At 40.9% G+C, this 907,500-nt stretch overlaps 16 protein-coding genes and 2 long non-coding RNA genes across 27 annotated transcripts in view; 7 read left to right on the top strand and 11 right to left on the bottom strand.

Annotated features, from left to right (window-relative positions):
- plek (pleckstrin) overlaps window positions 1-2,738 on the bottom strand; it is a 5,475-nt gene extending 2,737 nt beyond the window's left edge. The window contains exons 1-4 of the mRNA XM_077496284.1: window positions 1,764-2,738; window positions 488-643; window positions 225-406; window positions 46-137 (exon numbers count right to left, since the gene is read on the bottom strand). Of these exons, the coding sequence (XP_077352410.1) occupies window positions 46-137; window positions 225-406; window positions 488-643; window positions 1,764-1,805 (472 nt within the window). The 5' untranslated portion in view covers window positions 1,806-2,738. The remainder of the gene's footprint in view (window positions 1-45; window positions 138-224; window positions 407-487; window positions 644-1,763) is intronic.
- An 843-nt stretch (window positions 2,739-3,581) lies between these two features.
- Window positions 3,582-5,554, top strand: avpi1 (arginine vasopressin induced 1). Its single transcript, XM_077496302.1, has 3 exons — window positions 3,582-3,928; window positions 4,627-4,993; window positions 5,055-5,554. Exons 2-3 carry the CDS (start codon window positions 4,671-4,673, stop codon window positions 5,308-5,310), a joined length of 579 nt encoding a protein of 192 aa, XP_077352428.1. The 5' UTR covers window positions 3,582-3,928; window positions 4,627-4,670; the 3' UTR covers window positions 5,311-5,554.
- A 58,884-nt stretch (window positions 5,555-64,438) lies between these two features.
- LOC144001476 (zinc finger matrin-type protein 4) lies at window positions 64,439-142,048 on the bottom strand. Of its 2 annotated transcripts, XM_077495817.1 has the most exons (7): window positions 141,623-142,048; window positions 122,746-122,862; window positions 117,079-117,171; window positions 104,478-104,658; window positions 93,506-93,748; window positions 79,608-79,704; window positions 64,439-66,069 (listed from the first exon to the last, which is right to left on the bottom strand). In XM_077495817.1, exons 1-7 carry the CDS (start codon window positions 141,659-141,661, stop codon window positions 66,045-66,047), a joined length of 795 nt encoding a protein of 264 aa, XP_077351943.1. In that variant the 5' UTR covers window positions 141,662-142,048; the 3' UTR covers window positions 64,439-66,044. The 2 variants fall into 2 exon arrangements, with proteins under 2 accessions (XP_077351943.1, XP_077351944.1); XM_077495818.1 differs by lacking the exons at window positions 64,439-66,069; window positions 79,608-79,704 and adding an exon at window positions 87,550-87,976.
- Window positions 142,049-175,622: 33,574 nt separating this feature from the next.
- On the bottom strand, window positions 175,623-194,429 carry sfrp5 (secreted frizzled-related protein 5). Its single transcript, XM_077496222.1, has 3 exons — window positions 193,676-194,429; window positions 182,977-183,054; window positions 175,623-177,163 (listed from the first exon to the last, which is right to left on the bottom strand). Exons 1-3 carry the CDS (start codon window positions 194,220-194,222, stop codon window positions 176,835-176,837), a joined length of 954 nt encoding a protein of 317 aa, XP_077352348.1. The 5' UTR covers window positions 194,223-194,429; the 3' UTR covers window positions 175,623-176,834.
- A 23,994-nt stretch (window positions 194,430-218,423) lies between these two features.
- Window positions 218,424-234,259, top strand: LOC144001722 (golgin subfamily A member 7B-like). The gene is made up of 5 exons (XM_077496270.1): window positions 218,424-218,562; window positions 221,837-221,962; window positions 222,354-222,506; window positions 229,065-229,166; window positions 229,592-234,259. The coding sequence occupies exons 1-5, from the start codon at window positions 218,551-218,553 to the stop codon at window positions 229,676-229,678; spliced, it is 480 nt and encodes a 159-aa protein (XP_077352396.1). The 5' UTR covers window positions 218,424-218,550; the 3' UTR covers window positions 229,679-234,259.
- Window positions 234,260-237,063: 2,804 nt separating this feature from the next.
- LOC144001539 (cartilage acidic protein 1-like) lies at window positions 237,064-267,106 on the bottom strand. 2 transcript variants are annotated; one of them, XM_077495949.1, is made up of 15 exons: window positions 266,995-267,106; window positions 261,206-261,393; window positions 260,037-260,233; window positions 259,336-259,472; window positions 254,846-255,002; window positions 252,919-253,053; window positions 251,581-251,723; window positions 248,439-248,575; window positions 246,298-246,380; window positions 245,996-246,096; window positions 245,497-245,665; window positions 243,577-243,722; window positions 243,425-243,467; window positions 243,182-243,325; window positions 237,064-242,097 (listed from the first exon to the last, which is right to left on the bottom strand). In XM_077495949.1, the coding sequence occupies exons 2-15, from the start codon at window positions 261,385-261,387 to the stop codon at window positions 241,970-241,972; spliced, it is 1,902 nt and encodes a 633-aa protein (XP_077352075.1). In that variant the 5' UTR covers window positions 261,388-261,393; window positions 266,995-267,106; the 3' UTR covers window positions 237,064-241,969. The 2 variants fall into 2 exon arrangements, with proteins under 2 accessions (XP_077352075.1, XP_077352076.1); XM_077495950.1 differs by lacking the exon at window positions 243,182-243,325.
- Window positions 267,107-285,444: 18,338 nt separating this feature from the next.
- loxl4 (lysyl oxidase-like 4) lies at window positions 285,445-309,637 on the bottom strand. The gene is made up of 14 exons (XM_077496127.1): window positions 309,503-309,637; window positions 307,448-307,752; window positions 307,169-307,383; window positions 300,958-300,996; window positions 300,158-300,371; window positions 299,897-300,074; window positions 294,778-294,932; window positions 294,525-294,692; window positions 294,106-294,268; window positions 293,254-293,497; window positions 291,683-291,798; window positions 291,251-291,387; window positions 286,843-286,954; window positions 285,445-286,769 (listed from the first exon to the last, which is right to left on the bottom strand). The coding sequence occupies exons 2-14, from the start codon at window positions 307,739-307,741 to the stop codon at window positions 286,699-286,701; spliced, it is 2,106 nt and encodes a 701-aa protein (XP_077352253.1). The 5' UTR covers window positions 307,742-307,752; window positions 309,503-309,637; the 3' UTR covers window positions 285,445-286,698.
- Window positions 309,638-316,112: 6,475 nt separating this feature from the next.
- LOC144001481 (uncharacterized) lies at window positions 316,113-328,878 on the bottom strand. The gene is made up of 16 exons (XM_077495823.1): window positions 328,624-328,878; window positions 325,475-325,557; window positions 325,305-325,373; window positions 324,033-324,089; window positions 323,788-323,961; window positions 322,796-322,909; window positions 321,429-321,474; window positions 321,265-321,355; window positions 321,021-321,162; window positions 320,823-320,927; window positions 320,651-320,744; window positions 320,537-320,570; window positions 320,298-320,372; window positions 319,944-320,046; window positions 319,762-319,868; window positions 316,113-318,134 (listed from the first exon to the last, which is right to left on the bottom strand). The coding sequence occupies exons 1-16, from the start codon at window positions 328,679-328,681 to the stop codon at window positions 317,999-318,001; spliced, it is 1,488 nt and encodes a 495-aa protein (XP_077351949.1). The 5' UTR covers window positions 328,682-328,878; the 3' UTR covers window positions 316,113-317,998.
- Window positions 328,879-329,356: 478 nt separating this feature from the next.
- LOC144001099 (pyridine nucleotide-disulfide oxidoreductase domain-containing protein 2-like) lies at window positions 329,357-337,941 on the bottom strand. 4 transcript variants are annotated; one of them, XM_077495102.1, is made up of 16 exons: window positions 337,773-337,941; window positions 337,430-337,449; window positions 337,231-337,363; window positions 336,799-336,872; window positions 336,575-336,730; window positions 336,339-336,492; window positions 335,250-335,311; window positions 335,068-335,165; window positions 334,293-334,434; window positions 334,060-334,194; window positions 332,946-333,018; window positions 331,202-331,355; window positions 330,925-331,076; window positions 330,506-330,612; window positions 330,197-330,317; window positions 329,357-330,117 (listed from the first exon to the last, which is right to left on the bottom strand). In XM_077495102.1, exons 1-16 carry the CDS (start codon window positions 337,906-337,908, stop codon window positions 330,047-330,049), a joined length of 1,788 nt encoding a protein of 595 aa, XP_077351228.1. In that variant the 5' UTR covers window positions 337,909-337,941; the 3' UTR covers window positions 329,357-330,046. The 4 variants fall into 4 exon arrangements, with proteins under 4 accessions (XP_077351228.1, XP_077351229.1, XP_077351230.1 ...); XM_077495103.1 differs by having other exon boundaries at window positions 337,231-337,324; XM_077495104.1 differs by lacking the exon at window positions 337,430-337,449 and having other exon boundaries at window positions 337,231-337,324.
- Window positions 337,942-339,807: 1,866 nt separating this feature from the next.
- On the bottom strand, window positions 339,808-814,045 carry LOC144001636 (pyridine nucleotide-disulfide oxidoreductase domain-containing protein 2-like). The gene is made up of 12 exons (XM_077496124.1): window positions 813,943-814,045; window positions 813,676-813,805; window positions 811,837-811,873; window positions 811,638-811,731; window positions 811,211-811,284; window positions 810,987-811,142; window positions 810,811-810,904; window positions 809,721-809,874; window positions 809,454-809,605; window positions 809,035-809,141; window positions 340,179-340,299; window positions 339,808-340,093 (listed from the first exon to the last, which is right to left on the bottom strand). Exons 1-12 carry the CDS (start codon window positions 814,043-814,045, stop codon window positions 340,023-340,025), a joined length of 1,293 nt encoding a protein of 430 aa, XP_077352250.1. The 3' UTR covers window positions 339,808-340,022.
- Window positions 814,046-814,394: 349 nt separating this feature from the next.
- On the top strand, window positions 814,395-817,524 carry LOC144001468 (uncharacterized). Of its 2 annotated transcripts, XR_013278494.1 has the most exons (4): window positions 814,395-816,306; window positions 816,384-816,712; window positions 816,875-817,272; window positions 817,376-817,524. It is a non-coding gene; the product is annotated as an uncharacterized LOC144001468 (long non-coding RNA). The 2 variants fall into 2 exon arrangements; XR_013278493.1 differs by having other exon boundaries at window positions 816,875-817,382.
- Window positions 817,525-817,866: 342 nt separating this feature from the next.
- On the bottom strand, window positions 817,867-830,566 carry LOC144001153 (pyridine nucleotide-disulfide oxidoreductase domain-containing protein 2-like). Of its 2 annotated transcripts, none has more exons than XM_077495219.1 (17): window positions 829,561-830,566; window positions 824,469-824,640; window positions 824,097-824,116; window positions 823,900-823,993; window positions 823,473-823,546; window positions 823,249-823,404; window positions 823,013-823,166; window positions 822,347-822,408; window positions 822,165-822,262; window positions 821,808-821,949; window positions 821,575-821,709; window positions 821,414-821,486; window positions 820,200-820,353; window positions 819,933-820,084; window positions 819,507-819,613; window positions 819,185-819,305; window positions 817,867-819,099 (listed from the first exon to the last, which is right to left on the bottom strand). In XM_077495219.1, the coding sequence occupies exons 1-17, from the start codon at window positions 829,603-829,605 to the stop codon at window positions 819,029-819,031; spliced, it is 1,830 nt and encodes a 609-aa protein (XP_077351345.1). In that variant the 5' UTR covers window positions 829,606-830,566; the 3' UTR covers window positions 817,867-819,028. The 2 variants fall into 2 exon arrangements, with proteins under 2 accessions (XP_077351345.1, XP_077351346.1); XM_077495220.1 differs by having other exon boundaries at window positions 817,868-819,099; window positions 829,545-830,564.
- Window positions 829,657-835,757, top strand: slc25a28 (solute carrier family 25 member 28). Of its 2 annotated transcripts, XM_077495223.1 has the most exons (5): window positions 829,674-829,758; window positions 829,833-830,191; window positions 832,500-832,728; window positions 833,269-833,325; window positions 834,396-835,757. In XM_077495223.1, exons 2-5 carry the CDS (start codon window positions 829,847-829,849, stop codon window positions 834,944-834,946), a joined length of 1,182 nt encoding a protein of 393 aa, XP_077351349.1. In that variant the 5' UTR covers window positions 829,674-829,758; window positions 829,833-829,846; the 3' UTR covers window positions 834,947-835,757. The 2 variants fall into 2 exon arrangements, with proteins under 2 accessions (XP_077351347.1, XP_077351349.1); XM_077495221.1 differs by having other exon boundaries at window positions 829,657-830,191.
- Window positions 835,758-842,797: 7,040 nt separating this feature from the next.
- nkx2.3 (NK2 homeobox 3) lies at window positions 842,798-845,798 on the bottom strand. 2 transcript variants are annotated; one of them, XR_013278434.1, is made up of 3 exons: window positions 845,429-845,798; window positions 843,332-844,084; window positions 842,798-843,165 (listed from the first exon to the last, which is right to left on the bottom strand). XR_013278434.1 is itself a non-coding variant. In XM_077495525.1 (2 exons), the coding sequence occupies exons 1-2, from the start codon at window positions 845,796-845,798 to the stop codon at window positions 843,450-843,452; spliced, it is 1,005 nt and encodes a 334-aa protein (XP_077351651.1). In that variant the 3' UTR covers window positions 842,798-843,449. The 2 variants fall into 2 exon arrangements, 1 of the variants encoding a protein (XP_077351651.1); XM_077495525.1 differs by having other exon boundaries at window positions 842,798-844,084.
- A 15,927-nt stretch (window positions 845,799-861,725) lies between these two features.
- Window positions 861,726-867,615, top strand: got1 (glutamic-oxaloacetic transaminase 1, soluble). Its single transcript, XM_077495211.1, has 9 exons — window positions 861,726-861,946; window positions 863,762-863,943; window positions 864,031-864,154; window positions 864,603-864,715; window positions 865,324-865,428; window positions 865,514-865,664; window positions 865,826-865,991; window positions 866,061-866,203; window positions 866,298-867,615. Exons 1-9 carry the CDS (start codon window positions 861,838-861,840, stop codon window positions 866,435-866,437), a joined length of 1,233 nt encoding a protein of 410 aa, XP_077351337.1. The 5' UTR covers window positions 861,726-861,837; the 3' UTR covers window positions 866,438-867,615.
- Window positions 867,616-870,599: 2,984 nt separating this feature from the next.
- Window positions 870,600-887,032, bottom strand: cnnm1 (cyclin and CBS domain divalent metal cation transport mediator 1). The gene is made up of 10 exons (XM_077495271.1): window positions 885,517-887,032; window positions 879,895-880,038; window positions 877,898-878,038; window positions 877,524-877,693; window positions 876,160-876,259; window positions 874,808-874,950; window positions 874,490-874,733; window positions 873,225-873,329; window positions 871,696-871,797; window positions 870,600-871,423 (listed from the first exon to the last, which is right to left on the bottom strand). The coding sequence occupies exons 1-10, from the start codon at window positions 886,910-886,912 to the stop codon at window positions 871,344-871,346; spliced, it is 2,625 nt and encodes an 874-aa protein (XP_077351397.1). The 5' UTR covers window positions 886,913-887,032; the 3' UTR covers window positions 870,600-871,343.
- Window positions 870,657-878,557, top strand: LOC144001179 (uncharacterized). The gene is made up of 5 exons (XR_013278403.1): window positions 870,657-870,964; window positions 871,194-871,338; window positions 873,266-873,398; window positions 877,530-877,726; window positions 877,833-878,557. It is a non-coding gene; the product is annotated as an uncharacterized LOC144001179 (long non-coding RNA).
- A 4,006-nt stretch (window positions 887,033-891,038) lies between the features above and the next one.
- The window catches only part of hpse2 (heparanase 2), a 61,357-nt gene continuing 44,895 nt past the window's right edge, over window positions 891,039-907,500 (top strand). Inside the window, exons 1-3 of the mRNA XM_077495272.1 lie at window positions 891,039-891,409; window positions 892,584-892,738; window positions 896,307-896,468. Coding sequence (XP_077351398.1) covers window positions 891,132-891,409; window positions 892,584-892,738; window positions 896,307-896,468 — 595 coding nt within the window. The 5' untranslated portion in view covers window positions 891,039-891,131. The remainder of the gene's footprint in view (window positions 891,410-892,583; window positions 892,739-896,306; window positions 896,469-907,500) is intronic.

Below are 907,500 nucleotides of genomic sequence, written 5' to 3'. Positions count from 1 at the left end.
GAAACAAAAAATAGAAAGCTTGGCATAGGCACAAAAAGCGACTACCAGTGAAGCAGTGGTTGAAGATTTTCTTCTCTTGCTCCAGTTTCAACTCCTTTACCCCTTCATCTTGGTCTCTCAGTTGAGTGTACAGCTCACTAATGGAACATAATGGAAATTCATTACAATATGGTGCAAGAACATTTACTTTTTGGTTTGGTCTGAGTAGACTGTCGAAACCCTACGTCAGGTTGATAGTGTCGGGCAGACGAATGGAACGTCTGGTGGACTTCCTGGCGAACCTTTTGCCCCCTTGTAAGCATTGTACAGCCCTCTTGATGTCCTTTACCCACAATTCCCTCTCCTCCATGTGCGATGCTTGGAAGAAATGATCCTGTTTCTTTTTGGTGGTGATCTTGAACACCAACTGAAGAGTAAAATTTACTTTGACATGCATTTCTGTTGCAAGCAGTGTGTGTGTGTGTGTGTGTATACGACATGGACATACCATTCTGTTGCCACAGTCCTGACAAGGACTGATGAGCGTGGCCCCCTTCAGTGGGATCATCCCTTTGGGAGACTGGTCTGTTTTCTTCTTGTAGAATTCCAGCCCGTCTTCAGACAGTACCGCCCACACAGCGGTCCAGTAGTTCAACAGTGAGCTCTTTGAGTCACCAAAACATGACATTTATTCAATTAATATTTATTTGCACGTTATAATCTTCTGGGCGTAACTGTCAATATGATGATGGATTGAATGGGGCTGATTATCAGTCAAGACATTTTAACTATCTGTCTCACTATCTCACTCTGTATCTCTCTCTTGTGTGTTAAATAAGTATTCGAAATCCTTTCTGAGAGCCGCAAGATGACAGTTGTAAATTTGGTCCGTCTTTAAAAGAGAGATTTTGGAAGTTTTAACTTTTTACTCGACAAAAGTTTTACTTTTTTCATTAGATATATTAGTTCAGGTTTATGTCAAAGCTAGGTGGCTAGCTAACTAGTTACATCCATCTAGTTAGATGTATAGCCTGTAGCCCAACATAAACAAGGCAGGCTTTATTTCTAAGTGTCATATCGTAAACCACTGTACATATTCACAGTTTAAACATTAACATTGGTTATATATAAAATAAAAACTTCCATAAGTGTTTGAAATTAAGCTGTTTCTAAAATATTAAATGTGACTGTGATCAGTTAAATACCACTGAACTGTACTTAACACGTTTACATGAACTAGATTTTTTATTTTTTTTTAAATACTTCACTTGGGCAATATGAACATGTAATTGTTTCTTTTGCAACTAGGGGGAGCCCACATAATACTTGCAGCACTATTCTAGTCAAAATTTTACTCAAAGGCTTAGAAATTAATATTTTGTATCAAGGCAAGACTCTTAGTTGATCAAAGTTACAATTCTGTGTTCAACATTACTTTAATTTGCAATTCCATCAAACGCAAGAGTTTGCCTTTGTCATTTTATCCCTGCAAGAAGAGATTGTACAAGTGCATTCTACACGTTCTTATAACTAAATGACGTCACACTTAAAACTAAACACGAGCTGCCTCATGATCCTCCTTCATATCTAATTGCTGAGTTACGTGGGGCAGAAAGTACACAAATAACCTTGGGGAATGAGCCACATTCTGCTTCACAAAGACTCCTCACGTGGCAGCCTACTCTGGTGTCACTCCAGTACACTTGTCTTCAGTGTAGTACAGTACATTGAATAAAATGGTGACTTTCTCTGTCTGTTCTGTATGAGGAAGTGATTGTTCTTACCTTTTTCACCAAGTAGCCCTCTCTGATCTGTTGAGGCTCCATCACGAGTTTATTGTTTTACTGTAACCTCTTCGCAGAGCCAGTTCACTGACTTTTCTTTCACTTTAAATTCGTCTGACCGCTTGTCATGAAAACCACAGTCAAATGAGCAGGAAGTGGCCAACGGGTGTGTGTATGTGTGACAGATGAGCTGGCCATCTACTTCCTCTTTTTGACAGCTGACATTTCTATAAATCACTCGGCTTTTGACACTTTTTGGAACATGACTCATTTTACAAATACTGTTTATCCACGTTGTGGTGTTTTTCCCCTTCATTGAGCAACATTTACTGAATGCAGTACTACTGTAAAGTAAAAGTTTGAACTGTGACGCTTTGATGTCAATAACCTTTTCCTATATGATGAAAGACTTTTTTTTTTTTCGCCTTTGTTTTTAGTTTTGGTGGTCATGATTAATATGTTTGTGGGGGAAATAGAGACAAGACACTATTCCTTCATGACTGACACAGGCTGAATTTAGGGATGCATACACTTCAGTCTGTCTTCATCACAGGTTCCTGTTTGATTGCGTAAACTTGTACAAAAGTAAAATGACTAATAAAAATGTGTACTTGAAAGTCAAATGTCATTGACTCATTACTGATGCATAAGTACGACTAAAATGGAAGTATATACAAAAGTTAACTATAAAAAAAAAAAAAAAACAACCTTTGACATGCACAAGAACCTCAATCATTTGTATTAAAACAATCTTATGACCGCCGTGAGGGTAATCATTATATAAAATGGATGTTTGACTAAAAAAAAAAAAGCATTCCTCCTATAATTTACTTTTACTTCAAATGTTGTGATTCAAAGAAATGGAAATCATTAAACAAAGTTTAACTAAACTAAAAACAACAAAAAACAAAGCCAACTAAAAGTAAGAAAGAAATTATCACACTGAATTTGTTTTTGAGTTTGTTTTAATATATATATATATATATATATATATATATATATATATATATATATATATATATATATATATATATATATATATATATATATATATATATATATATATTGAAAACGAGTTACATCTATTTCCATACATATTACTGGTCCTTTTTAATCGAAAAAAACGTGTAATACAAAAATAAAATGCTAGTAGTCATAAGCATGTGGCCCAAACATTTGCATTGGAATGCTAATTCTCAAACATACAATTTAATTTGTCTTCCAATATGGTTCTTTTATAAGTAAAAAGTACAAAATGGAAGTTGTAGTGAACAAATGCTGACGAAAACCATGAATATAATTTATCATTGATCATTTGTACTAAAATAAAACTAATAAATGTATTTTCCTTTTTTCTTAAAACGAGAGATGTTCTTTAACCAATTAAATTAATTGTTGGTTACATTATAATTTGTTGCATTAAAAATTTATAACAATATGTCCATCCTCTGTTTTCACGTTGATTCATATTATTACTGGTGTTTTGAATAATTGCACACGCAGTGATGGTCCCCGAAAACCAAATCACTGTTGTTGTAACGTTGCTTGTGCTCCTCTAGAGGTTGCCATTAAACACCGTACGCACATTTTAAACGAGGCGCAACTAACAAGTGTGGTGGGAGGTGAAGGAAAAAAACCAAACAAACCGCAGTTGGTGACGTGGCGGCCTACGTCACCTTTGCAATGCATTTGCCATTTTGTTATGTCGGGAAAACATTCAACCCTTTACCAGCGCGTGCAAAATAACGAATAGAAGGCCCCTGTAATTACGACCATGGGGTTAAACGTCACTTCATGCGCGCAGGATGCTCACGCCATGCAGACTAAACAAACCACTCGTGCCAGTCTTCCCCATTGACGTCAATGGACTGGACTAGACTGACGTGTTTACAGGGGCGTTGCCATGCCTACATCACGCCTCTTCAACCTCCTGATTGGGCGTTGTAGAGATTTTTCCCGCCTACTTTGGTGAACGCTCTTCTCTCATTGGCTTTTGGTGCGACAAGCGATTTTAACCGGCTCAAGGGCACAAATAGATCACCGGGGAACGAACAAAAATGCTGCACGTCACGCACCGTGGCAGCTTTTATTGAAAAACAACTCGGCACAAAGCTGCTGCATCGATGGAAATGCGCCACAAGTGACTACTTTTGATGCACATTTGGGTAAGTACATATCATTTTGTGTCACACTGTAGGATTCAGACTTACTTAAACGTTTAGAATCAGCTAATTATATAGTGGTCAAATGTTTTTGTGAATAAATATTTTATTTCGTCAGAATTATTTGAATAGAGCTGTTTTGCAGTGGCAGTTGTTTTGTCATCAGACTGCTGATAAAAGACACGTGAGAGAAGAATGATGTCCTTTCATAACTGCTGCACATAGAATAAGCAAAACAATAAAATAAATAATTATATTGCATACTGGTAAATACCACACTAGCCTATCAAAATTTAATTTTAATGTGTAATTACTGTCAATACTCAACCTAACTTGATCTGTGACCCATATTGAGCACCATTTTTTTGTTACCGTGTTGAGTGATCTGCTTGTGTCCCACTTACAAGTACAAGCTGCAATGGAACATGCTTTTCTAGTGGAGCAAATAAGTAGGGCTTAAGTTCCTCAGCAACAGACCAGAACAGTAATGCCACGGATCCTTTTTTTAGCATGATAGCAATATGTTTTGGTTCTGTGATTATCAACAAATGTCTCCTGTTTGTGCCACTAGTATCTTTCTTTGATGGCAGAAAACACAAAAGGGGAAATGTCAATGTTGGAGTTACTTTCAAAGCCGCTAATATCTCATCCGTCACTCAATATATTCACATTGTGACTTTAAAACTTGCATCCTCTTACAGCAGAGCCCTTGTATGCCACCTTGCCCTGCATTTTTTTCCCCCGGATGGATAGCGGGCCCGCATCCCCTCCTTCCTCGGTGGTGGCCGGCCCCTCCACCCTGTGGCGCCTGGCCGAGAGACGAGCACGCAAGGCCGGCTCTGGGAATATCTTCAGCAACGTGAACCTGTGGCAGCTCCAGAGACTTTTCAGGGCAGCCGGCGACCAGGATGCGGAGCAGAGGGCCCAGCTGGTTTGGGCCCACAGGGATGAGACTGAGCTAGCCCAAGCTTTGGTGGGACTGAGGACCCGGAGTCACCGCAGAGGCCTGAGGACTAGCGGCAGGGACGTACTGGGAACACACTGGCTGCGGGCTTTCAACCATCTCAGGTAACAGTCAGCGATACGGTGGCATAGTGAACCCGTGCAATAATATGTTCCTTTCATTTAGAATTGGAGAAGGCTTCCCAAGCAGCCAGGAAAACTCTGGTGACGAGGCCGATGCGGAGGCTGCAGCTCACAGCGGCGAAGGTCCACATGAGCACACTACAACAGAGCTAACAGGAAGAACTACAGGGACTTCAGCGGTACTAAACGAGAGTCGAGGCTTCAGAAGGTCATCGGAGAGACCACCTCGAGCTGGTTCAGGCGCTTGCAGAGGTGGTGAAGGCGACCCTGAGAGATATCTCCACAGAATACAACACTAGCGGTGTGAAGTTGTTAAAGGAGTGATACCTCCACAGAGTACAACACTAATAGGGTTAATTTATGCAATATTTATAGCCTACAAGTGATTTTATACGCTATTTACTGTAATTATACCTTGACTACTGCCTTAGTGATAGACTATGGTGTGTTTCAATTTGTAGAGCTCTAATGTAAATCAAAGACCCCTTGTACCAGCATAGAAACATTAATGAATGTATTGTAATAAAGTGTTTATTTACGGTACTGCTGTGTCTTCGGCTTTGTTTTTTATTTATTCTTTTAACCAGGCATACTTATGAATTAAAGATCCAGCATTAAACTTTGTGTCAGGTTCACGGCCATATGTTCATGTCAACTACATTTGTTGAAGCAAAATTAGAACAACCAATTAACCGTTTGTTTTGTGTAGTTCTTTCAAACACCAACCTAGTTTATTGTGCCACTTTTAGATTTGTTTGCATGTGATACGTTCACATAGGTCAAGCGTAAACACGTGGGAGTACTGTAAACACTCACTGGTCTATTCATTAGTATTATTACCTAACGTAGCTAGTTTTAGTGTTACTAATACATTTTGATGCATCAGGTCACATATAAATATGCAGTAATTTGAAAATGTAAATAAAAACTTATCCGCTGATAAGAGGACACGTCACAACTGTCAGTTTGACAGCTATGACGCCGAAACTAGTCAAGGTAAACAGAACCTTTTGTCTTTAAAAATAAATAAATAAATAAATGTATAGATTTGAAGACAAGAGAAATCTTTTTGACCAACCTTTTAACCAAAACTTGCCTCGTTGGACGTTGATGATGGCGGCCAGTGTCTGACGTACATCTGTAATGTTCCTAAAAGTCGCTAGATGGCGCTACTGTTCTTAATTTAAAAGGACAGACAAGCAGAGTGGAACGAAGTTCATACTTGTTGGGCGCAGACGTTTAGATCGAGCACTGCAGAAGAAGTAAGACATATATTTTTGTGCAGCCGAATGCATGTAAATAGATCATTATTTGCAAAGTTATGATCTCAGATTCGGGCAGCTTGAATAATACATTTCTCCAGCAGGCCTAAATGTGATAATGTAGCTACTGATCCTTTCACCCAGACCTCTCCTTCAAGGTTAAGCAAGAGAAGGCGGAGGAGCAACAGGAAAAGCATATGGTGTGCTTGAGAAAACCAAGGGAATAAATAAAACAAACATTACTAAAGGGCACATAGCTACTGCAGAAAACAAACTTTTCAACTGCTTGTATACACCGACTGTATCTGGTCCTCTGGTGTGTCAGCCCAGCCTACCCCAGCAAGTATCAAACTACACAACAGAGTACATTTTCTCATGAGCTGGATCCGACTGACCTGCATGGTGGTACAGTGCTGAAAATAGTGGTGCCTCCACTTTCTAGTCTAATTCATTCCGTGACCACATTCATAACGAAAAAAACCCCCATCAAAATAAATGGAAATATCATTGATCTGTTCCATCACTCCAAAAACCATGAACACAATTTTATGATGATGATGATGATGATACTGTACACATTGTTGTAAAACAGTTCTACAGAATGAAATCATTAAAGGTGCTTGAGCATAACAATAATAATAAATACCAAATTCCACAAACAAATAAAAATAAGAAAAATAACAGAAGTACAATGCAATGCAACTTTTTATTGCAATTTTTGCAAAATGACAGTATTTAAAACCTCAAAATGTTTTCACTATGTACATTAATAATTGTGTAAGATACAAAAAATAGTAAATGTATCAATATACAAACTTTGATATATCGTAAAACTTTGGCAATAAGGTGATTCACAGATAATGTGAATAGTGTGCAAAAAAAACTTCACTAAATAACTTAGGAACATAACGGCAACTACTTAAAATAGTGCACGCCGGGACCTCCTTGCAGCAAAGGCATCAATTGGTGCGTCAAAGGATAGCTGCCTGGATACTTCTTGATTGATGCTGATAAGTGCCAGTCTAGTTAGCCGTTCTTGTGACATGGTAGACCTTAAATAGTTTTTTATTAGTTTAAGCTTGGAAAAGCATCTCTCAGCTGATGCTACAATCACTGGTATGGTAGCGGCCACTCTGAGTGCTACCCACATGTTGGGATAGATTTCTCTAAGTTTTTTCTCCTCTAGAAAAACTAAAAGTTCCATGCTTGACATATTGGATTTTGGCCAGGTAAGAAATGACTGCATCTCTGCTAAGAGTTTTTTTTTTGTTTTTTGTTTTTATTAGAGTACATATTGCACAAATAAGTAGACCCCGAGAAAAAGTCTTGTTAATTCCAGGCCTAGCAGACATGTTGCTACCCATAACAGTCACGGAGCTCATAGAAAATACTAGATGTAGTCGTTTTTGTTGTGGGTTGCTTTTTTTTTTTTTTTTTTTTTTGCATTAGTTAATTTGATTAAATTGAAGATTTTATCATCTATGCATCCTAATACAACCTTACTTTCATGTTGTGAGTCAAGTGCGTATTCTACAATAAACATTTTGTCAATATTTTGGAAATTGTTCTTATGTTTATTGAGATATTGAACATCCATCCATCCATCCATTTTCTTGACCGCTTTTTCCTCACAAGGGTCGCGGGGAGATATTGAACAAAATCTTTACATTTTTCAAAGGTGGTATACTCATATATGCCGAGCACTGTACATGATGCAGCAATAGCTGATATAACTGAAATAGTCACCTGGATCTAGAAGATCGAGCTTTGTGTCACTCAAAGTACTGCTGATTGGTGCTTGACTGGCTGTTGCTTCAGCTGTACATTAAACTAAATACATCACTTCAAATTATTTTGGTGTTAAAGCAGGGAAAACAAATCCATTTGCATTATGATAGAATACAATGTCAGAAATTATGGCTGTTTGTATTAAATGCACCATCCATGCACTTACATTCAGTAGCCTTTGGTGAAGATGACACTGAAGGATTGTTTACCACAGCTTCTGCAGGTGCTTGTTGTGGCTGCAAATATTTTCTCAGCACATCTAGTTAAAAAAAAAATGCATTTACTATATCTATGTTTACATTAAACCAGCACATAATTCTTATTTTCAATAAATTAATAAATCAATGTGGTTATGTGAAACAATGACTTGTGCAAATCCATTTGCAGGTATCTGGACTTACTAGCTGTTTTAGTTTAAACTCAGCAAGCGTTGCCCCACTCTTGTGTGCAAAGTAGCTACTAGCATGGATGTAATGGTGCAGTAAACAAGTTACAAGCAAGCTAAGAAGCTAACGCTATTTTCGTGTTTATTTTATAAACAATGATGATTGACTGACATACATACCTCTACCCTGGGCCCGTTTTTCCTCCTCCTCGTTTCGCCGCTTTCTTAATGCAGCACGTGAAGGCTTGGACCTTTTCATTGTTGTCGATGTCAATGTATAAACAACACAAGTGTGCCAACCATCTATCTATCTTTCTAAAGTGCTGCCACTACACTCTGAGATGATATACGACCCCTCCCCCTACCTTTCATTGTAAGCGGCAGCAGCGGGTCAGGTTCAGGGCGCCAGGACAGCAGGTCGTGAACTCACAGTCATTTATTTGAAATAGAAGTAATGAAAAAAAAAGGAACTCAATAAAATATATTTGCTATATAACATTTTATGCTAGAAAACACGAGAGGGGGGAGGGCTTTTTGTGTTTGTGTTTTTAAATGTTATTTTTTTTTCCTTTCTGCAATTTGGCGCCCCCTCCACAAGATGGCGCCCTAGGCGACCGCCTCGCTCGCCTGTAGCCTGGGCCCTGACTTGGAGGTGCAACACAGTTTGAAAGAAATCAGAGTTATCGCATCTATACTGTGATGACCTTGTGGAGCTCAGTTTATTAGTTTCGCACTTTACGACAAGTCATCAAACTTTGCTGCCGTCTTCCGCCAGACCGCCAACATGCAATAACAAAAACGCACATATTTTGAAATTTATCTGCACCCCACACTACAATGTCGTACCATCAGACAAAATCTCTGGGACAAGTTTGCCATTGAAGGACACATGGAAGGCCAAAATGACCTTAAAATGGCCGCCTCAAATGAAAATGGAAGCAATCGCTTTGGCATGATGTGGCCCTTCGAAAATATGACGAATGACCACGACAAGCTTGCTATGTATGCAATCCAGTTGTAATGCTACATGATGTAGCATTAGCGGTACGTTACATTGAGCTATGTTGGGGGCCCTAAGATAGCATATCTTCCCCATTTAAATAGGTTAAGCATGTATATTTATCTGGCTCTGTAACAATGAGTTGAAAGTATTTGACCCATGACTTACTTAACCAATGCGTTTCCAAACACGTACACTTTTATCATGTTTTATTACATATGTTGAGTAAAAGCAAAAAATCATCCAAATATCAGACCGCCGTAATAAAAACAGAAAGAATTCACCAGATGCCCTCATCAGTTTCTTTTTGTTCCCAGCGGGTGCGTTTGTGTTCAGGGACACGCAGACATCTGCCGAATACTGAAGACCTAACACTGAAAAGCTCAGCTATGAGGTAATCTTTTTCAAATTCCCTAATTTTGGATGCAGTCTGTTAGTCAGTAGCACAGTTCCTGGCTGAATGCTTTAAATATTACACATGACATTTTGACTGATGATGGCACTGTGATGAAGCTTCATCTAAATCTATAGAAGGCACGGCTCATTCTTCACTGTTAGCACAGTGGAAGAGTGAGAGACACACATGGCGTGATTCATCGATTGCGAGACGGTGTGAAATTGGAGAAAATAATGTATTTTTATTTAAATCCATGTTCATTGCTGCTTTCATTAATTAGTTAAACTTGAATTTAGTTCATTTTGGAAAGCTTTAAAGTTAGTTTGATACCGCTTCCCTAAAAATGTGAAACTTCACAGAGTAACTTTGATCCGTATCCTTTAGTGATACTTCTCCTTTCTTGATGTCCAAGGGTGGCTCCAGGCCAGATTGGAATGACAGGTGCACGGAAGCAAAGGAAACCGAGTCAAAGAGAGGAAGTGACACCCTTTATGCAAGTCTCAGCTGTGTGAGCGTGTGACTGACGAGGCAAGTTTCGAGATCATACTTGACTGAGGATTATAGAGTTCCAGTGTCCCCGATGCATTGTAATTAGAGCACCGAACGGTAATTAGTGAAATGATATATACAGTATTAATGCTCTGATAATGATCCAAGACCGATGCCGTGCATACATAAACACACACACACACACACACACACACACACACACACACACACACACACACACACACACACACACACCCACACACACACACACACACACACACACACACCCACACACACGCACACCCAGTTTCTATTCATGGAATCACGCAACAGCACGGCACATCACTCATTGTTATTCCTTCCTCTGTCATTGTGCATCTTTGTTCTTATTTCCAGCTCAGTTGCTTGCTCGTTTCAAAAAGGTCCCAGACGACAAAAAAACAAAAAAAACAAAAACCTCACACTTGCATACTCACCTCTCAGGTGAGCATCAGATGTGAGCTAGCAGGAGGTCCTGCTGAGCTGAGCACCTTCTCTCACTTGATGCCGTTTTAAGGGGCTCACACGCAAAAGGACTCTTAAGTTGATCCTCTCGAACCCACACACACTTTTGCTGAGGACTTGAAGATAAAGTTCAAGCTAAGATAATAGCACAGGAAGTGGTTTTTAGGGCATAAAAATGTAAGTTGGTTAAGTTTCATACCAGGAGATGAAATTTGATCGTCCATGAGATTTAAATTCAGAATGTGACAATCGCGAGTTGGGAAACAGAGAAGAGTCTTTACATCCAAAAACTAGGGGAATGCACAATTCTATATGACAGAGCAAAGGCCTATATGACAAAATAAGAGTCACACATTCAGAACCTAAATAAATGACCTACGAGTGCAGGACCATAACAACACAATGGCTCAATAACCCAACCCAAAATTCAGTCAATAAACAATAAACAATAAAATATTTACAGTGAATTGATCAACATTAGACACATTTGGGTTATTTTTAGATGCTTTTTTTTTAGTCAAACACTTTTGTTTTTGCTCCCATTTTTTCCGAGATTAACTCAAGGATTTCAAACCTCTTCCACATATGCAGTATCGCAATTTCTCTCAAATATTGTTCACAAACCAGTGTAAATCTGTGATAGTGAGCACCTCTCCTTTGCCGAGATAATCCTCACTATTAGTGCACAGGTGTGCCTTAGACTGCCCACAATAAAAGGCCACTCTGAAGGGTGCAGTTTTGGTTTATTGGTGGTGGTGGTTGGGGGGGGGGGGGGGGGGGGGGGGGGCTGAGGAATCAGTTATAAACAAGTGCATAAACAAGTGTTGCGTTAATATTTTTGAGTATAAGTGAAATGACATATTTAATTAGCCACTAGTTGCTAGCTAGAGTTCATCAAAGGGGAAGTCACAATAGACAGTAAAATAATTAGGATTATAGATTATAGAAGAACTTTCATTGCACCGTAATAAAAAAAAAAATTAAAAAATGGAATTGGTTAAAAATCACAAGTAAAAGATCTACTTTTGTACTGCAACTTAAATTATATTGACCTTTTGTGAGGAGTTGACAAGTTCTCCGTGCTTGTGTGAATTTTCTCCAGAGTTCTCCCACATTCCAACTTAATTGAAGCCTGAAGCAATAAATGTCCACTGGTGTTAATATTGGTGAGAATAATTGTTTGTGTATACTGTCTGTCTCCTGAGATTGACTTATGACCAGTCCAAGGTCTAGCGTAACTCATCCAAGACCTTGAATCGAAATGGTAGAAAATAGATGGTGGATGAAAAGTGTCTTCTGTTCTGTCTGGTGGATCACATCACCGTTCTACCCCTTATTGCAGCCTTGCCAATGATGAGAGTCGTCATATAAATAAAACTAGGCAGACTGGTACAATCGTCCGCGCACAGAAGGTCAAACTCCTTTCCACATGTGAGACCTTGCCTGTCCGCCTTCACGCTCCGCTGCCTTCAGGCCTGTTCTGGGCTGAGAAGGGACGTGTTCGGCCAACTTCACATCGCATCATATAACACTGTTCACGAGGCGTTCAGGTGAGTCGAGGACAAGCGAGAGGCGAGTTTTACAGTGGATAAATAGAGAAGGTCACATGACCTGTGATTGTCTCGCTCTGTTGTTATTTTGTCCTTTTAGCGGTCAGTTCATTATTGCATTCGATTCATCAGTGCTTTAAATCTTTCGTCAGTGAAATGACAAAACTAGACTTAGCCCACTCTAGTTCTATAGTGGCTCAATTTTAGAAAACATCAATGAATAAACAAATTTGTCTAATAGGGAATAAATTTCGTTCTTACAACAATGATTTATTTTCCTCATGTTGAGATGATCTGATTCATCTTGGGAAAGGTCATGGTGAGTGCTGGCAAAAATAAAGCCAGTCTGTCTATGTTTAGATGTTATTAATCCTCATAAATAATGAATTGGTCCTTGTTAAATATCAGTGTCGACGGCAGCACAGGCAATTTATTGTTTCTATCGAAATGTCAACTCCATCAGTGCTCGTTTTGTCGCCAACTCATCACCGTAAATATTTAAATAACTTCACTGGAAGTGGCCAGTGCGGCACTGCGGGAAGAATCGTTAGGGGAAAAAACCTTACTATTATATTTACTATTCCACCGACTCCAACAATTTTCCATAATTTATTCATAAATCTGGTTGTATTTAGCGCCGCTTTATTGTGACGCGCGCTAACAGCGTGCGTCACATAAAGATCAGCAGGCTAAAGTGGGACAAATTCACATTAACATGTTCCCACTGAGTCGGAACTAAAGAGGAAAAGCACATCTTAATAATTCAGTTCAAAACAGACCTCTGAGCCAGTGACACAATATGCAGAGCATAACCTTGAGCTAATGAGCACATTTGCACGCAAACCCGTCCACAATGCATACACACACATCTGTGCACGCAGACATTGGCCTATGGCATTATAGCATGTGAGAGCAAAGTGCAGGAATGGTGTCAGCCATTGATATTTTCAACCCGTTTTTAAATATTGCACAGAGGGTGTGCTCATATGTGCTGCTTTTATGGATTATTATAAGTAGGGATGTTCGATACCACTTTTTTTCAGACCGATACCGATACCGATACTCAGACCCTCAGTACTCACCGATACTGATACCAGTAGTACATTTTGACAAATAAAAAGAATCACTAAAACATACTTTTAAACAAATATATTTCCTTTAATTTTGACAAAAAAACCAGCACAGTCACTCTTCAATAGTCTTAACGCTCAAAATAAAACACAAAAATACTCTTTTAGTTTAAGATTCACAATTTTGAAGTATTTCCAAACCGGTGAAGTTTTGGTGAAAAACTGCTGCAAGCTAGCGCCAGTTACAGGCAAGGAGGACTCACTTAAAGGTCTTCCCCCCTCTGCCATCGGTCGCTTGTACTCGTCTGCGTCACGAGTACTCGAGTACTTGAAAAAAGGCTGGTATCGGCCCGATACCGATACCTGGTATCGGTACTCGCCCATCCCTAATTATAAGTGTGAGTAGCCACGACAGGTATCAGACAATTTGAGTACAATTTCCTGTTCTATTTTTTGCCCTCACTGGTACACTGCTGTGGTGAAAAACACAAACAGCAAAGCCAAACACTTATTCCAAATTTTATTTATAGTACATAATCTGCTGTCCATACATTTCCGGCTGCACAGGAAAGGCTGCAAGGCCAAGCATAGAACCCTGTTTCGAGCATTTCCAGCAACATCTTTGAAGTCAGCCTGTACTTCTAGGGAGGATATGACAGGGTGCTAAAACGAATGAGATCCTTAATGGGAAAAAAGCCCCCTGAAGCCGTTCATACCTACTTGTGCACCCCCCCACACTCCACCACATACGATGCAAGGTCACCAAGAATATCTGTCATGGATCAGGGAGGAAAAAAAATAAAATGAACCTTCACAACAGACATCTCTCCTCCTCATCACTTTGCACTCCAAAGTCTTTCTTCAAAGGGGATAATTCGAAGGCTACAAATGCAAATGTGTCTGAACACACTTCCCTGCAGGCATTGTCACTTTAAGAAGCCCCAACTTATTTGAGATGCACGGTGGAAGACAAGTGAGGCAAAGAAATTGTTGAAACACTTTAACCCTTTGATACGGTTCAAGTCAAATATGACCTGTTTTGATAGTTGACAGTGATAAAAATAGCCTAAATGTCATTCTTTCAACCTAATATTTGACATTTCCTACAGTACACCAAAAGATAATTTAAATAATTTGATACAGAGAATTCTTCTGAAGATATTCTTTGCCGCTTTTGACCGCCTCCGAAAATGTTTTGTGAACTTCTGAAGGACACCGTGCTGGGCAAAAAGTGACAATCATAACCAGTGTTGCCACAGTTACCTTGAAAAAGTAACTTAGTTACTTTACTGATTACTTGGTTTTAAAAGTAACTAAATTACGTTACTGATTACTTGATTTTAAAAGTAACTAAGTTAGATTAAAAGTTACTTTTTTAGTTACTTTCAGCAGCTGCCGATAACACCATCTCAACATAAAAATAATGCAGTAGAAACGGAGTTCCAAATACTTTATTGAAAGTGCATTTTTAACATGAAAATAAAGTTTTTTTTTATGAAAAACAAAATAGGCAGTCTCTCTTGACTTCTTGTAACGTAAATACTTTTTATAAAACAAAAAATAAAAATCTATCCAGGTTGAAAATGAAAATCCCCTAAATTCCTCTATTGTTTGTTTGTTCCGCTATTCCAGTGTGTACACATGTATCAGTTTAAATATTTATTAGTAGTTATTGACAGTTATAATTAGAGGTGGGAATCTTGGGGCACCTCACGATTCGATTGCGATTACGATTCAGAGGCGACGATTCGATTATAAAACGATTATTGATTTCCCCCCAGGCAGCAGAAAAAAAACAATGTATTTTGGCGCTTTTAATGTTTCGTACATTAGTTACAAAAATAGTACAAAAGTCCTCTCAGGCCTAAATAAACTACTATTTCAGTATCAAGTTAACAGTTCAAAACAGTAAATAAAATACTCAAGTCCTCATTCTGTAACAACAGCTTTTAAGTATATTCAGTCTTCAACAGAATAAAACATAGCATTGAGCAAAAATATATTATTTTTATCCACTCAAAAGTGCACTGAGGTATAAATGAAAGACAATGTGAACTACTACTTCAATACAAATGCCTTAAAAAAAAAAAGTGCTTTCCTGCTTTTTAAGTTGTGTAAAGATGAACATGTAAACATTAAAGTTTCTCAGAGGTACAAAAAAAAAAAAAACCTCAAGTGCTTTTCTGCTTTTTAACTTGTGTAAACATGAACGTGTAAACATTAATGGGATCGTTCGGCTTTTTTAACATGAATCTCAATTTGATCCTCACCTCCCGTGTGTGCGATCAGCGCTGACTTCGGCGTTGGACGAGAGGAAAATAGTCCAGCAAGCTGGCTGGGGTCTCGGAAATAAAGCGTTTTTCTTCTAAAAACTATTTGTTTTCAAAAGCGTGATACATTTCCACCACAATACTCTTTTCTGAATAAAGTCAGACGCCATTACCGCCAGCCACTACTTTTCTGTTCGTTCGTTCGTATCACTGCGCGGCGCCCTGTAGAACGCTAACCGACGCACTGCAGCCAGCTAGCTGATACTTCCGCCTGAAGTTGTTTGCCTTTTCGGAGCAGGTCTGATCTCACGAAGAGGTGGGTTGGTCAGCTCAGCCATGCTTGTTGTTGTTTTGAATCTCGAGGCGTGAGTTGTGGATGTGTACTCTCGGTCCGTCCCAAAAAGCGTCCCGAAGACCGCGCGCGCTACTGCGTTTCAGTTCCGCGTACTTTTCGCTCGTTTCGCTTCCCTTGGCATATTTATATAATCGGAATTTGGACATTTGTGAATCGTTCTCGATTGTTGTACGGCCGAATCGTGAATAATCTAAGAATCGGAAATTTTGCACACCTCTAGTTATAATTGTTTTTTGGTTTGTTTGTTTTTTCTCTTCAAAATAAGGATCAGGAAAACAAAAGGTTGATAATTTAATGTTAAATATAAATATTTAACCTTTAGACAGACACCAACACAATTAAACAGAATATTTGCACATTGTGAAGTATTTCAGAAACATAAATTTAAGACATGAAATAAACCTACCGTCCAGCCAAAAGAAATATGAAGCCACCTTATGGAACAATAAATCTATCAAACACATTTTAACCACTTAATATATGCAAAAATATTTCCAAAAGTTCATTTCCCTTTTTAATCAACAATTTTTGTATTTAACAATTGTTTTTTCTTTTGTCATCACTTTCATTTTTGGTTAATGTATGACATCTTTTTTTGTTTTTTTAATCTGAGACACGATGATGACCACAGAATCACTACTGTTTATATTTTGTTTTTTGGGCTGTCGTAATCGCGGGCACGTCTCAGTTCTCCTATCTGCTGCTCATGCTAGTTGTAGACATTGACAGGGAGCCACAAACTGAGAAATGAGATACTTGCAGTGTGCTTTTAGCTTAGCTGGTGTGTTGGCTGTGGGACATACCTGTGTCGTTTGAATCCATGCATTGGATCGTCACGGGAGTTGTTCTTTTTGGCTCGCGCGCAGTACCAACGCCAAGTGCACCGAGAGGACTCGATAGCCATGGGAAATACCGAGATGTACGGCACCGGCTTCTGCTAACTGTCTCCATTTGTATGTTGTCACTCGTTGCGCGCGCGCGCGCCGTGTCGCGAGCACGGAAACACGGAAGTAGCTTGAATGGTGATGCTACTGAAATGTAAACAAAACAAGTAGAGCACGGCGCAGAACTCTTGCTATTGTTATGAAAACCATAAAGCCTCACTCGCAACCGATACGGTCGTTTAGCTCCCCTTGACGAACGATGGTTCGGTTGAATCGTTTTTTTGTTCCACCCCTACTGAAAACGTAACTTGTCTGACGTCACTCCCACTGGCGAGAGGGCGGAGACGACCTCATCCCATAATGCTTCAGGGACCAGTTGAGGATGTAAATAAATTATTTTTTTTACCACTTTTATGGTCCATAATGCACACTTTTTTTGTTGTGTTGTGTGCCTGTTGGTTAATAAAACTAGTAGTAAAAGTATCATCACTTTTGTTTTGAACGTGCAAACCATTCATGACCAGACCATGGCTGAATTCAGTGTGGTGATCAATGACTTCTGCCTCATCTTCGTAGTTAGCAGTAGTTGTTTGTGACTGTTACAACAGTGAGATAGTTTGCCTTCTGCATGAAAATGTGGAGTAACGCATTGATTCTCTGGACAGTAACTTTAATCAGACTACTTTGTAGAATAAAGTAACGCGTTAGACTATTAGTTACTTTAGAAAGCAACGTTTTTGAGTAACGCGTTACTAAGTAACGCGTTACCGGCAACACTGATCATAACGCATGCATACGAATATAATAAGTTGTTACATTGAGAAGGAAAGTAAATGTAATGAGAGGAAGTGACATCACAGATCACATTTGTTTGGACTAGATTGATTGAGACGGTCACATCTTCATGTTGTGTTTTGGACGCTTCAGGATGACCTTAATGGCAAATGCATCTATTATGACTAACTTTATCAGCATGTAGCGCTTCGAGATATCAATATTCTGCTTGCGATATTTAGTTCTTACTTTTGAGTTTTACATCCAGTCCGCTCAAGGTTCTTAGTCAAGGTTGCTCCGTCAAGTGCTTTCTTCAAGACCGTCTGGATCCAGCAGTGCTCTCTGTTGTTACTTTGTATTTTTGTATGTAAAGCTTCTGTTTCCCATCTCCTGTCTTCTCTGCATTTGGGTCATAATTCAGCACCTCACGTGACGGGTACAGCTATTCCCTATGTTTGTGTGTGTGTGTGTGTGTGTGTGTGTGTATGTGTGTGTGTGTGTGTGTGTGTGTGTGTGTGTGTGTGTGTGTGTGTGTTTTAAAATTCTAATAACATTCAAATTTTCCTCCAACTTTTGGGGGGGTAATGGCTTACTTTATCCATCCATCCATCCATCCATTTTCTTGACCGCTTATTCCTCACAAGGGTCGCGGGGGCTGCTGGCGCCTATCTCAGCTGGCTCTGGGCAGTAGGCGGGGGACACCCTGGACTGGTTGCCAACCAATCGCAGGGCACACAGAGACGAACAACCATCCACACTCACACGCACACCTAGGGACAATTCGGAGCACCCAATTAACCTGCCATGCATGTCTTTGGAATGTGGGAGGAGACCGGAGTACCCGGAGAAGATGGCTTACTTTAATCCTTGTAAAATTACAAATGTATATATATATATATTTATATATCGGTAATATGAGTTGTATTTATTTATTTATTTATTTTTAATTCCAGTTAAAAAGTATTAATATTGGGACTTTTTGTTCTTTTCTTTTCTTTTTTTCTTTTTAAACACCTACCTTGTAAGAGTCCAACTTTATTCTCATACGATTAGACTTTTATCTCCTATCTTTTTTATTTTATTTTTTATTTTTTTTTATTTTTTTTATTCCAGTATTTGTTGGAGCCATTATCTCTAAGGGGACTTGGTGGTTGTTGGAATTAATAAGTCGATGAATTTGTAGAGAGGTTAAGATTATTTAAGTTTAAATAAGCACGTATCCAAGTTGTAACTTTGTGTTAGTTCTGCTTTGTTTTGAAGGTTTGATCATAGTGGTAATTTTATGTTTAGTATGCCCCCACTGGCCAGGTATGGCTACTGCATTTAGATGTGTGCACTTCCTGCTGGGTGAAAACTTCAAAGCAAGATGGCTGCCTTAGCTCAGGTGTGTGTGTATATGTATATGTATATGTGTATGTGTGTGTGGGAGAGGAGACAAGCTGGGCAGGCCTCTCGGCTTGATAAGGTTTTTCAAGCATTATTCGCATTATCAGCATTATTAGCAATATTATTTGACTATTATTTGATATCCTGCAATATTTCAAGCCTAAGGATTAGTACTGCTGACATATTAATTCATCAAACTATCCAGCATCCATAACCTGGTTGCTGAGATCATCGCCTGACCAAACAATTGGTGAGTCAATGCATTGAAGCCCTGCTGAGACCTGCACTTGTCTTTGAATTAAGAACAGTTGAAATCTGAGAAAAATGGCACAAACAGTATTAGTATTAGGACTTTCTGGTCTTTTCTTTTTTTTTCTTTTTTTGTTTTTTTTCATTTTAAACGCATACCTTGTTAAAGTCCGACATAATTCTCATAAGATTACTTTTATCTCCGATGTTTTTTTTTTGTTTTGTTTTTTTGCTTTTGAATTAAATTTACATTTTTTTTCTAGTTAACTTATTTCCTCTTAAGAAGCCCAATTTTTTATAGAATGTTTTTAAGATTGGCTAAATGTTTGGATATAATGGCACATTTCCATTCAAATTTCCATTGACAATGTTACATGAAAACCTTCTAGAAATTAAATTTACCATCCATTTTCAACCCTTTCACCAGCTACTATATTGTTTCTATTCAATTTAGCGAGGAGAAAAGGTCCTTTATTGTGTTCAGAGCATTTCAATCAATAACTGATTTTACTCCGCCCAGCATCATCCAAACTGCAGGAAAATATACTGCTGCAAAATACTGATGTTTAATTCCCCCCGTCACAAGTGACAAAAGACCCTGTCGCGATTGTCTGCGCTTTGTGACAGACTGTCGCTTTCATGCAGTAACAAGAGGGCGGCTGATGAACACAATACAATTACTGAAATGACACGCTGCATTGATCAAGTAATAGCGAGCGTATTTCACTTTTTGCAATGCAAATGCAAATTAGGAAGAAAGACAATGTCGTGTACGGAAGGGATGTGCTTTGAAATAGAATAAACACAAAGTTCCTCCATGAGCAGTCACCATTACATGGTGGAGGTGTTTGTGTCGCAATGATCCTCGTATCTAACTTGTCCGAGGTTTAATGCCACTGGTAGGAGCACTTAAAATTGTCCCCAAATGTGATGTGGCGGGGAAAAATTATCTGTGTGCCCTGCGATTGGCTGGTGACTACTTTCAGATGCCATAGACAGGTTGATCTCACCCACAATAGTGGCCGCCAACTCCATCTTGAACACAAAGCAAAACGAAATGTTGCGGTTTAAAAAAAAATAAAAAATGTAGATGACTCAAACCTCCGAAAGCTCAATGCCAGTCATTGTTCACTATAATTGCTTTTGAGTGTCCTTCATTGAGAGCCGCAGTGGACAAAACACAAAAACATTTTTAACATAAGTGGTCGTGTATCAAATGCTAAAGAAATTAAAAAAAATAAAAATAATAAAATAAATAAAGAAGGTGCCCCGTTGTGTTGCACAGGCTGCGATGGGTTTGTTGCTATCAAATTCACCATTTTTGTACTTGCTGCCACCTATGATTGCTTACTGGTTGAACAGAATATATATTGGCCTTTCATGTTTCACAACTGCTGTACCTGCATGTGCTCCCAATGCATCATGCAGTATTCAGTTGAAAGATGACAAATGACATATGCACATGAGATTGTTCTCTGATTTTCCTATCCAAAACAAATGATGGCGCAATTTCCAAGTCCAAACCAATCAAAAACATCTTAATAGTTAATATTAACATTTTCATCTTATTTGATTCTATCCTTTTAACTTGTGAGCTTTGATATTAGAATCGCCTATGCAGAGCTGCTGTTTGGATTTTATATTATAGTTTGACCATTTGTAATTGAAATTGTTTGGGCATTTTTTATGTTCCTCTGAGTTTTTCTTTCTCTTAAGAATTACATGGCAGCCTGGATCAAATGCTCTCATGGTCTGTTTCAAATCTTGACAGGAAATGCACCATAAAGCTTGGAGCCACGTCTGCTCTAATTGCAGTGACATACAGTATACTAATGTACACAATAGCGGATATGTGTGTGTGAGTGTGTGCTCAAACCGTCTAACTGCAGCTCATTAAATCGGAATCTTCAGAAGAATGTTCATGTGTTGTGTGTGTGTGAATGTGGACGAGACACGGGGGGTCAATCTTTTGATCAAAGTAGCAATGTTTATTAATATGGGAGGGTTGGAAGACTGCTTCCAAACAAATCCCCACATGGACCACAAGATTTTCATCAGTACTCAAGTACTTTTTTGAGTGCTTGCACAATATGCTGACATGAACTGCATGACTGCATGGTGCATGGTAGTTATTACAAAAACGACTATCAGGTGGCAGCAGAGTATAAGAGATCAGCCAGGGCCATGTTGCAAGCAGCTCTTTTCCCCAGTGTTTTAAACAGATTTGTGAATAATGAAACTATATTCTAATGCTAATTGCTACAAAACAGAAACACAAATATACTTTTTTTTCCCTGATGAAAGAAGAGACTCACATCTTTCTTTTGGCAGGTTCCATGTTTTTATAGCAACAGAACACAATATTCTGTGGACCTTGCAAAATCAGTCAAAATCCAGCAAAACAGTGAAGAGGGTTGCTTCAGTGAAAATGACTGTGAGTGAAAAAGTCAGTATGGATGAAGAACAAACCGTCATGTCCGCCATCATGAAATGAGAGTTTCACAATGATAAACAGAAAGCTTTTCAAATTAGTTTCCGTAATGCTGGAACTAAAAAAATAAATAAAAAAAAATGGTGCACTTGGAGGTCGAGGCTTCTTTCAGCGCCCCTCCTGCTGCTCCGCTGTGTACACCAATGAAGCGAATGTGATGAAATAGAAAATATGGATGAGTCTGTTGCTTCCTCTTGCAGCTTCTGGAGAATAACGTCATAGAGCATTTTGGCTTCTTACCACCCCCCCCTGGCCCCCCTACTGTTCTCTGGCAAGCTGAGCTTTTCATGAATCGTCTGTTCACTGTTCAATTATTCAGCCTGGTAGGAAGCAGATGCAGAATTAGAAGTTCCTGGTTGAGTATTAATCACACCACATGGATGTTTATCTCTCAGATTGTGATAACATCACATCCTGTTCACTCATTGGTGTTAACGTGGCTCAAGGTAGCCGTGATGGTGCTGATGATCCATCAGCGTGCAGTATTTTAGCGTCTGGGTGCGCGCTACAGGCCAAAACCAGCAGGAGGGGGATTAAGATTAATTAAATCTCAAGGGTTTTTTGCAAGTTTGACAGCAAAAACATGCTTTCCCTTCATCTGTGCTCCGGCTCTGATGTTGTCAAATGGAAGCAAGCACAGGCCTTAGTACCACCAACTTCGTTTTCTTTAATTAGTGGCCACCCTCTTTCCGTACCGGTTTTTATTCGCATAGAAAATGTCGTCACGCCTCACCTGTTTTCATCATGTGACGTTCAGCACTGTGATGTCATTTTCAGTTGACGGCAATAAGCGAAGTGCGCATTAAGTTTGCACATGTGCGAGGAAAAACCGAGGCTACCAACTTCCCTATCAATTTGATTGGCGGAGATTAGAGCGGTGACAATATTTGCGTAACTGTACACTTTAAAGCTTGCAAGTCAACTTCCCCGATGTCAGTAAACCACATGCTATGCATGTTAATAAAAAATAGCAACTTTCCAGCGGTTGAAACGTTTCTATCAGAGCCGATTCCATTGGATCCAATTCATTTTCAATGACTGTTTGGTAGTTTCACCCACAATGCACCACGTCACTACCCATAATGCACCTTGAATTCGAGATGCGCATTTCACTTATTGGCAGTACAAGCCAAAATGGCGGACCCCTTAAATGGATAAAAACTGGTGGATTTTTCTGCGTAATTAATATTGCACAAACAGAATATTGAGAATACTGTGTTTAGACTTGTGTGGGTGCATATAACATATTGTAAATAACATTTTTAACTTTTTATTTTTGACTTGCATACATTAATTTGACCAAGTGTATGTAATTTATCACCATTAAAACAGCTGAGCTCAATTAGCAGGCTGTTGCAATTTTTGACCCAATTTAAGTTCGATTTACAGTTCACTCTAAAAACAGTCGTAGTGTGAAAATAACACAACAAAACCCAAAGGAAAAGCAAAACAAATTAAATGTTATTCTTTTAGATGCTGATTAGGCTGAATCTTTGCTACATCTCCAAATTGTTCATCTTTTCGTTTGCCACGCTTCCGTCCATATATTTTTCCAATTTTCACCCTTCATATTTCCTCCGCATTGCAGCACAAGCCGTCTCATTTCAGACCCTCACATTCTATAACTTTTACTGTCCATATCTGAATAGTCAGCACAACAACAGAATGACGGTTGGTCGGCCTGCCTTGCCCGCCTTCTCTTTTCCTCCAATATTGCTTGCTTTACATCAGTGTTCATTCACCTCGGTCTCCACAACAGCCTCCTCTCCGAAATGTTCCAGCTGCCACTGACGGCTCCTGATTTCACATAATTGCGTCATTTCCCAATCTCGCGATTTTTTTTTTTTTTTGACTGCTTAACTGCTGTTCGTACGTGTATAAATTACAACAATAGTCACAAACCTTGAAGCTACTTTTCTAATCTGTCATGCAGTCCTTCATATAACATAAGAATGAATAGAGTTCAAAGATATTTTGGTAGTTTAAAAAAAAACATTTGAGCAAGATGGCCTGTCTTTTTAATTATATACTCATCAAATGAAACAACGAAAAGAAAATCAATGTACTGAAATTTCAAAAAAATTTAAATATTAATTTAAACTTTATCCTAAATTTTCCATTAAATTGCATTGTATTAGTTTTTTTTTTTACCCTTCTCCGGAAAAAAAAAAAATAAAAAAATACAGGAGCTTTAAATTACAAGGAAACACATCTAATCCATTCATTGTTCGATTATAGATATACACTTGTAATGTACATTGTAAATGTGCATATTATCTACATATATTGAAGTTACTTTTCCAGCAAATGTGCAGGTGCTAACAACGTAATACTCTACAGTGAAAGTGTAGGCATGCAACAGCAGAGGTGGCTCTTCAGGCCCGACTGACAGAAGGGGGGCGTCTGCATTTGTCACGGGGTTGTTGTTCTTGACGGCCATGTTGTCCCCCCCCCCCCATGTAACTGTGGCACCACCGACATGATGTGACACGCGCGGCGATGCTAAGCAGATCTGAGCTGGCTCTTCGCCTCATGCCAATCTGTGTGGCCTCCTCCCAAGGCAAATGTCTCTCCTGCAGCGCTGACACACAAATACACACGCGTACACACACGGAGCTAAATGGCTAATCATTCATAGTTTCCGTGTCCTCCCCTTTGGCACTCAGATTTATTCCAGTTTTAATTGAGGAAGTCTAATTCAGAGACATAGCGACTGTTTGAGCAGGGGCCAGTATTTGAGTACAGTAATCGAAACTAAGCCCTGCTGTGAATGAGAACAAAATGACATTTTTGACATACTGTACATACAGTATTCCCATTATCTGGTGGGATTAATAATGTTAATGCAAACTATTTTGTAAATGAGTTGTCATTTTTTTAAATCAGATTAATCGCATCTTAGAATTTTGATTAATTATGATTAATCGCTTAATTAAAAAGGTTTTTCATAAAAAAATACTTTGCCCGCCATATTCAACAAGCACCTCTTGTGTTAATTTTTTCGACATTTTATGTTATTAGGAGGTCTTCAAAAAAAATTTCACAGCACACTCTCATCCTCTTTTTCTTGAAAATTACTTGCATAATTTACAATGAAAAAAAATTGACACCAACAGTTTGACATGAACAAATATTCTGAATGTCATACGCAAACATTTATTAAATGATTTACTTTATTGAATGTAGTTCAAACACAACCTGTGCTACCTTTAACATAACCATCCGCTGTCAGCTAAAGAATCTGCAGTCAAAATGAATAGCGTGAAAAATCTACGTTAATACATGATTAATGCGATAATAAACGCTTTAACTTTGACAGCACTAAAATATATTAAACTATCTTGAGCCATAACTACAGCAGGAACTCAGTTTATGGAGGAAAAAAAAAGGAACCCGGTTTATGACAGTATGTCATTCCTATTTTAACTCAAAATATGTTAAATACTGTATAACGGTTATTAGCCCTCCTACAATGGTTGCCGTGTAACGGAGGGAATAAATGAACTGCATAAAAAGGGTCAAAAAGTGAAACGAAATCCGCAATATTGAAGTATGACTAGTAAGCTGTTTATACAAAGAGAGGTGCTGTGATGGTATTATCTTGACAGTCGACCCTCGTCTGAACCAAACGTACTCATCCACCAAAGGCTTAAATATTTACGGTTGTTATTATTAGCTTCAACTTTGTTTTGTACTCAGTTTATTTTGGTTTTAAAAACAATTAATTTCAAATGTACGATTTTAAACCCCAATCATTAGCAACCCTGTTAAAGCTCCTTGGAAGTAATTCCCCTCCACAAGTGGGTCACTAAGCAGCAGCAGCAGCAGCACAAGGTCAAACCATTGAGATGCATTTAATCATTGGTAGCTCAAAGGTAGGATGTTGTGAGCTTAATGGGAGTCTGTGTGTGCGTGTGCGTGATCACGTGTGTGTGTTACTTAATGTGTTGTGGGTCTTTAATAAGTTCGGGCCACTGGAGCCCTGGGTTTAATTAAGTGTTCAAGACAGATTTAGGCCTCAGCAGCACACCGCACTCGCCCTACAGGTCGCGCGCACATGCACACCTACACCATCATGTAATGCAAAGCATTATTCTGTATTGCTCAAGCTAACAACTGGACTAAAAAAAATGACACTAAGTAGAGTGTAAACCTTTGTTGTGGTTGAAAATGTGAAGTTTGTTACCTGGCAGGCTACTTCCTTAATTGGTTGCGAGGATGATGTAAAACAATAGGACGGCACAATTTATTTTATTTTATTTTATTTTTTTCTGGGGTAGGCAGGTTCTTCCACTGTGACTTGTGAACTGGTAAATTGAGAAACCATACCAACTTACTCAAAACAAACAAACAAAAAAACAAAAACATACTTTTGAGTAGCTAGTAAGCTACTTCCTGGCTTACAAAGGGACAAAAGTATCAAAAATTGTGGAAGCGCCGGATTTCTGTATTTCCCTCTGCTTAGCAGGCAAACAACAAATGTATGACATTCTAGTAAAATATTAAAATAATGAAAGGGTTGACATGACTCTACCATTTGTATTGTAGCATTGTCAGGATGGATCCATCATGGTAGAAAAAGAAAAAATACCTCCAGCCACATTTTTATCCAGATTTATTTACCTTTTCACAGTGTAGTGTTTGCCAATCCTTCAAACTGACATTTAACGTCAAATCATTTTACGCATTATTCATATGGGATATTATAGCAAATGAGTGTTAGCCAGACATATTTTTTAGCACTTTTTCAAGGTGGCAAAACACACTAAATGTGAGAATGAGTAAATAGCAAGTAAGTGACACTTGTAGCTCTGCCTGTGCAATAAATGTGTGCGCACCTACAATCATCTCCAATCATGTGATATGGAACCTGCGTGTTTTGCTGTCTTACTTACATTGAAAGTCGGAAATGTCTTACTGAGTGAAATTGTGCTGATTAGGCTCCCCCAGCCTTCATCCCAACATCTTCATTCCACAAGACCCCCCTCCCTCCAGCCCCTTAGAGAAGACAGGGCGTCGTTAGTATGCAGAGCAGCGCAAGTACAAACTGCATACTTCTCTTCAGAAATCTGAAAATGAAATATTCATAACTTGAGAGAGCAATCGTTTTGAGAGGGAGCGTGTGAGGGAGAAGGATGGGAAGGAACAGGTGCCACTTTTTCTCCACATTCCCCATCCTGTCCGAGGATTTGTCGGGGGAAAGCCCCTCACTTAGCTCCACTCCCACCTGCTGGCTTTTTGAACCTGATCAATATGATGTACAGTGTTACATCACAGATTATTTTGTGGAAAGCTGCCGTTTATAACCATCGTTTTTCTTTTTATGCCCTTGTGTGGAGGTTCACTGTCTTAGTTTGTTACTTTTATCAACTCTGTTCCTCTGGCAGCTGTCAGAAAAACGCTGCAAGTACTTTCGTAATGGTGACGTGTTGAAATAAAAATAATAAAAAATGTTAAAAGGATTTGGAAACATCCCAGCTGACAAAGTGAAGGTGAATTAAATGCATGGTGCCTACGTATAATCTGAAGCTACAAGGTGGCCTATGAACTGCATTTAAGCACTTTATCCAGAGCATTAATGTCAAGGTTGACAACTGCCGTGTGCTACAAATGGTTTCACCTTCAGTCTCACGTTGACTCCGTCACTTTCATGTTAGTCATCACTGAGTCACTGCAACTTGGTGGCAAAAGAAAGTGAACTGAACATTTCTTGTCCGCACAGATTGCCGATGACTTGGCTTGAGTTAAGTAACAATTTAAAGAAATGTTTAGGCATGAAATTTAAAACAATGGGGAACATTATGGGAAACAAATTCTTCTTCCGAATGAGACTGAATTTAAACCCTTTAGTTTTTTTTCTCATTTATTGTGATTTCGATTACTCAGTTGCCTTTTTGGAACACATCCAATTATTGCTAACGTGTACTCTGGTGGCAATCCGTGGTACGAACTGCCAAAATCTACTGAGTAACACCCCCGGAGTGTTAGAAAATGTTATCACTCGTCCCGATTGGAGGCTCAAGCTCTGCTCTTTTAAAAGGGGAGCACAGCATGAACCTGGAAAAAAAACATACAGCAACATCATAAAATACATTACAACAGATGTATGTGACTTTCCCATGTGTTTCTTTCCCACTTTTGTGCTATTGTCAGGTTCCTTCCTTAAGTTAGTTTAAAAAACATGAAAAACACAATGAAACTGTCACCATCTTTAAAGTAAGGGGAACTATTAATGATAATTAAATATCAATGAAGAACAATCACTAATCACTAATTGAGCTATCCGTCCATCTATGTATTTTCCTAAGATGCCTAAATCAGCTATTGACATGCAATCCATGACTAACTTAAGAACACACACTCACAAAAACACAGGCAGGCACACACAAACCCACCAAATCAAGATTTTTCTGCATTCACCCGTCTCATTTTGTTATCGTGATGGTGCCATCTTCAACTTTTCTGTCTCATTTGTCTTACTCCTGCTTGCGTGCTCTTTGTTTTCCACATTTCTGAGTGATTTATCTTCCTGTCGATTTTTCTGGAGAGTGCCTGCACCTTCCCTGTGCAAGTACTGCACTTTGGATTAGTGCCACACTGAATATTCTGTTTGACTTGTGCAGGTTTTTGTTGTCGACTTCCTGTCTACTGTCATGAACTTTTTGCTCGCCTTCCGTGTTATGCGAGTCTGCTTCCCTTGCCAATGACTTCATGAGCATGTTGGTCTTAATTTAGCGAGCATTGGAATTTGCTTTACCCATGCAAATTCATTAAAATCTTAGTATTATTTTTTTTCCAACATGATACATTTCTGAATATTTAACTTTCCATCATATACATTTCATTAAATTTTAACTTGATTATAAAGCAGAATCTTCTGTCATTAGCATGCGTGCATGAGCTTGTATTTAAGACTGACGGTATCACGGAAACTCGCGTAGCCCCTCATTATTCTGCACAGAGGGCAGATGACTTATTGATTACAAGGACTCATTTATTCAGTTGAGACATCTGGAGATGCCTGGGGTGCTTGTTTTAGTCATGAAATCAGCCCTTGTTTTCTTCTCCAACCCCCACACCCTAAAATTTTGAAATATTAATTAGCCGTTACTTGAAAACAATATATATATTTTTTATGCTTATACTCTTCACAGATTATCTTCTTTATGTAAAATGAATATCACACAGGGCTTTTCCAAATTATACTGTAAATTTGTTGTCACTGCATGGCTGCTAAAATGAATATATCATTCATTGGCAAAATCTGTAGTCATTTACATTATCATTACTCATTAGCATTCAATAGTCAAGTTCAAATTTTATCCAGACTTCAGTCTGAATTTAATAGTAAGGTAAACAGTGCTATTGTGATATCATACATCCAGCCAAAAGGGATGGAAAATATTTTATATAAATCAGTTCAATCCATTTTTATGTCCTGAGCAATTATCCACAAATAAAATACTTTGACTTGATTACAATTGTATTTCATTTAGGTGAGCAAAGTCGATTTTGACCACACAAGTGAGAAAATATGGTTTCTTGATATGCCTGCTAAAGACTGGCAATCGAACAAAAAAGTCAATGAAGAGGAGGCATGACTTGCTAAAGGGGAGTAAAAGTCAATGTTATTGGCTAAAAGAGTCAGCGGCGCAAAGGGCGAAGAATTAGGAACGTGGATTTGAACTGCTGCTCCCATTTGGCAACTTTATCTCATTCTCTGTACTACAAAACCCTTAATCTCGGGCCAGTATTTTACGGGGCGGAGTCAGCACGGGGCCTCGGTTCAATAAGTATTCCATGGCCTTCATGTGCCTCCTGTGTACATATGAGCACGCGTGTGCGATTGAAGCGGAGCTTTTTGCAAGTTCATGTGAAAGCTCTTGTTTTGACAGGCGCTTGACGCCAGGATTAGATGAGCAATGAGAGTTGTATTAATCCTCGGCTGCTAAATACCGCCCCGCCCTTCCTGAGCCCCCCAAAGGCTCCTAAAATTGGGCAAGGATGGAGAGACCGGGATGGTGTAAATGTGTTGTCAAAGCACACTCATTACACGAGGGTTATGGATGGTAGTGCATTATAGTCCTGAGTAAGTCCTTTGATTTGTGTACTGTATGACCCCTTCATGAACCTGCTTCTAATGAGATCCACATGGCCCCATCATGTAGCTACGTGCCTAATTTGGATTTATTGCCAATTCTGATTCTTGACTGATACATATGCTGAATATAAAAAATAACTGCTCTCCTTGCAGTACTGGCATCATTAATGAATCAATTCGTTGATTAGTTGTGTAACTGATTTGAAATCCTGTTTCCATTCTCGTGTTATCTTGTATTGGAGCAGAATTATGCTGCCTGGAGGAGTTGCTTTATGCATGCTCAAGTTCCCATAGCTGTCATCATGTTAGTTTTCTTTAACTCTTTGACTGCCAAAAACGGTTAATAACGATCAGTGAAATTACGACGTATTCCGCCATAAACGTTAAATGACGTCAACTAAGTTTTTAAATTTTTTATTTTTTTTTTCTCAGTGCAACGTCTAAGTGCAGCGCTGCCAGGTCATTGGGTTGTGGAATCAAAAACACTCTATGGCCAGCAGATGGAAGCATTGTATCTCTTTTTGTGACCGATCAAAACCGTTGTCATATCATAAGGTTTTTTTTTTGTTTGATAACGTGTGGCAGTAAAAGAGTTAAACAGCAAACTGGTTGTGCTCCAAGTCCATTTGACTTTAATTGCTTGAAGACCTGACTTGTCAACAAATCAATTCCACACAATTGACACAAATTATTGCAGGTTATTTGAGCACTGCGACATTAATTACTTTTGCGTTCTAATCAAGGAATGTGTTCTGATTAAAAGTTAAGACCTTTTTGTTTAAATCTCTACATACATTTACCTTACTTAACTCATTCACTCCCAGCCATTTTCACTGAAGAAACCCACTTCGCCCCCCAGCTTTTACTGATTTTGCAAGGCCAACAGAATATTGTGTTAAAAACATGGACCTACCAAAAGGAAGATTAGTCTCTTCATTCACTAGGATGAAAAAAGTATATTTGTATCTGTTTCAGTTTTGCAGAATTAGCATTAGAATATAGCTAACTTTCACCAATATTCACATTCCTCGTGAAAACACTGACAAAAAGAGCTTGTTTCTACATGGCCCTAGCTGATTTCTTATACTCTGATGCCACCTGCCACCTGAATAACTACCATTGCTTTGAGCCACTTCTTCATGTCAGAAGCTGCATCTAAGTTTTCTGTATGCTCTTGCATTAACAAGACAAAACAAACATATAAACACATTGTTTTTTTTTTGGGGGGGGGGACAAAGTATTAAGAACAGGGTTTTAAATGTTTTTGGGATTGAGGGAGTTAATAAGCCCTTAAATTATTAAAGGTAACTTCCCTACTTTTTTTTTCTTTTTTTTTTCGGTCCCTCGAAAGAAAATCTGAATTTCTAAATGTTTTTATCATACTGCAGGGACAGTAACCTTGAATATAAAGTGAACATGGACAGCTTGGATATGACGTTATAACTGGCAGATGTGACAGGAGGAGGCTGAGTTATCCATCATAGCAGTTTTTTTTTTTTTTTTTTTTTTTTTATCATTCCATTTCTAATGCGTGCGTGTGTGCGTGTTCTCTCCTTGGGCATGTGATTGATGGAAATAGGACGAGAGGCTCGCATGATCCGTTTAGATAAAGGAAACTTCACTCAAGTCCGCTTATCGCGCTCCCATCACGTGAGCAACACACTCTCGCAAAAGATTTTCACAGAACCCGATCTGAATGTTTTCCTTATCGGCACATTTTATTTTAATTTATAAACTGCCAATTGATCATAGTTGGTTCGTTACCTTCAGTGTTTAAAAAATGTTAGTCCATGTTCAATTGCATTGTGGTATCTTATATTTAACAAAATTAGTGTCCAAAGTAGGCGTTTTCAGGGCTGCCCAGTGTTGGCAGAGGTTTGCACTCTATCTACCTACTGCCTATAAACTTTTATTTGAACATGTTGGCAGAGTGTGCAATGTGTAGGTGTTCATATCTGCATGCAGGAGGACTGCCATAGAGACAGACAAAAAAAAAAAAAAAATCATCTTACAGTGTGGTTTTGCAAAATCTAATTTGAACCTCTCCTGATGAATACAAGCCTTTCAAGGTTCCCCTGGGAAATAACAGAAATAGATTCAGTATAATATTCTCCTGGGCTTTAAGACACATTTTAACACTCTTGTGATTTAACTGCGATAAGAAATCAGCCAATTTTAGTTCTAAGATGTGAAAAACTTTAAATTTGTGTAACTTTGGCATAATGTGGGAGAGATCACAGATGAGAGGTCTGAGGTTCAAGTCCCTGCTCAGGTCCTCGTTTTTGCTGTCACACAAGTTAAAAACGAAGTTAAGAAGCATGTAAGTGTGAAGTTAGAAAGCTCTATGACCCTCCTGACCAGAGATACATGGGGATGCAATCTCAGGTAGCCCCCCCCCCCCCCCCCCCCCCCCCCATTTTCCTGAGATTGCATCCCCCCTAATATCCATTTCTTTTTGTCCAATGCTCATGTTTTTCAGTGGACACCGAGGGGACTAGTAAGAGTATTCAAGGGGAGTTTTGTGGCTCTATGGCGCTCCTGACCAGAAATACATGGGGGTGCAATCTCAGGCAGCTATTTTTTTTTTTTTTTTCATCTCGCCTGAGATTGCATCCCCCACCCAAATCAATTTCTTTTTGTCGAAATCCTCACAGGCTTTTCATCATATCCGGATGGTACTAGTAAGAGTATTCAGAATGAGTTTTGTTGCTCTATACCCTTTTGACCAGAGATACATGGGGGTGCAATCTCAGTTAGCTGGGGTTTTTTTTTTTTTCCCCCAGCCTGTCTGAAATTACATCCCTCCCCATAAAGTTCATTTGTTTGTCCAATCCTCACATGTTTGGACACAGTGGACTAGTAAGAGTATTCAAGGTGAGTTTTGTGGCTCTATGGCCCTCCTGACCAGAGAGAGAGTACGTGGCGATGCAATCTCAGGCAGCTGTTTTTTGTTTGTTTGTTTTTTTCCAGCTTGCCTGAGATTGCATCCCCCACCTAAATCAATTTTTTTTTGTCCAATCCTCACATGCTTTCCATCGTATATGGATGGTACTAGTAAGGGTATTTAGGGTGAGTTTTGTGGCTCGATGTCCCTTCTGACCTGAGATACAGTACGTGGGGATGCAATCTCAGGCAGACATTTTTTTTTGTCAATCTACCTGAGATTGATGCCCCCCCCAATGCATGTAAGTGTGAATGTAAAATGTAACGTCACTTTTTTTTTTTCATTCTTAATCAACAGATACCATGCCAGAAGTTTGAATTCAGAAATGTTGCGTGACTTTAATGACTTGTTGTCCCCAAAAATTCGAACTTCAAGTATTTTTAGGATTGAGTGTAAATCCAAAAGTGTAATTTCCATCACCTTAGAAGAAATTATCCTTATTTCTATTTGGAGGACACAACCTTCTTTAACCTCTGTACTCATGTTAATGAGGGGGGGGGGAAAAAGAGCTGGTAATCAGACAGGATTAGCCCCAGTAAGAGATGGAACAGAGGCTGTTTTGGAATCTTAATTGAAAGAGTCGCTGCTTTCTGTGTGTGTTTCATATGTAGGTCATAAGCGTGTTTGCAAAGCGTGTGTCTGGCGTACACGGGGGGTGATGCTGTTGTGCTGCAAAAGTCAAATAACTAAACAAAAATCAGTGCACAAAAGACCCTTGAGCTGCCTCCACTGTCAGTCAGTGTGATGAGACGCCTCTGGAGCAGTTGATCACTGAAGTCATGGTCAAAGCGAGCGAGGGCCACTGATGAATGGCTGCTTTGAGGATAGTCAAGAAAACCTTGTGTAGACATTCTGTTAGATTTCTAGCTACGCCCCTGCTCAAAGCATAAAAAAATAAATAAATAAATAAATAAAAAATAAATAAATTAATAAAAAAAAAAATCTGAGTTAGCATTAACAATGTAAAACTTGGCAGCAATTCTTTTTTTAGTAGAGGGTATTTGTTGACAAAAGGACAACTATGCTGACCTCCTTCCACAGATCCGCCACAGTCTAATCAGTAATATAATCAGTAGTGTTGATAGTCTGAGGTACGTCCCCAGGCAAAGAAGAAGAGTAAATTAAATTAACTGATTTCATTATGTTCGCTAACTTTATTGGAGCTGACCTTGCTAGATGAACTTCAAAAGTGATGTTCGCTACATTCTGTGTTGGTCTTCGGAAATATGTTCTAAAAAAATACGTGGAAAAATTGCAAGTTAACGGTGAAAGTACTTTTCACTGGATGTAAATCTACTACAACAGACTCTGACATGATCATCAGACAATGTATTTGTCTTAAGACTTGCCACTCCTCGCCAGTGTGAGGCTCTTTTCTAGATCACAGGTGCAGTCAGTTTTACACCCTTGTTGTCTTTGTATGCTATGTTATGGTTATGTGTGACAAATTATAGGTACGTGTTCATATTGAAGTTACGTGTGCTATAATAAAGCTATTGAGCCATGACATTTCAAATCAAAACAATCCCTCTCAAAGCTATGTGTTGGGATAATAATAATAAGCCCCCTCGGTATGTGGCCTTGTGCGTTTCGAGGCTCGAACGCGGGACAGTTTTGTGTCTGTGTGACCTTATAAACCTGGAGGTAGGAACAATATGAATGTTAAAAGATCATAAAAGTAAAATTAATTTAGTAATGTAGTAAATAATAAAATCACATTACTGATAAAGTTCCCCTCCAGTCCTTTAGGTGGCAGTATTGGGCATTGTAAAATGGTTGACAGCCCAACAACTAAGCTGCCTTTTTCAAAGTTTAGTGTAAAAAAAAAAAAAGATACATTCTGGCAGCTGTTCTCTAGATCAGGAGAGAAATCAAAGGGTTCCTTTCTTGGCCTCATTCCACAACACTCCAAAAAAGTTTTGGATTTCCCAGTAGTTTTAAAATATTACATTCTGATTACATTCAAGAATCAAATTCGAAAAATGCTTCCGGGAAAACCAAACGTATGTTTGCAGTTTCCTATTTCAACTGTGTAGTCCTTTAATCTCTTGCAGCGTCTGTCAGCTAAACCACTTTGCATGGCGCTGAGTCACTCATTCCAGGGATGTTTTTTTTTTTGTTTTTTTTTTAAATAAATCAAATAGTCCAATCTAGCGCCGCTGCCAACAAGAGTTAGCACTTACTCAGATGCAGGAATTGTTATGATAGCATTTGACCTGCTCGGACATCCTGGTCTTCCTCGATAATTTCAGACTAGTGGAAATTCTGCTCCAAGGGAAAAAGTATACCCGTGCCACTCCAGATTCCACAGATAGGACTTAAACAAGTAGTAATATGATAGTAATGTATCAACTCTATCTAATCTCCTGCGTGAGTCTAATGCTATGTGCATGTAGACATCTCTGGACATTCTGATGTGTAGGGTCTGCTACAGTTAAAAAATCTGTTAAAAGATGTTAAATCTGTAATGTGTGGACCAGTCTTAAGTGCTGGCTAATATTTCCATTTCTGAACAGCACTGCCAAACAGGAACAAAGCGGCCTGTCAAAAGATATAACATTTCCGCATGATCCAACCGCTAATCGCACGTTAGCCTTCTTGAAGAGTCATCAGCATGTGTCGGCCTTCAAAGTGTCGCGCTTGGCGTATTAAAATCCGTCTTTGTCGCCGCTTCTGATCCCGCCGCGGAGCCTTCAGCATGAGCCGTTGCATGTGCTCATCATTTTTGCGGCGGTGTGTGCAATTTTTATTTTTCCCCAACTCTCCCTCGGATATCCCCCCCCGCCAGTCGTGAGCGAGCGTGGCACCGCGTTAAGACCGAGAATGTGCATGTGTCGGAGCTGTCCCTGTAATCCTTACAGCAAATAAAGGGAGGCTTACCCAGTCTGGTGCACATAAACACCAGTGCATGTTCCCTTATTTCTTCTTACCTCCATGCTTCATCTTGCAGTCGTTCCACTTTCACTTTCTTCATGCTCGTCTTCCCAAGAAGTCTAAATGACCCCCTCTGTCCCCCTTCTCCCTCTCTCATGGACTTGCACACAATCCCAGGAGCTGAAAGCGTCGCCGCTCCTTTTGCCAAGCCATTTCAGGGGTTTGGGAAATTGGCTCGAAAAGCAAAAAAGGATTACCCTCGCACCCACGACAATTACACTCATCTTTACCGAGCCGGCAGCCATAGCTGTTGAATAAAAGGAGAGGTGCTGAGGAGAGATTTGCACTTTGCTCTGGCTCTCCGAGACGGCACATTCGCAGCTGTCGCATGTGCAGATTTTTGTCTTTAATATTGTTAAATGTGAGACTTTGTTTGTCTCAGTTGATCCACCAAATCAAACACAATGCATTGTTTGTTTTTTTTGTCCGCTTTGGATAAGGATCACTATTTGGATGACTCGCGCATCAGCTGTGTATTCTAATGTGAGACCAAAAAAACCAACTGTCCAAACATGAGTGATGACTCTTGTAATTCATCAAGAAAGAGTCAATTATAAGCACATTAATGTCCAAATTCACAAAATGTTTGCCGTCACCTCATCATCATTCATCTGCACGGTGCAGGCTGATTTACAAATGGATATTACATGAAACTGTCATGGTTTGGGATGGATTTTGGTTGTTTTTTATTTTTACTTACCTCATGGTTTAAGGTTAGTTTGGGTTTTGTTTGATTTGATCCTTGTTTTCGTAGTTTCAGTTATGATCTGTGTTTTGAGCTGTTGTCCTTGAGTGCCCCCCCACCTGTGTTTGCCTGCCCTTCCTCATGTGTCAACCAATCAGCACCCTCTCCCACGTGTCTTGCCCAGCTGTCTAATTGTGTCAATTAATGTATGTGTATTTAGTCTCTTGTCTCCCCTCTGTCCGCGTTGATTCGTTGTGGTTTCATCCCGTAATGCTGCCCATTGTTGCCTTGAAGTTCCCCCATGTTTTGCCTTGTTTTTGTTTGGTAGCCAGATCCTTGTTTACCTCCTTGTTATTGTTTAATTAAATGCCTTTATTTGACTACAAGTAGATACAGAGACTGAAAGTTATAGAAGTGTGGATGTCCATTGAAATGTTGAAGTTCTGTAATTTGTAATTTTTGTGATATATCAAAGCACATTAATACAAAAACTATCAAATAAAAAACAGTCTTATGCTGTGTAATACATGCCAACTAGTCGTTCATAAAGTCCGTATCCCACTGAGTGGCGAATATTTGCTACACTAGCAAACGTTGTTTTACCGTCAGTTCATCAGGTCTCACTCAAGGTCAGAACATTTCATAAATGGTCTATAAACATTCTCAACGGTTCTTTAAACAGTCTTAATTGTCTTTCTCGTTTTGAAATGTTCAAAATTTCCTTGCAACAATACAAACAAACCATTAAGACATTTAGGAAACTTTGTGACCTTGAGTGAAAACTGACAAACTCTGACATGAAATCAACTTGTGCTAGTGTCACAAACGTTCACCCCTCAATCGGAAACATTGCTTTATTAAACACTAGATGACGTCTGTTGATACTGCAAACAGAGGACGCTGTCGATGTATGCTGATAAGAATGACTTCCCTTTTGGACAATTCTATTTATATACTCTCCGGTCTTCCTGGGTGGAGTTTGCATGTTCTCCCCGTGCCCGTGTGGGTCTTCTCCGGGTACTCCGGTCTCCTCCCACATTCCAAAGACATGCATGGCAGGTTAATTGTGCGCTCCGAATTGTCCCTAGGTGTGCTTGTGAGTGTGGAGGGGTGCTCGCAGACACGGCGCTCCGCATACGCTGATCACGCACTGCGCGTAGGGCACCAACTGCCTAAGGGGGCACCAAAAAACAAATCAAGCCCGTAAAAATAATCATATTAGTAATTATAATATCAGTGTCTAATATTTAAAATAAAAGCTTGTAAAACATGTTAATAAATACAAAAAATAGCGTAGCATTATTTACTGGACGAGTGGTATCGCTGGTCTACGTTGAAAACTTCAATATTGACACTTACAAGTAGGGCTGGGTATCTACTCAGATTTCCAGAATCGATTTAATTCGATTCACAAGGGCCCGATTCAATTCATGATTCACAACGATTTTTGATTCAGTTGAGGAATTCATGCAGCACATATTTTAGACAGTCAAAAGTACCAATGCTGCAAAGAGTAGAAACTTCTTGCTCTAATTTAATGCATTAGTAAGAATATGAATATTTACATTAGGAATTGAGTCCATTGCAGTTACATTAATCTGTTTCATTTAACATGGCCTGATAAAAACAATAAATAATAATTTAAATAAATTACAACCACAGCACAGGCTGTGTAAATAAATTGACAAAAATGGGGGGGTCGATATATTGATACATGGTTTTATGTATCGATATTGGGATATGATAAGGTGTATCGATATGATAGAGATTTATCGATATTTCAAACCCAGCCCTACTTACACGTTTTTTGTTTAATAAAGCAAAACTGACAAATACTCAGATCAGTTCATTTCTAACGGGGGAGGGGTGATGGGGTGTGCGGACGGAGTGTTGGGGGGGGGGGGGGGGGGCACCACAAAACATTTATGCTTAGGGCACCAAAATAGCTAGCGCCGGCCCTGGGTGTTCGTCTCTGTGTGCCCTGTGATTGGCTGGCAACCAGTCCAGGGTGTACCCCGCCAACTGCCCAGAGCCAGCTGAGAGAGGCTCCGGCACCCCCCGCGACCCTTGTGAGGAAGCAGTCAAGAAAATGGATGGATGTACATTTATACACTTCCATCTCTGTGGGACTGTGTCCACATATCTACATTTCTTACCAGTTCCTGTCACAGCCAGGTGTCCCCATACTTTCATCTTTACAGGGTACATTTCGGATATAATTGAATTCTCTAACTATCCAACTCTTTATTTCTTTGAGCTGACGTTGCACTAAAAATGATGACTCTATAAAAAAAAAAAAAAAAAAAATGCACAAAAAATGTCTAAAAGCAAGTGAGAGAGTGTGCAGTGATACACAAGAGAGAATATCCAGAACATTCCTTGCACGAGGGCTTCTTAAAAAAAAAAAAAAAATCCCCAATCATCATTTTTTTCCCTCAAGTATTTTCATTTTTTTGGGATCTTTTTTTTCCCCCGCCTGAAAACATTTGAGAGCATGGAAAATCAGTGCAATCTTCCCTCCCCAAAAATCCCAATTCCCTGCCTGTTGAGATGAAAAGATGGCGTGCTTGAAAGAAAAAGAAAAAGACAAGTGTGCACACTATGTAAGCGGCTGACACACTGTCACGTTCCTGACGTGTCCCTCCCATTCGAGCCCGTCACTTTTCCGTATGCATGATTAAGCCGTCACAAGGTTGCTGCTTTTGTGTTGCCTACGGGAGAAAATGTCCTACTGTGAGCCAGTGAGAAAAAGCGTTTATAAATAAACAACGACATCCTGCTTTTTGCTCAAATTAGGCAGATTCCTTGGGAATGAGTGTGTACAAATATGCGTTTTTGCTGCCATCAGGTCTTTAGCGTGTTTGGTGGATGGTGTCAGTGTAATGTGACGTGAATGAAGTCGTCATCCTCCTCGTATGTCAATGCCCACGTCGTTTAGTCCTTCTTCGTCTGGGAGGCTTGGTGGCACTCGAGTGATTACAAACACAAGCAAAGATTCCTGATGCTTACTGTTGAATTACAAGGCTGCAACTAATCCCACGGGCATCCTATCAAAAGCAACGGGAGAAAAAGTCAAACTGGATAATAATAATAATAAAAAAAGTAATTATCCATGCACGTAAAGTTGTAAGTAGGTAGCAAAAGTACATTATCCTCCTGCGCCAGCTGAGCTTCACATTAAAATGACATTATGGTAATTTTTCTTTTCTATTAAAAACTCTATTGGCACCTGAAGAAGAAACTGAACCAGCCAAAAACACTTACAGTGCAATCTATAAAGTCAAAGGCCCATGAATTTGGAATTCAACCCATTTTTTATCTAAGTCAGTTCTTCTCATTTATTTATTTTTGTTGTGACGCCAGCCCAGGAATAAGAAAATATTTGCCCCCACCACCACCAACTCAACTATAAATAGTATCATATGTCTATATAATTGTTGTAAGTACACCGCTGCAGATCAGCTAAAAATCTTTGCGCATTATCAGACAATGAGGGCGCCACTGCCACCTAATGTAGTGGATGTATAATTACACTTCACTCTGATACATTATGGGGAGTGGGGCTTCTGTGCGCCGTTATCGAGTCCCGCCAAAGTCACCTATGATTGACCCCAGCTCACCTTTTATGAGGATAAGTACTGTAGAAAATGGACAGATGGAAAAAATACCATCTATAATGGCTTTATGAAGGATAAACAGCATTACATTGGACAAAGAGTGGGTTTTATTTAGCTGATTTTTGGATCATGTCCAACTCTTGTCACAATGAATCCAAGTGAAAGCAAACGTTTTTCTGCTCTGTCTTACCCAATTTCACTCCCGTTTGCTTCGTCCTTGTGCTCAGCCGCGCTGCTGCCCCATCCCATTATGTGCGCACGAAACATGCGAGGCCCTTCAAAGTAAATACATATTCATTGAAATGCCGACGCGGGGCGAAAATGTTGTGTGTTTTAATGTTGCCTTTTTCCAAGTACAGGAAAAAAGATGTTTTGTTGATGTCAACGCTGCGAGCTTGATTTGCTCTCATGTTATTTGTGCCTTTGCCCAGTTTTTGTTTTTAGTTAGTGCGCTAATGATGAATTGTTTACTGGCTTGTTTTGAAGCACTGTTAGTGTTTGATTGTGAGGTTTTGTTTTTGTTGAACCAAGGCTTGTTTTTTTTCCTTTTCTTTTTTTTCTGAAAATTGTTTTCAAAGTACTTCCTCGAAGCAGAAAACCATAGTTGGAAAGAGGTATTTTAATGAATAACCAGTGGCTATATTATTCACAATTCTTGGCAGCACTGCAGCTGTTATTTTTTATTTGAGAGATGTTTTATGTACATGCGCTCAAGTCACCATTTACGTCTAAGCCTTGTACAGTATAGTTGCGTAGGAGAGGATGACAGAATATTGTCTTAATTGATAAGGTGTTAACAAACCTGTAAAATAGTCGAGTACTGTATGTCAGAATCAGATTTATTAGCCACGTATGTAAAAACAAACAAAAAGAATGTTGTGTCATCACAGTCACAACCTGTCTGAGAAACACATAAAAAATAACAGAGGGAAGCCTGGTGGTTCGCAACTCAGTTCCTCAAGTTTCTTAGAAAAAAGGAGACATGGGGGAAGAAAAAAATCAGGGCCCAATCTTTATATCCATCCATTTTCTTAACCTCAAAATCCTGAGAAAAAAATAAAAAATTGATCCATTCCCTCCACTTTCAAATGCTGTGGGTGTGTCTACTTAGTGCGCTAAAACCACGCCCCTCTCAACAGTTCACTATCAATCGGATATCAATACTGTGGATAACGGTGCATACACACACTTCGAAAATGACGGTATACCTTATGCTTAAACCAAATACTTGTTGGGAAGCTTACCTTCAAGATTGAAATGGTAGAAATTAACTGCATTAATTATAGCAGAAAGTGTTGCAGTTATTAGTGTGGTCACACTTTGTAGTGAACTGCACAACAGTACACCACACTGAGAGGTTTTCCTGATATGCGCGTCACCCTATTTATCGCATTTCTTCACATAGTAGCCGGCAGCGTTTATTTTTTCCAAGGCATCTATTTTAGGATGAGAGAGAGGTCCTTATTCTTTGATGTGGTTGATGCACTGGCCAATTAATTTAGTCTTTTTTGAGTGGATGCTACTATTTGAGAAAACGGAGTACCTACTTTCCATTTTATAACCACAGTAATAAACTTATAATTGAATTAGTACCCCTGTGAAAACTGAACATTATCCAGTGTAGGTATTGCATCTCATGAGATTGTGTTAGTGTAACCACTGTTGTGTGATTGTGTAACCCAAATGTAGATCATTGTTGCTCTTAACGTTCTCCTCGCTGCTTTCTTTGACTCCTTTTCTCTGCAGCGCTGTCAGATGAATCTTTGTCTGTTTAAGCAGTGTACCATCATTAATGATAAAGGGTGTGTATGTGTGGTGCGATATTCTGGCATGAATGTGGCTCCTTGCCTGGGCAATTATTCCCTCTGTTGGAGGGAAACCGCGTGAGCACCTCACAGCTCAGCCTGTTTGGCCTGAAGTTGCCTGGGGAAAGTGAGTGCAAAGTCACCGTGTGCTATAAATGTCACTTTGGGATTGGGCAAAATAGTTCCCCCCCCCCCCCCACAACCACCTTTTTTTTTTTTTTTTTTTTTCTTGGTGTAACAGTGATTGATGAGGAGTCATTTCTTGTATATTAGTGGAGTTTAGCACCTATTTGTTCTTATTATTGATCCAATGGTAGTCCTCTATTTTACTAACATGGCATATAATCCTGAGAGCTTTGATCCTACTGCTGACCTTCCTATAGCCTGTAAGCCTCTATTGCTGTAAGTGTGTGTGTGTGTGTGTGCTGACATGGGGCTGAGGGAGCAGTGCGCTAATAGAAAGTCTATTGACTGGGCGAGTCACTCATGGCTGCTGTAATAGCTGCCGGGCCACTCTGGGCGCCAGTCGATAAAGTGCTGCTTGTCTCGGTGGGCCGGTGTGAGACCTCTGTCAGCAGCCAGAGCAAAATTAAATGTTTGATCGACCACCTTCAAGATGCAGTTTGTTTGCCCGAGAGTGCATACGTATTCATTTACTGTACTTGTCGCGGAAGTTGGGTTTTCATCGAATTTGATTGTTTGCAGTTGTGGGCACAGAACGAGGAAGCAAAGTGTGCGGGATGTGACATACAGGTAGACAATAAAATAGAATACCTTATGCTGAAGTTTTGGATTATGCTGAGGTCATGGTTATCGGGGTCTAAAGATTTGTTTTGTGTTTGAAAAAATGTGGTCACAGTTTGTGTATCATGAGGATTTCATGTGTTTTGATTTGATGTGATGATGTGGCAGCACTGTGGACCTGACGGTTGGCACATTTGCTTCGCATTTCTTAAGTTCTGGGTTCACATCTTGACGGGACTCCGGCCTTCTTGTGTGGAGTTTGCAATTTCTCCCCATGCCTGCGTTTGTCTGACTTCCTCCCACATTGTAATAAATATATGTTAAGTTTATTGAAGACTTGAAGACAAATTTTCCAGTCTCGAGTGTGAGTCAGGGATATTATAGTATATTCATAGCACATTTTTATTTCATTTTGAAATTTATATTTTTTAAATGGTTAGTTTTCATTTACTTTTTAGAGCAAGTTTGTTAGTTTTTCCAATTTGTTTTTGTAATGCCTCATTTTGGTTTTGATTTTAGTATTAGATTTACTGTTTTTAATATATGAATTATTTGCTAAAGTACATGGAGTGTTTGTTGAATACAAGATAAAATAAAAATGTACATTTAAAAAAAAAAAAAAGGTCACTAAGTATTGTCTAATAGACTGTTTCACCTATGGAAGTACAGTAATACAAATAATAGATTTAAAATGCACCCATGCATGATATTTCTTTTTTTTCTTATTGTATTATGGATGTCCAGCACTTTGAGTTGCATTTTGAATGTATGAAAGGTGCTATATAAATAAAATTGATTGATTGATTGATTGATTGATTGATTGTTTGATTGAAACAGAATGGAAGGAATTAACAGTGTTTTCCATATTCTTTTGCTTCAATTCAGTGGACATTGTGCTACTCCTTCTGGTATGTGTGCCTTAACCACCTGCTAGAAATAGCCTATTGTAAGATCTAGTGAATGAAGATAAAGAATTGTGTATTGTCTGTCTATCTTACTCTACAATTTGTGTCAAATGCAACTAAACAGACTTTACTAAGGCAAACTGTAGTAATTTAGTAACTGCAGTGAAGTAGCAAAAGCATTTCTGTTTCATTTTTTGAAAATAAAATTCTCAGTACAGTATGTGAATATTAATGACAAAATGTAGTCATATGCTGTAGGTAAGTTTCAATGTGGAAATGCAGGTTTTAGCAGCACCCATAAATCCATGGTCCTGGTGAGTGTGTGTGTCTGTCATAATCCCTCAAACTGCACTCTGCTGTATGCCTGGACAGGAAACAGCTGGCTCCATGGTCACATTGTTGATCCACCAACACAAGCAACTTCCAAGTCTCCCTGGATACGTTTTTTTGGCAGCAATAATGGAGTCTTACCTGTGAGACCAAATTAAAATTGCGTGGTTAAAACTGACAGATGCGACAAATGATGTTGTTTATATAGCGTGCACAATGCTGTGAGTTGCACCTTTTCGGTCCGTAGAGAAATAAGAAAGAGTGTGTGAAAACTTTAGGAAAGTTAGTGCTGTCTTGCTGGACAGCTCAGGTCATAACCCCAAAAGCATAGGTCTCGTTTGTGTGTTTGTTTTTTGTTTTTTTGTTTTTTGTTTTTTGTTTTTTTAGTGCAATTTTACAGTAGTTCTGCCAGAATTTCTTGGGAACTTTTTTTTTTTTTTTATATATATTTTTCTTTGTGTATTTTACAATTGTGCCATTTAGGATTCTTGATTTGTCATTGTTTGTCAATTTGTCAATTTCTGAAAAATGCTAAAAAAATAACTTAAGAAAAACATACAATAAATACATAACTAAATACAAATAGGTAAAATTAGAACACTTAACATCCTTAAAGCTAACATAATCATATTGTGCATTTTTTTTCTGAAGCTCTGACAGAATTGGTCATACCAGGTGACTTGATGCATAATGTCGGGGTGGGCGGGGTGGTGAGGTTGACTGACAGCACTGACATTTAGACTGAGGGGGTGCAGACAGGTGGCGACACAGTAAGTTCCCTCTCAAGGGAGGCTGAATTTGGATGGACTTATTCGACATGCACGCACTTGCGATGACACAATGCATGATGGGAAAGAGCTTCCTTGATCACATGATCCTTAGGGGGAGTGAGTCGGGTGCTGTGTTATCGAGGCATGGCAGCCTGACGGAGCTAATCCCTCTGTCTCGCCTCTAACCTCTGACACCTGCTTCCTGTCATGACCGGGCGGCCATGGTTACAAGCCGAAACGAGGTCGTCACATTTGAGTTGCAAAACACCTCGAGAGGCAGCCTCGCATTCCACCGTCGACCTTTCATCATCCATCTTCCTTTGTCGGCGCTCGCGCGACCTTGACAGACGACTCCCGACTCGAGATAAGTGACACATGTATGCCCAGCGGCAGACACGGCTAACACGATTACGGCTAATTTCTGCGGAACTGCTGGTAATGCGGCTCTGTGAGAGAATCGCTTCCAAGTGCAAACAAACATCTGTATGAAAATCAAAAAGAGAGTCAGATTGAATTAAGGTAAAATTAACTTTGGAAAGTTATGCTGCTTCCCACTGAGCCAAGATCCGCTTCAATTTCGTCGTACTTGGCGTCAGCAGGTAGAAAGACAACCTGCTGAGACAGACAACATACCACATAATTGGGACCTTGGGCATTTATTTACACAACTGAACATTGAGGCAGATGTCAAACTCCACACAGCAAGGCGAGAGATGAGATTTATATCTCAGAACTGTGATGCACACATGCTAACTAATTGTCCACTGTATAATACTTTTTGGAAAAATATGAACATATATCACCAGACAAAGTAACTAAGTACAAATACTTAATTACTTTACTTGAGTAGTTTTTTTTTCAGTACTTTCCTGAGTGTTTATTTTTTAGACTATTTTTTACTTTTATCTGTTACATTTTAACATGAGTAAATTACTTTTTACTTGATACATTTTCAAAACAAGATCGTTACTTTTGTTTTTAAATGAAAATAACATCTGGTACAAATATTTTTTATTTTTTCTCCTCGTCAAGTATGTTTCAAAACCTGTAATTTTTTACTTTTGCTTGAGTAATTAGAGTGAGTACCTTTACTTTGACCATTTTTTTTACATAAGTAATTGTACTTTTACTTAAGTAAAGAAGGTCAGTAATTTTCCCATCTCTGTTAACATCTTATCACCACAATACGTCAAGCATAATTAGGGAGAGGGGGAGGGGGAGACTTCCTCGGTGCTGTTTTTTTTCTTAGCAATGAGGTTTAAATGGTCTCAGTGGTTTTGATTTGTATTAATAGACTGAGGCAACTACAGACTATTGTGTTTTCATCACTCTGTTGGAGACATTTATTTGAGGGAAGCAGTTTTCTTAAAGTAACACCGTCCACAGTAAAGTCATTCCAGCATGACTTTAGGGACCTTTCTTGGACCAAGCTGGAAGGAAAAATACAGTAACATTTTCCATAAAGAAAAAAAAGCACTGATTTATGAACTTAAATGACCAATTGATAAATTGATTTTGAGAAAATTCTGAATCTGGTGTCCTGTACTAAAAGTTCCTAGTTCCCAATGTATACCATACTAGCCATTCACCTGTTACACATACACGTGATGCAACTTTGCACAATTAAGTGGGTCAACTGAGGGTATGAAAAGAGGCGACTAGCGACAGGTGTTTAACACAGATTGCCAGACAGAGCTGCGTTTGCGCACTCAGGAGTAATGAGCCCCTCGTTTCAGATGAATGCATCTGTTTACAGCTTGTTGGCAAACAGTTATCATTAAATGAAAGGCCCTGATTGGCAAAAGATGCTGGCAATTAGCCGCTTGTGTTGCGCAAACAGAAAGTAACCGCGTAGACTTGGCTGCAACGTGTTTGAAATTGGTGTAAATAACTAATCTATCCGTCATTAAAAATCACACTTGATTCAGTTACTGAGCGGGCTTCCTGAGACAGCAGCGAAGTTGGCTGTAAACCGATGCGTACGATGCCACCTGTCATGGATGGTGTGAGGGTGACTAATGCACGCGTGCAGTTTTGTTTACCGTTCTGCTGGCTTCGCTCGGTTGTGTTGACACACTCGAAGTGACGCTCATGAGAAAACTGTCAACTGTGCAGACGTCAAACCACCCGCAGGTTTTCGGAACCTGAGCCATATGGCGTCCTTCACCCTTCACTGATTGACAGCTAGCTTTGTGCCCTAAAATAATTGTACACTAGAAACTTTAAGGTCCAACGCAATCTGTTTCAAGAAACTGGTTGAAATCACGAAAATGGAAGTAATACACTTGAACGTAAAACTGTATTAATTAAATATTGTGTCAGAAAAGTTCCAGGGCTGGTGTCACAAAAGTGCGTTTGACTCTAACAATATTTTCTACACCAGTCCTGGAACTTTTCTGACACGCCTCGTAGCTGCATCACCAAGCTTAAATACCTCCCACACCAATTCACCGAGCAATCAGGTAATTGCTAAAAGCTAATGCAGTTAGCTAACTCAATGTAGCACTACTTACTTTTTGCGAAGCCACTCCTGGGTAATTTAACCTTAACTCGTCGGCTGCATATTGACTTCCAGCGTTTGCCTCCTCGAGTGAAGGCCTAACGTGTTTTTCAGTGTTCAGTGCGTCCATCTCATCTGGTCCACTAATACAACAGTGGCTCATTAATGGGCTGCTCCATTCACCATGCTGACTGCTTTGGAGTGAGGAGAGGATGTGTATCATTAAGGGGAGAGAATGGCTAATTTATTTCAGTCTTTAATGATTCATTTTATGCAACCTTTCGCCCATTAAAACGGTGAACTGCTTCACACTGGAAAGATTTAATTCCTGGAATTTGACATGAGCATACTGAGCTGGTTTTATTGTTGTCGCTATCAAAGTAAGACGTAACACTGCAGTGCCGCGCGGCTCGTAAACTACAGACCAGGGCTCAATAGAATCGTCTTTGTCATAAAGGTTTTCGGGTTTTGAGACGGTTTTCTTGTGAAAAGACTTTACAGCATTATTGACTGTGGCTTTAAAAATGCCTTGCAGGGTTTGGTTTTTGGTCAAATGTTTACACAATAATCCAATCCAACATGGCTAAATCTTTCACTGCTTGACCACCTTCCCCCTTTTCCTCTTGCTCCTACATAATGCTGATCCATTAAAGCAAACTGCTGCCTTTTTTATGTCCCTGCAAAGGTAATTTTCTGCTTAGCTGAAACTTTTAATTGAATTTGTGGCTTTTTTGTTGTTGTTTCTGCTTCGGGAATCAGTTTTATCCAACACTTTTTTTTTGGTATACAATTTAATGGCATGTAGGCACTAATGCAAATTTTAAGTACCGTTGAGATTTAATGCATATGCAGTCTGTGTGTAACATTAATCATTGTGGATCTGGCTCAGTGTGTACATTAATCCTCCCTTGGATGTCCAGAGTAAACCATGTCAGTCATCCAAAGTTGGCTGAGATAGGGTTCCGCTCACCCATGTCCGTAATGAGGACACTAAGGCAAATTAATGTATCGTGGAACTAAAACTAGGATGCTCTTTAACTCATGTCAGCCATTGCACATTTTTGCATCATCACCCTTAATCTAATTTTGATTGTGGTTTCCCTTAATTGCATAAGCATCGATTTGACAATGGTGGGTGGAACTTTAACACATAGAAACTGCGGGTTGGTGACAGGGAGACATCTGCATGCTAGCTTTGACAAACTAATTTAAGCTGTAGACGGTTTGTCTGTGTGATTGCGTGTGTGTGTGTGTGTGTTACAGATTTAGCTCGCCGGCTGTGGTTGTTGAGATGACAGCAGTCACTTGGGGGGTGGGACATCAGATGTAGTCATCAACTGACAGACACACTTATTACACTGGCTGTCTCCCTCCTGAGTGGAGGCCCAGATACATACAGGATTAGGCCAAATGCTGCCTCGCTTGCCTCACCCACTTTATGCACAGTTCTGTTTCAACTACATGCGATCAGTAGTTGTATTGTTCAAGACCACCTTCAAGTTACTGGCAAAGATGGTGGAACAACTCACCTTCAAAAAAGTGGGGAGGACAAAAAAAACAAAAAAACAATATTTATATTTAAAGACCCTCAAGCTCAGAAATAAATGTCTTATAAATTTGACACACCATAAAATGCCAAATTGAAATGATAAAAAAAAAATATGCATATAAAACATCAAACTCCCTGAATGTACTGAAAACGCGCCACATCTGAGAAGGGGGTAGCTGAAGCTGGTGGAATGGCGGCAACGCTAGAGGAGAAAGTGGAGCAGGATCAAACACTGTATGACAGATGGTAAAGAGTCAAAGTTGGAGTAGAATAGGCAGAGTTGTCCACTTAATTGAGCTATCAGGATGGAGGTTGACGACAGCTAGCTAAGGAAGCTAGCTAGCTTGTCAGAAAGGTGGTCCCAAATTAGCGAGAGCTCACTGCAGCAATACTGGTGAAAGCTTGACTGGGTTCCACCTTTGGCCATGGACAGTGATGACTATTAATTGATATTCAAAAAACTAAATAAAATACACAATGCAAACTTGTTTGCTATTGTTTCTCCATAATTCAGTACTCATACTGAGTCTAGACTCTGGACTTTCCCAATAATTATTTTCAACCGTAGTATACTGTATTTTTGTCATGTGTAATGTAAATATAATGTAATGGGGAATCAGCATGTGGCACGTGATTGAAGGTTATTTTTGAATGGTTATTTATGTTCCAAGTAGCCATAACCAATTGTATGTTTGTTATCATGAGGCGTGTCAGTAGGGGTTGCTCAAAAAATTGATACGGCAATACATCGTTGCGGGCCTCATTACAATACACGTATCGATACGCAGGCGTCAGAATCAATATTGCTCATTCATTTTAAATGGACAGTTAAAGCAAGGTTGCTCGCTTGGTGGTAAAGCAGAAGAGCTGCTATACAATACAATAATATATGATACATATGGCTGTTATAAAAAAAAAAAAATGCAAGTAAATTAATGTAAAATATTGGGATACGTATCACCTTGAAGATCATGTATTGGGATACATATTTATCGCGATACGTATCGTATCGTGAGGTTGTTGACAATACCCAGCCCTACGTGTCAGTGTTTACTAGTATCTGCAATGTTAGTCAGAAGACCTTTTACACTGCTCTGTACAGTCACTCGTCGTTCATGCAAAAACTAAACTAAAAAGGCAGCTCTTGGTTTTCCCTAGTGTTGATTACAGTACGAGTCGACCGCGTAACACAGTTCAGTAGTTATTTCTGTCATAAAAGGTAATGTTCAGATGTGCATATTTTAGCCAATTCAAATTTAATTGAGTGAAGAATGATTTGTCTGCAGATGGTGAAAAGGGTTTAGATGGTGCGTCCATTTCGTATTCATTATTTTATGATTGAAACACACGCCCACACACGCTCACTCAAAAGTTGCAATATATCAAAACTTAGACACTTACACAGACATCAACATGCAAGATAACCCACCTGTGCCTTACACACGTAGACAGACATGCACGCACGCACATACACACACCCTGCCTGCCACAGTGAAGGTGTCAGTTCAGCGTTTTAATTAAAGCTCCTCTCCCGAGTCGTGCAGCAGCAGCAACAGCAAAAAGCTTTTTACCGGAGGAAAGCTTTTGCACTTGGCAAAGCGTCCTCATTTGAAATACAGCGAGAGACACATTTGGATTATTGCAGAAGCAAAACAAGGTCTGCGTGAGTGGAGAAACAGTCTTGTTGGCTTTATCCGAAATTAAGGTTAAAAATAGTGGATATCCTGTCAGAGTTGTTTATTCATGATTTAATTTCATTATCATGCGGTTACATAATGACTCCGGCCTTGGTCACAGAGGCAGACACGGTGGCTTCTACTTAACCACAGTACTTAAACTCTATCGTAGAAGTTTTGTTTGACCTTGTATAACAACAAAATATTTATATTGGATTTTACTGAGAATAGATGAAAACGCTGACCTTGTTAGACAAGTAAGGGATACACAGTAGAGTTAGAATCTTGATACAGCATCCATCCTTTGCTGTTCTCATTCGAATTGATAAAGAGTGAGGTGATTTTGGGTGGGAGGTGGGTTCCACCCTGGACTGGTCGGGTTTAACTCAGCCCCTCAAGATATCATTGTAGTTCATATGGCATAATTGTTGGACTAAGGTTTCCACTAGTACCCTCCACACTGTCGAAAAAGCTAAAAATCCCCAATGTATTTTTCTGTGAGAGTGTTTGGTTTGAAAGTTTAGCTGCAATATCAAATAATAATAATATCAAAGAATGATTTAATCCTTTGTCCCCAAGACTGCTAAGGCCTCCTTGCACCAACAGTCTCATCAAAATTGTTGCCATCGGACATCTTATCTCTGTCTGCAAGTATTAGCACAATATCTCTTTGTTTCTCTTGTTGGCCGTTTCAGGCCACTAAGCTCCATCCATCGTCTCAAATGCCAGCCAAGGCTGTGGGCTTGAACCGAGGAGGGCTGGGGCGTGTGGACAATGCTTTTTGACAGGGACGCTCCGACAGGCACTGACAATGAACAGCCTGCTGTGTGTGTAGAGGGGTAGCGAAGTGGAAATCTGTTTGTTGCTGTCCCACTTGGGCTTGCATCAGCATTGTCGGCAGGAACAGCCAGTCGCAGTTGCAATTTGTCTTTGACTTTTAGGATAGCTGGAAAACGGGGCTTTCGAAGTTGTGCGTTTTTGAAGCATAGTGTGACTTTGGATTAAAAGCCGATTATAATGGCACATTTACGTTTCCACTCACATCTCAATTTAAATGTAATACGTGAACTTCACCCCTCCCTTTTTTTTTTTTTTTTTAAATATTTCTAAAGGTTAGAAATGAGCATTTCTTCATAAAGTGATCTTTATCCTCTAAATGAACAATTAATCCATCCATCCATCCATTTTCTTGACCGCTTATTCCTCACAAGGGTCGCGGGGGCTGCTGGCGCCTATCTCAGCTGGCTCTGGGCAGTAGGCGGGGGACACCCTGGACTGGTTGCCAACCAATCGCAGGGCACACAGAGACGAACAACCATCCACACTCACACGCACACACACACCTAGGGACAATTCGGAGCGCCCAATTAACCTGCCATGCATGTCTTTGGAATGTGGGAGGAGACCGGAGTACCCGGAGAAGACCCACGCGGGCACGGGGAGAACATGCAAACTCCACCCAGGAAGGTCCGAGCCTGGGCTCGAACCGGAGACCTCAGAACTGGGAAGCGGACGTGCTAACCACTCGACTACCGTGCCGCCATGAACAATTAATATTATTTTATAATACTTGTAGGAGGTAATTTCTTTCAACTATGCAAAATGGGCTGTCAAAGGGGTAATTCTCAATTGTGACAGACACGCAGAGGCTAAACTGTTGATTTTTGTACGATTGAGGCGCTGTCATGTTCTCTGCTGCTAAACTGCAACTGACGCAGTGTTGAATTTGTGCATATTATAATGAAAAAGCCCTCTTGAGCAAAATGTCAGAAAGCTCTGTCTCAGTTGCAAGTCATGATTCTTCAACAGGATGGGAGTTTCTCAGTGCATGTTACAATCCTCAAGAGATAACTATCATTTCCTTTTCTCAGGAAGACTGCTTGGCTTGCATCACCCTCGAGCCGCATCCTTCCTGGGAAATGTCAACTGAAAACATACTGACATTTAAAACTAAATATGTTCTTTTAATTATTCAGTTGCACCGGGTCACAGTCAGGAGACTGTAATGACTCTACCAACATGATTTCCTGAACGAGTGACCCTTAGGCCAATTGACACTGTGCCTTGATTAGGTGTGCAATCGACTTCAAATAAATGGCTCGATTCCTTAAAAAACGATGGTAGCTGCAATTTTATTCACTTGATAGATTCATAGATCTTGGTGTTTTGCTAATCCTCCAAGATGAAATAAACACCCAAGGTGCTTTGCTACAAGCAGAGACTGCAGGAGCAACTACGGATGTGGACATTGAGGTTCTAACTGGTGGAGTGTCATGGTGTTCCTAGGGACCCCTTCTGCATCCTCAGCAGGTATCTCAGGGTCACAGGTGTTTCGCCCCTTAACCTGTACACCTCTCCTGAGTGGGGCAGCAAAGGCTGAGTTAGCCTTCACCTGCAGAAGGGATCCAACTACGATTTCTTGACAGCCACAGCCACCTGGAACTACTTTCGGCTACTGTGGCTATCTCCCTGATAGCCTTCTGTACTTGTTTGGAGTCAAGTCCGATCCTCTGCAGGAAACTGCGCATTGATGTGGCGGGGAAACCCCGAGCCCCGACCTCGATTGGGAAGAGGGTGGTATGCCACCCAGCGAGGGTTGCCTCATTCACAATATCCTGGTACTTGGCCTTCTTTGCCTGATGTGATATGGCTAGCCTGTCTTCCCAGGGAACGGTGAGTTCGGCCAAAATGATGGATTTTGAGGTCCTAGAAAGAAGGATCATATCCGGTCGGAGGGTAGTTGCCACCACTTCCTGAGGAAAGACCAACTTCTTCTTGAGATCCACCCTGAGCTCCCAATCTGATGCGCGGTGTAGCATTGATGGTCGGTGGTCAGATCTTCTTCCCTTTGGGACTTTGCTGCCCTCTGGCTGGAAGCTCGTGAGCCTTGGTGGTACTGGTGGCTGCTTGCTGGTGTGGCTTCTCTGTAGTCCGACCCACTTGGCGACCTCGGTGAGGACCTTGTCTTTCTGCTTTCCTAGTGTGTAGACGCAATCTGCTCTGCTCCTGCTTTGCTTTGCATTCTTTCAGCTGATAACTGCTTTTTTTCTTTCTTTTTCTGGGATTTTTCCTGGACATTTGCCTCGATGTGGCTTTACTACCTTTTTGTTTGGTAGATACAACCAGCTGGGCGCATTTTTCAACATTTTTTTTGGAAACTCCTCACGATAACGTGAGCACGGCCTGCTAATCAGCACGCGACTGCTACTAGCAGCATAGCTGGACGAATGATGCCTTCCATCTCGACCGATGAATACCACAAACTTCTTCAGAGGATGGCAGTGCTGGAGACAAGAATGCACCGCCTTGAAATGTTTGTGGAGGTGAATGGAAAATCGTGGAATGACACCACACTGCCAATGTCTCCAAACGGTGGTCATGAGCATGCTAACAAACAGCTAGCTCCATCCACCGACCCTCTGTGGAATGTGCTGGGAGCAAAGCCAAAACTGAGGAGTCGTCGCCCAACAGCTGGACCTGACCGCCAACTAATGCCTGAGGAAACACGTCGGCCTATGCAAAAGGCTACCTCAACCCCAAGAAATCAGTCTTGGATGTTGGTACCAGCAAGAAAAAGGAAACCGTCTCTTGGCCGACGAAGACAAAATACTGATATCGAACTGAGAAACAGGTTTGCCGTGCTGTCGCCGAGCCAGCAAGCCTCGGGGGATCACAGCACCAGTCAAAGGTATGAAACCGGACCTTCTCAGCAAATCCGTTCAGCAACTGAAACACAAACACTGATAATAGGCGACAAAGCCTTGTTTGGTGTTAAAAGTCTGTGCAGCAGAAAAAACACAAAAGTTCTGTGTTTTGCTAATGACATGGTGCTGGACATTTCTGAAAAAGTCGACAAGATTGCTACTGACTACTCGACTGTGAGATCGATTGTGATTCACACAGGAGCATTCGATGTGTTGAAAAAAACAGTCGGAGATACTGAAGCAAGACTTTATTACCCTTCTACACAAGATAATATGCCTAAACGCAGAGGTTTTTCTGAGTGGTCCTATGCCTACTGTCCGACCATGTGATGAGCGTTTCAGTCGGATTATGTCACTGTCGAGATGGCTGAAGAGCATCTGTGCTTCTTACTCAGTGAACTTTATTGACAATTTTTCTATGTTTTGTGAACGTCGCCATCTTTTCCAACGCAATGGGATTTATCTCAATAAGCAGGGAGTCAGATTACTGACAGCCAACATCTTCCATAGCGTGCGTCACTGGACGCTATGTTCCAAAACAAAGGACATGAAACACAACAACCGATAAGAAGAGGATCTGGTGAGGCTGGCTCACTATCTTGCACTCCCTGCCCTTCAGAACAGATTGATTTGTCCTCATCTGCCCACACTCCAAACTAGGGATAGACCGTTGTTGTAATTCAACAACGGTCTATCCCTAGTTTGGAGTGTGGGCAGATGAGGACAAATTGTTTGTAATTCAAAAAACACACAGGAATGATCTGAAATAGCTGTACCGACTATGATTATCTGGTCTTAACTGGAGTCTTTAACATTCATGTTGAAAACAACTTGGATAAAAATACCAAAGAATTTTGTAATATACTTGATACTTTTGGTCTCTCACAACATGTAAAAGGTCCAACACACAATCAAGGTCACATTCTTGATCTCGTCATCGCTAAAGGTGTTGACATTTTATCTGTTGAGGTGAAAGATCTGGCTATTTAAGATCATTCCTGTGTGTTTTTTGAATTACAAACAATCCCAGAAGTTCAAACAACTACTGTCTCGATTAAAAAAAGGTACATAAATGAGAATACAAGCAACATGTTTATGGAATTAATGGCTGCATTACCAACTGTAAATGCAGAGACTGTTGATGAACTTCTGGATGAATTCACCTCAAAAATCTCAAATGTTTTGGATGCTGTTGCTCCTATTAAAACTAAGACCATTTCATCCCGAACTAAAACACCTTGGAGGTGTACTACCAACATAATGACTTTGAAATCTAAATGCAGAAAAGCAGAGCGAAAGTGGAGAAAAAATAAACTCCAAGTTCATTTTGACCTGTACAGACAATGTCTTTGTCATTTTAACCAAGAGTTAGTAATAGCTAGACAACAACACTTTTCTGAAATTATTAGTAGGAACCTCAACAATACACGCACTCTATTTGCCGTGGTTGACAAACTTACAAATCCCCCAAATCAAACAGCGCCAGAACTCCTCTGAACAGATAAATGCAATGAATTTGCCTGCTACTTTAGTGAAAAAGTACAAGCCATCAGGTCAAACATTGTTACAAACCATCAAAATAACAAAACGATGCTGCACTTAAAATCACCTAGGAATAATTTAATTACCATGACAGAATTTGACTCAGTGGATCAAAATACTGTAGTAGACTTGGTTCAGCAATTGAAACCTTCCACGAGCTGTCTTGACTCAATACCATCTGGCTTTTTCAAAACCATTGTGAAATCTGTTCAGATCGATTTACAACAAATAATTAATTGCTCACTTCAATCAGGTGAGCTTCCTAAATGTCTGAAAGTAGCCGCCGTCAAGCCCATTCTAAAAAAGAGAACACTGAATGCCTCCCTGCTAGCAAATTATAGGCCAATCGCAAACCTTCCCTTCGTAACTAAAATAGTTGAAAAAGTGGTTTTTAATCAACTCAGCAATTTTTTTAGCTTAAACGGACTTTTGGATAAATTCCAGTCAGGTTTCCGCCCTCATCACAGTACAGAAACAGCTCTGATTAAAGTACTGAATGATATAAGATTGAGCACTGATGCAGGGAAGGTATCAGTGCTCGTCTTGTTGGACCTCAGTGCAGCATTTGACACGATTGATCATAATATACTGTTAGACAGGCTGGAAACTTGGGTGGGATTAAATGGAACAATCCTTAAATGGTTCACGTCCTATTTGGAGGAAAGGAGTTACTTTGTGACCATTGGAAATTTTGAATCTGATCGAAAGGCCATGACATGTGGGGTTCCTCCAGGGTCAGTCCTTGGACCCCTGTTGTTCAGTCTGTATATGTTACCTTTGGGTCAAATGCTTCAGAACACCGATGTTGACTATCATAGTTATGCAGATGACACACAACTGTATTTATCTATGTCCCCAAATGACAGCAGTTCTATTAACGTATTGTGTCATTCTCAGGAGCAAGTTAACAACTGGATGAACCAAAATTTCCTTCAGCTGAACGAAAACAAAACGGAGCTCATTGTTTTCGGCAATAAAGAAAAGAGGATTGCTGTTAAAAAACAGCTTGAGTCACTGTCTTTAGAAACTAAAGACCAAGTTCGAAATCTTGGGGTACTAATAGACTCAGACCTGACCTTCAGCAATCATATTAAATTCATCACTAAAACAGCCTTTTACCAGCTGAAAAACATATCCAGACTGAAGGACTGCATGCTTCAAGCAGACCAAGAGAAGCTTATCCATGCTTTTATCTCCAGCAGACTAGATTACTGTAACGGTCTTCTGACTGGACTCTCTCAAAAGAACATGAGACAATTGCAGCTCATTCAGAACACTGCAGCTCGAGTTCTGACCAAAACAAAAAGTTCAGAACATATTACTCCAGTACTTAAGGATTTACACTGGCTCCCAGTCAGCTGTAGAATCGATTTTAAAGTTCTGCTACTCGTCTATAAATCACTAAATGGTTTGGGTCCTGAATATATCCAAGAAATGCTGATTGAGTACAAACCCAGCAGGGCTCTGAGATCCACAGACTTGGGCCAACTAGTGGAACCCAGAGTTCGAAGCAAACATGGTGAAGCTGCATTTAGCTATTATGCTGCACACAGATGGAATAGGCTACCAACAGAAGTGAAGTCAGCCCCGAGTGTAAATGCTTTCAAATCCAGGTTAAAAACTTTGCTTTTTTCTTATACCTTTGATTAGGGACTTTTAAACAGCTTTAATTAAGTGTTTTTTTTTTTTATTATTTTAAACTTCCTTATGTTAAATGTTTTAAAGTTTGTTGAATAATGTTTTAAGATTGTTATTGTATGTTTTTTTTAGTAAATTTTGTAACCTATTTTCATTTATTTTTCTTCCTCTGAATTTTAACTACTGTTTCTTGATGCTTATGTGTTGTCTTTCCTTGTGTAAAGCACATTGAGTTGCCTTGTGTATGAAATGTGCTATACAAATAAACTTGCCTTGCCTTGCCTTGCCTTGTCGTGTCTCCACCGGTAGCGCCCGTCTGCCAGAGCTTTTGGGCAGCTGGTCAGAATGTGGTTCAGTGTGCAGAGGCTGGCGCCGCACTGATTACAGGATGCCTCTTCCTCCTTGCCCCAGATCTTCAAATTACTTGGTGTGGGTAGGAGATCAGCCACCGCGCGCAGCAGGAAGCTCAGCTTGCTTTGGTCAGTGCCCCAGAGCTCCTTCCAAGACAATGGTCTCTTGAGCGCCCCCTCCCACTGCATCCAGCGTGCTTGGGTGCCCAACCCTGCCGCTTTGACTCGACGGTCTTCTTCAGCTGCCTCCCGCACCCTTCGTACCACCAAGTCCCTTCTGTCTCGCGTGTTGGTTTTCGACCAGTTCTTGACGCCGTAGTTGCCAAGCCCTAGCCGTCCGCGACACACAGTGCCTACAATTTCCTGATGTCTCCAGTAGGCTTCCGCTTCTTTCACTGCCTCAAGGGGTTTCCACTTCCTGCCGCAGTTGATGGCGGAGCTGGCATGCCTGACTTTTGTGTCCCTGGAGACTAAAAGCGTGCACGCTGCCCTAGCTTTGGTGGCCTTGAATTCTTCTATGACAGAGGAGCATGGTAACCGTGCTGATGACCTACTGTAGAGGTTGACTGAGCTGAAAGCTGGAGGAACGCCCAGGCATTTGCGGATAAACCTGCTACAGACTCTCTCCATTGCTTCGACTCTGGTCATAGGGAAGTCGTAGAGCAGGAATGGCCACTGCAGTCTTGGTATGATGCCATGCTCGAAGCACCACACCTTGAACCTGCCCAGCAGCAGATATCTACCCGCCTCAGCCACTCCTTTAATTGGGCTGCGGTGTCCTCGAGGTTCGCCCTGTCCTTCAGAGTGCTGTCATAGCTCTTCCCCAGGCATCGAATTCGCTGCTCCTGAATGGTTGGAATCTCTGACCCCTGGATGCTGAAGGTGTTATTTGACAGATTTCCCTTAAGGATGCACAAGCCTCTGGATTTACCAGGCTTGAACTGCATGCGGGCCCAGGTGGCCATTTTCTCAAGTGCACTCAAGACCCATCGCGTCCCAAGAATGGATGGTGTCATCACGGTGATGTCGTCCATGAAGGCTCTGCAGGCTGGATGCCTGGTACCATCCAGTGCCGTTGGTCCTTTACACTGGGACTCTCCTGCTTTGAGCAGCAGGTTCATAGCTGCCACAAAGAGGGAGACTGATATGGTGCAGCCAGCCATTATCCCTTTTTCCAGCCTCTGCCACTTGGTGGTAAAATTCTGTACGCTGAACCTCATTTGTAGAGAGCCCATATGAGACATCACCAGCTGGATGACCTCTGATGGTACTTGGCAATGCTCCAAGGCCTTGCAAATGAGCTGGTGTGGCACATTTGGGTAAACCTTGGCGAGATCTAGCCAGACCACTGAGAGAGTCTTCTTTTGGCTTTTCGCCTCCTTGATTATCTGGCTGATTACTGCCGTGTGCTCCAGGCATCCTGAGTAACCCGGTACTCCTCCTTTCTGGACGCTTGCATCGATGTAACCATTGGCGAGTAAGTATGAAGTCAACCTTCTGGCGATGATTGCCCAGAAGACCTTCCCCTCGATGTCCAGTAGGGAAATCTCTCTAAACTGGTCGAGGCTTGATGAATTCAGCTCCTTGGGAATGAGGCAGCCCTCTGCAAGTGTCCACAACAAGGGTTCCTACTTCTTCTTCCACAGTGTGCGCAGGAGTGCGATCCTCTGCAGGAAAACTGCACATTGATGTGGCGGGGAAACCCCGAGCCCCGACCTCGATTGGGAAGAGGGTGGTATGCCACCCAGTGAGGATTGCCTCATCCACAATATCCTGGTACTTAGCCTTCTTTGCCTGATGTGATATGGCTAGCCTGTCTTCCCAGGGAACGGTATTGTACATATGATTTCCCAAAATAAAGGCCTTTATTATTATTATTATTATTATTTAAAAAAAACAAACACACGTTTCTCTATTTTCTTTGAAAAACTAAAAATTTGAAAGAAAATTGTAGTGTGCAGATTTAAAAATAAATATATATATATTGTATAGGACATTGTTTAAAAAAAAGTCATAGTGGACTCATTTAGGTAATGAGTGGTATTAAATTTGCTTTAAAAGATGTAAAGAGAAAAGTTTCACATCGCACTACATCACTTTATTTAAAAATTGACTGTGTCCCTTTGAATCCTGTTGCTAACCAGAACAGGAGCACCTACTGAGACACTAAAGAGTCTCATTGTTGTGTGTGCATATTTATGTTCTGGGGAGCCACTGTATGTGAATGTTCCACCTCAGTCTTCCCATTTTTCTGCATTTCTCTATAATAGTTCTTTTTACTTTGTTTTAAATTTCAGTGTAACTTAAATGACATAAAAGGGAAAAGAAAAAAAGGTAACTGTAATTTTCTCAATTCATAGACTTTCAACATGAAGTCTGATTAAAATGTCTTCAAATGTATTAAATGAGGTCCCCCCCCCCAAAAAAAAAGAAAGCCCTAATCATCCTTTTAAAGGACACATAATCGTTAAATCAGCCATTCCAAGGATTTAAACATGCCAGAAACAATAAGTAACATATTCTCTTAACTTTGAAGAATTGTATAGCATTTTTAATCAGTCTGCCAAAACATCAGGTCAGTCTTAAATTTGATGAAAGTGACCTTGTCTGACATGTTCGCTCTGCATCTTTGTTCTGGCGATGAGTATGATTTATTTATTCCGCCCTTTATGCCTCATTTTGTTCATTTCTCCATTTTGGTTTTGAACAAATAACAAAAATTGAAAGATAGATACCGTATAGGTCAACTTAACTGCCATCCCAACACTCCCATCTGCAGTTGAGCAAATAAACTGACAACTTTTTAAGAAAATTTGGCATTTGTTGCCATGCCAACCCATGCCAAAAGGTAATTGTTCATAAATGCAGCGTTTGGGCTTCACAGAGACTACCTGCATGTAGGCAACTGCACAGGGATTTACCCACCTGTCATCAATATTCATGAACTTGATACCTTGTTCCACTGTGGGCTAACTGGAGGGGTGACCTTGTATTCGAACCCCCCCTTACTTATGATACACATTGGTTGGTTGGCACAGTGCAAAAGACATGATACCGGTTTGAATGTTTTATTCAGCGCATCTCCTGTTGGCCATTAAGAATGCGCAGCATCTCCTCCTTCCTTGAGTTCCCCTCGCTCCTTTCATCGCTCTTGTTTTACTCCAAAGAAATATAAGAGCTTTAGTAAACACGTCATTTAGTTATCCCGCAGCTCCGTCCTACTGGCAGGTGATTGTGTTCTTTATGTCAACATTTATTGAAAAGCGCGCACAGCGTCTGCGACGCGCCACAGCCGCTCGGTCTTCTGCATCGGCGCCGTTACCATGGAAACGTCGCTGCGAGCACCAAGCTTTGAAGCAGTTCCCTCATTTGGAAACAAGCGGAATATACTTTTTCTAATCTTCCAGCATGCTTGCCGCATTTTTATATTCAAAATAAATCACATCCCAGGTTTTCTCCATTCGCATGCAGCACCACATCTGCTTCCACTTTCATCCGAGATGACTTTACTTGCCCCTTATTTTTTATGGGACAAGAAAGTCACTGATAACGAAGCAAGTTGTAACATTAGAAATTGTATAAATAACATGCAAACCTTTATCAGTGTAGTCAGTCTAAATGCCCACAATAAAATGTCTAGTGAGTATTACATGTATAAAACATTGTTTAAATGTTTGACACAAACTAAATGCTTATTTAAACCTCAGAAGCCAATTTCCTGGATTGTAGAGTCACCAATAAGTGTTCATTGTGATGGGAATGAGAGCTGCTTATGTTGGCTCTTGTATAATAAAGCCATGATAACACTAAGAAATGCATAAAATGAGGCTTCAAAATGTAAAAAAAAATAATAATAATTGAGTAGTTGCTTGAGAAACCCAAATTGGCATATGGGATTATAGGAAAACAATGCACATGTGAATTATATACATTTTAGTCCATATTTTTTTTTCTTTCATTTTTTAAATGTTAGTTTTGATGGGGGGTGGGGAGGGGGCGTACACATAAATGAGAATAAAATTAGCATGAAGCCTAATCAGACATTATATATTATATGTATGTGTGTGTGTGTATATATATATATATATATATATATATATATATATATATATATATATATATATATATATATATATATATATATATATATACACAGTATATATGTATACAGTATATATGTATACATATATACAGTATATGTGTATACAGTATATATATTATTTCCTTTAAGACCCTGAGTTAGCGGCGTCTCAGTTTGTTGTTTATGTAATTCATTTTCAACTGCAGGGTTTCGTATTGGAGTAGATTATTTTTGAGTGAGTTTGTTAATGATGTCTCCACCCAAAAAAATAAACAAATAAATAAATCATCAATCAGAAGGACTAATTATTCTGTATTCTGAAAATGATGAGCTGGGCTGGAGTACAAAAAGCCTGATACTCTGTTCTCACCATCTGTTACTTAGAGGCATAGTTTAGTCTTATTTACTGTGTGAGCATTTCAACTGGACAGGAAAACATTTGAAATGTGAATTTCTCCAGAAGCGTGGAATTGCCAATGTGGAGTAAACGTTTTTTTGGAATGGCAAATACATTTCAACATACTTGTGAATATGTTTACACATACTTGCAAAGAAAGCAAATATGTGTATTTGTATGTTTGAACGTACTAATACATAATCCTATAATACACAACAAATTACATTAGTGCATTTGAACGTACATGTAGGCTAATTGCTAAAAACTTTGCCATAATGCCACAGGGTATTAACATGCATAAAAATCCACAGCCCAGTCATGATGTCTGGTTCAGCATGTTTCAGAATGTGTGTAATTTTCTGTAGTTTTGATGTTCCATATTAATCCACCAGTTTCATTCCCCAAATCCCCTGCATGGTATTAAGTGCAGTGATTCTCCATTACACACTCAAGTCAGTTTATTCTCATATCAATGTCAGCATATTTATTTTTCAATAAGAAGAACACATTTCCCTCATCACCCGGTGGCTTAGTGCAGATAAACAATATAAATACAAAACTCTCGTAAATCTCAATACACAGATTTGAAGCTACTGCTTATTTACACAAACTTTTTTTTTTTTTTTTTTTTTTTGCTTATTTCCCACTTCTAAGCAGTCTTTTCAAACGTCCAGGAAAAGCTGTCTAATTACAGTAGGTCATTTGCAGTTCACTCTTCTCTCACAGAATGCACAAATTAAAACAAGTGAAAAAAACCCAAAGAATACTAGCTTAATAGTGCTGTGCCGTGTCTTCCTCCCATTCAACCATTGGCCAATGCCAGTGTAGCAACAGCACAGGAAAGCGGAGACTTTTCCCCTCTTAAAGTGCTACAAACAGTTTAAAATTCACTTTACAGACACTTTGATAAGAGGACTTACACAATGTTGACAGTTCAGGTATCAAAAGGTGCCACTTTTTAAAGAAACAGAGGTGAATCCGTACTAAAATTTGTCATCTCTGTTGCTGAGGTGTGAGCCATAATGCGTTGTTAAGCTATAACACGAGAGAGCAGCACTATTGCCAAAATGTGCAAGCAATCTACACAAAGAACAAAAAAAAGAAGCAAGTGAATGCAACGTTTTCCATGCATGGAGATACAGTATCATTACACACTGACTGCTACATCATTTGCAAGTGATGTTTTTCCTCTGGCTCTAGCAACATAAAAAGTTAGAATACACATTGCCCTTTTCAACAGACCAGAGGAGTTTTTGTTGCCTCCGGACTGCTTGACATCAATATTCAGCTCTGTAGGAATGTTTTCACTATCTTCTTGGACAAGAGCTTCCAGTTGAGAAGTTGAAAAGTCATTTTTGTGCTGCTTTTTGTCTGCTGTCATCATTCCAAGGCAGCATTTGATTCCTCAGAATCACCTCATTGATGGTTATCGATCAATGGATTGGTTGGAGTTCCTTCCGTCCTGTGTAGTCGCTGTCACAATAAAAACGTTTCATGCTAGCTGAGGTCATTTGGGCTTTTCTTGTCCTTGGATTTTGAAAGAATGGGCCTGAGTGGTTGTCGCGTGGTGTTAGGAGGAGCCGAAAAATGAGAACTGGATCACCGTCCAAACACTTGGCACACTTGACCGCTTCATAACTTCAATATTAAATGGCCATCATTTTAAAATACGGTTCAGACCAGATTATTCATACCCTGGCCAAATGATGAGTTCAAATGAATGTGTTGATTGAGTCTAGGGCGAAAGTGGGGAAAGTTGGCGTGTTAAAGGGATAGGGCTGGGAATCTTTGACTGTCTCACGATTCGATTACGATTTTTGGGTCTACGATTCGATTCAGAATCGATTCTCGATTCAAAATTATTTGCTTGACAAATGATTTCTGCTTCAATTTACAGATATGCACAACATTGTCATGATCTACTCCAGTCTGCTTTGCAAGACAAAATGACAAATAGAAACATTAAAGTGTCTTTTTTTTGTTTTGTTAAAACATTTATTAATTTTGTATTGTAAGTGCCTTTTTCCACAAAAACAGCATGTGGGCTACAACTGCCTTTTCCCCTTCTTCTTCATTTCTAATTTAAATAAAATTGATTTTTGGATATTAATATCGATTTGATTAACAAATGAGAATCTCGATTCTTTTATGAATCGATTTTTTGGCACACCGCTATTAAGGGATACTGATGACAAATATATATATATATATATATATATATATATATATATATATATATATATATATATATATATATATATATATATATATATATATATATATATATATATATGTATATATATATATTTATATATATTTTTTTTTTGCATTCGGATATTCCTTTATATTCCCGTTCAGCCATTCATTTTCTATGCCACTTGTCCTTACAAGGATCACGTGTGTTCAGGTGTCTATCCTTGCCAATATTTTACATTACTTACTCTATTGCTATTCGTGCTAGTTTACTCGTTCAAGTCGTGATATCAGGTAAAAAAAATAAAAATAAATATTTGTTTCACATTGCACAATGTAAAGTGTCTGTGTTTCTATGGTAGAGTGGAAAAGAAAAGAGGGGCAAAACAATTCAAAATGTGTGTTTATTTAAACTGCAACTTTTATAGCCTGGATTTCTTGATATATGTACCAAAAAAAGGAGATATCTTAGGTAGTGTTACGAGGTGAGTTGATTGACAGAATAGGAGCTAAAACAAAGGTGCAATATAATTCCGTCACTTCGAGCAGACTCGCAGAAAGAGAATTGCATTACGTAAAAACTGTTAAAGCAAACATTGGCCTGATTGCTAGATAGCATTTCTGTTCATTTCAGTATTAGTCCAGTTGGTTTATATTCCGCAACACCCTGTTATGGGATTTTTATGTTGTGATTTGGGACTGAACGTGAAACTACCTCTTAAGTGCTCTAGTTTTAATTCAACAATGTTGCAATGTGTCAAACTGATTCACTGACTGACCATTCAGGAAGACATTTATTTGCTTACTGCACCAAGTGGATTTTCTGGCATTTCATTTTTTAGAGTTTATTTTATTTCATACACAATTAAGAAAAAAAAAATCCCCGTATCGAAAGCATACACATATAACCTTGAGTAAAAAGCCACATGCTGCTTCACCAAGTCTAAAGACATGAGCAGGCTTTTCCAGTACATTTAAATGACAATAGTCATTTTTACAGTGTGTAAATTCCGATGTCACTTGAAATGAATAAAATATTTATATAAAAAAAAAAAAATAGACATCGGAAACTGAACTCCTCCCCGCATCTGCTTTTGCGTAAATTAACGTCCCTGACCACTATTTTCATAAATATTAAAAACATTCCAATCAACTATACATTTTGGTCATTGGATATATGTGTACAAAAGGTGTGAATAACTTATAGACATTGACATTTATGACTAAATGTGAATAAAATGTTAAACTCAATGTTCAGAATAAAATTTAGCATTTTTTTTTTTTTCTTAGCAAAAACACCCGTTTATGAACTGAACATTTGGCCAGCGTATAAATATTTTATGCTTACTGGAAGTAACATTCTGGGCATTGACATCGGTAGAATCCAGGACTGTTTCACATGAGTTATTTTCATTATTATTATTATTATTATTATTATTATTATTATTATTATTGTATATGGCAGTCCACAGCCACATAGCCTCTGGTGGCTGTCTGTATACAACTCATGTCAAACACTTCGGTTTCGAATAAATCTCGAGAGATATCATTTTAGGTGACAAAAATGAAATAAACCACACGTGCATGATGCAGATGTGTGGACGGATGTCTCGGACAGTCACACACACAAAAGCACACTCACACACTGTTCAGTTTCTGACATATGGCAGGATTTCGGACGTGGGCTTATGACTCCATCTCGTTCTTGAGCGGCTCACTGCTGCTGCTGCTGCTTCAGGCTGCAAACGAACAAACAGAAAATAATTTGTTTGGTGTCTGATGTGGGTTCAAGTGACAAGAAATTGCTGTTTTTGCCAGGGGCAACATGGATGAAGCCCACGGGGAGAAAGCAATTCTGTTTGTGGCACGCTCAGGACCGCAGCAACTAATCTCATTTACCTTTAAATCCATGTGGCCTGCCATTAGTAATCTAGTGCATGACTACAGAACAAAACAAAAGGTCTGGAAGATGAAGTGTTGAAATTAATCAGGAGAAATCAAATGTATATTTTTATACTCTGTGAGGCATTTCAAAATAATTCACCTGGCTATTCAGTACTTAAAATTAAAACAGAGCGTGCAGACAAAATGCCCAAATGTTTTATTTTCCAATTACCGTAAAGGTGTCCCTTTTATCTAAAGCCGCAGATTGTTTGTCATAATGGAAGCCACCGTGGCTGCATTCTGCCGTGAAACAAAGCACCTAGCACTTAATTTAAAACAAAGAGATGAATTACGCCGAAGAAAACCCACTTAATCAAGCATTTTTAATCACATTTGGACTCCCTGCAGAATAGCCAGATTTAAAGGATCCATTATTGTGACTAATCCCGATCTTTGGAGTGCAGCTAAATTTAATAAACAGCAGGGCGCTCAACTGGTGGGACATAAACCAAAATCGTTTTGGGCGGGTATGCTGACAGCTAGTTTTATTTATTTATTTATTGAATGAACGGCCATCTAACTTGTTCAGTCAGGCATTTTTCATACTTTGTATTTATGAATAGAGAAACATTGTTTTGTTACTGTTCTATTGCTTTGGAACAAAAATATTTATTTTTAAAAATCAATCTGTGCCCACTTTCTGTCCTGGATTACATCTAATTAATAATTCAAATAAAATATCTTATTCAGATTTAGAATATGATGATGCATTCACTTTATTTATTACAAAGCATCAGATAGTATCCGTATCAGTATTTGCACCTGTGATATTGTGATTTCTTCATTTGGCATAAAATCAATAGCAACTCTTCCGGTATCAAGCACCAGCATCACTACAGTAAAGTATGTTTTCATATATATTATATTCTCCTTTAGGCAAGGCAGATTTATTTATATAGCACATTTCATACACAAGGCAACTCAATGTGCTTTCACACAATCAAGGACGCAACACCTAAAAGCATTGAACAACAACACAATCATGACATTCAGAAACATAAAATAAATGAATTGATATTGAACACACTAACAGAAGACTTAGACTTAGACTTGACTTTATTGATCCCTTTGGAATGGCTCCCTCTGGGAAATTTCCTTGTCCAGCAGCAATAAGAACAGATCATAAAATAAAAAATAATTCAATCAATCAATAAGGTTATTACACCAGAGATTGAATAATAATAATAATAATAATAATAACAATAATACAAATAAAAATTCAATCAATAAATAAGGTTATACACCGGAGATTGAATTAAATAAATTAAAGTACAGTAAAGTGCCATATTTAAAAACATATAAAAGAAAAGACATACATTTCTGAAATTGCTAAAAGACTAATGTAAAATTGATTGACAAACAAAAAATTGACAAACAGAAAAAAAAAAACTAAACAAAGGTGTGGAAGAAAAGCATTTACAGTTGGGGTGACTTCATTTCTGTTGGCAGCTTATTCCGTTTGCTTGCAGCATAACAGCTAAATGCTGCTTCACCATGTTTGCTTTGAACTCAGGGCTGCTGAGTTTAATGCTCAATCCGCATTTCTTTAATGTAGTCAGCATTTATCACATGCATTCGTCTTGTTCCCCGGTTTCTTTGGATTGCTCTTGCAAAATGCAATTTACACATGTAAATGCTTCAAATGTTAGAATGATGATATGGGATTTCAAAGGTTACTTTCAAATAGCACATTTGTTTGGTTGTGCTTATTGAATGGGCTGATACGTAAGGTCAGCTAACTGTTTATTATTTCTAAGTAAGTATTTAAAAGTGGCTAGATTCTTTTGACAGTGTATGACCATAGCGTAATATACATTTCTTTCTAAAGTAGATAAAACAGTGGTGATAGAAAGTTGAATAAATATTCAGAAAATGAGAAATGAGGCTCTACACAGGCGTGGAAGGAATATTTAATCATACGCTTTACCATGAAAGTAGCAGAAAAAAAAAACATAGGGGTGGTTCAACTTTGTATCAATTCAGCATTAGAAAGAGATGGAAGAGACTTTCAAAGTGGGTTCATTGTCGGGGCATATTTGGTGGCGGCCTGAGTTCAACTGTGAAACTTGTAACTTCAGTGCTTAGAATGGGTTTGGCATTGTTTAAGCTTGTGCTGGATGTAAATTGCACATCTTTTTATGTCTATCACTGCACTGAAACAAAACAAAGAGCAACAAGCAGCCATGATGCCTGATTGTCCCTCAGAGCAATACAAACAACAAGAATCTCGCCCTCAGACTTGAGTCTGAAGCGCTAAATGAATCTTGACATAACATACAAGGTGTAGAGGCCACTGGTCTAACCACCACGAGCAGTATAGGTGCTGCAAGCTTCTATAAAGCATGTGTCCAAAAACGTTCCAATTAGGACGCGATGGAATGGTGCTGTTTTCGCAAGGCCAGCGATACAGGTGGATGGATGTGGGACATTTTATTCCAGACGTACGGAGGCAAACGCTCCGCTCACGTCTCACTTTGTTTACCTCTGTGAGCATAGGTAAAAGCAGACAATATGGTGTAAATTTTAATTAAATTTCCATTTGTATGAATACTTTGCATACATAGTATTTATTTGCCATGGGTGTAATGTCACATATTCAGAGTCATCTTTTTTAGTATGGATTACTCTGTATGGTACAGAGGTGTACCAAGATCCTACATGAAACCTTATTAGGTAATCAACAGAAAGAATAACTGCCTTGCACTCTGGTCACATGTCTACTGTGTAAACAAACACTGTGCAGCTCAGCTTCTGGCTAGAGGTCATCTTGGCTAGTGTTTTGACAGTATGTTAAGTCATCTAAAAAAGAAAAAAAAATCAACTTCACTTGCATCTAAACACCTTTTCTATGGCTCTACAGATGGGCCAAAGCAATACATAATAATAATAACAACAACAATAATAACAATAACAATAATAATAATAATAATAATAATAATAATAATAATAATAATAATAATATGCCCTGCGATTGGCTGGCTACCAGTCCGGGGTGTCCCCCGCCTACTGCCCAGAGCCAGCTGAGATAGGCGCCAGCACGCCCCGTGACCCTTGTGAGGAATAAGCGGTCAAGAAAATGGATGGATGTAATAATAATAATAATGATAATAATAATAATAATTGGTGTTTTGTAGTATTATCATTCATCCTTCACATTGCTACTGTTTATTTCCTTAAACAAACTATTAATGTAGCTTTCCAAGAATGAAAAGATTGAAGCTGTCATTATATTACCGTATATATTTTCAACTTTTTTGGTTTGAGAATTTTTCATTCTTTGAAGAAGTTATGGTTTGAAATGTTGTAAATTTCATCCATCCATTTGCTTAACCGCTTACTCCTCACAAGGGTCGTGGGGTGCTGGAGCCTATTCCAGCCAGCTTCGGGCAGTAGTCGGGGTACACCCTGAACTGGTGGCCAGCCAATCGCAGGGCATGCAAATTTTATTTTAAACTTTATTAAAGGGGCTGTCTGCCGGTTTCACGCAGGAAAATGCACTTTTTAAATACAGGACTTAAACAAACAAACAACTTCTCAATTTATAGATGTGGGTTTTTCATAACGTTTGGTGGTGATTTTGTCCTAAACCCCCACACCCCCAGCCTGTATTTTGCCATTTTGTGTTTGTTTTGTAAACAGCGGGACGTTTCTGTGGAAAGACAGTGTTTACACCCCTCCAGCCAATCGCAGAGCGGGGGGGTGGCGTGTCGCAAACTGGCACGGGCGAACGTGTCTGCTGCGTGACGTCACTCCCTTCGAAATTTAAAAGAAATGGTAGTTATTACACAAACGGCCAGCAGGTGGCAGCAGAGCAAAGGAGATCAACCAGGGCCATGTAGAAAAAAAAGCTAAATTACTCACAATTTTAAATAGATTTGTGAAAAACCGATGAAACTTAGCGATATTCTAATGCTAATTTCTGCAAAAGGGAAATGGATAGAAACATACTTTTTTTTTTTTTTCCCCTGATGAAAGAAGATACTTTAATCTTTCTTTTGATAGGTTCCATGCTTTTATAGCAATAGAACACACTATTCTGTGGGCCTTGCAAAATTAGTCAAAATCCAGCAAAACAGCCGGGAGCGAATTGGATTGCTTCTGTGAAAATGGCTGGGAGTGAAAGAGTTAAGTAAGATGACAAAACAAGAACGTGTGTGCATGGCAGAGGCGAAAGAAGAGACGCTAACCGACAACAACAGATCATGACACACAATTCCAGATGCATGTACACAGGCCTGCCCATTAGCTGGTCAATCGTTTCCTACTTAGCACTGTAATCTCTCGCGCTCTCTGTTGCCCCCTCCCTGCATTTTACCACCACCTCCTGATAAATGTACATTAGCTGGTTTTGCAGTTTGTGTACACTGACTGTGACACTGATGCCAAATAATTAGCAGGGTGAGCAGGCTAAAAGGATTGTCCTCGACCTCACCAGCACACCCTCAGGGCCTTTCGTTAACGTCAGCATCATCAACATTGCACATTGGTGCAAATAAACAAGCATACACGTACAGATAATGTCAGGCCAGAGGTCAGAATCATATTAGCACCCAGCATATGGAGGTTATTTATTCCTTGTGAGGGATATAAAAGTGATTCGTTAGTATTATTTTGGCTGTTATAACTCATAACTAACTAATCTTCAATACTTGAAGTTTTTGATTGGCCTTCATACCTAAGTATGTAATGCCTAAGGAGGAATGAGTTTAATGAATTGCAAAATAGTGCACCTAATAGCCAATAGTCAGGCTTGCTTTAAAGGTGCTAACACAGATCGGCATACCGGCAGTTGGTGTTTATGCCAGAGGCTTTCGCAAGGGAGCAAAGAGAGCAAAGATTATTTGTGATATTTTACTAAGGCTATAGGAGAAAAACAAGATTTGGTAAGATTGCAACTTCGTAGAAGAGGTAGCAGGAACTTTGGACCGCACATTTTGAATTCATCAAGAAAGGAAGAAAGGTTGTAAGACCTGTTGCTGTAAAGTACAATATCATGTTAATTTGCAGCCAATAATCCCTTTTAAAACCAGAATATTGGTAATATTCAACTTTTGAAAGGCCATGGAAGCATGTGCAAAAACCTGAATCTGCTCTTACCTGTTTTTTTAAAATGTGTTATTGTATATATAGTAAGTCCGTGCCTCTGGCGTGAAACCCACCAGAAATACTCAAAACCGACTACGTACTTTATTTAGTGTGATGAGTGACATAAATATAATGTTGTTTATTGAACGAAGAAAACTAAAAGTGGAAATGGCATCCGTTTGGGTAATTACAATGAATTGACCATGTGTCATGCTTTTGAACGGCGTATTCCATATGACCAAGTATACAGTACGGGTTATCCCTAATGTTTCAAGAACTGGTATTTTGACCTTAACCTAATATTGACTGCACAAACCGAGTCAGTATCACAAAGAGCATTGCAGTCATTCTAATAACCACCACTGGCCAGTATCATTATTTGTTCATATGAAAGTAAACTATTTTTCTTTATTAATAAATACCTGTACGTGTAGAAAACACAACACTAATATCAAGGGTTTTGTACAGTACTAATGTGAACAGCACTCAATATTCTTTGCGATGCATCATATTGTATTTTGTTTTCCAATATTTTGTCAAATGTAATTTATTGTAATTAGACTGAATCATATCTTGAATCTTGTTATATCACAGTGAATTGTATTGTAATTGTATTGTGCAGGAGTGTAAGTCAATTATTGTAATCTGAATTATTCAGACCCTGATAGTGTCACCAATTTGGTCCCCATGGACACCAAGTAGTCCACAAGAACCTCATAAGTATCCCGCGGGCCTGTTCCAAAACTAGCCAACCAGTGAAATGTGTCCAGTTTTTTAATTTACCCTCAAATAATTTCAGGAAATTCAGAGGTGAATATCTCACCGTTGCATTAATCAGTGCCCAATAGCTTTCAATTTTGGAGTGCATCATCTCGTAATTGTATTGTATCATTGGCACATTGGCTCATTTCATATTCTCTAATGTACCTACAAAAAAAATATTCCAGGTAGATTTATTATTTTTTATTTTCTAGTGGAAGTTGACCATGCATGCAGCTGCTTCTGTAGTACATTCAGGTAAGTACCCTGGCATCATTGCAACACATTGTGTAGTGAGAAAATGGCCTGCCAAATAGATCTCGTTATATCTCTGCTGTTATCTTCCAAAACAGCTCCAATTACAGCGAGCAGTCTGCTGCGACAGCGTGGAGGGAGAATGGTGTGCATCAAATGACCTGCAGCTGACGGTGAGCAAAACAGATGTGTGGGACAGATAAAAGAATGCTGCCACATAAACACATGCAGCTGCTTCGTAGCGGAGCAAAATCTGTTGTGGCTTTACCGATGACACATCCCAAATGTCCAACACGCGCAGAGCCACGAATAGAGGTTGAAGAAAAGTTTTCATGCCTGTTTCTTCAACGAGCGTTAAGGTCTTGCTGCTGTCAGCTGTGCTTTCATCTTTCCTGGACGAGTCTATACTCCGAAAAGAATACGCACGAGAAACTTGCATATCGTCACCCTCTTAACTCATTTGCTCCCAAAAACGTCTAAATAGGTTCTATTGTAAATATTACCAGTGTCCAAAGACGTATTTATACGTTTGTATATTTTATTTTATTTTTTTTAATGCTAGAGCATACAGAAGGCTTTGATGCAGCCTCTAAACTGAAGAGAACTGTTGAAGCAATGGCAGTTATTACAAAAACAGGCCATCAAGTGGCAGCAGAGTATAAGATATCAACCAGGGCAATGTTGCAACAAGCTCTTTTTGCCAGTGTTTTCACCAGGAATGTGACTATTCATGGCACTGAGCTATATTGGAATGCTAATTGCTGCAAAACGGAAACAGATAGAAATATATATTTTTTTATTCCTGATGAAAGAAGCGACTAATCTTTCTTTTGGTTGGTTTCATGTTTTATAGCAATGGAACACAAAATTCTGTGGACCTTGCAAAATCAGTCAAAATGCAGTAAAACATCTGGGAGCAAAGGAGGTTGCTATAGTGAAAATGGCTGGCAGCCAATGAGTTAAAATTAAACATCTCCTCAGGATGCCGGTCTCTACTAAAAGCGGGTACATCCTTAGCTAAAGTGATCATTCAATTCTACCCCTAAAACAAAATTATTAACACATAAAATGAGTACTTGGTTCAGTTTTTTTGTGTGTTTTCTGGGAAAAACTGGGAAAAAAAAATGACTTAGGCCATTAATTTAGGAGGGTGACAATATTCCAATGCATTCTGACATTTTGTTCACATTTTCATTTTAGGTATATATATATATATATTGTAATAATAATTCCCCCCCCCCCCTCATTTCCTTTGCATGAGATCACAGTCAGCATGTTTACATGATACTAGAGACAAACTGTTGCATTAGCCTACCTTAAGCTAGGGGTCCACATTTTGAAACTTTGCAAGGGTCATTCATGGACATGGGGAAAAACAAACAAAACACTACAACCAATTAATGAAGCAATATGTTTTATAGTTATTTTGCCATTTATTTCAGCTCTGCAATTTTCAAGATTTTGCGGTGGTTCATAGCCCTGTATCCCACTAAATAATGCCCCAATGACCTGAGCAGATCTCCACATTAAAGCAGTTTTCACTTGAGAATCTTAATTAATCATTAATGTGAAATGTTTACAAATCAGACCTTGATACAGACAGCAGAAAGTGGACGAAAACAGTTTTGCTTCTGAAATGGAATTATCTGTATTCATGAGGCTTTGTAAAGGGAAATGGTGTTAGTACTTTATCTGCAAATAGCTTCTTTAGAGATCTAAAAAAGCTCTGTAAAGCAATTTATGATTAGTAGAAATCATAGTCATTGTCAAATGTGTCACCTAGGGGGGAAGTGGGTGTCTTAACCCCCCCTAAAAAGTTATTTTTTTGTAAATGTTGCGGCCTTTAGGAATCGGTTGGTGGGCTGCCCTGCCCCCGTGCTGTAGTTTGGACACCTTGCCCAAATCGTGAATACAACTGTAAATAAACTGTAAATTACACCCAGACAATTAAATTGGAAGTCAGATTTATTTAGCAAGGTAAGGATCAAGCCCGTCATTATCTGATTTAAAAATCACATTTTTGTTTTGGTCTTTACTTTGCATAATCAACATGGCACTGCAGTTTTGGTAAGCAACAGAGTTTAAATTGTCTTAATTCATTTCATGTCCGTATGTGAAAACGGTGTACAGATGTGGATGACGTACCCAGTGTTTAATTGGGGGCATGGTGTCTATTAGGACAGCCACAATTAGAGGAAATTGAGTATGATACTGAAAAACTTGCTCTCCTTCACCATCAGTTCAAAAGTATAGTTTTGGGAAATTGCTTTCTTCAGACGTCCAATTGACTAACATGTCCATGCATTTAGGGGTTCTAATAGGACTGGGCATACAAATCCATCAATTGTGTGAAATGGTTTGTTGATTGATTGCGTCTTGAAGCAATTGAGGCTAAATAGAGTGCAATACTTGGCTGCAGACGCACTGTTGATTGAATCTTTTCTAGTTTGGTGTGTAGAGAAGTCAGCTTTGGGACGCTGAGCAACACAGCTTTTCTGGGCAGCATTATTCAACTCAATACGTCAAAACCTGAGAGATTCATTAAATGAACAAATCATTGATTGAAGTGATGGTTAATTTTCCACATCAAGATCAAGAAAATGTAATAAAATGCCTCCTGTTGCTTTGGAATGAAAGCCTGCAAATACATTTCTCTAATGTGGGCATAATCTAAAACGTGACTATGTGGCCCAAAATAATAAATATTGACTGAACGACATTGATTTGTTTTGATGTTTGTGTTCATGTCATGTGGGCCAAAACTAAGTGGACACACAAATCATCGCCTGTGGAACCTCATGTCACCTTATTTTTCTGCTCATGTTCCATTCCAGCCTGTCTAGCGTGCACATGAATGTATTTCCATTCACATGTCAGCAGAAAAAGTGACACTCGGCTAAAAGTGCTGCAGAATACAAGCTGACAGGGGCTTTACATGCTATCATATCATGCCCCAATTTTGACTGCGCCGCAAAGATGACAAACTGCACATTTACTCGCTAATGGCTGGAGAGTGTGCACAGTAGTGTGATTTAGACAAAAGTGGTTTAACACGGAGTCAAGCGCACAAATTGAGTAACACCTGAGTGACTGGAAGAGGGCAGAGCAAGTGAAGTTGATGAGGTAGAACCCCTTGGGTTTGTTCTGATCCCCAGAGGATAAATGTTGGTTTGGACCCATTTCCTGTACAACTCGCGCAAGTCAGCCAAGCCAGCGTGCCTTTGTGATACGTCTGCGCTTCGAAATGGATTGTGCTTCCAGGGGCTCTCTCCCATGGACTTTTTTCACACTTCATGCACACTGTAAGTCTGCAGCAGAATCGCTTTCAAGGACTTACCCAGAATGCACTGCAGTAAACTGGGGGGCAGGGAATTTCCAAACATAATTTAATCAAATTACCGGTAGATCGAACATTGCAGTTTACGGTGTCTGTTTTGGCCACATTGCTGTCTGGTGAAAACCTTTTGTTTTTCAATTATGTTTTACAGCACAAAGTTCTAAAATATTTTTAAAAATATTTTGAAGCCACATCTGACATTTCCACAAAGACATGTCATGTCAGGTCATCAAAGCACAATTTTACACTCAAATCAGCTTTATTTCTGGAGTTGGCTCACTGGAAAAATCCTAAATGTGTCTCGGCCTCTTTTGGTGGTGCTGAAGCGCCGATCAAATGAATCCAAGCACACCCAAAATTTACCCTGTCATTTTTTAAATAATGTTTAAAGTGGAGGTCAGCCTTAAACATTTCTTGACAATAATGTTATATGTGACCTCACTAGTCTAAACATGACATTATGATTAATATTACATTTGTGGAATATGAGTTGTGAAGCAAAATCCAGCTATTTTTATCCATTTCAGGGGGCAGTCATTTTGCCACTTGCTGTCTAATACAATATTAATCAGAATACAGTATTTAGACTAGTGGGGCTGCATAGAACATATTATTGTGTTTAAAAAAAAATAAAAAAATAAATAAAAAAAGGGTCGACTTCCTCTTCAAGGTCGCAAAATCCACTAAATGTTTGCCAACAGTAGAGAAAACTTTCGAGAATAGTTGAAGAGTTAGACCTTGAAATAACTCTGATGAACCTTGATGTGAAATCAATATTTGCTACCTTCTCAAATATTCGCTCCTCAGTGGGATATGGGCATACTTTAAATGTGGAAAATGTCTTAACTTCTCCCATTCAATATCAACACATTATCATTACCAGGCCTAAATTGTTATACATTTAACTGTAGGTTACTGTTTATGTTGTTAGATTGTTCTAGCTAGGAAATGTAATCAGACAATACCACTGTCCACTATGAAATTCAATGAGAGAAGCACACCTCGGGCATGCTAATTGCTAATGCATATAGCCAACATGCTACTAACTATAAACTGACTGGATGCCCATTAGCATTGAAACTCCTATTTTGTGCGTGTGACCGTCTTAATGCCTTTATATGTTCAATCAACAAACAAACGATATCGGATGTGCTCTGGTGGCAATACTGTCAGAACACTCACACTTCTGACCTGAGCACATCCCCAGAAAATACTGGTAAAATACTAGAAAATACAAAGTCCAAATCAAGATGGAACACTCTGTCATAGTTTTCTTTGTATCTCACACACACAACTTGGATCCCAGTCAAATGCCACAATTCCAAGATAAACCCACTTCCTTAGAATTAGTCTGGAGACCACCACTTCCTCTAAACCGGTTATATACCATATTGCTGTAAATCCGCCTTAGGACAATCTCTCCCTGATGTCTTTGCAACATTTGAGCCCTGCAGCTCTCAGAAAGCATGAGACTTTTTGTATTAGTTACCTCGGCTCCACTCTTTGAACCTTTAAAAAATGTATTAGCACACCTCCTCATGTTCTTCTGTCTCTTTTGCAATCCCTCTGCTTGTTTACCTCCGACACCATCTTTGTGCTGCGCCGCATCTCCCTGGCCATCTGTCTGACTTTGTCCGCGCCGTGCATGTACTGTCTCCACTGTGTTTATGAAGCTCTCCCATAAACAACTCTTTCAGTGTGTCGGCATCCTTCTCCACTTTACCAGAGGAAAAGTAACAAAAGTAAGATTTATGAGCTGTCGACTTGAATTATAACCTATGTGCAGAAATTTCAAACATTACAATGTGAAAGATCAGCACTCAACCTTGCCAGCTTACCCTTGGGTATACACAGCATTCTTTTGACCACTGTTTATTTACTGTACTTGCAGTCCAAGAACAATGGTACCTCCAAAAGTTGTACGATACAGACGTTTGACAAGTACAGGGTGTCACAATACTCACTATATGCTTCCCTTTTCTATCATCCGCACAGATGTGAGGCCAGCATCATTTGACAGCTAAGGCTTTGCAGTTTTTGTAAGCATGTAGCTCGCCAATTGACATTGGAGCAGCGTTGCAAAATTGCCACCTGGCAAGCCATTTTTTAGAAGCTTATTATGCTATCCATGGCAAGTTTCTTGAATTAAGATCTGTTCTTGACGAAGCACATAGTGGCAGGTCTATCCGGAAGACTAATGAGCACAGGTGTGATACAAAATGGACAATAGACCGCTATGTTTGCTTCTCATGCTAGGAGCTAGCCACTGTTTAGCTGCCATGTGCTTGCCACTTGTCACAAAAGGTTGAGTTCTTTGTATGGTTGTCAAAATGTTTAATGTTTGGTTTATTTTCAGACTTGTGTGAAGGTGTGATACAAAATGGATAATAGACCGCTATGTTAGCTTCTCATGCGAGGAGCTAGCCACTGTTTAGCTGCCATGTGCTTGCCACTTGTCACAAAAGGTTGAGTTCTTTGTATGGTTGTCAAAATGTTTGTTTGGTTTATTTTCAGACTTGTGTGAAGGTGTGATACAAAATGGATAATAGACCGCTATGTTAGCTTCTCATGCTAGGAGCTAGCCACTGTTTAGCTGCCATGTGCTTGCCACTTGTCACAAAAGGTTGAGTTCTTTGTATGGTTGTCAAAATGTTTGTTTGGTTTATTTTCAGACTTGTGTGAAGATGTGATACAAAATGGATAATAGACCGCTATGTTAGCTTCTCATGCTAGGAGTTAGCCACTAACTGTTTAGCTGCCATGTGCTTACCACTTAATTGTCACAAAAGGTTGAGTGCTTTGTGTGGTTGTCAAAATGTTTAATCTTTGTGGTTGATTTTAAGACTTGTGTGAAGGTGTTAAAACCATAAATAATACAATTAACTTAACTTGTCGATACGATTCAGTTGCCGTCTCAAAATCTCAGCAGACTACACTGAAGCACATATTTATCGTGTACAACATATTGACTTTTTTTCCCCCCTATTGTAGCATGTTGGAATATTAATGGTGTTTTGATCTTGGCCAGTATTTGACTACAAAGCCACAGATGGGTCTTAATAGTTTTTTTTTTCTTTCTCTTTGCCTTGCTTTGTTCAATGAAGCCATTTAAAATATTCACAGCAGAGTGAATACAAGCATAGTCGCGCAGTCTATTATGAAATCCTATGATTGGCCCAATGAATTAGAAGATTAAAATATAATTGTGGGCTTCACTACATGCAAGCATAGCGGGCGTAGCAGGTCATGCACTAATGAGCTTGTCATTGTGATAAATTATTAATGCACAAGTACAATCTAAATCATATGAAATCAAGAAAGATTTAAACAATTTAGCGGGTAAAAAAAAAAAAGATGCACCATTAAATACTGTGCAGAGAAGCCTACATGCAGAAATCCACACTGGCATAGACTGCCTGGAACCATGCTGGTAGCTATCTCATTGTAAATGCATGGTGTCTAACTGTTCCATCCCAGTATTTCTGCTGGTGGATACATTTTGGGAAAGACACAACCACAAACCCATTTTATTATTCGTTACGTGATGTTGACAGGATAATATAGGGAAAATATATTAATATGACAATATTAAGGCTTTATGAACACTTTATTGGCACACCAGAGTTTGTGATAAATAATTCTTCACCATATACAATAATGAAACATTGAACGTGATGTCAGCAAACTATTAATTGCGTAACCGTTTTCAGTTTTTGCATGTTTATCACACTGCTGTCAAAACATTACTTGGTTCTCTGTAGGCCAGAAATGAGATTTGACTTCGCCTCACTTCACCAGCCAAGAAGCCATCACGCACACGCACACCTCCTCTTATTCAGATCAAATGCCTCGTAGGTCGTTCGTCCTCACACGCTACGATGAGCCGTTGGTACTCACTTGTTCTGATGTTTGGAGCCCTGGAGGTGTGCATGGTACTGTTCGATGGAGTTGAGGACCACGCTGCAGACGCTGCAGGAGTAACTACTGCGCAGCCCTGGAGAGACATTAAACACACAAGTCGCACTTACTTTCCAGGGCACTTACAAAGACGTATGTGCTCATTTAAAAACCCTTAAGAAACTGTTATCTTTATCATCATAATTATAAGCAGAAGGCCGACAATGACAATACAGTGGTACATTGAACGTTCAATGGGTATTAAAAATAAATAAATAAAAAAATTATTATTATTTTTTTTTTTTTACTTTTGCTATTATAAAACCTTTAGCATTTTAAGGATAATTTTAACTTTAATTTTCGTATGAGTATAAACCCAAATTAACACTCCATTAAAACCAGGAGAGTCCAAACTTTGTTTCTCTAATGGTTACGTACAGAAAAATTGAAGGATGCAAATGCCACTCTCTCTCTTTTTTTTTTTTTTTTTTTTTTTTTTAATTTATCAAGCACACCAAAATCAGTCAATCAAGTAATTCCATATTGTTTATAAATTAGTGTTGTTGTTTTTTTGTACCAGAATATCTTACTATAAGGCACATGTTGTATTTTTGTGGTGTTTCAAGACCCCCTAATCCACCAGAAAATATCCGCCCCTGCACTGAACAGCAGCCAAATTCCATGTCTATATTCAGAATCAAAACAGGAGCAATCTGTCCTAAGTTGACCATTTTCAAAGCAATTACTTAGTAATCATTAATGTTCACAATGTGGACCTTGACACATAGCAAATAGCGGAGGAAAAATTATCTTAATTGCTAATAGTTCATTATAATTAATTAATTTTACCTATATCACAGTGTTATGAAGAAAATTGTTGTTACTAGTTTACTTGTAAATAGTTATTTTGTATCATTACAAAAGCTCTACAGTTTATAAAACAAGTTTACGAGCAGCAAGTATTAGTTTTTCAGTATATGCCGCAGGCTCCTTAAATATGGACAGCGGGCCACAAATGGCCCCCGTGCCATAGTTTGGACACCACTGATTAAAACAAAACACTCACACTTTATCTTTTTGGCTGAAATGCTAGTGAGGTGCGCTGGCAGTCAAAATTCAAATTGTGTTTAAACTCCAAATTGTACTTGTGGGGCATTCAAACTTCAAGGTATGAAATAGAAATGACACCAAATAAGCTCCTATTTTCCACTCCGCAGAGCAGGCACATATTCCTAATTAGGTTGCATCTGGAGAACATTTTAAATCTATTAATCATTAGCATAAAGCCGGTTACATTTTTAGATCACAGCTTGTTTAATGTGAGTGTGCTGCTGAACCTCAACAGGGTGAGGGAGGAGGGGAAGGACAGTGCAGTCAGCTGCGTGTCAGATGGTGTATCACTCCGCTGTGTTTGTGCATGCATGTTGTGTTGGTGATGTGTGCTCGAGACACAGATGTGAGCAAACTAGAGGGCTTGCAGGTGGTTGAGATGAACGCGCACCCTCAAAAATAGATGGATGAGGATGAAGATGGCAACGGAGAGCAGACGGGGCAAATTTCCGACAGGAAGTGAAATGAAAGAGGGGAGAGGAGATGGAATTGTGGGTAAGGAGATGGAGCCGTTAAGGAGACAGACAGTATTATATTTAGCATGACTGCATATGGATTTGTGATTGAATTTTCAATACGCAAGTTGTATCAAAAATGTGTCTTTAAAGTGGAAGTCGACCTTAAACATTTCTATAATAATGTTATATGTGAACTCACTAGTCTAAACATGACATTCTGATTAATATTACGTTTGTGGAATAAGAGTTATGAAGCAAAATACAGCCATTTTTATCCGTTCAGGCGGGCGGCCATTTTGCCACTTACTGTCGACAGTATATGACATCATAGTTGCTCAGGGTTCAGACTGCTTAGCTCATATTCCACTAATGCAATATTAACCAGAATACCATATTTAGACTAGTGGGGTTGCATAAAACATATTGTCAAAAAAAAAAGGGGGGTGGGGGGGGGGGTAACTTCCCTTTCAATAAAACGTTAATGGTGTAGAACTGAGAACTGCACTGCAAGAAGTTTTGACAATTTGCTTGACATTTGAAGGCATATTTACTCCTAAAAGTTTTCGTTTCGCTTGCAGAAATTTTATTAGCTTTAAGGCATTTGAGGCACTGTACTTCCTCTCACAGACAAAATGTCATTACTCCTAATGATAAGACTATTAACTGGAGGGGAGAAAGGCACTCAATGACCGGCCTATCTCATTTTTACTACATTTCACTTCCCTCTTATTCTACACCACAGCAAGGATTACACAAAGAGGTCTGCTCTTTTATACGCTTGTCAATGATTAAGTGTGGTTGCTGCCTTTGAGGGGAAGCTCTTAGTCTGATTGACAGATTGGCCCTGATCTCCAAGTTAGGAAAAATAGCCACCTACCAGGTTCTTGTTGATATACACTGTCTTTTGGTTACCCAAGCGGTTTTGGTTTATGAGACCACGCAGTGGACTAATCCATGTAAATGAGGTGCAAGACACAGTGGCTGCGTGCGGGGAAGGGTTGTGAATTTATGCGGGCACGAGCAGTATTTTGTGAGGACGTTTTAAGCCTTGTTAATTACATAAAACAATATGCTAGTGACAGAAAAGAGGAGGGGGGGTTGGCATGAAGGCTGTTGTCTAATGTACAGCCTCGCGGCAGTTCTGGCGACGCTGGTATGGAGACTTCCCGAAAAGTAATGATCTAGTGCACAGAAATTGCAGTGTGCTGTATTGTGCTCTCTTTCAAAAAAGCATTGTTGCGTTTTGGGTGTCTGATGCGCCTTAACTCGGCTAAAGAAACCTTAATGGGCCCATTCGGTGCATGTTGCAAATTGGCCATTCCGTCAAGATGCTCTGCCAAGCTCTAAACAGTGCCTTGTTTCTTCTATAAATGATTTTTTTCGCAAGTGTTCAGTGCTAACAATCATGGAATCTACCGCTGCTGTCAAGACACTTGCTTTAATTGAAGAATGGTCTCCAGAGGAGAATGAGGAAATGAGCCCTCAACATGTCGTTTAACCACCACCTGTGAATATCAATGTGGATCATTTTCAAGGTACTTTCCACCTTCCAGTGGGACAACTCAATGACAAGTACTCATCTATTAATTTTGCTCACCGTGGAAGCAGGATAATAGGATATAGAGGTCCTTGCAGCACAGACAATTTACTGTATCCGCTGTCTTGCTTAATTAAACCACCACCAAAAGTCAAAAGAGGCCTGTTGAGCGCAGGGGTGGGCATTAGAATTGCAATGGTGCCTTGACTTCTGAGTTTTTTTTCATTCCACAACATTCATAATTCAAAACATTTTACAAAGCATATCTCAATTAATCTTTTCCCATTGAAATGAATAAAAATCCAATTAAACTTAACTAACCCCATCAAAAACACCACCCAAAATCTATGTAACATTTGTTTTTTTATATTAAAATAAAAAGTAGTAAATACTCAAACTGCTTTCATACTCATTGTTCTGCAGCTTATGTCACCAGGGGCAGTATAAAATATGATATGAGCATACCATACCATCTGATGTTGAAACACTGAAGAAGACTTTCAAAACTAAGCTGCAGTAGTCATGTTGCATTCGAGGATGGTCAGGAGTCAGACTTATTAAAGTTTTTTTTTTTTCCCAGTTCCGACCTGAAAGCGTTCAAGGCTACAGTAAACAACCAAAATGGCGGATAGCGATACATTGTTTTCTATTTTGTTCCTCAAAACTCAAACTTTCCTTCTCACAATTTTGCTTCATTTATTGTTTTTATCTTATTTCATAAGCATTTCATACAATTCAGTAGTTCACCGGAAAATTTCATGCAGGGAGATAGCGGCATACTGTCACCTATGTTGTTACGTGGAGTTATGCTGAATATTTATGAATGAAGAAAGCTATCTAGTATCTAGTTTGATACACGAGTAAATTGTGTTTTACCGTTCACGGTCTGTGTTTCCAAAGGGGTCGCCATTGTAGAGTGGTGTCACATTGTAGTTGGTCAGTGAAGTCGGGAAAAATGTTTTTATTTTCCGACTTTGCAAGTGGGATTTCCGTGTTGAAGGGGGCGTTCCCGTACACACTTCCTTGTTTGAACTGAGAAAAGTCTGACTTCCGGCCATTCTCAAATGCAGCATTAGCCAATTTTCGGAGAGGATAATGCCTGTGATTACTTTAAGCTGTCTGCATTTGTTGCGATCATTTGTCCTCCAATATAAGTTATTTGCACTGGTGTTAGTGAATTACACGCTGCATATCAATGAGTCTCATTTGCATTGGGGTGGGCATATTTTGCGTCAAATGTATGCAAATAGCCTAATTTACATACGCGCAAATAACACCGGCACACCGTGGCACAATCTGGTTGCAGCGCACTTAGTGACGGATTTCTTTCTTTTTTTTATTTTCTTTTTTTTTTTTTTTTTTGGTAGCCAAACCACATACCTTTGTTTAAGAAATCTTGCCATCTTAATGCTAAACACAAAACGTCAATGATGTGCTTTCGAAATTAGCATATCTATTGCAGAAGGTATAACCACATGGAGTTTGCGTGACGCAAATAACGTTTATGAAAAGCATGCATGGCAGGGAGGGAGAGGGGGAGGGAGAGGGGGAGGGAGAGGGGGAGGCAGAGGCTGAGGGAGAGAGGGAGGGGGAGAGAGAGAGAGAGAGAGAGAGAGAGAGAGAGAGAGAGAGAGAGAGAGAGAGAGAGAGAGAGAGAGAGAGAGAGAGAGAGGGAGAGATTTCAAGTTAGTTTCGGACACATAACGTAACCCGGGCGGTACGCCCACGCCAAACTCTGAAAAATATATTTTTAAAAAACGATCGCACCAATAATTTGTACTTTATAAATGAATGACGTCGTTGTCGTCCTTTCTGCTCTGTACAGCTTAATGGCGCTCTAAACGCTTACTCTCGGTCCAACCTCGCTTTCTGATAATGTCATCTTTTCTGTTACTATAACAACCATGTTCTTGGCGCAAATCCATTGCCATGTGTGGTAAATCAGGTGCAAATTTGTTCCAAGCTGTCAGTTTTGTGGGCGTGTTTGCGCCAGTATATGATTAGAGCAAAATCCTTTGTGAATAGGTTGGTAACTGGGCGCAGACTGCGGGTGCAGTTGTGGTGCAATATTTCGCGGTATTACCTGACGCAGCGCATTCTTAGTGAATATGCCCCTCACTGTTCTGGGAAGTGCGAAGTTTGCATTCAAAAGACCTCCATGCTAGCTCGACTGAAGACTCTTAATTGTTCTTAATGAATGGTTGTTTGTCTATTTGTGACCTGGCAACCAGTCTGGGGTGTACCCGGCATCTGTGCCAAAGTCTTCTGGGATAGGCTCCAGCTTAGCCTAATGAGGACAAGTGCATTAGAAAAGGGATGGATGTGTCTCGTGATTACCCCCCCCCCATTGTAAGGATAGAGTCCAATTTAAAAGTGCGTCTACGGTAAGTAGTAAATAAAAATTTTGAGCACCCCTTCCTGTTTGTTATATTCACTAACTATGGGAATTGTTGGTTGAAATGAAAAGTGGTACACCACCACTGACTTTCAAAATAAATCTTCAGAATAATTTTTGTGTTTTCATTTTACATGTGAGCAGTCTCAACAAATTGTCTGACTACAAGACTCATACTGATGTGCTGCATGGAGTCACCAAAGTGAGATTAACAGCGGATGATGATGACATTCTTTGTTAATCATCTTCATCTGTATTTCTCTGAACCAGATGACTTTCATAACCCCTTCAAATTTGGTAATATTTTTCTCCGTGTGTGTACACCTGCTCATAGTGCCACAATGTCACGTAGGCATCGTTTCAAGGCAGAGGAGGTCAGCGGTGTCTCCTGACTCAGACGTTGTCATCAATTACACACCATTTTCTCTGCTTTGCTCCTTGCTCCTCTCTGAGGTCCTCGCGCGCAGACGCTCATGCTTCAAGCTCGAGACGCTTATCTCACTGCTCCTAATTCACCGCCCTGTCTCCGGAGAGAAGAGACAATCGTCCGACTCTGTCCTGAGGGGGTTTCTACCCCAGTCGTGATTTATGTAAAGACACATCCGAATCCGCCGGGCTCCTTGCCCAGCCGCCAGCTCCCCCCGCTGCCAACTCATACCCTGTGATCAATCTCCCCGGGTTTTAGTCTAGTACCTAAATAGCCCTCATTCTCTGCTGCAACTTGTCAAGAAAGGGAGAAAAAAAAGAGAAACTGTGCAAACATGAGACGTTACAATATGCAAGTACAAGTAAAGGTCAGTATCATCAATAGAACAACAACGATGGTCTGTGAATAAGTCACCTGCACCTCACTGGGAGTTAGAGTATGACAAATGAGACATGACATGGTCGAGGCCCCTTGCGGTCCAAACACACAAATACACACATGTTGTGCATCCTTCAACAGAAGAATGAAAGAAGCAATAGCAGAAAATGTTCCATAACTAGAATGACAGTTTGTGGAGCACAAGCATCCACTCAAGCCAAACAATCTTAGAATGGATCAACACCAAATCCTCCTGGATATGTCTACCTAAAGTTCACATGAATATTTCACACAATGTCGATAAAATCAGATTAAAAACATCTTTGTCTGGTATTTGCGGCAGTTAGAACCGTGTGCTCACTAATGAATGACTAATGACAGATTGACAATTACAATTTGGTTTGGTTCAAAATATTGATGGATTGACGATGACGGAAGGACTGTTTTGACGATTGCTCAAAATTCATTGATAATGGCCAATTTGCGAGATAGAAAACAGAAATACTCAAAATAATTCTTGAAGTCAGGGAAGAAGTCAGTTTACTTTTGTTTCATATTTTCTTGTTTCACTTTATCATAACTTGTATTCATCCCCATCTGTTTTCATCAGCACTGTTCCTTGTGTCAACCAATCAGCTCCCTCCAGCCATCCGTGTCTTGTGCAGGTGTGCCTTGTTTTCTCATTAATTAATTTCATCTGTTTGTATTTACTTCCCTGGTCTCTTTCAGTCATTCTGTTCCTTGTTGGTGTCATTTATCATGTCTTCATCGTCGTGTTTTATTCTTTTTCTTTCTTGTTGTCCGGTGTTTATTTTAGTGATTTTTTTTCCTTTTTTTTGATTTTGAATTCCAGCTTTTTTTATTTTTTTATTTTTTATTTTTATTTTGAATTCCATCTTTTTTTGTTTTGCCGTACTTTTTGTTTTGCCTTTATTACAATATATCCTTTGATAGGCCGTGGGGTGAACCCCCAAAAAGTGCCTAGAAAATGAGTTTCGCTCCACTGTCTGGGCACTACTTGTTCAATGCATTTTTTGATAGATAATACCCTTCTGAACTTTGGGTTAAAAGTTCACCCAATGTTTTCCTGCCCCAATTTTGTCACAAGCCAGAAATGCATATATAGGTAAATAACAAAAAACGAAAATCTTGTGCTGAAGTTTTTGGTTGTAAAACGTCTTACATTAAATTTGGCAACAGAAAATCATTCCCAGATGTTATAAATACATGTACCTAACATCAGAAACAAGTATTGGTGGTTTGGTGCAATCATGTAAATTTAGATCATTAAATATATTAAATTTGTGCCAAAAAAACAAACAAAAAACACTTCAACTGGAAGTGAAACCAGCACACGAATGTTACATTTAGCTATGTTTATGTTTCATATATGAAAACAATTCACAACCTACTACGTAACGAAAGGTACACAAGAAGCAGCATACATCGGCCAAAAATACTACCATGCACCACAAACCTGGAACAAGGCAAAATGGACTAGATGGAAATAGATGCATTCAGAGCCCAGATTATTATAACATATAGAATATTTATTAAAGTATCAGATTATGTCATCACAGCATGTCATTTACCCCCACCCGACACACAAAAAATATTAATAAAAAAAAAATAATCAAATAAAAATCAAATGTGCATTCACAATAAAACCATGGAACTTCATTGGAACAGCTTTTTTTGTGGAAAAATGGAATACAGACATTTTTATTTTTGCTTGAAAAGTGTTAAAATGGAGAGTTAACATCTTGATAAGAAACAAACTGGCAGATTTTACATAGATTTTACAGCCCTGCACTGTAAAGTGTCCTCGTCTGCCCTCTGATTTTCCAACCTGATGTTGTACCAGCTATGTGTTAGTGTCACTTTCTTGGCTTACGTCAGTAGACTCAGTAGTTGATGTATCTGATGAGTGAGGTACCCTGTCTAAAAGTTTGTCAGTTGTTGATAATGTCTCTACAAAAACCATTTCAGAGGTGTTGCTCGAGAGGGGTGTGAAAAACCAGCTGGGGGAAATCACGCCTCAATCTTCGTTTCAGTATATCCTGCCTGAAATAGAAAATTAAAGGGAAAGATGAGCACAAGATACACATATTCACATCACACTAGGGCTGCTCTATTATGGAAAAAAATAATCATCACAATTATTTTGGTAATAATTGAAATCAAGATTATTCAAAACAATTATATTTTGTTCAAATCAAGAAAATATTTAAACATTTGAAAATAAGACAATTACAATCATATGAAACTATAATTATGTAAGTTGCTTTTGGATCCAACAAAATTCATATATTATTATTATTATTATGTTAGCAAAAATTTGAAGTTGGGGTGCAGTGTGTGCAGTAAGCTAGTTTTGACACGGGTGTGTGGTAAAATAACTCGTGTGGGCGTGCCACAACTCAAAATTAGTATTATTAGTGCTGCAGCTATCGAATATTTTGGTATTCGGATATCCTACTGAAAATTCTAGTGGATAATTGTATATTTGGATAGAAATAAAAATATACCTATAGGCCTATATACTTTCTTGGTCAAAGAACAATTATAAATACAGAAGACAACAAAAACACATTTGCATGTAATTAACAACCAACTGTTTTGCATTTTTAGAGAATCAGTTTTATTTATTTTGTTTTTCATCATCTCATCTGCCTGCAGCAACCCGCCTTTACACAAAAAATAATTACATTATAAGTGTTATTGTCACATCACCTCTTTACAGTATATGCACATCACAGATTTAAGTAAAGTAAAGTGTTTGTTGAGGTTGGTGAGAGAGAGTTTGGGTGAAAGGGAGGGTGTAGCTGTGACTCTCTATTATGACTCTGATGGGCACAGGTAACCCGAGTTTGGTAACCACTGTTGGATTCACTCGATAAATCATTCAGCAGCTCGCGTTTTTACTAAACTATAGCCTTAAAACTTAACCTAGCAACAAATTATTTTCAACCCTATACTAAATATCCGTCACATTAATAACAGAAATGGGCACGCGTGTGTGTAGCACATACCTGCCGACAATGTTTGTGCTTTGGCGAGATGATCCCTCTTCCGTGTTCCTTCCGATCCCAGACGAGTATACTTTGAAATTTATTTTCACAAATGATGCAGATGGCTGGAAGGACGGGGCCAGCTGAAGCGATGGGCAAACCTGAACGGGAACAAAGTTTTTTCCCCACTTTCTTTTTAACTTTTTTCTCCTTTCGCTCTTCTTCGCTCTCCGACGTTGCGGTCGCCATTTTTGATATGTGGTTGCTATGGTGAGGAGAAAGCAGCAGCTACCTGATTGGCTCATGTGACCTAAATCACACCGCTACCGACCTAATGGCACTACGCCCACACCAGAGATCACTGCTGACACGGAGCGCGGAGGTAGGACTCAGACGCAGAGTGACAGTTGGCCAACAAGGCTGCAGCTTTAATAAATCGAACCAAAAAACACCTCTCAAAGAGGGAAAAAAGGCAGAACAAAAAGAGCTCCAAACTGGAGATAAAACAAGGGCACTCAAAAACAGGGACAACTAAAGGCGCTCCGCTAGGGAGGAAAACAAGGGGCAAACTAAGGGCGCAAGACAAGGCAAGGCAAGGCAAGGCAAGGCAAGGCAAGGCAAGGCAAGGCAAGGCAAGGCAAGGCAAGGCAAGGCAAGACATCGAACAAGGACTGTGGATCAAGGACTGTGAGGACGCTTCCATGCACTGAGATGTGACACTTCGGCAACGAGGAGAGAATTCAGGTGGCTTTTATGTCCGGGTTGATTAGGAACAGGTGGTGGTAATCATGGGCGTGGACCGGTAATCAGTGAGCTGCAGGAAGGGTAAGTGACCTGGGGTGAGATGAGTTAGTATTTTCAAAATAAACAGGAACCTGACTGTGAAAAATAAGAGCATGACCCGCCACTCTGGTGGCGGCGTGACAACTGCGCATCATCGCAAAATAGTGCCGGGGTTTCACCACCGAAAACACAAAATTGGCAGGTTTTCAGAGGGTGAACTCAACGGATTCTTACTTACTACTAATAAATCTATTTTATGAAGTAAAGATTATTTAGTGCCCCTGGTAGTGGAGCGAAACTGAACGAAAACGTGTGTGACCTGACGGCCTATGAGTCCATTTCCTGCCTCCCTGCCCTTGGGTTTTCCAAGTTTTGCCACCAACAACCATCCAAACCTGCCTTTCTGACATGATTTTGACTAGGTTGTTGTCCCACAAACGTACCCTGACTAGAGGTGCGAGGTGATTACAATTTTTAATCGTAATTAATCACGACTTCAATAGTTAACTTAGGATTAATCACAAATTTTATATCTGGTCTAAATGTACAATAAAATGTAAAATCAAATATATTTTTCTCAGTTTTCATACTCTAGTTAACATAAGTGGGAAAAAATGTTAAACTATTAGAAATATGGCTGCATCTTATAGTCATTGATACAGTAATTTCATAATCGTTCATAAAATTGAGTTAAAATTAAAAAGATGTAACCTACTGTAGTATAAAAAATCAGTGATATAGATTTTTTTCTGCCACTAGATGGCATAATTGCATTTGTTAGACGTTGGTGACAGCTCAGTGCATTTTTCTTTTCATATTATGAGCTATTTAATCTTTAAAATGAAGTAACTTATGAAATTTTGCACATTTAAAATTGTAAAATACAACTTGACCCCAATCTCCACAAATATGTTAAATGTATTACTCCTAAATTTTTAATAATCGTGCGTTAAAAAAATTGGTGGCGTTAAAGGAACTTTAAATTCACTCTAAATTAACACACTAATTTTGACACCCCTATCCATGACACATACCAACCATGAGGCATACCTTCTTGGCGGACTAATTAACATTTGCAAACATTTCCACCACGTTGCACCTGAGAGGCGTCAAAAGCCATTTGGATGACACAATCCTGCGCCAATGGAAACGTGCCACACGGGAGGACAAACAATTTCTGACAATAGAGGCGTGATTAAAAGACGCCTGGGCCCAGACATGATTGATGGCACGTGTAATAAATTACATCACTTCTCTGACCGGCTTGCCTGCCCTTGAACGGAAGAGCGCCAAATAGATTCCGCAGCATCTTTAAGTTAATGAAAACCTGCGGGTGTAAATTACACAAAAGCAGGATGTCCTGACCATTTGCAAGCGCTGTGAATTGCATTGAAACGTTGCCTAAAAAGACAGTGGACGTTGTGGGATTTGGGTCACAGCGAGTGGCTGGAGAATGATATCCAACATGACACAACTTAAAGCCTCTGAGCCAGTGTAGGCGGCAACGTGACTCATGCTTTTAATATGATTGGTTCCTTGAGATGATTGCTTTTGTCATGGCACCTGGAGCACACAGCTCGCGCCACAGCTTCGACGGACAGAGCATTGGTGTGTGTATGTGTGCTGCGTTGATGTGTCATGGAGTGCTCACGTGCATGTTGGGCTGCCTACTTCAGCAGTATGACGTTAGATATTTCACCAGTGGGGAACCAGAAAAGAAGGAATCTATGTGTAGCCTAGTAATAGTGCTCATATGTTCTATATATGTGCAACATTACATTGAAAATGTTCATATTTTCAACTTCCTTGAAAAAAACTTTCAACCCTATCCTCTCAAATAATTGTTTCAGATTTAGATTTCAAATTCAGTTTCAGATTGAGTTTTTTTCCTGCAGAATAGTTAGAGGTAAGTGTTGTGCATACTTGTTAAAATTACTAGTCCACAATGCCGGTTATAGCTCGTTATCACCTAGTCATTTACCACAAGTTTGCCCTGCTTGAGGGGGAGGCATTTAGCAACAGATGTGTGCGCTGAGTGAAATGCATCCGTCACTTTAATTGGAATAAACTGTCTTCTATTTCTGAATGTGCAGATTTGGTAAATGAGGGAGAACCAGTCGAGGAGGGGGAGAAAAAAAATGCAGGCTCCAGCAGTATTTTCAACAATTTTTCGGGCTGTGCTATCAAAGTGGAAGGAGAGTGGGGAATTATTCCACTGCACACCAAGAGGTCCATAATTATTTTACAAACACTGAAGATTTCTACGACGTAGAAACGACTGCTGTTGATGGGCCCAAAATAAGGAGATTTCCCCGTATGCGCATGATCTGTATGAGAGGTTTTTGAGCTGTCCATTGTCTGTGAATATAGATTAATATATTGCAAAGCATTCCCTCACCCTATGAATAATATTGTTAATACATATAGATCAGTGGTTCTTAACCATGTTTTGATTGTGTCACTCTGAGGTTCGGTGGAGTCAAGACAAACACCTGATTCAAATGATTTGTGCTGATACTTGTCTGATGCTTGACCATCATTGGCTGCAGGTGATCATGCTACATTGCTTGGCCTATCTGTGCTGCAGGGAATCTGCTGTGATCAGTTGTCAACTGGTGGCTGTTGTGATGGAACGTCTTGCGATTTCTTTATTATTGCAATCCCTTCATACTACGTCGAGTAAAGGAAAGTGGTCGGACGAATATGTCCAATATGAATTGACATATATAACAGAACGTATGGTGTTCCACAGGGTTCAATTCTGGGGCCTCTGATGTTTTCTCTGGGTTCTATCCTCAGAAAACAGGGTGGTTGATTTAAAGTGCTCTCTACTGTTGAGTTGAGTTGAGTGATGGGAGTCAGTGTCCTGACTGCATGATTTAACTGCATGATTTGCAATGCCAAATTGAGCAATTCTCATCAAGTACAATTATCAACTATCAACTAAAGGAACACCTCATTAAGATGCAAGGAGAGGGAATCTAAAGTGAAGAGAGCCAGATTAGATGAAAAAGGCTACTCTCTCTGTTCATTTTTTCCATTTTTCATCCATTTTCATGTTCAGTCTTGAATTTGGGGGGTAAAAAAATCTTATTTTTTAGTAGAGAAAGGTTTGCTGAATGCACATAGGAAACTGATGGTTCAAGACCTCTAACAAGGTTAAGAACCACAGATACAAATATAAAATTGGATTGACTACATTTATGAATCAGACTTGCCCATGTTTTAGTTAAACTGAAATAGAGTTCATTAGGGAGAAAGAAACATGCTTCATGTGATGGATGACCAGTCTTACAACAGTAATCTAGGAGGTTTGAATTCAATTTAGCCGGAGCCAGAGTGGATGCGCAGAGGAAACCGAAGCTGCTGACCCTGAGTCAGTCCAAAGCTGCTCTAACTGCATTTCCTCGACCTCAAATGTATATCATCCAACCTTAAAGCCTCCTCACTAAAATTGTAATGCAGGCTTTATCCTTCTAAAGCATTTTGTGTTAAAAGAATTGGAAAGCATTTCAAAACTCTGTTGATATTTAAAGGTGCTTATCACAAGGTAATCCCTCTATCTTTAGTAGTATGCCTGGAGCGTGACTGTGAAGTTAGACGTTTATGGCACTAATTATATCCAACTCAATTGACACCGGTATAAAAACTGCCACAGAACAAAATGTGTTTGAAACATCCTACCGCGGTTGTTAAAAACAATCTCCCCTTATCGTGTTTCCCTTTCACCCCAGCTGCCTTTCACTTGTCACTTGCATCGGGGGTGAGGTGTCTTTTCGGAGGGATTACGAGGACTGACCTGTGCTCTCCGTGGCATCCAGGCTTCCCGCGAGCTGCTCCACCAGGCGTGCTCGGGCGGCGTTCCTGCGATGCTTTTTGCCCTCGTAGTGCTGCTGGGCCATCAGCGGGTTGTTAAACCAGGCGCCACACAGGCAGCAGTATTTGCCGGCTTCCCTGCCGCCGTTCCCGCTGACCACTGATGCGGATGGAGGAGGGGGACACGTCGTGACGTCTGAGGGAAGTGGGGTTGAAGGGGAGGAATCTAGGGGGGTAATGAAATGGGAATGTTAAAGAATTCTAATAACATCCTTCAATACAAACACAAAAATTAGGTCTCTAGACGATTTTTTTTTATGCTGCCAAAAAGGGATTCATTTGGATTCAAACCCCAAACTTCACAACACTAGAGGAAACGTCTAAAATAGTTGAGACAATGACAATTCCATTCCCTGCCGTGTCACTGCTATTTATAAGGAAGCCTTCTACAGGCAGGGTGAATGGGGTTCCTGATCCAAAGAGGGGTGAATAGGAACAATTGCAATTTCTTGGCAATTATTAGCCAGAGTTAAGTGGAAAAAAAGACGTGTTCTTAAAGGGATGCTTGACTCATTGAGCCATTAAAGCGTTAACATTTGTCCAGATTTAATGTGAGAATGTTCATTATTGTTTTTCATGTTCAATTAATACCTATAAAAACACATTATTCCACTTGCTGTCTACCGAAGATGACATAACCTTATGCTGAGGAAATAGGTAATGACCAGTACGGGCCGGCTCACCTGTTTTCTGGGTTTGGTCAGCAAACTGAGCCATGATTGGTCGTTACATGTTTCCTCAGTACAGGTGATGGCATATTCAGTCAACAGCAAGTGGCAAAATTAGTGTTTAAATGTATTAATTGTTCATGAAAAACAATGAAGTTATCACAAAATATGTTACTGTTGAAAATGGCTCAATGACTGAAGTATTTCTTTAACTCTGAGTGCTGGTGACGTGAAGTATTGTCAATGCTAAAGAGCAGTGCCAGCGACGGAAATTGTCGTCAATTACGTTTTCTTTTTTTTCATGGGAATAGGCAGACAAAGGTCTTGGGCAGCTAATAATAAAACAAACAAACAAACAAAAAAACTATGGCTTGATGAATGTCATCACTGTACATCAAAACAACATGGAAGCTTGTGAACATGTCGGATCTTTGGAAATTGGATCGTTACAAGCAGCTTGGCTTTTTACTGCCAAACCGATTTGGTTTCAAGGAACCACTGCACAAATATAGAAACACAACACATCACCTCAGCCAAGCTCGTACGCAATCTTCCTGAGACATGTTCACCCACACGGGCTAATTTGAAAGATGTGGGTTTTAGACGGAGGGCAAAGAGCAATCGATCGTAGTGAGCCACATGTGTGAAACACCGATGAGGGTCACGAGAAGGTCATTGGCCCTCCAGAGACCATCCTTTAAAGAAACTGGCTCTATCCTCTTGAACTTGTACTTCAGAACCTTTTCGTTTCATCTTTTATTCTCATACCTTCCTTTCTTGTATCCTCCTGCTCTTTTCATCCTTCTCCTCACAGTGATGAATGAAGCTAGACCCTCAGGTGACCCGCTGCTCATGACATGACACTGGTTACCATGGTGATTGTCCATTAATAGCCACCAGCAATGACATGCGTATTGTGGCTCATGGCTTTGGCTCTGTGTGTGTTTGTTTGTGTGTACGTGTCGTGTGTAAATCCAAGCTTCCATGTGTGTCAACCAAGCTCCAGAATAGTCTTGGCTGCATGTACGGTTCAGTACACGTATATTTGAACACACGAATGATGGGGGTGTTAGGTCCACAGCCAAACTGCCTGATGAACGCTTGGAACGCCAGATGGTGTGTCCAAATGTGGCGATCCGCCATCCACAATGTGACCGTGTACCTTGAGTTGTGTTGCCGATGATTTCAGTGCAACAATACCACGCGTTCACACAAGCAAAAACAACACTCATACGTGAGTCATAACTCTTTCACAGGAACTGTTTACAAATGAAGAGCTTGCGTTAAATGTTGACTTAATACTAACTTCATTTAACTTTGTTGGAGCTGCTTGTCACAAAGACAATTTCCTATTATTTCATCGTGGTGAGGAGCTCTGTATTTTTATTTTTTTGTTCTATTTTACATTTTTGTGTCGATCACCGACATAACCAGAATTTGTACACAAAAATCCTTTAGCTGCACTGTTCTTTACGCTACAGTGTGTCTGTGTTTTACAACTGAGATCTATTCCACCGAGGAAACAAACTGTACTGTACTTGTAATAGAAACACTGCATTAGCATAGGTTAATGATAGACTGCCACATCCCGACATATGGACTGCTTTTGGACTATTTTTTTTTTTTTATGTCGTGCTTTATCTACACCATATGGTTCCCAAAGCGCTTTACATGCTACCATGCAGGGCGCTGCCAGTCCACTGGGAGCAAATCGGGGTTCAGTGTCTTGCTCAAGAACACTTCGGCATGATCACCAAAAAAAAAAAAAAAAAAAGACATAGGTAAAAAGCCATTAGATTGCCATCGCAGGAACGGGATTGTGTCATGGACGTGACACAGTGTTCTTTCGATGGGAGTTCCTTGGACTTTCCTGTTGATCCAAGTATTTCTCAATCCCATGGGTGCCCGTTAAAGTCGAAAGACATTCTAGAAACTTAAGCAACTCTTATAAAAGACCTTGTTACAGTCAGGAGGAGCTTTGCGATGGAGTTTCGTTCCTCCAGTGGCAAAGCAACCCAAATTTGGACTGACTGCACCTTACTCGCAGATGATGTGGTGCTGTTGGCTTCATCAGGCCGGGGCCTTCAGCTCTCACTGGAGCGGTTCGCAGCCGAGTGTGAAGCGGCTGGGATGAGGATCAGCACCTCCAAATCCGAGACCATGGTCCTCAGTCGGAAAAGGGTGGAGTGTCGTCTTCAGGTCGGGGATGAGATCCTGCCCCAAGTGGAGGAGTTCAAGTATCTTGGGGTCTTGTTCACGGGTGAGGGTGGGATGGAGCGGGAGATGGACAGGCGGATCGGTGCAGCGTCTGCAGTGATGCGGACTCTGTATCGGTCCGTCGTGGTGAAGAAAGAGCTGAGCCAAAAGGCAAAGCTCTCCATTTACCGGTCGATCTACGTTCCAACCCTCACCTATGGTCACGAGCTGTGGGTCGTGACCGAAAGAACGAGATCCCGGATACAAGCGGCCGAAATGAGCTTCCTCCGCAGGGTGTCCGGGCTCTCCCTTAGAGATAGGGTGAGAAGCTCGGTCATCCGGGAGGGACTCAGAGTCGAGCCGCTGCTCCTCCGCGTTGAGAGGAGCCAGCTGAGGTGGCTCGGGCATCTGGTTCGGATGCCTCCTGGACGCCTCCCTGGGGAGGTGTTCCGGGCATGTCCCACTGGCGGGAGGCCCCGGGGACGACCCAGGACACGCTGGAGAGACTATGTCTCTCGGCTGGCCTGGGAACGCCTCGGGATCCCGCCGGAGGAGCTGGTTGAAGTGGCTGGGGAGAGGGAAGTCTGGGTTTCCCTCCTGAAGCTGCTGCCCCCGCGACCCGACCCCGGATAAGCGGAAGAAGATGGATGGATGGATGGATGGATGCACCTTACTCTGTCACTATAACCTGCCAGTATGACCTTATTTTCATTTGTAAAGGAGGACACTCAGCCCGACCTCGAGATAATTAAATGAGACACAAGATTTACTCAAAGATGCTATACATTCTAACTATTTTAACGTTTGTCTAAAACAAATAAAAAAAATAAAAATAAATCTTACATAATTAGCCCCCCCTTTTTTTTTTTTTTTTTTTATGGGACAAGCCAAAATCAAACCCACGTCCTCCAGTTTGGCAATGCAAAGCGTTGCCAGTAAGTTAAAGTTCTGGGCCACTGATGCAGCTTAGGACCTTATGTGAACGGTTCGGAACTGAGGTACCTACAATGCTGACCTACATATTTCTTAAAATAAATAAATAAATATACTTCTTAAAAACAGCAAAATAATGACACGTACACACAAAATCTTTTTTTTTTTCTCTACGCCCTTCGCAACAGACTTCGTAGCAGTTTGTGGGCTAACCAGTGGGTCTCTATAACACCATGCATCCCATTTGCCGTGCAAAAAATGAAAAAAGGTCATTTTCATCCATCCATCCATCCAGGTCGTGGGGGTGCTGGAGCCTATTCCAGCCAGCTACGGGCAGTAGGCGAGGAACACCCTGGACTGGTTGCCAGCCAATCGCAGGGCACATGGTCATTTTCATGAATTTATTAAAAAAAAAAAAAAAAAAGTGCCCTGCGATTGGCTGGCAACCAGTCCAGGGTGTACCCCGCCTACTGCCCAAAGTCAGCTGAGATAGGCTCCAGCACCCTCCGCGACCCTTGTTAGGAATAAGCGGTCAAGAAAATGGATGGATGGATGGATGGATGGATGGATATTAAAAAAAAAAAGAAGAAAAAAACGGACGTCAGGACAGGTTGTAAAAAAGTGGAATTGTCTGGGCAAAACAGGATGCTTGGTCACCATAACCTAAACTAATGCAGTATTAAGACAAAGCACAAGGGTAAATTAAGTATTATGTGTAAGCACTTTTAGTCTGAAAAATTGAATGAAAATTAGTAGTGATGGCAAAATGAAGCCCCGTAAAGCAGTGAAGCCCTGCAGTGAAATGCTTCACACACACGTAGGGGCTTCAAGATGATTCATTTCCTCGACTACGCCATCATGTGGACAGAAAATGTATAACATGCTTGGTGCATGCAATAAAATGGTGGGGCGTAAATCATGCTCTAAATACAAAAGAATATATATTTGAAGAGTGTTTTAACATGAATTATTCTGTGTTACTTTGTCTATGTTTGTGCTTATGCAACAAGTGAAAATGTGAAATAAGGAGGTAAAATAAAGTGCTTATTCATTTTTATTTAAAAACGATTTTTCCCGAAGTTTTTGGACTCAGGCGGTTTCTTTTTTTTGCAGAGAATTTCACCTGCTTTGGAAAAAAACTCTTTCACATGGTACTGATGAAGCAGGGGTGCATCGATATGAGATAGCTAGTTTGTATAGAATTGGACGCGTATATTTCTGTGATTCCCAGTACTGAAGGGGACTTTCAACTGTGAACAGAAACATGTGAATTTTATGTGTTGTCACATTTTATTTTATTTTATTATTGGAATCTGTTAAAATAGTACCGTAATTGCAGTGCATTACCTTCTGAGGTGAGATCTGCTCAAAGTGCTCCTAAACAAGGGAAAATCTCTTTCTTGCTGGTTCTATCGCAAAAAGAGGCTCGTCAAATCGAATGCCAAAAGCAAAAAAAGTAGCGCAATACGGGACCCGAAAACACAAAAAGTGAAGGGGAATCCATAGCGTTTCTTTGCCGCTTTTATTTCGAACTACACTCAAACCTAGCGAATCATTTCCTGAATCAGTCACGTGGTACACCTGCTTCGTGGGGCTTCAAACGTCACCACGTACGTCATCAACACACGCATTGACACGCCGTTCATGAACCACTCATCTGCATTACTCGGCACACGCTTCAGGGATTCGACCCGAGAAGCACATCACTAAAAATTAGCAAGCATACCTCCGTCTGCCGCATGATGTCATTTTTACGCCACTGTGCAAACTAATTCATTGTGCACCGTTTATAAACTTAAAACCGAGACGTCATAAAGTGAGCAGCCTTGTGGCTATTTGATTCCCAAAAGTTGGTAGTTTTGGTGTTGCTTAAGTGTTTCCTGATTTCATAACCCTGCTTGAGACTTGGCAGAGTGCTGTCATATCTGCTCTCCTAATGAATCCACTTTTATATTTGTGTCAATGTGAATGCAGTGATTTATTTTCCACTGTTATGTGCCAGGAATGTTTTGTGTTGATATGCGGACCGCAGTCATTCCACCTTGGCGGAGGTCTGAGCTCCATTGAGTGCCTTTCGAGTTTCGTCTATTTTAGTGCGAGTGTGCTAATAGAAACCCTGCAAGCTGATCGTTATTATATCTTCGGCTGCTCGTTCCGCTAACCACAACGACTCATATTCCCTTCTCTTCTTTTCGGCACACCATAAATCTCAATTAAAAACTAAATCCCTATGCCCTTTTACTGGTATTTAATTTTACGGGTAGAAAAAAAAGAAAAAGAAAGAAATCTCTGCACCTGTGTGTGTGTGACTGTAGTGGCCAGCATGTGCTCTCTGATGCAAAAGGTAAAGATTCTTGGATGTATCTCTTACCCCCACACCCTCTTCTCATGTTTTCCCACCCTGTCTTTTCTCGTGACTGTGATCTCTGCACACTGGAGCAGAAGTAAGTGATTTTCACGGAGTGGGGCACATGAGGGAGAGTGAGAGCTTTAGATGGTGAGATGTGCGAACTGCGAAGAAGAATACAAAGTAGAAAACAGGTCCTATTCAAAAGCTTATCTTCTGTATGACTCTGAAAACTGTATTTACACTGCGGGTATTAATTCCCCATTCCCAGACTTAAAAATCGATAAATAGATACTGTTACTGTATTTTCTCGTGACTCATTTGATATCTGTGTTTCCTGTGAACAAGAAACAAGCTGCATGTGCTAATGCAGGAAAACAACTATTAAGGCATCAACATGGACGTAAACAACAATAATATAAATATTTGATATGGACATAATTGTTTAGTTGGCTTGAATGGACTTAATGGTTTAAATGCAGTTCAGCTCAATATTACTGCAATGGTTGTCTTTTCCTTGTTTATGAACATGTAAACCTATCTAGACCGTTTTTAATGCTAATTGCTACCACTCTAGTTCCACCGTATTCCAAAATTATCTGATCTGAACTATATTGTTATCCACCTTTGGGAGAGACGTGACTCTGATCTGATAATATACAGTACAATTCCCCTAATGTGGCCAATTAAAAAAAAATAAAAAAATCCATATTTGTTTCTGAACATATAAACATATCTAGACCGTTTTCAATGCTAATTGCGTCCGCTGTAGTTCCGCTGTATCCCAAAATTATCCGATTTGAACTATATTGTTATCTACCTTTGGGAGAGACGTGACTCTGATCTGAGGATATACGGTACAATTCCACAAATGTGGCCAATTTATAAAATTTTGCTGGTACCTGGGCAGCCTTCCGTCTTAAGTCTTTTTTTTTTTTTTTTTTTTTTTTTTTTAAAGCCAAACCTAATTGCCAGTTTGTCATTTTAGTTTAACCACACTTCCATCAGCAAAACGGGCACCCGCCCGTCAATGAGGGACTGAGAGGTCTGTCGGTACTGACCCGGTTAGTGACGGTTACACTGATGGACAAAAACCCACTACCATCAGTGCTTGGTCCGTCATATATATATATTTTTTAAAGTTATCAGACACTCCGTGGGCGGCACGGTAGTCGAGTTGTTAGCACGTCCGCTTCCCAGTTCTGAGGTCTCCGGTTCGAGTCCAGGCTCCGGCCTTCCTGTGTGTGAGTTTGCATGTTCTCCCCGTGCCCCGTGCCTGCATGGGTCTTCTCCGGGTACTCCGGTCTCCTCCCACATTCCAAAGACATGCATGGCAGGTTAATTGGGCGCTCCGAATTGTCCCTAGGTGTGCGTGTGAGTGTGGATGGTTGTTCGTCTCTGTGTGCCCTGCGATTGGTTGGCAACCAGTCCAGGGTGTCCCCCGCCTACTGCCCAGAGCCAGCTGAGATAGGCGCCAGCAGCCCCGGCGACCCTTGTGAGGAATAAGCGGTCAAGAAAATGGATGGATGGATGGACAGACACTCCGTCATTACTGACTGAATGCCCACCTCTGCGATTCTATGTTTTTTTGTTTTTTTTGTTTGTTTGTTTTTTTTCACTTTCCATTGCCTATGCACCTGCAAGCTTTAGCTGTAGGTAATATTTCCCAAGGGTATTTGGGTTGACACGTCATTGACACTGTCAGATTTCGACAATGGCCAGTATGCACAGATCTGCAGCTCTGATCTGTTCACATTAACCAATTCAATTCAATTCACCAATTCATATTTGAATTGTATAATTCCCACCTGATGAAATCTGACAGTTTGTCAGAACTGGACCCTATGGGAAAAGCTAATCGGAATTGTGTCACTTGAATCATCTTGTGTAAATGCAGCCTTAGTGTCCTCACCTCCTGAAATGGAAGCATGAATGTACGCGTCCGCGTGTTTCTAGTTTAAGCAGTGAATTTTGTGTCAGTTGTGTAGTTAACAAAACTGGTGTTCTATTTATCAAGCTTGGTATAATGACCTACCGTACCAGTTTTTCACAGATGCCAACCAAAGGGTAATGGTACCTTTAGGGTGGATCTTCATACACTGTATTTAATTGACTGAGCTATAAAATGTCTGTATGACAATGGAATGGAATTGGAAGAATGAAAAACATGCTATTTCGAAAAACTGGATTTAATGTTAAATCATTAATCAATATTTACAGGTCACCATTTCTGTTCATTTTTGATGAATCACAGTTTGTGTTACTTGGTTTCAAAATTGTATTTCCGTAGACATGTCAAATGTTTTTTTTTTTTTTTTTGCATGTTCACACAAGCGGGGAAGTTCTCCCTGCTGCCTCTTTTTGCCTGCGCTAGTCACACATCAATGCCCAGCAGTAGTTCTTTTTGATCGCTAAAAACCTTTTCATGAACAGCAAAACTACAGCCAGCATACCGAACCGTCCAAAAGTTACTCTTCAATCTAAGCGCCTCATAAATCAGACACAAGCTTAAGCATGGCTAAAGTGAATAAGTAAATGTGTCTCATCAGATGTCAGATTGAGAATGAAGGCTACTTTGGACTTCAATCCCAGATGAAACGCTTCTCTTCTCTCCCAGGATGCCGTCTTCTGTTGCTCTCCTCCAACTGTTTGTTTTCCTTAGACAGGTAAGGTTCTTACACGAGAGAAAACTGCACACCAGTGGTACACCTCGTAAGTAGGGCAAAGTTGACGAAAAAGTCACTTTGGGGCTCCATTTTAATGCTCCTTTTTGCGAGCATGCAAATTCCTAGCTCCATGAATTGTGACAATAAATCCAATTAGAGTCACATTATGTAAAGCCTCCCTGGGGACGACTCACCAGCGTCAAGACAACCTCATTTGGAAAAAAAAAAAAAAAAAAAAAGTCAAGAGTTTGAACAAACATTAATTCATCTTCATTAAGCTTCACCTTCTGAGATTTCCCTCTTGGGCCTCTGGCATGTTTGCAGACATTTTCTTTCCTCTGAAGCAGATGAGAGGTTTTGACTTGAAGGTTGACTAAATATTTCTGTAAAAAGACCTGCTTTCAACTAAGCTAATTTACATTGAAGCTATATATGAAGATACACATTATATGCAGTATGTGCTTGTTTGTACAATTTACGGCACAAAAGACCATTTTGGTCTTTAGAGCAGGAATATCAGGATGCACTAGTGGAATTCAATAAAATGTACTCACAAACTTTTTAAATATGATACAGTTACTGGTACGATAATTGTTTTCCAACGTAAAAGCAAATGTTTGTATATGTCTTATTTTGAGAGGCTGAAATCAGATTACAATTGGACAATTTTGAGTTAAATATGGCTCTAAACGATTACTCGATTAAAATAGTTTAATTTTATAAACAATTAGTTGTAATCGATTAATTTTGACATCTCATCAAACTGTACCTTAACAAAGATAATCTATCATCTTCTAGTCTATCATTATCTGTCATATAGCAGATATGCATACAAAGTTATGTAGTTTGTGAATAATAGTTTATTTTGTTTGTTTCATCAAAAACTCATAATTTGTCACTATTGATATTATCCTCATCGGTTAAACTGCAATAGATTTTATACATTTTCACAAATAACCAAGAAAACCTTTTTTGTTTTTAATCATCATTAAATTTCCTGTTTTATTTTAATTCACAGTCTCGTTTCCTCTAGTGATCATGGAACGTTTTTACACATTAAGAACTGTAGCAAGTGCAACTGGTCGTATCCTTCCTCTGAAGTCAAAATATGAACGTATGCTTTCCCTATTGATCAGAAATATGGTACACAAATTTCAATTTAAGAACACTGTTCTTGGATTGACACGAATACTAATTGCATAGTGTGATTTTTTTTTTTTTAGGTAACAGTGTATATTTTATCTAACTCCCATTTGGTTTCAATTTAGTAAAGCTTATTCTGTCAATCGGTAGCTCATGGTCTTCTGTGATGCACATAGGAGTGAATGAAATGAACACAAATAAATCCCTTGGATTTAAAAAATAGAAGTGAATTCTTGACTTAGTTACAAGTGCACAGAACTCCTCACAAAGCCTTGTTGTGCAGGAGAGTTTGATCCAACTACTTTATGGTGAAACATTTGAACATTAGCTAACTGTGACAAATGGTGGAAATTTGACTTTGTATACAAATAGTTGGTCTCTGGAAAGCCTGCCCACCTAATATTCGATGAGTAAATTAGCCAGTGGTGTCCACCCTCAAGCGGTATTCATTTGCAGTCTGGATACGGAGAGCCGAAATGTCCTTCTCTGGAGGTAGTCTGAAAGACACGTCTCCAATAAAAGTGGCTAGATTTGTTGCTTATCACTTAAAAAAAGTAATTGCTAAATATAGAAATGAAGTCACCATGCTGGCAACACAGAGTAAGTAGGTGCTCACTTTGCTTAGATGCCTACCCTTGCTGTACACCGGTCGTCATGGTCACGAAAGCTGTGCTTGGCATTCGTATGATATTGAACCATCCCTCAAATGGCATTATTTGAACCAGGGTCAAGTGGGAGTTAATGCTGCTGTAATTCTTTATCATTTGTATATTTTGAGAACGTGAGACCTTTTACTGTGCTTTATCGGCAGGATGACTGTTTTAAATTGTGAAAACGCAAATCTCTTCCTTCAGCTATCAAACACGAGCACACTGAGGGTAGCTCCTCTGCTGTTCTAAACCGTCATCAGTTTGTCAAGATGGGCTGGACTTTGTTGAATACCTGCGTTGGTAGGCTGCGTGGTCAAGGCTGCGGGGCTGCTAGGAGTCTCACCTAGCACCAGGCGGACTCTCTTGGCGTGCGTTTTTCCCTGGTAGTGGGACTGAGCCACGATGGCCGAGGTGAAGAACATGTTGCACAAGGTGCAGCACTTGTTTTTGTCCACCTCTGTCTCGTCGCAGTCCTGGAAGTGGTCAGAGAGGAGCACAGTGGTGAGGAGTTGATAGGGGGGTAAGACGCACGGCACAGATGGATGATCAACTGATCATTACACTTTGGAACGACACTGTGGAATCATTTCATCATGTTGGAACATTACAAAGGATGGTGAAGCGGATGAGGCACACAAAGAAAAAGAGCAACTGCCGAGCTGACAAAAAAAACAAAAAAACTCCACTACCATATACACACGCACAACAAAGCCAAGCTTTATTTCTCTCGAGCTGTTCTCTCTTCTTTGTTCTTGCCCATCTGGTGTATAGGCTGGAACAGGATGTGAAAAATCTAAGAATACTCAGTAAACCCAGAGAGGCATACACAACAGGATTCAACTTAGGTACAGAGAAGCGATGTAAACAGTCTAATTTACTTGTCTTTTATATATATGCACACAGTTGCACACTAAACAAATCATTAGGTACACCTGCACAATGTTATATGCAGATTTCTGACCAGTGGCACCTTAATGTAGAATATATCATCAGGCATTTTACAATTAATTACCCAATTAATTCCGCTTAGTTTGTCAGAAATTTACTTATTATTTTAAAATACTTTACTCATTTATCTAGGTCAGTGACACGGCACTCTCCAAGTCTCTTTATGGAACCTCTCCTATTCTCTGCATAGAATAAAACAACTCTTGGTGCTTCTGCAGTGCTTTTCACATTAATACAGAAAAATTTCCCAAAGGTTAAAACAATTCCATTTAAAAGGGTTGACACTGCTTTCCATGGGACACTTCTGACCATGATGGATAGTCTGGATTGTAGCGAGATGTAAAAGAAAGTAGTATTCCACTTTTGTCTGTGACATAAATCTGCTGTTCATGTTCAGAGTCCTGTCTGGTTTCCTTGTCCACGTCTCTGCTCACTTTGAGGAGTCAATTCATCCACGCTTGCGCGCTCAACCGTTGTCTTGCGTCACTTTGGCTCTCTGTGACTTCTTTTCACACCAGCGCTCCCGCTAGTCCAGGTGTCAAGCTGGAGGAGACCTACCTCGCTCGGGTCGAGAGGGTGGAGGGGAAAAGAGAAGTGTGTGTGTGACACCCTCATCTGTGTGTGGGGGTGTGCGCGTGAGGGCTGTCAGCTCTTCTTAGCATCACGGTCATAAATGTTGAGGACACCTTCACCTTCCAGGCTTTGCTATGTCTCAGCTGTCCCCGATTTCTCTTTTCCCTCTTTCCACTCACTCTCTTGCCTTTCTATATTTGCCTCCCTCCTCCCCCCTGTGGGCACCAGGCTCACTGACTGTGTGTGTTGTAGGATGAAATATTTATCGTTATTGGCAGGTTTTCCACCGGCCCCCTCTCCGGTCCTCCCCCGTGTCTCTCTCCCCCACGCTGTGATCCTCTTCCCGCTCCCCCCCAATTCCACGAGTGCAGTCGCCGTCTGTGTTGGCACACGTCTGCTTTATTGTGCTGGCTTGGTATTGACGGAGCATTGTTTATGGTTGCCACATGCACATGATGGGAGTGTACGTAGATAGACCGGTAATTATCTCTGCCAAGGGAGTTGGCTTTTTTTATTGGCTTTGTTTTGTGTGTGCTGCAATTTCTTCTGCATGTATTTTTAATGATACACTATCTAGGTACCCTTTCACAGATGTTCATTGGGAGGAGAATCCACACATTAATAACTTTTAACAAAATATGAGTCTGACAGATTGCTGACTTTAAAAGAGTCTAAAGGCATTTCTTCTGAGATGAGCTTTTTTGTTTATTTTTTTTTCTTTTTCAAGATTTTGCTTTAAATGTTTAGACTGCTTCTACTTGGAATAACATTTTTCACTTGTTAAAACAACTGCTGTTAATACTCGACTATGGTATTCAGCTTGATTGATGAATGATTTTCAGCCATGTAGTGTTTTCCATTTTATTTTGGCTCAATTGCTTGGGCACCATCAACTCATTCACTGCCGTGGACATTTATATTCATAAAGTGGAATCCAACCGTTTACTGCCACTGACGAATATATTCGTCAATGTTTTTGAACAGGTAGGTATGAAGAGGGGTTGTAAAGTACTTATTAATGGATCCATGTAGATGGCTGTGTTGTTGCACTTTGGATTTGAGATTTTGAATTGAAGCTAACGATTAAGCGTTGAATCTTGGCTTGTCACGTCGATTATACGGGAAACCATAACAATTCTGTTGGAAGTCTCACACTCAAACAGCATATATGTATGTTATGAGTGGAGTATATGTTGTGGTAGGTAGTAGAAAGCATGTCACGATTGTGAGAAATTATGCAGTTAATTGACTGATTAATATGGAGCTAGGTGTGCTTACATTTCAATATCTTTAAAGAAATTATTTTTCACATTTAAATATCTTTAAAGAAATTATTTTGCCACCAAAAGCAGTTTCTCAGGTTTGACTGTCGTTTTACAATTAGAAGTGTCACAAAAGCAAAAAAAAAAAAAAAATGGTATCAAAGTCACTTGTCTTTTCATAAAAGCGCGTTTTCTCTGCTTTTTGATCAGAAACCGGCATTTTTGTTGAAACCAATCCAAGGTTTGGTGGTTCTGTTGTTGCAAAACACAATATTCAGTGAGTCCTGAAAGATGAGTCAAACTTATAAAACACTTGTCAATATGGAGAGGGTAACTATGCTTTGAATTTTTTTTTGGCAGTGAATTAGTAAATCAAAATAAGATAAAATAAAATAAAAAAATCTGAATTCTAATCACTCAACCAATGATTTTATTATGAGTAGATAAATGGGTTAAACAATAAAACCATGTGTGAAATTCATGCATGGCGTCACACTGTGCACTTTGTGCAACAGTGGCAATGCAATTTATAGCCAAAATGTTGGTTCAGTTTCAAATTTGATGACTTTAGAAGTCATATAATCGGCGATATGAATAAGAAGGTGTAATTTTAGTGTAAGGTCATTCGTTTAAGTAACAAATGCCCCTGTACACCCCCCCGAAAAAAACAAAAAAACAATATGATACATACAGTCCACACACAAAGACTCAGAAATTGTATTATGTCAAATCCATCGGAATTTGGACCTGACACCAAAATGACTGATGTTCAAACACTTAGACCTTGTAAATTCTCATCAGATAAAGTTGCAATTTGAGGCACATTAGCAAGATTCGGTGACATATTGGTAAATTTGATCAAAATGGAATGACATTTGATATTTGGTAAAAATGACCATTTGCCATAAAAGCCGCATGTTTGTGTATGCAGGCTCAGAAACTCAATTTCCCATCCAGATTGCACATTTGACACCAATTTGACATGGAAATTCCAATTTATCGCTTCCATTTTTGTAAAATCCCTTCAGCTCAAATTGTAATTTGATGCACATAATTGTATTACATCTTGTCCGCTTGGATACAGAAGTTATTCCGAACATGGATGAAAAACCGTAGCTCCTGTTTAGCATGACATCGTTTCTGCGCCTCATTGATTTTTGCAGGTGAAAAATGCCTTGTTAAATCGGTGCAGTCTATAGTCGCCCTATTTCCATATTTATTATGATCGTGTCATGGGAGCCATGAGTACAACCAAGTCACATCCATCCCTTGCTTTCGTGCGTATGCATTCATCCCTTGTGCTCGTTAGCATATCTTCTTATTCTGCTGTAATACGTACTCGCTGCTTCTGCGCTCATTTTTCTCACTTATTATTATCCCGTTATTCTTTCCCCGCCACTTCGCCTACTTTATCTCTTCTCCCCTGGGTAGAAGGATGCTTGTTCCGCCCAAATCGTCTAGACTATCAACTGCTTTGGTACCTGTCAAAACACTAAAAAGCAAGCAAAAAATAGTGACAGAGTGTAAAATTCGAGTGTGTGTTTTGCATGAGTGTGTGCTGGTACTCCACTGAAACAAATTACTGATAAACAACATTAATGACTCCACTTTAGCACTCTGTCTTTCTGCAAAGTGTCATCAACCGTTTGCAGTTGATTTCGAAGTGCAGTCTTAGCACTAAAGGGGAAGTCAATCCAACTATTTTCTTTATAATATGTTGTATGTGCTCCCTCTCCACAGCATTCTGATTAATATTGTGTTTGTGGATAATGAGTTAGGTGATATGTTTATCTATCTCAGGGGCGGCCATTTTGCCACTTGCTGTCGACTGAAAATGACATCACAGTTGCTCAGCGCTCGGGTAACAGCCAATCAATGCTCACCTGTTGTCTGAGTTTGGTCATGTGACATTCAAAGCTGAACAGTCATTGGTCATTACCTGATCTCTGAGCAACTGTGATGTCATTTTCAGTCGACATAAAGTGGTAAAATGGCCACCCCCTGAGATGGATAAAAATAGGTGGATGGATGGATTTTGCTGCTTTATTCATATTCTACAAATACAAACGCTAAAGTATGTGAAAACTGTACCATACATTATGATGTCTAATTAAAGAAGACAAACCTTGGATGTACTACACACAATATAGAAAGTTTTAACCACAATGTACTTTACAGATAGTTAGCTTTGCATCTTCAATTTCTTCTTCACAGTAATACTTTTTCTTCTTCTTGGTATTTACCAGCAGTCAGGATGCCCGGTGGCACTGCATGCTCCCTTTCACAGGTCATGCTTAAAACTACAGCAGACATCTGGTGAGGGGCTCTTTCTTATTTTAAAAATGGCATATTACAAATCGCCGATTGTCGTTAGCACACGACTGAATAAAATTGGTCATTTACATGTGAGTGCATAGAGGATAACGTGAAAATTCAGTTGAAATAATCACTAGGAAACAAACTTAGATTTCATCAAACAATATTCTATACTGGTTTATCTAATAGTGCATTGTGAGATAAAATATTTAAAAATAAATTCCCATATCTATCTTGACTGTGATATGTTGATTGTTGTCTGTGTGTATGCCATTTTAACCCCCGCCTGACGTCTGAATCTCTGAATATTTTATCTTTCTGCCTGTCGTATACCTCACAATAAGCTCCTAATTAGCTGTGTTTATCTTTCTCTCCTTCTGTTTTGCTCTCCTTGTGCTCCGACTCTCACTGTGCTGCGTTCAGGCGTCGTGGGACACATCGTTGCTAAATATACACTTGAAGGAAGCTCCCATTTGGAGGTCGAGGATGAAGCACTTGAGAGTACATTAAAAAAAGAGGGGGTGATGCAAATGTTGTGTTTGACTATTTTACTATCTTCTCCCCCTTTTGTCAGGTAGGTCGTGTGTGCAAAGCCGTGAGGAAAATTAGATGAAAACATGTATCACCCCCACCTCTCCACACACACACGCACAAATGTCCCCACCTCGCTTTCATCTGCGAGCACCTTTACGACCTAGTTTCTCCGCGTTTTACCTCCACTCCCAAACAAAAAGAACCACAAAAAGCTCTAGGCATGGCATTTCACACCGAGTAAACATTGGCATTTCCTTCACTCTACCCAAATACCTTTGCACTTTTACATTGCATGCACGAGGTCAACCCAGGTGAGAACAGGGGAACAGTTTTTAAATAATACAATTTTCATTTTATTTTCTTTTGTTTGCAAACAAAGATTACTGAAAACTTACATTTCTGGAAAATTCTATCACTTGCTTGTTTGAGTTTCTGATTCAAGGTTATAGTCCGTAGTGTGTTTCTGGAACTTCTTTGCCCGCCGGCTTTTTAGCTACTCAACTAAGGTTTGAGGGGTGTATCAACTGGGGGTGGGTCAGTGCTTGTCTAATGGGAGGAGGACACTTAAATACTTTCCATCAAAGACATAAAAATGGCTTTTCGGAATCTAGTGTTGACCCATAAATTTGCCCTATTTGAGACATAGTATCACAGGAAGCAACCTTGTTGTTATCACTTACATATTGCAATTATGCCGTTTTGCTCAGCATGGCGATGTTCACAATCACAACGACCAGGCAATGGCATTATAATGCAGGGTTAGATTTAGGGTTAAATAAAGTAAGTAAAATACCACAGTTTGAAGGAGGTGGGACTGCACTGCACACTGCAGCTTTCTACCTCATCAAATGAGTGGTGTGCCGTGTTGCTTTTTTTGTTTGTTTTTTGTTTAAAGACTTTAGATTAATGAATTGTTTGTGATTGTGAACACCATGGCTCTGGAAACGCCTATTGCAATGCATTGCGTAATCGCAGCAACATGTTAATGACAAGGCGTCCATATGTCATGTGACCAGCAGTTGACCAATCGCAGCGTAGTAGTTCTTAAACGAGTTGGCCAAACTTTCATTCTATACGGTGCTGATTCAACAGCGCCCCCTGCTATACTGGCTTTGCGTGTGTGGATCTTGGGTTTTCGTCATGTAAAACTGTTCGGCAGAATATCATTGCAAAAAGTCACGTGACTTTTATCCGTTGTTGTAGAATTGCTTTTTACATTCGCAAAACATTTTTTTACACTTGAAAGATTTTTTTAGTAATTGAAGATATGCTTCTATGTGTACGTAGATCACGTTTTTTATACGTAGATCACATTTTGTGTTTACGGGGTTTTGGCATGATTCTAACTCCATAACAGCAGGACTGTCACCTTTTGAAAATAATTCTCGCCGTGTAAGAGTTGAGCCAACTAATTGATGCATTGACTTCACCAACAGCTTCAAGTCATTAATCACCAGTAAGGTGTTTTGAGTTAACATGGATGCCTACATCCTTCCTACAAATTTTGACCTAGTGTAGTTGCCGTAGTTGGCAAACAAATATGGCCGACCTTCTGCATATGCGTTTTTCAGACTTTGAGGGTGAGAGTGTAATCGCATTTTCGCTTCTTCAACCATGCATGGTGGCATTTTTGCCGTAGAGACAAAATAACATGAAAATACCCCAGAAAATGAATGCATGTAAGTTAAGCGGCCTTAGCGAGGGGCAACGTAAGATGGCGACCAGTGGTGATGACGATTAAGCGGCATTGTTAGTTCATTCATCTATAAATCCGTGATCTTGACAAACGTCTTCTTTTGAAATAAATGCTTCCAGTGTCGCCAGCTGCTGGAGTCTTCATGACTGTTTCTGATCATTTAAAACAAACTCTAAAACATCGTCTCTCCCACACACCATTTAAATGTTACAAGGATGGACTTTCACCGCCGAAGAGTGACATTGCTCACGAAGAATATGTCACAGCGAATAAACCAATTTCATTACACAATTTGTTTTGAACCAGGCCGAACAGCGGTTAATGGTGGCCTGTCCAGACCCGCTTTCTTGAAAAAGTGGGTGTGGCTTTCCAGGCTAGGTTAGCACTTGTGCCTCACCCTTCTGGAGTTCTGGATTTGAATCTTGTCTCATAGTTTTAGGTTTATTTATACTCTGAATTGTCCAGTGGTATGGATGTGAATGTGAATGGGTGTTTGTCTACTGTATGTGTGCCCTGCAATTGGCTGGTGACCAGTCCAAGTTGTATCGCCAAAGCCGTCTGCAATAGGCGCCAGCTCAGCAATGACCTTTAAGGAAAAGCGCTATTTAAAATAAAATATAAATAAATAAAATAAATGAATGGAAAGTATGGGAAAGCATAACCACCAGTGTGAAAATAAAAAAAGTAAAATTACAGCTGAATAATTTGCTAAGATTTTAAGGCTTGTTCAAAAGAAGTAGATGTGTAGAATGATCCTAAGCTATTAAACAAATTGAATAGACCTGGATACCGTAATTCATTCTTGGGTGTTGTCAGAGATGTCTGTACTATTAACAATGTCACTCATCAGATAAAGTAAAGTGTTGAGAGAGTGCCAAAAACAAAGTCTGGAAGTGAATGCAAATAAAGTCATCTCTTGACAAGTGTTTGTAAGCTGTGCGCCATCCTACGAAAACAAACGTGAGAAAAGGTTATGAACGAAGTGCTGACCGCCGTAATACTCGCACAGTGTGATTGTGAGCGAGTGTTTGTGTATTTAGAGCCCACATGAGGTGAAAGCCAGAAGGGGCTGAGTCATGTCTTGCTCACTCTGAAAGGCAGATGGAGACGCAGGTGTGATGTTTTTTTGTTTCTTTCAAAATGTGTATGTCTATGAGTTGGAACATGCGTATGGCCTTAACATGCCAATTTCATGAGTCGGTCATGTGGCGCACATGCATGACATTTTTCCACACAGCTTGTGAAATATTTGTCACTCAGAGGAGAGGATGGAAGCTCGCATATGCCCTGATTTCCACTTGATTTGCTTTTTGTACAACTCCTTCATACTATACTACATTTTGCTTTATTTCCCATGTGACTGGTAATGGACTCTGTGATACCATTCAGGGCTAATGACATTTTTGTATGCATTGCAGAAAAGATCGCTACTGCTGCAATGTTTTTTTTTTGTTTTTTTGTTTGTTTTTTAACCTGACCTGACAGGGTGGAAATTAATATGGATGGAAATTGCTGAGATACAAAGAAAGTTTGCAATGTGATTGGACAAACATGCTTTCTACCATGTCCATCAAGCACATCTCTGGCTGACAAGCGGCCAGATGTTTCTTATTTTGTTTTGGAATGTTGTAATGACCAAAAAGTCTGGTTAATGTTTGGCAAATAGATTTTAACACTTAAGAAGACATTTTGGACCATTGACTTTTTAATTGCCTCTGTATAAGCATAGTAGTTTGATCTCTAGAGTGGCGTCAAACTTGAAATTAAGTAACCAAGTGAATGTTTTGTGAGCTGCCCACTTTAAAAAATTTATCTCTCAGCGACCCGTTCTGAACTGATATAATAAGTTACTCTGCCCATGACTTGCCAGCTTAGCTGGGTGAAGATCTACCATTTTCAAGTTACCGCCAGATGACGCTTTCAGAAAAAGGCTTTGCACGATCAGGATCTCTCTTTTTTTTTTTTTTTTCCTGCCAATTGACAATTAGCGAGTTGAAAAAACGATAATCAGTGACTGATTTGATCAAAAAAATGGAGCAATATATGTTTAACTCATTCAAACCCACGTTTTTAACACTTTGTCCTTCACTCCAAAAACGTGTTTACACGTTTTTTTTATTTTTTATTTTATTCTACGCAAGAGCATACAGAATGCTTTGATGCAGCTTCTGACATGAAGAGGTGGCCGAAAGCAATGGTAGTCATTTAATAAAATTAAAATAAATAAATAAATAAATAAATAAATAAATAAAACTAAAAATAAAAATAAAAAAACTGATGGCAGTAGAGTAAAAGAGCTCAGCCAGGGCCATGTTGCAACAAGCTCTTTTTGTCACTGTTTTCACCAGGAATGTGAATATTGACGAAGTTAGCTATATTCTATTGCTAATTGCCGCAAAACTGAAACAGATACAAAAAAAAAAAAAAAAAAAATATATATATATATATATATATATATATATATATATATATATATATATATATATATATATATATATTTGTTTTTTGTTTTGTTTTGTTTTTTCCCTGATGAAAGAAGAGCCTCTAATCTTTCTTTTGGTATAGGTTCCATGTTTTTATAGCAATAGAACACAATATTTTGTGGGCCTTGCGAAATCAGTCAAAATCCAGTAAACAACTGTGAGCGAAGGGGGTTGCTTCAGTGAAAATGGCTGGGAGTGAATTAGTTATACTACTTTATTTACTCTATGCCACATGTGTCAAGATCCGGTCCTCGAGGGCCAGAGTCCTGCATGTTTTCGAGGTATCTCTACTCCAACGCACCTGATTCAGTGATCAGGATAATTATCAGGCTCCTGCAGAGCTTGCTGATGAGCTTAAATATGAGTCAGCTATGTTGAAAGTGGGAAACCGAAAACCTGCAGGACTGCGGCCCTCGAGGGATGCAGTTTGACACCAATGCTCTATGTCTTTCAACCACCACCATTCATGTCATGTCAAGTCATGGAGGATAGGGACTGACCCTGCCCACGAATGGAAAACCCATATTTAATTTGCACTAACCATTTAAGACGATTTTTTTTCTTTTTTTCAGTATTTTTAGTTTAGGTTTTTTTTTGTTTTTGTTTTTTTTTTAAATTAAATACAAAGCAGCTTGTCGAGTAATTCTACAAGAACCTGAAGAAGTGACTGTGCAGTCCTGACAGTACTGGGGTTTTGATCTCTGCTTGTTATTGGTCTACAAATACGTCTTGACAGCTTCCTTTTCTTTGCTTTGGAACTATAAAAAAACACACCCAGGCTTTTAAGTATGCCACTGCCTTTCTGCATTTAAATCACTTCAAATTAAAAACTAAGTCTAATCTTTTTCTTTGAAGATGATTGCCCCGGGCTCTCAACCTATTTTATCATTTAAAAATGTGCGCATTTCTTAAATCATGGACACAGTTATGCAAATATTTGTGTGTGTTTTGGCACAAGGACTCAGGTTTGTTTGCTGACTGAGCTAACAACCGGGCAAGGTCTCCTCCCTTGCTTTGTGTGGCGGCACTACAATTTACCACCTTGTTTGATTTGTTTTTCCACCAGCTATGTCCACATCGTGTGTACTGTGTGTGAGTTGTGCGGAACTTCCAGTCTTGGTAGATAAATGGGGCACACGTTGTTATATGCTGCATTATTCTATTCACATCAATCACTATCACACCTCTTTTCCAATTGGTGTCATTTACACACTGAGCTCTGTCTGCCATGCAAGCACACACTGAGAGCCACGAAAAGCTCAACTTAATACCCAGACACAATCCTCACACACACATTTGGAATGCCCTCTCCAGCCATTGCCTGCAGTCGTCCGATACAGAGCTACTTGGCAGCCACTGAAGCTCACCAGAAACGGCACCATCGCCTCTCTGGGGCTGAATTACAGCCCACAAAAACCACACGAGTGATTCAACAACATATAAATCCCCACGGGCGCTCTGCTGCCACGGCCAAGCTTGAGAATGGATGGTCCAGGCGGGTTACACTGGGGGAAATCAGGTTCTCTCTATGCTATATAGTCAAGTGCTGCCAAGGACATCGTGACCCATTTTCACCTGCAAGTTGCTATTTTGTCACGAGAAATGAGAATCATTGAGTTAAATTCCACAAAGTGGGAAAAAATTAAACATACCATCTTTCCTCGAATAGTGGCCTCTACTCTAATTGTCATGTGCTGGAGGTTGGATCCCAAAGCGCAGACACAAATAAGATTTTAACTATTAATTCACATCAAGAGGCGTGGAGCAAACTTGACTAGACGAGAAACAGAGTTGTACAGAGGACAGTGGTAACAGCAGTAATAATCCGACAAAGACACACACTTCTCAGGAGGCTTATATAGACAAGGAATCGTGTGGTTAACAGGACTTACATGGAATTATCTGATTGGCTGTTGACCAGGTATAAAGGGATTAAAGATTCTTGACATCACATAGACCTTGACATCACATAACATCACATAGCCTAAAACCAATTGAAACCAGATGCTAGTTACATCATTTCAAAACAGACACTTGACCTCACGGTCATGAACCCAACTTAACAAGTCTGAAATCAAACTTAACCCTGGCGTGACACTAATAAATGCCACGGCTCAATTAGAAGGCCTGTGGGTGTACACCTAATAAATAACTGGCACACCTCAAATAAGTGCCTGAGGGTCAAAAATAATAACTGGAATTACATTTAAGATCATTTTCACATATTCAACTTGATTAATAACAATAATAATAATAATAATAATAATAATAATAATAATGATAAAAACATCCATTTCCAAACCGCTTATCCTCACAAGCCATATAAACTTGCTGCTGTAGAACATCACATTCCTCAGCGTGCACATATAGCAAAAAAAATTTTGTTAACCTAATAACATAATTGCCTGGGTTATTTAACATTAACATCAAATGCAATAAACAAGAAAATTACAGTCCAGCATCAATTCAACTTTTGCAGATGACCTGGATGACACACTGAATCTACACACACAAAGAAAAAGCACAAACTTTAGCAAGCACGTTGGTATTTTGTAGTTAACTAGTGCCAATAAGTTAAAAATTACTTATACTACTACACTTTTAGGCTAATATTGCAGTATTTTTTGTTATTAAATACCATATTATTTTATGATGTGTTGTTTTAAAAGAACATATTAAATATTTAATGACAATATCACAATTAGATCATCACACCTTCTCATAAACACCTTTTACTTCCTTCTGTATTTATGCAAAGTGTAGATAAAGTGTCAATCAATGCCCTGTCATCCAAATCCTAAACTTAATTGATGAGATTTTGCAGGTAAACATATGAACATGTTAAAATGACAATCTGGATGAGCACTGGTGTGATGCATGCTTCTGTCCCTGCGTATGCATAACAGGTTTCACTCAAATTGGATTCCATTGACGGTGTCATCTTTTTTTAGATTGACAAAAAAAAATTGCCAGTAAACAAACATACACAACCACAACAGCCTTCTTGGTGAAAATCATTCCTGTTTCCAGTGGTTTACGCACACATCCAGTATGTAATGAGTACAGTGAGTGACAACATACCGGATTGTCCGGCCTGAGTCTCTTCGAAGGTGGCCCTCCATCTTCTGGGTGAAGCATATAAAACAGACGCACCTTGTTGGCGTGTTTCTTGCTCTAGGAGTGACATACACAAAAAGAGACAGGAAGTAAGTGTCAAGTAATTTATATCCTGGAAGACCACTGTATGTTTTAGTGCAGACAGGGTCTCCACATGTTGTTGTTGTTGTGAGCCCCTATGTAACAATAGTAATCAATTCATCTTGCCTTTTTGATCAAATAATTGATCATAAATATTTTCAGTCATATTTTAGCCCGGCTGTGACATTTTTGGATTGTTGCTGGTGGTAAGAAATGTCTTACCTTGTATCTTTCATTCGCCTTTATAATGAGTCTGAACTATTCCAAGCAGAAACGCATCACCTGAGGCGATATTCAAAATGACAGTGAGCTGTCCTTGAAGCTGCTCACTGTCACTTTAATGCGGCACAATGGAAATCAACGGAAAAGTGCTGCGGGCGAAGAAAATCAAATGATAGCATGTTTTTGTCTGCTAGGTTTACACAGCTATCTCCCGCTATTTGTAGGATTCTATTATAGTATGACCTCTGATAACCTCGGCCATATGCTGTAATATGATGTAGCTGTGTTAAGATGCGTTCTTGCCATGCGAATCAGAAGTGAAAGGATAAGTTAGATATTACGTGACAAAATCAAATATTACCGTATTTTTCGGATTATAAGTCGCAGTTTTTTTTCATAGTTTGGCCGGGGGTGCGACTTATACTCTGGTGCGACTTATGTGTGAAATTAACACATTATTATATCAGTTCACATTATTTTCGCACTAAACCGCAAGAGGGCGCTCTAGGCCTGTGTTGATGAGTTCAACATTGCCGGTAGAAGAGCATCGTCTACCTCCCGAGTTGGGGGAGTTGTTTAAAAGTGACACCGAGGATGAAGATTTCATTGGATTTAGTGATTTGGAGTGAAACTGATAGTTTGGTAAACTTGTTAGCATGTTCTTTATGCTAGAGTTATATGAATTACTTGTAGTGATGGGAACATAATTCACCCACGGAACGTTGGGACGAAGGGAGAGTTCCGGGTGGGAAGGTTTTGTTATGTGGAAAAGGGGAGTTAGCCTGTTAGCTTCTAGCTGAGTGGGGAGTTGCTGTTAAGACCTCAGAAGCTGATGTCAATAAAATGCCAGCCTTTGGCTACGTGCTTCAACACTCCGCCTGCGACTCCCGTCACTGCTCGCTACAAACTATTAATATGTTACGTCGTTACTGACATTACCAGGCATGTCAGTCATGTAACGTTAGTATACCGTACACTTATTCAGCCTGTTGTTCTCTCTTTTATTTTTATTTTAAATTGCCTTTCAAGATGACATGTATGTTTTTGGTGTTGGATTTTACCAAATAAATTTCCCCCAAAAATGCGACATATACTCCAGTGCGACTTATATGTTTTTTTCCTTCTTAATTATGCATTTTTTGGCTGGTTCGATTTATAATCCAGAGCGACGTATAATCTGAAAAATACGGTAATATTGTGATACTCTATATTGTATCTTTTTGTTATCGGGTTGCATGTTTTTTCTTTCTACCTTTCTTATAGTAATGGCACAATTACTGTCTTATGATATTACCTGTATTGTAAAAAAAATATGCAATAATATATCATGATTTAAGAAAGATGTTTAGTTGAAATTTTGTTCAATCATTATTAATAATATAGTATCTTAATGTTTGTAATTCTCGCTCGGGGTGGCACAGTTTACACTGAAACAGTTGGGTCAAAAATAACCTATGGGTCAAAAATGGACCGATCCTCTACTTGGGTCAATTTGACCCAACTTTGAGTCAAGAAATGGTCATTCAGTGTAAAACATCTACATATTGGTCAGATCCTTTACTTGGGTCAAAAAATTGGGTCATTTTGTATAAAACTACCCAAAAAGTTGGGTCAAACTGACCCATGAAGTGGATCGCTCCAGTTTTGATCCATAATTGTTACATTTGACCCAACTGTCTAAAAAACACTCTTTAAACTTTTTAGAGTGTAGTGCATTATACACCAACATCAGATAAACAGTCATGAGGGGAAAAACTGATTAGATTCCTTGTTTTCTTCTATTTCTTGTTCCTTTTAATGCCTAGATGTATCATACGCCTAACAGAAAACATTGAAAGAGAGACTCATTTAAATCAATACACTCCTATTTTAATGTGTAAAGTAATGGCAAAAACAGAGCCATAATTCCATTTGGGGTAATGATTTAGGATTTTTAGATAAGCGTTAAAACAAGGAAGCACAGCATATAAAGCGAGTGAATGGCCGACTTTGACAAGGCATTGTACTTGCTGCCCCACTGCATCGATTGGATCCTCAACAACCATCCTTGGGATAGTAAACCCCCACCTTCCCCAATATCTCTCATGGCCATCCACGGCTTGTCAGACTACTTTAATACATTTTGTGACTTGAGTGTGCGGTTGTGCGTTTCCAAGCAGCCTTGTGTTGGTATATAAACGGTCGTGCAGTTGATGGCTTCGGGATGGTTGCTAAAAGCGAGACATGGTTACGGCGCGCTGACCCTCAAAACCGTCACTGTTAATGGATCAGGCTTGTCTCGCTTTCTTTCACTGCTGGCCAAAATCAAGTTAGGTCAACAGTGCGAAGGACACAGGGACGGATGGGTAAAAATATCTTCGCTCGGTGCTACTGGACAGCAACTGAGGGAAGTGCAAGCTTGATTTGATTTACTGTAGAAAATAAATAGAAGCAGCATTGTCAATTTCAGTAAAAGCAAGGACCTAACGTAAAGATTGGAATGGTTTGGGCTCACTATAAAGAAATAACGTAATTTATGTTTTTGCCTTACTAGAGGATATTTGGAAGTACCTGCTCAGGATAAAAAAAAAATATTTTTAGGGAAATACTGGCTGGCTTGTAACTCTCGTTGGATAGGTTGGTTCTTGGGCTTTTGTACTTTTGACATTTTTGGGCTCAAGAACTTGTTTATCTTCTTGGCCCACCAAATGTTCCATTCATAATCATCAGAAATTGCAATTTAGCTCCAGTTTTTTACAGCATGCAATTTTTAACAGCAAAACTGTTCCGAAGCATTTGGAAGTTGACCAATCAGTGGTATCTAAAGGATAAATGAAGTCATGGACTGCTCGACAGAGAACCATTCATCCCATTTGGAAGGCAAAGTTCAGCACACAAGCCTTCACCAAGAAGAATACCAATGTTGTGTGTTGTGATGTATAAAATACTCGGCAACATTTTCTGATTGTCAAATGAGAAACTTTTCACCCTGCTTTCTTGCCATGCCAGCATTTTCCATTCACACAGAAATTGTTACAGTGCTGAAATGACCCCTGAAGCGAGAATATTGCCGGCTTTATTTTGTCCCTCCCATTCAGTCTCACAGTCATTCTCACAGGATAGCAAAATGGGAGAAGCCGGCTTTGACGAGCAGTGTGAAAGAGGCGTTTGTCTTCACATTCATTGGGAAGATTACATCAGTCACCTTATTTACATTTACTGACCAAACTCCCTCCTCTACACACCATGCCTTGGAAATGCAAGGTTTACCATTCAAAATGTTGAGACAAGAATTGACTGACACTTTTAACCCTTCCTTTGGAGCAAGATGTGAAGTAGATTTTTGAAAACCAGTCGACTATCCAGATTCATGAGGACAACTCAAGACGCGACGCACAAGTAAGAGAAAAGACCAAGCTGCACTTTTTCTGTCAAGTTCACACCCTCGTGTAATTCAGAGAATCTTGGGTGCTCCACTCCAGGAAGGTACAGGATTTAATTTGGACGGTCAAACGTGAAGGTCACATCTGTCCGATTTCCATGACCGTAGTAACTCACCGACGCCTGCAGGGAATTTAATTACGTCCGGCACAAATGTTGACCTCGCTCAAGGAAAAACTGTTTTGAACTTGCAGAGGCCGGGTCACTGTAACCATGTTTGTAGCATTTGCTAGCAAACTGTTGGAGGCAATCCACTAAGTCGATTTTGTATGTGATCTGATGAGGATGAGTGGTACATAGGATGGAGGGATATCATTTGAATTTTGTGTTAAATAAGAACATATAAAGTAGGGATGGGTGCCCACCAATACCAGGCCTTATTTCATTGTTTCGGCACACACGACAGCAGCCGATACCTATATCGGCCATCCACTTGTGGCCATTTTACGATCAGGAACTACAAATTATAAGAATAGAAAATTACAGTTAACTCAATGCAATTTTTACTCATTCAGTGCCGTTGACGGTTATTGACGTCAAAGATCCATTTTAACTGCTATTAATCTTATAAAGGGATATACAGTTATTTTATTTAAAATTATGTCACTTATTTCAGGAATTTTTATGCATCAAATGTGCTGTATCTGTATTAGGGGGTGCAGCTGCCTTCATGGTACTTGGGCTTCAAATGCCTACATGTGTAGCAGTAAACTGCACAAATCTGCAGTTGAAAGGCTGTAGATGAACATTTCACCTGTAAGTATGATTGAAATTGAGAGAAACTGAGAGATGAAAAAAAAAATATTTTTTTTGAGATGAAAAAAAAAGAGTGTACATACCGTCCACTTGTTATATACGTATAGTGCCCATGCCCTTTTTTAAGTCCATACGAGCCGTCTACGTCTAATCTGCTGTATTTGTTTTAAAAGGCAGCAACTTTTAAAAAAATAATTTTTAATTATGGTTGTAAAAAGTATACATTTTCAAAGAATGCTGATGTGATTTTATTTTAATCTCTATAAGAATAACCGTAACCCCACGTTTTTTTATCTGACTGTAATCGTACACCAAAATCTGAAACCGTTGCACCCCTAATTTGTAGTCAGTGACTACTCCAGAGTTGAATACTCAACATGGTATCGATCTAGAAAAAAAAAGTTGTCGACCATCTCTATTTGAAAGTTAAGAAACCTGCATTTGTTTTACAGTGACAGTAACTCAAAATAGTCAAACACAATCCAGAGTACCTTCAAATGACCGCTATGAACGCAAACTTGACATCTTCAAGTAACTTCTGGATTTGGGTTGATCAATTGCAATGAATTTTATGTACACATGTCAAGGTTGTGAGTGTGTGTTTGTTCATCTAATTAGCGTAGTTGGTACACACTGGAGCATGTGAACACACGTAGCAGTCCTCGCTCGCTCTCTCCAGATAAGTGCTTGTCCTGATTAGTTTCCTTATTAATCCCAATTGTGCCTTGTAATCAAGAAAGACCCCGTTGCATGAATGTTGTGTGTGCATGTGTGCATGTACACTTTGTAAATATAGGACAGGGCTGATTATTTAATGGCTATTCATTAAATTACTCTTAGGGAGTATGCAGAGAGCTAGAGCACATTAAAACAAATAGTGTCTGTGAGTATGTGCTTGTTTGTGTGCGATCCCCAACCATTACCATGCTGCATTAAGTCTATGGATAATGGATGAGGAATGTTTGTCTGTACAAATAAGCCAAGTACGAAGACCACAGCGCAGGAATCTGCTTGCCAAAGCAACATTTTTTTATATTTATTTTTTTTATGCGTGCAATTCCTTTGTGTTCACTCAGCTTGCAAATGAGTCGTGCAGGGGAAAAAAAGCCAGCAAAAAAAAATAAAAAAAAAGATATACGGAGACAGACTTACCTCATAATGTGCCGTGCGCTGGGACTCAGAGATGAGTTGGGCATTGCAGATGTTGCAATAACTCTCTGTGAACAAGCCTCCGTCCACCATGCCTGCAGACTTCATCTTCATCGGAGACTACATGCAAAAGCAGCAATAACAAATATTTACAATTGTGAGGAATGTCAGCGTGTGTTTGAAGTACAAAATAATGAACGTTGATTCAGGAATATTTAGACTCAGAATGGCAGATCTACCATGACACTGTGGATTATTTCAGCTTCAGTCTGAGGAACAATGGCATCAAGCTCGGACTTGTGGTGGCACACTATTTAGAGAGGAAATTTTCAATCATCATTTTGTGAATCATAAATTTATAGTCTACATCATAAATGAAAGTGGCATTAAGATATACTGAGTCACGTTTGTATTTACGAGTACAGTAATGGCTTGCTGAGTGTTATCTAAGTAAATCGTATTTCCTCATACAGCGGACGGGCGAGTTTATTTACACAACTGCAGATTGAGGGACATGTCACATCAAAGGAGTCCTTATCTATATTAAACAATATTATACATAGATTTCCATATTTGTCAATATGATACTGCACTTTATATCAAATGAATCTCGGAAGTTATAACAAAAGGTCTCCACACATGGTTACTTGAGGGAGCTTGTCTAATTCTTGTCCTCAAGCGATCGAGTCCTGCAGGTTGGAGATGTTTCCATCCTCAAACACACCTGATACTAAAGACTAGGAGTGCTATCAGGCTTCTGCAGAACTTCCTGATGAGCTGATTATATAACTTTTACTGGACTCCAGCCCTCGAAGACCAGTATTGGGGAAGCCTTGTTTACATTTCGGTTTGTGCCTCTGTCGTCTGTATTCAATTTTCCTATTTATAGCCTGTACTATAATTTTCCAAGGCAATGCCCACAATATCAAAAGGGACAGTGTGTATAATATTTTTGATTTATTGTACATTGGTAATCGAAAATCATATTATATAAGTTGCACCGTGCCCTATAGGAGGCTGACATGTTTCGCTGCCATCTTTCTGCTACGGACACCCGAATGACAAGAACCTCACAAACAGTAATTGGTGGTAGGCTTGTCACACCGTAGTGTGCGTACTACAAAATGCACGTACTTCGAACTTAGGTGGTTGCATTCTATTAGTTCACCACTAGATGGCAATACATTCTACATACTGTCTCTAACTAAAAACAGTCTATGCTACTTGAAATAAATGACTTGTTTACAATAACGTACTAAGCTAACTTGATTTAGTCTCACAGTTTTACAAAATATACGCACCATTTGCAATTTGCTTAGAAACAAGCCAGTTAATCCACCAAGACCCGAGAAGCCCAATGGAATCTGTCATTGTGGATTCTTAACAACCCAAAATTGTCTCATTGCTTTCATACCGTGGTCGAAAAATGTTTTACAAAATATACGCACCATTTGCAATTTGCTTAGAAACAAGCCAGTTAATCCACCAAGACCCGAGAAGCCCAATGAAATCTGTCATTGTGGATTCTTAACAACCCAAAATTGTCTCATTGCTTTCGTACCGTGGTCGAAAAAATGTTTTAATGATGTACTCGGAGCTCCCGTCTTAAATTTTCTATTCTCTTCATTATGTTTGCCCTGCAGTGCAGTGCTCGGACAAGGTTACGGAGAGTAACGGGTCTTGAGGGAATGATCCGGGAACAGCAACTGCTAAAGTGGATTAGATCTTTGCCCCAAGGAAGATCTAGATGCAAGGTGTTTGCAGGGGCAAAAATGGTACACGGCAAGAAATACAGGGATGCTTCAGAGGTCACCTTCACCTAGGGTGAAATAACACCGCCATTACCCTGAAAAGATTGACAATCGCAGTGTCAGTTATGGTGTTCCATTAAATTGGCTCGCTAGTGACAGGAAGTAGAATTCTTTATCTCACGTCGAGTATGTAATTGCTTCCTGCCACACACCCAAACACGTATATGGAGGCTTTTAATTACGCCTCTATATGCTCCCCATGTGTTTAGTGCACCTTGTACCTTTCAATTAACTGCACACATGCTGTATAGACATTCAATTATCTTGCTCAACCCACAAGACCTTCAAACCTCAACATTAAATAGACATGTAGGTGCTTTTCATCCTCAGCTGAGTGCAGAATACAAAATCAATTATTTTGAAAAATTCTCATTTGAAATGATTGTGAGTCTTGTCTACACTGTCAGACTTTTAAACTAATACGATATATGAATTGTTTGGGTTTTTTTTTGTTTTTTTGTTGTTGCTGGTAACATTTCCTGTTACCACTAAGTGGCGCTGTGGCTCATGAAATAAATAGACATATGAACCTCTTCAGTGGGGAACCTTCATCCTGCACAATATCTTCATTTGTTGTTTGGGTTTTGTGAATCATCAAAACCAACAAAAAGTCAAAATCTTCAAAATTAGGTTGTCTAGTAGATGAGGTTCAGGTTTGGTAGCTATCCATACAACAAAGCTTATACGGTTTCTAGGAATTATGCAATTTAAATGCTGGCTTCTTGAGACTTTTTGGTCAATCTCCTCATGATCGCAATGCCTACTGAATTTTTAATGTTGCTAAGTGAAATTGGCTCGACGGTTGAGTTGTTTCATGGATCCCTACCAAGCCAATTTGTGCAGTAGTCTATACATAATGGACAATCATAAGGTACAGTTTCCAAAAGCACAAAACTAAGTCTTCATAGACGATCAGCCCCTTTTTACAGGTAAAATTAACATATATTCACAACATTATACATAAGCACAAATGCATGCGATGTAGCTTCTCAACAACTAGTTTGAGATCAGCCACTAAACCGTTGCCAATTAAAAGATGGAGTGACAGCAAGAATAGCCTTATCTGCTTAATATCTCCATTACTTGTGAATATCACAAGCGGGACGTGAGCGGCAGCCTAATTAATAGAGGCGATCTGTTGGTGGGATTTGCGGAAATGCATGCCCAACAAAGCGTAAAGATAGAAAGACAGATAGCGAAGGAATTAATGAAAGTGGGAAAGAGATTGTGGTGAGGGAAATGATAGGAGAGGAGATGTAGGCTGCTTGTGATATCTTCATGTTAGGAATTTAAAGGCACTCAATTCCCAGAGGAACATATTATGTCGTGGAAAATCTCATTTTATTGTGACATTATGATCAATTTTGTAAGCGGCATGAACCAAAAACTGAGCATGTTGTCGCCTTAGCATAAGCGGGCTGTTCAGTCAGATCAAGCAGAGAGTAAATCTTCAATCTCATCTTTTAGATCCTTTCGCGGCATCATTTGCATTTCGTTTTCGCTCAAATGCATTTAACGAGGGCAGCACAAGCTGTGGACTTAGTGAACCCATTTTCTCAGTCAGGCTCTGGTGCAGGGTCCAATTTGAGCTCAAAATGACTTTTAATACTTTTGCTTTCTTTCTTTGAAGTAGCTGAGGTTCAGTTGAACATGGGTGTCAGCTGGGGAAAATAGTTACACTGGAATTAATGTAGAAAAGTTCAGCGAGTTAAAAACCTCAACAAATCTCATGTGATTTCCGCAAATCTCAAGAGACTTCTGTCCATGTTTATCTTCCTGGATGCTCCCAGAAATATTAGTTACGTCCAGTCTGCCTAAATTCTTGCCGCTTCTCCATAATCTTTTTTTTGTTTTGTTTTGTTTTGTTTCTTTTAAGATGAAGTTTCACTATACAGTTATACTATTATACATTATACAGAAGTTTCTAATATACAAGTAACATTATTTGATATACAAAAATGCCCCTTTAGTTGTGTAAATAAACCTGGCCCCAAGCGTCGTACTGTATTTACGTTAGAACTTGAAACTGAGAATACATGAGTTTAATTAAGGACACGAGATGGACATGATAAACCATCATTAGAAAAAAATAGCCCTAAACTCTAATTAGACACAGCGCAGAGGGAAAAAATAAAAAAAACGAGGATTAGCATGCTAGCCAGATCGAGGCGCCTGAAGACAGTCAACCTTAAGCGGATTCTCTTTTTAAGACCATATCAAGTATTTAACATGAATGTGAACTCTGAGCCTCCTCACTGAAATCTCACTGCCTCTGGCCCATTATTCATTAAAAAGCTGTCACCGCATTTCGAGGTGGCTTTTATATCTCTCTAATAACCGCTCAGGTATTTTTCCACCACCTGAGCTTGGAAGATCCATTTTGATATTTAACATTCCTTGTACTCAGATAGCGCCGTTCAAAATGAACACCTCTTGTTCAGCGAGATATCTAAATTTTTAACGCAGAAGGAGGCAGGATTAGCATAAATACTGTATAGTCAGCGTTCTTATAATGTCGGTCAAATCTTTTTGAAAACAATGAACATGAAGGACACTGTTTCCTATCAAATGCCATTTAAGTTTTAATAGACTTTAGAGGGTCATACTAATCCTAACACTAAACCTACTAATCCTAGCCTCAAGCATAAACCTAAACTCTAACCCCATACCTCATAACGCTAACCATAACTTTGACATAAAACCCTCACAATAACAATCTATCCCTATCCATTACCAGCACCTAAACCAGAGGTGTCACTCATTTTAATTCAAGGGCCACTTTTACCAAAATTTGACCTCAAGTGGGTCGAAATAGTAAATCCTAACTCTTATCTTAATCCGTGGTCTTTCTGTAGCGGTTGCCCTGGGCTTGTATTTGTTTTTAGAATTTCATGGTGGGACAGCTCTGCAGAAGGAACACAGCAGGTGATTGCAGTACTTTCTGCCAAGTCCATCAAGGTTAAAGCTGCTGTGAACTTCACTGCAACACCCTGTTGTCTGTCTTTCACATTTTCACTCATAGCTCTTTTGTTTGAAATAGAGCTGCTTTTTTTGAACGTCAAAAAATAAATCCAGAATATGAAATATTGACCTCAGCCTGTGACCTGTTTAATGGCTCAGTCACGAGACTAACAAGCTTGATAATATGAAACCTCATACATTGCAAAGCACTTGGCAGTGCCACTTTGAAGGTTGACATCACAAGCAGCTCACTTTCTTGCTACCCCTCCAAATACGTTTGCACCAAGATCAACAAGCCCTCCTCCCTTTTGCACAGAAGCAATCAAAGGTTCCAGGCTGAGTCTGGTAATAAAAAAAGGAAAGTCTTCAAAGGAATCCAAAAGCTAATTCATCGCATTTGCACTGCAGCGAGTCGCTTTGTGCTAAATACAGCAAACTAATGCAAATACAGCCCAGTATAAACAGAACTCTGCATTATAGGAATACAATGTAGAAGCTGAAATAGCTGACACAGACGCAATATTAGGATTCTGGTGCTTGTTCCAACCCTCATTTCATGACGAAAACACTTTTACTCATAGGTGTTTTGAACTTGTGCTGATTTTATTTTTTGTTTTTTTTGTGGCAGTCAGGGTAATCTCAACTCAAAATCAGAGCGAAAATTGAGAGCTAGCATCAAGACACAATCAAGATGACAAGATTTAACATTTCCTGAACTTTATCAGTATGTAGGCTATTTGTCCACTGTGTTGACTTACATTTCTGTTTAAGTCCACGTAATGTCCAAGCTAAACAAAATCAAATCAAATACTTTATAAAGCAAATGTATGTCTATGTTTCCTGTAATATATCTGTTATGCTGTAATGCAAAACACAAATTTTTCGGTATTTAAAAATTATGTATTTTATGTCATAAAGAACTGCTGGGAAATTGGAATTTTGGAGATCATGAGGCCTGACTTCAAAACTGGCACTCTAATTAACATTTCCTTGCAAGTGGCTGATAACGACGGAAGCGTGGAACTACCCATGTGGCGTAAACATTTTGGTGAATACGTTTCAACGTATTTAAATTTGCAAGTACATTCAAACATACTCGCGAGCATGTTCAAACATACTTGTAGGCTAAATGCTACAAACAGCTTATTTTTCCAAATGTTTTTTTTTTCTTAAGCATTTGGCCGACATTATAACAATACGTAAAAAAATTAAGTAAAAAAAAAAAACATTGTTTATTTGTAACTTATAATTTATGATGTCTGCAGTGCAGCATCTTTTCCCATAATGCTACAAGGTATTGATTTGCGCAGGCACAAGTAATTTCCAGTGGCATTGCGGGAAAATATGCTATGTTTGTAGCATTTAGCCTACCAGTCCATTGGAATGTACTCATAAGTATTGTTCGAATGTTTGTATGTTCAAATGTATGTTTGAACGTACTTGCGAACATGTTCGAACATATTTACGAGAAAGTATTTAAATACGTTGAAATGTACTCACCAGTCAAACTGTTTACTACACATTATGTTGGATAGGATTTGTGTGGAAACTTTTACTGCTCCTGTTTCCCTGTTTTTCCCAAATTTCATGTCGTGGTTGTATGTTCACTCTGCCTGTGTGCTCCTCCTCCCTTTGCCCGCCCTTCCCGTGGTGCTAGCATGGCCTCGAGTGCAGTGATTATTCATGAGGGACAGTGCAGGCTAGACTTATCTACTCTCCAGAAAGAAGAGCTACTGTATCTTACTACTATGGCAATGGATTACAGTGCATCATGATTTGAAGCACTCTTCCCACTGGCTGATAACTTTTGAAATTATTCATGATATTTGTAATGCAGATGCGTGTCTGCTTATTTGCATTTAAAGAGTTTGTTCATCCTCACAATCTGGAAAGCGATAAACATTCCAGTCTTGGCGAGCTGCGGAGGTAAGAATTTTAAAGAGTGCCTCGTTTCCTTGAATGTGAATCCATCATTGAGCAACAAAGATTCCAGAGAATCATCTCCTTGCAATCAGTGCAAAAAGGATTTTACAACAACCAGTTGGTCCAGTGATGTAAAACTCGGGGATTCTTTATGTGAGGTAAAATGGAGCTCTTGTGACCCATCAGCGATGTAGTAAAATAAATGTCTTCGTTCTGGTGTTCATCTTTGAGATTATCCGCAGCTTTACTACTGCACGCCTGCTTGAGTTAAGACAGTACAACAAAACAATACAATGGCATCTGAGAAATAAAGAAACAATAAACAATAGCATCTGAACAAAGCTTGGTATTGATAGTTATGAAAGTATCTTCATATACATATACTGACATAATATAATTAAACAGTCAATAATAGAACTGATACAAGAGCAACATGCCACTGAAGAGTTAATTTCAAACACTTCAATTGATCTATTGATGCTGTTTATCGGTCAGATTCTTTATGAATTCTCTTATCGATTCTTATTAAGCGTGAGGATAAAATCATACAAATGCTTTAACTCTTTAATAGCTTCATCAGCACATCTGGTATGCACTCATAATCTGTAATGTACCCTAAGGAAGTAAAAAAAAAAAAAAAAAGAACAACAGGCAGCTTGTCAAAGTATGTCAAGAGACCAAAATGCTCAATTTTAGTTTTGGAGTACCTTATAATATATCAGAGTGCCTTAGCAAATGAATAGAGCAGCCAAAAGAGAGCTTCTGACTTTCACTTGACATATGTATGGGATTGTTCAGCCAGCTAATGAATATTATGTTAAACTGTTTAGCAGTCACTCAATAAAGCCCATCTAGACAGTGTAACAACACCTGTGACTTTACTTTGCTGATGGCCTCTGATGCCGTCCTAGCACAAAGGGAGTTTACAAATTTGGACGCTGGACTGGAGAGACGAACCCTCACAGGTTAGCTTAGCGCAGGGGTCACCAACCTTTTTTGAAGCTGAGAGCTACTTCTTGGCTACTGATTAGTGTTCAGGGCTACCATTTTGATACACACCTCTGAAATAACACATTTGATCACAATCATATGTTACGATTATATGTTATTAGGCTGGAGAAAAAAAAAATGTTCACCAAAAATGTCTGCTTCGAAATTAAGTGTGGAGGGAGGCTTATTGTCAGGGTAATCAGTGAAAAAATCAATCGGATAATTGAGTCTAAAAAAAGATTTGTTAGTGACAGCTCTAGTTACTATTAAGAATTAATTACATGTATGTATGTGAAGACATTGATCATGTTCATATTTTCTCACAATAATTAGGAAACAAATAAATACCCCAAAGTACATACTTTGTGGCTGTGTTGGCGCATTAACTATATATGCACACTCTAATTTGTTTTCAAGGAGGTGCATCCACAGTCCTATGAGCAGTTTCTTCAAAGCATCCTCTAGGCTTTGTATAAACCGTGTGAATTGAGTCATTAGTCCCAAAGAGTCCAGAAGAACATCTTCTTCCCATTTATGAAAGCAGAATCCCAGCTGGTTGAAATCACTCAAGAAACAAAGTGTCTTTTCATCACCTCCATTTATACATTCTCAACCTAGCAATCCTTGACAAAACCTTCCTGCTGGTGAGGTGTTGAGGTTCCTCTTTCAGGGGGTCCTGAGTGGTATTAATGGCAGATTGTCTGCCTCGGGCCACAATATGGACTCATTAGAGAGTGAATCAGGACTATTATCATGGATGGGGGGGAAGTTTTCCAGTTAAACCGAGCCCATCCCTGCCTCCCTGTGTGTTTACCAGCATGCTGACTTAATGGGGGGTAGACAACATGGAGCTGTTATGTTGCTGTAACATATGGGAGAGGATATAGTGGGTGGCAACAAAACTGCTGGGGTCTCCATATTCTATTAGGGACTGAATGCTCTCTTTTATAGTGTTTGGTGTAACTTTGCAGGCAAACTCTTTAGGAGCTGTGGGGCACTTATAAAGTACTTGTGGTTTTTGCACCCACATTCAATATCACATCTGTATTGGATGCGAAACTCCAAGGGTGTCAAACACAACAAAAGTGATAAAAAAGCAATAAAAGCATTTTTTTTCAAAAGGCTGTAGAAAAGAAATACAAGTTTCAAAGTTGTTGTTTTTTGGAATTCCTGTCAGTCTCTGTGTAACCACATATTTATTTTGATCAGCAGCAAGTAAAGTCGTCATTCAGTATTTTGAGGAATGTAATCCTCAAAACATACACTTGTGAGCAATCTTTTCAAAGTTATTGAAAAAGGTTTCCCCTGAGGCTTCAGGTACACAATAGCTTAAACACTGGCTTGGTTAAAAATGAATAAATATTGGAAACCATTGAAGTCAGACAACTGACATTTTGTAATACTTCTCTCTCGCTATCCCTCAAGCCTCAATTATTGCATCAACCAATTAGGAAACAGAAACAGGCTCTTTGTGAGGTGACACAAAGGGCTGGAGTGTTGAAAAGCGAACGCAGTATAATTTATTTGACGGCCTACCACTTCCTTCAAGTGTGGCGTTTCAGCTTTAAAGCAGCACTATGCACAGTAAGCGTATATAAATAGAATTTGTAACAGTACGACTGCCAGATAATGAAGCAGTGTGGTCCGGAGACACACCCACGTGTCCTTGTGGGATCAACTGTCAATCACAAGGTTCCAAATACATAAGTATGTATGGGTGTAAATCGCTGGCATCAGGCCAAAACCTTGTGCCTCCAAAATCGTCATTTTTCAAGAGACCTCAATAATAGCTTGTTTGTTCAACCGTTAACTAACATTACATCATCAAAGAGAGAGAGCCATTTTCAACACTTTAAATTGGTCGTTAATTCGTAAGAATGACACCCACACGCGTGGACTTAGCTAAAGTATAGATTTTTGAGGAAATATTAATTTGACAAATTGGGAATTGAAAGATTTTGGCCCGACGCCAGCCAAATATAAACACAAGCCTGAATAGATGTATCACAGCACGAATATGTAAATGGAAGCAAACAAGTAATTAGTGTCACAATACTTGTCTTCAACTGCACTGAATTTTTGACAGAAACAAGCCCTTGTATACTATTTTGTACTAATACAACAAAAATAAATTTCAAATAAATTCCTGGTAGAGTACTCCCTTGTATACTTCATGACCAAGCTTGTAGCTCAAATTTACTCATGTATCAAATCAATGTTCCCCATTGAAATGAATTGAAATGCCATTAATTTGTTCCATCCTTCAAGAAATTACCCCCATTGTTTAGATTTTAGAAAGTGGAATTACTGCACACTTTGTTGGATGTGTGCCTTTAAGGGGTGTGGCCTAGTAAGGGATGCCAGCAACTGGAGTCAAGTTGGTTAGAGTTATTTCAATGTGATCATCTGTGCATCAATTGTGACCTACAGTAGCTCTTTGCAAGTGTTCCCACTTTGGCTATTCACCATTCAATAAACTCATGCAAGGATATAACAATATATATATATATATATATATAATATTTCACTTTACTCGACTGTCAGAGCATCTGAAGCTGACCCTCAGACTTTGCCTCGTAACATAATACAAAGAAAAAACAAATTGAAAAATGCTTCTAACACACACATACAGTTTTGCATTGAATTAGTTAAGGCAAATTATCCCGTGTCTCTAAGAGTAGACATCACACACACACACTTGGCTATTTATACATTCTAGGTGCTACAAGGTCATGCCCTATTTAAACTACTCCACAGTTTGAGTGTGACGCTCTGGTTCACAGCGTGCCCTTAAAGCTCATACATATCAATGTGCTGTGTTGCCGCCTGAATGTGTCAGGTCAGAATTTGCATGAACACACCGGAGTAAGACATTTATATCAAATGTGTTTGCAAAAAGAACGTGTGTATGAATATGGAATGCAAGCGCTCTGCAAATTCAATGTCCAAAATGCCCATTATTGTGATAGTTCCTATATATCATTACTTTGAAAATGAACATTAATTAAATACAAAATATATTTAAATATTTAAAAATAAAATTAATTTGATGTTTCGGGTTTCCAGCGAACAAAAACCTCCAATTTGCAATGTCAAGATATTGCAATAGTACATAAACAATCAAATTGATTTTAAACATATAAATTAATTGGTCTTCTGAAAAGAAGCATTTAGTAAATCCATACAATATTACACTTTAGTTTTACCGTTTGAATTGAACTATTGAAATGGATGACTGATGATATTCGTATGTATTGTGCTACATGTAGTTTTCATTTTCATTTACAATCTTGTTTTGCTTCAGAGTCATTGACATCCACTGAAAAGTTGTTAAATCTACAGTACGTACTCAAGTCATCCGCTCGAAAACACACTTGGTGGGGAGAACAAGCTAAAATTCAACACATGTACGAGTCCTATTTTCATGCTCTCACTTGTTGTCTAGCAAATCAAGTCGCAAGTTGAGGTGACAGTGGACACGATAGTCCTCCATTGCTGGAGCGCTTCATTGCAAGCCGGCAAGACTTCCTCCTTCGCCGAGCTGCTCCTTCGACCAATGACAGGCAGTTTGCAACGGTGGAGTCCAACACGCTTCATTTGAATAACATTTCGACTTGGCAGTACGGCCCAAAACTGGCAAAATTCAAATTAAATAAATGACTAAATAAATGGCCAAATAAATAGATAAATAAATGACTAAAAGTGAAAATAAAAACGGATTTATTTCTATTTATATATTTTATATTTAATTTTTTGGGGGTTATAATTTTCGAATTATATATTTTTTTCATTCATTTTTATTTTCACTTTTAGTAATTTATTTATTTTAGTAATTTTTTATTTTGAATTTTGGCAGTTTTCATCCTCCATAAAAAGCAGGTCTAAATTGTGGTGCAACTGGTGTAACACAATTTTGACGGTGCTTTGCGCTAGACCAGCATCTTCATTTCGTCGATTTCTTCAGTGTGCTTTTTTTTACTCAACTACAGGGAGTAGAATTGCTTGATACCACTTTTTTTTTGTCAGACCGATACAAGTATGAGTACTCAACTCTTGACAGTTAGTATCAATACCACAGAAACTTTTGATTCCAAAAAAATTCCGCCAAAAAAAACTGACATAGTTTTAAAGAAGACCTATTATATCCCAATTTAGCATTTTTCGTTAAAATTGCTTGAAATGAATGGCAATTTATTATTATTCTAATTTGCTGTTCCTGATCACAAAACAGCCCAGTGGGCGACCGATAGGGAGTACTGATACCTTGAAATGAGGCCAAGTATCAGCCCAATATGTTGCCCATCCTTATTTATTGTTGAGATTTATATTGTAAAATACGTTTAAAATTATATTCAAGTCGTGTCCAGGTACAAGCCGATGCTGCTCATCCTTCGACAAATGACATCTTGCACCTGACTGCCGCTTCATTTTTGGGAGTATTTCTCGCTGTCTTCTCCCAACTGACACTGTGAGCTGTGACCAAAATGTCAAAGTGTCATCCCTCCTGTGTCAGGGTCGCCTGTGACATTTTCAAAGTAGCATGTCACTCACCCAGCCGCAGCAAATTTGATAATCTATTTTGATATTTCGATGCCTCGTTCCCTAATGCGCCCACAATATCCCCCTCACTCTTCCTGCCCACCTGGCGGACGGCCAGCTTCCCAACACGGTGATGCGGGGAAAGAAAATTGATTCCTAAAGAGCTCTGTCTACTCAACCCCGGATATGAAATATGCAAGCGGTTATTAGTCCAGCACTGATATTAACATAACATGACAAGCGCATCGAGATATATATTAAAGATGCGAGTGGTTCCCGCTGAGCGATACATGAATCACGATATGCTAACATTTGAGTAAACTAATCATTAGCGGCGCAACATGATTATGATGAGATCTGCTTTGTCTGAGAGAGCGACGCATGGCAAGATGGACTCGGCGCTCGCGATATCTCCAGCGTGTACACAAGCACAGCGGGCAGCTCCGTATTGCTTATTATGCCGCTATTAATGAACGTAGACTGAGAAAGGTCAAACGGGCCACACGCTGAAGCGCACGCACGCAATACGCACACACACTTAGCGCTGATCCAGATACACTCGTGCAAAGGCTGGCATGCACACAGTTAGCAGAAAGGTCACAGCATACGGTGTGTGTGCGTGTGTGTGAGAGAGAGAAGGATATTTGAAGACGATATGCTGCCTGTTGCTATGGAGCGGTATGACTCCATTCAAACATGCACACCTACACACATCATCACATTCTAAAGTAAATCAACTTTTGTTTATTTTTATGAACCACATTTTTCGCTCTCATTTGATTGTTGGAGGCAAAATGTTAATTAACCATCAATTCCACACAAGTATCAGAATTCATAATGATCAATTCATTGACAAATGCGTTATCATTCCTATTCTGAACCCTCAGACGTGCATTTGAATGTTTTACTGGAGTTCAGAGAAGGAAAGCTAGCACTTTTCAAGAGCACGGCTTCATCGCTAATCCCTCCAGGGTTGAGTAAATTATGCCAGTTGGTTAATCAGATTCTCCCCCACTTGCACTTCAGCACCTCGTCAGAGGCAGACAGTGGCACAAAGAAATAGGCTACTTCTGAGTGGCTTGGAGCTCTGCTGCATTATGCACATGCTAATAAACCGGTTTGATTTTAGTTTACATCATTTTGGATCCTGTATCTGACAATAAAGTGTCTGTCTGTCTATCTGGCTATCTTGCTAGTTTTGGGGATGCTGAAGCATTCTCTGAAATGATTAAATCCCACCTTAGATAGATTGAAGTTAAACTTTTTTTTCTTTCCATTTATCATTGATTGATAATTGGTCAATTTTACACAATTTATATTTCATTATCCTTTATTTAACATCATTATATTTAATGAATTTTATTTAATTTTCAATGGCACATTCACTGGCATTTAGCAAGACATCCTTCACTACCCTGTGATTGGCTGGCGATCGGTTCAGGGTGAACCCCCCTTACTGCCCGAAACCAGCTGGGATAGGCTCCAGCACCCCCCGCGACCCTTGTGAGGAGTCAGCGGTCAAGAAAATGGATGGATGGATGGATGGATGGATCCTTCACAACCATTTCACAACACTTCAATGATGACATCAAGTCCACTGCCTCAGTGGCTAGTGTGGTGGAGCTTTGACTTGTAAACAGGTTCAAATCCCACCACAGATTGCAGTTCAAGTTTTCTTTTTGTTCATTTATCATTTACCTACAATTAAAAATGTGTAGGTGTCACATAAATTACCTTTCTTTTTACTTCACAAGCATATGCATTCAAATATTAGCATGCAGCTATTAGCATTCAGCGTTCAGCATTCCCACGCAATTTCTCCATAAATTGCACTTTGTCTAGTTCTATTTAGTTATTTATCTGGCTATCTATCGATCCGTCTAGCTAGCTAGCTACAAGTGATTGTTTTTCATTATGCCCATATGACTTGTAAAGTTGCTTTCCCTGCCTTGTGTAGGGATACTGTCCTCTAAAGTCATAATAATGACAAGTTTATATAACATATTACTAGTGATTTAACAATAATTTATCTGAAGTGTTTTTTCCCTTGATGCAATTATGTATCTGTACTATTTTTACAGTACAATATTTTTGATTTTGAAACAAAATAAATGTGAATAATATGGAGAAATAGCAAGCTCTCAGGCAGACCAGATGGTGCAAACCTGGGTCCACGTAACATCGTGGGAGTAATCACGTCAGCTTCTTCTGCAAGAATTGGCCTTTTACAACATACGCTAAGACTCAACCCAGAGAGATTGTTTACATGCTGCTGTTTGGTGAGTTCAAAAGAGTTCAGCAGCTGACAGTGAACAAAGCATCTATTAACTGAGAGTACATGTGTTCGTTTTATCTATTTAATGCATTTGTTTACAGTATTTTAAATCCATTCTATTCAGCTGCTTGATATTGCAGAATGTTCAGTATTGCAGAATTATCATGCTGGAGCAGATTTGCTGTGCAACCAGAGAGTTTACTCTTCTGCCTCTGTTTCAGTTTGTATTGGCATGGACATTCATTGGAATGCAGTCGGACAGAGCGAGCTTTGAGAAGGGGCATGCAGAGGAAAGGGAGAATGGAGCAAAAAAGAACCAAACATGTTAACGTAATGATCATAAAGGACAGCTATACTTGTGCATGAGTTTGTGGACTGGAAAGGAAGTGCTAATCTCCCTTATTATAATCCATCCATCCATCCATCCATCTTGTACCAAATGTTCTTATTTGAGGTTGCTGGTGAGCTGGAACTATCCCAGGTGATTTTGCACAACAGCCAGCGTACACATAGGCACTGATTGCCAGCACATTTAGACAAACAAACAAACAATTCACACCTACGGACATTTTTATTTCTTCGCTTACATTAACATGCATGTTTACAGATTGTGGGAGGAGCGATAAGAACATACAGAATAGGCATAGTAAGGACAGTGTGGGAAAGTGAGGTGATGAGAAGGCTGTACATATAAATTAGAGGGTGGACTTTTTTTTTTTTGGGACTGATTGGAAGTAGGACATCTATTTGAGGGAGGTGTTTATTTGACGTTAGCTGGGTCATGCCCCTGGCAACTACTTGGAGCATGGTGACTTTTACAGCAGCATTCCCCAACATTTTTTGCACCACACAGATTACATACACTTTTTCTCATCGAAGCATTTACATTTTCTCACATTTCTCTCTTGTTTAAACGTTCTCAATGTTCAAACCATCATAAATTTTTATAAAATAGGTACATTACTGTGAAATAAAAAAAATAAAGAAATGCATGCAAAATTGCACCCAAAATAATCCGCCCAACAGCCAGGCCGCGAAAAGTGAACTGCATTATAATGAGGGAACACTATATAGAAACTAACGATTATTTTGATCTTTGATTATGTAGATTATTTTGTTGGTTAATTAATGAATCAGAGAGAAAAAATGCCTTAATTTCCATCACTTTATTCAACTACTAGACATTATTTCAAATTGGTGTGGTCGTAACATGCCAGGAAATAGGCAAAAAAATTTATCAGTGTTTTATTTTGATTCAACACAGATGATCAGCCCGCCTTCATGGAGGACTACAGAAATTTAAAAACATTTACTGTTTAGATTAAATGAAAAATAATAATAATAATAAAATAAAAAAAATAAAATGAACATTTCGATAAATTTAATAAATACATCATAATAAATAAATATAAACACACAAACTAAAAATTAAAAATATAAAACCACTGCGATTGGCTGGCAACCAGTTCGGGGTGTACCCGCCTGCTGCCCATAGCCAGCTGGGATAGGCTCCAGCACCCCCCTGTGACCCTTGTGAGGAGCAAGCGGTTCAGAGAATGGATAGATGGAATATAAAACCAATGAACTAATAATATAAAATTTAAACCTCTAAAAATTAAAATGAAAAAATAGTCAGTCTGATCTTGGTGATACTTATGTCCAGTCAACTCCATGTTGTTTTGGTTGTCACCATTGCACAAAATCTCACTTTAAAAACAGAGAATGTTGGAAATGGAAGTAAGTTAATCTTTTACTGGTCCACAACCCAATGGTCAGGGACCACTGTATAAGAGGCCGCTGCTGGCTATTTGCACTTTTCTATTATATCTACCATTGTGATGATACAGACTGAGTACAGCTCAGGTGTAATTGCTCACCAACACCCCTAACTGACAAGGCAAGATCAATAAGTAGATGTACAAACAAGAGCGTGACTCCTCGACTACATTTTGAAAAATAGAGCTGGTTTAACTCATCCTATAAGAGCAGAAGATTGAGTGCACAAAGGGAAATAAATGTCCTTTTCTAAGGATTGAACCAACGGCTGCTTGGGAAGATAGAAAACACCACAATTGTTTGACCCCCCGTGGCACTTCATTAAAATGTGTCTGAATGAATGATATTTTGGGATTGTGTGTGTGTTTGTGTGTCTACAAATGTGTGTGCAGGACAAGAGCAGTGAAAAGGCCATAAACTGGTATCATACTTCCACAGACGCGCAGTAGACTGGACGCTTGTCCCAAAGTGACGAGTTCTTGCGATTGCAGCAGTTTTAGTGAGACGGAGCAGAAATAGCGAAACAAGTGCACCTCATCCACTGTGAGGGTTCAAGCTGCAGCTCCCCTCAGTGCTCAGCTTGCAGGCTGAGACAAATGCAATGGCTTGGCATATTATCCACTTCATTACCATTAACCAATTAAATGACTCTTTGATACGTTCATTACGCTTTTACCACAGCATGAACTTGAAAAGATGATTTCAATCAACAAATCTGACAGCCTCACTGCAGACGAGTGCATTAGGGGCTGACGAAGCGGTACCATAATCATAACCATGAATTACCTCCATTGCTTTACAATAGTCTCATACAGCATGGTCAACAAATGAAGTTGATCCCTTTTCAAACACTTGTTTACATGCAGTCGTTTCATGTTGAAGACACATCGCTTAAAAAAAATGGGTTGTCTAAGGTCATTCATACAAAAATCCACAAATCACAAACATTAAACTTACTATGCATTCAGACAAAATACGCATGCAAGTCTCGACTCCCCGAAGGCAATCAGACATTCAAAGTCCAATTTTCCATCTTAATGCTAGTCCTTGTTCATGTTTCATCCGTGCAAATAATGCCTAAAATGTGCGTCTCTCGTGGCTTTAAACTTTATGTTGCGCACACAGACCCCTGCAAGAACTCCAATAAAAAAGATCTTATTTAAGGCATCGATGCTTTCGCCTGTGCTTTAAAATGTTCGAATGAACCAAAAAGTCAAGAACGCTTTGCCTCATTCATCTGTCATTGGTGCAAATATATTCACACAATGTCAGGAAAGTGCCATAAACTTCATGTTGCATGCATTTAAACACAATGTACCTGCAACACTACATAGGGGAAAAAATGAATTCAGCAGTAAGATATTGTGAGTGCTAGCCAGGAGTAGAAGCGAATCACAATCTCTTTAGGTGGTATGAATAAAGGGAGGATGGACATTGTCACAGGTTTATATTAATTTGATTTGTTTAAAAAAAATACAGTAGATACAAACACATTCTTAGCCGACCTGCCTCAACTGATGCCGTCAATTTACACACCCAGTCGCTAACACTTTAGCCAGTTAACCGCCTGTCAGCTGTGCATCCTCATTTGCTCACTTCCACATCACTCAACAGGCCAGGACTGCCTTTTCAGGGCACACACACGTTCAACATCACAGATATTACATTGTAGAATGTGAGGTTGGCGACCACAAGTGGACAAAGATCATACCTGCACCTCACATGCATGTATGTTGGTATTATGTGCATGTGTGGATGAACTCCACACATTTTTCCTGGGTGCCTTTCCTCACAGGGTTCTTCTGTGCCCCGCCATGTTGTGGTTTGTGTGAGTGTCTGTGGGTACGATCATGGGGATATGGGAGGGAGGGGTGTTTTTTTTCTTTTCTTTTTATTGTATTATGGATGTTTTAATTGTTCAGCACTTTGAGTTGCATTTGAATGTATGAAAGGTGCTATATAAATAGTTTGATTTGATTAGATTTGAAACATTATGATACTTGAATTAAAAGAGGGATTAATGCATAACTATTAATTATTATATAGCTAAAGGTAATTTGAGTGAAATTAGTTTTAATGAATTGCAATAATCAGTGAATAAGAGAGGTCTCAGTTTCAAAAAGGTTTTGGTGTAAAATGAAATACACACACACACACACACACACAAAAAGAAACTTAATGCTGGTCTCCATTCATTCAAAGTCACAGTATCTGAAATATGCGCAACTCATGTCTGAAACTTTATATTGCACACAATCCTCCTGCTGCACCCTGTTGGGAGAACTGTGACTTCTTTAAAGCACAGATGCGTTCATCTGTAGTTTAAAATGACAGAATCGACCAAAAAAGCATTTCCTCATTCATCTTTCATCCATATAAATATTTACAGTTTGAGAAATGTGCATTAAAAACAATACACACTGGGGGAATTACTCTAATTCAGTAACACGGTCGTCCAATGTAAAAAAGTTAAGCCTTATTTAACATTCACGCAGTGTCATAAATATGCATTATGATGTGCCTTAAACTTCATGTTGTGCACATCTAAACCCACTCCATATTAATCAGCCATTTATACAACTATTGACTTAAGTTGAGGTCTCACCTTGCAGGGGGGACTCCTCTCTTCAATTTCGACAACCATCCGACAGCCGAGTGTCTTCACCGCTGCACCTGCACCGTTACAAATCCGTCAACCCGGATTAAAAGCACTTTTGTTGTTCCTCGGCAGTCCTCTTCCTGCGTGGAAGTCGCGCGCGCGCGCTCGCGCACGCACCCAAGTCCTCTCTTGTTGCGCGGTAGAGTGAAGCGTGTCCTCTAGCGGCTCCTCTCTGCCGTGTGCCGCGGAGGCAAGAAGCGCAGCGCGGTGGACATGATCCTCCGCTCAGACACGCGCACCGAGGACTGTGGTGGGGGGGAGAGGCTGGAAGATATCCCAGCACTGGAGAAAGGGGGGAGGAGAGAGATGATGCTGATGAGGGTGATGATGTGCGCAGCCTTCACCGGTCCGGGATGAATGAAAAGACTGAGAGCCCTCGACTCGCGTGCACGAGGCGCGTGTGCGCGCGTTCACTTTGGATGCAGGAGATGTTAAAGTGAGTGGGAGAACCGGGAGAACGAGTGGGTTAGTGCACCCACACTGATATTAGATGGATTATATAAAATGATCACAAAGCGTGCACTGTGTGACTCATAGTAATCGTGCACATACACGCACCGACCACCCCCCCACCCTACTATGTCAACTTTAAAATTTGTGACCACAGGTGAAAAATGTGTCCTGGTGATACAATTATGGTCAAAATTATTAATCCCGCTATTGAATATTTGCCTATAATACTACAATTGTGTTTTTGCTAGTGATGGGCATTGCAGTTCTTTTAGGTGAACTGAATCACAAGAATCAGTTCATTTCAAAGAACCGTTCAATAGATTCGTTCAAAAAAAAAGGAATGCTTTTTTTTTTTTTTTTCTTAAGTTACTTTTTATATTCAACTATAATAATTTTTATAATAATAATAATAATGATGATGATAATAATAATGATAATAATAATAATAATTACAGTAGACGACACCCACAGTATACAAAGAGGATAATAAACCCATAAAAGATATCCCCACCAACATCATCTCCCCGCTGCTACAGCGCGGGGCACATCGTCATGTGCTGGTGAGAGAGAGACTGTCACTCACTCTATTTTGCTTTTATGCGTTTGCCCCCAACCCAGTATGTGGACGGACACCACATTAGCCGTTAGCTTGGAGAAACACATGATAATGAAAGCTTGTCCTACACGGAAGTAATGGCGTTTCTGGGAGTAGTTCCTTCCTTGGCAAATCGTGAATCACTCGTGGCAAGACTACAATCACTCACTCACCGAACTGGTATGGCAGTAGTTTCACTCAATGAATCGTACGCGAACGGGAAATGGAGGTAGCACGTTCACTCACTGACTCGTTCGTGAACCGGAAATGGCAACAGCCGCAACACTCATTCACTGAATCGTTCGTTCCTGAACCGGAAATGGCAACACGTTCACCCACTGACTTGTTCACTTACTGAACCGGAAATGGCAACACACTCATTCACTGAATCGTTCCTGAACCGGAAATGGCAACACGTTCACCCATTGACTCGTTCACTCACTGATCCGTTCACGTCTTCGCAAACGGGAAGCTTCCTCAGTGACTTGTTCATGAACACCAAATAGTGAGGCTGCATGTGTAGTAAAATCACGCCCACGTCTGACGCTATCTTCTGATTGGTCGTTCGCGAAGACTGACGGCATGAGCGTGGCTGCTCTCAATGAACTGAGAAGAGAACAAATCACTTCAAGAAGTGACCCGTTCACTCACGTTCACTGAAAAGATTCGTTCTCAAGAACCAATCGGTCGTGACCGACACAACACTAGTTTTTGCTGCTTAGCTCATGTTCCACAAACGCAGTATTCATCACAATGCCGTGTTTAGGCTAGTGAGGGAGCACAGGGTGAAATTTGAAAGAACAATTTTGGGTTGACTTCCACTTTAACTGTAGATCAGAAACATTACTAGAACTTTACTTATGGTCCAAGATGAGTGATGTTGAGAGCATAGTTCATTCATGTATTACATCTCGTCTTGACTACTGTAACATGTTGCATTCTGGTCTTAGAATTAATAGTCTGTAGAATTAATAGCCTGCACTTAGTAAAACATTTCCACTACTATGGCCAACTCATACTGGCTAAGTCCACTTGAGATGAGATTTTTAAGGTTTTGTTACTCGGAAAATATTAGTTGGCTTAGCACCTTTCTATGCTGTATGTGCAATGTTCAACATGAATTCACATGTATAATGGAACTTGGTGTTCCACAGGGTTCAATTCTGGGGCCTCTGCTGTTATCATTGTATCTGGTGCCTCTGGGTTCATAATGACAAAGATCAAACAAACTTGTCATGACTTAAGACAGAAAATAGTGGATGTTCAAGAGGGGAAGGTATACTAACATCTCCAAGGTTTTCTTGGTTTCTAGAACAGCTGTATGTTGCATCATTGCAAGTCCTTGGAGATGGAAAAAAAGAATGACACCTGCATGTAAGCATAGATGATTGGGGCTGACCTGGATACCTCTGGACTTGGTGTATTGCAATAGTGGTATAGATAGTGGTCATAATCAAAGGAAAAAACAAGACATCACTTTCACAACAGCCCATCAAATGCTTGACTGAAGTCTGCCCGAGAAAATCAGCAAAATTGGAATGGGTTTGGAAACTTGAGATGTTTGCGCATATGGATGCTGCTTTTAGTTGCCAAAGGAATAGAAAAGCCTTCAACAGTATCATACTGTTCCCAAGCTGAAATATACAATTTGGAGCATAATACTGTGGGACTGTTTTGCTGCCTCAGGCACAGGAAACTTTGTTCGGGAGGATGGGACCATGGCACAATCGGATTATTTGCAGTGTAGGTTGATCTTGCTGGTACTTCCAAGACAAACTTTTTGAAAGACACCAAAATCAAGAGTGGCCTGTCTCAGATCTCTATCTCAGATCAAGAATGTGTGGAGGGATATCAAATTAGAATCGATACCCAGCTCTACAATTTGCCACTCCTTTGGCTTTTTCTCCTTCCGTAAACAAGTAAATATACACCATTCTCCAAGCCTTCTCTCTTCTGTCACTATCCCCAACCGATATCTGGCTGTGTTGTAGAGCAAGGTGACTACAGACCGCAATGCTATTGTTTTCCTCAAGTTGTAAATTCTTCGTTATTGCTACATTTATGCATGCATTAGTTTATTGCTCCATTTATTTTTGCAACAGGCATGTTGTTAGACAACTAAGGGGTCCTTCGATGTGGCACTTTGTCAGGCATGTTATTGAACAGCTAAGGGGTCCTAAAAAGGGGTCGTGGCGACATTGGTGAGGAAAATGGTGACCTTAAAAAAAAAAAAAAAATGTAATTTAGCATAATGGTAGTGTGGTTGATGGATTGATAATTCATTGATACACCCACCTCTGCTGCTTGGTATAAAATAAAATTAGTTTAATGAATTGTATTGCTTGTACTGTACTGAGCATCTGCACCAGTCTCGCAGTAAGTTCCAGTTCTTGTTCAATGATTATCTGCCCATTTCCTTTTTGCCATCATGGTACCCTTTTGTAGTGTCATCGTTTAAAAAAAAAAAAAAAAAAAAACTCACAAAATTTGCTGACATCAAACATGTCTTGACTTTTGAAGCATTTTGGCTTGAAAGCAAATTGAACCCCTTTGGAGATTCTTCATCTGCATGTTCTTTTGCCATGGTGTGAAGATTCTTAAATTCTTCATCTCAAAGTAAACTCGATGAGCAGAAGTCCCCAGCATAAGACTTTATGACCCGAACCTTTATGAATCTTCATCAAAATGTTTAACTGACCATGAGGAGTCAGTGGTGGCTTTATTTGACCAAGTGAGCAAATCCCAACTGCTGCAAATGAACCCGTTATTGGAACAGCAAAGCATTTTGGAGGAAGCTAACAGCAAAAAAGACCGCCATAAGAAACCTCAACATGACTTGTGATTAGAGCAGAGCTAACAATTACCACCCGTACTGACGGTAGGGAGGAAAATCACATTGTAGGGACGGTAGGGAGGAAAATCACATTGTTATTCCCCCTGACTGTTTTACACAGTATCGTACATACAGTATATTGCTTGTTCGATTAGTCCAAAATCAACTTCAAATGCCAATTTTCTCCCAAGGCTATGCATGTGTGCGCATTTGTGGGGAAAATGAGGACCCATTACACGCTTCCAGAGGCTTTTGACTGCGGCCCTCGGTGGCAATTCACGGCTCAGACAATGGCACATGCTAGCATGCACCATCATACTGTAGACACACAAGGCAGCTAATACCCACAAGTCCACTGACACAATGCACACCGACTCGATGAAAGGGCCAATTTATCAAACCACCAGCTCAGGCATGCCTGAGGATGTATAGTGCCAGCACCGGTCTAAAGAAAGGGGCAGGAAGTTTGTGTGTCTGTGTGTGCTTGTGTGCACTTCGTATGGCTCTTCATTTTTCTCCATGCTGAAGTCAGTCCTCCAAACATAACATGCACTGTTGCCGTTGGCCAACTCTGCCCCAAGTAAGAGCAATTCAGCTGACATAGCTGCGTGACAAAGACTTTTGTATTTTTTTTTTTTTAAAGTGATTGTCAGGTGTTTTGGCCTATTGTGTGCATGTGCGTTTCAGCCTGGAGAGAGAGACATAGAAAAGAGAAGCCACTGAGGTTTGCCTCTTGCTATTTCTCATTAAAGTGCAAGAGCCGTGTTGGTTCTGCAGGGCTTTGCAGCATTTACAAGCCCAAACGAGGGTACTTGTAGTGAGATGCATGAGAGGACTAAAGGAAGCTTGTTCGACTGAAGCGAAAGACCAGTAAGGCATGGCATCGCTATATTGTTTGTTTTAAACCACAAAGGAGTGTTGTACAAGCATGTGAACACTGCACGGCATGTATATTTGATGGAGACACTTAAGCAACCACGAGAAGATAGATTTCACTTTGTTTTAGTGTGTCTGTGATCGTGATTGGGGTAAAGATGTATTTTACAATTTTAAAAATGTGCAGAATTTGTTAATGATTAGATAGCTCTTAATATGAAAAGAAAATGTACTGGGCTGTCAGCAACGTCTTGCAAATGCAAGTATGACATCTACTGGCAGAAAAATGACCAACACAAATCAACATTACAGTCGTTTTTTACAGTACAGTACATAATTTACATACAGTACATCATTTTAACTCAATTTGATTAATTATTATGAAACAACTGTATGAATGACTATAAAAGATGCTGCCATATTTCTATTTAACATTTTTCTATTTTTATGTTAACAAGAGTATGAAACTTAGGAAAAAATATTCTATGGTACATTTTATTGTACATTTCGTACAGATATAATAATTACGATTAATCGCGAGGTATTTATTGAAGAAAACTAAATAATTATTGCAAAAATGTATTGCCTGACACCACTTATATATATATATATATATATATATATATATATATATATATATATATATATATATATATATATATATATATATATATATATATATATATATATATATATATATATATATATATATATATATATATATATATATATATATATATATATATATATATATATGTTAGTGCTGTCAAAGTTAAGGTATTAACTAATTAATTAATCACAAAAAAATATCGCATTAATCATTGTATTACCACAGGTTAATCACACTATTAATTTTGACCGCAGATGATCCTTTTTAGCCGATGGCAGATGGTTACGTCAAAGGTAGCTGTTGGAGTTTGAGCAATAAACATAACTACATGCATTAAAGCATGTTTACATGTGTCATAGGTCATTTTTTCCCCGTTTTAAATTATGCAAATAATTAATTGATTATAAAAAGCAGGATGAGCGTGTGCAGTGAATATAAATTTTTGAAGACGTCCTCATAACATTAAATGTCGAAAAAATTAACACATAACAGGTGCGCTTCAAATTTAGCGAGCAAAATATGTTGGGGGAAAAAAGCATTTTTAAGTCAGTGATTAATCATGATTAATCAAAATTCTAAGATGTGATTAATCTGATTAAAAATTTAATCGTTTGACAGCTCTTATATATATATATATATATATATATATATATATATATATATATATATATATATATATATATATATATATATATATATATGTATTGAGTGAATATGCTATTGTATTACAGTCAATTTATAAGGAAAAGGTGTTGTGAGGATACAGCAGATACACTGAATAATGAATACATCAGAATGCCCAATGATACATACCAAAGCCACCCTTAAAAATGCATTGTAAAAAAAACATATTTCTACTCTCATTGCCCACGAAAAAAACAACACCATTGGGACCTTGGCTCCATTACACATGAAACGGGGTGTAAAAGTAAAGGCGCACGGAAATGTACTCTTCAAGGGTAAAGGCAAATCAGCAGAGATTACAGTGATACACCAGATTTTTACTCGCAGCCATTTGACATAGCCGAGGGACTGTTTATATTTAGATACCAGTAGGAACGTGTTTATGTGCGAAAGGATCTTTCAAAAGGTACCCATGTTAGTGACGTCGGCTTTCAGTTCTGTGCATCTGTCATGCTTTGCCATCTCCAGGGTTGTATAGGCCTGTCCTTGCTTCAGAAGCATTCGAGGTCTGTGGGGTCTATATAATGGGCGGCGCCTGAGGTCTGTGGGGTCGACCTCAGGCACCGCCCATTATATAGTATTTGATGGGACAAAAACGGAAAGCCTTGGCTCTGAGAATAATGCCTCCAAATGTATTTACCACAAGTCAGATGGATAATTAACTCCTCACAGGTGCGCAAACACATACAGAGATGCTAGTAAGTGACTGCAAGACAATCACGCCACAAATATAGACTCAAGCTCTCTTTAATAAGGTGTTGATGGGCAACAAGTGATTCAGAGATGCAGGTTTGATTTCATGGACATCAGCATCCCTCGCACTTGGCTCACTAAGTGTGTGTGTGTGTGTGGGGGGGGGGGTGATAGAGAGAGAGAGAGAAGAGAGAGAGAGAGAGAGAGAGAGAGAGAGAGAGAGAGAGAGAGAGAGAGAGAGAGAGAGAGAGAGAGAGAGAGAGAGAGCACATATTGGATAGTGCAATCAGAGTGCTAAATCAAGATTAATGCGATGAAGATGATGATGCTCAGTTTTGATTGACAATGCAAGAGCAATGTTGTTGAATTTCGTCAGTGTTCTGCTCCATTTTCTTACTCAAGGAGTACCAGGTGTCTTTTGAGGTAGCATAGCAAAAATTTAAAACATTTGCTACTGCTACCAAGGAAATGTACAGTACAGTGTGTTCTACATTTTTATGCATAAAGTACTTCCCTAATAACATACATTTTGTTGGATGTTTCTTAATTCCTTACTTCCTATCGAACAGATCCTAAATGCCCAAAGTCAGGAACATGGTCAGGGTTGCCTCTTTAGTGTACAATAGATGATATTGTCATGCTTGACTGTTTGTTTTGTCACATGGTGACGTTAAACTGACATGCGCTGACCTCAACGCACACCACCGTGCCAACATGACTCACGGCGATGAGGCAGACAAGTCTCAATCACACTCTTTCAACACCATACCTGTCACTTCATGTGTACAGCTGCATTTATATTACGAAAACAGCAACACCTGCACAATGTGAATATGCATGACAGTCTGTCTGGTGGCACTTTGGAGGGTGCTGGATTAAACGTGTATCTTTATCTCACACAAAGTTGGGTGATTATGTCAGTGCCGCATTTCAAAATAGCACATTATTTTCCTTATCTGGGCCTATTCATTCATTCATTCATTCATTCATTCATTCATTCATTCATTCATTTTGGAGTCACTGTGATGCTTTTGTTTCATACTACGACTTGTGTTGAGGGTTTGTATTTCTCTATTTGCTGCGATATACTGCCACCTAGATGAGAAATTGGCACATTGCAATTCCAGTGACTGTTGCCCGAACGAATAATCCCGTGCAATGGAGCTGTATTTATAAAAAAAAATTAAAAAAAATCTGCCTTCTTGAGAGGTAGTTTTAGCAACATGGCAGAATCTGACTGACGCCATACATCATATAACTTTTTGTTGTTGTGTGAGTCTAAGTCTCAAGCTTTATCTGTCTGATTTTGAGTCAAAATAAGCTTTACTAAAATAAACATACACTCGTTCCTCCAGACCTACTTAATTTAATGCAAGTCATCTACCCAAAGATAGTATAAATCACATAAAATGAAGTTGAATTAATTAAATAAAATAAAACATACATGTAGACTTGATGTTCATTTTTAATGCTACAAGTGAAACTGGCACTTTAAATTACCAAAAGAAAAAGTCCTTGTAAATTAGACTTTCATGACATACTGTATTTTTATTCTATAGTGTGTGATTTTATTTATTTAGTTTTGTTTTTTTTTAGTTTATTTTAGTTATGCTTACTGCTTTACCCTCAATATTTTTGAACGGTTGATATTCAATTAAGTCATGTCATATAGTCTATTTAAAACCATAAATACAAGACACTTGTTGTTGTAACACTTTATTTCATTGAAAGTATACAGGAATATTTATACCAAACTTAAAATTAAAATTAGTTAAAATAGACTCAAGTCTTTCCAGGCCAAAATGCTGTAAACCAGAGGTGTCCAAACTACGGCCCGGGGGCCATTTGCGGCCCGCCGTCCATTTTTCAGTGGCCCGCGACATGTGCTAAAAATGGCATTTGAACAAAACTGATGGTCAAAGAAAGAAGGGAGGGTATCGAAAAACAGGTACCATTAAAGGTTATTTGTGTTAACTAAAACTAATGAAAAACCCATCCATCCATCCATCCATTTTCTTGACCGCTTATTCCTCACAAGGGTCGCGGGGGCTGCTGGCGCCTATCTCAGCTGGCTCTGGGCAGTAGGCGGGGGACACCCTGGACTGGTTGCCAACCAATCGCAGGGCACACAGAGACGAACAACCATCCACACTCACACGCACACCTAGGGACAATTCGGAGCGCCCAATTAACCTGCCATGCATGTCTTTGGAATGTGGGAGGAGACCGGAGTACCCGGAGAAGACCCACGCGGGCACGGGGAGAACATGCAAACTCCACCCAGGAAGGTCCGAGCCTGGACTCGAACCGGAGACTAATGAAAAACCTAACACTAAAATTCCAAAAACAATATTGTTACCGAAATAAAATAAAAACGAAAATGCTTTTTAAAAAACGGAAACGAACTGAAACTACATTTTATGTTTACAAAACTAACTAAAACTAACTATAATTATAGCAAACATGTCCTTTGTTTTAATTTGTGGTCATTAATTTAATACATGAGCCTTTGGGGATGATTTTAAATGTGATTTTTAGTAGATTTATTTTGATATAAACCGGAATAATGGCGATTGAAAGTATGTCACACAGAAGTGACATCATCTAGCAGCAGCCAATAGAAAAGCAACTTCAGATGACGTCGTGCCCATGGTGTTTTTTAAATATTGCGCACAAGTAATACACTTTTTTTTTTTTTACTAATACTAATACTGAAACAAACTAAACTAAAACTAAGCAATTTTTAAAGAACTAAAGTAATAAAAACTAACGGAACCACACTGAAAACTAATAAAAATTAACTAAAATGAAAAATTCCAAAACTATAATAACCCTACTGCCATGTTACAAATAAATTGGTTTATATACTGTAGCATTTTTCTAAATATGCGAAAGCACAAATTTTGTTTTTGTTTCATTATTTGTACAATTTTTAGGACTAAACACAATTCCTCTTCATAACATTATTTTTCTTCATTGGCCCTTGCGTCCTTCCGATTTTCTGGATGTGGCCCTCAAATGAAAATGTTTGGACACCCCTGCTGTAAACTGTAAATCTATTTCAAATATGTGTCTCTTCCTCGTCTGCTGTTGGATGCGTTTGGAGTCACTGGGTGGCAGTCGACTCTGCCTAATCTGTCCAACATCTGACTCAGCAAAGCAGCAGCCTGAGGGAGCCTCATAAAAAAAAAAAAATGTGACGGTGGCTAAGTTTGAAACATCAGCAAGTCTTTACGATGCACAGTCAGTTGAGTGCTTCCATTTAGGCTAACATTAATTAAAGATATGGCGACCAGAGATGGCACACAGGAGTTTCCCTCTCGGATATCACTTGGAGTTTTGATTTACGCCATCTTTTCCCCCTAGTCGCCCATAATTGCGTCAATTACTTGAAAATGACTGTGCTCATTACAGATGTCTGCTGAAATTTAGATAGTTTGTGTTGACTCGTTGAGTGTCTGTCTATGCTTGTGTAATGCATTCTGATCCCATGTTTGTTAGGACAGTAGAACAATTAGGGGAAGGCCTCTGAAAGCCATAATAAATGGATGGAAAAAAAATATGATCCAACGATCAAACACATGTTTATTGTTATATATTGTGACTGTTTGTGGGTCAAACGTTTTCCTCTGAGGTTTTTGGCCCAACACTGCTTTAATGTCAAATGCATCACATTCCAGGACCTTCAATTTCTTTGTATTTAAAAAAAATTACAAGAAATGAAATACTGTAGTGAAATGATTTGTTGCATTGATGTCAATATTTGTTTGATTGGTTAGCACATCCGCCTCACAGTGCAAATTGGGTTCTTCCTGTTCCTTCTTCCGCAATTTTTAATTTTTTTTTCCATTTTTTATTTTTTTAAGAAGGGTTAGAGTTTTAAGTATGGTTTGAGTTAAGCTTTAAATTTGAGTTAAGCAGGGTCACAATCTAGAAAAGCTGTAACAAAATGTAAAATTCAACTGTCAGAGTATGTGACCTCAGGTTTGAAAGTAGGCCTACTTACGGTTTCAAAGTAGAGCTTCAAGTCGGGTTTCAAAAAAGAGTTACCCCGGGTTTTCACTGGATGCGGTTGCGGTGCGGTTGCGGTGCGGTGCGTCTTGACTGCGTGCTCCGGACGGGTCAATTTTTTTGTCAATCCACACCGGCTCCGCACAGCTGCGGTCCGGCAGCTCCGTCGCCGCCCACTTCCCAACGTGTCTCGCGGGACCGCGCGCGCGCGATCATGTGGCATTTCACAACGACAAACATACAGAAAGTCTGCTCAACAGAGAAGCAGAAAGATATGAGATTCCATGCAGCATCCTTTTTTTTGGTTGTCCTTGTAAAGTATATTAATAACGAGAGTCGGGTCAGTGCGGGTCCACTCTTTATTTCTGTCTTCCGGGTCCAGCTGCCGCTCAGTACGGCAAGCGAGACGGGCACAACAAGCAATCGCGAACATCAAACTCACAATACATTACAGTCCTTATAAAAAGGATGTGCCGTGTCATATATTAATTTGTGGTTTTCCACCTCCAATATAAACCTCTCCTCATCCATGTTCGCTGGTGTCTAAACCGTGAATGAGCACATGGCCCGGCGACGCCCACGTCACGTTTTGCTGAAAAACTTGCGAAATAGGAGCTGGCGAGTATTTTATTCTGAAAGGTAACCGGAAATTTATTTTGAAACTGCCTCGGTCTTCCTGTCCCGCTCGATGTGTTTTGTGCTAGCTTGCCATTTGCCGGAGGCCTAACGCTGCGGCGTCCGGCAAAAATAGAAAATAGGCTATCCTTGCGGAAGGCTTGCGGCACGCCGCAGGCCTTCCGCAGTCGACACGCAACGCACCCGCAAGCGGTGTAAACTGCACCATTCGAATGAATGGAATCTAATTGCTTGCGTCGCCGGACCGCACTGCAACCGCACCGCAACCGCATCCAGTGAAAACCCGGGGTTAGGGTTTCAAAGTAGTTTAACTAAAACATTTTGGTTGTAAATTGAGTTTAAAAAAAATCCACTTTGAATGTGTGACCTCTGTTTTCAAAGTAGTTTGGGTTTTAATGTAGAGTTCATTTATTCCCAATGACAAATTCACGAGCAGAGTTTGTGAGAATGATCCAAATGCTGCTTCACCAAGTTTTACACTGCTAATATGTGAGCCTGTTCTGGTAAATGTCTATTACAACTGACAATGTTCTAAGTGACGTTTTAACATTAGTGTACCGCAAAAAAAAAAAAAAAAAAAAAAACTTTGAGGGCAGCACAGTAGAACACTCACAAACTCTTGAACAAAGTCGCTCCATAAGAGTGCAAGCTCTTGTAACCACAAACTCCATATTTTCGCTTCCTGTCCCAATTCTTTTGTCCATTTTGGTCTCCATAAAATGTCACTAAATACAAAGATAGTATGCGCATGCATACAAGGTCAACTTGATTCCTTGTTATGAAGGCAACTTTACGTAGACGGTGAGTGAGTCAACACAAACCGAAACAGGAAGTGATGTATTACCTCGCACATGTTTCCTTAAAATCTCCATAAAACAACTCGAAAAAAAAAAAATGAAATCATCTACTCAAGGAAGAAGTTGGCAAAGAGGAACCACTGAGCTCAGCCAGCACCGACCACAAGAGCAACAACTAAATCAAATGAAAGCCGAGACAGACTCATGTTTTGTTGGCATGGCTTCCCCTTTGCTTTATTTCCATCCTGGTATCCTTGTTATGGATCTCTAAGGGGATTGAGAATAAAGCCACTGGCGCATCATGTCATCTTGTGAGGCCGAATGAAGATGCAGGAAACGGACGTCCACGGAGCTTAGGTGGACCTCCATATTGACGTGTTTGTGAGTGAGTATGAGAAGGTGAAAAGTACATGCAAACATGAGAATCACGTGATCGGATGCGTATATCATCATCATACGAATATAGTGGATGTTTTATAGTACAATTGCCACAACTGTAAAATAACTTATACACAAGAGGTTATGTGATTAAATTTCATTTGCTCCCAAAACGTATAAATATGTTCCATTTTAAATATTACCATGTTCCCAAAGACATATTTATACGTTTTTCTTTAAATGTTTTTTTTCTTTTTTCTTTTTTCTTTTTTAAATGCTAGAGCATACAGAAGGCTTTGATGCAGCCTCTGAACTGAAGAGAATGCTTGAAGTAATGGTAGTTATTACAAAAGCGGCCAGCAGATGGTAGCAGAGTACAAGAGATCAACCAGGGCCATGCTGCAAAAAACTCTTTCCATGTACTGTTTTAAACTTAGCTATACTCTAATGCTAATTGCTGCAAAATGGAAACAGATAGAAACATACTTTTTTCCTGGATGAAAGAAGAGACTCTAACCTTTCTTTTGGTGGGTTCTATATTTTTATAGCAATAGAACACAATATTCTGTGGGCCTTGCAAAATCAGTCAAAATCCAGTATAAAAAAAAAAAAAAAAAAAAAAAAAAAAAAGAAGGCAACTTTCTTCTGTGAAAATGGCTGGGAGTGAATGAGTTAAATACTGTTAAAAACACTCTATTAAGAATATTTGTTATCAAAGGTCAACTCTGAAGAACTGTGAGGCAGAAATCCTCACCAATTGTTCAGTGTGATTCCCTCCCAAAAAATCCTTGCTAGTTCTGTTTATTTTGCTTTCTAAGTGGGTCATTTTATTTCAGACAAGTAGACTAATGCATTCCCTTGCAAACATCAAGCGCCTTACTTTAGAACTCAGGGAAAAAAGTTGAGATTATGCTCAAAGGGAACATAAAGAGCCATTTAGCTTCAGTTGAAACACATTCAATATTTCATCTTGGATCAGTCCTGCGAAACGTTTCAATAACTCTTCTGAGCCTGCCCACTTCACACAGCGGTCCTTCAGGTCAGCCAAGTGGCCAAACACAGCGTTTAATATTCCGCCGCATGCATTCAAATAAGGGATGGAAGTGGCCATCAAACACAATTACTGCTGAGGCCTACGCACACATGCCGACACACCTACCTCGGTGTTGTATGTGCGCTTTGTGCGACTGTGACTTGAAGACTGTTATTCCACTAATTCAATATCCATAATTTCCTACACTTTTCTACTCTGCCTTTGCCAAGAAATGATTGACAGCAGTGCCAAGTTGGTTCTCTCCGAAGTGTGCTTTTGTGTGAGTATGTTTGGCACCGGCTCAGAGGGCCTGCTGTCAATGATTTATGTCTCTCAGGTGGACGGACACACAGCGGGGAAAATGTGAGATGATATTGAGATCAGCATGTCATTTGTATTTTTGCGTCTACTAATTCCTCTCAGGTGAGAGTAGGTCAAAAGCGGAATCGCTGCTGCTGTTGTGCGTGATGTGGCTGCGAGTTCATCTGTAAAAGTGCACTTGTGTGCGTGCCCTGGAAACTGTTCATATTTCATACTGACATGTCTTTTGGAGCAAGGAGCACTCTGGAAGATGTTCAGCTATCTGAAAGGAGCATCCGTCTGCACCATAGTTGAAAGGACGTTTCTGGGTTTGCTGAGATTGATGCGATCGTTGATCACGTTGTGTCGACTTGGAAATGCAGGATATAGTGGACACTCTGAGGTCAAACGCAATTTATTCGAGGCTGCTGGTCCACATTCCATTTGTTCCCATTTCCCATAGGAAATAAGGGAAATAATTGGTTTCACAGTCAAATTATCAACATAAACCCTTTTAAGTGAAGTCAGATTTTAACTTTTTTAAATACTATATATATATATATATATATATATATATATATATATATATCCATCCATCCATTTTCTTGACCGCTTATTCCTCACAAGGGTCGCGGGGGCTGCTGGCGCCTATCTCAGCTGGCTCTGGGCAGTAGGCGGGGGACACCCTGGACTGGTTGCCAGCCAATCGCAGGGCACACAGAGACGAACAACCATCCACACTCACACGCACACCTACGGACAATTCGGAGCGCCCAATTAACCTGCCATGCATGTCTTTGGAATGTGGGAGGAGACCGGAGTACCCGGAGAAGACCCACGCAGGCACGGGGAGAACATGCAAACTCCACCCAGGAAGGTCCGAGCCTGGACTCGAACCGGAGACCTCAGAAGCGGACGTGCTAACCACTCGACTACCGTGCCGCCATATATATATATATATATATATATATATATATATATATATATATATATATATATATATATATATATATATATATATATATAACTACTTCTAAACTGTTTTTAATGTCAATGTCAAAATTGCTTCTTTACTAAATCAATCAATCAATAAATCACTGTTCATCCATCCACACATTTACATATCCATCCACTCAACCATCAAGTCACCCATTCAGCATCCATTCATTAATTCAACCCACATCTATCCATCCATCCATCCATTTTCTTGACCACTTATTCCTCACAAGGGTCGCGGGGGGTGCTGGCGCCTACCTCAGCTGGTTTTGGGCGGTAGGCGGGGTACACCCTGGACTGGTTGCCAGCCAATCGCAGGGCACACAGAGATAAACAACCATCCACACTCACAAGCACACCGAGGGACAATGGCGCGCCCAATTAACCTGCCATACATGTTTTTGGAGTGTGGGAGGAGACCGGAGTACCCGGAGAAGACCCACGCGGGCACGGGGAGAACATGCAAACTCCACCCAGGAAGGCCGGAGCGTGAACTCGAACCGGTGTCCTCAGAACTGGGAGGCGGACGTGCTAACCATTCGACCACCGTGTCGCCTCCACATCTATCCATCAACCACAAATCAAACATCATTCATTTATTCATCTATCCATTCACGTTTTCATCCATTCATTCATATATCAATGTATCCACAAAACATCCATCCATAGCCAGTCACCCTTCCATCCTACCATCCATTAAATAATCCCATCCGTCAGTAACTGATCATTCATTCATCCATTTGTTTTCTATATCCATTCATCCATTGACACATCCGTGTAGCTACCGAATTCATCAACCAACCCATACATCCATCCATCCATCCATCCATCCATCCATCCATCCATCCATCCATCCATCCAATCACATCCGTGTAGCTACCGAATTCATCAACCAACCCATCCATCCATCCATCCATCCATCCATCCATCCATCCATCCATCCATCCATCCATTGTCAACCATCCATCCATCCATCCGTCAATCCATCCATCCATCAGTCCATCCATCCATCTATCAATCATCAACCATTAGTCCATCCATCCATCCATCCATCCATCCATCCATCCATCCATCCATCATCCATCCATCCATCATCAACCATTAGTCCGTCCGTCAGTAACCTTTCAGTCATTCATCCATTCAGCCATTTACCCATCCATTAATTTACATATCCACATCCATGTAGCTGCTAAATCCATCCATCATCCATCCGTCTGTCCATCCATCCATCCGTCCGTCCATCCATCCATCCATCCGTCCGTCCGTCCGTCCGTCCATCCATCTGTCCATCGATCAATTGTCAACCATCCATCAATAGTCACCCATCCATCCATCCATCCATCCATCCATCCATCCATCCATCCATCTGTCCATCCATCACCAACCATCCATCCATCAATCGTCACCCATTAGTCAATCCATCCATCCATCCATCCATCCATCCATCCATCCATTGTTAACCATCCATCGTTAACCATCCATCAATCGTTGCCCATTAGTCCATCCATCCATCTGTCAGTAACTCTTCATTCATTCATCCATTTATCCTGTTGATCCATTGACCCATCCATTCATTTGCATATCCAAATCTGTGCAGTTACCAAATCCATCCATCCATCCATCCATCCATCCATCCATCCATCCATCCATCCATCCATCCATCCATCCATCCATCCATAACTGATCATCCATTCATCCATGTATCCTGTACATCCGTTCAGTCATTGACTACCAAATTCATCAACCCATCCATCCATCCATCCATACACACACACACATCTCATAAAGAAAGTGACCTAAGCTACAAACGTAATGTTGACTGATCGCCAAACTAGCATCACTAACATCACTGTATGCTCATTAATCCGCTTGCAGCCTTTTGGCTTGTCTTCCAAAGTCCAGGTGCTGCAGCACGTGCTGACCTCGACGGGCCGCACTGTGACTTGCCTCAGGCCTTTGTTAAAGCTCCAGATGTGCTCATGCTCATTGGGGCCCAGATGATTAACTATGTGAAAGAGGGCCAACTGGACCCCGCCCAGAAGAACCAAATGCACGGGCAGGGCTATGCCTCATATAAATTGTATGATTTGAATGGATCAGGGTGTTGCTGCATTTTCATGGATAATGATGCATTGCGTTCTGCCATGCAACTGAACTAATCCAATGGCGTATTTAGCTGTGATTTATGGGTAAAGTGTACCACAGAGTTCTGGATAGTTTAAAAGCTAAATCGTAGTGAAGTCCTGGCCAAGTTTAAACTTTTTTTTTTCCTTTTTTTTCTGGAAATGATACAAAAGCTCCATATACGTAGACAGCGTGGCTGCTGTGTATCCTGACTTCTGTGCCTACACAAGCATCGAAACGCATGTTTGGGATTTTTGGTTCATCACTCTGGTGCTCATTCCGGCATAGTGATGTTGTTTCCTTTGACATGCACCCAGCAACCTGACAATTTGGTGTCTGAAAGTACACCAGAGTTTGTTTGCTGGAACCACTTCTAAATGTTAGCACAGGTAGGGTAATGCAATTTTGGTGAGTTTGATTAAGGTGTAGGCGAATAGAATCGGAGCTCCATGGACGCGTGTGCTGGATGTCATCACACACTTTTGTGTATGCCATTTCCAAACAGCAGACAAACTACTAAAAAAAATCAATTTAACACAAAATTGGACAGGATATGAATCGTTCTATACTTTACAGTTTGTTTCTATAAAACAGGTACAATGTAGCTTCGAAACAATCCATAAAGCACTTGATATTGCACTTGACACACAAATCAAAGCTAGAAATGTTATTTGATCATTTCACTTGCACGGCAGGCACAATAATTCTGGGAAAATTGGAGAATAATGTGAGTTAGATGGAGAATACAGATGGGGAAGTGAAATGGAAAAGCTTTCAATCTTTTTTTTCTTTTCAACATTATAAGCTTTGTATTTGGCAAGTATATATAACAATACAATATATATAATCACAAAATTCTGTCAATACATTTCATCAGACTATAAACCTAGTTTTCAGTCCTTATTTTATTTCTTTATTTTTTTACTTCAACATTTACTCATTTTAAATAACACGGGGCACATAATAAGTGGGCTCACGATCTGTGCAAGACAAAAACACATTGTTCCGTGTTACAAAGGCACACGCACCGATATTCACGGTCATGCACACACAGCGATGCCAACTATAACACAAATACATCAAGAAGGCTAAGATTTACAGCTGCACTGTGTGATATGAAGCCAGGCACTTCTTCGGAGGTCTGCAGGTTATGTTCTCCATGACCCGGCCAATGGAAAGAATCGGTGTGTATGCATAGTTTCCTGTCACATTTTGGAAATGGGAATTCTCTGACCTTGAAGTGGGTAAACTCTTTGAATGAGTAGACCTATTGAGCTTTGCTTTTACAGGTTAGTTACATACCGTATATACAGTCGAAACAATGAACCACAGTATAGCGGGGTAACTCTGTCCGTGTTTTTTGCTAAATTCCTATTTTTCACTTTTCCGATAAACTAACCTGGAATTACAAGGTTTTTTTTCCCTTTTTCTTTTTTTTTTTTTTCTCTTGAGAGTAGCCGATTATCCATTTTGCAGCCTAATCGAGTCAACATGTCATAATCATCGCTCTTTTTTCCCCCCTTTGGAATTACAAGCTAATCCCCATATATATCAAATAGTTGCCACATTCTTCTAAATTTATAATTTTGGAAATTCACTGCAATTTGCAGCACTAAGAAATGTCCATGTGCAATATGTGTGTTAGTGTGTGGCAAGCTAGATAACTGAAATAAAGATATCAGTGTGTGCACTACCCATGATGGTCTGCCAAGCTGGCTCCCTTTGGGAGCAGTATAAAGTGGCAAAAAGGCGCATGCACACTCAAACACACATTTGACTTTTCTTTCCAACAAATTACATATACATAGTCTTCCACCTATGACATTATTCTCCATCTCTTATTTACTCAGCAGCACTGTCATGGCAACAGCTGGTGTTTTGGAGATTGTTTGTCCAGGGAATGAAATGAACAAAGTGTGTCAAGGGACACATGAGCCAATTCAAGTGACCCTCATTTCTTCCACTGGCACTGGAGCAAGTGGAAGGAGAAGGGGCGGGGTGGGCTGAAGGTAAAATTAAAGGTCAGAAAGTTTGCAAATAGGGAAGAAATCTTGTTGATGTAGTTATTTAAAGAGTAACTAGTTGGCGAGGTCAGTATTTCACATGTTCATGACGCTTGGATTTTTGATGGGGATGCCATTGCTGCATCTTACCGAAGCAACATCTAACATTTAAAAAATTTTAAATCCTGGAGGACATTTTAGCCAATCAGAAACCTGAAAAAAGACCAGAAGATGGCAGTCATGTGTAATATAATACTGTGTCCCATAAGAAGTATTTTACTTAATAATTCTGATTATAAAGTAGATCAATATTAGTGTGATGTGCATATTTGCATTATGTGCAATGGGAAAACTCCTACTCATCAAAGAATGTGTGGAAGGTGCACATGCTGAAGACTGAGCCACCCCAGAGGTGACAGCTTTGGACTTTATCAGCCACTTACTCGACACATCGAGGCTCTCTTGATCTGAAAGAGCGCCGTCCAGATGCGTTAGCTCATCTTTTGTTGAGTCGGTCCCACTGAGGCGTGATGCTGATGGATGTCAGGTTACTTCACAGTTCTCATCAGATTAGTGGCCGTGTAAATCTTTCAGATAGCCGTGCGGTGAGCACGCAAACAGAGCTGGCATGGGTCAGCTTCAAAGAGCCATCTGATGTGATAAAACTGTACTTCAGTGTGAGAATGTTAATTATCAGGGCTGGGAGGAGGATTATATATATGTATATATAGGGAGAAAGAGCCAGGTGAGAGTGTGTGAAAAAGTTCCGCTGGGTGTCCTGCAGTCATCTTCAAACAAAGTAGTCCAGTGGCCTAGTTTGACTAGTGTGGTGATTTGAAGCTTTGTCAGCCATGTAAATGTGGTGTGATATCATGGTTTGAGGTTCCGTACGGGACATAACAATTTAGCCCAAAATACGGGCGTCCCAGCTAATACGAGACAGTTGGCAACCCTACTCGCTAGTCAGAAAACGCATGCTAAGCTTTGTCACGGTATATTTACGTTACCATCTGTGACCGGCGCAAGGAAAACAGCACAGCCAGCTTCCACTAGTTGTAGAGGCAGAGCAAAAAAGCTTGGAAAATGGTGAGAGCATTGATGTGTTTAGCGCCGTTGAACTGTCAATGAAGTTAGCTTTTTGCATTAGCGATTACCACCCTCCGTCGCCTGCCTTTCGTTCACAACGTTGAACCGCATCCATTGACGAAGATTGACTTGCGAATTCGGTAAAATTTATTGTATATTCAACTATCCCATTTTTTCATTTTAAAAATCTGGTCACCGTAAGCGTAGTATGAGATTTACTAGCATCATATAAAGAAATGGTGCAACATTCATCGGTTTGCTTCCATGTAAACGTAAAGGATTATTGCGACAAGTGTTGCACGTGTTTTTATTTTGTGAGTGTGGGGGGTGGGGGGTGTCACCACGGAAGGGAACCAGTGATGTCAAAAATACAGTGACAACCTCAGAATTGGAACTGGAACTTACTGTGATGAACGAAATCAGTAAACACGTCTGCTCAGTCCAAAGTGTCAGTAATAATAAAAGGATTAACTGAATGTACTTGAAGTTCACTTGTGTTTTACGTTAATGCGAAGAGGACAGGCCTCCCAAGCAAAAGCACAAATGTCTCAGATTTTCAGTCTGTCTTTTGTCATTATTATTAAACAGTTTATCGTTTTTAGATCTCTCACTTTGTTTTTGCAGAGTTCATTTATCATTTTTTTCCTAGGGGGGGATTATTACCTGTGGATCAATTTTACAAGCTTAATAAGACATCAGTGTGGCTTTAGTGTACAATTGTGGCGACTGTGTAAAAGTGAGACCCTTTTCGTTGTGTGTGCGGTTTTCATTCTCAGTACCACTTGGAAGAGGAATTATGAATGGGGTGATTTTCAACACTGTGGCAATGGTGTGTGCTGAGAGACCAAGAGAGACAGAGAAATGTAGAAAACGAGAGGGTGGGGGGGGACGTGGAAAGAAACACAGAGGATTTATGACGTCTGAGCCCTCATGTGAGAGCGCCTCACCTCTGACAGGCAAGGAAATACTTCTCCGATCTGTGTCCCTGTTGACACCAGCATGAAACAAAGCCACACACACAGGCCCCCCCCCCCTCACTTTCTCCGACGTCAAATATGTGGTAATGATGCAGCTCAATGAAAGTGCTGATCCTAAGAGCAGGGAGGTAGAACACAACGGGACAGGGGAACGTCCAGCGCCGGTGGGAGTCCCGTGCTGTGGAAAATGTGTGCTCCTCTTCGTCTCCTTCATCCTCCTCTTGAGAGAAGCGCGGTGTTCCAGGAAGTGCAGGGGTTAAGAACACATCGTTTGGGCGCCAACCTTTCACCCGTGATTAGCGTAGCGTAACCGTTAAGTGGTTGTCTGTGACTCCTTCGCTCCTATTTCTCGGGCCATTTCACACAGTAGCAGCAGTCCTGATGTATTTCGTTTGTCACGTAGGCATTTTTTTTTTTTTTTTTTTAATGGAGAATAATTAATAGGATTATGGGTGCACTTATGCGCTGATAAAATAAAAGCTGAAATACTGTGTAGGTCGTGATTATGTATGTACTTATACCTTTTTACCTCTTCCCACATTTATGACCCTTTAAGTTCTCGTCATGCCCGATATTAGAAAAATGTAATCATTGCTTGAGACTTACAAAGAGGATTAACATTCCTGCGTCTCCAACACTCCGATGGTGCCCTACTCCCTCCTGCTGCTCCTGCTTTGCGCTTTCTCCCTCTCTTCCCTCCACTTCTTGCCCCTTTTTCTCATTGCAAGCAGTTTTTGCAATCAAGTCTTTATTTCCCCATAGTACAAAGTAAACTTCAGGTTCTGAATAGCACACAAGTTGGCCGCCTAATGTCCTTTTCAGTCCTCTTTTTGCTCCCTTTGTTTTTTAGAATCAGTGCAGGAAATGGTCAAATTGTGTTTGTGTGGGACTCTTAAGCTGCAATTATAGCATTTGACCATGGAAGTTTCTTTGGCTTTGACCCTGTAGACTGAACACCATGTGTGTGGTGGCTCCCTGGTGCCATGTCCTCCTTGATGCATGCAGGATGTGTCTGTGTACTAATTAACCCTTATGTTTGTTGTCACTTACTGTAGGTCTGTAATATAGTATTATTATTATTTCATATCCTGGTTTCACAATTGTCAAATATGACTAAACCCGACACTTTTGCTATTTTTTGAATGGGGACCACTTACTGTCAGCGTACTGGACTCTTGGCATGGCCTTATGCCTAAAATTGTGCCAGTTTGGATTGTTAGCCTATGGCACAAATTCATATTGGGGTTTTTTTTCTGCCATGGTATTATTATTATTATTTTTAACATTTTGACTTTGTCAGTCATAGGGCAGACTGTTTACATTCACAGGGCAATATTCAACCCCAGTATTCATATTTTGATACCAAAGCCAAAAAAACAGACATATACAAATGTATTTATATATATTCCAAATGGATGTCTTCTCTTGTTTCACATTCAAACTGAGTGCAGCAGTGGCGTGTCCAGTTTCTGTGTGCAGTATGATGATATCTGCTCAATGGATAACATCACCTCAGCTGTCTCCACACTGATGAGCAGAGGTTGGATAAGAGACACTGAGACAGAAGATAACGGCTATGAGTTGAACTTGTTTCCTCATTGTTAAGCATTAGTATACTTACTAGCTTATTTTGGCCCATGTCCATACGAACAAGTGTTTGCAACAGGGATAAGCATGTTGACTGATTCATTGATGAGAAGAATCTGGCTGAATGATTAGTGGTAGCGTTCTAGAGTGGTTTAGATCCTACTTGGGAGGCAGGACTTTGTGTTCACCTTGGTTGCTCTGAGGCCCTCTCTGCACCAGTCGTGTGGTGTTCCACAGGGTTCGATTTTGGAGCCCCCCTCACCCACCCCTTTTTTTTTTTTTTTTTGTATATGTATGTCCCGCTAAGCTACAAGGAAACTTTCTCCTCAGTCATTTTTGTCCTATCTGGAGAATATGGCTATGGAAAATTAGGAAAATTCACTTTTTTTTTTCTTTTTCTTTTTTTTTTTTTTTTTTTTTTACGTCAAACTAATTTGACTTTAAGCCAGCAAGCGTTAAAACAGACGCGTCATTAGCCTTAGATCTCTTTCAAAACAATCTACCATGGTGTTGAAGCGGCCGTCATCAGCCACTGAGTTGCTCCTCTCAACCTATCATCGGCTACCATTAATGTGCTGATAGACCTCTGCTCATACTCAAACACGCACATACTGCTAGCACTTCTTCAAGGTTAGGCCTTAATGTTTAAAAATGTCCACAAAGTTCTTTAACAGGTATATTGTAATTACTTGTCACATTTTTGTGTTTGTGTTACAGAGTGACGGCCAACCTTTACCCGAAACCTAAAACACACACCCAGATTGATTGCTATTTGACCATCACCAGCCATTAGACGCATATACAAATGTACCTCTCTGATATGGTATCTTCTGAAAAGGCGTTTGCTGTTGACTGGAGGCTAATAAAGCCATCAGAGTATGGCGCGACAGCATGATTTATTGATAGAATTCTACCTCATTCACACTGAACACACACATCCATCTGGCCATTGGTTTGACATTGACAGCGACCTGACCTGCTTTTTTTTTTTTCAAAATCACCTTTTTTTTAAATCACCAGATTATCATCAAGTGATATCCAAATTGAGTTTATTAGCATTTTGGATCAAAATGTCAGTTTTCTAAAACAATTGTATACATTACTGTAGTATAGACCTACAGTATATCATATATATAAATTATATGAGCTTAGCTTTGTCAGCTTGACACAGCTATAATTCGCTTTTGACACCAATGACAAAAGCAGGCATTCGAATGAACTATTTTTCCAGTTAACTATTTTGGCCTTTCAATCTCCTCTTGAATATTTGTCGCCACACGTCCTAAGTAAGTAAACAAGGGAGACACTCTTACCACTGATGCACGAATTATGGTTCAGCTGAACTATTATAAAGCATACAAAAGTGAGACATGCGTACATTAACTCAAGCAGTCAGCTTTTTGGCAACTCAAGGTGATGTGAAAGACTCTCACAACCTCTGATGTTGTTGTGTAAACGTGTTGCCGTTTGCCTTGGGTGAAACCCGTAAAAGTATTTCTTCAATGAAATCAAGCAGCTGGCTGTGAACTGACCAACTGTGTGGTGTTAGTGCCTAGTAAACACACGTCCACACATCAGTGATGAACTTGTACGTTCCAAGTGCAGCCCGGAGGTTAATTACAGGCGTGTACGGGTGCATATGTGCAAAGTATACATTGTACATGCATGTTGACCCCTGAGCTTATCTGCCAATCTTTCGATGAGTCAATGCAGCACAGTTTGAGCGTTGTGCGATGCGTTTGCTATCGGAAACTGTTAATTTGTTGACTTGTCCCTCAACATCAACAGAGGTGCGAGCAGCAGGTCGACGGGTCGATAAAGAGGATGAAAGGAAGGTGAGGAATGTCAAAGCAAGACCGCCTTGCATGGATGTCCATGCTAAAATGTGATTCTGTCCTGCCAAGTTTACATTCCACGTGTGATCTGGAACTTATTAGGCCAGCAAGCCTTTTCTTGGTAGACCCAGTAACTCCTCCAAACAAGTTTATCAAGATTTAAACAAGAATGGGACTCCATACAGCTTCCACTAAGGTTGGACCTTCCGTTGGAAGCAAATAATTCCATTCCTTTTTTTTTTGTGGTTTGCAACCCAACTGAAATGTGCATTGCGATCAACAACTAGGCTGGAGTGAGTTAAGGGGAGAAAAATTCAGGAAATCCACTGGCCAGCAGGTTGGCCACTTGGTTCAGGGAGGATAATGTAAGATGACAGGGGCGTACCATTTTTGATTCAGGGGCAGTGGGAACAGTTCCACAATGACTCAAATTCTGAAAACAAATGAAAAACAAAATCATAGAGTGTCGTCATTTTTTGCTATCTAGCAAGCTACTTTGAAGATGTTAGAATTGACTGCTGAGAAACTGCTGTTTCCATTCAGGAAAAAGGCGATGGATCTTTTGAGACTTTATTGTGACTTGATTGTGTATCCAGATCATTGATACTTTCGAACCACATTATCCTTAATATTGGGTGATAACTAGTGTCTTTGCATGCTGTTGGTGGGCTACTTGTGCCTAATCTACTAAAATTGTGACCTTGTACAAACGTCCCAAATAGCGGGCACTAAATTCATTCTAACAGATCGTACACACTCGAGACAACGGGTGCTGTATGTGAAAAAAAATATTTTTGCACTTTATGTTGCTCCAAGCACGGATAATACCACACAAAAAAAAATATGTTCAAAGTGATGGAGCTGGAAGTGTTAGCGGAAGACAAGCAATTGCTGAGAGGAAATCTATTGTCTTAATAATTTGAAGGGATCCAGCAACCACAAAACAAAACTGCACTACGAGTGGCTGGAGCATTTTGTGCAATTGGCCCAGTGAGTCAAGCTATTTATCTGGCGAGTGCTTAAGTCTCTGGGAGCATTTTTTCCAGGCTTGGTCCCCTGGGTAGTGCCAATGAGACATGCAGGAAGGACAGCTCATCCGAGCCTTTTGTGTGTCGACATTTGCAGAGATTTGCCGGTCAGTGGACAGGCTTGAGAGCATTGACAGTAAGGCAGTTGATTGTGTCAACTTCCAGGAAGAAGGACTAATGGACAATACAGAGGAAGAACTAATGATGCCATGTAGATTCTCCTTGTTCAGATTCATTGAGCAAGTATCTTCTTTTTGTCTAAACTTTGCCAACCACGTTGTGTTGGCCTATAGGATTCCTTAATAAAAACATCACCGAAAACTGATTAAGAAAAAAAAGAAAAAGAAAAACATCACTGTTTTTTCAGATACAGTACATTTATTTTTTCCATGATTGAGCAGATTTGGTCTTAGGCTGCCAAAATCATTCCAACAAAAGGCACCAAATGATGGCTTCTTTCTTATAAGATGGCGTTGACAGGTAGCTAGCTTGAGGCTCCGTGGAGACTGGCGAGTAACCAACTCATTCAGGTACTGAAGGTCAGTATCATCGCACATTTCAACATTACCCCCTCACATTGAAGACAATGTGATGACTGCTTCTCTTCTCAAGAGTGACTATGAGCTAGATTAAGAATGGGCTTTAGCTGAAGGACTATATGTGTTGCAAGTCAGCGATTAGCATGCCAGATACATTTGTACCTTGTTTGCACCTATTTGCATATCAAACATCTTGCGCCTCAGTCGCATTAATGGAATGCTACATCACTGTTTAATCTAGATTTAGACATTTACATGACTTTTTGTGTCAAATCTGTTTACCGCGTTACATGCTTTTTTTTCTTTTCTTTTTTTTAGTGATGTAAAAATACAGAGAGTGAGGAAAGCTTCATGGTTGTAAATTATGCAATATGCTGGATTAGTGCTTTCTTTGACTTCAATAACACAGCCTAATTATTCCTAAAGTGCAAGTTTGTCACATGTCCCATTGGTTATCTTTTCTTCAGTTTGACTGGAACACCAAATGAATTAAGTCAATTCAAAAGCGCAATGACGTCAGTGATTTGGTGGATTTACTGAAAGTGTTTGTTTTTTTTGTTTTGTTTTTTTTTGTTTTTTTTTATAGCAGCACTTTCATTTAATTTGCTGCATCTCAACCTCATGAGGCGCTACATATTGTTTGAGATAGAAATTCGGAGTTAACTAAATTGGTGACATTAAGGCGTTTCCCAAATTGCTAATAAAACACATGGGAATTTGTGTGCTGTTACTGGTATTTGTTTGTTAAAACTCTCACATGGATCAAATGAAGTACGATGACGTCTTCCAGGAAGTTCTGCCTTCTGTCGATCATCCTTTAATCTATGATCCCTGCAAAAAGAGACACAAATGCAGTCATGCATAGATAAACAAATGATAGCAGCGATCAAGAAAAGAATAAATAAAGCCTTGGGGAAAGGGCAAAGAAAAGGTTGAGCATATGTGGATAGAAAACGGATCTGACCGGAATGACTGTGCTTGTCTTGGCCAGAAACCCAGATGGGAGAAAGACTAAATCCATTCCTTTCATCCAGAATGGATCAAAAATGCTTCCAAAATCATGTAAGGTCAGGATTTAATGTTTTACATCTGGCTCCATTTTTAAAGGTGAGGTTATTCTGCTATAATGACTGACATGTCAAACAGTCTAATGATTGCACGAGATTGACACAGGCTGCAGTTACACTTTAGGCCAGAAGTGGTGGTCACGAGTAAAAACCTGACAAGTTCCACAATGCATCTTTAAGTTTCTGATCACATCCCATATTTTCGTGTAAATTTCCATTGTGTTTTTCACTGACTTTCCATTTATAAGAATATGCAGCTTGATATCATGAACTCCCTGATGAATTTCAAATCCCGCCACACTATTTTTAGATCCCTAAAAAGTGGACATGTCCAGGCAAATCTGGACATCTGTTCAACCAGTTGTAATATAAAGCAGAAGCATCACTCCAACACATTGCAAAAGTTGGATCCACAATTGTTTGGCACTAGCAGTAATACATGTTGCAGATTTGTGTTCCGTCAGCAGAATTGCTCGTTTTTGGTATTGTTGCTGTTTATGTGTTCCAAAAACAAAAACAAAACAAAAAACAAGCATCTACTGTACAGTATATCTTGTGTTGCAAGATACTTTAATTCTACTTAAACACCTGTTATTGCTCTCTGTCTCTGCGGGTCAGTTTGTTGATTTCAATTCCGACATCCCAGGGGTGGCTCAACCTGACCCAGACCACACAGTCCTAACATCCCATGTTACAAAAGCAAGACAAGTTTTATGATGAAAGCTACCTCCAGTGAAAAAGACTTGGCCAAGAGCACAGCTATGCCAAACATGTGCTGCTCTTTTCAAACGTTGGATCGTTTATGGCCATAAACAGTCCAAGCGGGATAAAGCGATCCAAAAGATTGCTGCTTGGACCTGGTCCTGGTATGGGGTTATTGTTTCGGGCAACGGGAGAAAGTACAGACTGTTTTTTTGGTTGGTGAGTGATAGGATGATTAATAGGATTGAGGTTTTGCTGTCCATATTGGCATCAAGTACAAAGTCACCAGGGAGCAATAAGGGTCGAGATGCAAATGTGTGATAATTTATTGCTGAATGTGTTGCTTTCTTTCCAATATGTCATCAAATTTCATGCATCACTTTTACATCAATCATGTTTTCTGGCCAAATAACTCAACTCTAATCACCCCCGTTGTTGTAGCAGCCACCTGGAAGGAGACATTGGAGTCCCGCAGTTGTAAAAGAGACGTGTTGCGTTATTTCAGTGGCTTTGTGCAATGGATGTCATGGGATTTTGCACATGCAAAGATTGGCAGATGTTTGAGTGTCAAGCAAAAGAGGGGTTAGTAATGATAAAACTGAAAAAATAACTTTTATTGTCAAATAAAGGGTAAGAAAATAAATCATGTATTGCAGCTGGTCATCAAGACTGTAGACACAGGATTAAGACTGAAAAATGTGTTAGCCAAGAGCCACTGGGGATTACACAGGTTTAAGGAGATGACTTGCTAAAAAAAAAAAAAGACCTGTAAAGATAATTACAATGAAAGTAATGGTATGACTCGATGCTGCGTGTACAGTGCTGCAACAAGTACTGCACTGCTTGAGTCAACTTGAGTAATCTTGCGGGTTTGTTAGATATTTTCAATGTCATTCTATTCAACAAGCAACTGAGTCCAACAGTAGACTTATTAATATGATTACACCAGGGATCAATTGGAAAAAAAATATATATATTTTTTTTAATATGCGGATTAAAAATAAAATTGGTATGCTGATTCCAAAATGGCAAACTTTTTTTCTAGCACAATTTTTTTTTCCCTCCACAGCTTACCCTCCAGATAAGCAAAATTTCACATATTAACTGTAGTGAGACTGTAGTAAATAGAGCTGATTATAATTGCACTCATCTACAGCTCTGTGGTGACTTGATGATTCAGTCACAACTGAGAGCTGAGAGGTCTGTGTAGCTCCCACTCAGTACTATCAATATCTGTCAACAAACAGCTAGCATAGTATGAATTAGTGTTGGTTTTTCTCTTAACCATGTAACCATTGACAAACTATTGTACAAAGTTATGTTCTATTTCATTTTATGTTGTATTTTTGTTGATGTTTTGAAAGCTTGTAACTTACATTTTAGTGTTTTATTTACTTATCTAGACATTTATCTCATTTTTTTTTAAGTAAACGGGGATCTATAGCTCAAAATCTTGTCATTACAGTGCAAAATTGAGACGAGTTTTGAATTCTGCTTCCAAAATTTGTTCAAAACAGCTGTCAGACCTAACTAACGAAAAAAAAAAAAAAAAAAAAACTGTGCTCCCCAGTTTTATGCATACATGGTCTTGCACACGTTGCAAAAGAAAAATGGCCTTCACTTTTTCATTTGTGAGAACATTCTCAAACATATTTTAGTGCATACTTAATTCTTTTATTTTTTCCTTATCAATTTTGAAATTAGATCACAAAAATGGGGGTTTTCAGGAAAATATAGCCAAATACTTCTGGTTACCCTAACAACATCTTATCATAACAACAATATAAGTGAACAGGCAGAGAAAAATAACCTTTCACAAATCTTGAATTACTCATAAATGTTGTCAAGAATGAAATAAAACTTCCCCAAGCCAGAGGTTAGTAAATGAGCATGTTTCAGCAGCCTCGTTGCCTTTGCAACGATGTATGTGTGACAAGGAAACAGATTTATTCATTGATCGATGCTCGTGTTTCCATCTTCGTACATCTGTCACAAACAAGAAACGCTTCTTTCCTCTTCTTTGCTCGTTAAGACCAGTTGTTTGTCATTGCATCCTGGCATGCGTATGACTGTTGTGGTGTTTCATTTCATGATGATGTGCAGCAGTCTGTGCGTTTTCCATGCAGCTATAAATCTCCACACTGACATGTTGGTTCAGTGGGGAAACTGCAGGTTTGGGACACACTGATGGCCTCCACAGATGCTTGCAGGACCCTTCCCACGGGATTCCCTCTGTGCCATCTATTATTTTATTCATTTTCCACTGCAGACACACAGAGGCCAGTGTGATGGCTCCCGAAACTTCTGGACCCAGGAGGGCAGCTTGGGTTTTTTTCTTGTCTTCTGTTGTCCCATTTCAGTCTCTCTTTTTCAGTGGAGAGGTTAGGTATATGGCATACTTCTGTTTGCCAAACCTAATCCTCTGATTGATGAGAAAAGACTATCACTCTGTCGTCATGTTTTAGTGGACTGATCCAAATTTGGAGAAGTTGTCTAATAAGTGGTAATAGTGTACACAGTTTATACGGATACAAATACACATCTCATTTTGAATTGAATGAATTTCAATGCTAAATGCAATAGTAATAAACACTGTTAACTCATTCACTCCCAGCCATTTACACAGAAGCAATCCCGTTTGCTCCCGGCTGTTTTACTGGATTTTGACTGATTTTGCAAGGCCCACAGAATATGGGTGTTCTATTGCTATAAAAGCATGGAACCTATCAAAAGAAAGATTAAAGTCTCTTCTTTCATCAGGAAAAAAAAGTATGTTTCTATCTGTTTCTGTTTTGCAGCAATTAGCATTAGAAGAGAGCTAAGTTTCATCAGTTTTCACAAATCTATTTAAAATTGTAATTGAGCTTTTTTTCTAGATGGCCTTGGTTGATCTCCTTTGCTCTGCTGCCACCTGCTGGCCGTTTGTGTAATAACTACCATTTCTGCAACCGTTCTTTGCAGTTGAGAGGCTGCATCAAAGCCTTCTGTATGCTCTAGCATTAAAAAAACAAAACAAAAACGTATAAATACGTCTTTGGGACACTTAGAACATAAAAAAACTTATTTATACGTTATTGGGAGCAAATTAGTTAAATGGATACCACGCTTATAGTACATTACTTTTGCATTACTTCACATAGATACGATGCATATTGTATTTATCCAAGTATTGTTAAAAATTGGATTTGTGTGACTTTCTTATCAAATATGAATAGAAAATGTAAGTGGTTCACAGAGTGAGCCCAGAGGGACACCATCGTTACAAGAGATAGACCAATACAGTGACCCCACTTTCATCATACCTTAGAGAAATGATAGGATTATTATGATTGGAAAAAGGTGCTGGGGAATAAAAATAAATAAATATGCATCTCATCAAAATCTTCCGAGTAGGAATTTCAAAAATAAAGACAAATGATGTTGGACCTATTTGAAAGAAATCTTCAATGAAGTGTAAATTCCATTGTTGAAGAGTTACATAATCAGTCGGTATTTGTTTCAGTGCATACTCTCTTGAGTTCAAATATCTGATATCTTGTGAACAATCTAGTACAACACCTATCATGGAACTGTGCTCAATATTGATCGGAGACCGTGCCACGTTAAAACTGCTTGCAAGATTTGAATGCAATACTAACATGACATGGTTAAACTTGGTTTCATTAGTTGTATAGCGGCACTTTTTTTGTTAACAGAACATACCAGACAACATATCTATGAAAAGTCAAAATCATTGCACAGTTACTATATAAAAAGTACCATCGAGTACCTCAGCAAAATTGTCATGAAATCTTGTTTTAATCCCATTGATTAATATTAAATGCCAGCTGAGACAACTTTAAAGCTAGAACTCCAAACAGCAAAACTGCTTTACTGTGTGCATACCACATGTGGAAGTTAGTGTTGACTTCAGCATTTGAGAATGATTTCTCGACTACTCGTGAATATTGGCACTTACCTAATATACAGACACGACAATATGTGACAACATTTTGTCCATACAAGGCCCTGTGCCTGCACGCTTCTTTTCCGCACCAGACCTTCTTGCAGACGAGGTGGTCCAGTCAGCCCAAACCATGTTGGCATACTGTCTAAATCACTTTTAGTGCTTCTCTGCTAAGTTTGAGGAACATTGAAAGTAATAGTTAATTCTTATGTCTTGGGAATGCCTCTCCATAAATCTTGGGTTTCATCCCCCCCAAAAAAGGAAAAGTTGCAACAATGAGTCATGAGCACATGGATGGATAGAAGAGTGTAATGTACGATTTTAATATATATTACTGTATGTGTGGCAATTAAGATTAATGGGAGCCAGTTTGCACAAATGACAGCCAGACAGAAGACCGACAATTCGACTGTACTTATCTGCACACTGCAATAAAAACAGACAATGTGCTCTTTCTTCCGTGTGCAACGTGGGTTCATATATACAATATATATAGGTTTGTGGGTGCTTTATTTTATCTGAGCACATACAGTATGCATTACAGTGGGCATGTGTGTTTGTCACTCAGAAGTAGATTCACGTACCACAAAGCGGCTTCACGAGAGTTGGGTTACATAGGAAAATCCAAACTGTGTGTGCGTGTGCAGGGGTGTGTTTGTGTGAGGTTGCTTTTCGACAGTATTTTTCTAACATTACGCTTTGTTTATTTGATCAATTTAACATCTGTTTGAGTGAAAGTCTCACAGGAGGGAAGAAGATGTGTGCATTTTTACGTGCACGGGTGTGCGTGTTCGTGTTCTACCCTCTCATCAGGCCCTTATTAACCACTCTAAAGTGAGCTTTTAGATGGTGCGTGTGTGTACTTTGCGTCGCCTCATTTCGCTCGCCTTTTTTCTACCACTTGAGCTTCATTTCATCTTTGTTTGCTGCCCAGCTGCTGTTTCACCGATAGAGAACACATTTATACAAAGCAATTTCAATTACTACTCATTGCTTATCATTGATCATTCTTTGTGTTATCAATCAATTTTGCAGACTATGAAAAATCATGTGAAGGTCGTGTTAGTTATTGCTGTAACTTGTATTGTATGTTTGTATTGTACGAGAAACATTCTGTCAGGCCTGCAGGCCCAGCCCGCTGAGTGTGCGTGTGTCTTCCAGGTGTGGTGCATTGGAGTCAAGCAGCAGGTGTGTCCAATTAATCAGCAGCCTACTTAAGCCAGCCTCTGACTCCACCACACCGCCAGATCGTCACAACTCCTGAACGAGTTTGTATATCCAGCTTTACCTTGCAACCTGAACCCACCTCTTTATTGTCTCTCCTGACCAGCATTTCCATCCTCCTTTTCAGCCCGCTGTCCTGCCCGCCGACCCAGACCTTGATACACGCCTCGCCACCCAGAACCAGCCCCCAGCACCCAACGGACTGCAACCTCCTTCTGGCCATCCACTGTTGTAATAAAACTTTGCCAACTCATTCATTCTCTTTTCTGCATTTGGGTCACCCCCCGCACCGGAACCGTGACACATTCTACCAGATGAAATAATGGAAATACAATATTCTAGTAGTGTCAAACTGTTGCCATCATAAAGCTCTTAGCATTAGTGTAGGTAATATTTTAATATTTTAACAGTCAACGAGAGGTGCTAGCCACCAGCTAGCATGTGAGCTAACAGGCGTCTGGGCTCCCCTTCGCCAGCGGATATGTGGATTGAACACCACCAAGTTGTTACATAAATTGTGGTGTTGAGAAAAGATATTTTCAAGGTCTAAGCAATAAGAATACAGTAGCTAGCTAGCTAACTGCAAGCTGTATTGGTAGCTCGCAAGTATGCTGGATAACCACTGATGGGGGAAAAAAGGTGCTCAAGTTTTTATAAAGTGGAGGAGTGAGGACTAGTCGCACCTGGAAAAAAAAACAAAACTGAAAAATCAGCTATGCAATTCACTACTAAAAAACGTATGTTTTTAGAAAAAAAAATCTTTGAATTCATTTTACGGATTCTCTAATCCAAGTGTTTAAAATGTTTTTTTGTTTTTTTTTTAATCTCCACAAGTGGAAAAAGTTAATCTGAAGTTTCATTTTATGAGATCATCTCGATTCTAGAAGCACGAAACCCGAATTACGAGTGAAATGAAAGCACCACATTAACATGTTCTTTAAAAAATTTCAAATATACTTTTATTCATTTACATTTTGCAAAACAAAGGTGTATTTCAGTAACAGAACTACTTACAGGTTAACTGATCCAAAAAATATTGGCATGGTTAAATTGAATGTTTTATTGCGCCAAGAACAGTAAATTTAGACACTATGTTTGTATTATGTGTATAAATGTGAATTTTGCTATCATACCACAGAAAACTTAAACACTTGAAGTACAAAAAACATTTAAGGAAAAAAAATCCCCCCATAAAAATCTGACAAAATAAGAACAATGAGTACCGGTGACATAGTTGGCTCTGTCCAGAGTCTCTTTACTTGGCTTTGTCTAAGGAACTTTCTTTTCTTTCTTCCATTTCATAAAGTTTCCATCTTTCAGGCCACATAGTCGATGGCAGCATCCTCCAGTCAGTTTATCTCTCAGCGCTTCATCTTACTCCTTCCCTCGTCTTCATTCCCAGTGGGGAATAATGCTTTCCTCATCATCTATGCATGGGAATTATCTAATTTGCACATAATTCAAATCATTTATGTGGGCTGTCTATACTTCTTCCTGCTCGCTTTGTGCGGCACAGTCCGCATTTAGCAAATCACTCCTCTGCAATTAAAAAAAAAAAAAAAAAAAACTCCCTCATTCTCTCGATGGGCATTACATAATCAAATATGATTTCAACTGGAATTCGGACTATCCCAGCTCCTATTTCCATCTGTACTGTCTAATTGCATAAACTGCTGTCAGATATTGTACAAGTGATTGACTCAAATTGGCGTGTTCTCATGATGACTTAGTAGGAAGGAGCACAAAAATGCACTTAAATCAATGTAAAACCCCGCAGCAATGCACCACACAAAACGGTTCTGTGGAGAAAAAAAAAAAAAAAAAAAAAAAACTTCCACTATGCTTGGTGAAACAATTTTTAGCAATAATATTATTAATAACAATAATAATATTAATAATAACAATTTTGCGCAAAATCCTAATTGTCATGAGAACAGCCTCCTGTATTACTTTCCACAAAAAAACAAACAAAAGTAACCCCATTCCCGTTTTATGTTAACGTTGGGGAAATAAAAGCTTTACCCCACTATAAACATTCTTTGGACCACATTTTCTGGGATTGTGGAATCAAGGGTGGATTATGGAGAAGTAAATCAAGAGCATGTGGAGTTGTGTTGGATGCTGCGGGCGGGACGGCGAGTTGCGTCACTGGAAGACGGTGTGGTAGGTTGGACACTGATGGGACTTCATGTACTTGATGGCGAACTTGAGCTCCTTGCTCTTCTTGTCCCATTTGTGGATGGACATGAGCAGCAGTTGCTGGTCCACTTTGCGGCCCATGATGAGGAAGTTGGAGCCCAGGCTGTCGAGCTGCGAGCACGGGCAGTTGGCCCCGTTCTTGATGTACAAGACCAGCTTCTTCAGGTCCTTTTTCCGCAGCACGCCCTGCTTCAGCACTTTCTTCTTCTTCTGGGCTGCGATCAGCTTCTTGTCGCCTTTCTCCTTTTTCACCTCCTTAATTTTCATCTTGAGGACTGGGGGGAAAAACGGGAAGATAACAGTTTGGTGATTGCAGTTGGACAGTTGTGCACAATATCAAACTCATTGCGAGCTTAACTAAGACCAGTGTTACCTTCGTAACGAAGAGTAGCTGTGCTTCCACTTGCTGTCAAGCTAATAGTGTAGCATTTGAGCACACATTCAGTATTTAGGCATATTATCAAACATGAGTGTGCAAATAAAATATTAAAGTGGAAGTCAACTATAACATTTCTTCAAAATAATGTTATATATGACCTCACTCGTCTGAACATGACATTACATTTGTGGAATGTGAATTTTGAAGCAAAATCCAGACGTTTTTATTTTTATCCATCTCAGGGGGCGGCCATTTTGCCACTTGCTGTCGACTGAAGATGACATCACAGTTGCTCAGGGCTGAGGCAACGACCAATCACAGCTCACCTGTTTTCTGAAGCTGCACTGTGATTGGTTGTTACATGATTCCTGAGCAACATTGATGTCATCTTCAGTCGGTAGCAAGTGACAAAATGGCCGCCCCCTGAGGTAGATAAATACGGCTGTATTTTGCTGCTTAATTCATATTCCACTAATGCAATATTAACAAGGATACCATATTTAGACTAGTGGGGCTGCATAGAACATTATATTGTCAAAATAAATACAACTTATCCTCTAATAAGACAAATAAATGTAAATGTAAATAAATTCGGAGTTGGGGGTAGGGCTGGGCAATAAATCGAATTAATTTGATAAATCGTCATTTTAAAAAATCAAATCGTTGAAAATTTGCTAAATCGTGAAATCGAATTTTGTCTTCTGGATGATTAAAAGCTGTTGTTCTTATGTTCTGTTACATCCAAATGCTTTTATGTGATGTCATTTTGTGTTAAAACTGATCTATAATCAGTACACGTTACTGGTGTCTGAACATTTTGCACAGGAATTATTTTTGAATAAATGAAACCTTTAAGTAAACGTTTGCTGGATTTATTAGGTTAAAATCGATTAAAATCGTAATCGCCCTGAATGACTGCAAAAATCGAGATTTTATTTTTTGTACATATCGCCCAGCCCTAGTTGGGGGCATCCATTATATAAAAATTCTACTATCTGAAAATTTTAATACGCTACCCCCGGTGTTTATCAGAACCCAACTATGTTTTTGTATGCTGAAGGCCAAAGCATGATGAATTTGGGTTATGTTTTGGTGACATTTGTATACATGTTACCTGTAACTTAATAGAGTTCAAAAGAAAGTTTGAGAAGTAGAGTGGAATCCTCTGGTCTCACTGTTTAAATACTAGAATGGAATGTCAAGTGCAGTTATGACAGATCCTCTGAGGGCAACCATAACTCTACGTTGGCCCACAATGAAAACCAGTTCCATACCCCTCATTAGAGGATAAAAAAAATTCAGTGGGTTAATGGGCTACCAACTGGAAGAAGCCAGTCGGTAGGAGGGTTTTTAGAGTATCTGTACAGGAAGGGAGGATTTGGGGCAATTTTGCATTGCAAGTGTTCCACTCTGACTGAAACGGAAATATTGTATGTCGCATGTTTGCAGGAGATGTATTCTATTTGACTGGAAGCCAGTAAAGGTCACAAAAGACGGGTCTAATATGGTCTCTTCACATAGCTTTCCCATCTACAATTCCCTTTTAGGGCCTAATCTTTCCAAATCTGACCAAGATTTATTGTAAGTTTATCTTTTTATGCTTAGTCATGCCTTTTGATGGCAAAAATGCTTGCGTTAAGAATGCAGATGTCGGACCGAGAAGACTTGGCTCTATCGATCTAATGAAGTAGCGACTGATACCACCCATCGAGGCTGATGTTTAGAAGTGCATAGCTCGACTTAAGAAAGACCAAAATGAAGCTGCCAACCACTCGAGACAGGAATCCCCTAGGCTAGCAGTCTGACAGCTGAAATTAATCACGGGCCGGGCAGAGGCAGAGGCACGGGGGTCGTTGAGAGGCATCGCCGAGGATTGCTTGGAAGACGGCCATTTTCACTCCTCGTCTGCCTGTCTACTGTTCCATAAACATTTCCTGATATGTGCGCACTGCATGTGAGAGATAGCGTGTTACGGGGTGGAATGTGTGTGCTGTGCGGCCTCGTATGTGGAGTCTGACTCCCATCGTTTGCGTGCCTACAAGTCTGAGTGTCTCGGTATGCATGAAAGAATACATTCAGGTGGACTGTATCGCACAAAAGTGAGTACATCCCTCACATTTCTGCAGATATTTAATTACATCTGTTCAGTTGACAACATTGATATGATAATTTGACATAATGAAAAGTAATGTACAGCATATATACATAATATAATCCAGCCGTTAATTGCTTAACACCTGGCAACATAAGTGAGCACACCCCTAAGTGAAAATGTCCAAATTAAGTGGAATTATGATGTATTGGAATGCAACTCCGTGGTCCAGCTAGCCATCATCCTAATGATAAGATGCGGCCCTGTTGTTAGTCTTTGTAAGGGGCAATTCTGTGATATGTCACAAATACTGTACTGTGCTGTTTGATTCTCAGCAGCAGGAACTAGTCAAGGGTTACTATAGTTTTGAAATTGTCATTTTAGTTAATTTCGATTTCGTCATGAGTTTTGGTTTTTAAATGTAGTTAGTTTTAATTAGTTTTCAGGGTGGTTCTGTTAGTTTTTATTAGTTATAGAGTTAATGCTTAGTTTTAGTTTAGGTTTTGTTAGTTTCAGTATTAGTTTTAGTTTTAAATAAAACAGCTCTATTACTTGTGCTCAATATTTAAAAAAAAAAACACCATGGTAAAATTACCTAATGCATTTCGACCGACTGAGTTAAATGGAAAAAGCAGGCAAGCTGAGCCATTGGAGCTAAAATTCAAGCATGAAAAATTTTCGCCGAGGAGCGGCGTCATCTGAAGGTGCTTTTCTATTGGCTGCTGCTAGATGATGTCACTTCTGCGTGACACACTTTCAAATGTCCTTTTTTCGGTTAATATTAAAATAATCACATTTGAAATTATCCCCAACAGCTGATGCATTAAATTAATTCCCGAAGAATAAAACGAAGGACATTTTATTACATTTAATTATAGTAAGTTTTAGTTAGTTTTGTAAACATAACGTAGATTCAGTTTGTTTGCGTTTTTTAAAAAGAAATTCCATTTATTTCGTTAACGAAATTGTTTTTCAATTTTTCTTTGTTTTTTCATTAACTAAAATAACTTTTGTCACTACTAAATACGGCACATATGACAAAGTGGTTGAAATAGGTGGGGGTTAACTCTTTTTGTGCCCATATTATATTTTTTTTTTAGCAAAGAATGTGGAGAAAGATATCAGATGAAAAAAAACGGTAACATGAACCAGACTTGAAATGACTTCAAGGCAAACAAGAGCACTATTGATAATGTGTAAGATCAAACCACAATCAGCTATTACAATAGCATCACAGAGTCATCCTTGCCTTCATCTCGCTGCGTATACTCGTGGAATTCTCGCCTCATTTGTCTCCCCGAGGCATACATGAATAGCCAGAGGAATGTCTTGCTCATGTTTCATTTAAATGGCCAAGAAGAATCCCTGCAATGCTTTCTGATCTTCAGTTGGACAGTGATTTGTAGTCCTGCGATCAATCAGCCAAACCATTTTTATTCGAGTGGATAGAGTCATGACGAAGATGCACTTTGTGGTGCTTGTTTGAATGTGTACAGTTATGATTTACAGTGGATAGCTCTTATTGCCATTTTATAGGTGCGTGTGCCATTGCCAGATGACATACTGGGGAACTTATTTAAAGAGCCTTGAGAAAATGTGGTTTTCATCACTGATCCGGTCACATTTTAATTACAGATTGTCATTCAAAAAGTTTGATCATTTATGAGCCTCCATTTTAAGTTCAGTGCTAAGATGCTTGGACTAGGAGCTGCGAAAGCAGAGATCAAGTATCAAATCTGCTGCTGTGCATCATCAACTATAAACCTCAGTGAGGCGGAATAATGGATTTATTATTCTTTGGCTGCGTGTGTCGGTCATTACAGTGAATATGTAATTGTGGTGGTAAAGGTTTGGAAAATGGTGCTGAGTGGGCATTGGCGACTCTTTGATTGATACATCAGTTAGTAAGAAAGTTAGTCGAAGCACAGTCTCCAAATAGAAGTATAAACTCAACTTCTGGTGTGATAAAAGTTCTTTTAACAGTAGTCTGTTTTGGATATCTATGATTAAAAACACCTTCATTGATGATTGATTTATTAAATTCCTTAAATATAGTTGTAATTATGTTTTGGGTTGGTTCCTTTGATGTTGCCAGTTGTTATGGTCCTGCATTAGTCACTTCTTATTTTGTGTTATAGGCCATGGTCCTTTGTTTGTCAACCTTAGCTTGTTATATAGGCCTTTATTCTGTCATATAGAACTGTGCATTTCCCTATCTGGAGTTGCTCAGTGACACGGTTGTCAGTATGTCAAGGTTTCTGTCAGTAATCCGAAAATTCTCTGCATCCAGCCTGCTTAAAATTTTTAGTCAACATTTCTCCATCAAATGTTTTCGTCACGGCCATCTGAAACTAGCCCTGCTCTGTTGTTACTTTCTATGTTTGCCTATAAAAAGACTGTTTTTCAACTTCTACGTCTTGTCTGCTCATGGGTACAAATTCCCCACCTCATGTGATAAAATATGTTTAACAGTATTTGGATTAACAAATAATGGAATAAAATGGAAAACACATTTTAAAAAACAATACATATTATTTATCCTTGAAGTTTTGTTTGTAAATGTAGCTGTCATCAATCCCTAGATGACATTAACCAACAATTCTCAATTTTAAACTTCTAACAAATCACATATAATCTTGAATTTAGGGCAAAATACACTGTTTTGTTTACTATGACCACTATTGCTGTTGCAACGATGTGAATTTCCACACTGTGGAACTAATAAAGTTTATCGTCTTATCTTATCTCTTATCTTATCACGTCTGGCGAGATAATACTGTGCTTTTTCCGTTCATATACTGACATTTAAAAAAAAAAAACGTTTTATGATTATGACTGTCGCTTACTCCATAAGTTTGACTTGTGCTGTGTTTTACTGACATATTAGCACCACAGAGACAATAAATACGCTGCTTCTCTTTCTTTTTTGGCAGAGTGCATGCGTCTGCACTCTTGTGAATCAAAATTGAATTGATTGAGGAAATTAGAATTGATAGCCAGGCCTACGAAAAAAACAAAAAACAAATAATAAATAAATAAATAAATAAATAAATAAATAAATAAATAAATAAAAATGCAGTAGAACTGCAGGCATGATTGGAAGGAAACTGTGCCAATTATTTGTGATAAGTAGCTGATTCGGAACGCAAGATAAAGGTTTTATAGTGCATAAATTGTACAAACAGCAATGCATATTTCATCACTTTATTTCCTTCAACGAAAGAAGCATTTAGGGGAAGCTGAGCTTCCCTTGCAGTCTTCGAGCAATCACCGCTGATGTAGACACTGTCACCCATTAAAGAGTTAATTGCATTTGAACTTGTTGCTAACCAAAACAGGAGCCATCTCTCAGATGGAATTAATTGTGGAGTGATACCACATGTTGTAAATGACTTCCCTGTATAATGCATTATGTCGGGATGGAACTTCAATAATGATTAGTATTCCAGTAAATGTCTGAGATGTGGTCTCACCTCAGTCTTGTGCAATAGTTACTATGCTGCATTTCTTTTTTGGCAGAGTGCATGCTTCTGAATACAGAAGACAAAAAATAGGCATTTATTTCTTCCACTTTGGTAATGGTGGCACAATGGCTGTGGTCTGCTGCTATTACTTACCAAAGTCGCTGGCACAGTAGTGCTCCATGATGTTGTCTGCTTTCAGCTCATTGTCACACGGGGGACACACCTTTGACACTGAGGGAAAAGAATGAAAAGCGACGCGTTAACGATGACCAGAGAGCACAATTACACATTTCATTAGGCGCTCTGAAGGTCAATATAGCTCAAATCTAAACACTGCGTCTGTAAGAAATAGGCCCTGAGCCTTTTCGGAGCAACGCCCCCTCCCTCCCTGTCAGAAGCGATTTGCTGTGCAAAACTTACACACTCCAGCAGACTGAAGGATGTTTGCGCTGAAATGACGCTGCAGAAAAAGGGTTTAATTTGGGACTGTGCATATTTTGGTGGAGAAGGTGTGGTCTTGAAGGTAAACAGTAGCTCAACATGCATACTGTGAAACAAGTGGCCTAAAACAACAAATTATGTTACTTAGTTACTACCATTCAAACATTTTTACATTTATTCTCACAGCTTTTTTTGGAACTTGACATTTACATTTCCAGTTATGTTACGACGACTACTAACAATAAATCTTTGAGTTCTTTCTTTTGAAATCCCGACTGTAATATCCCACATATTTCCCCTTTCTCCACGGCCAAGTCTTCCTGTCACACGTTTACAGACGCACATGTAAACACACACCAAGCTAGCATAGTGGGGTTAAAAGTCACAGTTCAAAGGTTATCACCTCAGCCCAAACCTCAGTGTCTGGCCAGATAATGAGAGAGGTCAAAGTGTAGCATGCCTCGCTGCTCGGGTCGTGGCGAGGTGAACCCCCTAACCATTACATTGGAGGGAGGCTTGAATCGACTGCCACTTTCTCCCCCACACAGAACCTCCCTGTGTGAAAAGATCCACTAGATCTTATGGGGGCTTAATGCAGGTCTCTAATTGTCCACATTAGAAAATAATTGTTGGGGTGCAAACCACTTAGCAAGACATCCATCCATCCATCCATTTTCTTGACCGCTTATTCCTCACAAGGGTCGCGGGGGCTGCTGGCGCCTATCTCAGCTGGCTCTGGGCAGTAGGCGGGGGACACCCTGGACTGGTTGCCAACCAATCGCAGGGCACACAGTGACGAACAACCATCCACACTCACACGCACACCTAGGGACAATTCGGAGCGCCCAATTAACCTGCCATGCATGTTTTTGGAATGTGGGAGGAGACCGGAGTACCCGGAGAAGACCCACGCGGGCACGGGGAGAACATGCAAACTCCACCCAGGAAAGTCCGAGCCTGGACTCGAACCGGAGACCTTAGCAAGACAAAACAGCCCAAAATTGAACCCCCACTAAGGTGGAATTTACATGATACTCCAGATACCTTAAAAATATGGAGCATCAAAACTGCCCAAATTAAAAATAAATAAATGACTAAATAAATTATTGATTAACAATAAAAATAGATATAAAAAATGTGATTCAAAAATTAAATCCAAAAAATAAATATAAATGGAAATTAAAATGTAATGTGTGTACATAGTATTAGTCTGTCATTTTTTAATTATATTTTGTAAATCCATTTTTATTTTCACTTTGTCATTTATTTATTTAGATAGTCATTTATTTATTTTTAATTTTGGCAGTTTTGGTCCTCCATATAAAAACACCATGCGTCGTTATGTGTCCTCAATGAGTCATTTCACTGTATTTTAAGGGTGTTACAGTTTGCATCACACTCCTCTTGGACAATTTAGAGTCTGCACTGCATCTAGCATGTTTTTGTGAAAGTGGATGAATGGAAGAAAACCAACTCAAGCTTGTGGAGGATGTACAAAGTGCACAGAGGAAGGCTTCCGTCGAGATTTGAAACCCGAACCTCAGAAGTGTGAGCCAGTCCGTTGTGTTAAAATATCTCTCGAAAAGAAAAGAAATCCAGTCACCACTGATTGCAACTAATGATGGCGATGGGCAAAACCAAAAAAATAAAAAAAATAAAAAAAAGCATGGAAACTTACACATACACACACAAATCAAGAAAGCCGACTTGTGTCTGTTTGGAATGAAGCAGTTACATCTTATTCTGGCTCTGCAGTAATTCAGAGTTCCCTTGAGGTTTTCGCGTTGGCGGGAGGCCCGCTTGTGTCAGTTAAAGAGTTTGGATAGAATAGCAACGTTTGGATGCCTGCAATGTGGCGTCTGTCTGAGGCATCATGTCAGTTGCGCTGTGCATTGATGTGCGTGCCAGTGATTTGTGTGCCCGTTCCATGCAGTTTGTCATCAGTTTTGGACAACCTTGACTTGTCATGTGCATCACTATTCCCATGCTTAGCAATGGATTGTGTTTATTTTTGTTGAAAGCTGGGAATCAGACAACAGACATGGTTAGATACTCACCATGACCAAAGAGCAGTCTCTCACAAACGCCGTTATCACAGTTAGTTGTCTGGCATTCACTTAACAAACAGACAGACAAATAAACACCTCACTCAAATAAAGTACATGCCTCCATTTTTGCCCCTCAAAGAAAATAACAGGTATTAGCTGTAATACATGTAGAAATAAGAGGCAGCTCATTTTTTTTCTTTTTCTTTACACCTCAGACAGATCATCCAATCATCACACAGTAGCCAAATGTCTGGGCCAGCCCACTGTTTCATAAACCCTCAGAGACGCTGAGTGTCCAATGGGTGGCAAAAAGCCCAGCATTTATCCAGTGACCGTCCAGTTTTGCACCATGGAGCAACCTACTTTACGAAGCAAGTAGGGCTATGTTTAAAAAAATAGAGTACTGTATTCAATATCGAATCGATTTTCATTTTCGTGCCTGATATTGATTAATAACACCATGAATTGTTTTCTTTTTTTGGGGTATCTCTTTCTTTCCAATCATAAGAAAATAAAATCTTAATTGTTTTTTTTTTGCATCTTAGGGTTTTGTTGAAATTTACTGTTCACATGAATTTAAAAGTATTTTCTTACATTTATGAAAGACCTCACTTATTGCACTTTAAAACAATTCAGGATCATTTTCATTTATATTTACAATTATTGATTTTGAATTATGAAACTATTTTCATCTCATCCTTGCTGATTTTGTGTAACAATTAAGTGATTATAACATGTTACTTTCATTAATAAATTAAATAATTTAACCAAGAATTTTATTTGCAATTTAATGTTTGTGGAGTTTTTATCATGTCCTTGATATTTAAGAATAATTGATGTTCCATAATTAATCAACATCGATTGAATTGAAATGATTTACTCGAATCGGGAAAAATTTAAATTGAATCGAACTGAACTCTTGTGAATCAAAATTGAATTGATTGAGGAAACTAGAATTGATACCCAGGCCTACGAATAAAAACAAATAAATAATAAAGAATAAATAAACAAATTAAATGCAGTAGAACAGCAGGCGTGATTGGAAGGAAACTGTGCCAGTTATTTGTGATAAGTAGCTGATTCTGAACACAAGATAAAGGTTTTATAGTGCATAAATTGTACAAATAGCAATGCATATTTCATCACTTTATTTCTTACACCGAAAGAAGCATTAAGGAAGCGCTGAGCTTCCCTTGCAGTCTTTGAGCAATCACCACTGATGTAGACACTGTCACCCATTAAAGAGTTAATTGCATTTGAAGATTTTGCTAACCAAAACAGGAGCCATCTCTCAGATGAAATTAATTGTGGAGTCATACCACATGTTGTAAATGACTTCCCTGTATAATGCATTATGTCGGGATGGAACTTGAATAATGATTAGTATTCCAGTAAATGTCTGAGATGTGGTCTCACCTCAGTCTTGTGTAATTGTTACTATTCTCCATAATAATCCTTTTATTTCATTAAACTATAGATTTACTTGGAATAAGTTATACTACAGAGAACTAAAGTGGGCAAACTCATTTTTTTTTGTCATTTTGTAGCTTGATTGCAAGTTTTATGGCTTCTGAAAATAGCTGCCACGATAAGTTCAAGTCCAAACTACTATCGTTTATTTCATGAAAGCTGATAAATTGCATTTATTTATATGAACATGCAGATGCACAACCAAGAGAAATAAATAAATAAATAAATAAATAAATACATAAATGTTCTATTTTCCGAGTTTGGGCATATTACAATCACAAGCTGAGCCATGAATTTGTAGTAAATATGCCTCATATTCTACTGTTTCATCCAAGCCTCTTATTTATTTTTATAAAAACATAACAGAAATAGTATATAACATGCACTTCCACTGACCTTCCTCACTGAAGCGCAAACAAAAGATGAGCAGATCTCAAAATGTTGTCATAGGTTCCCTTGACAGGTCTTTTACCTCATTCCCCTTGAGCATGCACCTCACATGATCTTTTCTGTTTCATTGAAAAAAATGTGTGGTGCACTACCTCATTGGGACTCTTCAAAAAAAAAAAATTAAAAAAAAGTTATGAGCAGCAACGACATAAAAACGGAGCGTAACGCAGCGTGTGATTTAAGTTGGAAGGCCTAACATCTGTTTAAACGTAGCATGCAAACAGACAGAACGGGGGTGGGAGAACTCCAATGTAGGCCTTCAGGCGGGCCCCCCTGGGCGGCCCCTAAAACGCAGCACGCTTCTTGCATCTGCAGGAATTCTATACAGAAAGCGAAAATACATTTTCAAAAGGTGGTTTTGCATGGATGGCCCGTTGGATCACGTTTTCCCTTTCAAAGCGCAGCGGCCATGAGTAGCGTCCATTGTGCTGCCAGGGAGCTGACAGTCTTACTCCAGCACGGTTGTAATTTATACTCGCCACATCACTGACAGGGCAGACAATATCTTTGACACCTTGCAGGTTTGATCGGACAATGCGTGCACTGTCATTACACTGCAGTTATGTATTCAAGCAGAACTTATACAGTACCTTTTGAATAGCTGATGTTGAACCAAACAATGAATACTTTCATGCGACACATTATTCTTCAGTACATAGCAGAGTAAAAATATAATTGCATTTTTTTTAACATTATAAATAAAATATTGAGCCAATATCTCCCTTTCCCTATAGGTCTTCAATTTAACTCTTTGACTGCCAATGTCGATTAATAATGATTAGGAAAATTCTGATGAATGGAATGTGATCTTTCATTTAGTAGCCACATCGTATATGTAGTAAAGGCAAACAATATTATTTTTGCCTTGAAAGATGAGTTAAAATGGTCGAAATCGGCTGGCACTGTGGATTTTTTTGTTTTGTTTTTATAACGTGTGGCAGTCAAAGAGAGTGGAAGTCAACCTTAAACTCTTCTTGACAATAATATGTTATATGTGACCTCACTAGCCTAAACATGACATTCTGATTAATATTTCATTTGTGGAATATGCAGCAAAATCCAGCCATTTTTATCCATCTCAGAGGGTGGCCATTTTGCTACTAGCTGTTGACTGAAGATGACATAACAGTTGTTCTGGCAACAACCAATTACAGCACAGCTTCAGAAAATAGGTGAGCTATGATTGGTCGTTGTCGTAAAGAGCAACATTGATGTAATCTTCTGCTGGATTTTGCTTCATTATTCATATTCCACAAATGATGATGTTGATTTCCACTTCTAACCAATCCTAAAATGGAATTTAATACTCTTAAATTTGGCTTCCTCAAACTTGCAGTTGACGTGCTGTATACATAATTATGAATATTTATTATGATTGTGTATTTCTCCAAAATATAGATCTGCAACAGTGATCATTATGACCTGTCATTATGATGCACTGCAGCTGTTCACCACTGTAAGCAACTGCAGCCACAATAATAAGCACATCGTTAAATGAATACCTCTCCGACAGCATCTGTTTTGTTTTCACCTAAATGCAGTCATGATGCAATACTGCTGAATTTGACTTAATGTTGTGTCATATGCTGGCGGACCTCTAGGGGCAGTATAACTGTTTAAACCACAGACGCGTGTTTAAGAACGAACTAGAAGAACTCCAGGAAGTGGCTATGAAGAAGTATGTAGTTATGATTGTTGTTAAAAAAAAATTAATTAAATTAAAACGTATGGTTGTTGTTTTGTACTCCATTGTATACAAAGTAAATTAATAAATTAACTCTTTGACCTCAAAAAACGTTTAATAACGATCAGTAAAATCACCACGTATATTGCCATAAACGTTAAATAACGTCAACAAATTTTTTTCATTTTTATTTATTTTTTCTCAGTGCAACGTCTAAGTGCAGCCCTGCCTGGTCAATGGGTTGTGGGATCTAAAACACTCTAAACTATGGCCAGCAGATGGAAGCATTGTATCTCTTTTCGTCAATGATCAAAGTCTCTGTCATATCAAAGTTTTTCTTTGATAACGTATGGCAGTAAAAGAGTTAAACAAAGTATCATCATTTAAGTGATAACTCCTTAACTGTTAGTCACAACTTAGTGAACATTATCTAGTAAAGGCAGAATGTTTGCTACAACTATTGTATTGGATGTCATTATAGTGTGCAAGTGTACCTAATGAAGTGTCTGGTGAGTGGTGAAACTATGATTTGATGTGAGGATGGAACCACTCTTGACGTCCCACTTTATTTTTCTTTCTGCGAACAATTTGGTGAGAAAAATTCTTGGATGAGATCCTTTTACCCTCTTGACGTGTGTATGTGTGTGTGTGTGTGTCCTGGGGATGGTCTCACATGCTCATCTAAGAATTTGTTTCTTCTCAAAATGTCCGCCCCTGAGCCTTCGGGCAGAAAGTGATACGGGTCCAGTCTGTTCCAAACACACGCACACACACATCTAATAATTGTGGTGCTAATATACAGTATGTAATATAGTTTTTTAACCATACAAGCCAATATTTTGGTTGATATGATCTTCCCACGTATTTGCACCGCCTCCTCCCAGTAATGGAGCCCTGCACCTCTGATTCTTATTCAAGTAAAAGTCCTTGCTTGTTTTGTTTTTGGTAGAAAAAAGGTTCCTCTGTGTTATAAGAATGGCTTACAAGAGCCGCAAAGACATCATGTCACATAGTTGATCCCCATCCTATAAAAACAGCGTGACCATTTTTCCCTAATGGAATAAGTCAGCGCTGCATAAATTCGCCGCAAAATCTTTTCCCACTGTTATTATGTGGGATTGCTGTCACTTGGCTGTGAACACTTTTGATTAAAAGCCAAGATAAGTCACACAGAGTTGATTGACAGGACTAAAAATGACGTTTTGGCATTGCTGGCTCTCATTTGCCGAATCCCTGAGCGTAGCGTAAAAGCTAATTTTACAGCTGTGTGAAAATCTCATGAACTTTAAACAGAGGCTTTTGTTCGTTTAAATAGAATCAACATAATGGAGGTGAACTAATTTAGCATAAAGCAGGTAGGAGATGCTAATAGGCACTTGAAGTCAATAAATGGAATGAGAACAATGAAACATTTGCCATGAGTGAATTCTTATTTAAAACACTTTTTCCTCCTCTTCCGCTTCCTTCTCGACCTCCCTTTCACTCTGTCTCTTCGACGGGACAATCACTTTCATTCCCATTCTGTCCCGGCCTCCCTTATCCCGACTAATTACTGGGAGTGCAGTCATTGCCCCACCACCACTGCTAATTGGCCTGCTGGCTGCCGGTCCAACAAGGCACAGTGGCTTGAAACAAATAAGGGGGGACGAGACTCCCCAACTCCTCCACTGTCGACAGACTGCCATCAGCTCCTTCACTCCCCCTCTCAGCACTCATCACCATTGTCAACAGGCTGCCCAAGTAGCCCACTACACACACTTCATTGTATGTTTAGTTTCCTCTCTCTCAAAGGTTTTTCTCTGTTCGATTTATTACCTCTTTCAAGGAGACTTTATCAATGTTTTTCTTGGAAGAAAATCCTCCACCAACTTCCAAGGAAACTATGTGGAGTGTTGATACATAGGATAATTAAAAACTCATTAAATGTTGGTGTGAACAGGGGAATTTTATACTGGTGATCAGCATAATAATACATTTATGACTCTTTATGTCAAATTGATTGTTGATTAATTGCCCCTTGAATCATCTGAGGCAAAAGGTGCGCACTTTGTGGCTGGTGCTGGAAACTTCCACTATATGGAGAGTATAAACATCAGTAAACGGGAGTTTAGAATATTCAGAGAGAAATTAAATAGTTGGATCCCCATTATTTGCAGGGATACCTCACGAATAGCAAAAATCCACATATAATTGACGCGCATTGAAATGCATTGGCTCGGCACGATATTTGAGTGGTTAGCACGTCTGCCTCCCAGTACTGAGGACTTGAGTTCGAGTCCAGGCTCCGGCCTTCCTGGGTGGAGTTTGCATGTTCTTCCCGTGCCTGTGTGGGTCTTCTCCGGGTACTCCGGTCTCCTCCCACATTCCAAAGACATGCATGGCAGGTTAACTGGGCGCTCCGAATTGTCCCTAGGTGTGTTTGTGTGTGTGAGTGCATGTCCATCTTTGTGTGCACTGCGATTAGCTGGCAACCAGTTCAGGGTTTACCCCGCCTACTGCCCGAAGCCAGCTGGGACAGGCTCCAGCACCCCCGCAACCCTGCTAAGGAGCAAGCGGTTAAGATAATGGATGGATGGATGAAATGCATTGAGAGAAAACATATATTTATACAGGTATATGTATAAAATGGAATGCCCCCCCCCCCCCACAATATCTGTTTGACTGGGTTGGATTAGAACCCTTCAACCTCACTTTTTTTCAACTACTGTTTAAAAATACACTCAAAATGCAAAATCGTATGACATCATTTTACTGAATTCAAGTGTCAGACCTCTGTACAATGCTGCACTGCGATTGGCCAATTTCCAGGATGTGGCTTTAGGAATGGTTGCTGAAAACAGGTGAAATGAGGATTTCATCTAACGAAACACAATACACACGGCTCAAGCTGATTAGGGGTGGGGAAAAAAAATCGATATCAAAATGTATTGTTGCGCTCTCGGTTGCAATAAATTATCGATACACTGACAGTAGATATCGATGTCATGTGTCCAGTTGTGCAGTGTTATGTTATAAATGTTTATGCACTTTGATTTGTCTCACTTTACAATGTTTATAGTTAAAAGACTAAGAGGCAGTGAGGCACAATGCAGAACTTTGTACATTGTACAAGTTTTGGCATTAAATAAATGCATAATTAGACATTTTCATTTTTATGGGCATTTGTTTGGCTTTTTCAGTCACATATTGTGATATATTGCAAATTTTTTTGACAATATATATCAAAAATCGTAGATATCGTGTATCGTGATATTATCGATATCGTGAGTCAAATATCGTCACATTATCGAATCGTGGTTTACCCGTATCGTCCCACCTCTAAAGCTGATGGTATCTGGGGTCTGAAGGTTTTGAAGCACCCAATACCAAATGGGTGAACTCACCGCCACATTTTTGTATCAAAATCATCTACCAAAAAAAAATCTGGTAACAGCAGAAAGGTACCCTACTCCATCCTTGAAGACGGCAATTCAACTTTGATAAGATCTAAATGGCAAATGGGAAAAATAGCCAAACCACAGGGAGTTTATCACCAGTTCATCTCCTGATTGCAACCAGAGAATGCAAAGTACAAGTGTGAACAGAGCCCTTAGTGTCTTTCAACATGGATTGACACGAGGGCATCCTGTGATCGACGCGACATTCTCTCCATCCCTTCACCTGTTGGCGTGATGGATTGTCTCTTGATGACTGATAAAGCTGTCTCACCTTTTTAGTGAAGCTGTTGAACACAACAGTTCATTCGTCTTAACTCACTGATCAATCCGGCAGCTGGAGTCTTTCAGTCTCCAGCCCCGCGTCACCGTCTGTCTCAGTCCCGGCCTGAGGCATGTCGCGATGGCGGGGAGTCCGTCTAACACTTTTATTTAAGAACGCTGTCCTTGTAACCTTTTCCTGCTCCTGTCTTCCTCACTGACCTCCTCTGGATTTTCTCTCACTTAAAATGTCATCTGTCATCAATGTAGAGGAGGAAGTCAAAGCATTGCAGTTTCAGAAATGTCCTGCTTTAGAAACTGACGGCTGATTTTATACTCTTACTGTGAACTAGATAATAGGATGGATGATATCCATTTAGCGAAGTACTTTGCATACAAACTTTTTGTGCAAAAGTCAACAATGAAAGCTACAAGTAGAGCATTGACCTTCTCCGAGGCTCAGCACCAAATTGAAGATCTATCTCATTTATCTATTTTGTGTTATGATTTATAATCCGTATTTCCAACAAAATTGAACTGTTTCCTCCATCTCACTACAAAGTTTTGGGAAGAGCATTTCGGAGGTTTTTGTTTTGAGTAGGCGTTCACCATTTTCTACTCGACTCGAGGTGGTATTACCATAATTTTGACACCATGTGAAGGCAGCATAATATGGACTGTTATTAGAAAATTAGTACGAAAGTTCCTCATCTGAGCCAAATTCTGACTTTCTGTAATTTTGAGTAAATAAATGGGGGGAAAAAGTTTCATTACAAGTATTGTGAATCAAAAACATGACAATGAAGCAGCGGTAGACATCATTGAGTCACCACTTAAAGTTGTAACCAAGAATGTACTTAATTTTGTTACTTTTCTCTTATTTTTTAGCATGACAGGAATGCTATTAAAGTTTAGCTATTCTTTTATGTTATCAATATTTATTTTATTGCTGCTGCTGAATGACCACTATCTTTAAAAACCTTCAACCTGCTTGAGTTAAACTTTTCACTCGTTTCTAACTGTTGTGAGTCAAAGCATCAATTGGACTTTTGACGCATGCGTACCTGGCGGCTGGGTGGCGTGGTTGGCTGTGAACTGCATGGGGATGCAGAGGTCGTTGTCAATGGGGAACTTGTCGCAGGTCAGCATCTCCGGCCAGGGGAAGCCGTAGGTCTCCATGACCGGAGCGCAGCTGTCCCTCACGGCCTCGCACAGCGACCGGCACGGGTAGATGGGCCGGTCCAGGCAGACGGGCGCGAAGAGCGAGCACAGGAACACCTGTGTGTCAGCGTGGCAGCGCTTGGCCAGGAGGGGCACCCAGCTGCCCGCCTGCTGCTTGACCTCGGGCATGGTCTCGTGGTCCAGCAGGTTGGGCAGCCTCATCTTCTTGTAGCCCACGTTGTGGCACAGCCGCAGGTCAGCCGGGATGTCCACGCACTGCGGCTGCTTGGTGTAGAAGCGGCCGTTGTGGAAGTTGTCCGACTGCCAGCTGTAGTAGTCATACTCGTCTGCGGCCGACACGCTGACGAGGGAGAGCAGCCACAGGCCCAGTGCCATGTGGAAGGGGCGCTGGGATAATGCCCACCTGGTGCTCATTTGTCCCTGTGCCATACCTTTTCTTTCTGAGCAACAACTCAGGAAGTTTGTATCCAAGGTGTCCAGAAATTAATCAAGTAATCCAAAAAGTTTTAATTCCTTCTCCTCTGCTAGAGAGTCAGCTTGGCGAGCACACAGATGCACCTCACACAGGTAACAAGTCAAGGGAGGCTTCCCTGATAAGTTATCCTGGTGCAACCTTCACCCTGCTCTCTGCGCTCTCAGTATCACTCTGTGCTTCTAATGAGGAGTCCCAAGGCTTTAAAGTCCTCAGGCGGCCTGAGCCCCCCTCCCCCCACCCCAAGCAGCTTTTTCAGTCCACTCACCTTCTCACTGGCCTCCCCAGGACTCACTCACACCCAGCCGAGCCAATCACAGCACGGTAGGAGGTTCCCACAGACTTTGAGAACGGCCCTCCTGACCCTGGTCCACCAGCAAACCCCTCCTCTGAAACAAGAGTGAGAACAAACCCTTTGCAAGATGCCCCAGTTGTGTTTCTGTTTTGAAACTCATTACACACACTTTCAACCTCTTAGTTCGAGTTGGTCTGTCATGCATCTGCACCATTCCTGCTGTCATGCTACGTTTTTGTCAGAGGCTTGCGCAATGTAGCACATAACAAATCTGCTCACTTCATTAGCGCTCAAGAGTCTGGCATTGAAGGCCTCTCATATGCACACACATACACACACCAATGAAACTAAATGCACTAGAAAGTATATTTAGCACTTTTTGTATGCATATACCTTTTTTTTTTTTTTTGGCAAGCAGCAAGACTTTCCATAAAGTTGTCAGCATTTGTTTGATTTTTTATTTTTTTTTGGCACGTGTCTTTTGTATAATTTCACATTGTATTCACTTTTCTGCTTGGCTAGCATGTATTGAGCCCTTTTCATACTGCACTTAGCAGGGTAGACCACACAGTCATCAGATCCATTCATTGTGCACGTGGAGAGGGGCAGGGCCCATGGATTTTTTGGCATACTTATTAACAACTGCACAATTAAACTCTCCAAGTTCCCACCGATCCATTCGCCAAGAAGCAGTTTAACCAGCGACAAAATATCCGTCTTTACTTGCTATTAAGCGATTACGTCAGCACTTCCACATATGGGCACACTGGCAACCCTCCTTTTGCGTTCTCATACGACTCTTTCACATTTGGCGAGTGCAGTGTGAAAAGGTCTTTATGAATTCATCGGTTTGGTTCTCATTTGACTTTTGCCAGGCTTATGAGTATCAATTCCAGAACGTACTAACAGTGATCAGCATATATAAGTACACCCTCGTTGAATAATTTAATAATTTTATTCAAAATATCAGTGAATATAAGGACAATTTCCAAAATTTTGACAAAACATTTTCTGTAGAATATGCGCTTAACTCACAACATGAAAGTAAGGTAGATAATAGAATGCATAGATATGTTACAAAATCCTTATTTTAATCAAAGTAAGTAATGTGGAAAATTGATACATCCCACAACATAAAGAACTACAACAAATATTTTGAATGACCTCCATGACTTTTATTGGTAGCAACATGTCTGCGAGGCCTGGAATTAACAAGTTGTCTTTTTTGTGTGTACTAATTAACAAATCTTGTATGCAATTAATTGCCGACATTTTGTGGGAGTATTATGTAGTGTAGATTTATTTTAAAAAAACAAAACAAAAAAAATCTTGATTCTGAAAGGAAACTAAAAGTGTTCTTTCAAACCTTTTGAGTGTACTCATGTATGCTGAGCACTGTTTAACAGCATTTGTATGTCTTTTTTGTTTGTCCTTTTTTTTGTGTTCCATTTTTCCCAATACCACTTATTAAACTTTGTTTCTCTAAATAATGTTTTTATTTCATTGTTTGACTCATGCATTTATTTGTTCATTCAGGAGTAATGCCATTTCACTGTCTGTTCCCAAGTGTAATTCCTTTTCTCTTTAACCGTCCTGCTGTCCTCAAAAAATCTAACACATTTAACCCTACGGGTGAATGGGGTCAAACTGACACCAAGGATATTATAGGAGGATTAATTCAACAGTGTTGTTGTCATTGAACCTCATGGAAATGACTTTTGTGTGGCTTCTGATTTGCTGAAGTGGCATCACTAGAATTTAATATTAAGCATTTATTTTAGGTTTGTGATGTCAATGTGTGTTCCACTATCTCCCTATAAGAACCAGTTTTTGTAATTGAAAATATAGATTTTATAAATGATAATATATTCACTTGCAGTCCAAAAGTATGGATGTCGTAAATGATGAAACTTGGTGACATTTCCCCAAGAAAAGCACATTGTGAATTTGCCATCTGGGTCAAACTTCTGGTGGAAATGAAACTAAATGGTTCTGCTGTCATGAGCCAGAATCAACACAAAGGCCAAGGGGAGCATGTGTGAGCAAACAGTTGGAGTTTGGATGAGATGAACTGATCTGAGCACATGATCAGGTGTTCATGTTGTTCTTTGCCCGTCTTGTAGGAGATAAAATGACTCCAAAGGAAAACAAGCCAGTCCGTAGAGTTTAATTCAATAAACTGTAGTGCAACACACCGAAATGTGAGAGAGTTCCTCATTCCAGTCGTATCTTTTATCATATCATCAACAGACTTTCCTCAAATAATAGCCATCCTTCTAATACAAGCCAAGCCTCAATTAGTCCCGATCATTCGTTTCAGTCAAATAAACACCTCCCTTTTCCCCGCTATTGCCCATTTGAACACTGTTGCTGACCAAAACAGCAGCACTGAGAGGTATTAATATGTGGAGGCTCATTTTGTTAGTCTGTTGCATAACATTCCAAACCTGCGTTGTGTGAAGGGCTCCCCTGTCTGCAGTTGAGTAAATAAACCCCAATGCACTATTTGCGGAAGTACGGTATTCCCAAATTGATCATTGTTGAACAAGCTCATCCCGCCACGTCAGATCCCTTTCCTGATAGCACGCACCCTCCTGTTGGAAATCAAACCTCCTATTCGGAGCGCTTCTCAACAGACGATACGGTGAAGTCACCCCCGGGTGTCGTCACTCTTAATGAAAGCATCGCTCTTTGCGTATGAAAGTTTGCTTTAGATAAGCAAAGCCTAATTACACGAGCCCCCACACCGTCCGACCCAACCTTTTGCCTCCATCTTCATGTTCCCGCAAGTTGGTTTTCAGACTGCTCTGTTAACCTTTGAACCACAACTAATCAATACTACTCACGGTGAATAATCTTTGGACCTTAGTCTCCCGTGAGGTAGTGGGATTGTCTCAGAGTCCTCACACGCCTCACTATTTCAGCCAAATATCTTTTTTTTTTTTTTTTTTTTTTTTAGAATGGGAGGTGACCTATTTTGAGACTGCTCAAGCGTTTCCTCTTTATACAGGCACAGTGCAGCACTAACAAAAGTTTCTTTCATGGTAATCAATCAACAATGGCTGTCTCGGCCAATCAATTCCACTCTTCACTTTCCTGCCCTCTGATTGGATGAGGGCTTTAAGACGAGGTCTATTCTGTATTGTTGAGCCTAGAGGTTTAGCATGCTTTCAAAAGAGGGACTCTGCAATTGTTTGCGTGTGCGGGTGTGTGTGTGTCATTCAAAAATGCCCTCCTAAGAAAAAACAATGTAAACCACACAAGAAGATGGAGGATTAATGCCTTTTTATTTAAATGAGTTTAACCAACAACTGTGCTTAATGTTTTCTTTCACAATTTCATTGTTTTCTGTGACAATGACAATAAATCTTCAAATCGGAAATTGTGCAGGCAAATAACATTTACAGTAATTGCAATACCTGTCATGTTTTGGTTTGGTGGGGGTGGGTTTTTGTTGTCTTTTGGTCGTTTGTCATGTGTTCCTTGTTTCTTCCCTTGTCCCGTTATGTCAAACCACGTCCACCTGAGTGTTTCTTCCCTTCCCAGTGTATCCACCAATCAGCTTCCCCTGCCACTTGTGTCTTACCCAGCTGTGTCTAGTCATTGTCATTAGCCTGTGTGTATTTAGTCCCCTGTTTTCCGTTCGGTTCTTGTGGAGTCATAGTATCTGTTGTGCCTGTTGTTGTCCCTGTGTTCCATGCCATGTCATGCCTTGTGTTTGTTTTTTGATCTTGTTAATTTTTTCATAGTACCTTGTTTATAGTTTTTGTTAATTAAATCCCTTTTTTTTACCTGCATCCCTGCCTTGCCCTGTTTTTTGGTTGCCTCCTGCATTTGGGTCCTGCCACCAACACCCCACTCCCGTGACAATACCAGTACAAAGAGAAGTTTATATTGGTTTATAGATGTATAATAAAATGACAGTACTCATCTTTTATGTTCATTTCCAAGCTTGCTGTTAGCCCTTTTGCTTTTAGCTACAATGTTTATTTTTACCTTGGCTTGATAAAATTATTTTTTGTGTTTAATTGATTAATCAAATTAATGGATTTAACTCTCACTTTCCTCATACTGTATTGCGCATCCAGACCGTACATCACTGTAAGTGCCATTTCCATAACCGTCAATCCGTCATTCGTTCCTCCTCAGTAAAGTGGACGTCACTCAATGTTTCCATCTTTCGTCACCAATGACTCCACCTGACCGCAATGTGATCTTAAATCTTGCTCACACAAACAACAGACACACGTGTGCAGGGAACTTTCCGATTCTTCACCCTGCGCTTGTTTCATGAGCGTCACACACACATGCTTGTTGAAATACGACAACATGATTTCAGAAGACTTTAGCACCACACAGTCAGAAAGCGCTGAGGCCATTGATGCCCGTCACAGTGCGCCACGGTGAGGAGATGTGCTGACAACTGTTTGCTTTCACTCCAGAAGGATTTGTCACCCGTTTGCCCCTTTTTGCTCTCGCAGAAATCAGGGGTCACTCTCATTTACAATTCCAACACGCCGTTTCTCCTCTGCCATACGCGCACACACCTCCCATTACAACAAGCTTTCCAAATGGCTTCTGCTCGCCTTTTCTAAAGGGTCTTTGAACACATCACCGTCATGGAAGCCAATGCATGGAGACAGAGAGGAGAAAGGCAAAAGCAAATTGGGAGTCGGAGTTGCGCGTGCGCGTGCGTGTGTGTGTGTGTGTGTGTGTGGTTTTCAGTAAAATCTTGTGAGCAATGGGAGACTTCCTCAGACACAATGTATCCAAACACGCTACAGCAGCACACCTCCAACGGAATGTTATTATCATAGTGCCATAGATGATGGCTGTCGTCAGCATTTTGGGCTAAAATGTGCTACCAATGTGCTAGAATTCACACAGTTGGTGCTTGTGTGTTCAGATACAGATGCACTTGGCTGTCACTTTATATACAGGAAAATGGGTTTCCTCCAGATTCTCTGGCAGGTAGATCATTTTGTAAGTTCCATTAAGAATGTATTGTTATTTTTTGTAAATGTACTACAAATCTACTAACACTGGATCTTTATTTTCTATAAAAACATATTCTCACTAGGTTTCGGATGAACCAGAAACTATCCCATACTTCCCTTTTTTGTGTAAAATAATAGGGTAGACCGGAGCTAGTTGTATCACTTTTTATACTTGTATATATTGCTAGGAATCAATACATCATATATAAACAAAACATCTACCATAGGATAGACCTCTTGGATACGTTTTTTTTTTTTTTTTATTCATGTCATTTTCGTACTTTGTGTCAGTGCAGAGTTATAAGCCATCAAATAGAGGGAGTGAACATGTGACATGTTGGCCCACCAATAAGTAATTTGTCCCTTATATGGGGTAAGATGTCACATTGGATTTTGCAACTAATAAAACGAAGACAATCCTTGTTCTCCTGTTTTTGTTTTTTTTTGTTTTTGTTTTTGTTAGTTTTTTTGTTTTTTTTTGCTTTTCACAGTCATTGAGCAAAACTTAACATAAAATATTATGAAATACATTAAAGTCCTTAGGAATTGCTGGCATATAGGTCATAGCTCTCAGCCTCAAATGTCTGATTTGCTTCACTTATACTGGAAATTTGAGATAAAATTGAATTTCAAAAAATAAAGCAATTGATGGTTCATTATGAAACAGTCCTGACATATGAGCATACTGTAGTTATAACAACTGGAAAATCCATTTTTAAACAATGAAACAAAACCTGGAAAACTAATTTCCTCATTCTTCAGGCTCCTCATCGGAAGAACAATTCTGGCTTAAGTAAAAAGAGTTGCCCGAGGTGCATTTTTCATTGGCCCATTCTTTGCAAATGTGACATCAAACCCCAAAATGACTGAGACAAGTTGCCCCAAACTACCATGTTGGCTAATACCTTCTCTAGTTTAAAGTTAGCTTCAAACTTAGCAGTGACTGATGCCTGAATCTCTCCTCTAGCGAGTCCACATAATTTGCTGCTAGAATTTGGCTATGTACGACACATGTTTAAAAAAAATCTGAAGTTGAAAATCTTTACTTTGGGTTGTGCAAAACACATAACTGGCACTCATGTCAGCTCACAATGTGCTATTCGCTTCTCAGACAGTACACAACCCCTGACAATTTATATGAAGAAAACTAGTATTCCACTTTTTCGTTGAGCCCTCTGCCGGAGAAGAAAATTGCAATGTGACAACTTACCCGTGATACAACTAGCCCCGGTCTCCCCTTACTTTGCACAGCCCTAGTAATGATGACATCTGATTTCTTGTCATAGCCCATGTGCTCAACAACAACAAAAAAATATTCTGCCTCCCGTTTTTCTTGAAATTTCCTCTTCTTGTCACCAACCTTTCTTTTCTTGGCAGGTTTTAAAAAAGACATGACATGCCTTGATATATTTTCTTTCCATTTGGTGTCACTTCAGAATTATGCTTCTCCGAAATCTTTCGTGAGTCTGAGTTATGGTAGCCCAAATAAATAAATAAATACACAAATAAATAAATAAATAAATAAATAAATAAATAAATAAATAAATAAATAAATAAATAAGGCCTATGGCAATGACATGGCAGAAAACATGGGGGCTCATTTCTTACCAGTTGTGTTTTTTTAACATATTGTTTTCAATAAGAACGAGACTTTAGTGTGCACCCTGTATAATACACACAATAAACAAACATTTGTATTTTTGTTTGGTTCATGTTAAGTTGAGTGTGATCCTTAATTGACCCCAAACATTTTTCTATTGACTGTGGTTGACTCTCAGTGAACTTCCAAGTCAGTCATGTGAAGCCAAGGGTGAATGAGTTGTGCAGTATGATGTTTCGGTGATTTATGATCTATGCACGTCATTGTTAAGTCAACTTATCAGTGTGACGGACGAGCGCGTTGAGCAAGCCGCCTCCTCGTCTCTTTGGGGATCATTCCAAATGTGTCAATCAGGATAGGATAGCTATCTTTGAATCTTTATCCTGTGTGGATATGTATTTGTGTGTGTCCTTATGCCCTCACTGCTCGTTTCTGTAATGACCAAGGTCATCAGTTAAGTCACCTCTATTGAGAAAAGAAAGAGAGCGATAGGAGTGTTTTTCCCCGTATCTCTGTGAAAGATTGTGAGATAACATTTTTGTTTAATGGGAGAAAAAGGTCCTGGCATTGAGGTCTTCACAAGTCATTATTTCAAATCTTTTACGTTCTTTTACGTTTGCTCATTCTCAGGCCCACTAGTGCCAAACACTACATAGCTGCGTGTCATAAAAATATATTTGGAGATTATCGGAATACCTTTTGATTCTACAAGAATGCTCAAAAGGGTTGAAAACATCATGTGACTGCTTTTGATAAGACAAATCTCATTTATGAAAGTCAACAGGTTTTCCTAAAGTGAGCTAGACTAACTTATTAAATGCAGTCTAAATAGTTATGTGGGGTATGATGTCAATGTTATTTGATTAGAAATCTTCGACAAGTCAATAATGCCAAAATAATCTTAAAATATCTTTTTTCTTTTTTTTTTGTTACTCTTATGTAATCACCACTGATTTAAAAATAATCCAAAATAAATTTTCCATGGATTGCACCAGATGATTATATGTTGTCTAAATTGTTGTAATGTCTGTTTTGTGTTCAATTTTCTTTGTTGTCACCGTGTATTTCACTGTTTACACTATTGACAAAAAGGAATATGCAAACAAAATATTTGATCGGGAAGTTCTCTTTGCTTTGTGAAAATTAAAATGCTTCAATACTATACTTTTTACTCAGTTAAACAAGCAAACTGCTTTTTTATGTAATGGCTGGTACATACTATATATTGACCCACCATTTTCTTTATAGAGTTTAAATGCTCAGATACTGAACAAGACAGGACCTAAAGACACAAACTCAATGCATGTTGCTAAAAAAGAAACTTCAGCTGCTATTGAACAATTTCTAAAATATACAATCTTTTCAGTGCCGTCCTTTAAGTTACTTTAAAAAAAATAGTTAAAAAAAAAAATTATTTCATGGTGACATTGCATAAAAATAATATGTAGTTTTCCCATGCTTTGTGACAGCGCTCCTGTTTACTTCTCGTGCAGGATGTCAATTACATGAAGTTGAAAAAAAAACAAAAAACATTTGCGTATGAAGGATTCCAGTGCACAAATTAAGTTTGTTTGAGGTACTTTTTGACTAAGATATGTGTAGACATATAAGTCCAAGGCACACCATTTAAATTACTCTGGCATGGCTATAATAAACCTTAAAAATGCTGAGGGAAAACGCTTTTTTGGCATTCAGCCTTCATCACAGCTTGAAACAAGATTTACTTGGAAAGGAAAAAATGAGGCGAGTTTCCAGCAAATTTCAACCACGTCATTTTTATCTTTTGGTCAAAGTTTAATGTTTAAATGTTTCATTTCTGTCTGTAAAAACTTTTCACCCCTGGCATGCATTGCCTGCTTAAAATCAACTTTTTACATAATCAATTGTTTTGTCTCATGTATGATTTATGAACACTTGTCTTTTTATGTTATTTTTTAACCTTTGTCCCCCTGTACAACCAAAAGAGATTTAATACCAATGTTTTTTTTTTTTTTTTAGAAAGAGCTCTGGAATTCTCTGAAATTGTCTGTTTCAAAACAAAACTAATTTCTAGCAAGAATACTGATAAACATGATGATTCCTGAGGGCCTTCATACAGTTTTAATATTACAATATCACAATATTGCCGTTATCGTTACATCCCTACTGTATATGGTCCACAATCTAGCAAAAAAAGAAGCAATGACTTTCAGCTATTAATCAAATATTCAATAAGAGCCTTCAAGAGTTCAGATGCTATACTTGACAGAAACAACTCTCATAAATGTTCCACCTACTGAACAAACCACTACATAAAATACAAATCAGACCAAGTCAATGGTTAAGTACAATGGTGCTTTTCACCATTCCAGTGGCCAGACGTGCTACTGTACAAGGTTGGCAAAAGAAGAAGAGAGCTCTGACATCCGCGGCGACGTTGCTTCGTTCCAGACCACCTTTGCTACTTATTGGACAACGCCGACCTGGGATTGAGCAAGGCATAATAATTCTCTCGTCCTTCTCACTTTCTCCATGTCTGCCACACAGATGAAAACTGTCAAGCGCAAGACCGCCTGGCTGGTGCATGCCTCGTCTGAGGAAAATCTTCCCAGTCTTCATCAATGAGGTGCAGTGTGCTGACAGTATGCGCGCACCCACTCACATATCGCAGTCATTAGTCAGGTATGTGTTTGGCAGGCTCTGAACTTTCATTTAGGGTAATCCACACCAACACGGCCAAACTTACAGGTGTAAATCGTGTAACAAGGAGAAGCTGAAACATTATTGTGTTATTCAGATGATCCTTGGTTGGGTTTAAAAGTGTGGAAAGGTATTTTGTGTTGAGTAGGCATTACGAACCTCATCAAAGACTCCCTTCACCCATGCATGCATCCACTCTTGCCCTGACTGCACCTGGCCGAATCGTCTGGTATCTTCTTACCTCGAAGCAATTTCCACATTATCATCATGGAGTGCTACTCTAATGGGCCTCCTCGCTAACAGTAGCACCCTGGCAGGCTTCTTGACGGACCTGCAAATCAGGTCTGTGGCTCCGTCTAGCCTTTTTGTAGACCTCCCGCGCAGTCCCACCTACATGGTTGACCTCCACATGGTTCTGTCCATCTGTTCCGCCTCCTGTCACCCTGCTCAACAGATGAGCCGTCTACGGGACAAGCTCACTGCTTGTCCTCCTGTTTCACTCACTCCGGACACCCGAGGCTTCAAGTATAGGACCCACAGGTCCAGTCCCGACAAGGCCATTATCCCTCCTGAAGAATTTTGGTCTTTTTCCCCTGTTGTTTCTTAATTTCACCCGGAACACAAGCGAAATAGATTAAAAGGCCAAGATGATGGAAACATCCAAATCCTTGTGTGCTGTGTGTGTGGTCCAGATTTACTTGTTCAACAAACCATCAACTATTTGCTTTGACATGGAGGTTGGATTGTTAGCATTTTCCAGACAACAGTTTCGGCATTCATGTCACTGACAGTGTAGACGTTCACTCGCATGACTTCCATTCAGGCAGCGTGGGTTCAGTTCCCATTCAGTGACTGTGTGAGTGACTGTGATTGGTTGACTGATCTCTCTACGTGCCCTGTGATTGACTGGTAACCAGTCCAGTTTGTAGTCTGCCTTTAAACCAAAATCAGCGGGGATAGGCTCCAACTCCCCATGGCCCTGAACAAGATACTTGGCATCGAAAATTGACAGATGGATGGAGGTTTCAAAATTCCGATCATGCAGTGGGGGCTGCAAAAAGGGCAAAGGGCAGTTTATGCAGTATATCTGACTTCCTTTCTGAAAGCCCTGTATTCAGGGGACAACACTGTTATCACCTAACCATTTCAATAGTTTAATGCGTCCTTTCCCTTAGTTTAGGGGTGTACAAACGTATTTTTTTTCCTGTGAGGGCCGCATACAGAATAATCGAAGGATTATTATTATCAAAAAAAAATAAATAATAATAATCGAAGGATGCCAGGGCCACTTTGACATTGTCTGACTTTATTAGACACGCTAACACAAAAATATCTCTCCCATTCCTTCATTCCTGTACTAGTTGCTGATATTCCACACAAATGGAAAGAACTGGTTGTTCCCCAACATGTAGCTTTGAATACATACAGGGATGATCTCGAGGGTCTTTAAAATTTTAGCAAGTTTGGAACAAATTTACCAATCCGCAAATTCCAACACAGCCTGCACCTGGAAATTTGGGTCAATGTTTGTGTTTGACACATGCTCAGGTTTTGACGAGTGTCTGGAACACTTCATCAATGCAGATGAATCATTACTGCTGGAAGCGGATCCGTAGAAGCGCAGTAATTGGAAGAGAATCTTGGCAGAGCGTGGCGCATCGCTGCAGGATCTCTTTCAATAATCTTTTCATGCTCCACCTCAAATGTCTTCCAAGACGTACACCTCTCTCATTCTTGGATCCAGCAGTTGACCTGGCCCCCATTTTCAAATCATTGACTTGCTTCTTCACAAATGTAAAGCAGCTTTTCACACATTGACACTCATAACTGACCCTGCTCCCGCTTAATCTCACATGTTTTCTCTTGCGTGCTAGTTTGTCTCCATTACAATTTGAGAGGTGATGGAATATTTGGTAGACATGGTGAGAGCTCATGTTGCTTTGAGTCGGAGAACAGGCAAAGGTGCAATTTCCTGAGTTGAAGACCCAGGTGGGCTCTAAAAATAAGCGGGTCTCACACACTGAGTTTGGAAAATAGCCGATTGAAGGTTAGCCAGGCCAAGAAGTTCTCTGATCTGGTCTGCATTCACCCTGCGTCGCTCGGTGGGCAGACGAATTTGCTGGCGTGGGATCGGTGGATGGATCATAATAAGAGAAAAACCACGGAAACAGATCCCAATGTTGTTATGCAAGTAATACACTTGAACAATCTAACGGAATCCAAATACAAGCGTTGGATTAAAAAAAAAAAATTTGATAAAGAATAAAAATGCTAATGTTAAAGTGCATGTTTATCTCTCCTGCTCCCACTCATAAAAATGCAAGAGACGCTGGAGTAAAGAAGTGTGCTGATTAAAAATAAAGATTTGTGTGTGTTTCCAAGCAGTTACAACAATACACACTGTTTGGTGATGTACAGTTGTGTAAGATTTGCCCGGAAATTCACCTTCGGAGGGAGATACCATCAGCTGAATGTTCATTATGTTTTTATCATCAAAGATGATCAACATAATATGCTATAATCTGGATTCATATTTACTTCCTGTGTTTGTCTTCTCAGGAGGAGGTGACCCAAACGTTATCCCAAGCATTAAGATGCCAATTACACACTTGTACATAAGTACTTTGATATACTTAAATGCATGTTATGACTGTTAAGCATCTATGTTGTGGTGAAAACATCAGATTTATTGTGTGATTCCAACAGATGGTTGTAATTCATTAATCAAAAGCAAAACAAGCCAAGTAGATATCTCAAATTCCTTCTGCCATTTGCCAAGATCAACAAAAACAGAGAAAGAATACAGATCCCATAATAACTCTGGGATTCAATTTCTTTCCAAATAAAACAATTTAAAGCAAATACTCAACCCACTAAGGTCTAAATATTAGTGATGGTGTGATTAGATAAAGCCCTTCTATTTGTGGCTGTCCACTAGAGAGCGCTGTAGACATCTTTGTGCTGTGTCTATACATCTTTGTGAAAATGACCTTGATAGCACCTAATTTGACTCATGAGTATGAAAATGATACCATTCAGGAAGAAGCACCTTAACGATCACTGGCAAGGGATGCGGAAAGGGAGCACTGTATACCAAACGGAGGGTCTGATTACAGCATACTGCAGCGTGGACCCACAGGACTTCACCATCTGCTGTGACATCTGAAGGCAGGCAGGAAGCTGGCCTACTCCGTTGTACCTTCTCTGTTGGCTCAACCAGTTCTGTGCATGTTGTCACAGATAGAAAACTGTTTCTGTACGGTCTCGTCACCATGGTCGTATTTAGACCCTTTAGAGAGATACTCAACCTCAACCACCCCCCAAATTACCACCAGCAACGGTAGTAAACATATTTCTTTAACCTGGCCAGCTTGGATATAAAAAACACACGGCTAATACTGCACGTTTAACAATGCTTTGGAGATAGAAGGTTTATTAATTACCACGAATTATTATCCCAAAACATTTGGAAAGGTGTTCCATTTTGAGTGTCTCATTAATTGGATAGGCTGATATTTGCCATCACAGTGGATAGTCTGAGACTCGAGATATAACGTAATTATAAATTCCATTCAGATGTGCACGTCGGTGACACACAATTATACTATAATCACCAGACCATCCTGCTATTGGCCGCTTGCCGCGAGTAACCGATACCTTGAAATAAGGCTGGTTATCGGCCCGATACTGATATGTGGTATTAGTACCCGCCCGTTCCGCATTATTTGTTGCACTTAAATGCATCATTGGAGTGTTTTATGTGATGTCCGTTATTGCTAAATAAGCTACCTCCGCTGTTGGAAGTTGTGCGCTTTTGTCTTTCAGAATAAGAGCATGTTTACTGTGTAATTGTTGCTGATTTAACAGCATTTTTATCATTTTGTAAGTTCATTCATTTGGTTATGGTTACTCTTTATCCTGTTTCAGTCACTTAGAAATCTGTCTTTATTATTTTTCTCTTTTAGAAAAAAACAACAGCACGCATGCATAGGCACACACTCATACTGTGGAGCGCCAATATGTGTTTTCTTCTTCATTGGGGTTCTTTGTGTTTCAATAATAATAATAATAATAATAATAATAATAATAATAATAATAATAATAATAATAATAATAATAATAACAACAATAACACATATTACTCCCTCATATAATTGTTTTTCATTCATGGTAACGGTTTATTGAACTATTTCTTTATAATTTAGGTCATTCATTTATTTTTGTTATTTTGAATGAAGAAATTTTCAATTAATCTGCAAAATAATTTGTGGCTCTTTAAGCTTTGTATTTGAATGCTATTTGAACTGAGATACTTCGGACAATTCTTTGCGTCCCGATTTGTGGGAACAGTTTGGGGGAAACTAGTGCACAAAGCAAGGTCAGTGAAGGTCGTGCTTGGATGGGTTAGGTGTTAAAGAAGCCCATCAAATATCTCTGGGATGAACAAGAACAAATATGATGAGCCAGACCATTTTTAGGCTGCACAGTCTACAGCCAAAATGCACTTCCAACATTTGAAGAGGGGATTTTCTTCCACTCCATCTTCGAGTCTTGACAGGCTCATTTTTCCTCTCTTCCCGTTGGGAGAACACTGCTGGTGGTATCCTAATATCCACACAGGGATCAGCATAGCAGCTTGTGATGTTGTCAGGATAGGACTTTGCAAAAGCTATGAAGCTCATAAAAGTCCACTATTCATACTGAATGCCCCACACGACTCTGAAATCATAAAGTGCTTATGGGCCAGAAAAAAAATACTGTTGTTTTACTGTTGGTGTCTCCTGTTTGCAAAGATGGAAAGGACACAAGAGCCTCATCAGTCCAATCCATTTTTTTTTTTTTAAACTTCGCTGGGAATTGAGTATAATGTGCGTTTGTGTGCCAGGTATTCATTCGTACATGTATTCATCATCCAAAACATGAATCTGTCACATGTGGGGTCACCACCCTCGATGCAATGGAAAAGAAGTCCCCATCTGGTGTTTAAACTTAAATTTGCTTTAAATTCACCGCAGTAAAAAAAACAAACTGCAAGGTTTATGTTAATATTGTTAAATGTTATACTATGTTAAAAGGTGTGCACAACACTGCTCAAAGAACACAATTGAACTCCAAAAAACTTGAACTTCAGGGCTGCTTTTCTTTTCTTTTTTTTTCGTTCTTTCTTTTTTTTTTTTTTATTCCCAAAAGCACCAAAATTGGGAGTTATTCAGACTTAAAGATACAACTGTATTTTCCCCTTCTGTGGTGCCATTTGGATTGAAAATGCAGAAGAAACAACAAAACGGATCAGCTCACTGAAGTACAATGATTCAGTGAAAAGGGTCAGCTCCAATAACCCAAAAATCTGGACTCCGAGCTGCTCTCATATTGTCCTGTGAGTCGCAGGTGTTGCCACACTTTCTCCGATGGCCATATTCACCTAACTGGCTATGGTTGAAAAGATAGCCACCAAATTGTTGAGTTGAGGCCAATCTTGATCTGGCTGTCCCTTGAAGAGAGAGAGAGAAAAATAAGTTCTGCTCTAGCAAACAGTACCGGCTGGTGCACTTTTACCACTAATGGGTTCTCTTGAGCAGGGTGTGAAAATTTACATTCAAACCAATCTAATCTACGGCAAAATACACAGTACATGAGGCAGTCAAATGCATTCATGTTCATGTCAAATAGTAACAAACAAATAGTAAACATTAAACTTTTTCAACGTGTGCTTAATGTACAGTAGGACATTTTTACCCCTAAAACGTGTTTGTCTGCACTTGTTACAAGTTTTGAAGAGGAAAAAAAACAAAAAAAAACATAGCAACAAACATTGGCAACAAAGGAAGCATACACACAGCACAGACAAGTGGGGTCTTTTCGCAAACCTACAGGGGCTGAGCATGTCAACTATTTGGAGCTATTTTCTGGATAAAGCTCTACGGTGAAATAAATAACTCCTAATCTTGCATTGAGACCAAAGTGGGCATGAAATTGGGGCCTAAAAAAAAAAAAGACTGGGGCCTGTGGAATTTTGGGTTTTACTGTACTGTGTGTCTGCTTTACAATCATCACCATCATCATCATTTTGCAAAGCTTAAAGAATACAACTAGATCCACATTAATACTGACTGTGCTGTATATTTTTCTATTTGTGAGCCCCTTTAAATCTTCCTCATCTCTTCCTTCTTGCGATGGATACACTGGATATGTACTGTAAACATCACAATGTTACCTTGAAGTTCAAAAGTCCCCATTACTGTCATTGTTTATTTTGCAAGCCTGTTGAGCCATATTAGTGAACATGGAATTACCCGAACCCTGTTTCTTAAATAGAAATAGTTTTCTTGGAAGCTTCTTCTGTCTAACTATTTGGCTGTTTTTCTCTTCAAAGAAGCTCTCCAAAGATGTTTATTTCATTTGCATCCATCCACAGCCCAGTAATTAAGGACTCCTGATGTAAATGCCTCAACAAAAGTCAAGCAAGTCTTCTGCTGAGTCATTTAAGGTAAGGTGATGTTTAGCACCCTTACCTGTTTGACTTGCTAGTACTCTCAGGTGGAGATGATGTGAAGCAGCCTTTAGGGAACAAAATACTTTGATTTGAATATTCTATGACTGGTGGTGTGCATTTTTATGCCGTTTGACACAAAGGCGCACTATAACATCAGCTTCTGGCGCTATAGCCAAAGAAGACAGCGCAAACATGAATTTTAACAGGGGTTCAACTGGAATTTTTTAAGATGCAAGAAGAAGCATTGTTTGAGTCGGGTGCAGTCATGATATTGTGGCTCATTTGTCATTTCTGTGACAGTCTCGGGTAGAAAACAAGCTGCAGTGCAGTGACGCAACCATACAGCGTAAAATAGGATATTTGTTTTTTTTCTTGACAAATAAATGGAGATGCCATTTTCACTCCTTTTCCATTTATTTCCACATTATTAGCATAATGTGCACTGTCTCCTGAAGCCTACGAACGGGTTGGGGGATATCACGTGTTGTGTTTTTATATCGTCCTTGACACAAAATTAGCAATATTGTTGCCCGCTTGGGATTGCATGCAGGGAAATCACATCCTTGCTGCCCTTCTCTATTTTGCCTGTTCAACCATTTTCTTCTCCCAACCCACTGAAGCTAAATCCAGCTAATATCGCTTCCTTGATCTGAAGCGTGCTGAAAGAAAATCTGTTTTGCCTCCAGCGTGTCACTCCAGCTGTCTTATTCAATTGTATTGTTCTATTTTTAGCTACAATGCCTTGTTAGTGATGGTTTCATGTATATTTCAGTGGGTTTGTTTTTGTGGGCCTATGGGTCATGTGTCTTTACTGCACTGCTTGAGATTTTAGTTTGAAATTTGGATTTTGGTCAACATTTTTATGGAAAATGTATGGATGGATTTAACAATTAAATAATTACACTCCCTCAACAGTATCTGTTCCACTTTCTTGCAATGATTTGATCATCAGGTTCCACTTGTGTGCAGCTTTTTAGTATATTCATACTCAAGTGCTATACCTGCTTCTATTCAGACTGCCCCCCTCTTACCACCGCTTTTTCTTTCTTGCAGCTTACCTCTCCGCTTTCATTGCTCATCATCAAACACATTGTGGTCCTGTAACCTGCAGGACACTGTAAGAAAAGGCTTGAAAGAATAGATATGTGCTCAAAAGTATTGGGACGGTTGGCCAACACATCTAAAGGAAGCAAGGAAAGAAAAGTGTTGTTAGTCACATATTTGCTACAGTTGTGCAATTAAAAAAACAAACAAAAAAAACGGATATTTTAATGGAGTCATTAAAAAAAAAAGATGACGACGACCAGGATGAAAAAAAAAGTGTTGGTCACGTCACAGTTCTGAAATACTGTTTCTGCTTGTATCTGCTTCTCTCAGTGCCGAATGAGGACTATACAAAATGGATGGACATTCTTTGTTTTGAAAACCAGCCAAACAATCAGCATCATGGAGCAGATCATGGTCGAGGTACACTGTGCTGCACCAGAATGGTGACTCCACATTTTTTGCACATGGCCCTTTTATTGTAGCTAGTATGGCGTGTCTGTTGTGTGCAGATAAAGTGTGTCCTTACTCTGCTAATTAAGCAGCCTGACAGGCTGACAGTGATAAATGCGAATAGTGAGGCTGCTTTGACTGTCATCAAACGGAGCCAAAAATCCAATTTTCCCAGCCATCGCTGATATCAGAACATGAGAACATCTGCTGGTTCTGAAATCCCAAAAATGTTCAAGTCACATAAGATTTGCCAGCAGGAAGGACAAATCAACATTTCCCACAGAAGTCACGACAAGGGAGTCATCTGTGTGTTGAAATGTAGAAGCAGACTGACAATCATGCAGCTTGTACTTGTGTAGAATGGAGCGTGTTTAAGTGTTCAAAGTGGAGCTTCACCGGAGTCCCGTTTATTTTGACTTGACTTGTCCAAGCATTTTAGTAGATGTTTATTAGCTTTGAATGCTTCCAAGTTAATATGTTTTTTTGGTCTGTGAGTTCTCATTTCCTGTCACGCCGGGACGTCTTTTGGATGTGCTCCACTGTCAGAATGTGTGTATTTGTGCACGGGACGACAAATCCACAACTTGTGGTTAAGTCAATAGGAGAAGGACTGTTTGCAGTGGCACGAGGCCCAGAAGACTTGCAAACATGCAGTAAGTGAGGCTCCAACAGACTGCGCCGTCTTGTGCATGTCTGTTCTTACTGTACTGTATGCTCAGGTTGGACTGAATACGCACGCACATGTAGACTGATAATCACTACACAAACAAACTGCTAAACACAGGAGGACAATGAACTCAACATGGCTCAGACAGGCATAAAACAAAAAAAAACAAAAAAAAAAGAGGAGTAAAGACAACAAAAAAGGCCAACAATATTCGGTAAATATATATTTTAGTAATTGTGCTTAAGTCCATCAAGTTTGAACTATTAACAATTATTTCCTTAATTGTTTATTTATTTATTTATTTACTTATTTAATCATTTATCAATCCATTTTCATAACCACTTATTCCTTACAAGTGGTCGTGGGTTATTTATGAATGTATGTATGTATTTGTTTTAGGGCTGTAAAATTTACATTAAATCAGATTAATCACATCTTACAATTTTGATTAATCACGATTAATCGCTTAATTTAAAAAGTATTTTATCAAAAAAAAATGCACGCCAAATTTGAAGAGCGTTTTATTTTTTGCACACACTGATCCTCTTTTTCTAATCAGTTAACTATTTGCATAATTTAAAATGAAAAAAAAGACTCAAATATTTTTTAAATGAACCAATATTCTGAGTGTCATATAAAAACATATACTAAATGCTTTACTTATTGAATGTAGTTATTTTTATTGCTCAAACACAACCTGTGTCTACCTTTAACGTAACCATCCGCTGTCAGCTAAAAGATCATCTGGGGTCAAAATTAATAGTGTGATTAATTTGCGTTAATATGATTAATGCGATATTTTTTTGTGATTAATTAATTAGGTAACACTTTAACTTTGACAGCACTACACACACATTTATTTAATTATTTATTTATTTATTTATTTATTTATTTATTATTACTATTATTTTGGTATTTATTAATTACCTTTATTGTGAAAACGCAAAAAAAAAAGTTCCTTCTTTTGGCATTAAAACACATTAGTCAATATAAACAAGCTGCGCAAATTGGAGTGATCGGCAGTTTCTGTAATCAAAATCATATATCACAAAAATGAGCGATAAAAGGAAATGCACGACCTTGAGTGTGAACATGCAATGGATTTTCTTTTCTTACTCGATTTAGTGCAACATCAAATTGTAATTTCAGTATAAACAAAAAGCCTGACAGTTTATAACTAAGATTCATGAGGACGATATAAGATCACAGGACCATGCGTTTTATTTTCTGGCGCACACAGAACTCTTAAAAAAGTGCAGAGTGACTTATTTATATTTGTATTAAATCACAAGGTCAGTTTTTGTAATCGTTAGCGTACACTGACATGAACAAGGCAGTAGGACGCAAGATCTGGCACTGGTGTTAGACGTTTTGTCAAGAGGGTTCGAATAGTCCATTTCAGTCACAACATACTGTAGCACTTCATTTCCTCTTCATTTCAATCTAACTCATCTGTAGGCTAGGTGCGAGTAATTTGACAGTTTAACAGTATTTACCACAAAACCTTTAAGGACGTGTTGCAAGTTTGAAGACGTGCAAACCGAGCTTCTTTTTTTCCCCCCACCGCGTCATTTCACAGCACACGCATCTAATAGAAGGTGTCAGTTTGGAGTGAGGAGGAAACCAAGATTGTTTTACTGGAATATAAATCATGTGGAGTATGAAAAGTGAACAACTATTGGCCTCTTGTGCGCTGTTATAATAGTTAAAGGCTGCAGTAAAGCTCTTATTTTCTGCTGAGGTGCAGTTTCAGACGCGCTGGCGGAGCTGCAATATGAAGGTACCGTCTTTCCTTACAAAAAATAAAACATTGACCTGCCAACACGTAACCAACTATAAATACATCAAAACTGTGAACATGCTTATATTTCTCCCAAAAACAACATTGTAATATCAAGTTTATGCCAGGAAAAAAAAATATGTTGAAGCAATTCTATGACACAATGGGAGTTTAAAATAATAAGGTTATCCATGGAACTTATTTTTTTTTTTTGGTGTCTTGCCTTGGTGACTATTTAACTAATTTACAGTACTTTGTCCTCTAATATATTAAAAATTATAATTAAAGTAAATGTTCTTTCTTTCCTTTTGCCATTTTCATAAATAAACATTTTTAAACCTAATACAATCTAGCAAAGACACTTCTAAAAAGAATTAAAACCAACTGAATTTAAAAGACAAATGTCAAAACAAACTTAAAACTAAAGCTAATTAAAAAAAAATCCAGGACTGTTATAACCTACCCATAATGCAGTGTATATAAAGTCTTGCCTCCATAAGTTTTTCTCTATGGGTGGGCTATCTTTTTTTTTTTTTTTTTTCATGCTCTTGTGATCTGTAGGGATGTCACGATAATGGCAATATCGTGATATCGTGATATTAAAACTGCCACAATATCGTCGTCATCATGTTCACAATATTTAAAAGGAACACATCTGTTAAAAAAAAGTCAGGTTAATTTCCACGTGTGCAGTTCTAGCACCCTCTAATGGGTAGTTTATTAGTGCAATTTAATTGTCATTAGGGATGTTTTGGCCTTCTATGTTTAAAAGCTATGCTAATTTTCAGATGAAGGGGAAACTAATTTGCTTGTGAAGCGATCAATGTGTGCTTGCATTAGCAAGTAAGTGCCTCAATATTGTTATTAGAGATTGTAGGTGGTTTATATGCATTGCTGTTATGTACAAAAGCACAATATTGTGCTTTTTTTTTAGTATGAGCTCTTTTTTTTTTTTTTTTTTTTTTTTTTTTACAATAGTGTGATCTTTTGTAAATATCGCCAACGCCCCCACAATATCGTGATAATTATCGTATCGTGACCTTCATATCGTGATATCGTATCGTGATGTTTGGATATCGTTACATTCTTAGTGATCTGCTCTCACAAATAGGTGGTAGGCTCAGGCTCCGCCCCCCGGTCATCATGGTAACAAAATCCAGACTTGCGGCTCAGTGTTAATACTGTCGCTCACTTGCATGCAACAAAAACTAGGTTGCGTAGCAGGACCATAATTCTTGATTTTTCGAGTATTGAAGAACGGAACTTTTGTTTATATTGTGTAAAAAAAAAAACAAATAATAATAATTTAAAAAATCCCTATGATTCCTTTAAGCATTCCCTGCAGCATCCTCAGAGGAATATGCGCATGTATGTAATTGGCATCATTCCTAGCAAAGTGGAGCAAGGAGAATGATTCTGGCTCTTCCATCTTTTTGTCTTCTGTTTTCATTCATTCATGACTTGTGCTGTATTTGTGGATATGTGTGTGTGTTTGTGTGCAACTCAAACAGTGTCTTTGCCAAGAATGTGATTTAGCATATCCTCGGGAGGGTGGGAGGAAATGCAGTTAGATAGCGAGAGCATCTAATTTCACTCCCTGTCATGAGTCATGATGTTAAACAAGTGCAGGAAAATGGAGTTTCACCTAAAAATAGCCATAACAATGTGAAATCACTCTCTATCTTCAAAACCCTTCTTATCTTACCAACAATACTTTCCAGTCAAATAGAAGAGATTTATTTGTTTTCCCTCATAAATAAATAACAATCAGGGGTGGACCTTGCGGTTCATTAACTTAAAAGAAGTTGCTTCCTGTGAAAGTAGACCAAATGGTGCCCAGATGAATGTTTAATGGGATGATTTCCTAACACCACAGTAAATAGTGGATGCGGGCTAGTACAGCACTGCCGCATGAGCGCCGCATGAAAACACGATGCCATTCAGTCAATAAGACGCCTGCCGTCCAAGCTATAAAATGTACTTTTAAATTCAGCAAATACTGAATACAATCAATACTGCTGTACTGTGCTTGTAGTCAACATTGCACATTTTAAAATGCACAGTGGACCCTTGATATATATTCTATGAGTTTATTTTTTTCTGTGACCACCTTCAAAACTCATAACAATCATATCTCAAATCAACTTTTCCCATTGAAATGAATTGAAATGCCATTAATCTGTTCCAGCCTACCCAAAAAGCCCCCAAACATATTTGTCATGTTTTTTTTGTTTTTTGTTTTTTTTAACGAAGGAAAATAGCTCTATATATTTACATCATATAGGAACAACATAGGGGCCTATTCACTAAAGGTTTGCGTTGCCTTTGCACCGCGCTAACCGGAAAAAATGGAGCAAACTGGGAGCGCCTAATTCACTAAAGACTCGCTGATGGGGAAATCTGTCACTAAGTGCGCGGCCAAACAGATTGTCATGGTGCGCCAGTGTTATTTGCGCGTACGTAAATTAGGTAATTTGCATACATTTGACGCAAAATATGCCCACCCTAATGCAAATGAGACACATTGATATTCAGCGTCTAATTCACTAACGTCAGCGCAAATAGCCACACCGACTTTGCGTGACGCAAATAACGTTTTTGGAAAGCATGTATTAACCTGTTTCAACCTTGATCCCGGGGTCATGACAGCAGTACGTGCCATTTGCAGCACAACATCCACGGCAGATCACACAGAGAGGAGAGAGAGAGAGGGGGAAATATTTCCGCGTTAGTTTAGTACACATAACGTAACCCGGGCTGATCGGCAATGGCGGGAGGCATTTTACGATCATTCATATGTGCCAAATTCATACTGTACGCCCACGCCAACCTCTAAAACTATATTTTTTAAAAACGATCGCACCAATAATTTGTACTTTATGAATGAATGACGTTGTTGTAGTTCTCTCTGCTCTGTACAGCTTAATGGCGCTCTAAACGCTTACTCTCGGTCCAACCTCGCTTTCTGATAATGTCATCTTTCTCGCAACAGTTACTTATAACAAGCATGTTCTTGGCGCAAATCCATTGCCATGTGTGGTAAATCAGGTGCACATTTGCTCCAAGCTGTCAGTTTTGTGGGCGTGTTTGCGCCGGTATATGATTAGAGCAATATCCTTAGTGAATAGGTGGGTAACTGGGCGCAGACTGCGGGTGCAGTTGTGGTGCAATATTTCGCGCTATTACCGGACGCAGAGCATTCTTAGTGCAAATGCCCCATAGTGCTCAGAATGTTAGCAGTTTGTGTATCAAGATTAATTTGCTTTGCTATTCTTTCTGGTGTGTACAACTTGGACTGTGTAATACAGTCTTGAAGAAACAAACTTTCACAAAAATTGGAATTAAGTTAGTAGGGTGTAGTAATATTACTTGTTTTTCACAGACAAATAAAACTAGCCTGTGAATATTATTATATTGTCTGTGTACATGCGTTTGCGATGATGCTAATCCTTAGCCGGTGTGTGGTGTTTTGCATTCTAGGTTAGCACTAAGCTAGCGCAAGCCAAGAATGTGGTTGTTTTTAAGTATGCAAAGTGTAATTTGACAGTAGACTTGAAGTGTGAGTGGCACTTAACAGCTCAAAGATTTTTTTTTTTTAAAGAATTGTTCACTATCTTCCAAACTGCTCATTGTTTTGACATGGATTGAGTGTATAAAGCATATTTATATCATATCAGAAATGTTTATAGCCTATTTTGTATCAGTCAGTTAACATTAATTTTTGTTTTTACTGGAGGAGTAGAATCTCTTTTTGAATGTTCTGCACTCCTTTTTTCCATGTCAGTGTAATGAGCAGAAAAATGCTTCAGTGACAATTTGTGCCATCCAAGGGATGTAGTTTAACATCCATAGGACCTCTGTCGACAGCAAACTAGTTTCGGTAGTGCACTCCATGTTGCCTCAGTCACTCCAAGACGGGATTAGGCTATTGATTGATCGTAACAATAAGTTCATTGGTTAATCGATTGCCTTATGTTAATGTGAGTGTGAAACAAATAGAAATAACTAATAGCGGAAGCATAGAATGCATAAGTGGTTCATATAAATCACAATCAATGCAGATTTTGCTGATTTTATGACTGAAACTGTGGAATACAAACACACACACATCCCCCCGACTCGCGCATCCCCACTCACGCACACACTCTGATGCCTGCTGTATTCTCGCCAGCCTGCATGAGCGCGTCGTCTTAGCGCGCGGCAACACAGTCGCGTGCCGTCCACTTCCACGCGGAACACATCCGTCCACATCCACGTTTACTGCACATTGCTACAACATGGCGACAGAGGTGAGACATGCTGCTTCTTCTCCCCCTCCCCCTGCACGTGGTGCCTTGAGCCCAGGTTGATAAGTCAGTCTTCGTCTTACTGCTGCGTGTTGAAATAATCATGCCTGTATTTCCCTTATTTGAATGTATTTTAAGCTGATAACTGTTTATTTTGCTTAAGTTAAACTGTTCTAATTAAGAGCACTGATGAGGCATGGACTCATCAGCACCATGGACAGGGGCGGACTTGTTCTCCCCTATTAAACATTAATGGACCATATTGAAACACTTTGCTGTCATGTGTTCTTCATTTACATAGCATGAATGAACTCGCATGCTATGCGGATGCAAATTGCACATGACAGAGTGGCTGTACTACTGTTTATGCGCACTTGGCACAACACAATGCAAGAAAAGAAACATCCTTTACATAAGATAACTATTATTATTATTATTATTATTATTATTATTATTATTATTATTATTATTATTATTATTATTATTATTATTATTATTATATTGGTATTCCTAATATTGTGGCTCTCTCATGTGACTAAATAGGATTAAAGTAAAGCATTACCCAAATGCAGTAATAACCCGCATCACACTTTTATTTTATTTTATTTATTTATTATTATTTTGAAGGGGAGGATGAACAGTATGACTGTAGAAAAAGTTGTTGGGTTGCTATGCAATAACACAAAGAAACACAACTAATTACCAACTAAAATAGTAACAAATTTTCTCTTCATTATATGAATAATCTAAAATGTTGTCCACCACTTTCTACTTTGTCAAGTTCCAATTAATGATCCGAAAAATTGTCAATTTACTACAGCTTTCTCTTGTTTTGGCTCTCATTTTGGAGCTCAACCTAATCCAGGGGCTGATCTTTCCTCTTTGGTCACAGGGCTGCTGACCACCCCAAAATGTGCTTGTCACCTCTTAACAGAAAGCTGTGGTGTAGTTGTTTTCTTTTAATAGCTACACATTGTAAATAACATGAAATTGCTTGATTTGTTTTACCATTTTCAGTTAAGGTAAAGAATTCCAAAGGGGCTCTTACATCCTTTTATTTTTCTGTATGCAGCCCTTGGAAGAAAACGTTTGGACACTCCTGGTATAGAGCATCACCAGTGCTTTAAGCCAATGAGCACCCGGCCCATATGTGCCCTTGATGATGTCACTTTGAAGCTAAAGGCATAGCCGCTTCAGTTATCATAATAATGACTTTATCGGGGGAGACGTGGTTTGCTGGGGCGTAATTTCACCTTGAAGCTCCCTTCTACTGTAAGTAGGGTGTAATGTAGATAGCGGCAAGTTGTACAGTGAGCTTCCTAAAATGAGCAATGCAGTACATGTGATTCAAAGGTACGATTGTGCTTGCCAAATATGGTGACTTCCGTGGCTCAATCCAACACTTGCATAGAAATGCACATCAATTTGGAAGCAGGTCGGAATGGAAATGCTAACCTATGAATTATCCATGGCAGACTGCAGCTGTTCATGTCCATCAGTGATCGTGGATCCTGTCAACCACTTTACTCCCTGTCCATCATCGTCTTCACCACTTTTTCCTCTCCTATTTTACCTACATCATGAATATTACATTTGCACTTTTGCCTCGGGCTGTACTACAGTTCACCATTCAGATAATGATCCAAATGCCCCAAAATGTTTGCTTTCGATGTATGAATCAAGTTTTCCCTCTTCCAATAAAATATCATTTTAATATATTTTTAAAAGTGCATACTGTTAACAATCATACACAGACTTAATAATTCTAAAATGATCAAGAGGAAATGAGTTAACTTGAACCGTCTTTCACTCATTTGATATATTTGTCAAAATGTCATACAAAAAAAACTGCTGAATGAGCTAGACTACTTTTTTCCTGTGATAAATTATGCCGTTGTTTGGCACTGTTGTTAATTGTGTCTATTAATAGACCAACTTGTTCATTATGACGAGCAGCAGGCTGAGACAGAGGGGGGCGGGAATATAAAGGATATTTAAAGCACTGCAGACCGAGCAATCTCATGACTGTGTTTTTGGGCTGTGAAGAAGACTAAAATAGCGGCGTGAATGTTTTTCCTGGTTGTCAGTGAAACAACACATTTTCCAGTCTTCTTGGCCTTCTTATATACTCTGAGAATAACTCCACAGCGCGCACATACTGTACCGTACAAAAGTAGCTTCATATATGTAAAAAGTCTGGATGTAAATGAGGCACTGAGAACTGGTGTGGTCAAACTCCATTTTGTTTTTGTCATTTTGCATGGGGTGATTTATGAAGTTTTAGACTAACTAAAGTTTAGTGCAAAAGTGGTCCAAAATCTGTTAGTATTTTCTTTTAGTCATAAAACATATGTAAATGTGGACTGACACAAACACCTTATTAGGGGTGTGAATTGCCTATTATCTGACGATTCGATCCGTATCACGATTCATATCACAATTCGATTTGATACGATTAATCCCAATATGAATTTACAAGTCGATTGTTGCAATTTTTTTTACTCAAATTTAGAAAATACCATTCAGTAAACTTGTACATGTACACTGTAACATTTGTATAAAAATGTATTATTTATTGATCTGAAACTTCAGTGTTATAACTGTGAGCCACTGTATTTAACAAACAGGATGTAACCTTTTTCATGTTAGAACAGCATTGAAATAAGATATTAAGGCTTAATGTTCCATTAATATAACATTCTTCCATGCTTAAGGTGTGAAAGTTAGACGTTTTGTTGAATATTCTTCCATCAAAAATGGATGTTAAAAAATCGATTCGAGAATTGCGTGCTGTACTATCGCGTTATATTGCCGAATCGATTTTTTTAAACACCCCTACACATCATCATTCCAGGCTTTTTTTTTTTTTTTTTAAGTCTTGTTGCTTTTTTCCTTTATCATGCATTTCAAACTAAATTACATTATGTTATCGTCCCAGTTTGTTTTTACTTCCTGCAGGTGTAACAGCCACGTGTCCGAATACTTTTGTTCATTTATGAATCACCCCTTTTTTTCCCCCACATCCCTCTGCACTTACTATCCTCTGGAGTGGAGTAATTGAGATCAACAGAGAGCGAGAGTTTACAGTGTCCCACTTACCCGCTGTTGCCGATCCTCTCTGAGAAAGCGTCTGTTTGGTTGTAAACCATTCAACATGCTTTTAAAGCAAAGTAGTAGCAATTGGGCCAAAGTGATGCGCTGAGAGGGCTAACGATGTATCTCTGACTCAAAACTGACAGGCAACAAGATGTGAGCATGTTTATCTTGTCGCGTGCAGTTTCACAGCCTGCAGGAGATGAGGCGCAGTGCTTCCCTGGTGATGAAGGTGTTCGTACAGAGGGACTACAGCGAGGGGACCATCTGCCGCTTCCAGACCAAGTTTCCCCCCGAATTGGACAACAGGGTGAGTAATTGACTTCTGTGAGGACACAGTATCCCCAAAATTAGGGTTAACTCTTCTTTTGCTCGTATTAGCTACAACGGCAGCTTTTTTTTTTTTTTTTTTTAATTATACAGCTTTTTTACTTACCATCTGTTACGATTATACACACTATTACAGCCCAGCCAAGTACAGTAATTATCATTGGGAGAACATCCCACCTTCACACTACAGTAAATGTCTGCATCACTTCACATAAACGTAATCTGGCAGATGCTCACAGGCTTTACGTTCTCATTCTGCCAAGTTTTATTCATATTGCGTACAGAGGAGGGCTTCTAATTGGCTGCTGAGTTGCGTGTGAGTCCAAGCAACACTTTTTGACTGATGACATGTGCGTATGCTTCGCAAGTAGATTGAACGGAACTTGCTGGAGGAAACGGTGAAGACCCTGAACTCGTACTACATGGAAGCTGAAAAAATCGGAGGCCAGTCGTACCTGGAGGGATGTCTGGCTTGCGCCACAGCCTACATCATCTTTTTCTGCATGGAGACACGCTACGAAAAGGTAAATGAGAGAGTGCCACAAACTAATCTGGTGAGATTTATCCTGACTGAAAGAATGTGTGTGGAAGTCTATTATCATGTCAGTGTAATTGATGTAAAAATGTAGAAGAGATGATGCAGTACATTCCAAAGTTCTGCAGGACTCAAGTTCTTCCACAGCAAACTCATGTGGATGGGGTTGCCAGATCCCTTTTCAGGTTGATTTAAACAAAAAAACAAAAACAAAACAAAAATCGCTACAGTACTACAGTGTACGGTATGAGGAAGTACAATTTTTTTTACGAAATAAAATAAAAACAAAAATGATTTTTAAAAAACGAAAACTGAAACTACATTTTATAAAACTAACTATATAATTATAGTGAAAATGTCCCTTGTTTTAGTCTTCAGTAATTAATTTATGACATGTGCCTTTGGGGATGATTTTAAATGTAATGTTAAAGCAGCTATATGGAAGATTTAAAATTTCAAATCGCTACTGCCACCTGTGGCCGAAAACAAACTGCACGCTCGTACACGCTGCGCGCACTCGTACGTGCACGACCTCAATACTGAAGACTGGGCTCTTCATATCCAATTAAACTATGTTTTCAGAGGTAAGAAGTTTTATAATGTTATACAAAGCTGGCCACTTCACGGAATGACACTCTCGATCCCCACTAAACAATTGATGTCCACGGGACATGCAGATCATATTGCTTTAGTTGGTCGAAGTCCAGTCCTGTGCTGTACTCCAAAACGATGTGCAAATTACGTCAATTAATTGGACCTCATTCCGATGTTAATATGCAGTTACATATTGTAGTCACCCCGCTCGACGGACGCCAACCTGATTCTAGTCATTATTAGTGTATGTCGTCCCCAGGCTAGCGTCATTGTGCATTAGCCGAAAGGTGGGCTGTCAGTTATGGAAATTGACGATTGTGAAAAACATATAGACCCATTCACTACTTAGTGTGATATGGCCGTGAATGTTATCGCCATTCAGTAGTACCGTTCACATTCCGTTAGCATAATGTAGCTACAATAGGCTGTTTTCACGGAGGAAAATAAGGCAACATTTAGTCTGATTGAAACGCCGCGGAATGGAACGTCTGTCTTCATAAAGTCATTCTGTTCTATTACATTCAACTTTGCCGCCACTTTCACGCTAAATGTTGCCGTCCACCTCACTTTCACACCAATAGTTACGACCGAGAAGTGATCGATCTTGAGGTTACTGCTATTTGAAAACAACACATTTTCTTCTAAATGTCAAGACACTCGCTTCTTACCTTTTGGAGTAGAAAGAAAGCCAGCTGTGAATCACTTTTCTAATCCAAGTCCGATCTCAACTCTCTCCACCGCTGAAATGTCAAACCAATGTTCACTCTCATTCTTGCCCGGCGTCGGTCACTATCAAGTTTAGATTTTTTTTTTTTCGTGGCACTTGACATTGTTTTCATTTTTTTTTTTTTAAGCAGCCTTCCGCGGAATAACAGCGGGTGTCTGGGGCAGCGAAAATCTGTACTAGTTCCGTCTTCGCGCGACAGGAAACACCTGACGATGACGCGCATGACGTCACATCCTGCAGACAGAGGGCGGGAAATTCGAAGGATTCGGACCGGACGCTTCCTAAATAATATTGGTCAGAGGCTTGTAGGAGTACCCATTGTGAACAGCTAAGATGTTGATCTACTAATTAGAATATGTTTCAGTCATAAATGGTCAAATAAAAAGGCTATTGTTAAGATATTTTTTTGGGAAATCCTCCATATAGTAGCTTTAAGTATATTTATTTAACCGGAATAAGGAAATTTGAAAGTGTGTCACACAGAAGTGACGTCATCTAGCAGCAGCCAATAGAAAAGCACCTTCAGATGACGTCGCTCCTAATTTTTTTAGTGGGCCACGTTTCAGTTTCTCTTAGAGAGCTGGTATACCTGTGAAGCCGTATAAATATATAACTGCCTCATCATACTTTTACATGGATGGATAACTACTTTTAAAATTCAAATTCAAGTAACTCAATTGGTTCCATCAATGCTCAATGTATATAACAAAAATATTTGGTAACAAAAAAATCCTTGCAATCTCACAACGTTATTAAAAAGAAACATGAAATACTGTAGATGAACATTATTTACCTTTGCGAGTCACATAAAATAAGTGGGCCGGATGCTGACCCCTGGGCCTCCAATTTGACCCCAATTGAATTTGATTGATAGATCAATTTCCTATTGCAATTGTCTTCATTGGTGGTCATAGGTGAGCTGCAGCTTAGTGGAGTACAACCTGAAGTGGTTGCAAGCCAATCACGTGGCATATATTGACAATCAGCCATTCACAGCTATGGACTTGACAGTCTTCAAGGAACCTAATGTGGACCGAATTTTTCTACAAATGTTCACCTTCTTACCACCAACAGAATTTGATTGCAACACTTCCTCTTTTCACTGAATTGCGTGCTTGAATGCACTCCCGCACATTGAGGTCCCAGTTGTTTGCGCCCGCATGAGCCAAAGACACAGCAGATACAATCTGATCACGCGATAGCTTAATAGACCTCGCACACACCTACGTGCAGGTGGGCAAAGCACGGCATGGCACGCCACTCGTGCAGTTTGTATCACAAAGGTCCGTCCTGACAAAGGCCCGGTGATGATAGCAAAGTTGCACGCGCAGTCTTTGATTACCTGCTGCTCTTATTGGGTCAAACTGGAGCCGCGCAAAGTCCCAGCATGCCTCGGTGGGCTGATCTCTTCCACCCGCATCAATCACCTCCCTGGTTTTTGTCACTTTTTCTAAACATTTCCTTATCAACAGAAGGCACTGGGCGATGCACGAAGTTGTTTAGAGCTGAGCTGAAGCCATGCAGAAAAGGTCTGCTCCAAGCTCCTTTCATGTCTTTTGTGTGGTGGTGGAGGAGATGCTATCGGCCTGACTGGAGAGTGACTTTATTGACTCGTTTGACAAAATGATGCCGGTTGAACGATGATGACAAGTGTAGCCACCCAAGTGGATCTTTCGATAAGAGGCCACACGCACCAGAGGAAGCGTGTGCAGAGTCAGCAGAGCACCCAAAACCCCGGATGCTTGTGGCGCACCCTCTCAATGGGCGCTGATTGCTCCGAGCGTGTTGACATGTGCGCTCATCCATTCATATACAAATAATGTCTATTCAATGTATTATTTCGCTTATTTGGTATTTTATCTTGGGCCACATGGTTGGTTTGACATTATGTATCTATGTTTTGAGTCACATTTTAACATTGTTTAGTGTTATAAAGAGTAGTTGACCCAAGGTTGAGGAAAAGTTCTACTCAAAGGGCCACTTTTTATTTATTTATTTATTTATTTATTTATTTATTTATTTATTTAAACAAATAGATGAGCAGATGTTACAAATAAATAAATAATGAAGTTTTGAAAATATATTACATAAATAACATTCCACTCTTATTTAACTGGTAACCTTTATAATGGATTTAGTCAGCCAATGATTTAATACTACAAATAAAAATCTAACCAAAATTACAAATAAAGTTATTTGTTTTGTGAGCATTTTTTATTGCATTGTTTACAGTAAATCTAAGAACCCAAAGGTTCTCAAACTTTTTATACCTAGTACCAATTGAAAACAAAATACTTGGATTCCAAAGTACCATACCAATGCACATACACATTATATATAAATTATACCTATATACAGTAAGCGTTTAAAAAAAAAAAAAAAAAAAAAAAAGATTCTAAAAGACTAACTGTAAATGAATTGCACTTCAACATTAAATACAGCTGACAACTATGCAAAAATGTGCTGTACTGATTAAAAAAAAAACCCCAAAAAAAAGTAAGCTACTATAATATTATATAACATACACAGTTTGAACATTTAATTCAGTGATTCTTTCGCGTACCATTTTTATTGCACCCGCCGTGAGGAAGGACATATTGTGTGCCCCCTAAACTCTCCACCACAACTATAAATAGTATCATTTTTCTATTAAAATGCTGCTAAATGAGCTAATACTCCTTGCAAACTCTTTGACTGCCACAAACTGCACTGGATGTGCAATTAGATTTTATTATAGTATGGCAAAAAATAAAAATAAGAAAAAATCCCTGAGGCCACATGCAGAAACATTGCACTGTGCCACCAGGCAAAATGTTTAAAAAATTAATATTAAAAGAAAATGGGAAAAAAAAGTATTAATGCAACCATTTCTATGATACTCTTCATTATAATAATTGCAAATGTAACCCCTCCCTGCTTTGGTCCCTGCTGAAGTCTCATATGAAATTGTGCCATAGCACATGATGACAGTTTTGAGCCCCAATTTTTGTTTGATTTCTGGGCCATATTTCTGCACCAAATTTTAGTTTCTGACATTATTATACCTTTTATTCAACTAAAATGGTATATGCTTCCTCTGATGTTGTAGAACATTTTTCTATCTTCCCCCTGGGTTTCCACACAGTGTTGCAAGTTAACACACAGGAGAGAAGAAGAAAAAAAAAAAACTTAAATTTTATGGCTTTTTGTCCATTTCAGGATCATTTTCCTGTCTTTTCCCTCTGCCAAATCCAGAAAGAAGCGTTTACGACTGCGGTTTCGTCTTCGCGTAGGGTTTGCGGGGTCTCTACGTCGACAGCTGTGCCTGCAGCTGTGGAAGGCCTTTGCCATCTCCGAGGAGCTTTTGTCAGTATTGCAGCAAAGCCTCGGTGGCTCTAATCTCTCTTGGCGCAACACTGGAACGACCTTTAGTTAACTCAGAGGCGATGTTTGCGTGTGCGCTTCGATAAATCAACTATACAATAGAGAGCAAACACATGTCCGCTTTAAATCAGACATATTGTAGTAAATTGACTTTTTGATGGCTTGGATGTGAAAAGTTGGGCATAGGGGACGTTATGGAAAAACCTGATGTACATATTTATTTTCCTTTATTGTTCCTCAGTACACAGATGTGCAAATGATGGCGCTTTCCTTTTCAGCAGCGCTGACAGCTTTCTTTGTAGCGGCAAGGCCCAGTGGAGTGCACTTCAGCTGTCAGACACGCTTAGGCTGCTTCCAGGGGATGCGCGGCGTATCAGCATTGATGTTGTCCACAGAGGCACATAGCCCGTGCTCAATAAGCTGCCCTAATTATGCCACTTAAATCTAATAGCTGTCCTTTCAGCATGACTGGCCATCACTCAGTATAAATCCTGTGGACATGTCGCAAAGATTTGTGCTACTCTGCTGTCCGCAGCAAACACGTTATTAATGTAAGAAGGATTTAGATAGATGAACTTCACAGCGTTTTTTCTGTCAGTCAAGTATATGGGACATTTTGAAATTTTACTGGTTTCAATTGTCCTGACTATTTATTTTAACCACTTATTTATTTAGCTTGTATACTTTACTTGCTTTCTTGAGATTCATGAGAGGCAGGATATTAGATCAGAACACTTGCACACAAAAATATAGTAATTGTTAAAACATCACAGACTCATAATTAGGGATGGGCGAGTACCGATATCAGTTGTCGGTCTTGGGCCGATACCAGAATTGGCTGCCCTCTTGTGTCAAGAGCTGGAAATTAGAAGAATAGAAATTTGTCATTAACTCATTTGCTCCCAAAAACGTATAAATGTGTTCTATTTTAAATGTTTTAAATGTCCCAAAGACATAGTTACATATTTGTTTTTTTATGCTAGAGCATACAGAAGGCTTTGATGCAGCCTCTGAACTACAGAGAATGGGTGGAAATGGTAGTAATTACAAAAATGACCAGCAGGTGGCAGCAGAGTACAAGAGCTCAACCAGAGCCATGTTGCAAATATGCTAATTTCCCCACAGTTCTAAACAGATTTGTGAATAATGATGAAACTTAGCTATATTCGAGTGCTAATTGCTACAAAACGGAAACAGAAATATACTTCTAATCTAATCTTTCTTTTGGCAGGTTACATGTTTTTATAGCAATAGAACACAATATTCTGTGGGCCTTGCAAAATCATTCAAAATCCAGTAAAACAGACGAAGGGGGTTTGCTTCAGTGAAAATGAAATGAAAATAATTATCTGAAGAGTTGAGTACTCGTACTGGTATTAGTCTGAAAAAAAGTAGTATTGAATATCCCTACTTCTAACAATAGTAGTCTTTATTGTATTTGTATTTATTTGATGCACCATATAAGGAAAAATGTATAATTATTGTACATATTTTACATTGTTTAGCACCTTGAGTGATACTTTAATTTAATGTAAGAATTTGGTGCTATAAAATATTTTGATTGATTGCTTGATTGATTGATTCTATTGTGTTCATGAAAGCTAAATAATTTTTTTTTTTTTTTTTTTTTAATTCATATTGCACCATATTTACTTAGTCAATTATGATGCTTGTAATTTCAAAGGACCTAATCACTGATATTATAACGGGGAGGTATCAATTGAAGAATTATTCAAAGCACATAATTTAACTTTAAAATAGATCAAATAGATTTAACTGCTTTGGTTGAAGTTTGAACTGAAATGACTGAAATATTGAGCATACCATTCAAACATATTCTCTAATACTAACGTTGAATTTCAGGTTTTGAGGAAGATAACGAGCTACATCCAGGATCAGAATGAGAAAATCTATGCTCCGCGTGGGCTGCTGATCACCGACCCCATCGAAAGAGGAATGCGAGTTGTATCCTTAAGAGAGGCACCTGCTGCCTGCTTTTTCTCCTGCCACTCAAACAGCACGAGTGCACAAAAGTGCACGGTAAAGGTATGACTCTATTAGAGCAGTGATAACAGATAAGAGGCGGCAGCGGTTTAGAGGTCACGGACGCCATTGTGGCTCGAGTCCTTGAAAATTCCACACAAGCAAAGAAACATCTTCTCCTCATGAATGGCCAGAAGGCTGCCCTTGAAATGGCACTTACAGTCAACTCCATCAGGGAGGATGTTCAACGTCATTACTTGGAGGGAATCTGAAATAGGGCTGTGAGGAAAAAAGACCCGAGTCAGCGGTTCAGTGTGCGTTTGAGGCAACTTGCATTGCATTAACAAGTGTCAACTGAGGTGTGTTAACGCTTTAGTAAAATTCCCTCCTTAACGTCCCTCTCGTAGCTGGAGATCAGCGTGTTCGAGGACCGAGGCTCGGGTAGCTCCAGCGCTAGCAGCAGCGCGTCGTCAGCGGGGCGCAGCGCTCGGTGACTGGAGGGCCAGCGCCAGGCTTACGGGTACCACCACGGGGGAAGCGGGACGCTCGCCAACATCCGCATGCTGAAACATGAGAGCACCCGCTTTTGAGGGGCGATCCGCGCCGGCACCTGCAACGCACCAACTCGGTAACAGGAGGAACGCACACTCAGTAAGACAAATTGGAGGGAATGTTTACAGTCAGTTGTCAACAGAAGTCCAACCCCAAATGGTGATGCTTTTCTTTTTGCAACTCACCATTTGTCTCAGTCTATTTTATTTCCATGAGTCCATTTTTGAGTCATTGCTGACCAACCTGAGTTGGTGTGTGAAAACCCAACTATTTATGTGTCAAATTGGAGGCACACCCCACCACCCCGAATGGTATTCTTTTGGGATGAAAAATGACCATTGTTCCGTCAACTAGTCGTTGCGTGGAAACTCCCGCATTTGTTTTCCATTCAGTTGTCTAAAAGGTAGCGCGACCTTTGCAGTCATGGGGACTACCAGAGCAGAGTTGCGATCAATTTAATATCCTGCGAAATTAAATGACAGTCATTACTTTGTGTTAATAAAACCAATGCTCATGAATTTGGCAATTTGACTGTTTAAATAAGTTCATTGTCAATAATAGCAAAAATATTGATCCATGCAAGTCAAAATGATATGAGTAAATTTGCCATTCTATCAATTTGGCTGAATTCAATGTCAAATGTAAATGACAGTTGTTACTTTGTTTTAACAAACTGGTGGAAACAACAACCTTGGAAAAGGCTGATGATTAAATATAAATGATAAATGACATCTGCTAATTTGCTGTAAATAACCCAATGTGGACAGCCTAGGCAGGTGCTTGACAATAAAGATAGATTGATTGATCCGTAGAGTCAAAATGTGCTGAGAAAGTTCACATTAAATTAGGGATGCACAATTATATCGGTGGCCGATAATTATCGGCAATTATCTACCAATTTGACGTCAAACAGATAAACCAGATAATAGAGAAATCTGCCGATAATTATCTGCAATTTGATTTAATACAGATAAACCAATAATAAAGAAAACCAGCAATAATTCTAGACATGCCACGTTGGTCCATCTGTTGTGGTTGTGGCTCATATCAATAAAATTCAGCTTAATGGTACTTTGCATACATTGAAACATTGTGCAAAGTTTATACAATGTTTCAATGTATTTGTTGGACTTATAGTAGGACTCAAAGCATATTTGTATTCAAGTTAATTTTGCAAACAATTATCGGCTTACTTATCGCTTATAGACATCGGCACCTCTAAATTATTGATTTATCTGTATCGGTGGAAAATAGCATTATCGTGCATCCCTACATTAAATTATTAATTCTGTTAAATTCTACGTAAAATGTCAAGAACAATTTGTTTGTTACAACATGATTTGTATCTTTACTGTGCTTTTGTTACAGTACATGCTAAAATGTGCAAAAATGTCCACTCAAAACATTTAAAAACATTAAACATTCACCATACAGTGATGAAATGCATTTCTTGACAATAATATGTTATATGTGACCTCACCAGTGTAAACATGACATTCTGATTAATATTACTTTTGTGGAACATGAGTATAATCCAGCCATTTTTATCCATCTCAGGGGGCGGCCATTATGCCACTTGCTGTCGATTGAAGATGACATCACAGTTTTCTCAGGGCTCAGACAATAACCAATCACAGCTCAACTGTTTACAGAAGCTTAGCTGTGATTGGTTGTTACCTAAGACCTGAACAACTGTGATCTCATTTTCACTTGATAAGTGGCAAGATGGCCGCCTCCTGATATAGATAAAAACTGCTGGATTTTGCTGCTTAACTCATATTCCAGTAACACAATATTAACCAGAATACAGTATTTATACTAGTGGGGCTGCATAGAACATTATTGTCACCAATTTTTGGGGGGGATTGCCTTCCCTTTAATCTATTCTATGTAATTCTCAGCTGCCTGAATCATTGGTGTATTTTCACATATTGAATTTTATTTGTTGGCTAATGCCATAATTTCGTAACTTAAGATACTTTGCAATTCCCACCTCCCAGTCAGCATGTTCACGCCAGTAACGCAGGTGTACCTCCCACGCAACCCAAAAAATTCTAGATATTCTCCGAGATACCCACTGGAATAAAGACGTGCAGCTGTGGAGACTGGCCATGCGTTCTTACACGCGCTCGCACACGTACACACATTTAGCAGATATTTGTAGTGGGCCTGGTCCTCGGACAGTGTTCTCTGAGGTTCAATTTAGGCTTATAAGTCTGCTTATTTGTTTAGTTGTGCCGACCTCCGTCCTAATCATTCAAACTAATACACTGGTTTAAAGTGTCAGACAGATGTTGACATAGCTAATCTAAAATGTCAAAATGAAACCATATACTGTACTGTAAGTGGTCAATGACTTACTTGTTGGTTGATTTGGGGGGGGGAGTGACGGGTTGAGGGCGTTTGTTTCATGTTGTCTTGCAATGCACAGTTCTAGCTCCCTCTAGGGTAAAACTGGTGCCAGTGTTAACTCCTTCATTTCCTCTTTTCTGTTCTCTTCACCCCTTTTCCATGTTGTGTTCTTTGAGCTCATCTTCTTGCACAGCCTTTTGCTATGGCTGCACGTCTTTAAACGGCGATTTATTCAACTGGAAATAGAACACGAGTTGTACAAGTGTGCATCCTCCTGAGCTTTTGATGCCTTCGTGTTTCTTTATCCCAGTGGATGGTACCCCAACCTGGTGCTGGTGGACTGAGACATTTTAAATGACTCTTCACTGCCAGTGAGCCACAAACAGGCTTGATGGACAATGTATATTTAATAAAAAAATAAATAAAAATGTTTGAGAGAACTATGCTGCTTGTTAATAATAATTTACGAGGTAGTAAAAAAAAGATATGCTTGGAAATGATGTAATTTGTAATAATGTAATGTACTTTCTTCAACATAAAATGTTCATACACTTTGTCTACAACTGCATAATGACAATCTTGTCACCATATTCATACCAAATAATGTGTGTGAGGTTATGAATCTTAACTGTTTCTTTCACATAGTACCTCTAAATTTTCTATGATACATATTTATTTTTTAAAAATACTGTATTTATTGACACTCTTTCTATAATTTCAATGCAGTTTGTTGTGCTATAGATTGTGTGAAATATATTTGATTCAAATATATTTAAAAAATGTATAGTAATACGAGCATTGCTACTATTCGTAATACAGTATCATGTATAATATGAATAAGGTGCTTAATGAAAATAATGTATAGTCACTGCAATACTTGAGTGTTATTCTAAAGTCTTGTAAATTCTCATTATTGAATTGTTTAACAAAATAAGGTGTGTAAAATAACACAAACACATCATCAGCTCTTCATGTATCACTCTTATTTTTGCACATCTCCTTGAAGAGCAAGTATAGTTAAGAAAAAAAATGTCACTTTTCTTTGAACACTGGAGGAGATATACTACGTGCTGATATGTGGCGAGTAGTTTTCAGCGCAGGGGCTTCTGATTAATGAAGACAAGCAAAGGGAGCGGAGATTCATTGGGACGTGAATGTGTTCTAATGCAGCAGAGAACCTCGCTCCGTCACACTCTCCATTAACCTCTGTGCCAAAACAAGGAGAACGCCTGCGTGCCAAGTAATGATGTATAGTCCACTTATATGTACATTCCCACATATGTTTATCTTTGTACTGTATTGGAGAGTCACCATTTGGCCAACATGTACACTACTGTATATGAATAATGCATATTGTATCGTTTCTATTGAGATCATTTTGTAAAATGTCTTCCTCAAGTTATAAAAGATGAGGCGTTGAAAGTCTCTTGGCGGAATGGGAAGATGCTGACTCAGGCAGGCAAAAGGTGAATTGATGAGTCACGCTGCATGGTTTAACTAAAGACCAGACTTGAGAGCAAACCATTTATACAGCGTTTGCTCTTCCTCAATCTACTGGTGTGTTATTACAGATGATTTGCATATCAAAACTAACTTGTGGATTTTCTTCTTATTAATAGTCGATGAGCAAAAAAAAAAAAAAAAAGGGTTCAAAATGCATGCACTCTGATGTCATTTGAGGTCCAGGTTGGACAAGCGCGCACACACCCACACTCACAGACGCACATCAGTGGCTACAAGCTTGGGTTATTTGCGGTTTGGGTGGCTCCAATCATTTACTGTCAGTGAGTGGGAAGAAATTCCGCCTGCCGACCAATTTCTGTCATCTGGCTCCCAATCCTGATTCAAACATTTGGCTCTTCAATTGTTAATTACTCCAGTATGTTCCAAGTTAGTACATGTAAGAAATATTTTCTGTCTGAAATATTATTTTACTATATTAAAAATGTTTGTATATGGCAGTATCTGGATTTAATTGAATTCAAATATTATATAAATATTCATTCTAAATGTAGCTCTCAGGGCGGCACGGTGACTGGTTAGCACGTCCGCCTCCCATTTCTGAGGACTCTGGTTCGAGTCCAGGCTCCGGCCTTCCTGGGTGGAGTTTGCATGTTCTCCTCGTGCCCGCGTGGGTCTTCTCCGGGTACTCCGGTCTCCTCCCACATTCCAAAGACATGCATGGCAGGTTAACTGGGCGCTCCAAATTGTCCCTAGGTGTGCTCGTGAGTGCGGATGGTTGTTTGTGTCTGTGTGCCCTGCAATTGGCTGGCAACGAGTCCAGGGTGTACCCCGCCTACTCCCCAGAGCCAGCTGAGATAGGCTCCAGCACCCCCTGCGACCCTTGTGAGGAATAAGCGGTCAAGAGAATGTATGTATGTATGTAGCTCTCATGAATGCTTCACGAGTTACACAATCTTATCCTCCTGACTACCAGCAATTCAAATTTGTCCTCTGTAGTGGACCTTTTTTAACCTGAATATCTCGCACCCAGTGCATATGATTGAATTAACTTCTTTTGTGCCCTATAGAGGACATTCAGAGCTTTCCAATGATATCAAATGTGTAGGGGGGGGGGGGGCTTTGCTACCTTTGATTGCATCATAAAAGAAAATGGCTTCCCTCAGTGCAAGCACTTTTTAGGGAAGACGAAAAGTAAGTGTATAACACTTTTATTGAACAAATTTAGGCTTTAAATGTTGTTAGCATGTTTTATATAAGACTCTTAAGAACACATGAAAGTATTGTTTGAATTATTTTAACTGTATTTGAGCCTAGCATTTAAGTTTTAAAATAATTGTCCTCTGTAGTGGACACATCATAGCTTAAAAATATATATTTTGTTTTTCTTTTTCAAAAATGTCTTTTACAGTATTCCAGTTAAGATTGGGGAATATCAAAATAAACACGAGTGGACAATATATATATTTTTTTCCTGGTAGTCAGGAGGATATGAGAACCAATCAATATTTTTTATGTAATGATCGTTAAACAATAACCCATAATAAACATTGTTGACATAAGACGTTAAAAAAAAGTTCGATTTTTTTATGTACTTGCCTGAATTCACAGTCCAGTGATGGCATGAGTGTGAGTGTTAGCGCTTGTTTGTCTCCATATGTGTCCTATGATTGAGTGGCGACCAATCCAGGGTGTTGTTCCATTTCTATTAGCATAAATTGAATAAACAGTATCGAAAACATGGATGGATGAAAAGGAAAACTAAAATGGCAGGCAATTGATTGCATATCAAATAAAATATACGTCAATATTATTTTGTATTTATTTAATTTGTAGGTTATTACTCTATATTCTGTTTTTTTAAATCATTTAAATGTATTCCTTTGGGTAAATGCTGTCACTTTTTTTTTTTGGGGGGGAAAATGTTTATTAAATCTGGCAGCACAGTCAAATAGTGGTTAGCATGGCTGAGGTTGAGCCAAGAAGTCAGTTAGAAAATGGATGAATAACTTATGGCACTTTATAAATAATGTACAAAAAAGATGTGGTCAACACAGTGGAATAGTGATCGGCATTCTATAAAGCCATACACATAAGCTAAAATAAATTGTCCAGTAAAGACTCTAAATTTCCCCTCAGTGTGAATTTGGTTTGTTTATGTTGGGTGGCAAACAATACAGGGTGTACCCTACCACTCACCTACAAGTCTACTGGGGTAGTTCAAGCACGATAGAAAAGATAATGGTGTGTGTTTGTGGAGCCAATCCATCATGGCCCGCTCATAAAGCCAATGATGAAGCTGTTCTGCCAAACTGTGAGACATTTCCACACCTGTGTGAGCGTCCAAAGCTCACTTTGACACCATCGAGCAGCTCTCAGTATTCTCATTCCCCCCCTTGCCACATTGTTTATTTTTTGTTTTTTGCTCCATTTTTTATTTTTTTTTGGTCCAACTATACAAATTCTTTGGTTGCACATCGCTCCTTCCTTTCAGTCGACTTCCTCGACGCCCTTCCTGCTCTAAACAAGAAATATTGGTCGTCTTTTACACCATCTGTCTGGATAGAGAAAATAAACTGGTATTGATTGGTTGAAATGTTTCTCCCGTTGAATGAGTAGAAAGCCTGTAAACTGCAACGCTGCGGTGTTGTAAGATGATTGAGACTGGCAGCCGTGCTTGGCACAGGCAACACAGTGCCCATAATAAAGTGAGCCATTGTGCACTCTTATTTAAAGCAACAAATGCCAAGTCGCTAAAGGGCCGCGCCTGGCATCGGACAAAAGCCAGGACTGCACTTTCCAAACTCATCTGTATCACACATGAATACTCATTTATGACTCAAAGGCGGAAGCTCCATGTGGCCCACAGGCCCATCCATGGCATACAGTACATCAAAATTGTAATGCATGTATTCAACATTATTTACAAATTCCACCTTAGAAGCCACACCCCAGTCAAAGCCGCAGGTTCAGTCTAGCCACCTTTATTTATTGTAGGTCTACTTCATTCCATTTTTGGCAGAATCTTGTGTGCCCAGCCTGTTAATATTGGCATCTTCCGCATTTTTTTTTTTTCATGAAATAAAAAGGTTGAATGAAATGTGTGGTTCCTTTAAAGGCAACACCACCAACCTCCTCGCTTCAAAGTGACTCAGAATGTGTTTAGAGCTGTTTCAAAAATAAATGACGTATCTCATTTCGATGATACTGCAAATAAATTTAGCTTGGTTTATTACTAATACTGTCCTAATGTGATGAAAATGCTCTGTAATTACAGCTGTTAACTCAGCAGTCAGTGGCAGTTCTGCTGGTACTTCATCACTTATCTGAATTGTTTTAATCGTGCTCATTAGATCAGCCACAGTCAAATGTAATCAAATGACGTGAGATGATTTTAAAAAAATTTTTTTAAATCAGGGTCCAAAGGGGTTTGGAGCCTGAATCACACAAATGACACCATTTAATGCACATTCACACTTCTGGACAAGCTAGTCTTCGTTTATCATATTTTGGACCTGTGCAACCATATAAATGTCCAAATAGAGAGTCAGACCTGTCCACATTTTTTTTACAACAGACCTGATTGAACATCATGAAATAAAATTAAATCAGTTCCTATCAGAGTGGATTTATTTAAATCACTGTTCTCTTATGAAATATGGTGGAAAGGATTCTGCACAAAATTAAACAAATATACAAAAATAATATTGTAGATAGCAAATTACACACAAACAACAATCAGGTAAACCCATGCAGATAAAAAAAAAAAAAAACATTCGACTCTCAGTTCTGAGAAGTGAGCACATTATCGCACTCAGTATATGCCGAAGCTCATTTTCAGATAAAATAAACTCTGTGACAGCAGCTGCAAATAAAATGTAAACATCCAAAAGGTTGTGGTTTATTTTTCCATTTATTCTTTAACAAATCCACTTGTGCTCATTCCCTTTCAGGGAAAATATTCAACATATCTCCCCGCCTGTGTAGCTGCTCTCGATCTCCTCGTGGTTTTACTTCAACACTAACGCTGAATGTCAACATTGTGTGCTTGTAGGAAATTGGATGATTTGTGATTAAAAGCATGCAGGTTGTTTCGCACACACGTACGTGCACATTGTGTTGCTTCACTTTGTACAAGGAATATAAGCAGCTCGTTTCATGGCTGGGGCACACATAAAAGATACACGCACACACTTAGCATCCCGTTTGCAGAGAAAAGGATTGGACATCATTCAATGACACCATTTTACAGGCTGAGTTACCTCTTGAGCCAAAATTTATCACAGGATTCTGTTATTGCGTTCACTGATGTCTTTCTGTCATCGTGTATACGTCCACGCTTCCCAAAAACGATGTAATCCTTCTTCCAGATAAGTCTAAAGTGGCCGAGCAGATATATGCGTCACTGTCATTTTTTCCCTTTTTATTTTCTTGAGGATTAGCTCATACTTTGAACAATCCTCTGATGGCTTTTCACAGTTAGCGGCCTTTGCCATGTTTCCCAGTGGGATGGTTGAGTAATATTTTTGATGTGTCTTATCCTGTTCACAAAATGGCTGCTCACTTTGGCACATCAATATAGAAATAGAAAAACATTTGTCACAGAATCGTACCCAAAGTGGGGCACACAAATTCCCGTTATTTTAAAATGTGCGACCCCACTAATGACTCGAGGAAAAAATGGTGCCTGTTCTTGCTGCTCTCATAATGCATTGGTGAGAGGACCAACACAGCACAATGCACAGATAATGATATATAAAGGTGCTGTAGTACCAAGACTGACCTGTGAGAGGCAGCATGGTGTCCCAGGGGGACTCAGACTGTCACCTAATACAAACAAGAAGAAATACAAGATGCTAAGTTAACTGTTAGCTTTTCTAGTAAGTACATTGTGATTGTAAACTGACTCTTCTCCATTTTATTGTGGTAAATGATTGTGTAACACATACAACACAACCACTGTTGCTTCTCAGGTCAATTCCTATTTGGCTATCGTTTTGTTTCCAACACTTTTGACCACAGACATAACAATTTGCCATTGTAGTGGTTAACATTTTGAACATTAACAATGTCAACCCAGATCATTTTCAGGGCTAACAGATGAGGAAAACTCATGTTTACCATTCTATATCACATTATATTCACTCACGTTAAACTTTGATAATCAGGCCTGAAAGATCAGAGTGTAAAATGCTCAAATTAGGCCGCAATTTAGACTGGGAGGAGAGCAGAAAGAACTATATGGATTGAAAACAAGAAAAATTGGGATCTTTATTGTACAGGCAAAAGAAGCTGAACACAAATGTCCCAAGAAAATCACTTAGGTTAGACCTCTTAGTTGCAAACGAGCAAAAGATATAAAATAATGGAATTGATTGAACCTAATCTGCAGGACCCAGCTGCTAATGCTCTCACTAACAGTTTCTTGGCTTGCACAGATAGCATGACTCCATTGCAGTGCCGTCCAGCATCCTCTGTGCTGTGTGAGACTTTAATTGTTTCAATGCCATTTAGTTGTCATTAAAAACATCTGAAACCTCTCTTTTTTATACATTTATTTACAGGTGTTGTCTGTGGTCTGGATCCAGCTTGTTAACAGATAAATGGATTATTGTCATGACCAGTGCTGTTAGCTCAGATGAAATGTGCAACACTTTCGACAAAAGTGCACACAATATTTAAGACGACGATGAATCACAAAATCTCACACACATAGCCTGAAGGTCTTTAGTGAAATCTCAGCCAAAAGCACATGATGAAGTTCTGTGATGACGGTAAAGGCAGTCAAAACTGGAGTACAGTGCTGTTGAGAGTTGTGAGTATTCCAAGGAGAATTCATCCCTGGAGAATCATTTGGAAGTTTTAGAGAACACACTGTCAGCCGCTTAATGTTTTTTGGTCATCGTTGGAGCCAAAACTGTTCTTGAAACTGTTTTAAGAATCATGCAGCTATGAAGCATAGTTTGCCTCCCTGTGTGATGAATTCCACACTTGTACTGTTACAAACGGGGGTAGGCAAACTTTTGTACACAAGGAACAGATTTGATTGATGAGCTAAACAATATGTATAGTTCAAATGTGTATGTAAACTATGTAAAATACTTTTTTAATCTGTATTTTTTTTATTGGATTTTGAATTAATATAGTTACAATTGTTTGATAAGATACAAATGTATGCATACGTTTTATTTTACAAATATTTATAAATCTAATATATACACAATAAAAGCATTAAGCAAATATTTAATTGGATACATTAACAAAACACATAATAAATGGCCAAAACAAATTAATATTTGGCATGTGATTTTTCCGTTGCATGTGATTTTTCCGTTGCCACTTCCGTTGATACCGTAAATGGGGTATATGCCACGGAAAAGGCGGGACGGGATTTTGCACATCAGTTTGGTTCCGGTCCAGCTTACGAACGCGCGACCGAGGGGCACAAAGTCGGAAGCACAAGTATTTTAACACAGTCCACACGTCGCAAACTGAACAGGAACCAAGATCTGCAAAAACAGTCCCGCCTCTTCCGTGGCATATACCACCTGTCCAACATGGCGCCCGTAAACACCTTTCTAACATGGCGCTCGTTGCGCATGTGCAGTAAATCTTGGACGCCGTTCACCAGTGAACATGTATTTGACAGTTCGGTCAATTATGTAAAATACATAAATTTAAACGTTTATAGCGTTGTCCTCTGGATGTGGTAAGTTTTTATGACGAGTTTCAGTGCCGTTGAACGAGTTCTTATTGAAGTAGCTTGTGCGGCAGCAAGCTTGAGAGATATAACCGTTTCTTTTTCTTTTTTTGCTAGCTGAGCCATGAGCACGATTGTGCCCCACATTTGTTGAAATGATGTTCACTAATTATGTACTGTAATACAGCACTAGACCATGATGCACATATAAAGATAATAAAAAAAAAAAAAAAAGAAGAAATAAATCATTTAAACGTTTGGGGGCGAATTTTGCCCAATTGAGTGTCAATAACTACAACATTTATTGTTACTTTTTAATTTTATCTACCAATTAAAAAGGATATTTTTATGGCTGAGACGTTGACTCGTGTATTTTTATTGTTATTTTTTTATTTTGGTGGTAGCAGCAAAAATATAGAAGAGAAATGTTTTTTATATTACACAAAAAATAATTTAAGAGGTGTTAATTCAATGAATGATTATGATTTAGAACTACTGTAGAGGGGAAGGGCTTGAACCAGTTTCAAAAGTGCAGATTTCACTGCTATCTTTTATGCTGTCGTCATGACCTTTGTGAAATGGGCAGGAAAATCCCACCGGGCAATGTTAAATGGTCACTTTGCTTTGATTTGATTTCCAAGAAGGTAATTTTATTTCGGGAATATCATGTGGCTCAATAAAAAAAAAGAAGTGTTTTCTCCTTGAACTTAATGTCTTTAAAATTGGCATGGTGAACTAAGTAAAATTTATTCAAAATTCATTCATGAGGATTCTTCAAAGCAAATTAAATTATCGTTGGACTGTGCTAAATATACACAAATGGACTGTCATTTGTTATTTATTATAATGAATATGTTCAACATACTCATTATTGGGCTTTAGTGAATTATTTTAATGAAAGAAATATGCCCTAACAATTTTAAATGCTAACCACTGTCAAATTATAGCAAAAATAATTCTAAAGTATTAAAAGGAAAATGTAATGTTTTGAATTAAATGGCACGTCTGCCATGTTTTAATTTGATTTAATATTTATTCTGGGCACATGCAGGAGCACCCACAGGCACAGTGAAGCTCATGTTGATGGAATCAAATATAATATAGTTTTTGTTTTTTGTTTTTTTGTTTTTTTAGTGAGACCATGTGGATTCCCATAAATAAAATTAAACGTCATGCCATCACACAAAAAGAAAGTGTTCATCTTTGCTGTGCCGTAGAATTATTAATAGTTAACGAAATGTAACCCACCACCGCTGACAGATGGTCTGGCATATGTTCCCGAGCTGACACACGCACGCACACGCATACTGTACGCACACACAACTTGTAGCTTGGAGACCTGGTGTTCCTCAGCATCCCGTTAAGCCCCAACGCAGAATGAGAGCGGCATTGTGCACATACAGATGGCAGCCTCAGCGTGTCCCTCGTGACTGTGGCCGGTGGAGTCAGTGGGTTCGATGCAGCAGTTTTTGGCCACTTATTGACTTGGACTTAGCTCAAATCCCGCTGAGATAAATGCCAGGTGATGACAAGAGGGCTCTAACGCAGTTAGTTCTAGCATGCTCCCTGCACGTTCCTGTCCAGCCCCGAAAGTGACGCATGGTGTAAAACACGACTGATATCACAGATCCATAGAGCTTGTTTTTGGATGAAGAGGAAGGATAGAATGTTTTCTTCAAGAGTTTCTGTACATCCTTGTTAAAGAAGAGAAATGAGGCGCCTACAGTAGTCCACTCTGGAGATGGTTGATGATGAGAGGAAGCACACTGATGGGTGACAGCCACAGAGAAATGGCTGACCATGTGCGTTCCGCAGAGGAGCGCGTCTTCCCAAAGTAAGCCACCTGGGCTGCAGAGAAAGAAGAAATTGGCCAACATCTGTGTCTTTATGGCTGACAGTGGAATCACATGGGAAAGGAGGATTAGTCATGCAAGACCGTGGGGGTGCAGGGATCAGACCAGGTCAGAGATGTTCGCACCGTGAAACACTTGACGCCAAGCCAGTGGAGTGGAAGCTATGAGGTTGAACACAATTCATCGCGGGACTCGAGCTGGACTCGGATTTGTTTTTTTACATCGCAGCTGTAGCTTACTTTTTAGCAAAAACTAGGGCTGTCAAAATCAGTGCGTTCATTTTTAGTTAATTTCAAGTTCCTTTAACACCACTAGTTTTTTTTTTTTTTGTTTTTTTTTTAATGTGCAATTAATCACCGCCCCATAATTGGAAAGCCTGGACTGGAGGAATTCAATTCACAATGCATCAGACATATCCACAAAAAAGTTTAGCAGTAATACATTTAATTTCTGATGACTGGGCTCAAGTTGTATTTTACAGTTTTAAAAATGTGCAGAATTTCACAAGTTATTTCATGTTAAAGCTTATATAGCTCTTAGCCTCTTAATGAAAAGAAAAATGCACTGAGCTGTCACCAATGTCTTACAAAGGAAATGATGCCATCTAGTGGCAGAAAAATGGCCAACACAAATCAATATCACACTATTTTTTTTACAATAGTTAATATAATTTGAACTCAATTTTATGAATTATGAAATTACTGTATCAATAACTAAAAGATGGTGCCATATTTCTATAAGTTTAATATTTTTTCTACTTTTATTTTTCCACTTTTATATTATTTTGTGCATTTAGAACATATGATTTGTGATTAATTATGAGTTAACTATTGAAGTCATGTGATTAATTACAATTAAAAATGTTAATCGCCTGACACTCCTAGTAAAAAAAACAAAACAAAAAAAGTTAACCTGCACGCTTAATGAAATGTAATTGTTGCGAAAGCTCTCATAACAAACGCGTCATGGCATTTTTGATTTACTGTGACGTTTCAGTGGAGTGCGATTCAAATTCTCAATCCCAACAAAACTATATCCTTGGAAACGTGGCTTAAGTCAAATACACCTTGGTTACTCACCCACACATGCAGACCCATCGTCGTTGGGCTCAAAGCCCTGGTTGCATCTTCTCTTGGCACGGCATTTAAAGCTGCCGTAGGTGTTGGTGCACACAGGGCGGTCAGAGGGGCACACAGAAGGGAATTGGGTACATTCATCTTTATCTGAGGAAGAGGGGGAGGTGGCAAAGGAGGAAGGGAAGACCCTGACTTTGATGATTTGGACACGTGACCAACACAAACAGCTGAAAGTTTTCAACTTACCGATGCAACGTCCATTTTCATTCAGAGCAAAGCCGGGACCACACTGTTAAGAGAAACTCTCAGTTACGCCAGAGTGTAGAAAAACAGCAATGGAACGTGTTTTTATGCGCCGATTGTGCGGGGGTTGATGTGACCATGTGGGACCACTGTACCTCTATTTCCACAGTGGGGGTGACCTCATCGTCGTCTCTTGGATAGTGGATCTCCAGCACAGAGTTGATTTCTGATGCTTCCAAGGGTCGAGCAACTGAGACTCCATCTGGCCAGTACACTTCCACATTTGTGGCCACGTCTTTACCTTATACGGACAAGCACAGACCATATGATAATCTTATTATACTTAAATGTAACTAGATGCTATATAGATCACATTTGATAATGGGTACACAGTAAATTAAATAAATTATGTGCATATTCTTAGTCTTACGTTTGGATTACAACTGTCCACATTTGTACTGCCTGCAAATTAAGATGTTACATACAATCCTCTCATGGCTAGCCGTCTATCAGCTTGTTGCAGTTGTACATTACATTTACTTATAGCATACCCAATGATATCACATAATTGTGGGGTCATATGGAAATGTATACAGATACCGGGTATGTATCAAATAGTCTGTTATTGGTGAGGCGCACACCCCTACAGTGTAGGTTTTCTTCCATAATACAATACGACTCTGAAATTATAAGAGAAACTTAGTTTAGTTGAATTACTGTATGCCCTGCTGCCTTCACCAATTTAAAATGACATTATGAATTTTGTAGAATAATGTGTTGAGATTGTTTGCTATTTTTTTTAGAACAGACCGGTAGGCTACTAATTTGACCTTGGGGCTAACTAGTACCTGCTGGCACCATTATTTAATTATTTATTTATTAAGACAATGTGCATCAACGGAGTATATAGGCATCTATGTTGTGCCCAGCTTGGACGTTCCCTCAAAAAGAAAAGGAAGAGCTCATTACCGGTGACAGCCAATATTAGCGGTTAGTGAAACCTTGACTTTTTAAAACCCTGGTGAACCGTCAAACAAGTAATCAGCCCATGTCTAGTTGACAGTATTGTGCAGTTGACTTGGTTTTATCATTAGCTATAGTTGTATTGATTTTTGTAAAATGTACCGCACGGTCGAGTGAACTCAAATGGCTTAAAAAAAATAAAAATACTTAAAAAATTATCGTAGTAAGTATAATGGAAAAAACTAAAACAATTGAACAAAAAAAAAAAATCCCTACTGGAATTGAATGAAATCCTCATCAGCACTGATAGCCCTGTATCTTCTCTCCAGTGTTTGTGTACTTTATCAAAATGGCTGATTTTTGCAGTCCTGTACAGTATTGTGTTTCCATAAGCAGGCCAATTTCAGCGAGACCCTTATGTGAAGTGGCATTTGTACTGTAAACACAAGTTATTTTGTCAGACAGCAATCTAGCCAGCAGGTGTGCCTAAAAATATTTCATCTGTACTTGCTCCCATACGTCACTTTGTGGTTGAGAGGTGGTGAGTGACTGATGCCTTTAGCAAGTGTGCAGTTCTCTTGTGAGGTTAGGATGGTGCCAAAAGTTTGCTGTTGTGGTTTGTGTGTATTTTAGGCCTTACAGGAGAGGCCTTGGAGAGACTATCTGGTCTTGGGTGGGCCGAACCGGCTGCCAGTTTGTCACAAGGCAGGCTAGCTTCCAGCGCTAGCACCTGTCCCCCCACCAATCCCTTGCAGAGATACCTCACTCTCCCTCGGGTGTCCAATCACGCCGGAGGTAACAGCCTGATGCTTTACACATTATTTGTTGTACTTTCCAACTCTGCTTATTCTGTTTCTCATCATCAGCATGTCATCCGTTTTAATAATCAACTGATTGTTTCCTGTAAAATTCCATATTTATGTAGTTAACTATAAAAGTAGGTGGAGCCATGGCCATTACAGCTATATGAAATGGATAACAACATTGGGCTTCAATTTTGTAGCTTCTGTCAAACATTTGACAGATGATTGTCGTTTTTTGAGTGGCATATTTGAATGAATATTACATAGCCTCGTCACCACTTACAAGTACAGCTCGGTCTTCATTCTTACCGAGGCCGAAGTGTGCCACAGGCTCCATCTCGCAGAGGTACCCCGACCCTCCATCGATGATACGTGTATGCGGTCCACTCCTCTTTGTGTACACCACCACTTTAGCACCTCTGGCAAAAGCACCAAACTTCGTCCGGGGAATCACACGCAGCCATGAATTTGTGGTTCCCTTTATGACACACACCATTAAGGAAGATTAGGCGGGGCTTTGGTCAACTACTGGACATGTACCTATATGAGACGCTTGGGACATTTTGTGGCAATCTGTATTTTATTATCAAGCTATATTGAACGAATGAATGGAGATAGTTTGAGTTTTATTGAGGATTTTCTTTTAAAATATGTTTGCTATTGTCATTTCTGTTTCTTAAATTAGCATAAAATGGCAAATGTACCCATAAATCTAGAAACAAATGTAATCAAAATGTTTGATCCCACATTTAACGCAATCCTTTGTTAAACATTTTATTGTTCAGTTGGTAAGGATTATAACACTCACCAGGTTGACTTTATAGATAGAAAGCGGTTGCGCTGCACTTTCACCATGAGAAACCAGCAGCTCAAGACGACCGTCTCCATCAAAGTCTGTAGCTACAGCTCCTGGAGAAGCATCAGCATAACGACAGAACATAAAAGGATAATTCACACAGAGCTGTCTACTATGAGAAAATTGCTAGTGGAGTTTTAGTGCCATCTAGTGGCATGCGATAGAACAGCATCTTATTTAGAGCTTCATTCAAGCTCCATTTTGACGACATGATCTCTGTCGTGTTGCAGGACAACATTCGTTTCCCCACTCACCAGTTCCTCGTCCCTCTGGCTCGGAAGCTTCGCCGACATTCAGCTCCTCTATCTGGGGGTCTCCGTGCTCTCTCCTGCTCACTCTGACAATGAGATAAGTGAGCAAGCTGTGACTGAAATACACCGATATTTACATTTTGTTGTTGTTGTAATTTTGATTACAATGTATTTTATTTGAATGGTATAGTGTTCAAAAACATACTTAGCAGATAGAATAAATTTCACCCAATGTATATTTTAAGTAAAGTCATACAATTTTATTTTAAGTACAGTCATACAATATCAGTCCATCCCTAGTTGCAGTGGTGTAATACCTCACTGCATCATACTAAAACGCACCAACCATTCCTATTTGCACCACACTGCATTTCCATATGGAATGCATACTGTAGAGGATAATTCAATATGCTATAAGGCTGAGCCAAATATTGATGGTCATATCATAGATTAATTAGCCCGGGCACAATAGTGAGCTTGTTCTTTCATGGCCTGAGAGCTGCGTTAAATGAGTTGCTTCATCTTCATAACAAACGACAGAGCCAAGTGCTCTGGAGCGGTGACCCCTGTCGAACCATCATTGCATCCAAAAAGACAAATTCTCCTTCAGTGACCTGGAAAGCCGTTGTGTTTTTGATCCAGAAACCCGTTGGGGCTTAAACTGATTATTGATATTCCACATGTTTGGATTCATCTGCTAATGGCAACATTCATCAGATGTTTCATTCAAGCTGCTTGGGCTCATGCTAGAAAAGTAAGCGCTTAACAACTTGATATGCATCTTAAGATTGTGTTTAGAGGGCTGAGTTCATTAATATTATCTAAGCGAGGAAGCCCAACCTAAAAGTGTCTTTAATGAAGGAGTCGCCCATGTGTGCAGGAGGTAGGATGCCAGATAAGGATCCTTGGCTGCAAATTCTTACCGGCTTCAAGTTGAACATATTAAGCATAGTCAATGGCCACAATATTAGGTATATATGTAGAATTGACAACAAATAAATCTGGTTTAAAAAGATAATAATGTTCAGTTTTGACTGACTGCATGCTTACTTGTTTGTATATTGATTGCAGTCTTAAATTGTACTGAATTATAATAACAAAGTAATGTGTTTACCTGTATCTTTAGACTTACCGGTACTGAAACAGCTTTTATTTGTTTTTTGTTTTTTTTGTTTTTTTACAATAATGTGGCAGCTCTTGTTTAATATATGCTTGTGTTGTTTTTATTTTGTTTTGCTTTGTTTACAGTAATGTGGCACCTCTTGTTTAACATAAGTCTGCCGTGTTCGTCAGAAAACTTTTTTTTTTTTTTTTTAAACTGCGTTCTGTGTATCTACTCTCTTTGTACTGTATCTGCAATCTCTCCTCTTCATTTTAAGGAATAATCTAGACAGACAGCCTATTTAAAATCTGTTTTTAACAGTCCTTGAGATGTCAAGAAAGGGTCAAAATAATCTCTTGATTTAATTTTGATGAAGCTAAGAGTTTTCTTTTGCAATTGTCTTGAGGTATTTTGGTTACCTCGTGAGTCCATCACCAACAACAACTGCAATAATCAATGGTGGGAAGGAGCGTTGGGCTCAGTGCGGAACCGGCCGGTGGGGCATTAGGTCAACACATACAGTACAAATAAAGTGTATTATTTTAGTTGCTATCATTAGCTAATTTAGATTTTTGTTGTTGTTGTTGATTAGTTTACAATGTCAGCAAAGCCAATGCTAGCTAGCTCTTAAAACAACGTGACATAAATGTGAATTATTTTTATTCTTTTATTCTCAAGAAGGAAACTTATGTGTGCATAAGTTTGCTTCCGTTATGAATTTAATATAATGTACAAACAGACATAAACATGCATACAAATGTAAAAAAGTTTTTTTTTTTTTGTTTGTTTACTTCTGTACTGTACATTTCAGATTCTGTACTTTTTTAGGAGTCAAATCAGGTTTTCTACTTTTACCTAAGTCTTTTTAAGCATCACTACCTCCGCTTAAGTACGAAGTGGGTACTTATGCCACTTCTGGCAATAATAAATCAAATGTTAATATACTAATGAAGTGTCAATTGCGTAATTTGATGTATATGTGCTAGATAAGCATACACATTGTGATGTTTACCGGATGGCTGTGTTACAACCGAGAGTTTACCTAAACAGTCTGTTGGCTGAAGGCCCCCTGTAAGCGATGTTGTTGAAGAAGACCTCCAGCTCATTGTCGTTGTCAAAGTCTGCAGCAATAACCGTACGGACCGGGGATGGCATAGAAAACTTCTGCGAGGCTATGTCCTGGGAAAGAAATGCGTACAACAGTACGTTAGGACAGGAAATTAAAAGAACAATCATACCAGTCAACTGATTTTTTTTTCTTTGTAGCAAATGTGTACCTTTTAAAGCGTTTGTTGCAATATCAGCCTTATGGCTTTGATTTTTACAGTGTCAATTATTTGAAATGGAAGTGTGCACTCAGCTCATTCCATAACCTTGAGCCTGCAAGGTCATTTTGCTCAGCAGACAACATTAATAATCTACGACTAGGCCTTGACTCAAACACTAATCTGTCAAATGATCACTCCCTCACTGTAAAGATGATTTTCAAGTGGACAGGTCGTACTCAGAAGTAAAGTGTATCTCTCAAAAAAATAAATAAACCACAAAAAAAACTCATCAGTGTTTTTGGACGTGAAAGTAACAGATGTCTTCCTGCTTCACTGATGCAGTGATAAGTCGGGAAAGAATTATAGAGCAGCCCTTCACTACCTCCAGTATTTACACCGTGTTTTAATTATAAGGCTCATAAAGCTGCCGGGGGGTTTGACCTTCTTGCTTTTTAAGGTGAAGGAGAGGCAATGGCCGACGGAGGCCATGAAGTGGGGGGCGAGGGTGGGGGCTTTGGGCATACAGGTAGATAGATGATGGATGACAAAGACCCACTTTACTACCTCATATGGGAAGGGAAGACTTGCAGGGAAGTCGTATGTATGATATGGTAAAGATATGTATCCACAAATTTTAACTTGTTTCTTACTAACTCAAAACACAAAGAAAAATAGTTTTTGCTACTTTTGCTTAAATTCCCATTTAAAGCAGTAATTGTGAAATAAATATCACTAAAAGTGCCTTTAGGGTCCTTGATAGAATAACTCAGTCATCATGAAAATGTAGAATAGTGAAACTCTGGGATCTTGCTCACTATAAGGGGACAAAAATGACTCTTTGGCTGTAATATATTTTCATAATCATATTTACATTTTGCATGTGTCCCTCTAATGCAGGGGTCTTCAAGTTCGGTCCTCGAGAGCCCCTATCCAGCCTGTTTTCCATGTCTCCATCCTTCAGCACAGCTGAATCTAATGATCAGCTAATCAGCAAGCTTTGCAGAAGCCTGCAAACTATCCCAATCATGAATCAGGTGTGTTAGTGGAGAGAAACATGGAAACCAGGCTGGATAGGGGCTCTCGAGGACCGAACTTGGAGACCCCTGCTCTAATGTTTCAAGTCACATTATGACCAGCATTTGGGGTTTCATCAACGGAATATGTAGCAGTGGATGATTGCAGAATAAATATTTAGTTGTATTGTAATTTTCACACTATTATGTGTAATTGGCTAATAACTTAATATGTCCACTCTGTCATAGTGAAATATCAATTGACATCACAAACTATTCAGAAATTCAAAATATAGCTGTGAGCAGTACACAATCTGCTTGCGAAATGATTCATGTTGCGATGTAAGGGTCCATCATGGGCTCATTGGATGTGGACTTTTTGACCACACTAGTGACTATTTTGGAAGGAAGGAAGGAAGGAAGGAAGAAAGAAAGAAAGAAAGAAAGAAAGAAAGAAAGAAAGAAAGAAAGAAAGAAAGAAAGAAAGAAAGAAAGAAAGAAAGAACAGTAATTGCCGAAACAGGCAACATGAAAAATATAATGTTCATATTTCCAGAAAGGAGCCCGCAACAAGGCAATCATGGAGTGAACCGTGCAGATTGCTTAAAACATGGTATTAATTTATGTTATAAAAGCAGTAGTTTTTCTATATATTGTAAACTTTTGAGTTCTGTACTTCCAAAATAATAATAATAATAATAATAATAATAATAATAATAATAATAATAATAATAATAATAATTCAAATCAAAAATCAGATTTTTGTTGTTGTGAAAATTTTCTAAAAATGTGATCAGCCACCGTTTATAGTTTTGCCCCCCTTAAGAGAAAAGTACACCATAAAAACTGCATTTTATGTTATCTTTGGGTTATCTTTGTCTGATATTTGCATGTGTTTGATGATCTTAAACATTATTGTGGGGAAACTATGTAATGTCCGTGTGTGTGTGTATGTGCGTTTGTGTCTTCAAACAATTGCAAAGAAAAGCGCAGTAATAGATTTTAATTAAAGCCCAAACAGGCCTAATCTGCACTTTCCACTGCGGTGGCAAGCTGCTGTTTCAGCCCAATTTAATTAGCGGTTTACTGGAGTGATACAGCAGCTTCATTATGCAAGCCAAAGGTCAGCACAGCATGCAGGAATGTCAGCCCGGGTGGGAGGGAGCCATCTTAAATTTGTTGTGGTCTCCTGGTTTAACAAGCTTTGTCTGAGGGAGAATTAAAAAAAAAATGGAAAAACATAGGAAAGCTTATCCAATTTGTCTTGTGTGTGTATTTATGAGACCATGTATAAATGTTTGTGTCATGTTGATGGAACTATCTTCAGGCTGTGGGTCACACATTAACCTCGTCTTTGACCCTCATAAAAGACATCTCGATTGACATTTATCTCATCCATGAAGGATGTTGGCTGCCTCCGCCCATTCAAACACAGTGAAGCTCATCTCAGCTAGCGTCATCTCATCATCATCATCTCTTGAACAGATGTCAATAGAATTATTGATCAACTATTCACACCCTCTGTCTGCGTCGTAAAGTTGTTCACTTAACAATTTAAAATTGATTCTAGCAGAACAAAAGCACACATCAGCATCTTGGATCAATTATTTGCTACAACGACTGCACTTGATCACTCCAAAATAATTACTCAGCATCTTTAAGTAATTACGTAAATATCAACATGTTCTTAAAAAAAATAAATAAATCTATTTTTTGAGCTTTAAAATAGTGGAATGCTCATGGTCTTACACAATTCATTCCAGGAGCCATTTAAAATAACGGCGATAGAAGTATGATTAATGGAGGCGTTTAACTTTTGAGCTTCCACTTGTTTTTACTTTCTTCGCCTTGACACATTGATTTGCATAGAATATGCATGCATACGCAGAAAGTGCGGCCTCACCTTGAACCTCTGCTTACGGTTGTTAAGTTGCATGTAAAGACGATGAGGTCCGTTCCAATTGCCATAAACGATGTCCGTCTTTCCGTCACGGTTGAAGTCTGCGAGGGCTACGCCTCTGCCATGCTGCATGGGGTCCTCCACCCCTAACAAGAACAAGACACAGTGATACAGTAATATGCCAATGTTTTAAAGGGAAGTCTACCACCCCAAAAAAAGTCTTGACAATAATGTGTTCTATGCACCCCACTAGTCTAAATATGGCATTCTGGTTAATATTGCCTTAGTGGAATATGAGCTAAGCAGCAAAATCCAGCAGTTTTTATCAATATCAGAAGGCGGCCATTTTGCCACTTGCTGTCGAGTGAAAATTACATCACAGTTGCTCATGTCTCAGTTAACAACCAATCACAGCTCAGCTTCAGAAAACAGGTAAGCCGTGATTGGTCGGTGCCAGAGCCTTGAGCATCTGTGATGTCATCTTCAGTCGACAGCATCCATGAGATGGATAAAAATGACTGGATTTTGCTTCATAACTAATATTCCACAAATGTAATATTAATCAGAATGTTATGTTTAGACTAGTGAGGTCACAAATACAATTATTATTGTCAAGAAATGTTTAAGGTTGACTTCCACTACAATTACAACAATTGAGACAGACTGGTACAAATACAAATACTTGTGTTTTTTTGCTTGACTTTTTTTTTTGTAAAACAGGTATTGGTAACAAAAAAAAAATGCTTTCAATAGCAATAATAACATTATTAAACGTGAAAACAATTTGCGATCTTGTATTTAGTAAGAAACATGACCGCGCACATGATTTAGCTTAACATATATTGATATGGTGGACCGGATATGGCCCCCGGGCCTTGAGTTTGACACCTGTGACATAAAGTCATCTTTATTACTGGGTAACATGCGGTAAGATTTTACTCTGCAATTAATCTGAGAGGCTGTTTATGTTCCTTTGGTGCTGCTGTTTTGGTTAACAATAAATTAATGACCTCGGTAAAGTGAGCTAATTAAATTTTTCTGTGGTGAAATGTATTACTGAAGCAACAAGAATTACACACAAGTATCTCAAATCTGAAGTCAACGGCGCACACACCCCCACACACACGCAAACTTGTCAACGTTAGCGGCAACATCTTATAGCCATCAGTTCACTTAACATTATTTGCATATTAATAGCATTTGGGATTTTCCAACGAATGAGATGTATAGGAGGGATTTTGACACCTTCATTTATTTATTTGGTGAAAAAAAAAAAAATCCTAACAGACAAGTCATTATTCCAAGTCTGTCAGGATCTTTAAACCGTTACTTTCTTCTTACCAGCCTGCTGCGCCACGTCAGTAAAAGTTCCATCTCCGTTGTTTCGGAACAGGAAGTTGGGTCCGTACTCGTTGTCACAAAACACATCAGAGTAGCTCTGGCTCACGATGGGCCCCACGACCACACCTCGGCCTCCTGCGCGGAAAATTACCAGAGATGAATGCAAAATAAACAGCAGCTCTTAAACGCTGATGAGTCCAAACATGCTGACTGTCGTTTGCCGCTTCAAGACGCATTCAAGAGCAGAGCTGTATTTCCCAGTGACATTAGTGAGGTGACTGTCCTGCCACTTTGATACACAACTTCGCTGACTGTCCCCTCCTTAAAAACAGCGTGATGAAAAAGCCATCGAGTGTATTGTATATCATTCGCAACTGTTTTGGCACAGCCTCTGCAGCCCGCTTTTGATGACATCTTGCTTGTAAAAATGAATGTGATGAAGATTGATTTGTCAACACACTGTCGCTGAAAACTTGCTCGGATGAATTTTAAGTACTTTTCAATGACGGCCTACAACCAAGCGCGGTTTAACTCCCGAGGGTGTCGCTTATCAAAGACAGAAATCACGGGCAAAATGGTCCACGTTGTCATTTATCGTGCTGTCTTTGCAACAAAGCAAGTATCCATCACACATTTTTTTTTGTTTTTTTGTTTTTTGTCCTGACAGATGTGAGCTGTTGGTTCAAGTGAGAGGTGGAGTGAGTTTGAGGTTGTGATATAAACAAATTGTTTCAAGGGTAAGCACTTCCTTTTAACAGGCATTTATGTAGCAGCAGCATGCAGTTTTTGCTAGACATTTAAACATGAACATTTTCTCATCAATATTAGGGCTATACTGGGGGGAGGGGGGATTGTGAAATATTACCAGAATTAAATAATATTTTTTCAAGAAATGAAATTGTGAAGGATTACTTTAATTAACGTCAACTTAACAGCAACGTTCCTCATGCTGATGTACATCTCTAATCTCTAATAATTGTTGTCACCAAGTCACATACACACTCCAAGAGATACATACAAGTACACTGTATTAGAACTGTCGAAATGAAGCAGTTAATCAACAAGTAATTGATGATCAAATTAATTGACAAGTATTTTAATCATTGAGTAATCGTTGTAGCCATTTTTTTTTTTTATTGAAAATGGTCCAAATCCTCTCAATTCAGGATATCAACAGTAATTGGTCTTGTTGATTGATAGTCCTCCATGAGAGAAGATTGATTATCCTCAGTGTTTAATCAAATTAGGACATTTTCAAACATCACTTTTTACTTTGGAAAACAATGACCAAACCGGTAACACCCCTTTTTTAAAAATTATTATTTATTTATTTTTTATTTTATTCATTTTTTTTGCTATACGGATATGAATACCTCCTGCTAACAGACATCTCCCCATCTGCAGTTGAGCAAACAACCTTTGCCGTCTTTTGCAGAAATATTCTTGATATATATAATGCTGCCTGTTGTCCCATCTGACATGTTTTATATGACTGACTGTTTGTAATTGGACTGGCTAAAGGAGTCAGACATAAAATACACAGTAGAGTGAACTGCTAAGATGCCAGCGGTTGTGATAGATGTCGTCTCAGTTCGTACGTGCCGCCCTTCCCCTTCGCCTCTCGTGACTTTGACTGGAGTAAACAGCTAACAAAGAGCCCACTGACACTCCTCCTCCTCTTCCTTCTCCACTACAATTAATCACAACATCACAGCTTTTTTTTTTTTCTTCCCACCTGGCACCACTTCAACTCTGTCATCCTTTCTTGCTCCAATATTTTCGGCTCTATGGGTACAACAAGCACATTCTCCTCTGCACACGTCTGTGTAAATCACACCATGGCTGCTATGGTGCTGGATGATCCAAAAAGTCTTTATTACACACGCGCGTGCGCACGCAGGCACACATACACACAAACTACACCCACCAGTGAACTTGTTGACTCCCGCCTGCTCGGCCACATTCGAGAGGGCGATGATGCCTTGCGAAAGGTCACTCGCTGCCTCGTCCATTTCTATAAGCGCATGTGGGCCCACGGTGCCACTGGCATAGTTTGCTATGTAGATGGCATAATGGCCCGTACCCTGCAGGGGAAAAACACATTTACACTTAAATGAAATTGTTGTTTTATTTGATAAAAATGTGTTAGCAAATGATACTGTGCTACAACTAGTGATGTGTGCCTGCTTGACGATTAATATAATAGCTTACAGCATACAACCCAATAAAAAAAATAAAATAAAAAATAAAATAAAAGACCCAGGACCCGTTTTTGGGTCCAGACCATATATCTGGCAAGGGTTGTGCTTGAGGATTTATTGTCTGTCTGTAGATGTTTCTTGCCAGCACCCTACCAGTGACAAAGACAAAGCAATTTTGCGATATCATAGTGTTGAAAAAACTTCCATTTGTTGAACATCTCAGACCAAAAACAATTTCCTGTTTGCGCTCAACCTTAACAATTTTCATTCGTTTTCTTCAAGGAAACAGTCCAAACAAAAAAAGTTCATTGAAAGGCGAATGTGTGCAATTTTTGAACCGCTGGGATCTATTGAGCATACAACGGGTTGAGCTTAATAAAACCTAGAAAATCCAATGCCGCTGAAGTCAATTTGTTACAGCAAATCAAGACTCTTCCACGCTAAATGAAACGGAGTGAAACATTCCACCTCTATGCCTTGGCTAAATGGACCATCAATAGTCTATAGTCTGACTTTTCGTTTGACCTTGTTTCTGTTGTTACCATATCCAGTGGTACAGTTACGCTCACCAGAGTATAGTTTTGAACAGTAAAAAAATAACGATTAATCAGTGGACTGGGGTGTTTCTTAAAAGCTGTTTCCAAAAATTAAGGCCCACAGATACAAACAACATTGAAATACTTTTGTAAAGGATTTGTATTTAATTTATTGTTTTAGCGTATCAAAGATCGTAATGAGTTGAACTATTAATAACATTCAGAAAACTGACTGAAAATTGACTGAAATCAGTATGTTCAGTCAATTAGCCTCCAGTTTTAACTTGTACTCCTCCCATTTTCTCTTGGTAACTTTGGCACCAGAAAAATACTACTACGCATGGTGTGTTAGAACATGCGGAACCAGTCATCAAAAATCAACTTACACATTTTGATTCCATCCTTCTCTAACCCTAAATCAGTAGAATAAAGAGGGGTAAAAAAAACAAACATTTTTAATCAAACCCCTAAACCAGTTTCCTTGCTTATACCCCCTTCCCCCGCCACCCTTTGGAGATTAATTTCACACTCCATTATCAGTCAGAGCCCCTGCAGACACAAATGGAACCACACTAATAGACCACACACTTGATTCCAATGAGTTTTCCCACCAGGCCGAAACATATTTCAGTCAATGAGAACGCATGCGTATGAGAAAATACGCTCACAGTTTTACCATTTGTGTCGAACCTACATGGTATTTGTGCAGGACACGAAACACAAATGATGCAGCAATTTATTTATTGTTATTTTATTTTATTTGTTTTTAATGTCATCAAGTGTCACATTGCTGCCTGTTGATGTTGGACGCTTCCGCTTATTGTGCACACAGACACACGCACGCACGCGCACACACCCCCACACACATGCATGCCCTTACAGCACGAAAAATGAGACTGAGCTACAATGAAAGACCTGAAGGTCTCTGCCAGTTACTTAACAAACCTAAAAGTCAATGATTTTTCAATAAGTCTTTGCCCAAGGCTAATTTCTGTCAGTGCAATTGCCATTGTGATGAGTGTGACATGCAGCTTTGCAAAGTGCATGTTGGGTGCCGCCTTACGTACCTGCATGGCTCCTATATCAGACTTACTTGAATAGGTGATGGCACCATATTGATCTGTTCTTAATTTTATATGTGAAGTATTTTATGATTATTATGAACATTTATAATTTATGAGAATTGCCTTTAAATGACGCGTATCCCCAACATGTATCAATTTTCTTACACCTTGAGAGAACCTGATCACCTAATCTTGAATTTCGCTTGTGGAAATCTCCATCGAGCCATCTATCTATCTAATCTAATTTAATCGAATCGAATCGAATCGAATCGAATCGAATCTAACCGTTAGGATGTAGTTGGAGGGATAAAGGGTTAGTAATCACTAGGTTGACATAAAATCTTTGTGGCATATTCACTAAAGGTTTGTGTCGCCTTTGCACCGCGCTAACTTGTAAAAATGGAGCAATCCGGGAGCGCCGAATTCACTAAACACGCGCAGATGAGGAAATCCATCACTAAGTGTGCGGCCGACCAGATTGCGCCACGGTGCAGCGGTGTTATTTGCGCGTATGTAAATTAAGTAATTTGCATACATTTGATGCAAAATATGCCCACCCTAATGCAAATGAGACTCATTGATATACAGCGTCTAATTCGCTAACGCCAACGCAAATAGCCACATCGCATTTGCGTGACGCAAATAACGTTTTTGGAAAGCATGTATTAACCTGTCGCAACCTCGATCCCGGGATCATGACAGCAGTGCATGCCATTTGCAGCACAACATGCACGGCTGATCACACAGAGAGGAGAGAGAGAGAGAGAGAGAAGAAGGGGGAAATTTTTCTATATTTGTTTTAGGACACATAACGTAACCCGGGCTGATCGGCAATAGCGGGGAGGCATTTTACGATCATTTTTACGTGCCAGATGCATACTGTACACCCACGCCAACCTCTGAAAATATATTTTTTTTAAACGACCGCACCAGTAATTTGTACTTTATGAATGAATGACGTTGTTGTCGTCCTCTCTTCTCTGTACAGCTTAATGGCGCTATAAACGCTTACTCTCGGTCCAACCTCACTTTCTGATAATGTCATCTTTCTCGCAACTGTTACTATAACAACCATGTTCTTGGCGCAAATCCATTGCCATGTGTGGTAAATCAGGTGCAAATTTGCTCCAAGCTGTCAGTTTTGTGGGCGTGTTTGCGCCCGGTATATGATTAGAGCAAAATCCTTAGTGAATAGGTGGGTAACTGGGCGCAGACTGCGGGTGCAGTTGTGGTGCAATATGCCGCGTTATTACCGGACGCAACGCCTTCTTAGTGAAGATACCCCTTTGTTTATTAGCTCTAAATTGCTTTTAGCACAAATTATTATCACTATTAGGTGGGTTCGTTATTGTCCACTTTATCATTTATAAGGAGCAAAAGTAAGCTTTATTCAGATTATAAAATATCTATGTTGAAGGCCTAGCCTGTATTTAATTGTAACTAGGTTTACTACTAGTTGCTAGCTAACCTGTAACCCGACATTTGTGATAGCTTTTTGTCGGGAGTCGTACTTGCCTTGTTGAACTCTTAACTTTGTCCCAACAAACATGGAAACTAACAATCCCCTGGGCTGCTGGGCGGATCCATGGGGACATATTGTGGCTCAGTGGCTAAAGTGTTCAAGCCTTCTGAGGTAGGTCAAATGCTAGCTAGCATGTAACAAAATCACACAATCTGTGTACAAAGTGTGCTACAGGAGATGACCAAGGATCATACTTGAAGTCTGCTGCTAAATCATTCTATTAAGACTAGAAAAAATGCTAATGCTATGAGTTGCTGAAATACTGCACGATAGCAACCTGACTACAAATAGTGCTAAGGCAGATAAATGTGTGGAATATCTGATGACTTGAAGAATTTACAAAGTAATAACTAATGTCAAAGCTATGTATATATTCTAAAATGTAAAGTGGTGCCTATTAGTTTCTTTTTGAACAAACAAGACCACATGCATGTATTAGTCACCCACTGCTCAACTTTGCCACATCTTTTGTTGTGCGTTTGAATATAATTTAATGAATGCATGTTCCCCATCAGCCGCCTGGAACCGCCACGGAAGAACACACACTACGCCTCTTTGGCCGTCTCTTAAGGTATTACGCCATTACACGTAGATATCTTTCCAATCGGGGTGGCAGACGCACAACCCATCAGTGCTCAGCGAGATGGGACTGCGGGTTGGAAGGAAAAAAATAACTATAGTGAAGCCAACTGTCCTTTCCCGACTATTAGCTTCTTTATCCCTAGATTGGAAGTCAGCGTGCGATAAGAGACAAAGAAAGAGTCCGTCAGAGAAAGTAAAAGAGGCGGAAAAGAAATGAAAAAGGGTCGAAATGGAAAAATAGAGAAAATGATACTGGGCAAAGAGCAGTCATCACTCATCCCCTCGTACGATGTTCTATAAAACAAACGAGCACCGGCCTCTGTAATTACACTGCTTGCCGATGGACAGAGGAGAGAAAATGGCCCAACATTCCCACCAAATGAAGTGTCATAGCACAAGCTGAGGAGGGCGGCGCAGGCAGGGCATGAATTATCACTGGTAAACAAACAGCGGCAACCATGCATGCACACTGACAATGTGTGAATGTAATTTGTGTATGTGTGTGTGTTTACCTTTCTGTCCACACAAGCTACTGAGCGTCCAGCCATACGATTGGCCACGTCCCTGTGTTCGTTAATGTCATCATTCAGCAGATCCTCAAATCGTCCGTTTCGGAACTTGAACAGTTTGTCAGTATATGTCGCACGTCCTTAAAGCAAATGCAAAGATTGTCAAAATAGAAAGTACAGTGTAGGTATCCATCCAGCGTTATACAGTATGTAGCGTTTATCCGGCTTGCCTATTAGGCAATAGAGGCAAATGCTAAATGCAACACAAAATCGGGAAACAAAATTCACCTTCAATGTCATTATTGTACTGTATATTAAAAGTAGTATATTAACTTATAAAATAGAAAATCTGACATAGGTTTGATTGTAAAGCGATTTCCAATGCGTAAACAACTTCAACTTTTTTCATTGACTTGATCTTTCGAAACGCAATTGGTAGGCCTATGCCTGAGTAAACTGCAGAAGTTCAGAAGAAGCACAATGTAATTTGTTTTCCAATGCAGGTCTTTAAAACGTAGAAAATGCTTATTGTTTTGTTTTTGTGTGTGTACAATGGAAAGATGTAACAATAAATATATTTTCAAAGCAAGCACGCTGTAGGTCTTCAAATGACAACCACTCAAAGCAGCAAAGACTTTCCTGACACATGACTGGAAATACTTCTGAAAGGATCTTTTTTTTTTCTCATTCGGGTGTACTTTTACCAGAAAAGGCGTTATTGGTGTTGAGTACGTAAATCTCCTCCCGACCGTCTCCGTCAATGTCACACGCTGTTACCCCGATAGCGTTTCCTTGGCGGTCTCTCAAGGCGTAAAATGGGGAGCTGCGGTTGTCCACGGCGATGTTGACGAGTCTCCTTCTCTGCTTGTCGAATTTCAGCACCAGATTAGGACCGTTGTAACTGCCAATATAGAACCAGTGAAGAAGAATAAGACGAATCATCATCGTCTTAATTTTTTTTATTTTTTTGGCCATGTGCATGTTACATCAAACTGTCAGCAGGTTCTTTGAATGAAAAATCAAAAGTTGGTTTTTCACCCATCCATTTTCTACCGCTTATCCGGATTAAGTTAGTTTTTGTTCTTAGTATATTTTCTTCGTATATTAGCCCTATTTTCGTGCCCAGAACGAGCCTAAACGCAGTGCAGTCTAACAGTGGAGTTTTCTTTCTTTTAGTAAATATATTTTCATAGACAGCAGCATATTAAATTAAATTGTGTTACGCTACCTGTGCCATCACAAAAATAATACATTGTCTCCTGCAAGATAAAATTTTCTCTAAGAAGTGTTGATCAAAGTTTTTCAAGTGACTAATTATGGTTCCTTGCATTTTAAAATATCTATTAAAGCATAAAGTAACGAACATTTGAGTGAAAATCTCAACTTTGCCACTGAAGGTCATTATGTCAATACTGTCATATAAATGACGGCTGTGATGATGTTCTTCTAATGCGATGCCCTCTCGCTCAGAATGGCTGCTGAATGGGACGCCTTTGCAGAAAAGACATTTATGAGGCGCGGCCATTTGCATCCATCTATCTACAGCCTGTGAGGGATTCATCGCCGCTTCATTGGTTAGAAGCAAGCTTGCCAAAGCATCTCCATCAATGGCGCTCTGTCCAATCTCATCCATTATCATCACATGAGTGAGCGCTAAGTCTTTTTAAGTCTTTTGCCTTTGTCTTCAACCTTTAGCTCAGAAAATGAAGTGCACCTCCAATCCACACTTCGATAGCTATCACTCACAAGTTCAATCATCTGTTCAAATTTGTGTAATGGACGAAATTAAACAATGTTGGCGCCACTGTGAGAGAAGCATTAAGGCTGGAATCATTTCACAAAGTACCCCACTAATTTTCACCGACTCACTTACCCTGCAACAAACACCTCCAGGTCTCCGTCCCCGTCCACATCGGTGACGGCCACACCGTAATTCAGCTGGGTGGGGTTGTTGTCGTAGTCGGGAGGAAGCAGTGTCTTGGTTATGGCTGAAAACATGGGCTCTGAACGCTGCGTCAAGCAAAGTTCAGGAAGGAACAGAACAAACCAAAACATCGTGACCTGAAGAGAGGAACAGACTCGGGTTACCATTGATGTCGTTGGTGACAGTAGCAGTTAGACAGATACAATTACCAGGATTATGCTAAAGTGGTGAGGCATGGGTCAAGAGCCCGTTATTTTTCGAAGAAGCCCTGATTAACGGTGTGGATAAGAATTTACAGTGATTGGTATGCCCTGATTCAGGGATTATGTCTAAAGACCGATAATAAATACACATTGCTGAAGGCGAGTTTTGTGTGTGCGTGTGTGCATGTGGTATTATTGTCCATCCATCCATTTTCTTGACCGCTTATTCCTCACAAGGGTCGCGGGGGTGCTGGCGCCCATCTCAGCTGGCTCTGGGTAGTAGGCGGGGTACACCCTGGACTGGTTGCCAGCCAATTGCAGGGCACACAGAGACGAACAACCATCCACACGCACAAGCACACCTAGGGACAATTCGGAGCGCTCAATTAACTGCCATGCATGTCTTTGGAATGTGGGAGGAGACCGGAGTATCCGGAGAAGACCCACGCGGGCACGGGTAGAACATGCAAACTCCACCCAGGAAGGCCGGAGCCTGGATTCGAACCGGAGTCCCGGAGTCCTCAGAACTGGGAGACGGACGTGCTAACCACTCGACCACCGTGCCGCCCTGGTATTATTGTAATATATTTAAAAATATATATTTTCTTTTTCTTAAAGAAAAAAAAACAAAAAACAAAAAAAGTATGTCAGCGTTTTACGAACCTCACTTCCTGAGTGTTTAAATGTGGTCTTGAGTGGTGGCCCAGAATTTTAAATCACTGGCAGTGCTCTGGGCTCACAAACCAGTGGGTCTGGGTTCTATCCCCACCCACCCCATGGGGAAAGAAAAAAAAAAAAAAGGTCCATCGCTGGAGCAAAACATGTTGTGCTTAGAACATTGTCTCATTATTTATTCATTTGTTATTGAATACTTTAAAAGACAGTTATTTTTTTATTTTGTTTTATGTTCTACCCATACAGAGGAGGCATATCGCCGCTGCTATGTGAAAAACACTGATGTCCATTTTTGTATTTTTTTTGTTTTTTTGTTTTTTTTGTTTTGGGGATGAAACTGAACAAAAACATAAAAATGTGTTTTTCACATAGCAGTGACGACATGTTAAAATAGTTACAATGTCTTACATCTTTCAGTAAACTTTGAGTATCATTTAAGTATCTCGTGAATGCCAATTGTCCTATTTTTTAGAAATAAAATATGGTCCCGAACTTATAAGGTGCCCCTGAAGATGCTGCTGGTCTAGGCTTAGTGAAGTCCTATGAACTGTCACACAGCTAGTTTCACTGTCACAATTACGTCAATGGGTTCGACAATCCCAGTGCTTCTCAAATAGTGGGGCGGGGCCCCCCAGGGGGGCGTGAGGCTCCATCAAGGGGGGCACGTTTGACCTCGGGGAACATGCTTTTTATTTTTATTTTTTTTATTTTATTTTTTACTCTCCTAGAATAAAGAGCAATTGCACCTGCACTACATTAGTGGGCAGTGGCGCTCTCATTATTGGCAGAGTGTGCGCAGGGAGCATTCACTTGGTGGTGTAGGGTTTTTGTCTGCACTGAGCATGCGCGCTTTGCACACAGCAAAAAAAAATAAATCAGCACAAATTATTTTATATATATTTGTTTTGCAGGTTAAATGTTTTTTTTTTAATATTGTTCTCCTAGGTTAATGTTGGTGATCAGTTTGAATGCATTATTATTTATTAATTTTATGTAATTTTATTTTTCCGTATCATATGGTTTGACATGGTCAGTCAAAAAATGCTTATAGTTTAATTAAAGATTTAATTTTATTTGTGAATTTCAGATGCATTTTAAGTCTTAGTTAATAAAGCTATTCTTTGTTGTAAGTTAGTTCATATTTCTTTTTTTTTTATTTTAATTCTCTTATATGTTAATACGGATAGTGTTATGCAGAGGTGTGTTTATAACAATTTTATAGACAAATGATACTATTTATAGTCGGACTGGTGGGGTGGGGGTGGGGGGCTGAAAATAATTGAGAAGTACTGGACAATGCCAACAATCCAAATGGCGCTGCCTGCTAGCAAGCTGCTAACTACAAATGGCGTTGCCAGCTAGCATGCTGCTAAGTGCTAACTAAGAACAGCTGGACAAATAAGCACAAAAAGTTTTGCTCATCTTAGTGGTGACATTTAAGTTGTAGCATTGTGACAACAGTAAGTCTAATGTTAGCCTAAGACTTTTGCACAATGCTGTGCAAGATGTGACATGACTCAGTGCCAATTTGCTAACTGCTTATGTCAATGTTGTGCGCAACATCTCTCCGCTATTGAGTTATAACGTTCACTTCTCTCACTCTGTGCTCGTTTGCGTCAACTTGTATTAGTGCTACAAAGTTCCTTCCTCTCAAATGACTTATGCCAATGCTATCTCTATGTGCTCATTATGAACGACAACATATTTCTCCGAGCGGTTCGAGCAAATGAGAATCGCACAATAACAGTAAATCGTGTGTTTGCAAACGACAACACGCGGCCCGTGTTGCTAATTCTCCAAATCTATTGTGAGTCCAGAGGCGGCACATTTTTGGCCGAGGTTTTTTGCTGCGCTCAGACATAAAGATGAAGATATAGCACTGCACTCAGCCGCATTCTGCAGACTTAGAAAGTGAACAACCCATCACGTGAAGACAGGCTGAGGAATAGCAGGACAGAAAATCCATACGGGGAGCAGCGTCTGAGCAAGTGGGAACACGGGGGAAACTGATATGACCCGACACAACAGACCCAAGGTGTTGTTTCCCAAGGGATGCTGGCCACTTCTAAATTGGGAAGTCGTTGTGGGATAATAGGACACAGTGAGGTTTAAGAATCCTATTAGTGGTCACCAAATAAAATGTGAGCAAGGAGGTCTTGATCCAATTGGCTTGTAAAGTTCAGGCAGGTAAAAAAAAACACACAAAAAAAAGTTGGGAGGCAAACATTCCTGAGGGGAAGAATGGAAAGCAGAAAGGTCACCTCCTAAAAGTTGAACTAAAACACTCATCAACAGTGCACCTAAACACACACGCACACGCACACCCCCACTAAGTGGCGTTTACAAGCTGACAACTTGATTTGCCCAGCCTGCAGATTTATGCAGGCAGCCTTCGTCATCGCTCCATGGCTGCTTTACTGCTGCAGCTTCCGCCCCCCGATGCTCACGTGCAGCCACCCTGGTGATTGATGCCTCTTTAACATCTCGCTCAACAATTCAATTTAAGATAAAAACCACATTGCTCTTTGAGTAATACTCTCAAAAGCCCATCGCCCATGAGAGGAAGCACCTCCGCTGACAACCCCAGAAATATCGCCGGGGCCGACAATGCCCAGCCGTCCTTATCCCTCGCTAGTGGCTGTGTAGCCTGTAGCTGTTAGCAAGTTAATTAACAACAATGGAGGTTCCAGATAAGGCAAGTTTCCCTCCATTAGACCAGAAGGTGATGACAAATGAGGGGGACAGGTTAAAACTATCGAGGAACAGTTTACTGTCAGGCTATCAAATAGAAGGTGTCAATTAAATAAGCATTAGAAAAGGGCTACATGCAGTACAAGCTCATGCACTGTATTATTTGGACACACTTTCTGGTGGACCCATTGAGTCTACTTCAAAGTACCAGATTAGTTGTTCTGTCCTTGGTTTTCCGCTTCAAAATAGTACAGCAGGAAACTATGAAAACCACACCACACTGAACACGCCAGTCAGAACCAACCATGCTAACAAACAACAACAATGGAGGACAATGGCGCCCGTCGGGAGAGGACTGATCAATGTTAGCTAAGCTAACAAGTTAGGTAAGCTAATGTTAGCATGTGTGTTTAAATTTTGTGACAATAAAAGTTTGTCACCCATTTGTTACCAGCTGTGCATGCTTTGAAGCCTGGCTAACCAGGTTCTAGTACCAGGTGCTATTTGTAATATAAAAACTCATTAATTGCACCAAGCCAAGTGGAAAACAGACACTTTCACTTTCTTGGAGTGGGCCACAATGTTAAGTGAAGGTGCACATTACTGTGCAATATAAATGGATGATACTTTGAGGTTTGGGGCTTTAATTTTAAAGTTGGACAGAGGTTGTATTTCGCAGTCAGTCCATCCTTAAAAAGTGCCCCCCATAATTTAGTCAATGTCCTGAAGAAGGGAAAGTAAGTTCAAAGACAGATGAGCATGTGAAACCACAGGGGACCGCATTGATAAAATGGTAGGGTGATGCCTTTTCCAGTCAAGGACGCCCAGCCTGCATTCACAACACTAAATCTCAATTTTTAAACTAAACTTACAGCAGGACTTTAAACTAAGTGCAAGAAGTCCTGGACAGTTATGTGCACTCAGTTGTTTTTCAAGATATAATGCGTGCTTAACTGTTATCTTCCTCCCATTGTGTGCGAACAAGAAGCATCTTTTTTTCTTTCTTTCTTCCTTTAAGTAAAACAGTCAAATAGCATGAAATAGCCTCGGGAAAATGTGTCGTCTCAGGCCCGAGAAATGTTTTCACTTTGGGTTATTTATACTGGCATTAAGAGGCCATTACGGCAGCGTGCAGCATCAGCATGTGCCTTGTGGAGCGTTCATGCTCAGCTCTCATCCTGATAACACTGCGACAAAGAGCCAGTGAAGATGTTCACTTTCAAAACACGCTCACAGGAATCTCTTCGCTGTGAAGGACACCCCCGCTGCAGTGCACGCGCACACACGCACGCGCACACAGAGCTGGACTCATCCCAGCGAATTGCACTTAACTTTCACTCACAGTAATCAGCCATCACCATTAAAGTTTTAAGATGTAATTTATCCATCAAGGACCAAATTAAGTGGTCCCCCAGCACTTCCAAACCAGCGGTGACACAAAACTGACTAGTACACGATTCATTCTTTTGTCTCAAGCATAAGGAGAAAAACTTCATAATATGATTAATATAATTTTATTTGCGGGAAGTTGCAGGATTGTTTGTTATGCTGCAGTATCCGTTTGACTTGACCACGTATGTATTTTAATATTGTTACCTTATTTTCTATAATTATTTCAAAATGTATTGGTAAAAAATTAAGTAAACTTTATATGTAAACAACGTTGAAGTAATTTGTAACCTTCAAGATTGTGAGCTGCTAATGAAAATATTTTAATATACATGTCAGAAGTAAGTATTTGTAGAAGTAACTGCGTGTGCCTTTCTAAATTAATGCAATTCATCATTAATAATAAATAAATAAGTGTTTGTCTTTTAGCAAACTTTTTGAATGCAATTAAAATAAAACGTACAGCATTCTACAGCACCAATATATATAAATCTGAACTATTATAGCTATATTGATATTGAAACTAAACAATCTATATTTTCCGGCAATGATACGCCACTCCATAATTTGTTTGCATATATGTTTTATACATTTCTACAAGAATCATCTCCTTACTGAAGCCATTCACCTCTTAAATAAGAATGAATAGGTTTAGCAGATTCTCTGTTTGATGCATGAGGATTTAAATGCGTAAACTAGATTAATCAAGTTCAACTTTGCATATTTCGGAACGTATCCTGCATTAGGTGAAAAGCAGCGGCAAGTGAATGAGGTACTCACGGGTGAAGAAGGGAGGGGGTGAAAACTCCGATTAAAACCTTCAGCAAGAGTCACTATCCTCAGTTTATTTTCCGCTGGATTTCGCTGTTGTCACACGGGAGTCTTTTTTTTTCTCACCACTTAATGCCTTTACTGAACTTGTAAAGGTTTTGCTTTATGAAATTTCTGGAGCGGCGTTCGGAGCCAATCAGCGCCAAGCACGGTGAATATTTAAGTAGACAGCCAGTGAGGAGACGGACGTGATGTCGTGGGCGTGTCCTCAGGTGTTCACTGTGATGATGTGAGCGGAGATCAGCTGGGAGGAGGATGAGGAGCTTCAACTGGTCCTGTGTGAGGAACAACATTGATGTTTGACTTCTGCTCTTCATTTCCACTTGATTTAGTTCATTATATGTCGCCATAAAGGTGACTTGTATCAGTCACATGAACTCGACGTCAAACTTCTGCGTTTTAGAACCAGACCAGATAATTTAGCTGTAGCTATTTTTATTTGTTTGTAGATGGTTATTAGAAATATTAATATGCAAACTAGAGGCATTAATAACTTAATGGATGGGTCAAAAATTGAAGGAACACTTGAAATTGCGGATTTAACATTTAACATTCTTGTTTGAAAGCTATAAATGTAACAACGTGTTTGTTGTGGTTTCAATGATGCAGAGCTACATTGTGAATATCATAAGGTGTTTTCTAATATTGTTACATTTTTTTAACCATATTAAGCAATGTGTTAGGGACAAATTGTAAGAAACAGCACTCAGAAGCAGTTATTGGCCTGGGACGAGCATTGCCAATTAGTTGCGACCCATTTTAGCCACAGAATCTCACCTATATCCTGACACGGATTTATTCATTCAGTGTTTATCATGCATACATAGAATAATCTTATTTTGTAAATAAAAGGCAAATCTGACCTAGGATGCACTTGAAATATGTTACTGGACAGGAGATCCTCCGTTTTATGATTGAATTCTGCTGTAACGTAACCCGAATTTATATGCAAATCGGCTCACAGCATAATCTATTGCTCACTAATCTATACACTAATACAGTAGTAATGTCATAGAGTGACTGTTGGGTCTCTAGTGTAGTTCTAAAGTACAGCTTCTAAAATCGTGTTCTTAAATTAATATATTTGCATTATCATTTTCTAAAAGCAAATTTGAGGATCATCTCTCATTGGGTGGTGGTGTACCTAATAAAGTGTCCTGTGTGTTGACTGGATTGTGCCTAAGGAGTGATGAATTATCCAGTGTTGTTTTGTGTGAAGCAGCGATATGAATCAACAACAATCAAAAATGACAGATTCTATAGTGAAGGCATGTGCACGTTTACAGTTGCCAGTTGCATTATTCTTATGTCACGCTCCACCGAGTACAACCTGCAGTGTGTGTCACGCTGAGCACCCTGGAAATGAGATGTTCACATCCCAAGGACGTTTCCCACCATAATTTAAAAGTGGCTGGTGCTGGAAGGCTTCAAACTGAAAGTGCTGAGGTCATAAAGCAGCACTCCTCTGTCTCCGCTGTTATTGTGTGAGATCTATTGGTCTAAATCCACAGGCAGGTGGCTGTGACTTATACAATGCAAACACCAAAATGTCAGTTTGATGTCACCGTGCTGGGATTGCAGCACTCCTGGCTGCAAGCTATAAAATGAAGTTAAACACCTAAAGTTGACAGAGCTTGTACTTGTCTTTTTTTTCTTGTTATTTGTAGGCGTCAGGTCTCTTTGGTGTGGTCGTACAATATTTTAAAGGTTCAGAAAGAACATTAAAACTCTCACACAAAATGATACCATCAGTTACACAGTACTGGACCTTCCAAGATTTCTGGTCTTTTTTTTTTTTTTTTTTTTTTTTTTTTAAATCCATATAGGACATTCATAATTTTCTTATTGACAATGTTGATCGGGTCTGGGCATGCCCTGCTATTGACTGGCGATTAATCCAGGTTTTTGTATGCCTTTCAGTCTACCTGGAATACACGGCAGGCAGCTTTCCTGTCACACTAAACAGGATGAGCAGTAGGAAAAAAAAATGAATGGCTCTTTCATCTCTTTATTAGACGATAATGGACATCCCTCAGCAGTGGACACAAGCCAGTGACAGCACCAAGTGTGACTATTAGGCATGGAGTCGGTTGTATTCTTCTCCTTCTCTGATCCTAAAATACAGCTTCTTGGACTGAAGGTGAGGGATGAATGAAGCTCAAGGAAAGAAAGGTAATTGGGAGGGGTGGGCCTCCTACACATACCTCCTCCTTTAGGGGCCATTGAAAACTGTATAGTACCGGCAGCATGATGAATACCCTCTGTGGCGCATTGGGAGAACTCCTTATATTGTTAAGTTTCAGTAATGGTCCCCATGCCACACGTTCCCTTGGCAGGATTGCCTGGTGGCGTTCACTCTCCTTACTAATAGGCATGCTGGTTTGCATCAGTGCAGATTGACTGTGACGTTACTACAGCAGTAGGTCTACCTCCTCGTTAGAGGAGGCGTCTGTTAGCCGGAGCAGGGGGTTCCATTGCGTTACACAATACATGTTCCAACAACATAACTGATTTAAAGGGGAGGTCAACCCAAACAGTTTCTTTACGATAATATGTTGTAGGTCCCCTGACTAGTCTAAATACGGCATTCTGGTAAATATTGTGTTTGTGGAATATGATTTAAGCATCGAAATCCACCTGTTTTTATCCATTTCAGGAGTCAGCCATTTTGTCACTTGCTGTCGACTGGAAATGACCTCACCGTTGCTCAAGACTCTGGTAACAGCCAATCATGGCTTAGCTTTAGAAAACAGGTGAGCCGTGATTGGCCGCTACATATTATCGAACATCAACTGTAAAGAGAGGTATTTTGCTCTTCTCAAGTAGCTAACAAAAATGTTTGATGCAGCACTACCTCAGTATGAAAGTCTGACAAATTACTGTCACATTTCTTATTTTTATTTATATGATTTCCAACTACAGGGGACAGTCAGTTTTGATGGCCCAACCTTCAACGTTCTGTTTGTGTTGAACACTTTCAAGTGTGTAAACCAATCACAGAAGTAAAGGTAAGTAGTTGTCCTCCTTTTTATTCACGTTTTTTATTTGATTATTTTATATTCAAATCCTTGAAATGTTTTTGTTACAAAGCCTGAACACCTTTGAAACCAAATCCCTGAAGATTGAGGCACTGATGGCGCTGATCTTGCACATGCTCGCCAACCTGACATGAAGCATCAATTGACACAAATATCAGTGCTGAATTTAAAACGCCTCAATTGATGTAAGATGCAGCCCGTATAATTTACCATCTCCACTTGAGTGTCTCCAAATATAACTTGTGAAAATTTTCCGTGCAAGTCTTATGCAGATGAGCACTTGTTTACCACATTTTTTTTCATAATTCTCAGTTGTATCTCCTGTTCTTTATATACATATAAAAAAAGAACATTTGATTTTCCGAGTGGATGAGCTCCAGTTCGCATCTTTGAACCTGCGCAGCGAGGGCCGCCTGTATTTGCGCCTCCAGGGGTGCGAGCGCATGTGTTGCAGCGTGCGTTTGTGTGACTGCCGCACTAGAATCCACGACGCACATACACAGATGCTTAAATATAGATTCAGCCAACAGGGTCCCCAATAGATCAGACTTCCCCTGACAGTTCTCTTAAATGTCCTTGGCAGCGCCCCCTTCCCCCATTCCTGCACACCTTTTCCACTCTGGCCCATGTGATGCTGCAATAATTCTCTTTTGGAAGGCTCCCATCACCACTGTGCCCTGTAATGCATGACACAATCTTGGTATATCCCATAAGGTGTCACTTAGCCAAAGAGCCCACTCCTGCACACTCTGCACTGTATAGCGTGCAGAGGCTTGAAGAACGATGAACACGTCAATTGTTAGCCTTCTAGCATGCTGGAAAACTTCATTATTTGCATCACACCATTGCTAGAGTGTCAATTTTCTCCATCCCAAAGCAACAACTCATCTGCCGGAGTTGGACATCTTCACACGACTTTGAAGAATTGCACCAATAAAACATTGTTTTCGCAGTCTCTGACAAATATAACACGCGCCCCACATTACTATCAATCACATTTTTTAATTTAATGTATGAATATGTGATTTATCTGGCTCGTGCCGATGCTGTAAATCTATTTTGCGTGGAGAGGCGAGCTCAGAGCGCTGATGTTTCCTTATTGATTGGCTGGCTTAATGGTGTTTGTTCTTTATAGCTGATCTCAGGAAATAAAGCAAATAAATAGCTGCGAATGAGTGCAGTCGCTGTGATACTGTGAAGGGGAGATGACAGTAGAAAAAAGAATGCATTGGGGGGGAAAAGCAGGAAATACAGAAATGCTTGTGATTGATAGTGGAACACAATACATCACCACAATCAATTCCTTTTAATTTTTTTTGCAGATCTGATTGTGAAATCAGGACGTTGCGTCACCTTATGTTTGCATCACCGCCTCGCGAGTCACAACCGAAGCACAAGCTGCCTCCAGGTATTACTGGTGTCTTACATGTTAACCTTTATTGACAACTTGTCACAAGTGCAAGTGCACTTCCACGTTTTGTCTGCTAATGCTGAGTGATGGGCCTTCCTTGGCTTTGGGACCATTCTGATAATTCACAGAGGATTTGTCAGATTGATTTGAAAACCTGACCTTTGTAGAATGGATGGATGGATGGATGAAATGTGTCAAGTTAGAGGAAATAAAGTACTTTAGGTCAAATGCTTTGTCGTAAAACAAATACACTGAGACCTCTGAATTGAATGCCTCTGAGGTACAATTCAACCGAAATTTATGAGGGAAAATAGAAGTTCTTTAAATCCTGAGTACATCTCATTCAACTTCACCTCAGAAACCAAGTGTTTTGCTTTTAGTTTGTTTTTTCGCCAGCCAAGAATACAATTGAAAAAAAATGTGATAACCACAATATGATCATCTCTAAGTTGTCCTTAGTACGTTTGTCCTGTGATTAAATGGCAACCAGTCCATGGTGTATCCTCTCATCCGAAGTCTGCAACAGTTTTTTTTTTATTATTATTAATATATGGTACAGAATGTTAAATATACTTTCAAATGTCTGCCAAGTTAATGAAGGATTTATGATGACAACATTTGTATTATTTCTTAAAGAAAAAAATGTTCCTTATTTATCTTAAGTTGTAGTAAGAACTTCACATCAGGTCAGCCTTTTTTTTTTTTATCATTATTTGTGGGTCCTCTCTTAGAGGAGGAGAGCAGGGTATTAATCCAGCGCATTAAGACTCGGGTCTCTTTAGTGACAGTCGCCGCCTCCTGGCTGATGTAAAGCAAACTTGTGCTTTTGGGAGATGAACAAGCCTGTCAAGCCACCTCAGGCCGGTCACCCTCCCTCTGTGATTCTCCACCTCTAATAGCAAAATCGATTAAAAAATGAGGGACGAGGGAAACAAGGGAGGAAATAAAGCGTTTGTCCATCTCCGGTGAAAGGATAGTGAAAGGGCAGACTTGTTTGTAAAACAACCACTTTCTTTCTTTTTTTTTTCTTTCTTTTTTTTTTTATCCTTAGCTTGCTCTCTGGACACTTCGTTAGGTACACCTGCATAACCGAAGGTGCGTCTCAGATGTAGCTAAATAAAGTACCAAGCTATTGCAACGCAATTCAGATCTATACCAAACTCCAACCCCACATATTGAGCTCAGACTACATCATCTGCAAAACTGGTCAGAGCCAATGGGTGTTACATTACATGGCCACTAATACCTATGAAGTTGCCATATATTACATAATAAGTCCAAATTTTCTCCATGAACTTCAAAGGGCTTTTGTGGAATTAAAAGTGAACAGCGGCTTGTTTGAAATGTCATCTCACAGCCGGCTAGTCAAGCCCAAAGTAATGCAGCCTCCATCCTTCCCGGCTGCATTCTTGTTGTTCGCTCCTCAGGTAATCAGCCCTTTTTTGCTCAGACGCGCATGTGGCCGACACTGCGGAAATTCATTTTTTGCTTTAATTTCAGGCCCATTGATCGAGGAGCGCTGTACGGGCGCATGACATCCATAATCACAACAATGGCGTGACAGCGGGGATAAATAATGTGGAAGGATGTAAGAATAATAATTTTTTTAAAAAAGTGTTTGTGTGGGGGGTGCGGGGGAAAGAAAAGCTAGGCTTCATCTCTTACTGCACTCTGTATTAATTATTCCCAACCCCTCCCCTCTGAGGCCATATATTAATTTTCTTCTCAGACTTTTTTTTTTTTTCTCAGACTTATCTGAAATCTGTTTGTTTAAGCAGCCATTAAAGTCTGGGCATCACCTCTGTAATTTCCCTACTGTATATCTCTAATGTTGATGATTAGTGGAGTGCAGCAAAGTTATAAAGTAACATGAACTTTTGCCTGCAAAACTACTGTAAGGCTACTCCGTATCCGGCAGCAGAGGATGATTAATGAAAAACATGAAAGTGATTCATGCTGTGTTTTTCTCATGTTTTAGTAGTCACACAAGTGTCAAAAGAAGTTAAGCCCTAAGAAATAAAAAAAACAATGAGCACCCTCCTTTCATTTAGAAAAAAATCAACTATAAACCCATCCATCCCATTTTCTGAACCGCTCGCTCCTCACAAGGGTCATGGGGGTGCTGGAGCCTAGTCCAGCCGGCTTCGGGCAGTAGGCGGGATACACCCTGAACTGGTTGTCAGCCAATCGCAGCAACCAGTTAATTGTTGATGATTGATTTGAAGTAAAACAAAATGTATAGACTTCAAATTAAGCAATCATATTCAAACTCATGTTAAATAGAAGTCAGCACACACCTGCCACCAAATAAACCCTATTTAACGCTAAATAACGTTCAGCAGTTCTAGTTGGCTTTTCCTGACATTTTGGTTTCTAGCTAAAACAAAAAAAACAAAAAAAAACTGACTGCTATATTGAACTGTTCATACCTCCCTCCACCTTGTCTCAGGATCCTGATCCAGAGGAATAATTTAGAACCCCAAAGCATGATTCTGCCACCACCGTGATCCACTGGAGGTATGATATTCTTTTGGTGATGAGCAGTGATGTGTTTGTGAAAAACATGCCTTTTGAAATTATGGCCAAAAAGTTGGTTCATAGGACCATAAAAAAACAACAACTCCCAAACACAACATTTTAGTTGTTTAGTTTTACTTCCCCTTTCACAAAGATAAAAACAATAAATAAATAAATAGAATAATTTGAGGTCACAGGATATAGGTTATATTAATTAATGGCAGAAAAAAAGTTTTGAAATGATTCACCAGGAACTCTTTTTTTTAAATTATTATTATTATTTATCCCAAAAACCTAGTGATTAGACTTTTCACTTTTTAAAATATCCATTGGATTTCATAAACCTAAGATTGGTTAAGAATATGCCTGCGACTGATTAAATGCAGAGGTCAAATTCTGTGCACTTGCATGTAAGGATGCTCATGTCATTAAAAGCACCTTTACAGTGTGCTTCACAGACACGCAACTGTGTGATTGATGTGCACCTTTTAGGAAGAATAACAAACATCGCTGGTATTTCTTTTCAGTAAACATGACTAAACATTAGCACACGCTTTACTTCATCTGAAGTCCTGCGTTTTAACAACACGCAGAGAAGAACTGGAACCTCACTACAAAGTAGATATGACAAAGTGCAGTGCAACATATGACCTTTTTTGCCGCGTGTTGAATAATAAGGGAAGTGCACTAGTGCATAAAGCACGGGAGCTTGTTTGGAGTGTGTGAGGGGGGTGACAGTTCACGCTTATGCGGTCTCTCTTAAATTGTACAATGGCAAGAAAGGATACTTTCTGCATGGGGATGTACAGGAACATGATTATCCTATTTACACATTACAAACCATTCGAGTAAGAATTTAAACAATAAATAACTAGACAGTTGTAATTTCTGGAGAAATATGCATGTGAAGGCTGAAAGGCTGAATACAAAAAACATTGAAGCATGTGGAATAATTTGGATTGATATGGAATGATATTGGATGATGTGGAATGAATTGAATATGTTTAAGTTGGAATGGTTTTAATCAATCAATATAATTGGAAACTGGAGGTGAACATGTAAATATTTAGAATTTGGGGCTTTTATGAATTTTGTGATGACTTGAATGTTTTGCACCTGTTGAAGGTGGAATACAGTCGGTCAAGTAATCTTGAGGGATGAGTGAATAATGTAGAATGTCCTAATGTGGGAATTTTTTGGTATATTTGCAATACAATATATTTTGGCATGTTGAAAGTAGTTCATAATGCGAACTGAAAAAGAGGAATGATTTAAATTTCAAATGGGCATTATCTGAATCTGTTATTTTGTATAATGAATGGAAAATAAGTTTGGGGTAAATTGGTCTCAATTGGAATGAATGGAGAATTTCTAGGTGAAAAAATGTTGAATTATGGGAAAACTCAAATTTTTGGAATGGAAAAAATGCAAGCCCCCATTGTGTGAATTTTCAGAATATCTTGAAATTGGTATGGTGTGAATCAGATGAATTATGTGGAAGGAGAAGCGTGTCAAAACAAGGGGAAGAATAAAAAATAGGAATTCCTTTAGCCTTCACACAATTAAATCATTTTTACTATCGAGGATGATGCCGTTTGTGTTAATTTGGAATAACTCCATCCATCCATCCATTTTCTTGACCGCTTATTCCTCACAAGGGCCGCGGGGGGTGCTGGCGCCTATCTCAGCTGGCTCTGGGCAGTAGGCGGGGGACACCCTGGACTGGTTGCCAGCCAATCGCAGTGGAATAACTCTGTTTTGAATTTGCTTCAAAGGGTAATGTTTTTTATTCACTTTATTTACATACTTGAAAAAAATCCATTTGTTGTCGTGGATATCCTTATTATGTGCATGTTTATGATAGCACTGTATGATAAAATGGCAGCCTACTGGTGAGTTTTAATTTGCTTTCTTTTCATCCATGTAGAAGCAAAGGATGTTCCAAATGCATCTTGACCATATTAAGATAATGATTGGAGCATTCTGCAACATACAGTTAGTGATCGGCGTTTGGTTTGTTATTTGTATGTGAGTCAACAGCCACTCTGCAGTGTCGTTAGGGAAAGCTAGTGACCCTATTGTGGACATGTTGAGCCAAGCAGCCTTTTCTTATCTGCGTGCCCTTGGAGTACAAGTCCATTGATATGCTATCTTCTTGCCAAGACGCTTCCAATTATGCAAGCCACTGGAGTGAGGTGGAGCGTGGGTTTTTTTCTGTACAATAGAGAGTGCTCTATTGGTTAATGTGGTCCTTTTTTTTTTTTTTTTTTTTTTTTTAACCCCCCTCGGCAGGAATGGCCAGTAGATCCAGAGTGTACTTCCTACGTTTTCCACAGTGTCATGACAGATCAATTTAGTACAAGGCTCATCACTGGGGCCTGAGCTTAAAGCCAGCACCTCAATACATCACATGAGGAGAAGTCTGCTGTAACATGACTTCCTGTGTTATAAATCCTTCCATGGAAGTGGGCAGTCTCTTCTTGGGGAGATGAACACTCAGAGAGGGTTCTGACTGACAGCAAAGGGGAAGTGGCAAGATGAAGGTAGATGGTCCTGTAAATGCCGCGCCATGTATCTAGTTCTCGTCTTTTCCAGCAGAGGGCAGCACATCTTAATGCAAACCAAACCAAATGGTTCCGTCATCTGAAGCTTTCCAGCCTGATTTGTTGAAAAACATACAGACACAGAGGTCATTATAACAGGGACTTTTTCAAAAAAGTCACCCATGCATGCTCTCAGCCAACTAATTGAATCATGCCCCTCTTCACTTTTTCTAAAAGGAAATTATTTGGGCTTAAATGACACCCTGACAACACACTATGATTTATGAAAGATGATACAATTTACTGCACAATTCTCTCATTTCCTTTGTCATCATCATCGTCTATCCCTTCTTGCTCTTCTTCTCGGCTCCATTTCTCTCTGCTGACTTTTTTTTTTTTTTTTTTTTGTCGCCCTCGTTCTCTCCACCACTTTGCTTCTGCTCCACCCTGTAATCACGCCGGTTCGTGGCTCCCATTTGGGCTGGTATATATAGCAGTAATTGTCAGGGTGCCGTAAGAAGACTGGGCAGTGCATGTGTACACTCTCACAAGGCTGTTTGCAGCGGACCTTGTTGATGGGGTTTGGGGACGGCACCACAGACGCAAAGGTTCTTTCTCAAAGAGGCAAACAATGCACACAACCTATAAGGCAGGGATGGGAACCCCCTTTTCCTATCATGGACCATTTACCGTGTGTCTGTACAAATGGCCGCAAATTTGATTGTTCACCTATTAAAATATGGCAGGCCAGGGCCGGCCTAGGCTACAGGTGAGCTAAGCGGTCGCCGAGGGCGCCATCTTGTGGAGGGGGCGCCAAATTGCAGAAAGGAAAAAAAATAAAATTTAAAAACCCCAAACACAATATCCCCCCACACACCCCCCCCCCCCACCCCCTCGTGTTTTCTAACATAAAATATGTTATATAGCAAATATATTTTATTAAGTTCCTTTTTTTTTTTTATTACTTCTATTTCAAATAAATGACTGTGAGTTCACGACCTGCTGTCCTGGCGCCCTGAACCTGACCCGCTGCTGCCGCTTACAATGAAAGGTAGGGGGAGGGGTCGTATATCATCTCAGAGTGTAGTGGCAGCACTTTAGAAAGATAGATAGATGGTTGGCACACTTGTGTTGTTTATACATTGACATCGACAACAATGAAAAGGTCCAAGCCTTCACGTGCTGCATTAAGAAAGCGGCGAAAGGAGGAGGAGGAAAAACGGGCCCAGGGTAGAGGTATGTATGTCAGTCAATCATCATTGTTTATAAAATAAACACGAAAATAGCGTTAGCTTCTTAGCTTGCTTGTAACTTGTTTACTGCACCATTACATCCATGCTAGTAGCTACTTTGCACACAAGAGTGGGGCAACGCTTGCTGAGTTTAAACTAAAACAGCCAGTAAGTCCATATACCTGCGAATGGATTTGCACAAGTCATTGTTTCACATAACCACATTAATTTATTAATTTATTGAAAATAAGAATTATGTGCTGGTTTAATGTAAAAATCTATATAGTAAATGCAATTTTTTTTTAACTAGATGCGCTGAGAAAATATTTGCAGCCACAACAAGCACCTGCAGAAGCTGTGGTAAACAATCCTTCAGTGTCATCTTCACCAAAGGCTACTGAATGTAAGTGCATGGATGGTGCATTTAATACAAACAGCCATAATTTCTGACATTGTATTCTATCATAATGCAAATGGATTTGTTTTCCCTGCTTTAACACCAAAATAATTTGAAGTGATGTATTTTGTTTAATGTACAGCTGAAGCAACAGCCAGTCAAGCACCAATCAGCAGTACTTTGAGTGACACAAAGCTCGATCTTCTAGATCCAGGTGACTATTTCAGTTATATCAGCTATTGCTGCATCATGTACAGTGCTCGGCATATATGAGTATACCCCCTTTGAAAAATTTAAAGATTTTGTTCAATATCTCCCCGCGACCCTTGTGAGGAATAAGCGGTCAAGAAAATGGATGGATGGATGGATGGATGTTCAATATCTCAATAAACATAAGAACAATTTCCAAAATATTGACAAAATATTTTCTGTAGAATACGCACTTGACTCACAACATGAAAGTAAGGTTGTAATAGGATGCATAGATTACAAAATCTTCAATTTTAACCCCTGGGCGTTATCTTATTTTGAAATGACTTGGTCAGAACCATCAAAAAGCCCAAAACGGGTCACAATAATGCCTAACGGTTAATCAACCTTTTCCTTTTTTTTCCTTTTATTATTTTTTTTTTAACATATAAACAGATGAACAGCAGATATAAAACAAAAAACAACAACAATCAAAAGAGAAGAAAATCCCAATAACAATCATTCAATTAATCATAACTTACATGTTCAAAAGGGAGTAGGAAGAAGTTAAAAACTTATCTAGTCCTACCCCTTTTACTAAATATATTTAAACTTATTTCATTATTAATACAATTTTAATTTACTGATTATTAAAAATAATCAAATTAACTAATGCAAAAAAAAAACAAAAAAAAAAGTAACCCACAACAAAAAAGACTACATCTAGTATTTTCTATGAGCTCAATGACTGTTATGGGTAGCAACATGTCTGCTAGGCCTGGAATTAACAAGCCTTTTTCTCTGAGTCTACTTATTTGTGCAATATGTACTCTAATAAATTAAAAAAAAAAAAAAAACATTCTTAGCAGAGATGCCGTCATTTCCTACCTGGCCAAAATCCAATATGTCAAGCATGGAACTTTTATAGTTTTTCTAGAGGAGAAAAAAACTTAGAGAAATTTATCCCAACATGTGGGTAGCACTCAGAGTGGCTGCTACCATATCAGTGATTGTAGCATCAGCTGAGAGATGCTTTTCCAAGCTTAAACTAATAAAAAACTATTTAAGGTCTACCATGTCACAAGAACGGCTAACTAGAGTGGCACTTATCAGCATCAATCAAGAAGTATCCAGGCAGCTATCCTTTGACGCACCAATTGATGCCTTTGCTGCAAGGAGGTCCCGGCGTGCACTATTTTAAGTATTTGCCGTTATGTTCCTAAGTTATTTAGTGAAGTTTTTTTGCACACTATGCACATGATCTGTGAATCACCTTATTGCCAAAGTTTTACGATATATAGACGTTTGTATATTGATACATTTACTATTTTTTGTATCTTACACAATTATTAATGTACATAGTGAAAACATTTTGAGGTTTTAAATACTGTCATTTTGCAAAAATTGCAATAAAAAGTTGCATTGCATTGTACTTCTGTTATTTTTCTTATTTTTATTTGTTTGTGGAATTTGGTATTTATTGCGTGGTGTGCTATTAAATATAATATATCTATAATTTTTGTGTGTGTGTGTGTTTTTTTTATGGGATTGGGGGGGGGGGCTACCATGTACATTTTCGCCTAGGGTACCAAATCATGTAGGGCAGGCAGGCAGTGGCAGGCAGTTGATCGACAAACGGGGCGCAATCAGGATTACACCTGCTATATGCACTAAATTACAGTGGCTTATTTTGCATAAGTAATTTTCCACACAAATACCACGAAAAATTATCAATTTAGCTTCGAAATTATCTCAAGATTATAAACAATCTGAAGGCTGACTTTGAGCCACTCACACGAAGGTGTCATGCCATAGCAGTTTTCCGGGTGTGTGATCCCAATTTAATATGTTACACGGAATGGACCTGGACCTCCAATTCCTACTGCACGCTTTAGGTTAGATTTGACATCAAACTAACTAAATTAAAAGCAACAAGACCTTAACACAGACCAGAAAGTGGATCAATCACGATTCACACTATTTGCTTCTGTAGCTACTATTTTAGTTGTGAACAGTTTATTTAAAATTTTCCAAATCTAGTAGCATACTTCAAAAATCCAATGTATACAAGTTATTAGTAGTAGCAAACGACATGGGCCGTTACAAGACATATGACAGGCCGTAGATGCCCCACCCCCCCCCCCCCCCCCCCCCAGTCCATAGTTTGATCCCTGGTACAAGGCTTAGTGCTAATTATTTAACCACACGCCACCCTGTTTGTTCTTCACTCAGCCTTACGTGACATGCAGCATAAATGTGCTTCCTAATGGGTTTTTAGGATAAGAGCTTTATGCAAAAACATGAGTCACTACATTTTAATGGTTGCAGGGGATTGAGCCTGATTCTTCTTCAGCCGACCGGCTTCTGATCCGTGAAGTGGACCCGCGTAGCGTGCAAATAGAAAACAAGCAAAACAGGCGAACGGCCGCGAATTCCCATCAGCGCTTCATCAGCCCGAACGGGATTGAAGTGAACGTGAGCAGCCGAAATGATGGAAGTTGCCAGTTGGCTTTCAAGCAAAGGCAGCAATCTGTTTAATCACAAACTCTGCACCCCCCAACCCGACATGCCTGTGTGGCGTAGCAAGCATGGAACGCTGCCTCCGAAAGAGATGACGGCAAAAACGTGCTCCGCAGGCCAGTTGTTTGTATGACAGGGCGGAGGTTCCTCTGAGCTTGTATGGACAGGTCTGTCATTCACAGCGTGCACACAGTCCCACCATTGTGGAGCTGTTTGTGGTTCCCATCGGGCAGGTCAGGGTGGGATTGGCCGAGGGGGGCCTCCTGAATAAAAACATTGGCTGCAAACAGGATGTGAGATAGAAAAGCTTCGTCCAAGTGAAGTGTTTATGTGTGCTGATTGCCCATTATTCCACTGTCGTGGGTCACTTTTCATCAAGTGGTACGGTTTTAGATCTGCATTGTATGATGTGTGGGCGGGGTTGTGATTATGGTCTCGGCTAGTGTGTTGAACTTGAATTCAACGAAGAAGAAGAACGAGGTGTTATGTGATGTCACCATTCCAAAACAAGAAATCTTTTAATCGTTTTTCAATAATGCAGGATTGGGTTTTCTCATTTAGTCACTCATAGCATAGTGCTAAATTTTATGCTGCTGGCATAGTTTCATATCTCCTCACAGTGGCATCAATCCGTCAGTTTTCTCCTGGTCATCCCAGCTGACTATGGGTGATCACCAGACTATAATGAACACCATACATTTGTTTATTTGAGAATTGTTTCTTGGAAAGCCGTTCTCGGTTATTCTTTTCATCCTCTCCGTTTTAACCATTGAACCAATGAACAATTTAAAATCTTTAACTAGATTTCTAAATGAAATGTTTTGGGAATGTGGGAGGAAGTAACACAGAAGCAGTGTAACACATTTACAATTCATAATATTGTAATCTAGTTACTTTCAAAAGAGAGGAAGTAGTAATATGTAGTGATGAGAAAATGAAGCTTCATGAAGCACTTGTGATATTTCTTTACTCCTCTAGATGGTGCTCTTGGTTTAAAGATAAACGCTACTGCAATGGAAATTGATTACAATTGTGTCTTTAAAAGAAGAGTGTCATCTAGAGAAGTCTAAAAATATCAAAAATGCTTCATGACGCTTCATTCTTTCATCACTAGTATTTTGTAATTGTGGAAGCACTATTGTTTACAAGTTTCATCACTTACAGTCGTGTACAGGTATGTTTTTAATTATGGCATATGCTGTCGATCAATTGTAAGTTCATATAAATCAAAACAGCTAAATGGAAATTGGGCATTCAAAGTGTAAATCCGGCCTTGGTTGGTTTGTACTTTGGATGTGACTCGTCCACAACTAACAAAAATTTATTCCCAAGTACCTTGTGTTCGAAGATAAGTTTAGCTTGTTCCAAGGTGGGCAAAAGTAGCGAACCAGGTGCTCCTCTTTCATACTGTTTACCAAACAGCTGTTTCATCCCGGTCGGCGGGAGACCACTTCACAGTCCCTCTGTTTTATTTCTGGGCGAACTTGTCAACTAAGAGCAAGTCAAACATTTTGTTATGACATTTCCTTCCCAGACGTACACTTTCTACCAGGTTTGATATGCTGCAGTTTGGTCATCACTTCCAGGACACTGTGTGTTTGAGTTACTCAAATAGTTTGGGCCAGTTGTCGGCTTGTCTGGGAAGGGAAGGGGAAGGCGCTGTTTGCGAAGGATCAAAAGCAAGTCGAACACTTTGAAAGGCTTTGGCTTTTTTGGCTGAGCGCATGTAACTTGCTTCCAGTCGTCTTTCTGTGGATCCAAAACAGCACATTCTGGTCAGTTGGGCTGCAGATGAAATTTAAATGTTACACAACACAGCATCGTTTGTCTTGTCCAATGAGGAGGAAGTTAAATAGACAAACAGTCTGCACCAATTAACAGGAAGCAGACAACAAACAAGTTGCATTGATTCGGTCATGATGAATGCTGATTTTGAAGTGACTCCATCAGTGTTGCATCACATCCCGATACATTTCCTGTGTCTTTAATCTTGATGTTACATATTATTCGTGCCATAAAATGTTGATTAGGGCTATTTTATGTTAATTAAAAAGTTTCGATTATAATCGGAAATGTTAGTTTTGCTCAAAATGACTTAATTGTTGTGTAGTAACATTTAATGTAACACGTCTTGAGCTTGAAGGTTTTTCTTATAAAATGTCTAATTATTTTTGCACAATAACTTTTTACTCCCAAGTATGACTTCATTAGTGATGTGCAGTGAGGTTCATGACTGGTGAGTCCTCTGAAGTTGGATATAAAAATATGAACCCAAAATAGAAGATTAGTAGACTGTATTTCAATTTTGACCTTAATTGAAACTTTTGTTTTCGAATAGATTAATTATTCTTCAATCAATTCCACAATGTTGAACAATGTGATAGTCAAGTTCATTGTTGTTCTGCTTTTTCATTTTAGTTTAATATTGTGAAATATAAAATTACGGAGGTGTCTGATATCATAACTGCATGCCTGACGTTTCCAACAAACCAATTCTTGTCAAAATCGGTAAAGAATTTAACAAGTTATGATTCATTTATTGGCGCTAAACACAGCTACTGTACCTCAGTACAAGTGAATGGAAGAGAACACTCTTCCCTTTTCACCCATTTATTTGAACAGAAAATACTCAAATTCATCTATTTTATTAATTCTATTACATCATTGACATTAGATTGATAAAGAAAATCAATGTAACTCACCGACCACAGAACTAAAATACAAACTAATTTAATGTAACAATTATTATTATTATTATTATTATTAATATGTGCATGCAGGGGAGTGAACGGGGAGGCTCTACCTCCCCTGACCACTCATCCCTGGACTTCATTGATATATATATATATATATGTTTATTTTATTTTATTTTATTCTTGTACAACTTGGTTCTTGTCAAATTTAGACTTTTCTTGAAAAGCATAGCGATTATGATATTATTCTCGTTATTGGAAGTCTTTTCTAATTAACAAATATTCTGCATATATCTTCAGGAAGGAGGCAAGGAGCAGACTGCATCTTAGTGTGTGACAATGAAGTTTTATTAATTCACAGTCATGATGAATGGATGGATGGTGATTTGAAGTGACTCAGCCAGTGTTTATCCATATTTATCCCGTTTCTTCAAGCACAAATACAATGATCACCTTCACACATTTGCACCAGAGAAAGAAAAGGTGGAGTACAGATGGTGAGAATTGTGTGTGTGTGCATCACAGCAAAAAAAAAAAAAAAAAAAAAAACAATTACATGGACACATGTTAAATGAGGTCTAAGTCCCTGAGAGCTCAGCTTTCTATGAATGAGATTTTAAAGAAGCACCATTTGGCTCACACTCTCACTGGCCATAAGGTTGCTACATTTATAGCGGATTACATACAGTCATATGATGAACATTAAACTACTTGATCTACGGAACTGCATACAATTTTAAATAACACATAGGATAGACTATAAACATAGCAATTGTACATAAACACAAAGTGACAGCAAACACTCTTTTGAAGTCTGCTTGTTTTTATATTTGGTGTCATGTTGTTGACTTTGACAAATGACAGCAAATTAAAAGTGATTTCAGAAAACTACAAAAGGGATGAATCCTAATAAAGTAACTTATGAGACATGAAACCACTGGAATGAGCAGAAACGTGACAAATTTTGAGAATAGTTATTTTTGTCTGTTTTATACATAGTCTGATAAATGCGCTTTATATTTTATACTATACTACTATAATTTCCTTGTAAATGGTTGTGATAATGTTACCTATAACAAGTTCCAGGGCTAATATGCAATAAAATAAACAGCATTAGCATTTTGCAAAATGCAGTTGAAAGATTGTTAATAAGCTTGAAAATAAGAACAAGTAGCAGGGCAACGCTGAAAGGAACAAATATTATTCATTTAAAAATCAATTTAAAAACTATGAGGGGAAAAAGCTGTATATTTTAGAGAGAAAAAAAGTCAGTAGTTAGCAGTCACAATTCTATTTTATTTTGTAGCTTAATATTTTCCTTTTTTCCAAAGAAAATTCACTCTTCTCATATGACTTTGTTCACATAAAATTGAATCAAAATCTTGTTACAAATTTACAATTTCATTTTCATGAAACTTAATCATTTTGACTCTATTTCTTGTAACATTTTAATTTTAATTTTTCTTCTTGCAAAAGTATAGCTTTATTCTTGCAAAATTCGTTATTACGATTTTATTCTCATCGATGTATATCATTTGTTCGTAAAACTTCATTCTCATCTTTAATCTCAAGAAATAATGACTATTTTTCTTCTAATCTTTACATTTTTTTTCTGATAATATAGGCCTACTGTATGTTGTCTTTTCTCATAATAGTACTTTACTCTTGTCAAATGAAGGTTTTTTTTTTGTCATACTGTTAGAACAGTGTGGCCCTAACACTCATTCATAAAATGATAAATAAAATATATCATACATATAATATGAGTATTATATGATTTAGCGAAGCTGAATAAAAAATAATAACCCTTTTGTCTTGGAGACAAACAACGTTATTCTGTTATTCAGCGTCATTGTGTGGCCTGCTTTCAAAACGCTGCTCTTGAAATAAAATATATATGTATGTGAATGTACGTTTCTAAAAACTTAAATCATCTTTTTTGCTTCTCTAAAACAGATCTGTCAGCCTCTGTTGTCTTGCATGTGACATTTATGGGAACAAAATAAAATACAATTCCCGTAATTCTGTAGGCAGCTGTTCTACAGTGTGCAGAAAAGCAAACGCGATAGTCTTAACCCTAAGGTTAACTTAAAACTAACCCAAACAGACATAATTAAAAGGCTTTTATATATATATATATTTATATTTATACATATGCTCTCAAAGCTTGCTGGCCACAAACATGTGGTTGTCTGTGTTCCACTGTTGTTCCCTCCCATCCAAATAGTTGGGAGAGAAAATCCTTACAGTTGCATTTTAATAACAGCATTTCAAATAGAAAAAAAAAAAGCATCTGTTGTATCTTGTCAAATGTCTCGTAGCTATCAAATCTCTTACTGAATGCGTTGTGTGAATCCTATGAATAAATTAAATATCAGTATAAATAATACATGTGCATATGAAAACACCAACTCTATATTTCACTGTATTTAAAAAAAAAAAAAAAAACAGAACTAAAAGCATTTATATTTTGGATAGGTTGCTATGGTAGCTAATTGAATAGAAGATTATAAGAATACTGATGTAAAAAAGATAAAGTGCTTTGTTACATAAAAGTATTACTAAATCTTGTTAACTTGTTGAGATAACAATTGTTTTGTTATAGCCAAGGAATAAATAATAATAAAAAAAAAAAAAAGTTTAACCGTCCAGTATTGTCTGATATACTGACGTAAAACTCTAAAGCACAGTTTTATGTCCATAGCTGATCCAATACGATTTCTCAAATGCCTCCAAATTGATTTGCAGCAGAAATAACTATATTTTATCTAAAGATCTCATATTGGGCTTAACCAAATACTCCACCGCTATCTTGGCGACATATTCAATAGAATTTCACGTGTACGTTTTGAAAATCGAACTAGTCCACATTCACCATTTTTTTTAAATCAATATGTGATATTAACATACCAAACTACAGCAATAACAGCCAAAAGCTGTGTGAGCCGCTCTTGTCATTCGCCAGTCTAGTTGATGTGACGCTTGATCCGCTGCCAAGCCAGGCAGCTTTTCCGTTTTCTTTGCTGTTGTGGGCGTTACTGGAAGCTTCGCAAGGGCCTTAGAGTCACCACCCGCTGCCCACCTTTTGAGCAGCGTCCGCGGGGCTTTTGTGTCTACACAAAGTTGTTGGTTATTTGCCTCTGGTGCTCAAAAAGGTCTTCGGTCTCTGCGCTGTATGCGTCTCCTTGAAGGAGGAAAAGGTGGTCAGAAGTGGCCAAGTGGTGCGGCCGTTGAAGTGGGAAAACTTTGGAGCTTACCTGCATGACATCCATACATAAATGCTCTGTGGCCGTCGTACTTGCAGCGACAGCGCATGACGTTATTCATAAAGTCCGACTCGGCCATGTCCATGGAGGGGTTGACTTCCACCTGACAGACAGACACAACCATCAGTCAGTCGAGGCGGGTTGTTTATCTTTGTACAGTGGGACCTTGAAGTTTGAATTTAAGACTTACTGTTAGGGCGACTATGTGTCATGATACTTGGAATGAATTGCCATTAATTAAACGCTGCATTTCGGAAGGTTTCTACTTCCTGATTCTGTTTCATCATCAAGCTGTGTGATATAGCAATATAATATATATCGTAGTTGATATTAAAAATATACACCGTATGAAATTGTCTCTCTACCTGTCCAAGGGTGATTAAATATTTTCATTTCCAAAAAAAAAAAAAAAAAAAAAAAAAAAAAAAGAGAGTACACTCGGCCCGGCCTCAAGACACATAAATGATCCTCTCAGTTTCCTCAAAGATGCCATACATTAGAACTATTTCAACATATACCACCTCTGGGTAGTAAATAAAACGAAAAACATAACGCTTTTTTGAATAATACTTGACAAATTAATAAATAGTGACACAATGTTGTAAATCCAACCGTGTTTGCTCCCATGATCGACCTATAATTTTGTATCAAGTTTTTGTTTTTGTTTATTAAATGTGGTGAGTGGGGGATGAACCCATGCCCACTGGTTTGGCAATTCAAAAGCATTACCAGTGATGTAAAGTTCATAAAACCCTGCTTTTATCACACACAAAAAAAAAAAAAAAAAAAAAAAAAAAAAAAAGTTCGATATTTAATTCAAACGCACGGACACAAAACTGCCTATCTTTTTCCCTAAATTCCTCGCTATGGACTTGGAAGCAGTCCACAGGCTAGCCGTCGCAGTAGCATGATGAACTCCGCTTCCCATTTGCTGCACATTGAAACCCGGATATTTTCATAAACTTATTTTTTTTAAAAAACAAAAAAAAGGTCTCCCGGACAGGATGTAAAAAAGTGGACATGTCCGAGCAAAAGAGGATGTTTGGTCACCCTATGCTCATCATGAAAAGTTAAATTGAGACATCTGGACTCTTCTTTGTTGAATTTGTTTTTTTTTTGTTTTTTTTTAGGCAATTGTGCTGTAAGGCTAATGGTTTATTTTTTTTCTTCTTTTTTTTTTTTTTTTTTTTTTGCAATATTTCCGTCATCCTTACGTTTTCTAATGTACAATGGAGCATGTCGTGATTCTTGAACAATCCCATTCATTTTAAACATGCAACAAAAACATTCTACATAATGTAACTACACAATTGCCGACTGATGAGAAAAGCTCATGTAAATTTACAGTAAAGGTTCACAGCATGTAGTTTTGCTGCCACTTGCTGACAAGCATTTACTGTCGCATACAACAAGCTTTTACATGCTGTAAGTAAACCTGATTTAGGTTGCAATCAAAACGCTGGAAGTTATTCCAACTACATCTTAATTTTTGCATCTTATTGCACCGTACACTTTAGTAACACTGTGTTATTTGCAGCACAACTCTCGAACTGCTGATACGAGCTTTCTCTTAAGTGATAACAGTAACAAGTCATTTACTCTAATAGCTGTTCTGTAAAAATGCTCCACCCACTTTAAACACTGGTTACACACAGTTAAAGGCAGAAAGGCGGCAAACTACAAGAAAGAAACCGAGGCCACCGGTCTTGTAATAAAACTGGAAAGAATTTCATTTTGGTTTTCATTTCTCGTACAGTTGACAGCGTGGTCAAAATTACCCCAGTTCATTTGGAGTACCAAAAACGCTGTAATTGGCATGCCAGGCAAATAGTTTTGCAGTGAAGCATGTACAGTATGTAAATAATATGCCTCACTGGAAGTAAATGTACACTTTACTGAAGGAACATTATAATGGGTGCTTGTGTTGTTTTGATTTTAAGGCTTTTCCCACCCAACACTTAGCGCGCATGCGTAAAATCATTGAAGTCATTCAACACTGTTCAAATGATTTCAGTGTGTACCTTTTTAAAAGTATGATATAGAATGACAAGTTAAGCTCAACCACAGTTGTCTCTGCACTTGGTCCTGAGCACAAATGTGTTTGAGTCACAGACAACACCAATAAGATGTTGAGACGACACAATTTTAAGACCTGACTGGGCACAGTTTTAGTGTGTAAAGGACACACTTTAAAATGACTCCTTACTCAACAACGGCATCTTAAATTTCTTTGTCAATTACTGTTTGTTACGTGAGAGGCTTTATCGTTTTTCTGTGTTGGTTCAGTGTATTGTTTGGTGAGAATGTGGCTATAAAAGTAAACTGGGAGTTCCTTGGTGGCAAATTGTCCTTGTCTAATGGGAAGGGAGGCACAGTGGGAGCTTCACGACAAGTGAGGTAATCCTTAATTTGGGTAATTGGTGTGATTCATTAGCACAGGGTGGCTCGGAGGTCTGATGAATCCGTTCTCAAAAGTCAGAACTGCTAATTTAGCAATGTTAAATATAAAATGCTTCGGCAACTCAGCCTAATTTGCTTAGTCACTTCTTGACTCCTCCTTAAAACCGGATTATCGCTTACCTTAATTTCTATCCTCTACATAGAGCATGTACAACTATATAATTGTAACCAACATGCTCCAAAGACACTCAGCCAGCGCTCAAAATCATACGTGATTTGTGGATTACACTTAAATTAAGTACATGTTGCTCCAACCAACAAGTGTAATTACAATGAGTGAGCGTCGCAGACAAACATCAGTAATTATCAGCCGACAGTTCCCACACATGCGAGGCCGTCAACGAGCTGCAGACGGCTGCAGAAATGCGCGGGATGGGTAGTGAGATGGATAATGATGAGTGCAGTCCTTGATGTGTTTTACGCTAGTGACCGCAGACCTGATGATCTGGCTGAGGCTCAAGTAATGACAGAGACGGAGAGGATGGTCGAGCTAGATTGGAAGGTCGGGATGTTAACAGCGAAAATAGACGTACGGTGTGTAACCAGTAACCAATCAAGAGAATGTCGTGACTCGGGAGCCTGTGAGAATCGTCGGGCTGAAAATGTCTCAAAAAGCATTTGGTGAGGGAGACAAACTACATTCAAACTGGTGCTCATGTTTTTACGATCCATCGATCCATTTTCTATACCACTTTTCCAGTCAAGTACAGGCCGTATATAGAGACAGACAACCATTCGGAATCACATTCACACCGTCCACTCACTGCAGTGGTTCATAAGATCAATAATTCTAAAGTTCTCTAAATGTATGACGATTACCACGGCGACCCCATTGTTGTAATGTTGTGATGGCGATAATACATCAGTTGTCAAAGCAGCCAACCAAGAAGAAGAATTCAGAATAGAGTAGAAGAAGAAAATATTGTCATTTCCAGGTAGTCATCCAGAAATTATCTGACAGCTTTCTGATCTATTATGCTGCTTTCGAGGGGGAAATCAGAAACACCCTACTGGGAGCTTACAATTTCTGACGTCAAAAAAAAAAAAAAAAAAAAAAAAAAACATAGCTGAGTGTGAATGGGTCAATTGACTTTATAAAATAAACTGATACCTTGAAGTTCAAGCTAAAAATGTAGGCAGGAAATATACCCCAAAGTTAAAGCTTTCTAACAAATAAATTCATTAAAATTTGGGGATGAACAGCCTTCATATTTGATGCCACTCGAGGCGTCTGTTAATGTTACCTAATTGGCTAGCCATAGCTTTATGAGCTCTGATGCTTCATTCAAAACTGCTGAGAAATCTGAAATACCCCAGTTAGAAATGTAAACAAAAAAATGTTTTTAGCGACTATAGGCACACTGACTGTCAGTACTCCTGATAATAAACTTCACCTGTTTTGTTGTTGTTGTTTTTTTATTAAATTATCTTTTTAACACCCTCTTGTTTTGTTGTGGGCCAGTTTGACCCATTGAAAAGTGACCAAAAAAAGCTTTTGATATTAATAATGAGTTTAAGAAGGAGATACTTCTTATACTTACTTCAAATATATTGATGGGAGGGGGTTAGACCAGACACGTTTCGAGAATTTCATGTACCTTGGGTCAAAGCGACCCAGGAACGTTATTGCAATTCTTGAAAAATGAGGACACAAAAGGTGGGTTAAAAAGTTTAGTGAAGCAATGTATCTGAACATTTCCAATAAAAAGGGCTTTAGTAATTGTTTATATAGTCTTTCAGATCATCTCTGAACACAAACATTGTTATGTGACTTCAGTGTATGTCCCAAGTTTGCTTTGAGGATTTGTCCTTGCAGCTGTCCCAAATTTCAGAGTTCCCAGTTTTCTGGAATGCAGCGCGGTTGAACTCACTTTTGAAATCATGCCAACCTTGAACTATGTTCAGGGCTTGAAGAGCAAGTAGAAAGAGGACTACTAACCTGAAAGATGTAATCTCCAGGCCGCACGTCTGTCACGTCAATCCACTGACAGTCGATATCATGGCGGTAGGTATCCCAGCAGCCTACAGAGATACCCTGGTCCCCCATATTATAACAGGAAAAGCGCTTTTGGGAACCTAAAACACAGCAAAAAACATCAGTTGAATTGCCATCATCTTCATCATCAAAGTTAGCTTAATGCCTGCCACTTTGTGAATAACATTTTGTTATGAATGCTGCTTTTTCACACAGGCTATTTCATCCATGATGTAACAAGCAAATGGGGAGTGAATAAACAAGCACAGCGGCGATCTAATACATTAACCACAGAGTAAAAACTCCACACTACTGCAGCTAAAATATTGATATTAATTTCCTGTCGCTAATGGGAAGTGCAGATTTTGGGTGTGTGTGAATGGTGGTGAATATTACCATCAGGGCAAAACGTGTCCTCCAGACAGAAACTGGCCTTATGCCCTTCTGCAACCCGGGTGCCATTGATAGTCAGCAAGTCATAATGTGTGAAGACCTCAATGCTGTGGTAATGTCTGAGAAGAAAGAGAACGATGGAGAGACCATGTAAGAAAGAGAGTATGTCCAGAGATAGCAAAAGTATAAAACTATGTGTTCCCATTTTTTTGCTAATGCTAACTGACTTGGGGGGAAAAAACAAAAACAAACCTAAATTAGTTATAACTGAAAAAATAATACATCTAATGAGTGTTTGAGAACTGATTAGTCAGTGAGTCAACTGTACAACCCCGCTTTAACATTTTAAGCTTGAAGTTGGCTCATCGCTAATCACTGTTTTTAGCATCTGGACTTCCAATCGGCCAATTACAGAAGACTTTTGATTCGCCCGTCTACTGCCGTTGCTGGACTTTAGTGCTCTGTTGAGCAAATGTCAAGCGAACAAGGCGACACAGTCTAAATCTATCTGCGCAAGTCTGTGTGTACAAAAATAAGATGGCTTATTTACATTGTGTCGTTACGTTTCGATAAAGTAAGGAGAAGAAACTACAGATGTGTTTTCAAATCCAGGCAACAAAAGTAAAAAGCCTTCATAAAAATAAATACTCAAGTTCAGAGACCTGAAAAATCTACTAAAGTGAGTACTTCATTACTTACCACCACTTAGCATGCATTTCTGTTTGCACATTGACACTAAATAAACACTGCTCCCCTATGGCGTGTAGCCTCATGACCTCACTGCTTGAACATGAGCATGGGTGTCACCATAAGACCTCTAACAGAGGTTTGTTTTAGCGTCGTGCTGCCTGTTTGCCCGTGCTCGATGAATGGAGGCCTTTGAACGCCCGCGTCCATAGCACTAATGCGTTGTCGAAACAACCCACGGCCACCTTCGCTGTCCTTTGTACCCCTTCACAACTTCGCTAAATGGCTCGCTTCACACGTGCATGGGCACGAAAGGGGCTTCATGTTGGAGACATGACCGCTGTCTGGGTTCCTACGCGTACTCAAAGGTCAAGCATTTTTCTACATGTCCGAAAACGCAGTTCTGGGTCAATTATAAATTGTTGCTTCTTGCTTTGTTACTAATCTTGATCTTATTTAATTGGCTCCGTCTTCGTGACAGGCCTTCAGGTGCGCACGTCATCTAATGAAACGCAGCTTGCTGAGCGCTTGAGAGGAATGACGTCCACCAAAACTGGCGACCACCCTTCATCTGTTCACAGCTGCTAAATAAGGCGACAAAGATTCTTGTGTTAAACTGGTGATCTTGCATGTTACCAGCTGATTCCTTGTCATAATCTACATGTTTTCTTTCCGGCTGGTGATTAAATTAAATATAACTCCAAATGACTCCACACGGAGGCCATTAATACATGTTTTGCAAGAGCCCGCAATTCATCTGTGTCCAGGAGCCTCTAAAATAAATGACCACATGCTTAACCACAGCATCCCGCATTTAGTAAAGCCTTCTTTCCACTGCAATAAATCTCTGCAACACGTGTAAATTATCCCGCGCCGGGATGTGGTACCTGTGACACTGGTGCCACGTCCAGCTCTCCCTCGTCGCTTTGGGTCGGAAATCGGAGCGTCCCAGGTTCATGATACGCGAAGAGAAGCGCAGCAGCCGTCTGTGGCCGTAGGGCCAGTTCATGCGGGCGGCGGAGGAGGACAGACAGTTCTCCTCATTGGCACACCTCAGCAGGTGGAGCGGTCGGTCTTCCAGGTAGGCCGTCTCCTGGACCAATTGGGCATCCAGAACGAGGTCGGGAGCCGCTGAAGCAGGGCAAACGAGATAATATTTGAATACATTTTTTTTACAATTTTTTTTTATATAAATTTTGAAGTGTACATTATAGTTTAGGGTGTTTTAATTTTACTTTAAATTATTTTTGATGTATTTAATATTTTATTTGAGGCTATTTCAATTTATTTTAGATTTTTTAATTTATTTTTTTAATTTATTTTATTACCGTATTTTATGTCTTAAAAATAGATTGTAAGGTGTAAAAAAAAAAATAATAATACAATTCCTTCCTATTTTTTCATGCATGGTGATGGTGTCATGTAACATACTAACTCCATGTGTTTTGCCTTTCTTTGGCATTTTTTGCAGCACTTACAAAAGAAGGAGCAGTCCCCCAAATTAAGAAATGGGAATACATTTTTATTTTTTTTAAATTTGCACTACCTGTTTTCTTTCTTTTTTCATTATGTCCTATGAGAAAATAAATGATTAATAATCTAAATGAGTTGGCCAGTGTCTTGAAATGGATGTTGTTCAATGTTAGAGGTTCCTTCAGATTGTAAATTATTTAACCTTTGTAGTATGTAGTTTTCTAAGTCAAACTTTAAATATCCCAATAGCTAAAATTTGGTCTTACTCTCTGAGCAGGTGACCCCAGCCGCTTTAGGTCCTCCACCTCTTGGACAGTGCATGTGGTTGTTACGGCGACACTGCTGAACTGAGAACTCTGTGCCGACGCAGTGAGTTCCACTGAGGATCAACTCGGCTGCATTTGGGTCGCTGGACCAGTACCAGGTATCCTGTCGGAGGCCAGGGGATGCTTGTAATTCATTGTCCATCAGAGTGAATTAAAGGCTATAGATTGACCTCCATCTCTTCATTTGTTTTTCTGTTTTTCATTAACACCTCTGACAAATTAAAGGACTGCTGCAATTCATCAAAGAGATGGAACTGGTCATTCAGAGCCTCTTGTACTAAACATCCAAGTAATGGAGGCATGCTGTTTCATTTGGGGGGGGGGCCTGATGGACTGATGTGGTGTCACTTTGAGGTTACCTGATGTGCACTCGCAGCAAATCCCAGACCCAACTGTCTGCACACCACCATGGCCTCATTGATACCCCAATTCTCACTGCAGACCGAACCCCAACGCTTACGGCCGCCCACTTCCATCAGCACCTCCACTCGGCCCTCTGAGGGAACCCTGCCGCCAGCCAGACGCACCTGCAAACATGTTTAAGACTCGTCACCTTTGAACAGTGAACAATGTATGCGTTAACGTTGTGCACAGTATTTGCATTGCTCGTACCGTGTGTTCTGTGCCGGTTTTAGGGACGTTACAGCGCACTGAAGCATCCTGGCTGTGTTTGAACGTCCACGGTTGAACCTCCTGGAAGAAGCAGTCGAGGATGGAGCGCTCTGTCCCCGTGCACTGCACACTGTTCATGTGGATGGGTCCGGTTCCTGCACAGGACAGATTTTTTATTTTTTCCATAGTTTGCTTCATCTGGGCCAAAAAGCATATTATTGCTCGACACCATGGAGCAAAATTGGTATTTATTGATCACCTTAATTTAGACCATGCTACGGTACACTATCAAAAAGCTAAATAATTCTCCTTCATGTAAAAAACAGTGGTCCCACTGAATATTGTTTTCATATGAATGGTGTCAAGATGCAGAACATAACAGAGTTAATTCACAATGGATGAATGCGTCCTTTGCTGAGATGTAAGATTTCACGTGACATTCGTTTGTTCAGGGCCACCCAGTGAACGTACTTGCGTCATGCAAAGCCTGAACACTTATCGGCTAAGATCTGCTTTTTTTTCCTCTTCTGAGTGCCTTCTCCACTTCAGAAACAATGAAAAGTTCACATCCATGGTGATAAAGTGCTATTGCGAGGCAAGCAGCAGAACCTGTAGCATCGACTTGCGGATCTGACACACCTCAATGCCAACCCTCCTTTGCTTTAGGCAAAACAACCACAAAGCACATGCTAATTGCATCAAACAAGGGCAAACGTGTGTCAAGACTTGTACTTGAATCAACATTTTATGAATGCAGTCAGTTCCATACGAAACCGCTCTCCCAGTTATGGCTTTAGTGTTTTCTTCATGCGTAAGACATAAACTATAAACCTGGAAATGGACGAGCATTCTACCGAATGCCACCATAGCCACAAAAACCAAGGGAAGGGGAGAAAACGGTCAGATAGACATAGGAAATGAAAAATGGCAGAGACGACGGGATGCGAGAGGGAATGCAGGCTGGCTGGCTCTGTCGCTGTAAGATTGCAGCCCTGCTTCCACGTTGGTTACGCATGTGGCTAGAAATGTCGGAAAAACACATATCTGTCCCGTTTCCGCTGCTATCGCAACGGCGACTCCCAAAAGCTGGATTTATCGCGACAAGGGTGTGTAAAGGCCCACATGAGGGATTCCAAAAAAATAAAAAATAAAAACACAGCAGTCACAGGCTGTACTTAAAACTTCCTTTGGAAAACCTGTGAAATCCCTGAAATAAATTCTCACATGAATCGCAGCACACTTCTGATGAACATTTATGATGTTTTGCTCCCTCGTGTGTGTGGAGTAAACTTAATGCAAACACACACCACGGGTGGAAATTGTTAAATAAACACAAGTGAAATAAAACTGTTGGTCAAGGAATAGAAATATCTTGTAATATTTTAGGTCTATAATTTTGAGGTGGGTTCAATCACATTGACTGTCCAATGGTCAAAACACAAATCTCCCCTGATTAACCCTGTGATTGGCTGGCGACAGTACAGTTAGTACCCCGCCTCTCTCCCAAAGTCTCAAGCTTACGTATCACCCTAATGAGGACAAGTACTATCGAAAATTGCGTAGTCCTATTCCTAACATTAAACACATCAGAACAAGGTCTGATGTGTTTAATGTTATTCTTAGCAGGCAAATAAAACAACCTGGGGGACGCAAATGGCTCCATGGACACCGCTCATTTAGAGCTTGTTATTTTTAGGTCAAATTACTGCCTTATAGAGTTAATGTATCTTTGGTTCAGTGAGTTTTCTTTCAGAGTGATTAGAAGTGGCAGATGGTGTCACAGGTTTTATCTTATTAGAAAGATGGATTCCATTTAATGGTTGGAAATTGGGTAATTCTGGTCTTATTCTTGTTGGGGATAGCACAAATAGTAGCTTTCAAGGAAAACTCTCTTCTTTTCCACACTGAAATTACACTCCATTTCAGGCACTGAAATTAATGTGCTGTCTGTCATCTTCTCCCCATTTCCATGAAAAATGTCCGAGTCCGTCTTTCTTAGCCAAGATTGTGTTAGTTGGGTAGTAATCTGTGTGTCTGCGGCTGGTTAGATCCTATGAAACAACGCCAGAATCATGTTGCTCCACCAGGAGGATTCCAAACATGATTTAGAAGTTTAAAACCGATTGGCCATTTTATACACAACTATGTTTGTGCATGTGTGTCTGGCAATGTCTGAATGAGACACACTGGACACGTTTACAAACTATGACCACTGGACTGGTCGGCGGAACACATTCTTTATCACATATGCTCATCAAATAAATCAGCATGGGGGGTCTTGTAGCAGAAAGTTTGGGTGGAAATGACGCTAGCACTTGAAAGAATAGTTGTGTAAAAAGAAGTTAAAGCACTTTGTAACAATTTGCCCAAAAAATATCATGACAATAGCCTTTTTATTTAACAACTTATGACTGAAACATATTTTAATTAGTATATTAAGAGCTTAGCTGGTCATAATGGGAACTCCTGCAAGCCACTGGCCAATAGTATTCAAACTGAATCCGGGTTTGAATTTCCTGCCCTCTGTCTGCGGATGTGACGTCATGTTTGTGTTGTGTAAGTGAAGAAGGGAAAATGCAGTTTTATTTTCCAGCCACAGGTGGCGGTAGCGATTCGAAATTCAATTGTCTGCAATTAGTAACTTTAACTCTCGTAATACAATAAACTGAAGTGATCTGACCTGATAACACATGATGACGTGTTGCTTTGAATGTCAATCCGCTTCCTTCATTCCTCATGTTCTAGTGGCAGGCTGCTTCTTCTTTTGGGATAAATGTTGCAGAAATAGCCAAATAAAAAGTGAAAGATGCAGAATTAATGTTTAACCGAGATCTTGTAATGTACCCTGAGATGTATTTTTCCTGAATTAATTTTAGCATGCTAGACGTATGTATGAAAAAACACACACACGCACGCACCCCCACGTAAGCACACAACACACACATAGCCAAAGAAAATCCAAACAATGATTTTAAGATTTTTGTTTTCTTTTTTTCCTGGTTTATACTGTGCCCCCCTTTAAAGGGATAATGTTTTTTTTTTTTTTCATCCAAACTCAGGGCACTGAAATGCGACCTGTCATGTTTTTTATTCTGTCTACCTCTCTTGGTCATTTTTGTTTTCATGTTTCTTCGACGAGTTGTGACTGGAGCTGGGGGGGTGACGGGGGGTTGCCTTTTTAGGGATAAATAAAGTAATCTGAATCTGAATTCAAAGGTGTTTCTCTCCAAATTTTTTGAGCAGCCAGGACCGACGTGTGGATGTGACATTTCCGGTTGTAGGTTTCTCATCATATATACATCCATCCATTTTCTTGACCGCTTATTCTTCACAAGGGTCACGGGGGGTGATGGAGCCTATCTCCGCTGGCTCTGGGCAGTAGGCGGGGTACACCCTGGACTGGTCGCCAGCCAATTGCAGGGTTCTCATCATATATCACTTCCTAACTGCAGAAACCATGTGCCGATTTTGGAGGTGTATTTTTGGGCAAATTCCGAATTGTACCGCTCCACCGACGTTAGAGGTTGTATATTCTTTCACATAGAAATTAAACATCTACTAATTAAGTCTTTATATAACTTTACCCGAAAATTCTTCTTTCTGTATATAGTGGGAGTTTGTTCTCTCTAAAAAGTCTAATTTAGGCGTGTTTAAGCAACGTAAAGGCCTATGGTTATGTGGCCTGCCTTCACGGCACATGCAAAATTACAGCTTGCAGCCAAACGTCATGTAGTGAACGTTACAGAGGAGAGATCCGTGCTCTTCTCTTTGAAGTGCCACCGATTTGAAGTTCACCGGTACACTGAAACCTGAGAGGGAGACTGTGTGTGTGCAAAGGAAGCATGTTTGTGTAGAGGGTCAATCCTGGCATTTGTCAGGCTTAAACTACAGCCGCAGCTTAGACATGTGCACTTACACAGTTAACCACCTCTGTGAATGAATGTGCTAACTGAAAGCAGATAATCAAAATGACATCACCAGGGGTTAAAAGGTAAAAGGGGACTGATGTAACGCACTGCGTTTGAGCCAAACAAGCAAACGGTCATGCCGCGTTTCGCCTTGATCAGCATGAGGGGAGAGCACACCCTGGCTTTAAGGCTTTTGGGTGGCCGTTCCCACATCTACTCAGGGTGGGGACGCCAAGTACATTCAAGATGGGTTGGTTGAACGCTGCGAAACCTCTCAAAAAGCATGTACAGTTCGGAATTGGAACACAAATTCATGGGAAAAGATGCATGATGATACAGGAATGTATGTGCAGACAGATAAACTACACATCGTTACTTTACCACTGACCTAGCCATTGAACACCACACTTCAACCGAATGGGAAAACTCTGATATAGAGTTTCAGGACTTCACATACATTATACTGTACCTTTTTTTTTGTCAAGGAAGAAGTGGATTACCTTATGAAAAAAAAAAAGTATAAATTGGCGATATTTTGCTATTATGTTTCACTGACTGCACCCGTGCATTTTTGTGACAGAGACATGTCACGTTTTGCTTTCTAGCCACAGGTAGTATACATATGGGATTATTATCAGGTCATTAATAGTTAAATTATTATTATTATTTGCATTTTTACGTTTTTAAGATTAAATATATATCTTACCATGCAACTACCACAAAATGTAGATTTGGCAACAGTTTCACCCTCTGACAGATTATAATTTTAGTAATATTATTCCGTATAAGACCAAATTCAATCTGAGCAAATCTCAGCTGGCCCAGTATCCTGGCACAGATTTGGCCAAACTAAGAGGTTCCACTGTATATGAGTCAGCGCTTTCAATGGGCAAATGAAGGGTACTTTTTGCTATTTGAGCGCCCAAAGCTTAAACAAACCAATGCGGCTTATAGTATTAGACATCATGTGAAAGTTTTGCGGTTGTGTGTACACCTGACACACACAGGTGGAGATCCAGCAGTGAAAACAAAAGCAGCTTCAAAGTGTCACAGACAGACGTGATCTCATCTGATCAGTCAGGGCAGACTGCTGCTGACTTGAGATAAAACACGTTCTGCAAAGGTTTGCCGTATCTCGTCTGGAATTCCGTCACGCTTGATAGACACTTTGAAACGTGCACAGTCACAACAAGCTCATTGTTCCTTCTCACCTTGACCCATATAGGCGCCTTGCAGTGCGTCCTTGGCGGTACCGAAGCCCAGCTCTCTGCACACCACGCTGGCCGCCGTCCGCTCCCACAGGTGGTCCACGATCGTCCCCCACTTTCCGTCTCGGAGCACCTCCACGCGGCCCTCGCCAAGCCTGGGCCCGGCCTTCAAACGCACCGGCTTACGCAGAGGAACAGGAAGGGAAAGTCAAAGTCAACACCACATGAATTCACTCGTGGTTTTACATAATAGCGCCGTCTTACCACAACTGGGTACGGGGCTTGAGGTCTTCCCGAGGAAATCCTGGAAAACTGAGGGCCCGGAACACATTTGACCACAGCGTGTCGGCCGTTCTTACAGGGGGCGGGGCTACGGGGGATTGACAGCTGGCCGTGGCACTCAGACAAAGTGTTCTCACTGCCCAGACAGTTGACCTTCTCTACCCAGAAGCCCTTCTTCTTGGACATAAGGCTCAGCCTAAAAGGAATGAGGTGAGCTTCAAAAATTAAAATGTGAAATGGCGGGGGGGGGGGTTATATGTTATATGTGACTCATGAATTTCCTGTCTCAAGACGCCGTGTCAGAGGCAAACCAACAGGTTAAATGCATTGAAATTGCTGCTCCATTTCATACTGTCCATTTTTTCGCAGGCTATTCTGTAGAAACAGCAGACATGGAATGAGGGATGAAAGTTGACCTGTGCATTTTGGCTGTAAAGCCCCTTTCACGCTGCCTATTAAAGGTGAGTATGTTTTGCTTTTTTTCTTGGGTGACTTACTAGCACTGACACAGGGTGGTCGAAGTGGACCTGTGATTTAACCGGATTCTGAGGTAGTAACAGAGGCTAGATGGCAGTTATGTAAGTCCCTTTCACACTGTCTTCATTAATCCTGATTTATCTTGCCTATTTTTCCTGGGTCATCATTATGTCCAACACCAAGTCGACCCACAAAGTTCCCAAATTCAGCGGAAGTATGTGAGGCGTAACGGGGGCGGGACGCGATGTCTCTGATGCAGATATTTAGTGTGATCTCTATGAGAAGTAGGCCAAAGTATAACTTACCTTGTTGAAGGATCTGCAACCTTGGTGTCCCATATTTTCCTGGAAAGAAACAAAGAGAGGAAATGGTCCTATCAGAAGTGTGTTTCAACTGTGGTTATGCGTACACACATCACCCTGTGTGGTGACCTCAGTGACCCACAGTTGCTTCATTGTAATAGACTGCAAGATATACTCTGGCTTCTGTTGTTTGTTTTCTATGTAACCTGGCCATACACACATGCACATTGTGTGTTCTTACTTGGCAACCAAAAATATTCACCACTCTGGCCATGACTTTCTACTGCTCCAAATATAACTTTTGTATATAAAACACTGGTTTTCGAGCAAGGTTTAGTGATACAAATGGTACGGGCTGGGATAAGTTCACTCTTCCTTCATCTATCTTTTCTCTATTGATTTTAACATTAAGTATCTGCATTCTCTGAAATACCGGGATAAGACCTTACAAGTAAGTATTGCATTTTATTTATTTATTTTTATTTTTTTTTTACTTTTTTTCTGAAGCTTTAAGTCATGATGTCATTACTGATTAAAATTTCTTGCAATTAACAGTGGTTAGCCTATTTTTGGACTATCCATCCACCCATTTTCTTGACCGCTTATTCCTCACAAGGGTCACGGGGGGTGCTGGCTTTGGGCAGTAGGCGGGGTACACCCTGGGCTGGTTTCCAGCCAATATTTTTAGACTGGTATCCAAAAATAAGAATGTTTATGAAACACAGAGGTGTAAGACGCATACCTTTGTCAAGAAAGTTGACAAATGCAAATGCAAAAGAATTGTTTCAACATAGAAGAAAGAATTGCGTTCATTGTTTTTTCACTCTTTTAGTCAGCGCAGCGTCCATGTAAATAAACCCAAAAAAATACTCAACAGCAGCATTACTGGGAAAAACCCAGATGTTTTCTGCCAGTTGGAGAATTATGCAGAGTGCAGTACGGGTGCTGAGGGAAGCCTTCCGCTCACTGGATAGGCACGCCAACATGCCACAAACAGAGTGTGCCGGGAAGGCTTCCAAACCTTGTACTGGGCAAACACTATTACAGATGTTCACATTGATTATGCTATGTAATAAACGTGCTAAATGTGCTAGCCTGATGGGTGGAAAACTAATAACCCCATTAGAGAGTAAACTGTGTGGCTCATTTTAATATAGAAGGACATTTGTATTTACTGATGACATCAATAGGTATAATACACCTGCATTTAGCTGTTTTTCACAAAATTTGGTTAATTAAAATTTATTCATTTTTGTATTGATTCATCTCATTAAATACTGGTTAATTTATTCATTTTAAATAATATAAAATATTAATAAAATATTTTTCTGAAAATGAAAGCATCTTAATGCATTATAATTTTCTTATTAAAAAATGATGCTGCCATTGGATGTTTCTTTGCATCTCCAGAACCTTTTTTTTTTTTTTCAAGAAATGTAAGGCTTTTTATTTTTTTATCTATATTTTGGCAATACTCAATAGTATTGTATCATTAAGGGAGCAAGGTATTGAACACTACAGACTAGTTTATATAATGTAATCTAAAAATTAAAAAAATATATTAAAATAAATAAATGAAAACAGACCCGCATGGGAAGTAATAGTATTGATTTTAGGGCAGGAGAAATTCGTCCATTTTCAAAATCAAATGTGGCCCTTGACCACTGTCATTTTCCCCCTCATAAATAGGCCAATCAAAACGAGCCCATTAAGCAGATTTGCATGTTGATAGAGACAGGTAAATATTTTCACATGCATATTTCAGGCATGAATAATTTATATTTCAGACGTTTTAATGAGAATGCAAAGCACCTTACTTAATTAAGTTAGTGGGCTAAAATCAAGAGAGGCATTGTTACAGCAATGACGTTATGTCGCTGGCAGCTGACACTCCACTTTCCTCAATCACTCCTCGCGCTGTACATACGTAAGCAAGACATTCACACAAATATGTTTTTCAAGGATAAATCTTGTTTTGGGGAGAAAATACGTATTACATTCATCACTGCTAATGAGTTTGCAGCGAGAGGTGTTTTGCAATCTGCTACTTCTAAATAAAAACACAAAGCAAACGTGTGTAGACGCCGAGGTACATGATGTGATGCCGGATGCCTTAAATGCAAGTAAACAGTTGACGTCATTCTGAACACGCAAGTGAAACGATGCTATTCCTATCACGCACTTTTTTCAGCGGGTGCGGAACAATCCCATAAACATAAACCGGCCACTGACATGTTATTTAACACAGCACGTCCTCAGTTGCACTTGTAAAACGTGTTAAATGCATCCAGCATGTGGCTCTGTATGCCTGAAACCCGCACAAACAAACAATTGTCTGACCTCTCCACACGCTACATAAACTTCAGACCAACAAAAGACATTCAAATCAAAAAAAAATATTTCCGTGGCATTTTCTGCTTGAAATCTTTTTACATAAATATTACATGAGCATTGATTTAGTGTGTGTGGACTGCAGACAACTGCGTTATTAGTTTCCTCCACAGCATCCATCAAAAGGGCTTTAGGCAAAAAGTGCATTGCTTCAGTGATTGTTGAGCTAATGATGCTAATGATGGGAGTCTCATCTGCCCGTTAGTAGAGACGATAATTACTTCATTGTGCAAGGTTCATGCACTTTTCTACACCTTCCATTTCTCGTTGAATTCAAAGACAAAAACACACTAGAAATCCATTCGTGATGGCCATGATGACTGTTTAATCAACATGTAGACTACTTGGCTGCAACCAGCAAAGGCGCTGTTGATTGTCAACTAGCAACTAGATGACCGAGACACCAGTGAGTGCACAATACAATTATTAAATATGTCATGATTACATTACAGACAGCTGTGGGAAAAAAAATCTCTCCACTGTTTGTTCGTCAGCAGGCTACTGACAAGATATTCCAACCAAGTACAGTAGTAGGTGCATTTTTCCAATGTTGTTTCAATGACTCAAACCCTCAAATTGATCAAATTGAAACCTCAACGTAAAGTATTGCATTCGTTTATGTTGGGATGGATGTGGGCTTTAATAAGGAGGATGTTTTTTGTTATGAGTTATTCTTTTTCTGTGTAGCATTTGCCATTTTGTATTCTAATCTAAGGGGCATACATGACAGTTCTAAAGTGAATTTCCTCTGGAAATGTGACATATATTTATTCAACGCAGCCCACATGACTTGAAAGTAAAACAAATGGCATTAAATGTCCTTATGATAGGGTTAAGTCCCTAAATCAAAAGTCAGACGAAAAAAGGCGGTCAACTGCTGATTCAACGGCTCGTACAGTAACCATAATTAAAGATATTTCACACAAGCAAGTGAAAATTAGATCCGACTGGTGCGGCTCCCCCCCCCCCCCCCCCCCTCCCTCCATCTCTCTCACACACAGCTATAATGGAGGGTGTTTTTTCACTCGCAGCCCAAACCCCAGCGAGCCTCGCTCCCGACCAACCTGCAATTACAGCATCTTAAGAATCGCATCCAAGACACACAGGCGGCCCCATAGACACAGCCTGGTTAAGGATTGCTAAGAATGGCTTTCGAGCAAGATAGAGGAACATAGGGGAGGGTCAAAACCGTGCAACACGATCCCGTAAGTGTTTCTTGGCTTCCGGTCACGGGTGCAGATGTTACAAAAGATGTCAACGTCATATTGTCTGAAAGTTGAATTGTTTTGGTTGCTCACATGGAGTAATTGCAGTATCTATTTCAGACTGTGCTTACAAAGAGCAAAACAAACCACGCACAGAAAGAGCACGGTTGGTATGTGCTTGCAGATCAACATCCCTGAAGCTACCATTGAGATTCAGCGACGGATGGATCAGATAGAAACTAACTTTAGGGTATTTTCTGTGCCCTAAAAAACAACAACTATTTACTATGAGTAACTGTCGCCATAGTCAGTCAAGGAAATTTTATGAAATAGGCTATAGCCATCCCTGTTATTGAGTTTTAGCCACAGCCGCGATGCCATTATGGAAACCAACCGTTGCACAATTCGTAGAGTAGATGCTGAGCATTTGAAATGCTGAAGCCAAAAACAATTCGTGAAAGCGCAAACAGTCTCCTTTTTGAAGACAGAATGGAAAAAAAAACACTTTTAGACACATCATTATGGTTTGAAGGCTATTATGACACCAAATTCCAATGCAAAGTTACTAGTGTGCATTTTAGGACACCTTAGGACATCCTATTTAAAGGAGGCTGTAAAGGCACAATCTTACTGGAACTATTCAATTTGATTTCCTGCCACTTGACCCACCAGTTACTAAGTCGCTACCACTGTTACCCGCTCTGAAGATTATTATTGGATTCTAGGATTATGATTTTGATAATATTAGTAAAAAGAGAAGGGCAGCATTCAAGGTTTACAACTAAAATGACATCAAACTTCCATCACTATTAAAAAAAAAATAAAATAAATAAAATAAAACGTACAAAGACAGGTAAACACATGAACTTAGCACTTTAGCTAAATGGTAGCTGGTCTAACACCATATGGCGTAGTTAGAGCGCAATATAAAAAGCAGTCCAGTCCCTAACCAGAGACGTGGCTGCGACATGGGTTCAAAAAGAGATCTTGAAAAGTTGGGCAAAAAAAGGTTGGTCACCCTTGATTTTGAACATTGTCATTATTTATTTGTCAAGTAAGGCTTCAAAAGAGCCAAGCACATGCAATGATATATCAAAAAATACATACATACAATAAAAAACAGCCCTAATGGTAACCATTGTTGAGAGATGATGTAAAAAGTGAAGTGGAACATCGCTGACTCGAGCCTACAGATGCTCTACTGCCAATAAAACAGGCAATTGGCAGACAAAAAAAAAGAAAAAAAACTTCATCTGGCCTCACACCACCGTATCGACGGAACAGTTAAAGCACAATCAGGAGGTGATATTACAACTCGGGACAGGAATCCAAAATTAAAAGCATTGTTGTTTGTCTTGGGAGCGGAGATAGCATCAGAGAGCCGCAGAGGCAATGAGGTGCGCAGAGGGTGATTTGCCTTGAAACAAAAAGCTTTTTGCTCGCGGGACGGAGATGCTCCTTATCATTACCTCCGAGGATGAGGAGAGGAGGGGACCTCTCATGGACATGTGGCTGAGGGGGGAAGATAAGCCAGACGGAGGCTTTTACTTATTCTGCCTCTTAACTGGACGCCGCTGCTATTTGCTTTTTATTCTTGGCTGACTTTTTAATCATTTAACAACCATGCAGATACTTGGAGACGGTGTTGAAGGAGGGAGGAACATATAAGGCTTTTTGCTCTAATGTGGTGATCTAGCCACAGTGCAAGTGAATTTTCAGTGACGACACCTGTTACATTCTCATTATGAGGACACACATTACTCGTGTTTGATTGGCTGGCTTTTCTATCCATGTTGATATGTCATTGGGCGACAGAGATGGCAATCATTATAGTAGCACCACTGATTGGTGGTTGTATTTCCACTGTTGTCGGCTTTTCCACGTTTATAAACTCACTAATTTTGTCAGGGGTGTTAACACTGATGAAAATATACACCCATGAGCTTAAAGGTGCCGTCAACCCCCCCAAAAAATTCTTGACAAGAATATATTCTACGCAGTGGTTAATATTACGTTAGTCTAGTGGAATATGAGTTCAGCAGCAAAATCCAGCCATTTTCATCAATATCAGAAGGCGGCCATTTTGCCACTTGCTGTCGACTGAAGATGACATCACAGTTGCTCAGGTTTCAGGTAACAACCAATCACAGCTCAGCTTGAGAAAACAGGTGTGCGTTGATTGGTCGTTGCCTGAGCCCTGAGCAACTTTGATGCCATCTTCAGTCGACAGCAAGTAACAAAATGGCCGCCCCATAAGACTGATAAAAATGGCTGGATTTTGCTTCATAACTCATATTCCACAAATGTAATATTAATCATAATGTCATATAGACGAGTGAGATCAACACATTATTGTCTATAAATGTTTAAGGTTGACTTCCCCTTTAACGCATCAAAAAACTTACCTCCTTAGAACCAAACAAAAATGTTTTGAATCAGGTTTGACTTAGCAACATGAAATTTGTTAGGTAATCAATCATGAGTAGATCCATAAAAGTTTCAAGAACATCATGCCTGAAAAGACCCAAAGCCCATTTTGGTTGGTCGGCAGCCATTTTACAGTCATATTGGTCATTGCTCAGGATTTTGTCACAAGTGAGAGAAAGATGCTTACTCACTTGTACATTTTGAGGTTGGGCTCAGCGGCGTCTGGAAAGCCGAGCATCCCGCACAGCACTCTGCTGCTGTTCAAACTCCAGCCCATGTCGCACACTTGCCTCCATCTCCCCGCGTGCTTCACTTCCACTACACCTTCAGTCACCAAGGTCTTCTTCTTGGTCGACATGAGGATAGGCCTCAGGCGCACCTCCTCGATTCGGACCTTACTGTGACCCTGGTGGACGGAAGCCAACACTTGTTATAGCGATAGAAACTTCAACAGCTGTGAGGTGGCATACCTGGTAAAGTTGCTGCCTATGGATTCTTGGGACCTCATGTGGATGTCCGTTCCCGTAATAGCCGTATCCAGAGTGCCTGCGGGTATCCACCAGGCCTTGCCACTGGGGCGAGCGATTCACAGTGGAGCTGATAGCGTTTCCGTTCTCTCCCGTACTGGTCGTCTGCTCCCGCCTGCGCTCGGTGGCGCACACCACCCCCATGTCTTCATTGTGTTTGCAGTCGTTCACCCCCCAGCCGTTGTGCTTGCAGTCCTTTAAGGACTTCTCGGAACCGTTGCATCGAACATTGTCCATCCAGATGGGACCTTGATGGAGGAAAGTAAGCTGTTATTAAATTCACTCCCAGCCATTTTCACAGAAGCAATCCCGTTCGCTCCTGGCTGTTTTACTGGATTTTGACTGATTTTGCAAGGCCCACAGAATATTGTGTTCTATTGCTATAAAAACATGAAACCTAACAAAAGAAAGAGTCTCTAATTTCATCAGGAACAAAAGTCTATTTCTATCTGTTTCCGTTTTGCAGCAATTAGCATTATAATATAGCTAAGTTTCATCATTATTCACAAATCTGTTTAAAAGAGTGGGGAAAAGAACTTCTTGTAACATGGCCCAGGCTGATCTCTTATACTCTTCTGCCACCTGCTGGCCGTTTTTGTTATAACTACCATTGTTCCAAGCGTTCTCTTCATAAAGGCTGCATAAAAGCCTTCTGTATGCTCTAGCATAGATTTTTTTTTTTTTTTAAATGCAAAAAAACGTATAAATACGTCTTTGGGACCGAATTTATACATTTTTGGGAGCAAATGAGTTAAGCATGTTCTCCAGTCAACCTTGTTCTGGAAACAGACCACACAAGCTCTGAAAAGTGATCCACGTATATGACTTTAAAACCGGCAGCTTGATTAGGGGTTGCACCTTTGCGGCGTGTTCAGAAGTTGAGTGTTTTACGAGCATGCCTCTCAAATTCATTCCACGTGGCCTTTAATTTGGATTTAAATGCAGCAGTAAAGAATGTCCACAGACCGCAGCAAGTGTTGCAAAACGGTGGTAAAATGTATGCTGTCATTACTCCAAAACAAATGCCCCCACTTTTTTTTTCTTCATGCATGGGCTCCTCCAGCCTGCCGGGCGACCTTAACGAGATGTCATCTTCGTGGCTTTATGATGTCAGTTATTTCGGGTGTCTTAATTACTGCTGTTGGCATAGGCATAAGCCCCGTGGTATGTTTCGAAGTATTTAGGTTGGGATCAACCAGTACAAAATAATTTTGGACCAACATGAAACGATGATGATTAGTGAGTTTTGCCACTGCTCGTCAAGCTGTATGACAATCAATGATCATTTAAACCACAATTCCACCAGGGAGTCTGGTTTGCATTTCCAGCATGGTTGATAGTAACTAGTGTGACATCATGCTGTGTAAAGTACCACAACAAACTCAACAGTGAAAACGAAACACGACTTTCAGGACAATGATGGACGACTTCCAACGTTTGGTGTTTTTCATGTGATGTAACTAAAGACATGCTTTCTTTGGGCAAAATAATGTTTAGTGTTCTTTCATTCATCTTGTTCTGAATCATAGGGCAGCTCAGACTGTTATTGCCACGGGAATCGATCCCAGGAAAGTCAGCCATGTGAATCAGTGCATGTTCTGTCAGTCGTGTTCTTCACAATGTCACAGAGAAATGACGATCCATGTAATCTTTTAAATGGGCTGCTCTCCATCTAAAGACGTTGGTCATCCATCTTGGACTGAAATTGAATGGAACTGGGGACTGAACCCATGTTGAAAGTCAACCTTTCTTGATAATCAAAGTCTGAAACTTTGGGTATCATACCACAGTATTAGTTTAGTTTGTTGTCAAAAAATGTGAGCCCAGTTTTAACATTTGAATTGTGAGCTTTAGCTTTGACTTTCTAGTGATTTGTTACCGTGATCAGATATAGGAGAGAGGTTTACATAAACTGTCAAAAAACACACACACACACACACACACACTCAATTTTGCATCAGTAACTGTCACTGTGGGAGTCTAAAAAAAAAGTCTTACCTTGTCCTTCCCCATATTTAGCACTGTGTGCCCACGTGACGCCTCCCTGGAAGCCCAGCTCTCGACACACCACGTTGGCCAGGTTGATGTCCACCTCGTCGTCGCACACCGTGCCCCACGTGTTGTTGTGCAGCACTTCCACGCGACCCTCGTGAGGCCCCCGCGCCGAGTTCCCCGCCAGACGCACCTTGGCGGCAGGTGCGCGCGCCGCCCTGCGCGGACCGGAAGCGGCGCGCCTCGGCTCGGCAGCAGAGAGCCACACAAGGAAGACGAACAGGAGGCAGATGGAGCACATGGCGTGGGACATTGTGACGGGAGAGGAGGGGTCTGAGGAGGAAGAAGGTAAAACACCTGTAAAAAAAAAAAAAAAGTTTTGGATTGTTGTCTTACGCCTCCGTTTTCTGATGGAGGCAGGCTATGTTCAATGCTATTTTCAGAATATGCAGCAGACAAATAAAAAAAACCTACACGTTAAAAATTGTTGGGTTGTTTTCCTAACCCAAATTGTAGTCGCCATAGTATATGTCACCTGGTGTGTGTGTGTGTGTGTGTGTGGTTGCTATGGTGATGTGTGGGTGTGTTGGTCACATGACGGGTGGTGATTGCCGGGAGCTTCAAATAGATGCGTTTCCCGTCAGTACGAGTTAGTGAGTCGAGCTGGGTAGCCGTATTTTTTGTTGACCGCAAGATGCAACGCAAGACGCAACTAAACCACGTTAATCTGTATGGCGATTCTGCACCATTCACCATAAAAAGCTGATTAAATCCACCAAAGAGCATTCAAGACTCGTGCCTCTTTTTTTTTTCTGACAAGCCGACATCGCAACACAGCGCGTCAGCAAATACAGGACCCACCGTCTCACTCTCGGAAGGGACAAGGCTGCTTGGAGTCGCTACACAAATGCTAAAAGTGTGTTTTGAGCAGATTGGCTTGCTGTCACCCAAAGTTGGGTTTATTATATTTAGTTATTTCATTGGGTTACTTTCAAGCCAGCACTTTTAAGAGTGCACAAAATGGCACCTGGTCTGCACTCCATCAGTTATTTTAAGGTCACATTACTGCCTCAAATAATTTATGGACTGTGATTGGCTGGAGACCAGTTCAGGGTGTACCCCGCCTACTGCCCAAAGCCAGCTGAGATAGGCTCCAGCACCCCGCGACCATTGTAAGGAGTATTGTAAGGAGTAAGCGGTTCAGAAAATGGATGGACGGATAGTTTATAGACTCACTATGAATTTTCTTACAGCATGATTAAAAGTGGCAGATCGTTTTCTAGGTTAGAACTTATTACACATCAAAAACTGTTGGGTCAAAAATTACACAATAATGGGTCAAATTGGACCAACCGTGAAATGAATAACCCACAAAAAAAAAAGGTCAAATTGACCTAAGAAGTGGAGTGTCCCCTTTTAACCCATAATTGGGCTACTTTTGACCGTCATTTTTCGAATGTAAAAACATGACATTCGTGTCTATAAACAATTTAATCTTCAATGTACCCAAGATTCACAACAGGTATGTTTGCATTGCATGACCACATAATCCCACACAAGCACGAGGAGAGCATGCAAACCCCACCCGAGTCGAACCCTAAACCTGATCACTGTGAGTCAGACACACCAACCACTAACCCACCGTACTGCCCCCCACTGCTAAATATCATTGTATATAATTATAGGCAGCGGTTGACTTCTTTTTACCTTTGCATGACAGTTAAAAAGTGTGACACATAAGGTCGACTCATCTTCACTAAGCCTCACTGTCTACTTCCCTATGCGCTACAGAGCTTCCAAATGCATTTAATTATACTTCTTTTTTATAGTTATACAATATGAAAAGTCATAATTTTGTCATAGAAGACAGGTGGGTTTAGATTCAGAATTGGGTGAATGCGTCTTTTTTTTTTTTTTTTTTTTTTTTTTTTTGTGAATAGCGCTGTAGAATGCTGAACGATTAGAGATGAGAAGAGGCCTCATTTTTAAAAGAGCAACAATGACATCTTCTGGACAATCAAGCCGGGTGCCCCCTCGGTTGCAGAATAAAACCAACAATTATGCTTATGTATAATTGAAACAAACTTTTTTCTATGAACGTAAACTTGATGTATTCAACTACACGCTTAATCCAGTCACTCATTGAAGATAAGTTAAGTGCCTGTTTGTATTGCAAACAGCATGCAAAATCAACAAACCGGCGGGAAAAGTCTTAATTGGAGGTTAACAAGCGCGGGGACTCCACAAGTAAATCATTGCGAGTCACAGTGACAACACCGGCGATAAAAGAACAAAAACAACTTTGAAACTATAGCACTGATGCTTCAAAGTGTGAAAAAAAATTTATTCCAAAACACCTGATACTACACGTGAATACAAATGTAGCCAGTACAAGAAATGTGAAATATTGAAATGGCAAGGTGAAAGTTCACTGACCTGACAAGCAGCAAAGTGTGTGTGCGTGCAGTCGTGGACGTCTCGAGTGAAGGAGTGTGTCTGTTAACAAATCTCCTCTCAATTCAATCCCTCCTTTTCCATATATCTCCTCCCTGACTCCCTCTCTCCCTCCCTCCCTCCTTCCCCTTCACATCGCGCTCGTGCAACAAACATAAAGCTTCAGATTGTGCGTTTATTGACGAGATAGGAGGCCCGACTTCGTGCGCTTGCCGTGAATAACACAGCTGGCTTGGGTTGTTTTTGCGGATGGGTGTAATTGTAGTGCGGAGTCAAGTCAATGGAAACAATTTCTTTCCATTCACAAAGGAACAACGTGTTTGCCAGTTGTTTTCACAGTAGCACAATGACTTTTGGCAGTAAACCTTAGCGGATAAAGATGTAATGTCACAATAATGAGGCATCGCTTCAAGGTTCAGCCTCTTGGGCAGGGGTGTCAAACTCATATTAGCTCAGGGGCCACATGGAGGAAAATATATGACCATGTGGGCCGAATCAGTAAAATAATGGTATATAACATAAAAATAATTGCCGTCAATTCTACGCAGATTTTCGCTATTTGTGCCCTAAATTACGGAGCTCAGCTGTAATCTATTGTTCCAAAAAAGTAACACGAATGCCAATGGAACACGGCAACACTTTGCCTGAATGAGTTCCGGATGTGTTAAATCTACCTGTTTTGCATATATATTGTTCGCAGAATGCAATGTATGGTGCAGTTAATGAAGTTCTAAGGACGTTAATTCTTGTCATTTGTATTTGTGTTACCAGTAATTGAATTTGTGTCGTATTTACAGGTTTGTCGGTCAATGATTTTTTTTTTTTTTTTTTTTTCAGAAAAATTTAAACAAACCGTAACTTTAGGTTCTGTGTAAAATAATGACATCTAGGACGATTCCTTGTACAAGTTGCATTGCTCATCTGAGGAATGCTTGTAAAATTATGCATTTATGTTTGAATTGTGGCCGGCTGATTTATTAGTCTGGCATCACAATTTTTATTTATTTATTTATTTATTTTAAATTTACAAAATTATCTCACGGGCCAAATTAAACCCCTTTGCCGGCCTGATCCGGCCCGTGGGCCTTATATTTGGGGTGTTTGGGGATATAAAAGAAAAAAAAAAAGTCTACACACCCCTGTTCAAATGCCAGGTCTTTGTGATTTAAAAAAAAAAAAAAAAAAATTCCACCATGAATGTGACCCATAATCTATAAAACTCCTTTGCATTTTTTTTTTTTTTATCTTTTCGAAAAGGGGAAGTTAAAACAAGTTGCACAAGTGTGCACACCCTCTTAAACTGGGATGAGGTTGTGCTCAGAATCAACCAAGGGGGGTCAAACAGTTAATGTTAAACTACTAGATTTTTGATGGTTATCATCTCTTGTCGTTTTGGGAAAATTAGTTTCATACGCATCAATTAAGAGCTCGACTTTAAGTTTTGTTTAAGCTGTAAGCCATAATCAGCAATATTAAAATAATAAACGGCTTGCAATATTTCATTTGATTTATAATGAATCCAGAATGTATGGTATTTTTGTTTATTTTATTGCATTACAGAAAATTAAGGACTTTATCCCGATATTCTAGTTTTCTGAGATAGTCCTGTAGAAGTGGTGGATTTATTAACATTATTATTAATTAATCACATTAATAAATTCTGTGGTTGTAAATGAAGTAGTAGTTGGAGTAATAAATTTATTTTTCATAGGGTGTGTGAAAAATGAAACGACAAGGAGAGTTTGGCACTTAGACATGACCTTTAGTCATACTGTAATACAAATTTGCACTATGTTAATATTATAATGTTATGTTGATAAAAGTACTGTAATTGCATGAATACAGTATCTATGTGTGTGCGTGCAAGTTCATTCAAGTTAAACAGTGCTGAGTTTTTTTTTTGTACATTTTATACATTCTTAATAAACGGCACATTATGTGCAAAAATCTCCCCTGTGCTTAATATGTACTTAAATATATTTGAACATTTAGAGACTCCGATTGAAATTAATTTTCATGAAAACAAATTTGGCATCATCTTTGGATGAAGTATTTGACCTATTTTCTAGCTCACACTGATTGTTTTCTAATTTACTCGCATTGACGCCCTGACCCCCACCGCTAGGGGCGCACTTCAACGTGACGTCACACTGGAAGTGTCTATTTGTATCGTCAACTAGGTTACGCAACTTTCCGACTCGACCTTTTCACACCTCTCTCTCTGATTGGCCGGGTTTTACACTTTTACAAAAGCTAACGCAAACGCGCATTACACAAGTGCATGTGGGGTGAACATGCGTCTGACCAACAGGAAGTCCTCGCTTCCAGAATAGATTCAAACATCCAGAGTTGCAAGAAGTTCCCCGTACTACAGCATAGATATTTCCTTGTCGAAAGCACCGCAAACCACCGACGTTCAAAATAGCCCCAACCTCAAATGTAGCTACGGTGAACGTGACTGATGAGAAAGCGACATATCAACCCGAGCCAAGAGTATGTTACTATTGTCAAACTTATCATCACGCTACAGGAAGTAGAAAGACACAGAGGCAAACGTGACGGTCCGGATTCCCGTTGTTCTTTTGTTTTTTTTCCTAGTGTAACTTGGAACCCGTCACATATCTTTAAATCTGTTTATTTATTTTTTGAGTCATCTGCTACCAAATTAGCTTCATGGTCAAGTTTGGCCTTGGGGAGTTGTGTTGATGAACTATTTCAGGTTTCAAGTAAACCTCAGCGGCACCCTTTTTTAAGGCAGTCTGGTTTATTCTTAGACGCACTTTGCGTCCATGCAGAGTTCTACGTTGCTGCCTTGCATGTGTGACTTTTGGTGCACATGTGTAAAAAGGCTGTAATTGGGATGTTTGCGTGTGCGAGTGCATGTGATGGTGGGGGACTGGGTGGCAGGCCGGTGGTCCCGCCCTGACTGGTAAAGCCATTCAGGAAAATCAGACCCCCTATTAGCGAGACCAAATCAGAGGAAAGTGAGTGAAGTTGCCTAAAATAGCAGTGCTGTGCATGTGTGCGTTGTATGGATGCTGTGTCTCGCTTATTCTCACACACGAGGCAGAACATGCAAGAAAGCCAGACTGAACTTGACACTGAGAGGCATACATGCTAACCACTACGCCACTATGCTGCTGCTCTCTTTTTTTTTTTTACCTCTGTAATCACCGCAACAGATCTTGTGTTGCCCTGTGCCGCAATCTGCAGAGGCATCAAATGCAGACATGCTCTCCAACAATAAACAAGCTGCCTTTCCACATGGCCGCAGCACCCCCCGCTCCCTGAAAAGTTGGTCAGACTTTTACAGTCAAATCAAAGAACGGATATGCGGGGGCACTTGTGCAGGGTTGTGTACAGCGGAACCTCAAAAGTCAAATATTCCTGGAATTGGGTGAGCATTTAAACACACCTCTAAAGTCATGCAGCTTACAAGGTCAAGAGAAGTGGTGCCTCAAGATACAAGTAACCCAACTTTTTAGATTTTTTTTTTTTTTTTTTAAGGTACAAGACATAATTTAGACGATTCCTTTTTTGCTTCATCTTACAAGCACAAACTAGATATAGCCAGAATGAATAGTGGCAGTGAACTCAACTCACTTAGGCAGATAGTCAACAATTCTTACAAAATGAAGCTTCTACTCCCAGGCGAACGTCCCTGCCAAAACTAAACATGAAACAAAGAATCACACTTTGTGTATTGAAAAATTTGCCTCAAAATTGCTTGCTTATGATAACACATGCCATTTACAAGCGTAAACAACTAATATTCACAGCCTAGGCTTACTGAGTCAAAGTAGTTGTGAAACTCTTTATAGGGTCGATATACAATGTCTAACTTGTTTTTGTGCTTAAAACACTGTCTGTACATTGACATTCTATCTTGTGTGATGCTGCTGCAATGTAACTTATCCAGAATGCTAGCAATGTCTATATTTTTACTGTATATGAACATGGATAGCAGAGTTTGGTATTGAAAAACTTGACTGGCCTGCCTGCAGAGCTGACCTCATCCCAATACAACGCATTTACGATAATCAGCATGGACTGAGAAGCAGGAACCTGTGGAAACTTAGCATGATCAACACTGCCACCCGGTGGAAGCAAGAAAAAAAAAATCACAAAAAGCAATTCCTTACATTAAGACAGGGAGCTGAAAAACATTTACAAAACAGTCTTTATTGCAGTGCAGTGACGATAATACAAAATATTTGACAAATTAACAACAAACAACGCAGTGCTCAGGTTACTAAGTGTACATATTGAAATTGAAAAATTGAAAATGCCCTTTTCCTGAAATACTCTTGGAAAATGGATGAAATGAAAAATTAAAAGCAACAACAAAGCCAAGTAATGTCAAACTTACAAACATGAGCAGCTGACATGAACACATACAAGTATATAAAGCATGTGTGATAATTCTTCAAGTCTGGTGTCCAATTCTTTTTTTTTTCTTTTTTTTTTTTACATAAAGACAGAAAATAACCGAGGAGCCGAAGTGCCACAAACAGTGTTAGAATGAAAGTGTGCTTAATAAGAATGCTTGTCTAACATTAATATAATTTGTACTCAACAAACCTGTTCTTAATTAGTGTGGCAGGACAAAAAGAAATGAACAGGTATAAATAGGAAATAAATACTGTCACTTTTACTTAAGAATGTAGTGAGGATTTAAACTGGAAATTGTTCCATGCCACAAAGGCCTTTTTTTCCCCTTACCCCATTCAGAGCCACCAGATTCTTTGGTTCAACGAAATACTGACTGTTGCAAAACATTGCTTTTCATTAACTGCACTGTCTAAAACAAATGTGGTGTCCTTGCAGGCTTTACTCGACACGGCAACAGGGTCGACGAATAGCTTCATGCCAGAAAGAGAGAGAAAGAGTGTGTGTTTATTTGTCAAAAAAAAGGTCAGCATTCTTCTTTTTGCATAGATTCAGCAGTGATGAGCTCTAACGAGGCGCACTGCATTAAAAAAAAAAAAAAAAAAAAGTAAAATAAAAAAGGCTGTTATTGGATACAAAGATTACTGTAGTATTGGGTCCCTGTAAGTTTGTTTTTTGTTTTGTTTTTATTACTGTGGCTGTAATAATCAAGGCAGCTTGGCACTAAATTCAAGTGTTTTTGTTGTTTTGTTATTTGAAGCTCTAACGAAAGACTGTTGTTGGACAGGAAGATAACGACAAAATCAATGAGTCCCGTTTAAAAGGGGAGGCTGATAAGTACAATTCTAATGTTTCATCCGTTCGTATTAAGGCCACATTGAAAAGAAAAAACAAAAATCATAGTACAAGTAAAGAGTAAAATGGAAATAATACATGAAAGGAAAAACAGTCATTTCACATCTGAGAATTAAGGTGTCATCCATGTAACGTGTCACATTACGAGCATGAAATTGGACTTGGAGGGAAAAAAAAAAGAAAAAAAAAGACATTGTATGAGGATGAGTCATCCGTCGCAAAAAAGGTGGCCGTTCCACGAAACAACAAACTTGTACTATTAAAGTTGTAATCTTACAAAAGTTTTTCATTTTATGAGACTAAATCAGAATTTTATGATTAAAAACAAATTGCAATTATGACATTCACATTTTAAGGTTTGGACTTGAGTGACATAGCAGAAAATGTGTTCTATTCTTATAAATTTCACCTTCAAACTCATATTCTTTCAGTGTGTCCTTATACTTTTTTTTTTTTTTTTTGTATAAACTAATACAATCATTTGTTCACTGCTGTAGAGACGCGAACCAAGAGAAAACGTCGGCCCGTGCGTCTGTGAGGTTAGCTTACGGCACAGAAAATCCAGCATGTGCCATGATGTCACCGTGAGGTGATGATGTTGCTCCCTTGTTTTGTGGTCAATGTCATTGTAGCACATGCTTGACTTCTCGTGCATTTGAACCTGAGTGCTGGCACTGACCTTGACTTTAAGTGCTCCATTTTTACCAGGGTATGTTACATACTAGTCGAGAGATGCCGTTCCGCTTAGTACCGTACCAAACACCATCCTGGTGTTCTGTAAACTAGGAAGAAGCGTGCGTTTAATTAAGGCTGCCACGGCTTCCTGTCGCTTCCTTTGTGATCGGGAATGTGTTTGTAGCGACACTTGTCTCCGAAATGGCAACCTGTGGTTCTCCAGAAGTAACACTCGTCTCCGTTCACGGGGCCTCGCCGCCGTGGTCTGAGGGCAGGTCAATAAATTGGGAGTATATGTATGAAGACAAAAATAAAATAAAATACAGTGCTACCTTGACTTGTGAGTTTCATTAAGAAACAAGCTATCGCTCGGCCATATATCTCTCGAGTTACGAGGAAAATTTGGAGCTAGATGATGGCAGCAAAGTCAACAAATAAAAAGCCAAATGATTACTTCGAACTGTTTTTTGCCATTCCCGGACACTCCCAAGTTGAATTTTATTGTAAAACTACACATGAAATGAGGAGAATTGAATGTTGTGTATTGGATCAAACCATGTCGTTAAATAGCTTCATGCTAACACGTTATAGAAATACCATCGCCATGCTTAAAAAAAACTAGCATCTTTATGTTCAGTGAAAAATGACTAATATATTACAGCATCTTATTTGCAACACTGTTCTTAAATGTTGCATTATTAAAGGGGTACTTGACTCATTGAGCCATTTTCAGCAGTATAAAAGTTAATATTTTGTGTATAATTAATGTTAGGGGCGTTAAAAAAAAATCGATTCGGCAATATATCGCGATACTACAGCACGCAATTCTCGAATCGATTCAATAGGCAGCCGAATCGATTTTTTTAACATCCATTTTTGATGGAAAAATATTAAACAAAACGTCTAACTTTCACACCTTAAGCATGGAAGAATGTTCTATTAATGGAACATAAAGCCTTAATATTTTATTTCAATGCTGTTCAAACGTGAAAAATGTTGTTAAACCTGTTTGTTACATACAGTGGCTCACAGTTAGAAGATAATAATACCTTTTCATACAAATCTTACAGTGTACATATAAATTAACTGAATGGTATTTTATAAATTTGAGTAAAAAATATCGCAACAATCGACTTGTAAATTCGTATCGGGATTAATCTGTATCGAATTGAATCGTGACCTATGAATCGTGATACAGATCGAATCATCAGGTACTAGGCAATTCACACCCCTAATTAATGTGATAACCTTGAAAAACTAATTTTTCCACTGTCGACTGAAGATGACATCGCCTGTGCTGAGGAAGCAGGTAATGACCAATCATGGCTCAGTTCACTGACCAAACCCAGAAAACAGGTGAGCCATGATTGGTCATTACCTACTTCCAAGAAGGTAAGCAAGTGGCAAAATTATTTTGTTTAATATATTAATTGCACATGAAAAATAATGAAGTTATCAAATTTATTCTGGACAACATATTAACTTTTCACTGCTGAAAATGGCTCACAGAGTCAAGTATCCCCTTAATTCTACACGTAGTATGTAGAGGTATTACACTGCCCTCTGGTGACTATGGCACAACACACCAAAAGGAGCAGAATTAAAGTATGAAATCATGGTGCAAAAATTATTTACTCCTCTAGATTCTATTCAATTTTGCTATTTCTATATGATGTTATAGCACACAATACTTAATGTCGAATGGTATTTTTCTGAGTTAGAAAAAACAAAAAAAACAAAAAAAACATTTTTACCAGTCTGGAAGTGAGAAATGGCATTACATTAATTTCAATGAGGAGATGATTGAATGACGTGTCTTTTACGTTAGTAGCGTGGATGAAATAATCTCATAAATCAAGGTAGGTACCAGCATACAATGCCGTGCTTCTTACCCAGCAGCAGCTGCCTGCTGTGCGACGTTGAGTGGAATAGGAAGGAGTCGCTGAGGGCGCCGGTCCGGATAGCGCACCACTAATCGTGTGTTCTCAATAAAATAACCCTGTGGGAGGGAGAGAAACTGTAAATGGACTTTGTTTCTTTTGTGACAGCGATAAAGAAGCCACACTGTACTCACGTTGAGCTTGTCCATGGCGCAGGCGGCGTCACTGGTATTCTTGAAATTAACAAAAGCGCAAAACCTCTCATGCAGCACACGGATGCTCTCGATCTCGCCATACCTGTCGTGTATAGAGGACAAGCAAGTTGTCAAATATTAGATTTACAAACATTTTCTATTTGAAGTGCCAATGGCTATAAGTCTGTTATTTGTGCTTGTACAAACATTGCATACAACTGTAAACAGTACATTTTGCATATTAGCCACAACCAGTACAGTAAGCCGACATGATCGTTGCCATGTTATTGGTCCTATTATTATACATTGTTGCCATAAAATTATATCAATAACTAATACAATATTTTAACGTACATTCTAAAAACATCCCTTAGGTGTTTTTCTGTTAGCTCCGTCGTCACATTTCCGACCCACAGAGATGGGCAAGGGCTGGTGGAGCAAAAACAGAGCAAATGTGAAATGACAACAAATAACGAAAACCAACCAGTTTGCATTGTCATGCACGTCCGTTGCCAGATGTCTTAAACTCTGTTAACCAATAACAATGCAAGTATTAAAATGCTTTTCAGTGACGTGAGTATATATCACATTACCCATATTGTACAAGTGACTGATCTTGGATTGCGGCTGCAAAACAAGTAAAACAAAAGCTCGATGAAGGGACTCCAGCCAAAATAATTGCTCATGTCACAAGAGTGGCAATTAACCTCCAGTAGCATCAGAATAAGATGCCAAAACAGCTTGCACCGTTGAGAATTTCTCCAGCAGCATTGCACTCTCCACTTCCTCGAAACCATGCTCCTGAAGCACAGGAAGCAGGATGTCGTCACACAATGACTTCTTTATACATGAAATCAAATCATTTTCACTGGTATTCACCATCAATTGCAGCACTTTGCAGTTATAGAGTTCATTGACAGCCTCTTCACAGTCTTTGTCCAGTTTTAGCACCTGCTCCATTGCCTTCTCCGCCTCACTGTACCTCTAAGAGACGTTCGCATGCAGATGGCAAACAATTATTTTCAATTGAAAAGCGATACATTGAGAAACGTGAGTGCAGACGGTGCCAATATCCACCTGCAAGCCCATGAGGGCACTGCCCTTGCGGAAGTGTCCTTTGGCCCAGTCTGGAGCCAGCTGGATGGAGCGTTCGGCGTCTGCTAGGCCCTGAAGGTACTGCTCCAAGGAGTAATAGCAGTAAGAACGATTTCCAAAGAACCTGCGGCAACATAATTTTCAATCACAACATCCATTGCTAGCACGCATGCCGTTTTGTAGGCATTTAAAGGAATAACAACAAATAAACGAGAGGGGGACGCACCTGTAATCATTTGGATCACATTTGATGGCTTCTGTAAACATTCGGGCTGCTTGTAAGTACTGCCCCTCTTGCACTAGCTTTATTCCCTTTTCTACAGTGAAGAAATATGCTTGCTAAGTCCACGCATACATGTACATTTCATGTTATTTTCGGTCAATATTTACCGGCAAGTGATGTGCTTTTCTTCGTCATGATGTCAGTTACCTTTGTCTGCAAAGGCATCAACATGCTCACTTTAAATTCACTGCCACAAACTTATATGTAATTATAGGCAGATAATGTACAATATAAAGAAAATACAGTAAATATGCAGTCATTAGCCATAACTTCAGTTGCTCAATGAAATACTGTACATGGCAGACCTCCTAATGTAAAAGTAATCCCGTCTTGAAAAAGCTCAGTTTTGAGTGACGTTGCCAGAGAGGTATTTCAACTATTCAACTAGGACTATTATTAATTTTGAGTTGTTTAATTTGTACAAATTTCTACATTTTTTTTATTTTAAAATAACTAATAAATAAATCGTGTTTAGTCAAAAGAAACTTACATTAATTTAATTAGTTTAATTAGTAGGGGTGTTAAAAAAAAAAATCGATTCGGCAATATATCGCGATATTACATCGCGCAATTCTCGAATCGATCCAATAGGTGGCCGCATCGATTTTTAAATATCCATTTTTGATGTAAAAATATTCACCAAAACGTCTTAGGGTTCACACCTTAAGCATGGAGGAATGTTATATTAATGGAACATTAAGCCTTAATATTTTATTTTAATGCTGTTCAAACATGAAACAGATTACAACCTGTATAAGACTGAGTTTCAGATAAATAAATAATAAATTTTTATACAAATCTTACACTGTACAAATTTACTGATTAGTATTCACTAAATTTAAATAAAAATAATTGCAACAATCGACTTGTAAATTTGTATCGGGATTAATCGGTATGGAATCCAATCGTGACCTATGAATCGTGATACGAATCGAATCGTCAGGTACTAGGCAATTCACACCCCTAATAATTAGTGTTTCAATTACATTTATTTCTCCTAACATTTTTTACGCTTGAACATTTTCTTGTTTTGTACCAAAAAACAAATAATCGTCTTAATCGTGATTTCAATTATTACCAAATTAATCAGGATTTAATATTTTCTTTATATCATAACCTATTATGATGCAAGTTTGACTGTAGTTTGCAATAAATTTTACAGAGAACTGAGAGTATAATGTTTTGCTTCTTTGATGTCACAACCAAAATATTTGGTTTATGATCAGTGCAAATGGCAGGCATTGAACGAGTTTTTTTTTTTTTTTAAACACTTTGCTGCATAGTCTATCAAGGAAATCCAGTCAAATGACCATCCCAAACGTGCACACCCCAGCAGCTGTTTTTTAAAGGTGGTCCAAAGTCTAGTTTTTGCACATTAGACTGCACCACCGAGAGTTACAAACGCACCAGTAGTGCCACACAAACATTATGTGACACACGCCCGAGTCATTATGCCGGATGACTGTACAAGTACCTCCTTTCTGGCTTCGTTGTCTTTTTTCTCTTTGGACTTGCGGCGCGCGCCTTTCGGCTTCATGTGGCTGGCAGCGTTGGCAAAGAAGGCGCTGCTCATGTCCCACTCGGGCTCCTGTGGACCGCAGCAAGATATGTTGTACAGTGACTTAGGGACTAAGAATGTAGCAGGGGAGGAGAGAGCTGGGCAGTTATGGGAAAAGTATGCATTTTATCTGAATACCTGATTATTTGATAGAATTTTAAGTGGGATACATGAATACTAAAACCTTCGATGGCTATACAGCCCTATATGATAGTTAATAGGGGTGTGAATTGCCTAGTACCTGACGATTCGATTCGTATCACGATTCACAGGTCACGATTCGATTCGATACCGATTAATCCCGATACGAATGGTCACGATTCGATACCGATGAATCCCGATACGAATTTATAAGTCGATTGTTGCGATTTTTTTCCATTCAAATTTAGAAAATACTATCAGTAAATTTGTACATGTACACTGTAAGATTTGTATGAATATATTTATCTAAAACTTGAGGCTTATAACCGTGAGCCACTGTACACAAACAGTTTGCAATCTGTTTCACATTTGAACAGCATTAAAATAAAAATATTAAGGCTTAATGTGCCGTTCATATAACATTCTTCCATGCTCAAGGTGTGAATCCTAAAAAAAAAAAAAAAAAAATCGATTCTGCCGATTATTGAATCGATTCGAGAATCGCGCGATGTAGTATCGCGATATATCGCCGAATCGATTTTTTTTTAGCACCCCTAATAGTTAAACAAATATATAATTGTAATGTTGGTTGAACACAAAGGTTATGAAAAAATATGGGTTGAAAGTTTTGGGACTTTTAAATAACAGTTCCTGAAGTGTTGTAATAATTTACAATCAAAAATCAAAAATCAAACACACTCGGGGGCCGTACCCCACCCATCCCTCCAGGGGTTAAGGACAGTAGTAATACATGAGCATGCTCCTACCTCTTCATTTGATTGAGCCTTCTGACGCTCTTTGGAGGAAGTGGCGGCGGTGGAGGTAGCGAGCTTGTATGAGGCAGCTGGTTTTGCATCCTTTTTGTCCTCTTTTTGCAGATGAGCTTCCGCTTCTGAATCACTGTCATCCAATTCCGACTCGCCGCCTCTATCTTCTTCATCCTAGCAAGGAGGACCATGTTATTACTATCCAACATATCACAGCAAAATCAGATGTCGAAAACAATGATTACCTGGTCAGCTTCGTCGCTTTGCTTCACTTGTTTTGGCTTCTTGAGTTTTCGACGCTTCTGGAAAAACATTTAGATGTTCACACTTGGAGTCGGCAGCAACAAGAACATCTCTGTAAAATTGTCTATAGTAGTCAAAGCTACTTTCTGACCTCTTAGCTCATTAATTAGTTGTCAGTTGTTGGTGTATGCTGCCACCAACTGTACAGGAAGCATAAAGCGTTTCCATTTATAGTCAGTGCGGTCCACTGAAGCAACCGTGCTGTATTCACCCAATCACCCACCTCTGAGAGATTAATTCTGTTTTCATGATAAAAGCATTATAATGTTAGATTAGGGCTCTTAATGATTCAATAGGCGACTTGAGCTAGACCGTTGTGTCGCTGTCACTCGACCTGGCTTGGCGTCTTCCTATCTATCTGCACTCTGGCACACATTTATCCAGCAGAAACCAGTGAAAACCATCAGGTCACACATTTATACATTTGCTAGGCTAGGCCGGCCACCGTGGGTGGACAGCCGAGGTAGTATCAGATTTGCGACCATTTTAAGTGGGGCAGGCCTTCTTCTGCGTCCAGCAGATAAGGCTCCACAGCTGTGTACTTGATATTAAATAGTTAACTGAGAATATGCAGTCTCCTGGTTGTTGTTATTAGTATAGCAAGCATTCAAGATAAAAGAACCAGTGAAAGTTCCCATCGAACTTTACAACCACAATCAGGATTACAGTATATGGGAAAAGTGTGTGTTCTAATGGAAGTCAAAGGTGCTGCAAATGGTCCTAGAGTGTAAAATCAACTATTTCTAATAGGTTTGCTACAGAACCATAAATGATATTTCACTTGTATAGCCCCTTTCCACTTATTATGGCACTCAAAGTGCTTCACATTCACCAACTAATGGTGCAGCATCAGGAGCAACTGGTAGTTCAATATCTTGCTCAAAGACACTTCAACATGGTCACAAGGGCCGGGAGACAGCCACTCTATCATGAAGCCATGCCGCCTACAGAAGATGTTAAATTAAATCATTTGAAGGTCAGCTTGTTAAAAGCTATGTGGCAAAAATTTAGCCCATTAACTTTTAAATTAAGTGCGAAAAATTACCATGTTGGGAACCAAGGTGTCTCAAGGGTTAACGATGCAAAATCAATGTTCATCCAATTACTCTATACCGCTAATTAATTCTATATGATAGATATGGCCCTCCTCAGAATGAATTAGGAGCTCTAAATGTGTCTTAAAGTTTAAAAAGGAGCAAAGTATGTGCATTAACCTTTTTCTTGGTCTTGCGTCGCTCTGCTCTGCGTCCGACCCTCTCATCCTCCTCAACATTTAATGCATCCTGAGTGCGTGCACACGCAGACAGTCAGTCAGAGTGCCACTATGAAACTTTTAACTACACAGCGTTGACAGTGCCCTGTCAGCGTGACACTGTTTATTTACCTGTGACAAAGCCCCAGCATCATTTGGGTCAGCGACTGCAGCACCATAGTCCACCTGTTCATCCTGCTGCTGCGCAGGCGGACCTATTGGAGAGAATGGATCATAATGTACAATATATGCAACCATAAACTGCTTATTTCTGTGCAGTTTTTCAACTGTCCACAATAAAACACATTTGAATTACTTTCCAAAGTAGCAGGAGGCACTAAAGCCGCTAACTCTAACAGTTTAGAGTACTTTTCCACAATTCTCGTCTATTTTACTCTTGACAACACCGGCAAATTAATAGAAGGAGTCTCAACACTCAGTGTACGGTTGCCTGAGTGTGTGTGTGACACGCCTACCAAAGCAGGAATTTCCACACAAGTGGCTTTCACAACAATGTCTGGTTTTATCATTCTGTCTGTTAACACCTTTGTCATTGTGACAGGCACAATGCCGCCATGAAGAAACTGCGATTCAAAAGGTGTCTTCTTCAGTTTCGGTAAATAAATAATGATAGTGCGGATGAGTGAGCGTAGCCTCTCCGGTTGGTAGCTGATCAAGAAGTGTTTTTTTTTTTAATTATTATTATTATAACTTTTTTTTTTTTTAGCTTATGACAATATTTTAACGTTATTAAAGTGTTTATCTAACTTTCACGCCAAGTATGTTCAAATGTTACATAAAACAGTGCCTGTATATGGACACCTATAACAAAGGCTTTATAATGACAGTTTGATGCTGGATTGATTCAATTTCCATTATTTTCAATTGGACAAGTTGTTTTGAAATACTGTATAAACAAAAGGTATACCAGAGATTCTGGATGGATCGTACCCAACCATTAAGGATTAACCAAACTGAGATTTATGGATCTTAAACTCTTAATGCTAATATTGTCCAATTTTTACTGCATACTGTACTGCCTGGTGGAATATTAGATAATGAAAAGTCAGGATTGATTGGCTCAGATTGCAAGGTTGCCTGGCCACCTAGATGGCAGATAAAAAAGGACTTCCTTGTTATATTGAAAGTACAGTGACATGGACTCTAATGACACATTTGGAGATTGCAGAGATGAGGTCATAGTTTTCTATCCAGGAAGGCCGACATATTCACAGAAAACTGAACTGTCAAGTCCACGCCACTGCAGTGTTTGTTTGACATTGAGAACCTTCTTCTCAGAAACACCACTGTGAAAACCCCGCAGATGATTTCGGCTCACAGTGGAGTCGAGTGGGGGCACACAAAGGATGAGGAAACACACCGAGATGTGGGAACTGGTGCGGTGTCAGGTTTCCGTTTGCTCAGGTAGGATAAAATAGTAATAAATGTAAAACTGACTCACAGAGTGACTCATGAGACACTTTGCATTGCCCTTCTTTTAGCACTTTTTAATCCTTTTGACCTGAAAACATTCACAAAGTTTTTTTAAAGGGGGGGGGGGGCATTCCATGTCCAGCTATCTACTCTCATACTTTCGGTTTCGTTTTTGTATGAGTGGAATGTTCTTGCAGCAAGCATCCAAGGTGGTCGGACAGCAGCAACAAAAGGGCTTCTGTCTCTCCAGGTCTGAGAGTGTTTGGCTGAAATAAAACACAAGAATGCACAATACAACAGGGCTGCAACAAGAACTCGGCCTTGGGTCCTTTAAACTCCTACTAGCGTGTGGTTTAACTCACATTAAAAGTACAACGTCGCTGTACGACAAGAAATATGTGTAGTATATTTTGTGCTTTTGTTCCTGGAGCAATTAAAAAAATGTTTTACAGCTACGGCAAGTATTTTGTACAAACATAACCCAGGATGTTTGCTGTTAAACATCAGAAGCAGATAAGAGTATGAGTATATATATATGTTTTGGAATGTGTTTGAAAATTGTTATGAAATAGGACATACTAGACGTGTAAATGTAATAATGGCTTTCTATGACAAAACAATACTTCATTCATGTTCCTCTTAGCTTGTAACAACGGTTGCACAATGGATTGAGGTTGGTTCATGAAATTGGCAGTAGTATTCTTGGCTATGTTATTTAAAAAAAAATAATAATCTATTTCTATGTATTTACAATTAAATTTCAACTAGCAACTGAAAATTTGCCTCGTATGTCTCTTTGAGACTGAATTTTCGCATTGGAGACTTATTTAACTAAGCATATGTGTCCAACTTATTGCCTACAAGTGAACCGCGGTCCTAAAAGGTCCGTAAGGTCCGATGGTTTTAAAATAAGTTCACAGCATGCATTAACTATGAACTACATTATATCGTTACTTTGTATTCAGGGTTTTTCCTGTGTACGGAATTCAGAGGCTGCCACCTCCACTTAATTTGCTACCCACTTCCAGCCTGAGCGCCACTGATATTGCTCAACACAACGCTCTAGTTGTGTTGATTGAGCTCGGCAGGAATAAATTTTAATATGCACTAGTGGGTGAATTTTTTTTCATGACTGTAGTTAAGAAATGACAAAAATTAACGACAACTTTGTATTCATATAATTTCTAATTTCTAGTCCCTGATCGTAAAATGGACGCAGGAGGGCAGCCCAATGGTATCGGTTACCGCGAGTACCGATACTTAAAAATAAGACTGTATTGGCACCGATACTGATATGTGGTATCGGTAGTCACCCATCATAGTCAGGGTGATACCACATCCACCTCAATTTGAGCCAGGAAAAACCCTGGTATTATGAATTTCGTTCCCCTACCCAATGACAACATCTTATCAATTCCCATCCCCAGTGATAGCCAAGAACACAAATGTTTTGTTTTAATGCATTTACTTGCAGAGCTCTGCCAACGATTTGAGGCATTGTTGTCATTCCTACGCCCTCTCCCCTCATTATTGTTTCAGTATGAAGCCATACTGTATTTCTATCTACACTTCACTTGTACGTTTCATTATTCCTTGGAATGTGACGTCGGCCTAAAGGAGTGCGCTAGCTCACTTTTATGGCACGGACTGACTGAAGGTGGTGCGAGGAAAAAGGGTGTAACTGGCGACTCATCTTAATTAAAACACACTTTTTATCTCCACATTCCGAACAGAAAAACGACGAGTTAAGAGTCCATCTACTAGCGGGTGTTCGCCAAAGGTATCAAGATGATTGTTTGCCGACTTTTGCTCGACTTTCCAAAGTTTTAACGCAAAGTGTTTCTTACCTCTGGCGAGCCCCAACAGGCGACATATGTCTCGGGTGATTTTCATGAGCGCAACCATCCAGCATTATCGTCCCCCGAAGTAGCCCCGGCGAAGAATTAGTTTGTAGACAGACTACGGACGGCGTGGACACCGCACGGCCGTGGAGGCATCAGGGCTGGGGTCTGCGTTTAGGACCGTGTCGGACGGTGGAGTGGGAATCTGCCCGCGGCGGATGAGTCTCACCAGCCGCTTCCTGACGAGCTGGAGCTGTTGCTTAAAGGCGCAGTACACCTTTTTTCTTCCTACCCCGTGTCACATAGTTCTCATTCCAATGCACTGATAGTAGAGCCACGTTCCATTTTTATAAGATTACATTTTGGAATAAACATTGGCAAAAGATTAATAATTCCCGACAGATCCTGCAGATGGTGCTCTTTGTTCTGCCTTTTCAAGTTAAGACATAATTGTGTGGTTCAGCTTTATCACATTCATTTGTATATTTGCTCCTTATTAGTGTAGTGTTACCACACACTGCACTATATATTGCTTAAATTCCCTGTTATGTGTAAATAAATGTCTTGAATTTGACACCACGGAGATTATGTCAACAGCCCTGCCAAATTTGAAAGATTCAAGAGCGTTTTTGCCATTTTTGGCCTCACTTCTCAAATGCCACCTGAAATTAGTTTGTTGACGTTTGCTGACCGCATATAAAGACATGGGCAAGTGAGAGTACAATTCAATTCAGCTTTATTTACTTGATTTCACATTTAAAAAAAAAATGCACATTTGGCAATGATGACAAAAGTATATTGGTAACTGGTGGTTGACCAATCATATAGCAACATTGTGTTTGGGGGCGGGATACGCAACTGTGACGAAATAAGGAAGCCAGCGCTGACGCCGGAACTAACAAACAAACCTAACATGGACGAATGGACGCTGCAATTAATTTTGTTCTTGCAGAATTACTCACCGTTTCCTTGTTGAATGTTGAACAGCGAGTGGCACTTTGTGCATTTCTAGCTGGTAAGATGCCCCCCGGAAAGAACGAACATGAAATTTTCACCTATGTGCGTGATTGGTTTAAAAAAAAAAAAAAAAAAAAAAGTGTAGAATGTCGCATCGTCCAATCAGCTCAAATTATTGTACAGAATGTCCCCGCCTTTTCGCGACGAAATTACTGTGGAGAATCACATATCCATCTGGCTATTGCCAGGTTAGTATATTCACATTGATTCAAGAATTTTTGGAGTTAAAAGACATGAAATACAATTGCATACAATTATAATGGCTGTCAATTATATGTGGATTTTAACGATTCGCAGGCTGGCCTTGTCAGACGTGGAACCGATATGTGTTAATGATTGAGCTTTGTATGACATACAGAGTGCCCGACAGAGCATCTGATCAGATAGGATTGTTGAGTGTTTCAACTGTTTGTCAGTGGCGTTTCAGGTCAGCCATGGCGGTTAGTGCAGCGTTCCAGCCAGGAGACCCCATCACACCTCCACCTGAAAACAAATGAGCAGATAAAAGTCAATAAGTGTTTGAATATGACAGCAGTTACGTACTTGCGCGTTCGAAGCAAACCTGGATGACTGCCACTGCCACAAAGATACAGGCCTTTAATTGGCGTACGGTAGTCCGAGAGTGAGGGTAATGGTCGCGCAAGGTACAGCTGGTCCAATGACATTGACCCATGAAAGACATTCTGTCAACCAGAGTTGAAAATTCCATTTGCTTTGGCATGAAAATCAACAGTAATATATGTGCCTGGTGAGTACAGAAAACGACTCAATGCAAACACTCGTCGTTTACATTACAGCAGAGTCCAATGACATTTAACGACATGGGCGTGTTTGAACAGTTGCTAGTGTCAAACAAATCACGAGTGTTTACCCCTCCAGTGAGCCCAAAAATACTCTCCAGGTCAGGCGGAGTTAGGATGTCCCTGCCCACCACTGACTCTTTGAATCCAGGGGCGTATTTCTCCACCCACTCGAATACTACATGAAACAAATACAGGTGTTAACAAGATTAAACTATAACAGATTCCAGTTCAAATATTCTTACAATGTTTGACAACAATGCTCAAGTATGTAGGGCATTTTCCCAAATTACGTCGCCAACATCATAATAAATATTTCGAAATTTCCAACCTTTGACATAAAAACCTAATGAACATGTCACCCTTTTCAAAATAAATAGACATTAAAATAATTTGATTAAAATAATTACATCAAACCTTGTCTGAAAACAATGCATATGAAAGACACAACTTTTAATCTTGTTAAAACTATTTTGCCAGCATTTCTAACCATTATCTGCAAAGGCCTCTCTGTCCTGCTCAGTCCACTCTCTTCCCTCGATATGGAAGGGGGTGAACTGTGTGAACATTGACACCACATGACTGCCAGAGGGCGCCAATGTGCGGTCCAGCACAGACGGGATGGTCATCTCGATCATAGGCCTGAAGCACAAAACCCAAATAAATACTGGTATATTAGATTGCGTGTCAGCTACTACAATGTGGTCAAATGTGATGTGTCATTTCAGTGCTGGTGTGAGTGCTGGTGAAATAATGAGACAGTTTGCCTTGTTGAGGGACGTCCATTAATGGCCTCCATGTAGGCTGCCTCCAGTATGTCCACACTCTCACAGTTGATAAGAATGGAGCATTGATGGTGAGGTCCTGGTTTATTGTCTGGTGTGGGAGCTGCGAGAAAGTTTGGCAGCTTGTCCACTGCCACTATTAAAAACAGTTGGGCAGAGGGGGGGATTACAACTTAAAACAATGTGTCACTTATCCTTGAAATTTCTGTTTTGATAGTAAAGTGTGACTTTTAAAGTTAATTTTATGAGGCCCAAGCTTGTTAGCTCGCAAGCTAGCTGGTGGCTAGCACCTTGTGTTGTCTCCCACGACAACCCGATTGGGAAATACTCCAGCCACTGGTTTGAACTTAGCAAATAATATTTTCGCTGATAGTTATTTTATAGGTATAAGAAAGATACTGTAGAAAGTTGTAGTTGATTGACAGCTGATAGACAAGCATTAGGAAAGGCCCACAGTGTTCGAAAGCAATGACTTGAATTTTACAATCCATTCTACTGTATCTGAAAATATTTCTGCGGATATGTAACACAACCTGCCTGACTGGTGAACTCACACCTCTGCTGAATATAATTGCCCCCCTTTCATTTGTAAATGCTGCCATCAACGAGAGTATAGCCAGAACAATTCAGTCATCAAAATTTGCATGCACGTCATCGAGTTTGCATAATGGCTTTGCTTCTGTGAGATCTGTTGCATGCATTGCTGGTTGACCTACAGGCAGCAAAGGAATTTACAAACTCAACTCAACTCAAACATAACATACTGTTTGATCGATTATTTTGTACTTTTTTTTTTTTGTACTTTTCATTCTGTGAATTTTCCGTGAAAATTTGATTCATTCATTCATTCATTCATTCATTCATTCATCATCAATAAATGTCAAAAAGAAAAGAAACAAACTGTGTTGATGATTTCATCTAAGTTATTCAGTGACATTGCATGATTCATTCAAAGGCAAAAGTTACAGTGTTCCCTCGTTTTCCGCTCGGGTTAGGTTACAAAAAATACACGCAAAAAATGTATAAAAAATAGAAAAAAATGCATGCAAACTAAAAAAAAATCTGCGATACAGTGAGGCCACAAAAAGTGAACCGTGTTATAGTGAGGGAACACTGTACCTCCAAATGAATTGTCATGCTCCCCACCCTCCAACCCACACTAAATTCACTGCCAGCCATTTTAGAAAATTTCAAATTTTCAATACCCACTTGATATTATGTTCAATAATTATATATAAACCGAATATACCAATTGACAGAATAGACTCCCTACGTTTTGCCTCTTCCCGTTCTTTTGTAATTGGCAGTAGAAAGATGTAAGTATGCCAAAATACAGCCATTTTTCCCATGGACTCTGAAACTGTATTTATTTTTTTTATAAAATGGGGCAATGATGTCATCTACCGGTGGCTGGGCATCAGTAAAGTTGTTTACAAGTTTGACATTTACAGTGGAGCATAATCAGATTCTCCTCCCCATCTCATCCCCACTCTAAAAAATACAATTGACGAGTATACTTGTCAATGGCAGTGAATTTCTAATTGCCTTGTGAAAAGCCCTCGTTCATAAATCGTCTAAAATTAATCCCGTCAGTCGACAGACCTGTGGACGGACTGGGTATTTCGGACACTTTGACAAAAACAGGGGGCTCTACTTTAAATTAGTTTTTTTTTTCTTCTTCCAGTCCTGTGGATTTTACATTTGCATAATAGGACCGAATATTTACCATTGATCTTAGTAACAGGTGAGGTGTAATCAATCTGATCTACAGCTTTCAAGAATTCTGATGACAGGGCACCCTTGGAAAAAAAAAAAAAAAAAAACAGGAACATGGAAAAAATATATCTTATGCAGTCATCAGTATTGACCATTTGCACGTGACGACACTACCGCCATGGGAACGCCCCCTCCTGAACGCTCGATGGCAAAAGAACCACTTGCCTGGATTGTAAAAATTGAATCATGTAAAGTGTGAAGTCTTTTGTCTAGTCGATTAAATTATAAAATGGTCATATCTTGCTGTGCGGTCGGTTGAACAAACAGACAAGGGAGTAAACCAAATGTTGCTTTTTACCAAATACCTACTAATGAAGACAAAAGACGTTGATGGATAGCGGCAATCCACAGAAAGGACTGACAACCCACAAAGTATTCACGGATTTGTAGCGAGCATTTTTTTAAGAGGTTAGTAGATCAATGTTCATACATTTTACTCGTAAATGTACACTTACAACACACAGTCTTACAGTGTTTCAATATAGGACAGAATGTGTAAAAATAACATTTGAAAAAATAAGTTAGTTAGCATGAGAAACAAGTTTTACCTTTGCCATTATGAGGTAGATTGCCCCTCGGGCGTGAGCATAGCATCTCGTTTCAGACACCCAACCAGCAGCAAAAAAATGGTATGCGTATAGACTTTTACAAGCTTTTAAATTGGCTCAGGTGTAAGGAGATATATTATTGGCAACATAGTGATACAGGTTGTGCACCGTGAATTCCGGCAAAGTGGGTGATTTGATTAGCTCCGTGAAAACAGCAGTCTGTTTTCAAACTAGCCATCTCCAGTTTCTATAAATATCGCACTCTATGAGCACCTACTAAATGTTTCACTTCTGCTGACAGGCGAATGTCAGTTGAACGAGCAGATTCCATGACTTGATGGGCAATAATAACTTTTAATTTGCAAAATAAAAGTCTCTAAGAACCTAAATCGTTCCGCGGCCCATCCACTTCCATTCAAACGTCATTTCCTTCCGCCGCCCATGGTGGGGCAGTCACGTGATCATGTGACGTCGGTGCAAATGGTCAATTGCTAATTGTTTATCTATTATTTTTACCTGTGGTGTGAGGTTTTTAAATGTGACATAAGGAGTAGCATTAGAAAGAACAATTGTACTCCGGATCTCTGTGCCGTCCTTCAGCACCACTCCCTTGGCGGCACCATCTGAGCCCACAACAACATGCTCTACATCCTACAAGTCACACATTGGATTTGATCAAAGAAAAGACCACTATTGGCAAAAGCAATTGCACACTTGTGGCAGAGGCCTTCCCATAATTAAGCGCTTACCTTTTCTGTAAAAATGTCTGCGCCGTAAGATCGGGCGGCGCTGGCTAAAGCCTTAGACACGCCTCCCATGCCACCTTCAACGTAACCCCAGGCACCTTTCTCTTTCTCCAACTCTCCCATCACATTATGCAAGAGCACATATCTACAAGTACATGTAAAATTCCATTAAGAGTCGCTTGAAAGAATCATACTCTGGTTAGAACAAGAGTCAAAGGAAACCAAAAAAGCTTTAACAGGATTTTTTTTCCTCCGATCCTATTGAACAAAGCTTGGGAAACGTTTGTTTCCCCTCATTCCTTCACATTTTCCTTTTTATCTAGTCAAATCAGAACGCTGTTTGGTGAATCGTCAGGCTTCTCCGTTCTGTCCCCCTCGGTTGGACATTGTTGTTTATGTCTCATGGGCTGGTTTCAACTGTTAAATTCCGTTGTCCATGACTAAAAATAAAAAAATCTGATTCCATTCATCCACTTCTAATACAGTGGGACCTCAAAAGTGGACCACTTTGGAGCATGGATAGACTTCTAAATTGGTCTAATAAGAAAAAAAAACTTCTAGGAAAAAATCTGAAATTAATTCATTTGTTGTGTTCCACACTACTAATATACATACATACATATATATATATATATATATATATATATATATATATATATATATATATATATATATATATATATATATATATATATATATATATATATATATATATAGCGCATGTCCTCCACTCCAAATGGTCCAACTTCATTTTCATTTCCTTAACAGGTTATCTCACCCACTACCAGGTTTGCTGGGACTGGTCATAGCTCCAATCACACCGTCTATAGCCAGGGTTGCTTTCAGTGGCTCCGACTCGAACCAGCGATTAAGGATCTAACGGGAGAGAACACAAGCTGCATTATGGCGCCACCTAGAGACAGCAGTAAATATTCAGCTGGCTAAATAAGACCAACAAACCTTCATGATTGGCGCTGTTATGATTTCGTAAAACTCTGGAATGTTACGGCCTAACTTCAACCCTGTATTTTTTTTCAAACAAGCACAGTATAGGGTGACCCATTTCATATTTATGACATCTATGTATAAAGTGGAAGTCAACCTGAAACATTTCTTAACAATAATGTAATACATGTGACCTCACTAGTCTAAAGACGACATTCTGTTTAATATTATGTTTGTGGACTATGAGTTATGAAGCCAAATTCAGCCATGTTTATCTATCTCAGGTAACAACCAATCACAGCTCAGCTTCAGTAAACAAGTGAGCTGTGATTGGTTGTTGCCAGAGCCTGAGCAATGCTGATGTCATCTTCAGTCGACAACAAATGGCAAAATGGCCGCCCCCAGGCTCCGGTGCCGGTTGCCGTGGGTTGGCCTCCCTGCCTGGGAGACCATGTAAGTTTGTGTGCGTGTTTGTGTGAGTGAGTATTAAAAAAAATGAAAAAATGCCCGCCCCCTGAGATGGATAAAATCAGCTGGGTTTTGCTGCTTAACTCATGTTGCACTAATGGAATATTAATCATAATGCCATATTTAGACCAGTGAGGGGCTGCATAGAACATATTATTAAAAAAAATAAATAATAATAATAATAATAATCCATCCATTTTCTTGACCGCTTATTCCTCACAAGGGTCGCGGGGGTTGCTGGTGCCTATCTCTGCTGGCTCTGGGCAGTAGGCAGGGGACACCCTGGACTGGTTCCCAGCCAATCGCAGGGCACACAGAGACGAACAACCATCCACACGCACAAGCACACCTAGGGACAATTCGGAGCGCCCAATTAACCTGCCATGCATGTCTTTGGAATGTGGGAGGAGACCGGAGTACCCGGAGAAGACCCACGCGGGCACGGGGAGAACATGCAAACTCCACCCAGGAAGGCCGGAGCCTGGACTCGAACCGGATTCCTCAGAACTGGGAGGCGGACGTGTTAACCACTCGTCCACAGTGCCGGGTAATAATAATAATAATAATAATAATAATAATAATAATAATAATAATAATAATTAATAAATGGATGGTTGACTTCATTGTATTACATACCACATTTGACAACAGGCTTCAGTGTTTTAGCCGCAGCCAGCCTCCTCCTCAATGATCCGGCTGTGACACCTGGAATGTCAACAGGAGGGGCATCGAGGAGTGGGTGGATAGCTCCAGCAAGCTTCTCAAGGTGCAAAACAAAGTCTGAAAAAGCCTGGTTGCAAAGACAATTCAAGTTGATTCATATGCAGCAGTTTATAAAACTAAGCAAGCATGCTTCACAATGCTTGAACCACCTTTGCATCTTTCTGGGAAAATTTGCCAATCTCCTTCTGGTTCTCGGCGAGATCCGAGCCTAGCGTGAGGGATCTTGGCGGCCCACCCCTGACCCCCTCCTCCAACATGGGTGTGAAAGCATGGGGATCCCTCATATGCACCTTCAGCCCATGTTTCTGAAAACACAAAATATATCGGGCAGTTCAAAAGCATATCACGTGATTTCTTAAACCTGATTGTTTACCTTCAGCTCCAAGTCTGTTATAATGTGCGGCCGTAATAAGCTGAGCAAATATGAGCACCTGGAGAAGTGGAAACCTGCACGCAAAATAAAAGTGGTATTATAATTGTTTAAATTGTTGCAGCCACTTTGTGATCACGTCTTTGCCACTAACACCAAAGTTTCTCCATACCTTTTAACATTTTCTGAGAACATCTAAGAAGATTGAAAAATGTACAACATATTAACTGATTAGTTACAAATGAAAAAAATAATGAATAAAAACTAACACAATTCAGTCTACTGGTATTTCCGTTATCCTCCCAATCTCAATCTCCAACATGGCAGACAAACCAGTGACCTGAATTTCTGTGATATTTCCATGTAATTTTACAAAATCCAGAACGCAGTCGAGGACCCGCTGCCCAGACTGAGGATGGAGGCATCTTATCTTACCGGGGAAGATCTCCTCTGTCACTGCTGCACCTCCCAGCACATGCCTGCGTTCCAGCACTGCGGTCTGTAAACCTCCCTTCTGCAGGTAGGCAGCCTTGTGTATACACAAACACACACAATAAACAAAACAAACCTTTGACCAACAATCAGAAGAGCCACAATGCTATAACAGTGTTCAAGGAAAAATGTCTTGACTCACTGCCACCAGTCCATTGTGTCCTGCAGCAACATAAATAAAATCATTTCACAGAAATGAAGGTAGAAAATCGAATATCAATGTATAAAATGAAGTTGCACAAGCTGTTTTTCCCATCTAGTTAAATTCAGTCCAAAGTTTAAGAGGTCCACACTGGTCAAGCTAACTTTGCACAGCATTTCCACAAAGTCACACATTAACTAATGAGCTTATTTTCCACGAGAAGAATATTGCAAAATGACTAGTTGTGCATTGACATTGCAGTAGAGTTAGATGAAACGTTGTATTAAATATTTCAAAGCACAACAATTTTTTTTATTTTTTTACAAAATTCGTCGGACCTCACCTCCGCCGATAACCATTGCATCATAGTGTGATTTGAAACCGATGTGCGTGTAGGCTCTGCATCTCGCCACAGAGCCCACGACGTTCGCGAGCCTCCGTGCACGATGAGTCCACACTGCAGCAGCTACGTTTACCATTGCGAGTCTTAAAATCCCTGTTCCCGTCCCCAGGTTCGCCCACTGAAAGAGCGAAAACAGGTCGGTGGTCACTTCAAGTTCAAAAACCCCCTATTCTGCTCGTTTTACGAAGTGGTCACTCATTTCATTTTCACCACGAGACTAAACCATAAAGCATAAACAATGCTGAATATAAATATTGATTAAAAATAAGTTCAGTTTCGTTTTTAAAGTTTGTGTTGCTTGTTGTTATCTACTTTGACCACATGATGGCGTAGTTGTTCCATGCAAGGAGTCAGCAACTGGCCACGTCACCAAAACCAGCTTGGTAGCACTTTACCTGAAAACAGTGCTCACATAGGCCCGACCAGCGATTGTACAACAGTGAAACCCCCTCAAAGAGAATTAAAAAACTCGGGTTGGCATCTCCCACACCTTTTATATACATACAGTATAGGCCTCTGGCCTACTCTAGGCAATGCATTTTATCCTACATTTGTAGTGAAAGTAATTGTTTTTATGTGGAACGGCAGTAAACAGATCATGGATGCATACAACACTGTTAAGTTATTGTTAAAGATATTGTCACCATGGACTTGCACAATTAAATTCTATTTGCAACATTTAAATTCATATGAGTGACTGTGTGTGCTTTGGTGCTACTTTTTTTTTTGGGTTAGCAACAGAGTTCAACGGGCTAAGCAATACATTACCCAGTGATTAATTGGGTAGCTGGTTTTATTTGTTTGCTTGTTTTTTACAGGGAGGAAACTAAGAAATGTGGTATTGTGAACTTCACAGGGTTATTGGCTATAAGCTAGTAAAATATTGATACTTTCACTGTCTCACCTGAAACTTGGTATTCTCATTCTCATGTATTGTAAATGTACCACATCTAAACAACCAATGAAAACACATTTTATTGTGTCATGTTTTTACCATTAGGCCCAGGGGTTGCCAGCCAATCGCAGGGCACACAGAGACGAACAACCATCCACACTCACAAGCACACCTAGGGACAATTCGGAGCGCCCAATTAACCTGCCATGCATGTCTTTGGAATGTGGGAGGAGACCAGAGTACCCGGAGAAGACCCACGCGGGCACGGGGAGAACATGCAAACTCCACCCAGGAAGGACTCGAACCGGAGGTCCTCAGAACTGGGATGCGGACGTGCTAACCACTATATATATATATATATATATATATATATATATGTTTTTTTTCTGCCCTTATGACTGTACCCGGTTCAAGGATGGATGGATGGATGGATGGATGGATGGATGGATGGATGGATGGATGGATGGATGGATGGATGGATGGAAGGAAATGTTTTAGTTACTGATTGTAAAACTTAACCCTATACATCTATTGGCCACGCCCTTGTGGTTGATACTGGTATCGGACACTAATTCAGCTGCTTTATCCCAGGAGATACCATGATTTTATTTATTTATTTATTTATTTTCAGTTACAAAATTGTGCATCAGTGCGTAATGGAGAGGGAAATGACACATGCTTGACCAGGAAAAACAACTCTCGCATGCAACCTGCCTAAATGTTTGCATATAATAACAAGGGCAACTGCTGCTAAAATTCAATTTAGATTTTTTTACCTGACTTCATATAAAAAAAAAATCTAATAAAAAACACACAAAATAGTTGCACATGTTTGGCAATGATGAGAAAGTATGTTGGTAACAATTTTCAATTTACAGTATCAAGCATGCATTAGATTCATACATCATTTTAAAATGTTGTGTGGCAATATTACACAGTGAGTGTTACACAGGGAGTGAGCTCACTTTTTACCCACTAGTGAGCTTTTAAAATTAATGATCAATTAAGATGACAGTATACTGATTTTTTTCCTTTTTTTGTGCATACTAAATTTTGATGGAAAACACTGATAGTGGGATATTCCCATTGATTCAATAATTTTTGGAGTTAAAAAACATGAAATACAATGTCATGCAATTGTAATGGCTGTCAATTATATGCGGATTTTCGCGATTCGCAGGCTGGCCTTGTCAGACGTGGAACCGATATGTGTTAATGATTGAGCTATGTATGACATACAGAGTGCCCGACAGAGCATCTGATCAGATAGGAGTGTTGAGTGTTTCAACTGTTTGTCAGTGGCGTTTCAGGTCAGCCATGGCGGTTAGTGCAGCGTTCCAGCCAGGAGACCCCATCACACCTCCACCTGAAAACAAACAAAACAAATGAGCAGATAACACTTTGTTAATTGTTTGAATATGACAGCAGTTACTTGCGCGTTCTAAGCAAACCTGGATGACTGCCACTGCCACAAAGATACAGGCCTTTAATTGGCGTACGGTAGTCCGAGAGTGAGGGCAATGGTCGCGCTAGGTACAGCTGGTCCAGTGACATTGACCCATGAAAGATATTCTGTTAACCAGAGTTGAAAATTCCGTTTGCGTTGGCATGAAAATCAACAGTACTATATGTGCCTGCTGAGTACAGAAAACGAGCAAATATGCTGACTCAACGCAAACGCTCGCCGATTACATTACAGCAGAATCCAATGACATTTAATGACATGGCCGTCAGACTTTGAAAAATTTAGGGCAGGCGTCAGACTTTGACAAAATCTGAAAACCAGGCCAGAGAGCCTCGTCTGAAATTGCTCCCTTCTGAAATCGTGACAATTCCATTTTGCCGTTTGGGTGGAAAGGTGCCCAGATAGGGAACCGGTTGCCCTATTTGCAGCGCCCCCCGATGGTGGCCGGTGGTATTGTACCCCTGGTAACCCAGCCCATTGAAATTAATGGGGCCCATTCAACTCAATGGGGGGATTGGCACTCCTGGTAGCCCGGCCATTCAACTCAATGGTCATGCATCAGACTTGGAAAAAAATCAGGCCAGCGAGGGACTTAGAAATATTTCAGGCAGGCCTCAGAATTAGAAAAGATGGGTGCGAGCCCGCGCTCACAGCCGCCGGGGCGCTGGCGGGCGACCTGCAGGCCGGAGGAGCGGTCCGCCCGAACACCGGCGCGAGGCCGGCCGGCGGGGGCCCTCCGAAGGCGGGTCTTGGATGCTGTTCGGTCAGGGGGAGAGGCGTCAAACTTGACCGCCCCCGGAGGTTGGATTTTAAAATATTTTTCGTGCGTCAGACTTAGAAAAATTCCGGCCAGCGTTGGACTTTGAAATATTTCAGGCAGACGTCAGACTTAGAAAAAATTCTGGCCAGCATGGGACTTTGAAAATTTTTGGCCAGGCATCAACTTTGAAAAAATCTGACAACCAGGCCAGAGAGCGGGTTGTCTGCCCGAGGAGGCCGCCCCAACACTCCTCTTTTTCGGACATAAGTCTGGCGAGCCTCCCTTGTTCAGCCCTGGAGGTGTCACGTCTGAAATTGCTCCCTTCTGAAATCGTGACAACTCCATTTTGCGGTTTGGGTGGAAAGGTGCCCAGATAGGGAACCGGGTGCCCTATCTGCAGCGCCACCCGATGGTGGCCCGCGGTACTGCAACCCCTTTAACCCAGGCTATTGAAAAGATTGGTGTGGGACTTAGAAAAAATTCTGGCCAGCATGGGACTTTGAAAATGTTTGGGCCTGCGTCAGACTTTGAAAATTTTCGGACAAGTGTGGGACTTTGAAAATTTTCAGACAGGCGTCAGACTTTGAAAATTTTCGGGCAGGCGTGGGACTTTGAATTATTTTGTGCCTGCGTCAGACTTTGAAAATGTTTGGGCCTGCATCAGACTTTGAAAATGTTTGGGCCTGCATCAGACTTTGAAAATTTTTGGCCAAGCGTCAGACTTTGAAAAAATTCTGGCCTGCTTGGGACTTTGAAAAAGTTCTGGACAGCATGGGACTTAGAAGAAATTCTGGCCAGTAGGGGTGTGAATTGCCTAGTACCTGACGATTCGATTTGATACCGATTAATCCCGATACGAATGGTCACGATTCGATACCGATTAATCCCGATACGAATTTATAAGTCGATTGTTGCGATTTTTTCCCATTCAAATTTAGAAAATACTATCAGTAAATTTGTACATGTACACTGTAAGATTTGTATGAATATATTTATCTAAAACTTGAGGCTTATAACCGTGAGCCACTGTACACAAACAGTTTGCAATCTGTTTCACATTTGAACAGCATTAAAATAAAAATATTAAGGCTTAATGTGCCGTTCATATAACATTCTTCCATGCTCAAGGTGTGAATCCTAAAAAAAAAAAAAAAAAAAAAAAAAAAATCGATTCTGCCGATTATTGAATCGATTCGAGAATCGCGCGATGTAGTATCGCGATATATCGCCGAATCGATTTTTTTTAACACCCCTACTGGCCAGCATGGGACTTTGAAAATTTTCAGCCAGGCATCAGACTTAGAAAAAATTCTGGCCAGCATGGGACTTTGAAAAAATTCTGGACAGCATGGGACTTTGAACATTTTCAGCCAGGCGTCAGACTTAGAAAAAATTCTAGCCAGCATGGGACTTAGAAAAAAGTCTGGCCAGCATGGGACTTTGAAAATTTTCGGCCAGGCGTCAGACTTAGAAAAAATTCTGGCCAGCATGGGACTTAGAAAAAATTCTGGCCAGCATGGGACTTTGAAAATTTTCGACCAGGCGTCAGACTTAGAAAAAATTCTGGCCAGCATGGGACTTGGAAAAAATTCTGGCCAGCATGGGACTTTGAAAATTTTCGGCCAGGCGTCAGACTTAGAAAAAATTCTGGCCAGCATGGGATTTTGAAAAAATTCTGGCCAGCATGGGACTTTGAAAATTTTCGGCCAGGCGTCAGACTTAGAAAAAATTCTGGCCAGCATGGGACTTTGAAAAAATTCTGGCCAGCATGGGACTTTGAAAAAATTCTGGCCAGCATGGGACTTAGAAAAAATTCTGGCCAACATCAGACTTAGAAAAAATTCTGGCCAGCATGGGACTTTGAAAAAATTCTGGCCAGCATGGGACTTTGAAAAAATTCTGGACAGCATGGGACTTTGAAAATTTTCGGCCAAGCGTCAGACTTAGAAAAAATTCTGGCCAGCATGGGACTTAGAAGAAATTCTGGCCAGCATGGGACTTTGAAAATTTTCGGCCAGGCGTCAGACTTAGAAAAAATTCTGGCCAGCATGGGACTTTGAAATATTTCAGGCAGGCGTCAGACTTAGAAAAAATTCTGGCCAGCATGGGACTTTGAAAAAATTCTGGACAGCATGGGACTTTGAACATTTTCAGCCAGGCGTCAGACTTAGAAAAAATTCTAGCCAGCATGGGACTTTGAAAATTTTCGGCCAGGCGTCAGACTTAGAAAAAATTCTGGCCAGCATGGGACTTAGAAAAAATTCTGGCCAGCATGGGACTTTGAAAATTTTCGACCAGGCGTCAGACTTAGAAAAAATTCTGGCCAGCATGGGACTTGGAAAAAATTCTGGCCAGCATGGGACTTAGAAAAAATTCTGGCCAGCATGGGACTTAGAAAAAATTCTGGCCAGCATGGGACTTTGAAAATTTTCGGCCAGGCGTCAGACTTAGAAAAAATTCTGGCCAGCATGGGACTTTGAAAAAATTCTGGCCAGCATGGGACTTTGAAAAAATTCTGGACAGCATGGGACTTAGAAAAAATTCTGGCCAGCATCAGACTTAGAAAAAATTCTGGCCAGCATGGGACTTTGAAAAAATTCTGGCCAGCATGGGACTTTGAAAATTTTCGGCCAGGCATCAGACTTAGAAAAAATTCTGGCCAGCATGGGACTTTGAAAAAATTCTGGCCAGCATGGGACTTTGAAATATTTCAGCCAGGCATCAGACTTAGAAAAAATTCTGGCCAGCATGGGACTTAGAAAAAATTCTGGCCAGCATGGGACTTTGAAAAAATTCTGGCCAGCATGGGACTTTGAAAAAATTCTGGCCAGCATGGGACTTTGAAAATTTTCGGCCAGGCGTCAGACTTAGAAAAAATTCTGGCCAGCATGGGATTTTGAAAAAATTCTGGCCAGCATGGGACTTTGAAAATTTTCGGCCAGGCGTCAGACTTAGAAAAAATTCTGGCCAGCATGGGACTTTGAAAAAATTCTGGCCAGCATGGGACTTTGAAAAAATTCTGGCCAGCATGGGACTTAGAAAAAATTCTGGCCAACATCAGACTTAGAAAAAATTCTGGCCAGCATGGGACTTTGAAAAAATTCTGGCCAGCATGGGACTTTGAAATATTTCAGCCAGGCATCAGACTTAGAAAAAATTCTGGCCAGCATGGGACTTAGAAAAAATTCTGGCCAGCATGGGACTTTGAAAAAATTCTGGACAGCATGGGACTTTGAAAATTTTCGGCCAAGCGTCAGACTTAGAAAAAATTCTGGCCAGCATGGGACTTAGAAGAAATTCTGGCCAGCATGGGACTTTGAAAATTTTCGGCCAGGCGTCAGACTTAGAAAAAATTCTGGCCAGCATGGGACTTTGAAATATTTCAGGCAGGCGTCAGACTTAGAAAATATTCTGGCCAGCATGGGACTTAGAAAAAATTCTGGCCAGCATGGGACTTTGAAAATTTTCGACCAGGCGTCAGACTTAGAAAAAATTCTGGCCAGCATGGGACTTGGAAAAAATTCTGGCCAGCATGGGACTTAGAAAAAATTCTGGCCAGCATGGGACTTTGAAATATTTCAGCCAGGCATCAGACTTAGAAAAAATTCTGGCCAGCATGGGACTTTGAAAATTTTTGGACAAGCGTCAGACTTAGAAAAAATTCTGGCCAGCATGGGACTTTGAAAAAATTCTGGACAGCATGGGACTTTGAAAATTTTCGGCCAGGCGTCAGACTTAGAAAAAATTCTGGCCAGCATGGGACTTTGAAAAAATTCTGGCCAGCATGGGACTTTGAAAAAATTCTGGCCAGCATGGGACTTAGAAAATATTCTGGCCAGCATGGGACTTTGAAAAAATTCTGGCCAGCATGGGACTTAGAAAAAATTCTGGCCAGCATGGGACTTTGAAAAAATTCTGGCCAGCATGGGACTTTGAAAATTTTCAGCCAGGCGTCAGACTTAGAAAAAATTCTGGCCAGCATGGGACTTTGAAAAAATTCTGGACAGCATGGGACTTTGAAAATTTTCGGCCAGGCGTCAGACTTAGAAAAAATTCTGGCCAGCATGGGACTTTGAAAAAATTCTGGCCAGCATGGGACTTTGAAATATTTCAGGCAGGTGTCAGACTTAGAAAAAATTCTGGCCAGCATGGGACTTTGAAAATTTTCGGCCAGGCGTCAGACTTAGAAAAAATTCTGGCCAGCATGGGACTTGGAAAAAATTCTGGCCAGCATGGGACTTAGAAAAAATTCTGGCCAGCATGGGACTTTGAAATTTTTCAGCCAGGCATCAGACTTAGAAAAAATTCTGGCCAGCATGGGACTTGGAAAAAATTCTGGCCAGCATGGGACTTAGAAAAAATTCTGGCCAGCATGGGACTTTGAAATATTTCAGCCAGGCATCAGACTTAGAAAAAATTCTGGCCAGCATGGGACTTTGAAAATTTTTGGACAAGCGTCAGACTTAGAAAAAATTCTGGACAGCATGGGACTTTGAAAATTTTCGGCCAGGCGTCAGACTTAGAAAATATTCTGGCCAGCATGGGACTTTGAAAAAATTCTGGCCAGCATGGGACTTAGAAAAAATTCTGGCCAGCATGGGACTTTGAAAAAATTCTGGCCAGCATGGGACTTTGAAAATTTTCAGCCAGGCGTCAGACTTAGAAAAAATTCTGGCCAGCATGGGACTTTGAAAAAATTCTGGACAGCATGGGACTTTGAAAATTTTCGGCCAGGCGTCAGACTTAGAAAAAATTCTGGCCAGCATGGGACTTTGAAAAAATTCTGGCCAGCATGGGACTTTGAAATATTTCAGGCAGGTGTCAGACTTAGAAAAAATTCTGGCCAGCATGGGACTTTGAAAATTTTTGGCCAGGCGTCAGACTTAGAAAAAATTCTGGCCAGCATGGGACTTGGAAAAAATTCTGGCCAGCATGGGACTTAGAAAAAATTCTGGCCAGCATGGGACTTTGAAATTTTTCAGCCAGGCATCAGACTTTGAAAAAATTCTGGCCAGCATGGGACTTTGAAAATTTTCGGCCAGGCGTCAGACTTAGAAAAAATTCTGGCCAGCATGGGACTTTGAAAAAATTCTGGCCAGCATGGGACTTTGAATATTTTCGGCCAGGCGTCAGACTTAGAAAAAATTCTGGCCAGCATGGGACTTTGAAAATTTTTGGCCAAGCGTCAGACTTAGAAAAAATTCTGGCCAGCATGGGACTTTGAAAATTTTTGGCCAAGCGTCAGACTTTGAAAAAATTCTGGCCTGCATGGGACTTTGAAAATTTTCAGCCAGGCATCAGACTTAGAAAAAATTCTGGCCATCATGGGACTTTGAAAAAATTCTGGACAGCATGGGACTTAGAAAAAATTCTGGCCAGCATGGGACTTAGAAAAAATTCTGGCCAGCATGGGACTTTGAAATATTTCAGGCAGGCGTCAGACTTAGAAAAAATTCTGGCCAGCATGGGACTTTGAACATTTTCGGCCAAGCGTCAGACTTAGAAAAAATTCTGGCCAGCATGGGACTTAGAAAAAATTATGGCCAGCATGGGACTTTGAAATATTTTCGGCCAGGCATCAGACTTAGAAGAAATTCTGGCCAGCATGGGACTTTGAAAATTTTTGGCCAGGCGTCAGACTTAGAAAAAATTCTGGCCAGCATGGGACTTTGAAAATTTTCAGCCAGGCGTCAGACTTAGAAAAAATTCTGGCCAGCATGGGACTTTGAAAAAATTCTGGACAGCATGGGACTTAGAAGAAATTCTGGCCAGCATGGGACTTTGAAATTTTTCAGCCAGGCATCAGACTTAGAAAAAATTCTGGCCATCATGGGACTTTGAAAATTTTCAGCCAGGCATCAGACTTAGAAAAAATTCTGGCCAGCATGGGACTTTGAAAAATTTCAGCCAGGCGTCAGACTTAGAAAAAATTCTGGCCAGCATGGGACTTTGAAATATTTTCGGCCAGGCATCAGACTTAGAAAAAATTCTGGCCAGCATGGGACTTTGAAAATTTTTGGCCAGGCGTCAGACTTAGAAAAAATTCTGGACAGCATGGGACTTTGAAAATTTTCAGCCAGGCGTCAGACTTAGAAAAAATTCTGGCCAGCATGGGACTTTGAAAATTTTCAGCCAGGCGTCAGACTTAGAAAAAATTCTGGCCAGCATGGGACTTTGAAATATTTTCGGCCAGGCATCAGACTTAGAAAAAATTCTGGCCAGCATGGGACTTTGAAAATTTTTGGCCAGGCGTCAGACTTAGAAAAAATTCTGGCCAGCATGGGACTTAGAAGAAATTCTGGCCAGCATGGGACTTTGAAATTTTTCAGCCAGGCATCACACTTAGAAAAAATTCTGGCCAGCATGGGACTTTGAAAATTTTCAGCCAGGCGTCAGACTTAGAAAAAATTCTGGCCAGCATGGGACTTTGAAAATTTTTGGCCAAGCGTCAGACTTAGAAAAAATTCTGGCCAGCATGGGACTTTGAAAATTTTCAGCCAGGCATCAGACTTAGAAAAAATTCTGGCCAGCATGGGACTTTGAAAAATTTCAGCCAGGCGTCAGACTTAGAAAAAATTCTGGCCAGCATGGGACTTTGAAATATTTTCGGCCAGGCGTCAGACTTAGAAAAAATTCTGGACAGCATGGGACTTTGAAAATTTTTGGCCAAGCGTCAGACTTTGAAAAAATTCTGGCCTGCATGGGACTTTGAAAATTTTCAGCCAGGCATCAGACTTAGAAAAAATTCTGGCCATCATGGGACTTAGAAAAAATTCTGGCCAGCATGGGACTTAGAAAAAATTCTGGCCAGCATGGGACTTTGAAATATTTCAGGCAGGCGTCAGACTTAGAAAAAATTCTGGCCAGCATGGGACTTTGAACATTTTCGGCCAAGCGTCAGACTTAGAAAAAATTCTGGCCAGCATGGGACTTAGAAAAAATTATGGCCAGCATGGGACTTTGAAATATTTTCGGCCAGGCATCAGACTTAGAAGAAATTCTGGCCAGCATGGGACTTTGAAATTTTTTGGCCAGGCGTCAGACTTAGAAAAAATTCTGGCCAGCATGGGACTTTGAAAATTTTCAGCCAGGCGTCAGACTTAGAAAAAATTCTGGCCAGCATGGGACTTTGAAAATTTTTGGCCAAGCGTCAGACTTAGAAAAAATTCTGGCCAGCATGGGACTTTGAAAATTTTCAGCCAGGCATCAGACTTAGAAAAAATTCTGGCCAGCATGGGACTTTGAAAAATTTCAGCCAGGCGTCAGACTTAGAAAAAATTCTGGCCAGCATGGGACTTTGAAATATTTTCGGCCAGGCGTCAGACTTAGAAAAAATTCTGGACAGCATGGGACTTTGAAAATTTTTGGCCAAGCGTCAGACTTTGAAAAAATTCTGGCCTGCATGGGACTTTGAAAATTTTCAGCCAGGCATCAGACTTAGAAAAAATTCTGGCCATCATGGGACTTTGAAAAAATTCTGGACAGCATGGGACTTAGAAAAAATTCTGGCCAGCATGGGACTTAGAAAAAATTCTGGCCAGCATGGGACTTTGAAATATTTCAGGCAGGCGTCAGACTTAGAAAAAATTCTGGCCAGCATGGGACTTTGAACATTTTCGGCCAAGCGTCAGACTTAGAAAAAATTCTGGCCAGCATGGGACTTTGAAAAAATTCTGGACAGCATTGGACTTAGAAGAAATTCTGGCCAGCATGGGACTTTGAAATTTTTCAGCCAGGCATCAGACTTAGAAAAAATTCTGGCCATCATGGGACTTTGAAAATTTTCAGCCAGGCATCAGACTTAGAAAAAATTCTGGCCAGCATGGGACTTTGAAAATTTTTGGCCAGGCGTCAGACTTAGAAAAAATTCTGGACAGCATGGGACTGAAAATTTTCAGCCAGGCGTCAGACTTAGAAAAAATTCTGGCCAGCATGGGACTTTGAAAATTTTCGGCCAAGCGTCAGACTTAGAAAAAATTCTGGCCAGCATGGGACTTTGAAAATTTTTGGCCAGGCGTCAGACTTAGAAAAAATTCTGGCCAGCATGGGACTTAGAAGAAATTCTGGACAGCATGGGACTTTGAAAATTTTCGGCCAAGCGTCAGACTTAGAAAAAATTCTGGCCAGCATGGGACTTAGAAGAAATTCTGGCCAGCATGGGACTTTGAAATTTTTCAGCCAGGCATCAGACTTAGAAAAAATTCTGGCCATCATGGGACTTTGAAAATTTTCGGCCAGGCGTCAGACTTAGAAAAAATTCTGGACAGCATGGGACTTTGAAAATTTTCGGCCAAGCGTCAGACTTAGAAAAAATTCTGGCCAGCATGGGACTTTGAAAAAATTCTGGCCAGCATGGGACTTTGAAAATTTTCGGCCAGGCGTCAGACTTAGAAAAAATTCTGGCCAGCATGGGACTTTGAAAAAATTCTGGACAGCATGGGACTTTGAAAATTTTCGGCCAAGCGTCAGACTTAGAAAAAATTCTGGCCAGCATGGGACTTAGAAGAAATTCTGGCCAGCATGGGACTTTGAAAATTTTCGGCCAGGCATCAGACTTAGAAAAAATTCTGGCCAGCATGGGACTTTGAAAAAATTCTGGCCAGCATGGGACTTTGAAAATTTTCAGCCAGGCGTCAGACTTAGAAAAAATTCTGGCCAGCATGGGACTTTGAAAAAATTCTGGACAGCATTGGACTTAGAAGAAATTCTGGCCAGCATGGGACTTTGAAATTTTTCAGCCAGGCATCAGACTTAGAAAAAATTCTGGCCATCATGGGACTTTGAAAATTTTCAGCCAGGCATCAGACTTAGAAAAAATTCTGGCCAGCATGGGACTTTGAAAATTTTTGGCCAGGCGTCAGACTTAGAAAAAATTCTGGACAGCATGGGACTTTGAAAATTTTCAGCCAGGCGTCAGACTTAGAAAAAATTCTGGCCAGCATGGGACTTTGAAAATTTTCAGCCAGGCGTCAGACTTAGAAAAAATTCTGGCCAGCATGGGACTTTGAAATATTTTCGGCCAGGCATCAGACTTAGAAAAAATTCTGGCCAGCATGGGACTTTGAAAATTTTCGGCCAAGCGTCAGACTTAGAAAAAATTCTGGCCAGCATGGGACTTAGAAGAAATTCTGGCCAGCATGGGACTTTGAAAATTTTCGGCCAGGCATCAGACTTAGAAAAAATTCTGGCCAGCATGGGACTTTGAAATATTTTCGGCCAGGCATCAGACTTAGAAGAAATTCTGGCCAGCATGGGACTTTGAAAATTTTTGGCCAGGCGTCAGACTTAGAAAAAATTCTGGCCAGCATGGGACTTTGAAAAAATTCTGGCCAGCATGGGACTTTGAAAATTTTCAGCCAGGCGTCAGACTTAGAAAAAATTCTGGCCAGCATGGGACTTTGAAAAAATTCTGGACAGCATTGGACTTAGAAGAAATTCTGGCCAGCATGGGACTTTGAAATTTTTCAGCCAGGCATCAGACTTAGAAAAAATTCTGGCCATCATGGGACTTTGAAAATTTTCAGCCAGGCATCAGACTTAGAAAAAATTCTGGCCAGCATGGGACTTTGAAAATTTTTGGCCAGGCGTCAGACTTAGAAAAAATTCTGGACAGCATGGGACTTTGAAAATTTTCAGCCAGGCGTCAGACTTAGAAAAAATTCTGGCCAGCATGGGACTTTGAAAATTTTCAGCCAGGCGTCAGACTTAGAAAAAATTCTGGCCAGCATGGGACTTTGAAATATTTTCGGCCAGGCATCAGACTTAGAAAAAATTCTGGCCAGCATGGGACTTTGAAAATTTTTGGCCAGGCGTCAGACTTAGAAAAAATTCTGGCCAGCATGGGACTTAGAAGAAATTCTGGCCAGCATGGGACTTTGAAAATTTTCAGCCAGGCGTCAGACTTAGAAAAAATTCTGGCCAGCATGGGACTTTGAAAATTTTCAGCCAGGCGTCAGACTTAGAAAAAATTCTGGCCAGCATGGGACTTTGAAATATTTTCAGCCAGGCGTCAGACTTAGAAAAAATTCTGGCCAGCATGGGACTTTGAAAATTTTTGGCCAAGCGTCAGACTTAGAAAAAATTCTGGCCAGCATGGGACTTTGAAAAAATTCTGGACAGCATGGGACTTTGAAAATTTTCGGCCAAGCGTCAGACTTAGAAAAAATTCTGGCCAGCATGGGACTTAGAAGAAATTCTGGCCAGCATGGGACTTTGAAATTTTTCAGCCAGGCATCAGACTTAGAAAAAATTCTGGCCATCATGGGACTTTGAAAATTTTCGGCCAGGCGTCAGACTTAGAAAAAATTCTGGACAGCATGGGACTTTGAAAATTTTCGGCCAAGCGTCAGACTTAGAAAAAATTCTGGCCAGCATGGGACTTTGAAAAAATTCTGGCCAGCATGGGACTTTGAAAATTTTCGGCCAGGCGTCAGACTTAGAAAAAATTCTGGCCAGCATGGGACTTTGAAAAAATTCTGGACAGCATGGGACTTTGAAAATTTTCGGCCAAGCGTCAGACTTAGAAAAAATTCTGGCCAGCATGGGACTTAGAAGAAATTCTGGCCAGCATGGGACTTTGAAAATTTTCGGCCAGGCATCAGACTTAGAAAAAATTCTGGCCAGCATGGGACTTTGAAAAAATTCTGGCCAGCATGGGACTTTGAAAATTTTCAGCCAGGCGTCAGACTTAGAAAAAATTCTGGCCAGCATGGGACTTAGAAGAAATTCTGGCAGTTGTCAGACTTTGAAAATTTCCGGCCAGGCGTCAGACTTAGAAAAAATTCTGGCCAGCATGGGACTTAGAAGAAATTCTGGCCAGCATGGGACTTTGAAATTTTTCAGCCAGGCATCAGACTTAGAAAAAATTCTGGCCATCATGGGACTTTGAAAATTTTCGGCCAGGCGTCAGACTTAGAAAAAATTCTGGCCAGCATGGGACTTAGAAGAAATTCTGGCCAGCATGGGACTTTGAAATTTTTCAGCCAGGCATCAGACTTAGAAAAAATTCTGGCCATCATGGGACTTTGAAAATTTTCGGCCAGGCGTCAGACTTAGAAAAAATTCTGGACAGCATGGGACTTTGAAAATTTTCGGCCAAGCGTCAGACTTAGAAAAAATTCTGGCCAGCATGGGACTTTGAAAAAATTCTGGCCAGCATGGGACTTTGAAAATTTTCGGCCAGGCGTCCGACTTAGAAAAAATTCTGGCCAGCATGGGACTTTGAAAAAATTCTGGACAGCATGGGACTTTGAAAATTTTCGGCCAAGCGTCAGACTTAGAAAAAATTCTGGCCAGCATGGGACTTAGAAGAAATTCTGGCCAGCATGGGACTTTGAAAATTTTCGGCCAGGCATCAGACTTAGAAAAAATTCTGGCCAGCATGGGACTTTGAAAAAATTCTGGCCAGCATGGGACTTTGAAAATTTTCAGCCAGGCGTCAGACTTAGAAAAAATTCTGGCCAGCATGGGACTTTGAAAAAATTCTGGACAGCATTGGACTTAGAAGAAATTCTGGCCAGCATGGGACTTTGAAAATTTTCGGCCAAGCGTCAGACTTAGAAAAAATTCTGGCCAGCATGGGACTTAGAAGAAATTCTGGCCAGCATGGGACTTTGAAAATTTTCGGCCAGGCATCAGACTTAGAAAAAATTCTGGCCAGCATGGGACTTTGAAAAAATTCTGGCCAGCATGGGACTTTGAAAATTTTCGGCCAGGCGTCAGACTTAGAAAAAATTCTGGCCAGCATGGGACTTTGAAATATTTCAGGCAGGCGTCAGACTTAGAAAATATTCTGGCCAGCATGGGACTTAGAAAAAATTCTGGCCAGCATGGGACTTTGAAAATTTTCGACCAGGCGTCAGACTTAGAAAAAATTCTGGCCAGCATGGGACTTGGAAAAAATTCTGGCCAGCATGGGACTTAGAAAAAATTCTGGCCAGCATGGGACTTTGAAATATTTCAGCCAGGCATCAGACTTAGAAAAAATTCTGGCCAGCATGGGACTTTGAAAATTTTTGGACAAGCGTCAGACTTAGAAAAAATTCTGGCCAGCATGGGACTTTGAAAAAATTCTGGACAGCATGGGACTTTGAAAATTTTCGGCCAGGCGTCAGACTTAGAAAAAATTCTGGCCAGCATGGGACTTTGAAAAAATTCTGGCCAGCATGGGACTTTGAAAAAATTCTGGCCAGCATGGGACTTAGAAAATATTCTGGCCAGCATGGGACTTTGAAAAAATTCTGGCCAGCATGGGACTTAGAAAAAATTCTGGCCAGCATGGGACTTTGAAAAAATTCTGGCCAGCATGGGACTTTGAAAATTTTCAGCCAGGCGTCAGACTTAGAAAAAATTCTGGCCAGCATGGGACTTTGAAAAAATTCTGGACAGCATGGGACTTTGAAAATTTTCGGCCAGGCGTCAGACTTAGAAAAAATTCTGGCCAGCATGGGACTTTGAAAAAATTCTGGCCAGCATGGGACTTTGAAATATTTCAGGCAGGTGTCAGACTTAGAAAAAATTCTGGCCAGCATGGGACTTTGAAAATTTTCGGCCAGGCGTCAGACTTAGAAAAAATTCTGGCCAGCATGGGACTTGGAAAAAATTCTGGCCAGCATGGGACTTAGAAAAAATTCTGGCCAGCATGGGACTTTGAAATTTTTCAGCCAGGCATCAGACTTAGAAAAAATTCTGGCCAGCATGGGACTTGGAAAAAATTCTGGCCAGCATGGGACTTAGAAAAAATTCTGGCCAGCATGGGACTTTGAAATATTTCAGCCAGGCATCAGACTTAGAAAAAATTCTGGCCAGCATGGGACTTTGAAAATTTTTGGACAAGCGTCAGACTTAGAAAAAATTCTGGACAGCATGGGACTTTGAAAATTTTCGGCCAGGCGTCAGACTTAGAAAATATTCTGGCCAGCATGGGACTTTGAAAAAATTCTGGCCAGCATGGGACTTAGAAAAAATTCTGGCCAGCATGGGACTTTGAAAAAATTCTGGCCAGCATGGGACTTTGAAAATTTTCAGCCAGGCGTCAGACTTAGAAAAAATTCTGGCCAGCATGGGACTTGGAAAAAATTCTGGCCAGCATGGGACTTAGAAAAAATTCTGGCCAGCATGGGACTTTGAAATTTTTCAGCCAGGCATCAGACTTTGAAAAAATTCTGGCCAGCATGGGACTTTGAAAATTTTCGGCCAGGCGTCAGACTTAGAAAAAATTCTGGCCAGCATGGGACTTTGAAAAAATTCTGGCCAGCATGGGACTTTGAATATTTTCGGCCAGGCGTCAGACTTAGAAAAAATTCTGGCCAGCATGGGACTTTGAAAATTTTTGGCCAAGCGTCAGACTTAGAAAAAATTCTGGCCAGCATGGGACTTTGAAAATTTTTGGCCAAGCGTCAGACTTTGAAAAAATTCTGGCCTGCATGGGACTTTGAAAATTTTCAGCCAGGCATCAGACTTAGAAAAAATTCTGGCCATCATGGGACTTTGAAAAAATTCTGGACAGCATGGGACTTAGAAAAAATTCTGGCCAGCATGGGACTTAGAAAAAATTCTGGCCAGCATGGGACTTTGAAATATTTCAGGCAGGCGTCAGACTTAGAAAAAATTCTGGCCAGCATGGGACTTTGAACATTTTCGGCCAAGCGTCAGACTTAGAAAAAATTCTGGCCAGCATGGGACTTAGAAAAAATTATGGCCAGCATGGGACTTTGAAATATTTTCGGCCAGGCATCAGACTTAGAAGAAATTCTGGCCAGCATGGGACTTTGAAAATTTTTGGCCAGGCGTCAGACTTAGAAAAAATTCTGGCCAGCATGGGACTTTGAAAATTTTCAGCCAGGCGTCAGACTTAGAAAAAATTCTGGCCAGCATGGGACTTTGAAAAAATTCTGGACAGCATGGGACTTAGAAGAAATTCTGGCCAGCATGGGACTTTGAAATTTTTCAGCCAGGCATCAGACTTAGAAAAAATTCTGGCCATCATGGGACTTTGAAAATTTTCAGCCAGGCATCAGACTTAGAAAAAATTCTGGCCAGCATGGGACTTTGAAAAATTTCAGCCAGGCGTCAGACTTAGAAAAAATTCTGGCCAGCATGGGACTTTGAAATATTTTCGGCCAGGCATCAGACTTAGAAAAAATTCTGGCCAGCATGGGACTTTGAAAATTTTTGGCCAGGCGTCAGACTTAGAAAAAATTCTGGACAGCATGGGACTTTGAAAATTTTCAGCCAGGCGTCAGACTTAGAAAAAATTCTGGCCAGCATGGGACTTTGAAAATTTTCAGCCAGGCGTCAGACTTAGAAAAAATTCTGGCCAGCATGGGACTTAGAAGAAATTCTGGCCAGCATGGGACTTTGAAATTTTTCAGCCAGGCATCACACTTAGAAAAAATTCTGGCCAGCATGGGACTTTGAAAATTTTCAGCCAGGCGTCAGACTTAGAAAAAATTCTGGCCAGCATGGGACTTTGAAAATTTTTGGCCAAGCGTCAGACTTAGAAAAAATTCTGGCCAGCATGGGACTTTGAAAATTTTCAGCCAGGCATCAGACTTAGAAAAAATTCTGGCCAGCATGGGACTTTGAAAAATTTCAGCCAGGCGTCAGACTTAGAAAAAATTCTGGCCAGCATGGGACTTTGAAATATTTTCGGCCAGGCGTCAGACTTAGAAAAAATTCTGGACAGCATGGGACTTTGAAAATTTTTGGCCAAGCGTCAGACTTTGAAAAAATTCTGGCCTGCATGGGACTTTGAAAATTTTCAGCCAGGCATCAGACTTAGAAAAAATTCTGGCCATCATGGGACTTAGAAAAAATTCTGGCCAGCATGGGACTTAGAAAAAATTCTGGCCAGCATGGGACTTTGAAATATTTCAGGCAGGCGTCAGACTTAGAAAAAATTCTGGCCAGCATGGGACTTTGAACATTTTCGGCCAAGCGTCAGACTTAGAAAAAATTCTGGCCAGCATGGGACTTAGAAAAAATTATGGCCAGCATGGGACTTTGAAATATTTTCGGCCAGGCATCAGACTTAGAAGAAATTCTGGCCAGCATGGGACTTTGAAATTTTTTGGCCAGGCGTCAGACTTAGAAAAAATTCTGGCCAGCATGGGACTTTGAAAATTTTCAGCCAGGCGTCAGACTTAGAAAAAATTCTGGCCAGCATGGGACTTTGAAAATTTTTGGCCAAGCGTCAGACTTAGAAAAAATTCTGGCCAGCATGGGACTTTGAAAATTTTCAGCCAGGCATCAGACTTAGAAAAAATTCTGGCCAGCATGGGACTTTGAAAAATTTCAGCCAGGCGTCAGACTTAGAAAAAATTCTGGCCAGCATGGGACTTTGAAATATTTTCGGCCAGGCGTCAGACTTAGAAAAAATTCTGGACAGCATGGGACTTTGAAAATTTTTGGCCAAGCGTCAGACTTTGAAAAAATTCTGGCCTGCATGGGACTTTGAAAATTTTCAGCCAGGCATCAGACTTAGAAAAAATTCTGGCCATCATGGGACTTTGAAAAAATTCTGGACAGCATGGGACTTAGAAAAAATTCTGGCCAGCATGGGACTTAGAAAAAATTCTGGCCAGCATGGGACTTTGAAATATTTCAGGCAGGCGTCAGACTTAGAAAAAATTCTGGCCAGCATGGGACTTTGAACATTTTCGGCCAAGCGTCAGACTTAGAAAAAATTCTGGCCAGCATGGGACTTTGAAAAAATTCTGGACAGCATTGGACTTAGAAGAAATTCTGGCCAGCATGGGACTTTGAAATTTTTCAGCCAGGCATCAGACTTAGAAAAAATTCTGGCCATCATGGGACTTTGAAAATTTTCAGCCAGGCATCAGACTTAGAAAAAATTCTGGCCAGCATGGGACTTTGAAAATTTTTGGCCAGGCGTCAGACTTAGAAAAAATTCTGGACAGCATGGGACTGAAAATTTTCAGCCAGGCGTCAGACTTAGAAAAAAATCTGGCCAGCATGGGACTTTGAAAATTTTCAGCCAGGCGTCAGACTTAGAAAAAATTCTGGCCAGCATGGGACTTTGAAAATTTTCGGCCAAGCGTCAGACTTAGAAAAAATTCTGGCCAGCATGGGACTTTGAAAATTTTTGGCCAGGCGTCAGACTTAGAAAAAATTCTGGCCAGCATGGGACTTAGAAGAAATTCTGGCCAGCATGGGACTTTGAAATTTTTCAGCCAGGCATCAGACTTAGAAAAAATTCTGGCCAGCATGGGACTTTGAAAATTTTTGGCCAAGCGTCAGACTTAGAAAAAATTCTGGCCAGCATGGGACTTTGAAAAAATTCTGGACAGCATGGGACTTTGAAAATTTTCGGCCAAGCGTCAGACTTAGAAAAAATTCTGGCCAGCATGGGACTTAGAAGAAATTCTGGCCAGCATGGGACTTTGAAATTTTTCAGCCAGGCATCAGACTTAGAAAAAATTCTGGCCATCATGGGACTTTGAAAATTTTCGGCCAGGCGTCAGACTTAGAAAAAATTCTGGACAGCATGGGACTTTGAAAATTTTCGGCCAAGCGTCAGACTTAGAAAAAATTCTGGCCAGCATGGGACTTTGAAAAAATTCTGGCCAGCATGGGACTTTGAAAATTTTCGGCCAGGCGTCAGACTTAGAAAAAATTCTGGCCAGCATGGGACTTTGAAAAAATTCTGGACAGCATGGGACTTTGAAAATTTTCGGCCAAGCGTCAGACTTAGAAAAAATTCTGGCCAGCATGGGACTTAGAAGAAATTCTGGCCAGCATGGGACTTTGAAAATTTTCGGCCAGGCATCAGACTTAGAAAAAATTCTGGCCAGCATGGGACTTTGAAAAAATTCTGGCCAGCATGGGACTTTGAAAATTTTCAGCCAGGCGTCAGACTTAGAAAAAATTCTGGCCAGCATGGGACTTTGAAAAAATTCTGGACAGCATTGGACTTAGAAGAAATTCTGGCCAGCATGGGACTTTGAAATTTTTCAGCCAGGCATCAGACTTAGAAAAAATTCTGGCCATCATGGGACTTTGAAAATTTTCAGCCAGGCATCAGACTTAGAAAAAATTCTGGCCAGCATGGGACTTTGAAAATTTTTGGCCAGGCGTCAGACTTAGAAAAAATTCTGGACAGCATGGGACTTTGAAAATTTTCAGCCAGGCGTCAGACTTAGAAAAAATTCTGGCCAGCATGGGACTTTGAAAATTTTCAGCCAGGCGTCAGACTTAGAAAAAATTCTGGCCAGCATGGGACTTTGAAATATTTTCGGCCAGGCATCAGACTTAGAAAAAATTCTGGCCAGCATGGGACTTTGAAAATTTTCGGCCAAGCGTCAGACTTAGAAAAAATTCTGGCCAGCATGGGACTTAGAAGAAATTCTGGCCAGCATGGGACTTTGAAAATTTTCGGCCAGGCATCAGACTTAGAAAAAATTCTGGCCAGCATGGGACTTTGAAATATTTTCGGCCAGGCATCAGACTTAGAAGAAATTCTGGCCAGCATGGGACTTTGAAAATTTTTGGCCAGGCGTCAGACTTAGAAAAAATTCTGGCCAGCATGGGACTTTGAAAAAATTCTGGCCAGCATGGGACTTTGAAAATTTTCAGCCAGGCGTCAGACTTAGAAAAAATTCTGGCCAGCATGGGACTTTGAAAAAATTCTGGACAGCATTGGACTTAGAAGAAATTCTGGCCAGCATGGGACTTTGAAATTTTTCAGCCAGGCATCAGACTTAGAAAAAATTCTGGCCATCATGGGACTTTGAAAATTTTCAGCCAGGCATCAGACTTAGAAAAAATTCTGGCCAGCATGGGACTTTGAAAATTTTTGGCCAGGCGTCAGACTTAGAAAAAATTCTGGACAGCATGGGACTTTGAAAATTTTCAGCCAGGCGTCAGACTTAGAAAAAATTCTGGCCAGCATGGGACTTTGAAAATTTTCAGCCAGGCGTCAGACTTAGAAAAAATTCTGGCCAGCATGGGACTTTGAAATATTTTCGGCCAGGCATCAGACTTAGAAAAAATTCTGGCCAGCATGGGACTTTGAAAATTTTTGGCCAGGCGTCAGACTTAGAAAAAATTCTGGCCAGCATGGGACTTAGAAGAAATTCTGGCCAGCATGGGACTTTGAAAATTTTCAGCCAGGCGTCAGACTTAGAAAAAATTCTGGCCAGCATGGGACTTTGAAAATTTTCAGCCAGGCGTCAGACTTAGAAAAAATTCTGGCCAGCATGGGACTTTGAAATATTTTCAGCCAGGCGTCAGACTTAGAAAAAATTCTGGCCAGCATGGGACTTTGAAAATTTTTGGCCAAGCGTCAGACTTAGAAAAAATTCTGGACAGCATGGGACTTTGAAAATTTTTGGCCAAGCGTCAGACTTTGAAATTCTGGCCTGCATGGGACTTTGAAAATTTTCAGCCAGGCATCAGACTTAGAAAAAATTCTGGCCATCATGGGACTTAGAAAAAATTCTGGCCAGCATGGGACTTAGAAAAAATTCTGGCCAGCATGGGACTTTGAAATATTTCAGGCAGGCGTCAGACTTAGAAAAAATTCTGGCCAGCATGGGACTTTGAACATTTTCGGCCAAGCGTCAGACTTAGAAAAAATTCTGGCCAGCATGGGACTTAGAAAAAATTATGGCCAGCATGGGACTTTGAAATATTTTCGGCCAGGCATCAGACTTAGAAGAAATTCTGGCCAGCATGGGACTTTGAAATTTTTTGGCCAGGCGTCAGACTTAGAAAAAATTCTGGCCAGCATGGGACTTTGAAAATTTTCAGCCAGGCGTCAGACTTAGAAAAAATTCTGGCCAGCATGGGACTTTGAAAATTTTTGGCCAAGCGTCAGACTTAGAAAAAATTCTGGCCAGCATGGGACTTTGAAAATTTTCAGCCAGGCATCAGACTTAGAAAAAATTCTGGCCAGCATGGGACTTTGAAAAATTTCAGCCAGGCGTCAGACTTAGAAAAAATTCTGGCCAGCATGGGACTTTGAAATATTTTCGGCCAGGCGTCAGACTTAGAAAAAATTCTGGACAGCATGGGACTTTGAAAATTTTTGGCCAAGCGTCAGACTTTGAAAAAATTCTGGCCTGCATGGGACTTTGAAAATTTTCAGCCAGGCATCAGACTTAGAAAAAATTCTGGCCATCATGGGACTTTGAAAAAATTCTGGACAGCATGGGACTTAGAAAAAATTCTGGCCAGCATGGGACTTAGAAAAAATTCTGGCCAGCATGGGACTTTGAAATATTTCAGGCAGGCGTCAGACTTAGAAAAAATTCTGGCCAGCATGGGACTTTGAACATTTTCGGCCAAGCGTCAGACTTAGAAAAAATTCTGGCCAGCATGGGACTTTGAAAAAATTCTGGACAGCATTGGACTTAGAAGAAATTCTGGCCAGCATGGGACTTTGAAATTTTTCAGCCAGGCATCAGACTTAGAAAAAATTCTGGCCATCATGGGACTTTGAAAATTTTCAGCCAGGCATCAGACTTAGAAAAAATTCTGGCCAGCATGGGACTTTGAAAATTTTTGGCCAGGCGTCAGACTTAGAAAAAATTCTGGACAGCATGGGACTGAAAATTTTCAGCCAGGCGTCAGACTTAGAAAAAAATCTGGCCAGCATGGGACTTTGAAAATTTTCAGCCAGGCGTCAGACTTAGAAAAAATTCTGGCCAGCATGGGACTTTGAAAATTTTCGGCCAAGCGTCAGACTTAGAAAAAATTCTGGCCAGCATGGGACTTTGAAAATTTTTGGCCAGGCGTCAGACTTAGAAAAAATTCTGGCCAGCATGGGACTTAGAAGAAATTCTGGCCAGCATGGGACTTTGAAATTTTTCAGCCAGGCATCAGACTTAGAAAAAATTCTGGCCAGCATGGGACTTTGAAAATTTTTGGCCAAGCGTCAGACTTAGAAAAAATTCTGGCCAGCATGGGACTTTGAAAAAATTCTGGACAGCATGGGACTTTGAAAATTTTCGGCCAAGCGTCAGACTTAGAAAAAATTCTGGCCAGCATGGGACTTAGAAGAAATTCTGGCCAGCATGGGACTTTGAAATTTTTCAGCCAGGCATCAGACTTAGAAAAAATTCTGGCCATCATGGGACTTTGAAAATTTTCGGCCAGGCGTCAGACTTAGAAAAAATTCTGGACAGCATGGGACTTTGAAAATTTTCGGCCAAGCGTCAGACTTAGAAAAAATTCTGGCCAGCATGGGACTTTGAAAAAATTCTGGCCAGCATGGGACTTTGAAAATTTTCGGCCAGGCGTCAGACTTAGAAAAAATTCTGGCCAGCATGGGACTTTGAAAAAATTCTGGACAGCATGGGACTTTGAAAATTTTCGGCCAAGCGTCAGACTTAGAAAAAATTCTGGCCAGCATGGGACTTAGAAGAAATTCTGGCCAGCATGGGACTTTGAAAATTTTCGGCCAGGCATCAGACTTAGAAAAAATTCTGGCCAGCATGGGACTTTGAAAAAATTCTGGCCAGCATGGGACTTTGAAAATTTTCAGCCAGGCGTCAGACTTAGAAAAAATTCTGGCCAGCATGGGACTTTGAAAAAATTCTGGACAGCATTGGACTTAGAAGAAATTCTGGCCAGCATGGGACTTTGAAATTTTTCAGCCAGGCATCAGACTTAGAAAAAATTCTGGCCATCATGGGACTTTGAAAATTTTCAGCCAGGCATCAGACTTAGAAAAAATTCTGGCCAGCATGGGACTTTGAAAATTTTTGGCCAGGCGTCAGACTTAGAAAAAATTCTGGACAGCATGGGACTTTGAAAATTTTCAGCCAGGCGTCAGACTTAGAAAAAATTCTGGCCAGCATGGGACTTTGAAAATTTTCAGCCAGGCGTCAGACTTAGAAAAAATTCTGGCCAGCATGGGACTTTGAAATATTTTCGGCCAGGCATCAGACTTAGAAAAAATTCTGGCCAGCATGGGACTTTGAAAATTTTCGGCCAAGCGTCAGACTTAGAAAAAATTCTGGCCAGCATGGGACTTAGAAGAAATTCTGGCCAGCATGGGACTTTGAAAATTTTCGGCCAGGCATCAGACTTAGAAAAAATTCTGGCCAGCATGGGACTTTGAAATATTTTCGGCCAGGCATCAGACTTAGAAGAAATTCTGGCCAGCATGGGACTTTGAAAATTTTTGGCCAGGCGTCAGACTTAGAAAAAATTCTGGCCAGCATGGGACTTTGAAAAAATTCTGGCCAGCATGGGACTTTGAAAATTTTCAGCCAGGCGTCAGACTTAGAAAAAATTCTGGCCAGCATGGGACTTTGAAAAAATTCTGGACAGCATTGGACTTAGAAGAAATTCTGGCCAGCATGGGACTTTGAAATTTTTCAGCCAGGCATCAGACTTAGAAAAAATTCTGGCCATCATGGGACTTTGAAAATTTTCAGCCAGGCATCAGACTTAGAAAAAATTCTGGCCAGCATGGGACTTTGAAAATTTTTGGCCAGGCGTCAGACTTAGAAAAAATTCTGGACAGCATGGGACTTTGAAAATTTTCAGCCAGGCGTCAGACTTAGAAAAAATTCTGGCCAGCATGGGACTTTGAAAATTTTCAGCCAGGCGTCAGACTTAGAAAAAATTCTGGCCAGCATGGGACTTTGAAATATTTTCGGCCAGGCATCAGACTTAGAAAAAATTCTGGCCAGCATGGGACTTTGAAAATTTTTGGCCAGGCGTCAGACTTAGAAAAAATTCTGGCCAGCATGGGACTTAGAAGAAATTCTGGCCAGCATGGGACTTTGAAAATTTTCAGCCAGGCGTCAGACTTAGAAAAAATTCTGGCCAGCATGGGACTTTGAAAATTTTCAGCCAGGCGTCAGACTTAGAAAAAATTCTGGCCAGCATGGGACTTTGAAATATTTTCAGCCAGGCGTCAGACTTAGAAAAAATTCTGGCCAGCATGGGACTTTGAAAATTTTTGGCCAAGCGTCAGACTTAGAAAAAATTCTGGCCAGCATGGGACTTTGAAAAAATTCTGGACAGCATGGGACTTTGAAAATTTTCGGCCAAGCGTCAGACTTAGAAAAAATTCTGGCCAGCATGGGACTTAGAAGAAATTCTGGCCAGCATGGGACTTTGAAATTTTTCAGCCAGGCATCAGACTTAGAAAAAATTCTGGCCATCATGGGACTTTGAAAATTTTCGGCCAGGCGTCAGACTTAGAAAAAATTCTGGACAGCATGGGACTTTGAAAATTTTCGGCCAAGCGTCAGACTTAGAAAAAATTCTGGCCAGCATGGGACTTTGAAAAAATTCTGGCCAGCATGGGACTTTGAAAATTTTCGGCCAGGCGTCAGACTTAGAAAAAATTCTGGCCAGCATGGGACTTTGAAAAAATTCTGGACAGCATGGGACTTTGAAAATTTTCGGCCAAGCGTCAGACTTAGAAAAAATTCTGGCCAGCATGGGACTTAGAAGAAATTCTGGCCAGCATGGGACTTTGAAAATTTTCGGCCAGGCATCAGACTTAGAAAAAATTCTGGCCAGCATGGGATTTTGAAAAAATTCTGGCCAGCATGGGACTTTGAAAATTTTCAGCCAGGCGTCAGACTTAGAAAAAATTCTGGCCAGCATGGGACTTAGAAGAAATTCTGGCAGTTGTCAGACTTTGAAAATTTCCGGCCAGGCGTCAGACTTAGAAAAAATTCTGGCCAGCATGGGACTTAGAAGAAATTCTGGCCAGCATGGGACTTTGAAATTTTTCAGCCAGGCATCAGACTTAGAAAAAATTCTGGCCATCATGGGACTTTGAAAATTTTCGGCCAGGCGTCAGACTTAGAAAAAATTCTGGACAGCATGGGACTTTGAAAATTTTCGGCCAAGCGTCAGACTTAGAAAAAATTCTGGCCAGCATGGGACTTTGAAAAAATTCTGGCCAGCATGGGACTTTGAAAATTTTCGGCCAGGCGTCCGACTTAGAAAAAATTCTGGCCAGCATGGGACTTTGAAAAAATTCTGGACAGCATGGGACTTTGAAAATTTTCGGCCAAGCGTCAGACTTAGAAAAAATTCTGGCCAGCATGGGACTTAGAAGAAATTCTGGCCAGCATGGGACTTTGAAAATTTTCGGCCAGGCATCAGACTTAGAAAAAATTCTGGCCAGCATGGGACTTTGAAAAAATTCTGGCCAGCATGGGACTTTGAAAATTTTCAGCCAGGCGTCAGACTTAGAAAAAATTCTGGCCAGCATGGGACTTTGAAAAAATTCTGGACAGCATTGGACTTAGAAGAAATTCTGGCCAGCATGGGACTTTGAAATTTTTCAGCCAGGCATCAGACTTAGAAAAAATTCTGGCCATCATGGGACTTTGAAAATTTTCAGCCAGGCATCAGACTTAGAAAAAATTCTGGCCAGCATGGGACTTTGAAAATTTTTGGCCAGGCGTCAGACTTAGAAAAAATTCTGGACAGCATGGGACTTTGAAAATTTTCAGCCAGGCGTCAGACTTAGAAAAAATTCTGGCCAGCATGGGACTTTGAAAATTTTCAGCCAGGCGTCAGACTTAGAAAAAATTCTGGCCAGCATGGGACTTTGAAAAAATTCTGGCCAGCATGGGACTTTGAAAATTTTCGGCCAGGCGTCAGACTTAGAAAAAATTCTGGCCAGCATGGGACTTTGAAAAAATTCTGGACAGCATGGGACTTTGAAAATTTTCGGCCAAGCGTCAGACTTAGAAAAAATTCTGGCCAGCATGGGACTTAGAAGAAATTCTGGCCAGCATGGGACTTTGAAAATTTTCGGCCAGGCATCAGACTTAGAAAAAATTCTGGCCAGCATGGGACTTTGAAAATTTTCAGCCAGGCGTCAGACTTAGAAAAAATTCTGGCCAGCATGGGACTTTGAAAAAATTCTGGACAGCATGGGACTTTGAAAATTTTCGGCCAGGCATCAGACTTAGAAAAAATTCTGGCCATCATGGGACTTTGAAAAAATTCTGGACAGCATGGGACTTAGAAAAAATTCTGGCCAGCATGGGACTTAGAAAAAATTCTGGCCAGCATGGGACTTTGAAATATTTCAGGCAGGCGTCAGACTTAGAAAAAATTCTGGCCAGCATGGGACTTTGAACATTTTCGGCCAAGCGTCAGACTTAGAAAAAATTCTGGCCAGCATGGGACTTAGAAAAAATTATGGCCAGCATGGGACTTTGAAAATTTTTGGCCAGGCGTCAGACTTAGAAAAAATTCTGGCCAGCATGGGACTTTGAAAATTTTCAGCCAGGCGTCAGACTTAGAAAAAATTCTGGCCAGCATGGGACTTTGAAAAAATTCTGGACAGCATGGGACTTAGAAGAAATTCTGGCCAGCATGGGACTTTGAAATTTTTCAGCCAGGCATCAGACTTAGAAAAAATTCTGGCCATCATGGGACTTTGAAAATTTTCAGCCAGGCATCAGACTTAGAAAAAATTCTGGCCAGCATGGGACTTTGCAAATTTTCGGCCAGGCGTCAGACTTAGAAAAAATTCTGGCCATCATGGGACTTTGAAAAATTTCAGCCAGGCGTCAGACTTAGAAAAAATTCTGGCCAGCATGGGACTTTGAAATATTTTCGGCCAGGCATCAGACTTAGAAAAAATTCTGGCCAGCATGGGACTTTGAAAATTTTTGGCCAGGCGTCAGACTTAGAAAAAATTCTGGACAGCATGGGACTTTGAAAATTTTCAGCCAGGCGTCAGACTTAGAAAAAATTCTGGCCAGCATGGGACTTTGAAAATTTTCAGCCAGGCGTCAGACTTAGAAAAAATTCTGGCCAGCATGGGACTTTGAAATATTTTCAGCCAGGCGTCAGACTTAGAAAAAATTCTGGCCAGCATGGGACTTTGAAAATTTTTGGCCAGGCGTCAGACTTAGAAAAAATTCTGGCCAGCATGGGACTTTGAAAATTTTCAGCCAGGCGTCAGACTTTGAAAAAATTCTGGCCAGCATAGGACTTAGAAAAAATTCTGGCCAGCATGGGACTTTGAAAAAATTCTGGCCAGCATGGGACTTTGAATATTTTCGGCCAGGCGTCAGACTTAGAAAAAATTCTGGCCAGCATGGGACTTTGAAAAAATTCTGGCCAGCATGGGACTTTGAAAATTTTTGGCCAAGCATCAGACTTAGAAAAAATTCTGGCCAGCATGGGACTTTGAAAATTTTTGGCCAAGCGTCAGACTTTGAAAAAATTCTGGACAGCATGGGACTTTGAAAAAATTCTGGCCAGCATGGGACTTTGAAAATTTTCAGCCAGGCATCAGACTTTGAAAAAATTCTGGCCAGCATGGGACTTTGAAAAAATTCTGGCCAGCATGGGACTTGGAAAAAATTCTGGCCAGCATGGGACTTTGAAAATTTTCAGCCAGGCATCAAACTTAGAAAAAATTCTGGCCATCATGGGACTTTGAAAAAATTCTGGACAGCATGGGACTTAGAAAAAATTCTGGCCAGCATGGGACTTTGAAAATTTTTGGCCAAGCGTCAGACTTTGAAAAAATTCTGGACAGCATGGGACTTTGAAAAAATTCTGGCCAGCATGGGACTTTGAAAATTTTCAGCCAGGCATCAGACTTTGAAAAAATTCTGGCCAGCATGGGACTTTGAAAAAATTCTGGCCAGCATGGGACTTGGAAAAAATTCTGGCCAGCATGGGACTTTGAAAATTTTCAGCCAGGCATCAAACTTCGAAAAAATTCTGGCCATCATGGGACTTTGAAAAAATTCTGGCCAGCATGGGACTTTGAAAATTTTCGGCCAGGCGTCAGACTTAGAAAAAATTCTGGCCAGCATGGGACTTAGAAAAAATTCTGGCCAGCATGGGACTTTGAAAATTTTCAGCCAGGCGTCAGACTTAGAAAAAATTCTGGCCAGCATGGGACTTTGAAAAAATTCTGGACAGCATGGGACTTTGAAAATTTTCGGCCAAGCGTCAGACTTAGAAAAAATTCTGGCCAGCATGGGATTTAGAAGAAATTCTGGCCAGCATGGGACTTTGAAATTTTTCAGCCAGGCATCAGACTTAGAAAAAATTCTGGCCGTCATGGGACTTTGAAAATTTTCGGCCAGGCGTCAGACTTAGAAAAAATTCTGGACAGCATGGGACTTAGAAGAAATTCTGGCCAGCATGGGACTTTGAAATTTTTCAGCCAGGCATCAGACTTAGAAAAAATTCTGGCCATCATGGGACTTTGAAAATTTTCGGCCAGGCGTCAGACTTAGAAAAAATTCTGGCCAGCATGGGACTTTGAACATTTTCGGGCAAGCGTCAGACTTAGAAAAAATTCTGGCCAGCATGGGACTTAGAAAAAATTCTGGACAGCATGGGACTTTGAAAATTTTCGGCCAAGCGTCAGACTTAGAAAAAATTCTGGCCAGCATGGGACTTTGAAAAAATTCTGGACAGCATGGGACTTTGAAAATTTTCGGCCAAGCGTCAGACTTAGAAAAAATTCTGGCCAGCATGGGACTTAGAAGAAATTCTGGCCAGCATGGGACTTTGAAAATTTTCGGCCAGGCATCAGACTTAGAAAAAATTCTGGCCAGCATGGGACTTTGAAAATTTTCAGCCAGGCGTCAGACTTAGAAAAAATTCTGGCCAGCATGGGACTTTGAAAAAATTCTGGACAGCGTGGGACTTTGAAAATTTTCGGCCAGGCATCAGACTTAGAAAAAATTCTGGCCAGCATGGGACTTAGAAAAAATTCTGGCCAGCATGGGACTTAGAAGAAATTCTGGCCAGCATGGGACTTTGAAAATTTTCGGCCAGGCATCAGACTTAGAAAAAATTCTGGCCATCATGGGACTTTGAAGATTTTCAGCCAGGCGTCAGACTTAGAAAAAATTCTGGCCAGCATGGGACTTTGAAAAAATTCTGGACAGCATGGGACTTAGAAGAGATTCTGGCCAGCATGGGACTTTGAAATTTTTCAGCCAGGCATCAGACTTAGAAAAAATTCTGGCCGTCATGGGACTTTGAAAATTTTCGGCCAGGCGTCAGACTTAGAAAAAATTCTGGACAGCATGGGACTTTGAAAATTTTCGGCCAAGCGTCAGACTTAGAAAAAATTCTGGCCAGCATGGGACTTTGAAAAAATTCTGGCCAGGCGTCAGACTTAGAAAAAATTCTGGCCAGCATGGGACTTTGAAAAAATTCTGGACAGCATGGGACTTAGAAGAAATTCTGGCCAGCATGGGACTTTGAAATTTTTCAGCCAGGCATCAGACTTAGAAAAAATTCTGGCCATCATGGGACTTTGAAAATTTTCGGCCAGGCGTCAGACTTAGAAAAAATTCTGGCCAGCATGGGACTTTGAAAATTTTCGGCCAAGCGTCAGACTTAGAAAAAATTCTGGCCAGCATGGGACTTTGAAAAAATTCTGGCCAGCATGGGACTTTGAAAATTTTCGGCCAGGCGTCAGACTTAGAAAAAATTCTGGCCAGCATGGGACTTTGAAAAAATTCTGGCCAGCATGGGACTTTGAAAATTTTCAGCCAGGCGTCAGACTTAGAAAAAATTCTGGCCAGCATGGGACTTTGAAAAAATTCTGGACAGCATGGGACTTTGAAAATTTTCGGCCAGGCGTCAGACTTAGAAAAAATTCTGGCCAGCATGGGACTTAGAAAAAATTCTGGCCAGCATGGGACTTAGAAGAAATTCTGGCCAGCATGGGACTTTGAAAATTTTCGGCCAGGCATCAGACTTAGAAAAAATTCTGGCCATCATGGGACTTTGAAGATTTTCAGCCAGGCGTCAGACTTAGAAAAAATTCTGGCCAGCATGGGACTTTGAAAAAATTCTGGACAGCATGGGACTTTGAAAATTTTCGGCCAAGCGTCAGACTTAGAAAAAATTCTGGCCAGCATGGGACTTAGAAGAAATTCTGGCCAGCATGGGACTTTGAAATTTTTCAGCCAGGCATCAGACTTAGAAAAAATTCTGGCCATCATGGGACTTTGAAAATTTTCGGCCAGGCGTCAGACTTAGAAAAAATTCTGGACAGCATGGGACTTTGAAAATTTTCGGCCAAGCGTCAGACTTAGAAAAAATTCTGGCCAGCATGGGACTTTGAAAAAATTCTGGCCAGCATGGGCCTTTGAAAATTTTCGGCCAGGCGTCAGACTTAGAAAAAATTCTGGCCAGCATGGGACTTTGAAAAAATTCTGGCCAGCATGGGACTTTGAAAATTTTCAGCCAGGCGTCAGACTTAGAAAAAATTCTGGCCAGCATGGGACTTTGAAAAAATTCTGGACAGCATGGGACTTTGAAAATTTTCGGCCAGGCATCAGACTTAGAAAAAATTCTGGCCAGCATGGGACTTAGAAGAAATTCTGGCCAGCATGGGACTTTGAAATTTTTCAGCCAGGCATCAGACTTAGAAAAAATTCTGGCCATCATGGGACTTTGAAAAAATTCTGGACAGCATGGGACTTAGAAAAAATTCTGGCCAGCATGGGACTTAGAAAAAATTCTGGACAGCATGGGACTTTGAAAATTTTCGGCCAGGCGTCAGACTTAGAAAAAATTCTGGCCAGCATGGGACTTAGAAAAAATTCTGGCCAGCATGGGACTTAGAAGAAATTCTGGCCAGCATGGGACTTTGAAATTTTTCAGCCAGGCATCAGACTTAGAAAAAATTCTGGCCATCATGGGACTTTGAAAATTTTCGGCCAGGCGTCAGACTTAGAAAAAATTCTGGACAGCATGGGACTTAGAAAAAATTCTGGCCAGCATGGGACTTTGAAAAAATTCTGGCCAGCATGGGACTTTGAAAATTTTCGGCCAGGCGTCAGACTTAGAAAAAATTCTGGCAAGCATGGGACTTTGAAAAAATTCTGGCCAGCATGGGACTTTGAAAATTTTCGGCCAGGCATCAGACTTAGAAAAAATTCTGGCCATCATGGGACTTTGAAGATTTTCAGCCAGGCGTCAGACTTAGAAAAAATTCTGGCCAGCATGGGACTTTGAAAAAATTCTGGACAGCATGGGACTTTGAAAATTTTCGGCCAAGCGTCAGACTTAGAAAAAATTCTGGCCAGCATGGGACTTAGAAGAAATTCTGGCCAGCATGGGACTTTGAAATTTTTCAGCCAGGCATCAGACTTAGAAAAAATTCTGGCCATCATGGGACTTTGAAAATTTTCGGCCAGGCGTCAGACTTAGAAAAAATTCTGGACAGCATGGGACTTTGAAAATTTTCGGCCAAGCGTCAGACTTAGAAAAAATTCTGGCCAGCATGGGACTTTGAAAAAATTCTGGCCAGCATGGGCCTTTGAAAATTTTCGGCCAGGCGTCAGACTTAGAAAAAATTCTGGCCAGCATGGGACTTTGAAAAAATTCTGGCCAGCATGGGACTTTGAAAAAATTCTGGACAGCATGGGACTTTGAAAATTTTCGGCCAGGCATCAGACTTAGAAAAAATTCTGGCCAGCATGGGACTTAGAAGAAATTCTGGCCAGCATGGGACTTTGAAATTTTTCAGCCAGGCATCAGACTTAGAAAAAATTCTGGCCATCATGGGACTTTGAAAAAATTCTGGACAGCATGGGACTTAGAAAAAATTCTGGCCAGCATGGGACTTAGAAAAAATTCTGGACAGCATGGGACTTTGAAAATTTTCGGCCAGGCGTCAGACTTAGAAAAAATTCTGGCCAGCATGGGACTTAGAAAAAATTCTGGCCAGCATGGGACTTAGAAGAAATTCTGGCCAGCATGGGACTTTGAAATTTTTCAGCCAGGCATCAGACTTAGAAAAAATTCTGGCCATCATGGGACTTTGAAAATTTTCGGCCAGGCGTCAGACTTAGAAAAAATTCTGGACAGCATGGGACTTAGAAAAAATTCTGGCCAGCATGGGACTTAGAAAAAATTCTGGCCAGCATGGGACTTTGAAAATTTTCAGCCAGGCGTCAGACTTAGAAAAAATTCTGGCCAGCATGGGACTTTGAAAAAATTCTGGACAGCATGGGACTTTGAAAATTTTCGGCCAGGCGTCAGACTTAGAAAAAATTCTGGCCAGCATGGGACTTTGAAAAAATTCTGGACAGCATGGGACTTTGAAAATTTTCGGCCAGGCATCAGACTTAGAAAAAATTCTGGCCAGCATGGGACTTAGAAGAAATTCTGGCCAGCATGGGACTTTGAAATTTTTCAGCCAGGCATCAGACTTAGAAAAAATTCTGGCCATCATGGGACTTTGAAAAAATTCTGGACAGCATGGGACTTAGAAAAAATTCTGGCCAGCATGGGACTTAGAAAAAATTCTGGACAGCATGGGACTTTGAAAATTTTCGGCCAGGCGTCAGACTTAGAAAAAATTCTGGCCAGCATGGGACTTAGAAAAAATTCTGGCCAGCATGGGACTTAGAAGAAATTCTGGCCAGCATGGGACTTTGAAATTTTTCAGCCAGGCATCAGACTTAGAAAAAATTCTGGCCATCATGGGACTTTGAAAATTTTCGGCCAGGCGTCAGACTTAGAAAAAATTCTGGACAGCATGGGACTTAGAAAAAATTCTGGCCAGCATGGGACTTTGAAAAAATTCTGGCCAGCATGGGACTTTGAAAATTTTCGGCCAGGCGTCAGACTTAGAAAAAATTCTGGCCAGCATGGGACTTTGAAAAAATTCTGGCCAGCATGGGACTTTGAAAATTTTCAGCCAGGCGTCAGACTTAGAAAAAATTCTGGCCAGCATGGGACTTAGAAAAAATTCTGGCCAGCATGGGACTTTGAAAATTTTCAGCCAGGCGTCAGACTTAGAAAAAATTCTGGCCAGCATGGGACTTTGAAAAAATTCTGGACAGCATGGGACTTTGAAAATTTTCGGCCAGGCGTCAGACTTAGAAAAAATTCTGGCCAGCATGGGACTTAGAAAAAATTCTGGCCAGCATGGGACTTAGAAGAAATTCTGGCCAGCATGGGACTTTGAAAATTTTCGGCCAGGCATCAGACTTAGAAAAAATTCTGGCCATCATCGGACTTTGAAAATTTTCAGCCAGGCGTCAGACTTAGAAAAAATTCTGGCCAGCATGGGACTTTGAAAAAATTCTGGACAGCATGGGACTTTGAAAATTTTCGGCCAAGCGTCAGACTTAGAAAAAATTCTGGCCAGCATGGGACTTTGAAAATTTTCAGCCAGGCGTCAGACTTAGAAAAAATTCTGGCCAGCATGGGACTTTGAAAAAATTCTGGACAGCATGGGACTTAGAAGAAATTCTGGCCAGCATGGGACTTTGAAATTTTTCAGCCAGGCATCAGACTTAGAAAAAATTCTGGCCATCATGGGACTTTGAAAATTTTCGGCCAGGCGTCAGACTTAGAAAAAATTCTGGCCAGCATGGGACTTTGAAAATTTTCGGCCAAGCGTCAGACTTAGAAAAAATTCTGGCCAGCATGGGACTTTGAAAAAATTCTGGCCAGCATGGGACTTTGAAAATTTTCGGCCAGGCGTCAGACTTAGAAAAAATTCTGGCCAGCATGGGACTTTGAAAAAATTCTGGCCAGCATGGGACTTGGAAAAAATTCTGGCCAGCATGGGACTTTGAAAATTTTCAGCCAGGCATCAAACTTAGAAAAAATTCTGGCCATCATGGGACTTTGAAAAAATTCTGGACAGCATGGGACTTAGAAAAAATTCTGGCCAGCATGGGACTTTGAAAATTTTTGGCCAAGCGTCAGACTTTGAAAAAATTCTGGACAGCATGGGACTTTGAAAAAATTCTGGCCAGCATGGGACTTTGAAAATTTTCAGCCAGGCATCAGACTTTGAAAAAATTCTGGCCAGCATGGGACTTTGAAAAAATTCTGGCCAGCATGGGACTTGGAAAAAATTCTGGCCAGCATGGGACTTTGAAAATTTTCAGCCAGGCATCAAACTTAGAAAAAATTCTGGCCATCATGGGACTTTGAAAAAATTCTGGACAGCATGGGACTTAGAAAAAATTCTGGCCAGCATGGGACTTTGAAAATTTTTGGCCAAGCGTCAGACTTTGAAAAAATTCTGGACAGCATGGGACTTAGAAGAAATTCTGGCCAGCATGGGACTTTGAAAAAATTCTGGACAGCATGGGACTTTGAAAATTTTCGGCCAAGCGTCAGACTTAGAAAAAATTCTGGCCAGCATGGGACTTAGAAGAAATTCTGGCCAGCATGGGACTTTGAAATTTTTCAGCCAGGCATCAGACTTAGAAAAAATTCTGGCCGTCATGGGACTTTGAAAATTTTCGGCCAGGCGTCAGACTTAGAAAAAATTCTGGACAGCATGGGACTTTGAAAAAATTCTGGCCAGCATGGGACTTGGAAAAAATTCTGGCCAGCATGGGACTTTGAAAATTTTCAGCCAGGCATCAAACTTAGAAAAAATTCTGGCCATCATGGGACTTTGAAAAAATTCTGGACAGCATGGGACTTAGAAAAAATTCTGGCCAGCATGGGACTTTGAAAATTTTTGGCCAAGCGTCAGACTTTGAAAAAATTCTGGACAGCATGGGACTTTGAAAAAATTCTGGCCAGCATGGGACTTTGAAAATTTTCAGCCAGGCATCAGACTTTGAAAAAATTCTGGCCAGCATGGGACTTTGAAAAAATTCTGGCCAGCATGGGACTTGGAAAAAATTCTGGCCAGCATGGGACTTTGAAAATTTTCAGCCAGGCATCAAACTTAGAAAAAATTCTGGCCATCATGGGACTTTGAAAAAATTCTGGCCAGCATGGGACTTTGAAAATTTTCGGCCAGGCGTCAGACTTAGAAAAAATTCTGGCCAGCATGGGACTTTGAAAAAATTCTGGACAGCATGGGACTTTGAAAATTTTCGGCCAGGCATCAGACTTAGAAAAAATTCTGGCCAGCATGGGACTTAGAAGAAATTCTGGCCAGCATGGGACTTTGAAATTTTTCAGCCAGGCATCAGACTTAGAAAAAATTCTGGCCAGCATGGGACTTTGAAAATTTTCGGCCAAGCGTCAGACTTAGAAAAAATTCTGGCCAGCATGGGACTTTGAAAAAATTCTGGCCAGCATGGGACTTTGAAAATTTTCGGCCAGGCGTCAGACTTAGAAAAAATTCTGGCCAGCATGGGACTTAGAAAAAATTCTGGCCAGCATGGGACTTTGAAAATTTTCAGCCAGGCGTCAGACTTAGAAAAAATTCTGGCCAGCATGGGACTTTGAAAAAATTCTGGACAGCATGGGACTTTGAAAATTTTCGGCCAGGCGTCAGACTTAGAAAAAATTCTGGCCAGCATGGGACTTAGAAAAAATTCTGGCCAGCATGGGACTTAGAAGAAATTCTGGCCAGCATGGGACTTTGAAAATTTTCGGCCAGGCATCAGACTTAGAAAAAATTCTGGCCAGCATGGGACTTAGAAGAAATTCTGGCCAGCATGGGACTTTGAAAAAATTCTGGACAGCATGGGACTTAGAAGAAATTCTGGCCAGCATGGGACTTTGAAATTTTTCAGCCAGGCATCAGACTTAGAAAAAATTCTGGCCATCATGGGACTTTGAAAATTTTCAGCCAGGCATCAGACTTAGAAAAAATTCTGGCCAGCATGGGACTTTGAAAATTTTCGGCCAGGCGTCAGACTTAGAAAAAATTCTGGCCATCATGGGACTTTGAAAAATTTCAGCCAGGCGTCAGACTTAGAAAAAATTCTGGCCAGCATGGGACTTTGAAATATTTTCGGCCAGGCATCAGACTTAGAAAAAATTCTGGCCAGCATGGGACTTTGAAAATTTTTGGCCAGGCGTCAGACTTAGAAAAAATTCTGGCCAGCATGGGACTTTGAAATATTTTCAGCCAGGCGTCAGACTTAGAAAAAATTCTGGCCAGCATGGGACTTTGAAATATTTTCGGCCAGGCATCAGACTTAGAAAAAATTCTGGCCAGCATGGGACTTTGAAAATTTTTGGCCAGGCGTCAGACTTAGAAAAAATTCTGGCCAGCATGGGACTTAGAAGAAATTCTGGCCAGCATGGGACTTTGAAAATTTTCAGCCAGGCGTCAGACTTTGAAAAAATTCTGGCCAGCATAGGACTTAGAAAAAATTCTGGCCAGCATGGGACTTTGAAAAAATTCTGGCCAGCATGGGACTTTGAATATTTTCGGCCAGGCGTCAGACTTAGAAAAAATTCTGGCCAGCATGGGACTTTGAAAAAATTCTGGCCAGCATGGGACTTTGAAAATTTTTGGCCAAGCATCAGACTTAGAAAAAATTCTGGCCAGCATGGGACTTTGAAAATTTTTGGCCAAGCGTCAGACTTTGAAAAAATTCTGGACAGCATGGGACTTTGAAAAAATTCTGGCCAGCATGGGACTTTGAAAATTTTCAGCCAGGCATCAGACTTTGAAAAAATTCTGGCCAGCATGGGACTTTGAAAAAATTCTGGCCAGCATGGGACTTGGAAAAAATTCTGGCCAGCATGGGACTTTGAAAATTTTCAGCCAGGCATCAAACTTAGAAAAAATTCTGGCCATCATGGGACTTTGAAAAAATTCTGGACAGCATGGGACTTAGAAAAAATTCTGGCCAGCATGGGACTTTGAAAATTTTTGGCCAAGCGTCAGACTTTGAAAAAATTCTGGACAGCATGGGACTTTGAAAAAATTCTGGCCAGCATGGGACTTTGAAAATTTTCAGCCAGGCATCAGACTTTGAAAAAATTCTGGCCAGCATGGGACTTTGAAAAAATTCTGGCCAGCATGGGACTTGGAAAAAATTCTGGCCAGCATGGGACTTTGAAAATTTTCAGCCAGGCATCAAACTTAGAAAAAATTCTGGCCATCATGGGACTTTGAAAAAATTCTGGCCAGCATGGGACTTTGAAAATTTTCGGCCAGGCGTCAGACTTAGAAAAAATTCTGGACAGCATGGGACTTTGAAAATTTTCGGCCAAGCGTCAGACTTAGAAAAAATTCTGGCCAGCATGGGACTTTGAAAATTTTCGGCCAGGCGTCAGACTTAGAAAAAATTCTGGCCAGCATGGGACTTTGAAAAAATTCTGGCCAGCATGGGACTTTGAAAATTTTCAGCCAGGCGTCAGACTTAGAAAAAATTCTGGCCAGCATGGGACTTTGAAAAAATTCTGGACAGCATGGGACTTTGAAAATTTTCGGCCAGGCGTCAGACTTAGAAAAAATTCTGGCCAGCATGGGACTTAGAAAAAATTCTGGCCAGCATGGGACTTAGAAGAAATTCTGGCCAGCATGGGACTTTGAAAATTTTCGGCCAGGCATCAGACTTAGAAAAAATTCTGGCCATCATGGGACTTTGAAGATTTTCAGCCAGGCGTCAGACTTAGAAGAAATTCTGGCCAGCATGGGACTTTGAAATTTTTCAGCCAGGCATCAGACTTTGAAAAAATTCTGGCCAGCATGGGACTTTGAAAATTTTCGGCCAAGCGTCAGACTTAGAAAAAATTCTGGCCAGCATGGGACTTAGAAGAAATTCTGGCCAGCATGGGATTTTCGGCCAGGCGTCAGACTTAGAAAAAATTCTGGCCAGCATGGGACTTTGAAAATTTTCAGCCAGGCGTCAGACTTAGAAAAAATTCTGGCCAGCATGGGACTTTGAAAAAATTCTGGACAGCATGGGACTTTGAAAATTTTCGGCCAAGCGTCAGACTTAGAAAAAATTCTGGCCAGCATGGGACTTAGAAGAAATTCTGGCCAGCATGGGACTTTGAAAAAATTCTGGACAGCATGGGACTTTGAAAATTTTCGGCCAGGCGTCAGACTTAGAAAAAATTCTGGCCAGCATGGGACTTAGAAAAAATTCTGGCCAGCATGGGACTTAGAAGAAATTCTGGCCAGCATGGGACTTTGAAAATTTTCGGCCAGGCATCAGACTTAGAAAAAATTCTGGCCAGCATGGGACTTAGAAGAAATTCTGGCCAGCATGGGACTTTGAAAAAATTCTGGACAGCATGGGACTTAGAAGAAATTCTGGCCAGCATGGGACTTTGAAATTTTTCAGCCAGGCATCAGACTTAGAAAAAATTCTGGACAGCATGGGACTTTGAAAATTTTCAGCCAGGCATCAGACTTAGAAAAAATTCTGGCCAGCATGGGACTTTGAAAATTTTCAGCCAGGCGTCAGACTTAGAAAAAATTCTGGCCAGCATGGGACTTTGAAATATTTTCAGCCAGGCGTCAGACTTAGAAAAAATTCTGGCCAGCATGGGACTTTGAAATATTTTCGGCCAGGCATCAGACTTAGAAAAAATTCTGGCCAGCATGGGACTTAGAAAAAATTCTGGCCAGCATGGGACTTTGAAAAAATTCTGGCCAGCATGGGACTTTGAATATTTTCGGCCAGGCGTCAGACTTAGAAAAAATTCTGGCCAGCATGGGACTTTGAAAAAATTCTGGCCAGCATGGGACTTTGAAAATTTTTGGCCAAGCATCAGACTTTGAAAAAATTCTGGACAGCATGGGACTTTGAAAAAATTCTGGCCAGCATGGGACTTTGAAAATTTTCAGCCAGGCATCAGACTTTGAAAAAATTCTGGCCAGCATGGGACTTTGAAAAAATTCTGGCCAGCATGGGACTTGGAAAAAATTCTGGCCAGCATGGGACTTTGAAAATTTTCAGCCAGGCATCAAACTTAGAAAAAATTCTGGCCATCATGGGACTTTGAAAAAATTCTGGACAGCATGGGACTTAGAAAAAATTCTGGCCAGCATGGGACTTTGAAAATTTTTGGCCAAGCGTCAGACTTTGAAAAAATTCTGGACAGCATGGGACTTTGAAAAAATTCTGGCCAGCATGGGACTTTGAAAATTTTCAGCCAGGCATCAGACTTTGAAAAAATTCTGGCCAGCATGGGACTTTGAAAAAATTCTGGCCAGCATGGGACTTTGAAAATTTTCGGCCAGGCGTCAGACTTAGAAAAAATTCTGGCCAGCATGGGACTTTGAAAAAATTCTGGCCAGCATGGGACTTTGAAAATTTTCAGCCAGGCGTCAGACTTAGAAAAAATTCTGGCCAGCATGGGACTTTGAAATATTTTCAGCCAGGCGTCAGACTTAGAAAAAATTCTGGCCAGCATGGGACTTTGAAATATTTTCGGCCAGGCATCAGACTTAGAAAAAATTCTGGCCAGCATGGGACTTAGAAAAAATTCTGGCCAGCATGGGACTTTGAAAAAATTCTGGCCAGCATGGGACTTTGAATATTTTCGGCCAGGCGTCAGACTTAGAAAAAATTCTGGCCAGCATGGGACTTTGAAAAAATTCTGGCCAGCATGGGACTTTGAAAATTTTTGGCCAAGCATCAGACTTTGAAAAAATTCTGGACAGCATGGGACTTTGAAAAAATTCTGGCCAGCATGGGACTTTGAAAATTTTCAGCCAGGCATCAGACTTTGAAAAAATTCTGGCCAGCATGGGACTTTGAAAAAATTCTGGCCAGCATGGGACTTGGAAAAAATTCTGGCCAGCATGGGACTTTGAAAATTTTCAGCCAGGCATCAAACTTAGAAAAAATTCTGGCCATCATGGGACTTTGAAAAAATTCTGGACAGCATGGGACTTAGAAAAAATTCTGGCCAGCATGGGACTTTGAAAATTTTTGGCCAAGCGTCAGACTTTGAAAAAATTCTGGACAGCATGGGACTTTGAAAAAATTCTGGCCAGCATGGGACTTTGAAAATTTTCAGCCAGGCATCAGACTTTGAAAAAATTCTGGCCAGCATGGGACTTTGAAAAAATTCTGGCCAGCATGGGACTTGGAAAAAATTCTGGCCAGCATGGGACTTTGAAAATTTTCAGCCAGGCATCAAACTTAGAAAAAATTCTGGCCATCATGGGACTTTGAAAAAATTCTGGCCAGCATGGGACTTTGAAAATTTTCGGCCAGGCGTCAGACTTAGAAAAAATTCTGGACAGCATGGGACTTTGAAAATTTTCGGCCAAGCGTCAGACTTAGAAAAAATTCTGGCCAGCATGGGACTTAGAAGAAATTCTGGCCAGCATGGGACTTTGAAAATTTTCGGCCAGGCGTCAGACTTAGAAAAAATTCTGGCCAGCATGGGACTTTGAAAATTTTCAGCCAGGCGTCAGACTTAGAAAAAATTCTGGCCAGCATGGGACTTTGAAAAAATTCTGGACAGCATGGGACTTTGAAAATTTTCGGCCAAGCGTCAGACTTAGAAAAAATTCTGGCCAGCATGGGACTTAGAAGAAATTCTGGCCAGCATGGGACTTTGAAATTTTTCAGCCAGGCATCAGACTTAGAAAAAATTCTGGCCGTCATGGGACTTTGAAAATTTTCGGCCAGGCGTCAGACTTAGAAAAAATTCTGGACAGCATGGGACTTAGAAGAAATTCTGGCCAGCATGGGACTTTGAAATTTTTCAGCCAGGCATCAGACTTAGAAAAAATTCTGGCCATCATGGGACTTTGAAAATTTTCGGCCAGGCGTCAGACTTAGAAAAAATTCTGGCCAGCATGGGACTTTGAACATTTTCGGGCAAGCGTCAGACTTAGAAAAAATTCTGGCCAGCATGGGACTTAGAAAAAATTCTGGACAGCATGGGACTTTGAAAATTTTCGGCCAAGCGTCAGACTTAGAAAAAATTCTGGCCAGCATGGGACTTAGAAGAAATTCTGGCCAGCATGGGACTTTGAAAATTTTCGGCCAGGCATCAGACTTAGAAAAAATTCTGGCCAGCATGGGACTTTGAAAAAATTCTGGCCAGCATGGGACTTTGAAAATTTTCGGCCAGGCATCAGACTTAGAAAAAATTCTGGCCAGCATGGGACTTAGAAAAAATTCTGGCCAGCATGGGACTTAGAAGAAATTCTGGCCAGCATGGGACTTTGAAAATTTTCGGCCAGGCATCAGACTTAGAAAAAATTCTGGCCATCATGGGACTTTGAAGATTTTCAGCCAGGCGTCAGACTTAGAAAAAATTCTGGCCAGCATGGGACTTTGAAAAAATTCTGGACAGCATGGGACTTTGAAAATTTTCGGCCAAGCGTCAGACTTAGAAAAAATTCTGGCCAGCATGGGACTTAGAAGAGATTCTGGCCAGCATGGGACTTTGAAATTTTTCAGCCAGGCATCAGACTTAGAAAAAATTCTGGCCGTCATGGGACTTTGAAAATTTTCGGCCAGGCGTCAGACTTAGAAAAAATTCTGGACAGCATGGGACTTTGAAAATTTTCGGCCAAGCGTCAGACTTAGAAAAAATTCTGGCCAGCATGGGACTTTGAAAAAATTCTGGCCAGGCGTCAGACTTAGAAAAAATTCTGGCCAGCATGGGACTTTGAAAAAATTCTGGACAGCATGGGACTTAGAAGAAATTCTGGCCAGCATGGGACTTTGAAATTTTTCAGCCAGGCATCAGACTTAGAAAAAATTCTGGCCATCATGGGACTTTGAAAATTTTCGGCCAGGCGTCAGACTTAGAAAAAATTCTGGCCAGCATGGGACTTTGAAAATTTTCGGCCAAGCGTCAGACTTAGAAAAAATTCTGGCCAGCATGGGACTTTGAAAAAATTCTGGCCAGCATGGGACTTTGAAAATTTTCGGCCAGGCGTCAGACTTAGAAAAAATTCTGGCCAGCATGGGACTTTGAAAAAATTCTGGCCAGCATGGGACTTTGAAAATTTTCAGCCAGGCGTCAGACTTAGAAAAAATTCTGGCCAGCATGGGACTTTGAAAAAATTCTGGACAGCATGGGACTTTGAAAATTTTCGGCCAGGCGTCAGACTTAGAAAAAATTCTGGCCAGCATGGGACTTAGAAAAAATTCTGGCCAGCATGGGACTTAGAAGAAATTCTGGCCAGCATGGGACTTTGAAAATTTTCGGCCAGGCATCAGACTTAGAAAAAATTCTGGCCATCATGGGACTTTGAAGATTTTCAGCCAGGCGTCAGACTTAGAAAAAATTCTGGCCAGCATGGGACTTTGAAAAAATTCTGGACAGCATGGGACTTTGAAAATTTTCGGCCAAGCGTCAGACTTAGAAAAAATTCTGGCCAGCATGGGACTTAGAAGAAATTCTGGCCAGCATGGGACTTTGAAATTTTTCAGCCAGGCATCAGACTTAGAAAAAATTCTGGCCATCATGGGACTTTGAAAATTTTCGGCCAGGCGTCAGACTTAGAAAAAATTCTGGACAGCATGGGACTTTGAAAATTTTCGGCCAAGCGTCAGACTTAGAAAAAATTCTGGCCAGCATGGGACTTTGAAAAAATTCTGGCCAGCATGGGACTTTGAAAATTTTCGGCCAGGCGTCAGACTTAGAAAAAATTCTGGCCAGCATGGGACTTTGAAAAAATTCTGGCCAGCATGGGACTTTGAAAATTTTCAGCCAGGCGTCAGACTTAGAAAAAATTCTGGCCAGCATGGGACTTTGAAAAAATTCTGGACAGCATGGGACTTTGAAAATTTTCGGCCAGGCATCAGACTTAGAAAAAATTCTGGCCAGCATGGGACTTAGAAGAAATTCTGGCCAGCATGGGACTTTGAAAATTTTCGGCCAGGCGTCAGACTTAGAAAAAATTCTGGCCAGCATGGGACTTAGAAAAAATTCTGGCCAGCATGGGACTTTGAAAATTTTCAGCCAGGCGTCAGACTTAGAAAAAATTCTGGCCAGCATGGGACTTTGAAAAAATTCTGGACAGCATGGGACTTTGAAAATTTTCGGCCAGGCGTCAGACTTAGAAAAAATTCTGGCCAGCATGGGACTTAGAAAAAATTCTGGCCAGCATGGGACTTAGAAGAAATTCTGGCCAGCATGGGACTTTGAAAATTTTCGGCCAGGCATCAGACTTAGAAAAAATTCTGGCCATCATCGGACTTTGAAAATTTTCAGCCAGGCGTCAGACTTAGAAAAAATTCTGGCCAGCATGGGACTTTGAAAAAATTCTGGACAGCATGGGACTTTGAAAATTTTCGGCCAAGCGTCAGACTTAGAAAAAATTCTGGCCAGCATGGGACTTAGAAGAAATTCTGGCCAGCATGGGACTTTGAAAATTTTCGGCCAGGCGTCAGACTTAGAAAAAATTCTGGCCAGCATGGGACTTTGAAAAAATTCTGGCCAGGCGTCAGACTTAGAAAAAATTCTGGCCAGCATGGGACTTTGAAAATTTTCAGCCAGGCGTCAGACTTAGAAAAAATTCTGGCCAGCATGGGACTTTGAAAAAATTCTGGACAGCATGGGACTTAGAAGAAATTCTGGCCAGCATGGGACTTTGAAATTTTTCAGCCAGGCATCAGACTTAGAAAAAATTCTGGCCATCATGGGACTTTGAAAATTTTCGGCCAGGCGTCAGACTTAGAAAAAATTCTGGCCAGCATGGGACTTTGAAAATTTTCGGCCAAGCGTCAGACTTAGAAAAAATTCTGGCCAGCATGGGACTTTGAAAAAATTCTGGCCAGCATGGGACTTTGAAAATTTTCGGCCAGGCGTCAGACTTAGAAAAAATTCTGGCCAGCATGGGACTTTGAAAAAATTCTGGCCAGCATGGGACTTGGAAAAAATTCTGGCCAGCATGGGACTTTGAAAATTTTCAGCCAGGCATCAAACTTAGAAAAAATTCTGGCCATCATGGGACTTTGAAAAAATTCTGGATAGCATGGGACTTAGAAAAAATTCTGGCCAGCATGGGACTTTGAAAATTTTTGGCCAAGCGTCAGACTTTGAAAAAATTCTGGACAGCATGGGACTTTGAAAAAATTCTGGCCAGCATGGGACTTTGAAAATTTTCAGCCAGGCATCAGACTTTGAAAAAATTCTGGCCAGCATGGGACTTTGAAAAAATTCTGGCCAGCATGGGACTTGGAAAAAATTCTGGCCAGCATGGGACTTTGAAAATTTTCAGCCAGGCATCAAACTTAGAAAAAATTCTGGCCATCATGGGACTTTGAAAAAATTCTGGACAGCATGGGACTTAGAAAAAATTCTGGCCAGCATGGGACTTTGAAAATTTTTGGCCAAGCGTCAGACTTTGAAAAAATTCTGGACAGCATGGGACTTAGAAGAAATTCTGGCCAGCATGGGACTTTGAAAAAATTCTGGACAGCATGGGACTTTGAAAATTTTCGGCCAAGCGTCAGACTTAGAAAAAATTCTGGCCAGCATGGGACTTAGAAGAAATTCTGGCCAGCATGGGACTTTGAAATTTTTCAGCCAGGCATCAGACTTAGAAAAAATTCTGGCCGTCATGGGACTTTGAAAATTTTCGGCCAGGCGTCAGACTTAGAAAAAATTCTGGACAGCATGGGACTTTGAAAATTTTCGGCCAAGCGTCAGACTTAGAAAAAATTCTGGCCAGCATGGGACTTTGAAAAAATTCTGGACAGCATGGGACTTTGAAAATTTTCGGCCAGGCATCAGACTTAGAAAAAATTCTGGCCAGCATGGGACTTAGAAGAAATTCTGGCCAGCATGGGACTTTGAAATTTTTCAGCCAGGCATCAGACTTAGAAAAAATTCTGGCCAGCATGGGACTTTGAAAATTTTCGGCCAAGCGTCAGACTTAGAAAAAATTCTGGCCAGCATGGGACTTTGAAAAAATTCTGGCCAGCATGGGACTTTGAAAATTTTCGGCCAGGCGTCAGACTTAGAAAAAATTCTGGCCAGCATGGGACTTAGAAAAAATTCTGGCCAGCATGGGACTTTGAAAATTTTCAGCCAGGCGTCAGACTTAGAAAAAATTCTGGCCAGCATGGGACTTTGAAAAAATTCTGGACAGCATGGGACTTTGAAAATTTTCGGCCAGGCGTCAGACTTAGAAAAAATTCTGCCCAGCATGGGACTTAGAAAAAATTCTGGCCAGCATGGGACTTAGAAGAAATTCTGGCCAGCATGGGACTTTGAAAATTTTCGGCCAGGCATCAGACTTAGAAAAAATTCTGGCCAGCATGGGACTTAGAAGAAATTCTGGCCAGCATGGGACTTTGAAAATTTTCGGCCAGGCGTCAGACTTAGAAAAAATTCTGGCCAGCATGGGACTTTGAAAAAATTCTGGACAGCATGGGACTTAGAAGAAATTCTGGCCAGCATGGGACTTTGAAATTTTTCAGCCAGGCATCAGACTTAGAAAAAATTCTGGCCATCATGGGACTTTGAAGATTTTCAGCCAGGCGTCAGACTTAGAAAAAATTCTGGCCAGCATGGGACTTTGAAAAAATTCTGGCCAGCATGGGACTTTGAAAATTTTCGGCCAGGCGTCAGACTTAGAAAAAATTCTGGCCAGCATGGGACTTTGAAAAAATTGTGGACAGCATGGGACTTTGAAAATTTTCGGCCAAGCGTCAGACTTAGAAAAAATTCTGGCCAGCATGGGACTTAGAAGAAATTCTGGCCAGCATGGGACTTTGAAAATTTTCAGCCAGGCATCAGACTTAGAAAAAATTCTGGCCAGCATGGGACTTTGAAAAAATTCTGGACAGCATGGGACTTTGAAAATTTTCGGCCAGGCATCAGACTTAGAAAAAATTCTGGCCAGCATGGGACTTTGAAAAAATTCTGGCCAGCATGGGACTTAGAAATTTTTCAGCCAGGCATCAGACTTAGAAAAAATTCTGGCCATCATGGGACTTTGAAAAAATTCTGGACAGCATGGGACTTAGAAAAAATTCTGGCCAGCATGGGACTTAGAAAAAATTCTGGCCAGCATGGGACTTTGAACATTTTCGGCCAAGCGTCAGACTTAGAAAAAATTCTGGCCAGCATGGGACTTAGAAAAAATTATGGCCAGCATGGGACTTTGAAATATTTTCGGCCAGGCGTCAGACTTAGAAAAAATTCTGGCCAGCATGGGACTTTGAAAATTTTCAGCCAGGCGTCAGACTTAGAAAAAATTCTGGCCAGCATGGGACTTTGAAAAAATTCTGGACAGCATGGGACTTAGAAGAAATTCTGGCCAGCATGGGACTTTGAAATTTTTCAGCCAGGCATCAGACTTAGAAAAAATTCTGGCCATCATGGGACTTTGAAAATTTTCAGCCAGGCATCAGACTTAGAAAAAATTCTGGCCAGCATGGGACTTAGAACATTTTCGGCCAAGCGTCAGACTTAGAAAAAATTCTGGCCAGCATGGGACTTAGAAAAAATTATGGCCAGCATGGGACTTTGAAATATTTTCGGCCAGGCATCAGACTTAGAAGAAATTCTGGCCAGCATGGGACTTTGAAAATTTTTGGCCAGGCGTCAGACTTAGAAAAAATTCTGGCCAGCATGGGACTTTGAAAATTTTCAGCCAGGCGTCAGACTTAGAAAAAATTCTGGCCAGCATGGGACTTTGAAAAAATTCTGGACAGCATGGGACTTAGAAGAAATTCTGGCCAGCATGGGACTTTGAAATTTTTCAGCCAGGCATCAGACTTAGAAAAAATTCTGGCCATCATGGGACTTTGAAAATTTTCAGCCAGGCATCAGACTTAGAAAAAATTCTGGCCAGCATGGGACTTTGAAAATTTTCGGCCAGGCGTCAGACTTAGAAAAAATTCTGGCCATCATGGGACTTTGAAAATTTTCAGCCAGGCATCAGACTTAGAAAAAATTCTGGCCAGCATGGGACTTTGAAAATTTTTGGCCAAGCGTCAGACTTTGAAAAAATTCTGGCCAGCATGGGACTTTGAAAAAATTCTGGCCAGCATGGGACTTTGAAAATTTTCAGCCAGGCATCAGACTTTGAAAAAATTCTGGCCAGCATGGGACTTTGAAAAAATTCTGGCCAGCATGGGACTTTGAAAATTTTCAGCCAGGCATCAAACTTAGAAAAAATTCTGGCCATCATGGGACTTTGAAAATTTTCGGCCAGGCATCAGACTTAGAAAAAATTCTGGCCATCATGGGACTTTGAAAAAATTCTGGCCAGCATGGGACTTTGAAAAAATTCTGGCCAGCATGGGACTTTGAAATTTTTCAGCCAGGCATCAGACTTAGAAAAAATTCTGGCCATCATGGGACTTTGAAAAAATTCTGGACAGCATGGGACTTAGAAAAAATTCTGGCCAGCATGGGACTTAGAAAAAATTCTGGCCAGCATGGGACTTTGAAATATTTTCGGCCAGGCGTCAGACTTAGAAAAAATTCTGGCCAGCATGGGACTTTGAAAATTTTCAGCCAGGCGTCAGACTTAGAAAAAATTCTGGCCAGCATGGGACTTTGAAAAAATTCTGGACAGCATGGGACTTAGAAGAAATTCTGGCCAGCATGGGACTTTGAAATTTTTCAGCCAGGCATCAGACTTAGAAAAAATTCTGGCCATCATGGGACTTTGAAAATTTTCAGCCAGGCATCAGACTTAGAAAAAATTCTGGCCAGCATGGGACTTAGAACATTTTCGGCCAAGCGTCAGACTTAGAAAAAATTATGGCCAGCATGGGACTTTGAAATATTTTCGGCCAGGCATCAGACTTAGAAGAAATTCTGGCCAGCATGGGACTTTGAAAATTTTTGGCCAGGCGTCAGACTTAGAAAAAATTCTGGCCAGCATGGGACTTTGAAAATTTTCAGCCAGGCGTCAGACTTAGAAAAAATTCTGGCCAGCATGGGACTTTGAAAAAATTCTGGACAGCATGGGACTTAGAAGAAATTCTGGCCAGCATGGGACTTTGAAATTTTTCAGCCAGGCATCAGACTTAGAAAAAATTCTGGCCATCATGGGACTTTGAAAATTTTCAGCCAGGCATCAGACTTAGAAAAAATTCTGGTCAGCATGGGACTTTGAAAATTTTCGGCCAGGCGTCAGACTTAGAAAAAATTCTGGCCATCATGGGACTTTGAAAATTTTCAGCCAGGCATCAGACTTAGAAAAAATTCTGGCCAGCATGGGACTTTGAAAATTTTCGGCCAGGCGTCAGACTTAGAAAAAATTCTGGACAGCATGGGACTTTGAAAATTTTCGGCCAAGCGTCAGACTTAGAAAAAATTCTGGCCAGCATGGGACTTTGAAAAAATTCTGGCCAGGCATCAGACTTAGAAAAAATTCTGGCCAGCATGGGACTTTGAAAATTTTCAGCCAGGCGTCAGACTTAGAAAAAATTCTGGCCAGCATGGGACTTTGAAAAAATTCTGGACAGCATGGGACTTAGAAGAAATTCTGGCCAGCATGGGACTTTGAAATTTTTCAGCCAGGCATCAGACTTAGAAAAAATTCTGGCCATCATGGGACTTTGAAAATTTTCGGCCAGGCGTCAGACTTAGAAAAAATTCTGGCCAGCATGGGACTTTGAAAATTTTCGGCCAAGCGTCAGACTTAGAAAAAATTCTGGCCAGCATGGGACTTTGAAAAAATTCTGGCCAGCATGGGACTTTGAAAATTTTCGGCCAGGCGTCAGACTTAGAAAAAATTCTGGCCAGCATGGGACTTTGAAAAAATTCTGGCCAGCATGGGACTTTGAAAATTTTCAGCCAGGCGTCAGACTTAGAAAAAATTCTGGCCAGCATGGGACTTTGAAAAAATTCTGGACAGCATGGGACTTTGAAAATTTTCGGCCAGGCGTCAGACTTAGAAAAAATTCTGGCCAGCATGGGACTTAGAAAAAATTCTGGCCAGCATGGGACTTAGAAGAAATTCTGGCCAGCATGGGACTTTGAAAATTTTCGGCCAGGCATCAGACTTAGAAAAAATTCTGGCCATCGTGGGACTTTGAAGATTTTCAGCCAGGCGTCAGACTTAGAAAAAATTCTGGCCAGCATGGGACTTTGAAAAAATTCTGGACAGCATGGGACTTTGAAAATTTTCGGCCAAGCGTCAGACTTAGAAAAAATTCTGGCCAGCATGGGACTTAGAAGAAATTCTGGCCAGCATGGGACTTTGAAATTTTTCAGCCAGGCATCAGACTTAGAAAAAATTCTGGCCATCATGGGACTTTGAAAATTTTCGGCCAGGCGTCAGACTTAGAAAAAATTCTGGACAGCATGGGACTTTGAAAATTTTCGGCCAAGCGTCAGACTTAGAAAAAATTCTGGCCAGCATGGGACTTTGAAAAAATTCTGGCCAGCATGGGACTTTGAAAATTTTCGGCCAGGCGTCAGACTTAGAAAAAATTCTGGCCAGCATGGGACTTTGAAAAAATTCTGGCCAGCATGGGACTTTGAAAATTTTCGGCCAGGCATCAGACTTAGAAAAAATTCTGGCCATCATCGGACTTTGAAAATTTTCAGCCAGGCGTCAGACTTAGAAAAAATTCTGGCCAGCATGGGACTTTGAAAAAATTCTGGACAGCATGGGACTTTGAAAATTTTCGGCCAAGCGTCAGACTTAGAAAAAATTCTGGCCAGCATGGGACTTTGAAAAAATTCTGGCCAGCATGGGACTTTGAAAATTTTCAGCCAGGCGTCAGACTTAGAAAAAATTCTGGCCAGCATGGGACTTAGAAAAAATTCTGGCCAGCATGGGACTTTGAATTTTTTCAGCCAGGCATCAGACTTAGAAAAAATTCTGGCCAGCATGGGACTTTGAAAATTTTCGCTCAGGCGTCAGACTTAGAAAAAATTCTGGCCAGCATGGGACTTTGAAAAAATTCTGGCCAGCATGGGACTTTGAATATTTTCGGCCAGGCGTCAGACTTAGAAAAAATTCTGGCCAGCATGGGACTTTGAAAAAATTCTGGCCAGCATGGGACTTTGAAAATTTTTGGCCAAGCATCAGACTTAGAAAAAATTCTGGCCAGCATGGGACTTTGAAAATTTTTGGCCAAGCGTCAGACTTTGAAAAAATTCTGGACAGCATGGGACTTTGAAAAAATTCTGGCCAGCATGGGACTTTGAAAATTTTCAGCCAGGCATCAGACTTTGAAAAAATTCTGGCCAGCATGGGACTTTGAAAAAATTCTGGCCAGCATGGGACTTGGAAAAAATTCTGGCCAGCATGGGACTTTGAAAATTTTCAGCCAGGCATCAAACTTAGAAAAAATTCTGGCCATCATGGGACTTAGAAAAAATTCTGGCCAGCATGGGACTTTGAAAATTTTCAGCCAGGCATCAAACTTAGAAAAAATTCTGGCCATCATGGGACTTAGAAAAAATTCTGGCCATCATGGGACTTTGAAAAAATTCTGGACAGCATGGGACTTAGAAAAAATTCTGGCCAGCATGGGACTTAGAAAAAATTCTGGCCAGCATGGGACTTTGAACATTTTCGGCCAAGCGTCAGACTTAGAAAAAATTCTGGCCAGCATGGGACTTAGAAAAAATTATGGCCAGCATGGGACTTTGAAATATTTTCGGCCAGGCATCAGACTTAGAAGAAATTCTGGCCAGCATGGGACTTTGAAAATTTTTGGCCAGGCGTCAGACTTAGAAAAAATTCTGGCCAGCATGGGACTTTGAAAATTTTCAGCCAGGCGTCAGACTTAGAAAAAATTCTGGCCAGCATGGGACTTTGAAAAAATTCTGGACAGCATGGGACTTAGAAGAAATTCTGGCCAGCATGGGACTTTGAAATTTTTCAGCCAGGCATCAGACTTAGAAAAAATTCTGGCCATCATGGGACTTTGAAAATTTTCGGCCAGGCGTCAGACTTAGAAAAAATTCTGGCCAGCATGGGACTTTGAAAATTTTCGGCCAAGCGTCAGACTTAGAAAAAATTCTGGCCAGCATGGGACTTTGAAAAAATTCTGGCCAGCATGGGACTTTGAAAATTTTCGGCCAGGCGTCAGACTTAGAAAAAATTCTGGCCAGCATGGGACTTTGAAAAAATTCTGGCCAGCATGGGACTTTGAAAATTTTCAGCCAGGCGTCAGACTTAGAAAAAATTCTGGCCAGCATGGGACTTTGAAAAAATTCTGGACAGCATGGGACTTTGAAAATTTTCGGCCAGGCGTCAGACTTAGAAAAAATTCTGTCCAGCATGGGACTTAGAAAAAATTCTGGCCAGCATGGGACTTAGAAGAAATTCTGGCCAGCATGGGACTTTGAAAATTTTCGGCCAGGCATCAGACTTAGAAAAAATTCTGGACATCATGGGACTTTGAAAATTTTCGGCCAAGCGTCAGACTTAGAAAAAATTCTGGCCAGCATGGGACTTTGAAAAAATTCTGGCCAGCATGGGACTTTGAAAATTTTCGGCCAGGCGTCAGACTTAGAAAAAATTCTGGACAGCATGGGACTTTGAAAATTTTCGGCCAGGCGTCAGACTTAGAAAAAATTCTGGCCAGCATGGGACTTAGAAAAAATTCTGGCCAGCATGGGACTTAGAAGAAATTCTGGCCAGCATGGGACTTTGAAAATTTTCGGCCAGGCATCAGACTTAGAAAAAATTCTGGCCATCATCGGACTTTGAAAATTTTCAGCCAGGCGTCAGACTTAGAAAAAATTCTGGCCAGCATGGGACTTTGAAAAAATTCTGGACAGCATGGGACTTTGAAAATTTTCGGCCAAGCGTCAGACTTAGAAAAAATTCTGGCCAGCATGGGACTTAGAAAAAATTCTGGCCAGCATGGGACTTAGAAAAAATTCTGGCCAGCATGGGACTTTGAAAATTTTCAGCCAGGCGTCAGACTTAGAAAAAATTCTGGCCAGCATGGGACTTTGAAAAAATTCTGGACAGCATGGGACTTAGAAGAAATTCTGGCCAGCATGGGACTTTGAAATTTTTCAGCCAGGCATCAGACTTAGAAAAAATTCTAGCCATCATGGGACTTTGAAAATTTTCGGCCAGGCGTCAGACTTAGAAAAAATTCTGGCCAGCATGGGACTTTGAAAATTTTCGGCCAAGCGTCAGACTTAGAAAAAATTCTGGCCAGCATGGGACTTTGAAAAAATTCTGGCCAGCATGGGACTTTGAAAATTTTCGGCCAGGCGTCAGACTTAGAAAAAATTCTGGCCAGCATGGGACTTTGAAAAAATTCTGGCCAGCATGGGACTTTGAAAATTTTCGGCCAGGCGTCAGACTTAGAAAAAATTCTGGCCAGCATGGGACTTTGAAAAAATTCTGGACAGCATGGGACTTTGAAAATTTTCGGCCAGGCGTCAGACTTAGAAAAAATTCTGGCCAGCATGGGACTTAGAAAAAATTCTGGCCAGCATGGGACTTAGAAGAAATTCTGGCCAGCATGGGACTTTGAAATTTTTCAGCCAGGCATCAGACTTAGAAAAAATTCTGGACAGCATGGGACTTTGAAAATTTTCGGCCAAGCGTCAGACTTAGAAAAAATTCTGGCCAGCATGGGACTTTGAAAAAATTCTGGCCAGCATGGGACTTTGAAAATTTTCGGCCAGGCGTCAGACTTAGAAAAAATTCTGGCCAGCATGGGACTTTGAAAAAATTCTGGCCAGCATGGGACTTTGAAAATTTTCAGCCAGGCGTCAGACTTAGAAAAAATTCTGGCCAGCATGGGACTTTGAAAAAATTCTGGACAGCATGGGACTTTGAAAATTTTCGGCCAGGCATCAGACTTAGAAAAAATTCTGGCCAGCATGGGACTTAGAAGAAATTCTGGCCAGCATGGGACTTTGAAATTTTTCAGCCAGGCATCAGACTTAGAAAAAATTCTGGCCAGCATGGGACTTTGAAAATTTTCGGCCAGGCGTCAGACTTAGAAAAAATTCTGGACAGCATGGGACTTTGAAAATTTTCGGTCAAGCGTCAGACTTAGAAAATTTCTGGCCAGCATGGGACTTAGAAAAAATTCTGGCCAGCATGGGACTTTGAAAATTTTCAGCCAGGCGTCAGACTTAGAAAAAATTCTGGCCAGCATGGGACTTTGAAAAAATTCTGGACAGCATGGGACTTTGAAAATTTTCGGCCAGGCATCAGACTTAGAAAAAATTCTGGCCAGCATGGGACTTAGAAGAAATTCTGGCCAGCATGGGACTTTGAAATTTTTCAGCCAGGCATCAGACTTAGAAAAAATTCTGGCCAGCATGGGACTTTGAAAATTTTCGGCCAGGCGTCAGACTTAGAAAAAAATTCTGGACAGCATGGGACTTTGAAAATTTTCGGCCAAGCGTCAGACTTAGAAAATTTCTGGCCAGCATGGGACTTAGAAAAAATTCTGGCCAGCATGGACTTTGAAAATTTTCAGCCAGGCGTCAGACTTAGAAAAAATTCTGGCCAGCATGGACTTTGAAAAATTCTGGACAGCATGGGACTTTGAAAATTTCGGCCAGGCGTCAGACTTAGAAAAAATTCTGGCCAGCATGGGACTTAGAAAAAATTCTGGCCAGCATGGGACTTAGAAGAAATTCTGGCCAGCATGGGACTTGAAAATTTTCGGCCAGGCATCAGACTTAGAAAAAATTCTGGCCATCATCGGACTTTGAAAATTTTCAGCCAGGCGTCAGACTTAGAAAAAATTCTGGCCAGCATGGGACTTTGAAAAAATTCTGGACAGCATGGGACTTTGAAAATTTTCGGCCAAGCGTCAGACTTAGAAAAAATTCTGGCCAGCATGGGACTTAGAAGAAATTCTGGCCAGCATGGGACTTTGAAAATTTTCGGCCAGGCGTCAGACTTAGAAAAAATTCTGGCCAGCATGGGACTTAGAAAAAATTCTGGCCAGCATGGGACTTTGAAATTTTTCAGCCAGGCATCAGACTTAGAAAAAATTCTGGCCAGCATGGGACTTTGAAAATTTTCGCTCAGGCGTCAGACTTAGAAAAAATTCTGGCCAGCATGGGACTTTGAAAAAATTCTGGCCAGCATGGACTTTACTTTGAATATTTTCGGCCAGGCGTCAGACTTAGAAAAAATTCTGGCCAGCATGGGACTTTGAAAAAATTCTGGCCAGCATGGGACTTTGAAAATTTTTGGCCAAGCATCAGACTTAGAAAAAATTCTGGCCAGCATGGGACTTTGAAAATTTTTGGCCAAGCGTCAGACTTTGAAAAAATTCTGGACAGCATGGGACTTTGAAAAAATTCTGGCCAGCATGGGACTTTGAAAATTTTCAGCCAGGCATCAGACTTTGAAAAAATTCTGGCCAGCATGGGACTTTGAAAAAATTCTGGCCAGCATGGGACTTTGAAAATTTTCAGCCAGGCATCAAACTTAGAAAAAATTCTGGCCATCATGGGACTTTGAAAAAATTCTGGACAGCATGGGACTTAGAAAAAATTCTGGCCAGCATGGGACTTTGAAAATGTTTGGCCAAGCATCAGACTTAGAAAAAATTCTGGCCAGCATGGGACTTTGAAAATTTTTGGCCAAGCGTCAGACTTTGAAAAAATTCTGGCCAGCATGGGACTTTGAAAAAATTCTGGCCAGCATGGGACTTTGAAAATTTTCAGCCAGGCATCAGACTTTGAAAAAATTCTGGCCAGCATGGGACTTTGAAAAAATTCTGGCCAGCATGGGACTTGGAAAAAATTCTGGCCAGCATGGGACTTTGAAAATTTTCAGCCAGGCATCAAACTTAGAAAAAATTCTGGCCATCATGGGACTTTGAAAAAATTCTGGACAGCATGGGACTTAGAAAAAATTCTGGCCAGCATGGGACTTAGAAAAAATTCTGGACAGCATGGGACTTTGAAAATTTTCGGCCAAGCGTCAGACTTAGAAAAAATTCTGGCCAGCATGGGACTTTGAAAAAATTCTGGCCAGCATGGGACTTTGAAAATTTTCGGCCAGGCGTCAGACTTAGAAAAAATTCTGGCCAGCATGGGACTTTGAAAAAATTCTGGACAGCATGGGACTTTGAAAATTTTCGGCCAAGCGTCAGACTTAGAAAAAATTCTGGCCAGCATGGGACTTAGAAGAAATTCTGGCCAGCATGGGACTTTGAAAATTTTCGGCCAGGCATCAGACTTAGAAAAAATTCTGGCCAGCATGGGACTTTGAAAAAATTCTGGCCAGCATGGGACTTTGAAAATTTTCAGCCAGGCGTCAGACTTAGAAAAAATTCTGGCCAGCATGGGACTTTGAAAAAATTCTGGACAGCATGGGACTTTGAAAATTTTCGGCCAGGCATCAGACTTAGAAAAAATTCTGGCCAGCATGGGACTTTGAAAAAATTCTGGCCAGCATGGGACTTTGAAATTTTTCAGCCAGGCATCAGACTTAGAAAAAATTCTGGCCATCATGGGACTTTGAAAAAATTCTGGACAGCATGGGACTTAGAAAAAATTCTGGCCAGCATGGGACTTAGAAAAAATTCTGGCCAGCATGGGACTTTGAACATTTTCGGCCAAGCGTCAGACTTAGAAAAAATTCTGGCCAGCATGGGACTTAGAAAAAATTATGGCCAGCATGGGACTTTGAAAATTTTCAGCCAGGCGTCAGACTTAGAAAAAAATTCTGGCCAGCATGGGACTTTGAAAAAATTCTGGACAGCATGGGACTTAGAAGAAATTCTGGCCAGCATGGGACTTTGAAATATTTTCGGCCAGGCATCAGACTTAGAAGAAATTCTGGCCAGCATGGGACTTTGAAAATTTTTGGCCAGGCGTCAGACTTAGAAAAAATTCTGGCCAGCATGGGACTTTGAAAATTTTCAGCCAGGCGTCAGACTTAGAAAAAATTCTGGCCAGCATGGGACTTTGAAAAAATTCTGGACAGCATGGGACTTAGAAGAAATTCTGGCCAGCATGGGACTTTGAAATTTTTCAGCCAGGCATCAGACTTAGAAAAAATTCTGGCCAGCATGGGACTTAGAACATTTTCGGCCAAGCGTCAGACTTAGAAAAAATTCTGGCCAGCATGGGACTTAGAAAAAATTATGGCCAGCATGGGACTTTGAAATATTTTCGGCCAGGCATCAGACTTAGAAGAAATTCTGGCCAGCATGGGACTTTGAAAATTTTTGGCCAGGCGTCAGACTTAGAAAAAATTCTGGCCAGCATGGGACTTTGAAAATTTTCAGCCAGGCGTCAGACTTAGAAAAAATTCTGGCCAGCATGGGACTTTGAAAAAATTCTGGACAGCATGGGACTTAGAAGAAATTCTGGCCAGCATGGGACTTTGAAATTTTTCAGCCAGGCATCAGACTTAGAAAAAATTCTGGCCAGCATGGGACTTTGAAAATTTTCGGCCAGGCGTCAGACTTAGAAAAAATTCTGGCCATCATGGGACTTTGAAAAATTTCAGCCAGGCGTCAGACTTAGAAAAAATTCTGGCCAGCATGGGACTTTGAAAATTTTTGGCCAGGCGTCAGACTTAGAAAAAATTCTGGACAGCATGGGACTTTGAAAATTTTCAGCCAGGCGTCAGACTTAGAAAAAATTCTGGCCAGCATGGGACTTTGAAAATTTTCAGCCAGGCGTCAGACTTAGAAAAAATTCTGGCCAGCATGGGACTTTGAAATATTTTCGGCCAGGCATCAGACTTAGAAAAAATTCTGGCCAGCATGGGACTTTGAAAATTTTTGGCCAGGCGTCAGACTTAGAAAAAATTCTGGACAGCATGGGACTTTGAAAATTTTCAGCCAGGCGTCAGACTTAGAAAAAATTCTGGCCAGCATGGGACTTTGAAAATTTTCAGCCAGGCGTCAGACTTAGAAAAAATTCTGGCCAGCATGGGACTGAAATATTTTCGGCCAGGCATCAGACTTAGAAAAAATTCTGGCCAGCATGGGACTTTGAAAATTTTTGGCCAGGCGTCAGACTTAGAAAAAATTCTGGCCAGCATGGGACTTAGAAGAAATTCTGGCCAGCATGGGACTTTGAAATTTTTCAGCCAGGCATCACACTTAGAAAAAATTCTGGCCAGCATGGGACTTTGAAAATTTTCAGCCAGGCGTCAGACTTAGAAAAAATTCTGGCCAGCATGGGACTTTGAAAATTTTTGGCCAAGCGTCAGACTTAGAAAAAATTCTGGCCAGCATGGGACTTAGAAAAAATTCTGGCCAGCATGGGACTTTGAAAATTTTCGGCCAGGCGTCAGACTTAGAAAACATTCTGGCCAGCATGGGACTTTGAAAATTTTTGGCCAGGCGTCAGACTTAGAAAAAATTCTGGCCAGCATGGGACTTAGAAGAAATTCTGGCCAGCATGGGACTTTGAAATTTTTCAGCCAGGCATCACACTTAGAAAAAATTCTGGCCAGCATGGGACTTTGAAAATTTTCAGCCAGGCATCAGACTTAGAAAAAATTCTGGCCAGCATGGGACTTGGAAAATTTTCAGGCAGGCATCAGACTTAGAAATAATTCTGGCCAGCATGGGACTTTGAAAAAATTCTGGCCAGCATGGGACTTTGAAAATTTTCGGCCAGGCGTCAGACTTAGAAAAAATTATGGCCAGCATGGGACTTAGAAGAAATTCTGGCAGTTGTCAGACTTTGAAAATTTCCGGCCAGGCGTCAGACTTTGAAAAAATTCTGGCCAGAATGGGACTTTGAAATATTTCAGGTAGGCGTCAGACTTAGAAAAAATTCTGGCCATCATGGGACTTTGAAAATTTTCAGCCAGGCGTCAGACTTAGAAAAAATTCTGGCCAGCATGGGACTTTGAAATTTTTCAGCCAGGCATCAGACTTAGAAAAAATTCTGGACAGCATGGGACTTTGAAAATTTTCGGCCAAGCGTCAGACTTAGAAAAAATTCTGGCCAGCATGGGACTTAGAAGAAATTCTGGCCAGCATGGGACTTTGAAATTTTTCAGCCAGGCATCAGACTTAGAAAAAATTCTGGCCAGCATGGGACTTTGAAAAAATTCTGGACAGCATGGGACTTTGAAAATTTTCGGCCAGGCGTCAGACTTAGAAAAAATTCTGGACAGCATGGGACTTTGAAATATTTCAGGCAGGCGTCAGACTTAGAAAATATTCTGGCCAGCATGGGACTTTGAAAATTTTCAGCCAGGCGTCAGACTTAGAAAAAATTCTGGCCAGCATGGGACTTTGAAAAAATTCTGGACAGCATGGGACTTTGAAAATTTTCGGCCAGGCGTCAGACTTAGAAAAAATTCTGGCCAGCATGGGACTTTGAAAAAATTCTGGCCAGCATGGGACTTTGAAAATTTTCAGCCAGGCATCAGACTTAGAAAAAATTCTGGCCAGCATGGGACTTTGAAAAAATTCTGGACAGCATGGGACTTTGAAAATTTTCGGCCAGGCGTCAGACTTAGAAAAAATTCTGGACAGCATGGGACTTTGAAATATTTCAGGCAGGCGTCAGACTTAGAAAATATTCTGGCCAGCATGGGACTTTGAAAATTTTCAGCCAGGCATCAGACTTAGAAAAAATTCTGGCCAGCATGGGACTTTGAAAAAATTCTGGACAGCATGGGACTTTGAAAATTTTCGGCCAGGCGTCAGACTTAGAAAAAATTCTGGCCAGCATGGGACTTTGAAATATTTCAGGCAGGCGTCAGACTTAGAAAATATTCTGGCCAGCATGGGACTTTGAAAATTTTCGGCCAGGCGTCAGACTTAGAAAAAATTCTGGACAGCATGGGACTTTGAAAATTTTCGGCCAAGCGTCAGACTTAGAAAAAATTCTGGCCAGCATGGGACTTTGAACATTTTCGGCCAAGCAGACTTAGAAAAAATTCTGGCCAGCATGGGACTTAGAAGAAATTCTGGCCAGCATGGGACTTTGAAATTTTTCAGCCAGGCATCAGACTTAGAAGAAATTCTGGCCAGCATGGGACTTTGAAATTTTCAGCCAGGCGTCAGACTTAGAAAAAATTCTGGCCAGCATGGGACTTTGAAAAAATTCTGGACAGCATGGGACTTTGAAATTTTTCAGCCAGGCATCAGACTTAGAAAAAATTCTGGCCAGCATGGGACTTAGAAAAAATTCTGGCCAGCATGGGACTTAGAAGAAATTCTGGCCAGCATGGGACTTTGAACATTTTCGGCCAAGCAGACTTAGAAAAAATTCTGGCCAGCATGGGACTTTGAAAATTTTCGGCCAGGCGTCAGACTTAGAAAAAATTCTGGCCAGCATGGGACTTTGAAAATTTTCAGCCAGGCGTCAGACTTAGAAAAAATTCTGGCCAGCATGGGACTTTGAAAAAATTCTGGACAGCATGGGACTTTGAAAATTTTCGGCCAGGCGTCAGACTTAGAAAAAATTCTGGCCAGCATGGGACTTTGAAAAAATTCTGGCCAGCATGGGACTTTGAAAATTTTCGGCCAGGCGTCAGACTTAGAAAAAATTCTGGCCAGCATGGGACTTTAAAAAAATTCTGGCCAGCATGGGACTTTGAAAATTTTCAGCCAGGCGTCAGACTTAGAAAAAATTCTGGCCAGCATGGGACTTTGAAAAAATTCTGGACAGCATGGGACTTTGAAAATTTTCGGCCAGGCGTCAGACTTAGAAAAAATTCTGGCCAGCATGGGACTTAGAAAAAATTCTGGCCAGCATGGGACTTAGAAGAAATTCTGGCCAGCATGGGACTTTGAAAATTTTCGGCCAGGCATCAGACTTAGAAAAAATTCTGGCCATCATGGGACTTTGAAAATTTTCAGCCAGGCGTCAGACTTAGAAAAAATTCTGGCCAGCATGGGACTTAGAAGAAATTCTGGCCAGCATGGGACTTTGAAAATTTTCGGCCAGGCATCAGACTTAGAAAAAATTCTGGCCAGCATGGGACTTTGAAAAAATTCTGGCCAGCATGGGACTTTGAAAATTTTCGGCCAGGCGTCAGACTTAGAAAAAATTCTGGCCAGCATGGGACTTTGAAAAAATTCTGGCCAGCATGGGACTTTGAAAATTTTCAGCCAGGCGTCAGACTTAGAAAAAATTCTGGCCAGCATGGGACTTAGAAAAAATTCTGGCCATCATGGGACTTTGAAAATTTTTGGCCAAGCGTCAGACTTAGAAAAAATTCTGGCCAGCATGGGACTTTGAAAAAATTCTGGACAGCATGGGACTTTGAAAATTTTCGGCCAAGCGTCAGACTTAGAAAAAATTCTGGCCAGCATGGGACTTTGAAAAAATTCTGGACAGCATGGGACTTTGAAAATTTTCGGCCAGGCATCAGACTTAGAAAAAATTCTGGCCATCATGGGACTTTGAAAATTTTCGGCCAGGCGTCAGACTTAGAAAAAATTCTGGACAGCATGGGACTTTGAAAATTTTCGGCCAAGCGTCAGACTTAGAAAAAATTCTGGCCAGCATGGGACTTTGAAAAAATTCTGGCCAGCATGGGACTTTGAAAATTTTCAGCCAGGCGTCAGACTTAGAAAAAATTCTGGCCAGCATGGGACTTTGAAAAAATTCTGGACAGCATGGGACTTTGAAAATTTTCGGCCAGGCGTCAGACTTAGAAAAAATTCTGGCCAGCATGGGACTTAGAAAAAATTCTGGCCAGCATGGGACTTAGAAGAAATTCTGGCCAGCATGGGACTTTGAACATTTTCGGCCAAGCAGACTTAGAAAAAATTCTGGCCAGCATGGGACTTAGAAGAAATTCTGGCCAGCATGGGACTTTGAAAATTTTCGGCCAGGCGTCAGACTTAGAAAAAATTCTGGCCAGCATGGGACTTTGAAAAAATTCTGGCCAGCATGGGACTTTGAAAATTTTCAGCCAGGCATCAGACTTAGAAAAAATTCTGGCCAGCATGGGACTTTGAAAAAATTCTGGACAGCATGGGACTTTGAAAATTTTCGGCCAGGCGTCAGACTTAGAAAAAATTCTGGCCAGCATGGGACTTTGAAAAAATTCTGGCCAGCATGGGACTTTGAAAATTTTCGGCCAGGCGTCAGACTTAGAAAAAATTCTGGCCAGCATGGGACTTAGAAGAAATTCTGGCCAGCATGGGACTTTGAAAATTTTCGGCCAGGCATCAGACTTAGAAAAAATTCTGGCCAGCATGGGACTTTGAAAAAATTCTGGCCAGCATGGGACTTTGAAAATTTTCGGCCAGGCGTCAGACTTAGAAAAAATTCTGGCCAGCATGGGACTTAGAAAAAATTCTGGCCATCATGGGACTTTGAAAATTTTTGGCCAAGCGTCAGACTTAGAAAAAATTCTGGCCAGCATGGGACTTTGAAAAAATTCTGGACAGCATGGGACTTTGAAAATTTTCGGCCAAGCGTCAGACTTAGAAAAAATTCTGGCCAGCATGGGACTTTGAAAAAATTCTGGACAGCATGGGACTTTGAAAATTTTCGGCCAGGCATCAGACTTAGAAAAAATTCTGGCCATCATGGGACTTTGAAAATTTTCGGCCAGGCGTCAGACTTAGAAAAAATTCTGGACAGCATGGGACTTTGAAAAAATTCTGGACAGCATGGGACTTTGAAAATTTTCGGCCAAGCGTCAGACTTAGAAAAAATTCTGGCCAGCATGGGACTTTGAAAAAATTCTGGACAGCATGGGACTTTGAAAATTTTCGGCCAGGCATCAGACTTAGAAAAAATTCTGGCCATCATGGGACTTTGAAAATTTTCGGCCAGGCGTCAGACTTAGAAAAAATTCTGGACAGCATGGGACTTTGAAAATTTTCGGCCAAGCGTCAGACTTAGAAAAAATTCTGGCCAGCATGGGACTTTGAAAAAATTCGGGCCAGCATGGGACTTTGAAAATTTTCAGCCAGGCGTCAGACTTAGAAAAAATTCTGGCCAGCATGGGACTTTGAAAAAATTCTGGACAGCATGGGACTTTGAAAATTTTCGGCCAGGCGTCAGACTTAGAAAAAATTCTGGCCAGCATGGGACTTTGAAAAAATTCTGGCCAGCATGGGACTTTGAAAATTTTCAGCCAGGCATCAGACTTAGAAAAAATTCTGGCCAGCATGGGACTTTGAAAAAATTCTGGACAGCATGGGACTTTGAAAATTTTCGGCCAGGCGTCAGACTTAGAAAAAATTCTGGCCAGCATGGGACTTTGAAAAAATTCTGGCCAGCATGGGACTTTGAAAATTTTCGGCCAGGCGTCAGACTTAGAAAAAATTCTGGCCAGCATGGGACTTTGAAAATTTTTGGCCAAGCGTCAGACTTAGAAAAAATTCTGGCCAGCATGGGACTTTGAAAAAATTCTGGACAGCATGGGACTTTGAAAATTTTCGGCCAAGCGTCAGACTTAGAAAAAATTCTGGCCAGCATGGGACTTAGAAGAAATTCTGGCCAGCATGGGACTTTGAAAATTTTCGGCCAGGCATCAGACTTAGAAAAAATTCTGGCCAGCATGGGACTTAGAAAAAATTCTGGCCAGCATGGGACTTTGAAAAAATTCTGGACAGCATGGGACTTTGAAAATTTTCGGCCAAGCGTCAGACTTAGAAAAAAATCTGGCCAGCATGGGACTTTGAAAATTTTCAGCCAGGCGTCAGACTTAGAAAAAATTCTGGCCAGCATGGGACTTTGAACATTTTCGGCCAGGCGTCAGACTTAGAAAAAATTCTGGCCAGCATGGGACTTTGAAAAAATTCTGGCCAGCATGGGACTTTGAAAATTTTCAGCCAGGCGTCAGACTTAGAAAAAATTCTGGCCAGCATGGGACTTTGAAAAAATTCTGGCCAGCATGGGACTTAGAAAAAATTCTGGCCAGCATGGGACTTAGAAGAAATTCTGGCCATCATGGGACTTTGAAAATTTTCGGCCAGGCATCAGACTTAGAAAAAATTCTGGCCAGCATGGGACTTTGAAAATTTTCGGCCAAGCGTCAGACTTAGAAAAAATTCTGGCCAGCATGGGACTTAGAAGAAATTCTGGCCAGCATGGGACTTTGAAATTTTTCAGCCAGGCGTCAGACTTAGAAAAAATTCTGGCCATCATGGGACTTTGAAAATTTTCAGCCAGGCGTCAGACTTAGAAAAAATTCTGGCCAGCATGGGACTTTGAAAAAATTCTGGCCAGCATGGGACTTTGAAAATTTTCGGCCAGGCGTCAGACTTAGAAAAAATTCTGGCCAGCATAGGACTTAGAAAAAATTCTGGCCAGCATGGGACTTAGAAGAAATTCTGGCCTGCATGGGACTTTGAAAATTTTCGGCCAGGCATCAGACTTAGAAAAAATTCTGGCCATCATGGGACTTTGAAAATTTTTGGCCAGGCATCAGACTTAGAAAAAATTCTGGACAGCATGGGACTTTGAAAATTTTCGGCCAAGCGTCAGACTTAGAAAAAATTCTGGCCAGCATGGGACTTTGAAAAAATTCTGGCCAGCATGGGACTTTGAAAATTTTCGGCCAGGCGTCAGACTTAGAAAAAATTCTGGCCAGCATGGGACTTTGAAAAAATTCTGGCCAGCATGGGACTTTGAAAATTTTCAGCCAGGCGTCAGACTTAGAAAAAATTCTGGCCAGCATGGGACTTTGAAAAAATTCTGGACAGCATGGGACTTTGAAAATTTTCGGCCAGGCGTCAGACTTAGAAAAAATTCTGGCCAGCATAGGACTTAGAAAAAATTCTGGCCAGCATGGGACTTAGAAGAAATTCTGGCCTGCATGGGACTTTGAAAATTTTCGGCCAGGCATCAGACTTAGAAGAAATTCTGGCCAGCATGGGACTTTGAAAATTTTTGGCCAGGCATCAGACTTAGAAAAAATTCTGGACAGCATGGGACTTTGAAAATTTTCGGCCAGGCGTCAGACTTAGAAAAAATTCTGGCCAGCATGGGACTTAGAAAAAATTCTGGCCAGCATGGGACTTTGAAATATTTTCGGCCAGGCATCAGACTTAGAAGAAATTCTGGCCAGCATGGGACTTTGAAAATTTTTGGCCAGGCGTCAGACTTAGAAATAATTCTGGCCAGCATGGGACTTTGAAAATTTTCAGCCAGGCGTCAGACTTAGAAAAAATTCTGGCCAGCATGGGACTTTGAAAATTTTCAGCCAGGCATCAGACTTAGAAAAAATTATGGCCAGCATGGGACTTAGAAGAAATTCTGGCAGTTGTCAGACTTTGAAAATTTCCAGCCAGGCGTCAGACTTTGAAAAAATTCTGGCCAGAATGGGACTTTGAAATATTTCAGGTAGGCGTCAGACGTAGAAAAAATTCTGGCCATCATGGGACTTTGAAATTTTTCAGCCAGGCATCAGACTTAGAAAAAATTCTGGCCAGCATGGGACTTAGAAAAAATTCTGGCCAGCATGGGACTTAGAAGAAATTCTGGACAGCATGGGACTTTGAAAATTTTCGGCCAGGCATCAGACTTAGAAAAAATTCTGGCCAGCATGGGACTTAGAAGAAATTCTGGCCAGCATGGGACTTTGAAATTTTTCAGCCAGGCATCAGACTTAGAAAAAATTCTGGCCAGCATGGGACTTAGAAAATTTTTGGCCAAGCGTCAGACTTAGAAAAAATTCTGGCCAGCATGGGACTTTGAAAAAATTCTGGCCAGCATGGGACTTTGAAAAAATTCTGGACAGCATGGGACTTTGAAAATTTTCGGCCAGGCATCAGACTTAGAAAAAATTCTGGCCAGCATGGGACTTTGAAATTTTTCAGCCAGGCATCAGACTTAGAAAAAATTATGGCCAGCATGGGACTTTGAAAATTTTCGGCCAGGCGTCAGACTTAGAAAAAATTCTGGCCATCATGGGACTTTGAAAATTTTCAGCCAGGCGTCAGACTTAGAAAAAATTCTGGCCAGCATGGGACTTTGAAATTTTTCAGCCAGGCATCAGACTTAGAAAAAATTCTGGCCATCATGGGACTTTGAAAATTTTCGGCCAGGCGTCAGACTTAGAAAAAATTCTGGCCAGCATGGGACTTTGAAAAAATTCTGGCCAGCATGGGACTTTGAAATTTTTCAGCCAGGCATCAGACTTAGAAAAAATTCTGGTCAGCATGGGACTTTGAAAATTTTCAGCCAGGCGTCAGACTTAGAAAAAATTCTGGCCAGCATGGGACTTTGAAAATTTTTGGCCAAGCGTCAGACTTAGAAAAAATTCTGGCCAGCATGGGACTTTGAAAAAATTCTGGACAGCATGGGACTTTGAAATTTTTCAGCCAGGCATCAGACTTAGAAAAAATTCTGACCAGCATGGGACTTAGAAAAAATTCTGGCCAGCATGGGACTTAGAAGAAATTCTGGACAGCATGGGACTTTGAAAATTTTCGGCCAGGCATCAGACTTAGAAAAAATTCTGGCCAGCATGGGACTTAGAAGAAATTCTGGCCAGCATGGGACTTTGAAATTTTTCAGCCAGGCATCAGACTTAGAAAAAATTCTGGCCAGCATGGGACTTTGAAAATTTTTGGCCAAGCGTCAGACTTAGAAAAAATTCTGGCCAGCATGGGACTTTGAAAAAATTCTGGACAGCATGGGACTTTGAAAATTTTCGGCCAAGCGTCAGACTTAGAAGAAATTCTGGCCAGCATGGGACTTTGAAATTTTTCAGCCAGGCATCAGACTTAGAAAAAATTCTGGAGAGCATGGGACTTTGAAAAGTTTCGGCCAAGCGTCAGACTTAGAAAAAATTCTGGCCAGCATGGGACTTTGAAAATTTTCGGCCAGGCGTCAGACTTAGAAAAAATTCTGGCCAGCATGGGACTTTGAAAATTTTCGGCCAGGCGTCAGACTTAGAAAAAATTCTGGCCAGCATGGGACTTAGAAAAAATTCTGGCCAGCATGGGACTTAGAAGAAATTCTGGCCAGCATGGGACTTTGAAATTTTTCAGCCAGGCATCAGACTTAGAAAAAATTCTGGCCAGCATGGGACTTTGAAAAAATTCTGGACAGCATGGGACTTAGAAGAAATTCTGGCCAGCATGGGACTTGGAAATTTTTCAGCCAGGCATCAGACTTAGAAAAAATTCTGGCCAGCATGGGACTTTGAAAATTTTCGGCCAGGCGTCAGACTTAGAAAAAATTCTGGCCAGCATAGGACTTAGAAAAAATTCTGGCCAGCATGGGACTTAGAAGAAATTCTGGCCTACATGGGACTTTGAAAATTTTCGGCCAGGCGTCAGACTTAGAAAAAATTCTGGCCAGCATGGGACTTTGAAAATTTTTGGCCAAGCGTCAGACTTAGAAAAAATTCTGGCCAGCATGGGACTTTGAAATTTTTCAGCCAGGCATCAGACTTAGAAAAAATTCTGGCCAGCATGGGACTTTGAAAAAATTCTGGCCATCATGGGACTTTGAAAATTTTCAGCCAGGCGTCAGACTTAGAAAAAATTCTGGCCAGCATGGGACTTTGAAATATTTTCAGCCAGGCGTCAGACTTAGAAAAAATTCTGGCCATCATGGGACTTTGAAAATTTTCAGCCAGGCGTCAGACTTAGAAAAAATTCTGGACAGCATGGGACTTAGAAGAAATTCTGGCCAGCATGGGACTTTGAAATATTTTCAGCCAGGCATCAGACTTAGAAAAAATTCTGGCCATCATGGGACTTTGAAAATTTTCGGCCAAGCGTCAGACTTAGAAAAAATTCTGGCCAGCATGGGACTTTGAAAAAATTCTGGCCAGCATGGGACTTTGAAAAAATTCTGGACAGCATGGGACTTTGAAAAATTTCGGCCAGGCATCAGACTTAGAAAAAATTCTGGCCAGCATGGGACTTTGAAAAAATTCTGGCCAGCATGGGACTTTGAAAATTTTCGGCCAGGCGTCAGACTTAGAAAAAAATTCTGGCCAGCATGGGACTTTGAAAAAATTCTGGCCAGCATGGGACTTTGAAATTTTTCAGCCAGGCGTCAGACTTAGAAAAAATTCTGGCCAGCATGGGACTTTGAAATATTTTCAGCCAGGCATCAGACTTAGAAAAAATTCTGGCCAGCATGGGACTTTGAAAATTTTCGGCCAGGCGTCAGACTTAGAAAAAATTCTGGCCATCATGGGACTTTGAAAATTTTCGGCCAAGCGTCAGACTTAGAAAAAATTCTGGCCAGCATGGGACTTAGAAGAAATTCTGGCCAGCATGGGACTTTGAAATTTTTCAGCCAGGCATCAGACTTAGAAAAAATTCTGGCCAGCATGGGACTTTGAAAATTTTCAGCCAGGCATCAGACTTAGAAAAAATTCTGGCCAGCATGGGACTTAGAAAAAATTCTGGCCAGCATGGGACTTTGAAAAAATTCTGGCCAGCATCAGACTTAGAAAAAATTCTGGCCAGCATGGGACTTTGAAAAAATTCTGGCCAGCATGGGACTTAGAAAAAATTCTGGCCAGCATGGGACTTAGAAGAAATTCTGGCCAGCATGGGACTTTGAAAATTTTCGGCCAGGCATCAGACTTAGAAAAAATTCTGGCCATCATGGGACTTTGAAAAAATTCTGGACAGCATGGGACTTAGAAAAAATTCTGGCCAGCATGGGACTTAGAAAAATTTCTGGCCATCATGGGACTTTGAAAATTTTCAGCCAGGCGTCAGACTTAGAAAAAATTCTGGCCAGCATGGGACTTTGAAAATTTTCGGCCAGGCGTCAGACTTAGAAAAAATTCTGGCCAGCATGGGACTTTGAAAATTTTCAGCCAGGCATCAGACTTAGAAAAAATTCTGGCCAGCATGGGACTTAGAAAAAATTCTGGCCAGCATGGGACTTTGAAAAAATTCTGGCCAGCATCAGACTTAGAAAAAATTCTGGCCAGCATGGGACTTTGAAAAAATTCTGGCCAGCATGGGACTTAGAAAAAATTCTGGCCAGCATGGGACTTAGAAGAAATTCTGGCCAGCATGGGACTTTGAAAATTTTCGGCCAGGCATCAGACTTAGAAAAAATTCTGGCCATCATGGGACTTTGAAAAAATTCTGGACAGCATGGGACTTAGAAAAAATTCTGGCCAGCATGGGACTTAGAAAAAATTCTGGCCATCATGGGACTTTGAAAATTTTCAGCCAGGCATCAGACTTAGAAAAAATTCTGGACAGCATGGGACTTTGAAAATTTTCGGCCAGGCGTCAGACTTAGAAAAAATTCTGGCCATCATGGGACTTTGAAATATTTTCAGCCAGGCATCAGACTTAGAAAAAATTCTGGCCAGCATGGGACTTTGAAAATTTTCGGCCAGGCGTCAGACTTAGAAAAAATTCTGGCCATCATGGGACTTTGAAAATTTTCAGCCAGGCGTCAGACTTAGAAAAAATTCTGGACAGCATGGGACTTAGAAGAAATTCTGGCCAGCATGGGACTTTGAAATATTTTCAGCCAGGCATCAGACTTAGAAAAAATTCTGGCCATCATGGGACTTTGAAAATTTTCGGCCAAGCGTCAGACTTAGAAAAAATTCTGGCCAGCATGGGACTTTGAAAAAATTCTGGCCAGCATGGGACTTTGAAAAAATTCTGGACAGCATGGGACTTTGAAAAATTTCGGCCAGGCATCAGACTTAGAAAAAATTCTGGCCAGCATGGGACTTTGAAAAAATTCTGGCCAGCATGGGACTTTGAAAATTTTCGGCCAGGCGTCAGACTTAGAAAAAAATTCTGGCCAGCATGGGACTTTGAAAAAATTCTGGCCAGCATGGGACTTTGAAATTTTTCAGCCAGGCGTCAGACTTAGAAAAAATTCTGGCCAGCATGGGACTTTGAAATATTTTCAGCCAGGCATCAGACTTAGAAAAAATTCTGGCCAGCATGGGACTTTGAAAATTTTCGGCCAGGCGTCAGACTTAGAAAAAATTCTGGCCATCATGGGACTTTGAAAATTTTCGGCCAAGCGTCAGACTTAGAAAAAATTCTGGCCAGCATGGGACTTAGAAGAAATTCTGGCCAGCATGGGACTTTGAAATTTTTCAGCCAGGCATCAGACTTAGAAAAAATTCTGGCCAGCATGGGACTTTGAAAATTTTCAGCCAGGCATCAGACTTAGAAAAAATTCTGGCCAGCATGGGACTTAGAAAAAATTCTGGCCAGCATGGGACTTTGAAAAAATTCTGGCCAGCATCAGACTTAGAAAAAATTCTGGCCAGCATGGGACTTTGAAAAAATTCTGGCCAGCATGGGACTTAGAAAAAATTCTGGCCAGCATGGGACTTAGAAGAAATTCTGGCCAGCATGGGACTTTGAAAATTTTCGGCCAGGCATCAGACTTAGAAAAAATTCTGGCCATCATGGGACTTTGAAAAAATTCTGGACAGCATGGGACTTAGAAAAAATTCTGGCCAGCATGGGACTTAGAAAAATTTCTGGCCATCATGGGACTTTGAAAATTTTCAGCCAGGCGTCAGACTTAGAAAAAATTCTGGCCAGCATGGGACTTTGAAAATTTTCGGCCAGGCGTCAGACTTAGAAAAAATTCTGGCCAGCATGGGACTTTGAAAATTTTCAGCCAGGCATCAGACTTAGAAAAAATTCTGGCCAGCATGGGACTTAGAAAAAATTCTGGCCAGCATGGGACTTTGAAAAAATTCTGGCCAGCATCAGACTTAGAAAAAATTCTGGCCAGCATGGGACTTTGAAAAAATTCTGGCCAGCATGGGACTTAGAAAAAATTCTGGCCAGCATGGGACTTAGAAGAAATTCTGGCCAGCATGGGACTTTGAAAATTTTCGGCCAGGCATCAGACTTAGAAAAAATTCTGGCCATCATGGGACTTTGAAAAAATTCTGGACAGCATGGGACTTAGAAAAAATTCTGGCCAGCATGGGACTTAGAAAAAATTCTGGCCATCATGGGACTTTGAAAATTTTCAGCCAGGCATCAGACTTAGAAAAAATTCTGGACAGCATGGGACTTAGAAGAAATTCTGGCCAGCATGGGACTTTGAAATATTTTCAGCCAGGCATCAGACTTAGAAAAAATTCTGGCCATCATGGGACTTTGAAAATTTTCGGCCAAGCGTCAGACTTAGAAAAAATTCTGGCCAGCATGGGACTTTGAAAAAATTCTGGCCAGCATGGGACTTTGAAAAAATTCTGGACAGCATGGGACTTTGAAAAATTTCGGCCAGGCATCAGACTTAGAAAAAATTCTGGCCAGCATGGGACTTTGAAAAAATTCTGGCCAGCATGGGACTTTGAAAATTTTCGGCCAGGCGTCAGACTTAGAAAAAAATTCTGGCCAGCATGGGACTTTGAAAAAATTCTGGCCAGCATGGGACTTTGAAATTTTTCAGCCAGGCGTCAGACTTAGAAAAAATTCTGGCCAGCATGGGACTTTGAAATATTTTCAGCCAGGCATCAGACTTAGAAAAAATTCTGGCCAGCATGGGACTTTGAAAATTTTCGGCCAGGCGTCAGACTTAGAAAAAATTCTGGCCATCATGGGACTTTGAAAATTTTCGGCCAAGCGTCAGACTTAGAAAAAATTCTGGCCAGCATGGGACTTAGAAGAAATTCTGGCCAGCATGGGACTTTGAAATTTTTCAGCCAGGCATCAGACTTAGAAAAAATTCTGGCCAGCATGGGACTTTGAAAATTTTCAGCCAGGCATCAGACTTAGAAAAAATTCTGGCCAGCATGGGACTTAGAAAAAATTCTGGCCAGCATGGGACTTTGAAAAAATTCTGGCCAGCATCAGACTTAGAAAAAATTCTGGCCAGCATGGGACTTTGAAAAAATTCTGGCCAGCATGGGACTTAGAAAAAATTCTGGCCAGCATGGGACTTAGAAGAAATTCTGGCCAGCATGGGACTTTGAAAATTTTCGGCCAGGCATCAGACTTAGAAAAAATTCTGGCCATCATGGGACTTTGAAAAAATTCTGGACAGCATGGGACTTAGAAAAAATTCTGGCCAGCATGGGACTTAGAAAAATTTCTGGCCATCATGGGACTTTGAAAATTTTCAGCCAGGCGTCAGACTTAGAAAAAATTCTGGCCAGCATGGGACTTTGAAAATTTTCGGCCAGGCGTCAGACTTAGAAAAAATTCTGGCCAGCATGGGACTTTGAAAATTTTCAGCCAGGCATCAGACTTAGAAAAAATTCTGGCCAGCATGGGACTTAGAAAAAATTCTGGCCAGCATGGGACTTTGAAAAAATTCTGGCCAGCATCAGACTTAGAAAAAATTCTGGCCAGCATGGGACTTTGAAAAAATTCTGGCCAGCATGGGACTTAGAAAAAATTCTGGCCAGCATGGGACTTAGAAGAAATTCTGGCCAGCATGGGACTTTGAAAATTTTCGGCCAGGCATCAGACTTAGAAAAAATTCTGGCCATCATGGGACTTTGAAAAAATTCTGGACAGCATGGGACTTAGAAAAAATTCTGGCCAGCATGGGACTTAGAAAAAATTCTGGCCATCATGGGACTTTGAAAATTTTCAGCCAGGCATCAGACTTAGAAAAAATTCTGGACAGCATGGGACTTTGAAAATTTTCGGCCAGGCGTCAGACTTAGAAAAAATTCTGGCCATCATGGGACTTTGAAATATTTTCAGCCAGGCATCAGACTTAGAAAAAATTCTGGCCAGCATGGGACTTTGAAAATTTTCGGCCAGGCGTCAGACTTAGAAAAAATTCTGGCCATCATGGGACTTTGAAAATTTTCAGCCAGGCGTCAGACTTAGAAAAAATTCTGGCCAGCATGGGACTTTGAAATATTTTCAGCCAGGCATCAGACTTAGAAAAAATTCTGGCCAGCATGGGACTTTGAAATATTTTCAGCCAGGCATCAGACTTAGAAAAAATTCTGGCCAGCATGGGACTTTGAAAATTTTCGGCCAGGCGTCAGACTTAGAAAAAATTCTGGCCATCATGGGACTTTGAAAATTTTCAGCCAGGCGTCAGACTTAGAAAAAATTCTGGCCAGCATGGGACTTTGAAATATTTTCAGCCAGGCATCAGACTTAGAAAAAATTCTGGCCAGCATGGGACTTTGAAAATTTTCGGCCAGGCGTCAGACTTAGAAAAAATTCTGGCCAGCATGGGACTTTGAAAATTTTCAGCCAGGCATCAGACTTAGAAAAAATTCTGGCCAGCATGGGACTTAGAAAAAATTCTGGCCAGCATGGGACTTTGAAAAAATTCTGGCCAGCATCAGACTTTGAAAAAATTCTGGCCAGCATGGGACTTAGAAAAAATTCTGGCCAGCATGGGACTTAGAAGAAATTCTGGCCAGCATGGGACTTTGAAAATTTTCAGCCAGGCGTCAGACTTAGAAAAAATTCTGGCCAGCATGGGACTTTGAAAAAATTCTGGACAGCATGGGACTTAGAAAAAATTCTGGCCAGCATGGGACTTAGAAAAAATTCTGGCCAGCATGGGACTTTGAAAATTTTCGGCCAGGCGTCAGACTTAGAAAAAATTCTGGCCATCATGGGACTTTGAAAATTTTCAGCCAGGCGTCAGACTTAGAAAAAATTCTGGCCAGCATGGGACTTTGAAATATTTTCAGCCAGGCATCAGACTTAGAAAAAATTCTGGCCAGCATGGGACTTTGAAAATTTTCAGCCAGGCATCAGACTTAGAAAAAATTCTGGCCAGCATGGGACTTAGAAAAAATTCTGGCCAGCATCAGACTTAGAAAAAATTCTGGCCAGCATGGGACTTTGAAAAAATTCTGGCCAGCATCAGACTTAGAAAAAATTCTGGCCATCATGGGACTTTGAAAAAATTCTGGACAGCATGGGACTTAGAAAAAATTATGGCCAGCATGGGACTTAGAAAAAATTATGGCCAGCATGGGACTTTGAAATATTTTCGGCCAGGCATCAGACTTAGAAGAAATTCTGGCCAGCATGGGACTTTGAAAATTTTTGGCCAGGCGTCAGACTTAGAAAAAATTCTGGCCAGCATGGGACTTTGAAAATTTTCAGCCAGGCGTCAGACTTAGAAAAAATTCTGGACAGCATGGGACTTAGAAGAAATTCTGGCCAGCATGGGACTTTGAAATTTTTCAGCCAGGCATCAGACTTAGAAGAAATTCTGGCCAGCATGGGACTTTGACATTTTTCAGCCAGGCGTCAGACTTAGAAAAAAATCTGGCCATCATGGGACTTTGAAAATTTTCAGCCAGGCATCAGACTTAGAAAAAATTCTGGACAGCATGGGACTTTGAAAATTTTCAGCCAGGCGTCAGACTTAGAAAAAATTCTGGACAGCATGGGACTTAGAAGAAATTCTGGCCAGCATGGGACTTTGAAATATTTTCAGCCAGGCGTCAGACTTAGAAAAAATTCTGGCCAGCATGGGACTTTGAAAAAATTCTGGCCAGCATGGGACTTAGAAAAAATTCTGGCCAGCATGGGACTTAGAAGAAATTCTGGCCAGCATGGGACTTTGAAAATTTTCAGCCAGGCGTCAGACTTAGAAAAAGTTCTGGCCAGCATGGGACTTTGAAAAAATTCTGGACAGCATGGGACTTAGAAAAAATTCTGGCCAGCATGGGACTTAGAAAAAATTCTGGCCAGCATGGGACTTTGAAAATTTTCGGCCAGGCGTCAGACTTAGAAAAAATTCTGGCCATCATGGGACTTTGAAAATTTTCAGCCAGGCGTCAGACTTAGAAAAAATTCTGGCCAGCATGGGACTTTGAAATATTTTCAGCCAGGCATCAGACTTAGAAAAAATTCTGGCCAGCATGGGACTTTGAAAATTTTCAGCCAGGCATCAGACTTAGAAAAAATTCTGGCCAGCATGGGACTTTGAAAAAATTCTGGACAGCATGGGACTTTGAAAAAATTCTGGCCAGCATGGGACTTTGAAAAAATTCTGGCCAGCATGGGACTTTGAAAAAATTCTGGCCAGCATCAGACTTAGAAAAAATTCTGGCCAGCATGGGACTTTGAAAAAATTCTGGCCATCATGGGACTTTGAAAAAATTCTGGACAGCATGGGACTTAGAAAAAATTCTGGCCAGCATGGGACTTTGAAAATTTTCGGCCAGGCGTCAGACTTAGAAAAAATTCTGGCCATCATGGGACTTTGAAAATTTTCGGCCAAGCGTCAGACTTAGAAAAAATTCTGGCCAGCATGGGACTTAGAAGAAATTCTGGCCAGCATGGGACTTTGAAATTTTTCAGCCAGGCGTCAGACTTATTTCAAAGTCCCATGATGGCCAGAATTATTTCTAAGTCTGATGCCTGCCTGAACATTTTCCAAGTCCCATGCTGGCCAGAATTTTTTCTATTTTCGGCCAGGCATCAGACTTAGAAAAAATTCTGGCCAGCATGGGACTTTGAAAAAATTCTGGACAGCATGGGACTTTGAAAATTTTCAGCCAGGCGTCAGACTTAGAAAAAATTCTGGCCAGCATGGGACTTTGAAAAAATTCTGGACAGCATGGGACTTAGAAAAAATTCTGGCCAGCATGGGACTTTTAAATTTTTCAGCCAGGCATCAGACTTAGAAAAAATTCTGGCCATCATGGGACTTTGAAAATTTTCAGCCAGGCATCAGACTTAGAAAAAATTCTGGACAGCATGGGACTTTGAAAATTTTCGGCCAGGCGTCAGACTTAGAAAAAATTCTGGCCATCATGGGACTTTGAAAATTTTCAGCCAGGCGTCAGACTTAGAAAAAATTCTGGCCAGCATGGGACTTTGAAATATTTTCAGCCAGGCATCAGACTTAGAAAAAATTCTGGCCAGCATGGGACTTTGAAAATTTTCGGCCAGGCGTCAGACTTAGAAAAAATTCTGGCCATCATGGGACTTTGAAAATTTTCAGCCAGGCGTCAGACTTAGAAAAAATTCTGGCCAGCATGGGACTTTGAAATATTTTCAGCCAGGCATCAGACTTAGAAAAAATTCTGGCCAGCATGGGACTTTTGAAAATTTTCGGCCAGGCGTCAGACTTAGAAAAAATTCTGGCCATCATGGGACTTTGAAAATTTTCAGCCAGGCGTCAGACTTAGAAAAAATTCTGGCCAGCATGGGACTTTGAAAATTTTCGGCCAGGCGTCATACTTAGAAAAAATTCTGGCCATCATGGGACTTTGAAAATTTTCGGCCAAGCGTCAGACTTAGAAAAAATTCTGGCCAGCATGGGACTTAGAAGAAATTCTGGCCAGCATGGGACTTTGAAATTTTTCAGCCAGGCGTCAGACTTAGAAAAAATTCTGGCCAGCATGGGACTTTGAAAAAATTCTGGACAGCATGGGACTTAGAAAAAATTCTGGCCAGCATGGGACTTTGAAATTTTTCAGCCAGGCATCAGACTTAGAAAAAATTCTGGCCATCATGGGACTTTGAAAATTTTCAGCCAGGCATCAGACTTAGAAAAAATTCTGGCCGGCATGGGACTTTGAAATATTTTCAGCCAGGCATCAGACTTAGAAAAAATTCTGGCCAGCATGGGACTTTGAAAATTTTCAGCCAGGCGTCAGACTTAGAAAAAGTTCTGGCCAGCATGGGACTTTGAAATATTTTCAGCCAGGCATCAGACTTAGAAAAAATTCTGGCCAGCATGGGACTTTGAAAATTTTCGGCCAGGCGTCAGACTTAGAAAAAATTCTGGCCATCATGGGACTTTGAAAATTTTCGGCCAGGCATCAGACTTAGAAAAAATTCTGGCCAGCATGGGACTTTGAAAATTTTCGGCCAGGCGTCAGACTTAGAAAAAATTCTGGCCATCATGGGACTTTGAAAATTTTCGGCCAAGCGTCAGACTTAGAAAAAATTCTGGCCAGCATGGGACTTAGACGAAATTCTGGCCAGCATGGGACTTTGAAATTTTTCAGCCAGGCGTCAGATTTAGAAAAAATTCTGGCCATCATGGGACTTTGAAAATTTTCAGCCAGGCGTCAGACTTAGAAAAAATTCTGGCCAGCATGGGACTTTGAAAAAATTCTGGACAGCATGGGACTTAGAAAAAATTCTGGCCAGCATGGGACTTTGAAATTTTCAGCCAGGCATCAGACTTAGAAAAAATTCTGGCCATCATGGGACTTTGAAAATTTTCAGCCAGGCATCAGACTTAGAAAAAATTCTGGACAGCATGGGACTTTGAAAATTTTCGGCCAGGCGTCAGACTTAGAAAAAATTCTGGCCATCATGGGACTTTGAAAATTTTCAGCCAGGCGTCAGACTTAGAAAAAATTCTGGCCAGCATGGGACTTTGAAATATTTTCAGCCAGGCATCAGACTTAGAAGAAATTCTGGCCAGCATGGGACTTTGAAAATTTTCGGCCAGGCGTCAGACTTAGAAAAAATTCTGGCCATCATGGGACTTTGAAAATTTTCAGCCAGGCGTCAGACTTAGAAAAAATTCTGGCCAGCATGGGACTTTGAAAATTTTCGGCCAGGCGTCAGACTTAGAAAAAATTCTGGCCATCATGGGACTTTGAAAATTTTCGGCCAAGCGTCAGACTTAGAAAAAATTCTGGCCAGCATGGGACTTAGAAGAAATTCTGGCCAGCATGGGACTTTGAAATTTTTCAGCCAGGCGTCAGACTTAGAAAAAATTCTGGCCAGCATGGGACTTTGAAAATTTTCAGCCAGGCATCAGACTTAGAAAAAATTCTGGCCAGCATGGGACTTTGAAATATTTCAGGCAGGCATCAGACTTAGAAAAAATTCTGGACAGCATGGGACTTTGAAAATTTTCAGCCAGGCATCAGACTTAGAAAAAATTCTGGACAGCATGGGACTTTGAAATATTTCAGGCAGGCATCAGACTTAGAAAAAATTCTGGCCAGCATGGGACTGAAAAAATTCTGGCCAGCATGGGACTTTGAAAATTTTCAGCCAGGCATCAGACTTAGAAAAAATTCTGGCCAGCATGGGACTTTGAAAGAATTCTGGACAGCATGGGACTTTGAAAATTTTTGGCCAAGCGTCAGACCTAGAAAAAATTCTGGCCAGCATGGGACTTTGAAAAACTTCTGGACAGCATGGGACTTTGAAAATTTTTGGCCAAGCGTCAGACTTAGAAAAAATTCTGGCCAGCATAGGACTTTGAAAAAATTCTGGCCAGCATGGGACTTTGAAAATTTTCAGCCAGGCATCAGACTTAGAAAAAATTCTGGCCAGCATGGGACTTTGAAAATTTTCGGCCAGGCGTCAGACTTAGAAAAAATTCTGGCCTGCATGGGACTTTGAAAATTTTCGGCCAGGCGTCAGACTTAGAAAAAATTCTGGCCAGCATGGGACTTTGAAAAAATTCTGGACAGCATGGGACTTTGAAATATTTCAGGCAGGCATCAGACTTAGAAAAAATTCTGGCCAGCATGGGACTTTGAAAAAATTCTGGACAGCATGGGACTTTGAAAATTTTCAGCCAGGCATCAGACTTAGAAAAAATTCTGGCCAGCATGGGACTTTGAAAAACTTCTGGACAGCATGGGACTTTGAAAATTTTTGGCCAAGCGTCAGACTTAGAAAAAATTCTGGCCAGCATAGGACTTTGAAAAAATTCTGGCCAGCATGGGACTTTGAAATATTTCAGGCAGGCATCAGACTTAGAAAAAATTCTGGACAGCATGGGACTTTGAAAATTTTCAGCCAGGCATCAGACTTAGAAAAAATTCTGGCCAGCATGGGACTTTGAAAATTTTCAGCCAGGCATCAGACTTAGAAAAAATTCTGGCCAGCATGGGACTTTGAAAATTTTCGGCCAGGCGTCAGACTTAGAAAAAATTCTGGCCAGCATGGGACTTTGAAATATTTCAGCCAGGCATCAGACTTAGAAAAAATTCTGGCCAGCATAGGACTTAGAAAAAATTCTGGCCAGCATGGGACTTTGAAAAAATTCTGGACAGCATGGGACTTTGAAAATTTTCAGCCAGGCATCAGACTTAGAAAAAATTCTGGCCAGCATGGGACTTTGAAAAAATTCTGGACAGCATCTGACTTTGAAAATTTTCAGCCAGGCATCAGACTTAGAAAAAATTCTGGCCAGCATGGGACTTTGAAAATTTTCAGCCAGGCATCAGACTTAGAAAAAATTCTGGCCAGCATGGGACTTTGAAATATTTCAGGCAGGCATCAGACTTAGAAAAAATTCTGGACAGCATGGGACTTTGAAAATTTTCAGCCAGGCATCAGACTTAGAAAAAATTCTGGCCAGCATGGGACTTTGAAATATTTCAGGCAGGCATCAGACTTAGAAAAAATTCTGGCCAGCATGGGACTTTGAAAAAATTCTGGCCAGCATGGGACTTTGAAAATTTTCAGCCAGGCATCAGACTTAGAAAAAAATCTGGCCAGCATGGGACTTTGAAAAAATTCTGGACAGCATGGGACTTTGAAAATTTTTGGCCAAGCGTCAGACTTAGAAAAAATTCTGGCCAGCATGGGACTTTGAAAAAATTCTGGACAGCATGGGACTTTGAAAATTTTTGGCCAAGCGTCAGACTTAGAAAAAATTCTGGCCAGCATGGGACTTTGAAAAAATTCTGGACAGCATGGGACTTTGAAAATTTTCAGGCAGGCGTCAGACTTAGAAAAAATTCTGGCCAGCATGGGACTTTGAAAAAATTCTGGACAGCATGGGACTTTGAAAATTTTCAGGCAGGCGTCAGACTTGGAAAAAATTCTGGCCAGCATGGGACTTTGAAAATTTTCAGCCAGGCATCAGACTTAGAAAAAATTCTGGCCAGCATGGGACTTTGAAAATTTTCGGCCAGGCGTCAGACTTAGAAAAAATTCTGGCCTGCATGGGACTTTGAAATATTTCAGGCAGGCGTCAGACTTAGAAAAAATTCTGGCCAGCATGGGACTTTGAAAATTTTCAGCCAGGCATCAGACTTAGAAAAAATTCTGGCCAGCATGGGACTTTGAAATATTTCAGGCAGGCATCAGACTTAGAAAAAATTCTGGACAGCATGGGACTTTGAAAATTTTCAGCCAGGCATCAGACTTAGAAAAAATTCTGGCCAGCATGGGACTTTGAAATATTTCAGGCAGGCATCAGACTTAGAAAAAATTCTGGCCAGCATGGGACTGAAAAAATTCTGGCCAGCATGGGACTTTGAAAATTTTTGGCCAAGCGTCAGACTTAGAAAAAATTCTGGCCAGCATGGGACTTTGAAAAACTTCTGGACAGCATGGGACTTTGAAAATTTTTGACCAAGCGTCAGACTTAGAAAAAATTCTGGCCAGCATAGGACTTTGAAAAAATTCTGGCCAGCATGGGACTTTGAAATATTTCAGGCAGGCGTCAGACTTAGAAAAAATTCTGGCCAGCATGGGACTTTGAAAATTTTCAGCCAGGCATCAGACTTAGAAAAAATTCTGGCCAGCATGGGACTTTGAAAATTTTCGGCCAGGCGTCAGACTTAGAAAAAATTCTGGCCAGCATGGGACTTTGAAATATTTCAGCCAGGCATCAGACTTAGAAAAAATTCTGGCCAGCATGGGACTTTGAAAAAATTCTGGACAGCATGGGACTTTGAAATATTTCAGGCAGGCATCAGACTTAGAAAAAATTCTGGCCAGCATGGGACTTTGAAAAAATTCTGGACAGCATGGGACTTTGAAAATTTTCAGCCAGGCATCAGACTTAGAAAAAATTCTGGCCAGCATGGGACTTTGAAATATTTCAGGCAGGCGTCAGACTTAGAAAAAATTCTGGCCAGCATGGGACTTTGAAATATTTCAGGCAGGCATCAGACTTAGAAAAAATTCTGGCCAGCATGGGACTTTGAAAAAATTCTGGCCAGCATGGGACTTTGAAAATTTTCAGCCGGGCATCAGACTTAGAAAAAATTCTGGCCAGCATGGGACTTTGAAATATTTCAGGCAGGCGTCAGACTTAGAAAAAATTCTGGCCAGCATGGGACTTTGAAAAAATTCTGGACAGCATGGGACTTTGAAAATTTTTGGCCAAGCGTCAGACTTAGAAAAAATTCTGGCCAGCATGAGACTTTGAAAAAATTCTGGACAGCATGGGACTTTGAAAATTTTTGGCCAAGCGTCAGACTTAGAAAAAATTCTGGCCAGCATGGGACTTTGAAAATTTTTGGCCAAGCGTCAGACTTAGAAAAAATTCTGGCCAGCATGGGACTTTGAAAAAATTCTGGACAGCATGGGACTTTGAAATATTTCAGGCAGGCATCAGACTTAGAAAAAATTCTGGCCAGCATGGGACTTTGAAAAAATTCTGGACAGCATGGGACTTTGAAAATTTTCAGCCAGGCATCAGACTTAGAAAAAATTCTGGCCAGCATGGGACTTTGAAAAAATTCTGGACAGCATCGGACTTTGAAAATTTTCAGCCAGGCATCAGACTTAGAAAAAATTCTGGCCAGCATGGGACTTTGAAAATTTTCAGCCAGGCATCAGACTTAGAAAAAATTCTGGCCAGCATGGGACTTTGAAATATTTCAGGCAGGCATCAGACTTAGAAAAAATTCTGGACAGCATGGGACTTTGAAAATTTTCAGCCAGGCATCAGACTTAGAAAAAATTCTGGCCAGCATGGGACTTTGAAATATTTCAGGCAGGCGTCAGACTTAGAAAAAATTCTGGCCAGCATGGGACTTTGAAAAAATTCTGGCCAGCATGGGACTTTGAAAATTTTTGGCCAAGCGTCAGACTTAGAAAAAATTCTGGCCAGCATGGGACTTTGAAAAAATTCTGGACAGCATGGGACTTTGAAAATTTTCAGGCAGGCGTCAGACTTAGAAAAAATTCTGGCCAGCATGGGACTTTGAAAAAATTCTGGACAGCATGGGACTTTGAAAATTTTCAGGCAGGCGTCAGACTTGGAAAAAATTCTGGCCAGCATGGGACTTTGAAAAAATTCTGGACAGCATGGGACTTTGAAATATTTCAGGCAGGCATCAGACTTAGAAAAAATTCTGGCCAGCATGGGACTTTGAAAAAATTCTGGACAGCATGGGACTTTGAAAATTTTCAGCCAGGCATCAGACTTAGAAAAAATTCTGGCCAGCATGGGACTTTGAAAAAATTCTGGACAGCATCGGACTTTGAAAATTTTCAGCCAGGCATCAGACTTAGAAAAAATTCTGGCCAGCATGGGACTTTGAAAATTTTCAGCCAGGCATCAGACTTAGAAAAAATTCTGGCCAGCATGGGACTTTGAAATATTTCAGGCAGGCATCAGACTTAGAAAAAATTCTGGACAGCATGGGACTTTGAAAATTTTCAGCCAGGCATCAGACTTAGAAAAAATTCTGGCCAGCATGGGACTTTGAAAATTTTCGGCCAGGCGTCAGACTTAGAAAAAAATTCTGGCCAGCATGGGACTTAGAAAAAATTCTGGCCAGCATGGGACTTTGAAAATTTTTGGCCAAGCGTCAGACTTAGAAAAAATTCTGGCCAGCATGGGACTTTGAAAAAATTCTGGACAGCATGGGACTTTGAAAATTTTTGGCCAAGCGTCAGACTTAGAAAAAATTCTGGCCAGCATGGGACTTTGAAAATTTTTGGCCAAGCGTCAGACTTAGAAAAAATTCTGCCCAGCATGGGACTTTGAAAAAATTCTGGACAGCATGGGACTTTGAAAATTTTCAGCCAGGCATCAGACTTAGAAAAAATTCTGGCCAGCATGGGACTTTGAAATTTTTCAGCCAGGCATCAGACTTAGAAAAAATTCTGGCCAGCATGGGACTTTGAAAATTTTCGGCCAGGCGTCAGACTTAGAAAAAATTCTGGCCAGCATGGGACTTTGAAATATTTAAGGCAGGCGTCAGACTTAGAAAAAAATCTGGCCAGCATGGGACTTTGAAAAAATTCTGGACAGCATGGGACTTTGAAAATTTTCAGGCAGGCGTCAGACTTAGAAAAAATTCTGGCCAGCATGGGACTTAGAAAAAATTCTGGCCAGCATGGGACTTTGAAAATTTTTGGCCAAGCGTCAGACTTAGAAAAAATTCTGGCCAGCATGGGACTTTGAAAAAATTCTGGACAGCATGGGACTTTGAAAATTTTTGGCCAAGCGTCAGACTTAGAAAAAATTCTGGCCAGCATGGGACTTTGAAAATTCTGGCCAGCATGGGACTTTGAAAATTTTCAGCCAGGCATCAGACTTAGAAAAAATTCTGGCCAGCATGGGACTTTGAAATATTTCAGGCAGGCGTCAGACTTAGAAAAAATTCTGGCCAGCATGGGACTTTGAAAAAATTCTGGACAGCATGGGACTTTGAAAATTTTTGGCCAAGCGTCAGACTTAGAAAAAATTCTGGCCAGCATGAGACTTTGAAAAAATTCTGGACAGCATGGGACTTTGAAAATTTTTGGCCAAGCGTCAGACTTAGAAAAAATTCTGGCCAGCATGGGACTTTGAAAATTTTTGGCCAAGCGTCAGACTTAGAAAAAATTCTGGACAGCATGGGACTTTGAAAATTTTCAGCCAGGCATCAGACTTAGAAAAAATTCTGGCCAGCATGGGACTTTGAAAATTTTCGGCCAGGCGTCAGACTTAGAAAAAAATTCTGGCCAGCATGGGACTTAGAAAAAATTCTGGCCAGCATGGGACTTTGAAAATTTTTGGCCAAGCGTCAGACTTAGAAAAAATTCTGGCCAGCATGGGACTTTGAAAAAATTCTGGACAGCATGGGACTTTGAAAATTTTTGGCCAAGCGTCAGACTTAGAAAAAATTCTGGCCAGCATGGGACTTTGAAAATTTTTGGCCAAGCGTCAGACTTAGAAAAAATTCTGCCCAGCATGGGACTTTGAAAAAATTCTGGACAGCATGGGACTTTGAAAATTTTTGGCCAAGCGTCAGACTTAGAAAAAATTCTGGCCAGCATGGGACTTTGAAATATTTCAGCCAGGCATCAGACTTAGAAAAAATTCTGGCCAGCATGGGACTTTGAAAAAATTCTGGACAGCATGGGACTTTGAAAATTTTCAGCCAGGCATCAGACTTAGAAAAAATTCTGGCCAGCATGGGACTTTGAAATTTTTCAGCCAGGCATCAGACTTAGAAAAAATTCTGGCCAGCATGGGACTTTGAAAATTTTCGGCCAGGCGTCAGACTTAGAAAAAATTCTGGCCAGCATGGGACTTTGAAATATTTAAGGCAGGCGTCAGACTTAGAAAAAAATCTGGCCAGCATGGGACTTTGAAAAAATTCTGGACAGCATGGGACTTTGAAAATTTTCAGGCAGGCGTCAGACTTAGAAAAAATTCTGGCCAGCATGGGACTTAGAAAAAATTCTGGCCAGCATGGGACTTTGAAAATTTTTGGCCAAGCGTCAGACTTAGAAAAAATTCTGGCCAGCATGGGACTTTGAAAAAATTCTGGACAGCATGGGACTTTGAAAATTTTTGGCCAAGCGTCAGACTTAGAAAAAATTCTGGCCAGCATGGGACTTTGAAAATTCTGGCCAGCATGGGACTTTGAAAATTTTCAGCCAGGCATCAGACTTAGAAAAAATTCTGGCCAGCATGGGACTTTGAAAATTTTCGGCCAGGCGTCAGACTTAGAAAAAATTCTGGCCTGCATGGGACTTTGAAATATTTCAGGCAGGCGTCAGACTTAGAAAAAAATCTGGCCAGCATGGGACTTTGAAAAAATTCTGGACAGCATGGGACTTTGAAAATTTTCAGGCAGGCGTCAGACTTAGAAAAAATTCTGGCCAGCATGGGACTTTGAAAAAATTCTGGACAGCATGGGACTTTGAAAATTTTCAGGCAGGCGTCAGACTTAGAAAAAATTCTGGCCAGCATGGGACTTTGAAAATTTTCAGCCAGGCATCAGACTTAGAAAAAATTCTGGCCAGCATGGGACTTTGAAAATTTTCGGCCAGGCGTCAGACTTAGAAAAAATTCTGGCCTGCATGGGACTTTGAAATATTTCAGGCAGGCGTCAGACTTAGAAAAAATTCTGGCCAGCATGGGACTTTGAAAATTTTCAGCCAGGCATCAGACTTAGAAAAAATTCTGGCCAGCATGGGACTTTGAAATATTTCAGGCAGGCGTCAGACTTAGAAAAAATTCTGGCCAGCATGGGACTTAGAAAAAATTCTGGCCAGCATGGGACTTTGAAAATTTTTGGCCAAGCGTCAGACTTAGAAAAAATTCTGGCCAGCATGGGACTTTGAAAAAATTCTGGACAGCATGGGACTTTGAAAATTTTTGGCCAAGCGTCAGGCTTAGAAAAAATTCTGGCCAGCATGGGACTTTGAAAATTCTGGCCAGCATGGGACTTTGAAAATTTTCAGCCAGGCATCAGACTTAGAAAAAATTCTGGCCAGCATGGGACTTTGAAATATTTCAGGCAGGCGTCAGACTTAGAAAAAAATCTGGCCAGCATGGGACTTTGAAAAAATTCTGGACAGCATGGGACTTTGAAAATTTTTGGCCAAGCGTCAGACTTAGAAAAAATTCTGCCCAGCATGGGACTTTGAAATATTTCAGCCAGGCATCAGACTTAGAAAAAATTCTGGCCAGCATGGGACTTTGAAAAAATTCTGGACAGCATGGGACTTTGAAAATTTTCAGCCAGGCATCAGACTTAGAAAAAATTCTGGCCAGCATGGGACTTTGAAATTTTTCAGCCAGGCATCAGACTTAGAAAAAATTCTGGCCAGCATGGGACTTTGAAAAAATTCTGGCCAGCATGGGACTTTGAAAATTTTCGGCCAGGCGTCAGACTTAGAAAAAATTCTGGCCTGCATGGGACTTTGAAATATTTCAGGCAGGCGTCAGACTTAGAAAAAATTCTGGCCAGCATGGGACTTTGAAAATTTTCAGCCAGGCATCAGACTTAGAAAAAATTCTGGCCAGCATGGGACTTTGAAATATTTCAGGCAGGCGTCAGACTTAGAAAAAATTCTGGCCAGCATGGGACTTAGAAAAAATTCTGGCCAGCATGGGACTTTGAAAATTTTTGGCCAAGCGTCAGACTTAGAAAAAATTCTGGCCAGCATGGGACTTTGAAAAAATTCTGGACAGCATGGGACTTTGAAAATTTTTGGCCAAGCGTCAGGCTTAGAAAAAATTCTGGCCAGCATGGGACTTTGAAAATTCTGGCCAGCATGGGACTTTGAAAATTTTCAGCCAGGCATCAGACTTAGAAAAAATTCTGGCCAGCATGGGACTTTGAAATATTTCAGGCAGGCGTCAGACTTAGAAAAAAATCTGGCCAGCATGGGACTTTGAAAAAATTCTGGACAGCATGGGACTTTGAAAATTTTTGGCCAAGCGTCAGACTTAGAAAAAATTCTGCCCAGCATGGGACTTTGAAATATTTCAGCCAGGCATCAGACTTAGAAAAAATTCTGGCCAGCATGGGACTTTGAAAAAATTCTGGACAGCATGGGACTTTGAAAATTTTCAGCCAGGCATCAGACTTAGAAAAAATTCTGGCCAGCATGGGACTTTGAAATTTTTCAGCCAGGCATCAGACTTAGAAAAAATTCTGGCCAGCATGGGACTTTGAAAATTTTCGGCCAGGCGTCAGACTTAGAAAAAATTCTGGCCAGCATGGGACTTTGAAATATTTAAGGCAGGCGTCAGACTTAGAAAAAAATCTGGCCAGCATGGGACTTTGAAAAAATTCTGGACAGCATGGGACTTTGAAAATTTTCAGGCAGGCGTCAGACTTAGAAAAAATTCTGGCCAGCATGGGACTTAGAAAAAATTCTGGCCAGCATGGGACTTTGAAAATTTTTGGCCAAGCGTCAGACTTAGAAAAAATTCTGGCCAGCATGGGACTTTGAAAAAATTCTGGACAGCATGGGACTTTGAAAATTTTTGGCCAAGCGTCAGACTTAGAAAAAATTCTGGCCAGCATGGGACTTTGAAAATTCTGGCCAGCATGGGACTTTGAAAATTTTCAGCCAGGCATCAGACTTAGAAAAAATTCTGGCCAGCATGGGACTTTGAAATATTTCAGGCAGGCGTCAGACTTAGAAAAAAATCTGGCCAGCATGGGACTTTGAAAAAATTCTGGACAGCATGGGACTTTGAACATTTTTGGCCAAGCGTCAGACTTAGAAAAAATTCTGGCCAGCATGGGACTTTGAAAAAATTCTGGACAGCATGGGACTTTGAAAATTTTTGGCCAAGCGTCAGACTTAGAAAAAATTCTGGCCAGCATGGGACTTTGAAAAAATTCTGGACAGCATGGGACTTTGAAAATTTTCAGGCAGGCGTCAGACTTAGAAAAAATTCTGGCCAGCATGGGACTTTGAAAAAATTCTGGACAGCATGGGACTTTGAAAATTTTCAGGCAGGCGTCAGACTTAGAAAAAATTCTGGCCAGCATGGGACTTTGAAAATTTTCAGCCAGGCATCAGACTTAGAAAAAATTCTGGCCAGCATGGGACTTTGAAAATTTTCGGCCAGGCGTCAGACTTAGAAAAAATTCTGGCCTGCATGGGACTTTGAAATATTTCAGGCAGGCGTCAGACTTAGAAAAAATTCTGGCCAGCATGGGACTTTGAAAATTTTCAGCCAGGCATCAGACTTAGAAAAAATTCTGGCCAGCATGGGACTTTGAAAAAATTCTGGACAGCATGGGACTTTGAAAATTTTCAGGCAGGCGTCAGACTTAGAAAAAATTCTGGCCAGCATGGGACTTTGAAAATTTTCAGCCAGGCATCAGACTTAGAAAAAATTCTGGCCAGCATGGGACTTTGAAAATTTTCGGCCAGGCGTCAGACTTAGAAAAAATTCTGGCCTGCATGGGACTTTGAAATATTTCAGGCAGGCGTCAGACTTAGAAAAAATTCTGGCCAGCATGGGACTTTGAAAATTTTCAGCCAGGCATCAGACTTAGAAAAAATTCTGGCCAGCATGGGACTTTGAAATATTTCAGGCAGGCGTCAGACTTAGAAAAAATTCTGGCCAGCATGGGACTTTGAAAATTTTCAGCCAGGCATCACTTAGAAAAAATTCTGGCCAGCATGGGACTTTGAAAATTTTCAGCCAGGCATCAGACTTAGAAAAAATTCTGGCCAGCATGGGACTTTGAAATATTTCAGGCAGGCATCAGACTTAGAAAAAATTCTGGCCAGCATGGGACTTTGAAATATTTCAGGCAGGCGTCAGACTTAGAAAAAATTCTGGCCAGCATGGGACTTTGAAAATTTTCGGCCAGGCGTCAGACTTAGAAAAAAAATCTGGCCAGCATGGGACTTTGAAAAAATTCTGGACAGCATGGGACTTTGAAAATTTTTGGCCAAGCGTCAGACTTAGAAAAAATTCTGGCCAGCATGGGACTTTGAAAAAATTCTGGACAGCATGGGACTTTGAAAATTTTTGGCCAAGCGTCAGACTTAGAAAAAATTCTGGCCAGCATGGGACTTTGAAAAAATTCTGGACAGCATGGGACTTTGAAAATTTTCAGGCAGGCGTCAGACTTAGAAAAAATTCTGGCCAGCATGGGACTTTGAAAAAATTCTGGACAGCATGGGACTTTGAAAATTTTCAGCCAGGCATCAGACTTAGAAAAAATTCTGGCCAGCATGGGACTTTGGAAATTTTCAGCCAGGCATCAGACTTAGAAAAAATTCTGGCCAGCATGGGACTTTGAAAATTTTCAGCCAGGCATCAGACTTAGAAAAAATTCTGGCCAGCATGGGACTTTGAAATATTTCAGGCAGGCATCAGACTTAGAAAAAATTCTGGCCAGCATGGGACTTTGAAAAAATTCTGGACAATGGGACTTTGAAAATTTTCAGCCAGGCATCAGACTTAGAAAAAATTCTGGCCAGCATGGGACTTTGAAAATTTTCAGCCAGGCATCAGACTTAGAAAAGATTCTGGCCAGCATGGGACTTTGAAATATTTCAGGCAGGCATCAGACTTAGAAAAAATTCTGGACAGCATGGGACTTTGAAAATTTTCAGCCAGGCATCAGACTTAGAAAAAATTCTGGCCAGCATGGGACTTTGAAATATTTCAGGCAGGCATCAGACTTAGAAAAAATTCTGGCCAGCATGGGACTTTGAAAAAATTCTGGACAGCATGGGACTTTGAAAATTTTTGGCCAAGCGTCAGACTTAGAAAAAATTCTGGCCAGCATGGGACTTTGAAATATTTCAGCCAGGCATCAGACTTAGAAAAAATTCTGGCCAGCATGGGACTTTGAAAAAATTCTGGACAGCATGGGACTTTGAAAATTTTCAGCCAGGCATCAGACTTAGAAAAAATTCTGGCCAGCATGGGACTTTGAAATTTTTCAGCCAGGCATCAGACTTAGAAAAAATTCTGGCCAGCATGGGACTTTGAAAATTTTCGGCCAGGCGTCAGACTTAGAAAAAATTCTGGCCAGCATGGGACTTTGAAATATTTAAGGCAGGCATCAGACTTAGAAAAAATTCTGGCCAGCATGGGACTTTGAAATATTTCAGGCAGGCGTCAGACTTAGAAAAAATTCTGGCCAGCATGGGACATTGAAAAAATTCTGGACAGCATGGGACTTTGAAAATTTTCAGCCAGGCATCAGACTTAGAAAAAATTCTGGCCAGCATGGGACTTTGGAAATTTTCAGCCAGGCATCAGACTTAGAAAAAATTCTGGCCAGCATGGGACTTTGAAATATTTCAGGCAGGCATCAGACTTAGAAAAAATTCTGGCCAGCATGGGACTTTGAAATATTTCAGGCAGGCGTCAGACTTAGAAAAAATTCTGGCCAGCATGGGACATTGAAAAAATTCTGGACAGCATGGGACTTTGAAAATTTTTGGCCAAGCGTCAGACTTAGAAAAAATTCTGGCCAGCATGGGACTTTGAAAAAATTCTGGACAGCATGGGACTTTGAAAATTTTCAGCCTGGCATCAGACTTAGAAAAAATTCTGGCCAGCATGGGACTTTGAAATATTTCAGGCAGGCATCAGACTTAGAAAAAATTCTGGCCAGCATAGGACTTTGAAAAAATTCTGGACAGCATGGGACTTTGAAAAAATTCTGGACAGCATGGGACTTTGAAAATTTTTGGCCAAGCGTCAGACTTAGAAAAAATTCTGGCCAGCATGGGACTTTGAAAAAATTCTGGACAGCATGGGACTTTGAAAATTTTCAGGCAGGCGTCAGACTTAGAAAAAATTCTGGACAGCATGGGACTTTGAAAAAATTCTGGACAGCATGGGACTTTGAAAATTTTCAGCCAGGCATCAGACTTAGAAAAAATTCTGGCCAGCATGGGACTTTGGAAATTTTCAGCCAGGCATCAGACTTAGAAAAAATTCTGGCCAGCATGGGACTTTGAAATATTTCAGGCAGGCGTCAGACTTAGAAAAAATTCTGGCCAGCATGGGACTTTGAAAAAATTCTGGACAGCATGGGACTTTGAAAATTTTCAGGCAGGCGTCAGACTTAGAAAAAATTCTGGCCAGCATGGGACTTTGAAAAAATTCTGGCCAGCATGGGACTTTGAAAATTTTCAGCCAGGCATCAGACTTAGAAAAAATTCTGGCCAGCATGGGACTTTGAAAAAATTCTGGACAGCATGGGACTTTGAAAATTTTCAGGCAGGCGTCAGACTTAGAAAAAATTCTGGCCAGCATGGGACTTTGAAAATTTTCAGCCAGGCATCAGACTTAGAAAAAATTCTGGCCAGCATGGGACTTTGAAAATTTTCGGCCAGGCGTCAGACTTAGAAAAAATTCTGGCCTGCATGGGACTTTGAAATATTTCAGGCAGGCGTCAGACTTAGAAAAAATTCTGGCCAGCATGGGACTTTGAAAATTTTCAGCCAGGCATCAGACTTAGAAAAAATTCTGGCCAGCATGGGACTTTGAAATATTTCAGGCAGGCGTCAGACTTAGAAAAAATTCTGGCCAGCATGGGACTTTGAAAATTTTCAGCCAGGCATCACTTAGAAAAAATTCTGGCCAGCATGGGACTTTGAAAATTTTCAGCCAGGCGTCAGACTTAGAAAAAAAATCTGGCCAGCATGGGACTTTGAAAAAATTCTGGACAGCATGGGACTTTGAAAATTTTTGGCCAAGCGTCAGACTTAGAAAAAATTCTGGCCAGCATGGGACTTTGAAAAAATTCTGGACAGCATGGGACTTTGAAAATTTTTGGCCAAGCGTCAGACTTAGAAAAAATTCTGGCCAGCATGGGACTTTGAAAAAATTCTGGACAGCATGGGACTTTGAAAATTTTCAGGCAGGCGTCAGACTTAGAAAAAATTCTGGCCAGCATGGGACTTTGAAAAAATTCTGGACAGCATGGGACTTTGAAAATTTTCAGCCAGGCATCAGACTTAGAAAAAATTCTGGCCAGCATGGGACTTTGGAAATTTTCAGCCAGGCATCAGACTTAGAAAAAATTCTGGCCAGCATGGGACTTTGAAAATTTTCAGCCAGGCATCAGACTTAGAAAAAATTCTGGCCAGCATGGGACTTTGAAATATTTCAGGCAGGCATCAGACTTAGAAAAAATTCTGGCCAGCATGGGACTTTGAAAAAATTCTGGACAATGGGACTTTGAAAATTTTCAGCCAGGCATCAGACTTAGAAAAAATTCTGGCCAGCATGGGACTTTGAAAATTTTCAGCCAGGCATCAGACTTAGAAAAGATTCTGGCCAGCATGGGACTTTGAAATATTTCAGGCAGGCATCAGACTTAGAAAAAATTCTGGACAGCATGGGACTTTGAAAATTTTCAGCCAGGCATCAGACTTAGAAAAAATTCTGGCCAGCATGGGACTTTGAAAAAATTCTGGACAGCATGGGACTTTGAAAATTTTTGGCCAAGCGTCAGACTTAGAAAAAATTCTGGCCAGCATGGGACTTTGAAATATTTCAGCCAGGCATCAGACTTAGAAAAAATTCTGGCCAGCATGGGACTTTGAAAAAATTCTGGACAGCATGGGACTTTGAAAATTTTCAGCCAGGCATCAGACTTAGAAAAAATTCTGGCCAGCATGGGACTTTGAAATTTTTCAGCCAGGCATCAGACTTAGAAAAAATTCTGGCCAGCATGGGACTTTGAAAATTTTCGGCCAGGCGTCAGACTTAGAAAAAATTCTGGCCAGCATGGGACTTTGAAATATTTCAGGCAGGCGTCAGACTTAGAAAAAATTCTGGCCAGCATGGGACATTGAAAAAATTCTGGACAGCATGGGACTTTGAAAATTTTCAGCCAGGCATCAGACTTAGAAAAAATTCTGGCCAGCATGGGACTTTGGAAATTTTCAGCCAGGCATCAGACTTAGAAAAAATTCTGGCCAGCATGGGACTTTGAAATATTTCAGGCAGGCATCAGACTTAGAAAAAATTCTGGCCAGCATGGGACTTTGAAATATTTCAGGCAGGCGTCAGACTTAGAAAAAATTCTGGCCAGCATGGGACATTGAAAAAATTCTGGACAGCATGGGACTTTGAAAATTTTTGGCCAAGCGTCAGACTTAGAAAAAATTCTGGCCAGCATGGGACTTTGAAAAAATTCTGGACAGCATGGGACTTTGAAATATTTCAGGCAGGCATCAGACTTAGAAAAAATTCTGGCCAGCATGGGACTTTGAAAAAATTCTGGACAGCATGGGACTTTGAAAATTTTCAGCCAGGCATCAGACTTAGAAAAAATTCTGGCCAGCATGGGACTTTGAAATATTTCAGGCAGGCATCAGACTTAGAAAAAATTCTGGCCAGCATAGGACTTTGAAAAAATTCTGGACAGCATGGGACTTTGAAAAAATTCTGGACAGCATGGGACTTTGAAAATTTTTGGCCAAGCGTCAGACTTAGAAAAAATTCTGGCCAGCATGGGACTTTGAAAAAATTCTGGACAGCATGGGACTTTGAAAATTTTCAGGCAGGCGTCAGACTTAGAAAAAATTCTGGCCAGCATGGGACTTTGAAAAAATTCTGGACAGCATGGGACTTTGAAAATTTTCAGCCAGGCATCAGACTTAGAAAAAATTCTGGCCAGCATGGGACTTTGGAAATTTTCAGCCAGGCATCAGACTTAGAAAAAATTCTGGCCAGCATGGGACTTTGAAAATTTTCAGCCAGGCATCAGACTTAGAAAAAATTCTGGCCAGCATGGGACTTTGAAATATTTCAGGCAGGCATCAGACTTAGAAAAAATTCTGGACAGCATGGGACTTTGAAAATTTTCAGCCAGGCATCAGACTTAGAAAAAATTCTGGCCAGCATGGGACTTTGGAAATTTTCAGCCAGGCATCAGACTTAGAAAAAATTCTGGCCAGCATGGGACTTTGAAAATTTTCGGCCAGGCGTCAGACTTAGAAAAAAATTCTGGCCAGCATGGGACTTAGAAAAAATTCTGGCCAGCATGGGACTTTGAAAATTTTTGGCCAAGCGTCAGACTTAGAAAAAATTCTGGCCAGCATGGGACTTTGAAATTTTTCAGCCAGGCGTCAGACTTAGAAAAAATTCTGGCCAGCATGGGACTTTGAAAAAATTCTGGACAGCATGGGACTTTGAAAATTTTTGGCCAAGCGTCAGACTTAGAAAAAATTCTGGCCAGCATGGGACTTTGAAAAAATTCTGGACAGCATGGGACTTTGAAATATTTCAGGCAGGCATCAGACTTAGAAAAAATTCTGGCCAGCATGGGACTTTGAAAAAATTCTGGACAGCATGGGACTTTGAAAATTTTCAGCCAGGCATCAGACTTAGAAAAAATTCTGGCCAGCATGGGACTTTGAAATATTTCAGGCAGGCATCAGACTTAGAAAAAATTCTGGCCAGCATAGGACTTTGAAAAAATTCTGGACAGCATGGGACTTTGAAAAAATTCTGGACAGCATGGGACTTTGAAAATTTTTGGCCAAGCGTCAGACTTAGAAAAAATTCTGGCCAGCATGGGACTTTGAAAAAATTCTGGACAGCATGGGACTTTGAAAATTTTCAGGCAGGCGTCAGACTTAGAAAAAATTCTGGCCAGCATGGGACTTTGAAAAAATTCTGGACAGCATGGGACTTTGAAAATTTTCAGCCAGGCATCAGACTTAGAAAAAATTCTGGCCAGCATGGGACTTTGGAAATTTTCAGCCAGGCATCAGACTTAGAAAAAATTCTGGCCAGCATGGGACTTTGAAAATTTTCAGCCAGGCATCAGACTTAGAAAAAATTCTGGCCAGCATGGGACTTTGAAATATTTCAGGCAGGCATCAGACTTAGAAAAAATTCTGGACAGCATGGGACTTTGAAAATTTTCAGCCAGGCATCAGACTTAGAAAAAATTCTGGCCAGCATGGGACTTTGGAAATTTTCAGCCAGGCATCAGACTTAGAAAAAATTCTGGCCAGCATGGGACTTTGAAAATTTTCGGCCAGGCGTCAGACTTAGAAAAAAATTCTGGCCAGCATGGGACTTAGAAAAAATTCTGGCCAGCATGGGACTTTGAAAATTTTTGGCCAAGCGTCAGACTTAGAAAAAATTCTGGCCAGCATGGGACTTTGAAAAAATTCTGGACAGCATGGGACTTTGAAATATTTCAGGCAGGCATCAGACTTAGAAAAAATTCTGGCCAGCATGGGACTTTGAAAAAATTCTGGACAGCATGGGACTTTGAAAATTTTCAGCCAGGCATCAGACTTAGAAAAAATTCTGGCCAGCATGGGACTTTGAAATATTTCAGGCAGGCATCAGACTTAGAAAAAATTCTGGCCAGCATAGGACTTTGAAAAAATTCTGGACAGCATGGGACTTTGAAAATTTTCAGCCAGGCATCAGACTTAGAAAAAATTCTGGCCAGCATGGGACTTTGAAAATTTTCAGCCAGGCATCAGACTTAGAAAAAATTCTGGCCAGCATGGGACTTTGAAATATTTCAGGCAGGCATCAGACTTAGAAAAAATTCTGGACAGCATGGGACTTTGAAAATTTTCAGCCAGGCATCAGACTTAGAAAAAATTCTGGCCAGCATGGGACTTTGAAATATTTCAGGCAGGCATCAGACTTAGAAAAAATTCTGGCCAGCATGGGACTTTGAAAAAATTCTGGCCAGCATGGGACTTTGAAAATTTTCAGCCAGGCATCAGACTTAGAAAAAATTCTGGCCAGCATGGGACTTTGAAATATTTCAGGCAGGCGTCAGACTTAGAAAAAATTCTGGCCAGCATGGGACTTTGAAAAAATTCTGGACAGCATGGGACTGAAAATTTTTGGCCAAGCGTCAGACTTAGAAAAAATTCTGGCCAGCATGGGACTTTGAAAATTTTTGGCCAAGCGTCAGACTTAGAAAAAATTCTGCCCAGCATGGGACTTTGAAAAAATTCTGGACAGAATGGGACTTTGAAAATTTTTGGCCAAGCGTCAGACTTAGAAAAAATTCTGGCCAGCATGGGACTTTGAAATATTTCAGCCAGGCATCAGACTTAGAAAAAATTCTGGCCAGCATGGGACTTTGAAAAAATTCTGGACAGCATGGGACTTTGAAAATTTTCAGCCAGGCATCAGACTTAGAAAAAATTCTGGCCAGCATGGGACTTTGAAATTTTTCAGCCAGGCATCAGACTTAGAAAAAATTCTGGCCAGCATGGGACTTAGAAAAAATTCTGGCCAGCATGGGACTTTGAAAATTTTTGGCCAAGCGTCAGACTTAGAAAAAATTCTGGCCAGCATGGGACTTTGAAAAAATTCTGGACAGCATGGGACTTTGAAAATTTTTGGCCAAGCGTCAGACTTAGAAAAAATTCTGGCCAGCATGGGACTTTGAAAATTCTGGCCAGCATGGGACTTTGAAAATTTTCAGCCAGGCATCAGACTTAGAAAAAATTCTGGCCAGCATGGGACTTTGAAATATTTTAGGCAGGCGTCAGACTTAGAAAAAAATCTGGCCAGCATGGGACTTTGAAAAAATTCTGGACAGCATGGGACTTTGAAAATTTTCGGCCAGGCGTCAGACTTAGAAAAAATTCTGGCCAGCATGGGACTTAGAAGAAATTCTGGCCAGCATGGGACTTTGAAAATTTTCGGCCAGGCATCAGACTTAGAAAAAATTCTGGCCAGCATGGGACTTTGAAAAAATTCTGGCCAGCATGGGACTTTGAAAATTTTCGGCCAGGCGTCAGACTTAGAAAAAATTCTGGCCAGCATGGGACTTAGAAAAAATTCTGGCCATCATGGGACTTTGAAAATTTTTGGCCAAGCGTCAGACTTAGAAAAAATTCTGGCCAGCATGGGACTTTGAAAAAATTCTGGACAGCATGGGACTTTGAAAATTTTCGGCCAAGCGTCAGACTTAGAAAAAATTCTGGCCAGCATGGGACTTTGAAATTTTTCAGCCAGGCGTCAGACTTAGAAAAAATTCTGGCCATCATGGGACTTTGAAAATTTTCAGCCAGGCGTCATACTTAGAAAAAATTCTGGCCATCATGGGACTTTGAAAATTTTCGGCCAAGCGTCAGACTTAGAAAAAATTCTGGCCAGCATGGGACTTAGAAGAAATTCTGGCCAGCATGGGACTTTGAAATTTTTCAGCCAGGCGTCAGACTTAGAAAAAATTCTGGCCAGCATGGGACTTTGAAAAAATTCTGGACAGCATGGGACTTAGAAAAAATTCTGGCCAGCATGGGACTTTGAAATTTTTCAGCCAGGCATCAGACTTAGAAAAAATTCTGGCCATCATGGGACTTTGAAAATTTTCAGCCAGGCATCAGACTTAGAAAAAATTCTGGCCGGCATGGGACTTTGAAATATTTTCAGCCAGGCATCAGACTTAGAAAAAATTCTGGCCAGCATGGGACTTTGAAAATTTTCAGCCAGGCGTCAGACTTAGAAAAAGTTCTGGCCAGCATGGGACTTTGAAATATTTTCAGCCAGGCATCAGACTTAGAAAAAATTCTGGCCAGCATGGGACTTTGAAAATTTTCGGCCAGGCGTCAGACTTAGAAAAAATTCTGGCCATCATGGGACTTTGAAAATTTTCGGCCAGGCATCAGACTTAGAAAAAATTCTGGCCAGCATGGGACTTAGAAAAAATTCTGGCCAGCATGGGACTTAGAAGAAATTCTGGCCAGCATGGGACTTTGAAAATTTTCGGCCAGGCATCAGACTTAGAAAAAATTCTGGCCATCATGGGACTTAGAAAAAATTCTGGCCAGCATGGGACTTTGAAATTTTTCAGCCAGGCATCAGACTTAGAAAAAATTCTGGCCAGCATGGGACTTTGAAAATTTTCGGCCAGGCGTCAGACTTAGAAAAAATTCTGGCCATCATGGGACTTTGAAAATTTTCAGCCAGGCGTCAGACTTAGAAAAAATTCTGGCCAGCATGGGACTTTGAAAAAATTCTGGACAGCATGGGACTTAGAAAAAATTCTGGCCAGCATGGGACTTTGAAATTTTCAGCCAGGCATCAGACTTAGAAAAAATTCTGGCCATCATGGGACTTTGAAAATTTTCAGCCAGGCATCAGACTTAGAAAAAATTCTGGACAGCATGGGACTTTGAAAATTTTCGGCCAGGCGTCAGACTTAGAAAAAATTCTGGCCATCATGGGACTTTGAAAATTTTCAGCCAGGCGTCAGACTTAGAAAAAATTCTGGCCAGCATGGGACTTTGAAATATTTTCAGCCAGGCATCAGACTTAGAAGAAATTCTGGCCAGCATGGGACTTTGAAAATTTTCGGCCAGGCGTCAGACTTAGAAAAAATTCTGGCCATCATGGGACTTTGAAAATTTTCAGTCAGGCGTCAGACTTAGAAAAAATTCTGGCCAGCATGGGACTTTGAAAATTTTCGGCCAGGCGTCAGACTTAGAAAAAATTCTGGCCATCATGGGACTTTGAAAATTTTCGGCCAAGCGTCAGACTTAGAAAAAATTCTGGCCAGCATGGGACTTAGAAGAAATTCTGGCCAGCATGGGACTTTGAAATTTTTCAGCCAGGCGTCAGACTTAGAAAAAATTCTGGCCAGCATGGGACTTTGAAAATTTTCAGCCAGGCATCAGACTTAGAAAAAATTCTGGCCAGCATGGGACTTTGAAATATTTCAGGCAGGCATCAGACTTAGAAAAAATTCTGGACAGCATGGGACTTTGAAAATTTTCAGCCAGGCATCAGACTTAGAAAAAATTCTGGACAGCATGGGACTTTGAAATATTTCAGGCAGGCATCAGACTTAGAAAAAATTCTGGCCAGCATGGGACTGAAAAAATTCTGGCCAGCATGGGACTTTGAAAATTTTCAGCCAGGCATCAGACTTAGAAAAAATTCTGGCCAGCATGGGACTTTGAAAGAATTCTGGACAGCATGGGACTTTGAAAATTTTTGGCCAAGCGTCAGACCTAGAAAAAATTCTGGCCAGCATGGGACTTTGAAAAACTTCTGGACAGCATGGGACTTTGAAAATTTTTGGCCAAGCGTCAGACTTAGAAAAAATTCTGGCCAGCATAGGACTTTGAAAAAATTCTGGCCAGCATGGGACTTTGAAATATTTCAGGCAGGCGTCAGACTTAGAAAAAATTCTGGCCAGCATGGGACTTTGAAAATTTTCAGCCAGGCGTCAGACTTAGAAAAAATTCTGGCCAGCATGGGACTTTGAAAATTTTCGGCCAGGCGTCAGACTTAGAAAAAATTCTGGCCAGCATGGGACTTTGAAAAAATTCTGGACAGCATGGGACTTTGAAATATTTCAGGCAGGCATCAGACTTAGAAAAAATTCTGGCCAGCATGGGACTTTGAAAAAATTCTGGACAGCATGGGACTTTGAAAATTTTCAGCCAGGCATCAGACTTAGAAAAAATTCTGGCCAGCATGGGACTTTGAAAAACTTCTGGACAGCATGGGACTTTGAAAATTTTTGGCCAAGCGTCAGACTTAGAAAAAATTCTGGCCAGCATAGGACTTTGAAAAAATTCTGGCCAGCATGGGACTTTGAAATATTTCAGGCAGGCGTCAGACTTAGAAAAAATTCTGGCCAGCATGGGACTTTGAAAATTTTCAGCCAGGCATCAGACTTAGAAAAAATTCTGGCCAGCATGGGACTTTGAAAATTTTCGGCCAGGCGTCAGACTTAGAAAAAATTCTGGCCAGCATGGGACTTTGAAATATTTCAGCCAGGCATCAGACTTAGAAAAAATTCTGGCCAGCATGGGACTTTGAAAAAATTCTGGACAGCATGGGACTTTGAAATATTTCAGGCAGGCATCAGACTTAGAAAAAATTCTGGCCAGCATGGGACTTTGAAAAAATTCTGGACAGCATGGGACTTTGAAAATTTTCAGCCAGGCATCAGACTTAGAAAAAATTCTGGCCAGCATGGGACTTTGAAAAAATTCTGGACAGCATCTGACTTTGAAAATTTTCAGCCAGGCATCAGACTTAGAAAAAATTCTGGCCAGCATGGGACTTTGAAATATTTCAGGCAGGCGTCAGACTTAGAAAAAATTCTGGCCAGCATGGGACTTTGAAAAAATTCTGGACAGCATGGGACTTTGAAAATTTTTGGCCAAGCGTCAGACTTAGAAAAAATTCTGGCCAGCATGAGACTTTGAAAAAATTCTGGACAGCATGGGACTTTGAAAATTTTTGGCCAAGCGTCAGACTTAGAAAAAATTCTGGCCAGCATGGGACTTTGAAAATTTTTGGCCAAGCGTCAGACTTAGAAAAAATTCTGGCCAGCATGGGACTTTGAAAAAATTCTGGACAGCATGGGACTTTGAAATATTTCAGGCAGGCATCAGACTTAGAAAAAATTCTGGCCAGCATGGGACTTTGAAAAAATTCTGGACAGCATGGGACTTTGAAAATTTTCAGCCAGGCATCAGACTTAGAAAAAATTCTGGCCAGCATGGGACTTTGAAAAAATTCTGGACAGCATCGGACTTTGAAAATTTTCAGCCAGGCATCAGACTTAGAAAAAATTCTGGCCAGCATGGGACTTTGAAATATTTCAGGCAGGCATCAGACTTAGAAAAAATTCTGGCCAGCATGGGACTTTGAAAAAATTCTGGCCAGCATGGGACTTTGAAAATTTTCAGCCAGGCATCAGACTTAGAAAAAATTCTGGCCAGCATGGGACTTTGAAATATTTCAGGCAGGCGTCAGACTTAGAAAAAAATCTGGCCAGCATGGGACTTTGAAAAAATTCTGGACAGCATGGGACTTTGAAAATTTTTGGCCAAGCGTCAGACTTAGAAAAAATTCTGGCCAGCATGGGACTTTGAAAAAATTCTGGACAGCATGGGACTTTGAAAATTTTTGGCCAAGCGTCAGACTTAGAAAAAATTCTGGCCAGCATGGGACTTTGAAAAAATTCTGGACAGCATGGGACTTTGAAAATTTTCAGGCAGGCGTCAGACTTAGAAAAAATTCTGGCCAGCATGGGACTTTGAAAAAATTCTGGCCAGCATGGGACTTTGAAAATTTTCAGGCAGGCGTCAGACTTGGAAAAAATTCTGGCCAGCATGGGACTTTGAAAATTTTCAGCCAGGCATCAGACTTAGAAAAAATTCTGGCCAGCATGGGACTTTGAAAATTTTCGGCCAGGCGTCAGACTTAGAAAAAATTCTGGCCTGCATGGGACTTTGAAATATTTCAGGCAGGCGTCAGACTTAGAAAAAATTCTGGCCAGCATGGGACTTTGAAAATTTTCAGCCAGGCATCAGACTTAGAAAAAATTCTGGCCAGCATGGGACTTTGAAATATTTCAGGCAGGCATCAGACTTAGAAAAAATTCTGGACAGCATGGGACTTTGAAAATTTTCAGCCAGGCATCAGACTTAGAAAAAATTCTGGCCAGCATGGGACTTTGAAATATTTCAGGCAGGCATCAGACTTAGAAAAAATTCTGGCCAGCATGGGACTTTGAAAAAATTCTGGCCAGCATGGGACTTTGAAAATTTTCAGCCGGGCATCAGACTTAGAAAAAATTCTGGCCAGCATGGGACTTTGAAATATTTCAGGCAGGCGTCAGACTTAGAAAAAATTCTGGCCAGCATGGGACTTTGAAAAAATTCTGGACAGCATGGGACTTTGAAAATTTTTGGCCAAGCGTCAGACTTAGAAAAAATTCTGGCCAGCATGAGACTTTGAAAAAATTCTGGACAGCATGGGACTTTGAAAATTTTTGGCCAAGCGTCAGACTTAGAAAAAATTCTGGCCAGCATGGGACTTTGAAAATTTTTGGCCAAGCGTCAGACTTAGAAAAAATTCTGGCCAGCATGGGACTTTGAAAAAATTCTGGACAGCATGGGACTTTGAAATATTTCAGGCAGGCATCAGACTTAGAAAAAATTCTGGCCAGCATGGGACTTTGAAAAAATTCTGGACAGCATGGGACTTTGAAAATTTTCAGCCAGGCATCAGACTTAGAAAAAATTCTGGCCAGCATGGGACTTTGAAAAAATTCTGGACAGCATCGGACTTTGAAAATTTTCAGCCAGGCATCAGACTTAGAAAAAATTCTGGCCAGCATGGGACTTTGAAAATTTTCAGCCAGGCATCAGACTTAGAAAAAATTCTGGCCAGCATGGGACTTTGAAATATTTCAGGCAGGCATCAGACTTAGAAAAAATTCTGGACAGCATGGGACTTTGAAAATTTTCAGCCAGGCATCAGACTTAGAAAAAATTCTGGCCAGCATGGGACTTTGAAATATTTCAGGCAGGCATCAGACTTAGAAAAAATTCTGGCCAGCATGGGACTTTGAAAAAATTCTGGCCAGCATGGGACTTTGAAAATTTTTGGCCAAGCGTCAGACTTAGAAAAAATTCTGGCCAGCATGGGACTTTGAAAAAATTCTGGACAGCATGGGACTTTGAAAATTTTCAGGCAGGCGTCAGACTTAGAAAAAATTCTGGCCAGCATGGGACTTTGAAAAAATTCTGGACAGCATGGGACTTTGAAAATTTTCAGGCAGGCGTCAGACTTGGAAAAAATTCTGGCCAGCATGGGACTTTGAAAAAATTCTGGACAGCATGGGACTTTGAAATATTTCAGGCAGGCATCAGACTTAGAAAAAATTCTGGCCAGCATGGGACTTTGAAAAAATTCTGGACAGCATGGGACTTTGAAAATTTTCAGCCAGGCATCAGACTTAGAAAAAATTCTGGCCAGCATGGGACTTTGAAAAAATTCTGGACAGCATCGGACTTTGAAAATTTTCAGCCAGGCATCAGACTTAGAAAAAATTCTGGCCAGCATGGGACTTTGAAAATTTTCAGCCAGGCATCAGACTTAGAAAAAATTCTGGCCAGCATGGGACTTTGAAATATTTCAGGCAGGCATCAGACTTAGAAAAAATTCTGGACAGCATGGGACTTTGAAAATTTTCAGCCAGGCATCAGACTTAGAAAAAATTCTGGCCAGCATGGGACTTTGAAAAAATTCTGGACAGCATGGGACTTTGAAAATTTTTGGCCAAGCGTCAGACTTAGAAAAAATTCTGGCCAGCATGGGACTTTGAAAATTTTTGGCCAAGCGTCAGACTTAGAAAAAATTCTGCCCAGCATGGGACTTTGAAAAAATTCTGGACAGCATGGGACTTTGAAAATTTTTGGCCAAGCGTCAGACTTAGAAAAAATTCTGGCCAGCATGGGACTTTGAAATATTTCAGCCAGGCATCAGACTTAGAAAAAATTCTGGCCAGCATGGGACTTTGAAAAAATTCTGGACAGCATGGGACTTTGAAAATTTTCAGCCAGGCATCAGACTTAGAAAAAATTCTGGCCAGCATGGGACTTTGAAATTTTTCAGCCAGGCATCAGACTTAGAAAAAATTCTGGCCAGCATGGGACTTTGAAAATTTTCGGCCAGGCGTCAGACTTAGAAAAAATTCTGGCCAGCATGGGACTTTGAAATATTTAAGGCAGGCGTCAGACTTAGAAAAAAATCTGGCCAGCATGGGACTTTGAAAAAATTCTGGACAGCATGGGACTTTGAAAATTTTCAGGCAGGCGTCAGACTTAGAAAAAATTCTGGCCAGCATGGGACTTTGAAAAAATTCTGGACAGCATGGGACTTTGAAAATTTTTGGCCAAGCGTCAGACTTAGAAAAAATTCTGGCCAGCATGGGACTTTGAAAATTCTGGCCAGCATGGGACTTTGAAAATTTTCAGCCAGGCATCAGACTTAGAAAAAATTCTGGCCAGCATGGGACTTTGAAATATTTCAGGCAGGCGTCAGACTTAGAAAAAAATCTGGCCAGCATGGGACTTTGAAAAAATTCTGGACAGCATGGGACTTTGAAAATTTTTGGCCAAGCGTCAGACTTAGAAAAAATTCTGGCCAGCATGGGACTTTGAAAAAATTCTGGACAGCATGGGACTTTGAAAATTTTCAGGCAGGCGTCAGACTTAGAAAAAATTCTGGCCAGCATGGGACTTTGAAAAAATTCTGGACAGCATGGGACTTTGAAAATTTTCAGGCAGGCGTCAGACTTAGAAAAAATTCTGGCCAGCATGGGACTTTGAAAATTTTCAGCCAGGCATCAGACTTAGAAAAAATTCTGGCCAGCATGGGACTTTGAAAATTTTCGGCCAGGCGTCAGACTTAGAAAAAATTCTGGCCTGCATGGGACTTTGAAATATTTCAGGCAGGCGTCAGACTTAGAAAAAATTCTGGCCAGCATGGGACTTTGAAAATTTTCAGCCAGGCATCAGACTTAGAAAAAATTCTGGCCAGCATGGGACTTTGAAATATTTCAGGCAGGCGTCAGACTTAGAAAAAATTCTGGCCAGCATGGGACTTAGAAAAAATTCTGGCCAGCATGGGACTTTGAAAATTTTTGGCCAAGCGTCAGACTTAGAAAAAATTCTGGCCAGCATGGGACTTTGAAAAAATTCTGGACAGCATGGGACTTTGAAAATTTTTGGCCAAGCGTCAGGCTTAGAAAAAATTCTGGCCAGCATGGGACTTTGAAAATTCTGGCCAGCATGGGACTTTGAAAATTTTCAGCCAGGCATCAGACTTAGAAAAAATTCTGGCCAGCATGGGACTTTGAAATATTTCAGGCAGGCGTCAGACTTAGAAAAAAATCTGGCCAGCATGGGACTTTGAAAAAATTCTGGACAGCATGGGACTTTGAAAATTTTTGGCCAAGCGTCAGACTTAGAAAAAATTCTGCCCAGCATGGGACTTTGAAAAAATTCTGGACAGCATGGGACTTTGAAAATTTTTGGCCAAGCGTCAGACTTAGAAAAAATTCTGGCCAGCATGGGACTTTGAAATATTTCAGCCAGGCATCAGACTTAGAAAAAATTCTGGCCAGCATGGGACTTTGAAAAAATTCTGGACAGCATGGGACTTTGAAAATTTTCAGCCAGGCATCAGACTTAGAAAAAATTCTGGCCAGCATGGGACTTTGAAATTTTTCAGCCAGGCATCAGACTTAGAAAAAATTCTGGCCAGCATGGGACTTTGAAAATTTTCGGCCAGGCGTCAGACTTAGAAAAAATTCTGGCCAGCATGGGACTTTGAAATATTTAAGGCAGGCGTCAGACTTAGAAAAAAATCTGGCCAGCATGGGACTTTGAAAAAATTCTGGACAGCATGGGACTTTGAAAATTTTCAGGCAGGCGTCAGACTTAGAAAAAATTCTGGCCAGCATGGGACTTTGAAAATTTTTGGCCAAGCGTCAGACTTAGAAAAAATTCTGGCCAGCATGGGACTTTGAAAAAATTCTGGACAGCATGGGACTTTGAAAATTTTTGGCCAAGCGTCAGACTTAGAAAAAATTCTGGCCAGCATGGGACTTTGAAAATTCTGGCCAGCATGGGACTTTGAAAATTTTCAGCCAGGCATCAGACTTAGAAAAAATTCTGGCCAGCATGGGACTTTGAAATATTTCAGGCAGGCGTCAGACTTAGAAAAAAATCTGGCCAGCATGGGACTTTGAAAAAATTCTGGACAGCATGGGACTTTGAAAATTTTTGGCCAAGCGTCAGACTTAGAAAAAATTCTGGCCAGCATGGGACTTTGAAAAAATTCTGGACAGCATGGGACTTTGAAAATTTTCAGGCAGGCGTCAGACTTAGAAAAAATTCTGGCCAGCATGGGACTTTGAAAAAATTCTGGACAGCATGGGACTTTGAAAATTTTCAGGCAGGCGTCAGACTTAGAAAAAATTCTGGCCAGCATGGGACTTTGAAAATTTTCAGCCAGGCATCAGACTTAGAAAAAATTCTGGCCAGCATGGGACTTTGAAAATTTTCGGCCAGGCGTCAGACTTAGAAAAAATTCTGGCCTGCATGGGACTTTGAAATATTTCAGGCAGGCGTCAGACTTAGAAAAAATTCTGGCCAGCATGGGACTTTGAAAATTTTCAGCCAGGCATCAGACTTAGAAAAAATTCTGGCCAGCATGGGACTTTGAAATATTTCAGGCAGGCGTCAGACTTAGAAAAAATTCTGGCCAGCATGGGACTTAGAAAAAATTCTGGCCAGCATGGGACTTTGAAAATTTTTGGCCAAGCGTCAGACTTAGAAAAAATTCTGGCCAGCATGGGACTTTGAAAAAATTCTGGACAGCATGGGACTTTGAAAATTTTTGGCCAAGCGTCAGGCTTAGAAAAAATTCTGGCCAGCATGGGACTTTGAAAATTCTGGCCAGCATGGGACTTTGAAAATTTTCAGCCAGGCATCAGACTTAGAAAAAATTCTGGCCAGCATGGGACTTTGAAATATTTCAGGCAGGCGTCAGACTTAGAAAAAAATCTGGCCAGCATGGGACTTTGAAAAAATTCTGGACAGCATGGGACTTTGAAAATTTTTGGCCAAGCGTCAGACTTAGAAAAAATTCTGCCCAGCATGGGACTTTGAAATATTTCAGCCAGGCATCAGACTTAGAAAAAATTCTGGCCAGCATGGGACTTTGAAAAAATTCTGGACAGCATGGGACTTTGAAAATTTTCAGCCAGGCATCAGACTTAGAAAAAATTCTGGCCAGCATGGGACTTTGAAATTTTTCAGCCAGGCATCAGACTTAGAAAAAATTCTGGCCAGCATGGGACTTTGAAAATTTTCGGCCAGGCGTCAGACTTAGAAAAAATTCTGGCCAGCATGGGACTTTGAAATATTTAAGGCAGGCGTCAGACTTAGAAAAAAATCTGGCCAGCATGGGACTTTGAAAAAATTCTGGACAGCATGGGACTTTGAAAATTTTCAGGCAGGCGTCAGACTTAGAAAAAATTCTGGCCAGCATGGGACTTAGAAAAAATTCTGGCCAGCATGGGACTTTGAAAATTTTTGGCCAAGCGTCAGACTTAGAAAAAATTCTGGCCAGCATGGGACTTTGAAAAAATTCTGGACAGCATGGGACTTTGAAAATTTTTGGCCAAGCGTCAGACTTAGAAAAAATTCTGGCCAGCATGGGACTTTGAAAATTCTGGCCAGCATGGGACTTTGAAAATTTTCAGCCAGGCATCAGACTTAGAAAAAATTCTGGCCAGCATGGGACTTTGAAATATTTCAGGCAGGCGTCAGACTTAGAAAAAAATCTGGCCAGCATGGGACTTTGAAAAAATTCTGGACAGCATGGGACTTTGAAAATTTTTGGCCAAGCGTCAGACTTAGAAAAAATTCTGGCCAGCATGGGACTTTGAAAAAATTCTGGACAGCATGGGACTTTGAAAATTTTTGGCCAAGCGTCAGACTTAGAAAAAATTCTGGCCAGCATGGGACTTTGAAAAAATTCTGGACAGCATGGGACTTTGAAAATTTTCAGGCAGGCGTCAGACTTAGAAAAAATTCTGGCCAGCATGGGACTTTGAAAAAATTCTGGACAGCATGGGACTTTGAAAATTTTCAGGCAGGCGTCAGACTTAGAAAAAATTCTGGCCAGCATGGGACTTTGAAAATTTTCAGCCAGGCATCAGACTTAGAAAAAATTCTGGCCAGCATGGGACTTTGAAAATTTTCGGCCAGGCGTCAGACTTAGAAAAAATTCTGGCCTGCATGGGACTTTGAAATATTTCAGGCAGGCGTCAGACTTAGAAAAAATTCTGGCCAGCATGGGACTTTGAAAATTTTCAGCCAGGCATCAGACTTAGAAAAAATTCTGGCCAGCATGGGACTTTGAAAAAATTCTGGACAGCATGGGACTTTGAAAATTTTCAGGCAGGCGTCAGACTTAGAAAAAATTCTGGCCAGCATGGGACTTTGAAAATTTTCAGCCAGGCATCAGACTTAGAAAAAATTCTGGCCAGCATGGGACTTTGAAAATTTTCGGCCAGGCGTCAGACTTAGAAAAAATTCTGGCCTGCATGGGACTTTGAAATATTTCAGGCAGGCGTCAGACTTAGAAAAAATTCTGGCCAGCATGGGACTTTGAAAATTTTCAGCCAGGCATCAGACTTAGAAAAAATTCTGGCCAGCATGGGACTTTGAAATATTTCAGGCAGGCGTCAGACTTAGAAAAAATTCTGGCCAGCATGGGACTTTGAAAATTTTCAGCCAGGCATCACTTAGAAAAAATTCTGGCCAGCATGGGACTTTGAAAATTTTCAGCCAGGCATCAGACTTAGAAAAAATTCTGGCCAGCATGGGACTTTGAAATATTTCAGGCAGGCATCAGACTTAGAAAAAATTCTGGCCAGCATGGGACTTTGAAATATTTCAGGCAGGCGTCAGACTTAGAAAAAATTCTGGCCAGCATGGGACTTTGAAATATTTCAGGCAGGCGTCAGACTTAGAAAAAAATCTGGACAGCATGGGACTTTGAAAATTTTTGGCCAAGCGTCAGACTTAGAAAAAATTCTGGCCAGCATGGGACTTTGAAAAAATTCTGGACAGCATGGGACTTTGAAAATTTTTGGCCAAGCGTCAGACTTAGAAAAAATTCTGGCCAGCATGGGACTTTGAAATATTTCAGGCAGGCGTCAGACTTAGAAAAAATTCTGGCCAGCATGGGACTTTGAAATATTTCAGGCAGGCGTCAGACTTTGAAAAAATTCTGGACAGCATGGGACTTTGAAAATTTTTGGCCAAGCGTCAGACTTAGAAAAAATTCTGGCCAGCATGGGACTTTGAAAAAATTCTGGACAGCATGGGACTTTGAAAATTTTTGGCCAAGCGTCAGACTTAGAAAAAATTCTGGCCAGCATGGGACTTTGAAAAAATTCTGGACAGCATGGGACTTTGAAAATTTTCAGGCAGGCGTCAGACTTAGAAAAAATTCTGGCCAGCATGGGACTTTGAAAAAATTCTGGACAGCATGGGACTTTGAAAATTTTCAGCCAGGCATCAGACTTAGAAAAAATTCTGGCCAGCATGGGACTTTGGAAATTTTCAGCCAGGCATCAGACTTAGAAAAAATTCTGGCCAGCATGGGACTTTGAAAATTTTCAGCCAGGCATCAGACTTAGAAAAAATTCTGGCCAGCATGGGACTTTGAAATATTTCAGGCAGGCATCAGACTTAGAAAAAATTCTGGCCAGCATGGGACTTTGAAAAAATTCTGGACAATGGGACTTTGAAAATTTTCAGCCAGGCATCAGACTTAGAAAAAATTCTGGCCAGCATGGGACTTTGAAAATTTTCAGCCAGGCATCAGACTTAGAAAAAATTCTGGCCAGCATGGGACTTTGAAAATTTTCAGCCAGGCATCAGACTTAGAAAAGATTCTGGCCAGCATGGGACTTTGAAATATTTCAGGCAGGCATCAGACTTAGAAAAAATTCTGGACAGCATGGGACTTTGAAAATTTTCAGCCAGGCATCAGACTTAGAAAAAATTCTGGCCAGCATGGGACTTTGAAATATTTCAGGCAGGCATCAGACTTAGAAAAAATTCTGGCCAGCATGGGACTTTGAAAAAATTCTGGACAGCATGGGACTTTGAAAATTTTTGGCCAAGCGTCAGACTTAGAAAAAATTCTGGCCAGCATGGGACTTTGAAATATTTCAGCCAGGCATCAGACTTAGAAAAAATTCTGGCCAGCATGGGACTTTGAAAAAATTCTGGACAGCATGGGACTTTGAAAATTTTCAGCCAGGCATCAGACTTAGAAAAAATTCTGGCCAGCATGGGACTTTGAAATTTTTCAGCCAGGCATCAGACTTAGAAAAAATTCTGGCCAGCATGGGACTTTGAAAATTTTCGGCCAGGCGTCAGACTTAGAAAAAATTCTGGCCAGCATGGGACTTTGAAATATTTAAGGCAGGCATCAGACTTAGAAAAAATTCTGGCCAGCATGGGACTTTGAAATATTTCAGGCAGGCGTCAGACTTAGAAAAAATTCTGGCCAGCATGGGACATTGAAAAAATTCTGGACAGCATGGGACTTTGAAAATTTTCAGCCAGGCATCAGACTTAGAAAAAATTCTGGCCAGCATGGGACTTTGGAAATTTTCAGCCAGGCATCAGACTTAGAAAAAATTCTGGCCAGCATGGGACTTTGAAATATTTCAGGCAGGCATCAGACTTAGAAAAAATTCTGGCCAGCATGGGACTTTGAAATATTTCAGGCAGGCGTCAGACTTAGAAAAAATTCTGGCCAGCATGGGACATTGAAAAAATTCTGGACAGCATGGGACTTTGAAAATTTTTGGCCAAGCGTCAGACTTAGAAAAAATTCTGGCCAGCATGGGACTTTGAAAAAATTCTGGACAGCATGGGACTTTGAAATATTTCAGGCAGGCATCAGACTTAGAAAAAATTCTGGCCAGCATGGGACTTTGAAAAAATTCTGGACAGCATGGGACTTTGAAAATTTTCAGCCTGGCATCAGACTTAGAAAAAATTCTGGCCAGCATGGGACTTTGAAATATTTCAGGCAGGCATCAGACTTAGAAAAAATTCTGGCCAGCATAGGACTTTGAAAAAATTCTGGACAGCATGGGACTTTGAAAAAATTCTGGACAGCATGGGACTTTGAAAATTTTTGGCCAAGCGTCAGACTTAGAAAAAATTCTGGCCAGCATGGGACTTTGAAAAAATTCTGGACAGCATGGGACTTTGAAAATTTTCAGGCAGGCGTCAGACTTAGAAAAAATTCTGGCCAGCATGGGACTTTGAAAAAATTCTGGACAGCATGGGACTTTGAAAATTTTCAGCCAGGCATCAGACTTAGAAAAAATTCTGGCCAGCATGGGACTTTGGAAATTTTCAGCCAGGCATCAGACTTAGAAAAAATTCTGGCCAGCATGGGACTTTGAACATTTTCGGCCAGGCGTCAGACTTAGAAAAAATTCTGGCCAGCATGGGACTTTGAAAAAATTCTGGCCAGCATGGGACTTTGAAAATTTTCAGCCAGGCATCAGACTTAGAAAAAATTCTGGCCAGCATGGGACTTTGAAAAAATTCTGGACAGCATGGGACTTTGAAAATTTTCAGGCAGGCGTCAGACTTAGAAAAAATTCTGGCCAGCATGGGACTTTGAAAATTTTCAGCCAGGCATCAGACTTAGAAAAAATTCTGGCCAGCATGGGACTTTGAAAATTTTCGGCCAGGCGTCAGACTTAGAAAAAATTCTGGCCTGCATGGGACTTTGAAATATTTCAGGCAGGCGTCAGACTTAGAAAAAATTCTGGCCAGCATGGGACTTTGAAAATTTTCAGCCAGGCATCAGACTTAGAAAAAATTCTGGCCAGCATGGGACTTTGAAATATTTCAGGCAGGCGTCAGACTTAGAAAAAATTCTGGCCAGCATGGGACTTTGAAAATTTTCAGCCAGGCATCACTTAGAAAAAATTCTGGCCAGCATGGGACTTTGAAAATTTTCAGCCAGGCATCAGACTTAGAAAAAATTCTGGCCAGCATGGGACTTTGAAATATTTCAGGCAGGCATCAGACTTAGAAAAAATTCTGGCCAGCATGGGACTTTGAAATATTTCAGGCAGGCGTCAGACTTAGAAAAAATTCTGGCCAGCATGGGACTTTGAAAATTTTCGGCCAGGCGTCAGACTTAGAAAAAAAATCTGGCCAGCATGGGACTTTGAAAAAATTCTGGACAGCATGGGACTTTGAAAATTTTTGGCCAAGCGTCAGACTTAGAAAAAATTCTGGCCAGCATGGGACTTTGAAAAAATTCTGGACAGCATGGGACTTTGAAAATTTTTGGCCAAGCGTCAGACTTAGAAAAAATTCTGGCCAGCATGGGACTTTGAAAAAATTCTGGACAGCATGGGACTTTGAAAATTTTCAGGCAGGCGTCAGACTTAGAAAAAATTCTGGCCAGCATGGGACTTTGAAAAAATTCTGGACAGCATGGGACTTTGAAAATTTTCAGCCAGGCATCAGACTTAGAAAAAATTCTGGCCAGCATGGGACTTTGGAAATTTTCAGCCAGGCATCAGACTTAGAAAAAATTCTGGCCAGCATGGGACTTTGAAAATTTTCAGCCAGGCATCAGACTTAGAAAAAATTCTGGCCAGCATGGGACTTTGAAATATTTCAGGCAGGCATCAGACTTAGAAAAAATTCTGGCCAGCATGGGACTTTGAAAAAATTCTGGACAATGGGACTTTGAAAATTTTCAGCCAGGCATCAGACTTAGAAAAAATTCTGGCCAGCATGGGACTTTGAAAATTTTCAGCCAGGCATCAGACTTAGAAAAGATTCTGGCCAGCATGGGACTTTGAAATATTTCAGGCAGGCATCAGACTTAGAAAAAATTCTGGACAGCATGGGACTTTGAAAATTTTCAGCCAGGCATCAGACTTAGAAAAAATTCTGGCCAGCATGGGACTTTGAAATATTTCAGGCAGGCATCAGACTTAGAAAAAATTCTGGCCAGCATGGGACTTTGAAAAAATTCTGGACAGCATGGGACTTTGAAAATTTTTGGCCAAGCGTCAGACTTAGAAAAAATTCTGGCCAGCATGGGACTTTGAAATATTTCAGCCAGGCATCAGACTTAGAAAAAATTCTGGCCAGCATGGGACTTTGAAAAAATTCTGGACAGCATGGGACTTTGAAAATTTTCAGCCAGGCATCAGACTTAGAAAAAATTCTGGCCAGCATGGGACTTTGAAATTTTTCAGCCAGGCATCAGACTTAGAAAAAATTCTGGCCAGCATGGGACTTTGAAAATTTTCGGCCAGGCGTCAGACTTAGAAAAAATTCTGGCCAGCATGGGACTTTGAAATATTTCAGGCAGGCGTCAGACTTAGAAAAAATTCTGGCCAGCATGGGACATTGAAAAAATTCTGGACAGCATGGGACTTTGAAAATTTTCAGCCAGGCATCAGACTTAGAAAAAATTCTGGCCAGCATGGGACTTTGGAAATTTTCAGCCAGGCATCAGACTTAGAAAAAATTCTGGCCAGCATGGGACTTTGAAATATTTCAGGCAGGCATCAGACTTAGAAAAAATTCTGGCCAGCATGGGACTTTGAAATATTTCAGGCAGGCGTCAGACTTAGAAAAAATTCTGGCCAGCATGGGACATTGAAAAAATTCTGGACAGCATGGGACTTTGAAAATTTTTGGCCAAGCGTCAGACTTAGAAAAAATTCTGGCCAGCATGGGACTTTGAAAAAATTCTGGACAGCATGGGACTTTGAAATATTTCAGGCAGGCATCAGACTTAGAAAAAATTCTGGCCAGCATGGGACTTTGAAAAAATTCTGGACAGCATGGGACTTTGAAAATTTTCAGCCAGGCATCAGACTTAGAAAAAATTCTGGCCAGCATGGGACTTTGAAATATTTCAGGCAGGCATCAGACTTAGAAAAAATTCTGGCCAGCATAGGACTTTGAAAAAATTCTGGACAGCATGGGACTTTGAAAAAATTCTGGACAGCATGGGACTTTGAAAATTTTTGGCCAAGCGTCAGACTTAGAAAAAATTCTGGCCAGCATGGGACTTTGAAAAAATTCTGGACAGCATGGGACTTTGAAAATTTTCAGGCAGGCGTCAGACTTAGAAAAAATTCTGGCCAGCATGGGACTTTGAAAAAATTCTGGACAGCATGGGACTTTGAAAATTTTCAGCCAGGCATCAGACTTAGAAAAAATTCTGGCCAGCATGGGACTTTGGAAATTTTCAGCCAGGCATCAGACTTAGAAAAAATTCTGGCCAGCATGGGACTTTGAAAATTTTCAGCCAGGCATCAGACTTAGAAAAAATTCTGGCCAGCATGGGACTTTGAAATATTTCAGGCAGGCATCAGACTTAGAAAAAATTCTGGACAGCATGGGACTTTGAAAATTTTCAGCCAGGCATCAGACTTAGAAAAAATTCTGGCCAGCATGGGACTTTGAAATATTTCAGGCAGGCATCAGACTTAGAAAAAATTCTGGCCAGCATGGGACTTTGAAAAAATTCTGGACAGCATGGGACTTTGAAAATTTTTGGCCAAGCGTCAGACTTAGAAAAAATTCTGGCCAGCATGGGACTTTGAAATATTTCAGCCAGGCATCAGACTTAGAAAAAATTCTGGCCAGCATGGGACTTTGAAAAAATTCTGGACAGCATGGGACTTTGAAAATTTTCAGCCAGGCATCAGACTTAGAAAAAATTCTGGCCAGCATGGGACTTTGAAATTTTTCAGCCAGGCATCAGACTTAGAAAAAATTCTGGCCAGCATGGGACTTTGAAAATTTTCGGCCAGGCGTCAGACTTAGAAAAAATTCTGGCCAGCATGGGACTTTGAAATATTTCAGGCAGGCGTCAGACTTAGAAAAAATTCTGGCCAGCATGGGACATTGAAAAAATTCTGGACAGCATGGGACTTTGAAAATTTTTGGCCAAGCGTCAGACTTAGAAAAAATTCTGGCCAGCATGGGACTTTGAAAAAATTCTGGACAGCATGGGACTTTGAAATATTTCAGGCAGGCATCAGACTTAGAAAAAATTCTGGCCAGCATGGGACTTTGAAAAAATTCTGGACAGCATGGGACTTTGAAAATTTTCAGCCAGGCATCAGACTTAGAAAAAATTCTGGCCAGCATGGGACTTTGAAATATTTCAGGCAGGCATCAGACTTAGAAAAAATTCTGGCCAGCATAGGACTTTGAAAAAATTCTGGACAGCATGGGACTTTGAAAAAATTCTGGACAGCATGGGACTTTGAAAATTTTTGGCCAAGCGTCAGACTTAGAAAAAATTCTGGCCAGCATGGGACTTTGAAAAAATTCTGGACAGCATGGGACTTTGAAAATTTTCAGGCAGGCGTCAGACTTAGAAAAAATTCTGGCCAGCATGGGACTTTGAAAAAATTCTGGACAGCATGGGACTTTGAAAATTTTCAGCCAGGCATCAGACTTAGAAAAAATTCTGGCCAGCATGGGACTTTGGAAATTTTCAGCCAGGCATCAGACTTAGAAAAAATTCTGGCCAGCATGGGACTTTGAAAATTTTCAGCCAGGCATCAGACTTAGAAAAAATTCTGGCCAGCATGGGACTTTGAAATATTTCAGGCAGGCATCAGACTTAGAAAAAATTCTGGACAGCATGGGACTTTGAAAATTTTCAGCCAGGCATCAGACTTAGAAAAAATTCTGGCCAGCATGGGACTTTGAAATATTTCAGGCAGGCATCAGACTTAGAAAAAATTCTGGCCAGCATGGGACTTTGAAAAAATTCTGGACAGCATGGGACTTTGAAAATTTTTGGCCAAGCGTCAGACTTAGAAAAAATTCTGGCCAGCATGGGACTTTGAAATATTTCAGCCAGGCATCAGACTTAGAAAAAATTCTGGCCAGCATGGGACTTTGAAAAAATTCTGGACAGCATGGGACTTTGAAAATTTTCAGCCAGGCATCAGACTTAGAAAAAATTCTGGCCAGCATGGGACTTTGAAATTTTTCAGCCAGGCATCAGACTTAGAAAAAATTCTGGCCAGCATGGGACTTTGAAAATTTTCGGCCAGGCGTCAGACTTAGAAAAAATTCTGGCCAGCATGGGACTTTGAAATATTTAAGGCAGGCATCAGACTTAGAAAAAATTCTGGCCAGCATGGGACTTTGAAATATTTCAGGCAGGCGTCAGACTTAGAAAAAATTCTGGCCAGCATGGGACATTGAAAAAATTCTGGACAGCATGGGACTTTGAAAATTTTCAGCCAGGCATCAGACTTAGAAAAAATTCTGGCCAGCATGGGACTTTGGAAATTTTCAGCCAGGCATCAGACTTAGAAAAAATTCTGGCCAGCATGGGACTTTGAAATATTTCAGGCAGGCATCAGACTTAGAAAAAATTCTGGCCAGCATGGGACTTTGAAATATTTCAGGCAGGCGTCAGACTTAGAAAAAATTCTGGCCAGCATGGGACATTGAAAAAATTCTGGACAGCATGGGACTTTGAAAATTTTCAGCCAGGCATCAGACTTAGAAAAAATTCTGGCCAGTATGGGACTTTGGAAATTTTCAGCCAGGCATCAGACTTAGAAAAAATTCTGGCCAGCATGGGACTTTGAAAATTTTCGGCCAGGCGTCAGACTTAGAAAAAAATTCTGGCCAGCATGGGACTTAGAAAAAATTCTGGCCAGCATGGGACTTTGAAAATTTTTGGCCAAGCGTCAGACTTAGAAAAAATTCTGGCCAGCATGGGACTTTGAAAAAATTCTGGACAGCATGGGACTTTGAAATATTTCAGGCAGGCATCAGACTTAGAAAAAATTCTGGCCAGCATGGGACTTTGAAAAAATTCTGGACAGCATGGGACTTTGAAAATTTTCAGCCAGGCATCAGACTTAGAAAAAATTCTGGCCAGCATGGGACTTTGAAATATTTCAGGCAGGCATCAGACTTAGAAAAAATTCTGGCCAGCATAGGACTTTGAAAAAATTCTGGACAGCATGGGACTTTGAAAATTTTCAGCCAGGCATCAGACTTAGAAAAAATTCTGGCCAGCATGGGACTTTGAAAATTTTCAGCCAGGCATCAGACTTAGAAAAAATTCTGGCCAGCATGGGACTTTGAAATATTTCAGGCAGGCATCAGACTTAGAAAAAATTCTGGACAGCATGGGACTTTGAAAATTTTCAGCCAGGAATCAGACTTAGAAAAAATTCTGGCCAGCATGGGACTTTGAAATATTTCAGGCAGGCATCAGACTTAGAAAAAATTCTGGCCAGCATGGGACTTTGAAAAAATTCTGGCCAGCATGGGACTTTGAAAATTTTCAGCCAGGCATCAGACTTAGAAAAAATTCTGGCCAGCATGGGACTTTGAAATATTTCAGGCAGGCGTCAGACTTAGAAAAAATTCTGGCCAGCATGGGACTTTGAAAAAATTCTGGACAGCATGGGACTGAAAATTTTTGGCCAAGCGTCAGACTTAGAAAAAATTCTGGCCAGCATGGGACTTTGAAAATTTTTGGCCAAGCGTCAGACTTAGAAAAAATTCTGCCCAGCATGGGACTTTGAAAAAATTCTGGACAGAATGGGACTTTGAAAATTTTTGGCCAAGCGTCAGACTTAGAAAAAATTCTGGCCAGCATGGGACTTTGAAATATTTCAGCCAGGCATCAGACTTAGAAAAAATTCTGGCCAGCATGGGACTTTGAAAAAATTCTGGACAGCATGGGACTTTGAAAATTTTCAGCCAGGCATCAGACTTAGAAAAAATTCTGGCCAGCATGGGACTTTGAAATTTTTCAGCCAGGCATCAGACTTAGAAAAAATTCTGGCCAGCATGGGACTTAGAAAAAATTCTGGCCAGCATGGGACTTTGAAAATTTTTGGCCAAGCGTCAGACTTAGAAAAAATTCTGGCCAGCATGGGACTTTGAAAAAATTCTGGACAGCATAGGACTTTGAAAATTTTTGGCCAAGCGTCAGACTTAGAAAAAATTCTGGCCAGCATGGGACTTTGAAAATTCTGGCCAGCATGGGACTTTGAAAATTTTCAGCCAGGCATCAGACTTAGAAAAAATTCTGGCCAGCATGGGACTTTGAAATATTTTAGGCAGGCGTCAGACTTAGAAAAAAATCTGGCCAGCATGGGACTTTGAAAAAATTCTGGACAGCATGGGACTTTGAAAATTTTTGGCCAAGCGTCAGACTTAGAAAAAATTCTGGCCAGCATGGGACTTTGAAAAAATTCTGGACAGCATGGGACTTTGAAAATTTTTGGCCAAGCGTCAGACTTAGAAAAAATTCTGGCCAGCATGGGACTTTGAAAAAATTCTGGACAGCATGGGACTTTGAAAATTTTCAGGCAGGCGTCAGACTTAGAAAAAATTCTGGCCAGCATGGGACTTTGAAAAAATTCTGGACAGCATGGGACTTTGAAAATTTTCAGGCAGGCGTCAGACTTAGAAAAAATTCTGGCCAGCATGGGACTTTGAAAATTTTCAGCCAGGCATCAGACTTAGAAAAAATTCTGGCCAGCATGGGACTTTGAAAATTTTCGGCCAGGCGTCAGACTTAGAAAAAATTCTGGCCTGCATGGGACTTTGAAATATTTCAGGCAGGCGTCAGACTTAGAAAAAATTCTGGCCAGCATGGGACTTTGAAAATTTTCAGCCAGGCATCAGACTTAGAAAAAATTCTGGCCAGCATGGGACTTTGAAATATTTCAGGCAGGCGTCAGACTTAGAAAAAATTCTGGCCAGCATGGGACTTTGAAAATTTTCAGCCAGGCATCACTTAGAAAAAATTCTGGCCAGCATGGGACTTTGAAAATTTTCAGCCAGGCATCAGACTTAGAAAAAATTCTGGCCAGCATGGGACTTTGAAATATTTCAGGCAGGCATCAGACTTAGAAAAAATTCTGGCCAGCATGGGACTTTGAAATATTTCAGGCAGGCGTCAGACTTAGAAAAAATTCTGGCCAGCATGGGACTTTGAAAATTTTCGGCCAGGCGTCAGACTTAGAAAAAAAAATCTGGCCAGCATGGGACTTTGAAAAAATTCTGGACAGCATGGGACTTTGAAAATTTTTGGCCAAGCGTCAGACTTAGAAAAAATTCTGGCCAGCATGGGACTTTGAAAAAATTCTGGCCAGCATGGGACTTTGAAAATTTTTGGCCAAGCGTCAGACTTAGAAAAAATTCTGGCCAGCATGGGACTTAGAAAAAATTCTGGCCAGCATGGGACTTTGAAAAAATTCTGGACAGCATGGGACTTTGAAAATTTTCAGCCAGGCATCAGACTTAGAAAAAATTCTGGCCAGCATGGGACTTTGGAAATTTTCAGCCAGGCATCAGACTTAGAAAAAATTCTGGCCAGCATGGGACTTTGAAAATTTTCATCCAGGCATCAGACTTAGAAAAAATTCTGGCCAGCATGGGACTTTGAAATATTTCAGGCAGGCATCAGACTTAGAAAAAATTCTGGCCAGCATGGGACTTTGAAAAAATTCTGGACAATGGGACTTTGAAAATTTTCAGCCAGGCATCAGACTTAGAAAAAATTCTGGCCAGCATGGGACTTTGAAAATTTTCAGCCAGGCATCAGACTTAGAAAAAATTCTGGCCAGCATGGGACTTTGAAATATTTCAGGCAGGCATCAGACTTAGAAAAAATTCTGGACAGCATGGGACTTTGAAAATTTTCAGCCAGGCATCAGACTTAGAAAAAATTCTGGCCAGCATGGGACTTTGAAATATTTCAGGCAGGCATCAGACTTAGAAAAAATTCTGGCCAGCATGGGACTTTGAAAAAATTCTGGACAGCATGGGACTTTGAAAATTTTTGGCCAAGCGTCAGACTTAGAAAAAATTCTGGCCAGCATGGGACTTTGAAATATTTCAGCCAGGCATCAGACTTAGAAAAAATTCTGGCCAGCATGGGACTTTGAAAAAATTCTGGACAGCATGGGACTTTGAAAATTTTCAGCCAGGCATCAGACTTAGAAAAAATTCTGGCCAGCATGGGACTTTGAAAATTTTCGGCCAGGCGTCAGACTTAGAAAAAAAATCTGGCCAGCATGGGACTTTGAAAAAATTCTGGACAGCATGGGACTTTGAAAATTTTTGGCCAAGCGTCAGACTTAGAAAAAATTCTGGCCAGCATGGGACTTTGAAAAAATTCTGGACAGCATGGGACTTTGAAAATTTTCAGGCAGGCGTCAGACTTAGAAAAAATTCTGGCCAGCATGGGACTTTGAAAAAATTCTGGACAGCATGGGACTTTGAAAATTTTCAGCCAGGCATCAGACTTAGAAAAAATTCTGGCCAGCATGGGACTTTGGAAATTTTTCAGCCAGGCATCAGACTTAGAAAAAATTCTGGCCAGCATGGGACTTTGAAAATTTTCAGCCAGGCATCAGACTTAGAAAAAATTCTGGCCAGCATGGGACTTTGAAATATTTCAGGCAGGCATCAGACTTAGAAAAAATTCTGGCCAGCATGGGACTTTGAAAAAATTCTGGACAATGGGACTTTGAAAATTTTCAGCCAGGCATCAGACTTAGAAAAAATTCTGGCCAGCATGGGACTTTGAAAATTTTCAGCCAGGCATCAGACTTAGAAAAAATTCTGGCCAGCATGGGACTTTGAAATATTTCAGGCAGGCATCAGACTTAGAAAAAATTCTGGACAGCATGGGACTTTGAAAATTTTCAGCCAGGCATCAGACTTAGAAAAAATTCTGGCCAGCATGGGACTTTGAAATATTTCAGGCAGGCATCAGACTTAGAAAAAATTCTGGCCAGCATGGGACTTTGAAAAAATTCTGGACAGCATGGGACTTTGAAAATTTTTGGCCAAGCGTCAGACTTAGAAAAAATTCTGGCCAGCATGGGACTTTGAAATATTTCAGCCAGGCATCAGACTTAGAAAAAATTCTGGCCAGCATGGGACTTTGAAAAAATTCTGGACAGCATGGGACTTTGAAAATTTTCAGCCAGGCATCAGACTTAGAAAAAATTCTGGCCAGCATGGGACTTTGAAATTTTTCAGCCAGGCATCAGACTTAGAAAAAATTCTGGCCAGCATGGGACTTTGAAAATTTTCGGCCAGGCGTCAGACTTAGAAAAAATTCTGGCCAGCATGGGACTTTGAAATATTTCAGGCAGGCATCAGACTTAGAAAAAATTCTGGACAGCATGGGACTTTGAAAATTTTCAGCCAGGCATCAGACTTAGAAAAAATTCTGGCCAGCATGGGACTTTGAAATATTTCAGGCAGGCATCAGACTTAGAAAAAATTCTGGCCAGCATGGGACTTTGAAAAAATTCTGGCCAGCATGGGACTTTGAAAATTTTCAGCCAGGCATCAGACTTAGAAAAAATTCTGGCCAGCATGGGACTTTGAAAAAATTCTGGCCAGCATGGGACTTTGAAAATTTTCGGCCAGGCGTCAGACTTAGAAAAAATTCTGGCCAGCATGGGACTCTGAAATATTTCAGGCAGGCATCAGACTTTGAAAAAATTCTGGACAGCATGGGACTTTGAAAATTTTTGGCCAAGCGTCAGACTTAGAAAAAATTCTGGCCAGCATGGGACTTTGAAAATTTTTGGCCAAGCGTCAGACTTAGAAAAAATTCTGCCCAGCATGGGACTTTGAAAAAATTCTGGACAGCATGGGACTTTGAAAATTTTTGGCCAAGCGTCAGACTTAGAAAAAATTCTGGCCAGCATGGGACTTTGAAATATTTCAGCCAGGCATCAGACTTAGAAAAAATTCTGGCCAGCATGGGACTTTGAAAAAATTCTGGACAGCATGGGACTTTGAACATTTTCAGCCAGGCATCAGACTTAGAAAAAATTCTGGCCAGCATGGGACTTTGAAATTTTTCAGCCAGGCATCAGACTTAGAAAAAATTCTGGCCAGCATGGGACTTTGAAAATTTTCGGCCAGGCGTCAGACTTAGAAAAAATTCTGGCCAGCATGGGACTTTGAAATATTTAAGGCAGGCGTCAGACTTAGAAAAAATTCTGGCCAGCATGGGACTTAGAAAAAATTCTGGCCAGCATGGGACTTTGAAAATTTTTGGCCAAGCGTCAGACTTAGAAAAAATTCTGGCCAGCATGGGACTTTGAAAAAATTCTGGACAGCATGGGACTTTGAAAATTTTTGGCCAAGCGTCAGACTTAGAAAAAATTCTGGCCAGCATGGGACTTTGAAAATTCTGGCCAGCATGGGACTTTGAAAATTTTCAGCCAGGCATCAGACTTAGAAAAAATTCTGGCCAGCATGGGACTTTGAAATATTTCAGGCAGGCGTCAGACTTAGAAAAAAATCTGGCCAGCATGGGACTTTGAAAAAATTCTGGACAGCATGGGACTTTGAAAATTTTTGGCCAAGCGTCAGACTTAGAAAAAATTCTGGCCAGCATGGGACTTTGAAAAAATTCTGGACAGCATGGGACTTTGAAAATTTTTGGCCAAGCGTCAGACTTAGAAAAAATTCTGGCCAGCATGGGACTTTGAAAAAATTCTGGACAGCATGGGACTTTGAAAATTTTCAGGCAGGCGTCAGACTTAGAAAAAATTCTGGCCAGCATGGGACTTTGAAAAAATTCTGGACAGCATGGGACTTTGAAAATTTTCAGGCAGGCGTCAGACTTAGAAAAAATTCTGGCCAGCATGGGACTTTGAAAATTTTCAGCCAGGCATCAGACTTAGAAAAAATTCTGGCCAGCATGGGACTTTGAACATTTTCGGCCAGGCGTCAGACTTAGAAAAAATTCTGGCCTGCATGGGACTTTGAAATATTTCAGGCAGGCGTCAGACTTAGAAAAAATTCTGGCCAGCATGGGACTTTGAAAATTTTCAGCCAGGCATCAGACTTAGAAAAAATTCTGGCCAGCATGGGACTTTGAAATATTTCAGGCAGGCGTCAGACTTAGAAAAAATTCTGGCCAGCATGGGACTTTGAAAATTTTCAGCCAGGCATCACTTAGAAAAAATTCTGGCCAGCATGGGACTTTGAAAATTTTCAGCCAGGCATCAGACTTAGAAAAAATTCTGGCCAGCATGGGACTTTGAAATATTTCAGGCAGGCATCAGACTTAGAAAAAATTCTGGCCAGCATGGGACTTTGAAATATTTCAGGCAGGCGTCAGACTTAGAAAAAATTCTGGCCAGCATGGGACTTTGAAAAAATTCTGGCCAGCATGGGACTTTGAAAATTTTCAGCCAGGCATCAGACTTAGAAAAAATTCTGGCCAGCATGGGACTTTGAAATATTTCAGGCAGGCATCAGACTTAGAAAAAATTCTGGCCAGCATGGGACTTTGAAATATTTCAGGCAGGCGTCAGACTTAGAAAAAATTCTGGCCAGCATGGGACTTTGAAAATTTTCGGCCAGGCGTCAGACTTAGAAAAAAATTCTGGCCAGCATGGGACTTAGAAAAAATTCTGGCCAGCATGGGACTTTGAAATTTTTTGGCCAAGCGTCAGACTTAGAAAAAATTCTGGCCAGCATGGGACTTTGAAAAAATTCTGGACAGCATGGGACTTTGAAAATTTTTGGCCAAGCGTCAGACTTAGAAAAAATTCTGGCCAGCATGGGACTGAAAAAATTCTGGCCAGCATGGGTCTTTGAAAATTTTTGGACAGGCGTTGGACTTTGAAAATTTTCGGGCCTGGTGACCCAGGCTATTGAAATGAATGGTGTGGGACTTTAAAATATTTTGGGCAGGCGTCAGACTTTGAAAAAATCTGACAACCAGGCCAGAGAGCAGGCCGTCTGCCCAAGGAGGCCGCCCCAACCCTCCTCTTTGTCGGACATAAGTCTGGTGAGCCTCCCTTGTTCGGCCCTGGAGGTGCCTCGTCTGAAATTGCTCCCTTCTGAAATCGTGACAACTCCATTTTGCGGTTTGGGTGGAAAGGCCCCCAGATAGGGAACCGGGTGCCCTATCTGCAGCGCCTCCAGATGGTGGCCGGCGGTACTGCAACCCTTTTAACCCAGGCTATTGAAAAGATTGGTGTGGAACTTTGAAAATTTTCGGAGAGGCGTCAGACTTAGAAAAAATTCTGGCCAGCATGGGACTTTGAAAATTTTCGGCCAGGAGTCAGACTTAGAAAAAATTCTGGCCTGCATGGGACTTTGAAATATTTCAGGCAGGTGTCAGACTTAGAAAAAATTTTGGCCAGCATGGGACTTTGAAATATTTCAGGCAGGCATCAGACTTAGAAAAAATTCTGGCCAGCATGGGACTTTGAAAAAATTCTGGACAGCATGGCACTTTGAAAATTTTCAGCCAGGCATCAGACTTAGAAAAAATTCTGGCCAGCATGGGACTTTGAAAATTTTCGGCCAGGCGTCAGACTTAGAAAAAAAATCTGGCCAGCATGGGACTTTGAAAAAATTCTGGACAGCATGGGACTTTGAAAATTTTTGGCCAAGCGTCAGACTTAGAAAAAATTCTGGCCAGCATGGGACTTTGAAAATATTCTGGACAGCATGGGACTTTGAAAATTTTTGGCCAAGCGTCAGACTTAGAAAAAATTCTGGCCAGCATGGGACTTTGAAAAAATTCTGGACAGCATGGGACTTTGAAAATTTTCAGGCAGGCGTCAGACTTAGAAAAAATTCTGGCCAGCATGGGACTTTGAAAAAATTCTGGACAGCATGGGACTTTGAAAATTTTCAGGCAGGCGTCAGACTTAGAAAAAATTCTGGCCAGCATGGGACTTTGAAAATTTTCAGCCAGGCATCAGACTTAGAAAAAATTCTGGCCAGCATGGGACTTTGAAAATTTTCGGCCAGGCGTCAGACTTAGAAAAAATTCTGGCCTGCATGGGACTTTGAAATATTTCAGGCAGGCGTCAGACTTAGAAAAAATTCTGGCCAGCATGGGACTTTGAAAATTTTCAGCCAGGCATCAGACTTAGAAAAAATTCTGGCCAGCATGGGACTTTGAAATATTTCAGGCAGGCATCAGACTTAGAAAAAATTCTGGACAGCATGGGACTTTGAAAATTTTCAGCCAGGCATCAGACTTGGAAAAAATTCTGGCCAGCATGGGACTGAAAAAATTCTGGCCAGCATGGGACTTTGAAAATTTTCAGCCAGGCATCAGACTTAGAAAAAATTCTGGCCAGCATGGGACTTTGAAATATTTCAGGCAGGCATCAGACTTAGAAAAAATTCTGGCCAGCATGGGACTTTGAAAAAATTCTGGACAGCATGGGACTTTGAAAATTTTCAGCCAGGCATCAGACTTAGAAAAAATTCTGGACAGCATGGGACTTTGAAAATTTTCAGCCAGGCATCAGACTTAGAAAAAATTCTGGCCAGCATGGGACTTTGAAATATTTCAGGCAGGCATCAGACTTAGAAAAAATTCTGGCCAGCATGGGACTTAGAAAAAATTCTGGCCAGCATGGGACTTTGAAAATTTTCAGGCAGGCGTCAGACTTAGAAAAAAATCTGGCCAGCATGGGACTTTGAAAAAATTCTGGACAGCATGGGACTTTGAAAATTTTTGGCCAAGCGTCAGACTTAGAAAAAATTCTGGCCAGCATGGGACTTTGAAAAAATTCTGGACAGCATGGGACTTTGAAAATTTTTGGCCAAGCGTCAGACTTAGAAAAAATTCTGGCCAGCATGGGACTTTGAAAAAATTCTGGACAGCATGGGACTGAAAATTTTCAGGCAGGCGTCAGACTTAGAAAAAATTCTGGCCAGCATGGGACTTTGAAAAAATTCTGGACAGCATGGGACTTTGAAAATTTTCAGGCAGGCGTCAGACTTAGAAAAAATTCTGGCCAGCATGGGACTTTGAAAATTTTTAGCGAGGCATCAGACTTAGAAAAAATTCTGGCCAGCATGGGACTTTGAAAATTTTCGGCCAGGCGTCAGACTTAGAAAAAATTCTGGCCTGCATGGGACTTTGAAATATTTCAGGCAGGCGTCAGACTTAGAAAAAATTCTGGCCAGCATGGGACTTTGAAAATTTTCAGCCAGGCATCAGACTTAGAAAAAATTCTGGCCAGCATGGAACTTTGAAATATTTCAGGCAGGCATCAGACTTAGAAAAAATTCTGGACAGCATGGGACTTTGAAAATTTTTAGCCAGGCATCAGACTTAGAAAAAATTCTGGCCAGCATGGGACTTTGAAATATTTCAGGCAGGCATCAGACTTAGAAAAAATTCTGGCCAGCATGGGACTGAAAAAATTCTGGCCAGCATGGGACTTTGAAAATTTTCAGCCAGGCATCAGACTTAGAAAAAATTCTGGCCAGCATGGGACTTTGAAAAAATTCTGGACAGCATGGGACTTTGAAAATTTTTGGCCAAGCGTCAGACTTAGAAAAAATTCTGGCCAGCATGGGACTTTGAAAAAATTCTGGACAGCATGGGACTTTGAAAATTTTCAGGCAGGCGTCAGACTTAGAAAAAATTCTGGCCAGCATGGGACTTTGAAAATTTTCAGCCAGGCATCAGATTTAGAAAAAATTCTGGCCAGCATGGGACTTTGAAAATTTTCGGCCAGGCGTCAGACTTAGAAAAAATTCTGGCCTGCATGGGACTTTGAAATATTTCAGGCAGGCGTCAGACTTAGAAAAAATTCTGGCCAGCATGGGACTTTGAACATTTTCAGCCAGGCATCAGACTTAGAAAAAATTCTGGCCAGCATGGGACTTTGAAATATTTCAGGCAGGCATCAGACTTAGAAAAAATTCTGGACAGCATGGGACTTTGAAAATTTTCAGCCAGGCATCAGACTTAGAAAAAATTCTGGCCAGCATGGGACTTTGAAATATTTCAGGCAGGCATCAGACTTAGAAAAAATTCTGGCCAGCATGGGACTGAAAAAATTCTGGCCAGCATGGGACTTTGAAAATTTTCAGCCAGGCATCAGACTTAGAAAAAATTCTGGCCAGCATGGGACTTTGAAAATTTTTGGCCAAGCGTCAGACTTAGAAAAAATTCTGGCCAGCATGGGACTTTGAAAAACTTCTGGACAGCATGGGACTTTGAAAATTTTTGGCCAAGCGTCAGACTTAGAAAAAATTCTGGCCAGCATGGGACTTTGAAATATTTCAGGCAGGCGTCAGACTTAGAAAAAATTCTGGCCAGCATGGGACTTTGAAAAAATTCTGGACAGCATGGGACTTTGAAAATTTTCAGCCAGGCATCAGACTTAGAAAAAATTCTGGCCAGCATGGGACTTTGAAAATTTTCAGCCAGGCATCAGACTTAGAAAAAATTCTGGCCAGCATGGGACTTTGAAAAAATTCTGGCCAGCATGGGACTTTGAAATATTTCAGGCAGGCGTCAGACTTAGAAAAAATTCTGGCCAGCATGGGACTTTGAAAATTTTCAGCCAGGCATCAGACTTAGAAAAAATTCTGGCCAGCATGGGACTTTGAAAATTTTCGGCCAGGCGTCAGACTTAGAAAAAATTCTGGCCAGCATGGGACTTTGAAATATTTCAGCCAGGCATCAGACTTAGAAAAAATTCTGGCCAGCATGGGACTTTGAAAAAATTCTGGACAGCATGGGACTTTGAAATATTTCAGGCAGGCATCAGACTTAGAAAAAATTCTGGCCAGCATGGGACTTTGAAAAAATTCTGGACAGCATGGGACTTTGAAAATTTTCAGCCAGGCATCAGACTTAGAAAAAATTCTGGCCAGCATGGGACTTTGAAAATTTTCAGCCAGGCATCAGACTTAGAAAAAATTCTGGCCAGCATGGGACTTTGAAATATTTCAGGCAGGCATCAGACTTAGAAAAAATTCTGGACAGCATGGGACTTTGAAAATTTTCAGCCAGGCATCAGACTTAGAAAAAATTCTGGCCAGCATGGGACTTTGAAAATTTTTGGCCAAGCGTCAGACTTAGAAAAAATTCTGGCCAGCATAGGACTTTGAAAAAATTCTGGACAGCATGGGACTTTGAAATATTTCAGGCAGGCATCAGACTTAGAAAAAATTCTGGCCAGCATGGGACTTTGAAAAAATTCTGGCCAGCATGGGACTTTGAAAATTTTCAGCCAGGCATCAGACTTAGAAAAAATTCTGGCCAGCATGGGACTTTGAAATATTTCAGGCAGGCGTCAGACTTAGAAAAAATTCTGTCCAGCATGGGACTTTGAAAAAATTCTGGACAGCATGGGACTTTGAAAATTTTTGGCCAAGCGTCAGACTTAGAAAAAATTCTGGCCAGCATGGGACTTTGAAAAAATTCTGGACAGCATGGGACTTTGAAAATTTTTGGCCAAGCGTCAGACTTAGAAAAAATTCTGGCCAGCATGGGACTTTGAAAAAATTCTGGACAGCATGGGACTTTGAAAATTTTTGGCCAAGCGTCAGACTTAGAAAAAATTCTGGCCAGCATGGGACTTTGAAATATTTCAGCCAGGCATCAGACTTAGAAAAAATTCTGGCCAGCATGGGACTTTGAAAAAATTCTGGACAGCATGGGACTTTGAAAATTTTCAGCCAGGCATCAGACTTAGAAAAAATTCTGGCCAGCATGGGACTTTGAAATTTTTCAGCCAGGCATCAGACTTAGAAAAAATTCTGGCCAGCATGGGACTTTGAAAATTTTCGGCCAGGCGTCAGACTTAGAAAAAATTCTGGCCAGCATGGGACTTTGAAATATTTAAGGCAGGCGTCAGACTTAGAAAAAAATCTGGCCAGCATGGGACTTTGAAAAAATTCTGGACAGCATGGGACTTTGAAAATTTTCAGGCAGGCGTCAGACTTAGAAAAAATTCTGGCCAGCATGGGACTTTGAAAAAATTCTGGCCAGCATGGGACTTTGAAAATTTTTGGCCAAGCGTCAGACTTAGAAAAAATTCTGGCCAGCATGGGACTTTGAAAATTTTCAGCCAGGCGTCAGACTTAGAAAAAATTCTGGCCAGCATGGGACTTTGAAAATTTTCAGCCAGGCATCAGACTTTGAAAAAATTCTGGACAGCATGGGACTTTGAAAATTTTTGGCCAAGCGTCAGACTTAGAAAAAATTCTGGCCAGCATAGGACTTTGAAAAAATTCTGGACAGCATGGGACTTTGAAATATTTCAGGCAGGCGTCAGACTTAGAAAAAATTCTGGCCAGCATGGGACTTTGAAAATCCTGGCCAGCATGGGACTTTGAAAATTTTCGGACAGGCGTTGGACTTTGAAAATTTTCGGGCCTGGTGACCCAGGCTATTGAAATGAATGGTGTGGGACTTTGAAATATTTTGGGCAGGCGTCAGACTTTGAAAAAATCTGACAACCAGGCCAGAGAGCAGGCCGTCTGCCCAAGGAGGCCGCCCCAACCCTCCTCTTTGTCGGACATAAGTCTGGTGAGCCTCCCTTGTTCGGCCCTGGAGGTGCCTCGTCTGAAATTGCTCCCTTCTGAAATCGTGACAACTCCATTTTGCGGTTTGGGTGGAAAGGCCCCCAGATAGGGAACCGGGTGCCCTATCTGCAGCGCCTCCAGATGGTGGCCGGCGGTACTGCAACCCTTTTAACCCAGGCTATTGAAAAGATTGGTGTGGAACTTTGAAAATTTTCGGAGAGGCGTCAGACTTAGAAAAAATTCTGGCCAGCATGGGACTTTGAAAATTTTCGGCCAGGCGTCAGACTTAGAAATAATTCTGGCCAGCATGGGACTTTGAAAATTTTCAGCCAGGCGTCAGACTTAGAAAAAATTCTGGCCAGCATGGGACTTTGAAAATTTTCAGCCAGGCATCAGACTTAGAAAAAATTCTGGCCAGCATGGGACTTTGAAAATTTTCGGCCAGGCGTCAGACTTAGAAAAAAAATCTGGCCAGCATGGGACTTTGAAAAAATTCTGGACAGCATGGGACTTTGAAAATTTTTGGCCAAGCGTCAGACTTAGAAAAAATTCTGGCCAGCATGGAACTTTGAAAATTTTTGGCCAGGCGTCAGACTTAGAAATAATTCTGGCCAGCATGGGACTTTGAAAATTTTCAGCCAGGCGTCAGACTTAGAAAAAATTCTGGCCAGCATGGGACTTTGAAAATTTTCGGCCAAGCGTCAGACTTAGAAAAAATTCTGGCCAGCATGGGACTTAGAAAAAATTCTGGCCAGCATGGGACTTTGAAAAAATTCTGGACAGCATGGGACTTTGAAAATTTTCAGGCAGGCGTCAGACTTAGAAAAAATTCTGGCCAGCATGGGACTTTGAAAATTTTCAGCCAGGCATCAGACTTAGAAAAAATTCTGGACAGCATGGGACTTTGAAAATTTTCAGGCAGGCGTCAGACTTAGAAAAAATTCTGGCCAGCATGGGACTTTGAAAATTTTCAGCCAGGCATCAGACTTAGAAAAAATTCTGGCCAGCATGGGACTTTGAAAATTTTCGGCCAGGCGTCAGACTTAGAAAAAATTCTGGCCTGCATGGGACTTTGAAATATTTCAGCCAGGCATCAGACTTAGAAAAAATTCTGGCCAGCATGGGACTTTGAAAATTTTCAGCCAGGCATCACTTAGAAAAAATTCTGGCCAGCATGGGACTTTGAAAATTTTCAGCCAGGCATCAGACTTAGAAAAAATTCTGGCCAGCATGGGACTTTGAAATATTTCAGGCAGGCATCAGACTTAGAAAAAATTCTGGCAAGCATGGGACTTTGAAATATTTCAGGCAGGCGTCAGACTTAGAAAAAATTCTGGCCAGCATGGGACTTTGAAAAAATTCTGGACAGCATGGGACTTTGAAAATTTTCAGCCAGGCATCAGACTTAGAAAAAATTCTGGCCAGCATGGGACTTTGAAAATTTTCGGCCAGGCGTCAGACTTAGAAATAATTCTGGCCAGCATGGGACTTTGAAAATTTTCAGCCAGGCGTCAGACTTAGAAAAAATTCTGGCCAGCATGGGACTTTGAAAATTTTCAGCCAGGCATCAGACTTAGAAAAAATTCTGGCCAGCATGGGACTTTGAAAATTTTCGGCCAGGCGTCAGACTTAGAAAAAAATTCTGGCCAGCATGGGACTTAGAAAAAATTCTGGACAGCATGGGACTTTGAAAATTTTTGGCCAAGCGTCAGACTTAGAAAAAATTCTGGCCAGCATGGGACTTAGAAAAAATTCTGGCCAGCATGGGACTTTGAAAAAATTCTGGACAGCATGGGACTTTGAAAATTTTCAGGCAGGCGTCAGACTTAGAAAAAATTCTGGCCAGCATGGGACTTTGAAAATTTTCAGCCAGGCATCAGACTTAGAAAAAATTCTGGACAGCATGGGACTTTGAAAATTTTCAGGCAGGCGTCAGACTTAGAAAAAATTCTGGCCAGCATGGGACTTTGAAAATTTTCAGCCAGGCATCAGACTTAGAAAAAATTCTGGCCAGCATGGGACTTTGAAAATTTTCGGCCAGGCGTCAGACTTAGAAAAAATTCTGGCCTGCATGGGACTTTGAAATATTTCAGCCAGGCATCAGACTTAGAAAAAATTCTGGCCAGCATGGGACTTTGAAAATTTTCAGCCAGGCATCACTTAGAAAAAATTCTGGCCAGCATGGGACTTTGAAAATTTTCAGCCAGGCATCAGACTTAGAAAAAATTCTGGCCAGCATGGGACTTTGAAATATTTCAGGCAGGCATCAGACTTAGAAAAAATTCTGGCAAGCATGGGACTTTGAAATATTTCAGGCAGGCGTCAGACTTAGAAAAAATTCTGGCCAGCATGGGACTTTGAAAAAATTCTGGACAGCATGGGACTTTGAAAATTTTCAGCCAGGCATCAGACTTAGAAAAAATTCTGGCCAGCATGGGACTTTGAAAATTTTCGGCCAGGCGTCAGACTTAGAAATAATTCTGGCCAGCATGGGACTTTGAAAATTTTCAGCCAGGCGTCAGACTTAGAAAAAATTCTGGCCAGCATGGGACTTTGAAAATTTTCAGCCAGGCATCAGACTTAGAAAAAATTCTGGCCAGCATGGGACTTTGAAAATTTTCGGCCAGGCGTCAGACTTAGAAAAAAAATCTGGCCAGCATGGGACTTTGAAAAAATTCTGGACAGCATGGGACTTTGAAAATTTTTGGCCAAGCGTCAGACTTAGAAAAAATTCTGGCCAGCATGGGACTTTGAAAAAATTCTGGACAGCATGGGACTTTGAAAATTTTTGGCCAAGCGTCAGACTTAGAAAAAATTCTGGCCAGCATAGGACTTTGAAAAAATTCTGGACAGCATGGGACTTTGAAATATTTCAGGCAGGCGTCAGACTTAGAAAAAATTCTGGCCAGCATGGGACTTTGAAAATCCTGGCCAGCATGGGACTTTGAAAATTTTCGGACAGGCGTTGGACTTTGAAAATTTTCGGGCCTGGTGACCCAGGCTATTGAAATGAATGGTGTGGGACTTTGAAATATTTTGGGCAGGCGTCAGACTTTGAAAAAATCTGACAACCAGGCCAGAGAGCAGGCCGTCTGCCCAAGGAGGCCGCCCCAACCCTCCTCTTTGTCGGACATAAGTCTGGTGAGCCTCCCTTGTTCGGCCCTGGAGGTGCCTCGTCTGAAATTGCTCCCTTCTGAAATCGTGACAACTCCATTTTGCGGTTTGGGTGGAAAGGCCCCCAGATAGGGAACCGGGTGCCCTATCTGCAGCGCCTCCAGATGGTGGCCGGCGGTACTGCAACCCTTTTAACCCAGGCTATTGAAAAGATTGGTGTGGAACTTTGAAAATTTTCGGAGAGGCGTCAGACTTAGAAAAAATTCTGGCCAGCATGGGACTTTGAAAATTTTCGGCCAGGCGTCAGACTTAGAAATAATTCTGGCCAGCATGGGACTTTGAAAATTTTCAGCCAGGCGTCAGACTTAGAAAAAATTCTGGCCAGCATGGGACTTTGAAAATTTTCAGCCAGGCATCAGACTTAGAAAAAATTCTGGCCAGCATGGGACTTTGAAAATTTTCGGCCAGGCGTCAGACTTAGAAAAAAAATCTGGCCAGCATGGGACTTTGAAAAAATTCTGGACAGCATGGGACTTTGAAAATTTTTGGCCAAGCGTCAGACTTAGAAAAAATTCTGGCCAGCATGGGACTTTGAAAATATTCTGGACAGCATGGGACTTTGAAATATTTCAGGCAGGCGTCAGACTTAGAAAAAATTCTGGCCAGCATGGGACTTTGAAAATTTTCGGCCAAGCGTCAGACTTAGAAAAAATTCTGGCCAGCATGGGACTTAGAAAAAATTCTGGCCAGCATGGGACTTTGAAAAAATTCTGGACAGCATGGGACTTTGAAAATTTTCAGGCAGGCGTCAGACTTAGAAAAAATTCTGGCCAGCATGGGACTTTGAAAATTTTCAGCCAGGCATCAGACTTAGAAAAAATTCTGGACAGCATGGGACTTTGAAAATTTTCAGGCAGGCGTCAGACTTAGAAAAAATTCTGGCCAGCATGGGACTTTGAAAATTTTCAGCCAGGCATCAGACTTAGAAAAAATTCTGGCCAGCATGGGACTTTGAAAATTTTCGGCCAGGCGTCAGACTTAGAAAAAATTCTGGCCTGCATGGGACTTTGAAATATTTCAGCCAGGCATCAGACTTAGAAAAAATTCTGGCCAGCATGGGACTTTGAAAATTTTCAGCCAGGCATCACTTAGAAAAAATTCTGGCCAGCATGGGACTTTGAAAATTTTCAGCCAGGCATCAGACTTAGAAAAAATTCTGGCCAGCATGGGACTTTGAAATATTTCAGGCAGGCATCAGACTTAGAAAAAATTCTGGCAAGCATGGGACTTTGAAATATTTCAGGCAGGCGTCAGACTTAGAAAAAATTCTGGCCAGCATGGGACTTTGAAAAAATTCTGGACAGCATGGGACTTTGAAAATTTTCAGCCAGGCATCAGACTTAGAAAAAATTCTGGCCAGCATGGGACTTTGAAAATTTTCGGCCAGGCGTCAGACTTAGAAATAATTCTGGCCAGCATGGGACTTTGAAAATTTTCAGCCAGGCGTCAGACTTAGAAAAAATTCTGGCCAGCATGGGACTTTGAAAATTTTCAGCCAGGCATCAGACTTAGAAAAAATTCTGGCCAGCATGGGACTTTGAAAATTTTCGGCCAGGCGTCAGACTTAGAAAAAAAATCTGGCCAGCATGGGACTTTGAAAAAATTCTGGACAGCATGGGACTTTGAAAATTTTTGGCCAAGCGTCAGACTTAGAAAAAATTCTGGCCAGCATGGGACTTTGAAAAAATTCTGGACAGCATGGGACTTTGAAAATTTTTGGCCAAGCGTCAGACTTAGAAAAAATTCTGGCCAGCATAGGACTTTGAAAAAATTCTGGACAGCATGGGACTTTGAAATATTTCAGGCAGGCGTCAGACTTAGAAAAAATTCTGGCCAGCATGGGACTTTGAAAATCCTGGCCAGCATGGGACTTTGAAAATTTTCGGACAGGCGTTGGACTTTGAAAATTTTCGGGCCTGGTGACCCAGGCTATTGAAATGAATGGTGTGGGACTTTGAAATATTTTGGGCAGGCGTCAGACTTTGAAAAAATCTGACAACCAGGCCAGAGAGCAGGCCGTCTGCCCAAGGAGGCCGCCCCAACCCTCCTCTTTGTCGGACATAAGTCTGGTGAGCCTCCCTTGTTCGGCCCTGGAGGTGCCTCGTCTGAAATTGCTCCCTTCTGAAATCGTGACAACTCCATTTTGCGGTTTGGGTGGAAAGGCCCCCAGATAGGGAACCGGGTGCCCTATCTGCAGCGCCTCCAGATGGTGGCCGGCGGTACTGCAACCCTTTTAACCCAGGCTATTGAAAAGATTGGTGTGGAACTTTGAAAATTTTCGGAGAGGCGTCAGACTTAGAAAAAATTCTGGCCAGCATGGGACTTTGAAAATTTTCGGCCAGGCGTCAGACTTAGAAATAATTCTGGCCAGCATGGGACTTTGAAAATTTTCAGCCAGGCGTCAGACTTAGAAAAAATTCTGGCCAGCATGGGACTTTGAAAATTTTCAGCCAGGCATCAGACTTAGAAAAAATTCTGGCCAGCATGGGACTTTGAAAATTTTCGGCCAGGCGTCAGACTTAGAAAAAAAATCTGGCCAGCATGGGACTTTGAAAAAATTCTGGACAGCATGGGACTTTGAAAATTTTTGGCCAAGCGTCAGACTTAGAAAAAATTCTGGCCAGCATGGGACTTTGAAAAAATTCTGGACAGCATGGAACTTTGAAAATTTTTGGCCAGGCGTCAGACTTAGAAATAATTCTGGCCAGCATGGGACTTTGAAAATTTTCAGCCAGGCGTCAGACTTAGAAAAAATTCTGGCCAGCATGGGACTTTGAAAATTTTCGGCCAAGCGTCAGACTTAGAAAAAATTCTGGCCAGCATGGGACTTAGAAAAAATTCTGGCCAGCATGGGACTTTGAAAAAATTCTGGACAGCATGGGACTTTGAAAATTTTCAGGCAGGCGTCAGACTTAGAAAAAATTCTGGCCAGCATGGGACTTTGAAAATTTTCAGCCAGGCATCAGACTTAGAAAAAATTCTGGACAGCATGGGACTTTGAAAATTTTCAGGCAGGCGTCAGACTTAGAAAAAATTCTGGCCAGCATGGGACTTTGAAAATTTTCAGCCAGGCATCAGACTTAGAAAAAATTCTGGCCAGCATGGGACTTTGAAAATTTTCGGCCAGGCGTCAGACTTAGAAAAAATTCTGGCCTGCATGGGACTTTGAAATATTTCAGCCAGGCATCAGACTTAGAAAAAATTCTGGCCAGCATGGGACTTTGAAAATTTTCAGCCAGGCATCACTTAGAAAAAATTCTGGCCAGCATGGGACTTTGAAAATTTTCAGCCAGGCATCAGACTTAGAAAAAATTCTGGCCAGCATGGGACTTTGAAATATTTCAGGCAGGCATCAGACTTAGAAAAAATTCTGGCAAGCATGGGACTTTGAAATATTTCAGGCAGGCGTCAGACTTAGAAAAAATTCTGGCCAGCATGGGACTTTGAAAAAATTCTGGACAGCATGGGACTTTGAAAATTTTCAGCCAGGCATCAGACTTAGAAAAAATTCTGGCCAGCATGGGACTTTGAAAATTTTCGGCCAGGCGTCAGACTTAGAAAAAAATTCTGGCCAGCATGGGACTTAGAAAAAATTCTGGCCAGCATGGGACTTTGAAATTTTTTGGCCAAGTGTCAGACTTAGAAAAAATTCTGGCCAGCATGGGACTTTGAAAAAATTCTGGACAGCATGGGACTTTGAAAATTTTTGGCCAAGCGTCAGACTTAGAAAAAATTCTGGCCAGCATGGGACTTTGAAAATTTTCAGCCAGGCATCAGACTTAGAAAAAATTCTGGCCAGCATGGGACTTTGAAAATTTTCGGCCAGGCGTCAGACTTAGAAAAAATTCTGGCCTGCATGGGACTTTGAAATATTTCAGGCAGGCGTCAGACTTAGAAAAAATTCTGGCCAGCATGGGACTTTGAAAATTTTCAGCCAGGCATCAGACTTAGAAAAAATTCTGGCCAGCATGGGACTTTGAAATATTTCAGGCAGGCATCAGACTTAGAAAAAATTCTGGACAGCATGGGACTTTGAAAATTTTCAGCCAGGCATCAGACTTAGAAAAAATTCTGGCCAGCATGGGACTTTGAAATATTTCAGGCAGGCATCAGACTTAGAAAAAATTCTGGCCAGCATGGGACTTTGAAAAAATTCTGGCCAGCATGGGACTTTGAAAATTTTCAGCCAGGCATCAGACTTAGAAAAAATTCTGGCCAGCATGGGACTTTGAAAATTTTCAGCCAGGCATCAGACTTAGAAAAAATTCTGGCCAGCATGGGACTTTGAAAAAATTCTGGACAGCATGGGACTTTGAAAATTTTTGGCCAAGCGTCAGACTTAGAAAAAATTCTGGCCAGCATGGGACTTTGAAAAAATTCTGGACAGCATGGGACTTTGAAAATTTTTGGCCAAGCGTCAGACTTAGAAAAAATTCTGGCCAGCATAGGACTTTGAAAAAATTCTGGCCAGCATGGGACTTTGAAAATTTTCAGCCAGGCATCACTTAGAAAAAATTCTGGCCAGCATGGGACTTTGAAAATTTTCAGCCAGGCATCAGACTTAGAAAAAATTCTGGCCAGCATGGGACTTTGAAATATTTCAGGCAGGCATCAGACTTAGAAAAAATTCTGGCAAGCATGGGACTTTGAAATATTTCAGGCAGGCGTCAGACTTAGAAAAAATTCTGGCCAGCATGGGACTTTGAAAAAATTCTGGACAGCATGGGACTTTGAAAATTTTCAGCCAGGCATCAGACTTAGAAAAAAATTCTGGCCAGCATGGGACTTAGAAAAAATTCTGGCCAGCATGGGACTTTGAAATTTTTTGGCCAAGTGTCAGACTTAGAAAAAATTCTGGCCAGCATGGGACTTTGAAAAAATTCTGGACAGCATGGGACTTTGAAAATTTTTGGCCAAGCGTCAGACTTAGAAAAAATTCTGGCCAGCATGGGACTTTGAAAATTTTCAGCCAGGCATCAGACTTAGAAAAAATTCTGGCCAGCATGGGACTTTGAAAATTTTCGGCCAGGCGTCAGACTTAGAAAAAATTCTGGCCTGCATGGGACTTTGAAATATTTCAGGCAGGCGTCAGACTTAGAAAAAATTCTGGCCAGCATGGGACTTTGAAAAAATTCTGGACAGCATGGAACTTTGAAAATTTTTGGCCAGGCGTCAGACTTAGAAATAATTCTGGCCAGCATGGGACTTTGAAAATTTTCAGCCAGGCGTCAGACTTAGAAAAAATTCTGGCCAGCATGGGACTTTGAAAATTTTCGGCCAAGCGTCAGACTTAGAAAAAATTCTGGCCAGCATGGGACTTAGAAAAAATTCTGGCCAGCATGGGACTTTGAAAAAATTCTGGACAGCATGGGACTTTGAAAATTTTCAGGCAGGCGTCAGACTTAGAAAAAATTCTGGCCAGCATGGGACTTTGAAAATTTTCAGCCAGGCATCAGACTTAGAAAAAATTCTGGACAGCATGGGACTTTGAAAATTTTCAGGCAGGCGTCAGACTTAGAAAAAATTCTGGCCAGCATGGGACTTTGAAAATTTTCAGCCAGGCATCAGACTTAGAAAAAATTCTGGCCAGCATGGGACTTTGAAAATTTTCGGCCAGGCGTCAGACTTAGAAAAAATTCTGGCCTGCATGGGACTTTGAAATATTTCAGCCAGGCATCAGACTTAGAAAAAATTCTGGCCAGCATGGGACTTTGAAAATTTTCAGCCAGGCATCACTTAGAAAAAATTCTGGCCAGCATGGGACTTTGAAAATTTTCAGCCAGGCATCAGACTTAGAAAAAATTCTGGCCAGCATGGGACTTTGAAATATTTCAGGCAGGCATCAGACTTAGAAAAAATTCTGGCAAGCATGGGACTTTGAAATATTTCAGGCAGGCGTCAGACTTAGAAAAAATTCTGGCCAGCATGGGACTTTGAAAAAATTCTGGACAGCATGGGACTTTGAAAATTTTCAGCCAGGCATCAGACTTAGAAAAAATTCTGGCCAGCATGGGACTTTGAAAATTTTCAGCCAGGCATCAGACTTAGAAAAAATTCTGGCCAGCATGGGACTTTGAAAATTTTCGGCCAGGCGTCAGACTTAGAAAAAAATTCTGGCCAGCATGGGACTTAGAAAAAATTCTGGCCAGCATGGGACTTTGAAATTTTTTGGCCAAGTGTCAGACTTAGAAAAAATTCTGGCCAGCATGGGACTTTGAAAAAATTCTGGACAGCATGGGACTTTGAAAATTTTTGGCCAAGCGTCAGACTTAGAAAAAATTCTGGCCAGCATGGGACTTTGAAAATTTTCAGCCAGGCATCAGACTTAGAAAAAATTCTGGCCAGCATGGGACTTTGAAAATTTTCGGCCAGGCGTCAGACTTAGAAAAAATTCTGGCCTGCATGGGACTTTGAAATATTTCAGGCAGGCGTCAGACTTAGAAAAAATTCTGGCCAGCATGGGACTTTGAAAAAATTCTGGACAGCATGGAACTTTGAAAATTTTTGGCCAGGCGTCAGACTTAGAAATAATTCTGGCCAGCATGGGACTTTGAAAATTTTCAGCCAGGCGTCAGACTTAGAAAAAATTCTGGCCAGCATGGGACTTTGAAAATTTTCGGCCAAGCGTCAGACTTAGAAAAAATTCTGGCCAGCATGGGACTTAGAAAAAATTCTGGCCAGCATGGGACTTTGAAAAAATTCTGGACAGCATGGGACTTTGAAAATTTTCAGGCAGGCGTCAGACTTAGAAAAAATTCTGGCCAGCATGGGACTTTGAAAATTTTCAGCCAGGCATCAGACTTAGAAAAAATTCTGGACAGCATGGGACTTTGAAAATTTTCAGGCAGGCGTCAGACTTAGAAAAAATTCTGGCCAGCATGGGACTTTGAAAATTTTCAGCCAGGCATCAGACTTAGAAAAAATTCTGGCCAGCATGGGACTTTGAAAATTTTCGGCCAGGCGTCAGACTTAGAAAAAATTCTGGCCTGCATGGGACTTTGAAATATTTCAGCCAGGCATCAGACTTAGAAAAAATTCTGGCCAGCATGGGACTTTGAAAATTTTCAGCCAGGCATCACTTAGAAAAAATTCTGGCCAGCATGGGACTTTGAAAATTTTCAGCCAGGCATCAGACTTAGAAAAAATTCTGGCCAGCATGGGACTTTGAAATATTTCAGGCAGGCATCAGACTTAGAAAAAATTCTGGCAAGCATGGGACTTTGAAATATTTCAGGCAGGCGTCAGACTTAGAAAAAATTCTGGCCAGCATGGGACTTTGAAAAAATTCAGGCAGGCGTCAGACTTAGAAAAAATTCTGGCCAGCATGGGACTTTGAAAATTTTCAGCCAGGCATCAGACTTAGAAAAAATTCTGGCCAGCATGGGACTTTGAAATATTTCAGGCAGGCATCAGACTTAGAAAAAATTCTGGACAGCATGGGACTTTGAAAATTTTCAGCCAGGCATCAGACTTAGAAAAAATTCTGGCCAGCATGGGACTTTGAAATATTTCAGGCAGGCATCAGACTTAGAAAAAATTCTGGCCAGCATGGGACTTTGAAAAAATTCTGGCCAGCATGGGACTTTGAAAATTTTCAGCCAGGCATCAGACTTAGAAAAAATTCTGGCCAGCATGGGACTTTGAAAATTTTCAGCCAGGCATCAGACTTAGAAAAAATTCTGGCCAGCATGGGACTTTGAAAAAATTCTGGACAGCATGGGACTTTGAAAATTTTTGGCCAAGCGTCAGACTTAGAAAAAATTCTGGCCAGCATGGGACTTTGAAAAAATTCTGGACAGCATGGGACTTTGAAAATTTTTGGCCAAGCGTCAGACTTAGAAAAAATTCTGGCCAGCATAGGACTTTGAAAAAATTCTGGCCAGCATGGGACTTTGAAATATTTCAGGCAGGCGTCAGACTTAGAAAAAATTCTGGCCAGCATGGGACTTTGAAAATTTTCAGCCAGGCATCAGACTTAGAAAAAATTCTGGCCAGCATGGGACTTTGAAATATTTCAGGCAGGCATCAGACTTAGAAAAAATTCTGGACAGCATGGGACTTTGAAAATTTTCAGCCAGGCATCAGACTTAGAAAAAATTCTGGCCAGCATGGGACTTTGAAATATTTCAGGCAGGCATCAGACTTAGAAAAAATTCTGGCCAGCATGGGACTTTGAAAAAATTCTGGCCAGCATGGGACTTTGAAAATTTTCAGCCAGGCATCAGACTTAGAAAAAATTCTGGCCAGCATGGGACTTTGAAAATTTTCAGCCAGGCATCAGACTTAGAAAAAATTCTGGCCAGCATGGGACTTTGAAAATTTTCAGCCAGGCATCAGACTTAGAAAAAATTCTGGCCAGCATGGGACTTTGAAAATTTTTGGCCAAGCGTCAGACTTAGAAAAAATTCTGGCCAGCATGGGACTTTGAAAAAATTCTGGACAGCATGGGACTTTGAAAATTTTTGGCCAAGCGTCAGACTTAGAAAAAATTCTGGCCAGCATGGGACTTTGAAAAAATTCTGGCCAGCATGGGACTTTGAAAATTTTCAGCCAGGCATCACTTAGAAAAAATTCTGGCCAGCATGGGACTTTGAAAATTTTCAGCCAGGCATCAGACTTAGAAAAAATTCTGGCCAGCATGGGACTTTGAAATATTTCAGGCAGGCATCAGACTTAGAAAAAATTCTGGCAAGCATGGGACTTTGAAATATTTCAGGCAGGCGTCAGACTTAGAAAAAATTCTGGCCAGCATGGGACTTTGAAAAAATTCTGGACAGCATGGGACTTTGAAAATTTTCAGCCAGGCATCAGACTTAGAAAAAATTCTGGCCAGCATGGGACTTTGAAAATTTTCGGCCAGGCGTCAGACTTAGAAAAAAATTCTGGCCAGCATGGGACTTAGAAAAAATTCTGGCCAGCATGGGACTTTGAAATTTTTTGGCCAAGTGTCAGACTTAGAAAAAATTCTGGCCAGCATGGGACTTTGAAAAAATTCTGGACAGCATGGGACTTTGAAAATTTTTGGCCAAGCGTCAGACTTAGAAAAAATTCTGGCCAGCATGGGACTTTGAAAATTTTCAGCCAGGCATCAGACTTAGAAAAAATTCTGGCCAGCATGGGACTTTGAAAATTTTCGGCCAGGCGTCAGACTTAGAAAAAATTCTGGCCTGCATGGGACTTTGAAATATTTCAGGCAGGCGTCAGACTTAGAAAAAATTCTGGCCAGCATGGGACTTTGAAAATTTTCGGCCAGGCGTCAGACTTAGAAATAATTCTGGCCAGCATGGGACTTTGAAAATTTTCAGGCAGGCGTCAGACTTAGAAAAAATTCTGGCCAGCATGGGACTTTGAAAATTTTCAGCCAGGCATCAGACTTAGAAAAAATTCTGGCCAGCATGGGACTTTGAAAATTTTCGGCCAGGCGTCAGACTTAGAAAAAAAATCTGGCCAGCATGGGACTTTGAAAAAATTCTGGACAGCATGGGACTTTGAAAATTTTTGGCCAAGCGTCAGACTTAGAAAAAATTCTGGCCAGCATGGGACTTTGAAAAAATTCTGGACAGCATGGAACTTTGAAAATTTTTGGCCAGGCGTCAGACTTAGAAATAATTCTGGCCAGCATGGGACTTTGAAAATTTTCAGCCAGGCGTCAGACTTAGAAAAAATTCTGGCCAGCATGGGACTTTGAAAAAATTCTGGACAGCATGGGACTTTGAAAATTTTCGGCCAAGCGTCAGACTTAGAAAAAATTCTGGCCAGCATGGGACTTTGAAAAAATTCTGGACAGCATGGGACTTTGAAAATTTTCGGCCAAGCGTCAGACTTAGAAAGAATTCTGGCCAGCATGGGACTTAGAAGAAATTCTGGCCAGCATGGGACTTTGAAATTTTTCAGCCAGGCATCAGACTTAGAAAAAATTCTGGCCATCATGGGACGTTGAAAATTTTCGGCCAGGCGTCAGACTTAGAAAAAATTCTGGACAGCATGGGACTTTGAAAATTTTCGGCCAAGCGTCAGACTTAGAAAAAAATTCTGGCCAGCATGGGACTTTGAAATTTTTCAGCCAGGCATCAGACTTAGAAAAAAATCTGGCCAGCATGGGACTTTGAAAAAATTCTGGCCAGCATGGGACTTTGAAAATTTTCAGCCAGGCGTCAGACTTCGAAAAAATTATGGCCAGCATGGGACTTTGAAAAAATTCTGGACAGCATGGGACTTTGAAAATTTTCGGCCAAGCGTCAGACTTAGAAAAAATTCTGGCCAGCATGGGACTTTGAAAAAATTCTGGACAGCATGGGACTTTGAAAATTTTCGGCCAAGCGTCAGACTTAGAAAGAATTCTGGCCAGCATGGGACTTAGAAGAAATTCTGGCCAGCATGGGACTTTGAAATTTTTCAGCCAGGCATCAGACTTAGAAAAAATTCTGGCCATCATGGGACGTTGAAAATTTTCGGCCAGGCGTCAGACTTAGAAAAAATTCTGGACAGCATGGGACTTTGAAAATTTTCGGCCAAGCGTCAGACTTAGAAAAAAATTCTGGCCAGCATGGGACTTAGAAAAAATTCTGGCCAGCATGGGACTTTGAAAATTTTTGGCCAAGCGTCAGACTTAGAAAAAATTCTGGCCAGCATGGGACTTTGAAAAAATTCTGGACAGCATGGGACTTTGAAAAATTTTGGCCAAGCGTCAGACTTAGAAAAAATTCTGGCCAGCATGGGACTGAAAAAATTCTGGCCAGCATGGGACTTTGAAAATTTTCGGACAGGCGTTGGACTTTGAAAATTTTCGGGCCTGGTGACCCAGGCTATTGAAATGAATGGTGTGGGACTTTGAAATATTTTGGGCAGGCGTCAGACTTTGAAAAAATCTGACAACCAGGCCAGAGAGCAGGCCGTCTGCCCAAGGAGGCCGCCCCAACCCTCCTCTTTGTCGGACATAAGTCTGGTGAGCCTCCCTTGTTCGGCCCTGGAGGTGCCTCGTCTGAAATTGCTCCCTTCTGAAATCGTGACAACTCCATTTTGCGGTTTGGGTGGAAAGGCCCCCAGATAGGGAACCGGGTGCCCTATCTGCAGCGCCTCCAGATGGTGGCCGGCGGTACTGCAACCCTTTTAACCCAGGCTATTGAAAAGATTGGTGTGGAACTTTGAAAATTTTCGGAGAGGCGTCAGACTTAGAAAAAATTCTGGCCAGCATGGGACTTTGAAAATTTTCGGCCAGGAGTCAGACTGAGAAAAAATTCTGGCCTGCATGGGACTTTGAAATATTTCAGGCAGGTGTCAGACTTAGAAAAAATTTTGGCCAGCATGGGACTTTGAAATATTTCAGGCAGGCATCAGACTTAGAAAAAATTCTGGCCAGCATGGGACTTTGAAAAAATTCTGGACAGCATGGCACTTTGAAAATTTTCAGCCAGGCATCAGACTTAGAAAAAATTCTGGCCAGCATGGGACTTTGAAAATTTTCGGCCAGGCGTCAGACTTAGAAAAAAAATCTGGCCAGCATGGGACTTTGAAAAAATTCTGGACAGCATGGGACTTTGAAAATTTTTGGCCAAGCGTCAGACTTAGAAAAAATTCTGGCCAGCATGGGACTTTGAAAAAATTCTGGACAGCATGGGACTTTGAAAATTTTTGGCCAAGCGTCAGACTTAGAAAAAATTCTGGCCAGCATGGGACTTTGAAAAAATTCTGGACAGCATGGGACTTTGAAAATTTTCAGGCAGGCGTCAGACTTAGAAAAAATTCTGGCCAGCATGGGACTTTGAAAAAATTCTGGACAGCATGGGACTTTGAAAATTTTCAGGCAGGCGTCAGACTTAGAAAAAATTCTGGCCAGCATGGGACTTTGAAAATTTTCAGCCAGGCATCAGACTTAGAAAAAATTCTGGCCAGCATGGGACTTTGAAAATTTTCGGCCAGGCGTCAGACTTAGAAAAAATTCTGGCCTGCATGGGACTTTGAAATATTTCAGGCAGGCGTCAGACTTAGAAAAAATTCTGGCCAGCATGGGACTTTGAAAATTTTCAGCCAGGCATCAGACTTAGAAAAAATTCTGGCCAGCATGGGACTTTGAAATATTTCAGGCAGGCATCAGACTTAGAAAAAATTCTGGACAGCATGGGACTTTGAAAATTTTCAGCCAGGCATCAGACTTAGAAAAAATTCTGGCCAGCATGGGACTTTGAAATATTTCAGGCAGGCATCAGACTTAGAAAAAATTCTGGCCAGCATGGGACTTTGAAAAAATTCTGGCCAGCATGGGACTTTGAAAATTTTCAGCCAGGCATCAGACTTAGAAAAAATTCTGGCCAGCATGGGACTTTGAAAATTTTCAGCCAGGCATCAGACTTAGAAAAAATTCTGGCCAGCATGGGACTTTGAAAAAATTCTGGACAGCATGGGACTTTGAAAATTTTTGGCCAAGCGTCAGACTTAGAAAAAATTCTGGCCAGCATGGGACTTTGAAAAAATTCTGGACAGCATGGGACTTTGAAAATTTTTGGCCAAGCGTCAGACTTAGAAAAAATTCTGGCCAGCATAGGACTTTGAAAAAATTCTGGACAGCATGGGACTTTGAAATATTTCAGGCAGGCGTCAGACTTAGAAAAAATTCTGGCCAGCATGGGACTGAAAAAATTCTGGCCAGCATGGGACTTTGAAAATTTTCGGACAGGCGTTGGACTTTGAAAATTTTCGGGCCTGGTGACCCAGGCTATTGAAATGAATGGTGTGGGACTTTGAAATATTTTGGGCAGGCGTCAGACTTTGAAAAAATCTGACAACCAGGCCAGAGAGCAGGCCGTCTGCCCAAGGAGGCCGCCCCAACCCTCCTCTTTGTCGGACATAAGTCTGGTGAGCCTCCCTTGTTCGGCCCTGGAGGTGCCTCGTCTGAAATTGCTCCCTTCTGAAATCGTGACAACTCCATTTTGCGGTTTGGGTGGAAAGGCCCCCAGATAGGGAACCGGGTGCCCTATCTGCAGCGCCTCCAGATGGTGGCCGGCGGTACTGCAACCCTTTTAACCCAGGCTATTGAAAAGATTGGTGTGGAACTTTGAAAATTTTCGGAGAGGCGTCAGACTTAGAAAAAATTCTGGCCAGCATGGGACTTTGAAAATTTTCGGCCAGGAGTCAGACTTAGAAAAAATTCTGGCCTGCATGGGACTTTGAAATATTTCAGGCAGGTGTCAGACTTAGAAAAAATTTTGGCCAGCATGGGACTTTGAAATATTTCAGGCAGGCATCAGACTTAGAAAAAAAGTCTGGCCAGCATGGGACTTTGAAAAAATTCTGGACAGCATGGGACTTTGAAAATTTTCAGGCAGGCGTCAGACTTAGAAAAAATTCTGGCCAGCATGGGACTTTGAAAATTTTCAGCCAGGCATCAGACTTAGAAAAAATTCTGGCCAGCATGGGACTTTGAAAAAATTCTGGACAGCATGGGACTTTGAAAATTTTCGGCCAGGCGTCAGACTTAGAAAAAATTCTGGCCAGCATGGGACTTAGAAAAAATTCTGGCCAGCATGGGACTTTGAAAATTTTCAGGCAGGCGTCAGACTTAAAAAAAATTCTGGCCAGCATGGGACTTTGAAAAAATTCTGGACAGCATGGGACTTTGAAAATTTTCAGGCAGGCGTCAGACTTAGAAAAAATTCTGGCCAGCATGGGACTTTGAAAATTTTCAGCCAGGCATCAGACTTAGAAAAAATTCTGGCCAGCATGGGACTTTGAAAATTTTCGGCCAGGCGTCAGACTTAGAAAAAATTCTGGCCTGCATGGGACTTTGAAATATTTCAGGCAGGCGTCAGACTTAGAAAAAATTCTGGCCAGCATGGGACTTTGAAAATTTTCAGCCAGGCATCAGACTTAGAAAAAATTCTGGCCAGCATGGGACTTTGAAAATTTTCGGCCAGGCGTCAGACTTAGAAAAAATTCTGGCCAGCATGGGACTTTGAAATATTTCAGGCAGGCATCAGACTTAGAAAAAATTCTGGCCAGCATGGGACTTTGAAAAAATTCTGGCCAGCATGGGACTTTGAAAATTTTCAGCCAGGCATCAGACTTAGAAAAAATTCTGGCCAGCATGGGACTTTGAAAATTTTCAGCCAGGCATCAGACTTAGAAAAAATTCTGGCCAGCATGGGACTTTGAAAAAATTCTGGACAGCATGGGACTTTGAAAATTTTTGGCCAAGCGTCAGACTTAGAAAAAATTCTGGCCAGCATGGGACTTTGAAAAAATTCTGGACAGCATGGGACTTTGAAAATTTTTGGCCAAGCGTCAGACTTAGAAAAAATTCTGGCCAGCATAGGACTTTGAAAAAATTCTGGACAGCATGGGACTTTGAAATATTTCAGGCAGGCGTCAGACTTAGAAAAAATTCTGGCCAGCATGGGACTGAAAAAATTCTGGCCAGCATGGGACTTTGAAAATTTTCGGACAGGCGTTGGACTTTGAAAATTTTCGGGCCTGGTGACCCAGGCTATTGAAATGAATGGTGTGGGACTTTGAAATATTTTGGGCAGGCGTCAGACTTTGAAAAAATCTGACAACCAGGCCAGAGAGCAGGCCGTCTGCCCAAGGAGGCCGCCCCAACCCTCCTCTTTGTCGGACATAAGTCTGGTGAGCCTCCCTTGTTCGGCCCTGGAGGTGCCTCGTCTGAAATTGCTCCCTTCTGAAATCGTGACAACTCCATTTTGCGGTTTGGGTGGAAAGGCCCCCAGATAGGGAACCGGGTGCCCTATCTGCAGCGCCTCCAGATGGTGGCCGGCGGTACTGCAACCCTTTTAACCCAGGCTATTGAAAAGATTGGTGTGGAACTTTGAAAATTTTCGGAGAGGCGTCAGACTTAGAAAAAATTCTGGCCAGCATGGGACTTTGAAAATTTTCGGCCAGGAGTCAGACTTAGAAAAAATTCTGGCCTGCATGGGACTTTGAAATATTTCAGGCAGGTGTCAGACTTAGAAAAAATTTTGGCCAGCATGGGACTTTGAAATATTTCAGGCAGGCATCAGACTTAGAAAAAAAGTCTGGCCAGCATGGGACTTTGAAAAAATTCTGGACAGCATGGGACTTTGAAAATTTTCAGGCAGGCGTCAGACTTAGAAAAAATTCTGGCCAGCATGGGACTTTGAAAATTTTCAGCCAGGCATCAGACTTAGAAAAAATTCTGGCCAGCATGGGACTTTGAAAAAATTCTGGACAGCATGGGACTTTGAAAATTTTCGGCCAGGCGTCAGACTTAGAAAAAATTCTGGCCAGCATGGGACTTAGAAAAAATTCTGGCCAGCATGGGACTTAGAAGAAATTCTGGCCAGCATGGGACTTTGAAATATTTTCGGCCAGGCATCAGACTTAGAAGAAATTCTGGCCAGCATGGGACTTTGAAAATTTTTGGCCAGGCGTCAGACTTAGAAATAATTCTGGCCAGCATGGGACTTCGAAAATTTTCAGCCAGGCGTCAGACTTAGAAAAAATTCTGGCCAGCATGGGACTTTGAAAATTTTCAGCCAGGCGTCAGACTTAGAAAAAATTCTGGCCAGCATGGGACTTTGAAAAAATTCTGGACAGCATGGGACTTTGAAAATTTTCGGCCAAGCGTCAGACTTAGAAAAAATTCTGGCCAGCATGGGACTTTGAAAAAATTCTGGACAGCATGGGACTTTGAAAATTTTTGGCCAAGCGTCAGACTTAGAAAAAATTCTGGCCAGCATAGGACTTTGAAAAAATTCTGGCCAGCATGGGACTTTGAAATATTTCAGGCAGGCGTCAGACTTAGAAAAAATTCTGGCCAGCATGGGACTTTGAAAATTTTCAGCCAGGCATCAGACTTAGAAAAAATTCTGGACAGCATGGGACTTTGAAAATTTTTGGCCAAGCGTCAGACTTAGAAAAAATTCTGGCCAGCATGGGACTTTGAAAAAATTCTGGACAGCATGGGACTTTGAAAATTTTTGGCCAAGCGTCAGACTTAGAAAAAATTCTGGCCAGCATGGGACTTTGAAAAAATTCTGGACAGCATGGGACTTTGAAAATTTTCAGGCAGGCGTCAGACTTAGAAAAAATTCTGGCCAGCATGGGACTTTGAAAAAATTCTGGACAGCATGGGACTTTGAAAATTTTCAGCCAGGCATCAGACTTAGAAAAAATTCTGGCCAGCATGGGACTTTGGAAATTTTCAGCCAGGCATCAGACTTAGAAAAAATTCTGGCCAGCATGGGACTTTGAAAATTTTCAGCCAGGCATCAGACTTAGAAAAAATTCTGGCCAGCATGGGACTTTGAAATATTTCAGGCAGGCATCAGACTTAGAAAAAATTCTGGCCAGCATGGGACTTTGAAAAAATTCTGGACAATGGGACTTTGAAAATTTTCAGCCAGGCATCAGACTTAGAAAAAATTCTGGCCAGCATGGGACTTTGAAAATTTTCAGCCAGGCATCAGACTTAGAAAAAATTCTGGCCAGCATGGGACTTTGAAATATTTCAGGCAGGCATCAGACTTAGAAAAAATTCTGGACAGCATGGGACTTTGAAAATTTTCAGCCAGGCATCAGACTTAGAAAAAATTCTGGCCAGCATGGGACTTTGAAATATTTCAGGCAGGCATCAGACTTAGAAAAAATTCTGGCCAGCATGGGACTTTGAAAAAATTCTGGCCAGCATGGGACTGAAAATTTTCAGCCAGGCATCAGACTTAGAAAAAATTCTGGCCAGCATGGGACTTTGAAAATTTTCAGCCAGGCATCAGACTTAGAAAAAATTCTGGCCAGCATGGGACTTTGAAATATTTCAGGCAGGCGTCAGACTTAGAAAAAATTCTGGCCAGCATGGGACTTAGAAAAAATTCTGGCCAGCATGGGACTTTGAAAATTTTTGGCCAAGCGTCAGACTTAGAAAAAATTCTGGCCAGCATGGGACTTTGAAAAAATTCTGGCCAGCATGGGACTTTGAAATATTTCAGGCAGGCATCAGACTTAGAAAAAATTCTGGCCAGCATGGGACTTTGAAAAAATTCTGGACAGCATGGGACTTTGAAAATTTTCAGCCAGGCATCAGACTTAGAACAAATTCTGGCCAGCATGGGACTTTGAAATATTTCAGGCAGGCATCAGACTTAGAAAAAATTCTGGCCAGCATGGGACTTTGAAAAAATTCTGGACAGCATGGGACTTTGAAAATTTTCAGCCAGGCATCAGACTTAGAAAAAATTCTGGCCAGCATGGGACTTTGAAAATTTTCAGCCAGGCATCAGACTTAGAAAAAATTCTGGCCAGCATGGGACTTTGAAATATTTCAGGCAGGCATCAGACTTAGAAAAAATTCTGGACAGCATGGGACTTTGAAAATTTTCAGCCAGGCATCAGACTTAGAAAAAATTCTGGCCAGCATGGGACTTTGAAATATTTCAGGCAGGCATCAGACTTAGAAAAAATTCTGGCCAGCATGGGACTTTGAAAAAATTCTGGACAATGGGACTTTGAAAATTTTCAGCCAGGCATCAGACTTAGAAAAAATTCTGGCCAGCATGGGACTTTGAAAATTTTCAGCCAGGCATCAGACTTAGAAAAAATTCTGGCCAGCATGGGACTTTGAAATATTTCAGGCAGGCATCAGACTTAGAAAAAATTCTGGACAGCATGGGACTTTGAAAATTTTCAGCCAGGCATCAGACTTAGAAAAAATTCTGGCCAGCATGGGACTTTGAAATATTTCAGGCAGGCATCAGACTTAGAAAAAATTCTGGCCAGCATGGGACTTTGAAAAAATTCTGGCCAGCATGGGACTGAAAATTTTCAGCCAGGCATCAGACTTAGAAAAAATTCTGGCCAGCATGGGACTTTGGAAATTTTCAGCCAGGCATCAGACTTAGAAAAAATTCTGGACAGCATGGGACTTTGAAAATTTTCAGCCAGGCATCAGACTTAGAAAAAATTCTGGCCAGCATGGGACTTTGAAATATTTCAGGCAGGCATCAGACTTCGAAAAAATTCTGGCCAGCATGGGACTTTGAAAAAATTCTGGACAGCATGGGACTTTGAAAATTTTCGGCCAAGCGTCAGACTTAGAAAAAATTCTGGCCAGCATGGGACTTTGAAAAAATTCTGGACAGCATGGGACTTTGAAAATTTTTGGCCAAGCGTCAGACTTAGAAAAAATTCTGGCCAGCATAGGACTTTGAAAAAATTCTGGCCAGCATGGGACTTTGAAATATTTCAGGCAGGCGTCAGACTTAGAAAAAATTCTGGCCAGCATGGGACTTTGAAAATTTTCAGCCAGGCATCAGACTTAGAAAAAATTCTGGACAGCATGGGACTTTGAAAATTTTTGGCCAAGCGTCAGACTTTGAAAAAATTCTGGACAGCATGGGACTTTGAAAATTTTTGGCCAAGCGTCAGACTTAGAAAAAATTCTGGCCAGCATGGGACTTTGAAAAAATTCTTGACAGCATGGGACTTTGAAAATTTTCAGCCAGGCATCAGACTTAGAAAAAATTCTGGCCAGCATGGGACTTTGGAAATTTTCAGCCAGGCATCAGACTTAGAAAAAATTCTGGCCAGCATGGGACTTTGAAAATTTTCAGCCAGGCATCAGACTTAGAAAAAATTCTGGCCAGCATGGGACTTTGAAATATTTCAGGCAGGCATCAGACTTAGAAAAAATTCTGGCCAGCATGGGACTTTGAAAAAATTCTGGACAATGGGACTTTGAAAATTTTCAGCCAGGCATCAGACTTAGAAAAAATTCTGGCCAGCATGGGACTTTGAAAATTTTCAGCCAGGCATCAGACTTAGAAAAAATTCTGGCCAGCATGGGACTTTGAAATATTTCAGGCAGGCATCAGACTTAGAAAAAATTCTGGACAGCATGGGACTTTGAAAATTTTCAGCCAGGCATCAGACTTAGAAAAAATTCTGGCCAGCATGGGACTTTGGAAATTTTCAGCCAGGCATCAGACTTAGAAAAAATTCTGGACAGCATGGGACTTTGAAAATTTTCAGCCAGGCATCAGACTTAGAAAAAATTCTGGCCAGCATGGGACTTTGAAATATTTCAGGCAGGCATCAGACTTCGAAAAAATTCTGGCCAGCATGGGACTTTGAAAAAATTCTGGACAGCATGGGACTTTGAAAATTTTCGGCCAAGCGTCAGACTTAGAAAAAATTCTGGCCAGCATAGGACTTTGAAAAAATTCTGGCCAGCATGGGACTTTGAAATATTTCAGGCAGGCGTCAGACTTAGAAAAAATTCTGGCCAGCATGGGACTTTGAAAATTTTCAGCCAGGCATCAGACTTAGAAAAAATTCTGGACAGCATGGGACTTTGAAAATTTTTGGCCAAGCGTCAGACTTAGAAAAAATTCTGGCCAGCATGGGACTTTGAAAAAATTCTGGACAGCATGGGACTTTGAAAATTTTTGGCCAAGCGTCAGACTTAGAAAAAATTCTGGCCAGCATGGGACTTTGAAAAAATTCTTGACAGCATGGGACTTTGAAAATTTTCAGCCAGGCATCAGACTTAGAAAAAATTCTGGCCAGCATGGGACTTTGGAAATTTTCAGCCAGGCATCAGACTTAGAAAAAATTCTGGCCAGCATGGGACTTTGAAAATTTTCAGCCAGGCATCAGACTTAGAAAAAATTCTGGCCAGCATGGGACTTTGAAATATTTCAGGCAGGCATCAGACTTAGAAAAAATTCTGGCCAGCATGGGACTTTGAAAAAATTCTGGACAATGGGACTTTGAAAATTTTCAGCCAGGCATCAGACTTAGAAAAAATTCTGGCCAGCATGGGACTTTGAAAATTTTCAGCCAGGCATCAGACTTAGAAAAAATTCTGGCCAGCATGGGACTTTGAAATATTTCAGGCAGGCATCAGACTTAGAAAAAATTCTGGACAGCATGGGACTTTGAAAATTTTCAGCCAGGCATCAGACTTAGAAAAAATTCTGGCCAGCATGGGACTTTGAAATATTTCAGGCAGGCATCAGACTTAGAAAAAATTCTGGCCAGCATGGGACTTTGAAAAAATTCTGGCCAGCATGGGACTGAAAATTTTCAGCCAGGCATCAGACTTAGAAAAAATTCTGGCCAGCATGGGACTTTGAAAATTTTCAGCCAGGCATCAGACTTAGAAAAAATTCTGGCCAGCATGGGACTTTGAAATATTTCAGGCAGGCGTCAGACTTAGAAAAAATTCTGGCCAGCATGGGACTTAGAAAAAATTCTGGCCAGCATGGGACTTTGAAAATTTTTGGCCAAGCGTCAGACTTAGAAAAAATTCTGGCCAGCATGGGACTTTGAAAAAATTCTGGACAGCATGGGACTTTGAAAATTTTCAGCCAGGCATCAGACTTAGAACAAATTCTGGCCAGCATGGGACTTTGAAATATTTCAGGCAGGCATCAGACTTAGAAAAAATTCTGGTCAGCATGGGACTTTGAAAAAATTCTGGACAGCATGGGACTTTGAAAATTTTCAGCCAGGCATCAGACTTAGAAAAAATTCTGGCCAGCATGGGACTTTGAAAATTTTCAGCCAGGCATCAGACTTAGAAAAAATTCTGGCCAGCATGGGACTTTGAAATATTTCAGGCAGGCATCAGACTTAGAAAAAATTCTGGACAGCATGGGACTTTGAAAATTTTCAGCCAGGCATCAGACTTAGAAAAAATTCTGGCCAGCATGGGACTTTGAAATATTTCAGGCAGGCATCAGACTTAGAAAAAATTCTGGCCAGCATGGGACTTTGAAAAAATTCTGGACAATGGGACTTTGAAAATTTTCAGCCAGGCATCAGACTTAGAAAAAATTCTGGCCAGCATGGGACTTTGAAAATTTTCAGCCAGGCATCAGACTTAGAAAAAATTCTGGCCAGCATGGGACTTTGAAATATTTCAGGCAGGCATCAGACTTAGAAAAAATTCTGGACAGCATGGGACTTTGAAAATTTTCAGGCAGGCATCAGACTTAGAAAAAATTCTGGCCAGCATGGGACTTTGAAAAAATTCTGGCCAGCATGGGACTGAAAATTTTCAGCCAGGCATCAGACTTAGAAAAAATTCTGGCCAGCATGGGACTTTGGAAATTTTCAGCCAGGCATCAGACTTAGAAAAAATTCTGGACAGCATGGGACTTTGAAAATTTTCAGCCAGGCATCAGACTTAGAAAAAATTCTGGCCAGCATGGGACTTTGAAATATTTCAGGCAGGCATCAGACTTAGAAAAAATTCTGGCCAGCATGGGACTTTGAAAAAATTCTGGCCAGCATGGGACTGAAAATTTTCAGCCAGGCATCAGACTTAGAAAAAATTCTGGCCAGCATGGGACTTTGAAAATTTTCAGCCAGGCATCAGACTTAGAAAAAATTCTGGCCAGCATGGGACTTTGAAATATTTCAGGCAGGCGTTAGACTTAGAAAAAATTCTGGCCAGCATGGGACTTTGAAAATTTTCGGCCAGGCGTCAGACTTAGAAAAAAATTCTGGCCAGCATGGGACTTAGAAAAAATTCTGGCCAGCATGGGACTTTGAAAATTTTTGGCCAAGCGTCAGACTTAGAAAAAATTCTGGCCAGCATGGGACTTTGAAAAAATTCTGGACAGCATGGGACTTTGAAATATTTCAGGCAGGCATCAGACTTAGAAAAAATTCTGGCCAGCATGGGACTTTGAAAAAATTCTGGACAGCATGGGACTTTGAAAATTTTCAGCCAGGCATCAGACTTAGAAAAAATTCTGGCCAGCATGGGACTTTGAAATATTTCAGGCAGGCATCAGACTTAGAAAAAATTCTGGCCAGCATGGGACTTTGAAAAAATTCTGGACAGCATGGGACTTTGAAAATTTTCAGCCAGGCATCAGACTTAGAAAAAATTCTGGCCAGCATGGGACTTTGAAAATTTTCAGCCAGGCATCAGACTTAGAAAAAATTCTGGCCAGCATGGGACTTTGAAATATTTCAGGCAGGCATCAGACTTAGAAAAAATTCTGGACAGCATGGGACTTTGAAAATTTTCAGCCAGGCATCAGACTTAGAAAAAATTCTGGCCAGCATGGGACTTTGAAATATTTCAGGCAGGCATCAGACTTAGAAAAAATTCTGGCCAGCATGGGACTTTGAAAAAATTCTGGCCAGCATGGGACTTTGAAAATTTTCAGCCAGGCATCAGACTTAGAAAAAATTCTGGCCAGCATGGGACTTTGAAATATTTCAGGCAGGCGTCAGACTTAGAAAAAATTCTGGCCAGCATGGGACTTTGAAAAAATTCTGGCCAGCATGGGACTTTGAAAAAATTCTGGCCAGCATGGGACTGAAAATTTTCAGCCAGGCATCAGACTTAGAAAAAATTCTGGCCAGCATGGGACTTTGAAAATTTTCAGCCAGGCATCAGACTTAGAAAAAATTCTGGCCAGCATGGGACTTTGAAATATTTCAGGCAGGCGTCAGACTTAGAAAAAATTCTGGCCAGCATGGGACTTTGAAAAAATTCTGGACAGCATGGGACTTTGAAAATTTTCAGCCAGGCATCAGACTTAGAAAAAATTCTGGCCAGCATGGGACTTTGGAAATTTTCAGCCAGGCATCAGACTTAGAAAAAATTCTGGCCAGCATGGGACTTTGAAAATTTTCGGCCAGGCGTCAGACTTAGAAAAAAATTCTGGCCAGCATGGGACTTAGAAAAAATTCTGGCCAGCATGGGACTTTGAAAATTTTTGGCCAAGCGTCAGACTTAGAAAAAATTCTGGCCAGCATGGGACTTTGAAAAAATTCTGGACAGCATGGGACTTTGAAATATTTCAGGCAGGCATCAGACTTAGAAAAAATTCTGGCCAGCATGGGACTTTGAAAAAATTCTGGACAGCATGGGACTTTGAAAATTTTCAGCCAGGCATCAGACTTAGAAAAAATTCTGGCCAGCATGGGACTTTGAAATATTTCAGGCAGGCGTCAGACTTAGAAAAAATTCTGGCCAGCATGGGACTTTGAAAAAATTCTGGCCAGCATGGGACTTTGAAATATTTCAGGCAGGCATCAGACTTAGAAAAAATTCTGGACAGCATGGGACTTTGAAAATTTTCAGCCAGGCATCAGACTTAGAAAAAATTCTGGCCAGCATGGGACTTTGAAATATTTCAGGCAGGCATCAGACTTAGAAAAAATTCTGGCCAGCATGGGACTTTGAAAAAATTCTGGCCAGCATGGGACTTTGAAAATTTTCAGCCAGGCATCAGACTTAGAAAAAATTCTGGCCAGCATGGGACTTTGAAATATTTCAGGCAGGCGTCAGACTTAGAAAAAATTCTGGCCAGCATGGGACATTGAAAAAATTCTGGACAGCATGGGACTTTGAAAATTTTTGGCCAAGCGTCAGACTTAGAAAAAATTCTGGCCAGCATGGGACTTTGAAAAAATTCTGGACAGCATGGGACTTTGAAAATTTTTGGCCAAGCGTCAGACTTAGAAAAAATTCTGGCCAGCATGGGACTTTGAAAATTTTTGGCCAAGCGTCAGACTTAGAAAAAATTCTGGCCAGCATGGGACTTTGAAAAAATTCTGGACAGCATGGGACTTTGAAAATTTTTGGCCAAGCGTCAGACTTAGAAAAAATTCTGGCCAGCATGGGACTTTGAAATATTTCAGCCAGGCATCAGACTTAGAAAAAATTCTGGCCAGCATGGGACTTTGAAAAAATTCTGGACAGCATGGGACTTTGAAAATTTTCAGCCAGGCATCAGACTTAGAAAAAATTCTGGCCAGCATGGGACTTTGAAATTTTTCAGCCAGGCATCAGACTTAGAAAAAATTCTGGCCAGCATGGGACTTTGAAAATTTTCGGCCAGGCGTCAGACTTAGAAAAAATTCTGGCCAGCATGGGACTTTGAAATATTTAAGGCAGGCGTCAGACTTAGAAAAAATTCTGGACAGCATGGGACTTTGAAAATTTTCAGCCAGGCATCAGACTTAGAAAAAATTCTGGCCAGCATGGGACTTTGAAATATTTCAGGCAGGCATCAGACTTAGAAAAAATTCTGGCCAGCATGGGACTTTGAAAAAATTCTGGCCAGCATGGGACTGAAAATTTTCAGCCAGGCATCAGACTTAGAAAAAATTCTGGCCAGCATGGGACTTTGGAAATTTTCAGCCAGGCATCAGACTTAGAAAAAATTCTGGACAGCATGGGACTTTGAAAATTTTCAGCCAGGCATCAGACTTAGAAAAAATTCTGGCCAGCATGGGACTTTGAAATATTTCAGGCAGGCATCAGACTTAGAAAAAATTCTGGCCAGCATGGGACTTTGAAAAAATTCTGGCCAGCATGGGACTGAAAATTTTCAGCCAGGCATCAGACTTAGAAAAAATTCTGGCCAGCATGGGACTTTGAAAATTTTCAGCCAGGCATCAGACTTAGAAAAAATTCTGGCCAGCATGGGACTTTGAAATATTTCAGGCAGGCGTTAGACTTAGAAAAAATTCTGGCCAGCATGGGACTTTGAAAATTTCCGGCCAGGCGTCAGACTTAGAAAAAAATTCTGGCCAGCATGGGACTTAGAAAAAATTCTGGCCAGCATGGGACTTTGAAAATTTTTGGCCAAGCGTCAGACTTAGAAAAAATTCTGGCCAGCATGGGACTTTGAAAAAATTCTGGACAGCATGGGACTTTGAAATATTTCAGGCAGGCATCAGACTTAGAAAAAATTCTGGCCAGCATGGGACTTTGAAAAAATTCTGGACAGCATGGGACTTTGAAAATTTTCAGCCAGGCATCAGACTTAGAAAAAATTCTGGCCAGCATGGGACTTTGAAATATTTCAGGCAGGCATCAGACTTAGAAAAAATTCTGGCCAGCATGGGACTTTGAAAAAATTCTGGACAGCATGGGACTTTGAAAATTTTCAGCCAGGCATCAGACTTAGAAAAAATTCTGGCCAGCATGGGACTTTGAAAATTTTCAGCCAGGCATCAGACTTAGAAAAAATTCTGGCCAGCATGGGACTTTGAAATATTTCAGGCAGGCATCAGACTTAGAAAAAATTCTGGCCAGCATGGGACTTTGAAAAAATTCTGGCCAGCATGGGACTTTGAAAAAATTCTGGCCAGCATGGGACTTTGAAAATTTTCAGCCAGGCATCAGACTTAGAAAAAATTCTGGCCAGCATGGGACTTTGAAATATTTCAGGCAGGCGTCAGACTTAGAAAAAATTCTGGCCAGCATGGGACTTTGAAAAAATTCTGGCCAGCATGGGACTTTGAAAAAATTCTGGCCAGCATGGGACTGAAAATTTTCAGCCAGGCATCAGACTTAGAAAAAATTCTGGCCAGCATGGGACTTTGAAAATTTTCAGCCAGGCATCAGACTTAGAAAAAATTCTGGCCAGCATGGGACTTTGAAATATTTCAGGCAGGCGTCAGACTTAGAAAAAATTCTGGCCAGCATGGGACTTTGAAAAAATTCTGGACAGCATGGGACTTTGAAAATTTTCAGCCAGGCATCAGACTTAGAAAAAATTCTGGCCAGCATGGGACTTTGGAAATTTTCAGCCAGGCATCAGACTTAGAAAAAATTCTGGCCAGCATGGGACTTTGAAAATTTTCGGCCAGGCGTCAGACTTAGAAAAAAATTCTGGCCAGCATGGGACTTAGAAAAAATTCTGGCCAGCATGGGACTTTGAAAATTTTTGGCCAAGCGTCAGACTTAGAAAAAATTCTGGCCAGCATGGGACTTTGAAAAAATTCTGGACAGCATGGGACTTTGAAATATTTCAGGCAGGCATCAGACTTAGAAAAAATTCTGGCCAGCATGGGACTTTGAAAAAATTCTGGACAGCATGGGACTTTGAAAATTTTCAGCCAGGCATCAGACTTAGAAAAAATTCTGGCCAGCATGGGACTTTGAAATATTTCAGGCAGGCGTCAGACTTAGAAAAAATTCTGGCCAGCATGGGACTTTGAAAAAATTCTGGCCAGCATGGGACTTTGAAATATTTCAGGCAGGCATCAGACTTAGAAAAAATTCTGGACAGCATGGGACTTTGAAAATTTTCAGCCAGGCATCAGACTTAGAAAAAATTCTGGCCAGCATGGGACTTTGAAATATTTCAGGCAGGCATCAGACTTAGAAAAAATTCTGGCCAGCATGGGACTTTGAAAAAATTCTGGCCAGCATGGGACTTTGAAAATTTTCAGCCAGGCATCAGACTTAGAAAAAATTCTGGCCAGCATGGGACTTTGAAATATTTCAGGCAGGCGTCAGACTTAGAAAAAATTCTGGCCAGCATGGGACATTGAAAAAATTCTGGACAGCATGGGACTTTGAAAATTTTTGGCCAAGCGTCAGACTTAGAAAAAATTCTGGCCAGCATGGGACTTTGAAAAAATTCTGGACAGCATGGGACTTTGAAAATTTTTGGCCAAGCGTCAGACTTAGAAAAAATTCTGGCCAGCATGGGACTTTGAAAATTTTTGGCCAAGCGTCAGACTTAGAAAAAATTCTGGCCAGCATGGGACTTTGAAAAAATTCTGGACAGCATGGGACTTTGAAAATTTTTGGCCAAGCGTCAGACTTAGAAAAAATTCTGGCCAGCATGGGACTTTGAAATATTTCAGCCAGGCATCAGACTTAGAAAAAATTCTGGCCAGCATGGGACTTTGAAAAAATTCTGGACAGCATGGGACTTTGAAAATTTTCAGCCAGGCATCAGACTTAGAAAAAATTCTGGCCAGCATGGGACTTTGAAATTTTTCAGCCAGGCATCAGACTTAGAAAAAATTCTGGCCAGCATGGGACTTTGAAAATTTTCGGCCAGGCGTCAGACTTAGAAAAAATTCTGGCCAGCATGGGACTTTGAAATATTTAAGGCAGGCGTCAGACTTAGAAAAAATTCTGGACAGCATGGGACTTTGAAAATTTTCAGCCAGGCATCAGACTTAGAAAAAATTCTGGCCAGCATGGGACTTTGAAATATTTCAGGCAGGCATCAGACTTAGAAAAAATTCTGGCCAGCATGGGACTTTGAAAAAATTCTGGCCAGCATGGGACTGAAAATTTTCAGCCAGGCATCAGACTTAGAAAAAATTCTGGCCAGCATGGGACTTTGGAAATTTTCAGCCAGGCATCAGACTTAGAAAAAATTCTGGACAGCATGGGACTTTGAAAATTTTCAGCCAGGCATCAGACTTAGAAAAAATTCTGGCCAGCATGGGACTTTGAAATATTTCAGGCAGGCATCAGACTTAGAAAAAATTCTGGCCAGCATGGGACTTTGAAAAAATTCTGGCCAGCATGGGACTGAAAATTTTCAGCCAGGCATCAGACTTAGAAAAAATTCTGGCCAGCATGGGACTTTGAAAATTTTCAGCCAGGCATCAGACTTAGAAAAAATTCTGGCCAGCATGGGACTTTGAAATATTTCAGGCAGGCGTTAGACTTAGAAAAAATTCTGGCCAGCATGGGACTTTGAAAATTTCCGGCCAGGCGTCAGACTTAGAAAAAAATTCTGGCCAGCATGGGACTTAGAAAAAATTCTGGCCAGCATGGGACTTTGAAAATTTTTGGCCAAGCGTCAGACTTAGAAAAAATTCTGGCCAGCATGGGACTTTGAAAAAATTCTGGACAGCATGGGACTTTGAAATATTTCAGGCAGGCATCAGACTTAGAAAAAATTCTGGCCAGCATGGGACTTTGAAAAAATTCTGGACAGCATGGGACTTTGAAAATTTTCAGCCAGGCATCAGACTTAGAAAAAATTCTGGCCAGCATGGGACTTTGAAATATTTCAGGCAGGCATCAGACTTAGAAAAAATTCTGGCCAGCATGGGACTTTGAAAAAATTCTGGACAGCATGGGACTTTGAAAATTTTCAGCCAGGCATCAGACTTAGAAAAAATTCTGGCCAGCATGGGACTTTGAAAATTTTCAGCCAGGCATCAGACTTAGAAAAAATTCTGGCCAGCATGGGACTTTGAAATATTTCAGGCAGGCATCAGACTTAGAAAAAATTCTGGACAGCATGGGACTTTGAAAATTTTCAGCCAGGCATCAGACTTAGAAAAAATTCTGGCCAGCATGGGACTTTGAAATATTTCAGGCAGGCATCAGACTTAGAAAAAATTCTGGCCAGCATGGGACTTTGAAAAAATTCTGGCCAGCATGGGACTTTGAAAATTTTCAGCCAGGCATCAGACTTAGAAAAAATTCTGGCCAGCATGGGACTTTGAAATATTTCAGGCAGGCGTCAGACTTAGAAAAAATTCTGGCCAGCATGGGACTTTGAAAAAATTCTGGCCAGCATGGGACTTTGAAAAAATTCTGGCCAGCATGGGACTGAAAATTTTCAGCCAGGCATCAGACTTAGAAAAAATTCTGGCCAGCATGGGACTTTGAAAATTTTCAGCCAGGCATCAGACTTAGAAAAAATTCTGGCCAGCATGGGACTTTGAAATATTTCAGGCAGGCGTCAGACTTAGAAAAAATTCTGGCCAGCATGGGACTTAGAAAAAATTCTGGCCAGCATGGGACTTTGGAAATTTTCAGCCAGGCATCAGACTTAGAAAAAATTCTGGCCAGCATGGGACTTTGAAAATTTTCGGCCAGGCGTCAGACTTAGAAAAAAATTCTGGCCAGCATGGGACTTAGAAAAAATTCTGGCCAGCATGGGACTTTGAAAATTTTTGGCCAAGCGTCAGACTTAGAAAAAATTCTGGCCAGCATGGGACTTTGAAAAAATTCTGGACAGCATGGGACTTTGAAATATTTCAGGCAGGCATCAGACTTAGAAAAAATTCTGGCCAGCATGGGACTTTGAAAAAATTCTGGACAGCATGGGACTTTGAAAATTTTCAGCCAGGCATCAGACTTAGAAAAAATTCTGGCCAGCATGGGACTTTGAAATATTTCAGGCAGGCGTCAGACTTAGAAAAAATTCTGGCCAGCATGGGACTTTGAAAAAATTCTGGCCAGCATGGGACTTTGAAATATTTCAGGCAGGCATCAGACTTAGAAAAAATTCTGGACAGCATGGGACTTTGAAAATTTTCAGCCAGGCATCAGACTTAGAAAAAATTCTGGCCAGCATGGGACTTTGAAATATTTCAGGCAGGCATCAGACTTAGAAAAAATTCTGGCCAGCATGGGACTTTGAAAAAATTCTGGCCAGCATGGGACTTTGAAAATTTTCAGCCAGGCATCAGACTTAGAAAAAATTCTGGCCAGCATGGGACTTTGAAATATTTCAGGCAGGCGTCAGACTTAGAAAAAATTCTGGCCAGCATGGGACATTGAAAAAATTCTGGACAGCATGGGACTTTGAAAATTTTTGGCCAAGCGTCAGACTTAGAAAAAATTCTGGCCAGCATGGGACTTTGAAAAAATTCTGGACAGCATGGGACTTTGAAAATTTTTGGCCAAGCGTCAGACTTAGAAAAAATTCTGGCCAGCATGGGACTTTGAAAATTTTTGGCCAAGCGTCAGACTTAGAAAAAATTCTGGCCAGCATGGGACTTTGAAAAAATTCTGGACAGCATGGGACTTTGAAAATTTTTGGCCAAGCGTCAGACTTAGAAAAAATTCTGGCCAGCATGGGACTTTGAAATATTTCAGCCAGGCATCAGACTTAGAAAAAATTCTGGCCAGCATGGGACTTTGAAAAAATTCTGGACAGCATGGGACTTTGAAAATTTTCAGCCAGGCATCAGACTTAGAAAAAATTCTGGCCAGCATGGGACTTTGAAATTTTTCAGCCAGGCATCAGACTTAGAAAAAATTCTGGCCAGCATGGGACTTTGAAAATTTTCGGCCAGGCGTCAGACTTAGAAAAAATTCTGGCCAGCATGGGACTTTGAAATATTTAAGGCAGGCGTCAGACTTAGAAAAAAATCTGGCCAGCATGGGACTTTGAAAAAATTCTGGACAGCATGGGACTTTGAAAATTTTCAGGCAGGCGTCAGACTTAGAAAAAATTCTGGCCAGCATGGGACTTTGAAAAAATTCTGGCCAGCATGGGACTTTGAAAATTTTCAGCCAGGCATCAGACTTAGAAAAAATTCTGGCCAGCATGGGACTTTGAAATATTTCAGGCAGGCGTCAGACTTAGAAAAAAATCTGGCCAGCATGGGACTTTGAAAAAATTCTGGACAGCATGGGACTTTGAAAATTTTTGGCCAAGCGTCAGACTTAGAAAAAATTCTGGCCAGCATGGGACTTTGAAAAAATTCTGGACAGCATGGGACTGAAAATTTTCAGGCAGGCGTCAGACTTAGAAAAAATTCTGGCCAGCATGGGACTTTGAAAAAATTCTGGACAGCATGGGACTTTGAAAATTTTCAGGCAGGCGTCAGACTTAGAAAAAATTCTGGCCAGCATGGGACTTTGAAAATTTTCAGCCAGGCATCAGACTTAGAAAAAATTCTGGACAGCATGGGACTTTGAAAATTTTCAGCCAGGCATCAGACTTAGAAAAAAAATCTGGCCAGCATGGGACTTTGAAAAAATTCTGGACAGCATGGGACTTTGAAAATTTTTGGCCAAGCGTCAGACTTAGAAAAAATTCTGGCCAGCATGGGACTTTGAAAAAATTCTGGACAGCATGGGACTTTGAAAATTTTTGGCCAAGCGTCAGACTTAGAAAAAATTCTGGCCAGCATGGGACTTTGAAAAAATTCTGGACAGCATGGGACTTTGAAAATTTTCAGGCAGGCGTCAGACTTAGAAAAAATTCTGGCCAGCATGGGACTTTGAAAAAATTCTGGACAGCATGGGACTTTGAAAATTTTCAGGCAGGCGTCAGACTTAGAAAAAATTCTGGCCAGCATGGGACTTTGAAAATTTTCAGCCAGGCATCAGACTTAGAAAAAATTCTGGCCAGCATGGGACTTTGAAAATTTTCGGCCAGGCGTCAGACTTAGAAAAAATTCTGGCCTGCATGGGACTTTGAAATATTTCAGGCAGGCGTCAGACTTAGAAAAAATTCTGGCCAGCATGGGACTTTGAAAATTTTCAGCCAGGCATCAGACTTAGAAAAAATTCTGGCCAGCATGGGACTTTGAAATATTTCAGGCAGGCATCAGACTTAGAAAAAATTCTGGACAGCATGGGACTTTGAAAATTTTCAGCCAGGCATCAGACTTAGAAAAAATTCTGGCCAGCATGGGACTTTGAAATATTTCAGCCAGGCATCAGACTTAGAAAAAATTCTGGCCAGCATGGGACTTTGAAAATTTTCAGCCAGGCATCAGACTTAGAAAAAATTCTGGCCAGCATGGGACTTTGAAAAAATTCTGGACAGCATGGGACTTTGAAAATTTTTGGCCAAGCGTCAGACTTAGAAAAAATTCTGGCCAGCATGGGACTTTGAAAAACTTCTGGACAGCATGGGACTTTGAAAATTTTTGGCCAAGCGTCAGACTTAGAAAAAATTCTGGCCAGCATGGGACTTTGAAATATTTCAGGCAGGCATCAGACTTAGAAAAAATTCTGGCCAGCATGGGACTTTGAAAATTTTCAGCCAGGCATCAGACTTAGAAAAAATTCTGGCCAGCATGGGACTTTGAAAATTTTCAGCCAGGCATCAGACTTAGAAAAAATTCTGGCCAGCATGGGACTTTGAAATATTTCAGGCAGGCATCAGACTTAGAAAAAATTCTGGACAGCATGGGACTTTGAAAATTTTCAGCCAGGCATCAGACTTAGAAAAAATTCTGGCCAGCATGGGACTTTGAAATATTTCAGGCAGGCATCAGACTTAGAAAAAATTCTGGCCAGCATGGGACTTTGAAAAAATTCTGGCCAGCTTGGGACTTTGAAAATTTTCAGCCAGGCATCAGACTTAGAAAAAATTCTGGCCAGCATGGGACTTTGAAATATTTCAGGCAGGCGTCAGACTTAGAAAAAAATCTGGCCAGCATGGGACTTTGAAAAAATTCTGGACAGCATGGGACTTTGAAAATTTTTGGCCAAGCGTCAGACTTAGAAAAAATTCTGGCCAGCATGGGACTTTGAAAAAATTCTGGACAGCATGGGACTGAAAATTTTCAGGCAGGCGTCAGACTTAGAAAAAATTCTGGCCAGCATGGGACTTTGAAAAAATTCTGGACAGCATGGGACTTTGAAAATTTTCAGGCAGGCGTCAGACTTAGAAAAAATTCTGGCCAGCATGGGACTTTGAAAATTTTCAGCCAGGCGTCAGACTTAGAAAAAATTCTGGCCTGCATGGGACTTTGAAATATTTCAGGCAGGCGTCAGACTTAGAAAAAATTCTGGCCAGCATGGGACTTTGAAATATTTCAGGCAGGCATCAGACTTAGAAAAAATTCTGGACAGCATGGGACTTTGAAAATTTTCAGCCAGGCATCAGACTTAGAAAAAATTCTGGCCAGCATGGGACTTTGAAATATTTCAGGCAGGCATCAGACTTAGAAAAAATTCTGGCCAGCATGGGACTGAAAAAATTCTGGCCAGCATGGGACTTTGAAAATTTTCAGCAAGGCATCAGACTTAGAAAAAATTCTGGCCAGCATGGGACTTTGAAAAAATTCTGGACAGCATGGGACTTTGAAAATTTTCAGCCAGGCATCAGACTTAGAAAAAATTCTGGCCAGCATGGGACTTTGAAATATTTCAGGCAGGCATCAGACTTAGAAAAAATTCTGGCCAGCATGGGACTTTGAAAAAATTCTGGACAGCATGGGACTTTGAAAATTTTCAGCCAGGCATCAGACTTAGAAAAAATTCTGGCCAGCATGGGACTTTGAAAATTTTCAGCCAGGCATCAGACTTAGAAAAAATTCTGGCCAGCATGGGACTTTGAAATATTTCAGGCAGGCATCAGACTTAGAAAAAATTCTGGACAGCATGGGACTTTGAAAATTTTCAGCCAGGCATCAGACTTAGAAAAAATTCTGGCCAGCATGGGACTTTGAAATATTTCAGGCAGGCATCAGACTTAGAAAAAATTCTGGCCAGCATGGGACTTTGAAAAAATTCTGGCCAGCATGGGACTTTGAAAATTTTCAGCCAGGCATCAGACTTAGAAAAAATTCTGGCCAGCATGGGACTTTGAAATATTTCAGGCAGGCGTCAGACTTAGAAAAAATTCTGGCCAGCATGGGACTTTGAAAAAATTCTGGACAGCATGGGACTTTGAAAATTTTTGGCCAAGCGTCAGACTTAGAAAAAATTCTGGCCAGCATGGGACTTTGAAAAAATTCTGGACAGCATGGGACTTTGAAAATTTTTGGCCAAGCGTCAGACTTAGAAAAAATTCTGGCCAGCATGGGACTTTGAAAATTTTTGGCCAAGCGTCATACTTAGAAAAAATTCTGGCCAGCATGGGACTTTGAAAAAATTCTGGACAGCATGGGACTTTGAAAATTTTTGGCCAAGCGTCAGACTTAGAAAAAATTCTGGCCAGCATGGGACTTTGAAATATTTCAGCCAGGCATCAGAATTAGAAAAAATTCTGGCCAGCATGGGACTTTGAAAAAATTCTGGACAGCATGGGACTTTGAAAATTTTCGGAGAGGCGTCAGACTTAGAAAAAATTCTGGCCAGCATGGGACTTTGAAATTTTTCGGCCAGGAGTCAGACTTAGAAAAAATTCTGGCCTGCATGGGACTTTGAAATATTTCAGGCAGGTGTCAGACTTAGAAAAAATTCTGGCCAGCATGGGACTTTGAAAATTTTCAGCCAGGCATCAGACTTAGAAAAAATTCTGGCCAGCATGGGACTTTGAAAAAATTCTGGACAGCATGGGACTTTGAAAATTTTCGGCCAGGCGTCAGACTTAGAAAAAATTCTGGCCAGCATGGGACTTAGAAAAAATTCTGGCCAGCATGGGACTTAGAAGAAATTCTGGCCAGCATGGGAGTTTGAAATATTTTCGGCCAGGCATCAGACTTAGAAGAAATTCTGGCCAGCATGGGACTTTGAAATATTTTCGGCCAGGCATCAGACTTAGAAGAAATTCTGGCCAGCATGGGACTTTGAAAATTTTTGGCCAGGCGTCAGACTTAGAAATAATTCTGGCCAGCATGGGACTCTGAAAATTTTCAGCCAGGCGTCAGACTTCGAAAAAATTATGGCCAGCATGGGACTTTGAAAAAACTCTGGACAGCATGGGACTTTGAAAATTTTCGGCCAAGCGTCAGACTTAGAAAAAATTCTGGCCAGCATGGGACTTAGAAAAAATTCTGGCCAGCATGGGACTTTGAAAATTTTTGGCCAGGCGTCAGACTTAGAAATAATTCTGGCCAGCATGGGACTCTGAAAATTTTCAGCCAGGCGTCAGACTTAGAAAAAATTCTGGCCAGCATGGGACTTTGAAAATTTTCAGCCAGGCGTCAGACTTCGAAAAAATTATGGCCAGCATGGGACTTTGAAAAAATTCTGGACAGCATGGGACTTTGAAAATTTTCGGCCAAGCGTCAGACTTAGAAAAAATTCTGGCCAGCATGGGACTTTGAAAAAATTCTGGACAGCATGGGACTTTGAAAATTTTCGGCCAAGCGTCAGACTTAGAAAGAATTCTGGCCAGCATGGGACTTAGAAGAAATTCTGGCCAGCATGGGACTTTGAAATTTTTCAGCCAGGCATCAGACTTAGAAAAAATTCTGGCCATCATGGGACGTTGAAAATTTTCGGCCAGGCGTCAGACTTAGAAAAAATTCTGGACAGCATGGGACTTTGAAAATTTTCAGCCAGGCATCAGACTTAGAAAAAATTCTGGCCAGCATGGGACTTTGAAATATTTCAGGCAGGCGTCAGACTTAGAAAAAATTCTGGCCAGCATGGGACTTTGAAAAAATTCTGGACAGCATGGGACTTTGAAAATTTTTGGCCAAGCGTCAGACTTAGAAAAAATTCTGGCCAGCATGGGACTTTGAAAAAATTCTGGACAGCATGGGACTTTGAAAATTTTTGGCCAAGCGTCAGACTTAGAAAAAATTCTGGCCAGCATGGGACTTTGAAAATTTTTGGCCAAGCGTCATACTTAGAAAAAATTCTGGCCAGCATGGGACTTTGAAAAAATTCTGGACAGCATGGGACTTTGAAAATTTTTGGCCAAGCGTCAGACTTAGAAAAAATTCTGGCCAGCATGGGACTTTGAAATATTTCAGCCAGGCATCAGAATTAGAAAAAATTCTGGCCAGCATGGGACTTTGAAAAAATTCTGGACAGCATGGGACTTTGAAAATTTTCGGAGAGGCGTCAGACTTAGAAAAAATTCTGGCCAGCATGGGACTTTGAAATTTTTCGGCCAGGAGTCAGACTTAGAAAAAATTTTGGCCAGCATGGGACTTTGAAATATTTCAGGCAGGCATCAGACTTAGAAAAAAATCTGGCCAGCATGGGACTTTGAAAAAATTCTGGACAGCATGGGACTTTGAAAATTTTCAGGCAGGCGTCAGACTTAGAAAAAATTCTGGCCAGCATGGGACTTTGAAAATTTTCAGCCAGGCATCAGACTTAGAAAAAATTCTGGCCAGCATGGGACTTTGAAAAAATTCTGGACAGCATGGGACTTTGAAAATTTTCGGCCAGGCGTCAGACTTAGAAAAAATTCTGGCCAGCATGGGACTTAGAAAAAATTCTGGCCAGCATGGGACTTAGAAGAAATTCTGGCCAGCATGGGACTTTGAAATATTTTCGGCCAGGCATCAGACTTAGAAAAAATTCTGGCCAGCATGGGACTTTGAAATATTTCAGGCAGGCATCAGACTTAGAAAAAATTCTGGCCAGCATGGGACTTTGAAAAAATTCTGGACAGCATGGGACTTTGAAAATTTTCAGCCAGGCATCAGACTTAGAAAAAATTCTGGCCAGCATGGGACTTTGAAAATTTTCAGCCAGGCATCAGACTTAGAAAAAATTCTGGCCAGCATGGGACTTTGAAATATTTCAGGCAGGCATCAGACTTAGAAAAAATTCTGGACAGCATGGGACTTTGAAAATTTTCAGCCAGGCATCAGACTTAGAAAAAATTCTGGCCAGCATGGGACTTTGAAATATTTCAGGCAGGCATCAGACTTAGAAAAAATTCTGGCCAGCATGGGACTTTGAAAAAATTCTGGCCAGCATGGGACTTTGAAAATTTTCAGCCAGGCATCAGACTTAGAAAAAATTCTGGCCAGCATGGGACTTTGAAATATTTCAGGCAGGCGTCAGACTTAGAAAAAATTCTGGCCAGCATGGGACTTTGAAAAAATTCTGGACAGCATGGGACTTTGAAAATTTTTGGCCAAGCGTCAGACTTAGAAAAAATTCTGGCCAGCATGGGACTTTGAAAATTTTTGGCCAAGCGTCATACTTAGAAAAAATTCTGGCCAGCATGGGACTTTGAAAAAATTCTGGACAGCATGGGACTTTGAAAATTTTTGGCCAAGCGTCAGACTTAGAAAAAATTCTGGCCAGCATGGGACTTTGAAATATTTCAGCCAGGCATCAGAATTAGAAAAAATTCTGGCCAGCATGGGACTTTGAAAAAATTCTGGACAGCATGGGACTTTGAAAATTTTCGGAGAGGCGTCAGACTTAGAAAAAATTCTGGCCAGCATGGGACTTTGAAATTTTTCGGCCAGGAGTCAGACTTAGAAAAAATTCTGGCCAGCATGGGACTTTGAAATATTTCAGGCAGGCATCAGACTTAGAAAAAAATCTGGCCAGCATGGGACTTTGAAAAAATTCTGGACAGCATGGGACTTTGAAAAAATTCTGGACAGCATGGGACTTTGAAAATTTTCGGCCAAGCGTCAGACTTAGAAAAAATTCTGGCCAGCATGGGACTTAGAAAAAATTCTGGCCAGCATGGGACTTTGAAAATTTTTGGCCAGGCGTCAGACTTAGAAATAATTCTGGCCAGCATGGGACTCTGAAAATTTTCAGCCAGGCGTCAGACTTAGAAAAAATTCTGGCCAGCATGGGACTTTGAAAATTTTCAGCCAGGCGTCAGACTTCGAAAAAATTATGGCCAGCATGGGACTTTGAAAAAATTCTGGACAGCATGGGACTTTGAAAATTTTCGGCCAAGCGTCAGACTTAGAAAAAATTCTGGCCAGCATGGGACTTTGAAAAAATTCTGGACAGCATGGGACTTTGAAAATTTTCGGCCAAGCGTCAGACTTAGAAAGAATTCTGGCCAGCATGGGACTTAGAAGAAATTCTGGCCATCATGGGACGTTGAAAATTTTCGGCCAGGCGTCAGACTTAGAAAAAATTCTGGACAGCATGGGACTTTGAAAATTTTCAGCCAGGCATCAGACTTAGAAAAAATTCTGGCCAGCATGGGACTTTGAAATATTTCAGGCAGGCGTCAGACTTAGAAAAAATTCTGGCCAGCATGGGACTTTGAAAAAATTCTGGACAGCATGGGACTTTGAAAATTTTTGGCCAAGCGTCAGACTTAGAAAAAATTCTGGCCAGCATGGGACTTTGAAAAAATTCTGGACAGCATGGGACTTTGAAAATTTTTGGCCAAGCGTCAGACTTAGAAAAAATTCTGGCCAGCATGGGACTTTGAAAATTTTTGGCCAAGCGTCATACTTAGAAAAAATTCTGGCCAGCATGGGACTTTGAAAAAATTCTGGACAGCATGGGACTTTGAAAATTTTTGGCCAAGCGTCAGACTTAGAAAAAATTCTGGCCAGCATGGGACTTTGAAATATTTCAGCCAGGCATCAGAATTAGAAAAAATTCTGGCCAGCATGGGACTTTGAAAAAATTCTGGACAGCATGGGACTTTGAAAATTTTCGGAGAGGCGTCAGACTTAGAAAAAATTCTGGCCAGCATGGGACTTTGAAATTTTTCGGCCAGGAGTCAGACTTAGAAAAAATTCTGGCCTGCATGGGACTTTGAAATATTTCAGGCAGGTGTCAGACTTAGAAAAAATTTTGGCCAGCATGGGACTTTGAAATATTTCAGGCAGGCATCAGACTTAGAAAAAAATCTGGCCAGCATGGGACTTTGAAAAAATTCTGGACAGCATGGGACTTTGAAAATTTTCAGGCAGGCGTCAGACTTAGAAAAAATTCTGGCCAGCATGGGACTTTGAAAATTTTCAGCCAGGCATCAGACTTAGAAAAAATTCTGGCCAGCATGGGACTTTGAAAATTTTCGGCCAGGCGTCAGACTTAGAAAAAATTCTGGCCAGCATGGGACTTAGAAAAAATTCTGGCCAGCATGGGACTTAGAAGAAATTCTGGCCAGCATGGGAGTTTGAAATATTTTCGGCCAGGCATCAGACTTAGAAAGAAATTCTGGCCAGCATGGGACTTTGAAATATTTTCGGCCAGGCATCAGACTTAGAAGAAATTCTGGCCAGCATGGGACTTTGAAAATTTTTGGCCAGGCGTCAGACTTAGAAATAATTCTGGCCAGCATGGGACTCTGAAAATTTTCAGCCAGGCGTCAGACTTAGAAAAAATTCTGGCCAGCATGGGACTTTGAAAATTTTCAGCCAGGCGTCAGACTTCGAAAAAATTATGGCCAGCATGGGACTTTGAAAAAATTCTGGACAGCATGGGACTTTGAAAATTTTCGGCCAAGCGTCAGACTTAGAAAAAATTCTGGCCAGCATGGGACTTTGAAATATTTCAGGCAGGCATCAGACTTAGAAAAAATTCTGGCCAGCATGGGACTTTGAAAAAATTCTGGACAGCATGGGACTTTGAAAATTTTCAGCCAGGCATCAGACTTAGAAAAAATTCTGGCCAGCATGGGACTTTGAAATATTTCAGGCAGGCATCAGACTTAGAAAAAATTCTGGCCAGCATGGGACTTTGAAAAAATTCTGGACAGCATGGGACTTTGAAAATTTTCAGCCAGGCATCAGACTTAGAAAAAATTCTGGCCAGCATGGGACTTTGAAATATTTCAGGCAGGCATCAGACTTAGAAAAAATTCTGGACAGCATGGGACTTTGAAAATTTTCAGCCAGGCATCAGACTTAGAAAAAATTCTGGCCAGCATGGGACTTTGAAATATTTCAGGCAGGCATCAGACTTAGAAAAAATTCTGGCCAGCATGGGACTTTGAAAAAATTCTGGCCAGCATGGGACTTTGAAAATTTTCAGCCAGGCATCAGACTTAGAAAAAATTCTGGCCAGCATGGGACTTTGAAATATTTCAGGCAGGCGTCAGACTTAGAAAAAATTATGGCCAGCATGGGACTTTGAAAAAATTCTGGACAGCATGGGACTTTGAAAATTTTCGGCCAGGCGTCAGACTTAGAAAAAAAATCTGGCCAGCATGGGACTTTGAAAAAATTCTGGACAGCATGGGACTTTGAAAATTTTTGGCCAAGCGTCAGACTTAGAAAAAATTCTGGCCAGCATGGGACTTTGAAAAAATTCTGGACAGCATGGGACTTTGAAAATTTTTGGCCAAGCGTCAGACTTAGAAAAAATTCTGGCCAGCATGGGACTTTGAAAAAATTCTGTACAGCATGGGACTTTGAAAATTTTTGGCCAAGCGTCAGACTTAGAAAAAATTCTGGCCAGCATGGGACTTTGAAAATTTTTGGCCAAGCGTCATACTTAGAAAAAATTCTGGCCAGCATGGGACTTTGAAAAAATTCTGGACAGCATGGGACTTTGAAAATTTTTGGCCAAGCGTCAGACTTAGAAAAAATTCTGGCCAGCATGGGACTTTGAAATATTTCAGCCAGGCATCAGAATTAGAAAAAATTCTGGCCAGCATGGGACTTTGAAAAAATTCTGGACAGCATGGGACTTTGAAAATTTTCGGAGAGGCGTCAGACTTAGAAAAAATTCTGGCCAGCATGGGACTTTGAAATTTTTCGGCCAGGAGTCAGACTTAGAAAAAATTCTGGCCTGCATGGGACTTTGAAATATTTCAGGCAGGTGTCAGACTTAGAAAAAATTTTGGCCAGCATGGGACTTTGAAATATTTCAGGCAGGCATCAGACTTAGAAAAAAATCTGGCCAGCATGGGACTTTGAAAAAATTCTGGACAGCATGGGACTTTGAAAATTTTCAGGCAGGCGTCAGACTTAGAAAAAATTCTGGCCAGCATGGGACTTTGAAAATTTTCAGCCAGGCATCAGACTTAGAAAAAATTCTGGCCAGCATGGGACTTTGAAAATTTTCGGCCAGGCGTCAGACTTAGAAAAAATTCTGGCCAGCATGGGACTTAGAAAAAATTCTGGCCAGCATGGGACTTAGAAGAAATTCTGGCCAACATGGGAGTTTGAAATATTTTCGGCCAGGCATCAGACTTAGAAAGAAATTCTGGCCAGCATGGGACTTTGAAATATTTTCGGCCAGGCATCAGACTTAGAAGAAATTCTGGCCAGCATGGGACTTTGAAAATTTTTGGCCAGGCGTCAGACTTAGAAATAATTCTGGCCAGCATGGGACTCTGAAAATTTTCAGCCAGGCGTCAGACTTAGAAAAAATTCTGGCCAGCATGGGACTTTGAAAATTTTCAGCCAGGCGTCAGACTTCGAAAAAATTATGGCCAGCATGGGACTTTGAAAAAATTCTGGACAGCATGGGACTTTGAAAATTTTCGGCCAAGCGTCAGACTTAGAAAAAATTCTGGCCAGCATGGGACTTTGAAATATTTCAGGCAGGCATCAGACTTAGAAAAAATTCTGGCCAGCATGGGACTTTGAAAAAATTCTGGACAGCATGGGACTTTGAAAATTTTCAGCCAGGCATCAGACTTAGAAAAAATTCTGGCCAGCATGGGACTTTGAAATATTTCAGGCAGGCATCAGACTTAGAAAAAATTCTGGCCAGCATGGGACTTTGAAAAAATTCTGGACAGCATGGGACTTTGAAAATTTTCAGCCAGGCATCAGACTTAGAAAAAATTCTGGCCAGCATGGGACTTTGAAATATTTCAGGCAGGCATCAGACTTAGAAAAAATTCTGGACAGCATGGGACTTTGAAAATTTTCAGCCAGGCATCAGACTTAGAAAAAATTCTGGCCAGCATGGGACTTTGAAATATTTCAGGCAGGCATCAGACTTAGAAAAAATTCTGGCCAGCATGGGACTTTGAAAAAATTCTGGCCAGCATGGGACTTTGAAAATTTTCAGCCAGGCATCAGACTTAGAAAAAATTCTGGCCAGCATGGGACTTTGAAATATTTCAGGCAGGCGTCAGACTTAGAAAAAATTATGGCCAGCATGGGACTTTGAAAAAATTCTGGACAGCATGGGACTTTGAAAATTTTCGGCCAGGCGTCAGACTTAGAAAAAAAATCTGGCCAGCATGGGACTTTGAAAAAATTCTGGACAGCATGGGACTTTGAAAATTTTTGGCCAAGCGTCAGACTTAGAAAAAATTCTGGCCAGCATGGGACTTTGAAAAAATTCTGGACAGCATGGGACTTTGAAAATTTTCAGGCAGGCGTCAGACTTAGAAAAAATTCTGGCCAGCATGGGACTTTGAAAAAATTCTGGACAGCATGGGACTTTGAAAATTTTCAGGCAGGCGTCAGACTTAGAAAAAATTCTGGCCAGCATGGGACTTTGAAAATTTTCAGCCAGGCATCAGACTTAGAAAAAATTCTGGCCAGCATGGGACTTTGAAAATTTTCGGCCAGGCGTCAGACTTAGAAAAAATTCTGGCCTGCATGGGACTTTGAAATATTTCAGGCAGGCGTCAGACTTAGAAAAAATTCTGGCCAGCATGGGACTTTGAAAATTTTCAGCCAGGCATCAGACTTAGAAAAAATTCTGGCCAGCATGGGACTTTGAAATATTTCAGGCAGGCATCAGACTTAGAAAAAATTCTGGACAGCATGGGACTTTGAAAATTTTCAGCCAGGCATCAGACTTAGAAAAAATTCTGGCCAGCATGGGACTTTGAAATATTTCAGGCAGGCATCAGACTTAGAAAAAATTCTGGCCAGCATGGGACTGAAAAAAATCTGGCCAGCATGGGACTTTGAAAATTTTCAGCCAGGCATCAGACTTAGAAAAAATTCTGGCCAGCATGGGACTTTGAAATATTTCAGGCAGGCGTCAGACTTAGAAAAAATTATGGCCAGCATGGGACTTTGAAAAAATTCTGGACAGCATGGGACTTTGAAAATTTTTGGCCAAGCGTCAGACTTAGAAAAAATTCTGGCCAGCATGGGACTTTGAAAAAATTCTGGACAGCATGGGACTTTGAAAATTTTTGGCCAAGCGTCAGACTTAGAAAAAATTCTGGCCAGCATGGGACTTTGAAAATTTTTGGCCAAGCGTCATACTTAGAAAAAATTCTGGCCAGCATGGGACTTTGAAAAAATTCTGGACAGCATGGGACTTTGAAAATTTTTGGCCAAGCGTCAGACTTAGAAAAAATTCTGGCCAGCATGGGACTTTGAAATATTTCAGCCAGGCATCAGAATTAGAAAAAATTCTGGCCAGCATGGGACTTTGAAAAAATTCTGGACAGCATGGGACTTTGAAAATTTTCGGAGAGGCGTCAGACTTAGAAAAAATTCTGGCCAGCATGGGACTTTGAAATTTTTCGGCCAGGAGTCAGACTTAGAAAAAATTCTGGCCTGCATGGGACTTTGAAATATTTCAGGCAGGTGTCAGACTTAGAAAAAATTTTGGCCAGCATGGGACTTTGAAATATTTCAGGCAGGCATCAGACTTAGAAAAAAATCTGGCCAGCATGGGACTTTGAAAAAATTCTGGACAGCATGGGACTTTGAAAATTTTCAGGCAGGCGTCAGACTTAGAAAAAATTCTGGCCAGCATGGGACTTAGAAAATTTTCAGCCAGGCATCAGACTTAGAAAAAATTCTGGCCAGCATGGGACTTTGAAAATTTTCGGCCAGGCGTCAGACTTAGAAAAAAAATCTGGCCAGCATGGGACTTTGAAAAAATTCTGGACAGCATGGGACTTTGAAAATTTTTGGCCAAGCGTCAGACTTAGAAAAAATTCTGGCCAGCATGGGACTTTGAAAAAATTCTGGACAGCATGGGACTTTGAAAATTTTTGGCCAAGCGTCAGACTTAGAAAAAATTCTGGCCAGCATGGGACTTTGAAAAAATTCTGGACAGCATGGGACTTTGAAAAAATTCTGGACAGCATGGGACTTTGAAAATTTTCAGGCAGGCGTCAGACTTAGAAAAAATTCTGGCCAGCATGGGACTTTGAAAATTTTCAGCCAGGCATCAGACTTAGAAAAAATTCTGGCCAGCATGGGACTTTGAAAATTTTCGGCCAGGCGTCAGACTTAGAAAAAATTCTGGCCTGCATGGGACTTTGAAATATTTCAGGCAGGCGTCAGACTTAGAAAAAATTCTGGCCAGCATGGGACTTTGAAAATTTTCAGCCAGGCATCAGACTTAGAAAAAATTCTGGCCAGCATGGGACTTTGAAATATTTCAGGCAGGCATCAGACTTAGAAAAAATTCTGGCCAGCATGGGACTTTGAAAAAATTCTGGACAGCATGGGACTTTGAAAATTTTCAGCCAGGCATCAGACTTAGAAAAAATTCTGGCCAGCATGGGACTTTGAAATATTTCAGGCAGGCATCAGACTTAGAAAAAATTCTGGACAGCATGGGACTTTGAAAATTTTCAGCCAGGCATCAGACTTAGAAAAAATTCTGGCCAGCATGGGACTTTGAAATATTTCAGGCAGGCATCAGACTTAGAAAAAATTCTGGCCAGCATGGGACTTTGAAAAAATTCTGGCCAGCATGGGACTTTGAAAATTTTCAGCCAGGCATCAGACTTAGAAAAAATTCTGGCCAGCATGGGACTTTGAAATATTTCAGGCAGGCGTCAGACTTAGAAAAAATTATGGCCAGCATGGGACTTTGAAAAAATTCTGGACAGCATGGGACTTTGAAAATTTTCGGCCAGGCGTCAGACTTAGAAAAAAAATCTGGCCAGCATGGGACTTTGAAAAAATTCTGGACAGCATGGGACTTTGAAAATTTTTGGCCAAGCGTCATACTTAGAAAAAATTCTGGCCAGCATGGGACTTTGAAAAAATTCTGGACAGCATGGGACTTTGAAAATTTTTGGCCAAGCGTCAGACTTAGAAAAAATTCTGGCCAGCATGGGACTTTGAAATATTTCAGCCAGGCATCAGAATTAGAAAAAATTCTGGCCAGCATGGGACTTTGAAAAAATTCTGGACAGCATGGGACTTTGAAAATTTTCGGAGAGGCGTCAGACTTAGAAAAAATTCTGGCCAGCATGGGACTTTGAAATTTTTCGGCCAGGAGTCAGACTTAGAAAAAATTCTGGCCTGCATGGGACTTTGAAATATTTCAGGCAGGTGTCAGACTTAGAAAAAATTTTGGCCAGCATGGGACTTTGAAATATTTCAGGCAGGCATCAGACTTAGAAAAAAATCTGGCCAGCATGGGACTTTGAAAAAATTCTGGACAGCATGGGACTTTGAAAATTTTCAGGCAGGCGTCAGACTTAGAAAAAATTCTGGCCAGCATGGGACTTTGAAAATTTTCAGCCAGGCATCAGACTTAGAAAAAATTCTGGCCAGCATGGGACTTTGAAAATTTTCGGCCAGGCGTCAGACTTAGAAAAAATTCTGGCCAGCATGGGACTTAGAAAAAATTCTGGCCAGCATGGGACTTAGAAGAAATTCTGGCCAGCATGGGAGTTTGAAATATTTTCGGCCAGGCATCAGACTTAGAAAGAAATTCTGGCCAGCATGGGACTTTGAAATATTTTCGGCCAGGCATCAGACTTAGAAGAAATTCTGGCCAGCATGGGACTTTGAAAATTTTTGGCCAGGCGTCAGACTTAGAAATAATTCTGGCCAGCATGGGACTCTGAAAATTTTCAGCCAGGCGTCAGACTTAGAAAAAATTCTGGCCAGCATGGGACTTTGAAAATTTTCAGCCAGGCGTCAGACTTCGAAAAAATTATGGCCAGCATGGGACTTTGAAAAAATTCTGGACAGCATGGGACTTTGAAAATTTTCGGCCAAGCGTCAGACTTAGAAAAAATTCTGGCCAGCATGGGACTTTGAAATATTTCAGGCAGGCATCAGACTTAGAAAAAATTCTGGCCAGCATGGGACTTTGAAAAAATTCTGGACAGCATGGGACTTTGAAAATTTTCAGCCAGGCATCAGACTTAGAAAAAATTCTGGCCAGCATGGGACTTTGAAATATTTCAGGCAGGCATCAGACTTAGAAAAAATTCTGGCCAGCATGGGACTTTGAAAAAATTCTGGACAGCATGGGACTTTGAAAATTTTCAGCCAGGCATCAGACTTAGAAAAAATTCTGGCCAGCATGGGACTTTGAAATATTTCAGGCAGGCATCAGACTTAGAAAAAATTCTGGACAGCATGGGACTTTGAAAATTTTCAGCCAGGCATCAGACTTAGAAAAAATTCTGGCCAGCATGGGACTTTGAAATATTTCAGGCAGGCATCAGACTTAGAAAAAATTCTGGCCAGCATGGGACTTTGAAAAAATTCTGGCCAGCATGGGACTTTGAAAATTTTCAGCCAGGCATCAGACTTAGAAAAAATTCTGGCCAGCATGGGACTTTGAAATATTTCAGGCAGGCGTCAGACTTAGAAAAAATTATGGCCAGCATGGGACTTTGAAAAAATTCTGGACAGCATGGGACTTTGAAAATTTTCGGCCAGGCGTCAGACTTAGAAAAAAAATCTGGCCAGCATGGGACTTTGAAAAAATTCTGGACAGCATGGGACTTTGAAAATTTTTGGCCAAGCGTCAGACTTAGAAAAAATTCTGGCCAGCATGGGACTTTGAAAAAATTCTGGACAGCATGGGACTTTGAAAATTTTCAGGCAGGCGTCAGACTTAGAAAAAATTCTGGCCAGCATGGGACTTTGAAAAAATTCTGGACAGCATGGGACTTTGAAAATTTTCAGGCAGGCGTCAGACTTAGAAAAAATTCTGGCCAGCATGGGACTTTGAAAATTTTCAGCCAGGCATCAGACTTAGAAAAAATTCTGGCCAGCATGGGACTTTGAAAATTTTCGGCCAGGCGTCAGACTTAGAAAAAATTCTGGCCTGCATGGGACTTTGAAATATTTCAGGCAGGCGTCAGACTTAGAAAAAATTCTGGCCAGCATGGGACTTTGAAAATTTTCAGCCAGGCATCAGACTTAGAAAAAATTCTGGCCAGCATGGGACTTTGAAATATTTCAGGCAGGCATCAGACTTAGAAAAAATTCTGGACAGCATGGGACTTTGAAAATTTTCAGCCAGGCATCAGACTTAGAAAAAATTCTGGCCAGCATGGGACTTTGAAATATTTCAGGCAGGCATCAGACTTAGAAAAAATTCTGGCCAGCATGGGACTGAAAAAAATCTGGCCAGCATGGGACTTTGAAAATTTTCAGCCAGGCATCAGACTTAGAAAAAATTCTGGCCAGCATGGGACTTTGAAATATTTCAGGCAGGCGTCAGACTTAGAAAAAATTATGGCCAGCATGGGACTTTGAAAAAATTCTGGACAGCATGGGACTTTGAAAATTTTTGGCCAAGCGTCAGACTTAGAAAAAATTCTGGCCAGCATGGGACTTTGAAAAAATTCTGGACAGCATGGGACTTTGAAAATTTTTGGCCAAGCGTCAGACTTAGAAAAAATTCTGGCCAGCATGGGACTTTGAAAATTTTTGGCCAAGCGTCATACTTAGAAAAAATTCTGGCCAGCATGGGACTTTGAAAAAATTCTGGACAGCATGGGACTTTGAAAATTTTTGGCCAAGCGTCAGACTTAGAAAAAATTCTGGCCAGCATGGGACTTTGAAATATTTCAGCCAGGCATCAGAATTAGAAAAAATTCTGGCCAGCATGGGACTTTGAAAAAATTCTGGACAGCATGGGACTTTGAAAATTTTCGGAGAGGCGTCAGACTTAGAAAAAATTCTGGCCAGCATGGGACTTTGAAATTTTTCGGCCAGGAGTCAGACTTAGAAAAAATTCTGGCCTGCATGGGACTTTGAAATATTTCAGGCAGGTGTCAGACTTAGAAAAAATTTTGGCCAGCATGGGACTTTGAAATATTTCAGGCAGGCATCAGACTTAGAAAAAAATCTGGCCAGCATGGGACTTTGAAAAAATTCTGGACAGCATGGGACTTTGAAAATTTTCAGGCAGGCGTCAGACTTAGAAAAAATTCTGGCCAGCATGGGACTTTGAAAATTTTCAGCCAGGCATCAGACTTAGAAAAAATTCTGGCCAGCATGGGACTTTGAAAATTTTCGGCCAGGCGTCAGACTTAGAAAAAAAATCTGGCCAGCATGGGACTTTGAAAAAATTCTGGACAGCATGGGACTTTGAAAATTTTTGGCCAAGCGTCAGACTTAGAAAAAATTCTGGCCAGCATGGGACTTTGAAAAAATTCTGGACAGCATGGGACTTTGAAAATTTTTGGCCAAGCGTCAGACTTAGAAAAAATTCTGGCCAGCATGGGACTTTGAAAAAATTCTGGACAGCATGGGACTTTGAAAAAATTCTGGACAGCATGGGACTTTGAAAATTTTCAGGCAGGCGTCAGACTTAGAAAAAATTCTGGCCAGCATGGGACTTTGAAAATTTTCAGCCAGGCATCAGACTTAGAAAAAATTCTGGCCAGCATGGGACTTTGAAAATTTTCGGCCAGGCGTCAGACTTAGAAAAAATTCTGGCCTGCATGGGACTTTGAAATATTTCAGGCAGGCGTCAGACTTAGAAAAAATTCTGGCCAGCATGGGACTTTGAAAATTTTCAGCCAGGCATCAGACTTAGAAAAAATTCTGGCCAGCATGGGACTTTGAAATATTTCAGGCAGGCATCAGACTTAGAAAAAATTCTGGACAGCATGGGACTTTGAAAATTTTCAGCCAGGCATCAGACTTAGAAAAAATTCTGGCCAGCATGGGACTTTGAAATATTTCAGGCAGGCATCAGACTTAGAAAAAATTCTGGCCAGCATGGGACTGAAAAAAATCTGGCCAGCATGGGACTTTGAAAATTTTCAGCCAGGCATCAGACTTAGAAAAAATTCTGGCCAGCATGGGACTTTGAAAAAATTCTGGACAGCATGGGACTTTGAAAATTTTTGGCCAAGCGTCAGACTTAGAAAAAATTCTGGCCAGCATGGGACTTTGAAAAACTTCTGGACAGCATGGGACTTTGAAAATTTTTGGCCAAGCGTCAGACTTAGAAAAAAATCTGGCCAGCATGGGACTTTGAAATATTTCAGGCAGGCATCAGACTTAGAAAAAATTCTGGCCAGCATGGGACTTTGAAAATTTTCAGCCAGGCATCAGACTTAGAAAAAATTCTGGCCAGCATGGGACTTTGAAAATTTTCAGCCAGGCATCAGACTTAGAAAAAATTCTGGCCAGCATGGGACTTTGAAATATTTCAGGCAGGCATCAGACTTAGAAAAAATTCTGGACAGCATGGGACTTTGAAAATTTTCAGCCAGGCATCAGACTTAGAAAAAATTCTGGCCAGCATGGGACTTTGAAATATTTCAGGCAGGCATCAGACTTAGAAAAAATTCTGGCCAGCATGGGACTTTGAAATATTTCAGGCAGGCGTCAGACTTAGAAAAAAATCTGGCCAGCATGGGACTTTGAAAAAATTCTGGACAGCATGGGACTTTGAAAATTTTTGGCCAAGCGTCAGACTTAGAAAAAATTCTGGCCAGCATGGGACTTTGAAAAAATTCTGGACAGCATGGGACTTTGAAAATTTTCAGGCAGGCGTCAGACTTAGAAAAAATTCTGGCCAGCATGGGACTTTGAAAAAATTCTGGACAGCATGGGACTTTGAAAATTTTCAGGCAGGCGTCAGACTTAGAAAAAATTCTGGCCAGCATGGGACTTTGAAAATTTTCAGCCAGGCATCAGACTTAGAAAAAATTCTGGCCAGCATGGGACTTTGAAAATTTTCGGCCAGGCGTCAGACTTAGAAAAAATTCTGGCCTGCATGGGACTTTGAAATATTTCAGGCAGGCGTCAGACTTAGAAAAAATTCTGGCCAGCATGGGACTTTGAAAATTTTCAGCCAGGCATCAGACTTAGAAAAAATTCTGGCCAGCATGGGACTTTGAAATATTTCAGGCAGGCATCAGACTTAGAAAAAATTCTGGACAGCATGGGACTTTGAAAATTTTCAGCCAGGCATCAGACTTAGAAAAAATTCTGGCCAGCATGGGACTTTGAAATATTTCAGGCAGGCATCAGACTTAGAAAAAATTCTGGCCAGCATGGGACTGAAAAAATTCTGGCCAGCATGGGACTTTGAAAATTTTCAGCCAGGCATCAGACTTAGAAAAAATTCTGGCCAGCATGGGACTTTGAAAAAATTCTGGACAGCATGGGACTTTGAAAATTTTCAGCCAGGCATCAGACTTAGAAAAAATTCTGGCCAGCATGGGACTTTGAAAATTTTTGGCCAAGCGTCATACTTAGAAAAAATTCTGGCCAGCATGGGACTTTGAAAAAATTCTGGACAGCATGGGACTTTGAAAATTTTCAGCCAGGCATCAGACTTAGAAAAAATTCTGGCCAGCATGGGACTTTGAAATATTTCAGCCAGGCATCAGAATTAGAAAAAATTCTGGCCAGCATGGGACTTTGAAAAAATTCTGGACAGCATGGGACTTTGAAAATTTTCGGAGAGGCGTCAGACTTAGAAAAAATTCTGGCCAGCATGGGACTTTGAAATTTTTCGGCCAGGAGTCAGACTTAGAAAAAATTCTGGCCTGCATGGGACTTTGAAATATTTCAGGCAGGTGTCAGACTTAGAAAAAATTTTGGCCAGCATGGGACTTTGAAAATTTTCAGCCAGGCATCAGACTTAGAAAAAATTCTGGCCAGCATGGGACTTTGAAATATTTCAGGCAGGCATCAGACTTAGAAAAAAATCTGGCCAGCATGGGACTTTGAAAAAATTCTGGACAGCATGGGACTTTGAAAATTTTCAGGCAGGCGTCAGACTTAGAAAAAATTCTGGCCAGCATGGGACTTTGAAAATTTTCAGCCAGGCATCAGACTTAGAAAAAATTCTGGCCAGCATGGGACTTTGAAATATTTCAGGCAGGCGTCAGACTTAGAAAAAATTCTGGCCAGCATGGGACTTTGAAATATTTCAGCCAGGCATCAGAATTAGAAAAAATTCTGGCCAGCATGGGACTTTGAAAAAATTCTGGACAGCATGGGACTTTGAAAATTTTCGGAGAGGCGTCAGACTTAGAAAAAATTCTGGCCAGCATGGGACTTTGAAATTTTTCGGCCAGGAGTCAGACTTAGAAAAAATTCTGGCCTGCATGGGACTTTGAAATATTTCAGGCAGGTGTCAGACTTAGAAAAAATTTTGGCCAGCATGGGACTTTGAAAATTTTCAGCCAGGCATCAGACTTAGAAAAAATTCTGGCCAGCATGGGACTTTGAAATATTTCAGGCAGGCATCAGACTTAGAAAAAATTCTGGACAGCATGGGACTTTGAAAAAATTCTGGACAGCATGGGACTTTGAAAATTTTCAGGCAGGCGTCAGACTTAGAAAAAATTCTGGCCAGCATGGGACTTTGAAAATTTTCAGCCAGGCATCAGACTTAGAAAAAATTCTGGCCAGCATGGGACTTTGAAATATTTCAGGCAGGCGTCAGACTTAGAAAAAATTATGGCCAGCATGGGACTTTGAAAAAATTCTGGACAGCATGGGACTTTGAAAAAATTCTGGACAGCATGGGACTTTGAAAATTTTTGGCCAAGCGTCAGACTTAGAAAAAATTCTGGCCAGCATGGGACTTTGAAAATTTTTGGCCAAGCGTCATACTTAGAAAAAATTCTGGCCAGCATGGGACTTTGAAAAAATTCTGGACAGCATGGGACTTTGAAAATTTTTGGCCAAGCGTCAGACTTAGAAAAAATTCTGGCCAGCATGGGACTTTGAAATATTTCAGCCAGGCATCAGAATTAGAAAAAATTCTGGCCAGCATGGGACTTTGAAAAAATTCTGGACAGCATGGGACTTTGAAAATTTTCGGAGAGGCGTCAGACTTAGAAAAAATTCTGGCCAGCATGGGACTTTGAAATTTTTCGGCCAGGAGTCAGACTTAGAAAAAATTCTGGCCTGCATGGGACTTTGAAATATTTCAGGCAGGTGTCAGACTTAGAAAAAATTTTGGCCAGCATGGGACTTTGAAATATTTCAGGCAGGCATCAGACTTAGAAAAAAATCTGGCCAGCATGGGACTTTGAAAAAATTCTGGACAGCATGGGACTTTGAAAATTTTCAGGCAGGCGTCAGACTTAGAAAAAATTCTGGCCAGCATGGGACTTTGAAAATTTTCAGCCAGGCATCAGACTTAGAAAAAATTCTGGCCAGCATGGGACTTTGAAAATTTTCGGCCAGGCGTCAGACTTAGAAAAAAAATCTGGCCAGCATGGGACTTTGAAAAAATTCTGGACAGCATGGGACTTTGAAAATTTTTGGCCAAGCGTCAGACTTAGAAAAAATTCTGGCCAGCATGGGACTTTGAAAAAATTCTGGACAGCATGGGACTTTGAAAATTTTTGGCCAAGCGTCAGACTTAGAAAAAATTCTGGCCAGCATGGGACTTTGAAAAAATTCTGGACAGCATGGGACTTTGAAAATTTTCAGGCAGGCGTCAGACTTAGAAAAAATTCTGGCCAGCATGGGACTTTGAAAAAATTCTGGACAGCATGGGACTTTGAAAATTTTCAGGCAGGCGTCAGACTTAGAAAAAATTCTGGCCAGCATGGGACTTTGAAAATTTTCAGCCAGGCATCAGACTTAGAAAAAATTCTGGCCAGCATGGGACTTTGAAAATTTTCGGCCAGGCGTCAGACTTAGAAAAAATTCTGGCCTGCATGGGACTTTGAAATATTTCAGGCAGGCGTCAGACTTAGAAAAAATTCTGGCCAGCATGGGACTTTGAAAATTTTCAGCCAGGCATCAGACTTAGAAAAAATTCTGGCCAGCATGGGACTTTGAAATATTTCAGGCAGGCATCAGACTTAGAAAAAATTCTGGACAGCATGGGACTTTGAAAATTTTCAGCCAGGCATCAGACTTAGAAAAAATTCTGGCCAGCATGGGACTTTGAAATATTTCAGGCAGGCATCAGACTTAGAAAAAATTCTGGCCAGCATGGGACTGAAAAAAATCTGGCCAGCATGGGACTTTGAAAATTTTCAGCCAGGCATCAGACTTAGAAAAAATTCTGGCCAGCATGGGACTTTGAAAAAATTCTGGACAGCATGGGACTTTGAAAATTTTCAGCCAGGCATCAGACTTAGAAAAAATTCTGGCCAGCATGGGACTTTGAAAATTTTTGGCCAAGCGTCATACTTAGAAAAAATTCTGGCCAGCATGGGACTTTGAAAAAATTCTGGACAGCATGGGACTTTGAAAATTTTCAGCCAGGCATCAGACTTAGAAAAAATTCTGGCCAGCATGGGACTTTGAAATATTTCAGCCAGGCATCAGAATTAGAAAAAATTCTGGCCAGCATGGGACTTTGAAAAAATTCTGGACAGCATGGGACTTTGAAAATTTTCGGAGAGGCGTCAGACTTAGAAAAAATTCTGGCCAGCATGGGACTTTGAAATTTTTCGGCCAGGAGTCAGACTTAGAAAAAATTCTGGCCTGCATGGGACTTTGAAATATTTCAGGCAGGTGTCAGACTTAGAAAAAATTTTGGCCAGCATGGGACTTTGAAAATTTTCAGCCAGGCATCAGACTTAGAAAAAATTCTGGCCAGCATGGGACTTTGAAATATTTCAGGCAGGCATCAGACTTAGAAAAAAATCTGGCCAGCATGGGACTTTGAAAAAATTCTGGACAGCATGGGACTTTGAAAATTTTCAGGCAGGCGTCAGACTTAGAAAAAATTCTGGCCAGCATGGGACTTTGAAAATTTTCAGCCAGGCATCAGACTTAGAAAAAATTCTGGCCAGCATGGGACTTTGAAATATTTCAGGCAGGCGTCAGACTTAGAAAAAATTATGGCCAGCATGGGACTTTGAAAAAATTCTGGACAGCATGGGACTTTGAAAATTTTTGGCCAAGCGTCAGACTTAGAAAAAATTCTGGCCAGCATGGGACTTTGAAAAAATTCTGGACAGCATGGGACTTTGAAAATTTTTGGCCAAGCGTCAGACTTAGAAAAAATTCTGGCCAGCATGGGACTTTGAAAATTTTTGGCCAAGCGTCATACTTAGAAAAAATTCTGGCCAGCATGGGACTTTGAAAAAATTCTGGACAGCATGGGACTTTGAAAATTTTTGGCCAAGCGTCAGACTTAGAAAAAATTCTGGCCAGCATGGGACTTTGAAATATTTCAGCCAGGCATCAGAATTAGAAAAAATTCTGGCCAGCATGGGACTTTGAAAAAATTCTGGACAGCATGGGACTTTGAAAATTTTCGGAGAGGCGTCAGACTTAGAAAAAATTCTGGCCAGCATGGGACTTTGAAATTTTTCGGCCAGGAGTCAGACTTAGAAAAAATTCTGGCCTGCATGGGACTTTGAAATATTTCAGGCAGGTGTCAGACTTAGAAAAAATTTTGGCCAGCATGGGACTTTGAAATATTTCAGGCAGGCATCAGACTTAGAAAAAAATCTGGCCAGCATGGGACTTTGAAAAAATTCTGGACAGCATGGGACTTTGAAAATTTTCAGGCAGGCGTCAGACTTAGAAAAAATTCTGGCCAGCATGGGACTTTGAAAATTTTCAGCCAGGCATCAGACTTAGAAAAAATTCTGGCCAGCATGGGACTTTGAAAATTTTCGGCCAGGCGTCAGACTTAGAAAAAAAATCTGGCCAGCATGGGACTTTGAAAAAATTCTGGACAGCATGGGACTTTGAAAATTTTTGGCCAAGCGTCAGACTTAGAAAAAATTCTGGCCAGCATGGGACTTTGAAAAAATTCTGGACAGCATGGGACTTTGAAAATTTTTGGCCAAGCGTCAGACTTAGAAAAAATTCTGGCCAGCATGGGACTTTGAAAAAATTCTGGACAGCATGGGACTTTGAAAATTTTCAGGCAGGCGTCAGACTTAGAAAAAATTCTGGCCAGCATGGGACTTTGAAAATTTTCAGCCAGGCATCAGACTTAGAAAAAATTCTGGCCAGCATGGGACTTTGAAAATTTTCGGCCAGGCGTCAGACTTAGAAAAAATTCTGGCCTGCATGGGACTTTGAAATATTTCAGGCAGGCGTCAGACTTAGAAAAAATTCTGGCCAGCATGGGACTTTGAAAATTTTCAGCCAGGCATCAGACTTAGAAAAAATTCTGGCCAGCATGGGACTTTGAAATATTTCAGGCAGGCATCAGACTTAGAAAAAATTCTGGACAGCATGGGACTTTGAAAATTTTCAGCCAGGCATCAGACTTAGAAAAAATTCTGGCCAGCATGGGACTTTGAAATATTTCAGGCAGGCATCAGACTTAGAAAAAATTCTGGCCAGCATGGGACTGAAAAAAATCTGGCCAGCATGGGACTTTGAAAATTTTCAGCCAGGCATCAGACTTAGAAAAAATTCTGGCCAGCATGGGACTTTGAAAAAATTCTGGACAGCATGGGACTTTGAAAATTTTTGGCCAAGCGTCAGACTTAGAAAAAATTCTGGCCAGCATGGGACTTTGAAAAACTTCTGGACAGCATGGGACTTTGAAAATTTTTGGCCAAGCGTCAGACTTAGAAAAAATTCTGGCCAGCATGGGACTTTGAAATATTTCAGGCAGGCATCAGACTTAGAAAAAATTCTGGCCAGCATGGGACTTTGAAAATTTTCAGCCAGGCATCAGACTTAGAAAAAATTCTGGCCAGCATGGGACTTTGAAAATTTTCAGCCAGGCATCAGACTTAGAAAAAATTCTGGCCAGCATGGGACTTTGAAATATTTCAGGCAGGCATCAGACTTAGAAAAAATTCTGGCCAGCATGGGACTTTGAAATATTTCAGGCAGGCATCAGACTTAGAAAAAATTCTGGACAGCATGGGACTTTGAAAATTTTCAGCCAGGCATCAGACTTAGAAAAAATTCTGGCCAGCATGGGACTTTGAAATATTTCAGGCAGGCATCAGACTTAGAAAAAATTCTGGCCAGCATGGGACTTTGAAAAAATTCTGGCCAGCATGGGACTTTGAAAATTTTCAGCCAGGCATCAGACTTAGAAAAAATTCTGGCCAGCATGGGACTTTGAAATATTTCAGGCAGGCGTCAGACTTAGAAAAAAATCTGGCCAGCATGGGACTTTGAAAAAATTCTGGACAGCATGGGACTTTGAAAATTTTTGGCCAAGCGTCAGACTTAGAAAAAATTCTGGCCAGCATGGGACTTTGAAAAAATTCTGGACAGCATGGGACTTTGAAAATTTTCAGGCAGGCGTCAGACTTAGAAAAAATTCTGGCCAGCATGGGACTTTGAAAAAATTCTGGACAGCATGGGACTTTGAAAATTTTCAGGCAGGCGTCAGACTTAGAAAAAATTCTGGCCAGCATGGGACTTTGAAAATTTTCAGCCAGGCATCAGACTTAGAAAAAATTCTGGCCAGCATGGGACTTTGAAAATTTTCGGCCAGGCGTCAGACTTAGAAAAAATTCTGGCCTGCATGGGACTTTGAAATATTTCAGGCAGGCGTCAGACTTAGAAAAAATTCTGGCCAGCATGGGACTTTGAAAATTTTCAGCCAGGCATCAGACTTAGAAAAAATTCTGGCCAGCATGGGACTTTGAAATATTTCAGGCAGGCATCAGACTTAGAAAAAATTCTGGACAGCATGGGACTTTGAAAATTTTCAGCCAGGCATCAGACTTAGAAAAAATTCTGGCCAGCATGGGACTTTGAAATATTTCAGGCAGGCATCAGACTTAGAAAAAATTCTGGCCAGCATGGGACTGAAAAAATTCTGGCCAGCATGGGACTTTGAAAATTTTCAGCCAGGCATCAGACTTAGAAAAAATTCTGGCCAGCATGGGACTTTGAAAAAATTCTGGACAGCATGGGACTTTGAAAATTTTCAGCCAGGCATCAGACTTAGAAAAAATTCTGGCCAGCATGGGACTTTGAAAAAATTCTGGACAGCATGGGACTTTGAAAATTTTCAGCCAGGCATCAGACTTAGAAAAAATTCTGGCCAGCATGGGACTTTGAAATATTTCAGCCAGGCATCAGAATTAGAAAAAATTCTGGCCAGCATGGGACTTTGAAAAAATTCTGGACAGCATGGGACTTTGAAAATTTTCGGAGAGGCGTCAGACTTAGAAAAAATTCTGGCCAGCATGGGACTTTGAAATTTTCCGGCCAGGAGTCAGACTTAGAAAAAATTCTGGCCTGCATGGGACTTTGAAATATTTCAGGCAGGTGTCAGACTTAGAAAAAATTTTGGCCAGCATGGGACTTTGAAAATTTTCAGCCAGGCATCAGACTTAGAAAAAATTCTGGCCAGCATGGGACTTTGAAATATTTCAGGCAGGCATCAGACTTAGAAAAAAATCTGGCCAGCATGGGACTTTGAAAAAATTCTGGACAGCATGGGACTTTGAAAATTTTCAGGCAGGCGTCAGACTTAGAAAAAATTCTGGCCAGCATGGGACTTTGAAAATTTTCAGCCAGGCATCAGACTTAGAAAAAATTCTGGCCAGCATGGGACTTTGAAAAAATTCTGGACAGCATGGGACTTTGAAAATTTTCGGCCAGGCGTCAGACTTAGAAAAAATTCTGGCCAGCATGGGACTTAGAAAAAATTCTGGCCAGCATGGGACTTAGAAGAAATTCTGGCCAGCATGGGAGTTTGAAATATTTTCGGCCAGGCATCAGACTTAGAAGAAATTCTGGCCAGCATGGGACTTTGAAATATTTTCGGCCAGGCATCAGACTTAGAAGAAATTCTGGCCAGCATGGGACTTTGAAAATTTTTGGCCAGGCGTCAGACTTAGAAATAATTCTGGCCAGCATGGGACTCTGAAAATTTTCAGCCAGGCGTCAGACTTAGAAAAAATTCTGGCCAGCATGGGACTTTGAAAATTTTCAGCCAGGCGTCAGACTTCGAAAAAATTATGGCCAGCATGGGACTTTGAAAAAATTCTGGACAGCATGGGACTTTGAAAATTTTCGGCCAAGCGTCAGACTTAGAAAAAATTCTGGCCAGCATGGGACTTTGAAAATTTTCAGCCAGGCATCAGACTTAGAAAAATTCTGGCCAGCATGGGACTTTGAAATATTTCAGGCAGGCATCAGACTTAGAAAAAATTCTGGCCAGCATGGGACTTTGAAAAAATTCTGGACAGCATGGGACTTTGAAAATTTTCAGCCAGGCATCAGACTTAGAAAAAATTCTGGCCAGCATGGGACTTTGAAATATTTCAGGCAGGCATCAGACTTAGAAAAAATTCTGGACAGCATGGGACTTTGAAAATTTTCAGCCAGGCATCAGACTTAGAAAAAATTCTGGCCAGCATGGGACTTTGAAATATTTCAGGCAGGCATCAGACTTAGAAAAAATTCTGGCCAGCATGGGACTTTGAAAAAATTCTGGCCAGCATGGGACTTTGAAAATTTGCAGCCAGGCATCAGACTTAGAAAAAATTCTGGCCAGCATGGGACTTTGAAATATTTCAGGCAGGCGTCAGACTTAGAAAAAATTATGGCCAACATGGGACTTTGAAAAAATTCTGGACAGCATGGGACTTTGAAAATTTTTGGCCAAGCGTCAGACTTAGAAAAAATTCTGGCCAGCATGGGACTTTGAAAAAATTCTGGACAGCATGGGACTTTGAAAATTTTTGGCCAAGCGTCAGACTTAGAAAAAATTCTGGCCAGCATGGGACTTTGAAAATTTTTGGCCAAGCGTCATACTTAGAAAAAATTCTGGCCAGCATGGGACTTTGAAAAAATTCTGGACAGCATGGGACTTTGAAAATTTTTGGCCAAGCGTCAGACTTAGAAAAAATTCTGGCCAGCATGGGACTTTGAAATATTTCAGCCAGGCATCAGAATTAGAAAAAATTCTGGCCAGCATGGGACTTTGAAAAAATTCTGGACAGCATGGGACTTTGAAAATTTTCGGAGAGGCGTCAGACTTAGAAAAAATTCTGGCCAGCATGGGACTTTGAAATTTTTCGGCCAGGAGTCAGACTTAGAAAAAATTCTGGCCTGCATGGGACTTTGAAATATTTCAGGCAGGTGTCAGACTTAGAAAAAATTTTGGCCAGCATGGGACTTTGAAATATTTCAGGCAGGCATCAGACTTAGAAAAAAATCTGGCCAGCATGGGACTTTGAAAAAATTCTGGACAGCATGGGACTTTGAAAATTTTCAGGCAGGCGTCAGACTTAGAAAAAATTCTGGCCAGCATGGGACTTTGAAAATTTTCAGCCAGGCATCAGACTTAGAAAAAATTCTGGCCAGCATGGGACTTTGAAAAAATTCTGGACAGCATGGGACTTTGAAAATTTTCGGCCAGGCGTCAGACTTAGAAAAAATTCTGGCCAGCATGGGACTTAGAAAAAATTCTGGCCAGCATGGGACTTAGAAGAAATTCTGGCCAGCATGGGAGTTTGAAATATTTTCGGCCAGGCATCAGACTTAGAAGAAATTCTGGCCAGCATGGGACTTTGAAATATTTTCGGCCAGGCATCAGACTTAGAAGAAATTCTGGCCAGCATGGGACTTTGAAAATTTTTGGCCAGGCGTCAGACTTAGAAATAATTCTGGCCAGCATGGGACTCTGAAAATTTTCAGCCAGGCGTCAGACTTAGAAAAAATTCTGGCCAGCATGGGACTTTGAAAATTTTCAGCCAGGCGTCAGACTTCGAAAAAATTATGGCCAGCATGGGACTTTGAAAAAATTCTGGACAGCATGGGACTTTGAAAATTTTCGGCCAAGCGTCAGACTTAGAAAAAATTCTGGCCAGCATGGGACTTAGAAAAAATTCTGGCCAGCATGGGACTTTGAAAATTTTTGGCCAGGCGTCAGACTTAGAAATAATTCTGGCCAGCATGGGACTCTGAAAATTTTCAGCCAGGCGTCAGACTTAGAAAAAATTCTGGCCAGCATGGGACTTTGAAAATTTTCAGCCAGGCGTCAGACTTCGAAAAAATTATGGCCAGCATGGGACTTTGAAAAAATTCTGGACAGCATGGGACTTTGAAAATTTTCGGCCAAGCGTCAGACTTAGAAAAAATTCTGGCCAGCATGGGACTTTGAAAAAATTCTGGACAGCATGGGACTTTGAAAATTTTCGGCCAAGCGTCAGACTTAGAAAGAATTCTGGCCAGCATGGGACTTAGAAGAAATTCTGGCCAGCATGGGACTTTGAAATTTTTCAGCCAGGCATCAGACTTAGAAAAAATTCTGGCCATCATGGGACGTTGAAAATTTTCGGCCAGGCGTCAGACTTAGAAAAAATTCTGGACAGCATGGGACTTTGAAAATTTTCAGCCAGGCATCAGACTTAGAAAAAATTCTGGCCAGCATGGGACTTTGAAATATTTCAGGCAGGCGTCAGACTTAGAAAAAATTCTGGCCAGCATGGGACTTTGAAAAAATTCTGGACAGCATGGGACTTTGAAAATTTTTGGCCAAGCGTCAGACTTAGAAAAAATTCTGGCCAGCATGGGACTTTGAAAAAATTCTGGACAGCATGGGACTTTGAAAATTTTTGGCCAAGCGTCAGACTTAGAAAAAATTCTGGCCAGCATGGGACTTTGAAAATTTTTGGCCAAGCGTCATACTTAGAAAAAATTCTGGCCAGCATGGGACTTTGAAAAAATTCTGGACAGCATGGGACTTTGAAAATTTTTGGCCAAGCGTCAGACTTAGAAAAAATTCTGGCCAGCATGGGACTTTGAAATATTTCAGCCAGGCATCAGAATTAGAAAAAATTCTGGCCAGCATGGGACTTTGAAAAAATTCTGGACAGCATGGGACTTTGAAAATTTTCGGAGAGGCGTCAGACTTAGAAAAAATTCTGGCCAGCATGGGACTTTGAAATTTTTCGGCCAGGAGTCAGACTTAGAAAAAATTCTGGCCTGCATGGGACTTTGAAATATTTCAGGCAGGTGTCAGACTTAGAAAAAATTCTGGCCAGCATGGGACTTTGAAAATTTTCAGCCAGGCATCAGACTTAGAAAAAATTCTGGCCAGCATGGGACTTTGAAAAAATTCTGGACAGCATGGGACTTTGAAAATTTTCGGCCAGGCGTCAGACTTAGAAAAAATTCTGGCCAGCATGGGACTTAGAAAAAATTCTGGCCAGCATGGGACTTAGAAGAAATTCTGGCCAGCATGGGAGTTTGAAATATTTTCGGCCAGGCATCAGACTTAGAAGAAATTCTGGCCAGCATGGGACTTTGAAATATTTTCGGCCAGGCATCAGACTTAGAAGAAATTCTGGCCAGCATGGGACTTTGAAAATTTTTGGCCAGGCGTCAGACTTAGAAATAATTCTGGCCAGCATGGGACTCTGAAAATTTTCAGCCAGGCGTCAGACTTAGAAAAAATTCTGGCCAGCATGGGACTTTGAAAATTTTCAGCCAGGCGTCAGACTTCGAAAAAATTATGGCCAGCATGGGACTTTGAAAAAATTCTGGACAGCATGGGACTTTGAAAATTTTCGGCCAAGCGTCAGACTTAGAAAAAATTCTGGCCAGCATGGGACTTAGAAAAAATTCTGGCCAGCATGGGACTTTGAAAATTTTTGGCCAGGCGTCAGACTTAGAAATAATTCTGGCCAGCATGGGACTCTGAAAATTTTCAGCCAGGCGTCAGACTTAGAAAAAATTCTGGCCAGCATGGGACTTTGAAAATTTTCAGCCAGGCGTCAGACTTCGAAAAAATTATGGCCAGCATGGGACTTTGAAAAAATTCTGGACAGCATGGGACTTTGAAAATTTTCGGCCAAGCGTCAGACTTAGAAAAAATTCTGGCCAGCATGGGACTTTGAAAAAATTCTGGACAGCATGGGACTTTGAAAATTTTCGGCCAAGCGTCAGACTTAGAAAGAATTCTGGCCAGCATGGGACTTAGAAGAAATTCTGGCCAGCATGGGACTTTGAAATTTTTCAGCCAGGCATCAGACTTAGAAAAAATTCTGGCCATCATGGGACGTTGAAAATTTTCGGCCAGGCGTCAGACTTAGAAAAAATTCTGGACAGCATGGGACTTTGAAAATTTTCGGCCAAGCGTCAGACTTAGAAAAAATTCTGGCCAGCATGGGACTTAGAAGAAATTCTGGCCAGCATGGGACTTTGAAAAAATTCTGGACAGCATGGGACTTTGAAAATTTTAGGCCAGGCATCAGACTTAGAAAAAATTCTGGCCAGCATGGGACTTTGAAAAAATTCTGGCCAGCATGGGACTTTGAAAATTTTCGGCCAGGCATCAGACTTAGAAAAAATTCTGGCCAGCATGGGACTTTGAAAAAATTCTGGCCAGCATGGGACTTTGAAAATTTTCAGCCAGGCGTCAGACTTAGAAAAAATTCTGGCCAGCATGGGACTTTGAAAAAATTCTGGACAGCATGGGACTTTGAAAATTTTCGGCCAGGCGTCAGACTTAGAAAAAATTCTGGTCAGCATGGGACTTTGAAAATTTTCAGCCAGGCGTCAGACTTAGAAAAAATTCTGGCCAGCATGGGACTTTGAAAAAATTCTGGACAGCATGGGACTTTGAAAATTTTCGGCCAGGCGTCAGACTTAGAAAAAATTCTGGCCAGCATGGGACTTAGAAGAAATTCTGGCCAGCATGGGACTTTGAAAATTTTCGGCCAGGCATCAGACTTAGAAAAAATTCTGGCCATCATGGGACTTTGAAAATTTTCAGCCAGGCGTCAGACTTAGAAAAAATTCTGGCCAGCATGGGACTTTGAAAAAATTCTGGACAGCATGGGACTTTGAAAATTTTCGGCCAAGCGTCAGACTTAGAAAAAATTCTGGCCAGCATGGGACTTAGAAGAAATTCTGGCCAGCATGGGACTTTGAAATTTTTCAGCCAGGCGTCAGACTTAGAAAAAATTCTGGCCAGCATGGGACTTTGAAAAAATTCTGGACAGCATGGGACTTTGAAAATTTTCGGCCAGGCGTCAGACTTAGAAATAATTCTGGCCAGCATGGGACTTTGAAAATTTTCGGCCAGGCGTCAGACTTAGAAAAAATTCTGGCCAGCATGGGACTTTGAAAAAATTCTGGCCAGCATGGGACTTAGAAAATATTCTGGCCAGCATGGGACTTAGAAAAAATTCTGGCCAGCATGGGACTTTGAAAATTTTTGACCAGGCGTCAGACTTAGAAAAAATTCTGGCCAGCATGGGACTTGGAAAAAATTCTGGCCAGCATGGGACTTAGAAAAAATTCTGGCCAGCATGGGACTTAGAAAAAATTCTGGCCAGCATGGGACTTTGAAAATTTTCGGCCAGGCGTCAGACTTAGAAAAAATTCTGGCCAGCATGGGACTTTGAAAAAATTCTGGCCAGCATGGGACTTTGAAAATTTTCGGCCAGGCGTCAGACTTAGAAAAAATTCTGGCCAGCATGGGACTTTGAAAAAATTCTGGACAGCATGGGACTTTGAAAATTTTCGGCCAGGCATCAGACTTAGAAAAAATTCTGGCCAGCATGGGACTTTGAAAAAATTCTGGACAGCATGGGACTTTGAAAATTTTCGGCCAGGCGTCAGACTTAGAAAAAATTCTGGCCAGCATGGGACTTTGAAATATTTCAGCCAGGCATCAGACTTAGAAAAAATTCTGGCCAGCATGGGACTTTGAAAAAATTCTGGCCAGCATGGGACTTTGAAAATTTTTGGCCAAGCGTCAGACTTAGAAAAAATTCTGGCCAGCATGGGACTTTGAAAATTTTTGGCCAAGCGTCAGACTTTGAAAAAATTTTGGACAGCAGGGGACTTTGAAAATTTTCGGCCAGGCGTCAGACTTAGAAAAAATTCTGGCCTGCATGGGACTTTGAAAATTTTCAGCCAGGCATCAGACTTAGAAAAAATTCTGGCCATCATGGGACTTAGAAAAAATTCTGGCCAGCATGGGACTTTGAAATATTTCAGGCAGGCGTCAGACTTAGAAAAAATTATGGCCAGCATGGGACTTTGAAAAAATTCTGGACAGCATGGGACTTAGAAAAAATTCTGGCCATCATGGGACTTTGAAAATTTTCAGCCAGGCATCAGACTTAGAAAAAATTCTGGCCAGCATGGGACTTTGAAAATTTTCGGCCAGGCGTCAGACTTAGAAAAAATTCTGGCCAGCATGGGACTTTGAAATATTTCAGGCAGGCGTCAGACTTAGAAAATATTCTGGCCAGCATGGGACTTAGAAAAAATTCTGGCCAGCATGGGACTTTGAAAATTTTCGACCAGGCGTCAGACTTAGAAAAAGTTCTGGCCAGCATGGGACTTTGAAAAAATTCTGGCCAGCATGGGACTTTGAAAAAATTCTGGCCAGCATGGGACTTAGAAAAAATTCTGGCCAGCATGGGACTTTGAACATTTTCGGCCAGGCGTCAGACTTAGAAAAAATTCTGGCCAGCATGGGACTTGGAAAAAATTCTGGCCAGCATGGGACTTTGAAAATTTTTGGCCAAGCGTCATACTTAGAAAAAATTCTGGCCAGCATGGGACTTTGAAAAAATTCTGGACAGCATGGGACTTTGAAAATTTTTGGCCAAGCGTCAGACTTAGAAAAAATTCTGGCCAGCATGGGACTTTGAAATATTTCAGCCAGGCATCAGAATTAGAAAAAATTCTGGCCAGCATGGGACTTTGAAAAAATTCTGGACAGCATGGGACTTTGAAAATTTTCGGAGAGGCGTCAGACTTAGAAAAAATTCTGGCCAGCATGGGACTTTGAAATTTTTCGGCCAGGAGTCAGACTTAGAAAAAATTTTGGCCAGCATGGGACTTTGAAATATTTCAGGCAGGCATCAGACTTAGAAAAAAATCTGGCCAGCATGGGACTTTGAAAAAATTCTGGACAGCATGGGACTTTGAAAATTTTCAGGCAGGCGTCAGACTTAGAAAAAATTCTGGCCAGCATGGGACTTTGAAAATTTTCAGCCAGGCATCAGACTTAGAAAAAATTCTGGCCAGCATGGGACTTTGAAAATTTTCGGCCAGGCGTCAGACTTAGAAAAAAAATCTGGCCAGCATGGGACTTTGAAAAAATTCTGGACAGCATGGGACTTTGAAAATTTTTGGCCAAGCGTCAGACTTAGAAAAAATTCTGGCCAGCATGGGACTTTGAAAAAATTCTGGACAGCATGGGACTTTGAAAATTTTTGGCCAAGCGTCAGACTTAGAAAAAATTCTGGCCAGCATGGGACTTTGAAAAAATTCTGGACAGCATGGGACTTTGAAAATTTTCAGGCAGGCGTCAGACTTAGAAAAAATTCTGGCCAGCATGGGACTTTGAAAATTTTCAGCCAGGCATCAGACTTAGAAAAAATTCTGGCCAGCATGGGACTTTGAAAATTTTCGGCCAGGCGTCAGACTTAGAAAAAATTCTGGCCTGCATGGGACTTTGAAATATTTCAGGCAGGCATCAGACTTAGAAAAAATTCTGGCCAACATGGGACTTTGAAATATTTCAGGCAGGCATCAGACTTAGAAAAAATTCTGGCCAGCATGGGACTTAGAAAAAATTCTGGCCAGCATGGGACTTTGAAATATTTCAGCCAGGCATCAGATTTAGAAAAAATTCTGGCCAGCATGGGACTTTGAAATATTTCAGGCAGGCATCAGACTTAGAAAAAATTCTGGACAGCATGGGACTTTGAAAATTTTCAGCCAGGCATCAGACTTAGAAAAAATTCTGGCCAGCATGGGACTTTGAAATATTTCAGGCAGGCATCAGACTTAGAAAAAATTCTGGCCAGCATGGGACTGAAAAAAATCTGGCCAGCATGGGACTTTGAAAATTTTCAGCCAGGCATCAGACTTAGAAAAAATTCTGGCCAGCATGGGACTTTGAAAAAATTCTGGACAGCATGGGACTTTGAAAATTTTTGGCCAAGCGTCAGACTTAGAAAAAATTCTGGCCAGCATGGGACTTTGAAAAACTTCTGGACAGCATGGGACTTTGAAAATTTTTGGCCAAGCGTCAGACTTAGAAAAAATTCTGGCCAGCATGGGACTTTGAAATATTTCAGGCAGGCATCAGACTTAGAAAAAATTCTGGCCAGCATGGGACTTTGAAAATTTTCAGCCAGGCATCAGACTTAGAAAAAATTCTGGCCAGCATGGGACTTTGAAAATTTTCAGGCAGGCGTCAGACTTAGAAAAAATTCTGGCCAGCATGGGACTTTGAAAATTTTCAGCCAGGCATCAGACTTAGAAAAAATTCTGGCCAGCATGGGACTTTGAAAATTTTCGGCCAGGCGTCAGACTTAGAAAAAATTCTGGCCTGCATGGGACTTTGAAATATTTCAGGCAGGCGTCAGACTTAGAAAAAATTCTGGCCAGCATGGGACTTTGAAAATTTTCAGCCAGGCATCAGACTTAGAAAAAATTCTGGCCAGCATGGGACTTTGAAATATTTCAGGCAGGCATCAGACTTAGAAAAAATTCTGGACAGCATGGGACTTTGAAAATTTTCAGCCAGGCATCAGACTTAGAAAAAATTCTGGCCAGCATGGGACTTTGAAATATTTCAGGCAGGCATCAGACTTAGAAAAAATTCTGGCCAGCATGGGACTGAAAAAATTCTGGCCAGCATGGGACTTTGAAAATTTTCAGCCAGGCATCAGACTTAGAAAAAATTCTGGCCAGCATGGGACTTTGAAAAAATTCTGGACAGCATGGGACTTTGAAAATTTTCAGCCAGGCATCAGACTTAGAAAAAATTCTGGCCAGCATGGGACTTTGAAAAAATTCTGGACAGCATGGGACTTTGAAAATTTTCAGCCAGGCATCAGACTTAGAAAAAATTCTGGCCAGCATGGGACTTTGAAATATTTCAGCCAGGCATCAGAATTAGAAAAAATTCTGGCCAGCATGGGACTTTGAAAAAATTCTGGACAGCATGGGACTTTGAAAATTTTCGGAGAGGCGTCAGACTTAGAAAAAATTCTGGCCAGCATGGGACTTTGAAATTTTCCGGCCAGGAGTCAGACTTAGAAAAAATTCTGGCCTGCATGGGACTTTGAAATATTTCAGGCAGGTGTCAGACTTAGAAAAAATTTTGGCCAGCATGGGACTTTGAAAATTTTCAGCCAGGCATCAGACTTAGAAAAAATTCTGGCCAGCATGGGACTTTGAAATATTTCAGGCAGGCATCAGACTTAGAAAAAAATCTGGCCAGCATGGGACTTTGAAAAAATTCTGGACAGCATGGGACTTTGAAAATTTTCAGGCAGGCGTCAGACTTAGAAAAAATTCTGGCCAGCATGGGACTTTGAAAATTTTCAGCCAGGCATCAGACTTAGAAAAAATTCTGGCCAGCATGGGACTTTGAAAAAATTCTGGACAGCATGGGACTTTGAAAATTTTCGGCCAGGCGTCAGACTTAGAAAAAATTCTGGCCAGCATGGGACTTAGAAAAAATTCTGGCCAGCATGGGACTTAGAAGAAATTCTGGCCAGCATGGGAGTTTGAAATATTTTCGGCCAGGCATCAGACTTAGAAGAAATTCTGGCCAGCATGGGACTTTGAAATATTTTCGGCCAGGCATCAGACTTAGAAGAAATTCTGGCCAGCATGGGACTTTGAAAATTTTTGGCCAGGCGTCAGACTTAGAAATAATTCTGGCCAGCATGGGACTCTGAAAATTTTCAGCCAGGCGTCAGACTTAGAAAAAATTCTGGCCAGCATGGGACTTTGAAAATTTTCAGCCAGGCATCAGACTTCGAAAAAATTATGGCCAGCATGGGACTTTGAAAAAATTCTGGACAGCATGGGACTTTGAAAATTTTCGGCCAAGCGTCAGACTTAGAAAAAATTCTGGCCAACATGGGACTTTGAAATATTTCAGGCAGGCATCAGACTTAGAAAAAATTCTGGCCAGCATGGGACTTTGAAAAAATTCTGGACAGCATGGGACTTTGAAAATTTTCAGCCAGGCATCAGACTTAGAAAAATTCTGGCCAGCATGGGACTTTGAAATATTTCAGGCAGGCATCAGACTTAGAAAAAATTCTGGCCAGCATGGGACTTTGAAAAAATTCTGGACAGCATGGGACTTTGAAAATTTTCAGCCAGGCATCAGACTTAGAAAAAATTCTGGCCAGCATGGGACTTTGAAATATTTCAGGCAGGCATCAGACTTAGAAAAAATTCTGGACAGCATGGGACTTTGAAAATTTTCAGCCAGGCATCAGACTTAGAAAAAATTCTGGCCAGCATGGGACTTTGAAATATTTCAGGCAGGCATCAGACTTAGAAAAAATTCTGGCCAGCATGGGACTTTGAAAAAATTCTGGCCAGCATGGGACTTTGAAAATTTGCAGCCAGGCATCAGACTTAGAAAAAATTCTGGCCAGCATGGGACTTTGAAATATTTCAGGCAGGCGTCAGACTTAGAAAAAATTATGGCCAACATGGGACTTTGAAAAAATTCTGGACAGCATGGGACTTTGAAAATTTTTGGCCAAGCGTCAGACTTAGAAAAAATTCTGGCCAGCATGGGACTTTGAAAAAATTCTGGACAGCATGGGACTTTGAAAATTTTTGGCCAAGCGTCAGACTTAGAAAAAATTCTGGCCAGCATGGGACTTTGAAAATTTTTGGCCAAGCGTCATACTTAGAAAAAATTCTGGCCAGCATGGGACTTTGAAAAAATTCTGGACAGCATGGGACTTTGAAAATTTTTGGCCAAGCGTCAGACTTAGAAAAAATTCTGGCCAGCATGGGACTTTGAAATATTTCAGCCAGGCATCAGAATTAGAAAAAATTCTGGCCAGCATGGGACTTTGAAAAAATTCTGGACAGCATGGGACTTTGAAAATTTTCGGAGAGGCGTCAGACTTAGAAAAAATTCTGGCCAGCATGGGACTTTGAAATTTTTCGGCCAGGAGTCAGACTTAGAAAAAATTCTGGCCTGCATGGGACTTTGAAATATTTCAGGCAGGTGTCAGACTTAGAAAAAATTTTGGCCAGCATGGGACTTTGAAATATTTCAGGCAGGCATCAGACTTAGAAAAAAATCTGGCCAGCATGGGACTTTGAAAAAATTCTGGACAGCATGGGACTTTGAAAATTTTCAGGCAGGCGTCAGACTTAGAAAAAATTCTGGCCAGCATGGGACTTTGAAAATTTTCAGCCAGGCATCAGACTTAGAAAAAATTCTGGCCAGCATGGGACTTTGAAAAAATTCTGGACAGCATGGGACTTTGAAAATTTTCGGCCAGGCGTCAGACTTAGAAAAAATTCTGGCCAGCATGGGACTTAGAAAAAATTCTGGCCAGCATGGGACTTAGAAGAAATTCTGGCCAGCATGGGAGTTTGAAATATTTTCGGCCAGGCATCAGACTTAGAAGAAATTCTGGCCAGCATGGGACTTTGAAATATTTTCGGCCAGGCATCAGACTTAGAAGAAATTCTGGCCAGCATGGGACTTTGAAAATTTTTGGCCAGGCGTCAGACTTAGAAATAATTCTGGCCAGCATGGGACTCTGAAAATTTTCAGCCAGGCGTCAGACTTAGAAAAAATTCTGGCCAGCATGGGACTTTGAAAATTTTCAGCCAGGCGTCAGACTTCGAAAAAATTATGGCCAGCATGGGACTTTGAAAAAATTCTGGACAGCATGGGACTTTGAAAATTTTCGGCCAAGCGTCAGACTTAGAAAAAATTCTGGCCAGCATGGGACTTAGAAAAAATTCTGGCCAGCATGGGACTTTGAAAATTTTTGGCCAGGCGTCAGACTTAGAAATAATTCTGGCCAGCATGGGACTCTGAAAATTTTCAGCCAGGCGTCAGACTTAGAAAAAATTCTGGCCATCATGGGACGTTGAAAATTTTCAGCCAGGCATCAGACTTAGAAAAAATTCTGGCCATCATGGGACTTTGAAAATTTTCGGCCAGGCGTCAGACTTAGAAAAAATTCTGGCCAGCATGGGACTTAGAAAAAATTCTGGCCAGCATGGGACTTAGAAGAAATTCTGGCCAGCATGGGAGTTTGAAATATTTTCGGCCAGGCATCAGACTTAGAAGAAATTCTGGCCAGCATGGGACTTTGAAATATTTTCGGCCAGGCATCAGACTTAGAAGAAATTCTGGCCAGCATGGGACTTTGAAAATTTTTGGCCAGGCGTCAGACTTAGAAATAATTCTGGCCAGCATGGGACTCTGAAAATTTTCAGCCAGGCGTCAGACTTAGAAAAAATTCTGGCCAGCATGGGACTTTGAAAATTTTCAGCCAGGCGTCAGACTTCGAAAAAATCATGGCCAGCATGGGACTTTGAAAAAATTCTGGACAGCATGGGACTTTGAAAATTTTCGGCCAAGCGTCAGACTTAGAAAAAATTCTGGCCAGCATGGGACTTAGAAAAAATTCTGGCCAGCATGGGACTTTGAAAATTTTTGGCCAGGCGTCAGACTTAGAAATAATTCTGGCCAGCATGGGACTCTGAAAATTTTCAGCCAGGCGTCAGACTTAGAAAAAATTCTGGCCAGCATGGGACTTTGAAAATTTTCAGCCAGGCGTCAGACTTCGAAAAAATTATGGCCAGCATGGGACTTTGAAAAAATTCTGGACAGCATGGGACTTTGAAAATTTTCGGCCAAGCGTCAGACTTAGAAAGAATTCTGGCCAGCATGGGACTTAGAAGAAATTCTGGCCAGCATGGGACTTTGAAATTTTTCAGCCAGGCATCAGACTTAGAAAAAATTCTGGCCATCATGGGACGTTGAAAATTTTCGGCCAGGCGTCAGACTTAGAAAAAATTCTGGACAGCATGGGACTTTGAAAATTTTCGGCCAAGCGTCAGACTTAGAAAAAATTCTGGCCAGCATGGGACTTAGAAGAAATTCTGGCCAGCATGGGACTTTGAAAAAATTCTGGACAGCATGGGACTTTGAAAATTTTAGGCCAGGCATCAGACTTAGAAAAAATTCTGGCCAGCATGGGACTTTGAAAAAATTCTGGCCAGCATGGGACTTTGAAAATTTTCGGCCAGGCATCAGACTTAGAAAAAATTCTGGCCAGCATGGGACTTTGAAAAAATTCTGGCCAGCATGGGACTTTGAAAATTTTCAGCCAGGCGTCAGACTTAGAAAAAATTCTGGCCAGCATGGGACTTTGAAAAAATTCTGGACAGCATGGGACTTTGAAAATTTTCGGCCAGGCGTCAGACTTAGAAAAAATTCTGGTCAGCATGGGACTTTGAAAATTTTCAGCCAGGCGTCAGACTTAGAAAAAATTCTGGCCAGCATGGGACTTTGAAAAAATTCTGGACAGCATGGGACTTTGAAAATTTTCGGCCAGGCGTCAGACTTAGAAAAAATTCTGGCCAGCATGGGACTTAGAAGAAATTCTGGCCAGCATGGGACTTTGAAAATTTTCGGCCAGGCATCAGACTTAGAAAAAATTCTGGCCATCATGGGACTTTGAAAATTTTCAGCCAGGCGTCAGACTTAGAAAAAATTCTGGCCAGCATGGGACTTTGAAAAAATTCTGGACAGCATGGGACTTTGAAAATTTTCGGCCAAGCGTCAGACTTAGAAAAAATTCTGGCCAGCATGGGACTTAGAAGAAATTCTGGCCAGCATGGGACTTTGAAATTTTTCAGCCAGGCGTCAGACTTAGAAAAAATTCTGGCCAGCATGGGACTTTGAAAAAATTCTGGACAGCATGGGACTTTGAAAATTTTCGGCCAGGCGTCAGACTTAGAAATAATTCTGGCCAGCATGGGACTTTGAAAATTTTCGGCCAGGCGTCAGACTTAGAAAAAATTCTGGCCAGCATGGGACTTTGAAAAAATTCTGGCCAGCATGGGACTTAGAAAATATTCTGGCCAGCATGGGACTTAGAAAAAATTCTGGCCAGCATGGGACTTTGAAAATTTTTGACCAGGCGTCAGACTTAGAAAAAATTCTGGCCAGCATGGGACTTGGAAAAAATTCTGGCCAGCATGGGACTTAGAAAAAATTCTGGCCAGCATGGGACTTAGAAAAAATTCTGGCCAGCATGGGACTTTGAAAATTTTCGGCCAGGCGTCAGACTTAGAAAAAATTCTGGCCAGCATGGGACTTTGAAAAAATTCTGGCCAGCATGGGACTTTGAAAATTTTCGGCCAGGCGTCAGACTTAGAAAAAATTCTGGCCAGCATGGGACTTTGAAAAAATTCTGGCCAGCATGGGACTTTGAAAATTTTTGGCCAAGCGTCAGACTTTGAAAAAATTTTGGACAGCAGGGGACTTTGAAAATTTTCGGCCAGGCGTCAGACTTAGAAAAAATTCTGGCCTGCATGGGACTTTGAAAATTTTCAGCCAGGCATCAGACTTAGAAAAAATTCTGGCCATCATGGGACTTAGAAAAAATTCTGGCCAGCATGGGACTTAGAAAAAATTCTGGCCAGCATGGGACTTTGAAATATTTCAGGCAGGCGTCAGACTTAGAAAAAATTCTGGCCAGCATGGGACTTTGAAAAAATTCTGGCCAGCATGGGACTTTGAAAAAATTCTGGCCAGCATCAGACTTAGAAAGAATTCTGGCCAGCATGGGACTTTGAAAAAATTCTGGCCAGCATCAGACTTAGAAAAAATTCTGGCCAGCATGGGACTTTGAAAAAATTCTGGCCAGGCATCAGACTTAGAAAAAATTCTGGACAGCATGGGACTTAGAAAGAATTCTGGCCAGCATGGGACTTTGAAAATTTTTGGCCAAGCGTCAGACTTAGAAAAAATTCTGGCCAGCATGGGACTTTGAAAAAATTCTGGACAGCATGGGACTTTGAAAATTTTCGGCCAGGCGTCAGACTTAGAAAAAATTCTGGCCAGCATGGGACTTTGAAAAAATTCTGGACAGCATGGGACTTTGAAAATTTTCGGCCAGGCATCAGACTTAGAAAAAATTCTGGCCAGCATGGGACTTTGAAAAAATTCTGGACAGCATGGGACTTTGAAAATTTTCGGCCAGGCGTCAGACTTAGAAAAAATTCTGGCCAGCATGGGACTTTGAAATATTTCAGCCAGGCATCAGACTTAGAAAAAATTCTGGCCAGCATGGGACTTTGAAAAAATTCTGGCCAGCATGGGACTTTGAAAATTTTTGGCCAAGCGTCAGACTTAGAAAAAATTCTGGCCAGCATGGGACTTTGAAAATTTTTGGCCAAGCGTCAGACTTTGAAAAAATTTTGGACAGCAGGGGACTTTGAAAATTTTCGGCCAGGCGTCAGACTTAGAAAAAATTCTGGCCTGCATGGGACTTTGAAAATTTTCAGCCAGGCATCAGACTTAGAAAAAATTCTGGCCAGCATGGGACTTTGAAATATTTCAGGCAGGCGTCAGACTTAGAAAAAATTATGGCCAGCATGGGACTTTGAAAAAATTCTGGACAGCATGGGACTTAGAAAAAATTCTGGCCATCATGGGACTTTGAAAATTTTCAGCCAGGCATCAGACTTAGAAAAAATTCTGGCCAGCATGGGACTTTGAAAATTTTCGGCCAGGCGTCAGACTTAGAAAAAATTCTGGCCAGCATGGGACTTTGAAATATTTCAGGCAGGCGTCAGACTTAGAAAATATTCTGGCCAGCATGGGACTTTGAAATATTTCAGGCAGGCGTCAGACTTAGAAAAAATTCTGGCCAGCATGGGACTTTGAAAATTTTCAGCCAGGCATCAGACTTAGAAAAAATTCTGGCCAGCATGGGACTTTGAAAAAATTCTGGACAGCATGGGACTTTGAAAATTTTTGGCCAAGCGTCAGACTTAGAAAAAATTCTGGCCAGCATGGGACTTTGAAAAACTTCTGGACAGCATGGGACTTTGAAAATTTTTGGCCAAGCGTCAGACTTAGAAAAAATTCGGGCCAGCATGGGACTTTGAAATATTTCAGGCAGGCATCAGACTTAGAAAAAATTCTGGCCAGCATGGGACTTTGAAAATTTTCAGCCAGGCATCAGACTTAGAAAAAATTCTGGCCAGCATGGGACTTTGAAAATTTTCAGCCAGGCATCAGACTTAGAAAAAATTCTGGCCAGCATGGGACTTTGAAATATTTCAGGCAGGCATCAGACTTAGAAAAAATTCTGGCCAGCATGGGACTTTGAAATATTTCAGGCAGGCATCAGACTTAGAAAAAATTCTGGCCAGCATGGGACTTTGAAAAAATTCTGGCCAGCATGGGACTTTGAAAATTTTCAGCCAGGCATCAGACTTAGAAAAAATTCTGGCCAGCATGGGACTTTGAAATATTTCAGGCAGGCGTCAGACTTAGAAAAAAATCTGGCCAGCATGGGACTTTGAAAAAATTCTGGACAGCATGGGACTTTGAAAATTTTTGGCCAAGCGTCAGACTTAGAAAAAATTCTGGCCAGCATGGGACTTTGAAAAAATTCTGGACAGCATGGGACTTTGAAAATTTTCAGGCAGGCGTCAGACTTAGAAAAAATTCTGGCCAGCATGGGACTTTGAAAAAATTCTGGACAGCATGGGACTTTGAAAATTTTCAGGCAGGCGTCAGACTTAGAAAAAATTCTGGCCAGCATGGGACTTTGAAAATTTTCGGCCAGGCGTCAGACTTAGAAAAAATTCTGGCCTGCATGGGACTTTGAAATATTTCAGGCAGGCGTCAGACTTAGAAAAAATTCTGGCCAGCATGGGACTTTGAAAATTTTCAGCCAGGCATCAGACTTAGAAAAAATTCTGGCCAGCATGGGACTTTGAAATATTTCAGGCAGGCATCAGACTTAGAAAAAATTCTGGACAGCATGGGACTTTGAAAATTTTCAGCCAGGCATCAGACTTAGAAAAAATTCTGGCCAGCATGGGACTTTGAAATATTTCAGGCAGGCATCAGACTTAGAAAAAATTCTGGCCAGCATGGGACTGAAAAAATTCTGGCCAGCATGGGACTTTGAAAATTTTCAGCCAGGCATCAGACTTAGAAAAAATTCTGGCCAGCATGGGACTTTGAAAAAATTCTGGACAGCATGGGACTTTGAAAATTTTCAGCCAGGCATCAGACTTAGAAAAAATTCTGGCCAGCATGGGACTTTGAAAAAATTCTGGACAGCATGGGACTTTGAAAATTTTCAGCCAGGCATCAGACTTAGAAAAAATTCTGGCCAGCATGGGACTTTGAAATATTTCAGCCAGGCATCAGAATTAGAAAAAATTCTGGCCAGCATGGGACTTTGAAAAAATTCTGGACAGCATGGGACTTTGAAAATTTTCGGAGAGGCGTCAGACTTAGAAAAAATTCTGGCCAGCATGGGACTTTGAAATTTTCCGGCCAGGAGTCAGACTTAGAAAAAATTCTGGCCTGCATGGGACTTTGAAATATTTCAGGCAGGTGTCAGACTTAGAAAAAATTTTGGCCAGCATGGGACTTTGAAAATTTTCAGCCAGGCATCAGACTTAGAAAAAATTCTGGCCAGCATGGGACTTTGAAATATTTCAGGCAGGCATCAGACTTAGAAAAAAATCTGGCCAGCATGGGACTTTGAAAAAATTCTGGACAGCATGGGACTTTGAAAATTTTCAGGCAGGCGTCAGACTTAGAAAAAATTCTGGCCAGCATGGGACTTTGAAAATTTTCAGCCAGGCATCAGACTTAGAAAAAATTCTGGCCAGCATGGGACTTTGAAAAAATTCTGGACAGCATGGGACTTTGAAAATTTTCGGCCAGGCGTCAGACTTAGAAAAAATTCTGGCCAGCATGGGACTTAGAAAAAATTCTGGCCAGCATGGGACTTAGAAGAAATTCTGGCCAGCATGGGAGTTTGAAATATTTTCGGCCAGGCATCAGACTTAGAAGAAATTCTGGCCAGCATGGGACTTTGAAATATTTTCGGCCAGGCATCAGACTTAGAAGAAATTCTGGCCAGCATGGGACTTTGAAAATTTTTGGCCAGGCGTCAGACTTAGAAATAATTCTGGCCAGCATGGGACTCTGAAAATTTTCAGCCAGGCGTCAGACTTAGAAAAAATTCTGGCCAGCATGGGACTTTGAAAATTTTCAGCCAGGCGTCAGACTTCGAAAAAATTATGGCCAGCATGGGACTTTGAAAAAATTCTGGACAGCATGGGACTTTGAAAATTTTCGGCCAAGCGTCAGACTTAGAAAAAATTCTGGCCAACATGGGACTTTGAAATATTTCAGGCAGGCATCAGACTTAGAAAAAATTCTGGCCAGCATGGGACTTTGAAAAAATTCTGGACAGCATGGGACTTTGAAAATTTTCAGCCAGGCATCAGACTTAGAAAAATTCTGGCCAGCATGGGACTTTGAAATATTTCAGGCAGGCATCAGACTTAGAAAAAATTCTGGCCAGCATGGGACTTTGAAAAAATTCTGGACAGCATGGGACTTTGAAAATTTTCAGCCAGGCATCAGACTTAGAAAAAATTCTGGCCAGCATGGGACTTTGAAATATTTCAGGCAGGCATCAGACTTAGAAAAAATTCTGGACAGCATGGGACTTTGAAAATTTTCAGCCAGGCATCAGACTTAGAAAAAATTCTGGCCAGCATGGGACTTTGAAATATTTCAGGCAGGCATCAGACTTAGAAAAAATTCTGGCCAGCATGGGACTTTGAAAAAATTCTGGCCAGCATGGGACTTTGAAAATTTGCAGCCAGGCATCAGACTTAGAAAAAATTCTGGCCAGCATGGGACTTTGAAATATTTCAGGCAGGCGTCAGACTTAGAAAAAATTATGGCCAACATGGGACTTTGAAAAAATTCTGGACAGCACGGGACTTTGAAAATTTTTGGCCAAGCGTCAGACTTAGAAAAAATTCTGGCCAGCATGGGACTTTGAAAAAATTCTGGACAGCATGGGACTTTGAAAATTTTTGGCCAAGCGTCAGACTTAGAAAAAATTCTGGCCAGCATGGGACTTTGAAAATTTTTGGCCAAGCGTCATACTTAGAAAAAATTCTGGCCAGCATGGGACTTTGAAAAAATTCTGGACAGCATGGGACTTTGAAAATTTTTGGCCAAGCGTCAGACTTAGAAAAAATTCTGGCCAGCATGGGACTTTGAAATATTTCAGCCAGGCATCAGAATTAGAAAAAATTCTGGCCAGCATGGGACTTTGAAAAAATTCTGGACAGCATGGGACTTTGAAAATTTTCGGAGAGGCGTCAGACTTAGAAAAAATTCTGGCCAGCATGGGACTTTGAAATTTTTCGGCCAGGAGTCAGACTTAGAAAAAATTCTGGCCTGCATGGGACTTTGAAATATTTCAGGCAGGTGTCAGACTTAGAAAAAATTTTGGCCAGCATGGGACTTTGAAATATTTCAGGCAGGCATCAGACTTAGAAAAAAATCTGGCCAGCATGGGACTTTGAAAAAATTCTGGACAGCATGGGACTTTGAAAATTTTCAGGCAGGCGTCAGACTTAGAAAAAATTCTGGCCAGCATGGGACTTTGAAAATTTTCAGCCAGGCATCAGACTTAGAAAAAATTCTGGCCAGCATGGGACTTTGAAAAAATTCTGGACAGCATGGGACTTTGAAAATTTTCGGCCAGGCGTCAGACTTAGAAAAAATTCTGGCCAGCATGGGACTTAGAAAAAATTCTGGCCAGCATGGGACTTAGAAGAAATTCTGGCCAGCATGGGAGTTTGAAATATTTTCGGCCAGGCATCAGACTTAGAAGAAATTCTGGCCAGCATGGGACTTTGAAATATTTTCGGCCAGGCATCAGACTTAGAAGAAATTCTGGCCAGCATGGGACTTTGAAAATTTTTGGCCAGGCGTCAGACTTAGAAATAATTCTGGCCAGCATGGGACTCTGAAAATTTTCAGCCAGGCGTCAGACTTAGAAAAAATTCTGGCCAGCATGGGACTTTGAAAATTTTCAGCCAGGCGTCAGACTTCGAAAAAATTATGGCCAGCATGGGACTTTGAAAAAATTCTGGACAGCATGGGACTTTGAAAATTTTCGGCCAAGCGTCAGACTTAGAAAAAATTCTGGCCAGCATGGGACTTAGAAAAAATTCTGGCCAGCATGGGACTTTGAAAATTTTTGGCCAGGCGTCAGACTTAGAAATAATTCTGGCCAGCATGGGACTCTGAAAATTTTCAGCCAGGCGTCAGACTTAGAAAAAATTCTGGCCAGCATGGGACTTTGAAAATTTTCAGCCAGGCGTCAGACTTCGAAAAAATTATGGCCAGCATGGGACTTTGAAAAAATTCTGGACAGCATGGGACTTTGAAAATTTTCGGCCAAGCGTCAGACTTAGAAAAAATTCTGGCCAGCATGGGACTTTGAAAAAATTCTGGACAGCATGGGACTTTGAAAATTTTCGGCCAAGCGTCAGACTTAGAAAGAATTCTGGCCAGCATGGGACTTAGAAGAAATTCTGGCCAGCATGGGACTTTGAAATTTTTCAGCCAGGCATCAGACTTAGAAAAAATTCTGGCCATCATGGGACGTTGAAAATTTTCGGCCAGGCGTCAGACTTAGAAAAAATTCTGGACAGCATGGGACTTTGAAAATTTTCAGCCAGGCATCAGACTTAGAAAAAATTCTGGCCAGCATGGGACTTTGAAATATTTCAGGCAGGCGTCAGACTTAGAAAAAATTCTGGCCAGCATGGGACTTTGAAAAAATTCTGGACAGCATGGGACTTTGAAAATTTTTGGCCAAGCGTCAGACTTAGAAAAAATTCTGGCCAGCATGGGACTTTGAAAAAATTCTGGACAGCATGGGACTTTGAAAATTTTTGGCCAAGCGTCAGACTTAGAAAAAATTCTGGCCAGCATGGGACTTTGAAAATTTTTGGCCAAGCGTCATACTTAGAAAAAATTCTGGCCAGCATGGGACTTTGAAAAAATTCTGGACAGCATGGGACTTTGAAAATTTTTGGCCAAGCGTCAGACTTAGAAAAAATTCTGGCCAGCATGGGACTTTGAAATATTTCAGCCAGGCATCAGAATTAGAAAAAATTCTGGCCAGCATGGGACTTTGAAAAAATTCTGGACAGCATGGGACTTTGAAAATTTTCGGAGAGGCGTCAGACTTAGAAAAAATTCTGGCCAGCATGGGACTTTGAAATTTTTCGGCCAGGAGTCAGACTTAGAAAAAATTCTGGCCTGCATGGGACTTTGAAATATTTCAGGCAGGTGTCAGACTTAGAAAAAATTCTGGCCAGCATGGGACTTTGAAAATTTTCAGCCAGGCATCAGACTTAGAAAAAATTCTGGCCAGCATGGGACTTTGAAAAAATTCTGGACAGCATGGGACTTTGAAAATTTTCGGCCAGGCGTCAGACTTAGAAAAAATTCTGGCCAGCATGGGACTTAGAAAAAATTCTGGCCAGCATGGGACTTAGAAGAAATTCTGGCCAGCATGGGAGTTTGAAATATTTTCGGCCAGGCATCAGACTTAGAAGAAATTCTGGCCAGCATGGGACTTTGAAATATTTTCGGCCAGGCATCAGACTTAGAAGAAATTCTGGCCAGCATGGGACTTTGAAAATTTTTGGCCAGGCGTCAGACTTAGAAATAATTCTGGCCAGCATGGGACTCTGAAAATTTTCAGCCAGGCGTCAGACTTAGAAAAAATTCTGGCCAGCATGGGACTGAAAAAAATCTGGCCAGCATGGGACTTTGAAAATTTTCAGCCAGGCATCAGACTTAGAAAAAATTCTGGCCAGCATGGGACTTTGAAATATTTCAGGCAGGCGTCAGACTTAGAAAAAATTCTGGCCAGCATGGGACTTTGAAAAAATTCTGGACAGCATGGGACTTTGAAAATTTTTGGCCAAGCGTCAGACTTAGAAAAAATTCTGGCCAGCATGGGACTTTGAAAAAATTCTGGACAGCATGGGACTTTGAAAATTTTTGGCCAAGCGTCAGACTTAGAAAAAATTCTGGCCAGCATGGGACTTTGAAAATTTTTGGCCAAGCGTCATACTTAGAAAAAATTCTGGCCAGCATGGGACTTTGAAAAAATTCTGGACAGCATGGGACTTTGAAAATTTTTGGCCAAGCGTCAGACTTAGAAAAAATTCTGGCCAGCATGGGACTTTGAAATATTTCAGCCAGGCATCAGAATTAGAAAAAATTCTGGCCAGCATGGGACTTTGAAAAAATTCTGGACAGCATGGGACTTTGAAAATTTTCGGAGAGGCGTCAGACTTAGAAAAAATTCTGGCCTGCATGGGACTTTGAAATATTTCAGGCAGGTGTCAGACTTAGAAAAAATTTTGGCCAGCATGGGACTTTGAAAATTTTCAGCCAGGCATCAGACTTAGAAAAAATTCTGGCCAGCATGGGACTTTGAAATATTTCAGGCAGGCATCAGACTTAGAAAAAAATCTGGCCAGCATGGGACTTTGAAAAAATTCTGGACAGCATGGGACTTTGAAAATTTTCAGGCAGGCGTCAGACTTAGAAAAAATTCTGGCCAGCATGGGACTTTGAAAATTTTCAGCCAGGCATCAGACTTAGAAAAAATTCTGGCCAGCATGGGACTTTGAAAAAATTCTGGACAGCATGGGACTTTGAAAATTTTCGGCCAGGCGTCAGACTTAGAAAAAATTCTGGCCAGCATGGGACTTAGAAAAAATTCTGGCCAGCATGGGACTTAGAAGAAATTCTGGCCAGCATGGGAGTTTGAAATATTTTCGGCCAGGCATCAGACTTAGAAGAAATTCTGGCCAGCATGGGACTTTGAAATATTTTCGGCCAGGCATCAGACTTAGAAGAAATTCTGGCCAGCATGGGACTTTGAAAATTTTTGGCCAGGCGTCAGACTTAGAAATAATTCTGGCCAGCATGGGACTCTGAAAATTTTCAGCCAGGCGTCAGACTTAGAAAAAATTCTGGCCAGCATGGGACTTTGAAAATTTTCAGCCAGGCGTCAGACTTCGAAAAAATTATGGCCAGCATGGGACTTTGAAAAAATTCTGGACAGCATGGGACTTTGAAAATTTTCGGCCAAGCGTCAGACTTAGAAAAAATTCTGGCCAACATGGGACTTTGAAATATTTCAGGCAGGCATCAGACTTAGAAAAAATTCTGGCCAGCATGGGACTTTGAAAAAATTCTGGACAGCATGGGACTTTGAAAATTTTCAGCCAGGCATCAGACTTAGAAAAATTCTGGCCAGCATGGGACTTTGAAATATTTCAGGCAGGCATCAGACTTAGAAAAAATTCTGGCCAGCATGGGACTTTGAAAAAATTCTGGACAGCATGGGACTTTGAAAATTTTCAGCCAGGCATCAGACTTAGAAAAAATTCTGGCCAGCATGGGACTTTGAAATATTTCAGGCAGGCATCAGACTTAGAAAAAATTCTGGACAGCATGGGACTTTGAAAATTTTCAGCCAGGCATCAGACTTAGAAAAAATTCTGGCCAGCATGGGACTTTGAAATATTTCAGGCAGGCATCAGACTTAGAAAAAATTCTGGCCAGCATGGGACTTTGAAAAAATTCTGGCCAGCATGGGACTTTGAAAATTTGCAGCCAGGCATCAGACTTAGAAAAAATTCTGGCCAGCATGGGACTTTGAAATATTTCAGGCAGGCGTCAGACTTAGAAAAAATTATGGCCAACATGGGACTTTGAAAAAATTCTGGACAGCATGGGACTTTGAAAATTTTTGGCCAAGCGTCAGACTTAGAAAAAATTCTGGCCAGCATGGGACTTTGAAAAAATTCTGGACAGCATGGGACTTTGAAAATTTTTGGCCAAGCGTCAGACTTAGAAAAAATTCTGGCCAGCATGGGACTTTGAAAATTTTTGGCCAAGCGTCATACTTAGAAAAAATTCTGGCCAGCATGGGACTTTGAAAAAATTCTGGACAGCATGGGACTTTGAAAATTTTTGGCCAAGCGTCAGACTTAGAAAAAATTCTGGCCAGCATGGGACTTTGAAATATTTCAGCCAGGCATCAGAATTAGAAAAAATTCTGGCCAGCATGGGACTTTGAAAAAATTCTGGACAGCATGGGACTTTGAAAATTTTCGGAGAGGCGTCAGACTTAGAAAAAATTCTGGCCAGCATGGGACTTTGAAATTTTTCGGCCAGGAGTCAGACTTAGAAAAAATTCTGGCCTGCATGGGACTTTGAAATATTTCAGGCAGGTGTCAGACTTAGAAAAAATTTTGGCCAGCATGGGACTTTGAAATATTTCAGGCAGGCATCAGACTTAGAAAAAAATCTGGCCAGCATGGGACTTTGAAAAAATTCTGGACAGCATGGGACTTTGAAAATTTTCAGGCAGGCGTCAGACTTAGAAAAAATTCTGGCCAGCATGGGACTTTGAAAATTTTCAGCCAGGCATCAGACTTAGAAAAAATTCTGGCCAGCATGGGACTTTGAAAAAATTCTGGACAGCATGGGACTTTGAAAATTTTCGGCCAGGCGTCAGACTTAGAAAAAATTCTGGCCAGCATGGGACTTAGAAAAAATTCTGGCCAGCATGGGACTTAGAAGAAATTCTGGCCAGCATGGGAGTTTGAAATATTTTCGGCCAGGCATCAGACTTAGAAGAAATTCTGGCCAGCATGGGACTTTGAAATATTTTCGGCCAGGCATCAGACTTAGAAGAAATTCTGGCCAGCATGGGACTTTGAAAATTTTTGGCCAGGCGTCAGACTTAGAAATAATTCTGGCCAGCATGGGACTCTGAAAATTTTCAGCCAGGCGTCAGACTTAGAAAAAATTCTGGCCAGCATGGGACTTTGAAAATTTTCAGCCAGGCGTCAGACTTCGAAAAAATTATGGCCAGCATGGGACTTTGAAAAAATTCTGGACAGCATGGGACTTTGAAAATTTTCGGCCAAGCGTCAGACTTAGAAAAAATTCTGGCCAGCATGGGACTTAGAAAAAATTCTGGCCAGCATGGGACTTTGAAAATTTTTGGCCAGGCGTCAGACTTAGAAATAATTCTGGCCAGCATGGGACTCTGAAAATTTTCAGCCAGGCGTCAGACTTAGAAAAAATTCTGGCCAGCATGGGACTTTGAAAATTTTCAGCCAGGCGTCAGACTTCGAAAAAATTATGGCCAGCATGGGACTTTGAAAAAATTCTGGACAGCATGGGACTTTGAAAATTTTCGGCCAAGCGTCAGACTTAGAAAAAATTCTGGCCAGCATGGGACTTTGAAAAAATTCTGGACAGCATGGGACTTTGAAAATTTTCGGCCAAGCGTCAGACTTAGAAAGAATTCTGGCCAGCATGGGACTTAGAAGAAATTCTGGCCAGCATGGGACTTTGAAATTTTTCAGCCAGGCATCAGACTTAGAAAAAATTCTGGCCATCATGGGACGTTGAAAATTTTCGGCCAGGCGTCAGACTTAGAAAAAATTCTGGACAGCATGGGACTTTGAAAATTTTCAGCCAGGCATCAGACTTAGAAAAAATTCTGGCCAGCATGGGACTTTGAAATATTTCAGGCAGGCGTCAGACTTAGAAAAAATTCTGGCCAGCATGGGACTTTGAAAAAATTCTGGACAGCATGGGACTTTGAAAATTTTTGGCCAAGCGTCAGACTTAGAAAAAATTCTGGCCAGCATGGGACTTTGAAAAAATTCTGGACAGCATGGGACTTTGAAAATTTTTGGCCAAGCGTCAGACTTAGAAAAAATTCTGGCCAGCATGGGACTTTGAAAATTTTTGGCCAAGCGTCATACTTAGAAAAAATTCTGGCCAGCATGGGACTTTGAAAAAATTCTGGACAGCATGGGACTTTGAAAATTTTTGGCCAAGCGTCAGACTTAGAAAAAATTCTGGCCAGCATGGGACTTTGAAATATTTCAGCCAGGCATCAGAATTAGAAAAAATTCTGGCCAGCATGGGACTTTGAAAAAATTCTGGACAGCATGGGACTTTGAAAATTTTCGGAGAGGCGTCAGACTTAGAAAAAATTCTGGCCAGCATGGGACTTTGAAATTTTTCGGCCAGGAGTCAGACTTAGAAAAAATTCTGGCCTGCATGGGACTTTGAAATATTTCAGGCAGGTGTCAGACTTAGAAAAAATTCTGGCCAGCATGGGACTTTGAAAATTTTCAGCCAGGCATCAGACTTAGAAAAAATTCTGGCCAGCATGGGACTTTGAAAAAATTCTGGACAGCATGGGACTTTGAAAATTTTCGGCCAGGCGTCAGACTTAGAAAAAATTCTGGCCAGCATGGGACTTAGAAAAAATTCTGGCCAGCATGGGACTTAGAAGAAATTCTGGCCAGCATGGGAGTTTGAAATATTTTCGGCCAGGCATCAGACTTAGAAGAAATTCTGGCCAGCATGGGACTTTGAAATATTTTCGGCCAGGCATCAGACTTAGAAGAAATTCTGGCCAGCATGGGACTTTGAAAATTTTTGGCCAGGCGTCAGACTTAGAAATAATTCTGGCCAGCATGGGACTCTGAAAATTTTCAGCCAGGCGTCAGACTTAGAAAAAATTCTGGCCAGCATGGGACTTTGAAAATTTTCAGCCAGGCGTCAGACTTCGAAAAAATTATGGCCAGCATGGGACTTTGAAAAAATTCTGGACAGCATGGGACTTTGAAAATTTTCGGCCAAGCGTCAGACTTAGAAAAAATTCTGGCCAGCATGGGACTTAGAAAAAATTCTGGCCAGCATGGGACTTTGAAAATTTTTGGCCAGGCGTCAGACTTAGAAATAATTCTGGCCAGCATGGGACTCTGAAAATTTTCAGCCAGGCGTCAGACTTAGAAAAAATTCTGGCCAGCATGGGACTTTGAAAATTTTCAGCCAGGCGTCAGACTTCGAAAAAATTATGGCCAGCATGGGACTTTGAAAAAATTCTGGACAGCATGGGACTTTGAAAATTTTCGGCCAAGCGTCAGACTTAGAAAAAATTCTGGCCAGCATGGGACTTTGAAAAAATTCTGGACAGCATGGGACTTTGAAAATTTTCGGCCAAGCGTCAGACTTAGAAAGAATTCTGGCCAGCATGGGACTTAGAAGAAATTCTGGCCAGCATGGGACTTTGAAATTTTTCAGCCAGGCATCAGACTTAGAAAAAATTCTGGCCATCATGGGACGTTGAAAATTTTCGGCCAGGCGTCAGACTTAGAAAAAATTCTGGACAGCATGGGACTTTGAAAATTTTCGGCCAAGCGTCAGACTTAGAAAAAATTCTGGCCAGCATGGGACTTAGAAGAAATTCTGGCCAGCATGGGACTTTGAAAAAATTCTGGACAGCATGGGACTTTGAAAATTTTAGGCCAGGCATCAGACTTAGAAAAAATTCTGGCCAGCATGGGACTTTGAAAAAATTCTGGCCAGCATGGGACTTTGAAAATTTTCGGCCAGGCATCAGACTTAGAAAAAATTCTGGCCAGCATGGGACTTTGAAAAAATTCTGGCCAGCATGGGACTTTGAAAATTTTCAGCCAGGCGTCAGACTTAGAAAAAATTCTGGCCAGCATGGGACTTTGAAAAAATTCTGGACAGCATGGGACTTTGAAAATTTTCGGCCAGGCGTCAGACTTAGAAAAAATTCTGGTCAGCATGGGACTTTGAAAATTTTCAGCCAGGCGTCAGACTTAGAAAAAATTCTGGCCAGCATGGGACTTTGAAAAAATTCTGGACAGCATGGGACTTTGAAAATTTTCGGCCAGGCGTCAGACTTAGAAAAAATTCTGGCCAGCATGGGACTTAGAAGAAATTCTGGCCAGCATGGGACTTTGAAAATTTTCGGCCAGGCATCAGACTTAGAAAAAATTCTGGCCATCATGGGACTTTGAAAATTTTCAGCCAGGCGTCAGACTTAGAAAAAATTCTGGCCAGCATGGGACTTTGAAAAAATTCTGGACAGCATGGGACTTTGAAAATTTTCGGCCAAGCGTCAGACTTAGAAAAAATTCTGGCCAGCATGGGACTTAGAAGAAATTCTGGCCAGCATGGGACTTTGAAATTTTTCAGCCAGGCGTCAGACTTAGAAAAAATTCTGGCCAGCATGGGACTTTGAAAAAATTCTGGACAGCATGGGACTTTGAAAATTTTCGGCCAGGCGTCAGACTTAGAAATAATTCTGGCCAGCATGGGACTTTGAAAATTTTCGGCCAGGCGTCAGACTTAGAAAAAATTCTGGCCAGCATGGGACTTTGAAAAAATTCTGGCCAGCATGGGACTTAGAAAATATTCTGGCCAGCATGGGACTTAGAAAAAATTCTGGCCAGCATGGGACTTTGAAAATTTTTGACCAGGCGTCAGACTTAGAAAAAATTCTGGCCAGCATGGGACTTGGAAAAAATTCTGGCCAGCATGGGACTTAGAAAATTTTCGGCCAGGCGTCAGACTTAGAAAAAATTCTGGCCAGCATGGGACTTTGAAAAAATTCTGGCCAGCATGGGACTTTGAAAATTTTCGGCCAGGCGTCAGACTTAGAAAAAATTCTGGCCAGCATGGGACTTTGAAAAAATTCTGGCCAGCATGGGACTTTGAAAATTTTTGGCCAAGCGTCAGACTTTGAAAAAATTTTGGACAGCAGGGGACTTTGAAAATTTTCGGCCAGGCGTCAGACTTAGAAAAAATTCTGGCCTGCATGGGACTTTGAAAATTTTCAGCCAGGCATCAGACTTAGAAAAAATTCTGGCCATCATGGGACTTAGAAAAAATTCTGGCCAGCATGGGACTTAGAAAAAATTCTGGCCAGCATGGGACTTTGAAATATTTCAGGCAGGCGTCAGACTTAGAAAAAATTCTGGCCAGCATGGGACTTTGAAAAAATTCTGGCCAGCATGGGACTTTGAAAAAATTCTGGCCAGCATCAGACTTAGAAAGAATTCTGGCCAGCATGGGACTTTGAAAAAATTCTGGCCAGCATCAGACTTAGAAAAAATTCTGGCCAGCATGGGACTTTGAAAAAATTCTGGCCAGGCATCAGACTTAGAAAAAATTCTGGACAGCATGGGACTTAGAAAGAATTCTGGCCAGCATGGGACTTTGAAAATTTTTGGCCAAGCGTCAGACTTAGAAAAAATTCTGGCCAGCATGGGACTTTGAAAAAATTCTGGACAGCATGGGACTTTGAAAATTTTCGGCCAGGCGTCAGACTTAGAAAAAATTCTGGCCAGCATGGGACTTTGAAAAAATTCTGGACAGCATGGGACTTTGAAAATTTTCGGCCAGGCATCAGACTTAGAAAAAATTCTGGCCAGCATGGGACTTTGAAAAAATTCTGGACAGCATGGGACTTTGAAAATTTTCGGCCAGGCGTCAGACTTAGAAAAAATTCTGGCCAGCATGGGACTTTGAAATATTTCAGCCAGGCATCAGACTTAGAAAAAATTCTGGCCAGCATGGGACTTTGAAAAAATTCTGGCCAGCATGGGACTTTGAAAATTTTTGGCCAAGCGTCAGACTTAGAAAAAATTCTGGCCAGCATGGGACTTTGAAAATTTTTGGCCAAGCGTCAGACTTTGAAAAAATTTTGGACAGCAGGGGACTTTGAAAATTTTCGGCCAGGCGTCAGACTTAGAAAAAATTCTGGCCTGCATGGGACTTTGAAAATTTTCAGCCAGGCATCAGACTTAGAAAAAATTCTGGCCATCATGGGACTTAGAAAAAATTCTGGCCAGCATGGGACTTTGAAATATTTCAGGCAGGCGTCAGACTTAGAAAAAATTATGGCCAGCATGGGACTTTGAAAAAATTCTGGACAGCATGGGACTTAGAAAAAATTCTGGCCATCATGGGACTTTGAAAATTTTCAGCCAGGCATCAGACTTAGAAAAAATTCTGGCCAGCATGGGACTTTGAAAATTTTCGGCCAGGCGTCAGACTTAGAAAAAATTCTGGCCAGCATGGGACTTTGAAATATTTCAGGCAGGCGTCAGACTTAGAAAATATTCTGGCCAGCATGGGACTTAGAAAAAATTCTGGCCAGCATGGGACTTTGAAAATTTTCGACCAGGCGTCAGACTTAGAAAAAGTTCTGGCCAGCATGGGACTTTGAAAAAATTCTGGCCAGCATGGGACTTTGAAAAAATTCTGGCCAGCATGGGACTTAGAAAAAATTCTGGCCAGCATGGGACTTTGAACATTTTCGGCCAGGCGTCAGACTTAGAAAAAATTCTGGCCAGCATGGGACTTGGAAAAAATTCTGGCCAGCATGGGACTTAGAAAAAATTCTGGCCAGCATGGGACTTTGAAAATTTTCAGCCAGGCATCAGACTTAGAAAAAATTCTGGCCTGCATGGGACTTTGAAAATTTTCAGCCAGGCATCAGACTTAGAAAAAATTCTGGCCATCATGGGACTTAGAAAAAATTCTGGCCAGCATGGGACTTAGAAAAAATTCTGGCCAGCATGGGACTTTGAAATATTTCAGGCAGGCGTCAGACTTAGAAAAAATTCTGGCCAGCATGGGACTTTGAAAAAATTCTGGCCAGCATGGGACTTTGAAAAAATTCTGGCCAGCATCAGACTTAGAAAGAATTCTGGCCAGCATGGGACTTTGAAAAAATTCTGGCCAGCATCAGACTTAGAAAAAATTCTGGCCAGCATGGGACTTTGAAAAAATTCTGGCCAGGCATCAGACTTAGAAAAAATTCTGGACAGCATGGGACTTAGAAAGAATTCTGGCCAGCATGGGACTTTGAAAATTTTTGGCCAAGCGTCAGACTTAGAAAAAATTCTGGCCAGCATGGGACTTTGAAAAAATTCTGGACAGCATGGGACTTTGAAAATTTTCGGCCAGGCGTCAGACTTAGAAAAAATTCTGGCCAGCATGGGACTTTGAAAAAATTCTGGACAGCATGGGACTTTGAAAATTTTCGGCCAGGCATCAGACTTAGAAAAAATTCTGGCCAGCATGGGACTTTGAAAAAATTCTGGACAGCATGGGACTTTGAAAATTTTCGGCCAGGCGTCAGACTTAGAAAAAATTCTGGCCAGCATGGGACTTTGAAATATTTCAGCCAGGCATCAGACTTAGAAAAAATTCTGGCCAGCATGGGACTTTGAAAAAATTCTGGCCAGCATGGGACTTTGAAAATTTTTGGCCAAGCGTCAGACTTAGAAAAAATTCTGGCCAGCATGGGACTTTGAAAATTTTTGGCCAAGCGTCAGACTTTGAAAAAATTTTGGACAGCAGGGGACTTTGAAAATTTTCGGCCAGGCGTCAGACTTAGAAAAAATTCTGGCCTGCATGGGACTTTGAAAATTTTCAGCCAGGCATCAGACTTAGAAAAAATTCTGGCCATCATGGGACTTAGAAAAAATTCTGGCCAGCATGGGACTTTGAAATATTTCAGGCAGGCGTCAGACTTAGAAAAAATTATGGCCAGCATGGGACTTTGAAAAAATTCTGGACAGCATGGGACTTAGAAAAAATTCTGGCCATCATGGGACTTTGAAAATTTTCAGCCAGGCATCAGACTTAGAAAAAATTCTGGCCAGCATGGGACTTTGAAAATTTTCGGCCAGGCGTCAGACTTAGAAAAAATTCTGGCCAGCATGGGACTTTGAAATATTTCAGGCAGGCGTCAGACTTAGAAAATATTCTGGCCAGCATGGGACTTAGAAAAAATTCTGGCCAGCATGGGACTTTGAAAATTTTCGACCAGGCGTCAGACTTAGAAAAAGTTCTGGCCAGCATGGGACTTTGAAAAAATTCTGGCCAGCATGGGACTTTGAAAAAATTCTGGCCAGCATGGGACTTAGAAAAAATTCTGGCCAGCATGGGACTTTGAACATTTTCGGCCAGGCGTCAGACTTAGAAAAAATTCTGGCCAGCATGGGACTTGGAAAAAATTCTGGCCAGCATGGGACTTAGAAAAAATTCTGGCCAGCATGGGACTTAGAAAAAATTCTGGCCAGCATGGGACTTTGAACATTTTCGGCCAGGCGTCAGACTTAGAAAAAATTCTGGCCAGCATGGGACTTTGAAAAAATTCTGGCCAGCATGGGACTTTGAAAATTTTCGGCCAGGCGTCAGACTTAGAAAAAATTCTGGCCAGCATGGGACTTTGAAAAAATTCTGGCCAGCATGGGACTTAGAAAAAATTCTGGCCAGCATCAGACTTAGAAAAAATTCTGGCCAGCATGGGACTTTGAAAAAATTCTGGCCAGCATCAGACTTAGAAAAAATTCTGGCCAGCATGGGACTTAGAAAAAATTCTGGCCAGCATGGGACTTTGAAATATTTCAGGCAGGCGTCAGACTTAGAAAAAATTATGGCCAGCATGGGACTTTGAAAAAATTCTGGACAGCATGGGACTTAGAAGAAATTCTGGCCAGCATGGGACTTTGAAAATTTTCAGCCAGGCATCAGACTTAGAAAAAATTCTGGCCATCATGGGACTTTGAAAATTTTCAGCCAGGCATCAGACTTAGAAAAAATTCTGGCCAGCATGGGACTTTGAAAATTTTCGGCCAGGCGTCAGACTTAGAAAAAATTCTGGCCAGCATGGGACTTTGAAATATTTCAGGCAGGCGTCAGACTTAGAAAATATTCTGGCCAGCATGGGACTTAGAAAAAATTCTGGCCAGCATGGGACTTTGAAATATTTCAGGCAGGTGTCAGACTTAGGAAAAATTCTGGCCATCATGGGACTTTGAAAATTTTCGGCCAAGCGTCAGACTTAGAAATAATTCTGGCCAGCATGGGACTTTGAAAATTTTCGGCCAGGCGTCAGACTTAGAAAAAATTCTGGCCTGCATGGGACTTTGAAAATTTTCAGCCAGGCATCAGACTTAGAAAAAATTCTGGCCATCATGGGACTTTGAAAATTTTCAGCCAGGCATCAGACTTAGAAAAAATTCTGGCCAGCATGGGACTTTGAAAATTTTCGGCCAGGCGTCAGACTTAGAAAAAATTCTGGCCATCATGGGACTTTGAAAATTTTCAGCCAGGCGTCAGACTTAGAAAAAATTCTGGCCAGCATGGGACTTTGAAATATTTTCGGCCAGGCATCAGACTTAGAAAAAATTCTGGCCAGCATGGGACTTTGAAAATTTTTGGCCAGGCGTCAGACTTAGAAAAAATTCTGGTCAGCATGGGACTTTGAAAATTTTCAGCCAGGCATCAGACTTAGAAAAAATTCTGGCCATCATGGGACTTTGAAAATTTTCAGCCAGGCGTCAGACTTAGAAAAAATTCTGGCCAGCATGGGACTTTGAAAATTTTCGGCCAAGCGTCAGACTTAGAAAAAATTCTGGCCAGCATGGGACTTGGAAAAAATTCTGGCCAGCATGGGACTTAGAAAAAATTCTGGCCAGCATGGGACTTAGAAAAAATTCTGGCCAGCATGGGACTTTGAACATTTTCGGCCAGGCGTCAGACTTAGAAAAAATTCTGGCCAGCATGGGACTTTGAAAAAATTCTGGCCAGCATGGGACTTTGAAAATTTTCGGCCAGGCGTCAGACTTAGAAAAAATTCTGGCCAGCATGGGACTTTGAAAAAATTCTGGCCAGCATGGGACTTAGAAAAAATTCTGGCCAGCATCAGACTTAGAAAAAATTCTGGCCAGCATGGGACTTTGAAAAAATTCTGGCCAGCATCAGACTTAGAAAAAATTCTGGCCAGCATGGGACTTTGAAAAAATTCTGGCCAGGCATCAGACTTAGAAAAAATTCTGGCCAGCATGGGACTTTGAAAAAATTCTGGCCAGCATGGGACTTTGAAAAAATTCTGGCCAGCATGGGACTTGGAAAATATTCTGGCCAGCATGGGACTTTGAAAAAATTCTGGCCAGCATGGGACTTTTAAAATTTTCGGCCAGGCGTCAGACTTAGAAAAAATTCTGGCCAGCATGGGACTTTGAAAAAATTCTGGCCAGCATGGGACTTTGAAAATTTTCGGCCAGGCGTCAGACTTAGAAAAAATTCTGGCCAGCATGGGACTTTGAAAAAATTCTGGCCAGCATGGGACTTAGAAAAAATTCTGGCCAGCATCAGACTTAGAAAAAATTCTGGCCAGCATGGGACTTTGAAAAAATTCTGGCCAGCATCAGACTTAGAAAAAATTCTGGCCAGCATGGGACTTAGAAAAAATTCTGGCCAGCATGGGACTTTGAAATATTTCAGGCAGGCGTCAGACTTAGAAAAAATTATGGCCAGCATGGGACTTTGAAAAAATTCTGGACAGCATGGGACTTAGAAGAAATTCTGGCCAGCATGGGACTTTGAAAATTTTCAGCCAGGCATCATACTTAGAAAAAATTCTGGCCATCATGGGACTTTGAAAATTTTCAGCCAGGCATCAGACTTAGAAAAAATTCTGGCAAGCATGGGACTTTGAAAATTTTCGGCCAGGCGTCAGACTTAGAAAAAATTCTGGCCAGCATGGGACTTTGAAATATTTCAGGCAGGCGTCAGACTTAGAAAAAATTCTGGCCAGCATGGGACTTGGAAAAAATTCTGGCCAGCATGGGACTTAGAAAAAATTCTGGCCAGCATGGGACTTTGAACATTTTCGGCCAGGCGTCAGACTTAGAAAAAATTCTGGCCAGCATGGGACTTTGAAAAAATTCTGGCCAGCATGGGACTTTGAAAATTTTCGGCCAGGCGTCAGACTTAGAAAAAATTCTGGCCAGCATGGGACTTTGAAAAAATTCTGGCCAGCATGGGACTTAGAAAAAATTCTGGCCAGCATCAGACTTAGAAAAAATTCTGGCCAGCATGGGACTTTGAAAAAATTCTGGCCAGCATCAGACTTAGAAAAAATTCTGGCCAGCATGGGACTTTGAAAAAATTCTGGCCAGCATGGGACTTTGAAAAAATTCTGGCCAGCATGGGACTTAGAAAATATTCTGGCCAGCATGGGACTTTGAAAAAATTCTGGCCAGCATGGGACTTTTAAAATTTTCGGCCAGGCGTCAGACTTAGAAAAAATTCTGGCCAGCATGGGACTTTGAAATATTTCAGCCAGGCATCAGACTTAGAAAAAATTCTGGCCAGCATGGGACTTTGAAAAAATTCTGGCCAGCATGGGACTTTGAAAATTTTTGGCCAAGCGTCAGACTTAGAAAAAATTCTGGCCAGCATGGGACTTTGAAAAAATTCTGGACAGCATGGGACTTTGAAAATTTTCGGCCAGGCGTCAGACTTAGAAAAAATTCTGGCCAGCATGGGACTTTGAAAAAATTCTGGCCAGCATCAGACTTAGAAAAAATTCTGGCCAGCATGGGACTTTGAAAAAATTCTGGCCAGCATCAGACTTAGAAAAAATTCTGGACAGCATGGGACTTAGAAAGAATTCTGGCCAGCATGGGACTTTGAAAATTTTTGGCCAAGCGTCAGACTTAGAAAAAATTCTGGCCAGCATGGGACTTTGAAAAAATTCTGGACAGCATGGGACTTTGAAAATTTTCGGCCAGGCGTCAGACTTAGAAAAAATTCTGGCCAGCATGGGACTTTGAAAATTTTCAGCCAGGCATCAGACTTAGAAAAAATTCTGGCCATCATGGGACTTTGAAAATTTTCAGCCAGGCGTCAGACTTTGAAAAAATTCTGGCCATCATGGGACTTTGAAAATTTTCAGCCAGGCGTCAGACTTAGAAAAAATTCTGGACAGCATGGGACTTTGAAAATTTTCGGCCAAGCGTCAGACTTAGAAAAAATTCTGGCCAGCATGGGACTTAGAAGAAATTCTGGCCAGCATGGGACTTTGAAATTTTTCAGCCAGGCATCAGACTTAGAAAAAATTCTGGCCAGCATGGGACTTTGAAAATTTTCAGCCAGGCGTCAGACTTAGAAAAAATTCTGGCCAGCATGGGACTTTGAAAATGTTTGGCCAAGCGTCAGACTTAGAAAAAATTCTGGCCAGCATGGGACTTTGAAAAAATTCTGGACAGCATGGGACTTTGAAAATTTTCGGCCAGGCGTCAGACTTTGAAAAAATTCTGGCCAGCATGGGACTTTGAAAAAATTCTGGCCAGCATGGGACTTTGAAAAAATTCTGGACAGCATGGGACTTTGAAAATTTTCGGCCAGGCGTCAGACTTTGAAAAAATTCTGGCCAGCATGGGACTTTGAAAAAATTCTGGTCAGCATGGGACTTAGAAAATATTCTGGCCAGCATGGGACTTTGAAAAAATTCTGGCCAGCATGGGACTTTTAAAATTTTCGGCCAGGCGTCAGACTTAGAAAAAATTCTGGCCAGCATGGGACTTTGAAATATTTCAGCCAGGCATCAGACTTAGAAAAAATTCTGGCCAGCATGGGACTTTGAAAAAATTCTGGCCAGCATGGGACTTTGAAAATTTTCAGCCAGGCGTCAGACTTAGAAAAAATTCTGGCCAGCATGGGACTTTGAAATATTTTCGGCCAAGCGTCAGACTTAGAAAAAATTCTGGCCAGCATGGGACTTAGAAGAAATTCTGGCCAGCATGGGACTTTGAAATGTTTCAGCCAGGCATCAGACTTAGAAAAAATTCTGGCCAGCATGGGACTTTGAAAATTTTTGGCCAAGCGTCAGACTTAGAAAACATTCTGGCCAGCATGGGACTTTGAAATATTTCAGGCAGGTGTCAGACTTAGGAAAAATTCTGGCCATCATGGGACTTTGAAAATTTTCGGCCAAGCGTCAGACTTAGAAATAATTCTGGCCAGCATGGGACTTTGAAAATTTTCGGCCAGGCGTCAGACTTAGAAAAAATTCTGGCCTGCATGGGACTTTGAAAATTTTCAGCCAGGCATCAGACTTAGAAAAAATTCTGGCCATCATGGGACTTTGAAAATTTTCAGCCAGGCATCAGACTTAGAAAAAATTCTGGCCAGCATGGGACTTTGAAAATTTTCGGCCAGGCGTCAGACTTAGAAAAAATTCTGGCCATCATGGGACTTTGAAAATTTTCAGCCAGGCGTCAGACTTAGAAAAAATTCTGGCCAGCATGGGACTTTGAAATATTTTCGGCCAGGCATCAGACTTAGAAAAAATTCTGGCCAGCATGGGACTTTGAAAATTTTTGGCCAGGCGTCAGACTTAGAAAAAATTCTGGTCAGCATGGGACTTTGAAAATTTTCAGCCAGGCATCAGACTTAGAAAAAATTCTGGCCATCATGGGACTTTGAAAATTTTCAGCCAGGCGTCAGACTTAGAAAAAATTCTGGCCAGCATGGGACTTTGAAAATTTTCGGCCAAGCGTCAGACTTAGAAAAAATTCTGGCCAGCATGGGACTTTGAAAATTTTCAGCCAGGCGTCAGACTTAGAAAAAATTCTGGCCAGCATGGGACTTTGAAAATTTTTGGCCAAGCGTCAGACTTAGAAAAAATTCTGGCCAGCATGGGACTTTGAAAAAATTCTGGACAGCATGGGACTTTGAAATATTTCAGGCAGGTGTCAGACTTAGGAAAAATTCTGGCCATCATGGGACTTTGAAAATTTTCGGCCAAGCGTCAGACTTAGAAATAATTCTGGCCAGCATGGGACTTTGAAATTTTTCAGCCAGGCGTCAGACTTAGAAAAAATTCTGGCCAGCATGGGACTTAGAAGAAATTCTGGCCAGCATGGGACTTTGAAAATTTTCAGCCAGGCATCAGACTTAGAAGAAATTCTGGCCAGCATGGGACTTTGAAATGTTTCAGCCAGGCATCAGACTTAGAAAAAATTCTGGCCAGCATGGGACTTTGAAAATTTTCAGCCAGGCGTCAGACTTAGAAAAAATTCTGGCCAGCATGGGACTTTGAAAATTTTTGGCCAAGCGTCAGACTTAGAAAAAATTCTGGCCAGCATGGGACTTTGAAAAAATTCTGGACAGCATGGGACTTTGAAAATTTTCTGCCAGGCGTCAGACTTAGAAAACATTCTGGCCAGCATGGGACTTTGAAAAAATTCTGGCCAGCATGGGACTTTGAAAATTTTCGGCCAAGCGTCAGACTTAGAAATAATTCTGGACAGCATGGGACTTTGAAATTTTTCAGCCAGGCGTCAGACTTAGAAAAAATTCTGGCCAGCATGGGACTTAGAAAAAATTCTGGCCTGCATGGGACTTTGAAAATTTTCAGCCAGGCATCAGACTTAGAAAAAATTCTGGCCATCATGGGACTTTGAAAATTTTCAGCCAGGCGTCAGACTTAGAAAAAATTCTGGCCAGCATGGGACTTTGAAAATATTCGGCCAGGCGTCAGACTTAGAAAAAATTCTGGCCAGCATGGGACTTAGAAAAAATTCTGGCCAGCATGGGACTTTGAAATATTTCAGCCAGGCATCAGACTTAGAAAAAATTCTGGCCAGCATGGGACTTTGAAAAAATTCTGGCCAGCATGGGACTTTGAAAATTTTTGGCCAAGCGTCAGACTTAGAAAAAATTCTGGCCAGCATGGGACTTTGAAAATTTTTGGCCAAGCGTCAGACTTTGAAAAAATTCTGGCCTGCATGGGACTTTGAAAATTTTCAGCCAGGCATCAGACTTAGAAAAAATTCTGGCCATCATGGGACTTAGAAAAAATTCTGGCCAGCATGGGACTTTGAACATTTTCGGCCAAGCGTCAGACTTAGAAATAATTCTGGACAGCATGGGACTTTGAAATTTTTCAGCCAGGCGTCAGACTTAGAAAAAATTCTGGCCAGCATGGGACTTAGAAGAAATTCTGGCCAGCATGGGACTTTGAAAATTTTCAGCCAGGCATCAGACTTAGAAAAAATTCTGGCCATCATGGGACTTTGAAAATTTTCAGCCAGGCGTCAGACTTAGAAAAAATTCTGGCCAGCATGGGACTTTGAAAATATTCGGCCAGGCGTCAGACTTAGAAAAAATTCTGGCCAGCATGGGACTTAGAAAAAATTCTGGCCAGCATGGGACTTAGAAGAAATTCTGGACAGCATGGGACTTTGAAAATTTTCGGCCAGGCATCAGACTTAGAAAAAATTCTGGCCAGCATGGGACTTAGAAGAAATTCTGGCCAGCATGGGACTTTGAAATATTTCAGCCAGGCATCAGACTTAGAAAAAATTCTGGCCAGCATGGGACTTTGAAAATTTTTGGCCAAGCGTCAGACTTAGAAAAAATTCTGGCCAGCATGGGACTTTGAAAATTTTTGGCCAAGCGTCAGACTTTGAAAAAATTCTGGCCTGCATGGGACTTTGAAAATTTTCAGCCAGGCATCAGACTTAGAAAAAATTCTGGCCATCATGGGACTTAGAAAAAATTCTGGCCAGCATGGGACTTTGAACATTTTCGGCCAAGCGTCAGACTTAGAAAAAATTCTGGCCAGCATGGGACTTTGAAATATTTCAGCCAGGCATCAGACTTAGAAAAAATTCTGGCCATCATGGGACTTTGAAAAAATTCTGGACAGCATGGGACTTAGAAGAAATTCTGGCCAGCATGGGACTTTGAAAATTTTCGGCCAGGCATCAGACTTAGAAAAAATTCTGGCCAGCATGGGACTTTGAAAATTTTTGGCCAGGCGTCAGACTTAGAAAAAATTCTGGCCAGCATGGGACTTTGAAAATTTTCAGCCAGGCATCAGACTTAGAAAAAATTCTGGCCATCATGGGACTTTGAAAATTTTCAGCCAGGCGTCAGACTTAGAAAAAATTCTGGCCAGCATGGGACTTTGAAAATTTTCGGCCAGGCATCAGACTTAGAAAAAATTCTGGCCAGCATGGGACTTTGAAAATTTTTGGCCAGGCGTCAGACTTAGAAAAAATTCTGGCCAGCATGGGACTTTGAAAATTTTCAGCCAGGCGTCAGACTTAGAAAAAATTCTGGCCAGCATGGGACTTTGAAAATTTTTGGCCAAGCGTCAGACTTAGAAAAAATTCTGGCCAGCATGGGACTTTGAAAAAATTCTGGCCAGCATGGGACTTTGAAAAAATTCTGGCCAGCATGGGACTTTGAAAATTTTCAGCCAGGCATCAGACTTAGAAAAAATTCTGGCCATCATGGGACTTTGAAAATTTTCGGCCAGGCGTCAGACTTAGAAATAATTCTGGCCAGCATGGGACTTAGAAGAAATTCTGGCCAGCATGGGACTTTGAAATTTTTCAGCCAGGCGTCAGACTTAGAAAAAATTCTGGCCAGCATGGGACTTTGAAAATTTTCAGCCAGGCGTCAGACTTAGAAAAAATTCTGGACTGCATGGGACTTTGAAATGTTTCAGCCAGGCATCAGACTTAGAAAAAATTCTGGCCAGCATGGGACTTTGAAAATTTTCAGCCAGGCGTCAGACTTAGAAAAAATTCTGGCCAGCATGGGACTTTGAAAAAATTCTGGACAGCATGGGACTTTGAAAATTTTCGGCCAAGCGTCAGACTTAGAAAAGATTCTGGCCAGCATGGGACTTTGAAAATTTTTGGCCAAGCGTCAGACTTAGAAAAAATTCTGGCCAGCATGGGACTTTGAAAAAATTCTGGACAGCATGGGACTTTGAAAATTTTCGGCCAGGCGTCAGACTTAGAAAAAATTCTGGCCAGCATGGGACTTTGAAAAAATTCTGGCCAGCATGGGACTTTGAAAATTTTCAGCCAGGCATCAGACTTAGAAAAAATTCTGGCCAGCATGGGACTTTGAAAATTTTCAGCCAGGCATCAGACTTAGAAAAAATTCTGGCCATCATGGGACTTTGAAAATTTTCGGCCAAGCGTCAGACTGGCCAGCATGGGACTTAGAAGAAATTCTGGCCAGGCGTCAGACTTAGAAAAAATTGTGGCCAGCATGGGACTTTGAAAAAATTCTGGACAACATGGGACTTTGAAAAAATTCTGGCCAGCATGGGACTTTGAAAAAATTCTGGACAGCATGGGACTTTGAAAATTTTCGGCCAAGCGTCAGACTTAGAAATAATTCTGGCCAGCATGGGACTTAGAAGAAATTCTGGCCAGCATGGGACTTTGAAATTTTTCAGCCAGGCGTCAGACTTAGAAAAAATTCTGGCCAGCATGGGACTTAGAAAAAATTCTGGCCATCATGGGACTTTGAAAATTTTCAGCCAGGCGTCAGACTTAGAAAAAATTCTGGCCATCATGGGACTTAGAAAAAATTCTGGCCAGCATGGGACTTTGAAAAAATTCTGGACAGCATGGGACTTTGAAAATTTTCGGCCAAGCGTCAGACTTAGAAATAATTCTGGCCAGCATGGGACTTAGAAGAAATTCTGGCCAGCATGGGACTTTGAAATTTTTCAGCCAGGCATCAGACTTAGAAAAAATTCTGGACAGCATGGGACTTTGAAAATTTTCGGCCAAGCGTCAGACTTAGAAAAAATTCTGGCCAGCATGGGACTTAGAAGAAATTCTGGCCAGCATGGGACTTTGAAAATTTTCGGCCAGGCGTCAGACTTAGAAAAAATTCTGGCCAGCATGGGACTTTGAAAAAATTCTGGCCAGCATGGGACTTTGAAAATTTTCAGCCAGGCATCAGACTTAGAAAAAATTCTGGCCATCATGGGACTTTGAAAATTTTTGGCCAGGCGTCAGACTTAGAAAAAATTCTGGCCAGCATGGGACTTTGAAAATTTTCAGCCAGGCATCAGACTTAGAAAAAATTCTGGCCATCATGGGACTTTGAAAATTTTCAGCCAGGCGTCAGACTTAGAAAAAATTCTGGCCAGCATGGGACTTTGAAAATATTCTGGCCAGCATGGGACTTTGAAAAATTTTGGCCAAGCGTCAGACTTAGAAAAAATTCTGGCCATCATGGGACTTTGAAAATTTTTGGCCAAGCGTCAGACTTTGAAAAAATTCTGGACAGCATGGGACTTTGAAAAAATTCTGGCCAGCATGGGACTGAACATTTTCGGCCAAGCGTCAGACTTAGAAAAAATTCTGGCCAGCATGGGACTTAGAAAAAATTCTGGCCAGCATGGGACTTTGAAATTTTTCAGCCAGGCGTCAGACTTAGAAAAAATTCTGGCCAGCATGGGACTTAGAAAAAATTCTGGCCATCATGGGACTTTGAAAATTTTCAGCCAGGCATCAGACTTAGAAAAAATTCTGGACAGCATGGGACTTTGAAAATTTTCGGCCAAGCGTCAGACTTAGAAAAAATTCTGGCCAGCGTGGGACTTAGAAGAAATTCTGGCCAGCATGGGACTTTGAAATTTTTCAGCCAGGCATCAGACTTTGAAAAAATTCTGGCCAGCATGGGACTTAGAAGAAATTCTGGCCAGCATGGGACTTTGAAAATTTTCGGCCAGGCGTCAGACTTAGAAAAAATTCTGGCCAGCATGGGACTTTGAAAAAATTCTGGCCAGCATGGGACTTTGAAAATTTTCAGCCAGGCATCAGACTTAGAAAAAATTCTGGCCAGCATGGGACTTTGAAAATTTTCAGCCAGGCATCAGACTTAGAAAAAATTCTGGCCATCATGGGACTTTGAAAATTTTCAGCCAGGCGTCAGACTTAGAAAAAATTCTGGCCATCATGGGACTTTGAAAATTTTCAGCCAGGCGTCAGACTTAGAAAAAATTCTGGACAGCATGGGACTTAGAAGAAATTCTGGCCAGCATGGGACTTTGAAAATTTTTGGCCAAGCGTCAGACTTAGAAAAAATTCTGGCCAGCATGGGACTTTGAAAAAATTCTGGCCAGCATGGGACTTTGAAAAAATTCTGGCCAGCATGGGACTTTGAAAATTTTCAGCCAGGCATCAGACTTAGAAAAAATTCTGGCCATCATGGGACTTTGAAAATTTTCGGCCAGGCGTCAGACTTAGAAATAATTCTGGCCAGCATGGGACTTAGAAGAAATTCTGGCCAGCATGGGACTTTGAAATTTTTCAGCCAGGCGTCAGACTTAGAAAAAATTCTGGCCAGCATGGGACTTAGAAGAAATTCTGGCCAGCATGGGACTTTGAAAATTTTCAGCCAGGCGTCAGACTTAGAAAAAATTCTGGACTGCATGGGACTTTGAAATGTTTCAGCCAGGCATCAGACTTAGAAAAAATTCTGGCCAGCATGGGACTTTGAAAATTTTCAGCCAGGCGTCAGACTTAGAAAAAATTCTGGCCAGCATGGGACTTTGAAAAAATTCTGGACAGCATGGGACTTTGAAAATTTTCGGCCAAGCGTCAGACTTAGAAAAGATTCTGGACAGCATGGGACTTTGAAAATTTTCGGCCAAGCGTCAGACTTAGAAAAAATTCTGGCCAGCATGGGACTTTGAAAAAATTCTGGACAGCATGGGACTTTGAAAATTTTCGGCCAAGCGTCAGACTTAGAAATAATTCTGGCCAGCATGGGACTTAGAAGAAATTCTGGCCAGCATGGGACTTTGAAATTTTTCAGCCAGGCATCAGACTTAGAAAAAATTCTGGACAGCATGGGACTTTGAAAATTTTCGGCCAAGCGTCAGACTTAGAAAAAATTCTGGCCAGCATGGGACTTAGAAGAAATTCTGGCCAGCATGGGACTTTGAAATTTTTCAGCCAGGCATCAGACTTTGAAAAAATTCTGGCCATCATGGGACTTTGAAAATTTTTGGCCAGGCGTCAGACTTAGAAAAAATTCTGGCCAGCATGGGACTTTGAAAATTTTCAGCCAGGCATCAGACTTAGAAAAAATTCTGGCCATCATGGGACTTTGAAAATTTTTGGCCAAGCGTCAGACTTTGAAAAAATTCTGGCCTGCATGGGACTTTGAAAATTTTCAGCCAGGCATCAGACTTAGAAAAAATTCTGGCCAGCATGGGACTTTGAAAATATTCTGGCCAGCATGGGACTTTGAAAAATTTTGGCCAAGCGTCAGACTTAGAAAAAATTCTGGCCAGCATGGGACTTTGAAAATTTTTGGCCAAGCGTCAGACTTTGAAAAAATTCTGGCCTGCATGGGACTTTGAAAATTTTCAGCCAGGCATCAGACTTAGAAAAAATTCTGGCCATCATGGGACTTAGAAAAAATTCTGGCCAGCATGGGACTTTGAACATTTTCGGCCAAGCGTCAGACTTAGAAATAATTCTGGCCAGCATGGGACTTAGAAGAAATTCTGGCCATCATGGGACTTTGAAATTTTTCAGCCAGGCATCAGACTTAGAAAAAATTCTGGACAGCATGGGACTTTGAAAATTTTCGGCCAAGCGTCAGACTTAGAAAAAATTCTGGCCAGCATGGGACTTAGAAGAAATTCTGGCCAGCATGGGACTTTGAAATTTTTCAGCCAGGCATCAGACTTTGAAAAAATTCTGGCCAGCATGGGACTTAGAAGAAATTCTGGCCAGCATGGGACTTTGAAAATTTTCGGCCAGGCGTCAGACTTAGAAAAAATTCTGGCCAGCATGGGACTTTGAAAAAATTCTGGCCAGCATGGGACTTTGAAAATTTTCAGCCAGGCATCAGACTTAGAAAAAATTCTGGCCAGCATGGGACTTTGAAAATTTTCAGCCAGGCATCAGACTTAGAAAAAATTCTGGCCATCATGGGACTTTGAAAATTTTCAGCCAGGCGTCAGACTTAGAAAAAATTCTGGCCATCATGGGACTTTGAAAATTTTCAGCCAGGCGTCAGACTTAGAAAAAATTCTGGACAGCATGGGACTTAGAAGAAATTCTGGCCAGCATGGGACTTTGAAAATTTTCGGCCAGGCGTCAGACTTAGAAAAAATTCTGGCCAGCATGGGACTTAGAAAAAATTCTGGCCAGCATGGGACTTTGAAAATTTTCAGCCAGGCATCAGACTTAGAAAAAATTCTGGCCATCATGGGACTTTGAAAATTTTCAGCCAGGCGTCAGACTTAGAAAAAATTCTGGCCAGCATGGGACTTTGAAAATATTCTGGCCAGCATGGGACTTTGAAAATTTTTGGCCAAGCGTCAGACTTAGAAAAAATTCTGGCCAGCATGGGACTTTGAAAATTTTTGGCCAAGCGTCAGACTTTGAAAAAATTCTGGACAGCATGGGACTTTGAAAATTTTCGGCCAGGCGTCAGACTTAGAAAAAATTCTGGCCTGCATGGGACTTTGAAAATTTTCAGCCAGGCATCAGACTTAGAAAAAATTCTGGCCATCATGGGACTTAGAAAAAATTCTGGTCAGCATGGGACTTTGAACATTTTCGGCCAAGCGTCAGACTTAGAAAAAATTCTGGCCAGCATGGGACTTAGAAAAAATTCTGGCCATCATGGGACTTTGAAGAAATTCTGGCCAGCATGGGACTTTGAAAATTTTCAGCCAGGCGTCAGACTTAGAAAAAATTCTGGCCAGCATGGGACTTTGAAAAAATTCTGGACAGCATGGGACTTTGAAAATTTTCGGCCAAGCGTCAGACTTAGAAATAATTCTGGCCAGCATGGGACTTAGAAGAAATTCTGGCCAGCATGGGACTTTGAAATTTTTCAGCCAGGCATCAGACTTAGAAAAAATTCTGGACAGCATGGGACTTTGAAAATTTTCGGCCAAGCGTCAGACTTAGAAAAAATTCTGGCCAGCATGGGACTTAGAAGAAATTCTGGCCAGCATGGGACTTTGAAATTTTTCAGCCAGGCATCAGACTTTGAAAAAATTCTGGCCAGCATGGGACTTAGAAGAAATTCTGGCCAGCATGGGACTTTGAAAATTTTCGGCCAGGCGTCAGACTTAGAAAAAATTCTGGCCAGCATGGGACTTTGAAAAAATTCTGGCCAGCATGGGACTTTGAAAATTTTCAGCCAGGCATCAGACTTAGAAAAAATTCTGGCCAGCATGGGACTTTGAAAATTTTCAGCCAGGCATCAGACTTAGAAAAAATTCTGGCCATCATGGGACTTTGAAAATTTTCAGCCAGGCGTCAGACTTAGAAAAAATTCTGGCCATCATGGGACTTTGAAAATTTTCAGCCAGGCGTCAGACTTAGAAAAAATTCTGGACAGCATGGGACTTAGAAGAAATTCTGGCCAGCATGGGACTTTGAAAATTTTCGGCCAGGCGTCAGACTTAGAAAAAATTCTGGCCAGCATGGGACTTAGAAAAAATTCTGGCCAGCATGGGACTTTGAAAATTTTCAGCCAGGCATCAGACTTAGAAAAAATTCTGGCCATCATGGGACTTTGAAAATTTTCAGCCAGGCGTCAGACTTAGAAAAAATTCTGGCCAGCATGGGACTTTGAAAATATTCTGGCCAGCATGGGACTTTGAAAATTTTTGGCCAAGCGTCAGACTTAGAAAAAATTCTGGCCAGCATGGGACTTTGAAAATTTTTGGCCAAGCGTCAGACTTTGAAAAAATTCTGGACAGCATGGGACTTTGAAAATTTTCGGCCAGGCGTCAGACTTAGAAAAAATTCTGGCCTGCATGGGACTTTGAAAATTTTCAGCCAGGCATCAGACTTAGAAAAAATTCTGGCCATCATGGGACTTAGAAAAAATTCTGGTCAGCATGGGACTTTGAACATTTTCGGCCAAGCGTCAGACTTAGAAAAAATTCTGGCCAGCATGGGACTTAGAAAAAATTCTGGCCATCATGGGACTTTGAAGAAATTCTGGCCAGCATGGGACTTTGAAAATTTTCAGCCAGGCGTCAGACTTAGAAAAAATTCTGGCCAGCATGGGACTTTGAAAAAATTCTGGACAGCATGGGACTTTGAAAATTTTCGGCCAAGCGTCAGACTTAGAAATAATTCTGGCCAGCATGGGACTTAGAAGAAATTCTGGCCAGCATGGGACTTTGAAATTTTTCAGCCAGGCATCAGACTTAGAAAAAATTCTGGACAGCATGGGACTTTGAAAATTTTCGGCCAAGCGTCAGACTTAGAAAAAATTCTGGCCAGCATGGGACTTTGAAAATTTTCAGCCAGGCGTCAGACTTAGAAAAAATTCTGGACAGCATGGGACTTAGAAGAAATTCTGGCCAGCATGGGACTTTGAAATTTTTCGGCCAGGCGTCAGACTTAGAAAAAATTCTGGCCAGCATGGGACTTTGAAAAATTCTGGCCAGCATGGGACTTTGAAAATTTTCAGCCAGGCATCAGACTTAGAAAAAATTCTGGCCATCATGGGACTTTGAAAATTTTTGGCCAGGCGTCAGACTTAGAAAAAATTCTGGCCAGCATGGGACTTTGAAAATTTTCAGCCAGGCATCAGACTTAGAAAAAATTCTGGCCATCATGGGACTTTGAAAATTTTCAGCCAGGCGTCAGACTTAGAAAAAATTCTGGCCAGCATGGGACTTTGAAAATATTCTGGCCAGCATGGGACTTTGAAAAATTTTGGCCAAGCGTCAGACTTAGAAAAAATTCTGGCCAGCATGGGACTTTGAAAATTTTTGGCCAAGCGTCAGACTTTGAAAAAATTCTGGCCTGCATGGGACTTTGAAAATTTTCAGCCAGGCATCAGACTTAGAAAAAATTCTGGCCATCATGGGACTTAGAAAAAATTCTGGCCAGCATGGGACTTTGAACATTTTCGGCCAAGCGTCAGACTTAGAAATAATTCTGGCCAGCATGGGACTTAGAAGAAATTCTGGCCATCATGGGACTTTGAAATTTTTCAGCCAGGCATCAGACTTAGAAAAAATTCTGGACAGCATGGGACTTTGAAAATTTTCGGCCAAGCGTCAGACTTAGAAAAAATTCTGGCCAGCATGGGACTTAGAAGAAATTCTGGCCAGCATGGGACTTTGAAATTTTTCAGCCAGGCATCAGACTTTGAAAAAATTCTGGCCAGCATGGGACTTAGAAGAAATTCTGGCCAGCATGGGACTTTGAAAATTTTCGGCCAGGCGTCAGACTTAGAAAAAATTCTGGCCAGCATGGGACTTTGAAAAAATTCTGGCCAGCATGGGACTTTGAAAATTTTCAGCCAGGCATCAGACTTAGAAAAAATTCTGGACAGCATGGGACTTTGAAAATTTTCGGCCAAGCGTCAGACTTAGAAAAAATTCTGGCCAGCATGGGACTTTGAAAAAATTCTGGACAGCATGGGACTTTGAAAATTTTCGGCCAAGCGTCAGACTTAGAAATAATTCTGGCCAGCATGGGACTTAGAAGAAATTCTGGCCAGCATGGGACTTTGAAATTTTTCAGCCAGGCATCAGACTTAGAAAAAATTCTGGACAGCATGGGACTTTGAAAATTTTCGGCCAAGCGTCAGACTTAGAAAAAATTCTGGCCAGCATGGGACTTAGAAGAAATTCTGGCCAGCATGGGACTTTGAAATTTTTCAGCCAGGCATCAGACTTTGAAAAAATTCTGGCCAGCATGGGACTTAGAAGAAATTCTGGCCAGCATGGGACTTTGAAAATTTTCGGCCAGGCGTCAGACTTAGAAAAAATTCTGGCCAGCATGGGACTTTGAAAAAATTCTGGCCAGCATGGGACTTTGAAAATTTTCAGCCAGGCATCAGACTTAGAAAAAATTCTGGCCATCATGGGACTTTGAAAATTTTTGGCCAGGCGTCAGACTTAGAAAAAATTCTGGCCAGCATGGGACTTTGAAAATTTTCAGCCAGGCGTCAGACTTAGAAAAAATTCTGGCCAGCATGGGACTTTGAAAAAATTCTGGCCAGCATGGGACTTTGAAATTTTTCAGCCAGGCATCAGACTTTGAAAAAATTCTGGCCAGCATGGGACTTAGAAGAAATTCTGGCCAGCATGGGACTTTGAAAATTTTCAGCCAGGCGTCAGACTTAGAAAAAATTCTGGCCAGCATGGGACTTTGAAAATATTCTGGCCAGCATGGGACTTTGAAAAATTTTGGCCAAGCGTCAGACTTTGAAAAAATTCTGGCCTGCATGGGACTTTGAAAATTTTCAGCCAGGCATCAGACTTAGAAAAAATTCTGGCCATCATGGGACTTAGAAAAAATTCTGGCCAGCATGGGACTTTGAAATATTTCAGCCAGGCATCAGATTTAGAAATAATTCTGGCCAGCATGGGACTTAGAAGAAATTCTGGCCATCATGGGACTTTGAAATTTTTCAGCCAGGCATCAGACTTAGAAAAAATTCTGGACAGCATGGGACTTTGAAATATTTCAGCCAGGCATCAGATTTAGAAATAATTCTGGCCAGCATGGGACTTAGAAGAAATTCTGGCCATCATGGGACTTTGAAATTTTTCAGCCAGGCATCAGACTTAGAAAAAATTCTGGACAGCATGGGACTTTGAAAATTTTCGGCCAAGCGTCAGACTTAGAAAAAATTCTGGCCAGCATGGGACTTAGAAGAAATTCTGGCCAGCATGGGACTTTGAAATTTTTCAGCCAGGCATCAGACTTTGAAAAAATTCTGGCCAGCATGGGACTTAGAAGAAATTCTGGCCAGCATGGGACTTTGAAAATTTTCGGCCAGGCGTCAGACTTAGAAAAAATTCTGGCCAGCATGGGACTTAGAAGAAATTCTGGCCATCATGGGACTTTGAAATTTTTCAGCCAGGCATCAGACTTAGAAAAAATTCTGGACAGCATGGGACTTTGAAAATTTTCAGCCAGGCATCAGACTTAGAAAAAATTCTGGCCATCATGGGACTTTGAAAATTTTCAGCCAGGCGTCAGACTTAGAAAAAATTCTGGCCATCATGGGACTTTGAAAATTTTCAGCCAGGCGTCAGACTTAGAAAAAATTCTGGACAGCATGGGACTTAGAAGAAATTCTGGCCAGCATGGGACTTTGAAAATTTTCGGCCAGGCGTCAGACTTAGAAAAAATTCTGGCCAGCATGGGACTTTGAAAAAATTCTGGCCAGCATGGGACTTTGAAAATTTTCAGCCAGGCATCAGACTTAGAAAAAATTCTGGCCAGCATGGGACTTTGAAAATTTTCAGCCAGGCATCAGACTTAGAAAAAATTCTGGCCATCATGGGACTTTGAAAATTTTCAGCCAGGCGTCAGACTTAGAAAAAATTCTGGCCAGCATGGGACTTTGAAAATATTCTGGCCAGCATGGGACTTTGAAAATTTTTGGCCAAGCGTCAGACTTAGAAAAAATTCTGGCCAGCATGGGACTTTGAAAATTTTTGGCCAAGCGTCAGACTTTGAAAAAATTCTGGACAGCATGGGACTTTGAAAATTTTCAGGCAGGCGTCAGACTTAGAAAAAAATTCTGGCCAGCATGGGACTTTGAAAATTTTCAGCCAGGCATCAGACTTAGAAAAAATTCTGGCCAGCATGGGACTTTGAAAATTTTCGGCCAGGCGTCAGACTTAGAAAAAAATTCTGGCCAGCATGGGACTTAGAAAAAATTCTGGCCAGCATGGGACTGAAAATTTTTGGCCAAGCGTCAGACTTAGAAAAAATTCTGGCCAGCATGGGACTTTGAAAAAATTCTGGACAGCATGGGACTTTGAAATTTTTCAGCCAGGCGTCAGACTTAGAAAAAATTCTGGCCAGCATGGGACTTTGAAAATTTTTGGCCAAGCGTCAGACTTAGAAAAAATTCTGGCCAGCATGGGACTTTGAAAAAATTCTGGACAGCATGGGACTTTGAAAATTTTCGTCCAAGCGTCAGACTTAGAAAAAATTCTGGCCAGCATGGGACTTAGAAGAAATTCTGGCCAGCATGGGACTGAAATTTTTCAGCCAGGCATCAGACTTAGAAAAAATTCTGGACAGCATGGGACTTTGAAAATTTTCGGCCAAGCGTCAGACTTAGAAAAAATTCTGGCCAGCATGGGACTTTGAAAAAATTCTGGCCAGCATGGGACTTTGAAAATTTTCGGCCAGGCGTCAGACTTAGAAAAAATTCTGGCCAGCATGGGACTTTGAAATTTTTCAGCCAGGCATCAGACTTAGAAAAAATTCTGGCCAGCATGGGACTTTGAAATATTTCAGCCAGGCATCAGACTTAGAAAAAATTCTGGCCAGCATGGGACTTTGAAAAAATTCTGGCCAGCATGGGACTTGGAAAATTTTCAGGCAGGCGTCAGATTTAGAAAAAATTCTGGCCAGCATGGGACTTTGAAAATTTTCGGCCAGGCGTCAGACTTAGAAAAAATTCTGGCCTGCATGGGACTTTGAAATATTTCAGGCAGGCGTCAGTCTTAGAAAAAATTCTGGCCAGCATGGGACTTTGAAAATTTTCAGCCAGGCGTCAGACTTAGAAAAAATTCTGGCCAGCATGGGACTTTGAAATATTTCAGCCAGGCATCACTTAGAAAAAAGTCTGGCCAGCATGGGACTTTGAAAATTTTCGGCCAGGCGTCAGACTTAGAAAAAAATTCTGGCCAGCATGGGACTTTGAAAATTTTCAGCCAGGCATCAGACTTAGAAAAAATTCTGGCCAGCATGGGACTTTGAAAATTTTCAGCCAGGCATCAGACTTAGAAAAAATTCTGGCCAGCATGGGACTTTGAAAATTTTCGGCCAGGCGTCAGACTTAGAAAAAAATTCTGGCCAGCATGGGACTTTGAAAAAATTCTGGACAGCATGGGACTTTGAAAATTTTTGGCCAAGCGTCAGACTTAGAAAAAATTCTGGCCAGCATAGGACTTTGAAAAAATTCTGGACAGCATGGGACTTTGAAATATTTCAGGCAGGCGTCAGACTTAGAAAAAATTCTGGCCAGCATGGGACTTTGAAAATTTTCAGCCAGGCATCAGACTTAGAAAAAATTCTGGCCAGCATGGGACTTAGAAGAAATTCTGGCCAGCATGGGACTTTGAAATATTTCAGCCAGGCATCAGATTTAGAAAAAATTCTGGCCAGCATGGGACTTTGAAAAAATTCTGGACAGCATGGGACTTTGAAAATTTTCAGCCAGGCATCAGACTTAGAAAAAATTCTGGCCAGCATGGGAATTTGAAAATTTTCGGCCAGGCGTCAGACTTAGAAAAAAATTCTGGCCAGCATGGGACTTAGAAAAAATTCTGGCCATCATGGGACTTTGAAAATTTTCAGCCAGGCGTCAGACTTAGAAAAAATTCTGGCCAGCATGGGACTTTGAAAAAATTCTGGACAGCATGGGACTTTGAAAATTTTCGGCCAAGCGTCAGACTTAGAAATAATTCTGGCCAGCATGGGACTTAGAAGAAATTCTGGCCAGCATGGGACTTTGAAAATTTTCAGCCAGGCATCAGACTTAGAAAAAATTCTGGCCATCATGGGACTTTGAAAATTTTTGGCCAGGCGTCAGACTTAGAAAAAATTCTGGCCAGCATGGGACTTTGAAAAAATTCTGGACAGCATGGGACTTTGAAAATTTTCGTCCAAGCGTCAGACTTAGAAAAAATTCTGGCCAGCATGGGACTTAGAAGAAATTCTGGCCAGCATGGGACTGAAATTTTTCAGCCAGGCATCAGACTTAGAAAAAATTCTGGACAGCATGGGACTTTGAAAATTTTCGGCCAAGCGTCAGACTTAGAAAAAATTCTGGCCAGCATGGGACTTTGAAAAAATTCTGGCCAGCATGGGACTTTGAAAATTTTCGGCCAGGCGTCAGACTTAGAAAAAATTCTGGCCAGCATGGGACTTTGAAATTTTTCAGCCAGGCATCAGACTTAGAAAAAATTCTGGCCAGCATGGGACTTAGAAAAAATTCTGGCCATCATGGGACTTTGAAAATTTTCAGCCAGGCGTCAGACTTAGAAAAAATTCTGGCCATCATGGGACTTAGAAAAAATTCTGGCCAGCATGGGACTTTGAAAAAATTCTGGACAGCATGGGACTTTGAAAATTTTCGGCCAAGCGTCAGACTTAGAAATAATTCTGGCCAGCATGGGACTTAGAAGAAATTCTGGCCAGCATGGGACTTTGAAATTTTTCAGCCAGGCATCAGACTTAGAAAAAATTCTGGCCAGCATGGGACTTTGAAAAAATTCTGGCCAGCATGGGACTTGGAAAATTTTCAGGCAGGCGTCAGACTTAGAAAAAATTCTGGCCAGCATGGGACTTTGAAAATTTTCAGCCAGGCGTCAGACTTAGAAAAAATTCTGGCCAGCATGGGACTTTGAAATATTTCAGCCAGGCATCACTTAGAAAAAAGTCTGGCCAGCATGGGACTTTGAAAATTTTCGGCCAGGCGTCAGACTTAGAAAAAAATTCTGGCCAGCATGGGACTTTGAAAATTTTCAGCCAGGCATCAGACTTAGAAAAAATTCTGGCCAGCATGGGACTTTGAAAATTTTCAGCCAGGCATCAGACTTAGAAAAAATTCTGGCCAGCATGGGACTTTGAAAATTTTCGGCCAGGCGTCAGACTTAGAAAAAAATTCTGGCCAGCATGGGACTTTGAAAAAATTCTGGACAGCATGGGACTTTGAAAATTTTTGGCCAAGCGTCAGACTTAGAAAAAATTCTGGCCAGCATAGGACTTTGAAAAAATTCTGGACAGCATGGGACTTTGAAATATTTCAGGCAGGCGTCAGACTTAGAAAAAATTCTGGCCAGCATGGGACTTTGAAAATTTTCAGCCAGGCATCAGACTTAGAAAAAATTCTGGCCAGCATGGGACTTAGAAGAAATTCTGGCCAGCATGGGACTTTGAAATTTTTCAGCCAGGCATCAGACTTTGAAAAAATTCTGGCCAGCATGGGACTTTGAAAAAATTCTGGCCAGCATGGGAATTTGAAAATTTTCGGCCAGGCGTCAGACTTAGAAAAAAATTCTGGCCAGCATGGGACTTTGAAAATTTTCGGCCAGGCGTCAGACTTAGAAAAAATTCTGGCCAGCATGGGACTTTGAAAAAATTCTGGTCAGCATGGGACTTTGAAGATTTTCAGCCAGGCGTCAGACTTAGAAAAAATTCTGGCCAGCATGGGACTTTGAAAAAAGTCTGGCCAGCATGGGACTTTGAAAATTTTCGGCCAGGCGTCAGACTTAGAAAAAAATTCTGGCCAGCATGGGACTTTGAAAATTTTCAGCCAGGCATCAGACTTAGAAAAAATTCTGGCCAGCATGGGACTTTGAAAATTTTCAGCCAGGCATCAGACTTAGAAAAAATTCTGGCCAGCATGGGACTTTGAAAATTTTCGGCCAGGCGTCAGACTTAGAAAAAAATTCTGGCCAGCATGGGACTTTGAAAAAATTCTGGACAGCATGGGACTTTGAAAATTTTTGGCCAAGCGTCAGACTTAGAAAAAATTCTGGCCAGCATAGGACTTTGAAAAAATTCTGGACAGCATGGGACTTTGAAATATTTCAGGCAGGCGTCAGACTTAGAAAAAATTCTGGCCAGCATGGGACTTTGAAAATTTTCAGCCAGGCATCAGACTTAGAAAAAATTCTGGCCAGCATGGGACTTAGAAAATTTTTGGCCAGGCGTCAGACTTAGAAAAAATTCTGGCCAGCATGGGACTTTGAAAATTTTCAGCCAGGCGTCAGACTTAGAAAAAATTCTGGCCAGCATGGGACTTTGAAAATATTCTGGCCAGCATGGGACTTTGAAAAATTTTGGCCAAGCGTCAGACTTAGAAAAAATTCTGGCCAGCATGGGACTTTGAAAATTTTTGGCCAGGCATCAGACTTAGAAAAAATTCTGGCCATCATGGGACTTAGAAAAAATTCTGGCCAGCATGGGACTTTGAACATTTTCGGCCAAGCGTCAGACTTAGAAAAAATTCTGGCCAGCATGGGACTTAGAAAAAATTCTGGCCATCATGGGACTTTGAAGAAATTCTGGCCAGCATGGGACTTTGAAAAAATTCTGGCCAGGCGTCAGACTTAGAAAAAATTCTGGCCAGCATGGGACTTTGAAAAAATTCTGGACAGCATGGGACTTAGAAGAAATTCTGGCCAGCATGGGACTTTGAAATTTTTCAGCCAGGCATCAGACTTAGAAAAAATTCTGGACAGCATGGGACTTTGAAAATTTTCGGCCAAGCGTCAGACTTAGAAAAAATTCTGGCCAGCATGGGACTTAGAAGAAATTCTGGCCAGCATTGGGACTTTGAAATTTTTCAGCCAGGCATCAGACTTTGAAAAAATTCTGGCCAGCATGGGACTTAGAAGAAATTCTGGCCAGCATGGGACTTTGAAAATTTTCGGCCAGGCGTCAGACTTAGAAAAAATTCTGGCCAGCATGGGACTTTGAAAAAATTCTGGCCAGCATGGGACTTTGAAAATTTTCAGCCAGGCATCAGACTTAGAAAAAATTCTGGCCAGCATGGGACTTTGAAAATTTTCAGCCAGGCATCAGACTTAGAAAAAATTCTGGCCATCATGGGACTTTGAAAATTTTCAGCCAGGCGTCAGACTTAGAAAAAATTCTGGCCAGCATGGGACTTTGAAAAAATTCTGGACAGCATGGGACTTTGAAAATTTTCGGCCAGGCGTCAGACTTAGAAAAAATTCTGGCCAGCATGGGACTTTGAAAAAATTCTGGTCAGCATGGGACTTTGAAGATTTTCAGCCAGGCGTCAGACTTAGAAAAAATTCTGGCCAGCATGGGACTTTGAAAAAATTCTGGACAGCATGGGACTTTGAAAATTTTCGGCCAGGCGTCAGACTTAGAAAAAATTCTGGCCAGCATGGGACTTAGAAGAAATTCTGGCCAGCATGGGACTTTGAAAATTTTCGGCCAGGCATCAGACTTAGAAAAAATTCTGGCCATCATGGGACTTTGAAAATTTTCGGCCAAGCGTCAGACTTAGAAAACATTCTGGCCAGCATGGGACTTAGAAGAAATTCTGGCCAGCATGGGACTTTGAAAAAATTCTGGACAGCATGGGACTTTGAAAATTTTCGGCCAGGCATCAGACTTAGAAAAAATTCTGGCCAGCATGGGACTTAGAAAAAATTCTGGCCAGCATGGGACTTAGAAGAAATTCTGGCCAGCATGGGACTTTGAAAATTTTCGGCCAGGCATCAGACTTAGAAAAAATTCTGGCCAGCATGGGACTTAGAAGAAATTCTGGCCATCATGGGACTTTGAAATTTTTCAGCCAGGCGTCAGACTTAGAAAAAATTCTGGCCAGCATGGGACTTTGAAAAAATTCTGGCCAGCATGGGACTTTGAAAATTTTTGGCCAGGCGTCAGACTTAGAAATAATTCTGGCCAGCATGGGACTTTGAAAATTTTCGGCCAGGCGTCAGACTTAGAAATAATTCTGGCCAGCATGGGACTTTGAAAATTTTCGGCCAGGCGTCAGACTTAGAAAAAATTCTGGCCAGCATGGGACTTTGAAAATTTTCGGCCAGGCGTCAGACTTAGAAAAAATTCTGGCCAGCATGGGACTTTGAAAATTTTCAGCCAGGCGTCAGACTTAGAAAAAATTCTGGCCAGCATGGGACTTTGAAAATATTCTGGCCAGCATGGGACTTTGAAAAATTTTCGGCCAGGCGTCAGACTTAGAAAAAATTCTGGCCAGCATGGGACTTTGAAAATTTTCGGCCAAGCGTCAGACTTAGAAAAAATTCTGGCCAGCATGGGACTTAGAAGAAATTCTGGCCAGCATGGGACTTTGAAATTTTTCAGCCAGGCATCAGACTTAGAAAAAATTCTGGCCATCATGGGACTTTGAAAATTTTCGGCCAAGCGTCAGACTTAGAAAAAATTCTGGCCAGCATGGGACTTAGAAGAAATTCTGGCCAGCATGGGACTTTGAAATTTTTCAGCCAGGCATCAGACTTAGAAAAAATTCTGGCCAGCATGGGACTTAGAAAAAATTCTGGCCAGCATGGGACTTTGAAAATTTTTGGCCAGGCGTCAGACTTAGAAATAATTCTGGCCAGCATGGGACTTTGAAAATTTTCGGCCAGGCGTCAGACTTAGAAAAAATTCTGGCCAGCATGGGACTTTGAAAATTTTCGGCCAGGCGTCAGACTTAGAAAAAATTCTGGCCAGCATGGGACTTTGAAAATTTTCAGCCAGGCGTCAGACTTAGAAAAAATTCTGGCCAGCATGGGACTTTGAAAATATTCTGGCCAGCATGGGACTTTGAAAAATTTTGGCCAAGCGTCAGACTTAGAAAAAATTCTGGCCAGCATGGGACTTTGAAAATTTTCAGCCAGGCATCAGACTTAGAAAAAATTCTGGCCAGCATGGGACTTTGAAAATTTTTGGCCAAGCGTCAGACTTAGAAAAAATTCTGGCCAGCATGGGACTTTGAAAAAATTCTGGACAGCATGGGACTTTGAAAATTTTCGTCCAAGCGTCAGACTTAGAAAAAATTCTGGCCAGCATGGGACTTAGAAGAAATTCTGGCCAGCATGGGACTGAAATTTTTCAGCCAGGCATCAGACTTAGAAAAAATTCTGGACAGCATGGGACTTTGAAAATTTTCGGCCAAGCGTCAGACTTAGAAAAAATTCTGGCCAGCATGGGACTTTGAAAAAATTCTGGCCAGCATGGGACTTTGAAAATTTTCGGCCAGGCGTCAGACTTAGAAAAAATTCTGGCCAGCATGGGACTTATAAGAAATTCTGGCCAGCATGGGACTTTGAAAATTTTCGGCCAGGCATCAGACTTAGAAAAAATTCTGGCCAGCATGGGACTTTGAAATATTTTCGGCCAGGCATCAGACTTAGAAGAAATTCTGGCCAGCATGGGACTTTGAAAATTTTTGGCCAGGCGTCAGACTTAGAAATAATTCTGGCCAGCATGGGACTTTGAAAAAATTCTGGACAGCATGGGACTTTGAAAATTTTCGGCCAGGCGTCAGACTTAGAAAAAATTCTGGCCAGCATGGGACTTTGAAAAAATTCTGGTCAGCATGGGACTTTGAAGATTTTCAGCCAGGCGTCAGACTTAGAAAAAATTCTGGCCAGCATGGGACTTTGAAAAAATTCTGGACAGCATGGGACTTTGAAAATTTTCGGCCAGGCGTCAGACTTAGAAAAAATTCTGGCCAGCATGGGACTTAGAAGAAATTCTGGCCAGCATGGGACTTTGAAAATTTTCGGCCAGGCATCAGACTTAGAAAAAATTCTGGCCATCATGGGACTTTGAAAATTTTCGGCCAAGCGTCAGACTTAGAAAAAATTCTGGCCAGCATGGGACTTAGAAGAAATTCTGGCCAGCATGGGACTTTGAAAAAATTCTGGACAGCATGGGACTTTGAAAATTTTCGGCCAGGCATCAGACTTAGAAAAAATTCTGGCCAGCATGGGACTTAGAAAAAATTCTGGCCAGCATGGGACTTAGAAGAAATTCTGGCCAGCATGGGACTTTGAAAATTTTCGGCCAGGCATCAGACTTAGAAAAAATTCTGGCCATCATGGGACTTTGAAAATTTTCAGCCATGCGTCAGACTTAGAAAAAATTCTGGCCAGCATGGGACTTAGAAGAAATTCTGGCCAGCATGGGACTTTGAAAAAATTCTGGACAGCATGGGACTTTGAAAATTTTCGGCCAGGCATCAGACTTAGAAAAAATTCTGGCCAGCATGGGACTTTGAAATTTTTCAGCCAGGCATCAGACTTAGAAAAAATTCTGGCCAGCATGGGACTTTGAAGATTTTCAGCCAGGCGTCAGACTTAGAAAAAATTCTGGCCATCATGGGACTTTGAAGATTTTCAGCCAGGCGTCAGACTTAGAAAAAATTCTGGCCAGCATGGGACTTTGAAAAAATTCTGGACAGCATGGGACTTTGAAATTTTTCGGCCAAGCGTCAGACTTAGAAAAAATTCTGGCCAGCATGGGACTTGGAAAAAATTCTGGCCAGCATGGGACTTAGAAGAAATTCTGGCCAGCATGGGACTTTGAAAATTTTCGGCCAGGCGTCAGACTTAGAAAAAATTCTGGACAGCATGGGACTTTGAAAATTTTCGGCCAGGCATCAGACTTAGAAAAAATTCTGGCCAGCATGGGACTTTGAAAATTTTCGGCCAGGCGTCAGACTTAGAAAAAAATTCTGGCCAGCATGGGACTTTGAAATATTTAAGGCAGGCGTCAGACTTAGAAAAAAATCTGGCCAGCATGGGACTTTGAAAAAATTCTGGACAGCATGGGACTTTGAAAATTTTCAGGCAGGCGTCAGACTTAGAAAAAATTCTGGCCAGCATGGGACTTTGAAAATTTTCAGCCAGGCATCAGACTTAGAAAAAAATCTGGCCAGCATGGGACTTTGAAAATTTTCGGCCAGGCGTCAGACTTAGAAAAAATTCTGGCCAGCATGGGACTTTGAAAATTTTCAGCCAGGCATCAGACTTAGACAAAATTCTGGCCAGCACAGGACTTTGAAAAAATTCTGGACAATGGGACTTTGAAAATTTTCAGCCAGGCATCAGACTTAGAAAAAATTCTGGACAGCATGGGACTTTGAAAATTTTCAGCCAGGCATCAGACTTAGAAAAAATTCTGGCCAGCATGGGACTTTGAAATATTTCAGGCAGGCATCAGACTTAGAAAAAATTCTGGCCAGCATGGGACTTTGAAAAAATTCTGGCCAGCATGGGACTTTGAAAATTTTCGGCCAGGCGTCAGACTTAGAAAAAATTCTGGCCAGCATGGGACTTTGAAAATTTTCGGCCAGGCGTCAGACTTAGAAAAAATTCTGGCCTGCATGGGACTTTGAAATATTTCAGGCAGGCGTCAGACTTAGAAAAAATTCTGGCCAGCATGGGACTTTGAAAATTTTCAGCCAGGCATCAGACTTAGAAAAAATTCTGGACAGCATGGGACTTTGAAAATTTTCGGCCAAGCGTCAGACTTAGAAAAAATTCTGGCCAGCATGGGACTTAGAAGAAATTCTGGCCAGCATGGGACTTTGAAAATTTTCGGCCAGGCATCAGACTTAGAAAAAATTCTGGCCAGCATGGGACTTTGAAAATTTTCAGCCAGGCGTCAGACTTAGAAAAAATTCTGGCCAGCATGGGACTTTGAAAAAATTCTGGACAGCATGGGACTTTGAAAATTTTCGGCCAGGCATCAGACTTAGAAAAAATTCTGGCCAGCATGGGACTTTGAAAAAATTCTGGCCAGCATGGGACTTTGAAATTTTTCAGGCAGGCGTCAGACTTAGAAAAAATTCTGGCCATCATGGGACTTTGAAAAAATTCTGGACAGCATGGGACTTAGAAAAAATTCTGGCCAGCATGGGACTTAGAAAAAATTCTGGCCAGCATGGGACTTTGAAATATTTCAGGCAGGCGTCAGACTTAGAAAAAATTCTGGCCAGCATGGGACTTTGAACATTTTCGGCCAAGCGTCAGACTTAGAAAAAATTCTGGCCAGCATGGGACTTTGAAGATTTTCAGCCAGGCGTCAGACTTAGAAAAAATTCTGGCCATCATGGGACTTTGAAGATTTTCAGCCAGGCGTCAGACTTAGAAAAAATTCTGGCCAGCATGGGACTTTGAAAAAATTCTGGACAGCATGGGACTTTGAAATTTTTCGGCCAAGCGTCAGACTTAGAAAAAATTCTGGCCAGCATGGGACTTGGAAAAAATTCTGGCCAGCATGGGACTTAGAAGAAATTCTGGCCAGCATGGGACTTTGAAATTTTTCAGCCAGGCATCAGACTTAGAAAAAATTCTGGCCAGCATGGGACTTTGAAAATTTTCGGCCAGGCGTCAGACTTAGAAAAAATTCTGGACAGCATGGGACTTTGAAAATTTTCGGCCAAGCGTCAGACTTAGAAAAAATTCTGGCCAGCATGGGACTTTGAAAAAATTCTGGACAGCATGGGACTTAGAAGAAATTCTGGCCAGCATGGGACTTTGAAATTTTTCAGCCAGGCATCAGACTTAGAAAAAATTCTGGCCATCATGGGACTTTGAAAATTTTCGGCCAGGCGTCAGACTTAGAAAAAATTCTGGCCAGCATGGGACTTTGAACATTTTCGGGCAAGCGTCAGACTTAGAAAAAATTCTGGCCAGCATGGGACTTAGAAAAAATTCTGGACAGCATGGGACTTTGAAAATTTTCGGCCAAGCGTCAGACTTAGAAAAAATTCTGGCCAGCATGGGACTTTGAAAAAATTCTGGCCAGCATGGGACTTTGAAAATTTTCGGCCAGGCGTCAGACTTAGAAAAAATTCTGGCCAGCATGGGACTTTGAAAAAATTCTGGACAGCATGGGACTTTGAAAATTTTCGGCCAAGCGTCAGACTTAGAAAAAATTCTGGCCAGCATGGGACTTAGAAGAAATTCTGGCCAGCATGGGACTTTGAAAATTTTCGGCCAGGCATCAGACTTAGAAAAAATTCTGGCCAGCATGGGACTTTGAAAAAATTCTGGCCAGCATGGGACTTTGAAAATTTTCAGCCAGGCGTCAGACTTAGAAAAAATTCTGGCCAGCATGGGACTTTGAAAAAATTCTGGACAGCATGGGACTTTGAAAATTTTCGGCCAGGCATCAGACTTAGAAAAAATTCTGGCCATCATGGGACTTTGAAAAAATTCTGGCCAGCATGGGACTTTGAAAATTTTCGGCCAGGCGTCAGACTTAGAAAAAATTCTGGCCAGCATGGGACTTAGAAAAAATTCTGGCCAGCATGGGACTTTGAAAATTTTCGGCCAAGCGTCAGACTTAGAAAAAATTCTGGCCAGCATGGGACTTAGAAGAAATTCTGGCCAGCATGGGACTTTGAAATTTTTCAGCCAGGCATCAGACTTAGAAAAAATTCTGGCCGTCATGGGACTTTGAAAATTTTCGGCCAGGCGTCAGACTTAGAAAAAATTCTGGACAGCATGGGACTTAGAAAAAATTCTGGACAGCATGGGACTTTGAAAATTTTCGGCCAAGCGTCAGACTTAGAAAAAATTCTGGCCAGCATGGGACTTTGAAAAAATTCTGGCCAGCATGGGACTTTGAAAATTTTCGGCCAGGCGTCAGACTTAGAAAAAATTCTGGCCAGCATGGGACTTTGAAAAAATTCTGGACAGCATGGGACTTTGAAAATTTTCGGCCAAGCGTCAGACTTAGAAAAAATTCTGGCCAGCATGGGACTTAGAAGAAATTCTGGCCAGCATGGGACTTTGAAATTTTTCAGCCAGGCATCAGACTTAGAAAAAATTCTGGCCGTCATGGGACTTTGAAAATTTTCGGCCAGGCGTCAGACTTAGAAAAAATTCTGGACAGCATGGGACTTAGAAAAAATTCTGGACAGCATGGGACTTTGAAAATTTTCGGCCAAGCGTCAGACTTAGAAAAAATTCTGGCCAGCATGGGACTTTGAAAAAATTCTGGCCAGCATGGGACTTTGAAAATTTTCGGCCAGGCATCAGACTTAGAAAAAATTCTGGCCAGCATGGGACTTAGAAAAAATTCTGGCCAGCATGGGACTTAGAAAAAATTCTGGCCAGCATGGGACTTTGAAAAAATTCTGGACAGCATGGGACTTTGAAAATTTTCGGCCAAGCGTCAGACTTAGAAAAAATTCTGGCCAGCATGGGACTTAGAAGAAATTCTGGCCAGCATGGGACTTTGAAATTTTTCAGCCAGGCATCAGACTTAGAAAAAATTCTGGACAGCATGGGACTTTGAAAATTTTCGGCCAAGCGTCAGACTTAGAAAAAGTTCTGGCCAGCATGGGACTTTGAAAAAATTCTGGCCAGGCGTCAGACTTAGAAAAAATTCTGGCCAGCATGGGACTTTGAAAAAATTCTGGACAGCATGGGACTTAGAAGAAATTCTGGCCAGCATGGGACTTTGAAATTTTTCAGCCAGGCATCAGACTTAGAAAAAATTCTGGCCATCATGGGACTTTGAAAATTTTCGGCCAGGCGTCAGACTTAGAAAAAATTCTGGCCAGCATGGGACTTTGAAAAAATTCTGGACAGCATGGGACTTTGAAAATTTTCGGCCAAGCGTCAGACTTAGAAAAAATTCTGGCCAGCATGGGACTTAGAAGAAATTCTGGCCAGCATGGGACTTTGAAAATTTTCGGCCAGGCGTCAGACTTAGAAAAAATTCTGGCCAGCATGGGACTTGGAAAAAATTCTGGCCAGCATGGGACTTAGAAGAAATTCTGGCCAGCATGGGACTTTGAAATTTTTCAGCCAGGCATCAGACTTAGAAAAAATTCTGGCCAGCATGGGACTTTGAAAATTTGCGGCCAGGCGTCAGACTTAGAAAAAATTCTGGACAGCATGGGACTTTGAAAATTTTCGGCCAAGCGTCAGACTTAGAAAAAATTCTGGCCAGCATGGGACTTAGAAAAAATTCTGGCCAGCATGGGACTTAGAAGAAATTCTGGCCAGCATGGGACTTTGAAAATTTTCGGCCAGGCATCAGACTTAGAAAAAATTCTGGCCATCATGGGACTTTGAAGATTTTCAGCCAGGCGTCAGACTTAGAAAAAATTCTGGCCAGCATGGGACTTTGAAAAAATTCTGGACAGCATGGGACTTTGAAAATTTTCGGCCAAGCGTCAGACTTAGAAAAAATTCTGGCCAGCATGGGACTTTGAAATTTTTCAGCCAGGCATCAGACTTAGAAAAAATTCTGGCCGTCATGGGACTTTGAAAATTTTCGGCCAGGCGTCAGACTTAGAAAAAATTCTGGACAGCATGGGACTTTGAAAATTTTCGGCCAAGCGTCAGACTTAGAAAAAATTCTGGCCAGCATGGGACTTTGAAAAAATTCTGGCCAGGCGTCAGACTTAGAAAAAATTCTGGCCAGCATGGGACTTTGAAAAAATTCTGGACAGCATGGGACTTAGAAGAAATTCTGGCCAGCATGGGACTTTGAAATTTTTCAGCCAGGCATCAGACTTAGAAAAAATTCTGGCCATCATGGGACTTTGAAAATTTTCGGCCAGGCGTCAGACTTAGAAAAAATTCTGGCCAGCATGGGACTTTGAAAATTTTCGGCCAAGCGTCAGACTTAGAAAAAATTCTGGCCAGCATGGGACTTTGAAAAAATTCTGGCCAGCATGGGACTTTGAAAATTTTCGGCCAGGCGTCAGACTTAGAAAAAATTCTGGCCAGCATGGGACTTTGAAAAAATTCTGGCCAGCATGGGACTTTGAAAATTTTCAGCCAGGCGTCAGACTTAGAAAAAATTCTGGCCAGCATGGGACTTAGAAAAAATTCTGGCCAGCATGGGACTTAGAAGAAATTCTGGCCAGCATGGGACTTTGAAAATTTTCGGCCAGGCATCAGACTTAGAAGAAATTCTGGCCAGCATGGGACTTTGAAATTTTTCAGCCAGGCATCAGACTTTGAAAAAATTCTGGCCAGCATGGGACTTTGAAAATTTTCGGCCAGGCGTCAGACTTAGAAAAAATTCTGGCCAGCATGGGACTTTGAAAAAATTCTGGCCAGCATGGGACTTTGAAAATTTTCAGCCAGGCGTCAGACTTAGAAAAAATTCTGGCCAGCATGGGACTTTGAAAAAATTCTGGACAGCATGGGACTTTGAAAATTTTCGGCCAGGCATCAGACTTAGAAAAAATTCTGGCCAGCATGGGACTTAGAAGAAATTCTGGCCAGCATGGGACTTTGAAATTTTTCAGCCAGGCATCAGACTTAGAAAAAATTCTGGCCAGCATGGGACTTTGAAAATTTTCGGCCAGGCGTCAGACTTAGAAAAAATTCTGGACAGCATGGGACTTTGAAAATTTTCGGCCAGGCATCAGACTTAGAAAAAATTCTGGCCAGCATGGGACTTTGAAAAAATTCTGGCCAGCATGGGACTTAGAAAAAATTCTGGCCAGCATGGGACTTTGAAAATTTTCAGCCAGGCGTCAGACTTAGAAAAAATTCTGGCCAGCATGGGACTTTGAAAAAATTCTGGCCAGCATGGGACTTTGAAAATTTTCGGCCAGGCATCAGACTTAGAAAAAATTCTGGCCATCATCGGACTTTGAAAATTTTCAGCCAGGCGTCAGACTTAGAAAAAATTCTGGCCAGCATGGGACTTTGAAAAAATTCTGGACAGCATGGGACTTTGAAAATTTTCGGCCAAGCGTCAGACTTAGAAAAAATTCTGGCCAGCATGGGACTTAGAAGAAATTCTGGCCAGCATGGGACTTTGAAAATTTTCGGCCAGGCGTCAGACTTAGAAAAAATTCTGGCCAGCATGGGACTTGGAAAAAATTCTGGCCAGCATGGGACTTAGAAAAAATTCTGGCCAGCATGGGACTTTGAAATTTTTCAGCCAGGCATCAGACTTAGAAAAAATTCTGGCCAGCATGGGACTTTGAAAATTTTCGCTCAGGCGTCAGACTTAGAAAAAATTCTGGCCAGCATGGGACTTTGAAAAAATTCTGGCCAGCATGGGACTTTGAATATTTTCGGCCAGGCGTCAGACTTAGAAAAAATTCTGGCCAGCATGGGACTTTGAAGATTTTCAGCCAGGCGTCAGACTTAGAAGAAATTCTGGCCAGCATGGGACTTTGAAATTTTTCAGCCAGGCATCAGACTTAGAAAAAATTCTGGCCATCATGGGACTTTGAAAATTTTCGGCCAGGCGTCAGACTTAGAAAAAATTCTGGACAGCATGGGACTTTGAAAATTTTCGGCCAAGCGTCAGACTTAGAAAAAATTCTGGCCAGCATGGGACTTTGAAAAAATTCTGGCCAGCATGGGACTTTGAAAATTTTCGGCCAGGCGTCAGACTTAGAAAAAATTCTGGCCAGCATGGGACTTAGAAGAAATTCTGGCCAGCATGGGACTTTGAAATTTTTCAGCCAGGCATCAGACTTAGAAAAAATTCTGGCCAGCATGGGACTTTGAAAATTTTCGGCCAAGCGTCAGACTTAGAAAAAATTCTGGCCAGCATGGGACTTTGAAAAAATTCTGGACAGCATGGGACTTTGAAAATTTTCGGCCAGGCGTCAGACTTAGAAAAAATTCTGGCCAGCATGGGACTTAGAAAAAATTCTGGCCAGCATGGGACTTTGAAAATTTTCAGCCAGGCGTCAGACTTAGAAAAAATTCTGGCCAGCATGGGACTTTGAAAAAATTCTGGACAGCATGGGACTTTGAAAATTTTCGGCCAGGCGTCAGACTTAGAAAAAATTCTGGCCAGCATGGGACTTAGAAAAAATTCTGGCCAGCATGGGACTTAGAAGAAATTCTGGCCAGCATGGGACTTTGAAAATTTTCGGCCAGGCATCAGACTTAGAAAAAATTCTGGCCATCATCGGACTTTGAAAATTTTCAGCCAGGCGTCAGACTTAGAAAAAATTCTGGCCAGCATGGGACTTTGAAAAAATTCTGGACAGCATGGGACTTTGAAAATTTTCGGCCAAGCGTCAGACTTAGAAAAAATTCTGGCCAGCATGGGACTTAGAAGAAATTCTGGCCAGCATGGGACTTTGAAAATTTTCGGCCAGGCATCAGACTTAGAAAAAATTCTGGCCAGCATGGGACTTGGAAAAAATTCTGGCCAGCATGGGACTTAGAAAAAATTCTGGCCAGCATGGGACTTTGAAATTTTTCAGCCAGGCATCAGACTTAGAAAAAATTCTGGCCAGCATGGGACTTTGAAAATTTTCGCTCAGGCGTCAGACTTAGAAAAAATTCTGGCCAGCATGGGACTTTGAAAAAATTCTGGCCAGCATGGGACTTTGAATATTTTCGGCCAGGCGTCAGACTTAGAAAAAATTCCGGCCAGCATGGGACTTTGAAAAAATTCTGGCCAGCATGGGACTTTGAAAATTTTTGGCCAAGCATCAGACTTAGAAAAAATTCTGGCCAGCATGGGACTTTGAAAATTTTTGGCCAAGCGTCAGACTTTGAAAAAATTCTGGACAGCATGGGACTTTGAAAAAATTCTGGCCAGCATGGGACTTGGAAAAAATTCTGGCCAGCATGGGACTTTGAAAATTTTCAGCCAGGCATCAAACTTAGAAAAAATTCTGGCCATCATGGGACTTTGAAAAAATTCTGGCCAGCATGGGACTTTGAAAATTTTTGGCCAAGCATCAGACTTAGAAAAAATTCTGGCCAGCATGGGACTTTGAAAAAATTCTGGCCAGCATGGGACTTAGAAAAAATTCTGGCCAGCATGGGACTTTGAAAAAATTCTGGACAGCATGGGACTTAGAAAAAATTCTGGCCAGCATGGGACTTAGAAAAAATTCTGGCCAGCATGGGACTTTGAACATTTTCGGCCAAGCGTCAGACTTAGAAAAAATTCTGGCCAGCATGGGACTTAGAAAAAATTATGGCCAGCATGGGACTTTGAAAATTTTCGGCCAGGCGTCAGACTTAGAAAAAATTCTGGCCATCATGGGACTTTGAAAATTTTCAGCCAGGCATCAGACTTAGAAAAAATTCTGGCCAGCATGGGACTTTGAAAATTTTCGGCCAGGCGTCAGACTTAGAAAAAATTCTGGACAGCATGGGACTTTGAAAATTTTCGGCCAAGCGTCAGACTTAGAAAAAATTCTGGCCAGCATGGGACTTTGAAAAAATTCTGGCCAGGCGTCAGACTTAGAAAAAATTCTGGCCAGCATGGGACTTTGAAAATTTTCAGCCAGGCGTCAGACTTAGAAAAAATTCTGGCCAGCATGGGACTTTGAAAAAATTCTGGACAGCATGGGACTTAGAAGAAATTCTGGCCAGCATGGGACTTTGAAATTTTTCAGCCAGGCATCAGACTTAGAAAAAATTCTGGCCATCATGGGACTTTGAAAATTTTCGGCCAGGCGTCAGACTTAGAAAAAATTCTGGCCAGCATGGGACTTTGAAAATTTTCGGCCAAGCGTCAGACTTAGAAAAAATTCTGGCCAGCATGGGACTTTGAAAAAATTCTGGCCAGCATGGGACTTTGAAAATTTTCGGCCAGGCATCAGACTTAGAAAAAATTCTGGCCAGCATGGGACTTTGAAAAAATTCTGGACAGCATGGGACTTAGAAGAAATTCTGGCCAGCATGGGACTTTGAAAATTTTCGGCCAGGCGTCAGACTTAGAAAAAATTCTGGCCAGCATGGGACTTAGAAAAAATTCTGGCCAGCATGGGACTTAGAAAAAATTCTGGCCAGCATGGGACTTTGAAAATTTTCGGCCAGGCATCAGACTTAGAAAAAATTCTGGCCATCATGGGACTTTGAAGATTTTCAGCCAGGCGTCAGACTTAGAAGAAATTCTGGCCAGCATGGGACTTTGAAATTTTTCAGCCAGGCATCAGACTTAGAAAAAATTCTGGCCATCATGGGACTTTGAAAATTTTCGGCCAGGCGTCAGACTTAGAAAAAATTCTGGACAGCATGGGACTTTGAAAATTTTCGGCCAAGCGTCAGACTTAGAAAAAATTCTGGCCAGCATGGGACTTTGAAAAAATTCTGGCCAGCATGGGACTTTGAAAATTTTCGGCCAGGCGTCAGACTTAGAAAAAATTCTGGCCAGCATGGGACTTAGAAAAAATTCTGGCCAGCATGGGACTTTGAAAATTTTCAGCCAGGTGTCAGACTTAGAAAAAATTCTGGCCAGCATGGGACTTTGAAAAAATTCTGGACAGCATGGGACTTTGAAAATTTTCGGCCAGGCGTCAGACTTAGAAAAAATTCTGGCCAGCATGGGACTTAGAAAAAATTCTGGCCAGCATGGGACTTAGAAGAAATTCTGGCCAGCATGGGACTTTGAAAATTTTCGGCCAGGCATCAGACTTAGAAAAAATTCTGGCCATCATCGGACTTTGAAAATTTTCAGCCAGGCGTCAGACTTAGAAAAAATTCTGGCCAGCATGGGACTTTGAAAAAATTCTGGACAGCATGGGACTTTGAAAATTTTCGGCCAAGCGTCAGACTTAGAAAAAATTCTGGCCAGCATGGGACTTAGAAGAAATTCTGGCCAGCATGGGACTTTGAAAATTTTCGGCCAGGCGTCAGACTTAGAAAAAATTCTGGCCAGCATGGGACTTGGAAAAAATTCTGGCCAGCATGGGACTTAGAAAAAATTCTGGCCAGCATGGGACTTTGAAATTTTTCAGCCAGGCATCAGACTTAGAAAAAATTCTGGCCAGCATGGGACTTTGAAAATTTTCGCTCAGGCGTCAGACTTAGAAAAAATTCTGGCCAGCATGGGACTTTGAAAAAATTCTGGCCAGCATGGGACTTTGAATATTTTCGGCCAGGCGTCAGACTTAGAAAAAATTCTGGCCAGCATGGGACTTTGAAAAAATTCTGGCCAGCATGGGACTTTGAAAATTTTTGGCCAAGCATCAGACTTAGAAAAAATTCTGGCCAGCATGGGACTTTGAAAATTTTTGGCCAAGCGTCAGACTTTGAAAAAATTCTGGACAGCATGGGACTTTGAAAAAATTCTGGCCAGCATGGGACTTGGAAAAAATTCTGGCCAGCATGGGACTTTGAAAATTTTCAGCCAGGCATCAAACTTAGAAAAAATTCTGGCCATCATGGGACTTTGAAAAAATTCTGGACAGCATGGGACTTAGAAAAAATTCTGGCCAGCATGGGACTTTGAAAATTTTTGGCCAAGCATCAGACTTAGAAAAAATTCTGGCCAGCATGGGACTTTGAAAATTTTTGGCCAAGCGTCAGACTTTGAAAAAATTCTGGCCAGCATGGGACTTTGAAAAAATTCTGGCCAGCATGGGACTTTGAAAAAATTCTGGACAGCATGGGACTTTGAAAATTTTCGGCCAGGCATCAGACTTAGAAAAAATTCTGGCCAGCATGGGACTTTGAAAAAATTCTGGCCAGCATGGGACTTTGAAAAAATTCTGGCCAGGCGTCAGACTTAGAAAAAATTCTGGCCATCATGGGACTTTGAAAAAATTCTGGACAGCATGGGACTTAGAAAAAATTCTGGCCAGCATGGGACTTAGAAAAAATTCTGGCCAGCATGGGACTTTGAACATTTTCGGCCAAGCGTCAGACTTAGAAAAAATTCTGGCCAGCATGGGACTTAGAAAAAATTATGGCCAGCATGGGACTTTGAAAATTTTCGGCCAGGCGTCAGACTTAGAAAAAATTCTGGCCATCATGGGACTTTGAAAATTTTCAGCCAGGCATCAGACTTAGAAAAAATTCTGGCCAGCATGGGACTTTGAAAATTTTCGGCCAGGCGTCAGACTTAGAAAAAATTCTGGACAGCATGGGACTTTGAAAATTTTCGGCCAAGCGTCAGACTTAGAAAAAATTCTGGCCAGCATGGGACTTTGAAAAAATTCTGGCCAGGCGTCAGACTTAGAAAAAATTCTGGCCAGCATGGGACTTTGAAAATTTTCAGCCAGGCGTCAGACTTAGAAAAAATTCTGGCCAGCATGGGACTTAGAAAAAATTCTGGCCAGCATGGGACTTAGAAGAAATTCTGGCCAGCATGGGACTTTGAAAATTTTCGGCCAGGCATCAGACTTAGAAAAAATTCTGGCCATCATGGGACTTTGAAGATTTTCAGCCAGGCGTCAGACTTAGAAAAAATTCTGGCCAGCATGGGACTTTGAAAAAATTCTGGACAGCATGGGACTTTGAAAATTTTCGGCCAAGCGTCAGACTTAGAAAAAATTCTGGCCAGCATGGGACTTTGAAAAAATTCTGGCCAGCATGGGACTTTGAAAATTTTCAGCCAGGCGTCAGACTTAGAAAAAATTCTGGCCAGCATGGGACTTTGAAAATTTTCGCTCAGGCGTCAGACTTAGAAAAAATTCTGGCCAGCATGGGACTTTGAAAAAATTCTGGCCAGCATGGGACTTTGAATATTTTCGGCCAGGCGTCAGACTTAGAAAAAATTCTGGCCAGCATGGGACTTTGAAAAAATTCTGGCCAGCATGGGACTTTGAAAATTTTTGGCCAAGCATCAGACTTAGAAAAAATTCTGGCCAGCATGGGACTTTGAAAATTTTTGGCCAAGCGTCAGACTTAGAAAAAATTCTGGCCAGCATGGGACTTTGAAAAAATTCTGGCCAGCATGGGACTTTGAATATTTTCGGCCAGGCGTCAGACTTAGAAAAAATTCTGGCCAGCATGGGACTTTGAAAAAATTCTGGCCAGCATGGGACTTGGAAAAAATTCTGGCCAGCATGGGACTTTGAAAATTTTCAGCCAGGCATCAAACTTAGAAAAAATTCTGGCCATCATGGGACTTAGAAAAAATTCTGGCCATCATGGGACTTTGAAAAAATTCTGGACAGCATGGGACTTAGAAAAAATTCTGGCCAGCATGGGACTTAGAAAAAATTCTGGCCAGCATGGGACTTAGAAGAAATTCTGGCCAGCATGGGACTTTGAAAAAATTCTGGACAGCATGGGACTTAGAAGAAATTCTGGCCAGCATGGGACTTTGAAAATTTTCGGCCAGGCGTCAGACTTAGAAAAAATTCTGGCCAGCATGGGACTTTGAAAAAATTCTGGCCAGCATGGGACTTTGAAAATTTTCAGCCAGGCGTCAGACTTAGAAAAAATTCTGGCCAGCATGGGACTTTGAAAAAATTCTGGACAGCATGGGACTTTGAAAATTTTCGGCCAGGCATCAGACTTAGAAAAAATTCTGGCCAGCATGGGACTTAGAAGAAATTCTGGCCAGCATGGGACTTTGAAATTTTTCAGCCAGGCATCAGACTTAGAAAAAATTCTGGCCAGCATGGGACTTTGAAAATTTTCGGCCAGGCGTCAGACTTAGAAAAAATTCTGGACAGCATGGGACTTTGAAAATTTTCGGCCAAGCGTCAGACTTAGAAAAAATTCTGGCCAGCATGGGACTTTGAAAAAATTCTGGCCAGCATGGGACTTTGAAAATTTTCGGCCAGGCGTCAGACTTAGAAAAAATTCTGGCCAGCATGGGACTTAGAAAAAATTCTGGCCAGCATGGGACTTTGAAAATTTTCAGCCAGGCGTCAGACTTAGAAAAAATTCTGGACAGCATGGGACTTTGAAAATTTTCGGCCAGGCGTCAGACTTAGAAAAAATTCTGGCCAGCATGGGACTTAGAAAAAATTCTGGCCAGCATGGGACTTAGAAGAAATTCTGGCCAGCATGGGACTTTGAAAATTTTCGGCCAGGCATCAGACTTAGAAAAAATTCTGGCCATCATCGGACTTTGAAAATTTTCAGCCAGGCGTCAGACTTAGAAAAAATTCTGGCCAGCATGGGACTTTGAAAAAATTCTGGACAGCATGGGACTTTGAAAATTTTCGGCCAAGCGTCAGACTTAGAAAAAATTCTGGCCAGCATGGGACTTAGAAAAAATTCTGGCCAGCATGGGACTTAGAAAAAATTCTGGCCAGCATGGGACTTTGAAAATTTTCAGCCAGGCGTCAGACTTAGAAAAAATTCTGGCCAGCATGGGACTTTGAAAAAATTCTGGACAGCATGGGACTTAGAAGAAATTCTGGCCAGCATGGGACTTTGAAATTTTTCAGCCAGGCATCAGACTTAGAAAAAATTCTGGCCATCATGGGACTTTGAAAATTTTCAGCCAGGCGTCAGACTTAGAAAAAATTCTGGCCAGCATGGGACTTTGAAAAAATTCTGGACAGCATGGGACTTTGAAAAAATTCTGGCCAGCATGGGACTTTGAAAATTTTCAGCCAGGCATCAGACTTAGAAAAAATTGTGGCCAGCATGGGACTTTGAAAAAATTCTGGACAGCATGGGACTTTGAAAATTTTTGGCCAGGCGTCAGACTTAGAAAAAATTCTGGCCAGCATGGGACTTAGAAGAAATTCTGGCCAGCATGGGACTTTGAAAATTTTCGGCCAGGCGTCAGACTTAGAAGAAATTCTGGCCAGCATGGGACTTTGAAAATTTTCAGCCAGGCGTCAGACTTAGAAAAAATTCTGGCCAGCATGGGACTTTGAAAATTTTTGGCCAGGCGTCAGACTTAGAAGAAATTCTGGCCAGCATGGGACTTTGAAATTTTTCAGCCAGGCATCAGACTTAGAAAAAATTCTGGCCATCATGGGACTTTGAAAATTTTCAGCCAGGCATCAGACTTAGAAAAAATTCTGGCCAGCATGGGACTTTGAAATATTTTCGGCCAGGCATCAGACTTAGAAAAAATTCTGGCCAGCATGGGACTTAGAAAAAATTCTGGCCAGCATGGGACTTAGAAGAAATTCTGGCCAGCATGGGACTTTGAAATTTTTCAGCCAGGCATCACACTTAGAAAAAATTCTGGCCAGCATGGGACTTTGAAAATTTTCAGCCAGGCGTCAGACTTAGAAAAAATTCTGGCCAGCATGGGACTTTGAAAATTTTTGGCCAAGCGTCAGACTTAGAAAAAATTCTGGCCAGCATGGGACTTAGAAAAAATTCTGGCCAGCATGGGACTTTGAAAATTTTCGGCCAGGCGTCAGACTTAGAAAACATTCTGGCCAGCATGGGACTTTGAAAATTTTTGGCCAGGCGTCAGACTTAGAAAAAATTCTGGCCAGCATGGGACTTAGAAGAAATTCTGGCCAGCATGGGACTTTGAAATTTTTCAGCCAGGCATCACACTTAGAAAAAATTCTGGCCAGCATGGGACTTTGAAAATTTTCAGCCAGGCATCAGACTTAGAAAAAATTCTGGCCAGCATGGGACTTGGAAAATTTTCAGGCAGGCATCAGACTTAGAAATAATTCTGGCCAGCATGGGACTTTGAAAATTTTCGGCCAGGCGTCAGACTTAGAAAAAATTATGGCCAGCATGGGACTTAGAAGAAATTCTGGCAGTTGTCAGACTTTGAAAATTTCCGGCCAGGCGTCAGACTTTGAAAAAATTCTGGCCAGAATGGGACTTTGAAATATTTCAGGTAGGCGTCAGACTTAGAAAAAATTCTGGCCATCATGGGACTTTGAAATATTTTCGGCCAGGCATCAGACTTAGAAAAAATTCTGGCCAGCATGGGACTTAGAAGAAATTCTGGCCAGCATGGGACTTTGAAAATTTTCAGCCAGGCATCAGACTTAGAAAAAATTCTGGCCAGCATGGGACTTTGAAAATTTTCGGCCAGGCGTCAGACTTAGAAAAAATTCTGGCCATCATGGGACTTTGAAAATTTTCAGCCAGGCGTCAGACTTTGAAAAAATTCTGGACAGCATGGGACTTTGAAAATTTTCGGCCAAGCGTCAGACTTAGAAAAAATTCTGGCCAGCATGGGACTTAGAAGAAATTCTGGCCAGCATGGGACTTTGAAATTTTTCAGCCAGGCATCAGACTTAGAAAAAATTCTGGCCAGCATGGGACTTAGAAAAAATTCTGGCCAGCATGGGACTTTGAAAATTTTCAGCCAGGCGTCAGACTTAGAAAAAATTCTGGCCAGCATGGGACTTTGAAAAAATTCTGGACAGCATGGGACTTTGAAAATTTTCGGCCAGGCGTCAGACTTAGAAAAAATTCTGGCCAGCATGGGACTTTGAAAATTTTCAGCCAGGCATCAGACTTAGAAAAAATTCTGGCCAGCATGGGACTTTGAAAAAATTCTGGACAGCATGGGACTTTGAAAATTTTCGGCCAGGCGTCAGACTTAGAAAAAATTCTGGACAGCATGGGACTTTGAAATATTTCAGGCAGGCGTCAGACTTAGAAAATATTCTGGCCAGCATGGGACTTTGAAAATTTTCAGCCAGGCATCAGACTTAGAAAAAATTCTGGCCAGCATGGGACTTTGAAAAAATTCTGGACAGCATGGGACTTTGAAAATTTTCGGCCAGGCGTCAGACTTAGAAAAAATTCTGGCCAGCATGGGACTTTGAAATATTTCAGGCAGGCGTCAGACTTAGAAAATATTCTGGCCAGCATGGGACTTTGAAAATTTTCGGCCAGGCGTCAGACTTAGAAAAAATTCTGGACAGCATGGGACTTTGAAAATTTTCGGCCAAGCGTCAGACTTAGAAAAAATTCTGGCCAGCATGGGACTTTGAACATTTTCGGCCAAGCAGACTTAGAAAAAATTCTGGCCAGCATGGGACTTTGAAAAAATTCTGGACAGCATGGGACTTTGAAAATTTTCAGGCAGGCGTCAGACTTAGAAAAAATTCTGGCCAGCATGGGACTTTGAAAATTTTCAGCCAGGCATCAGACTTAGAAAAAATTCTGGCCAGCATGGGACTTTGAAAATTTTCGGCCAGGCGTCAGACTTAGAAAAAATTCTGGCCTGCATGGGACTTTGAAATATTTCAGGCAGGCGTCAGACTTAGAAAAAATTCTGGCCAGCATGGGACTTTGAAAATTTTCAGCCAGGCATCAGACTTAGAAAAAATTCTGGCCAGCATGGGACTTTGAAATATTTCAGGCAGGCGTCAGACTTAGAAAAAATTCTGGCCAGCATGGGACTTAGAAAAAATTATGGCCAGCATGGGACTTTGAAAATTTTTGGCCAAGCGTCAGACTTAGAAAAAATTCTGGCCAGCATGGGACTTTGAAAAAATTCTGGACAGCATGGGACTTTGAAAATTTTTGGCCAAGCGTCAGACTTAGAAAAAATTCTGGCCAGCATGGGACTTTGAAAATTCTGGCCAGCATGGGACTTTGAAAATTTTCAGCCAGGCATCAGACTTAGAAAAAATTCTGGCCAGCATGGGACTTTGAAATATTTCAGGCAGGCGTCAGACTTAGAAAAAAATCTGGCCAGCATGGGACTTTGAAAAAATTCTGGACAGCATGGGACTTTGAAAATTTTTGGCCAAGCGTCAGACTTAGAAAAAATTCTGGCCAGCATGGGACTTTGAAAAAATTCTGGACAGCATGGGACTTTGAAAATTTTCAGGCAGGCGTCAGACTTAGAAAAAATTCTGGCCAGCATGGGACTTTGAAAAAATTCTGGACAGCATGGGACTTTGAAAATTTTCAGGCAGGCGTCAGACTTAGAAAAAATTCTGGCCAGCATGGGACTTTGAAAATTTTCAGCCAGGCATCAGACTTAGAAAAAATTCTGGCCAGCATGGGACTTTGAAAATTTTCGGCCAGGCGTCAGACTTAGAAAAAATTCTGGCCTGCATGGGACTTTGAAATATTTCAGGCAGGCGTCAGACTTAGAAAAAATTCTGGCCAGCATGGGACTTTGAAAATTTTCAGCCAGGCATCAGACTTAGAAAAAATTCTGGCCAGCATGGGACTTTGAAAAAATTCTGGACAGCATGGGACTTTGAAAATTTTCAGCCAGGCATCAGACTTAGAAAAAATTCTGGCCAGCATGGGACTTTGAAAATTTTCGGCCAGGCGTCAGACTTAGAAAAAATTCTGGCCTGCATGGGACTTTGAAATATTTCAGGCAGGCGTCAGACTTAGAAAAAATTCTGGCCAGCATGGGACTTTGAAAATTTTCAGCCAGGCATCAGACTTAGAAAAAATTCTGGCCAGCATGGGACTTTGAAATATTTCAGGCAGGCGTCAGACTTAGAAAAAATTCTGGCCAGCATGGGACTTTGAAAATTTTCAGCCAGGCATCACTTAGAAAAAATTCTGGCCAGCATGGGACTTTGAAAATTTTCAGCCAGGCATCAGACTTAGAAAAAATTCTGGCCAGCATGGGACTTTGAAATATTTCAGGCAGGCATCAGACTTAGAAAAAATTCTGGCCAGCATGGGACTTTGAAATATTTCAGGCAGGCGTCAGACTTAGAAAAAATTCTGGCCAGCATGGGACTTTGAAAATTTTCGGCCAGGCGTCAGACTTAGAAAAAAAATCTGGCCAGCATGGGACTTTGAAAAAATTCTGGACAGCATGGGACTTTGAAAATTTTTGGCCAAGCGTCAGACTTAGAAAAAATTCTGGCCAGCATGGGACTTTGAAAAAATTCTGGACAGAATGGGACTTTGAAAATTTTTGGCCAAGCGTCAGACTTAGAAAAAATTCTGGCCAGCATGGGACTTTGAAAAAATTCTGGACAGCATGGGACTTTGAAAATTTTCAGGCAGGCGTCAGACTTAGAAAAAATTCTGGCCAGCATGGGACTTTGAAAAAATTCTGGACAGCATGGGACTTTGAAAATTTTCAGCCAGGCATCAGACTTAGAAAAAATTCTGGCCAGCATGGGACTTTGGAAATTTTCAGCCAGGCATCAGACTTAGAAAAAATTCTGGCCAGCATGGGACTTTGAAAATTTTCAGCCAGGCATCAGACTTAGAAAAAATTCTGGCCAGCATGGGACTTTGAAATATTTCAGGCAGGCATCAGACTTAGAAAAAATTCTGGCCAGCATGGGACTTTGAAAAAATTCTGGACAATGGGACTTTGAAAATTTTCAGCCAGGCATCAGACTTAGAAAAAATTCTGGCCAGCATGGGACTTTGAAAATTTTCAGCCAGGCATCAGACTTAGAAAAGATTCTGGCCAGCATGGGACTTTGAAATATTTCAGGCAGGCATCAGACTTAGAAAAAATTCTGGACAGCATGGGACTTTGAAAATTTTCAGCCAGGCATCAGACTTAGAAAAAATTCTGGCCAGCATGGGACTTTGAAATATTTCAGGCAGGCATCAGACTTAGAAAAAATTCTGGCCAGCATGGGACTTTGAAAAAATTCTGGACAGCATGGGACTTTGAAAATTTTTGGCCAAGCGTCAGACTTAGAAAAAATTCTGGCCAGCATGGGACTTTGAAATATTTCAGCCAGGCATCAGACTTAGAAAAAATTCTGGCCAGCATGGGACTTTGAAAAAATTCTGGACAGCATGGGACTTTGAAAATTTTCAGCCAGGCATCAGACTTAGAAAAAATTCTGGCCAGCATGGGACTTTGAAATTTTTCAGCCAGGCATCAGAATTAGAAAAAATTCTGGCCAGCATGGGACTTTGAAAATTTTCGGCCAGGCGTCAGACTTAGAAAAAATTCTGGCCAGCATGGGACTTTGAAATATTTAAGGCAGGCATCAGACTTAGAAAAAATTCTGGCCAGCATGGGACTTTGAAAAAATTCTGGACAGCATGGGACTTTGAAAATTTTCAGCCAGGCATCAGACTTAGAAAAAATTCTGGCCAGCATGGGACTTTGGAAATTTTCAGCCAGGCATCAGACTTAGAAAAAATTCTGGCCAGCATGGGACTTTGAAATATTTCAGGCAGGCATCAGACTTAGAAAAAATTCTGGCCAGCATGGGACTTTGAAATATTTCAGGCAGGCGTCAGACTTAGAAAAAATTCTGGCCAGCATGGGACATTGAAAAAATTCTGGACAGCATGGGACTTTGAAAATTTTTGGCCAAGCGTCAGACTTAGAAAAAATTCTGGCCAGCATGGGACTTTGAAAAAATTCTGGACAGCATGGGACTTTGAAATATTTCAGGCAGGCATCAGACTTAGAAAAAATTCTGGCCAGCATGGGACTTTGAAAAAATTCTGGACAGCATGGGACTTTGAAAATTTTCAGCCAGGCATCAGACTTAGAAAAAATTCTGGCCAGCATGGGACTTTGAAATATTTCAGGCAGGCATCAGACTTAGAAAAAATTCTGGCCAGCATAGGACTTTGAAAAAATTCTGGACAGCATGGGACTTTGAAAAAATTCTGGACAGCATGGGACTTTGAAAATTTTTGGCCAAGCGTCAGACTTAGAAAAAATTCTGGCCAGCATGGGACTTTGAAAAAATTCTGGACAGCATGGGACTTTGAAAATTTTCAGGCAGGCGTCAGACTTAGAAAAAATTCTGGCCAGCATGGAACTTTGAAAAAATTCTGGACAGCATGGGACTTTGAAAATTTTCAGCCAGGCATCAGACTTAGAAAAAATTCTGGCCAGCATGGGACTTTGGAAATTTTCAGCCAGGCATCAGACTTAGAAAAAATTCTGGCCAGCATGGGACTTTGAAATATTTCAGGCAGGCATCAGACTTAGAAAAAATTCTGGCCAGCATGGGACTTTGAAAAAATTCTGGACAGCATGGGACTTTGAAAATTTTTGGCCAAGCGTCAGACTTAGAAAAAATTCTGGCCAGCATGGGACTTTGAAATATTTCAGCCAGGCATCAGACTTAGAAAAAATTCTGGCCAGCATGGGACTTTGAAAAAATTCTGGACAGCATGGGACTTTGAAAATTTTCAGCCAGGCATCAGACTTAGAAAAAATTCTGGCCAGCATGGGACTTTGAAATTTTTCAGCCAGGCATCAGACTTAGAAAAAATTCTGGCCAGCATGGGACTTTGAAAATTTTCGGCCAGGCGTCAGACTTAGAAAAAATTCTGGCCAGCATGGGACTTTGAAATATTTAAGGCAGGCATCAGACTTAGAAAAAATTCTGGCCAGCATGGGACTTTGAAATATTTCAGGCAGGCGTCAGACTTAGAAAAAATTCTGGCCAGCATGGGGCATTGAAAAAATTCTGGACAGCATGGGACTTTGAAAATTTTCAGCCAGGCATCAGACTTAGAAAAAATTCTGGCCAGCATGGGACTTTGGAAATTTTCAGCCAGGCATCAGACTTAGAAAAAATTCTGGCCAGCATGGGACTTTGAAAATTTTCGGCCAGGCGTCAGACTTAGAAAAAAATTCTGGCCAGCATGGGACTTAGAAAAAATTCTGGCCAGCATGGGACTTTGAAAATTTTTGGCCAAGCGTCAGACTTAGAAAAAATTCTGGCCAGCATGGGACTTTGAAAAAATTCTGGACAGCATGGGACTTTGAAATATTTCAGGCAGGCATCAGACTTAGAAAAAATTCTGGCCAGCATGGGACTTTGAAAAAATTCTGGACAGCATGGGACTTTGAAAATTTTCAGCCAGGCATCAGACTTAGAAAAAATTCTGGCCAGCATGGGACTTTGAAATATTTCAGGCAGGCATCAGACTTAGAAAAAATTCTGGCCAGCATAGGACTTTGAAAAAATTCTGGACAGCATGGGACTTTGAAAATTTTCAGCCAGGCATCAGACTTAGAAAAAATTCTGGCCAGCATGGGACTTTGAAAATTTTCAGCCAGGCATCAGACTTAGAAAAAATTCTGGCCAGCATGGGACTTTGAAATATTTCAGGCAGGCATCAGACTTAGAAAAAATTCTGGACAGCATGGGACTTTGAAAATTTTCAGCCAGGCATCAGACTTAGAAAAAATTCTGGCCAGCATGGGACTTTGAAATATTTCAGGCAGGCATCAGACTTAGAAAAAATTCTGGCCAGCATGGGACTTTGAAAAAATTCTGGCCAGCATGGGACTTTGAAAATTTTCAGCCAGGCATCAGACTTAGAAAAAATTCTGGCCAGCATGGGACTTTGAAATATTTCAGGCAGGCGTCAGACTTAGAAAAAATTCTGGCCAGCATGGGACTTTGAAAAAATTCTGGACAGCATGGGACTGAAAATTTTTGGCCAAGCGTCAGACTTAGAAAAAATTCTGGCCAGCATGGGACTTTGAAAATTTTTGGCCAAGCGTCAGACTTAGAAAAAATTCTGCCCAGCATGGGACTTTGAAAAAATTCTGGACAGCATGGGACTTTGAAAATTTTTGGCCAAGCGTCAGACTTAGAAAAAATTCTGGCCAGCATGGGACTTTGAAATATTTCAGCCAGGCATCAGACTTAGAAAAAATTCTGGCCAGCATGGGACTTTGAAAAAATTCTGGACAGCATGGGACTTTGAAAATTTTCAGCCAGGCATCAGACTTAGAAAAAATTCTGGCCAGCATGGGACTTTGAAATTTTTCAGCCAGGCATCAGACTTAGAAAAAATTCTGGCCAGCATGGGACTTAGAAAAAATTCTGGCCAGCATGGGACTTTGAAAATTTTTGGCCAAGCGTCAGACTTAGAAAAAATTCTGGCCAGCATGGGACTTTGAAAAAATTCTGGACAGCATGGGACTTTGAAAATTTTTGGCCAAGCGTCAGACTTAGAAAAAATTCTGGCCAGCATGGGACTTTGAAAATTCTGGCCAGCATGGGACTTTGAAAATTTTCAGCCAGGCATCAGACTTAGAAAAAATTCTGGCCAGCATGGGACTTTGAAATATTTTAGGCAGGCGTCAGACTTAGAAAAAAATCTGGCCAGCATGGGACTTTGAAAAAATTCTGGACAGCATGGGACTTTGAAAATTTTTGGCCAAGCGTCAGACTTAGAAAAAATTCTGGCCAGCATGGGACTTTGAAAAAATTCTGGACAGCATGGGACTTTGAAAATTTTTGGCCAAGCGTCAGACTTAGAAAAAATTCTGGCCAGCATGGGACTTTGAAAAAATTCTGGACAGCATGGGACTTTGAAAATTTTCAGGCAGGCGTCAGACTTAGAAAAAATTCTGGCCAGCATGGGACTTTGAAAAAATTCTGGACAGCATGGGACTTTGAAAATTTTCAGGCAGGCGTCAGACTTAGAAAAAATTCTGGCCAGCATGGGACTTTGAAAATTTTCAGCCAGGCATCAGACTTAGAAAAAATTCTGGCCAGCATGGGACTTTGAAAATTTTCGGCCAGGCGTCAGACTTAGAAAAAATTCTGGCCTGCATGGGACTTTGAAATATTTCAGGCAGGCGTCAGACTTAGAAAAAATTCTGGCCAGCATGGGACTTTGAAAATTTTCAGCCAGGCATCACTTAGAAAAAATTCTGGCCAGCATGGGACTTTGAAAATTTTCAGCCAGGCATCAGACTTAGAAAAAATTCTGGCCAGCATGGGACTTTGAAATATTTCAGGCAGGCATCAGACTTAGAAAAAATTCTGGCCAGCATGGGACTTTGAAATATTTCAGGCAGGCGTCAGACTTAGAAAAAATTCTGGCCAGCATGGGACTTTGAAAATTTTCGGCCAGGCGTCAGACTTAGAAAAAAAATCTGGCCAGCATGGGACTTTGAAAAAATTCTGGACAGCATGGGACTTTGAAAATTTTTGGCCAAGCATCAGACTTAGAAAAAATTCTGGCCAGCATGGGACTTTGAAAAAATTCTGGCCAGCATGGGACTTTGAAAATTTTTGGCCAAGCGTCAGACTTAGAAAAAATTCTGGCCAGCATGGGACTTAGAAAAAATTCTGGCCAGCATGGGACTTTGAAAAAATTCTGGACAGCATGGGACTTTGAAAATTTTCAGCCAGGCATCAGACTTAGAAAAAATTCTGGCCAGCATGGGACTTTGGAAATTTTCAGCCAGGCATCAGACTTAGAAAAAATTCTGGCCAGCATGGGACTTTGAAAATTTTCATCCAGGCATCAGACTTAGAAAAAATTCTGGCCAGCATGGGACTTTGAAATATTTCAGGCAGGCATCAGACTTAGAAAAAATTCTGGCCAGCATGGGACTTTGAAAAAATTCTGGACAATGGGACTTTGAAAATTTTCAGCCAGGCATCAGACTTAGAAAAAATTCTGGCCAGCATGGGACTTTGAAAATTTTCAGCCAGGCATCAGACTTAGAAAAAATTCTGGCCAGCATGGGACTTTGAAATATTTCAGGCAGGCATCAGACTTAGAAAAAATTCTGGACAGCATGGGACTTTGAAAATTTTCAGCCAGGCATCAGACTTAGAAAAAATTCTGGCCAGCATGGGACTTTGAAATATTTCAGGCAGGCATCAGACTTAGAAAAAATTCTGGCCAGCATGGGACTTTGAAAAAATTCTGGACAGCATGGGACTTTGAAAATTTTTGGCCAAGCGTCAGACTTAGAAAAAATTCTGGCCAGCATGGGACTTTGAAATATTTCAGCCAGGCATCAGACTTAGAAAAAATTCTGGCCAGCATGGGACTTTGAAAAAATTCTGGACAGCATGGGACTTTGAAAATTTTCAGCCAGGCATCAGACTTAGAAAAAATTCTGGCCAGCATGGGACTTTGAAAATTTTCGGCCAGGCGTCAGACTTAGAAAAAAAATCTGGCCAGCATGGGACTTTGAAAAAATTCTGGACAGCATGGGACTTTGAAAATTTTTGGCCAAGCGTCAGACTTAGAAAAAATTCTGGCCAGCATGGGACTTTGAAAAAATTCTGGACAGCATGGGACTTTGAAAAATTTCAGGCAGGCGTCAGACTTAGAAAAAATTCTGGCCAGCATGGGACTTTGAAAAAATTCTGGACAGCATGGGACTTTGAAAATTTTCAGCCAGGCATCAGACTTAGAAAAAATTCTGGCCAGCATGGGACTTTGGAAATTTTTCAGCCAGGCATCAGACTTAGAAAAAATTCTGGCCAGCATGGGACTTTGAAAATTTTCAGCCAGGCATCAGACTTAGAAAAAATTCTGGCCAGCATGGGACTTTGAAATATTTCAGGCAGGCATCAGACTTAGAAAAAATTCTGGCCAGCATGGGACTTTGAAAAAATTCTGGACAATGGGACTTTGAAAATTTTCAGCCAGGCATCAGACTTAGAAAAAATTCTGGCCAGCATGGGACTTTGGAAATTTTTCAGCCAGGCATCAGACTTAGAAAAAATTCTGGCCAGCATGGGACTTTGAAAATTTTCAGCCAGGCATCAGACTTAGAAAAAATTCTGGCCAGCATGGGACTTTGAAATATTTCAGGCAGGCATCAGACTTAGAAAAAATTCTGGACAGCATGGGACTTTGAAAATTTTCAGCCAGGCATCAGACTTAGAAAAAATTCTGGCCAGCATGGGACTTTGAAATATTTCAGGCAGGCATCAGACTTAGAAAAAATTCTGGCCAGCATGGGACTTTGAAAAAATTCTGGACAGCATGGGACTTTGAAAATTTTTGGCCAAGCGTCAGACTTAGAAAAAATTCTGGCCAGCATGGGACTTTGAAATATTTCAGCCAGGCATCAGACTTAGAAAAAATTCTGGCCAGCATGGGACTTTGAAAAAATTCTGGACAGCATGGGACTTTGAAAATTTTCAGCCAGGCATCAGACTTAGAAAAAATTCTGGCCAGCATGGGACTTTGAAATTTTTCAGCCAGGCATCAGACTTAGAAAAAATTCTGGCCAGCATGGGACTTTGAAAATTTTCGGCCAGGCGTCAGACTTAGAAAAAATTCTGGCCAGCATGGGACTTTGAAATATTTCAGGCAGGCGTAAGACTTAGAAAAAATTCTGGCCAGCATGGGACTTTGAAAAAATTCTGGACAGCATGGGACTTTGAAAATTTTTGGCCAAGCGTCAGACTTAGAAAAAATTCTGGCCAGCATGGGACTTTGAAAATTTTTGGCCAAGCGTCAGACTTAGAAAAAATTCTGCCCAGCATGGGACTTTGAAAAAATTCTGGACAGCATGGGACTTTGAAAATTTTTGGCCAAGCGTCAGACTTAGAAAAAATTCTGGCCAGCATGGGACTTTGAAATATTTCAGCCAGGCATCAGACTTAGAAAAAATTCTGGCCAGCATGGGACTTTGAAAAAATTCTGGACAGCATGGGACTTTGAACATTTTCAGCCAGGCATCAGACTTAGAAAAAATTCTGGCCAGCATGGGACTTTGAAATTTTTCAGCCAGGCATCAGACTTAGAAAAAATTCTGGCCAGCATGGGACTTTGAAAATTTTCGGCCAGGCGTCAGACTTAGAAAAAATTCTGGCCAGCATGGGACTTTGAAATATTTAAGGCAGGCGTCAGACTTAGAAAAAATTCTGGCCAGCATGGGACTTAGAAAAAATTCTGGCCAGCATGGGACTTTGAAAATTTTTGGCCAAGCGTCAGACTTAGAAAAAATTCTGGCCAGCATGGGACTTTGAAAAAATTCTGGACAGCATGGGACTTTGAAAATTTTTGGCCAAGCGTCAGACTTAGAAAAAATTCTGGCCAGCATGGGACTTTGAAAATTCTGGCCAGCATGGGACTTTGAAAATTTTCAGCCAGGCATCAGACTTAGAAAAAATTCTGGCCAGCATGGGACTTTGAAATATTTCAGGCAGGCGTCAGACTTAGAAAAAAATCTGGCCAGCATGGGACTTTGAAAAAATTCTGGACAGCATGGGACTTTGAAAATTTTTGGCCAAGCGTCAGACTTAGAAAAAATTCTGGCCAGCATGGGACTTTGAAAAAATTCTGGACAGCATGGGACTTTGAAAATTTTTGGCCAAGCGTCAGACTTAGAAAAAATTCTGGCCAGCATGGGACTTTGAAAAAATTCTGGACAGCATGGGACTTTGAAAATTTTCAGGCAGGCGTCAGACTTAGAAAAAATTCTGGCCAGCATGGGACTTTGAAAATTTTCAGGCAGGCGTCAGACTTAGAAAAAATTCTGGCCAGCATGGGACTTTGAAAATTTTCAGCCAGGCATCAGACTTAGAAAAAATTCTGGCCAGCATGGGACTTTGAACATTTTCGGCCAGGCGTCAGACTTAGAAAAAATTCTGGCCTGCATGGGACTTTGAAATATTTCAGGCAGGCGTCAGACTTAGAAAAAATTCTGGCCAGCATGGGACTTTGAAAATTTTCAGCCAGGCATCAGACTTAGAAAAAATTCTGGCCAGCATGGGACTTTGAAATATTTCAGGCAGGCGTCAGACTTAGAAAAAATTCTGGCCAGCATGGGACTTTGAAAATTTTCAGCCAGGCATCACTTAGAAAAAATTCTGGCCAGCATGGGACTTTGAAAATTTTCAGCCAGGCATCAGACTTAGAAAAAATTCTGGCCAGCATGGGACTTTGAAATATTTCAGGCAGGCATCAGACTTAGAAAAAATTCTGGCCAGCATGGGACTTTGAAATATTTCAGGCAGGCGTCAGACTTAGAAAAAATTCTGGCCAGCATGGGACTTTGAAAAAATTCTGGACAGCATGGGACTTTGAAAATTTTCAGCCAGGCATCAGACTTAGAAAAAATTCTGGCCAGCATGGGACTTTGAAAATTTTCAGCCAGGCATCAGACTTAGAAAAAATTCTGGCCAGCATGGGACTTTGAAATATTTCAGGCAGGCATCAGACTTAGAAAAAATTCTGGCCAGCATGGGACTTTGAAATATTTCAGGCAGGCGTCAGACTTAGAAAAAATTCTGGCCAGCATGGGACTTTGAAAATTTTCGGCCAGGCGTCAGACTTAGAAAAAAATTCTGGCCAGCATGGGACTTAGAAAAAATTCTGGCCAGCATGGGACTTTGAAATTTTTTGGCCAAGCGTCAGACTTAGAAAAAATTCTGGCCAGCATGGGACTTTGAAAAAATTCTGGACAGCATGGGACTTTGAAAATTTTTGGCCAAGCGTCAGACTTAGAAAAAATTCTGGCCAGCATGGGACTGAAAAAATTCTGGCCAGCATGGGACTTTGAAAATTTTTGGACAGGCGTTGGACTTTGAAAATTTTCGGGCCTGGTGACCCAGGCTATTGAAATGAATGGTGTGGGACTTTAAAATATTTTGGGCAGGCGTCAGAATTTGAAAAAATCTGACAACCAGGCCAGAGAGCAGGCCGTCTGCCCAAGGAGGCCGCCCCAACCCTCCTCTTTGTCGGACATAAGTCTGGTGAGCCTCCCTTGTTCGGCCCTGGAGGTGCCTCGTCTGAAATTGCTCCCTTCTGAAATCGTGACAACTCCATTTTGCGGTTTGGGTGGAAAGGCCCCCAGATAGGGAACCGGGTGCCCTATCTGCAGCGCCTCCAGATGGTGGCCGGCGGTACTGCAACCCTTTTAACCCAGGCTATTGAAAAGATTGGTGTGGAACTTTGAAAATTTTCGGAGAGGCGTCAGACTTAGAAAAAATTCTGGCCAGCATGGGACTTTGAAAATTTTCGGCCAGGAGTCAGACTTAGAAAAAATTCTGGCCTGCATGGGACTTTGAAATATTTCAGGCAGGTGTCAGACTTAGAAAAAATTTTGGCCAGCATGGGACTTTGAAATATTTCAGGCAGAAATCAGACTTAGAAAAAATTCTGGCCAGCATGGGACTTTGAAAAAATTCTGGACAGCATGGCACTTTGAAAATTTTCAGCCAGGCATCAGACTTAGAAAAAATTCTGGCCAGCATGGGACTTTGAAAATTTTCGGCCAGGCGTCAGACTTAGAAAAAAAATCTGGCCAGCATGGGACTTTGAAAAAATTCTGGACAGCATGGGACTTTGAAAATTTTTGGCCAAGCGTCAGACTTAGAAAAAATTCTGGCCAGCATGGGACTTTGAAAATATTCTGGACAGCATGGGACTTTGAAAATTTTTGGCCAAGCGTCAGACTTAGAAAAAATTCTGGCCAGCATGGGACTTTGAAAAAATTCTGGACAGCATGGGACTTTGAAAATTTTCAGGCAGGCGTCAGACTTAGAAAAAATTCTGGCCAGCATGGGACTTTGAAAAAATTCTGGACAGCATGGGACTTTGAAAATTTTCAGGCAGGTGTCAGACTTAGAAAAAATTCTGGCCAGCATGGGACTTTGAAAATTTTCAGCCAGGCATCAGACTTAGAAAAAATTCTGGCCAGCATGGGACTTTGAAAATTTTCGGCCAGGCGTCAGACTTAGAAAAAATTCTGGCCTGCATGGGACTTTGAAATATTTCAGGCAGGCGTCAGACTTAGAAAAAATTCTGGCCAGCATGGGACTTTGAAAATTTTCAGCCAGGCATCAGACTTAGAAAAAATTCTGGCCAGCATGGGACTTTGAAATATTTCAGGCAGGCATCAGACTTAGAAAAAATTCTGGACAGCATGGGACTTTGAAAATTTTCAGCCAGGCATCAGACTTGGAAAAAATTCTGGCCAGCATGGGACTTTGAAAATTTTCAGCCAGGCATCAGACTTAGAAAAAATTCTGGCCAGCATGGGACTTTGAAATATTTCAGGCAGGCATCAGACTTAGAAAAAATTCTGGCCAGCATGGGACTTTGAAAAAATTCTGGCCAGCATGGGACTTTGAAAATTTTCAGCCAGGCATCAGACTTAGAAAAAATTCTGGCCAGCATGGGACTTAGAAAAAATTCTGGCCAGCATGGGACTTTGAAAATTTTCAGGCAGGCGTCAGACTTAGAAAAAAATCTGGCCAGCATGGGACTTTGAAAAAATTCTGGACAGCATGGGACTTTGAAAATTTTTGGCCAAGCGTCAGACTTAGAAAAAATTCTGGCCAGCATGGGACTTTGAAAAAATTCTGGACAGCATGGGACTTTGAAAATTTTTGGCCAAGCGTCAGACTTAGAAAAAATTCTGGCCAGCATGGGACTTTGAAAAAATTCTGGACAGCATGGGACTGAAAATTTTCAGGCAGGCGTCAGACTTAGAAAAAATTCTGGCCAGCATGGGACTTTGAAAAAATTCTGGACAGCATGGGACTTTGAAAATTTTCAGGCAGGCGTCAGACTTAGAAAAAATTCTGGCCAGCATGGGACTTTGAAAATTTTCAGCGAGGCATCAGACTTAGAAAAAATTCTGGCCAGCATGGGACTTTGAAAATTTTCGGCCAGGCGTCAGACTTAGAAAAAATTCTGGCCTGCATGGGACTTTGAAATATTTCAGGCAGGCGTCAGACTTAGAAAAAATTCTGGCCAGCATGGGACTTTGAAAATTTTCAGCCAGGCATCAGACTTAGAAAAAATTCTGGCCAGCATGGAACTTTGAAATATTTCAGGCAGGCATCAGACTTAGAAAAAAATCTGGACAGCATGGGACTTTGAAAATTTTTAGCCAGGCATCAGACTTAGAAAAAATTCTGGCCAGCATGGGACTTTGAAATATTTCAGGCAGGCATCAGACTTAGAAAAAATTCTGGCCAGCATGGGACTGAAAAAATTCTGGCCAGCATGGGACTTTGAAAATTTTCAGCCAGGCATCAGACTTAGAAAAAATTCTGGCCAGCATGGGACTTTGAAAAAATTCTGGACAGCATGGGACTTTGAAAATTTTTGGCCAAGCGTCAGACTTAGAAAAAATTCTGGCCAGCATGGGACTTTGAAAAAATTCTGGACAGCATGGGACTTTGAAAATTTTCAGGCAGGCGTCAGACTTAGAAAAAATTCTGGCCAGCATGGGACTTTGAAAATTTTCAGCCAGGCATCAGACTTAGAAAAAATTCTGGCCAGCATGGGACTTTGAAAATTTTCGGCCAGGCGTCAGACTTAGAAAAAATTCTGGCCTGCATGGGACTTTGAAATATTTCAGGCAGGCGTCAGACTTAGAAAAAATTCTGGCCAGCATGGGACTTTGAAAATTTTCAGCCAGGCATCAGACTTAGAAAAAATTCTGGCCAGCATGGGACTTTGAAATATTTCAGGCAGGCATCAGACTTAGAAAAAATTCTGGACAGCATGGGACTTTGAAAATTTTCAGCCAGGCATCAGACTTAGAAAAAATTCTGGCCAGCATGGGACTTTGAAATATTTCAGGCAGGCATCAGACTTAGAAATAAATTCTGGCCAGCATGGGACTGAAAAAATTCTGGCCAGCATGGGACTTTGAAAATTTTCAGCCAGGCATCAGACTTAGAAAAAATTCTGGCCAGCATGGGACTTTGAAAAAATTCTGGACAGCATGGGACTTTGAAAATTTTTGGCCAAGCGTCAGACTTAGAAAAAATTCTGGCCAGCATGGGACTTTGAAAAACTTCTGGACAGCATGGGACTTTGAAAATTTTTGGCCAAGCGTCAGACTTAGAAAAAATTCTGGCCAGCATAGGACTTTGAAAAAATTCTGGCCAGCATGGGACTTTGAAATATTTCAGGCAGGCGTCAGACTTAGAAAAAATTCTGGCCAGCATGGGACTTTGAAAATTTTCAGCCAGGCATCAGACTTAGAAAAAATTCTGGCCAGCATGGGACTTTGAAAATTTTCGGCCAGGCGTCAGACTTAGAAAAAATTCTGGCCAGCATGGGACTTTGAAATATTTCAGCCAGGCATCAGACTTAGAAAAAATTCTGGCCAGCATGGGACTTTGAAAAAATTCTGGACAGCATGGGACTTTGAAATATTTCAGGCAGGCATCAGACTTAGAAAAAATTCTGGCCAGCATGGGACTTTGAAAAAATTCTGGACAGCATGGGACTTTGAAAATTTTCAGCCAGGCATCAGACTTAGAAAAAATTCTGGCCAGCATGGGACTTTGAAAATTTTCAGCCAGGCATCAGACTTAGAAAAAATTCTGGCCAGCATGGGACTTTGAAAAAATTCTGGCCAGCATGGGACTTTGAAATATTTCAGGCAGGCGTCAGACTTAGAAAAAATTCTGGCCAGCATGGGACTTTGAAAATTTTCAGCCAGGCATCAGACTTAGAAAAAATTCTGGCCAGCATGGGACTTTGAAAATTTTCGGCCAGGCGTCAGACTTAGAAAAAATTCTGGCCAGCATGGGACTTTGAAATATTTCAGCCAGGCATCAGACTTAGAAAAAATTCTGGCCAGCATGGGACTTTGAAAAAATTCTGGACAGCATGGGACTTTGAAATATTTCAGGCAGGCATCAGACTTAGAAAAAATTCTGGCCAGCATGGGACTTTGAAAAAATTCTGGACAGCATGGGACTTTGAAAATTTTCAGCCAGGCATCAGACTTAGAAAAAATTCTGGCCAGCATGGGACTTTGAAAATTTTCAGCCAGGCATCAGACTTAGAAAAAATTCTGGCCAGCATGGGACTTTGAAATATTTCAGGCAGGCATCAGACTTAGAAAAAATTCTGGACAGCATGGGACTTTGAAAATTTTCAGCCAGGCATCAGACTTAGAAAAAATTCTGGCCAGCATGGGACTTTGAAATATTTCAGGCAGGCATCAGACTTAGAAAAAATTCTGGCCAGCATGGGACTTTGAAAAAATTCTGGCCAGCATGGGACTTTGAAATATTTCAGGCAGGCGTCAGACTTAGAAAAAATTCTGTCCAGCATGGGACTTTGAAAAAATTCTGGACAGCATGGGACTTTGAAAATTTTTGGCCAAGCGTCAGACTTAGAAAAAATTCTGGCCAGCATGGGACTTTGAAAAAATTCTGGACAGCATGGGACTTTGAAAATTTTTGGCCAAGCGTCAGACTTAGAAAAAATTCTGGCCAGCATGGGACTTTGAAAAAATTCTGGACAGCATGGGACTTTGAAAATTTTTGGCCAAGCGTCAGACTTAGAAAAAATTCTGGCCAGCATGGGATTTTGAAATATTTCAGCCAGGCATCAGACTTAGAAAAAATTCTGGCCAGCATGGGACTTTGAAAAAATTCTGGACAGCATGGGACTTTGAAAATTTTCAGCCAGGCATCAGACTTAGAAAAAATTCTGGCCAGCATGGGACTTTGAAATTTTTCAGCCAGGCATCAGACTTAGAAAAAATTCTGGCCAGCATGGGACTTTGAAAATTTTCGGCCAGGCGTCAGACTTAGAAAAAATTCTGGCCAGCATGGGACTTTGAAATATTTAAGGCAGGCGTCAGACTTAGAAAAAAATCTGGCCAGCATGGGACTTTGAAAAAATTCTGGACAGCATGGGACTTTGAAAATTTTTGGCCAAGCGTCAGACTTAGAAAAAATTCTGGCCAGCATAGGACTTTGAAAAAATTCTGGCCAGCATGGGACTTTGAAATATTTCAGGCAGGCGTCAGACTTAGAAAAAATTCTGGCCAGCATGGGACTTTGAAATATTTCAGCCAGGCATCAGACTTAGAAAAAATTCTGGCCAGCATGGGACTTTGAAAAAATTCTGGACAGCATGGGACTTTGAAATATTTCAGGCAGGCATCAGACTTAGAAAAAATTCTGGCCAGCATGGGACTTTGAAAAAATTCTGGACAGCATGGGACTTTGAAAATTTTCAGCCAGGCATCAGACTTAGAAAAAATTCTGGCCAGCATGGGACTTTGAAATTTTTCAGCCAGGCATCAGACTTAGAAAAAATTCTGGACAGCATGGGACTTTGAAAATTTTCAGCCAGGCATCAGACTTAGAAAAAATTCTGGCCAGCATGGGACTTTGAAATATTTCAGGCAGGCATCAGACTTAGAAAAAATTCTGGCCAGCATGGGACTTTGAAAAAATTCTGGCCAGCATGGGACTTTGAAAATTTTCAGCCAGGCATCAGACTTAGAAAAAATTCTGGCCAGCATGGGACTTTGAAATATTTCAGGCAGGCGTCAGACTTAGAAAAAATTCTGTCCAGCATGGGACTTTGAAAAAATTCTGGACAGCATGGGACTTTGAAAATTTTTGGCCAAGCGTCAGACTTAGAAAAAATTCTGTCCAGCATGGGACTTTGAAAAAATTCTGGACAGCATGGGACTTTGAAAATTTTTGGCCAAGCGTCAGACTTAGAAAAAATTCTGGCCAGCATGGGACTTTGAAAATTTTTGGCCAAGCGTCAGACTTAGAAAAAATTCTGGCCAGCATGGGACTTTGAAAAAATTCTGGACAGCATGGGACTTTGAAAATTTTTGGCCAAGCGTCAGACTTAGAAAAAATTCTGGCCAGCATGGGACTTTGAAATATTTCAGCCAGGCATCAGACTTAGAAAAAATTCTGGCCAGCATGGGACTTTGAAAAAATTCTGGACAGCATGGGACTTTGAAAATTTTCAGCCAGGCATCAGACTTAGAAAAAATTCTGGCCAGCATGGGACTTTGAAATTTTTCAGCCAGGCATCAGACTTAGAAAAAATTCTGGCCAGCATGGGACTTTGAAAATTTTCGGCCAGGCGTCAGACTTAGAAAAAATTCTGGCCAGCATGGGACTTTGAAATATTTAAGGCAGGCGTCAGACTTAGAAAAAAATCTGGCCAGCATGGGACTTTGAAAAAATTCTGGACAGCATGGGACTTTGAAAATTTTCAGGCAGGCGTCAGACTTAGAAAAAATTCTGGCCAGCATGGGACTTTGAAAATTTTCAGGCAGGCGTCAGACTTAGAAAAAATTCTGGCCAGCATGGGACTTAGAAAAAATTCTGGCCAGCATGGGACTTTGAAAATTTTTGGCCAAGCGTCAGACTTAGAAAAAATTCTGGCCAGCATTGGACTTTGAAAAAATTCTGGACAGCATGGGACTTTGAAAATTTTTGGCCAAGCGTCAGACTTAGAAAAAATTCTGGCCAGCATAGGACTTTGAAAAAATTCTGGACAGCATGGGACTTTGAAATATTTCAGGCAGGCGTCAGACTTAGAAAAAATTCTGGCCAGCATGGGACTTTGAAAATCCTGGCCAGCATGGGACTTTGAAAATTTTCGGACAGGCGTTGGACTTTGAAAATTTTCGGGCCTGGTGACCCAGGCTATTGAAATGAATGGTGTGGGACTTTGAAATATTTTGGGCAGGCGTCAGACTTTGAAAAAATCTGACAACCAGGCCAGAGAGCAGGCCGTCTGCCCAAGGAGGCCGCCCCAACCCTCCTCTTTGTCGGACATAAGTCTGGTGAGCCTCCCTTGTTCGGCCCTGGAGGTGCCTCGTCTGAAATTGCTCCCTTCTGAAATCGTGACAACTCCATTTTGCGGTTTGGGTGGAAAGGCCCCCAGATAGGGAACCGGGTGCCCTATCTGCAGCGCCTCCAGATGGTGGCCGGCGGTACTGCAACCCTTTTAACCCAGGCTATTGAAAAGATTGGTGTGGAACTTTGAAAATTTTCGGAGAGGCGTCAGACTTAGAAAAAATTCTGGCCAGCATGGGACTTTGAAAATTTTCGGCCAGGCGTCAGACTTAGAAATAATTCTGGCCAGCATGGGACTTTGAAAATTTTCAGCCAGGCGTCAGACTTAGAAAAAATTCTGGCCAGCATGGGACTTTGAAAATTTTCAGCCAGGCATCAGACTTAGAAAAAATTCTGGCCAGCATGGGACTTTGAAAATTTTCGGCCAGGCGTCAGACTTAGAAAAAAAATCTGGCCAGCATGGGACTTTGAAAAAATTCTGGACAGCATGGGACTTTGAAAATTTTTGGCCAAGCGTCAGACTTAGAAAAAATTCTGGCCAGCATGGGACTTTGAAAAAATTCTGGACAGCATGGAACTTTGAAAATTTTTGGCCAGGCGTCAGACTTAGAAATAATTCTGGCCAGCATGGGACTTTGAAAATTTTCAGCCAGGCGTCAGACTTAGAAAAAATTCTGGCCAGCATGGGACTTTGAAAATTTTCGGCCAAGCGTCAGACTTAGAAAAAATTCTGGCCAGCATGGGACTTAGAAAAAATTCTGGCCAGCATGGGACTTTGAAAAAATTCTGGACAGCATGGGACTTTGAAAATTTTCAGGCAGGCGTCAGACTTAGAAAAAATTCTGGCCAGCATGGGACTTTGAAAATTTTCAGCCAGGCATCAGACTTAGAAAAAATTCTGGACAGCATGGGACTTTGAAAATTTTCAGGCAGGCGTCAGACTTAGAAAAAATTCTGGCCAGCATGGGACTTTGAAAATTTTCAGCCAGGCATCAGACTTAGAAAAAATTCTGGCCAGCATGGGACTTTGAAAATTTTCGGCCAGGCGTCAGACTTAGAAAAAATTCTGGCCTGCATGGGACTTTGAAATATTTCAGCCAGGCATCAGACTTAGAAAAAATTCTGGCCAGCATGGGACTTTGAAAATTTTCAGCCAGGCATCACTTAGAAAAAATTCTGGCCAGCATGGGACTTTGAAAATTTTCAGCCAGGCATCAGACTTAGAAAAAATTCTGGCCAGCATGGGACTTTGAAATATTTCAGGCAGGCATCAGACTTAGAAAAAATTCTGGCAAGCATGGGACTTTGAAATATTTCAGGCAGGCGTCAGACTTAGAAAAAATTCTGGCCAGCATGGGACTTTGAAAAAATTCTGGACAGCATGGGACTTTGAAAATTTTCAGCCAGGCATCAGACTTAGAAAAAATTCTGGCCAGCATGGGACTTTGAAAATTTTCGGCCAGGCGTCAGACTTAGAAAAAAATTCTGGCCAGCATGGGACTTAGAAAAAATTCTGGCCAGCATGGGACTTTGAAATTTTTTGGCCAAGTGTCAGACTTAGAAAAAATTCTGGCCAGCATGGGACTTTGAAAAAATTCTGGACAGCATGGGACTTTGAAAATTTTTGGCCAAGCGTCAGACTTAGAAAAAATTCTGGCCAGCATGGGACTTTGAAAATTTTCAGCCAGGCATCAGACTTAGAAAAAATTCTGGCCAGCATGGGACTTTGAAAATTTTCGGCCAGGCGTCAGACTTAGAAAAAATTCTGGCCTGCATGGGACTTTGAAATATTTCAGGCAGGCGTCAGACTTAGAAAAAATTCTGGCCAGCATGGGACTTTGAAAATTTTCAGCCAGGCATCAGACTTAGAAAAAATTCTGGCCAGCATGGGACTTTGAAATATTTCAGGCAGGCATCAGACTTAGAAAAAATTCTGGACAGCATGGGACTTTGAAAATTTTCAGCCAGGCATCAGACTTAGAAAAAATTCTGGCCAGCATGGGACTTTGAAATATTTCAGGCAGGCATCAGACTTAGAAAAAATTCTGGCCAGCATGGGACTTTGAAAAAATTCTGGACAGCATGGGACTTTGAAAATTTTTGGCCAAGCGTCAGACTTAGAAAAAATTCTGGCCAGCATGGGACTTTGAAAAAATTCTGGACAGCATGGGACTTTGAAAATTTTTGGCCAAGCGTCAGACTTAGAAAAAATTCTGGCCAGCATAGGACTTTGAAAAAATTCTGGCCAGCATGGGACTTTGAAAATTTTCAGCCAGGCATCACTTAGAAAAAATTCTGGCCAGCATGGGACTTTGAAAATTTTCAGCCAGGCATCAGACTTAGAAAAAATTCTGGCCAGCATGGGACTTTGAAATATTTCAGGCAGGCATCAGACTTAGAAAAAATTCTGGCAAGCATGGGACTTTGAAATATTTCAGGCAGGCGTCAGACTTAGAAAAAATTCTGGCCAGCATGGGACTTTGAAAAAATTCTGGACAGCATGGGACTTTGAAAATTTTCAGCCAGGCATCAGACTTAGAAAAAATTCTGGCCAGCATGGGACTTTGAAAATTTTCGGCCAGGCGTCAGACTTAGAAAAAAATTCTGGCCAGCATGGGACTTAGAAAAAATTCTGGCCAGCATGGGACTTTGAAATTTTTTGGCCAAGTGTCAGACTTAGAAAAAATTCTGGCCAGCATGGGACTTTGAAAAAATTCTGGACAGCATGGGACTTTGAAAATTTTTGGCCAAGCGTCAGACTTAGAAAAAATTCTGGCCAGCATGGGACTTTGAAAATTTTCAGCCAGGCATCAGACTTAGAAAAAATTCTGGCCAGCATGGGACTTTGAAAATTTTCGGCCAGGCGTCAGACTTAGAAAAAATTCTGGCCTGCATGGGACTTTGAAATATTTCAGGCAGGCGTCAGACTTAGAAAAAATTCTGGCCAGCATGGGACTTTGAAAATTTTCAGCCAGGCATCAGACTTAGAAAAAATTCTGGCCAGCATGGGACTTTGAAATATTTCAGGCAGGCATCAGACTTAGAAAAAATTCTGGACAGCATGGGACTTTGAAAATTTTCAGCCAGGCATCAGACTTAGAAAAAATTCTGGCCAGCATGGGACTTTGAAATATTTCAGGCAGGCATCAGACTTAGAAAAAATTCTGGCCAGCATGGGACTTTGAAAAAATTCTGGCCAGCATGGGACTTTGAAAATTTTCAGCCAGGCATCAGACTTAGAAAAAATTCTGGCCAGCATGGGACTTTGAAAATTTTCAGCCAGGCATCAGACTTAGAAAAAATTCTGGACAGCATGGGACTTTGAAAATTTTTGGCCAAGCGTCAGACTTAGAAAAAATTCTGGCCAGCATGGGACTTTGAAAAAATTCTGGACAGCATGGGACTTTGAAAATTTTTGGCCAAGCGTCAGACTTAGAAAAAATTCTGGCCAGCATGGGACTTTGAAAATTTTCAGCCAGGCATCAGACTTAGAAAAAATTCTGGCCAGCATGGGACTTTGAAATATTTCAGCCAGGCATCAGACTTAGAAAAAATTCTGGCCAGCATGGGACTTTGAAAAAATTCTGGACAGCATGGGACTTTGAAAATTTTCAGCCAGGCATCAGACTTAGAAAAAATTCTGGCCAGCATGGGACTTTGAAAATTTTCAGGCAGGCGTCAGACTTAGAAAAAATTCTGGCCAGCATGGGACTTTGAAAATTTTCAGCCAGGCATCAGACTTAGAAAAAATTCTGGCCAGCATGGGACTTTGAAAATTTTCGGCCAGGCGTCAGACTTAGAAAAAATTCTGGCCTGCATGGGACTTTGAAATATTTCAGCCAGGCATCAGACTTAGAAAAAATTCTGGCCAGCATGGGACTTTGAAAATTTTCAGCCAGGCATCAGACTTAGAAAAAATTCTGGCCAGCATGGGACTTTGAAATATTTCAGGCAGGCATCAGACTTAGAAAAAATTCTGGCCAGCATGGGACTTTGAAAAAATTCTGGACAGCATGGGACTTTGAAAATTTTTGGCCAAGCGTCAGACTTAGAAAAAATTCTGGCCAGCATGGGACTTTGAAAAAATTCTGGACAGCATGGGACTTTGAAAATTTTTGGCCAAGCGTCAGACTTAGAAAAAATTCTGGCCAGCATAGGACTTTGAAAAAATTCTGGCCAGCATGGGACTTTGAAAATTTTCAGCCAGGCATCACTTAGAAAAAATTCTGGCCAGCATGGGACTTTGAAAATTTTCAGCCAGGCATCAGACTTAGAAAAAATTCTGGCCAGCATGGGACTTTGAAATATTTCAGGCAGGCATCAGACTTAGAAAAAATTCTGGCAAGCATGGGACTTTGAAATATTTCAGGCAGGCGTCAGACTTAGAAAAAATTCTGGCCAGCATGGGACTTTGAAAAAATTCTGGACAGCATGGGACTTTGAAAATTTTCAGCCAGGCATCAGACTTAGAAAAAATTCTGGCCAGCATGGGACTTTGAAAATTTTCGGCCAGGCGTCAGACTTAGAAAAAAATTCTGGCCAGCATGGGACTTAGAAAAAATTCTGGCCAGCATGGGACTTTGAAATTTTTTGGCCAAGTGTCAGACTTAGAAAAAATTCTGGCCAGCATGGGACTTTGAAAAAATTCTGGACAGCATGGGACTTTGAAAATTTTTGGCCAAGCGTCAGACTTAGAAAAAATTCTGGCCAGCATGGGACTTTGAAAATTTTCAGCCAGGCATCAGACTTAGAAAAAATTCTGGCCAGCATGGGACTTTGAAAATTTTCGGCCAGGCGTCAGACTTAGAAAAAATTCTGGCCTGCATGGGACTTTGAAATATTTCAGGCAGGCGTCAGACTTAGAAAAAATTCTGGCCAGCATGGGACTTTGAAAATTTTCAGCCAGGCATCAGACTTAGAAAAAATTCTGGCCAGCATGGGACTTTGAAATATTTCAGGCAGGCATCAGACTTAGAAAAAATTCTGGACAGCATGGGACTTTGAAAATTTTCAGCCAGGCATCAGACTTAGAAAAAATTCTGGCCAGCATGGGACTTTGAAATATTTCAGGCAGGCATCAGACTTAGAAAAAATTCTGGCCAGCATGGGACTTTGAAAAAATTCTGGCCAGCATGGGACTTTGAAAATTTTCAGCCAGGCATCAGACTTAGAAAAAATTCTGGCCAGCATGGGACTTTGAAAATTTTCAGCCAGGCATCAGACTTAGAAAAAATTCTGGACAGCATGGGACTTTGAAAATTTTTGGCCAAGCGTCAGACTTAGAAAAAATTCTGGCCAGCATGGGACTTTGAAAAAATTCTGGACAGCATGGGACTTTGAAAATTTTTGGCCAAGCGTCAGACTTAGAAAAAATTCTGGCCAGCATGGGACTTTGAAAATTTTCAGCCAGGCATCAGACTTAGAAAAAATTCTGGCCAGCATGGGACTTTGAAATATTTCAGCCAGGCATCAGACTTAGAAAAAATTCTGGCCAGCATGGGACTTTGAAAAAATTCTGGACAGCATGGGACTTTGAAAATTTTCAGCCAGGCATCAGACTTAGAAAAAATTCTGGCCAGCATGGGACTTTGAAAATTTTCAGGCAGGCGTCAGACTTAGAAAAAATTCTGGCCAGCATGGGACTTTGAAAATTTTCAGCCAGGCATCAGACTTAGAAAAAATTCTGGCCAGCATGGGACTTTGAAAATTTTCGGCCAGGCGTCAGACTTAGAAAAAATTCTGGCCTGCATGGGACTTTGAAATATTTCAGCCAGGCATCAGACTTAGAAAAAATTCTGGCCAGCATGGGACTTTGAAAATTTTCAGCCAGGCATCACTTAGAAAAAATTCTGGCCAGCATGGGACTTTGAAAATTTTCAGCCAGGCATCAGACTTAGAAAAAATTCTGGCCAGCATGGGACTTTGAAATATTTCAGGCAGGCATCAGACTTAGAAAAAATTCTGGCAAGCATGGGACTTTGAAATATTTCAGGCAGGCGTCAGACTTAGAAAAAATTCTGGCCAGCATGGGACTTTGAAAAAATTCTGGACAGCATGGGACTTTGAAAATTTTCAGCCAGGCATCAGACTTAGAAAAAATTCTGGCCAGCATGGGACTTTGAAAATTTTCGGCCAGGCGTCAGACTTAGAAAAAAATTCTGGCCAGCATGGGACTTAGAAAAAATTCTGGCCAGCATGGGACTTTGAAATTTTTTGGCCAAGTGTCAGACTTAGAAAAAATTCTGGCCAGCATGGGACTTTGAAAATTTTCAGCCAGGCATCAGACTTAGAAAAAATTCTGGCCAGCATGGGACTTTGAAATATTTCAGCCAGGCATCAGACTTAGAAAAAATTCTGGCCAGCATGGGACTTTGAAAAAATTCTGGACAGCATGGGACTTTGAAAATTTTCAGCCAGGCATCAGACTTAGAAAAAATTCTGGCCAGCATGGGACTTTGAAAATTTTCAGGCAGGCGTCAGACTTAGAAAAAATTCTGGCCAGCATGGGACTTTGAAAATTTTCAGCCAGGCATCAGACTTAGAAAAAATTCTGGCCAGCATGGGACTTTGAAAATTTTCGGCCAGGCGTCAGACTTAGAAAAAATTCTGGCCTGCATGGGACTTTGAAATATTTCAGCCAGGCATCAGACTTAGAAAAAATTCTGGCCAGCATGGGACTTTGAAAATTTTCAGCCAGGCATCACTTAGAAAAAATTCTGGCCAGCATGGGACTTTGAAAATTTTCAGCCAGGCATCAGACTTAGAAAAAATTCTGGCCAGCATGGGACTTTGAAATATTTCAGGCAGGCATCAGACTTAGAAAAAATTCTGGCAAGCATGGGACTTTGAAATATTTCAGGCAGGCATCAGACTTAGAAAAAATTCTGGCCAGCATGGGACTTTGAAAAAATTCTGGACAGCATGGGACTTTGAAAATTTTCAGCCAGGCATCAGACTTAGAAAAAATTCTGGCCAGCATGGGACTTTGAAAATTTTCGGCCAGGCGTCAGACTTAGAAAAAAATTCTGGCCAGCATGGGACTTAGAAAAAATTCTGGCCAGCATGGGACTTTGAAATTTTTTGGCCAAGTGTCAGACTTAGAAAAAATTCTGGCCAGCATGGGACTTTGAAAAAATTCTGGACAGCATGGGACTTTGAAAATTTTTGGCCAAGCGTCAGACTTAGAAAAAATTCTGGCCAGCATGGGACTTTGAAAATTTTCAGCCAGGCATCAGACTTAGAAAAAATTCTGGCCAGCATGGGACTTTGAAAATTTTCGGCCAGGCGTCAGACTTAGAAAAAATTCTGGCCTGCATGGGACTTTGAAATATTTCAGGCAGGCGTCAGACTTAGAAAAAATTCTGGCCAGCATGGGACTTTGAAAATTTTCAGCCAGGCATCAGACTTAGAAAAAATTCTGGCCAGCATGGGACTTTGAAATATTTCAGGCAGGCATCAGACTTAGAAAAAATTCTGGCCAGCATGGGACTTTGAAAAAATTCTGGCCAGCATGGGACTTTGAAAATTTTCAGCCAGGCATCAGACTTAGAAAAAATTCTGGCCAGCATGGGACTTTGAAAAAATTCTGGACAGCATGGGACTTTGAAAATTTTTGGCCAAGCGTCAGACTTAGAAAAAATTCTGGCCAGCATGGGACTTTGAAAAAATTCTGGACAGCATGGGACTTTGAAAATTTTTGGCCAAGCGTCAGACTTAGAAAAAATTCTGGCCAGCATAGGACTTTGAAAAAATTCTGGCCAGCATGGGACTTTGAAATATTTCAGGCAGGCGTCAGACTTAGAAAAAATTCTGGCCAGCATGGGACTTTGAAAATTTTCAGCCAGGCATCAGACTTAGAAAAAATTCTGGCCAGCATGGGACTTTGAAATATTTCAGGCAGGCATCAGACTTAGAAAAAATTCTGGACAGCATGGGACTTTGAAAATTTTCAGCCAGGCATCAGACTTAGAAAAAATTCTGGCCAGCATGGGACTTTGAAATATTTCAGGCAGGCATCAGACTTAGAAAAAATTCTGGCCAGCATGGGACTTTGAAAAAATTCTGGCCAGCATGGGACTTTGAAAATTTTCAGCCAGGCATCAGACTTAGAAAAAATTCTGGCCAGCATGGGACTTTGAAAATTTTCAGCCAGGCGTCAGACTTAGAAAAAATTCTGGCCAGCATGGGACTTTGAAAATTTTCAGCCAGGCATCAGACTTAGAAAAAATTCTGGCCAGCATGGGACTTTGAAAATTTTTGGCCAAGCGTCAGACTTAGAAAAAATTCTGGCCAGCATGGGACTTTGAAAAAATTCTGGACAGCATGGGACTTTGAAAATTTTTGGCCAAGCGTCAGACTTAGAAAAAATTCTGGCCAGCATGGGACTTTGAAAATTTTCAGCCAGGCATCAGACTTAGAAAAAATTCTGGCCAGCATGGGACTTTGAAATATTTCAGCCAGGCATCAGACTTAGAAAAAATTCTGGCCAGCATGGGACTTTGAAAAAATTCTGGACAGCATGGGACTTTGAAAATTTTCAGCCAGGCATCAGACTTAGAAAAAATTCTGGCCAGCATGGGACTTTGAAAATTTTCAGCCAGGCATCAGACTTAGAAAAAATTCTGGCCAGCATGGGACTTTGAAAATTTTCGGCCAGGCGTCAGACTTAGAAAAAATTCTGGCCAGCATGGGACTTTGAAATATTTAAGGCAGGCGTCAGACTTAGAAAAAAATCTGGCCAGCATGGGACTTTGAAAAAATTCTGGACAGCATGGGACTTTGAAAATTTTCAGGCAGGCGTCAGACTTAGAAAAAATTCTGGCAAGCATGGGACTTTGAAATATTTCAGGCAGGCATCAGACTTAGAAAAAATTCTGGCCAGCATGGGACTTTGAAAAAATTCTGGCCAGCATGGGACTTTGAAAATTTTCAGCCAGGCATCAGACTTAGAAAAAATTCTGGCCAGCATGGGACTTTGAAAAAATTCTGGACAGCATGGGACTTTGAAAATTTTTGGCCAAGCGTCAGACTTAGAAAAAATTCTGGCCAGCATGGGACTTTGAAAAAATTCTGGACAGCATGGGACTTTGAAAATTTTTGGCCAAGCGTCAGACTTAGAAAAAATTCTGGCCAGCATAGGACTTTGAAAAAATTCTGGCCAGCATGGGACTTTGAAATATTTCAGGCAGGCGTCAGACTTAGAAAAAATTCTGGCCAGCATGGGACTTTGAAAATTTTCAGCCAGGCATCAGACTTAGAAAAAATTCTGGCCAGCATGGGACTTTGAAATATTTCAGGCAGGCATCAGACTTAGAAAAAATTCTGGACAGCATGGGACTTTGAAAATTTTCAGCCAGGCATCAGACTTAGAAAAAATTCTGGCCAGCATGGGACTTTGAAATATTTCAGGCAGGCATCAGACTTAGAAAAAATTCTGGCCAGCATGGGACTTTGAAAAAATTCTGGCCAGCATGGGACTTTGAAAATTTTCAGCCAGGCATCAGACTTAGAAAAAATTCTGGCCAGCATGGGACTTTGAAAATTTTCAGCCAGGCATCAGACTTAGAAAAAATTCTGGCCAGCATGGGACTTTGAAAATTTTCAGCCAGGCATCAGACTTAGAAAAAATTCTGGCCAGCATGGGACTTTGAAAATTTTTGGCCAAGCGTCAGACTTAGAAAAAATTCTGGCCAGCATGGGACTTTGAAAAAATTCTGGACAGCATGGGACTTTGAAAATTTTTGGCCAAGCGTCAGACTTAGAAAAAATTCTGGCCAGCATGGGACTTTGAAAATTTTCAGCCAGGCATCAGACTTAGAAAAAATTCTGGCCAGCATGGGACTTTGAAATATTTCAGCCAGGCATCAGACTTAGAAAAAATTCTGGCCAGCATGGGACTTTGAAAAAATTCTGGACAGCATGGGACTTTGAAAATTTTCAGCCAGGCATCAGACTTAGAAAAAATTCTGGCCAGCATGGGACTTTGAAAATTTTCAGCCAGGCATCAGACTTAGAAAAAATTCTGGCCAGCATGGGACTTTGAAAATTTTCGGCCAGGCGTCAGACTTAGAAAAAATTCTGGCCAGCATGGGACTTTGAAATATTTAAGGCAGGCGTCAGACTTAGAAAAAAATCTGGCCAGCATGGGACTTTGAAAAAATTCTGGACAGCATGGGACTTTGAAAATTTTCAGGCAGGCGTCAGACTTAGAAAAAATTCTGGCAAGCATGGGACTTTGAAAATTTTCAGCCAGGCATCAGACTTAGAAAAAATTCTGGCCAGCATGGGACTTTGAAAATTTTCAGCCAGGCATCAGACTTAGAAAAAATTCTGGCCAGCATGGGACTTTGAAAATTTTTGGCCAAGCGTCAGACTTAGAAAAAATTCTGGCCAGCATGGGACTTTGAAAAAATTCTGGACAGCATGGGACTTTGAAAATTTTTGGCCAAGCGTCAGACTTAGAAAAAATTCTGGCCAGCATGGGACTTTGAAAATTTTCAGCCAGGCATCAGACTTAGAAAAAATTCTGGCCAGCATGGGACTTTGAAATATTTCAGCCAGGCATCAGACTTAGAAAAAATTCTGGCCAGCATGGGACTTTGAAAAAATTCTGGACAGCATGGGACTTTGAAAATTTTCAGCCAGGCATCAGACTTAGAAAAAATTCTGGCCAGCATGGGACTTTGAAAATTTTCAGCCAGGCATCAGACTTAGAAAAAATTCTGGCCAGCATGGGACTTTGAAAATTTTCGGCCAGGCGTCAGACTTAGAAAAAATTCTGGCCAGCATGGGACTTTGAAATATTTAAGGCAGGCGTCAGACTTAGAAAAAAATCTGGCCAGCATGGGACTTTGAAAAAATTCTGGACAGCATGGGACTTTGAAAATTTTCAGGCAGGCGTCAGACTTAGAAAAAATTCTGGCAAGCATGGGACTTAGAAAAAATTCTGGCCAGCATGGGACTTTGAAAATTTTTGGCCAAGCGTCAGACTTAGAAAAAATTCTGGCCAGCATGGGACTTTGAAAAAATTCTGGACAGCATGGGACTTTGAAAATTTTTGGCCAAGCGTCAGACTTAGAAAAAATTCTGGCCAGCATAGGACTTAGAAAAAATTCTGGACAGCATGGGACTGAAAAAATTCTGGCCAGCATGGGACTTTGAAAATTTTCGGACAGGCGTTGGACTTTGAAAATTTTCGGGCCTGGTGACCCAGGCTATTGAAATGAATGGTGTGGGACTTTGAAATATTTTGGGCAGGCGTCAGACTTTGAAAAAATCTGACAACCAGGCCAGAGAGCAGGCCGTCTGCCCAAGGAGGCCGCCCCAACCCTCCTCTTTGTCGGACATAAGTCTGGTGAGCCTCCCTTGTTCGGCCCTGGAGGTGCCTCGTCTGAAATTGCTCCCTTCTGAAATCGTGACAACTCCATTTTGCGGTTTGGGTGGAAAGGCCCCCAGATAGGGAACCGGGTGCCCTATCTGCAGCGCCTCCAGATGGTGGCCGGCGGTACTGCAACCCTTTTAACCCAGGCTATTGAAAAGATTGGTGTGGAACTTTGAAAATTTTCGGAGAGGCGTCAGACTTAGAAAAAATTCTGGCCAGCATGGGACTTTGAAAATTTTCGGCCAGGAGTCAGACTTAGAAAAAATTCTGGCCAGCATGGGACTTTGAAATATTTCAGGCAGGTGTCAGACTTAGAAAAAATTTTGGCCAGCATGGGACTTTGAAATATTTCAGGCAGGCATCAGACTTAGAAAAAAATCTGGCCAGCATGGGACTTTGAAAATTTTCAGGCAGGCGTCAGACTTAGAAAAAATTCTGGCCAGCATGGGACTTTGAAAAAATTCTGGACAGCATGGGACTTTGAAAATTTTCGGCCAGGCGTCAGACTTAGAAAAAATTCTGGCCAGCATGGGACTTAGAAAAAATTCTGGCCAGCATGGGACTTAGAAGAAATTCTGGCCAGCATGGGACTTTGAAATATTTTCGGCCAGGCATCAGACTTAGAAGAAATTCTGGCCAGCATGGGACTTTGAAAATTTTTGGCCAGGCGTCAGACTTAGAAATAATTCTGGCCAGCATGGGACTTTGAAAATTTTCAGCCAGGCGTCAGACTTAGAAAAAATTCTGGCCAGCATGGGACTTTGAAAATTTTCAGCCAGGCGTCAGACTTCGAAAAAATTATGGCCAGCATGGGACTTTGAAAAAATTCTGGACAGCATGGGACTTTGAAAATTTTCGGCCAAGCGTCAGACTTAGAAAAAATTCTGGCCAGCATGGGACTTTGAAAAAATTCTGGACAGCATGGGACTTTGAAAATTTTCGGCCAAGCGTCAGACTTAGAAAGAATTCTGGCCAGCATGGGACTTAGAAGAAATTCTGGCCAGCATGGGACTTTGAAATTTTTCAGCCAGGCATCAGACTTAGAAAAAATTCTGGCCAGCATGGGACTTTGAAAATTTTTGGCCAAGCGTCAGACTTAGAAAAAATTCTGGCCAGCATGGGACTTTGAAAAAATTCTGGACAGCATGGGACTTTGAAAATTTTTGGCCAAGCGTCAGACTTAGAAAAAATTCTGGCCAGCATAGGACTTTGAAAAAATTCTGGACAGCATGGGACTTTGAAATATTTCAGGCAGGCGTCAGACTTAGAAAAAATTCTGGCCAGCATGGGACTGAAAAAATTCTGGCCAGCATGGGACTTTGAAAATTTTCGGACAGGCGTTGGACTTTGAAAATTTTCGGGCCTGGTGACCCAGGCTATTGAAATGAATGGTGTGGGACTTTGAAATATTTTGGGCAGGCGTCAGACTTTGAAAAAATCTGACAACCAGGCCAGAGAGCAGGCCGTCTGCCCAAGGAGGCCGCCCCAACCCTCCTCTTTGTCGGACATAAGTCTGGTGAGCCTCCCTTGTTCGGCCCTGGAGGTGCCTCGTCTGAAATTGCTCCCTTCTGAAATCGTGACAACTCCATTTTGCGGTTTGGGTGGAAAGGCCCCCAGATAGGGAACCGGGTGCCCTATCTGCAGCGCCTCCAGATGGTGGCCGGCGGTACTGCAACCCTTTTAACCCAGGCTATTGAAAAGATTGGTGTGGAACTTTGAAAATTTTCGGAGAGGCGTCAGACTTAGAAAAAATTCTGGCCAGCATGGGACTTTGAAAATTTTCGGCCAGGAGTCAGACTTAGAAAAAATTCTGGCCTGCATGGGACTTTGAAATATTTCAGGCAGGTGTCAGACTTAGAAAAAATTTTGGCCAGCATGGGACTTTGAAATATTTCAGGCAGGCATCAGACTTAGAAAAAAATCTGGCCAGCATGGGACTTTGAAAATTTTCAGGCAGGCGTCAGACTTAGAAAAAATTCTGGCCAGCATGGGACTTTGAAAAAATTCTGGACAGCATGGGACTTTGAAAATTTTCGGCCAGGCGTCAGACTTAGAAAAAATTCTGGCCAGCATGGGACTTAGAAAAAATTCTGGCCAGCATGGGACTTAGAAGAAATTCTGGCCAGCATGGGACTTTGAAATATTTTCGGCCAGGCATCAGACTTAGAAGAAATTCTGGCCAGCATGGGACTTTGAAAATTTTTGGCCAGGCGTCAGACTTAGAAATAATTCTGGCCAGCATGGGACTTTGAAAATTTTCAGCCAGGCGTCAGACTTAGAAAAAATTCTGGCCAGCATGGGACTTTGAAAATTTTCAGCCAGGCGTCAGACTTCGAAAAAATTATGGCCAGCATGGGACTTTGAAAAAATTCTGGACAGCATGGGACTTTGAAAATTTTCGGCCAAGCGTCAGACTTAGAAAAAATTCTGGCCAGCATGGGACTTTGAAAAAATTCTGGACAGCATGGGACTTTGAAAATTTTCGGCCAAGCGTCAGACTTAGAAAGAATTCTGGCCAGCATGGGACTTAGAAGAAATTCTGGCCAGCATGGGACTTTGAAATTTTTCAGCCAGGCATCAGACTTAGAAAAAATTCTGGCCAGCATGGGACTTTGAAAATTTTCAGCCAGGCATCAGACTTAGAAAAAATTCTGGCCAGCATGGGACTTTGAAAAAATTCTGGCCAGCATGGGACTTTGAAAAAATTCTGGCCAGCATGGGACTTTGAAAATTTTCAGCCAGGCATCAGACTTAGAAAAAATTCTGGCCAGCATGGGACTTTGAAAATTTTCAGCCAGGCATCAGACTTAGAAAAAATTCTGGCCAGCATGGGACTTTGAAAATTTTCAGCCAGGCATCAGACTTAGAAAAAATTCTGGCCAGCATGGGACTTTGAAAATTTTTGGCCAAGCGTCAGACTTAGAAAAAATTCTGGCCAGCATGGGACTTTGAAAAAATTCTGGACAGCATGGGACTTTGAAAATTTTTGGCCAAGCGTCAGACTTAGAAAAAATTCTGGCCAGCATAGGACTTTGAAAAAATTCTGGCCAGCATGGGACTTTGAAATATTTCAGGCAGGCGTCAGACTTAGAAAAAATTCTGGCCAGCATGGGACTTTGAAAATTTTCAGCCAGGCATCAGACTTAGAAAAAATTCTGGCCAGCATGGGACTTTGAAAATTTTCAGCCAGGCATCAGACTTAGAAAAAATTCTGGCCAGCATGGGACTTTGAAATTTTTCAGCCAGGCATCAGACTTAGAAAAAAATCTGGCCAGCATGGGACTTTGAAAAAATTCTGGCCAGCATGGGACTTTGAAAATTTTCAGCCAGGCGTCAGACTTCGAAAAAATTATGGCCAGCATGGGACTTTGAAAAAATTCTGGACAGCATGGGACTTTGAAAATTTTCGGCCAAGCGTCAGACTTAGAAAAAATTCTGGCCAGCATGGGACTTTGAAAAAATTCTGGACAGCATGGGACTTTGAAAATTTTCGGCCAAGCGTCAGACTTAGAAAGAATTCTGGCCAGCATGGGACTTAGAAGAAATTCTGGCCAGCATGGGACTTTGAAATTTTTCAGCCAGGCATCAGACTTAGAAAAAATTCTGGCCATCATGGGACGTTGAAAATTTTCGGCCAGGCGTCAGACTTAGAAAAAATTCTGGACAGCATGGGACTTTGAAAATTTTCGGCCAAGCGTCAGACTTCGAAAAAATTCTGGCCAGCATGGGACTTTGAAAAAATTCTGGACAGCATGGGACTTTGAAAATTTTTGGCCAAGCGTCAGACTTAGAAAAAATTCTGGCCAGCATGGGACTTTGAAAAAATTCTGGACAGCATGGGACTTTGAAAAATTTTGGCCAAGCGTCAGACTTAGAAAAAATTCTGGCCAGCATGGGACTGAAAAAATTCTGGCCAGCATGGGACTTTGAAAATTTTCGGACAGGCGTTGGACTTTGAAAATTTTCGGGCCTGGTGACCCAGGCTATTGAAATGAATGGTGTGGGACTTTGAAATATTTTGGGCAGGCGTCAGACTTTGAAAAAATCTGACAACCAGGCCAGAGAGCAGGCCGTCTGCCCAAGGAGGCCGCCCCAACCCTCCTCTTTGTCGGACATAAGTCTGGTGAGCCTCCCTTGTTCGGCCCTGGAGGTGCCTCGTCTGAAATTGCTCCCTTCTGAAATCGTGACAACTCCATTTTGCGGTTTGGGTGGAAAGGCCCCCAGATAGGGAACCGGGTGCCCTATCTGCAGCGCCTCCAGATGGTGGCCGGCGGTACTGCAACCCTTTTAACCCAGGCTATTGAAAAGATTGGTGTGGAACTTTGAAAATTTTCGGAGAGGCGTCAGACTTAGAAAAAATTCTGGCCAGCATGGGACTTTGAAAATTTTCGGCCAGGAGTCAGACTTAGAAAAAATTCTGGCCTGCATGGGACTTTGAAATATTTCAGGCAGGTGTCAGACTTAGAAAAAATTTTGGCCAGCATGGGACTTTGAAATATTTCAGGCAGGCATCAGACTTAGAAAAAATTCTGGCCAGCATGGGACTTTGAAAAAATTCTGGACAGCATGGCACTTTGAAAATTTTCAGCCAGGCATCAGACTTAGAAAAAATTCTGGCCAGCATGGGACTTTGAAAATTTTCGGCCAGGCGTCAGACTTAGAAAAAAAATCTGGCCAGCATGGGACTTTGAAAAAATTCTGGACAGCATGGGACTTTGAAAATTTTTGGCCAAGCGTCAGACTTAGAAAAAATTCTGGCCAGCATGGGACTTTGAAAAAATTCTGGACAGCATGGGACTTTGAAAATTTTTGGCCAAGCGTCAGACTTAGAAAAAATTCTGGCCAGCATGGGACTTTGAAAAAATTCTGGACAGCATGGGACTTTGAAAATTTTCAGGCAGGCGTCAGACTTAGAAAAAATTCTGGCCAGCATGGGACTTTGAAAAAATTCTGGACAGCATGGGACTTTGAAAATTTTCAGGCAGGCGTCAGACTTAGAAAAAATTCTGGCCAGCATGGGACTTTGAAAATTTTCAGCCAGGCATCAGACTTAGAAAAAATTCTGGCCAGCATGGGACTTTGAAAATTTTCGGCCAGGCGTCAGACTTAGAAAAAATTCTGGCCTGCATGGGACTTTGAAATATTTCAGGCAGGCGTCAGACTTAGAAAAAATTCTGGCCAGCATGGGACTTTGAAAATTTTCAGCCAGGCATCAGACTTAGAAAAAATTCTGGCCAGCATGGGACTTTGAAATATTTCAGGCAGGCATCAGACTTAGAAAAAATTCTGGACAGCATGGGACTTTGAAAATTTTCAGCCAGGCATCAGACTTAGAAAAAATTCTGGCCAGCATGGGACTTTGAAATATTTCAGGCAGGCATCAGACTTAGAAAAAATTCTGGCCAGCATGGGACTTTGAAAAAATTCTGGCCAGCATGGGACTTTGAAAATTTTCAGCCAGGCATCAGACTTAGAAAAAATTCTGGCCAGCATGGGACTTTGAAAATTTTCAGCCAGGCATCAGACTTAGAAAAAATTCTGGCCAGCATGGGACTTTGAAAAAATTCTGGACAGCATGGGACTTTGAAAATTTTTGGCCAAGCGTCAGACTTAGAAAAAATTCTGGCCAGCATGGGACTTTGAAAAAATTCTGGACAGCATGGGACTTTGAAAATTTTTGGCCAAGCGTCAGACTTAGAAAAAATTCTGGCCAGCATAGGACTTTGAAAAAATTCTGGACAGCATGGGACTTTGAAATATTTCAGGCAGGCGTCAGACTTAGAAAAAATTCTGGCCAGCATGGGACTGAAAAAATTCTGGCCAGCATGGGACTTTGAAAATTTTCGGACAGGCGTTGGACTTTGAAAATTTTCGGGCCTGGTGACCCAGGCTATTGAAATGAATGGTGTGGGACTTTGAAATATTTTGGGCAGGCGTCAGACTTTGAAAAAATCTGACAACCAGGCCAGAGAGCAGGCCGTCTGCCCAAGGAGGCCGCCCCAACCCTCCTCTTTGTCGGACATAAGTCTGGTGAGCCTCCCTTGTTCGGCCCTGGAGGTGCCTCGTCTGAAATTGCTCCCTTCTGAAATCGTGACAACTCCATTTTGCGGTTTGGGTGGAAAGGCCCCCAGATAGGGAACCGGGTGCCCTATCTGCAGCGCCTCCAGATGGTGGCCGGCGGTACTGCAACCCTTTTAACCCAGGCTATTGAAAAGATTGGTGTGGAACTTTGAAAATTTTCGGAGAGGCGTCAGACTTAGAAAAAATTCTGGCCAGCATGGGACTTTGAAAATTTTCGGCCAGGAGTCAGACTTAGAAAAAATTCTGGCCTGCATGGGACTTTGAAATATTTCAGGCAGGTGTCAGACTTAGAAAAAATTTTGGCCAGCATGGGACTTTGAAATATTTCAGGCAGGCATCAGACTTAGAAAAAAAGTCTGGCCAGCATGGGACTTTGAAAAAATTCTGGACAGCATGGGACTTTGAAAATTTTCAGGCAGGCATCAGACTTAGAAAAAATTCTGGCCAGCATGGGACTTTGAAAATTTTCAGCCAGGCATCAGACTTAGAAAAAATTCTGGCCAGCATGGGACTTTGAAAAAATTCTGGACAGCATGGGACTTTGAAAATTTTCGGCCAGGCGTCAGACTTAGAAAAAATTCTGGCCAGCATGGGACTTAGAAAAAATTCTGGCCAGCATGGGACTTTGAAAATTTTCAGGCAGGCGTCAGACTTAGAAAAAATTCTGGCCAGCATGGGACTTTGAAAAAATTCTGGACAGCATGGGACTTTGAAAATTTTCAGGCAGGCGTCAGACTTAGAAAAAATTCTGGCCAGCATGGGACTTTGAAAATTTTCAGCCAGGCATCAGACTTAGAAAAAATTCTGGCCAGCATGGGACTTTGAAAATTTTCGGCCAGGCGTCAGACTTAGAAAAAATTCTGGCCTGCATGGGACTTTGAAATATTTCAGGCAGGCGTCAGACTTAGAAAAAATTCTGGCCAGCATGGGACTTTGAAAATTTTCAGCCAGGCATCAGACTTAGAAAAAATTCTGGCCAGCATGGGACTTTGAAATATTTCAGGCAGGCATCAGACTTAGAAAAAATTCTGGACAGCATGGGACTTTGAAAATTTTCAGCCAGGCATCAGACTTAGAAAAAATTCTGGCCAGCATGGGACTTTGAAATATTTCAGGCAGGCATCAGACTTAGAAAAAATTCTGGCCAGCATGGGACTTTGAAAAAATTCTGGCCAGCATGGGACTTTGAAAATTTTCAGCCAGGCATCAGACTTAGAAAAAATTCTGGCCAGCATGGGACTTTGAAAATTTTCAGCCAGGCATCAGACTTAGAAAAAATTCTGGCCAGCATGGGACTTTGAAAAAATTCTGGACAGCATGGGACTTTGAAAATTTTTGGCCAAGCGTCAGACTTAGAAAAAATTCTGGCCAGCATGGGACTTTGAAAAAATTCTGGACAGCATGGGACTTTGAAAATTTTTGGCCAAGCGTCAGACTTAGAAAAAATTCTGGCCAGCATAGGACTTTGAAAAAATTCTGGACAGCATGGGACTTTGAAATATTTCAGGCAGGCGTCAGACTTAGAAAAAATTCTGGCCAGCATGGGACTGAAAAAATTCTGGCCAGCATGGGACTTTGAAAATTTTCGGACAGGCGTTGGACTTTGAAAATTTTCGGGCCTGGTGACCCAGGCTATTGAAATGAATGGTGTGGGACTTTGAAATATTTTGGGCAGGCGTCAGACTTTGAAAAAATCTGACAACCAGGCCAGAGAGCAGGCCGTCTGCCCAAGGAGGCCGCCCCAACCCTCCTCTTTGTCGGACATAAGTCTGGTGAGCCTCCCTTGTTCGGCCCTGGAGGTGCCTCGTCTGAAATTGCTCCCTTCTGAAATCGTGACAACTCCATTTTGCGGTTTGGGTGGAAAGGCCCCCAGATAGGGAACCGGGTGCCCTATCTGCAGCGCCTCCAGATGGTGGCCGGCGGTACTGCAACCCTTTTAACCCAGGCTATTGAAAAGATTGGTGTGGAACTTTGAAAATTTTCGGAGAGGCGTCAGACTTAGAAAAAATTCTGGCCAGCATGGGACTTTGAAAATTTTCGGCCAGGAGTCAGACTTAGAAAAAATTCTGGCCTGCATGGGACTTTGAAATATTTCAGGCAGGTGTCAGACTTAGAAAAAATTTTGGCCAGCATGGGACTTTGAAATATTTCAGGCAGGCATCAGACTTAGAAAAAAAGTCTGGCCAGCATGGGACTTTGAAAAAATTCTGGACAGCATGGGACTTTGAAAATTTTCAGGCAGGCGTCAGACTTAGAAAAAATTCTGGCCAGCATGGGACTTTGAAAATTTTCAGCCAGGCATCAGACTTAGAAAAAATTCTGGCCAGCATGGGACTTTGAAAAAATTCTGGACAGCATGGGACTTTGAAAATTTTCGGCCAGGCGTCAGACTTAGAAAAAATTCTGGCCAGCATGGGACTTAGAAAAAATTCTGGCCAGCATGGGACTTAGAAGAAATTCTGGCCAGCATGGGACTTTGAAATATTTTCGGCCAGGCATCAGACTTAGAAGAAATTCTGGCCAGCATGGGACTTTGAAAATTTTTGGCCAGGCGTCAGACTTAGAAATAATTCTGGCCAGCATGGGACTTTGAAAATTTTCAGCCAGGCGTCAGACTTAGAAAAAATTCTGGCCAGCATGGGACTTTGAAAATTTTCAGCCAGGCGTCAGACTTAGAAAAAATTCTGGCCAGCATGGGACTTTGAAAAAATTCTGGACAGCATGGGACTTTGAAAATTTTCGGCCAAGCGTCAGACTTAGAAAAAATTCTGGCCAGCATGGGACTTTGAAAAAATTCTGGACAGCATGGGACTTTGAAAATTTTTGGCCAAGCGTCAGACTTAGAAAAAATTCTGGCCAGCATAGGACTTTGAAAAAATTCTGGCCAGCATGGGACTTTGAAATATTTCAGGCAGGCGTCAGACTTAGAAAAAATTCTGGCCAGCATGGGACTTTGAAAATTTTCAGCCAGGCATCAGACTTAGAAAAAATTCTGGACAGCATGGGACTTTGAAAATTTTTGGCCAAGCGTCAGACTTAGAAAAAATTCTGGCCAGCATGGGACTTTGAAAAAATTCTGGACAGCATGGGACTTTGAAAATTTTTGGCCAAGCGTCAGACTTAGAAAAAATTCTGGCCAGCATGGGACTTTGAAAAAATTCTGGACAGCATGGGACTTTGAAAATTTTCAGGCAGGCGTCAGACTTAGAAAAAATTCTGGCCAGCATGGGACTTTGAAAAAATTCTGGACAGCATGGGACTTTGAAAATTTTCAGCCAGGCATCAGACTTAGAAAAAATTCTGGCCAGCATGGGACTTTGGAAATTTTCAGCCAGGCATCAGACTTAGAAAAAATTCTGGCCAGCATGGGACTTTGAAAATTTTCAGCCAGGCATCAGACTTAGAAAAAATTCTGGCCAGCATGGGACTTTGAAATATTTCAGGCAGGCATCAGACTTAGAAAAAATTCTGGCCAGCATGGGACTTTGAAAAAATTCTGGACAATGGGACTTTGAAAATTTTCAGCCAGGCATCAGACTTAGAAAAAATTCTGGCCAGCATGGGACTTTGAAAATTTTCAGCCAGGCATCAGACTTAGAAAAAATTCTGGCCAGCATGGGACTTTGAAATATTTCAGGCAGGCATCAGACTTAGAAAAAATTCTGGACAGCATGGGACTTTGAAAATTTTCAGCCAGGCATCAGACTTAGAAAAAATTCTGGCCAGCATGGGACTTTGAAATATTTCAGGCAGGCATCAGACTTAGAAAAAATTCTGGCCAGCATGGGACTTTGAAAAAATTCTGGCCAGCATGGGACTGAAAATTTTCAGCCAGGCATCAGACTTAGAAAAAATTCTGGCCAGCATGGGACTTTGAAAATTTTCAGCCAGGCATCAGACTTAGAAAAAATTCTGGCCAGCATGGGACTTTGAAATATTTCAGGCAGGCGTCAGACTTAGAAAAAATTCTGGCCAGCATGGGACTTAGAAAAAATTCTGGCCAGCATGGGACTTTGAAATATTTCAGGCAGGCATCAGACTTAGAAAAAATTCTGGCCAGCATGGGACTTTGAAAAAATTCTGGACAGCATGGGACTTTGAAAATTTTCAGCCAGGCATCAGACTTAGAACAAATTCTGGCCAGCATGGGACTTTGAAATATTTCAGGCAGGCATCAGACTTAGAAAAAATTCTGGCCAGCATGGGACTTTGAAAAAATTCTGGACAGCATGGGACTTTGAAAATTTTCAGCCAGTCATCAGACTTAGAAAAAATTCTGGCCAGCATGGGACTTTGAAAATTTTCAGCCAGGCATCAGACTTAGAAAAAATTCTGGCCAGCATGGGACTTTGAAATATTTCAGGCAGGCATCAGACTTAGAAAAAATTCTGGACAGCATGGGACTTTGAAAATTTTCAGCCAGGCATCAGACTTAGAAAAAATTCTGGCCAGCATGGGACTTTGAAATATTTCAGGCAGGCATCAGACTTAGAAAAAATTCTGGCCAGCATGGGACTTTGAAAAAATTCTGGACAATGGGACTTTGAAAATTTTCAGCCAGGCATCAGACTTAGAAAAAATTCTGGCCAGCATGGGACTTTGAAAATTTTCAGCCAGGCATCAGACTTAGAAAAAATTCTGGCCAGCATGGGACTTTGAAATATTTCAGGCAGGCATCAGACTTAGAAAAAATTCTGGACAGCATGGGACTTTGAAAATTTTCAGCCAGGCATCAGACTTAGAAAAAATTCTGGCCAGCATGGGACTTTGAAATATTTCAGGCAGGCATCAGACTTAGAAAAAATTCTGGCCAGCATGGGACTTTGAAAAAATTCTGGCCAGCATGGGACTGAAAATTTTCAGCCAGGCATCAGACTTAGAAAAAATTCTGGCCAGCATGGGACTTTGGAAATTTTCAGCCAGGCATCAGACTTAGAAAAAATTCTGGACAGCATGGGACTTTGAAAATTTTCAGCCAGGCATCAGACTTAGAAAAAATTCTGGCCAGCATGGGACTTTGAAATATTTCAGGCAGGCATCAGACTTCGAAAAAATTCTGGCCAGCATGGGACTTTGAAAAAATTCTGGACAGCATGGGACTTTGAAAATTTTCGGCCAAGCGTCAGACTTAGAAAAAATTCTGGCCAGCATGGGACTTTGAAAAAATTCTGGACAGCATGGGACTTTGAAAATTTTTGGCCAAGCGTCAGACTTAGAAAAAATTCTGGCCAGCATAGGACTTTGAAAAAATTCTGGCCAGCATGGGACTTTGAAATATTTCAGGCAGGCGTCAGACTTAGAAAAAATTCTGGCCAGCATGGGACTTTGAAAATTTTCAGCCAGGCATCAGACTTAGAAAAAATTCTGGACAGCATGGGACTTTGAAAATTTTTGGCCAAGCGTCAGACTTAGAAAAAATTCTGGCCAGCATGGGACTTTGAAAAAATTCTGGACAGCATGGGACTTTGAAAATTTTTGGCCAAGCGTCAGACTTAGAAAAAATTCTGGCCAGCATGGGACTTTGAAAAAATTCTTGACAGCATGGGACTTTGAAAATTTTCAGCCAGGCATCAGACTTAGAAAAAATTCTGGCCAGCATGGGACTTTGGAAATTTTCAGCCAGGCATCAGACTTAGAAAAAATTCTGGCCAGCATGGGACTTTGAAAATTTTCAGCCAGGCATCAGACTTAGAAAAAATTCTGGCCAGCATGGGACTTTGAAATATTTCAGGCAGGCATCAGACTTAGAAAAAATTCTGGCCAGCATGGGACTTTGAAAAAATTCTGGACAATGGGACTTTGAAAATTTTCAGCCAGGCATCAGACTTAGAAAAAATTCTGGCCAGCATGGGACTTTGAAAATTTTCAGCCAGGCATCAGACTTAGAAAAAATTCTGGCCAGCATGGGACTTTGAAATATTTCAGGCAGGCATCAGACTTAGAAAAAATTCTGGACAGCATGGGACTTTGAAAATTTTCAGCCAGGCATCAGACTTAGAAAAAATTCTGGCCAGCATGGGACTTTGAAATATTTCAGGCAGGCATCAGACTTAGAAAAAATTCTGGCCAGCATGGGACTTTGAAAAAATTCTGGCCAGCATGGGACTGAAAATTTTCAGCCAGGCATCAGACTTAGAAAAAATTCTGGCCAGCATGGGACTTTGAAAATTTTCAGCCAGGCATCAGACTTAGAAAAAATTCTGGCCAGCATGGGACTTTGAAATATTTCAGGCAGGCGTCAGACTTAGAAAAAATTCTGGCCAGCATGGGACTTAGAAAAAATTCTGGCCAGCATGGGACTTTGAAAATTTTTGGCCAAGCGTCAGACTTAGAAAAAATTCTGGCCAGCATGGGACTTTGAAAAAATTCTGGACAGCATGGGACTTTGAAATATTTCAGGCAGGCATCAGACTTAGAAAAAATTCTGGCCAGCATGGGACTTTGAAAAAATTCTGGACAGCATGGGACTTTGAAAATTTTCAGCCAGGCATCAGACTTAGAACAAATTCTGGCCAGCATGGGACTTTGAAATATTTCAGGCAGGCATCAGACTTAGAAAAAATTCTGGTCAGCATGGGACTTTGAAAAAATTCTGGACAGCATGGGACTTTGAAATATTTCAGGCAGGCATCAGACTTAGAAAAAATTCTGGCCAGCATAGGACTTTGAAAAAATTCTGGCCAGCATGGGACTTTGAAATATTTCAGGCAGGCGTCAGACTTAGAAAAAATTCTGGCCAGCATGGGACTTTGAAAATTTTCAGCCAGGCATCAGACTTAGAAAAAATTCTGGACAGCATGGGACTTTGAAAATTTTTGGCCAAGCGTCAGACTTAGAAAAAATTCTGGCCAGCATGGGACTTTGAAAAAATTCTGGACAGCATGGGACTTTGAAAATTTTTGGCCAAGCGTCAGACTTAGAAAAAATTCTGGCCAGCATGGGACTTTGAAAAAATTCTTGACAGCATGGGACTTTGAAAATTTTCAGCCAGGCATCAGACTTAGAAAAAATTCTGGCCAGCATGGGACTTTGGAAATTTTCAGCCAGGCATCAGACTTAGAAAAAATTCTGGCCAGCATGGGACTTTGAAAATTTTCAGCCAGGCATCAGACTTAGAAAAAATTCTGGCCAGCATGGGACTTTGAAATATTTCAGGCAGGCATCAGACTTAGAAAAAATTCTGGCCAGCATGGGACTTTGAAAAAATTCTGGACAATGGGACTTTGAAAATTTTCAGCCAGGCATCAGACTTAGAAAAAATTCTGGCCAGCATGGGACTTTGAAAATTTTCAGCCAGGCATCAGACTTAGAAAAAATTCTGGCCAGCATGGGACTTTGAAATATTTCAGGCAGGCATCAGACTTAGAAAAAATTCTGGACAGCATGGGACTTTGAAAATTTTCAGCCAGGCATCAGACTTAGAAAAAATTCTGGCCAGCATGGGACTTTGAAATATTTCAGGCAGGCATCAGACTTAGAAAAAATTCTGGCCAGCATGGGACTTTGAAAAAATTCTGGCCAGCATGGGACTGAAAATTTTCAGCCAGGCATCAGACTTAGAAAAAATTCTGGCCAGCATGGGACTTTGAAAATTTTCAGCCAGGCATCAGACTTAGAAAAAATTCTGGCCAGCATGGGACTTTGAAATATTTCAGGCAGGCGTCAGACTTAGAAAAAATTCTGGCCAGCATGGGACTTAGAAAAAATTCTGGCCAGCATGGGACTTTGAAAATTTTTGGCCAAGCGTCAGACTTAGAAAAAATTCTGGCCAGCATGGGACTTTGAAAAAATTCTGGACAGCATGGGACTTTGAAATATTTCAGGCAGGCATCAGACTTAGAAAAAATTCTGGCCAGCATGGGACTTTGAAAAAATTCTGGACAGCATGGGACTTTGAAAATTTTCAGCCAGGCATCAGACTTAGAACAAATTCTGGCCAGCATGGGACTTTGAAATATTTCAGGCAGGCATCAGACTTAGAAAAAATTCTGGTCAGCATGGGACTTTGAAAAAATTCTGGACAGCATGGGACTTTGAAAATTTTCAGCCAGGCATCAGACTTAGAAAAAATTCTGGCCAGCATGGGACTTTGAAAATTTTCAGCCAGGCATCAGACTTAGAAAAAATTCTGGCCAGCATGGGACTTTGAAATATTTCAGGCAGGCATCAGACTTAGAAAAAATTCTGGACAGCATGGGACTTTGAAAATTTTCAGCCAGGCATCAGACTTAGAAAAAATTCTGGCCAGCATGGGACTTTGAAATATTTCAGGCAGGCATCAGACTTAGAAAAAATTCTGGCCAGCATGGGACTTTGAAAAAATTCTGGACAATGGGACTTTGAAAATTTTCAGCCAGGCATCAGACTTAGAAAAAATTCTGGCCAGCATGGGACTTTGAAAATTTTCAGCCAGGCATCAGACTTAGAAAAAATTCTGGCCAGCATGGGACTTTGAAATATTTCAGGCAGGCATCAGACTTAGAAAAAATTCTGGACAGCATGGGACTTTGAAAATTTTCAGCCAGGCATCAGACTTAGAAAAAATTCTGGCCAGCATGGGACTTTGAAATATTTCAGGCAGGCATCAGACTTAGAAAAAATTCTGGCCAGCATGGGACTTTGAAAAAATTCTGGCCAGCATGGGACTGAAAATTTTCAGCCAGGCATCAGACTTAGAAAAAATTCTGGCCAGCATGGGACTTTGGAAATTTTCAGCCAGGCATCAGACTTAGAAAAAATTCTGGACAGCATGGGACTTTGAAAATTTTCAGCCAGGCATCAGACTTAGAAAAAATTCTGGCCAGCATGGGACTTTGAAATATTTCAGGCAGGCATCAGACTTAGAAAAAATTCTGGCCAGCATGGGACTTTGAAAAAATTCTGGCCAGCATGGGACTGAAAATTTTCAGCCAGGCATCAGACTTAGAAAAAATTCTGGCCAGCATGGGACTTTGAAAATTTTCAGCCAGGCATCAGACTTAGAAAAAATTCTGGCCAGCATGGGACTTTGAAATATTTCAGGCAGGCGTTAGACTTAGAAAAAATTCTGGCCAGCATGGGACTTTGAAAATTTTCGGCCAGGCGTCAGACTTAGAAAAAAATTCTGGCCAGCATGGGACTTAGAAAAAATTCTGGCCAGCATGGGACTTTGAAAATTTTTGGCCAAGCGTCAGACTTAGAAAAAATTCTGGCCAGCATGGGACTTTGAAAAAATTCTGGACAGCATGGGACTTTGAAATATTTCAGGCAGGCATCAGACTTAGAAAAAATTCTGGCCAGCATGGGACTTTGAAAAAATTCTGGACAGCATGGGACTTTGAAAATTTTCAGCCAGGCATCAGACTTAGAAAAAATTCTGGCCAGCATGGGACTTTGAAATATTTCAGGCAGGCATCAGACTTAGAAAAAATTCTGGCCAGCATGGGACTTTGAAAAAATTCTGGACAGCATGGGACTTTGAATATTTTCAGCCAGGCATCAGACTTAGAAAAAATTCTGGCCAGCATGGGACTTTGAAAATTTTCAGCCAGGCATCAGACTTAGAAAAAATTCTGGCCAGCATGGGACTTTGAAATATTTCAGGCAGGCATCAGACTTAGAAAAAATTCTGGACAGCATGGGACTTTGAAAATTTTCAGCCAGGCATCAGACTTAGAAAAAATTCTGGCCAGCATGGGACTTTGAAATATTTCAGGCAGGCATCAGACTTAGAAAAAATTCTGGCCAGCATGGGACTTTGAAAAAATTCTGGCCAGCATGGGACTTTGAAAATTTTCAGCCAGGCATCAGACTTAGAAAAAATTCTGGCCAGCATGGGACTTTGAAATATTTCAGGCAGGCGTCAGACTTAGAAAAAATTCTGGCCAGCATGGGACTTTGAAAAAATTCTGGCCAGCATGGGACTTTGAAAAAATTCTGGCCAGCATGGGACTGAAAATTTTCAGCCAGGCATCAGACTTAGAAAAAATTCTGGCCAGCATGGGACTTTGAAAATTTTCAGCCAGGCATCAGACTTAGAAAAAATTCTGGCCAGCATGGGACTTTGAAATATTTCAGGCAGGCGTCAGACTTAGAAAAAATTCTGGCCAGCATGGGACTTTGAAAAAATTCTGGACAGCATGGGACTTTGAAAATTTTCAGCCAGGCATCAGACTTAGAAAAAATTCTGGCCAGCATGGGACTTTGGAAATTTTCAGCCAGGCATCAGACTTAGAAAAAATTCTGGCCAGCATGGGACTGAAAATTTTCGGCCAGGCGTCAGACTTAGAAAAAAATTCTGGCCAGCATGGGACTTAGAAAAAATTCTGGCCAGCATGGGACTTTGAAAATTTTTGGCCAAGCGTCAGACTTAGAAAAAATTCTGGCCAGCATGGGACTTTGAAAAAATTCTGGACAGCATGGGACTTTGAAATATTTCAGGCAGGCATCAGACTTAGAAAAAATTCTGGCCAGCATGGGACTTTGAAACAATTCTGGACAGCATGGGACTTTGAAAATTTTCAGCCAGGCATCAGACTTAGAAAAAATTCTGGCCAGCATGGGACTTTGAAATATTTCAGGCAGGCGTCAGACTTAGAAAAAATTCTGGCCAGCATGGGACTTTGAAAAAATTCTGGCCAGCATGGGACTTTGAAATATTTCAGGCAGGCATCAGACTTAGAAAAAATTCTGGACAGCATGGGACTTTGAAAATTTTCAGCCAGGCATCAGACTTAGAAAAAATTCTGGCCAGCATGGGACTTTGAAATATTTCAGGCAGGCATCAGACTTAGAAAAAATTCTGGCCAGCATGGGACTTTGAAAAAATTCTGGCCAGCATGGGACTTTGAAAATTTTCAGCCAGGCATCAGACTTAGAAAAAATTCTGGCCAGCATGGGACTTTGAAATATTTCAGGCAGGCGTCAGACTTAGAAAAAATTCTGGCCAGCATGGGACTTTGAAAAAATTCTGGACAGCATGGGACTTTGAAAATTTTTGGCCAAGCGTCAGACTTAGAAAAAATTCTGGCCAGCATGGGACTTTGAAAAAATTCTGGACAGCATGGGACTTTGAAAATTTTTGGCCAAGCGTCAGACTTAGAAAAAATTCTGGCCAGCATGGGACTTTGAAAATTTTTGGCCAAGCGTCAGACTTAGAAAAAATTCTGGCCAGCATGGGACTTTGAAAAAATTCTGGACAGCATGGGACTTTGAAAATTTTTGGCCAAGCGTCAGACTTAGAAAAAATTCTGGCCAGCATGGGACTTTGAAATATTTCAGCCAGGCATCAGACTTAGAAAAAATTCTGGCCAGCATGGGACTTTGAAAAAATTCTGGACAGCATGGGACTTTGAAAATTTTCAGCCAGGCATCAGACTTAGAAAAAATTCTGGCCAGCATGGGACTTTGAAATTTTTCAGCCAGGCATCAGACTTAGAAAAAATTCTGGCCAGCATGGGACTTTGAAAATTTTCGGCCAGGCGTCAGACTTAGAAAAAATTCTGGCCAGCATGGGACTTTGAAATATTTAAGGCAGGCGTCAGACTTAGAAAAAAATCTGGCCAGCATGGGACTTTGAAAAAATTCTGGACAGCATGGGACTTTGAAAATTTTCAGGCAGGCGTCAGACTTAGAAAAAATTCTGGCCAGCATGGGACTTAGAAAAAATTCTGGCCAGCATGGGACTTTGAAAATTTTTGGCCAAGCGTCAGACTTAGAAAAAATTCTGGCCAGCATGGGACTTTGAAAAAATTCTGGACAGCATGGGACTTTGAAAATTTTTGGCCAAGCGTCAGACTTAGAAAAAATTCTGGCCAGCATAGGACTTTGAAAAAATTCTGGCCAGCATGGGACTTTGAAATATTTCAGGCAGGCGTCAGACTTAGAAAAAATTCTGGCCAGCATGGGACTTTGAAAATTCTGGCCAGCATGGGACTTTGAAAATTTTCAGCCAGGCATCAGACTTAGAAAAAATTCTGGCCAGCATGGGACTTTGAAAATTTTCGGCCAGGCGTCAGACCTAGAAAAAATTCTGGCCTGCATGGGACTTTGAAATATTTCAGGCAGGCGTCAGACTTAGAAAAAATTCTGGCCAGCATGGGACTTTGAAAATTTTCAGCCAGGCATCACTTAGAAAAAATTCTGGCCAGCATGGGACTTTGAAAATTTTCAGCCAGGCATCAGACTTAGAAAAAATTCTGGCCAGCATGGGACTTTGAAATATTTCAGGCAGGCATCAGACTTAGAAAAAATTCTGGCCAGCATGGGACTTTGAAAATTTTCGGCCAGGCGTCAGACTTAGAAAAAATTCTGGCCAGCATGGGACTTTGAAAAAATTCTGGACAGCATGGGACTTTGAAAATTTTCAGCCAGGCATCAGACTTAGAAAAAATTCTGGCCAGCATGGGACTTTGAAAATTTTCGGCCAGGCGTCAGACTTAGAAAAAAATTCTGGCCAGCATGGGACTTAGAAAAAATTCTGGCCAGCATGGGACTTTGAAAATTTTTGGCCAAGCGTCAGACTTAGAAAAAATTCTGGCCAGCATGGGACTTTGAAAAAATTCTGGACAGCATGGGACTTTGAAAATTTTTGGCCAAGCGTCAGACTTAGAAAAAATTCTGGCCAGCATGGGACTGAAAAAATTCTGGCCAGCATGGGACTTTGAAAATTTTTGGCCAAGCGTCAGACTTAGAAAAAATTCTGGCCAGCATGGGACTTTGAAAAAATTCTGGACAGCATGGGACTTTGAAAATTTTTGGCCAAGCGTCAGACTTAGAAAAAATTCTGGCCAGCATGGGACTTTGAAATATTTCAGCCAGGCATCAGACTTAGAAAAAATTCTGGCCAGCATGGGACTTTGAAAAAATTCTGGACAGCATGGGACTTTGAAAATTTTCAGCCAGGCATCAGACTTAGAAAAAATTCTGGCCAGCATGGGACTTTGAAATTTTTCAGCCAGGCATCAGACTTAGAAAAAATTCTGGCCAGCATGGGACTTTGAAAATTTTCGGCCAGGCGTCAGACTTAGAAAAAATTCTGGCCAGCATGGGACTTTGAAATATTTAAGGCAGGCGTCAGACTTAGAAAAAAATCTGGCCAGCATGGGACTTTGAAAAAATTCTGGACAGCATGGGACTTTGAAAATTTTCAGGCAGGCGTCAGACTTAGAAAAAATTCTGGCCAGCATGGGACTTAGAAAAAATTCTGGCCAGCATGGGACTTTGAAAATTTTTGGCCAAGCGTCAGACTTAGAAAAAATTCTGGCCAGCATGGGACTTTGAAAAAATTCTGGACAGCATGGGACTTTGAAAATTTTTGGCCAAGCGTCAGACTTAGAAAAAATTCTGGCCAGCATAGGACTTTGAAAAAATTCTGGCCAGCATGGGACTTTGAAATATTTCAGGCAGGCGTCAGACTTAGAAAAAATTCTGGCCAGCATGGGACTTTGAAAATTCTGGCCAGCATGGGACTTTGAAAATTTTCAGCCAGGCATCAGACTTAGAAAAAATTCTGGCCAGCATGGGACTTTGAAATATTTCAGGCAGGCGTCAGACTTAGAAAAAATTCTGGCCAGCATGGGACTTTGAAAAAATTCTGGCCAGCATGGGACTTTGAAAAAATTCTGGCCAGCATGGGACTGAAAATTTTCAGCCAGGCATCAGACTTAGAAAAAATTCTGGCCAGCATGGGACTTTGAAAATTTTCAGCCAGGCATCAGACTTAGAAAAAATTCTGGCCAGCATGGGACTTTGAAATATTTCAGGCAGGCGTCAGACTTAGAAAAAATTCTGGCCAGCATGGGACTTTGAAAAAATTCTGGACAGCATGGGACTTTGAAAATTTTCAGCCAGGCATCAGACTTAGAAAAAATTCTGGCCAGCATGGGACTTTGGAAATTTTCAGCCAGGCATCAGACTTAGAAAAAATTCTGGCCAGCATGGGACTTTGAAAATTTTCGGCCAGGCGTCAGACTTAGAAAAAAATTCTGGCCAGCATGGGACTTAGAAAAAATTCTGGCCAGCATGGGACTTTGAAAATTTTTGGCCAAGCGTCAGACTTAGAAAAAATTCTGGCCAGCATGGGACTTTGAAAAAATTCTGGACAGCATGGAACTTTGAAATATTTCAGGCAGGCATCAGACTTAGAAAAAATTCTGGCCAGCATGGGACTTTGAAACAATTCTGGACAGCATGGGACTTTGAAAATTTTCAGCCAGGCATCAGACTTAGAAAAAATTCTGGCCAGCATGGGACTTTGAAATATTTCAGGCAGGCGTCAGACTTAGAAAAAATTCTGGCCAGCATGGGACTTTGAAAAAATTCTGGCCAGCATGGGACTTTGAAATATTTCAGGCAGGCATCAGACTTAGAAAAAATTCTGGACAGCATGGGACTTTGAAAATTTTCAGCCAGGCATCAGACTTAGAAAAAATTCTGGCCAGCATGGGACTTTGAAAAAATTCTGGCCAGCATGGGACTTTGAAAATTTTCAGCCAGGCATCAGACTTAGAAAAAATTCTGGCCAGCATGGGACTTTGAAATATTTCAGGCAGGCGTCAGACTTAGAAAAAATTCTGGCCAGCATGGGACTTTGAAAAAATTCTGGACAGCATGGGACTTTGAAAATTTTTGGCCAAGCGTCAGACTTAGAAAAAATTCTGGCCAGCATGGGACTTTGAAAAAATTCTGGACAGCATGGGACTTTGAAAATTTTTGGCCAAGCGTCAGACTTAGAAAAAATTCTGGCCAGCATGGGACTTTGAAAATTTTTGGCCAAGCGTCAGACTTAGAAAAAATTCTGGCCAGCATGGGACTTTGAAAAAATTCTGGACAGCATGGGACTTTGAAAATTTTTGGCCAAGCGTCAGACTTAGAAAAAATTCTGGCCAGCATGGGACTTTGAAATATTTCAGCCAGGCATCAGACTTAGAAAAAATTCTGGCCAGCATGGGACTTTGAAAAAATTCTGGACAGCATGGGACTTTGAAAATTTTCAGCCAGGCATCAGACTTAGAAAAAATTCTGGCCAGCATGGGACTTTGAAATTTTTCAGCCAGGCATCAGACTTAGAAAAAATTCTGGCCAGCATGGGACTTTGAAAATTTTCGGCCAGGCGTCAGACTTAGAAAAAATTCTGGCCAGCATGGGACTTTGAAATATTTAAGGCAGGCGTCAGACTTAGAAAAAAATCTGGCCAGCATGGGACTTTGAAAAAATTCTGGACAGCATGGGACTTTGAAAATTTTCAGGCAGGCGTCAGACTTAGAAAAAATTCTGGCCAGCATGGGACTTAGAAAAAATTCTGGCCAGCATGGGACTTTGAAAATTTTTGGCCAAGCGTCAGACTTAGAAAAAATTCTGGCCAGCATGGGACTTTGAAAAAATTCTGGACAGCATGGGACTTTGAAAATTTTTGGCCAAGCGTCAGACTTAGAAAAAATTCTGGCCAGCATAGGACTTTGAAAAAATTCTGGCCAGCATGGGACTTTGAAATATTTCAGGCAGGCGTCAGACTTAGAAAAAATTCTGGCCAGCATGGGACTTTGAAAATTCTGGCCAGCATGGGACTTTGAAAATTTTCAGCCAGGCATCAGACTTAGAAAAAATTCTGGCCAGCATGGGACTTTGAAAATTTTCGGCCAGGCGTCAGACCTAGAAAAAATTCTGGCCTGCATGGGACTTTGAAATATTTCAGGCAGGCGTCAGACTTAGAAAAAATTCTGGCCAGCATGGGACTTTGAAAATTTTCAGCCAGGCATCACTTAGAAAAAATTCTGGCCAGCATGGGACTTTGAAAATTTTCAGCCAGGCATCAGACTTAGAAAAAATTCTGGCCAGCATGGGACTTTGAAATATTTCAGGCAGGCATCAGACTTAGAAAAAATTCTGGCCAGCATGGGACTTTGAAAATTTTCGGCCAGGCGTCAGACTTAGAAAAAATTCTGGCCAGCATGGGACTTTGAAAAAATTCTGGACAGCATGGGACTTTGAAAATTTTCAGCCAGGCATCAGACTTAGAAAAAATTCTGGCCAGCATGGGACTTTGAAAATTTTCGGCCAGGCGTCAGACTTAGAAAAAAATTCTGGCCAGCATGGGACTTAGAAAAAATTCTGGCCAGCATGGGACTTTGAAAATTTTTGGCCAAGCGTCAGACTTAGAAAAAATTCTGGCCAGCATGGGACTTTGAAAAAATTCTGGACAGCATGGGACTTTGAAAATTTTTGGCCAAGCGTCAGACTTAGAAAAAATTCTGGCCAGCATGGGACTGAAAAAATTCTGGCCAGCATGGGACTTTGAAAATTTTTGGCCAAGCGTCAGACTTAGAAAAAATTCTGGCCAGCATGGGACTTTGAAAAAATTCTGGACAGCATGGGACTTTGAAAATTTTTGGCCAAGCGTCAGACTTAGAAAAAATTCTGGCCAGCATGGGACTTTGAAATATTTCAGCCAGGCATCAGACTTAGAAAAAATTCTGGCCAGCATGGGACTTTGAAAAAATTCTGGACAGCATGGGACTTTGAAAATTTTCAGCCAGGCATCAGACTTAGAAAAAATTCTGGCCAGCATGGGACTTTGAAATTTTTCAGCCAGGCATCAGACTTAGAAAAAATTCTGGCCAGCATGGGACTTTGAAAATTTTCGGCCAGGCGTCAGACTTAGAAAAAATTCTGGCCAGCATGGGACTTTGAAATATTTAAGGCAGGCGTCAGACTTAGAAAAAAATCTGGCCAGCATGGGACTTTGAAAAAATTCTGGACAGCATGGGACTTTGAAAATTTTCAGGCAGGCGTCAGACTTAGAAAAAATTCTGGCCAGCATGGGACTTAGAAAAAATTCTGGCCAGCATGGGACTTTGAAAATTTTTGGCCAAGCGTCAGACTTAGAAAAAATTCTGGCCAGCATGGGACTTTGAAAAAATTCTGGACAGCATGGGACTTTGAAAATTTTTGGCCAAGCGTCAGACTTAGAAAAAATTCTGGCCAGCATAGGACTTTGAAAAAATTCTGGCCAGCATGGGACTTTGAAATATTTCAGGCAGGCGTCAGACTTAGAAAAAATTCTGGCCAGCATGGGACTTTGAAAATTCTGGCCAGCATGGGACTTTGAAAATTTTCAGCCAGGCATCAGACTTAGAAAAAATTCTGGCCAGCATGGGACTTTGAAAATTTTCGGCCAGGCGTCAGACCTAGAAAAAATTCTGGCCTGCATGGGACTTTGAAATATTTCAGGCAGGCGTCAGACTTAGAAAAAATTCTGGCCAGCATGGGACTTTGAAAATTTTCAGCCAGGCATCACTTAGAAAAAATTCTGGCCAGCATGGGACTTTGAAAATTTTCAGCCAGGCATCAGACTTAGAAAAAATTCTGGCCAGCATGGGACTTTGAAATATTTCAGGCAGGCATCAGACTTAGAAAAAATTCTGGCCAGCATGGGACTTTGAAAATTTTCGGCCAGGCGTCAGACTTAGAAAAAATTCTGGCCAGCATGGGACTTTGAAAAAATTCTGGACAGCATGGGACTTTGAAAATTTTCAGCCAGGCATCAGACTTAGAAAAAATTCTGGCCAGCATGGGACTTTGAAAATTTTCGGCCAGGCGTCAGACTTAGAAAAAAATTCTGGCCAGCATGGGACTTAGAAAAAATTCTGGCCAGCATGGGACTTTGAAAATTTTTGGCCAAGCGTCAGACTTAGAAAAAATTCTGGCCAGCATGGGACTTTGAAAAAATTCTGGACAGCATGGGACTTTGAAAATTTTTGGCCAAGCGTCAGACTTAGAAAAAATTCTGGCCAGCATGGGACTGAAAAAATTCTGGCCAGCATGGGACTTTGAAAATTTTCGGACAGGCGTTGGACTTTGAAAATTTTCGGGCCTGGTGACCCAGGCTATTGAAATGAATGGTGTGGGACTTTGAAATATTTTGGGCAGGCGTCAGACTTTGAAAAAATCTGACAACCAGGCCAGAGAGCAGGCCGTCTGCCCAAGGAGGCCGCCCCAACCCTCCTCTTTGTCGGACATAAGTCTGGTGAGCCTCCCTTGTTCGGCCCTGGAGGTGCCTCGTCTGAAATTGCTCCCTTCTGAAATCGTGACAACTCCATTTTGCGGTTTGGGTGGAAAGGCCCCCAGATAGGGAACCGGGTGCCCTATCTGCAGCGCCTCCAGATGGTGGCCGGCGGTACTGCAACCCTTTTAACCCAGGCTATTGAAAAGATTGGTGTGGAACTTTGAAAATTTTCGGAGAGGCGTCAGACTTAGAAAAAATTCTGGCCAGCATGGGACTTTGAAAATTTTCGGCCAGGAGTCACTTAGAAAAAATTCTGGCCTGCATGGGACTTTGAAATATTTCAGGCAGGTGTCAGACTTAGAAAAAATTTTGGCCAGCATGGGACTTTGAAATATTTCAGGCAGGCATCAGACTTAGAAAAAATTCTGGCCAGCATGGGACTTTGAAAAAATTCTGGACAGCATGGCACTTTGAAAATTTTCAGCCAGGCATCAGACTTAGAAAAAATTCTGGCCAGCATGGGACTTTGAAAATTTTCAGCCAGGCATCAGACTTAGAAAAAATTCTGGCCAGCATGGGACTTTGAAAATTTTCGGCCAGGCGTCAGACTTAGAAAAAAAATCTGGCCAGCATGGGACTTTGAAAAAATTCTGGACAGCATGGGACTTTGAAAATTTTTGGCCAAGCGTCAGACTTAGAAAAAATTCTGGCCAGCATGGGACTTTGAAAAAATTCTGGACAGCATGGGACTTTGAAAATTTTTGGCCAAGCGTCAGACTTAGAAAAAATTCTGGCCAGCATGGGACTTTGAAAAAATTCTGGACAGCATGGGACTTTGAAAATTTTCAGGCAGGCGTCAGACTTAGAAAAAATTCTGGCCAGCATGGGACTTTGAAAAAATTCTGGACAGCATGGGACTTTGAAAATTTTCAGGCAGGCGTCAGACTTAGAAAAAATTCTGGCCAGCATGGGACTTTGAAAATTTTCAGCCAGGCATCAGACTTAGAAAAAATTCTGGCCAGCATGGGACTTTGAAAATTTTCGGCCAGGCGTCAGACTTAGAAAAAATTCTGGCCTGCATGGGACTTTGAAATATTTCAGGCAGGCGTCAGACTTAGAAAAAATTCTGGCCAGCATGGGACTTTGAAAATTTTCAGCCAGGCATCAGACTTAGAAAAAATTCTGGCCAGCATGGGACTTTGAAATATTTCAGGCAGGCATCAGACTTAGAAAAAATTCTGGACAGCATGGGACTTTGAAAATTTTCAGCCAGGCATCAGACTTAGAAAAAATTCTGGCCAGCATGGGACTTTGAAATATTTCAGCCAGGCATCAGACTTAGAAAAAATTCTGGCCAGCATGGGACTTTGAAAATTTTCAGCCAGGCATCAGACTTAGAAAAAATTCTGGCCAGCATGGGACTTTGAAAAAATTCTGGACAGCATGGGACTTTGAAAATTTTTGGCCAAGCGTCAGACTTAGAAAAAATTCTGGCCAGCATGGGACTTTGAAAAACTTCTGGACAGCATGGGACTTTGAAAATTTTTGGCCAAGCGTCAGACTTAGAAAAAATTCTGGCCAGCATGGGACTTTGAAATATTTCAGGCAGGCATCAGACTTAGAAAAAATTCTGGCCAGCATAGGACTTTGAAAATTTTCAGCCAGGCATCAGACTTAGAAAAAATTCTGGCCAGCATGGGACTTTGAAAATTTTCAGCCAGGCATCAGACTTAGAAAAAATTCTGGCCAGCATGGGACTTTGAAATATTTCAGGCAGGCATCAGACTTAGAAAAAATTCTGGACAGCATGGGACTTTGAAAATTTTCAGCCAGGCATCAGACTTAGAAAAAATTCTGGCCAGCATGGGACTTTGAAATATTTCAGGCAGGCATCAGACTTAGAAAAAATTCTGGCCAGCATGGGACTTTGAAAAAATTCTGGCCAGCATGGGACTTTGAAAATTTTCAGCCAGGCATCAGACTTAGAAAAAATTCTGGCCAGCATGGGACTTTGAAATATTTCAGGCAGGCGTCAGACTTAGAAAAAAATCTGGCCAGCATGGGACTTTGAAAAAATTCTGGACAGCATGGGACTTTGAAAATTTTTGGCCAAGCGTCAGACTTAGAAAAAATTCTGGCCAGCATGGGACTGAAAAAATTCTGGACAGCATGGGACTGAAAATTTTCAGGCAGGCGTCAGACTTAGAAAAAATTCTGGCCAGCATGGGACTTTGAAAAAATTCTGGACAGCATGGGACTTTGAAAATTTTCAGGCAGGCGTCAGACTTAGAAAAAATTCTGGCCAGCATGGGACTTTGAAAATTTTCAGCCAGGCATCAGACTTAGAAAAAATTCTGGCCAGCATGGGACTTTGAAATATTTCAGGCAGGCGTCAGACTTAGAAAAAATTCTGGCCAGCATGGGACTTTGAAATATTTCAGGCAGGCATCAGACTTAGAAAAAATTCTGGACAGCATGGGACTTTGAAAATTTTCAGCCAGGCATCAGACTTAGAAAAAATTCTGGCCAGCATGGGACTTTGAAATATTTCAGGCAGGCATCAGACTTAGAAAAAATTCTGGCCAGCATGGGACTGAAAAAATTCTGGCCAGCATGGGACTTTGAAAATTTTCAGCCAGGCATCAGACTTAGAAAAAATTCTGGCCAGCATGGGACTTTGAAAAAATTCTGGACAGCATGGGACTTTGAAAATTTTCAGCCAGGCATCAGACTTAGAAAAAATTCTGGCCAGCATGGGACTTTGAAATATTTCAGGCAGGCATCAGACTTAGAAAAAATTCTGGCCAGCATGGGACTTTGAAAAAATTCTGGACAGCATGGGACTTTGAAAATTTTCAGCCAGGCATCAGACTTAGAAAAAATTCTGGCCAGCATGGGACTTTGAAAATTTTCAGCCAGGCATCAGACTTAGAAAAAATTCTGGCCAGCATGGGACTTTGAAATATTTCAGGCAGGCATCAGACTTAGAAAAAATTCTGGCCAGCATGGGACTTTGAAAAAATTCTGGACAGCATGGGACTTTGAAAATTTTTGGCCAAGCGTCAGACTTAGAAAAAATTCTGGCCAGCATGGGACTTTGAAAATTTTTGGCCAAGCGTCATACTTAGAAAAAATTCTGGCCAGCATGGGACTTTGAAAAAATTCTGGACAGCATGGGACTTTGAAAATTTTTGGCCAAGCGTCAGACTTAGAAAAAATTCTGGCCAGCATGGGACTTTGAAATATTTCAGCCAGGCATCAGAATTAGAAAAAATTCTGGCCAGCATGGGACTTTGAAAAAATTCTGGACAGCATGGGACTTTGAAAATTTTCGGAGAGGCGTCAGACTTAGAAAAAATTCTGGCCAGCATGGGACTTTGAAATTTTTCGGCCAGGAGTCAGACTTAGAAAAAATTCTGGCCTGCATGGGACTTTGAAATATTTCAGGCAGGTGTCAGACTTAGAAAAAATTCTGGCCAGCATGGGACTTTGAAAATTTTCAGCCAGGCATCAGACTTAGAAAAAATTCTGGCCAGCATGGGACTTTGAAAATTTTCGGCCAGGCGTCAGACTTAGAAAAAATTCTGGCCAGCATGGGACTTTGAAAAAATTCTGGACAGCATGGGACTTTGAAAATTTTTGGCCAAGCGTCAGACTTAGAAAAAATTCTGGCCTGCATGGGACTTTGAAATATTTCAGGCAGGCGTCAGACTTAGAAAAAATTCTGGCCAGCATGGGACTTTGAAAATTTTCAGCCAGGCATCAGACTTAGAAAAAATTCTGGCCAGCATGGGACTTAGAAGAAATTCTGGCCAGCATGGGAGTTTGAAATATTTTCGGCCAGGCATCAGACTTAGAAGAAATTCTGGCCAGCATGGGACTTTGAAATATTTTCGGCCAGGCATCAGACTTAGAAGAAATTCTGGCCAGCATGGGACTTTGAAAATTTTTGGCCAGGCGTCAGACTTAGAAATAATTCTGGCCAGCATGGGACTCTGAAAATTTTCAGCCAGGCGTCAGACTTCGAAAAAATTATGGCCAGCATGGGACTTTGAAAAAATTCTGGACAGCATGGGACTTTGAAAATTTTCGGCCAAGCGTCAGACTTAGAAAAAATTCTGGCCAGCATGGGACTTAGAAAAAATTCTGGCCAGCATGGGACTTTGAAAATTTTTGGCCAGGCGTCAGACTTAGAAATAATTCTGGCCAGCATGGGACTCTGAAAATTTTCAGCCAGGCGTCAGACTTAGAAAAAATTCTGGCCAGCATGGGACTTTGAAAATTTTCAGCCAGGCGTCAGACTTCGAAAAAATTATGGCCAGCATGGGACTTTGAAAAAATTCTGGACAGCATGGGACTTTGAAAATTTTCGGCCAAGCGTCAGACTTAGAAAAAATTCTGGCCAGCATGGGACTTTGAAAAAATTCTGGACAGCATGGGACTTTGAAAATTTTCGGCCAAGCGTCAGACTTAGAAAGAATTCTGGCCAGCATGGGACTTAGAAGAAATTCTGGCCAGCATGGGACTTTGAAATTTTTCAGCCAGGCATCAGACTTAGAAAAAATTCTGGCCATCATGGGACGTTGAAAATTTTCGGCCAGGCGTCAGACTTAGAAAAAATTCTGGACAGCATGGGACTTTGAAAATTTTCAGCCAGGCATCAGACTTAGAAAAAATTCTGGCCAGCATGGGACTTTGAAATATTTCAGGCAGGCGTCAGACTTAGAAAAAATTCTGGCCAGCATGGGACTTTGAAAAAATTCTGGACAGCATGGGACTTTGAAAATTTTTGGCCAAGCGTCAGACTTAGAAAAAATTCTGGCCAGCATGGGACTTTGAAAATTTTTGGCCAAGCGTCATACTTAGAAAAAATTCTGGCCAGCATGGGACTTTGAAAAAATTCTGGACAGCATGGGACTTTGAAAATTTTTGGCCAAGCGTCAGACTTAGAAAAAATTCTGGCCAGCATGGGACTTTGAAATATTTCAGCCAGGCATCAGAATTAGAAAAAATTCTGGCCAGCATGGGACTTTGAAAAAATTCTGGACAGCATGGGACTTTGAAAATTTTCGGAGAGGCGTCAGACTTAGAAAAAATTCTGGCCAGCATGGGACTTTGAAATTTTTCGGCCAGGAGTCAGACTTAGAAAAAATTTTGGCCAGCATGGGACTTTGAAATATTTCAGGCAGGCATCAGACTTAGAAAAAAATCTGGCCAGCATGGGACTTTGAAAAAATTCTGGACAGCATGGGACTTTGAAAATTTTCAGGCAGGCGTCAGACTTAGAAAAAATTCTGGCCAGCATGGGACTTTGAAAATTTTCAGCCAGGCATCAGACTTAGAAAAAATTCTGGCCAGCATGGGACTTTGAAAAAATTCTGGACAGCATGGGACTTTGAAAATTTTCGGAGAGGCGTCAGACTTAGAAAAAATTCTGGCCAGCATGGGACTTTGAAATTTTTCGGCCAGGAGTCAGACTTAGAAAAAATTCTGGCCTGCATGGGACTTTGAAATATTTCAGGCAGGTGTCAGACTTAGAAAAAATTTTGGCCAGCATGGGACTTTGAAATATTTCAGGCAGGCATCAGACTTAGAAAAAAATCTGGCCAGCATGGGACTTTGAAAAAATTCTGGACAGCATGGGACTTTGAAAATTTTCGGCCAAGCGTCAGACTTAGAAAAAATTCTGGCCAGCATGGGACTTAGAAAAAATTCTGGCCAGCATGGGACTTTGAAAATTTTTGGCCAGGCGTCAGACTTAGAAATAATTCTGGCCAGCATGGGACTCTGAAAATTTTCAGCCAGGCGTCAGACTTAGAAAAAATTCTGGCCAGCATGGGACTTTGAAAATTTTCAGCCAGGCGTCAGACTTCGAAAAAATTATGGCCAGCATGGGACTTTGAAAAAATTCTGGACAGCATGGGACTTTGAAAATTTTCGGCCAAGCGTCAGACTTAGAAAAAATTCTGGCCAGCATGGGACTTTGAAAAAATTCTGGACAGCATGGGACTTTGAAAATTTTCGGCCAAGCGTCAGACTTAGAAAGAATTCTGGCCAGCATGGGACTTTGAAATTTTTCAGCCAGGCATCAGACTTAGAAAAAATTCTGGCCATCATGGGACGTTGAAAATTTTCGGCCAGGCGTCAGACTTAGAAAAAATTCTGGACAGCATGGGACTTTGAAAATTTTCAGCCAGGCATCAGACTTAGAAAAAATTCTGGCCAGCATGGGACTTTGAAATATTTCAGGCAGGCGTCAGACTTAGAAAAAATTCTGGCCAGCATGGGACTTTGAAAAAATTCTGGACAGCATGGGACTTTGAAAATTTTTGGCCAAGCGTCAGACTTAGAAAAAATTCTGGCCAGCATGGGACTTTGAAAAAATTCTGGACAGCATGGGACTTTGAAAATTTTTGGCCAAGCGTCAGACTTAGAAAAAATTCTGGCCAGCATGGGACTTTGAAAATTTTTGGCCAAGCGTCATACTTAGAAAAAATTCTGGCCAGCATGGGACTTTGAAAAAATTCTGGACAGCATGGGACTTTGAAAATTTTTGGCCAAGCGTCAGACTTAGAAAAAATTCTGGCCAGCATGGGACTTTGAAATATTTCAGCCAGGCATCAGAATTAGAAAAAATTCTGGCCAGCATGGGACTTTGAAAAAATTCTGGACAGCATGGGACTTTGAAAATTTTCGGAGAGGCGTCAGACTTAGAAAAAATTCTGGCCAGCATGGGACTTTGAAATTTTTCGGCCAGGAGTCAGACTTAGAAAAAATTCTGGCCTGCATGGGACTTTGAAATATTTCAGGCAGGTGTCAGACTTAGAAAAAATTTTGGCCAGCATGGGACTTTGAAATATTTCAGGCAGGCATCAGACTTAGAAAAAAATCTGGCCAGCATGGGACTTTGAAAAAATTCTGGACAGCATGGGACTTTGAAAATTTTCAGGCAGGCGTCAGACTTAGAAAAAATTCTGGCCAGCATGGGACTTTGAAAATTTTCAGCCAGGCATCAGACTTAGAAAAAATTCTGGCCAGCATGGGACTTTGAAAATTTTCGGCCAGGCGTCAGACTTAGAAAAAATTCTGGCCAGCATGGGACTTAGAAAAAATTCTGGCCAGCATGGGACTTAGAAGAAATTCTGGCCAGCATTGGAGTTTGAAATATTTTCGGCCAGGCATCAGACTTAGAAAGAAATTCTGGCCAGCATGGGACTTTGAAATATTTTCGGCCAGGCATCAGACTTAGAAGAAATTCTGGCCAGCATGGGACTTTGAAAATTTTTGGCCAGGCGTCAGACTTAGAAAAAATTCTGGCCAGCATGGGACTCTGAAAATTTTCAGCCAGGCGTCAGACTTAGAAAAAATTCTGGCCAGCATGGGACTTTGAAAATTTTCAGCCAGGCGTCAGACTTCGAAAAAATTATGGCCAGCATGGGACTTTGAAAAAATTCTGGACAGCATGGGACTTTGAAAATTTTCGGCCAAGCGTCAGACTTAGAAAAAATTCTGGCCAGCATGGGACTTTGAAATATTTCAGGCAGGCATCAGACTTAGAAAAAATTCTGGCCAGCATGGGACTTTGAAAAAATTCTGGACAGCATGGGACTTTGAAAATTTTCAGCCAGGCATCAGACTTAGAAAAAATTCTGGCCAGCATGGGACTTTGAAATATTTCAGGCAGGCATCAGACTTAGAAAAAATTCTGGCCAGCATGGGACTTTGAAAAAATTCTGGACAGCATGGGACTTTGAAAATTTTCAGCCAGGCATCAGACTTAGAAAAAATTCTGGCCAGCATGGGACTTTGAAATATTTCAGGCAGGCATCAGACTTAGAAAAAATTCTGGACAGCATGGGACTTTGAAAATTTTCAGCCAGGCATCAGACTTAGAAAAAATTCTGGCCAGCATGGGACTTTGAAATATTTCAGGCAGGCATCAGACTTAGAAAAAATTCTGGCCAGCATGGGACTTTGAAAAAATTCTGGCCAGCATGGGACTTTGAAAATTTTCAGCCAGGCATCAGACTTAGAAAAAATTCTGGCCAGCATGGGACTTTGAAATATTTCAGGCAGGCGTCAGACTTAGAAAAAATTATGGCCAGCATGGGACTTTGAAAAAATTCTGGACAGCATGGGACTTTGAAAATTTTTGGCCAAGCGTCAGACTTAGAAAAAATTCTGGCCAGCATGGGACTTTGAAAAAATTCTGGACAGCATGGGACTTTGAAAATTTTTGGCCAAGCGTCAGACTTAGAAAAAATTCTGGCCAGCATGGGACTTTGAAAATTTTTGGCCAAGCGTCATACTTAGAAAAAATTCTGGCCAGCATGGGACTTTGAAAAAATTCTGGACAGCATGGGACTTTGAAAATTTTTGGCCAAGCGTCAGACTTAGAAAAAATTCTGGCCAGCATGGGACTTTGAAATATTTCAGCCAGGCATCAGAATTAGAAAAAATTCTGGCCAGCATGGGACTTTGAAAAAATTCTGGACAGCATGGGACTTTGAAAATTTTCGGAGAGGCGTCAGACTTAGAAAAAATTCTGGCCAGCATGGGACTTTGAAATTTTTCGGCCAGGAGTCAGACTTAGAAAAAATTCTGGCCTGCATGGGACTTTGAAATATTTCAGGCAGGTGTCAGACTTAGAAAAAATTTTGGCCAGCATGGGACTTTGAAATATTTCAGGCAGGCATCAGACTTAGAAAAAAATCTGGCCAGCATGGGACTTTGAAAAAATTCTGGACAGCATGGGACTTTGAAAATTTTCAGGCAGGCGTCAGACTTAGAAAAAATTCTGGCCAGCATGGGACTTAGAAAAAATTCTGGCCAGCATGGGACTTTGAAAATTTTCAGCCAGGCATCAGACTTAGAAAAAATTCTGGCCAGCATGGGACTTTGAAAATTTTCGGCCAGGCGTCAGACTTAGAAAAAATTCTGGCCAGCATGGGACTTAGAAAAAATTCTGGCCAGCATGGGACTTAGAAGAAATTCTGGCCAGCATGGGAGTTTGAAATATTTTCGGCCAGGCATCAGACTTAGAAAGAAATTCTGGCCAGCATGGGACTTTGAAATATTTTCGGCCAGGCATCAGACTTAGAAGAAATTCTGGCCAGCATGGGACTTTGAAAATTTTTGGCCAGGCGTCAGACTTAGAAATAATTCTGGCCAGCATGGGACTCTGAAAATTTTCAGCCAGGCGTCAGACTTAGAAAAAATTCTGGCCAGCATGGGACTTTGAAAATTTTCAGCCAGGCGTCAGACTTCGAAAAAATTATGGCCAGCATGGGACTTTGAAAAAATTCTGGACAGCATGGGACTTTGAAAATTTTCGGCCAAGCGTCAGACTTAGAAAAAATTCTGGCCAGCATGGGACTTTGAAATATTTCAGGCAGGCATCAGACTTAGAAAAAATTCTGGCCAGCATGGGACTTAGAAAAAATTCTGGCCAGCATGGGACTTTGAAATATTTCAGGCAGGCATCAGACTTAGAAAAAATTCTGGCCAGCATGGGACTTTGAAAAAATTCTGGACAGCATGGGACTTTGAAAATTTTCAGCCAGGCATCAGACTTAGAAAAAATTCTGGCCAGCATGGGACTTTGAAATATTTCAGGCAGGCATCAGACTTAGAAAAAATTCTGGACAGCATGGGACTTTGAAAATTTTCAGCCAGGCATCAGACTTAGAAAAAATTCTGGCCAGCATGGGACTTTGAAATATTTCAGGCAGGCATCAGACTTAGAAAAAATTCTGGCCAGCATGGGACTTTGAAAAAATTCTGGCCAGCATGGGACTTTGAAAATTTTCAGCCAGGCATCAGACTTAGAAAAAATTCTGGCCAGCATGGGACTTTGAAATATTTCAGGCAGGCGTCAGACTTAGAAAAAATTATGGCCAGCATGGGACTTTGAAAAAATTCTGGACAGCATGGGACTTTGAAAATTTTTGGCCAAGCGTCAGACTTAGAAAAAATTCTGGCCAGCATGGGACTTTGAAAAAATTCTGGACAGCATGGGACTTTGAAAATTTTTGGCCAAGCGTCAGACTTAGAAAAAATTCTGGCCAGCATGGGACTTTGAAAATTTTTGGCCAAGCGTCATACTTAGAAAAAATTCTGGCCAGCATGGGACTTTGAAATATTTCAGGCAGGCGTCAGACTTAGAAAAAATTATGGCCAGCATGGGACTTAGAAAAAATTCTGGCCAGCATGGGACTTTGAAAAAATTCTGGACAGCATGGGACTTTGAAAATTTTCAGCCAGGCATCAGACTTAGAAAAAATTCTGGCCAGCATGGGACTTTGAAATATTTCAGGCAGGCATCAGACTTAGAAAAAATTCTGGCCAGCATGGGACTTTGAAAAAATTCTGGACAGCATGGGACTTTGAAAATTTTCAGCCAGGCATCAGACTTAGAAAAAATTCTGGCCAGCATGGGACTTTGAAATATTTCAGGCAGGCATCAGACTTAGAAAAAATTCTGGACAGCATGGGACTTTGAAAATTTTCAGCCAGGCATCAGACTTAGAAAAAATTCTGGCCAGCATGGGACTTTGAAATATTTCAGGCAGGCATCAGACTTAGAAAAAATTCTGGCCAGCATGGGACTTTGAAAAAATTCTGGCCAGCATGGGACTTTGAAAATTTTCAGCCAGGCATCAGACTTAGAAAAAATTCTGGCCAGCATGGGACTTTGAAATATTTCAGGCAGGCGTCAGACTTAGAAAAAATTCTGGCCAGCATGGGACTTTGAAAAAATTCTGGACAGCATGGGACTTTGAAAATTTTTGGCCAAGCGTCAGACTTAGAAAAAATTCTGGCCAGCATGGGACTTTGAAATATTTCAGCCAGGCATCAGAATTAGAAAAAATTCTGGCCAGCATGGGACTTTGAAAAAATTCTGGACAGCATGGGACTTTGAAAATTTTCGGAGAGGCGTCAGACTTAGAAAAAATTCTGGCCAGCATGGGACTTTGAAATTTTTCGGCCAGGAGTCAGACTTAGAAAAAATTCTGGCCTGCATGGGACTTTGAAATATTTCAGGCAGGTGTCAGACTTAGAAAAAATTTTGGCCAGCATGGGACTTTGAAATATTTCAGGCAGGCATCAGACTTAGAAAAAAATCTGGCCAGCATGGGACTTTGAAAAAATTCTGGACAGCATGGGACTTTGAAAATTTTCAGGCAGGCGTCAGACTTAGAAAAAATTCTGGCCAGCATGGGACTTTGAAAATTTTCAGCCAGGCGTCAGACTTAGAAAAAAAATCTGGCCAGCATGGGACTTTGAAAAAATTCTGGACAGCATGGGACTTTGAAAATTTTTGGCCAAGCGTCAGACTTAGAAAAAATTCTGGCCAGCATGGGACTTTGAAAAAATTCTGGACAGCATGGGACTTTGAAAATTTTTGGCCAAGCGTCAGACTTAGAAAAAATTCTGGCCAGCATGGGACTTTGAAAAAATTCTGGACAGCATGGGACTTTGAAAATTTTCAGGCAGGCGTCAGACTTAGAAAAAATTCTGGCCAGCATGGGACTTTGAAAAAATTCTGGACAGCATGGGACTTTGAAAATTTTCAGGCAGGCGTCAGACTTAGAAAAAATTCTGGCCAGCATGGGACTTTGAAAATTTTCAGCCAGGCATCAGACTTAGAAAAAATTCTGGCCAGCATGGGACTTTGAAAATTTTCGGCCAGGCGTCAGACTTAGAAAAAATTCTGGCCTGCATGGGACTTTGAAATATTTCAGGCAGGCGTCAGACTTAGAAAAAATTCTGGCCAGCATGGGACTTTGAAAATTTTCAGCCAGGCATCAGACTTAGAAAAAATTCTGGCCAGCATGGGACTTTGAAATATTTCAGGCAGGCATCAGACTTAGAAAAAATTCTGGACAGCATGGGACTTTGAAAATTTTCAGCCAGGCATCAGACTTAGAAAAAATTCTGGCCAGCATGGGACTTTGAAATATTTCAGGCAGGCATCAGACTTAGAAAAAATTCTGGCCAGCATGGGACTGAAAAAAATCTGGCCAGCATGGGACTTTGAAAATTTTCAGCCAGGCATCAGACTTAGAAAAAATTCTGGCCAGCATGGGACTTTGAAAAAATTCTGGACAGCATGGGACTTTGAAAATTTTTGGCCAAGCGTCAGACTTAGAAAAAATTCTGGCCAGCATGGGACTTTGAAAAACTTCTGGACAGCATGGGACTTTGAAAATTTTTGGCCAAGCGTCAGACTTAGAAAAAATTCTGGCCAGCATGGGACTTTGAAATATTTCAGGCAGGCATCAGACTTAGAAAAAATTCTGGCCAGCATGGGACTTTGAAAATTTTCAGCCAGGCATCAGACTTAGAAAAAATTCTGGCCAGCATGGGACTTTGAAAATTTTCAGCCAGGCATCAGACTTAGAAAAAATTCTGGCCAGCATGGGACTTTGAAATATTTCAGGCAGGCATCAGACTTAGAAAAAATTCTGGACAGCATGGGACTTTGAAAATTTTCAGCCAGGCATCAGACTTAGAAAAAATTCTGGCCAGCATGGGACTTTGAAATATTTCAGGCAGGCATCAGACTTAGAAAAAATTCTGGCCAGCATGGGACTTTGAAATATTTCAGGCAGGCGTCAGACTTAGAAAAAAATCTGGCCAGCATGGGACTTTGAAAAAATTCTGGACAGCATGGGACTTTGAAAATTTTTGGCCAAGCGTCAGACTTAGAAAAAATTCTGGCCAGCATGGGACTTTGAAAAAATTCTGGACAGCATGGGACTTTGAAAATTTTCAGGCAGGCGTCAGACTTAGAAAAAATTCTGGCCAGCATGGGACTTTGAAAAAATTCTGGACAGCATGGGACTTTGAAAATTTTCAGGCAGGCGTCAGACTTAGAAAAAATTCTGGCCAGCATGGGACTTTGAAAATTTTCAGCCAGGCATCAGACTTAGAAAAAATTCTGGCCAGCATGGGACTTTGAAAATTTTCGGCCAGGCGTCAGACTTAGAAAAAATTCTGGCCTGCATGGGACTTTGAAATATTTCAGGCAGGCGTCAGACTTAGAAAAAATTCTGGCCAGCATGGGACTTTGAAAATTTTCAGCCAGGCATCAGACTTAGAAAAAATTCTGGCCAGCATGGGACTTTGAAATATTTCAGGCAGGCATCAGACTTAGAAAAAATTCTGGACAGCATGGGACTTTGAAAATTTTCAGCCAGGCATCAGACTTAGAAAAAATTCTGGCCAGCATGGGACTTTGAAATATTTCAGGCAGGCATCAGACTTAGAAAAAATTCTGGCCAGCATGGGACTGAAAAAATTCTGGCCAGCATGGGACTTTGAAAATTTTCAGCCAGGCATCAGACTTAGAAAAAATTCTGGCCAGCATGGGACTTTGAAAAAATTCTGGACAGCATGGGACTTTGAAAATTTTCAGCCAGGCATCAGACTTAGAAAAAATTCTGGCCAGCATGGGACTTTGAAATATTTCAGCCAGGCATCAGAATTAGAAAAAATTCTGGCCAGCATGGGACTTTGAAAAAATTCTGGACAGCATGGGACTTTGAAAATTTTCGGAGAGGCGTCAGACTTAGAAAAAATTCTGGCCAGCATGGGACTTTGAAATTTTTCGGCCAGGAGTCAGACTTAGAAAAAATTCTGGCCTGCATGGGACTTTGAAATATTTCAGGCAGGTGTCAGACTTAGAAAAAATTTTGGCCAGCATGGGACTTTGAAAATTTTCAGCCAGGCATCAGACTTAGAAAAAATTCTGGCCAGCATGGGACTTTGAAATATTTCAGGCAGGCATCAGACTTAGAAAAAAATCTGGCCAGCATGGGACTTTGAAAAAATTCTGGACAGCATGGGACTTTGAAATATTTCAGGCAGGCGTCAGACTTAGAAAAAATTCTGGCCAGCATGGGACTTTGAAAATTTTTGGCCAGGAGTCAGACTTAGAAAAAATTCTGGCCTGCATGGGACTTTGAAATATTTCAGGCAGGTGTCAGACTTAGAAAAAATTTTGGCCAGCATGGGACTTTGAAAATTTTCAGCCAGGCATCATACTTAGAAAAAATTCTGGCCAGCATGGGACTTTGAAATATTTCAGGCAGGCATCAGACTTAGAAAAAAATCTGGCCAGCATGGGACTTTGAAAAAATTCTGGACAGCATGGGACTTTGAAAATTTTCAGGCAGGCGTCAGACTTAGAAAAAATTCTGGCCAGCATGGGACTTAGAAAAAATTCTGGCCAGCATGGGACTTAGAAGAAATTCTGGCCAGCATGGGACTTTGAAAATTTTCGGCCAGGCATCAGACTTAGAAAAAATTCTGGCCAGCATGGGACTTTGAAAATTTTTGGCCAAGCGTCATACTTAGAAAAAATTCTGGCCAGCATGGGACTTTGAAAAAATTCTGGACAGCATGGGACTTTGAAAATTTTTGGCCAAGCGTCAGACTTAGAAAAAATTCTGGCCAGCATGGGACTTTGAAATATTTCAGCCAGGCATCAGAATTAGAAAAAATTCTGGCCAGCATGGGACTTTGAAAAAATTCTGGACAGCATGGGACTTTGAAAATTTTCGGAGAGGCGTCAGACTTAGAAAAAATTCTGGCCAGCATGGGACTTTGAAATTTTTCGGCCAGGAGTCAGACTTAGAAAAAATTCTGGCCTGCATGGGACTTTGAAATATTTCAGGCAGGTGTCAGACTTAGAAAAAATTTTGGCCAGCATGGGACTTTGAAATATTTCAGGCAGGCATCAGACTTAGAAAAAAATCTGGCCAGCATGGGACTTTGAAAAAATTCTGGACAGCATGGGACTTTGAAAATTTTCAGGCAGGCGTCAGACTTAGAAAAAATTCTGGCCAGCATGGGACTTTGAAAATCTTCAGCCAGGCATCAGACTTAGAAAAAATTCTGGCCAGCATGGGACTTTGAAAATTTTCGGCCAGGCGTCAGACTTAGAAAAAATTCTGGCCTGCATGGGACTTTGAAATATTTCAGGCAGGCGTCAGACTTAGAAAAAATTCTGGCCAGCATGGGACTTTGAAAATTTTCAGCCAGGCATCAGACTTAGAAAAAATTCTGGCCAGCATGGGACTTTGAAATATTTCAGGCAGGCATCAGACTTAGAAAAAATTCTGGCCAGCATGGGACTGAAAAAATTCTGGACAGCATGGGACTTTGAAAATTTTCAGCCAGGCATCAGACTTAGAAAAAATTCTGGCCAGCATGGGACTTTGAAAATTTTTGGCCAAGCGTCATACTTAGAAAAAATTCTGGCCAGCATGGGACTTTGAAAAAATTCTGGACAGCATGGGACTTTGAAAATTTTCAGCCAGGCATCAGACTTAGAAAAAATTCTGGCCAGCATGGGACTTTGAAATATTTCAGCCAGGCATCAGAATTAGAAAAAATTCTGGCCAGCATGGGACTTTGAAAAAATTCTGGACAGCATGGGACTTTGAAAATTTTCGGAGAGGCGTCAGACTTAGAAAAAATTCTGGCCAGCATGGGACTTTGAAATTTTTCGGCCAGGAGTCAGACTTAGAAAAAATTCTGGCCTGCATGGGACTTTGAAATATTTCAGGCAGGTGTCAGACTTAGAAAAAATTTTGGCCAGCATGGGACTTTGAAAATTTTCAGCCAGGCATCATACTTAGAAAAAATTCTGGCCAGCATGGGACTTTGAAAATTTTCAGGCAGGCGTCAGACTTAGAAAAAATTCTGGCCAGCATGGGACTTTGAAAATTTTCAGCCAGGCATCAGACTTAGAAAAAATTCTGGCCAGCATGGGACTTTGAAATATTTCAGGCAGGCGTCAGACTTAGAAAAAATTATGGCCAGCATGGGACTTTGAAAAAATTCTGGACAGCATGGGACTTTGAAAATTTTCAGGCAGGCGTCAGACTTAGAAAAAATTCTGGCCAGCATGGGACTTTGAAAATTTTCAGCCAGGCATCAGACTTAGAAAAAATTCTGGCCAGCATGGGACTTTGAAATATTTCAGGCAGGCGTCAGACTTAGAAAAAATTATGGCCAGCATGGGACTTAGAAGAAATTCTGGCCAGCATGGGACTTTGAAAATTTTCGGCCAGGCATCAGACTTAGAAAAAATTCTGGCCATCATGGGACTTTGAAGATTTTCAGCCAGGCGTCAGACTTTGAAAAAATTCTGGACAGCATGGGACTTTGAAATTTTTCGGCCAAGCGTCAGACTTAGAAAAAATTCTGGCCAGCATGGGACTTAGAAGAAATTCTGGCCAGCATGGGACTTTGAAATTTTTCAGCCAGGCATCAGACTTAGAAAAAATTCTGGCCGTCATGGGACTTTGAAAATTTTCGGCCAGGCGTCAGACTTAGAAAAAATTCTGGACAGCATGGGACTTTGAAAATTTTCGGCCAAGCGTCAGACTTAGAAAAAATTCTGGCCAGCATGGGACTTTGAAAAAATTCTGGCCAGGCGTCAGACTTAGAAAAAATTCTGGACAGCATGGGACTTTGAAAATTTTCGGCCAAGCGTCAGACTTAGAAAAAATTCTGGCCAGCATGGGACTTTGAAAAAATTCTGGACAGCATGGGACTTAGAAGAAATTCTGGCCAGCATGGGACTTTGAAAATTTTCAGCCAGGCGTCAGACTTAGAAAAAATTCTGGCCAGCATGGGACTTTGAAAAAATTCTGGCCAGCATGGGACTTTGAAAATTTTCGGCCAGGCGTCAGACTTAGAAAAAATTCTGGCCAGCATGGGACTTTGAAAAAATTCTGGACAGCATGGGACTTTGAAAATTTTCGGCCAAGTGTCAGACTTAGAAAAAATTCTGGCCAGCATGGGACTTAGAAGAAATTCTGGCCAGCATGGGACTTTGAAAATTTTCGGCCAGGCATCAGACTTAGAAAAAATTCTGGCCAGCATGGGACTTTGAAAAAATTCTGGCCAGCATGGGACTTTGAAAATTTTCAGCCAGGCGTCAGACTTAGAAAAAATTCTGGCCAGCATGGGACTTAGAAAAAATTCTGGCCAGCATGGGACTTTGAAAATTTTCAGCCAGGCGTCAGACTTAGAAAAAATTCTGGCCAGCATGGGACTTTGAAAAAATTCTGGACAGCATGGGACTTTGAAAATTTTCGGCCAAGCGTCAGACTTAGAAAAAATTCTGGACAGCATGGGACTTAGAAAAAATTCTGGACAGCATGGGACTTAGAAGAAATTCTGGCCAGCATGGGACTTTGAAATTTTTCAGCCAGGCATCAGACTTAGAAAAAATTCTGGCCGTCATGGGACTTTGAAAATTTTCGGCCAGGCGTCAGACTTAGAAAAAATTCTGGACAGCATGGGACTTAGAAAAAATTCTGGACAGCATGGGACTTTGAAAATTTTCGGCCAAGCGTCAGACTTAGAAAAAATTCTGGCCAGCATGGGACTTTGAAAAAATTCTGGCCAGCATGGGACTTTGAAAATTTTCGGCCAGGCATCAGACTTAGAAAAAATTCTGGCCAGCATGGGACTTAGAAAAAATTCTGGCCAGCATGGGACTTAGAAGAAATTCTGGCCAGCATGGGACTTTGAAAATTTTCGGCCAGGCATCAGACTTAGAAAAAATTCTGGCCATCATGGGACTTTGAAGATTTTCAGCCAGGCGTCAGACTTAGAAAAAATTCTGGCCAGCATGGGACTTTGAAAAAATTCTGGACAGCATGGGACTTTGAAAATTTTCGGCCAAGCGTCAGACTTAGAAAAAATTCTGGCCAGCATGGGACTTAGAAGAAATTCTGGCCAACATGGGACTTTGAAATTTTTCAGCCAGGCATCAGACTTAGAAAAAATTCTGGCCGTCATGGGACTTTGAAAATTTTCGGCCAGGCGTCAGACTTAGAAAAAATTCTGGACAGCATGGGACTTTGAAAATTTTCGGCCAAGCGTCAGACTTAGAAAAAGTTCTGGCCAGCATGGGACTTTGAAAAAATTCTGGCCAGGCGTCAGACTTAGAAAAAATTCTGGCCAGCATGGGACTTTGAAAAAATTCTGGACAGCATGGGACTTAGAAGAAATTCTGGCCAGCATGGGACTTTGAAATTTTTCAGCCAGGCATCAGACTTAGAAAAAATTCTGGCCATCATGGGACTTTGAAAATTTTCGGCCAGGCGTCAGACTTAGAAAAAATTCTGGCCAGCATGGGACTTTGAAAAAATTCTGGACAGCATGGGACTTTGAAAATTTTCGGCCAGGCGTCAGACTTAGAAAAAATTCTGGCCAGCATGGGACTTGGAAAAAATTCTGGCCAGCATGGGACTTAGAAGAAATTCTGGCCAGCATGGGACTTTGAAAAAATTCTGGCCAGCATGGGACTTTGAAAATTTTCGGCCAGGCGTCAGACTTAGAAAAAATTCTGGCCAGCATGGGACTTGGAAAAAATTCTGGCCAGCATGGGACTTAGAAAAAATTCTGGCCAGCATGGGACTTTGAAAAAATTCTGGACAGCATGGGACTTTGAAAATTTTCGGCCAAGCGTCAGACTTAGAAAAAATTCTGGCCAGCATGGGACTTAGAAGAAATTCTGGCCAGCATGGGACTTTGAAAATTTTCGGCCAGGCATCAGACTTAGAAAAAATTCTGGCCAGCATGGGACTTTGAAAAAATTCTGGCCAGCATGGGACTTTGAAAATTTTCAGCCAGGCGTCAGACTTAGAAAAAATTCTGGCCAGCATGGGACTTAGAAGAAATTCTGGCCAGCATGGGACTTTGAAAATTTTCGGCCAGGCATCAGACTTAGAAAAAATTCTGGCCAGCATGGGACTTTGAAAAAATTCTGGACAGCATGGGACTTTGAAAATTTTCGGCCAAGCGTCAGACTTAGAAAAAATTCTGGCCAGCATGGGACTTAGAAGAAATTCTGGCCAGCATGGGACTTTGAAATTTTTCAGCCAGGCATCAGACTTAGAAAAAATTCTGGCCGTCATGGGACTTTGAAAATTTTCGGCCAGGCGTCAGACTTAGAAAAAATTCTGGACAGCATGGGACTTTGAAAATTTTCGGCCAAGCGTCAGACTTAGAAAAAATTCTGGCCAGCATGGGACTTTGAAAAAATTCTGGCCAGGCGTCAGACTTAGAAAAAATTCTGGCCAGCATGGGACTTTGAAAAAATTCTGGCCAGCATGGGACTTTGAAAAAATTCTGGCCAGCATGGGACTTTGAAAATTTTCAGCCAGGCGTCAGACTTAGAAAAAATTCTGGCCAGCATGGGACTTTGAAAAAATTCTGGCCAGCATGGGACTTTGAAAATTTTCGGCCAGGCGTCAGACTTAGAAAAAATTCTGGCCAGCATGGGACTTTGAAAAAATTCTGGACAGCATGGGACTTTGAAAATTTTCGGCCAAGTGTCAGACTTAGAAAAAATTCTGGCCAGCATGGGACTTAGAAGAAATTCTGGCCAGCATGGGACTTTGAAAATTTTCGGCCAGGCATCAGACTTAGAAAAAATTCTGGCCAGCATGGGACTTTGAAAAAATTCTGGCCAGCATGGGACTTTGAAAATTTTCAGCCAGGCGTCAGACTTAGAAAAAATTCTGGCCAGCATGGGACTTAGAAAAAATTCTGGCCAGCATGGGACTTTGAAAATTTTCAGCCAGGCGTCAGACTTAGAAAAAATTCTGGCCAGCATGGGACTTTGAAAAAATTCTGGACAGCATGGGACTTTGAAAATTTTCGGCCAAGCGTCAGACTTAGAAAAAATTCTGGACAGCATGGGACTTAGAAAAAATTCTGGACAGCATGGGACTTAGAAGAAATTCTGGCCAGCATGGGACTTTGAAATTTTTCAGCCAGGCATCAGACTTAGAAAAAATTCTGGCCGTCATGGGACTTTGAAAATTTTCGGCCAGGCGTCAGACTTAGAAAAAATTCTGGACAGCATGGGACTTAGAAAAAATTCTGGACAGCATGGGACTTTGAAAATTTTCGGCCAAGCGTCAGACTTAGAAAAAATTCTGGCCAGCATGGGACTTTGAAAAAATTCTGGCCAGCATGGGACTTTGAAAATTTTCGGCCAGGCATCAGACTTAGAAAAAATTCTGGCCAGCATGGGACTTAGAAAAAATTCTGGCCAGCATGGGACTTAGAAGAAATTCTGGCCAGCATGGGACTTTGAAAATTTTCGGCCAGGCATCAGACTTAGAAAAAATTCTGGCCATCATGGGACTTTGAAGATTTTCAGCCAGGCGTCAGACTTAGAAAAAATTCTGGCCAGCATGGGACTTTGAAAAAATTCTGGACAGCATGGGACTTTGAAAATTTTCGGCCAAGCGTCAGACTTAGAAAAAATTCTGGCCAGCATGGGACTTAGAAGAAATTCTGGCCAACATGGGACTTTGAAATTTTTCAGCCAGGCATCAGACTTAGAAAAAATTCTGGCCGTCATGGGACTTTGAAAATTTTCGGCCAGGCGTCAGACTTAGAAAAAATTCTGGACAGCATGGGACTTTGAAAATTTTCGGCCAAGCGTCAGACTTAGAAAAAGTTCTGGCCAGCATGGGACTTTGAAAAAATTCTGGCCAGGCGTCAGACTTAGAAAAAATTCTGGCCAGCATGGGACTTTGAAAAAATTCTGGACAGCATGGGACTTAGAAGAAATTCTGGCCAGCATGGGACTTTGAAATTTTTCAGCCAGGCATCAGACTTAGAAAAAATTCTGGCCATCATGGGACTTTGAAAATTTTCGGCCAGGCGTCAGACTTAGAAAAAATTCTGGCCAGCATGGGACTTTGAAAAAATTCTGGACAGCATGGGACTTTGAAAATTTTCGGCCAGGCGTCAGACTTAGAAAAAATTCTGGCCAGCATGGGACTTGGAAAAAATTCTGGCCAGCATGGGACTTAGAAGAAATTCTGGCCAGCATGGGACTTTGAAAAAATTCTGGCCAGCATGGGACTTTGAAAATTTTCGGCCAGGCGTCAGACTTAGAAAAAATTCTGGCCAGCATGGGACTTGGAAAAAATTCTGGCCAGCATGGGACTTAGAAAAAATTCTGGCCAGCATGGGACTTTGAAAAAATTCTGGACAGCATGGGACTTTGAAAATTTTCGGCCAAGCGTCAGACTTAGAAAAAATTCTGGCCAGCATGGGACTTAGAAGAAATTCTGGCCAGCATGGGACTTTGAAAATTTTCGGCCAGGCATCAGACTTAGAAAAAATTCTGGCCAGCATGGGACTTTGAAAAAATTCTGGCCAGCATGGGACTTTGAAAATTTTCAGCCAGGCGTCAGACTTAGAAAAAATTCTGGCCAGCATGGGACTTAGAAGAAATTCTGGCCAGCATGGGACTTTGAAAATTTTCGGCCAGGCATCAGACTTAGAAAAAATTCTGGCCAGCATGGGACTTTGAAAAAATTCTGGACAGCATGGGACTTTGAAAATTTTCGGCCAAGCGTCAGACTTAGAAAAAATTCTGGCCAGCATGGGACTTAGAAGAAATTCTGGCCAGCATGGGACTTTGAAATTTTTCAGCCAGGCATCAGACTTAGAAAAAATTCTGGCCGTCATGGGACTTTGAAAATTTTCGGCCAGGCGTCAGACTTAGAAAAAATTCTGGACAGCATGGGACTTTGAAAATTTTCGGCCAAGCGTCAGACTTAGAAAAAATTCTGGCCAGCATGGGACTTTGAAAAAATTCTGGCCAGGCGTCAGACTTAGAAAAAATTCTGGCCAGCATGGGACTTTGAAAAAATTCTGGCCAGCATGGGACTTTGAAAAAATTCTGGCCAGCATGGGACTTTGAAAATTTTCAGCCAGGCGTCAGACTTAGAAAAAATTCTGGCCAGCATGGGACTTTGAAAAAATTCTGGACAGCATGGGACTTTGAAAATTTTCGGCCAGGCGTCAGACTTAGAAAAAATTCTGGCCAGCATGGGACTTAGAAAAAATTCTGGCCAGCATGGGACTTAGAAGAAATTCTGGCCAGCATGGGACTTTGAAAATTTTCGGCCAGGCATCAGACTTAGAAAAAATTCTGGCCATCATGGGACTTTGAAGATTTTCAGCCAGGCGTCAGACTTAGAAAAAATTCTGGCCAGCATGGGACTTTGAAAAAATTCTGGACAGCATGGGACTTTGAAAATTTTTGGCCAAGCGTCAGACTTAGAAAAAATTCTGGCCATCATGGGACTTTGAAGATTTTCAGCCAGGCGTCAGACTTAGAAGAAATTCTGGCCAGCATGGGACTTTGAAATTTTTCAGCCAGGCATCAGACTTTGAAAAAATTCTGGCCAGCATGGGACTTTGAAAATTTTCGGCCAGGCGTCAGACTTAGAAAAAATTCTGGCCAGCATGGGACTTTGAAAAAATTCTGGCCAGCATGGGACTTTGAAAATTTTCAGCCAGGCGTCAGACTTAGAAAAAATTCTGGCCAGCATGGGACTTTGAAAAAATTCTGGACAGCATGGGACTTTGAAAATTTTCGGCCAGGCATCAGACTTAGAAAAAATTCTGGCCAGCATGGGACTTAGAAGAAATTCTGGCCAGCATGGGACTTTGAAATTTTTCAGCCAGGCATCAGACTTAGAAAAAATTCTGGCCGTCATGGGACTTTGAAAATTTTCGGCCAGGCGTCAGACTTAGAAAAAATTCTGGACAGCATGGGACTTTGAAAATTTTCGGCCAAGCGTCAGACTTAGAAAAAATTCTGGCCAGCATGGGACTTTGAAAAAATTCTGGCCAGGCGTCAGACTTAGAAAAAATTCTGGCCAGCATGGGACTTTGAAAAAATTCTGGACAGCATGGGACTTAGAAGAAATTCTGGCCAGCATGGGACTTTGAAATTTTTCAGCCAGGCATCAGACTTAGAAAAAATTCTGGCCATCATGGGACTTTGAAAATTTTCGGCCAGGCGTCAGACTTAGAAAAAATTCTGGCCAGCATGGGACTTTGAAAATTTTCGGCCAAGCGTCAGACTTAGAAAAAATTCTGGCCAGCATGGGACTTTGAAAAAATTCTGGCCAGCATGGGACTTTGAAAATTTTCGGCCAGGCGTCAGACTTAGAAAAAATTCTGGCCAGCATGGGACTTTGAAAAAATTCTGGCCAGCATGGGACTTTGAAAATTTTCAGCCAGGCGTCAGACTTAGAAAAAATTCTGGCCAGCATGGGACTTTGAAAAAATTCTGGACAGCATGGGACTTTGAAAATTTTCGGCCAGGCGTCAGACTTAGAAAAAATTCTGGCCAGCATGGGACTTAGAAAAAATTCTGGCCAGCATGGGACTTAGAAGAAATTCTGGCCAGCATGGGACTTTGAAAATTTTCGGCCAGGCATCAGACTTAGAAAAAATTCTGGCCATCATGGGACTTTGAAGATTTTCAGCCAGGCGTCAGACTTAGAAAAAATTCTGGCCAGCATGGGACTTTGAAAAAATTCTGGACAGCATGGGACTTTGAAAATTTTTGGCCAAGCGTCAGACTTAGAAAAAATTCTGGCCATCATGGGACTTTGAAGATTTTCAGCCAGGCGTCAGACTTAGAAGAAATTCTGGCCAGCATGGGACTTTGAAATTTTTCAGCCAGGCATCAGACTTTGAAAAAATTCTGGCCATCATGGGACTTTGAAAATTTTCGGCCAGGCGTCAGACTTAGAAAAAATTCTGGCCAGCATGGGACTTTGAAAAAATTCTGGCCAGCATGGGACTTTGAAAATTTTCAGCCAGGCGTCAGACTTAGAAAAAATTCTGGCCAGCATGGGACTTTGAAAAAATTCTGGACAGCATGGGACTTTGAAAATTTTCGGCCAGGCATCAGACTTAGAAAAAATTCTGGCCAGCATGGGACTTAGAAGAAATTCTGGCCAGCATGGGACTTTGAAATTTTTCAGCCAGGCATCAGACTTAGAAAAAATTCTGGCCAGCATGGGACTTTGAAAATTTTCGGCCAGGCGTCAGACTTAGAAAAAATTCTGGACAGCATGGGACTTTGAAAATTTTCGGCCAGGCATCAGACTTAGAAAAAATTCTGGCCAGCATGGGACTTTGAAAAAATTCTGGCCAGCATGGGACTTTGAAAATTTTCGGCCAGGCGTCAGACTTAGAAAAAATTCTGGCCAGCATGGGACTTAGAAAAAATTCTGGCCAGCATGGGACTTTGAAAATTTTCAGCCAGGCGTCAGACTTAGAAAAAATTCTGGCCAGCATGGGACTTTGAAAAAATTCTGGACAGCATGGGACTTTGAAAATTTTCGGCCAGGCGTCAGACTTAGAAAAAATTCTGGCCAGCATGGGACTTAGAAAAAATTCTGGCCAGCATGGGACTTAGAAGAAATTCTGGCCAGCATGGGACTTTGAAAATTTTCGGCCAGGCATCAGACTTAGAAAAAATTCTGGCCATCATCGGACTTTGAAAATTTTCAGCCAGGCGTCAGACTTAGAAAAAATTCTGGCCAGCATGGGACTTTGAAAAAATTCTGGACAGCATGGGACTTTGAAAATTTTCGGCCAAGCGTCAGACTTAGAAAAAATTCTGGCCAGCATGGGACTTAGAAGAAATTCTGGCCAGCATGGGACTTTGAAAATTTTCGGCCAGGCGTCAGACTTAGAAAAAATTCTGGCCAGCATGGGACTTGGAAAAAATTCTGGCCAGCATGGGACTTAGAAAAAATTCTGGCCAGCATGGGACTTTGAAATTTTTCAGCCAGGCATCAGACTTAGAAAAAATTCTGGCCAGCATGGGACTTTGAAAATTTTCGCTCAGGCGTCAGACTTAGAAAAAATTCTGGCCAGCATGGGACTTAGAAAAAATTCTGGCCAGCATGGGACTTTGAAGATTTTCAGCCAGGCGTCAGACTTAGAAGAAATTCTGGCCAGCATGGGACTTTGAAATTTTTCAGCCAGGCATCAGACTTAGAAAAAATTCTGGCCATCATGGGACTTTGAAAATTTTCGGCCAGGCGTCAGACTTAGAAAAAATTCTGGACAGCATGGGACTTTGAAAATTTTCGGCCAAGCGTCAGACTTAGAAAAAATTCTGGCCAGCATGGGACTTTGAAAAAATTCTGGCCAGCATGGGACTTTGAAAATTTTCGGCCAGGCGTCAGACTTAGAAAAAATTCTGGCCAGCATGGGACTTAGAAGAAATTCTGGCCAGCATGGGACTTTGAAATTTTTCAGCCAGGCATCAGACTTAGAAAAAATTCTGGCCAGCATGGGACTTTGAAAATTTTCGGCCAGGCGTCAGACTTAGAAAAAATTCTGGACAGCATGGGACTTTGAAAATTTTCGGCCAAGCGTCAGACTTAGAAAAAATTCTGGCCAGCATGGGACTTTGAAAATTTTCGGCCAGGCGTCAGACTTAGAAAAAATTCTGGCCAGCATGGGACTTAGAAAAAATTCTGGCCAGCATGGGACTTTGAAAATTTTCAGCCAGGCGTCAGACTTAGAAAAAATTCTGGCCAGCATGGGACTTTGAAAAAATTCTGGACAGCATGGGACTTTGAAAATTTTCGGCCAGGCGTCAGACTTAGAAAAAATTCTGGCCAGCATGGGACTTAGAAAAAATTCTGGCCAGCATGGGACTTAGAAGAAATTCTGGCCAGCATGGGACTTTGAAAATTTTCGGCCAGGCATCAGACTTAGAAAAAATTCTGGCCATCATCGGACTTTGAAAATTTTCAGCCAGGCGTCAGACTTAGAAAAAATTCTGGCCAGCATGGGACTTTGAAAAAATTCTGGACAGCATGGGACTTTGAAAATTTTCGGCCAGGCATCAGACTTAGAAAAAATTCTGGCCAGCATGGGACTTGGAAAAAATTCTGGCCAGCATGGGACTTAGAAAAAATTCTGGCCAGCATGGGACTTTGAAATTTTTCAGCCAGGCATCAGACTTAGAAAAAATTCTGGCCAGCATGGGACTTTGAAAATTTTCGCTCAGGCGTCAGACTTAGAAAAAATTCTGGCCAGCATGGGACTTTGAAAAAATTCTGGCCAGCATGGGACTTTGAATATTTTCGGCCAGGCGTCAGACTTAGAAAAAATTCTGGCCAGCATGGGACTTTGAAAAAATTCTGGCCAGCATGGGACTTTGAAAATTTTTGGCCAAGCATCAGACTTAGAAAAAATTCTGGCCAGCATGGGACTTTGAAAATTTTTGGCCAAGCGTCAGACTTTGAAAAAATTCTGGACAGCATGGGACTTTGAAAAAATTCTGGCCAGCATGGGACTTGGAAAAAATTCTGGCCAGCATGGGACTTTGAAAATTTTCAGCCAGGCATCAAACTTAGAAAAAATTCTGGCCATCATGGGACTTTGAAAAAATTCTGGCCAGCATGGGACTTTGAAAATTTTTGGCCAAGCATCAGACTTAGAAAAAATTCTGGCCAGCATGGGACTTTGAAAATTTTTGGCCAAGCGTCAGACTTTGAAAAAATTCTGGCCAGCATGGGACTTTGAAAAAATTCTGGCCAGCATGGGACTTAGAAAAAATTCTGGCCAGCATGGGACTTTGAAAAAATTCTGGCCAGCATGGGACTTTGAACATTTTCGGCCAAGCGTCAGACTTAGAAAAAATTCTGGCCAGCATGGGACTTAGAAAAAATTATGGCCAGCATGGGACTTTGAAAATTTTCGGCCAGGCGTCAGACTTAGAAAAAAATTCTGGCCATCATGGGACTTTGAAAATTTTCAGCCAGGCATCAGACTTAGAAAAAATTCTGGCCAGCATGGGACTTTGAAAATTTTCGGCCAGGCGTCAGACTTAGAAAAAATTCTGGACAGCATGGGACTTTGAAAATTTTCGGCCAAGCGTCAGACTTAGAAAAAATTCTGGCCAGCATGGGACTTTGAAAAAATTCTGGCCAGGCGTCAGACTTAGAAAAAATTCTGGCCAGCATGGGACTTTGAAAATTTTCAGCCAGGCGTCAGACTTAGAAAAAATTCTGGCCAGCATGGGACTTTGAAAAAATTCTGGACAGCATGGGACTTAGAAGAAATTCTGGCCAGCATGGGACTTTGAAATTTTTCAGCCAGGCATCAGACTTAGAAAAAATTCTGGCCATCATGGGACTTTGAAAATTTTCGGCCAGGCGTCAGACTTAGAAAAAATTCTGGCCAGCATGGGACTTTGAAAATTTTCGGCCAAGCGTCAGACTTAGAAAAAATTCTGGCCAGCATGGGACTTTGAAAAAATTCTGGCCAGCATGGGACTTTGAAAATTTTCGGCCAGGCATCAGACTTAGAAAAAATTCTGGCCAGCATGGGACTTTGAAAAAATTCTGGACAGCATGGGACTTAGAAGAAATTCTGGCCAGCATGGGACTTTGAAAATTTTCGGCCAGGCGTCAGACTTAGAAAAAATTCTGGCCAGCATGGGACTTAGAAAAAATTCTGGCCAGCATGGGACTTAGAAGAAATTCTGGCCAGCATGGGACTTTGAAAATTTTCGGCCAGGCATCAGACTTAGAAAAAATTCTGGCCAGCATGGGACTTTGAAAATTTTCGGCCAGGCGTCAGACTTAGAAAAAATTCTGGACAGCATGGGACTTTGAAAATTTTCGGCCAAGCGTCAGACTTAGAAAAAATTCTGGCCATCATGGGACTTTGAAAATTTTCGGCCAGGCATCAGACTTAGAAAAAATTCTGGCCAGCATGGGACTTTGAAGATTTTCAGCCAGGCGTCAGACTTAGAAGAAATTCTGGCCAGCATGGGACTTTGAAATTTTTCAGCCAGGCATCAGACTTAGAAAAAATTCTGGCCATCATGGGACTTTGAAAATTTTCGGCCAGGCGTCAGACTTAGAAAAAATTCTGGACAGCATGGGACTTTGAAAATTTTCGGCCAAGCGTCAGACTTAGAAAAAATTCTGGCCAGCATGGGACTTTGAAAAAATTCTGGCCAGCATGGGACTTTGAAAATTTTCGGCCAGGCGTCAGACTTAGAAAAAATTCTGGCCAGCATGGGACTTTGAAAAAATTCTGGCCAGCATGGGACTTTGAAAATTTTCAGCCAGGCGTCAGACTTAGAAAAAATTCTGGCCAGCATGGGACTTTGAAAAAATTCTGGACAGCATGGGACTTTGAAAATTTTCGGCCAGGCATCAGACTTAGAAAAAATTCTGGCCAGCATGGGACTTTGAAAATTTTCAGCCAGGCATCAGACTTAGAAAAAATTCTGGCCATCATGGGACTTTGAAAATTTTCGGCCAGGCGTCAGACTTAGAAAAAATTCTGGACAGCATGGGACTTTGAAAATTTTCGGCCAAGCGTCAGACTTAGAAAAAATTCTGGCCAGCATGGGACTTTGAAAAAATTCTGGCCAGCATGGGACTTTGAAAATTTTCGGCCAGGCGTCAGACTTAGAAAAAATTCTGGCCAGCATGGGACTTAGAAGAAATTCTGGCCAGCATGGGACTTTGAAATTTTTCAGCCAGGCATCAGACTTAGAAAAAATTCTGGCCAGCATGGGACTTTGAAAATTTTCGGCCAGGCGTCAGACTTAGAAAAAATTCTGGACAGCATGGGACTTTGAAAATTTTCGGCCAAGCGTCAGACTTAGAAAAAATTCTGGCCAGCATGGGACTTTGAAAATTTTCGGCCAGGCGTCAGACTTAGAAAAAATTCTGGCCAGCATGGGACTTAGAAAAAATTCTGGCCAGCATGGGACTTTGAAAATTTTCAGCCAGGCGTCAGACTTAGAAAAAATTCTGGCCAGCATGGGACTTTGAAAAAATTCTGGACAGCATGGGACTTTGAAAATTTTCGGCCAGGCGTCAGACTTAGAAAAAATTCTGGCCAGCATGGGACTTAGAAAAAATTCTGGCCAGCATGGGACTTAGAAGAAATTCTGGCCAGCATGGGACTTTGAAAATTTTCGGCCAGGCATCAGACTTAGAAAAAATTCTGGCCATCATCGGACTTTGAAAATTTTCAGCCAGGCGTCAGACTTAGAAAAAATTCTGGCCAGCATGGGACTTTGAAAAAATTCTGGACAGCATGGGACTTTGAAAATTTTCGGCCAGGCATCAGACTTAGAAAAAATTCTGGCCAGCATGGGACTTGGAAAAAATTCTGGCCAGCATGGGACTTAGAAAAAATTCTGGCCAGCATGGGACTTTGAAATTTTTCAGCCAGGCATCAGACTTAGAAAAAATTCTGGCCAGCATGGGACTTTGAAAATTTTCGCTCAGGCGTCAGACTTAGAAAAAATTCTGGCCAGCATGGGACTTTGAAAAAATTCTGGCCAGCATGGGACTTTGAATATTTTCGGCCAGGCGTCAGACTTAGAAAAAATTCTGGCCAGCATGGGACTTTGAAAAAATTCTGGCCAGCATGGGACTTTGAAAATTTTTGGCCAAGCATCAGACTTAGAAAAAATTCTGGCCAGCATGGGACTTTGAAAATTTTTGGCCAAGCGTCAGACTTTGAAAAAATTCTGGACAGCATGGGACTTTGAAAAAATTCTGGCCAGCATGGGACTTGGAAAAAATTCTGGCCAGCATGGGACTTTGAAAATTTTCAGCCAGGCATCAAACTTAGAAAAAATTCTGGCCATCATGGGACTTTGAAAAAATTCTGGCCAGCATGGGACTTTGAAAATTTTTGGCCAAGCATCAGACTTAGAAAAAATTCTGGCCAGCATGGGACTTTGAAAATTTTTGGCCAAGCGTCAGACTTTGAAAAAATTCTGGCCAGCATGGGACTTTGAAAAAATTCTGGCCAGCATGGGACTTAGAAAAAATTCTGGCCAGCATGGGACTTTGAAAAAATTCTGGCCAGCATGGGACTTTGAACATTTTCGGCCAAGCGTCAGACTTAGAAAAAATTCTGGCCAGCATGGGACTTAGAAAAAATTATGGCCAGCATGGGACTTTGAAAATTTTCGGCCAGGCGTCAGACTTAGAAAAAAATTCTGGCCATCATGGGACTTTGAAAATTTTCAGCCAGGCATCAGACTTAGAAAAAATTCTGGCCAGCATGGGACTTTGAAAATTTTCGGCCAGGCGTCAGACTTAGAAAAAATTCTGGACAGCATGGGACTTTGAAAATTTTCGGCCAAGCGTCAGACTTAGAAAAAATTCTGGCCAGCATGGGACTTTGAAAAAATTCTGGCCAGGCGTCAGACTTAGAAAAAATTCTGGCCAGCATGGGACTTTGAAAATTTTCAGCCAGGCGTCAGACTTAGAAAAAATTCTGGCCAGCATGGGACTTTGAAAAAATTCTGGACAGCATGGGACTTAGAAGAAATTCTGGCCAGCATGGGACTTTGAAATTTTTCAGCCAGGCATCAGACTTAGAAAAAATTCTGGCCATCATGGGACTTTGAAAATTTTCGGCCAGGCGTCAGACTTAGAAAAAATTCTGGCCAGCATGGGACTTTGAAAATTTTCGGCCAAGCGTCAGACTTAGAAAAAATTCTGGCCAGCATGGGACTTTGAAAAAATTCTGGCCAGCATGGGACTTTGAAAATTTTCGGCCAGGCATCAGACTTAGAAAAAATTCTGGCCAGCATGGGACTTTGAAAAAATTCTGGACAGCATGGGACTTAGAAGAAATTCTGGCCAGCATGGGACTTTGAAAATTTTCGGCCAGGCGTCAGACTTAGAAAAAATTCTGGCCAGCATGGGACTTAGAAAAAATTCTGGCCAGCATGGGACTTAGAAGAAATTCTGGCCAGCATGGGACTTTGAAAATTTTCGGCCAGGCATCAGACTTAGAAAAAATTCTGGCCAGCATGGGACTTTGAAAATTTTCGGCCAGGCGTCAGACTTAGAAAAAATTCTGGACAGCATGGGACTTTGAAAATTTTCGGCCAAGCGTCAGACTTAGAAAAAATTCTGGCCATCATGGGACTTTGAAAATTTTCGGCCAGGCATCAGACTTAGAAAAAATTCTGGCCAGCATGGGACTTTGAAGATTTTCAGCCAGGCGTCAGACTTAGAAGAAATTCTGGCCAGCATGGGACTTTGAAATTTTTCAGCCAGGCATCAGACTTAGAAAAAATTCTGGCCATCATGGGACTTTGAAAATTTTCGGCCAGGCGTCAGACTTAGAAAAAATTCTGGACAGCATGGGACTTTGAAAATTTTCGGCCAAGCGTCAGACTTAGAAAAAATTCTGGCCAGCATGGGACTTTGAAAAAATTCTGGCCAGCATGGGACTTTGAAAATTTTCGGCCAGGCGTCAGACTTAGAAAAAATTCTGGCCAGCATGGGACTTTGAAAAAATTCTGGCCAGCATGGGACTTTGAAAATTTTCAGCCAGGCGTCAGACTTAGAAAAAATTCTGGCCAGCATGGGACTTTGAAAAAATTCTGGACAGCATGGGACTTTGAAAATTTTCGGCCAGGCATCAGACTTAGAAAAAATTCTGGCCAGCATGGGACTTTGAAATTTTTCAGCCAGGCATCAGACTTAGAAAAAATTCTGGCCAGCATGGGACTTTGAAAATTTTCGGCCAGGCGTCAGACTTAGAAAAAATTCTGGACAGCATGGGACTTTGAAAATTTTCGGCCAAGCGTCAGACTTAGAAAAAATTCTGGCCAGCATGGGACTGAAAAAATTCTGGCCAGCATGGGACTTTGAAAATTTTCGGCCAGGCGTCAGACTTAGAAAAAATTCTGGCCAGCATGGGACTTTGAAAATTTTCGGCCAGGCATCAGACTTAGAAAAAATTCTGGCCATCATCGGACTTTGAAAATTTTCAGCCAGGCGTCAGACTTAGAAAAAATTCTGGCCAGCATGGGACTTTGAAAAAATTCTGGACAGCATGGGACTTTGAAAATTTTCGGCCAAGCGTCAGACTTAGAAAAAATTCTGGCCAGCATGGGACTTAGAAGAAATTCTGGCCAGCATGGGACTTTGAGAATTTTCGGCCAGGCGTCAGACTTAGAAAAAATTCTGGCCAGCATGGGACTTGGAAAAAATTCTGGCCAGCATGGGACTTAGAAAAAATTCTGGCCAGCATGGGACTTTGACATTTTTCAGCCAGGCATCAGACTTAGAAAAAATTCTGGCCAGCATGGGACTTTGAAAATTTTCGCTCAGGCGTCAGACTTAGAAAAAATTCTGGCCAGCATGGGACTTTGAAAAAATTCTGGCCAGCATGGGACTTTGAATATTTTCGGCCAGGCGTCAGACTTAGAAAAAATTCTGGCCAGCATGGGACTTAGAAGAAATTCTGGCCAGCATGGGACTTTGAAATTTTTCAGCCAGGCATCAGACTTAGAAAAAATTCTGGCCAGCATGGGACTTTGAAAATTTTCGCTCAGGCGTCAGACTTAGAAAAAATTCTGGCCAGCATGGGACTTTGAAAAAATTCTGGCCAGCATGGGACTTTGAACATTTTCGGCCAAGCGTCAGACTTAGAAAAAATTCTGGCCAGCATGGGACTTAGAAAAAATTATGGCCAGCATGGGACTTTGAAAATTTTCGGCCAGGCGTCAGACTTAGAAAAAAATTCTGGCCATCATGGGACTTTGAAAATTTTCAGCCAGGCATCAGACTTAGAAAAAATTCTGGCCAGCATGGGACTTTGAAAATTTTCGGCCAGGCGTCAGACTTAGAAAAAATTCTGGACAGCATGGGACTTTGAAAATTTTCGGCCAAGCGTCAGACTTAGAAAAAATTCTGGCCAGCATGGGACTTTGAAAAAATTCTGGCCAGGCGTCAGACTTAGAAAAAATTCTGGCCAGCATGGGACTTTGAAAATTTTCAGCCAGGCGTCAGACTTAGAAAAAATTCTGGCCAGCATGGGACTTTGAAAAAATTCTGGACAGCATGGGACTTAGAAGAAATTCTGGCCAGCATGGGACTTTGAAATTTTTCAGCCAGGCATCAGACTTAGAAAAAATTCTGGCCATCATGGGACTTTGAAAATTTTCGGCCAGGCGTCAGACTTAGAAAAAATTCTGGCCAGCATGGGACTTTGAAAATTTTCGGCCAAGCGTCAGACTTAGAAAAAATTCTGGCCAGCATGGGACTTTGAAAAAATTCTGGCCAGCATGGGACTTTGAAAATTTTCGGCCAGGCATCAGACTTAGAAAAAATTCTGGCCAGCATGGGACTTTGAAAAAATTCTGGACAGCATGGGACTTAGAAGAAATTCTGGCCAGCATGGGACTTTGAAAATTTTCGGCCAGGCGTCAGACTTAGAAAAAATTCTGGCCAGCATGGGACTTAGAAAAAATTCTGGCCAGCATGGGACTTAGAAGAAATTCTGGCCAGCATGGGACTTTGAAAATTTTCGGCCAGGCATCAGACTTAGAAAAAATTCTGGCCAGCATGGGACTTTGAAAATTTTCGGCCAGGCGTCAGACTTAGAAAAAATTCTGGACAGCATGGGACTTTGAAAATTTTCGGCCAAGCGTCAGACTTAGAAAAAATTCTGGCCATCATGGGACTTTGAAAATTTTCGGCCAGGCATCAGACTTAGAAAAAATTCTGGCCAGCATGGGACTTTGAAGATTTTCAGCCAGGCGTCAGACTTAGAAGAAATTCTGGCCAGCATGGGACTTTGAAATTTTTCAGCCAGGCATCAGACTTAGAAAAAATTCTGGCCATCATGGGACTTTGAAAATTTTCGGCCAGGCGTCAGACTTAGAAAAAATTCTGGACAGCATGGGACTTTGAAAATTTTCGGCCAAGCGTCAGACTTAGAAAAAATTCTGGCCAGCATGGGACTTTGAAAAAATTCTGGCCAGCATGGGACTTTGAAAATTTTCGGCCAGGCGTCAGACTTAGAAAAAATTCTGGCCAGCATGGGACTTTGAAAAAATTCTGGCCAGCATGGGACTTTGAAAATTTTCAGCCAGGCGTCAGACTTAGAAAAAATTCTGGCCAGCATGGGACTTTGAAAAAATTCTGGACAGCATGGGACTTTGAAAATTTTCGGCCAGGCATCAGACTTAGAAAAAATTCTGGCCAGCATGGGACTTTGAAATTTTTCAGCCAGGCATCAGACTTAGAAAAAATTCTGGCCAGCATGGGACTTTGAAAATTTTCGGCCAGGCGTCAGACTTAGAAAAAATTCTGGACAGCATGGGACTTTGAAAATTTTCGGCCAAGCGTCAGACTTAGAAAAAATTCTGGCCAGCATGGGACTGAAAAAATTCTGGCCAGCATGGGACTTTGAAAATTTTCGGCCAGGCGTCAGACTTAGAAAAAATTCTGGCCATCATCGGACTTTGAAAATTTTCAGCCAGGCGTCAGACTTAGAAAAAATTCTGGCCAGCATGGGACTTTGAAAAAATTCTGGACAGCATGGGACTTTGAAAATTTTCGGCCAAGCGTCAGACTTAGAAAAAATTCTGGCCAGCATGGGACTTAGAAGAAATTCTGGCCAGCATGGGACTTTGAGAATTTTCGGCCAGGCGTCAGACTTAGAAAAAATTCTGGCCAGCATGGGACTTGGAAAAAATTCTGGCCAGCATGGGACTTAGAAAAAATTCTGGCCAGCATGGGACTTTGAAATTTTTCAGCCAGGCATCAGACTTAGAAAAAATTCTGGCCAGCATGGGACTTTGAAAATTTTCGCTCAGGCGTCAGACTTAGAAAAAATTCTGGCCAGCATGGGACTTTGAAAAAATTCTGGCCAGCATGGGACTTTGAATATTTTCGGCCAGGCGTCAGACTTAGAAAAAATTCTGGCCAGCATGGGACTTTGAAAAAATTCTGGCCAGCATGGGACTTTGAAAATTTTTGGCCAAGCATCAGACTTAGAAAAAATTCTGGCCAGCATGGGACTTTGAAAATTTTTGGCCAAGCGTCAGACTTTGAAAAAATTCTGGACAGCATGGGACTTTGAAAAAATTCTGGCCAGCATGGGACTTGGAAAAAATTCTGGCCAGCATGGGACTTTGAAAATTTTCAGCCAGGCATCAAACTTAGAAAAAATTCTGGCCATCATGGGACTTTGAAAAAATTCTGGACAGCATGGGACTTAGAAAAAATTCTGGCCAGCATGGGACTTTGAAAATTTTTGGCCAAGCATCAGACTTAGAAAAAATTCTGGCCAGCATGGGACTTTGAAAATTTTTGGCCAAGCGTCAGACTTTGAAAAAATTCTGGCCAGCATGGGACTTTGAAAAAATTCTGGCCAGCATGGGACTTTGAAAAAATTCTGGACAGCATGGGACTTTGAAAATTTTCGGCCAGGCATCAGACTTAGAAAAAATTCTGGCCAGCATGGGACTTTGAAAAAATTCTGGCCAGCATGGGACTTAGAAATTTTTCAGCCAGGCATCAGACTTAGAAAAAATTCTGGCCATCATGGGACTTTGAAAAAATTCTGGACAGCATGGGACTTAGAAAAAATTCTGGCCAGCATGGGACTTAGAAAAAATTCTGGCCAGCATGGGACTTTGAACATTTTCGGCCAAGCGTCAGACTTAGAAAAAATTCTGGCCAGCATGGGACTTAGAAAAAATTATGGCCAGCATGGGACTTTGAAAATTTTCGGCCAGGCGTCAGACTTAGAAAAAATTCTGGCCAGCATGGGACTTTGAAAATTTTCAGCCAGGCATCAGACTTAGAAAAAATTCTGGCCAGCATGGGACTTTGAAAATTTTCGGCCAGGCGTCAGACTTAGAAAAAATTCTGGACAGCATGGGACTTTGAAAATTTTCGGCCAAGCGTCAGACTTAGAAAAAATTCTGGCCAGCATGGGACTTTGAAAAAATTCTGGCCAGGCGTCAGACTTAGAAAAAATTCTGGCCAGCATGGGACTTTGAAAATTTTCAGCCAGGCGTCAGACTTAGAAAAAATTCTGGCCAGCATGGGACTTTGAAAAAATTCTGGACAGCATGGGACTTAGAAGAAATTCTGGCCAGCATGGGACTTTGAAATTTTTCAGCCAGGCATCAGACTTAGAAAAAATTCTGGCCATCATGGGACTTTGAAAATTTTCGGCCAGGCGTCAGACTTAGAAAAAATTCTGGCCAGCATGGGACTTTGAAAATTTTCGGCCAAGCATCAGACTTAGAAAAAATTCTGGCCAGCATGGGACTTTGAAAAAATTCTGGCCAGCATGGGACTTTGAAAATTTTCGGCCAGGCGTCAGACTTAGAAAAAATTCTGGCCAGCATGGGACTTTGAAAAAATTCTGGCCAGCATGGGACTTTGAAAATTTTCAGCCAGGCGTCAGACTTAGAAAAAATTCTGGCCAGCATGGGACTTTGAAAAAATTCTGGACAGCATGGGACTTTGAAAATTTTCGGCCAGGCGTCAGACTTAGAAAAAATTCTGGCCAGCATGGGACTTAGAAAAAATTCTGGCCAGCATGGGACTTAGAAGAAATTCTGGCCAGCATGGGACTTTGAAAATTTTCGGCCAGGCATCAGACTTAGAAAAAATTCTGGCCATCATGGGACTTTGAAGATTTTCAGCCAGGCGTCAGACTTAGAAAAAATTCTGGCCAGCATGGGACTTTGAAAAAATTCTGGACAGCATGGGACTTTGAAAATTTTCGGCCAAGCGTCAGACTTAGAAAAAATTCTGGCCAGCATGGGACTTTGAAAAAATTCTGGCCAGCATGGGACTTTGAAAATTTTCAGCCAGGTGTCAGACTTAGAAAAAATTCTGGCCAGCATGGGACTTTGAAAATTTTCGCTCAGGCGTCAGACTTAGAAAAAATTCTGGCCAGCATGGGACTTTGAAAAAATTCTGGCCAGCATGGGACTTTGAATATTTTCGGCCAGGCGTCAGACTTAGAAAAAATTCTGGCCAGCATGGGACTTTGAAAAAATTCTGGCCAGCATGGGACTTTGAAAATTTTTGGCCAAGCATCAGACTTAGAAAAAATTCTGGCCAGCATGGGACTTTGAAAATTTTTGGCCAGCATGGGACTTTGAAAATTTTCGGCCAGGCATCAGACTTAGAAAAAATTCTGGCCAGCATGGGACTTTGAAAAAATTCTGGACAGCATGGGACTTTGAAAATTTTCGGCCAAGCGTCAGACTTAGAAAAAATTCTGGCCAGCATGGGACTTTGAAAAAATTCTGGCCAGCATGGGACTTTGAATATTTTCGGCCAGGCGTCAGACTTAGAAAAAATTCTGGCCAGCATGGGACTTTGAAAAAATTCTGGCCAGCATGGGACTTTGAAAAAATTCTGGCCAGCATGGGACTTTGAAAATTTTTGGCCAAGCATCAGACTTAGAAAAAATTCTGGCCAGCATGGGACTTTGAAAATTTTTGGCCAAGCGTCAGACTTAGAAAAAATTCTGGCCAGCATGGGACTTTGAAAAAATTCTGGCCAGCATGGGACTTTGAATATTTTCGGCCAGGCATCAGACTTAGAAAAAATTCTGGCCAGCATGGGACTTTGAAAAAATTCTGGCCAGCATGGGACTTAGAAATTTTTCAGCCAGGCATCAGACTTAGAAAAAATTCTGGCCATCATGGGACTTTGAAAAAATTCTGGACAGCATGGGACTTAGAAAAAATTCTGGCCAGCATGGGACTTAGAAAAAATTCTGGCCAGCATGGGACTTTGAACATTTTCGGCCAAGCGTCAGACTTAGAAAAAATTCTGGCCAGCATGGGACTTAGAAAAAATTATGGCCAGCATGGGACTTTGAAAATTTTCGGCCAGGCGTCAGACTTAGAAAAAATTCTGGCCATCATGGGACTTTGAAAATTTTCAGCCAGGCATCAGACTTAGAAAAAATTCTGGCCAGCATGGGACTTTGAAAATTTTCGGCCAGGCGTCAGACTTAGAAAAAATTCTGGACAGCATGGGACTTTGAAAATTTTCGGCCAAGCGTCAGACTTAGAAAAAATTCTGGCCAGCATGGGACTTTGAAAAAATTCTGGCCAGGCGTCAGACTTAGAAAAAATTCTGGCCAGCATGGGACTTTGAAAATTTTCAGCCAGGCGTCAGACTTAGAAAAAATTCTGGCCAGCATGGGACTTTGAAAAAATTCTGGACAGCATGGGACTTAGAAGAAATTCTGGCCAGCATGGGACTTTGAAATTTTTCAGCCAGGCATCAGACTTAGAAAAAATTCTGGCCATCATGGGACTTTGAAAATTTTCGGCCAGGCGTCAGACTTAGAAAAAATTCTGGCCAGCATGGGACTTTGAAAATTTTCGGCCAAGCGTCAGACTTAGAAAAAATTCTGGCCAGCATGGGACTTTGAAAAAATTCTGGCCAGCATGGGACTTTGAAAATTTTCGGCCAGGCGTCAGACTTAGAAAAAATTCTGGCCAGCATGGGACTTTGAAAAAATTCTGGCCAGCATGGGACTTTGAAAATTTTCAACCAGGCGTCAGACTTAGAAAAAATTCTGGCCAGCATGGGACTTTGAAAAAATTCTGGACAGCATGGGACTTTGAAAATTTTCGGCCAGGCGTCAGACTTAGAAAAAATTCTGGCCAGCATGGGACTTAGAAAAAATTCTGGCCAGCATGGGACTTAGAAGAAATTCTGGCCAGCATGGGACTTTGAAAATTTTCGGCCAGGCATCAGACTTAGAAAAAATTCTGGCCAGCATGGGACTTTGAAAAAATTCTGGACAGCATGGGACTTTGAAAATTTTCGGCCAAGCGTCAGACTTAGAAAAAATTCTGGCCAGCATGGGACTTTGAAAAAATTCTGGCCAGCATGGGACTTTGAAAATTTTCAGCCAGGCGTCAGACTTAGAAAAAATTCTGGCCAGCATGGGACTTTGAAAATTTTCGCTCAGGCGTCAGACTTAGAAAAAATTCTGGCCAGCATGGGACTTTGAAAAAATTCTGGCCAGCATGGGACTTTGAATATTTTCGGCCAGGCGTCAGACTTAGAAAAAATTCTGGCCAGCATGGGACTTTGAAAAAATTCTGGCCAGCATGGGACTTTGAAAATTTTTGGCCAAGCATCAGACTTAGAAAAAATTCTGGCCAGCATGGGACTTTGAAAATTTTTGGCCAAGCGTCAGACTTAGAAAAAATTCTGGCCAGCATGGGACTTTGAAAAAATTCTGGCCAGCATGGGACTTTGAATATTTTCGGCCAGGCGTCAGACTTAGAAAAAATTCTGGCCAGCATGGGACTTTGAAAAAATTCTGGCCAGCATGGGACTTGGAAAAAATTCTGGCCAGCATGGGACTTTGAAAATTTTCAGCCAGGCATCAAACTTAGAAAAAATTCTGGCCATCATGGGACTTAGAAAAAATTCTGGACAGCATGGGACTTTGAAAAAATTCTGGACAGCATGGGACTTAGAAAAAATTCTGGCCAGCATGGGACTTAGAAAAAATTATGGCCAGCATGGGACTTAGAAAAAATTATGGCCAGCATGGGACTTTGAAATATTTTCGGCCAGGCATCAGACTTAGAAGAAATTCTGGCCAGCATGGGACTTTGAAAATTTTTGGCCAGGCGTCAGACTTAGAAAAAATTCTGGCCAGCATGGGACTTTGAAAATTTTCAGCCAGGCGTCAGACTTAGAAAAAATTCTGGCCAGCATGGGACTTTGAAAAAATTCTGGACAGCATGGGACTTAGAAGAAATTCTGGCCAGCATGGGACTTTGAAATTTTTCAGCCAGGCGTCAGACTTAGAAAAAATTCTGGCCAGCATGGGACTTTGAAAAAATTCTGGCCAGCATGGGACTTTGAAAATTTTCGGCCAAGCGTCAGACTTAGAAAAAATTCTGGCCAGCATGGGACTTTGAAAAAATTCTGGCCAGCATGGGACTTTGAAAATTTTCGGCCAGGCGTCAGACTTAGAAAAAATTCTGGCCAGCATGGGACTTTGAAAAAATTCTGGCCAGCATGGGACTTTGAAAATTTTCAGCCAGGCGTCAGACTTAGAAAAAATTCTGGCCAGCATGGGACTTTGAAAAAATTCTGGACAGCATGGGACTTTGAAAATTTTCGGCCAGGCGTCAGACTTAGAAAAAATTCTGGCCAGCATGGGACTTAGAAAAAATTCTGGCCAGCATGGGACTTAGAAGAAATTCTGGCCAGCATGGGACTTTGAAAATTTTCGGCCAGGCATCAGACTTAGAAAAAATTCTGGCCATCATGGGACTTTGAAGATTTTCAGCCAGGCGTCAGACTTAGAAAAAATTCTGGCCAGCATGGGACTTAGAAAAAATTCTGGCCATCATGGGACTTTGAAAATTTTCGGCCAGGCGTCAGACTTAGAAAAAATTCTGGACAGCATGGGACTTTGAAAATTTTCAGCCAAGCGTCAGACTTAGAAAAAATTCTGGCCAGCATGGGACTTTGAAAATTTTCGGCCAAGCGTCAGACTTAGAAAAAATTCTGGCCAGCATGGGACTTTGAAAAAATTCTGGCCAGGCGTCAGACTTAGAAAAAATTCTGGCCAGCATGGGACTTTGAAAATTTTCAGCCAGGCGTCAGACTTAGAAAAAATTCTGGCCAGCATGGGACTTTGAAAAAATTCTGGACAGCATGGGACTTAGAAGAAATTCTGGCCAGCATGGGACTTTGAAATTTTTCAGCCAGGCATCAGACTTAGAAAAAATTCTGGCCATCATGGGACTTTGAAAATTTTCGGCCAGGCGTCAGACTTAGAAAAAATTCTGGCCAGCATGGGACTTTGAAAATTTTCGGCCAAGCGTCAGACTTAGAAAAAATTCTGGCCAGCATGGGACTTTGAAAAAATTCTGGCCAGCATGGGACTTTGAAAATTTTCGGCCAGGCGTCAGACTTAGAAAAAATTCTGGCCAGCATGGGACTTTGAAAAAATTCTGGCCAGCATGGGACTTTGAAAATTTTCAGCCAGGCGTCAGACTTAGAAAAAATTCTGGCCAGCATGGGACTTTGAAAAAATTCTGGACAGCATGGGACTTTGAAAATTTTCGGCCAGGCGTCAGACTTAGAAAAAATTCTGGCCAGCATGGGACTTAGAAAAAATTCTGGCCAGCATGGGACTTAGAAGAAATTCTGGCCAGCATGGGACTTTGAAAATTTTCGGCCAGGCATCAGACTTAGAAAAAATTCTGGCCATCATGGGACTTTGAAGATTTTCAGCCAGGCGTCAGACTTAGAAAAAATTCTGGCCAGCATGGGACTTTGAAAAAATTCTGGACAGCATGGGACTTTGAAAATTTTCGGCCAAGCGTCAGACTTAGAAAAAATTCTGGCCAGCATGGGACTTTGAAAATTTTCAGCCAGGCGTCAGACTTAGAAAAAATTCTGGCCAGCATGGGACTTTGAAAATTTTCGCTCAGGCGTCAGACTTAGAAAAAATTCTGGCCAGCATGGGACTTTGAAAAAATTCTGGCCAGCATGGGACTTTGAATATTTTCGGCCAGGCGTCACTTAGAAAAAATTCTGGCCAGCATGGGACTTTGAAAAAATTCTGGCCAGCATGGGACTTTGAAAATTTTTGGCCAAGCATCAGACTTAGAAAAAATTCTGGCCAGCATGGGACTTTGAAAATTTTTGGCCAAGCGTCAGACTTAGAAAAAATTCTGGCCAGCATGGGACTTTGAAAAAATTCTGGCCAGCATGGGACTTTGAATATTTTCGGCCAGGCGTCAGACTTAGAAAAAATTCTGGCCAGCATGGGACTTTGAAAAAATTCTGGCCAGCATGGGACTTGGAAAAAATTCTGGCCAGCATGGGACTTTGAAAATTTTCAGCCAGGCATCAAACTTAGAAAAAATTCTGGCCATCATGGGACTTAGAAAAAATTCTGGACAGCATGGGACTTTGAAAAAATTCTGGACAGCATGGGACTTAGAAAAAATTCTGGCCAGCATGGGACTTAGAAAAAATTATGGCCAGCATGGGACTTAGAAAAAATTATGGCCAGCATGGGACTTTGAAATATTTTCGGCCAGGCATCAGACTTAGAAGAAATTCTGGCCAGCATGGGACTTTGAAAATTTTTGGCCAGGCGTCAGACTTAGAAAAAATTCTGGCCAGCATGGGACTTTGAAAATTTTCAGCCAGGCGTCAGACTTAGAAAAAATTCTGGCCAGCATGGGACTTTGAAAAAATTCTGGACAGCATGGGACTTAGAAGAAATTCTGGCCAGCATGGGACTTTGAAATTTTTCAGCCAGGCGTCAGACTTAGAAAAAATTCTGGCCAGCATGGGACTTTGAAAAAATTCTGGCCAGCATGGGACTTTGAAAATTTTCGGCCAAGCGTCAGACTTAGAAAAAATTCTGGCCAGCATGGGACTTTGAAAAAATTCTGGCCAGCATGGGACTTTGAAAATTTTCGGCCAGGCGTCAGACTTAGAAAAAATTCTGGCCAGCATGGGACTTTGAAAAAATTCTGGCCAGCATGGGACTTTGAAAATTTTCAGCCAGGCGTCAGACTTAGAAAAAATTCTGGCCAGCATGGGACTTTGAAAAAATTCTGGACAGCATGGGACTTTGAAAATTTTCGGCCAGGCGTCAGACTTAGAAAAAATTCTGGCCAGCATGGGACTTAGAAAAAATTCTGGCCAGCATGGGACTTAGAAGAAATTCTGGCCAGCATGGGACTTTGAAAATTTTCGGCCAGGCATCAGACTTAGAAAAAATTCTGGCCAGCATGGGACTTAGAAAAAATTCTGGCCATCATGGGACTTTGAAAATTTTTGGCCAGGCGTCAGACTTAGAAAAAATTCTGGACAGCATGGGACTTTGAAAATTTTCAGCCAAGCGTCAGACTTAGAAAAAATTCTGGCCAGCATGGGACTTTGAAAAAATTCTGGCCAGCATGGGACTTTGAAAATTTTCGGCCAGGCGTCAGACTTAGAAAAAATTCTGGCCAGCATGGGACTTTGAAAAAATTCTGGCCAGCATGGGACTTTGAAAATTTTCAGCCAGGCGTCAGACTTAGAAAAAATTCTGGCCAGCATGGGACTTTGAAAAAATTCTGGACAGCATGGGACTTTGAAAATTTTCGGCCAGGCGTCAGACTTAGAAAAAATTCTGGCCAGCATGGGACTTAGAAAAAATTCTGGCCAGCATGGGACTTAGAAGAAATTCTGGCCAGCATGGGACTTTGAAAATTTTCGGCCAGGCATCAGACTTAGAAAAAATTCTGGCCAGCATGGGACTTTGAAAAAATTCTGGACAGCATGGGACTTTGAAAATTTTCGGCCAAGCGTCAGACTTAGAAAAAATTCTGGCCAGCATGTGACTTAGAAAAAATTCTGGCCAGCATGGGACTTAGAAAAAATTCTGGCCAGCATGGGACTTTGAAAATTTTCAGCCAGGCGTCAGACTTAGAAAAAATTCTGGCCAGCATGGGACTTTGAAAAAATTCTGGACAGCATGGGACTTAGAAGAAATTCTGGCCAGCATGGGACTTTGAAATTTTTCAGCCAGGCATCAGACTTAGAAAAAATTCTGGCCATCATGGGACTTTGAAAATTTTCAGCCAGGCGTCAGACTTAGAAAAAATTCTGGCCAGCATGGGACTTTGAAAAAATTCTGGCCAGCATGGGACTTTGAAAATTTTCAGCCAGGCATCAGACTTAGAAAAAATTCTGGCCAGCATGGGACTTTGAAAAAATTCTGGACAGCATGGGACTTTGAAAATTTTTGGCCAGGCGTCAGACTTAGAAAAAATTCTGGCCAGCATGGGACTTAGAAGAAATTCTGGCCAGCATGGGACTTTGAAAATTTTCGGCCAGGCGTCAGACTTAGAAGAAATTCTGGCCAGCATGGGACTTTGAAAATTTTCAGCCAGGCGTCAGACTTAGAAAAAATTCTGGCCAGCATGGGACTTTGAAAATTTTTGGCCAGGCGTCAGACTTAGAAGAAATTCTGGCCAGCATGGGACTTTGAAATTTTTCAGCCAGGCATCAGACTTAGAAAAAATTCTGGCCATCATGGGACTTTGAAAATTTTCAGCCAGGCATCAGACTTAGAAAAAATTCTGGCCAGCATGGGACTTTGAAATATTTTCGGCCAGGCATCAGACTTAGAAAAAATTCTGGCCAGCATGGGACTTTGAAAATTTTTGGCCAGGCGTCAGACTTAGAAAAAATTCTGGCCAGCATGGGACTTAGAAGAAATTCTGGCCAGCATGGGACTTTGAAATTTTTCAGCCAGGCATCACACTTAGAAAAAATTCTGGCCAGCATGGGACTTTGAAAATTTTCGGCCAGGCGTCAGACTTAGAAAACATTCTGGCCAGCATGGGACTTTGAAAATTTTTGGCCAGGCGTCAGACTTAGAAAAAATTCTGGCCAGCATGGGACTTAGAAGAAATTCTGGCCAGCATGGGACTTTGAAATTTTTCAGCCAGGCATCACACTTAGAAAAAATTCTGGCCAGCATGGGACTTTGAAAATTTTCAGCCAGGCATCAGACTTAGAAAAAATTCTGGCCAGCATGGGACTTGGAAAATTTTCAGGCAGGCATCAGACTTAGAAAAAATTCTGGCCAGCATGGGACTTTGAAAATTTTCAGCCAGGCATCAGACTTAGAAAAAATTCTGGCCAGCATGGGACTTTGAAAATTTTCAGCCAGGCGTCAGACTTAGAAAAAATTCTGGCCAGCATGGGACTTTGAAAAAATTCTGGACAGCATGGGACTTTGAAAATTTTCGGCCAGGCGTCAGACTTAGAAAAAATTCTGGCCAGCATGGGACTTAGAAAAAATTCTGGCCAGCATGGGACTTAGAAGAAATTCTGGCCAGCATGGGACTTTGAAAATTTTCGGCCAGGCATCAGACTTAGAAAAAATTCTGGCCATCATCGGACTTTGAAAATTTTCAGCCAGGCGTCAGACTTAGAAAAAATTCTGGCCAGCATGGGACTTTGAAAAAATTCTGGACAGCATGGGACTTTGAAAATTTTCGGCCAAGCGTCAGACTTAGAAAAAATTCTGGCCAGCATGGGACTTAGAAAAAATTCTGGCCAGCATGGGACTTAGAAAAAATTCTGGCCAGCATGGGACTTTGAAAATTTTCAGCCAGGCGTCAGACTTAGAAAAAATTCTGGCCAGCATGGGACTTTGAAAAAATTCTGGACAGCATGGGACTTAGAAGAAATTCTGGCCAGCATGGGACTTTGAAATTTTTCAGCCAGGCATCAGACTTAGAAAAAATTCTGGCCATCATGGGACTTTGAAAATTTTCAGCCAGGCGTCAGACTTAGAAAAAATTCTGGCCAGCATGGGACTTTGAAAAAATTCTGGCCAGCATGGGACTTTGAAAATTTTCAGCCAGGCATCAGACTTAGAAAAAATTCTGGCCAGCATGGGACTTTGAAAAAATTCTGGACAGCATGGGACTTTGAAAATTTTTGGCCAGGCGTCAGACTTAGAAAAAATTCTGGCCAGCATGGGACTTAGAAGAAATTCTGGCCAGCATGGGACTTTGAAAATTTTCGGCCAGGCGTCAGACTTAGAAGAAATTCTGGCCAGCATGGGACTTTGAAAATTTTCAGCCAGGCGTCAGACTTAGAAAAAATTCTGGCCAGCATGGGACTTTGAAAATTTTTGGCCAGGCGTCAGACTTAGAAGAAATTCTGGCCAGCATGGGACTTTGAAATTTTTCAGCCAGGCATCAGACTTAGAAAAAATTCTGGCCATCATGGGACTTTGAAAATTTTCAGCCAGGCATCAGACTTAGAAAAAATTCTGGCCAGCATGGGACTTTGAAATATTTTCGGCCAGGCATCAGACTTAGAAAAAATTCTGGCCAGCATGGGACTTTGAAAATTTTTGGCCAGGCGTCAGACTTAGAAAAAATTCTGGCCAGCATGGGACTTAGAAGAAATTCTGGCCAGCATGGGACTTTGAAATTTTTCAGCCAGGCATCACACTTAGAAAAAATTCTGGCCAGCATGGGACTTTGAAAATTTTCGGCCAGGCGTCAGACTTAGAAAACATTCTGGCCAGCATGGGACTTTGAAAATTTTTGGCCAGGCGTCAGACTTAGAAAAAATTCTGGCCAGCATGGGACTTAGAAGAAATTCTGGCCAGCATGGGACTTTGAAATTTTTCAGCCAGGCATCACACTTAGAAAAAATTCTGGCCAGCATGGGACTTTGAAAATTTTCAGCCAGGCATCAGACTTAGAAAAAATTCTGGCCAGCATGGGACTTGGAAAATTTTCAGGCAGGCATCAGACTTAGAAAAAATTCTGGCCAGCATGGGACTTTGAAAATTTTCAGCCAGGCATCAGACTTAGAAAAAATTCTGGCCAGCATGGGACTTTGAAAATTTTCGGCCAGGCGTCAGACTTAGAAAAAATTCTGGCCATCATGGGACTTTGAAAATTTTCAGCCAGGCGTCAGACTTTGAAAAAATTCTGGACAGCATGGGACTTTGAAAATTTTCGGCCAAGCATCAGACTTAGAAAAAATTCTGGCCAGCATGGGACTTAGAAGAAATTCTGGCCAGCATGGGACTTTGAAATTTTTCAGCCAGGCGTCAGACTTAGAAAAAATTCTGGCCAGCATGGGACTTTGAAAATTTTCAGCCAGGCATCAGACTTAGAAAAAATTCTGGCCAGCATGGGACTTTGAAAAAATTCTGGACAGCATGGGACTTTGAAAATTTTCGGCCAGGCGTCAGACTTAGAAAAAATTCTGGACAGCATGGGACTTTGAAATATTTCAGGCAGGCGTCAGACTTAGAAAATATTCTGGCCAGCATGGGACTTTGAAAATTTTCAGCCAGGCATCAGACTTAGAAAAAATTCTGGCCAGCATGGGACTTTGAAAAAATTCTGGACAGCATGGGACTTTGAAAATTTTCGGCCAGGCGTCAGACTTAGAAAAAATTCTGGCCAGCATGGGACTTTGAAATATTTCAGGCAGGCGTCAGACTTAGAAAATATTCTGGCCAGCATGGGACTTTGAAAATTTTCGGCCAGGCGTCAGACTTAGAAGAAATTCTGGCCAGCATGGGACTTTGAAATTTTTCAGCCAGGCATCAGACTTAGAAGAAATTCTGGCCAGCATGGGACTTTGAAATTTTCAGCCAGGCGTCAGACTTAGAAAAAATTCTGGCCAGCATGGGACTTTGAAAAAATTCTGGACAGCATGGGAGTTTGAAATTTTTCAGCCAGGCATCAGACTTAGAAAAAATTCTGGCCAGCATGGGACTTAGAAAAAATTCTGGCCAGCATGGGACTTAGAAGAAATTCTGGCCAGCATGGGACTTTGAACATTTTCGGCCAAGCAGACTTAGAAAAAATTCTGGCCAGCATGGGACTTAGAAGAAATTCTGGCCAGCATGGGACTTTGAAAATTTTCGGCCAGGCGTCAGACTTAGAAAAAATTCTGGCCAGCATGGGACTTTGAAAATTTTCAGCCAGCATGGGACTTTGAAAAAATTCTGGCCAGCATGGGACTTTGAAAATTTTCGGCCAGGCGTCAGACTTAGAAAAAATTCTGGCCAGCATGGGACTTTGAAAAAATTCTGGCCAGCATGGGACTTTGAAAATTTTCAGCCAGGCGTCAGACTTAGAAAAAATTCTGGCCAGCATGGGACTTTGAAAAAATTCTGGACAGCATGGGACTTTGAAAATTTTCGGCCAGGCGTCAGACTTAGAAAAAATTCTGGCCAGCATGGGACTTAGAAAAAATTCTGGCCAGCATGGGACTTAGAAGAAATTCTGGCCAGCATGGGACTTTGAAAATTTTCGGCCAGGCATCAGACTTAGAAAAAATTCTGGCCATCATGGGACTTTGAAAATTTTCAGCCAGGCGTCAGACTTAGAAAAAATTCTGGCCAGCATGGGACTTAGAAGAAATTCTGGCCAGCATGGGACTTTGAAAATTTTCGGCCAGGCATCAGACTTAGAAAAAATTCTGGCCAGCATGGGACTTTGAAAAAATTCTGGCCAGCATGGGACTTTGAAAATTTTCGGCCAGGCGTCAGACTTAGAAAAAATTCTGGCCAGCATGGGACTTTGAAAAAATTCTGGCCAGCATGGGACTTTGAAAATTTTCAGCCAGGCGTCAGACTTAGAAAAAATTCTGGCCAGCATGGGACTTAGAAAATTTTTGGCCAAGCGTCAGACTTAGAAAAAATTCTGGCCAGCATGGGACTTTGAAAAAATTCTGGACAGCATGGGACTTTGAAAATTTTCGGCCAAGCGTCAGACTTAGAAAAAATTCTGGACAGCATGGGACTTTGAAAATTTTCGGCCAGGCATCAGACTTAGAAAAAATTCTGGCCATCATGGGACTTTGAAAATTTTCGGCCAGGCGTCAGACTTAGAAAAAATTCTGGACAGCATGGGACTTTGAAAATTTTCGGCCAAGCGTCAGACTTAGAAAAAATTCTGGCCAGCATGGGACTTAGAAGAAATTCTGGCCAGCATGGGACTTTGAAAATTTTCGGCCAGGCATCAGACTTAGAAAAAATTCTGGCCAGCATGGGACTTTGAAAAAATTCTGGCCAGCATGGGACTTTGAAAATTTTCGGCCAGGCGTCAGACTTAGAAAAAATTCTGGCCAGCATGGGACTTTGAAAAAATGCTGGCCAGCATGGGACTTTGAAAATTTTCAGCCAGGCGTCAGACTTAGAAAAAATTCTGGCCAGCATGGGACTTTGAAAAAATTCTGGACAGCATGGGACTTTGAAAATTTTCGGCCAAGCGTCAGACTTAGAAAAAATTCTGGCCAGCATGGGACTTTGAAAAAATTCTGGACAGCATGGGACTTTGAAAATTTTCGGCCAGGCATCAGACTTAGAAAAAATTCTGGCCATCATGGGACTTTGAAAATTTTCGGCCAGGCGTCAGACTTAGAAAAAATTCTGGACAGCATGGGACTTTGAAAAAATTCTGGCCAGCATGGGACTTTGAAAATTTTCGGCCAGGCGTCAGACTTAGAAAAAATTCTGGCCAGCATGGGACTTTGAAAAAATTCTGGCCATCATGGGACTTTGAAAATTTTTGGCCAAGCGTCAGACTTAGAAAAAATTCTGGCCAGCATGGGACTTTGAAAAAATTCTGGACAGCATGGGACTTTGAAAATTTTCGGCCAAGCGTCAGACTTAGAAAAAATTCTGGCCAGCATGGGACTTTGAAAAAATTCTGGCCAGCATGGGACTTTGAAAATTTTCGGCCAGGCGTCAGACTTAGAAAAAATTCTGGCCAGCATGGGACTTTGAAAAAATTCTGGCCAGCATGGGACTTTGAAAATTTTCAGCCAGGCGTCAGACTTAGAAAAAATTCTGGCCAGCATGGGACTTTGAAAAAATTCTGGACAGCATGGGACTTTGAAAATTTTCGGCCAGGCATCAGACTTAGAAAAAATTCTGGCCATCATCGGACTTTGAAAATTTTCAGCCAGGCGTCAGACTTAGAAAAAATTCTGGCCAGCATGGGACTTTGAAAAAATTCTGGACAGCATGGGACTTTGAAAATTTTCGGCCAAGCGTCAGACTTAGAAAAAATTCTGGCCAGCATGGGACTTTGAAAAAATTCTGGCCAGCATGGGACTTAGAAGAAATTCTGGCCAGCATGGGACTTTGAAATTTTTCAGCCAGGCATCAGACTTAGAAAAAATTCTGGCCATCATGGGACTTTGAAAATTTTCGGCCAGGCGTCAGACTTAGAAAAAATTCTGGCCAGCATGGGACTTTGAAAATTTTCGGCCAAGCGTCAGACTTAGAAAAAATTCTGGCCAGCATGGGACTTTGAAAAAATTCTGGCCAGCATGGGACTTTGAAAATTTTCGGCCAGGCGTCAGACTTAGAAAAAATTCTGGCCAGCATGGGACTTAGAAGAAATTCTGGCCAGCATGGGACTTTGAAATTTTTCAGCCAGGCATCAGACTTAGAAAAAATTCTGGCCAGCATGGGACTTTGAAAATTTTCGGCCAAGCGTCAGACTTAGAAAAAATTCTGGCCAGCATGGGACTTAGAAAAAATTCTGGCCAGCATGGGACTTTGAAAATTTTCGGCCAGGCGTCAGACTTAGAAAAAATTCTGGCCATCATGGGACTTTGAAAATTTTCGGCCAGGCGTCAGACTTAGAAAAAATTCTGGACAGCATGGGACTTTGAAAATTTTCGGCCAAGCGTCAGACTTAGAAAAAATTCTGGCCAGCATGGGACTTTGAAAAAATTCTGGACAGCATGGGACTTTGAAAATTTTCGGCCAGGCATCAGACTTAGAAAAAATTCTGGCCATCATGGGACTTTGAAAATTTTCGGCCAGGCCTCAGACTTAGAAAAAATTCTGGACAGCATGGGACTTTGAAAATTTTCGGCCAAGCGTCAGACTTAGAAAAAATTCTGGCCAGCATGGGACTTAGAAGAAATTCTGGCCAGCATGGGACTTTGAAAATTTTCGGCCAGGCATCAGACTTAGAAAAAATTCTGGCCAGCATGGGACTTTGAAAAAATTCTGGCCAGCATGGGACTTTGAAAATTTTCGGCCAGGCGTCAGACTTAGAAAAAATTCTGGCCAGCATGGGACTTTGAAAAAATTCTGGCCAGCATGGGACTTTGAAAATTTTCAGCCAGGCGTCAGACTTAGAAAAAATTCTGGCCAGCATGGGACTTTGAAAAAATTCTGGACAGCATGGGACTTTGAAAATTTTCGGCCAAGCGTCAGACTTAGAAAAAATTCTGGCCAGCATGGGACTTTGAAAAAATTCTGGACAGCATGGGACTTTGAAAATTTTCGGCCAGGCATCAGACTTAGAAAAAATTCTGGCCATCATGGGACTTTGAAAATTTTCGGCCAGGCGTCAGACTTAGAAAAAATTCTGGACAGCATGGGACTTTGAAAAAATTCTGGCCAGCATGGGACTTTGAAAAAATTCTGGCCATCATGGGACTTTGAAAATTTTTGGCCAAGCGTCAGACTTAGAAAAAATTCTGGCCAGCATGGGACTTTGAAAAAATTCTGGACAGCATGGGACTTTGAAAATTTTCGGCCAAGCGTCAGACTTAGAAAAAATTCTGGCCAGCATGGGACTTTGAAGATTTTCAGCCAGGCGTCAGACTTAGAAAAAATTCTGGCCAGCATGGGACTTTGAAAAAATTCTGGACAGCATGGGACTTTGAAAATTTTCGGCCAAGCGTCAGACTTAGAAAAAATTCTGGCCAGCATGGGACTTTGAAAAAATTCTGGCCAGCATGGGACTTTGAAAATTTTCAGCCAGGCGTCAGACTTAGAAAAAATTCTGGCCAGCATGGGACTTTGAAAATTTTCGCTCAGGCGTCAGACTTAGAAAAAATTCTGGCCAGCATGGGACTTTGAAAAAATTCTGGCCAGCATGGGACTTTGAATATTTTCGGCCAGGCGTCAGACTTAGAAAAAATTCTGGCCAGCATGGGACTTTGAAAAAATTCTGGCCAGCATGGGACTTTGAAAATTTTTGGCCAAGCATCAGACTTAGAAAAAATTCTGGCCAGCATGGGACTTTGAAAATTTTTGGCCAAGCGTCAGACTTAGAAAAAATTCTGGCCAGCATGGGACTTTGAAAAAATTCTGGCCAGCATGGGACTTTGAATATTTTCGGCCAGGCGTCAGACTTAGAAAAAATTCTGGCCAGCATGGGACTTTGAAAAAATTCTGGCCAGCATGGGACTTGGAAAAAATTCTGGCCAGCATGGGACTTTGAAAATTTTCAGCCAGGCATCAAACTTAGAAAAAATTCTGGCAATCATGGGACTTAGAAAAAATTCTGGCCATCATGGGACTTTGAAAAAATTCTGGACAGCATGGGACTTAGAAAAAATTCTGGCCAGCATGGGACTTAGAAAAAATTCTGGCCAGCATGGGACTTTGAACATTTTCGGCCAAGCGTCAGACTTAGAAAAAATTCTGGCCAGCATGGGACTTAGAAAAAATTATGGCCAGCATGGGACTTTGAAATATTTTCGGCCAGGCATCAGACTTAGAAGAAATTCTGGCCAGCATGGGACTTTGAAAATTTTTGGCCAGGCGTCAGACTTAGAAAAAATTCTGGCCAGCATGGGACTTTGAAAATTTTCAGCCAGGCGTCAGACTTAGAAAAAATTCTGGCCAGCATGGGACTTTGAAAAAATTCTGGACAGCATGGGACTTAGAAGAAATTCTGGCCAGCATGGGACTTTGAAATTTTTCAGCCAGGCATCAGACTTAGAAAAAATTCTGGCCATCATGGGACTTTGAAAATTTTCGGCCAGGCGTCAGACTTAGAAAAAATTCTGGCCAGCATGGGACTTTGAAAATTTTCGGCCAAGCGTCAGACTTAGAAAAAATTCTGGCCAGCATGGGACTTTGAAAAAATTCTGGCCAGCATGGGACTTTGAAAAAATTCTGGCCAGCATGGGACTTTGAAAATTTTCAGCCAGGCGTCAGACTTAGAAAAAATTCTGGCCAGCATGGGACTTTGAAAAAATTCTGGACAGCATGGGACTTTGAAAAATTTCGGCCAGGCATCAGACTTAGAAAAAATTCTGGCCAGCATGGGACTTTGAAAAAATTCTGGCCAGCATGGGACTTTGAAATTTTTCAGCCAGGCATCAGACTTAGAAAAAATTCTGGCCAGCATGGGACTTTGAAAAAATTCTGGACAGCATGGGACTTTGAAAAATTTCGGCCAGGCATCAGACTTAGAAGAAATTCTGGCCAGCATGGGACTTTGAAAATTTTTGGCCAGGCGTCAGACTTAGAAAAAATTCTGGCCAGCATGGGACTTGGAAAAAATTCTGGCCAGCATGGGACTTAGAAAAAATTCTGGCCAGCATGGGACTTTGAAATTTTTCAGCCAGGCATCAGACTTAGAAAAAATTCTGGCCAGCATGGGACTTTGAAAATTTTCGCTCAGGCGTCAGACTTAGAAAAAATTCTGGCCAGCATGGGACTTTGAAAAAATTCTGGCCAGCATGGGACTTTGAAAAAATTCTGGCCAGCATGGGACTTTGAAAATTTTTGGCCAAGCATCAGACTTAGAAAAAATTCTGGCCAGCATGGGACTTTGAAAATTTTTGGCCAAGCGTCAGACTTTGAAAAAATTCTGGACAGCATGGGACTTTGAAAAAATTCTGGCCAGCATGGGACTTTGAAAATTTTCAGCCAGGCATCAGACTTTGAAAAAATTCTGGCCAGCATGGGACTTTGAAAAAATTCTGGCCAGCATGGGACTTGGAAAAAATTCCGGCCAGCATGGGACTTTGAAAATTTTCAGCCAGGCATCAAACTTAGAAAAAATTCTGGCCATCATGGGACTTTGAAAAAATTCTGGACAGCATGGGACTTAGAAAAAATTCTGGCCAGCATGGGACTTTGAAAATTTTTGGCCAAGCATCAGACTTAGAAAAAATTCTGGCCAGCATGGGACTTTGAAAATTTTTGGCCAAGCATCAGACTTAGAAAAAATTCTGGCCAGCATGGGACTTTGAAAATTTTTGGCCAAGCGTCAGACTTTGAAAAAATTCTGGCCAGCATGGGACTTTGAAAAAATTCTGGCCAGCATGGGACTTGGAAAAAATTCTGGCCAGCATGGGACTTTGAAAATTTTCAGCCAGGCATCAAACTTAGAAAAAATTCTGGCCATCATGGGACTTTGAAAAAATTCTAGACAGCATGGGACTTAGAAAAAATTCTGGCCAGCATGGGACTTAGAAGAAATTCTGGCCAGCATGGGACTTTGAAAATTTTCGGCCAGGCATCAGACTTAGAAAAAATTCTGGCCAGCATGGGACTGAAAAAATTCTGGACAGCATGGGACTTTGAAAATTTTCGGCCAGGCATCAGACTTAGAAAAAATTCTGGCCAGCATGGGACTTTGAAAAAATTCTGGCCAGCATGGGACTTTGAAATTTTTCAGCCAGGCATCAGACTTAGAAAAAATTCTGGCCATCATGGGACTTTGAAAAAATTCTGGACAGCATGGGACTTAGAAAAAATTCTGGCCAGCATGGGACTTAGAAAAAATTATGGCCAGCATGGGACTTTGAAATATTTTCGGCCAGGCATCAGACTTAGAAGAAATTCTGGCCAGCATGGGACTTTGAAATTTTTCAGCCAGGCATCAGACTTAGAAAAAATTCTGGCCATCATGGGACTTTGAAAATTTTCAGCCAGGCATCAGACTTAGAAAAAATTCTGGCCAGCATGGGACTTAGAACATTTTCGGCCAAGCGTCAGACTTAGAAAAAATTCTGGCCAGCATGGGACTTAGAAAAAATTATGGCCAGCATGGGACTTTGAAATATTTTCGGCCAGGCATCAGACTTAGAAAAAATTCTGGCCAGCATGGGACTTTGAAAAAATTCTGGACAGCATGGGACTTAGAAGAAATTCTGGCCAGCATGGGACTTTGAAATTTTTCAGCCAGGCATCAGACTTAGAAAAAATTCTGGCCATCATGGGACTTTGAAAATTTTCAGCCAGGCATCAGACTTAGAAAAAATTCTGGCCAGCATGGGACTTTGAAAATTTTTGGCCAGGCGTCAGACTTAGAAAAAATTCTGGACAGCATGGGACTTTGAAAATTTTCAGCCAGGCGTCAGACTTAGAAAAAATTCTGGCCAGCATGGGACTTTGAAAATTTTTGGCCAGGCGTCAGACTTAGAAGAAATTCTGGCCAGCATGGGACTTTGAAATTTTTCAGCCAGGCATCAGACTTAGAAAAAATTCTGGCCATCATGGGACTTTGAAAATTTTCAGCCAGGCATCAGACTTAGAAAAAATTCTGGCCAGCATGGGACTTTGAAATATTTTCGGCCAGGCATCAGACTTAGAAAAAATTCTGGCCAGCATGGGACTTTGAAAATTTTTGGCCAGGCGTCAGACTTAGAAAAAATTCTGGCCAGCATGGGACTTAGAAGAAATTCTGGCCAGCATGGGACTTTGAAATTTTTCAGCCAGGCATCACACTTAGAAAAAATTCTGGCCAGCATGGGACTTTGAAAATTTTTGGCCAAGCGTCAGACTTAGAAAAAATTCTGGCCAGCATGGGACTTAGAAAAAATTCTGGCCAGCATGGGACTTTGAAAATTTTCGGCCAGGCGTCAGACTTAGAAAACATTCTGGCCAGCATGGGACTTTGAAAATTTTTGGCCAGGCGTCAGACTTAGAAAAAATTCTGGCCAGCATGGGACTTAGAAAAAATTCTGGCCAGCATGGGACTTTGAAAATTTTCGGCCAGGCGTGAGACTTAGAAAACATTCTGGCCAGCATGGGACTTTGAAAATTTTTGGCCAGGCGTCAGACTTAGAAAAAATTCTGGCCAGCATGGGACTTAGAAGAAATTCTGGCCAGCATGGGACTTTGAAATTTTTCAGCCAGGCATCACACTTAGAAAAAATTCTGGCCAGCATGGGACTTTGAAAATTTTCAGCCAGGCATCAGACTTAGAAAAAATTCTGGCCAGCATGGGACTTGGAAAATTTTCAGGCAGGCGTCAGACTTAGAAAAAATTCTGGCCAGCATGGGACTTTGAAAAAATTCTGGCCAGCATGGGACTTTGAAAATTTTCAGCCAGGCGTCAGACTTAGAAAAAATTCTGGCCAGCATGGGACTTTGAAAAAATTCTGGCCAGCATGGGACTTTGAAAATTTTCGGCCAGGCGTCAGACTTAGAAAAAATTCTGGCCAGCATGGGACTTTGAAAAAATTCTGGCCAGCATGGGACTTTGAAAATTTTCAGCCAGGCGTCAGACTTTGAAAAAATTCTGGACAGCATGGGACTTTGAAAATTTTCGGCCAAGCGTCAGACTTAGAAAAAATTCTGGCCAGCATGGGACTTAGAAGAAATTCTGGCCAGCATGGGACTTTGAAATTTTTCAGCCAGGCATCAGACTTAGAAAAAATTCTGGCCAGCATGGGACTTAGAAAAAATTCTGGCCAGCATGGGACTTTGAAAATTTTCAGCCAGGCGTCAGACTTAGAAAAAATTCTGGCCAGCATGGGACTTTGAAAAAATTCTGGACAGCATGGGACTTTGAAAATTTTCGGCCAGGCGTCAGACTTAGAAAAAATTCTGGCCAGCATGGGACTTAGAAGAAATTCTGGCAGTTGTCAGACTTTGAAAATTTCCGGCCAGGCGTCAGACTTTGAAAAAATTCTGGCCAGAATGGGACTTTGAAATATTTCAGGTAGGCGTCAGACTTAGAAAAAATTCTGGCCATCATGGGACTTTGAAATATTTTCGGCCAGGCATCAGACTTAGAAAAAATTCTGGCCAGCATGGGACTTAGAAGAAATTCTGGCCAGCATGGGACTTTGAAAATTTTCAGCCAGGCATCAGACTTAGAAAAAATTCTGGCCAGCATGGGACTTTGAAAATTTTCGGCCAGGCGTCAGACTTAGAAAAAATTCTGGCCATCATGGGACTTTGAAAATTTTCAGCCAGGCATCAGACTTAGAAAAAATTCTGGCCAGCATGGGACTTTGAAAAAATTCTGGCCAGCATGGGACTTTGAAAATTTTCAGCCAGGCATCAGACTTAGAAAAAATTCTGGCCAGCATGGGACTTTGAAAATTTTCAGCCAGGCGTCAGACTTAGAAAAAATTCTGGCCAGCATGGGACTTTGAAAAAATTCTGGACAGCATGGGACTTTGAAAATTTTCGGCCAGGCGTCAGACTTAGAAAAAATTCTGGCCAGCATGGGACTTTGAAAAAATTCTGGCCAGCATGGGACTTTGAAAATTTTCGGCCAGGCGTCAGACTTAGAAAAAATTCTGGCCAGCATGGGACTTTGAAAAAATTCTGGCCAGCATGGGACTTTGAAAATTTTCAGCCAGGCGTCAGACTTAGAAAAAATTCTGGCCAGCATGGGACTTTGAAAAAATTCTGGACAGCATGGGACTTTGAAAATTTTCGGCCAGGCGTCAGACTTAGAAAAAATTCTGGCCAGCATGGGACTTAGAAAAAATTCTGGCCAGCATGGGACTTAGAAGAAATTCTGGCCAGCATGGGACTTTGAAAATTTTCGGCCAGGCATCAGACTTAGAAAAAATTCTGGCCAGCATGGGACTTTGAAAAAATTCTGGCCAGCATGGGACTTTGAAAATTTTCAGCCAGGCGTCAGACTTAGAAAAAATTCTGGCCAGCATGGGACTTTGAAAAAATTCTGGCCATCATGGGACTTTGAAAATTTTTGGCCAAGCGTCAGACTTAGAAAAAATTCTGGCCAGCATGGGACTTTGAAAAAATTCTGGACAGCATGGGACTTTGAAAATTTTCGGCCAAGCGTCAGACTTAGAAAAAATTCTGGCCAGCATGGGACTTTGAAAAAATTCTGGACAGCATGGGACTTTGAAAATTTTCGGCCAGGCATCAGACTTAGAAAAAATTCTGGCCATCATGGGACTTTGAAAATTTTCGGCCAGGCGTCAGACTTAGAAAAAATTCTGGACAGCATGGGACTTTGAAAATTTTCGGCCAAGCGTCAGACTTAGAAAAAATTCTGGCCAGCATGGGACTTAGAAGAAATTCTGGCCAGCATGGGACTTTGAAAATTTTCGGCCAGGCATCAGACTTAGAAAAAATTCTGGCCAGCATGGGACTTTGAAAAAATTCTGGACAGCATGGGACTTTGAAAATTTTCGGCCAGGCGTCAGACTTAGAAAAAATTCTGGCCAGCATGGGACTTTGAAAAAATTCTGGACAGCATGGGACTTTGAAAATTTTCGGCCAGGCATCAGACTTAGAAAAAATTCTGGCCAGCATGGGACTTTGAAAAAATTCTGGACAGCATGGGACTTTGAAAATTTTTGGCCAAGCGTCAGACTTAGAAAAAATTCTGGCCAGCATGGGACTTTGAAAAAATTCTGGACAGCATGGGACTTTGAAAATTTTCGGCCAAGCGTCAGACTTAGAAAAAATTCTGGCCAGCATGGGACTTTGAAAAAATTCTGGACAGCATGGGACTTTGAAAATTTTCGGCCAGGCATCAGACTTAGAAAAAATTCTGGCCAGCATGGGACTTTGAAAAAATTCTGGACAGCATGGGACTTTGAAAATTTTTGGCCAAGCGTCAGACTTAGAAAAAATTCTGGCCAGCATGGGACTTTGAAAAAATTCTGGACAGCATGGGACTTTGAAAATTTTCGGCCAAGCGTCAGACTTAGAAAAAATTCTGGCCAGCATGGGACTTTGAAAAAATTCTGGACAGCATGGGACTTTGAAAATTTTCGGCCAGGCATCAGACTTAGAAAAAATTCTGGCCATCATGGGACTTTGAAAATTTTCGGCCAGGCGTCAGACTTAGAAAAAATTCTGGACAGCATGGGACTTTGAAAATTTTCGGCCAAGCGTCAGACTTAGAAAAAATTCTGGCCAGCATGGGACTTAGAAGAAATTCTGGCCAGCATGGGACTTTGAAAATTTTCGGCCAGGCATCAGACTTAGAAAAAATTCTGGCCAGCATGGGACTTTGAAAAAATTCTGGCCAGCATGGGACTTTGAAAATTTTCGGCCAGGCGTCAGACTTAGAAAAAATTCTGGCCAGCATGGGACTTTGAAAAAATTCTGGCCAGCATGGGACTTTGAAAATTTTCAGCCAGGCGTCAGACTTAGAAAAAATTCTGGCCAGCATGGGACTTTGAAAAAATTCTGGACAGCATGGGACTTTGAAAATTTTCGGCCAAGCGTCAGACTTAGAAAAAATTCTGGCCAGCATGGGACTTTGAAAAAATTCTGGACAGCATGGGACTTTGAAAATTTTCGGCCAGGCATCAGACTTAGAAAAAATTCTGGCCATCATGGGACTTTGAAAATTTTCGGCCAGGCGTCAGACTTAGAAAAAATTCTGGACAGCATGGGACTTTGAAAAAATTCTGGCCAGCATGGGACTTTGAAAATTTTCGGCCAGGCGTCAGACTTAGAAAAAATTCTGGCCAGCATGGGACTTTGAAAAAATTCTGGCCATCATGGGACTTTGAAAATTTTTGGCCAAGCGTCAGACTTAGAAAAAATTCTGGCCAGCATGGGACTTTGAAAAAATTCTGGACAGCATGGGACTTTGAAAATTTTCGGCCAAGCGTCAGACTTAGAAAAAATTCTGGCCAGCATGGGACTTTGAAAAAATTCTGGACAGCATGGGACTTTGAAAATTTTCGGCCAAGCGTCAGACTTAGAAAAAATTCTGGCCAGCATGGGACTTAGAAGAAATTCTGGCCAGCATGGGACTTTGAAATTTTTCAGCCAGGCATCAGACTTAGAAAAAATTCTGGCCATCATGGGACTTTGAAAATTTTCGGCCAGGCGTCAGACTTAGAAAAAATTCTGGACAGCATGGGACTTTGAAAATTTTCGGCCAAGCGTCAGACTTAGAAAAAATTCTGGCCAGCATGGGACTTTGAAAAAATTCTGGCCAGCATCGGACTTTGAAAATTTTCGGCCAGGCATCAGACTTAGAAAAAATTCTGGCCAGCATGGGACTTTGAAAAAATTCTGGCCAGCATGGGACTTTGAAAATTTTCGGCCAGGCGTCAGACTTAGAAAAAATTCTGGCCAGCATGGGACTTTGAAAAAATTCTGGCCAGCATGGGACTTTGAAAATTTTCAGCCAGGCGTCAGACTTAGAAAAAATTCTGGCCAGCATGGGACTTTGAAAAAATTCTGGACAGCATGGGACTTTGAAAATTTTCGGCCAAGCGTCAGACTTAGAAAAAAATTCTGGCCAGCATGGGACTTTGAAAAAATTCTGGACAGCATGGGACTTTGAAAATTTTCGGCCAGGCATCAGACTTAGAAAAAATTCTGGCCATCATGGGACTTTGAAAATTTTCGGCCAGGCGTCAGACTTAGAAAAAATTCTGGACAGCATGGGACTTTGAAAAAATTCTGGCCAGCATGGGACTTTGAAAATTTTCGGCCAGGCGTCAGACTTAGAAAAAATTCTGGCCAGCATGGGACTTTGAAAAAATTCTGGCCATCATGGGACTTTGAAAATTTTTGGCCAAGCGTCAGACTTAGAAAAAATTCTGGCCAGCATGGGACTTTGAAAAAATTCTGGACAGCATGGGACTTTGAAAATTTTCGGCCAAGCGTCAGACTTAGAAAAAATTCTGGCCAGCATGGGACTTTGAAAATTTTTGGCCAAGCGTCAGACTTAGAAAAAATTCTGGCCAGCATGGGACTTTGAAAAAATTCTGGACAGCATGGGACTTTGAAAATTTTCGGCCAAGCGTCAGACTTAGAAAAAATTCTGGCCAGCATGGGACTTAGAAGAAATTCTGGCCAGCATGGGACTTTGAAATTTTTCAGCCAGGCATCAGACTTAGAAAAAATTCTGGCCATCATGGGACTTTGAAAATTTTCGGCCAGGCGTCAGACTTAGAAAAAATTCTGGACAGCATGGGACTTTGAAAATTTTCGGCCAAGCGTCAGACTTAGAAAAAATTCTGGCCAGCATGGGACTTTGAAAAAATTCTGGCCAGCATCGGACTTTGAAAATTTTCGGCCAGGCGTCAGACTTAGAAAAAATTCTGGCCAGCATGGGACTTTGAAAAAATTCTGGCCAGCATGGGACTTTGAAAATTTTCAGCCAGGCGTCAGACTTAGAAAAAATTCTGGCCAGCATGGGACTTTGAAAAAATTCTGGACAGCATGGGACTTTGAAAATTTTCGCCCAGGCATCAGACTTAGAAAAAATTCTGGCCATCATGGGACTTTGAAAATTTTTGGCCAGGCATCAGACTTAGAAAAAATTCTGGACAGCATGGGACTTTGAAAATTTTCGGCCAAGCGTCAGACTTAGAAAAAATTCTGGCCAGCATGGGACTTTGAAAAAATTCTGGCCAGCATGGGACTTTGAAAATTTTCAGCCAGGCGTCAGACTTAGAAAAAATTCTGGCCAGCATGGGACTTTGAAAAAATTCTGGACAGCATGGGACTTTGAAAATTTTCGGCCAGGCGTCAGACTTAGAAAAAATTCTGGCCAGCATAGGACTTAGAAAAAATTCTGGCCAGCATGGGACTTAGAAGAAATTCTGGCCTGCATGGGACTTTGAAAATTTTCGGCCAGGCATCAGACTTAGAAAAAATTCTGGCCATCATGGGACTTTGAAAATTTTTGGCCAGGCATCAGACTTAGAAAAAATTCTGGACAGCATGGGACTTTGAAAATTTTCGGCCAAGCGTCAGACTTAGAAAAAATTCTGGCCAGCATGGGACTTAGAAAAAATTCTGGCCAGCATGGGACTTTGAAAATTTTCAGCCAGGCGTCAGACTTAGAAAAAATTCTGGCCAGCATGGGACTTTGAACATTTTCGGCCAGGCGTCAGACTTAGAAAAAATTCTGGCCAGCATGGGACTTTGAAAAAATTCTGGCCAGCATGGGACTTTGAAAATTTTCGGCCAGGCGTCAGACTTAGAAAAAATTCTGGAGAGCATGGGACTTTGAAAAGTTTCGGCCAAGCGTCAGACTTAGAAAAAATTCTGGCCAGCATGGGACTTTGAAAAAATTCTGGACAGCATGGGACTTTGAAAATTTTCGCCCAGGCATCAGACTTAGAAAAAATTCTGGCCATCATGGGACTTTGAAAATTTTTGGCCAGGCATCAGACTTAGAAAAAATTCTGGACAGCATGGGACTTTGAAAATTTTCGGCCAAGCGTCAGACTTAGAAAAAATTCTGGCCAGCATGGGACTTTGAAAAAATTCTGGCCAGCATGGGACTTTGAAAATTTTCAGCCAGGCGTCAGACTTAGAAAAAATTCTGGCCAGCATGGGACTTTGAAAAAATTCTGGACAGCATGGGACTTTGAAAATTTTCGGCCAGGCGTCAGACTTAGAAAAAATTCTGGCCAGCATAGGACTTAGAAAAAATTCTGGCCAGCATGGGACTTAGAAGAAATTCTGGCCTGCATGGGACTTTGAAAATTTTCGGCCAGGCATCAGACTTAGAAAAAATTCTGGCCATCATGGGACTTTGAAAATTTTTGGCCAGGCATCAGACTTAGAAAAAATTCTGGACAGCATGGGACTTTGAAAATTTTCGGCCAAGCGTCAGACTTAGAAAAAATTCTGGCCAGCATGGGACTTAGAAGAAATTCTGGCCAGCATGGGACTTTGAAATTTTTCAGCCAGGCATCAGACTTAGAAAAAATTCTGGCCAGCATGGGACTTTGAAAATTTTCAGCCAGGCGTCAGACTTAGAAAAAATTCTGGCCAGCATGGGACTTTGAACATTTTCGGCCAGGCGTCAGACTTAGAAAAAATTCTGGCCAGCATGGGACTTTGAAAAAATTCTGGCCAGCATGGGACTTTGAAAATTTTCGGCCAGGCGTCAGACTTAGAAAAAATTCTGGAGAGCATGGGACTTTGAAAAGTTTCGGCCAAGCGTCAGACTTAGAAAAAATTCTGGCCAGCATGGGACTTTGAAAAAATTCTGGCCAGCATGGGACTTTGAAAATTTTCGGCCAGGCGTCAGACTTAGAAAAAATTCTGGCCAGCATGGGACTTTGAAAATTTTCGGCCAGGCGTCAGACTTAGAAAAAATTCTGGCCAGCATGGGACTTAGAAAAAATTCTGGCCAGCATGGGACTTAGAAGAAATTCTGGCCAGCATGGGACTTTGAAATTTTTCAGCCAGGCATCAGACTTAGAAAAAATTCTGGCCATCATGGGACTTTGAAAATTTTCGGCCAGGCGTCAGACTTAGAAAAAATTCTGGACAGCATGGGACTTTGAAAATTTTCGGCCAAGCGTCAGACTTAGAAAAAATTCTGGCCAGCATGGGACTTTGAAAAAATTCTGGCCAGCATGGGACTTTGAAAATTTTCAGCCAGGCGTCAGACTTAGAAAAAATTCTGGCCAGCATGGGACTTTGAAAAAATTCTGGACAGCATGGGACTTAGAAGAAATTCTGGCCAGCATGGGACTTGGAAATTTTTCAGCCAGGCATCAGACTTAGAAAAAATTCTGGCCAGCATGGGACTTTGAAAATTTTCGGCCAGGCGTCAGACTTAGAAAAAATTCTGGCCAGCATAGGACTTAGAAAAAATTCTGGCCAGCATGGGACTTAGAAGAAATTCTGGCCTGCATGGGACTTTGAAAATTTTCGGCCAGGCGTCAGACTTAGAAAAAATTCTGGCCAGCATGGGACTTTGAAAATTTTTGGCCAAGCGTCAGACTTAGAAAAAATTCTGGCCAGCATGGGACTTAGAAGAAATTCTGGCCAGCATGGGACTTTGAAATTTTTCAGCCAGGCATCAGACTTAGAAAAAATTCTGGCCTTCATGGGACTTTGAAAATTTTCGGCCAGGCGTCAGAATTAGAAAAAATTCTGGACAGCATGGGACTTTGAAAATTTTCGGCCAAGCGTCAGACTTAGAAAAAATTCTGGCCAGCATGGGACTTTGAAAAAATTCTGGCCAGCATGGGACTTTGAAAATTTTCGGCCAGGCGTCAGACTTAGAAAAAATTCTGGCCAGCATGGGACTTTGAAAAAATTCTGGCCAGCATGGGACTTTGAAAATTTTCAGCCAGGCGTCAGACTTAGAAAAAATTCTGGCCAGCATGGGACTTTGAAAAAATTCTGGACAGCATGGGACTTTGAAAATTTTCGGCCAGGCGTCAGACTTAGAAAAAATTCTGGCCATCATGGGACTTTGAAAAAATTCTGGCCAGCATGGGACTTAGAAGAAATTCTGGCCAGCATGGGACTTTGAAATTTTTCAGCCAGGCATCAGACTTAGAAAAAATTATGGCCAGCATGGGACTTTGAAAATTTTCGGCCAGGCGTCAGACTTAGAAAAAATTCTGGCCATCATGGGACTTTGAAAATTTTCAGCCAGGCGTCAGACTTAGAAAAAATTCTGGACAGCATGGGACTTAGAAGAAATTCTGGCCAGCATGGGACTTTGAAATATTTTCAGCCAGGCATCAGACTTAGAAAAAATTCTGGCCAGCATGGGACTTTGAAAATTTTCGGCCAGGCGTCAGACTTTGAAAAAATTCTGGCCAGCATGGGACTTTGAAAATTTTCAGCCAGGCGTCAGACTTAGAAAAAATTCTGGCCAGCATGGGACTTTGAAAAAATTCTGGACAGCATGGGACTTTGAAAATTTTCGGCCAGGCGTCAGACTTAGAAAAAATTCTGGCCAGCATGGGACTTAGAAAAAATTCTGGCCAGCATGGGACTTTGAAAATTTTCGGCCAGGCATCAGACTTAGAAAAAATTCTGGCCATCATGGGACTTTGAAAATTTTCGGCCAGGCGTCAGACTTAGAAAAAATTCTGGACAGCATGGGACTTTGAAAATTTTCGGCCAGGCATCAGACTTAGAAAAAATTCTGGCCAGCATGGGACTTAGAAGAAATTCTGGCCAGCATGGGACTTTGAAATTTTTCAGCCAGGCGTCAGACTTAGAAAAAATTCTGGCCAGCATGGGACTTTGAAAAAATTCTGGACAGCATGGGACTTTGAAAATTTTCGGCCAGGCGTCAGACTTAGAAAAAATTCTGGCCATCATGGGACTTTGAAAATTTTCAGCCAGGCGTCAGACTTAGAAAAAATTCTGGCCAGCATGGGACTTTGAAAAAATTCTGGACAGCATGGGACTTTGAAAATTTTCGGCCAGGCATCAGACTTAGAAAAAATTCTGGCCAGCATGGGACTTAGAAGAAATTCTGGCCAGCATGGGACTTTGAAATTTTTCAGCCAGGCATCAGACTTAGAAAAAATTATGGCCAGCATGGGACTTTGAAAATTTTCGGCCAGGCGTCAGACTTAGAAAAAATTCTGGCCATCATGGGACTTTGAAAATTTTCAGCCAGGCGTCAGACTTAGAAAAAATTCTGGACAGCATGGGACTTAGAAGAAATTCTGGCCAGCATGGGACTTTGAAATATTTTCAGCCAGGCATCAGACTTAGAAAAAATTCTGGCCATCATGGGACTTTGAAAATTTTCGGCCAAGCGTCAGACTTAGAAAAAATTCTGGCCAGCATGGGACTTTGAAAAAATTCTGGACAGCATGGGACTTTGAAAATATTCGGCCAGGCATCAGACTTAGAAAAAATTCTGGCCAGCTTGGGACTTTGAAAAAATTCTGGCCAGCATGGGACTTTGAAAATTTTCAGCCAGGCATCAGACTTAGAAAAAATTCTGGACAGCATGGGACTTTGAAAATTTTCGGCCAGGCGTCAGACTTAGAAAAAATTCTGGCCAGCATGGGACTTTGAAATATTTTCAGCCAGGCAACAGACTTAGAAAAAATTCTGGCCAGCATGGGACTTTGAAAATTTTCGGCCAGGCGTCAGACTTAGAAAAAATTCTGGCCAGCATGGGACTTTGAAAATTTTCAGCCAGGCATCAGACTTAGAAAAAATTCTGGCCAGCATGGGACTTAGAAAAAATTCTGGCCAGCATCAGACTTAGAAAAAATTCTGGCCAGCATCAGACTTAGAAAAAATTCTGGCCAGCATGGGACTTTGAAAAAATTCTGGCCAGCATGGGACTTAGAAAAAATTCTGGCCATCATGGGACTTTGAAAATTTTCAGCCAGGCGTCAGACTTAGAAAAAATTCTGGCCAGCATGGGACTTTGAAATATTTTCAGCCAGGCATCAGACTTAGAAAAAATTCTGGCCAGCATGGGACTTTGAAAATTTTCGGCCAGGCGTCAGACTTAGAAAAAATTCTGGCCATCATGGGACTTTGAAAATTTTCGGCCAAGCGTCAGACTTAGAAAAAATTCTGGCCAGCATGGGACTTAGAAGAAATTCTGGCCAGCATGGGACTTTGAAATTTTTCAGCCAGGCATCAGACTTAGAAAACATTCTGGCCAGCATGGGACTTTGAAAATTTTCGGCCAGGCGTCAGACTTAGAAAAAATTCTGGCCAGCATGGGACTTTGAAAAAATTCTGGACAGCATGGGACTTTGAAAATTTTCGGCCAGGCATCAGACTTAGAAAAAATTCTGGCCATCATGGGACTTTGAAAATTTTCGGCCAGGCGTCAGACTTAGAAAAAATTCTGGACAGCATGGGACTTTGAAAATTTTCGGCCAAGCGTCAGACTTAGAAAAAATTCTGGCCAGCATGGGACTTTGAAAAAATTCTGGCCAGCATGGGACTTTGAAAAAATTCTGGCCAGCATGGGACTTTGAAAATTTTCAGCCAGGCGTCAGACTTAGAAAAAGTTCTGGCCAGCATGGGACTTTGAAAAAATTCTGGACAGCATGGGACTTAGAAAAAATTCTGGCCAGCATGGGACTTAGAAAAAATTCTGGCCAGCATGGGACTTTGAAAATTTTCGGCCAGGCGTCAGACTTAGAAAAAATTCTGGCCAGCATGGGACTTTGAAATATTTTCAGCCAGGCATCAGACTTAGAAAAAATTCTGGCCAGCATGGGACTTTGAAAATTTTCAGCCAGGCATCAGACTTAGAAAAAATTCTGGCCATCATGGGACTTAGAAAAAATTCTGGCCATCATGGGACTTTGAAAATTTTCAGCCAGGCGTCAGACTTAGAAAAAATTCTGGCCAGCATGGGACTTTGAAAATTTTCGGCCAGGCGTCAGACTTAGAAAAAATTCTGGCCATCATGGGACTTTGAAAATTTTCAGCCAGGCGTCAGACTTAGAAAAAATTCTGGCCAGCATGGGACTTTGAAATATTTTCAGCCAGGCATCAGACTTAGAAAAAATTCTGGCCAGCATGGGACTTTGAAAATTTTCAGCCAGGCGTCAGACTTAGAAAAAATTCTGGCCAGCATGGGACTTTGAAAAAATTCTGGACAGCATGGGACTTAGAAAAAATTCTGGCCAGCATGGGACTTTGAAATTTTTCAGCCAGGCATCAGACTTAGAAAAAATTCTGGCCATCATGGGACTTTGAAAATTTTCAGCCAGGCATCAGACTTAGAAAAAATTCTGGCCAGCATGGGACTTAGAAAAAATTCTGGCCAGCATCAGACTTAGAAAAAATTCTGGCCAGCATGGGACTTTGAAAAAATTCTGGCCAGCATCAGACTTAGAAAAAATTCTGGCCAGCATGGGACTTTGAAAAAATTCTGGCCAGCATGGGACTTTGAAAAAATTCTGGACAGCATGGGACTTAGAAAAAATTCTGGCCAGCATGGGACTTAGAAAAAATTCTGGCCAGCATGGGACTTTGAAAATTTTCGGCCAGGCGTCAGACTTAGAAAAAATTCTGGCCAGCATGGGACTTTGAAATATTTTCAGCCAGGCATCAGACTTAGAAAAAATTCTGGCCAGCATGGGACTTTGAAAATTTTCTGCCAGGCATCAGACTTAGAAAAAATTCTGGCCAGCATGGGACTTTGAAAATTTTCAGCCAGGCATCAGACTTAGAAAAAATTCTGGCCAGCATGGGACTTAGAAAAAATTCTGGCCAGCATGGGACTTTGAAAAAATTCTGGCCAGCATCAGACCTAGAAAAAATTCTGGCCAGCATGGGACTTTGAAAAAATTCTGGCCAGCATGGGACTTTGAAAAAATTCTGGCCAGCATGGGACTTAGAAAAAATTCTGGCCAGCATGGGACTTTGAAAATTTTCGGCCAGGCGTCAGACTTAGAAAAAATTCTGGCCATCATGGGACTTTGAAAATTTTCAGCCAGGCGTCAGACTTAGAAAAAATTCTGGCCAGCATGGGACTTTGAAATATTTTCAGCCAGGCATCAGACTTAGAAAAAATTCTGGCCAGCATGGGACTTTGAAAATTTTCGGCCAGGCGTCAGACTTAGAAAAAATTCTGGCCAGCATGGGACTTTGAAAATTTTCAGCCAGGCATCAGACTTAGAAAAAATTCTGGCCAGCATCAGACTTTGAAAAAATTCTGGCCAGCATCAGACTTAGAAAAAATTCTGGCCAGCATGGGACTTTGAAAAAATTCTGGCCAGCATGGGACTTAGAAAAAATTCTGGCCAGCATGGGACTTAGAAGAAATTCTGGCCAGCATGGGACTTTGAAAATTTTCAGCCAGGCGTCAGACTTAGAAAAAGTTCTGGCCAGCATGGGACTTTGAAAAAATTCTGGACAGCATGGGACTTTGAAAAAATTCTGGACAGCATGGGACTTAGAAAAAATTCTGGCCAGCATGGGACTTAGAAAAAATTCTGGCCAGCATGGGACTTTGAAAATTTTCGGCCAGGCGTCAGACTTAGAAAAAATTCTGGCCATCATGGGACTTTGAAAATTTTCAGCCAGGCGTCAGACTTAGAAAAAATTCTGGCCAGCATGGGACTTTGAAATATTTTCAGCCAGGCATCAGACTTAGAAAAAATTCTGGCCAGCATGGGACTTTGAAAAAATTCTGGCCAGCATCAGACTTAGAAAAAATTCTGGCCAGCATGGGACTTTGAAAAAATTCTGGCCATCATGGGACTTTGAAAAAATTCTGGACAGCATGGGACTTAGAAAAAATTCTGGCCAGCATGGGACTTTGAAATATTTTCGGCCAGGCATCAGACTTAGAAGAAATTCTGGCCAGCATGGGACTTTGAAAATTTTCAGCCAGGCGTCAGACTTAGAAAAAATTCTGGCCAGCATGGGACTTTGAAAATTTTTGGCCAAGCGTCAGACTTAGAAAAAATTCTGGCCAGCATGGGACTTAGAAGAAATTCTGGCCAGCATGGGACTTTGAAATTTTTCAGCCAGGCATCAGACTTAGAAAAAATTCTGGCCATCATGGGACTTTGAAAATTTTCAGCCAGGCGTCAGACTTAGAAAAAATTCTGGACAGCATGGGACTTAGAAGAAATTCTGGCCAGCATGGGACTTTGAAATATTTTCAGCCAGGCATCAGACTTAGAAAAAATTCTGGCCATCATGGGACTTTGAAAATTTTCGGCCAAGCGTCAGACTTAGAAAAAATTCTGGCCAGCATGGGACTTTGAAAAAATTCTGGCCAGCATGGGACTTTGAAAAAATTCTGGACAGCATGGGACTTTGAAAATTTTCGGCCAGGCATCAGACTTAGAAAAAATTCTGGCCAGCATGGGACTTTGAAAAAATTCTGGCCAGCATGGGACTTTGAAAATTTTCGGCCAGGCGTCAGACTTAGAAAAAATTCTGGCCAGCATGGGACTTTGAAAAAATTCTGGCCAGCATGGGACTTTGAAAATTTTCAGCCAGGCGTCAGACTTAGAAAAAATTCTGGCCAGCATGGGACTTTGAAAATTTTCGGCCAGGCGTCAGACTTAGAAAAAATTCTGGCCATCATGGGACTTTGAAAATTTTCGGCCAAGCGTCAGACTTAGAAAAAATTCTGGCCAGCATGGGACTTAGAAGAAATTCTGGCCAGCATGGGACTTTGAAATTTTTCAGCCAGGCGTCAGACTTAGAAAAAATTCTGGCCAGCATGGGACTTTGAAAATTTTCAGCCAGGCATCAGACTTAGAAAAAATTCTGGCCATCATGGGACTTAGAAAAAATTCTGGCCATCATGGGACTTTGAAAATTTTCAGCCAGGCGTCAGACTTAGAAAAAATTCTGGCCAGCATGGGACTTTGAAAATTTTCGGCCAGGCGTCAGACTTAGAAAAAATTCTGGCCATCATGGGACTTTGAAAATTTTCAGCCAGGCGTCAGACTTAGAAAAAATTCTGGCCAGCATGGGACTTTGAAATATTTTCAGCCAGGCATCAGACTTAGAAAAAATTCTGGCCAGCATGGGACTTTGAAAATTTTCGGCCAGGCGTCAGACTTAGAAAAAATTCTGGCCAGCATGGGACTTTGAAAATTTTCAGCCAGGCATCAGACTTAGAAAAAATTCTGGCCAGCATGGGACTTAGAAAAAATTCTGGCCAGCATGGGACTTAGAAGAAATTCTGGCCAGCATATGACTTTGAAAATTTTCGGCCAGGCATCAGACTTAGAAAAAATTCTGGCCATCATGGGACTTTGAAAATTTTCAGCCAGGCATCAGACTTAGAAAAAATTCTGGCCATCATGGGACTTTGAAAAAATTCTGGACAGCATGGGACTTAGAAAAAATTCTGGCCAGCATGGGACTTAGAAAAAATTCTGGCCATCATGGGACTTTGAAAATTTTCAGCCAGGCGTCAGACTTAGAAAAAATTCTGGCCATCATGGGACTTTGAAAATTTTCAGCCAGGCGTCAGACTTAGAAAAAATTCTGGCCAGCATGGGACTTTGAAAATTTTCGGCCAGGCGTCAGACTTAGAAAAAATTCTGGCCAGCATGGGACTTTGAAAATTTTCAGCCAGGCATCAGACTTAGAAAAAATTCTGGCCAGCATGGGACTTAGAAAAAATTCTGGCCAGCATCAGACTTACAAAAAATTCTGGCCAGCATGGGACTTTGAAAAAATTCTGGCCAGCATCAGACTTAGAAAAAATTCTGGCCAGCATGGGACTTTGAAAAAATTCTGGCCAGCATGGGACTTAGAAAAAATTCTGGCCAGCATGGGACTTAGAAGAAATTCTGGCCAGCATGGGACTTTGAAAATTTTCAGCCAGGCGTCAGACTTAGAAAAAGTTCTGGCCAGCATGGGACTTTGAAAAAATTCTGGACAGCATGGGACTTAGAAAAAATTCTGGCCAGCATGGGACTTAGAAAAAATTCTGGCCAGCATGGGACTTTGAAAATTTTCGGCCAGGCGTCAGACTTAGAAAAAATTCTGGCCAGCATGGGACTTTGAAATATTTTCAGCCAGGCATCAGACTTAGAAAAAATTCTGGCCAGCATGGGACTTTGAAAATTTTCAGCCAGGCATCAGACTTAGAAAAAATTCTGGCCAGCATGGGACTTAGAAAAAATTCTGGCCAGCATCAGACTTAGAAAAAATTCTGGCCAGCATGGGACTTTGAAAAAATTCTGGCCAGCATCAGACTTAGAAGAAATTCTGGCCAGCATGGGACTTTGACATTTTTCAGCCAGGCGTCAGACTTAGAAAAAAATCTGGCCATCATGGGACTTTGAAAATTTTCAGCCAGGCATCAGACTTAGAAAAAATTCTGGACAGCATGGGACTTTGAAAATTTTCAGCCAGGCGTCAGACTTAGAAAAAATTCTGGCCATCATGGGACTTTGAAAATTTTCAGCCAGGCGTCAGACTTAGAAAAAATTCTGGACAGCATGGGACTTAGAAGAAATTCTGGCCAGCATGGGACTTTGAAATATTTTCAGCCAGGCGTCAGACTTAGAAAAAATTCTGGCCAGCATGGGACTTTGAAAATTTTCAGCCAGGCGTCAGACTTAGAAAAAATTCTGGCCAGCATGGGACTTTGAAAAAATTCTGGACAGCATGGGACTTAGAAAAAATTCTGGCCAGCATGGGACTTTGAAATTTTTCAGCCAGGCATCAGACTTAGAAAAAATTCTGGCCATCATGGGACTTTGAAAATTTTCAGCCAGGCATCAGACTTAGAAAAAATTCTGGACAGCATGGGACTTTGAAAATTTTCAGCCAGGCGTCAGACTTAGAAAAAATTCTGGCCAGCATGGGACTTTGAAATATTTTCAGCCAGGCATCAGACTTAGAAAAAATTCTGGCCAGCATGGGACTTTGAAATATTTTCAGCCAGGCATCAGACTTAGAAAAAATTCTGGCCAGCATGGGACTTAGAAGAAATTCTGGCCAGCATGGGACTTTGAAAATTTTCAGCCAGGCGTCAGACTTAGAAAAAATTCTGGCCAGCATGGGACTTTGAAAAAATTCTGGACAGCATGGGACTTAGAAAAAATTCTGGCCAGCATGGGACTTTGAAATTTTTCAGCCAGGCATCAGACTTAGAAAAAATTCTGGCCATCATGGGACTTTGAAAATTTTCAGCCAGGCATCAGACTTAGAAAAAATTCTGGACAGCATGGGACTTTGAAAATTTTCGGCCAGGCGTCAGACTTAGAAAAAATTCTGGCCATCATGGGACTTTGAAAATTTTCAGCCAGGCGTCAGACTTAGAAAAAATTCTGGCCAGCATGGGACTTTGAAATATTTTCAGCCAGGCATCAGACTTAGAAAAAATTCTGGCCAGCATGGGACTTTGAAAATTTTCGGCCAGGCGTCAGACTTAGAAAAAATTCTGGCCAGCATGGGACTTTGAAAAAATTCTGGACAGCATGGGACTTTGAAAATTTTCAGCCAGGCGTCAGACTTAGAAAAAATTCTGGCCAGCATGGGACTTTGAAATATTTCAGGCAGGCGTCAGACTTAGAAAAAATTCTGGCCAGCATGGGACTTTGAAAAAATTCTGGACAGCATGGGACTTTGAAAATTTTCAGCCAGGCATCAGACTTAGAAAAAATTCTGGCCAGCATGGGACTTTGAAAATTTTCGGCCAGGCGTCAGACTTAGAAAAAAATTCTGGCCAGCATGGGACTTAGAAAAAATTCTGGCCAGCATGGGACTTTGAAAATTTTTGGCCAAGCGTCAGACTTAGAAAAAATTCTGGCCAGCATGGGACTTTGAAATATTTCAGGCAGGCGTCAGACTTAGAAAAAATTCTGGCCAGCATGGGACTTAGAAAAAATTCTGGCCAGCATGGGACTTTGAAAATTTTTGGCCAAGCGTCAGACTTAGAAAAAATTCTGGCCAGCATGGGACTTTGAAAAAATTCTGGACAGCATGGGACTTTGAAAATTTTTGGCCAAGCGTCAGACTTAGAAAAAATTCTGGCCAGCATGGGACTTTGAAAATTCTGGCCAGCATGGGACTTTGAAATATTTCAGCCAGGCATCAGACTTAGAAAAAATTCTGGCCAGCATGGGACTTTGAAAAAATTCTGGACAGCATGGGACTTTGAAAATTTTCAGCCAGGCATCAGACTTAGAAAAAATTCTGGCCAGCATGGGACTTTGAAAAAATTCTGGACAGCATGGGACTTTGAAAATTTTTGGCCAAGCGTCAGACTTAGAAAAAATTCTGGCCAGCATGGGACTTTGAAAAAATTCTGGACAGCATGGGACTTTGAAAATTTTCAGGCAGGCGTCAGACTTAGAAAAAATTCTGGCCAGCATGGGACTTTGAAAAAATTCTGGACAGCATGGGACTTTGAAAATTTTCAGGCAGGCGTCAGACTTAGAAAAAATTCTGGCCAGCATGGGACTTTGAAAATTTTCAGCCAGGCATCAGACTTAGAAAAAATTCTGGCCAGCATGGGACTTTGAAAATTTTCGGCCAGGCGTCAGACTTAGAAAAAATTCTGGCCTGCATGGGACTTTGAAATATTTCAGGCAGGCGTCAGACTTAGAAAAAATTCTGGCCAGCATGGGACTTTGAAAATTTTCAGCCAGGCATCAGACTTAGAAAAAATTCTGGCCAGCATGGGACTTTGAAATATTTCAGGCAGGCGTCAGACTTAGAAAAAATTCTGGCCAGCATGGGACTTAGAAAAAATTCTGGCCAGCATGGGACTTTGAAAATTTTTGGCCAAGCGTCAGACTTAGAAAAAATTCTGGCCAGCATGGGACTTTGAAAAAATTCTGGACAGCATGGGACTTTGAAAATTTTTGGCCAAGCGTCAGACTTAGAAAAAATTCTGGCCAGCATGGGACTTTGAAAATTCTGGCCAGCATGGGACTTTGAAATATTTCAGCCAGGCATCAGACTTAGAAAAAATTCTGGCCAGCATGGGACTTTGAAAAAATTCTGGACAGCATGGGACTTTGAAAATTTTCAGCCAGGCATCAGACTTAGAAAAAATTCTGGCCAGCATGGGACTTTGAAATTTTTCAGCCAGGCATCAGACTTAGAAAAAATTCTGGCCAGCATGGGACTTTGAAAATTTTCGGCCAGGCGTCAGACTTAGAAAAAAATCTGGCCAGCATGGGACTTTGAAAAAATTCTGGACAGCATGGGACTTTGAAAATTTTCAGGCAGGCGTCAGACTTAGAAAAAATTCTGGCCAGCATGGGACTTAGAAAAAATTCTGGCCAGCATGGGACTTTGAAAATTTTTGGCCAAGCGTCAGACTTAGAAAAAATTCTGGCCAGCATGGGACTTTGAAAAAATTCTGGACAGCATGGGACTTTGAAAATTTTTGGCCAAGCGTCAGACTTAGAAAAAATTCTGGCCAGCATGGGACTTTGAAAATTCTGGCCAGCATGGGACTTTGAAAATTTTCAGCCAGGCATCAGACTTAGAAAAAATTCTGGCCAGCATGGGACTTTGAAATATTTCAGGCAGGCGTCAGACTTAGAAAAAAATCTGGCCAGCATGGGACTTTGAAAAAATTCTGGACAGCATGGGACTTTGAAAATTTTTGGCCAAGCATCAGACTTAGAAAAAATTCTGGCCAGCATGGGACTTTGAAAAAATTCTGGACAGCATGGGACTTTGAAAATTTTTGGCCAAGCGTCAGACTTAGAAAAAATTCTGGCCAGCATGGGACTTTGAAAAAATTCTGGACAGCATGGGACTTTGAAAATTTTCAGGCAGGCGTCAGACTTAGAAAAAATTCTGGCCAGCATGGGACTTTGAAAAAATTCTGGACAGCATGGGACTTTGAAAATTTTCAGGCAGGCGTCAGACTTAGAAAAAATTCTGGCCAGCATGGGACTTTGAAAAAATTCTGGACAGCATGGGACTTTGAAAATTTTCAGGCAGGCGTCAGACTTAGAAAAAATTCTGGCCAGCATGGGACTTTGAAAATTTTCAGCCAGGCATCAGACTTAGAAAAAATTCTGGCCAGCATGGGACTTTGAAAATTTTCGGCCAGGCGTCAGACTTAGAAAAAATTCTGGCCTGCATGGGACTTTGAAATATTTCAGGCAGGCGTCAGACTTAGAAAAAATTCTGGCCAGCATGGGACTTTGAAAATTTTAAGCCAGGCATCAGACTTAGAAAAAATTCTGGCCAGCATGGGACTTTGAAATATTTCAGCCAGGCATCAGACTTAGAAAAAATTCTGGCCAGCATGGGACTTTGAAAAAATTCTGGACAGCATGGGACTTTGAAAATTTTCAGCCAGGCATCAGACTTAGAAAAAATTCTGGCCAGCATGGGACTTTGAAATTTTTCAGCCAGGCGTCAGACTTAGAAAAAATTCTGGCCAGCATGGGACTTTGAAAATTTTCGGCCAGGCGTCAGACTTAGAAAAAATTCTGGCCAGCATGGGACTTTGAAATATTTAAGGCAGGCGTCAGACTTAGAAAAAATTCTGGCCAGCATGGGACTTTGAAAATTTTTGGCCAAGCGTCAGACTTAGAAAAAATTCTGGCCAGCATGGGACTTAGAAAAAATTCTGGCCAGCATGGGACTTTGAAAATTTTTGGCCAAGCGTCAGACTTAGAAAAAATTCTGGCCAGCATGGGACTTTGAAAATTCTGGCCAGCATGGGACTTTGAAAATTTTCAGCCAGGCATCAGACTTAGAAAAAATTCTGGCCAGCATGGGACTTTGAAAATTCTGGCCAGCATGGGACTTTGAAAATTTTCAGCCAGGCATCAGACTTAGAAAAAATTCTGGCCAGCATGGGACTTTGAAATATTTCAGGCAGGCGTCAGACTTAGAAAAAAATCTGGCCAGCATGGGACTTTGAAAAAATTCTGGACAGCATGGGACTTTGAAAATTTTTGGCCAAGCGTCAGACTTAGAAAAAATTCTGGCCAGCATGGGACTTTGAAAAAATTCTGGACAGCATGGGACTTTGAAAATTTTCAGGCAGGCGTCAGACTTAGAAAAAATTCTGGCCAGCATGGGACTTTGAAAAAATTCTGGACAGCATGGGACTTTGAAAATTTTCAGGCAGGCGTCAGACTTAGAAAAAATTCTGGCCAGCATGGGACTTTGAAAATTTTCAGCCAGGCATCAGACTTAGAAAAAATTCTGGCCAGCATGGGACTTTGAAAATTTTCGGCCAGGCGTCAGACTTAGAAAAAATTCTGGCCTGCATGGGACTTTGAAATATTTCAGGCAGGCGTCAGACTTAGAAAAAATTCTGGCCAGCATGGGACTTTGAAAATTTTCAGCCAGGCATCAGACTTAGAAAAAATTCTGGCCAGCATGGGACTTTGAAATATTTCAGGCAGGCGTCAGACTTAGAAGAAATTCTGGCCAGCATGGGACTTTGAAAATTTTCAGCCAGGCATCACTTAGTAAAAATTCTGGCCAGCATAGGACTTTGAAAATTTTCAGCCAGGCATCAGACTTAGAAAAAATTCTGGCCAGCATGGGACTTTGAAATATTTCAGGCAGGCATCAGACTTAGAAAAAATTCTGGCCAGCATGGGACTTTGAAATATTTCAGGCAGGCGTCAGACTTAGAAAAAATTCTGGCCAGCATGGGACTTTGAAAAAATTCTGGACAGCATGGGACTTTGAAAATTTTCAGCCAGGCATCAGACTTAGAAAAAATTCTGGCCAGCATGGGACTTTGAAAATTTTCGGCCAGGCGTCAGACTTAGAAAAAAATTCTGGCCAGCATGGGACTTAGAAAAAATTCTGGCCAGCATGGGACTTTGAAATTTTTTGGCCAAGCGTCAGACTTAGAAAAAATTCTGGCCAGCATGGGACTTTGAAAAAATTCTGGACAGCATGGGACTTTGAAAATTTTTGGCCAAGCGTCAGACTTAGAAAAAATTCTGGCCAGCATGGGACTGAAAAAATTCTGGCCAGCATGGGACTTTGAAAATTTTTGGACAGGCGTTGGACTTTAAAAATTTTCGGGCCTGGTGACCCAGGCTATTGAAATGAATGGTGTGGGACTTTGAAATATTTTGGGCAGGCGTCAGACTTTGAAAAAATCTGACAACCAGGCCAGAGAGCAGGCCGTCTGCCCAAGGAGGCCGCCCCAACCCTCCTCTTTGTCGGACATAAGTCTGGTGAGCCTCCCTTGTTCGGCCCTGGAGGTGCCTCGTCTGAAATTGCTCCCTTCTGAAATCGTGACAACTCCATTTTGCGGTTTGGGTGGAAAGGCCCCCAGATAGGGAACCGGGTGCCCTATCTGCAGCGCCTCCAGATGGTGGCCGGCGGTACTGCAACCCTTTTAACCCAGGCTATTGAAAAGATTGGTGTGGAACTTTGAAAATTTTCGGAGAGGCGTCAGACTTAGAAAAAATTCTGGCCAGCATGGGACTTTGAAAATTTTCGGCCAGGAGTCAGACTTAGAAAAAATTCTGGCCTGCATGGGACTTTGAAATATTTCAGGCAGGTGTCAGACTTAGAAAAAATTTTGGCCAGCATGGGACTTTGAAAAAATTCTGGACAGCATGGGACTTTGAAAATTTTCAGCCAGGCATCAGACTTAGAAAAAATTCTGGCCTGCATGGGACTTTGAAATATTTCAGGCAGGTGTCAGACTTAGAAAAAAATTTGGCCAGCATGGGACTTTGAAATATTTCAGGCAGGCATCAGACTTAGAAAAAATTCTGGCCAGCATGGGACTTTGAAAATTTTTGGCCAAGCGTCAGACTTAGAAAAAATTCTGGCCAGCATGGGACTTTGAAAATTTTTGGCCAAGCGTCAGACTTAGAAAAAATTCTGCCCAGCATGGGACTTTGAAAAAATTCTGGACAGCATGGGACTTTGAAAATTTTTGGCCAAGCGTCAGACTTAGAAAAAATTCTGGCCAGCATGGGACTTTGAAAAAATTCTGGACAGCATGGGACTTTGAAAATTTTCAGCCAGGCATCAGACTTAGAAAAAATTCTGGCCAGCATGGGACTTTGAAATTTTTCAGCCAGGCATCAGACTTAGAAAAAATTCTGGCCAGCATGGGACTTTGAAAATTTTCGGCCAGGCGTCAGACTTAGAAAAAATTCTGGCCAGCATGGGACTTTGAAATATTTAAGGCAGGCGTCAGACTTAGAAAAAAATCTGGCCAGCATGGGACTTTGAAAAAATTCTGGACAGCATGGGACTTTGAAAATTTTCAGGCAGGCGTCAGACTTAGAAAAAATTCTGGCCAGCATGGGACTTAGAAAAAATTCTGGCCAGCATGGGACTTTGAAAATTTTTGGCCAAGCGTCAGACTTAGAAAAAATTCTGGCCAGCATGGGACTTTGAAAAAATTCTGGACAGCATGGGACTTTGAAAATTTTTGGCCAAGCGTCAGACTTAGAAAAAATTCTGGCCAGCATGGGACTTTGAAAATTCTGGCCAGCATGGGACTTTGAAAATTTTCAGCCAGGCATCAGACTTAGAAAAAATTCTGGCCAGCATGGGACTTTGAAATATTTCAGGCAGGCGTCAGACTTAGAAAAAAATCTGGCCAGCATGGGACTTTGAAAAAATTCTGGACAGCATGGGACTTTGAAAAATTTTGGCCAAGCGTCAGACTTAGAAAAAATTCTGGCCAGCATGGGACTTTGAAAAAATTCTGGACAGCATGGGACTTTGAAAATTTTTGGCCAAGCGTCAGACTTAGAAAAAATTCTGGCCAGCATGGGACTTTGAAAAAATTCTGGACAGCATGGGACTTTGAAAATTTTCAGGCAGGCGTCAGACTTAGAAAAAATTCTGGCCAGCATGGGACTTTGAAAAAATTCTGGACAGCATGGGACTTTGAAAATTTTCAGGCAGGCGTCAGACTTAGAAAAAATTCTGGCCAGCATGGGACTTTGAAAATTTTCAGCCAGGCATCAGACTTAGAAAAAATTCTGGCCAGCATGGGACTTTGAAAATTTTCGGCCAGGCGTCAGACTTAGAAAAAATTCTGGCCTGCATGGGACTTTGAAATATTTCAGGCAGGCGTCAGACTTAGAAAAAATTCTGGCCAGCATGGGACTTAGAAAAAATTCTGGCCAGCATGGGACTTTGAAAAAATTCTGGACAGCATGGGACTTTGAAAATTTTTGGCCAAGCGTCAGACTTAGAAAAAATTCTGGCCAGCATGGGACTTTGAAAATTTTCAGCCAGGCATCAGACTTAGAAAAAATTCTGGCCAGCATGGGACTTTGAAATATTTCAGGCAGGCGTCAGACTTAGAAAAAAATCTGGCCAGCATGGGACTTTGAAAAAATTCTGGACAGCATGGGACTTTGAAAATTTTTGGCCAAGCGTCAGACTTAGAAAAAATTCTGGCCAGCATGGGACTTTGAAAAAATTCTGGACAGCATGGGACTTTGAAAATTTTCAGGCAGGCGTCAGACTTAGAAAAAATTCTGGCCAGCATGGGACTTTGAAAAAATTCTGGACAGCATGGGACTTTGAAAATTTTCAGGCAGGCGTCAGACTTAGAAAAAATTCTGGCCAGCATGGGACTTTGAAAATTTTCAGCCAGGTATCAGACTTAGAAAAAATTCTGGCCAGCATGGGACTTTGAAAATTTTCGGCCAGGCGTCAGACTTAGAAAAAATTCTGGCCTGCATGGGACTTTGAAATATTTCAGGCAGGCGTCAGACTTAGAAAAAATTCTGGCCAGCATGGGACTTTGAAATATTTCAGGAAGGCGTCAGACTTAGAAAAAATTCTGGCCAGCATGGGACTTTGAAAATTTTCAGCCAGGCATCACTTAGAAAAAATTCTGGCCAGCATGGGACTTTGAAATATTTCAGGCAGGCGTCAGACTTAGAAAAATTCTGGCCAGCATGGGACTTTGAAAAAATTCTGGACATCATGGGACTTTGAAAATTTTCAGCCAGGCATCAGACTTAGAAAAAATTCTGGCCAGCATGGGACTTTGAAAATTTTCGGCCAGGCGTCAGACTTAGAAAAAAATTCTGGCCAGCATGGGACTTAGAAAAAATTCTGGCCAGCATGGGACTTTGAAATTTTTTGGCCAAGCGTCAGACTTAGAAAAAATTCTGGCCAGCATGGGACTTTGAAAAAATTCTGGACAGCATGGGACTTTGAAAATTTTTGGCCAAGCGTCAGACTTAGAAAAAATTCTGGCCAGCATGGGACTGAAAAAATTCTGGCCAGCATGGGACTTTGAAAATTTTTGGACAGGCGTTGGACTTTGAAAAAATTCTGGCCAGCATGGGACTTTGAAATATTTCAGGCAGGCATCAGACTTAGAAAAAATTCTGGCCAGCATGGGACTTTGAAAAAATTCTGGACAGCATGGGACTTTGAAAATTTTTGGCCAAGCGTCAGACTTAGAAAAAATTCTGGCCAGCATGGGACTTTGAAAAAATTCTGGACAGCATGGGACTTTGAAAATTTTTGGCCAAGCGTCAGACTTAGAAAAAATTCTGGCCAGCATGGCACTTTGAAAAAATTCTGGCCAGCATGGGACTTTGAAAATTTTCGGCCAGGCGTCAGACTTAGAAAAAAAATCTGGCCAGCATGGGACTTTGAAAAAATTCTGGACAGCATGGGACTTTGAAAATTTTTGGCCAAGCGTCAGACTTAGAAAAAATTCTGGCCAGCATGGGACTTTGAAAAAATTCTGGACAGCATGGGACTTTGAAAATTTTTGGCCAAGCGTCAGACTTAGAAAAAATTCTGGCCAGCATGGGACTTTGAAAAAATTCTGGACAGCATGGGACTTTGAAAATTTTCAGGCAGGCGTCAGACTTAGAAAAAATTCTGGCCAGCATGGGACTTTGAAAAAATTCTGGACAGCATGGGACTTTGAAAATTTTCAGCCAGGCATCAGACTTAGAAAAAATTCTGGCCATCATGGGACTTTGAAAATTTTCAGCCAGGCGTCAGACTTAGAAAAAATTCTGGCCATCATGGGACTTTGAAAATTTTCAGCCAGGCGTCAGACTTAGAAAAAATTCTGGCCAGCATGGGACTTTGAAAATTTTCGGCCAGGCGTCAGACTTAGAAAAAATTCTGGCCAGCATGGGACTTTGAAAATTTTCAGCCAGGCATCAGACTTAGAAAAAATTCTGGCCAGCATGGGACTTAGAAAAAATTCTGGCCAGCATCAGACTTACAAAAAATTCTGGCCAGCATGGGACTTTGAAAAAATTCTGGCCAGCATCAGACTTAGAAAAAATTCTGGCCAGCATGGGACTTTGAAAAAATTCTGGCCAGCATGGGACTTAGAAAAAATTCTGGCCAGCATGGGACTTAGAAGAAATTCTGGCCAGCATGGGACTTTGAAAATTTTCAGCCAGGCGTCAGACTTAGAAAAAGTTCTGGCCAGCATGGGACTTTGAAAAAATTCTGGACAGCATGGGACTTAGAAAAAATTCTGGCCAGCATGGGACTTAGAAAAAATTCTGGGCAGCATGGGACTTTGAAAATTTTCGGCCAGGCGTCAGACTTAGAAAAAATTCTGGCCAGCATGGGACTTTGAAATATTTTCAGCCAGGCATCAGACTTAGAAAAAATTCTGGCCAGCATGGGACTTTGAAAATTTTCAGCCAGGCATCAGACTTAGAAAAAATTCTGGCCAGCATGGGACTTAGAAAAAATTCTGGCCAGCATCAGACTTAGAAAAAATTCTGGCCAGCATGGGACTTTGAAAAAATTCTGGCCAGCATCAGACTTAGAAGAAATTCTGGCCAGCATGGGACTTTGACATTTTTCAGCCAGGCGTCAGACTTAGAAAAAAATCTGGCCATCATGGGACTTTGAAAATTTTCAGCCAGGCATCAGACTTAGAAAAAATTCTGGACAGCATGGGACTTTGAAAATTTTCAGCCAGGCGTCAGACTTAGAAAAAATTCTGGCCATCATGGGACTTTGAAAATTTTCAGCCAGGCGTCAGACTTAGAAAAAATTCTGGACAGCATGGGACTTAGAAGAAATTCTGGCCAGCATGGGACTTTGAAATATTTTCAGCCAGGCGTCAGACTTAGAAAAAATTCTGGCCAGCATGGGACTTTGAAAATTTTCAGCCAGGCGTCAGACTTAGAAAAAATTCTGGCCAGCATGGGACTTTGAAAAAATTCTGGACAGCATGGGACTTAGAAAAAATTCTGGCCAGCATGGGACTTTGAAATTTTTCAGCCAGGCATCAGACTTAGAAAAAATTCTGGCCATCATGGGACTTTGAAAATTTTCAGCCAGGCATCAGACTTAGAAAAAATTCTGGACAGCATGGGACTTTGAAAATTTTCAGCCAGGCGTCAGACTTAGAAAAAATTCTGGCCAGCATGGGACTTTGAAATATTTTCAGCCAGGCATCAGACTTAGAAAAAATTCTGGCCAGCATGGGACTTTGAAATATTTTCAGCCAGGCATCAGACTTAGAAAAAATTCTGGCCAGCATGGGACTTAGAAGAAATTCTGGCCAGCATGGGACTTTGAAAATTTTCAGCCAGGCGTCAGACTTAGAAAAAATTCTGGCCAGCATGGGACTTTGAAAAAATTCTGGACAGCATGGGACTTAGAAAAAATTCTGGCCAGCATGGGACTTTGAAATTTTTCAGCCAGGCATCAGACTTAGAAAAAATTCTGGCCATCATGGGACTTTGAAAATTTTCAGCCAGGCATCAGACTTAGAAAAAATTCTGGACAGCATGGGACTTTGAAAATTTTCGGCCAGGCGTCAGACTTAGAAAAAATTCTGGCCATCATGGGACTTTGAAAATTTTCAGCCAGGCGTCAGACTTAGAAAAAATTCTGGCCAGCATGGGACTTTGAAATATTTTCAGCCAGGCATCAGACTTAGAAAAAATTCTGGCCAGCATGGGACTTTGAAAATTTTCGGCCAGGCGTCAGACTTAGAAAAAATTCTGGCCATCATGGGACTTTGAAAATTTTCAGCCAGGCGTCAGACTTAGAAAAAATTCTGGCCAGCATGGGACTTTGAAAATTTTCGGCCAGGCGTCATACTTAGAAAAAATTCTGGCCATCATGGGACTTTGAAAATTTTCGGCCAAGCGTCAGACTTAGAAAAAATTCTGGCCAGCATGGGACTTAGAAGAAATTCTGGCCAGCATGGGACTTTGAAATTTTTCAGCCAGGCGTCAGACTTAGAAAAAATTCTGGCCATCATGGGACTTTGAAAATTTTCAGCCAGGCGTCAGACTTAGAAAAAATTCTGGCCAGCATGGGACTTTGAAAAAATTCTGGACAGCATGGGACTTAGAAAAAATTCTGGCCAGCATGGGACTTTGAAATTTTTCAGCCAGGCATCAGACTTAGAAAAAATTCTGGCCATCATGGGACTTTGAAATTTTTCAGCCAGGCATCAGACTTAGAAAAAATTCTGGACAGCATGGGACTTTGAAAATTTTCGGCCAGGCGTCAGACTTAGAAAAAATTCTGGCCATCATGGGACTTTGAAAATTTTCAGCCAGGCGTCAGACTTAGAAAAAATTCTGGCCGGCATGGGACTTTGAAATATTTTCAGCCAGGCATCAGACTTAGAAAAAATTCTGGCCAGCATGGGACTTTGAAAATTTTCGGCCAGGCGTCAGACTTAGAAAAAATTCTGGCCATCATGGGACTTTGAAAATTTTCAGCCAGGCGTCAGACTTAGAAAAAGTTCTGGCCAGCATGGGACTTTGAAATATTTTCAGCCAGGCATCAGACTTAGAAAAAATTCTGGCCAGCATGGGACTTTGAAAATTTTCGGCCAGGCGTCAGACTTAGAAAAAATTCTGGCCATCATGGGACTTTGAAAATTTTCGGCCAGGCATCAGACTTAGAAAAAATTCTGGCCAGCATGGGACTTTGAAAATTTTCGGCCAGGCGTCAGACTTAGAAAAAATTCTGGCCATCATGGGACTTTGAAAATTTTCGGCCAAGCGTCAGACTTAGAAAAAATTCTGGCCAGCATGGGACTTAGACGAAATTCTGGCCAGCATGGGACTTTGAAATTTTTCAGCCAGGCGTCAGATTTAGAAAAAATTCTGGCCATCATGGGACTTTGAAAATTTTCAGCCAGGCGTCAGACTTAGAAAAAATTCTGGCCAGCATGGGACTTTGAAAAAATTCTGGACAGCATGGGACTTAGAAAAAATTCTGGCCAGCATGGGACTTTGAAATTTTCAGCCAGGCATCAGACTTAGAAAAAATTCTGGACAGCATGGGACTTTGAAAATTTTCGGCCAGGCGTCAGACTTAGAAAAAATTCTGGCCAGCATGGGACTTAGACGAAATTCTGGCCAGCATGGGACTTTGAAATTTTTCAGCCAGGCGTCAGATTTAGAAAAAATTCTGGCCATCATGGGACTTTGAAAATTTTCAGCCAGGCGTCAGACTTAGAAAAAATTCTGGCCAGCATGGGACTTTGAAAAAATTCTGGACAGCATGGGACTTAGAAAAAATTCTGGCCAGCATGGGACTTTGAAATTTTCAGCCAGGCATCAGACTTAGAAAAAATTCTGGACAGCATGGGACTTTGAAAATTTTCGGCCAGGCGTCAGACTTAGAAAAAATTCTGGCCATCATGGGACTTTGAAAATTTTCAGCCAGGCGTCAGACTTAGAAAAAATTCTGGCCAGCATGGGACTTTGAAATATTTTCAGCCAGGCATCAGACTTAGAAAAAATTCTGGCCAGCATGGGACTTTGAAAATTTTCGGCCAGGCGTCAGACTTAGAAAAAATTCTGGCCATCATGGGACTTTGAAAATTTTCAGCCAGGCGTCAGACTTAGAAAAAATTCTGGCCAGCATGGGACTTTGAAAATTTTCGGCCAGGCGTCAGACTTAGAAAAAATTCTGGCCATCATGGGACTTTGAAAATTTTCGGCCAAGCGTCAGACTTAGAAAAAATTCTGGCCAGCATGGGACTTAGAAGAAATTCTGGCCAGCATGGGACTTTGAAATTTTTCAGCCAGGCGTCAGACTTAGAAAAAATTCTGGCCAGCATGGGACTTTGAAAATTTTCAGCCAGGCATCAGACTTAGAAAAAATTCTGGCCAGCATGGGACTTTGAAATATTTCAGGCAGGCATCAGACTTAGAAAAAATTCTGGACAGCATGGGACTTTGAAAATTTTCAGCCAGGCATCAGACTTAGAAAAAATTCTGGACAGCATGGGACTTTGAAATATTTCAGGCAGGCATCAGACTTAGAAAAAATTCTGGCCAGCATGGGACTGAAAAAATTCTGGCCAGCATGGGACTTTGAAAATTTTCAGCCAGGCATCAGACTTAGAAAAAATTCTGGCCAGCATGGGACTTTGAAAAAATTCTGGACAGCATGGGACTTTGAAAATTTTTGGCCAAGCGTCAGACCTAGAAAAAATTCTGGCCAGCATGGGACTTTGAAATATTTCAGGCAGGCATCAGACTTAGAAAAAATTCTGGCCAGCATGGGACTTTGAAAAAATTCTGGCCAGCATGGGACTTTGAAAATTTTTGGCCAAGCGTCAGACTTAGAAAAAATTCTGGCCAGCATGGGACTTTGAAAAACTTCTGGACAGCATGGGACTTTGAAAATTTTTGACCAAGCGTCAGACTTAGAAAAAATTCTGGCCAGCATAGGACTTTGAAAAAATTCTGGCCAGCATGGGACTTTGAAAATTTTCGGCCAGGCGTCAGACTTAGAAAAAATTCTGGCCAGCATGGGACTTTGAAATATTTCAGCCAGGCATCAGACTTAGAAAAAATTCTGGCCAGCATGGGACTTTGAAAAAATTCTGGACAGCATGGGACTTTGAAATATTTCAGGCAGGCATCAGACTTAGAAAAAATTCTGGCCAGCATGGGACTTTGAAAAAATTCTGGACAGCATGGGACTTTGAAAATTTTCAGCCAGGCATCAGACTTAGAAAAAATTCTGGCCAGCATGGGACTTTGAAAAAATTCTGGACAGCATCGGACTTTGAAAATTTTCAGCCAGGCATCAGACTTAGAAAAAATTCTGGCCAGCATGGGACTTTGAAAATTTTCAGCCAGGCATCAGACTTAGAAAAAATTCTGGCCAGCATGGGACTTTGAAATATTTCAGGCAGGCATCAGACTTAGAAAAAATTCTGGCCAGCATGGGACTTTGAAAATTTTTGGCCAAGCGTCAGACTTAGAAAAAATTCTGGCCAGCATGGGACTTTGAAAATTTTTGGCCAAGCGTCAGACTTAGAAAAAATTCTGGCCTGCATGGGACTTTGAAATATTTCAGGCAGGCGTCAGACTTAGAAAAAATTCTGGCCAGCATGGGACTTTGAAATATTTCAGGCAGGCGTCAGACTTAGAAAAAATTCTGGCCAGCATGGGACTTTGAAAAAATTCTGGACAGCATGGGACTTTGAAAATTTTTGGCCAAGCGTCAGACTTAGAAAAAATTCTGGCCTGCATGGGACTTTGAAATATTTCAGGCAGGCGTCAGACTTAGAAAAAATTCTGGCCAGCATGGGACTTTGAAATATTTCAGGCAGGCGTCAGACTTAGAAAAAATTCTGGCCAGCATGGGACTTTGAAAAAATTCTGGACAGCATGGGACTTTGAAAATTTTCAGCCAGGCATCAGACTTAGAAAAAATTCTGGCCAGCATGGGACTTTGAAAATTTTCGGCCAGGCGTCAGACTTAGAAAAAAATTCTGGCCAGCATGGGACTTAGAAAAAATTCTGGCCAGCATGGGACTTTGAAAAAATTCTGGACAGCATGGGACTTTGAAAATTTTTGGCCAAGCGTCAGACTTAGAAAAAAATCTGGCCAGCATGGGACTGAAAAAATTCTGGCCAGCATGGGACTTTGAAAATTTTCGGACAGGCGTTGGACTTTGAAAATTTTCGGGCCTGGTGACCCAGGCTATTGAAATGAATGGTGTGGGACTTTGAAATATTTTGGGCAGGCGTCAGACTTTGAAAAAATCTGACAACCAGGCCAGAGAGCAGGCCGTCTGCCCAAGGAGGCCGCCCCAACCCTCCTCTTTGTCGGACATAAGTCTGGTGAGCCTCCCTTGTTCGGCCCTGGAGGTGCCTCGTCTGAAATTGCTCCCTTCTGAAATCGTGACAACTCCATTTTGCGGTTTGGGTGGAAAGGCCCCCAGATAGGGAACCGGGTGCCCTATCTGCAGCGCCTCCAGATGGTGGCCGGCGGTACTGCAACCCTTTTAACCCAGGCTATTGAAAAGATTGGTGTGGAACTTTGAAAATTTTCGGAGAGGCGTCAGACTTAGAAAAAATTCTGGCCAGCATGGGACTTTGAAAATTTTCGGCCAGGAGTCAGACTTAGAAAAAATTCTGGCCTGCATGGGACTTTGAAATATTTCAGGCAGGTGTCAGACTTAGAAAAAATTTTGGCCAGCATGGGACTTTGAAATATTTCAGGCAGGCATCAGACTTAGAAAAAATTCTGGCCAGCATGGGACTTTGAAAAAATTCTGGACAGCATGGCACTTTGAAAATTTTCAGCCAGGCATCAGACTTAGAAAAAATTCTGACCAGCATGGGACTTTGAAAATTTTCAGCCAGGCATCAGACTTAGAAAAAATTCTGGCCAGCATGGGACTTTGAAAATTTTCGGCCAGGCGTCAGACTTAGAAAAAATTCTGGCCAGCATGGGACTTTGAAAATTTTCAGCCAGGCATCATTTAGAAAAAATTCTGGCCAGCATGGGACTTTGAAAATTTTCGGCCAGGCATCAGACTTAGAAAAAATTCTGGCCAGCATGGGACTTTGAAATATTTCAGGCAGGCGTCAGACTTAGAAAAAATTCTGGCCAGCATGGGACTTTGAAATATTTCAGGCAGGCGTCAGACTTAGAAAAAATTCTGGCCAGCATGGGACTTTGAAAAAATTCTGGACAGCATGGGACTTTGAAAATTTTCAGCCAGGCATCAGACTTAGAAAAAATTCTGGCCAGCATGGGACTTTGAAAATTTTCGGCCAGGCGTCAGACTTAGAAAAAAATTCTGGCCAGCATGGGACTTAGAAAAAATTCTGGCCAGCATGGGACTTTGAAAATTTTTGGCCAAGCGTCAGACTTAGAAAAAATTCTGGCCAGCATGGGACTTTGAAATATTTCAGGCAGGCGTCAGACTTAGAAAAAATTCTGGCCAGCATGGGACTTAGAAAAAATTCTGGCCAGCATGGGACTTTGAAAATTTTTGGCCAAGCGTCAGACTTAGAAAAAATTCTGGCCAGCATGGGACTTTGAAAAAATTCTGGACAGCATGGGACTTTGAAAATTTTTGGCCAAGCGTCAGACTTAGAAAAAATTCTGGCCAGCATGGGACTTTGAAAATTCTGGCCAGCATGGGACTTTGAAATATTTCAGCCAGGCATCAGACTTAGAAAAAATTCTGGCCAGCATGGGACTTTGAAAAAATTCTGGACAGCATGGGACTTTGAAAATTTTCAGCCAGGCATCAGACTTAGAAAAAATTCTGGCCAGCATGGGACTTTGAAAAAATTCTGGACAGCATGGGACTTTGAAAATTTTTGGCCAAGCGTCAGACTTAGAAAAAATTCTGGCCAGCATGGGACTTTGAAAAAATTCTGGACAGCATGGGACTTTGAAAATTTTCAGGCAGGCGTCAGACTTAGAAAAAATTCTGGCCAGCATGGGACTTTGAAAAAATTCTGGACAGCATGGGACTTTGAAAATTTTCAGGCAGGCGTCAGACTTAGAAAAAATTCTGGCCAGCATGGGACTTTGAAAATTTTCAGCCAGGCATCAGACTTAGAAAAAATTCTGGCCAGCATGGGACTTTGAAAATTTTCGGCCAGGCGTCAGACTTAGAAAAAATTCTGGCCTGCATGGGACTTTGAAATATTTCAGGCAGGCGTCAGACTTAGAAAAAATTCTGGCCAGCATGGGACTTTGAAAATTTTCAGCCAGGCATCAGACTTAGAAAAAATTCTGGCCAGCATGGGACTTTGAAATATTTCAGGCAGGCGTCAGACTTAGAAAAAATTCTGGCCAGCATGGGACTTAGAAAAAATTCTGGCCAGCATGGGACTTTGAAAATTTTTGGCCAAGCGTCAGACTTAGAAAAAATTCTGGCCAGCATGGGACTTTGAAAAAATTCTGGACAGCATGGGACTTTGAAAATTTTTGGCCAAGCGTCAGACTTAGAAAAAATTCTGGCCAGCATGGGACTTTGAAAATTCTGGCCAGCATGGGACTTTGAAATATTTCAGCCAGGCATCAGACTTAGAAAAAATTCTGGCCAGCATGGGACTTTGAAAAAATTCTGGACAGCATGGGACTTTGAAAATTTTCAGCCAGGCATCAGACTTAGAAAAAATTCTGGCCAGCATGGGACTTTGAAATTTTTCAGCCAGGCATCAGACTTAGAAAAAATTCTGGCCAGCATGGGACTTTGAAAATTTTCGGCCAGGCGTCAGACTTAGAAAAAAATCTGGCCAGCATGGGACTTTGAAAAAATTCTGGACAGCATGGGACTTTGAAAATTTTCAGGCAGGCGTCAGACTTAGAAAAAATTCTGGCCAGCATGGGACTTAGAAAAAATTCTGGCCAGCATGGGACTTTGAAAATTTTTGGCCAAGCGTCAGACTTAGAAAAAATTCTGGCCAGCATGGGACTTTGAAAAAATTCTGGACAGCATGGGACTTTGAAAATTTTTGGCCAAGCGTCAGACTTAGAAAAAATTCTGGCCAGCATGGGACTTTGAAAATTCTGGCCAGCATGGGACTTTGAAAATTTTCAGCCAGGCATCAGACTTAGAAAAAATTCTGGCCAGCATGGGACTTTGAAATATTTCAGGCAGGCGTCAGACTTAGAAAAAAATCTGGCCAGCATGGGACTTTGAAAAAATTCTGGACAGCATGGGACTTTGAAAATTTTTGGCCAAGCATCAGACTTAGAAAAAATTCTGGCCAGCATGGGACTTTGAAAAAATTCTGGACAGCATGGGACTTTGAAAATTTTTGGCCAAGCGTCAGACTTAGAAAAAATTCTGGCCAGCATGGGACTTTGAAAAAATTCTGGACAGCATGGGACTTTGAAAATTTTCAGGCAGGCGTCAGACTTAGAAAAAATTCTGGCCAGCATGGGACTTTGAAAAAATTCTGGACAGCATGGGACTTTGAAAATTTTCAGGCAGGCGTCAGACTTAGAAAAAATTCTGGCCAGCATGGGACTTTGAAAAAATTCTGGACAGCATGGGACTTTGAAAATTTTCAGGCAGGCGTCAGACTTAGAAAAAATTCTGGCCAGCATGGGACTTTGAAAATTTTCAGCCAGGCATCAGACTTAGAAAAAATTCTGGCCAGCATGGGACTTTGAAAATTTTCGGCCAGGCGTCAGACTTAGAAAAAATTCTGGCCTGCATGGGACTTTGAAATATTTCAGGCAGGCGTCAGACTTAGAAAAAATTCTGGCCAGCATGGGACTTTGAAAATTTTAAGCCAGGCATCAGACTTAGAAAAAATTCTGGCCAGCATGGGACTTTGAAATATTTCAGCCAGGCATCAGACTTAGAAAAAATTCTGGCCAGCATGGGACTTTGAAAAAATTCTGGACAGCATGGGACTTTGAAAATTTTCAGCCAGGCATCAGACTTAGAAAAAATTCTGGCCAGCATGGGACTTTGAAATTTTTCAGCCAGGCGTCAGACTTAGAAAAAATTCTGGCCAGCATGGGACTTTGAAAATTTTCGGCCAGGCGTCAGACTTAGAAAAAATTCTGGCCAGCATGGGACTTTGAAATATTTAAGGCAGGCGTCAGACTTAGAAAAAATTCTGGCCAGCATGGGACTTTGAAAATTTTTGGCCAAGCGTCAGACTTAGAAAAAATTCTGGCCAGCATGGGACTTAGAAAAAATTCTGGCCAGCATGGGACTTTGAAAATTTTTGGCCAAGCGTCAGACTTAGAAAAAATTCTGGCCAGCATGGGACTTTGAAAATTCTGGCCAGCATGGGACTTTGAAAATTTTCAGCCAGGCATCAGACTTAGAAAAAATTCTGGCCAGCATGGGACTTTGAAAATTCTGGCCAGCATGGGACTTTGAAAATTTTCAGCCAGGCATCAGACTTAGAAAAAATTCTGGCCAGCATGGGACTTTGAAATATTTCAGGCAGGCGTCAGACTTAGAAAAAAATCTGGCCAGCATGGGACTTTGAAAAAATTCTGGACAGCATGGGACTTTGAAAATTTTTGGCCAAGCGTCAGACTTAGAAAAAATTCTGGCCAGCATGGGACTTTGAAAAAATTCTGGACAGCATGGGACTTTGAAAATTTTCAGGCAGGCGTCAGACTTAGAAAAAATTCTGGCCAGCATGGGACTTTGAAAAAATTCTGGACAGCATGGGACTTTGAAAATTTTCAGGCAGGCGTCAGACTTAGAAAAAATTCTGGCCAGCATGGGACTTTGAAAATTTTCAGCCAGGCATCAGACTTAGAAAAAATTCTGGCCAGCATGGGACTTTGAAAATTTTCGGCCAGGCGTCAGACTTAGAAAAAATTCTGGCCTGCATGGGACTTTGAAATATTTCAGGCAGGCGTCAGACTTAGAAAAAATTCTGGCCAGCATGGGACTTTGAAAATTTTCAGCCAGGCATCAGACTTAGAAAAAATTCTGGCCAGCATGGGACTTTGAAATATTTCAGGCAGGCGTCAGACTTAGAAGAAATTCTGGCCAGCATGGGACTTTGAAAATTTTCAGCCAGGCATCACTTAGTAAAAATTCTGGCCAGCATAGGACTTTGAAAATTTTCAGCCAGGCATCAGACTTAGAAAAAATTCTGGCCAGCATGGGACTTTGAAATATTTCAGGCAGGCATCAGACTTAGAAAAAATTCTGGCCAGCATGGGACTTTGAAATATTTCAGGCAGGCGTCAGACTTAGAAAAAATTCTGGCCAGCATGGGACTTTGAAAAAATTCTGGACAGCATGGGACTTTGAAAATTTTCAGCCAGGCATCAGACTTAGAAAAAATTCTGGCCAGCATGGGACTTTGAAAATTTTCGGCCAGGCGTCAGACTTAGAAAAAAATTCTGGCCAGCATGGGACTTAGAAAAAATTCTGGCCAGCATGGGACTTTGAAATTTTTTGGCCAAGCGTCAGACTTAGAAAAAATTCTGGCCAGCATGGGACTTTGAAAAAATTCTGGACAGCATGGGACTTTGAAAATTTTTGGCCAAGCGTCAGACTTAGAAAAAATTCTGGCCAGCATGGGACTGAAAAAATTCTGGCCAGCATGGGACTTTGAAAATTTTTGGACAGGCGTTGGACTTTAAAAATTTTCGGGCCTGGTGACCCAGGCTATTGAAATGAATGGTGTGGGACTTTGAAATATTTTGGGCAGGCGTCAGACTTTGAAAAAATCTGACAACCAGGCCAGAGAGCAGGCCGTCTGCCCAAGGAGGCCGCCCCAACCCTCCTCTTTGTCGGACATAAGTCTGGTGAGCCTCCCTTGTTCGGCCCTGGAGGTGCCTCGTCTGAAATTGCTCCCTTCTGAAATCGTGACAACTCCATTTTGCGGTTTGGGTGGAAAGGCCCCCAGATAGGGAACCGGGTGCCCTATCTGCAGCGCCTCCAGATGGTGGCCGGCGGTACTGCAACCCTTTTAACCCAGGCTATTGAAAAGATTGGTGTGGAACTTTGAAAATTTTCGGAGAGGCGTCAGACTTAGAAAAAATTCTGGCCAGCATGGGACTTTGAAAATTTTCGGCCAGGAGTCAGACTTAGAAAAAATTCTGGCCTGCATGGGACTTTGAAATATTTCAGGCAGGTGTCAGACTTAGAAAAAATTTTGGCCAGCATGGGACTTTGAAAAAATTCTGGACAGCATGGGACTTTGAAAATTTTCAGCCAGGCATCAGACTTAGAAAAAATTCTGGCCTGCATGGGACTTTGAAATATTTCAGGCAGGTGTCAGACTTAGAAAAAAATTTGGCCAGCATGGGACTTTGAAATATTTCAGGCAGGCATCAGACTTAGAAAAAATTCTGGCCAGCATGGGACTTTGAAAATTTTTGGCCAAGCGTCAGACTTAGAAAAAATTCTGGCCAGCATGGGACTTTGAAAATTTTTGGCCAAGCGTCAGACTTAGAAAAAATTCTGCCCAGCATGGGACTTTGAAAAAATTCTGGACAGCATGGGACTTTGAAAATTTTTGGCCAAGCGTCAGACTTAGAAAAAATTCTGGCCAGCATGGGACTTTGAAAAAATTCTGGACAGCATGGGACTTTGAAAATTTTCAGCCAGGCATCAGACTTAGAAAAAATTCTGGCCAGCATGGGACTTTGAAATTTTTCAGCCAGGCATCAGACTTAGAAAAAAATCTGGCCAGCATGGGACTTTGAAAAAATTCTGGACAGCATGGGACTTTGAAAATTTTCAGGCAGGCGTCAGACTTAGAAAAAATTCTGGCCAGCATGGGACTTAGAAAAAATTCTGGCCAGCATGGGACTTTGAAAATTTTTGGCCAAGCGTCAGACTTAGAAAAAATTCTGGCCAGCATGGGACTTTGAAAAAATTCTGGACAGCATGGGACTTTGAAAATTTTTGGCCAAGCGTCAGACTTAGAAAAAATTCTGGCCAGCATGGGACTTTGAAAATTCTGGCCAGCATGGGACTTTGAAAATTTTCAGCCAGGCATCAGACTTAGAAAAAATTCTGGCCAGCATGGGACTTTGAAATATTTCAGGCAGGCGTCAGACTTAGAAAAAAATCTGGCCAGCATGGGACTTTGAAAAAATTCTGGACAGCATGGGACTTTGAAAAATTTTGGCCAAGCGTCAGACTTAGAAAAAATTCTGGCCAGCATGGGACTTTGAAAAAATTCTGGACAGCATGGGACTTTGAAAATTTTTGGCCAAGCGTCAGACTTAGAAAAAATTCTGGCCAGCATGGGACTTTGAAAAAATTCTGGACAGCATGGGACTTTGAAAATTTTCAGGCAGGCGTCAGACTTAGAAAAAATTCTGGCCAGCATGGGACTTTGAAAAAATTCTGGACAGCATGGGACTTTGAAAATTTTCAGGCAGGCGTCAGACTTAGAAAAAATTCTGGCCAGCATGGGACTTTGAAAATTTTCAGCCAGGCATCAGACTTAGAAAAAATTCTGGCCAGCATGGGACTTTGAAAATTTTCGGCCAGGCGTCAGACTTAGAAAAAATTCTGGCCTGCATGGGACTTTGAAATATTTCAGGCAGGCGTCAGACTTAGAAAAAATTCTGGCCAGCATGGGACTTAGAAAAAATTCTGGCCAGCATGGGACTTTGAAAAAATTCTGGACAGCATGGGACTTTGAAAATTTTTGGCCAAGCGTCAGACTTAGAAAAAATTCTGGCCAGCATGGGACTTTGAAAATTTTCAGCCAGGCATCAGACTTAGAAAAAATTCTGGCCAGCATGGGACTTTGAAATATTTCAGGCAGGCGTCAGACTTAGAAAAAAATCTGGCCAGCATGGGACTTTGAAAAAATTCTGGACAGCATGGGACTTTGAAAATTTTTGGCCAAGCGTCAGACTTAGAAAAAATTCTGGCCAGCATGGGACTTTGAAAAAATTCTGGACAGCATGGGACTTTGAAAATTTTCAGGCAGGCGTCAGACTTAGAAAAAATTCTGGCCAGCATGGGACTTTGAAAAAATTCTGGACAGCATGGGACTTTGAAAATTTTCAGGCAGGCGTCAGACTTAGAAAAAATTCTGGCCAGCATGGGACTTTGAAAATTTTCAGCCAGGTATCAGACTTAGAAAAAATTCTGGCCAGCATGGGACTTTGAAAATTTTCGGCCAGGCGTCAGACTTAGAAAAAATTCTGGCCTGCATGGGACTTTGAAATATTTCAGGCAGGCGTCAGACTTAGAAAAAATTCTGGCCAGCATGGGACTTTGAAATATTTCAGGAAGGCGTCAGACTTAGAAAAAATTCTGGCCAGCATGGGACTTTGAAAATTTTCAGCCAGGCATCACTTAGAAAAAATTCTGGCCAGCATGGGACTTTGAAATATTTCAGGCAGGCGTCAGACTTAGAAAAATTCTGGCCAGCATGGGACTTTGAAAAAATTCTGGACATCATGGGACTTTGAAAATTTTCAGCCAGGCATCAGACTTAGAAAAAATTCTGGCCAGCATGGGACTTTGAAAATTTTCGGCCAGGCGTCAGACTTAGAAAAAAATTCTGGCCAGCATGGGACTTAGAAAAAATTCTGGCCAGCATGGGACTTTGAAATTTTTTGGCCAAGCGTCAGACTTAGAAAAAATTCTGGCCAGCATGGGACTTTGAAAAAATTCTGGACAGCATGGGACTTTGAAAATTTTTGGCCAAGCGTCAGACTTAGAAAAAATTCTGGCCAGCATGGGACTGAAAAAATTCTGGCCAGCATGGGACTTTGAAAATTTTTGGACAGGCGTTGGACTTTGAAAAAATTCTGGCCAGCATGGGACTTTGAAATATTTCAGGCAGGCATCAGACTTAGAAAAAATTCTGGCCAGCATGGGACTTTGAAAAAATTCTGGACAGCATGGGACTTTGAAAATTTTTGGCCAAGCGTCAGACTTAGAAAAAATTCTGGCCAGCATGGGACTTTGAAAAAATTCTGGACAGCATGGGACTTTGAAAATTTTTGGCCAAGCGTCAGACTTAGAAAAAATTCTGGCCAGCATGGCACTTTGAAAAAATTCTGGCCAGCATGGGACTTTGAAAATTTTCGGCCAGGCGTCAGACTTAGAAAAAAAATCTGGCCAGCATGGGACTTTGAAAAAATTCTGGACAGCATGGGACTTTGAAAATTTTTGGCCAAGCGTCAGACTTAGAAAAAATTCTGGCCAGCATGGGACTTTGAAAAAATTCTGGACAGCATGGGACTTTGAAAATTTTTGGCCAAGCGTCAGACTTAGAAAAAATTCTGGCCAGCATGGGACTTTGAAAAAATTCTGGACAGCATGGGACTTTGAAAATTTTCAGGCAGGCGTCAGACTTAGAAAAAATTCTGGCCAGCATGGGACTTTGAAAAAATTCTGGACAGCATGGGACTTTGAAAATTTTCAGCCAGGCATCAGACTTAGAAAAAATTCTGGCCAGCATGGGACTTTGGAAATTTTTCAGCCAGGCATCAGACTTAGAAAAAATTCTGGCCAGCATGGGACTTTGAAAATTTTCAGCCAGGCATCAGACTTAGAAAAAATTCTGGCCAGCATGGGACTTTGAAATATTTCAGGCAGGCATCAGACTTAGAAAAAATTCTGGCCAGCATGGGACTTTGAAAAAATTCTGGACAATGGGACTTTGAAAATTTTCAGCCAGGCATCAGACTTAGAAAAAATTCTGGCCAGCATGGGACTTTGAAAATTTTCAGCCAGGCATCAGACTTAGAAAAAATTCTGGCCAGCATGGGACTTTGAAATATTTCAGGCAGGCATCAGACTTAGAAAAAATTCTGGACAGCATGGGACTTTGAAAATTTTCAGCCAGGCATCAGACTTAGAAAAAATTCTGGCCAGCATGGGACTTTGAAATATTTCAGGCAGGCATCAGACTTAGAAAAAATTCTGGCCAGCATGGGACTTTGAAAAAATTCTGGACAGCATGGGACTTTGAAAATTTTTGGCCAAGCGTCAGACTTAGAAAAAATTCTGGCCAGCATGGGACTTTGAAATATTTCAGCCAGGCATCAGACTTAGAAAAAATTCTGGCCAGCATGGGACTTTGAAAAAATTCTGGACAGCATGGGACTTTGAAAATTTTCAGCCAGGCATCAGACTTAGAAAAAATTCTGGCCAGCATGGGACTTTGAAATTTTTCAGCCAGGCATCAGACTTAGAAAAAATTCTGGCCAGCATGGGACTTTGAAAATTTTCGGCCAGGCGTCAGACTTAGAAAAAATTCTGGCCAGCATGGGACTTTGGAAATTTTCAGCCAGGCATCAGACTTAGAAAAAATTCTGGCCAGCATGGGACTTTGAAATATTTCAGGCAGGCATCAGACTTAGAAAAAATTCTGGCCAGCATGGGACTTTGAAATATTTCAGGCAGGCGTCAGACTTAGAAAAAATTCTGGCCAGCATGGGACATTGAAAAAATTCTGGACAGCATGGGACTTTGAAAATTTTCAGCCAGGCATCAGACTTAGAAAAAATTCTGGCCAGCATGGGACTTTGGAAATTTTCAGCCAGGCATCAGACTTAGAAAAAATTCTGGCCAGCATGGGACTTTGAAAATTTTCGGCCAGGCGTCAGACTTAGAAAAAAATTCTGGCCAGCATGGGACTTAGAAAAAATTCTGGCCAGCATGGGACTTTGAAAATTTTTGGCCAAGCGTCAGACTTAGAAAAAATTCTGGCCAGCATGGGACTTTGAAAAAATTCTGGACAGCATGGGACTTTGAAATATTTCAGGCAGGCATCAGACTTAGAAAAAATTCTGGCCAGCATGGGACTTTGAAAAAATTCTGGACAGCATGGGACTTTGAAAATTTTCAGCCAGGCATCAGACTTAGAAAAAATTCTGGCCAGCATGGGACTTTGGAAATTTTCAGCCAGGCATCAGACTTAGAAAAAATTCTGGCCAGCATGGGACTTTGAAAATTTTCAGCCAGGCATCAGACTTAGAAAAAATTCTGGCCAGCATGGGACTTTGAAATATTTCAGGCAGGCATCAGACTTAGAAAAAATTCTGGCCAGCATGGGACTTTGAAAAAATTCTGGACAATGGGACTTTGAAAATTTTCAGCCAGGCATCAGACTTAGAAAAAATTCTGGCCAGCATGGGACTTTGAAAATTTTCAGCCAGGCATCAGACTTAGAAAAAATTCTGGCCAGCATGGGACTTTGAAATATTTCAGGCAGGCATCAGACTTAGAAAAAATTCTGGACAGCATGGGACTTTGAAAATTTTCAGCCAGGCATCAGACTTAGAAAAAATTCTGGCCAGCATGGGACTTTGAAATATTTCAGGCAGGCATCAGACTTAGAAAAAATTCTGGCCAGCATGGGACTTTGAAAAAATTCTGGACAGCATGGGACTTTGAAATATTTCAGCCAGGCATCAGACTTAGAAAAAATTCTGGCCAGCATGGGACTTTGAAAAAATTCTGGACAGCATGGGACTTTGAAAATTTTCAGCCAGGCATCAGACTTAGAAAAAATTCTGGCCAGCATGGGACTTTGAAATTTTTCAGCCAGGCATCAGACTTAGAAAAAATTCTGGCCAGCATGGGACTTTGAAAATTTTCGGCCAGGCGTCAGACTTAGAAAAAATTCTGGCCAGCATGGGACTTTGAAATATTTAAGGCAGGCATCAGACTTAGAAAAAATTCTGGCCAGCATGGGACTTTGAAATATTTCAGGCAGGCGTCAGACTTAGAAAAAATTCTGGCCAGCATGGGACATTGAAAAAATTCTGGACAGCATGGGACTTTGAAAATTTTCAGCCAGGCATCAGACTTAGAAAAAATTCTGGCCAGCATGGGACTTTGGAAATTTTCAGCCAGGCATCAGACTTAGAAAAAATTCTGGCCAGCATGGGACTTTGAAATATTTCAGGCAGGCATCAGACTTAGAAAAAATTCTGGCCAGCATGGGACTTTGAAAAAATTCTGGACAGCATGGGACTTTGAAATATTTCAGGCAGGCATCAGACTTAGAAAAGATTCTGGCCAGCATGGGACTTTGAAAATTTTCAGCCAGGCATCAGACTTAGAAAAAATTCTGGCCAGCATGGGACTTTGAAATATTTCAGGCAGGCATCAGACTTAGAAAAAATTCTGGCCAGCATGGGACTTTGAAAAAATTCTGGACAGCATGGGACTTTGAAAAAATTCTGGACAGCATGGGACTTTGAAAATTTTCAGCCAGGCATCAGACTTAGAAAAAATTCTGGCCAGCATGGGACTTTGAAATATTTCAGGCAGGCATCAGACTTAGAAAAAATTCTGGCCAGCATAGGACTTTGAAAAAATTCTGGACAGCATGGGACTTTGAAAAAATTCTGGACAGCATGGGACTTTGAAAATTTTTGGCCAAGCGTCAGACTTAGAAAAAATTCTGGCCAGCATGGGACTTTGAAAAAATTCTGGCCAGCATGGGACTTTGAAATATTTCAGGCAGGCATCAGACTTAGAAAAAATTCTGGCCAGCATAGGACTTTGAAAAAATTCTGGCCAGCATGGGACTTTGAAAATTTTCAGCCAGGCATCAGACTTAGAAAAAATTCTGGCCAGCATGGGACTTTGAAATATTTCAGGCAGGCGTCAGACTTAGAAAAAATTCTGGCCAGCATGGGACTTTGAAAAAATTCTGGCCAGCATGGGACTGAAAAAATTCTGGCCAGCATGGGACTTTGAAAATTTTCGGACAGGCGTTGGACTTTGAAAATTTTCGGGCCTGGTGACCCAGGCTATTGAAATGAATGGTGTGGGACTTTGAAATATTTTGGGCAGGCGTCAGACTTTGAAAAAATCTGACAACCAGGCCAGAGAGCAGGCCGTCTGCCCAAGGAGGCCGCCCCAACCCTCCTCTTTGTCGGACATAAGTCTGGTGAGCCTCCCTTGTTCGGCCCTGGAGGTGCCTCGTCTGAAATTGCTCCCTTCTGAAATCGTGACAACTCCATTTTGCGGTTTGGGTGGAAAGGCCCCCAGATAGGGAACCGGGTGCCCTATCTGCAGCGCCTCCAGATGGTGGCCGGCGGTACTGCAACCCTTTTAACCCAGGCTATTGAAAAGATTGGTGTGGAACTTTGAAAATTTTCGGAGAGGCGTCAGACTTAGAAAAAATTCTGGCCAGCATGGGACTTTGAAAATTTTCGGCCAGGAGTCAGACTTAGAAAAAATTCTGGCCTGCATGGGACTTTGAAATATTTCAGGCAGGTGTCAGACTTAGAAAAAATTTTGGCCAGCATGGGACTTTGAAATATTTCAGGCAGGCATCAGACTTAGAAAAAATTCTGGCCAGCATGGGACTTTGAAAAAATTCTGGACAGCATGGCACTTTGAAAATTTTCAGGCAGGCATCAGACTTAGAAAAAATTCTGGCCAGCATGGGACTTTGAAATATTTCAGGCAGGCGTCAGACTTAGAAAAAATTCTGGCCAGCATGGGACATTGAAAAAATTCTGGACAGCATGGGACTTTGAAAATTTTCAGCCAGGCATCAGACTTAGAAAAAATTCTGGCCAGCATGGGACTTTGAAAATTTTCGGCCAGGCGTCAGACTTAGAAAAAAAATCTGGCCAGCATGGGACTTTGAAAAAATTCTGGACAGCATGGGACTTTGAAAATTTTTGGCCAAGCGTCAGACTTAGAAAAAATTCTGGCCAGCATGGGACTTTGAAAAAATTCTGGACAGCATGGGACTTTGAAAATTTTTGGCCAAGCGTCAGACTTAGAAAAAATTCTGGCCAGCATGGGACTTTGAAAAAATTCTGGACAGCATGGGACTTTGAAAATTTTCAGGCAGGCGTCAGACTTAGAAAAAATTCTGGCCAGCATGGGACTTTGAAAAAATTCTGGACAGCATGGGACTTTGAAAATTTTCAGCCAGGCATCAGACTTAGAAAAAATTCTGGCCAGCATGGGACTTTGGAAATTTTTCAGCCAGGCATCAGACTTAGAAAAAATTCTGGCCAGCATGGGACTTTGAAAATTTTCAGCCAGGCATCAGACTTAGAAAAAATTCTGGCCAGCATGGGACTTTGAAATATTTCAGGCAGGCATCAGACTTAGAAAAAATTCTGGCCAGCATGGGACTTTGAAAAAATTCTGGACAATGGGACTTTGAAAATTTTCAGCCAGGCATCAGACTTAGAAAAAATTCTGGCCAGCATGGGACTTTGAAAATTTTCAGCCAGGCATCAGACTTAGAAAAAATTCTGGCCAGCATGGGACTTTGAAATATTTCAGGCAGGCATCAGACTTAGAAAAAATTCTGGACAGCATGGGACTTTGAAAATTTTCAGCCAGGCATCAGACTTAGAAAAAAATTCTGGCCAGCATGGGACTTTGAAATATTTCAGGCAGGCATCAGACTTAGAAAAAATTCTGGCCAGCATGGGACTTTGAAAAAATTCTGGACAGCATGGGACTTTGAAAATTTTTGGCCAAGCGTCAGACTTAGAAAAAATTCTGGCCAGCATGGGACTTTGAAATATTTCAGCCAGGCATCAGACTTAGAAAAAATTCTGGCCAGCATGGGACTTTGAAAAAATTCTGGACAGCATGGGACTTTGAAAATTTTCAGCCAGGCATCAGACTTAGAAAAAATTCTGGCCAGCATGGGACTTTGAAATTTTTCAGCCAGGCATCAGACTTAGAAAAAATTCTGGCCAGCATGGGACTTTGAAAATTTTCGGCCAGGCGTCAGACTTAGAAAAAATTCTGGCCAGCATGGGACTTTGGAAATTTTCAGCCAGGCATCAGACTTAGAAAAAATTCTGGCCAGCATGGGACTTTGAAATATTTCAGGCAGGCATCAGACTTAGAAAAAATTCTGGCCAGCATGGGACTTTGAAATATTTCAGGCAGGCGTCAGACTTAGAAAAAATTCTGGCCAGCATGGGACATTGAAAAAATTCTGGACAGCATGGGACTTTGAAAATTTTCAGCCAGGCATCAGACTTAGAAAAAATTCTGGCCAGCATGGGACTTTGAAAATTTTCGGCCAGGCGTCAGACTTAGAAAAAAATTCTGGCCAGCATGGGACTTAGAAAAAATTCTGGCCAGCATGGGACTTTGAAAATTTTTGGCCAAGCGTCAGACTTAGAAAAAATTCTGGCCAGCATGGGACTTTGAAAAAATTCTGGACAGCATGGGACTTTGAAATATTTCAGGCAGGCATCAGACTTAGAAAAAATTCTGGCCAGCATGGGACTTTGAAAAAATTCTGGACAGCATGGGACTTTGAAAATTTTCAGCCAGGCATCAGACTTAGAAAAAATTCTGGCCAGCATGGGACTTTGGAAATTTTCAGCCAGGCATCAGACTTAGAAAAAATTCTGGCCAGCATGGGACTTTGAAAATTTTCAGCCAGGCATCAGACTTAGAAAAAATTCTGGCCAGCATGGGACTTTGAAATATTTCAGGCAGGCATCAGACTTAGAAAAAATTCTGGCCAGCATGGGACTTTGAAAAAATTCTGGACAATGGGACTTTGAAAATTTTCAGCCAGGCATCAGACTTAGAAAAAATTCTGGCCAGCATGGGACTTTGAAAATTTTCAGCCAGGCATCAGACTTAGAAAAAATTCTGGCCAGCATGGGACTTTGAAATATTTCAGGCAGGCATCAGACTTAGAAAAAATTCTGGACAGCATGGGACTTTGAAAATTTTCAGCCAGGCATCAGACTTAGAAAAAATTCTGGCCAGCATGGGACTTTGAAATATTTCAGGCAGGCATCAGACTTAGAAAAAATTCTGGCCAGCATGGGACTTTGAAAAAATTCTGGACAGCATGGGACTTTGAAATATTTCAGCCAGGCATCAGACTTAGAAAAAATTCTGGCCAGCATGGGACTTTGAAAAAATTCTGGACAGCATGGGACTTTGAAAATTTTCAGCCAGGCATCAGACTTAGAAAAAATTCTGGCCAGCATGGGACTTTGAAAATTTTCGGCCAGGCGTCAGACTTAGAAAAAATTCTGGCCAGCATGGGACTTTGAAATATTTAAGGCAGGCATCAGACTTAGAAAAAATTCTGGCCAGCATGGGACTTTGAAATATTTCAGGCAGGCGTCAGACTTAGAAAAAATTCTGGCCAGCATGGGACATTGAAAAAATTCTGGACAGCATGGGACTTTGAAAATTTTCAGCCAGGCATCAGACTTAGAAAAAATTCTGGCCAGCATGGGACTTTGGAAATTTTCAGCCAGGCATCAGACTTAGAAAAAATTCTGGCCAGCATGGGACTTTGAAATATTTCAGGCAGGCATCAGACTTAGAAAAAATTCTGGCCAGCATGGGACTTTGAAATATTTCAGGCAGGCGTCAGACTTAGAAAAAATTCTGGCCAGCATGGGACATTGAAAAAATTCTGGACAGCATGGGACTTTGAAAATTTTTGGCCAAGCGTCAGACTTAGAAAAAATTCTGGCCAGCATGGGACTTTGAAAAAATTCTGGACAGCATGGGACTTTGAAATATTTCAGGCAGGCATCAGACTTAGAAAAAATTCTGGCCAGCATGGGACTTTGAAAAAATTCTGGACAGCATGGGACTTTGAAAATTTTCAGCCAGGCATCAGACTTAGAAAAAATTCTGGCCAGCATGGGACTTTGAAATATTTCAGGCAGGCATCAGACTTAGAAAAAATTCTGGCCAGCATAGGACTTTGAAAAAATTCTGGACAGCATGGGACTTTGAAAAAATTCTGGACAGCATGGGACTTTGAAAATTTTTGGCCAAGCGTCAGACTTAGAAAAAATTCTGGCCAGCATGGGACTTTGAAAAAATTCTGGACAGCATGGGACTTTGAAAATTTTCAGGCAGGCGTCAGACTTAGAAAAAATTCTGGCCAGCATGGGACTTTGAAAAAATTCTGGACAGCATGGGACTTTGAAAATTTTCAGCCAGGCATCAGACTTAGAAAAAATTCTGGCCAGCATGGGACTTTGAAAATTTTCAGCCAGGCATCAGACTTAGAAAAAATTCTGGCCAGCATGGGACTTTGAAATATTTCAGGCAGGCATCAGACTTAGAAAAAATTCTGGACAGCATGGGACTTTGAAAATTTTCAGCCAGGCATCAGACTTAGAAAAAATTCTGGCCAGCATGGGACTTTGAAATATTTCAGGCAGGCATCAGACTTAGAAAAAATTCTGGCCAGCATGGGACTTTGAAAAAATTCTGGACAGCATGGGACTTTGAAAATTTTTGGCCAAGCGTCAGACTTAGAAAAAATTCTGGCCAGCATGGGACTTTGAAATATTTCAGCCAGGCATCAGACTTAGAAAAAATTCTGGCCAGCATGGGACTTTGAAAAAATTCTGGACAGCATGGGACTTTGAAATATTTAAGGCAGGCATCAGACTTAGAAAAAATTCTGGCCAGCATGGGACTTTGAAATTTTTCAGCCAGGCATCAGACTTAGAAAAAATTCTGGCCAGCATGGGACTTTGAAAATTTTCGGCCAGGCGTCAGACTTAGAAAAAATTCTGGCCAGCATGGGACTTTGAAATATTTAAGGCAGGCATCAGACTTAGAAAAAATTCTGGCCAGCATGGGACTTTGAAATATTTCAGGCAGGCGTCAGACTTAGAAAAAATTCTGGCCAGCATGGGACATTGAAAAAATTCTGGACAGCATGGGACTTTGAAAATTTTCAGCCAGGCATCAGACTTAGAAAAAATTCTGGCCAGCATGGGACTTTGGAAATTTTCAGCCAGGCATCAGACTTAGAAAAAATTCTGGCCAGCATGGGACTTTGAAATATTTCAGGCAGGCATCAGACTTAGAAAAAATTCTGGCCAGCATGGGACTTTGAAATATTTCAGGCAGGCGTCAGACTTAGAAAAAATTCTGGCCAGCATGGGACATTGAAAAAATTCTGGACAGCATGGGACTTTGAAAATTTTCAGCCAGGCATCAGACTTAGAAAAAATTCTGGCCAGCATGGGACTTTGGAAATTTTCAGCCAGGCATCAGACTTAGAAAAAATTCTGGCCAGCATGGGACTTTGAAAATTTTCGGCCAGGCGTCAGACTTAGAAAAAAATTCTGGCCAGCATGGGACTTAGAAAAAATTCTGGCCAGCATGGGACTTTGAAAATTTTTGGCCAAGCGTCAGACTTAGAAAAAATTCTGGCCAGCATGGGACTTTGAAAAAATTCTGGACAGCATGGGACTTTGAAATATTTCAGGCAGGCATCAGACTTAGAAAAAATTCTGGCCAGCATGGGACTTTGAAAAAATTCTGGACAGCATGGGACTTTGAAAATTTTCAGCCAGGCATCAGACTTAGAAAAAATTCTGGCCAGCATGGGACTTTGAAATATTTCAGGCAGGCATCAGACTTAGAAAAAATTCTGGCCAGCATAGGACTTTGAAAAAATTCTGGACAGCATGGGACTTTGAAAATTTTCAGCCAGGCATCAGACTTAGAAAAAATTCTGGCCAGCATGGGACTTTGAAAATTTTCAGCCAGGCATCAGACTTAGAAAAAATTCTGGCCAGCATGGGACTTTGAAATATTTCAGGCAGGCATCAGACTTAGAAAAAATTCTGGACAGCATGGGACTTTGAAAATTTTCAGCCAGGCATCAGACTTAGAAAAAATTCTGGCCAGCATGGGACTTTGAAATATTTCAGGCAGGCATCAGACTTAGAAAAAATTCTGGACAGCATGGGACTTTGAAAATTTTCAGCCAGGCATCAGACTTGGAAAAAATTCTGGCCAGCATGGGACTTTGAAATATTTCAGGCAGGCATCAGACTTAGAAAAAATTCTGGCCAGCATGGGACTGAAAAAATTCTGGCCAGCATGGGACTTTGAAAATTTTCAGCCAGGCATCAGACTTAGAAAAAATTCTGGCCAGCATGGGACTTTGAAAAAATTCTGGACAGCATGGGACTTTGAAATATTTCAGGCAGGCATCAGACTTAGAAAAAATTCTGGCCAGCATGGGACTTTGAAAAAATTCTGGACAGCATGGGACTTTGAAAATTTTCAGCCAGGCATCAGACTTAGAAAAAATTCTGGCCAGCATGGGACTTTGAAATATTTCAGGCAGGCATCAGACTTAGAAAAAATTCTGGCCAGCATAGGACTTTGAAAAAATTCTGGACAGCATGGGACTTTGAAAATTTTCAGCCAGGCATCAGACTTAGAAAAAATTCTGGCCAGCATGGGACTTTGAAAATTTTCAGCCAGGCATCAGACTTAGAAAAAATTCTGGCCAGCATGGGACTTTGAAATATTTCAGGCAGGCATCAGACTTAGAAAAAATTCTGGACAGCATGGGACTTTGAAAATTTTCAGCCAGGCATCAGACTTAGAAAAAATTCTGGCCAGCATGGGACTTTGAAATATTTCAGGCAGGCATCAGACTTAGAAAAAATTCTGGACAGCATGGGACTTTGAAAATTTTCAGCCAGGCATCAGACTTGGAAAAAATTCTGGCCAGCATGGGACTTTGAAATATTTCAGGCAGGCATCAGACTTAGAAAAAATTCTGGCCAGCATGGGACTGAAAAAATTCTGGCCAGCATGGGACTTTGAAAATTTTCAGCCAGGCATCAGACTTAGAAAAAATTCTGGCCAGCATGGGACTTTGAAAAAATTCTGGACAGCATGGGACTTTGAAAATTTTTGGCCAAGCGTCAGACTTAGAAAAAATTCTGGCCAGCATGGGACTTTGAAAAACTTCTGGACAGCATGGGACTTTGAAAATTTTTGGCCAAGCGTCAGACTTAGAAAAAATTCCGGCCAGCATAGGACTTTGAAAAAATTCTGGCCAGCATGGGACTTTGAAATATTTCAGGCAGGCGTCAGACTTAGAAAAAATTCTGGCCAGCATGGGACTTTGAAAATTTTCAGCCAGGCATCAGACTTAGAAAAAATTCTGGCCAGCATGGGACTTTGAAAATTTTCGGCCAGGCGTCAGACTTAGAAAAAATTCTGGCCAGCATGGGACTTTGAAATATTTCAGCCAGGCATCAGACTTAGCAAAAATTCTGGCCAGCATGGGACTTTGAAAAAATTCTGGACAGCATGGGACTTTGAAATATTTCAGGCAGGCATCAGACTTAGAAAAGATTCTGGCCAGCATGGGACTTTGAAAATTTTCAGCCAGGCATCAGACTTAGAAAAAATTCTGGCCAGCATGGGACTTTGAAATATTTCAGGCAGGCATCAGACTTAGAAAAAATTCTGGCCAGCATGGGACTTTGAAAAAATTCTGGACAGCATGGGACTTTGAAAATTTTCAGCCAGGCATCAGACTTAGAAAAAATTCTGGACAGCATGGGACTTTGAAAATTTTCAGCCAGGCATCAGACTTAGAAAAAATTCTGGCCAGCATGGGACTTTGAAATATTTCAGGCAGGCATCAGACTTAGAAAAAATTCTGGCCAGCATGGGACTTAGAAAAAATTCTGGCCAGCATGGGACTTTGAAAATTTTCAGGCAGGCGTCAGACTTAGAAAAAAATCTGGCCAGCATGGGACTTTGAAAAAATTCTGGACAGCATGGGACTTTGAAAATTTTTGGCCAAGCGTCAGACTTAGAAAAAATTCTGGCCAGCATGGGACTTTGAAAAAATTCTGGACAGCATGGGACTTTGAAAATTTTTGGCCAAGCGTCAGACTTAGAAAAAATTCTGGCCAGCATGGGACTTTGAAAAAATTCTGGACAGCATGGGACTTTGAAAATTTTCAGGCAGGCGTCAGACTTAGAAAAAATTCTGGCCAGCATGGGACTTTGAAAAAATTCTGGACAGCATGGGACTTTGAAAATTTTCAGGCAGGCGTCAGACTTAGAAAAAATTCTGGCCAGCATGGGACTTTGAAAATTTTCAGCGAGGCATCAGACTTAGAAAAAATTCTGGCCAGCATGGGACTTTGAAAATTTTCGGCCAGGCGTCAGACTTAGAAAAAATTCTGGCCTGCATGGGACTTTGAAATATTTCAGGCAGGCGTCAGACTTAGAAAAAATTCTGGCCAGCATGGGACTTTGAAAATTTTCAGCCAGGCATCAGACTTAGAAAAAATTCTGGCCAGCATGGGACTTTGAAATATTTCAGGCAGGCATCAGACTTAGAAAATATTCTGGACAGCATGGGACTTTGAAATATTTCAGGCAGGCATCAGACTTAGAAAAAATTCTGGCCAGCATGGGACTGAAAAAATTCTGGCCAGCATGGGACTTTGAAAATTTTCAGCCAGGCATCAGACTTAGAAAAAATTCTGGCCAGCATGGGACTTTGAAAAAATTCTGGACAGCATGGGACTTTGAAAATTTTTGGCCAAGCGTCAGACTTAGAAAAAATTCTGGCCAGCATGGGACTTTGAAAAACTTCTGGACAGCATGGGACTTTGAAAATTTTTGGCCAAGCGTCAGACTTAGAAAAAATTCTGGCCAGCATAGGACTTTGAAAAAATTCTGGCCAGCATGGGACTTTGAAATATTTCAGGCAGGCGTCAGACTTAGAAAAAATTCTGGCCAGCATGGGACTTTGAAAATTTTCAGCCAGGCATCAGACTTAGAAAAAATTCTGGCCAGCATGGGACTTTGAAAATTTTCGGCCAGGCGTCAGACTTAGAAAAAATTCTGGCCAGCATGGGACTTTGAAATATTTCAGCCAGGCATCAGACTTAGAAAAAATTCTGGCCAGCATGGGACTTTGAAAAAATTCTGGACAGCATGGGACTTTGAAATATTTCAGGCAGGCATCAGACTTAGAAAAAATTCTGGCCAGCATGGGACTTTGAAAAAATTCTGGACAGCATGGGACTTTGAAAATTTTCAGCCAGGCATCAGACTTAGAAAAAATTCTGGCCAGCATGGGACTTTGAAAATTTTCAGCCAGGCATCAGACTTAGAAAAAATTCTGGCCAGCATGGGACTTTGAAATATTTCAGGCAGGCATCAGACTTAGAAAAAATTCTGGACAGCATGGGACTTTGAAAATTTTCAGCCAGGCATCAGACTTAGAAAAAATTCTGGCCAGCATGGGACTTTGAAATATTTCAGGCAGGCATCAGACTTAGAAAAAATTCTGGCCAGCATGGGACTTTGAAAATTTTCAGCCAGGCATCAGACTTAGAAAAAATTCTGGCCAGCATGGGACTTTGAAATATTTCAGGCAGGCGTCAGACTTAGAAAAAATTCTGGCCAGCATGGGACTTTGAAAAAATTCTGGACAGCATGGGACTTTGAAAATTTTCAGGCAGGCGTCAGACTTAGAAAAAATTCTGGCCAGCATGGGACTTTGAAAATTTTCAGCCAGGCATCAGACTTAGAAAAAATTCTGGCCAGCATGGGACTTTGAAATATTTCAGGCAGGCATCAGACTTAGAAAAAATTCTGGACAGCATGGGACTTTGAAAATTTTTAGCCAGGCATCAGACTTAGAAAAAATTCTGGCCAGCATGGGACTTTGAAATATTTCAGGCAGGCATCAGACTTAGAAAAAATTCTGGCCAGCATGGGACTGAAAAAATTCTGGCCAGCATGGGACTTTGAAAATTTTCAGCCAGGCATCAGACTTAGAAAAAATTCTGGCCAGCATGGGACTTTGAAAAAATTCTGGACAGCATGGGACTTTGAAAATTTTTGGCCAAGCGTCAGACTTAGAAAAAATTCTGGCCAGCATGGGAGTTTGAAAAAATTCTGGACAGCATGGGACTTTGAAAATTTTCAGGCAGGCGTCAGACTTAGAAAAAATTCTGGCCAGCATGGGACTTTGAAAATTTTCAGCCAGGCATCAGACTTAGAAAAAATTCTGGCCAGCATGGGACTTTGAAAATTTTCGGCCAGGCGTCAGACTTAGAAAAAATTCTGGCCTGCATGGGACTTTGAAATATTTCAGGCAGGCGTCAGACTTAGAAAAAATTCTGGCCAGCATGGGACTTTGAAAATTTTCAGCCAGGCATCAGACTTAGAAAAAATTGTGGCCAGCATGGGACTTTGAAATATTTCAGGCAGGCATCAGACTTAGAAAAAATTCTGGACAGCATGGGACTTTGAAAATTTTCAGCCAGGCATCAGACTTAGAAAAAATTCTGGCCAGCATGGGACTTTGAAATATTTCAGGAAGGCATCAGACTTAGAAAAAATTCTGGCCAGCATGGGACTGAAAAAATTCTGGCCAGCATGGGACTTTGAAAATTTTCAGCCAGGCATCAGACTTAGAAAAAATTCTGGCCAGCATGGGACTTTGAAAAAATTCTGGACAGCATGGGACTTTGAAAATTTTTGGCCAAGCGTCAGACTTAGAAAAAATTCTGGCCAGCATGGGACTTTGAAAAACTTCTGGACAGCATGGGACTTTGAAAATTTTTGGCCAAGCGTCAGACTTAGAAAAAAATCTGGCCAGCATAGGACTTTGAAAAAATTCTGGCCAGCATGGGACTTTGAAATATTTCAGGCAGGCGTCAGACTTAGAAAAAATTCTGGCCAGCATGGGACTTTGAAAATTTTCAGCCAGGCATCAGACTTAGAAAAAATTCTGGCCAGCATGGGACTTTGAAAATTTTCGGCCAGGCGTCAGACTTAGAAAAAATTCTGGCCAGCATGGGACTTTGAAATATTTCAGCCAGGCATCAGACTTAGAAAAAATTCTGGCCAGCATGGGACTTTGAAAAAATTCTGGACAGCATGGGACTTTGAAATATTTCAGGCAGGCATCAGACTTAGAAAAAATTCTGGCCAGCATGGGACTTTGAAAAAATTCTGGACAGCATGGGACTTTGAAAATTTTCAGCCAGGCATCAGACTTAGAAAAAATTCTGGCCAGCATGGGACTTTGAAAATTTTCAGCCAGGCATCAGACTTAGAAAAAATTCTGGCCAGCATGGGACTTTGAAATATTTCAGGCAGGCATCAGACTTAGAAAAAATTCTGGACAGCATGGGACTTTGAAAATTTTCAGCCAGGCATCAGACTTAGAAAAAATTCTGGCCAGCATGGGACTTTGAAATATTTCAGGCAGGCATCAGACTTAGAAAAAATTCTGGCCAGCATGGGACTTTGAAAAAATTCTGGCCAGCATGGGACTTTGAAAATTTTCAGCCAGGCATCAGACTTAGAAAAAATTCTGGCCAGCATGGGACTTTGAAATATTTCAGGCAGGCGTCAGACTTAGAAAAAATTCTGGCCAGCATGGGACTTTGAAAAAATTCTGGACAGCATGGGACTTTGAAAATTTTTGGCCAAGCGTCAGACTAAGAAAAAATTCTGGCCAGCATGGGACTGAAAAAATTCTGGCCAGCATGGGACTTTGAAAATTTTCAGCCAGGCATCAGACTTAGAAAAAATTCTGGCCAGCATGGGACTTTGAAAAAATTCTGGACAGCATGGGACTTTGAAAATTTTTGGCCAAGCGTCAGACTTAGAAAAAATTCTGGCCAGCATGGGACTTTGAAAAAATTCTGGACAGCATGGGACTTTGAAAATTTTCAGGCAGGCGTCAGACTTAGAAAAAATTCTGGCCAGCATGGGACTTTGAAAATTTTCAGCCAGGCATCAGACTTAGAAAAAATTCTGGCCAGCATGGGACTTTGAAAATTTTCGGCCAGGCGTCAGACTTAGAAAAAATTCTGGCCTGCATGGGACTTTGAAATATTTCAGGCAGGCGTCAGACTTAGAAAAAATTCTGGCCAGCATGGGACTTTGAAAATTTTCAGCCAGGCATCAGACTTAGAAAAAATTCTGGCCAGCATGGGACTTTGAAATATTTCAGGCAGGCATCAGACTTAGAAAAAATTCTGGACAGCATGGGACTTTGAAAATTTTCAGCCAGGCATCAGACTTAGAAAAAATTCTGGCCAGCATGGGACTTTGAAATATTTCAGGCAGGCATCAGACTTAGAAAAAATTCTGGCCAGCATGGGACTGAAAAAATTCTGGCCAGCATGGGACTTTGAAAATTTTCAGCCAGGCATCAGACTTAGAAAAAATTCTGGCCAGCATGGGACTTTGAAAAAATTCTGGACAGCATGGGACTTTGAAAAACTTCTGGACAGCATGGGACTTTGAAAATTTTTGGCCAAGCGTCAGACTTAGAAAAAATTCTGGCCAGCATAGGACTTTGAAAAAATTCTGGCCAGCATGGGACTTTGAAATATTTCAGGCAGGCGTCAGACTTAGAAAAAATTCTGGCCAGCATGGGACTTTGAAAATTTTCAGCCAGGCATCAGACTTAGAAAAAATTCTGGCCAGCATGGGACTTTGAAAATTTTCGGCCAGGCGTCAGACTTAGAAAAAATTCTGGCCAGCATGGGACTTTGAAATATTTCAGCCAGGCATCAGACTTAGAAAAAATTCTGGCCAGCATGGGACTTTGAAAAAATTCTGGACAGCATGGGACTTTGAAATATTTCAGGCAGGCATCAGACTTAGAAAAAATTCTGGCCAGCATGGGACTTTGAAAAAATTCTGGACAGCATGGGACTTTGAAAATTTTCAGCCAGGCATCAGACTTAGAAAAAATTCTGGCCAGCATGGGACTTTGAAAATTTTCAGCCAGGCATCAGACTTAGAAAAAATTCTGGCCAGCATGGGACTTTGAAATATTTCAGGCAGGCATCAGACTTAGAAAAAATTCTGGACAGCATGGGACTTTGAAAATTTTCAGCCAGGCATCAGACTTAGAAAAAATTCTGGCCAGCATGGGACTTTGAAATATTTCAGGCAGGCATCAGACTTAGAAAAAATTCTGGCCAGCATGGGACTTTGAAAAAATTCTGGCCAGCATGGGACTTTGAAAATTTTCAGCCAGGCATCAGACTTAGAAAAAATTCTGGCCAGCATGGGACTTTGAAATATTTCAGGCAGGCGTCAGACTTAGAAAAAATTCTGGCCAGCATGGGACTTTGAAAAAATTCTGGACAGCATGGGACTTTGAAAATTTTTGGCCAAGCGTCAGACTTAGAAAAAATTCTGGCCAGCATGGGACTGAAAAAATTCTGGCCAGCATGGGACTTTGAAAATTTTCGGACAGGCGTTGGACTTTGAAAATTTTCGGGCCTGGTGACCCAGGCTATTGAAATGAATGGTGTGGGACTTTGAAATATTTTGGGCAGGCGTCAGACTTTGAAAAAATCTGACAACCAGGCCAGAGAGCAGGCCGTCTGCCCAAGGAGGCCGCCCCAACCCTCCTCTTTGTCGGACATAAGTCTGGTGAGACTCCCTTGTTCGGCCCTGGAGGTGCCTCGTCTGAAATTGCTCCCTTCTGAAATCGTGACAACTCCATTTTGCGGTTTGGGTGGAAAGGCCCCCAGATAGGGAACCGGGTGCCCTATCTGCAGCGCCTCCAGATGGTGGCCGGCGGTACTGCAACCCTTTTAACCCAGGCTATTGAAAAGATTGGTGTGGAACTTTGAAAATTTTCGGAGAGGCGTCAGACTTAGAAAAAATTCTGGCCAGCATGGGACTTTGAAAATTTTCGGCCAGGAGTCAGACTTAGAAAAAATTCTGGCCTGCATGGGACTTTGAAATATTTCAGGCAGGTGTCAGACTTAGAAAAAATTTTGGCCAGCATGGGACTTTGAAATATTTCAGGCAGGCATCAGACTTAGAAAAAATTCTGGCCAGCATGGGACTTTGAAAAAATTCTGGACAGCATGGCACTTTGAAAATTTTCAGCCAGGCATCAGACTTAGAAAAAATTCTGACCAGCATGGGACTTTGAAAATTTTCAGCCAGGCATCAGACTTAGAAAAAATTCTGGCCAGCATGGGACTTTGAAAATTTTCGGCCAGGCGTCAGACTTAGAAAAAAAATCTGGCCAGCATGGGACTTTGAAAAAATTCTGGACAGCATGGGACTTTGAAAATTTTTGGCCAAGCGTCAGACTTAGAAAAAATTCTGGCCAGCATGGGACTTTGAAAAAATTCTGGACAGCATGGGACTTTGAAAATTTTTGGCCAAGCGTCAGACTTAGAAAAAATTCTGGCCAGTATGGGACTTTGAAAAAATTCTGGACAGCATGGGACTTTGAAAATTTTCAGGCAGGCGTCAGACTTAGAAAAAATTCTGGCCAGCATGGGACTTTGAAAAAATTCTGGACAGCATGGGACTTTGAAAATTTTCAGCCAGGCATCAGACTTAGAAAAAATTCTGGCCAGCATGGGACTTTGAAAATTTTCAGCCAGGCATCAGACTTAGAAAAAATTCTGGCCAGCATGGGACTTTGAAATATTTCAGGCAGGCATCAGACTTAGAAAAAATTCTGGCCAGCATGGGACTTTGAAAAAATTCTGGACAATGGGACTTTGAAAATTTTCAGCCAGGCATCAGACTTAGAAAAAATTCTGGCCAGCATGGGACTTTGAAAATTTTCAGCCAGGCATCAGACTTAGAAAAAATTCTGGCCAGCATGGGACTTTGAAATATTTCAGGCAGGCATCAGACTTAGAAAAAATTCTGGACAGCATGGGACTTTGAAAATGTTCAGCCAGGCATCAGACTTAGAAAAAATTCTGGCCAGCATGGGACTTTGAAATATTTCAGGCAGGCATCAGACTTAGAAAAAATTCTGGCCAGCATGGGACTTTGAAAAAATTCTGGACAGCATGGGACTTTGAAAATTTTTGGCCAAGCGTCAGACTTAGAAAAAATTCTGGCCAGCATGGGACTTTGAAATATTTCAGCCAGGCATCAGACTTAGAAAAAATTCTGGCCAGCATGGGACTTTGAAAAAATTCTGGACAGCATGGGACTTTGAAAATTTTCAGCCAGGCATCAGACTTAGAAAAAATTCTGGCCAGCATGGGACTTTGAAATTTTTCAGCCAGGCATCAGACTTAGAAAAAATTCTGGCCAGCATGGGACTTTGAAAATTTTCGGCCAGGCGTCAGACTTAGAAAAAATTCTGGCCAGCATGGGACTTTGAAATATTTCAGGCAGGCGTCAGACTTAGAAAAAATTCTGGCCAGCATGGGACATTGAAAAAATTCTGGACAGCATGGGACTTTGAAAATTTTCAGCCAGGCATCAGACTTAGAAAAAATTCTGGCCAGCATGGGACTTTGGAAATTTTCAGCCAGGCATCAGACTTAGAAAAAATTCTGGCCAGCATGGGACTTTGAAATATTTCAGGCAGGCATCAGACTTAGAAAAAATTCTGGCCAGCATGGGACTTTGAAATATTTCAGGCAGGCGTCAGACTTAGAAAAAATTCTGGCCAGCATGGGACATTGAAAAAATTCTGGACAGCATGGGACTTTGAAAATTTTCAGCCAGGCATCAGACTTAGAAAAAATTCTGGCCAGCATGGGACTTTGGAAATTTTCAGCCAGGCATCAGACTTAGAAAAAATTCTGGCCAGCATGGGACTTTGAAAATTTTCGGCCAGGCGTCAGACTTAGAAAAAAATTCTGGCCAGCATGGGACTTAGAAAAAATTCTGGCCAGCATGGGACTTTGAAAATTTTTGGCCAAGCGTCAGACTTAGAAAAAATTCTGGCCAGCATGGGACTTTGAAAAAATTATGGACAGCATGGGACTTTGAAATATTTCAGGCAGGCATCAGACTTAGAAAAAATTCTGGCCAGCATGGGACTTTGAAAAAATTCTGGACAGCATGGGACTTTGAAAATTTTCAGCCAGGCATCAGACTTAGAAAAAATTCTGGCCAGCATGGGACTTTGAAATATTTCAGGCAGGCATCAGACTTAGAAAAAATTCTGGCCAGCATAGGACTTTGAAAAAATTCTGGACAGCATGGGACTTTGAAAATTTTCAGCCAGGCATCAGACTTAGAAAAAATTCTGGCCAGCATGGGACTTTGAAAATTTTCAGCCAGGCATCAGACTTAGAAAAAATTCTGGCCAGCATGGGACTTTGAAATATTTCAGGCAGGCATCAGACTTAGAAAAAATTCTGGACAGCATGGGACTTTGAAAATTTTCAGCCAGGCATCAGACTTAGAAAAAATTCTGGCCAGCATGGGACTTTGAAATATTTCAGGCAGGCATCAGACTTAGAAAAAATTCTGGCCAGCATGGGACTTTGAAAAAATTCTGGCCAGCATGGGACTTTGAAAATTTTCAGCCAGGCATCAGACTTAGAAAAAATTCTGGCCAGCATGGGACTTTGAAATATTTCAGGCAGGCGTCAGACTTAGAAAAAATTCTGGCCAGCATGGGACTTTGAAAAAATTCTGGACAGCATGGGACTGAAAATTTTTGGCCAAGCGTCAGACTTAGAAAAAATTCTGGCCAGCATGGGACTTTGAAAATTTTTGGCCAAGCGTCAGACTTAGAAAAAATTCTGCCCAGCATGGGACTTTGAAAAAATTCTGGACAGCATGGGACTTTGAAAATTTTTGGCCAAGCGTCAGACTTAGAAAAAATTCTGGCCAGCATGGGACTTTGAAATATTTCAGCCAGGCATCAGACTTAGAAAAAATTCTGGCCAGCATGGGACTTTGAAAAAATTCTGGACAGCATGGGACTTTGAAAATTTTCAGCCAGGCATCAGACTTAGAAAAAATTCTGGCCAGCATGGGACTTTGAAATTTTTCAGCCAGGCATCAGACTTAGAAAAAATTCTGGCCAGCATGGGACTTAGAAAAAATTCTGGCCAGCATGGGACTTTGAACATTTTTGGCCAAGCGTCAGACTTAGAAAAAATTCTGGCCAGCATGGGACTTTGAAAAAATTCTGGACAGCATGGGACTTTGAAAATTTTTGGCCAAGCGTCAGACTTAGAAAAAATTCTGGCCAGCATGGGACTTTGAAAATTCTGGCCAGCATGGGACTTTGAAAATTTTCAGCCAGGCATCAGACTTAGAAAAAATTCTGGCCAGCATGGGACTTTGAAAAAATTCTGGACAGCATGGGACTTTGAAAATTTTCAGGCAGGCGTCAGACTTAGAAAAAATTCTGGCCAGCATGGGACTTTGAAAATTTTCAGCCAGGCATCAGACTTAGAAAAAATTCTGGCCAGCATGGGACTTTGAAAATTTTCGGCCAGGCGTCAGACTTAGAAAAAATTCTGGCCTGCATGGGACTTTGAAATATTTCAGGCAGGCGTCAGACTTAGAAAAAATTCTGGCCAGCATGGGACTTTGAAAATTTTCAGCCAGGCATCAGACTTAGAAAAAATTCTGGCCAGCATGGGACTTTGAAATATTTCAGGCAGGCGTCAGACTTAGAAAAAATTCTGGCCAGCATGGGACTTTGAAAATTTTCAGCCAGGCATCACTTAGAAAAAATTCTGGCCAGCATGGGACTTTGAAAATTTTCAGCCAGGCATCAGACTTAGAAAAAATTCTGGCCAGCATGGGACTTTGAAATATTTCAGGCAGGCATCAGACTTAGAAAAAATTCTGGCCAGCATGGGACTTTGAAATATTTCAGGCAGGCGTCAGACTTAGAAAAAATTCTGGCCAGCATGGGACTTTGAAAATTTTCGGCCAGGCGTCAGACTTAGAAAAAAAATCTGGCCAGCATGGGACTTTGAAAAAATTCTGGACAGCATGGGACTTTGAAAATTTTTGGCCAAGCGTCAGACTTAGAAAAAATTCTGGCCAGCATGGGACTTTGAAAAAATTCTGGCCAGCATGGGACTTTGAAAATTTTTGGCCAAGCGTCAGACTTAGAAAAAATTCTGGCCAGCATGGGACTTAGAAAAAATTCTGGCCAGCATGGGACTTTGAAAAAATTCTGGACAGCATGGGACTTTGAAAATTTTCAGCCAGGCATCAGACTTAGAAAAAATTCTGGCCAGCATGGGACTTTGGAAATTTTCAGCCAGGCATCAGACTTAGAAAAAATTCTGGCCAGCATGGGACTTTGAAAATTTTCATCCAGGCATCAGACTTAGAAAAAATTCTGGCCAGCATGGGACTTTGAAATATTTCAGGCAGGCATCAGACTTAGAAAAAATTCTGGCCAGCATGGGACTTTGAAAAAATTCTGGCCAGCATGGGACTTTGAAAATTTTCAGCCAGGCATCAGACTTAGAAAAAATTCTGGCCAGCATGGGACTTTGAAATATTTCAGGCAGGCGTCAGACTTAGAAAAAATTCTGGCCAGCATGGGACTTTGAAAAAATTCTGGACAGCATGGGACTGAAAATTTTTGGCCAAGCGTCAGACTTAGAAAAAATTCTGGCCAGCATGGGACTTTGAAAATTTTTGGCCAAGCGTCAGACTTAGAAAAAATTCTGCCCAGCATGGGACTTTGAAAAAATTCTGGACAGCATGGGACTTTGAAAATTTTTGGCCAAGCGTCAGACTTAGAAAAAATTCTGGCCAGCATGGGACTTTGAAATATTTCAGCCAGGCATCAGACTTAGAAAAAATTCTGGCCAGCATGGGACTTTGAAAAAATTCTGGACAGCATGGGACTTTGAAAATTTTCAGCCAGGCATCAGACTTAGAAAAAATTCTGGCCAGCATGGGACTTTGAAATTTTTCAGCCAGGCATCAGACTTAGAAAAAATTCTGGCCAGCATGGGACTTAGAAAAAATTCTGGCCAGCATGGGACTTTGAACATTTTTGGCCAAGCGTCAGACTTAGAAAAAATTCTGGCCAGCATGGGACTTTGAAAAAATTCTGGACAGCATGGGACTTTGAAAATTTTTGGCCAAGCGTCAGACTTAGAAAAAATTCTGGCCAGCATGGGACTTTGAAAATTCTGGCCAGCATGGGACTTTGAAAATTTTCAGCCAGGCATCAGACTTAGAAAAAATTCTGGCCAGCATGGGACTTTGAAAAAATTCTGGACAGCATGGGACTTTGAAAATTTTCAGGCAGGCGTCAGACTTAGAAAAAATTCTGGCCAGCATGGGACTTTGAAAATTTTCAGCCAGGCATCAGACTTAGAAAAAATTCTGGCCAGCATGGGACTTTGAAAATTTTCGGCCAGGCGTCAGACTTAGAAAAAATTCTGGCCTGCATGGGACTTTGAAATATTTCAGGCAGGCGTCAGACTTAGAAAAAATTCTGGCCAGCATGGGACTTTGAAAATTTTCAGCCAGGCATCAGACTTAGAAAAAATTCTGGCCAGCATGGGACTTTGAAATATTTCAGGCAGGCGTCAGACTTAGAAAAAATTCTGGCCAGCATGGGACTTTGAAAATTTTCAGCCAGGCATCACTTAGAAAAAATTCTGGCCAGCATGGGACTTTGAAAATTTTCAGCCAGGCATCAGACTTAGAAAAAATTCTGGCCAGCATGGGACTTTGAAATATTTCAGGCAGGCATCAGACTTAGAAAAAATTCTGGCCAGCATGGGACTTTGAAATATTTCAGGCAGGCGTCAGACTTAGAAAAAATTCTGGCCAGCATGGGACTTTGAAAATTTTCGGCCAGGCGTCAGACTTAGAAAAAAAATCTGGCCAGCATGGGACTTTGAAAAAATTCTGGACAGCATGGGACTTTGAAAATTTTTGGCCAAGCGTCAGACTTAGAAAAAATTCTGGCCAGCATGGGACTTTGAAAAAATTCTGGCCAGCATGGGACTTTGAAAATTTTTGGCCAAGCGTCAGACTTAGAAAAAATTCTGGCCAGCATGGGACTTAGAAAAAATTCTGGCCAGCATGGGACTTTGAAAAAATTCTGGACAGCATGGGACTTTGAAAATTTTCAGCCAGGCATCAGACTTAGAAAAAATTCTGGCCAGCATGGGACTTTGGAAATTTTCAGCCAGGCATCAGACTTAGAAAAAATTCTGGCCAGCATGGGACTTTGAAAATTTTCATCCAGGCATCAGACTTAGAAAAAATTCTGGCCAGCATGGGACTTTGAAATATTTCAGGCAGGCATCAGACTTAGAAAAAATTCTGGCCAGCATGGGACTTTGAAAAAATTCTGGACAATGGGACTTTGAAAATTTTCAGCCAGGCATCAGACTTAGAAAAAATTCTGGCCAGCATGGGACTTTGAAAATTTTCAGCCAGGCATCAGACTTAGAAAAAATTCTGGCCAGCATGGGACTTTGAAATATTTCAGGCAGGCATCAGACTTAGAAAAAATTCTGGACAGCATGGGACTTTGAAAATTTTCAGCCAGGCATCAGACTTAGAAAAAATTCTGGCCAGCATGGGACTTTGAAATATTTCAGGCAGGCATCAGACTTAGAAAAAATTCTGGCCAGCATGGGACTTTGAAAAAATTCTGGACAGCATGGGACTTTGAAAATTTTTGGCCAAGCGTCAGACTTAGAAAAAATTCTGGCCAGCATGGGACTTTGAAATATTTCAGCCAGGCATCAGACTTAGAAAAAATTCTGGCCAGCATGGGACTTTGAAAAAATTCTGGACAGCATGGGACTTTGAAAATTTTCAGCCAGGCATCAGACTTAGAAAAAATTCTGGCCAGCATGGGACTTTGAAATTTTTCAGCCAGGCATCAGACTTAGAAAAAATTCTGGCCAGCATGGGACTTTGAAAATTTTCGGCCAGGCGTCAGACTTAGAAAAAATTCTGGCCAGCATGGGACTTTGAAATATTTAAGGCAGGCATCAGACTTAGAAAAAATTCTGGCCAGCATGGGACTTTGAAATATTTCAGGCAGGCGTCAGACTTAGAAAAAATTCTGGCCAGCATGGGACATTGAAAAAATTCTGGACAGCATGGGACTTTGAAAATTTTCAGCCAGGCATCAGACTTAGAAAAAATTCTGGCCAGCATGGGACTTTGGAAATTTTCAGCCAGGCATCAGACTTAGAAAAAATTCTGGCCAGCATGGGACTTTGAAATATTTCAGGCAGGCATCAGACTTAGAAAAAATTCTGGCCAGCATGGGACTTTGAAATATTTCAGGCAGGCGTCAGACTTAGAAAAAATTCTGGCCAGCATGGGACATTGAAAAAATTCTGGACAGCATGGGACTTTGAAAATTTTTGGCCAAGCGTCAGACTTAGAAAAAATTCTGGCCAGCATGGGACTTTGAAAAAATTCTGGACAGCATGGGACTTTGAAATATTTCAGGCAGGCATCAGACTTAGAAAAAATTCTGGCCAGCATGGGACTTTGAAAAAATTCTGGACAGCATGGGACTTTGAAAATTTTCAGCCAGGCATCAGACTTAGAAAAAATTCTGGCCAGCATGGGACTTTGAAATATTTCAGGCAGGCATCAGACTTAGAAAAAATTCTGGCCAGCATAGGACTTTGAAAAAATTCTGGACAGCATGGGACTTTGAAAAAATTCTGGACAGCATGGGACTTTGAAAATTTTTGGCCAAGCGTCAGACTTAGAAAAAATTCTGGCCAGCATGGGACTTTGAAAAAATTCTGGACAGCATGGGACTTTGAAAATTTTCAGGCAGGCGTCAGACTTAGAAAAAATTCTGGCCAGCATGGGACTTTGAAAAAATTCTGGACAGCATGGGACTTTGAAAATTTTCAGCCAGGCATCAGACTTAGAAAAAATTCTGGCCAGCATGGGACTTTGGAAATTTTCAGCCAGGCATCAGACTTAGAAAAAATTCTGGCCAGCATGGGACTTTGAAAATTTTCAGCCAGGCATCAGACTTAGAAAAAATTCTGGCCAGCATGGGACTTTGAAATATTTCAGGCAGGCATCAGACTTAGAAAAAATTCTGGACAGCATGGGACTTTGAAAATTTTCAGCCAGGCATCAGACTTAGAAAAAATTCTGGCCAGCATGGGACTTTGAAATATTTCAGGCAGGCATCAGACTTAGAAAAAATTCTGGCCAGCATGGGACTTTGAAAAAATTCTGGACAGCATGGGACTTTGAACATTTTTGGCCAAGCGTCAGACTTAGAAAAAATTCTGGCCAGCATGGGACTTTGAAATATTTCAGCCAGGCATCAGACTTAGAAAAAATTCTGGCCAGCATGGGACTTTGAAAAAATTCTGGACAGCATGGGACTTTGAAAATTTTCAGCCAGGCATCAGACTTAGAAAAAATTCTGGCCAGCATGGGACTTTGAAATTTTTCAGCCAGGCATCAGACTTAGAAAAAATTCTGGCCAGCATGGGACTTTGAAAATTTTCGGCCAGGCGTCAGACTTAGAAAAAATTCTGGCCAGCATGGGACTTTGAAATATTTAAGGCAGGCATCAGACTTAGAAAAAATTCTGGCCAGCATGGGACTTTGAAATATTTCAGGCAGGCGTCAGACTTAGAAAAAATTCTGGCCAGCATGGGACATTGAAAAAATTCTGGACAGCATGGGACTTTGAAAATTTTCAGCCAGGCATCAGACTTAGAAAAAATTCTGGCCAGCATGGGACTTTGGAAATTTTCAGCCAGGCATCAGACTTAGAAAAAATTCTGGCCAGCATGGGACTTTGAAATATTTCAGGCAGGCATCAGACTTAGAAAAAATTCTGGCCAGCATGGGACTTTGAAATATTTCAGGCAGGCGTCAGACTTAGAAAAAATTCTGGCCAGCATGGGACATTGAAAAAATTCTGGACAGCATGGGACTTTGAAAATTTTCAGCCAGGCATCAGACTTAGAAAAAATTCTGGCCAGCATGGGACTTTGGAAATTTTCAGCCAGGCATCAGACTTAGAAAAAATTCTGGCCAGCATGGGACTTTGAAAATTTTCGGCCAGGCGTCAGACTTAGAAAAAAATTCTGGCCAGCATGGGACTTAGAAAAAATTCTGGCCAGCATGGGACTTTGAAAATTTTTGGCCAAGCGTCAGACTTAGAAAAAATTCTGGCCAGCATGGGACTTTGAAAAAATTCTGGACAGCATGGGACTTTGAAATATTTCAGGCAGGCATCAGACTTAGAAAAAATTCTGGCCAGCATGGGACTTTGAAAAAATTCTGGACAGCATGGGACTTTGAAAATTTTCAGCCAGGCATCAGACTTAGAAAAAATTCTGGCCAGCATGGGACTTTGAAATATTTCAGGCAGGCATCAGACTTAGAAAAAATTCTGGCCAGCATAGGACTTTGAAAAAATTCTGGACAGCATGGGACTTTGAAAATTTTCAGCCAGGCATCAGACTTAGAAAAAATTCTGGCCAGCATGGGACTTTGAAAATTTTCAGCCAGGCATCAGACTTAGAAAAAATTCTGGCCAGCATGGGACTTTGAAATATTTCAGGCAGGCATCAGACTTAGAAAAAATTCTGGACAGCATGGGACTTTGAAAATTTTCAGCCAGGCATCAGACTTAGAAAAAATTCTGGCCAGCATGGGACTTTGAAATATTTCAGGCAGGCATCAGACTTAGAAAAAATTCTGGCCAGCATGGGACTTTGAAAAAATTCTGGCCAGCATGGGACTTTGAAAATTTTCAGCCAGGCATCAGACTTAGAAAAAATTCTGGCCAGCATGGGACTTTGAAATATTTCAGGCAGGCGTCAGACTTAGAAAAAATTCTGGCCAGCATGGGACTTTGAAAAAATTCTGGACAGCATGGGACTTTGAAAATTTTTGGCCAAGCGTCAGACTTAGAAAAAATTCTGGCCAGCATGGGACTTTGAAAATTTTTGGCCAAGCGTCAGACTTAGAAAAAATTCTGCCCAGCATGGGACTTTGAAAAAATTCTGGACAGCATGGGACTTTGAAAATTTTTGGCCAAGCGTCAGACTTAGAAAAAATTCTGGCCAGCATGGGACTTTGAAATATTTCAGCCAGGCATCAGACTTAGAAAAAATTCTGGCCAGCATGGGACTTTGAAAAAATTCTGGACAGCATGGGACTTTGAACATTTTCAGCCAGGCATCAGACTTAGAAAAAATTCTGGCCAGCATGGGACTTTGAAATTTTTCAGCCAGGCATCAGACTTAGAAAAAATTCTGGCCAGCATGGGACTTTGAAAATTTTCGGCCAGGCGTCAGACTTAGAAAAAATTCTGGCCAGCATGGGACTTTGAAATATTTAAGGCAGGCGTCTGACTTAGAAAAAATTCTGGCCAGCATGGGACTTAGAAAAAATTCTGGCCAGCATGGGACTTTGAAAATTTTTGGCCAAGCGTCAGACTTAGAAAAAATTCTGGCCAGCATGGGACTTTGAAAAAATTCTGGACAGCATGGGACTTTGAAAATTTTTGGCCAAGCGTCAGACTTAGAAAAAATTCTGGCCAGCATGGGACTTTGAAAATTCTGGCCAGCATGGGACTTTGAAAATTTTCAGCCAGGCATCAGACTTAGAAAAAATTCTGGCCAGCATGGGACTTTGAAATATTTCAGGCAGGCGTCAGACTTAGAAAAAAATCTGGCCAGCATGGGACTTTGAAAAAATTCTGGACAGCATGGGACTTTGAAAATTTTTGGCCAAGCGTCAGACTTAGAAAAAATTCTGGCCAGCATGGGACTTTGAAAAAATTCTGGACAGCATGGGACTTTGAAAATTTTTGGCCAAGCGTCAGACTTAGAAAAAATTCTGGCCAGCATGGGACTTTGAAAAAATTCTGGACAGCATGGGACTTTGAAAATTTTCAGGCAGGCGTCAGACTTAGAAAAAATTCTGGCCAGCATGGGACTTTGAAAAAATTCTGGACAGCATGGGACTTTGAAAATTTTCAGGCAGGCGTCACTTAGAAAAAATTCTGGCCAGCATGGGACTTTGAAAATTTTCAGCCAGGCATCAGACTTAGAAAAAATTCTGGCCAGCATGGGACTTTGAACATTTTCGGCCAGGCGTCAGACTTAGAAAAAATTCTGGCCTGCATGGGACTTTGAAATATTTCAGGCAGGCGTCAGACTTAGAAAAAATTCTGGCCAGCATGGGACTTTGAAAATTTTCAGCCAGGCATCAGACTTAGAAAAAATTCTGGCCAGCATGGGACTTTGAAAAAATTCTGGCCAGCATGGGACTTTGAAAATTTTCAGCCAGGCATCAGACTTAGAAAAAATTCTGGCCAGCATGGGACTTTGAAATATTTCAGGCAGGCGTCAGACTTAGAAAAAATTCTGGCCAGCATGGGACTTTGAAAAAATTCTGGACAGCATGGGACTTTGAAAATTTTTGGCCAAGCGTCAGACTTAGAAAAAATTCTGGCCAGCATGGGACTTTGAAAAAATTCTGGACAGCATGGGACTTTGAAAATTTTTGGCCAAGCGTCAGACTTAGAAAAAATTCTGGCCAGCATGGGACTTTGAAAATTTTCAGCCAGGCATCAGACTTAGAAAAAATTCTGGCCAGCATGGGACTTTGAAAAAATTCTGGACAGCATGGGACTTTGAACATTTTCAGCCAGGCATCAGACTTAGAAAAAATTCTGGCCAGCATGGGACTTTGAAATTTTTCAGCCAGGCATCAGACTTAGAAAAAATTCTGGCCAGCATGGGACTTTGAAAATTTTCAGCCAGGCATCAGACTTAGAAAAAATTCTGGCCAGCATGGGACTTTGAAATATTTCAGGCAGGCGTCAGACTTAGAAAAAATTCTGGCCAGCATGGGACTTTGAAAAAATTCTGGCCAGCATGGGACTTTGAAATTTTTCAGCCAGGCATCAGACTTAGAAAAAATTCTGGCCAGCATGGGACTTTGAAAATTTTCAGCCAGGCATCAGACTTAGAAAAAATTCTGGCCAGCATGGGACTTAGAAAAAATTCTGGCCAGCATGGGACTTTGAAAATTTTTGGCCAAGCGTCAGACTTAGAAAAAATTCTGGCCAGCATGGGACTTTGAAAAAATTCTGGACAGCATGGGACTTTGAAAATTTTTGGCCAAGCGTCAGACTTAGAAAAAATTCTGGCCAGCATGGGACTTTGAAAATTCTGGCCAGCATGGGACTTTGAAAATTTTCAGCCAGGCATCAGACTTAGAAAAAATTCTGGCCAGCATGGGACTTTGAAATATTTCAGGCAGGCGTCAGACTTAGAAAAAAATCTGGCCAGCATGGGACTTTGAAAAAATTCTGGACAGCATGGGACTTTGAAAATTTTTGGCCAAGCGTCAGACTTAGAAAAAATTCTGGCCAGCATGGGACTTTGAAAAAATTCTGGACAGCATGGGACTTTGAAAATTTTTGGCCAAGCGTCAGACTTAGAAAAAATTCTGGCCAGCATGGGACTTTGAAAAAATTCTGGACAGCATGGGACTTTGAAAATTTTCAGGCAGGCGTCAGACTTAGAAAAAATTCTGGCCAGCATGGGACTTTGAAAAAATTCTGGACAGCATGGGACTTTGAAAATTTTCAGGCAGGCGTCACTTAGAAAAAATTCTGGCCAGCATGGGACTTTGAAAATTTTCAGCCAGGCATCAGACTTAGAAAAAATTCTGGCCAGCATGGGACTTTGAAAATTTTCAGCCAGGCATCAGACTTAGAAAAAATTCTGGCCAGCATGGGACTTTGAACATTTTCAGCCAGGCATCAGACTTAGAAAAAATTCTGGCCAGCATGGGACTTTGAAAAAATTCTGGCCAGCATGGGACTTTGAAATATTTCAGGCAGGCATCAGACTTAGAAAAAATTCTGGCCAGCATGGGACTTTGAAATATTTCAGGCAGGCGTCAGACTTAGAAAAAATTCTGGCCAGCATGGGACATTGAAAAAATTCTGGACAGCATGGGACTTTGAAAATTTTCAGCCAGGCATCAGACTTAGAAAAAATTCTGGCCAGCATGGGACTTTGGAAATTTTCAGCCAGGCATCAGACTTAGAAAAAATTCTGGCCAGCATGGGACTTTGAAAATTTTCGGCCAGGCGTCAGACTTAGAAAAAAATTCTGGCCAGCATGGGACTTAGAAAAAATTCTGGCCAGCATGGGACTTTGAAAATTTTTGGCCAAGCGTCAGACTTAGAAAAAATTCTGGCCAGCATGGGACTTTGAAAAAATTCTGGACAGCATGGGACTTTGAAATATTTCAGGCAGGCATCAGACTTAGAAAAAATTCTGGCCAGCATGGGACTTTGAAAAAATTCTGGACAGCATGGGACTTTGAAAATTTTCAGCCAGGCATCAGACTTAGAAAAAATTCTGGCCAGCATGGGACTTTGAAATATTTCAGGCAGGCATCAGACTTAGAAAAAATTCTGGCCAGCATAGGACTTTGAAAAAATTCTGGACAGCATGGGACTTTGAAAATTTTCAGCCAGGCATCAGACTTAGAAAAAATTCTGGCCAGCATGGGACTTTGAAAATTTTCAGCCAGGCATCAGACTTAGAAAAAATTCTGGCCAGCATGGGACTTTGAAATATTTCAGGCAGGCATCAGACTTAGAAAAAATTCTGGACAGCATGGGACTTTGAAAATTTTCAGGCAGGCGTCAGACTTAGAAAAAATTCTGGCCAGCATGGGACTTTGAAAAAATTCTGGACAGCATGGGACTTTGAAAATTTTCAGCCAGGCATCAGACTTAGAAAAAATTCTGGCCAGCATGGGACTTTGGAAATTTTCAGCCAGGCATCAGACTTAGAAAAAATTCTGGCCAGCATGGGACTTTGAAAATTTTCAGCCAGGCATCAGACTTAGAAAAAATTCTGGCCAGCATGGGACTTTGAAATATTTCAGGCAGGCATCAGACTTAGAAAAAATTCTGGACAGCATGGGACTTTGAAAATTTTCAGCCAGGCATCAGACTTAGAAAAAATTCTGGCCAGCATGGGACTTTGAAATATTTCAGGCAGGCATCAGACTTAGAAAAAATTCTGGCCAGCATGGGACTTTGAAAAAATTCTGGACAGCATGGGACTTTGAACATTTTTGGCCAAGCGTCAGACTTAGAAAAAATTCTGGCCAGCATGGGACTTTGAAATATTTCAGCCAGGCATCAGACTTAGAAAAAATTCTGGCCAGCATGGGACTTTGAAAAAATTCTGGACAGCATGGGACTTTGAAAATTTTCAGCCAGGCATCAGACTTAGAAAAAATTCTGGCCAGCATGGGACTTTGAAATTTTTCAGCCAGGCATCAGACTTAGAAAAAATTCTGGCCAGCATGGGACTTTGAAAATTTTCGGCCAGGCGTCAGACTTAGAAAAAATTCTGGCCAGCATGGGACTTTGAAATATTTAAGGCAGGCATCAGACTTAGAAAAAATTCTGGCCAGCATGGGACTTTGAAATATTTCAGGCAGGCGTCAGACTTAGAAAAAATTCTGGCCAGCATGGGACATTGAAAAAATTCTGGACAGCATGGGACTTTGAAAATTTTCAGCCAGGCATCAGACTTAGAAAAAATTCTGGCCAGCATGGGACTTTGGAAATTTTCAGCCAGGCATCAGACTTAGAAAAAATTCTGGCCAGCATGGGACTTTGAAATATTTCAGGCAGGCATCAGACTTAGAAAAAATTCTGGCCAGCATGGGACTTTGAAATATTTCAGGCAGGCGTCAGACTTAGAAAAAATTCTGGCCAGCATGGGACATTGAAAAAATTCTGGACAGCATGGGACTTTGAAAATTTTCAGCCAGGCATCAGACTTAGAAAAAATTCTGGCCAGCATGGGACTTTGGAAATTTTCAGCCAGGCATCAGACTTAGAAAAAATTCTGGCCAGCATGGGACTTTGAAAATTTTCGGCCAGGCGTCAGACTTAGAAAAAAATTCTGGCCAGCATGGGACTTAGAAAAAATTCTGGCCAGCATGGGACTTTGAAAATTTTTGGCCAAGCGTCAGACTTAGAAAAAATTCTGGCCAGCATGGGACTTTGAAAAAATTCTGGACAGCATGGGACTTTGAAATATTTCAGGCAGGCATCAGACTTAGAAAAAATTCTGGCCAGCATGGGACTTTGAAAAAATTCTGGACAGCATGGGACTTTGAAAATTTTCAGCCAGGCATCAGACTTAGAAAAAATTCTGGCCAGCATGGGACTTTGAAATATTTCAGGCAGGCATCAGACTTAGAAAAAATTCTGGCCAGCATGGGACTTTGAAATATTTCAGGCAGGCATCAGACTTAGAAAAAATTCTGGACAGCATGGGACTTTGAAAATTTTCAGCCAGGCATCAGACTTAGAAAAAATTCTGGCCAGCATGGGACTTTGAAAAAATTCTGGACAGCATGGGACTTTGAAATATTTCAGGCAGGCATCAGACTTAGAAAAAATTCTGGCCAGCATAGGACTTTGAAAAAATTCTGGACAGCATGGGACTTTGAAAATTTTCAGCCAGGCATCAGACTTAGAAAAAATTCTGGCCAGCATGGGACTTTGAAAATTTTCAGCCAGGCATCAGACTTAGAAAAAATTCTGGCCAGCATGGGACTTTGAAATATTTCAGGCAGGCATCAGACTTAGAAAAAATTCTGGACAGCATGGGACTTTGAAAATTTTCAGCCAGGCATCAGACTTAGAAAAAATTATGGCCAGCATGGGACTTTGAAATATTTCAGGCAGGCATCAGACTTAGAAAAAATTCTGGCCAGCATGGGACTTTGAAAAAATTCTGGCCAGCATGGGACTTTGAAAATTTTCAGCCAGGCATCAGACTTAGAAAAAATTCTGGCCAGCATGGGACTTTGAAATATTTCAGGCAGGCGTCAGACTTAGAAAAAATTCTGGCCAGCATGGGACTTTGAAAAAATTCTGGACAGCATGGGACTTTGAAAATTTTTGGCCAAGCGTCAGACTTAGAAAAAATTCTGGCCAGCATGGGACTTTGAAAATTTTTGGCCAAGCGTCAGACTTAGAAAAAATTCTGCCCAGCATGGGACTTTGAAAAAATTCTGGACAGCATGGGACTTTGAAAATTTTTGGCCAAGCGTCAGACTTAGAAAAAATTCTGGCCAGCATGGGACTTTGAAATATTTCAGCCAGGCATCAGACTTAGAAAAAATTCTGGCCAGCATGGGACTTTGAAAAAATTCTGGACAGCATGGGACTTTGAACATTTTCAGCCAGGCATCAGACTTAGAAAAAATTCTGGCCAGCATGGGACTTTGAAATTTTTCAGCCAGGCATCAGACTTAGAAAAAATTCTGGCCAGCATGGGACTTTGAAAATTTTCGGCCAGGCGTCAGACTTAGAAAAAATTCTGGCCAGCATGGGACTTTGAAATATTTAAGGCAGGCGTCTGACTTAGAAAAAATTCTGGCCAGCATGGGACTTAGAAAAAATTCTGGCCAGCATGGGACTTTGAAAATTTTTGGCCAAGCGTCAGACTTAGAAAAAATTCTGGCCAGCATGGGACTTTGAAAAAATTCTGGACAGCATGGGACTTTGAAAATTTTTGGCCAAGCGTCAGACTTAGAAAAAATTCTGGCCAGCATGGGACTTTGAAAATTCTGGCCAGCATGGGACTTTGAAAATTTTCAGCCAGGCATCAGACTTAGAAAAAATTCTGGCCAGCATGGGACTTTGAAATATTTCAGGCAGGCGTCAGACTTAGAAAAAAATCTGGCCAGCATGGGACTTTGAAAAAATTCTGGACAGCATGGGACTTTGAAAATTTTTGGCCAAGCGTCAGACTTAGAAAAAATTCTGGCCAGCATGGGACTTTGAAAAAATTCTGGACAGCATGGGACTTTGAAAATTTTTGGCCAAGCGTCAGACTTAGAAAAAATTCTGGCCAGCATGGGACTTTGAAAAAATTCTGGACAGCATGGGACTTTGAAAATTTTCAGGCAGGCGTCAGACTTAGAAAAAATTCTGGCCAGCATGGGACTTTGAAAAAATTCTGGACAGCATGGGACTTTGAAAATTTTCAGGCAGGCGTCACTTAGAAAAAATTCTGGCCAGCATGGGACTTTGAAAATTTTCAGCCAGGCATCAGACTTAGAAAAAATTCTGGCCAGCATGGGACTTTGAACATTTTCGGCCAGGCGTCAGACTTAGAAAAAATTCTGGCCAGCATGGGACTTTGAAATATTTCAGGCAGGCGTCAGACTTAGAAAAAATTCTGGCCAGCATGGGACTTTGAAAAAATTCTGGACAGCATGGGACTTTGAAAATTTTTGGCCAAGCGTCAGACTTAGAAAAAATTCTGGCCAGCATGGGACTTTGAAAATTTTTGGCCAAGCGTCAGACTTAGAAAAAATTCTGCCCAGCATGGGACTTTGAAAAAATTCTGGACAGCATGGGACTTTGAAAATTTTCAGCCAGGCATCAGACTTAGAAAAAATTCTGGCCAGCATGGGACTTTGAAAAAATTCTGGACAGCATGGGACTTTGAACATTTTCAGCCAGGCATCAGACTTAGAAAAAATTCTGGCCAGCATGGGACTTTGAAATTTTTCAGCCAGGCATCAGACTTAGAAAAAATTCTGGCCAGCATGGGACTTTGAAAATTTTCGGCCAGGCGTCAGACTTAGAAAAAATTCTGGCCAGCATGGGACTTTGAAATATTTAAGGCAGGCGTCAGACTTAGAAAAAATTCTGGCCAGCATGGGACTTAGAAAAAATTCTGGCCAGCATGGGACTTTGAAAATTTTTGGCCAAGCGTCAGACTTAGAAAAAATTCTGGCCAGCATGGGACTTTGAAAAAATTCTGGACAGCATGGGACTTTGAAAATTTTTGGCCAAGCGTCAGACTTAGAAAAAATTCTGGCCAGCATGGGACTTTGAAAATTCTGGCCAGCATGGGACTTTGAAAATTTTCAGCCAGGCATCAGACTTAGAAAAAATTCTGGCCAGCATGGGACTTTGAAATATTTCAGGCAGGCGTCAGACTTAGAAAAAAATCTGGCCAGCATGGGACTTTGAAAAAATTCTGGACAGCATGGGACTTTGAAAATTTTTGGCCAAGCGTCAGACTTAGAAAAAATTCTGGCCAGCATGGGACTTTGAAAAAATTCTGGACAGCATGGGACTTTGAAAATTTTTGGCCAAGCGTCAGACTTAGAAAAAATTCTGGCCAGCATGGGACTTTGAAAAAATTCTGGACAGCATGGGACTTTGAAAATTTTCAGGCAGGCGTCAGACTTAGAAAAAATTCTGGCCAGCATGGGACTTTGAAAAAATTCTGGACAGCATGGGACTTTGAAAATTTTCAGGCAGGCGTCACTTAGAAAAAATTCTGGCCAGCATGGGACTTTGAAAATTTTCAGCCAGGCATCAGACTTAGAAAAAATTCTGGCCAGCATGGGACTTTGAAAATTTTCAGCCAGGCATCAGACTTAGAAAAAATTCTGGCCAGCATGGGACTTTGAACATTTTCAGCCAGGCATCAGACTTAGAAAAAATTCTGGCCAGCATGGGACTTTGAAAAAATTCTGGCCAGCATGGGACTTTGAAAATTTTCAGCCAGGCATCAGACTTAGAAAAAATTCTGGCCAGCATGGGACTTTGAAATATTTCAGGCAGGCGTCAGACTTAGAAAAAATTCTGGCCAGCATGGGACTTTGAAAAAATTCTGGACAGCATGGGACTTTGAAAATTTTTGGCCAAGCGTCAGACTTAGAAAAAATTCTGGCCAGCATGGGACTTTGAAAATTTTTGGCCAAGCGTCAGACTTAGAAAAAATTCTGCCCAGCATGGGACTTTGAAAAAATTCTGGACAGCATGGGACTTTGAAAATTTTTGGCCAAGCGTCAGACTTAGAAAAAATTCTGGCCAGCATGGGACTTTGAAAAAATTCTGGACAGCATGGGACTTTGAACATTTTCAGCCAGGCATCAGACTTAGAAAAAATTCTGGCCAGCATGGGACTTTGAAATTTTTCAGCCAGGCATCAGACTTAGAAAAAATTCTGGCCAGCATGGGACTTTGAAAATTTTCGGCCAGGCGTCAGACTTAGAAAAAATTCTGGCCAGCATGGGACTTTGAAATATTTAAGGCAGGCGTCAGACTTAGAAAAAATTCTGGCCAGCATGGGACTTAGAAAAAATTCTGGCCAGCATGGGACTTTGAAAATTTTTGGCCAAGCGTCAGACTTAGAAAAAATTCTGGCCAGCATGGGACTTTGAAAAAATTCTGGACAGCATGGGACTTTGAAAATTTTTGGCCAAGCGTCAGACTTAGAAAAAATTCTGGCCAGCATGGGACTTTGAAAATTCTGGCCAGCATGGGACTTTGAAAATTTTCAGCCAGGCATCAGACTTAGAAAAAATTCTGGCCAGCATGGGACTTTGAAATATTTCAGGCAGGCGTCAGACTTAGAAAAAAATCTGGCCAGCATGGGACTTTGAAAAAATTCTGGACAGCATGGGACTTTGAAAATTTTTGGCCAAGCGTCAGACTTAGAAAAAATTCTGGCCAGCATGGGACTTTGAAAAAATTCTGGACAGCATGGGACTTTGAAAATTTTTGGCCAAGCGTCAGACTTAGAAAAAATTCTGGCCAGCATGGGACTTTGAAAAAATTCTGGACAGCATGGGACTTTGAAAATTTTCAGGCAGGCGTCAGACTTAGAAAAAATTCTGGCCAGCATGGGACTTTGAAAAAATTCTGGACAGCATGGGACTTTGAAAATTTTCAGGCAGGCGTCAGACTTAGAAAAAATTCTGGCCAGCATGGGACTTTGAAAATTTTCAGCCAGGCATCAGACTTAGAAAAAATTCTGGCCAGCATGGGACTTTGAAATATTTCAGGCAGGCATCAGACTTAGAAAAAATTCTGGCCAGCATGGGACTTTGAAATATTTCAGGCAGGCGTCAGACTTAGAAAAAATTCTGGCCAGCATGGGACATTGAAAAAATTCTGGACAGCATGGGACTTTGAAAATTTTTGGCCAAGCGTCAGACTTAGAAAAAATTCTGGCCAGCATGGGACTTTGAAAAAATTCTGGACAGCATGGGACTTTGAAATATTTCAGGCAGGCATCAGACTTAGAAAAAATTCTGGCCAGCATGGGACTTTGAAAAAATTCTGGACAGCATGGGACTTTGAAAATTTTCAGCCAGGCATCAGACTTAGAAAAAAATTCTGGCCAGCATGGGACTTTGAAATATTTCAGGCAGGCATCAGACTTAGAAAAAATTCTGGCCAGCATAGGACTTTGAAAAAATTCTGGACAGCATGGGACTTTGAAAAAATTCTGGACAGCATGGGACTTTGAAAATTTTTGGCCAAGCGTCAGACTTAGAAAAAATTCTGGCCAGCATGGGACTTTGAAAAAATTCTGGACAGCATGGGACTTTGAAAATTTTCAGGCAGGCGTCAGACTTAGAAAAAATTCTGGCCAGCATGGGACTTTGAAAAAATTCTGGACAGCATGGGACTTTGAAAATTTTCAGCCAGGCATCAGACTTAGAAAAAATTCTGGCCAGCATGGGACTTTGGAAATTTTCAGCCAGGCATCAGACTTAGAAAAAATTCTGGCCAGCATGGGACTTTGAAAATTTTCAGCCAGGCATCAGACTTAGAAAAAATTCTGGCCAGCATGGGACTTTGAAATATTTCAGGCAGGCATCAGACTTAGAAAAAATTCTGGACAGCATGGGACTTTGAAAATTTTCAGCCAGGCATCAGACTTCGAAAAAATTCTGGCCAGCATGGGACTTTGAAATATTTCAGGCAGGCATCAGACTTAGAAAAAATTCTGGCCAGCATGGGACTTTGAAAAAATTCTGGACAGCATGGGACTTTGAAAATTTTTGGCCAAGCGTCAGACTTAGAAAAAATTCTGGCCAGCATGGGACTTTGAAATATTTCAGCCAGGCATCAGACTTAGAAAAAATTCTGGCCAGCATGGGACTTTGAAAAAATTCTGGACAGCATGGGACTTTGAAAATTTTCAGCCAGGCATCAGACTTAGAAAAAATTCTGGCCAGCATGGGACTTTGAAATTTTTCAGCCAGGCATCAGACTTAGAAAAAATTCTGGCCAGCATGGGACTTTGAAAATTTTCGGCCAGGCGTCAGACTTAGAAAAAATTCTGGCCAGCATGGGACTTTGAAATATTTAAGGCAGGCATCAGACTTAGAAAAAATTCTGGCCAGCATGGGACTTTGAAATATTTCAGGCAGGCGTCAGACTTAGAAAAAATTCTGGCCAAGCGTCAGACTTAGAAAAAATTCTGGCCAGCATGGGACTTTGAAATATTTCAGCCAGGCATCAGACTTAGAAAAAATTCTGGCCAGCATGGGACTTTGAAAAAATTCTGGACAGCATGGGACTTTGAAAATTTTCAGCCAGGCATCAGACTTAGAAAAAATTCTGGCCAGCATGGGACTTTGGAAATTTTCAGCCAGGCATCAGACTTAGAAAAAATTCTGGCCAGCATGGGACTTTGAAATATTTCAGGCAGGCATCAGACTTAGAAAAAATTCTGGCCAGCATGGGACTTTGAAATATTTCAGGCAGGCGTCAGACTTAGAAAAAATTCTGGCCAGCATGGGACATTGAAAAAATTCTGGACAGCATGGGACTTTGAAAATTTTCAGCCAGGCATCAGACTTAGAAAAAATTCTGGCCAGCATGGGACTTTGGAAATTTTCAGCCAGGCATCAGACTTAGAAAAAATTCTGGCCAGCATGGGACTTTGAAAATTTTCGGCCAGGCGTCAGACTTAGAAAAAAATTCTGGCCAGCATGGGACTTAGAAAAAATTCTGGCCAGCATGGGACTTTGAAAATTTTTGGCCAAGCGTCAGACTTAGAAAAAATTCTGGCCAGCATGGGACTTTGAAAAAATTCTGGACAGCATGGGACTTTGAAATATTTCAGGCAGGCATCAGACTTAGAAAAAATTCTGGCCAGCATGGGACTTTGAAAAAATTCTGGACAGCATGGGACTTTGAAAATTTTCAGCCAGGCATCAGACTTAGAAAAAATTCTGGCCAGCATGGGACTTTGAAATATTTCAGGCAGGCATCAGACTTAGAAAAAATTCTGGCCAGCATAGGACTTTGAAAAAATTCTGGACAGCATGGGACTTTGAAAATTTTCAGCCAGGCATCAGACTTAGAAAAAATTCTGGCCAGCATGGGACTTTGAAAATTTTCAGCCAGGCATCAGACTTAGAAAAAATTCTGGCCAGCATGGGACTTTGAAATATTTCAGGCAGGCATCAGACTTAGAAAAAATTCTGGACAGCATGGGACTTTGAAAATTTTCAGCCAGGCATCAGACTTAGAAAAAATTCTGGCCAGCATGGGACTTTGAAATATTTCAGGCAGGCATCAGACTTAGAAAAAATTCTGGCCAGCATGGGACTTTGAAAAAATTCTGGCCAGCATGGGACTTTGAAAATTTTCAGCCAGGCATCAGACTTAGAAAAAATTCTGGCCAGCATGGGACTTTGAAATATTTCAGGCAGGCGTCAGACTTAGAAAAAATTCTGGCCAGCATGGGACTTTGAAAAAATTCTGGACAGCATGGGACTTTGAAAATTTTTGGCCAAGCGTCAGACTTAGAAAAAATTCTGGCCAGCATGGGACTTTGAAAATTTTTGGCCAAGCGTCAGACTTAGAAAAAATTCTGCCCAGCATGGGACTTTGAAAAAATTCTGGACAGCATGGGACTTTGAAAATTTTTGGCCAAGCGTCAGACTTAGAAAAAATTCTGGCCAGCATGGGACTTTGAAATATTTCAGCCAGGCATCAGACTTAGAAAAAATTCTGGCCAGCATGGGACTTTGAAAAAATTCTGGACAGCATGGGACTTTGAACATTTTCAGCCAGGCATCAGACTTAGAAAAAATTCTGGCCAGCATGGGACTTTGAAATTTTTCAGCCAGGCATCAGACTTAGAAAAAATTCTGGCCAGCATGGGACTTTGAAAATTTTCGGCCAGGCGTCAGACTTAGAAAAAATTCTGGCCAGCATGGGACTTTGAAATATTTAAGGCAGGCGTCTGACTTAGAAAAAATTCTGGCCAGCATGGGACTTAGAAAAAATTCTGGCCAGCATGGGACTTTGAAAATTTTTGGCCAAGCGTCAGACTTAGAAAAAATTCTGGCCAGCATGGGACTTTGAAAAAATTCTGGACAGCATGGGACTTTGAAAATTTTTGGCCAAGCGTCAGACTTAGAAAAAATTCTGGCCAGCATGGGACTTTGAAAATTCTGGCCAGCATGGGACTTTGAAAATTTTCAGCCAGGCATCAGACTTAGAAAAAATTCTGGCCAGCATGGGACTTTGAAATATTTCAGGCAGGCGTCAGACTTAGAAAAAAATCTGGCCAGAATGGGACTTTGAAAAAATTCTGGACAGCATGGGACTTTGAAAATTTTTGGCCAAGCGTCAGACTTAGAAAAAATTCTGGCCAGCATGGGACTTTGAAAAAATTCTGGACAGCATGGGACTTTGAAAATTTTTGGCCAAGCGTCAGACTTAGAAAAAATTCTGGCCAGCATGGGACTTTGAAAAAATTCTGGACAGCATGGGACTTTGAAAATTTTCAGGCAGGCGTCAGACTTAGAAAAAATTCTGGCCAGCATGGGACTTTGAAAAAATTCTGGACAGCATGGGACTTTGAAAATTTTCAGGCAGGCGTCACTTAGAAAAAATTCTGGCCAGCATGGGACTTTGAAAATTTTCAGCCAGGCATCAGACTTAGAAAAAATTCTGGCCAGCATGGGACTTTGAACATTTTCGGCCAGGCGTCAGACTTAGAAAAAATTCTGGCCTGCATGGGACTTTGAAATATTTCAGGCAGGCGTCAGACTTAGAAAAAATTCTGGCCAGCATGGGACTTTGAAAATTTTCAGCCAGGCATCAGACTTAGAAAAAATTCTGGCCAGCATGGGACTTTGAAAAAATTCTGGCCAGCATGGGACTTTGAAAATTTTCAGCCAGGCATCAGACTTAGAAAAAATTCTGGCCAGCATGGGACTTTGAAATATTTCAGGCAGGCGTCAGACTTAGAAAAAATTCTGGCCAGCATGGGACTTTGAAAAAATTCTGGACAGCATGGGACTTTGAAAATTTTTGGCCAAGCGTCAGACTTAGAAAAAATTCTGGCCAGCATGGGACTTTGAAAATTTTTGGCCAAGCGTCAGACTTAGAAAAAATTCTGCCCAGCATGGGACTTTGAAAAAATTCTGGACAGCATGGGACTTTGAAAATTTTTGGCCAAGCGTCAGACTTAGAAAAAATTCTGGCCAGCATGGGACTTTGAAATATTTCAGCCAGGCATCAGACTTAGAAAAAATTCTGGCCAGCATGGGACTTTGAAAAAATTCTGGACAGCATGGGACTTTGAACATTTTCAGCCAGGCATCAGACTTAGAAAAAATTCTGGCCAGCATGGGACTTTGAAATTTTTCAGCCAGGCATCAGACTTAGAAAAAATTCTGGCCAGCATGGGACTTTGAAAATTTTCGGCCAGGCGTCAGACTTAGAAAAAATTCTGGCCAGCATGGGACTTTGAAATATTTAAGGCAGGCGTCAGACTTAGAAAAAATTCTGGCCAGCATGGGACTTAGAAAAAATTCTGGCCAGCATGGGACTTTGAAAATTTTTGGCCAAGCGTCAGACTTAGAAAAAATTCTGGCCAGCATGGGACTTTGAAAAAATTCTGGACAGCATGGGACTTTGAAAATTTTTGGCCAAGCGTCAGACTTAGAAAAAATTCTGGCCAGCATGGGACTTTGAAAATTCTGGCCAGCATGGGACTTTGAAAATTTTCAGCCAGGCATCAGACTTAGAAAAAATTCTGGCCAGCATGGGACTTTGAAATATTTCAGGCAGGCGTCAGACTTAGAAAAAAATCTGGCCAGCATGGGACTTTGAAAAAATTCTGGACAGCATGGGACTTTGAAAATTTTTGGCCAAGCGTCAGACTTAGAAAAAATTCTGGCCAGCATGGGACTTTGAAAAAATTCTGGACAGCATGGGACTTTGAAAATTTTTGGCCAAGCGTCAGACTTAGAAAAAATTCTGGCCAGCATGGGACTTTGAAAAAATTCTGGACAGCATGGGACTTTGAAAATTTTCAGGCAGGCGTCAGACTTAGAAAAAATTCTGGCCAGCATGGGACTTTGAAAAAATTCTGGACAGCATGGGACTTTGAAAATTTTCAGGCAGGCGTCACTTAGAAAAAATTCTGGCCAGCATGGGACTTTGAAAATTTTCAGCCAGGCATCAGACTTAGAAAAAATTCTGGCCAGCATGGGACTTTGAAAATTTTCAGCCAGGCATCAGACTTAGAAAAAATTCTGGCCAGCATGGGACTTTGAACATTTTCAGCCAGGCATCAGACTTAGAAAAAATTCTGGCCAGCATGGGACTTTGAAAAAATTCTGGCCAGCATGGGACTTTGAAAATTTTCAGCCAGGCATCAGACTTAGAAAAAATTCTGGCCAGCATGGGACTTTGAAATATTTCAGGCAGGCGTCAGACTTAGAAAAAATTCTGGCCAGCATGGGACTTTGAAAAAATTCTGGACAGCATGGGACTTTGAAAATTTTTGGCCAAGCGTCAGACTTAGAAAAAATTCTGGCCAGCATGGGACTTTGAAAATTTTTGGCCAAGCGTCAGACTTAGAAAAAATTCTGCCCAGCATGGGACTTTGAAAAAATTCTGGACAGCATGGGACTTTGAAAATTTTTGGCCAAGCGTCAGACTTAGAAAAAATTCTGGCCAGCATGGGACTTTGAAAAAATTCTGGACAGCATGGGACTTTGAACATTTTCAGCCAGGCATCAGACTTAGAAAAAATTCTGGCCAGCATGGGACTTTGAAATTTTTCAGCCAGGCATCAGACTTAGAAAAAATTCTGGCCAGCATGGGACTTTGAAAATTTTCGGCCAGGCGTCAGACTTAGAAAAAATTCTGGCCAGCATGGGACTTTGAAATATTTAAGGCAGGCGTCAGACTTAGAAAAAATTCTGGCCAGCATGGGACTTAGAAAAAATTCTGGCCAGCATGGGACTTTGAAAATTTTTGGCCAAGCGTCAGACTTAGAAAAAATTCTGGCCAGCATGGGACTTTGAAAAAATTCTGGACAGCATGGGACTTTGAAAATTTTTGGCCAAGCGTCAGACTTAGAAAAAATTCTGGCCAGCATGGGACTTTGAAAATTCTGGCCAGCATGGGACTTTGAAAATTTTCAGCCAGGCATCAGACTTAGAAAAAATTCTGGCCAGCATGGGACTTTGAAATATTTCAGGCAGGCGTCAGACTTAGAAAAAAATCTGGCCAGCATGGGACTTTGAAAAAATTCTGGACAGCATGGGACTTTGAAAATTTTTGGCCAAGCGTCAGACTTAGAAAAAATTCTGGCCAGCATGGGACTTTGAAAAAATTCTGGACAGCATGGGACTTTGAAAAAATTCTGGACAGCATGGGACTTTGAAAATTTTTGGCCAAGCGTCAGACTTAGAAAAAATTCTGGCCAGCATGGGACTTTGAAAAAATTCTGGACAGCATGGGACTTTGAAAATTTTCAGGCAGGCGTCAGACTTAGAAAAAATTCTGGCCAGCATGGGACTTTGAAAAAATTCTGGACAGCATGGGACTTTGAAAATTTTCAGGCAGGCGTCAGACTTAGAAAAAATTCTGGCCAGCATGGGACTTTGAAAATTTTCAGCCAGGCATCAGACTTAGAAAAAATTCTGGCCAGCATGGGACTTTGAACATTTTCGGCCAGGCGTCAGACTTAGAAAAAATTCTGGCCTGCATGGGACTTTGAAATATTTCAGGCAGGCGTCAGACTTAGAAAAAATTCTGGCCAGCATGGGACTTTGAAAATTTTCAGCCAGGCGTCAGACTTAGAAAAAATTCTGGCCAGCATGGGACTTTGAAATATTTCAGGCAGGCGTCAGACTTAGAAAAAATTCTGGCCAGCATGGGACTTTGAAAATTTTCAGCCAGGCATCACTTAGAAAAAATTCTGGCCAGCATGGGACTTTGAAAATTTTCAGCCAGGCATCAGACTTAGAAAAAATTCTGGCCAGCATGGGACTTTGAAATATTTCAGGCAGGCATCAGACTTAGAAAAAATTCTGGCCAGCATGGGACTTTGAAATATTTCAGGCAGGCGTCAGACTTAGAAAAAATTCTGGCCAGCATGGGACTTTGAAAATTTTCAGCCAGGCATCAGACTTAGAAAAAATTCTGGCCAGCATGGGACTTTGAAAATTTTCGGCCAGGCGTCAGACTTAGAAAAAAATTCTGGCCAGCATGGGACTTAGAAAAAATTCTGGCCAGCATGGGACTTTGAAATTTTTTGGCCAAGCGTCAGACTTAGAAAAAATTCTGGCCAGCATGGGACTTTGAAAAAATTCTGGACAGCATGGGACTTTGAAAATTTTTGGCCAAGCGTCAGACTTAGAAAAAATTCTGGCCAGCATGGGACTGAAAAAATTCTGGCCAGCATGGGACTTTGAAAATTTTTGGACAGGCGTTGGACTTTGAAAATTTTCGGGCCTGGTGACCCAGGCTATTGAAATGAATGGTGTGGGACTTTGAAATATTTTGGGCAGGCGTCAGACTTTGAAAAAATCTGACAACCAGGCCAGAGAGCAGGCCGTCTGCCCAAGGAGGCCGCCCCAACCCTCCTCTTTGTCGGACATAAGTCTGGTGAGCCTCCCTTGTTCGGCCCTGGAGGTGCCTCGTCTGAAATTGCTCCCTTCTGAAATCGTGACAACTCCATTTTGCGGTTTGGGTGGAAAGGCCCCCAGATAGGGAACCGGGTGCCCTATCTGCAGCGCCTCCAGATGGTGGCCGGCGGTACTGCAACCCTTTTAACCCAGGCTATTGAAAAGATTGGTGTGGAACTTTGAAAATTTTCGGAGAGGCGTCAGACTTAGAAAAAATTCTGGCCAGCATGGGACTTTGAAAATTTTCGGCCAGGAGTCAGACTTAGAAAAAATTCTGGCCTGCATGGGACTTTGAAATATTTCAGGCAGGTGTCAGACTTAGAAAAAATTTTGGCCAGCATGGGACTTTGAAAAAATTCTGGACAGCATGGCACTTTGAAAATTTTCAGCCAGGCATCAGACTTAGAAAAAATTCTGGCCAGCATGGGACTTTGAAAATTTTCGGCCAGGCGTCAGACTTAGAAAAAAAATCTGGCCAGCATGGGACTTAGAAGAAATTCTGGCCAGCATGGGACTTTGAAAATTTTCGGCCAAGCGTCAGACTTAGAAAAAATTCTGGCCAGCATGGGACTTTGAAATATTTCAGGCAGGCGTCAGACTTAGAAAATATTCTGGCCAGCATGGGACTTTGAAAATTTTCGACCAGGCGTCAGACTTAGAAAAAATTCTGGCCAGCATGGGACTTTGAAAATTTTCAGCCAGGCATCAGACTTCGAAAAAATTCTGGCCAGCATGGGACTTTGAAAAAATTCTGGCCAGCATGGGACTTTGAAAATTTTCAGCCAGGCATCAGACTTTGAAAAAATTCTGGCCAGCATGGGACTTTGAAAATTTTCGGCAAGGCGTCAGACTTAGAAAAAAATCTGGCCAGCATGGGACTTTGAAAATTTTCGGCCAGGCATCAGACTTAGAAAAAATTCTGGCCAGCATGGGACTTTGAAAAAATTCTGGCCAGCATGGGACTTTGAAAAAATTCTGGACAGCATGGGACTTTGAAAATTTTCGGCTAGGCGTCAGACTTAGAAAAAATTCTGGCCAGCATGGGACTTTGAAAAAATTCTGGACAGCATGGGACTTTGAAAATTTTCGGCCAGGCGTCAGACTTAGAAAAAATTCTGGCCAGCATGGGACTTTGAGAATTTTTGGCCAAGCGTCAGACTTAGAAAAAATTCTGGCCAGCATGGGACTTTGAAAATTTTCGGCCAGGCGTCAGACTTAGAAAAAATTCTAGCCAGCATGGGACTTTGAAAAAATTCTGGACAGCATGGGACTTAGAAGAAATTCTGGCCAGCATGGGACTTTGAAAATTTTCAGCCAGGCGTCAGACTTAGAAAAAATTCTGGCCAGCATGGGACTTTGAAAATTTTCGGCCAAGCGTCAGACTTAGAAAAAATTCTGGCCAGCATGGGACTTAGAAGAAATTCTGGCCAGCATGGGACTTTGAAATTTTTCGGCCAGGCGTCAGACTTAGAAAAAATTCTGGCCAGCATTGGACTTTGAAAAAATTCAGCCAGGCGTCAGACTTAGAAAAAATTCTGGCCAGCATGGGACTTTGAAATATTTTCGGCCAGGCATCAGACTTAGAAAAAATTCTGGCCAGCATGGGACTTTGAAAATTTTCGGCCAGGCGTCAGACTTAGAAAAAAAATCTGGCCAGCATGGGACTTAGAAGAAATTCTGGCCAGCATGGGACTTTGAAAATTTTCGGCCAAGCGTCAGACTTAGAAAAAATTCTGGCCAGCATGGGACTTTGAAATATTTCAGGCAGGCGTCAGACTTAGAAAATATTCTGGCCAGCATGGGACTTTGAAAATTTTCGACCAGGCGTCAGACTTAGAAAAAATTCTGGCCAGCATGGGACTTTGAAAATTTTCAGCCAGGCATCAGACTTCGAAAAAATTCTGGCCAGCATGGGACTTTGAAAAAATTCTGGCCAGCATGGGACTTTGAAAATTTTCAGCCAGGCATCAGACTTTGAAAAAATTCTGGCCAGCATGGGACTTTGAAAATTTTCGGCAAGGCGTCAGACTTAGAAAAAAATCTGGCCAGCATGGGACTTTGAAAATTTTCGGCCAGGCATCAGACTTAGAAAAAATTCTGGCCAGCATGGGACTTTGAAAAAATTCTGGCCAGCATGGGACTTTGAAAAAATTCTGGACAGCATGGGACTTTGAAAATTTTCGGCTAGGCGTCAGACTTAGAAAAAATTCTGGCCAGCATGGGACTTTGAAAAAATTCTGGACAGCATGGGACTTTGAAAATTTTCGGCCAGGCGTCAGACTTAGAAAAAATTCTGGCCAGCATGGGACTTTGAGAATTTTTGGCCAAGCGTCAGACTTAGAAAAAATTCTGGCCAGCATGGGACTTTGAAAATTTTCGGCCAGGCGTCAGACTTAGAAAAAATTCTGGCCAGCATGGGACTTTGAAAAAATTCTGGACAGCATGGGACTTAGAAGAAATTCTGGCCAGCATGGGACTTTGAAAATTTTCAGCCAGGCGTCAGACTTAGAAAAAATTCTGGCCAGCATGGGACTTTGAAAATTTTCGGCCAAGCGTCAGACTTAGAAAAAATTCTGGCCAGCATGGGACTTAGAAGAAATTCTGGCCAGCATGGGACTTTGAAATTTTTCGGCCAGGCGTCAGACTTAGAAAAAATTCTGGCCAGCATTGGACTTTGAAAAAATTCAGCCAGGCGTCAGACTTAGAAAAAATTCTGGCCAGCATGGGACTTTGAAATATTTTCGGCCAGGCATCAGACTTAGAAGAAATTCTGGCCAGCATGGGACTTTGAAAATTTTTGGCCAGGCGTCAGACTTAGAAGAAATTCTGGCCAGCATGGGACTTTGAAAATTTTCGGCCAGCATGGGACTTTGAAAATTTTCGGCTAGGCGTCAGACTTAGAAAAAATTCTGGCCAGCATGGGACTTTGAAAATTTTCAGCCAGGCGTCAGACTTAGAAAAAATTCTGGCCAGGCATCAGACTTAGAAAAAATTCTGGCCAGCATGGGACTTTGAAATATTTCAGGCAGGCGTCAGACTTAGAAAAAATTCTGGCCAGCATGGGACTTTGAGAATTTTTGGCCAAGCGTCAGACTTAGAAAAAATTCTGGCCAGCATGGGACTTTGAAAATTTTCGGCCAGGCGTCAGACTTAGAAAAAATTCTGGCCAGCATGGGACTTTGAAAAAATTCTGGACAGCATGGGACTTAGAAGAAATTCTGGCCAGCATGGGACTTTGAAAATTTTCAGCCAGGCGTCAGACTTAGAAAAAATTCTGGCCAGCATGGGACTTTGAAAATTTTCGGCCAAGCGTCAGACTTAGAAAAAATTCTGGCCAGCATGGGACTTAGAAGAAATTCTGGCCAGCATGGGACTTTGAAAATTTTCGGCCAGGCGTCAGACTTAGAAAAAATTCTGGCCAGCATTGGACTTTGAAAAAATTCAGCCAGGCGTCAGACTTAGAAAAAATTCTGGCCAGCATGGGACTTTGAAATATTTTCGGCCAGGCATCAGACTTAGAAGAAATTCTGGCCAGCATGGGACTTTGAAAATTTTTGGCCAGGCGTCAGACTTAGAAGAAATTCTGGCCAGCATGGGACTTTGAAAATTTTCGGCCAGCATGGGACTTTGAAAATTTTCGGCTAGGCGTCAGACTTAGAAAAAATTCTGGCCAGCATGGGACTTTGAAAATTTTCAGCCAGGCGTCAGACTTAGAAAAAATTCTGGCCAGGCATCAGACTTAGAAAAAATTCTGGCCAGCATGGGACTTTGAAATATTTCAGGCAGGCGTCAGACTTAGAAAAAATTCTGGCCAGCATGGGACTTTGAACATTTTCGGCCAAGCGTCAGACTTAGAAAAAATTCTGGCCAGCATGGGACTTAGAAGAAATTCTGGCCAGCATGGGACTTTGAAAATTTTCGGCTAGGCGTCAGACTTAGAAAAAATTCTGGCCTGCATGGGACTTTTAAATATTTCAGGCAGGCATCAGACTTAGAAAAAATTCTGGCCATCATGGGACTTTGAAAATTTTCAGCCAGGCGTCAGACTTAGAAAAAATTCTGGCCAGCATGGGACTTTGAACATTTTCGGCCAGGCGTCAGACTTAGAAAAAATTCTGGCCAGCATGGGACTTTGAAAAAATTCTGGCCAGCATGGGACTTTGAAAATTTTCAGCCAGGCATCAGACTTAGAAAAAATTCTGGCCATCATGGGACTTTGAAAATTTTCGGCCAGGCGTCAGACTTAGAAAAAATTCTGGCCAGCATGGGACTTTGAAATATTTCAGGCAGGCGTCAGACTTAGAAAAAATTCTGGCCAGCATGGGACTTTGAAAATTTTCGGCCAGGCGTCAGACTTAGAAAAAATTCTGGCCAGCATGGGACTTTGAAATATTTCAGGCAGGCGTCAGACTTAGAAAAAATTCTGGCCAGCATGGGACTTTGAACATTTTCGGCCAGGCGTCAGACTGAGAAAAAATTCTGGCCAGCATGGGACTTTGAACATTTTCGGCCAGGCGTCAGACTTAGAAAAAATTCTGGCCAGCATGGGACTTTGAAAATTTTCAGCCAGGCATCAGACTTAGAAAAAATTCTGGCCATCATGGGACTTTGAAATATTTTCGGCCAGGCATCAGACTTAGAAAAAATTCTGGCCATCATGGGACTTTGAAAATTTTCAGCCAGGCGTCAGACTTAGAAAAAATTCTGGCCAGCATGGGACTTAGAAAAAATTCTGGACAGCATGGGACTTTGAAAATTTTCAGCCAGGCGTCAGACTTAGAAAAAATTCTGGCCAGCATGGGACTTTGAACATTTTCGGCCAGGCGTCAGACTTAGAAAAAATTCTGGCCAGCATGGGACTTTGAAAAAATTCTGGCCAGCATGGGACTTTGAAAATTTTCAGCCAGGCATCAGACTTAGAAAAAATTCTGGCCATCATGGGACTTTGAAAATTTTCGGCCAGGCGTCAGACTTAGAAAAAATTCTGGCCAGCATGGGACTTTGAAATATTTCAGGCAGGCGTCAGACTTAGAAAAAATTCTGGCCATCATGGGACTTTGAAAATTTTCAGCCAGGCGTCAGACTTAGAAAAAATTCTGGCCAGCATGGGACTTTGAGAAAATTCTGGCCAGCATGGGACTTTGGAAATTTTCGGCCAGGTGTCAGACTTAGAAAAAATTCTGGCCAGCATGGGACTTTGAAATATTTCAGGCAGGCGTCAGAATTAGAAAAAATTCTGGCCAGCATGGGACTTTGAACATTTTCGGCCAGGCGTCAGACTTAGAAAAAATTCTGGCCATCATGGGACTTTGAAAATTTTCGGCCAGGCGTCAGACTGAGAAAAAATTCTGGCCAGCATGGGACTTTGAACATTTTCGGCCAGGCGTCAGACTTAGAAAAAATTCTGGCCATCATGGGACTTTGAAAAAATTCTGGCCAGCATGGGACTTTGAAAATTTTCAGCCAGGCATCAGACTTAGAAAAAATTCTGGCCATCATGGGACTTTGAAATATTTTCGGCCAGGCATCAGACTTAGAAAAAATTCTGGCCATCATGGGACTTTGAAAATTTTCAGCCAGGCGTCAGACTTAGAAAAAATTCTGGCCAGCATGGGACTTAGAAAAAATTCTGGACAGCATGGGACTTTGAAAATTTTCAGCCAGGCGTCAGACTTAGAAAAAATTCTGGCCAGCATGGGACTTTGAACATTTTCGGCCAGGCGTCAGACTTAGAAAAAATTCTGGCCAGCATGGGACTTTGAAAAAATTCTGGCCAGCATGGGACTTTGAAAATTTTCAGCCAGGCATCAGACTTAGAAAAAATTCTGGCCATCATGGGACTTTGAAAATTTTCGGCCAGGCGTCAGACTTAGAAAAAATTCTGGCCAGCATGGGACTTTGAAATATTTCAGGCAGGCGTCAGACTTAGAAAAAATTCTGGCCATCATGGGACTTTGAAAATTTTCAGCCAGGCGTCAGACTTAGAAAAAATTCTGGCCAGCATGGGACTTTGAGAAAATTCTGGCCAGCATGGGACTTTGGAAATTTTCGGCCAGGTGTCAGACTTAGAAAAAATTCTGGCCAGCATGGGACTTTGAAATATTTCAGGCAGGCGTCAGAATTAGAAAAAATTCTGGCCAGCATGGGACTTTGAACATTTTCGGCCAGGCGTCAGACTTAGAAAAAATTCTGGCCATCATGGGACTTTGAAAATTTTCAGCCAGGCGTCAGACTTAGAAAAAATTCTGGCCAGCATGGGACTTTGAAATATTTCAGGCAGGCGTCAGAATTAGAAAAAATTCTGGCCAGCATGGGACTTTGAACATTTTCGGCCAGGCGTCAGACTTTAAAAAAATTCGGGCCAGCATGGGACTTTGAAATATTTCAGGCAGACGTCAGACTTAGAAAAAATTCTGGCCAGCATGGGACTTTGAACATTTTCGGCCAGGCGTCAGACTTTAAAAAAATTCTGGCCAGCATGGGACTTTGAACATTTTCGGCCAGGCGTCAGACTTTAAAAAAATTCTGGCCAGCATGGGACTTTGAACATTTTCGGGCAGGCATCAACTTTGAAAAAATTTGACAACCAGGCCAGAGAGCGGGTCGTCTGCCCGAGGAGGCCGCCCCAACACTCCTCTTTTTCGGACATAAGTCTGGCGAGCCTCCCTTGTTCAGCCCTGGAGGTGTCACGTCTGAAATTGCTCCCTTCTGAAATGGTGACAACTCCATTTTGCGGTTTGGGTGGAAAGGTGCCCAGATAGGGAACCGGGTGCCCTATCTGCAGCGCCCCCCGATGGTGGCCCGCGGTACTGCAACCCTGGTAACCCAGGCTTTTGAAGTGAATGGTGTGGGACTTTGAAAAAATTCAGGCAGTTGTCAGACTTTGAACATTTTCGGCCAGGCGTCAGACTTAGAAAAAATTCTGGCCGCCATGGGACTTTGAAATATTTCAGGTAGGCGTCAGACTTTGAAAAATTTCGGCCAGGCGTCAGACTTTGAAAAAATTCTGGCCAGCATGGGACTTTGAAAAAATTCTGGCCAGCATGGGACTTTGAAAATTTTCGGCCAGGTGTCAGACTTAGAAAAAAATCTGGCCAGCATGGGACTTTGAAATATTTCAGGTAGGCGTCAGACTTTGAAAATTTTCGGCCAGGCGTCAGACTTAGAAAAAATTCTGGCCAGCATGGGACTTTGAAAATTTTCGGCCAGCATGGGACTTTGAAATATTTCAAGCAGGCATCAGACTTAGAAAAAATTCTGGCCAGCATGGGACTTTGAACATTTTCGGCCAGGCGTCAGACTTAGAAAAAATTCTGGCCAGCATGGGACTTTGAAATATTTCAGGTAGGCGTCACACTGAAAATTTTCGGCCAGGCGTCAGACTTAGAAAAAATTCTGGCCAGCATGGGACTTTGAAAATTTTCGGCCAGGCGTCAGTTTTCGAAAAAATTCTGACCAGCATGGGACTTTGAGGAATGGAGGAATTTGAAGAAATGCTGTCAGTAATTTGTACCGACTATGATTATCTGGTCTTAACTGGAGACTTTAACATTCATGTTGACAACAACTTGGATAGAAATACCAAAGAATTTTGTAATATTCTTGATACTTTTGGTCTCTCACAACATGTAAAAGGTCCAACACACAATCAAGGTCACATTCTTGATCTCGTCATCTCTAAAGGTGTTGACATTTTATCTGTTGAGGTGAAAGATCTGGCTATTTCAGATCATTCCTGTGTGTTTTTTGAATTACAAACAATCCCAGAAGTTCAAACAACTACTGTCTCGATTAAAAAAAGGTACAGAAATGAGAATACAAGCAACATGTTTATGGAATTAATGGCTGCATCACCAACTGTAAATGCAGAGACCGTTGATGAACTTCTGGATGAATTCACCTCAAAAATCTCAAATGTTTTGGATGCTGTTGCTCCTATTAAAACTAAGACCATTTCATCCCGAACTAAAACACCTTGGAGGTGTACTACCAACATAATGACTTTGAAATCTAAATGCAGAAAAGCAGAGCGAAAGTGGAGAAAAACTAAACTCCAAGTTCATTTTGACCTGTACAGACAATGTCTTTGTCATTTTAACCAAGAGTTAGTAATAGCTAGACAACAACACTTTTCTGAAATTATTAGTAGGAACCTCAACAATACACGCACTCTATTTGGCGTGGTTGACAAACTTACAAATCCCCCAAATCAAACAGTGCCAGAACTCCTCTCAACAGATAAATGCAATGAATTTGCCTGCTACTTTAGTGAAAAAGTACAAGCCATCAGGTCAAACATTGTTACAAACCATCAAAATAACAAAACGATGCTGCACTTAAAATCACCTAGGAATAATTTAATTACCATGACAGAATTTGACTCAGTGGATCAAAATACTGTAGTAGACTTGGTTCAGCAATTGAAACCTTCCACGAGCTGTCTTGACACAATTCCATCTGGCTTTTTCAAAACCATTGTGAAATCTGTTCAGATCGATTTACAACAAATAATTAATTGCTCACTTCAATCAGGTGAGCTTCCTAAATGTCTGAAAGTAGCCGCCGTCAAGCCCATTCTAAAAAAGAGAACACTGAATGTCTCCCTGCTAGCAAATTATAGGCCAATCGCAAACCTTCCCTTCGTAACTAAAATAGTTGAAAAAGTGGTTTTTAATCAACTCAGCAATTTTTTTAGCTTAAACGGACTTTTGGATAAATTCCAGTCAGGTTTCCGCCCTCATCACAGTACAGAAACAGCTCTGATTAAAGTACTGAATGATATAAGATTGAGCACTGATGCAGGGAAGGTATCAGTGCTCGTCTTTTGGACCTCAGTGCAGCATTTGACACGATTGATCATAATATACTGTTAGACAGGCTGGAAACTTGGGTGGGATTAAATGGAACAATCCTTAAATGGTTCACGTCCTATTTGGAGGAAAGGAGTTACTTTGTGACCATTGGAAATTTTGAATCTGATCGAAAGGCCATGACATGTGGGGTTCCTCCAGGGTCAGTCCTTGGACCCCTGTTGTTCAGTCTGTATATGTTACCTTTGGGTCAAATGCTTCAGAACACCGATGTTGACTATCATAGTTATGCAGATGACACACAACTGTATTTATCTATGTCCCCAAATGACAGCAGTTCTATTAACGTATTGTGTCATTCTCTAGAGCAAGTTAACAACTGGATGAACCAAAATTTCCTTCAGCTGAACGAAAACAAAACGGAGCTCATTGTTTTCGGCAATAAAGAAAAGAGGATTGCTGTTAAAAAACAGCTTGAGTCACTGTCTTTAGAAACTAAAGACCAAGTTCGAAATCTTGGGGTACTAATAGACGCAGACCTGACCTTCAGCAATCATATTAAATTCATCACTAAAACAGCCTTTTACCAGCTGAAAAACATATCCAGACTGAAGGACTGCATGCTTCAAGCAGACCAAGAGAAGCTTATCCATGCTTTTATCTCCAGCAGACTAGATTACTGTATCGGTCTTCTGACTGGACTCTCTCAAAAGAACATGAGACAATTGCAGCTCATTCAGAACGCTGCAGCTCGAGTTCTGACCAAAACAAAAAGATCAGAACATATTACTCCAGTACTTAAGGATTTACACTGGCTCCCAGTCAGCTGTAGAATCGATTTTAAAGTTCTGCTACTCGTCTATAAATCACTAAATGGTTTGGGTCCTGAATATATCCAAGAAATGCTGATTGAGTACAAACCCAGCAGGGCTCTGAGATCTACAGACTTGGGCCAACTAGTGGAACCCAGAGTTCGAAGCAAACATGGTGAAGCTGCATTTAGCTATTATGCTGCACACAGATGGAATAGGCTACCAACAGAAGTGAAGTCAGCCCCGAGTGTAAATGCTTTCAAATCCAGGTTAAAAACTTTGCTTTTTTCTTATACCTTTGATTAGGGACTTTTAAACAGCTTTAATTAAGTGGGTTTTTTTTATTTTTATTTTTTTATTTTTTTATTATTTTGTTTTTTATTTATTTATTTATTTTTTTATTTTTTTTTTTAAACTTATTTATGTTAAATGTTTTAAAGTTTGTTGAATAATGTTTTAAGATTGTTATTGTATGTTTTTTTTTAGTAAATTTTGTAACCTAGTTTTATTTATTTATTTTTTTCTCTGAATGTTAACAACTGTTTTTTTATGCTTATGTGTTGTCTTTCCTTGTGTAAAGCACATTGAGTTGCCTTGTGTATGAAATGTGCTATACAAATAAACTTGCCTATACAAATAAACTTGCCTTTGAAAAAATTCTGGCCAGCATGGGACTTTGAAATATTTCAGGTAGGCGTCAGACTTTGAAAATTTTCGGCCAGGCGTCAGACTTTGAAAAAATTCTGGCCAGCATGGGACTTTGAAAGTTTTCGGCCAGGCGTCAGACTTAGAAAAAATTCTGGCCAGCATGGGACTTTGAAAATTTTCGGCCAGGCATCAGACTTAGAAAAAATTCTGGCCAGCATGGGACTTTGAAAATTTTCGGAGAGGTGTCAGACTTTGAAAATGTTTGGGCCTGCATCAGACTTTGAAAATGTTTGGGCCTGCATCAGACTTTCGGGCAGGCGTGGGACTTTAAAAATTTTCGGAGAGGATTCAGACTTTGAAAATGTTTGGGCCTGCGTCAGACTTTGAAAATTTTCGCGCAGGCGTTGGACTTTGAAAATGTTTGGGCCTCCGTCAGACTTTGAAAATTTTCGGGCAGGCGTGAGACTTTGAAAATGTTTGGGCCTGCATCAGACTTTGAAAATGTTTGGGCCTGCATCAGACTTCGAAAATTTTCAAAGTCTGATGCAGGCCCAAACATTTTCAAAGTCTGATGCAGGCCCAAACATTTTCAAAGTCTGATGCAGGCCCAAACATTTTCAAAGTCTGATGCAGGCCCAAACATTTTCAAAGTCTCACGCCTGCCCGAAAATTTTCAAAGTCTGATGCAGGCCCAAACATTTTCAAACAGGCGTTGGACTTTGAATTATTTCGGGCCTGCGTCAGACTTTGAAAATTTTCGAGCAAGTGTGGGACTTTTAAAATTTTCGGACAGGCGTCAGACTTTGAAAATGTTTGGGCCTGCGTCAGACTTTGAAAATTTTCAGATAGGCGTTGGACTTTGAATTATTTCGGGCCTGCGTCAGACTTTGAAAATTTTCGAGCAAGTGTGGGACTTTGAAAATTTTCGGACAGGCGTCAGACTTTGAAAATGTTTGGGCCTGCGTCAGACTTTGAAAATTTTCGGATAGGCGTTGGACTTTGAATTATTTCGGGCCTGCGTCAGACTTTGAAAATTTTCGAGCAAGTGTGGGACTTTTAAAATTTTCGGACAGGCGTCAGACTTTGAAAATGTTTGGGCCTGCGTCAGACTTTGAAAATTTTCGGATAGGCGTGGGACTTTGAAAATTTTCGGATAGGCGTCAGACTTTGAAAATTTTCGAACAGGCGTGGGACTTTGAAAATGTTTGGGCCTGCATCAGACTTTGAAAATGTTTGGGCCTGCGTCAGACTTTGAAAATTTTCGGACAGGCGTGGGACTTTTAAAATTTTCGGACAGGCGTCAGACTTTGAAAATGTTTGGGCCTGCGTCAGACTTTGAAAATTTTCGGATAGGCGTGGGACTTTGAAAATTTTCGGATAGGCGTCGGACTTTGAAAATTTTCGGACAGGCGTCAGACTTTGAAAATGTTTGGGCCTGCGTCACTTTGAAAATTTTCGGATAGGCGTTGGACTTTGAATTATTTCGGGCCTGCGTCAGACTTTGAAAATTTTCGAGCAAGTGTGGGACTTTGAAAATTTTCGGACAGGCGTCAGACTGAAAATGTTTGGGCCTGCGTCACTTTGAAAATTTTCGGATAGGCGTTGGACTTTGAATTATTTCGGGCCTGCGTCAGACTTTGAAAATTTTCGAGCAAGTGTGGGACTTTGAAAATTTTCGGACAGGCGTGGGACTTTTAAAATTTTCGGACAGGCGTCAGACTTTGAAAATGTTTGGGCCTGCGTCAGACTTTGAAAATTTTCGGATAGGCGTGGGACTTTGAAAATTTTCGGACAGGCGTCAGACTTTGAAAATGTTTGGGCCTGCGTCAGACTGAAAATTTTCGGATAGGCGTCGGACTTTGAAAATTTTCGAACAGGCGTGGGACTTTGAAAATGTTTGGGCCTGCATCAGACTTTGAAAATGTTTGGGCCTGCGTCAGACTTTGAAAATTTTCGGGCAGGCGTGAGACTTTGAAATATTTCAGGCCTGCATCAGACTTTGAAAAATTTTGGGCAAGCATCAGACTTTGAAAATTTTCGGGCAGGCGTCAGACTGAAATATTTCAGGCCTGCATCAGACTTGGAAAATGTTTGGGCCTGCGTCAGACTGAAAATTTTCGGACAGGCGTGGGACTTTTAAAATTTTCGGACAGGCGTCAGACTTTGAAAATGTTTGGGCCTGCGTCAGACTTTGAAAATTTTCGGACAGGCGTGGGACTTTTAAAATTTTCGGACAGGCGTCAGACTTTGAAAATGTTTGGGCCTGCGTCAGACTTTGAAAATTTTCGAACAGGCGTGGGACTTTGAAAATGTTTGGGCCTGCATCAGACTTTGAAAATGTTTGGGCCTGCGTCAGACTTTGAAAATTTTCGGGCAGGCGTGAGACTTTGAAATATTTCAGGCCTGCATCAGACTTTGAAAAATTTTGGGCAAGCATCAGACTTTGAAAATTTTCGGGCAGGCGTCAGACTGAAATATTTCAGGCCTGCATCAGACTTGGAAAATGTTTGGGCCTGCGTCAGACTGAAAATTTTCGGACAGGCGTGGGACTTTTAAAATTTTCGGACAGGCGTCAGACTTTGAAAATGTTTGGGCCTGCGTCAGACTGAAAATTTTCGGACAGGCGTGGGACTTTTAAAATTTTCGGACAGGCGTCAGACTTTGAAAATGTTTGGGCCTGCGTCAGACTTTGAAAATTTTCGGATAGGCGTGGGACTTTGAAAATTTTCGGATAGGCGTCGGACTTTGAAAATTTTCGGACAGGCGTCAGACTTTGAAAATGTTTGGGCCTGCGTCAGACTTTGAAAATTTTCGGATAGGCGTTGGACTTTGAATTATTTCGGGCCTGCGTCAGACTGAAAATTTTCGAGCAAGTGTGGGACTTTGAAAATTTTCGGACAGGCGTGGGACTTTTAAAATTTTCGGACAGGCGTCAGACTTTGAAAATGTTTGGGCCTGCGTCAGACTTTGAAAATGTTTGGGCCTGCGTCAGACTTTGAAAATTTTCGGGCAGGCGTGAGACTTTGAAATATTTCAGGCCTGCATCAGACTTTGAAAAATTTTGGGCAAGCATCAGACTTTGAAAATTTTCGGGCAGGCGTCAGACTGAAATATTTCAGGCCTGCATCAGACTTGGAAAATGTTTGGGCCTGCGTCAGACTGAAAATTTTCGGACAGGCGTGGGACTTTTAAAATTTTCGGACAGGCGTCAGACTTTGAAAATGTTTGGGCCTGCGTCAGACTTTGAAAATTTTCGGACAGGCGTGGGACTTTTAAAATTTTCGGACAGGCGTCAGACTTTGAAAATGTTTGGGCCTGCGTCAGACTTTGAAAATTTTCGGATAGGCGTGGGACTTTGAAAATTTTCGGATAGGCGTCGGACTTTGAAAATTTTCGGACAGGCGTCAGACTTTGAAAATGTTTGGGCCTGCGTCAGACTGAAAATTTTCGGATAGGCGTTGGACTTTGAATTATTTCGGGCCTGCGTCAGACTGAAAATTTTCGAGCAAGTGTGGGACTTTGAAAATTTTCGGACAGGCGTGGGACTTTTAAAATTTTCGGACAGGCGTCAGACTTTGAAAATGTTTGGGCCTGCGTCAGACTTTGAAAATTTTCGGATAGGCGTGGGACTTTGAAAATTTTCGGACAGGCGTCAGACTTTGAAAATGTTTGGGCCTGCGTCAGACTGAAAATTTTCGGATAGGCGTCGGACTTTGAAAATTTTCGAACAGGCGTGGGACTTTGAAAATGTTTGGGCCTGCATCAGACTTTGAAAATGTTTGGGCCTGCGTCAGACTTTGAAAATTTTCGGGCAGGCGTGAGACTTTGAAATATTTCAGGCCTGCATCAGACTTTGAAAAATTTTGGGCAAGCATCAGACTTTGAAAATTTTCGGGCAGGCGTCAGACTGAAATATTTCAGGCCTGCATCAGACTTGGAAAATGTTTGGGCCTGCGTCAGACTGAAAATTTTCGGACAGGCGTGGGACTTTTAAAATTTTCGGACAGGCGTCAGACTTTGAAAATGTTTGGGCCTGCGTCAGACTTTGAAAATTTTCGGACAGGCGTGGGACTTTTAAAATTTTCGGACAGGCGTCAGACTTTGAAAATGTTTGGGCCTGCGTCAGACTTTGAAAATTTTCGGATAGGCGTGGGACTTTGAAAATTTTCGGATAGGCGTCGGACTTTGAAAATTTTCGGACAGGCGTCAGACTTTGAAAATGTTTGGGCCTGCGTCAGACTGAAAATTTTCGGATAGGCGTTGGACTTTGAATTATTTCGGGCCTGCGTCAGACTGAAAATTTTCGAGCAAGTGTGGGACTTTGAAAATTTTCGGACAGGCGTGGGACTTTTAAAATTTTCGGACAGGCGTCAGACTTTGAAAATGTTTGGGCCTGCGTCAGACTTTGAAAATTTTCGGATAGGCGTGGGACTTTGAAAATTTTCGGACAGGCGTCAGACTTTGAAAATGTTTGGGCCTGCGTCAGACTGAAAATTTTCGGATAGGCGTCGGACTTTGAAAATTTTCGAACAGGCGTGGGACTTTGAAAATGTTTGGGCCTGCATCAGACTTTGAAAATGTTTGGGCCTGCGTCAGACTTTGAAAATTTTCGGGCAGGCGTGAGACTTTGAAATATTTCAGGCCTGCATCAGACTTGGAAAAATTTCGGGCAAGCGTGAGACTTTCAAATATTTCGGGTAGGCGTCAGACTTTGAAATATTTCAGGCCTGCATCAGACTTGGAAAAATTTCGGGCAAGCGTGAGACTTTCAAATATTTCGGGTAGGCGTCAGACTTTGAAATATTTCAGGCCTGCATCAGTGTTTGAACAGTTGCTAGTGTCAAACAAATCACGAATGTTTACCCCTCCGGTGAGCCCAAAAATACTCTCCAGGTCAGGCGGAGTTAGGATGTCCCTGCCCACCACTGACTCTTTGAATCCAGGGGTGTATTTCTCCACCCACTCGAATACTACATGAAACAAATACAGGTGTTAACAAGATTAAACTATAACAGATTCTAGTTCAAATATTCTTACACTGTTTGACAACAATGCTCAAGTATGTAGGGCATTTTCCCAAATTACGTCGCCTACACCATAATGAATATTTCGAAATTTCCAACCTTTGACATAAAAACCAAATGAACATGACACCCTTTTCAAAATAAATAAACATTAAAATAATTTGATTAAAATAATTTCATCAAACCTTGTGTGAAGACAATGCATATGAAAGACACGACTTTTAATCTTGTTAAAACTATTTTGCCAGCATTTCTAACCATTATCTGCAAAGGCCTCTCTGTCCTGCTCAGTCCACTCTCTGCCCTCGATATGGAAGGGGGTGAACTGTGTGAACATTGACACCACATGACTGCCAGAGGGCGCCAATGTGCGGTCCAGCACAGACGGGATGGTCATCTCGATCATAGGCCTGAAGCACAAAACCCAAATAAATACTGGTAGATCAAATTGCGTGTCAGCTACTACAATGCGGTCAAATGTGATGTGTCATTTCAGAGTGCTGGTGAAATAATGAGACAGTTTGCCTGGTTGAGGGACGTCCATTAATGGCCTCCGTGTAGGCTGCCTCCAGTATGTCCACTCTGTCACAGTTGATGTGAATGGAGCATTGATGGTGAGGTCCTGGTTTATTGTCTGGTGTGGGAGCTGCGAGAAAGTTTGGCAGCTTGTCCACTGCCACTATTAAAAACAATTGGGCGGAGGGGGGATTACACTTAAAACAATGTGTGACTTATCCTTGAAATTTCTGTTTTGATTGTAAAGTGTGACTTTTATTAAAGTTAATTTTACGAGGCCAAAGCTTGTTAGCTCGCAAACTAGCTGGTTGCTAGCGCCTCTTGTTGTCTTCCACGACAACCCAATGGGATATACTCCAGCCACTGGTTTTAAGTGAATAATATTTTCGCCGATAGTTATTTGTAGGTATAAGAAAGATGCTGGACCAAGTTGAATTTGATTGACAGCTGATAGACAAGCATTGTCTATGCAATGATAGAGACCAATTTAAAGTCTCATTTTTATATGCTTGGTGATTCTTTTTAATCATCCAAATTTGGGAGGATTAACAACATTTCTTTATGTGGTGCGTCAAAGTTATAAAACATATTGTCACTTTACAAGGACTTTAATTTTACAATACATTCTACTGTATATATCGGCCTTATCATCATATTTGATATTCACAAATGACTTTAAATTCTAGATTTTAAATCAAGAAAATTATTTTGGTCCATAACTGGACTGAAAAATGTTAATGTAATGTTTATGAAATAGTTAGTTAGTAATTAATAGTTATATAATAGTTAATCCCCAAACACCCTGGTCAAATTATAGGTTAAATTAATTTTTTGTAGAATGGTAACATTTGATAAAGTGGCAAAAAAAAATTGAGTGTGAGAGTTTTTTAACTATAATTTGTAGGTATTGAGATTGAATAAATGGAAATTCGATTTTTGTTTATGTTATACTGTATTTTAATGTCATGTTTATTTACAGTAATATATCAATAGAGTGTAATTTTTAAGGGAAAAATATTTTATAAATAAATACGTATTTATTATAATCATACGCCTGATCACGCATGGCATCCATTTCAATTAATGTTTCTGGAATGGAATTTCTGGAATGGAATGTCAACAGGAGGGGCATCGAGGAGTGGGTGGATAGCTCCAGATAGCTTCTCAAGGTGCAAAACAAAGTCTGAAAAAGCCTGGTTGCAAAGACAATTCAAGTGGATTCATATGCAGCAGTTTATAAAACTAAGCAAGCATGCTTCACAATGCTTGAACCACCTTTGCATCTTTCTGGGAAAATTTGCCAATCTCCTTCTGGTTCTCGGCGAGATCCGAGCCTAGCGTGAGGGATCTTGGCGGCCCACCCCTGACCCCCTCTTCCAACATGGGTGTGAACGCGTGAGGATCCCTCATATGCACCTTCAGCCCATGTTTCTGAAAACACAAAATATATCGGGCAGTTCAAAAGCATATCACGTGATTTCTTAAACCTGATTGTTTACCTTCAGCTCCACGTCTGTTACAATGTGCGGCCATAATAAGCTGAGCAAATAGGAGCACCTGGAGAAGTGGAAACCTGCACGCAAAATAAAAGTGGTATTATAATTGTTTAAATTGTTGCAGCCACTTTGGTGTTAGTGGCAAAGACGTGATACCAAAGTTTCTCCATACCTTTTAACATTTTCTGAGAACATCTAAGAAGATTGGAAAATGTACAACATATTAACTGATTAGTTACAAATTAAAAAATAATGAATAAAAACACAATTCAGTCTACTGGTATTTCCGTTATCCTCCCAATCTCAATCTCCGACATGGCAGACAAACCAGTGACCTGAATTTCTGTGATATTTCCATGTAATTTTATAAAATCCAGAACGCAGTCGAGGACCCGCTGCCCAGACTGAGGATGGAGGCATCTTATCTTACCGGGGAAGATCTCCTCTGTCACTGCTGCACCTCCCAGAACATGCCTGCGTTCCAGCACTGCGGTCTGTAAACCTCCCTTCTGCAGGTAGGCAGCCTTGTGTATACACAAACACACACAATAAACAAAACAAACCTTTGACCAACAATCAGAAGAGCCACAATGCTATAAAAGTGTTCAAGGAAAAATGTCTTGACTCACTGCCACCAGTCCATTGTGTCCTGCAGCAACATAAATAAAATCATTTCACAGGAACAAAGGTAGAAAATCTGCTTACATGAAGTAAGCTTGTGTGTGGGTGTGTGTGTGGGTGTGTGTGAGTGAGTGAGTGAGTGAGTGGTTACCAAAAAAAAAAAAAAAAAAAGGTAGAAAATTTTTTTTTTCTCCCCAATCTAGTTTAATTCAGTCCAATGTTTAAGAGGCCCGTACTGGTCAAGCTGCAGCTTAACTTTGCAAAGCATTTACACAAAGTCACACATTAACTAATGAGCTTATTTTCCACAAGAAGAATATTGCAAAATGACTAGTTGTGCATTGACATTGCAGTAGAGTTAGATGAAACGTTGTATTAAATATTACAAAGCACAACTATTTTTTTGTTATTATTTTTTTACAAAATTCAAAAACTCCCTATTCTGCTCGTTTTACGAAGTGATCACTCATTTCATTTTCAGCACGAGACTAAACCATAAAGCATAAACAATGCTGAATATAAATATTGATTAAAAATAAATTCAGTTTTGTTTTTAAAGTTTGTGTTGCTTGTTGTTATCTATTTTGACCGCATGATGGCGTAGTTGTTCCACGCAAGGAGTTAGCAACTGGCCACATCACCAAAACCAGCTTGGTCGCACTTTACCTGAAAACAGTGCTCACATAGGCCCGACCAGCGATTGTACAACAGTCAAACCCCCTCAGAGAATTAAAAAACTCGGGTTGGCATCTCCCACACCTTTTATATACATACAGTATAGGCCTCTGGCCTACTCTAGGCAATGCATTTTATCCTACATTTGTAGTAAAAGTAATTGTTTTTATGTGGAACTGCAGTAAACAGATCATGGATGCATACCACACTATTATTGTTAAAGACACTGTCACCATGGACTTACACGATTTATTTCTATTTGCAACATTTAAATTCATATGAGTGACTGTGTGTGCTTTGGTGCTACTTTGTTTTTGGTTAGCAACAGAGTTCAAGCAATACATTACCCAGTGATTAATTGGGTAGCTGGTTTTATTTGTTTGTTTTTTGTCTGTCTGTTTTTTACAGGGAGGAAACTAAGAAATGTGGTATTGTGAACTTGACAGGGTTATTGGTTCTAAGCTAGATAAAATATTGATATAAAATATTGCTACTTTCACTGTCTCACCTGAAACTTGGTATTCTCATCCATGTATTGTAAATGTACCACATCTAAACAACCAATGAAAACATGTTTTATTGTGTCATGTTTTTACCATTAGGCCCAGAGGTTATACATACATACATATATATATATATATATATATATATATATATATATATATATATATATATATTTGTCTAGTTAAGTGAAAATTCCTTACTTTTACCACGATATGTGAAAAGTTTGTTACCTTGTAAACCAACACCAACACTTTATTTTCATTACTAGTCTGCTTTTTTGCTCTTCAATGATGTTGCAACTTGCTAATGAGGAAAACAATTTAAGATTAATGTCTATTGTGCTGCTATTGGCTAGCTTACTAATGTGTGTCGTGTGAGCCATGGACATAAGATTGCTTTTTAGCAAACAAAAGATCCATTTTGACGTATTTGTATTAAAGACAAGATGTAAAAAGGCAGACACAAACTGTCAGGCCTGCGGGCCCAGCCCGATGAGTGCGTGTGTCTTCCAGGTGTGGTGCATTGGAGTCAAGCAGCAGGTGCGTCCAATTAATCAGCAGCCTACTTAAGCCAGCCTCTGACTCCACCACACCGCCAGATTGTCACAACTCCTGAACGAGTTTGTACATCCAGCTAGACCTTGAAACTTGAAATCAACTTTTACTTACCTTTCCTGACTCGCATTTCCGTCCTTTTCAGCCTGTCGTCCTGCCCGCAGACCCTGACCTTGACACACGCTTCGCCAACCAGAACCAGCCCCCAGCACCCAACGGACTGCAACCACTTTCTTGCCGTCCACTATTGTAATAAAACTTTGCCAACTCATTCATTCTTTTTTTCTGCATTTGGGTCCCCACCCCGCACCGGAACCGAGACAGCACGATCTGGCCAGCTATGGACCCAGCAGAGAACGATTCCGTTCGTCAGACCCTGACCGGACAAGGTGTGCTTTTGGACCAACATGACAATGCCCTGAACTTCTTGATTGGACAGGTACGTGAATTTTCGCAAGCCCTCAACACCCTCCAACAGCAACATGCGGCCTTTCAAACACAGACCATCTGCAGCTACACCTGCCACGCCCGCCCCACCTCCTCGCCATGTCGTTAAAGAACCGTACGTGCCCACGCCTGCCCCTTATGACGGTGATTTAGGAGATTGCCGTCCTTTTCTAGTCCAGTTTTCTCTAGTCTTGAGTCAGCGCCACTGTCATGTTTTCGACCACGCTAAGATTGCTTACCTCATAGGCTACCTCCGCGGCGCGGCTCTCGCATGGGCCACTGCTGAGTGGGACGAACAGTCCCCTGCTTGCACTTCCTTTTCCACCTTTACCCAGGAAATGAGGAAGGTCTTCGACCACCCGGTCCGTGGGAGGGAGGCTGCTAGACGTCTCATGTCGCTACGACAGGGTGCTCGTAGCGTGGCAGCGTTCTCTCTTTCAGGACTCTCGCCGCTGAGAGCAACTTTAACGATGAGGCACTCTAGGAAGTCTTCCGGGCAGCATTAAACGAAAACATCAAGGATGAATTGGCCTCGAGGGATGATCCGAGCTGTCTTGACTCGCTCGTTGACTTGGCCATAAGGCTGGATTGTCTCCTCCAGGAGCGCAATGCCAAACTGCAGACTCCGCTCCCGCCCACTGCTGGGCCATCCCTGTCGGAACCATCTCCCATGCCACTGGCTCCAGCTCCAGCTTCCGCCTCCGGCCCGCCCCCAGACACTGGCAGTGTCCCTATGCAGCTGGGACGTGCTCGTCTGTCGGAGTTGGAGAGGGCGCGCAGACGTTCCTCTAACCTGTGCCTGTACTGTGGAGCCAACGGCCACTACATCGCACAGTGCCACTCCCGGCCAAAACGACTGACTCTCCAGTAATGGGGAACGTATTGGTGAGTCCCTTTGAGTTCCCCTGATTCTAATAGTTTTATGCTTTCTGCTACCCTCTGCTGGGGTAATCTGTCTTTGCCCGTGTCAGCCCTTGTAGACTCCGGAGCCGATGGGAACTTGATTGATCACAAACAAATGGCCATGCACCTCCAAACCTTGACCACTCCTTTGGATGCCACAGCCCTAAATGGTGCACTGATCTTCCATGTCAGACAACAAACGGTACCAGTTGTACTAAAGCTCTCGAGTAATCAGTCTACATGTATTTGACTCCAAGTTCCCATATTGTTGGGCATGCCATGGCTCAAGCAGCACAACCCACATATTGGCTGGACTGTGCCCAACATCATTTCCTGGAGCAATTATTGCCATGAGAATTGCTTACTGTCTGCTGTTGTGCCACCCAGTGGCCAAAACCCACAAGAATTGCCCGACCTGTCCTGCGTCCCTCCTGAGTATCATGACCTTGCCTGGGTCTTCAGCAAACACCATGCTTCTTCTCTGCCCCCTCACCGACCATACGACTACGCTATCGACCTCCAGCCCGGAGCGCCACTTCCACGATGCCGGCTTTACATCTCACGGCCGGAGCGAGAAGCAGCAGATTCTTACATCAATGAATCACTGGCAGCAGGTATTATCCAGCCTTCCTCATCACCAGTGGGAGCTGTTTTTTTTTCTTTGTGGACAAAAAGGACAAGACGCTCCACCCTTGTGTTGACTATCGTGGTCTGAATGACATCACCATAAAGAAAAAATATCCCCTACCCCTGATGGACTCCGCGTTCTCACCTCTTCATGGAGCCACCATTTTTGCCAAGTTGGGCTTGTGCCAGGCCTACCATCTTGTCCGAATCCGGCAGGGCGACGAATGGAAGACCGCATTCAACACACATAGGGGGCACTACGAATATCTTGTCATGCCTTTTGGCCCCCGCTGTCTTTCAGGCCCTGGTCAACGATGTTCTGCGTGACATGATTGAGAAGTTCGTCTTTGTACATCTTGACGTCTTGATTTTTCTCAAGTTTGGACTCTGAACATAAAAGACATGTACTCCAGAGACTCCTTGAAAACAAGCTTTTTGTGAAAGCTGAAAAGTGTTAATTCCATGTAACCAAAACCACCTTTTTGGCTACGTAATTGCTGAGGGACGGCTCCAAATGGATCCCGCCAAAACTGCACTCACCAAATGGCCCAGACCCACGTCCAGAAGGGAGCTGCAACGCTTCCTTGGTTTTGCCAATTTTTATCGCCGATTCATCAGACTACAGTCGTGCCACAGCTCCTCTTACGTCCAGTGGTGCCCTTCAAGTGGTCTGAGGAGGCTGACCTGGCCTTTAGCAAGCTCAAACGTATGTTCACCACTGCTCCCGTGCTTGTCCATCCAGACCCACAGAGGCAGTTCATAGTTGAGGTGGGGGTCGGAGCAGTTTTGTCCCAGCGGTCTCTGGAGGACGGTAAGGTCCACCCGTGTGCTTGCTACTCCTGCAGGCTCTCTCCAGCAGAGGAACTATGAGATCGGTGAAGGCGGCATTGGAGGAATGGAGGCACCTCCTGGAAGGGGCCTAGCAGCCATTTGTTGTATGGACCGACCACAAAAATCTGGAGTACATCCCCTCAGCCAAGAGACTAAGCTCACGTCAAGCCAGGTAGGCCTTGTTCTTTGATCGGTTCACGTTCACCTTGTCTTTCCGCCCAGGGTCCCAGAATACAAAGCCGGATGCCCTGTCCCGCCAGCTTGCAGCAGAGGGCACCAGATCAGATGCCAACATGCCAACCTTCGCTGCATTCCTGCTCCTACCTATGCCGTCGGCCAGAAGGTATGGCTCAGTACAAGAAACCTGCCGCTAAAGGCGGAATCCAAGAAGCTGTCCCCTCGTTTCAGCAGCCCCTTTGAGATTGAGGCTGTGATCAACCCCTGTGCTGTACGTCTCAAGATCCCGACCTCTCTTCATGTACACCCCACTTTTCATGTCTCACAGATAAAACCTTTCATCTAGCCCTCTGTGCCTCCACTGCCCGCTCCTCTCATGATTGGACATCCCGCCTACACTGTACGCCGCCTTCTAGACCTTCACCGTGGCGGCCTCCAGTACTTGGTAGACTGGGAGGGTTACGGACCGGAAGAACGCAGCTGGATCCCTGCTCACCAGGTCCTGTGCAGGTCGCTGATCTGCGACTTCAATCGTGCCCATCCTGGTCGCCTGGGCCGTGGTGCTCGTAGGGGAGGGGGTACTGACAGGCCTGCGGGCCCAGCCCGCTGAGTGTCTTCCAGGTGTGGTGCATTGGAGTCAAGCAGCAGTTGTGTCCAATTAATCAGCAGCCTACTTAAGCCAGCCTCACTCCACCACACCGCCAGATCGTCACAACTCCTGAACGAGTTTGTACATCCAGCTAGACGTTGAAACTTGAAATCAACTTTTACTTACCTTTCCTGACTCGCATTTCCAGTCCTCCTTTTCAGCCTGTCGTCCTGCCCGCAGACCCTGACCTTGACACACGCCTCCCCAACCAGAACCAGCCCCCAGCACCCAACGGACTGCAACCTCTTTCTGGCCGTCCACTATTGTAATAAAACTTTTCCAACTCATTCATTGTTTTTCTGCATTTGGGTCCCCGCCCCGGAATGTTGACACAAACAGTTTTTAGGTCTATTTATTTTGTTAATGTTTAATATCACCCATACACAGACTTGTACATGCATTATTTTGTTGATTTAAGTGCATTTTTTTAATGTCTATGTAGTAGGCTATAGTCAAAAAACATTCTGTATTAAGTTAATGTATGTTACTATATTTTACATGTGTTTCATTTAAAAGAATTTCAAAAATAAGTTGGCCTACATACAAGGTCCATTTTAGTAAATTCTCACTGTAAATCGTGGGATGCTGGTTTACTCCAGAAAAATGCATACTGTGAATGTTGAGGAGCTGTTGTATCAAAAACAGTACCGGTACCCTTCCCAAGAAATTAGGGTTTTATATTTTAAGTCCTTTGCACACCTTTTGATTTACTCACTGACTTCCCTTGCAATTGTTGGAGCAGGAAGTACCCACAAACCACGACAACATACCTATCACTACACCTTCACATCCCCTCCCCACACTTTGGATCACCCAAGCACCCTTATGTCTTTATAGCACCCCTAAACCACTGAGCCTAGAATCGCCTCTACTGATACCACTTGTACTTTGATACAAAAAAAATTAAAAAATCCCCCCAAAAAATGACAAATTTTTAAAGACATATATCGCAATAGAGCTTTTTTTTTTTTTTTCCCTTCAAATTGCATGAAATGTGTAGCAATTTCCTATTCTTCCTTGCTAAAGCTCCTGCCCTTATGACCGTACCCGGTTGATGGATGGATGGAAACGTTTTAGTTCCTGATAGTAAAACTTAACCCCTTACATCTATTGGCTCACCCCCTTGTGGTTGATAGTGATATCGGACACTAATTCATATGCTTTATCCCAGGAGGTGCCATGATTTTATTTTTTTCAGTTACAAAATTGTGCATCAGTGCGTAATGGAGAGTGAAATGACATGCTTGACCAGGAAAAACAACTCCAGCATGCAACCTGCCTAAATGTTTGCAGCTAATAAGGGCAACTGCTACTAAAATTCAATTTAGATTTATTTACCTGACTTCATATGAAAAAAAAACAAAATAGTTGCATGTTTGGCAATGATGAGAAAGTATGTAACAATTTTCAATTTACAGTATCAAGCATGCATTAAATACGTAGATTCATATATCATTTTAAAACGTGTGGCAATATTGCACTGTTACACAGGGAGTGAGCTCACTTTTTACCCACTAGTGAGCTTTTAAAATTAATAATCAAGATTACAGTAGACTGAATTTTTTTCCTTTTTTTGTGCATACTAAATTTTGATGGAAAACACTGATAGCGGGATATTCCCATTGATTCAATAATTTTTGGAGTTAAAACACATGAAATACAATTGCATGCAATTATAATGGCTGTCAATTATATGCGGATTTTCACGATTCGCAGGCTGGCCTTGTCAGACGTGGAACCGATATGTGTTAATGATTGAGCTTTGTATGACATACAGAGTGCCCGACAGAGCATCTGATCAGATATAGGAGTGTTGAGTGTTTCAACTGTTTGTCAGTGGCGTTTCAGGTCAGCCATGGCGGTTAGTGCAGCGTTCCAGCCAGGAGACCCCATCACACCTCCACCTGAAAACAAACAAAACAAATGAGCAGATAACACTTTGTTAATTGTTTGAATATGACAGCAGTTACTTGCGCGTTCTAAGCAAACCTGGATGACTGCCACTGCCACAAAGATACAGGCCTTTAATTGGCGTACGGTAGTCCGAGAGTGAGGGCAATGGTCGCGCTAGGTACAGCTGGTCCAATGACATTGACCCATGAAAGATATTCTGTCAACCAGAGTTGAAAATTCCGTTTGCGTTGGCATGAAAATCAACAGTACTATATGTGCCTGCTGAGTACAGAAAACGAGCAAATGTGCTGACTCGACACAAACGCTCGTCGATTACATTACAGCAGAATCCAATGACATTTAACGACATGGCCGTGTTTGAACAGTTGCTAGTGTCAAACAAATCACGAATGTTTACCCCTCCGGTGAGCCCAAAAATACTCTCCAGGTCAGGCGGAGTTAGGATGTCCCTGCCCACCACTGACTCTTTGAATCCAGGGGCGTATTTCTCCACCCACTCGAATACTACATGAAACAAATACAGGTGTAAACTAGATTAAACTATAACAGATTTCAGTTCAAATATTCTTACAATGTTTGACAACAATGCTCATATATGTAGGGCGTTTTCCAAAATGACGTCGCCAACACCACAATAAATATTTCGAAATGTCTAACTTTTGACATAAAAAACAAATGAACATGGCACCCTTTTTCAAAATAAATGAACATCAAACTAATTTGATTAATATAATTTCATCAAACCTTGATAGTTAGTGAAGACAATGCATATGAAAGACACGATTTTTAATCTTGTTAAAACTATTTTGCCAGCATTTCTAACCATTATCTGCAAAGGCCTCTCTGTCCTGCTCAGTCCACTCTCTGCCCTCGATATGGAAGGGGGTGAACTGTGTGAACATTGACACCACATGACTGCCAGAGGGCGCCAATGTGCGGTCCAGCACAGACGGGATAGTCATCTCGATCATAGGCCTGAAGCACAAAACCCAAATAAATACTGGTAGATCAAATTGCGTGTCAGCTACTACAATGCGGTCAAATGTGATGTGTCATTTCAGAGTGCTGGTGAAATAATGAGACAGTTTGCCTGGTTGAGGGACGTCCATTCATGGCCTCCATGTAGGCTGCCTCCAGTATGTCCACTCTGTCACAGTTGATGTGAATGGAGCATTGATGGTGAGGTCCTGGTTTATTGTCTGGTGTGGGAGCTGCGAGAAAGTTTGGCAGCTTGTCCACTGCCACTATTAAAAACAATTGGGCGGAGGGGGGATTACACTTAAAACAATGTGTGACTTATCCTTGAAATTTCTGTTATGATTGTAAAGTGTGACTTTTAAAGTTAATTTTACGAGGCCAAAGCTTGTTAGCTCGCAAGCTAGCTGGTTGCTATAGCGCCTCTTGTTGTCTTCCACGACAACCCAATGGGATATACTCCAGCCACTGGTTTTAAGCGAATAATATTTTTCGCTGATAGTTATTTGTAGGTATAAGAAAGATACTGGACCAAGTTGAATTTGATTGACAGCTGATAGACAATCATTGTCTATGCAATGATAGAGACCAATTTAAAGTCTCATTTTTATATGCTTGGTGATTCTTTTTAATCATCCAAATTTGGGAGGATTAACAATATTTCTTTATGTGGTGCGTCAAAGTTATAAAACATATTGTCACTTTACAAGGACTTTAATTTTACAATACATTCTACTGTATATATCGGCCTTATCATCATATTTGATATTTACAAATGACTTTAAATTCTAGATTTTAAATCAAGAAAATTATTTTGGTCCATAACTGGACTGAAAAATGTTAATGTAATGTTTATGAAATAGTTAGTTAGTAATTAATAGTTATATAATAGTTAATCCCCAAACACCCTGGTCAAATTTTAGGTTAAATTAATTTTTTGTACAATGGTAACATTTGACAAAGTGGCAAAAAAAAAATTGAGTGTGAGAGTTTTTTAACTATAATTTGTAGGTATTGAGATTGAATAAATGGAAATTCGATTTTTGTTTATGTTATACTGTATTTTAATGTCATTTTTATTTACAGTAATATATCAATTAGTGTAATTTTTAAGGGAAAAATATTTTTATAAATAAATACGTATTTATTATAATCATACGCCTGATCACGCGTGGCATCCATTTCAATTAATGTTTCTGAATATGCTGTGTAAACAATGCTGCAATATTTATGCCAATATATACCATTACTGCACTTTAAATGAGTTTTTTTTTTTCTTCCGGTCCAATGTTTTTTTTTTACATTTGCATAATAGGACCAAATATTTACCATTGATCTTAGTAACAGGTGAGGTGTAATCAATCTGATCGACAGCTTTCAAGAATTCTGATGACAGGGCACCCTTGAAAAAAAAAAAAAAAACAGGAACATGGAAAAAATATATCTTATGCAGTCATCAGTATTGCTAATTGTTTATCTATTATTTTTACCTGTGGTGTGAGGTTTTTAAATGTGACATAAGGAGTAGCATTAGAAAGAACAATTGTACTCCGGATCTCTGTGCCGTCCTTCAGCACCACTCCCTTGGCGGCACCATCTGAGCCCACAACAACATGCTCTACATCCTACAAGTCACACATTGGATTTGATCAAAGAAAAGACCACTATTGGCAAAAGCAATTGCACACTTGTGGCAGAGGCCTTCCTATAATTAAGCATTTACCTTTTCTGTGAAAATGTCTGCGCCGTAAGATCGGGCGGCGCTGGCTAAAGCCTTAGACACGCCTCCCATGCCACCTTCAACGTAACCCCAGGCACCTTTCTCCTTCTCCAACTCTCCCATCACGTGATGTAAGAGCACATATCTACAAGTAAATGTCAAATCTGATTCCATTCATCCACTTCTAATACAGTGGGACCTCAAATGTGGAACACTCTGGGGCACTGGTAGAAATCTAAATTGATCTAATAAGCAAAAAATACAAAAATAAAACATAGCATCCATTTTTAAAGCGCATGTCCTCCACTCCAAATGGTTCAACTTTTGGGGCATTTCCATTTCCTTAACATGTTGTCTCACCCACTACCAGGTTTGCTGGGACTGGTCATAGCTCCAATCACACCGTCCGTAGCCAGGGTTGCTTTCAGTGGCTCCGACTCGAACCAGCGATTAAGGATCTAACGGGAGAAAACACGAGCTGCGTTACAGCGCCACCTAGAGACAGCAGTAAATATTCAGCTGGCTAAATAAGACCAACAAACCTTCATGATTGGTGCTGTTATGATTTCGTAAAACTCTGGAATGTTACGGCCTAACTTCAACCCTGTATTTAAAAAAAAAAAAAAAACAGTATAAGGGGGACTCATTTCATTTTTATGACATCTATGTTTAAAGTGGAAGTCAACCTTAAACATTTCTTGACAATATGTTATGCTGTATGTGACCTCACAAGTCTAAACATGACATTCTGTTTAATATTATGTTTGTGGACTATGAGTTATGAAGCCAAATTCAGCCATTTTAATCTATCTCAGGTAACAACCAATCACAGCTCAGCTTCAGTAAACAAGTGAGCTGTGATTGGTTGTTGCCAGAGCCTGAGCAATGCTGATGTCATCTTCAGTCGACAACAAATGGCAAAATGGCCGCCCCCGGGTTCCGGTGCCGGCGTGGGTTCGCTTCCCTGCCTGGAAGACCATGTAAGTTTGTGTGCGTGTTTGTGTGAGTTAGTATTAAAAACAAAACAAACAAAAAAAAATGGCCTCCCCCTGAGATGGATAAAAACAGCTGGGCTTTGCTGCTTATTACGGAATATTAATCAGAATGCCATATTTAGGCCAGTGTGGGGCTGCATAGAACATATTATTGTCAATAATAATAATAAGAAGAAGAAGAAGAAGAAGAAGAAGAAGAAATGTGTTACCCACCACATTTGACAACAGGCTTCAGTGTTTTAGCCGCAGCCAGCCTCCTTCTCAATGATCCGGCTGTGACACCTGGAATGTCAACAGGAGGGGCATCGAGGAGTGGGTGGATAGCTCCAGCTAGCTTCTCAAGGTGCAAAACAAAGTCTGAAAAAGCCTGGTTGCAAAGACAATTCAAGTTGATACATATGCAGCAGTTTATAAAACTAAGCAAGCATGCTTCACAATGCTTGAACCACCTTTGCATCTTTCTGGGAAAATTTGCCAATCTCCTTCTGGTTCTCGGCGAGATCCGAGCCTAGCGTGAGGGATCTTGGCGGCCCACCCCTGACCCCCTCCTCCAACATGGGTGTGAACGCGTGAGGATCCCTCATATGCACCTTCAGCCCATGTTTCTGAAAACACAAAATATATCGGGCAGTTCAAAAGCATATCACGTGATTTCTTAAACCTGATTGTTTACCTTCAGCTCCAAGTCTGTTATAATGTGCGGCCGTAATAAGCTGAGCAAATAGGAGCACCTGGAGAAGTGGAAACCTGCACGCAAAATAAAAGTGGTATTATAATTGTTTAAATTGTTGCAGCCACTTTGTGATCACGTCTTTGCCACTAACACCAAAGTTTCTCCATACCTTTTAACATTTTCTGAGAACATCTAAGAAGATTGGAAAATGTACAACATATTAACTGATTAGTTACAAATGAAAAAATAATGAATAAAAACACAATTCAGTCTACTGGTATTTCAGTTATCCTCCCAATCTCAATCTCCATAATGGCAGACAAACCAGTGACCTGAATTTCTGTGATATTTCCATGTAATTTTACAAAATCCAGAACGCAGTCGAGGACCCGCTGCCCAGACTGAGGATGGAGGCATCTTATCTTACCGGGGAAGATCTCCTCTGTCACTGCTGCACCTCCCAGCACATGCCTGCGTTCCAGCACTGCGGTCTGTAAACCTCCCTTCTGCAGGTAGGCAGCCTTGTGTATACACAAACACACACAATAAACAAAACAAACGTTTGACCAACAATCAGAAGAGCCACAATGCTATAAGTGTTCAAGGAAAAATGTCTTGACTCACTGCCACCAGTCCATTGTGTCCTGCAGCAACATAAATAAAATCATTTCACAGAAATGAAGGTAGAAAATCGAATATCAATGTATAAAATAAAGTTGCACAAGCTGTTTTTCCCATCTAGTTAAATTCAGTCCAAAGTTTAAGAGGGCCACACTGGTCAAGCTGCAGCTTAACTTTGGAAAGCATTTACACAAAGTCACACATTAACTAATGAGCTTATTTTCCACAAGAAGACACGTATTGCAAAATGACTAGTTGTCTAGACATGACTAGACATTGCAGCAGAGTTAAATGGGACGTTGTATTAAATATTACAAAGCACAACTAAACTTTTTTTTTCTTTTTTTTTTTTAAACAAAATTCGTCGGACCTCACCTCCGCCGATGACCATTGCATCATAGTGTGATTTGAAACCGATGTGCGTGTAGGCTCTGCATCTCGCCACAGAGCTCACGACGTTCGCGAGCCTCCGTGCACGATGAGTCCATACAGCAGCAGCAGCCATTGCGAGTCTGAAAGTCCCTCTTCCCGCCCCTAGTTTCGCCCACTGAAAAGAGTGAAAACAGGTCGGTGGTCACTTCAAGATCAAAAACTCGCTATTCTGCTCGTTATAAAAAGTGATCACTCATTTTCATTTTCAGCACTAGAGTAAACCATAATGCATAAACAATGCTGAATATAATGATAAAATATTTTTAAAAAAAGTTCAGTTTCGTTTTTAAAGTTTGTGTTGCTTGTTGTTATCTACTTTGACCACATGAGGGCGTAGTTGTTCCATACAACGAGTTACAACTGGCCACATCACCAAAACCTGCTTTATGATGATATGGTACCACTTTACCTTCAAACAGTGCTCATATAGGCTCGACCAGCGATTGTGTAACATAAGACCCTCTCAGAGAGAATACAATCTCCCACACCCTTTATATACATACGCTGTATGTCATACAGTAGGGCCTATTGGCCTACTGTAATGATGTAGGCTATGCATTTTATCCTACATTTGGAGTAAAATGAATTATTTTTATGTGGAACGGCAGTAAACAGAACATGGATGCACACAACACTGTTAAATTATTGCATTGCATTATTATTATTATTATTATTATTATTATTATTATTATTATTGCATTATAGCAACAGAGATCAAAGGGCTAAGCAATATGTCACCCAGTGATTAATTGGGTAACTGGTTTTGTTTGTTTGTTTGTTTGTTTGTTTGTACAGGGAGGGAACTAGGAAATGTGGTATTGTGAACTTGACAGGGTTATGAGTTATAAGCTAGATAAAATATTGATATGAAATATTGATATTTTCACTGTCCGACATGAAACTCAGTATTCTTGTCTATGGATGGATGGATGGATGGATGGATGGATGGATGGATGGATGGATGGATGGATGGATGGATGGATGGATGGTGGCTTTTATTGACGCATTTTTATAATATTCAATTACATTATGTTCTAAGATTCATTCGATCCCTGGTGATGCTCTGTTAGGCCTCTACTGCAACGTCTATCTGCATGTCTTTTACTTTCATATTTGGAAACTGTACAGTCATATGAATGAATGATGTGTTGCTACAAACAGCGGGAATTATTTGGCGAGTATAGTAAATAATGGTATAATGTATACTTTTCATGCTACTATATACTATAGTTAATAAGAATGTTTCTGTTCCTGACTTGAGACTTGTGCTGTACATTATAGTGTACTTGACTTGGTTAATTGTCATAAGAGTGCTGAGATGAGCTCTTGAGACATTACTGTTGGCCTGCTTGAAAAGCCGTAGATCATCATCATTGTCATTATCAGTCCACAGGGAGAATATCACTAGGATGAGAGGAAGGAATAGTTTTACTTGGGACCAAAACAATAGCACATAACCATGTAAACTTGTCCTCATAATGGCGAGTTCTGGATTGTATTTTGCTTACAAGGTGTAAAATAATTCTTCTTGGTTGCATAGACGTGCACTCTGTTGGCTGAGGGAGTACAATGAGGTGTTGTGGGGGTTCTAGGATTTCCCTCCTGAGCCGCCACCATTCTCCCTTGTTGTCTTAGAGCAGACAAGAGAAATGATCCTGACAGGATGAACACTTCGCCTTTCCTATAAGGAACGTCTGCGGACGACGCTCAATCGGCCCTAATGAGATCACAAGTAGGAGATTTTGTTCTTGTAAGCAGAAATTAACACTTCAATACCCTTTGTCGGCAGAAATTCAACACTCGGGCCTGCCAAGGCTCTCTCAGGCATTAAAGGAGAAAATGCAATTATGTTATTAGTACAGAACCACAACAAAACACAATAGCATCATTTGCTAGGTGGAAAGAAGACCTTCTTTCCCTTCAGGTTGAGAAACTGATGGCCTGCAGTAAATGTACTGACATCTTGAAGTATTCTTAATTATATCAGAGATATATTAAGATGTATGATTCAAATCAGCAATCGACTTATCTGATAATGAAGCTGAGCATTTGATTTTAAAGACTAAACTAAATGAAATACAATTTATCAATCATCTTTCTTATAATAATGACCTAAGTCATAATTTGACCAAAATGTTTGAGGGTTTTTTGCCTTAAACTTCTTCTCATGATATGTGCCACTTCTGCTGAAATCAGACACATCATTAGTTTAACACAGGGGTGTCAAACTCATATTAGCCCAGGGGCCGCATGGAGGAAAATATATTTCTAAGTGGGCCGAATCGGTAAAATAATGGTATATAACTTAAAAACAATTGCTGTCAATTATATGCAGATTTTTGCAATTTTTGGGCCAGCCCTAAATTACAGAGCTCAACTGTAATCTATTGTTTAAAAAAAAATAACACGAATGCAAATGAAACGCAGCAACACTTTGCCTGTATGAGTTCTAGATGTGTTAAATCTTCCTGTTTTGCATATATATATATACATATATATATATATATATAGTATATATATAGTTCCCAGAATGCATTGTGTGGCACAGCTAATGAAGTTATAACGACATTAATCTCTGTCATATGTATTTGTGTTACCAGTAATTGAATTTGTGTCGTATGTAACACGTTTATGTTGGTCTATAACTAAAAAACAACAACATTTTTTTTAAACAAACCATAACTTTAAGTTGTGTGTAAAATAATGACTTCTAGGGAGATTCCATGTACAAGTTACATTACTCATTTGAGGACTGCTTGTGAAATTACAAATGTATATATTTGGTTGTGGTTGGCTGATTAATTGGTCTGACATTACGTTTTGTTTTGTTTTTACTTTACAAAGTCGTCTTACTTTACAAAGTCGTCTTGCGGGTCAGATTAAACCACTTTGCTGCGGGCCTGATCTGGCCCACGGGCACCACTGGTTTAACAGATAATTCAATTTTACCCCTAAAATGAAATTAAGATAGCCTAATCAGTATTTGGTTCATTATTTGGTTCAGTTTTTTATGTTTTCTGAAAAACTTTTTTTAATGACTTTGTCCATTATTTCAGGAAGGTAGACGATATGTTCGATTTACAGGTATATGGTCAACATATGTCACTTAAAATATTATATTTTACCGCTTAATTTATAGTACTGTTTAGGTGAAGTTAAATCAGACTTCTGAATGGATTTGTCAGATAATAATTTAACAGATTGTATTGGAGGAAATATTTTTTAATTGTAATTGTTACAAATTATGACAATTTTAGTAAGATTTGAAGCTGAAACGTGTTGAATATATAAATATAATTTAAAAAATAATTCAGTGTCCATGGATGCTAAACTTAATAATATTAATATAATGTAAAATGTAAAATGTAATAATAATAATAATAATAATAATAATAATAATAATAATAATAATAATAATAATAATAATAATAATAATATAACTAGCAAAAAAACATTGCACACTCAATTACAATTATTATTGTTTTTTAAACACTTTAGATTTCTTAATGTAGCTACATCAGAAGTTGCTATCATCGATACATACTGTCATTTTCTATTCCAAAGGTGAGCTGCAGCCTATCGCATTTGACTTTGGGTGTGAGGGGGTACACGAGTAATGGTTGCCAGCCAATCACAGGACACATAGACAGACAATTATTCATATTCTGACCAAATGGACCCTTTAGAGTCTTCAAATTAGCAAAGAAGCATGTTTTTGGAATGCAGGGGAAAGCTAAAGTATCTACAGAAAAATCACACAATCAGGGAAAAAACACAGGAAGGCCGCAGGTCAAATTCCAATCTGCAACCTCAGAATGGTGAAGCGGATGTGGCAGTCCAAGATGTAATCATTTCAATAATATTCATTACATTCACTTGTATATCATTTTAAAAGTGGAGTACCTTTCTTCGTTGATTATCTGCTGGATTCTACTCCTTTGAAATAAGGCGAGTGGTGGTCATTTCAAAACAAATTTCAGTTCCTGCCAGTGATGGTTTCTTTCCCAGTGAAGGGCTAAGGCAAAATGATGGGAAAAGCACCCTGGCAACTGGCAAGACAAGCAAAGTATTGTAGGGAACACAAGGCAGAGCATCAAGCTAAACAAACAATGAACTTGAACCACAAGTTATATGCTAACAGCTTGACAAAGACCAGCCAGGGTGACTAATATAAACTGACAGAGGATATCAAAAGATAGCTTATCTTGATGAATAATGACTGTACATGCCTGCGTCAAGAAATTGAGATAACCAGGACAACAGTTAATTACATGTGTCAAACTCAAAATTTAAGTGACAACCTTTGAGCATGTCGTAAATAGATGCATCGCTTCTTGTGCAGCTGCGATTGGCTGGCAACCAGTTCAGGGTGTACCCCTCCTACTGCCCGGAGCCAGCTGGGATAGGCTCCAGCACCCCCGCGACCCTTGTGAGGAGTCAGCGGTCAAATGGATGGCTTCTTGTGCAGCAATACAGGGTGCCTCTCATTCAATAAAGTGAAAGTCAATGAGGAAGTGCCCAGTCATAAAGTTGATCTAATCTTGTGTAGTGTCTTTCTGTTTGTGAGTTACTCTTATACGCTCACTGGACATTTCATTATGGATACAGCACAATAGAATGATGTTTATTTAGCTATTGACTATGGGGAAAATAAGCAATTAATTAGTTGCTTTTAATGGGTGGGACATTATTGCGACAAAGCATTGAATAGTTATTTTTCACTTAGCTGGTGTCACGTACACTTTAGACACCTTCTTTTGTCATAAATAGGATAATTTTTCTTTCCATGCTAGCGATATATAGTGACAAGTAGAACATTTAACAATGAAATTTTCATTACCAATTTGAATAATATAGCTTTGTGTATAACTTAACATGCCGAGATTTGACACCAAAGTAAATGTGTAAATAAATTTGAAACGCGATCATCATTTTGACAGAATATAAATACACAAAGACAACTGACAAGGCAAAACTTCAAAAAATAAGGCCACCAAAAAAACAAAAAGAAAACATTACTTGTGGCGGCAGTCACCGTTTTGAATGACAGGTCTTTCAGCCAATAGTGCGCGGAGGACATGCCTCTCGGAGCCAATCATGTTCGTCGCTTGGGCCGTAGCGTGTTTCCCATGTTTCCGTCCTTGCTGGGCCTTGCTTGGCTGGTTACGGCTGGGAAGTAACGACGCGGGTGGGAATGTTGGAGCGGGGCAATTAGCTGCCAAGTCCACCTAAGGTAATGCAAAACTCCGGAGCCGAATTGTACATTGTCAGGCATTTGAGCGTGGCCGAACAACCCCTTTCCTCCAGTCGTTCGGTTTCTCATGGAAGCGGATGGATTTGTAAGGAGGCGTCGGATGACAGCGGAGTCTGCAGGCAACGATCCCGGGGTTGCTGGCGCATCTGCCGGGGCAGAAGTTCGATGGCTGGGGGGCAGGTTCCTGGGAGTTTCGGAAAGTATCGTGGGAAGCCTGTCGCCGAGGATCGGAGGCGAGACCGAACTACAAACTGTTGACATCTCCCGCAACGTACAGGATCAAAGTGATGACTCTGAACCTATGGACTATGAGGGCTTGCCACAGGGAGCCTCCACGAGCACCCACATGTTGGCCGGAGCCGTGGCCGGGATCATGGAGCATTGCCTCATGTTCCCCATCGATTGTGTCAAGGTAGCCTATCTCGGCGGCGGCTAACTAGTTGCACAATTTAGCCTGTTTCTGCGCCATGCATGTTGATAGAATTCCGTTGCTGTTAGCATAGCTTTTTAGCCTCCCATGCTAACCCAAACACGCGTCAGAGCTGAGCGCAAGGTCAGCGGCTAGCTTCTCCTTGGTAACGCGCTAGCATGCACGCCTCAACCAGTTAACCAACGTTTGCTAGTTAACGTACCATTTATGTTACGTTTTGTTTTTATTTTTTAAACCCAGTCGTTTATTAGATGTATCGTTCGTCCCGCGTTCAAGCTAAACCTCTATTAGCTTGTTTCGTAACCAATGTTTACGCGTTTATTTGGAGGGAAACGGGAAGAAAAAAAAAAGTTGCTAACATGAGTCAACAGTTGGTTGGTCATCCTTGTCTGAGCCACAGAGCTATCTATCAATCAATCAGTCAGCTTTATTTGCACACTTTAGGTCCAAGGCATAGATAAACAGGATACACAATGTAAAGAAAACAACAACAAATAAATGCACATACCAGCAGAAGCATAAGTATAATATATTAATTACCGAACAGAAGTTTTTGGTCGCCACCGCGGCGATTTCATATTTTTCGTGAAAATATGGACGTATGGAGAGAGTTTAAACGCGAAAGCAGACATTTAGATTGGATTTGTGATTATTATTATTATTTTTACTATTCGTATTTATTGCATTCTATTATTTAGAGTCTGATTAGTTAATCTCTTAAACACAAAATCAGTGGTTATAGTCAAATAAAAATAATGGCATTCTATGTTACCCCAAACTTAGAATACCAGCCTGTGTCTCCTGATCTTGTAATTATATTGTATACCACTTTCCATTGTTTGACAATTGTTAGTCTTTTATCCAGCAGATAAATACTTATGTTGGATCTTCAGCCTGTAACGTTTTACTTCTGCTTGCCACATGAAACGGGCCAAATGAGTCTTAAACTGTGTTCACAATCATCGGCAATGAAGTTGTTTGTGTAAGTGGGTTATATGACAGTCTTGTAATCCCATTTACGCACTTGGGGTCATTTTCTAATCAAACTTTTGTTTGTTTGTTTGTTTGTTTTTGTTTTTGTTTTTTTGTATTGGGGGTGGCGGAGGTTAGACCAGCTCAGGTCAGTCAGTTGCTCTTGATCATTGCATTGGCGAGATGACACAATTCAACTTAGGACATCCAGCTGTCCGTGTCACAGTGAAAAGCAAGCACGTCTTGAACACCTGTAGTTTTCTCTCACAGGATGCACGGACCGAGTCGAGGCTTCATCACTGTTGTTCTTTTTAGGGGCTATGTCGCTAATGGAGCTCAGCAAGAAACCCTTGCACAGTGCACATGAAGTAAAATCCACAATGGAGTCAGTGTTAATCTACATTGTGAAGTGTCATCCTGCTGTGAGGGTCGGTTTACGATGGAGATCCTGCAGTGCTTACCTACACTAAAGTAGCAGTGAAGTTTATAATTACAGGAAAAAAATGCATGGACATTTCCAGGCCAAGTGTGGTGTGGCGCTAACCGAGCATGCCGTACACCATGTGTCAGGCACCAGTTAGCCCCTAATGTATCAACATGCGTAGCAAGTGTTGCGTATTGGTGTTTATCTGTTTTCTATCATGTTAAATATTAAGAATAATAAAGGCAATTTGAGCAAAATTGTTAGCTCAGAAGTGTTTTTCAAAGTGGCAGGTCTTTGCTGTAATCAGTAGCCACAAAGTAGCTGTTTTGAAAAGGTTAGTGACCCCTGACATTCTTACACAAACTAGTTTATTGCGCGCCGTTCCGATCCACTGTAAACCGAGAACGCCATGAACCACGTGTCTAAACTCGGCTAATGTGTGCGGCATTGCCGGGCTCTCTGTTAGTCCAGCATTCCTGATAACACAGGATCTCATGAGGCCGTGTTTATTCTTTGCCCAAGTCCCCTGCATGTGCATGACAGTGCACACAGGCCGGAGGTCGCTTGTGAGTTTGTCCATCCAGCCACAACACTGCTGTTCAAGGATTTTGTGAATGCATTTACTATTTTATATTCCAGAGCGCATGATTGACTCGTTTTTAGATTCATTTGTTGCTGTTTACATTTGTGGGACACAAAGTTGTGATCTCAGGTCAGTGGGAGCACAAGCAGGATATACGTCATGTCCTCGTGACCTTGGAGCTTGAAACTTCATGCTTCCTTCTATTCAATAATGCATGCGCCGCCCACTCTTTCCCAACCATTATTTGCTCACGATGCTCTTTCATTGCAATGCGATTGTTGACTTTGTCCCCCATTTTGATTCTCCCCCAGACAAGAATGCAGAGCCTTCAGCCCGACCCGGCTGCCCGCTACCGGAACGTGATGGACGCCCTCCGCCGCATCGTGGCCACGGAGGGAGCTTGGCGGCCAATGAGAGGCCTGAATGTGACGGCCATCGGGGCGGGTCCTGCCCATGCCCTCTACTTTGCCAGCTATGAGAAACTCAAAAAGACTCTGAGTGATGTGATCCACCCCGGCGCTAACAGCCATTTGGCTAATGGTACCATAAAACTTACCGATTACACAAAAAGTTTGTGCTGTGTCATGATGCAAAGCAATGCTGATGTTTTATACCCAAGCAGCCCATTTATCAACTTGGCCCATTAGTACATACTGTAGAATTCTGGCATCTGATTGGACAAAACATTTCCATTGCAAGTGTTGCCAGTGTAGTTCTGTCGCTAAATTCCACTTGGATTTGACTCAATTCCCGTGTGGAAATCCTTATACTGAATGTCGTTGTCCCTTTTTCCATGTTTTCCCTATTTTCTCTCTTACCTCTTTCCAGAGTATTGGGAGGCTGGGTAAGTCCTCTTTCTCCCCTCCAAACAACTCTTCCCATTTTTTTAATTAAATTATATTTTGACTCATTTAGAAGCAATGAACAATGTTGTCCACTAGATGTCTCTCACGACTGGACAACTTGTTGAGTAATGCCATGTTTGCTATTTAGAAAGGCTTCCTACTGATATTTTTATATTTTCACTTCTTTCCAGCAAGCCTTGAGATCATTTTAATGTCTGAGTCGTGTTAATTACAGGAGCAGCAGGATGCGTGGCCACTCTGCTTCATGATGCAGCCATGAACCCATCAGAAGGTACGAACCTTTTTTTTTTTTTTTTTTTTTTTCTTATTTATTTGTACCTTAGTACCATTTTAATCAAAACCTCAATTGTTGATTTATCACATTTTGTAACAATTGTGAGAAAATGGTGTTCATGACTTGGTGAAAACTAGTAGAGGCGCTGGTTAATTTTCAGCCTAAATAACAAAACAATCTGGCAAGTTGTGCTGCATTCACGTTAGTGATAGACTGATATGATTTTTTCAAGGCCGATAGCGATAATTAGTAGCCAAGCAGACTCACTGATATTTCAAGCCGATATACAATTTGCAGTGAAAGAAAATATTAGCATCAAAATGTAAAAAAAAAAAAAACAAAAAAAAACTTTTTGATTTAATTTCAAACATATAAAGAATTGACAGTTTTGTTTAAAAAAATATAACAAATTGCAGGGAGCTTCCAGTCATCAGCATGTGTTACTAAGCTAAATTATAAACTAAGTAAATTGTTTTCTACTGTAAATAAAGTTTTCCAAAATTTCAACATCATTTCTTAATTTTATTTATGTTTATTTTTAAAAATAAAAAGTATAGGGAGTTCCCAGTGACACCATATTTTTGGGTTTTATAAAGTGGGTAAATTTAAATAAATCCATAAATGAAAAAAGTTTCTGTTTCTCACTGAGCATCAAATGCATGCCAACGTAGCTAATTTGGGCTTCGTCAGGGTTCGTAAAAGCTTTTAAAAGATCTTCGCAGACTGACAAATTCTTGGAATATGTTCTTTGCGACAAGTAAAAACGGTATTGAACATCTTACAAATCCTGATGAAAACCCCAAGTTTGCTATGTTCGCAAGCATTCGCTGCTCAGTGAGATACCAGCTTTATCGGCGTTCAGATTCCTAAAACGTCCGATGGCGATATTTGGCATTGACGGTCTTTTTTATAATTGGTCTAACCCTAATTGAAGTTATTTTGACAACTCACCGCAGGGGTTGTTAATTTGTTCTACAGTTTACTCATTTCCCTTTATTTATTTTTTTTTTCTGTCTTCAACTACCTCCCGGACGTCACCATGGTGGTCACGTGACCCCCCTCACTAGTTGTGAAGCAGCGCATGCAGATGTATAACTCCCCGTACCGCGGCGCATTGGACTGTATCAGCGCCGTGTGGCGGAACGAAGGCCCCCGCGCGTTCTACCGCAGCTACACCACCCAGCTGACCATGAACGTCCCCTTCCAAGCGCTCCATTTCATGACTTACGAGTACCTGCAGGAGCTGCTGAACCCCCACAGACAGTACAACCCCTCGTCCCACATGCTGTCCGGCGCCCTCGCTGGGGCCCTGGCCGCCGCCGCCACCACGCCACTGGACGTGTGCAAGACCCTGCTCAACACCCAAGAGTCGCTCGCCCTCAGCTCCCTTTCGGCCAACCAAGGAGCCCACAGACATATCACGGGCCTGGCCCACGCCTTCCGGACGGTTTACAGGCTGGGCGGCCTGCGGGGCTACTTCAAGGGAGTGCAGGCCCGGGTCATCTACCAGATGCCCTCCACGGCCATCAGCTGGTCCGTGTACGAGTTCTTCAAGTACGGACTCACCAAGCACCAGCACGACAAGAGGCGGGCGCAGCAGATGGAGGCGGAGATGTGAAGCGCACAGCTCATGAAATCACACGAAGACGCACCTCCACCGTCCCAATGGCCAGACAGGCATTTTCGGAAAGAGGTTTTTAAAACGCCGTTTGCTGATTACGCACACTTTGATTTATGTTGCTAAGCGAAAGAAATGTCACAGTATTTGAATTGTTCAATAGGGGCAATGGGTTGTCACCAGAAGAGGGCAGTAGTGTTATTTTCTTAATCTTTTTTTATGGGGTCTCTTTTTTTTTTTTTTTTTTTTAAAGTTTAAGATTAGTAGGAAAACTGGAACCCTGCCCCGTTACTTAAATAATTGTAACCAATCTGCATTTAAATTTTTTTGAGAAGCTAAGATGCGGATTACGTTTTCCCCCCATTTATTTGCCCTCTCTTTTTAACATCCACAATCAGACATTAAATGAATTCAAAGCTTATATTTAATTTATTTTCAATTTCACTCACATAAAATGTGATCCATAATTGGGGAGCCTGTTGGCATACATAATTTGCTTTGTGGCGCTTCCATTGACAACCCCGTGTACTTCTCAGCTATTCACCATTATTGCCTTGTCTGCAGATGGCTGTTGTGAAGCTGATTTTAGTTTATCTCACTGCTACTACTGAGTGTTAATATCTTGTTCATTCAAGGCAGAGGTTGCATGGAGTAGGTTGTGCCCCAAAAATTAAGTCAGCTTAATAAGCTATGTTGGAAAAAGTTGCTATCGTACCCATGTTGAGTAAATGGAAGCTGTCATTCTTACTGATTCTGAATTGCACTCATCATTAAATAAATTATGAGCAGTGGACAGTGCTCATAAATAATCAAAAAATATTTTTGTTGGGATTTTTTCTGAACACTTTAGCCCAGGGGTGGCAAACTGCGGTCCTCGAGGGCCGGTGTCCTGCAGGTTTTGCAGATTTCCCTACTCGAAGTGCAGCTGATTCCAATTAACAGGCTCGTTATCAGGTTTCTGCAGAGCTTGCTGATGAGCTGATCATGAATCAGCTGTGTTGAAGAAGGGAAATATCCAAAACCAGCAGGACTGCGGCCCTCGAGGACCGGATCTCGCCACCCCTGCTTTAGTTCGAGTCAAACAAATCTGCATAGAATCAAAAGTAATGGGACATTTGAAGATCCCAGTAGAACATCAAACAGGTTTCATTGTGGAAAAAGGTACACTTGTTTAGTCTTCTGTGCAGGTGCAGCTTTCAACTTTGACCTGAACACTGAAAATACACATGTAGAAAGAACTACAAGCAAACAGGACAATGCTGTTGAATTCGCCAAATGGTGCATGATGAAGTATGTCTTTAATGCAAGGAAGGAACTCAACAGGTTGGTACATACACAATGTAGAAGTAGGAAGGGAACTACTCAATCATGCGAGACGCATCTCAAATGAGTTGGTGTCAGGTAAGAACAAAATGTAAATATGATGAGAACATGTGACCTGGTATAATAGCCAGATTGATATCGTGAGTCACTCCACAATATCAATCTGGGACTGCTCCGCTCCACTGTGATTTGCTTGAGAAAGGCAGGACATTCTGGGCAATACTTCAAGATGATTGGACTAAGCACCAACTTGTGCATTCTACCAATCTTTTGCTTTGACCAATCACGGCAACAGATGTTAAAGTTGTCGTTAAGGTTGGATAAAGCACGAATTTCATTACCAGATAAAAATGCACGAAGCGCCTCTCGCAGTTCTTTTTCAAAAAGGAAATTGAGTAGTTCTGCAAGAACATAATTACTTGCAGCATCCGTGCATACGTCCGCCGGTGTCGCCATGTTAGGTTAAGTCTTAAGGTCAACACAGTTTTACATTTAAGAACACGTCTTGCATAGACACCAGACACAAAATCGTTGTACAATTTAAAGATAGTCAAATACAAAAATGAAAATAATATAGGGCCATGTTAGGTGTGTTTCTTTCCCACGGCTTTGGCACTTTGGTCACAGCTGCATATCCCGCCCCCAAACACAATGTTGCTTTGTAATTAGTCCGTGAAAATTAGCAGGCTCTGTGCAAGATGTTTTTATTTTATTAGTATTATATTTTATATTTCTTTTGATTTATTATATTAGTTATTTATTTATTTAGCTCTGTACAAATGTATTCTCAGGAGTTTGTGAACTCACAAATACCGCGAAAATTCATCTTGCAGAGCAAGTTTAGAAAAAATGAGATCACAAGGTGATTTTTCTCTGGTTTCTGTGTGCCGTTAAGTGCCTACCTAGACTTTTCCTCACATTTTTTTTTGCTTTCTTCCTAGCAGAAGACTGGAGGTTTTGTGCTATTTAGAACTGTTCATAATTCCCCCCACATGTGTCTAAAGGCCCCAGCTGAAGAAAGTCAGCCTCAGAGGATAACGCTACCACCACCATGCTTCAACCTAGGTATGGTGTTCTTTTGATGATGTCACTCTGCAGTTTAATAAGATTTTGACAAAGAACTTGTCAGCTGTGTCAGTAGGTTAAAGCAGGTGTTCAAAGTTCCAATATGGCCTCTCCATGTGTATTTAGTGTACTGTAAGGCCATTTATTCCTTGAAACACACACACATGCTCATGTACAGTATCGTTTCTGAAAAAGACCCCTAGTGTTGACAAAGAGCTGGCAGATGGACGTGCACACTCTCCCTTGTGTATAGTTATGAGCCCGTGTTTTGGAAACTCAAGCCTCAGCTCAAAATCCCTTAAAGCAAGCACCTGTGAACTTGTTCATATTTTCACACACACGCCAAGACAATTCTCTTCTTCTATGTCAGCTCTCACTGGACTGCCGTACTTCTTTACGTAATGACTTATTGTGCCGTATTGTCCAAAAAGTTACATCAAGAGAAACATTTCTGTTAGCCATAATATTGGCTTTGGGGACTGGAGAGTGTGAAACCTTGGGAGCGTGTGTAACACTGCACCATTGTTATGTCTGAATGCAGGTGTCTCCCCACTTTCTCTCCCACTCGCACCCATGCCGCTTTTTTCTTTGAAAAATGCGTGCAAGGTCATGAAATCTTCATTGGAACACTTCAGACTGGAACTTAAGATCCACGCTCATGTGCGAAGTGCAGCGCGTGTGTGCGCAACACAGGTGCAGTCAGGGACACTGAAGAGGAAACAGACCTCCCTGCCCTTTAGAACTTGATCTTGAAAAGGAAGCTGTCTCTGTCAAATTAGCCGAGCCGCTCTGCCTTCCAGCTCTTGTCAGCGCTAACTGCTCCGATGACACGTTTGCACCATCACAGACTCCCACACTGTCTGCACTGTTGATGAAAACGTATCAGTTCATAGTTGTAACAAAAATCCCTACCAGGGACATTACTCTGACTCAGGAACAGTATTTTCGTGCAAATGTTCAGCCATTCTTTTCCAGGTATTCAGCAAAATGGTGCTTCTATCTGCACTGCCATTTGGTTCTGTGATTCTGTTCTGTCAGCAAAGAGGGTTCAAGAGCTCTGGTTGGTGCCCAAAAATGGCAAGAATTCCACTTTTCTTCAGGCTCCATTTTTGTCCATTTGTCAGACCCACCCGCTGTGTAGATATGAGGGCCATGACAGTGTAAATCAAAGCCTCTGAAGACCAAAAATAAAACTCAAGTTTTAATGCTAGAATCTTACAGCTCCCTCGTTGGACCAAAATGGCATCATCGTCTTCCATTTCCTGTCCTAAAGATGGTTTTGGCTGCACCATTTTTTTTTTAGCTTGGAACGTTGCAATATAACACCAGGGTTCCTGACTGAAAGATCTCACTTTTTCAGGGCTTTAGGCCTACTTTTTCATGTGTACAGTTTTTGCAAAATTATGTTTCTGATCCAGGAGTGCTGGAAAAAATGAACGTGTTTTTCACATAGCAGTATATTGATCATGTATAGGTAACCTGAATATTATGCAATTCAAACAATATACTTATGTATTTTAAATAAATACTCTTATTATAATTAATTTAGAGTAATTATACATTAACTCATTCAAACCCAAAAACGTGTAAATATGTTTTTAATGCTTTGTGCTTCACTCCCAAAGACGTATTTATACTTTTTTTTGTTTTTTTTTAATGCAAGAGCATACAGAAGGCTTTGATGCAGCTTCTGACATGAAGAGGTGGCTTAAAGCAATGGTAGCTATTACAAAAAAAACGACCAGCAGGTGGCAGCAGAGTATAAGTCATGCGCCAGGGCCATGTTGCAACAAGCTCTTTTTGACGGTGTTTTCACCAGGAATGTGAATACTGACGAAACTTTCCTATATTCTAATGTTAATTGCTGCAAAATGGAAAAAGATACATATGTACTTTTTTTCCTAATGAAAGAAGAGACACTAATCTTTCTTTTGGTATGTTCCATGTTTTTATAGCAATAGAAGACAATATTCTGTGGGCCTTGCAAAATCAGTCAAAATCCAGTAAAACAGTGGGAATGAAAGGGGTTGCTTCAGTTAAAATGACTGTGAGTGAATGAGTTAATACTAAATACATAAACCTGGGGATATGCATTTCAAATAAATAAGCTCTTTTAGACTAATGAATATGTATCATACTGTATGAGGTTTATTGGTAGGTTTGTGTTAAAATTATCTAAAATAAATAAATAAGTAAATGTGAATTTGTCATGTAAAAAAAATTACATAAATCTCAAGTTAGGCTTGAAATATTTCTGTGAGTGTATACATTAAAACATTATTTTAAAAAAATCGTACAGCATTCTTGTCAATATGCATTTGTCGTTACTGCTTGCTTTGAGGAGAACTTTGGATCCTTGTTGTCCCACTTATCCCCTCAGACAAACACAACCTTGAAATCAGTCAGTATATTTGTTTACTTTGTGAACATGACATCTTTAACTCAATTTAATAGCAAAATCTTAGGAACCAGAAAGCGTGTTTCTTGATATTCACCTGTTTGTTCAAACAACTGCGATCTGTCAGAGATAAGAAAGTGTTTTGATCGTATCGCTTCAAATTGTGTGGAAAGGAGTAAACTGTTCAAGAAATAAGAGAGGCCACATAGGGATGGTGGGCTTGGCTTGTGATGGATGTGGCGTCCCCATAGGGGAGGTGATATAGTTTAGTATAGAGGTCTTGAGGTTTCACTGTAAATGTTTACATTCCCTAGTGTACTGATGCTATCTGCTAAATGTTTCTGGAACAAGCCTAAAAATCTTCCTGGGTGAGACTGTGCACACATGAGATTAGGTTAAACCAGCAGTCTTTAACAGTGAACCCCTCCTGATCCAAAGTCTGGTAAGCAAGTGTAATATTACTGCATGCATACACGAATGGAATTACACAACTTGAGGAGGAAGAAAGGCGTTAAAAGATCGAGATACTTGACTCATTTAGCCATTTTCAGCATTAAAAAGTAAATATTTTGTCGAGAATTAATTTGACAACTTCATTATTTTTCATGTACAATTAATACCTTTGAAAACACATTTTTGCCGGTTGCTGACAACTGAAAATGACATCTGCTCAGAGCTCAGGTAACAACCAATCACAGCTCACCTGTTTTCTGGGCTTGGTCATGTGACGTGCAAATGCAACAATGATTGGTCCGTTATCTGTTTCCTGAGCACAAGTGATGTCATCTTCAGTTGACAGCAAGTGTCAAAATGTTTTTGTTTTGTTTTTTTAATAATTGTACTTGAAAATGATGATATTAGGTGATAGACAAAATATTTTCTTGCTGAAATGGCAAAATAGCTAAAAATGTTAACCAAATTAGCAGATAAATATGCTTCATTTTACTTGTGTCTGTAAATATGCTGATAAAGTAGTGTACAAACAATGAGTGAAATTTTAGGGGTATAATATTGATATACTGTAGTGTATTGTTTAGGATTTCACTGACTTCGTCCTTGCATTTCCAAAATAATCACTTTTAAGGGAAACAAAAACTTTATGTATGCTGAGCCGTTAACATTGCATATTAAAAGATCAAGCCTTTAAGCTAATTTTAGTGGTGTGGTACTGAGCTATTTACCCCTAAATAAAGTACAATGCAGATTTAAAAAAAGTTTCTATTTTCATTTTTACGGTTCCCTGTCAACTGAAAATTGATTTAGCGTGCTTGATGTGCTGACCTGACACTTTAGTTGCGCCACTGAAACTGATGTCAAAAGTCCCCTGTGTAACGCGCGAACAGCGCCCCCGCGAGGTAGGTGGGGGTGTACTCGCTGCGTCACTCTGCCGGTACTCTTGTGTTTTTAAACCTGATTAAATAATGACTAAATACACGACTAAACATCCAACGTGGTGCTAAACAAATTTGTAACATGTATTCACTTAACCCCACGTTTTAACTGGTAAAACCGTCACTATTTCCCGTATATTTGGAAAGGTTTTTCAAACAGCTTAGTCTATACAGCAACTTCAAAATTGGTCAGAATTATCACGAAGATAGACTGAAATTTTATGTACACTGGATTTTAATCAAATTCCAATTACTGAGAAACGTTTCCCTTTTTTGTAATATGTTGCCTTAGCATCTATAATTAAATTTATCTTGTAAATTGCTCTTTTGTGAGAGCCATTCTCTGAGTCCATTTCCACAATTGATCGATATTTTTGTTATAATTTTGTAATGTAAAAATGTCATTGCTGCTCTAATGACCTTCATAAGCAACTAGAAGATACGTTTCTGCCCTTTTTTTCTAGGGGTGGCATTTTTGGCCTTTATAAAATGGCCCCTGATAGGTAAAAGGTCCCTCGGCACTAATTGGCGCTCCTCTGTTGTGTGTGTGTGTGTGTGTGTTAAGAGGTTGGAGTGGTTGCCATGGCAGCCTTTTGTTCGGGGGACGCCACCTCAGATGAGCCCTGCTATCTTTGGAGGCATGCAGATAGCGATCGCTGCACTCTGCCGTCGTCCGGCCTGCGTCCTCAGGCACCGCCGTGCTGTCGCCAGCTCTATTTACACTATAGCACCGCCGTGCAGCGACCAGGGGGAAGTAAGTGAGTGTCCATCATGGAGACAAACGCTCTGTTTATGTTGTCATTCGGCTCCATTAATGACAGCTTGCAAGGAGGAGGCGTTCACAGCCGCGCTAATGGGCTTTAATTAACAGCGCGTGTGGAGGTCCCATGCAATTAACTAATGGGGGAGTAGCTAACCATGTTTCATCATCATTCGTTCTGTCTCTGTTTTTAAAAAAAAATGCATCTTGTGAGGTTGCCTGGTTAATGTCCATCTGCGAATCCTGACCGGAAGTACATTCTCAAAGTTTCTGGTCCTCGTCTCAGCAAATACTCCTTGGAACGTTCTCACAGGAAAGACACTAATACTACTATTTAAAGATTAGTGTCACTTTAAAAAAGATAGCTCAAGGCTGTTTTTTTTTTTTTTTTTTTTTTTTTTTTTTAAAGTTAACGTCTGACGGTGCAAAAGTCCACGAGCAGTAAAATTGCGTTTTTCCCCGCATATTAAAATGTCTTTTCGTAACATTACTTGCATGATACAATGAAAATAATTAAAACGTTTTCATTCATTCGTATAATGGAACACATTTTTTTGATATGACATAGGCTAATACAAAATGAAAAAGTTCATATAAAAACCTTAAGGTCTAGGCCATACTTTGAATTTGTAATTATTTGTGTTAGAAAAATACCTGCATGATTTTTTTTTGTGGGGGAAAAAAAAGAAGAAAAAGAGTAGAGAAAAATCCAAGTTTCTGGTGTTGAAATTTCATTGAGTTAAATCTAAAAGTATATAATGAAAATCTGTTAGCAAACATTAGTTGCAATAAATCGTAAAACTACGTATGTTGAACATTTTAATACACACAAACTTTCAAAACAAAATTTACAGGAATGAATCCCAATATCATTATTTTATTATTTTATATAATTAACAATGTGGGCGTAAACAGCCATAAATACAACTGCTCCATTAATTAACTGACAAAAAAATGTGTCACACGTGCATGTTGTGAATTAAGGAAAAACAAAACAAGCGTCTATCGCAGTTAAAAAACAAAAAACACGTATCTAAAAGATGGTGCCAAAAAGTCAAGATCCTCACTTGTGGTATAACATCAGCGTATAAGCGTTCAAATAGCTTCAGCTGGCGGCATCTTCATTAATAATAACATTCAGTACAATAGATTTGTCCACATTAGGAAAAATGTATTTATTTCAGTCAAATCTTTCAATTTCGGCAGCACTCCATTCCGAATACAGTCATCATCCATTTCTCAATTTGCGTTCTTGTCAGTACGTCCTTGAAGTCTTCAGACACTGAAAGCAAGTACGCACTAAATTCCCGGATGTTCTTGTCAGGGATCAAACCAATTAAGGATATTTGTGAATGCTTTGCTGGCAAAATATCCCAAGATCCATTTCATTTAGTCAGGGGAAGTTAACAAGCACGCAGTCGTTCCAATTTACTGAAGAACATACTCACGAAGACCACTTGCCAGTTCAGAGACTGTCCAGGCCTGCACTGCGTGAAACGGCCATTTTCTTTTAATCTGTCACCCCCAAAAGACATATACATCCAAGCTGTGCGTCCAAATGGTGCATTACCATGCCCTGATGCCTTGAAGAGCGCCCTGGCAGGGAGGGACGACCGCCCCCTGTGTGGACTGGCTCTGCGTCTGCGCGCCCAGGGGTCCTAAATTCATGTTCATGAAAGCGTTGGCGGCGCTGCTGGAGGCCGGCAGAGCAGGTAAACTAGCACAAGAGTAAGTGTTGGTGTACACAGAGTTGTTGTAGCTGTAGGGCGGGTAGCCGTTGTAACCGTACGGGCTCGGAGCTCCCACCGCTGAGTAGGAAGTGTTGTAAGTCGGGGATCCAGTCAAACAAGGCCTGCCGTCCCGCACCAGCACCGGCACGGCCACCCTCCTGGGAGGCGGCGGAGGCCCCGGCGGATGATGGTGGTGATGATGTCCGGCCATCTCCAGAGTCTTGTCCTGCCGCTGCCGCTTGCATTTGTACCTCCGGTTCTGGAACCAGATCTTCACCTGCGTCGGCGTGAGTTTCAGCGAGCCGGCCAGGTGTTCTCTCTCCGGGGCGGACAGGTAGCGCTGCCGCTTGAAGCGACGCTCCAGCTCGAATACTTGCGTCTGGGAGAAGAGAACCCGCGGCTTCCTCCTGGTTCTCTGCTGCTTGCTGGGCGGCTTCTCGGCGTCCTCGCCCCGCGACGAACCGACGACTTCTGATGGATGATGACACATATTTAAAATAGAATTCACGACATTATAGCAAATAAAATTTTCAACAAATCTGCATCACTCTATTTTTCATATAATTAAATTCAATTTAAAAAGTACAATTGTTTTATTACAATTTAAAAATATATTTATTCGTGTGTTCACTTGAAAAATTAGACAATGTTATGTAATTAAAAAATGCAAACATTAAAAGTATGTGATGTATTTCACTGAACATATGACAACGTTAATAAAATATTTTAATGTTAAAAATTTAAAATCAAAAACGTGATTCGTCATGAGATGCTTTCTTGACAAAAAAAAAAAGCCGCTGGTAGTGTTTTGGGATGCTGATGTAAAAATTCCAAAAACGTGATTCGTCATCAGATGCTTTCTTGACAAAAAAAAAGAAAAAAAAAAAAAAAAAAAGCCGCTGGTAGTGTTTTGGGATGCTGATGTAAAAATTCCAAAAAGACCCAAAAAAAATGGTGATTTTTGTTTTTCATGATGCTTTTGACACATTATGCCAAGAATATATCTTTAGAAATTTATATAAAAGTTCGAACTTATTTAAAAATGTGATTTTCCCCCGCGTGAGATTATTTTATTATAAATGTATTTGACACTTGAATTCAGACAATTTACTAAATATTTTCGATTCAATTAAAAGTGTATATACACCGTGAATGGAACACATATTTTTCGATCGCAAAATGCAGTTGATGTTTCTCGTCAGAATTATTTGAAACATGAAAACTTCAGACAGCACTTTAAATTTACTGATGAATAGCTATTCCCTGCAGGTGAACGTCTCGCACTGCCAGTGGACCCTAATATACATTCATATTAATATTAAAAAAAATCTGTATTAAAGATGTTGATTTAAAAAATTTATACTCACTGGTCACTTCACTGATTAACTTTAATACAAGAAGAAGATGATGCTCTAAAATGTGCTTATGTTTATTGTGCAGTGGTGTAAAGTGGCGCATAAACATTTTGAGCACTAAATTGTTCTTCAGATTTCATTTTAAAGGCAACATATTACTGTTAGTATGATGCGCATGCAGATTTTTATCTGAAAGTGTCGAGCAAAACCCAATTGTCAAGACTTAAATTCTATCAGCTCTCATTAATTTACCTATGGCTATGATGTGTTTAGAAAAATAGTTTTATGATCACTTTTTTTGAGCAACATGAGCATGCATCAATTTCAACAAAAGGTGTGTCAGCTTTTTTGATCTATTAACCGTGAAGAAACGAGCAAAACTTTGAGACCGACTCCTGCTTGTTGCAAACTTTACATGGACACTCACAAATTAGTATATTTAGTTGTATGGTGCACTCACTGGCGTCTCGATCCTCCTGCTCGGTCTCCAGTTCCAGATCCACAGGGTGGATCTGCGCCGGGTTGCCGAACATCTCCACCGGCATCCCGGACTCCGCGTGCAGCCGATCCGGTCCGGCGAGCGCTCCCAGGTACGACATTCTCTCGTCGCTCTCTGAGCTGATGGGACTCGGGCTATCTCTGCGGGCCAGCATACAGGAGGGCGGCGAGTGGGTTCGGAAAGCGCCGGACTGCAGCGGCAGCGCGCCTGACAGACCCGACAGGCACGAGATGAACTGGAATTCTTGCGACTGCTGCTGCAGCTCCAACTTTAAGATGTCCTTGACCGAAAAGGGCGTGCTGGAAGATGGGATAACCGGGCTGGGGAGCATGGTGTCCACCGGTACAAATAAATACATAAAATCAAATCAAACTTTTTGTGACCAAATATCTCCGTGCGTAAAGGTGTTTTTCCACTTCTTTCAGAACAAGACTGTCTGTGGAGACATCCCTCTCCTTCGGCTGCACGTCAATGACTGCAGGGAGAGGTGGGAAAAAATAGGAGGGGGGCGGGGGTCGATTCTGTGTGGTTGGCTCAACGGAGTTAAGAGAGAAAGAGCTGGATGAGCCAAGATGCTGTCTTCTCCCTCCCTGAAGGGACTGAATGAGATCCAGTCTCTCTCTCTCTCTCTCTCTCTATATATATATATATATATATATATATATATATATATATATATATATACTTTGCTCTCCAAGTACCACCAACATGCACGAGCAGCATTGTAAAAATAGTAATGTAGTCTTCGTGTTCATCAAGGCATGAGGTTCTATTCGTTAAGGCATTTAATATTAGACTTTAAATAATAACACTGCTTTAATAGGCTATCATAAAATATAAATAGGCCGAATGATTCATTTCAAATATTGCACATATAGTTAAAAATAAATGTGCTTCAATAAATGTTTCAGTTCAAACAAATTCTTAAATGCAAATGTTCTTACTTCAAATTGAAATGCAACCAAACATATACAAATAGACGGTATATTAAATTGTTTATTTATTTATTGTTACTGCAACAGATATTTAAACAGATTTAATGCACATGCCTTTTTATATTGAATGTTTTTAAATTTATATGTATTTATTTAATTCCATGATTTTTCAGCACCAAGAGAGACCATAATATAGGAATCCGACATTTTTGGCAACATAATAAAACAATTGAGAAACTGTATTTTATTTTCCCTGATCAATTATTTTGCACAAAGTTGAAAAAGCATATACGTGCTGAATGACAACCCCCTCTATCCAAATCGTCCCATTACCACTACAGATTAGGCATATCTTTGTTTCCTGTCTGGGCTGTAATGGATAAGATAACAACGTAGGACGGTGCGAAATACTCCACAATAGGATGACCGAGAATGTACATGTATTTTAGACTTGTAATATCTATTTATAACTTATTAATTTAAACAAACCTGTCGATATTGAACTCATATTTAATGCTATTCTGCCTTGGATTTAATTGATAGGATTTTTTTGCATCATTTCAGTCAAATTTGCTACATATTGTTAGCCTTTATGAGCATTTTTTTTTTTATAGTTTGTCTGAAATTTTACTTGGTTTTAAGAGTTCATGTTCTTTAGATTCTCAATGTGAATAGAAAAAAAAAGATAACTAAAGCATTGCCATTAATAATAAGTGTATCGATTGCGTTTTGAAAGTTAATTTAACTCCGATGGAACTGTATCGACGTGTTAAAGTTGGTGGGGGTGGGGTCTGTTTGTTGAAACGGGACACCTCTGTTCTTACCTGTCTACTGCGGCCCAAGTGCAGGCGCCAGGCTCCGAGGGCCCATTGGCCCTAAACCGTGTGGAAAGAAAAGGAAAGCATGCTGGCTTAATCTCATCCGCTCGCCATCGACGAGATGCTGTTTAGATTAGGCCCTGCTGCGGTTTACAAACGTGTCTTTTTTTCCCCTAAACGGGCCATTAAAGCGCAGAGAGGAATTATGGTTGGAAATGTAAAAATAAACACGTGGTTTTCAAATCACATTTTAATGCGATTTCAATCACTTTTTGTTACCTGGAGATCGGAGAAGATGAAGTAGTACTTTCAATGAGAAAGCTTTTTCATTTTTTTTTTTTTTTTTAAATCATTTGGGACCAATGATTTTATTCTGCCTTGAGTGGAATGTGGATGTCAAAACACGCCCACACCAAGCCGATGTTTCCTAAATATTTATTTAATCCTATTGAGTGTTAAAGCAACAATTGAACAACGCTCAAATGGCCAGTTTACGTAAAATATGAAATTACAGTTCTATTTACAATATATTTATTTTAAGACGCTGAACATTCAATTAAAATTGGGACATAAGTTTGTAAAACTGTGCATTTCACTTTTCACTCAGCCTAATTTTTTAATTTCTCGTTTAAAATGGCGGCCATCAATTATGGGCATGCGCGCGCCCAGGCTGCCATTTTTAAGGCGGTCCTCGCGTGCCAACAACGCCCCCCCTCACACAAGTGCCGACCAGGGGAGCTAGCTTGTTTACGGAGCGGAAGAGCCTGTTTCCTGCCTGTAACAAAACCCAGACTCCCCGTCAGAGAGTGTCAAGGAGCTGCTCGCCATACCCTCCGCCAATACATCATCTTCATCGCAGAATCGTCGCGAGATAAGCCTCTCAGGTCGAGCCCGCATTAGAGGTCGTCGGGCTGCTGTCGTCCTATGAACAAGATAAGCCGCAGCTCCCATCTATTCCGCATCAACACTTTCCACCCACTCGGCAGTCAAATTTCAATCATTCCCTTAATTCGCTTGCTGCTTGAGCACTTTAAGCATTGGTGGCTTGCCAGGCGTTGCTGAACAGGTTTCGACTAGTTCCAGCCTTGTCTCCATGTGTTGGATCGACAAACCTGTTGAAGCAGAAGTCTCTTTACAGAATGGCAGGTGTACTCTCACGTTAATACGTTGCTGAAATCCATTTCATCCTGAACGTCTACTCAGCAGTTTGTGCAAGTTTGAAGGCCCCCAAAGAGACAATTCTGATTTACTTTAGCCTGTGGCCTCTTTTCATGTAAAACCAAGAGGCGTTTAATGTCTTTTATCACACACAGCCTAACATAAGCATTCATCACCTTCCAGTGTTTGTTTGGGGGCTTTTCACAAGTGCAGATGTTCCAAACAGTGTATTGATTACAGGTGTAATGTGAATGATGATATATGCTTACAGTAGTGAGATGGGTTTTCAAGCATGTCTGCCCGGGATGGTTTTGTGTTGTTTTGTAGGTAGACCAAAAGTAGAATTTTGAGGTGTGTTACATTTACACCATTCCTCAAAGAAAAATATTGTAGTACTTTATTATTTCAGGCAATTTTCCTACAACATTCTTAGGTTATTGTCATTTGGTTTGAACATGAGTGTGAATGCTTCTGTGTCTATATGCCCCACGACTGGCTGGTCAACGAATTCTCCAGCGGATTTGTGACCTGATTGAGGTTAAGCAGGACAGAAAATAGATGATGGGATGATTTTGACACAACACGGAAAATATTAACACCTAAAACAACAAAACGATTAATCGGCCAATTGAGTTAGAAAGTATACAATGAATAAAATAACTCGTTTTGGTCCCTAAATACAATAGTAAAGATCAGAATTCCTTACAGAACATTTTTACTGTTCTTGCAATACTTTGTCCTGTAATGTTTGTCTTTACGCTTTACATCATAGAGACGAATCTGTAAAATCGTCCGATTTTTTTGCAATTTTTTTAATTTTTTAATTTTTTTGTAGGGAGGACATTTAAATGTTAATGTCTTTGTCATTTTGTGTTGTAATGTGTTCATGTGTAACAAAAATCGTTTTTTTTTGGGGGGGGGGGGCACTGTTTAAATCCCATTTTATTGTCTTAAATTTTAATTAGAGGCACAACGATTAATCAACAACTACTGGGTAATCAATTATCAAATTATTTGAAAATTATTTTGATAATCGATTAATTGATTCAATATCTTTTTTTTTTCTTTTTTTTTTAAATTGTCAAAATTCTAGGAATTTCATCTCAAAATCTTGTCTCAAATTTCTTTAGTCCTTGCAAGTGGTCCCGTGTTCAAATCCTGACGAGCCCCATATGTTATGTTATGTTTGTGTCATTTTTGAAATAATGTTGTTTTTTTGTTTTTTTTAAAGGGATGGAAATGTAAACTTTTTTTCTCTTATACGATTCATCAATTAGTCGAAAAAATAATGGACAAATTAATCGATTATTGACATAATCATTAGCTGCAGGCCCCATGGCTGCACTGTAAAAATTGTTGCAATCAGCACTTCATTGAAAATAATAATATCCTTTTAAAATAGGTTTGCATTGACAGACATCAATTTTGATTTCGATGGAACTAAAAATACGTCCATAGGACCCAAAATAAAGTACTTGATTTCCTTCCAATTAAATTTCTTGTCTTCATGCCCTCTGGCTAATATATTTAGTTTGAGTCAAATGGACTTGCGCGTGTGCATTGAAAACGACAGCACATCAGTACCACCATGACATTGTACACGGATGCTTAGGTGGCGTAATGGTTACACTCGGTTTCCTTCGATGCATATGGCGTGGGTTCGCTTCCCCACCCAGGAGACCATGTTTGTATGTGTGAGTGAATGTATTTAATAAAAAAAAGGCATCTGTAGCATAATGGTAGAGTGTCCACCATGTGACTGGGAGAATGTGGGTTCAATCCCTGCCAGAGTCAAACCGATAGAGGATAGACTAACCTGTTTGCCTCCCTGCAAGTTGGCACTCAGCATTACGGGTTCAAATTGGAGGGTTAGATCACCAAATGGTCCCTGAGTGCTTGCTATTGCTCACTGACAATCAGTGGTACTTTATAAAATGTTGGATGTCAAAGAAAATATGTTAATTCAGTTAAAAGTAAATGAATTAGTTTGGTCCAGTAACTAAAATGTTAAGAAAATATTTTGTATCAAGGCAAAAAATTAAGGTTGATTCAAGTTGTTTACATCAACATAATCAACAATAATCAGGTCATATGAAGTCAATTTAATTTCTGTGAAGTCAAATAATTTAGATGTGATATCTGGACATCTTTTTTTTTTTTTTTTTTTTTTTTTAAGTTTAAGCGGGGTAAAAAAAACTTTTTACAGTGTGGGCGATATGGTCAAAAAATAAAATCCCGTTATTGTTTGTGTCCAACAAGTCATTCAGGACAGTTACGAATTGAATCGATTTTAATCTAATAAACCCACCAAACATTTATTTAAAGGTGTTATTTATTCAAAAATAATTCCTGGGCAAAATGTTCAGACAACAATAATGTATACTGATTCTAAATCAGTTATTTAACATTCATAGGTAGCCAGATTACAACTCACAATAACACCTGAATGTAACACAATATGAGAACACCTTTTAATAATCCAAAAGACAAAATTCAATTTCATGATTTAGCAAATTTTCTTTTACGAGTTGATTTTCAAAATGACGATTAATCGAATTAATTTGATTTATTTCCCAGTCCTAGCCTGCAACCTATAGTTGTAATGTTAATGTGTCAAAAAAATGCTACAAGTGTGGAAAATAATTTTAGCATTGCCAATATGAAGCACTGAAACACGTTTTTCTCTTAACAACTTTTGTTGTGTTGCAAAAAACAAAAAAACAAAAGAAAACATGCCTTCAGCGTCCGGTAATTGTTGATGCTGCTTCCCATCTTGAAATTTTGCACTATTCTCCCCCAAATTTGTTGCAATTCACAAAATGGACAACCTTGGGCGCATTCGACTGTACTTTCTTCTTCTTTTATCTCACGGCCATCGTTCATATTGTAATACTGTCATGGCAAAGGCCCAAACCGTTGTGTTGTCATTAATGGTTGATTAGTCAGTGCCGGAAGCCGTGTCTTATCAGCAGCGCATGTGATGGTGTCAGTAGCCAGGAGCGAGGTTGCGCTATTGTACCGCTGCCCGGGGCCGAGTGACGGATGACAGCGCCTTCTCTCTGGAGGAAATGGGGAGGCCGCAGCTTGAGCATGGGACCCTCGCCTAAACCTGCTTACCTTTTTTGTTTTTTGGTCCAGAGATTCCTTGTGTTTATTGGCTTTGGGGGACACCCAAATGTTCCGTTCTTGTTGGGCTTTTCCTGACAGACGGCCGTTGCCCTGTTGTTGCGATCCAGGAGGGTTGATGCCAAACTTGGAGCCCATGAGAGGAGGAAGTGACCAGTCTGGATCTCCTGCCCTTTGCCCTCCCCCGGGTCCCATAAATTAGCTTGCTGTAATTCTCTCCCAGACGGCCTTGCCCTAGCAGGTGTGTGTTTGTATATATGAGTGTTAACAGGGAGATTTAAGGGTTGTGCTGTGTGGGATCGACAGTGTTGGGAATGTCGTTTCGGAGGAAACGTGCAACCTAAATATGTTTATCCTCCGGTTGCCACACAGGCCAAGTAGATAGACGTGGCGGAGGATGTTTAGACTTTTTTTTTTTTTTTTTTTTCTCTCTCTCTCTCTCTAACGGACGACCATACTTGGACACCGCTGAAATAACATTTGGCGAAATCAAAAGGTTGAATTAAGTTCATCGTGATCATTTGTGGAATGGCTCTCGAGGGGGAAAAGGCAACGTTGCTATAAAATATCTTGACTGCAACATGTAAACACGTTTGTGGGAAATGCTGCGCTCGCTATCCAGAAATGAATGTTTGTTTTTGCTGTATAAGTAACATTTATTACTTTTAGCAACATAACGTTAGGTCATTTCATTCTGGAATAGTTGGTAAAGTATCGAAAAATTAATGACACTTCCCGTCATTGTTTCTCAATGCATCAGTCACTTTGAATTCTGCTCTGTAGTCCTTATTTGAGGTACCTCCCATTTGAAAATGCCTTTCAAGCGAAGAGACGAACATCAAACATCTCCAAACATTGCACTATACCTTAAGAAATAGTAGCTTACAGTTCACACACATTCACAATGTACAGAACTGTACGCACACTGATGACGTTGATGAAGGATTACTGTCGCAGTTCAGTAACGTGCGGACGTTATAGTGGGGTAGGAATCTTTGACTGTCTCACGATTTGATTCAATTCCGATTTTTGTGTCTACTCCAGTCTGACTCGCTAATGCTAATTAGCACGCTAATTGTGGCACTTTTATCACTGAAAAGAACGGCTATTCATATAAAATGCTTCAGAATGTATACAGAGAAGCATGTTAACATTACTCACCGGCATATGCTCTTCGTACGCTGAAAAATCTATTATTGGCATAACTTGATCGTGACGTTTTCCTTCTACTCTCACTTGTGGCTACAACTTAGCGTATCCGAATGTGGGGAACCACACTGCCGCTAAGTGGCCAAATCGGGTACAATATGAACAGCGCTCCTAATAAAAGCACACAAGGGCAAGACAGTTAAAATAATTTAATTAAAATTGATTTTGGGACATTTAAAATCGATTGAGAATCGTGATTCTTATGAGAATCACACACCCCTAGTATCAATGGTGCCAACACTCTTCAAGCAGGCAATGTTAGTGGAAAATATAGATCGTGTCTCAAGGTGGAGTTAGCAACGTAACCACTGGTCGGCCATCTTAGGACTTGCTGCGCAGACAAACCTGCTTCTTCTTCATAGCTAAGGGCTTTGTTAGCACTACAATGGCTAGCACGTTGGTATTTACTTACCCAAAACCACTGAATCCACACAGTGACAACACAAACTAGCAGTTGTAAATAGGTTTAGTGACGTTCCGCTGAGCTCTTATTACAAATTTCGATGGTTTTGATGTTGTTTAGTAGGGCTGGGTATCGATTCTTATTTCTTCAATCAATTCGATTTCGATCACAAGAATTCAGTATGATTCGATTTTTTTTTTTTCTCGATTGGATTCACTTCAATCCGATATCGATTAGTTATGTCAAGGACATGATAAAGACTCCACAAATATTAAATTCCAAAGTAAATTTAAAAGTAACTGATCAAATGATTTAATTTATTAATGAAAGTAAACGTGTTATAATCACATTTAAGTGTTACACAAACATTGACACCAGCAAGGATGAGATGAAAACATTTTCATTGTCTCATTCAATAATTATAAACCTAAATTAAAACATTTCTCAATAGGTGCAATAAACTCGTTCATAAATGTAAGAACATGTTTTTAAATTTATGTTAACAGTAAATTTGAAGAAAACAGTAACATAAAAAATATATATGGATTTTCTTAATTTATTGGAAAAAGAAGAGATTATTCAGTTTTATGAATTGCTATTGGGCTTGAAAAGCTAAATCGATTATTCGATTTATTTTTGATTTTTTTCTTCTTTTTTTTTTTTTAAACGTAGCCCTAGTGTTTAGTACTAGCAGACTTGTGCCGCTATCTTATCTTATCATATCTTCTGCCGCTGACTGTCAATCACAGATCTATTTGTGATTGGATGAGTGAGTCCGGGCTGCATGGAGGCAGAGCGAGCGGACGCCAACACACAACCTTCTGCATTCCATCACGGAAGTTTAGTTGAGCAGACAACTCGTTTGGTGTTTTTGTTTTTAGCGTGTTTACAGCCGACAGTAGCCATTTGTCTCCATTTACAAGACGGCAATAAATATAATACTGTAAACGGTATTTTCCTCAAAAAGTTCAGATTTAAACAGAAAAGTGTGGAGATGGTTCCACTGTAATCAACAACCAGTTCTACACAAGCGGCTGCTGAATCCTGCTAAAAGCTCGTTGCAATATCGAATGGAACCCACAAACGCGTGCATGCACGTACTTGTGAAGGCCCACACCAAAACACACGTGTCAGGCGGCGTTTGGGCAGTCATTAGACGACACAGGGAGGCCCCCCCCCCCGTCCCCCGTGTTGTGACTGTGTCTCGCTCCTTGTTCCAGAATTGATGATGCTGTCTTCAGAAAACAAACAAGGCGGGTGACTAAAAAGGTGGTCACTCACCAAAAGTCCCTGACCCAGAAAGACACACGGAGGCCATCGCAACATGCATGCGCCGGCTGCGGCGTCCCCCTCGGAATGCACACGCACGCACACACTCTTGTTTGTGTTCCATTTGATATGGCCACTGGAATGTGTCTGTCTTGCGCCTCAATGTGTGCCTTTGTGTGTTGTGAGTGTCAGCGTAGCACAACAGCAAAGGATAACCTGCATGCAAACAAAACACAGATAAAGCACTTGGCAACACCCCACGTTTTTTTTCTACATGTTTTCTATTGCACTGATTCCAAAATAAATATTCCGCATGTCAATTGTCAAGCATAGCAAATTGTGGAAAAGTTGCCCGGTCTATATTTGCGAGATTCACTCATTGATCTGGATTTGACACTCCCAATTGTGGGCATCGTTTCGCCGGGGGGCCTCTTCTGTCTTCATCTTCTGTTCTGACTCACACGTCACATCATTGGGCCCCCCCCGGGGGCCCCTCGCCATGTACATTCACATCACACACCCTGCCCTGCTCTGGGCCCCCAAGCCTTGTTCCAGAAGCTTCAAATCCCATAATTGCAGAGCTGACAACGATAGCTAACGCAGACGTCCTCACCTGGTCGGAAGGAATGAAAACATCACCACTGTCAAAATGCAGTCGGGAGATGATTGAGGAGGGTTAGATACTTGGCGAAAGTGTGCAAGAGCCCAAAATAACCTATTGTTGTTGTTGTTGTTGTTGTTATTATTATTATTGTTGCTATTGTTATTGTTATTATTAGTATTATTAGTATATTGGTATTTAAATTATTTAAAGTACCCCTAAAAACAATGAGAAAAAAAATTGATTAAAAAATTGATATACAGTGTATTTGGAAAGTATTTGTCACACTTTACATTTTCCATGTTTTTTCTTTTGTTACCGTTTCATACTGGAGTGGAATAATTACATTTGATTCCCCATAATGACAACATGAAAGAAATCCGCTCTAATGGAGCTTGAGATGATTGGGCAAACTGCCCAAAGGTGTGCCAAGCTCGTGGCATAAATATTTTTAAAAGTCTTGACGCTGGAATTGCTGTCAAGTGCATCAACAAAGTGTTGAGCAAAAATAGTGAATATATGTGTACATTTACGTTTTTCAAAAACCTAAAAATAAATAAAGACAAACCTTTTCCACCTTGGTCATTATGGGGTGTTGTGTACAAAATTTTGAGGGGAACATTTTATATCTTGACAAAAATGATGGGAAACAGCAAAGCGATGTGACTATTTTCCAGATGCTGTGCATAAAACAGTGGTGTCCAAATTATGGTCCGGGGGCCATTTGCTGCCCGCCATCCATTTTCTTGTGGCCCTCAGCATATTAAAAAATTAATTTTGACATGTCCTGCGACCCTATTGCGGGTGTTGAAGAACTCGTGGGTTGCGACGCACCTGACAACTATACTTCTAATCAAAAATTAGACTTTGCGGGCTTTTCTAGAATTATTAAGAAACTATTTACAGTGTTCCCTCGCTATAACATAAGTTCACTTTTCACGGTCTCACTGTATCGCGGATATTTAAAAAAAATAAAAATTTGTGTAATTATGCATTCTTTTTTTTTTTTTTTTTTTTTTTTTTTACAATAACCTACATTTGAAAAAAAAAATACAATTTATGAAGTTTTGAACATTGAGAATGTTTAAATTAGAGAAATTTGAGAACATGTAAATGCCTTAATAAGAAAAGTGTATAAACTGTGTGGTGGGGGGTGGGATTTTAGAGACTTAAAACATTTATAGTTAGGGGTGCACCGATAACAATTTTCCGGCCGATCACCGATCCCCGATCTTTTAACAAGTCTGACCTGCCGATCACGGTTATTGCCGATACTGATTTTTCTCATTTACAAGCAGCATATACCTTCAGTGTTCCAAACAATATCGGTGAAATAAAACAAACGGGTTGTTTTAACTGCACGTGAAGTGGTTCTCTCAAATAAAAATGAAAATCCTATTAATCATCTCAGCATAAGAGGAAAGTGGCTGACTTTTTCGGACCTCTGAGGATGGAGATTAGTGGAAAAGATCGTCTTATTTTTAGGAGATCGGCCGATCACCGATCTTCCAAAATTAAGGAAATTTGGGCCGATAAATCGGCCGGCCGATCGATCGGTGCACCCCTATTTATAGTAAATGTAAAACATAGAGCTAACTACTTCGCGGATTTCATTTATTGCGGGTATTTTTTGTAATCTAACCCCAGCGGAAAATTAGGGAACACTGTACAACTAAAATAGTCATGAAATTTCTCTCTTTTTTTTTTAAATTTATTCTTGGGAATTAATGTATTTCAGTTTCCAAAGCAAAAATTATTTCATCCACTTTCCGCTGTCTGTCAAGGCCTCATATGATGTTATGATGTGATCATATAATAATGATTGACTAAGCATTGACTAATCCTCAAGCAAACATTGCCATAATTTTTATTTTATTTTATTTTTTTTAATTTTTTTTTTAATGTGGAGCAGACAGGGGCAGATCTATTCTAGTAGGTCGCAGGGCTATGTGCCAACCCAAAACCATAAAAAAAATAAAAATAATTATGCAATGTTAAAAATATCTAAAAGAACAAAACAAAAAAAATACCTTGCTGCAATGACTATAATACACAACTGCTTCATTGCTTGGTTTTAGTGTGTTTCAGAAAATTGTGTCAAAGTGACCCTTGCATCGTTTTATCCGGCCCTGAAAGGAAAACGTTTGAACACCCCTGGCATTAAATAGTACTGTATAATTTATATAAATATTAGCAATCATCGAACTGGATAAGTGATCAAAACATAATTTAAATATCAATTCCAGTGTTGGGTAGCATTTTTCCTATCATGGGTCAGTTCAATTTATATAAAGTACTCTGAGGGCAATACTTGATCCATAAAAAAAAATATACAGTTGCTTAATGAGTGCACTGTATGGTAAACAAAAGGTTTAATGCCCATAAAATTCAAAATACTGTGGCAAATGTTTTGATATTTTCAGAGGTTGAAGTTGACATGAGTCGAGATGTGCATGTGAATTTTGGTGAAGATTCATCGCTTTTTTGAGTCATTAAGTGACCTGTAGCTTTTGTACATTTACAGTTGTGCTCATAAAGTTTACATAAACTTTCAAGCACAACTGTACCAATGATTAAATATATATATTTGCATATTATTAGCAATTGTGGGGTACAGGAAGATCAAAGTTTACGTACTCCCACTTCCAGCAATCCTGGATTAGCAGAATAATGATATCACAGAAGCACTATGCATGATCACTCAGAATATTCTGCAGACTGTGGACAGAGTTTGACTCTGGCCTTTATGTTTGCCGAGTAACCAGAGACAGTCAAGGCTTTATATTTGTAGACAGTGCAGCTGCACTCAAGCATAACAACTGGCGTATCCTGATTTCCGTGCAACAAGCCTGGATGCGCTTGTTTGGGAATTTGGTTCATCTCTATATATGCGCTATGCTGTGCATTCCGATGTACCAAGAGCATTTCATTTAACATGCGTTTGGCGCACCTGATAATTTGATGGCTGAAAGTTGACTTAAAAACCCAGTCTGCTGGTTTGACTCTGGAAAAGGCACTTTTTAAATACAGGATTTAAACAAACAAACAAACAAACAAACAAACTACTTCTCAATTTAGAGATCAGGGCTTGTTTTCATTTCTGTAGGTGATTTTGTCCTAACCCCCCACCCCCCAGCCTGTATTTTGCCATTTTGTTTGTAAACAGCGGGACGTTTCTGTTGAAAGACGGTGTTTACACCGCTCCAGCCAATCGCAGGGCGGGGGATGGTGTGTCGCAAACGGAGCCGGGCGAATTTGCCGGCTGCGTTACGTCACTCCCGCGGCAATTTCACAGCACACACGGATTATAATTTTTTTTCACTCACTCATTCACGCATGTAAGCTCCTGTGAGTGAGTGAGGAAAAAAAAAAATCCATGCGTGCTTTCAAATTGCCGCGGGAGTGACGTCACGCAGCCAGCAAATTCGCCCGGCCCCGTTTGTGACACTCCACCCCCTGCTCTGCGATTGGCTGGAGGGGTGTAAACACTGTCTTCCCACAGAAACGCCCCGCTGTTTACAAAACAAACACAAAATGGCAAAATACAGGCTGGGGGTGTGGGGGTTTAGGACAAAATTACTACCAGAAATGAAAACAAGCCCTGATCTCTAAATTGAGAAGTAGTTTGTTTGTTTAAATCCTGTATTTAAAAAGTGCCTTTTCCAGAGTCAAACCGGCAGGCTGCGCCTTTAACTTCACATCAACTGGAACCATGTCTAGCTGTTGGCGCAGGTAGTGCAATGCGATTTTGAGTACAGTGGAACCTCTACTTACGAACGTCTCTTCATACAAAATTTTCGAGTTACGAAACGCCTCAACGGGAAAATATTGCCTCTTGTTACGAAATACATTTCTAGATACGAAAGGTGAAAATACATTACCGAACGCAGCATACTTTCGGCTATGGCTATTTCCTACCATAGGTACCTATGAGCGTAAATACTAGATCGGTGTTTGTGCATCGTTCTGGCATCCCATTGGCTAAGAGGAACCTCTACCATAGGTAGCTCTGAGCATATACTAGATCGGTGTTTGTGCATGTTTCTGGCATCCCATTGAACCTCTACCATAGGTATCTATGAGCGTATACTAGATCGGTGTCTATGCAGCGTCCTCATCATTCATCCCGCGGCCCATGAGGTGTTCCGATAGTTTTTCATAAATGTATGAACTAACGGCCAACAAATTTGTGCAAAAATTCTAACAATTGGTGATTGATGAAGGCACAGTAAGTTTTTAATTGCGACGAGATGGGCCTTTTTTTGAAAAAGATGCCTCGCCATACCGGAAGTTTCCATGAAGTTTCAGAATTAGTTTAAAAGAATCGCCCAGAAAGTGTTCACCAGTCGGGCGTTTGCTCACTAAGATGATGTTTGCCTTGGATCTTTCCGAAGGATTGTTTTTGTTTTTTGTTTTTTTTAAATAAAATAAAAAGCAAACATCCATGGATCAGTTCTTTACAAAACACCAGGCAAAAAACACACCTCTGAGAGAGGAGAACATGAACCAAAGAGGGCAAAAAACGATGAGGACAGCAGTTAAAAAGGTAAATGACCATCATTTTTATTCTTTACTCTATTACTCTATTCTTTGTTTTTTACATTGTGCACAACTCTAATTTATTGTGCAATAATCTAATTGTAACATGTATTTGTTACATGTTTTGATGCATTTTTATGCTTTATAAAACATTTATGTCTGAATTTTGGGAGGCTTGGAACGGATTAGGGCATTTACATTGAAAATGCGTCTCTACTTACAAAATTTTCTACTTAAGAACTTTCTTCCAGAACCAATTAATTTTGTAGGTGGAGGTACCACTGTATAAGCAAATTTATTTAGCACAGAAAATGAGAGATGGCATGGAGGATTTTTCCCCTCATAGGAACTTAATTTTGGAAATACCAACAAAACGATCGCCACATCATCTTAAATTTGTTCAATACTGTTATTGTTAATGCTGTAAAAACGCTGAGATGATTTTGATGTTGACAGTCCATGGATGTCATCTTCACTAGACAGAGCGTCTGACCGCCCTTGTGGAAGGACTGAATCACTTTCCAGCAAGCTGCTGCTGGGGTGAGCAGCCTTTTATTTATGAACCACTTCAAGTGGCGCAGACAGCACAGTGGAGCCAGCATGTTTATAGCAGAGCTCAGTGCAGACTCTCAGGACACAACAGATGAGGATCCGTGCACCGTCTAATTTACACTACCGCCACGTGCTCTTAACTCAAATGACACTTTGATTGTCTGTCTTTAGTATACCTGCTCAATCTCATGAGATCCAATACAAGAGCATGTATTTTTTCACGTAAGCTATAATTCTTGTCAGTGAATACAGTTTTGCATGGAGGTTGGAAATTCAGCTTATCTCCTTTGTATGATATTTAAATATAATTTTTCATTTGATCAATTATCTGTTGGTAAACATTACAATATGGACCACCCACGTCATATTGTTGTAATTTCAATGCAATTTTTCCTAAAGGAAGTAATGTAAAGTGAATTTGTTCCAGGCTCTGGCCATTAAAAATATTTAATGCAATTTTAAGTAAAATTTTCACATTTATAACTGTCACACCAAGCTCTATATCATGAAAAAAAAAAAAAAAAAAAAAAAAATTTCAAGGTGGTTATGATTCTGCCACTTCATGACTGTTTGCTGTAATTAATAAACCCTCATGTCTGTCAACAACAGGGAGTACAAAAGAAGACATGAGCTTTGTGATTTGCACCATTGGTATGAATGATGACACAGCTATTCACTTATCTGATTCTGTAGTTATCACTTAATTTGCATTTAATGTGGTAGCGTTGCAGCAAAACACCCTCCCACTTCTCGAAAAAGACCTAATCCTTTACAGTCTTTAAAATATTCTTGTCTTATAAATTGATCCAACGCATTTTAAAGCAAGGCAAGTTTGTTTATAAAAAAGAAAATCCATAAATCTTTACAGAGGCAAATAATGATTAAATAAAAGCAAATACATGATAAGCAGGATAAATGAAAAGACAGGTCACCAATAGAAAGCAAAACACAGATTATAAATTTAAAATCATGAAAACCATCTTGATATATATATTTTTTTTTCTGAAAAATGAAACATTAAGTTATCAGCATGCTAAAGTGTGTCAACAGTTTGAGCAGATCTCAGATGTTCTGAGAAGTATGTTGAAGTAGGTGAGGTGCATTGAAACAAAAGGCTGCTTCATCATTTTTTTTTCTTTACATGCATTAAAATCCGAACGAATAAACTATGTCCATATATATATATATATATATATATATATATATATATATATATATATATATATATATATATATATATATATATATATATAAACTAAATAGAGTTTTTATAGATATATTGATCTAAATAATATCCGTATATTAATTTCTAAACTTATTATGAAAATATATTAATTCTAATAATAAATCACTTAATTCGCTGTGTACATAAAAACACAAAAAAAAAAAAAAACTTTTCACAATTTTAAGCACGGGCTTTGGCGTCATCTTGTGGTTAAATACATTACGTGCAGCTTTATCCCCTATTCCAGATTTGATTGGTTCAGCCCGGTGTCAGTCGAGTAATCATCCCCGCCGCTTGTTTTCTTCTCTCCGCTTTGGACTTCAGCCTGACATTTACCGTCGACTGTGATTGGTGCAGACCGCGCGGCCACATTCCCATTGGTGCACCCGTAACACTCCCTTTTCACCATATCGGCGATCCAAGTGCAAAGTGCCTCCTTCCTGCTTGTGCCATTCGGTGCGTGGTTGCCAGTCAGTTTCTGTTTTTTTGTTGTTGTTTTTTAAAGGTGAAAGTATAAATTAACAGTGCTAAAATTATGTCTGTGTTTGGTGAGGTTCCCCAAGCGGCACCCGTTGCTGTGTTTAAACTAACACAGGACTTCAATAACGACCAGTTTCCACACAAAGTCAACCTCGGTGTTGGAGGTAAGTTGGAACGCACCATTGTATTTATGGACACTTTATTTACAGTTCATTTCGTAATTCATGGTGTTGTTGTATAGTGAATATTGTTTGTGTCACTCATCCTCCAAACGTACACCTGAGATTGAATATTATTTTGTGTATGCGTTCATTATTGTGCGTCATTACGTAACCGTGCCATCAGTGCTTATCAGTGATGAAAACCTGCGCAATGACCTCTGACTGAATGAGATTTGAAGTGCAAACTCCTCTCCTGTTTGTGAAGCAGTCACAAATTTTTAGTCCCGTGCAAACTTTGTCGCTTGTAATCAGATTACGAGTAGTAATCCTGGCCTCTTTCTTTGCAAAATAGGCGTGTGAGAAATGCTGCAGGCATGTTTTGGTAAATGTTGGGTTGCTGTTTCTGTTCCTACCTGAATCCATTAAGTGCAGGAGGCTGAGGCTTTGTAATCCCTTCATCTTTAACAAGACACAGCATGACAGATGGCGAATGTAGGCCAAAACGTCAAGTGTTGCATGGAAATCACAATGTGATTTTGATTTATGATGCATGCCATGTGATAGGTTGTTTGTCGAGGTGGAAACGGATTCAAGTTGTTTAACAAGCCAGGCACCTTGGCTCTGAATTTTATTCTGACTTAACCAGAGAGTAAAAGTTCACCGTTTAAGGGTGCATATCGTGTGTGTGTGTGTTGCCCTGAAACAGGAGTGGACAAAGTATAACCTTACAACCTGCTTCATTATTTAATCTGGCACCAAGCATTTACATATTTGTTTTCTTAATACCCGTTCCCCCTAAAATTACAATGTAGTTGTTATTCAATTAATTAAAGGGACAGTGTGTAGTATTTAGTACCATCTAGTGATGAACAAGTAGAATGCAGCGATTTTGAAGCATGTGCACCACGGTGCCGCAAAGAGATCACACTTCGCAAAACTAATCCCAATTACGACCAATTAGTATTTGGAGCGAGCGAGCAGGGGCAGCGGGAGCAGTCAGCACGGGTGGCTAGTGAGAACTAGCTGGAGCAGCTAACAAATGTGACTAGCAAGAACTAGCTAGAGCGGCTAACACATGCGGCTAACAAGAACTAGCTGGAGCGGCTAACGAACAGCTAGCAAGAACTAGCTAGAGCGGCCAAAAAGAACTAGCTGGAGAGGCTAACAAATGTGGCTAACAAGAACTAGCTGGAGCGGCTAACAAACAGCTAGCAAGAACTAGCTAGAGCAGCTAACAAATGCAGCTAACAAGAACTAGCTGGAGCGGCTAACGAAGAGCTAGCAAGAACTAGCTAGAACGGCTAAAAAGAACTAGCTGGAGAGGCTAACAAATGTGGCTAACAAGAACTAGCTGGAGCGGCTAACAAACAGCTAGCAAGAACTAGCTAGAGCAGCTAACAAATGCAGCTAACAAGAACTAGCTGGAGCGGCTAACGAACAGCTGGCAAGAACTAGCTAGAGTAGCAAATGAGCGGCAAGGCTAGCGGGAGAAGTTAGCAAAAGCCAGCGAGGGCAAAGCAGAGGGAGACAAGAGGCTGGAGCCCAAATCACGATATGCAGGTCACAGCTGTGGAAGGTAAGTGGCGGTCGACGCATCAAGTCCAACACTAGCTGCAATTATTAGTTCGCTAGTAGATGGTGATTATAAATATAATATTTGTTTTACCCTAAAACTAAATTAATAGATGTGACAGGAACATCACATATACATGTATATGTGCAGTATATTTGTTATTGTATGATTCAACATTGTTTTGTGTTACTGGTTGTTTTTCTTGCATTTTATCTGTCTGTTTTTTTTGTCGACTTGTATTACAGCCTACCGCACAGATGAAGGCAAGCCGTGGGTTTTGCCGGTGGTGAAAAAAGTGGAAAAGATCATTGCCAGTGATGACAAGCTCAACCATGAGTACCTGCCCATTTTGGGTTTGCCCGAATTCAGATCCTCAGCATCCAAAATTGCGCTGGGAGACAGCAACCCTGCTATCCTGGAGAACAGGGTGTGTTAGATTTAGTTAACGTACAAAACCACTGGATTTGCACTTCTTGTTTGTCTTTTATTTAGACTGTTTGTCTGTCCCATTCAGGTGGGGGCGGTTCAGTGTCCTGGCGGCACAGGTGCGCTGAAGATGGGAGCAGAGTTCCTCAGACGTTTCTACAACAGAAGCAACAATACAAAGACACCAGTCTATGTGTCTGCGCCGACCTGGGGTATATACTATACACATTTTGGCTGGGTTTACACTTGAGGTCCAAGTGGCCAATTCTGATTTAATGTATATATGAATCAGGCCAAGCTAGAATTAAGTGTAAAAAGTTCAAATTGGTAAGTCTTATTTTATGTCTTTCACAAAAACCTGGTGTTTGAACAGGGGTGTGTAGACATATACATCTACTGCTACCTACACGAGCATCATCACAGAAGTGAACAAATAGTACATAAATGATATTCAGTAACTTAAATCCAGCCATTCAATGACAACCAAAACTATTTATGGTGGTAATGCATCCTTGCACTTCATGGAAGACACAATAAAGCTGTGATTATTTCTGTTCAAGTGACAACAGCTTATTATCAATGCATGTTGACACAAGTGTGAGCTAACCTTGTGCTAAAAGCACAAACACAATGAACACGCTTTCTGCTTGTTTGCTTTAGAGAATCACAACGGCGTGTTCACCAACGCCGGCTTCGAGGATGTCCGTCCCTACAAGTATTGGGATGCGGCGAAGAGAGGCCTCGATCTCTCCGGTTTCCTTGCCGACTTGGAGGTGAACAGCGTGTCGTGAACTCTGGAGCTACACCTCCAAAATTGAACAAATGAATAGAAGGGGACAGTGCTGTGCATCTTTGGATGTGGATGAAACTTACACTTGAAAAGTTTATCTTTTTAGTTTAAAATGCCTTACCTTAATCCCATGTTGGATTGTTGTCAAAGGTAGAATCTTGGTCAGTTTATTGCGCCTTTAAATCCTTGTTGTGGCGTAAGAGCCGCATGTGATATGTACACACATTCTTTAACATGACAACTCCTCTTCTACTTATGTTTGGTGGTTGGCAAATACTTTTGGTGTATTACTGCCATCATGATAAAGAAAGAACAACCAATCATGTTTCAGAATAGCAGCTCAACCGTGATTGGTTGTTACCTGAGCCTTGAGCAACTGTGATGTCATTTCCAGGTGACAAGTGGCAAAATGGCCGACCCCTGAGATGGATAAAAATGGCTAGATTTTGCTTTCCTAACTCGTATTCCTGAAGCGCAATATTCATCAGAATGCCGTGTTTTAGACTTAGTGGGGCTGCATAGGACATATTATTGTAAAGAAAATGTTTGGGTTGACTTCCCTTTCAACAACATTGTATTTCTTTTTCTCAGAGCTGCCCAGAGCGTTCCGTCTTTGTCTTGCACGCTTGTGCCCACAATCCAACTGGCACGGATCCCACACAGGAGCAGTGGAAGCAGATCGCCCAAGTTATGATGGTACTGAGCCTGTTGTGGCCTCAGTTGACCTCGTTAGTTCAATGTTTGCATATGTACTGAGAATTTGTGTTCTTCTCTTTGCCAGAGAAGAAAGCTGTTTGTGTTCTTTGACTCGGCTTATCAAGGGTTCGCTTCGGGTAGCCTGGACAAAGATGCCTGGGCCGTCCGGTTTTTCGTCTCTATGGGCTTTGAAATGTTCTGTGCCCAGTCATTCTCCAAGAACTTTGGCCTCTATAGTAAGTCATAAATAAATGTTTGTTCCAAAGGGAAGTGGAAGCAAAGTTGTCTATTGAAACCTGCTGGCTAAAGAACAGGCAGAAAGCAGTTCAGACCCTGCTAAAAATAAATCTTAATTAATCCCACCGAGAAATTGTCTCACGTCTATTGCTCCCATCAGACGAGCGTGTTGGCAACTTGACCGTGGTGGCTCGTGATGCTGACAACCTGAAGAGAGTTCTGTCCCAAATGGAGAAAATTGTGCGGACCACCTGGTCCAACCCACCGACTCAGGGGGCTCGCATCGTTGCCGTCACCCTGAACTCGCCTGAGCTCTTTGTCGAATGGTCAGCTTTCAGAGTTCTAAATCTTAGCGGTGTCTTATCAAATTGAACATTTAATTTGTGTGTCTTTAGGAAAGAAAATGTGAAGACCATGGCTGACAGGGTGTTGTTGATGAGGGCCCAGCTGAAAGCTAAGCTTCAGGCTCTGGGGACGCCAGGAACCTGGGACCACATCACCGAGCAAATTGGCATGTTCAGCTTCACCGGACTCAACCGTGAGTACACGCACAACTTCTGGTTTGAATGAATTTCGGAACTTCCTGCTGTTACACGTGAAGTAATGAAGCCTGCCATGGTTATTTCTTGCAGCGAGACAAGTGGAATACATGGTGAAGGAAAAGCACATCTACCTGATGGCAAGCGGACGCATCAACATGTGCGGCTTGACTAGCAAGAACATCAACTACGTGGCTGAGTCCATCCACGAGGCAGTCACAAAAGTCCAGTAGAAGACTGGACGCAGCTTACTTCCCTGGACACACAAGTACCTGAAATGTCTTAATGTCTTAAGGCAGGGGTGGTGAAATCAAGGTTGAAAATAGTTTTGAAATTATTTATATTGGTTTCATATTTTCTTTATCACAAAACATTGACATTTAAACATGGGTGTGTAGACTTTTTCTTTCCACTGTAACATTTAATTAATGGATATTTAAAAGAAACATTTAAATAAAAAGAACCACTATTGAGAAAAAAAGGTTTCCCACCTCTGCCGTATAACATAAAACTTTCCAGTAATTGCTCCTTGAGGTAATTCTGTGTTCAGAGTGTGCATTTAAAGGTTTTGGCATTAATAATTTATTTTTTTAAATTTATTATCATATGACTGATGGGACATTAGTAGTTAGAGGTTTCTGCATTCCAAGTGTCACACTTTCTAAAACAAGTTCACAGAGCCCTTTACAATAATGCATCAGTGGCTGAATAAAGGTGCATTATTGAGATGCAACTTGCTTAAAGTGGAAGTCAACCTTAAGCATTTCTTAATAATAATGTTGTTATATGTCACCTCAATAGTCTAAACATGACATTCTGATTAATATTACATTTGTGTAATATGAGTGATGAAGCAAAATCCAGCGACTTTTATCCCTCTCAGGGGGCGGCCATTTTGCCACTTGCTGTCGACTGAGGATGACATCACAGTTGCTCAGGGCTCAGGCAACAACCAATCGCAGTTCACCATCTTTACCATGGTATAAAGAAAGAATAACCAATCATGGCTTAGTTTTAGAAAGCCGGCCAGCTGTGATTGGTCGTTACTTGAGCCTCGAGCAACTTTGATGTCATTTCCATTCGACAGCAAGTGGCAAAATGGCCGCTTCCTGAGATGGATGAAAACAGCTGGATTTAGGTGCTTAACTCATATTCCACTAATGCAATATTAACCAGAATTCCATATTTAAACCAGTGGGGCTGCATAGAACATATCGTCAAAAACGTTGACTTCCCCTTTGGCACATTTGTTACAGCACCGACTTGTGTTTTTGCATCTTTTCCAATGAAATGAAAATGTCCACAGGGTATTTCTAACACTAGATACCGTAGCTTTATTCTGATTAGTCTTAACATGCACATGAATTCGAGCGTCCTTGAGAGAAACTGCAATAAATGTATTTGAATCACATTCGTTGCTTTGTCATTTATGTTGGACGGAATATGCATCTTAAGAGGACGAAATGACTAAACCAACACTAGTTTAGCATTAATGGAAAATATAATTGGGGGGGGGACAGAGTATATTTTCTTTGTAATGCATTGATTAGAATGTAATATTTTTCTTTGAAATGTATTTTAGTGAAATGTTTTATCACATTGGGATAGGTACAACATTTTCCAAACTACAAAAGATAACTCAATGACAGCAGTTTAGCATTATGGGTAAAGTAAATGTAAAATATAAAGAGAACAGCATAGTATTTTGTAAAATATTTTTCAATTTATCATTGAAGAGTATTAGAAGTTTTCTTATCTTTGGATAATTTACAGAACATAATCATCTAAATTGCAAACTATGCCAAGAAAATAAACATACAGCAGAGTAGAGTAAACATATTTAGAAAGAAAAGTGAAAGACCAAAGTATGTTATCATATTTTTATTGTTTATAATGTATATAATTTTATTCAAATATATTAGGTTGTTCAGTTTCTTAGAATATTTCAGTTCCGTACTTACAGTACATAATCCAAATAAAATGTGACAAGCAAACAAAAATACAACAGTTCAGAATTGATAATAAATAAAAAGAAAAAAACACGTTTTGTTTTCTGTTATAAATTCACATTTTATTTAAACTTTCTTTTAGGTTTTCTTAATATCATATTATTATCTTTGGATAACTTCCATTAACTAACACAAAAAAAATTGCCAAAATGTCAGTGAGTCATTTAAAAAAAGACTTGCTAGTTTGTGTAGAGCTGGCTGATTATCATCTGTACTTTCAACCCTTTGCAGGCAGACTGTATTATCACTGCATTCATGTGTGAAGAGGCTTGACGTCAGCGCGTGCGTCATATTGCTTTTCTCTCAAATTGATCCAACTTTCAAGTTTCTCTTGGAGCAGATCCACTCAAATTAAAACTGAGTTGAAATATTAACTCCCTTTGCTGATTATCCAAAATGAGAGTATCCAGAGGCCTCGGTCAGCCTTACAAGCCATGTGATAGCAACTTAAAGCTGCCTTTTAAAGGAAATGTACGTTTGTTTGTTTTTGTGAAGATCATACACATAAGCGAAAGTAGCATACAAGATTTGAAGGAGTTCTTTTGGGGAGAAGCTAGTGCAGAAATGCTACTCATGCGCTGCCCCAGCATGCATATGGACAGCAGGGCTCTCTTAAGGGGACAATCCTACTTTATAGGCAGCATAAATAAACAAACATGCAAATAACAAATCTCTGCTTATACTGTAAGTCTTAAGACACACATGTAGCTTATTGTTAGTTGGTTTGTAGGCAGCTTCAGTGTCGTGTTCAAAGATATGGGGTGACAAAGTATTATTGCAGTACTTCCTGTCGTGTTGTGTTTCATTGGACTAGTGCCAAATATTGATGTTTTTATCGAAACAGATGCCATTATGAACTAATGTCCCTACTCAACAGTTGGACTTAGGCACCTCATGCTAGCAAAAAAATCAATGTTTTTGTTGTTTTTTTTTTTTAAATGGACATTGTCAATATGTCAAATGTAATACTGTGTAATCTCTATGGTTGAACACAGTTCTTTTGGGGACATTCCAGTTTTTACCATGCTTTAAAAAAGAATTCCCATAGAAATGAATTGAAATTCTGTTCCGGGGTCAGATTGTCGCGTCAGGGTCTCGCCTTTTTTATTTTGTAACATTCTTGGTTCCATCCTGGTTCTTCTTTCTGAATAAAAAGGCGCAAATTCTGAATTGTATGCCAGGGTCCTTCAACTTTAGAGGTTCCACTATGTTTCAAGTAGCACAGAATTGTCTTATTGCACTATTATCATTATTATGACATCACAATAGTATTATCAGTTCATGTGATAGTCCCTAAAGCTACACAAGCACAGAAAATGGTGAAAACATGCAACAATAGAATTAGTAGTCGTATCTGATGCTAAATGGAATCCACCAACGGTACATATTGCTATTGTTCACATCCTATTTGGTTGTCTGATATAAAAACAAACAGGTAAGAAAGCGTCTCCTTTTGAAAAGTGTGCAAGCCCCTCTAAAGTCTGTGGGAGTTACAATTAGTTGTCGTTCAAGTTCAGGAGAATATGGCTCTTGTTTTTTGTTTCGTTTTATCATCTGCTGTAAAAATTGTGCTCTGGTCTGTACAGTAGTGGCTTTTTCTTCATCTTCTTCTTTTTTTTTTTGCACATTGGCACTAGATGGCGCCATTACAACACGAGTGGAAAACAATTCCAGTTGCCAACTGCCTCACAATATGAAACGGAATATGATACTGGATGTGCCCCTTTGCTGATGGTAAACGTGCTCTCATGACAATTTAGTAGGCAATCTTGTTTCGTTTTTAAAGGGATAGTTGGGATTTTTTGACATGAATCTCTATTTCATCCTCACCTCCAGTGGTGTGCGATCATCACTGACTTACCCCTGACAGCGTTCTGTGACACAAGTTCTGGTTTGGTTTTGCTCGAGAGGAAAATAGTCCGGCAAGTTGGCTGAGGTCAAGTATATAAAGAGTTTTTCTGCTAAAAAAAACAAAAAAACAAAAAACAAAACAGTTTGTGTTCAAAAGAGTGATACATTTGCATCACAAAACTTTGCCCTATAAAAAGTCGGACTCCAGTCCACTCCAAAAAAAGTCGGACGCGCTGCAGACACCTGACAGTCGAGGGCAGAAGGCCTTCGAAAAGACAAACAACTTGTCGACTAGTGCGCGTCTATCAGTTGTCTGCGGGGCAACGCGCAGTGATACGGACGAACAGAAAAATAGTGCCCGGTGGTAATGGAGTCTGACTTTTTTTTTTAGGTTGAAGTTTTGTTATGCAAATGTAACATTCTTTTGAACACAAATTGTTTTCAGAAGAAAAACGCTTTGTTTACTTGACCCCAGCCAACTTGCCGAATTATTTTCCTCTCGAGCAAAACTGGACCAAAACTCGTGTCACAGAACGCTGTCAGGGGTAAGTCAGTGATGATCGCACACCACTGGAGCTGAGGATGAAATAGAGATTCATGTCAAAAAGTCCGAACTATCCCTTTAAACGGAAAAATGCTCAATTTTTGTCATTTGTCATTTCCCCCCTAAAATGCATTTTTTTTTTTTTGCATTATCCTGCTAGAATGTGACAAGAACAGCCTTTGATGGATGACTTGATGTATCATTAACACGTTATGGCTTAAATTAGTGTGTACCACTTTCACACAGATGGTGCCAGTGCTAGGGGGTTATCAGAATTTTTGAAGACAAAAAATAACTCTGCCTCCGACAACCGAAGATGGAAGCAGCAGACACACATCAGGAAGACTGGATTCAAGGTAAAATATCAACAACAAACAAGAGTCCAGTACCTGGTGGCCATTTTAAATCAGCAAATACCACCAGCACTGGCACCATCTTAGTGTAAAGGGCGTATCAGAGGCTTTAGTTCCCACTAAGGAATCGAACCACCACATAAGGCCGATCAAGCCAATATATTGCTATTGGGAATATTCATCTCAAATTCAAACCCCAAACATCTCTTTCCCTTTTTTGCCTGAATCACAGAAGGCGTGAAAGGAGGCAGATCGGGGACAGAGTATCCGTGGAGACCTGAGAGCACTGGTAACTACAGCACATGATGAGGGAGGTGCCAGGGCATCGAGGGAGTTTACGTGACGGGGACGGTTGAATGAGGAAAAATAAATAAGAGGTGCGCTAGCTTGTCACTGGAGGCTCTTCCAGACCTTCCTCCAAGCTCCTTCCTCCATCTCGCGACTTTTTTCTCCTCTTGTTACCTGGAGACAAGGTTAACATGTTGACATTTAGTGGCAAACATGTTTGAAAGCACTATATCAATAAATATGACTTGACCCAAATAAAAGAATAAATAAATGAGTCATGTCATTCCGTAGCCAACAGGGAGCTTAACGTCTGTAAGTAACCATCACAGTAACTCATCATCCGTTGCTAAGCTACGCCAGGCGCAGTCGCCACGTCTGACACAAGCAGTTCGAATAGACACACCACGCACATTGCTTCATGCGTTCACGGCGGATGTCTCACTCACTCAATTTACGCAGGAGCTTCTTCCCGACGTTCTCTTCTGAGCTGGACAGAGAGCGAGAGCTGATGTAAGGAGAGGTGGATGGCTGAGAGTCTGTAGGCACGTCTGAAAGAAGACACAAAAAAGTGGAATAGGTTGAATTTTTTTATATACTGTAAAATATTTTTACATCCTCTGTTATTTTGTTTCACAATAATATTTTTTTTAATGTGAACCAGCTCCACTTGAATAAATGAAGAATAAAGAATAAATGCTAATTAAAAAAAAAAAAAGTAAATAGAGAAATAGATAATTAAATTAAATAACTGGCAGAAGTAAGTTACATAAAAATATCTAATTAAATGTCTTATAATTTCTGCAATATTTAACAATGCTCATTTAAGCTTATATTCTTTTGCATGTTGACCAGTGTGGAAACTACACACCCCTGTTCAAAGGTCAGGTTTTTGTGATGTAAACGAATGAGACCACCATTACTCATGTCTCAAAGTTTTCCCTCATTAATTTGATCTATAACATATAACTTAATTGAAAAAAATAGAACTTAGTAAAGTGGAAGTCAACCTTAAACATTTCTTGACAATGTTATGTGACCTCACTAGTCTAAACATGACGTTCTGATTTATATTACTTTTGTGAAATATGAGTTATGAAGCAAAATTCAGCCATTTTTATCAGTCTTATGGGGCGGCCATTTTGTTACTAGCTGTCGCCTGAAGATGACATCACAGTTGCTCAGGGCTCAGGCAACCACCAATCACAGCTCACCTGTTTTATGAAGCTGCGCTGTGATTGGTTGTTACCTGAGACCTGAGTAACATTGATGTCATCTTCCGTCGACAGCAACTGGCAAAATGGCCGCTTTCTGATATTGATACAAACTGCTGGATTTTGCTGCTCAATTTAATCCTGTGCAATTAATCGAAATTCAATTACAATTTCAATTATTACACTCCTCAGTTACAGCATTGGCATAATCATAAATCAAATAAAAGATTATTAATACTAATTTTGAGTTGTTTAAATGTATATATTTGTACATTTTTTTAAATTTTATAACTAATTTAATAATAAATCTTGTCTCATCCAAAAGAAACTTACATTATCATAGCATTTCAAAGAAATGTCTTTGTCTTAATATATTTTTTGACGTTAAACATTTTCTTGTTTTGCACCAAAAAAACAAATGATTGTCCTAATCGTGATTTCAATTATTACCAAATTAATCGTGATTCGTGATTAATATTTTCTTTATAATCGAGCATGCCTAGCTTAACTCGTATTCCACTAACACAATATTAACCAGGGGCTGCACAGAACATTATTGTCAAAAACATTTTTTGGGGTTGACTTCCCTTTAAGAGGGGGAGTAAAAAAATGAACAACTGAAATAATGTGGTTGCACAAATATGCACTCCCTCTTGTAACTGGGGATGTGGTCAGTCACAATCACTTTTAAATGAGAGCCAGCATACACCTGCCACCCCAAATGAAATTTCAAATTCAAAAAGCAGATATTTCACACTACTGACCGTTTTCTCCATAATTCTCTGGCCGATCCTCTTGGATGTAGGGAATCCCGTCCATACGGAGGAACACTGTGTCATTGGGACTCCGCTGGCCATCAGATTTGCTGCCTGTGTGAAGAAAGGTGCCAGTCAGCACAAGAACCAAGACTGTCAAACAGCTTTTCAGGACCCTTTAAGGTAAAATGATTGTATTTCAAGATGGGTGATTTAACTGGCAGTGGTTTTATTGGTCTCTGTTATTGACAAGCAGTTGAGCCATCTGCTCATTTTTCTTCTTGACACAGAGGGAGTGAGTCGATCACACAGCAGAGTACAGATGGTTTGTGGGAAATCCTTTAAGCCTAAAAATAAAGGAGCAGATTGTGCATGCCATGTTTGTTGAGGTTTGGGAGATGAGTCATAATGGGACTTTGACTTCATCAGACGCTTTATCTGTAAATACCTTATGGTACAATAGTGTGAAAGATAATTAAACTGGGATTTGAGATGCCCTTCTAAATATACACACGCATTGGCCACGACAATATTAGATGCGATACAAGAGCTGTATCAACAAATCTGTTTTTACATAAGATAATAAAGCTCTGTTTTGCTTGACACTGTCAAAGAGATATTTAATTTAGCATTATGCTTATTATTCTGATTGTATGTAGTTTGCTGTGGTGCAGAACTGCACGGAATCTAAGAATTTCTAGCTATACCAAAGTAGCAATTGCAGTATGTTGTACTTTGTTTGATTTCAATTGTAGTTTTTATTCCATTAAAAATACAACTGTCATTTCTTCTCAAGTTGGCCCAATTGTTAGTCTAAACAGAGACAGCTGTTGTTATTATTATTATTATTATTATTATTATTATTTAGCTATATTTATAGGAAAATAAAAACTGCACTGGTACTTATATATTGACTCAAGTAAAAAGAATTGCACATAGAAGTTACATAAAAGTTGACCTAAATTAGACTTCAACTGGCCTTAGAGGTTAACTACAAATACAATGCTGTACCTTGACGTACCACTAGAGGGCGTGCGCGTACGAGTACTAGTCTGTTTTTCCAGAAACAAGGTCCAAAGAAAACTTTTAAAGGATTAGCAAACTACACCAAACATTTTTTTGTGAAAATCTGAACTTCAGTTGTGGTGCTCTTCATGACCCTACCAAGGCTAAACGCACAAATAACATGTGTAAAACGAAATTGTTCCAAATGTAATGAATAATCGTCTCCAGTTTATGCCACCGAGCAGTCACATGGAGTTCCCCCAACTTACGAACGATACGATTTCTCTCATTGAGCCTGGAGGTGTTGCGAAGGCCGGCGTGGGGATGTAGCTGAGCGAGGCGTGCCATTCCCAGGCGGGTGTGGGCGCTGGTGAGGGGGAGGGCGATGCTGTGGGAACGGGCCTCCACGACAGGGGGTCTCCCTTTAGAGTCTGCGTCCACAGGGTCCGGCGTCTGCGGAGAGCTGTCCATCCGCGTGGCCGTCAGGGCATTCTGGTAGTGTGTCCTGATTATCTGAGGGAAGGGTCACGGTTTGGGGAATTTTTCATATCACGTTCTTAAAGAGTGTAGGTGTTTGTGTTAGTCACCTTGATGATCTGCAGGTCTGTGAGCTGTCGGACCGAGTAGTCCGGTAGGTAAAGCCCTCCCGCTGAGAGCTGAGCAATACTGCCGCCGCTCAGCAGTGAGTCTGATTGGTTCAGACCACTGCTGCGAGAGCTGTATCGCTGGCCTGCACGGAAAATCGGGAAAAACATTGTAAGAACACGCAGAATAGCACTAGAATAATATTAAGAAATTACACAGGGAAAGAAATAATATATTAAATTAGGGTGTCAAAATTAGTACATTTTGAGTTAATTTAAAGTTCCTTTAATGCCACAATTTTTTTTTACGTGTGATTATTGACGGACCCTTACTTGAAAAACCTGTGCTGGGGGAATTCCAGTCACAACGGAGCAGACATGTCCACATCAATATTTAGCAAGAATAAATTTAATAATAATGTATATATTTGTGGAGACTAGGGTTAAGTTGTATTTTACAATTTTAAAAATGTGCAGAATTTCACAAGTTATTTCATGTTAAAGATTTGATATCTCTTAATGTGAAAAGAAAATGCACTGAGCTGTCACCAATGCCTTACAAATACAATTATGCCATCTAGTGGCAGAAAAATGACTTAAACACAAATCAATATCACACTTTTCTTTTCTTTTTTTACAGTACACATCTTTTTAATTTTAACTCAATTTGATGAGTTATAAAAATATGTCAATGACTAAAAGATGCAGCCATATTTCTATTAGTGTAACATTTTTTTCCACTTTTATGTTAAGAGTATGGAACTTTTTATATATATATATATATATATATATATATATATTCTACATTTTATTGTACATCTAAAACAGATGCGATTAATTACGATTATAAATTTTAATCGCCTAACACCCCAAAGGCACCACTGCATGTAGCCTACAAAAGCCCTTTCTGTGCAACGTTATTTTCCACAGTAAAAGATCAAAAGTTTTTATACTTGTGCACTTTTACAATGTCCTAATCTTTGGATTAAGAGATATTAAAATGAGTTTTTGGAATTGCCTACGACTGGAATGCAAAATAAGTGCACACACACTTGAAGACCAAAAGTGCACATTATAAGAATTGAGAACCTTTTCTGCTTGCTCAGCAGTCTTAGTCCACATAATCCTAGTCAGGTTGTGTTCTTCCGCTGGGAAATTCTCTCTCAATCTCATCTTCTTAATTACTTTCTTCCCACAGACTCTGTTCCACTGCATTGTACTTAACTTGAAGGGATTTAGATGTCAATTAGTTCCCCTGATTATCATTGCTCCTTGTTGCCGCCGTCATCACCGCCATTAGCCCCAGTTGAGGCCCCCCAGTTGACATATTGACTTGTTATGGAGGATGTACTTACCGATTGGCAGGGGCGGGATGAGGGCTGGCATCCCGTAGTAGGAAAATGCTCCGTTTTCAAAGCGGAGGGCCTCCTTTCCGATTTCTACCTCCACCCGTCCCTGCAACATCAACACTTTTCATGTCACCACCACGTCAACACGGAATTCAATTGAACAGCCCACACATTTAAATCAACATTGTACATGGCATACTGAGCACAATGCTTTTTTTTTTTTTTATGCAAAGCTGCTAAATTACACGTCTGTTTATTGAATTTAGTTTAAAAAAAGAAAAAAGGAATGTCATGTGGGCAACAGAAAACATACATGACTCGCTCAAGGATTTTTAAGATGAACCTAATAAAATGCATTATAACCTTTAAAAGGGACGTTCTCTAAACTTTTATATTATATATATCATAGATTATACATTTCCTGGTTCATTTAAAACTGATAAAATAGAGACCAAGACGAGAGCAAATAATTGATCAGTTTAGCTTCTTTTTAGGTGAACAGCAACTTGTGCAAAAAGCACTAAAACATTGAGCAATTAGATTATATTGTTGGAGTTTTCATTTTTCTTTGTTTTTTAGTGTTAAGTCAGTCTCTTAATTTTTGTTATTTGCAGTTTGATTTTTGCATTAAAAAAACAAATAAACAGTTAAAAAAAACAAAAAACATTGAGCAATTGCATTCAAAAAGTTAGAGGTTGAATTAAGTCCACCTGTAAAGGTTATAGTGCATTATAGGTTCGTTGTGACAGCCCAATAGTTTTTATGAGTTTTAGAAAGTTTTGCTTATAACTTATGTTTTTTTTTGTTTTTTTGTTTTTTACAATAAATAAAATATGCTATTAACTACTAAAAATGTGATTATCGCAATTAAATATTTTAATTGCTTGACACACTACTTATAAAAAATAAACTGATATGATATCTATATCTAATATGACTAGAATGTCACTTACTGGAGCGCAGACCTCTTCCAAGGCTGAACAGCTAACAAAATTATTTGTTTATTCTCAATCTATTATCTAGTTCATGGAATGTGAATAAGAAAAGAAAATTACCATTATCACGATGGGGAGGTTGTTTTAGGGGAGGTGGGTGTCATATATTCTTGATCCTCTGAGAAGATCTGTGCAGCTCAGACGTTTAAATACTTTGTCAAATTGAGTGTTCTTTCCCCCCCCATTAAATTATTGTTTTCATTTTTCTTTGGTGGGGTGCCGAGATTTTTTATAATGTAATATATAAATGCCTTGGCTCAGGTTGGGAAACGCTGTATTAGTGGGTGGTGTTCAAAAGAATTCACACTGAAAAAGGTGATTAAAACAACAAACAGTTTTCATATGATTTTTCGCTAAACTCAGCACGTTTACTACCTGCAGGATGAGGACGAAGTAGTCGACGGGTTTGTTCCTCTGGAAGAGGTAGTGCTGAGCAGCGTGTTTGTTCTTGGGGTTGAACTTGAGTTCTTGCACCACGCTGGGATGCTTGATGAGACGGAGGAGGATCTTCTCTGACAGGTGACACGGCCTGAACGGCTCCACCTCTGACACAAAAGCGCACACAGCAATATGGGAGGGTGAGGGAAAAAACACAATTGCTTTTTGTTCTCGCCTCTCTCTGTCCCGTCTCACATAGTAGCATATCATTTGTTATTGTTTGTCCCCTCTCAAAATAAATACCAGCAGGTCAAATTGAGAATGTTTTGTCCTTGGTGACGTTCGGTCCCTGTCTGGATCACATGACCTACCCGTCGCCAAGAAGCGATGTGTTGCCAGCAACAACTGTGGCGAGATCTTCACATTCAGCTCATTTTCTGCCACTTTGAAGATAGAGAAGTCCTGCTGTTTCCTCTCGTGGTGCGATACTCGCCTTTTGCTCCGATTATCAGCTGCAAAACACACACCCAAGACAGGTTCTTAAACGGGTTTTCTCTTTTTACTTACACTAAATAGGTTTTAGTCACGTTTTTTTTTTGTTTTTTTTTGCATTGGATTATCCGCACGCATATCTGATTGATAAATACTAATCCTCCGCAGATGTGAAGGTATTTAATATATTACATTCCCTCAAATGAATCACAACCGCTTCAGTGACAGCTGGTGCTATAAAGACATAAGCTCCTCATTACTGTATGTATAATTACTGAATGTGCACCCACTCATAACATGCAATTAAATTGTTTTTTTCCCCAAGTGGTAGCATATATATTGAAAGAAAGCCCTTGACAGATTTGTATTTTTATTCCAGGCAATTAAAGGATTATGGTGATTTCACTGATTTCATTATGTATAAGTAGTGAGCTGTGAACAACAGGGGTGAGATCATGGGATCAATAGATTAATGAGGCGAGTGATGATGCTATGAATTATTCATAAAAAATGAGAACATCTGTTAATAATAGCCTTACAGGAAATATTGCTACACCATCCCTTTTTAGTGATATCTTGCTATAGCCAACTGAAACATTATTCACTCTAGCACATCAAGGGTGAAGTACATGTTGCGCGCAACGGTGAAGTACCGTATTTTCACGACTATAAGGCGCACCGCATTATAAGGCGCACCTTCAATGAATTACATTTTATTCTCAAGACAATAAAAATACTGCAGAGTGCAGACTAAACGTAAATTATAACAATGAAGACTCACTAGGAATGTAATGGGGTCAAAAGTAAAACGTTCGTCTTTAAAACCTGTAGAATTAAAATAGTTTCTTTTTAATGCATCAAGAATGAAAGATTTTTTTTTCCAATGATGTATCGTGTTTTTACGAACGCGCACTATCACGCAGGCATATAAAGGTATTTTGTTCTAGTGGTGTTGCCGTAGTTAGCGATCCAAGATGGCGGGATCTTCTGCGCATGTGCGTCACCGATTGTGCAGGGTCACCGATAGCATCTTGACCTGTTGCGGCTCAATACTGATCCATATATAAGGCGCACTGGATTATAAGCCGCATGGACAGCTTTTGAAAAAATTGAAGGCTTTCAGGTGCGCCTTATAGTCTTGAAAATACGGTACATGTATATCTTAAAACATAGTTTAATGCTAACACAAAGTACAAAACACCATATATAGTATAACAAAGAGATTCAGTGTTGTGTTGCAGTGCTATTATAACCCTGTATACAACAGATAGTTGAACTCACAGGCATATATTCTTTATCCTCTGTGGAAAAACAACTAATAGTCATCTAGTTGTGAAACTTTTCCTATGTGCCTGTGCATGGAAAAAATTACATTTAAAATTACATTAAACCGGACGACACGGTGATCGAGTGGTTAGCACGGCCGCCTCCTGAGGACTCGGGTTCGAGTACAGGCTCCGGCCTTCCTGGGTGGAGTTTGCATGTTCTCCCCGTGCCTGCGTGGGTCTTCTCCGGGTACTCCGGTCTCCTCCCACTTCCCAAAGACATGCATGGCAGGTTAATTGGGCGCTCCGAATTGTCCCTAGGTGTGCGTGTGAGTGTGGATGGTTGTTCGTCTCTGTGTGCCCTGCGATTGGTTGGCAACCAGTCCAGGGTGTCCCCCGCCTACTGCCCAAAGCCAGCTGAGATAGGCTCCAGCACCCCCGCGACCCTTGTGAAGAATAAGCGGTCAAGAAGATGGATGGATTACATTAAAACACTTGAGTGTACGATAACCTGGGATCATGAGCAATATGCTGCTTCACCAAATCATTCAAAGCAATTGGAAGCAGGACTAATTATTGCATGCTGGTGTTCATCTGTCTTGTGTACGTACTATAAAGATCTGTCTCGTCCACAATCTCAGACTTGATGATCTCTTCGATGACATCCTCCAAGGTGACGATGCCCATCACCTCATAGAAGGGGTCTCCCTCGCCCTCGTTGTTGACCCGCTGCACCACAGCCAGGTGGGATTTGCCTGCATTGACCACCAAAGAAAGATGATACTGTAAATGTACATTTGTACATTTCACTAGCTGCGTATGCCTGCTCTTATGAAAATGTACCGGTAGTAGGATTTCATGTAAAAACAAAAAAAAACAAAAAAAAAACAAGATTGCATTGCTGACTTTTTTTTTTTTTTTTTTGGAGTTTATTAGGAGGAAAGTGGCCATTTTTTAAATATAAAGAGCCACTACTTTGGAATATGAAATATAGAGAACTTTGCGTGACGCTCATACTGTATTGTCCAATTACAGTAGAATCTTTAAGGTAGGGGCAGCCAAACGTTTGAGTTCAAGGGCCACATTTTATTTCTGAAATGTAGGCAGGTCATTCATAGATGAGATTAAAATAAAAACTTTAAAAAAAAGAAGAAAATATCATTTGCACCACTATGTAAAATATTGTATTGTAAATATAAATTAATACTTTGTCATTTTTAAATTGTATTATTTGTGATTGAGAATATTGTAATGTTTTGTCATTATAGTCGTCATAATAATAATGAATAATTAATAATAATAATAATAATAATAATAATAGTTGGTATTATTATTATTATTATTATTATTATTATTATTATTATTATTATTATTATTATTATTATTATTATTATTATTATTATTATTATAACTGTCCAAATGACTTTGGGGTGCCACAGTGATTAGGGTTATGTCCACTATATTTCTTAATGTACATGATGGATGGATGGATGGATGGATGGATGGATTTAATTACTATTATTTCATGAAAAGCAGAAAATATCACTATTTATTCATTCATCTCAGGATCAAACTGTGACTCGTCATAAAATCCAGTCAAAATTTTACATTCTTGGCTACCATGCAATTCCCAATGTAAGAAATTAACACCTTTAACAGGTAAGAATGACAAAAGTTTTGGGACATCACTGGGGCCTTACTGCTGTGCAATTTTCAAGTAATATTTCTGCCGAAAATGTACCAAAGCCAACCTGCTGACTGATTTTAGAGGTTTCAATTATATACATTTACATTTATATTTACGTCTACAAAATGTTTGCACAATTGCTTACTATATTCTATATCCTAACAATAAGCCTGCAACTAGATCTGTGCAGTCAAGATGAAAATGAGCATGAATACAGCAACAACAAAAAATCCAGCAACCATATCACATATGTGAGCTCGCACATGATATTTCTCCAATTCCTCATGCCTTCTGTGACTCAGACAAGACGTCATTGGGTATTTGAGGGATTAGCCTGGAGATGCTTTGGCACTTTGGGAAGATTTGGCTGCCCTTACGTAAAGCATTATTACACAATCAGTCTGGGGACGACTGCATCTGCCACCTCCGTGGTTAAATATCATCCAAAGGCTATGTGACACCATGAGGTCAACATAGTCAAGCATTATAAGCATTGGATGCTGCATGCATAAAAAAATAGATATTTTTTGGGGGGTGTATATGGTGTCCAAATAGGTCAGTCACCAATAGAGACACAGACACATTTCTAACCTCCAGTGAGCCAGTTCATATGAGATTTAGGGCGATCTCTGGTGAGGGATCAAGCCTTTTAATCCGCTCGAACAGGGGTGGGCAACCTGTGGCCCGTGAACTGCTGACGACCCACAAGAATATTGAGATGGTCCCTTCAGGCTACTCTCAGTCAAGACAAATCGAACCTCAGAGGAACAGCTGCAAAACTGGCATATAATCCACAAATTGATAGCGTACAGTGTGGAACAAAAGGTGCTGATTGACAGACTGCTTAAAGTCGACGTGAATTTGTCTGAGGTGATGACGTCAGCCTGTCAAAATAGCTCAGGTGAGTCAGGCGTGGATGTGCCCTCATAGCTGCTGATGTGCCCGGGCATTGCATTACATCACTCGTGTGTTACATAATACCCTTGCAGAACAACACACACACACACACATGCCCCAAGTGAAACCGGGTCTAATGTGAATGTCTCTTTTGAGAATCGTTCTGCTCGCTCCACCAGTTTGCAGGGCTCCCCTCCCATGATGCATTGTTGTGTGAACATCACACTACGTTCAATGTCGCTCGTAATGTAATCCCTGCATTACATTTATACATTATAAGAACCAGGATGCTTCAGTTTGATTCAGTCTTTTTTTTAATTTATTTTTTTAAATATTGGGATATTGGGATGTGGTATGATGGGTGGGGAACGTTTTTTTTTTTTTGTTTGTTTTTTTTGCTTTTTTGGTCGTATAAGTGCAATTGTACATCCACTAGGTGGCAGTAATCCTCTCACTTGGGTCTTGTAATATTTAAAATTTATCATCACATTTTCTACTGATTAGGTGAAGTTATGTGATTCTATCTCCTCATAGTGGCTCAAGTTTAGTCTACTGCTGTGGTTTACTTTTTTTTTTCCCTACACTGCTATGTAAAAAAATAAAAATAAAAATTAGCTCTCCGAGTACTTGCATTAACCTGAATGTGGATTTGGATGTGAATTTGAACTTGTATTAATCGGTATGTTTAATATTATTTAAAGTCATTGTAATATTGTGTAATATTTTAACATTAACACTGGAAAATATTTTCCAACTGAAAAATTGCTGTTACATAAAAAAAGATTAAAAAAAATAAAATAAAAAAAGGATGATAAGTTGTTGTTTTTTTTTTTTAAATACATAAAAGATTACATGTAAATGGGTTATTCAAAAAAATTAATTACAACCGGACTGTGCTTGTACAGTGATTCTTTTGGGTACCACTTGAGGGCGGCCATGTTCCACTAGTCATTCAAATAGCACATTTTAGCCTACCAAATGTGGTCCCTTGTCACATAAAGCCATAATTTGTCCAAAATTAACGCTTCAGTTATTGTCAGAAATTACACATAATCCTAAAATTTACAATTCAAAAGTCTCAACAATGCAACTGAAATAATAAACAACTACAGTATATTTTCTTTAAAAATGCTTGTAAAATGTTTGACACATTTGTAAATAATGTATTAATCAGAATGGTAAAGGCTAAATTGTTGATGCAGTTCTTCTATCAAATCTCGTTAAGATTATGATGAGGTGGCTAATGAGTCTTCCTTTGAGTGTGCATCCAGGTTTTGCTGGTGATATTTCCCCTCACTTCCGCTGTACGACCGACCCCAGTAATCCCAGTGTGACGTTCCCACAGCAGGGCTGCCGGAGCAGTGGGAGCTTTTTAATTCATCAAAGTATGAAGGAAGCCGCCAGACAGGAAGGGGAAAAAGGTTGGAGTTGAATTTTTCATGATTGCTCTGCCGACTTGAATGGCAACCGCCCGCGGAGTGGAGGATGGAAAAAGAAAAAAAAAAAGCTCTTCATAGTCAGACCAATGAGCCGGCGGGCGGGTCAGCAGACCAAAAGCTAGCCATCATAATCCTGAGCGGGATGAAGCAATGGACCTCTTGACCTGTGAGTGGCAATGTCATTTATGATCCTTTCCCCAAAGTCAACATGTCTCCCTTCACATAATAGTCAGCCTGCTGAGGCTTTCACTGGCAACCTATTATGTGTCAATAAAAACACACTTTTTGTTAGCCTAATGGCATACTTGCCCAAGTTATTTTTAACTTCCTGTTAGCAAATCAATTTAAAAAATATCACTGTGGTTACTGAAAAAGTTATCTTTTTCCTTTTCAACAGCTCCACTTTCTTCTTTAATTATGATCTCACATTTTCTTCCTTGTCCAATTTGAAGTTACAAATGACACTTGGGAAAATAGATCTCACTGATATTACTTATTATATAAACATAGAGTAATAAAAAGTATAGTTAAACCGTTTGTGTATAATTTTGTGCTGTGATCCAATCCTTCCAATCCAATTAGTTATAAACAGTCAGGCAGACACAAATGAAGAATAGTACTAGTAGCCTACTAAATAATTCAGTGAGAAGCTTTAATATTAGTATTTTTTAATAGAAGATAAAGAATATATTATTGGTGTGAGTATTGCTATATTATCTGTCAACATGTGTTCAAATATCCGCTGCTTCTAAAACATTCATTAGCTGTTAGCATTCATGGGTCATTCATTTTGTCTTGTTTGTTAGCATTAAGATAATGTTTTTTTGTTTTTTTGTTTTTTTGTTTGGTTTTTTTTTTTTTTTAGCATTAAGCTAAGTGCACTTTTCTATGGCAAAGCTATAATGGGTTTTGCAAAAATGTAAGCGGATTTAGTGACAATGCGCAAAACCAGCGTAATGTATCCAAATTTCTGATATTTTGTTGAAAACAAACCGCATATTTGTATTGCCTGTGACTATAAACCAGGCAGATTGTTATAGTAGTCAAATGACATTTCATCACATTTTGAAATAAAAATACTCCTCAAAAATCAAATTACAACTATCCAAATTGCAATGCTTTTCAATGAGCCAGAGAGCTTCCCTTCACCGAGTTAATGCTGCATTCGAGGAAGAAGGGAAGTCGGATTGATCCCATTTCCGACCTCAAAACGTTCAAGGCAAACGTAAACATCAACTATTGCTGATTACACAGTCAGTCCAAATCATGTTCGAGTACGTGGATTTACTTCAAATAACTAAATTAAGAGATAAATATGTTTAGAAATGTGCAAATTATGTTTTGCCATTCACTTTCTGTGTCTTCATGATGTGAAGTCGGAAAAGTCTGACTTGCCTCTTGTCTTCGAATGCAGCATTAGAGGGCCATTTTTGCTTGTGATTTCGGAATTGCCAATAGCCAGCATTAGGCTGAAAAATCCAACCACTCCAATTGTAATTTTTTCCCGAATTTTAGACTTTTCCATTCTGGTTTATTTTAGCAATTCTTGAAAATTCAAGTTCGGTTTCAATCCACCTATTTTTTGTTTTATATGTTTGTTTGTTTTCCTACATACGTGCGAAATTCTCTTTTGATGTTTAATTTTATGGTAAACTTGAACTGGGAGTGTTAAACAGCTTGAAGCCTCTTTTTTTTTTTTGATGACTAGTTCACTACTTGCTGCTTATTGTGAAGGGTGTTGAATTGAGTTCACTACCACCTGGTCACTCGTATCTCACCCTAAAGGTCAGATGGGATAGCGTCCAGCTCACCACAAATAAGGATAAATGTGATCCAAAATGGATGCACCTAATGTGTTCGATTTGATAAATCCCGACAGAAAGGCCGTATTTCATCACGCTGACTCTGTAACCCCTGCTTGAACCCTCTCGGTTTGACACTGTTTCACATTTCACATCTGGCCCTTTCCATAGGGATGAAAGGCTCTTCATGGCCACGGCCTACTGTGAGCTTAACGCGGCACTTCTCCTCTCGTATTTTGCTGTGTTTTTAACTACACGTGCACACTTCAAAGACTCCTCACACCATAGGTGGTGAGAGCTCCAGAATGGGAAGCAGAGCATATGGCGCCTTAAAAAGCCAAGCAGCACCGCCTTCCTAATAGTCTGGCGGCCTGGGATTGATCCAAGAGGACCCAAGTGTTCAATTACCTCGTTTGAATTCCTCCAGCATCACGTCCAGCTTGGTGTCGTTGAACACGCAGTGCATGGGGCGTTTGTAGAACTCGGTGATGGTCTTGAGCGGGGTGCAGTCGTCTGGGTCCACGAAGGCCAGGTCCTTGACGAACAGGATGTCCACGATGTTGGAGCGCTCGTTCTCGTACACGGGGATCCTGGTGAAGCCGCTCTGCATCACGTCCGACATGGTGCCGAAGTCCAGCGCGGCGTCCGAGGACAGCATGTAGCAGTCGGACAGTGGGGTGAGCACGTCCTCCACCGTCTTGGTCCTCAGCTCCAGAGCCCCTTGGATGATGTTGAGCTCCTCCTTAACCAGGTCGTGGTACGGGTCGGTGACGCGCAGCATGGCCACCAGCTTCTCTCGCGTGTAGAAGCTGGAGATCTCCTGGTGGAGCAGGAAGTCCAAGATCTTGGAGACCGGGTAGGCGATGGGCAGGAAGAGGAGCATGAGGAGCCGGGTGGCGCACAAGGTCTTGGACGCGATGGCGAGGCTGTGCCGGGACGCCACCGAATGAGGCAGGATCTCCCCAATGAAGAAAATCCCCAAAGTGCAGGATGCGGTGGACAGCGCAGTCATCCCCAAAATCTGACACATCCACACCACGAAGCAAGTGTTAGTGAGGACGTTACCCAGCACCACTGTGCACAGGATGTAGTTGCCGTGTTTGCGCACGGACTCGATCTTCCTCGCGTACTTCTGCTCCTTCTCGGTGCCGCTGTTCTGCAGGACCCGCAGCTCCACGGGGTCCAGCGCCAGCATGCTGATGTTGAGCCCGCTGCACAGTGCGGAGAGTCCCAAGAGCAGCACGGAAACGCCGGCTTGCAGCCACGCGTCCGCCTCGGCGGGTCTCTCCACCACCGCCAACCAAAAGTCTCGGGTGTCGAAGTGTTCCCATTTGACGCCGTCGAAGGCGCACATGGAGTAATACTTGACCGCCTCGCCTCGGCGCAGGTGCTTGGCGAGGAGCTCCACCAGCACCGAGTTGTGGCTAGAGGCGGACCGGAACGAGCCCAGCAGCTCGATGTCAGAACTCCGGGCGCTCTCCTCCTCGCACGGGTTCTCCCTGGAGCCACCCGCGTCCCTGTCCGGCTGCTCGATGAAGGCGATCCACGGCGCAGCGGGAGCCGCCTCGGCCGCCGCGCTCCGGTTCACGCGGGGATGCTCCGTGTAGTAAACCCGCAACACGAAGCGAGTCCCCTCCGTGGCTCTCAGGACGCCGTCCTGCACGGACAGCTCGCCGCTTTGGGTGTCCTCGGGTCGGACGCCGAGCAGAGCCGCGGCGGGGGCTGCGAACCACCAGAGGATGAGGAGGATGAGGAGGAGAGGATGCGGGATGCGGCATGGAGCAGCAGCATCCGCAGCCGCCATGCTGAACGAAGGACGTTGGGGGCGAAGCTGGCAGGGTCACGTGGTTTGCAGACGGAGCCGCATATCCACGGAGCGCAGTCGTGGGTATGTCACACGGTGAACATGCACCGCAGCCTTTAAATATACATGACACGCCGCGTGACGTCTCCTTCGCTTTCTGCTGCTTGCTAAAAATAGAATCAGAGGGGCATGCCACTACTCCACATCTCATTAGTAACACCCATAATAATAGTAATAATAATAATAATCATCATCATCATCATAATAATAAACACATAATAATCTAGCACAATAGAAAAGAAAACCGATCAAGCGATATCTGTATGTAATGCTCGAACTAACCACCAGATGGCAGCATTTCCACCTTATCAAGCAAAGCCCTTTGACTTCAACAAGCTTGTTTGCAAGTCACTTGACTCACGTTCTGAAGTGTCACTGAAGTGGAAGTACTAAAATACAAGTATTGAGTACAAGTAGGCCTACACGTGCTTAAGTACAAGTGAAGAAGTACTTCAAGAAGTACTAAATCGCTTTAAATCACAACCATTTTATCGCTAACCTGAATGAAAACAACCTAAATGTTTCTTTCCCCCGTCTTAGTTAACTCGTATTTTAACAAAATACAGTAACACCATAACCGTTTTATTTGCGTAATGTACTGTATTGGTGAAAGAAACAACACATGCAGAAGAAACTTTTGTTCGATAAACTTTTTTTTTTTTTTTTTTCCATGTAATATTTTTTTTTCATAGGCCTACCCCAAGCGTGGCCAAGTTCGGTCCTCCAGAGCCACTATCCAGCCTGTTTGCCACGTTTTTCTCCACTAACACACCTGATTCATGATTAGGATCGTTGTCAGGCGTCTGCAAAGCTTGCTGATGAGCTGATCGTTCTAGATTCAGCTGCGCTAAAGGAGGGAGACGTGGAGAAAACCCTCTCCAACAACTCCAAAACAGGCTGAAAGTCACTCTCGAGGTCCGAACTTGGCCACCCCTGGCCTACACTTTAGCGAATCAAAACACACAATTTTTAAAGTTTTATTTATTATTATCATTTTTATTATTAATATTATAACACGTTTTCGTATTTAAAAAAAATAATAAAATGAAATAAATACATTTGAACATCAACAGGGGGAAAAAAGAAAGAAAAATGTCACCCGAAGTCTTGTAAAAACACAATTCAATAATCGGAATATTAAAAATAAAATTGGTTCACTTTCTCTTTTTTGGTCATGTTTTAGTATTTGTAATGTGCCCTTTTAACAGGCTAATTAAACACATCTTAAACCGGCAGAACATTTGCCTATATATATATTTTTTTTACATCAGAATCTAATAACATAACATTTTACGCTATTTCAATGATTTGCTTTACAAACGTATTTGAAAGCATTTAGTTATTGCAGTCATATAAGTTCAATATGTACCTATGATAATTAAATTACACATAAACTAACACAATTTTTACTTTGTAAACTTTTTAAAAAATATTGTCATATTGTTATTTAAGGTGTTGTATGATCGCATAGTACGCGAAATAAATTACATATATTGAATCTGCTTTAACACCACCCCAGTTTATTTTATTATTTTTTTAGGACCACTGTTTTTGAATGGCAGAAACCAGCGGCGATAGCCTGCTGCCAGGAACTGAATCCGCTTTGCAGCTGTACCTAATGATGTGACTGGTGAGTGCGTCACTTACTAAGTTTTGGAAAAACACACATCGAAACAACAATTAGGCAATGTTTTAAACCAGCTCTTATATCATGAATGTGAATGTGTTAATGGGCTACTAGACAAAACAAATACAATGGTATAGTTTAGCAGGCCTCGATGTATTTTTTCTCCCCCAAATAAATAGGCTAATGTCCAGTCCATATTGAATTCAATTGTGTCGCGTATATCGACATCGGCTAAAAATATAAATTAAAAAACAATATTTATGTATTTATTTATTTATAGATTCTGACTTTGTTCTCATTTGATATAGTTTTAATATATAGTTTAAATAGTCTTGTGTTTAACTTGCGTTTTAAAATTCGAAAATGTTTGGATATTCAAAGTTACTCAATATTGCGCGTTGCGCGTAAAGAACACAAATTCGGTGCACGTATAAAATTCACTGCAAAGCTTAAAACAGGTTTGTATAGGAATGCCGTTTTTTAAAATATATCTCAACGTTAAAAAGTATTGTTGTAAATACACAAACAGTTTCCTTCGAAATTTCACTTAGGTTTTTAAACGTTGTTTAAAGATAAATGTTTGACAACACGCTGCTGTTATTTACAGCCACATATATATATAAGAACGCGTCCTTCAAAATAATCGTCATGTTTTTTCATTTTATTTGATTAAGTTCAGGCCAAAGAGCTTAATACAAGTCTTATTAGTCTTTACTCAAGAAGCATGACGCCCAATGTGACATCATGTTAAAGGAGAAAGTAAATGAAGCATCTCAATCTAGTTGCCAATTGACGTAATTTGAAGAATAAGAATAAAACCACTTCGTGCACTCTTCTCCTTTTTTTAAAGAAGTACGGTCGTGCGTGAAAGCTCAACAATTAAAACCGTTTGTGTCACAACTTGGAAAGACAATTCCAAGTGTTCTCCCCTCGGCCTGTTATGTTTCTCGTGCAGTTTGGCGCTCATGTGTGAAGAAGACTTGCTTGCTTGCGTGCATGACCCCAAAAGCAGCGCTGACCGCCCGTGGAGACGCTTGGCTGTGTGCCCCCTGCACGCTACAATCGTCATACTTTTATTTATGCGCCTGTCACGTTTTCTGCACTCAGAGAACCCAGGCTGAGCACTGAAGTCTCATCGAGTTCATATGTTGCGCAGTGACCTAAATACATCCACGTTGTCCATGCATGTACCGATTTGTGTTTGTAAAAAGTAACAATGGACAAGTTTACCATCAAACATTAAAATGTATTGGATGTCAGGTTAATTTATTTGAATCACCTAAAAGTAGCGTCACTATTTGAATAATTGTAAGGTAATGTTAATAAAATAGGCATACGGCCGTGCTGTTTTAGTAATACAATGCCTGTGCATAATTATTCCTCAGTAAAAATATTCAATTCCAACAATAAAACACACACGAGCCAATAAATTACAATAATGGTGATGAAAGTACAATACAAAGTATTATAAAAGTACAAAGTAGTAAATGTGTGTTCGCTTAATTACATTTTTGTTTTTGTCACATTCTTGTGGTGAAAGTCAACTCAAGTCCCGATTATGTACCAAAGAGGCTAATCTTAAAATGGTCCATTGTTTCTTATAAAGTCACAACATATTTATGGAAAAAACAATAATAGGCCATACAACAATCCACTGAAAATAAAGTACGGAAGTATATGAAGGGTTCTCATACAGTTTTCAGAAATAGCAAACGTACACTCTAGTAAAAGTGCAGCTGCTTGTATGAGAACAAATTCTAATGCAAGCTCCGATTCATCTCCTGGTTTAACATTAGATATAAAAAGTCTACACTCCCCTATTAAAAAGCCAAGTTATTCCTATAGAGCAAAAATAACTAAATAATTTAAAACTTTCCTCATCACGAATGTGACCTGACATCGTCATTGAAAACACATGAAATCCTCTTGAAGTAAAATTGAGATGACGAGATTGTGCAAGTGTGCACAGAAGATGTGATCAGAATTAACCTTGCAGTCACATTCAAACCAAATGCACAACATGCCGCCATCAAATTCTGTGCACCTGTCTGCATACATTAGGCCAAGGTGGGTATTAATTTTGTTTGTTAGGCTACCTGTTGCTTTTTCACAGTTTGTATATATTTTTTTGTTTCATAAGAACATATTTGTTTTTCCAAATATAGTGAAAGTCAGAAACAAGTTCTCAAGTAAAGTACACAAAAAGTATCCTCAAGTTACTTATTCCCCAACACTTCCTTGATGTGGTGCGTGAGGGTGGGACTACAGGAGGGACAGTGACCTTCTTTCCTCCACCCCTCTCTGCATCCTCTCACGAGTGCTGCCTCTATGCGCATGCGCCTTGGTGCGCAGATCCCCCCCCCCCAAAAAAAAAAAAAAAACACTCCGAGGGGCGGGAGTCGGGGGTGTTTGAACTGGTTGGGGTGGCAGGGTGCGACCAGCGGACAGGAAGACAGATCGTGAGGAAAAAGGTGACCAACCTCCACTGTGGTCTCTATTCACACGCTGGGAAGAGTTCAAGTTTGTTTCAAGATGCAGAGTTCACATCCACGATCGTCCTGCTGGTGGTTGGCATCTTTGCTGCTGCCAGTCATCGCCACCTCTTCCTCTTCTTCTTCTTCCTACTCCTCGTCCTCCTCCCCGACGTATCAGCGAGCGGCAGCCGTCGGGACTCGGGCGGGATTCCTGGGAAGGACGCTGGTTCTGCTGGACGTCAACACCCGCAGTCCCACCCGAGTCCTCAACGACAACTTTCTCTCCCTGCAGCTGGATCCGTCGATCATCAGTGACGGCTGGCTGGTCTTTCTCAGGTAGGCGACCTTAATTTTGTGGAACATTTCTAATGCAACGAAGGTATTGGTGCACGTCGGGGAAAATGAAAACAACTAGTGCATGCGCAGCAGATTTATTGCATTTGCACATAGCGTTAAAAAAAACAAAAAAAAACAAAAACAAAACATCGAATAACTTTTAGCACGTCCCTTCCAAGGAGATTTTTTTTTTAAGTCATTTTTGAGAAAGTCGCCTTGTTTGCATTACGTGGGAGTATGAACAGAATAGTCAAATTCCCCCAGCTTATTACAGTTATGTCACTCTATGAACATTCGGAAGTTATTTGAATGTTTATTTTGAACTTGAAAAAAAAAATCTACACGAAGCAATGAAGTACTTTTGCATGTTCAAATAATCCATTATTTCCATGGATGATACTTCTATAGTAGCTTAATGAACAACATTAAGAGATAGCATATTGGCATGGACAAAGGTTCCAAACAATAACACAACAGACAGCCAAATAATTATAAACATAAACGAATAAGTCTGCCTTTAAGCCCTTGTAAAAACATACGCATTCCAAGTGTTTATTTTTTTTAAATGCAAATATTCTACAACATAACAAGACATGACAAAGCAAAAACGTTTGCGCTGATCATGACGCATTTGCTGTCTGATGTTTTAAATTAAAAACAAAATACACTCTAGCCTACCATGAAAATAATAAGCCTATAGCAACCAAGACATATAGCCTCAATTGCACGTTTTATATTTAAATTAGTCAGTTTTAATTGTGGTTGTAAATGAATAATATTTATGGAAATTGATAACAAATGAATTAAAAAATAACTGTATTGGTAAACTCCTTCCAAACAAAATAATAATTAAATAAATAAATAAACTAATATAATATTTTCATCTGATGTCATCTGTAAAATCTAAAGGCAAATAAAGGGTTTAAATTAAAAAAAAAAAAGGTGCTTTATTAATAACCCGCTGTCTGACTGCAGACGCAAAGAGGGAAAATAAAAACAGGAAAGAAAAAAAAAGTCTCTAGAGTAGAACTATACCGATGCACCACAATGAGTTTTACAAAACAAACAAAATAAACGAGAAAAAAAAAATAAACCTTTAAAAAAAAAAAAAAAAAAAAAAAAAAAAAAAAGACTTGACGACAACCCGGAAGAACTAATTGAATTTTTCCCACAGCTCCAAGCGTCTGGTGACCCTGGCGAGAGGTTTGTCTCCCGCCTTCCTCCGCTTTGGCGGCAAGCGGACCGACTTTCTGCAGTTCAACAACCAGAAGAACCTGGCTAAATACAGAGGGCCCGGGCCCGACTACTACCTGAAGAACTACGACGACGGTAAACATAAAAAAAAAAAAAAAAAAAAAAGAAGAAACACTTCCACTCTATGCTCGAACAGTTTGCCTGTAACTTGCAAATTGAATTTCGCCCGTCAAAAGTCATTAAATTTTTTTACGTAAGCCCGTTTCCGTTAATACAGGTGTTAGCTATTAAGGCCGCAGTTGGATAAAAAGTTGCTGAAAAACATGCGAGTAAAAAAATAAATAAATAAATAAACAAACTAGAGCTGCGAGCAGCTATAAAGGGCCCTCGCAGCCCGGGCCACGTTGGGGTACTGGCACATTGGAAGCAGAATTTCTTTGACAATGCCATGATAAACCTTTACATTTGGATTATTATTATTTTTTGCCAGGTGTGATGAGTGTGTCAAGCTCAATGGGTTTTGGTGATTGTTAAGATCTGCAAAAATCAGCGTCTTTTTTTTAATTTTATTTTTTTATTTATTTTAAGGCAATGAGTTGCCCTGATTGGTATTTTTTTTGCAAAAGTACATATACACATCATCGCTTGTACTCATTGCACAATGTTGCTTTTATTGTCCATAGAGGCGATCAAAAAAATATGAAACTAAATAAAAAAGTAAATATGTTTGATGCCAGTGAACATTTTGAGTGGTGGAAAGTAGAAGAATATTCCTAAATGACTTAGTTATCACACTTAGAATGTGTTTACAATTTTTGCAAATATACTGTAAGTGGGGCATTTTTTTTTCATGCCTCAAGGGCTAGGTGGCGCTGCATATACAACTGAATGTTGTCATAGACGTAGCTTCAGGCCTTGACTTTTAAACATACATGTCAAGTTTGGGATTTTTTGGAGCATGTACCGGGGAGTTATTAAGCATATCCTTTTTCATTGCGAAACACAAAATTTGATGCCCCGCCCTCATCATATAGTATTTCGAAAAGTCAAGATTTTTCCCCCTGTCGTTGGCTCAGGTCTTGACATGGCCCAGGTCAAGTCTGAAGTCAGTCGGATGAAACTTGTAGGAGAAGTGGGCAAAAGTATCCATCCATCAATTTTCTTGACCGCTTATTCCTCACAAGGGTCGCGGGGGCTGCTGGCGCCTATCTCAGCTGGCTCTGGGCAGTAGGCGGGGGACACCCTGGACTGGTTGCCAACCAATCGCAGGGCACACAGAGACGAACAACCATCCACACTCACAAGTACACCTAGGTACAATTCGGAGCGCCCAATTAACCTGCCATGCATGTCTTTGGAATGTGGGAGGAGAACGGAGTACCCGGAGAAGACCCACGCGGGCACGGGGAGAACATGCAAACTCCACCCAGGAAGGTCCGAGCCTGGACTCGAACCGGAGACCTCAGAACTGGGAAGCGGACGTGCTAACCACTCGACTACCGTGCCGCCCTGGGCAAAAGTATGCCCCCTGTAAATGTGCTAAAATTGTAAAAAATGGGCCATTCAAAAATTCGTAGCTCACTTCCTGTTCATTTTAGCATATGGGTCCAACAGACTTTTTTTGTAGGTCTTGGGCTCCCTCATACACCTAAAAATTTCCGAAGATCTTGCTTAAACGTACAAGCAGGGCTGCTTCGTTAAAAATTTCTAGGGGGCGCTATTGAGTCATTTTTATAAAAATGACACACACATCTGGCCTGGTAAAATGAGCAATATTTTATCATGTATTGTGCTAAGTTTCATGAGTTTGTGTGTATGTTTCGACCCTCAAAATTGGCGTTGTTTTCTTGGCGAACAGTGCTTAGCCACGCCCACAGCGATTCGCGAAAACTCACAAACTTCGTGTTGTGACATCATGAAGGCCGAAACCCTCATCTGAGCAAATGTGAGGTAGGTCCAGTTAATGTGATTGGAGAAAAACGTTGAAGAAAAATTGTAAGAAAAAAAAATGCCACTAGGTGGCGCTATCAGTAAGATGAAATATAAGTTCATAGATGTCTTAAGGGCTGGACTCTCCTCAAATGTGGGAAATTTTGAGAAGATAGGATCATCTGGGTCAAGTTAAAGCAGCTTTTATTCTCAAGAAAAATCATCAGACTTTGCGGCACAGTCACGGCCTCGCCCTTTGGTGAAAACTTACAATATTCGGTGTGGTTCATGATCAACATCTAAAGACTTTCTGGACCAATTTTCAACTGGATCCCTTCAACGAGCTCGGCACAGTAGCTAAAAATGTAAATTATCACATTTATTGTCACCACTAGGTGGCGCTATATGTATAAGTGAATTTTATGATATAGATGTTTTCAGGCCGTGACTATTAAGTTGCATGAGAAGTTTGAGATTTTTTGGAGCTTGTACATGGGAGTTATTAAGCATTTTGTCTTTCTGGACAAATGAAATTTTAAAGGCAATATTTAATGCCCCGCCCCCGTCATATAGTATTTCGAAAAGTTAAGATTTTTTTTGCCCAGTGGTTGTCTCAGGTCTTGAGATGATACATGGCAAGTTTGAAGTCAATTGTATAAGAAATGTTTGCAAAGGGGGAAAAAGCATAACCACAGTGAATGTGCCAAAATGGGCCAAAATTGGACATTCAAAAATTCATAACTCACTTCCTATACATTTTAGGAAATGGCTTCCACTGACTTTTTTTGTGCGTCTCGGGGTGCTACACGTGCCTGCCAATTTTCGTAGCTCTAGGTCAAACGGGCCGGGATTGGTTTTTATTTGTCTACGCTAGGGGGCGCTATAGAGTTGCGTTGTTATGACAACTTCATAATATCACATTTTTCGCCGGGCCCGAAGAGATTGCAAAGTTTGGTGAGTTTTCATAAATGCTTAGGTCCTCAAAAATGCGATCGTTTACGGAGAAGAAGAAGAAGCGGAAGAATAATAATTCTTACAAAAACAAGAGGGACCTCGCAGCGGTCGCTACTCGGGCCCTAATAAAAAATAAAACGGGGGGTTGTTAAAGTAATTGAAAGGCGATTTAAAAATCTTTTTTTCACTTAATTGTTAATAATTAGGCTCTGTGGAAAATGTAGAATTATGGTTACACCAGACCAGTTGACATGTTAAATATTTTGAATTTTCCACAGATACTTTGTACAAGAAAAGGTGAAATATATTATAATGACATTCAGTTTCAGCATATGATTTTAATGTCTGGGTGCATTAAAAAAGCAAAAATGGTGACACTGTGGTTAAAGTGGCTAACACATCTGTTCTCAGTTGTAAAGTTGTGGGTTTGAATCCCGCTTTTTTGTGTGGTGTTTGCATATACAGTACATCGGCTTCCACGCTCATTCCAAGAAGATGCACCCTTCATTGACAGCATGAAATTGCCTATAGGTGTGAATGTGATTGGTTGTTTATGTATTTATGTGCTGTGATGGGGTGGCAAGTTAGTTCAGAGTAAAGTCACCTGGGATAAGCGACAGCTCTCCCATGACAAGGATAGGAAAATTATGATGCGAAAGACATTTAGTATCTTTTGCTATTTTTCTGTTAGTTCATTTGTAGTTTTTGTTTTTATTGCATAATAAGCAAAGTCAAATGCTGACATGGGTCATATACGGACCACAGATTCCCCATCTCTACATTAAAGAAGTACTTCCTTTCTTTATTTGTTGGGCTTCAGATATAGTGCGCAGTGACATTGCAATGGACAAGCAGAACGGTTGCAAAGTGGCAAGCCACCCCGACATGATGCTGCAGCTCCAGCGAGAGAAGGCGGCCAGCACGCATCTCGTCCTGCTCAAGGAGCAACTGTCCAACATCTACAGCAACGTAACAATAACAGGTAGGAGATCCCACGCCTCACACGCATGTGAAGAATGCTTCCTTTCAGCCAGAAGCATTACTTCTGGTGATTTGAACACATTTTGGATCTTGGCGCATTTGCACACAGAGGGTTTACAGCATGCCAATGTCAACTGTCAGCTTTCAGAATGACAAATGCAAATTGGAGAGGAGGAATGTTGTGATGGATCGAGGGGCGTTTCAGATCTGGCGAGTAAACACACTGACAGAAATGACACAGAAATGAATTATGGTTGTCTCTTGAGAAAATTTTGATAAATTACAGAGAGTGAGACGAAATCCAATTTCATGTCAAAAATCATACTTTGGAGTCATACTTTTTTACTCTAGGGATTCACATAGTGTCTGGTTTAAATTCTAAACCTCTGTTATGCTGATCATGTTGTTCAAATGGACCGAAAATAAAGAGCAAATATGAAATATTCTTCAAACGTGAATAATGACGGCCTAATTCAGAAATATTAACGCAGGCAGTGTGATATGTGATCATAACAACTCCCTGCAGTATGTTGTTTTGCCGCATAGCTTGAGCATTGTGTTTCTGATTTATTGTATCCCGACTAAGGATTGTGTCCTTGCAGACGTGAAGCTATGTTCGAGTAGTAGGACAAAGAGTGGAACATTTATTCTTCCAAAGATATTTATTTTGTTTTGATTCAATTCAGATTGAGCCCTCCCTCCAAACATCACTTTGTTTGTTAGATTTTATTTCACAGTGTAATTAATTAATTGACAACTTAATATGTTATTTCAGATTTTATGTGGTTACTATTTTAATCTGCTATTTAATAGCATCGTACTGCTTTCATTATCACAATAGCGCCTTGATGCACTAATTTCATATAAATGCGGACGACGAATGACGTGGCAAATCGTATTTGTTGTTTGCCGACAATATTGCAACTGACCATGATTATTGTCGAAGTGATTATTTGGTTAGTCGACTTGGTTGTTTTAAAATTGGAACAAAACATCATGATACGATAATTACAATACTGTGGGGAGGTTGTTTTTTTTATAAAAAAAAAATCACAATATTGTAAAAAAAGAAAAAGAGCTCATACATGAAAAACATACACAATATTCTACTTTTGTACATAACAGCTAAACAACTTACAATCTCTAATAAGACTAAATATTGAGACTCTTACTTGCTCATGCACACGCACATTGAGTTCCTCCACATATTGACTCGGTTCACAAGCAAATTATGTTCCCCTTCATCTGACCATTTGTGTGGATTTTAAACCTAGAAGGGCCAAAACATGCCTTGTGAAAATTAAACTGCACTACAAAACTAACCACCAGAGGGTGCTAGAAATGCACACATGGAAATCAACCTGATTTTTTTTTTTTTTTTTTTTTTAACAGATGTGCTGCTTTTAATGTCGTGACATGACGCCGACGATATTGTGTGTTTTAACATTGCAATATAATGTTTTTTTTGCAGATCATTATTTTTTTTTTTAACATACATTACAAGATAATGACATTCAAACCCTCCACAAAATAGGGGGAAAAAATACATCCACTGATTTTTGTCTGGTAAACAAATACTAATACAAAGTATTGTAAAGCAGTCAGATGTTGTGACTGTAATTCATATATTTATTATTTAAAGAAAAATGTTATTTTATTATTTATATATATTTTATTAATCGGTTATCATAATTTTATTTTGCCAAAAATTGGAAATTGGCATCAGCCTAAAAAAAAAAATATATATATATGTATGTATGTGTATATATGCAACATGTTCAATGCAACATGCTGCAGGATACTGGTTGACCTCTTTTACACATATTGTTCCCCAGAAATATTGATGAAAATAGATATAATCAACAGGGTCCCACCAACATATACACATATATATATATATATATATATATATATGTATATATATATATATATATATATGTATATATGTATATATATATATATATATATGTATATATATATATATATGTATATATGTGTATATATATATATATATATGTATATATATATATATATATATATGTATATATGTATATATATATATATATATATATATATGTATATATGTATGTATATATATATATATATATGTATATATATGTATATATGTATATATATATGTATATGTATATATGTATATATATGTATATATGTATATATATATATGTATATGTATATATGTGTATATATGTATATATATGTATATATGTATATATATGTATATATATATATATATATGTATATATGTATATATGTATATATGTATATATATATATGTATATATATATGTATATATGTATATATATGTATATATGTATTCCTGGCAAATCAACTTCAACGGAATCGGGAAAAATCTCTTATAACGGCTATTAAAGATATAAATGGTGAATGCACACAATCACCAGAAGAAATTAACCATATTTTTTATAACTATTATCGAAATCTATACACAGAAATTAATAGACCTAACCCTGAATATATTGAGGAATTCCTAAACAGCTTAAATATACCTCAGTTATCTATTGAACATAAAGATATTCTCGATACCCCGCTTACTATAGATGAGTTGTATCGTGCTTTAGACAGTATGCCTAATGGCAGAGCACCTGGTCCAGACGGCTTTCCGGCTATATTTTTTAAACATTTCTGGTTAATGTTTGCTCCATTATTTCTAAGAGTAGTAACTGAAATTAAAAGTAAAGGTGATATACGTCAAGATATGAATATAGCAGCAATTAAACTTTTATTAAAGCCAGAAAAAGACCCTACCCTCCCGTCAAGTTACCGACCGATATCACTAATTAATACCGATATTAAAATTATCGCTAAGGCCTTGGCATCTCGATTAGAGACGGTAATCTCGACAATTATTCATAGTGATCAAACAGGTTTTATTAAAGGTCGTCATTCTACTAATAATATTAGGAGACTCTTTAACTTGATTAGTATGTCACAGCGGCATGATAAAAAGGCAGTTGTTATTTCGCTGGATGCAGAAAAAGCATTCGATAAAGTTAACTGGTCCTTCCTCTTTGCTGTCTTAAATAAATTCGGCTTCGGGGAGTCATTCATTCAATGGGTCTCAATATTATATGATTCTCCTAAAGCTACAGTTACTACTAATGGGATTACATCACAGAGTTTTACTTTACAAAGGGGAACAAGACAAGGGTGCCCAATTTCTCCTTTATTATTTGCTATATTTATTGAGCCGCTTGCATTAGCTATACGTCAGGATAGACGGATCCAAGGAATCCACTCCGGGACAATAGAACATAAAATTAATCTATATGCCGATGATATATTACTCTATTTAGAAGAACCTGCTATTTCGCTAGGGGAAGCATTTAAATTAATAACTAAATTCTCTCACTTATCAGATTACTCTATTAACTGGACAAAATCAACATTATTACCTATTACAGAAAATTCATGGAATCCTACAAGTCAGGATCCACACTACTCCTTTCCTACAGGTAATTTAAAATACTTAGGTGTTAAAATTTCACCTAAGTTAACTGAATTAACTTCTTTAAATTTTTCACCATTATTGGATAGTATCCGTAGTGACCTGGAACGCTGGAATAATCTTCCGATCTCTTTAATAGGACGGATAGCTACTATAAAAATGAAAGTTTTACCAAAGATTAATTATTTATTTTCAATGATTCCATTTAAACCTACGTCTAACTGGTTCCAATCGCTGGACTCTGCTATCATAAAATTCTATTGGAATAAAAAAAAAGCCAAAATTAGTCTATCTACTCTTCAGGAAAGTAAATCTAAAGGAGGTTTAGAGGCACCAAACTTTATGTACTATTATCTAGCTAATCAACTACAATATCTTGTGCTATGGACACAACCCAACAGAGATACTAACTGTTGGTTGGAATTGGAGCAGAAGGATTGTAATAATCTTAGACTGTCAGATTTACTCTTTATTACAAAATCAATAAGACGACATAATTGTTTTAAAAACCCAATGATAGCCGCCACCCTGACTGCCTGGTGGAAGGCATTAGAAATTACAAACTCCCAATTGGCGCCCTGTGGGCTCTCTCCCATTTGGCATAACCCCGACTTTCAACTTAATAATCAGTCGTTCCATTTAAGCCTATGGGAGCAGAAAGGAATTACACACCTTCATCATCTTTTCTCAGATAATAAGTTTATATCATATACAAACTTGGTCCAGAAATATGAAATAAAAAAGGGAAATTTCTTACATTATCTGCAAGTTAAAAATATGGTTAAGAAACAAATCCCAACACTTCAAGATACGCTCCAACTGCCTGTCTTAGCTAAAGATATTATAAAGCTTTCTCCAACAACAATAAAGAAAATATCAAAAATATATAAGTTATTTTTATACACAAATAAAACGTATTTACCGACTTTAAAATGGGAAAAAGACTTGTCTATAGTTCCGGAACCAGACTTTTGGACCCAAATCTGTGAAAATGTATTTAAAATGACCAAACAGACAAATTTGCAACTTATCCAATATAAGATACTTCATAGAACATATATTACACAATATATGATGAAAAAAATGGGACTCTCTGACTCCGACATTTGTCTCCAGTGCTCACAAAACACTGCCGATACTTATCTTCATGCTTTATGGTCATGTACTCCAGTGCTGCATTTCTGGACTAAAATCTTGGAAAAGCTCGCTGATATATTAAACTGTAGGCTTCCTTTATCTCCAAGACTGTGTTTACTAGGTGACTTAACAATAACTGAGCGACCATGTAAACAATCTCAATCTATATTTATAGCCCTTACTATTGCTAAAAAAATAATCCTTGTCAATTGGAAAAATAAACAATCTCTAAATATCGACCACTGGTTAAACTTACTAATAAATTATATCTCAATGGAAAAAATCTCTGCCTTAAATAAAAATCAAGTATCAAGATTTAAACAAATATGGTCTATGTACATAGAATATTTTAATCTCAATTTGGCAACTTAATCCTGCCAAGATTCTGCCTGTTAACGAGAGCCACCACATCGTTACAACTTCTGTTTTCGCTGCTCCTGTATTTGGTATTTTGTATCTGATTGTTTTTATTTTTATATAGTCAGGAACCTAGTTGCTGCTAGTGGGCTCGAGCATACCACACTATACGACACTATACTCAATAACTCCTTAAGATCTATTTCTAGTGGGCACTAAGCATCAACACTTGGTGTTACTGCATGCTAATTAGTCAATTTTCTTGACGCCGTCCCCTGTGGTCGGGCGGGGGTGGTTCTGCCCCCCCCCCCCCCCCCCCCCCCGTTGTCTGCTCGGTGGCGGTTGCGTCTTGGCCGCTCCCTGGGCCCCCTGTGGGGTGCGGTGTTGGGGTGCTTCCCCTGGTGCCCGGGGCGGTGCCGTCCCGGCGCGGTCCGCTGCTCCGTGCCCGGCGGCGCGGTTCGGGGTGGGTGGGCCTCCGGTGTGCCCCGTGGTTCCCTCTCCCCTCCCCCTTCCTCCCCCCCGTCGCCTCTCCCTCCTCGCCTCCTCCCGCCCATCCTCCTCTGCCTCCCGGTCCCTTTTCCCTTGTCGCCCTCCCTCCTCCTCTCCCCCCCCGCCTCCTGCCCTGCAGCCGCCCTTTCGCCTTCTTGTCGTCTTCTCCCCGCTTCCCCCGCCCCCCCCCCCCCCTTCCCTGTCTGCCCTGCGGCCCCTCCCCCTCCCTCTCCCTGGGCCTGGGGCTCCCTCCCCGGCCCGGGCGTCGGGCTCCGGGGGCCGGGCGAGGGTTTGGGGCCTGCCCCGCTCCGGTATAACTCCTGGTGCCCCGGGCGGGCCCCGGTGGCTGGTGGGCTGTCCGGTAGCCCTGCTGCGCTGGCTGTCCGCCCATTGTGGTGCCGGGTGGATGAGGTGGGGGGCGGCGGGGGGTGGGGGTGCTGGGGGGCGGGCGTGCCACCTACACCCGCCGGGTTGGGTGAGGCCCCGCTGGTCGCTCCTCTTACTCACTTCACTAGCTTGCACTATACACTTTGTAAATATACACATAGGGCACACAACACATTTCTTGGTGGGGTGGGGAAGGGTGGAAACACCGTCTTCACCCTTCAACTCCCCTCCAATTTTAATGCACCTCACGTCCAAGGGGAGGGGTGAGTTGGGGCGGGGAGCCATCAGAGGGGATGGACTGCAGTGCCTGGCAGCGCTGTGGTCCCCCCCATTTGTGTCCCTGCCCCACCACTTTGTCCCTCCATTCCCTTTTTTAATGCACCACACATATACATATTCATTTTTTGGGGGGGGATACGGGTGTGTCGGAGTAGGGGAAATTTTTTCCCTCTGCTCCGACTCACCTGCTCCCAATTTTAATGCACCACACGCACACACTTGTATATACACTGGGTGGGGCCACATTCACGGTGTAAGGGTAGAGCTCGCCAGTCGGCGAGCTGGCGGACTCAGTAACAGGGTTAGGTGTCACTTGTACTCTGGCGTGACGACCGGGGCCTCTCCCCACCGGGCTCGGTGTTCTGGTGTCCCGCCTTCTCCCCTGGTGCTTCCTCCTCTGCTTCCCCCCTCCCGCCGCGGTGCAAATCTCGCGCGGCTGGAGGTGGGGTGGGCACATCTTCCCTCTCTGCGCTGCTGCCCGGTGCCGGTTTCCGGGGGGGGGTGGGGGGTTCTCGCGGGGGGCCGGGTTCGCGGGGGGGGGGGTGGCGGCCGTCGGGGGGGGGCGGCTTGTTTGGGGGGGGGGTGGAGGTATGGGTGGGTGGGGGGTTGGGTGCTGGGGGTCGGGGTGTGTTCGGGGGTTTGGGGGTCGGGGGTGGTGGGGCCTGGGTCGTGGTGGATGGCGGGTTTGGGTGGGGTGCGGGGGGGTCGTGGGGGGATGGGGGCTGGGGACCGGTGGGGCGCTGTGGGGGCCCGCTGGGCCTCGTTCTGCGGCCTTGGGCTCGGGGGTGTGGGCCGGGGCTGGGGCGGGGGTGTTCCGGGTATCTGGGTCGGCTCGCTGACCGGTGTCCGCTCGGGTGGCTTGGGGGTGGCCTTGGTGCTGCCGCGGCCTGGGGATTCCGGGGGGGGTGGGGGGGGGGGGGGGGGGTGCTCGCTTTGCTGGACCGCGGTTGACGGCTTCTCTCTTTGGTGGTGGTCCTTATGCATGCCAGATCCGTCGCACCAGCATCTACTGAAACTCAACAGAAGTACCCTCTCCCTCCCACAGCCCCTTGAATCAGTTGGTGCTGGTGTCTGTGGTTCTCACTTTTCTTTATCTATCCTTCCCTCCTTCCTCTCTTTAGTTTTTCCTCTGGTCACTTGAGATCTTAATTTATTAGAAGTATGAGGTTTCTGGGGTTGGCATAAGACTCCGGTTTTGTAACCACGCAGGAGGGGTCTTGTTGGTGCTGGACTTCACTTTGATGGATTGGATGTACTGGCTTCTATTGATCTCACTCTGCCTTATCGATCCTTCCCTCCTTCCTCTCTTTAGTTTTTCCTCTGGGCTCTTGAGATCTCGCTAAATTTGCTGGAATTTAGAGGCTTCCGGGGTTGGCGTAAGACTTTGATTTTGTAATCATGGGGAAGGCAGGAAGTGTTTGGTCGGTGCTGGATGTCACTTTGATTTACCTTTCTTTTCTCTTTATTTCTTTTTTTTCTGACCTTTTCTCTGGTCTCCTGACCATTTAAATCTCACGACTCTGGCAAGATTCTGAAGTACCTGGTTAAGGCGAAGGGTAATGGGATATTTATAAGGTTTTAGGTGAATGAATGAGTATAAATTTATACGTATTTGCACGCACGCACGCAAACGCACGCAAACGCACACACGCAAACGCACGCACGCACGCAAACGCACGCACGCAAACGCACGCACACATACACACACACAAAAAAAAAAAAAAAAAAAAAAAAAAAAAAAAAAAAAAAAAAAAAAGGAAAAGAGCAATGATGACAAGACGTTGAATCGGTAAGACTACCGAATGAACAATTCTGAGCTCTTCAAAAAAAAAAAAAAAAAAAAAAAAAAAAAAAAAAAAAAAAAACACACTGACATTTCCGCCGGTTAGAATTAACTCAAGTTGACCACAGAACTCTGAAACACCATTTTGGGGTGGTCTGCTTTTCTTGCATGTTTTTATGGTTGACTTCAGTGGAAACTCGGAACTGCACAAGATGAGAAATTTGTCTGTGAAAATGACTGCAGTCTATGGAATTATTCAGGAACATGTGTGGTGCTGCATTTACAGCGGCAACTTTTCCCTAGTGTCTCTTGAGGTTTGTTGTTTTTTTGTAAATTTCACTCTGACGTCCAAACATGTTCAGAGAGGCAGAGTGAGCTCCCCCTCTATGATTTAACAAATGCACCCCGTGTTTTTGTTGTTGTGACTATCAAGACTATTGTAAACAATAGCTACAGTGGCTTTCAGTAATGCCGCAAAACAACCAACTTCTGAAAATGTTAATATATACCAAATTGAGTTGTGTTCACGGAATATGAATGATGAATGAGGTCATTTAAATCCACTGTCAGCCCACAATCCTCACATCTTGCTTTTGCAGTTTCCATTTGTCTCACCTGTTGCTCTAACCACTCCACGTCCGCAGTCAGAGCGGCTAGAGTGCACCTTCACTCCTATTTTTAAGCTGATATTTTGATTCTAACAGTATGATAATCATGAGAAGAAAAAAACAAATCACTGCATGACGGTAGTAAAATTATGGTTTATACCTGTAAAAAAATTCAAATATTTGGGTAAGTAAAAACACATTTTTTATTTTTATTTTTAAACAAATTGTAGAATATTTGGTACAGAAGAAAAGTGTACCACGTTACATTTAAATAATAAATAAATTAATTAATAAATGTTAACATTTGTCTTCTGGTTTAATTCTTAGAACTTCAGTTTCACATCACTGGTGAGCTATTTTTAGAACAGACCGTGTGCTACTTGTGTTGTCATTGGGGCTAACTAGTAACTGCTGGCACAATTTTTATTTTTTATTTTTTTAAGGACAGTGGGCATAGCAAAAAGGAAACCGTTGTTAGAAATTTTTAGGGTTTTATTGGTGTTCCTATTTCATTGTCAGGGCCTACATATCACATTATTTCGAATTATCCAAAAATAATTTCTGCGTGTTCGTTTTCTTCAAAAAAAGGAGACAAAATAAAGACTCAAAATAGCTTTTAACATTTTGTATTGTTTCTCCAAAGTTCATCAAGAATACAATTCAGGATAATTCAAGATTATTCCGGGCATGTCCTCTCACAAGAGTCCAGCGTCGTTCTTCAGTTCTGGATGTCTTTTTATGCCGTCTGCTTGTGGGAGCCCGTCCATCTGGTCGTGATGATAAGGTCAAGCTGACCCATCAGAATGTCCTGTAACGCCGGGGTGTTCCTGCCATCAAGTCTGATTGGTTCAATACTCCTAGCCAATTACATCTTGTATAAACAATGGCACTGGGTGATATTTACTTCTGCGATAAACTGTCAAGGACTAACCTCGATCAGTGATAGAATGTTTTCAATCATTAACTTTTTGGAGCCAAATTTTGTATTACTCTTCTATAATGTAAGTAATATGCCATATTTCCAACACCGTATTTGCAGTGTATCTTATGTCTTACTATTTCTCTCTTCTGTACGTAACTGCTCTCTGCTTACCTGAGAAGAAGAAGAAAACATTAATTGGAGGCAATTAACTTCAAAGAAGCGTCTCCTTGACTCAACTCTGCAAGTGGCCAATCATATTGTGCCATGCTTGACAGCCCCTCAAACATAAAAGACCTAATTAGGACCGATATTGGCAGTTGTTGAATTTTTGAAACTATGGTAAATCGTGCCCTATTTTGTGCTACTCTGAATAATCAAATGGCACATTCCAGCAAGTTTCCAAACGGTCGGCGTGGTGCTCAGCAGGCTCAGTGTATTTCTAAATGCACAATATTCTCGTCTGTACTTTGCATCCTTGTTGAAAAAAAGAAAACAAAGCCTACACCAGAATATGCACACTCACTCTGACAATGAGAGCACCACTGCCACCTTCTGTAGTGGATGTGCAATTATATTTGATTATAGAACGGCAAAAAAAGAAAAAGAAAAAAAAAGCATGTTTCTAGGGCTGTCACAAACGACTTTTTTAAAAATCGACTCAACTTCTCGTATTTTTAACGACTAATCGACTTTTTATTGTTATTATTATTATGATTATTATTATTATTTTTTTTAAAGATTTGAGGCCGCAAATGTTGAACATATGTTGAATTGAGTGGATAATCTGGATATAAAACCCATTGCTCCTTTTATTTCCTGTACAATAATAGTCTTTAATTTAGTCTGACTGCGGCGCGCACGCGCGCACGCACGCACGGTATCCATGAACCATGGCGTCGATTTGGCCGTCCCATTCACTCGGCAGTCATGCCGCTGTACTGATCCATGAGCGTTTAAAAGTCCTTGTGTATCTTTGCAGCTTTTACAGACTTTTTGAGGGTCGTGTGAGCATTTTAGCTGTTCACCTCACCAACCAAGCTTGGCAGTAATAACGTGCATGGTGGCTTGGTGACTCCGATTCAAAGTCGTGCTCTCTTCCCCTCCCAAATGTTTAGAAGAGCCTGTACCTCTGTCCTCTTATCCATTCGCTTTTCCTCCATTTTAAAATAGTGCAACCAATGAGGACATAATCTTAACTAATAAATATTGTAAATACTGTACGAGTCTACATGTAGAACTGTATGCGCAGTTAGGCTAATGGCGGCTGTGCAACACACCTCCAAATTCAAACAACCAATCAGACCAAACAAACAGGAGTCATTTAAAAAATAAATAAATAAATATTACTCTCTCCGCCTTCTTCTCACTGAAGTTTGCAACACACTCTGTGCGGCGGCATAAAAGGTATGTGTGAAACATGGACGGTGACGGTGCAAACATGGTTCCGGGCCCACTTAAATTTTTCCAGTCGACCTATTTTTAAAGTCGACCTAGTCGACTTGGTCGACTTTTTTTGTCCCAGTCCTACATGTTTCCCAGGGTTACACACGCTTCTCCTGGCATTGCCACAATATTTAAGGACCG

This window comes from Festucalex cinctus, chromosome 14, assembly GCF_051991245.1.
Source record: "Festucalex cinctus isolate MCC-2025b chromosome 14, RoL_Fcin_1.0, whole genome shotgun sequence".
Lineage (NCBI taxonomy): Eukaryota > Metazoa > Chordata > Actinopteri > Syngnathiformes > Syngnathidae > Festucalex > Festucalex cinctus.
This window is presented reverse-complemented; position numbering and strand designations above follow the sequence as displayed.

What these genes read in the sequence shown, in the direction of transcription:
- LOC144001153 (XM_077495219.1), bottom strand. Translation starts at nt 829,605, where the DNA reads ATGTCCTCCGCGCACTATTGGCTGAAAGACCTGTCATTCAAAACG. An exon ending in GACAGAGGAGATCTTCCCCG is followed by an intron (nt 823,547 to 823,899) that starts GTAAGATAAGAT and finishes TTTTGCGTGCAG; the next exon opens with GTTTCCACTTCTCCAGGTGC. An exon ending in TGGCAGTGGCAGTCATCCAG is followed by an intron (nt 819,100 to 819,184) that starts GTTTGCTTAGAA and finishes GTTTGTTTTCAG; the next exon opens with GTGGAGGTGTGATGGGGTCT.
- LOC144001539 (XM_077495949.1), bottom strand. Translation starts at nt 261,387, where the DNA reads ATGTTTTGGTTTGTTCTGTTCCTTCCTGAACTTTGCTTGACGCAGCGT. An exon ending in GCCAGAGGGACGAGGAACTG is followed by an intron (nt 246,097 to 246,297) that starts GTGAGTGGGGAA and finishes ATGCTTCTCCAG; the next exon opens with GAGCTGTAGCTACAGACTTT. An exon ending in TGAAAATGGACGTTGCATCG is followed by an intron (nt 243,326 to 243,424) that starts GTAAGTTGAAAA and finishes CCTCTTCCTCAG; the next exon opens with ATAAAGATGAATGTACCCAA.
- sfrp5 (XM_077496222.1), bottom strand. Translation starts at nt 194,222, where the DNA reads ATGGCACAGGGACAAATGAGCACCAGGTGGGCATTATCCCAGCGCCCC. An exon ending in CCACGCCACCCAGCCGCCAG is followed by an intron (nt 183,055 to 193,675) that starts GTACGCATGCGT and finishes CTTTTCCCTCAG; the next exon opens with TGTCAAAGGTGTGTCCCCCG. An exon ending in CTACTGTGCCAGCGACTTTG is followed by an intron (nt 177,164 to 182,976) that starts GTAAGTAATAGC and finishes TTTTCCCCCCAG; the next exon opens with TCCTCAAGATGAAAATTAAG.
- nkx2.3 (XM_077495525.1), bottom strand. Translation starts at nt 845,798, where the DNA reads ATGCTCCCCAGCCCGGTTATCCCATCTTCCAGCACGCCCTTTTCGGTC. An exon ending in GCAGGAGGATCGAGACGCCA is followed by an intron (nt 844,085 to 845,428) that starts GTGAGTGCACCA and finishes ATCATCCATCAG; the next exon opens with AAGTCGTCGGTTCGTCGCGG.
- avpi1 (XM_077496302.1), top strand. Translation starts at nt 4,671, where the DNA reads ATGGATAGCGGGCCCGCATCCCCTCCTTCCTCGGTGGTGGCCGGCCCC. An exon ending in CGGGCTTTCAACCATCTCAG is followed by an intron (nt 4,994 to 5,054) that starts GTAACAGTCAGC and finishes CCTTTCATTTAG; the next exon opens with AATTGGAGAAGGCTTCCCAA.
- got1 (XM_077495211.1), top strand. Translation starts at nt 861,838, where the DNA reads ATGTCTGTGTTTGGTGAGGTTCCCCAAGCGGCACCCGTTGCTGTGTTT. An exon ending in CTGCTATCCTGGAGAACAGG is followed by an intron (nt 863,944 to 864,030) that starts GTGTGTTAGATT and finishes TGTCCCATTCAG; the next exon opens with GTGGGGGCGGTTCAGTGTCC. An exon ending in CAGCTTCACCGGACTCAACC is followed by an intron (nt 866,204 to 866,297) that starts GTGAGTACACGC and finishes TATTTCTTGCAG; the next exon opens with CGAGACAAGTGGAATACATG.
- loxl4 (XM_077496127.1), bottom strand. Translation starts at nt 307,741, where the DNA reads ATGGACAATGTTCGATGCAACGGTTCCGAGAAGTCCTTAAAGGACTGC. An exon ending in AGGCGCCTATATGGGTCAAG is followed by an intron (nt 294,933 to 299,896) that starts GTGAGAAGGAAC and finishes TGTCCTGTGCAG; the next exon opens with GAACCGGACCCATCCACATG. An exon ending in CTGGAGATTACATCTTTCAG is followed by an intron (nt 286,955 to 291,250) that starts GTTAGTAGTCCT and finishes TCTGTCTGTCAG; the next exon opens with GTGGAAGTCAACCCCTCCAT.
- cnnm1 (XM_077495271.1), bottom strand. Translation starts at nt 886,912, where the DNA reads ATGGCGGCTGCGGATGCTGCTGCTCCATGCCGCATCCCGCATCCTCTC. An exon ending in ACATCGCTTCTTGGCGACGG is followed by an intron (nt 877,694 to 877,897) that starts GTAGGTCATGTG and finishes CTTTTGTGTCAG; the next exon opens with AGGTGGAGCCGTTCAGGCCG. An exon ending in CATCCCGCCCCTGCCAATCG is followed by an intron (nt 874,951 to 876,159) that starts GTAAGTACATCC and finishes TTTTCCGTGCAG; the next exon opens with GCCAGCGATACAGCTCTCGC.
- LOC144001476 (XM_077495817.1), bottom strand. Translation starts at nt 141,661, where the DNA reads ATGGTTGTCGAAATTGAAGAGAGGAGTCCCCCCTGCAAG. An exon ending in GGATGCCACGGAGAGCACAG is followed by an intron (nt 79,705 to 93,505) that starts GTCAGTCCTCGT and finishes ATGTCTCTCCAG; the next exon opens with GGCTGCGCAGTAGTTACTCC. An exon ending in GGCTCCAAACATCAGAACAA is followed by an intron (nt 66,070 to 79,607) that starts GTGAGTACCAAC and finishes GTTCGTTTGCAG; the next exon opens with CCTGAAGCAGCAGCAGCAGC.
- LOC144001099 (XM_077495102.1), bottom strand. Translation starts at nt 337,908, where the DNA reads ATGGTAAACGTAGCTGCTGCAGTGTGGACTCATCGTGCACGGAGGCTC. An exon ending in TAACAGCGCCAATCATGAAG is followed by an intron (nt 335,166 to 335,249) that starts GTTTGTTGGTCT and finishes CTCTCCCGTTAG; the next exon opens with ATCCTTAATCGCTGGTTCGA. An exon ending in CCCAGCAAACCTGGTAGTGG is followed by an intron (nt 334,435 to 335,067) that starts GTGAGATAACCT and finishes ATGTACTTGTAG; the next exon opens with ATATGTGCTCTTGCATAATG.
- LOC144001636 (XM_077496124.1), bottom strand. Translation starts at nt 814,045, where the DNA reads ATGTTGCTGTTGGAGGGTGTTGAGGGCTTGCGAAAATTCACGTACCTG. An exon ending in GACAGAGGAGATCTTCCCCG is followed by an intron (nt 811,285 to 811,637) that starts GTAAGATAAGAT and finishes TTTTGCGTGCAG; the next exon opens with GTTTCCACTTCTCCAGGTGC. An exon ending in AATGGACGTCCCTCAACCAG is followed by an intron (nt 809,606 to 809,720) that starts GCAAACTGTCTC and finishes TTTGTGCTTCAG; the next exon opens with GCCTATGATCGAGATGACCA.
- LOC144001722 (XM_077496270.1), top strand. An exon ending in CCCCCGAATTGGACAACAGG is followed by an intron (nt 221,963 to 222,353) that starts GTGAGTAATTGA and finishes CTTCGCAAGTAG; the next exon opens with ATTGAACGGAACTTGCTGGA. An exon ending in TGGAGACACGCTACGAAAAG is followed by an intron (nt 222,507 to 229,064) that starts GTAAATGAGAGA and finishes GTTGAATTTCAG; the next exon opens with GTTTTGAGGAAGATAACGAG.
- LOC144001481 (XM_077495823.1), bottom strand. Translation starts at nt 328,681, where the DNA reads ATGGTTGCGCTCATGAAAATCACCCGAGACATATGTCGCCTGTTGGGG. An exon ending in GACGCAAGACCAAGAAAAAG is followed by an intron (nt 324,090 to 325,304) that starts GTTAATGCACAT and finishes ATGTTTTTCCAG; the next exon opens with AAGCGTCGAAAACTCAAGAA. An exon ending in CAGCAGGCAGCTGCTGCTGG is followed by an intron (nt 318,135 to 319,761) that starts GTAAGAAGCACG and finishes ACCTGCCCTCAG; the next exon opens with ACCACGGCGGCGAGGCCCCG.
- slc25a28 (XM_077495221.1), top strand. Translation starts at nt 829,847, where the DNA reads ATGGAAGCGGATGGATTTGTAAGGAGGCGTCGGATGACAGCGGAGTCT. An exon ending in TCCCCATCGATTGTGTCAAG is followed by an intron (nt 830,192 to 832,499) that starts GTAGCCTATCTC and finishes ATTCTCCCCCAG; the next exon opens with ACAAGAATGCAGAGCCTTCA. An exon ending in TAACAGCCATTTGGCTAATG is followed by an intron (nt 832,729 to 833,268) that starts GTACCATAAAAC and finishes TGTTAATTACAG; the next exon opens with GAGCAGCAGGATGCGTGGCC.